The sequence below is a fragment of the Podarcis melisellensis genome, assembly GCF_964234715.1.
Source record: "Podarcis melisellensis genome assembly, chromosome: 4".
In the NCBI taxonomy this organism is placed as follows: Eukaryota; Metazoa; Chordata; class Lepidosauria; order Squamata; family Lacertidae; genus Podarcis; species Podarcis melisellensis.
The window spans coordinates 43,334,342-44,442,422 of NC_138531.1; the positions used below are offsets into that span (position 1 = coordinate 43,334,342).

A 1,108,081-nucleotide genomic window follows, 5' to 3' on the forward strand; every position below is an offset into this window, starting at 1 on the left:
TCCAATCTGAGGGTGTTGTTGTTTTTAACTCACACACTTTGTGTTCCAGTACCAATCTGCTATTGGAATCCGGTGGACTTAAAGTCCTAGCTGGAATAGTTAAAGGTTGGTTTCAAAATGACATTTTAAAATATATGTTGATGGCAAGGTAAAGGACTCCTGGACAGTTAAGTCCAGTGAAAGGAGACTATGGGGTTGTGGCGCTCATCTCGCTTTCAGGCTGAGGGAGCAGGCGTTTGTCCACATACAGCTTTCCAGGTCATGTGGCCAGCATGACCAAACCGCGTCTGACGCAACGGAACACCATGACAGAAACCAGAGCACACGGAAATGCTGTTTACCTTCCTGCCACAGCGGTACCTATTTATCTACTTGCACTGGCGTGCTTTTGAACTGTTAGGTTGTCAGGAGCTGGGACCGAACAATGGGAGCTCACTCCACCGCAAGGATTCAAACTGCCAACCTTCTGATCGGCAAGCCCAAGAGGCTCAGTGGTTTAGACCACAGCGCCACCCGCATCCCTATGTTATTGGTATCCCATTCCATAACCATAATCTAACACAATCTATTGCAGTACACTGGACCTCACAATGTTGACTTAAATCCCTCATTAAGCTACCAGGAAGCCCTGGAAAATAAAAATGAGGGGAATACTGAGCTCATAGCAGAAAACAAACCAAAACAGATTCCCCACCCCCTCACAGAAGCTAACTAAAATACTGGACTCGTATTAAACAACAGAAGGCGGTCCAATGTATCCATATATCCTAATGAGTGCATCCCCCCTCCCAAAGAACATTACAAGTAAGAAATCAGTATTGCTAATTTTCACTATGAGAATGTCAAATCCTGTGTCAAGGGTAAAGACAACTTGGAGCAAGATTAAGCCACTAGGGTAAAATTTACTCCTGAGGTCCAGTAGACACATGTAGTACTTTATAATGCTGTTGGTGGTGGTGCATATTTTATACAGAGAGACATGTACAGGGATATAACAGAAACAGAAGAGGTTTGCTCCAGAGCTCTTAAATGATCCATTTCCTTCATTTCTTTTTCTTTTCATTTGACAATCCCTTCCCTGAATGCAATTAAGCAAATGTGGAAATCGAAATACACCCTTCAGTTTGCATGATACAGGTGCACCTAAAGCTGCATTGTTTATCAATATCTGCTAGTTAGGCTAAAATTTACCCATGAAGAATAATAATTTGCTACAAATAGCCAACAGAAAACCAATAGATCACAACAAATTGATAGCTCAGAGGAATAAAATAACTAATAGGAACTGGGTGTGTGAAAAGTTCATCCTGTCTAGAAAATGTAGCCCATCAAAGTTATTTTGCTCAAAGTATAGAGAGCTCTGAAATTAGGGATAGCTGTATGTGATGACCCACATGATGCTCTTGTTCCCATTATTTTTAATGCCAACCTCCATTCTAAATGCCAACCTCCATTCTAATGCCTCCATTTTATGCCAACCTCCATTCTAAAAAGCAAGCAAAACTTTAAGATATGTGGATTGTTTGTCTGATGAAACAACAATAAAAGCTTGCCTCACCTCCCTTTTTATCCACTACTCAGTTAGGCTTGTGAACTACTTTGAACTGCTCTATAGTAATGCCAGAACACCTGGCCAGGCTACCTGACCCAGAAGTGTTTATTAATTCATCCTCCATTGGTGTGAAGATGTAGGAGTGGGCAAGTCAGTCAATTTTTGGTTTACCTCAGATTCTTATTTTTCAAGTTCTGTTTGCCACATTCTTGCAGTTTTGTTCTGCAATTTGTCAACATCTTAGCACACATTCCTCTTAATATACATATTTATGCATGAAATTCTGCTTCATATGCATTTTAAAATATTACTTTTCCTAATATGTGCATTTTCATGCACACTTTTCCTAGTATGCACACTTTTTTTATTACACATTCTTTGACTGGAGAAATGCATCACAAAATTTGGAAAGTGTGAATTTTGAAAGATAGCTATGTTTCAGTATGCATATTGCGTGAGTTTGCATTCAAATGTGGACCAAACTAAATTCTTCCCAATCCCTAATGGAAAGTGAGAAATAGGAACATAAGCTTCTTAATTTAACTTTTTACAAGCCCTACCTCTGAAAGATTGATTGATCCACCTCATTCAAGTTACCCTATTTTCTTAAATCCTGAAAGCTTAAAGTTTGCAATGAGGCAGGGCAGGGTTGTCACTTTCCATCATTCAGCTCCTTCTCGTTGTTTCCTCATGCCTGCAGGAGTCATGCTAGGGTGATAATGCAACATCTAAGATTATCTGAAAAGCTGGACTTTCCATTCTTTATAAATCTTGTATGGAGTGTTGGGCTGTGCAACAGATTAGGCCAAATCCCAAACAAAATTTATCTGAATCAGGGGAATCCAGAATTTGGGCAAGTCAGGTGGTGACAGCCCAGAGCAATCTAGGCCTGTCAGGGGCAAGGTATTGGGCAAGAAGTGGCAAGCAGTGCCAGCATGTTCCCCTAAAGGAAAACACTAAGGAAGAACACCCTAGCAGGATTGGATCCTGCTGGGTGCAGGGGTTGCTTTGCCACAGTGTTCCCCATAGGGCAGGCATGGCCGAACTTGCCCCCCCCCAGCTGTTTTGGGACTACAATTCCCACCATCCCTGACCACTGGTCCTGTTAGCTAGGGATGATGGGAGTTGTAGTCTCAAAACAGTTGGAGGGCCAAGTTTGGCCATGCCTGCCATAGGGAATGTACTTATGAAGCAGTAGGCAGCAGTATTTCCATCTAAGCCACACAAAGAAGAAAGACAACTCATCTAAATAATCTCTCTCTCTCTCTCTCTCTCTCTCTCTCTCTCTCTCTCTCTGTGTGTGTGTGTGTGTGATTTATACTGATGAGAGTCTCATTCAACAAGGCTATAATTCTTCCTAGTTAATTTGGCTTTACCAAAAGGGCTGCATAGAGTGTGGGTGGGGTGGGGGTAGTGTCATAGTCTCATTGCAGAGCTCATTGGAGTGGGAGTCCAGTCAGCCAGAAGAGTCTCTGAGGTGTACTTGCCTGGGTGCAGAGTCAGCAGCTGAAGTCAGGTCCAGTCCTAGGGTCAGGCAAACAGCAATCTGCGTCCTCAGACTGTCCAGCAAATCCAATGATAATGGGGTCCAGAAGAGCAGGAAGCACCAAGGTAGGGCCAGGAACCACAAATGTTGTTATCAGCATCTGACTTCTGCTGGAAGCTCTGCTTAAGAAGGCTGAAGCCAGCTGGTTCTCATCAGTGCCTTCTCCCTGTGTCCTTAAAGGCTGATTAGCTGCAGGTGGAGTCACTTTGCCTTCTCCCTCTTCATGCTGCTGTTCAGCAGACAAACCTAATTCCTGGCCCATGGCAGGTAGGAAGAATCCTTACCTACCCTCCTCTGGATCAAAGTATCAGGGTGCCCCAGCAAAGGGGTCCAGGGGGGCAGATTCTGTTTGTCTGCCTAGACAAGTGCTAACAAGCCATAATTGGACTTCCCAATTGGGCTCCTGGAGGGGTCACCCATATTAGATGTGCATTAAATGGAATTCCTTAACCCAGGACTGATCCTAGTGAAGTTATCAGCCAACAACCAGATTGGCTGATCCAGGATACACACACAGTGCCTAAGCCTAAGCCTAAGCCTTCTTGCCTCTGTAATCAATAAAGTGGTGGCCGTTTCCATCCCAAGAAAAATATCACATCAGTTATTGTTTCCTATGCCCCTACCCCAGTGACCTTAGGCCAGGCATGGCCAAACGTGGCCCTCCAGATGTTTTGGAACTACAATTCCCATCATCCCTGACTACTGGTTCTGTTAGCTAGGGATGATGGGAGTTGTACTCCCCAAACATCTGGAGGACCAAGTTTGGCCATGTCTGCCCTAGGCTTACTGTGGCTGTGACTCTACATAAATGCAACGGAGACATAAAAGTAGAAAACTCTGGCATTGATGTGTTGGAAATATCTGTGCAGAAATTTAATGTGGCACAGTAATCATAGATTATTTGCAGTTTGACTTGCTCAACCAGCATTTGTCATGAAAACAGTTACGTGATGGGAGTGGGCTGAATGATGGCATGATAAATAGAATCTGTAATTTTAGCCTGAGAAGCCAATGAGATTTAACAGTGTGATCCTCTGTGTCTAATCAGAAGTTGTTTTCAGTGGGAAATTGAGTTTAGTTCAACAGGTAAATGTAGGGTTGCCATATTTCAAACAGTGAAAATCCAGACAGAAAAGTTTTTTTGGGTTTTTTGGCCAAAGTTGTTGAACTTTTTTAAGTTTTACCCAAGGTTGTTGAGGTTCTTTTTTTTGGGGGGGGCAATATATAGACTACCATGCATCCACATTTTCCTGGATATTTGCCTGATTTGCACCCAGACACTGCTTCCAACTTTTGGCAACCCTGGGTAAATGTGTATGAAAGTTCAATGGAATTTACTATCGATTGCATCACAGATTTAGGATGCAATCCTAAACCCATTTATCTGAGAGAAAGTCCTTTTGAATTCAATAGGATTTGCATTATGTTGTTAGTCACTGATAAGCAGTTCAGAGCTGTTCTGAGCTTCAAACTGGCATAGGTTTGGGGGTTTGAACCCAGAATTTAAGATACGTTCATTCCTATGGTCCATTTAAGATCAGACTCCCAAGGTGAATGTATCTTTGAAGTTTCATGAAGCAGTGACTCAGCAGAATATCTCTCTAATCAGTTCCTACTTAAGAGGAATAGTTTCCACATCTATTCCTAACAAGTAGTTGAACTGTAAAGAGAATATGATGCACAGAAATGAGCCAGAAATAGCTTAATAAATTGTGACTCTACAGAAATTAAAAACAACCATTTTATTTTTTTTACAAACTACATAAAGGTAAGGTAGCATGGAATAGGTTGTGGCACATATAATAGAAAACCACAATTCCTATGTGGCCTTTTAAAAAAACAAAAAACACCCAGTGTGTTGGCAGTTATTGCTGCAGGAATAAATGCCTCTGCTGTGCTAACTCCTGAGCAGTTTCCCTGTGGTGTATGAAAATGGAAATGATGCAGTGCAGGTCTACGGGGAATGATTCAGCTCTGGATAAGATCTGCAGAATGTGTCATTTTATTCCTCATCTACACATCTGTTTTTTCCTCCTGGGTTAGAATTGTTGTACCCTGCCAGTGAAAAGGGAAGGGTACTCCTTAATCCTTAATCGGAGTATGATTTCCATTTCCCTAAATGATATATAGTTAAAGAGAGCATACAGGGATCAGTTAGCTACCCTCCAATAATCTGGATTTTAGCATATTGGCAATTTTGGGACACAAAACTGGTGGCATTGTATAAAATTCTATTAGCTGGCTACCCCCCTGCCCCTCTTTAAAGCAGAGAGAACTTTGCTATAACCATCTTGTTGAAAGACCCTTTTTGATAATATCAATGGCTGTAAACTTCGAAAATAAAATAAACAGGGATGAGGTCGAGACAGCCTTCAATTTTGCCTTCACATGTGTGCTCAAGTGTTCAGAAAGCCTTTTCACATTTTGAATTTACACCAGTTTTGAGTTTTATTTTAGTACCTTGCCAGACACTGACTACCAGTCCCACCCCCTCTTCAGCAAATAAACATTATCTTTATGAAGAAGGAAACCCTAATGGGCAGCAGTGGTTCACTAGACAGAGGAAAGGCCTGGCTAGCATGACCAATCTCAGCATGTTCATGAGCATGCTCTGGCAGCACAGAATTGTAGTTTTCTTCCTATCTGGATTCTGAGCATTAAAAGCTGCATGATTGCTAGCAGGAAGTAAGTACAATTTCCAGCGAATGAGAGGCTCTTTAAGGTCTCCTCATTTGTCTACTAAGCCCTCTCCACTGCTGTTTACCTGTAGTGTCTATTTCACGACAAAGAGGAGCTATTTGGAAGGGTGGGAGCTGTTTGGAAGGGTGGGAGGCAGCAGAAGAAATGGCAGAGAAAAAAACATTTTATTCTTAGATACAGATGCTCTGTGCTGTCACATGTAGTTGTGCTATTTAAAAGATTATGTTAACACGTAGCTCCATTCTGTACGTACTGCTTTCTAAAGCATAGTGAACCAAATCTCAGCAGACAACTCCACTCCTGACAAGCTGGCACTTTTCCCACGTTTATACATGCAGAACAAGTGTAAACGAGAGAGTGGGCTGTCATGCTTTAGACTAAAGGTGGGTGATACTCATCCACATATAATTTCACCTAAAGCAATACATTTGCACATGAATCTACTTCCCCTTGTCCTGTCTCTTCCAACAAAGGGATGGCCACTCAGAGGTCTTCTTTTATCAAGATATGAGTACCAGTACCTCACTTTTCACAAAAAGCACTGCATGTTCATTTTAACTTTTATAAGAGAACTATCCTCCCTCATAGATCACTGCCTTGTCATGGCAAAGGGGCTTGAATAACTCAGAGAAGCTATGAGCTATGTCATGCAGGGCCACCCAAGATGGACAGGTCATAGTGGAGAGTTTTGACTAAACGTGATCCACCTGGAGCAGGATCCGGCAAGCCACTCCAGTATCCCTGCCAAGAAAACTCCATGGACAAAGACAACAGGCATATAAAAATGATGACGCTGGAAGACGAGCCCCTCAGGTTGGAAGGCGTCCAACATGCTACTGAGGAAGAGCGGAGGACAAGTACAAGTAGATTCAGAGCTGATGAAGCGGCTGGGCCAAAGCCGAAAGGTTGCTCAGCTGCGGATATGCCTGGAAGTGAAAGGAAAGTCCAATGCTGTAAAGAAAAATATTGCATAGGAACCTGGAATGTAAGAACCATGAACCTTGGGTAGCTGGATGTGGTCAAAAATGAGATGGCAAGAATAAGTATTGACATCCTGGGCATCAGTGAACTAAAATGGACGGGAATAGGTGAATTCAGTTCGGCTGACCATCATATCTACTACTGTGGGCAAGAATGCCATAGAAGAAATGGAGTGGCCCTCATTGTCAACAAAAGAGTGGCAAGAGCTGTACTGGGATGCAATCTCAAAAATGATAGAATGATCTTGATACGAATCCAAGGCAGACCTTTTAACATCACAGTAATCCAAGTTTATGCACCAACTACCAGTGCTGAAGAAACTGAAATTGATCAATTCTATGAAGACTTACAACACTTTCTAGAAATGACACCAAAGAAGGATGTTCTTCTCATTATAGGGGATTGGAATGCTAAAGTAGGGAGTCAAGAGATAAAAGGAACAATTGGCAAGTTTGGCCTTGGAGTTCAAAACGAAGCAGGGCAAAGGCTAATAGAGTTCTGCCAAGAGAACAAGTATTGTTCCAAATTCTTCAGTCCTTCTCCCAATTAATATGATCCTGATAAGAAATTAGTTGGTGCGTGTGTTTGTGTAACACACACTACTACTTTGGGTGGTCTATTTAGAAACATTTGTATCACAACCAAGCAGCTATTTTTCTATTTTATTTTATCAACATATGTTGGCAGAAGCCAGAATACTCTATGTGAGGAAGTGGAGATTGCCTGTTGTACCATCTATTCGACAATGGGTTGACAAATCATAGGAGTTGACTCTGATGGTTAAGCTAGTGTGCTTTATTAGATCCAGGCAACAAAAATATGACAATTTTATGATGATGGATTACTTTTATTGAATATAGCAAAGTATACAGGTTATTCTCAAATGCAAGCTATGAGTTCACAATGTTTTGATAGAAATTATGTATAAAGCTGGGCTAATTGATATCACATTTATAACTAATAATAAGTTATCTTCTTGAGTAATGTTTGGATAGGATAGTCAGGGTAATTTGTATAGAACAGAAAGAACCCTGATTTTATTTGCTTTTTGTTGATTGCTTTGTTACATCAGATGTAAACTTTATTATGACAGATAAGTGGTAACACACACACATGCACACACACTTCATTTTATTTAGCTCATGTGTTTACTGCTTTACATTTTTCAAATATATGTTTATCTATATCAGCTTATAGCACATCTTACATTGTGAAATACAACATTCCAAAATATCAGAATAGAACATTCAAAATGAAAATCAAATACAAAAATGCAATAAAGTTCCCCATAGCAAAAATATTTCTCCTTCACTTTATAAAACAAGCAAAATATGTTGGGCTGCTGAAAAATGAAAGGGGAGGCAATGGTGTTTTATTGTATAGCAGGATACTACCAAGGTTGAAAATTTTCAGTGGATTCCCACCGTAAACGCTTGAGACTAGTATTTTGTTCTAACATTTCATTGCCCCTTATTTATTTGCCCACCCCCTTTTTTATGAATCATGGGGATAGGCTTGGATAAAATAACTATTAACTTACTGAGACAATTTCCTGGTACATGAACTTCTCTCTTCCCATTTGAAATAGGTCAGCAAAATAAACCTCTACTGGCAGCTGGCTACATGCACTCTCTCTTTTCAAATTGCTTTTTGTGACAACACAGGTAATTTGGAGAGCTGGGAGTTTTCCTCTAAGTCTATACATCTGATTGTGTCATAATTTCATTTCAATAACGTTGCTAAATGGGGGTTCCATTATACTGAAGCACACCGGCACTTACTTCCGAGTCAAATCCTTTGCTGCCTTACATTGGGACAAATCACTGGATGTTAAATGAACAGCACTTGCATTAAAAAGGAGCAGAATGCATTCCTATATCACCAACTCACAGATTAGGGATACAATAAACCTATGAAGAATTCTGCTTCCCAGCATCAATAAGAAAATTACAGTGTCTGAACTGCTCTAAAAAGAGATTCATTGCTCTTTGCAGAGCTGGAGCTGCAGTGCTTGTGTTTTCAAGCAATCTCTGCGAGGGGGAAGGAAAAGAAACCTTAATGTGACAAAATAAGTTTTCCTTCCCATAAAGCAAACTGCACCCCAAGGGGATTATATTAGTCATTTAATTACTCCAATGAGGAAATTATTTTATGATAATAGTCTCTGCCATTTTTTCCTTTGGAACTAAAAATAAAAATGTTGCTTACAACAGCTTCTGTTCTCCAAACCAATTGCCGGGATCAGAGTACTGTGGCTGGTGTGTTTGAAGTATCTTGAGAGGAATTTTTTTATTTCTCCCCACCCCACCCACCGCCGAAAGAATAGCAAGACTTGGACACTGAGGATTATTAATATCGGCCTCCTTAAGCATGGTGCACCATGAGACTCCCTAATTTTGGCTTAAAAGAAAACAGAGAGGATGGAACAGTAGATGGTGATGATGATTTTATTTCAATCCTGTCTCTCTTCCCAAATAAGCCCAGCATGGCAAACAGATCCACAACAAAAATTTTAAAAATTAAGCATTCTAAAAATGGTTGAAAACATTCTCCCAGCCAGTGATCTAAGAGCTGGCAAGAACAGTAAGTATCCTTCAGCTATCAAATGCCCGAGTAAACAGGAATGTTTTCAAATTCCACTGAAAATCAGTAATGATGGTAACGGGCACCTCTCTGTCTGTCTGTCTGTCTGATTTGGACATAGAAAAGGTGACTTCAGAAGATGTTCATTTTGTCAAGGAGCTATTTATGGAGAACTCAAAGGGCACTTTTGTCCATTTAGCAGAAACTTATTCAGTGGCTATGGAAAGGGATTGAATATGAATACATCAGGGAAAAACTTACAAATCTTAATTAGTGTGAATAACTCCAGTCATGAGAGAGGCAATTTGATTTACCAAGAAGAAGTAGGTATTAATAACCGAGGTTTACCCATACCAGGACCAAGTTTTGTGGCCATTTCAGACAAACACAGCTACACATTACAGTAATTATAAAAATCTCCAGACGATAAACTTCTCTGTAGCTCTGTATTGTTACTAGTGCAAATCCATCAGCAACAGTGTGATATTCACCCACAAGGCATATTTGTCAGTATTTGGCATTTTTGAGCAGCTGTTGGGACTCCAGCATTTTGGCAGGACTCATGCTGATGTCCTGAGGTAATCCTTTTTTCTTTTTTTGTTTGTAAAATATCCGGCTTGACATTGCAAGCAGCTGGGTCTAGTTGCCATTGAAATGTTCCACAGTGGCCCAGAGGGAGACCATTTAAGGGAATTGTGGGGACTTAAAATGGCAGCTAGACCTAAAAGTGTGGTGCTGCTTGGTACACTGCTATTGCTGTTCTGCTCCACTGCTTTGAGGTTACACAACCAGGGCAGGAAAGGAATGAACCCCACAGAAGGCACCTTCCACAAAGCCCTTGGTGGACCTACATTTGGGGGCCCCTGAAGCTGGAGCTGTTATAGAGGCCCCTTCTCAACCAGCAATGAGCTCAGGGTAACCACTGTTATCTTCTTCAATGGGTTTGTTCCACAACAGATCACCACACCTTTACAGCATTTGTGCTACTGACTCTCAAACTTTGGGACTGCTGAAATGTTGTTGTTGTTGATTAGCCGTGTCTGGCTCTTCATGACCCCATGGACCAGAGCATGGCAGGCATGCTGAAATATGTACAACAAATAATTAATCAATTATTATTTGAGTCATGTGGGTCTACTAAACCCAAAATTTCAAAGCAATGTGGACTAAAGTCACTTTTGGAGCCCCTTCAGGATTAGGGGATTGAAGTTTATGCTTTATTAATTTCATAATTGATTCGCCACTACTCAAGGCCCACTCAAACCTGGATCTCCGCCCATCCACCACCACTTAGCTCCAGAGTATAACAGCGTGTCAAGATGCAGACTCTTCTGTCATTGCTTTAAAAACAACAATGAAACAAAAGCAAATTGTCAATCTAAATGAATTGAAAGGACTATTTCCCCCCATTCACTAGGCATCTAAAAACAAAGACCAAGAAGAGCTGAAGTCGTGACAAAGATGCTACATTTCCTGAATACATACAGAATGTTTATCGTCATGTGAGAAGTGAAAGATTCTGAGAAAATGGGATTGGAATTTTGAAAGAAGGAATGTACAGTACAATAAAATAATAGGCAAAGTAGTATGAGCCAATCTGAAAAGCTCCTCTAGTGGATTATAATTTAGCCTTTTGGAGAGTTATATTTAATGCCAATCTTATGTCAAATGTTAGTTGCTGAATCCTGATTTCCCCTCCATCTAAGGTTCTGGCCAATTAGAAAAAGAGAGACGTTAACAAGTAGGGGAGTAAAGAATTCTTTTTTTTTTTTTTTTACTCTACACTGATCGGCATTTGCAAAAATTTCACATGTCAGATTGAAAAGCGACTTAGCTCCCTGGCTAGAAAAAGGGGAGGCCTTGATTCTCACTATACTATTGAACAAAATTCTGCCTGCATATCCTATTTATAAGAGCTAACGAGAGCACCTCCTCTTTGGAGCATGGAGTTGCATCTGCCATTCCTGAGTAGGGCTAACATTGTTGAGTCAGTCTCGTGACATACTGGTAGTGATATGTCATGTTTTTCCATGGCTGCTGCCAGCAGACTTTTTTTTTATTAATGCATAGCCTGAGATCTAAATTAAAATAATTAAATTAAACCAATGCATCCAAAATCAAGATGTAATGTCCCAGAATTAGTAGGTGCCAGTTTTAAACTGTCTCAGCCATATTATAAATTATACCATTCATTATTATAACTATGCCATTCATTATAATTACTTGACTCTAGTATAGGCATATAAAATAGCCTAGAACTCCACTTGTCAAGGCATAATTCTTTATCAATGGCCTCTGGCCTCTTAATAAACACACTTTATCTGACAACACTAAACATATTCTAAAGAAAAGGTTTTAGAAACTAGAAAATTTTTTTTGAAGTTGCCGTATTTGTCTGGCAGATAATTTGACAGCACTTATTATGGCCCTAATAAAAAGAGGAGGACAGGTTGATCATGAACCAAATTTCAGTCATATCACGGGAAGTTTCGTTAGGTTATTCATGTCTGAATAAGGTGAGCATAGGCTTTGTCTGTGTACCTTACTCCTGCTTCGTGATATCTCTTTGGCTTTGATACCATGGGGCATAGTATCAGCGTGGATTACGCTATAGGATGGGAATGGAGGGCACTATGTTACAGTGGTTCCATTCCTATCCGTTTGGTCAAGTTCAGAGACAGAGCATAAGGAGAATGTGTCTTGGCCTCTTGGCTGTGGGGTGCTGCGAGGTGCTGCAGGGCATTCTTTTATTCCCAATGCTATTTAATATCTACACAAAGCCATTGGAAGTAGTCTTTAGGAGATTTGGGGGAAAGTCTCAACAGGATACTGAAGACTCAGATCTACAGTGGTACCTCGGGTTAAGTACTTAATTTGTTCCGGAGGTCCGTTCTTAACCTGAAGCTGTTTTTAACCTAAAGCACCACTTTAGCTAATGGGGCCTCCTGCTGCTGCTGTGCCGCCGGAGCACGATCTCTGTTCTCATCCTGAAGCAAAGTTCTTAACCCAAGGTACTATTTCTGGGTTAGCAGAGTCTGTAACCTGAACAGGGACGCGGACTTATAAAAAATATTGGGGGGGCCCGGGAAAGCTCATGAATAATAAATAAGCTCATGAATATGCAAATAAAGTGGCGCCGCCTCCTCGTGAGCGAATAGGGGAGAGCGTGCTGCGCCTATTAATCAGCTCCAAAGGAAATTGGGTGGAGCTTTTGCTCGGGAGGGAGGGCAGGAGGCATGCAGCCCGCCCCTCCCTGTGCATTTTGGGCTGGGGGAGGGGCGGCGATGGCGCTCTGCTGGAGGGGCGCCGGAGATTATTGGGGGGGCGGAGCCCCCCCAAACGAATTTTTGAGGGGGCTCGGGCCCCCTCAAGCCCCATGGAGTCGGCGCCTATGAACCTGAAGCGTATGTAACCCGAGGTACCACTGTATTTCTATGTGGACCCTGGATACAGTGGTGGAATACAGTACAGTGGTACCTCTGGTTATGGATTTAATTCATTTTGGGGTGCTGTGCGAACCCCGAAAAATCCAGAGGTGCCTCTTCTGAGCATGGCATGATAGAGCGCTTCTGCGCATGCGCAAGTGGCAAAACCCGGAAGTATACACTTCTGGGTTTGCCGTGGCCATAACCCGAAGATTCCATAACCTGGAGGTTATGAAACACGAGGTACAACTGTAATGGAATGGATGAATTCTGGCAAAATGGAGACACTGTGGATAAGTGGCTCCCATGTCCAATAAATTGGCAAATTCCCTGCCCTGGATGGAGATACACCCTCTTGATCCTTCACATAAGTGGTCTGGGGATGCTTCTGGTTCCAGCTTTGTCATTGGAAGACCAGGTAGGCTAGTAACTAGCAGCGTCCTTTCCCAGCCTTGGTTGGTACAACAGCTGTGGCTGTTCCTGGGCTGGGGGAGCTTGAGCTCAGTCATCCAGGCACTGGTGACTTCAAAGTTGGTTTACTGCTGCTAGTGTTGAATGCTGCAGCAAAACTGCTGATAGCAGTGAGACCCTGCCGGCATATTGCACTTCTGCCTAGAGATCTGAAATGGCTGCCAATTTTGCTACCGGCCCATGTTCAAGGTGTTACTATTGATATAGAGAGCCCTTAGAAGGATGGGATCAGTTTACTTGAGGGAGGGGTTCCTTAAAGTTACCAATGCCAGGATATCTGTTTTATCAACAGCACTGCCTTGTCAATTGGCAAATTTGTAGCCATTTTGCTTTCATGTAATTAACTGTCTTTTTTAATTATTTTTTTGCAGCCCATTCCCCTCTTAACTTGCTATTCTCTATTCCATTATCCAGTCGTGCAAACTTGGGATGACACTTCATTGATTTGATTAAGCAGATTTTGGTCCATGAAAAGTTGCACCATAATAAGGTAAAACTTTTCAATCTGTACACATTTATGTGGAGGTAAGCCATCTTGCACTGTATATGCTGTAAATTTGTTAGTCTTAAAGTTGCCTCAAGACCTTTTGTTCTTTCTGCTGCAATGAGCACATGTACCCCAGTGGAAGTTGGTGAGTAGGTGGTTCTTTAAAACACCCTAGCAAAAGAAGATGAGAAACATCAGTACTGTGACATAGTGATCTAGCCAAATACAAATAAAATCCAAGGAAATAATACATATTTTACTCTGTTATGAAAATTATTAATTTGTCACTTTAAAAAGCCCCTATAAAGCAAATTAATCTGTGCTTGTTTACCTATTCCTCCAAACATGCAAGACAAACCGCAGACATAAAAAAGCTTCTTCTATTTTGCATATTCATAATATCTCTGATTTACTAAGAATGGCAGTACTGCTGCCTGAATTTTAATGTAGATCATGCAGCCAAGCTGAAGGGCAAACCTATACTAAAAATAAGCTATATTTTCCCACCAGACTTCATCACTTAGCTTAATTGTAAACTTTTCTGTCACAGACAAATAGATTTTATACTACTGCCTGTCCATTTGTTTCCTCTTTTGAAGACAACAACAACAACAACAACAATTTGATTACATATACCCTGCCCATCTGGCTGGGTTTCCCCAGCCACACTGGGCAGCTTATAGCACGTATAAAAAAATTGTAAAACATCAAACATTGAAAACTTCCCAATACAGGGCTGCCTTTAGATGTCTTCTAAAAGTCAGAGATAGTTGTTTGTTTCCTTGGTGGCCACTCCCAGTCACCAGTCTAGCTGCCACATTATAGATAAGTTGTAGTTTTTGAGTCACCTTCAAAGGTAGTTCCACATAGAGCACATTGCAGTAGTCCAATCGGGAGATAACTAGAGCATGCACCACTCTGACGAGACAGTCCGCAGGCAGGTAGGGTCTCAGCCTGCATACCAGATGGAGCTGGTAGACAGCTGTCCTGGACACAGAATTGACCTGCACCTTCATGGACAGCTGTGAGTCCAAAATGACTCCCAGGCTGTGCACCTGGTTCTTCAGGGGCACAGTTACCCCATTCAGGACCAGGGAGTCCTCCACACCAGCCTGTCCCCCCTCCCCAAACAGTACTTCTGTCTTGTCAGGATTCAACCTCAATCCGTTAACCACCATCCAACCGCCTCCAGACACTCACATACTACACTCACTGCCTTCACTAGTTCTTATTTAAAAGAGAAGTAAAGTTGGGTATCATACGCATACTAATGAATGCCCAGCCCAAACCCCGGGATGATCTCTCCCAGCGGCTTCATGTAGATGTTAAAAAGCATGGGGGAGAGGATGGAGCCCTGAGGCACCCCACAAGAGAGAGCAAGACTCATCCCCCAACACCACTTTCTGGACATGGCCCAGAAGGAAGGAGTGGAACCACTGTATAACAGCTCCTCTAGATGGTCCAAAAGGATGTAATACCTATGGTATCAAAGGTCATTGTGATACCTAGATTATTGTGTGTTTTTATATAAAAAAGTCTAATACACATCTCTCAATGGTAGATCTATTGCAGAGACTTATGTACAGTATATGAAGGTCAGCTTATTTTTATAATTAATGGTAAATGTGCTACCCACTTTCACTTGCTAACAGAGACCCTTAAAGCAGCTAATAAAATAGCACTGATACAATAATTTGTGTGGTCAGGCTAATCTTTATATAAATGTATGTTTATGTTGGGAAAGAACTGATGTTGGGAAAGATGGAGGGCACAAGGAGAAGGGGATGACAGAGGACGAGATGGTTAGATAGTGTTCTTGAAGCTACCAGCATGAGTTTGACCAAACTGAGGGAGGCAGTGGAAGACAGGAATGCCTGGCATGCTCTGGTCCATGGGGTCACGAAGAGTCGGACACGACTAAACGACTAAACAACAACAACATGTTTGTGTGTGTGTATTTGGTCTTGTTTTTCTCTATTTCAGACTAAAATTTCATGATGCAAAGTCAAACAAACAAGTAAATATAAACAACAACGAACAATAAAACTCAAACAACACTAAAGACAGACAGACAGAAAACTACTATATCAAATTACATACAGCAGTAAAAACGAAGATTTGCTGAAAATGAAAAATCTTGAAACGTCAGCAGAACCCAAGCAAAGAGAGACAGGATCTAACCATGGAGATGGGGAGGGGGACCTATTCTGGTGACGCTCCTGTGGACAAACTGCCAGAAATATGTTCTATACCTTGTTACTTCTGCCCCCACTTAGCCAGCCTAAGGCAGGGCACGTGAGCTTCCCACAGTTTATGGTCTACTTAAACAGGAATTGGGGACAACCAGTTCAGCTCTCTGTCTTTTGCTAGTCAAGCAATCAGCCCAATTTCCTCTCTTTATGTCTCATCAATGTAAACTCTGAAGCATAACTCAACTTGTTTAGACAGTGTGCAGTCTGTCCATGGGTGGTATAGGAATCTCATCAAGTCCAAATTCTGAATCAATCAGGTTTTATAAAGGGAAAATTGGAGAAAAGCAGTGAGTATGCATGATAAGTAAAGACAACAGCATCGTTATCTTCTTGAACAGTTCAGCTTAGTAAGCAGACTTACATAGAGAGCCACAGTCATTTTGGTGGTCTTGGAGCCCTTTAGATCAAGGGTGGTCAACTTGGTAATCTCCATATGTTGGACTGTGACTCCCATCATCCATGACCTGCCTGGGACTGATGGAAGTTGGAGCCCAGTAATACCTAGAGGGTACCACATTGGCTACTTCTGCCTTAGATGATCAGAAAGTGACAGAAGCATAGGAGACCATATTCCATATGGTTTAGATGGTGTTAAACAGTAAAGAAATGAGAGACTCGTGAGAATGAGGACTTCCTGGAGAGAGGTGGTGTGTGTGTGTGTGTGTGTGTGTGTGTGTGTGTGTGTGTGTAGGCAAGTGCATCTAAGGAAAGGAGCTATTAATGTTGGAATCACTCTGAGAATGTGAGATGTCAATATGGTTAATCATGTATACAAGCATGTAAATCTAAAAGAGGCTTGTTAATATATGCTCCGGAGGGTTTCATAACATACCTTCAAGTTATTCTGGGCAACATATATGGGATTCCTCCAATGACAAACCTTCTGGGCATATCACATTAACCTCTTTGTGCAGAGAGTTGCACAAACAAGCTGCTGCCACCTAGAAGGCCCTTCTGTGTTGAGTCCATGGGCACATCAGAAGGCAATGGCCACATTTATCAGCTGATCTTGAAGGAAACAGTCCTTCAAGTAGCTTGGCCCTAGGCTGCTCACGGCTTTAAAAGGTAATAAACACAATATTTGGGAACATAGGCTATTGTGGCCACATGGGTGAGACAAAAGCTTGGATCAACTCAGCCACATTTATTAATTTAACAACAACAGATCTGCAGTGTGAAACAATGGAGTGGAATACAAACTGCTCACAGCAAACTGTGGGTGAGCCGTCCCTGCTAATGGTAATGGCTAGCATTTCATCTGCATATGTTTCGCTGTTATGTTGATTGATGACTCATCCTTGGGAGTTTGGGTTTCTCTCAAAAGCAGTCAGTATATTAAGGATGCAACTTGCATATCTGAATCTCTCTGGGACCAAAGAGAGACTATACTATGTTAACAAGTAATAACAAAGACTGGGGCTGCATTGCTAGCTGTTTAAGAGCAATGTGTTGATTTGTATTTGCAATGTTTTGTAAGAAGTTTGAAGACAGTTTGCAGTAAAACATTGGAATTCTCTTCTTGGTGTGGAAAGCTTATTGATTCATACTCTGCACAAGGTATCAGGTATCAGGGAATTCCACTCACATAACTCTGACAGGCCATTCCTCTTCACCTCCTGCTGGGCCCCACAACTCTGAGTGGGTGTTAAGGTTGGTCTCTGAAGTCCCCTTTAGCATGACAGTGAGTCTCACAGCCCTGAAGGAGACTCTTCACCCTTAAAGATACCAAAAGGTACTCACCATATGTTTCCTACCAGATAATTTCCCACAACTACCTGCAAACATAGACAAACAACCTATTTAACAGCTGCTACTCACGAATCCCCGTAACGGGGTGAGCTCCCGTTGCTTGGTCCCTGCTCCTGCCAACCTAGCAGTTTGAAAGCACATCAAAGTGCAAGTAGATAAATAGGTACCGCTCCAGTGGGAAGGTAAATGGCATTTCCGTGCGCTGCTCTGGTTCGGCGGCTTAGTCATATTGGCCACATGACCTGGAAGCTGGACGCTGGCTCCCTCGGCCAATAAAGCGAGATGAGCGCCGCAACTCCAGAGTTGGTCACGACTGGACCTAATGGTCAGGGGTCCCTTTACCTTTACCCTTTTACTCACTAAGTATACCCACCATGAAATCAATATGCAGTAGGGGTGTTTGTATATGAACAGCCTGCAAGGCCAATCCTACTCAACATTCAATGGCGACCAGCCATGCCTGTACTGAATGAAGGATAGGAGTGTAGGTGCCAGAAAACGGAAATGGATGAAGGAGAGGAGAGGCATAAATAGCCCAGAGTGAGCCCTCTTATACCGACGTTGGTGCAGGCTGTTTGCCACCACAATCCCTTTGGGCAAGGTGGCAATAGGAAAGTTGTCCAAAATTGTTTTTGCCTTAGGTGTGATCTCAAGGTCAGAGTGATATTTGGGGATTTCTTTGCAAAGGCAAAGATAGGATACATCACAACCAAGAGAGAAGTGTGATAAATGTTGGCAAATACATAGAACAGCATGACAGAGCATTCTCTTTTCAAACCGAACAACAGCGTGACACGTTTCCGATTGGAAATCTCTTAGGTCTCCCAGACAGCACTATAGAAATTTCCCTGCATTTCCTGGCATTTCTCCTTGTCAGAATTATTTGCTGGACAAAGCATTCCCACCAGGCAGCTACTCCTTAAATCAATCACTTCTCTGCAATAGAAATAGCCTGCTCTTAATTCTCTTTAGCAAAAACATTCAGTTTAATCATAATATAAAGCAAACATATACTCAGAGGAATTTGTTACGAGGAAAGCACAATATACTTAACTGATAAATGTGAACCTTGAAAACATGCTTGCTTTCTTTGTGGTCAATTATAGACCACATAACCTTTTCTCTCTGTCTAAACACTCGTGAAAGCATCCTAACAGTATAGATAAAAATAAATTATTTTTTAAAATTCAAAACTATGGTATTTTAAATTTTGCAATGGGCACTTTTGGATTTTAATGTTTTTATTACTGTAAGTATATCTGGGTGCTATCCAATGTTAGATGCAGAGTAGAAACATGGAAATAACAGACTTAAGTAATGATTTATTAAGTATGACGGGAAGCCAGATCCTTCCTATATATCCTTGTTTAAAATGAAAACTGAATATGCTATCTTAAAACTGAATCATGACCACAAATCAAACCCATCAGCCTTGTTTAGTCCTTAACCAGATCTAAGCTGCATGTCCAGATTTGGATTTAAAGCTAAGCTATGCTTAACTAGGTTTTATAAGCCATCAGCAAACCTTGGTTAATTAGTGTGTTTTAACTTGAGATTATAAACCAGCTACAGTGGCAGTTTCAAGTGATCAACTTTAACTATGGTTTAGTGTTATACACTATCCAGAGCATCAGTTTAAATGCTAGTTTTCTATGTGAATCTAATAGCTAAACATAATCTAATTTCTAAGCATAAACATTCTAAATTATGATAAAGCCCTTTCCGAGCCTGCAGAGGAGAGGGTGTTGCGGGCAGGACCCTCCCACATTCACGGGGGCTTCCCTCGCCCCCGCGAGAACTGGGGAATCCCTGGGCGTGCCTGCAACCCCGCCTGCCAATCGGTGGGCGAGGGGAGGCGCGGCCTGGGCTACTTAAGGCCAGGCACGCCCAGGGACCGCCCTCTTTTCCCCTCACCCCAGCAGCTGACCTCACCCCTTCCCGGTCACCATGCCGGGTAGTCGATAGAAGCCAATGCCTAAGGCCAATACCTTCAATTCCGTAATCAATAAAGTTGTGGCCTTTCACGCCCATTAACCTTAAAACAATGTGTCTGTGCCTTCATTTCATCTGGGGGAGGAAACTTGCCACGCAACATCAAAAAAAAGCCTCCACATCTGTAGAAAAGTAAGTCCCATTGATTTCAGTGGAGCTTACTCACAGGAAAAATATTTATGGGATGGCAACCCATATTGACATTATTTAATGGGTTGTATTGCACTAAATTATACGCAGAACAGATCCACTGAAATCAATAGATTGAAGTTGGTCCATTGATTTCAAAGCTTTGAGTCTGACTTGTTTGGATACAAACCAAGATCTTTTAGCATGATTTTGATGGCAGAATATTATCTCGAAAGTCTGTTTTAACACTACCTGTAATGGTTGGTGATAGTTTCCTCCCCCCAAAGCCCTTATAAGGTTGTTTAGCTTTCTTTTTATTTTACTATGATTGTTCTATTTTATTCTTGTGGTGCCATTTGGAGTTTTTATACTGGATCTCTTTATACTATATGTTACATTTTACTTATAATTGTTGTATGTCCCATATGTAATGACTGAAAAATGCTGCCTCTACCACCACCGCTAATGATAACAATAATATTAGAGGGGTAAATAACCAATCTCTGCAGGAAGATGTATTTTTAATCAGATTGTTAACCTTTTTATGCTGAAAAAACGTTTCCTGGGAAGATGAAAATTTCACATTTGGGAGCTGATCAGCAAAAGGTTAATCACATTAATCTACAGTTTACTTTATTGAATTTGACAAGTCTTAAATGCTGTATCAGCAAGTATATGTGATTGACCACGGTGACTGGCAGGATATTCAACTTGGAGGTATTGCAGCAGAAAGGTCACTGCCCCTGGCAATTAGTTTTGCCTCTGAGTCACGAACTTTCCATTGTCTGTCCCCATACAGTTGGCCAAGATATTGTAGACTGGAAAGAAATCTGCTTCTACCTTTTCAAAGAATCAGAAATTTGAGGATTGTAGAGGGGATGGTTTTTCTTTTTGACTGCACGATAGAGAACATTCTCCCATCACTTCCACCAAAGCTAAATGCCAGTTTACAGGATTGTGTTTCTGCTGAGACCCACATCCCAGGACTTCTCCTCCTCCTCCTTCCCACCTCTGCTTGCAATGACCTATAATAAGGTTACCAGATGTCCCCGTTTCCCGGGGACAGTCCCTGGATCTACACATCAGTCCCCATACAAAATCCATTGAAGTTGAAAAGTGTCCCTGGATTCATTGAAAAAAATCTAGTAACCTTAACATATAACTATCACTGAAACTACCAAAAGTAATAGTAGCATAACTGCCATTTTGAATAACAGAACCTATCCCTCTACTGACCCACCTAGAATACATTAGATATCCTATCTGTTTGTATCTCTGGTCCCATTAAGACATAGAAAGGATAATAGCAGAATACAGATGGCACAAATCTTCCAGCTACTAAACTAGTCCACTCAAGGACAAAATAGATGAAAATTAAAAGGCTGTTGGCTACCAGGTTTAGTAAAGTAAGGAAGTAAGAAGTAAGGAAGAAGAAGAGTAAGGAAGAAGAAAAGGCAGAGGATGGAAGTGTGAAATATGAACATGAAATATCCCACACTGACATTTAATGAAGACAAGTGGTTATACATCATACAAGTGAAGTGAAACACAGGTCTGATAAAATAGCAAGATTCTAGACACAGCTTCATTGTCATGTTCTTCTAAATAAGTGTAGTGTTTTGGTTAGTTTCCCATAGTACTAAGGGGGGGAATCACCTACATATTTGGAAAAATAAGCACAAGCCAATAAAATAATGTATTAGATCAGCTTCTGCAATTAGTCAGCTATGCTTGTTAATTTATTGCTCCACATAGCTAGATACTGAGATGTTGCAAATCACATAGATTTTTTAAAAATAATATTTTCCTGTTAAACTGCAGTAGCTCAGTTCAGAGTGAGTAGCAAACAGACCTGGGAAAGTGATTATGAGCTAGTTTTCAATCAGCAGGTGAGAATAATAGTCTTAAGATGCAAGTTTCAATATTGACTTCACTGTTTCTCAGCTTCACAGACAGATTTTTCATGAAATGAAGTTGTGTGTTTTTCTTTTCATATGGAATACGAGACACACAGCTGTGGTTTTCACAGAGTAGACCTTCTATGGAGTAGACCTCCTATGGTGAATCAGGCTATGCTGAACCAAATGGTTCAATGCTCATGACTGAAACATTACCATGATTTCAAAAGTGGAATTGACGTCCGGGTGGATTGTTTGAAAGGCAGACACTTTCATGAGGCCAACTGAGACAATTGGCATATCACCCAGAATGCTTTGCTCTGAGGAAAGATCCCATTTCTAATTTCCTCTGAGTGAGGCAGAGAAGCAGAGGTGCTAACATAGCAGCAAATAATTTTATTTTTTTAAAAAAGTGTAAGACATTAATAACAGGCATCACTTGTCTCAGATGACACTATTTCTTACAACAGCCCTGCACGCATTGACTAATCTATGGCTTCCTAATGATAATTTCATAATTTTAAAAAAGGATGGTGATTAAAGAAAATATTCCTTGTGCTTGAATAAACAGAAACAGCCACTGAACCAAATTCTTTGGTTATTTCCTAATAGTAATAACACGCAACATCAGTATTTTAATAATATAGGATTGTCACAGAAATCTCTCTTTAAGATGGAGGACATTCACACTGCATTTTGTGGCACTGTCACCCTGAATAAAACTGAGATTTCTGAGGCGCATTGTAAAACAGATGTGGGGAACCTTTGTCCCTCCAGATGTTGTTGATCAGCTTCAGGCAGCATGGCCAATGCCTAGGGATTTGGGGAGTTGTAGTACAGCAAGGTCTGAAAAAACAAAAATTCTTCACACTTGCTCAAAAATGTACTGCGCTTTTGACAAATCTGCTTATGAATAAAACGTACACAAAAGGGCCTAATGTATTTTTATAACTGGGAGTTTTGGCAGATATAGGACATTCTTCCTCATGGCAAGGTTCTGATGACCAGTTAAATCTCTTTGAAAGCTATACATTCCTTGGTTTATTTTAACATTTTCTATCTGAGTTTGAATCAAATCTGAGAAAGATCATTGGCTAAAAGTAATTGGAGCCCAATCTTATACAGTGGGTTTTTTTTAAATTCAAAAGCAAGTATATACACAGGATTACCAAATTTAGCAGAATGAAAACAGAGCTGTGACTTTATTCCAGAAAAGTGTTTAGCTCACTATAACCCCTTTCTATCTGACATTAAGAAAGAAATTTCTTTTCTGGCTGAAACCCCAACATTTGAGTAGATTAAGCATCCTTAAATTGATAACATTGATTAATGAAGAAATGGACAGTGTGCAATAAGGTATACTGACTTCAGCAGAAAGTAAAATGCAGCCACTTTCTATTGAAATCAAGATGAAGGTTGAAGGCCTGGTCAACGAAACCTGAAGGACATCAAGATGGAAATCTGTAATGATAATGTAAGACCACAGGCTATAATTATATTAAAGAAAATTATTGCAAAGCAACCTTCCACTTACTGAGCTATTAGGGAGCTTGGATGTATCTGAATACCTCTTTGACATTGGTGATGATACTAGATAAACAAGACATAAGGTAGAATATGCACTTATAACAGCTGAAGTAAACAGATTCATAGCTCACTTTCCCACCACAGTTTCACAGAGTCTTATCATAGCTAGAAGATGCAGTGACAAGAGAAAAATGTTTTATATTCCCACAATTAAAATTAAACTATAATGCTCTTGGGAAACGGGTATACCACATACCAAGCTGTTGATGCCGAAATCGTTGAGGGAAAGTCCTTTTGGTGGTACCCCAACCAGTTTGTCATCCACTCTGCACTGAGATAGGAAAGGTAATGGGGCCAGTAAGGAAACAAAGGGTGTGAAATCTATTCCAGACAGCAGGTAGGTGGGGCCCCCTCCCTCAACTCACTGGTAGTTAGAAAGACAAAGGCCAGAGTTGGGAGTGGAGTTATGTGAGCTAGAAGCTAGAAGATTGAAGCAGCAGGCTGGGAAGCCAGAGAACAAAGTGATGCTTATTCAAGGCCGTGGCTATGGGAGAAGCAAGACTCTTTTGGGGTGTTAATGCTGTGAACCCATCCATCATAGACTCAGGCTGCATATATGTGTAAATTATCCATATATCAGAAAGACACCACAGTTTGCACTTTACTTCATTTCAAAAGGAAACACGAACCCTGGATAAGCACCTGGAACCCCTGGAAGGTTAAACCACTCAGAGTATGTGCAACAGTACTATAACCAAAGAGTCTCGTTTTGGTATTGTATTGCAGGTGGATTTTCTCTTTTCTTTGACTGAATTATATTTGAAACTTTCAGCCCAAACACTATCATTCTCTAACCTTCATTTTCTTGCTTACACTTCTTCTTTTTTCTTTTTTTTTAGAGCAGGTCATAAACAAGTTTCACTGAAATACACCTTTAAGCTGTTTAATTGCGATTTTGTATGGGTCATTGTGTTTCTAAATCAGCCATGAGTAGAGGTGGGTTAAAAAAAACCACCACTATTGAAAAGAATCTAGTTTTCTCCCCTAATTTAATCAGTGAAAGATCTCAACAGAGAAAGTGGAGGTGTATGTCTCTGAGGAGAAATGACAGACATAAAAATACTTTACTTGGCACAAACATCTCCTACAACTGAGAACACAAGGGACTTGACTTTTGGATCCATTCCCAGTTTATGAAGAAAGGTGACTCTCATTCTAACAGAAATAAGACCTTGAGGTAGACCGATCTAGAATTCAAACAGAACTCTGATGCAGAGTGTGTGTATAACTGTGTTCTTATACAAAAAAAACCCAAACAGTCCCTTGGTACTCTTTAACACATCAAACCTATCAGCAACAATAGATATATTTTAAAGTCTTTAGGTGGAATAAGTGAAGCTTACTCTTTAGAAATAATTGAGTGACAAATGCTTTCAGAATAGGGTTTACTTGTAACTTTGAATCTCCCTATCCACACCTCATTGAACTAAACCAATCTTCCTGTCACACAGAGCAATTCTAAGGTGGGGTTGATGGAAGATACTGTGGCAGACAACTTGAACTTGCTAAGTCCTGGCAGTAAACAATGTCCATGGTTAAAGGGTGTGGGGAGTAGATTTCCTATTTTTCACCTTTATTTTTAAGCATCCGTCCCACTGGAACTAATAAGTGGGGGAAATACAGTTGGTATCCCCACCCTCTTTACCTTTATGAAGGCATGTTGCAGTGATGAGGGGGAATTGGACATGGTATTTTCAAAGCCTACCCAACATCCTATGGCACACTCAGTCTCACCAAGACATGATGTCACCCAAGGCAAGGTGTGCCACTGCTGGTCTTTCTCTCTCCCCTCCCCCCCCTTCTTACTTTTCAGGTTCTGCCAGTGCTGATGCATTGACGGAATCCCACCTCCTCCTACATGCCTTGCACTGAGGAAGGAATGTGGATCCTTCCTAAGAGTGTTATAGTCTGGAAGAGGTGACCCAAAATAATGCCTACACCACCATTACTTTAAACTGTTCTAAAAAGAATACCCAGCTACCCTGGAAAAGTGGTGGCAACTTAGGCATTCTTCTGAGCCACTTGCCTCAGAATGCATCACTCTAGGTAAGGACCCTGTTCCCTTCCTCAGAGGGAGACAGAGGAGGGGGCAGAGGGGGAGATGTGCTGCCACAAAGTTAGTGGTTTCAAAACATTAAAAGAACAAGGGGGAAGAGCAGTGGCAGTGAGTAACGGAAGTGAGTGGGAGCCAGGGGCAATAATATTGCAACACCTCCCCCTGCTGCTCAAAGCAAATGTCTCGTTTGCCTAATGGGCGGGCCAGCACTGCAAGGTCTACCTTCAGCTGTACAGTGAAGGCAAAATAATTCCCCACTAATAATAAAGAAGATCCTCATTACTGGGCCTTCCTCTCCATCATGAACCTCCCTTTCTGCTGGCAGAGAAGAAAATCTAAATCATACAACAGTCCCTCAGCTGTAAATTACCAGTAAATGAGGATTGTTCCCATGGAACCAACTATGTAGGCAATGCAGATATGTTTAAAAAAGGTAAAGGTAAAGTACTTCTGGACGGTTAAGTTCAGTCAAAGGCGATTATGGGGTGCGGCGCCCATCTTGCTTCTGGCTGATAGAGCCGGTGTTTGTCCACAAACAGCTTTCCAGGTCATGTGGCCAGCACGACTAAGCTGCTTCTGGTACAATGGGACACCATGACGAGTGTCAGAGCGCACAGAAACACTGTTTACCTTCCCACCGCAGCGGTACCTATTTATCTACTGACACTGGTGAGCTTTCAAACTGCTAGGTTGGCAGAAGCCAAGACAGAGCAACAGGAGCTCACCCCATTCAGGGATTTGAGCTGCTGACCTTTCAATCAGCAAGCCCAAGAGGCTGAGTGGTTTAGACCACAGTGCCACCCACTCCTCCCTGCAGATGTGTATATACATCTGAAACATAAATCACCAGGCGTTGGTCAATTATGGACACATTAGCTGGTGTGGATGGGTTGTAGTATATTGGAGGCCCAATCTTTTTAATTTCCAATTTTTCTTCATAGGGGCGTCACTGCAATGCCTTGATCATTTTGGTTTCCCTTTTCTGAACTTTTTCCAGCTCTACAATCTCCTGTTTGAAGTGAGGGGACCAGACTGTGTACAAAACTGTGTACAGTTTTTCAAGTGTGGTCATGCCATAGTTTTGCCTAATGTCATTATGATATTGGCAGTTTTATTTTAAATTTGTTCCTAATGATCCCTAGCACTGAATTGGCTTTTTGAATTGGCTTTTTTTGTGCTGCCACACAATTGTAGCCGCTGATGCTTTTTTATTGCTAGCGTGGAGTGAAATGTTACGCTATTATTGTAATTTGTACTTTTACATTTTGAATTGCTTTATTTTTGAATGTTTATTTTATTTGTGAATCACTGTGGAGCTTTGCCTATATGAAGGCAGTTGCATAAATAGAAAGTGTAGATATACTGATGCTCATTGTCATTATTAAGACATGTATTTGATTTTGCAAAACTATTGCTCCTAGTTATATTACCCAACATCTTTCACATCCCGACCACTGTGGTAATACCGCCTGAGGTATAAAACAGAAAAAGGTGTGTGTAGTACACTAAACACCTGCTTTTAAAATTATCAGTGCAGATTAATATTGTGATTTCTGCTTCACACTCATTCTTTTTTGTTTGTTTGGTTCTAGTTACATATAGGCACAACTGGCTTTCAAATGGCTGAATCCAATTTTATAATGTATAAATATATTAGTCAAATTAAACTTTCTTTTGTTCAGTAATTTCTTAGAAATGTGCCCAGTTATTCACATGATATTTTGGAATGCTGGCAGTTAAAAGGGTGGCACCACTTAAAAAACAATATTCCATGAGTGATGCTTAATGAGGAATATCCCGTGTAGCTATGTCCATCCTGCTCTATTTCTTCCTCCTCTTCTCACTGTGTCGATCTGTCTTGGAAATAGGGATTTGAAGAAAAGAAAAAGAAGTAAAGAGCCACAGATTCTTTTTGTTTTGTTTTATCATCAGTTCCAAAGAGCAGGTATTTGGCAGGCACCCTGATTTTTGCATATCTGTTGATTTCCATGTTTTGTAATTTTTAAAACAACACAGTCCATTACTGTGTGGACTCCTCCAAAAGATTTTTGAGGTTGTACTTCTAACCCAAAAAAGTAAAATAAAAATGCAAGCACAACCTATTGAAGGGCTCATCATGTCGCATGATTGAGCTATATTCTGTTACATTTTGTTTTGAGTCCATTAGTGCAGTATGATATGACAGATATGGCAATAAATAACTCCATTTTAAGACAAATATGTTCCAGTGTTCCAAATTATCAGTGGCTAAGGATCAGGAAAAAACAGTTTGCATCATGTAGCTAGAAAAACCTGGCTTTGGCATTTTTTAACGTTGACTGCCAGCTGGATCCTGGATAGATATGAACAGTTGATTGGGTTCATGGGCTTCTTGGCTTATTCTGCTACTACCCACTCCTATGCAATACAATGACTAAACATTTGAATATTCATTCAGCGCCTTATTATGCAGCCTAGTTTTCATCTTAGGGAAGTTAACTTTTATCACTTACTTAAAGATATAGTACTGAGCTTATATCCACAAATAACTCCAAATGCTGTTTGTGTGTGTGTGTGTGTGTGTGTGTGTGTTTTATATTGTAAACAGTTCTGTGATCTTCAGACGAAGATTTTTGGCTCACACTCATTTATTAAATAGTAAATAATAAGAAATGTGGCTACGCAATACCTGCTGGAGTGCATGGTCTGGGCAATCAACCTTACTCTTGCTTTGCTTGGTTAGAGGTCTTTCGCAATGGCACTCTGTATGATGTGTTGGGAGAAGTCAACTAGGTGAGACAAACAGACAGCTCAGGTTAATAATAATCATTAACTATTGCTTCCTCTGGGGAACCAGTCAAGAGAACAGAAAGATATGGCAGGTGGGAAGGGCTTGGGATGAATGGCAGAGTGGCAGCGGCTCAAGGCAATGGGAATGGCTGGGTAGAACTCAGGCAAACTGGTCCTTGCCTTCCCCCCTTCCCCATGAGAGGTCACTCAGCCTAATAGTACAGCCACCAATCTCAGTCAAATTCTACACCAAGGATACAGAAACTTGCCTAATCTCAGCTTGTTCTATCAGTACATTTTCAAAATAATTGCACAGCATGCCTTTTAACTGCTGCCTTGTTAGAGCAGGGCCTGTTTCAAAGGACCATTTCATTCACTTCCATGAGTTAGTTATGCATTGTATGGATGAAAAAGTGTGCTCTTTTATGTAAGGGGCAGATTTAAGGCTAGATCTGAGAGGCATTTAGGCAAAAACTCAAGTTTGTGTGTGTGATTCTCTAACATAACCACACCTTTTGATTTGGAGAGTGGAGGGGAAATTTTTGGAAAATGTACTCATTATTTCCCAATATTCTGGCAAAAATCTGCTGGGAAAATGTCGCTGCATAACCATTCTGAATTGTGACATTGTTTAATTTTCTGCTAGGAAGATCAGGAAAAGACACTTCTGTTTGCTTCAGCAGTAATCACAGTATAAATGCACTGGGGAACTTGTCTGCAAGAGCTTTAAAAATATTTCAGACTCATCAGCAAACAAAAAAGGAAAGTAATAAGAATGCATCTCACTAGGTCAACACTCCTACAGTGAATAGCAGACAAACACCTAGGTTACCTTTTGCCCAGATGCCTCTCCAAAAGTAGTTCAAACAATAAAGCATTATAATATTGATTTAAATAAAAAGGGAATAATTCAACGTCAGACTCTTGCTCCACCAGTCCAAGCATTTCTGCTTCATTGGTCATAGGTTCCCAATGCAGGGTGACAATTTGAAATTGGTTTCATTCATACTGAAGACATTCTTAAACACAGTGTGCATACATTTGTCATTAGCAGTGGGGTTCAAAAAGCACATATGAATCCAATCTCCTTGATATTTACAAACTGTCAAACTACAATAGTTTAGAAGTACATAATGCATTTTTAAACCAGCTCCAAACTAAATAATGGTGTTGGGTCTACACTAGACTCTTCTCAATGATAATTTTAACTTGCTGCAGTTTTATTGCTGGTGCGGATTGAAATGTTTTTATTGTTGTGATTCGTATTTTTTATCTTTTGAATTCTTTATGATTTTAATTTGCAAACCATTTTGAAAGTATGTTTTGCATTGACAGGCAATAAAAATGTTTCGAGAGATAAGCACCATATTCATGTTCAACATATTTGTGAATTAATGTACTTCATTTTGCAGCTATTTATCCCAGCTATGTTGCATCATGAACTTTGGTGGCAGCAATTCTTTTATTGGGCTTTTATTGTCAATTCTTTTATTGGGCTTTTATTGACAGATGGGAAGGCATCAGAGAAGAAGAAGAGGAGTTTGGATTTGATATCCTGCTTTATCACTCTCTCTCTCTCTCTCTCTCTCTCTCTCTCTCTCTCTCTCTCTCTCTCTCTCTCTTTGTGTGTGTAAGTAGCACTGGTATTTAATTACCTGGTTTACTACACAAATCTTTTCCCAGCCTTTAATGTTCACTTGGCTATGTTACGAATTGACTTCTGCTTTCCCCAGAAGTTCTTCCCTGGCTTGGATCTTAAGTGAGATTCATGTGCATGAAGAATCAGAGTTCAGCAAACTTGTTTCAGTTCTTCGGTCATGTCTTCAATGAACATTCTGTCCACTCCATCTCTGTCCAATCTGTGCATTCTGCCCAGCTTCTGCTGTGCTGAAAATAAAAATAAAAATGGTGGCACTTAGCATGCCTCATTGTGCTAGGAAGAGAGCTGCTAGCAGCCAGTCATGAAAGGGTGGCTTCCATGTCTGCTGGAACTTTAATCTAATCAGACTACAATTGCCAGGGGCTAAAGTGATTATGCATATGGCACTACCAGCTTACATGTGCCACCATTACAAGCCAGGAGACAGCTCTCTGAGAGCAGAAAGCTTTCTTTGAATGATTGCTGAGAGTGCTCGTAAATACCAAGCTGATTCGGAAGCATGTCAAAGGGAGCTCATTCATCATTCAAACAAGGCAAACAATTGAGATCGAAATGGATTCCTGTGAAGGTACTATGCTGAAGGTACAGGGTAGAAAGGTCATGTTATCTGTAATGCCACTCAGGAATTTAATTGTGAGGTAGTGAGAAAGGCAGAAAGTAATCTCACAGTCCCAGTTTTCAAAAGGAAAGGAACATTCCAGACTGTGAAAATGACAGAGACACTGAGCTTGTAAACCAAGTTATGACGTTGAAAGAAACTCTCTCACAACAGTGACTCAGAGAGGAAATGGGATTTAGTCAGCTATTTGTTTTTGATCCAGAAAGAAATCAAACTGATGTCAATTTTTGTAAAGAGGAAATGTCATAAAATAGAAGGCTGCCATTGGTGTTATTTATTTATTTGAATTATTTATAACCTACTCTTCATTGTTCGCACACTCCCGGAGCTAGGAACAATACGGCAGTTCAATAAAGCAACATTTCATTTAAATACAACTTAATATAAAATCAAATATTTCAACAACAATACTACATCAGTCAAGCAAGAGGCACCACTTTAGCCAAATGCTTGGACCACATTTTTACCTGGCATTAAAACTCCATTCGTGTTGGTGCTGATCACACCTGAGAAGGTAGCAGGGGTGCCTATTTGAATAAAATATTGGAGGGGGCAGACAAGCCCCACCCCACATAATTGATTACAGGATGTGGTATGCACAGAGTAGTTGAATGGCAATTCCCACCATCTTTGGGGGTGGGGATGACCCCCTCTAATATTTTATTAGGGGCGGTGAAGGGACCTCAACCCCTAGAAGTTGGCTTCTATGGAAGGAAGGGCATTCTCTTATTGACCTTGACAAACCAGTTACTATGAAAGCAAGAAATATTTTTACAATGCTTTGGTTTCTTTCTTTTTTAAAAAATCCAGATTAAAACAGATGTTACTGAACTTTTAAGGGATATATAGAACCAGTTGATACAATTAGCTCAAGAAATGCCTGCACTTTCCAGCTAGGATAGGGATTTGAAGCTCTACTTTGAGACCGAGTCCCAATGTATACTTTGAAGGCACACGAGGCCATTGTCTGGCTGAAGCTAAGGAGGTCTGGGTCTGGTGAGTACCTGGATATAGACTGCATGATGGAAGAAATGTGGGATGTTAATGTAAGAAAATAATTTAATAAATAAACTCCTGCCCTTGTGTGAGACTAGTAGTGCTACTACCTGAGACAGAGCCTTTTTCAGTGATAGCACTGATATTGTGGAATATCCTCTCTGCGCATATATCCCCTCCACTTACTATTTTTAAATGTCATTTAAAAATATATAACAACAAGAAAGACATAGGAAGGCGCTATGGGTACTTATCTGTTTAGTATGTAATATGGCCACATGATCAGGCATAAATGAATGGTCAATGCTTGTCTTTTCTTTCTCCCTTAAAAAGACAAAGTAGAAATAAATGATATATGGAACACACCAAAAGGATAAATCTTTGTGCATGAAATTGGGAATATGAGAGAGAGAGAGAGAGGCTTAGAAATCAAGAATGACAGAGAAGAGTCTACTTGCAAAGCTGCTGCTGCGTGATCATTAATGTGCATTACATATAATGTCACTTCTGATTCTGTGAAAGGGTTTTTAACATGCTATGCTTGACAAAAACTCAAACTCTATCTTTGCCAAACTTCTGGCTAGATAAAGATTAAAGTAGTTTCCTACAAAAGACACCTTGAGACAAAGTATAGGGTATTTTACATATGTATTCCTTTAAATGCACACATTTAAAAATATTTCTCAAAGATGTATAGTTTTGAATGAAAATGTGAAAATGTAAAGAATGTTTTGTATTAACCCAAAGGTATGGATTGATGTCATGACTCAATCAAGCAGGACTCAGGATGCTGACGGAAAGAGGCAGTGCTAGTAATAGTGGCACTGGACTCCAGCCCTGATAGTGTGCCGTAACCTGGCAGTCAGACTCTCTTAGAACACAATACCTCTGACTCAGGATTTCCAGGAATAGCTGAACTCCACAGAGAACCAGAAGCTTCCCTGCCAGAAGCTCATGTTCCACAGTTTCTGCTCACCAAATGGGAGCAGATGGAAAAGTTATCTGTGTAAGGCAATCCACTTTTTTGTCTCTGTCTCTCCCACTTGTCAACTCAGGAAGTATCAGATGCAGTTTGTGCTGAACCTCCATTAGAACAACTGATCAAATCCCAGTGATCTGTCCAGGGTGCTGAAAACTCAGGTTCTGATAGTCTTGCTTAAGGGCTAGATCCCATACCTTTCTCTGCATTTGTACTCTGGAAGCTTTTTTGATTGTGGCAGTTTGTTCTCAGTCTGTTTAGTACCATCTTGAAGGGACGCAGGTGGCGCTGTGGCTTAAACCACAGAGCCTAGGGCTTGCCGATCAGAAGGTCGGCGTTCGAATCCCCGCGATGGGGTGGGCTCCCGTTGCTCGGTCCCTGCTCCTGCCAACCTAGCAGTTCGAAAGCACGTCAAAGTGCAAGTAGATAAATAGGTACTGCTCCGGCGGGAAGGTAAACGGCCTTTCTGTGCGCTGCTCTGGTTCGCCAGAAGTGGCTTAGTCTTGCTGGCCACATGACCTGGAAGCTGTACGCCGGCTCCCTCGGCCAGTAAAGCGAGATGAGCGCCACAACCCCAGAGTTGGCCACAACTGGACCTAACGGTCAGGGGTCCCTTTACCTTTACTGTACCATCTGCCTAACATGGCTTTTGCTTCTGCATGATACAATTTGAATTAGCGACAGATGATGCTAAGAACACATTAAATCCTGCTGGATCAAGCCAGTGGCCCATCTAGTTCAACATCCTAGACTCTCAGTGACCATCCTAATGTCTGTGGGAAAACTGGAAACAGGACCCAAGCACAAGAGCACTCTCCCCCTCCTGTGATTTCCAGCAACTGGTAGTCAGAAGCTTTATTGCCTCCAACTGTGGAGGTAGAACATAGCCTTAAACTCCATGAATTTCTCTAATCCTCTTTGAAAGCCATCCTAGTTGGTGAGCATCATTGCCTTCTTTGGGAGTGAGTTCCATGGTTTATGTACTGTGTGAAGAAGTACTTTTATTTTATCTGTCCCAAATCTTCCAATGTGAAGGCAGATGCAAAGAATTTATTCAGCTTCTCTGCAATCTCCTTATAGGCTAATCAACTGAATCAGGCCATCTCAAATATCTGATGCTCTAAGTCATTTAGAATAAGCTTATGTGAACACTCAGAAAAGGCCAGTGGTTTAGTGAAGGTGAGATTAGTCATAGCTACTTGCTGTGGCTAAAGTGATCAAATCCAGTAATATGATAAAAGTTTTTTTTTGGGGGGGGGTCTTTATAGTCTTTTTCCTATGTCATTCTCAAGAGGACAAAACTGGGCAAGCTTATATTTTTACATTGCACTGTGGCTGATGTGTACACTTAGGATGTGTATATTTAGTACCTAGTGTGTATGCCTGACACACAGAACAGACTCTATCAAAGATTCATCATCCTAATATCAACAGGACTTATATCAATTATGATTAAATTCCATTTCATGCCTTAGAATGGGAATTAGTTATAACCATAATGCTTCAGTCAGAACATAACCAGACATTGACAGGCTTCATTGATGTCTTCTCCACTACATACTGAAACAAATTTGTTCTATCAGCACTTCATGAACAAAATGCACAAAAGTCTGATTTGCATGAGCATTTTTCATCTTTACAAAAGTAAAAGTAAACATGTTTATGGACCTCCACATTAGGCATTTACACTGGGGGGGTGGTGGTGCAGCAATTAGTTCACCCTCATTCAAAGGCTATTGCCAGCTGGCTGGTCTAAACTGGGCTTATTTTTGCTGGGTTGTGCCCCAGCTTTCTGTAAATGTCACTATGTGCTGTGGATTTCTACCAATGTTGCTGTGATCTTGGAGTAAAATTGCAAAATTCTGCATATTTTTAAAATAAAATTCACACATTTGAAATTATGCTGAGGCTACAGTGCTATACGGAGTCATAGGCTGCAAATGACGTCTGTTTCTATTTTCCAAATATGATCTCCATTTCAAATGGAAGCTGACATATTGTTGAGAAATGGAAATTTACATAACAATTGCTTTTGGAAATTACTGGCACTGTTTTTAGGTTCAAGGATAGCTGAACAGACCAGCTTTTTTAGACTCAAGCTATTGTAAGAAAAATCTGAAGGGATTCAGTCCTTCTGTTTCCCCCTTAAATAAAAATCCATCTGGCTGTCTAATATTTTACTGCATCTTTCAGTACCCTGTCATTACCTTTTAAAATAAAATTTACATTCTGCCCAGCAAACTCTTAATTGCTGTCCTATCCCAAAAGCAGCTTTAAAGTGGAAGTTGGAAATCTGCAGGGAGAGTAAACAATAGCTACTTCATCATCATTATTCTATTTCTTCATCATTAATCTATTGAGAAGAATGTGACATGCTCTGAAGTGGGAAGTGGAAGCATCTGTGTAAAGAAAATAGAAGAGGGTGAAAATTCCATCATCTGCTTTTCATTTTTTAAATTGACTTCATTAGGCCCACCCACCTGTTTTTCTTAATACTTCCATTAACATATTCTATCTAGCCTGTCCAGTAGCGCCACACAACAATATGGTCTGGTTTTCATTGGAAGGAATATTTTAAATGTTCCTCTTCCTCACTTTCTTTCTAAAGGGAAGTGTCATCATTCTAATTCCAAATCCAGGTGGTCGTGTGCATGTTCTCACTTTTGTCATCTAATACAGTCATTCCCAAGTTGGTCAATTTGAATGCAAACCTGAAGGACCCCCAAATAAGGTAGGGGATTATGCAAGCTTGAAGGCCTTTCAAGATATGTAGGAGTACATTCCTATATGAATTAAAGGAAGAAGAAATTGGGTCTGGTTTTTAGCACCAAACCTGAGCTTTTTAGTACAATATAGCACAAGAGGAAAAAGATTTAAAGAGCATGGAAAAGAAAAATGTGTGTTTCTTTCCCTTATCCTCTGAAACTTCTACCTCCTTTAAGCGCCAGTAATATAATGGTCTTTTTTCAGGCTGGTAGAACCCTTAGCAGATGTACTGCTCTTTGAGGCTAGGGTATACCATAACATTTTATTACAGGCTCTCAACTGGTTTCTACTATTGTTGTGCTAAATGCGCCTATTGTCCTCCAAATGTGTGTGTGTGTGTGTGTGTGTGTGTGTGAGAGAGAGAGAGAGAGAGAGAGAGAGAGAGAGAGAGAGAGAATGTGTGTTTTATATTGAAAGTGGTTTTGACCCCGAAAAGGCCCTCTAACTACCATACGAAGAACATAAAAATATAAGGTGCTATTAAACATATTAGGTAACAAAGGTAACAAATGGGCAATATAACTTAACTAACATGTAAAGAATGCTTTTCACCATATATATAAAAATGTCAATAAGGAGCCAGACTGGCCTCCCAAGGAATTAATTCTTCAGTCTGGCACTACTGCTAAGGAGGCCCTGATTTACATTCCCATCACATACTCCAGGCATGTCCTACCGATAGATCACTGGATGTCTGTGGTAGATCACTGGCTCCCCTCAGAGAAGTTCAACAAATCTGGCTCCCCTAAAAAAAAAGCTCAACGTATTTGCCCTGCACCCCTAAAAAACGAGGCTTTCCTCATCCCTAAAAGAAGTTCAACAACTGATTTCTTCCCTCTAATAATTTTTTATTGTTAATATTTTGCTGAACCTGAGAATATTATAATAGAAAAACCTCACATTTTGGAAGTTCCAAACATGACCTAGTATTCACTATTACACAGCCATGTAAGATCCTGAAAAGTGGAGTGATCAGAATAGAAAACGTCAAAGTAACTTAATCATCACCTTTTGTTAGCCCTTGGCCTACATAAATACATAAATTCAGCCTTATTACTTTGCAGAATTCAAGAAAATGTATACAGTTAATATGTAGTGGTGTAAACAAGACCAAAAGCCACACCAACATACTCCATCCAATGTACTTGGATGACTTTTAAAGAGGCAAATTCATGGAGGAAATGGCCATCAAGAGCTTCTAGCCACAATGGCTATGCACAGCTGGTGGCAACAATGCTTCTGTATACCATTTGCTAGAAGTCACAATAGAGGAGAGTGTTCTTGTTCTTGAATCCTGCTTGCTGGTTCCGCACAGGCATCTGGTTAGCAACTGTGAGACTAGGATGATGGACTAGATGGGCCATTGGCCTGATCCAGTAGGATTCTTGTGTTCTTCAATACATTGTGATTGCATCCACAGATTCTCATTTGCACTCAAGTCACATTTCCCCATTCTGGCAGTGTTAAAGTGGCATTAAAGCAGGTGTTGTGTAATTAATTGTATGATCATAATTCTGGCTCTGAGCAATGTAGTGCAGTTACTGCAGTTTGAAAGCTATAACAACTTTTATGTCCTCTGTTGCAATAACAGGTTGAAGATGTTTATATACGGGGTACTGTGGCACTGGGGGAAAAGACCTAGTTGCAGCAGTCTGAAAATATGACTTCTTTTGCACTAAAGCATGGAAGTGTAACCCATAGAGGCTGGCAATTAAATTTTAGACATGTTCTTCCTGGTTCAACTGTACTGAATTCAAAATAGGATAAATTAGTGATAGTGGAGAAAGGAATAGCAAGTGCAAGGATACCCTCCTCCTTTCTAGTCCTTTGCAAATGGACTAGATCTTCAACCTGTTATTGCAACAGAGGACCTAAAAGTTGTTATAGCCTTCAAACTGCAGTAACTGCACTACATTGCTCAGAACCCTCCACCGGAGGTCACACTCTGTTTGGAAGAATCTTCCTTTAGTGGCAATCTTCCCATTTCCATTTTAGCTTCCTCCTTCCCTTTTCTTTCTAAGCATGATCACAGTCTTCAGTGTGATGGGGAGGTCTCTTTGTGGAACCTTTACTAGTAACTCCAGAACACCCTCTATGTAACCTAGATGAAGGGGACACAATGAGACCAAACTATGGAGTGTGTTTTAATGGACAAGGAAGAGGAAGAGGCAGCAATATTCAAAATGCCGACAGGCCCACAAGAGACTGCATCAGTAAACAAAGCAGAGGGTGTTGCCACAGGTTTGAGCTTGCCTTGAGGGCAGCAGATGACAATGGGCCAACAAAGCTTCCCTATAATAGCATGTAGAAAAGTTAGCAGATTGGTGTTGCTTTCTCAGTATATATGCAAGTTTTTGATTATGATGATGAAAATGATGACCAGTACTTTTTTCCTAGGAAAAAATAGGTTCTGGTAGTCAACATGAAGTTGTTACAGTAAGTGCCACACTTTTAACAAAAAGAGGTGCCGGTACTGTGTACCCTTGAGTACCCCCTAAAAAGAAAGCACTGACAACAACAACAACAACAACAACAACAACAACAGCCCTACTATAATTCTGTTTCATTGAGGGGTGGATGATTGAAACTTGCTCTGAAAAGTTTTTTGGCACAAATCAACAGATAAACATTGACCTGAGCAATTTGAGGTCTCTTGTCAAAATCCCCAGACCAAGAAAGAAAAATTGGGAAGCCAGTAAAAGGGTGAGACACAGGAAAGGCCAATTCCTAGAACCATGGGAATTCCAGAGATGGTTATGAAATTCTCCGTCACCAAATTTGTTTCCTGATTTTTAGGATAGTAGCTATAGTAGAACTCATAATGTTTGAATCTGGATTCTTCCAGAGTTGTATTTCTAGACTACCCCAGAATGACATGAAAATGTGTAGTTGAATAGAGCACTCCTTTTTCCCCCCCAAGAAGGGGAAAAAGAGGGTTTTGTTTTCTTCCCTTTTTCTTTTTGTGTGTGTGCATATTTGTCCATTTGCAAGCAATTTCTGTTTCCAGCAAAAGTTTGGTGTATAAGGAAAGCTGATTTCAGTTCTTTCCCCCCTCCTTGATTTCAGTTCTTAATGAAACCCAAGATTTCCTTAGTCGCTTCTGCAAACCTTTTATAGGACTAGATGGTCAATTGGCCTAATCCAGTAGTCTCTTATTATGTCCTTATGTTCACTTCAGTATCAGATCACACTTTAGCATACAATAAAGATGGAGGTTGAGAGCTTTTAAAATTAAAACATTGCTCCAAGTGCACATCAGAGCTTCTGGCCATGCAGCAAAACACTGGCATTTCTAGTCACTTAATTTGGTAAAGTGAGTTGCCCTTAAATGTACAAGCAACAAATGCCTACATTTTAAATGAAGTTTCTTTGAAGCTGTATTTCATCAGCCCTTATATTGAATTATCACATGCTTGTTGCATTTATTTGTAATGTGTATATTTTATTGAACAAATGACAATGAGTTCTATAGATGAACTACACATCACTTGGGGGAGGGGAACAGGAGTCTCCAGGAACTTGGTTGCTCCTGGAGATTTATTGGTTAAAAGGGAAGGGTACAGATATTTTATTTGATTCCATCTATGATTCACTTCCCAGAACATTTATAGAAAATGATTCACAAAAGGAATCAAATGAACACATCTTTACTCCCTTTCAAATGTCTATGAAACCTGTAGCTAATCTAGTAAAATGTGCAGGTACTTCCAAAAATACCCATTTTTTTAAAGAGTATGGTTGTTCTACACTAGACCCCATTAGTTCTGCTCATTGCTTTTCCATAATCAGCTGAAAATGAAATTAAAACCGAGGCTTCACAAAGCAAGCAATAAAAGGGTAAAACCTGCAAGAAGGAAGCTGTGAATTAAGCCAGGAATACTAATCTGTGGTCTCCCATCTCCTTTCAGTCCAAGCCAGTATGGCCAGTGGTCAGGGATGATGGAAGGCCAAGGTTATGCATCCCTGAATTAAATGTCCAGGAGCACTGAAAAGCCTCAATAATGCTTCCTCTGTGCACACTACACAGGATTTCACACATACCATGTTTTAAATTAGAGGGAGGTCTGGGGGGAAATTAGGGAAAAAACACAGAAAATATTGGGGTTCAATGGAATGTATCCAACATTTTCTGTCCACTTGTGCAAGAGTCCTTGTGCTAGCAGATGGCAGGTTGCACAAAATGGCAGGTTTTAGAAAATGGAAATTCAATGCAACAGCAGAAGCTTATTGCATAACAGCTTATTCTTGTTGTCTGCTGCACAAAAATATGTGATAAGGTAGCTGTGTCTTCCCTTATGCAACTAAGTTCTGCCAGCACAAGTATCCCATGAAATGTTTTTTAGATGCTTTAGATGGAACCCAATGATTTGTTAATGGCATTGGATTTTCCATGAAGCTTTTGGATTTAACTGTTAATGTGGATTTAACTGTTAAAGCTAAGAAGACATAGAACAGTTTTTTTGCCTATACAGCTAGAAAACCCGGGAGACCAGATATTCAGTACAACTTGAGAATTTCTATCCAACTTAAAGTGCAGGCAGGTTTACAACGTGCAGACATGAGGAAAGACATCGTGCCTACCAACCGAGGCAAAGCTAATGTCATAATACAAGTAAAAGGTTTCCCATCTCCTTTCAATGGCAGCCCTGGCTGTTTGTAGCCTGATTGGTGCATTCCACACTTGCTGTTAAGCATTGTGTGTGTGTGTGCGTGTGTGCGTGTGTGTAACTTACAGGCCCCAAGAACACCAAATAAAGCAGTCTTCCAAGACAGTCAGCAGTGGAAGGAGGCAGAAGAAATGCCCACGCTTGTAAGGCTATGGGATGCTTACCAATGATCAAATCTATTTACCTGTCCATACTAAATGCGAATAATAATAATGCATCTGAGCTGCATTCCTCCTTGGCTCCCCACAGCCCTTCCTCAGCCTCTGCTGAGTCTCTCCTGTCTGCTGGGAGTCAGTGGGAGGAGAAAATATCCCTGCCCCCCTTTCCAAAGTGACTGAAGTCTAACTTAAGGTTACCAGATGTCCCCGTTTCCTGGGGACAGTCCCCAGATTTACAAATCAGTCCCCTGACAAAATCCATCTATTTAGTAGGAAGTTGAAATGGGTCCATTGAGGCACTGGAAAACATTCTTACCCCACCCTTCAGGAGGAAGCCTCTTGAGACTTTTTCACAAAGGGAAGGGGTGGGGGAAATTTACCACTGCCCAAGAAATGGGAATGACATTATGTTCTCACATGTACATAATTCTACAACACACACACGTACACACAAATAGCCTGTTAAATTACAGTATTTTAGCCATTTCCCTTTTGTGAGGTATCTCCTCGTACACAGGTGTGTTTTTAAATGGGAGTGAAAGATCAAACAGGCGATGCCATTAACTATTATTTGTATGCTATTCCTTCACATTTGAATTTACCCGTACAAACTATTCCTGGGTTAAGACTGAAACGCTACAACATTAGTTTTGTAGCCTAGTCACATGGTCGCATTTACCACAGATAACTTCAACTATCACCTGTCAGCTGGATTGCTTAAATGTCTATGATCACATAATTATGATAAATTTGTCACACGTTAAATCAATGTGTGGTACGTTCAGCCTAGTTTAGTTAGTTACTTGGGATTTTTAGGATTCTTCATAGGTTTAAATATTTTATGAACTTTGCATTGTATTTTTATTGTATGCTCCTCTGAGTGATGGTTTGACAGAAAATGCAGATTGTAAATAAAATATTGTATTGAGAACAACTACCTTTCTCTTAAGAGGAATGTCCTCGCCCCCTGCTCTGACTTATAAAGTATGGAGAGTTGGAGTGGCTTCTTATTATCTTATTTTTCCTTAGCAAGTAGCCTCATAGATAGCTCCTGACTGCAAATGCACAAAGAGAGTGTGGAAGACTGCCATTAAAAACCTCTTTTTCAAAAAATAAAATAGGCAGAGGGAAACCCTGAAAATACAGCAAATATCCTTGGACACAATGGTGGGAGAAGATCATCATTCACATTTGCTAATGATATCCTGGGGTCCCCCCCCATCAGCTGCAAGTAATCTGTTAGATAGATCAAGTGCACACTTCCTCCTCGTATCTCCTCTTTTCGTATTTAAAGGCGTTTTCAATTATTTTTCCTTGTTCTGTAGAGTACTCAGAAGCATATCACTCTCATGGCATCTCCTCTTTCATATCCCCATACATGTTGCTTGCTGAGATTTGGCCTGCAGGGATTAACATCTGCACCTGGTGCCACGCAAAGATACCTGCAGAGGGTGTTTTGGTCTGTTATCGGGCCAGCAAATCTGTCATTTAATAACATGTTCAGTGGAAGGTCATTAAGAAGGCCAGTGAGCTCTGTTTGAACAGTATCTTTGGCTGTCTAAAACAGGAAAGTAGCAAGGCACTGCAGAAGCAGTTTTATTAAATGGCTCCTGAAAAAATGGACAAAGATATTTGCATGGTGAAACCAGCAAATGGTAGGTATTATTATTGACATTGCTAAGATATGAAGCTTGGGGTAGGTGGGTTTTGTATTTCATCTTGCTTGGCAAGTGAAGTGATAGTTGTTTTGTTCACCACCAATCTTCCTACATGTTCTAAACTGGGAAACTATTTGCACAACTGAATTTGCTGGGCAAGTGGATTCCCCTGTGAACAGAGGTTCAAAACCAGTAAGGCTATCTGTGTGCAAATCATCATTACTTGATAATTTCTCATTAAAAGCAGGGACAAATATTAGAATGTAACTTAACTGTAAGAGAGAAAGATCAGATACTTGCATATCTTTTTCTGTAGCCTGCTGATATCTTCAGCAAATGAAAAAAATATTGACCACTCTTCCACAATTTCAGCTGCCTGGCAGCTTCTATTTCTTGTGAAAATTGTCAAAATTCATTCACACATAGTTGTATGATTGCAGACCTTTTATAGAATATGTTGATGGGATAAATAAGTTATGAGAATTTAAACTTGTCACCTATTACTTTCATTGCCTTCTTTTGAACCTATTAATTCAAGGCATTTTACCCCTCTAATCCATTCTCAAACCCTGAGGAGCCACAATCAGGTTGTTAAATAATTCCACTTCTGCTCATTTCAGCTGCCCTTTTAATATATATAATGACTTAAGGTTATATTGAATGATAGTTGAAATGAGAGTCATCAGCAGAACTAGAATTCTGTGAGCAGGGATAAGGGGGGGCGGTTCTTCCATACTTCTCAAAAACAGTTCCTTCAGAAATTGTTTGTTGCTTCTATAAATGTGTTGGAGCTTCTCACATCTCAGACTGATGAACAGCACCAGTGGCTTCCAAGCAAATACAGTATCCCAAGTTGCCCATCAGGCAACCATAGTTTAGAGAGTCACCTTTCATCCCCCATCACCTTTCCTTAGCTCCATCTGCTTTCCTGCTCTATTTGAAAGGGAAAGCAAATACTGCAAGGAGATGATGTACCATTATTGTAATGACTCAATTATAATGTGCATTATTAGCCTAATGCTATTCCATCCTATTCCATAACATTTTGTTCACTTCTTAATTTGATTTACTCACTCAAATGAATATTAGCATGTTTCTCACCTTATATTGATTTTTGAATTTGTCTATACACAGTAGTGTTGAAATTATTATTTTAGTCCTGAAGTAATATGAACTAATTATGATTGCATCTAGTGTTTATTAGTTAATGTTATCAGCAGGTAATGTTTAGGAAAGGTTTTTCAAATGGAAATGTGTCACTATTTCTCTGCTTAATCTACTTGTTTCTCTACTGTCTGGTTACTGACAGGATCTCTGGTTAAAAATAAGAGAATATAATGATTTCAGGGGCCAAATATAATTTTCAAAGAAACAGGGATGATTGAGGAATTCAGACTTTGCATATTTGGGCATGAATTGTTCTGATCAGCAGCTTCTGCGTCCCAGACTAGTATGTGCAGATTGAAATGTAGCTGTCCATCAGATTTCACGTTTCTCCAGTTTATGCAGCTGCAGTTCTCTGCTCAAAAATATATCTTGAAGACATTTTTTAAAGATGTGTCAGAGACAATAAGTTAAAAATGTGTAATTATTTTTTAAAATGTGGTTAAATGTGAGCTTTTGTGCATTTCCCCTAAATGTGGAAGAGAGACTAGAGAGTGAATACATGCCAATATAAGGGTCAGGAGTCCAGGTTCCCAGCTTGATCATACAGTAAGTGTAGATAATTAAAAGGAGGATTTATTGCAAAAACAAACAGATAACTCCGGACGTCTCTAACAAAGCCTCCAGCATCATTACTCAAGATAACCCTTCTGAACTCTCCTTCCAGGATCTACAGAAGATATTGAATTTACGACTCTTACGTCTTTTGTTTTGTTTCCGGTCTAACAGCCCTCCCATTCACCGACTCTTCGGAGAGAGTGGATCAGCCCCATCCTCTCCCTGGTCTGAGAGGCTGCCTCTGAGACTGTTCGGGGCTTTTTGTGCTTCCCGTGAGCTTTGGCTGTGTTCTAGCCTGCTCTCAGCTACTGCCTTATCAGCTCGCCTGTCAAGGTCAGGAAGAGCCGGAGCCCACAGCTGCTGGCTCTCCCCTGCCTAACATCTAAGTCTCCCTGTTCCTGGCTGCTTTCTGCAGTTGGCTGTAAACATTCGCTTGGAACTGGCTCATTCCTGACAATTAGCAACAGATTTGTCCATCTCTGTCTAGAAACAGAGAAACATGCTTGTCTTTGTTAGGAAATGAAATTCCTTCTGATCTGTTGTCTAAGGTTATTAACAGAGAACAACTTAAGGTTTATGTACAGAGGTTGCAATTGGGTTGAACCACAGGTACTACAGGTTACATGGAAAGGAGAAGGATGTTAGGATAGTTCCGTTCCACCTTAAAAGGGTCAGGCATGATTGTTGTGTATCACATGCCTGTTTACTCCCAGCACTGTTTTCGCTGGGAACTTCCGTTTTGTATATAGCTTTTGTTCCGGCTGTTTTCCTGGACACGGAGGCAAGCAGTCATGTTTTTCCTTTGTTCTGAACTACTTTGAATAAAGCTGTAACTATGCTCTCCTGTCTGAATCTTTCATTGTGGAGACTCTGTTGAAAGGGTGTGCACGGGTCTTGGAATGTCTCTGAGGCTTGTGTCGCTAATTGACTGATGCTGTTCCACGGGAGACCAGTGATCGTCCGGAGACGACTGGGGCCTGCCTGATGCCTCCGTCTCCCTGGCAGTGTCCCAACAGTCTTCACTGCTTTATTTCTTCTGGAATTTCTTACTCAGTGTTCTTTTTCTAGTTTTCTAAAAGGGTATAGTTCTTATTCCTGTACTTTCAAAATATATTCTAATGTATTCAGCTTATTCTTCAAAAAGGTGATGATCACATGCCCTCCAATATTCAACAGCATTGAAAATACCATCGCTTGTATGGATAGCAGCAAAAATGAGCCCACCTCCTCACACACTTAACATGAAGGTTGTTTGTGAGCAGGATTTTCAGCAGTGCCACATAGGGAGGCAGCTTCCTTTTCTTCAGTTCTTTTAAAAAAGAAAAAGAAAACAGAACAACTCCCAAGTCTGTTCTTTCAATGTTTTGACAAATTGTGTGTGGCAAAAGGCTGAAGCACTGTCTTTTCAGTTATCACTTCCCTTGCCAAACCACTCCTGCCTTCTCTACAGCTTCAACCTTCTACTGTAGCTCTAGGAGAAGTGGTGTGAACTAGCAAATAAGAAGAGCACAAATGACCACTTCAGACTTTTAGGAGTAAAGTTCAGACAAGAGGGGGTGGAATACCATGTGCATTTGCAACAACACATTTTATGTGAATTTATTTGACTGCCTCAGTTGTCTCAGTTACAGCTATGGCATCAGCATAACATGGTGTTATAAATAAATAAATAAATAAATAAATAATACAGCATTGTTTGTGATGCTTTCATGTGCTTTGGCTGCTCCTGGCATGCATAGTTAAGGCTCGTTGTTGTTTTAATGGAAGCACAAAGTAAAAGGAAACATTGCTGCAAGAGCAGAGAGCAGAGATGGGCAGAAGCAAAAGAACTGATGTGGTTCTTGATGTATTCTAGACATTATCAACAAACAGTTCAGAATGAATGCATAGAGGGAGAAACGATACTCCACAGCATAAAGACGTTATATGAGGCCACAAGATAAGGCAGCATCAAATACTCATATCAGGATCGTGCCATTCAGAAGGTGGGCAGCAGGAGGCTGGGATATACTGGCAGATTTCTGGGTGATTTGTGGCAGATAGCAAGGGGCTTCTGAATCCCAAATTGTCAAAATGGTTTGCTCCCTTCTAAATTAGGGTGCTCAGATGGTGGTGGTTAGAAGTGTACTTTTGTATGACAAGATTGGTTGCTCAGTCCTGGTCCTAAGAACATATTACTGGGCTGTTCCCTATTTGTGCCCTTTCTGCCAAACCACTATTTTGCACCAGCTCCAGACTTCAGGGTGCTCCAAGAGAACAAACCAGATCCCATATGCCTGATGGCTACCCATCCCTGCTGTAATTTAGAGAGTGGTTCTACCTGCCCAGCATAGAATAATGAAAAACATGCTTTTCCTAGCTAAAATAGACAGTTGTTGCAGGGACTGTTAAACAAGGTACAAAACCTAATATTATTTTTACTACAGATTATCTACAATTTACATATAGAGCAATTGTATGATATACCATTCAAAAGAAGTGAGAGAGATGAAAACATTATAGAAGAGCTCAGAGGAACACCTGAGACCTTCCTAGCAAACTGAACACACATTTCTAAGAGTCAAAAAACAATAAATTTGTTTGAGTGAAACTTCTGTGTCTTTCATATTTTCCATGTTTTGGGGCATCTGAAAGCATCACAGAGCTGTGTGGACAGATGTTTCCTTAGCATGAAAGTACACTTCGGAAACAACATTCGGCTTTTGGAGAGCTATTAATGCACTTGCTTCTTCTGCTCTTGAAAGAGGTAGTGAAACTGCAGTTTCCTGGCAGGGAGTGCCATTGAGATCTACAGGCTTCACTCCCAAGGACTGAGATGCAAGGCTTCTTTGCATGGACTCAGTGTAAAAGAAGATGGCATCAGGTGATATGAAATCCACCAAATGGTCCTTCCTATTTGACTGCTGCCTCAATAAAGAGTTAGGCCAAGGAAACTAAAATAAAAATACCATACCTTTTCACTTTATGTTTGAACTTCTTTTCATCTCTTGTGGCTACTGCTAATATTGAAGTTTAGAGTCAATTCATTAAGTAAAAATTACTGGGAAGTCAAAGGGACTGAAAAATTTATTTAGGAAAAACAAATTACCGTATTATTCCATTTATAACCCCCCCTATTTTGGGGGACTCCAATTTCAGAATAAGGGGTAGATGGCCCAGAGCTGTTGAGCTTTTTTTGGGTAAAAGGTAAAGGTAAAGGTACCCCTGCCCGTACGGGCCAGTCGTGACCGACTCTAGGGTTGCGTGCTCATCTCGCTTAAGAGGCCGGGAGCCAGCGCTGTCCGGAGACACTTCCGGGTCACGTGGTCAGCGTGATGAAGCTGCTCTGGCGAGCCAGCACCAGGGGGGTGCAAAAAATCACTCACCCGACTGACAAACGCTGCCAATAGCACACAACACCGAAACCCCCAAGTGCCTGCCAGCTTGCAACCAGCAGCTGGCCATCACACACCCAATTGCCACAGCTGCAGCCAATCCATTGCAGCCCTTGCCGCAGCCAACAATCACCAACCCAATTGCCACAGCAGCAGCCAATCCAAAGCAGCCCTTGCCGCAGCCACGAATCACCAACCCAATTGCCTCAGCAGCAGCAGCCAATCCAAAGCAGCCCTTGCTGCAGCCAACAATCACCCAGCCAATCATCGCTGACAAGCTCCTGCTCGCGGGTGTAACCAGTTGCCCAGCCCCACTCTGCACTATCCATGTATAAGACGACCCCCGATTTTGGAGATTATTTTAGAGTAAAAATACACCATCTTATACATGGAAAAGTATGGTACATTGCACATGTGGGATTTGTTTGCATTCCTACCATTGCTTATAATCATATACTCTTGTTTATTTAGGCATTCGCATCCCACTAGTGAAGGCAAAGGACTCTAGAAAGTAGCTGACAATATAGCTATGATAGTATAAAAACAATTTTGAAACAATATTGTTTTAAAACTTAAAAAAACATCTATTTAAGGAAAAGCCAAGTCCCTGAGGCTCTCTTATGTTTCAGTGTCCAATATATGGAGAAATAGGTTAGGGTACGGAAGGTCCCAATTCAGAGCAAACATGTTGACTGGATCATTTCTGGGATTGCCTGATGAAGCTGGCCATGGGGTGGTTTGATAATGCCATAGCAGGAGATCAGTGGTATTAGTTGTGACTGGACCCAGGAATTAAGTTGTGAGACACAAGTGATGTGCTAGGCTAGGGCCACATTTTAATTTAACTATATCTGCAGGGTGGTAGGCGTATTGTGTCTGTTGAACTTATACCTATAATACTGCTAGCAAAATGTACAAGAAATCAGTCAGGGATAAATGGTAGTGATTCTGTGGGTCAAGCTGAGTTTGAATAGACCAGGCTTATTGTGGAGTCTATTGTGTTGGTTTTACTGGTTAAAATGCTAATACTTCTGTAACAATTTCTAAAACTCTTTTTACACTTGTGTTAAGGAACTGTAGCTGAAAAATAATAATCAATATACCAACATGCCACGCTAAATTTTAAATGGCAGGAAGGAACTGTATGCTGGTATACCTCCCCAAATTTCATCAACTCCTGCAATTTTCTGAGTTAATGGGCTTTCAAGTTCCCCTCGCCCCGGAAACAATTAACATGGAAATGTGTGCTGGATGTGTTCTAGATTCCACAAGATTTCCAGGAGTGGCTTTTATGTTGTATGAAAGATCACACAAAATGCAACCACGAGCAGGTAAGGAAATGGAATGAAGATTAAATTAAGTGCCATTTGAATGTAGCCCAAGGGTAATATTTGTCTGAAGGTCTCTGGCAAGCAGCTCTAGGAAAATAAACATTCATTTCTACCTGTGATGGTGGGTGGGCAGGTTCCCACATCTATCCACCTGTTATACCAACCTGTGTTGAAACCAGCAAATGTGCAGAATTGAACAGAAAATAATCCTGAGCAACTCCTAAACAAATGCTGAAATGGTATTTTAAAATGATATTTATGTACTTTCACTGATCCCAGGAGCTTGGCAGTGTAGGCAATGGAAGAGGATAAGCTGTTTTAGAAAATAAATGATAACACACTTGCCATTACATCTTACACTTCAATTAAATTCATGTAACCTTCTCCCACTGGATAAAAATTGTAGTTCAAAACTTCTGAGGGGCTTCAGGTTGGGGGAAGTCTGAGTTAAAGGTCCACAAGCATGCTGGGGTTTTAACACCGCACTTTTCAGAAGAAGGTGTTAATTCCATCACTGGCATCATTTGTCATTGTTATAAAACTGTTTTTACAAGAAGGACCCATTTTGAGCCATATGGTTTGAAGTGTTGTGGGATGTGAACTATCTAATTTCACCGTCATTCATTCACACTTGAAGCCTAGTATTCTGTTGTTGAACTGCAACATATTTTTAGAGAGACTCCCATAATGTTTTAACATTTCAAGCACTGGCATCACACCACTAAAATAAATTGCTTTGTTTTATATATAATTTCAGTGCCTTGGGCTTGGTGTGCCAGCACAAAAGTACTTGGGATGTGATGCTCCTATAGCTTTGGGACTGGGAAGTGTAACATCATGAATATGTTGCTATTTTGGAAAAGCGTAATTTATTTATCTCACCGCCTTCTCCCCATTTCAGCCAATAAAGACTTCCAAGGTACCTTACTAAGATCTATAAGACATTTCATACCCCCCAGGCTTACAATCCAAAATACATGACACAAAAGGAAAATGGTGGGGGAGAAGAAGGAAAAAGCAAACTCAGGCCATAGTAATTGGTTAAAAGCTCTGTGTAATGGCCAGGTGGAACAGAAAATCATTAAAGGAAAGGAAGAGCAAGTGCTGATCTCTCAGCTGAGTGACCCTTCTATGCTTTTTCTGCTGTACAGTGGTACCTCGGGTTACAGATGCTTCAGGTTACAGACTCTTCAGGTTACAGACTCTTCAGGTTACAGACTCCGCTAACCCAGAAATAGTACCTCAGGTTAAGAACTTTGCTTCAGGATAAGAAGAGAAATCATGCTCCGGTGGTGTGGTGGCAGCAGGAGGCCACATTAGCTAAAGTGGTACCTCAGGTTAAGAACAGTTTCAGGTTAAGAAGGGACCTCCGGAATGAATTAAGTTTGTAACCCGAGGTACCACTGTAGTTTAGGGTAAAGCGTGTTCTCCTTCAGGGAGAGCACGTGTTGCGGTGGGGTCTACTGAGCTACCCCTTTGTTGCTGGGTAAGTTCTCCAAGATGGCCAGGGGGCATTGATTGGATTGCCGAGTTGCTGGGGGAAAAGTTATGTTGCAATTTTGGTGGGAGGGGTAAAAGGTTTAAATACTCTGCACGCAGCCTTGTACTTTCTCTTTTGCTGTGTGCAACAGATCACCCGCCCACCCGCCCTAGAATAAGGGGTTGTAGCGTTGACCTTGCTATGCCTGTCATGGGGTCGTCTGCCTTTGAGCAGGGGCCTGGTAGGAATTTTTCCACCTGGCAAATTGGCTAGCTAGGTGGTTTTTGCCTACTGCGTAGCAAATCGTCACAACTTGTAAGGTTGTGGTTAGGCATTGGTTATAAATCTGGTGGAGGAGGGGTTAGGATAGGCTGGGCCTGCCCCTCCATGGAGGGGTTAGGATAGGCTGGGCCTGCCCCTCCATGGTTGCTGCGGAAAGGGAATTCCGTTAAAGGAATCCTGGGGCTTGCCATCTTTTCGTCCAATCCCTGGAATGGGACTAGGGCCAGCAAGCCTTCGGGGAGCATGCGGATGAGAATTGAGGGTCTGTGACTCAGCTCCATTTCTCCCCGACTTGCTTTCCCCCGCACTGTCTTTCGGTGGTGCCCGGAAGTCAGTTCTGTCCCCAGGCGGGGGGACAGATAGTCTTAACCAATGCCTAAACAACCACTCACAGTTTGTATTTTAATAAAGTTGTGGCCAAAATCATGCCAAAAATCTTAAACAAAAAAATACGTGTCCGTTGTGAGTTATTTTGGGGGGTGGATTGGGGACCTCGACACGCAATGGATGCTGCCAGGTGACAGTGGAAGGATGTGGAAAAGTAGTACAGGGTGTATCAACTACTAGAACTATGTTGAAGTTTAATTATGGATTTATAAATTTAATTGTGGTGGTTTCCATCCTCAGCAGAAATATATGAATTACTGTTTCGAATGATCTGCTTTTTTATTGTTTCAGTGATAACTGTTTCTATACTGATATCTGTGTTGAACAGTTTACAGTGGTACCTCAGGTTACAGAAGCTTCAGGTTACAGCCTCCGCTAACCCAGAAATAGTACCTTGGGTTAAGAACTTTGCTTCAGGATGAGAACAGGAATTGTGCTCCGGAGGCGCAGCAGCAGCAGGAGGCCCCATTAGCTAAAGTGGTACCTCAGGTTAAGAACAGTTTCAGGTTAAGAACGGACCTCCAGAACGAATTAAGTTCTTAACCCGAGGTACCACTGTATATCATCCTGAGCTCCTTTGGGTGGAAGGGTGATTCAAATGAATAGCCATATATATTCTAGGAAATGTTGTACTATCCATATAAATTGCTCTAAGGAACTCTCAATTTAAGAGTTTTGCAGACTGATTGGATGCAGCTTAGTTGTGAGTCAATTGAGCTTGATAGGACTTATTCCAAAGAGTTTTACACACGTCCCTACATTAGGCACTTTTTCTTTCGCTCTTATCTCTTAAGATAACCAGGGCACAGGCCAGTCCCTTTCATTCAATAAGCTTCATACTCAGCTGTTACATCACAGTCATTTCATAGAACCATTACAATGTACAGCAATACTGTAATGCCTTTTGAAGTTTCCAAGAATAAGCCTCACATCTTGCTTACCTGATGCCATTGCAGAAGTTGTTCAGAATTGCAACCTCGCTTACATATGCAGAGGAATGCCAAGGTGTTCCATTTACACAGACTAGGCTCTAGCTCATTGCTCTGGGTCACTGCCAGATCCCTGTGTGATCATACTAAATTCTGAATCCCAGACATCTCTATACACCCACAAGTATTGATTATGTGCTGCTTTCATATCAGGTCCTGTTAGTACTGCTATGGTATTTCTATTCCGCAGTCAGCTAGAAGCTGAATTGAAATGATGGTTCTGCAGGCAATTAATATATATCCAGCAATTCCTTTTCCCATGACCACAATCATAAGATGTTTATGCAGAAATCAGTCCTGTTCAGAAATTATCCTCTGAGATTTTAAGTATAAGCTCTTTCTGTGAAAACTCTGCCCCATTCACAGTGGCTGGGAAAGTAATTAGTTTTCAATCTAATATACCATAAAACTCAAACTAAACTAAAGTGAATAATAAAAAACAATATATCAAACAGAAAAAACTAAAGATAAAAAGGTAGGAAGATGCATTAATAATAATCCTCATATGATCCTCAAAACACAAAATTATAAATATACCTATGAAGTCCTCAAGCACCATTTTATCCTAATCTTCACACATACAGAGAGTTAAATCCTCTCACCTCCCACCTGGGAGAATGGCTCCCCCACTTTCTATTTCATGAGAGAATAGAACAATAGAATCATATAACTGTAGAGTTGGAAGGGACCCCAAGGGTCATCTAGTCCAACCATCTGTAATGCAGAAATCTCAACTAGATCTGGCATAAAAGATGGTCACCCAAACTCTGCCTAAAAAAACTCCAAGGAAGGAGAGTTCAGGTCAGGTCAGCCACATGGGTGCTACAACTCCTCTCTCTCTCTCTCTCTCTCTCTCTCTCTCTCTCTCTCTCTCTCTCACACACACACACACACACACACACACACAAACACACCCCTTCCCACTCCGTGTGTGTATCCGGTGCACCTTAGGAGTTTATCTAAGTGTGTGTGTTTGTCAATAATGAATTAACTATCAGCCAGTTGCCTTCCTTGGCTGGGTGGGCGCAGGCAAATGCTCTCAGCAAAATATCTCAGGCACAGATTTAGAAAAACAAGAACTGCAGCTGACAACCTTATCACACTCTGTGAATTTATGAAACTTGCTAGGACTCGCGATGCAAAATTATTTCTCATTTCATCTACCAAAGTGCCAAGCCAACACAGATGTTATGCTCAGGCGACTGAGCATGAATGTACTTTCCAAAGAAAAGCTCTAATGTTATTTTTGTCTTAGACGGTGGGAAAGAAACATCTGTCATATCAAATGTTTGTTTCAAAAATATAGGTTGTATTCATTAAGCAGTTGAGAACAGAATGCTGGACTCGATGGGCCTGTGGTCTGATCCAGCAAGGGCACTCTGAAGTTGTTGTGCCAATTTGAGATGCAAAACTGTTACTGGCTGAAGAAAGTACATTGAATATTAACTAAAATGTTAAAGAATACTCCTAGACACCCAGCTATTGTAGATGTAGTTTCTGCCTTATTACAAATCTTGGTGACCTTATTTAATGCTCTGTGATCCCTCTGCATTCCGCAGCACTATTCCACCACCATAGTCCACACAAATTATTCATGCTATTCATACAACAGCAACAGCTTCAGTAAAACAAAGGAACTAACCTACCAGTTGCTACTATTGCATGCCTCATCTTAACAGGCCTGTAACCGCATGATAAAATTTGATTGATTGATTTGATTGTATGCCTCATCTACTTCTCAATTCCATTTAAATTAGTTGCACAGGTGTCAAAGTTTGGGGAGAATGTTGTATTTGGAGCCAAGAGGAAAGTTGGTAGACTGGGCAAAGAAGGCCTTTGGTCACTGGAGAAGGACAGCTGAATAATAAAAGAAGCTTGCACTGGGAGGACAGCAAAGAGCTGTTTGGGCATGTGAGAGGCTTTGGCAGTGAAATGTGGAAAAGTGGGAAGTTGTCAGCTGGGTGAAAGGAATTTGGAAAGCAAGACATGGAAGGATGGTTAACTGGGTTTGTTGATGAGGTATATTTTTAGAAGCTAGGATTTGTTGTTGTGATGAAATGGTGTCTAATCAATTCCAAATATTGCGTGCAGCTTTTCATTTGTTGCAGTTTTAAATTAGTTCTGGTTAACAAGGACCAAATTTAAAATAAATTAAATACATTTCTTTAAAACAACAACACCCCAAGGGTGGACTTTAACCCTTGGCTGCACTATGATGAATTTTCTGACTGCACAAGCATTTCAGCTTGCCAGACAAAAGGCAAACCCTATCTTGCCCCCCACCCAAATTTTGGGAATTCTCCTGGGCTGTGTGTGGGAGGAGACCCTGTTCCAAAAGTAGGAGTCCCGGCACAGTGCCAGAGTGGTATAGTGGTTAAGAGCGGTAGTCTCGTAATCTGGGGAACCGGGTTCGCGTCTCCGCTCCTCCACGTGCAGCTGCTGGGTGACCTTGGGCCAGTCACACTTCTCTGACGTCTCTCAGCCCCACTCACCTCACAGAGTGTTTGTTGTGGGGGAGGAAGGGAAAGGAGAATGTTAGCCGCTTTGAGACTCCTGAAGGGGAGTGAAAGGCGGGATATCAAATCCAAACTCTTCTCTTCTTCTTCTCCCTAAGCGTCAGAAAATGTGCGTGCTTTTTTTTAATGTAGAAAATCTGAAAGTAAGTCAGTTTTATTATTTTGACTCAGAACATGTTGAAAAGCAAATCATCCAGTTTCATCAAGTATACTCTGACTGTGTATCCAAGGTGTCCCATCAGCATTTTATTCATGGTGGCAGAGTTTCTGACTTTCCAATAGCATAGTGGCTCTTCTGCTTTTAATCCTATATCTCATCAGGCAGCACCTTGAAAATAAATAAATATTTTCTGCTTGAAATATGAAAATCTTTATTTTATCTTCCTATAACTAGTTGTTGTTGTTGTTGTTCCAGTATAGTGGTACCTCGGTTTAAGAACAGCCCTGTTTACGAACGATTTGGTTTATGAACGCCACAAAACTGGAAGTAGTGTCCCGGTTTGCAAACTTTACCTCGGTCTAAGAACAGAACCCGAACGGTGGACGGGCACTGGTGGCAGGAGGCCTCATTAGGGAAAGAGCACCTCGGTTTAAGAATGGTTTCGGTTTAAGGACGGACTTCCGGAATGGATTAAGTTTGTAAACTGAGGTTACGCTGTAGTTTATTAATGCTTGGGCCATAGGTCATTCACATATAAGATAAATAAGCACAGTACAAAATCCAACAGTATAAAATACTGACTAATACAGTATCATGTCGCTGCCTAGAATCATGCAGTCTTAATCAGGTCTACTCAGAAGTCCTATTTAATTCAGTGAGGCTAACTTCCAAGTAAACTGGGCTAGTGTTGCTGCCCGAGTATGCTGAAGTTCCATACAGAATAATGGCTGATCTCCGCATACAGCTGACAATCATTTAAGCGTGGTTTGCACGAACACCTCCTAATAGCATGAAACCTTTCTTTGTGCCATGTTCAAACCATCTGCTGATAGGTTACAGGCCATATGTGCAAATGTTCTTGTTCATGAAACTGAATTTGACTTTGAGGAAAGCTCAGCATAATGGTGAGTTGCTCAAAATTGCTAAACACAAATAAGTGAAAGAAAATTGTATCCTTGTCAATTGCATACTTATCTTAAGATGTAATTAGCTTTAACTGCCACTTTCTATTTTGTGTATTATGCCCCTTCTAAAGCTGCTCTTATTCATCCAATGAAGCATAATTGTTTTTGTTTCTGAGAACTGTTTAATTTCTGCTTTATTTTAATTTTTTAGCTAAGCGGATATAGAGATTATAAGTACTGGAGGATATACAATTCCCAATTGGACAATGTAATTTATTTTTCCAAACTAAATCTCTAAGATGGTTCGACTTCCTAGCACTTTGTACTGTATTAATGGACTCCAACGTCCCATATTAGCAGTAGCCACGAGAGACAGAAATAAATTTACTGGCTAAGAAAGCCCTGTTAATAAGATTCAGTTATTTTAACATCACCTGCCAATAGACCCATGCATGATCCTCCACCCAAATGAGAATTGTCTACGGCAGGGTAACTCCCTTACCTGGGTTTATTTGTTTTGTTTTTGGTAACTAAGGAATTTATTTTCAATTAGAGTTGACAAAGGCATGACAATAATCAGATGTACAGGGAACTGATCCATAGTTTCTTATGCGTAAAAAAAGAGAGAGCTTCCAATAATCCTATTATAATGAGCCCAAAGACAACATGATCATGTTGTAGAGCAATGATATTCAAATATGTTAGGGGAGAGAGGTGATTTTAGAAATTTAATAGAAAAATAAATGGTCCCCTTCCATTTTCTGGGAAACTAAAGAGTAAGTCTATTAGTATGGAATTTTAAGATATGGAGGCATGCACATGTATGCATGTAAAAAATGACACATTGTAAGTGACATAAGGAGTTGCCTCATATCAAAATAGACTGTCAGTGGATCGCCAGGGTTTCACCTTCCCCACTCTGCCTGGAGATGCTAGGAATTGAACATGGCACCTTCTGCATGCAAAGCATACCTTCTATCACTGAGCCATGGCTGTATCTCTCTTCCAGCATCAATACTGGTGCTCCTGACAGCAGCAGAGGAAGCCACTCAAGTGCCTGGGGCGCAGCACCCAAGGGCAGGGCAAGCTGCCCATGGGGTGGGGCGGGGCGCACTGTGGGGCCTCCAGAGTCTGCCTGCCTCCTCCCACTCAGCCACCCTATAGCTGGGGGGGGGGAGGCAGCGGGAGGACCGTTTGGGTAGCATGGAGCCTGCGTGCCCAAGCCACCGCTTCTCTCCCAGGAGAGATGCATGGCTTGGGCGCGCTGCAGGCCCTGTAGTGAGTGCCGCCCAGCATTTTGTCAACCTCCCCCAGTAGTGACACCCAGGGCGAACCGCACACACCACACCCTCCTTTCTCTGCCCCTGACTCCTATACCTTGTGCATACCACACAACAGATTATATGCCTCATCTTTGCTCCCAACAAATATTTGGAATAGGGAACACTGAAGATGTTAACCATTCATTTGCAGACCATATCCTAAAGTGCAGTGCACTGCCCATTGCTCCACTGAAGTATTTCTGGATGGGCATTGTTGCAGTTTTTGTTTGAATGCAAAAGCACAAATAGTGATGTAAAGTAGTCTTTATATTTGACAAGTTACGTGATACTGAAGCTGCAGGCTTATGCATACTAACTTGGGGTAAGAACAAGGGGGGGGATTACTTCTGAGTAAATATGCATGAGCCTGTGCTGCCAAACTTCTAAAATACCTATACAGTGGTACCCCAGGTTACATACGCTTCAGGTTACAGACTCCGCTAACCCAGAAATAGTGCTTCAGGTGAAGAACTTTGCTTCAGGATGATAACAGAAATCAGGGTCCGGCAGCACGGCAGCAGCGGGAGGCCCCATTAGCTAAAGTGGTGCTTCACGTTAAGAACAGTTTCAGGTTAAGAACGGACCTCCGGAATGAATTAAGTACTTAACCTAAGGTACGACAGTATCTGTTGCGCTGCAATAGGGCAGGCAGAAAAAGGCTCCACTTCTGGTTCCTTTTAAGGAAGGGAAAATGGCTGTAATTACCCTTGGACATATAAACATTGATATGAGGAGGAAAGCATATCAGCATCGTCAAACAACACTAAGGTTCGTTGTTTAACATTATAGGATATTGCACACAAATACAAGTGTTTATGTGTTTACTTGCCCTAGTGTTTATACAAGTGTTTACTTGCCCTAGTGTGTCATTATGTAGTTGATTTTTCTTTAACAAATAGCCTGTGAGAGAGAGGGATTGAGCTGATCAGGGTTGTGACAATGGGGTGAGCAAGCCTCAACCCTTTGCTCCCACCATGGTCTCAAGCGGACCTTTCCCATTAATTGTGAATAGCAGGTAGAGGGAGCAAAGGGTTAAACCCTGCACCCCAGTTCCAAGGTCCCTTGCACCAGCCATTTTGTTAATGTAAAATCAGTGACAGACTAGTCCCTCCAGCCAGTAATTTATATACCACTTATTTACTGATGTTTAAAAATTACAGATAGCACACAGTGGATAAAATCAATTAAAATTAATCATAAAAACACAGCATTACTATGTAATAAACACAACAGCACCTCTGGGAAGCCATCAGCCAGAAATCTCCATTTGGCTTGTATTAAATTCTGGAATATCCAAGTCACACAAACTACCTTTATCTTCTTCAACCATTTCCTCCCCACTGTGGTCTCAGCTGGAACTCTTTCCGCACACCAGTTAAAGTTTGAGATAATTCCTGGTTTGTTTGTTTTTACGGGACCTTCCAAATACCTTACTGCATGATTGCAAAAAAAGATCAGCATTCTTACAGGGAAATTTCTATTTGACAGTGAAGATCTTTATCAGCGTGTTACCATGTACTGGCAAGTTTACAATGAAATCCGAGTCAGTGTCTTTCCCCAGAGCGCAGTGCTCAATGGAAATAGCTCTGTTTGAAGCAATGTTTAGAAACAGATGAAAATGAACCACAACATGATACATGCCACAAAATAGTTTTTGTTTTTATTTTGTTGTTTTTTTAAAAAAATGAGTTTCTTTTATTTGCTTTTCTTGATTTTCCTGCTGTGATTTTCTCTACAACTTGACAGTTCACCCTCTTTCTTAACAGTGCAAACTTATGTATGTCCTCTCAGAAGTAAATCTCACTGAATTCAATGGCACTTAGTCCAAAGTAGAGATGGGTAGATCTACAGTATTTATTTCCAATATATATCAGTTTTGAATATATACCATCACAGAGCTGGTTCAAGACTTTTTGCTGCCTGAGGCGAAGGACAATATGGCACCTTTCTCCAAGGCACATACAGAAGCTGGTTAGATTGGCAGTTGAATCTTACTCCAATGCTGGTGAAAGGAAAGTATCTTCCAGTGCACTTGAAGGCAGCCAGCTAGCATAGGGGATACAGGACAGGCCACGTGGCACTCACAGCTCTGTCTCCTCCCTGCCCCTCAGCACCTGCCACCTGAGGCAGCTGCCTCACTCTGCCTCACCATAGGGTCCTGTACCTTCATAAATTCACTCTATTTCTACATTTATTTGCACACATGAAAAAGTGTATTCAAATATGCATCCCAATTTGAATCTTGATTTTGTGTTGTATCGTATTTTACCACACACAATATATATTTTAAAAAGCATACATTTCTAAATATTTTTAATCCTTAAAATTCACATATTGATACATTTTAAAGAAGTTGAGAATTATGTTGCATAATTCAGAAAGGTGAGAAACCTGAAGGATAATTATGCTCCGTAGATTAGTCCCGAAGGTGTGAGTCGAGTCAGTTTACATGAGAATCCACAGCTTTCCTATTCTAAATTAAGTGTGTGAAATCTAAATTATTTCATCCAGGGAAGAAACTTTGATCTTGCAAACATTTTCAATATAAGTAATGACATCTGCCATGTCATTTTAAGCCACCATTTTGATCATTCTAACCATGCTAAACTATGTGGCATTTGGTGCTGAAAGAAATATTTGCACATGGTTGAAATTTAATCATTTTCCCCATAGTTATTCTTCACATTTTAAAATCAGGAATATCTAATCAAGATAATGAATGTCTACACAAAATTGTAGTGCAATACGTTTTTTGGGGGGTGGGGAGGAAATATCAAATGCCTTGGATTAGGTTGGCATTGTTTTAATTTTGGCATGCTTGAAATATCTTATTTCAATTTTCAATCCTGGTTGTTAGCCAAAATAGTGTTAGATAATAATAACTATGAATGTTATCAAACAAAAGCAATTAAATAATAAAAACATTACATATGAACTATCAAATAACTGCCTAATACTGTTGTCAAATAGTGCCAAATATAATATACCAGTAGCTTTCAATCTCTTTCCCGGGAATCTTTGGTTCATCAAGTGTTTCTCAACAAAATTAACAGCTGGAAGGCAACTTCCTCATCAAAACTCATCTTCTTAAAGTATAGCATCAATTTTTCAAAAAAAACAAACAAACTTTTTTGGGAGCACACCCCCCATTCACAAAAAAGTTGAAATGAAGCCCAACAGTGCATCAACTGAATATTGAGTCTAGAACTTACCTCAGCATCCCATGATTTGTTTAGGAATTTTTTTGACAGACCATGGCAGACATTAATGTGAAAAATCCCCAAATATGCATTCCCCTTTCCCCGTTGTTATATATATTAACATTTTTCAATTGTTTTTCAGACTACTTCCAATGATGAGCATTAAATAGTTGTTTAAAACTTACAACCCTGTCCTAATAATTCTCAGCTGTAAATTGGTTATACTGAAATATTTGCTTCTGTGCCAGCATATATAAGATGGAAATGTTAGTACCATTTAGGAGAGATGCTAATCCTCACCACAATCTCCCTTTACATAAGAGATGCCAAGGAGGAAGGGAAAGGATAAGATTTTGGCCCTAGTGATTCAATTCACCAGCCAACTCAACTTATGCCAAGTAGAGGCCTAAGTTACATCTACTCTTCAAATAAATAGTAAGATAGAAACCAGAAATGTTCTGCCTAGGGTGAACAGATGAAGTAGGCAATGGGAGCCATGAATCTCCTTTAATAGCTGTATACATAAGGAATTTCAGGAGGGTCAATTTTTGTTATATCCAAGGGCAGAAAGAATGAAAAATAAAGTCTCTGCCAAAACTGACGTAGACAAGCCTCTTCCTTTGCTTCTGCTACCCCCCTTTCTGAGTTCTGTTCTTTGCTTACAATTCATGACAAATCCTTGATTTAGCCCACAATCATTAGCTGTTGTTGCATCTACAGAAGGCGAGTGTGTGTGTGTGTGTGGTATCCCCACAAAGAGGCTAGCAGATGTTCTATTACTCTGAAATCACATAATTAATGCAGTTTTCCCCCTTTCTTAAAAATCATTTAATTAGGCACTGTTTTGGATTTGTGCAGTATATTAAATATTTTGTCACTCCACAAAAATTAATTCTTCATCAGAATGACTTATTAACTCATTTTCCCAACTACAAGCTGTTAAGAAATGTAAGCATTTAGAGGATAAAAGGAGAGATTAACTATTAATGTAATGTGCCTCCAACATTTGACACCCTACTTAGCATGACCATTATCTACCACAGCCTACACAATTTATTCCTCATGCTCCCACTGTATTGCTGGAACACCATATGGCCATGCTTGTTTTTCTTCAAATAATTTTCACATAAACAGCTGGTGAACTGTTTTCATTGTAACACAGCACATATTTTCTCAGACAGTTAGGAAGGATTGATGCAGCTCTGGATGCTGTCATGCGTCTCATATCAATATTGTAAGGAAATGCAAATATACAATTTCAGAGCTTCCAGATCATTTCTGCTTTGCCTTTTTTGCAAAAGAAAGAAAGCATCCTTCTAAACACTCTCTCTCTCTCTCTCTCTCTCTCTCTCTCTCTCTCTCTCTCTCTCTCTCCACTTTAAATGTGTACAGGTGAACCCTCCAACATGGCAGCCAATAGCCACAATGCTTGCTGAAGCAGCAGGTATTTTAGTTAGTTAGTTAGATTGATTATTTAATTTCTATACCACTTAATATATTAAAAATATCTCTAAGCAGTGTACAAAAAACTGAAGCAACAGCAGACAACTTAAACAGAATACTACAAAAATACAGTTACATATAAAAATATTACATCAATACAAAGTCACACACACACACACACACACACATATCAGTTTATTTACCTTCTAACACACTCTCCCTCTCATCCTCCAGGTTTTCACCCAGGGTCCAAACAAACTTTCAGCTCAACCACAACTAGATTTCCTGGAAACAGCAGACATCACCCTATTTTCTCACTCTAAACTTGCTTTTTATGGGCAGGCTCAAGTTAGATGGTACTTCCTCAGGCTGCCCACAGCTTTGTCGCATTCAGCTGCACTTTCCATACCTGGTTCCAGAGGCAGCAGGTGTGCTGAGTTTCCCAGGGAGTCCGGAGAATGGGGAAATGGCTGCTTCACTCACAGCTCTTTCTTCACCCCCTGTCCTCTCCTGCTCCTCTTCCTTCAGTAGAGTTTGAGATGACAGTATCCCATTCCTACAGTTATCTGTTAAAAGCAAAAAAAGTGGTTACATCATAGGATCCATGACACATTGATTAATTAAGGTCACATTTCTCCCAACTTTTCCATATTGGCAATCATCGTTTTTCCATGTTGCCATGTGTTCTTCAATGGGAAGTAGCTATGCCAACAGAAACTCTCCCAAGGACTATGAGGAATCTGTAAGAAAAACACTGGGCCTCATTGTTATTTTGTTAGTTTTCTTTATTATTAAAGTTTAGTTTACATTTATGTGAGCCACTTATTTTTCTCAAAGAAAAAGAGACTCTGCTGAGGAAAGGTGTGAAATGTCCTAAACTGTGTGAGTGATGGGATATTCCCAGTTTGCCAGGAAGATTGATTTTGTGAATCACCCCTCAGCTCCACAACAGAATCTACCAGATACCATAAGCCCATGAAGATGGGAACCACTGCTGTGGACAGGGTAAGCTCATTCCAAATATGGTGGCATTTGGATTGATTCAGAAAGAGCTTGAACAGGGATGAAATAAGTAGACTCCATTTCAAAGCCTCCTCCAGAAATTCAGCACCATTTATAAACTGGTTATGCTGTTACTAACTGCATAGTATCACTGATACTGGATTGCCTTGCAAAATAGCCACAAGCTGATTTCTTGGGTCTTTTCCACAAGATTGTTGGTCTTCCTCCTGGCTGGGTAGGAAAGACACATGTGATTGTCTCTACCCACTTGGTGGCCCGTTGTATCTAAGTGGTGCATATACTTTGTATTCAAAAGGTCCAAATTCCATTTCTGACATCTCTAAGTAGGGCTGGGAAACCTTTGGCAATGTCAGTTGGCATAGTCTGAGCCAGGTGGATCAATGGTCTGACTTGGGATAAGTTCCTACTATTCACACACACACCTAAGCCACATGGGAGAGCAACATGAAGAAATCCTAATATTCCTAATATTCACCAAATCACCTGTTAGGCCATCATTAATTCAGGTGGAACATAATCTCATGCTATTCAGCATACAGCTGGAATACCCAGTGAAGCTCTTTAGGCAGGCAATGGTGAAGAGGTGGAACAAAAACATGGTATTTTCTTTGAAGTTTATCAGCAGCTCCTACTGCTAAGTCACTTTTTAAACTGGCTTGTGACTTCAAAAGTGGGAGCTGCTGCAAAAAAATGGGGGCAAAATATGTAAACTCATATTTCAAGGTCCCCTTCTGATATTCAGCATCTTCACTAGTTATCAGCTTGCTATGGCATTACTAACTGGATCTTGCATTGTTCTGTTTGCATATGCAGTCCCCACCTCTGCTCCTGATTAGCTGCCTAAGAAAGGACTCAGAGTTGTATATATTGATGGATAAAATTTAGATGAAATAAAGATGGCATAGGATCAACATGGAAGTTTAGCAGCCACTATATTTGCAGAATGACAAATACCACATCTGGGGGCAGCTGCTATCTCCAGCTATTCTAATGGCTCTTTTGATGTTCTGTGCCCTTCAAGTGTTGCCATGTTGAAGAAAAATTTATATGACTGTATGGTGGATAAGAGCTTACTCAAATAAAAACATGAGGAAGAAATAAAAAGAACAGCTATGTGAATTATAGAACAGACGTGCTTACATAAGCCCTTCAGTTCTGAGCAGAGTGATAGGTACAGAAAGAATTATTTGTGAAAGTTTACTTTTGGTATTTTCCTCTTACTCACTGACACAAGACCATTCTTGGTTGCTGTTGTTTTAATGAAACTTAAATTAGCCGGCATGCATACTTATTCAGAAAATGGATTAATGTGTGTTGTGCCAAATATTTAGCATCTCAACAGCCTACCAGGGAGAGACTGACACAATAATTGTCAAAATAGTATCTTGCTCCCTTTTAATTTCAGAACCATGAAGGAAAATCTCTCTTTAAGTTGGGATCTTAAGCACACTTACCAGGAAGTCCCATTAATTACAGTATGACTCATGTAAATATATTTAATTAGGACCGGAAAGTCACTGAGAATGTTGAGTAACCACCTCTTAAGACAGGTTATTTTCATTTTAGCTCAGTACAATTACTGGAGATGGATCTTGGCAGAAGACCAGCAGATCTGGCCAACTATAAAAAGGTGGGACCCTTTTCCGCTTCATAGTATAACAAACCCAGATCATGGTGTGCCATGTAACTAGTATGCCAGAATTCCAGACAATCCAAACACCCAGAGCTAGTACCGAGTTGCAGTTTTACTTGCAGAAAATTGGTTCTTGAGCCCCCATTCTTACGCATAACAACTCAAATATATGTTCATTCCACAGTGTTAGAAATGAGAAGTCAATATGGTTTTAAGAAATAAAACCTTGTTCTATTACAGGGAAGCATGTATTTAAAAAGGGAGCACTTGAAACAACTAATCGGTGAATGCATATCATGGCATAAGATGACATTTCTTTCAAAAACAATTGTAAGCTTATGCATTTGTTATCTGCAAGGCTGGTGGTTCTTCTAAAGCAAAACAAAACAATCAAGAAACTCATATTAAAATGAGAAAAAGTAGTTATAGCATGTCTTTTCTAAAAGAACATCATATTCAATTATTTTGATTCATCTTTAAGCCTAATCAATACATTTGGGTTTTTTAAAAGTTAGATAGGCTAACAAAGTGTGCATTTCCTTCCTTTCAGTTTGTGTTTTGTTTTACTTTCAACATATGCCTTGTATGTGAAAGATACTCAAATCTCAACCAAAGTTGCTATAGGGGATTAAATTCGAGTGTTTTATTTGTCAGCACAAATCTGGGTTTTACGAACTGTTTTGAAAGCTAAATTTCAAAGGTGCATTACCCACTTTATAAATTCAATAGGCATTTCAATATAATAAACTAACAATCACGGTCAATACTTAGTTTCTCTTTGATACTGGCCTAACTCTGTGTCCCACAGCATTATTATATGCCTCATGGCACTAATTGTAACACACCACCCAATCTATTTTTTAAAAATCTTTTTTTTATTGAGTTTATTTATAACACATACACACACACTTGTCAAACTGAACATGGAAACAGAAATTCAGAATCAAAAGAGAAAGAAACAAGACATAAAACAAAAAGTACAAATAAAACATGATAACGTATAAAAACTTCTACAAAACAAATAGTCAATAATATATATTTATTTCAGTTCTTCTCTTCCAAATGACTTCCTTCATCCTCAACACGGTTCTTTTATTGTTTTTGGTAAACTGTCTCCTTTTTAATTATTCCCCCTTTTTCTTTCTGTTTTTAACTTACTGGTAAGTACCATAAATTATTTTGCAGAAGTTAATCGAAACAAGTCCAAGCATTAATTTGAGGGCACTGCTTTTTAAGATATTCTCGGTATTTTACCCATTCTTTTTGGATTTTTTGCTTGGTTTGACCCAGCACCACCCAATCTAAGTCATGTTAGTGTTGGTGAAAAAAAAGCTTTTCTCTTGTTGCCAATTGGATAAAACCAGTCCATCTCAATAGATGTGTGACCCACTGGCTGCTATCCAAATTGGGTGGCTACTGAAACAACTGGACAAAGAGGATCAGACGCAGGTGACATTGGCTTTTTAAGGCTCCTTTCTCTGCCCCTATTCAGCATTAGTAGATGTTGGGTCCAGATGCAAGCACATGTATATGTCCTGTCTCTGAGTGAGGCTAACTAGGACAGTGCTTCCTCACTTGAACCTGTCTTGGTCAGCAAGTCCAATCGAGATTCTTGGTTACGGTTCCTGTGGTTCTTGAACACCCGCCCCAAAGGCATGTGCCTTTGACTGCTCTGATCACCTAGATCCCAGGTAAAATGTATTTTATTTTCCCTCATCTTTCCATTTGCTGCTGCTTACTTTGGCTTGGTTTGTCTGCTGTTGATAGTCTTTCTATTTTGCTCTATGGTGTCTGAGGTTGCCTTAACATTTTTTGAAGGTAAGTACTTTTTAATGTAGGACACCTTGGACAAGTAATATGAAAGGCATGATCTAAATATGGTACATAAATAAATACAATGCATTGGGGGATGAAATTACATTTCTTCCATTATACTGTATTCTGTGTACCAAAACTTATTTGCCAGAAACATATAGTTTACAAATGAAAGAAGCCTCTTCAAGTTTCTAGCCTGAAATTGCCATAATAAATTTTGGAACCTAGGGTAACTCCACAGTCCCCTAGACTCCTTTACTACAGAAGCCAAAGTTCAAGAGATTGCATACTTGGGTCTTTATGAAAGACTATAGAATTTAGAAGGCAGTCAGTTTCTGCAGGTATCTTTCCAACACCGTTGTTTGAGAAAAGACATGCAAAAAAGTCCTACAGTTCTCCTGAAATAGATGCTTTCCTTTTATCTTTATTGTCCACGGTGTCTAATTTATGCCACATAAACCAAACTGAAATGTATGAGATTTAAGTGGGTGGCTGAGCACTGAGCTGACTGGTTTCAATAGGAAGCAAATTTTAGGTACACTGGTTTTCTTTAGATTGTTCCTGTTGCGGGTCTTTATTATTTAAAGGCTGTTTAGAAGAGGATTTTCCAGCCATTTTGTAATCCCAAAATATATTGAAGAAAACAATTATGGGAGTAAGCAATGAAAATATACTGCAAGATTGGGGAATCAACTTAAGGTTGAGTTAGGGTTGCCGTGTGTGGTTGGGGAAGATTGCTTCAAACTACACAATATGCAGAAGAGATGCCTGCAATATAAGATTACATGAAGTGACAGGAAAGAAACCAAAGATGGATTAGAAAATGTAGGTGGGAGGGATGCCCAAAAGGAGAGAGTAATTTGCTGTATATATGAGTCAGGCTGAAAAATGTCCACGAGCAGTTTATAAAGAGGGAGAGTTACTGCTTGATGGCATTTGAAACAATACTTCAGGAGCAAACCTATAAATGATTTTGCATTGTCTTTCTCTTGCTGAATGGGGAATGAAGTTTAGTGCCTATAATTACAGTGGGCGGTAAAGACTTAAACAATTCTTGTAATTATAATATGAAAAAGGGAGCATGCAGAAATGATCCATCTTTCCTTGTCCCTGGCAATATTCTCCAAGGATCCATTGACTAAGTTGCTTTCTAGCGTTGATTCATGTGATGCCATGTGCAGATTAGGCATTCTGGAGTTTACAGATAGGACTGACTTGAGCACAAAGCATGTGCAAAAAAGAGCACAATTTCAACTTTAAAAAGAAGAAGTTTACCATCTAGAATGTTAATGATACCATTTTTTAAATTTATGTATTCAGGGTGTAATTTATGTAGTGATGCATAGTTCATGAACACAGGCTGTCAGTCAATAAACACTTCACCTGTCACCCATTGTTTCTGGAACAATAAGCAAGTTGAATAATGGCGTTTATGTACACACAACCAACTTTAGTCATCCTACAAAGCAATCTGTGTTGCATATGAATGATCTATATGTCTGGTGATCATATCGATCCCTGACCCTATAGATCCATTTAAACCACAATGCCAAAAAAGGGTTATTTGTGACATTACAGATGAAACATGCAATGCTTAACTATCCAGTATATTAGAAATGGCCAACAGACATTTGATTTGGCTGCATTCCTTCAACAGTATGAAAACCACTACATAGTTAAAGGTATTTCCTGCTCTAGTCTCAAGAAAGGTCCCACTGCCTATTATTTCAGTGGGACCTCTCTCCTGTAGAGCGTTTTGCTACACTCTGGTAGTTACTACTAGTGCTTTTCTTTTTTTAAAAAAAAATGTTTAGGGCTACTCTCATTTTCCTACACATATTGAAATATTGCCCCCCAATGAGGCCAAACTTAGATTCACATAATATTTATGTTATGCGTACCCCAGAGAAAAAGCACTGCTTGCTACACATTATACCTCTTGCACAAATGCCCGCTGGAATCTCTCTCCATATGTTAATTGCTACATGCAGTAGTTACAACTTAGAGCAGTAGTGGTGAGTTCAGACCACACTGGCGTGCTGCATATGTTGGAGCCACCGTATAGAGGAGGGCTAGCCAAAATGCTACCATCCAGAAGTTTCAACTATGACTCCCATTAGCACCTGCTCACCTGTCCAATGGTTAGGAACAATGGGAGTTGTAGTCCAAAACATCTTGAGAGCACCACACTAAGGTGGACTGATGGGAGGATTTCAACTCTTCCTTCTCCTGAGCCAGCTGCCAGCTGCATGCTGTGACCATGCAGCAAGGTCCAAGGAAATTCCCCCTCCCCCTCACTGTGTGTTCCTTGGGTGAGGGGGGGGTTTCCTTGTATTTATTTACAAAGCCATGAACAACTTAGGTCCAGGGTACCTCAGGGATCACCTGAACCCTTCTATCCCAGCTTGATCACAGATATCAACTTCAGGAGTCTCTCTGGTCATTGCCAAGCTCATTTGACAACAATGAAAAAACGAACATTTGGTGCCATCAGCCCAATCCTGTGGAATATTCTGCCAATAGACATTCAGTGGGCGCCATCTGTGTCAATTTCTAAATGCCTGCTGAAAACTTTTCTATTCTATTCTTCTAGGCCTATGCAGGCAACTAAGTGTACCCCCCCCCACACACAATTGGTTACTGATCTTTATTCTTAAGTTTTTTTTGGTGGGGGAGGCTTTCATTGTATGATTTTTTATTGTATTGTTACTGTGGTAAACCACTGTAATATGTTATATATACATTCCAGCCAAAAATCCTGGAGACTTACTGATCGGACTGGATATAAGGAAGTTTCCTATGCTGGGAAAACCTGTCCCTTACTAGATCAGGGAGATTGTGTTGCCTTTGCAAACAATTTCACCAGCTGTTTACAAGAATATTGCTGGTTTTTATCTCTTTCCCTCTTTGAAACTTGCCCCTCTTCATTCTGCAGTAATAATTCCCTTTATACTTCCCAGTTGTGATATGGGACACTGGTTTGTAAAGAAGTGGATTTAAAAAGACAACCCCTCTCTCCCCTCTCCCACACAACTGAGATTGCCAAATGATCCTTTTTAGCCATTTACAAAAACAAAATCACCATTGCACAAGAAGTCAGCACTCTGGTGAATTTTAAATTGAAGTATTTGTTCCTCAGTAGAGCATTATGCCCTTAACTTGACAATTCAGCTGAGGAGGCCTCTTTGCAGTTCATCCATGTAATCACAGCATAGCAGGTGAGCATTAGCAGATCAAAGTTGAAATGCTCAGGAATGTACAAGCAATCTTTGGAGAAAAATAAGAAGGGAAATGCCTAGCTGAACACCAAATAAGTAATCTACTTTTTCACGATCCTGCTTGGTAAATAGAATAAACTTTAAATACCTAGTAATCTAATCTCTATTTGTGATGGTTTACCGTAATTTCAAGGTATGGAAATATAGGCAAATATAAATAGGCCAGTGTCAGAGCACATGTTTTGCCTGCAGAAAGCCACAAGATCAAACCCTAGAGTTTTCAGATAGGACTGGAAATTCTGCAGAACTGCTTCCAATCAGTATTGATAGTACTGAACCAAAGAGACCAATGATCTGACATGATAAAAGGGAACTTCCTGTGTGTACATAAGATGATCCACGCATAATATTCAGCATGTGATGGTAGATTTGCAGACATAAAACAAGAAGCAGCAGCAGCTGTCCCAATACAATGGAGATTGGTGTGTGTGTGTGTGTGTGTGTGTGTGTGTGTGTGTGTGTAAAGTTATGATGGAGAAATTATTACTTCCTAAGCATTCCAGGACAGGGACACGGGTCGCGCTGTAGTCTAAACCACTGAGCCTAGGGCTTGCCGATCGGAAAGTCAGTGGTTCGAATCCCCACAACGGGGTGAGCTCCCGTTGCTCAGTCCTAGCTCCTGCCAACTTAGTAGTTCAAAGCCCATCAAAGTGGAAGTAGATAAATAGGTACCGCTCCGGCAGGAAGGTAAACGGTGTTTCCGTGTGCTGCTCTGGTTTTGCCAGAAGCGGCTTAGTCATGCTGGCCACATGACCAGGAAAAACTGTCTGCGGACAAACGTCAGCTCCCTTGGCCTGTAAAGCGAGATGGGCGCCGCAACCCCAGAGTCGTTCACGACTGGACTTAACTGTCAGGGGTCCTTTACCTTTACCTTTTAAGCACTCCAGGACTCACATATAAATCAGGCCAGAAGGTGGGTGTGATTCTTTCTCTGTCTCTTTGTTGGGCTTCATTTTATTTTTAATCACCTCTCATTGGTTTCAATCAGATTTAACATATCTATGTAAGCTGCTAGGCTGGCATATTTTGTCTCCTTTGCTGGTGTTGGGAAAATGGCTCCAAAGGTCTCCGAAAACACAATCCTGTTCAGTTCCTACCACTGGCAGAGTGATAGCAGCAGAGTTTTCCTTCCCTGTGAAAGGACAACAAGGAATAGGCTGTGAAAGACTGGGAAAAATTATGGAAAGTTGATTCAAAACTTTGAAAGAGAATTATATGAAAATGATGTACCAATGGTATTTAACTCCTGTCAAACTGGCAAAAATGTATAGAACAAGTGCTAATAAGTGCTGGAAGTGTAAAGAGAAAGAAGGTACGTTTTGCGTGTCGAGGTCCCCTAGCCACCCCAAATAACACACACTTCACAAAGAAATTTTGTTTAAGGTTTTTGGCATAATTTTGGCCACAACTTTATTAAAATACAAAAAATGTGAGTGGTTGCTTAGACATTCATTGTGACTATATGACCCCGGTGGGGACACACTGACAATTCGCGTGCCCGTGAAAGTCAGAAAGGAGATTACATTTTGGGGATAGTGACGAAGCGGGGAACCTGCCCTCAGCCCTCCCCAAATGCACCCAGGGGCTCTTGCATGGCCCTAGCCCCTTGACAGGGTTTGGACAAAAACAATGGTGAGCCCCTGTATTCCTTTAACGGAATACCCTTGCAGCAGCAGCATTAGAGGGGTAGGCAAAGCCAATCCATGCCACTCGACCAAACAAACCAAAAACCAATGCCTAACCACAACCTTACAAGTTGTGATGATTTGCTACGCAGTAGGCAAAAACCAAATGGCACCAGCCAATCAGCCAAATGGACAAAATTCCTACCGGGCCCCTGCCCCAAGACTAGACGACCCCATGACAGGCATAACAAGGTCAACACGAACAGCCCTAAATATAGGGAGGGAGGGCAATCCGATGCATGCAGCGAAAAGAGGAAGCTCTACGCTGCGTGCAGGGAGTTTTAATCACAAAATGGCAACTATTAACTTCTCCCCAACAACAAGGGAAGCCCAAACACAACAGTGGCCAACAATTAATTAGCCCACCCCACAAGTATGGGATGTCTTGCCAGCCCCCACCGCAACACATGCTCTCCATGAAGGAGAACATGCTTTACCACATGTGGTGGAATTGTAAAGTAAGTAAATGTTATTGGGAAATGATATATAATGAAAGAAGAAGATGTTCAAAATAACATTTGTTAAAAGCCAGAAGCTGTTCTGTTGGGTATAATAGGGCAGGAACTACCAAAAGAGCAGAAGAAGTTTATGTATGCTACAATGGCAGCTCAGATTCTACTAGCCCAAAAATGGAAGGATGACAAAATACCAACGAAAGAAGAATGACAAGTCAAGCTTATGGAATATGCAGAAATGGTGAAACTGATGGAAAGAACCAGAGACAATGATATTAAAAAATTAAAATTAAAAAAGACTGGGAACCTTTTATGTTGTGTTTACAGAAATACAGTAAAGATATGAACTCACTAGCAGGGTTTGATTAAACACAAGTAAGAAAATAAGATCAAAGGTTAAGTAAGGACAACATGGAATGAAATTAACTGTAAGATGTAATCATGAAGGAAATTTTGGTATAAAACTGATAAGAAAATAAAAGTACTAAGGTATAAGATTATAAAAGTAATATATTAATTAAGGAGTAGTAGTAAATACTTAAAGAACCAGAAGGGGAAGGTGAGGGAAGTCACAGGAGGGGGGTGTCCTTTTTATTTTATATGACAAATGTTATATTGTGTTGTTTCATTGAATGTAAAACTGTAAAAATCCAATAAAATCTTTTAAAAACAAACAAAACAAAAACAAGTAATAGGCTGTATGTACATGCCTTTCAAGAGAATTCCATAGTATTGGAGCTGCTACAGCGAAGGTCTTGCTCCTAGTGCTATTCTAGCCTTTCCACAAGCTGGAATATGAAGCAGAGCCTTCCTCATAGAGGAGAGAATGTTGCTTGAGACAATCACATTCTAAGCTATTTAGAGAATTAAAGGCAAAAGCCAGTGATTTGAGTTGGATTCAGGCACAAACTGGCAGCCAGCAAAGATGATTCAAAACAAATGATACATGTGCATATCAGGTGAACGGTCAGATTCTGCACTACCTGAATAGTCTAGCCTGGAGGTCACCAATGCCTGACTTTATCATATTGTTTCTAGCTAGTAATGGACCCACAATCTTTCTGCCACAGCAGAAAACAAACCTTACTTAGCACTACAGGTTTGTGGAATAAGAGAGAGAAGATGTCAACATACAGTTCCTTCCAATCTTTTCTATGACAGCTAGGGGATAATCTATTGTAATGATGCTTCCAATTGCCTTTAGGATTGACAACTCATACTGTAGGTGTTTACTCTTGACCAGGTTTTGCAGTGTAATGTAATGGGCAGTTGCAGAAACTTGCATATCTTGGAAATAAGGTTAACGTCTTAAAGGAGATCAGTTTAAATGAAAGTGTGGCCAGGTCTGGCAACTTAATTGCAAAACTGTCCTTGACCAATAAATAAAAATTAACGCAAAAGATAGTTCCTTCTGAATACTGTAAAATGATATGTGGTTGGGGGGGGGCGGCAGATTTCCATCTTCAGAACAGCTCCAGTATGTTACATCAATAACAAACAGGGACTTAATGTCTTTCATGGCTGAAATCAATTCTTCTTGCTTCCACTGTAATCAGCCTATTGGAATTATAATTAAAGCAGCTCTACTAGTACTGCTGTAGTTAAGGCTCTGTCAGTGCTTCCATTATATGCACCTATTTCATGAGTTTACAGCTAAGCCATCAAAATTTACTTGAGCAAGAAACAGCTTGAACTTTTGTGGTGCATTTAAATGATTTTTAATTTTATGATACTATACAAAGCTTGGCACCTTGGAATCTGGCTATATTTTGAGCCAACTTGTTTGATATTAGTTTTTGTGTAATCATGCAATACTCAATGTCCAAATATGCAACTAAATTACAAAAAACAAAAAATGGGAGAGAAAGAAAGGAGGAGGCATTACTTGGTTGTAGAAATATAAATATACATGTTGATGTCGACATTTTGAGATATCAGAGTGGATCTGGAGAAAAACGGAAAATGGTCACTCCATAATTATAACACGAATGACAGTAATGCCCCAGAGCAGATTCATGTGAATTGTTGACCATCAGACAAAGGCGCAATAGCAATTCGGCAAGGATAGCTATGTTATCCTAGACTGGCTATAGTTGTTAAAACATATTCACATCATTGCAAATATAAATGAAAGGTGGGAAGCCAGGGTGGCGGGCTATCAGTCCTATACCCTATTATGTAGGATATAGGATTGCCTGTTAGTGGATTTCATTACTTTTAGGCTGAGTTATAAAAGCATGACCTAAAAAACCCAAGAATCAACTTTTCAAATCATTTTCCAGTAGCATCTACTGAAATTAATTGCTTTATTTCTTTTCAAAGCTTAGCTCTCCAAGTTTCCTCCATACTGTATGCTATCAACCAATCCTCTTCAGTAATATAGAAAGAGGGGACTTCCGGGTCGGCGCCATCGCCGAATGGCGGGCTCCCTCCGAGCTCCGGAGGGAGCCTGCTCGGCAGGGGCTGGGTCCTACCGCACCGGCGATGCGGGGACCCTCAAAAACCACGGCCAGAGTGAGGCCGTGGACATGGAGACTCGGCTGGCACCGTTAGCGCCCTCCCGGCTCGTGAAGGAGCCTTTTTAAAGGCTACGGATCGGGCGCCGGGGAGAAGCGTGGTGCTTTGAGTTCTCTGCTATCCCTGCCGAGCGAAGCCGCATGCCATCCGGCGGAGAGCGCTGACTTCTTCTATTGAAAATTCGGACCTAAAAGAAGAACCTGTGAGTAATTGGACTATGGATTAAAAAAGAGGGATAAATTTTTAAAATCTGGAGCGAACGGGGGAGGTGGAAAAAAGGAAGTCAGCCTACCCCTTAATTGTAGAAGAGCCAAAACAAAGGACTTAACGACTAAGATCGAGCGTATCTCTATCTTCATGAACTAGCAACTTCGCGAGGGAAAATTATAAGACTGTGCTGGAGGAGAAAAGTGGAATTTGTATTAAAAAAACAACCCCCCCCCCGGAATCCCTGGAGTGATCCGCGAAACTACCTGGGGAAGAGTATCGGGAGTTTTGACAGCTGTCAAAGGCTGTCAAAACGGAAGAATAAAGCAGGGACTTTGCTTTGAGGACTTTGCCGGTTACATTTGTTTTAAATTGTATACAAATTGTTTCAAATAAGGATTTACAAACTATTTGGACTAATGGATTCGATCTGGAAGGGAACATAGTTACTGCGATCCACCTAGAGGAGCTGAGCGACATTGCATGTGTTTTTCTCAGGAAACCTGAACAGTTGTAACTTTTAATCTCTTGGGAACTGCAGAAATGGAACATTGTTTTGTCTACAGAGGGCTACAAACTACAGGAAACAATGGATTCTTTAGTTGGAAAACGAAAGGGACATGACATAATGTTTTGCTTCTGAATAACAAGCCTCTGCAGAAAATAAGAAGGTCATGGAAAAAGAACATTTTTGCGGGAAAACAGGGAAACAGAAGGAGGAGAGAGAATGACAAGAATATGGAAACATCATGAACTGGACAGAATTGGGAACATTTGGGACATCCAGATTTGACAAGCTTATGGAAATTAAATGGGAGTTTTTTACTCCTGGATATAAAAATCTGGATAGAAAAAATGGGCCCCTTTTTGAGACAGACTCCTTCCAAGATTGGACATTTGTAATTAAATATGACTGGCAAACTACTAGAGGGACATGGATTAAGTGGGTAGGAACTTCAGGAAGACATTAGGATGAAGGGATAGAAGGAACACAACAGAGAAAGGGGGGAGGGAAATTTGGAATCCAAAGGTTGTAAAATTATTTTTTTATCTTTATATCTTTTTTTCTTTTTTTATAAAATTTTGAAAGGGGGAACTCGTGGAAGGGAAAAAATCGATCTTAGGGGATGGGAATTTGGAAAAATTGGGTTATTGATGTTAAGTGAGTCATGGGATAAAAACTTGTTGAATTTAATTGCTTATTCGGAAGATTTGGAACGCAATTGGGGGCGGGAAGGGGAAGTCCTGGCTTTGGTTTTGGAAGAAAGTGTATGAATTGGATCTAATTTGTTTTTAATTTGGAAAATCTTAATAAAAATTATATTAAAAAAAAAAAAAGTAATATAGAAAGAGGAGTCATATGTATGGAAATATCAGCAGGGAAAAGTTGGCTGAAGAGCTTATACATGTATGTACAGTGGTACTTTGGGTTACAGATGCTTCAGGTTACAGACGCTTCGGGTTACAGACTCCGCTAACCCAGAAATAGTACCTCAGGTTAAGAACTTTGCTTCAGGATGAGGAAAGAAATTGTGCGGTGGCGGCACAGCGGCAGCAGGAGGACCCATTAGCTAAAGTGGTACCTCAGGCCAAGAACAGTTTCAGGTTAAGATTGGACCTCCAGAACAAATTAAGTTCTTAACCCAAGGTACCACTGTACATATATCTCCCATTCTATAACAACAACAACAACAACAACAACAACAACAACAACAACAACAACAATTTATTATTTATACCCTGCCCATTCAAACAGCATGCAAATACAGAGACTTGCCTTTTCCTGAAATGTGTGAGGCGGAAGACATAAGTTCTCAGCCATAACCAGTAATGTCTATTGTTCCCTCTAATAAATGCAGTACAAAGAATGCATTTTCAGAAAGCACTAACAAATATTTATGAACTCCTATAAAATGCAGGAAAGTTGCATAAAATACCTCAATTTCCTTCTTACATTCCATAACTGTATTGTTATTAATGGCTTTTTAAAGGAAAAAAAGGAGAGTTCCTGCATTTGTTCTGAATACCAAATGTTTGGTATACTTGGTAAATTTGTCAGGTTTACAAATCAGGACACAACTCCAAGCATTTTGCACTTCGTATGTTCTTGTGCTTTATTATACTACACAATAAACTTACCTTCAGGATTGTCACTTTTTGCAGTATTTGATTCTAACTCTGTAGCAGCAAGTTTATGTTTGCAGTTTCTATAAACAACCTTTAACACATAAATGGTATTTCTTACCCCACAGGATCTTTTATGCTATTGATAAACTATATGCTGTGAGCATGGATTTTCTTAAAGCTACCAGGTAGCTTACTAAAATGGTTTCACCCAGTAGATATAGATCATTGTGTCTATAAAAACTTTGGGGTACAGTGATGAAACATAATTTGTTTTCTATGGGCAACCTTCAGATGTACACCAGTTCTCTTCTTATGGCACATAATTATATAGAATCATGAGTTGATCTCCTTAGAGCCAGTGGGTTGATGATCAGAAGACTAGACATTATTTTCATCTGTCCCCTCGCAAATCTACAACTGTGATAATCTACACTGAGAAAGATGTTAGTTCCATAGTCTAGCTATGAACTATGGAAAGAATTCTTATAATTTTATCCAAACAGAATGAAATGCCAAAGTAGTTATGCTGAATCCTTTGCCTGTAACAAGTAAAGAGATGTCAGCAAAATTTGTGGTTACCTGATTCAAAACACACAGTAGTGTAGCACGTACTGGTCTGACATATTAGAAACCAAAAGTCATTTCCTTCAGACACTCTTTTGCAATTCACAATTCTGCTTACTTTTACACACACAATCACTATCTAGGTGGGCCAGACTGGTTTGTAGCTATATGCACAAAATGTTAGTGCTTTATCTTAACAAAAGTTGAGTTAAATTTGTGAAACTGTATGTTGCACAAAGCCAGCTGCTTTTCTTTGTAGGTACAGAAGAGAATCTTTTTTTAAGCTAGCCTTTTTCTCTTTAAAACTTCCATTAAAGCTTTTGTTGAAGTCTGTAGCACTACGTGAGCTACAAAGCTAGTTGTTCTGTAATCACAGATGCAAGAGTCCTTTAATGTTAACTCTTAGATGGCACCTTTGCTGATTGCTGTAAATTATCTGACCAAGCAGCCTTTAGTCTGACAAGTATCTTCCCTACTTAGGTACATTCACCTAATTATTTCTTGCAAACGTCTTGTTTGCTTGCTGTTCCTCATCCAGACTTTTTCTGTATGTTTTTAGTTTTAGAAGGAAGGGGCTCAAATTCCTATGAACTTTTCATCCATGGTTCTAGTCAGAACTGCAGTTCCTAAGGGGCAATATAAGAAGCCAATTTTACACTACATGGAAGGTAAACGGCGTTTCCGTGCGCTGCTCTGGTTCACCAGCAGCGGCTAAGTCATGCTGGCCACATGACATGTACGCCGGCTCCCTCGGCCAGTAAAGCAAGATGAGCGCTGCAACCCCAGAGTCGGCCATGACTGGACCTAATGGTCAGGGGTCCCTTTACCTTTATTCTCAATTTAACATGATACCCCAGGGGTAGACCAACATAGTGTCCTCAAAATGTTGTGGACCACAACTCTCAACATCCCTAACTGTAGCACAGACTGGTTGGGGCTGATGTCAGTTGTAGCCCAAGAACATCTAGGGGGTACTATATTGTCTGTGATATGCCAATTTGCCTTAACTGTCAAATTGGGCATCAGCCACCCCCTCCAATAATTGTGTTTTTACAAAATTATGAGCGTTTTCCTTTCCCCACAATTCCCTCTTCCAATATGTAGTTGTCTTTCCCATCAGGCTTCCTATTTTTCTATATTCAGATAAATTCATATTTAATTACGTTTTCTTGCTAGCATTATGCATACAGATTACAAATACACAGACTATTGCCTCAGGGAGCTCAAATCAAGCCAAGACAGACAAACATCATTGTACATGTGTGGCACTGAGACACCACAAGAGAGTCATTTCATCATACAGTCTGGAAAGGAAACTGATGTTGAAGTACTCCATTGTGGCAAGTTCCATTGAAGTGAATGGGGCTCTGGCCAGAAATTCTGGGCTTAAAGCTGGATTTACAAACTTAATTTGATGGCATGTGCTCTTTAGGGAATAGGTGCAGATGCCGTAAAGGAGAAATTGATCAACAACTAAGATGGTGTGGAAGAGGCTACAAAAATTGCTTAGCATTTCATCCTAAATAGTGCAAGTGTTTGCATTTGAGAGATTAATGTGAAGACATTTTATGATCTTAAAATCTATTATGACTATAAGCCCACAGAATGAAATATGTTCTGTTCCTTGCCATTGATGGGGAAATGGATTAATGCCAGCTTCTGAAATAAACCAGTGAAAATGAATTCATGCCATATTAAATTACAGATGTGTTCACGGAGAACACCTCCTGCATTAAATGAATGCATGGGGGCAGTCATACTGTCATGCTGCAGAGCCTACACCCATTGCTGACAGACTACCAACCACATTCCCTGCCAGCCACCCATTTAGCTACAAGAAGCATACATGCAAAGATCTGTACATTGAGCGGGAATCCTGGACCAAGCAGGAGAACCCCTCCACACACATGGTAGAGTCCTAATTGTTTACTCTGGTACATATGTACAGTTCTCCATGTGCATTGGCATGGGCAATTAGTTATTTAGGTATGAGCATAGATCAGTACGCTGAAGTTGAGACTGGAGGAGTAGGGCTGGCAGATCTATTTGCACAGGTGTACAAACTGTGGTATGGTGGCCCTGTAGTCCAACTGCATCACAGAACTTGGAGAAGTACAGTGGTACCTCTACTTACGTTCACCTCTGGTTACATACTCTTCAGGATAACGTACGTGGCAAACCCAGAAGTATTTTCCCGGGTTTCGCCATGTGCACAAGCACTCTACCGCGCCACGCACATGCACAGAAGCAGTCCCTACAGTTGCAGAAACCTCGGGATCCGACCGGAGCTCTAGAGCAGATCCCGTCCACACTCGGAGGTACCACTGTACACAGCCTTTAGAGTGTTTAGAGAGTGCAAAAATAGTTAAAAGTACCAAGATGTTTCAGTATTTGCAGTAAAGCAGATAATTAGGCAATTGGAAGCGTTAAAAATGGACAAACTCATCAATTGTGAGAACAGGATTCTGGACTAGATGGGCAATTGGCCTCATCTAGCAGGTTATTCGTATGTAATCTCTTTGGTTTTGTGAAATTGTCAAAAGCTTAAATAGCAGGGCAACTTGGATTTCTGAAAACTTTGAAAGGTTCTCAACATACTTAATTCCCTTTAGGAACTATAGTGAATAACTTAATAGCTGTTCAGGGACCTGAACAGTCTATCTACTTGGAACACACCACATTTATCTTGTTTAATTGAATATTGACTCATTGAGGTCCTATTATAATTCATTACATCATGTGCCAGTCCAAAAGTCTTAACCATGCAGTCAGTCTACGTAATGAGAAGGTGCTACTAAAAGGTATTTATTGCATGCAGAACAGCTAATCTTTGAAATTAAATTTGATCAACTAAAAACAAAAAACACAGAAAAATATGTATATATATATATTTGTGTGTGTGTAATGCTTGTATACATCTATAGAAAAGAAAAAATCATACAAATATGTATATATGTTTGTACATATATAACAACTATATACATCTATACCAAAAAAAATTGTTAGACACCAGAAAGTTCTATAACTTGAAAACCGTATGAACACTATTAATCATAAGCAATTATCATCAATCCATTTGCACCAACTGACGTTGCTAATTGGGTCATTGGAGCAAAATATTATCTCCACCTAAAAAGGTAAAAGTAAAGGACCCCTGGAGGGTTAAAGTCCAGTCAAAGGTGACTATGGAGTGCAGTGCTCATCTTCCTTTCAGGCCGAGGGAGCCAGTGTTTGTCCACAGACAACTTTTCGGGTCATGCAGCTAGCATGACTAAACCGCTTCTGGCACAACGGGACACCGTGACAGAAGCCAGAGTGTATGGAAATGCTGTTTACCATCCCGCCACAGCGGTAACTATTTAACTACTCACACTGGCATGCTTTCAAACTGCTAGGCTGGCAGAACCTGGGACAAAACAATAGGAGCTCACCCCATCTTGCAGATTCAAACCACTGACCTTCTGATTGACAAGCCCAAGAGGCTCAGTGGTTTAGACCACAGCACTACCCACGCAACTTGGATCACCATTGATTCCATCACTGATTCTATTCCAGTTTCACTCCCTCTTCTATAATAGAAACAGTTAATAATTTTTTATTAGTTGGAGTGAAATGGGTTTATATAAGCTGTGGGATCTGTGTGATAGCCAACAACCATTAACAGGTAAAAAATTGGCAGTCAAACTGGACAATAGGTGTATGATCTGGCTTCAACTCCATCAAGTGGAACTTTTTAGAAATAGCTCACTGGGACCAAGCAACACATAATCTGACATCTTTTGACAGCCACCTCTACAAATACATTTTCAATAATGTGCAGAATACTTTCTGATTCTTGGACTTGGAGCAATGTGGACTAAAAAGCCACTTCAAACTGTATCTGATTGAGTTAGGGGGGAAACAAATAAAAAATGGTGCACAGGTGGTATTTGACACCCCCCCAATAATGTATTCAGATCATTGCTCAAGCATCTTCACTGTGCTGGAAGGGTTATGAATGTATTGGGACTATGTGCCATATATGGTGGATATGTACCACTGTTAATACATTTTGGACTGCAGTGTTACAGGAAACAAGCTTGATCACAAAACACTCTGTTCAATGTATGCCACAATTGGCTTTATTTTAAAAAAAATTAATGGTAGACAGAAGGACCTTCCACACGAAGAACTGATCACATTATCTGTGGTTGGTTGTGCTCATCTACCAGTTGCTCAGAATTGGATAATTTGCAGTTGTCGCTTGGAAACAAAGGTTTGGACTCTGGCTCTCATGGAAAAAACGACTAAACAGTTAAGAGCATTGAAGGAAAGGGGGTTGTCTTTATTGCATGGGGGAGTTGTGTTGTTATATTGGAAAAATATAAAAAAAACATTTTTTTAATGGATTGATTCTATTTCTGTCTGAAGCATGAGGCTAAATTTCAAGCATCAGCAAGAGATGAATAATGAACACAATCTCATTTATAGGAGCAGTTACATGACTTTTACAAGACCAACAAGACTCAGAGTGTAATAATATCTGCAGACATAATGTATTAGTGAACACAGTTTGAGATATCATCACAATTAAGTTGAAAATATGATATTCACTCAATGAATTCCAGGGAGAACTAATCAGAGTATATCACTGAGCATAGTTTAAGCTCAGTATGATTCACAGAAATAAAAACAAAACCTGGTCCCAAATTATAAGTAGTTTTGGACAACACTGTCCATCCAGGCTTTCTAAATCAGAAATTTAGTCTTATATCTGTTGAAACTGAAAGGTATTATTTTAAATATCTGTACTGGTATTTAAGATATGGAGTTATAGATCTATAGTTAAGTATTTAACCTATATTTGTTATTTCACAGCAGTAATACTGATACAGGGTTGCCATACGTCTGGAATTTCCTGGACATATCCGGAATGCGGCAGCTGGAAATTGGCAAAACGTCTGGGAAATTCCCATGTCAGCAGTGTCAACACATTTGTGTCTGGATTTTCACTTTTTGAAATATGGCAAACCTATACTAATATATAACATGTTTATGTTTACATCCTTTAACTGAATATATATTTAAAACAATTGAGTTCGGAAAAATAAAGTGATTTTTCCAGATCTAGTAGAAAGGAAACAGTCTATGGAGGATCAATGGTCCATTGCAAAGAAATGGTTACTTCTTCAGGAAAGCATAAGTCTCCATTGTGGACCTGATCCTACTATTCTAAAACTTCCTTATTCATCCCTTTTAAGCTCTTTAATTATTGGAAGGTGGGTGTTGAAAGAGGATATGCCTCACTACTTTTGAAAGAAGGATGGGGGGAAAGATAGGAAATAAGGCTCCCCCTTATTTTGCCCCCAAAGAATAGTCTATCGGCTGCCCCCTGATGCAGCAGTATCAATGTACCTAAAAGTTGGACCTTGACCAAATGCCCTGATTTGATTCCATGTGCATCTCAACTTTCTTTATGGCCTAAAATAAATGATTTATTTCTCTTCTTTAGAGTAAGTGAATGGTTTCTTGAGCAATAATAATGCCTCTTTTGTCCTAAAGGTGAGCAAAATGAGACCCAAGACCAACCATTACAAGGCCTTTCTTTTGTCAGTTATCTAAAATTATATTTCAGTATACCTTGAGCTGTCTAGCAGTGAAAAGTCTCCCAGCCAGAAAAAGTGTTCAAATCATTCTGTTGCAGTTCGGAAGAAAGGAAAAAGCCAAAATCTACAAAATGACAAAGTGCAACTGTTTCATATTGCAAAATGAAAAGAGAGGGCAGCTATTGAGTTTTTATTTTTCATAAATATAGCCTCCAAATAAAAGAAAACTGTCTATATCCATCAATGAAAGTGCTTTTAACATTTGCCCAATAAATAACCTTCATTGTAGGGATCACTGTTAAGGATTTCTGAGATCATTGCACTACTCCATAAATCCCCTAACTTGCTTAGCTGAGACAGTACATCAGAAATCAGTACAGGTGTATTATGTTTCTCTACTTACAATGATTTTTTTCCTCTTAGATTACATTTTTAGATTTTCTCAAGTCAGGATCAAAATAGTATGGCCAGAAAAAATAGTGCTTTCCTATGTAGTATATGTGAAAAAGAACATTTATCAAGCCTATAAACAGATGCGTAGATTCTTCTGAAGTCCTTGGGATCATTTCAGACCTTAATGCACCTGTTTATAGCTTGCTAAGATAGCAGTAAATTCAGAGTATTGTTAGAGCTTTATATAAATCATCTCAGTAAATAACACAATAATCCAGTAAAACCAAGGAAGGGTACAGACGAAACTACATTGAGAATTTAGAATTCAAATATTGCAACAATTGCAACAACATTGAATATTTTATTATGTGAACTGCTTTGAACCTATTGAAAAGCTGCATGTGTGTATTAGGTTTGGAGGTGCTTCAATAGTCAGCTTTCCCACTTGCTCAAGTGTATTATCCTATTTGTGAAACATTCCTCACAAATAGCTAATGATTTTCATCACCAAACATTATATTTCTAAAATTCCTTAAGCTGCTTTTTCAATTTCTGAACTAGCGCCATAGTCTATAAAGTTTAACTAATGAGTACTCAGTTTGCACTCATTTGTAAGCTGAACTAGGTCACTGCAAACACCAGCACCATAATTAATGTGAGCATCTTTCCACATAGTTTTGATGATTTTCCCCATTTGATCAGAAAATAAAAGAAGTTACTTGGTAAATGTCTGCTTAACTTTATGGACGCAGACAACTATTCTCCATTTGGCTATTAAAGTCTAGGTAGACAGCTAACTGACTAGCTGTGGTGAACATACATTGTCTCCAGGTGAATAGTTATGTTTTCAAAATCCTGGTTTATTTTTATTTGCTGCAAATGACTGGTATAGGTATGTACGGGAAGACAGGCCTATTGCAATCAGGTAAACACCAGCTATGAAATGTTTTTCTCATCATTAGAATCCACAAATATTTATCCTGGCTTTCCAAAACCTTCCTCCTTGCAAACTTACTTTGTTGTTGTTGTTTAGTCGTTTAGTCTTGTCAGACTCTTCGTGACCCCATGGACCAGAGCACGCCAGGCACTCCTGTCTTCCACTGCCTCCCGCAGTTTGGTCAAACTCATGTGCAAACTTACTTAGCAGGATGTTTTTACTGATGCCTGCAAGTTTTTCTTCTTGAGTTTTTATCATGTGAACTGCTCAGTTTTTCCTATGTAAATGAAAGTATAGAACCCCCCCCCCACTACATACATACATACATACATACATACAATTGTGTTCTATTGACTTCTTTGCATGGCTGGGCTATAGAGCATCCTGCATTTTAATTGGCTTCTATGTGCTTCATGCCTATATGAATCTCTCCAAAGAATGGGGTTAGGAAGGAATATTTTCCATTACATCAATGCTAAGAAAAAGTTTTGCCCCCTCTTTCTTTTATTCTGCTGGGATTAATAAGTAATGGGGGGAAATGTTTTAATGAATATTTAACTGCAAGAATAACATGAGAACTAATACTGATAGATGTCTCCAGATTGCTATGTGGATATAAATATGCGGATCTATATATATCATATGGATAAAAATATAAAAAGGGTAAGGCTTATAGTAATGTAAGTAATATAAATCTATAAAAAGGATAACTCTTGTAGTAAGCCTCAACACAAATCCCAACTAAAAAATCTCCAGTAAATCTAAAGAGGTCACTGGAGATCTTAATGAGCTGTAAATGAGCATCTCCTTTTCTCTAGACCAAACTGAATTGCACAGATTAATTCAGGTGGGACTTACCTTGTGCCTGCATATTTCATTACGTACAAAAGAATAGCTAAGAGAGCAAACCTACATTCCTGGTTACCCTAATTGACCTTTACATTAGTAGAAAGATGACAGGCTCAAACAATGCGCTGAATTACTAGAGCAGCAGCTGAGGTTCACCTGCTCGCTTCTGTGGTTGTCTGATTTGAGCAAGCTTTCAACTATCAACCTTTCCCTCTTAATGATAAATTAACAATCATTCAGACTGTTTTATATGCATTCGTGTGCTATAATCAAATCTAACACAATAATAGTGATGAACTTTGATTAGTTTATAAATTAGTTTCCCTCCTTAACCTCACATATTAGAATGGACTCCCTAAGAAACTAATTTTAATTCTTATAATAGTCATAATAGATGCTTCTTTTTTTCCTAAATAACCTACCATTCCTGGGTCTCTGTTGCATTATCTCTTTAGCTGTCCTGATACTGCAACACCATCTATTCTGATATTTGCAGGAAGTGTAATTAATATGTTTGTCCTCCATTTTCTTTATTGTTAAGAATGTTAAACTTGACGTTTCTAAACAAAGGTCTGTACAGTGACAGCCTGATGCACACCTCCCAATTACTTAAAGTATGCTGTATATCATTACGCTTTTCTCAGCCCATCAATCAATTCTATTCATTTCAACAGGCCTTATATTCTTTGAAATCGTAACCAACTGGGGGGACTACAAAGAAATATGGAAGAATCTGCTTTATTAAGAGTTTGATGCTGTCTGGGAGACATATCCTCTGCTTATTTTAAAAATAACAATGATCATGCATTTTAAATTATTTCCCACATTTTGAGCTCTTTTCATTCATATGTGTCTATTGCAGGCCAGATTGCTCAATGCTTGATTAGAAAGCAGCACAAAATCATATACAGCTCCCACTTAATTCAAATGAGTGCTTTTTGAAGATTCAAGGAGCAAGCCCTTTATGAGAGCACAACTCTCATCCAAATGGGGTCCAGTTCTCTCAGGAATATTCCAGGGTCCATGTTTTACCGTTCAGCTTTTTTCTTTTTTTAAATAGTATCTACCTCTATGTAAAGGTGAAAAAATATGCTCTTTTCTTTTTCCTTTTCCTTTTTTAAAGAACCAACTCCAATCATTAATGAGAAAAGAAATGGCATTCAAAATGTACGAAGAGTAGTGCAGGGTTTTGTCATGCATACCTTAGTTTTGAGGTACTTTCTTTCCTTCCACAAATCATCTCACCTGTGATCTACACTTTGCAGTACTCTTGGGCACCAGTATTTCAATTAAAAACAGGAGAAAATATCATGAGTTGACTTCTGCCTTGGGGCATTTTCAGATCCAAGAGCTCCAGGGACGATTGCAGAACATTAGATGAATATTTTCTGGAAACGAAACAAACAAACCCTTCACACTAGGCCACCTCAAAATAACAAGCTCCCACACCTATAGAACTTTTAAAGAAACATTGAAGTGCCCTGAGAATAAAACAGAAAACTGAAATCCTCTAGAGGAATCTGTCAATTTTAGTTTCTCTTAGTTAATCATTTTTCCATTCTTAAATTCAGAGCACATTTCCAAAGAAATCTGTGATTTTTAAATAAAAAACAACATCCTCATAATAATTCAACAGCAGTGTGAATTTCTCCCTTTTTGGAGTTTTGTAAGCCATTTCCCATAAGATAATGTATGCATTTTGCATTTTCAGTAATGTATGCATTTTGCTATGCATTTGTTGCTTGGAGAACTGCCTCACAAAATTCAGAGAAGTGTGAATTTTGAATGATAACTATTCAGTTAACACATTGGTTTAAGAATTGCATTTGGAAATTGTTCATTAAAATACAAAATAACAACAAGCAAATCTCTCTCCTATCCCAAAGGAAAGTAGCCTTTTAAGAAATTAATGAACAAATACTGCAATTTAGACATTTTGGACTACTAGTGCTTAGATTGACTTTTGATCGCCCGCCAACACTCACAATAAAATGTGTGGCTATGGGTTTTCTTGTCACAAATGTTTTTGGATTCCCCTTATCATGAACTATTGCCATCATTTTCAGATGCCTTCTATTTTTTGCCTTCATCTCCATCAATAAATAATATAAAAATCTGCAGTTGGACATGTGAGCATCCCCCCTGAAATTAGATAGGTATTAGTCAGAATTTCCATCACACCTTTGTAAAAATAAATTGAATTGAATTGAATTTTGTGAATTGAAATATCCAAGGAACTCAATGCTTGTACCAACAAACTCAGAGAAATGGGGCTTTACTGTTTTTAAAAAAATGATAATGTCACAGCATATTATTATGTAAATTGTTTATTTTATTATTATTCAATTAAAAGTGAAATAAATGCACTGAACAACTAAATCCATTGTAAAATGCCTGATGCAAAGATCCGTTTTTGTAATGGCCCTGTTACTGAATCTTCAAGGACAGTATTTTACTTTCCTCAGTTCTTTTCCTGATAATCCTAGTAACAGTAGCCAGTCACAATCATCTGGAAATACATTTTTTAAAAAGATTTTTAAAATCCCAGTCCCATAAGCACATAGCTACATATGTTTTTATTTGTTGTAACCTTGAGCAACAACAGCAACAACAGCTCACAAGCTTTTTGTTAACAGGAGCCTGAGAGGCCCAGTGAACAAAGATTTATTTGTTGGGATTTATTTATAACCAGCCTTTCACCAAACAGTCTCTGGGGTGGGAACATTAGAACTATTTATGAACAGTATCAATAAGGCTAAATCATCCACAGAATATGTATTGAAACAGATTAAAAAAGAAGAAGGTGACATTTCAGGACATCAAAAGGCCTAAGTGAAAAGATATTCATTCACCTCTTGGCAAAATGCCAACAGGGTTGCTGCATTATTCAGCTCAGAAGGAAGGCAATTCCACAGGCACAGGGCCATCACAGAAAAGACCCTCTCATAGATTCCCATCCCATGGACTTCACTCCATGGCAGGACCACATGCAGGTCTTGCTAACCTTAATCCATGGGCCCTAAATTATTCATGGTTTTATATGTTATCATAAGCTAAGCAGGCTAACCTATAGCTTTCCAGATGTTGTTAGATTCCAGCTCCTATCAGTTCCAGTTAGCATGGCCAATGGTTAGGGGTGTTGGGAGTTGAACAATCTGGAGGGCCACAGATTAGCCATCACTGGCAAGTTGACTTTCTCAGGGCAATATTCTAAATTAGTGGTTCCCAATTAGGGGTCCGGGGAACACACCCAGGGGATCTGCAGCCCCATCCCTTGCCTCCCCCCAACTATTTCTTTTGTAATTTTTGCATGGCGATATCACAAATTTTATGGTCTGTTTTAGTGCTGTGTGATTTTGCAATATATTTGACAAAATCTTTTTGGAAATCATATTGTGATAGAGATTTTGACCTGGCAATACGCAAGAATATAGCACTCCTCACGCAAGGGAAAGCAGGGCAGCCAATTTTAAGGCACCACAGGTATCGCACAATGATCTCAGCCGTTCATGCTGCTTATGTAAAAAATAGGGGATCCTCAGTGATTGCCGGTAGCTAATTGGGAACCACTCTTCTAAATTATCAAATCCACACTTATTTCTCAGGCACATAGGCTTTGTGAGGGGAATAAGGTGGTCTCTTACACATCACACAAAAAGAGGAAACATGGTACCAAAAAGGGGAATAAAGCAGGACATCAATTTGCATAAAATGTTCACATGTTAATTTATGTGTATAGATGCAAATTTTAAAATTAGCATAGTTTGAACAGAAATACATCTCACCATAGAGGGGTAGACTGTGACTAAATGACCTGTCAGACAATTCAGCCTGATGTCCAATGATGACAATGGGCATCTTCAAGACCTCTGATCTCCCTTCTTATGGTTCATTCTTTTTAAACCAGTTAAACTGCACACTGTCCTCTGTAAAGTAGGACATTTGGCAAGCCAAAAGAATGGTGGTGTTAATTACAGATATGATACATTGCATTTTTAATTTATTATTGAATGCCTACTTGTGTATTACTGAGCACAATGAGGTCAACGGAGGCCTCAGCTATTGGCAGCTTGTAGCTGATATGGGCTAACACAAGTCATTTTACCCCTTGTGAGCTTTTAAACCACCCAACACAGATGTCTTCCTTGGCAAATGAGCTTTTCTATTAGATCTTGTTTTTACACACACACACACACACACACACACAGGTTTTCCCACTAAAAAATAATAATGACTTGGTTGTGTAGCACATATGAGATGAAGCAGAACACACACATCATTATACAATAGGAATCTTATGTCATTTTCTGTTTATGATGAAACAGCGCAATTGAAACAAAATGTATTCTTTGCTTGTTCTGCAGCTCCTGTTTATTATTCCCCCAAAGTAACATCATAGCTGCTCTTTATTGCAGAACCTACTCACATGTAGACAATATCTCTATGGTGTTAGGACTTGGAAGGAAGGAACCTGTTTTCCTGGCTTCTCCAACACCATTCCTTCTCCAGGAATGCAATGGAATGGAAAAGAATGCCCGGACTAGCTGCTGTGTTGAGGTTTAAAGCACAGTTTATGCATGCCTCCAGGAACTGGAAGATGTATCTATGAACAAGAATGAGCCAAAAAGCTTCTTCCCAGAGGCTCTTGTATAGATGAGTGTTTTGCCACAGCAATGTGCAGCACATATTGTGTTCAAAAGACTATGTCAAAGATTCATTTTCCTTATCTTTAAAAGAAAAAGGTAATGTGCAGTAAATCTTTCCTAAATGATACCAGAAATCCTGAAAATATCCCTCACTACTCTGTATAAAAATAGAACAATCTCCTACAGCATATAAAAGGAAGCCAAGGAATCTAAAGTCAAGTAATGGAACCTTTGGGGTTTCATTCCGCTCTGTAAGTACAATTCTGTTTTAACAATGAGCGACCCTTTCTACTCAACAGGAGTAGAAAAACATGATTTGGCTGACTGTTTCTTTCTATAACTTTATCTGAAGCAGCCAATACTGACCACTATCAAAGTCAGGATACTGCGCTAGATGGATTAATGGCCTGACCAAATGTGACAGTTTGATCTATTCTTATAAAGCAGGAGGATTAGTATGTAATTCATGTGCAAAATAATTTGTCAGACTGTCATAGGGGGTTTACATTACCCCAAAGATGCACGTTGCATGAGTGACTGATATGAATTTTCTACTTACATATGAAGGTTAATGCTTAGGGCAGTCAGTATTTTCGGACACATACAAACACACAATTCCTTCCTGAAATATCAGGATATTGTGTCTTTCCATACTACAATGCACAGACTACCAGTGTCATTTTCCCCCCCAGTGTGGGAAGAAGCATAGGAAAAAAATGGTTTTGCATAGAAAACGTCCACCATGCATATTGAAGGAATAAATGTTAAGTACCAATAACATATGCAATCTGTCCATTCTTTAGAAAGTGATGTTTTATTAGAGTAAAAAATGAACTCTATAGTGTCTTTTCAGGATGCCTTCATTGTTTCCCATTTTATGTGTTGCATTCATATTTGCAAATCTGCTGTTGAATATTCAGGTTCTGACACAATCCTGTAATTTAATTTTCCACAGCAAATGTACCATTCTTTGAATGACATGAAGTTCCATTCAAGTATTTTGTTGTGAGACAAGGTCACTATGTATTTCACTTGATACATGTGGCTACATTTAGAAATTAGACAAAAACATGGTCTAGGGGAGAGTCTCAAGGGCCAGATAGAGAAGACTGGAAGACCCCATTCAGTCTTCAGTCCTGAGATTCCCATGCCAGTACCGGTGCCTTAAACTTAGCCTGTTAGCTAAGTGGTAGCCAATGCTGTTATTTCAGCACAGACGTAACATGGTCTGATATTTTGCCTGAGTGAGCAGTCAAGGTGCTGCATTGGGCAGTAGCTGCAGCTTCTGAGCCAACTTCAGGGGCAGCACTGTATGGAGTGCATTGCAGAACTTGGGAAACAACTATGTGTCCTCAGGAGGAGACTTACAAAATGGGGCACCATCGCAGAGAAGGCCCAGCACATATCCCCACACAATGAGCCACACCTGTTAGCAGCGCCCTGGAAAGGGCTACTGATCTCCAGGTTTGGCTCAGTAGATCTCAAGAGAGACACTTATTCAGGTATTTGGGTTCTAAGTTGTTTACGGTTTCATAAACTGAAGTTTACACCTTATATTGGGCCCAATAACAAACCAACAGTCAGCACAGACTCCACAGAACTAGTGCTATAACCCTCATTCTTGCAATATAGCCCAGAATGCTTACAGTTACATTCTGCACCAGTTGTAGCCCCAAATAGAACACATTTCAATCGTCTAAATAGAACTTTACCAGACATGAATTATCACTGTCAAGTTTTGTTTTTTTTAAAGGTAAAGGACCCCAGGAAGTCCAGTCAAAGGTAACTATGGGGTTGTGGCGCTCATCTTGCTTTCAGGCTGAGGGACCCTGTGTTTGTCCACAGACAGCTTTCCGGGTCATGTGGCCAGCATGATTAAACTGCTTCTGGCACAAAAGAACACTGTAATGAAAACCAGAGCGCACAGAAACACTGTTTACCTTTCCGCCGCAGTGGTACCTATCTCACACTGGCATGCTTTTGAACTGCTAGGTTGGCAGGAGCTGGGACAGATCAATGGGACCTCATCCCTTCATGGGGATTCGAACGCCAACCTTCTGATCAGCAAGCCCAAGAGGCTCAGTGGTTTAGACCACAGCGCCACCCACGTCGAGTATCACTGTTCAGAAAAGACTAACAGGTAAACCAGCTGGAACTGGGCATACACACTCCTAGTCACTGGAGCTACCAAGGCCCCTGGTAACAATGTTGGATCAAGGTGCCCTTCATCAAAAAATTACATACTTATGCACATCACCTCAATTTCTGAGAGGTGCAATATTCCAGTGATTTCAGGTACTTACCCAGGGTTTATGTTTCATTTAGAATGAGGCACAGTAGAGACTCTGGTGTCTTTATAATACATGGTTTATTTACACATATATACAACCTGAGCCTACGATGGAGGGGTTCCCAGCATTAGCACCCAAAAAGGCTCATGCTTCTCTCAAAGCCACAGTCTTGGAATGAAGCAGAAATCAGGAATGGCTCTCTCTGGCTACTGCTGTAGCTTTGCTTTTACTTTCTCACTCACATAACTCAACTCCCAACTCTGGACTTTGGCTACCAATGAGTTGAGGGAGGGGGCCACCCATCTGCCCTCTGGCACAGAACCACGTCCTTACCCAATGACCATATTAAGGGCATTACATCCTCAGGAAGCTAGTCTGGCTTTTCCAGGAATCTGAATCCTGGCTTAGAGTGAAACATTTTCTGGATCCAGGAGTTGGAAGGAAATTGTCATATAGCTTACCCACACACCCTTCAGGTAAATGCAGTTCCATCTAGAACAGTCTACCCAATTCCCATCCTGGGCATGAGAACCATCCACAAACAGTAGTTCTCTCTTAACAGAATGTAATTATTATGAGTTCTTACACTAAGAAAAAATCTGGTACATCACTGGACATTTAGTTTTTCCCACCCTTACCATGGGAAGAGAAAGCACTTCTATCCATAACAATCCTTCCCCATTCTTCTCAGCTGCTTCTTTTGAATTAGTACCATATTTACCATCTTTTCAAATGCGCTTCTCACATAAAAAGAGTCTCTTGCAATGTTGCGACTGAAGACTTTACCCATGAAGCAGATTCTGTCAGTTTCTCTCAGTTTCTTCCCACCCCCAAATCCTAATTTCTATCCTTCATATTTCCACAACGATGTGTGATTTTTTAAAAGGTACTCATGAAAATTCACCAGCAGTTTAGTTTAGTTTAAACTTCTACTAATATGCAAATCTTTGTATGCAGTTTTGCCTAATATATATATATATATATGGAAATAAATTTTCTCTAATGGTATACACATTATTGCCACTAATATTACCACAGTAAATGCATTTTTGCACATGTTACTTTGCTAGATAATAGCACTGAAAAATTCAGAGAAGCATAAATTTCCACGCATGGCTGTGTTTAACTTCAAGTACTTTGAAAAAGTGCAGGTTATGTTTTGAAGGGGAGATTTACATTTTATTTGAAATTGCCTTTATATAGAAAAGTGTTCTAATTGTTTTTATATGTGAAATTGTTTTTAATTGTTTTTATAGACGTATTTGTGCCATTATTTTTATTGCTGATGTATTTATTATGAAATTACTTTGATATATTTTATGGGAAAGAATTCATAAATGGGGAAAAATAAGCTACAGGGTATATAAAAAAATGTAAATGCACCTTTTGCAGACCAAGTATGCATTACACCAATTATTTTAAAGGTGGTATTATTTTGGGGAAACAAATGTAGCTACTACCAGTGCAGATCTATATAGAGGTGAATGTAGCTGGTACCTATATAGAATGAGCATATGTGAGAGAATTAATCCGTCCTATGTCCAAGTGTCCTCCTGATCCACATTGCTTTGGGGAAATTGTAAAGCCATCATCTAACTGCTTTACTGACCCTATTCAGTCAGACAAATTATGAGTCTCATGGTCAAACTGCCAGTTACGTTAATGGTAAGACTAGAAACCACATTAGGATTTTTAAACACTGTAATCCTAGGCACGAGAGAATTTTCATCAGGACTAGAAATCATTGTGGGATGGCGATATTTAAGCCTTTCATTTCCAGCTGTGCTCTCAGTAAAAAAAAAACACCCTACACAGCAAGGAGAGTAAGGGCAGAGGGGACATTTCACTGGCATCAATGAGAGGTTCCCCCCGCTCAACTAATGCTAATTGCCACATGGGGGAAATTTTAGAGATTGCAGCTGGAGAGGGAAAGTTTGAACATGCCCTCCCCATGTGCTGTTTTGCTGATCACAATTACCCTATTAGCATAATGTGTAGTTAGGCCCTCTGATGCCCTAAGGGTCAGAGTGTGAGAGCTTATGAAGAGGCTGTGCTAATTCCTCTATTCCATCGCTGCGTAATGTATTTAAGCTGGAGGTCTGCCAATGCCATAACCCAAATCTTTCCAGGATGTAAAATGCATCTCTCTCACATACACACCACCATACAGAGTAGAGCTTATTTAAAAAGGAATGTGGTCATTTTTTAAATGTAGATTTATGTAACATGTTAAGTGATCTGAGCATTAGAAGTGATATGCGCTATAGATGTAAATTCAAAATGTACAGAATAAAAGGTCAAATATGCATACACAGTGTTCTTTTCTCATGTCTGTTCAAGGTAGCACATAGCAGGTAGAATTAAAGACCCCTGGGATTGTTATCTCAGATGTAATACTGCAGTTTCAAATTATTAAATTAGAGTGACAAGCTAATAAAGTGCTGTTTTTAAAATATTTTACATTTGATAAGATTCTTCCTCAGTTCACTTGGGAAGAAGAATTTGATCAACTATATGCCTTGTACTATAATTTGTACACTTTTAGATATCATTTTAACTGGGAGTGAGAGTAATTAGAACTTATTTAGGAATTATACTTCAAGTGGGAGTTAGAATGAGTTTTAATTTAAAAGGAACTTTGCAAGATGAAACTGACCACCAAGTAAAGTGGTAATTTCCCACAGAGTCCATTTTATCATGTTTTCCTTTATCAGCCAAGCATCTCTGCTTCATTGTGCCTCCTTATAACAAACAGGTCAGGAAGGTGCCCTTATCTCAGACCTCCTGCTTGTCCCATCCCCTGTAAGCCATAGGATGTTGGAGAACCTGCCGCTGCCAGAAATGCAACCTTGCAAACATTTAGGCCTGAGCTTCCTTTTCTTTCTCCTTAGCTGTCCTCTCCCTGATGACCTGTTCACACTCCAGCACTGGCTGCAGCCTTTGCCAGATCATAGTCCCAGTCATAATCTTCAACTCAGTCCTATGCTTTATATGCACGTTAGCCATGCACATAAAAATAGGAGTGTATGGGATGTTAGGGGAGGGGTAATATCTCTGGTGGAGGACATGTTGTGCTACTTCTGAGGTCGTTTGTTTACCTTTGGTCCCCACCTTGCATCCAGTTCCCATCTGTGGCTCCTAGAAGCTATCAACATGCAACAGCGGCCACACTCCAGGAAACTGCTATGACTAGCCAACAAAAACAGGTAAGGTAGCCGGTGGGTCTCAAATCCTTGGTGAGTTAGGGACTTTCCCTGCATGTAAAGTTAGGCACCAGCAAATTGAGCGAACCAGACCAAGAGTGGGTCCAGTGATCAAGAAGGCAATTACTGAAAGTGCTGTGGAGGGGAAAATCCGTACTCACTGTCTTGCAGGCTTCAGAAGAAAAGGCTAAGGAGTCACAAATCTGAAGTGGAGTCCCTAAGACAGTTGGATGGCATCTTGTACGCCTCCGTCCAGCAACTCCTGCAGCCAAGATGGTGCCAAATTGATTGTTCTGCTTTCCTTTGGACCTTATCAGCGAGGCTGAGAGGGCGGTCTTGCCATCTGGGCAGCCCAGGACTGCCATACACACTGCCCAGGCCTGCACCCTGGAGAGGTCACTTTGGTGCTGCTAACACAGCAAAAGCAATGCTGGAGGCAGCATTTACAAGTTACCAGCCTCTTCAGCCATAGCAGGTGCTGTGATTCTCCAGCAGTTTGACTTCACCCAGAGGCACAGTCCATTGTCTGTCAAGATAGATGCCAACAACAACATAATAGCCATCTCTTGCAGCCTAGTGACTAGTACACTGAATATCTTTGGTTCAATATGATGACTATTGACAAAACAATGCTCTTCTACCTTTATCATCCATGTATAAAATGCCCATTGCATTTCACTACTCATCTGGATACTTCTGGATATCAGATTTTAGAGAAAAGGCAAGGTGAACGCAGGCCTAACCTTTTCCTTTTAATAAAGTACGCAGGGCATGCAATGTGTTATCTGGGCCAATATATTAGCCTTTATTCATTTTATGCCTCATTTTAATCAGAGCTTCCATCAAAAATGAATGGATGACTTGGGTGATCTCCTGTGCACCAAATACTATGGGATACACAAAAAGGCTCACACAATTTCACATTCATTATCCTGAATGACTGCATCTGTTCAAAAGAGACTTATGAAATGAATAGTGAGTTAATCACTGTGGTTATTTCACTTGCTAGCCAAACATTATAAGCCAATTCCACAGCTGGTATACATCAACATAGTTTTACTGAAATCAATAAAGCTGTTCTTTTCTACACCTGTGCAGGATCCGCTCTCATGCAGGGAAGTGCTTTCTCATTGTTAAATGTCTGAATAGTTAATGTTAATAAGAAGAGTCACAAACAGCTGTGGTAGGTAGTTCTGAAAATAGCTGTCAGATGATTAACAGGCCAACATAGCATAAAATGCTGGCACTGCTTTAATGGGGAAGTGCAGACAGAAATGTGACGATACAGAGCTATTCTCTGTGATTATACAGAGAAATCAATTATATGAGGTCAGAGCTAACTGCCTGTTAAACTGTCATGTGCCAGATACATTTGTCCAAATGTCACACTGTTTGTTCCTCCAACACCATCTGAATTTCCTACAAACTAGAAAGTTTTTCTTCCTTCACCTTTCATGACACACACATAAAACAAAAAAAGTCTTGCTTGCCACTAGAGGAGTTGAATTAGTTTGCAACTAAGAACTCAAGGAGTAAGGAATCTACAGCAACTGCAAAGAAGTCTCTTCAAGCCAGCCTCTTCTGGTAACTTCAGTATTTGTGGCAGATCACCATTAAAGCGGCAGGGTAGGGGACCGTGTCATGGACAAAAAAATAAAATGTTAGTTAGGTAGTTAGGTCTTGCCGGTTCAAGATACTTTCTTAGTATTATATCGTATAGGCTCCAGATTAATTTTTGTGCAATCTCCAAAACCAACTGTAGTAGAATAAAGCCATACCTCATGTTATGTTTGCTTTATGTTACATTTTTTCAGGTTGTGTCCTACAAACAGGATCCTAGTACAAGAGCACTCACCTCTCCTGCAATTTCGAACAACTGGCCTTAAGATGGCCTCCATCCACATCAAACACCATATGAAACCAACAACTGAGGTAATCTCTCATATATGATTTTTTAAAAAAACAACAACAGTTAACTGTTAGTTTCACTCCATTTGTTACAGTGAAGATAATATTCCATCAGGTGGATTTCTCTCAAATAAGGTACCAATGGATTTCCCCCCAAATCAAAAATAGGCTTTAAGGGAGGGTTTTTCCGCAGGGATGGGAAGACATGGATTTGTTAAACACCTGCTGCAATTCCCATAATTATCAACTCACTTGCTGATGATATCTGCTTTTTTAAAAAAAAAAACAAAAAACTGCACCATAACTGCAAAGAAACACAAACAAATTTTTGTTTGACCTTGAACTACCTCACAAATTTGAGTTTAATTAGACCTTCAGGTTTTCTGCAGCATTTCCTCAATTTTTTTAGATACACAAGTAGCTGAAAGAAGAAGCAAATAGTAAATTGTTAAATTGTTTGAAACCAGTGTTGTATTTTTCATTTGTTATATTGATGTTTCTATAGTTTTTCGAGTGAAGAGATAAACAAATTCATTCTGTTACCTGCAGGGTCATATCTACCATTTATTTTTGCCTGTGGGCTTCCAAAGTTTACCTAGAGAAATTGGTGATTATTTGGGCTTACTCAGCAAGATGACAGGGCTTTAAAATAATAATAAAGTGGTCTATGTTCATAATTAAATATTGGGGTTAGATTGTAATAGACAATATTTCAGTTATAAGCCTTCGGGAACCATCTGTTTTACTTTTAGTTTGTATACACTGTCTAATGATTTAGGTGCAAACAATCATCTACCCAGGCCATGCACTGTAAGAAATAACAAAAACATGGTTTTGCAATTTCATGGAAATTCATGCTTTGGAGTAGGCATATTATAACTGGGATAACTCAGTTGTCAGAGCCTGGGATTTTTAATCTTAGGTCATGAGTTTGAGCCTCACATGGGGGGGGGGGAGATTCCTGCATTCCAGGGGGTTGGACTAGATGACCCTCGTGGTCCCTTCCAACTCCACAGTTCTATGATTTTATGATTCGATATGCCACCTGACTCATTTCCTCATGCAGGGAAGTTTCACAGTTCATTATATTGGTCAGCTGACTGCAGTGATAGCTAGGCTTGCCATAAAGCAGAGGATAGTAGACACCTCAAGCAGTGGGCTGGAGCCCTGGAGCCGCATAAGCCAGCCTGCTGCTTACAGATGCAATGGAAGATGCTCAACAACTTTTGTGTCTGGATTTCCACTTTTTGAAATATGGCAGCCCTATCATAGTGCTTTACATGTATAGTGTGAATGTGGCCCTTATGAAGCTGTCAAGGTATCAGCAGTTGTCTTGCAAGGTTCTCCTGAACTCTGACTGCCTACAAATGCTTCACATTGCTGCTAATACAGGCTGACTCAGTTAAAATCACTGGGGAGGAACAAAATCTCTACAATATAGGCATGGTTATGTCTGACTCCCATCTCTTCCCACTGCTCACCCCTGCATTGATTTGTGACTTTTTCCTTTTTGTTCTTAAAACAATCATTACAAAAGACGCATTTATAAAACATATTTAAAGTACACACACACACACACATTTGTGTTTCCGCTCAAATACATAAGTATATCTTTTGCTATATTTAAACTGCAAAGAGCTTGCAACATTTGGAGAAGTGTGAGATCTGGTGGATAGCTAAATTCTAACTACACATTCATTTGAAAGATAAAAACCATGCCATTCTGAACAGGAATGAACAAAGAGTAAGGCTACAATCCTAACCTTTCCCCCAGTTGGGCTGTATGGAGTGGCAGGTTCACCAGGTCTGAAAGTGGTTAGGCAGGCTGATGGCTATGCCTGCCTCAACCTCGCACAGCAATCAGGCTTGATGCAATGAAACAAGCTCAAGATCTAACAGATCTTGGGGCAGTTCAGCCTTACCCCTTCCCTGATTCAGGAATTCCTTGTTTCCGGGCTTTCTGCAGTTGGTGGGCTTCCTGCCTGCTGACACAGTTGGTGAGGAGAGGGGAAAGGTTAATGATGATGGGAAACCAGCTTAGGCCAGGCAACTAAGCACAGGGACAACTGCAGTCATTCCAGCCCCACGCTCTGCCCAGCATAAGATGTGCTTTGCTCTTTAAATTGCTCAAGCAGACCTACCACAAAGGATCATCTTACAAAAACATCATTTGCTACCAGTTCTCCCCTATGCAACTTTACCTTCCGCGCTGGTCATCGGACTGAGACGGCTCTGGTTGCCCTAACAAATGATCTTCATAGACAGCTGGATCGAGGCGGGTCAAGGCTGCTGATTCTTCTAGATCTGTCAGCAGCTTTCGACATGGTCGATCATGACCTTCTGGACCACTGCCTTGCCAATGTGGGGATCCAGGGCACAGTCCTTCAATAGCTGCGCTCGTTTCTCTCTGGTCGGGGACAGAGGGCGGCGCTTGGGGGGGAATTGTCATCGCGCCGCTCCTTGGTGTGTGGAGTACCTCAGGGTGCGATACTCTCCCCGATGCTTTTCAACATCTTTATGCGCCCCCTCGCCCAGCTTGTCCAGAGTTTTGGGCTAGGCTGCCATCAGTATGCTGATGACACCCAACTCTATCTGTTGAAGGATGGCCATCCTGACTCGGCCCCAGACACACTGACCAGATGTTTGGAAGCTGTGGCTGGATGGTTATGTGGGAGCCGGTTGAAGCTAAATCCTTCGAAGACAGAGGTCCTGTGGCTGGGACGGGACGATATGGGATTGGGGGGGCAACTCCCATCTCTTGTGGGGGCGCAATTAGTGCCAGCACTGTCCGTTAAGAGTTTGGGTGTAATCTTCGACACCTCCCTTTCCATGGAGGCACAGATTGCAGCTATAACAAAGGCAGCATTTTTCCATCTCCGCCAAGTTAAGCAGTTGGCTCCTTACCTCTCTCGCCCTGACCTAGCTACTGTGATCCACGCGACAGTTACCTCCAGACTGGATTATTGTAACTCGCTCTACATGGGGCTGCCCTTGAGACTGACCCAGAAACTCCAGCAGGTGCAGAATGCTGCAGCGAGACTCCTTACAGGGTCCTCGCTGCGAGATCACATTCACTCGGTGCTATACCAGCTGCACTGGCTCCCGGTGGAGTACAGGATCAGGTTTAAGGTGTTGGTTTTAACCTTTAAAGCCCTATACAGCCTAGGACCCTCGTACATACGGGACCACCTCTCCTGGTATGTCCCACAGAGAAACTTACGGTCTTCAAATAAAAACATCTTGAAGGTCCCAGGCCACAGAGAGGTTAGGCTGGCGTCAACTAGAGCCAGGGCTTTTTCGGCTGTGGCTCCGATCTGGTGGAACACTCTGTCACAAGAGAATAGGGCCCTGCGGGACTTGACATCTTTCCTCAGGGCCTGCAAGACAGAGTTGTTCCACTAGGCCAGGGGTCTGCAACCCGCGGCTCCAGAGCCGCATGTGGCTCTTTTACACCTTTGCCGCGGCTCTGGGGCAGATACTAATGAGGGGAGGAGGCGCATTGTGCGCCCCGACACTCCCCACTGTGGCGGGCGCTGTACTGGCTGTGACGTCGCATGGGGCGGTACGTGCATTAGTCATGCACCGTCCCGACGTCGCCTTCCCGCCCGCTACATTGTAAGGGGCATGTATGCTGGTCACTGCATTGAAAGGGGGCATGTACGCTGGTCACTGTTTTGAAGAGGAGTGAAGAACACACACACACAAAAAGGTAACTTAACGATTATTTCTATGAGGAGAAGTAATTCTGAGGGGTCAAACAAAGAAATGATAAAAAAGTGACAAAAAAGTTATTTTTATAATGACGAGTTTTGCGGCTCCCAGTTGTTTTTTCTTCGGAAACGGGTGCAAGTGGCTCTTTTTGTCTTAAAGGTTGCAGACCCCTGCACTAGGCCTTTGGCCAGGGCACAGCCTGACTCCCTCCCTTGGGCAATCTTCGTGGAGCTCTGGCCCAATGGTTGCCATTGGTTTGATTTGAATTAATTTTATAATGAATGATTTTAGAGTGTTGTGTTCTGTTGTACTGTTGTACTGTTTTATTGTTGTTAGCCGCCCTGAACCTGGCTTCGGCTGGGGAGGGCGGGATATAAATAAATTTATTATTATTATTATTATTATTATTATTATTATTATTATTATTATTATTATTATTCCACAATTGGGAGGCAATTGTGGCTGGCACTAGAAAGCTATCATTTGACATCCTAGGATCTAGGAGGCTTGCAAGTGGGGGGAAAGTGTAAATAAATCAGATAATTTAAAAGTAGGTATAAACCAGTGATTTTCTCAATAATAATATTCATCTGTATCCAATGTTCTTTTCCTTTGTGATAGATTCACCATAAATTGAACAATGTACCTGTTCCTTTCTAACATTTCAAACACTTTGGGCCATAATTGTTATTCATCTAATATAATTTGTTGGGTGTCACATACCATCTAGTCATCATCAGTTTCTCTATCAGATTTTACATAAAGAGAGAAAATTATTAGCATGTTTCAAAATGTATTCCCAAGTGCCAAAAGTAATTACTTCTCCAATATCTTGTGCCCATTATATCATGTAGAATTTAACCTATTCAGAATCACATTCAACTGATGGAGTGACTCCCCTATGAGGAAAGGTTACAGCATTTGAGGCTTTTTAGCTTAGAAAAAAAAGTTGAGTGTGAAGACATAATAGAAATATATACATAGTCTGGAGGAAGTAGAAAAAGAAAGTTTTTCTCTTTTAAAAACCCTAGAAAATGGGGTCATCCAAAGAAGCTGAATGGTGAGAGATTCAGGACAGGCAAAAAGAATGACTATTAGCTAAAATATGGCATTCATGAAGACGAAGGCTATCGATGGCCATTAAGATTGATAGGGCAGAAGGTAGGGAGGAGGCCAACAGTAGGTGGTGCCAGAGCCCAAAGAGAGGCAGATCCAACTAATTCAGGATTTGCTTCCATTCTCCTCCTTCTATAGTAGAACACCGAAATAGAGGAAGAGCAGCAATCTGGCAGCCAGTGCCACCCCCTGGACTGGATGTAAGTAAGAAGGCAGGCAGCTGGCTAAGGGCAGGCTGCAGTTGGTGGGCCAATGCCCCATTCACCCTAACAGAGCAGCCTCCACTGCTCATTCCCCCTCTCTCTTTGGTCTCCATCAGCCCCATTCAACGGGGACCAAGGAGTCACCTTGGCCTACGCAGACTCTGAGGAAGGCCCACTCTGACTCCACCAGTACTGAGCAGCATTCAGCCAGTTGTTCCCTGTGGAGTTGACAGCCCATTTGTACCAATCATACTCTTGTACCCTAGTAAGCTTCATGACACTTTGTTTTTCCATTTCCCCTCCTACTGAAATAGGTGGCATGAGGGTGCAGGCCTGAAGCTACTGTAAGTGTGCTTCTCTCTGTCCTGCCCTTGTCCTGTGCACAACTCCACCCCTTGTTCACTAATTGTTGTCATAACTTCTGGTGGTGGTACTGCTGGCCTATTTTTTGTGGTGTTATTTTAGCCAGCATAAGCATAGCAGGGCTCCCACCAAATCCTATTGCCCCTCAGCTGTGGACCATTGGTACAGGATTTTATCCTAAATGTAGAGGATTTTGTTATTTGAATGTGACACTAAACAACTTGAATTCTAAATAAAAAATGAGCACAAGGCATATATAAAATCATATGTCTTTTTTTCCTCTAGCAAGCAATCCTCTTTTTGAATTTTTGCAAAAACGACTGCAGTTAAAATTGTTTAAGGCTGCAATCCTAACTCCACCACTGAAATCAATAGTCCTTCCTTCTAAACAGACATGGTTTGGATTGTGCTATAAGTTTCGGATAATTCAATTATGTATTTGCTGTAATTAATATATGGAGGAATTAAGTGGCCATTCTAACACTAAATTCATTGCACGTGAATTCAGGATGGTTGTTCAACAGTTTCATGTATTTAGCTTGTATGAATTTCAGCCAAAGCTTACAAGATTGAAAATTCTCCTGTGGGTTGAAATTGCTGTCATAAATGAGTACGGGGGTGGGGGTATTTACAGATATGCCCATTTAGCTGTGTATCAGGTAGTCTTTATCATCATGTGATTAATGGGACTTCAGCTGCTTTTACACACACACACACACACACACACACACACACATATATAAAAACTGTGGCTTTCACCATCCTTAGGAGCTATTCAGGTATCTTGTCTGTCACAGTATTCAGTTGAGAATATTCTCCAAAATAAAACACTTTCTTATTAATTCCAAACCCTTTCTAGTAGTTTCAGAAGATTTGTGTTTTTAGGTTAAACAAACCCTGAAGGCTTGGTAGTTGTTTGATGTAGTTTCCTTGTTTATAAGTTTAATTTTTTAATGTCACTTTAAATATAGTAGTGATTCACAGTGCAGGGACACAAAGATATCTAAGGTATTCTATAAGTACATGATTTACTGCTTGCAAGTCTAATAAACATCTCTACATGTCGGGGCTTAGGCAGGCCTTGAAAGAGAGCCAATAAATTTGAAGTCCCTTTGGCAGAGGAGAAAACAAAGTTCAACACAATTATGGTGATCTTAGACATTGATTCAAGGAGCAAGTCAGATCTCCCACATGGCTCTTATAGAGTCATTGGCCAGGTAACTAGCAAAGAAGATATTTGTCTGTGCATTATTATAAAGGCCATTCCTGTTGTTTAATTGGTCCCTTAGTACACTTGTTCTCACAGGACACTCTCAACGTGTTATCATAATTATCACTGAGCACTTAGGTCAGTGTTTCCCAAACTTGGGTCTCTAGCTGGGTTTTTTTTACTACAACTCCCATCATCCCCAGCTAGCAGTTTTAAAAGAACTAGAGGAGACCATGCGGTGGATAAGTGGCCAGTAAAGGAGAGCAAAATGAAAAACAGAACATCCCATCCATCCCCCTTAGATTCACTTTTATTGGAACCTCTGGGAGATATGGTCTCTAATCGTGCCACTTTTAGAGCAAGAAGGGGAGATTCAGCTCGGTTTTTAAGAGCTGAGCTGCCCAACTATGGCTGTCACTGAGTCAGAGGCTGGTATGCTTCTGAATACCAGTTGCTGGGAATCACAAATCAGGACAGTGGGCTGCAGAGCTCATGTCCCACTTGTGGGCTTCCTATAGGTATGGTTGACCATTATGAGAACAAGACGATGGGAGATGGGCCTTTGGCCTGAACCAGCTGTAGGGCTGCTCCTCTTATCAGCTGTTTGCAAATTAAGTCCTTTCAGGAAGCACCATCAGTTTCTGGACATGTGAATAAGCATTTCCACAACTGGGCAGGGGAAATTGCTCAGATCTTTTTCCTCTTGACATATGGTGCCTCTATTTATATAACCTTGCCATACACACACACCCCTAAGATGAGGCTATGACTTGATTTTTCAGAAATGGATTGCTAGTAAGAGCATTAGTTGTTAAGTGCAATTGGTCTATTTCCAAAGTAAACAGACAACAGTATTGATCAACTAATGTGTTTCTTTATAGAAGATTTCCTTCAACCGTCAAGAATAACCACACTGGAACAGATGCGATTTCTAGATTTATGGAGGCTTGTCAAAAAGTATTTCAAAGTGCAGTGAAATAGGGGAACACCAAAAAGCTGTTAAGAAGTGTTAAAAGTCTTCCTGTGGCACCACATGTACTGCACAGTTCACTATCAGAACTGTTTATCAAAACGTCATCAATCTGCTAGAAAATTAAGTAGGGGAAATAAAGTAATACTGTATACACATAGATTACTTCTGGTCATAAAAGGCATGACTTGGAAATGAACTACCAGGTGTATGCAGTGCGTCTGTTAAACCTAGTCTAACATCCACCTTCACAAAAGATAATTGAGGTAGACCAGGCATGTCCAAAGTCCGTTTCAGGGGCCTAATCCAGCCTGCCGGTCGATTTAATCTGCCCCCCATGGCAGTATATGTCCTGGGGTAAAATCCTTAAAAAAGCTAAACAATTTCAACCCCCCGCTCCCAAAAAAGCTCAAGAACTTTGGTCGGCCCTCACGCATGTTCACCTCATCAAATCTGAAAAAGGCACGCCTGAACTAGACGAACTCTTGTTGATGACAAATGCCTGCCAATGCATTATACAAGCCACCTCTTCTAGAGAGCTTAGGTGATATGTAGATTCTACAGCTAAACACAGAACTCTGATTCAGAATGTTATTGCGCCTCCAGTTCTTATTGGAGTGAGTTAGAATCTGATTGTGGTTGACAATTATACTCAGGAATATCCAAATGGAATCTTAGTTTAGCATAAAGTGATTCCTCCATTGCAGGTGGTTGGATTAGATGGTCCTTCCGGCTATACCATTCTATAACTATGATTTATATTTCTCTGAATATATAGCATCCACAGTGTGCTGTTCATTTCTTCACAAATAAACATGGTTTCAAAACAGCCCAATAGCTTCATATTTCTCCTCTATGGTTTTCATTCAATCACACACACACACACACTACTAAAAAAAAAGAACTGTGTTGTGTCAAAAAGTTCTCCATCTTTTCCAACCACTATGCATCAAATAATGAAAAAAAACTGGATTCAAAAATTATCAAAGGGGACAGAGAATGTTGGTGAAATCTTCATGCGTGAGTGCAGGGGTTATGTTTTGCTTACATTTCTTTTGATATGGCTGAGGCATGTTTGAGAGTGCCCTTTATTTAACTCAACAAATCGTCTCAGCAGTGGTCTGCATTCTGCAGCCTTCCTGGGTGCCTGCAGGTTAGTTAAAGCTCATGGGAAGACATTGTGAGGTAATTCCACCCATGAGGCTTTTTTCAGATCAGGAACCATAGGCAGCCAGAGGGACTGCAGAGTGGTGAACAAGCGTCAAATTGAAAGGGGGAAAACATGTCATTCTTGCCCACGTTGAAAACACAGAATAATCTCAAAACCCTACACCCACACAAAGATCTAAAAAAGAAAAAGATCTCAAATGCCCTGAGAATGAAGCAGAAAAATGGAAGCTTCTTTCACAGTGGAAGAAAATGTTCAAGAAAATAGGGGTCAGATTTTGGCACAGTAGTAGAGGAAAACTTATGGCTTTGAATCAGGCAACCTGATTCTTGGCTTATGAGAAACTGAATGTATTTCTTTTCAGGTACCAGGAAGCTGTAAACAAATAGAGGCTATTCTAGTTGTTCTCTGAAGTTAATTTTCTTTGCATTTTTCCCTGGTCTGTATCTGGTTGAATCTATTTGAGAAGGCTACCCCAGAGACGAAAGGAACAAACAAACATGATTTCTAAAAATACAACTTTCGAGCAGAGCACTGTGGTGACTATCTATCACCTGGATAACTAGAGAACAGACTTCCCTCTCCTCCCCTTATTCCTCCTCCCACTTCAGCATTGTGTGAGGTCAGAAGTTTTGCCAGGCCCCGGAGCATTTCTCATTTCAAAGAGCATCACATCTGTCTCAGTCAAGCTGGGTTTGTTCAGCTGCTTTTCATCCACATAATTATCTCATCCTGGTTTTGGGACATAAGAATAATCACAGTGCCTGCCTCTGTTTGGTGAGAACAAGATGTATAGCTGAGTATTGCCAAAGCACTGTTGTCACTGAACCAGATAGCATCTTCCTATTTCCATATCGTCTTATAGCATATGTAGAAGATGAGCCCAGGCTGTGATCATCTAGGGAAAGGAAGCAGATGTACCCTTGACTGAGAGAAATGAGATGAAGCAGTTTATTTTGACACTCCCCTGACTGTTGCAGGAATCACATGTGTAACAGCATCCCAATATGATCACAAAGCTTTTCTATTTGAAAGAAGCATTTTTGTTTCCAAGCAACAGTAGATATAGGTAGTTTGAATTCACCTTTGCCAGACCTTTACTGTGCTAATGTCTGGTAACTTTCCCATATGATTCCTGAACTCCAATTTATGATTTTTAGTAAATAATTAGTAGTACCACCCACATGTAAATTTGTAACATCACCACTACAAATTCTTACCTAATATGGTTTTATTTACATAATTCAATCTCATCCCATTTGTGGTTTCTGAAGTGTGAGGGGAAAATACATGTTTTCTTTCTCTGTCTTCCTTGTGTTTGATGGTGGATGGGATATTGATTTTGACTTATGACAGGAGAAAATACGCTGTCCCAACTACAAATCTCATTATCTCCAACCATTGTCTAGAGTAGCAGCGGTTCCTGGGGCTAGAGAAACAAATGTATGAAGGGCACCAGGTTTTAGTTAACTAAATATTTTAGTTACGTGTGCACTAAAAAGATGTTTTAAAAGTTTTTTAAAAAAATAAAAAATCAGCATAAGCAGTAGTTTGGGGATGGTTTATTATTGTTCTTAATGCAGCAGCCTCAGTTCATTTTTAGTTCAGATGTTGAAAGCAGTTCTAAAGGTCTTCAAATTTTATATTGTGGGCACCAAACTAGGGCAAGCAATCTTCATCTCACTCTCTTGCAATCTTCATCTCACGATATTAGTGAGAGAGTTAGACAGCTGAAAGTATGCATTGTTTTTTAATAATGAGGCAAAGATCAAGGAGACAAACTAGCCATTTTGGACAACATATCAACACCCCCCCCCCTACATTGTGTTTATTTAAGGCAGGCATGGCCAAACTTGGCCCTCCAGCTGTTTTGGGACTACAACTCCCATCATCCCTAGCTAACAAGACCAGTGGTCAGGAATGATGGGAATTGTAGTCCCAAAAAGAGCTGAAGAACCAAGTTTGGCCATGCCTGGTTTAAGCTGATGTTGTGAACACAAAAATGCTATATTACTACATCTCATGTGGGCTGTAGAAAGATTTTCCTCAAATGAGTTACTGTTACTTGCATTGTCAAAGTATTGATAATTCCGGTGTTCAACTGCATGAATTTAATAGCTCTGCAATTGTTTCTTTCCATGTTATAAGGTGCTTATCACAATCACCAATGCTAATTTAGACAAGTATAGAACTGCAAAGTAGTCATCCAATAATATATTAACACTTCTGTTGCATCTACGTGAATAGATGCAAATCATAAATGGCAGTAATCAGTTTTCTCTTTAATAGTACTTTAATATTGGCACTCTTAACAGGACACTGTCGTGGAGAACACTGCTATAAGGTTAATTATTTACAGCAGATAATAACTTCTTTGTATGTATAATTGCCTTGATGCTTTTAAAGTGGTCTTAAGCAGAGAAGCATGTTGAGCAAAAAAAGAGTACCGGGGGTGGGGGTGGGGGCGGGTAAAGGTTTGCTGCTTATTTTAAAATGAGAATTGGATAACTGGTTTGCATCCCAATAAGCAAATTAAGAGGCAGACACATAAGCTGGGGTTGAACTGGGTCACTTTTATATAAACCACATATTATAATCAGCAGAGGAATGACTATGGGCTGGGAGCTAACTTCACTGTATAACTATAGCCATAGGGCGTGCTGCCCTTGCTTAAAGAATTAGGGCATGGCTTCTTAGCCTGCCCTGATTCCCGGGCCACACCCGGAAGGTGAGTAGGGAGGCCACTGGAACCCCAGGTGGATGAGGAAGTTTGGCCTCAAAGGAGGCCCTTAACTCACTCTCTGAACTGCGGAGTCTCAGGGCTGACCCATCACTCAAAAGGTGCCTGAAAGGCATCACCAGACAAAACCAAACTATTTCGTTTCCCGCACCTAACTGCCAAAAGTGACCAAATCCAGAAGATTAACCTATTTAAACAACACAGCTATCCATCTAGCACTCTGCCCCGCTATTCAGTATGAAGTAGGCAAAAAACCAATCTGCAGATCCAAAATGGGGATTGGAAAAATTCCTACATGGCTCCCTAGTGGCGATGCCGAAGCACACTGGGAGACAGGGAGGGCAGGCGCTGCTGCAAACGGAGAGGCTGGGGAGAAGTCAGCTTGTCCCTTAAATGGGGATCAAGCCCTGCCCCACTCCTCAGACCACCTTAGGACTGCACCAATCAGTGTAAAGGATTTTCCCGCTCTGCCTCTCCTGCAAATGCACCCAGCCTTCTAGGCACCATCTAAGCCTTTTGGCTGAACGTTCTTAGGTTGCCTTCTCAACAACATGTTGCACACAAAAATCAAAGCCATTTAGGCTGCAATCCTCTATGCACCTGGGACTAAGTACGGTAATTTACCATATTGGTCTGAATATAAACTGCACTCCCCCCCCCCAAATTCCGACCGTGAAAAGTTAGTGCTGCTTAAATTCGCAACCTTACAAAAATTGGCTTTTGTGATATCATTGCTGAAACAGACACACAGTAGAACAGAACAAAGTTTTTTTTTGCCAATTTGTGAGCTTAAGACTGTTGTGCATTTAATTCTAATGTCATTCATTGCTTTCACTTGTGGGTCCTCTCTAGTACCCATATGATTTTCTCCTACATTTCCCATTTACGGGTGTGAATGCCTGCGGAATTTTAAGGGTGCAGCTTATATTTGGGCCAATACGGTAATTATTTACCTAACACATTTATAACCTGTTCAGAGGCATGAACTACACATTTCATTAGGGTGTGCGCCTATGGATTTAAAAATATAAATAAAGGAAGGAGGGAGAGTTGGGAGAAGGACAAGACAAAGAAAGACCACAACAAGAGAGGTCTAGAAGCCAAAAGAGGAGATTTTTCCTGCGGAGAAAAAGACCCAAGCCAAACTGACCAAAGAGGCAGGGCAGATATGGAGGGCTGAGGGCACAAAACAGATTTCCCACAGATCTCTCTCCACAAAAGGTAGTGAGCAAAGTTCACAGAGTCATGAAACAGAGGCAGAAGAAAAAGGCTGCAATGGATCTGCAGCTTCTGTCTGTATCTGTTCCTGGAAGTAACCTCCTCCCTTGTTATTTAGTTTTATTATTTATTGAATTTCTATACTGCCCTTCATCAGAAGATCACAGGGTGATTTAGAATATAAAACAAATACGTAAATATTTTCAATTGCAGAAATATGAAGAACACTTGGACATTGAGAATTTGTATTGAAGTGGTTAATTGAATTTTAAAATAGCCTCTTACCTTGCTTCAAGACCTTACTAATGCTGAAAACAGCTTTACCTCAGAAGGCTTCCAATTTAACTGCGTATCTATAAAAGTTTGCACAAATTCCTTTTGCCAAAACAATGTTAATATTTATGAGGATTTGTACTTCATACAGCGTTTTGTTTAGTTGTAAGCATGAAAACCAGAGGAAAAATAAAATAGGTGATATGCCAAGAATTATGTCCATTTAGTAATGTTACAGGCAAATAATACAGTGCTAGAGATAAATGTACACAGACCAAAATGGTCTAAACCACTGAGCCTCTTGCAGTGGCGGAGCTTCATGCTCTGGCACTGGGGGGCGGAGAGCATGTGGGGCGGGGCTGGCACGTGTCCTGGGGGCAGGGCACGCCACCTGCAGGGGCGTGACACCCAGCGCGGGTGGGGGGCAGCCGCGATGGCACCCTACTGGGATCGCACTGCTGGGGGTGGTGCGCTCCCCCTGCACACTTCTTCCCCTGTCAGTGGCCTCTTGGGCTTGCCAATCAGAAGGTCAGCGGTTTGAATCCCTGTGACAGGGTGAGCTCCCATTGCTCTGTCCCAGCTCCTGCCAACCTAGCAGTTCAAAGGCACACCATTGCAAGTAGATCATTGCAAGTAGATCCCACCACCGCTGTGGTAGGAAGGTAAATGGCATATCCGTGCACTCTGGTTTCCGTCAGTGTTGCATTGTGCCAAAAGCGGTTTAGTCATGCTGGCCACATGACCCAGAAAGCTGTCTGTGGACAAACACCGCTCCCTTGGCCTGAAAGTGAGATGAGCATCGCAACCCCAAGTCACCTTTGACTGGACTTAACCATCCAGATGTAGGTTGATATGAAGGAGCCCTAGTTCAATCTGGCTAAGGTGCAGATGCAATGAGCCTTGCTTGCTCTTGCACCTCAAGTGAAGAGCCATACTAAATATGTATGCTCTTAAATGGGAGGCACGAAGAATAGGAGAACAAAGGGAAGTAGGAAGTGAGATTAGCAAACTTCAAAGTATCAGTCTCAACACTGAAGGAAGATCAACACAGGTCAGTGCAAGAAGGACAGTTTAGGAAGTTTGGAGGTTTCTCTCTTTCTCTACCCCTTCTCATGCAGATACGTCAGCCCACAGTACAAACTGAATTACACCCTGACACTTCAGAGCCCATCTGTGTCTATTCAGAAAGGACGCAGGTGGCACTGTGGTCTAAACCACTGAGCCTCTTGGGCTTACCAATCAGAAGGTTGGCGATTCGAATCCACAGGGTGGGGTGAGCTGTCATTGCTCTGTCTCAGCTTCTGCCAACCTAGCAGTTTGAAAGAATTCCAGTACAGGTAGATTAATAGGTACCGCCGCGGTGGGAAGGTAAACAGCATTTCCGGGTGCTCTGGCTTCCATCATGGTGTTCCATTGCTCCAGTAGCAGTTTAGTTCTGCTGGCCACATGACCTGAAAAGCTGTCTGTGGTCAAATGGCAGCTCCCTCAACCTGAAGTGAGATGAGCGCCGCACCCCATAGTCACCTTTGGTTGGACTTAAGCTTCCAGGGGTCCTTTACCTTTTACCTTTCCTCAGAAGTAAATTATATTGAGTTGTGTGGGACATACTCCTAGATAATACCATATAGGGTTGCAATCTGAGCATGCTACTGTTTTCACACATACATAGAAATAACCCTCATGGGACACACAATGCAAATTAGTTCTGTGCTGTAAGAGTGGAACCAGGTAACTCTCACATCTGTATGTTTCCTCCCTTCTCTGACCTCAAAGTTTTGAAGTTTCTTCACACAAAGGTTTGCCTAATACTTTACCTTCTTAGTTTGTAAACATTAGTGAGTTAGAAAACTGCTTGTACAGAAATGTGTCCAGATTCATTGCAGAAACAGGACACACCCCAAAATCAAATATGTAAATAGTAGAATCCTTTCCCGAAGTGAAAAGGTTATAATGGTGTTTTCCATTTCATAGCTGCTTTGGTAGCTGCATGTTATACATTATCATACACACACACACATAAAGACAGACTAGGACTGTAACTCAAATAAGACATTATAATTGGTTAATCATATGAGTATTATTCAATTAGTCTGTTGAATTAAATTTGAATACATTTGCATATACAATTAGTCAATTCAGTTAAATTTTAATACATTTGCATAGGACAAGGAGGAAGTTTTTTTGTTTTTAGATCATACACAATGGAGAAGGCAGGAACCCACTGCCTTACCCTCCTTTCTTCCTGAGACCCATCCTTCAAGAAGCACCAGACAGGATCAATGGCTCTTTTAGCAGAGGCATCTATTCTGCATGGTACAGGGTGATGCTTTGCAAGTGGCTTCTCTACAAAGAAGCTGCTTGCAAAGGAGCACTGTGCTGGATTGGCACCTGCACGGAACAGCTGGGCAGGCACTGATCCTGTGTAGTCAGGGTTCTCATTTGCAATTGACTTCCCTGCAGAGAGGCTGATTTCAAAGGACCACCAAGCAAGATCAGCCCGCCCCCGCTCTCAGTCAGAGAGACACAATTTCTGCTGCACCATTTAGAGGAATATGAATCGGCAATTGATATTTATTGTGGACATGCATGCTTACCTATATTTATAATTTTATCTGGATACCAATGGTCTTCAGTTATACTGTCGGCATTCCAAGTAAGTTGAATTCCTCCGAGGTAATCTGAAATGGTATTCAGTGATGATGAAGTGGCATCTTTGCTATTAAAGGTTTAATGGCATTTACCTAGCAACCTCTTAGCAGCAGATATCTGTGATTATGTTCGCTGTATTCTAATTTATACAATTAAAGGAAAGCCATTTTCTCATTCCCACCTTTTTTCAGTTTCAGCACACGATTATGAAAAGAATGGCAACTGCGCAAATATTACAAATGAGCAGTGCATACAATTAACATATTAACATACAGGCAGCTGAAACAGCCCTGTACCAACTGCCAGAGACGTGAGCTGCTCGCTTGAGACAGAAACCTTTTGAATCTAATCATTTAGGGCCAAACTGAAGGCTTTATGAAGCATGCCTGTGTTGCTGCCCTGGATCCCTTTGTGAGGAAGGGTGGGATAGAAATTTAATAAATAAATGGTGAAATGCATGTAATATGGAATGCAGTGTATGCGATGTAAAAAGCAGCCCATATCAGGCTTCTCCCTAATGTCATTATGCTATGCATCCCCCCCAAGCCATCGTTTCCACACGATGGGCTGCTTTTGACAAAACATCCCTTGTTAGAGAAAGAGGGAAGTTGTGTTGTACACTATGGAGAGCTTAAGATGGGGCTGGTTCTGAAGGGCAGAAACCCCAAACCAAATAAATAAATTCACTGCCTTTTCAGAGGTATGTCTCTCTCTCCCCTCCCCACCCTTAATATTAGGGTCCCATCTGCACTGTTTTGGGTCCATATACATTCTTAGCCTCATTATAATGCATCAAGCGTCTGATGATTCAGTTATAACATTCTGAAATTTAAATCCTGGATGTCACTTGAAATCTGTTTCATAAAAACAAGTATTTCATTCCCAGTTCTTTCAAATTTTCCCACAGGTAAATGTGTCTCTGATAATTAATTATTTTTCCATGTGGTCTCATAGGCAAATCACTTCATTTCCCTTCAGCTGAAACACAAAATAAATTAAATGTAATGATTTTGTGCTTTGTGCTGCAGCATTGTAACTAAATAGAAAATGTTGTTATAAATTATTGGGGCAGAGGGGTAGAGGTTGTGCGTAAATCTATATTTTAGAGCATTAAAGGGGGAAATATGACTGTGCCCTCTTACCGAAATTGAGAATAAATATGCAGCAATGTTGCGTTCAGCATCTGTGTTTGCATTCTTTTGTATTAGCAAGCTAGAGACAGATGGCAATGGATTCATCTGTCAGTTCCTTGCTCCATTGAAGATTGCACCATATGTATTACTCAGGGTTTATTCTCCTTCCAGAGTTTTTTCTACCCTCAGAATATCATTCATTATATGCTGCTGTATTGCGCTGTAGTACTTTGTGTATCTAATATGCAAAGCTAGAACACACTGGAATAGATGTGGATCAAGTTAACCTATTATACTGCTCTACTGACAATGGTCATCCTGGTTTCTACAGAGTATCCAGAGACATGGCATCATGGTGTTTTAGTGCTCTGATGGTTCTAGGCCAGGCATAGGCAAACTCAGCCCTCCAGATGTTTTTGGACTACAACTCCCATCATCCCTGACCACTGGTCCTGTCAGCTAGGGATGATGGGAGTTGTAGTCCAAAACATCTGGCGGGCTGAGTTTGCCTATGCCTGTTATAGGCTCTTTTTAAGACATGTCTCTTTTTTGGCTATGTTATTGCTATAACTCTAGCCAGAAATGTTTGACAATTCAGTACAAGTAAAAAAGGTAAAGGTAAAGGACCCAGGGATGGTTAAGTCCAGTCAAAGGCAACTATGGAATTGGGGCGCTCATCTTGCTTTCAGACTGAGGGAGCTGGCCTTTGTCCACAGACAGCTTTCAGGGTTATGTGGCCAGCATGACTAAACTGCATCTAGCACAATGGAACACCATGACAGAAACCAGAGCACGCACAAACACTGTTTACCTTCCCGCTACAGCGGTACCTATTTATCTACTTGCACTGGCGTGCTTTCGCACTGCTAGGTTGGCAGGAGCTGGGATAGAGCAATGAGAGCTCACCATGTCACAGGGATTCAAACTGCTGACCTTCTGATCAGCAAGCCCAAGAGGCTCAGTGGCCACCACAGTGCCACCCACATCCCCTCAATACAACTGAGGGTTACGTTCTCTGTTTGCGAAGGAGCATGTCTGGTGACTGGATCCCTATGTCCTGTTAAATTAATTGAAAAATCCAGAAAACTAAGTACAAACACATTATCTGTACACTCTTGGGTTGATTGAATATAATTTTACAATATGAAATATATAAGAGTCCCTGCAAAGTAATTAAACTGTGATCACATTATTGGTTTTCTTTACTGAAGCAGTGGGGAATCTGTGACCAGTCAGAGATGCTGCTGGACACCATTTCCCATCAGCCCTGGCCAATATGAAAAATGGCCACGATGATGGGACTTGTAGTCCAGCATCTGGAGGGCAACATGTTCTCCTCTCCTGCAATATTCTTTAGTTGTTGTGGTTACTGATTTTTTAAAAGCTTAAACACACATAAACACACATACATACAACAGCAGTGTAGAATCTTATTACACTATTAAATATATTCAGTGCTATTTTTTGTTAGAAAAAGAGGTGCCTGAACTCACCATGAACACCTCCCTTGTTCTCTTATAATGACAATGTTGCCCACCTGTCACGGTCCGGTTCACAGGCGATTGAAGTCCCGGGAGGGGACGTCAGGACCAGGGGCAAGATGGCGGGGTGGGAGCAGGAACGGGGGTCCAGAAGCCAGGAGTCAAGGAGCCAGAGGTCCGAGGATCAAGAAGCAAGGAGTCAAGGAGCCAGAGGTCCGAGGATCAAGAAGCAAGGAGTCAAGAAGCCAGAGGTCCGAGGGTCAAGAAGCAAGGAGTCAAGAAGTCAAGGGTCCGAGGATTAAGAAGCAGGGAGTCAAAAAGCCAAGGATCAGGAAGCAAGAAGCCAAACACAGCAAGGCAGGGAACATGTTGCTGTGGCAAAGAGCCGAAGGGAAATGCTGACCATCCCTTCCCAGGTGCTGTGAGTTACCAATTGGCCTCACCTGTGAGGCTGCGCCTTGCCTCTTCAGAATAAACTTAAGAATGCCCCAGTCCTGCAAAGTCCAATTGGTCACAGGGCCTGGCTCCTGCACCCACACCTGACACCACCTGAGAGGTGCTCCAGTGAGTTCCAGCTGAAAAAAAGAGCCCTGAATATATTATACTTCGGGGGTCAGCAACCCTTTTCAGCCATGGGCTGTCCCTCAGACCACGAGGTGGACCAACTATATTATTTTGGGGGGGTGAACAAATTCCTATGCTCCACAAATAACCCAGAGATGCATTTTAAATAAAGACACACATTCTGCCTGTGTAAAAACACCAGGCAGGCCCAACAAATAACCCAGAGATGCATTTTAAATAAAAGGACACATTCCACTGGAAGGATTGAGAAGGTGATTGGGCCTCATCTGGCCCCCAGGCCTTAGGTTGCCTACCCCTGTTCTACTTTTTTGTTTACTGTTGTATTTTAATGTATTTGATGACAATTTGATTTTAAGTTGTTGTAAATCTCCCTCAATAGTGTATAAGTATATAATATGTAATGTTTCTTGCGAACTGGTTTTGCTTCATATAGCATGTAAAATTTAAGGAGCATTATAAAGCGGTACTTTTATGTAGAATGGCTTCTTTATCTGGCATGAATCTGATGTCCAAAATAAGTGTGTACACAGTATTTTTGGAGAGCACTGAATGTGAGAAAGAAAATGCCTTCTGGTATCTAAAAACTAACTTTCTGAGTAGGTTGTGTGGTGAAATGCCTTTGTTATAGCAAAAGGATTTAAAATGCCAGAAGAGCAGAACATTGGTTCATATGGACTTTTCTTCTTCCATATGAATTGCCAAAGTGGAAGCAAACCGTTGTAATTCTTTGCACAGCTCCCACACATACACCTACACAGATGATCACTTGACTTTCAAACTAACAATAGATGTGTTTGTAAAGCTATCACCATCTGCAGAATGAAACTGCATTTTTGATGCAGAAGCATTCTTTGGCAAGGAAGGAAGCATTGAAAAATAATAATTATCCTCCACCTGAAACAAAACCTCAGTAAGTGAAGAGTATGCCTTAATGGTGGTTGATTCTCCCTGGGGGCAAGAGCTGTACACCACTACTATGATGGTTGATGCTTACGTTGTCATAAAAGATTCATTCTAAAAAGATATTCTTATGGAAAAAGGTTTCAAAAGCAGGCTTTGAGGCACATTGTGAATCAAAGATATGAAAATATTACTTGAACAGATTAATTATATTGTCATGCCAGAGTGTTCTACAATTCATTTAATAACCAATTAATGGCTTCATAATCAATAAATTATAGAAATTAAATTAAGTGAAGATGTTTATCATTCACTGCTCTTCATGGGATCTGACAGCCTTCTGGGTGCTGATTCCACAACCTCCTGCCCTTCCATTTGTTTGTTGGACTTCTCAAAAGAATGCTAAATTTATCTATTGCATACGATAGACACTCTCCTTATGCAATGTGTTCAACAAATTGGCTACCAGAAATGTAATTGCTGGCATATGATGATTCTTGAAACAATCATATTTAGATGAAAGCATCTATTGGACAGTGGCCATAGAATCAAGATCATCAAGTGAAACCAATAAATGGTTGTATATCACCTAGAGAATGAGACTAATAATTAATAGATGCAAATGAAGAACAACAACAACATACTCTCATCCTACCCCACCCTCTTCCATGCAATACATGCATGCATACATACAACCACCATTTAACTTTAAATGGCTGTTTCAAAGGTGAGTCTTCCCTCATAGCTGTTCACATGCATTTGTAACCCATTCAGAATTCCTATTTTCAAACAGAGGTGATGTAAAAAATAAAGTAAATGACAACACAATCCTACTTGCATTTACTCCCAAGTAGGTAAAAGACCCCTGGACGGTTAAGTCCAGTCAAAGGCAACTATGGGGTTGCAGTGCTCATCTTGCTTTCAGACTGAGGGAGCCAGTTTGTCTACAGACAGCTTTCCGGGTTATGTGGCCAGCATGACTAAACCACTTCTGGTGCAATGGAACACTGTGACGGAAACCAGAGCAAACGGAAACGCCGTTTACCTTCTCACCACAGCGGTACCTATTTATCTACTTGCACTGGTGTGGTTTTGAACTGCTTGGTTGGCAGAAGCTGGGACAGAGCAACAGGAGCTCATCCCATCGTGCAGATTCCAACTGCTGTCCTTCTGATCGGCAAGCCCAAGAGGCTCAGTGGTTTAGACCACAGCGCCACCCATGTCCCAAGTAAGTTCTACGGGGTAATGGGGCTTCCTGTCACCTCTCCAGTTTCTCTTCCTTGGCTCCATCCACTAAATGCAGAGAGAGAGAGAAGGCAAAGTTGGTAGCTTATTCTATTACCACTGCTTGATCCTGTCAGGGGAGGCTGGCAGGCAGGCAGGTTGGCCAGTATCAGGTGATGCTCCTAGTGCCTCCAAAAGATGTAGGGATGGAGTTACAATGTGATATCCTGGCAGCCATCACCCCAAACAAGTTTATTGAATAGTGCCAACTGGCAGTAGCAGGGTGAGAAATGAGAACGGTGGTACTGATGCCACCAGCTTCTCCTCTTAGCTCTTGGCCTTTACTTACTTACTTACTAACTTACTTATTTAAATAGAGTCGCACTGGTATTAGTCATGGTGGGCCATCTCAAACTCTAACACTTGTCTGCCCATGCCATATGCTTGTTTTGGGCCTGAAAAGATGTATATTGATACCTGTGTCTGCATTTTATACCCATCTACTTCCTGTGAAACAGCTATTTTTTTGCTTAATAATGTAACAGATGCATATAATGATTTGAAATAGAATAAAAAATCTTATTACCAAGCTTCTTTGATTTGACATTTGGACAATCCTTTTGCATTTCATGTAAAAGTTTCTTGGGTGAAAATCAATGTTCATAAATAATATCTTAATAATGCCAGTAGACAGTATCCCTCTTGTGGTATATTAAAAATAAATTTGCTAAATTGCAAAATATGTCTCTGGTTCTCAACTAGCCAATTTAGTTTCCAATTATGTGTCCAAGCACCGACATCAAGGACAAATTTTCCAGAAGAGCAGGGACTTTTCATAACATTAAAACTATATTTCTCTCCCTCCCCTTGTATTGTTATCCATTAGATATAATCAGTGCAATTTAATAAAGATGATGCCAGTTTACTGAAAGCTCTGTGTTATTGAAGTAGTGAGCAGAAAGCAAATGCCTAAATCGAATGAGGAAATAAAAGAATTTATATTTTTGGCTCCCACCGTTTGCTCAAAAATGCTTAATAAAGAAGATGAAGCCATTATGTATATATTACAGAAGGAACGTTGTATCCCTTTTGTGGTAGTCTTTTATTCACCATCACCTTTCTATTAGGAAAGTTGTCCTTTTGGTAGCCAATTCACAATGATTTGAGAAAACCATCACCATCTATTCATTCCTTTCTGCCAGGCTCCAAAGCTACACAAATTACCTGTATAAGCTACCTGAAAGCCACCTATCATGGTTCCTGGAACACATTGTTGTGAATTCAATTGCTGAATCACCTGTACTTATCTTAGGGAAACTGTTGCCTTTAAACGCACAATGACTGCTGAGACCTATTAGGTACTTGAAATAGAATGTCACCTGTCTATCAATGCAAAATATGCTATCGAATACAACTGCCCTGGGTGTTGCATGAAATATGGGAGAACAATTACAGAATGCCCCATACTCATTTCACGAGGCCATTTTTTGACCATAAAACACAGAAGTATACAGCACAACCAAGAGTTTCTCTCCAGAAGATCCAAGCGGTTAGGCAAGGTAAGGCATTCCTGAAGGTAATCTAGTCCCCAAGTTGCCAATAGCATTATTTAATATTTCTCACAGTTTAACTCTGTTCTGTAAATCCCTCATCTATGTACACACAAACATATTCCTAGCCTAACCCCCTAGAAATCTAAGGTGGAAGTTCTATATACAAAAATAAATAAATGCTTATACTGCGTATAATCACAATATAGCTCATATATTAAAGCCTCAAATCAAATTCCACTGTTGAATTAACCTCAGATGCCAAAAACCAGTGTAAATAAAAATATACTGCAGTGATTTTGAAAGCCAAATTGACCTTTAAAATGAAACTGTTTCCAAATGTATTTTTAAACAAGGTCAAAAGCCAATTCCCAAAGGGTCTGTGTCCTCTTGATCCTTCTTCTTGCTGTTGCTGACAGTTCACCAGTTATCTTCAAGCACAGAGAGAGTTACCAGAGTTAGGATAAAGTGTTTCTGAGGATTGGGATAGGAGGGGAGGCAAGCAAAATGGCAGTAGTGGGTCAACCAGAAAAGAAGACCCAATGAGAATATCTTGCCCAAGGGCCCCTGAAACACTGCAAGGGCTGGGAAGAAAGAACTGTGAAAGCAATGAGCTTTTAGAAATTTTAGGCATTTGTATGGGAGGGTCATTTGAGAAGTAACAAAGTATAGGCTGGATACTTACCGACAGCATTTTTAAAGGTGTAGGGTGGGGATAAGGAATCTGTGGACCTTCAGATATTGTTGAACTCCCATCAGTCCCAAGCATGTATGACCCACAATTATGAATGATAGGCACCAAAGTCTAACACCATCTGGTGGGCCACAAGCTCCATCAGATACCGGACAGGGGTCCGGTATTGTACTTACTGATCTAGGATCCCTGCATTGTACTTACTGTAATCATGAAGTAGACGTTATAGTTGCAGCACTGTGTAACTCTCTTTAATAGCATCAGGTTCCTGCACTCTGCAAGAGGAATAGCTGGTTAAAATATCTAGGCTGCAGCTTCCGCCGTTTAAACCCAAATAAAAACCCCCTTCTGTGAACTCTGTGCAATAGGTTTTGCTTTATTATTAAAATATGTGATGAATCAACTAATAATAAAACGGCCTCATAGCTCTATTGCTGCAAAACAATTCATAAAATAGAATCCAGAGTCATTATTATACAGATGGGCTATGTGACATCATGCCAATGCAATTTAAAATTGCAATGAGCCATCCTGTTGGGTGCATGACAATCGCCTACAAGCATTAAAGTATGTATCAAAACATCCTCCTTCATTGCTACTACAGCATTCTCCAACTGCCCATATTTTGTTTTGTTTTTTTGGAGATTTTCTGTTTATTTATTTATATATTTATAGACTGCACTTTCATAGCCGAAGGCAACATACAAGATAAAAAACATAAAGCTACAATGAGATCAATAAACACTGATGGTGCGTATCTATTGGGGTGGTTTATAAAAAAAAAAACACTTTTTAAAAAAATTCCCACTCCAAAGATCTTACCTTACTACACTAGGGGTTATATAGCTATAGCTGAAATTTCATGCATATCAGTTAATATCTTGACCCTGCTCCACTGAATTGAAATTTCAGCCTTCACGACATAGGAAAACGGTCAAGTAAACAGCTATTTTTGTGGAGGAGGGACAGTCCCTTGCCTCTTTAACCTTCAGGATTCAACCTCCTTTTTAACCTGCACTTATGATATGGGACAAACTGAATGCCACCTGGGAAGGGGCTACATAAGTGGGTGCTATCACTGAGAATGCCCTGTCCCACATCACTACTCTGCTAACTGTCCCAGCAGATGTGACTGTGAGCAGGGCGTCATAATGCACAGGTCGAATGGTACTGGGGTAAGAACTCCTTTAAGTGCATGGGTCTCAAGTTGTTAAAACATGACATTGCATACTCCTGTACAAAAGTCAGGTCCCTACCATCTAAACAGGCAGTAACACAAACCAATGTACGGTATATACAAAGATGAATTGTGACATTTGCTGAAAAGAATTTGTGGTTAGCAATCATAGCTTGCAATGTCTGTTACCCCTCACCCAGAAAACCTATTGCAATTAGATTTATTTAGATAAGTGAAAGGATTTCACTTTCAGTGGCAAAAGATTAGAATCATGGGCAATCCTTTTTACAGCAGATTTGTCCTAAATGAAGGTGGCAGGGAGTCATATGTACTTGAGATCCCAAAATCAGTCTAGTGACAGCAAGCTATTTTAATAAAATCCATAAGGTGCTTCTAGGAAGATTTGTCTTCTCATAATACTTTTCTTTCTTTCAGTAAAACTCTCTCTCTTGTTGTACTTAGTGAAACATAGAGATTATGTAGCATGCCTCAAATGTCAAATGCCTGTCTATTGTCATTGTAAAGCACCTCTCTAATCACATAGATCAGATCTCTGACAGTTCTCTACCTCTAGTTCTCTGAGTGCCCTCTAGCTCCTCCTTTTAATGGCTGTGCTTCTCTAGCTAAGATTCACCTGCCATTTCAGATAGAAATAAACCCATTTTGTAAGGTCTTACAGCTTGGCTACTTGTAATCATATTGCTCTGAACCTTGATGTACTACATCCACTTAAAAAACTAAGATAATGTCTGGTATCTGTTAAGCTCTTTGGAGACGTGGAATTAGAAAACTGTAATAACAGTTTCCCAAGATTTAGCTGATTCTTTTCCAATAATGCTATAATTTTTAAAAGGAACTCGTTTTATAGCAACACTAAGCCCCATTTCTGTTTCTAAGAGTTGGGAAGAAGAAATATGCCAAGTTATTTATACATTCAAGTGAATAGGTCACAGTGTACCATCAGCATCGTTATAAAACCAACCTTTCTCATGCTGTGTTATGTGACTATGCATAGGAATTTACAGTGCTTCCTGCCTTAATTATAGAAATACCACAAATAGTCTGAACAACTGAAATGTGGTGCAGTAAATGATGTCTTTAATTAAGCAATATATGTACAGTAGTTAAGTTTCACCAGTATTGATTTTAGCTGCGGTGGCACTGTAAACATTTCCGTGTACTGGGGAGCTGCAGTCCTTGGTTGGGAGCTTTCCTTAAGCTCATATGAAAGCTGACTTTTAAATTAGGCATGTGCAAATAAGTAACTTAAATGAAATTGCAGAGGTGGGAGTCACTTGAAGACATTTCGCCATCTAAAACGGAGCCTGAATGCTTCCCTCTGCTCCACCACTTTGAGACAGTACAGTGGTACCTCGGGTTAAGAACTTAATTCGTTCTGGAGGTCCATTATTAACCTGAAACTGTTCTTAACCTGAGGTACCACTTTAGCTAATGGGGCCTCCCGCTGCTGTTCTCATCCTGAAGTAAAGTTCTTAAACCGAGGTACTATTTCTGGGTTAGCGGAATCTGTAACCTGAAGTGTCTGTAACCTGAAGCATCTGTAACCTGAGGTACCACTGTACTTTACAAAGTTCTGCTGCACCATTAAAAACCCCCACAATGTCTGCTTTCACCTATCCCTTCTGCATGGCAGAGCTGATTCAGAGTGGGAAACTGAGCCAGAACGTTGGCTCAAAACAGTAAAATACACCACCCTTCTCTTCTGTGCTTGTCTGGTTACGATGGCTTCCTGCTGGCCTCCTGCTACTTCCTTCCCACACTGGGTGGGGCAGATCGTCCCCCATCCACAAGCCACAGGTAGGGGAGCAATAATCTGTGCAATCATGGAACCTGATTTAAAATCTCATCCAGACTTTGGCAGATTTTATTATGACACAGAAGGAGACCTATTATAAATTGAGGTGGAATGTAAAACAGAAAGGGAGCAGCAGATCCAAGATCATTCTCCATGGAAATTGCTAGCAAAGTGCTTGCCCCTGCTAGACTTCTTGACTCAGGATCTCCCCAGGCTAGATTACCTTGTTTCACTGGATATTTTTCAAGAACCATGTCCATATTTACCTATTTGAATGTGTTTGCTTTGTTAGGGTCAGTTGCTGTTATCTTCTGCATGGGGATTTTATTTATGCTGCTTATTTACAAGCAAGTTCTTTGCAGGCATTGCATAAACACTTTGCAGTGCAAGCCTCTATGTATCTACACAGAAGCAAGCCCCAATGATACTTACTCCCCAGTAAAGCGTGTTCTCCTTCATGGAGAGCACGTGTTGCGGTGGGGGCCACCAGGACACTCCAAAGTTGGGGGCGGGCTAATTGTTCGTTGGCCACTGATGCGATTGGGGCTTCCCTTGTTATTGGGAAGAAATTAATGTTGCCATTTGTTGATTGGCAGCCAGAAATACTAAAACTCCTTGCACGAGGCTAGGGCTTCCTCTTTTCGACCGTGCATCGGATTGCCCGTCCCCCCCTCCCTAGAATTAGGGTTGTTCGCTTTGACCTTGCTATGCCTGTCATGGGGTCGTCTGCTCTTGGGGCAGGGGCCTTGTAGGAATTTTGTCCATCTGGCTGATTGGCTGGGGCCATTTGGTTTTTGCCTACTGCGTAGCAAATCGTCACAACTTGTAAGATTGCGGTTAGGCATTGGTTTATGGTTTGGTTGGTTGAGGGGAAGTGGTTGAGTGCCTGCCCTTGGTAAGTTGAGTGCCTGCCCCTCTAATGCTGCTGCTGCAAGGGATTCCGTTAAAGGAATTGGGGGCTAACTATTGCTTGTCCACTCTGTCAAGGGGGCTTGGGCCATAGCAATGAGCTCCTGGTTGCATTTGGGGTGAGGGCAGGTTCCCTGCTCCGCGTAACCCCCAAGTGTATTCCCCTATTCTGATTTTCACATTGTGCAGAATGTCAGTCTGTCCCCCATGGTGGGGGCAGATAGTCGCAACCAATGCCTAAGCAACCACTCACAAATTTGTATTTCAATAAAGTTGTGGCCAAAATTTTGCCAAAAACCTTAAACAAAAAATTCTGTGCGATGTGTGAGTTATTGGGGTGGCCCTGGGGACCTCGACACGCAACTGACTACAGTCTTGCAGTCTATCATTTAGCATAAACTTGTACCCCAAGGGATTGACTTCAGACAACTCTTCACCTATTTTCTTCAGCAGTGTTGCTTTAGGTACTTCAAATGTGCCCTGTTCCTGTGCCAGGATATATAAATATATTCCTAGTGGCACAGTTTAATTTGACTTTTCCATTTGTCATATTATTCTTGTACAGTTTCAGTTAGAATTGGAATTGCCTTGAGGAATGTTCAGGTCCTTAAAGCCCTGTCTCCACCCCCCCACCCCAAAAAAGTATGGATTCATATAATAAAGGACATGTTGTTCACCAATAAAAAAATGCATTATATGTGTTTTGTGCTCTCATTGTTCAATTTTGAAACATTCTGGTCTCTTTTTATATGCCTATTTCTGTTATATGTCTCCTCTGCACCTTACAAGTGCATTACATAGTTTAGCTATTCTGTGAGCAAGTGAGCTACTCTCATTTACATGTTAATTAAGTTCTTTAAAAATGGAAGCTGTCCGTTTTGCATATGAATGTGCTAATGAACCATCTATCCTGGAAGGTGTAGTATGTTCCTTACTAACAATAGGAACAGCATGGCACAACAATTGAAATACAGGCCAAAATTGTTTTCAGCTGTCCAGAAAACCCTCACAGAAAGAATCTATAAGCCATCAGCCAGAAAATGCGCATTAATTAAAATGTTCATTACAACAAAAGCAAAGCAAAGTCTTAATGCAAACATAATGTCAAGAATTCAGAAAATTGGAATTTCTGTTTTCTTTTTAATGAGTGAATAAATTGAGAATCCATCAGTGCCTGTGCTCCCCTTTAGGTATGACTTTTAATTAATAATGTTAGATTGCATGCCTGCTTTGGGTTTAAGGTATGTGTCCCAAAAGCTCCTGTTCTGCTTACAAGCTTGTATCCCAGTAAGTAATATACAGAGTAGGTACACAGACTCATGCAGGTCTATGGTGTTGCCCAACTGACTAACGGCTGATTAGCCCAACTGACTAATTGGGGAGGTGCTATGTTCAGTGATTCCTCCTTGTTGTTGTTTTTTAGTCGTGTCCGACTCTTCGTGACCCCATGGACCAGAGCAGGCCAGGCACTCCTGTCTCCCACTACCTCCTGCAGCTTGGTCAAACTCATGCTGGTAGCTTCGAGAACACTGTCCAACCATCTCATCCTCTGTCGTCCCCTTCTCCTTGTGCCCTCCATCTTTCCCAACATCAGGGTCTTTTCCAGGGAGTCTTCTCTTCTCATGAGGTGGCCAAAGTATTGGAGCCTCAGCTCCACGATCTGTCCTTCCAGTGAGCACTCAGGGCTGATTTCCTTAAGAATGGAGAGGTTTGATCTTCTTGCAGTCCATGAGACTCTCAAGAGTCTTCTCCAGCACCATAACTCCTTGTACTTGTCCCCTAAGTCTGCTCTGGAGGATTTTGAGGTATTTCTGAGAATTGTTTAACTCCCTAAGTCACCATTCCATTGAGCATAACCCATTGCACATAACCCATTGATTCCAAGGGGTCTACTCAGAGCATGACTTAGTTGAAATGAATTCAGACCCAGATTCAACTAACTTGGCAAGCCAGCAGAAGCCAGTGCAAGGGTTCCTGTTAGCATGAAAATGGGGATTTCCCCACCCTCCTCTTCCCATAGCTCTCCCAAATCCACTCTGGAGAGTCAGGAGAAGTCCCAGAATATGGAGGAAAGGGGGGCGGGTGGGTATTTCATCTGGCAAACTCAGAAGAGCACAAGGTTTAATTCTTCCTATGCAGTTCATTTAAGGTTGACAATTCCAGCTTGTATCATTTCTTCAAAAAATAAATAAAAAAAGTTTTTATTTGCACTGCTACTTTACAAAAAGTTGGAAAAGAAGTATTACACTGGAGCTTCCATTACAGATGCCATACAGCCACACACACCTACAGAATTACTGCTTGCATCTAACATTTGCAGGGCTGTCTCTCACCACCTGGTTCAAAGGCTACCCTTCTTCCTATCTGTTGAGGGCATGGTCATTGTTGTTATGTCTGTTGCTTCAAGGTAAGACAGGTAGATAAATAAAGAAAGAAATGGCATCACGAAAAGGTCTTACCTGATAGTTCACGTTGGATATTTTAGACATGCACTGAACAACCAAGAGGAAAATATTTGCAAATGTAGTCATCACATCCACTTTTAGGTTGCCATAATGCATGTCGCTAACAAATTCCCACAACAGTTCTGAGATAAAGACAGTGCAATCAGTTCAATCAATACTGGTTGGGTACCAGGCATGATGGCCAGATGCATTATTTATAAGCATTCGAATCTCATCATCTTGGTGCTCCTGGGTTGTGTGTGTAGTCACCTTGACATTACTGCCTAAAAAGAGGTTATGACAAAAGAACAAGTTGGCATCAGTTGTGCCATTCAGTCAGATAACCTGTGTATTAGATGTGGTGAGTGGAATGCCAAGATAAATCTCAATAGAATTTGCTTTGTGGGGGGATTTTGACTTTAGCCCATCTGCTTCAGAATGTATGCTAGTGAGGAAATGTTATTAGATAATCCGAGAGAAGTTGCCTTGTATGTGGTGTTCTCTTGTTTTGATGAAGTGGCAGATTGCTTCTAGAGAAACAGGGAAAGCTTTTGAATAGTAATGGCTTCAATCATGGAAAACTGATAGTGAGGACATTTGGCAAATCTCAAGAATACAAACAAAGCAGTCTTTAAGGAGAAGCAATAAAGAGACATTCTGTTTCGATTAAATGGAAATGATGGATGTCAGTACAGTCTTGGGTTTTATCCATTTACGTGCTTAAGTTCAGTGTACTGAAGTTCAGTAAAGGTAAAGGTTTATTTTAGAAGTCGAGAGTAGTTCTGTGACAAACATTTCTTCCACTTCTTTTACCATTCTTGATCAATTAATGGAAAACATGGCATTCAAAATTATCAAAGGGATGAGAAAATTGAATTGACATTCTCATGATTTTTCTTTTTCAATAATTGGGAGGTTTTTTTTATCTCACTATGCATATTTCTGGTGGTCTATAGCTTCCATTTTTGCAACATATTATACATGGGGCTGCTTCTGTAGATGCCTAGGAAACTGCAGCTGGTGCAGATGTCACCGGTGAAATCCCGGAGAGTTCACCACTTTCTGGGTGAGACAATCATTTGAGAGAGAATTCTGCATTTTCTTCTCTCTTTTTCTCCCTGTTTTTGTTTTTATTTAGATTAGTTTCCTTTATCTTATTGTGTTATGAAAAAGCTTTAATAGTGTGTTGATCGAGGGAAAGAATAGGCCCTCTCTGTTCTGCCTTGGTCAGACCACACTTAGAGTACTGTGTTCAGTTCTGGGCATCACAATTTAAGAAGGATATTGACAAGCTGAAATGTGTTCGGAGGAGGGTAACCAAAATGATAAACAGTCTGGAAACCAAGCTTTATAAGGAGCAGTTGAGGGAATTTGGTATGTTTAGCCTGGTAAAGAGGAGACTAAGATGATAGTCGTCTTCAAATATCTAAGGGAAGATGGAGCAAGCTTGTTTTCTTCTGCTCTGGAGGCTAGGCCCTGAACCAATGGCTTCAAGTTACATGAAAGGAGATTCTGAAGACCTGTCTGAAAGCAAGAGCTGTTTGACAGTGGAACAGACTCCCATGAGAGGTGGTGGTCTCTCATTCCTTCTGTGGAGGTTTTAAGCAAAGGCTGAATGGTCATCTGTAATGTATGATTCTTGCATTGCAGGGGTAGAATCCCTTCCTACTCAACAGTTCTCTGATTCCTGGGTTCTGGCACTTCCTGAACCCCATTGTGCCTTTGCCTAGGCTTTCCTGTCAATGCAAGAAACTAGGAAGGCTGTCTGCTGTGCTCATGACAGTTCCCCTCCCCAAGTGAAGTCTTTTTGCTTTGAAAAAATCACTCTGGACACACACACACACACACACACATCAGTGAACCAGTTTCCTTTGCTTCAATTAAATATGTACTGATCCAACTTCTCCCATGGGGCTTTTTTTGCTCAGAAAGTGTGGGCAGCCAGGGAGGCTGCAAAGCATTGGGAAGAAGAAACATACAAATTATTTCAGCCTTCTAGCAACAATAAGGTAAGCTCAGTTTCAAGACCACTGAAATTCTAAAAGAAGAAGAAGTAGAAGTAAAGTTTCCTGCAAAGGTGGCAGAAAAACTAATGCCTTTTAACAGCAAAGGAAACTTTCGAGACATTTGAGGACAGGTTTCAACTTGAGAGACCTTTCAGCTGATGTGCCTGAATTCCATATTCAGAACCAAGAGTTCTGGACATGGAAGAAACAGCACTCAAGCCAATATTATGGTGACAGGGGCATTTAACTGAATACTTTGGAATATTCACCTACATTTTATGGTCATACTTCTTACTTCTTGTATAACCCTGGGAGGATTAGGACTGAGTACCCAGGGATACTTGCCTATATCGTATAGCCACATATCTTACTTTCTGTGGAACTCTTGAAATTTGTAGTGTACTTCTCTTTAAACAGAATCACACCCCACACCCTCCAGCAACATATGAAGTCACCTCTGCAACCAAGAGCTGCTCATGCAAAAGTTTTTTTTGATTTGTAAGAAGTACCCGCAACCTTGCTGGTAGCTCCACATGCTACTGAAGGAGTTTGCACAAGGTAGCCAGATGTATGAATGTAAACCTCTTCTTGATGTATTTCCCTTCTCTCCTTTTCTTATGGGGCAGGTGGATGGATAAATAAAGGAGCGATCACATGCTGACTTCTTTTGAGTAGCATGAGGAATAAATAGTAGGCTAACTACATTGCTTCCATGCCCCAAACCTACCATTTCATCTGATTAATGTGAGCATTTGTTGCATATGTATTAATTCCTTTCAGAATTTCAGGTGGGTTGATAATGCAGACTAATTAAAGGATAACACAAGAGAGCTGATTGAAAGATGTCTCTTCTTCTTTTTGTTCTAAATGATATTCCATTTAAGAGGCAGTGCTGCTGAGCAGTTTTCTAAAGAAGATCATTTTCTTAAAGCATTGTCTTCTCTGATATGAGGGTGTGGGAAGCGACCTTTTCTCTCTCTAGAAAGCATTTAAATGCTTATTTAATGCAGCAACATACCCCAAATCTACTGAAAAACAGTTTACAGTGCATTTTTCCAAATTACACCTTCTCTTTGTTTTTTGGGTAGATGTGGAGGAGTATACATTTTAAATGCATTTCAACTGTTTCTCATCAGGATTTCTCCCCCTCTTCCTTTATTTGCTTCTCTTTGATTTCCTCTTCCTATCTTTTGACTGCTCATGTGTTCAGCAGAAGAATGGGGAATAGCTGAGACTTTGCAAAATCACCATATGAGCATATATGATTAATGGCCAATCCAAAGACTGCCAAGCTAGAAAGCATTTGTGTAACCCATTGCAACAGAACTTTGCAAGCCATGAGGTTGATGTTCATATGTGTGCACTTGCACTGTACTCTTTATTACTTATTACATTTCATATCGCACTCCTAAGCATGTTCATTCAGAAGTTCAATGGGAGTGATTGCCTCCTGAATTGGTTTAGGGCAGTGACAGCCAAAGTTGGCCCTCCAGCTGTTTTGGGACTACAAGTCCCATCATCCCTGACCACTGGTCCTGTTAGCTAGGGATGATGGGAGTTGTAGTCCAAAAACAGCTGGAGGGCCGAGTTTGGCCATCACTGGTTTAGGGTTTTAGCCACAGGATTCAGTCTGTTTAGGATGCAATGCACAATGTGCTCCTATCCTATTGCCTATCTCCATTGCCCTTGGTCACTCTCTCTGCTGCCCTTGATACCCTGCAGTACAATATCTAAGGATGAAATATTCAGATTATTTGGGTTAAAGGATTGTCATAGCAGTCAATAAGCATATGCCCAGGGAAACTGCATTGGTTGTCTTGTGTGTTGTTGTTGTTTTTAATTTGCCTCAGATTTGTGATCCTCATACTGCTTTGCTCATATGAAATCTTAAAAACCCATCCAAATAACTTTTTCCTCCCTCATAGAATTCTGGGCCCTGTAGTTTGCCCTTCACAGAGTTAAAATTCCCAGCAACCCCCCGCAAATTATAGTGCCCAGAATTCTTTGAGGAAATAACTACTTGGACCTGGTCTGTTATTATCTGAATTTGCTAGTTAGAATGGGAGCTGTTGTTTTTCACATTTAGCTTCTCGGTGAATGGGAGAATCTCATTTCTGAAAATGTAACTGAGATTCAAAGAGGATATATTTCTTGCCAGAGAGTAAGTCCCATTGGATGAAATTCAACTTACTAATGAGTAGGCTTGCAGAGGGTAGCACCTTGAGAAACTGGCTTGGATATTTTCCCCAATGTGTCTCCAAATTACCCACGCTGATGCATTTCCACTTGCTGTCTTGCTTGTATTTTTCTTCTTCTTCTTTTTTGGCAAAGGATACTTTCAAACATTTCAGCATATCAGTGACAATTATCTCCGGAAGAGGACATGTGATTTATATTCGGGGGGTGGATATTTGACCCATCACTGTCAATTACTTTGTGCCGGCTGCATCTACCACGTTCTCATAAGACTCCAGAAGTCTCGTTGTGGAAATGTGTATGACTGGCAGCTAGTACATAGGAATGTGGGAAGTTACCTCACATCAATCAGGGCAGACTATTTTTCTTCCTTGCTGAGCAGCAGAGTCTGCTGCAGTGAGCTTTCTTGTCAACTGCTATCTGATCTTTTTAACTGCAGACACCACAACTGAACTTGCTACTTTCTACATGCAAAGTGTGTGTATCCTGTCACTGGACTATGATGCCTTGCAAAGCTTGATTTAGTAAACCCCCCCCCTTTTCTCTTTGATGTCTGTCGTGGGTGAGATTTGCTTTTTCCAAGACCAGTCCTGGATTTAGAATCCCATCATAATGATGGCCAGTGCTGGATTTACATATAAGCTAAACAAACTGTAGCTTAGGGCCCCACTCTCTTGCCCCCCCAAATAATTAAAGGGGGAAACTGCACGTACATTTCCAAAATATACGATAAAAAACAAATAAACGATAAAAAACAAATAAAATAAAACCTATATACAGATACAGCAATAGTGTTTTGTGTTGTGTAGGCTCCTATGATGTAAGTAATGCCCCCCAATCATTTTACGTTAGAGCTTAATAATTATTTCACAGTTAATATACTTCTTCTTAATTGTATTTTACTATTAATATACTTCTTAATTGTATTTCAGTTCAACAATCATATTCAACACAAAAAACAGCAACAATTTGTTGTTGACAAAGGACAGCTGGATATATAAAGGGCCCCATTACCTTCAGTAGCTTAGGGCCTCATCAAACCTAAATCCGGCCTTTCTGTGACCCCTAGTGTATTCCTGGCCACCTCTTCACCTTTCACTTATCTAACCTGTCCTGGCTGCCTCAAAAAGTGACTGGCAGCATAGTGCAAGATTTGTAGAACTGAGAGACAGAACATTTCCAGTCTGGAAAGGCTGAGATCAGATATATTGTTGGGATGTGTGGGAAGGTGAGTTGACAAGGGGAAATTCATGTATGTGAATGTACAGCGTGGAGATCCATACATTATTTCTAGTATAGGAATCAGTATCTACTTTCTAATGCCTAAATCACAAGGCAACACCCGACTAATTTTGCATCAGTGGCTGGAAACCTGTGGCTCTCCAGATGTTGGGGTATAAATCCCTTCATCCCTGACCATTGGGCATGTTGGCTGGGATTCATGGAAGTTAGAATCCAAGGGCCACAGGTTTTTCCACCACTGATGCACATGCACAACGTAACTGGAAGACATAATTATCCACAGCACCTTACCCATTACCACTGTCTGCATTTTACTTTCTTGGGCTCCATGATCACTGCAGATGGTGACAGCAGTCACAAAATTAAAAGACACCTGCTTTTTTGGAGAAAAGCAATGACAAACCTAGACAGCATCTTAAAAAGCAGAGACATCACCTTGCCAAAAAACATCCGTATAGTTAAAGCTATGGTTTTCCCAGTAGTGATGTATGGAAGTGAGAGCTAGACCATGAAGAAGGCTGATCGCTGAAGAATTGATGCTTTTGGATTATGGTGCTGAAGAAGACTCTTGAGAGTCCCATGGACTGCAAGAAGATCAAACCTATCAATTCTTAAGGAAAACAGTCCTGAGTGCTCACTGGAAGGACAGATCCTGAAGCTCAGGCTCCAATACTTTGGCCATCTCATGAGAAGAAAAGACTCCCTGGAAAAGACCCTTATGTTGGGAAAGATTGAGGGCACAAGGAGAAAGAGACGACAGAGGACGAGATGGTTGGACAGTGTTCTCAAAGCTATGAACATGAGTTTGACCAAACTGCGGGAGGCAGTGGAAGACAGGAGTGCCTGGTGTGCTCTGGTCCATGGGGTCACGAAGAGTTGGACATGACTAAAGACTAAACAACAACAACATTTCCACTATGGCTTTCAGTTTTCCAGAGGCTTTGTGAATTGGTGGATATTTGGTTCCTCTGAGAAAAGTTTTGAGTAATTAGTTTATATCTAGATAGCTCAGTAGGTAGGGCATGAGACTAGAGCATGAGACTCTTGATCTCAGGGTTGTGGGTTTGAGCTCCACGTTGGGCAAAAGATTCCTGCATTGCAGGGGTTGGTCTAGATGACCCTTGTGGTCCCTTCCAACTCTACAAGTCTATGAGTCTATTAATTGCCTTTGAAACTGAAGGAGTAACACAACACAACAATCTCCGTGATAACCATTGAATCTGTCATCTCTCCTTCTCCTGGGATGTGCATCAGTCAAATACCAAGGCAAATAGGGGATATTTGGGTTAACAAGTAAGATAAATCTATTCACAAGTCCTCCTGATAAACTTAATGCTCCCACTATTATGAATATTTTCTGTTTCATTTTGTTTAACAGCAAGAAAGAGAAGTAGGTAAAAAACATTCATAATACTAAAAAAAACACCAGCAAACAACAGATGTTTAAACAAAATCCAGAGTGCCTTTCTATCTTCTGCTAATTTGTAACATTTCAAGTACTCTTTTTCTCTCAAATACATAAGAAAATAAAAGAAGGCTATCTTAATGTAAGAAAAATGGGGCAGGGAAACTTCCATATCCTCCTATGAACTGGAAATACAAGAAAATTCCAGGAATCTGCAATTTTATGCACACTTGTCTGGGGATAAGGTTCATTGAACTCAATGGGACTTACTTATGAGTAATGTATCATTAATAACTGGCTTGACTTAAATATCCTGTCCAATATTACTCAATAGACTTTGTCCACATGAGCAGAGCCGTATATATTTTACACCTAAAATGTTAATTTTTTATCTTAAACCACACAAGGATGTTCTTTCAGACACTGTAATTAGAAAACTAAAATGGTCTCAGATGCAAAGGAAAGGTCAGTGGAAAACAATACTGCAGCTGTTTTCAAGAATTGAGGTTTGTCACATTGACTGTATGGGAAAAAATGGTGTTGGTGTTTTCCTTTTAAAGCAAAATGCCAGGTTTTGACTATTTAAGGTTGCAAAAACTATGTGAGAGTAAACCCTATTAATCTCAAAGGGGCTTGCTTCTGATGAGATGTGGAAAGGATTGTACTGTTAGTCAGCTAAAGGAAGAAGTGGTGCAATGGAACTCGGTGACCCACAAGACAGATGGCAGCCACAAAGGAAATTATTACCATATACTGAAGCCTCGTCTGGATAGTACAAATTGATCAAATATACGCTGCAAAAGCACTCTCAGGGACAGCAATGCTACAGGCGAAATGGCATAACTCAAAGAAATCTGCTTTCCAACAGATGACATTATTAGCAAAAAATGGGAGAGGTCCCTATCAGGATAATTCATCTGAAAGTAGCCCTGATGTTGAAATGAATAGATCAAATCTCAATTGTTGTAAAAGCCCTTTTGAAAAGCTTTATAGACTGCCTCAGAGTAACAAATTATCTTGGCAATCTGTAGAAACACACCCTTTCCAATCAGAGTTATGCATGAGGTAGACCTGTGGAGCAAGAGCCTCCGTTCTTAGTACTTGGAATCAAATTGTCAAGTCAATTAACCTGAATTTGGAAAGATTATTTCCTTAAAAGGATTGGAGGGGGGCGTTACTGATAAAACTTAATTAACTTGTGTGAACTAATTTGGCTCTGACTTGACTGACATTTCTTTGCCCTTGGTGTGCAGATACTTTTAAGGTTATAAACTCTCAGTTTGTATCATTCAGGTACTCAGATTCATTTCATATTAACAGTGGCATATCTGGAGGGCTGGGGAGACAAGCAGAGCTATGAACTATGCATTGAACAAATACACAAAAACTTTGTCTTAATTCTTCTTTGCATTCTGCCAATAAAGAAGAACTCTTTGTCCTCATTTATTGTATATGTACAAAAATATTGTAAACAAGTAGAAACATTGGCAGGCTTTGCCTAAACACTTGCAAGTAGTTAAAATATGATAAAGTTTATGGAAGGAAATTTGAACTGAAACAATAAAAACTGATAGTATGTAATTAGGATAAAATAATAAGGATAAGAAAAAAGAGGTTCAAGTATAATTATGCAGAAAATATATATATTTAATGAACCAGGAAAGGAAATTGAGGGAAGTCAGGAGGTTAAAGAGAACCTCCGAAAAGATGTTTTTATTTTTTTATTTCAGTTCTTATACTTCATGTTGGATATTATGTATTTCTCATTCTTCTTTTTTGATGGAAAATAATTGTTGAAGTTGAAATTGTAAAACCAATAAAATTTAATTACAAAAGAACTCTTTGTCTTACTCCAAATGAGAGTGAACAGTTTGACATTCATCAATATGGAACCCATGTTCTTCTGATGAAAGAGGTGGGCTGTGAGTAGCAAAATTGTAAACACTTGGGAACATTTTAGTCTTTAGGTAATTCATATTCTATTTTGTAAGCATGCAAGTACTATTAGTTCCAGAACCTCCATCATAGCTGACCATATTATGCATACATTATTGGTCCATCGCTATATCAGGGGTCAGCAAACTTTTTCAGCAGGGGGCCGGTCCACTGTCCCTCAGACCTTGTGGCGGGCCGGACTATTTTTTTTGGGGGGGGGGAATTAATGAATTCCTATGGCCGACAAATAACCCAGAGATGCATTTTAAATAACACATTCTACTCATGTAAAAACACGCTGATTCCTGGACCGTCTGCGGGCTGGATTTAGAAGGCGATTGGGCCGGATCTGGGCCCCGGGCCTTAGTTTGCCTACCCATGGTCTATATGCATCTCCTTATCTATAATTTTTATTTAAACCACAGCATCTGTCACAAAATAAACAAGTAAAGTGAATATAGGAAGATTAAGTCTGAAACGTTCTGTAAGCAAGGCAGTAAGCATTTTCGCTCACCCACCAAGTCTTTGCTACAACCTGCCTTATGCCTGTGCCCAAATAGCTATGTCAGCCGAACTGTTTCCTGTACCTTCCTTATTCTGATTGGACATCTTTGTGACTACATCAAATAGATGCCTCTCCAACTTTGTACCTACATTGTTTCCCTTCCACCTGCCAAAGTTCTAAATGATATGGGAAACTTACATAGATAGACAAGACTCAGATTCCAAAGTTATCCTTTGGCGTGTGAGGTTCTGGGAGGATCCATATGACATTGGCTAAATGCATGGTTCCGTAACCTCTTTGTGTGAATAGTGCATGGAAGGGCTTGTGCCAGGCCATATCAAGGCACCTAGAGGACAGTTGACCACCACACACATTGGTACTCTGAGGAGAACTCTATGAATCCTACAAGAAATCTGAGCTGAAGAGCATCATATATAATTAAAGCAACAAAAAGCAACAAGAATAACAACAGAAAACATTTCTTCTAACGCAGTCAGAACAAAACAATTAGCAGCTAAATTAAAAGCATGTTAAAAGAGAAAAAGCATAAGTTTTATTTAAAAGCATAGTAAAGCAGCAAAGGCCCTATTGGCTGTTTTCAGTTGTTAGCCATATTGGGTATCTTGAGATATAAAGACAGGTAACAAATGTCTGAAAATAAATACAAATAAAATTGGGAATGTCCAGTCAAAAAAGATAGCCCCAAAATAAACCCACACAGTCAGCATAATCTGTAATCTTCTGCAACCTTCTTTAACTGGAAATTTGAAAGGGCCTGCTTTTTTGGAGCAAACAAGAAATATGAAATACACACACACACACACACACACACACACACATGTCGGTTTTCTTTTGATTGACAAGTGAGACAGATTCTTGTCAAATTGAAATATGTCTGCTTCTCCAGATGGATGTGGGGAAAAGAAAGAAGGAAGAAGGGGGAGTGGAAGAAGGCGTTCCAAGGACAAATGTAGGAAGCAATGTGGGAAGCTGCTTTTATTTTTATCCAGCACACAAAAGTACATAAATGTGCAGTGAGCCGGGGGGAGATTAAATTATGTTCAGAAATGTATGAATCTGGAGGGTCACACCAAAGGGTCTCTCCTCCCCCCATATATTTAGCTGCCTTTCTGAACACATACATTCATCATGAGTTGCCAGACATCACAACTAAATTTATATATGGTTATGTTGGCTGATGGGTGACATCTTTTGGATAGGAAAAGGCTTTTACAGAGTATGCTAATTAGCTATAGGAGGTTGTCTTTCCATCAGCAATACAATTTGTATGCTAAGGCAAACAGGCATGTTGAACTTCAGGTAGTTGGTGAAGGCTTTAATTCAGCATGCATTTTAAGTAAGCTTTACTGATTTTATAGTTAATTTTAACTGATTTTATCTTCTGTATCTCTTTTGCAACCTCATTGTACAACACTAAGCGGTATAGAAAGGGTTGATATGAACAAAATGAACAATAATGAAATAATATTTAAGGTAGAAATGCTTTAGATACTGTATACCACCATTCAGATGGAAATTCTGTAAAAGAAACCACGAAGAGTTTGGTTTTTGTTATTGCTTTATTATATTGGAAAGCAAATGTTCTTGGAATATGAGGCAATTTGGTTACATGTCCTATGAGCAAAGGCCCTTAGACGCTCTTGTTACAGGCAGTGAAACAAAGCATGTCGGAGTCAGAACGAATATAGAATTATAATATTTACAGCTGGAGTCAATTGGTTCATTGTTTTATATGAAGAAAGAATGGAATTGATGAAGAGAAAAATATCCCCATAGTTGACAAAATTGCTCGTGAGATAGATTATTTTAACAATTCTTCTGAGCGCAATGGTGCTATAGAGCATTAAACATTTTTAAAGTGTTTCAAGGTCCAGTGTGGTATAAAATATTCAACATCCTTCCAATTCGCCAAAAATATTCCACTAAAATTAGAGTTCTATATATCTCTAAAATAATTGGCAAGATCAGCTTTTTAGTGGAAAGCAAAAGGGCTAGGAGATTTAATAATGCCATCATTGATCTTTGCATATGTGAGTAATCCTCCTTGGAAATGAGGCTGTTAATGCAGAAATGAGTTCCTTTTCCTGGGTATATGTAGATTAATGACAAAATGCTTTCTCACAAAGAATTTCCTGTAACACAGAAACTAATCCATTTAATATAAAAGGATTAATAATAAGTTGAGAACTGGTTCGAGATTAATTTGGCTACATTTGACTGTTAAGTAATCACCAACCTGCCAATGATGCTTTTATTTTTTTCTGTACAGTATGTGTAGGTACAAAGTTATCTTTTTGTCACTGTGTCAAAACTGCTTGCATGGGAATTTTTAATTGTGTAGTGTAGTCATTTCTATCATTATTTACTCCCTCTTTAAGTTATTTTGACGGTAATTATTTTTACTTATTTCATGGTTGCGTGACCATTTTGGGTCTTATTTTATATCCTACTCTGCTGTCTAATTGAACTTCTAATGTATTTTAATAAACAATAAATGACTGCTAAGATTATGAGAGTTCTCCCGCTACTAAGCATTTTTGTCAGGTGATCTATATTGCCTTACATGTTTTTTTAGATGCAATCTAGAACTATTTTTTTAACATCAGTTTTTATGTTACCAGGGAGGAAAAAAACAAAAAATAACCCTTTGTCCTAACAAAACTATTTCCATGTAGGTCAGGGATGGGAAACCTGAAGTTCTCCAGATGTTTTAGGATCCAAGTCCCAACAGTACCAGGCAGTATGGCCAATAGTCAGGTATGGTGGGAGTTGTCGTTCAGCAGCATCTGGAGGACCTAAATATTTCCACCTCTTATGCAGGTGGACTCCACAGTGTTGCAGCGGCACACAGGGTTGTTTCCACCTTTGTTAAGCTGCCCTTTAGTGTATTAGTGGGTCCTGTGGCAGGCTTGGCAGGCACCAGTGCCAATGAAGGACAGCAACAGTTCTTCAGTGGCTGGGCCTAGGAGTCGCTGTTTTAATTCCTCAAAATGTCCCTATAGTATTATTCCAGGGTATTCTGGGACATTAAAATAGTAGCACTCAGACCCCTTATGTGTCCCGGAGTGAGGATACATTGGATGCATTTTGATGAATTAACATGGCATGTTTCCTGCTTGGCAGGGGGTTGGACTCGATGGCCCTTGTGGTCTCTTCCAACTCTATGATTCTATGATGTTCCAGACTCAGAGCCTGATCACAGGACAACATTGTTTAAATGGTGGTGGCTCAGAGGTGGGCCCTGTGAGGAGCTCATCCTACACTCGAGTAGGACCCTGGCAGAGACACATGCCCGATTGGCATGTTCTCTCCCTCCTGGTCGATTATTCGGAAGCTTTAAAAGCTTTATTCAGTCCGAACATCACAGCAACCAGTGCCAACAGACATTGGCACACTTAGGGATCCGCAGAGTCTTTGCAGTTTGTGTAACAGACCTCAGCAACTCAGCATTTTAGCTAATCTACTTTATTTACATATAAACACGCATGGAGCACTGCAACATGGCTCCCTCTCTTTCTAGCATCAGACAGCAAAGAGAGAAAAGACAAAGGACAATAGTTCCATTTCATGGAACACAGTAACACAAACATCCTGTCTCCGTCACTCCGTCAAAACATACAAAAATCCCATGACTGCAATCATGGAGCAGGAATTCTAACAGGCCCTGCCAGGACTGCATGGTTCAGGTAGATGTCTAAAATTGTCAAATATTGATGCTAGGTCTGCTGGCTAGCAGCTCTACCAGGTCTTTATCCCCTGACTTTATTCCTAACTTCTGCCACACCGCCCTGGTTGCCTTCCTCTACTTACTAGGCATTGGTTACCTCTTCCCTTCCTTTCCCCAACCCCACTGAAAGAAAGAAAGAAAGAAAGAAAGAAAGAAAGAAAGAAAGAAAGAAAGAAGAAAGCCCCATTTGTTTCTTCCTCTTCCTTCCTGGTTACCAGATAGAAAGGGAATAAAGTCAACCCATGTGAGCGCAGAGGCACTCCTGGAAATGAATATGTGTGTGCAACTGTCCAGAGTTTCACACAGCAACGTACACACTCTGTTAAAAAAAGACTTAAAAAGGGAAAATAGACAAAATGAAATGCTATTCCCATACTATTATCATTTAGGGGCCTCCTGGGGTGTGGGGTTTCAGGCCTGGGCCCCAGAGCCCAACCCTAGTGGCACCACTGCCGCTGGCACTTGTGGGAAAAATATCATTTGGGCCAGGACAATTACATTGTTCTACTGTGTGACTGTAGACATCCAATGCAAATGTTGAATGAGAAATGTCAGATTCAAAATTGGATTGTGAAAGGTTTACGTTAGAGCTTTGTATATAAAAGCTTTAAATGGCCTTAAGGAGGAAAGATGGCTTAAAAATAAACTATTCCACAAAAAAAGTTGTTGACATCTCTCATGAGTTTTGATCTTGGTAAGCTTCAAATATGAAATTTCATGAGCCATCAGTTATCAAAATGGAATTGTCATTGCATGTCATCTGTCAGAATACCAACAGATCCTAGAAATGCCATCATATAATCAGTGAAAATTCAGTGATTGTGTGTGCACCCAGTGGATATTCAGACGGAAAATACCTCAAATCAAAATTTGGAGATGACTTTTAGAGAACCTGAGGGAAATGGGTTTGAGGGGAACTGCCCATCCCACATGGGAAAATTAGTTTCAGCTCCTGCTGAGTTGAAATGAACGCACTTCTCATGGTATTGATCCAGAGATGTCCTTCTGTTCACCATTAACCTTCAAGTGCTTTCAAAATCATGACCACTAAGTCCTCCCCATGCTGTTCTGGAAGGACCTCTCATTTTTAAGCACAGAGAAGTTTACAGGTAAGAGAGAAAATGTGCAAAAATAAATAAATTCCTCCCCTTCTTGTGAGGCCCTTTCCATGAGCCAAACACTACTTATGTGATCTCTGGATCCAACCCACTGATCGTGCTTAAATTCAAAACCTCAAAGCTGAGCATTGCTTTGTTTATCCATTGAAGTGAATGTGGAGTCCTCTGTGTACCAGCAGATCAAAGTATATGCAAGAGGCAATTTCCCCCTAGCATCAAGCTGATCTTTCTGTAGATATTATTTAATTTTATTATTCTGGTGGCATTAGGCAATCTGAGATGATATATGCATCTCACCACTGCATTCTGAAGGACTGCTTTGTTAGTTTCTTTGTTCAATTTTTATGGAGGCCGTAGATTAGTTCCTGCTGAAGTAAAATATGAAATATGAAAAGAAGCATGAGAAGCATTTCTAAACATTACAAATTTGATGAAATTATATACATGATTGATTCTTCCACCAAGGTCTTTGTGGCATTTGTTCTAATATTTCCTCAAAAACATTTAATTGCAGTCTTTTATGTATTTGTGTGCGTGTAAAAATAATAGGATGTGTTGCTGCCAACATTTCCTTTCTGAAGCTCACCTCTAAACTATATACCTGCTTTGCTTTCCAATTTGGTAAGTGGTCTGTTTTGTAAATGAAAGATTCACAGTTTATGACGTATTTTCATTCTGCAGTGTAAATATCTAAGTGGGAAATGTTCTTTTTTAAAAAAACAAAAACAAAAACCCCTAAATTAATAATCTGCCTTTATCATGGAAATAGGTAGCTTAATAGAAGCAGATACTCAATAGAAAATACAATTTCTGTGCTTGAGTTCTATAAGTAAACCTGTCTCTCTATTTTTAAAGGAAGACCAAAACAAGACCAAGGGAGACTGACAAAATAAAGTGTCTTACCATAGAGATGGAAACCAAATAGTCTCTCTCATAGTATCAAATGACCTGCGACATCTGTCTAACAAACATCATGGGCTGTGAAGTCCAGAGCTAAAGCAGGAAGAGGAATCACCTGAAATTGGGCGCTGGATTCTTCTGCCAGCCAAGCACAAGATTTCTCCGCCAAATATTTAGTTTTTCTTCTTTTGCTATTGTTTCCCAGAAAGAGGGAAGAGATGATTTATGAAAGCCACGAACAAAGTTTGAAGATGTATTACAAGAAGCAAAAATCCAAATGAGAAAAGACCAAATAGCGATATAGCCTGGGGTTGCTTAGTAGAACTGAGCTGAATTTGATCTTTAATATTCCGAAATAGTTGTGAAGCAGAAGCAAAGGTGAGATAAACTAAGCCCCACTGGATAATAAAGTAGTTTAGGAGATAGAAGAGTTAGGAAACATTAAGGTTATAATCATAAATAATGAAGGAGATTAAGGAAAAATATAATTATAGCATATGATTCCCCTACAGAGTGTACTGGATCAGAAAAGAGTCCGCATATTGCATTCAAATGCAACAGGTTCGAAAGTACACAACGTGATAACATGAATGGAGGTTTAGGAAGGCATGATGCCCTGGAGAGACACATTATTTCAGACTGGAGGCCTTTCCCCAGTCTCAGATGCTTAAATTAATTGAATTATGCCAGATTAAATGATTTAATGGGCTATACTGCAGTGGTAGAGAACCTTCTTTGCATGCAGAAGGTATCGTGTTCTATCCCTGATATCAGCAGCTATTGCTGGCAAAGATTCCTGTCTGAAACCCTGTAGAGTTACTGCTAGTTAGCATAGACAATGCTTACCTTGATGGACCCAAACATCTGACTCCATATACGGCACTTTTCTGTGGGCCTTTATCTTGTCAAAGGATGGATGCATGAACTAATTATCAAAGAAGTGGTTCAGGTAATGTTTAAGAACCAGATATGAGTTGGAAACACTGGCGGAGGAATGGGAGTGTGGAGAGGGCGGACCACCCCCGGCACCACTATTCCGGTAGGGTGCCATCGAGGCGGCCCCCCTGGACACGCACTGCACACACCCCCACGCGTCGGGTGTCATGTCCCCATAGGCGGCGTGTTACGCCCCCTGAACGCACGTCATGCCTCCACAGGCAATGTGTCACACCCCCAGGATGCACGCCACGCCCCGAGGCACCAGTCACACCCCTGCCTGCTCTCCGCCCCTAGTAGCGGAGCATGCAGCTTCGCCACAGGTTAGAAATATACAGTTATGTATTCATTGGAGCCAGTAGCAGTTGGCAATGATCCTGACACCCTGGCCACAACATGCTGAGTTCCCTGCTGCCTCATCCCTTCCCTTTTCCCTCTCAGTAGCTGGCAGAAAAATGCAGTGTTGGGAAACCAGGAGAGTAACACAGGCTCACCTCTGTTGCCCCATCAGTCACCACTGACTGGTCCTGCTTTGAAGAATATTTTTCCATCCCTGCTACAGTGTGGTAGGACGTGTGGATCCAGAATTGGTCTCCACAGTCACTTACGGACTCATGGTTAAAACCGTGTTTATGGAAGACAATCTTACTCAGCTATGAGTGATCACCAACGAAGAACAAGAAGACAGTGGTAATAATACTGCTCTTGTTAGGATATTTGTTAACCAATGTCATTAATAAGCCATAAGCAAATAATCTATCGGTATCACAAATCATCATGATCACAAAAGTATACAAATATCCTTTGACTAACAAAGACAGGATTTAAAATGCAGTCCAATGCATGTTTACATGGAAATAAATGCCTGAATTCAATGGACTTTGCTCTCCATTAAATGTGTTTCAGGCTACAGCCTTACAGTTAAAAAAAACAACACCCAGCCACAAAATGTCAGCATGATCAATGATAACTAATTTGTATGAAGTCAGATAATTATATCTAGTTACCTTGGGCAATCAAAATTTCCTTTAATAGTTGTGTTGGAACCTGTTTATAAGCAATTAGAACTCAATTTGCCTGAAAACATCTTAGATTAAAAGAAGCAGGATTTTAAAATTACATAAAAATTATATTAAAATTAGAAATGAGGTTGTCTAAGAGGCAGAAGGAAACAAGCACTTCCAGATTTTCAGGACACGATTAACCCAATTGCTTGATCACCAGTTGGCTTTGAATCACTGAGAAATCTATAGTGAACTGATAAATAGCAATGGCCTAATCATATCAGGATCAATTTATTTTCAAATTGATATTGTTGAAAATTACTGCATGTGTAAAATCAGATATAAGAATACATCAAGGACCTGATCCTTCCCTAGGTCTATGGACCTTGATAATTTAAAGAGGGGTTTCACAGGTGAAGGAATACCTGCAGTGAGCACAGCTGCCTCTACTACAGAGCTTCCATAACTTGGCCTAATAATAATAATAATAATAATAATAATAATAATAATAATAATAATAATTTTATTATTTATACCCCGCCCATCTGGCTAGGTTTCCCCAGTCACTCTGGGCGGCTCCCAACAAAACACTAAAAACAGAATAAAACTTTAAACATTAAAAACCTCCCTAAACAGGGCTGCCTTCAGATGTCTTCTAAAAGTTAGGTAGTTGTTTATTTCCTTGACATCTGACAGGAGGGCATTCCACAGGGAAGGGGAAGTGGGAAGTGGGGAGGGGCAATACCCCTAAACATTTTGTGAATCTAAATTTGACCTCATTGAGGGGCAGTATTTCAATATGAGTAGGGAAATGAGAGTATCCCAAACATTTTTTTTGTCTTAGAAAAAAGCACTACATGAACCCCTAGGTGTGTAATGGGAGGAACCGGGAGAAAGTCAGACTTAAATGAAACCCCATTTGGGTACAGTGCTGGATCTACACTCAAAGCCGGATTAAAGCAAGGGCAAACTGAGTGGCACCCTAAGTTCCATTGCCTATGGGGGAGGGGGGCTAGCGTTCTAGCGCCCCCCCAATCTTCTATATTAATAACCCCTAATGTTTTATGGGCAATTTGTATGGAAATAATATATATGAGAGAGGTACTATAGGTAAGAATCCTGCCAAATTAGTTGAACAGAACCAGAGCTTTTAGTTTAGTTACCTTTAAGATTGATTTTGGTTTGTAGGGGACTAAAAATGATTTCCTTCTGTCCCTGTGGTTTTGTGGGCGGTTATTTTATTATGAAAATGTCACACACTGTGGATGTGCCCCAAGGAAAGCAACCTGCATAATTTCAGAAAGTCAGGTATGGAGGCTAGAGAGTTATGATAAATGGGGCAAAAAAAAAAAAAAAGCTTCAGGCTTGTATACTGCTCAATTGGCACCAAAAGTCACAGAAACTAAATTCTACTCAGAGTAGACTCTAAAATTAATGGGCCTAACTTAGTCATGCCCATTAATTTCACTGGGTCTACTATGAGCATGACTAATGTAGAATACAACCCGATGTCCTAGCTGATTTGACAGGAGTGGATGTGTGGAAAAATGGCACAGAAGCACAAGGACTTGAATGCCCAGCATTTTCCAAGCAAGCCCTGCTAGCAGAACTAGCAATGAGTACAGAAGAGGCAATAACAGGGTGATAGCATTACTTCAACATCCCTTTCCCAAAGCACTGCGATTGAAACTCCTGGTAAAATAACTTCTTCTTATTAAAAGTTACACCTGCCTGTCACAAAATATCTTTCCCTGCCTCTCCTCGCCACCCTGGCATTTTCCTTATATGGCAAGCTTGTGGATAAATGTTTCCATTTTTGCAGACTCACTATCTGCAGAATTAATTTTTTTTAAAAAAAGCATGCAAATCACGAAAGAGCCCCAAACCACTTCAGAGGTCCTCATTCAGTGTGTTTGTTTTGTTTTGGGGAAATTTAGAATCTACCCAAAGTAGCCCAACTTCAGTTCCTCATTTGGAATTTATCTGAATCTTTTGTTGTTTAGTCGTTTAGTTATGTCTGACTCTTCATGACCCCATGGACCAGAGCATGGTAGGCTATTCCACTGCCTCCCGGAGTTTTTGTCAAACTCATGTTGGTAGCTTCAAGAACACTGCCCAACCATCTCGTCCTCTGTCGTCCCCTTCTCCTTTTGCCCTTAATCTTTCCCAACATCAGGGTATTTTCCAGGGAGTCTTCTCTTCTCATGAGGTGGCCAAAGTATTGGAGTCTCAGCTTCAGGAGCTGTCCTTCCAGTGAGCACTCAGGGCTGATTTCCTTAAGAATGGATAGGTTTGAGTTTCCTCCATTTCAATTGATTCAAAAGCATCAATTCTGCGGCGATCAGCCTTCTTTATGGTCCAGCTCTTACTTGCATCCATCACTACTGGGAAAACCATAGCTTTAACTACACGGACCTTTGTCGGCAAGGTGATGTCTCTGCTTTTTAAGATGCTGTCTAGGTTTGTCATTGCTTTTCTCCCAAGAAGCAGGCGTCTTTTAATTTCGTGACTGCTGTCACCATCTGTAGTGATCATGGAGCCCAAGAAAGTGAAATCTCTCACTGCCTCCATTTCTTACCCTTCTATTTGCCAGAAGGCGATGGGACCAGTGGCTGAATCTTTTACATACCCCAAATTGAACTTGTATGAGCTGCTGTGTATGCTGATGTATATCTTTGGGCACATGACAAATGACGAGGTTCCTGCATTGCAGAGGGTTGGACTAGATGAGCTTCAGGATGCTTTCCAACTCTAAAATTCAGTGTCATAAAACTCCTTATCTTAACTTTCTTATTTCTGATATTTCTTATTAAAAACCTGTATGGGTTGTTAGCTGTAAACTAGGCTTATGGGTGTTGATATTAAATCTGACAGCTGATACTTGAAGCCTCAGGTAGTATGTTAACTGCTCTGTTCCACTGTGTGCTTTGAGTATTTCCCTTAGTATTTCAGTACTACAGGTGAGGAGTGATTAAAAACAATCAAAATTTGATAGTTTTTAAAAATCCCACTGGGCACTTGAAAAAATAATAATGGTGGTATTGTCTGAGAGATGCTGGATGCCTTGTGGGTTGTGTGAAGGGATACTGTAGAATGATGGATGTACATAAATTCCTTGCCTGCTTCAGTGATGGTAGAGCCTGATGCTGTACTAGCAGCATAACATAATCTGGACTTGAGCACTTCCGTGGCCAATAATGTTCAAGAAAATGATGGAAAGCAATTCATGGCTCAGTGAATGCTCAGACTAAGGCCTACAGCTTTTTCCTGCAATCCAATACCCATTTTCCTATGAACGGTCCCCATATAATTCAATGGAACTCTCTTCTGCATTGACACTTATAGATTCACACCATAAGTAATATTATTTTGAGCTGATTTTTTTTAAAAAAGCCTAGTTAACCAATATTTTATCCTATGAAAATTATTGAATAAAGTCACCTGCAGTTTTTAATTGTTGTATACTATCCAAGTTATGCAAGTTATACAAGTTTTTGAAATAAATAAAATATGGATGATCATGTGCTTAATGATGATGTACTATATGATGAGTAAAATATGAAAGAAAATATACCTTATGTCCAATTGTACAGATGTCTATGATCAAATAATTTCTGATAGTTTTGATGAAAGCTAAAATGTGTATTTGCAAATAGACATTTTAAAAATAATAACTTTTTTAGACAGCATAATTTGAAATCCAGATGCATTAAACTTGTTGGATTCTAATGATAATTTTGATTTTGGCAAGCTTCAAATATGAAATATAAAATGCCATATGCTGTCAATTGTCAAATTACCATTGTATGCTGTCTTCCAACTGCTTTCAGATACTAGTACCTTTATAAGTTTTCAAAATGTGATAAGATAAAACACTATGTAATGCCAAGTCTCAAATAAATTGTATTATTATTGCATGCCAACAATCAGATATAGTATGCCAGGGGCTTTCAGCCTATATTCTCAGGATCCCTGGGTTTTTCAGAAGCTCACCAGGGGACTCTTAATGAGAATAACAGCTGAAATATAGCTTAGTTCCCATTACTGATTTACCTCTACAATGCACAACTGAAAAACATGGGGTGTTTTCCAGGTCATAGTCTCAGTGCATAATGAGAAACACTGAATACATAGCCTACCCAACCCAGTTGTTAGTGAGTAATGTCTCCATTTGAACATGGACATGATTTCTGACTTTGGATTCTATTCCTTGCTCATCTGTTTTCCATTTCTTTTATTGTGCTTCATTAATTGCCATTCAGCAAGACAACATTGCCCAGGCAGTTCTGTGGCTCCACAAGACTGAGATAATTGTGACAGGGCATTGGTGGTTAGTGAAATCAGGCCACATCTTTATCGACTACAGCAGGTAATTCCACTCAGCCCATGCTGATGGAATGCCATTTCACTGGAGTCCGGAAGTGCCCCAAACCCACTATATGGCAGTCATCTAGCACTGAATTCTGGTGTGGTGCAAGTCAGACGTCCAGGGTCTCACTGGGAAACTGAGGTGAAAGATTCCGGCCAGGCAGAGGCCCTAACCTGAGCCTGGAGATTGCCTCAGACAATCTGCCCCTCAGGCCCTTTACGGGGCCTCCTTCTGCTATGCCATTTCTGCCTACAATTCTCTCAACTTCTAACAAATCCAAGCCTTATTTCACTGAGGGGGGAAACCCAATCGATGTCCAATTGAGGTTGGCAGGAAAGTATTGCTTTCTGACCTGACAACCAGTGGTCTAAGCTCAGTACCAAGGGGAGGTAGGTGGGAAGTGTGCAGGACAAATGCCCCCAAACCTTTGGCCTCTGTCCCTTCTCCCACACTTGAGTTCCCATTTATCCTGTTTAAAACCAGGAAACCTCCAATATGCACAGGAGACACAAAGCATATGCAAATCGCACAGTGCTGCTATCCTCACAGCCAGTGCCAGGAGACGTGGCAAGCTCTTTCTCCAGTCACTGACTTGTGTTTTCTTTCCGCTGCTTTGAAGGCAATTTGTATTTTGCTTTTCTTATCTTCATTGGATTATAACCCTATTTGGCCAAGGCCTGTTTTCTCATTTATTATAAGGCCATTCACAAATTGTACCTATGGTTGTTATGTTATGATACGGCAAACACTCCTTGAGAGAACATTCAAAGAATCTTTGACATCAGGAAGGCACCAACACTATCTGTAAAACAGAATTTTAAGGGGATTTATTGAGAGTACATTTACTTCATCCCTACTTTGGACAATGGCTTCTTTTTGCTCAAATGTTATTGATAACTTATTGGCTGTGAATGCAAACAAACCAGCTCCTCGCATTCCCTCTGTGCACAGCTTGGTATCAGCATATGAAAGGAGCTTTTCCATCACAGCCATGTTTGTTGTTTCCTTTCTGCACCTAAAAGATAACATTTCATATTAAGAACTCCAGGCTTTGATTGCTAGATATGAACAGGGAGCTCTGGGAAGGAAGGGACAGATTTTTCTGAATGAGTCATGTTAATTAATGAGATGGTGATGGTTCTATAAACAAGAAGGAGGGAAAGTGATTACTAATGCACAATGTAGTATACGGCAAGGGATCACGACTAGTATCATACACAAGATACAAAAGGTTAAACAGGATGAACTGAAACAAAATGCTGGACTGCATCTTAATTTAGAATAAAATATGTCAGATGCATTGTTTCATCAAAAATTGTTATGCTTGAATAAATGACTATGAAATACCGGATGCAAACAGTATTTATCAATGATATAATTGCCACAATGTGATTCATACAATAGTATCTGACTTTCAGTAACATCCAGCCAAAAATCTGCGTCATCACTAAAGTGTGAATTTCAGAGTATTGCTCCACAAATGAAGCAACAATATTTGTACCCCATAACAATGCTGAAATTATGACAAAAAGAATATTGATAATCAATATCTAAGCAAAATTTCCACAGTCCTCGATATGCTAGTCTTAAATAATGGCCTGGATGAGGGTAAATAAACTGAAGCTAAATCCTGACAGAATGGAGGCACTGTGGGGTTGTCCCTGTATTTGAGATTTTGTCTTTTTGCCACTTCTGAGGGAGAAGGTGTGCAGCTACATAGTCCAGCCTTGAACCAATAACTTCCCCCCAATTTCAGTTGAATTCTCAGCTGTGGCCTTTTCTGAATAGGGAAACTGAGCCACAGAAGTCCAAGTTCTGGCAATTTCCAGACTGGAATAATGTTATTCCTTATTCATGGGGCTGCCCCCAAAGTTGGTTCAGGAAACATGCTGGTGAAGCAGCTGAAAAAGACTTGAACTTTCTGCCTATGGGTGGTGAGGTTTTGATCCTGCTCTCTGCAGGGATCTGTTTCACGAGTGTGTTCACCACAGGGAATGCTCTGCCAAGCAGCATCCAGTGATGTCACCTGGTTGGCAGGTGGTTTTAGGGAATGGCCGGATGCAGTGCTGAGGCCCGAAAACCTGGCTTCTCCCCAAGGCTTAATGGCTTCAGACTGTCAATGCTTAAAAGGCTCCCTTGACACAAAAAGAGATGTATTGGCAGTGAAAAAGAGTCAAGACCATTTGATACTCAACACAATAATTGTCAGGGTTGGGATCACCAATTCAAGCGAAGAGGTGTGAAAATGATTGTTCCTGATCTTCAACTTGGAAAATGGAATACCCATACTGGAGCTGATAGTTGTGTTAAACAAAGTTCCTGCTGGTTATAGTTTTATTCTGGAGTCTGGGGGCAAATACATTTCAGATAATGGAATGATTGCTTGTGCTTAATTGAGATGCAGGTAACTTGTAACTTACATATTTCACTTCAGCTTTAAACACTTGGACAAACAAACAAACAAACAAGGAGCAACTGTCCAGGGGGAAAAAGGCTTTGACAATCCCACCCACCACTGAACCCAACGTGTCTTGACTATACACAATTTTAGTTTTATGCACTATCCCCAGTGTAAGTCGAAAATTGCCTCTATAAGAAATTAATTATATTGCTATGTGTCTTAGTTTAATTCATTATTCTTCAAATAACACCAGAAAACAATGTTTAGAGTGGTCTCTCTCACATGCAGCATACCTGGTTGATTATGTCTTAAAAGAGGGTATTTCTCTGAGCGTGGCATGGAAAGGAAAGAGATAAACATGTGTATGTCTATATGAATCATAAACATTTTGTGAAATGCCAAGAAAGGTATATTTGTAAGAACTCTGACATATTTATGTAGTCCTTTACTTGGTTAAGAAGGGATTACAGAACAGAGAGAGATGGAGAAAACACATCCTTTTATAGATAAGCACTGTGTGCATATGCTGTAATCTAGTTTCATGGTGTTTGTCACTTATTTTACCCATTACTAAAAAAATATATTTAAGCTCACTTTTAGACACACTTGGTCATGTTAATATAATATCAAAGTATGCAGCAACTTATAAAACACATCTGACAATTGCTTTTAATCACAACCCTTTGGAACATATGAAGATGTTCATTTTTCAAACAAAAGTGACAAAATGGAATTCAAGATTGTTGATTGTTCAGACACAGAAACACATTGCAGACAAAGACAAAAGAGGTTTTGGACAGTCATATTTGTAACACTGATACATATTCTTTGTTACAGCTGTCTAGTTTGTTTCAAAGAGGCAGAATGTATCGGTTCCTTATTATAAGAGTAGAATATGTATTGTGCTTTAACATGTCTCATAAAACATACTGAATGAAATAGTCTTGCTTTAGATATATAATGTAAAAAAATGATAGTGTACAGCAGGGATGGGCATCAGAGGCAATTATGGGGCCACATTCCAGTGGTGGGAGACCAGAGGATAACTAGAGCTATGGAAGTGGCACAACTTTGTGCAGGAGGCAATATCAAGCCATAAAAAGTCAGAAATTTACACAAACACACATTTCTATCCTTCGGACAAGAAAGAGGCATAATCAGAATTTAAGGCAACAGTACTCAAGGAAGGTGCAGAGCAGGGAGGGTGCAGCAATGGCTTTGAAAGATTCCTGAGGGCCACACAGAGAGGGCTCCACTCAGCTGCTGGGCACACTATAAATAGAGACAACCTATGAGAAAGTCTCCTCAGCTGACTTGCCCATGAGTGACTCCACCCTGGCCCAAGGCGCAGAATCAGTCAGCTTGCAGATCAGATCCTTTCAATGCCTGTTCAACTTCCAGGCATCCCTGGAAGTCCAGTTGAGGCATCCCTGTCTGCTGTACACCACCCTTGCAGGTCAGCACTCAGTAGTCTAAAGCCTCCATCCCAGGGCCTGAGGAACATCCCTTCATCTGTCTTCTTAACATGAGTAGCAATGAGAGGTAGGCTGGCTATCACCCTTTCACCTGCAATATACCTCAAGGTAGCCCATGTTACTATCTTTTGTGCCCACATCAGCTGCCAGGTGTGATCAAGAAAAGCTGCTGAACAATAAAGAGTAGGTTAAGAAAAGGCAGCTCTTCTTGCCATTTGTGGAATCTCCCCCAAACAAAGAGCACACACAGCTCCCAAGCAAGTTACTGGTGAAACCCATAATATGGGCACACTGCTCCTGAAAAGTCTGGATTTGGGGGTGGTGTCACCTTAAATAAGCACGCTCTGTCCCTCCCCCTTTGTAGACACATGCTGGATATTCATGACTTGGGGATGATCTTGCCTTCATTCCACAGTAGGGCAGGGAAGGACAAAATGTGCTCCTTCCTCATCAATGAGTAAGGGGCATTCTTTCTCAAGGTAGCTCCCATCTTGTGCTCAAAGGACTTTTGCAAAAAAAATTGCAGATAAAGTCACTCAGATTCTGGAAGAGGTAGACTCCACAGTGGGAGCAGGGCTGGGGCAGGAGAGTGCTAAAGTCCTGTGTAGTCAAGTTGCATGGTATCAATTTCAATCTGCTACCTCCGAGGATGTGGACAGGCTGCTTGGACAAGTGAAACCAACCACCTGTCTCCTTGATCCTTGCCCATCCTGGCTTATAAAAGCTAGCTGGGAAGGGCTGGGCGAGGGGCTTCATGGGGTGGTGAATGCTTCTCTCTGTGAGGGAGCCTTCCCAGACCCGCTGAAAGAGGCGGTTATTAAACCGCTTCTTAAAAAAACATCTTTAGATGCTGTCAATATGGCCAACTATCTCCCAGTCTCAAATCTTCCATTCTTGGGCAAGGTGATTGGGCAAGTAGTTGCTGAACAACTCCAGGCAGGCCTGGAAGAAGCGGACTATTTGGATCCCTTCCGGTCGGGATTCAGGCCTCATCATGGGACTGAAACTGCCTTGGTCGCACTGGTCGATGATCTCCGGCGATGATCTCCTCACAAAGGTGAGAGCTGTTTTCTAGTTCTGCTGGATCCTTCTGGATCCTTCTGGACTGTCTAGAGGGGCTAGGAGCTGGGGGCACTGTCATACAGTGGTTCCACTCCTTCCTACTAGGCCGTGTTCAGAAAGTGTGTGTGGGGGTGGCTCTTCATGTTCACTTGTGGGGTGCCTCAGGGTTCCGTCTTCTCCCCCATGCTTTTCAACATCTACATGCAGCTGTTGGGAGAGATCATCAGGGGGTTTGGGCTGAGTATTCATCAGTATGCGGATGATACCCAGCTCTACCTCTCTTTCAAATCAGAACCAGTGAAGGTGGTGAAGGTCCTGTGTGTCTGGAGACGGTTGGAGGATGGATGGCAGCTAACAGATTGAGGCTGTATCCTGACAAGACAGAAGTACTGTTTCTGGGAGACAGGGGGTGGGCAAGTGTGGAGGACTCCCTGGTCCTGAATGGGGTAACTGTGCCCCTGAATGACCAGGTGCACAGCCTAGGAGTTATTTTGGACTCACAGCTGTCCATGGAGGCGCAGGTCAATTCTGTGTTCAGGGCAGCTGTTTACCAGCTCCAGCTGGTACACAAGCTGAGACCCTATCTGCCCACAGACTATCTTGTCAGAGTGGTGCATCTCTCGCTTGGACTACTGCAATGTGCTCTATGTGGGGCTACCTTTGAAGGTGACCCGGAAACTACAACTAATCCAGAATGTGGCAGTTAGACTGGTGACTGGGAGTAGCCGCCGAGACCACATAACACCGGTCTTGAAAGACTTACATTGGCTCCCAGTATGTTTCCGAGCACAATTCAAAATGCTGGTGATGACCTTTAAAGCCCTAAATGGCCTCGGTCCAGAATACCTGAAGGAGCATCTCCACCCCCATCATTCTGCCCAGACACTGAGGTTAAAGGTTAAAGGGAACCAGGCAGAGGGCCTTCTCAGTAGTGGCACCCACCCTGTGGAACGCCCTCCCACCAGATGTTAAAGAGAAAAACAGCCACCAAACTTTTAGAAGACATCTGAAGGCAGCCCTGTTTAGTGAAGCTTTTAATGTTTAACAGACTACTGTATTTTAATATTTTGTTGGAAGCCACCCAGAGTGGCTGGGGAAATCCAGCCAGATAGGCGGGATATAAATAATAAATTATTATTATTATTATTATTATTATTATTATTATTATTATTATTATTTATTTTTTCAAAACTTAGATTGGGTGAGAATTGTGATCCTATCAAGCCAGACCTTCAAAATCATGTTTTTAAATGTTATGTAATTGTTTCCTTTTTCCAATTTTTAAAATTATTATTTTAACAAATAGAAGATATAAAACATAAAGAAGAAAACGCCCTACAGGGATTGTTTCCAAAGACATTCCTCCTTAGCTTTCACCTGCTGCTGCCCCCCCCCTTCTCAGGGCTCCTCCACCCACTACAGGTTTCAAAAGAACAGATGAACCCGTATAGGAAAGTGGATGTGCAATGTGTGAAGTACTGTGCAAGTGTGATTCATTCAATCACACTTACACAGTCCAGTCAACAGTTGTACGCAGTGATTCAGCTGCCATCATTCTTGTTACAGTGGTAATTGGTCTCCATAAGGAAAGGGAGCCAGGCTAATCAAAGTGTGCCCTGGAACTTTGCAGATTTGCTTTGTTTTCTTGTTCTTCCTCTTCCATTCTCCCTTTTGTATCCTGTCCTTTCAGATCAGCTACTGAGTCAGGGACTTGCCTATTTTATTCTTTGTAAAGCATTAGTACAATTTCCAGCCCTTAATAAATACTAACAATAACTTCCACATGAAGGTTATCTCCATGAAGGAAAATTGTAATGTATGGCAGAGCTTTTATTTCTTATTTTCTTCTCAGATCTTGTCCCTATTTCCCCCTGCTTTTATGTCTGTCAGCCTTATGCCTTTATTTTCCTTTTATTGGTTGGAACTGTCTGTAAGCCGCTCTTGAATACTGTAACACACACACACATACAAAATTTTCTCGCATTCTAGCTCTCTCTCAAAAAACAAAACAAACAAACAAAAAACAACAGCTACAAAACACCTTGTCTCATATTTCACTGCACAATTCCAGAAATCTAAAACGTCACTTATTTATAAGATGCTAGTACTCGAGTATTGATTGCTTATCCAAAGACAATGTAACCATATTTTCAATATGTTTGAAGTTTTATGCTGTTTTTGGTGTTCTGTTGGAAGCCGCCCAGAGTGGCTGGGGAAATCCAGCCAGATGGGCTGGGTACAAATAATAAAATTTGTTGTTGTTGTTAACACACTGTACAGCATATTTGCCTTCCACTGAATGCATATTTAAGGTGCATTTTCACTCACATTTCTTTTCCAATAAGCATTCTCCAAATCCCAGATTTACCATTCCAAGGCAGGCACCTCAGTGCCCTGCTCATCTTGTGTTTGTTTTGCATATTGTGCCTCCAGTCCAGTCAGCAGGCTATATGCTCTCCTTACCTTTCCTTGGCTGCCCTTGTGCCCTGCCTGGCGCCATGGAGAGACAGGCACCGCTTGCATCTTTTGCTTTTCACCACTGGTGATATTTTGATAAAGGCTACTGTATGATATACAGCTCAGCAGTGGCTTTGATGATATGCTACCCCTCTCCTCTCCTCTTTGCCACTGCTGCTTTTATTGGTGAAGTTCACTTTCTCTCCCACTGAGTGCCTTTTTTGGTTTTAGGCTATCAGAAGGTTCTCTGCCACTGACTATCCTTCCCCTTCTTTTCCCTTCTGCTCATTATTAATGTGAAGGATGCCCTCGGAGCAATTAAGACCTTAGATGCTTGACCTTTAGTCCTGCAGTCCTCCCAGCTACTTGTAGCTGTGTTTGACTGCAGGAGAACCTTTGGTTCTTCACACATGCAGCAAATTAGGATCACTCCACCTGCCCCACCTGTTTTAAAATTCAGCTGTCTATAAAAGTGAAGTACCGAAGGAAAGATTCTTTTTTCATTAAGATAAAGCTAATAACAAAGAAGATGCACCTTTCTTCCACTCCAGTCCTTTATCAGGCACCTCACAGCTGACTGTAAGGCATGGTGGGGAGGCTTCCCAGCCAAAGTAATGCGCATGGCAGATAGTTAAGCATCCACTTCTGCAGCTCTGGATACCTGTGCACACCAGTCTAATGGCTAGGCAGCTATTCCCAGGTCCACGCTCTATAGAGCAGTTGCAGCAACAGGGAACAACTCCCTCTCCACCAGCTTATCCACCTTTCCCCAACAGGCTGCATGCCCATAGCCAGAGACTGCACCTGTGTGGAATTTCTTTTTTGCTTATCCTGGCCCTGGGAGACAGTGGCGCAGGAGAGGGTGGGGAAGCACCTGGCCCTTCAGTTGCCTGAATTGCCTCTTCCTCCTCGTCTTCTGATCCCTCCTCTGCTCCACCCTCCAGCTCTGGATCTCTCCCTGATTCTTGCCTCCTGGCTTGTACATGTATCCACAAACCCTTGCCCCCCTCTCCCAAGTCAGACTCCAGCCCCCTGCCCCACTCCCCAGGTGCACGCTCTTTAGTGTCCTGCCATTCCCTGACACATGCAGGGTAAAGTAGGCCCAGGCAGGCCACTGTCCCACTGTGACCACAAACTACCACTCCCCAAGATTTCTAGGTAAGCAGCCATTGCAGATGGTCATTCGGCCCAGAAACCCTTCCTGGTATAATCATGAGAACACAGATAGTCAAATGATTGTACCAGGAAGAGCCCTGCACCACTGCAAGCAAATGTGGAGATTCCCCCCTTTTTTTCCTTTTCTTTTCTTCATTGTTAAAAGATGGGCCAGACCCCCTGTCCACCTCATTAACATGATAAGGGAAATGCCCTACTCCCACCCCCATCCTGTGATTATTATTTATTCACACAATTATCTTGTTCCCTGTGAAAGAGGCAGACATACCTCTTTTGCAAGAAGCACATATTTTAATGGTGAGGGGATAGAGGAGGACTGGGATTGGCACAACACTGGTTTACTTATTGGACAATATTTACCCTGTACTTTTCTGCTAACAAATCATAGCACAGGGCCACAGTTTTTTCATGGTGCCATGCGTGTGCACGTACATATTCATAATACATGTGTAAGTAAGATGAATGAAGTAAAGAAACTGAAAGCTGGCAGTGCATGCAAAATTCCATGCTGGTGGTGGTGAAGGAGACGCTTGACCAATATGTGATTCCTAATACTGTATATCAGTTCCACTTTAAAAACAAGGCAAGGTCATTTTTAAAAATCTGATGATACATTCAGATAAGGACAACTTGGAAATATTCCCTACCTAATTGGAAATCTGTCCAGTGTATGTTTAACTCTTCAGTATTGTAGGAATCTACTCACAGGGCAGCCTGATTAATTCAAGTTGCAATACTATGCACACAAGTTGCAATACACTGGATTTGCCATGCTGACTTAGCCTGATGGGAGTTGTAGTTCAAAGCACCTAGAGGCACCAAGTTGGGAAAGGCTTAGTTAGCCTATTGTATTTCACAGGATTATTGTGAAGGTAAAATATGCTAACTATAATGTGGTGGGAAGAGGATATAAAGATGAGAAATCAATAAAGGTGTGTTCTGGAATTCTGCTTTCTATCTGAATACCAAGAATACTTAAAAAAATGTTTTTGTAAAGCAACCTCCTGCAATTTGTAGTCAATAGAGATTACAGCAGTCGCAGTTCAATCAATAGCATGTTATTTTGTCTTTCCAGATGTTATCCCAATTTAAAATGCTGTGCCTGTACTTTAAAAATATATTTCTGACAATATGAAATAATATGCCTTTGTCAAATAAAACTCTACAGGCTTTTTGAACTTTTCATTTTTGCCTAATATTGATTGCACTGTATAATGATGCCACAAGATAACTAAGGAGTCCCTGTGCCAACATGAGAATCTAAACACGGCCATGGAATGTGAAACTAGCATCATTCATTCCAATTTGACCACAATACATATTTGGTAGCTATGTTGGTAGCTTGGAAACATTCCTGCACCTGAGATTGTGTTGTGTGTAATAAGTGTTCACATACCATGAAGAAGCCTTTGCGCAGATTATTCTGTGAAAATAAACTGCAGCATTTCCAGTGCTCCCAACTCCAGCACCAGGCTGGAGAGGGCTGAAACCACCATCTTTTATTATGTATAGAAGAATCTGTGCAAAATAAAGGAGACTGCTTCAGCCCCACCCCCCTTGGGTGCTGAGGTGTCTTAAAATGCTGCATTTTGCTCCGAAAGAGCTGTGCTGCTGCTTAGTGCTATGGATGGAAATAAAATATTCCTCTGCCCTGCTCTCTAGAGAGGATGTCTAGGGAGCTGGCAGAGTGCTTTAGTTCCCAGACAGATGTGGAGGCTGGTGGGCCACTTTGTGTGGCTCAACAGGACAGATTCTGCTGTTCAGTGACTCAACTGTGCCTAGGGGCTAGCTTCCCCCTTCCCCCAAAGATGCCTCTCAAACTGCACTAGGCACTATCCCAGCTGTTGTTGAAAAATATCTGGTCACTGAAGTATGGATGGGGCCACTTAATACAGTGGTACCTCAGGTTATATACGCTTCAGGTTACATACGCTTCAGACTCTGCTAACCCAGAAATAGTGCTTCAGGTTAAGAACTTTGCTTCAGGATGAGAACAGAAATCGTGCTCCGGCGGCGCAGCAGCAGCAGAAGGCCCCATTAGCTAAAGTGGTGCTTCAGGTTAAGAACAGTTTCAGGTTAAGAACGGACCTCCGGAACAAATTAAGTACTTAACCTGAAGCACCACTGTAATAGGATCCCTATGCTTAAAACATCTCACTTTTCTTCTCCACTTTTGCTCATTCTCAGTATCCCAGAATTGGCTGGGAAAGTCTCCAAAGAGACCTTCAAGTCAACATCATCATCATCATCATCATCAACAACAACAACAATTCTTCCATGTAGAACAACTTTGAGGAATGTGGTTTATAATAGCTCAGGAGTAAATAATAAATTAAACAATCCCACCCCACATACCATACCTGCTAAAAATAAGCTGAATTTAGTTTTTTTTGTGGTTTTGGAAACTGGAGATCAGTTATGGTTTTCCTGCTGCAATTTTTCCGTTGGAAACCGCAAGAGGGGAGAATGTTATTGTGCTCAGCTCCTGCTTATGGGCTTTACCAGAGGCATCTGGTTGGCCACTGTGAGAGCAGAATGCTGGTCTAGACTGACCTTTTGCCTGATGCAGTAGGCTCTTCTCATAGTCCTAACATGTCACTTGATGCAAGGAGACAGCATGTCTGCATTGCATCAGAACAACAGAGAGAAGCAGGAGAAGCACCAGAGAACTTGCAAATGTCTGAGAAATTGTGTCTTTTATATAGCTCTCCCCGCCAAGTCTATTATGAAATATTGTTGAGATATTCTGTAGCACATTTCTTGGATTTTTCAGAGGTTATAAAGAGACGCAGAGCTAATTACCCTACTGTAATATAAAATCTATCACCTCTGTCACATATAAGAATCTAGCACCTGCCACCCTGCCTTCCTTGCTTCCTTTGAACGAGATAGACAAAGAATAAAGTGGCAAATAGCTTAAGCAATAGCTGCACCTCCAAGAGGTTATTGTAAAGCTCAAAAAAGGTCAGAAAGCAAGTACCAAAATGATCAAAGATTGGAGCCATTCCCCAATGAGAAAAGGTTGCAACATTTGTGGCTTTTATTTTACAAAAAAAAAGACAAATACAGTGGTACCTCGGGTTAAGAACTTAATTCGTTCTGGAGGTCTGTTCTTAACTTGAAACTGTTCTTAACCTGAGGTACCACTTTAGCTAATGGGGCCTCCTGCTGTTGCTGCGCCGCCGAAGCACGGTTTCTGTTCTCATCCTGAATCAAAGTTCTTAACCTGAAGCACTATTTCTGGGTTAGCAGAGGCTGTAACCTGAAGCGTATGTAACCCGAGGTACCACTGTAAATGGGGAACATGATAAGGTGTAATAGATCATGCATGGTTTAAATACATGGATGGGGATAAGTTTTCCTCTCATAAGACAACCCGACAGCTTCTATGAAGCTGAATGTTGGAAGATTCAGGCAAAAACAAGTACTTCTCCACACATCTTATTACAACAATGGGATTTGCTTCCACAAGATTAAGTAATTGCCACCAATTTGGGATTGCTTCAGAGAGGATTAGACAAATTCATGGAGGATAGGACTATCAATGGCTACTAGCCAGGATGGCTGTGTTTTACCTCCATGGCTGGGAGCAGTTTCCTGGAATCATAAATGGGAACAGAATGCTGGACTAGATGGGCCTTTAGTGAGATCCAACAGGACTTATGAAGTATGGTGTGTATTATAATAGTCAAACCTAAAACAAGCCTAAAGTTTTTTGCCGGTCTAATGTGCAAATATGAATGGAGTTGAGAAGTCTAGGTTCAGCCTTAGCTCGGTGGTGGCAGCAACTGCCTAATGGCTGGTGGCAGCTGCCTAGGCTACACTTATATATGGGAAAAGTGTACTATCATATGTTGGCAAGTGCAAGTTCAAGGGGAACAAAGCTATAGCAAGTTGGGGGGGGGATCTTTTAATGATTCTTTTCCAACAGCATGAGACTAGAGGGGATAGGGACATGAGAAGTTACCTGTCTCACCCACACAAAGCTGTGAAGACTGGAGGACAGCAATACTTCTCATTACAGCAGTGTGAAGAGCCATGGTGTCAGAGGAAGTTTAGCCACAGGCCTCAAGATAGAGATACTTGCCTATAAAAGTTGAGGAAGAGAGGGCTGTTGGCCACTGTGAGAACAGGATGCTAGACTAGATGAACAACTAGCCAGATCCAACAGGGGTTTTCATCTGTTGCTAAGGAAAAGTCTTCTAACATAGGTTGATAGGACACCTTTAATGGATGAAGAGTATTTATTAGGTTGATACATCAACCTGTCGTCAATCCTTTTGTAAACTTCATAAATATATGAATCTGATCTCTTTATTTCAGGGGTGTGGGTGCAATGACTGATGATGACTAGGCAAGCTATTATCTTTCAGGCTTGGTGTTCTCTCTGCATGACTATGGCAATAATTATGCCAGCCTATGTGACAGGGTTCTTGCAACAATTACGGAGATAATATATGCGAAAGAGGAAAGCAACAAGCAACCATAGTTTTGTTTTCATTTTCCCAAAGTGAAAATTGCATGTTTGCAGAAGTGGTTAAGTGCCCTGAATATTGACTCGGGGCTTCTGTATGTTGTAGATCCATGAAAAGGGGACGGGGAAATGGTGAATCCTTGGTCAAGACATTTCATAGTTAATGCTGTTGTATGAATGGTGAAGCTTACACTGTTAGCTAGCTTCTTTAAGAAATCATTTACAATGCATGATAACAAGCTGGTCTGCAACTTAAATGGAAGAAGATGATGAGAAATGGCCCTGCATCTGTACAAGTCAATAAAAAAAGTTATTAAGCAGAAGGTGCATACATGACCCTCTGTAAACAAAATGTTTTTTTAAAAATAATAATAATAACACAAGGCTATTCACTACTATCTCCAATTGAATGAATAGACAATTAAGACCAGAGTCTTTGTGTTCCAGCTGGAAGCCAGTTCTGTCTTTATACCACTAAATAGGAAACAATATGTAATAGTGTGAAATGAAACAAATTTGGAAAATATATAATGAAAAACTGCATATCTGCCTTTTGCAGATTAGAGATACCAAAGTATATTGGCCATGAAAAATATGACACTGTTTGCTAACTTTATTCTAATAGACAAACTCAACATTCATGTGTTAGTTCCAGAAATGCCCTTATGCAAACCTACTTCTTGGCCATCCCATTTGTGAACATGATAAAATTATACAGTTGAAAGAGAATACATGAGATCCATCCATTATTGGTGATACCTAGGTGGTCACACAGTACAATACAATTCCAACAACATCAACAATAAACACTGAAATACAATAACATGCCCAGGTTTAGTATTGACAACACAAAAATGCCTGGATGAATGGGTGAGTCTTTAGCAATTGCGAAAAGCACACCAAAGTCAGTGCTTGCCTTATTTCAGAAGTGCCATATAGAAGAAGTTGTTGTCCATGTTGAACCTCTGGCAAGGACTTTTAAATTCCATTGCTTAAAATGGGTGAGTTTGGTATAAACAAATAAATATATTTTATTAGTATCCTTGCACTGAAGCGGGGTGTATGGGGTTTTGGGAGGGGTAGTACCTCTGGTGGGGGACACGTCATGCTCCTTTTGTGGCAGTTTTTTCGCCTTTGGTCCCTACCCTGCACTCAGCTCTCACCTGTAGCTCCCGGAAGCTGTCGTCATGTGACAGCAGCCACACCCCAGGAATGGCTTCAACTGACTGGCTAAAACAGGTGAGGTTAGCAAATGTGTCTCAAACCCTTTGTGAGTTAGGGACATCCGAAGGACAACAACTCTACTGTAGTGAATGGTATTTTAAAAGGTTAACTTTGATTTGATCATGCTATAATAGACCCTTGTTGAGTACACTTAAGTGTTCATTCTTTATGTAAAAGAATGGTCACTCACTGCTTCCATGGGGGGCAACAGTTGTGGCCCCTCATGCTCTTCCTTTATCCCCAACAGTCAGAGCACACATTTGTACCATCACACCTCGCATAGTATTAGGCCAGGGAGGGGAGGCACTGCGACGGGGGCTGCAAGCTCTTTACTGTATTTTCTTTCCTGCAATTCCTTGGTTCCTGCATGTTCTGCTATATTTCAACCATTTCTCTGTAGGCTGTTTTTACTTCTCTTGTTAACATGTTTTTCTTCTTTCAATATTGACACTTCAAAAAAAATATTTGATGTTACTACTGTATCTTTCAGTGTACTATTATTTACCCGCTGCACGTCAAAGTCAATTTCTTCCTTGATCACAGCTTTACTTCCCATCAATATTATTTTATTACAAACTACAATTTCATTATGTTTCCCCATGGTTTCTGCATCTTTCTCTTTAGAACATACAACCGTACCCATTTCCTTTCCTTTTATTTTGCGATATTTCTGCCTTTGCTTGTATCGAACCCCTTTTCTTTGTTTAGTCCCATTCACTTGATAGGTGTTCTTTTTTTAAAAAAAAAGTAAATAAATAGAACTACTCCCTACATTAAACACATCTATTGGGCAATTTTCATGCCTACATCAGATTTCATTTCCTCTTCTTAATTTGTGATCCCAGAAAAGCGTAGGGAAATTCCCTCTCCATTCCACACACACACCCCGCCCCATGTGGTGGGCTATGGGGGAATAGGAGAAGTTCAGTTGAACCAGTGGATGTTTGCTGCATGAGAACAGCAGCATTGGGGCCAGTGTGGTGTAGCAGTTAGAGCTCTAGTCCCTCTCGGCCATGAAATTCACTAGGTGACCTTGGGCTGGTCACAGTCTCTCAACCTCACCTCCTTCAAAGAGTTGTAGAGCATTTAAAATGGGGAGGAGGAGAACCATGTACAGCACTTTGAGTTCCTCAGAGGAAAAATGAGATTAAAATGTTAACAAATAAATAAATGCACATTCCTATGAATCCTGGCCTATTCTTCGCAGCTATTGAATTTGAGTAAAGTTGGGTCCTCCCCCTCAAAAAGACAACAGCCAAATGAAAGTGAATTATTTCCAAGGGCTGAAAATCTATTCATTCTGCCCAGTCAGAGCTGGAAGCCACAACTTTAGCTGGATCCTCCTCAGCCACTATAGAATATAGGAATTCTCTATAATGCCCCTGGCTACTCACTATCACATTTTGGAATAGTTTGGAAATCCTTCACCCCTATCTCCCTGCCATCTATGTGATAGACGCATATGATATGGTTATGAGATTTTCTTCAATGAATCTGGGGACACTTTTTTTTTTTTAAGCTGATTAGCAACGGGGAGTCAGTAGTGGGGATGGTGACGCAAAAGACCCTAGGCCTGAGCACACATGCATATTGTATAAAGGTGCTAAGCCCTTTTTCCGCACCCTGTGAAACGTAAATGTGCAGAGTTTTTTAAAAAACTGGGCAACGGCCCCCCACCCGCAACTCCAGAGCCTCCCCTTATCAGTCAAAACAAAGGGGGAAGGGGGAAGGAGATCTGTACCACCGGACGTCCCCGGTTCCGCTTTGGCAGTGGTGGCGGCAGCGGCAGTCAGCAGCCCCGAGCCTGCCTGGTAGCGCAGTTGGCTCTGGCTGGCTTCAGGAGCTGCTCGCTGCTGTGGCGCCCGCCATTTTTCCTCACTTGAAGTCCCCATATGATGTGTTGCGCAGAAGACATACCATATGGGGACTTCCCTCGAGGAAAAATGTCGGCCAGAGCTAACTGCACTACCAGGCTGGCTCCGGGCTGCTGAGGCTGCCGCTGCCACGTTTCCCAGGGACAGATTTGCAAATCTGGGGGCATTCCGGGGATGGAATTTGTCCAGGGACAGATTTGCTAATCCAGGGACTGTTCCCGGGAACCAGGGACATCTGGTAACCCTAGCATATGAGAGATGGGAAAGAGTTTTCAGCCCAAGGGCCATATTCTCTTCTGGACAATCTTCTGGATTGCCAGTGGAGGACAGGCCCAGAGGCCAAACAGGCAGAGCGGCAAATACAGTAGACTGATTTCTACACACTCACCCATGTGTCTCCATCTTCCATCCAGGCAAGAAAGAAGTGTATCAGAGTTCAAGGGCAACCAGAGTTCAGGCAAAAACACTCAAGAGGGTGCAATGCAGAGCTGGTGAGGGGTGCAGCACAGGAAGTTGTATGGTCAGGGTAGAATCTTAAGGGACTTAGAGGGTCATATTTGCACCCCAGACTTGAGGAATCCTCACCCCTGCTCTCTATAGTGAAATGCACACCTATTAAAGGAGGGCATTTTGCTGTTGCATTCTTGCCAGGCTACAAGCAAGACGGGCTTCCATTTCTTCTTAAAAGTGTTCATGATGGAGAAGCATTTATTTTGTTTACAGTGAATTACACTGAATGAACTGATTTGACCCTTCATCCTTTGCAGGTTTGTATGTGACCCCTGTTGCAATGCTTTCCTTTTTTCCTTTGATTCTATTATCACTGCAGTTTTTAAAAAATGGGGCTGCTATTGAAAAGAATAAGCAAGTAGTTTCTCCGCACATATGTAGCCCTATGCACATCCACAAATATATACTTATATCCATTAGATATATTTATTGACTTGCATTTTGCACTCAAAAGTATTCTATAGCTCCGTTTTTAAGTCCACAAAGGCATGCAGATAGATGTGGGAAATCATACCCACCAATGATTTTCATGAAGAGGCTATTCTAAGAAGTACATGATGACTTCATGAACATTCTTATGGATTCAAATCCCACCCCCACCCCCAGTCATTTTCCTTTTCTTAAGAAGAAAGTGATAAGCATCAGAACACTATCCTTAGCTAATGTCTCTCTTCACACTGATTTTAGGTTCATTTTCTTTGCAGCATTACCAGGATGTGACTCTATGAAATCATTTCAATTTCATAATGGGAGATACGTTCTGAATTGTTTGAAAAGCTGACAACTTGCCATCTCCCTTTCATGTGCATTTGGTCCAGGCAACCACATTGCTATGGGCCAAAACGATGTGGGAGTCTGGAAACAATAACAAGCTTGTCACATTTTGTAAAAGTGAGCCTGGAACACACCCCCGGTTATACATCTGCCTATCTCTCTCACCGATACACTAAAGGATTCAACTGCCTACATATTTTCATCAAGAGAGAATTGACTGATCTCCATTGTTCCGTTTTGCCTTCTCTCGGAAACATCTGTGGGTGATTTCTTCAAAAATCTCTCTACTGTTTGGGAAAGAGCTACAATACCTTTGTGGCACATAAGCACAGCTGTATACTTTGTGTGCTGCTGCAGATACATTTGCCAAGCATGCCACATGACAGCTGCCTCATGCTAAGGGCTAATTCTTTCAGTGTTCACTTAACTTCTGGCACCACTGATGTTCCTCAGACTATTAGGGAAGCAGCACTCTAGCAGGAAAAAGACTGCTTTAAACCTCAAACTCTGGTCCACTAGAAATCAATAGGGTCTGTTTCTGGCATGTGGAATTCATTTAAGTCCACGTGCCAGAAAAGAGGAGCACAATTCTGTTTTGTTTTTTAAAAGCAAAATACCTTGATTTTAGGGCTTGATTTTAGTCTTCTTTTTACATACCTTGTCTTCTATGGGGGTGAAAAATAACAAAATTGGAGACACTTGTCTGCATCCAGTGAACCCTTACAGCAGGAATTGGGGAAAAACATCAGGTGTTGTAGGAATCCAACTATCATCAATCCCAGCTAAGCTGGATGGTGAGAGTTATAGTCCTAACTAGAGGGCTATAGATTTCCCATCCTTGCCTGATAGGTATAGATGTTCTAGTGCACAGCTTTGTTAGGGGCAGCTCTCTAGAAACAAGCTACGTGCTTTGTTAATGGGAGCATTAATACCTAGTTATCAAAGTTATTTGCATCTACATTGCAGCACATATGCAGCTGATACATTTTTAGAAGTGAAGACTACAGCAGCATTCTGTATTCTGGAACATTGTTCAATCTTGTTTGTAGTAAATTTTGTTTTCACATTCAACAGCACGTTTATTGATGAGCAAGAGATCACAATGCTCCCTAGAGATTGCATTCATATGGTGTCACAAGTAAGATGTCATGTGACTGCAATAATATCCTTCCATTTAAAATAAAACAACATATTAAAGATTCTGTCTCTGGAGTTTATACCACTGATGTGATAAATAAGATAATTTTTCCATTTTTAAAACCCCCTAACTGCAATATATATGACATGATTTATTCACCGTAGCTTTCAGAGTTCTGATTTATATACGGTAACTTTCAGATTCAGGTACATTGCCCTGATTTATATATGCTGCATAGAAAAGTTCTTATTAATGAACCTAACATTTTTAAAGTTCAGATTTAGTGTGTTAGTTTATAAATCTTTGTTAAACTTCCAATTTAGTTTTCTGATTAATGTATCCAGGTTTCATGCTATTTATGAATCATAATATTAAGTATCTGATTTAATAAAACTGTTACTGTAAGAAGCATTAGCACAATAAAATATTCAATACCTAAGAGACTGACATAACACTGATCAATGATTTTTACATACCTAATGGACACTTTAAGCTGGATTCCTAAATTGGCATCTATAGGTGAAGCTATATCTCATATACATATAATAAGCTAAAAATAGGCTGTCAAGTGAGAGCCACCATGATGTCATGGAATGTTCAGCCCCATTTAACTGCTGAAGTGAAAGCTGTCAATAAACAGTGCAAACTATCAATTTGCTCAAGTCCATAGACAAGCAGGGAAAATGGAGATGTGCTGTTGTCGGATGGTCCAGAGCAGGGGTCAGCAACCTTTTTCAGCCATGGGCCGGTCCACTGCCCCTCAGACCATGTGGTGGGCCAGACTATTATTTTGGGGGGGTGGGATGAATGAATTCCTATGCCCCACAAATAACCCAGAGATGCATTTTAAATAAAGCACACATTCTACTCATGTCAAAACACCAGGCAGGCCCCACAAATAACCCAGAGATGCATTTTAAATAAAAGGACACATTCTACTCATGTAAAAACATGCTGATTTCTGGACCATCTGTGGGCCAGATTGAGAAGGCGATTGGGCCACATCCGACCCACGGGCCTTAGGTTGCCTACCCCTGGCCCAGAGATAGGGGAGTGGTGTGGCAGATTGTGATGTTAAGAAGATTTGTTTCAAAGACAGTCCAGAGAGGCAAACTGGCAAAGGAAAGCTGCATGAAGCAGCATCAAAGATGTAAAGGAAGGGTGGGAGGGAAGCGAAGGGTTTAAGGAAAAGAGAAGCAGAAAAAGAGACCTGATGAAAGGAAAGACAAACAAGAAAGAAAGACAAGAGAAAGCCATACACTGTAACTGTGTGCTAATGCCAGAAGTAGGTGAGGATGCTTCAGGCAACACAACAGTTCGACCTGGTGTAAAGGGACAAGGAGGTGAACAGAGCAAGGTGAGACTTATGAAAGGTTCATTTCAGAGGTAACAGCCCTTTAACTTTGGAACAAGCAGTAGGACCCATGCTTGGAAAGCAGTCAAAAACAAGAATAATTAGAGAACCCCTTTTGGATTTTTTGTGTAAAAAGGAAAATGAATTACGTAATTTCTTTGGGTCAGAAGAAATGGAAAATATTGCTTAACAGAAAGTAGATAAGTTAGGAAACCCCAAAACAGATTTTTGGGGAAAGTCCTGTTGTGCAAGCAGAGGTCCTTGTGCTGACAGCATAGCTACTTAGCATTACATTGGATACAAGTATGAACTGCACATCAGTCGATAGTGGGAATACAGGCAACATGATCACACACACTGCATCTTGGGCCTCTTTTCCAACATGGCATCCACTTGCTCCACCCTAGGCTGCAATATAGGCTTCAGTTAGTCGCTTTAGGGAATTTTTTGCTTCTCCATAAAAAATTGACCTGATGGACAGGGTTTGGTTTTGGGTTTGTTTGTGTTTTGCCTACTCTGCCCTGTATGCTTTGGAGGATGTTCATAGAATCATAGAATTGTAGTTACAGATAGGTAGCCGTGTTGCTCTGCCATAGTCAAAACAATTCCTTCCAGTAGCACCTTAAAGACCAACTAAGTCAGTTCTTGGTATGAGCTTTCGTGTGCATGCACACTTCTTCAGATACACTGGAATTACACTTCTTCAGATACACTAGAATTGTAGAGTTGCTAAGGGCCATGAGGGTCTTCCAGTCTGCAGTGCAGGAATCTTTTGCCCAATGTAGGACTGGAACCCACAACCTTGGGATTTAGAGTCTCACGTTCTACCAACTGAGCTATCAAAAAGACTGGAGTTAGGAAATGGGTATGGTCTAAAAGGTTAATCTGGTCACATTGGCATGTAGGTGCTGGGATGGAATGAAGGTGAGATGATTAAGTGAGAATGCACAAGCACCTTTCAGGGTGATGGGAATTTTGAGAGGCCAGCTCTTCCAGACTGTGTGACACGTGGACTGAATACAAAGAGCATATTGGAGGCAGCTTAGTCTCACCCATTAAAAATTGTGTGGGAAAGTCTCCTTATACACTTAAGGGTGCATCTCAGGTAGAGTGCATGATGACAGGTCTCCTATCCTGGACAAGGTGGTTGGCCAAGGCAGTTATCATTTAGATATGCCCCACACTAGTATTGCCCTCTGCTGAGATCAGTAATAATAGAGTCCTTGTTCAATTCCTGTTTCTGTGTCTCACCTCCTTGGGCTCATGTGCACTATACATTTTATGCCTTCCCCTTACAGTAGCAGAGTTCCCAGAGTTTTTAAGCAATCAATTCCACATCCTAGGGAACTCTGGGGATTGTAGCTCTGCGAAGAGAATAGGGGTCTCCCAACCACTCTCACCACCTTTACAAACTGCAGTGTCCAGGATTCTTTGAGGGGAGCCATTTAAAAAGGTTTTAAAATGGTATGATGCTGCTTTAAATGTATAGTGCAGATGGGGCCTTTATTACAGTGGTGCCTCGCAAGACGAAATTAATTCGTTCCGCAAGTCTCTTCGTCTTGCGAGTTTTTCGTCTTGCGATGCACGGTTTTCCATAGGAATGCATTGAAAATCAATTAATGCGTTCCTATGGAAACCGCCTTCCCCCGACCTCTTCTGGCGGGCGGCATTTTAAAATCGCCCGGGACAGCGGAGTCCTCCGCTGTCCGGGGCAATTTAAAAGCCCCTGGGAAGGCAGGCAGGGGGGACAAAGACTTTTGCCCCCCCCCGCCTGCCTTCAGAAAAGGTCCAGGACAGGCGCGGACCTCTCCGCAAGCAGCGGGAGCGCTCCTTGCGGAGAGTTGCAAGCGCGTCCAGGCTTTCCCGCCCCGCCGCCGGGCTTCGGGACATCATTCCGATGCCGGGCGGCGGGGGGAGGCTTTCTCGCCCCGCCGCCCGGCATCGGGACGATGCCCCGAAGCCGGGCGGCGGGGGGAGGCGTTCCTGCCCCGCCGCCCGGCATCGGGACATGGTTCCGATGCCGGGCGGCGGGGGGAGGCTTTCTCACCCCGTCGCCCGGCATCGGGACGATGCCCCGAAGCCGGGCGGCGGGGGGAGGCGTTCCTGCCCGGCCGCCCGGCATCGGGACGATGCCCCGAAGCCGGGCGGCGGGGGGAGGCGTTCCTGCCCCGCCGCCCGGCGTCGGGACGATGCCCCGATGCCGGGCGGCGGGGGGAGGCTTCAAAAGCCGTCCGGGGGCTTTTAAATCGCCCCGGACAGTCCCGGGGCGATTTAAAAGCCCCCGGTTAGGCAGGCAGGGGGGGCAAAGACTTTTGCCCCCCGCCCGCCTTGGGAAGAGGTCCAGGACCTCTTCCCAAGGCGGGCGGGGGGGCAAAAGTCTTTGCCCCCCCTGCCTGCCTTCAAAAGCCGTCCGGGATAGCGGGAAGCGCTTCCCTGCTATCCCGGACCGCTTTTAAAATGCTGGCGGTGGGGAGCAAAGCCTTTCGCCCCCGCCGGCCTTCCTGGACCTCTTCTGAAGTCCGGAGGGGGGAAAAAGGCTTTGCTCCCCACCGCCAGCATTTAAAAAAAGGTCCCCGAGATTTCTCTATGGGCTTTCGTCTTGCGATGCAAGCCCATAGGGAAAATCGTCTAGCGAAGCGTCGCAAAACCCGAAAAACCCTTTCGTCTTGCGGGTTTTTCGTCTTGCGAGGCATTCGTCTTGCGGGGCACCACTGTACTGACTTTACCTGCAAATCTAATCAGCATGTGGAAATATGAATTGATAAGAATTGGTAAGTTGCTTTTAATATTGTGTTTTAATGTGTTGACCCAACTCTGGAACTTTGGGTGAGTAATAAATAAAAAGTATAATAAAGTATAAAGTATATAAAAAGTATAAAAAGTAATAAAAAGTATAATGACTAAAACATAACTGGTACATTCCTAGCCACACAGTTTAGGGAAAAAATGCACTAAATACATAACTGTGAGGAGACAACTAGCAATACTGTTAAGTTACAAGGCACCAGAAACTTGTGGCTGGTCCTTTTCCTTCATCTCTCCCGCCTATCTTGGTCATCATAAATACAGCAGGCAATGAAATAGCCACCACAGCAGAGGTGAGCCCAATTGCTTTGACAATGGTTGTGCATTACTTTTCTTACTTGGAAGGATTTCTGTTGGCCTCAATGATATCATCATTCGGCCATATCAGAAATGTGGCACCGTAGCGTAATCATGTTCACTGCATCTACCCTGAGATCATGGAGTGAAAAGGTTTTGCAAAGTCAGCAGAAAGTGGCGCTGAAGAAACAGTGGATCATGGAAACAATGGCCGAAACAAAGGGCATAAAAAACCACAAGAAAGTGAATGAAAGATGGTTTCCTTATTTTTATTTTTTTTTAAAGGGATGGGTTATTTATTTGGTAGCTTTTAATATCAGAAAAATAAAACTCAATTCTCCTTACAGCAGATATGGAATATCAATGCTGTGTACACCACATTTTAAATGAGAAGTTAGAGGATTATCTCTCTCTCCTCTTTCCCCCCTGAAATGATAGCAGTTTGCTTTGAATATTAAATTTCAGAAAAGCGTGGAGGCAACATAAGGAAGGAGGAGGAGGGAAAACACTGAAGGATTATTCTGTATAGTGCTACGGAAAGAAAAGCAGAGAACCTGCAACAAGTCATCTGAATGGCATAAATTATACACAGGCTTACATTTATATATTGTTGGAAAGGTTTTCCTATACTGTATTAAAATATGTAGCTTTTATACACAGTTTAGTGCATTCCACACTGAACTCTGAATTCTATATAATTAATGAAACACCAAACCCACTGTCATGTGCTGTATGATAATAGTGCTTAACCCAGTAACTTGGCTAACAGTAGTACACAACACATGTTTTAAACAGTCTTTTCAGGATTTGTCAGAGAAGATTCCAAGGCCAATAATTTGCCTGTCATCTAAAGCTTTAATTAATGTAAGAAAAAAGCAACAAACATATATGGTTGAAACCTTTACTTTGTAACCAGGCACTGCTAAGTGCCACCTACTAATATGAGTAGTGACTCAAGTGTAAAGTGTGACCTTTCCACAATGCTCATACTCTAAGTTCTACAGTTCAACACAGATGGGGGAATATTCAATGCCTCAAAGACTTAACAACTCATTTGCCTCTGCTGAGTAGCGACTAAAAAAAATTTCTCTTCAGGTCGTATAAATCTTCCGCCTTTTACTGCTGAGTAGCAACTAAGGCAGAAGAACTGAACATATTGCACTTTTTAAACTTAAAAAGTTAATTGAAATCTGAAGCCCAAATTCCACAGCCTGTGTAAGCACCCACCACCGAATGTATATACGATGTAAATATATTTGTTTATCTCATTTCAATTAGTCCAATATTTAATTTTCAACAATGGGGCATGATTGCACTGCACCCCAACTAAATTCCATGGATAGATGCAATCTACATAAGTTCAGTGGGAGTTTTAAAATTGACTTCAAACGTGTAGGTAGGTAGGTAGGTAGATATGAGAGATGCATGCCTAACCTTTTCCAATTTCCTTTAGCCAATTCTTCAAAATGTATTTGAAAATTAATTTAAGGTAGCATTTTTTCCTTTCTTTTTAATAAAAAAGAAAGTAGTGGTAAGATAACCAACACAGCCAAATAGTATTTTGCCATTCCTCACTTTGCTCTAAACTAAGATCATTGCCATTCATTCCCATGCTCACTTACCTGCAGTGGGACACATTTCCAAGTAAACATGGTTAGGATCAAGTTTTGTTAAACTCAAGCTGCATCTGTGCTACCTTTTCAGCAGACTAGGGCTGCTTCCAATGTGCTCTGCAGTGGATTCATTAATCCACAAGTAGGCTTTGCATTATGCCATGCACCCACCCAGCATCTGTCAGCAATTCCGGAATGGCTTTTTGAGGTCAGCATGGTGTCAGCACAATTAGGAACTATATCAGCACAACACTGTTATGCTCCTCATTGTTACAATTTAAATCAGAACACTTTGGTTGCTTCCCCCCCCCCCCCGCTTGTGTTGGAGCAAGAGTGAGCGGCAGGCCCGGTGGCAACATAGCATAGCTTATATTTATGACACTCATGTCATTATTTAAATCTAAGTCCCCCTCCTCTACATTAAAAAAGAAGCACACACTTGCAGAAGACGTGTATTATTAACAGCATATTTATGAACACTGAACACAATAACAACTGTGCTTTGTAATGCAAATTGGTTCCTCTAGCCCTTTAGAAGGCTCACTGGATAATCGGAATGCTTCCTCCATAGAAGCAATTTTATGATGATGTTTGGTAAACACACAAACGCATCAAGCCCGAGAGAACAAAGCAGTACAATGTTGCTCGGTAATTAGAGATGAACTGGAATATGGTGTCATCTAAATCTGCATATATTTCGATAGTGTTGATTCATCATTTGGACGTCAGACCAATGTTGTCAACTATGGACAGCTGAGATCTCATACAGTTGTACAGGACAAAACTCTCAGAAGTTGAAAATGTTTGGTTCAATCCTAGGAAATTTTTTAAGAAGCACCCAGATAGGCCAGCACTCATTATTGGTCCCTGTCAGTCAGCTATACTGTTATGGCTCAGTCCTAGATAACAGAGAGAAATACATGTATATGCATCAATGAAGTGTTTGCCTCAAAGTTCCCACTTTCCTCAAGCCTGCTTGAGGATCAATTGAAAGAATAATCAGAAGGCTGTCTTGAGAGAGGGATGGCAGCAGGGGGAATTATTTTTGATTCAGTCCTCAAGGCCAGTTTCTTCGACTTCTCAAAGAAGACGCTTGAGAATCTTCTTTTGTGTGCAGAGGAATGAGGAAGTGTGACCACAGTTCTTGAATTAAACCAAAATAATATTAAAGGATCTGCAAGGAATAGCAGCTTGAACTTAATTATATATTTTACCCAACTCCTTTTGCATCTATTGATTGATCAGGGTTATATATTGCATAGATTTTGTTTTAAACATTGGTTTTAAACATTTCCTTACTATGTACCCTAAACCCCAACACAGGCATTGTACTCAGCTAATTAAAAAAGGTTTTCACCTTGCAGATTTACTATTCTGGGGCAATGTAGTGTTGCAGGGCTAAATAAAGGTCAGCCTGAGCCATCTCTGCTTAGCTCAAAGTTTCTACAAAAGCTTAAAAGAACCTGTTTCTGTGACAAACACGTACACACAATTTTTACAGTCTTTGCTTGATGCAGAAGTCATGCACTTCATGAATCTAGTAAACTACCATTTACTGAGCAAAGTAAATAAGAGAAAATCAGCAAAATGAATCATATCAGAAATTCAGTACAGAAAAATTGTTTCTGTATATTGCATTTGCAAAAGCGTCAATCATATGATATCTTATTCACTGCTAGAACAAAGCATAAATCAACACTTGTAAGATTGCATTGAGATACACAACTGGATATTGGTATGTGTTAATACAACTAAACAAGAAACTAGATTTAATATTATATTATCTTACAAACTTATATCATACAATCACTTCCAATAATTAAACATCCATGGCGAGTTTAATAACATTTATTCTCGGGTGTAAGAATCTCTAGTTGAACTGAATTATACAGTGTTTGAAAAATGCATTTACATTTAATGTGTGGCATAGCACTGCCTGGTTTTTCCTAATCAGATCTGTAATTTATTCTAGAGTTTACACCATACAGATTGCTAGGCACTGTAAATACATTCATCACCATTAATTTTGATAGAGCTTTACTGACATCAGCAGAGTACTTTGGACCTCTGCTTGGAAATCTCTTATAAAACACAAGCCAGAGAAAAACAGGACCAGTTCACCAATCATATATAGCACAAATTCAAGATGAGTTGCAACTGCCAAATTCCTCAGTGCAACTGTTTATCCATGCAAGTGTGTGGAGAAATATGCTGTACAAATGCTGGTATAGGAAGCTGACAATGGAAGTCTTCTCCCCACCCAAGGGTACTTACATTTTGTCACATAGCCATATATCTGCACACTTCAATATAGTTTTATAATTTTATTTTCCATAAAAATTCCATACATTGATTTTATAGGTTTCTTGACCTGTATAATACCTGCCTAGCAGGGTGTGTAATGAACACACTGAAGCAGGAGCTTAGCTTAGGTCAGCCACCTACCTACCCCACATTATACCCTTCAGATATTTTCGACTACAACTCCCATCAGCCTCAGTCAACATGGCCCTGCTTTTGCAAGTTGATGGGACTTGTTTTTGTTTTTGTTGTTTAGTCATCTAGTCGTGTCTGAGTCTTCATGTCCCCATGGACCAGGGCACGCCAGGCACTCCTGTCTTCCACTGCCTCCCGCAGTTTGGTCAAACTCATGTTGGTAGCTTCGAGAACAACCATCTTGTGCTCTGTCGTCCCCTTCTCCTTGTGCCCTCCATCTTTCCCAACATCAGGGTCTTTTCCAGGGAGTCTTCTCTTCTCATGAGGTGGCCAAAGTATTGGAGCCTCATCTTTAGGATCTGTCCTTTCAGTGAGCACTCAGGGCTGATTTCCTTCAGAATGGATCGGTTTTATCTTCTTGCGGTCCATGAAACTCTCAAGAGTCTCCTCCAGCACCATAATTCAAAAGCACCAATTCTTCGGCGATCAGCCTTCTTTATGGTCCAGCTCTCACATCCATACATCACTACTGGGAAAAACACAACCTGGAACACTTGGAACCATCAGGCTGAAGAAGACTGGCTTAGGTTATACTACTTATGTGTTTCATTAAAAAAGACTTTGTAAGGCATTTTAATTAAAATTCAGGATGCTGCAGTACTTTGCATCAAGTTGAGGAAGCATTAAAATGCTTTCCTTTATTTGTTGCCCTCAAAATAACTCCACATGCTGAGGGAGGTAACATCTCTGAATCCTTCCTCAACCAAGCTTGACTCTACAGTCACTTGGGCACCTGGCCAGAATGTCGTTTGACAGAATCCCCATGGCCATCCTTTATGGGGAGTTAAAAGCAGGTCACTGCTCAAGGGGAAGGCAGTTCAAGTGTTATAAGAACAACTTGGAATCAAACTTAAAAGCTTGCAGTTTAGATATTGCAACCTGAGCTGTCAGACGAAAACTTTATGGTACAAAATATGCTATTTTCCCAGAACAAAGTTTGAGGCAAAGCTCATCAAAATGCCTAATGAAAGCAATCAGAAGTAAAATTAAGGACTGTTGGCATCTGGCTTCAGATTCTTCTCTGTTTGTAGCAAACATGTTTGTTTCTTATTAGCTAAACAGCAGAACTAAAATCATAGAACTTCACATCACAGTACATACCCATGATATGCACATTGCATGCCCAGGCAGAGACCCCCGACCCCAAGCAACACCCGGGTGGAATAATGACTCGTGACAACATGTTATGGGATTAAAATTGGCCACAACTTTATTAAACTTTCAGATGCAGGAAGACCTTGGCTTAGGCATTGGGCGTTTTTCCCTCCCAGTTCCCGGCCAGGGATCTGGGGCACATCGGGGTTAATCAATCTGTCTGGGGATTGGGCTGGCTCTGGAAGACATATGTTTAAGCAGAGAGCCCCCCCCCCATTTCACCGCAACACAGGGGAGTGCACTGGCAACCTTTCAGCATATTGCCAGTGACTCCCCTCAAGACAACCCCTTTAACGGGGAACCCTGGGATCGCCGCAGTGGTGGGGGTGTGTGTGTGTGTCACCACTTAAACCCCCCCAGCATTTAGTGAAGATTGACTAAAGGATTCCACCCAAGGCCTAAAACTGCCAAAGTTGTGACATTTTGCTACGGGGAAGGCAAAACCTGCCAAGAAAATTCCTTCCCGGTCCTTTAACAGCAACCATCACAATGATATATCGTTTTTGAGATTTTGAGCAATATTACCTACATTTGAGTTTAAGGAATTGAGGAGGAAATTCACAGTGAGAGGGGCTGACCTATGCAACAGAGAAATTATGTTGCTACTAGAATATTAAAATATTACTATTTTTTATTGTATTGCAGGTATTCAGAACAGCTAACTATGACAAAACCCATACTGTTTCTAGTGCAGCAACAAAGTTCTTAGCCTCCAAGTTGCAAATCTGAGAGATTTGTGGTTGCATATCTTTTTCAATTTGCATATTGAATATCTTTATCAGAGCCCCCCTAAGCATGCTTTAGTTTCCTTTCCATTCATTTTTTAAAAAATAAATCAGTTTTCACTGGTTGATTCCCCCCCCCCCATTTCCCCATCTCACAGAGCTCTGTTTTTTCCACTTTCAACATAACCTTTACACCTCACTTAGTTAATTAAGCTGTTTTCCAAGCAATCTAGCAACCCACCCTTGCAAATTAATATCAATGCCCAATATATTTACAGCCAGCTGCACAGTGGAAGTTGTTTTATCATGGGTGACATTTTTTTCCTCATGAATGTGGATTTAATGCATTTTTATTCCATGGTGGTGGTCAGCATTAGGTGTGTCCAGGCCATTTCTCACATTTTGAAGACGAACAAGATGATTTAATAGCTGTTGCCAGCTGTTCCTTTTCCCCTTGAATTATGTACCATGCAGTGTACAGCGAGCTGACAGAAGCCTTTACTGAAGAGAAAATGATTGCATCAAGAAAATACTTCAGAGAAGGGCAAATTGTCCCTCTAGAAGAACTGAGAAAACCAATACAAATGAAGAGTGCCGTGTTGGTTTCATACTTCAGGGTGAACTGAGAAAAAATCATCTAGAGCTTGCCTTTCATAGATTGTTTCTTCCATCTATGGAATGATTTTGATCCAGACAACAGTTCCTACTGGAGAAATGAGAAGTGACTCAATTGTTGCTCTTCCTTAAGCATTCTAGAAGGTGGCACCTGTCTGGAACAGTGGGGAGGTGGTCCTAGGGGCTGCAGAGGGAGGGAGAATTGGAAAATATCACTCCAACTACCACCACCACTAGTGGGAGTGCCCCCTGAATGGAACTTAGAGGATGCTCCTGTTGGTGGGAGCAAAGTCTGGATCCAACCCAATATATTCTGCATATGAAACAGTAGTTATTCCTCAATGGAAATAAGCTCATATAAACATTAACAAACATTAACTACTTAAACACAGTGTTGAAGAGGGCTTCTTCTTTCCTAGCCCTCTTAAAAATGGGTACAGGAGCAGTTCTTGAGCTTGAAATGTATAATAGTACACACCTATGTATAATACACACCCTGTTTATGATAGTCTTCAATGACTTGTTGCTTTGAATTACACTAAAAATAGGTGTGGGATCTCAGCCTGGGTTTCCCTGCAGAATACATAATGCTGTCCTAATGTGCACAAGGTACTGTAAAAGTTTTAGGTGAGGGATAATCTTCCCTATTTCAGAACTTCCTGAACTCACCTTGGTGTACAGGCAACTCCAACTTATGTGGAAATTACATTCCGAGGCACCACAAATTTACGTAATATTTTTTTTTTACATTTGAAACACAATTTGCAAAGCATGTAAACACTATATAAACCTCTGGAAACCCTTGGAAAAAAATCCTTTAAAAAACCAGAAGCACTTACCAGACACCAAACTCTGCTAAACTCCACCACTATCACACCCTCCAAACCTTCTTCTTCAAGCTCCAATTGTCCGCAGGCCTCAGTGATCTGTGCAAGGGCTTCTGGGCTACACTTGCAAATGGTTGTGGGATTGCTAGGTGCTGTTTTCATGTCTTTTGCCCTTTTTGTGCTCTTTTGGGCCATTTTTTACCCTTTTAAAAGTCACTTGCGGGCTCGGCACAATGCACATGTCTGTGGTAACATGTCAGTTGGTTGTTGTCAGAATAGAGCTGCATAGAGCTTTTTACACTTAAACCAGCACCTTTAACTTAACCCAGTAGCTACTTGGTTATATTTTGCATTTTCTCCCTTCCTTTGAAAACAGGATTGGGATTGACACAAACTGTAGAATTGCCTTGGAATGTTTGAATCAAACTTCATCTGATATTTCAGTGTTCAATCTAGTTACCACATGGCAAAGAAACTGAGAAACAAACACAGCAAACGGTCAAGCTAAATCAATGGCTTCACTTCTCTGAGACAATAATGCCAACCCTTCATCTGACAACAGTTAATACTTATTTAAAACTTCTGTGAAGGGGTGTGGGTGGGAGTATTTATTTCTTCAGGCGTGGGGTTCTCAATTGAGAATATTTCTTTTTCAAAAAAGAAAACTTGTTTTGCAAAAAGTTTGAACTGTATCTTAAGCAAAACATTTTTGAAAAAGCAAAAGTTATAGGGTGGGTGAAGATATTGTCTTTCCCATTGGAGGAGGAGTGGGGGTTTTGGGGGTGGGGCTTCTTTTTAAGAGAGAAGATATAAATTCTTTGTTGAAAACCTAGACTTACAAGCACCACACAGAAATACAGTTCTGAGGCTCTCTTGAGTGTTCAGGTCTCCTATGTGATTAGAATTGCATGAGGGAGTTCAAGGGCATGCTGTCTTCTTCACAGGATCCCTTTCCCCAGTTCCACTGCCCTCCATGTAGTTGAGGGTGAATAGGTGTAGTGGGAAACATGTTCTCATGGATGCTTCCCACTGCCTATAGTTGTCCTCCAACAAATAGAAGGCAATGGGGCCAACAAAGAAGATACAACAGAGGGGAAGAGCTAGCTAGCATGTCCCATCTCTTATATTCATTGTATGAGAAGAAGGATGCCTTAATAAGGCTCTGAAGAATCTCTAAACAGTAACAAATGGTGCACTACTATACTTGCCTAATTGGAAGTTGGTCCTGTTGAGTTCCATGGGGTTTGGTAATAAACCTCTAGCTTTGACTACATTGTCTATGATGGGTTACTTGGGATTGGCTTCATACCACTCTGCAGTGTTGCCTTACTCCAAATGACAACTTAATGTCCACAAAAAGTTTATGCTGTGATAAATCTGCTAGTCCTTAAAGCGCTACAAGACTTTTTGCTCTAAAAGACCCGCTACTGTAATTCTATTATCCTGGTGTCTCTCTTGGTATATTTCCTCTTCAGCAGTTACGTGCAAATGCAGCAAGTTTGGGTTTCAGTCTTGAAATTTAAGTGTTACAATTGAAATAGCAAAAGTACAACGAGAAGACTTAAAATAAGATCAGAGGCCTCCTAGTTCGGGACACAGCAAAATATTTATTCAAAAAGCCTGCCTTATCAGAGGAGAGATCACCCAGGTTCTGGACCAAGGGAAGTGACAAATATTTAAAATCATCAATTTTGATAAAATATGGCAGGGCATAATTTGAAAGGCAAGATTGGGAGTGATGTGAAATATTAGAAAAGTGATAAATGACTCACCTAAGGCAGAAATTGGCCAAAATAAGGTGGAAAATAACATGCTAGAATAGCAGGGAAAGATAGCATACAGATAGAGATAAGGAACCTAGAGTATGATGATCTTAATTATCAACTGGATAGCCACTGCAGTCATTATAGCAAATAATGTTTGAATTATGGTATATCTTTTTGATTTGGTCTGTGGAGCGATCAATATGCAGATAACAACGTGCTCACATTTGATCCCAAGGAGTGTGGATATCCTAGATGGCTGTTAGCTGTGAAGGACTGAATGGGAGAGAACAAGTTGAAGCTTAATCTAGAGTGGATGGAAGCACTGTTGATAGGTGGGCAATCTGTATATTGGATTGGGTGTCCGGCCTATCTTGGATGAGACAGTAGTTCTCATAAACCTTCAAGTTTGTAAATTAGGAGTGCTCCTTGACCTGATACTATTCTTAGATGCAAAGGTAGCACCAGTAGCATGAGGTGACTTTTTCAGCTTTGGCTGATATACTTTCCTAACAAAAATCTTGTCACAGTCATTGGTGCGTAATGGCTACCAGATTAGTGTAATGTGCTCTACACAGAAAAGCATTCAAAAGCTGAATTGCTAGGAAAACAGATTAACAACAACAACAAAAAAACATTCCTACCAGGCCTGGGTATTGAGAACATATTTCATCAATTCTATTTGATTTACATTGGTTATCAGCTTGTTTCTGGGTTCAGTTAAAGCTGTTGGTTTTAACCTTTAAACTCCTAAATAACCTGGGACGTGGGGCACCTTCTTCCTTATATTCTTTTCTGCATGCTTTGTTCAACACCTGAGGTCTTGTGAAAGTGGTCTCTTAGCTCACTTCCTCAATAAGCAGGGTCAGGGCACTCAAAATAATTGCCAGAAGCCCTTTGAAATTCAAAGCACACTGTGTGTGTGTGTGTGTGTGTGAGAGAGAGAGAGAGAGAGAGAGAGAGAGAGAGCGCATGTGATAATAATCTTGATTACTTGGCATATTTAGAAGGTAAAATCAAATGCAAAGAAAACAAGAAAAACATATTGCAGACATCATGCTGCAAAAATATGTGAAGAAATCAGCATGTACTAATATAAATGTTATGAAATAAAACATTTTTAAAAAGAATTTTCTGACATTTTTTTGAGATTTTTCTTTGAAGTTGCTCCTGCCTTGTTGGACCATTTCAGTCCCCCCCTAGAGAATATCCAGCAGCCTTTCTAATTTATGTTATTCCTGGTTCCATTATCCATGAATTTAGGAGCAACTTTCAATGCAACTTTAGTACTGTTTAATGTTATTTGAATATCATTTTTTAAAGTAATGATCTTGACCCTTATTCTTTCCAATGCTGTGCTCTTAATGTTTTGTTTCCTTTATGCTTGAATATGAACTAAATAACAAGAGGGTTTCATTCCATGTCAAGGAAACCAAAATTTCTCAGAAGAGAGTTTTCTGGGGAAAGCTGCTGGCGAAGTTCATCTCATTCATCCACAACTGGAAAAATGCCTCCTCACCACCAACAAGAACATGGATACAGTAATTTGGGGAGGCCATTTTTATCAGTCCTGAAACACAGGCAGGATCCATTTGTAAATTTCCTTTCCTAACTAACGTTCTTAACCTACCACATTCTACCATCAAACTAGTACCAGTGGCAGGAAATCCAACATATTTCTCCAGTTACTGCCTGCTTGATGAGGATTAATGAAATACACGCATGTCTGCTTATCAAGCATGAAACGTTGATCAGGACAGTTCAGATGCAAAGATAGAGGCAAGCATTTCTTGTTGCAAACATTAAAATTGTGAAGAGAAGACCAATCTAATTTGTTGAGAAATATTCTTGCATCCCAGTTTATTCACCTGAGTAAGATGGAAGGGGGAGGGATGAATCAGACCGAACCTGTTTGCAATGTAATTCATGGAATTATACTGATTGCAGTGTACTTTGTAATCGTTGCACTTTTCAACCTGTAATTGTTTATTCAATTTAGACACATATTTCTATATGCAGTTGGGAATATGCATCCACAGTTGTGATGAGTCATGCAGGATGAATATTTAGCTAACATCAGTATAAGCTGCAATGTCTTGGATGTTGCTAATCATGATTGAAGAGAATGTCTTCAGCAACAACCCAGAGAAGAAGGGAAGGAATCTTAAATTGCTATGGATTCATCAGACCACTTTTCACAGAACACTACAAAACAAACTGTGGCTGATACTAACACTCCAGGACCCACACCATGCTAGAAGGTCAATGAATACACAGGGACTTCTAATTTTTCACATGAAACTCACTGCCTTATATTTTGCTCCAGAGTGAATATTTTTCAGTCCAGTTCAGTATTATTCCAGTGATCTGGAGCTGTCCAAGGTCTCATGAGATACTTTTTAATGACCACACTACAGAGCAACCATTTTCTTTATAACCTGTGTCTACAAAAGTTCCCATGTTCAATCTGGGGTATCTCCATTATTATAAGGCATGTGCTCTCCCACTGAACCACAGGGTTGAGTACATCTAAGGCATTCCTTTTGACAACGGAGGGAAATTCAGCTGTACTTTGGGATGCAACATGAAGTCAAATGCTTCTTTGCACAACCTAAGGTGGTTCTCTGAATCATGGCCTAGATCTTTGACTAGCATGTAGGGTTTGCCAAACATCCATTCTGACTATCCCAGCAGACTTCAGGACAACTATCTAGCTGTCAGGTGAAGGAGAAACCAAACAGCGTCAGGTTCTTTCTTCATTCAATATATATTTTGCATGAAGGTATTGTGCATACAGCCACCTTAGCCTGCCCAGATCTTGTGAGCTGCAGTGACAAGGAGTCTTGATGGTTAGTTCAGCTACTTGCTTGCTCTTTTGCTGTGATTTCATAGCTACTAGAAGAGATTAAGTGGCGTGGAGGAAGGCATGCAAAACAACATGGCAAATGTGGGACACACTTGATAGTGGTGACACTAAATTCAGAAGCATTAACAGCAGGGTTGGCTGACAGTAACCTCAGACACTTGACAGCCAGGCAAGTGATGGCCAGCCAGCCAATCCTTGGAGCTTTCTCTCTCTCTTTCAGCTAGGTTCCAATAATGTTTAGTCTTTTTGTTGGTATTGACTGCTTTAAGACAGTGGTGGCTAACTTGGGGAGGTGTGACCACTACTTTGACCCAGTCAAACATCCAAGAACCACTTTGGGCATGGCCCAAGTTTAAAATTGCTCTAGATGGCTACACAGTGAGACTCTCATGAGTCAGGCTGCTCTGGAAAGTTGCTCCAATATAGGAATATGGTGGGAATGAGTATAGATGTCAACTGGATAAGTTCACTGGCATTTTTTCCTTTCCCAGGACCAAATCCTGAAGGCTAAAAGGGTCTCTGGTGCCAGCTAAGAGGCCCATAGTCAGGAAGGAGGCATTACCACTAAGAGGGTAGCCTGGTGAGAAGAGTTGTATTACCTCCTAGAGTGGGTGTGATCAGAGAGCGCTTGTGACAGAGGTAAATGTTTTTCAGCTCAGGGAGCTTAGGAGCCAGGGAAATTTTTTGAGTGCTGGAGAAATGTTTACTGGAAAGAGAAACATACTTCTGATCTGGCCACTTCACAACAGTAATGTCAGCTCAAAACCCACAGAAATTATAAAATGCCCTGAGAATGAGGAAAGGAAGTTGGAATCTCTTCTGCAGGGGTTGACAGCTTGAGAAACTGGAGGACAGATTTCAGTACAGCACTGATATATTCAAGTGGAATAAACAAATATTATGTGAAAACCATCATTTAACCTATCAGGCAAATGCCTGGTGCTGTGTTCTCTGAAACTTTAACATAAATGCATAAAGGGAATGTTTAAATTGCAATAATGAAATATATGAGAAAACCATACAGCAAACTAAATGTTCAACCAGTAAATTGATAATTTAATACATCATACAATACCAATTACCTGGTAAATAGATGTGAAGTGAAGTAATGTTCAGCATTTTGCAAAGCAAATAAGACAAAAGAAGGAGAGACAGATGGACTGACAGACAGACAGAGGCTTGTCCTAGACTTTGTTCTGGAGAAAATTTGGCCACTATTTCTTTAACTATAATCTTTATAGTAACTTCTCTTCTTCTTCTTTTTCCTGCTTGTGATTTTCAAGTTATTTAGCCAGAGCACATCATGTCTTAGCCATTATGATCCATAGCTCACTCGAAATTGTTGGGAACATTCCCATTGATTTAAAAATGGATTTGGATGAAGCCATAAAATAAAAGTTTATAGATCTGTGGTGTTTCCTCAAGAGGGATCTCCATTCACGCTACCAGTTGATTTCCAGTGAACAATATCAGTTATCCTTCCATTTTGATTGCTAATTGATTGCATTGTTGACCCATTACCAATGAGCCCTCAACAACACTCTGGAAAGCTCACACAAGAGGTCTAGTACTTGGATTGATAAACAGACATAAAGTTTTGGGAGGTTGTAAATAAAATAAAATGGTTTGTTTTCTTGGTTCACATAACTGAAGAATTCAGACACTTCAAAAGAATCCTCAGCATTCAGCTAAATATTTCACAATTTAAGTATCTCCTCTCACAGTCTAAAAGATGCCCCATTCTATCATCTTGATTCATTGCTTCCATCTTGTCTGCCTACCCTTTTGTCTTCCTGGAAACCCCACTTTTAGGGACCACCCTGACTTTTGTTTTACCAAGACTTAGACTTCTGAGCTCTTTGATCATCTTTGTTTGGAAGAGCTCCTGCTGGCCCTCATATTCCTATGACTTCCTGCTCAGCCAAGCCATCCCCTGCCTTTCAAACTTTTGCACATTTTTGAAGAGCGCCTCCCACCCAATCTAATCCTAGGCGCCCTGGTTTAGGTACTTACTACCTGCATCCTTGCAACAAATGGCCTTGCCAAATCATGAAATGCCATTCAATTAGAGGCATGGGGAAAATTATGGAAGGAAGACCTAAAATTTACAGCTTGCTGTTCGCTAAAAGAAAATTATATGAAAATTATGTATAGGTGGTATTTAACACCAGTGAAGTTGGCAAAAATGTACAGAACCACTTCCAAGTTTTGCTGGAAATATAAGGGGGGAAAGGGCACATTCTACCAGATGTGGTGGATGTGCTAGGAAGTTAAAGCATTCTGGGAAATGATATATAATGAGTTGAAAAAGATGTTTAAAATAACATTTGTTTAAAAAAAAACAGAGGCTTTTTTGTTAGGCATTTTAGGTACAGAAATTCTGAGGTAGCAGAAAAGACTTTTCACGTATGTGACAACAGCTGCGAGAGTATTACTGGCCCAGAAATGGAAGGAAGATAAGGTTCCAACAGGAGATGAGTGGCAGATGAAAATGATGGACTATGCCGAAATGGCAATGTTAACCGGAAGACTCAGAAACCAAGAGGAGAAGTTTAAGAAAGAATAGAATAAATTTATAATGTATTTAAAAGAGCATTGCAAACAATTAAAAACTTTGGCAGGATTGGATTAATACTTCTAATATAAAATAGCACAAAGGAAAAGATGACAACATTAACAATAATTTAGATAAAATTGGTTAAGCTGTATAGAAAAAGGGAGTGTAATGGAAACCAGAGAGGGGTGGTGGGAAGTCAAAGGATTCAGAGAATCCTATATGTAAAGCTGAATGATGTGATTTGATGGGAATTTTACTTGTAAAACTTAATAAAAAAATTTTTTAAAACCAAAAACAATTCATGAAATGCCAGATCACTTTGAATTTACAGTACCCTCATGCTAAGGATCCCTGCTCCCATCCCTCTGATGTGTTTCAGGCAGATCATAAAAGAAGGCTAAGTATAACATTGCAATCTCTCCCCCCCCCCCATTCCTCTGGTTTCTTCTCTCATGCACTTTTCCCGTTTCTTCTACCACTTTCCTATTTAACAGAAGTTTTATCAGGGTTTTATCAGGATCAATTCCTCTCTTTACACCATGCTCATGCCTTTTAATCCTAATAATATCCAAAGTCAACATGCAATTATATTTTGAAGGGCTCTGCAAACTTCACCTGCAGATTACATGCTACCTCGACATTATTTGGATTTGCTAATTTTGAAGAAGACAGCTGTCTTCTTCATCACAAGAGCTTTTGGGTCACATTGCATGAACTGCAATGCTATTAGTTGAGGTCCCTAAACAATTAATGTATGTATTTTAATCAGCAACTTTGCTAACCCTAATGAGCATAAGACATATTGTGTAACATAAAGTCTACTGTTCCTTACTGAGTCTCAGAATAAGCAATTTGTTATAGACACATCTGCAAGGGTCAGAGACATCAACAGTCAACAAACAACCTTCTTTGTGTGCCTCCACCATGAGAGGTCTGGAGGGTGGCCACATGAGAATGGGTCTTTTCTGCAGTGGCTGCCCATGTTCTCTTTTTTGCTCTTCAAAATATGGCAACCCTAGCATCATTTTGAAAAGTAATCAAGAAATATTTTGCAGACATAAAAGTCTTGAAACTATTTTCAATCTTTGAATGTGCTTTCAATGCCTGGTCTCATTCTTTGAACCAGAAGTAAGAAAAGCCCTCTTAACACAATCCAAAGTTATCAAAAAAAATAAGGGCCTGTGTGGAAGTCCATGGCCTTCCCTCCAAAATGTGCAGGAAACCATTACAGGAGGAAGCTCTGTGGAGGCTTCCTCCTTCACATAGTTTGCTTTCAATGCCTTGAGAGCAATGGAGTTAGCACTAGAGGGCTAAAGTTCTAACCAACTGCAGGCTTTGCTACTGAGTATGTGACATGAGCCACATCCTTCTGGGACAACCAATGGGTTGAGAATGATTTCAGTAAAACAAGAAGACACAGATTATGATTATTATTGCAGCCCCTTCCAGCGTGGTGTAGTGGTTAAGAGTGGTGGACTCGTAATCTGGTGAACCAGGTTCACTTCCCTGTTCCTCCACATGCAGCTGCTGGGTGAACTTGGGGTAGTTACACTTCTCCAAAGTCTCTTGTCCTCACTCACCTCACAGAGTGTTTGTTGTGGGGGAGGAAGGGAAAGGAGATTGTTAGCCGCTTTGAGACTCCTCAAGGGAAGTGAAAGGTGCGATTTCAAATCCAAACTCCTCCTCTTCTTCCTCCTTCTCCTCCTCTTTTCAATGTTCCTCATCATTTGGCACAGCTCATGTTAAGTGCATGGCACTTTACATGCACAACACTTTGTTTTAGTGATACAAGTAAGGACAGCCTCTTGTTTTAGGCATGAAGTGTGTAAAATGATGCATTGAAGAGGCAGCAAATTTGGAGAGCTGCTGGTTATTCAAATGCTCATTCCTGTGACGAATGACACTTTCAAAATGGTTTTGAATTTGACACATTTGCGTAGGTATATTAACACTGTCTTGTATGCATCACAAACCTCCATCAAGAGCTTTTTGGAGTCCATAGGTCTTGAGTGCAGCTATGTCTATGCAGTTATTGCACCACACATACAATGCTACTACCCCCTCCCCACCCACTGCCTTTCTCCCAGAAAAGCAATATAGTTCATATTGCTTGTGGATAGGTAAGCAAGCAGTTGTACACAGTTGTGTGGGGTTGGGGCAGGAAAGGTGTGTAGATGGCCTTGGTATAAGAAAACCACCACTCCACCAATAATTATAAATAATTTTTGCTTCCTTAAACCCTTTTCAAAAAATTTTATAGAAACAATTCCCACAAAATAGAGGATTTCAACCTCTGACACATTAAGGGTGGCAAGCTAATTATAACAATATCAAGGTTTTCATGTATCACAGGTGTTCCAAAGCAGTGAAATGCCTACTTTGCTAAAATAAGCAGAAAGGTCATGTTATGTATAAAAGGTTTCCCAAGACATTTGTGCATGATTATTATTATTATGAAGCGACAAGTTAATGAGGATCTTCTATTAAGATAGATAGATGGGTAGATGAGAATAAAGCAAAAGAAACCAAAGAAATCCAGTTCCCGGAACAGAAGAAAACGTTAATCACATTCAAAGACTCAGAAGCATCACTCAGTCTAAGGACAACTATAAGTGTGTTTCCATGTAATGATAGAGCAGGGTCCAGAGTTTGGGGTGGGGGGTTGGAATCCAGTTTGGAAGCCCAGGTTTTTCCAAATTCAGTCGTAACTTGCCATGAGATTCATGCTCATTTCTTCCCCGCTTCCCAAGTAAACTTTCCTTTTGGAATGCAGAGGAGGTACTGATGACAGACCCTATAAATTCTTGCCTTACTTTAGATTTGCAGCTATGACTCAGATAAAAAGCTGAGCACACGAGGCTGGTGGGACAGAAAAGAAAATGAAACAGGAAAAAAAGTGAGGGAAGTCGACTCACTTTCCCACACCCTGCCTTCCTCTGCCCCTGCAAATATTCTCTAATCCAGTTTTTCATTTCTCTTCTGCTCTAGTGTGTTGTGTGTTTTTTATATTTTAAATCAATATATTTGAGATGACTGTTGGTTGCAAGTATTTCACTAACCAAATCTTTCTTCACACACATTCATCATGCTGTCTACACCACTGTACATGCCATTTGTGGTGCTGAATTCTTCAATTTGAGATATATATATATATATAAAATGAAGTATGCTAACAATGTGTCAATCAGAGAAAGAGTTTCAGTATAGAAATTATGTTCTTCCTTAGCTTACGTGTTAATAATATAAATCGGATCCTCCTAATTGAGGGTCCGCATTGCGCGCGGGCCGAAGGGCCCTCCCCACTATCCTGGGGTGAATGGGAGGTTGAGCCTGGCCCACAAGGTGGCCCCAAAATCACACCATGGCCCATTGGCCAATCAGAGATCGGTGGTGTGATCGTGGGGGCATATAAAAGGCGGTGATGCGTTTCTGGGGATTCACCTGGCGAACCGCCAGGTGACGCCGAACCAATACCACTCACGTTGCTGTAATTAATAAAGTTGTGGCCTAAATTTTTGCCCCTTAACCTAAAATTCTGTGTCCGTGTATATTTATTTATTCTTGGGGATGCGCCGGGGTCTTGATGCGCAAATATCAAGAACATAACAGAAAGTTATGTTCAAGTTGTTTTTATTTTTCTAGCAGCCTATTTTTGGGATTATCTTGTTGTACGAGCTTGTGTTTTACACGTTTACCCATGTGAGAGTAGTGCCATCACATAACCGTGAGAGAGATTGTTTCAATTCTGTTAAAACAGCTCCTTGAGTTCAGGAACCCATGGTTACAATATCTTAGGAAGTGTACAAGTGCATAAGTGAACAGACAAATTATATAGTAGAGAGAAGAAAATTTTAAGTCTTGTACTCTGGGGTAAGGAAGAGCAGGTAACAAATGTTTTAATTAAATAAAAAATGAAATAAAGCTTACTTTTCCCCACCAATGTGCCTCTTTTGATGTCATAATTGGACCTCACTTTCACATCCATAACTTTCCATCTTGTTCACAGATCTGAATTTGCCATCACATGTAGTTTGAGCCTGAAAGGGGGAAAATAAATCCAAGACTTTGTGAAGCCCAGTATCAATGGCTTTGAGATCTTAAAGGCAGATTTTAAATGTTCGGTCTGGAGGTTTTGTTTGCTTGCTTTTACTGAGTTGGCTCTGCACTGGTTAATGAGCTCAGACCTCTCAGTCCTGGACAACTACCATCCCAGCTGTAGGTGAATCATTAATCTTGGGAATTAAGTATAAATGGTCTGGGAAGTATATATCTCCCTAAGTATAGGCTAGAGAAAAAGCTGCTGATTGGAGTCAGCTGGAGCTGGAGGGTAGGCAACTGACGTAAGTTAGCGCAAAAGAATGCATAGGCTCATTTGAACAGAGTGCTTGTTCTGTTACGAAACCAACAAATTTCAACTGCTGGTGACATACATATTATCATATTAAAAGCAATATCTTCTTTAAAGCCACAAGGAAGTAATAACTAGCCTATTTTGTGTGGCTGATCTTCTGGGATGCAATGTGAGAGCAGATATGTAAATTATTATTATTATTATTATTATTATTATTATTATTATTATTATTATTATTTATACACCACCCAACAGAATATCAAATAAGGACAGAAGAGAACTCATGCTGCAGAAGAGTGTGCCATGTGCTCTGGTATGAGACCTTCAGGTATAGGGGGGTATATAAATTCAATTAATAATAATAATAATAATAATAATAATAATAATAATAATAATAATGGAAGTGGTGCTAGCATGATCACACTGTTGCACAGAATGTAAGTTTTGCATTGTAGAGCATTCAAAGACACTCAAGGCTGGTCACATTTCTTCTGTCACAAAGAAGAGGAAAAGGAAGCCTGTGCATGAACATCTAAAATTTTCACAAGGCACAAGCAGAAGCCGTGCTGAAAGATGTGGTAGAAAAGGTACAAGAGGGCAGAGCCCTGATGAAGAACAGGGTTATTCAAAATTCTGCCAAAACTTAGGAGAAAGAGAGCTACGTTGCCCATGGCCAAACCACACATTGTGTCTCATTCTGTGTTTCTTTTCTCCACCTTGTGTGGGGTCATGACACCCAATCCATGTTAGCAGTGACTTCCCAGCCCAGGGTTGACCCCACTAGGTTCCTATCACACAGCAGGATGGCCCAGTGCCTTAGCCAAACCTACTCTTACTTGTAATCAATAAAGGTTGTGGCCTAATTCAACCCAATACCAGTCTCCTGTGTTCATTCTCTTAGTCTTCCCTGCACTGGCCACAGACAACATGTGCCTGTGGCAGAAGTCCAAAACAGCAGGAAACTACTCACCTATGTCCCACAGCATATGAGTGCTGACATCAGAAAAGCAGCCTCCTAATCTATAAGATGTTGGAGGATTCCATATGATCTGTGTTGGCCGCAACACATTCAAATGATGCCCGAAGCTCTACTATGGTTGTAATTATTTACATTGTCCAGAGTTTATTGCCTGTGCCTGATATCCCCAAGATCTACCCTTCCTTCCCAGAACCTTCTTTCTACTCATTCTCAATAACTTATGTCTTCTTAGCTGGCTACATTCTCACTGCCAAACAGTATTTTCCTGCTCATACATATGCATGTTCAGCAGCTAGTAGCCATCAGTTATGTTTTTTAAAATAAAACCCATCAATACTAGCTTAAACAAGCACACAAACCTGTAGCCACCAGTCATCAAAATCCATTTCGCATCTTCTAGGCATGAGTGTAAACTTAAGAATGGTTTTATATTTTAAAAAGAGACTAGAGGAAAGATAATCTCCCCACCAGGTGGCCTGAATATTACGAATTACTGGGGAATGGTTTCTGCCCAAGCAACTTTAAGTCCACACCTTAATCTCCCACATCTCCAAGAATCTAGGCTTTGCTAAAAATTCAGAACTCAGGCCAACATTTACCCAGCAAACCTAGGTATCTGATATATTGAACATATATTGACTGGGGAAACTGATTTCCTAATGGCCACTAGCATCATCTAGTTTTATGTTGACTAGGAATCCCTCTTGTACCACGTCTGGTCTTGTTCAATATTGTCTGCACTTACTGGTGAGAGATCTACCTGGAAATGCTAGGGACTCAGCCTAGGACCTATGTTCAAAGCAGACACGCTACCACTGAGCTATAGCCCTTCCCTGCCATTTTGTCATTACTCTCTATTTCTTCTAATGTTTGGTGGTACAGAAATATTTGGAAATAAAGAAATAGTGCAAATGAGATTGGTACCCTTTCAATGGTGTCTTCCAGAAGAAATCTGCTAAAGAACAAGGTAATTATACCTAACTTTAAGATGCTGAACTCTTGGCATTGGACAAATACCCCTGCTGCTTCCAATCATTTGAATAAATTAATTGAAAATTATGCCCTCTAAATGCTTTATGTTATAAATCATTTTTTGTTGTTTAGGTTTCTCACCTTCAAATGACTTTCTTTCCTTTTTTTTAGTATTCAGTATGTATCCCTATATTAAGATGAGTTTCAAGCTGTTCCAGCTTGTAAAGCATTAATTTTTATGTGAAGTATTTAGAAGATCTTACAGAAGGAAGGGTAAAACCTACTGCATAATAAACTGCACTGACATAGATCTGCTCAAACTGTTGTCATTTGCAATTATCTCATATGGGACTGATTCCTTTCTTTAAATGTTTACTTTTTACCATGCATGTTAATGACTCAGTAAATGCCATCTTCTTTCAAGTGTCCCTGATTATTAAGGACATCCCTCTTTGATCATGAATTTCAAAGCAGTTCAGAGTTAACATTCTGTTACCTAACTTCTGTTCACTGAAGCAACTATAGGATCCAAATATTGGATACCAAGTCGATATTAAAGCACCTACTTGACTCATCTACGCTGAAACTTCTGGTAATGTTTTTTTTCCCTTTGAACCAGCAGGCCACAAACAGCTTTCAACAAAATCCTTTCAGCTTCAAAAACAGCTTGCCATGTGGCATAGGAAACTGCTATTTGAGAAAGTCCAAAAGCACCTTCAGCACATGCAATTCTTGACATGGTTGTTTGGATCCTGGCCTATAGCACTAGGCACACCATCTGTTGCCATGGGATTACTTGGAGAGAGAAAAGTGTCAAGTCTGCATGTGTGAACCAGTCCTTAGAATACCATATGGACCAGTAGCATTATTATGAGTCACAAACTGTCTTTGCTGAATGGAGGTTTCATTCCTCTGCCCTCTTTGCCTTGAGCACACAAACAGTTGGTTTTCCATTTGTGGTGTTTAAGTGTCCCTGAGACGCGTAGTAGAGCTATCTCTGGCTGCTGGCTTACCTATCAGGGCATATTATGCTCCTGTTTGTTGGTGGGAGAGGGATTACTGTGTGATTTAAGCATCATAACATGATTATCCTAGAAAGTTATGTCAGTTCTTATTTAAACATTACAGAAGCCGTTATATTATTTCCTTTTATATAGGGCTAAAAAAAGTCCCTAGAGAATGCAACAAAGGCTATGCACCTTGGTTGAGGAAACCTTTTAAGCCTTTGGAGGACCACATCTTTCCATGGACAACCAAGGGCAACATAGCAATGGTGGGTGTGGCAAAGGTGAGTGTGGCATTGAGGGAAGCGGCAGGCACTATTGCAGTCCAAGGGCACATTCCAAATGGGGGAAATTACTTGAGGGAGGTGCAGTGGAGAGTGTGACCTGGAGCACAACCTGGTCAGAGTCACAAGGGCCAGATAGAGAGGGATGGAGGCCAATATTTGGCCCCCAGGCCTGAGGTTTTTCCACCTGAGCTGATACACACAAAGTCACAGATAGCAGTACACTGGGTTTCAAGTCTTCTGTTAGCCCAAATCCATGGGCCCTATACCTCAAACCCGGATGCATCTAAACAGCCCTATTATGGTAAAATTAAGGTAGCCAAGGTTGCATCTTCCAGGTGCTATTGGACTACAACTCTGTTGTTGGACTGCCAACTCTCATCAACCGCAGCCAGCATGGCTAATTGTCAGGGATGATGGGATTTATAGTCCAACATGGTAGTCTGGAGACTACCATATTGGCTACTTCTACTAATAGGAACTTCTAAACATTTGGTGGAACACAGATGAGGGACCTGTGGCCTTCCTGGTGTTGCTGGACTCAAGTTCATAGCAATGGTTAGGAATGATGGGAGTTGCAGTCCAGCAGCATCTGAAAGGCTGCAAGTTTCCCACTTCTCTTAAGTTACTTCCTAAATTCACAGAAGGTGGCAGACACCAGGCTACATTAAAGATTAAATATGTCAGAGCCAGCAGTGGTTTATCATCTTCCTATTAGAGTGAACAACTAGCAAGACTATGTTTCCTAACATAAGTATTTGATATGCAACAGAATTACAGCACAGCTGGCGCTGCCCTTAGAACACACATAAGTTATGTTTTGCATCTCCCTTTTAGGTGCAGACAAACACACGTTTGAAAAGTCTATTCATACTCTTGAAGTAAGATTTGAGGGAAAAGCAGACATTCCTTGAGTGGTAGACAAAATAATAAATAATAGAGACCAAATAGCAGCCACTCTGTGAATGATTGGGAGCAGGATCCAACCATACTAAAAATTCTGGACTTTGGGATAATAAGTGTGTCTGAAGTTGCCCTTGATACATTGATTTCGTGTGGAGAGGTATGAATAAAATCTCCATATCTCTCTCTCTCTCTCTCTCTCGTGTGTGTACATTAAATCCAGATTGGTGCATCAATGTAACTAAGCTGTATCAACTAAATTAATTTTAACAAATTAAAACACCAATTCAATGAGTAAGTATATTGGAATGAATTCATTAACTTAAAGAACAATCCTTTGTAAGTATACTCAGAATTAAGTTACGTAAAACTTGTGTGCATCATTTATTAATTAATTCATTTATTCATTAGCTGTATTAGTCACTTGTTACCAAATTAAATTTTCTGTCTCTGCAGCAGGGATGACCAATCTGTTGTTGTTGTTGTTGCTGCTGCTGCTGCTGCTTCTGGCTACATTTCCTTTGGAAAAATTTATTGGGGGCACATACTGGTGGCTAGTGCAGTCAGTGTCAAAAGTGACAGGGCTACTCCTTTTCTTTGTCTTTCTGCCATCCCAGTTTCCTGTCCTTGCCACCAACATGAAATTAAGCCAAGGGTCATATGTGTAAGGCAACTTGCTTGCAGGATGGGGATATAATAAGGTTAAACAGTGGCGTGATATGAAAAAATGGCAACCCTATTGCTATATTCCTTTCACCGGGCAGAACATCTCTGCTATGACACAGGAGATATGAGCATCACAAGCAATATAAAAACAATATAAAGCATCAGGAGTGCTTTACATGAACAGGTCCCAAGCATGGTAAATTTAATTAGCAGAGGTGTTAATTACCTCAAGTGTTAAGAGACTTGAAGGAGTTGGAGAAAATGAGTGAGCAGAAATTTGTCAGGCTAACAGGGAAAGGTATGACACCTTTAACAGCAGAAAGCCAAGGTTGAATATTCCTCACAATGGGGGAAAGCTGTGATACAAAGTTTTATTTGTATTGGTCAGAGGAAGTGCATAAAGTTTACCTTACATACTTCATATTATCTCAGAAAAACATTTTGAGAGAAAGCAAAAGAGCTTTATAGTATGAGTGCTGGGACTTGAAAAGATATATCTTGATCTTTAGATCCCAGCCTATCTGCTATGGTAATGATGTTCAGCAACAGCCAACCCACCCATACAAGCACTAGCTATGTACAGCAAGTTTCACTGATTTGACTTAAAGGTCATTTAATGTAACAGACACCTTCACAACCTCATTTAATTTATGGAACACATAGTTTTCTTGGAAAACTTGACATACACTCATGGTTGGAGTTAAAAGTGTTTATTTTGTGCTGGCTGCGGCTGCATTCACACAACACTGCATTCCATTGCCCTAACGTTTCCTTACCAGATAATTTTCTTGTTTTATTTGATCTTTCACACAATATAAAACCAATTCTGGTAATCCAGCAGAAAGTAGTGGAAGTTTAGCATTCATTTTTGGGTTAATTGCTTCCAGAAAAAAAATCCATTAGCAACCCTGTTAACCTTGAAAGTCGCAGGACAAAATGTGGGGTGGTTTCCCTACACACAGTTATGTCCCAACATTTCCATGGGAGAGCAGAAGTGCACATGTGGCCACATGTCTGATAGTGTCTGCTGTTGCACCATGCCCACTGGCGTGAATGAAATTTAGCATGACATGGCAGTATATCGTTTGAAAACCACAGTTCCATAACGCAACAGGTAATACAGTGGTACCTTGGTTCTTGAAAGGCTTGGCTCCCAAACAGCTTGGCTCCCAAATGCTGCAAACCCAGAAGTAAGTGTTCCAGTTTGTGAATGTTTTTCAGAAGCTGAATGTCCGCCTCAGCTTCCGCTTGAGTGCAGGAAGCTCCTGCAGCCAATCAGAAGCCGCTCCTTGGTTTTGGGAGTCGAACGAGGTACCACTGTACCATGTAAAACGAACACTAGAAACTAGGACAGAAGAACTGGTATTATTATGCAGTAATCTCCATGTCAGAATGTGCTTTGTGTTAAAAGCTGGTTGCTGATGCTTAAGAGAGACAGCCTGGCTTTCTTTGTTTGGAATTCTACACAGAATTTGAGCTACTTTGTAATTTTTGTGTTCATATGTGTCATTATTGAGGAAAAGCCATGACTCCATAATACAGCACATGTTTTTGCATGCAAAAGGTACGAGGTCAGACTGAGATAGATCTTTGGCTGAAACCCTGGACAGTCATTGCCAGTCAGACAAGACTGAGTTACACGATGGATCCATGGCCTGGCTCAGCATAAAACAGATTCCATGTATTATTATTTCTCAATCTGTGCTTCTGTAAATGCACCGCTATTGAAGAAAGACCGTGACTCAGCGATCGAGCATCTGCTCTGCATACAAAAGGTCCCAGGTTCAGTCGCTGGCATCTCCAGCAAGGTTTGGAAGAGATTGCTGTCGGAAACCATGGAGAGCCACTGGCAATCAGTGTAAACAATTCTGAGCCAGATGGATTGATGGTGTGACTCAATACAAGGCTGCTTCCTGTGTTTCTATGTATTATTCCTTGTCTATATCTGTTTCTGTAAATAGGTTTTACCAAACATGCCTCCCAAAAAGAATCACCAAAAATATTCTATGTCTTCTAAAGGAGATCTAAGCTTTTCCATCCACAAGAAAGCCACATGCATCCTCTTGAAATGAACAGGACCTTCAAATCATGCTCAGACACGTTGCATCTTTTGAATCACATCTCTCTCCCTCAAGTTTCTCGTTCCTTTCTGCTTATATCATTCACCCCTTTGCCTGGTACGCACGGTAACATTTAACAGCACTGGCAGCGCAGCGTCTCTGTTCCAGGCTTGCTGTAACAGTGCTCCACTCTTGTCCACTATTATTCCTGTTGCTCTCATCAGCTCTGTAATGTTTGAGGCCTGAAATCCTTCGTCCTCCAGGCAATTGCTTGAAAGAGCACCTTCTTGCCGCACACATTCAAACTCAAAAGATCACTGAAACTGGTTATGACTCTTGACTGGACTGATAATGCTGGGAATTAATCTACTGCCTTTCAAGGGCACTAGGCCCAATGTGCTAACTTTGACTGAGGTAATCTTCTCTGATTTCTGTTGGTTCATTTGAGATTCTCAGCAGAGTGAAGCAGCAGACAGTAAAACCTCCTTTCAGCAGCTTTTTATTTTGGGAGATGCATTAACTCTTAAGAGTGAACTTGGCAACTGCATCTAATGTAAAATGATTAAATTTAACTATTATACAGAGAGCTGCTGATGTCTTTGAAGCTTTTGAGTTCATTTTGGATCAGGGATGATTCCAAGCATGAAAAGCAGAGACAGAGTAGTCTGGAAAGAGGAAAAGGAGACCCATTAAGCCTGTGTTTCTAGCACAGGCAGAGTGCTGCTGAAGAATGGGTGGAGGTCAATGGTAGGAGGAAAGCCCACATGCCCAAACTTATTTAAGAAACAGATGATAGATAATATCACTGACTTCCAACTCAGGCTGTAATCCTTACCATGTCTACTCTGCCATAAATTGCACTGAATTCAGTGTGTCTTATCCCAGGTAAGTGGGATTAGGATTGGAGCCTGAGTCAATTATTATTATTATTAATGAGTGCTTGGTTAGAATGAGGCTCAACTGAGCAAACAAGACAGCCAATTAGGGCACATAGTTATTGATAGTTGGCATCTGTCTGTCTCATATGAATTCTTTGTTTAATTATATCTTAATTCTCAAATTTATTTTCTTAGAGAGGGAGGTTTTAGAACTCACAGGATCCTATTTTAAAGATCTAACACAATATATTTCCATGCTTCACTTTGCTGCACATTTTGTGATTTTAAATCTCTGCTGGCGTTCTCTCACCAAAAAGTACTTGTCCCAAACCTGGATCTTGGCATCCAGGAAATTCTTCTTTTATACCTATTTCCCCCCTGCCACCAACAGAGGGGAGGTCGGACTGGGGCCAGCACACCAGCAGGACACCAGAATGACTCTGCCAGAAATATATTTAAGACTTATTGGTGTTCGATATGGTATAATTGATGGTTTATGTGCTATACAACCTGCACGTTTCCTATCTTGAGACTGCAGAGTGAAGGCGAGAGGGCTACAAATGTGTATAAATAAAGAAATGAATAAAGAATTAGACAGGATTTTAACATTTAAAGTGTATGGACACAGATCATCACATGTTCCAGTATGGTAAAAAGACTGAGGGTCAGTGAAGTGAGTGACAGTTCTCCTTTCTCTTTGTCACTTAATGACACTATAACTCTTTGGCCCTTCCTCAAGCTGCCAAAGAATCCTAATTTGTTTAATGACTTTCTGTTACATTACGGAGGTACATCTAAATAAGAGAAGGGTGTTCAATAGGAGCCACCAAAGCAATACAGAATATCATTAGCCCTTTTGTCTATGACCTTCGGAGTATGTTTTCAAAGTACTTGAAGTAGGCCTTCTTTGTGAATTCCATATATTCTGCCATGGGCCAGTAATCAGCTTTGCCTGTTGAACAGCAGCTTGAAGGGGGAGAAGGCGAAGTGACTCCACCCACAGCTGATCTGCCTTCAAGGACACAGAGGAGAAGGCACTGTTGAGAACCAGCTGGGTTCAGCCTACTTAAGCAGAGCTTCCAGCAGCAGTCAGGTGCTAGAAACAACACTTGTGGTTCCTGGTCCTACCTTGCTGCTTCTGGCTCATCTTGAATCTTACTCATCAGATTCCCTGATCCCTGGACCATCTGACCAGGTGGACTGCTGTTTGTCCGACTCTAGGACTGGACCTGACTTTGGACACTGACTCTGCCTCCAGGCAAATCCACCTCAGAGACTTCTGATTGGCTGGTCTCCCACTCCACTGAGCTCTGCACATTGTGGCTCAGCAATGATATATTCAGCATACAATCAGTTGCCTATTTGTTATTCACATACAGCTATATTCTTGGGAGGGAGTGATATATTCAGTCAGAAAGCCAGCAATGAAGAACATTAAAAACATGTTTCTCTGTATGGAAAAAGAGTGCATTGTGAATTTTTAAAATAAGTTTAAATAGCTCTTGGATTTACATGTCCCTCACTAAATTTTGCAACATTTGTTGTTTGGCAGCTGTTATGACTCCAGAGTCCAGCAGTGACCAGGATACTGATTCACTGACTATAGCATTACCAGCTAAGGAGCCAGACCAGGTTAATGTTTTTGAGCCTGATGCTAGTGATTGGGGGATTGTTAATCTGAGGCTTACTAGACTTGCATACTAGGCAGTTATGGATACGTTTAATTTACACGGTAGAGAAGCCATGATCTATTAAGCACTATGTCATGTCTGTGTTATTTCTGTGCAAGGACACAGAGGACACAGCAACTATAAGCAGCATCTATGGGAAATTATGCTCTTGCATCTCCCACATCAATCATTTTGTGATCTATTTTATATGAATGTTCCTGTGGTATATGTATGTATGTGTTTATGCATGTGTCTGTGTGTGAATGACTTTGGATGGACCGATTCTTTTAACAAATCAGCTACGGAGGGGAATAAGGCAGTCACGCCATTCACCCACAGTATTTTCCAGTTCTGAAGCAAGAAATTTTCCCTGCCCTTTCTTTTAAACAACCAATAACTGGATGATAAAATATTTGTTACCCAGACATCTCACATTGGACTCTGAGGGCTCATCCATATTTCCAGTTTTCCTGTGCTTTCTTAGCATGAGTCTGAACAGTTTTGCCTTTGACCCACTGCTTTCCCCAGGAAAACCTACTCTTTAGTGCTAAATTGGAACAAGTGGCAATCTGCAGAAAACCCGACTGCTGTTTGTTCCAATTCAGCACTAAACCTCAGGTTTTCCCAGGGGGAAGCAGCAGGGCAAAAGGAGGTATGGATGAGCCCTGAATTCATTAGCCCCCAGACAGAGGATATCAGGTTTTCTATAAATGGCCATATGGAGGTATGTGAATTTTGTTTGGTTTTCAGGAGCACTACTGGTAAGAATAAGGGTGTTTCACATGATAGAAAAGAGTAGCACATACTTCCAAGTTTCCTGCTCCTAGCAGATGGACTCATAGATCTAACTCCCCACTGACAAAGATATGTGCAAATACCAAATCTGGGGACTCTCTTAGCATGCTAAGTCCAAACTAACTGATTGGATCTAACCTAAAAAGCAACATCTGCAGCCCCAAATCAAATCAGTGGCAACTCTAGCGATTTTACAAATTTCCCTTGAAGAATGTTGCAGTCTTCCATTAATTCCTTTATCTTCTCTCAGAATTCCTACTGAGTCATTGCCTAGTACATGGCTCCAGATTTGCCTCCAGATTTCATATTAAGTGATTTTTCCCTTTCTCCTTTGGAATCTTTGACTGTATGTGTATGTATCTAGTAGTGTTACTATTCTGTTTATAGTTTTTTAGGTTGATTGCTTTTAAATTTTTGATGTATGGTTACTTAAGTGTCTTCTGTAATGCAATGGAAAGGCAAGATTGAATTTTTACTACTATTAATACTAATACTAATACTAATAATGATGTTGTATTAAAAATCAATAAGCAGACAGCAAACCATAACAGGACATGGGATCTGAAAATGTGATTGTTTTTCAAGGGGCTGTTTTCATTTTCTCTTTAATTCAGACCCAATGAATCATGCAAATAAACACATCTCTGCATTTTCTTCTTTATTGTACATTGTTATGGTAGATAAAAGCACTTGAGATGCTTTCATGATTTACTTTAAGTCTACACTTTATACTGCAGCTTTGTACTAATAGTAGTTAAGAAACACTAATTAAGAAAATAGATCAGAAAGGGCAAGCCTTCATTAGCTTTTTGTTGTGAACAATTTCCTTTACCATGGATGCTACTGAAGACATTCAACTCTGTGTCTATGGGGATACAAAGAGTTTTCTAACATATACGCCACAATAATATTTGGCATGTGAATAGACAGTCAGAGAGCTAAGCTGTTTGTTAAGTGAATAAAACTCAGATAAAATACTTCATTTCTTTAGGGTTTTTCCTCCTGGGAAATTAAAATGACAAAAAGACACAAGGCAGATGGTCATTTGATATCTTGCCTCATCACCAGCTGAACTGCTTATTCCTTCTATATATAATGCATATATGAAAAGCACTTTAGGTGATCTATGTTGCTTTTTGAATCCTCAAGCTTTATTTATTTGTACATTCAAAGTGGCTAACAATAATTTCTCTCAAGATTTCTCACAAATACCAAATCTTCCTCTGTGGAATAATTCATTCCAGTTCATGGAAACAAAGCTGAATACCTAGTCATTTAGAGACTATAGGAATTGCGGTTCATCTGTCCTTTGGAAGTCATCTGCTACAGAGAGTAGGTAGGGGTTGTGAATACGCTGACATCTCAAGGACCACACAATGCTCAATGTATAATGATCAGACCCATTTACAGAAGTCAAGCTGATACATTTTGGAGGCATGGTTTGGGAGGCCTTGTAATTTATACCTCCATTCCCCACAAAATTGATTCCGCCTGATCCAGCTGTTTATTCATCATTAGTAATAGAAGCTGTGCGCAACCAGTGAGAAGCACCAACACAGCAAGCCAAAGGATGTCCCATTTAATCCAAGTTTATTTGAAGCAATGTACATCTGTTTCAAAATCAGTAGAAAATGCAGCCGCTATTCTGTGGAAATCCACAGTAGATAGATGTCTTATGGATTTTTGTATGGGGAATTCATCAAACCTCTGTGATGTACTTCTGTGGAATATGCTTTGAACATGCAGAAAAGAAACCTACTGCAATCATCACTAATGGAACCCTCACGTATGCTTGAAATATTATAGGAATTGTGTTCCCACCTGCCTTTACAGAGCCTACTGGGTCCTGTAACCCACCCACCCACTTCCCAAGAGTATCATTGTATAGACGTAACTGGCAGCTAGTAATATGAACAAATGTATAGTTGGTGAGCTATCTGTATTCAGATTTCATGTGCCTTAAAAAGCACATTAAGCCAAAGTAGTCAAAGATATCTTGGGATCTTACTAAACAGAAGCTGAGAAATGGAAGTCTGTTGCTGAATTTAAGCAAGTGGATGACTTTCCAGAGGAAAGAGGAAAGCTCCTGCTGGCTCAGCTGAAAGAACTGGAGAGGAAGATTGTTAAGCATCAGAAGGAGCCCGGCACAATTTTTTATGATGAGATTGTCTCTCTCAGTGCTTTAATCAGTGAGGTAGAAGAAAAGCACTTTCTGCAGGTCTGAGGAGCCATTTCAGCCACCTGAGGAGATGCCACTCACAATGGGAAACAGAATAGGTGAATTATTTTAGAAGGGGTTTTTGTTTGCTTGCTTTTGGGGTTTTTTGGGGTTTTTTGGTTAAACATTAGGAAAAATTTCCTGACAATGGAGCTGTCTGCCAAAGAAGATATCAGTCTCTCCCTTTGTTAGAGATTTATAAGCCAAGGCTAGAATTGATGGTTACTTATCAGGGAAAATGTAGTCATAGATTTCCTGAACCAACAGAAGGCTGACTGAGCTTTGAGGTCCCTTCCAACACTGTGATTGCTGGATTCAATGGTTATCAGCAGCTCTCTGAGATTTCAGACAGCCATTTTCCCCACACTATCTAGAAATACCATTCTGGATATAAAGCTTATGTTCCGTTACTAACCTACAGCCCATCCTGCCACTGAATTCCTGACAAGGAAATCATCTACATGCCTCTTCACTGGAATCAGTAGAGACATGCTGCTAGTGAATTGGGTTATAGTGCTGGCCAAAAGAATACTGAAATCCAGGTGGTGGTGGTTGTCATTTCAGTTGGGTTAGTTGTTATGATAACAGGGACGACAAAAACATTTCAGCCTGAGGCTGCCTTCCTTCTGGACAACCTTCCTGGAGTCTCATTCCAGTGACTGACTGTGGCAGAAGCAAAAGTGGACAGAACAACAAATATAAAATAGGAGGCTAGTTTCTACACACACACACACCTACCTCTCTATGCAAGAAGCCCCATCACAGTTCAGGAACATATTCCAGCTAGGCAAAAACACTCAAGGAGGGTGCAAAGCAGGGCTGGTAAAGAAAGTGGCTAGGGAGACAGTGTGATGTGGGCAGAGATGGAGACTTGGAGAACTATATTTCAGCCCCAGACCTTGTTTAACAATTTAACCATAGACTGTAGAATCTTCAATTCTGCCATTTATTGTGCAGATGCCTTTATAAGCAGTATTTAATCAATGGCTCCAATGCTTCTTTAAAAGGAGTATAAACTATCACTGAAAGGGAGTACCATACTGTTTCTTTCTTTGCCTTTGAAATTATTTTATTTTATTTATTTATTTTGCTGCTTATTAATTTTAGATTTCTAGAGGTGCCCTGGGTGAGGACTTCTTGTAAAATTCAGCTTTGACTTGGAAGCATGCAAAGTCGTACACTCAAAACACATCAATGGGATTTTTTAGTGTATATTTATATATATATATATATATATATATATATATATATATATATATATATATATAATGAAGCTGTTAACATGTAGGATACATAAGGAAATTTGATTTCCTTCTATAAATTCACTTTAGGTTAAAAAAAAACCTTATGGTATCCCATCATGTTTTATACCATATAATAACTATTTTATTTGCAACATATGGCACACGATAATGAGCATTTTCCCCCCAACAGGAATTACTGCCTCCACTAGTTCAACTATAGGCCCAGATTCCACAGGAACTGATCATTTTATGGTGCCATCCTAGATGCTCAACATGTGCTCGGGGATTTCCCCACACAGAAGCTGTTTCAGAACTGGTGCCATCAGATCTGGCCTTACTAAAAAGGCTGAGCCACTCTGATTCCCTCAGCACATTCAGATACGATCTGAAATGCCAATTACATATTTAAATAGAGACATTCATTCACCTAAACCAATTAAGAGGAAACAAGGTTGCTACTCACTACATCATCTTGTCGCTAGATAGCATAAAAAGTGAGTAGAAAAGCAGCACAATGATTAAGTAAAGACAGAACCTAAAAACAAACAAAAACAGGTATAAGGGATTTCATGGCATGGACACTTGCATCCAAAACAGCATTTGCAAAACAGTAACCAGACAGCCTTCAGATTCATCATGTAAAAGTGGTCTGGGGAAGGAAGAGTTGGCCTAAGATATGGAAACCCTATGTACAAATACTTCCATATGCATAAACCCATTGGGTGAGCCTTAGGCCCCCCCATCTCCCTAGTGTTTCCTCTGCAAATGGAAATGAAAAAAAATACCTATCTGAAATATCCCTAATAGAAAACACAATAAAAATCTATAGAAAATATTGATATCTATGCTAAAAATAATGATAAAATCATTTATTTGTGCAATGATCTAGAATAAGTAAAGTAAGTTTTTGATCTCCTATTTCCCCTACTAATATTTTGCTATAGGTGTGCTGTAGGATATTTCTTACCCTTATTTATCGTCCTTGATTAATTATTGGAAACCTTATCTAAGGGCAAAACCTTCTAGAAATCAGTATATATAGACTAGGATGGGGAATAAGATCCAGAAAGCAGGCTGGATTCTGGCAACCTTCAACCTTCCATGGACCACTTTAGTAGGTAGGCAGGATTGCCTGCCTGTCACCTGTCAGTCACCTGATATCATCACAACAATAGGTAGCTGAATGTCAATGGAAAACAAAGAGAAAGGTGCTTGCAATTCTTTCCTATCTTTCCCCAATTTTCAAGCTGGATTGTGAAGGAAAAATGTTCTATTTCAGGAGTGGCTTGAATCTGGGCCATGCCTGCAAAGGAAGCTTTACCAATGGGCAGGCATTCAGCACAGAATATAAACTGAGCACCACTTGCAACAGGTATTAGCTCTATTCAGGAGCTCCCATCTGCAAACTCCTGAGTGGAACCCTGAAACCCAATGCTTGTTGGACAGTCAGGAGCACACTCTTATGCTCCCAGTTGTTCCTTTGCAGCCATGGCTTAACCTGCCCCACACGGTAATGTCAGTTGTGTCACCAGGGTGAAGCAGGTGCCATGGATTGCCCAAGCTAGCCTTACTGTCCAAATTTGGGCTCCTAGTGGACCTAACCTGACCTCTGGCTTGGAATTTTCCATACCTGATATCAATGTTTACCTGGATATCTGATTTGCAATAAATCAACCTTAACATGATTCTTTAGGAAGAATCAAAAGTCTGCTTTTCTATTTAAAAAGAGAGGGGGGATGATTTAAAAATAATTTTCAAAATCGTTGTTCGACACTGCATTACTCCTAGCGTACATATGAGTCGGGATTAGGTGGTAAAAGTTGCATGGGACATGAGTGGCACAATTCTTCTTCAAAATAGTTTCTGTTTTTCCATTCCCAGTGATGCTGGGGAACACAGTGGAATACTGGGAGCTGCAGAAAAATAGGAAATCTCTTTATTTGTCACCTCACACTTTTAGAGCACAGCCAACTTGAAAATTACAGATCCTGAAAAGTTCAGTCTTATATATTGTTCCCCAGATGTCCATCCTTGCAGTTCAATGCCACCTTCCATTATGGTGAGAAACTAATTCAGAGTGAAGAGTGCCACCTACTGATCCAATGGCAGATCAATATTTGAGGTTGTCACATTTCGCCTGAAGTCTTCCTTCTTCCCACAGGTCCAAGACTTAAGAAGGATTCTAAGATGGTTGGGTGATCTCACAGTTACTTATATTTACAGTTTACCATGTGCAAAATGCCTGCATTTGAAAAGCAAAATGAAGACTTGAGACCAGCTTCCAATTTAGACTTTTAACTACAAACAAGCTTGAAAGTGGCTCTGGCTGCCTTTGAAGGGCTGCAGCAGCCAGACATGTATCAAGGGGGAAATGGCAATTCGAAAAGAACCTTGTTTGCTTTACTAAATTTATGGACAGCAAGAGAGGGATAGTCAAAGAACTAACTGAAGTAGGGGTGGGAGTTGCAAAGAATTCATTTTAAAGAGTGAGTTGAAAAAGCACATTGGAAAATAAAAGGAACAGGTGCTTTATTTCCCCACTATCACAGCACTGGGAATTTCCCGCAAGAGAAGAAAGATTATTTAATGGATATCTGCTTTGCTTAAAATATGAGCTCAGAGAATTTATTTTAACAGTGGTTCCATGCTTAGAGATATGCTAGTCTGTATCTGATTCAAATGATCTTGAGTGTCTTAATACTGCTTCGGGTGTTTGAAAGTAAATTTGATTTTTATCTTCCTCACTGACCAAAGAATCTTCTTATTCAGCCTGTAAAACACAGCACTTCCATAGCCAAATCATTAAGGAATCTTCAAGTCTAATCCTGGCACTAGAGTGTTTCCTGTGTCAGAGCCAAATGAAGATCTGCAGGGCAAATAGATTTTGTTGGCCTAGTCCAATTATTTTGATGGAAAATAACCTCTCGGAGGAAATCACCCTGCTCTTTGTTCCTCTCTAAAGCGTAGTGACGGTATCTCCTACTCAAGGTGGTCAAATAATAAGTTTCCTTTTGGGTTTTTTTTTTATGAAGTTCATTATCTCATCTGGATTTGACTAATTTATACAATCAGTGATACATCAACATATCTAAATGAAATGCTGAACATGTCTGCCTACTCTTAGCAACAGCAGATTTAAGAGAAGGGGGAAAGACCCATGTAAAAAGCACAGTAAATACAGTGACAAAAACTACCTTCGTCACCAGAAATAAGTGCCATCAGAAAACGCCACACACAAAATATGCTTAAGCTAACAAACATATAATAGGGAATAAGTCACACATTTAATTAACTATACCTAATGAAGAAGGTGAAATAGATTCTGCTTATAATTTGTTGTTGTGAATGGACTGTTTTGATTTCCTAGGTGATACATTTTTGACCAGACTTCTTGCTGAAAAAGTTGGTTCTGCTAAAGCCTTTCTGGTAGGTTTCAGGTTGGGGACATGTAAAAGCTAATGCTGTCCTAACAGTACTAAGTGCTTTTGAAAAGTTGTTTTGTGATAGCTCCATTAGACACAGCTATTCCCCAAACTGTCTATCTGCCCACTGGCATTTTCCAAGTTTCAAGGACAGCAGAACTTACCCAGTTCAGAAGCCTGATATAGTGAACAAACTCAGCATCACCAGTTTGGCTCTGTGTGACATACACAAGAAACCTAAAAGTGAAAAAGCAAGGTGGGCCACCTGCTGATATTTTTTTTGCTGAAAATTAATCAGCCTTCCTTTTGATCTATTAATTACTTAAGTAGATTTACATATTACCAAAATCTCAATATTGTTGTGTGTATGCCTGATGATTGTCCTCCAAAGGAACTACTCTATTCCGAACTTAAAAATGGAAAGCGTAATGCTGGTGGTCAACAAAAGAGGTTTAAAGACTGTCTCAAGGCAAATCTAAAAAAAATGTAGTATAAACACTGACAACTGGGAAACACTGGCCTGTGAGCGCTCCAGTTTGAGAACAGCCTTTACCAAAGGTGTCATGGGCTTTGAAGACACTCGAACTCAGGATGCAAGGGAGAAACGTGCTAGGAGGAAGGCATGCTTGGCAAATCCACACCGTGATCAATTCCCGCCCGGAAACCAATGTCCCCACTATGGAAGGACGTGTGGATCCAGAATTGGCCTCCACAGTCACTTACGGACTCATTGCTAAAACCGTGTTTATGGAAGACAATCTTATGTGGCTACAAGTGATTGCCAAAGAAGAAGATGGCTGACAGTTTGAAGAAAGGGTGAGGAGCTATGGACAAACCTGCCAGTCAATCCTATAACTAAAGGTTATCTATAGCATTTCTTTTTTAATTATAGTAGTATACTATAGTCTTTAATAATAACTTCAATTATCGTATCATATCATATTGTATCATATCATATCGTATCATATCTTAAAGGCTGTTTAAAGATTTCTCCTGAGTCATTTCCTAAATCACAATCAGTCCCAAGCAGCTAGGTGGGGGGTTTTGATCAGGAAAACATTCGTCTTCCCCAGTTGTATGATACTCTACCTATGACTGCATAGGAGCTTACTTTAAAATAAACACATAAAATCAGTTTATCAGCCATTGATTTCCAGTATAAACTGATTAAAGTTCCAGTCCAAAAATAGATGGTGTGGCAGCAGGGCTTGCACAAGATACTTTTGTGCTTCAGGCAAACCCCTAAATGCCCCCCCCCCACTGTCAGGGAAAAAGAAGTGAGTGAAGATCTACATCAGGAACAAGGGGCGCGGATGGAGATTGGCATTGAGATCTACTGCCTCTGTGGATCCTGCAGCCTGAAATGGTTACGTCACCTTGCTTGATAGCCCTGTGTGGCAGTTTCTGATGTTGTGGAGTTCCCTTCTGGTGGAAATATGTCTGCCCACCATGCTATTATCTATCAAACAACAACTTAAAAGAGACTTGATTGTTCAAAGCTTTTGGTAGATTGCTAGAGTGAAGTTCAAAACTCCAAGCACCACTCTCTCCTGTAATGTATTTAAGGATGGGGATAACTTTGGTTCAGTTTACAGTTTCATGGGAAGCCACCTATTCTTACTTCCCAAAACTATACATGAAACTAAAAGCAGAAACCTTTGGAGTTCATGCTTTTCCAAATCCTGTGATGCAGTTCTTCAACCAAATGATGTGCTCAGAAATGTCCATAGTAGCAGAAAGTGTGCATAAAAATGCATATAGCCGTTGAAATAACACAGAGAAACTGCATTATATGGTAGGAAATGGCTTGCAAAAATGTCTGTATTAGGTAGAATTGCACACAAGCATGAATATATGAGGGATGCGGGTGGCAAAGTTGGTTAAAGCCTCAGTGCCTAGGACTTGCCGATCATCAGGTCGGCGGTTCGAATCCCCGCGGCGGGATGCGCTCCCATTGCTCGGTCCCAGCGCCTGCCAACCTAGCAGTTCGAAAGCACCCCCGGGTGCAAGTAGATAAATAGGGGCCGCTTACTAGCGGGAAGGTAAACGGCGTTTCCGTGTGCTGCGCTGGCTTGCCAGATGCAGCTTGTCACGCTGGCCACGTGACCCGGAAGTGTCTGCGGACAGCGCTGGCTCCCGGCCTATAGAGTGAGATGGGCGCACAACCCTAGAGTCTGGCAAGACTGGCCCGTACGGGCAGGGGTACCTTTACCTTTACCTTATGAATATATTAAGAGGAATGAACACCTAACATGCTGATGATTTCCAGTGACAACTTCAAAAAAGTAGAAATAAATAAAATGAATTAGATAAACTAATGTGGAAAAGTTGATTAGAAAAAATGAAAAACTTGGAGAAACTGAAAGGAACAAATATATCCATCACTATTTATATTTCATTGTTAATATTGGTCCTAAATGTTTTCTGCTGGCTTTATTTTGACAGTTATTGCTAGCCACCCCAGGCTCCTACAAGAAGGGAAGGTTACATGAATAACAACTCATAGTAATAGTAACAAGATAATAACCTTTCCTATGGCAGAATGAATCCAAAATGGGTAGAACAAGGTCACACAGCAGGCTTGGCGCTTCAAATTCTTTCAGCTTAATGCTGTATTTATTCAGAAGACTACAATGGATTTGATTACCATCAATCATATTTATCTGTCTGCAGCTCACATGCTCCACATCCCTATGCTAGGGATCTAGAGAGAAATTTTAATTAACAAGAGTTGTTAATCATATGCACAAAACTTCATTTGCAAACTGTCCCTGAATGGGTGGCCTCTATAATTCAATAAATTTAAATAGGCCTAACAGTAGCAGGGTGTCTGCATTCTGGTTGTCTGCAGTACAGTAGGCAGGCTGCGGAATCTGGTATTTAGAATATCATTTGAGGAGGACACACTTTTTGAAAAGATCATTTTCTGATTATCTCATTACACTTGACAAAAGCCCAAGTCCACAGCAGTTCTTTAACCAGGACTACTGAGGTTCATAGTCAGACACTCCCCCCTCAAAAAAAGAAAATGATATTTGTTCTCACACACTCCTCCTTGGCAGGCATGGGAAAGAGAGACTTCCCATTTCCAACTTGTTCAATACATCTAATAAGGATTGTTGGATGTGCTGCCCCAAGATCACCCAGCAAGCTCTAAAAGAAGTTTTGAATAAAGATTAGGAAGTGTCTACCAGCATGCCTGGAACACTTGTTGTCCTTACCAGCTTACCAGACAATTGACAGCAGCAGCAATATATTTTCATTTTGAGTTTCTTTCTTTGTTTCTTTCTCTCTCTATATATAAACTGTTGACAGTGGGCTACTTCTGGAGTGTAGGTCCTACAGAATTAATGAGCATGTCTGGTATGAGAAGAAAAGTGCCATGGGAACTGCTGTTGTGACATCATTTGGGGGCCCTCCAGGAGCTATAGGCCCTTGGGCCTGTGAGTGACAGTCCATCCCTACAAAACCTGGGCTAGAGAAATTGCACTCAACCCTGAGTTTGGAAGAAGGCAGGGCAAAACTCGATGCAACAACTCATATTGATCCAGAGCAGAATTCCAACATATAGTTAGCAGAGTAAAAAACTTAAACACGTTGCAGGATTCCCCCAAAATAGACCAGAGGCAATTAATATTTCATCCAGCAGAGCTGAAGGCAAATAAGCATAATGGTCACAAATCCAATACATTCAGGATTGGCACTGTCCATAAGAAATCCAGTTGCAGCAGACTTAACTTAAACTTAAAATAACTTATAATGAGTCTAAACCTTAACACTAAGCATACTATGTACAGAACACCACACCAGAAGGAAGAGAGGTAGAAAGAGAAAGTGAAACCATGGCTCCTTCTGGCCTTACTTTTATGGTCAGCATGACCTTGACAGAAAAAGATAATAGAACCAGTTTAAGCCAAACATCATGACTGCTTGCTTCTTTCACACAGAGAAGCTTCCAGAACCCTCTTGAATTAATTAGAATAGAAAATATATCTATACATCAGATCAATACTTTCTGTACGAAGAAATGCAAACGAATACCTTCAAGGCATCTATTGCCCCTGAGCTGCACCATCCCAAACAAGCAGAGCCTTCTTCTGAAGGAGGGTGGTCAGAGGTTCTGTCACCTGAGCAAAGTGTGGGATGAACAAACAATAGTTTGCAAAGCCCAGGAGGTGCTGCACCTCCTTGGTGTTACAAGGAGGCTGCCAGGATAAAATAGCCTCTACCTTGCTAGGGTCCATGGCAATGTCATCGGCTGAGATGCGATGGTATAGGAAGTCAATGCTAGACTTGTGAAACTCACACTTTGAGAGTTTGGTGAACAGACAATGCTGTCATAACCTCTGCAGCCCGGTGCATACATGCTGCTCGTGGTCAGTGGCCGAGGAGGAGTAGATCAGGATGTTGGCAAGGTAAACAATGACAAAGCAGTTGAGGAGGTCACGGAACACATCATTCATGAAATGCTGGAAGACAGTGGGCACATTGGTCAAGCCAAAGGGCATTATGATGTACTCACAGTGCCCGTATTGTGTCTGAAACACTGTCTTCCATTCATCACCCTCACGAATGAACACCAGGTTAAAGGCCTCCGCAAGTCTTGGCAATGAGGGGTAGCGGGTACCGATTCCAGATGTTGACCTGGTTTAACCACTGGTAATCATTGCAAAGCTACAGCTTTTCTGACTTCTTTTTCACAAATAGTACAGGGGTAGTGGCTGGTGAGGAAGAGGGTCATATAAAACCCCTCTGCAGGTTCTTGGTGATGAACTCACGTAACATGGTCAATTCAGTTTCCGAATTTGAGTCCCGGAATTTGAGTCCTGGGAAACAGGTCAATAGGACAGTCATATGATGAGGTGGCAAGAGGTCTGCTTCTGTTTCACTGAACACATCAGCAAACTTGGCAGGCAGGTTGGCAAGTCAGTCCGTTCTCCGTTCCTGCTGCCAGGACTGCTGGTGCCAGACAGACATGGCCCATGCAGTCCAGGGCACTGAAGCTGATTGTGCTCTGGGATCAACTGCTGTGAGGATCAGGGGCCTCCAACCAGTCCAGGCCCAACACAATGGGGACATGGGGTGTAGAAGCCAAATAGAACTCTGCCTCTTCAATACGTCCCCACCTGCAACTACAGCTTGTCCATAGCCCAAGTCACTGGTCCTGAGGCCAAAAGCCTGTCATCAGTGGTTTCCACCACAAGAGGTGGTTGGATGGGATGTCTGGGGATTCCCTGCCATGTCCATGAAGTTGGCTGTAGCCCCTGAAGCTATCATGGCCCAAATCTGCAAGGCTAGTCTCCCTGGAAGTGTCAGGGTGACAGACACCACCAGTCGCTTAGAGGGTGTGGGGCAAGGCATCTTGGCACTAGCAGTACATGCCAGACCCTGGCTTAGTAGCCCATCTAAACCAGGGGTTCCATTTCCTGGCTGGGGAGCGGACCCCCTCTTTGACATGCATGTGGCTGCCACAAGTCCCCAGCCTCCACAGCAGAGACACAGTCCCTCTCTACATTTCCGTTCCTTCTCAGCTGCTGTCAAATAAGGGTGGATTCCCTTTGGCTCCTCCTCAGATTGGGACATGGAACCCCATGGAGAAGGTGCCACCAGACAAGTCCTGCCCTGGGCTTTGCATTGTTGTAGGTATCCCTCAATTCTGAAGCGCAGGTGAATCAGGCTTTAAAGGTCCGCTGGGCACTCTGTGTGGGCCAGTTCATCTAGAATTGGGTCTGAAAGCCCTTCTTGAAGCTGGTTTACTAAGTCCTGTGCCAGCAGCTGAAATTCACTAGCATATTTCCCCATCGACCGATTTCTCTGTTTCATCTCCCGGATCAGTCTCTAAGCGGCCTGGGTCCAGGTCCATGTACATGGCCTGGAACTGTTGGCTAAAGGTGTCAAAATCAGCCAGCAGGGGGCTCTGTTGTTGCAGCAAGGGCGTTGAGTTCTCAAAATTGTAAGGACAGCGTCTTGCAAGATCAATCAATCATCCCATGAAATGCATCTTAAACATTTTTATGCACCATCCTTGAATATATTTCTCAACCTGGAGCGGGAAGTAAAATCCATCTGCAGTACTTAAGGCCATGACCTTGGACTTTCTGTTCCTCATCAAGGTGAGATTCCCATTGTCTTCAAAAAAAAGTCTCGCCTTTGTGAAAGGAGGAGGATCAGATGCTGTGTGGGGTTTTTAAAGCTATTCATCTTGAAGACTCACTTCTTTTTATAAGTATCTGACTTATCAGTTCTAATTTCTAATGTTGTGTTTGGCCTGGAACACTTTCTTTCATTCCTGCTAAATCTGAAAGGTTTCTTACCTCGAGGCACTTCAGAGGTGAGTCTGCACTTTAAAACTTCATGAAGCTGAGGTCAAACAAAAGTCAGTGCAACTGCTTTTCAGAGGTCCCTTTGTCACTGTTTATTTGCCCTCCTTTTATTTGACACAAAACAGAAGATGTGTTAAGGAACCTGCAATGTGACCCTATACATTTCTGCTCAAAAATAAGTCCCATTAACGAGGCTTAGGGTCAGTTAAGTATGTATAAGATTGCAGCCCTAAATACATTCCTGAAATAAACTTTCTCACACTGAAGAAAACCAGTTCATTGCTTCCGACCTGATGAACATTGAATGATTCATACCATAAGTGCACAGGAACTGTTCATATAGCCCAGCATGCCATCTCCAGCTAGGTACCTCTGGAAGCTCACTATCAGGGCATGAAGTTCATCAGATACTTAGAAGTATGCTGTCTCTGAACATGGGAATCTAATTTAATTTCCGTGACTAATCAGCCTTGAGAGATCTATCCCCTGTGAGTTGTGTGATCCTTTATTTTTAAAATCCATCAAAATGTGGTCATGAAAGTTTATCATAGGGTGCGTAGAGAACTGTGCACTTGGCACTTTCCACAGTGTCAAAGAGATTCAAGGACAGCACTTCAGCTACCTCTGGAAGGATATAGAATCACAGAATTGTAGAGTTGGAAGGGATCCTGAGGATCATCTAGTCCTATCCCCTGCAATGCAGGAATTTGCAGCTGTCCCACATGGGGATCAAACCTGCAACCTTGGCATTATTAGCACCATGCTCTAACCAACTGAGCTATCCAGTAGCCTTTTCTGTAATACTAGATGTATCTGCAAATATATAAATAGAGCAGGAAGGGGAAATCCTGCCCATCTAGATGTTACTGGAGTACAACTATCATCACCCCTAAGCATGGGCTGTGCTGAATACATTTGATGAAGTCCAGTAGAGAGTCAGAGTTTACTCACCCTTGAATCAGAGCATTGGTTGATATGAACACAGCTTAATAATAATAATAATAATAATAATAATAATAATAATAATAATAATAATTTATTATTTATACCCCACCCATAAGGCTGGGTTTCCCCAGCTACTCTGGGTGACTATTAGCATTCCTATATACCAGGGGTCAGTAACCTTTTTCACCTGTGGGTCGATCCACTCTCCCTCAGACCTTGTGGGGGACCGGACTATATTTTGAGGGGGGAAATGAACAAATTCCTATGCCCCAAAAATAACTCAGAGATGCATTTTAAATAAAAGGACACATTCTACTCATGTAAAAACACGCTGATTCCAGGACATCCACGGGCCAGATTGAGAAGGCGATTGGGCTGCATCCGGCCCCCAGGCCTTAGGTTGCCTACCCCTGCTATAAACTGCAAATCTAGTGCTCCTCATCAGATCCTCAGAGGGGCACTATAACATCTCAAGATGCCTTCCAGATTTCAGCTAGCTCTCTGCCAATCCCTCTATCTCTCAGTACTGCAGTTCTTTCTCACTGACCCAAAACTTGTTAATGTTATAATTTTCTCTCATACTCACAGACCTTCATCAGCTCCTCCTCTCAGTTAGTGGGGGTCAAAGAATGCATGTCACGTTCCCCAAACTGCTGGTGCCCTTTCTCCCCATTTGGAACATTCCAGAGAAATCACCAACTGTTTTATGCCCCTATTAATATTGTATTCTTTTGCCCAATCATATGTTAATATTATATTCCTTTGCCTGACAAAGGATATGACCAGGCATGCAGTCGTGACAGTATAACAATATTTAATTTAGTCTGCTTATTTTTGCTTATTACCACTCCATTTCACTGGAGACGCCGTTTACCTTCCCACCGGAGCGGTACCTATGTATCTACTTGCCCTTTGACATGCTTTCGAACTGCTAGGTTGGCAGGAGCAGGGACTGAGCAACGGGAGCTCACCCCGTTGCGGGGATTTGAACCACTGACCTTCTGATTGGCAAGTCCTAGGCTCTGTGGTTTAACCCACAGCGCCACCCACGTTCCTCCTTTAAATGGTTTGCAATTTGCATTGGCATGACCAATGGTGGCAGGAACCTTAAATTTGTAGTAATGATATTTAGGTTAAAGACACCTGCTTTAATTGTTTTAGGCTGTCTGTATCATCTATCTATCATCTATCTATCTATCTATCTATCTATCATCTATCTATCATCTATCATCTATCTATCTATCATCTATCTATCAACTATACAGGATGAAAAATAAAATATGAAAGGCTTTCTATAATAATGAATATAAATTATCTTGCACTTTTCACAAACAGCCCTACATTGAAGTTCTTGTTTTACAAGATGCAAGTTTATTTTAAAATATTCAATTAATTGATAAATAGATTAAAATACAGATGATAAATCAGCTCCTATATATATATATATATATATATATATATATATATATATATATCCATTCTTAAGTAACTTTGGTGCATTTCTAATAGGTCTTAATATGCATGTGCTATAATATCAGAGGTTCTGATTCAAGCTCCATGTGCCCAAGTGTAGTATATAAAATGGCATGGAGACCTGATATTCAGGCAGTTTCCTTTAATTCAACTGGACAGGGCAAAGCATTTGGTATACTTGAAATAGATTCCTGTTAGAATCCATAAGATGTGGCCTTCCTGACTGTTTGCTCAGTGTTCATTCTCTATTTTAGAGTTCTGTGATAACCATAATTTGTTCTTCCGTTAGTTTTTGTTTTTAACTGGCAGACAGCTTAGTAGGGAAAAGAGGCAAGGTTGGTCTTAGAAATATGGAGCTGGTCATGTTAAGTCTATTCCCATCACAAATGCCTTAAGATCACCTTGAACCAAGTGCCTTATTTCCACTGCATTATAAGGATTGATTGATTTGATTATAAGGATTATAAGGATGTTATAAGGATTATAAGGATGTTTCTGCACATCCAGTGGTCCAGGTAATGTCACTAGAGTAAGAGGCCTTTACTTTGGTAGCAGATGGATGACATCCCTTGGGTTTTATATACAATCTATTCATTGGTGGAGGAAGGAGGTGCAATGGGTGTGGTCCGCCCCGGGTGTCAGCCCTGAGGGGGGTGACATTGCTGTGCCTCCCCCCTGGGCCACTTGCGCTCCCCGCAGGTGGCACCCCCAGGACACTCACTGCTCACTTCAGGCGGCACCCCCTCCCTGGGACGCTTGCTGTGGGCGGCACCTGTTGGGAAACTGTGTACATGCAGCTACTCACACAGAGTCAGTTAAGGTTTGGCAGTCAGCCAGAAGGCAATCTGAAGGAGTAAGTCTGCCTGGTGATAACAGAGACATGGGGGCCGCTCCCTGATTGGTCAAGCTCTCTCAAGGGAGTGATAATTAATGGCCTTCTAACTGGAATTTGTTAGTTCAGAGTTCAGTGTTCAGTAGTTCTGTGTCAGTGTAGGAGTTGTGAGTCGTGTCAGAGAGAGCTAGCAAAAGATCCGTGTTCTGTTCCTGTAAATAGTCCACTGTATATAATAAACACCTAACTACAAGTTTTTGGTTCCTGCTTCGTCTATCCTGTCTGCAGCCAGGTTGCTAATTGCTTCCATGGATTCTGCGTATACTCTGCTAGGTCTGGCTAAGGTCCTGCGACTAGTCAGAAAGTTGTGAAACACCAATAGGTTTTACCAATAGCACGCCCTGGGATGCTTGCCGTGGACAGCTAGCCCCGCCCCTGAGTGCACAGTATGTGCGCCACTCCAAGTGTCAGTGCAGCTACCTCTGCCTCTGAATCTATTCACTCCTTGAACCCAGTCACCATTAGCTAAAAACTTGTTACTTCAAAGTATGCAATATGGTGAGGCTAGGGTTCACAACAGCATGGAAGAAAACTTGAAAAAAAATCCAAACCAAAGTAGAACTCTTCAAAAACAGTCATCACTCCCCATGCCCCCTTTTTGGACTTTATTATGCTTTATGGTCACGACAATGTGACTCCAACTAGGCTGGAATCAGGGAACCTGAGGCCCTCAGGAGATGTTCAAGGCTGATGTGGGTTGTAATCCAACATTGGCCATTCTGATTGACACTGATCAAAGTTGGAGTTTGGGAGGGGGAGAGGGGAGGTTGTTAGTTTACCCATCCCTGAACTAGGCCTTGAAGTTATTTAATATTTGATTTTTTGTTGATGAAATGTATGCACTGCCCCCATCACAGAGTAAGTGTGGGTGAAAAATAGCATGCAGATGCCTGCAAATCTTATGTCCCTGTGAAGAGAAAATAGTAGTAGAATCAGGGAGCAGCTGCTTAGCCTTTCTCTCAGGCCTGGATCTGTCAGTAGCGCCATGCTGTCAATGCTGATCATGAGTCCCATTTGTCCAGTGTTGTGTTGTAAAAGAAGAACAAGTGTGTCTCAACAGGGCAGATTTTACCCACTGAAAATGAGAGGGAGGGAGGGGGAGAAAGAGAGAGAGATCTTTCATCTTGTCTGTGCCTCTTCATCAAAATTCTGATCACATTACCTTCATTTCAGACTCTCCCATTCTTCTCTGCTTTTATTATCCCTTTTCCCTTCCTCCCCTTGTCCCGATTCATCTATCTCTACCGCTCTCAAAACAAAACCTTCTCCTTTGCATTGCCAACCAGCTCTCTTCGTTCAAGAAGCGCTTGTGCTTTCACAGTTGTCTCCCCTCCCCCCGCCCTTGCTGGAAGAAAGAAATCTGACATTTGGGGGAAAACAACATTTTAGGATCAAGTAAGGCAAAAGCTCTACACTCCAAATTGGAGCTACTTTTCTTCCAGGTCTGTAGACCAAAGTTACAGGAGTGTTCTGTCAGCTCTCCAGAGCCGCTGACCTTCATTCTTCATTGTTTGAAGCTTGTTCTCTCTGTGTGGTGTGTGGATTATGTTTGCTGCTACTGGATATGCTAAAACGGCAGTGTTTCTTCATAGAGACATTTCTTCTAAGAGAATAATTAACGTGAAGCATACAAGGTGGGGGGCAGGAAATGTATTTGGGATAATTTGAATTTCTACATGAAACTGACAAAAGTTTGTTTCAAAATGTTTATAGATTCCTGACAGGGAATGGCTGGAATCCTTATTAAGCTGCATGAGGCCTCATAATTGGTTTATTCTGTTAAACTGTATGTTGCTCAAAAGCTATGTGGCTGTAGGACAATACCCTCCCACTAAGTCTCTCATGTTTCTTTAAAGGCCTGGGGAAACATTCAGAACCCCACACAACAGTACTTAAGAACTGTTTTTGTGCAAACCCTATTGATGTCTATGTCGGACCAGTTCTTTTGTTCCACAGGCATCTGGGCACATTTCATCGTAAATGAGGGAATAATCGGTCTACCTGGTACTGCCACAGAATGTTTAATGTGCCCAGTTCACTTGGCAGTTGTGTTAGAGGTGGTTTAAATATCATGGCAGGTAGGTGTGGGGTGGAAGAAGCATACACCCATGGGAGAAATGTACATCTGCTTGCAGTTGGAAGTTAAGAGCTGATTCCTACAAGTATGTTTAATGTTTTAACTGCAACTGTTGTGTGCAACAAATTCCACAGAAAGATGCCGCTTTTCGCAAAAGCACTATGCTACCCACATTAAGTTGTACAAGATAGGCACTGCTTTTGAAGTAAATGGATAGGCTCCTTTTAGAACAATGGTGGGGAATATGTGGCCCAATTTCATGCAGCCCCCTCAGATACTATGGATCACCCCTCTTCTTATTCTGTGGGGGGGGGGGGCAATCCTACAAACTCTGCCCAATTTTGTCTCTTGCCCCACCCACTTTTGCCTATGATGCCATCCACCACCAACTGACTGATATGACCCCCCCCCAAGAAAAGCCAGCTTCTCTCATTTAGAAGCTGTTACTACAGGAAGGCATAGCTGGAGAGATTGAAAGTGTCGGCTTTGTCCCAGTCCTTCCTTCATTTTGCACCAGTATCAGATTCACCCCTGACTGGGCAGCTCCTGTTAAGTGGAAGGGGAAAGGTGCTCACTGAGTTTCTCATTCCTTCCATTATATCTTTAGTGGCAGAATATTATTTCATATTATGAGTACGGCCTACAGAGACTCTCCTCTTCAGAGTTTCTGGAAACTCTGTATTGGCAGGGACACAGTGCAGACATGATGGGTCAGTAATCAGTGGTGGAGCTTCCTGTTCCAGCACCGGGGGGCTGAGAGCAGATGGGGTGGGGCTGTCACGTGTTCTGGGGGCATGGTGCGCCACCCACAGGGGTGTGGTGTGTGAGGGCATGGCGCACTGCCTACAGGGCGTGGCGCCCAGCGCAGGTGGGGAAACAGCCCCCCCACTCCTCTTCCTCCGCCAGTTTCAGTAATAAATCTCCACATGATTAACCTTGTTTAAGCTGGACATTTCAATAGGGCTTAAACCTGCTCTGCAACAGAATAACCAAGTGCCCTGAAATCTTGGGAGCAAGGTAGACAGGGTTACTCTTGTGTCAGAAATTTATGTGGTCATATTGGGAGCCAAATGCTTAGAACAGGGGCTACTGCAGAAGAAAGCAAGGATATAAAGCCTTAAACGGCTCAGGACCGCAATACCTCAAGGATTGCCTCTTTCCATATGAACCTACACGGATCCTGAGATCATCTTCAAGGCCCTCCTTCGTGTGCCTCCTCCTTGAGAGCTCCAGAGGGTGGCAATGCAAGAACAGACCTTCTCTGCAGTGGCTCCCTGTCTATGGAATGCTCTCCCCAGGGAAGTTCATGTGGCGCCTTCATTATACACCTTTAGGCACCAGGCAAAAACATTCCTTTTCAACCAGGCCTTTGGTTGATCTTATTGACATCCAACACCCTTTAAGAATGTGGCTTTTGGGAGGGCGGTATTGCTTTTGGTTTGATTTTATATTATATGTTGTGGTCTTGTTGTGAACTGCCCTGAGACCTCTGGGTATAGGGTGGTGTATAAGTTGAATAAATAATAAATAAATAATAATAATAATAATAATAATATGTACATATGTTTCTTCACACAACAGTCAAAGAGCCCACATGAAACCCCCTGTCCTTTAACTTGTCTCTAGGGATGAAATTGTTGAGGTACTGGTTGATTATGTTTATCAGGACTCTGCCATTTCTACTTGGCTGCTGAAAAAAGCAGTGAGACTATGGTCGTGTCCACACTGTACATTTAAAATGCTTTCATACCACTTGAACAACCATGACTTTTGTTGTATTTACTCTTTTTCATGATATTGTTAGTTGTCATCTGCCCTGAAGATCCCATTTCAGGATAAATTGTGTGGGATAGAAATCCTTTTGTAAATAAACAAACTTTCATTAATAACAATTTTATTTTTTCATATATACATTTATTTCCATCAGAAAATTTTATTCATGCCATTATTCACACTCCATTGAATTCCCCTGGTTATCCATTTTAGGAGAGATTTGGTGGTAATTTATAGCATGACATGTGCATGTTTGCTCAAAATGATTGCTAGACATTATTCCCAAGTAAGAATGTATAGTACTGTGACCTCAAGCACACACCTCCCCCACAAAAATTAGGTCAAATGATTAGTTTATTAAAAGCACAGCAAATATACAAATTCAATTGTCTTTCCTTTATGTGCTGGCACTCAGACAAAATCTAGAAATGTAGAGCAAAGGCAAAGTGAAGAATCAAGACATGCTTGTTGAAAAGACAATGTGGGCTTGTTATAACACTCAACTGGGCAACTTGAGTTCAAACTGTGAAAACTCATGTAGAATTAGTCTTTAATTGCTGATATTGACCAAAGGGGAATTATTCTTACTAGCTTACCATTATGTTCTTGATGTAATCAAGCATCCAAATAGATTCTGAAATGGGAATCGAAAACTAAAGTAAAACGAGTCTGACAGATACCAAATGAAGGAAATTAGGATTCACTGGGTGAAATAGTTTGGGGGTTACTGCTTTAAAATGTCAGCAAGCATCTTCTATTAAAAGAATCTGCTTTGAAGCTAATGCGTCTGTGGGCAGAAGTCTAACTTGTGAGGGAGAAGTGGAGTTTCCCACTCAGGTTCTTAACATTTTCCACACCTCACACATAAACTTCTGGATATAAATGATTTTCACCAGGCCAGACTTCAAGGCCAGAAGACCAGCTATGGGCAAGGGAATGGTAGCGAACTGCATTTGAAAAGAGATTTGGTGGATATAAATTCTGTCCTCTAGTCCTTTTGAAACAAACATCATTTCTGCTCTACCTCTGTTAAACTGCAGAGCTCCAGTAAGAACATAACCTCCTTGCCCACCCTCATCTGTACCAGCTCCTTCCAAAACCATTTGACTCGAGTGAGGGGCAGAGTATGAGGCTGCAATCCTATGGATTTGGATTTGATATCCCGCTTTATCACTACCCGAAGGAGTCTCAAAGCAGCTAACATTCTCCTTTCCCTTCCTCCCCCACAACAAACACTCTGTGAGGTGAGTGGGGCTGAGAGACTTCAAAGAAGTGTGACTGGCCCAAGGTCACCCAGCAGCTGCATGTGGAGGAGCGGGGAATCAACCCGGTTCACCAGATTATGCGTCTATCTATGCTCCCTTACAGGGGAGCAAGTCCCATTGGATTGAGTGGAAATTTTATTTTGATTAGATATGTATAGGATTGCACTTTGTGAGGAAAAAAGCAGGACTCAGTAAGAACAGGAGGTGGAAAAGGCACTCTTACAATGCTAAACTATTTTTTTGCTTATTTATTTATTTAATGGCTAGCCCACAATATACTTTAAGATCAGGAACAGGAAAAAGGTGCCTCTTGTATCTCTTAAATATTTCTTGTTCACTCTCAACAGAAAATGAAGTGGATGAACTAGAGAGGGCCTTCTCAGTAGTGGTGCCTGCCCTGTGGAATGCCTTCCTATCAAAGACATAAACAATTATATAACCTTTGATTTTTTTAAATATATTTTTGTGTGTGTGTGTTTCATGATGGGCGCAAAGCCGAATAAACATTTTGACTATAACCTTCAGTAGACATCTGGAGGCAGCTCTCTATCTTGAAGTTTTTAATGTCTGATGTATCATGTATTTTTTTGTACTTGTTGGAAGCTGCCCACAGTGGCTGGGGCAACCTAGTCAGATGGGCAGGGTACAAGTAATAAATTGTCGTTGTTGCTTCACAACTACCCATGTAGGTGTTAGAGTCTACCATATCTTTTCTTCATTGAGGGGGACCTAAACTCTGCCTCCTGGCTCTTAGCTTGGTAGTTTTTATACTAAACTGTTCTGGTTATACAAACACTCATAATTTCTTTTAGCCTGGCACTCCAAAGCGGCACGGCCACTTTGGAGTGAGATTTTTTACCAGGGTTTGAAATTAAGTGTTTCAAATTGCTTTCCTAGTAGCGGTTCTGCTGGACCACATCCAAAACCTATCTGTAGTGTTGACCTGTAGATTAAAATGCTGGGTGACAATGTAATAGTCAAAGGTTCCTTCCATTGTGTTGATCTACTTGTTCTGCAGTAGTCGCAGGATAAGATTTTGTTCCTGATGTTATTTCCAGCACCAGGACTCCATATTGTCATTTGGCTCTCTTATGGCATTGGGTTGCATTTCCTGTGCTGCTTCCACAAAGGAGCCCAAGAGGCAAGGCAGTACAGCTGCCTCAGCACCAAGGACAGCTCTGGAACTGAAATGGAGCCTTTTGACCCTCTGCCTCCAGTTCACATCCTATACTTTTGCTTTCTTTGGGGAACCTGCTAAAGGGCAAATCCTCTAACTTGGAGATGGGCCATTTTGCACTCCCGTAGAAGAAGAAGAAGAAGAAGAAGAAGAAGAAGAAGAAGAAGAAGAAGAAGAAGAAGAAGAGTTTGGATTTGATATCCCGCTTTATCACTACCCGAAGGCGTCTCAAAGCGGCTAACATTCTCCTTTCCCTTCCTCCCCCACAACAAACACTCTGTGAGGTGAGTGGGGCTGAGAGACTTCAAAGAAGTGTGACTAGCCCAAGGTCACCCAGCAGCTGCATGTGGAGGAGCGGAGACGCGAACCCGGTTCACCAGATTACGAGTCTACCGCTCTTAACTACTACACCACGCTGGCTCCCGTAGACTCCCATATCACCTTTTGCTTGTGTTTTAGATAGCCTTGCTGATTCAGATAATTATTATTTAATTAGGGTTTCTCAACAATGCATCAACATGTTAGATTTGCAATGCTAGCTTGCATTTAATAATGTTTCTAACCCTGCTTATCTCTTCTTCTGCAATGCTTAATTAAGTGCTACTAAGTGAAAGAAATATATTTGCTCAACTTATGTGCTTAAGACCCGTCTTTAAGTCCTAAATTTCCTGTGTGCTGATATGGAGGGAGACTAATGCCCCCTTAGCATGGCAGCTGTTGCAGAGGGAACTGAGGTGAAAAGCCTAACTGAGACTCAGTGTTTGCTACATAGAAATCAGGCTTAGATCTCCCCTATGAACAAAACAAATTTGTCACACCTCCATGAATTTGTCTAATCATCTTTTAAAGGCAACCACGTTGGTGGCTATCCCTGCCTCTTGTGGGAGCAAATGCCATAGTTTCGTCATGCAGTGTGTTTTTTTGTTTCTGTGCTGAATCTTCCAACACAGCACTTCATTAGGTGGCCTTGAGTTCTAGTATTATGAAAGACAGAGGAAAACATATTGCTTTGCATTTTCTCTATGCCATTTACAGTTTTATGCTCCTTTATCATGCCTTTTCTCTAAACTAAAAAGCCTCAAATGTTGACATCCAAGATCCAACATATTACAAAATGGGGAATCCAGGGAATCCAGTAGAGTGCGTTCATCATGTATCACTTAAATTTCTTTTTTATTATACGATCATTATCATTTTTGGTTGTTTTTTAATGTAGATTTATGAAAAACAAGTTCTTACTAAATTGTCTACTGCCAAATGCATTTTTTATTCCAAATTATTTGATTTTGATTTTTTTTACCAGAGCAACACTGACAATGCTGGACTCTGTAGTTCAATTGGGATTTCCCTTTAGTCATTTGTGTGCTTTCAAAGGAATAGCATTTTTTCTTTCTTTCCTGGGAAAACCCTGGTGTGTGTGGGGGGGGGAGTTGGTCAGTTTCTAGGATGTAGGGAGTTTATGGGAAGGAGTGGGTTTTTGACATATAATATTATGTAAAGAAAATGTCCTTACTTTAGGATAAAATGGAGAAAGGGAAAGAATACTGGAGGACATTTTGCATTTGTTTTTCTGTAAATACCTAATATCCTTTCTAATATGTTAACAACAACAAATACTTGATGGGACACTGATCTTTGTACAGCATTTTTCTACTTCTTCTGGAAAAGGAGGGTGACACAGACACACATTTCATCAACATTTTATTCTATTTTGCCAGAATATAATCAGAGCACAACCCAAAGCATAACAGAATGGTGGAACGATAACTAAGTGGATCTGGGGGGATCCCACTCATCCTTAATTGAAAGCCCAATCAAAAAAGATAGAACAGTCTTGAACAGAAGGCCTAAGATCAAGCGTTTTGTTGCCATATAACTTACACACACATCAAAGAAAATGACATTACATTACATATTATTTTAGTATCAAACACAGCAACGTTTTTAAAGGGGACAGAATAAAACTGATTCTGTCAAAGCTTCAGAGCAATGAATCTTCAAAGGGGGCAGAAATATAGGAAAGGGGGCTGAAATGTAGAACCATAATTTTGGGGTGATTTGATTGACATTCATCAGCTGCAGTACGGAATAGATGGTAAAGGTAAAGGGACCCCTGCCCATTAGGTCCAGTCACAGACGACTCTGGGGTTGCGGCACTCATCTCGCTTTATTGGCTGAATGAGCTGGCATACAGCTTCTGGGTCATGTGGCCAGCATGACTAAGCCGCTTCTGGAGAACCAGAGCAGCGCACAGAAACGCCATTTACCTTCCCGCCGGAGCGGTACCTATTTATCTACTTGCACTTTGACGTGCTTTCAAACTGCTAGGTTGGCAGGAGCTGGGACCGAGCAACGGGAGCTCACCCTGTCGTGGGGATTCAAACCGCCAACCTTCTGATCGACAAGCCCTAGGCTTTGTGGTTTAACCCACAACGCCACCCGCATCCTGAAATAGATGGTAGTAAAAGGATATTTTGCTGCCTGAAGCACCTCCCCCTTCTCTCCTGCCCCCTAAGTCAAAGTGCATAGTATTTAAGTTTTGAGTTATTCCATCTGTGGTGGCCAATTGGATGGATAGATAGATAGAACTGTTATACATGCATTTTGGTCCCATACAGTGGTGGAGTCTGTTAGAATGAAATGGACACTGTCCCACCATGCTCAGTTTGCCCTCAGCCAGCCCCCAAATGCCTGCCCTTCTCATTTACAACCAATCCAGGGAAAGGCACTGCCTGCCAGCTTACCCCTTGTCAGCACCAATGTTGTCTTTGTGAAACTCATCATAGAAAAGGATGGGAGCAAGACTAGAAATAGTTGGCCCCACATGTTATTGGTTGTGGCTCCACCTACTGTTGGCCTCCCTGCCCAACCACTCCCATAGTTGCTTAAATGAAAATTCCTCTCAGATGCTGTAGTAGATGGGGAACCAAGTTTATTAGAAAGTTAAGCATGATAATTAATAATTATGGGATAATAGTCATCATTATTCTTCCTCAGAGTAGACCCATTAGAGCCAGTTAACTGAAGCCCATTGATTTCATGGTTTCACCATGGTTCTAATTCTATAACTAATATCCAGGAAGAAGGTGGTTCTGTTACAGATACTGGCAATTCTTTTATCTCCTACTCTGTTCTCTTACATTTCTATTTGGGGCTTCCAGTTATGAAGGGCTCCACAAAGAACAGCGCTGGCTGCTCTTTGAAATAAGTGGAGCTGCTCTTTGAAATAAGTGAAGCAATATTATTTATTGCAGTTATGTCCCACTTTTTCTTCAAGCAGCTTTAAGATGGCATAAGTGGGTTCTCCTCCTCCTCCATTGGTTGATGTTAATCCCCCACAACAACCCTTTGAAGTAGTTACAGGCCCAAGGTTGCCATTGAGCTTAATGGTTGGCTAGGGATTTGAACCCTGGTCTGACATTCTAACCACTATGCCACAGTACACACAAATATCTAAAGGAAGGGGCCATAAGATCATAATGTTCAGAGTCTAAAAGTTCCCAACTATAGCTCTGCTTCTTTGTGCAAAGCATATATGCTATGTCACTAAGTTACAGCCTGTCAATAAAATTTTGCTCTGCCCTGGGAGCTCATAGTGTAGTAGCAGTACTGCAATCTGTGTATCCTCATTGGTCTGTTGCGTATTTACACACTCGCATAAGGCAGGGCTGGTACATCAAATGCTGCATGCCAGCTGAACAGTCAATTGGTAGAGCTTTTCTTACCATTGCAATAATGAGAAAAGCTTGCCTTAATGCAGCTGCTACATACCGTGTCATGGCAGCCATTTAACAGGTGCTTTCTCCATTGGAGCCTCCATATATCAAGAAGAGCTTCACCTGTTGAATTTCTGCCTGTTAGATACAGGAGCCCTGCTACCAAAATGGAGGCAAGCCTAGTCCTTTTACAGAATATTACCAATGTAGTGTAATATGAATCACCTAGGCATTCTTATAGCTTGAGCCTATGTTTACTCAGAAGTCCCATTGATTTTTATGATCCCTCCCACCCCCAGGCTTGCAAGAGTTCGCCTTCCGGCTTCCCTCTCTTTCCCCACCTCCCACACACATTTACTCATGTAGAAGGCCTCACTGCCTTCTCTATCTATATCTAGATTTAGGGGGGTGAGGAATAAAGGAGGCGGATGAAAAAAACTAAGTGTAAAATTTCGCAGAGCAGTTGTTTGATGCTCCAGACATCTGCAACTGAACCTTTCTGTTTTTGGTGAAGTAATTAAAATTCCTAATTAGATACACCTTGCAGCTCCTGTTAGTCTTAATTGGCAACAATGCAGCAAGATTCTTCTTACCTATTTTCAGAATTTTTAAAGGGGTGGTAGAGAGAAAGAGAGTTTATAAAAAGAGTTTTTTTAAAAAAAAATACATTAAAAAACCCCACAACCAGCACTGTTCCCACACAGTTTGGAGAGTTTGTACAAAGAAGATCCCATGGCAACAGCAAGGCCCACAGTTTGCTTTATAGACACACACACACAAATCCAACCAAGAATAGATAATGCATCATCGCTTTTAAAACAACCCTTCACTTGGGAAATTTCATGGAGGGAGGGAGAGAAGAGAATACAACCACCGATCAGTGTAGGACTTGGTATACAAGCTTTTTGGCTTAGCTTGTGCTGGATCTCCAGCCTCCCAAGCCCCATGGAAAAGTGGGCAGAGGAGCTGTGGGTGATAATGTGTGTCCTTGGCACCGGTAGTAGGCAGAAATGACTTCTTTCTCTCCTGTCCCTCACCCGCCCGCCGCCTGCCCCCCCCCTCAAATCAGTCTCCTCTCTAATGCTTTGCAGAGAGGCAGTTGACTGTGGATTGGCTAGTACTAAAGTATCCATTGGGTGGCAGTAACAGTACCTTCTTTATGACTTGCAGCAAAGCAGAGAATGCATTCAATCAAATGAGCCGATCTTGTAGAAACACTGGAATCGTTTATGCATTGCAGTTTCTCTCTCTCTTTCTCTCTTTCTCTCTCTCTCGCTCACACACACACACACACACGCTCCCTCTCTGCCTTCGTCCCTCCCTCCCTCCCTTTCTCTTCCTTAGGATATTTGGGCTGGATTGCCTTTAATTCATCACGACCTGCTCCTTGGGGTTGGTGCACTTGTCATTTGCACAGAAGATTAGCATCATTCAGGGCAAACCGACAACTGTGGGATTTCCCTCCCCCCACCCTCTCCCTCCTTTCCTTCCAATATATTTTTTAAGGGGGGAAAAATCCCCTCTGTGCCGATTTGAGAGTTTTAGGACCCAGGAGACTTCCTCTCCAACAGCAGGAGCCGTGTGTGCTTTCCACATAGCAGTACAGTACCAGGAAAACCCCGTCGGATCGGTGATTGTAGGATACTTGTGAAATCTCCCTCGGATTCCTGCTTCCCGGGGACTGCATGGTGGCGTTGGGATTTCTCCAGGTGCATCGAGGGGCTTTGAGAAGGCTCCATGCTCACAAGCCAGGACTCCTTAGCTTGTCCACGAGCTCGCGGACTTCTGGGGTTATCCATCTCTCCCTCTGGCTTTCCCCCCTTCTGAGCCAGCTCCTTCTCCTTCTCCCTCTCGCTCTTCTTCCCGTCTTCTAATTCTAATTTCTGCTTCCCACCTGGATTGTACCATCCGCGCGAGCAACCTGGCCACTTTGAGAACTCGCAGGAGGCGAATCTGGCCACGGATCTTGAGCTCTATACGGAATTATCTGCTTGGATGGTGAACTTGGCACTCGTGAATGGGCATCTTCTCCCTCCTCTTAATTGCTAGCAGCGAAAAGGGAAAAGAACCCGGAGGAGTTTTGGGTTTTTCTGGGGTTTTTTTCCTGTTGTTGTTGTTGTTTTTTAAATCGTGGATTCCTTGACTACGCATTGTGATGACCAGCAATTACCTTACTGACTGATACAAGGAGACGACTATTTTGCAAGACTGTGGTGGGTAAGCTCATTTTTCTTCCTCTTCGTATATATGCATAGAAAGCTATATAAAAATAAAAGCCCCTCGGAGGCGTTGCTAAACTTGGTAGCTTGCAACTGAAAAGACTACTTTTCCCGATTGCTGCATTACACTGATGAGGGGGGTGGGGGGATTTTTATATATATCTATAGGGGGAGGGGGGAAAGATCTCGTCGTTATTGGCAGTTCAGAGGAACAACTGCAGTAGGTATTTCTGAGAGTGCATTTTGCGATAAATCAAAGCCCGAGCAAGGTCTCTCTCTCTCCCCCCCCCCCAACCATGCCTCCTTGATGTGGGAGATCGGCCTGAATGCAATCTGAGCAAACAGGCTTCCTCCTTGCTCCCACTCCATCACCACCCCGGTTTCTCCCTTTTCTGGCTCAAAGGGATCTACAGCAGTCACAGGAGCCCCCGGTGATGGAACCTATTTAACATGAAATGGGCTCCCATCTCTCGGTTCAAAGATGAGGCCATTTATTTATTTATATATTTCCCCCCAACTCTGTGCACCATTCGCTTGGAGCTGCAACGGAGACAGAGAGCCTTCATTTATTTTATATTTTTATTATTTTGGTTCAAGTTGCTGAACTTTAAAGCGCCAATCTGGATTTATTTTGGCACGGTGAGGCTTTAGTTCTGGAGGGTTCATGTGTTTGCTCGTGGATATGGCATCGGGGGCGTCGGGAGCTAACCTGAAGGGTAGCAGGAGCTAACCAGGATGCTCAAATTGTTTCAGGTTGTCCTCGGTGGCTTTTGTCTCTCCCCCCCCCCACCTGCTTTTGGGAGAGGCGTTTTCCTTTTTCGCCCGGTAACTTGATGTCTTCTTGACACCTTAAGACCCAGCCACGTGCAAAGGCGCTGGCGATCTGGGAAAGGAGAGATCGGATCTTGCCACAGCCTTACCTGCAGCTGGCTGGGGGCAAGATGGGCACAGGGCACTTAACTGTGGAGTGGAGATGAAATAAACTGGAATTCCCTCCACACCGAGCGATGCCCACTGTTAAACCTTTCTCTGCAAAATGCATTTGGATCAGGGGGAGGGGGGAGTGACTGTGGGAATCAATAGTGATGACGTGGTACAATGCAATGCACTGCAATGCTAAAGTTCTATAGTGTGTGCTGGAATATAGACTCCCATGTGCAGCTGATGGTGGTTCATGCATTATGGATGGGAGGGGAGGTTGCAGCTGGATATGGAGGAAGATAGATGTAGCTGTGCATAATCGATGATTATGTAACTTGATTGCATCTAATAACATAATCATACAGTGTATCAATCACTTGAGTTAACTTTGGATGGCTACCGTCGACGGAATGGAGAAAGAGAGTCATTTTTTGCTATTGTGGAAAAGCTGAGATCCACCCCCCCTCCAGTCTTCCTCAGCACAGTTCTCTCCGGGACAGTAGCATCAGAGAATCACCGTGATTAACTCAGCCACACCTGTTCCGAGGGACGCATTATTTTTATTTATTTTTTAAAATCCCTTCACTGTTGCAGAAGTTCTCCTTGAAAAGGTTAAAGAGGAATGAGTTGTAAATTAAATGGGGGTGGGGAGTTGAATGGAAGGGCAGCCACACCCAGGTGAAAGCTCCTTTAGAGAATGGGAACACAGCAACAGAAGCTTCTCTTTCGATTTCCAAAACGTGTCTAATGTTAGACTCCCTCTGATTGTTGAAGGTGTTAGGTCATCACTTGTCTTGGTGGCAGGAAATGTGCCATGAAGCTTTAGCTGGTTATTAACTTTGAAAACTGTAAGCAGCAGCTTGGCGAATTAAGGGAAGGTATCTGCTGGTCCAGTATCCTCCTAGCCTGCCTTTTTCAGTTTCAAAATAGAACCAAGAGTTCTGCCTCGGCATGACTGACAGCTGTCACCTTTGAAAGGCAGGATGGTGGCGAGGTAATTGTGAGCACAGAGAAGTGTGATTACATAAAACGCAAGGCAAGATCAAAGGTGGATGATTCCATGTGTTTAAATGAGGGCAGCATGGCATTGTTCTGATATATCCTTTACAAAAGGGACTACCTTTCAATGAGGAAAAGTTACCAGCACAACTACTACTGTCATCCAAATAGAACTGACGTTGGCCAAATAGAATTTGTCCCCAGAAGAGAACCATGGAAAGCACACACAGAACTGTATAGAACCTTCTTCCTCCATTTAGGAATCTGTGAAACAAATTATCTAACCAAGACATAAGCCATGTTCTTGCACCATGTAGGTTCAATGTGTCAAAAAAAGTGGGGGGAACAGTGTAGAATAGATAGGTTAGAGAGAAGTGAGAAAATGGGATCTGCAGTGTTTGAGATGCATCAACCACCTCTTCTTAGTCAAGCAGAAGGCATAACCAGTTCTCAAGAACTTTGCAAAAGGTACACACAGCTTATTAACAGATTAACAGACCTTGGTCTTCCAGCAACCCACTTTACACATCTCTATTTTAAACTGGTTCATCATTTTGTGTCTTCTCTCTCGAGGGGGGGGGGCAGTGAGAGGCAGACACTAATAGATTGCACTAATGCAGGGTAGGGCTTGGCATTCATGGAATATATTAAGTGATTGGAAAATACAGATAGGAAATTAACTCCTGTTTCCATCCTTCAGGGGTCAGAATAGCACTATGGCAACTCCCTTGCATTAGGATCTCTCTTGTAATTTTCAGAAATGTTCCTAACGCTGGAAATTCTCTCTGACACATCTCTCTTTCCCCCTTCCAATTCACTGTGTACACTCTCATTCTTTAATTACTTATAGGGTTTCCTGTGCTGCTTACATCAGAGCAACAATTCTCTAGAGGACCTGTAACAAACCAAGTATTTTGTGAGAGCGATTATTCAAGGAAGCAGTATTGGAGGGTGTGAGACAAGGAAGGCTTTATAATTATGAATATATTCATAAATCATAAGAATATTTGCAAGGATATTAACTCATTGATTTCCATTGGCCTATTAACTCATTGATTTCCATAATTTAGGTGCACCAGCTGTGCACTGAATTGTACTGACATTCAATTTGACCCTTGCTTTCATGATCTTTAATGTATATTTTGCATAATGTACAATGTTGTACAAACGGCTGGTGTAAGATGTGTATAGGATATTCTTCTGATATGCAGGAAACTGCTTCTCAACTTTACAAAAAGAAATATTATTTAACCTTGCCTTCCCAGGATACAATTCAAGGGCTGGTAAAGTCAATACTAATTTTGTCATCAATGTCAGCCTGAAAAAGAATTAGGCCTTCAGGTTTCTGCAGTGATAGATAGAAACTCTGATTCTAAAAACAAGGGCATAAAGAAAATTGCAGTGACTCCTTTTTGATAAGAAAGATTAAGAGTTTGTTTCCCTGTTGTTTAGCAGACTTGATCTATGGGTGATAGTAAATCACAGCCAATTGATTTGAATAAAATTCCTCAGGCAAATTTCTGATTAAACTTGCATGGAATAATCTGTTGGTAGATACTGGGGTAATGTGCATCTTGAGTATAACGTGAAATTACTTAACTCTGTGTTCTGCTGTTGAAATAAAACATAGCTAATTACCAAAGTACTTTTCTGTATTTTGATCTGCTTTGTTTGCAGTAAAGTGTATTCATCTATTTTTATATTTTATAACCGATATAATTTTTAGTGCTTGGCCAACCTCCCATTTCTACAGACTGGACTCCTCTCTTTTATAATTTATGGCAATTGAAACATCCAAGTCCTGATTAATATGATTAAAAAGTAGCAACTTATCAAGTGTTGCTTAAGTTATAAAATGTAATTATAGCAGCAGCACCATTTGCACAGCTCTAGATAAGATTGTGTCAGCATTTTCATTTGTAAGCCTCTATCTTGTGACCATTCATCATGCATAGGGGATATGGAATGAAACATTTACACTGAAGACCCTGAAACAAAAAATGCAGTTTGTTGGGTTAGTTATATTTGTATGGGTATACTCTCTCTCTCTCTCTCTGTATGTCTTTCAGTGGGAGTCTGAAGCAAGGGAGAGAGGAGGAGGAAGGAGGAGGCACTCTAATTCACCAATTCAATTATGTGTGCATTTGACTTCTGCAGTGTAAATAAATATAGATTAGAGAGAGGCCACAGGAGGTATGAAGTTATAATGAATGCTTTTATTGATTTGATATGCTTTTTATAAACAGTGTTTAGGGAAAAGATGAATATTGCTTCCACATATGACATTTCAGTCGTAGCAGCTAATAAATGAATAGTCTTTGTGCCTGGACAGTCAAGGAATGCAACTTTTTCTCTTCCATGAAAGATATCTACTCATACTGTTGCATACAGTTTTAGACACTGGATGCTTTTGTTCTGCTTCATTGTCCTATTGCCAGTTGACTACAATGCAACTACAAAACAAGGCTGGTCAGTGTTGTGGCACATGCTGCCATTTGTAGCACGTGCATATTGTTGCATGAACTGAACACACGCACTATTAGCCTATGATCTACAGCTGGTGGGAAAGGTCTAGTACCCCACCCATAACAGTTTTACTACCCAGTTGACTAGGCAGGGGTGATCTGCAGATGCCTTCTGTTGTGTTTACTGACTATCTGCTTCCACTGAAATAAAAGGGAGTGATCCAAAAGGCATATGTATTCCTTAGACCGTTTCGTGTACTCAGACATTCCTCAATGGGAAGCTAGCAATACTGTGACTGTCGTATTGTGAAAAACATTGTTTCCATTGAGTTATATATGTGTGTGCGCACGCACACACGCATTTGTACAGTCCATACATGTGCCAGCTGTTTGAATAGTTAAGACTTAAAATATCCCCTACTATTCGTTCAATTAAATGGTAGCTTCACAGTTCTTAGTGTGGCACAACTGTGTTAAATTGGAAGCATGGCAAAACCTGCAAAAAAAAAAAAGGCTTTCCTTTTATTCATTCATTTTGAACTATTATAGTATTGTATAGGCCAAACATACTTGCAAAGCTTCTGTGCTTTGGGGAGCAACGATAGTTGAGTGAAATACCACATACAAAATATCCAGGGTTCAAACCCTGGTACAGCTAGTTTAACAAACAAAGAAAGATCAAAGTGTTGGTGTTGACCTTTAAAGCCCTAAACAGCCTTGGTCCAGTATATCTGAAGGAGCGTCTCCACCCCCATCATTTTGCCCAAACACTGAAGTCCAGCGCCGAGGGCCTTCTGGTGGTTCCCTCATTGCGAGAAGCAAAGCTACAGGGAACCAGGCAGAGGGCCTTCTTGGTAGTGGCGCCTGCCCTGTGGAACGCCCTCCCATCAGATGTCAAAGCGATAAACAACTACCTGACATTCAGAAGACATCTTAAGGCAGCCCTGTTCAGGGAAGTTTTTAATGTGTGACATTTTAGTTTATTTTTGTCTCTGTGGAAGCCGCCCAGAGTGGCTGGGGAAACCCAGCTAGATGGGTGGGGTACAAATAATAAATTATCATCATCATCATCATCATCATCATCATCATCATCAAGAACCAGTTTCTGTGGAAGATCTTTGCTTAAGACCAGAAGACTTGCTGCTTACTTAGTACAGTCTCCTATGGTCTGACCTGGTATGGCTCAGCTTCCTTTGTTACCTGCCGAAGTCTCTATAATGGTTGAGGCAGGCAGGTTGAGACAGTGCAACTGCCCAATCTCTGAGGGACAGGTATGGACTGAAATATTTGCTCAAGGTTACTATAAGGACATACCGTACCCTCAGTGAGTGCTAGGAAACAACCATCTCTCATGACAACTTGGATCACAATCTCTCACGAGGACACAACTTGTTTTCCATGTTTTTATGGCTTCTTAAAAAATAGAAAATGGTCCTTACTTTGGATAGCTGACACCTCCTATCATTTGAACCAATAAGTACTTGGTCTATTAAAATCTAATGTGTGTAGCTCAGTCTAATTTGCTATGGGGAAATATGTAATTAGAAATTTCAAAGTTTTCAGCCTACAGACTACAGAAACTTCTAGGAATGACTCATCCACTCTGGTAATGTATTGAGATGGATTGTAATAGGTCCCTAAGATAAAAGCTCTTTCCAAAGAAGATGTGGGGGAGGGAATCAGTAACAAACTAACCAACCTTTTTTTTCTAGATAGAAAAATAGTAATAAATGAGTCAGTAAATGGGAGTATTGCAAAAGTTAACACACAAGAGAACAGGGGTTGTAGATGAGCCTTAAAAATATAGATGATGACACTGCAATACATTTGTATAAATCAAGGCCCAAAACAGTTACTTGTGGTAATGTTAGTCTGCATGGGGAAAAAACAAAACTATTCAATGACATTTGGGTTATTGAGAGTGCAATTCTAACTCTGCCCCATGCAATGCTGATGGCTATAAAGATTAACATGGTGTACACTGGTTCTCCACCATGGTAGGGGAACCCTGGTGGTGGCAGGCTGTGCAGTAGCTGAGGCCCCAGATGTCCCCAGGAATGTGGAAAGCTACCACTGGCCATTCTTCTGCTTGTGGTAGAAAGCAGAAACAGGGCATTTCTGGGGTGGGACACTGCATCCCAAACCCTGCAGATCATTAAGGGGTCCAATCTTACTTCCAGTCAGCTACATCAGCCTGCAGCTGGCATTGTGAAAATGAAGAAAGAACCAGCTCACATCTTCAAGTCTGATTGTCACAAGTCAGCAAGACTAGATTCCCCACTTAGCTGTTCCATGACCCCATTTAGGATTACACTGTGAGTTGTTTGGACACTTTCTGTTTGTACTTCCTAGTTTTTAATATGCCTTCCTATTACTTTCATTTTCTACTCTCATTACTAAGTTGGGGAAAAGCCTGGTTTATTCATGTACATTTTCCTTCCATCTGGTTTATTCATGTACATTTTCCTTCTGTCTTCTTTTTCCCAGAGACCCAGTTCAGTTCCTTTATATATTCTTTATATTGTAAAAATTACTATGTGGAATTTCAAGTAAATTGCTATTTTCATTGCTCTTCTTTGAACCTTACTCAGTCTGTAGAGCCAAAAGTGTGAATGCAGAAGACTAGATAATGCCAGTACTGTTTTACTGTTATAAAGTCCAGTACTCTTTTGCATTTCTTGGCAGAGAATCATCTGCGAGTTAAACTGAAAATGGCTTATTTTACACACACACTGTAGCATTGCATTGTAGTTCACAGTTGGAGTAGTAGTGGGGTAGGAGAGCTGTAAATAATGCCAATATAGTTCACATCTGGAAACCAATGTGACACTTGAGTGTCAGATAGCCCATGGGTGAACATTACTTTTGGTAAAGGAGCCACCATCACTTTTTAGACTCATCTACCTTGGACGTGGGTGGCGCTGTGGGTTAAACCACAGAGCCTAGGACTTGCCGATCAGAAGGTTGGCGGTTCAAATCCCCACAACGGGGTGCACACCTGTTGCTCGATCCCTGCTCCTGCCCACCTAGCTTCTGGTTCGCCAGAAGCAGCTTAGTCATGCTGGCCACATGACCCGGAAGCTGTATGCCGGCTCCCTCGGCCAATAAAGCGAGATGAACACCGCAACCCCAGGGTAGGTCACACTGTAAAATAGGTTTCCATTTTTCTGTCTCTTTTGGGAAGCACTTTAAAGTTTTGGTGGGTGTGGGGTTGAGTTTAAGCTATCATTGCAAGGTGGCTGTGGATGGCATGGGCATTTTTTTCCTTTCTATTAAACATGACTCTCTCACTTTGCAGCCTCCCCAGCTGCCTGTGCTTCAGAATCTGAAAAAGCCACATATGATAGGTTACATCCCCTGAGTTGTAAATGAAGGTTGGATACTGGGCAACGAGGATTAGTGAGGTTGCTGGTTTGTTTTTAAGGAAAGTCCTTTTGTTTACTGAAACAAAACCAAACCAAAATGAGCTTTGTACTGATTTCTTTAAAAGTATAAGTCATCAAGTGTTTGCTTGTTTGTTTTAAGGGCAGCTGTTAGGTATACTGTAGGTAGCCTTCCCATGGTTATAGGAAAATCCAGCTGAGGACATTATAGGGATTTCAGGAAAGATGGGCATAATGGAAAGCTGCAGAAGGCAGACCACTGATTTGTAGAATGAGAGGACAATTGCAAACTAAAAGTAGCAGTACAACGGAAACCATGAGAATCTCACTGAAATCTTCTCTCCCCATTGATAGTTTTTGAATGCATGTTCTTTTTTCATAAATTGATGGGGGACAGTTCAGTAGAGTTATAGAGTTGGAAGGGACCACAAAGGTCATCTAGTCCAACTATCTGAAATGCAGGAATGATTCACACAACATGGGGCTCAAACCCACAACCCTGAGATTAAGAGTCTCATGCTCTACCGACTGAGCTAGGTGAAATTTTGGGCACAACATTATTATTCTTTTCTTCTTTCTTATCTTGTATAACCTGAATGTCCTGGTTCTTACATAATTTTAAATTGCAGCAGGAACTTTGAATGTTACTACGTTGTATGGAATATGCAACACTACCCAGCTTGATGTCTTCTGCAAATTTGATCAATTTACTATCCACAGCTTTAATTGTTGACTATGCAAGTCTGTAAGAAAAACCTAGTTACTATTTCTTATTTCTATGTGTGACAGCGCTAGCTGTGTGATTCTGAATAGTTATTAACTGTGCAGTTTTGCAGTGGATTTCAGTGGCACATATTCCTTTTCTTAAATTCAAAAGCATTTGCTTGAATTTTTGAAGACAGTAAAAGCTTTCCATGCATATATTTCAAATGAGTTAGGATAGGGCTTGGCAACAACAGGCTATTGGCCACATATCTATGCCAGCAATGTTTCCCCTGCTTTTTTCAGTTTCTTAACCATTCTTCTTTGGATAATTGATGGTCCAGAGTAAGTAAAGAGAGTTATCAGCTAATGATGCTATTTTGGAAAAGGTCAAAAATAAGATGAGCTTCAAAAATATCAGCTTGAAAATATGACATATATAGTTGTAATGTGCAAACAAGTCTAAAGATTATATTATTTATGCTTTTGTGTTTTTAGTTAGTTTGTGAAAGCTGCTTTATTGTCTATGAGCCTAGAAGCTCATTGGCATCACCCAGTGATATGGCAAACTCTGTTGGGGCATGTGCAGAGTGCCCATCCTAAGACCAGTGGAGTGTGCAAAAAGATCAGTGAAACACCAAACAGTTCTAGGAAAAGTCAGTTGCTTTTGTTGTTGTTGTTTAGTCAGTTAGTTGTGTCCGACTCTTTGTGACCCCATGGACCAGAGCACGCCAGGCACTCCTGTCTTCCACTGCCTCCCAGAGTTTTGTCAAATTCATGTTGGTCGCTTCGAGAACACTGTCCAACCATCTTGTCCTCTGTCGTCCTTTTCTCCTTGTGCCCTCAATCTTACCCAACATCAGGGTCTTTTCCAGGGAGTCTTCTCTTCTCATGAGGTAGCCAAAGTATTTGAGCCTCAGCCTCAGAATCTGTCCTTCCAGTGAGCGCTCAGGGTTGATTTCCTTCAGAATGGATAGGTTTGATCTTTTTGCAGTACATGGGACTCTCAAGAGTTGCTTTACTGACAGTATAATTCAGTTTCAGTTACATAAAGTTGTAGATACAGTCTCCTTACAGCACACAGACTATGCTCTGGCCAAGGGCAGGGGCCTGGGTACTGGCAACCCATGCTATGCCACTGCCTGCCACTACTGTGTTGATCATGTTTTTGCTAATGAAGAGTTAACTCCAACTCGCATGGCATGATGTACAGCTGGCTGGCTCCTGACAGGAGGGTACATAAGCCCAGGGCGGACATGGTCCCACTGTTGCTTCAGCTGCTTCGCCAGGCATGAACCTGGTAAAGTTAATGCCAGCTACATAGGTGCCAGAAGTGGGTGGGTAGTGCACCTTTAGAGCTACTTTAAGTGCATGCTTTTGTCAATAATGAATTAACTACCAGCTGTTTCTCCTTCTTGGTGGGTGTGCACAGGACAACAGGTGTGTACATTGCCACCTTCCAGAAGGAAAAAAAATGAAAAATAGCCAAATGAGGGCTGAGCATGCTCAGTGGGCATGGAATGCTGACTGCTGGGTGGAGGAAAGGAATATTGAAGGGAGAAGCTATGTGTCTAAAAAGGTATGATGCTCAAAAGTTGTGGTGGAATGTGTGCATTTCTTTATCTGTTAATATTCATCATACAACTCTACCTTTGAGGAAAGGAGACAGAGAGCATTGTATACTGTATCAGTCGGATTCCCACAGCAGGTGGTAGGTGAGGTATTGCTGGCACCAGAGGTGAAATTGTAGCTTTAGGCTTCCATTTTAATTGTAATCAAAGTTTATTTAACAAGGTTTGCACTGGGCTTTGTAATTTCCTTTCATATTAATGTTGCTTAGGTTTTTAATATGATAATATCTGATTAGAAAGGAACACATCATCTTGTATGAATTTTTTTAAGCCAAACCTTTAAGAATGCTGTTGAGGCTTGAATAGTCTTCAGGTATTTGTCCTCATACAGTCTTATAACACAGAGAGAAAGGAATGGGGACGGGAACCCACAAAGTAGACCCTACCTGGCAGTGTCCCTGCGGGCTCCAGTTCAGGAAGGGACTGAAGTGGTGTTCTTGGCATGTTCAGCTGAATGAACTTAAATTTCCATACCCTCCAACATTTGTCCAATGAAAATAGGGACTTCCTATTCCACACCCTCCAACACTTTTCCAATGACAATAGGAGCATTCTGGGATCAAATTGGAAACCAGTTGCAGAGTTCTAAGCACACAAAATTGTGTGTCTTCTACCTTCTTCAGATTTGCTTCTACCTTCTTCAAATTGTCATGCTAATTTCACAAAGGTTTAAAAAGCATCCAGTATGCCCAGGAATGTTATGGTCAGGGTTTGTGTGCACCCTCTGTGCCCTCTTCCCAGTTTTATCACTCTCATGTTATGTCCAATACCTGAGCATGGTTAAGAGCAGGAAGCATAACAGAAATGCAAAGAATGGATTCTTGATAGTTGTGATGTGAGACATGAATGCAAAATTGTCTACTTTTGCGGAACGCCAAATGATGCCTGTCAAACAATATTCATAATACCAAAGGGAGGTCTGGCAATTATTTTCGGGGTGTGGTGTGCCAAGCAAAATCATGGGAAAATGTTGTTCATGACTTCCAGTTGTGCAACATATTGTTACAATAGTTCTTGGCATTTTTAAACTTAATGTTAATTAAGTCAAAATGAGGTCATATATGCTAGTGAAACATGCAAACACCCTGCTCCTAGACTCTCATTTTCATCTTTCACATGCTTCACAAACCAGCACAGTTAAGCATGTTTAAGCAACATTGATTTCAGTGGGACTTAACGGCAATGAATTATGACCGTAATGTCTTTTTCCAATACAGTATAATGGTCTCATATACATTCAAGTATCCTACGGACTTGATCATTTCCTTTCTTTTACTTAAGGATAATGACCTCAAGGTCAGGTAAAATGTCTATAGGGAATGAAATGTCAGCTCAGCAGTTTCTGTATCTTCCTTTTTTTCTTTTTCTTCCAGTCCATTCATTCTTGTTCATAGGGAATACCCTGTGTGGCTAATGTAAATAGCCGAAAGGCACTGTTGATAGAAGATGGTGTACATGACACTGGGGGATATACACGAGCACTTTGATTGTACTTAGCATTCAGTCTAAACTCTATGGCACACTAATCTTGTTATAGTTAAGACGAGCAATGTGCATTTGGCAGGATAAAATAAGTTGCTTGAATATGCATGGTAGCATATTGAATTACATGTTGAATTGATTTTAAAAAAATGTTGCTTCAACAAAACACATAGGCTGGTAGTTAATGTACCAACATAGTGTTATAAGCCAAGACCTTCCCTCCTGTGTTACTGAATCTGCCTGGGCCTTCTTCAGGCCTTAATGTAGAGGGAGGCATTGGGTACAAGTGCATTAGCACAACCCTGTGTTGCCATTTCTATTGCCTTCCAGCCAGGGCCAGATTTAGGTTTGATGAGGCCCTAAGCAACTGAAGGTAATGGGGCCCTTTATATGTCCAGCTGTCCTTTGTCAACAACAAATTGTTGCTAGTTTTTTGTGTTGAATATATGTTATATGGTAATTTATGGACCTAATAGTAGGTATCTAAAGCCATTTGCACGTAACAAAATATGTATTTTATCAAAGTAATTGTTGAACTGAAATACAATTAAGAGGAAGTATATTAATAGTGAAATACAAATAAGAATAAGTATATGGGGGGGGCAAGAGAGTGGGGCCCTAAGCTATAGCTTATACATGAATCCAGCACTGCTTCCAACGCATAGAAGGTGACAGTTTTTACTGGGGGATCCTTCTATATCTGTGGGAGCTCTCCATGCTTTTGAGAATCCTTGGGATGGAGCAGAATTTCGACAGTAGAGTTACTGACTATAAAGAGCACTTGTATTGAAGTAAGCCACAAGGCAGGCTAGTTTGTTCCCCTTTACTCCCAGAGACTATCTGTAGTGTTGCACAAGTCTCATTTCTGTTCTGTTTCTACATCCTTAACTACTTGTAATTATCATTCCCATCCCAACTTTAGGGTCACAGACTCTGTGGTGATGTTCATGTTTTTCCTTCTTTAACAAGGCTCTGCATGTCTGATAAGAGATCTATCAAATTGGAAGAGATCAAAAAGCCATCCCTTCCCCCCTCTCACTCCCCAAGCCAAATGGAAAATGCTTCCCTTATGCAATCCCAAACCCAATGTGCGGTAGCAGGCTGTGATATTGTTCTATAGTGCTTTCTTTTCTCAGATAAGAAAGTTCCTATTTTCATATACTTAGGTATATGAATGCTAAATGCTTAGGTATACTTAGGTATATGAATGCTAAATGCACCACAATATATGAGTTAAACTGAGGCTTCGGTCACATTTGTCTTGACCTTTACAATACTGACATACATAGCTAGGATTATAAACACACTACTGCGGTAACCACATTCATTCAGCAACAACCTCCTCAGGCTGCTGGTCTTGTATTTCACATATGGAAACTGTTTGATATCTTTCACGCACACTCAACGCCTCCAAAGAAAAAAAAATAGTAATGCTGACAATTTCTCTTGAGGGTTTCTGCCAGACTGACTGCCACATAGTTGGGCTAATTTCAGAAGACTGCTTCAGTGCAAGGGCAGTCAAAAAGCTTTGTGACAATGCCAGAAGCAGTCCTTTCTGTTGGACAGAAATGCAGAAGTCTGATAAATTCAGACACTGCATCCATGTCAGTGTATGTGTGCAAATGCGCACCCATGGATAGACGTATCCCTGGAAGATAAGTCAAAGCAGCTAGCAGGCTTGGAGGGGCTCATTTACCAGAGATTTTGTGAAATTCTAAAAAAAAAAAAAAAAAAAAAAAAAAGCTCTGCAGCTGCCTGTAGTACTGGACCCTTGCTCCAGATTTATTAACCATATTGGAAGGGAAATGGTATCAGCTGACCCAATGCTAACCAATTTTCATCTAAAACTTCCTGATAAAGTTCTTAGCTCCAGCAGGGATGAGTTTAGTGACTGAGCCATAGTGAATTTTGTTCATTTTGCCTACCAAGCAGAGGCACAGAGTCCTCAGTGCTGTTTCTGGTGAGATGTTACTACATTAGGTTTAATGAATAAAGATCACAGATATATCTGATTGAATTAATGCACCAAATATCATTGACAGCAAATGGGGAAAGACAGTGGCACAGAAATGGCATAGTGCAATAGGAAGGTTTTTGATTCTCATGCCTAGCGGTATTTACTGGTTTTTATTTAATTTATTTGCATATTGTCCTTCATGAACAATATTCTAGAGTAATTTACAATACAATTTAATAAATAAAAGCATTAAATTTAATTTTTAGGAAGGCTTGCAAAATGTAAGACTGCCCCTGTTCTCCCGTTTCAGCCTGTAATGGGAGCATTTTGCAAAAGCACTCTTTGAAGCATCTTGCCCCCTCTTTTTAAATGAAGGGAGTTGGATCCTTCAAATAACACTTCTGAGAAGTGATTTAATTCCTGCTCATCATCAGTGATGCTAGCTGATGGGCAAGTGGGTGTGGTTTAGGGAAAATGGCTTCCTGGTGTATAGGGTGAAAAACCCAATATTTTGCCCATTTTCATAAAAGACGAATTACTCACTTCCCTCAACATCACCATAAATAGCATCAAGAGTTAATTGTATCTGACAGTTTTAAAATTCAGGTTTGTAAAGGACTTTTTAAAAACTTGGGTATTTTCATAAAAAAAGAACCATCCTTGCAACCCACTATAATTTTCTCTTCTTAGTTATCATTTTGCACAAAACACAGACACAAAAATCTGATCTCAACTGGATCTGCAAATGTTAAAGCAACCAACAATCTCACTTCAGGTGGTGCTGAGACTTAACAGCAACTCTGACCAAGCGACCTTTAGAGGACACAGTTTCTCTTTTCTTGGAAAGATCTTTGCAGAATGTTTTGCTGAGGGATGCCCTCAGCCCAGTTGAGGGCACAGTGCTTCTAGCCTCCTTTAAAGGAAGCAATAAAGTCCTCAGATTTGATGACGGGCTTCAGTGCTGACTACCTACATTAGAGGCTTGCCCTGTGAGAAACCTGTGGAGTATGTTTACCAACACTCTTGCATGATGCTTCCTGCCATATGAGAACATAATAATTGACAAACAATTAGTGCCATTCAAAGGAAGTTGTTCAATGAGGCAGGATGCCATTCAAGCCAGCTAAATATGGCATAAAATTCTGGCTGTGATGTGATTCCAAAGTACCATTTATTTATGGTGCAGAAACGTTGTATGGGAAGCATGAAAGGAGCAAGGCCACAGGGGTTGAGAAACTAAAAACACATTTACAAGGTTCTGGACAGAATATAATGACTGATAATTTATTCACCATTGTGGCACTTGGCAGTGTAATGTTGTTTTTTAAAAAGTTTGGTTCCGGTTGGAACATTTAAATAACAAACAAAGCAGGAAACCTGCCCCCTCCAGTTCCTTGTCCACAAATGTCGAAGTGTCAACAGTATTTCTGATTTTCAAGCAGATTTGACAGTTGTAAGTTATGTTTCACAGAAAGGAAGAAAAGTCATTCTCCATTTTTCCATGGATAATGAGCCAACAATGTCTGACCTTAATTCCAAACCAGAAATAATCTTTAACATAATAAAAGTTAAGGTGGCATGGACAGACCCAGTCAGTGTAGACAGTACAAAGCAAGATGGATCAATGGTCTGACTCAGTATGAAGCAATTTCCTATGTTCCTGTAATGTCTTAGGTGCAACCATATTGCTTTCCTGGAAAAGGCCTCAGTAATGGCATTTTTTTATTTTACTTGTACATGATGTTGTGCATGGGGAATTCTAAAGGATATTTTATCTGTATAACTTTGTTTGGGGTACATTTGATACTGGATTGGCATAGTCATTTTAATTGATTTCTAATTCTGTTTTTTTTTTTCTGTAACGAAGGCTCCCAAAGGTCAGTAAGAAATGAGATGGTCTCTGCTCTCAACCTTACACTCTAAAAGCCAAGACACAAAAGGATAAGGGGACAGGGCGGGAAGAAGCAGGGGGTGCCTATATAATTTAGGGGTTCCAGGAAATCCATTGTCAGTCTAGGAGCTCTGAAATGATGCATGCCCGTAAAACATTGACCAGGTGATAACCTAGCACTTTGAGATCTCAGTGGCCTTTAAACTACAGGCAGATGCAAATACACAAAGCATCACGGTATTAGAAGTGAAAAGTACTCAGTGGCTCATTCAACATTGCTGCTCCTTGTTTTGAGTTCAATGCCTGTCTATGTTTATTGTTACACCAGAGAAACAGCAAAACAACCATTAGTTAATATGAAATACCCTGGCATCTAGTGATGAAGTAAGTTGTTCAAACAAAATGGGGTACATTTATTCAATGGCCCATAAAAATGTAAATAGTTTTAAACTCTTTAAAGCCAAACCTATAGCAGTTAATACAGATGTAAACCTCACTTGGTCCAGTGGGATCTCCTCCCAAATAAATTTGTATAGGATTACAGCCTCAGTGAGTTTTATACTTAAGGCTGCAACCATACCTTATTAAAATAGGGAAATGTTAAAGCTGTTTTGAATGGTAACCCTTGACAAATTTCCTCTGAAGCAATGTTAAAGTGCAATGTGAGATCTCCTGTTTTGCTCAAAAGGGATTTTTAATTGAAAACATTTCCATACTTCTCTCCCCCAAAACTGCAATTTCTAGAGTACTCTCTGAACTATTATAAAATGGCCCAAGTCTTAACCAAAAGAGCAAGAAGTGATGCAGGAAAGTGGTTTATTTTTTGAGAAATAAAGTTTATTTATTCATTGTTGGAATAGTAAACTTTATGATGCAGTTCAACCCCATATTATTCTGGGAACAATTTGGATGACAGATAAGATATAGTGCCCAAATAGTTTGACTTACATTAATTTAATTTAATAGCTTACCATTTAATAGCTTACCAATGCTATTAAATCTAGTTAGTATTTTGCTTGATGCCATTTTTAAAATTGTTATGGTTTAAGATGTACTATGGAGTGTTTAATGTAGAAAACACAACATTTTGTATGTGTGGGAAATGACTAGGCTCCTAAAAACATATTATACCCACCACTCCCACAAAGTCATTCCATTATACAGTAGACATTTTAAGGTTTTGTTTTGCAGCATTTGTATTATTATTATTATTTATTATTTGTTAAATTTATATACCGCCCTATACCTGCAGGTCTCACAGGATAAAATCGGAACATAAAACCACAAAGAACATAATCAAAATAAAAACAAGAACAATCCAATAGCCCCCCAAACACATTTTAAAAGGGCATAGGAGGTAGGTTGAAAAAAGTTAAAACACTAAAAAGCAATTTTAAAAATATTTTTTAAAAGCAATTTAACAGAAGAAGCCGTACTCTTTGCTGGGCAGCAGCAGCAGCCCTTATCAGCCTGTCAGGCCTCACTCTGGACCAGCTCGAGAGAGGCAGAAGCAGGCCCTCAGCCTCTCCGCAGGGTGGTAAGCTTTTAGAATATCTATGTGACTAGATATTTGGACTTTAGAAGAGTCCCACTGGATCATCTAGTCCAGCATCGTGTCCTCACAGTAGCCAGCAATAGCACTCTCCCCACCAGCAAATGGTATTCAGAAGGCAACTGCCTCTGACACTGGAGGCAGAACAATAGCCATCAAGGGAGAGTAGCCAGAAGGTCAAACATGTTTAACTTCTGTTTATGTGATAGATTTCAAATTACTCCTGGTGACTGAAAAAGCTGAAGTCATTTGTTAGATATAGATGTTATATTTATCCTCAAACAAGGCATGCTGAGTCCCACCCAACACTGGAGGGAGGGGGACTGCCGTGCAGGTGTGATGAGGCTGCAAGGCCCACCAAGACCTGCTGCCATTGTGGCGAGGCCCGACAAGGCCCAGTGAGGCATGGTGAAGCTCGCAACTGCCACAGGTGCCTCCCAATGCTGCAGCAAGGCCCAGCAACACCCCCTGCCACAGTAGGGAGGTCCAGTGTGGTCCACCACTGTTGCAGGGAGGCTTGGAGAGGCCAGCCCCTCAAGAATGAGGCGCTCAGCCCTGCCCCAACTTACTTGGGAGGGGGCTGAGGTGTCCTCAGCTCCGTGAGTTGGTGCCTATGTTTCAAACTGCAACATTATAATTTTGCAGGGCCATCCTGTGAGCCAGGGTAGAAGTCCTCTACCCCAGGGGCTCGATGTGAATCTGCAGGCCTCTTCCTCAGACATATCACTGGCCTTGTTCCACATTCTGTTGCTTGGCTGGAATGTGTCTTTGAACTGTGATGATGCCTCTTGGTTGCTTGGATGGAGAGAGATTTATTTGGGTGCGTATGCAGACTTGCATAGCTGGAATGTAGCCCATGGTACAAAGGCAAGAGTCATGCCCTTTGCGCCACACATTTTGCCTTTGGCTGCACCAACCACTGGCATGTAACTTCTCACAGGTTACCCACAAGAGGCTGCAGTCCTTGAGCTGAAAAAGGATCCCTACTGTTGCTATTAATTCTAACACAAACAATTTGGGTTGTGAGTTAACTAAACTGTGGGGGGGGGACCCAACAAAAGTAGAGATCCCATCCATCCACAGCACTGGTGCAGAACTACTAGCTATTAAACACTGACACACTTGCATTATTTCTTGCCTTTGTGTGGCACAGCATGAGACTTATTAGGCTCATGGCAGAATTGCATGACCTCTTTCCGCATAGTGGCTATTTTTAGTAGCATCTCTAATTGTGTGGGAGGCTGTTCATTTGTAGCTTCCTGACATATGTGCATGAATCTTTGCTACACTCCCACAACTGCTAGGAAATGGAGTGAAGAGAGTAACATTTGCAGCTACAAATGGTACAGTTGTATCTCTACAGAGATAATTACAAAGAAGTTCAGAAGTTGTTACCATTGGATAAGCGGTTCTACCCTAGGAGTTACAGTGGTACCTCGGGTTAAGTACTTAATTCGTTCCGGAGGTTCATTCTTAACCTGAAACTGTTCTTAACCTGAAGCACCACTTTAGCTAATGGGGCCTCTTGCTGCCGCCGTGCCATCAGAGCCCGATTTCTGTTCTCATCCTGAAGCAAAGTTCTTAACCTGAAACACTATTTCTGGGTTAGCGGAGTCTGTAACCTGAAGCGTATGTAACCTGAAGCGTATGTAACCCGAGGTACCACTGTATTAATGTAATACTCTCCTCCCTGACCCACGATTAGCAATGAACAAGTTGTAGACCAAATTATCTGGAGGGCATCTTATTGGAACATCGTAGTCTAATCTGACTATGGCAATGCTGACTATGCTTTTCATAGTCCTAGATTTGTTTCATAGATCCGTATTTCTATTTCAAGTGTAGATCTGTAGTTTCTTTCAAGACTTATGGTGAAATGTTAAACATGTCTACTCACCCGTAAGTCTTGCTCAGTTCAATGGGGCTTACTCCTAGGAAGTTCATATAGTGTTGTACCAACAGAAGTTTTTTAGTGTCAGAACAAGGGAGTTGGATAGAGCCAGTGCTTTTTTTCAGTATGTAGTACTGGCACATCCTTTTTGTTGTTGTTAAAAAGTGTGGCACTTACTGTAACAACTTTATGGGGAGTACTAGCACCTGTTTTTCTAGGGGGCGGGGAGCATTGGACAGAGCTGTGCAGTTTCCCACCACCACCTTTTGCTATGTTTAGGGCCAAGGTAGCCAACTTGTTGCCATCCAGTGGGTTGTCTACTACAACTCCCATCAGCTGGAGCAGAACCTGAAAGCGGAGATAGACTGGGCCCAGCCTTCGGCTCAGATCAAAAAAATTGGCAGCAGGGTGAAAAAGAAGTCACATTTAAAAACTATGAAAGATGTTATTGCCTGGGGGGTGTGCTACCTGCTGTATTGAGCAAATAAGCCCCTTCCCAGGGAGAGAATGTCATCTGGCACAAGGCTGGTACTCAGCAGCTCTTTCTGATATTTTGAGTTATTGTGATTTTACTGAATTGCAATAATTGCTTTGATGAAATTATTGTTGTTATTTGCTTTAGTGTGTTAGATATTATGGTTGTTTACATTGGTCCCCCATTCTAATGCTATTGTGAGCCAGTTTGAGCTCAACATTTGTTGTCGGAAAAGTGGAATACAAATATCAAATCAAAGCAACTTTTGATCATTGGACATGCTGGCTGGGGCTGATGGGAGTTGTAGTTTGACAGCAGCTGGAGGGCATCAAGTTGGCTAAGATATCACATTAGCTACTGTGTGTTATAAATGCACCCTTATGCCTGGGCTAGCCAGTTCAAAAAAACTATTAGAATAATACTGAGATTATTATTTTTTTAAGTACTGTAACAGTTTAAGAAATGGGTTGTTGGGGTTGTCATCCAGTAGTGCTATCATATTGTTTAGATACCAAGTACTCAGTGTTTAAGCCACTATGAGCATAAATCTTGTATGCTCTGGAAAGGAACTTCCCGAAAGGGAGGAGGGATGGGGAGGACAGAAGCTCCCTCGCCTCTGTCCACCCGTAGTGTATTGTTGGTATTTTATAAGCTGGAAACAACAAATTCTACAATAAACAGGAGACAGGGCCATGACTCAGTGTGAGAGCATCTGCTTTGCCTACACTTAGCTCCCTGATGGCATTTTCAGGTAGGGCTAGGAAAGACTTGTTGTCTGACACCCTGACAATTCACAACCAGTCATAGATAATACTGAGGTAGATCGACCGCTGGCTTGAGTCAGCATAAGGCAGCTTACTGTGTAATTGCCTCTGGAAACTAAGAGAAAGCCAGTGCATCATTTGCTAAATATGTTCTTATCTGAAAGTGCCGGTGAGGAGGTAAATTTTGCGCTTGCACAATCCTCTGGCTCTTTGAGAGTATTCCCACAAAGAGTACACAGCATTAGCTGAATCATTGAGTTGGTGGTTTAAGATTGTAAGTCATTTAAAACTAAATACAGATCCTTCCGAAGTGTGTGATTTGATCTTCCTGCTCCTGTGGCAATATCCAAACTCTTAGCCAGCCATCTCATTGTTCATACATTTGGCTGTTGTGTTATCTCCTATTGTTTCATATTGACTGCTATATTGTATTGCTTTTTACTGTTCTTATTGTATACCACTCTGACCTCCTTGGGAAAGAACAGCAGGATATAAATAATTTCAAGTAAATAAGGGGTGAGAAAGTGAGGACTGACCTCCAGTCTTGTGAGGTTTCAACAAGATTGGAACTTAGCTGTCATAACACTAATGGTACACATGTTAATTCAGAACCACATTTAATTCAGCGGGGCTTACTCCCAGCTAAGTGGGTACAAAACTGAAATTAGATTTGTCTGACAATGACTTGTTTTGGAAAAAAGCCATGCTGGGTCTTAGTAAACACAGCGTCCTTTTCTGAGTGTTCACAGACCAACTGTTTATCTGTTGTGGGACCTTTTCTGGTATCAACATCAAGCTTACTGGTCAATAGTTACCAGGGTATTCTCTCCCCCCCCCTGCCTTTTGAAGATGAGGACAACATTTGCTCACCTCCAGTCTGCAGGGACCTCACCTGTTCTCCAAGAATTCTCAAAGATTATAGACAGAAGCTCTGAGATGACATCTGGAAGCTATTTAGTAGCCTTGAGTGCAGCACACCAGGCCCTGGAGATTTAATTTAAAGTAGCTATATGTTGCCTTATCACCTCCTTTCCTATCTTGGGCTGTAACTCTCTTCTTGCATCATTTATTCATTATAAACCAGTTTGGGCACTGTTTTCCTTTTAGAAATGCAGGCGTTGAACACTTCTGCCTTTTCTCTATCACCCAATGGTATTCCTCTGTCTTCGTGTGGAGTCGGAGCCTTCCATAACCCCCAGTGGCTTACAATGTATGACTAATGTTGGATATCAACCTACTTCCAAAGAAGTGGAATGATTTGGTTAGTAAGGCAGTGAGAGCTTTTCCAAAGTGTTCTGTCAGCTGGGGAGAGGGGATGGAAAATGACACTTAAAGTGCTAAAACAACTGTGAAGGATTAAGTTATCCCATTGGTTGTTTATTAAATTATGTCTACTGTGTAGAACTAGCAAGCTGTGGTATTAAACTTCCTAGTTTCTGTGTAATTTTTTTTGCAAGCCATTGGGAAAACACAATGAAATTTCCAACTCTCTCAATGCTAATTTGGAAACATGAGAAGGATTTCAGTCTAAGTCTTGAGACTTTTGCACAAGCACTTGCAAGTAAAGATGGATGGATCAGCATTTTTCAGTTCCATGTCAGTTTCAGATGTATTAAATCTTGATGTCTTCTGTCCCATTTGCTTCAGACTTTAAAACATACACATAAAGATTGTATGCATTTTTGCATGCACTTTCACCTAAGAAACAAGTTCTGTACCTAAAATATGCATTTATTCATGATTTCAATGCATTACCTCCCTCCAGACACACATTGCTCTATACATTTCCCCATAAAATGCACTTTTTTGTATTGTGGCTGCATCATGTTGAACCAAATGTGCATTGCAACATTTGGGGAAAGTGCACAATCCACTTGACAACTATCATGTGATCTGCATTTAACATTGGAAACTGCAAATTAGGCGAATGCCTTAAAAATGCCATTGGCTAGGTTCTGTTGTGCAATAATGCAGCACAAGGGATTCTCCATTGTGACACCTCCATTGTGGAAATCCTTTCCTTCGGAGATATGCTTGTCTAACTTGGTGTTAAACATTTAGCAGTCAGCTGTTTTGTTATAACATCACCCTGAGCTCCTTTGGGAAGAAAGGCAATATATAAATATGATAAATATATAAATCTGCTTGAAGTATTTCCCATATCATGGATAACCAAGCAGTAGCATTAGAAGCATGCTAAATGCATTAGTAAAATGATCAGTGAAGAGTACGTAAATCATATTTTGGGTATGTGGTGGAATTCTAAATGTGCAAGACATTATTGTGGAAGATGCCAAGCATTATCTAAGCAAAATATTTTTTTGAATGTAATTTTTGGTATATGTTACTAACAACTGTTTGTGATATTACTTGGGAAATGTGTACAACCTTATAAAATTTAGAAATATATAAAAATATATATAAAAAATTTTCCAGTAGCACCTTAGAGACCAACTAAGTTTGTTGTTCTTATGAGAGCCAGCATAGTGTAGTGGTTAAGAGTGGTGGACTCGTAATCTGGTGAACCGGGTTCGCTTCCCTGCTCCTCCACATGCAGCTGCTGGGTGACCTTGGGCTAGTCACACTTCTTTGAAGTCTCTCAGCCTCACTCACCTCACAGAGTGTTTGTGGTTGGGGGGAGGAAGGGAAAGGAGATTGTTACCCGCTTTGAGACTCCTTAAGGGGAGTGAAAGGCGGGATATCAAGTCCATACTACTACTACTACTACTACTACTACTACTACTACTACTCTTCTTCTTCTTCTTCTTCTTCTTCTTCTTCTTCTTCTTCTTCTTCTTCTTCTTCATGCACACTTCTTCAGATATGAAAGCTCATACCTGGAACAAACTTAGTTGGTCTCTAAGGTGCTACTGGACTTTTTTTATTTTATATATATATATTTCTACTGTGTCAGACCAATACGGCTACCTACCTGAATCTTATAAAATTTGTTATACTCTCAATAATATATTAAGATGATTAATGGTCAACCTTTTGTATATCCCTTGTAGAAAAATGTGTGAAGGGATTCTACAGGAAAAATAGCAGTGCGCGTCTTATACTATTAACTAAGCAACTCCCACCCCCAAGTGACTCATGACATAGCATGCACCATTAATCCATAAAAACAGGATTTTGAAAATAATGATTTCCCCATCTAGTTCTTGTTTTTCTGACACTGCTTCAGAATAACCCATTGTTTGTTCAGTCTTGCATTATTTAGCAAAATCCTCAGATATTGAACAGCTGTTTTCTGACCTGCAACATTAGAATAACAGCAGCACAAAGACTACAGATTTTGGCAGCTTTAGACTATGTACAGCTGAACTATGATGTTTGCAATTAATTATGTAGGTAGGAAAATTGCATCTGCTTGTTTTCATTTCCCATTATCTCTCCACTAGTGCAACTTAGTATAATCTATAAATGCTTCAAGAAAGGTGGGAAAGGTGGCAAATAACTAAAAAAATAAGGTTTTCTATATAAAAAGAAAGAAAATGTTGACACTGCTTATCCTGCAGGATAGTATAAGCAAAGTCAAATGAACAAAGTCAACTTCATCTTTTATATAAATATAAGCAACAGGGGATATTATTAAGCGGTAATTCCATTAATGCAGGATTTCCCTCCTCTGTATCTAATTAAAGAAACTTGAATTACATTGTATTTAATGGGATGTAAATATGCAAAACTGGGCAGTAGTTTAGGTGGTGGTGGCCAATTGGAGGTACCTATGAAGCACCTTTATCTGTTCCATGGCAGCCCTACAGAGGTATGGTAAAAAGATTTGCCCACAAAGTGCTCAGATGGGAGAAATGAGCTCATATTGTAAATAATACTTTGTTATATACATTTTTTATTATATACTGTTCATGGAATATTAGAGAAACTTCATCACTGCCCATTTTTCTCTCCAAAGGGTTTACAATCTAACTATTGTTTGGATAGGGGAATTAAGGCAGATAAATAAGAAATAGCAAATTCTTTTAACTAACTCTAGGTTGTGCACAATGGTTCTTTTCCTCCATTTTCTTATCTCTGTGACTACCCTATGCCAAAATACAGCTCTTACAGCAAAAGCTGTCTTACATCTCCCTTCCTCCCACCCACAAACAAACAACTAAGAGGAAATAAAGTAACTATTATTAATAACAACAACAACCAGTCTCTGAATTTTCTACCATGCATTTTGAAATATGTGGTCTTGATATAGCCAGAGTCCAGAGAAGGTAGCAAGCATGGTGCCAGCTTGTCTTACTGGTACCATGCTCACAGAGCACTTGGTTCTAACAGCCTCTGTAAGTGGAGGAGGGCCCATGCCCCAGCTGATAAAATAGCAGCAGCTGAAGATGGCAATGATGACAGGGCATTTCAGCCACCCCTTCTGCTGCTAGCTCAGTTGGTTCTTTGATTAATAGACATTTCACACTGTAGTCTGTATTTGCAACAAGACTAGTGTGTGGAACAATATGGCCTAGCTGTTGCTGGGTCAGGAACCTAAAAGGACACAACACAAAAGGAAAATGGATTGGGAGGGAGAATAAAATAAGCAAACCCATGAAAAATACAGTATCTTAGATACAAGTTCTTTTAATGACCAGCTAGGATGGGAAATGAACCGGAGGGGAAGCACCCAAAGTTGCTATACCAGTGGAGTAAGCCTTATTCCCTTCTCTTCCCTTTTCTGCTGCAGCCTGATGTAATAATGGCTACTCCCAGGTGACAAGATCCAAAACATGCATGTTAACAGACCAGGAATGGGCTGATCTTCTGGTGTTGCTCCAAATTTTGTCAAAACAAAAGGGAATGAAATTCCCTTGCATCTTTTGCATTGCCGTGGTGGTGTGACTTTCAAGGGCAGGGTACAAACCTCATTCTCACATACATACCTAGCTCCCTTATGCTGAAAGCAACCCCACTGAAATCACCTAATGCTTTCATAACATATCATCAATTCTAGGTGATCCAGAAAAACACTTCTACAAGGAAAGGTTACAGCATTTGGGGCTTTTAGTTTAGAGAAAAGGCAAGCAATGAGTATATAAAATTATGCATGGCATGGAGAAAGTGGATAGAGAAAAGTTGTTTTTTTTTTATCCCTCTCTCATAGCATTAGAACTTGTAGAGATCCACTGAAGCTGAATGTTGGAAGATTTGGGACAGACAAATGAATGCAGTGCATAGTTAAACTATGGAATTAGCTCTCACAAGAGGCAGCGATGGCCACCTGATTGGCTTTAAACGAGGGTTAGACAAATGCATGGAGGATAATAATAATAATAATTTTTATTTATACCCCGCCTTCCCCAGCCAACGCCTGGCTCAGGGTGGCTAACAAGCAATAATAAAAACAAGTTGAATGAATACAACTTAAAAACAATATTAAAATACAACATTAAAATATTGAAACATTAAAATATTAAAATGCAGCCTCATCACAGGAGCATAGAGGAAAAAGGAAAAAGAAAGAGGGGGAGGGAATCAAATTGGCTCCAAGCCAAAGGCCAGGCAGAACAACTCTGTCTTACAGGCCCTGCGGAAAGAAATCAGATCCTGCAGGGCCCTGGTCTCATGAGGCACAGTGTTCCACCAGGCTGGAGCCAGAGTTGAAAAGGCCCTGGCTCTGGTTGAGGCTAATCTAACTTCCTTAGGGCCCGAGACCACTAGGGTGTTGCTACTTATGGAAGGCTGTCAGTGGCTACTAACCATGATGGCTGGGCTCCACAACTGGAGGCTTTATGACTCTGAATACCAGCTGCTGGAAACAGCAGAAGGGGAGAGTGCTCTTTCAGTCGGGTCCTGCTTGTTGGCATCCCATGGGCAGCTGGTTGACCACTTTGAAAACAGGGTGCTGAACTAGATGGGCTGTTTTTATGTTCTTAAGAGACATTCTGGGGAAAATAGCAACCCTTCCCATTTCTTTTGAAACAGCAATATCAGCAGTGATATCTACCGCTTGGTGATGGATAATGTCCATTATCATCCCCTAAAAGTGTGTGCAATTTTCCACTGCCTCTAAAAAAGAATCTTATTATGTGCTGTGCTGTTATATATTCATTCTTCCATAGTTTCAACTGCTTTGGAGGCCTCCTGCCAGGCAGAAAGACAGATATAAATATTTTAAATAACTAAAATGAGTCAGAAAGTAAGTGGCATATTTGCCTGTGCAGATTCCAGTCATATGAACTGTACATTTATATGTTGGACAGAGAGTTCAAAATGTTTAGAATAAGCCATTGAAATCAGTGAGATTTGGTTAGACATTACTAATTTAAGTTCAATTTATTTTGATGGGTTTGCTTTAAGCTTAACTAAATCTGGATCTAACTCTGTAAAAACAAATACTTATATATGCACACACCAAAATTATTATCTTTTAAGGTTTGGAATATGGGCTATAATAAATCCCCTTCTTTCCTATCCACATGCAAGATTGCAAATTACAGCATAATGAAAAATATTTCTTATCATGGTAATTTATAAATAGCTGCAACCAATTGGATTTCATATTCAGTTTGACCTTTAATATGCAGTCCTGTTGCTCATAGCAGGGTTATTTCCAGGTCATCTCTAATACTAAAGGGAAGTGGTGGAGAGAGAATTTTGGAGCATGGCAACTTGAAGAGATTTCACCAGCTGCAGTGTCAAAACAAGGCTTACTTTATTATTGCCTTAATAAAGGCTATTGAGTCCTGAGGACATAGTATTTGCCTGGAGCCTCAGACTGTGTGCATGGAACATCCGATTTCCTCTTTGAAAGATCTGTTTGGCTACACTTGCCAAATCACTGGCCCATTTTTCTTGTTTCTTGTTTTTGTTGCCGGGACTTTCTGATCATTGCATATTCAACAAAATTGCTAATTCCCTTAAGTAACAGAAAACAGCACCAGGACACTACAAGAGTCTATAAGGGACCAAAAAGGCATCTTTCTGTACCACTGGAATAATGGTCATAGGAGCTCTTTACCGTTATAAAATTGTATTCTGGTCTTTCTCAACTCAGAAGTAGCCTTTCCCTGAAAATATTTTCGCAGATGGACAGACTCCTATAGACTTTTTGCTGCTGCTGCTGCTGCTTCTTCTTCTTCTTCTTCTTCTTCTTCTTCTTCTTCTTCTTCTTCTTCTTCTTCTTCTTCTTCTTCTTCTTCTTCTCTCTCTCTCTCTCTCTCTCTCTCTCTCTCTTTCAATTTATGTTGTCCTTCTTAAATGTATTTTACAATCCATCATATGTGTGAACATAGCTGCTACTTTCCTGGCAGGTGAAGTAGCTGCTGACCAGAGTCCAAAGGTTTTGATCTAAGACAGCCAGAAAGGCTTGGATTTGTTCTCATTTTTATCACTGATTTCATAGTGTTCTGCAGCTTATGCTGGCAGTCTAATCTATTCTGTTTTAGCTTTATCTCTCCTTGAAAGCCAGGAGGCCAAGACCATACCTTTGTCGGAAAATAGGCATGTGAGTAACTTGAAGCCTATAAGCATGTAAATACATGTGTCTTCAGGTGTCAAAAGAATATATAAAAGTCAGCTTTAAAAATGCAATCCTTACCAATCAGCATCTGGAAAGTTTCAAATGTAATAGAGGTAGGCTATGGATTAAAATTCAGAGACAGGCTAATAGCAAATCTTGAAGTATTAACCCTGGGCGAAACTATTAAATTACCCTGGAATTATAACAAATGTGTGTTTGTTAATTCACTGTAATGCCTGTGTGTGTTATAATTTCAGTCTTATTGTCTGCTTTATCTCTCAGCAGTAACATGATTATCGGAAAATTAAAAATTGTATTTGAAAAGTTGCAAGGACTGCTGCTTTGCAGCAAAGAAATATTAACTGGCAAAAGACCAAAAGCTGGTCCGTCAAGCACATGTCTTTGCAGTAAAACAGATGCTTGTAGCCATTCTTAAGATAGATTTCCTTGCATTTATCAAGGTCTTAAGGATGCATGCATAAATAATGTAATACCAGAATTAGTCTGCATTGTGTCAGCGAAGAAAAGTGAATAATCTCTTTTTCCCTAGACCTGGTTGAAGTATGTGCATTTCAACCTGAACTAGTGAATAGGCCAGCTTGTTTGCTGTTTTCCAGCAGTAGGCATATTTGCTTGTTGCTTTGGAAGATTTCCTGATTCATAATTTATACTGTTTTTTAAAAAATGGTAATGGAGAACATAAAATTGTCCAGATCTACAATACTCACCTGATAAGAAAAGCAACTTACTTAATTAGCTGTTGCCTTTTCATTTAGATCCATCTGCTGTTGTTGGATATTTGTGCTAGAACAGAAAATGTCTCTTGGCAGAAATGTTGCAATGCATATTATCTCAGAAGTTTTGCTCTTCTTTTGCGTAGGTAATAGACAATGAAATTTATTGCCCTTGAAAATCTGTTGGCGGATTAGTGGTAGCTTACATTGTGCAGCACTATGGCAGTCTATTTTAAACTTTTGTTTCCAGCATGGAAGGTGATAAGTTTGACTTTCTAGACTTCTAGATATTGATTTTTTTCTCCATGCTTTAAAACTGAATGAGGTATCTGTGATGAAAAGGGACATTATAAAAAAGAAGCAGCAGCTAATTTTAGAGCTTGAGAATGAACTGAGGTGGAAGAGAGATCAATTCAGAATGCAAGTTCTCGCTCAAGATAGATCACAAGGGAAATTTCAACCCGAGAGAACCGACAAAAGCTCACCTATTTTGAGGTCACTATGAAAGTTCACAATTAAGGGATAGATTTGTAACAATAAAGTCACGTTGTTGTTGTTTCAAACATTTCTTGACCAGAAAAGCTTGTACCTGACCTGAGTTGTTGCTTGAATAAGTATGACTCTGTTGGGACTGTTGCCAAATGACAAAGAGTAAGATGGATTTCCAGATAGAGAGAACAATGTTTAGCTAATGCATGAGCACTCTGGACATGATTCAGCAATGCAGAAAGCACAACTCTCCCATTGTCTGCAATGACAGGGCAAGTACCTTATTTGATGCTGAAGCTGGGTATTCTATAAAGATAGTGTCATATACAAACAGGGTCTAAACCAGGGGTAGTCAACCTTCTTATACCTACCACCCACTAATGCATCTTTCTTGATGGTAAGATTTCCTTACCGCCCCCCAGTGCTCGATGGAAGGAGGATTCAGCTTGTGCCATAGAACCCCCTACCGCCCAGCTAGAATCCTGAAACGCCCACTAGTGAGCAGTAGGGACCAGGTTGACAACCCCTGATCTAAACACAAGTCCTTGTATACATTAAGGGAAATTTTAAAAAAAATCTTTCCAGTAGCACCTTAAAGACCAACTAAGTTAGTTCTTGGTATGAGCTTTCGTGTGCATGCACACGAAAGCTCATACCAAGAACTAACTTAGTTGGTCTTTAAGGTGCTACTGGAAAGAATTTTTTTTTGTTTTGACTATGGCAGACCAACATGGCTACCTATCTGTAACTGGTATTAAGGGAAATGTAAGTCAAGTGGTTAATGTGTATAACAACCAACCACAGTGCACATTCACTAAGTCTCCATGAAGAAGGATTATGACTTTGGGGGATATTTCTTGGCTGAATTTTGTCCATTTTCTTGCCAAGGTGGGAAATCCCCAAGAGGCATCTGGGCATATACATATCTCAACTGCATTTTGTACATGCTCCAGGTCATATGTACATTCTGAGGTCAGTATGTGTAGATTCCAATAAAGATGCCTTTTTCTGTTTGTTGTTCAGAAGTCTCCAGTCTGGACCCCCTGGGCTACTTCTGGTCTGCTGCCTAATCTTACATGGCTCACAGCATATCCTCCCACCAGTCAGCCAAGCAGGGGGAAGAAGGAGGAGCTCCAGATAAAGATGAACTTTTCACTGCAATCTAGGTTCCTTTTCACCCTTTTCATATGTTCCCCAGTCAACTGATCTGCGCAAGAGAGATTTCAGGGAGTTTTATTCCCTCCCATTAGTACAATCCCGATTGATATTAAGTCATTATACACACATTTCCCAAGTCCTCTTGAAGGTTATGTATATTGACCAGGAAATGTGCAGAGTTTCCTCTTCAAGGCCTGGTGAATGTGCACAATGGCCAGTGTTATGCACATTAACCATTCAACCCCCCTTAATATATACGTTCAGTGGATTCAGTCACTTTTAACTGTACTTGGTGAAAAAAATCCACTGCTCTTTCACCACATAGAACCCAGGCAGACAACAGCCTTGGTGGTGTGCTGGTATATCCTTTCAAATAATGAATGTAATATGTATTTGTGTGAAGGGCAAAATAAAATTTTAAAAAGTCTACGCACAGCTGGTGAGATGAAATAGTTGAAGGGGTGGCATATTTATAGACTGGGAATAGATGTGTGCAGAATTGCAAAGAAATACATAAGAACAAAAGGTTTTCTTCATGCCACAGTGGTTCTGTAAATGTTTTTTATATCCTTTCACCATTAGGCAATAAGGTAGAAATGATATCTTTCTGTATACACAAAGGACACCTTCAGTGGCTAAGACTGACAGAGAAGAAGAGTGAACTGGCAAGAGATCCCTTTTGAAGAGTAATTGCTATGAATTGTACATTCTGGTCCACTTTTAAGGGCCATTGAAGTCATAGAGCATCCTTCAATTGACCTCAGTAGACATAGGATCAATTGCTGTATGTTCCAGCTTCACTTCTCCTTTAGAAATAAGTTTAAATCTAGAACTGATATCCTGTGTTAGGACATAACTACCTTCTGTCCTCTGTCTTGTGTGACCTCTGGCCAGTCTTGTGCTCAGGCTGGAGGTGATCCAAGGAGCAGATACTGCCCCTACTGCTGTTGTTGTTGCTTTGGAAATGTTCAGGCAAAAAGAAGAAGTGGTGCTCTGTGGCCTGGCAGGGCACTGGCCAGACAGGTACTGATGATAGGATCTAGGCACTGTGGTAGTGCTGTGCTGAAATTTGTTCCCTAATTTCTTGAAGGTTGTCCTTTATTGAAAAAGAGGCTTCCATGTTTCTTCGTCTTCAGTGGATGTCAGATTGAGCTTAATTTATTGTTGCAAATTGTCTAAGGGTGTTGTCTGTGATTCTCCCCCCCCCCTTTATATTGAACAGCCTCTCCAGCTGCTTGCCGCTACTGATCTGTGGGGGGAAATGCAATAATTTACCTCATGTCATGACACCTTCCCTGAGCTTTAATTGAGGCATGGGAAGCCAGCTAGTCAGCACTTCATATTTTGTTTAAAGGAAGGCTTACCTCTTACCATTTTACACTTTTTGCCTTTTAGAAACACATCTTTAAAAGTAAAAAAAGAAAACACTTCACTTTAAAAATAAAAAAACCACAAATAAAAATCAAACAAACCATGAAGAGCTGTGAAGTACATGTTAAGCAACCTCTTTTCCTTCCCGTGTTCATAGCGCAGCCCAGCTCAAGATGACAATTTTTCAGAAATTGTGGTCAGCCAGGAAGACTGCAGACCACTGGAGAAATGATTTGAAGTATGAAAGGGAAGGTCCTCATGTATACCCTTTGGCACCTTATAAGCAGGGCCAGCACACACACACACACACCATAATTTTTCAAATGCAATTTCTTATCTAAGACTGATTGAAGAATGCTTGAAAAGTGCAGGAGACGTTTTCAGCACAACCATAGATTCAGGAGGTGTGCCATCGTGTGGGTTGGGGGCGGATAGGCAGAAGAGGTTCCAGGCCAGTCTGTGGCTACTCATTGTACAGTGTGATGGAGATGTGTAGTACTGGGGATGCCACAGTTTTTGAGGTGTAACTTGATGCCAAATCTCAGGGCACATGCAGGCATTCTGCTGCCCTTCCCATTTCTGCTTACCACTGGCCACTGTAAGAATAGGCTGGGTCATTGGTCTGATCCAGCAGGCTCATTTTATGTTCCCAATTTGCCACCTGAGATAATAAGTCTTCATAGTAGTGAGTAGATTGTGATTTATTATTTTTGCCCCATATTTGTTTAATTCTGTGTCTTCTCAGGGCTTTGTATAATCCTTAAAAAGACATATCTGGTGATAATGGCAATTTCCATTCATCTAGTTTGTGCTAAAATGATCTTGTCACAGAAATTCAAACACTGATATTATCTAAGTATGGTGGTCTCTGTGGCTTATCCTGACCAGTTATTTCATTCTTGTCACAATGAGCCATAAGAACAGACATTTAAGAAACAAATTGTGTGTTTACAGGCTGTAACAGTAACAGCACTCGCCTATGGAATAATTTATTCGACAACCAAAAGACGTGCAAGGAACTGGTACTGAATTTTCATACAACAGTTTTTTGCCTACAGCACAGGTTTACAATTGTTATCAATAGGGATTTACAGCTGAACTGCTGAAAGGGTCAAGGGAGCTATGTTATAGCTCATGAATTATAGCAGTGTGAGGTGTACTGCTATAGTGATGAATCATGATACTCTATTGGCTTCATCTTTATTATTATTCTGCTTAGTGAAGTATTTCCTTTCCAGGAATAAAGGAGAAATCCTGGCTCTGTTCAGGTCATTAAAGTTTCTGCTCTATTTTCTTAGCTATCTGCACATTCTTAGCTATCATATACAGTGGTACCTTGGGTTAAGAACTTAATTCGTTCCGGAGGTCCATTCTTAACCTGAAACTGTTCTTAACCTGAGGTACCACTTTAGCTAATGGGGCCTCCTGCTGTTGCTGTGCCGCCACCAAGCAATTTCTGTTCTCATCCTGAGTTAAAGTTCTTAACCCGAGGTACTACTTCCGGGTTAGCAGAGTCTGTAACCCAAAGGTGTTTGTAACCCGAGGTACCACTGTAATTTCTTATTAAAATATTTGCTGATTTTTGCATTGTCTATGGATGCTTTGTGGGCAAATATTTTACATATTTTTACATCATTTTCTAAAAGGTTTTTTCCTCTAAGACAGGACACATTATTGGGACAAAAAATGTAGGGGCTAGAAGTCATCAACTCTTTGGAGAAGCAGCATGTTCCATAGAGAAGGGTTCTTCCAGTACATGATCTATATTAATAATAATAAGTTAAATTTATTGATGACTTACTTTGGTAAAAAAGTAACTCACAATATCTTCTACCAGCTATTTATCTACTGTGGATTCACCTTTCCTTATCTGTATAGCACCACATATGAAAATTGAGGTAAGATTTGGCATTTCAGTGCACTTAAGAGACATAAAGCTACCTATCGTGTTTGGGAGAGGCAACTCTACTAGGAAAGCTGGCAGCTGAAATTTCCAGGGCATGTTTTAATTACTGCCCGACTTGGCCCATTCTCTTCTCTTATGTGATAGCCTCACCTCATTTGATTTAGTGTGATTTCCTCAGAGATAAACAAGATTTCAAAGGCATTGAATGAAAATGCAATTTTCATCTAGCTGCCGGGAACAAAAGCCCCACACCCCATGCAGTGTTTACCTTCCTTGTTTCCACACCACAGATTTAGTGGAAGTGCTTTTTTTCTTCTCAATCAAATTTTGCCCACTTTATTTTTTACATTTGGAAAGCTTGGGCTGGTTGAGACAGAACAAAAAACAGTTTTCACCCATGATTCCCTGGTGTCCTCAAAATCACTGTTTGAAGAGGCCTGCTTAGCTTCAGCTGTGATTTACTGTGATTAGTGTCCAGCATTTAGACAGTAAATACTTAAGCTGAAAGCACAGTCTACACTTTACATTCCAGGCTATAAAATAACTTCTCAGGGAAATGGTGATCAATTTTGCAAGGCACTCAAGCATCATGGGCTGGGGAATTTTCTATTTTGAATCTGGACCAGGCGATTACAAACTTCAGCAACATCATTTCTTTCAATCACATCTGCTGTTGTAAATGCAGTAGCGAATCCAGTGGACTGTTTTAGGCCTGCCAAGAGCTAAGGCATATCCAGTAGATGTTTTGTAGTTTCATAGTTGACAACCCTCCCACTCCCCCAGTTGTTTGACAGAATGCTTTTGAAATTGCTGTTAATCACCTTCAGAAATAGCTTTCCATGGATAATGGGTGATTTGCTCATACAAACAACCAAGTCTAAAATCTCTAGCCATCTAGTCCTTTGAATATAGACTATTTGGTTGGATCGATTGCAGAGGTGACTCTGATTTAGCAAAGGCTGCTCATGGAAGAAGAGGGAGCCACCCATGCCCACCTCCTATACAGCCCTGCAGGGGTTCCCCAACCCTCCAATACATCTTTTTGAGTAAGCATAGGCAGTTGTGTGGTTAAGGAGGAACTGTGAAACATCATATCCCTCCACCAATCGGACCATCTGAGAAGCAAAAATCTGATCATGGGAATTCTCTTTCCAATCCACTGTGTTTTATTTGGATGCTATTTGGTTTTCAAGGGTGAAATAATTGTTCTATTGTGCACACTGTATTCACAGAAATACCATGCAAATCTTGCATGCACATCTCTTCTCTGCTCTATTCATGCTAATTTGTTTAGAACGGAGAAGTAAATGGATCTTGACTCTAATAATAACAAATACAGGAACTGACAGCTGACAAGATTGCAACCAAAATGGGGAGCTGAGAACAAGTGAACCACAACCCCACAAGAAAAGGACTAAGCACTGAGTGCCTGTTGTGAAGAAAACCATAAAAATGGGTGTGTATGGAAAGGAAATGACTGTCCTGGAGGAAGGGATCTCGGGCTGGCTGGCTGGCTGGCTAGCTGAAATCCTAAACAGTAGCATTCTGCTCTATGTTAATATTAGCCCAAATTTAACGAAGTAGGTGTGCTAGCAGGAGCCAGTGTGGGGGTTCCTTCTAGCACAATGGGACTTCCCCCACTCTCTGTGCCCCTGAATGTCCCTCATGCCCCCAAATCTGCTCTGGGCAGTCTGGAGAATCCCCAGAGCACTTTGGAAGGGGACGAGATCATTCCATTGAGCAAGCTAAAGTTATTGGAAATACATTATGTTGAATTCCATTTGGAGAATCCCCAGAGCACTGTGGAAGGGGACGAGATCATTCCATTGAGCAAGCTAAAGTTATTGGAAATACAGTATGTTGAATTCCATTTTGTTGTAGGTTCCACTTGTATCTATCAATTAAAAAATGTCAATATCCAATGAAATGTCATTCAGCTGTATCCCTTATCGCACTAATGGAAAAAAGTAAAATCTGTAGAGAAATTTATGTTCAAGCAAAATAACAACCAATGTGTTCCTGTGCCTTAAAACTCACCAGCAGTTGGGATTCAAGTGTTGTTGTTTTTAAGACAATTGAGTAAACGGACATTCATGAAAGGCATGGCTGGTAAAACAGTATTATGAACATCCTTGGATGAAAAGTGGTTTTGCTCATAATGCATCAAGATTTGTAGTCTTTGGTTAAATTTTTTGATACCTGCTATTTGGATCTCTATTGTCATTCAGCATAAGTGGGATCACTCTCTTTGGCTTTGCTGTAATGAGTAACAACTTGAGAACTCTGGTGAAACAGAAAAGGTGAAAATAGCTATGATTATTGGATATTGACAGTAGAGTATCATCACTCCTAGGACATTAATTTAGCAGCAAGCATGTTCTTGGCACCGTGCAGTAACAATCCATGCCCAGATTACTTATAATGTGATATATCATTCTGGTTTGTGATTTTGACAGGTTGAGTTGGTAACATACAAACCAACTTTTATCAAATCATTTATGCACACTACAATTCATAGAAGTGTTTCTTGTAGACAAATAATCTATCTCCTCTAAAAAATAGTATTGCCACTGATTTTGCATGTAGAAGTATGACAGAGAACAAACTGATGACATGTTTTAAAATTTAAGTCAATACAGCACTCAGTAGGAGATTTTATTTTCACTTGTCAGCGGGTCAGTCTCCCAAACAAATTAGTAGCTCCCCCTATCCCTATTTATTTATTCAATTTATAAGCAACCCTATAACAATAGTCCGCATACAAAGTAAAATAGTGATTTTTTAAATAAAAAAAATCACAACTACATAGCATACAGAGCAAGAAAACATAACCATAAAATCAAGACAAACACTTTAAATCCCTATGTTAGTCATTTGTGGCACATCAGCAGCCTTAATTAAGTTTAATTAAGCCTTTCTGCTCATTCATTTGGTGATGATTCTTACTGCAGGTGACCAGGCAAATAGCTATTTGCAAGCTACAATAGGAGTTTTATAGGCTTTTATGCTATCTTCCCAGAAGTGGATACCAATTTCACTATAATTTGGAAAATAAATGCTCTTACAGTTTCAAACTACTTCTTGATAAAAGGCCTCAATAAAAGTAGTTAATTTTAATTTTATTTTATTACAAACTATAGGGAAAGGATATGAAAAAAATTAAATACAAAAATTTAAAGACACTGCATCACTGAAAATCTCAGTCAACTTTAATAACAATTCACTTGCCTATAACATAGCCAATATTTGTTCTTTGACATTATTATTGAATGAAAGTGGTCCAGGAATCATAGAGAAAAGGGGGCTTAAAAAAAAAGATAAATCACTTGATATTTGTATGTGTGCTCAATTTACAGGATATACTCTCAATTCTTGAGAAACAAGCAATGAATGATAATAATGATTTAAACTCAGCATATAGACACAAAAGCATGAACAACACACACTATGCCACAAGAGAGAATACACTGAATCCTTAGAAGACCATGGAACTCTGAATTATATGAGTAAATACCATCTAGTTTAGTTGTCTGCAATATTGGGGTTTCAAAAGCCCATAGGAAATATACCTGTCTGTATGGAGGCCATCCTGTTCTGACACCATTGTCAAGATATTTCACAGCTTAATCAAGGCGCATCAGTTCATTAACTATAGTGCTTGATGCTATTCCTGCTTGCCCTCTGAACCAAGAACGTCTCTAAAAATCATGTGTTGCATGAAGCATGACTTCAATAATAAAGGTTCAGCAGAGACATATGGTGTCAGTGTGCAATAAATGTGTTTCCTGTGGATTTTTGAAACTAGAAATATCATAGAGAATTGGACTAGATGGGAGTAGAAATAGATCCATCTGCTTTGGGCTGGATCAGACCTGAAAAAGAGGTCTGCAGGGCACCCCAAAGGCAGATCATTTTGTAATATCCATTAATCCAAATGATAGGGATATCTTTAAACCTATCTTGGTAGAAAGATTGCTGGATCAGACAAGAAAATTATTCTAATATAAAGTTGATATTATATTAGGCCTCCTGTAGTCAAAGAGAAATGTCTCATACACAAAAAGCTTTCATAGAAATTAAGTGTAAGAAATTACCTACATTGTGCAAAGCTGCCTGAATTCAATAATTAAGGTTCAGCAGAATAGATAATGTATTATTTTAAACAGAGTCTTATATAACACTCTTGTAGGGCTCTGAGCTCTGATTTACCACAGTGTTTGCCACCCTAGACCAAGGAATAGGAAGGAGAGCTCCGGAGACTGGGTTGTACTTAAGGTGCACAGTTAATACACCTACTGTTGAAGCCAGTTTTTTAAGTACTTCAAAATACATAAAACAAGAATGTCTTTATTAAAACACTCCAATTTAGTTTTTCCTTTAAAAATGCCTACCAAATAGTAGAATGCAATGGGCAGCACTGTCAGCTTTAAAGGCATAGAAGAATGCTTTGATTCAAATTGTGTTTGGTTCTCCCTGTCAGGATCTAAGGGGGCTTTCGCCAGTGTATCAGTTGAACATGGCATATACTTTGCTTCAGGGTCTTCCATTGTTTGTCTTATGAATCCACACTGAAATCAATCAAATGTTAATTAAGTTCTTTTTACCTTCCATCCAAGTTCCTACAGGTGTTTTCACTTGGAGAAGAAATCTCCATTGCATGAATTTGCACCAGGAAAAATTTGGGAGAGGGCTGTTTCTTCTACCTTTCTTTTTAATCACCAGCATTTTGACATATAAGATTGTCTTTTCAAAGACACCGTTCTGTTCTTGCCTTCCTCTTTATGATCTGAACTTCCTTTAAAAGGCAGATTTTGTGTCTGGCTGCTAGATGTCCCTTTCAAAGTTTAACAACAAGGATATTATTTTCGTTTTTATTTGGCATCATTTATATGCTCTACGAAGATACCTGTGGGTGATGCAGTTTCTGTGGTTTTTCACATTTCCATGAGAATTAGATTTTCTGAAATACAATATCTACAGAGCCTTAAGTGACCAAGGGAGGAAAAAAGAGAGCCTTTTATAAAATATCTGGACAAATGTATATTGAGCTAAATTAAGGCTCTGTGAAACCACGGGGAGCTGCAGGCTGCTGCACCTGCAGAATCCAGGAAGTAGAGAGAAGCATTATGCCTGGAAAGAATATAATCATGCCTCCAGGGTTGCTGGAGGAGCCAGCCACTGAGCGGTAGCTATTGCATGCTTCCCAGCGTAACCCTGTCAGCCTCTAGCCTGTCCTTAACACACCTCAATGTCTCTATTGAGAATGATGAGCACTGGAAGACCTTCCTATGCCAATTACCTAGGCTGCTCAATTTCTTGCTAGCAGCTATGTTTTGACTGTGACTACTGCCAGAGGGAGAAGGGCCTCATTATTCCCTCTCCCCATTCTCCCACTGTAGGGTTAGCCTAACAGAATTAGCCTATTAAAATGCATTCATGGTCTGTAAAGGTTTGTCCAAAACTATTCCATGCATTTATTTTCAGTCTTATCTTCTCAGACATTGGAGTCAGCATTATTTTTGCATTTAGCTCCCTCATATCCTGCCGAGCCAACACAATGAAATGAGTGTGAACCAGCTTCTTGTGCATAATGAACATTAAGGTTACTGTGTTTCAAGTGAAAGATTTAATTTCTACTCCCAACTTTTAATTTGCAGGGTGCTTTTACCATCCTCATTGGTTTGCCGACACTACAGCCCTGTAAGATGTAGGTTATTATTCTAATCATACATATAGGGAAATGATGGTGGGAGGTAATGATTTGCCCAAGGCCATACCATGATAACCAATTCTTACTCTCTGCCTACTGGATCGTTTTTGCTCTCATCTTATTTCTTTATACAGTGTGATCCATTGGATCTGGAATAGCTGTAATAAGAGCAAAATCAATAGTGGTGACCAGGATCCATGGAGCTGCTCTGAAGTTCCCTTTTCAGATTGTTCAGTTCTAATGAAACTAAATAGCAGATGGGATTGGTTTAGAAATGGGAGTAACTATTGGTTTTCACTCTGCTAAATGCTGGTGGAGGTAGAAATTATTTTGTCTTAAAAAGAGCAAAGGAAGAGTCCTGCTGAATTGGAATAAAAACCCACCTAGTCCACAATTCTGTCCTCACGATGGCCAACCAGATGCCATGGGGAAGCCTACAAGCTTCCCATATACAACACTCTCTGCACTTGTGATTCCTACCAATTGGCACTCATACGTGCTTGACACTGGAGGTGGTATATCATAGCAAATAGGCATTGATAGCCTGAAATGCTCTGCCATTGTGGAATAGGATGGTTCAAATCCAACCTAGGGTAGGGGGTGATTATGAAATGTCTATCTCCACTTCAATGACTTTTGGTCATTGAGCCAAAATCAGTTGCAACTATCTGAGACACTGAGAAAACAAATATTTGCCATGTCAGATCAGAATACTTCTTTTCTTCATAGAAATCAGTAGGTCCTGTCTGAGAAAGCTTTGTTTCTGGCTTGGATTACAGTGGATCCAGAACTACAGTCCATTCTTTTAATGGCTGCGGTAACATTGCATGTGTGATTTTCACGATTTTAGCCAGAGAATAGAATATGTAACATGGAAACAGGGAACTTTCATCAGAACCATGGCTACAAGCAACTGTGTTCAATTTATCCTGGCCCTTCCTGTTTCACCATCCTATTTAGAGTCGTGAAATTATGAGGCATTTTAGCTTGATGAGAAATCCAATAATATTTTGGGGGAGAGGCAGTCCTTTTTTCCCTAAAAAAATGTTTAGGGGTACTTTCATTTTCCTATTCATATTGAAATACTGCCCCTCAATGAGGCCAAACTTAGATTCACAAAATGTTTAGGGGTATGTGTACCCCTGCGTCCCCCCAGAAGTAAGCACTGAAGAGAGGGATAGATGCAGAAGGCAATGGGAGTAGTACTATACACCACTACCAGTGCCTTTTTGGGAAACTGTGGATGGCAAGCAGCTCTTGCACTCCCTCTCAGGGAGGAAATAAGCAGCATGGTTTCCAACCCACCTACATGCCCCCTCATTATTCGCAAATTCCATCTCCTGAAAGCTTTCTCCCAATTTTGGTGGCCAAGACTGAAATCAAACTGGGTTTGAACTAGGCCCTAGTTCAATTGTAGATATCATTTCAGGTGTAGTAGCATGTTGATGAAATTGTTGAGGAATCACTGTGCCAATGAGGAAAGAGCAGAGGGAAAGTTGGGAAAGAAAAACCTCAGTGCCGAAGCCAAGAATACAATCCAGAACTGGGAGGGAGTTTCAGGAAAGGGAAGGAGCTAACATCACTTAGGTTGAGAAGAAACTAAAAGAGAGATTATAAGAAGACAATGCAAGTTTGTATAAAGGAGCTAGCCTCAAGTCAGTGCTGAAAATGGGAATGGCAACAGTGTTAGGAGTACAGTGGTACCTTGGGTTAAGTACTTAATTCATTCTGGAGGTTCGTTCTTAACCTGAAACTGTGCTTAACCTGAAGCACCACTTTAGCTAATGGGGCCTCCCGCTGCTGCTGCGCCGCCGGAGCACGATTTCTGTTCTTATCCTGAAGCAAAGTTCTTAACCTGAAGCACTATTTCTGGGTTAGAGGAGTCTGTAACCTGAAGCGTATGTAACCTGAAGTGTATGTAACCCGAGGTACCACTGTACAGCCTCCCTGATCAAGCCCAGGCAAAATGCCTGGCTCCTGACATAGATCCCTGGCTTGACCAGTAAATCCTATACACTCCCTCCTAAGGTAGATTCCACCTCTGAAAAAGTTAGATGCTATCATTTATTCATAGTGGGTTTCTTTTTTTAAGAAGAAAAAAAATAGGACAAGCAAGACATTTTGAATTTCTGTCCTAAATTGGACAACCCCCTTTCCTTCTTGCTATGCAAGAACATAGTTTTGCCAGCTCATGAGACATTCTACAGGAGCATTCAGGGACTGAGATGGCAGAAGGTATTTGGTTTGGCCTATAGCACCATTAATGGATTGCTCCTAATTTCCATCTGTTTATTTCAGAAGGTAATTCACACAGGGAATGCCTGCCTTACTTTGTGTAAGGGCTGGATGTTTGAAGCAGAATTTATTAAGTGGAATGTATGACTTCAGTAAGAAATGCTGAATGCATTGCTCAGTTTGTCTTTGAAGAATATAGTTTGTCTGGAGTAATACGCAGTATCCTTAATTGTACACCATTGTCAAATCAATGCAAGCCCTAATATTTACATGGTACTCACCAATTTTGTTAAATGGCTGTAATTTTAGTCATATGGAAGGGTGCCTTAAATGGTTGTGAGAGTTTTATAAGCTGCCTGCTCAAACTGGCTAACAATTCAGTGGTGCTATCTTTCTTTATTGCAGACCTTATTTGAAATGTATGCATCCTAGTATCATTCAGTGTTCCCTTTGCATATCTTTTTATGTGATGATGTTGAGGAATGTAAAATGGGAACACTTTGTGTTCCCATAAAATGAGCAGATAAAATTAAACACTGAAAATGAGATGTCCCAAGATAAGTTACTAAGATATCTGTAAAAGATAATGGCTACAAAGCATATTCGTTTCGTTAAGCTCATGCTAACAATGGAAGAAAGCACAGTCATAAGGGCTGCCTCCAATGCATATTTTCCATTCCATTCCTTAAATGCTTGTAGATAGATTGCTAGAAGATGGTTGAAGAAGCTCATCACTGAGTCATATGAGATCCAATTTTCACACTATGATTTGTAAAAGAAATGGGAGGTACTCCCCCCCCCCCGAATAATTTTTCATGTTCCCCATTTCACAAGCAGTGTGAGATTCAGACTAGCTTTACCATGATTTACATTAGGAGGAGAGAATACTATTTATTTACAAATGTACCGGTTGAGCAGGTACCATGGGGATGTGTAAATAAGTTTATTGCTTTGCAGTACTAGTCTAATTCCTAAATCTTTAAACCAGTTCCCCAACCAAATGCAGAAAGACTTCATTGCAGCTTTCCTTGAGCACCTGTGGCTTGGGTAGCCCAGTTTTAGCCCACTTACTAAGGCAGGTTTTGAATTACATGTACTAGGTGGCTAGACACCATTTTAAAACCTTGTTTACTCAGGTCCTTGCTGGTTGAAGGATACTGTGATTTGGCAATTGTGAAACTAGTAGCTGTGAGAATCTTATGGTTTGCATTTCAATTATTATTCTATTTTTTATTTTTTAAAAAATCTGTATTTTTATTGTTTTGTTATATGCTGAGGACTATGCTGTCAGGGGCTGATGGGAGTTAAGAGTCCAACAACATCTGGAGGACCATAAGACACCCCCCATCCCTGTTTAAATGCACGCATTGGAGGCAGGGCATGTAATTCGACCCACTGAGCACTTTGCATGTTATATGGAGGCAGTCCACAAACCTTGCCTTGCTCTTTTACATCAGTGTGTTCTGGATATTGTATTAGTACATCAGTTTGCGTGTCTGTGACATCAGTCTGCATATTACATTTTGCTAAGTCAGCAAATGTAAATGTGATCCCAACATTTGGAAAGCATCTACAAAGAATAATGTGTGAATTGGCTCTTGGAAGTTTGAGGAATCATGGGTTTTAATCTTTTGCATATTATAAAGCTGCCACTTCTCGACTGCATCTCCTCATTTCCCCCTTTATCAGCAGTAGCATTTGAAGTGCTCTGGAGACCTGGTATTTCATTAAAATAAGTGCTTAGTATGGGAAAGTCAACTGTAGTGCTGCAGTAGCATTACACACCATAATTTTAAACCAGTGTGACAGGCAAGATACGCTTGGACAAATATTGAGGATCATGTATAAGTTAGGGAAAGAAATAATAATTCTGAACATGCAAGCAAAAATGAAAAATGTAACGTATCTGTTTAAGAGTTACTTCATAGCTACTACTTAAAGCACATAAGAGCAAAATATCCATACAATTCTAACACAAAACATTATTATAATCAGATAGCGAGAAAAACTTTAATCACTGAGCAAAATACGCTAAAAGTGCTTACACATCAAACTGCCAATTTTTCAGAGGTATGTGATAAAGGGCTGCCATATGACCTCTTTTTCCAGAACGTGTCTTCTTTTTCATGTGTATGTAAAATGAGAGTCGCCATAGCAATCCATAGTTAAAAGAAGAAGTCGGCAAATGTGTCCTCTTTTTTGCTCTTCAAAATATGGCAACCCTAAATAGCAGCCTCTTCGGATTCTAACTCTAAATTGTTTGAAAAGATGCATGTTGAATAGTGTATATGACCTGGAAGCTCTGTGTGTCCTTCATGTTTCACCCCTGCTTTAAAAATCAAGTTATTGAAGTCCAATAGCCAAAGCATTTTTACAGCATTCGACATGTTTTCCTACAATGAAAGAAATGGAGAAACACGTGAAATACAAATACCAAGTTGTATTTACCCTGACTAACCGAAGCACAACTGACATTATATTGCCTACAAAAATCTACATATGCATCTCTTCCCCTCACCCCTCAATCGAATCAAACTTCTGTAGAGGAAATATCTTCCCAGTAAAAGCATAATGAGTTAGAACTTTTTAAGATGCTCCCTCAGGCTTTGAAAGAATGTGCAACGGGTTTTGATGAGACATTTTCAATCTCAGACACTTTAAAATGCACTAACTCTGATAGCATTTTATGCAGCCAAACCCAACCTAACAATTTTCAGGGATTTTTCTTTTACTTGATCTCATCAAAATTCTCTTTCTAGCCTTAAAGGCAAGAAGGGGTTTTTAAAAATAAGTCTCACACATTCAAAATATAAACCATAAATGTGATGCTATTGTAAACTATCGAAACCATCAGAGAATGTCCTGCTCAAGAGCTCCATGTATGTGTTGTCGGTAGTGCACACACTCCTGCAAAAGAGAGCCACTTATTTTGCCTCATTCTCAGAATATTTTAGAATTTCAGTGGCTATGGGCATTTGAGCTTATTTATTGTTGGGAGGTAGCTGAGGGTGGTGTTAATGTTTTTCCTTCCAGTAAATCAGGTGCGGAGAACTTTTGGCATTTGAGATGTTCCTGAACTACAACTCTCATTCTGTTTTCAATATCACTGTGTGATTAGAAATTCATGCTGTTTTTATTTATGCAGAAGCATTTTATAGCTTGTGACCACCCAAGGCAGTTTTGATGTAGTCAGCAAAATGGGTTTACTTCAAGTATCCATTCATTCTAAGTAATTGTTCTACATTCTACGTCCATCTTGGTAATAGGTGTTCTGTAAAGAATTGCAGAGGAAGTCTGTATCTGAGATACAAATAAAGATTGAGTAGGTGACAGTTCTTAAAGCTTTCATTAAAGAGTTGTTGTAAACCACAATCTATCAAACTCAGCCCTTGTCTAAAATATGAAAAGTGTAATACAGGGGGTGGGTGGTGTTATATCTCTTATCCCAGTTTAAAATATTTGGATATTAATATTGGAGAGTATTCTGTCATAGGGTTGTCACAAGTCTCTCAGCTCCTGCTTTCCCAGCCTGCAACATGAGGTAATTACATCAGGGTTATACTATAGGGTAGGGACACGGGTGGTGCTGTGGGTTAAACCACAGAGCCTAGAACTTGCCAATCAGAAGGTCAGCAGTTCGAATCCCCGCGACAGGGTGAGCTCCAATTGCTTGGTCCCTGCTCCTGCCAACCTAGCAGTTCGAAAGCATGTCAAAGTGCAAGTAGATAAATAGGTACTGCTCCGGCGAGAACGTAAACGGTGTTTCCGTGCGCTACTCTGGTTCGCCAGAAGTGGCTTAGTCATGCTGGCCACATGACCCGGAAGCTGTACGCTGGCTCCCTCGACCAATAAAGCGAGATGAGCGCTGCAACCCCAGAGTCGGCCACGACTGGACCTAATGGTCAGGGGTTCCTTTACCTTTATACTATAGGGTAGTTACAAATAGGGATAAAAAATCTCAACATCTCTAGTACCTGAACAAAGGGGGTGGGGGTTGTGTGTGCTTTTTGCTGGGTGGAAGGAGAAAGAAGAGCTGGGGGCAGTGGGGGCACTTTAAGGGTGCCAGCAGAATTGAAAGCAAAAACTGCATCCACTTCTCTTTCATCATCAGCCTTCAAGCCCCAGCATTATAAGAATGTGCTTTAGCCTCACCCTTTCTCTATCCTCAGGATGGAACATTTTGTTTATTTCTTTGTATTGCAGAATGCTTTTACTGGCATTAGGAAAATTAAACATGTTCTAAATCATTTCTCCCCCCACTTTTATATGCCCGAGTTTGAAAAACATGAATTTCTTCTGGCTTTGCTTCTATTATTTTATGGGGAAGAGGGGACATTTTGCTACCCAATTAGTGTAATTGGGGAAAGGTGGTGGAAGGTGAGAGAGGAATGACTGGTAGCCCAGAGACATTTGGATTATTCTACCGGCTGGTGTGGACTGGTGTGGACGACAAGTAGTAATTAAAAGCCATGAGGGTGAATGTGAGAAGCTGATGCCCCCAGATAAATCTGATATTTTTGACCCATTTTCAATGCAAGGCCCCCATCTGGAAGAACACAAACAGTGTTGCAAGTGCCCAGTTCCTTTTAAACTCATGTTAAATGCATACATGGGAATGTGGTTAGTGAGCACAAAATACGAGGGGCTGGGTGTTAAATGTATCCACATTTCCTGTTACCACTCTAATAGGAGAAAGTTGTGTCATTTTATTTATTATTTATTTTCAGTATTTAAAAGCTTCCTTTCAGGGTTGCCTGCTCACTATATTCCTCAACATGTTGAAAGCCATCTATAACTTAAAAATATATATATAGTAAAAATACAGCAGAAGCCGGCATTGAAATAGCAATTCTCTCATTGGTCTAGGATGCATGGATCAGGTAAGCTGCACTGAGATTTACAAAAGGGGGGAGGGGGGAATCTCTCAAGCAAATACCTACTCTGGCTCTTTAATTGAAGCACCAGTTTTTGAGGAAAGCATCATGTATACTTCTGTATGCACAGTCCACTTCAGTGGGCAACTTATTTCTTTTCCACTTAGCGATCACTTGGAATGCCATTGATTTAGAAGCATTGGTGACAACAAAACTACAAAGCATATGAAGAGAAGTCTTAGGGGAAGCAAGCGATTGATGGCAATAGTAAACGTGTAGAGATTGGGCTGCATCTAAAAACCTTCCTAAAGCAGGTTCAGATAAGACAGACTGAAGACTATGTGCACAGTACTATTACAATTTCAACATTCAATTATCCGGTTGATCATTGTCATTATTTATGAAGTTGCCATGGTTACAGAGAAAAGCACAAAAGCATGATCTCCACTGGTTGTAAACCAACGAGATGTTATATTTTGGGAAGGGGTATAAAACACAACTAATATCATAATGTCCAAAGAATATATGTTGGGAATGTGACTTTTTGATTTGGGCATTTACAGATTATACTCCAGTGAGACTATAACAGCAGGTAGAAAGTTTACATCTGTGTATATACAACTGCACTTAAGTTCATGTAACCTTACCAAATAAAGTGGTCCCTGCATAAACTAAACTATATACTATACTGAATAACAGATTTGTGTTTCCTGAAATGAGTAAACATTTCATCACATTATAAACACTGTCCTTTTTTAAAACTATGATGTTCAGCTTCTCATTAACAAATGTCATACTTTAAGATTCAGGTAGGTAGCTGTGTTGGTCTGATGCAGTCGGAAAAAAATTAAAAAATTATCCAGTAGCACCTTAAAGACCAACTAAGTTTGTTCTGGGTATAAGCTTACGTGTGCATGGTATCTGAAGAAGTGTGCATGCAAACAAAAGCTTATACCGGGAACAATCTTAGTTGGTTTCTAAAGTGCTATTGGACAATTTTTTATTTTATTTTTTATTTTGCCATAGTTTAAAACAGGAATGGGGAACTTCTTGTCTGTGGGCCAATTTTGGCCTGCCAGAGAGTTGGATTTGACCCACAAGGCCATATCCACTTGGCACTTGCGCAATTGGGCTTTTCCTCCTCTCCTTCCTCCATGTATCCCTTGTGCTCCTGAAATTGTCTTGAGGAGAGTTGAGAGAACCCCAAAACAGCCCATGAGGGAGTAGAGGGAGGATTGTTCCATCTGGCAAGCTACAATACAGATGGAACGCTCAAAAGAGCACAAATTTGAATTACACCCAGTATGTTTTGAATACTGTGTGGATTTCAGGAGAAGAAGTTTTCATTGGTTGTAAGTCACATTGGGTTGCCTCGGGTAAAGATAAAGTGACTAGCAAAATCAATAATGATGATGATTTCTAATACCATGAATGATAGGCGTATTTTTAAATAACATGTCTGGGTCTGGCCTGGCAATTTGCTCATCAGTTAGAATGAAGGCACATAGGTAATACTGGTTGAAAATACACCTCACATCTGGACTGTGGGAATGAAAATGGCTGAACAAGCACTTTTCATTCCTAAAATTAAAATCATCTGCATATACATCAAACAGCAAACTATTACAATTCTAGTGCACTTCCAGGCTGATCAATCAAGTTAACTGTGGAGCTCTGTGCATTTGTTTCTTTTGGAGGCCTCATTGCCTCTTTCAGTCAAGAGCTTATTTAAAGCAACTTCTAAATGCTCCCCAAGCTTCTTTCTAACCTAACATTTGCTCTAACATACAGCATGCAATCAATAAATTTGTGTTTGGGTAGCACTGATATTTCTGCTTTGAAACAATTACAAGCTTGTCTGTCAATGTGTTTAAGATGGTGTGTTAATTATGGACATTGATAGAGTTAGAGACTGGAACACAATGTCCTTCTGTTGCCACCAGAGCACCCCAATGAGAAAATTCTAATATATTTGCTGTTGTCAATTAATGGATAAATACATTGCAACAAAAGAAACTAGTGAATGCAGGCTACTTCAGTGTAGCTTGTGCCCTAAAGAACAGCCAAATAATTGCAGTATAAAAGCACAGAGATCATGTACAGCAATTAGACTGAATGAAAATAAACTGTTCTGAAATGCAAAACATATAATCAAAGTGGAAGACAGCATGGAAAACTGAAAGCAAATAAGTTTAATATGAGACATCCATTATGTTAGGGGGAGGGAGGGTAATAGTTCATGTAGTCATAAAGTTAGCCTGCTGGTATTTCCATCTTCTCACGAGGCACTCTACTGGGGGGGGGGGGATATCGGAAACTCAAAAGTTGGCTGATACCAGGTTATTAATTATGTAGATGGGAGCAATACAGGATAGTAGAGCAATATTCTTTTTCATCCTTAACAGCCAAAGTTTGGGACCCAAATTTTCTGTATAAACTGGGCTCTAAATTTTGAAGAAGAAGAAGAAGAGTTTGGATTTAATATCCCGCCTTTCACTCCCTTTAAGGAGTCTCAAAGCGGCTAACATTCTCCTTTCCCTTCCTCCCCCACAACAAACACTCTGTGAGGTGAGTGGGGCTGAGAGACTTCAGAGAAGTGTGACTGGCCCAAGGTCACCCAGCAGCTGCATGTGGAGGAGCGGAGAAGTGAACCCGGTTCACCAGATTACAAGGCCACCGCTCTTAACCACTACACCACACTGGCTCTCTTGTGAAGTTGCACAACCCTAAATTTTGTTGGGTTTCTATGTTCAGATAATCTCATTGCTGAGTAGTTGTTATAAGCAGAGTTTAAGCATACATTTGATTCAACTGAAGGTGTGCCAGGCATCCTGTTGTGATGTCTGCAATGTTCTGTGTGCATTCACAGACTCTAGGAAACTTGTAGACTAAACCACCTTTCCAAAATTGAGGAAAATGAAGGCCTTGTTGCTGCATATTTTGTGTATGGGGGGGAGATGTGCTCAGTTGGAAAAAGTAGGTTGCCAGATTTACTTATTTATTTATTTGCTCATTAGTTTGTCCTGATCTTAGTCAACATTTTGCAAATGGTAAACTGGGGCAGCACGGCAGGGGGAGCACAATTCTGGTACTTTTTTCACATCAGGAACAATGGGATCATATTATAGAGTCGTGCTTGCCAGTGGACTAAGCTTGGGAGGCTGGAGGACAAGTCTTCACTTCCACATTTGCTTCATGGCTGATCAGTGATACAAACCAGAGTCTAACATAGTGACCACTACACTATCCTTTGCCAGCTCACTATTCAGCGACAGCTAATACAAATGATATTATAGTATATACTGCTGCTGTTTGGGATATATAATAGATTAACACAGCTTTTTTGGTCTCATCTTGCCTACAGACATTCTTGGGGGAATGGGGTACGACTATAGAGACCATCAAGTTGAGCGCCTGTGTCTCAGAATTTACTTCTGCAGTACTGTTCATTTGCCAGCCACAGAGAAATGCATCATGCAAACTTCAGTCTTCTAGTCTAGACAAATATCAATTATGAAAGGTCATTTATGGAGCTCAGCAAAAATGCCATAGTGTATGTGATCAATGTCTCCCTTTGTGCACTTATAAACTAGATAAAATGTACCTTGACTGATATTGTAAATGTGTGTTTTCAGACAGTTTGAGAAACATTCTGTTGTTCTTCTCACAGAAGCATAACATTGGATTGCCTGATTAGTTACAATTTGTTAAAAAATGTTTGTGTGTAGCACTTGAGAAGTGTTAAACAATTTTATCAGTGACATGACTGAATAGTTGAAATCACAATACAAAGACTGTTGGTTGGTTGGTTGGATGGATAGATAACTGGTTAATAATTTAGGATAACTGATTTGATGCGACCGTGCCCATTTGCCTTCTACTGTGTGGGAACAGAAGTCAAAATCTGTGTTCCAAAATGTGGATAACACTGCAACAGATGGTTGTTGTGAAGGCATACAAAATGAATGTTATGTGCACTTTGCACATAAAAGTAATGTGTACACAATAAATGACAGCAATATCTGCTTATGATGCTGCTATCAGTTCCCTGAAGGGCCTTTGTGACATCTTGTTTTGTGATCATATTCCAGTGCTTTGTGTGCCTCATTGTAATACGAGCGAGTTTTGTGGGTTTGATTAATAAAGGCTCGAGACATTATTATTTTTAAGAGAATGGATACAAATATCATATTGTTTATCAAAGTCTCCCTGCAAACACTAGAACTTATGTGTGGAATATACGTCAGGGTTTGGTTTTTCTGTTCTTTTGTTTTCCCCCCTTACTTTAACTATTTCTATAAATCTAAAGGTCCTTCCATGAATATCCTCTGAAAAGTAGTATGAGAATGTCATAAATATCGAATGTAACCAGCTAGGTCTAGTGATTTTATTGTGCTAGTTAAAAGACAATTTAAAGGACTATTGGTGGACAAGCTAGGGTCTCTGTGAACCAGAAAAGATATTTTCCGTGTGTAGAATGTTAGAGCTAACGTTGCCATGTGCAAAGATTGTCATTGTGTAACAAGCCATTTTAAGTAGGGCTTGTCCCATCCATCCATCCAGCTGGTTCTTCCATCTGGACATATTGCAAGCAAATAAATTTAACTGACATTCTGTTTCAATGTACTCTGTGAGCTAGAGTTTGGGTGCCAAAGATATGTTGTAAGTAGGTAGGTACAGTAGGTAGGTAGATGATAGATGATAGATAGATAGATAGATAGATAGATAGATAGATAGATAGATAGATAGATGATAGATAGATAGATAGATGATAGATAGATAGATAGATAGATAGATAGATAGATAGATAGATAGATAGATAGATATGGATAGATGATAGATGTTTTGAGTATTGCTCAGGTCAGTAAATTCCCATGAAAAAATGACAGACAAGCTCTCTTTTTTGTTAATTTATCCACCATGCTTGATCCTCTCAGCACCAAACCCCTCACAAACTTCCAAGAATCCCCATTGTTTTCAATAACATCATTGAAAAAATGCTACTGTACCTTGTAAAGAAGGGGTTAGCAACCCTTTTCAGCAAGGGGATGGTCCACTGTCCCTCAGACCTTGTGGGGGACTGCCCTATATTTTGAAGGGGAAAAAATGAATGAATTCCTATACCCCACAAAAAACTCAGCGATCCATTTTAAATAAAACCACACGTTCTACTCCTGTAAAAACACACTGATTCCCAGACCAGGCCAGATTTAGAAGGTGATTGGGCCACATCCGGCCCACAGGCCTTAGTTTGCCTACCCATGTTTTAAAGGGTACAGTGTTGGGAATTGCTCTTGAGAGTCAACTACAGCCTTTTAATGAGTTTTTGCAAGAAAAGGATGGGCGTTCTTAACACCAAACCAGTCTCCCTGCTGTATTTGTGAGAACAAAAGGTAATGAATGATGCAGTTATAGAGCAATGAAAGCACACAAGTGGGGGTGTCCGCATTGTATATCGTGTGGTAGTATAGTTAGAAAGAAGACTGTTTCATACAGTGACTGTCAGAAGTTGCTTTGTGGTTCTTTTGCTATATAGCCAGTGGCGTAGCGTGGGGGGTGCAGGGGGGGCCGGCTGCACCGGGCGCAACATCTGGGGGTTAGGGTTAGGGGACGCAAATCCACGGGTTAGGGGGTGCAAATTACTTGCCTTGCCCCGGGTGCTGACAACCCACGCTACGCCACTGTATATAGCAGAAAGTATTGCTCTCAAAACCTCCCACACCATGCATATGGGATAAGAGATCCAACTAATCATTTCCAGTATAGGTTGAATATTCAGATATGCAAATGTAGCATTGGTGGTTTAAAAAAAACACCATGCATTTTTAAAAGTCCTTGCTTTTAAAAATTGCTCAAAAAAATGCTTCATGCCAAAATAGTCATTCTTAATCCAGGGTATGAGAAAATCCTACCCAAAGAACGCGGGGGGGGGGGAGGGTTTGACTGTCATCTTATTACTGATATTTTCATCAATAATTGCTTCAGTTTTGTTTATGAAAGGCTAAAAAATATTTCAGAAAGACAAGGAAAGGTTGAAGTCAAACCAATGCTAACAGGAATTCTGGGCCACGCCACCCGACTGACTTTAAAAGATGACACAGATTTGCATAAAATTCGGATTTGCTTTGTGTCGTATGCAAATTTGTGTCCTCTTTTTATAGGTGCAGTAGAGTATAAATATGTGGATAAATATGTAATATGTAATAAAATGTGAGAGACAGGGTGTGAAAAGTGGAGCTTCCCTGGTATTTTCATGCTAGAAAAAGCTTAACCTGTTGAATTTCTGCCTGTCACACCTGTTAAAAACAGAAGAACCCTGCCCCTGCATGCTAACCCTAAACTAAAGCCTAGGCTGCAATCCTATACCCACTTACCTGGGAGAAAGCCCCATTGAACAGAAAAAGACTTGCTTCTTAATTGGTATGCATAACATGGTACTGTAGGGTCACTTCCACATGATACATTTAAAGCATATGGCTTGGCCCAGAGAATGCTGGGAACTGTAGGGCATCCCTCAAAAAGCTATGATTCCCAGCACCTTTAAACTACAGTTCCCATGATTTTTGTAATTGGTCACCATGCATTTTAAATGTGATTTGCATGTACTTCAGCTCCTGTATAGCAGGAGACATGCCTAAGCCTCTTTGCAAAGTTTTTACATTTTCTGTTTGCCATAGATCAATGTTAAACAAACCCTCCCACACCTATTGTGTAGTAGTATTCACATAAAATAACTTCTGCAAAGTACTTGATCATAGATGAACCCATCATGAGAAAGATGCATTCTAGTTGCTGGGGGCGGGGCGGGGGGGGGGGAGAGAAAGACAAACTATGGAAATTCCAAGAACTAGAAAATGAAACAGAAGCAGGAAAAGAGCACTAAAACAGAGAGGAAAACCACCGGTCTTTAAGATCCCAGGGATTCATAAAGCCTGGCTTCCAAACAGTTAATTTGTCAATCATTCATTGACTAAAAGTCCTGAGAGGTGGGCAGGGTAGGCTAAAGTAAAGGTAAAGGGACCCCTAACCATTAGGTCCAGTCGTGACCGACTCTGGGGTTACGGCGCTCATCTCACTTTATTGGCCGAGGGAGCCGGCATACAGCTTCTGGGTCATGTGGCCAGCATGACTAAGCTGTTTCTGGTGAACCAGAGCAGCACACAGAAATGCCGTTTACCTTCCCACCGGAGCAGTACCTATTTATCTACTTGCACTTTGACGCGCTTTTGAACTGCTAGGTTGGCAGGAACAGGGACCGAGCAATGGGAGCTGACCCCGTCACGGGGATTCGAACCGCCAACTTTCTGATCGGCAAACCCTAGGCTCAGTGGTTTAGACCATTGACTAAAACTCCTGAAAGGTGGGCAGGGTAGGCTAATCTCATATAAATCACTTAGAAGATACCTGCATGTTTAGCTTCAGAATGTTCCTTCTAGAAGGGCTATAAACATTCTTTTAAAAATGAAAGCTCAAAGTCCCAGGCCTCTGATGGCTGTGAGCCCAGTACATCACTGCACCCTGCACTGGCCACTTGGCGGTACTGAGTCAAACCAGGTAAGCAGAGCATTATAATGAACAAGAGTTTCAAATCAAGGTTTATCCCGTTGATAAAGTACTAAATCACTTGCTTCAGTGTTCAGAAAGTTGGGTGACAAGTGACAGCTGCTAAAAACTGAAATCTATGACTCAAAGAGAATATGAAGAAATAATTATGATAATAGTGCTTGCAGGAAAAAAAACAGGTGATCAGGAATGTGTCTTATGACTGACAAAGACAGATGGGATATTATTTAGAATTCTAAAGTTAATCTAAGGAAAAGAAATTTGTGCTACTAGAATAGTTACAGGGATTTGACAGGGTGACTTTAGGTCAGGCTTCCTCATCCTCGGCCCTCCAGATGTTTTTGGCCTACAACTCCCATTATTCCTAGCTAGCAGGACCAGTGGTCAGGGATGATGGGAACTGTAGTCTCAAAACATCTGGAGGGCCGAGGTTGAGGAAGCCTGCTTTAGGTTAATGTCAGGTCAAGGGCAGAAAATAAGAAGCAAATAAAAGATGCTAGGATATAATGAAAGTGAATCATTAGAAACTTCTCTCTCTCTCTCTCTCTCTCTCTCTCTCTCTCTCTCTCTCTCTCTCTCTTTCACACACACACACACACACACACACACATTTCTAGAGGAATCTGCTGATAGATTTCAAGGCAAAGTATTACAAGGAGATTCAAAGCAAGTTTTCATCTAGAAGGGCAACACTGTACTTGCATTCTCTAAGAACTTGAATTGAGGCATGTCGTCTCTGATACTGGAATACACATCCTGACTACTAGCCATTGGTAGCAATAGGCTCCACATCCCTTTTAAATCCCCTATTACATTTTGCAGTAATCGTGTTGGAAAGTCCTTGGTCCAGAACCATCCTCCCTGAATTGTGGTTCCCTTGAGCAGTGGTGGAGCTTCAAGCTCTGGCGGTGGGGGGAGCAGGCGTAGGTGTGGCTGGCATGCATCCCAGGAGCGTAGTGCATGTGCTGGGGGCATGACACTCTGCCCACAGGAGCGTGGTGCATCATCCACAGGGGTGTGGTGTGCATCCTGGGGGTGTGGCACCCAGTGTGGGGGGGGAGAGCTGTGATGGCACCCCACGGGGATCGTGCCACCGGGGGCGGTGTGCTCCCCCCGCACCCTTGTTCCTCCGCCAGTGCCCCTGAAAATGTGCAAATGAGAGCTCCCCCTCCATAGACCCTGGGACAACCCCAGAACAACACATAGGGGAGTAGAATCATTCCTGTTGACAAGCTGATATGCTTGTGTAGGTGGAATATTTCTAATAGTGTGACATTGAATTTCACCCTAAGTATCTATGTCCCAAAAAGCACTTCGCCATCTAGGGAGAACTATAATAGTGTTTAAGTGAGTGGGGTTTTTTATGCGAATGTCTTCATAGCAGAATGACACAGAAACAAAATCCTAAGAAGCATAAGTAGTTGCTAAATATAAATCAGTAGAAGAATTCATGGCACTGTAAAGAGGATATGAACCAATATATGGAATACCTGGCTGCTCTAGTTAAATCATTATGAAACAGCATTAGTGCTGTCATGGAAGCAAGCACAATATTCGTATTCTAAGAATTTTTGTTATTCAGGGCAGGAAGATCAGCTGTAACTTCTGTAACAAGAAAATGCATAACAGATACATATAACTAGGGTTGCACAAAGGATATTAGTTTATTTTTATCAAGTTTTGGACCTTTTTTCTTGGGCACTTGACTTTTAGTATTCCATATATCTTTTCTTTTAGGAAGAAAAAAAGTAACTGCCCATGCATATACTGAGAATGCCCAGATGCTCCTTTGCTTTCAATGAAAAGGATATCTGAATGCACATTCCATAATTATTCAAATATCCCTCAATTAATTTTCTCAAGAAGCTTCCGGAACTCTTGCATTTCTCAGAATTATTCCAGGTTGCAATCTGGGAGGGATCAACATAAAAGCAATGGAGGAATCGTCCTCAAGAGCCTACAATAAATGTGCTGTCAATGAGCAGTAATGTTTCACAGTTTTGGAGCATAGGCAAAATCCAAAAAAATACAATACTAGATTTTGAGCTATATGTTATACCTTGAAAATATTGTTTGCCCCATTGCATTTGTCAGCCAACATTTTATCATTCACGATAAGAATTTGGAAGGATCAGGAGCCAGGCTGAATCACTTTAAGGACCAGGTTTGCTTAAATCACTCCTGATTTAGCACTGTCAAATTTATAAATGTCTGTCTTAATTTTTTAAAAAAAAGTTTGCAAGGAAATCTGAACATGCATTGCAGCTGGAACAGCTCAACCAATTAGCAAGCCATTCCATTTAGGCAACATATTAACAGGTTCATTATTTTTTCCTCTCAAAAAGGCTGTGACTATTAGTCTCTTAATTACTTCATTTTCACTTTCTCTGTGTTAACAGGAACACTTTAACACAACAACTGCAAAAATGATTAACGAACCTGAGAATTAAACTGCATAATGGTTAAAAATACTAATGTATAAGATCATGAAAAAAAAACTCTGCTCTCCCTCTCCCCACATATTCCAACAAGTATTACACTTTCCTGGGAAACATTTTCTAGTATATTAAGTACCTGATCATTTGTGAATTAATTATGAATTAACTTAGCCTCCTTCACCATTTTTTTGGTTGAACAAAGTAGATGTGCAGTTCTAAACTGCAGAAATCCATTTGAAAAAGAATTCCAGGAGATTAGTCTGGCACACATGCTTTGCTCATTGGCTAGGTCATATATGGCTGCAGCAAGACTTTCGTGGTGCACAGTCCTTTGGTGCTTTGTGGACCGTGTTAGGAATGCTTAATCTTTGTAAATATCTGTACAAAATCTCCCAACTCATACCACTTGAATGAATGTGTGGATCAGAACTTAGTTATTTTAATGCTGTTCTCCAGGAGTGTGGCATGCGGAATGGGGAGGGGGCTGTAGCCCCTGGTACACAATTTTGAGGGAGCGGTAACCAGGTGCCCCCCTGCAGGGATACCTGTCCCACCCTGCCTGCCACTTGGCTCTTGTGGGCTGGGCTGGTGCAGCAGGTTCAGTTCACCCTACATGCTCTGCCTGGTGCACACCCCAGCCGCCGGCAAGCACCACAATGCCGCTGCTATTCTCCAAATGTTGTGATGCAGTTCTTGGTAGGTTAAACGTAGGTCAAATCTAATAACGCTTCCATAAACTCCTCCTTTGGCCCTCTAAATGACATGAACAGAGGACCCTAGGCTCTCTCACTTTAGCCCAGTAGCCTAGTGATGAATGAAGTTCTGTTCCAGGTGCCCAGAAGCCTATAAAGGTCAGGTTAAGAGAAATACTGGCCTGGGCATACCAGGACCACTAGCTGAAGTTGACAGAAGGCACTCTGTGCTACCGAGGCCAGCTGGGCTTCAAGCGGTAACAAAGGAACCAGGAGCAACCCCAAGCTATGTATCTGCTCCTTTTGAGGTACTATAATCCCCTCAAGAACAGTCAGTCTCCCATCAACCCATCCTAACAGTGAAAGCAAGTTCAAAAGTTGGAACAAATGTTATTATTTTGTTTTGTTTTAACTGACTGCAATTCCAAATCCTTTAAACTTTATTAACAAATTCAGTTATTTGAGTACAACTGGTGTGTTTTGAGCCAAAGGAATTCTGAATAACATGCTGTATCACACCCTACAGTTTCGGGCCTCTTAAGCAAGCTGCAGTGTAGTCCTACTTCTGAATTTAGATGATACTGGCAGCTAACAATCATATAATTCCAATAGCCCTTTAAAAAATAAAATCCTTTCAAAAATAAAACTTATAGTAGGGTAGCATATTTAGCCATTTCTTCCATTTTTGAACCACGACTATATAATATGCCTTGGGGAATCTATAGAAATGCAGACATCTATTGTGTGGACATGTACAAGTCTCCAAATAGATGTCTAACAGATCACTCACTAATGTGTTATAATCATCTGGAGTCTTTCAATTAGTGTAACACATTCCCTCTATAAATCAGTTGGGGAATCTTACAGTGAGCTTGCTTTCCAGTTTCATTTCCCAAACTCACAAATTAAGTAATACAGCTGGGCAGATGTTTCAAAAGCTTTTAAATGTGTACTGTGGAGGGTAGAAAAAAGTGGATGGGATGGAAGGGGGGAGAGATTTATCATCGTCATCATCATCATCATCATCATTTATTAAATTTCTATATTGCCCTTCATCCATAGGTCTCAGGGCAGTTCACAAGATAAAAATACAAGATAAAAAACACAAAATGTAAAAAAAGGAATTCGCGGGTGGGGAATTTAAAACAAAAACAAACGAAGTGTGTGTGCACAGCTATCTTCATGCATGCCCTACCCTAATCAAAGTAATAGAATCAACAAATTAGATGTTAGGACAGGCACCAAAGGGAATGTCTGTTGGCATGGATGGGAAAGACCAAAGTTGCTCCTCATATACAAATTCAAATATGTATCGTTGTGGAGTACACTCGTCTCATTTGAATGGTGGAGGGTAGATTGCCAGCAAAATAATGCTCAGATGTGGACAACCCTGCAATTTCTCACTGGATTTATTTCCATATACTGAACCAGTCTCTTGAAGCCGTTAATCTTAAAGCTTTATCTTTTCACAGTTTTAAAGTAAAGTTTTGATTAAAATCAGGATAGCCAACTACTAGGAAACTTTTTTGGTGTCATTTTATGGTGTTCACACTATGTCCTTCCCACATCTCAAAGCTGGAAAAGGTTTTGCTCATCTAGCAGTGATCTACAAACATCAAGCTGAAGATCTGTCATCTTCACATGACTCTTTCCTATGGGTATCTGTGTGATGTTTCTGTTCCAATACTTCAAACGAGTGAAGTGGACATGCACAGGTGCTTCAGACTATGCTAGTCTGGGTTGTTCTCACATATCTAATGGAAACCTGGCACAGCTGGTTTTCCATAATGAGCATAACTGTGTCTACAATGTGAATTACAAGCAATATCCAAAAGTGTAAAGTCCCATCCTCTTGGTTGTGCAAAGAAATAGTGTGAGACAAAAAGCGGAAGGAGAGGAAATACGTTATTTGCTCCTAGGCCTGCTTTGATCCTGTCAAGCCTCATCTGGTTTTAGCAGCTGTGCAACAGGCAACAGTTCAATGAAACTTTATCAAACCATGCTCATGCTGGGCAAAACTTTTCTTGTGGAATTTTGATACATCATGCAGCTTATAAAGACTAGAGGTGGCAGTTCTGTCTTCCCCGCCTGCCAATGTCATACAACGCTCAGCAACCACAAGCAACACGTGGCTAATAATGTGCCAACAAAGTATTTACACACAATTCATAAACAGAAAATATGTAAGAGTCACAAATAATAGGAGTTCAAAGAAATGTTCCATGAACATATATAGAAGGCATAGTCAGTCAGTATCAAAGACCACTGAGATGGAGGCAAAATGCCTTTGAACATTCAAAATGTGGTGATAGGTGCTCCGAACATAGAACAGTTTTTCCGGATAACAAACTGTTTCAATAATGAATCTTCATCAGCAAATAAATTGTCCCTAGGGGTACATCAAGTAGCAATGGATCAGCAATCACTTGATAGTGTAGTTATTGAAACAGTTCGTTATCTTGTTGAAAGGCATTTTGCCTCCATCTCAGTAGTCTTTGATATTGACTGACTACGCCTTCTATTTTTGTCCATGGAACATTTATTTGACACCTATTATTTGTGACTCTTGCATATTTTCTGTTTATGAATTGTGTGCAAATACTTTGTTAGCACATTATTACCTTCGTGCTGCTTGTGGTTGTTCAGAGTTTTCTGCTTTGCAACATGGGATTTCCTTTGTTGTATAATGCCATACAACAGTCTTTCCTAGCCTGCTGCCCTCCACGTCTTTGGACTACAATTCTCATCATTCGTGACCATTGGCCAAGCTGGTTGGGGCTGATGAGAGTTGGGATCCAATAACAGCTCGAGGACACTAGGTTGGGGAAGGCTAGTATGCATATTTATTCTTAATCGATTTCAAGGTTTGAATCAAAATGTAACTTAAGATCATGCCCTGACCATTTTCAGTTATCTCATTTCTTGGTTCACAACATTTTTTGAGAGATTCCTGTCTGCAAGCAATATTTTCAAGCATGTCTTCCTGGAATAGTTATTATGCCGCATTGTAGCGCTGCTTGAATAAATTGAATATATGCCCTTACTACCTACTGGTTGGGAATGGCGAAATTGTGTAGAGCTGTTGATTTGTGCTGCATACCTGGGGATAAAAGGGGAACTTGTGACTGTTGGCAAAGCACTTGACAAGATAAATCAAAGAGTATGACTGAATTAGTTACCGTTTGCCGTGACCTTGGATGCTTGTATATATATTCGAGAAACCAGCAAGTAGGAATCTCTGCTTGAGCTACTGAAGAATATGGCTGAATTTCCACTTTTGTATAGTTGGTTTCATGTTGGAAATAGGTTGCACAAATATATGGAGTAAAAAGATTCTAGAAATGGCTTGCATCAGTTTATTCCTATAAAATAAAATACATTGAAATAAGAGTTATTCAGACTGAAGATCTTGACTATCTGTTTTGTTGATGGACTGTAGCAGCCTTACTTGTTCATAAACCCTCCATATAGAGGTATAGTTTTTTAGTGATTGACACTTAACTTCTTTTTTCTGTCACGTTACACCTCAGAGTCTCTTTCTGGTCAATGGAGAATATATACATTTGTCATATGTCTCTCAATGTGATGCACTGTTGAGATCAGAAGATGACCATATTTGTAAAAAGTGGAAAATAATCATTTACGGTAATCCAGGGGATCTATGGGCAATATGGATCTAGTTGGCATGCAGATACCTTTGCAGTTGCTCCCCACCCCCTGATCAGAAGCATAAAAATTCACATCAAAATTTGCTTTAGGAGAAATTCAGGGTCAGCTCTATAAAACAGGGCTATCAGTCTCTGAAAGCCATTTATCATTACATTTGGCACCTATCATTTTTCTATAAACTTTGGAGATTACTCCAGCACCGAGTTCCTCTTTCAGCTTAAATTGCAAAGAATTTAGATAGGTAGCATATAATTACCCAATTATAATTAATTGGTTGGATTGCTAAAATTAATCGCTGCTATTATTGCAAAAAAGAAAAAGAACCATGAAATAATAGATGGTGGTGGCAGGTACTATGGGTCTTTTAAGTTCTGTATGCCAATTGCAAGATTTTCCCTGGGCTACTTTGGAAATAGAGATATATAGAAGTTTATAAAATAGTCCAAGAAATATATATATATATAATAAACTCTCAGGTTCTAGTCACCTAGAGAAAAATAGGTTTCTAGCACATGAGCATTGCCATTTTTTGTATGTTAAAGAGTGTGTGTGTGTGTTTGATGGTATTTTTTGCTCTGAGAAACCAGACACACTTATGAAGCACCAGCACTGAAAAGGTCATTGCTTTGACCTGCACCTGTTTCACCCACTTCCTTGTCACGCAGCAGTAAATTAATCAATGCAGAGTCTTCTTCATAAACAGAATAAAACTTTTACTTGAGAAAATAAAGTTGTTCATAAACAGCATAGTTAAAGAGCATACGCAGAGTGCTCATAGCAGCTATCTGACTCTTCACAGAGGCACAGTCTTAGTTAGTGATTAACTAGAGTCCTGGAGCCCCTCTGTCTGCAACAAGAATAAATTCACATAGGCATACACTAACTGAAACACACAGGCACTGACAAGACACTGACTGAGGCCCATAGAGAGGCTGGCTGCTCTTATAGGGGAGAATGAGTCATGAGTCACAGTGACTTTGCAGTTTGCTGTTCACAGTTACAGCCAGCCGACTTGAATGATTGCATAGGCCTTGTAGGCCTTTGCCTTCCTTCTTCTGCTCTGCTTCTGCTCTCAAGAAACTTTGTCTCATGACACTCTTGTGGTAGGCAGTTGCGGAGCTTCATGCTCCAGCATCAGGGGCAGAGAGCAGATAGGGGCGGGGCTGGCGGGCATCCTGGACATGGGGCATGCCACCTGTGGGGGCGCGGTGCCCAGCGCAGGCAGGGGGGCAGCCGCGATGGCATCCTGGGGATCGCGCTGCCGGGGGCGGTGCGCTCCCCCCCCCACTCCATGGAGGCGCAGGTCAATTCTGTATCCAGGGCAGCTGTCTACCAACTCCACCTGGTATGCAGGCTGAGACCCTACCTGCCCGCGGACTGTCTCGCCAAAGTGGTGCATGCTCTAGTTATCTCCCACTTGGACTACTGCAATGCGCTCTACGTGGGGCTACCTTTGAAGGTGACTTGGAAACTACAACTAATCCAGAATGCAGCAGCTAGACTGGTGACTGGGGGCGGCCGCCGAGACCACATAACACCGGTCTTGAAAGACCTACATTGACTCCCAGAACGTTTCCGAGCACAATTCTAAGTGTTGGTGTTGACCTTTAAAGCCCTAAACAACCTAGGTCCAGTATACCTGAAGGAGCGTCTCCACCCCCATCGTTCTGCCCGGACGCTGAGGTCCAGCGCCAAGGGCCTTCTGGCGGTTCCCTCATTGCGAGAAGCAAAGCTACAGGGAACCAGGCAGAGGGCCTTCTCGGTAGTGGCGCCCGCCCTGTGGAACGCCCTCCCATCAGATGTCAAAGTGATAAATAACTACCTGACATTCAGAAGACATCTTAAGGCAGCCCTGTTCAGGGAAGTTTTTAATCTGTGAAATTTTTGTGTATTTTTGGTTTCTATGGAAGCCGCCCAGAGTGGCTGGGGAAACCCAGCCAGATGGGCGGGGTACAAATAAATTATTATTATTATTATTATTATTATTATTATTATTATTATTATTATTACTACTATTATTATTAACCTGAAACTGTTCTTAACCTGAGGTACCACTTTAGCTAATGGGGCCTGCTGCGCCGGAGCACAATTTCTGTTCTCATCCTGAAGCAAAGTTCTCAACCCGAGATAATATTTCTGGGTTAGCGGAGTCTGTAACCTGAACCGTCTGTAACCTGAGGTACCACTGTATACTGTCACCTGATGCATGTATCTCTGACAATTTTGTTGAAGTGTCACTCCAGAATTTGAGAGGCACAAAGCCTCTCCTCACATTACTCAAGTGTAGAGAGCAAGCATGATGAAAGGGGGCTCAGAGATGTCTCCAGATTTTCCCTGCTCCTCCTGACCTCCCAGTTCCTGTCACCGTGCTGTGGATAATATCAGCAGCAGGGAACCTTCTGTATGTGTAGAAGTTTACATTGCAATTTAGAACTCTGGGCCACTAGAGTTTTAAAATGTGGAGTGGGTCTCCATGCTTAAAGATAGTACCTACTGCCAATATCACCCTCAACTCATTGATGTGAATGGTGGAGGCAGGAGCATCAGCATGATTTAGGAATGAGGCTTCAAGCCCCTTTCAACTTATTTGCCCTGTACATAGGAGAAACACATGAATTGGGACTGTTTTCATATAAGGAAGTCACCTGTAAAACTAGAGCTGCAGTGTTATGCATACTTTCCTGGGAGTGAACCCTATTAGACTGTGACTTACTTCTGGGTATAAGATTGCATTGTAAATGTGTAATTGGATTAGTATATCAAAAATGTTAAATGATATACAGCAGGGCACACACCCCTCATTGTCCAGACTGTCTTGTATGTCTCCAGTTTACTGTATTTGTTACATGTAACTTCTAATGTTCTGCTGACTGTCATAAGCAAGAGTTGGAGAATGGTTACACATGTTTCCTGCCAAGCCTCTAGAGGGCTTGTGTGTGTGTGTGGTGGGTGAGGGAGAGAGAAATAAGCAGAAAATGCAGACAAACAAACAATATATGTATAATAAATTGACAGGTACCTCAGAACTGTGTTCAGAATCCATAAGATAAAACTGTCACTTAGCGCTATTGAAATAAAATGTTTCATCTTGCACCTGATTTTCAGCACATTTGTTTCCAGTGTCCTAAGCATTTTTACTCCTGCACTGTGACCTAAGCAAATATAGCCACTTTAATTTCAAGGGGATTCCAAAGGTGTGAGCTTGCTACTTTAATTAAGGACACAGGACAGGGGTTTTTGTTTTTGTTTGTTTCATTTTCAGTATCTTGAGTGGTCAATCCCAGTTAAGGTGAATAGCAAACATTGAACAATGGCCTGTTCATCTTCATATTTGCCTATCACACCCTCATGGACGTTAGGGCCTGTACACACACTGTTTATACCTGCTTCTCTCTGGACAGGAAATGCAGTAGAATCATGCAGTTTCTGAATCTGTGAAATAAATTCAGATGTTGGTATGTAACAAATAGAACTGGTCTGGAAACTGGCATATGCATTTGCACATATTTATGCTTACACGAGTAATATCAAAGTCTTATAACTGGTCTACATTAAAGCATAACTTGTAGTTTTAATGAGACACTACTGTGTTAAAACGTTTTCCTCATATAAAGATTGCATATAAATGTAAAACCACTGTTCAAACTATTTATGAAAGCGTTCACCCTTCCATTTTAATGGGAGTTTCTAAGAGACAGTGAAACTATTTTAATACTTTCAGATTTATGGGACTTTATCCAATTGCATTATTGGAAGGAAACTCACTGTCTGTACTTTGTACTATGAAAATTCACTTTAGAAGTTTCAGCTTTGTGAATATATTAGCCAACAAATTTAAGCATATGACAAAGAGAGTCCATTTGAAATTGGTAAATTATTTGTAAAGGATTGTCAGCTAACGATACTTTGGGGTTTTGTTTTCATTTTTTTATACTGCATTTACTTTTTGTGTTATGGTTTGGAACTTCTCTGTTAACTTCTGTTTACAGTTTCTGTTCTCATGAAAGAGCTGGCTAATTAACTGAAATTATACCATTTCTTGCTGGTGTGAGAAGAAAGAAGCGAGAAAATCTGAGCATCGTTACCAGTAGTCCTGACAATGCCTGTCTTTGTTGAGGATGGAATTGATGTCATGTTTGGCAGCCAACCAAGATTGTACTGCAAGTAACACAACGATATTTTGGACATGCTTTGCAGGAATTTCCTTTCCAAAATCTTTCTGCAAAGCTTCAGAGTCAGGACCATTTTTCCTCTCTTCACAAAGAATTAATATCAAGACACGGCTTGTGCTTTTCACTTTTTAAGCAAAGATAATGGAATAATCACTAAAAGTCACCAAGAAGAACTCAAGGCAAACCCACCTAGCTTTGATAAATGTATTGGCTTAAATCAACTGCAGTCCTCTTGTCTAACATCTAACCTTAAGTAACATAAGTCACACACGGTATTTTTGTAACAAAACATGAGCTGGGGGCTAGCAGGAATTGGTGTACAATCAATATGCATATGCTTGCACGGCCACTAATGTAGCAAACAAATCAACAACTTGGGCAATTCTACCCAGCTGTATTCTGAGATGTCTGAGTTGATTCTATGGCTGTCACCAAGAGTGCCAATTTGGGCCCATGACCATGGGTACCATGCAGTGTGCATGACACTGAAACTTGTGGGTGCCCAGCCCCTTCATGTGGAATTCTGTGGGTGCTCGGGCACCCAGGGCCACAGGGAGTTGGCACTTATGGCTGTAACAACTCTTTACTAAGGACCTGACTTCAGCTTTGTAATATGCTTGTCTCTACAAGAATCAACTCCTTGACTTTAGTAACAAATAAGTATTTGTGTCATATTCAACTATCCTACACTAGCATTTTCAGCCCCCATGTGGACTGTCACTCCAATTTAAATATGGACAACCAGCTTCTATTGATCACTGCAGATTCACCAAGCTCTTGTTTTATTCCCACTTGTACCATTGTCCTTATTTTTTTCAAAATCTTCTACTGTCACCACACAGTTATATTATGCTCTTTAAAGAAAACTTTAATCAATAGTCCAGTAGCTGTGGTACTTTAGACATGGTGTAAAACCAGCCAGGCACACTTTATAAATAAAGAAAATAACATTAAAAAACTTCCCTGTACAGGGCTGCCTTCAGATGTCTTCTAAATGTTGTATAGTTACTTATCTCTTTGACATCTGATGGGAGAGCATTCCACAGGGTGGGCACCACCACTGAGAAGGCCCTCTGCCTGATTCCCTGAAACACTTCTCACAGTGAGGGAACTGCCAGAAGAGCCATGGAGCTAGATCTTAGTGTCTGAGCTAAATGACGGGGAGGATGGTCCTTCAGGTATACTGGGCTGAGGCTATTTAGGACTTCAAATGCTAGCACCAACACTTTGAATTGTGCTTGGAAATGTACTAGTAGCCAATGTAGGTCTTTCAGAACTGGTGTTATATGTTCCCGGCAGCTGCTCCCAATCACCAGTTTAGCTGCCACCACCGTGAACACAGAATTAACCTGCACGTCCATGACTTCTGGTCCTGCACACCTGGTCCTTCAGGGGCACCGTTGCTTCATTCAGGACCAGAGGGTCCCCCACACCTGCCCGCCCCCTATCCCCCAGAAACAGTACTTCTGTCTTGTAGGGATTCAGCCTCAGTCCTCAAAGGTAAATACTTAAATTGGTTACTGTTTCTTTAAATGGCAGTTGTGCGTAATACAGAAGCATATACAGGACTGACTTGTAAAAGCATAGCTCCTAACCCTTTATAGGTTAGTTACTCTTGTTCTTCTGCCTCAGCTAGTCAATCTCACCACTACCAGGTATTTCTGCTGGTTTGCTATGCACCAGGCTTGCAGGCAGTTCTCTTCTCTCTGGCCAGCTCCAGAAGCTGCTTGCTGAACTTCCCCACACTGCTCACTGCACTTTAATAGCCTTTTCGCCAGTCTTCGCCTTTAGGTGCAGTATTCATGGAGTTCATGCTAGTAGGAAAGACCAGATTTCATCATGTGTAGACAAAGTCTAGCTCTACTGAAGTTGATGAAGCAGTGCCACTTTCCCTCAAGTTTCCAAACTTTTGATTAAGCTACTATTTATTGCCTTTAGCTAGATATGTTGCATTCCAACTACCTGACAGCAGTCACTCTTTTTATTTTTATTATTATGTTTAAAAATTTAACAGGGTGATTGTCAAAGTAGGATGTGGTATTTTTGGTCTGCCAATGTGGCATTTTGCTTGTTTTTCATTTGAAAGGCCTACCTCAGCTGTGTGATCATTGTCATCTTTGACTTGTGTTACCCAGGAAACAAGGGAACCTTTTTTATATTGCTGTGGTTCATTTTTTTCTCATTCCCTATTTATTCATTCTTTGCTAGCCTGTTTTGTTTAAGGGTGTATGCTGTAGTGTTTTGTTCTGTTAAATCACCACCAGTAAGCTTTCATTCTCTCTTTCATAAATGCTTCACATTACAGTGCTTTAACATATGGTGATTGTGACTCAGGGTTTATATTTACTTCGGTAAAACAGGGCTCTAGCTAATGTATGTGCCATAATCATTCTGTAAAAAACAACAACCCTGTGCTTTAAGTACTGTAAAAATTCACATGCATGCTAAGTGCATGAGAACTGACATCTCCAAAGGAACAAAAATTGCAGTTTTGTAATTTATATTAAAATGACTAATGTTTTGGAGCTGTGGTTCTGAAATAATGCTGTGCCAAATTTTTGCAATTTTTGCTTTTTTATTGCTAAATAGCTGTTTCAGGGAGTGAAAGTGAGGTCCCCCCCCCATGGGGAGCTTACCTTTAATCAATCAATTTCCATCTACTACTGCCTTCTCTTTTTTTAAATGATTGTGTGCTCTACCATCCTAGCACTTCTTTGATGTCATTTTTCACCATAGGATTGCGGGAATCACATCCTGAATATGTTTACTTCACAGTACATAGGAACATAAATCATTGCCTTACACAGTCATACTACTGGTCCCTCTAGCTCACTATTCACCAGTAGAGGCTCTGCAGTCCCAGCCATACTTGAAAATGCTTGTCTTTACTTGAGATAGTTTTGTATGCTAAGCATCTGCTGTACCATTGAGCAAAGGGGAAACCACACCAACGATCAGGTTTGCCCACAGGACAACATCATCAAGGCCAATCAGAGTCTTCGTATTTGCCTTGGTCTGAATGAGAGAAAGTATGATGCTATTGTTCAGAAAGCCAGACTGATGTTCTCTGTCTTACAACACAGCACTAGTGATTTCATTGTCTGCAAGTGCTCTGTTCATCAGCCAGTTTCAGTCTGCCAGCAGAAACTTGAACCTCGGGTCTTAGCCAAGATCAAGAGAAGGAAACAAAAAAGCAGTTTCATGAAAGAAAGTCATTTTTCTCCCTCCAAGGTAGAGCGGCCTTTATTGGGTGTCAATTGCATAAAATAATGAGATGAAATAACCAATTGCATAAAATTAAGAAAATCCAGGTCAAGGTAACAGAGGAAAACTGTTACCAGAAAATTCTAGAAACTTCTTGTTTACAACTCATCCCCCAAAAGGTAGAGAGTTGATAAACCCTTTCTACTAAATATGATTGTTTAAATTGGTTAGTTTTTCTGTACCCTGTTTCAGTAAATCCAGCTTTATAGTGTAAAGCTGCATAACTGTGCTTTTATGCTTTAATTACTGCTCCAAAAAAGCAAGCTGCATGGCTGGGATTCTGCTTGGCATGTAATGTGAGACTAGTTACAGAATATGGATGGTTTTGCATACAAATGTGTATGTCGGTACAATACACTAATTGTTTCCAGGAGGAAATATATTTGGATGTACATCTGAATGTATACCCACATGGTAGATATACAAATACATGCAACAGGATCTGAGTGAGGAGGTGGAAACATGGTTGCCATAGCAACCAGGATGCTCATTTCTTCCACCTGGCGCCCATCCTCTTGTGAAGAGTTCCATGCTCTTTCAAAAATAAATGCAACCTAGCATTGAAAAGTGAGAGGACACATCTATTTAGATCTGTGATGAGTGTTCATGAAAATTATGCCACTGTTTCAGTTCAGAACAATTTAAAACTTGGTTCTACCATTAACCATGTGGTTCGTAAGAGACATGTTTCCAGGAACTTGCTTTCTTCGTTGAAAATATATCATAAATCACAACAATTTATGAAATAGTGAATTGTTTGTGCTTATTCAGGGACCCTGTTTTAAGGGGTGTCAATTCCTTCGCCTCTTGTTTTCTGGGGACTGAAAGTGCCAGTGTGGTGTAGTGGTTAAGAGTGGCGGACTTGTAATCTGGTGAACCGGGTTCACTTCCCCACTCTTCCACATACACCTACTGGGTGACCTTGGGCTAGTCACACTTCTCTGAAGTCTCTCATCCTCACTCACCTCACAGAGTGTTTGTTGTGGGGGAGGAAGGGAAAGGCGATCGTTAGCAGCTTTGAGACTCCTTAAGGGGAGTGAAAGGCAGGATATCAAGTCCACCCCCTCCTCCTCCTCCTCCTCCTCCTCCTCCTCCTCCTTCTTCTTCTTCTTCTTCTTCTTCTTCTTCTTCTTCTTCTTCTTCTTCCTCTTTCTCTTCTTCTGCCTCAGATGTGAGTCAGCTAAATAGGAAATCCTTGGCCACCCCTAAGGCATTTTCTTGAAAAATACTGCAGTCTCCCTCTAAGATCACACAGGAAACAACCTCAGACAGATATGGTGTCAGGCAGTAGGGGTGGGCTTCAACTCAACAGTATCCCTAATCAAGATAGAATCAAAGAGCTGGAAGGTCCACAAGGGTCATCTAGTTCAGCCCCCTGCAATTCAGGAAACTTTTGCCCAACGTGTGACTCAAACCCACAACCGTGAGAGAGTAAGCATCTCATGCTCTACTGACTCAACTATTCAGGCATTCATGACCGTATGCTAGAAGGCCCTATGCAAGCCCTCAAATCAAGCTCCTAAATGGAGGTTTCCTGGTGAAAGAGTCCTATGGACTATGACAGCCCTTCCCTTATTAATAACAGCACCACCAGACTATCAAGCATGATGGATTAATCTCCAGTGATACGCCTGAGGGGAGGGATATTATAGCAGTTAACAGACGGCAAGCATTTGGAAACCCCTCTCTGACCCACCCCTCCAGCCACACCTACTTCCCCCCACCAACCACCAGACTGGCTGATATCTGTAGATGATCCTCACAATGTCACCCTGCTAAACACATCTTTCAAGAACTCCCACCCTGCCAGGCACTCACTGAAACCAGAGCTGGTATATTATGGAAAACTTTCCACTGACATTACTGGCAAGAGAGATCCCCTGCTATGTGTGTGGATTACCGCCACTTGTCGACTCACAGTTGTCATTGTGTCTGACACTGTGCCACTGCTTGCTGATAGAAGATTCATTCTACGTTTCTCTGGTTCCATAACCAAGAAATCTTACTCCACTTTCCTCAGACCAGCGTTACATATGTGTGTGTGTGTGTACCAATAGTTCAGACATCTAAGCCTCTTTTTGGAACAAAAGGGAATGAGCACAACAAGGTTGCTTTAGAAGCTGTATTGTTTGAAATGAGCACCCATTGTTGGTGCTGCCATGGAAATTATAATTTGAAAGCTCAAATTTTCCCCAGAGTATTGTATGTTGTTATAAGCCTGTGCAAGCCTGAACATTCTGAATGTCCATGGATTTCCCCCCCCTATTCAGACCACTCTCCCTTGTTCAGCCTATTAGATTGGATTTCTCAATTCCCATATCCCACTGCTAGAGCCTTCACAACAGAGAAGCCTGTATACATAAGCTGATGAATCTTTGCTTTTGCTTATCCTTTCTTTTATGTGAAAAGAAAAAAAAAATTTTTTTTCAAACACCATCAAACAACTCTGCATCCTTGCCAAACACATGTCAGAGGTTGGCAGTCGAGTGGTTCCATAATAATATAAAGCATTCAACAAAGTGCAAAAGAGGGGAGGGAGGGACCCAAGCTATCTGTATGTTAAAAAACAAAGGAATGGCTTTTAAGGGCTTTTAAAGGGGCAAATCTAAATGTTTGGACTGCTTTGGAAGAACATAAGAAACTTCCAGGCTAGAGAATTCGCCAGTCTAGCTTGGTATCGTCTACCTAACTGACAGTAGCTTTCCAGGATCTAAGGCAATATCCTTAGGATCTTTCCTATCACCACCTAGCTGATCCTTTTCAACTCAAAATGCTAGGGATTAAAATTGGGGCTTCTGAATAGGAAACACACGCACTGCCTCTGAGTTACAATTTGCTCCTGTTCTATAGTCTTCATCCAGATCGCCTCCAAAATTGCTAAGGAGAAGACTTATGGGCATAATTTGTACTCTTACCCCCCCTTCTTAACTAATATCATTTTAGGAATAGAGAGGATTTTTATCTTGACCCATGGCTGCTTCTTACAAAGAAAAAATATATGAGGCGCTCAAGGCAGAGAGTACATAATGATTAAAAACTACTATCCTTTCCATCCCTATAACTCTGGGATTCCTTGAAAGCTTATCAAGGATCTTCACTGAGGAGATACATCTACCGTATATTCCTGAAAGACATCTTACTTTCTTCCTGGACACAGACACAATTGAATATGACTTGGCTTGAATGGATAGTATAGGAAAGATTGGCATGCTATTTTTTGCAGAATAGAAAGAATACTACTTCACGTAGAATAGTTAGTGGTACAGCATATTCAATTCAGTACTGTTGCTCAATTAGTTCTTGTAGTTCACATGTTCTCTTAACCTGAACATATTTATCATGACTCACTGCAGTTAAAGATGCCTCCCCTCACACCTGGAATTTTAAAGGGTGGAATGCGTTGTATTTTACTACTAATAGTATGATTATTGAAAAATGCCATTAATTTTAAAGATGCACATATAATGGTGAAGTTGTAACTGTGGTGAATATGTTCTACCTAAGAGTGAGCTTGGGTGCCCAGATGCCTCTTACTTTGCAGGTGTAACAGGGCCACCTAAAAATAAGATCCAGAGAATTGCGTACATACACAAAAGTATATGTAGGCTTCCTTGTTTTTGTAATCCTCTAGAACTCCCAAATAGACTGACAATGAAATTCCCAAAAGTACAGAATGTTGAGATGTCAGCTAGAAAAAGCGAAAATTGGAGGTGAGGAGATAATTGAGGGAATGCGTGTGCACAAACCCCGTATAGCAGAGGTGGTAAACCTGAACCTCAGGATTCTCCCCTGGAACTGCTGTTTCTTCAGGCCACACCACTTCTCCATAGGCCATAGCCATTAATAGGCCTGCTCCATGCCCTCCTCGAGTCATTTGCCTGACTACATTATATGCTTGAACATGGTTGCCTTAATAGCAAGAAGTATGTGTGAAAAATTGTGATTTTGGCATGGTTTGAACATAGCCTACTGTAAGGGATGTACGAACATATGTACCTCAGTCTATTCTGATATTGATTGGCACTTCCAACTGGTATTTTCTATGCCACTTCTTGTTGTTTAGTTGTTTAGTCATGTCCGACTCTTCGTGACCCCATGGACCAGAGCACGCCAGGCACTTCCGTCTTCCACTGCCTCCCGCAGTTTGGTCAAACTCATGTTGGTAGCTTCGAGAACACTGTCCAGCCATCTCTTCCTCTGTCGTCCCTTTTTGTGCCCTCAATCTTTCCCAACATCACAGTTAGTTTATTTTGCAGAAGTCAATGTTCTGTTTTGTCAGTTGCTGATGAAGAAATGTACATATTATTAACCTCCCCATAGCACACAATAGACATGCATACATCAGCCATCAACAGATATTTACAAATCAGTTAACTTCCTTGCATGTTCCGTTTCAGAGTTAATGACTTTCCACAGGTGTTGCCCTGTTAGTCTTCTGAAGCAAAAACAACAAAGAATGTTGTGACACCTTAAAGACAAAGTTAATGAAGTAGCTAATGACCCATCACAAAGCTATCTAAACCCACAATCTCTCCACCCACCCAACTGTCCAAGCAAGAGGCATTATGACAGTGCAATGACACATTTGTGCCAAGCCAAAGCAGATGAGGATGTGCAGCAGGTCCAGAGAGGGGTGTGGCCTGATGAAGGGCATGGCCTAGGGTAAGTCGCTATAACTAGAGGTTCTGCCCATCAGCTGGAAATTCTTCACCTCTGGTTTATTTTATAGTGGTATTTAAAACATCTGAGTAGGCAGCATTGCTTTATACATGACATAAGGCTTTTGTTATGATCAACATAAGTGTGAGTACTCTCTTTCCCCCTCATTTTAATTCTGTGAACATAGATATGCTTAGAAAGAGTACCTGCTTATGCACCGAGACATGATTGAAGATGCAAGGAACAGGAAAGTAAATAGACATATTAAAAGAATCAACAAATCCAATGAGTTCACACAGTGTTTCATTAAAACACATCTGAGGTAACAAGAAAATTAACCTAGCAATTAAGTTCCTCCTGTGTTCATAATCATAACATCAAGTCAAAATTTCTTTCATACTCCTTGATTAAAGTAACATTCCATTTTTCATCCTTATTTAACTAATTTTGAAAAACAAGGAGTCACTAAACCCTTTAAGAAACCTCTGATACCTTTTCCTTTAAACCTTCATTTAAGATATGATTATGCCTTAGTGTTCATAATATTATCTGTTTGAAAGTATAGTAATAGAAGGTAAGGAAGAGGAGATGATAAGTTTTTACAGGCATGGATTTGTTGGGCAAAGAGGATCCAAAGGAATTTATATTCTGAGCCACCTTTGTTTGAGGACGACCCCCTCAGTACTTCAGTACTCCTGGACTAGAAAGCCCCTGCACAAATCTGTAGACATTCCTTCAGTCAGATGTTTTTGGTCGTGAATCAACAGTTTGCCATCACTCTTAGTGTTCTGTGAAATGATCTTGTGCAGGGATATTTTTTAATGAAAGGGGGCACTTTGGTGTAGAGTGAAATCTTTCCCCAAACTTCCCCTTTTCCATATCATTTGAATGTCTATCCATGATTGCTAGTTTCCCAAAACTCTCCTTTAGTTCAGTTGAGGAGTCCCTAGATGAGGCAGCATGCTGTTTGCTCTGCTTTGGTGGCTTGCTTAAGGGAGACAAAATTTATGTTGCCTGACTTGGAACCCCCATTTGAGCATGGCACTTGATAGCCACCTCTAGGGCCATTGAAAGCCTCTGTAGGGTGTGTCTGGCTGGAGTTGACTGGTTGTTTGATGGTCTTTTCCTGAGGCTGGAGTGGTGTGTCCTCTGGATGCCTTCTTTCCAGGCAGTGCTGGCTGCATCATGACTTTGCCTTGCTGCCGACAGGAGCTCTGAGTCTTTCTATTGGTGTTGAGAGGAGAAAGGAGGTGAGATGGCATGAGCACCCTTGTTCGCTTTTTTTTTTTTTAGCAGAAACTCTTGAATTTCCTAATTGGAACTTACCAATGTAAATTGTAAGCAGAGTGCTCAGCTTATAGGATCCTACTCCTTGCTGACCTCCCTTTTCAGAAGCTGATCATATTTATAGCTATATAAGTAGTAGTAAAAGGGACACGGGTGGCGCTGTGGTCTAAACCACTGAGCCTTGGGCTTGCCAATCAAAAGGTCGGCAGTTCGAATCCCCGCGACGGGGTGAGCTCCTGTTGCTCAGGCCTGCTCCTGCCAATCTAGCAGTTTGAAAGCATGTCAAAAAGTGCAAATAGATTAATAGGTACCGCTCCAGCGGGAAGGTAAATGGCATTTCCGTGTGCTGCTCTGGTTTCGCCAAAAGTGGCTTAGTCATGCTGGCCACATGACCCAGAAAAACTATCTGTGGACAAACGCCTGCTCTCTCGGCCTGTAAAGCAATATGAGTGACACAACCCCAGAGTCATTTGCGACTGAACTGTCAGGGGTCCCTTTACCTTTAAGTAGTAGTAAAGAGCCAATGTGTTGTACCAGCAACACTGGTGCCAACTGTGAAGGAAGGCACACAAAGTTAGGCCTTGCTGCAGTTTCCTGAGGCAGTCAAGCCTCACTGCCTTCAGCCAGGCCACCAATGGGTTGTTAGGCCAGGTATAATGTACGCATTGCACAGAGTGTTGCTGGTGCACGGCTTCACCCATCCTACTGTTGGGTAAGTGGGGCGATTCCTGGTCAGCACCACTCAAACTGGAGTGAATGAGTGCCCTCTGGAGCTGCTTTCTGCTCTGTATAAAGAGTGACCAGCTGCTAATATCCCTTCACCATGCCGCTTCCCCCTCAGTACTTTCAGCCCTTGTATTCTTTCAACTTTTTTGCTGCTCTTCCCACATCCTACTTGCCATTCAGGTGGCCAGGCGGTCAGCTCCTCACTCCCCAATTCTTCTTCCGTTGGTTGTTTTGCCTCACTCTGTCGTATCTTCAACTTATTCCTCAAGCTTGCCAATGCTACCTCTCTGAGATCTCCTGAGGGTTGTGCTGCTTGCAAGCTCTGGGAGTCCATATGTGCTTCCAGAGTAGACCTGGAAGGTGAAGTCTTTAAGCAGGTACACTCTGGAGCCCAGTACATCCAGTGACTAGTTCTGAGGCTATCATGGGATTTCCCAGAACCTCTACTCTCCGCCCCCCACAATATAGAGTGCTGGAAACACCGGTTGCTCCTCTTCTTGCCACCACATTGGGTTGCAAAGGCCAATCCTGGTGAATCAGGGAATGGGGAATATCACACTGGATGTAAGATATGTTAGCTTTCAATGTAGCTTGAAAAAAAGATTGAAAAACAATTGTGTAATTGATGTATTTTTTATAACAACTTTCAAAGTTGATATCATAATTTTTGAATAGCAAATCATTTCTTCCCGGTAGCAAAGTCACCTTACTCTTGATATTCATGAAAGTTATCCATGTCGATTGATGGAATTTGTATTGACTGTGCATCATTACTTCAGATAATGCTACCTGGTTCATTGTCAAGTGTCACTAAGATAGTGGGGGAGAAGGAGAAGGGGGGAAAGGAGAAGGACTGGAAGAGGAAGCAGATAGATTTGGACAAATGCTATGACCCTTTTCCTCTTGATTCTAAAATACCTCAGAACAGTTGTTAGGCAGTATTGCTCTATTCCCATCACCCATATGTGCTGATTATTTTAAGAAGACATTGCTCTCTGTGATCTGTCATCTGGAGAAGTATAAAATGTCAGCCAGACAAGCACAGAAGAATTAGTATATGATCTGATGGGGATCAAAGACAGTAATATAATTCAAAATGCTATTCCTTACTAAATCCATCCGATTAGCGTTCATGAATTTTAGGAATACCTAGCTTTGTAAAAAGAAAGAAATCAATACTAATACTCATTGCATCATGCTAGTACATTTTCTTTATGCAAAGCACTTTAATTATCTTCCCATTTATTGCTTTAGCAATCTGTGAGATAAAGCAATTCTTGAAGGTTTGGCGACAGAATCTGAAACTGGATCTCAGTAGAGTTTGGTGACACTGATCCTGAGCTTTTGAAAGAAAATAACAATTTGGTATACCAGAGTAACACTTCCAGCTCTTGAACCACTAAATGTGTGGTGTCAATGGTGCATACACCCTGGAATGCCCATATTAAAGTTCAGTTTTACCCATCAATTGGTCAGAGGATTAAGGGCTTCTGAGATGTATGTGCATCTATATTGAAAGGTTTGCAACTAATAATAATTTATTTGTTGTACCTTGCCAATTTGACTGGGTTGCCCCAGTCGTTCTGGGCAGCTTCTAACATGGAAGCTTGCCTCTCCAGGTCAGGTTATTGGGCTTTTCTTTTCTTTTCTTTTCTTTTCTTGTCTCGTTGTTGCTTTGCTTTGCTTTGGGTTTTTTGGCTTCCACCATCAAAATAAGTGGAATCTTAGGGGGCAAAAAGTTTTCCTTGGGTAGCTGCATCAGGTCCCGAACAGGGGATAAGCCACTAATTTCAATGCAGTGCAATTACGACACTGTAGATTCTGTCCATCATTGGAATATGTCGAATCAAAGGCAGCTTCATCTGGATATAGAATTGTAGAAACCGCGGAACAGCAAGTTCCTTTTCACAAAGTCCTGCTTGCTAAGGATTATTCTTCACAGTGTATTCTCCAGTGCTTTGTCTACTTTAGTAATACAAGCCTACTTTGTTTTTACATGTCAGGAGAAGATGTAAGCAGAGTGTAAATGTTTAATGAATTTTCTCTGTAAAGTTCAGGTGCTAAGCAAATATTTTTTGGCGGGGAAAACACAGCAGAACAAGTCAAGAGGAAGATTAAAAGGAATAAATAATGCTGCAAAAAAAAAAATGAAGGTGTTGGATAGAAAACTAGATCTAGTGGTCTGAGGACAGATTTTATAAAATTTCTTACCACTTTCACTTTGGCCATGATTTTTTGTTCTTTAGATTGTATCATTTCCATAAAGTAACCCATAAGAAACCCTAATGGAAGTGAGATGGATATGACGAGGATGGGGGTTAATATATCTACAGGAATATATATACAGGAAGGGGTCATGGGGTGTACTCCTCCTTCAGGCAACTCCTGAAGCCAAGCTAGCACCAAATGTATTGCTCTGCTTTCCTTTGGACCATATTAAAATGAGTACTGATTATGCAGACTAGCACCTCTAAGTGGAGACATGTGATCTAGTTGGTATAATGGCTAAGTGGCTGAAGTGCTTAAATTTCTGTTTCAGCCATGGACTTTCTGGGATACCATAAGTAAGCCACAATCTTTGAAGCTCAGCTGCACCCCCCCCCACACACACTGTGGCAATAGTAATCTGCTTTACAAGGTTGATGTAACACAGGGATTGGGGGTGCTGTGCTACACCCATGAACCCTGATACTTGGCCATGCTAGGAGCTGGAGTTCAGTAACATCTGAATGTCCAAAGGTTCCCCATCCCTGATGTAAGAATTTCTGTTGCAGAGCAGAGAGAAACACACTGAACGTTGTAATGATGTATGAACACTAAGTCTCATCATTTACATAATCATGGCAGCTTTTCTTTCTTTTCTTTTTTACCACAAATGGATGATCAGCAGTGACCCCTGTAACTATGTCGTGGAGCTGATGGTTCTGAATGTTTTGGGTCATGAGGCAATTAGATGGTGAATGCTTGTTATATTAACCAGCACTCAGTTGTGAAACGTGGAATGGACTGTGTTTGATGAACAAGCTCCTTTCCCATCTTTTTCCACTGCCTTTTGCATGTTATGTTTCTGAAACCACAGAAAGAAGTTTAATTACATTGGTTTAAGTGATGCTTTGTAGTTACTGATGACAATTCTGGTTACTATTAGCCAAAGTTCATTATGTGATTATATACAGTCAAAGAATCATAGTCACAAATTTGTCTGACTTGAAGTGTTATGTATATTTTCCATAATTTCTGGGATGATTACTATAGCAGTGGTAGAATGGTCCTAAGGTATTCATATGTGACAAGTCTGTAAATGTGTAACAAGTACCTGTGAACTCATGTTGTTTAAGTTTCATCATCATAATTAAAAGACTAATATTTCACAGGAAGTAGTATCATTTAAAATCTTCAGTTTTCATTTAGAGAGACATATGCCTCTGCCAGTTACTTCCCTGGCTGCGGCATTATGAAATTGTTAAATGTACTTCCAGGTAAATGTGGACATTTTTAGTCTCTTATGACCTCAAGAATTTGATTTCAGTATGGGTTGCTCTTGTGACCTTGATCAACCCTTTCCTGCAGATTGCTGCACAATAATTTTCAGCTTATCCTAGGAGGTCTTTCATTGACTTTTGGTAGACTTGATTGTAATCAATGTGCTGTTTACGTTTTGGTTGTATTGGGGGGGGGGACATGATTTACAGCAAAGCTGAAAATGGTCTGCCTTGCATTTATTAAAGATTGTATTGAATGTGATGTGATTACTTTTCTAACTCAAATGATAAAGGTGCTCCTGGGGTATAATAGTCTGAAGTGGGCAGAGGGAGAGGACTTGTCCCTGGCTTCCTAAGTCAGTTCCTGATTGTAATGATGAATTCCTGACTTAACACTTTCAGACAGTGGTAGCAGTGAACTGCCTGGCCCCCAACCTCGGTAGCCTCTATAATATACATTTTAGGCCAGAAACAAGTGTAATCAGTTGTGAGTGCTCAAAAATACTACCTTTAAGACTGATTACAAACTGAAGTCTGAAAAATAAACATCTCATTTGAATTGTCCAACACTAGCTCTTTCAATAGATTCATAGATAAAATCAGACATTTCTATATCAAATGTTGTATTTGCTAAGAACAACTTGCCTTGGGCTCAAAAACCTTTGCAGTGCAATTTCATAGAGTAGCAAGGGCCTTCCCTTGTGTTTGCATTTTTTTGCCTCCAAAAGTAGTAGATTGTTAACAAAATAGCAATGCATAATTGTATTACATATGTGGTGATTGAATTTCAGTTTACCAACTGATGTATAAAAGAGAAACAAAATCTTCAGTAGTAATTGTTTATGCATTTAATATATATGGCACCTGAGGGTTACTTGTATCTATGCATTACTTGACTCATTGTATCTGCACTCACTAACAGGTCTGCTTAAGGATTCTCTTATTACAGTTAATATAGTTTCTCTGAAAATGCTTACAAAATATGCACATTACACATAAAATAAACTTACAAAGCAAGTGAAAAGGGGAGCCCTGCAGCTCCTTAACTCAATTCCATTGTGTTTAATGATTGCAGCTATTAAGGCAAGGCAAAGTAGAGAGTATAAGATTGCCCAGAGACTAGTAGATCATGTTCTTCATGCGGCAGTGGGCAAAAGCATCCTGCATTAAGTCTGCTGAGAAGTATATTTTTGAAATTATCTACCTTTGGGGACATACAGCTCCTGTCGCCGCCCCCTTCTAAATCTAAAATGTGCATTGAGGTCTATTCATGTTACTTATTCTAGAATTCTGCAGGACGTTGTTTGTAGCGGAACCAAACAGTAATTATATGTAAATGATTCATAAAGGTTAAGCCAAAGAGGCTTGGATCTTATGATCTGATAGTCTTAAAGCGTCACAAGATTCTTTGGTGTGTTTTTTTATATAATATAATTTGGAATTAACCTGTTTAATTAGAAGACAACTGAGAGATCACACCCAAGCTGCCTGGTATCTTATGGAGCTGGGGAGGGGCTAGTGAGATTCTAGAAGAAAAATGCCAGTGTGGACCTTTTCGGCGGACTTTTGTGTGGACTCTGCCCAGAAATAATGCAAGATGGTCTTAGTCCCCTCTCCATGCAAAACTAGGACAGTCCAGACTTTAATGCGTCCACACATCCCTAGTTTTAGGTGTGGCTTCTGAACAGGAGTCTCCCCTTGGTTTAATGACTTACTTTATTTATATATTGTTTGTTTGTTTGTTTGTTTGTTATTTATTAAGTTTATAGCCTACCCTTCCACCAAAAGGAGTCAAGGCTAAATTTGGGGTTGTATTCTTAGTATTCATTATGGTGTGAATTTTCAGTGCAAAGACTTGAATATTGTTCCATTGAGCTCACAACTGCCTATTAGATAGACAGTTAGAGAAATAGTGACTTATTCAAAGCTAGCTAATGAATGTCCAACATTTTTTTTTTTTACATTGTCAAACATGATGCTTTGTCCATTGCATCATTGCAGCTGTGCAATTTGCCTGACTCATCAAACAGACCATGACTCATCATTAGGCATGCATTGTGATTTTGTCAGGTTCTCAACAGCCCCCATCCTGGTCTTGGAGCTCCAAATAAGAAGTAGGAACAGGAGGGTTAGCAAATCTCTTAGTGTGATGCTTGGTGAGTTGAAGCTGTGCAGGCCTGGTAAACAGTGGTATCTCGGGTTACAGACGATTCAGGTTACACACTCCACTAACCCAGAAATAGTACCTCGGGTTAAGAACTTTGCTTCAGGATGAGAACAGAAATCGGGTGGCGGCGGTGCAGCGGCAGCAGGAGGCCCCATTAGCTAAAGTGGTACCTCAGGTTAAGAACAATTTCAGGTTAAGAATGGACCTCCAGAACAAATTAAGTTCTTAACCTGAGGCACCACTGTACAACAATACCAAGCAAAAATGGATGCCTAACTAGTTAGTATACTGTAGAACTTATATGTGAAATTAACATGTGTTTCTAGATTCCCCATTCAAGTAGATAAACATATCTGCCAAAGCTTCATATATAGTTTCTGTGCACATAAAAATTATCTCGGTTATAACGTTTTTATAGAAAGAGAAAGTGACTTGAAGTTGATAGCAACTTCCCTGAGTTCTGCTTGATTCTTTGGTGTAATTCTTTGAAATGATAAAGAATTAGAGAAATAATAAATGCCCAAAAGCAAAATTATGGAATTTGAGACATTACTTGACCTGCATCAAATGTTTGTGTCTGGTTTTTTCCCTCATCTGTCAATGCAAAAATCAGATGCCATTTAAGTGAAGGGTTATATTTTGAGGCAGGGGGAATCTTCTACTATAAGTTGAAGAGGTTGAAGCTTAAAGACATGAAATAAATATGTAATAAATAGGGGAGAAACCCCCACCTTCAAAACACTATTCCACAGCACCAAAAAGTGACCTCTCAGCACTTAGCAATATTGATTTTCAAAATCACATCTAATTTTCCAGCCATTTCTCTACACAATTTCAGTGAACTTCACAGGATGATTATTAGGCATTGTAAATCACCGATGCTTGAAACATTTACAAATTAATTAAAATGATGGCAATCCGTGTAGAAATTGTTCTGCTCTGAATTATTACACAGAAGCTCCTATGTGTAAATGGTATGGTTGATTTGCCCTTCTACCAACCAATTCTTTGGGGGGTCTATAGATGCTTAGCTAGTGCTCTTGTATGATGTCTTTCTGAAAATGAATTCTGCAATCAATATCTCCCACAGACTGTTAGTCTTCTAAAACATAGGTAGCCAACAAAGGGTTCCCCAGATGTTGTTGAACTACAACTCTATAGTACATTTCTACAACATTTCTTTGGCACATTTTAGAGGCCCCAAAGCAGTTTAAGTCATTAAATATATTAGTACGGTAAAAAAACAGGAGCACTTCAAAATGCCAAAATAAGAAACAGATAGAAAACATTAAAAGTAAGGCAAATTAGAAAGATCTTGACTGCACACCTGAAAAACATAAAAGGGGCTAGGTTATTCTCTCTTTAGAGATGTGGTCATAACCAAGATGCTGCCACCAAAAAGCCCTATCTTGAGAAGATCAATAAATGCTGAAAGTGTGCTGTTAAGAATATTGTGTAAAATTCATTTTTAATTATTATTATTTTCTGTATTTCTTATTGAGTTAAGTGGCATGGTAGGTTATGAAAAGCTAGAAGCTTTATACTGTGATTTGCAGTATTCTGTTTGAGGTGTTTTATTAAAGCACACTTTGTTGTTAATTTAGCACTAATTAGAGGTGGGCATTTCTTTATAAATTACTCTTGAAGCATTGGACTCTTTTTCCTTAGCATCAGCCATAAACTATGATGATCTACATTAGGCCTTCTTCAGTTTCCTCAGTTTCCTCACTGCCAAGTTTGCAAAGGACTTGCTGAATAAGAGCGAAAGTGTTTAGGATCAAAGCACTAAGGAAAGGGAAAAGATGGATGAAATGCATTAACACAGCGATAAGTGTCAAGTCCACTGAGAGCATTACAGTTTTCACTAAGATCCAGCATAAACTGTCACCACTGAAACATAAATTAACCAGGGCATGTCTAAATTACTTCACCATGACAGAGAACGGCAGAGTGGTTTGGTTTGAAGAGCACATTGACACTAATTAGTTTAGCTGTTGTGAACGACAGCTGACTAAGACTAATGACAGTATATTTTTCTCAGTCATTCCCATGACACTCTGTTTAAAAAAAAAGCATTAAAAACTGATCCATTGAAAAATGGCGGGATTTGTGAGGAGAAGACCTGGCAAATCTAGACTAACAATTCAGAAATCACCAGCATCAGTAATTTTGTATTATGAAATATTTTTTTCTAACAATGTATAGAATTTAATCAAATATTTAGCATACTTAACAGTGAGAAAAACTACATGCCCAGCTAAATGAATTATAACATTACTCATATAGAAAATCACTTGAAGAACTTTTCTCGTGAAAGTACTCTGTCAAATATCCCCTCATATATTTCTGAAGTGGGCCTGAAACCCAGCAAATATTAAAAAGTATTTGCTTGGTCAGCACTGGTTATGACTATTTTCCCTTTGGAAGTCAATGGAAGCCTTCATTATACACTTTTAGGTGCCGGGCGAAAAAGCTCCTCTTCAACCAGGCCTTTGGCTCATTAATATCCTATATCCTTTTAAATGTGTTTGTGGGAGGGGATGGGGTTATTGGTCTGTGTGTGTGAGGGGATGTTCTTCTTTTAATATGCATTTTGTGTTTTTATCTTGTATTTTTATGTCGTGAACCACCCTGAGATCTATAGATGAATGGCGGTATACAAATTTAATAAATAATACTAATAATAAAGTACTTAAGGGGATTTAAGAGCCCTGCTGGAACAGACCAAAGGCCTATCTAGTCCAGCTTTGCTCTCACAGTGGCCAGCCAGATGCCAGCAGCACATGAAAATAATAGCACTCTCTTGTTTCTGATCCCGAGCAACTGTTATTCAGAGGCATCGTTCCTCCAGTTCTTGAGGTAATACAGTCATCTTCAGTAGTAGTCATTGATAGCCTTTGTTGTTGTTTAGTCATTTAGTCTTGTCCGACTCTTTGTGACCCCATGGACCAGAGCACGCCAGGCACTCCTGTCTTCCACTGCCTCCCGCAGTTTGGTCAAACTCATATTGGTAGCTATGAGAACACTGTCCAACCATCTCGTCCTCTGTCGTCCCCTTCTCCTTGTGCCCTCTTTCCCAGCATCAGGGTCTTTTCCAGGGAGTCTTCTCTTCTCATGAGGTGGCCAAAGTATTGGAGCCTCAGCTTCAGGATCTGTCCTTCCAGTGAGCACTCAGGACTGGTTTCCTTCCATTAATTTATTTAATTCCTTTTAAATGTTATCCATGTTGGTAGCGATCACTATATCTTGTGGCGGCAAATTCCATATTTTACCTATGCACTATTTGAAGACATGGTTCCTTTTGTCTGTCCTGAATCTCTTCAACATCCAGCTTAATTGGATGACTCCTGATTTTATTGTTATTAGAGAGGAAGAAAAAATCTGTCTAACCACTGTCGCTAAACCATGAAATACTTTTATGCATGTCTGTCATGTCACCCCTTTCTCTGCACCCCCGCCTTCTCCAGCCGAAACTTAAAAGCCTCAAATGTTATAACCCTTGATCATTCATGCACCATTTCCAGCTCTACAATATCACTTTTGAGGTGTGAGGAGCAGAGCTGTACATGGCATTCCAATCTGGGGAATGTTAAGAGAATTCTGATTTCACTTCACTTTCATGGCAACTCTGGATATGAACCACTGTATCTCAGGTTCACTTGTTTTCCATGTCATAGGGCAGATAATTGCGCATCAAGACCCCGGTGCACCCCTAAGGATAAATAAATCCACATAGACACAGAATTTTTAGTTTAAGGTTAATGGACAAACATTTAGGCCACAACTTTATTGATTACAGCAATGTGAGTGGTATTGGCTTAGGCATTGGCAGTAACTATATCTGACTCCTGCCCGCCTTGCAGGAAGTCTGGAAGGGTAAATACCAAACGAGGGAGCTCCGTCCATGGCAACCAACTGAAGCTCACCCCGGGGTTCCTGCTGGGTCCTAGCCCCTCAAGCGGACTTTGGAAAAGATCCAGACTCGCAGATTCATTTACTGGAATACCCTTGTACCGGGAAGGGCAGATGATGGCCACACTTCCCCTCCCCCACATCACAATAATCACCAAACCTTACAAAAGTTGTGATGATTGCTAAGAGGTAGGCAAAAACCAAATGGCCTGTGCCAATTTGCCGAATGGAAAAAAAATACTCCCCAGCCCCTGTTCCAAAACAGGCAACAAACCAAAGTCCAGAGCAAGGCCAAAGCAGACACCTAAAATACAGAGCAGGTGGGTGGGTGTTTGGCGCTGCGAAGCCAGGTGAATTCCCAGAAACGCATCGCCTCCTTTTATATGCCCCCACAATCACACCACCGATCTCTGATTGGCCAATAGGCCATGGTGTGATCATGGGACCATCACATGGACCGGGCTCAATCTCCCACCCTCTGAAGGATAGTGGGGGGGGAGCCTTGGGCCCGCGCACAACATGGACCCTCAATTAGGAGGATCCGATTTGCTAGCAGAATAGTCTAGGTTTCATATAGCACTGTTAAATCCAGCATTCAACATTTTCCAGCAACTAAGTGTTTATCAAAGAGCAGAGTAAGCAGTGGTGATCTAAACTTGCCGTGTGCACAACATTTCACTGTTTTAATGCAGAAGTGAAATTGACATAATTGTCTAGTATATTGAATGTAAAACTGAGAAAAGAAGTGCTGAGGAAGCACCATAATCTTCTGACTCAATGGGCTGTCTGAAATTGTATGATGATGAGCTATTTGAAATTATAAAAATGCTGAACGTTTTCTTTCAATGCAGCAGTTTAGAATGGAAGGTGACACCCCGCTGTAGACAAATCATTTGTTCCACATAATAGAAACAGGTCTTGCTGTCACATATGTGTGTGGCAAGGAGAACATGCAATACCTCAACTGGAGCACAGTTAAATACATACTGAACTGTTCTCATTTTGCAGTTGTGAAGATGTAATTTGAAACAACTAATTCACACTGAAGGTTTTTACCACTTTTGCCATTTTATTGTGAGTCCCAAAATCTCTCCTTCTACTCTACATATGCAAGATGAGCCTTGCTTTGGTACTGGCCTGTGCTAAGCCAATAATCATATGCACTTACTCAGAAGCAAGACCCATTTTATTCTATTTGACTGACCTTTGAATAAAAAGGCATGGAATACATGAAGTCAACAACACTTAGAAGGTCATGGGTTCCCCAACCTTGCTTTAAATCATGAGTGGGTAACCTTTGGTCCCCCAATTCATCTCAATAGACCTCCTAATTTGGCCAGGAATTCTAACTTGTCCAGATCATGCCCATCTGTCACTCACCTGGTCTCATGTGATAAGAGTAAGAGAGATAAAATCTGGAATCTTAAAGTGCAGTGCTGGTTACTTCACAGTGTGTGTGGCTTGTGCATGACACTGTTTAAATTTTGCACCAAATGTGGGTGAGGTCCAGTGTCTGCTGAAAGCAAATTGGCTAGCAGTTGCACACATCACCGAATACAAGTTGGCAAAGGAACAATTGATGTTTAATCTTTGTTGCTTTTACTATCTTCAGATAGAAAAGCATGGTAAAAATGTTTACAAATAAAAGTAAATGAATTAATTATTGTGATATTATCAATGGACATTTATAGATGTGTAATTTTAAAACTAGTGGTAGTTTAAAGGAAATTTCTTGTAGTTTGCTTATTCTTATTGGATGTTTTTATTTTGCTATAGTTTTTTCATAGATAGATAGATAGTTCATTACAGGCTACATTTAAGATCTGAGATTCTGATGTATTCTTTGGGGAAGCATCTGATAAAATCAACAAACTAAAAACAAAAACCTCATAAAATTTGAAAAAGAGAGAGATAAAATGAACCAAATTTTAAAAACAAGGTTACTAATAGATTTTCATTTCTTTATAGGCTGCTTGGGGAAGAACATTTTTAGCAGGCATCAAAAGCTGTACAAAAAAGGTGCTTGCCTGATGTCAATAGACACGAAGATTTGCATCTGGGTCCTTAGGATTTAAAAATATGGAAATTGAAATTTTCAAGCAGACAGATTTAATGCAGATCAAACTTACTGGAAAAGGCATTTTTGCTATCTTTTCCACAGATGGTAGTCTTCTATGGGACTACCAAAGAGCTGTCATATCCAAACTGTCTCTTGCCGACACAGCACTGTCACTTTTCAGACTACTGAATGTACTGGCCCTTTTATGATTGCATTATGCTGTAGTAAATTCACCAAAGCAAATTCGAGTATGAAATCCGCAAGCTATCAGCAGTCAGAAAAAATATATATACTGTATATAGCTGCCATTAGCCCATGCTTCCCAAGGGCAGAAAATTGAACTTTCAGGATTTTCCTCATCTCTGCTTCTCTAAACCATGTTGCATTATAATAAAGTCCAATGGAATTTGTACTCTGTTATTGTAGTCTGTGTCTCCTTTGTAACCTTAATTCAATATGTAAACATAAACTCAATTCATACAAATATTTGATTGCCCAAATGAAATAAGTTGCTAGTTGCTTTGTTTGTATGTCTGTCTGTTTATTGTGTGTTTAGAATTTAATGATTTCTATATAGGAACTTTAATAATAATAATAATAATAATAATAATAATAATAATAATAATACAGTGGTACCTTGGTTTACAAACTTAATCTGTTCCAGATGTCCATTTTTAAACCAAAATTGTTCTTAAACCAAGGCGCGCTTTCCCTAATGAGGCCTACCACTGCTGGTGTCCTTTCAACATTTAGGTTCCATTCTTAGACTGAGGTAAAGTTCTCAAACCGGGACACTATTTCCAGTTTTGTGGAGTTTGTAAACCAAATAGTTCTTAAACCGCGGTACCACTGTAATAATAATAATAATAAATTTTATATACTACCCTTCATCTGAAGATCACAGGGCAGTTTACAGTATAAAGTTGTTGGATGTCCAACTCCCATCAGCCCCAGCCAGAATGGCCAGTGGCCTAGAATAATGGGAGTTGTAGTCCAGAAACAGAAAGTAGCCTGAAGCTCATCTGCTATGAAATGATTTGACATAATTTGGGTTTAGTCTTAGGTTTACAAATGGCCAGAAGTCTCTAAGTAATCTATATTGTGTGTTTGTAATGCTCTCAAACAAGGGCATTTGTGGCATATCTGTTTCCATGGTTTCTGGCTCCTATTGGCTATACCAATTGGGGACTGTGTGAGACTGGAAAGCTCAGTGGGAAGAGCTCCCAGGAGCAAATAAAGTTAAAGCAAAACCCATTTATCCCTTCTGTGCAGCTTTTAAGAATACAGAGGTTCTCTCAGGGCCCAGCTCTAGAAATCTCAAGGAGCCAGAGAGTTGGGGTCAAACTGAATTCCATAAATGAAGCTATGTAATCAACCATGGCAGAAGACGAATGGAGAGGGAAGGCAAAAGTAGACTGGATTGTTCTATTCGGGCCCTTCAACACTGCAAGATGAATTAAAATGGAAGCCATTGGGCAGATAGCCAAGAGACAGCAAAATTAGAGAACTGGATCTGCTTCACTGCCTATAAAAGTAACCTGACATACTGAAATTGATTACTTGAGATGCTTTTTTCCCCTCTACCATTTCCATATTGCTTTGTATTCAGGTACTGTGAATCAAATTCACAGCACAGCCTCAACATTCCCCATTTCGTCTCCTCCCTTAGCCCAGGAGGAATCCTGCTGTAGGTGTGCGTTAGGGATCCTGCCAAGGAATTATATAGAGACTTGTTATGTAAGCCAGTTACTAATACATGTGTGGATGCTCAATTCAGCCACCCAGGTTTAATAGAAAAGCATATGTCAGGAAATGCTTCATTTTCTCTTGAAAATTTCAGATTGCTGAGCAGGGCCAATAAAAAAAAAGTGGCTCGCGGGAATGAAAGACAAACCAATATCTTAAGTGAAAAGGGTGAGTGCAAGAGATAAAGAACAGAAAAGAAGAGGGGCATTGGTGATGAGGATTTAAGAACAGGGTGGAGAAGGGGATGCAAAGGGGAAGCTGTTTAAAGCATGCACAGGGGAAAAAAACCCATGTGAGGGGAAGTGTGTGTATGCTGGTGTCAGGAAAGTGTGTGATGAAACAGGAATGCTGACCCTGAAGGGCGGTTGCCTGAGAGTACACCCAGCTAAAGGAGATGAGATAGGAGAAGGACACTGTACTCTTGAACTGCTGGGACATAAGGAAACACGGTGTAGTGCTACCTCAGAGTTGAAAAAAGTGAGTGACTGAGGGAGGAGAGCAATATAAAAGCCCAAGATGCAGTGTTGGTGGTTAGGAAGCAGAGAGACAAAGACAAGACAGAACCCCCATCCAAAAGGTTCCTGCACCTTTAAGAGTTTTATGAAAGAGCCTTGCCTCCCTGGCCTGACAGCCCTATGACGGGAAAATCTACACATGGTTGAATTTTATATTCTCTTCAGTAACTAGAGGTGCAGAGGCTCTTGACCTAGAAAGCCTAAGAGAACAGGGAGAATGATTTTTTTACAAGCTGAGACATGGGAATAGCAGAAATTAGTGATGCTTCTCTCATGGAAACATGCAGAAAGAAAATGGGCCCCAGTCGTGGAACTGGCTTCATTTCTTTCCCACAGGCCACTGTGAGAGCAGTATTATTCCCCCCTCAGGAAAGACCATACTAAGCCTCAGCGCTGACTTTCAGAACTAAGTATGAACTGCAGTTTGGTTGCTGTGTTACTATGTTTCAGTCTAAGTTCAGTCTGACTAAATTTCAAAAGGATTTAAAAAAATATATATTTCTAAACTAGAATGATGTGACTTAGTTCCCATGTCCATCAAAATTGACTAACCCATTGGTTTCCAAGCCTCTTCCACCCTCCACCACAGACTACAGTGGTACCTCAGGTTACATACGCTTCAGGTTACATACGCTTCAGGTTACAGACTCCGCTAACCCAGAAATATTACCTCAGGTTAAGAACCTTGCTTCAGGATGAGAACAGAAATCGTGCTCTGGCGGCACGGCAGCAGCGGGAGGCCCCATTAGCTAAAGTGGTGTTTCAGGTTAAGAACAGTTTCAGGTTAAGAACAGACCTCCAGAACGAATTAAGTACTTAACCTGAGGTACCACCGTATTTAAAAATTGCTGCGAGCCATGGCAGACCACTTAATGAATTACCTGCCTGTTGTAAAAATTGCAATTCTATATACCGGTAATTCAAACTGTAATAAAATAAAATGAATATATATATATATATATATATATATATATATATATATATATGCAGGTTTTGGTGTCCTCGGGTGTCTTCCCGTGTAATATATATATATAATGCAATGGATGTGCCATCTCCCGTCTTCAACCACAAATCCACAGACACACCATACACCAACAGAATGAAGCTTGGAGACCACTGGGGGTCCACTGCATGTCAGAATTAAGTTATTGCATTAGACGGTTTATCATTAGCTTCAGTGTGCCTTACATTTTCCTTTTCAAAGGAACTGTCCTCTTGAAAGGTATCCAACATGAGGCAGAAGTCTGGTCTGGCTGTTCATTACCTTGTGTGTAAACAGTCACAAGATAGTAGGGCAGGGGTACACAGTCAAGCCCTCCTCCCTTTGGTATGTCATCCTTATCTTTTGTAGAGTTTGAGGGTGAAGGTTTGAAGTAGGAGTCTCCTCTGCTCCTGCTTCCCATCTCACCCTATTATGATCTGTAAAGTGCTCATGATATTGTACTACTTTTTCATATTCAAAGTGTTCACAGGGTGGCCACGTGTACCACTTTACACTTCCATTTGAAGGAATCCTCCTTTTGAAGGGTATACCTTCCGAGTTCCCCAGAAAAAAGAAACATCTTGTTTTTTCTACAAGATCTTGACAGCCATTTTGGGTGCCCCGCTCTCAAATGCTCTCACCCCCCCCAAAAAAAAACATGCATTTGGGGGGCAAGAGCCAGGCATGGGTCATGTGATTCATCTGGAAGCACATCCCAGAATATGTGTGCCCTGGTTTTGCACTGGGAAAAGTTGGAAGGTATAAAAGGGCTGTTTCTGTCCAAGTTTAAAGACAAAGAAGGGAAAGCAGAGGCCTTGAAAATGCCTGCCAGCTGTTCCTGGACTAGGAGACACAGAACACCTATTCACAGTCTCCCTTACTATGTAAATGTATGAATTTATATTTAAAGAATAGAAATCAGCTCTAAATTTGCATCTATGTATAAACATCAACACTTGCAGAGTTTATACAAATTGGTGCCCTCCTCCTAGTTTCGTGAAGTTCTTTTTTTCTTCTCACATGCGTAAGTGGCCCTCATAAATGTTAGTGGCTACAGAGATGATGAATAGGAATTTTATCTGCCAAAGGCCTTTCTTGTGTGCTCTTTGTTGCCTTTTCTGACCCCAGGCTTTGTCTTCAGTTTTTATTATGGCAAGGCTTTATAGTTTCATATTTCCTTTTTCAATAGGAGATGTTCTCTTCAGCAGGCCGACTGTAATGAGCATGCTTGGCTCTGTTTTGCAATCACACTATATCCGTTGATCTTAAAGTGCTATGTAAAAGTCACTCATTCTTTTGGACGGTATTTGTTAGGCTCATGCTGAGCAAGGAGCTGACTCTCTCTAGTATCATGAAGACTGAAGATATCAGCATCAGGATTTCCTGCAGCATCACTTAGTGCACTGACTGAAAAATGGAATTTTGGTTACAGAAGCGTACAATTCAGGCCTGCAGTATCACACAGCAATATAGTGTGACATAGCTTAAGTTGCATCTGTTCTGCTTCACCTCTGCATAAGTAGCTTTTATTTATACTCTTAAAATTGTATACAAATTCTGAATAATAATAATAATAATAATAATAATAATAATAATAATAATATATTATTTATACTCTGCCCATCTTTCTGGGCTTCCCCAGCCACTCAGGGCAGCTTCCAACAAAATATTAAAATACAGCAATGCATCAAACATTAAAAGCTTCCCTAAACAGGGCTGCCTTCAGAAGTCTTCTAAAAGTCTGGTAATTGTTGTTCTCTTTGACATCTGGTGGGAGGGCGTTCCACAGGGCAGGTGCCACTACTGAGAAGGTCCTCTGCCTGGTTCCCTGTAATACCAATGTCTGGGGCTGAGTATTGACATGGAACAGATTTTTTTCTTTCTTTAATCACCTTTCATTTCCCCCCTAGCATCTAGGTCTGTAACACTGACATTTTTGGTTTAGAAGGGGGAAGTAGAATTTTATTACCCCAAGGATTCTGTTTCCTTTTGCCCCCTACAGGGGGGGTCTAGTGGGATTGCCTCTAATCTTGTATCAATCAATCAATCAATCAATCAATCAATCAAATAAATACCTTTATTGGCATCACAGTATAAAACACTTCAAGTAACTGGAATAATTAAAAAGAGAAGGGTGAAGCTATCAGGGTTATAAGGTCACACTATGGTCATGTGCATTTGGATATTCTGCTATGCCCTGTCTATTTCCTGAAATAATAGTTCATTGAGAACCCTTCCGGGTAAAATTGCGGCTAAAAAGGAAGCTACTAAAGCTGTAATACCTTTCTCCCGATCTGCCAGGAGAAACCTTATTTGGCTTCTTCTCGGAATTGTGGGCCGGATGTCCAACACTTTGCTCAGCATCAGTTGGCGAGGTCTGCTGTGTAAAGGACAATCTAAGAGAATGTCGTCCATTGAATCAGGTGCTTCTTGATGGCAGGCACCCTAAAGGGCTTGAAATGGAAAGTGTGAGCATCTTCCTTGGGTCACTGAGAAGGGGGAAGCATTTAGTCTTGCAATCATAAAGACTCTTTGATGGGAAGGGAGGAGTAGATCTTTTAGATATTTGGCACAGGTTCCGTAGGATGTTGTGATACCTAACAAGATCTCGGAGTATGAGGTAACAAGCGCTGTCTTTCGTGGTCATAGAGCCGCTGCTTGATTAATTGGAATGTGTTACTTTTACACACTTCGAGGTTCTCGAGGGCAATGCCCAAACTACTAATCTTGTAGACATGAAAGATATAAGTATTATGTTTCTAAACTGGTAGAAAAAGTGACTGTCAAGCCACATTTTCCAGCTTTCTCATCTTCTTTAAGGTTATAATAATGCTTTTTGGAAGTTTGATGTTCTTAGTTCTTAAAAAAATAAAATAAATGAAAGCTGCATTAGAAAAACTGACAGTTCTCCCCCGTCCCTCTGTTTGTTATCTTTTTCTTTCAAAATAGGCATAATAGTGTATGTGGACTTTTCATCTTTCTCTGTAGCATGACTCTCCAATTCTTTCTCACTGTGTTTGTTACACTTCAATCTGAATAATGTAAGATTTGTTGCATGAATTCATTTAAAGCCCTATGCAGGTGTAGAAACTGGCATCATGCCCACTGGCCCATACCCCACTTCTAAGTGTTCAAGGTATCGCTTGTACAGGGACCTATACAATTTCTGATTGCAAGTAGGGAGCCTATAGACATAGGCTTGGGACCTTGAATACCTAGTTATCAAGTGAAGCCCACAGGTGTGATCCCACTCCCCCTTATTTGTTTGCAGGTGTTAATTTCTGCAGTTCATGAATGCTCCATACGCTGTCTAAGTATGTTCCAGTCTCAGTGCAAGAGAGCAGCCTTGGCTTCAGGAGGGCAATATTAGCCTTCAGGCTCTCAATAGCTCTATAATTCTAATAGCTAATTGCATAGGAGCACATTTTTCTTCCAATATAGGAAACTATCTAAAAAATAAACCAATATTTTGCCTCTAGGAGGCTACAGATGGATGATGTATTGAAAGCTTAAGGAGTCAGATTTGCAGACTGATTTTGGAATAGAGTTTAATTTCCACATTGCAGAAGATTGCTCAATAAAATATTCATGCTAAGTATAAAGTTGTAAGCCGTAATCCAGCACAGAGCTAAAGGCACTAAAGCCCATTGATTTCAATGTGCTAAAGCACATGTGACTGTATATTGAAATGTGACTGCAATTTTTCTTCCTTTTAACAAGAGCAGTTATCACTGAAATGGGAATTTTGTATTTCCAATTTCTGCATAATAATAAATTTCATTCTGATTTCTGGAACTTTCCTTAATAGTAGGTAGAAAATTACTGCATGAGATGAACTGATAGTCTATTGAAGTCTCCTTTGTTTAATGTCAAAAATTATATTTCAGCGAAAGCCAAGCAAACATAACAAAATGTATCTTTTCCTTCTGCTTCAGGGAACAGCCTTGGAGAGCTGGAAGATGAAAGCTCCTATTCCTCACTTAATTCTCTTGTATGCTACTCTTGTTCAGAGTTTGAAGGTTGTGACCAAAAGGGGCTCAGGTAAGAAGACATTCTATTTTCCATTACTTAGGGCAATGCATTTGTAAAGACATTTGTAAAGTGCTGTTTGGATTTGGAAATGTATGAATTGGTCATATAATGTTCTGTGCCATATATAGGCCATATGACAGCATCTAGAAACATATGCTATATCTATACACAGACTATATCGAGCTATGTAGTTTATATAGGCACTTGCAACCATCCTTCCCCTTTCTATGGTTATGTATAGCTTCTACATTAATGTTTTTGACTCAGTTTCTAAAACAACTTCATAGTTAGCACTCTGCTACTTTGGCAAATTAAAGAAATTGATTTGGAGTTGGGATTGGTCTGAAAGGAATAGGTTTGTGGTCAATCAGTGCTGCACTGAATTGTTGCATTTGAACTATTTCAAGGTGGCTTCTAGGTGTCAGAAAGCCCTTAAAAATTGTATCCAGTCTTTCATGTTGGTTTTTCCATCTTCCTCTTTTTCCAGGCTTGATCTGAAGTTGCTTTGGTGCCATTTTTAGGGCTGCATCTTAAGTTCATTATACCAACTGTGCTACCACCCTCCTTCCAGCATCATCCATTGAGCTAAATCCACCACTCATTTCTGAACATCAGGCACAAGTGTCTGAATAGCAGAGCCCTTACACATAAGCAGCTGCTCATGTGCAGAGGGATCCTCTTCAGGCATTCATGCTGAAAAGATGGAAGATGTGAAGGAGCAGGCTTAGTGCCACTGATGTCCTTCATATTTATAACAGATGAAGGGGAGCTACTTGTAAATGTGATTTCTTGGTGTCAGATTCGACTACCTGAAGACATTGCTGAAGGCATAGCCTTTAAATGGTTTGTAGTCAAAAGGGTTTGTTACTGAGGTCATTCCCTCTGTTGCTGTACTGCAGTAGAAGTTCCATGGCTACCAGCATTGCTTAGCAGGACTTTCATTCCTATCTGGTGCTGATTGTGTGTTGTTGTACATGGCTAGTTATGGCGCAAAAGCTAGTTTCTATGCATTTCTGTTTTACCTAGTAAGCTACACACAACTACATGCTCAGAAGCATTAGAAAAGTTATGTTGGCCATGGGAATGCCTTGCCCTTCTCTGTACACCCATCCTTTATTAATGTGTTTGCTACTTTCCCAAAGGGTTGTGGAACAAAATGATCTCAAGAGGAGAGTTCTTTTCACAGGTAAAAGGGATTCCTACAAAGTTGTTGCCATTTATAATCAATCTGCTGTCTGTTAAAAAAAACAAAAACAAACCTGAAGTTAGAATGCTTAAAAGGATATTATGTGGTTATCTCTATGTGGTCAATTCAATATGATAGACTATATTTTTGGATCTGTGTGCTTGAATCTTCCTTGAGCTCCCCTAGGACAGCTTTGTGGTCCATTGGACACTAAGTATTGATCATTTTATTTAAGGATACCATATATGTGACAACAATTTTTTTTGTAAGCTATATTGAATGTTGTGTCTTAACCACATCCTTTTAATGATGGCTTGGCATGAATTCAAACTTATTTCTGAAGGTATAACAGTTTTCAGCATTGTCTTTGATTGAACTTACAGGTGTAGAACTTTATACAATAAAAGGATATATTTTCCTTGTTTCATATGAGAAAAAGTTTATGGTGTTGAATGCCATTTCATACCATGCCTCAGTATCTTTGAAACACTGGAGTGCATCTAATAAAAATCTCCAGAAGCTATGCCCCTGAATCAAATCAAATAAACTTTGGATAAAATAGTGTATCTTTTAAACAAAGATCTCTCTAAACAGCTGGTTAAGATGGTGGTACTGGTTTGCTACAAACATGACTGATATTTTAATTCAGTTATTCACATTCTCCATGGTTTCTTAATTTTTTTATTTGCTTTTTGCTACCCAATTTATGGGTGATGGTTCAACAGACCTGCCTTGTCAGGCACACCCCTGTTTCTCCCAGTAGTTCACCAGTGTTGATGCTCAGTTCTTTGCCTAAACAACAGTCCATCTGCATCTGCAATTAAATGCCTGCCTTATGCCTCCCAGACTACGTTCCCAACCTGTCTGGAAAGATGATTATTACTATGTTATAAATTATATTTTATCTGCATTAATGAGTGTGATTTTGAAACTCACTTCCCACAAACTCTTGAAGAGGAAAAGAAGTTATAACAAACCATTTCTTATATACATGTTAATTGCTATAATCCTTAGAATTCTGCTTTTATTTTGTTAATAAAATACCGGTTTGATATTAAAATAGTTTCCAACTTGTTCCTGAAATCTGTATCTGTGGTGAACTCATAAGACAAAACAAAAGTTGTTTACTCAGTTCTTGATTCCTGTACCTAGTGATTAATGCTGATTTCTTCAGAAGATCAGACAACAAGTTGTGAAAAATGTAGGGCGATGAGATGTTTCGATGTGTGTTTTTCACCTCTTTAATAAAAAGTGATGGTCTTTTAAGCAATTCAAAGAACACACTTTGTTTATGCAAAGACACAAGCTTTGTTTTTTTGCTTCTCTGTTGGCATAAGGAACTCTTTCTAAAAACAAAATACCATAAACAAAGAGATAGACAAATTTCTGTACGCAGCTTGATGGCATTTTTACAAAACAGATTATTGAGCCTGCTTTCTCCCCTATTCTGTGAAATCGTTAAGCAAAATAGATAAGGGTATGTGTGCAACATATACATGGCTTCATCGTAACTTCTTCTTTTTTAAAATATATTTTTAACATTTTACATAGTTCAGTCAAAAACCCAGTAATAGATTTGAGGCTTTTAAAAATTAAAATTGAATATGTTTCCTGAGAAAACAAGTTGGATTCCCTTTGAGGTGCACACACAACTCCTGCTCTCAAGGCTACCCCATTCATTTTAATGGAAACAACTATTCAACACACTGAAAGAAATACTGTGCCTTTGAGCTTTTACCTCCTTTCAGATAAGTATTGCAGCCTCCATGTTCTGCTGTTATGTATGTGTCTCAGACACTCCAAGTTTAATAAAATCCACCAGATTAAGGTAACAAAGGTCGTGTAACTTTTCATATTGGGTTCTTCCCCATTGCTTAATTGAAGAAACAGCTTAAAATAGAAAGCCCAGTTGTGACTTTGTTCATGAGAAATTCAACATTCTCTTTCAAAGGCAAAGTTTTACAGCTGTGCTGAGTAAATTTGTCTTTATGAAGAATGGTTCTTAGCACTGAAATTGAAAGCATGAAACTTGTGTTGGGAGTATCTATTTCATTTTTTTTAAGGCAAACCTTTAAAGTCATATGAAGATGTATCTTTTGAAAAATATTTCTTGATACCAGAATTGAGCAGATTTCCTCACCCCCAGGACATTTCAGTTCTTTCTCAGAAGTTTTTCCCCCCCCCAAAAAAAACTGCAAAAGAAGGATCCAATGTAATAGTAACATCATGAATATCTTCAAGGAAGAGCTCTAACCTCAGCACAGAAACTTCTGCATGGTTATTTTAATTGCTAAAGTTTGTGAGGACTCTGTTCTAATCCACAGCCTTCTGAGTCAATGCATATCAAAGTTATAGGTTGGGAAGAAACACTGTTTGGGATTGAACTCCCTATATTACAGTATTCTGGAAAGAAACAACCTGTATTTGCATCTCTTACATCAGTGATGGCCAAACTTGGCCCTCCAGCTGTTTTGGGACTACAACTCCCATCATCCCTAGCTAACAGGACCAGTAATCAGGGATGATTGGAATTGTAGTCCCGAAACAGCTGGAGGGCCAAGTTTGGCCATCACTGTCTTACATACAAACCCTGTGCATATTTACTCAGAATCATGCCCAGTAGAACTTACTCTTAAGCATAAACAGTGGGATTCTTTACATGTCTATTGAAATGTAAAACCTCTGATACTAAGTGCAGCATGCTGCCTACTAAGTGTGTATAGGATTGTAAACATCACCTTCTGTTAGGTATGAAGCAGTGTCTGCTAAACCCCCGCCTAAAAGTACTTTTTCAAAATAAAATGTAACTTCCTCCTGTTATCTATATAACACAGGTGCATCCCAAACTACTCAAAATGTTTCACATTTTTTGAAAGAAACAGCACTGGTCAGCAAAAAGATATTAGCACTGGGGAGTCTTGAAGCACAGGGAGCCATCATTCCAGAGGACAGATATTTCAGGTTGAAGATGCTTAGAGACAGGTAGTCAGGTAAAGACTGAATCCTTTTAAGCAAGCATTCTTTGAGGACCTCAATGAATAGGAATATCAAGATAGATTGGTGCTCCTGGAATTTTCCATGTCTGTGATCTGCATCTCCTACATTTTTCTTTCGTTCTCAGTTCTTCTGCCTTTACTATTTGTGGGATTGATTGAATACTTTTTGGAGTTTCATTTCAGGTTGTGGTTGATTGGCTGCTTATAGGACTTGGAAGCTTTCTTATCATTGGGCAGCAATGAATTGTGGTTCATGAAACATTGTTGAGGGCATTAGTACATTGCCTTCCTTATCTGTGGTTATGCTTGTATTAGGATATAGGGCTAGAAATTCATAATAAAGCAAAAACAAAAAAACTCTAGTTGAACCAGTACATTTGTAGTCACCATTAGTGGTGCTTGTTTTTGTTTGTTTGTTGCTTCCAGGTTGGTCACTGGAGACAATGTAGGAGTATAAGCTTCTAGGTCAGAGCCAAGTATTTTCTTGACCAACACTCTACTCAAGCCCATTGTCTCCTGTTCTTTGGTTTCCAGCCGATGTTGTCAATGGGTCTGCTTTGAGCATCATGCTGTTCAATGCCTGTAGAACCAGATGTGTAATGGTCCTTGTAGATCAAGGATGATGTACCTGTGACCCTCAAGAGATTGTTGGAGTCCAAGTCCCATAATCACTGATCACTGGACGTGCTTGCTGGGGCTGATGGCAGTTGGCAGTACAACAACATCTGGTCGATACTGAGGCTGTGGGTGATCGTTCCTGAAGCTGTACCTGAAATATACCTCAGAACAGATACTAAAGCTTGGATTCTTTTGTGCAGTACTCATAAAGTACTTCTCTTGTTCTCAAAGCAAGGAATGAATGCTAGATTTCTAGTATCCATTATAGGTCTAGTCAATCCAGACATTTCACATTAGCCACTAAGTACTGAGACTGATATTGCACACTCCTCTTCTCTCTGTGAAGAAGCTCTGAAGCCCATTCTTGTGGGCATGGTTCCGGGTCCCAAATTCTGTCCATGAGTTCCCAGTTCAAGGCCTGGTGTCATGTCCATTGTTAGTGACCTTTTTGTGCTTTGCACCACTGTTATTAGGCACATATTGCTAAATTGCTCTCTCTGAGGGGACTGAAAGGAAAGGACCAATTGAGTATTTTTGTGGAACATCACATTGACACATGATTGGCTCTGACTGTGATTTGCCAGGCACGCTAGCTGTCCAAGAAATTTGTTGGGCAGGTAGAGTTAGGAGATATATAGTGCAATGTACTGCTTCAGTGCAGCATGGTTATTTTTTGTGCTCCCCATCACTCCTTCCCTCAGACATGACCTGGTGGGCTTTAGCTAGTTTCTGCTCTTTTCTTTTCTTTTCTTTTCTAGAAGAAAAGATAGGATAGAAATGTGTTGTTGTTTTTCCCCTGTCAGTCACAATGGAGGATATGATTATTTTCTAATTTGTGAATAGATGATATTGCATAGCTGTCTTCAGAGGTCATGCCTAATTCTGAATTTTATCTGCACATTATTTTTTTAGCTTTGACAAGGCATCCTAGTGATATTATAGTGATAGCATATTTGATAGTTTCCTTAATATACAGTGTATGTGACACAAAAAGTGTGAAATGAATTCATTTAAATGTGTTTCCCAGTGTGACATATGTAAATGTTTTGTTTTGTGTTTTGTACATTTTGGGTGATGCTGGAACTCCATATCAGATACATATTGTGATATGCCAAATATATATATACCAAATTTCCTAAATAACAACATAAAAAGACAGCATACTGATGTGTGTTCCTGTTTTGAAGCTGAAAAAGGTCTTTCGAGTTCAAAGTATGTACCCTGCCCCACAGACAACTTTGCCAGTTTGTTGGGTGGTTTTTAAAGAGAGCTTGGAAGTGAAAGAACCCATTTCTAAAACAGAAAAGAAACCTGTGGTGGTTCCATTAGCAACTAGCTATGCCTCTTATTTATGTTTAGCCAACTTTATTGAAGTGTGTTCTAAATAGCTTGGCTCCCATGGTTTCTCTGAAGGTATCTTATTGTGCAACTCAAATTAAAGTCTAAGCCAAAATAAAAACAAATGTGCTTCTTGGTAGGCACATGTTTTACATCCCTGGTAATTTGCAAGAATTTTGTTTAACTCCAGCATGGTTGCTATAATTTCCTCTGCATACATTCCAGAAAGAAGTGATGTTTATTAAATTTTATTATATTCCTCCTCCTGATTGAGCCACTAGGCACCTATTAAAGAGAATTGAGATTTGTTGCTAATGGAGAGTTGAAATACTAATCAAATGGGAAGTAGACCAGAAAAGGAAGATTCAAATGGTTTCTATCAATTCTTTGTATAAGGAATGCCTAATAAAATAATTGAGCACTGCAATGCCATCTGGTGGCTTTGCAAAGATATTAAATAAACAAAACTAAAAACAAGGGATGTCATACAGATGAGGAAATAAAACAATGTGGGGGAATTAATAAAACAAATCTTAGATATGGTTTAAGCTGATATTCATTCCTCAGAAGCTCTTTTAAGACGCAACTGGAGCTCCATGCTTTCAAATGAATTTAAAGTATACACTCTGCTTGTCTTGTGAATAATTCTTAGTCTTCTGTGTTTCTCAACACTTAATTGGCAATGGTGTTATGGACAGTCTGCTATGGACAATTCATAAATTGGCACTAGCCTAGTAGTCTTAACTCTAGCTAAATAAGGACTGCTTTACACTCCTCCCTCCTCCCATTGTATCTGATGACAATTTCTATATAGGAAACTGCACAGTCATTTGAATATATACTGTGTTTGAGGGCTGTCTAGTCCAGTCTAGTTTAAAGATAAGTAACCATAAAATTGGAGACCAGGAGCCTTGAAAATCCCCACCAAGTGTTAGCAGACCTAGTTTTAGCAGATTGGGCAGGGATACAGGTCACATGGCTTCTTCCTAGCTATGATGAAATGTATTTCTATTTAAATTATAGTAATCATTCCCAAATGTGTATTCCACATGGACATTTTATGCACATTGGTGCTCTTTTTGGTGACACAATTCCTTATTTTTGATAATGCATACCTGACTACTCTATGTGAGTTGCAAGTAGGAAGCAGAAACTTTGGGAAAGTTTTTCTTATTGCTATGCTATCACAGAGCATTGCTCCTCATGTCTACTGTTTTGTTAAACTCAAGGCAAATGTTTCCATAGCAATTGGGAACCACACTTGCACTGGTTCTTTGCATAATGGGTTTTCCTTCTCTCAAGCTTTGGAATATAACTATTTTATTTTATTTTATTTTATTTATTCAAGCTGCTACTTATTGGTGTGCTTCTTTCTTTTCTGTGTGGTGGAAGGATGATGTTGTCAAAGGTGTTCATATCATATTGCCAACATTTATCAAATGGGCAAGGAAAGACAAATTTGAATAAAACTCTCTGGGTTCTAGCCAACTAAGGCATATTCAGAAGAGGCCCACTGAAATTAGTAGACGAGTAAGCACATGGACACCAATCAGAAGGTCGGCGGTTCAAATCCCCACGACGGAGTGAGCTCCCATTTTTCGGTCCAAGCTCCTGCCAACCTAGCAGTTTGAAAGCACGTCAAAGTGCAAGTAGATAAATAGATACCGCTCTGGTGGGAAGGTAAACGGCGTCTCCGTGAGCTGCTCTGGTTTGCCAGAAGCAGCTTAGTCATGCTGGCCGCATGACCCAGAAACTGTACGCCGGCTCCCTTAGCCAATAAAGCGAGATTAGCGTGCAACCCCAGTCGTCCGTGACTGGACCTAACAGTCAGGGGTACCTTTACCTTTACTTTTAATCTGATTTAGGCAGATACAATCCCATTTTCACATGGTTTACTGCTATAAGGCTGTTTTGTCAACAAAAACAAAATATCCTGCCTGTTATATCCTTTCCTATTTCTTTTTCTGCCATGCTAATTCATGTAATATACTGTACCTTTCTTTAACTATTTTTGTAGCATTGTTGCTTCTCCCACATCCTTACCTTCTTTAGCCTTAGCTCTACTCTCATTTCCCTAACTTTATGCTGAACTTGTTTTCTTTTAAAAAAATAACCAGTTCCTCTTGTTCATTCTTCTTCACTATGTCCTCCACTGCCTTCTTTTAGGCAATTCATAGATAATAGTTCCATGACAGGTAACTGGAGACAAAGAGGCATATGAATTAAGAAGGGCACATCTACATACACACAGAGTCACTGTTTCAAGTGATTCCATTTTCTCACAGTCCAAGAGTAGTATGATCTGTATCTTACTGTCCTGGTTTCATATATACTTTGATAAGTTTTGCCAACAAGAAAAGAAGCAAACTGAAAGCAGCAGATATACCTCTGCCACGTAGAGTTTTCTGCCATGATTGCAACTTTTAAAAATCTTTCCCAGATTAAATATGAAACACTTGAGGGCTCTCCCGCTCTCAAATATAATGGAGGAAAAACAGCAGCATTGTGTTCACAAAGCCATGTAAGAAGCAGCTTAGCATATAAGGAAAAGGTCATGCTTTAAATTGCAATACTGGAATTGCTGACACTTCTGCTTAGGGTTCTTTTTGCTGCTATCGCCTTTATGTAAAATGCACATCTTCTGTAGTTGTTTTGCAAAAGTATTTTTATCTCCTTGTTGAAAAGCCCACTTTTACCTATAGCTACTAAGACAATTATTGGAAGAATGTGATAGTGTCTCAAGAATATTTTTTAAGACAAATGTCAGACCCTCTGGTCAGTTCTATAGTTTTTAATACAATGATATGAATGTTTGGTGTTTTTCTAGAGCTTCCAGGTATAGTGTTGTAGCAGACAACCGTCACAGCATTCACACAACTGGATTAGTCTAAATCAGTGGTTCTCAAACTTTTTTCTCTGGGCCACACTTTCATAATAAAAATTTGCTTGCGCCACATGACTTTTTTATTGATAAGAAATACAGTGGAAAACAAAAATAAACAACTCTAGCACTGCTTGATTCATAACACAGAATACAACTACTGTATAATATGATCATGCGGCATCCAGAAAGTATAAAACAATACAGCTACATCAGAATATGAATCACCTCCAAAATATCCATAGTCTGCAAATTAAAAATACTATACTATACTATACTATACTATACTATACTATACTATACTATACTATACTATACTATACTGTCATACCTCGGGTTACAGACGCTTCAGGTTGCACGTTTTCGGGTTACGGATGCGCCGAAACCTGGAAGTACCAGAACGGGTTACTTCTGGGTTTCAGCGCTCACGCTAAATCGCACTTTGCGCATGCATAGAAGCGCCAAATCACAACCCACGTGTGTGCAGACGTGTTGCTGCAGGTTGTGGACGCTGCGGGTTGCAAATGTGCCTCCCACACGGCTCACGTTCACAGACCAAGCATCCACTGTACTGTACTTTACTATACTGAAATGTTTACATGTTTCTTTGATTGTCCTTGAATCTTCCTACCTTGCCATGCGCTCCTGCCACACCAGTGTGGTACATCACACCCTTTGAGAACCACTGGTCTGAGCTAAGTGAAGATGGTCCTTTCCAGAAAGATATCACTAGCAGTAAGATGAAGGGTAATTCTCCATAATTTTTGACAAGGGAAGGGAAAACGGATTCTGATAAATATTCATATGTGAAGATGCTCAGTAGTTCTAGACATTGCTCATTCACTTCAAAAAGCAACATACTGTCTAGTGACATAGATTCAGCACATAAACAAGCTTGTGAATCTATACCAGATCTTTTAGATGACAACTCCCATCAGCCCAGCCAACATAGCCAGCATGGCCAGTGGTCAGCAATGGTTGCAGTTGTAGTCTAGCAACAACTAGCAGACATCAAGTTGGGGAGGGTTGATCCAGACTTTCCCCAATTGTATTGGCATCACAGGGATTGCACCAAGAATTACCTCACCAAAGACTCCTCAGGAAGAAGAGAGGTCCTCTTGTAGATTTGGAATTGGTTAAGTAGCAGGTAGTAGAGAGTAAGAATAAATGGACAGTTCCGTGATAGGTTGGAACTGAAATTAGTGCTATTTTTTTCTAGAAAAAGAGGTTCCGGAACTTACTATGAACATGTCCCTTGTTCTCTTAGAATGGCAATGGCACCCACCTGAGAGGTGCCAGAACTGACTTCTGGCAAGTTCCAGCAGAAAAATAACCCCAAATAAAACTGCTAATATCATAATGCCACTATACAAATCTATGGTGCATCTGCATTTGGAATCCTGCGTACTGCTGTGGTCGTCTTGCCTCTAAAGGGCTTGAACAGGTTCAGATAAGCTTGAACAAGTTCAGAAAAGGGCAACCAAAATGATCATGGAAATGGAGCAACTCTTCTATGAGGAAAAGTTGGAGCACTTGGGACTTGGTGGTTTTGAAAAAAGGCAAGTGATCATATGACAGAACTGTGCAAAATTATGCATGACATGGAGTAGCTGGAAAAAAATTTTTTTCTCCCTTTCCCATAACACTAGAACTTTGAAGAATCAGGATAGATCAAATAAAGCATTTCTTCACACAGCTCATACCGTAGTTATACTATGCAACTCATTTCCACAGGAAGCAGTGATGGCCACTCACTTGGGTGGCTTTAAAATACGATTAAGCAAATTCATAGAGGATAAAGCTATGGCTATTAGCCATGGCGCCTATGATTTTCAGCCTGGTTGGAGACAGTTTGTTTCTGAATACCAGTTGCTGAAAATTATAGGAAGGGAGAATATTCTTGTGCTTGCAGTTTTCCCATAGGTATCTGTTTGGCCACTGTGAGAACTAGATGCTGGACTAGATGGGCCACTGGCATGATCCATCAGGACTGATCTTATGTTCAAAGTTGATTTTACTGTATGCAGACCCCTTGGACCGGGCAACACAAATTCTCAAAAAAAATACAGACATACACAGGTCATAGAATGCATTGTAGACTGGGGAGGGCAGTTGTAGCCCCCAATGAGGGAAGCCATGGGTTTAGTATAGTAGAAAATAAATGAATTGTTAATGTATTGGCTCAAAGGAATGAGATACCCAGAAAACCCCAATTTCTTTATGGCCGGTTGAAATTTTAGATAGGAGATGTGATCTTCCTTAATATCTTATTCATCTTAATTAAGATTAGCTACTTCTGTTATGCAGCTTCCCTCAGATACAAGGACAGCTAGGGTTGTTTGTCTGTTCATTATGATTTAGAGTGTGATGTAATCTGCATATTGATTGCATTGTAACCTTGTAGACTGCAGTTTGTCCCATCTCAATCTCTCCTAGCAGACTTTCACAAGCAATGAATCACTGAGATGAGATAACAGTTTTAGTACTAATCCACAGGTGAGAATCCTTATATGAAGAAATATTTCTGAAAATTCCATAGTAATAAATGAATCAGCTTTATTGTTACTTTTCTATCTAATTATAGTTCAATCTAATAACCTTCATAGCATAAAATAATTACTGTGAGGGAAGAGTCACAAAATCACATTTGCTTTTGCTATTATTCCACAAAGCCTGGGACACAGTTTTACTTGAAGTCAGAACATGTGCTAAATCATTCAGAAAAGCACCATAAAAAGCAATTGTTCAGTCTGTGAAGAAGTGGAAAGAATTGTGGGAAGTGACACAGAACTGCTATGTGGTTTTAAAATCCTTGGTAAAGATTTAAATGGAATGTATTAAATGGCTTATAACGAAGATAGCCAAATTTTCAATCAAAATTGGGTTGGATATGTATTGTTAATCTGAACAATCCTGTATGATTGGCATCTTGTTACTTTAGATTGTGCATAGAATATTATTGCATCTATTGTCTTGGAGACACAGCATCTTACCAAAGTTGACTTATCAAAGTTGACTTTATCAAAGTTGTTGACATTGGTACTTGTGCTGTCAGTGACAATTCATTGCCTGTAATACAGTTCAACTTATCCTTTTTGAAATGATGTCCATCATATTCAGTTTTATATTTTGTATTTAGATGCTATAGGGTGAAAAGTAAAGTTGTTGTGTGTGTATACCAAAGAAAGTCAGAGTCGTCAGTCTTGTGGTGCGGTAATCTGAGCTGATAGATAAGATAGGACTTATTTCTGAGAAGACGTGGTTAGGGTTGTGCCATCAATGTCTTTGATCTTTGCACTGCTCTGTAATGCAACACCAGTTTATACAAAATGTTATTTTTGGTACAATAAGATGTGGTAAAAGTCATAACAAAACCCACTACTCTCATTTTCCAGAATTTCAGTACTGTAATAGGAATGATTCTGCTTCTCTTATTGTCCTATGCAACTGAAGTTTTGTGAGAGTGTTGGTTTCATATTACAAATGCCAACCCATCTTATGGAACTGTGCATAGGTTTCCTCAGTTTACTGTGCTTAGGCCGCATTACTTATCTGGAAGAGGACTGTGTCCACAATTAAGAAATGCTAGGGGAGAAAGACAAGCGGCAATTATTTCCATCCAAAGTGATAGAGAAGTCTGTCTTGTTTCACCTCTCCCTCTGCTGCAGCAAGATAAAATTACTAATAATAGATGACAGTTGTGGGATAAGAGAATCCAAATGGCACTTGTGCCCTGTCGATCTTATGGAGTGGGATATACTATCTCACCTCTTCTTTCTCTCTTTCTGTGCTGCGTTTCCCCCTCCATTTCCACTTCAGTGAAAAGGTACAGAGAGATGCAAAGCTATAAACTTCCACCATCAGCCACTTGAACTCATCTCCATCTTTTTCAACAGTGCATATTCATGTAATTGAAATCTGTTTTCCGTTACCATTCTGTTAGATATTTTAAGCAGAAATTGGTTGTGTTAAATGTCTATTTTTGCAAAGTTTTCTGTTCTGTGGTTTCAAACACCAGTGGAAATATCCTGATATCCTTGCTTTTTAGTAATTACTGGAATAAGTTAGAATAACTTCCAGAATGTAGATTGGAATGCATATCTTTAAAGCAGTTCTTCATAGCTACACCATTTCACATTACAAAATGATTCCTAACTAGCACAAGAATTTCTGTATCCAGCCACTGGTTTTTTCCTCCCTCCTACTCCTCCTGCCTACTACTACTACTACTACTACTACTACTACTACTAATATTATTCATAATAATAGCCTTTAAGGGTGTATATCCTGGACAGCGGTAGCAAAGAGGCTTCCCTGCTCTGGTGGCACACAACTTCAGTGGTGTTTTACAGCGGGCGACATTCAGAGAACAGTTCTGCAATCTGCTTTCTGAAGCACCTACCACCCTCTTATAAAAGGGGGTGCAGATGGGGCAAGCTGTGATGGAAGGAGAGGGTTGTGAGGGGCAGGAATGGGGTGAGGGGATAGGCAAATGGATGGCTGAGGTATAAATGTAGGGGAGTTTAGTCAAGTGTAAAAGGAGGAGGGATTGGTCAGGTTTGGAGGAAGGGGGCTGGCAAGGTAGTTAGCAGGTAGGCAGTGTTGGTGAATTGGAAGTGGTGAGTGGAATATGTTAGAAGATGCATATCAAATATGTATTTTATGGATGACTACACTCAAAAGTCTGTGCTTAATTTTTTTTAAGTGTGTACAAAATGTGTACAAGAATGCAAACTTTTGGTGGTCTTTCAATATAAGAAAGAACAGATTGATGATTTAGTGTCATCAAGACTGAAATAGGATGGAATTAGCTTCTCAGCCCATCCCTATACATTATATTTGTGAACAGGAACCCTCACGTGTGCGCTCTGTGTGTGTGTGTGTGTGTGTGTGTGTGTGTTAATCAGGTAGCAGTTTAGTGATGGGGAGTTTGGATGCAAATCACAGCTCTGCAAGGCAGGGTGGTATACCCTTTCCCCAATATCCTTTTCTTATGTGGCAAAAACGGAGGCAAACCCTGTTTTAATTCTGCTAAGCATCTGGTGATTGTGAATGCATGTGTATTTTATTTGATTTCTAATTTGACCTGTCAGTTGTTATGTTGTTTTCTTTATTCTTTCTCAAATTAGTTTAAATTTTGTATTTATATTTATGCTGTAATACACTTTCAAAAATCTAAAAGGGCTGAAATGCAGCATATAATTACCGTTAGCAGGATTAAGACATCCAAAGCACATAGCACCTTTCAGGATGATGTGGACGAGTTACTGTTCCAGTAAATCTGGTAAACGAACAAATAAAAAAAAAATATTTTTTCTTCTGGTTTTTTTTAAGTGTATTTATTTTTGTAAGTGGCCTATACCTCTGTGAATATAGAACAGATTTGTAAAAACACCTTTACATGATGTTCATTTTTGTCCATGGCTAATTAAAATTTACAACGTAACAGGTAGGAACACAACACTTAAGGCATAAGAATGCTCTGAGCGTTTTATCATTTAATTTGTTTTCCTTCATGTTTTTATTTTGTTGGTACATTCATGGAAGTCTGAAGAGACTATTTTCATGGAACTTTGTTTTCAAGAAAAAATAGAGGCTCTTGATATAGGATTTCAGCATTTAACTCACATCCATTATGCAGAAGCTGTTTCTTAGTTTTTGCAAGTTTCTACTAGGCAAAGTAATACCTATATTTGATATTTAGCAGAATTGGTGCTATTCTACTAGAGAAAAAGAGCTCTATTCTGCCTTCCTTTAAGGCTGTCCTTACAGATCAGGAATGTTGTAATAAATAACTATTTAAATGAGTGCATTTTCTTTGCCCTTCCTCCTACACATATGAAGGGGAATGCGGTAGAAAACAAGAATGTGTAGACGATAAAATGGTAATAATTAGTTTCTAAATTTTATTTATATTATAAGCTCATATTTATTCCATAGAAGAATAGAAAATAGTGGTGTCTATTAATCCAGGAACTTTGGGTAGGACAAAATAATGTCATCCATATTGTTTGGAATCATAGGAGCCAACTCCTAGGGGTCGAACTCTTTTGGTCCCCCCCAGGCCCTCCCAAAGTTGATGGGCATTGCCATTCATATGGTGTGTGTGTGTGTGTGTGAGAGAGAGAGAGACAGACAGACAGACAGACATCTTGTGATCGATTATGAGGAGCAGAGTTTATGTGCCCCCCCCCATTATTTTATTCAAGTTGGCATGCCTGATCAGAATCATGTACATTGTTAAAAATGCATCAATATTTTGTGTGTGTGAATTCTGAGTGAATGTCTCATAGAAATTAGGTGAGTAAATAATTGCCAGTAGACAAGACATCGGGTATTTGTTGAAGGCACTTCAAAGTTCCCAAAATTTGTAAGTAAATAGGAAAACTGATTAGCGAGTGACAGGCATATAGTCAGGGGCAATCCATTAACCATTGTGTAGTTAAACATTCAAAAAGCATTTGATACAGTTTCCACCCAAGACTCCTGAGTAAATTTAGCAGTTAAGGGGAAGTAAACAGGTCGTCTTGTGGATCAGTAACTGGTAAAGAAAGAGAAAAAAGCAGATAGTGAGAATAAATGGGCAGTTGTCACAATGGTGGAATACAAAAAGTAGAGTTTCCCAAGGAAATGTCTATTAATAGGGCATTAGGCCTGGGGAAGCTATGCCTCCCATTCTTATGGGGCTTTTAGGACCAGATGTTTCAGATGTCACTTGGAGGAGAGTGGTAGAACACACCACTTACCCTGAACATTGGTAAAAGAATGCAGGCAGTTTTTGCCAACACTGAGTATAACATTGTTACATGCCTGTGCATATGTATGTTCTTATACGCATCTGAATTGCTGATACTTTGAGCCTATTAATATATGACCTGGTCAGATAGATTATGTTTAATACACATTTAAATCACTCTGTAAGACATTTATGGTGGTTTATATACCTGATTATAAAGAGACTGCTGTTTGCTGTGGAAATGTTTATGATATATAACTGCTTTTTGACATTTGTTGTATGTGTCTGTGGTTGTTTCTGATTTGGTAGCAACCATGTAATCAATATACTTCCCTGACCATCTCACTGGTATGGGCTAGTGGTATTAAATTGTATCTGCTGTAGGCAATTCTGTTTAATTTGGGAAGCAGGAGTCACTTAATCTCCATAACTGTAAACACTATATAGCAAGAACCCTATACTGCTGTGTGACTAGCATTAATCTTAAGAGATCCCATTAGCCGGAGCAAGTATAAATGCTGGCACCATCCAAAAGAAGCAGAGAGTTCCTTACATAATTTAAAAGGAACTGGTGATAACATGTTCATGCAGTACTGCTCAAAGTCCTGTGTGTGTCAATTTTTTATTTGTTTCTAAATGTTGCAGCTGCTGAACCTGCTATCATTTCATTAGGGCCTCATCTTCTTCACACTTTCCCCCTTTCCCCCCACTGTCTTCTGATATTATAGATGGATCTATGAAGTTGTTGGGGTTTTTTCCCCTGCTACATAAATACACATTTCAGCCCCTGGCTAAAACAGGGAACACCACTGTTTTAAAGGGGAAATGATATCCAGTTCTGTCCTGCAGAGCCTCAAACACAACCAATAACAACTTCCTTCTATCACATTTACATAATAGCTAAGCACATTTGGAACAAGAAAACAAATATTTTAGAGTACTTTAAAGGATTGAGTTCTGCCTATAAACAATGAACAAACCTTATAACTTCTGCTTCATATTGTTGTTGTTATTGTTGTTAATGATAATAATAACAATAATCTTGCTTAAGATATGCACTCAGTTAAGTCTATATCCTACTGTCTAGATAAAGTGAGTATACTTCCTTGTACTTGACTTTTATTTCAGTTCTGAGTGTGCCTGAATACAGAACTAATACTGCCAAATTATAAGCACTGTACGTTCTATGTAAGTAACTGAGAACAGCTCATACATGTTTCGATAATATGCTAAATGGTATGATCAGATAGTAATGGCTTTCAGAACCAGATCCTAAGAGTTGGAGTCTTCCCATTGATTAGAAAAGTCTTTAGTTTTATCAGATTCATCTTCAGTGTTGTAAAAAGAAGGGAGTTGTATCCAATGTTAGACTAACTAAGGTCTATCAATTTCAATGTGTCCACTTCAGTAGAACTTATTTGAATATAACCTAAAAGTTCCCTGGCGATAGTCCTTCAATGGAATTCTCAAAAAAAGTGTTCTCTCCTTGAACAGTTTTAAGGCACGTAAGTTTCCAGTTTGTGTTAATTTGTTTTCACTGTAATTTTAATTCTTTGTAAATGCAAATATATCAAAACAACATAATTTCAAAGAGTAGCATCAATGCAGCCAACAGAAATGCATGTAAAACTATATTTAAATAATCTTCATGCTGATAACACCTCACCCCAAACTCCTAGATGATCTCCAGGTCATATATTTTTCTGTTGCTAATAAAAAGAACATGATAGCCCTATTTTCTTTTTCAATTTGATTTATTACACAATGGAATTACCATTGGGAAAATACTTGCCAGTTTACTAATCCATCTACATATTTGCTGCCAAAGGTGCAATATACCAGGGCATGTTCACTAAACATTATGCTTCTATTCATTTGCATTTAGAAGAATTACACTACTGGATTGTGCTTTTAACATGGTTTGAAAATAATAATTGCATCTCAACTTGTTTTTGCTACTCTTTTACATATCTCTTTTCATTGATTATGTGATAACTTTGTCATATTCATTACCCTTTACCTTTTCACACATGCAGTGCTGATTTTTGTAAACCCTTTTTTTCAAAAAAGAACAGTTCAAAACATATGGATGAAAAGCAAACCAGCTGGTGAATAGAAATTTTAGACTGTACGGCAAGTTTGCTTCAACATTTTGCTTTAGGAGAAACTTAGCAACCCTGTCAATGAACAATCCTTTTCATTTTAATAAAATCCATGTTTCCACAGAACAAACCAAAGAAACAACTTCGGCTTTCAATAGGGCAATGGAGAGAATTGCTTTTTCCTTAGTGTGTGGTGATTGCTAACTCAGTATAATAGCACTCAAGATGTTCCCCACTCTGTTCAGTAATATAATACCACACAGTCTGCCCTAAAGCATTATTAATTTGGCTGCTCAATCTGTGTCAGAATCTACATCCTTCACTCTCTGTCAAATACCCAGCAGTATTTAATAGTATTTTATATTCGTGCACAATGGTAGGCTTCCAATATTCAGCATGTAAACCCAAATTGGTGTGTATTCTACACTACATATTTAGCATCTGATTGTTTTATTATATATCCAGTATCTGATTCTATAATAAATTGTCATGGAAACCACTGGATAACAAAACTCAGAAATTTTATCCTTATCACACCAATTAAAAGGAAACATAGTCTACGTGAATCTGGGATCTGAGCACCTTATGGATGGGATGACACATTCTTAGTAATTATTTGTGACAATAGTCAGTGGTACAGACTCACCACACCTTCCTGTCTCCCCACGCCGCCACCCATGACAGTCGTTTTGTATTGTTCTATGAGTACCAGCACAATTCCCATCATCCCTGACCACTGGTCCTGCTAGCTAGGAGTGATGGGAGCTGTAGTCCTAAAACAGCTGGAGATACGGGTTTGTGAAACCCTGATGTGGATCTTTCATTTTTTCAGTTACCCCTTCTTCTCTGGGGGTGGAAAGCCATCATTTTGTGGTTCACCTCAGAAGCCAAAATGTCTAAGGCCAGCCCTGACTCTAGGGATCTTGTTTTTACTTGAAATTTGGCAAAGTGTGTATATCTTGTAATATCATTAACTTAACACTCATAAAGGGAGACAGAGGGGCATATGGATATGCCAAACAATTGGTATCTGGAGATTGGACTTGTTCAGGATCAAGAAGGGAATATGTTTAGGGCAAGGTGGGGAGCACGACATATGTGAGCACTCTTACTTGATTTCTTTTATATATTCATTTTCATTTTAGTTATCCATTACTACTGCATATTCCCCCCTATTACTCCATTTCCCCCCTATACTGCGGAATTTACTCTAACACTCTTCCTTACTTGATTTCTTGATTATTTGTAAATGAAATGGCAGAAGTCATAAGAGCAGCATTTGTTATGTTTGCAGTCCTACTCAAATTCCTTACCCCACCCTGCCCCTTATCCTTCCAGAGGATGGTGGAGCAGTGTGGCATGGATCACCTGACCTCTCAGTGGCTGAATTTCTGCTGCTTTTTAGGAGAGGGGGAGAGAAAGGGTAAAGTCAGTGTGGCAGAAACACGTCTGCAGAAGCACTAGATGGTTTGATATAAGGATTTGTATATCACACATCAATTATATCCCAGGTGGTTTGAGAAAGAATAGAATGTGAAAGCAGCAGCTGTGAAGTCCTCATATGTCCTAGGAATCACTTTTTTGAATTGATAGAGCAGTCAGGCCAGAGCACAGTTGATGCAGCATAACATTGAATCCCAGGAAAGCTCACACTGTCAAATTCTAATTTTTGTGACTTCAAAGGCATTTATTTAATGCTGCTCCTGAAATAGGTGACAAGAATCATCCTATCAAGTGAGTGATCCCTTCCAAATTAGAAACACTCATATTTCACTATATTCTGTATTCCGTGTTCATTTATGCTGTTCAAACCCTAGGGTTTGACATTTCAACAGAGTTCATTTCATCTCTCTTTTTGAAGGTCTACTTTTAAGACAAGTGTTATGAGAATTGTGGCTCTTTGCTTATGCCTAACTGTGAAAACAGGCATTGAAAGACAACAGTTTTATCTGAATGCATGTTTGATTATATGAAAGTAGCTATGAATTTTATAACACGGTGTGATTTGTACAAAACTAAGATGTTGAAAATGAACCAGATGCTGACCCTTTCCTTTTTATCGGACTCTTCCTTTTTCAATATACTTTTATCCCATCCTTGCATGCTGTGATTTTCCACTAACCTATGATACATCTTTCTCCGAGGTTCTCAGGCAGCCAGCGTTCACAGTGAGAGTTCTCACTGTTGTTAGCTTCTCTGTAATCCACAGGGTACATGACATGCTGTGTTTCTAAAAGCAGAAGGTAGCCTTCACTTTGAAGGAAGTCAAGTAAGGTGTAGTTATGATCACTGTTTCCTTTCATTGGTTTCTATAATTGGTCTGGCTAGGTCTACAGCTATGCATTTGTTTTAATCTGAATGATTTAATATATTGTGCAGTGCAACATCACTTAAAGGTAATTTAAGTTATTCCTCCTTTAACAATGGTAATCATTATAGTATGATTCTTATAGTACCGGTAATTGAAGAAAATAGTAATGCACATATTCGTTCATTTAAGGGACACATTAACATAATCAAAATATAATCAAAATAATTTCATATTAATCTATGAGAAAAGCATCTGTTAGAATTGTGAAGTAGTCTCCATGCAATCAAAAAAGATTTATTACTATTTCTGCCTGCAACTGGAAAACCAGGCAAATGAAAGCATAGGCCACACACAGCGACAGCTGGGTGCAAACTAGCCACAATGTTATTGATAAATCTTATGCTATATATTTGGTAGAACGCAGTCATTATACTGCTCTAGCACCCCAATTGCTGACAAATCAGCTGTCCTGCTAACTGTACAGGGGGAAATTATCCCTATATGTCATTTAAAACCATCAACCTGGCTTGAAATAGCTCCATCAAATAAATTCTATGTAGGGCTGCCCTTGGACCTATCCTAGGGTTGCCATATTTCAAGAAGTAAAACTCCGGACAAAAAAAATTGGGCTTTTGGGGGGAAATTGTCCAGAAAAAGTTGGGGTTTTTTTGGGGGGGGATTAGGAAAATCTGGACGTATGGCAACAGAATGCTGTAGGGCAAAAGACTGGCAGCATATTACAGTCAGTTAACAGTCATTTTGGTTTATTGTATTTAGCAAGTGGCAATTACACACACACACACACACACACACACACACACACAAATAACAGGAATACTGCCGCTTGACCCCATATATCACTGAGATCTACTGGAGAAGGACTTTTAAGTCACTGTCCATGGTGCCTCAACTGGAAGTCAAGCATTTAGTGTTGCCAGTCTCATGTTGTGGAACGCTTTTCCAGCAGAGATTTATGGCTATCCAATGAACCTGAATATTGAAAGATTTAGGACAGGTAAAAGAAAATACTTCTTCATGCATAGTCTAACTATGGAACTCACTACCACAGAAGGCAGTGATGACCCTCAACTTGAAAGGGGATCTTTAAAAAGATTATACCGCTTCATTGAGTAGAGGGCTATCAGAGCCTAATAGCCATGACTGCTATGTTCTACCTGCAGAGTTGGAGGCAGCAACGTTTTCAAATACCAGTTGCTAGAAAACACAGGAGGGGATAGTGCTCTTGTGCTCATGGTTCTGTTTGCTGGTTTCCCACTGGCAACTGTTTGGCCACAGTGAGAACAAGATGTTGGGTTAAATAGGTAATTGTTCTGATCCAACAGGCTCTTCTTATGTTCTTATTCAGCAGCCATCCTCACTTCCAGGTGTTTCTTGAATATTTTTTTATGGTAACAGGCTTTTGCAGTTGTTTAAAGTTTCTTGATGATTGTTCTCAGTGGCATTCTAAGTTTTACTCACAGTAAACCTGATGAAATTAATGGACCTAAGTCATGTTCAATAATTTCAGTGGGTCTACTCCGAGTAAAACCTAGTTGAATACCACCCTCTGTACTGCTTTTAATCATTTTTTTAATGATTTTATATTGCTCTGCAGCTCCGTGGTATTTTGTGGATGTATATAATATCAGTATATAATAAACTTTGTATGTTCATTTATTTGTTTGTCTTAGAAATCGCCACATTTCTCATTTTCTCCATTGTTTCACTTTTTGTATGCAGCTTTTCTTCTGTGACTTTGCTCAAATTAAGAGGGAAATGGATTCATATATTTTCTATTCTGCTACTCTTTTCTACTCTGCTACAGTTGTTTGAAGATGTAGCAGTTTCAGGGATGTTACAGATCCTCTCTTGAAATAGACTTCAGTGACTTTATCTGTGTCTTGCTCTGTCCTCAAACCTTTTCTAAACAGAGAGGCATTGAAGTGAAAACTGTAAACTCCAAATGGATTAACCTAAAACTGGCAAGATAACTGGCAGTTCATTTAGATTTTCATTACTACTGGAGAATCTCCATGTGCCATTTGGATATATTCTTTTTTGCATCTAGCTTTCCAAATCACACCAGATTATGAACCAATTCTTCACATGTTCAACTTTGGCACCAGACCATGTTCATTGGTTTGGTGCCATCATCAGGGTATCTTAGAAAAATATATAATCTGTTGCCAATAGGAATTTTCAATGCAAATGCACCATGTTATTTCTTTCATTTCTATAACAATAGCCATGGGATTAATACTGTCCATTTCCCACTAACCTACTTTGTCCCATTCTGTTTTTAAATTATTCTGCTTAGTTGGTAAAAAGGAGTATGTTGATTATTGCTCATGCAGCCCAAGTGAAATGACTTCCTATTTTCCTCAGCTTAGGCTGTTAATTATATTTGCCATTTGTTATTTATATTGCCTTCTTGGAAAGCTTGTGGAGATCATTTATCTCTTTCACAATATTATCCTTTCACATACTGCAAACACTGAGCTTTTTCCTCTTGCCTTTCAGAGAAAGACTTGAATCAACAATTGCATTGGACTGCTTTCCCCCTTGTTTATGCATTAATAGTGTTGTTGTCCTCTTCCTACTTCAAGCAGAGATTAATATCTGAGAAGAACTGGTATCTTTTTGGTTACCAAACCAGTTGTGGGGAGTGGAGTTGCCTTGTGAGCTCTCCTAAAAGCCTGCAAACATCCCTTCCCACAAATCACTATGATTAGAGTGTCCTGGGAAAATAATTCACTGCAATTAAAACCTGGACCTGTCCACCCGGACCTCTCCCATCTCTCCCTTTCTCTCTCCCAACGAGTTCAGCATATTGCCATAGTCAGCTTAGCTACTGTTTTTAAAAATGGAGTGGTAATTTTTCATTGTTTGTGGGCACCAGTATCCTCTGAGTGACTTTGGACTGATTTAAAACAAGATGCCTTCTCTATGACATAATCCAACTCTGGCAGGTGAATTCACCTCACCTGAATTACCCTTGTTTTCCTCATACTTCTGGCTGCACAGAGCTGGTGTGCACCTTTGTTACATACCTATTTACTATCATTACTCACCTTTTTACTAGCCTTACTCAAGGCTATCCATATGCTGCAGTTAACGGAATATAAACATTAGTAATGCAACAAAATTTTAGAGGGAGAGGGCTTGAAAAACAAACCTTTCATTCAGAAAAAGGAGGAAACCCAGACCATTCAAAATTTGGACCTACTGTAAACGAGGTTAATCTACAACCCCTGATGTTACTAGCCATCATCTCCAAGAACAGTAACCATCAGCAGGTAGGACACAACCTGGGCCTACCTGGCTCTGCTTTGGCCTTGAAATAATGGTACTCAGCACGGGAGGATCACTGGAATATTTGCAAACCATGATTTCTTGAAAAATTCACCTTTGGTTCTTTGATATTTGGCAGAAATGCTTACAAAGCCCAGATGATTTTTTTTTTCAGTAGGCAAGAGGGATTGGCTTTTCTAGTAGTGGGCAGTATGTGTGGGCAGTAGTACACACTTGAACTCTGGTCAGTTGTATGGCTGCTACGTGCCGAGAGATGGAGGAAGACACAAGTTTGGCACAGTGCATATTCACTGGCAAGAACCTCAGAATGGCCCTGCCAGTGTGCTTGCACCACACCAGCCCCATTGCCAACTTACGCCACCCCAGGCAAAATTCTGGTAAGCAGCAGTGATATGACCATAAAGAGATGAGGTGAGCACCACTGCTTTGTACATTACTAATCGGCAAAAAAATGTATTGGGTGCAGAATTCAGCAGTCTGAAAAACTGAAGTATTTGCTTTAAAGCAAACTTCTGGTGCTAAATATTGTGAATATAATCTTGAAAGGTATGTAAGCATTGCCTGGTGAAGCATCAGAAGTGATGTGGTGGGGTGGGCTGAACATATTTTGAATAGACAGGTCATAGTATGGACACTGAGTGACCTTCATGTGCCATTGCCCCAGCTTGTGACAAGTAAAAGCAGGATTTATCATACAAATAACTGCTACATTCACATACTGTCCACTGATTGCAGGATTTTGCTTTTCTTGCTATGTTATGCATTTTTAATCTATTTATTTTTTGTTTATCATATATGAAAAGCCCTGGCTGAGCATTAACAGATTAATCAGGGGGGACGTTGTTGTTTGAAAAAGCTTGATCTAATGCTAGTATCCTAGTTAAGAGTTGTGTATTGATTAATTTCTCATTTATTTATTTTTTGTATCAATGTATTTCTGCATAGAACTTACACTGACACATCCCCATCTTCTGCCAAAAACTTTTATTGTTAAATCAATTATAACTAGTGATCAGCTTGTCAGCTTTTTAAACCGAGCTCTTTAGAACAATCAATCAATTTCCTGAGAAATAGAATTTAATCACTGAAAACATAAATGCTTCTTTAGCTAAACGTATGATTACTGCTAAGTCTAATTTAATTGTTTCTTTAAGGAAACAGGAGTGGTGCTTCTAGTTCTGAACAGGCTCTTTGTACTTGCTATTTAAGATAGGTATAAAGTTATCCATTGGGCCCATTCCATCCCTGATTCTGCTTTCTCATAATACTAAAATACTAATAATATTAAGGTTGCTTCCTTACAATATATACAATATATATTCCACATTATTAGCCTTTTTCTTGGCCTCTCACCTTGGATTTCCATAGATAGGACTTATATGCAAAAGTGTGTAGATACCATGACTTGATTTTTCAACATAAAAACATTGTCCTAAAATAGAGCTAACTACAGCCTAGTTACAAATGCCCTGCCTGAAGGGAAGGAGGACAGGAAAAGGGAGTAGCAGGCCTTGACTCAGTCCTTACCTTTTTCGGACCAAGAACCCACTTTTATCCCAAACATGTATTTGGGAAACAATTTCTTAATCTTTTACTGTATATTTTCATGGTGGTAGTGCTTCTTTTGCAACCAACCTTGAATCAGGCCGTGACCCTCTACTGGTTCTTCACTCACCAGTTGAAGACCAGTGGCTTAGAGTAAGCTGTGCAAGTATTGTAAGTGGTGGTAATAGCAATGGAGCTCAAAAGAACTTTGTGCACCACAATACTATGTACCCAATTGGTTTTTAGATAGATGTCAATGATGTGAAGAACAAATAAAATCCATTTAGAGCACGGCAGCACATTCTATACAGATCAAATTGTTAATACTAGCCAATCAGAGAAGATTAAATGAACACTTCTATAGTTCCTTCACGAGGATCTTCCCCCAAAAATGCCAGGGATGTTTTCCAAATCGGAGAACAATTTTCTTAAAAGAAGTTCCTGCTCCCTTTCAGCTCTGCCTATAAATAAAATATTAAAGCCATTATAATGGCTTTCAACTCTAATCCTTATCAGTTGAATTATGTCTGTAGAAAAATTAGCAAAGTGTCCACCTAATGAAGAATATGACAAATTCTGTACAATTAAAAATAAATTCTACATACACCCAAGCATGCACTCTGACATACTGCCATGTAGCCGTAGATTTGCAAGGAAACATGTTTGAGCACCAATTATGAAACACTGCTATGGTTGAGCTTGCTGCCAAATATATTTATTTATTTTTAATTTGCCAGTTTAATTCCGCTATATGGTATTTAAGGTGAAGGTAAATGTTTCTTTGCTGTTATATTTTCATACTGTAACAGCACACATAAACCCCTTTCATTTGGGGATCTGTGAAAAGTGCCAATAGCCTCTTCAGCACATGTGGGTTCTATTTTAATGATGACAACAGGGAGCTTAGACCAGCCCCTTTCTGAGTTAAATGAATGTGGGGTTGCATCGCTGTGCACATTGCTTTCCACACACTTGCATGTGAGAAAGGGTCCAGGATGAATACCAGTATCCACACATTTGATTCCCATTAGAAGGGGTTTACATGCCTATTGATGCACATGCATGAAGCTTGTCCACACAAGAGCGGACCTGATTGGCTTGAACAGGGCTCTTCTGATGTGTGCCGAATGTGTAGTCAGCTGAGATAGGCTGACATCAATTGCAGGGCCACCAGACACAAACTATTATCTGTCACTTTATGAGCTGTGTTCTTCTGAACATCCCAAAACTGACCCCAGAATCCAGTCTGACAGAAGTGGCAATTTTGCCAAGTACAGTTTGACATGCAGAAATGAGAACAAAAGCCAAAAACCTACACCACTGAAATCCCCTCTTCTAAAGTGGGAAGGACTGTTGGCTCAAGGAAAACTCCAAAGTCTGCATGCAAAAATTCCAAATTCAGTCAGGCATTGTCAGGTATGGCTGGAATGAATCTTTTCTGAAATGAGGACATTATGTTGCCTGCCAGTCATTACAGATAAGTACTTTGGCTTGACCCGGCATAAGGCAATTTCCCAAGTATCTAAACAACCATTAAAGATCCCAGAGCCCTGAATTTATCTTATGTATTACATTTCTTACCTCTTTCTGATGATCTTGTTGTTGCTCAGCACTGGAATTCTTGATGGTTTTAGAGCAGAGTTTCTGGGTGAAGGGTTTACTCTGAGGCTTACTCTCTGGGCCCTGGATCACCCTTGGATAGGGGTCACCCTTGAGGCTAAACTGCTTCATCAGCAGAAGCGATAAAAGCCTTAGGCAGGGAAGTGCAGCAGCACAAGCCTTCCTACTCACTTTCATGGGAATGGGAGGCAGGCTGGAAAGTCATGTCTCCAGTTCCTGTAGGCAGAGGTTTTAGTCTCCTTAGAAACTGCATTGGTTCAGGTTTGCTCCCACACCAATGGTGCTTTCCCTCCACAGGGGTTTTACTCTTAAATAACATGACCTTAATTCAATCCAGCCTCTCTGTCCATCTCTTTATCTGGCCATCAGATCACAAAACGTCCCGGGGCCCTAAGATCCCCATATACGTTACATTTTCTACTTCCTTGCTTCAGTCTTGTTCCTCAACCCTGGAATTCTTTTAGAACAGAGTAAAAATTTGTGTACATAATTAAAGCATACATTTGGATACAGGGATGCTGAAATTATCCATAATTTCCTGGTTCCAAAGTGAAAATTGCATATTCATAGCTGGAAATACATAAGTGTCCTGAACAGGCAGCAGGTTTATGAGTATTATTATTGGATATCCACACACACACACACACACACACACACAGAGAGAGAGAGAGAGAGAGAGAGAGAGAGAGAGCCACCTTAATTGTACAAGCTCTTGCATATGTCATTCACAAAAAATATTCAGATCTGTGTTTATTTATACTGCCATCTTTCATTCTGAATAGTGAATAAGATGTACAATTAAGCCAACTGCACATACCCATGGTGGATCACAATGATTCAGATCTATACTGTTTGTGCTTTTGAAATGGGAGCATGATGTGTGGTTGCCATATACGTATTTAATGTATAGCAGTAAGTGTCTTTTATTTCCCATGTGCAAGAAGGCAAAAAACAACTCATCCATAATAGTAATCATCTCTTGCATGTAACACCCCTGATCCAGACACAAAAAGCAAAACTTTCCATCCATTTCAGTGCCAAGGAAGACTCCTCATCTGACCCAGCACTTGAGTGGATGACAGTCCTGTCACACCTTTACTGTTTGTGATTCTCTACTCCATGCATGCCATAGCTGATAATTAGAGCTTAATGTGTGTATTTATAATAGTCCTCTAAAAACATTGCACAACATATGTTACAAAACCGTGTTCATTCAAAAGATTAATTAGCTTCATACAGTTCTGAAGCTGAACTAGAACTGACTATTTGAGGAGATGGTAACATGCTTAACTGAAAATAGCTTGCATCAGAATCACAAGTGCCAGGATGACAACAGTGGGGCTGTATGTACATATGTTTCAGAGAGATTTCCCTTCCACAAGGCATTTAGCTGTCTTGCAACTATTAATCAACTCAGGTCCTAAAGCATCTGCTTTCAGATTAATTAGAGAGAATCCAGGAAATAATTCAACTAAATGTAACTCTTGTGTAAGTGTGTTGAAGGCAATTAAGAGTAAGTATAGTCATTACTGAGAATGCCAGGAAGTGTGCCAAAGGGCTGGAAAGTTATAAAACTCTCTGCTGATTCTCTAGTTAGAACAATATATCCATAATTGTGATCAGGAACATGCAGAGTTCAAATTCTCAAAACATGGCACAAACGAGGATTTAGAATGAAGAGAAGAATGGGAAAATAGGAACTGTCTCCTCTTTGAAGGATCTTTTTATCCTGTGGTTACTGTTGACTAAGGTTACCAGATTTTTTCCAATGAATCTGGGGTCACTTTTCAACTTCAGTAGGAATGAATGGATTTTGTCAGGGAAGTGATTTGTACATCCGAGGACTGTCCCCGGGAAATGGGGACGCCTGGTAATCTTACTGTTGACAGCTCTCCAGCTCTCCAGCTAAGGGGTATTCTTTGCCTATATTAGTATCCTATCCATTTTGAGGCATTGGTGGTAAGTATGGAAGGGAAGTGCTTCTTACCAAGCCACTAGAGAGCCTAGTTGAGACACGTTGCTAAAGCTCACAATACCAGTCTAGAGCACTGGTCTGAATAGGGAAGCTCTTCAAATCCTTAAATGAAAAGTCTTGCTTGTTCTTTTTCTTTTCAATAGTGAAACCTATTAAAGCTCCTTGCAAAAACTTATTGAAAAGATGACACAGGAAGAGTATCAGCCTGTATTATATTTCAGTACACTAAGACATTTGGCAAGGAGGAAAGAGTCCAAACTGCATTTTTTTTAACTCCCCACCACCACCAACTAATAACCTGCGATTATCTTGGACTTGCTACACAGAAGTTATTCTGACTGCCCCCCCCCCCCGCCCCGTGTCCTTACACACATTTTAAGAACACAAGAACAGGGAAGAAACAGAAATTTTGTTTGTTAGTTTGTTTCATTAAAATAGTTTTAAACTACAGTAAGATATAGCAAGATGATACACAACGTACTTAATAAAATCAGGAAATGGATCCATAAAACAAAACTTAAAACATCAATATAATATGAATACAGTCATACCTCGGGTTAAAGTCGCTTCAGGTTGAGCGTTTTCAGGTTGCGTTCCGCGGCGACACGGAAGTAACAGAACGGGTTACTTCCGGGTTTCACCACTCGCGCATGTGCAGACACTCAAAATGACATCACGCGCATGCACAGAAGCGGCGAGTCGTGACCCGCGCACACGCATACACGCAGACGCGGGTTGCGTTCTGCTCAGGATGCGAACAGGACTCTGGAACGGATCCTGTTTGCATCCAGAGATACCACTGTATATATATCTATTGGTTGGTGAACAAAAGAAATGCATATTGTGAAGGCTTGTCTAAACAAGACAGTTTTCAGAGGACATCTAAAAGAAGACGGGGATGGTTTCTGCTGAACCTCTACAGGTAGGGAGTTCCACAGGGCAGATCCTGCCACAGCAATAGCTTGGTCCTAGTGAAGGCCAACTGAACCTCAGGGGCATGAGGTACCACTAGAAGTGCCCCATTATAGGTCATCCATCAAGGCAGCCAAGGCTGATTTGGTCCCAAACTGAGGCCTGATCCCAATAATCAGTCTCTCTCAGGAATGTCTACTGTTGTTTTGCGATGACCCTCTTGATCATCTTCCTCAGAAAATATTTGTGACCAGGTGATAGTTGTTACATTCCACTGGGTCCAGGGCTGGCCTTTTCAATAGTGTCTACACTATCATCTCATTTAAGGCAGTAGGTACCACTCTCACAAAAGGAAATATTCACTCCCTGGACCCACCTCGATTCTCCCTGGATTGATTTCACCAGCCACGATGGGCAGGAATCAAGAGGGAGTGTAGTTAGATGTACCCCTGCAAATTACCTTAGTTCTTATCCTTACTGAGGTCTAGATATCACTGAGGAACTAAAATTGTCTGGCCTATATCATTTCAAGCAACAGGAGAAAGGCCACATACAAAACTACATGTCAAGGAGCACATGAGAAGTATCCTTATACTCAATAAAAATTTATATATATATAAAAAAAGAAGTATCCTTATGGTTCACCAAAGACCTATGTATTCCAGAATCATCTAGATGCCTCTGGGAAACTCGCAAGCTGAACATAAGAACAACACTTTCCCACCTACTCCCGCACTTTGTACATATAGCAAGCATGACTTGTAGATACTGATAGACTTAACCTGCTTGGGTTTGATGACTTCTAGCCTGGCACTCCCTCAGACTTGATGATTTCCTGTAGCTCTTTACAGGTGTTCAGACTCTCCATTGCATGTTCAGTGAATATGGGAAGGGGGAGCATTGCATCAGCACACCATTGGGATTGGTAGGGTGGAAGGCAGAGAAGCCAACAAAAAGTGGAGCCAGAGTCAGTGACAGGCAGAGCCAACTAATTCTGTCCCCATTCTTCTCCCTGCTGAATTTTAAAAGATCAACACCAAGTCTAATGGGGAGGAAGCTGACAGGAAATGCCACACCTGAACTGAATGTAAGAAGGAAGGCAGGTGAGGTTCTCTGATGGCAACTCTGATGGTTGGTGGACTAGTATTGAGCCTCTACATCAAATTCCCTGCTGTTTTAGGGTTTCCAATTTCAAATCATTTCTGAACACCATTCAAAGGCATCCCTATATGGGATGGATTTTTAAAATATTACTATGCCGTGTATGATAATGGTTGGAGCTGCCTTTTCCAGGAAGAAACTCCTGGAAACAGACAGGCTTAATTAAACAAACTTAAGTGGCCATATATGTCACCCATACACACAAATCAACGCATGATTTGGCAGTGGCCAAGTGAGAAACTGTCCTCAGTTGCTCCAAAACCGTTGTGTCCTACCACCTTCTTGACATGAGAAGCACAGATGTAGATGAGACCTCAGAGCATCAACAAGTGACAAATGGTCCTTTGTGCAGTCTGCTTAGAACCATTACATTGGCATGATATTTTTTGTGTGGGCGTAATCTCTGTACTCAGCTGAATGACAATAGGGAAGTTTTAACAACTAAGGCGAAGAACTGCATTGCTTAAAATATCTGAGCGTACCACTGTACTAAAGTAATCCCTTAAGATGTAATCACTTTTTTTAAAAAAAGCGTTTTCTCCAGTCTGGTCCCATTTTATTAAACTTGAAACATTGTCGTCAGATTTTTTCAAAGCATGTATGTAGTTTAAAATTCTTTCTTTGCTTTATTTATATTATGTTCAGCAGGGGAAGTTCACACTTTATTTCTTAATCAAGTGTTTCTAATTCTTCCATAATAATGATGGAATTCATTTAAATATATTAAAATCTGCAATAGATTTCAGTAGTACTTAAGAACTGACTTTCATCTTTGACATAAATCTATCTGATTTTCTGGATCTTATTAGGCACCTCATGATCATATGAGAGCCCCTTATTTAAAAGTCAATCCCACATGGGTAGGCCTACATCTGAATCACACAGCTATGGGGATGGTGCTTGCAGCACAGATTTTCAATGGAGCTGGCACCCAGGCATTCAGATTTATATAATGTGTTGGTAAAACAAGCAGAATAGTGGAACAGGCATGATCTCACGATACGTATATTAATTCTGTGGTGATACTTGTTGCATATTCAGTTGGATGGCCTTCTGTCTTGGATACTTTAGACAAGATTCCTGCATTGCAGGGGGTTGGTCTGGATTTCCCTTGGGATTGATTCCAATTCTATGATTCAGCCCTTGACATCTTGAGACCTGCATAACAATATTTTATCTTTGAGCCTAATCTGGACTAACTGCTTGAGGTTTTCACCTTCTTCATATGCAAAACACCACTAACAACTGAATCATATTTATGTGTGGAATGACTATACATTAATTGGTGCAATTATTCAAGTAACTTATCAACCACAGAGCCTAGGACTTGCCGATCAGAAGGTCAGTGGTTCAAATCCCCGTGACGGGGTGAGCTCCCATTGCTCGGTCCCTGCTCCTGCCAACCTAGCAATTCGAAAGCATGTCAAAGTGCAAGTAGATAAATAGGTACTGCTCCGGCGGGAAGGTAAACGGCGTTTCTGTGCGCTGCTGTGGTTCGCCAGGAGTGGCTTAGTCATGCTGGCCACATGAACTGGAAGCTGTACACCGGCTCCCTCGGCCAGTAAAGCGAGATGAGTGTCGCAACCCCAGAGTCAGTCACGACTGGACCTAATGGTCAGGGGTCCCTTTACCTTTACCTTTACATGATTAATCACTGGGAATGGCAACAATTTGGGACACCTCAATGCCCTCTTTTTTGCAGCCTCATGTTACCAAATCCTTATCAGGGCTCTAGTTTAGCATAAAGTAGTTTTTTATACCTTTCATGGATGTGCTTTATGCATGGAGAGATATAAGCATATTCACAGTTGCTACATTTTTAAAAACATCTGTTTGTAGGCATACTCAGAAAAATTGAAAAGAGCAAGTATAAGAAAAGGCCTGCTGGATCAGGCTAATGATTCATCTAGTCCAGAATCCGGTTTTCCACAGTGGTCAACCGGAATCTTTAACATGTTTATCTGGAAGTCAAATGATACAAAATGGGGAAAGTAAGTCCAATAACTCACCTTTGGGGTTGTGTGCAGTGGGATTTATCCTAGGTAAGTGTGCATTTATAGCTTCCTTTTTTTACCTTAAATCTGGCTAGTGCACCACTTAGCATTGCAGCTGTTGAAAAAGTCTGTTGTGAAAGAAATGAACAGACTAATTTAAAATGAAGAAGGCTGAAGGTCATTTCATAAACAGAAAACTCAAAGTGGAAAGTGGCTGTCCTTTATATATGAATATATTTCTGAAGTGAAATGCATACTAGGATGCTAAAGGAGCACTTCATAAATGGTACATTCACATCAAGCACTTATCTAGGGGAAAATGCTATTATTAAAAGGAATATTGATGAGCTAGATAAAACTTTGAGTGCATATGCAAACAAATGTGATTTTCTCTCCCTTTTATTTTTGATCACACATTATATTAATACAGTTTATATGAGATGCTGGTATATTTTAAATCTCTTGCCTTGACAGATCCCCTCCCACGATCACATTTTAATTTATTTTCTCCTTGTGTGATAAGTCATATACTGCATATGGGATACCAGAAAATTACAAGAGGTATATAGAGGAGGAACATATTCTAAATATGATGGAATGGTGCAGTTGCAGTTTTAGTCATTGTGTCTATCTGAATATCTTTAATGCCTTAAGCTTCTGAGCAGATGCACTATAAATCTTTTTCAAAATGTCTTTCCTGATATCTATTGTATCAGTCAGCTGAGTTATTTAATATTCTACTAGTCTACACAGCAGACACATTTACAATTATTGTATTCGCCCTAGAGCATTTTATGAAGTTGGAGATCATGAAAGATTATATAACTACTTTATTATACTGTAGGACTTAAAAACTAAGTATATTTTACCTTTAAAGCAAATACATACCACTTGTCGGGATGCTGTCAAATTGCTTTGTTTCAAACGATGTCTGTGTAACAGAGAACATTGCTTCCTGTAGTCTGGGAGGGAAAATGGCCCTCCAGCTGTTTTGGGACTACAACTCCCATCACCCCTAGCTAACAGGACCAGTGGTCAGGGATGATGGGAATTGTAGTCCCAAAACAGTGGGAGGGTCAAGTTTGGTCACCACTGGGCTAGGCCATTGGCAAAGTGACAGCTTGCCATTTTGACTCCTGTGTACACATGAGATACTGTGGAAGCCTCCTCTTGATAGCTTCCATCTACAGTATTTGCTTGCCATTTCTTTGCCTTGTCATAATTCCATTGTGTGCTTCTGCAAGGGATCTGTTACTTGTACTGGCTTATGGTCTCTTTAAGAAACTTTAAATTTTGAAGTAAAATTCAGCTTCACCTGTTTTTAATAACATGCTACAATGATGAAATCATTGTGACTTTTGTTCTATGATTGTTTCAGAGTTATTGCTGTGAATGCATATGCAACTAAGGATTCAAACTTCTATATGCATATTTATATGGATGTGCTAAATTTCATTGTCAACCAATGGCTTGCTAGCTGAGTTTCTCATGGGAAGAAACTGATGGCTTTGCACAGGTGCCTACTTCATACTCACATCTGTGGAGCAACATGCAGTTTCCATCATGGGGAAATGGGCCCTTACATCTGGCAGACAGTAGGGATTGTTGGAACAATAACATCCCCAGAGTGTAGATCCCCAGAGCAGGAATTCCATATTTACGCAAATATAATGTGCCGTTGAATCTAATGCACACCTTGAAACAAAAAAAAGTATTTCCTATGTCAGCGGTGTTTTTCAAGCTTGCAATCGAATCTTATGCACCATCAAATCTAATGCACGCTCTAATTTCGTGACATAATTTGACCAAAAAAGTTGTGCGTTGCATTCAAGTAAATATGGTAGCATCTCGACAAGGAAGCATTAATTCACCAAATTCAGAATAAAATACATAGTGAGTAAGTAGGCTTCAAAATCAGGTAGATAAATATACCTAAATTATAGCCCAATCTGGTTAATTTCTATCATAAAAAATGTATTTGGTACCTTTCATATATCTACAAGAAATACAGTAGGAAAATAGTGATATTTTATTCCATGTATATTTCAAATAAAAGATGAAATTTTATGAATTTCAAATACATACATTTTCAATACTCTGTTAGTAATGTAACACCAGACTGAATATGCATGTGATATATTCAGCCCCTTGGCACCTTTAATGTTGACTATATTTTATTTTAGTATATGAATTCTTCCATAAATGTGCTGACTAAAATAATTTTAAAATGAATGAAGTGCAAAGATCAAGTAAATTATCTTTGCTGCACATAGTGATAAGCTGCATTGGCAATGTAAACCAAATTGATTAATGCAAAATATAGATTTCTGTGGCCTTGAAATATCTCTGATTCAGGAATGCTTCTAAGAGTTTTTCCATACAGATTTACAGCCTATGATTTGCCCACCAGAGTTGATTCATCTTTTATTATGCTTGCAAACCAGAAGAAGAATTTTAAAGAGTCAGCTATCTTAAAGTTACCCCTTTTTTGGTATCACCATCTTACTACTCATTTATTCATTGTTAGCTTGTTTTAAATGAGAACTATATGAATCAGACTTGTCCCCATGTAATGACTGCCCAAACACTCTGCCATGATGTCCTGACATTACACAGTACAATTTATTATGGATAATATTTCATTGCCAGCACCACACCATGTAACCATATTTCCCAGCTCATAGCTGAATAGGGCAGTTACTTGTGCATTGCCAAAAATGGAAATTCAAAACCCCAAAAGAGGACAAAATAAGACATCAATTTGCATAAAATGTGTATATGCTAATTTGTAGGTGTAAGAGCAATTTAGGAAAAAAATCATATATTTTAAATTGGAATACATTGCATCTCACCATAATGAGGAAGAATAAATAATTGAACACTATTCCAGTTCAGTCCACTGTGCAGGAACTTAGTGTTGATAGGCAAATTCAAGACACTTGACCTACCATAGGGTTCTTTATCTTTAAATTCCTTGTGGACTATTCCTTCAAATAGAGGACTGCCCTATAACTGGAACAGTGTGATATTTAAAGTGTGTTCTAGGTAACCCCAACATTCCTAGGAAGCTTTACAGCATTATCAAGGTCAGTACTGATGGACATATTTTGCTAGAAAGTAGGGCTGGGATCTAACTAAACAAGATGCTAACTGTATTGCCAATCACTTGTTTTTTGTTACTGTGTAATATTAAGCATGGAGGTGATCTTTATAAGAACCACAGTGTGTGGAAGGGTGAAAGCTTTGAATTAATTAATATATCAATTAAGGCTAGAGTATACTGCTAAGTTGCTTATAAATACTTCAAAATCAAGGTGTACAATCCAACTTAAATGTAAATATCCATAGTTAAAATACACAATAAAACAGTGTCATTAAAACGATGTAAGTCAAAAGACCAAAACAATGCCTGTATAAAGAGGTTGTGTTTATACCTATATATAAGTTGACAGAATACCAAAACAGATGGGCTGTCTTATATTTCAACAGGGAGAGCTTTCCATGACACTGGCACACCAGTGAAACAGTCTGCCTCCATTACCAAAAGCCCATAATCATCAGGCCATAGCATGATTTATTAGTTTCCATTTCTTTATCTCTATACCCTCCACAGGCAGTGGAGGGGAAGTCAATCTTTCAAGTAACCTGCTCCAGAGTTGTTTAGGGCTTTGTATGTAACAAGACCTTCAAGCAGACTAGGTAGCTAATAGGTAGACTGTGCCAATTCCTTGACACCGGTGTGATAAGTGCTTGGTAAAGGCCACTACTCCTCACATGGGATGTGGCATTCTATACCAGCTACAGCTTCTGTACCAGCCATAAGGGAAGCCCCAAATAGAGCTCAATAGAGTGGTCTAAATGTCAACTTACCAGTGCACAAGTCATAGGGCCCAAGCTCAGGAATGCACCAGCTGAAGCTGATGGTAGGTGGTCTTGTCCATGAAGCTCACTGACTCTGGGCCTCCAAGGAAAAATATAGTTATAAAAGCACCTCTACACTGTGTACCTGTTTGGGGAGTACAACTCCATATGTGTAGAACAGGCAAACCCCCCAATTTCCCAGACCTGAAGCCACTCATCTAAAGTGAATATCATAGCATTATTCAGTGTATTGGTCTTCATCCAGCCCACCACTGTGTACATATCTGCCCTTCCCTCCCTAGCCAGGATCTCCATTACAATTCTAAACACACACACACACACACTGCAGTTAGCAATAAGAGCACAGCTTTCATCACTGTGATTTAGCTTCATTCTTTTGCCACTAAGAATTGGGAAAGGTGCCTCTTTGTGGCCCAACTCATTTTTGTGTATTTTTAGCTATATTTCTATTTCCACATTAGTAACACAAATTCAACGTTAAAATTTTACATTTGCTGGGGATCTCCCAAAATACATATACCGTATTTTTCGCTCTATAGGACGCACTTTTCCCCCTCCAAAAATTGGGGGAAATGTGTGTGCGTCCTATGGAGCGAATGCAGGCTCCTTGGCTTCAGCGATAGCAACGCTAAGCCTCCGAAGCGCAGAGGGAGCACTCCCTCTGTGCTCCAAAGGCTTTGCATTGCTTTCGCTGAAGCCTGGAGAGCGAGAGGCGTCAGTGCGCACCGACCCCTCTCACTTTCCAGGCTTCAGGGATAGCCGCGTGCAGCCCCTCCGGCAGGGAGAAGCTGCACGGGGCTATGGCCTCTTTAGCAATGTGCAGCTTCTCCCAGGAGGGAGGGGTTGCGTAAGGCTAAAGAGGAAGCCAAAACAGCCAGCGGGATCCATCCCGCTGGCTGCCTTGGCTTGTGCCATAGCCACGTGCAACCCCTCCGGCAAGGAGAGGTTGCGCGCATCCTGAACGCTGCTCTTTGGGGCTGGGGGAAAAAATAACATTACTTTTCTTGATTCCCCCCCCCCCTAAAAACTGGGTGCGCCCTATGGAGCGAAAAATATGGTATATTTACATGTATACTATTATATGTCAATTTACAGACTGAATTGGGCATTTTGATATTGGTTAAGCCAGTGTTTCCCAACCGGTGTTCCGCGGCACACTAGTGTGCCGCGAGATGTTGCCTGGTGTGCCGCGAGATGTTGCCTGGAGGGAGGCGGGCGAGGGCGTTTGCTTCCCGGAGGACGGAGCGAGGGCGCTCCCTGCTGGGCCGGGGCTCGCTCTCCCCAGAGGGTAAATCTGGATCAAATGGGGCAAGGGGCGGGCAGAATTCTGGGGGCCACTGATGCCCTACAGACCCCCCCCAAGTCCTCCGGGGCGCGCGCTCTGCTGGGCTCTTTTCGGTCGTCGTGCTTGTGGGAAGCCGCCCCTTCCCTGGGCGACGCGCCGCCTCGCGACTCCGGAGTCAGTCCCGCGGGCTCTTGGAGGGACTCGCGAGCGACGGCGCGACGGCTCCGGGGCGCGCTCAGCCGGGCCGCCGCGCGCCCCCGCGCAGCCCCTGCTGCAGCTGCCCGGCGTGGAGCGCGACGCGGAGCCGGCCGGGCTTGGAGGCGCCCAGGTAGGGCCGAGCCGGGCGGGGGCGGGGAGGTCTCGGTCTGCTGCGGGCGCAGGAGGGCGAGCGGGAGAGGGGGAGCCGTCGGGTCTCCTGGAAGGAAGCGAGGCGGCGGCTGAGGGGGATGCAGCCCCGTCCCCAGCAACAGGCGCTCCTCGAAGTGAGGCCACAAGTCGGGGCTCGGACAGGGCCTGGAAGCAGCGGCTCCGGCTCTTGGGAGCAGAGAAGGGGACTTCGAAAGCGGCCTGGAGGAGAAAAGCCCCGATGCAGCGAGAGCGGGGAGCGTGCTGCCTTGTCCAGGCCTCCTCGCTTTGTGCCGTCCGCTGCCGGGAGCAGGACACGGGGGCTCCTCGTTCGCATGCTTTCCCGGGTGATCGGTGAGGGTTAGGGTTAGGGTTAGGGTCCCTCAGTCCCTCGCTTTGCTGCCTCCTCCCCCCCCCAAAGCTTGGAGGTTCCCCGGCAAGGGGGAGGGGAAAAAATTGAAAGTTACACTTTCATGCGTCCCTCCCGGCGTGACGCTGCGCGCTGACATCACGGGGCTGTAATGATGGTGTGCCTCGATATTTTTTTCATCAAACAAGTGTGCCTTTGCCCAAAAAAGGTTGGGAAACACTGGGTTAAGCTGCAGAAAACTGGTTCACAACATTCAAAAAAAGTGCAAAATATGGTGGGTTGTTATGGTCCAATCCATATTAGTTCTGAGAGTTGTGGGTCAGGTAGTTTCATACAGGGATTCACGCAGATCAAATTAAATCAGGCATTCCTAATTTCCACAGTGCAAAACTGAGACCTGAAAGCATAAGTATGGTGTCACCACTGCTAAAAAGACACTAGCATACACATTTACTGAGATATTGGTAGAAAACCTTTCCTATATTTTGATTCAAGCTGACAGTTTAAATCTATTAGAACTGTCAGAGGAAGGTACCAAGGGATCCTTCTAGCAACACTATGTCCTAGAATAGTTCTCCCTAAGCCATCATCCCTCCTACAAACGCCTTTAAGTTCCTGTGTAGGTGTCTCTTCTCTCTCTCCCCACCCCACTTTTGACTTCTTTTAAAGCTGGCAACCAGATATATTGTAACTCAATAAGGGTGCTGTTGTTGTTGTTGTTTCCAAAGTAAGCATTGCTTATAGGATGCTAGTGCTGGTAAAAAAAATTAAAAATAAATAAATTCAGGTGTTAGATTTTCCTTGTTAGGTATAGAAAAGGCCGTACATAATCTGAAGCTTGCATCTTTGGTTGTTGGGATGCATGGTTCCTTGCAGATGTTATTTTTGTTTCTCTCTTTTTTTCTTGAGGAAGAATATGATTTTTTTAAAAATAATAATAATAAAATATTCAAGTAACTCAGCCTGAAGAAACAGCCATAACACTTCAGTGTCAGCAACAAAAAATGTAGCTGGAATGTTGGTTTAACTAGAGGTGGCTTCACTGTGTTCTTGATTCCTTCTGTTATCTTCTGCTATGACTGCCTTGGGGTGTTAAAAATATCCAAAGCCATCTTCACAAGTGTGAGAGGGTAGAGAGATTATAGATTCCAGTTTGTACAGAAACTGTGATGACATTATTGAGTTCACAGCTTGACTCAAGGCCCTAAATGCAGCATGAAGGAGACTTGCTTAAAATCAGAATCTTAGTGAACATGCCCTTCAAAGTCACCTTTCTCTTGTAGGCCACATAAGACGATTGAAAGGTTTGGTTGTGTGAATAAAATGGAATCACTAAAGTATATTTTATCTAGATTCTATCCTTGATCATCTTGTACAAAATACTCCCCCCCCCCAAGAAAAAATCAGACCACAGCATAAAGCAGGTATGTGGTTGGGAGGAAGTTAATAACGTAGTTATTTAGACTGCTTCCAAGATATAAATGAACTGGTAACCAGCTAAGGCTGTGGCAAGAATCAATCTAGAATAAGTCGGTAAACTGAACAGAAGAAAACAACCACCTTCCTCACCCATTCACCCCATTCAAGAAGCAGAAATCCTGGTTTGCCCACCCTCATTTTTTGGCTTTGTTTTATTTTGCAAGTGCTAGACAGGGGAAGCTGAAATCTAGAATGTATGACACTGGACTTTATGTACCTGGTCTCCCCACTCAGAAGTTAGCTTCTTTGGAAGCTTCAGTCATTGGATTGGGGGCTCCGGCACCAGCACAGGTGAAAGAAAGGATAACATGAGGTGATAAGAGTCCTGCTGGTTGGTCAGCTAGCTTGGTCCTCTATTTAGAGCCTAGGTAAAGGTAAAGGTACCCCTGACTGGTAGGTCCAGTTGTGGACAATTCTGGGGTTGCACGCTCATCTAGCTCTGAAGGCCAAGGGAGCCGGCGTTTGTCCACAGACAGCTTCCGGGTCATTTGGTCAGCATGACTAAGCCACTTCTGGCAAACCAGAGCAACAGATGGAAACACCATTTACCTTCCCGCTGGAGCGGTACCTATATAACTACTTGCACTTTGACATGCTTTCGAACTGCTAGGTGGGCAGGAGCTGGGACCGAACCACAGGAGCTCACCCCATCACGGGGATTCAAACCGCCAACCTTCTGATCAGCAAGCCCTAGGCTCTGTGGTTTAGACCACAGCGCCACCCGCGTCCCGGTACATTTAGCACCTAGGACTCCTCTATTTAGAGTCTCCCTCATCGGTATGCCCACACTGCCCTTGCATGAGAACATATACCGTCTAGTTACATTACTTATGCATACAGTTTGTAAGCTGGTAGATGACTGTACCACACTTATTGACCAGCTCCTAACAGACAGGGGACCAGGGGGTGGTTGCTTGGCTCCACTCTCTCTGTCTCTGTGTGCATTGAGTTCTCTGCAATAAATTCACTTACTCTTTTGGTCAGCTTTTGAAGACTAGTCAGCTTCAATGCTATCCATCTTTCAATGGGCACATGTTTTCTAGATGTTTAATTCCATTATATAAACTCACGTTTTACCTGCTTGGTATCTCAGCATGTCCACACATGGAACATTCACTTTACTAACAGGGGTAGAATGGTATGAAGAACCTTGCAGGGAGGTTTTCTAAACACTCAAGAATTCCAGTTCTCAAGAGGAAAAAGCCCTTACAATGGCAGAGAGGTTCTTGAGAATATGATAGGAAAGTTTTCTGAATCACCAGACATAGGAAAACAAAGGAAGGCAAGTAATTATTACACTTTTCAACTTTACTGATTTGTAAGAACATGTTTTGGAGACTAGCTGTATTTATCTGTATGTTTGTCTATCTATCATCTATCTATCTATCATTTATCTATCTATCTATCTATCATCTATCTATCTATCTATCTCTATCATCATCATCATCATCTTTTTATTTATTTATTTATTTTAGCACAAGTTCAAAATATTGCAGAGTATGTACAACATGGTCATCAACACTTTATCTTATGTCCCACTTGTGAAAATAGCTTGTAGATTATAGTACAGTAATGCCAGAAGTACTTAAGGTGGAGGGACGGATCTTTAAAAAGTTAATACTTCTTAATTAACATCAGTGGAAGCATCAGATTTCAACATGAACTTCTCTGCAAAATATTCCACAACATTGTCATACTATTTAATACAATTTAACAAAATGTCATACAATGTAACAAAACACTAGATTTCTGTAGTGAAATTGCTGATATAACATTCTCTATTTCCTGCTCTGGGAACTTCCATTCCCATATATGTGAGTTCAAGGAGTTGGGAACCATAGCATAATTAGAGCATTCAAACCTTTGTTGCCCCTTCCAGCCATTTTGTGACAACCCCTGTAGTTCTGTAGTTGGAAATAGAGGAGGGTGAAAGGGTCTGATGACTATTCTGCATGCTGTCTTCTTCCATATAGGTCATGGCATGCTGTGATGTGGGACCTTTGCTAAAAGTAAATTATCTAAATTAGTGACTAGTTGACTCTGAGGAAAATTAGAGAAATCCAAGCAGAATGTAAGTTTTTTTTACTTCTGGCTATTTCTAAATTATCTTATTGCCATAAAGCATGCTGTGTTTTTAATAATGTTATAATTTCATATTAGAAAACTCAGATTAAGTTTTTTAAAAATAAATAAATAAATGTTTTATTTAGCTTTGATACTAAAAATGTCAAAATAAATAAAAAATAAACTGGCAAAATAATTTGATGAGGCGACACAACCACACTGGCTTGACTCTGTACAATTAAGTTTACAAATTAGCGGCTTGTAAACTTTTTATATGTGTCTGACATTGAATATAGCCAGTGACATCTATTTAACACTTAATGTAGAAATGAACATTAAACTTCAACTTTTCCTTTGGATAGTAGCTGAAAATATTATAAGAAACCCTAATAATATTCTTATGGACAGACTAATTGGTACATCTTTGGATGTTGCCATTCTGAGATAGAAAGGAAGCATGAGTCACTTGGGGAAATGAAGTGAAGGAGGAGACATGTGTTTAATGTCATACTTTGCAGAATTACCTGCTTATACCACACACGTTGGACCAATCTTGGTAAGGTTGGTTGCACTTAAGTCCCATTGAAAGCAATGAGCAATAAGCAATCAGTTTCTGCTAATTTTAAGCCTCATTAATTTCAATGGGATTTAAGCATGACTAATTTTCCCTGGATCAAGTCCCATATCTTCCCACCTGAATGGTAAATCCTTAATTTCTCCCTCATCCTCGTTTTGTATCTGTTGCAATTTATACGGCTGATTCAAAACACTGCCCTTGTTTTGGGGCTATATAAGTATATTTTATCCATGTTTTGGGGATATCATTGAAAATGGAAGAGCAAAATGACTGCTTCCCCTTGCTGCCAACACAATCTGGTGATATTCTCTCTCTTTGAACGCCGCAAAGCCCTAGCAGAAATGAATTAAATGTTTTTCATGCTCCACCCAACTGATTTCACTCCAAACTAGTTGTTGATAGTTCAACATAGCATTTGACTGTAAATACATTGAGCCCTTCTGAGTTCTGCTGACCACTATGAACTAAGCTAGCACTTTATAGCTGTTAAATACCAATTACAACAAAATCAAAGGCATGTTTTACTGGGGATGTTTTGAAAAGTGTTTGAAAGGTGGCAGTGAGATCAGGTTCCTAGAAACTACATCCATCAATAGATGCAAGGCAAAATGCAGGCCTCTTTTCTCTCCTCTATTGCACTGAACCTCCTTTAGTCCAAAATACAGATATCATGATGGCAGTCAAAGTTATTGAAAAATCATGCACTTCTCAGGGATACAGCCGGAGTAAATAAATGATCAACTAATATCCACAGAAAATGTAATTCCAGGTTGAGGTTTCTGAGCAGTTAAGAAATTAAAGATGACTTCTACGACAATGGAAATCAATGCAACACTCATGCATGCTACATAAATTTATACTCTTGCTTGTAGAACAGGGAGGGTGTTGCATTTTAAACTCTTCCTGCATTTAAAGCACAGCTTGTAATGCAACATGCAAACACTATGCACCCCTGGGCATGGGGCATGCATCATCCCTGCCCCCGCCTGCTCTCTGCCCCCCAGTGCTGGAGCAAGAAGCTCTGTCACTGAGACTATGCACACCCATTTATGTACATACGGCTCTACGAACTGTGGCTATTGGGAGGAAGTCATATGACAATTTTATCACACTGAATTAAATTTTCACAGTCATTTCTGATGTAGAGAGGGATCAGACCCCAGTAGCAGTGACTGGCTTTGGCCTTTCAAATTTCTGTGCAAGGCCAAACTTGGTCTCCACCCCCAGCCTCACCTTCCATTCTAATTCATTGTTGTAGGGGGCCCTGTGGTGACTCTTGGCACCCAATGTGGGCACACTGGTTGTGCTACCCAAAATCTGCCTCTGCTAGTTGTGGGGCACTCCAGGGTTTAATGGGGATTATTATTTAAGAATTTATTATGTGAAAAACCTCTGCCTAAGATCCTGGTGACCCACAATCACTCAGAATAGACAACACAAAATTAAAGAAAAACACTGTCCTTTTATAATGCAGCTCCCTATGTCCCTAGAAGTCAAAACTGAAAGGAGTGGATCGGGTGCTTGGGCCAATTAAAACACAAGTCACTATGAAGTCTCTACTGAAAAATTATTTCAAGCCTGTAGAAACTTCAAGATTACCTTTTGGGAATTTTTTGAAAGACATTAGGCAAAATGACTGGCTAAGGAAATAAGAAGCAGCAGGTGGCAGAAATGACATTGGCAGAGGCAAAGAAAAAGGCAGCACAGTATCTATAGAACAATGTGTCTGTTTCAGTTCTGTTACTGTTTTCTTCCAATCAGAAATTTAGTTCTCCACGTTTCTGCAGCAGTTAAAGCTGGTTAGCATTCAAGTCTGAAATTTTCTTAATAAATTCATTTTTGTATGCTGTTTTGACAAATGTACATTTTTTTTGGCAAATTATTTTCTCTGATATAATGCATTTTGTATGTTGTCTTTAAAAGTAAATATATTAATGAAAACATTTCCTCCTAATAAAAATATTTTTGTAAACGTTGCTTGGAGAACTGCACCACAAAATTCAAAGAAGCATGGATTTTGAAGGATAGCTGTGTTTTCATAGAATCACAGAATTGCAGAGTTTGAAGGGATGACAAGAGTCACCTAGTCCACCCCCCTGCAGTGCAAGAATCTTGTGCCCAACATGGGGCTCAACCCCATGGCCCTAAGGTTAAGAGTCTAATGCTTTACCAACTGAGTTTTGTTTCTTGTGTTGTTTTGGAGAGTGTGAATTAAATAGTTTCACTTTTTAATGAGAACTAGATTGAATTCCTTCCCCAGAGGGAGCAGGGATAATAATTCCTTTTCCCCTCCCCTTTAATATGTCGTTCTCTCATGCACACAGAAACTGATACAGATGAGAGATCCCTCCACATTCCTGGTATTATTCTGCTTCTCTCCTTTCACGGCAAGGAGTGGTAGCCAAGAATGGGGCATTGATTAGTCATGAATTTAATATGCTTCCATTTAATATGCATAGTACATGTGTCAGAGCTGGAGATCAGCTGAGAGTTCTCTGCTCCCTGTACCATCAGGGCTGGACTGTAGGGAAGGAATTCAGGTGCAGTCTCTCTAACTAGTCCAAGGGAGACCTGTTTGCCTTGATGGAGAGGACAGCAAGCCAGCACTGGGCAAAGCACATGTGGGCCTTTGATTTAGGGATTGTTGGATCAACTGCAGAGCTCTTCCTCTCTTAACAACCCCCTACGTTTCCTTTCATTATCAGTGGCGTAGCGTGGGTTGTCAGCACCCGGGGCAAGGCAAGTAATTTGCGCCCCCTAACCCTAACCCCCAGATGTTGCACCCGGTGCGGCCGGCCCCCCTGCACCCCCCATGCTACGCCATTGTTCATTATTGACTGTCTCTATATATGCCGAGTTAAACCTAGGAGGTATGTATTAGACACAGATATACAAAAGGAGCAGTTATGCAAATGAAGGGAATGCGTACTGAAGAGATAAATACAGATGATTGTCAGAGAAGCTGAAGGAAGTCCAAAAAGAGATAATTTGTTAAAATTTGGATAAAAATGTACAATTGTATTGGAAAATCAATAAAAAATTATTTTTTAAAAAAAGGAGCAGTTGTGCACAAAATGCTATTCTATGAAGGTTTCTAAAATAAAAATCCTTAGGAACACTGAGTTACAAGAAACAACAGAAGCATTTTTGTCATTCCAGCATCCTTAAAGACAATGCATCTGTTAACTTTCATTTGGCAATTTATTCCATCTCCCAGCACCATACCTTCAGGCATTATGCAGCAGAGCCCTCTGCCTGCCTTAAATCTATAAGTCTCCTACGTGTTTTCACCAACAGTTTGGAGGCAGTCATGCTTCTGTCTGAGGTATTACACTGGATTGGCACCCCTCCCCCCGGCAACATATCTCTAACTGCATAGACAAAAGAGGTAAAATCTTGGGCCATGATGAAAAGCATGGCAGCCTGCTGCTATGATGATTGAATTGAGTACTGTTCTGGCAGCTGAGCAATCCAACAGTGGTCATTATAACTTTAATATAGAGAATTGCTGCCTTGGTCCCAGACAATGAGATGGAATATCCCTAAGGAAGTCCATTTTATTAGGCTCCTCCTGTTGTTGAAATTGTGCAGCATTTTTAGTTTGGACTCAACTCTTTGTCAAACATAAAAGCTCTATAATGCAATTTTTGAGAATACAGTGCTTTCATTTGGTCTAATAGTTTAGTTATCCATTGTATTCTGATGTGGCACACTGCCACATGGAGTTCTGAAGGCATTAATGTCCTAAACAGCATTTAAGAATGAGCACAGGGAGTGTTGTTCTTTCCTTTAAAGGTTACTTTTTTATTCTTGTGTGAATTTTGAGATGATTTTAGGCATTTACAGCTGCACAACACATTGGAATTTCTGCTTCTGAATACGAATTGAATATGATCATGCTCTGCTATGAACATGATCACAGATAAGGATAATTAACAGAGGTCCTCTTGTATGTCCCAAACTTGCATTTGGCAGCTGCACCCAAATTCTGGAATTCCCAGCCTTGCACCCTCCTTGATGGTTCTTCCTGTTTCTCTTTCCTGAAGCTTACATCCCTTTCTCTGTTTGACACTCCAGAGCATGGATAGGCAACCTAAGGCCCAGATGCTGGATCCGGCCCAATCGCCTTCTAAATCTGCCCCGCGGACAGTCCAGGAATCAGCGTGTTTTTACATGAGTAGAATGTGTTATTTTATTTAAAATGCATCTCTGGGTTATTTGTGGGGGCTGTCTGGTGTTTTTTACATGAGTGGAAAGTGTCCTTTTATTTAAAATGCACCTCTGGGTTATTTGTGGGGCATAGGAATTCGTTCATCGCCCCCAATATAGTCTGGCCCCCCACAAGGTCTGAGCAACAGTGGACCAGCCGCCTGCTGAAAAAGTTTGCTTACCCCTGCTCCAGAGGGTTGTCTGAAGGGTTAGTTGTGAACGAGGAAACTGAATTAATTTCTTTGGATAATGTTTATAGATGCTGTTCTTAGTTGTTTTGTTCCCCAACGGTGTTTTGCTCTTTGTCAAATAATTTTCTTGTATGTTTTAACAAATTTGAACTTTTAGGAAAACCAGGATTTCCATTTCTCTTACCCAGATAATAGTTTTTGTTCCATGAATACTGCGTCATTGTTCGGCTACTATTGTTCTTTTATGGGGATGGGATGCTACCTTAAAGTAGTTTGGTTTTCTAAAAGAAATTGTATGCCCCCACAAACTTCTTATGGCACTTCTTCCATGTCCTCCATCATTCAGCAACGTCATACATTCAAAGCACTATTGTACCATTGTTAATAGTCATGGAGAATCCTGGGATCAAAACTGTAGTTTGTTAAGGGTGCTTGACCTATGAGGTCAGCACCCTTAACAAACCACAATTCCCAGGATTATTGCGGGGAAGAAATTAGTATTACAGTGGGATAAGAATCCTTTTAGGAACGTGGGTGGCACTGTGGGTTAAACCAGTGTTTCCCAACCTTTTTTGGGCAAAGGCACACTTGTTTCATGAAAAAAATCTCGAGGCACACCACCATTAGAAAATGTTTAAAAAATTAACTCTGTGCCTATATTGACTATATATAAAGTAACTCTCTTTAATAGGAATCAAATAAACACAAAGAAAGTATTTTATAATTACTTTATTATGAAATAGTAAGTAAACAGCACAGCTCGCACAAATGTACACGGAACACCCTTTTCGAATTAAAACACACAGTCTCACGAGAGCAAGGAGCAGCGATTTTATATTTTACGAAAAGAAGTCGCTAGTCCTCATGGTGACAGGGTGGAAAATATTTAAAAGCAGAACCACCTTGAGGAAGGTGGAGCCATATCACATCCCGGCAGGAGGCCTAAATTGGTGGAACACTCAGGCCCCGCCTATTCTAAGAGGACTATTAATTTGGAGAGCTGCTATCTTCCAAACTGTGAGACGACGAGGCAAAAGGGGAGCCCTGAATGGAACTTTGCGTTTTTGTCTCAACGCCGGTCTCGCGCTGCCGCTTCCCACGCTCTCAAGGACCTGGGAGGAGGAAGGCGTGAAGGGAATCCCGAAGGCGCGAAAACCTCGCGCATGCGCAGGCCTTCCGCCTGCGACAGCCCAGTAGGCCGGCCGAAGCGAGCGGCGATGGGATGTGGGAGGGAGCTCGCTTGCCGCCCCGCGTGTGCTCGCCGCCGCCGCCCTGCCTCTCGCCGCCCGACTCGCCCGCCTCTCGCCGCCCGCCTCGCCCGCCTCCCTCCCACGGCACACCAGGCAACGTCTCGCGGCACACTAGTGTGCCACGGAACACTGGTTGGGAAACACTGGGTTAAACCACAGAGCCTAGGACTTGCCGATCAGAAGGTCGGCAGTTCGAATCCCCGCGACGGGGTGAGCTCCTGTTGCTCGGTCCCTGCTCCTGCCAACCTAGCAATTTGAAAGCATGTCAAACTGCAAGTAGATAAATAGGTACCCCTCCGGCGGGAAGGTAAACGGCATTTCCGTGTGCTGCTCTGGTTTGCCAGAAGCCACATGACCCGAAAGCTGTACGCCAGCTCCCTCAGCCAATAAAGCAAGATGAGTTCCACAACCCCAGAGTCAGCCACAACTGGACCTAATGGTCAGGGGTCCCTTTACCTTTTTAAGAATCCTTTAAATGTATGGTGTGGAAGGGACTTTCATTCTTTTATGTGCATATTCTGTTGTTTTGTAAATTAATAGATATGACGCATACATGGAAGCATACATGGAAGCAGCAAAGCAGTTGTATATTGAATTATTGTGGTGGGTTTTACAATTAAACAAAGCAAGACTGAAAAATGTTGAACAGATTTTAAACTTTTGTTTTTACCTCAAGGCTGGGACATTTGAAGAAACAATGACTAATAGAAGAGGGACTGTATAAATAACTTCTGCCTTTTTCTTTACTTTAGTTTTATGCCATGCTCCATTCCATTCCACTGACTCATGTGGTAAAAGCAGATTCTTTTGTGCAGGCTTGTGTGAGGAGTGATCTGTAGCGTGCAGGGGTGGTATTAACAGGCAGACAGAATCATATGCCATCTAGTTCTGTTATAATAAGAATGCAAAGTCTGAGTACAGTCCAAGTACTAAGTAACATATATTTTAAAAATTAATAGGATCTACATTTCTGAGGGAGAGATACTAAAGTTCAAAAACTTCCATTGGGGTAGCTGTGTTAGTTGGCTTAAACAAAAGTATTACTGGAATAATAAGTTGGAAGTGGCAGAGGAATATAAAAAGGGCAAAGCTTAAGCAGGGAATATGAGAGAACTATGCTCTATCAGGCATGAAAGCACAACAAAATTGATTTCTAAAATGTGTTTAAAACGAATTTAGAACAAGCATCCTTTTCAAAATACAAAATTATAAACAAAGTTTAAAAAGGGAGCAAAGATCATGTTTAAAATTACTTAACGTGCTCAGTAAAAATTGTAAAACACATTTGTACAAATGGAAGACTTCTCAGTGTATTGTCAATAGGATTGTGACAGGATTTGTGACAAACTCTTACCTTTGTCTCTGATTTTGATGTTAAGGCATGCAAAAATTTTAAAATACTTAACAAATATGATAAATAAAGTAGTAGCAGTATGTACTAGCATAGTAGTATAGCACAGCAGCAAAAACAAAGCACTTTTATCAAGCCCTCTCTAAAACCAGCTATCCAGACCAGTAGAATATTCTACTCACACACACATTTTTATATATCATGCTTTGCTATCTAATCTATATTCTTTATGTTTATGTAATAATTGTTTTGGCTTTTGCATCATCTGCTTTCTTTTGCATGACCCCCTAAAACATAGGTAGCTTCTCACATTTTGACAAGCTTGCAGCACAGTTGTTTCCTGCCCTCTTATGCTGGCCCAGACTATCCTCCAGCTCCTGTTTTTCTTTACTTTATGGATATGGTGGTTTTTAGTCTCCTTTTTTTGCTCTGCTCTGCTCTGCACCCTTAGCTTATTATCAGTAATCAGCTTCTGGAGCTAACATGCTGTGCCTTTGCCTTGGTTGGTATAGCCACACCAATGAAGTTTTTGATAGCTGAGAGACTACAATAGGTTTCTCCTAGAGAGTGAAGCATTTATTGGGGCTCTGTCACTCAGTAGTTGCATCCTTGAGCCCACTTATGTCCTCAACCCTTCACACCTTTTTACCACAAAAGCAGACTCAAGTAATATATCTCAACAGAAATCTTCCTCCTGTCTACAGCCGTCAGATCCTGGCATGCCTTTTATCGCCGAAGTGCAGTTATATTCACAACTGGCCCAGTGCTAAAATAACACTATTACTAGTTTTAGCCAACTGAACAATCCTCAAACCTCATTAGTATGTAAAAGCACCGGAGAGCAGAGGTGGATTTAAAAACAATTAAAAAGATGACACAGGGAGACTGGGGAGAGAAGTTAATCTCTTAATTGTGCTTCCTCTGGGCACCCCCTGCAGACTCACCATGCCTTCCGGGGGCACTGCAGTCACTAGAATTTGAATTATATTGTCAGTGAGACAGGAGAACCACTCAGTAGCCGTACAAGCAGCATGGAAGAAAAGGAGTATCAGCTTTAGATAACAGATAAAAACAAAATCCCAATAGTTTTGCCTGCTAAAATATCAGATAAGATCATCCACAGTGAGAGTTTTTAGTCACACTGAGAGTTAGGAGACCCATTTATCTTTGTGCAGCACATGCTATTCTGTACTGTTAGGCAAATGACATTTTCTGTATTCAAAAATACTTCAGACAATATCATTTGTTAGATTGGAGACAGTAATAGTTTTCTACTCTCTTTTTTTCCTACTCTAGCCTTACGGCTTCTTAAAAGGAATAATTTTTATTATCCAGTGAAATGGTGTTCATACTAATTCTGATCTGTGTATCATTTCATTCTGTGGTAAGGGTTTTCAAAATTAATTGACTAAAACATGAAACCTCAGCCTCCCCAGACACTATTGGAGTACAACACCCATCACCCCTGACTATTGTCCATGCTGACTAGGGCTGATTGGAGTATTGAGCCATAGGTTCCACACATCATTCACCATAGCTCAAAACATGCTTTTCACTGGAGACTAGGTTGACCAGTGAATTAGTTTGTATGGGAACCAAGGAAGGTAGCGAACAAGCTTCTCATGCCAAGTATCCTAGGTGAAAGGTAAAAGACCCCTGGATTTTTAAGACCAGTCAAATTTGACCATGGTGTGGCACTCATCTCTGCTTTCAGGCCAAGGGAACTAGCATTTGTCTGCAGACATCTTTTCTGGGTCATGTGGCCAGCATGATTAAACCGCTTCTAGTGCAACGAGAAATGATGGCAGAAGCCAGAGTGCATGGAAACACCGTTCACCTTCCCACCACAGTGGTACCTATTTATCTACTCACGCTGGTGTACTGCTAGATTGGCAGGAGCAGGGACAAAGCAACAGGAACTCACCCCATCACACTGATTCAAACTGCTGACCTGTTGATCAGCAAGCCCAAGGGACTTGGTGGTTTAGACTACAGCACCACCTACATTCCCAAGTGGCCTAGCAGTAACTCTGCTTACCATTTCCTCCCTTTTGCGGTGTGTGAAATGGCTGAGCCAGTGAAAGTGTCCACCAGTGAACAGAAGGAGGGACCTTCTTCTTGGTTATTCATACATGCTACCAATATCTAGCTGTTTCCTACTGGAGAAACACATGCTTTGTGCATGTGACAAACACATGCTTTGCATGCAGAGCATGCCGTGTTTGCCTATTGAATCCCTGGCATCTCCAGTTGTTTTATTTACTCATTTCATTCTATGTAAAATATTTCTAATCCACTTTTCACTGCTAGACAATAAAGCCTAATGACAATAGACTCTTAAGAACATAAGAAGAGCCCTGCTGGAACAGGCCATGTGCCCACCTAGTCCATGATTCTGTTCTTAGAGTGCCCAACCAGATGCCTTTGGAAATCCTGTCAGGAGCCAACAATTCACCCCAATGCCTGAACTAATGGATAGGCATTTAGCTGGTGCCAAAAACTCATCATAATTGGTGCCAAGCTTATTTGGGAAGGGGTAGAATTCCACAGGTGGAGCACTAGTACCAAGGATGCCCTGCCATACATCACCACATATTGAATTTCAAGTTAAAGAATTCCAGCTTGATGGAATGGAAACACTCCTATGAGTGAGAAAGACAAGACGGAAGTGAAACAAAGGGGCACACATGGAGGAATAATCAACTTCCTCTTACCTCCATCTGTCTCCTTTCCCTTCTTACCTTGGCAGGATGATTGTGCACTTGGTTTCTATAACCCTTCAGTTTGTCCCATTTGGCTGTCACCGTCCAAAGCTAAAATTAAGTGTAAACTGTAAAAGTCTTAGAGGCAGCATTTCTATTTTCATCTGGGCCTCTGGACCAGTTTATATATGATGCAGGGAAGGAAGCAATAGTGACTCATGCTTTTTCGCTCCCTCCTGCAAATTGCAGGTCTCATTTCATATATTAGAGCATGCATGAAAAGAGAAACCTCAATCCTTCTGTTCTTTCTTCCCCTTCCATTGACCTATTTGTAAGTAACATATTAAGATTGCAATTCTAAACTCACTTTCCTGGGAGTAAGCCCCATTGAATTGAGTTGAACAGAGATGGTCAGGAATGCAACATCTAGCCTGTCATGACTACAGAAATTCATGAGAAATGTTTCCTGAGACCACAAAATGCTAATATTTAGGATTGAGCATCCATAAAAATTATCTAAAGCAAATTGTAATCTAAAGCAGTTTTGCGGAGTGCGATCTTGCACAGCGCCCCAAATGGCCGCCAGGATCTCGCATGATCTCTCTCTCCCCCCCCCCCCGAATTGTTGGTGGGTATGAAATTTGAATAGACATTTGCAGTACTTCTGTCACTGCTAAATATATTTGGCCATCTCAGTGTCGCCAAAATCTTGATGATATTCAACAACATTAAACAAATCCAAGGAGACACAAAGGGGTAGGAGCAAGGATGTATTTCAGTTTCTATCATTCCCAATTCTTCATTTCATTATACTGTAATGGTGCTTGTAAATTATTCATTCTAATCATGTGTTATCATTTTCCTGGCTGCATCAGAGATTAACACATCATCCAGTCAGAGTTGATTTGCTTATGCTGTTGATTATTCATGGGTTACTCAAATGAACTGAAGGCATCATTATTGATTATTTATTTATTTATTTTCGGCAGAAGCTTTCAGACTCAAACAATGCATTTCTGATTGAGAGTGAGGCTTCTGTCATCTGTAATGAAATGTTTGAGTCTGCGGCTATTCAAGAGTGAAAAATGTGACATAGCATCTTAATTTGTGTGCCCCTATTGTAAAAAGAGAACAATAATAGGGAATATAATCCTAAAACCAAGAAAAAGCAATTGCTCCAAGTGACCTTTACACTCAGTACTTACGAATATAAATGACCATGAATATTTTCCCTAATTTTTATTTTTACATTAATCAATTTTCACTTTTGGCTCTGTTGACCTAGTCTTAGGCATTGAGGTAAAGTTAATTAATAGTAAAGCTGGACCTATTTTAGGAGGGGACATCACCCATTTTATGAAACTGAGAAGTGTGAATTGAGTAATTTTTTGGTCTTTCTTCTGTAGATATAAATTTGGCAGCAGCCAATAGATCTATCATTACAAAAGACTCTAAAATTTCTATTTCCATGTTTCATCAAACACTCAATAATACAAGAGAGCTTTAATCAATACATAATGAAATACATACTGCACCATTACTAGCTCAGATTTTGCATCATTTCCCCCTAAACAGCAGGTTAGAATTGTCCATGGCAATATTGCTCTGATTTTGTTTAACTAAAAATAGTCCAGCATAGTTACATTTCCCCTTTAAAATGTAGACATTTGTATGTTTTGGTTTTCAATATAAATTGTATGCAAAGCAGAAGCAGCTGCATCAAGGCACTACTAATGTTGATCAATTTTATTACAACTGATGTAGATGTATATGACATTTACTGTTCTAATAGCCTATGGCTTCACATGGTATATGTTAAAATATGTGATGCAGCAATTTTATATTAGAATTTAATTGTTTTACTGATTTGCCTGCAGCAACTTTAAAAGAGGTTTGCACTTGCATCAGAGTTATTACAATTCGCTAATATTCTTCTCTCTGTGAGATGCATCTATATGCAAATGAGCATTCCACTTAAGCATATTCACAGTCTATAAAAATGCAGCCATCATCTTGGAATAAAAAGGGAACTGTAATATAACTTGACATTCTGTTTGTTTTCCTATTTCTATATATATATAGAGAGAGAGAGAGAGAGAATGCATTTATCTTTCTGTTAAGATATACTTTTTCACTTAATAACCCCAAATCTTAAGACTTGTTCTATAAATAAGTTGACAATTTTTGGGATCCATGGCATAAAACATAGAGAATGGTACCTTTTCAAGCCATTGCTGGTGTTTACCTGTTGTGGTTGATGATATGTCTTCTGCCTAAGTTTTTAGAAGACATTAGTTGGGGTTGGTTCCTCAATACACCTTCTTTGGTATCTCTTCCCTCTCCCTTCCCATTGAGTGTACTACCATTTTGCTACCAAAGGTAAAAATCTATTATCATAGAAAGACATTTCAGGAGACAGCACAAACCCTACACTGCTGTTGTCTAGCCATCATTTTAACTGCTTCAGTCTGCTTTGTGTGGGAAATATTCACAAGCAGAAATGTAAGTCATGCCCTTTCCTTGAAGCAGGAGAAGGGGCCTATGGAAATGAGCTCATGTCACAGTCTGCTTTTAACTTCATTTTTGTGGTCTTTTTCATGGTGCACCATGAATGGTAACCATAGATGCCTTTACATCACTGGAAGCCAATACAATGGCATTATTTTCATTTAAACAGCCTATAAATAATCACTTTAACAACATGTAGACAGGTAATTCGGCTGGATCAAGCAAGTCATTCTTTTGGACATAAGCACAACACGTCAAATATATATAGAACTCTGAGAACAGCAGGATATGTACCCCAAGGCGTGCTTGCTGTGTCTCAAATTGAGAGAAAATAGGAAAAGATTAGTTCTTTATATGTTCTTAACAAAATGTCTTTTCTGTGGCAAAATGCAATGCAATTTTAATAAGAAAATTAATATGATCAGAATATATCTGCTGTAGTTCATTTCAAACAATACTTCAAGTGTAATATAGAGAACTGCCTTGCGTTTATAAAAAAAGTCATGTAAACTCTGAAAAAGAGAAGTATGGAGAATGTATAAATAGCTCAGCATTGAAGGCTCCTCTCCTTTAACTTTATACTGAAAAACTAGGTCAAATCATTGTTTTTCAGTGAAAGTAGGCAGATGCAGTAGGCTTACAGAGCGTGGAATCTTCCCATAGCCATAAATTTATTATTGCTCAATACTGTGCATAATTCAAATTCATCTGTCCTTTATATCTCAGTGGTATAGGCATTTTGATTAGATAATGGAAGCTCTAATCACAAGCAATTTTTAAAGGTGTGTGGGCAATACTAAGTACAAAACTATAATATTTCTCAGGAAGAGGAGCAAAGTAATGCCATGGAAGTTAATCTTCAGTCTTTGGGAACATCAAAGCTATAGATCCTCGGAAGTTATTCAGGTAAGAGATTTAGAAATATGTCAATTATTGCTAATTTGAATGTCTTATGGTCATGTTGCTTAAGCTGTAGTTGACATTTCAGTAACTCATACCATTAGGAATTAAACATTGGAGCTTTTTCAGCTAAGCCATGGCATTGCTGGGCATTATGTGTGAACCTGAGCTCATAGGGTTTGTTTTTTGTTTTTATTTTTTAACCAAATAAACCATGACCTGTAACCAAGATTTGGTCTTGGTTTACTGTATGTGGTCTGGTAGGGTGAGATAGACCACAAGTCCAAGTTCACACATAATGCTAAACCAAACCATGCTTCAGCTTTATGTAGAGCGGCAGCAACAGGAGGAGAGGAGAAGTGAATTTCACTCTGTACCTGCACACGTACCAAGATTTTGCTCAGTGTGCCGTGCTTGCTTGTCCATGCAAAGTGTGACGTTGAGGAAGGACTGCATGGTGTCCCAGTGTCCTCAGATATCCAGCATGCAAAGAGCAGCTGGGGAAGTGCTTCATGCTTGTATGCCCCTAGCTCTTATCATCACAGAACACACACTGCCTAATTCATTCAGTCCTTCCTCTGGCCCACTACTGAGATGTCTAAACTCATAAATTCTCAGAAAACCTTCCTGACCCACTTCTTTTTCTTATGCTGAGGGAGAACTGGCCAGTTAACCCCTAGCAAGGTTAAATTATCCACAGGCCAATATCTCCCATTTACCCTCTTTCAGGGGCTCCTTGTTCCTCTAATGCCCTCTTGTCTCTTTCCCTTCCCCTGAGATATTTATCAGTCTCAGTCTTTGCTCTGCCTTCTTCTCATGTAGCCTGATCTCACTACCCTCAGTCAGACTTTCAATTCTACCTCCTTCCAGCTAGCTTTCCTTCCCTTACTTTCAAAGTCACAGCTATCTTCACTCTCAGCTCCCTATCTGCCTCTTTCTCAGTGTGTAACAGGACCAACATTTTCTTCTTCTGCAGTCCTTTTTTCTGCTCTTGATTCAGGAATTTCTCTGGCATTGCTGTTTCCTGCCTCCTCCCACCTTGTGCTGTGCCTTGCTCCTAGCCACGTCCAAACGCTGCTACTGTTGTTTCATCTCCCACTCCTCACACTGAGTCATAGTTTAGCTTAGCATTATGTGAAATCAGGCCACTGATGTGGAAATATCTGCACTCATTGCTTGCTTACATATGAGCAGGACCAGGAGAGTGATTTTCATTTTGTGTATGTGGACACGTGCTACTAATTCATGCTTGGCCATGGTTTAGCTTAGCATTACATGCAAACTAGAGCAGTGTAATATGATTCCATCTGGCTGAATTAGTCAGTGTTCCACTATATATAAAACAAATTCATGCAAGTCAAGCTTTTATTTTGTGACACTGAATTGTTTATTTTTCTTCCATGATAACGGTGAACAAAGTATGGTTTATTTTTCTAGTTCCATGGCTACATTTATGTTTCAGTTCACTTTATTTTTAGGACTTGAGGACAAAAGTGCTAATTATGTTTCAGTTCATTTCACCATTATTTGATTGAAATAGCGCAATTGAAAGTTTCCTGGACTACAGTGGCAGAAGCTAATTACTTTGAAAGCCAGATATCTTTTTTTTCTGGGGGAAATGACACAAGCAATGTGTTCTAAATTGTTTTTGCAGATGAATCAGAAGCTAAGATTGTAGTATGTATATAGTAACTGACATTGTGGTTACCACAGTGGGTGGCAATTTCTACCCTTGGAATAGTTTTCCCCACTGTAGGTTATTTTAAAATCAGAGTTGTTGTTGTTGTTTAGTCATTTAGTCGTGTCCGACTCTTCGTGACCCCATGGACCAGAGCATGCCAGGCACTCCTGTCTTCCACTGCCTCCCGCAGTTTGGTCAAACTCATGCTGGTAGCTTTGAGAATTCTGTCCAACCATCTCGTCCCCTTCTCTTTGTGCCCTCCATTATTCCCAACATCAGGGTCTTTTCCAGGGAGTCTTCTCTTCTCATGAGGTGGCCAAAATACTGGACCCTCAGCTTCACTATCTGTCCTTCCAATGAGCACTCAGGGCTGATTTCCTTAAGAATGGATAGGTTTGATCTTCTTGCAGTCCATGGGATTGATCAGATAGATTCATCAGCTCTGAATCTACTTGTACTTGTCCTCTGCTCTTCCTCAATAGCATGTTGGACGCCTTCCGACCTGAGGGGCTCATCTTTCAGTGTCATAACTTTTCTATGCCTGTTGTCTTTGTCCATGGAGTTTTCTTGGCAGGGATACTGGAGCGGCTTGCTGGTTCCTGCTCTAGCTGGATCACGTTTGGTCAAAACTCTTCACTATGACCTGTCCATCCTGGGTGGCCCTGCACGCCATAGCTCATAGCTTCTCTGAGTTATTCAAGCCCCTTCGCCACGGCAAGGCAGTGATCCATGAAGGGGGTACAGAGTAAAAGGTAAAGGTAAAGGTACCCCTGCCCGTACGGGCCAGTCTTGACAGACTCTGGGGTTGTGCGCCCATCTCACTTAAGAGGCCAGGGGCCAGCGCTGTCCGGAGACACTTCCGGGTCACGTGGCCAGCGTGACATCGCTGCTCTGGCGAGCCAGAGCCGCACACGGAAATGCCGTTTACTTTCCCGCTGGTAAGCGGTCCCTATTTATCTACTTGCACCCGGAGGTGCTTTCGAACTGCTAGGTTGGCAGGCGCTGGGACCAAGCAGCGGGAGCGCACCCCGCCGCAGGGATTCGAACCACCGACCTTTCGATCGGCAAGTCCTAGGCGCTGAGGCTTTAACCCACAGCGCCACCTGCGTCCCAAGTTTCCAAAAAAGCTTTTAAAAATGCAAGTCAGTATCTAAAATCTACTTAAGTCAGCCTAGATTTCTTCAAACTTTTATGGGGTTGGATCTAGACATGTCTATCAGCCTGGTTTTATGGGATCCTCACTTTCCTCTGCCATCCTGCGCCACAGTTGACCCCATTCAGCATTGCCTCAAGATACATTTAATACTAAAAGGCTGCCAATGGAAGCCAGTCCCCTTTGACATGCTTAGCTCTAAATCTAACACATGGTATTTAGATAATTTTAGAGTTGTGGTCATTAATCCATTTTTTCCAGAAAGCTCTATTTATTTCAATGGCACTTCTCAAGATTGAGCAATTTGAATAGTTGTTTCCTGCTAAACTAAAAAACCACAATATTTTACAGCATGTCAGTGCAACAACCATCCAAAGCATTTCAGATACTCATGAAGCCTGCATTCTGAAACACACCTAATAGGAAGTATGTTTAATTGAACATAGTGTTACTGTTTAGACTGGTGAAAACAACAGACAGGGTACTTTGGATGTGATTCTGCTTCAGATGATCATATCTCAGGTTCATAAACCAATATAGTAACAAGACTTTTTTGTCTACATGTAGCAACTGTATTCACACAACAGGAAATGAAACCAGGAATACTACAATTAGACATAGTTTCATTCAAGCCAGGACACTATGTTTACTAGATACAGAAAATGACATGCGTTTTCATATACGTCCAGGTCTAGAGAAATCTTGTTTAGGAGGGGCTTCACTCTCAACTTTTTCAGCCCATCTGGCACCACCTTGACACAAGGAGGCATTCTTGGATCTCTCTTGTCAATCTCTTCCAATCAGCCATGATGAGCAATGAGTGAGGCTACATGTGCTCAGAGAGACTGATTCAAGTGTCTCATTCACTTTCTTGGGTCATCAGAACTGAAAAATCTGCAATATCTGACTAAGCAGGTGCTCTGGATGCCTCCCCTGGAACTGCATCAGTTTTCAAGTTGTTTAATATCTTCAAATATTTCAAAGCCTTGTTTCAAACAGACTGTAAACCATGCTTAATTAGAGGTTTGCTGGTTTGCTCAAACTGTGATTGAATGAGTGAAGATGCTGGATGTATGGGCAAAAGCTTTGTTCATTTCTCAGCCTGCTAAGTCTGAATACAGTGGACGCTCAGGTTGTGAACGTGATCCGTGCGGGAAGCACGTTTGCAAACTGCAGTGTTTGCAAACCGCAGTGCCGTGTCTGCGCACGCATGGGTTGTGATTTGGTGCTTCTGCACATGCGCAAATTGCGATTTAGCGCTTCTGCGCGTGCACAAGCAATGAAACCCGGAAGTAACCCGTTCCGGTACTTCTGGGTTTGGTGCGGTGCGCAACCCGAAATCGCGCAACCCGAAGCGTCTGTAACCCGAGGTATAACTGTATCTGCTTTGTCTCTACCATGTCCTTACCTGAGATTTCATGATACACTCCCACTAGTCTCTCTCTGTGTTTCTTTCAACACAGTGAGACAGCAAAGGTTTTATCCATTTTCTTTCAACATTGTGAAATAATTAGTTGCCATTTCTGGGGCTTGGAGCTTGAAGGGAATGTAGGTATGCAGAAGTGATATAAATCACTTCTCTGATGAAAAGCTAATCATATTAATAAGCAAAGTCATAAAAATCTGGACATGTTCCTATATCAGCTAAAACATATTATGACCATTCTACATTAATAAATTCCTTGAAGATATCCACTAACTCTCTCCTCATCTTTCAGAAATGTGGATTTTAAAAACCACATTTGTTTCGGCAATGCTATTCATTTTTCCTCTCAGTTCTTCTTGATACTTTATTCTTTCTTCCTGTTTTCTTACAGTGAACATTTTGAAAGTTATTGTGTTATGAATTTGCAGTGTGGGGGTGGGGAATCACCCCAAATAATCTCTAGAGTCAGTGAAGGGTTAGACTTTCAGCAAACTCATAAATTCATTAATTTAGCAAGGGCTGGAAATAATACCATCTAGCTTCCTCATGATAGTGGTAAGCCACTGGCAGAACATGAGACTCTCTGACCAGTAGCTTTTGGGGTAGGATTACCATTGATGTGATGTAAGCAAGTGGAAAAAAATGTCTTTTGCAATGGGCTTGAGAAACAGAGGTTGGTAGGGCGTCTCAGTTGGGGGAGAACACGGAGACTGGAAGCGGAAGGGGAGGAGCTGTTTTCTGCGAACTCTGCTGGGAAGGAAAGGGAGGAAGTGGGAAGACTCCATGCGGGGACTTAAGGGCTGCAGCACAACGTATTACAGAGAGACACAGGCACTTAGGATGGCTCTGTGCTGCTGGGAAGGACAAGCCTCTCTTCAGTTGTAAATGCTGAGAACTCTCCATAAATACTCAGGTGTAAATATGTGTGAATAAACCATATTTCATAAAAATACTAGTGTTAAGTTGTGGGTGAACATATCGGACGACACAGCGATTCTTCAAACAGCTCTTGTTTATTCACAGGCCAGAACTGAACTGAACTGAAGGGTTCAGCCAGCCTGCTTATATAGAGCTCCACTACAACACAACTGTAACACTTTCTGTAACTATCCAATCATTGAACGTCACTTTCAATCCCTTATTTGCATATGTGGACCTGAGTGAAAAGTATCTACAGTATCCCCCTGCTGGCCCAGGGTGAGAACTTCAGTACATAACAACTAGTCTCTGACATGCCTTATTCCAAAGGAACACATACCCTGGTTAAGTGCCAAGACGCCTGGAATCTTGCATTGCTCGGTAGAGAATGGGGTGATGTGTAACAATACTTTCCCACTTGTGTCTTAGATCAATTTCTGTACGTCATTCCTTTGCTTTCTTTTTATGTTTCAATCCTTTTATTATAGGTTTTCCCATATATTTGATATTATACTGCAATGGGTCCAGTAGGATATGTTCAACAAAAAAAAGATCTGTGCGCACAACTGATGCTGAAAACCAGATATCCCAAAAATGAAATACTGAATCCTATTGTAGCATGTGATATACGACTGAACAGAGTGTTCGGGTTAAAGAACAGAGTGTTTGGGTTATTTATCAAAAATAAGTCCATTCATGATTTGTACATTATTTTACATCATTTAAAAAATGTGTATGCTATTTTCTAAAACAAAGAGGGAGGGTTGTATTAAAATTAAAACAAATTTAAAACAAATTTACAGAAAGTACATAAAAAAACAAAATGGAGCATGGAGCAGCAAAAGATGCTCCCATATGATCAGTACAGAGGACTCTGCTAAGAGTGACACATCCACACATGGTTCAACCTGTGAATACCTGAAACAGTCTTCTCTGTCCCTGTAGCACAGTCACATATGCATCATTCAGTAGTTCCTATCATTCTCCAACCTATAAGGAATTTGAGGGACTCTATACTTCTCCTTTATATAAGATTTGCTATTCTCTTAGGTTGCTGCCAGCTAATAATTGATATCCAGTAAAGTGTGCAAAGCTAAAGTAATTTCATTTTTGAGAGGGAATAAACTTGTGTTACCATTCATAGCTGCACTGTTCATTCTGCATTGCTAACATCAGCCTTTCCATAAATGCTAGAGATATATGAGGAACTTCAATGCTGACAGCAGTACTTAAGAAGCATGCTTGGTGAAATAATTTTGCAGAAGGAGCATCATAATAATTTTGTTCCCTTTGATTAAAATGCCATTTTATTTCAGATAGCTTAGGGCAATTAAGACGTCTGCTTGTATATTTTTGGAACCACAATTAACTTTCCATATCCATGATAACACTCCCCATCTCTCGTCTCTTCATTGCAATAATAGTTTAAATTTACAATGAGAATCAAAATTGTAATGCATCAGTGCATCTCTCTATTTATTTTTCACATACATTTAGAAAATATAATAAGCCAACAACTTGAAAATAAGGTTTATAAGACTTTCATAACAAGGGATCTAATTTCACACAATACTTTGTGTTTTCTATTTTCTTAATCACTAGGCTTAATGTAGACAGTATATTGACTTGAGACAGGGGATTCTTTTATTTAGAGTTTATTCTTTGCTGGACATGTAATACCTGTAGCTGACCTATGTAAAGCAGATATACCTCTTCTACATGGTGGCCATTATTTCCCTTCCCTACTCTGAGGTCTTCTCCTCTTCCTCCAGGAATTTCCAGAACAGTGTCCTGTAAATTACATGGGGATTCTGTTTTTGAAGATGTTTGACTCCTCCCTTGCTGTGTTAGAAAATGAGCTTTTGCCTCACACACAGTGTAGCTTGACTTCATCCCTCTCTTCTTTTGAAACATGATAAGAGGTAATACACATCAGTTCAAATAGGGCTTCAAGCAAGTCCATATGAAAGTACTTTTAATTTGCCCTGGTTTACCCTGGTATTATGGACAATATTGCTGTTATCATGTTCAATAGCAAAATGAACAAAATTATTAGGTAGTTACACAGGTTGAATATGAATACGGAACATTTAGAAGCCAATGGGCCTTTACATGGAGTCAGTCATTGTTCAGTGTGAAGAAAGGTGGCAAAATTGGGCTTTAATGAGAATGGTTGTAACTGTATAAACTAAATTAAAGCACATTGAAAATTGCATATATTAAAAAATGAGCTCTGCCCTACATAGTGTAATGGAAAATGCATCATTTAACTCTAATTTTCTTATCCTTTTTTCCCTTGGAATTGTTTCTTGAACTTTGTTCATTTTTCAGAAGATAATGCTCTAAATCAGTGTAATTGCTTGAGCAATGCTTCTTGATTGAGAGAGTACTTACTTTGGAAATAGTTTTATAAAGCATGCCCTAGATAATGAAATTATAGAAATTTATAAATCCAGAAAATACTAATAATAGTAGTCCAACAAATTAGAATAGTGAGATATTTTTCAGTGAAATGTTCTCAAGTTCTTAAGTAGCTGACACATCCATTTCTTCTTAAAGATGAAAAGTGAATATGATTTCATAGGGATAAAAATCACTCAATTTGGAAACCATGGTTACACAGCTCTCAGTAAGTTATCACTGTAATACATCTAAACTATAGTTTGTTAGATGGTGTGTTGATAGTTTATTTAATACACATTTAATGGGAATGTAGGAGTTCTGGAAGAACATAGTTGTTGATAGTGCCAGGAATTTCTCCACCTTAGAGATCTTAGGTAACTCCTAAGCTTGGGTGAGAAAACCTCAGCCTGTGGGCCTGATCTTCCCCAGGTAACAATTATTCTGGCCTCCCAAAACCCCATTAATTTTGATGCTAACATAAGTAGACGTAGTGCTAGGCTGGGCAGAGCCTTAAATCTATCCATCCAGCCCATGACAGTGCCTAGAATGGAGATTAAAATTGCTCCCCTACCCATTAGATGATCAGTAAGTTGAAGGGGGAAAATCTGAACCTCCAGCACTTTCTAGACTGGACAGAGACGTTCAAACCTCTCCATTCAGCCCAGTCCCATGTCTACTTTGTTTTGTTTTGTTTTATTAGTTGTTTCCTTGCTAGTACCAACACAAAAATGGCCCCTAACTGCAGTTAGTTTTTCAGTGTGCAGCCTTTTGCTCCTTCATCTTCACTCTGCACTCTATATAAAATTCAGAAATTAAAAATGGATCAATTGAGAATTCTTAATGGTTTGGTTCCACTTCTGAAATATATGGAACTTCAATTATCATAGGGGAATTTCAGAAACCTTCGTTGTCTGTTTGGCTCATTCTGGTATGGCTTTTGAAGTAAGACTTGAGCAATTTTCCCCTTGATGATACTTTCTGTGCAAAAGATTCCAAGTTGATATCCAGATGGGGAAAGACTCCTCCATGAAACCCTTGAGAGCTGGTGATAATTCAGAAAGTTAAAAATGCCAAACCATGTAGACCCAACAGGCTTTTTCAGTATAAAGCAGCTTTTTTGTCCCCCACTGCTCCAAAAGTCATTTGCATAGCTTAGCTTACTTAAACACGATCTTATGCAGGAATTCAAGAAGAACTGTGACACTGTCTGTATTAGATGATAGTACCAGTGCATGGGGTGAATTGTCCTTTTATCCCTAGCTCAGAGTTTATTCTTAGTCTTGTGGGTTGCTGCTCCACCATTAGTCTTCAGTGATACATAGCTTGTGAATGAACAATAGCTCAAAAAGGTTAAAGTTGCCATGTTCTAATCAAGAATTATTTTAGAGTCCATTTTGTTGCTAAATGCAGCCCAGTAAAAGAATAAGAACAGTTAAGAACTGCAGAATGGAAAAAAATCGGAGTATTAGGATCAAAGTATATGAACTATTTAAAAAAAAAAGAACTGCTGAATGATTCAGGAACACAGAGATTTTATGAGTTATTGTTTATAGTTTAAGTTCAAGATGTTCCATTGTCAGAAAAACTTAGTAAATTGGTACTGGGAATTTCTGAGTAAATCATTTTGATAGAATTGTACAGATACAGCAAAGCCTACCTAAATAAGTGATGACTAAAAGGATGAATGTGTAAATCATACACATAAATCCTTCTACATTCCATTTTTATAGATCCTGTGTGCAGACTAACTCTATATATCAGAATTATCTTGCAACTGCCAAAAAGAAAAAAGAAAAGAAAAGAGAATTTGGCTTGCATGGAAGGCAATCTATTAGTTTATGGGCCCAAAATAAGCAAAACTACTTTACACAATTGTTTCAGTGTTTTTGGCATTCTTCACAAATGATTTACATTTTGATGATGTCACAAAGTCCAAGTCAACTGTAAACAAATGTCGGTATTAAGTTGTTTGAGAAACAGCATTTTTGTGAATTCTGTTAGGAACAGACTTGATCCACATCTCCCAGATTAATGGGTTGAATGGAATGGAACTACTCATTGGATTTTCCATGATCTTCTAATGCTGAGGCACAGTTCCTGGCTAAACAAAACTAAAACATACCAAATACCTTTTAAAATGTATGCTTTGAGAGAAGCGACATTTAGAAATGTGTAATTTAAGAGAAAGTATATTTAGCATTGCATGATTTGTAAACTGCTTTGAGGGTTCTCCCCCCCCCCCCACAATCAAGTGTATATAAATTTTATAAATTAAAATAAATATTTTGAGAGAAAAGTCATTTAAAAATCAATATTTAAATTCTAAATGGAAATTTTCAATGCATTTTTAAAAGTACATTAATGTGGAAATGGGATAGAACAGACTTATGGGTGAATACATGTTCTGGTCTGTAACTCAAGCAATTTGTCCCTGCCTAGCTAACATGGGAATTGGGTTTGTTCACTTCCTCTCCTTTAACAACTTGATCTAGTCACACCCCATTGCAGTTTGTAGATACAGAGAGCTGTGACCTGCCTAGACGGATGTAGTTTAGTTAAACAGCAGAGCCACTGTATTCTGTTAAAATGAAAATGTTGCAGCTTGGCTAGAACCTCTTCTTTTACCAACTCAAAATAATGAAGGTTATTTCCTTGGGGCCCTTATGCGCAGAAAGGTAATTTATAAATACTATAAATAAATAAATGAATAATATTATGTGAGCTGAAAATGCATATATATAATAAATCTGGTATCCCTTTTTTTAAAAAGCTGAATTATTCTCTATTGGAGATATGGGAATGTTTTATATGATCAGTGGCCTCAAACAAAATCACCTTTAGTACCTAAGTTATAGCTCCATGTATAGTTTCTGGTACATGCAATCATAATTTAACTGAAACAGCATACCCAGAGTAACTGAAGCCTAAACCTAATCTGCAAGCCATTTGGCTAATGGGCAAAACTGCATCCTGTAAAGTTAAATTTCTTTTTGGCTTTTCCAGAAAGGAGAAAGGAGAAGGCATGGCTGACCTGATTATACTCAGTAAATTTAAACATTTGAAGAGATATGTGGAAATAAGTGAAGATTATAGATGTGGCATCTAAGCAATCATGCAAGCATGTTCTACGAGTCCTGGGTTAAACAGGATAGCGTGTTCTCACTAAAGGAGAGCACATGTTGCGGATGGGGCCAGGCAAAGCACCTCGTAGTTGCCAGGCAGGATAGATTGAAGGGGCCTGGCTTGGATTGGTGGTTGGTGTTGCTGAGGTAAATTTGATGTTGCCAATTTGGGGGTGGGAACAGAGGTTATTTAAACAAGGTTCACAGCAAGCTGCTTTCTCTTTCGCTGTGGGCACCGGATCACCCGCCTGCCCTCCCTTTTGGGCTTGTGCTTTGACCTTGCTATGCCTGTCATGGGGCCGTCTGCGTTGGTGCGGGGGCCTGGTAGGAATTTTTCCATTTGGCTGATTAGTGTGTGCCATTTGGTTTTTGCCTATTTTGTAATTTCTACCCCCATCACCTGGGCAAGTTAACTGCTGCCCTCTGTGTGATGCAGCAAGGTTTCCTAATATCCTCACTCCCCGCTGTGTGGACCTTCGGTGTAAGAGCCCAACAGGCACACCGTGGCCCTCTTGGCCAACGTTCACCCCGATGTGTCTACCAGGTCAAAGGGAATCCTCTAGCACCTGCAGGCCATGCCTGACAACAGTGACTAAGGGATGCCCACAACCCAACACTGCCTCAGGTAAGAGTTCCATTATTTGTGGTTCGAGGACCCGACCCCCGCAAAGTAAAATGAAGACACAGGGACACGTGATATAAGGTTAATGGGCTAGAAAAGGCCACAACTTTATTGATTACAGCAATGAAAAGGTATTGGCTTAGGCATTGGATCGCGAAACAAGTGGGTTTATTCACCAGGGGTTCATCACCAGTTGATGCTAATCCAACTATAGGCTCACCCCTGATGTCACCGAGGGTCGTGCCATGGCCTCCCACCAAGCAGGCTTCGGACGGAATACACGACCGCCAGATTCCATTAACGGAATACCCCTAGAAATTGAAGGCATAGGCGATGGCCACACCTAGCACTTCAACACACCACAACACATTATTCCAATGCCTAACCTACCCACCAATACCACCAAAAAGTTGTGACGATTGCTACGAGGTAGGCGAAAAAACCAAAAAGCCTAATGCCAAATGGAAAAACTCCTACCAGGCCCCCCGGGCAACCGGGGCGACCAACCTAAGGTCCATAGCAAGGCCAATGACCTAAGCCCTAACTCAAAGGGAGTGGAGGGTGGGTGACTCGCCCAGGACGACAAAGAGAAATGAGGCCGGGGGGGAGGCTGGCACTGCAGCATAAAGGCTGCTGGACACGCCCCCCCATGGCACCTGGTTGGATGGCCAGCGGGGGGGGGCGTGAGTGCCAGCCAGGTGAGCTGGAGGCAGGGGGCAACGCCCCCTGCTAGGAGCGGTGCTCGGGCTCCCGTCCACAACCACTCCCCTCTCTTTCAGGGAGGAGAGTCTTTGTGAAATCTCCTGACCTTCCCAGACCACATGTTGCAGGAGGCAATCAACTTCTGCTTGTTTGACAGGTAACCCTTAACAACTGCTACCAGGCAGAACTGAGGGTAGGGACAACTGGCCAATTCAACAGCGGCCCCCAAACCCTTTTAGTCATTATTAGACTGTTGTATACATATCCGCACCTCCCACGGGGTGATCATAACGTCTCTATATAGCACCACTCTGGCAGAGACACATACTGTCTGGACACCATTAATTAAAGATAATTTAGAATCTGACATACTGCTGAATATGTGAAACAACGTAGCAAAGGTTTATAGATGCTATTCAAATATCACTATTTAGAAAGCAAAGCATTTCACAGACTACTTCTCATAAAACATTTCATGAAATAGATCCCTCCATCTGTCAGTGAGGCTACTATTACCCAGCATATCCATGTCTCAGTCAATATAGTTTGTAAATGCATATAACTTTACCAGAAAATCTGTAGTTCCCACATGGATATTGCCAGTTGTGTGCTGTTGTCATGTTGCGTCCCCAATACACCTCAAAGGAAAACACAATTGTCAGGGTTTCTGGGAGAGAGGAGGAGATGACAGAGGAGACGGAGAGCGAGTGGGAGGAGGGGCAGAAGGATGAGGAAGAAGATGACGGAATTCTGAGGGAATCCACGAGTCTGAGCAGCGAGTCAGAGGATTCTCAAAAGGGGGTTACCTTAATCAAGCAAAGGGGAGGAGAAGGGAGAAGCGGAGAGGAGCCCAGTGGAAGACAGAGGAAGCAAGAGACGTCTCAGCCGGAACGGAGTAAAGGGGGTGGAGTCGTCAGCCTCTCGGAGGGAGCAGGATTAGGAGAGAACAGAGAGAGGGGGTTGGAGCAGGGTGTTCAGCCGGAAAGGGTGGAGAGCAGAACAGGGGGTGGTGTAGCGGTCGAAAGAAAGGTCAGCAGCAACGTACGCGCGCCAAATTCAAACGTAGAGGCGCGCGGAAGTGGAGAGAGCTCAGGGGAGGAGCCCGGCCCTAAAGCCAGAAAGAGGGGGGAAGAGGCGGCAGAGGATTCAGCCTCAGGCGAGTCACGGAGAGAGGGAACCCAGGGGGGCAGGAAGACCCTGCGGAAAAGAAAGGAGAGGAAGAGGTGGTCTAGAGCCAGGCTATTAAGTTGGTGCGGAAGAGGGGAGGAGTCAGAGGGGACTTCAGCGGTCTAACGTGGCAGACGTACGGCCACAATGCTGAACTGTATGAGAAGCAGAAATCTTCAATAAACTTTTCCTGTAAATAAGCTGCAACGGAGTGAGGTCTCTTGTGAGCTGGGACCCGTCCTGGGTGGCCGTGACAGTAAGTCCCCTCTCTCAAAGCAAAAATTTTTTTTTGCGAAGCTCACGAACGGGAGCAGCCATGAGCGCTGAGGAGCAGCTGGTTGCATTGCAGAATCAGGTTACCGCTCTCACATCGGCAGTCATTGCTTCGCAGAAGAAGAATGACGACTTGGAGAAGACGTGCCAGGATTTGCAGGCAAGGTGGGAGCGCGCGGACAAGGCGGGGGCCCCAGGATCCAGAGCGGAGGGCATTGCGCTTGGACGGAGGGGGGGTGCCCTAGTTCCGCATTTTAATGGCAACTTGCAAGACTATCCCAATTTCAGAGCGGACGTTGTATATGCACTGCACTTACTCCGTCACGATTTTAAAGATGAGGAGGAGAGAGTGGGGTTCATTGTTTCGCACCTGCATGGGGAGGCCAGGGCTTGGCTACGCAATTTGTGGCGCGAAGATGGACCGGCCCGTCGCGATTCAACTGCGTTCATCAAAGCGATGGATTCTTGTTTTCAATCCTCTGTGGATGTGGACATTGCGCGCCGTCAAATGCACGGGCTGAGGCAGGGGAAAGCGACTGTGCGCCAATACCACTCTAAATTTTTTGCGTTGCTCACCGCCTTAGATTGGCCAAAGGACAGTAAACCGGTCAGAGATCTTTTTTGGGAGGGATTGAGCCCCCCCATCAAGGATGAGATCGCTAGGGGGGACAGACCCCAGACCCTAGAAGACGTGGTGCACCGGGCTTTAGCTATTGGAATTCGACATGAGGGGCGTCCGTGGCACGAGGAGGACGGGCCCCAAGCGCGTGCGCAAGCAAGGACTCTCCCTTTTGTGCACAGGGACTTCAGCCGTGCGCACCCCTCGCCAATGGGGAAGGACAGCGAGGAGCCAATGGAGATTGGTGGTGCTAGGGCTCAGAAGCCATCCCAGAGCCCTGTCCCTGGTGCAGCCAAAGCGAAGCCTCCTAGAGGAACCAGGAAGTGTTACATCTGTGACAGTGCGCACCATATGGCGAAAGAGTGCCCCCAGAGGCTCCAGAAGCACACTGCAGCGCTGGCAACTGTAACAGCAGAGGTGCAACCAGGGGAGCAGCTTCAGGGAAACGACAGTGCCTGGCTGGAAGCAGAGCTACTGGGGCTCAGCCAGGCGGATCTGTAGACAAGCCCCCAGCATCACTGCAGAGCGTGGACCCTTTGCCTCCCAAACCGGCAGTTCTGCTCACAGCAACACTCCAGTTGCCTGATGGGAGACTCCTCGAGGTTCCAATAACGATCGATTCGGGAAGCAACGCCGACTTCATGGGACTGCAGTTCGTTAAGCAGCACAACATGGCGCTCCTGCCTGCAACGACGCCTCTGAACGTGGTCACGGTGGACGGCAGGAGGTTGCTGGGGGGGCAAGTGGTGCAGCAAACCCCTCCCATGATGATGCAGATTGGCAACCATCGAGAGCTTATTAGTTTCAATGTCACCCACTTATCGGACACACCCATCGTGTTAGGCATGAGTTGGCTGGAGAGGCACAGTCCCGCGGTTGCGTGGTACCAGAGGCAGATCAACTTTTGTTCCTCGTATTGTGCTCAGCATTGCTTTCAGACCGATCAGGGAGGAGAAGCTGAGCAGCCGTTGCATCTGGGTATGGTGCAAACAGTGCCTCACAAGTACCAGGAATTCTTGGAGGTTTTCTGTGAGAAGGAAGCTGACAAGTTGCCGCCTCATAGACCTTACGACTGCGCGATTGATTTAGTGCCAGGGGCGCAACTGCCTGCTGCCAAGCTGTACTCCATGTCGGAGGACGAAATGCAAGAGCTTCGGGAGTTCATAGACCATAACCTCAAGCGGGGTTTCATCCAGGAATCTAAAGCAGCGGGAGGCAGCCCTGTTTTCTTTGTGAAGAAGAAAGACACGCCCCAAAAAAGGCTTATAGTGGATTACAGGTTCATCAACAGCTTGACTAAGCCCAAAGCTTTCCCCATGCCCAAGATTGACGACCTTTTAGCGACCGTCAGGAGGGGCAAGATTTTCACCAAGCTGGACCTACGTGGAGCTTACAATCTCATCCGCATCCGGAAAGGAGATGAGTGGAAGACCGCCATGTTCACCCCTCTGGGCACATACGAATACAGAGTCATGCCTTTCGGCCTCCAAAATGGCAGCCACGTTTTTCAAGCATTTATGCACCACGTGCTAGCAGGTCTCCTCTACAAAAAGTGTGTCTGCTTTCTCGACGATATCCTGATTTTCTCGGAATCGCCGGAGGATCACGATAAGGACGTGAGGGAGGTCCTGCAGAGGCTGAAGGAACACAGGCTGTACGCCAAGTTGGAAAAATGCCATTTGATGTCAGAGAGGTTGATTTCCTTGGCTACAAGTTGTCCGACGAGGGACTGGCCATGGACAGGGCTAAGGTTCAAGCGCTGTTGGACTGGAAAAGCCCTCGAAATCGAAAAGAGGTCCAGAGGTTCATCGGCTTTGCCAATTTTTACCGCAAGTTTATTAAAGGTTTTGCAAACGCGACGGCGGCGATCACTGACACCCTCAGTTCCAAGAAGAAGAAGTTCGTCTGGACCGAACAAGCGGAGCGGTCCTTCCGGACGCTTAAGGGTCTTTTCGCCTCCGAAGAGCAGCTGCTCCACGTGAATCCCGGCAGACCCATGCGGGTAGAGACCGATGCGTCAGATAGAGCGGTTGGGGCCGTTCTTTTGCAAGAGGATTCACAAGGCAACTGGCGACCGGGTGCGTTCTACTCCCGGAAGCTCAGCAAGACGGAGCGCAATTATACCATATGGGACAGGGAGTTGTTGGCCATTCATGCAGCTTTCAAAGCGTGGCGACACTTCTTAATAGGAGCCAAGCACACGGTGCAGGTCCGCACGGATCACAAGAACTTAGAGTATTGGCGGACGGCTAAGTTGCAGACCCAGCGACACATGCGCTGGGCGGAGTTCTTTGCGGACTTCGACTTCAAAATAGAATACATCCCAGGAGACTTCAATGTTATTGCAGACGCGCTGTCCCGAAAGCCGCAATACTTGGAGGAAGCAGCTCCAATCGCAGCAAAGCACATTTTCGCACCGCAGGCGTGGACGTGCGCTACCATCGCAGTCGACCTGGACGCGGTGCGACGCGCGTTGCAAAGGGATCAGTTTGCACAGTCTAAGATGGAGGAGCTACGCGGAGGGTCGCGACGCAACGATGAGTTTCAATTGCATGATGGACTTTTGACTCGTAAGGGTGCCCTTTACGTGCCCACCGACGATCTTCGAGCCAAGGTTCTGCAACAGTTGCATGACGCCCCTAGTGCAGGCCATTTCGGCAAAGAGAAGACGATGGAGTTGGTGGCTAGAGACTTTTGGTGGCCCCAGATGAGAGGAGAGGTGGCGGACTACGTCGCCAGGTGTGATATCTGCCAGAGGTCCAAACCAGTGCACCAGAAGCAGGCGGGATTGCTAGAACCGCTGGAGACACCGCAGCAACCGTGGGAGAGGGTAGCGTTGGACTTTGTTACAGACCTGCCCAGCTCCAGAGGTAAGACGGCGGTGTTAGTGGTGGTGGACTTGTTCACCAAGATGGCGCACTTCATCCCTTGTGCCAAGGTGGCGACGGCAGAACAGACCGCAAAGCTCTTCATCGATCACGTCTTCAGAGTGCATGGACTTCCGCAGTCCGTCTTGTCCGACAGGGGGCGCCAGTTTGTTTCCACTTTCTGGCGAAAGCTTCTGGGCATCTTGCACGTCAAAATCAACCTGACATCGGCGAGGCATCCACAAACCAACGGTCAAGCGGAGAGGGTCAACGCGATCATGCAGCAGTACCTGCGGTGCTACGCCAACCAGCGACCTGCGGCGTGGGTGGACTATCTACCGATGGCTGAATTCGCCTACAACAACACGAAACACGCATCCACCGGGGTGACGCCTTTCTTCGCGAACAATGGCCGTCATCCCAGAACCTTCCCGAGATTTGCGGCACCAGGAGGGGGGGGGCCTCAAGATGCCGACCAGTTTGCAGCGGAGTTGCAAGAGGTGCACGAGGAGCTGCGGAGACATTTGGAGCTGGCAAAACAGGCGTATAAGGTGCAGGCCGATAAGCACAGGAGGGCGGGAGAGGACATCCAGGTTGGGGACTGGGTGTGGTTAGCAGCCCACGCGATGCCGGCCAGGTCATTGGCCAAGAAGAAGTTAGGACACAGGCAGCTAGGGCCATATCAAGTTGAGGCTAAGATCAATCCGGTGGCTTTTCGTCTAGCCCTTCCGGAAGGTTCCAGGGTGCACCCGGTCTTTCATAGGTCGGTGCTCACTCCCTACAAAACCCCACACAGGTTTCAAGAGTCAGGAGCACCCCCAGAGCCACGTAGGAGGGCGCCTGAGAGGGGGGAATCGCCAAGACCAGAACCTCTTAACGAGGTCACAGAGATACTGGACTCGAGATGGGGGGAGGAGGGAGTTGAATATTTTCTCGCCAGGGAGGGCACACCAGCCGCTGCTAATAGTTGGGTGCCAGGCTACGAGTTAGACGAACCCCTTTTGAAAGAAGAGTTCCATGCACTTTTCCCACATAGACCCATGCCAGCTGAGTACTTTGATGACTGGCTTTTCACACCCACATTGTCAGATAGCACGTTCAGGGGTTTCTCTTCCCCCGAGGAAAGAACACCAGAATCAAGCCCGCCCAGGGGATCGTGCTCGGGGGTGGACACGGAAACCCCTTATTGGTGGGAGGAGCAGCCAGAGGAGGAATGGCGTAAGAGGTGGCTGATAGGTCCTTGGCGGGCAGCACCGGAGGAAGTAGCGATGGAAGCAGAGACTGAGAAGCATTTGGGGGAAGAACCCGACTTCGAATACACATACACAGAACTGCCAGCAGAGAACATTGACGTAGACGACCTGTATCCTGAGCCTACCCCCGAAGAGCCGCAGTTTCCACAACCGGTCCCCGGCGAGCGGGAGGGGGGAAGGGGGGGCTTCGAGGGGGGGATGGATGTCAGGGTTTCTGGGAGAGAGGAGGAGATGACAGAGGAGACGGAGAGCGAGTGGGAGGAGGGGCAGAAGGATGAGGAAGAAGATGACGGAATTCTGAGGGAATCCACGAGTCTGAGCAGCGAGTCAGAGGATTCTCAAAAGGGGGTTACCTTAATCAAGCAAAGGGGAGGAGAAGGGAGAAGCGGAGAGGAGCCCAGTGGAAGACAGAGGAAGCAAGAGACGTCTCAGCCGGAACGGAGTAAAGGGGGTGGAGTCGTCAGCCTCTCGGAGGGAGCAGGATTAGGAGAGAACAGAGAGAGGGGGTTGGAGCAGGGTGTTCAGCCGGAAAGGGTGGAGAGCAGAACAGGGGGTGGTGTAGCGGTCGAAAGAAAGGTCAGCAGCAACGTACGCGCGCCAAGTTCAAACGTAGAGGCGCGCGGAAGTGGAGAGAGCTCAGGGGAGGAGCCCGGCCCTAAAGCCAGAAAGAGGGGGGAAGAGGCGGCAGAGGATTCAGCCTCAGGCGAGTCACGGAGAGAGGGAACCCAGGGGGGCAGGAAGACCCTGCGGAAAAGAAAGGAGAGGAAGAGGTGGTCTAGAGCCAGGCTATTAAGTTGGTGCGGAAGAGGGGAGGAGTCAGAGGGGACTTCAGCGGTCTAACGTGGCAGACGTACGGCCACAATGCTGAACTGTATGAGAAGCAGAAATCTTCAATAAACTTTTCCTGTAAATAAGCTGCAACGGAGTGAGGTCTCTTGTGAGCTGGGACCCGTCCTGGGTGGCCGTGACAACAATTGATACTTAATTTTTGTTTAATTTTTTTGGCATAATTTTGGCCACAACTTTATTCAAATACAGCAATGTGAGTGGTTGCTTAGGCATTGGTAGCACTAACTGCCCCCACATGGGGACAGCTCTGACATTCGCACCCCCTGTGAAGTCAGGAAGGGTAAGTCACCTGGGGAGAGAGATGGCACTGGGAACCATGCCTCACCTCTCCCCAGCATGCTCCCAGGGGCTTGTGTGGCCCTAGCCCCTTGCCAGGGGGTTTCGGACAAAAGCATGGGGGAGCCCCTGGGTTCCTTTAACAGCAAAACCCTTCAGCAGCAGCATTTTGGAGGGGCAGGCACAGCCGAATCCATACCCCTCCACCAGCAGCAGCATTTTGGGGGGCAGGCACAGCCAAATCCATACCCCCCAGCAACCAATTCCAGACCAATGCCTAACCGCAAACCTTACAAGTTGTGACGATTTGCTACGCGGTAGGCAAAAACCAAGTGGCACACAGTAATCAGCCAAATGGCAAAATTCCTACCGGGCCCCTGCCCCAAAGCAGACAACCCCATGGCAGGCAATAGCAAGGTCAAGCAAACAGCCTAACATTAGGGAAGGGAGGGCGGGTGATCTGAAGCACGCAGCAAAAGAGGACGTCCGTTGCTGCGTGCCTTGTATTTAACAAATAGGGCTGTCAATCACTAAATGGCAACATGTAATTTTCCCCAGTAACAGCCCGCCCCTGCTTATGAGTTGGCCAAACCATCTGCCCAGAAACAGCAAGGTGTCTTGGAATCCCCAACCGCAACACGTGCTCTCCGTGATGGAGAACACGCCTTTCCATATATCAGCTTAATCAGTAGTGGCCAGTGGGGCAATGCAGGTGGAAAACAGTTGCTCTGCTAGGTTCCCAACACAGCCGGTGGCTGCTGCTTACAGGAAGGGGAGGGCACAGGAAGCTTGGTGCTGTGTGGCACATGGCAGTGGACCCAATCCACTGCTACTTCTGTGAGGTGCTACACAGTGTCAAGCTCCCTGTGCTTCACACACACACTATCCCTATTGGTAAACTCTAGCAACTTGCTATGCCGGGAAGCTGGGAGAACAATGATGTCCCACACATGCCACCTCGGCAGCCGCTACTGAGCTTAATGATCTGGGCTTTAATAAGTGAATTTTTAAACTTCTATGTCAGCAGTCATGCTACTGATTTGGTGTCATCTAATGTCATCTCAATGTTTTTAAACAATCAAATAGTATTGTGGCACCTTAAAGACTAACACGTTTCTTACGGCAAAAGCTTTCATGGGCTCAAGCCCACTCTGTCAGATGAGTGGAATGAAATCTTAGTTGGCATAAGGAGAAATTTGTTGAAAGATAATGAGATGCAAATTTTAAAGTCTGTGATAATTAGAGCTTAAGCATATGCTAATTAAGCACACCTTTAACCTTTTAAAACAGTAGCAGATTGATGGCAATTGCTGATATATTACCACCTGTAATGGGGGAAAGAACCATTTATAGGAAACAGTCATAGATAGCACAGATATTTAGAGACTGGTAAACTAATTAACACATATAGTGTGATAAACAAATCCATTCTCTTGATTTAACCCACATGTGATGACATTGAATTTATTTTAGAATTCTAATTCAGCTGTTTCACTTGATATTGTTCCTTTGAAGTTCCAGAATGATGACTTTAAAGTTACAGATAGGTAGCCGTGTTGGTCTGCCATAGTCAAAACAAAATAAAAAAAATCCTTCCAGTAGCACCTTAAAGACCAACTAAGTTAGTTCTTGGTAAGTAGCTGTTCTACTACAAAGGAATTTCAGAAATAGACTGGAAAGAGAAGCTGCTGAATTGCAACTTATTACCAAACCTAAAACCATGGAGAGACCTGGTCTGAACAAAGACATTGGATTCTTATCTCATTATACATGACAAAGCTATTTTTCACCTTCTCACCCCTTGCTTTTTCCTGTAAGACCTATTGCAGTCGTTAAGAGTCATCAACAGGCTCATCACAGCTATCTGCCAATCACCCATTCCCACCACCCTTCTGAGTAATACCCCTCCCCACCTTCTCACTATATAGAAGGGTCTGGTGACTTCTGTTTCAGTGTATCTGAAGAAGTGTGCATGCACACGAAAGCTCATACCAAGAACTAACTTAGTTGGTCTTTAAGGTGCTACTGGAAGAATTTTTTTATTTTGTTTTGACTTTAAAGTTAGTTACAGAATATACTGGGAGGTTGAAATGTGGTGCCACTGGTTTATGGATAATGACATTTCTGGTGTCAGGTTTGTATCCATTTGTTCGTTTGCATAAAGACTGATTTAGATACCTTTCTGTCTTACGTAGAATGAAAAGGCTTATTGCTGGTACATGATCACATAATGGCCATTCACCAAGTCTCCAGGGGTGGGCGATGTTTGCGTTCTGGCACACAGCCCCGCCATCCTCCCAAAGCCATGTTGCTCCAATGGCCATTGCTCAGCCCCTAGGGTTGCTGTGGAGGCCTCTGGGTTCCTGCCAAATCCCCATTTTTGAATCAGCCAATCTATAGCGGGCTGAGGAGCAGACTGTGCAGTTGCAGGCTTCACTCTGGCCCAGTTTCCTGTTTTTTTAAAAGAAAACAACACCAAAAAACCCAGTGTTTTAGCTTCCCTGCACCAATGAAGAAGAAAGGACAGTTTTTATTCTTCTTCTGATAAACTGTGAACACACAGTTGTAGTCAGGAAATCTAAGAGACATATATGTGAGGAATAGTGGGGGTGAGGAAACTCAGTAGAATCCAATGATATATCATTGTATGAGGAGTTTGTTTTAATCTAATTAGTGGGCATTCAACCGTGATTACTAAACAATAATTAATTACACACTTGAGACCTGCTGTAGGAAAAAAGTGATGAATCTAGATTTTAAGTGCTGTATAATTAAAGTTCACATATTCCTTAGGATTGTTTAAAGGTAAATACTTAGTAATGTGAGACATGTACTAAATCTGATATTATAGTTCATAATATGCTGACATCTTATTCATTATGGATTGTTAAACAAGCTGTTAACTGGAAAAAAAATCTTTTAAATCCTCCTCTGTGAATTTAAATTGCTTACTGATTTTATTACTAGAATTAGTAGACTTTTTATTGACAGAGTGATGAATTTCCATGAGGATTTTTTTTTCTAAATGTACAAACTGATGTGGAAATGTGGAGAAGTAAACTAAAGTAAAGTTGGAGAGATGAGAAACCAAGAAAAACTGAAAGTGACAGATGTGCCCAGCACTACTCTCTACAGAATATTTTTGAGAGTGTGTGTGCATAGGGACTAATGATAGAGCAGAGGAAAGTGAAGCCCTACTGTTTGAGCATAACTCCGCTCATGTAATGTTGGATTTCACCATACAGTTGAAATGCATAAACAGTAGAGGAATCATTTTGTTGGAACAAATGCATTTATACGTGCAACGATCTTGATGCATATGACTCAGTATCCTCTTGACAGCAGCAACCTTATGTGTGAATGACTGATGCAGGAATCCTATGTGCAGAAAATATTTCTAAAAGTATTCTCATTTTCTTGCACAAATGAAATTTGTATAAGGTTTCATTTGTATAAAATTTCATTCATCTGTGGTGTACAATCAGTTCTTCAAACCTCTGTTTGCCAGAGACCTGTATATGCACATGAGGTGAGGCATGTTTTTACTCCATTTTTAACCACCAAGCTTGGAATTAAGACATGCTGGGATATACTTTTAACTATAAATGTGATTAAGTTTGCACTGTTAAACATGTAAGAGAATTAATATGCTGCGAATCACTGTAGGAAAGGGATAGGAGACCTAAAACCTTCTGGATATTTTAGAGCCCAAAGCCTATGAGCCAGAGCCAACATAGCCTGATGATCATAGATGTATTTCAGCAACATCTAGAGAGCCAAAGGTACCCTTAGCCCTTCTTTAAAATAATAAATAGGTAAGAAAATAAATAAATAAATTTCCCTCCACTTAATAGAGCAACTAAAATAATACATAGCAATATATTTAGGGATGGGCATTTTGCAAGTTATTCATCTTTATTACATTTTTACTATACCAGTTTTTGTCTTCAGATGGACTATTTTGTTAATATTTCATGCTTACCAAAAAAGAAAAAGTGTAATAGTGTTGCTATATGTCTTTTCTTGTTTGTATTTACTAGTCTATGGAGATGAGTAAAGGCCGTACATTATAACCATATCCATTTATTACCAGTGTAATTCACTTTATGTGTCTCCAGTGATCTCTCAGTAAGGAAATGTATGTGTTCAGTAAATGCTTCACAGAGATAAACATGTCAACATTATCATTTTGTAGGATTATTTTTCAAAATAAATATTACATAATCCATATGATAATTTTTTTTTTAGAAAAGCTAATATGGTTCTGATTTATTCCCTTGCTAGGCAGTTTTAATGTGCTAGGTAATAATCTGTTGTACTCTGCTGTTGTACTCCTGTCATTCAGTGGGGAAAGTATGTCATTAACTCAACATTTCTTGTGATTATTTAAATTGTTTACATTACCATAATTGAAGCTATAGTGCTCTTCATCCCTGTGCTAAAATTAAGTAGAATGGAGTGATCACCTTTTAAATAACACAAAATTAACTGCCATTAATGAGAGCTAAATTACGATGTTTCACATTAGATAGAATTAGTTAGCTAATGATCTATAAATTTATATCAAACGCAACTTAACTATATTACTTGCATAATAAAAAATCTAATCCGAAAGTCTAAAAACTCATTAAGATGTCACTTTGTAAGCTGTATTTCATTGTCCATTATAACAGTAATTGATAGTAAAACAAAAGGTATAAAGAACATACTCTCTAGCAGAAAGCCCACTTTACTGTTCTTTGTACTAGCCCAAGCCATCTTGACCTGGTGAATGTGCTAAAAAGTCCAAAAGAGAGTTCTCCCCAGTAACCTTAATTCAGTATGTGGCCAATTAGGTAATGGGTAACTTTTGGCTCAGAGTAGACCCATTGAAATTAATGGATCTATGTTAGTCATATCCATTAATTTCAGTGGATTCACTCTGTGTAAATGGTAGCTGAATATAATCCAATGTTGGGTTCTTTTGGTATCTATTCAGGCATTTTGGGTAACGCCAGGATAAAGCTTTGTTACAATAGCTACAACTCAAATCATACACATAAAAGCATCAAATATGAATGTGACAAATACACTTTAAAACACATGTATCATATAGATACACTCAGCAAAAATCCAGAATTGGCTATGACGATTGGTTGGTTGGTTGGTTGGTTGGTTGGTTGGTTGTATACTTGGGGATCACCCGCAGATTTGTAGTTCTTGTTAAGGTTATAATGTTATATAACAAAAAGATGTAACCAAAATACAGCAATAGGAACACACACACACACCCATATAATTAAAACAGAAATATATGGATGGTGATTCATGGAAGAGAGGGCTATCAAAGATTACTAGCCATGATGACTTTGGTCTGCTGCACAGCTGGAGGCAGTAATGCTTCTGAACACCAGTTGCTGGAAGCCACAGAAAGGGGCATTTATTTTGCACAAATCCTGTTCATGGGTTTCCTACAGCATCTGGTTGACCACTGTGAGAACAAGATGCTGGACTAGGTGGGCCATGGGCCTGTTCCAGCAAACTTTCCTTGCATTCTTAATCTAAGTACCAGCAAATTGTTTGCTATGATTTCTTTTTGTGTGTGAATAAATGTGTTGCCAGCTACATAATGTAATACAAATCCATGTGTAAACAATGGCCAAAAACAATTGCTTTGCATCTTTCTTTGATGACATACTGTGCAGTTTTTCTCACAGCCATCCCTGATACCTATTATAGAATTTATGTATTTGCCGGGCATAAAACTTGCTATGGTTAGTAGGTTTTCAAATCCTTAAAAATGACTTTCTGATGAACTTAGAAACTTGTGTGGGTTTCAAATGACAGTGAGTTCATTTTTTGTGTGTCATATGCATGGCAGCTGGATTGAACGCAATAATGAAATTGCTTTAGTGAATTCCCCAAAGGGAAAACCTCACTTGCTTTAATTGTGCCAGAGAGCAAAATGTGTTATATTAAGATGAAAATTACGCAGTGATTGCAAAACAATAAAGCTTCAGTTAAACAATGAGGAGCTGAAATTTATTCTGAGTTACTATGCTGTCATGTTTAGAAATAACTATGCTGTAGCATAAGCAGAACCGTTTTTGTGTGTGTTTTTAAAGGACTCTATGGGAAAGTATTTAACTCTTGAGTTTATACATTGGCCCAGTTCAGACATAAGGGTAAACCATAGTTTTCTCCTATGCACACTAACTTACACAAACCTCTGAAGCATGTGCACTCCCTCCAGAGGAGAAGATTGGAACTATCTATCTCCAGTTTGAAGCAAACCAGTTTGCTGTGATGCCCAAATTGTGTGTGTTCTTTATGTCTCACTTGCAACCTCCCCTGCAAACCGACATTTTTCCTTTGCCAAGAAAATCCAAATTGCCTGCATATGGACTTCAAAGGGGCTCACTGGAATCACCTATCAATTGTTCAGTAGTTATAGTGGGCCCCTTTAAAGGTGTGCTCTCCATGTCAATCAGGTGAAATTGTCCCACCTATTGAAGCTGGTATGTTTGGGTGGAGGAGGTAACGTCTGACCTGCTAGCCACTAGTTCCCCACTCCTGGTTTAAGGTTTCGGAACAAACCAAATCTGAAGCCATAGTGTGATATCACTTGACCATGGCTGAAACAAGCAGTTCTTTGAGTTCAAATATCATAGGAAGCTGTTACTAGTTTAAAGCTAGAAATTGGCATTTCTGATTTCCAAATCTGGCATGCAACAGAAGAAGAGAAGGGAGTGAAAGTCTGCAAGCCTGAGGCTTTCTGTGGCTCAGTCACATGGCAAGAAATCATGGTTTCACATTAATTTAAATGTAGTTTGTCACCGACTGCACACTGAGCAGGAAAAGATGATTAATTCCTCCAGGAAGACCAATATAATACATGTGCTTTTCATGTGCACATTTCTACAATATATGTGCAAGTAGATGTGGGGTTTAAGATGGGAAAGACAAGCCACTCTGATTCTAACACTACCAATCCAAATGTTAATTAAAAGTTTTTCCAGATTCAACTCGTTATGTACTATAGCAGGTATTAAATAGCATTTAAAGTTAGTGTGGCACTACTGAATGTTGGAAAAGAATTTTTCCTAAAGGATTAGAAGTAGAGTTTTAAATTTAGATGTGCAGTTCCCAGAAACAGTGCTCCCCCCAACAATAGGATGCAAATCATTCCTTTGATTCTGACGATGTGTTTCTCCATTAAAGTGAAGAAAAAGATAAATATCTTCACCAAATGCAAAGAAAATTACATTCAGATAAACACCTCTTATTAAACCCTTTTCTTCAGGAAAAAAAATGAAAGCAGTAAGAACATTCATTTTATGTGGCTCTCAAGGAACAGTTTTCATAAAAGTAAAATGAGAAACAGTAAATTATGGGGAAGTCTAGCAATAAGAACAAAGAAAGCATATATTTAGCAAAGGGAAAAACAATGAAGAGTAGGATTTTGTCCTTTAATCTCAAAGCTCATTTAACTGGATTTGCTATTCTCTCTTAAAATGTAAGAATGAAAGGACTTCACAGCAAAGGAAAACAAAACTTCAAGAAGATCCTTAGTACAAATTTATTAATAATTTTTACAAGGTGGCCTTGATTGTGAAATGCTTTCTATCTCATTAAAGGCATATATCTCCCTGTAGTTGAATTCTCAAACACTGGTGTTTTAGTGTTCTTACCAGTGACCTAAAGTGTAATACAATGGTTCTCTGAGAGCAAAGGCCACCCACTAGGGATACCTGCCATGTATCAGCCTCACTGGGTGTCTTGACCCATGTCTCCAACTCCACATCATAGAAGAGACCATAGACACAGAGGATGTTTTTGACTGGGAAGCATATTTGCCCTCAGAACAAGCCTTCAGCATCCATGCCTTATTGGATGTTCCAGCACTGGAGGAGGCTGTGATGCCTTTCCAACCTGAAGAGATTGTATAATAGAATCTTCCCAGTGCTAGTGAAGTCAATGGTGGAATCTACACACATATTTTAAAAGTCCTGAAAACACTTTTTTTAAAAGCGTTTCAGAAATTACATTGAATTTTCCTTAAGGCTCACCACCACCATCTAGTGTCACATTGTATATTGCACTTAAAACACACTTAAAATGTTTTATTTGCAGTTGTATAGCTGAGTCTGATGACTCCTAAAACAGGATGTGCCCCTTTAAGAGTAGAGGCTCTATACATCAGGGTTCTTGATTGATTTGATTGATTATATTTCTATGCCACTTTTCATTCGAATGAATCCCCAGGTGGCTTACAAACAATAAATAGCAATAAAATGATAAAACATAACAGAGCATCATAAATATAGAATAAATCATATAAAATAATTAACAAATTATCAGTGAAACAATTGCAATCTATAAAACACTTTTAACAAAGCAGCAATTTAAAAATAAGCTAAACATCCAAATTAAAGCAAAGGTCATTTTACATGACTTATATAGGCTTGGAGCTATCTGCTCAGAAGAAGTTGCAGCCCTGTTTAAATCTCTGTATGGCCTGACTTTTCAGCATAGGCTGTATCCAGACCTTTTCCAGGGTGCTACCTGCCTTTTCAACCTAACTTTGTTTACAGGATCCTGAAATGGAAACAGCAGAATGTGATATGGGGGTCTCTAGAATCTGTGCCTAACACACCTATTTGGGCTTGAATCTTGTCCCGTAGCTGGGACCACTTGTCTGAGACAGAACACAGAGCCCAGCATAATGATAGAAATTCTGTTATTGTTTGAAGCAGATTTTTCCTATAGATGTGGTTTATGTTTAACATACGGTGTTATGCCCCTGTTTGGAGACCAAAGACTGATTGGGTGGGTGAAAATGTATACAGTGGATATCTAGAGACACTACTGAATATTTTAGCTGAGAAAAATAAATAAGTTCTTGATAGTGAACATTAAAATGAAATACCCTTGCCATCTTTGAGAAGAAGAAATAATAAGGTATTTAAATAAAAGCATTTTTTAAAAAAATAAACTGCTGGGTTGAAGATGCTCCCTGTCCTGTTGGTAATGAGAATATTATTTCTAGCTCTAGCAGCCAATACCTGCTGGTAAACACCCTTTCTTTGAACTTGAGATGGAAAGTACACAGGTGGTATTATTATGCTAGGTAATGTCTGCTTTCATGTATATTTTGCAAAATGGTTTTTTTTAAAAAAAAATCTGCTTAGGCATTTTTCATTATCATATTTAATTAAGGAACTGCAACTTCTCCCACAGACAATTACAAACAGATATTTCATGACTAAAAGCAATGACAACACAGAGCAACTGGAGATATGGCAGATTTAACTTGTCGCTACACACCACCCCAATCTCTAAGTAGGCACTTACTCAGGGTTTGGTTTCTTTGGAGTGAAGGACTGTGGTGTCTTTATGATATATAGTTTATTTGTAGATGCAACCTGATCCTAAGATGGAGGGACTCATATCATTAACACACCAGTACTTCTTGCTTCACCAACAGTGGCAGTCTTGACATCAAGCAGAAATCATGCATGGGCCTATCTAACAGTTTCTGCCTGCAACCTGCTTCCATCTTGCACACCACTCTGATTCAGCAATAAACCATCTTGCACACCAGTCCTGGCTAACTTTCAATCTAACTACCAGCCCAGTGAGGGTGTAAAGGCCACCCATTTGCCCTCTGGCACAGAGTAAGTTATTTTGTTATACAGTGGTGCCTCAGGTTAAGAACTTAATTCGTTCCGGAGGTCCGTTCTTAACCTGAAACTGTTCTTAACCTGAGGTACCACTTTAGCTAATGGGACCTTCCGCTGCCGTCGCACTGCGGCGGTGCGATTTCTGTTCTCATCCTGAAGCAAAGTTCTTAACCCGAGGTACTATTTCTGGGTTAGTGGAGTCTGTAACATGAAGTGTCTGTAACCTGAAGCATCTGTAACCCAAAGTACCACTGTACTAATGACGGTACTTAGGTGTCAGTTATGGCCATTATCTTGCAATTGCTCAGTTAGCAACAGAATCTTCCATCAGCTTTAAACCCTTACTGAGCCCAGGACTCCAAGAATTAGAAGGGCTCAGAACAAAATGCAGACTGACCCCCAAACTCACAACAATATACAGTGGTACCTCGGGTTACATACACTTCAGGTTACAGACTCCGCTAACCCAGAAATAGTACCTTGGGTTAAGAACTTTGCTTCAGGATGAAAACAGAAATCATGCTCCGGCGGTGCAGTGGCAGCGGGAGACCCCATTAGCTAAAGTGGTGCTTCAGGTTAAGAACGGACGAATTAAGTTCTTAACCCGAGGTACCACTGTAGTCTATAATTTGGACACATCAATTGAACTGTCACAAATCTATAGTGTCCGATTTTTAGTCATCCCTTCTCTGGTGGGGAGTGTGACAGCATTTTGTTTGTTTCAGGTACCAAAATGTCTTGGCCTAGTCCTGGCCTCAGGTGTGTCAACCTTTTCAGCTGACCTTGGACATGTAAATGTAGTTTGATCACATTAGGGCAGACATAAGCAAACTTGGCCCTTCAGATATTTTGAGACTACAATTCCCATCATACCTGACCACTGGTCCTGATGATGGAAGTTGTAGTCCCAAAACATCTGGTGGGCCGAGTTTGCCTATGCCTGCATTAGGGGCTCATCCACACTTCCCATGAGTTCTAGACATGGGTTCAAGAGGATTTTCTTGCCACTTTCCCTGATAAAAACCACTGTTTATTGCTGAATCAGAAAATGTCAGTTGGGTTTTCTGTGGACTGATGTTTATTACGGTTCAGCAGTAAACAGTGGGTTTTCCTGAGGAAAGCAGCAGGACAAAATAAAAACTTCTCAGACCCACAAGTGGAAGTGTGGATGAGCCCTAGGACTAGGAGCAGATCCTCTGCTCAGATCTATGCATGCACAGATTAGTCAGGAGACAAATAGCCCATGATTCTTGCTCTCTGCTGCTGTGTCTGAGTGGCTAGTTAACCGCAACATGGTTCAAAGACTATGAGTTTTCTGTCTTGACTCTGACACCCCTTAGAACATGAAAGGTGAGTTGGTGGGCATTCCTCTTTCCCCCTGTTCATGAGGTTGTTCTGGACATCCTCTAGCCCTTCAGTAACCTGCCTCAAAAATCTGAGCCAAGCAGTATTGTGGCAATACTGAAGGGTAAAGAGGAAGTGAGATTAAATCTATATGCCCATTTCATCAACATCTGCCCTCTTGCTGGTTACTCTGAAGGCTCCAGTTTCAGTATCATCTCTGCACCTCTAACACCCACCTTCCCCCTTCTCTGCTCACTTCACTTAGAATAGACTCACTCTTTTATTTACCTCATTGGCTACTGGATTTAGTTACACATGATGCAGAGTTGTATGCATTTTCCTGAGGTGGTGGTTTGCTGCTACTTTTGTTGATTCGTACAAACAAATAAAATATTGGAAGAGAAATTACCTGTAACTCTGTATCATGTGCTACTTCTGCTTCATTAAATGATGTCTCTTGATTCCAGTTACAACATGTGATTTGTCTGTATGTTGATGAGCTGTGCTAGCTGCTGCTTCTGTACCAAACTGATAGGGGGGAGAGAGGGATAGATGAATTACATTTATAAGCAGATCTTAGAATCTATGTTCTGATTTCTTTTCTTTTATACATACAACATGGAAATGTATTGACTAAGATATTTCAGCTTAGCATTATAAACTATTTATGTAAATATTTATGCACATGGTGACCTTTTCCTTCTTTTGTCCCTAATGCCCAACTGTGATTTAAGCCCTTCAGTGATAGTATCAGTCTTTAATTATGTATAGTGATGACAATGGGGTGCTGCCTCTCTGTTGGTGGCATATGAATTTTAGAAAGAGGATCAACTTATTCTTCCCCTAAACTTAATAGCTATCTTGTTTTATGCCACTTTATCTTCAACAAGAGGTCCTACTCATCTCCATTCTATCTGCCCTTGAGGTTGTGTGATTTGACTTTATTGCTTCAACAAATGTCCTATCATTTCCCTTGTTGCATTAGTAGACTTTTGCTTAGACTCTTCAGTCGTGAAGATAACACACAAGAGTTAATAATCTGCCATGGAATAAGATGGTCTTTTTAGACTTCTTATTGTTACCTTGTGTTTGGATAATAAAATTCCCACCACTAGTGGGGGAAACATTTGTTGCAGTTCCCACCCCTACTCAAGTTGGTCTCTTCTAGAGGGAGGGATGACCTTGTTCATGAGGGAGTAGGGACCAATGAGGAACAGCTCTCCATCCTTCTCTCCCTCCTGTTGCATCACAGCATTGGAGAGTGAAATTTGCACTGTCTGTGCTGCAGTGACCCACTTTGCAAACTTCTCAACGTGCAGCAGGTTGATTGACAGGAAGCGGATGGAATCCTTTCATGTGGCAGCAGAGATTGAAAGCCATACTACAGAGATCCATGATTGTTGGCCTGATATTCAGCCAGCTTCCAAGACACGGTGGGCAGATTGAGAGACAGCCATTTGAGCTCTTTGGAGTGGGGGCACCTTGGAACAGCAACTCCGAGGCCCATGATCCCACCAGAGTGTTGGTGGTGGTGGCAAATACAATTGTGGTTTGCATTCCCTGCCTTCAGTGGGAGATGGGATTGGGGGTTATTGGGGAAGGCCATTCCAAAGGGGCCATCAAAGGCATGGCTTTTCTGGCATCATGATCTTTGCCTATTAAGAACCATGGGCTTAAACTCATAGCTAGTAGACTTTTAATCTTACCCAACTCTTAGGCCTTGTTCTCTTTTATCTGCCTATTTAGATCCCATGGTTTAAACACTTTGGACACCTGAGGCGTAATATGCTACCAGTGCTACTCTCCCCAGGTCTAGACCCATGCCCCAGTAGGGTAAGAGGAACATGCAGTCCGAGGCAGCTTGCTTCAGGTCACTTCACTGGTGTGCCAGACATGCTAGGGCATGAAGCTAACTTAGAACTGCAGGGCAGACCACATGGTGCACCTTTCTAGCCTCTTTCCACTTCTCAGAATTTGCCACCCAAGGCAGCTGCCTCAGTCTGCTTCATAGTAGGGCTGGCCCTGAGTAGGCAGTTTCCAGACCTGATCCTTGGCTCACAAGGCCCATTTCAGGGGATGAAGGCTTCATTGTCCAACCTACCTGATCAAAAGGGCTTGGACCAGGTGCAAGCTTGCTTGGGTTAGATAGTTCCATCCCAAGTATCTCTGGAGGACCTCTGGTGGACTTACTGCTTGGCTAGGTAAACCCCAACCCTTTAAAAATTTTGTACTAGGAGTAGAGCTTTTCACAATTTCTACTGCAGCATCAACCCCTCTACTCCCCCTCCCCCTGGCTTGCCTGGGGGATGGGTCTATAGGAATAGAATCAGGAATCATCCTTTCTTTGGGCAGCGGCAATACTGCTACCTGTAATTTATTGCTTTCTCTGTTGCCTGGGCAGCCTCTCTGGTGGTTTTTGAGTATTGCTCTGACTTTGGTGTTGATTTCTTTTTTAGGTTTTGTCCTACCTTCCTGTTTTCATTGTGACTCTGAGATAGGTCGTAAGAAGGCACCACACAAATGTGGGGTGAAGTTTATGTGCCAAAACAGCTAAGCAGGAAATAATAGATCATCTAATAAGGGAGAGGACATGGTCCAGGCATTAGCTGCCCAGGTTGAGGCTTTGGAACAGGAGTAAGTCATGCATGCTAATATCACCCCTGCATTGAGATATACAGTACTATATTGAAACCATAACTACACCATTCTGCAGGTCAGTGCTTTTTTTCTGGGGGGATGCAGGGGTACACATACCCCTAAACCAGGCATGGCCAAACTTGGCCTCCAGCTGTTTGGGAACTACAATTTCCATCATCCCTGACCTCTGGTTCTGTTAGCTAGGCATGATGAGTTGTAGTCCCAAAACAGCTGGAGGGCCAAGTTTGGCCATGCCTGCCCTAAACAATTTGTGAATCTAAGTTTGGCCTCAATGAGGGGCAGAATTTCAAAATGAGTAGGAAAATGAGAGTACCCCTAAACATTTTTTAAGGAAAAAAAAGCACTGCTGCATGTTAACAGTGCAATGCACACTGCATATGTATTGGGTGCATATTGGGATTAACAGTTTTCTGGTAAAAGGAACTCTTAACCTGAAATGTCAATGGATGTTAGGTTGTGGATATCACCAAATTGTCACAATTCAGAATTTTTAAGTCTCATTAATTTCAGCAGAAGAGATTTCAGCATGTTTTAAACTAAATGGGATTTAACAGTGGTTACGTTAGCAGGATCGTATCACATGGATATATTTAAATATATTGTTTGTGTTCTTCTCTTTTGCATATTGTGGTACTTCTGTTCCCTTTTAATAGAAAGTAACAGTGCATTGTTAAGCAGTAGCAGGGTTTTGCCACATTGTTATCATGTCATAACTTTCTGAATGAAATGCTCTAGTAGTTGCTGGTAAACCATTTTCCTGCTGTCAGTTTTTTTTCTTTTTTCTTTTAAGAAAGAAAGAAATTCCAAGTAAAGGGATTTTAAGGATTTGTTCGTGAATGTCTTCCTAAGACTTTGGCCTACGTTTTTTGCCTTTTTAGCTCTGCTAATAATAGCTGGAGAGGAACTTGGATCAGCCCACTTGATGAAGAAGCTTGTTTAAAACCACATTCTCCAATTATTCAGGCTTTTGATCTTGTATGAGATAGAGTGAATATAATGGATTTTGAAAAGCTCTTTTGAGCACTACAACATTTTGGGAGGAGATCCTAAACCTTAAATAAGCCTAAGTATGGAATATTAAGTTCTTACTGAGCCTTCTTCACAAAACTGATTCACAAACCGGACTCCATAGGCAGCTGCTTTCCCTCCCCCTCCCCTCCATTATCAATATGCTTTTACTGAAGGTGGAAAAGGTGGGTACTGCATTTCACTCTTACCACATTTTGACCACTCAGATTCTGTACATTCCCTCATACTTCCTGTAAATATTATAAATGTGGCACTTGGTCAAGATAATACTAATTCATCCCTTGTGAAAAGGTGACATATTAATTAAAGTCTACTCTAAGTATTGTTCTCACCAGCCAAACTGTATTCTAATCAGAAATGAAGTCTAGTTGGTTATTTGGGATCCCTACCACTGCTTGAAATCCAATCTGTTTGGGTATTTTGAGTCTTTTGGGTACTGTCCTAGCTGCACAGTTCATCTTGCTGTTAATCCACTAGCTGTTTCAGGTTCCTTGGCAGCTAGACGGGCAGGAAGCATCACTGTATGTCTGTCTGTCTTTCACTCACCTTTCATCTTTTCTTCCAATCTTGACAGCTTACCTTTAGAGTTTGAGACACTTCTCCTTTTGGTGTACCTTCAGTGGGAAGGCAGCACTAGTCATGCTAAACTGGGCCTGTCATTCCTCAATAGTTTACCATGCACAGAGTTTATACCTGGCCAGCTTCTGGTTTCTAAGATGGCAAAGCAAAAAACCCCACTATTTTCTAATAGCCAGCTAAGGAGGAGGACATACCTAGGGCCCATGTGATCAGGTCTGGAACTAAAAATCTATATAATAATGGACACCTGGCCAGACGGCATCCAGCTACCCTCCAGTGCCATCATGGCAGGCTCTTTCACTCACTCTTTCACTCACTACTCTTCCCCCTTGCTACTTAAAATAACACATGTTCATGTATCTCTCAAGTATGTATTTTTAGTAGTGTTTTTACATAACTTTCCTGTGACAAGTATTCTAAAGGCAGCTTAAAATCAAAACTTGAATTATAAAAAGGCAATCATAACCATAACACAAAAACATGACAGTAGCAATATAAGACATCTCAGTCCATGGGAACATGGGAGGTGTAGTTCCCCACTGCTATATTTTCAGTTCCTGTAATCACCGTGGCTTTTCATTTTTACACTGTTTGCCGGTAGAGAGGGAAGGAGGGTAGAAGAACTTCCTTTCAGTCTTCTTGCATGCTTCTTCTGCTACTGATCCTGCTACCTTTGCCGTTTGTAACATAGGGAAAGGGGAATATGATTCTAGAGGTAACTGGTTGATTGGGAGGGGTTTGTGGGACTTCAGGGTTGGTAAAGATGAGTAAGTATTTCCCCAAGTCCTATGACACCATTCAAGTTCTTTCATTTTATATTTTTGGGTTAATGATTTGAGTTAAAATACCAGGTGAGGTCATATCTATCTGTTTCATTCACTTGTTCTGAATATTGTTTTTTTATAAGTCCCTTGTGTGTGTTTCGGGATGCAGGTGGCTTTGTGGGTTAAACCACTGAGCCTCTTGGTGATCAGAAAGTCAGCAGTTTGAATCTGCACGACAGCGTGAGCTCCTGTTGCTCGGTCCCAGCTCCTGCCAACCTAGCAGTTCAAAAGCATGTCAAAGTGCGAGTAGATAAATAGGTACCATTCTGGCAGGAAGGTGAACGGCATTTCCGTGTGCTGCTCTGGCTTTTCCAGAAGCAGCTTAGTCATGCTGGCCACATGACCTGGAAACACTGTCTGCAGAAGCGGACAAACGCCAGCTCCATCAGCCTGTAAAGCGAGATGAGCGCCACAACCCCAGAATTGTTCACAGCTGGACTTAATTGTCAGGGGTCCCTTTACCTTTACCTTTTTGTGTGTGTTTTAGAATTTGAGCTATTCACAAACAGGCTTGCTGGGCAATAGAGGTAGCACCATTGATGAGGCAGATGTTGAAGATTTGTTTGACTGATGAGTTAATATTTTTGATTTCCCTCTATGAAATTAGGTTCTGACTTGTTTTTAGAAGTCAAATACCAAGTGAATAATATACTGTAAGGTAACCAACAGTCCCTCAGTGGTCATGGTAGGTGTTCGGTTCCTTTTTAAAAAGCTATTAAAAAGGAATTAACATGAGTCTTCTCAAGGGGGTGATATGCATTAAACTGATGCAAGCCTTCCTGAAGAGATTGTTATGTGCTGATTGTTTAGCCTGAAATGAGTTACCATTCAGTGTTATTAACTTTGCAGTGCAGTGCATCTAGATCTTTCTATACACAAAACATGAAGATCATGAGAAAAGTATGCAGTTATACAGTTGTAAATATGTATTGGGCCCACACTGAGTTAGCAATGAATACCAAAGCAAATTAAGTATTTACTCAAACAGTTTTCTTGCTAGCATTGAGGCATGAGTCTTTTGTACAAACAGTGTGGTTTTAGATGTTCAGGAACAAAAGAAAATGATATATATTTACTTGGTAATGTAATTATATGATGGTGGTTTCTAAACTTGCATAAAATGTATGTTGTCTTAGTTATTAAATAGGTGATGTACTCCCCCTTTTTTTAGAGGAAGCCAACTGTTCTAAAAAGTTTCCTTGAACTTGATCAACGCATTTGAGCAATCTGCAGTGGTTTGGCAGACCTTCAAAAGAACTATAATGCAGCACAACAATAAGGGTGATAAAGGACACAATGCTCCCATTACTCAGGAATCAAGAAGAAAGTTATTTCTTGAGGCAGTTCACCTAGTTCAGGTTTCCTCTCAGACCTACCACTCACCTAGCAGACCTCCCTGTGGTGAGAAGGTGCCCAAGCAGTTTTCAAAGAAATGCGGAAAGAAGCCCTTCGATACTCAAAAGTGTCAAGAAAACAACGACTTGTGCCCTGCCTTTTTGTATTTGGGCTTTTTCTGCAGCTTCTTTTGATCCTCCTTTGTCTACTGTTCAATAGGTAAGCAGTAAGCATGCCCAAGTAATTAGAAAGCCTAGTTTGTTTTTTGTGGGACTGCACAGGACATGGAGGGGGGCAATTAAAAAGCAAACAATTCTGCTTTCCCTCCAGGAAAACTAATGCAAGATTTTGCTTTGTGGACTAGTATAGAACAACCCACTCCTTTTTTCCTGCTTGTCTCTGTATCTTGGAAGAGTGTCACCCATCAAATTGTTGTCCTTGATGAAAAATATCCACAATATAACATATTTCAAATTCTAAAGAAGGATTTGTTCTTGTCATCTAAAAAACTGACACTGTAATGGAACAGAAAGGGAAGGGAAATCTCCACTCCAGTGCTGCATTGTGCATGGTATTCTCATTAGGAATTCTCATTAGCTTTGTACTGCAATATGTAGCACTTGTCTCCTGGTATTCTGTTTGCTTTCTTAGCAAACTCTATAGTGACAATCAATCTAACCTAAAGATTTTTCCTCTTTGAAATTGAAGCTGTTGGAACCGCCATGCCATTCCTTATATTAGAAGACAGAGTAATTTGACAAACACAGCAACAGCTCTTTACATTACCAAACTTCAGCAAACAAACACATTTTTCAAAAGAGACAAAAAGAGGATGGAATAACAATAACAAAAATGAAAGAAAACAAAACTGGTATGTTGTCACTTACAATCAATACTACTGGGCAGATCATATGTAATAAGCATTTTAAAAATTATTTTCTTTAAAATTCTGTGGAACCAATGGAGTGGTTGCGCCATTTTCAATCTTTGTTCTATGACCAGGAAGCCCAACATTACAAACTATGCATTCAATTGGAGGACCTACCTCATTGGCCACCAGTAACTGCAAAGGAAGTTGAGAATTTAATCGCACAATTAAAGAACAACAAGGCCCCAGGGAATGATTACATCCCTGCCGAACTTCTGAAGTCCAACATTGGCTGGTGGGCCCCCCTGCTGGCGTCTTTATTTTCTTGGATCGACTCAACGGGTTTACTCCCAGATGGTTGGACTGAGGCAATAATTATCCCAATCTATAAAAAAGGACCCATGACAGACCCGGCGAGTTATAGACCAATCAGCCTTCTGCCTATACCCAGCAAACTATATGCCAAACATCTTTATATCAAGCTAACTAGCTGGCTGGAAACTGAAGCTATTCTAGCGGAAGAGCAAGCGGGTTTCAGGCAAGGCAGATCCACCATAGACCATTGCTTCACCCTAGCCTATTTAATTGACAAATATGCCAAAAAATCCCGTGGGGTGTTATATGCAGCCTTTATCGATCTAAAGGCTGCTTTCGATTCAATTCCACGTGTAAGACTCTGGGATAAATTGAGCACATCAAGTATAGACAAAAGACTATTATTTCTGATCAGCTGTTTATATAAAGACACGGTGCTGCATGTAAGAACTTCGTTAAATGGCCATCTTATAGGACCAGTTCCTGTCAGTAAGGGGGTCAAGCAAGGTTGCATCCTGGCCCCAGTTCTATTCAACATCTACATCAATGATATGGTTAACTGCTTGTCATCTCCGGACTTCCACGCCCCCAAACTGGCTGACAAATCAATATCAGTGCTTTTGTATGCTGATGATGCGATACCCCTATCTCGAACAAGAATAGGCTTAAATAGGCTCATAGGTGAATTTTCAGCATACTGTAGGAGAGAGCAACTTGCAATAAACTATCAGAAAACCAAAATTATGGTTTTTGCAAGGAAACACAGACAGTACAGCTGGAGGATGGATAACCAGACAATTGAACAGGTTAAAGCCTTCAAATATCTGGGTATCGTTTTCCAGTCGACCAGGTCCTGGGATGTCCATCAAAAATGTGCCAAAGAAAAAGCAGCTCAAAGTATCAAGATGCTGTCCCGCTTCTTTTACACGAAGGGGGGCAGATACATCCCAGCAGCCCTTGAAGTTTTTCAAGCAAAACCTCTGGCGCAGTTACTGTACGGGGCACAAATCTGGACGGGGAACCACTGCTCCAGTCTTGAAACTGTTCAGTCTAAATTTCTAAGGCAGATATTCGGCGTCCCCTCCTGTGTTCCAAACGCAGCATTACGACTCGAGGCCTGCCTTCCATCTGTGGAAACTCGGACCTGGCAGAGAACATTCAACTATTGGCTTCGTCTTAATCTGAATCCACCTGGTCTACTGCCTCTAGTAATGCAAGACCCTCACAAAAGCAAGTGGTTCAAAACTGTGCATCAAAAACTCCTTACATGCGGTCTGCATTCACAGTCCCTACTATCAATGGGCCTCATTAAAGCAAAGAGTCTAATAGGCCAGCGCCTGAAAGACATTGAACGACAAAACAACCTGACTATCTTAAAGAAACTGTGCCCATGGTATACCTACTTTCCCCCTTCTCATTTTGACTCTCCAGCTTCATATCTGTTTAAACTAACCATCCCAAAATACAGACGTGCCTTTACATTGGCTAGATGGGATGTTCTTCCCTCTGCTGTACTCGAAGGTCGTTACCAAAAGACTCCATTTGAAAAACGACTTTGCCCATGTGGAGATGGTAACACGGAAACAGTGTCCCACGTCCTTCTATCTTGCCCCCTTTACAAAGACCTAAGGAATGAGATTATTACTCCACTCATTCTCTCCAACCCCGGCCGTTCACCAGACATTACACTGTATTTTCTATTATCTGATACGGATAGTCAGATAACAGAGAAGGTCGCGAGGTACATCGAGAGAGCTGCGAAATTGAGGGCCACCATCTGAGTGACAGACTTGTTCATCTGACGGACCTCCTTTTGCTTGTTCTTTTCTTCCTTTTATCCCTATTTTCACTTTTAACTCTTGTATAGCTGTGGCCTGTTGGCTTTGCTAATAAAGTTTTGATTTGATTTGATTTGTGTTCAGATGCAGACACATTTGTAAAATGTATATTGTTAAGTCATCTCCTCTGGGCTACTTCCATCTATCAGAGTTGGGTTTTTTTGCTCAAGCCTACCCCAAAACCCTGCAACCAATTCCGGAAATTCAAGGTCTGAGTATTAATATTTGCAAATGGGTTCAGGCATTTCTGCTGCAGCTCAAATTAAGACATGCCTTCAGTAAGTGATCCTTCACAACTTAAGCAGGGGCTGAGCATTGGGTATAGTTAAGTAATGCCCAATATTAAATTGTTTAGGAGAGCAGAAAAAAATAGGCAAGACACAAGTGTGGGGCAAACTAGGGAAACTTTATAAACTAAGTTTAAATATCTAAGAACAATACAGTCGTACCTTGGATCCCGAATGCCCTGGAACTCGGACATTTTAGCTCCCGAGTTTTTCGAACGTTCTTTTGGAACCCGAACATCCAACAGGGCTTCCGCGGCTTCTGATTGATTGCAGGAGCTTCCTGCAGCCAATCAGAAGCTGTGATTTGGTTTTTGAATGTTTTGGAAGCCAAAGAGACTTCCGGAACAGATTCCGTTCGACTTCCAAGGTACAACTGTACAACCCAGTAACTTAAAAATTTCCAGCCACTAGACTCTGAAGTGACACAGATTAACCTGCCCACTGGTCACTTGAAAAGTTCCTCACGGTACTCACCAATTTTCTGTCCCCAATTCAACCTGTCAACCTAATTACACCACTAACTATCATAACTATCATACAGTATGGAATATGCAAAAACAAAAAACAAAACCCTACCCCAGCAACAAATCAAACACTGTTGGAGCAAAAAATATTAATTCATAGGCCCCAAATATTGTGATCAGCTAATCTCGTATTGTAAGCAGGGTGGTCAAGTTGGTTGCCTCAAAGACTTCAGAGGAAGTAGGGGGAGAGGGTGCATTATCCCTTTTATCTTCCACCTTCCTCCTCCTCCCCACTGCTGACAAATGACAGAAATCCACCATGGGACATGGCTCCTTGCCTCACTTCTGCTGCCTTTGTAAATTTACTCCTGCCCAGACTCCTTCTGCAGCCAGGGTGTGATATTATATTCTTTCTTGTGACCTGATCCTGTTTCATTACCAGACAAGTAGTGTAAAGTGATCTGAAGTGAAGAGACTCATATTCAGCAAGATTGCCAACATCCTTTTTGCTGGAAAAGATGTTGGACTAGTTATGTTTGGATCTCACTCCACTCTTAAAAGCATTTGGAGTAATTCCTGAATGAAGTTGTACACAAAGGGCTATGCATGCTTGATCAATGCATGCTTGATCAGACATCACAGTTTTTCAGCACCCACACAGGCAACCAAGCCTTGGCAAGATACCAGCCTCACAAATTCCTTATAATGTGCCCGGTGTTATATGCACCTACCACTAGAGCTGCTGAGATTAGTCAAAACATCCACACCAGCTCCTAACTGTAGTAATATGTGCTCATGCCAAGGCACTTTGTGTTTGCAACTTCCACCTTGGAACCAACCAACTAGAGGTTACTGAAAATTTTGAAGATAGGAGTCAAAACATGGGAAGCTGACCAAATGCAACTTCTCCCCTTTTTAGATTGCTATTTTGGATGCTCAATTGGTTTATGAATTACTGCAGCTGACACTTACATTGGTTGAATGAAGGGGGGGCATTCTCATAACAGGTGCCTCAGTTGTGAAATTCCTTCTTAAATATGACTAGTGCTGTTTCTGGAGCCAGATGCAGGCTTTATTATTCATGGAAGCTTTTGTACAAGTTTATTATTGGTTAAGGGTCCTGGCTTATAAAACTGGAAGGAAGAAGAATTGTGCGCTTTCTTTCACTTGCTAAAGCCAAAATGCCCTATACAAGTTGATATAGTTACTTGAATGGCCCTTAGCGTTATCAATCTGCATAGTAAATGATACATTTAATTCTTCAACTTGTAATATTAAATTGTAATAGCAAAAATTGAATTGGACACATCATACACTTATAGAATCTAATACATTTTTACCAGGAAGTTTACAAAGACACTACAGATTGTGCCTATGAAAATACACAAAAATTCTTGAGACTTCAGCTGTACAGACAAATGTGCAATTAATTTTTCAAATAGAATAAAATCAACCTGGGTTCTGCTAAAGCACAATAGTAACAAGACCTGTGGATAAGAATAAATTCTGGATTCATTTTTAATAGGCCTTTATCCAAAGTCCATTGAAATCCATGTGGAGTTTCCATTGATGGATTTCAATAGACTTTTTATCTTGCCTTTAGATGTTGCTTATATTCAGCAATGCAGGTTGTCTTCATTCAGTGTCATATTGATCCAAGTGTATGCTGCATTAACATTGGAGTCAGCTTATCAAAATAAATGTCACTCCGCGAATGTACATAAGCAATTTAAAAATCAATTGTACAAGCTTCTCAAGTGAGACTTATTTGCTATGTGAAAATGTAGGGCCTCCCTCACTGTAGCTTGAAGTGTGCAAATATGTATTGTTGCTTAACCTGTTAAAGTATGAGAGCTGAGTACTTGGAATTCACAAACATGGAACATGGCTACAGTGGCTCCCAATTCACTTCTAGACAAGACTGAAAATGTGTTTAACCTCTAAGGACATGTGCAGCTTGAAACCTGTGTGCCTTAAGGACAGCCTTCTCTATCCAGAACTGACTTGGATATTATTATTTCCTTGGTTTGGTAGCTCCACTTCTGATCTCCCTTCCTTCAGAGGATAAGTGTTTGGTACCCTGGGAAACTAGGATTTTGTTGTGAGATGTTTCATATGTTGCTGTATTGTTTGGGCTATTCTGACAGCCCTTGAGATGAAGAATGGAGTGCAAATGTTCTAAATAAATAAATATGACAGCCGCAAGAATAAACACAGCAGGCATAAACTAATATAATCATTTCTTATGTTTAGAAAAGTACTGTTTAAGTCATTTGGAAGCTTGGTCTTCTAGTAATGTTAATCCAAATCCTAATATAAGTTGATATCATGCTTAACCAAAGACAGGACTTCAGAATATATTCTTCTGCTTTGAAAGGGTATGTGTTGAAGGTCCCAGAACATGGTCTGAGGGCACTTGTATTAGCCACCTTATTGAAAGTAAGCAGGTCTACCTGGGTCTGATTAGATATATTAAATAAATAAAATAAGGATTCCCTGTCTGCAACCACCCTACACATCTGTATATCTGTTAATGTACGAAAGCAATACAAGCACAATGTTGGAATTGGGCCTCAAGTTTGGCAACACCTAATCTTAGGAACCCTTTCCTGTTGCCTAAAAGGCAGGAGCTATTGTAGGGTTGCCATATTTTGAAGAGCAAAAAATATAACATCCATTCAAAGCAAATAAATGCAATTTGTCCCAAATTTTAACTCTGGAAAGGAGGCCCTGCCCTGGAAAAAGAGGACACATGGCAACCCTAAATTTTGCTATTGCATTATTGGCAACTGTTGAAGATTTTTCTCTTTCAACAACCCTTCCAAGTGATGCTGTTTATCCCAGTTGGTTATATTGGATTTGGAATAGTTTATATTGTTAGGATTCTTGCTCCATGCTTGCAGTCATGGGATTGTTTTCTATCACATGATGGTGTATGTTTTCATTCCACATTGTGGGAAATGACAGAGACAGGATGTTTAGTATTACTGTGTTCTGTTGCGTGTGACTATTGTCCTTTGTTCTTTCTCTTTGCTGCCTGATGAGAAAGAGGAAGGAGCTGAGGCAGGATTCTCTGAGTGTACTATATGTAAATAAAGTACTTTAGCCAAAATGCTGTGCTACTGAGTTTGTTATGCAAACAGCCAACACTCTGCTGTTCCTAAGCGCTGACGCCTCTTGGTATCAGTCGCTGTGATGTTCGGGCTGGTGAAAGCTTTTGAAGCTCCGGAACGATCGACCAAGAGGGAGAGAACATGCCAGTCGGGCAATTGCTTTAGCTTTTTCCATACATGTAATATCTTTAAAGGGACGCGGGTGGCGCTGTGGGTAAAAGCCTCAGCGCCTAGGGCTTGCCGATCGAAAGGTCGGCGGTTCGAATCCCCGCGGCGGGGTGCGCTCCCGTTGCTCGGTCCCAGCGCCTGCCAACCTAGCAGTTCGAAAGCACCCCCGGGTGCAAGTAGATAAATAGGGACCGCTTACTAGCGGGAAGGTAAACGGCATTTCCGTGTGCAGCTCTGGCTCGCCAGAGCAGCGATGTCACGCTGGCCACGTGACCCGGAAGTGTCTCCGGACAACGCTGGCCCCTGGCCTCTTAAGTGAGATGGGCGCACAACCCCAGAGTCTGTCAAGACTGGCCCGTACGGGCAGGGGTACCTTTACCTTTAATATCTTTAAATTGTGTTTATATATCCAGTTGTTGTACATGTGTGTTTATGGCATTTTGAAATCACTTTGAGATTTTTCCTAAGAAGCATTTCATAAATGAAATAAATAAATAGGCAGGTAAAACACTGAGTAAAATGTAGAAATGGATTAAATGTGATCCACTTCTACATTTCAAAGTGATCCCCCACATGCACGAGAGAGAGAGAGAGAGAGAGAGAGAGAGAGAGAGAGAGAGAGAGAAAGAGAGAGAGAGAGAGAGATTTTGTTTTGTTCAGGTTGTTTGGTATTCTGATCTTTCCCTATTTTAATTACTGTCTTTATAGTTTGTAAGCTGTGCAGTTGTAAAATGCCCAGATTTATTGCAACAAGAGAAATATTTATCTGAACAGGTGCATTACTATTACTGTAAAGAATGGTCCTATTTTACTTTATCTGCAACGAAGGGGGAAGGTTAATGGCTATGATGTATCTTTTATGTTGCTGTGAAACATGGAGTGTTCTGCACTGTTAAGATTTACTATGGGAGAAGCAAAACATATGTTATTCCAGGCATTTCTTTAACAATGGACTTTAAGTTTAAGGAGGAACTTCAGTTTACTAGCTATATGCTATATTAGTAAGGTGCACAGAAATCTATCCTTCCTTTAGCATGCTCATTATTTTTATATTTATTATTTATTAAATTTCTTTACCACCCTTTTCTGAGGATCACAGGGCAGTTTACAATTTAAATACACAATAATACGTAACAAAACAACAACAAAAACCCATAGTTTAAAAGGCCATAGATTGTTTAATTAGTCAAAGGCCTGGGAGAGGAGAAATGTTTTTGTGAAGGCGCCAGGCGAACCTCCCTGATGAGAGCATTTCACAAACAGGGAGCCACTGCAGAAAAGGCCCATTCTTGTGTTCCTACCCTCTGGACCTCTCGTGGAGGAGGCACATGAAGAAAAGCATCAGATGATGATTGCAGGGTCTGGGTAGCTTCATATGGAGAGAGGCAGTCCTTGAGGTATTGCAATCCTGAGCTGTTTAAGGTTTTATAAGTCAAAACCAGCACTTTGAACTGGGCCCAGAAACTAACTGTCAGCCGGAGCAGTATCAGTGAAATATGCTCAAACTGTCTTGCTCCAGTGAGCAAATTGGCTGCTGAATTCTGCAGCAGCTGAAGCTTCTGCATCATCTTCAGAGGCAGTCCTACATATATCGCATTGCAGTAGTCTAACCTAGAGGTTACCAGACCACAGACAACAGAGACTGAGATATCCCCATCTAGACAGGGGTGCAGCTGGGTCATTAGCTGATGGAAGGCACTCTGCACCACTGAGGCCACTTCAGCCTCAAGCGATAGCAAAGGTTGCAGAAGGACCCCAAGCTACATACCTGCTCCTTCAGAGGGAGTATAACTCCATCAATAGCAAATCATAAAGAAACAGTTGCTATGTCAGTGGTGAAATGTAGTCTTTTTTTTATCTTATTCTAGTCTTGTGGGATAAGATGTGCAAGTATCTTTTAGGAAGGACAATTTCTTACATCACTTCTTTTTCATAGTTGTTGTCTCCATGTGGTTGTACGACCTCTAGGATATGTAGCTGTGGGGGAGAGGATTACTTGTCTGAAAGAACATCAAACTCACATCTAAAGTTTTTCTCCTTTGCTAGACATGTTAGTTGTTTTCTGTGCGCTGCCTTGACATGTGTAGGGAGATATAGATGTACGTGGTGCTTTCAAACAGGTTCTTTCATGTGCATTCTAGAAATGGTACATAAAGTCTTATGTATAATGTACTATGAATCCGCTTTAATCCTTGAATTGGCTCTTAAAGCTGCTACCATGCAGTTAAGTTACTTGGTCCAGCATCATGTTTCCCACAAATATTGAAAAAGTTTTATCATTTTAGATTAATGTCATCTAATTCCTATTGAATTACCATTTTTATTATACTGGGAACTTTATAGAAGAAGCTCATATAGGCCATATACTTAATAGCTAGGAAGGTATTTAAACACCCCTCCAGTGAATTCTAAGCAGAGCTCTCCAAAAGGAAGGGGGGTCACTATTGTCCTCCTTTTTCCTTTTTAAGATCTGTAGCCTTGCAAGCTAAGGGAAAGTTTAATTAAAATCAATAGAAAAATCTCTGAGAAAACAAATTAAGGACTATAAAAGGCTGCTCTTTTTGTGAGGTAATAACAAAGCTCCTTATTTTGATTTTGCTCTCAGGTTAACACCAAGCAACACAAACACAAATCTGTGTCCCCCTACTATAAAAAGAAATACTGGCAGCATTTTGGTTGCTTTGACTTTTCTAAAGCTGATGATAAATGGAGCTAAGCAGTGTGAGATTTTGAAAGTGCATCTAACTAAGGAAGCCTTGTTCACCAGAATGTGAATTTTTTTGGGGGAAATAGCTAACAACTAGGAGTGAGGAAGAACTACAAGACATCCAATGTTCATTCTAATGCCCTTTGTCCAAAATCTGTATTATGTTCACAAGCAATACTACATCCCAAAAAATGGCTTTTTAATGGCTACTACTTGTTAAATTCAGATTTCTTAGCAAATTCGTGCAATGAAACCACCACAGAAAAATTACCATGTTGGCACCACGCTTTATATCACCTTTCTCTAAAGTTCATAGCACTAGGGTCACATCTAGGGCTGCCATATGTCCAGATTTTCCTAGACATTACTGGGATTTCAAGGGTGAATTGATGTCTGGGGGGATTTCCAAAAGGCGGTGCTTTGTCCTGGATCTTTAGCAAGTTAATCAAAAAATTGCATTTTCTTGGCATTTTCCTTAAAAATGCTCATAAAAAACAACTTTCAGAGTGTCCTGGTTTTTACTTTTTGAAATATGGCAACCAGACAATTTTCTTTTCAGTTATATAATTGTATCAAACTATATATGGATAAATTTAATTGTGATAATATTCCTCTATTTAAATCCTCTTGCTAGGGCTGTGCAAATGTTTTTATCATCCTCTATCAATTTCATGAGAAAAGAAACTGCATTTGGAAATGATCAAAGGAGAGCTAAAATGTTGCTGAAATTCGTTTGGGTGGGATGCAGGTTTTTTGTTGTACTTACCTTAATTTTTCGGTACTAAGGCATGCATTGCTAATATGTTCTGTTGTTCTGTAATGTGCCCTGGCTCAAATGAAACAATCAGTTTTCCTCTATTGGCTGGAATAACTTGTTATTCTAATTTAGAGGGGGAAAGTGTTTTGGAGAATGAATAGTTAAGTAAATTTTCTGGAAGAAGAAAACTGCATACAACTAGTAGCAAGTTTTCTTCACATTTAAAAAGTTTTTGTATGTTTAACTTTTTGGCAATGGATTTGGAGGTGTAAACAATACATGAATTCAAAAACTTATCATCATTTTATTTGTATGCTTCCTTTCCACAGTCAAAACAATGCTAAGGGCGACTTACAATATGAAAATATTTACATAGTTACAAACATAGCAAAGTAGTCATAAAAATAAATAAAACACATCGAAAACGACATAACAAAACCGAACAATTTCCACATAAAAATAAAGATACAAAGATTAATATCAATAACAGCAAAGACTCCCAACAAAACTTTCCCCAAAGTACCCCCATCCTTGCTGGGCAGCAGCAGTTCTCATGAAGCCTGTCAGGCCCTACCCTTGGCCAGGTTGAGAGAGGCTCCCAGCAGGTCAGACTTATCTTGTGTGGTATGGCTTCCTTTCAGAATAAGTGGTATAGAATAAAACTTGCCTAAAAATCATACTATTTCTATGTTGATAGATGTGGAGATTATGATGGTAGCGATGATTTAGAATAGAGGAGACCATAGCACTCCACGCAGGCGTAATGGAACATTTTCCTAAAGAAGTACAAGTCCTATTGCAATGAAAGCAGCAAGGTCAAAATCTGCAGCTTCATCAGGTCCAAATGTTACCAGTGACCACTGGGTAAAATGGAACCCTATCCATTCAGATAGCATAGGTGTCATGGGGTTGAGCAGAAATTCCCCAGAAGCCATCTTTTGGACTGTGACCCAATTCTCAATTCAGGCACATGGGAGTATATCATGGTGAATGGTGCTGAAAGACAATTATATACCGTATTTTTCGCCCTATAAGACGCACTTTCCCCCCTCCAAAAATGAAGGGGAAATGTGTGTGCGTCCTATGGGGCAAATGCAGGCTTCAGGAAGCTATCCGCAAGCCGTGGGAGAGCTGCGCGACTTCGCGCAGCTCTCCCACGGCTTGTGGAGAGCTGCCTGCACCCCGAAGCCTGGGGATGCGCTGAGCTCAGCGCCCCCAGGCTTCGGGCTTTGCGCAGCTCTCTGCAAGCCATGGGAGGGCTGCGCAAAGTCGTGCAGCTCTCCCATGGCTTGTGGAGAGCTGCCCGTTCTGGGGGCTGGGGGAAAAAAATTTTTCCCCTTTATTTCCCCCCCCCAAAAAAATAGGTGCACCCTATGGGCCGGTGCGCCCTATGGGCCGAAAAATACGGTATATATATATATATATATATATATATATATATATATATATATGAATGAGAAAAAACAGATTGCCACCTCCAATCCACACTAGTCTATCTCCAAGTCCATGCCATTTATGAGACTAAGGCAGGGGTAGGCAACCTAAGGCCCAGGGGCTGGATGCGGCCTAATCACCTTCTCAATCCAGCCCACAGACTGTCCAGGAATCAGCGTGTTTTGTACATCGGTAGAATGTGTCCTTTTATTTAAAATGCATCTGGGTTATTTGTGGGGCTTGCCTGGTGTTTTTACATGAGTAGAATGTGTGCTTTTATTTAAAATGCATCTCTGGGTTATTTGTGGGGCATAGGAATTCGTTCATTTTTATTTTTATTTTTTAAAAGTCCAGCCTACCACATGGTCTGAGGGACGGTGGACCGGCCCGTGGCTGAAAAAGGTTGCTGACACCTGGACTAAGGCATGGTTTCCACAGAGTTAAGCAGAAGTCCCTCACCACCACCACCTAGAATTGGCATACCATACCTACTGTAACATGGTGCATGTGAAGAGAAGAAAACACAACCAGCTATATGAAACAGGGCACACACTGAAATGTATTGTCCATCACTGGTTTGGAAGAGAACAATAACACAGCTAATAATATTTCTTTAAAAAAAAGAAAGAAATGGGGACAAATAGTTGGTCACAGTAGAAATGGTGGTTGAAATGGATAATCATCATTATTTTTATATTACAGCCAAAGGGTAGAAGCCTAACATTTCAATTATTACTAAGAATGAAAAGTGTAGGGGATAAAATCCTATGAATTTAAACAAAACTAATAATGCTATACTTTCAGGATGGGATGTCTGTAATGCAAGCGCGTGCCCCCCCCCCCAAAAGAAACAGATTTGGAGATAGAGCTTATCACTGAATGGGGCAAAAACCTATCAAGTTTACACAAAAGAAAAGAAACTTTATCTTCAAATAGATATTCATTCACCCTTCGAAAGTACAGCCAAGATTATTCGATGGCTACTGTTACCTCTGAGAGAATTTCTTTCGTGTTTAGAAAGCCACAGCACTCATTTTAGTATTTCATTGTTGGGAAAAGAAATAAAAGCTGCTTTCTTATAAGGGAAAAAAATAACTTCAAATACAAATGTATTATTTTTACCTTTCGAAGTCTGCCAGATAATAGGAAAGAATATAATGGCTAGTTCTTCTTTTTAATAAAGAATCACATAGCTTTTTTTTTTAAGCCATTCCATCTTTTAATGTTTGATTAAATATGAACAGAAATAGTGCTCATGGTAATATTTATAGCATAGACAATTTGAATATATAATGGACACATTTCATCCAACCCTTCTAGACACACTGAAGTGTTTGTGTGTCCCCTGCTGTACTGGACTTCTCTCATCTCCCACCCTCATTTCCAATAGCTTCCCCAATCACTGCATTGCAAATTCACATGGCCTTGACACTGAAAAGAAGCTTTAATTGTTATTGTAGAAAGAAGAAGAAATAACAGTGGCACTGGTAAAGCACAGCAAATTTATTGGGTTAATGATGTTGATGAGCTGATACACCTTGCACAGTTTCCCAAGTGTAATACAACATGGGTTGGAACAGATTTAATTTCTGAAGGTTTTCTGTAAACAGGGCTCTGTATTCAGTTCATTGATGTTTTGAGTTCAGGATCCCTCTCCTTTGTCCCACTTCTACAACTTTGTGTTGAAATAATGGCCTGGTTTGGATGTAATTCTAAAGTATGGTTCAGCATTAAATGATAACCAGGTTTATGCATTTCTTCCCCCTTTTTCTTGGGTATGGCCATAAATAAAAAATCAGAAGCTTTTGTTTTCATAGAATCATAGAACTGTAGAGTTGGAAGGGACACTGAGGATCATTTAGTCCAACCCACTGCAATGCAGGAATATGCAGCTGGTCCATACAGGGATCGAACCTGCAACCTTGGTGTTATCAGCACCATGGTCTAACCAACTGAGCTATCCATCAGTTAATCATAGGTTAGAGTTGCACCTGAGCACTAAACTGTGATAAATCTTAACTAATATTTATTGGACCATAAACCATGGATTTTGTTAGCTTGTTCAATAAATGATAGTTAATCCTAACCACAATTTACCTGGTTTCAACCGTAACACTAATCCGCATTTAGTTCAAAATGCAAGCAAAAGCTGCTGATCTCATCCTTGTTGTCTTACTAGAGGAGGAGAATAAAGCGGGGGAAGCCCATTTGGGTAGCACTAAACTACATAATGCTAAACCATGGACTGAACTCGGATGATATCTTGGTTTTGTAATTTTGGCCTGTTTATGATATCTAGGATACAACAAGGCATCTTAAACTAACACTTCCCCCCCCCCCAGCATGAGTTTTCATAAGAATAAACATTATACAGTGGTACCTTGGGCTAAGTACTTAATTCGTTCCGGAGGTCCGTTCTTAACCTGAAAACCACTTTAGCTTATGGGGCCTCCTGCCGCCGCCGCACCGCCGGAGCACAATTTCTGTTCTCATCCTGAAGCAAAGTTCTTAACCCGAGGTACTATTTCTGGGTTAGCGGAGTATGTAACCTGAAGCGTATGTAACCCGAGGTACCACTGTAATGTGGTATAATCTGAAAGATTTGCAGGGTATATCATGTCTTGCTTTGATCCAGCATAGTAGTCCATGGGGTAAGGCAGGTTGGTTGTTTCAGCATCAAGAAGAGGTCCTAGTGAGCACCTTGCTCTGAGGACTTTTGAGCCTCATGTTCTAGCCCAGGCATAGGCAAACTTGGCCCTCCAGATGTTTGGGGACTACAACTCCCATCACCCCTAGCTAACAGGACCAGTGATCAGGGATGATGGGAATTGTAGTCCCAAAACATCTGGAGGGCCGAGTTTGTCTATGCCTGTTCTAGCCTATTTCTATGCTTTGTCCCCTTTTGGAGAACTAGAAGGCCTTTAGAAGGGCACTTCTTTGCTGCACAGCCTCTCACTTGCTGTGTTCCCTGTGCTGTTTGACTGCTAAGGCAGTCTGGGAGGTACTTGGTTCCTTGGGCCCAGGGAATGGAAGTAATAAAAGTCCTGGATCTGGTTCTGCAGGTCTTTGGGCTTGGGAGCTGGTTTATCAGGCTCCTGTCTGCCAGCTGTATCTTCAGTGGCCCACTGATCACCAATGTAAGTCTCAGACTTAAGAGCTCAGTCAAGCTCATTAGCTTGCAAATTGGTGCCTTGGTCAATGGTGGACTCTGGGGTCCTGACATAATATAGCTGACAGCATAACTGATCGATATATGTGACTTATAAACCATGTTATTACTCTGGAATACAGCATAACCTAATTATTGGAGCAATAAATATTGGGAGTCTGAATTAGGTTTATTTTTAATAAATAACAACCAATGTAAAGTGTTTAATTAGCCTCATGAATTTATCAAGGTAATTTCATAAATGTTATAGCAACAATTCTATGAAAAGTAACTTTCACAGTCAGAGAAAACGGCTTATGTAAGCTTTTTAAAAGCATGTCTTATGCTAGGAAAGAATTGACAGCACTGTCTGACTCCTTAATCATTTTGTCAACATACATTACGACCCTGCCAATATTAAGAGGTAAACATTATCTCAAAGTTGTGACTGATCAAAGAAGGGTGCATTCAAGTACCTTGTGCTTAATTGAAATGATATTTCCTTCCTTCCTTTATTTTTTTATGGTTGTTTGTGAAATGTGCAATTATAATAACATAATGGTCCCAAGAATGAAATATGTTCCAAGGGGGGCTTTGTGTTCTTTCCCTTTTGTCAGCCAATGCAGAATTTGCTGAGAAGTAGGTGCAGCATTCACAGCATAGTTATGCTGAGCCAGCACAGATTAGACTAAATGAGAACACAAGAGCTATAAATTTAACAAAGTGTTCATTTTCTAAAGTGACTGCTTTATGCAGCTGCAAATAGAAGGAAACAGCATCTAACTCCCCACCCCCCAACCTACACAAATAAAAACTTTAGTGGTGAAAGGCTTCATTTAGTGCCTTTGAGCTCTTAGTCTAATAGGAGCTCTTAGCCCAAATACATTATGCAAAAATGGGTAGAGGTTTATTTAGGAATATAGCACTTTAAGTACAAATATCTGTTAATTTTTTAAAGACCCAAATTTGAAAGTGGTTTTATTGCCCTATTATGCATTTCTACACTAATGATTTAAGGGTGCTCAAAATAACACTAAATTTTAGTACAGCAGGAGATTTTGTTTGTTTTAACACTTTAATTGTGTCCACAAGTTGTTTCCAGGTCATGCAATTTATACTGAATTTGGAGCAAAAAGATTCTAAAAAACATCTTTATTTCTCCTTCCCTAGTATATCTGTGTACCATAATAACCATGCATTGCTATGAACCATGAATGCATAGAGGATAATTTGCACAACACTGCTTTTTAGCTTTTGTATTTTAACTTCACTTTTTAAAAAATTAAGAAATTTTACTAGTTTCTTCTACATGATATAGAGAACACATGGCTTCTAACAGCTCATCCACATTTCTTCCTTTTTCCTGTCTTAGTAACATCTAGTAAATATCAATGAGTAATGCAATGTCATCACATCGAGAGTTTCTCCACTCCACTTCTGTAGCAACATGCAGTTTTTCCATAACTGGGGATATTTTATTTTCTTGCTAATTGCGTGTCGAGGACCTCAAGCCACCCCCCCCCCCAATAACTCACAACGCACACTTAATTTTTGTTTAAGGTTTTTGGCATAATTTTGGCCACAACTTTATTTACATACAAAACCGTGAGTGGTTGTTTAGGCATTGGTTAAGACTATCTGTCCCCCCGCCTGGGGACAGAACTGACTTCCGGGCACCACCGAAAGACACTGTGGGGGAAAGCAAGTCGGGGAGAAATGGAGCTGAGTCACAGACCCTCAATTCTCATCCGCATGCTCCCCGAAGGCTTGCCGGCCCTAGTCCCATTCCAGGGATTGGACGAAAAGATGGCAAGCCCCAGGATTCCTTTAACGGAATTCCCTTTCCGCAGCAACCATGGAGGAGCAGGCCCAGCCTATCCTAACCCCTCCTCCACCAATTTATAACCAATGCCTAACCGCAACCTTACAAGTTGTGACGATTTGCTACGCAGTAGGCAAAAACCAAATGGCCCAGCCAATCAGCCAGATGGACAAAATTCCTACCAGGCCCCTGCCCCAATGGCAGACGACCCCATGACAGGCATAGCAAGGTCAATGCAACAACCCCTTACTCAAGGACGGGTGGGCGGGTGATCCGTTGCACGCAGCAAAGAGAAAGCTCCAGGCTGCGTGCAGAGTATTTAAACATTTTACCTCTCCCACCAAAATTGCAACATAACTTTTACCCCAGCAACCCAGTGAACCAATCACTGCCCCAGGCCATCTTTAGAGACCCTGCCTGGTAACAGACGGGTGGCTCAGCAGACCCCGCCACAACACGTGCTCTCCATGAAGGAGAACACGATTTGTGCTGTTTTAAATGTGTATTTTTTTAATGTGTATTTTTTTTTAATGTTAAGATATTTTTTTGTTAACTTTGCTGTGTTAAAAGTGCATTCTGTACTTGATCACCTTAGTAATGTTTTATTTGTAAATCTTTAAGATAATATTTAGTTTCCTGTTAATTACGTTGCTTTGAATGTATATTTGGCTTTCTTCTGTAACGTTTGACTCTGGGTTGTTTCGTCTGACGTTTTAATGTAGGTTGTAAACCACTTTGAGATTTTTATTTTAAAAATACAAAGTGGTATGGAAATGAAATGAATAATAATCATAATAATAATGTATTTGTGAAGCAGACTTGTGAAGGCAGTAAGTTGGCAGGCCTCCAGCATCACAGGTGCTTTCTGTGTAGATCTTAATTCATACTCAACTTTCTTCAAATGAGTTAATTCCTATATATGTGCTTTGCATGAATAAATCTATCACTGATTCTTGGTGGTGTTAGGCACTGGCTGGGGTCCTGGTATTTATTTGTTTATTTAACTAATGTATTATTTATATTCTACTTTTCTATTATAACAATAACAAAAGCAACATAAAGTAAATTTAACCTAGTAAAATAGAACAATAAAACAACATTTCTAATAAAATAAACAAGTAAGACATCAAAAAGCAGAAGTTCTCAAATTTCAGGAAAAACGTCAAAACATCATGTCATTAATTAAAAGCTAGCTGTAATATTGTGAACCATGGTATTTTCCTGGAGCAGTTCTAAAGGGGGTTGGAAGCTGGAAGCACTCTACTGCTTCTTTTCCTACCAGCAGGGTCATTTCCAGAGAGTATTAGGAGCAGAGGTGGCAACAATATTTTCTGTGCCCAGGTGGTACAGTGGTACCTCTGGTTGCAAGCGTGGATCTGTTTTGGAGCCCCGTTCACAACCTGAGAGGAATGAAACCCGCGTCTGTGTGTCTGCACACACGTGGATTGCGATTCGCCGCTTCTGCACATGCGTGTGTCGCCATTTTGTGCATCTGCGCATGCAGTGAAACCCAGAAGTAACCCTTTCCAGTACTTCCGGGTTTCCGTGGGACACAACCTGAAAAGACGTAACCTGAACCGAACGTAACAAGAGATATGACTGTATATGGATTAGACCCTCAGCTGCACATACAAAAGAAGGCAAATTAGCATAAATATTCCCATCTTTTAGCCCCATTGTGTTTTCCCTTTATTATTTCCCATCCCTTCTCCTGTTTCAGTATTGATTTGTGCTCATTTCCCCCATTAATGCATTTAATAGCTTCTATTCCATTCTCCCCTATTCCTCATTAATTTCCACATCATTCCACTGGAAATTATTATTTTTAAGCCACTTGCTTTCTTCCTATACTGTATATTATTCAGGAACCCCTCACTTCTCTTATCTAGATCATGTGATCAGAGACCAAATACACAAAAACATTTTAGGAGCTTGGTTAAGATGGTCAAAGTTTAAGGTGATTCAAGCAGAAAACACTCATGAATTTATTATGAAAATGAACAATCAGTAATCAAGTTCTAGGGCCACGAAAGAAGTATAAAGCTACTCAAAATATTTCAAGATTGCAGGCTAGTCACAAAGATGATGTAAGTGTTGACCAGTTAATTAATTTAAATTCATTGAAAGGCCATAATCAAAAGGAAGACTTTACGTAAATGCCATGACAGTATTTAGCAGCAGTGGTAACAGAATATCTCAGTAAGTAAATTCTTACATTACACAGAACTGTGACATGATACAGCCAGCTGTCATACATATGCAAATTGCACAGTTATAGCCAATCCCTTTGAAACAGCTGAATCATTGACATGTTTATTATTGTGGGAGGAATTCAACACTTTACTAAAACAAGCATTCCATCAGTACAAGCATTTCTGCTTGCCTAGCAGAAAGACATCTCCTCTCCTTCTCCTGTACAGTGTTCTGGGGGTCCTTCTGACCCTCCGGAGCTGACTTGGAGGGCACAGGAGGTGTGCAGGGAGAGGAGAAGGGGGGGTGCTGTTGCCCTAGCAGGAGTTATTGTGCTGGCTTCCACTAGTAGAACAAAGTGGAATCCAGTCCACTGTTTCCGGGGGGGGGGGGGGGGGAGGGGATGAGTTACATTGGTAGTTGGTGTTACTGCCAGAACACTATAGTTCTCTGTACAAATATGTCCCTGGAGACAGTTGGTACACCATTTTTAATCCAGTCATATGCAAATAGATTGTCAAACTACAAAGATTCAGGAAGCTTTTGCACAGATTCTGAAACTTTAGTTGGGCCATTTCGTATTTCAAGGATGCGCATCTTTCTGCTTCTCTGCATACATTTTCATGATGGAAGCAAGAAAAACAGCTTAGGACAATTTACGAGGAATATATTCACCAGAGAAAGAGATTGGTTTAGGAGTTATGATGCTACCTCGGTAGGAAATCCATGGAAATCCTAATGAAAGTATGTATCCAGAAGTAGATTGCCAATAGCCACGGTTGGCCCTGTCATGAGGCAGAGTGAGGCAGCTGGCTCGGGCGGTAGGTGCTGAGGGACAGGGAAAGGACAGAGCTATGAGTGCTGTGTGGTCGGCCCTGTACCTCCGATGCCAGTTGACTGCTTTCAAGTGCAGTGGATGATGCTTACCTTTCATTAGTATTGCAGTAAGATACAACTGCAAATCCAATTGGCTTCTGTGTGTGCCTTGGGGGGGGGGGGAGGGCGTCATTTGGTCCTTCCTCTCAGGCAGCAAAATGTATTGAGCTGGCCCTGCCAATGGCATTGATATACCTTGCTAGTATGGCAGCAATCAGTTGAGCTTCTTCAGTGGTAGTTAAAGTAAAAACCTGGAAAAAGCAGAGAAAAGAAGCTGTGGTGCATTTGAGAGGGATGCCAGAGGGTTTTGTTTTTTTTAAGTATTCTTCACTTTTACACATGTGTAAATTCAGGCCCTAAGCACACACAGAGTAATTGCTAAAAGGGGAAGGAAGGAAAGAACTGAAAAGCAATAGTTTGTTAGTCTTTTCAAGTCAACAGCTCCGCCCTCAACCTCAATTTCTTACCTTTTTATGGTAGATATTTATCTGAATATGGATGAAGTTAAAATCTGTTGGATAGTGCTAAGAAACTGAGCTGGGCAGACAACATAGTAATCTTTTTAATATTTCATTGTCACCAAGTAGTTAAAGAGGTGGGGTACTAGCCTTATTGGAATACTATGTGGTTCTATACACCTAGGGGTGGGAATTGACTCTAGTGGTAGGCAAAATTCACAAAGCATAATATGAACAGTAAGAAATTATAACTGAGATTTGGTAATAAGAAACACTGTGAAAGGCCCTGAAATGACAAAAAGACTTTAAACACTGTAAGGAATTAGACAGGAAGCTTCTGGGTTGAGTCAAGACAAGGAGTGATCAGAGTAGCACAGGTAAGGAAGGCAGCTTCCGATACAGCTCATTAAATAGGCAGGGATCAAGGGATATAGTAATCCATGGAAATGCTAATAGACCTATTTTTGCAGACAGGAATAGAGAGGAAAGAACACCTTTGAAAAGGGATGGAGAGGAGAAAGTGACAGGGTTTTCGTGAGAACATAGATAAGTTTAAAATAATCCTATAGTTAGAATTTTGAGGGCCTGTGGGACACTATACAGATGTCATTTGAAAAAAGAAAAATGGAATAAATATTCTAAATTTAGGCTGCATCCATCTTGCTAAAGGGTATGACACAATGGCCTGAGGGCATATAGCAGGTTGTTGCTGGGTGAAGCAGATATTTTCAGGTCAGTTGTAACTGGCTGTGAACTGCGTCAGGCCTGCCATTCTCTAATTAGGTTATTTGGCACACAGAGTAAATTGCATATTATTGGCTGTGGCTAGGGATAAACATTGAGGTCACCAACCTTTCTGAGTTCACAGGCAAATCTGGAGATGTGAAAAACCCTTTTGGCCACCACAACAAAATGGCTGCCATTGGGGCTTGGAGTACAAGGCACAGTTTGGGGTCGAGGCCTTGAACACAAAACCACACCTTTGAGTTTATAGTTTTCTCTTGCAAACTAAATACCACTTCAAAAAAGGCAAAACCTTCCAAACAATCTGAATATAAAACATCACTAGAATCTTAAGTCTCAGAACACAAAACCACACATTTTAATACTGAGTTAAAATGAAGCTTTTTAATGCCTCCAGGGCCATATCATCCTCCTTATGCTCATCCTTTCCTCGAAGAGTGGAAGGCCTTAGAAGGAGAAGCCTCTGGCTTCAACCTTAGTCCCTTTCCCCTTGGATCAGACCTCCAAGGTTCATTGCCTATCTTGTCAGACTGCTGTGTGGATGTTGTCCCTAACATGGAGGGGGTTGGTTCCTCGGGGTGCAGGTTCCAAGAGTACATAATCTGAAGTTGGTGCATCAGGATCCCTCGTGCAGACCCAGTTATGACCCAGCACCCCTGCCTCTGGTCCAATGGATCAAAGTGGCATTTATCTGAGTTGGAGCTCTACTGGGGGTGAGGAGCCTTGCATTTTCAGTTACAGTGGTACCTCGGGTTAAGTACTTAATTCATTCCGGAGGTCCGTTCTTAACCTGAAACTGTTCTTAACCTGAAGCACCACTTTAGCTAATGGGGCCTCCTGCTGCCGCCGCACCGCCAGAGCCCGATTTCTGTTCTTATCCTGAAGCATTATTTCTGGGTTAGTGGAGTCTGTAACCTGAAGCGTATGTAACCTGAAGCGTATGTAACCCAAGGTACCACAGGATAACATTTTAAAGTTAGAATTATGCGTTTTATTGCATGTTTAGCTTTCACACAACTGCCAGTGTCACTAATTAATGCAATTGATAGGTTTTGAGATAAGCCCCAGTATGACTTGCACCTGAGGCAAAAATTAATGTTAATTATCCTTGTAGCACTAGAGTAAAGATCACACACTGTCAAGAACTGTTCAAAAGGGGAAATCTTGTTAGCTGGGGAAAAAAAAATCTGAGCTCTGCTGATTTAGAAGGGGTGGGGATATCCACCAAATTATGCATCCTGCTTCCCACAGTAGATAACCAAATGATTCCAAGAAGACCAGGAAGGGTTTTAAACACAATTGGCCTTCCCACTATTGTCTCATTTCTCCCCAGGTACATTTCTTAGTTGTAGTTGTTGGAAGAAACACCAAATTTAAGAGAGTAGAATGCCATCTAAGATTACATTATGTTGAGCAGCCAGGGGAAGAATGTGGAGGGAGGGGAAAAAGAAAATGAAATAGTCTGAACCTGTTCAGTGAACCTAACTCATTTCAGTATGTCTTGAACATATGCAGGAAAGCTTCTGATACATAACATGGCAACTACCAGACTGCATTTCAAAAATTTAATAAAATATCAGTTAACTGTTTTGAGCACCTTCAGGAGCTACACAGAGATGGAATCACACAGCCATTTACTGTGTGGTAGCTGCTTAAAACAGCATGGGTGGTGCAATTGTGTAGCGTGAATGTTAGCAGGCTTAAAATGCCAAAGAGTAAAAACACATTACACGCTACAGAAACAGCAAATTTGAAAACAGGAAATTTAAAAACAATAGATTTAAAAGCAATATGTTTAATGTTATTTTAGCAGGAACAGGATGGAGTATTTGCGTGTGGAGACCCCCAAACCCCCTCCAAAATATATCATACAGGTCACAGAACATTTGTTTAAGATTTTTGGTATTAATTTGGCCACAACTTTATTGATTGCAGCATGTGAGTGGTTGCTTAGTCATTGGTTTGGACTACCTGAACCTTCACCGGCAGGGACAGGACTGACAACTGGAACCTCCAGAGGTCAGTAAGGGAAAACATACTGGGGGACCACAGAGGCGGATTTCTGCCTCTTAGTTCACCCCAGATGCTCCCAGGAACTCTGGCATGGCCCTACCCCTGAGAGGGGATTGGACAGAGCAAATTGAGCCCCTGGATTCCAATAGAACAAGAATTCTGGCTTAGATCACTTTGTGAATCTGAGTAACAGATCTGTGGAGATATACTGTATCATAGCAAGTGATAATTTATTGAGTGTTTAGTATAGCATCAACATTTTACTTTGCATGAAAACAATACTGGCACTCTACATTGAAAATAATTGCTACTACTTCTCTGGGAACCAGGTGGATAAATAAGCTTATTGATGTCTAAGAAATATATTAATAAGCAGGTGCTTCTATCAGCTAGAAGCATTAAATCTCACTCTGTTAGATTTAGATCTACAGCTTGGGTAAATGAGAAATAAATCTTCCATACAGTTGTACTGGGCATCTGCTTTAGTCATCAGTTTACCAAGTCACCAGACAACATTAGTCATGTGTGTCAGCATCTTTAGAGGTTGTCTGAAATAGTCAATTTATAGAAATCTTTTCTTAGACCTATTCAAAGGATTAGCTTGCATGCAACTATTAGAAGTGGTGATGGCAGGTTATTATGTGGGCACCAAATTCAATTTCATTGCTAGGTTGTGTATTTCAGTCCACTTCTTATGTGCCTTGACCATCCCCAAAGTGAAGCATATGGGTGCTTTAAGAATGAATCTGACATTGGAATATGCTTTATTATAGACACATTCCTGCCAAATTTCAACTGTTTTCAGTCAGAGATAATTCATAGATTTCAATAAGAAACAATTATGTTCTTAACTTTCTCAGTGAAATCAGTGGGACTTAAAACTACTCAAATTTGGTTGGATTTTACTGACTTGAATCTATAGTAGATATTGCTTGAGGTACTGCATATTCAAAATTACCCTTAACTAATTATGATACATTATTAAATGGAGTAGAAGTAGTTTACTTTTTAATGTACAGTAGATAAACTTGAGATGAATATTTCAGTGAGGACTTCTAAATAAAAGTGTGGTCATCTGTAGATTATCTTATTTATTGCCACAACAACACTACAGGACAAATCTTCAAGTTTAGGTTTTACCTTTTAAAAATATTAACTTAGTATATATTTGAATTTTGATTATTAATATCTTCAGCATGATTCCTGAACACCAAATTCATTATTTTCCCAGTCTTTTGAAATCAGAAAGATTTTTTTTTAAAGGCTTTTTGCAGGATGTGGACTTTGTGATGAAATATGGGCATCTAGCTGGGAGCTTGAAGAGAGAGTGTGCAGTGTGGATGCTGGTAAGGCCACGCAGCCTAGTGGTCCAAAAGCCACTTTTAGAAAATGAGATATACCTCTTTTAGATAAGCCACAAACAACAAGGGTGCCTACTAATGGATTTTGTTTTTTGGGGGGGTGGGGAAAACAACAGGACTGCAGATACCAAGGCTACGCTTTGCAAAGTGGGTAATAGTCATTTGGTGTGCGCTTTGTGTGCCAGGTTGGTCAGAAAAGCAGTTGAGGTTTTCATTATTGCAGAATGTTTCTCTGTGTGAAGATGCAGCAGATTGGCTTAGCACATTCAGGAGTCCCTTTAACTTCAGGCATGTAGGAGTTAAACTGGGGGATAGGGGCAGGGGCATGCACACAACTGCTTCCCAAACATCCCCAGGTACACCAGTCGCTCTTTAGGTTTTTTTAGTCACACAAATGTCTGAAAGGGTTCTTAAACTGTTCACATGAGTGGGAACCTTTGACTTATTGGGGTTTCAGTTGAACACACTACAAAAACAGCAACAACAAGAACTTCAGACCTTTATGTCAACTGCACAAAGATCTAAAAAGCAGCCATCTTGTCTTGGAATGTTTGGGCCAACATTCCCATGTTGGGTTCTACGTTTAGACAAATGCTTGAACACTGCTGTACCACAGATGGCACTCAGATGTTGGGGCTCTTTCCACTTAATTTCAATGGAAGCTGGTCCTGACAGCCTGCCCCTGCTGGAAGCAGACAAAATGGAGGTATGAAGACAAAACTGAAGTGGCCTGGCATCACTTCAGTTATCCCCACAAATCTAATTTGTATCAGTGAGGGCCTTCTGCCAGAGTGCATTAAACTCATCCAGCTCCTGGATCATTGTATAGAAATCACTACCACTTTCAAGATCCTATCTCCTCCTGAACACAAATGAAGAACTCCTGCCTACTGTGACTTACTCTGAAAATAAGATTCCCATTTTTCCCTTACACTTTTAATACTTACATAAATCTGTGATCAAGCCATACAGTATGAGGTCAGTGTGTGTTGGAATTAAGCTTACCTTACAAAAATAAGAGTCACATTCACTGTGCCTCTGGGTCAACCCACCACTGGCCCATGGTAGGTTGCCTATGAGAGAGTACAACCCTACGTGTGTGTGTGTGTGTGTGTGTGTGTGTGTGTTTTCCAGCTTTGATACATATCATTAGGTGAAGGGGACAGAAGAACATGATTAGTAGCAATAGCTTTGTCAGAACACTAATTTGTAGTTATATTCAGTGTGCCACGGTGGTGCTTGCCTGTAATCCAGCCACTCTTGGAGGATGAAGCTGGCAGATTGCTTGAACTCAGAAGTTTGGGGCTGCTGTGGGCTATGCTGATTGGGTGTCTGCACTAAGTTCAGCATCACATACATCACATATATATGCCAGCTACTCTAGACCTGAGTGGTATAACTTGTGACCTACCAAGTTGAATGCAAATCATAAAACACATTTACCAGTCCATTGTGACACAACTTGAGTCACTCAGGAGACCTGGATCTTCAGAAGCAGGTGAGCTCTGGCCCATAACCATATATATTTCCTAAGTTATGTTCATCTTGTTGGACCACAAATTACGTAGGTCTGCTTAAAATTTTATTATTGGGACCTATAGCAATGTATTTACTTTGCATAATGCATTAATGTGGTGTGTTTTTATTGAAAAGGAGATCACTAACGGTTTTCTAATTAGCATTATGAATTCGTATTTATATGCTTGTTACATTTTACAGCTCACTTCATTTGCATGAAGTAATGAATATCATTAAAATATTTTTGAGATAGAATTACACTGCACTTCAAGTACAAGAGAGCAGGAATGTGAAGAAAGATAACAGAACACTTAGTGAATTTAAAGGCATATTGTGTTGCAGTGACTAGTTTTTTGTTTGTTTTTTATTATCAGTCTTCAATATATTTTCTCAATTAAGCTGAAAAATTGCACACACTCCTTAATGTTAAATTTTATATGGCGAGTTGAAGGATGTCAGTCATCATTCTACCAGGCACATACTATTCAGTACAAATGTCTGTACAATTTTTTCTTTATATTGTAATTTATTTAAATATTTCTAGGCCACACTTTGAATGACAAGAGACCAAGGGATACCCACTGGATAGTTACACAGGAAATTTTGTTCAGTTGGAAGCTGCAAGTGTGTCCTCAATTTACCCCAGTAACTAAGCACCATAGGTTTATACAATTATCCAAGGACATGCTTTCTTTCCTCTGTATTTTTAGGATTAATACATTCTGGATTTTTTTGCATGAGGAGGAGGAGATCTGTCCATATACATAAGGAAATTTGGTGGGAAGGTACCAGAGAGATTCATTGTCTCAGCTTTCAGGTGTACAGTCATACCTCGGGTTGAATGACCTTCGGGTTGAGCGCGTTCAAGTTGCGCTCCGCAGCAACCTGGAAATAATGGAGCGCATTACTTCTGGGTTTTGCCACTCGTGCATGAGCAGACGCTCAAAATGACATCACACACATGCGCAGAAGTGGCAAAACACAACACGCGCAGACGTGCCATCACAGCTTACGTTGCGTTCAGGATGCAAACGGGGCTCTGGAACGGATCCCGTTCACATCCCGAGGTACCACTGTACTTTATATGCACTGCATATACCAGGCAGAGGACCTTCTCAGTAGTGGTGCCCGCCCTGTGGAATGCCCGCCCATCAAATGTCAAGGAAATAAAAAACTATTTGACTTTTAGAAGACATGTGAAGACAGCCCTTTTTAGGGAAGTTTTTAATGTTTGATGTTTTATCATGTTTTTAGAAAACTGTTGGGAGTTGCCCTGAGTGCCTATAATAATAATAATAATAACAATAGCAACAACAACAACAACAACAATTTATTATTTGTACCCTGCCCATCTGGCTGGGTTTCCCCAGCCACTCTGGGCGGCTTCCACAGAAACCAAAAATACACTAAAATATCACACATTTAAAACTTCCCTGAACAGGACTGCCTTAAGATGTCTTCTGAATGTCAGGTAGTTGTTTATCGCTTTGACATCTGATGGGAGGGTGCCACTACCGAGAAGGCCCTCTGCCTGGTTCCCTGTAGCTTTGCTTCTCACAATGAGGGAACTGCTAGAAGGCCCTTGGCACTGGACCTCAGCGTCCGGGCAGAACGATGGGGGTGGAGACGCTCCTTCAGGTATACTGGACCAAGGCCGTTTAGGGCTTTAAAGGTCAACACCAGCACTTTGAATTGTGCTCGGAAACATACTGGGAGCCAATGTTGCTCTTTCAAGACCAGTATTATGTGGTCTCGGCGGCCGCCCCCAGTCACCAGTCTAGCTGCAGCATTCTGGATTAGTTGTAGTTTCTGGGTCACCTTCAAAGGTAGCCCCACGTAGCGCATTGCAGTAGTCCAAGCGGGAGATAACTAGAGCATGCACCACTCTGGCAAGACAGTCCGCAGGCAGGTAGGGTCTCAGCCTGTGTACCAGGTGGAATTGGTAGACAGCAGCCCTGGATACAGAATTGACCTGTGCCTCCATGGACAGCTGTGAGTCCAAAATGACTCCCAGGCTGCGCACCTGGTCCTTCAGGGGCACAGTTACCCCATTCAGGGCCAGGTAGTCCTCCACACCAGCCCGCCCCCTGTCCCCCAGTACTTCTGTCTTGTCAGGATTCAACCTCAATCCATTAGCCACCATCCATCCTCCAACCGCCTCCACACACTCACACAGGACCTTCACTGTCTTCACTGGTTCTGATTTGAAAGAGAGGTAGAGCTGGGTATCATAAGCATATTGATGGACACCCAGTTCAAACCCCCTGATGATCTCTCCCAGTGGCTTCATATAGATGTTAAAAAGCATGGGGGAGAGGACAGAACCCTGAGGTACCCCACAAGTGAGGGCCCAGGGGTCTGAACACTCATCCCCCACCAGCACTTTCTGAACACGGCCCAGGATGAAGGAGCGAAACCACTGTATAACAGTGCCCCCAGCTCCCAGCCCCTCTAGATGGTCCAGAAGGATGTTATGGTCAATTGCATCAAAGGCTGCTGAGAGATCCAGCAGAACTAGGAAACAACTCTCACCTTTGTCCCTAGCTCGCCGGAGATCATCAACCAGCGCGACCAAGGCAGTTTCAGTCCCATGTTGAGGCCTGAATCCTGATTGGAAGGGATCCAAATGGTCCGCATCCTCCAGGCGTGCCTGGAGTTGTTCAGCAACCACTCGCTCAATCACCTTGCCCAAGAATGGAAGATTTGAGACTGGGCGATAGTTGGCCATACTGGCTGGGTCTAAAGACGTTTTTTTAAGAAGCGGTTTAGTGACCGCCTCTTTCAGCGGATCTGGGAATGTTCCCTCACAGAGGGAAGCATTCACCACCCCACAGAGCCCATCGCCCACCTCTTCCCGGCTTGCTTTTATTAGCCAGGATGGGCAAGGATCAAGGAGGCAGGTGGCTAGGACAATCCAGTCAGATGGGTGGCAGACAAATAATTAACATTTTATTATGATGATGTTTACAAACTTAAACATCACCTACACATTTCTAAATGTAGCAAGCACTAGTATAAGAAAGGTATACAGATTTTTAAAAATAATAGTATATAGAGTTAGTGTGGTTTAGTGGTTAAGGTGTTGAACTATGACCTGGGAGAACAGGGTTCAAATACTCACTCAGCCATGAAGCTCACTGGGTAAACTTGGTCCACTCACCATCTCTTGGCGTAACCTACCTTGATGGGTTTTTATGAGGGTAATATGGAGAAGGGGAACAATGAATGTCACTTTGACCTCCTTCAAGGAAAGATGGGATATAAAAGCAAAAATAAATATTGTCTCAAAATACCAGCATCTAATTTATCTTGGCTGAATTTGTCAATTTTAGTTCTCTCGGTTTTTCATTTTTCTAGTCTTAAATTCAGTTCTCCACATTCTACATGAGTCTATAATATAATATTTCTCCTAATATAGACATGCTTGCATCCAATTTGCATATTGCTTCAGAAAGTGCAAATTAGGTAGATGCCCCTTTTGATTCAAACTGATTTGAATTTCTCCCCTATCTTTTCATAAGCAGCCACAAGTTACAATTTTCATCATGGGAATGTCTTTTTCGTGAGCAAACATATTAATATGAGGAGTGGGCGTGAGGCTCCTTATTAAGGAGCGAAGGCAAAATCTCCTTCTTTGACCTCCCTCTTATGAACCATGGAAGCAAGGCTGGTCCAGCATACACAAAATAAGGAGTAATACTCCAAAGCTTTGATTCTATCTCAAAGTAGAAAAGAGCCGTTATTTTGTGTTACTGTAGGCCCTAGCATTGCCCTTGCCTGCAAAACCACCAGGTGCATTGGTGTTTGCCACCAATCTCCATTTTGATCTTCCCTTTCTGCAGGTGTGTTGACGTTAGGCCAAGGCTAGTTCAAGATGCACCTGATCTTTCAGCAAAAGCAAATTTAGCAGGAGAGCTGAATTTGCCTGGGATTCAGATTGCATCATACCTGAAAGTAATTTTTGTGAACTCTTCTTCAAGGCAAGTACCAAATATAAACATTCTTTTTATTGGGAAACTATAAAATCTTGACTGAAGAGCAGGTGAACAGCTGGATCCATGTTAAGTTTTGCTTAACGATTATGTACCAGCTCTGCCAACAGGACATTCTTGGTATAATCGCCGAGCCAATGGCCACTTTACCATTGCACTTTCTATGTTTAAATATTTAGTGTTGGAGGAAAATGATTCATAGCAAACATAACTCAGAAGACTATTAACATTTATCCTTGAGGTATTGCAGGTGTTGCAGGCTGTCCCATTTATTTGAGCATTTTGTATTTATCTCCGGAGTGTCTTCATTCAAAAGGGATTTCTGCTGAATTGGTGCATCATATCCAGCATCAATCACTTTGATTAGGGTCTCACTCGACAAACCCAGGCGCTTTTCTTCCGTGGCAGCTCCATATGTTTAGTACAGCTGTTCCCATTTTTAGATGGAAAGTGATTGCAGTCTGCTCATAGTTTGTGTCCCTGTCAGAATCCAGCAGATTAGTCCTTTATGCTTAGATTTGCCTAGGAAGCGAATGGCCTGAAATACTGCTTCATTCTAGCTGTAAAGTAGCCTACAGGAAGTGGTGTCTCTGTAACTTTTGATAGCTAAGAGATTAGGAAGCAAACATTATCACTGCAAAAGAAAAAGGGGGAAAGCAGGGGTTGAAGACTGTAGGGTCTGCAAGAGAGTTGATATAAAAGATTACTTCAGGAAAATGTCAGTATCCCAAACACAAAATGAAAAGTTTATCAATTGGTCACTTTTTTTGCTAATGGCAGCCAAGTTGAAGTGAACATATAGGTTGCATATACATATCTCTATGCTAAGTATGTTATATATATAGCTTTCTGATAAATATATATAGCTTTCTGATAAATCATGTCCTCCAAAAAAGAGGGCATGTGTTGCGGTGAGACCTGGAGACTGACCTCCTGGTTGTGGGTGGGTATATAGGATAGCCACAATACCCAGTTGGTAGGTCCCTCGTTGCTGGGTTTAATCTGGCCGATGGGGTGCAGTCTAAACAGATCAAGGGACTATATAAACCTAATCACATGTCCCAGAGCTTCCTTTTTTGGCTCGTGCATCGGAACACCTGCCCGCCTCTCCCTAATTTTGGGGCATTTTGCGAATGACCTTGCTATGCCGTCGTGTGTCACCTGTCGTTGGGACAGGGGCACGGCAGGAATTTTCCCTACTTGGCTGTAGCCATTTGGGTTTCACCTGCTGCGCAGCAATTCATCACAACGTGTAAGGTTGCAGATAGGCACTGGTTCATGTGATGGGGTGGGAGAATAGTCTTGCCATCCCTATGTGAAAGGTATTCTGTTAAAAGGAATCCAGGGACTCAGCTTGGTTTGCTCAACCCTCAAGAGGGTACCTGAGTCCAGGGGAGCATCTGGGGAGTGAACCACTCACTTTTCTGTAATCAATAAAGTTGTGGCCTAAATTCTGCCCAAAACCAAAACTAAAATTTGAGTCAAATGTGTCTTTATTTAGGGGGGGGGGTCTCTGGGTCTGAACACGCAAATATTGGCATTGCACATATTTAATAGTATTCAAAACGATGTACGGTAAAAATTTAGGTTTTTGTAGAGAATTCTCCAGCATTAGCTATATTAATACCGAATAATTTTTGTTTAAATGACATTTTTGGTTTAGTGTTTGAGTTCACATAACTTTATTATATTGAACATTAATTTTTAATCTTTTTCAGTCATAAAGACTATTTCTTTTATAACTGAAAGTCACAGGAATTTACTATTTTTAGAGGAATCTGACTAGCTGGTACTGGAGACTGAACGCTGAACTGGGTGGACTTTGGCAACATACTTTTTATATTCTTCTTATGCATATTTTGTAAACCGCTTTGAATGTGTGGGGTATTATTTATTTATTTATTTATTTATTTATTTATTTATAGTATCAAGCAGCCTATATAAAATCAGAAAGGTTACTGACTGAAAGGAGACCTAAGAAAGTATATACAAATATTATATATGTGTGTGTGCGCGCGCACCGTGCTGGTTTGACAGAAATACTTTCTTCGCTTTCCTTTCTGTCAGTAATCTTTCTGATTTTTCCTGCTTCACTAGACTATTGGACCAGAGCATAATAAAACACCCTAATGGAAAACCTGTGCTTAAATTAAAGCAAACTGTAAATAGATTTACAGAGCAATTCTATGCATGTTTACTCAGAAATAATAAATGCAAGTTACTCCCAAAGTCATAGGATTGCTACCAAAATCAGTATATGCACCAGAATTTTCATACAAGTCAAAATTGCAAGCTACCTGCCCTGCACTAGTATATATCCATCTCATCACCATATTTTAAGATAGAATATGTGTTTATTTATCCAGGGAGACTGGTATCTGGACAGGTATGTCACAGTATAGTAAGGCTAAAAGTAAATCAAGCAGCTCAGAACAAAAAGTGAAGAAGAATAGTGAATACTGATGGGATATGATATCGTCCTCAAGCTCCAAATGGCTTGAATTTTAGGCAGAGCCTTTTCCATTCACTACAGCTTAGCCATCTGTTGGACATAATGTGAAGAGCTAATATAATTTTCGGATCCCAGAGGAAGATAAACGCTTGGAGAAATGTTTATCTATAGGCCTGTTCAGTGTTCCAGTGCCAGCATCCAAATTCCACTGTAGCTGAAATGCGCTTCATGATGTAACTGGAACCCAAGTGCCACCAGAAGATCACATTTCAAGGTTCAACATATGCATATGAACTTCAGTTGCTAACTCAATATTACATTATTGCAGAGCCAATCATTTGCCCAAAATATTGAAAGCAAATAAATAAATATGGAAGCAAATAAACTAGCATGTTTGTGATGGCCTATGTGTAGGTTGTCATTCTTTTTTATATTTAGGTACATTTGTATTGCTCTGTTTCACTGTAATTTTAATTTATACATATTGTTCTGCCCGTTACTTTGAAGCAACAGCAGTATGAAATCATGAATATAGGATTAGATGGATATGCTCCTTATAGAGTCAAGTGAAATTTCCCTGTTGCAATGCTCGGCTGGGATGAGAAGTTTAAACCACATCACATTGTAGCACTCACAATGTGAGTGTGTATGCAGCCTTCATGGTCACTGCATGTGTGCACTGTTTGTATGGTATGTATGAGTGCATGTGTATGTGCACACAGGAAAGAGCCAGTGGTGCAGCCATGACAACTTTGACGATGTCGACTTTTAATTTGGCCATACGCTCCACAAAAGTGGCTATCAGAGGATTGACCAACACGTAGGGTTCCCATTTGTCCTCTTTTCCATGGGTATGTAAAATGAGAGTTGTCACAGCAATCCATAGTTAAAAAGTAGAAGCTAGCATAGGTGTCCTCTTTTTCGTTCTTCAAGCTATGGCAACCCTCAGGCAGAAAAGGGTTGGCTAGCCCTCACCTAATAAATTGATTTCTTAGCATATCTACAACCAGAACCATAAACTTACAGGCATTGTTCTCTGGATACATTTTGCTGTCTGAAACGGAACCCAAAAGACAAACCTCTCCCCCCTCCAATTCTGCCAGTCAATGCATTTTAAAAGTCTTGCTGCACCAATTTCTGCCTTCATCTGTATCCTTTTATTGTGCTGCCTGACGTAGATTGTTTTACCCAGCTGCGTGGCAGAACTAGCCTGAAGTTTAGGCTCAATATTCAGACTACTAAAGTGACTTTCTGAGTTCAAATACACCAGTGCTGCCTGTTATAATGCTGTAATGAATCTTATTTCAAGGGACAAAAAAATATGATTGATCTTGAATATAAAAATCAATTCTTTAGGTTGTAGAGTACCTTGCAAAAAGACAGGAAATATAGTTAATGGGAAAAATTGCCCTATGCTAAGAGGGCAGGCAGTAGCGAAATTGTATTTGCGGGGGAATGGTCGATCTATATGAATGAAAAGGCCAGAAAGTTTTGACAATGATGAAATTGCAGCTTCCTTAATCCCCACCACCACCATGTACCTTGCCTTAATGATTGCATTTTAATTTGTTTCAGGGTTTCCCCCCATTACTATTATGGGGTTTGATATTTCATTAGAGCTTTTTATTTAAGCTTGACATGTAAAAGCTTACAGAGAACAACAATGTCTGATAAAATATTCAGAAAACATTAATAGTTCCCATAAGTAGCAAGTTTTCCCTGTTTCCCGGAATCTGGTTGATGCATCACATTTCATTGGTATAGTGAACTGCACTGAAAGGGAGTGTGTCCATGCCCACTGCACCTCTATTGGCTGTGTATTCAATGAGTCACCAGCACAGTGACCCTGGGCATACATGAGCTTGCAAAGGTTTTCCTGGGCACATACAGCTATGACCCTCCCTGCCAAAAACACCTCCCACTGCACTGCAATTAAGCTTCAAATATAAACCTTCTACAAGTTATAATAAAAAGGCTTCTTTTACCCTCCCCTGCCCAGCTATGAACCACCTGTCCTTGATAGTAACCCTGTGCTAAAGTTAGGCTTGAAAGAAGCCAAGAAAAGACATGTTTTACTCTCAAATCTAATTGAGGGGGGGCATTGTTGGGGTTTTTTGTTGTTGTTCTTATTTTTATCCTGCATTTTGTTCTACTATATTGTATTTTTATGTTGCAAACAGCATTATACAAATGTAAAAAATAAATGAATATATAAAAATAAATAAATTGCGGGAGGCTGAACCTCCTGGAAATAGACAGTAGGGAGGTTAGGAGTGCCTCCCCAGCTCATGCTCCAAGAAGAGAACCCAGCTTTAAGTGGAAAGGAAAGGAAAGGAAAGGAAAGGAAAGGAAAAACACTTTTTTCAAGCCTAATTACTACCAGGAGAAGAGTGGTTGTGGGGCATGTGACCGTGCCCACAATAGTTTCTCTAATATCTTCTCATCCGTACTACAGTGGTACCTTGAGTTACAGACACTTCAGGTTACAGACGCTTCAGGTTACAGACTCCGCTAACCCAGAAATATTACCTTGGGTTAAGAACTTTGCTTCAGGATGAGAACAGAAATTGTGTGCCGGCTGCGCGGTGGCAGCAGGAGGCCCCATTAGCTAAAGTGATATCTCAGATTAAGAACAGTTTCAGGTTAAGAATGGACCTCCAGAACGAATTAAGTTATTAACCTGAGGTACCACTGTATACTATAGATGGATCAGTGTGGCTCCCCGCCCCCCCCCCCCAAGCAATTGTAGTAGCATCCTAAATAGAGATGTGACTTTCCCTTAACGCATCCTTATCTTCAAGGTAAATCCCCATTCCAGTTTTCTTTAGCTATTGTAGAACTAGCTTGCATCTGTGCTGTCAAGTACTTAGCATACTGAAATGTCAGTGTCGCTGGTCTATCCAACTATATGCAATATCAGTCTTTCTTGTATAGCAAGAAATTGCCTTAATGCATATTACTTTGGGGGCCTACGTTATTTCTGTGACTGTAAGTTTAAACTGTTTTTATTATTTTTATTTTATGTTGTAACTTGCCTTGGGACCTTAAGATTAAGGGTGGGTAGTGAATAATAATAAAATACATCAAGCTGATGCATTCCATACTGTTTCCTTCCATAATTCATGGACCCATTGAATGGTCTGGGTTTACAGGGGTTTACTATCATATTCTGTGGTCAGAATTATGTTTGTCTCCCCTAACATTCTTTTTCACTGCCACCTTAGTATCCTGAAGTGCAAACACATTGCTCATTATACTGAAATCCTCCTCTCCCTTTCTGTTCCTTGCGTTGTTTGCTTAATATAACTTTTCTGGCTACCAGCTGTCTCACATATATATTTTGTGCAGCAACTGATGTGCTTTCAATGTAGTCATTCTTTGTAACAGCCGTATTAAACATGCTACTGATTTGTCAAACAATATTTTATTACAATTAGCCACAGTGAATAAACATTTTAAAGGAGTTCATTTAATCTGAGCTCCTAAGATTGCATTTATTTGATACATTCTTAGTGTGGTTAATTCGGGAGGGGGGACACAAAACAAAATAAGGTAAATTCGTTGACCCAGATTTTGCAGCAAATTGTTAACAAATATTGATTTTGTAAAAAATAAATAATGCTCATTAATTGCCTGTGTTCTAGGATATGTCTAGCTGTCTTGCTCAGAGCAGGTTTTCTTGAATTTCTCTTGTGACACTGTCCATCAATTTTAAACAATAGTAACAAGAAATTCACTGATATTGGTGGTATTGATAGTGGATAATACCAATGCTGATGGTTTTTTTCTGAAAAGCAATGGTGTGGGAAAGCATTCCTTTTAAAAACATTAACAGACAACTGCTGTTTTTATAACTGCCAGACTTCTAAATATTTATTAAATATGGTAGGAACTTATTTTCTTATTATTATTGTTTTTTAGATCTCTGGAAATATTTTTAGATCATTGGCCCTAAAAATTTTCCCTCATCTATGACAATTATTAATGTCATTGCTGCAAATTAGAGATAGCAAAGAGTAGTGATAACTTTGTTTGTGTGAATGCTGTTTTTAGCTACAATATATCTTGATTCCAGTTTCTGTAGAAATATGCAAATCCTGAAGTTTATTTCCTTGGAGCTATACTTTGTAGCTTGTGTGTGGTTCATTGCATGTGCTGGGGGAGGGGAAATTGTTTGTGTGTGTGCATTTTTAATCTAGCATTTTCAGTATGAGAACATTGCCTGTGGCCTTGTATGTGTTGTCATGCTTCTCAGCCCTTCAGAATCTAAACAGACAGTGACCCAAAAAATGAGGGCAAATCTAACAGCTCTGAAACACTTGGCCAACAGGTGGTACTTTGCAAAATTAATTAGTGAAAGCATGACAGCTTTAACGTAATGGACCAAAACTGAGCAATCCACCCTTTGTTTTCTGTTGAGGAAGGAAAAGATCAAACTCTATGCAGGTATATAAAGCAGTTAACTCAAATCAGACATTGGAATCACACAGTCATTATACATGTTGCAAATATCTGCCCAATACAGTGGAGTGTGGAACTATATTCAGCTGCTTTTTTAAGGCTTATGAATGCTAACTTGACAGTTTTGTGCAGAGATACTACTACACAAAGGGACGCGGGTAGTAATGTGGGTTAAACCACAGAGCCTAGGCCTTGCCAAGCAGAAGGTAGGTGGTTTGAATCCCCGCAACCGGGTGAGCTCCCGTTTTTCGGTTCCTGGTCCTGCCAACCTAGCAGTTCAAAAGCACGTCAAAGTGCAAGTAGATAAATAGGTACCACTCTGGCAGGAAGGTAAATGGAGTTTCTGTGTGCTGCTCCACATGCTGGCCACATGACCTGGAAGCTGTCTGCAGACAAATGCCGGCTCCCTCAGCCTATAGAGCGAGATGAGCGCGCAACCCCAGAGTCGGTCACGACTGGACCTAATGGTCAGGGGTCCCTTTACCTTTACCTTACTACTACACAACAAAGTATGTCTCTCAGATTATTTTCGAGAAAATAGTCAAAACTGTTGGGAGAAATTTATTGCTGCTTAAATCATAGTTGTGCTGTTAATGTTTACGTCTATTTTATGCTGCCTCCAACCCTGTGGTCATGAACTAATGAAAGGCAGGATATAAATGGGAAAAAATAAAGACATTTAATTGTTGAAGGTAAAGCAGTAGTAACATGCCCCTTTAATGCTACTTTGTCCTCACAATTTAATGCTACTTTGGTCTCACAGTTCTCAAAACAGCTGTGTTCTTATTTGATTTAAATCTAGGCAGATTTAGGCAAGCGGCCACTTAAAGCAGTGCTCTCCAGAAGGACAGCATCCTCATGCGGCAAACTATGATTCCCTTCCTTTCCAATCCCAGCAGTCTGCCAGGGTGCAGTGATGTTGCTATAAAGGCCAATACCCAGCTTGCTACTCCCCAGTGGTCCAGCAGCAACCAGCACAAATGCTGGGGCTGTTGAGATAGTGCTGGTTCAGCCTCTCAGAATTAGATTCTGACAAAAGCCACTTATCTCTAGTATGTTGCACATTGTACACATTCAACATGTTCTTCTAGTGCAGTGTTGCAAATTCCTTAGTGGATCTGTAGAGGATGAGGATGGAAATTGTCTGGTCTGATGATAATAGAACAGCAGTAAAGGATCCTTATGAATGAAACTTTTTCAACACAGCAAAGAGGCACTGGTTCCCTCCGTCTTCTAAAACTCTCCATCTTACTGAATTTACTGAATAACTGTTCAGGACAACATATAGGCAGTGAGAAGTACTTAAATGCAACAGTGCTGTGTGTTAACCATGAAAAGATTTGTGACCAAAGCTAACCTACAAAGAGTTATCAGGAATGTACAGCATTTCTTTCATTAGTGCATCAGGCAGAGATCGGTTTCCTAGCAATGGAACTACTGTGCTGTGACACATCCATGCCTTTATGGAAAAGGATTAGTTTTTAAGCCTGTTGAGAGACAGAGACTTCTAACAACATTCATGTGCAGTTGTTTTGCAAATGATAAGTTTAGTGCCAATATACCCTTTCCCGGTATCAATATAACTGGAGAGTTTGCTCTAATTACATCTAAAAGTTTAGAGAGTGGATCATCTTGAGATTGTTTTCATTCTGTTAAAAGCTACCACTGCAAAATGTGAAAACATTCCTTTTCATTTATTTCACCAAATGTTGTAAGGTGCTATATTGATTTGTATGAGGTGAAATGCTAACAAATGACCTGCCACCACTGTTCTGTTTGGAATGATCAAAACTGTCTTCAGGTGTTTTCCTGGAACAAAGCTGCTCTCAGGAATGCATGGAGTTAACTTCACTCCTTGGGTGATGTGCGTGCCTGCAATGCTCCCAAGTTAACATGTGATTGACTGAGTCTAAAAGGGGTTGCATTCATCACACAAGGTATTTCTAACATGGAGTGGAAACCCCACTAATCAGAGTTCCCATCCTCATGTTGAAACCCTTTGAAATATTAACCATCCCCCTTTACACTCAGTCAAATATGCATCAGTTCAGAAGTGTTGCTGGTGCACATGACATCCAGATGTGGCCTCAAATGTTCCCACAGGTACCTTAACACGTTCTGATAGGACTAAAGCAAATATTCTGTACAAGCCTGTCATGTATTTAAAAAGTAAATTGTTTCTCTCCATTCTTACATTGTTAATCCACATTTGCAGCTGGCACATTGTGGGTTACTATTCTGACTGTAGTTTGACACTGAGACAACTTTAAGGGTTAGAATTGCAGCAGATGGTAACCCTTAGTTTTATTTGAATTTCTCCCTTTCCTCCACCCTGTTGACTCCTCTTTAAAGCCACTGATTTTGGTGGTGCAGCACCATCAAAGTTCCAGCTGTCTGTCTTGCTCAGCTCAGAGCATGTGTGCTCTTCTGAATTCAGGCTAACTCCTAAATTAAACTTAAAGACAACATCCTTAATCTCTAGGCATTAAGATGAGGGCCATCCATACTGGACCTAATGACACCTGCAGAAGCTTTCTGCAAAACTTCCAAAGCAGTATATATGGTGTCCACCTTCCACAATGAGAATCATTTTTATTCCCATTTTACAGATGGGTGTCAGACACTGAAACAAAATTATTGCCTTAAGACCAAATTAGGAACAACAGTACAATGAGTCTAATCGGAGGTCAAATTTATTTTTCTTTCGATTTTTTCTTCTCTTTTTTGTTTCTTTTCATTTTCTTTTCTTTCTCCCCTCCCCTCTTTCTCTTTTCCTTTTTTGTCTTTTTTGTGGTGTAAAGCAGATATGGATAAAGTACTATGGAATGCTGATTTAGTTGTTGCAATGTTTTGTAATGTTATGTATTGCTAAGGATAGTTGATTGTAGTGAATGGTTGTGTTAGTTTTGATTGTTATTGTTATTGTTGATTGCTAATAAAAAAATAAAAAGGAAAGGAAAAAAAGACCAAATTAAGGAGGTTTCTAGGCAAATAGGTCATTGTGTGGGAAAGCAGTTCATGGGCTACACCACTGTACGCAAGGGCTACATGTATATCAGGAATATTTATATTTGTTATGTGCAGGAACGTTATATTTCCCATATAATAGATCATCATAGCTTCCCTTCACCCTAAGGTCCCAGGGCAGGCTACAGCATTAAAATACAATCCTAAAAACTGTATAAAACAACTTACAAATACTCTAATCTTTGAGAATTCTTGGAAAACAGGTTGAGGTCCCTGTGCATTGTAGGCAGGTAAATGTCCCATCTTCAAAGAGGGGAAATAAAGAAATTCCAGGAAACTTCCAACCGGTCATCAGTACAAGAGAAGGTCCTAGTATAGCAGGCATAGGCAAACTCGGGCCTCCAGATGTTTTGGAACTACAACTCCCATCATCCCTGACCACTGGTCCTCTTAGCTATGGATGATGGGAGTTGTAGTCCCAAAACGTCTGGAGGGCCAAGTTTGCCTATGCCTGTAGTATAGATAAAAAGTTGGTTTGTGAGACCTAGAAAACGATACAGTCATACCTCAGGTTACAGACGCTTCGGGTTGCACGTTTTCAGGTTGCGCACCACACCAGAACAGGTTACTTCCAGGTTTCAGCTCTTGCGCATGCGCAGAAGCACTGAATCGCAACCTGCGCGTACGCAGACGCGGCACTGTGGGTTGTGAATGCTGCGGGTTGCAAACGTGCCTCCCGCACAGATCATGTTCGCAACCTGAGTTTCCACTGTACTGTGATTACTAAGACCCATAATAGGTTTCTCAAAAACAAGTCATGCCAGCTGAATCTCACTTTTTTATAGAGTTACAAGCTTGGTGGATCAGGGGGTTGTTGTAGACATAGTGTACATTGATTCCAGTAAGGCTCTTGATAAAGTCCCCCATGCTGTTATTGCAGACAAGCTGATAAAATGTGGGTTAGATGACATTTCTTTTAGGTGGATTCGTGGTTGGTTGGTTGGTTGGTTGGTTGGTTGACTAACTGAAGCCAAAGAGTGCTCACTAATGGTTCCTTGCCTTCCTGAAAAAAAGTGACAAGTGGGGTGCTGCAGGGTTCTGTCCTGGACCTGTTGCTGTTCAACATCTTTATGACGTTTGGATGAAGGAATTGAGGGTGTGCTCATTCAACTTGCAGGTAACACTAAGCTGAGAGATGTAGCTAATCCAGCAAAAGACAGAATCAGAATTCAAAAGGAGCTTAACAGATTGGAGAATTGGGTCCAAACTAACAAAATGAATTTCAGTAGGGGCAAATGCATGGTTCTGCACTCAAGTTGCAAGAAAGGAAATTCTGACTAAACATCAGAAAGAACTTTCTGACAGTAAGAGCTGTTTGACAGGGGAACAGGCTCCCTCAGAAAGTGGTGGAGGTTTTTAAGGAAACGTTAGATGGCCATCTATAATTTTATTTGATATTTCTGCATTGCATGGGACTCATGTGTCAAAAGCCAAGCTAAAGAGTAATGACAATACTCAGGTAGATTTCTGGGTAGGATTTAAAAACAACAAAATACTTTAAATAACTATTAAATTAGGAGGCACATTTTCCTATATGTCTTTACTGATTCCCTCAACAACCAAAAATGAACATATAGAGAGGTACAATTTTTAAACTAAAATCATTGCCTACCCTCCTTTGCAAAATCTCTTTAAAGAAGGCAACTTCAGAAATGCAAATAACAGCTTTAAAAACCCTGTGATAATGTGAGAGGTCTTGTAGTCAGAAGTGTGAAAACTAGAAAAGGTTAGAGTTTTAATTACTGAGCTTTTCATTGCCTATAAATAAATGGTGTAAAAGTGGCATTATTAACTGTTATCATTTTGCTAATCTGTCTGTGACCAATTCTCCACTCAGTTGTAAGACACTGCTCCCCTATTGATCTCAATCATACTGCTTAATTTACATGCCTCTTGGGACCATGATGAAAAAGTCAATTGGGAAAAGAGAAGAATTTAAGACTAATGGAAGCAGACATTCAAAAGGTACATTTTTGTATGCTAAAAGCAGCAATGAAGACCAATTTACACTGGTCACACATGGACCTATTGGGAAATCCATCTCCCCTGCCCCCCCCATCCAAACACACTAGAAAGAGTGCTAAATAGTTACATAAGCATCATTTCTAGACACATCAGTCCAGCTGCAGTTATAACCATACAGCAGGAGCTGTCCTTTCCAACCAAGTGGTTTATTTTATTTCATTTTTAGCATTTTATTTCATTCTGCCCCAGCCACTCTGGGTGACTTCCAAAATAATAAAAGCACAGCAAACATCAAACTTCCCAATACAGGGCTGCCTTCAGATGTCTTTGGAGAGTTGTGTAGTTGTTTATCTGTTAGACTTATGATGGAAGGGTTTTCCACAGGGCAGGTGCCACTACTGAGAAGATCCTGAAACTTCACTTCTCACAGTGAGGGAACCACCAGAATGTCCTTGGAACTGGCCCTCAGTGTCTGGACTAAACAATGTGGGTGCAGGTCCTCCTTCAGGTATACAGGGCTGAGCGCGTTTACAGCTTTAAAGGTCAGCATCAACAGTTTGAATTGTGCTCAGAATCATAATGTGAACCGAAGTACAGTGGTACCTTGGGTTACAGATGCTTCAGGTTACAGACACTTCAGGTTACAGACTCCACTAACCCAGAAATAGTACCTCGGGTTAAGAACTTTGCTTCAGGACGAGAACAGAAATCGTGTGGCGGTGGCACAACGGCAGCGGGAGGCCCCATTAGCTAAAGTGGTACCTCAGGTTAAGAACAGTTTCAGGTCAAGAATGGACCTCCAGAACAAATTAAGTTCTTAACCCGAGGTACCATTGTAGATCCTTTAGGACTGGTGTTATATGGTCCCGGCAGCCACTCCCAGATACTAGTCTAAGCAGTCACATTTTGGATCAGTTGTCTGATAAGCAATAATAATGGCATGGTTTTCCTGGTGCTTGAATTCATTGCACCACAGCTGCAATCTCTGTAGCAGCGGAGACACAGAGTAATCTTAGTCCAATAATATGGATTATGTTGTTGTTTGGTTCATAAGTGAAAGTGCCAGATGGATTTTCCTCTCCTTGGCTGATCCTTTCCCGTGATGTATATATAACTTTCCAGTTTTTTTGCCATCTTTCTACCACATTGATGGAACACATGCTTTAGATGCAGAAGATCCCAGGTTCAATCCCTGGTAAAAGGTAAAGGGACCCCTGCCCATTAGGTCCAGTCATGACCGACTCTGGGGTTGTGGTGCTCATCTCGCTTTACTGGCCGAGGGAGCCGGCATACAGCTTCCAGGTCATGTGGCCAGCATGACTAAGCCACTTCTGGCAAACCAGAACAGCACATGGAAATGCTGTTTACCTTCCCGCCGGAACGGTACCTATTTATCTACTTGCACTTGACGTACTTTTGAACTGCTAGGTTGGCAGGAGCTCAATCCCTGGTATCTCCTATTAAAAGAATGGGGTATCAGGTGACAAGAAAAGCCCTCTGCCTGAGACTCTGTAGTCACCAGTCAGAGTAGAAAATACTGGGCTAGATGGACAGTCTAATCTAAGGCAGTTTCCTATGTTCCTATTATCCCCGCTATACAGTAATGCAGCTTCCTATATCATTCCCATTATTCTGGTATCTACAAAATGTATAGTCAGTACATCAAAGATTCTTAAACTATGTTCTAGTGAACTATATTAAGTCTTGGATAAAAAGTGATGTGGACTGTCATCCAAGAACAAACACAAAGTTACCCCTTTTCTACTTCTTTTGGACCAATTTCTAAACCAGTAGACTAATGACCAGGATCCATTTTCCATCTATACCATCCCTGAGCTATAAGTAGAATAGGCCATACAGAGCCAACTTTTAATGGCTTATAAGAAGAAAAACTTGCTAGATGAAGAGCTGCTTTCCGACAAGTTGCCTGTCAAATCCATTTCTAATGCTATATATATATTTAAAAACTTCAGTACTATTCAAACCAGGAGAACTAGTTAACCTCTGCTACATTATCTCTCAAATTCATTTATGCATTTAAATGGCACCATTTTTATATTTTAATGCTCAATTTCTTATCATTTATGCAATTTTTGAGATGGTTTAAAATCTTGTTAATTGAAATAATGTTGAAATCATGTTAGGGGTATTCTTATCCTTGTTTTGGTGACCTTCATGATTTGTTCCCTATGCTGTTTTTGTGTGAGAGCACAAGACACACAAAAAATGCTAGTAAGAAAATTCATGAGAACTGAAGGCTTTTATGTGCACGGATTCCTTCTCTGCTCACAATAAGTAAATATAATTTATCTAGTTAGATCACTTTTAGTGTGCAGGTTAGAAATGGCCACAATGTTACTGATTTCAGATGTAGGTAGACTTTGGTTCAGGCATTGAGTGTATATTCATTCTAGCCTCCTTCTGGAGGGCTGAAATTTCGATAGGATCGTGCCAAGGTTTATGGTCTCCCCAGACTGCTGCTGAAAACTCTAATGGCCATCTACCCTGTGCTTGGTTTCTGGACAGAGACTTCCACCTAGACCCCTCTAATGGGGTACCCTGAGTATGTATTTGATTCCACCCAATGCCCTACCTGCTGAAAGTTGCAACATTTTACTATAGGGAAGGCAAAACCTCCAAACAGGCCCAATCTGTTTGCAGGCAAATTCCTTCCCAGCTCTGAATATGGCAACATTGGTAACCATAGCAAGGTCAGGTAGTACAGGGAGGCAAACATTGTTAAAACAAGCAACCTAAAATGAAATTATGGTTAAACAAGACATGATTAAACAAGCGAGCTAGAATGCAAAATAAGGTTAAACAAGACACATTACAGTAGCATGACACAAGGGGAGGGAGGGTTTGTTCTTCTGCTGACTGCACTGAAGGTGTCAGGCACAATAGGCTTTTAAGTATCCACTTCCTGGTCTACCAGTGAGGGTCTGCCTTTTCAGATGCCCAGGATTGGGCAGTTTGAAATAGAGGATTTAGCAGACAATCCCAGACATGCCTGCAAAACCTGGCTGCTGGGAATGGTGGTCAGTTTGCAAGGAGCTGCAACCATTGCCCACCTGAAATAGGGTAAGTGGCCATTGTAATGCAGCACTGATCATAATACATGGGATACTGTGAAGGAACTTTGCTTGTTTGAATGGGGTGGAATAACCTCTTTCTGTTTATCAAGGGGAAAGCTACACATCCAAACAGTTATTTGTATACTGTTACGTGTCTGATTTACGAGTGAAGGGGAAGAAATGGTTACTGTGTGGGTTATTTCTATTACCCAAACAGAATGCCCAAGTGGTCTGTCTGAGTGGTTAGCACAGTTAGTTTGCTTACCAATAACATCAGTTCTCCAAGGTTCATTTTTAGTTTATAGGATTGTTAAGGGATCCATTAACATGCAACATTTATAGGTATTTTCAGTGATGAAATTGCCAGTAGAATTTAGTGCATACCTGGGGAATGTCCTACAGCAATTTGATGATCTTTGGTGGTAAATAGTAATATTTATTAAAACCAGTATGATCTTGGTCACAATTCTCTTCCCAGTCTATTTCTTTTTGTCTTGTTTCTGTCATGACATAATGCAGAAGTCCAATAAATTTCTTTCAGCAGATGCTCCTAGTGATACATAAAACACTTATTTTTAAAAATCTGGAATTTTGCTACCTGTTTTTGATGTAGATGTCTAAACAGATTTTCCTTTCCAGTTTGATTAAGATCAAAAGTATGGAACCATTTATTTTCAAAACAATGACAATTCTTTCCTTTGTTTGCAGCAGCTTTATTAGTTTGGGCACATGTCACTGAATAATTTAATGAAAGTTTATACTTAATTAACAAGAAGTTCAACATTCTAAGTGAGGGAGAGAAAGGGCACACCGCAAAAGTCCAAAGCAATAATTAAACATGACTATAACTAAAGATTATATTATACAGTTGTTGTTGGCATTATACCGTAAATACCATGTGCTGTTGAAACTGCAGCAGCAATGCTGAGCTCCAGCGGCCACAAGGGCACAAAAGGCCAGTCTACCATCATTAATTTCAAAGTATTGCTCTTCTCTTGTCAGCAAACTGATCAGCAGAGACTTGTACTCTGGCAGAAAAGGCTTCAGAAAGGAGTTAGGCTTTGTCTCCTCACTCAGCTCTAATAATGATACACTTGTGAAAAGTTAGGAACAAAATTGTTGTAATACATTTCAATATGTCATGGATTCCACTCATAAGAAGGCATGCAGATCCGGCTGGAATTCTTAAAGTTTTATCTGCAAAACTTGCTTGCTTTTCCTGTTGCTTTCTTGTAGATTATTCGTTGCACTGGATAATACATGCAGTTATACAATTTGGTGCAGTTTTCTTCCACTTTGTTGTTGTGAGATCATAAGAGAAACAGTTTTGTTAGATCAGACCTGCCCAGAATCCTGTTCCCACTTTGGAAACCCTCATACTGAGTTTGAAATCAGAACAGTTTGGACCTTTCATGCTAAAGTTTGGGTGAAGTGTCAAAATAATGTTTCAGACTGCCATCTTGATTCAAAAATGGCAGCCATCCCAGTATTGATTAAAACTGCTACGCTCCCTTTGGGAACCTCATGCTGACTTCAAAGTCTACATAATTTGGCTTGGCCTTTCACACAAAAAATAAGATAAAGTCACATCATACCAAAATCACATTTTGGACTTCCTTCTCTATTCAAAATGGCAGCTGATTGCCCATCATTGACTAATACCACTGCCTCTCTTGGAAATCTTGGAAATCCTCATGCCAAGGATGACAGTATCTCAGGAGGCAGCCCAACCTATTGAGAAGAGACAAAGCATTTTAAAAATATATAGTAGATACAGAAAGACAACTGATTTCTTTTTCTGTATGTTTCCTCCTTTTTTCCTGTTGTAATAATTGGATTTGCAATGGTACTGTACATGATGTGAGCTTCTCGTCTGGCTTCCAAAATAAGTATGCTATTGTGCAAGTAAGTTAAGCATTTGCCTACCTATTTTATGGAAATATTGGTCTTCATCACAGACTTCCCCACAGTTCCAGTCATTTTCTGAACTATTCAGTTATCGTCCCCGCCCTGTGGAATGCCCAGCAGATGTCAAACAGATAAACAGCTATGTGACTTTTAAAAAGACATCTGAAGGCAGCCCAGTTTAGGGAAGTTTTTAGTGTGTGATGCCTTATTGTGCTTTTACTGTTTTTTGTTGGGAGCCACTCAGAGTCGCTGGGGCAACCCAGACATATGGGCATCATCATCATCATCATTTGCACAGTCATAGAATTTTTTTTAATTTATTTCAGTTTACTGTGTAATCTTTTTGTATTTTACCTTATAGCACACTGCTTTAGTATCTTTTAGTTGTGAAGTGGTTTATAAATCTGCAAACAAATAAACAGGAAACTAGAGATTATTATTTTAGTATATTATCTTGGTAAAATATTGCTCTTGTCCATTAATGCCAAAAACATTACTGAAAGAAGTAGTTTTTGTGTACAGCAAGATTAATATTAAAATTCAAATCCCTTAGTTTTATAAAGAAATAAACTGGACTTTTGTTGTTAGCATAGTGCACATACACAAAGAAAAATCCAGTTGTATATCATAGTATTTAATTTTAAAGAAACTATGAAGATGTTTTGAAGAGTCATATAGAACAGACTGCTGTGTTTTTCTTCATTCATTACAAGAGAACTGAAGACTATGAGAAATCCACAGTTCCATTCACTATAATTTCTTTGTGGGAGGATAATGAATCTTGATTTATGATCCACTAGTGAAGCACTTATTGATAGGGGCTGCTTATTAGCAAGAGATACTGGAAAAGGATACTGGAAAAAGAATAGTTTGGGAATTGACACAATTAACTATAACAGCTCCTTGGAGCTATTGTGGTGTGTGTCAGTCTATAATTAGAGGATTTAAAAAATACATTATTCATTCCAGTCTCTAATGATTGTGTCATGAGCCAGGGCCCTGCAAAAGTGCTCTTAAATTGTAAAAGTGTTTCCTTCTGACAAAATATATGAACAGAATATTATTAGTACATAGTTTAAGCCTATCTTTTCTCTGGTTTCAGTAATCCTATGGGTATTGAGATAAAAATACATTGTAATGGGCATATTTATTATTATTTATTACATTTCTATACATGGATCACAGGGAGGTTTACAATATAAAAATGCACTACATAGTAACAAATGAAAACAATACCCCCCTGCAGATGGTCTAATTAGCCAAAGGCCTGGGATAAGAGGAATGTTTTTGTTTGGTACCTAAAGATAGGTGCCAGGTGAGCTGGGCCTAAGACCAACTCTGTCCTGCTGCTCACCCACCCTGTAAACAGACCTGATCAGCCTCCTCATCCACTATCAGATCATAGATGAGAGACAGTCTTACTCAGAGCTGACTTGGTATTCAGCAGCAGCAGCTGTAGGCCCAAAAGCTGGACAACCACAGATCACCAGGTTGGATGAAGTGTTGGCATATGTTACAGTCGCTAACTGCCTGTGCTGTGTGTACCTTACTCGGCCTGCCCCACTAGGGTGCATCATTAACAACAACAACACAATTTATTATTTGTACCCCACCTGGCTGGGTTTCTCACTCTGGGTGGCTCCCAACAGAATATCAAAAACATGATAAAACATCAAACATTAAAAACTTCCCAAAAGGGGTGCAACTGCAATAGACGAAAACAGCTTAAAATTTCATTTCAACTCGCTGCTATCAGGCCCTACCAATAAACCTTTTCCACACCTCACGGTCAGCCCTATTAGTATAAATAATAATAATAATAATAATAATAATAATAATAATAATAATAATAATAATAATATTTGTACCCTGCCCATCTGGCTGGGTTTCCCCAGCCACTCTGGGCGGCTTCCACAGATACCAAAAATACACTAAAATATCACACATTAAAAACTTCCCTGAACAGGGCTGCCTTAAGATGTCTTCTGAATGTCAGGTAGTTATTTATCGCTTTGACATCTGATGGGAGGGCGTTCCACAGGGCGGGTGCCACTACCTAGAAGGCCCTCTCCCTGGTTCCCTGTAGCTTTGCTTCTCGCAATGAGGGAACCACCAGAAGGCCCTCGGCGCTGGACCTCAGCGTTCAGGCAGAACGATGGGGGTGGAGACGCTCCTTCAGGTATACTGGGCCGAGGCCGTTTAGGGCTTTAAAGGTCAACACCAGCACTTTGAATTGTGCTCAGAAACGTACTGGGAGCCAATGAACCTAAAAGTTGTGTTTTGCTCATTTTGCATGTTGTAAACTGTAGCACGTGTGCAAACATGATTTCCTCTGTCCCAAGTCTGCTGCGTGGACTGTCAGAAATCAAGGCAGTTGCTTGTTAGTGATGCAAGCACATCCTCACATAAGATGCTCTTAATATTTACTAGTGAAGGTTTCAGGAACTATTGTACCTGTCTTTAGAATCATTTGTATGCAAACTATTTGTTCAAGGACAAGTATAGTAAGATGATCAACCTGAAATAGTCATTGATCTTAGTGTTATGACATTCTACTAAGTCCTTCCTTTTGCCATAGCACTAGTCACATTAGTCTGCTGCACCAACAAAAACATCATGAAGAGGACTGCGGACACCTTAAGAGAAATGTTTTAGGACTCTGTGGTTCGAGTCCTTACAAGAATCATGCATAGAAGTATGAGAGCAGAAGTGCTCAGGGAATATTCAGGATAAATGATGTCTTATAATAGTCATTTTTCACCAGACATTTTAGTTGGGGTGTTTGTAAAATTGACTCTTTTCCCATCTGCTGCATGTTTTTGAGGGATAAGATATGCACCACTCAGTCCCTAATGCACTTGAGTGAAGTCTTCAGCTATTAAAAGCACTCAGATTCTGGGCTTCACTGACAATTCATTGTGGTTCATTTAAAATAAATGTCATGATTCCTGTGATGACATTTTGATACAAATGCCTTGGCTAGTCCTGCGTAAGTTAGAAAAATCCACATATTTCATGAGAAAGTATCCATGATAAAATGTTGCAGCTTTGGAGGGGCTTTCTACTTTGTCTGGGCCGGCTGGGTTGTAAATTATTTTTGTTCTTTCTATGCTCTTTCCTGATTTTCTAGAAGGGATCAAATGTGATTTCCTCCTTTCTTGATCAGATTGTTCCTCCAATTTTATAGGGCCAGGTCTTCAGTCTCCATTTGTAGCATTTGAATGTCTGCCTGGTTGTTTAGGGCTGAGGGGTTTTTTCCCCTTCATTGCTTTTATTAGTCAAATCTGCAATTCGCTCAGATAGAATCTCTAACTTCTGTTCAAAAGGGTCCAAGGCTGCTGCCCAATCACAAACTAGAGCTTTCCTTATCTTGTTACTTAGCCGTTTGATTATCTGTCTTCCTCCATTTCAATAACATTTTGGCATCTTTTTCTGCTCTTGTTGGCCATTTCTTAATCCCTTGGCCATTTCTTAATCTGAGGCCTTCTCTGAGTCCTAAACGAAGGCTCCATCAATTTCTTCTTGAATATATCAAATTTGGCTAGCTTGTTTTTTGAACCCTGATATCCATGCCAGAGCACAGCTAGAGCTTTAAAACCTTACGTGCTTAGAGTCTACTATGTATCAAAGTAATCTTGTGGCGATTAGAGACACTGAACTACACTGTCACTTAGCTCCTCGGCTACCCGCACACCCCTGCAATCCGAATGTTGTCAGCAGGTAGATAGCCATCAATGGAGGAAAAAAAGGAAAGCATAATGAGGAGGAATATATACAAACGTTGTTATGCATACTTAGGATTTGTTTCATCTAGGTAGGCTACTGGGGATAAGCCAATGGAAGAGAGCTTTAGAGAAAGATTTGAAAGAAAAGAGGGGTTTCACTACATAAACATGAATTCATAAAGATGAAGAAGATTGATCAGAATGCAAAATCCATGTCAGTTTTGTTTTCTAATGTGACATTTTTCACGTCCATTTTTTTTTTACATTCATCCATCCATAGAATAAATACATTATGATATAAATGATTATAAATAAAAGGTTGTATTCACCCATTCTCAGAGGGGAGAAAGGACAGTATTCATTGCATTAAGAAGTGTGAATACAAAATGACAAGAATACAAAATGACAAATGGAAGGATTTTTTTTTTTTTTGACTATGGCAGACCAACACGGCTACCTATCTGTAACTACAAAATGACAGATGACTTTGGTTGGAAATGGCCGTATTTTACTTTGCATAGGAGCCAACTCCTAGGGGCTGAGGTCTCTTTAGCCTTCTCAATAAAATATTTGAGGGAGCTGCCCCCCAAGTTGATGGGCACTGCCATTCAAATGGTGTGTGCGCACTGCGTCTTATGATCTGTTATGTGGGGCAGGGCTGACCTAGGCCTCCACAATATTTTGTTCAAGTTGGCACTCCTGTTTGCATGGTATATATACAGTTTTCTGTATGAGCAAAAGAACAAACCATCTTTTATTATGTATGTAGCATTATTTCATTGTAATGTGTGAAGTGTCCTGGCAACAAGTCTGACAGAGGATCCATACCAAGGACTTAAGTATTCCATAATTACAGCTAAATCTCTCAATCTAGAGAGATAACTATTACTTTTTATTAATGATCATTTCAGACAGTAATTGTATGTGTGTGTGTGTGCGTGCGTGCGTGGGTAACATGCATTGCAGTTGTCATGTTAGGAATAACTGAGATTTATTTATTTTTTAAGCCAAGCAAAGACAGAGAAACCACAATCCTCACTTATTATACAAACATTTGGCAGTTCCTGATGTCTTTAGCGAGACTGACAGACATGACAATATGCAGCAAAGCAGCAACTTGGCAAGCCACCAAAGGGAATCTTGTTCAAAGGAATAGAAGCATCACAAAGATAATCCCTGATTTAGGTTTTGACAGGTTGGCATCTCAGCATTCTCCACTGTAGGAGCTTTTATTTGCTGACTTCAGCATAGGAGCAGTGGAAATTGGGGCATGACTACATATTGCAACAGTGTCATTTTCAGGCTCTAAGAACAATAACTCTAAGTATGATTTCTGTCTCTCCCTCTCATTCTCATTCTTTCTTTCCTAAATCTTGATGCCACAAAAGGCAACATAATATAGAAGATGATACATCTTGCATGATCAGGTTGGCATTGTAGCATTTAATAAACGGAGGTTGGGGGAATTATTTTGTGCAACTGAAGCACAGGGAGGAAGACATCTAGGATTACTTGGCTTGTTCCAGTCTCTCCTTTTAAGAGGTCAGGCCGTTGCTTATTACCTTTATTTTACCTGAAATTTTGGAGGGTTTTTTTCCTCCTCCATATACATATATGTAAAGGGAAACCAGTGACCTTCCAAATATTGCTGGAGTATAACTCCCAACATCTCTGACAGCTGGCCAAACTAACTAGCTGATGGAGATTGCAGTCCAACAATATATGGAGGACTACGGGTTCCCTATCTCTAATGTATAGTCAGCTATAAAAAAAAAACCCAACAATGATATATTTATTAAATATATTAAATTAATTGATGCATTTGACACAAATGTTTCCTCTTCCTCCCCCCTGCAAGTTCCTATAACATGCATTATGTACAATAGCCATGTATTAAGGTCCTTCAGTTACTTGATAATCTGCTTTTTTTGCAACACATCTGGATCAGTTTTGAGGCCCTTGGCAGGCATTATTTAATGTATTGTTTGCTGAATAGGGTCCAAAACATGTATTTTCAGACCAGTGTTACTACAATATAGACTTACAAATACAGTTATGTGTTGATATTTGTAACAGAAGATCACTGATCTTCAAGTGTATTGTAAAATCAATCACCTTCGTAATCCAGGGATAGGTCTCTAGTTAGGATTATGTATTCTATATATTAAAGGTTCCTGAATTACATTTGGATCTAAATTAGGGTTATAAATCTTTGGTTTCCCTCAAGTCATTTTCCATAAGTGCATAGTTAAAGTGATTATCTCTTATTTATTGCATTTTGGAGCATCTTTGAATAAGTAAGCATTCCAGCTGTTTAAAAAATGTGCCATCACCTGCAGTTTTCTCCTTGTTAGCCCTAAACCATTTGCCTCTTTGCACAGATCCCTGCAGCTAACATTATTAACAATAAAAAGTTTAGCAAGTATTGAGGCTTGAAAGGCTGTGTTATAACATGGCAGGCTAGCAATTTCTTTCAAACAGATAGCAAATACAAATGTATTTACCACAGCCCTCATTCAGAATTGTAGGTTTAACTTTAAAGGCAACCATTGTAATCTAAATGTTGATGTCATGTCGGGAGAGAGGAATTGGAGAAGAGGTGTTTAATCTTCTCCTGAATGATGCATTTATCAGTGGCTTTTCTGAGGCAGTTCAAACTGGTAGCAGCAGCTATTTTTGTGTGGTATAAATATTAAGCACCAGAAATTCTTGTTTTACACTGTGCTATGATAGCGACAGTAAGGAGATTTCAAACCTTCAAGGCTCAAGTTGACATTTCATCTGTACAGTTATTTTATATACAAGCTTTTCTTCCTTTCCCCTCTTGCTGTGATGTTGCCTTGTGATGATGAGATCTATGTCTTGTTTCACTGAAAGTCCCAGAGGAACAGCAGTAAAATAAATCCTATATGGTGATACTTCAACAAAAACAATCAATATGCAATGTGCATTATGGTGAAACTGCACAAAGCTACACTGAATGCTTACAGATGTGGGTAATTTGAAGACATTTTGCATAGAAGGAACTACCTAACTGGAATTGTACATCCCTTAGTGTAATAAGGGAATTATGGGAATCCCCATTCTTCAACATTGCCCTCCAGGGCTTTATTATTATTATTATTATTATTATTATTATTATTATTATTATTATTATTATATAAATATTTTGTCCCATTTATTCCTCTGTGTAGCTCTCAATCTATTGTAAATCATTGTGGCTAAGGTTTTATTTTAAAGAATCAAACAATTGAAAGGGAAATAAGACTGCATAGGAGCAGCAATATAACAGCTTCCTCTAGTATTTGCCTTTCTAAAATTAGGCAGTGAATGATTCAGGCATGGTTCCTTATGCTGCGTTATAGATATAGCTAGGTTGCATGGCATGTTGTGCCAAACATTGGCTTAGCAAGGGTGTGTGAACATGGGGGCTTCTGGAGAGGAGCTCACAGATACTTTGCTCCTTCCTGGTCCTTTTGCTTTCCCACTGCACAGTTCATGGGGAAACAAGGTGAGAGTCTAATCAGAGTCTCCGTTCAAACAACATGCTAAGCAAGCCTCAGCTCAGTGTGGCAGTGAAAAGGACTGGGGAAGAGCAAAGCAGCTCATGAGCTCCTCTCTGGGACCCCATGTTCATACACTCAAGGTTTGGCTTAGCTTGTTGTACAAACCAGGCCAGAGTCTGTTGAGCATTTCTTACTAGTGTTTCATACTAGTGTTTCCCTCAAATGAGTTCATAGTATGTGGTATCCAAGTGAAAGAGGCAGCCATCAAGACTCAGGTGAGCACTGACATCACTAACATTAAATTCACCACTGACTTCACCTCCTTTCACCCCCACCAAAGCATTAAATGTCACCCATAACTTTGCATCATGCAAAGAAAGTGGCCAAAATGAGAGAGGCATTTCAGGTAAGCTGTAATTCAAACATTATAGGTGTCAAAGCCTACTCACAGTGCTTTAGTGACTCAGTATCACAGAAAAAAACACATGTGTGAAACAGATGCCTCATGAAAAGAAGGCTGCTATCATCATTGTCATCTTACAAAGCACACAGAATTCATTTCAAATTAAAATGCAGTGGTAAGATTACCATATTAAGGATTCTATTTACCACTGCAAAAATAAACTGACCCTAAATTATGGTTAGTAAATGCATTAATTTATCCTGATAATAAATTGTTTGTATGTGGTAACACTGCTCATCTGTCATAATGGCCAGCCATGAATATCCAAACTGTTCTGAGTGTAGATGGAATTTTCTTTTAAAAAAATAAAATATTGTACTTATCTGCCTGGATTCTTTCAATTCCCAACACTTCTTGTTGTCGATGTGAAACAAGCAGGTCGCTCTTTTTTTACCAATTCTACCAAAAATACAAATAATTTTTTCTTAGTATGGACATTATTATTCATATTATTATAGTATGCTCATATTATGTCCATATACACTTTGGGTTTCCTGAAGTAACCAGAATATAAACAGAAATACAACAATGCATGTAACTGTAACAAAATACTTATATGTTAATACTTTATGCAGAAATATAGTACCACATGGAGTTTGGATTCCTCCATACATTTTACACTTTGCATATTTTGTGGTTATGAGTTTGCATATAATTAGTCAGGCTTCTTTTCTTGATGATTATGCATGAGCTGCTCAGACATAAGTCAGCGCTTAAGGCAAGAAATGGTCTGATGCAGGCAAAACTCTTATCAAGTTGAACTGCCAAATTCCATATACAAATCCATTTTTAAAAGATTCTTCCTCTGTCCCTAGTTTAGAGGCATTGTGTCTCTGATTACTAGTTGCTGGGACTCACCAGTGGGAAGAGTGCTGTTGCATTTATATCCTGCTTTCGCAGGCATCTGCTTGGTCACCAGACGTGCCAGCTTGGCCCTGCAGTCATGGGTGTCATGCAGTTTGCTTGGCCCTGGCACCAAAACTTGGGCGTGCCCAGTCCCTCTATGGGGAATTTTGTGGGTTCTAGGGCACCACGGGCCCCAGGGAGCTTGCACCTGTGCTAGTCACTGTGAAAGCAGGCTATGCCTTTGGCCTGATTCAGCAGAGCTCTTCTTATAGTCAGGACCTTCACATGAGGCAGATTCCCTTGTCATCTGCTGCCAGTATGGAAGCTTTTTACCCAGTGTACTAGATGTTATGAATGAGTTGAGGAATATTCCCACAATAGCAGATTGCTACTGGGCTATGTGTGAGAAGGCAAAATAATGAGAATAAGGGTTTGCTTGGTAGTCGCTATGTGCATGACTCTTTTCTATGGAAATGCATCAAACTCCCAACTGAGCATTTAGAGGAAACACTGTAAGATTGCCTTGGTTAGTTTAACATTTAGCAGCTGAGATAAAGCTAGTGATATTTAATTTGATATAGCTTTCGTATGCCTTTGGGATTTTATTGTTTCTTTTATAACGTTAGTTCTGAAAGTTGTCCTAAGCATGCATGGGCATGTTGCACCAAATAACGTTGCACTTATTTGTTTGTTTTTGCCCAGTGTCATTTTATTATAACTGCAGTTATTTCAAAAGCAGTTACGTTGGAGCCACATTTTTAGCAGAAGGGCCTTGTGTCCTAGAATGGAGTGGGGGCAGGGGAGGACCACCATTAGATGAAATCATCATTATCTAAAAGGCTGGCTCTTTATCATTTACCTCTAAGCCCAGGTTGTATAAAAGAAGCAGGTACAAAATAATAGTAAAATCATTCCAAGATTGGTTCTCAGCAAGTGTCTGACCTGTGATCAATAACTAACTGGAAAAAGGTTTCAGGAAAATAGTGTTTAAATTTAAAAGAAAAGAAAAGAATGATAGCTGTAATCCGCAGACTGCTTTGTGACAGGAGTTGCAATGGTTGCTGGTTTCTGTGACAATTTGCCCTTGTATCGTATGCCTTTGGGATTTCTGCAGGCCACTGCATGATTAGCCAGTGCCCTTACCTTGTTGGAAGGGCAATTGACTTTCTTCATAGGAGCAATGGGGAGGAATTGCTTGTTCTGGCTCCAAATTGGCTTTGGACATTGTTTTGTTTTGGATTTTTAATTTGCATGCATTTAATTCCCTTGCAAAGGTTCTTCTCAAGCCGTTTATCCCTAATATTAACCATACCAGTCTGTTCCTGATAAGGAACTATAACACTGTAAATGTGTCATGAAATCCCCATGACCACTGATTGAATATCTTTTGTGTGAATAGCACCCAATGCCAGGATGTGGTGTGCATCTTTTGCATGTTGAGACCCAGAGACCTCCCCCCTAAATAAACACACAATTGACTCAAACTTTGGTTTTGGTTATTGGCATAATTTAGGCCACAACTTTATTGATCACAGAAAAGTGAGTGGTTGCATAGGCTCTGGTTCGACTAGCTCCCTCCACCCTTGCAGGCAGTGCTGACCAGGGCAGGAGCATAGGTCAGCCAAGGGTGAACACCTGGGAAGGTGAAAAGCCCAGGAGCAGACTATGTTCACTCCCCAGGTGTTCCCCTGGACTCAGGCATGGGCACAACCCCCTCTTGGGGGTTGACCAAACCAAGCTGAGTCCCTGGATTCCTTTAACGGAATACCCTTCACACAGGGATGGTGAGACCATTCTCCCTATCACATGAACTAGTGCCTATCTGCAACCTTACAATTTGTGACAAATTGCTACACGGCAAGCAAAACCCAAATGGCAACATCCAATCAGTCAAGTGGGGAAAATTCCTGCCGTGCCCCTGTCCCGACGACATACGACACACAACGGCATATCAAGGTCAGTCGCAAAATGCCCTAAAAGTAGGGAGAGGTGGGCGGGTGTTCTGATGCACAAGCCGAAAGAGGAAGCTCTGGGTCATGTGCATAGGTATATAGGTATATTTATATATATTATATAGGTATATTTATATAGGTATCGGTCCGTTTAGACTGCACCCCATTGGCCAAATTAAACCCAGCAACAAAGGATCTACCAATTGGGTGTTGTGGCTGTCCAATATCCCCACCCACAACCAGGAGTTCAGTCTCCAAGTCTCACCGCAACACGAGCCCTCTTTTAGGGAGGACACAATTTAATACCCTTCCCATTTCTTTGAAGAAAGCTGGTGTGTTAAAGTTATGTATGGCAGGGCCAGTATTTAATGGGCAGAACACATCCTCATTTGATCATTAGAATCTCCAACAACACTAAAAATGTAGTATTCTATTATTAAATAACTCAGAAAAATATTAAAATATACCCCTTTCAGGTGTTCCAATCTAAAGATGCACAGAAGCTAACTGCATATTAGAAAACAAACAAAACATTTGAAAGAAAACAAATCCAAGGGTAAAGAGCACCATCTATTGGACTGTAAAGAATGGCACCAAAAGTAGCCAATCATAGCCAAAGCTGAACATCTGGAAAATGGAAAGATGAGCAAATTGGAAAGGGAAGGGAATATAAAGCATGGTTTGATATAAAATGTTAATTGTATACTATCAGGTTATGTTTCTGACACATATTCATGCTGGAAATACAAATGTTGTCACTTACATAATCTATTAGAAAGAATTCCAGACCCATGCATCCAAAAATACAAAGTAAAAGTTATTTTCTAACAGTGCAATTCTGTGCATATGTACTTGGCAGTAAATCCTATTGAGTTTAATTGGACTTATTCCCTGGTAAGTGTTTAGGAGTGCAGCCCATGTCATTGGTTGTCAATCAAACAATTGGAAAATGAAAATGAAAGAAAACAAGTTTCTTTTAGATTATGTTATTCACCCTTAGAGGTTTAGGGTGGTGGAATGCTTGGTTTTATATCAACGATTATAGCAGACTTAAACTGTATGACTTTATTCAGGCATATGGATATGGCCTACTACCCATTCTGATGAATTAAAGGTAAAGGTACCCCTGCCCGTACGGGCCAGTCTTGACAGACTCTGGGGTTGTGCGCCCATCTCACTTAAGAGGCCAGGGGCCAGCGCTGTCCGGAGACACTTCCGGGTCACATGGCCAGTGTGACATCGCTGCTCTGGCGAGCCAGAGCTGCACACGGAAACGCCGTTTACCTTCCCGCTAGTAAGTGGTCCCTATTTATCTACTTGCACCCGGGGGTGCTTTCGAAATGCTAGGTTGGCAGGCGCTGGGACCGAGCAGCGGGAGCGCACCCCGCCGCAGGGATTCGAACCGCCGACCTTTCGATCGGCAAGTCCTAGGCGCTGAGGCTTTAACCCACAGCGCCACTGGCCAGCTAAAAGCTAGAATAAATGTTGGAGAGGGGCTCCACTTATGAAATGGAAATCATGCCTCCAGAAAATTCCCCAATACGGCAGTGAAAGGCTCTGCTGCAGTAGGTGTACTGTCGGTGTATGTTTAAAGTGGGCTGAGAGTGGGATCGGTGAGCCTTGGATCCACATCCACAGATCCTCTGACATCCACAGATCAGACCCAGCCCTGGAACTGATAAAGTCAAACTTTCTCTCATTGCAGGGAAAAGGAGAGGGGAAAATAATAAAGAGCCACCCCCAATATCCTGCCCTCAGTGCATTGAGCCATCAAAGCCCTGGGTGTGGTACAGCATTTTTTCTTTCTGTACTGTTATTTCACACAAGCAACGTTACTGCAGGATAAAGAAGGAACTTGGTAAACTACCCCAATAAAATTATTTGAGTCTCCATTCAGTGGCAGAGGAATTGTTTTCTTACAGGGAGATTTGTTTCTTACTAAAATAATTCCAACATCATAGAATTATAGAGTTGGAAAGGGTCCAGAGGGTCATCCAGTCCTACCCCTGCAATGCAGAAATCCCAACTAAAGCATCCATGAGAGATGACCATCCAAACCTTGCTTTAAAAATTCCAAGGGAGGAAAGTCCACCATCTCTCATGGGGTCTGTTCCACTCTTGAACAGCTCTTACTGTCAAAAAGTTTTTCCTGATGTTTAGTCAGAAACTCCTTTCTTATAACTTGAAGCCATTGGTTCAGGCCCTAGTCTCTGGAGCAGGAGAAAACAAGCTTGCTCCATCCTTCATGTGACAGCCCTTTAGATATTTAAAGACGGCTATCATGCCTCCTCTCACCTTCCTCTTATCCAAGTTAATCAAACCCAATTCCTTTAACAATTCCTCATAAGGCTTGGTTTCCAGACCCTTTATCATCTTGGTCACCCTCTTCTGCACACATTTCAGCTTGTCAATATCATTGTGGTGCCCAGAACAGGACACAGTACAATAGGTGTTGCCTGACCAAGGCATAACAACGTGGTATGAGACACTAAACTTCTGTTGATGCAGCCTAGAATAGCATTAGCCTTTTTTTGCTACTGCATCACACTGTTGACTCCTGTTAAGCTTGTGGTCTACTAGGACCCTTAGATCCTTTTCACGTGTACTACTGGCAAGCCAAGTGTCCCCATCTTATATTTGTGCAGCTCATGCTTCCTGCCTAAGTGGAGAACCTTACATTTTTCACAATTGAAATCCATTTTGTCTGTTTTGGCCCAGTTCTCCAATCTGTTAAGGTAATCTTGAATCCTGATTCTGTCTTCAGTGGCATTGGCTACCCCTCCAGATGGTGTCATCTGCAAACTGGAATACCATACCTTCAATACTTCCATCCAAGTCATTTATAAATATGTTGAGGAGAGAGCCATGCAGCATCCCACTTGTCACTTTTTTACAGGATGATGAGGAACCATTAGTGAGCACTCTTTGGGTTCAGTCAGTCAACCAGCTACTAATCCACATTTTACCAGCTTCTCTGCAAGAATACCATGGGCGACTTTGTCAAAAGACTTACTGAAATCAATGTCCACAACATTCCCCTGATCCACTAAGCTTGTAATTCAAGAAAGAAAGAAAGAAAGAAAGAAAGAAAGAAAGAAAGAAAGAAAGAAAGAAAGAAAGAAAGAGGGAGGAGATTCATCTGGCATGATTTGTTTTTGAGAAATTCATTAAGGGTCTTGGTAATCACAGCATCCTTTTCTAAGTGCTCACAGAGGTAGTTACCTGGGGGTCTTCTTTTTATTATTTTTAACCTCACTTTTTCATAAAATCATAGACTTGTGGAGTTGGAAGGAACCCAAGGGTCATCTAGTCCAACACCCTGTGATACAGGAATCCTGCCCACAGCTGTCCCTGGGTGGGCTTGAACCACCAACCTTCTGGTTAACACCCATTGTGCCACTGGGACATTTATGTTTACCTAAGTTAATCAAATATTTTCATTTTAAGTCTTGACTTTTGAGCAATGTAGTTATTTTTTCTGCTATGTTTAGTTATTTTTACTGCATCGATTTTGTTTTCAATAGAATAGTTCTTACATTACTTTTAGCTAAATTAGGAGGTAGTTTAGTTTATATCATTGGCAAGAAAATCTTGCCCAAAAATGTATCAACACTGAATGCTTATTTTATTCAGGTGTATGACATTATTCATAATCAGGGCACTTGAGGCATGTTTAGTCCCATTATTACTAATTTGCAGTGCTTGATGCGTGTGCTACTGCCAGTGATCAAATCTATTTAAAAGAAAACAACTGTATGGAAAAGGTTGGTAATAATTTGGCTTTAGCAGCTGTTACATATTTTGTTAATTTAGATTTTTGTGTTGTAGTTTGTATTTTATTCTTAAGGTTGAACAGAAATGCACATATGTCTTCTTAGTTCATCCTTTTGTGACCCTAGAGAAATATTCAAAGTACTGTAAGATTAATTGATTTATCCATGAGACACCCCGCAAGCTAAATTACAACACAATTGCAATTATGTTGCAATCATCCAGTCTCAATTCTGTTTTGGTGATCATCTGCTAAACCTGCCCTACTTTTTACATTTGGATACTACTTCAATATTATTATATTGAAATATAATAATAGCACTCCCCAGGGAGTGGGCTATCAGCCAACCCCAATAAATTGGCCCTGTCAGGGGCGAAGTAGCAGCTCTTCAACTTTATGGACTGCTAGGGCAAAATGGGGATAGAACACTCACACTCTGGCTTCAATCTGCACTTCACAGCTACTGGGAACATCATAGAACTTACCTACCCTCTTCTTGAACTTACCTAAAAAACAAGAAAAAACAAAAATTGAGTCAAGAAGTTGTAAGAACTTAGTAAAATCTGACACTGCAAGTTCACTTTATTTTAGATAGCTTATAAGTTTGCATGGCACTTTGTAAGTAGTTGTCTTATTATCACGAATCTGATAAATGGTGAAAAATTGTTTTTGAACAAGAATATTAATTGTGTGAATAATTGTCGCCTATGTGCTATATGACTTAGATTGAGCATGCTTCTCTTAACCTTGGTTGTTCTTTATTCATTTTCTAAAAGTTACATGCCTTGCAGTATCTGTTCTACAGATTTTCCTCTGTAAAGTGAAGCTCATTACATTTCTACTGATGTTCTGTCAGCAGGTGGTCTGTGTCGATTATTTTTTGCTTCCGTGTAATGGCTGCTGTTACATATTCAGTTGACTTCTGTTATTGAACCATTTTACCTCTGGTATTCTTTTGTGCATACTAGCAAAAATCAACTCTACCTAGCCTGGCCTTTCTAAATCCCCATCTTGCAGTTTTTCCACATGATCACAATATGACACAGATTTTCAGACAAATGTAACCATTAATTTAATGTGGTACCCAATGCAGTGCTAAGTTACCATCACTTAGCTGTACACTTGGTACATTGGTGAAATGTTTTGCACCAGCAGAATGCACAGGCAGGTTGCTTGTAACTTTGTTGCACAATAGATTGTGAAATCTCTCGCACAAAAAGTTTCCATTAGCACAACTTGTGTTGGATTTGCCTCTTGTAGTACATTAAGACCCCTTGATACAGCCTATTGGAATTAAGAGTTGATTTTTTGTTATTTACACTTTAAGAAGTGTCACACTGATTGAACTTGTTTTCTTTGTGTGTAATGTGGCTTCAATAGGTTTTAAACTCTCTTTTTTTAAGTCCAACTTGCTTTGGATCCCTAAAGGTCATCTGATTCTTTATGTTCCACACTGATCACTGAGATCCTGTGATGGGTACTTCTGGTCGTTTCCCATGCTCCCATGGTCAGCCTTCACTAGGAACCAAGCCTTTAATTTTGCAGCTCCTGTCCTGTGGAACACTCTATTGGCAGAGCAGAGGTGAAGAAGATTTTCTGCTCCTGTCAGTCCACCTGTTAGTCACATGTCATTATAATGTGACACGATTTGCAGGCTGGTATTCCAGCCACTTGGTTTTGTTAAATTTTTATTTAAAATTATTATTAGCCCATCTGTGCAAATAGGGTAATTTCATGTTACTGGAAATGAAAAATTCAGATGTGGATGTATGGATGTTGTGGAACACCAAATGTAGGGAAAACCTTGATTGTGAAATATACATTCAGTTTTTATTTGATCAAAACCTTTGTTAATGTCAGAAAAAGTGTCAAAGCAGGCCAGGCACAGTCATAGTCCCTGAACAGGATAAGTGTCCTCAGGTGTATCTAACATAAGTCTTGATGCATATGTAATTCTGGGGTTAATTACTGCTGGTCTGGTCTGGTTAACAATTTGTGGAAACCTAGACTTTCAAGCACTGTCAGTCTTGCATGTTTCACAAAAGATAAAATCTATTGGAATGAAGGCATTGATTTTTAACTAAACCAGTGTTTTATGTTGTGCTTTCGGGACTAGCCATATTAATCTTGCATTAAATACTTTTACAATATAACACTGTGAAATGGAAGTGGATATAAAAGAATTCAAAATGAAAATGCCCAAAGCCCCTTTTAAGCTCTCGCCCTAGAGTCATGGTCTTACTTTCAAAAGACATTGATACACTGTAGCATGAATAACATCAAAATAATGACAGGCACTCTTGAACTATTCAGTGTCATGGCTATGACAAATGTGAAAACAAGGAAATACCTTAAGAATATTCCAGTGAATGTTTTCTACTTCTAGATGAACTAGTAAAATTAATCAATCACAATCCATTTTGCAGCCATTTATATAAATATATTTCAGAGTGTGACTGCAAGGCAGTCTTGTTGCAGCAAACTGAGAGATCCTTGTCAGGAGCATTGTATTCTTCTTACATTCTGAAAGATATGTATAGGTTAAGATTTGTGAAGACTTCAGCTAATCACAAACTAAGACTTTGGACATCTATATTAAGAAAAGCTATTATCAGCACTTTTTTTCTTAAAAAATGTTTAGGAGTACTCTCATTTTGACCCAAGAAAATCACAATTTTATAGTTCAAATCGGGGGAAATAAATACAGTAAATGGACAAAAGTTCAAAGATTCACAAAATGTTTAGGGGTATGCATACCCCTGCGTCCCCCCAGAAAAAAGCACTGGCTGTTATTATTTAGTACTCAAGGTGCAGAAATTCAGGAATCATGTGCTTAATTGCCTACCCGTCCTGGTTTCTGTAAGAGACCTGCCACTCAGCAGAAGATGTGGAAAGCAAGTCTCTTAGAATCAAATAATTTCAGAGTTGGACAAGTCATCTAGTCCAACTGACCAAACAATCTCCCAGCTATCAGAACACTCTCCCAGAAATTACTCCTTTTATTTTTGTTCCCAAAGTGCTGTCTCCACCCCACTCTGGCTAGCCGTCTTGGTAGCCAATCAGAGAGATGTTCCAGCAATGTGGCGGAATTCTGCGGCACTACATCACTAAACTGTGGTCTAGCTCAGCTGTCTGTCTCACCTACAAAACCCCTTCCATTCAAAAATGCAGCACTTTCTAAGCAAATCCAACTGTTTCTGATCATTTTCACTTGCATTCATCAGTCTGCCCCTTTTCCACATTAATTTGCATTTTAAAAGCAAAAAATTGAGCACTGAAATTTGTATTTAAACATTTCTCCTGAAAATATGCATTTGAAAAAAATATATACTTTGATGTGAACAGTGTTGGAATATTCAGAAACTGCAAATGTCAGTTGACAAATGAAATTGAAGTCTGCACACTAGACCATGTGGGGCAAATTTCCAATTCCTTGAGCATTCCTGGCACTTTTCTCCCAGGTGTGTTGATGCAGGTTATTGGCATGGTGCTGGAAGAAAGCTTTGGAAGGCTGGATTGTGCACAGGTATTGTGTTGTTTTGCGTGACCTAAATAAACAGGAAATGCCATAGAAAAGAATGTGGTAGTACTGAGGTACGATTTCCCGATCAATTTTCATATTAGCTTCCTGAATTTGAGTTTTGCTTGCATTTATGAGCTGATTCATTAGAACTGTGTCCTATCTCATTTATCTGTTTTCTCTGCCTTGTTCCATCCAAGGCAAATGTAATGTTGAAGGGGAATATTAATGTGTTTGCATAAGCTTGTCCTGCTTACAAAGAATGCCTGTTAGCATGTTCTTTACACTCATTCTACTGGGACATACAGGAGTAAAGAACAGAATGAATTTTCCTATAGATCAGCAGCAGTTAAACATAGGCTATCAACTGCTGTGGTTTATGTGGCCAGGTGAATTTGGAAGCTAGATAAGCAATTTTTTCTTTGAGGTTATTAAATAAATTATTCATGAAGATCTATTTCATGAGATGCGCAAGCAAATAGTCTGTTCTTCTATTCAGTGTAGAAGTGAAAGGTACTGCAGAGTAAAAGGAACACTAGAACTCAGGATAGAAGTGCTAAAGGTAAAAGGGACCTCTGACCATTAGGTCCAGTCGTGACCGACTCTGGGGCTGCGGTGCTTATCTCGCTTTATTGGCCGAGGCAGCCAGCGTACAGCTTCTGGGTCATGTGGCCAGCATGACTAAGCTGCTTCTGGCGAACCAGAGCAGCGCACGGAAATGCCGTTTACCTTCCCGCCGGAGCAGTTCCTATTTATCTACTTGCACTTTGACGTGCTTTTGAACTGCTAGGTTGGCAGGAGCAGGGACCAAGCAACGGGAGCTCACCCCGTCGCAGGGATTTGCACCGCCGACCTTCTGATCAGCAAGTCCTAGGCTCTGTGGTTTAACCCACAGCGCCACCCATGTCCCTTAGGACAGAAGTGCTAGCAACCAGCAAAACTAAAGCAAGAATTTCCATGCTGAAAGAAAGGAAAAGGAAAGCTATATGTTTTTCCAATGAAGTGAATTGAGTGAAAATTTGATGCAGTTGGTGCAGATATAAGGCTTCCCTATAATTGGGGGCATAGCTGTAAAGTGAAGGTACAAGTGTGCTTCCTATGTCCTACTTATGTCCTCTTTTAGTCATTCTGTAAGCAATGATCTTTTCAAAATATGTAAGTTACTCCTCCAGCATCTGTCATAGAAGGGTTTTTCGGACTCCTAGAGACCTTCAGCTGGATGATCTTCTGTATATAATTGTCCCTTAATTATTTTCTAAATGCTTTAAGTATTTTTTTTAATAAAGAGAAAAAACAATAATAATAATCTAATGAAGAGAGAAGGTCTCTGGTACAGAAATCAGGCACATTTTGCTGGTGATGACTAACAATCCTGATCTATGATGTGTAATTCTGTTGGCCTGTAAGTCTATATCCAACATTGTGCTGAGGTCTGTTAAACATTGATAATATGTTATTTCTGTGGTAGGCCCTCTGAGACCATTGTGCCTAAATGCCATAAAGACCTGGATTAGGTTTATGCATTGTCAGGATACATCTTAATATTGTCATTATATTTTGTAAAGGTACTGGGCCAGCTTTGGAGGGTGGGTATTAGCATCAGTATGATTGTAATGCTTAGCTTGCTGGAATCTCAATTCTTAACATGCAGTTTAAATAGCAGTATTACACTTTTTCTTTTGACCTTTCAAGCGGATTTGCAAGCATCAGAAACTGCAACAGTGCTGAAGCTCCCTGTGATATTCTTATGTTTACCTTCCTATGAAAGACCAAATCTTTATTTAGCACAGGAGTAACTTACACTTCATCTGAAATACGAATGAGCTTTATTCTGTATTAGATTCTCCATGAATTTGCAGTATTGCAGCAACACTCATCTAAACTAAGTCAAGGCATGAGCATATCTTTACCCTGGGAAAACTATCCTCAAGCCATACTTAAAATATAGATTAGTCCTGTTTTACCACTTCCACATCCACAGATTACCTTCCTTCTTAACTTCGACCGTGGGCATGAAAACGGCAATAAATGATTGCCTTATACATTAGTTTCAAGGCAATTTACAAATGTACCTTAAAAACATTGAAATGTAGTTTTTGAGACAGTACCAAAACCAACAACTATTAAATGTAGATTTTAAAACAATACAAAATGAATCCCTAAGCCAGAACCTTTTCATCCAGCTGGAAAAACTTGAAACAAAAATGAATTGGGACCCTATCACATCTTGACAAGGATGGTATTCCACAGAATAGGAGCACCCAAATGCTACTGATATTTTTGGAATTTGCAGGAGACATTCTGTCACAGACCACAGTGATCTATTGGGTATATAAGGGCTAAGACCATCTCTGATCTGTCTAGATCCTAATATACATTAGTACCAAAAACCTTGAACTTGGTTAGTAGCAGATTGGCAGCCAGCACAACTCTTGCAAGCATTGTGTTATATGCTGGCAGTAATTTGCCCCCAGAAGCAGCCTAGTCACTATGTGTTGCACTAGGAATAGCTTCCAGAGCAACCTCAGCAGTAACTCCACATAGACCGCATTGCAGTAATCAAGCCTTGAGATTACTGATGCATGGGGAACTATAGTAAAGCTTTGCCAATCCAGGTTTAGTCATGCTGGCCACATGACCCAAAAAGCTGTCTGTGGACCAACACTGGCTCCCTCAGCCTGAAGCGAGATGAACTCCACACCCCATAGTTACCTTTGACTGGACTTAACTGTCCAGGGGTCATTTACCTTTACCTTTGCCTTATTATGAGAACAAGCATTATCTAAGGTGATCTAGTGCTAAGCTATTTGGGGTTTTACTAGTACTTTGAATTGAGTCAGGAAGCCAAAAGGGGAAAAGCCGAAAGCTCTGACACAGAATCAGCATTATATTCTTTGAGCTGCAAGCACCAGACAAAACATGGCTACAGTATTTTGGACCCCATGAAGCTTTAAGACTCTCTTCAAAGGTATCATCTTTTACCTGAGATCCCTATTCCAGAGATACAACAATTTGAAACTGTCTATGTGCAAGACATGTTCTACCTGAATTGTATTAGCAGCTGTTAGGACATTGTTTGCTTTGCACAGCAGGATGTATATTGCTCCCATAAATTATTGAAGAGTATGATCATTAGCAAATTAATGAAGTAATTGGCATTTAAATTTTTATGCAGATAACACTAATATAAATTGGTAAGACCTGGGAAATTTTTGTTCATGTACATTTGATTAGTAATATATTAGTGTGTCTTGATATCCAAATGGGAAACTAAATATAATAAGTCCATCTTCAAATAATTATAGACAATCAGAAATTGCCAAGATCAATAAAACACATAATGGAAAACAGCATATTTTATGTTATATCTCATATTACAAAGGCTAATTTCCTAACCTTTCAAGACTTTTGACCAATTGCAACACATTTTGTCATGGGTCTAAAAATCTACAGATGTAGACTGAGTGCCGGTAAGTCTAGAATGCTTCTCTTGAAGTTTGCCATCCTGTTTTATTTAAACTGGGGTATCATCCCCATGAGGAAACCTTCCCCACATCCCTTCTTTTCCATCCCACTGTGATCCCTGCCACAGGCAAATTCGTCTTAATTTCTATTATCTAATATCAACAAGCTTTAAATTGATTAGTCATATGTCAACATGTTTTGGGAAGTCCTAGATTTGCAATCAATCTTGATAATCTTCTTACTTTTTCCAAGCAAGTATGAAATGGCCACCACACAAAAATGTTCCTGAGGAGAAAATAATGATCTTGAATCTCTATATTACATTTCTCAGACTTGTATTCTACCTTCAGCCAAAAATGGTTTCAGCACACTCTTAAATTTGGATTTTGCATTGCGAGCGCAGAGCACTGGTGGGTACTGAGGGAGGGGCTTGACAATGTATATTCAGTAAGAAAGACATGATATCAGCTTGGGATTGAGGTGGCCACAACATGAATGATTAGAACCCTAGAAAGATTAGAATCAGAAAGAACCCTACCCTTCTACACCTTTATCTGGATACCATGAGCTTTATTCCACTTTTGGGAGTGGGACACTCACCCCTAGCTTTAGACTAAAGGTCCAACCCAATGCCTTTTTCTGCCAAAAGTTGTGACAATTGCTATGAGGAAGGAAAACCTCAGACCAGCCCAATATATCTGCACGCAAATTCCATCTGGGCCCCAAATACGGCAACTGAATAGTTCCATAGCAAGGTCATGTATGTGCACTGCCCGCTTATCACTGTGCAGAGGCACAATATACAGGGTGGGTGGGTAGCATGGCCAATTCTGACTGTGCTGCCAGGTGCCAATGCAGCTGGCTTTTATGACCACAAGCAGACCTCACCGGAGATTGGTTCAGGCAGGTCTGCGAGAAGGGCATCACCCACTCCTCTGGGTCTCTGATTGGCCCATTTAAATGTAAAATTATTCAGTGAGCAAGCCCCCACAGTTGGCCAAGGCTAATCCTGACATCAGTCAACTGTGCAGGCTAACTGCCTCTCCCCCTCAGCTCCTCACTGGGCCTCAGCAGCCGCCACAATGGGAATTATGGTAAGTGGTTTTTGTCATTCTGTGTATACAAAAATAATTTTTATTACTTATGCAGCTATAGCAGCATTCAGCAAGTCCAGATATATTTCTACAAGCTATTACACATCACTCAATCCAAATATTTCACTCATTCTTCCTATAGATTCATAGACAAATTGTCTACTTAAGAACCTTTATTTTTATTTGCTTGTTTTGTCACTCTACAACTTTGTGATCAGAACAAACATGTAGCTGTTCATTCCTTTGAACAACATCTATCAGCCTCCAGAGGCTTTTCCCTTTCTTGTTAGAACTACTAAATGGGCCAGGCTCTTGAAGCAAACAATAGGAAAACAATTCAGTTTATCAGCTGGTAGCATTGTAAAACATACAGCCAAATACACTGGATGCAGTGAGATAAACTCATTCCTCTTCTTACCACTTGGTATTGTCTATTTGTACTCGTTTTGTCTGACTGGCTATTCTCTCCTATGTATAGTCCCAGGAGTATGCCTTAAATGTATTAGTTGCCATACTTCGCTGTCACGGCAGGTGTCTCCCACCACTCTTCTGCATCAAGCCAGCCCATGACATTTGCTTAAAGGAAACTTTTGAATCAAATTTTGAAATTTCTGTTTGAAGTTTTGATAGATATTTAAGCTAAACCAAAATTTTGAAGTGAATGTTGGGATTCTTGCTTGGGGAAAGCATCTGAGAGAAAGAAAACCTTCATAACATCAGAGTCCAAGGTCATCCAATGAAGCTGAGGATTTAGGACAGACAGAAGTCCGTCCTCACACAGTACATACTGTAACTATGAATTGGCTACCATAAGATGTCGTGTGTAATCTAGTGAGAAGCTTGTTCTGGGAGAACTTCATAAGTATCCCCAACAATAAATTAATATATTCTGTTTAAACTAGCTATTTTTGGGATACTTATTCACAGTGAACATTAGTTTTCCTGCGCTGTGTCAGTCATAGCCATCATGACCTGGTATCCATGGCTTTCATGTTGCCACTCCTATGGCAAGTTATAATAGAAGTTCCAACTGGTAAAATGTTGATAAGAACAAGGGTTTATTGTGTTACATTCTCATGGAGGAATGAGAAATGCAAATCATAGTTCCAACTGATTATATTTAGAGCCTGCTAACATGCATTCACTTGATTAGAGTCACAACAGCATGTGTCCAATAGGGACTTCATATGCATTTCTTGCTGCTTATACAGATAAGCAAACTCTAACATATTTATTTTAGGAAATCATGCCAAGGTTACCTCCAGACTGTCACTATCTTGTGAGAGGGATTCAGTCACATACTGTAAATTTAGATCTACACAGCTAAAGCACATTAAAGTGCTCTGACTCTGGTAAATCCAATTTATTTATTTTTAAAAAAGGTTGATTTCATGCACCAGGCCAGTGATAGTGAAATGCACTAAAAAGTGTGCATTTTGACTGATGGATGGAAAGGCATATAACTTTCCTGCAAACAAATCAGGATGAATGCTTAATAAATAGGGGAAATGTACAAGCTTTGTGCAAGGGAATCAGGATGATTGCTCAGTAAACATTTTGTCTGGAGGTCCAAGTGTCATATTTTACTATGCCTGAGGTGAAACTTCCCAGATAATAAACTTTTGAATTCAGGGATGGGGGGGATGAGGAATATGCAACTAGGGAAGGGAAATGGCATAGGAATGGCAGCAAAAACAACTGAGGTTCAGATAGCTAGGCAGAAAAAAAGTGCCCCATCCATGTCATAACCTAGTGGTGAACACCTTGAGCTTTTTATGGTATTTTCACTGTTTTTTATAAATCCTCACACCCCCCCCCCCGGTAAATGGACCTGCAATATTCAGGGTTTTGACAAGCCATACATTTTATACATATACCCCATTTGGGCATTCAGTCCATGTGATGGCTAGTAGGGAATTGGTGCAGCTACTGGCCATGCCCCCACAACTGCATCAGGACCATCCCTCCCCCTAGCCCAGCCCATGCATTGGAGAAACACTTGTAGATGGAAGCCTGCTTTCTGCATAGCTTCCCCTGTGAGATGGAAACTTCACTGCACAGGATTCTACCCCCTCACTCCAAAAAAATAGGCACATAACATTTAGCAAGCCATTTAAAATCCTGGCAGCAGTTGTTTCTCCATAACCATGAATGTATCTTACTGAGCCACACTGCATAAATTTAGTGAGATTTTCCTACATGCTTGTGTTCTGTGTTCTCTTAAAAAATGCCTGTGTTTGGATGACTCTTTGATTGCCCAAAGCAGCTTTGTCCACAGTGATTGTTTTCTGTATCTCAAGATGACATTTGTTTGGGCAATCTCTCTTCCTAAATAAATATATTTGTTGACATTTTTAAGTGGCTTACAGGAAACTAGGGGGCTGGATTGGGGGATTTTTTGGGAAAAAAAATCTTCCTCAACTGTTTGGCTAAATCATGTGGCATAGCTTTATTGAAGCCACGGACCAGGATATAGAGGCATCATACAAGACATGGGCTAAACTAGGCTACAACTTTATTTAACTTAATAAAGAGATCTGCTGCAAAACTAGATGTGTGTGAATCATTTGAGGTAGAATAAGCCTTGCTACAAACTCTTTATCTATGAATTGTAGGTATGGCTTTGCTTCCACCTAGCCAGGCACTTCTTGGTAGAGGGAGGTCCTTATTATTCAGTATCCCACCCAAAACTTTGATTATTTGTTCTGTATTATATTGAAATGGGATATTGTTGGTATTTCAGCACCCACAGTTCTTTAGAGGGAGTCTAGGGTATCCCCCTTCACCATAATGACATCTCAAAGTGTGTCCACATAAGACTGACTAATCTAATTTGCTGCACTGCCACACAGTTCTGTCCCAAGTCCTTGATCAGGCTGACATGTTAAACTCATGGTTGGCTTGTGAGCTTTTCATAAGTGTTCCCATAAACATCCCATAAGCCACTGTGAGAACAGGATACTAGACTAGATGGGCATTTGATCTGATCCAACTCTTATATTCTTCTTGTTCTCACATACATTTTGCAAAAATCAAAACAAAAACAAATGGTACCCTGGCTGTGCATATTTGATCATCGCATTTTCCAACTTCCTGTAACTAAACATTCAACCAGGGACAGAGAACACTATAGCTCTAATTTATCAGGAACCTAAGGCACAGTCTGAGAGGGACTTGCAATCTTTAAGCAGGATCTTATAACTATGGCTACCATAGTCACAGAAGTCACATTTCTTCTCCAACCTGAGTTGTAAGGGTGTCAGAGGACATTGCTAGCAGTATGCTCACATCATTGTGAAATGCTACAACATTAGTATTTTTACATGCATGCAAATGTAGATTCAGCAAGGGCACAGTGAGCTCTGAATTGCCATTGACAAAATGCACTTGGAGATTCAACCCAAGTCCGTATAGACTAGATACATAAACATCCTTTATCTTTATCTGCTTTTAATGTGACATTGGTCACAAGTGACAAAAGAATCAAACTGATAAATTTGTATATGCTTCTCTATCATTGGTTCTTGGATGTTTGCAATAAGAAGTGGTGACACTCGCCCTGTAAGTGCTAGAAAGCCATTTTGCTTGTGAGTGGAGTCACTGAATGCCAGTAAATAATCACAGAGGGATGCTATTAAGTTGTCATGTTTATGCTGTGACACTGCAGCTTCATAACTCATTGTCATCCCACATTGATGCTGTGTGGCCTGTCTACAAGCATTGAAACATTGTGTCACGAGTGGCAGAACTCTGCAGTTATTCTGTGGCACACTCTGACTTGATTCAAGGCAAAGTACTTTTTTCTTACACTTTTCTAAGCTGCTGAATGGGAGGAGGAGAGAGAAAGGTTGTATCTCATCTGTCTTTGTCTCTCTCCTCCTCCCTGGACACTTCCCGTCTGTCTGGAGGGCTAGGAAGCGGTTTAGAAGAAAGAGCTTCAACAAAGCAAGGCAACCATAGGTGTCAATCTGTTCATATACTTTAAGATCAGCATACAGTAGCATAGCATCCTTAGTATCACATAATCTTTAGAGGGGGTTCAGAAGTCTGGGTAAAGATCAAGGACTTTTGTGTTTAGAATTGTGTTTGTTTCATGGAAAACAGCTTTAAACAGCTGTCAGAGAAATTCAGAGAAATAAAAACTGGCTTGAAATCCAATGGCACTTGGGAATTCATGAAAGTAGGCTTGGCCAACCCATGTGTCTGTTATATGTTACCATTTATACATGTTAAACAGTAAGAAGAGATGTTGTGATTAGTAAGTCTGTCTTAGTCATTAAACTCATTATACTTAAAAGTATTATAAGGGCTGGCCTCTATAATACTGTTCACTGATCTATCTGGACTCCAGCTCTTGCTAGGGCAGGGCGTGTGGGGAGTTTTTCGGTGAGACAGGCTCTGGAATGGTGTTCAGACTGAGTTGGTACTTCTCTGTAATTGACCCTGAGTGTTGCTCACTCCATCATCATCTCAGTCCATGGCAATCTGTCTTCTCCCCATGTGTATAGGTAGCTCACTTATATATACCAAGCACATACTTTGAAAAGAAAAAAAAGCATTATTGTTATTTTTTCCATGCAAGCAAGAGTGTACTATTTTTAAAATGTCAAGCCTCTTTATGCTAAGTGCCTTCATCAGGTTTTCTTTTGAAAATTGCCTTGTATTGTTGTTGTTGTTGTTTTACACACATGAACCCCAGGAAATATATTTGCTATGCCTATAAATTAAAATTATTTTGATATGCTTCTATAATTCAAATAATAAACAGCAAGTCCCATTTCCTCACGCCTTGCAGTTCCCAAATAAATAGAGCAACTTGTGAGGTAGGTGAAGTGAGGGAAGCAGAGATGGAAAGTGGAGAGAGAAATAAAAAGAAGATGAACATGTGTCAATTGTTATTATTTTACAAAATATTTTGATATTTGTTTTCGTGTTTAAATAACTGCTCAGTTTGTTTTCTTTTGGTTTAAAGCTTCCAGATAACCTCAGGTAACATGGCACAGGTTAAATGATTGATTTTTTTATTGGGATGGCTGAACAGCTTTGAGATAAATGCTCTTTGCAGGTCACCTTGTTCTGTCTCCAAACTAACAAAAAGGATCAGGAAGCACACCCCTGCATAAAGAATCTGTAACCTTTATTGATAAATGAATATCATCAAAAAGCCTGTTCATTCCCTTGTAGTTGTGTACAACATGACAGTGTAGGAATAATTTGCAAGTGTTTCACTTTGTTCCTTAACCAAGCAAAAATTGTGAGCAAACTATAATGTGTAGTTAGTTCAATTGTGGATTCCCCCCCCCACACACACACACACTGAATCAGCTAAATAAATAAATAACCAGAGCATTTGTTTGGAAACTCATTACTATGATATTTACTCTAATGCTTGCTACTTGGTTCTCAGCACAATGGGAACAGAGAGAAAGCAATGGTGACTACAGTATGTCAGGACTGTGATGCTCTCAATAGAATTATTAGAGATAATGGCATATGTGACCCACTCAGTTTACATAGTTGCAGGATGTAGGCGTTGCACAGCAGCATCCAGGCAGAAAGCAAGGGAGTGATGGTGATATCTCTGTTACCATAGCAACAGAATTTTTGTTGCTGTCCCCCTTGTGCTTGATGGACCATGCACCTATATGGATCGCCTCTAATAATGGAAATACAAGATTCTATTGTGCCAGTAACCCAAAATCTACCTTGGCAATATTTAGAGAATGTATTGTTTGATCAGTTCCTGATAGCATGCCTCCCACTTCCACCTCCTCAGTACTTGCACACTGTAGCCTGTCCTGTGCATCACAAGCTGAATTATATTTCCAGTTGTTACCTCATTTGAGTCTTGGTTCCACTGTCCTATCGTCCATTGTATTTCAAGCAGCACATGCTGTAGATTATTCCCTCCCAGGTAACTAGGGATATAAAAGTAGGCAAGGAAATACTGCTCTAGTAATAATTCACAGCTTTATAGCACATGCCTGTACCCACTAAGAAAACTTGATTTAGTGTGCTCTGTTTATTCCTCAGGAATAGATTATAAGTTTTTTTCTGCCAAGGTTAGGATGATATCACCAGGTTGACCAGAGATATGAAGAAATTCCATTGACAAGAAAAATGGTTGTACTTTGCCTACCAGAGAAAATGTTTTGACTGATGCTTCACTCTCAGCAATATTTGCCATAGTTTATTCTTCTGTTTCATATAGAAATTATTCAGTCTTGTTCATACAATAAATCATAAGGTAAGTTATTGTTTTAGAATTTTGTGGTAATCAACTATTGACACATTCAAAAATCAATCTTAGAATACACGTACAATTGTTGATCTCTACAAGTGTCTCTTAATTAGACATAGAAATAGAATGTTCAGGATACATTACAGACAATGACATAAGATATGCCAAGTGGTTTGTTTTTGTTTGTTTGTTTGTTTGTTTGTTTTAAATGAAATAACATGTCCTTTGATCCCCTGCCCTCAATGAAGTTGGCTTGGATAAACTAATATTTCAAGAATTGCAGTTGCATTTCATACACACCCACCCACACCAAACTTTATTGTACTCTGGTGACAGATGGAATTATATATCAGTTGAAAAATGAAAAGAGAGTTCAGTTTTCAGAGGCAAGGAAGCCTTGCTAGTAGCAAAAGATAAGGGAAATGAGGCCAAAAGGAAAGAGAACAGCCACAGGATATGCAGAGCTGCCCAATGATAGAGGTGATACAATGCATCTGGATGAATCATTGATCACACAAGACAAGGAATGGAATTAGGATGGAGTGACTGAGGTGTTTTTGTTTTTGTTTTAGAATGTCAGCAGGTCTTTTTAAAGCAGTCAGTATATGGCTTGATTTAGCAAAACCGAAGAACTAGAATGGCTTCTAAGCAACAGATTGGATTATTGTATTTATATATATTATTGTATTTCTTTTTTGAGGTAGACATTTCTGAACTGGTTTAAAGCCCAATGGATACGTTACCCAATCATCATAGTTGCCACTTCACTGTGGTGTATAAACACAAGGACCTGCCTGGTTCCCTGTAACTTCATTACTCTCATTGATGGAATTGCCAGAAGGCCCTCAGAACTGGACCTTAGTGTCCTATTGCCATGGCATGTAATCTTACTAGTACCATGTTAGAGAAGCCTCTTTGGCACTCTCTTAGTGGATGGTGACAAGTTATGTTAAACCACCAGCTCCAATGGGTATTGAGTAAACCCTGGAATGGTTTATGCCAGCAGGGGTTTCCTAGGTTGCACCTCACTCCTCTTTAATGTGATAAAGAACAATAGCAGATTGTTAAGTTTTTTTAAAAAAAGTTTTCTTAATTTTCTGTGAAGCTGCTGAACTGTGGCAACATATAAGGCAGTGTGATGAATGTCATATAATGAGCCCTTCTCAAAAACTAACAAGTATGTAATGAAAAAAAAAAGTTTTAACACAGTGTTCTGACTCCTAACACTTAAGATAGCCTCAGCAATGTTATGATTCATTTGTATTTCACCCCTTTTCTGTAAAGCTCAGAGAATAATATGAGCCTTGCCTTGGACCAGTGAGATAAGCCTGATTTCAGCCAAAGAAGACTCTCCTACAACTATCAATGCTACATGGCTGGGTGGGAATTTGGACCTAGTCCTCACCTGATTAGACAAATCCTGGCATTTTGTCTATGCTTGAAACAATTCCTTTTACTGCTGCCTTATTTAGTATCAGCATTTCAGTACTCTGAAGAAAGCTGCAATGCATTGGTTGCAGGCAGCCAGAAAGGTGCATCTTTGACAGTTGATATTTAGCCTTTACTGCTGTACAGAGCCCAGACATCCAGAATGAACACACAAGTAGGGCATGGTCTCAAGACCCACCTCCTAAGTCCCTATCTCCACAGGAATCCTTCACATGATGATAAAGGAAAGTCTGAAGTCATTCAAAAGTACTATGTCTTCATAGAAAAATACTTCACCAGTATTATATACCTGCTAGTACATTTCAAAATAAGTGATGAAGAGAGAAAATTAACAAAAATATGGACGTGCAAAACCTCCTTGTAATTTTTGCAAGTGTCTCCATCTTACCCAGGAAAGACATCGCATGTTCAAGGAATTCATCTGCAAAAGCAGATAAGTAATTTTCAGAAGGCTACGATTTTCCACACAGTTTGGAACCCAGCACTGAGGACGTATTTTCCCTCATTTAATATGTCTGTAGTGACTCATGAGTGGCACCTTCTCCCATGAATTAAAACTGTATTGCAGGAAGCAATCTTATGAATGAAGATGATTCAAGCAAGTACACAGAATCAGATTGAGTCATATGTACTGGGACTTATCTGCATCCCACAGAAAGAGCAAATCACTAGAAACTGTCAGCTTCTGAAAGCTTCCAAAAGCTGCAATTGCACCCCAAAATAAAGCATTTTACTGAACTATCAGTTTTATCTGTTTTACAAATCACATTTGTATGCATCCAGGTTTCAACACAGGAAACATGATAAACCCAGTGTAGTATCATTCACTGGATTCCTTGCAATACTTGTTCATCATTGGGTTTCTTCATTTCAGAGAACTCCAAAGTTGCTGCTATAAAACTCTTAATGACTGAGGATATCTATGCTGGGTCATGAAGGCTCCTTGTGTTTATTGCTCCCAGGCTGTGTCAGACAAACCAAATTTTATTAAGCTGGGTCCTTCACCTGTGCTCTTGGAAATATTAAGAGTTTATACTTCTCACAAACAAAAATGATCTTAAATATAATACGCTTCACTCTTATATGGCTTCTTTTAGAGTTTGAAGGAGACATACAGGATGTGAACTTTTAAAGTAAAGTTTAGTTAGTCCTTTTATAGCAAATTTCACCTATATATAGCAGCTTTCTTTATTCTGGAAGAGGACAATATTTTTCAGTGTTCAGAAATGTGTGGGAGCATTCAGATTTCAATGATAAATGGGACAACATGATTGGGAAAGAAATGTCATCACCTTATAACTTCCTTTTGTTATATATCGACACATTATACTTTCTTTCACTTTCCCCTGTTTGCTCCATGATGTCAAAAAGAGGATGTTCTCTTATCTGTCTCATTAATCATCTTTGACATTGTTAAAGGCTTTATCCGTGGCAATCTTTCTTTAGTGTTCTATAGTTGCCTCTAGCTCACTTTGGGAAAGGGACGCAGTGTGGTTGAACTGAACACTGTGATCTAAAGATACAGGTTGGTTAAGGCTGAACTCCTTTTGATTCTTCAGTGTACTTTATGTGCAAACCGCCCCCTCCCCTTATATTGTACCTTGCCAATCTGCTCTGTTCAAGCATGACAAGTTTACAACTAAACAACCTTCAGTGTGATAGACAGAAAAGGCCTTCACCTTGCAGTGACATAGGAATGACTGATGTTATGATCACCACCACCACTCTGTCATCAGTTTAATTGCACTCTTCAGAGTGATTGTGCTAGAGTTGGACTTGATGATTTAAAGGTTAACTATTCATGGTTTCAGCTTAACCTTGTTGCAATCCTTCTGAGATAAGTCTGATGTTTGGGCCCTTTTCATGTGTTACTCTCGAGTGGAGTATAACCATGTTGACAGCAAAGTGGGACTGTGGTATTAGCACTGCAGCCAACAACACCACTTCTTCCTGCAACAGCCATGTGTTGCATGCAAATGTCTGCAAAGAAAATGCAACGCTCAAGCACCTGCTTGCACATAGAGGATTGGTGTCATGTGGAGCCCTTGCACATGAGAAAATGCTCGTGCATTGGAATTTCTCTGCAGACAACTGTGTGCCAGACACAGCTTTGTTGCAGAAACGACTCATGCTCTTGGGGACAGGGCTAAATGTGAAGCTCTGATCTGCTGTCAACACAGATATGCCTTACATGTGAATAACACATGACTACAGGTCTTGCAGTTCAGTAATTAGAGTCAGGAATAAAGACCAGAATCCAGCGAACTATTTATACATGTTCAATAATGCTTTAGACTAACCTTTATATCTGGTATTTTTATGTTGTGAACTGCTCTGAGATCTACAGATGAAGGGCAGTATACAAATCTAATAAACAAATAAACTAAACCTAATACCCTAGCCTGGCCCAATGCCCAAAATATTTGGAGGGTATCAAGTTAAGGGAGGCTGGTTTAGGCTTAAGTTTATTGAATGGTAGTTACCGTAACTTACACACTGAATACCAAAAGGCTATTGAAACTGAAATCACTTGAGTTTTTTTGCCTAGCGAAAGGTATCTCTTCAAATCCCAGATTTTATGGGGGGCGGGGCAGGCGGGGAGTTGCTTAGACAGGGTTTTAACAGTCATATTTGTATTTTTTAAATCACTGTAATCTCCCCTGATGACTCATAGTAAAAGAAAGAAACAACAACATGGTATCTGAAGAAGTGAGCATGCACACGAAAGCTTATACCCAGAACAAATTTAGTTGGTCTCTAACGTGCTTCTGGACATTTTTTTAAAAATTTATTTTGACTGTGTCAGACCAACATGGTTACCTACCTGAATTTAACAACATAGCTTGCAGTTTCAGCACAGGTCAGGGAGTTTCCCCACACTTGGCCAGGAATAGACAGCAGTAGTAATTCACTTCTTCCAAGGCATAGACTAACCACAGTTCTATAAAGTAAACTTCTGGGACTTTGTTGCTGCTGTTGTTTAGTCGTTTAGTCGTGTCCGACTCTTCATGACCCCATGGACCAGAACACGCCAGGCACTCCTGTCTTCCACTGCCTCCCGCAGTTTGGTCAGACTCATGTTTGTAGTTTCGAAGACATTATCCAACCATCTCGTCCTCTGTCGTCCCCTTCTCCTTGTGCCCTCCATCTTTCCCAACATCAGGGTCTTTTCCAGGGAGTCTTCTCTTCTCATGAGGTGGCCAAAGTATTGGAGCCTCAGCTTCAGGATCTGTCCTTCCAGTGAGCACTCACGGCTGATTTCCTTAAGAATGGATAGGTTTGATCTTCTTGCAGTCCATGGGACTCTCAAGAGTCTCCTCCAGCACCATAATTCAAAAGCATCAATTCTTCGGCGATCAGCCTTCTTTATGGTCCAGCTCTCACTTCCATACATCACTACTGGGAAAACCATAGCTTTTACTATACGGACATTTCTGGGACTTGCTGCAGGGGAAAGGAGAGGCAGTGGTAGAAGTGCCATTGAGCTTTTTTTTGTGAGGTCACTTGGAATGCTGCCAAAGGCTTGAGCTTTTGCAAATGTTTGGTTGGAACACTTGCAAAGACTTGTCTTACCGTTTGACGGGCAGCAGGGTGCTTGTACATATGACGCAGGACTTGGCTGGTTGTTCCAAGAGATTCTATTATTTTATCCATCTTGTAATTTGATATATTAGTTGTATTAATGGACCATTATAGCGGGTTAAAAATCCCTCCCACGAATCTGGTTGACAGTGTACAATTTGCATATTATGAAATAACTTACTTGTTATTTAAAAATAGGACAAATCTTTTCATATTTGAAAACACTTACTGGCCATAATTCAGCACAGAGCTAAGCGCACTTAGGCCTGTGGAAACAAATGGCTAGAAACATGCTTTACTCTGTGTTGGGTTGGAACCATTAAATCTAGGTGTAGACAAATTACCTCACCATAGCAAGATTAGGTTGCTTGATGATCTGTTGTAAATTGCAAAAAGATGATAATGAAACATGTACATTTTAGGAGATTGTTATTATTTTAATACTAGAGTGTTTTAGGACTAATAAAAGAGAAATAATTTATATTGCAATCAGCTTTATATACACAGTTACATTTTATAAGCTCAGGAGTGCATTTGTGGACTTGGAGTTGTAGCCAAAACATATCAACAGCAGATCTAAAGATGTTAATATTTAAGGAAATACCTTTAAATCCTGCATCACAGTACCTTATTTGACAGTTTTGATAATGGCATTGGCTTCTCATCAATCCTTTTCTTAGGTTCAGCTTTCCTAGAAAGCAATTGTGCTTCCATAAAACACATGTTTGACATAGGGATGAAAAGGCAAGGTGCTTTAAAATTGCAGAGAACATAGGGGAAATTTTATTTTTAATAGTGCACTCCATTGTTTCCTTTATTTTCTCAAACCATGCACATGAAATATTTGGATAACACAAAATTATAAAACTTAGTTATAAAAGATGAACATAGGACAAAACACAACTTATCAGATATTGCTATATACTTTTGAATGTGTACCTTTTAAGCCAACACTAGTCATACACTAGGCATGCTGTATATTGAAACATGAAAAACCTGTGTGGTTTTAGGAAAATAAGATTTTTTTTCTTTCTAGAATCAACCCACTGACTTTATTTTTATTGAATGCAAGGTTGAAGGTTACAGGACAGGAATCCCACAAACCATCCTGAAATGCCCAAGTCAAAGAATGCTAAGTAAATCATTCCACAATAAAGTAAGCCATAACCTTAAAAAATGTAAAGAGACAAATCCAGTTTTAAACAAATGGCTCAATTTTTCTTGTCGGATTGCCATAGTGACAGAGCATTTCACAGAACCTTTATGGTTCCACACGTCTACAACATTACAATGCAGACTTACAATAAAATACTGTATGAGAGATTTCCCAGTGAACCTGGCAGCACAAACCTCCAATACAAAACCATATTGTACTGGAATATTTCTAAGATAGCACACAACAGGCAGGACAGGAGAAGAAGGCAAGACATAAAACCTGAACTAAGTACTAAGGATATGGTACAGCGCCAGCTAATGGTTGGTGATGTTGCATATATATTCATTACAATATATCTGTTACACAACATAGTCTGTTTTTTAAAAAATTCAGCAGTTCTTCAACAGCATTGGCAATATAAGGGAAAAAAGAAACACTGCTTCTCATAAAATTTCATCTAATTATGGGGCCTATCAAAAAGTCATTAAAGTGCTACAAGGAGAGGCAATGTAAATAGAAGATACTTCAGCCCAGAGGCATTACAGCAGGAATCCTCATGGAAATGAATTATTAAATAAGAGAAACATCTGAATACTGATATGGCATCTAGAATCCATCTCTCACTACAGTTTTACATAAGGCATTGAACAGCAGATACATTCTTCATAAGTCAGCAACTACATCAGTCTCCTAACTAACCCTCCCCAACCGTTGTATGTGGTTGCTGAACCAAGGACACAGATTTTAGAGCTACACATCACTTCAGAAATATGCAGACAGTTCAAGAAGTGATGACCCCCAGCATATTAAACCATGAACATTTTGATCTTTGGCTCCTTAAATAATGCCACTTTTGTTCAGTACATTTGGGCATAAATAGTACACTTTGACATCAGGGTACAAAGTCCAGATTTTGAGGGGGGAAAGAGACTCTTTTACATGTGAACTGTCAGATGAAGTGCAGAGCGCAAGAGAAGGTCAGAGTGTACATTGAAAAACAATGAAAGCACTGATAAAAAATTCATTAGCCCAAAATAAATTTCTGGATTAAAAATATTAACAAAATGTTTATCGCAACTAAACATATTGTGGTCACGATGGCATTCAATACTTCAGGCCTCTATGGCACTGATTTGCTACATGCAAAATTAATCCAACTACTATATGATCTTACAGTGGCATAGTACAACCTCTGTCTGCCTTCCCTTGCATTCATCTCTGCTCCAAGAAGTGACTAATGTACAAATTATTGAAGAAAAGCGGCCAACTCAGGTCAAAGAATTTGAGACGTACGCATTGAGAAGTATACATTGCCTAGACAGTTTGGTTCTGATTGAAAGGGCATAGCTAAAATTGTACACTTGGCAACATTCAGTGAGTCTTGGAAATGGAGCTCATATATTTGTGCAAAATGCTGAATCTTTGTAACATCAAATAGCATCATTTATATGTAGCACCTTGAATACTGGTGAAGTGTGAGAGCCCAAGATTAAAGTCTTACCACAATTTACTAGGGAGTAAGTCCCTTTTAATTTAGTGGACTTCTAAATAAAAATGTTGCATGCCTTTAGTACAAAATAACTTCTCAAATGTGCTTACATTCTAGAAGAACCCAGAGTAGTACTTTTAAGCATACTATTGTAAATATATGCTATACCAACTTTGTATTTTTAAAAAGACCTATCTATGAGTCAGTGTTCTGAATCCATTTTGCAAACTCTTTAAAATGTACAGATGATTTTGAGTCTTTTATGTGCTCTTTAATGATTAAATGAGATATTATATCTCTCTTGGGGTAAGTATATCTCTCTGCTGTAATAGGTGCTGTCTTATAAAGTACATTTTGTGTAATCTCACCATTTGCAATTTGGAATATATTGTTATCATTCAAACTTGCATATTTGAAAAGTGAACATGATTGCACTCATTTTCCTTACTTGCAGGTGCTAGTTGTCTAAATCAGTAAAATTAGCTTTCCCTGCAGTTAAATGTGACTACAAAAAATGCTATTTGTCTCCAACCTGGTATCTCATCCTGTTTTGGACCCTGTCTGGATCCATTTGAATAAAGAGCTAAAGAATTCTATATAGAAATGTTGATCCTCTTTGAGAAACAGTTTGAAACTATATTAAAAGGAACAAATTTTAATGGATCCCCACACTCTTCATACCTTATTACTTTCTCTTTCTTCTTTGGGGGGTGGAATTCTTAAAAGTCGGAGGGGAGATCCTATGTGGTAATTCTTGGATATACTGTAGTTAATAGAGATTTTTGACAATTGAACCACTGGGGGTAGAATCTTATCATGTGCTGTTTTCTCTTTATACCAACATAAACCAAGTGTAACCACAATTTTTGTTAATGGATATTGTCAAAGTGATGCAGTATAGATCAACATCCGGAGGTGTTCTAGTTCCCAATAATAAGCACATCAATTTTAGTTATTTGAGGAACACACAAGACTGAAAGCCAAGGACAATGTTAAATTTTTCACTTTCAGTAGGCCCATGTGGACCAATCTGAAGGTCAGCAGTATTGTTCCTTGGCAGCTGTACAACCTAATGAACTGATTCAAGCCTGTGATAAAAACGGGGCCTGTTTTGACAAATAGCTGTTGGATCACATAATACAATTTTGGAAGTCCTCTTATTTTCCCTTCACCAGAGGTGCAAACACTTTCTGCAGCTGTAATTTTTATGTGAGCAGATTGGTGTAATTGATAAGCAGAGTGGTTCTGGGCAGTGATTCAAAATGAGTTTGATGAAAGGCCAGGAGCCTTTCCATTTCAGGTTTCTGAGGATGACTCGGCATTTTGTTCTTAGGGGTTGGCTTTAATGATCTTGATAGTTACTGACATGTTAGTCTTCTCAGCATCCTTTCTTCTTTTTATAATTAAATTGAAAGCTGGCACACACACAAAACTAATGCTCTGTCAGGTGCCATAGATTTGCCTTGCCTAGAATAGGAAGACTTCACAGTCAGGCATTATTCTGCTTCAATTGATCCTAAGAGAGATGAGAGTGGCAGATTCTGACCAGCAGATCCAGTTATTCATTCACTGGAAAACAGTCTTTCTTCATGAATGATGGTTTTGCTTTATCTGAGCAATAATGTATTTAAATGCATTTGTTTTTAATCATATCATGGATCCAAGTCTTTCTTTTCAGTTCAGAGGGGGATATATTGAGATATTAACAATGCATCCTTGGCCTATATGCCAAAACTCCCTTTCCTTTTCTTCTTTTGTAGATGTTGACAGGCCTAATTTATTCTTAATGTTTCCAGGTGTCTTTTTCTTTTGAATTCATGGGGCTGTGTAAATGTATATCCTGTCTAGTATATAAAGAAAGGTGCATTCACTTTTGACATACACTTGTGGGAAACCAGTTCTTTCCCTCCTCTAAACTCTCTCTCTCCCCACTCCTCTTTTGTCTTTAGTCATTTGCTGTAGCTGTTGAATGCTGAATATTTACAGATGGGAGAATGTAACAACGAGCAGACAATAGGCCTTTTCAGGCAATCAGTATGAGTATGTGATGTAGCTCATGTGTGTAAGTGAGGAAGTCCCATTCTTAGATGCCAACATACAGCATTAGCCACACTCTCAAGCAAAGTACAATAGGCATCAGTATGAAGTCCTATAGGCATATGGATGGATGCACATTTGTCTCCCTCCATGAGGACCCTGACCAGACAGGGTTAGTTCACATTCCCATGGAGGAGGATATACACCTATTCATCTATATGTACACAGGCCTTCAGATCCCAGTGTAAAATTTAAATTAAATTACTACATCTTGCCTTCAAATGTTTTGAATCAATGCTGGTTTGGAGCAACATGTTTCTCAGTCAAACTAGCAGATGGCAGTTACTACCACTTCTCCCCATTCTATTCTTTTTTTCAGAATTACTCAGGAATCCTCTGGAGAGAAGTACTTGTCAGTGTCTTTCTTAGAGGGAAAGATTCTATAGGTTATTGGGAACCCTAGGAACCTGTGGTGAACCATGAGAGGGAGCTACCCTGGTTAAAGCCAGGAACCTATCACTATTTTGTCACTGGATTAACAAGCAAGCAAGCAAACAAACAAAACCTAGCAAGACTAGCTGTGAATCCCTACACTCTAGTGATACAGTACTGCTAAACCAAATGTCCCAATCCAAAGGGTTAATCATGCCCCTTTTATGTTAAGACAAATAACTATAGTGTTTCAACTCTCTATTTTCTTTTTCTGTTTCTAATTTTTTATCTAATCTAATCTTTCAAATTTTCGTAATCTCACTGAAAAACTGCTGTGCATGTAATATTTTCTTCTTGGTTCTTTCTCTTTTTGCATTGTGAAGTTGAATCTCTAAGGTTCCTGTTCATTTCCTGTCCCATTAGGCAAACTCTCTGTCTCTAATCTCTCCCCTCTATATCTACAATAGTAACTAAGCATATGGTCCAGGAAGAGTGTGGGTGAGTTAGCCTGTGTAATATCCTATTAATATATTTTTTTATTCTGTATGCTTCTGTAACTGCATGCTACTTATAAATCATTTATAGTGGTATGTTCTTGACTTTAAAGCATTATTCTTTCACATATGAAAAAAAATGTTGTATTCCTAGTGTGACTCTTGCTAGTTCTCTGGAAAAAGCACGCTCATATTGGTTCTTTATTGGTTAGTGTTAAATCCCACAAAAAAGCAAGGTATTGATATTCAGTACAATCCTGCCTGAAATGTACAATTGTCTTTAGCAGAAATCCCAAGAACAGCTAATTCCCCAAATCAGAGCTACTGTGCTCTTCCCTGCTGCCCTCACTCTCTTGTTAACTCTGTTCAGTAACACCTAAATAGGGCTACTGTTGTGCTCTCATCTGGGAAGAAACAAGCAAGTTAGAAACAATTAATGCAAAAAATTCAAATGCAGACATGGGTAGTCTTAGTTTCTTCTCTCATTGAAACCACACTGTGGTTTTTATTATCAACCATTGTGCGTCATGTTTTGCTCCTTAGATTTAAGTAATAAAAGCACACAGAAATCTGTCATGGCAAGCAAATAATTGTTTTTGTTTTCCAAGAGTTGACTTGGTCTAGGCTATATTTCAACAAGCAGCGTCGCTGCAGGTCTTGTGCTGAGAATTGGCTGTGGCATATTTAAAAAGAGGCTATTCCCTGCTCTGGAGTTTGTTTTTTTCTTCTTGTTTTTGCAACCATTCTAAATCTCATTTTGGCTTACATTAAACAAGCACTTATAAAATAGGACAAAAGCAGAACAGTGTCTCTTTCTTAGAATTTACAAAATAACCACATCATGTGTACCAAGAATTCAGGCACTCAAGGAACCTATCTCAAATCTTTTGTATTTATGTTTTCTTAAAACAACAGCAGTCACCGCTACCTTTTTAGTTTGAGAAATTTAATCATTTCCATAAAAAGGAAATTCTTTGAAGAAATGTGTGGTTTTTCTAAACCACTTAGGCACCATTTATTTCCATTTATTTGAGAAAGAAAACTCAAATTGAGAGCAAACATGACAAAAACACACACACTAAGTATGAGTTATGCAAATAGCACAATAGTTTCTTGTTTGGAGAGCACAGTCAGAAGTACAGTAATAACTTGGGTTACAGACGCTTCAGGTTGTGCATTTTCGGGTTGCGCACCGCGCTGAACCCGGAAGTACCGGAACGGGTTACTTTCGGCTTTCGGTGCTCGCGCATGCACAGAAGCACCGAATTGCAACCCGCATGTGTGCAGACATGGCACTGTGGGTTGCGAATGTGCCACCCGCATGGGTCATGTTCGCAACCCGAGCATCCACTGTACATTTGTGAAATAACTTTCCCTGCTCCATATATGCTCTTAAAATAAAACATAAATGTTTCTGCAGGAGCCTTTCCCAACCTCATGCTTTCCAAATGCATCAGAGTAAAATACCCATCAACCCTATCCAGCATGGTGCCCATTCTTGAAACCCTGCTCCTAATATATGTGTACAGTGGTACCTCGCAAGACGAAATTAATTTGTTCCGCGAGTCTTTTCGTCTTGCGAGTCTTTTCGTCTTGCGAAGCACGGTCAAGTCGCAACTGCACCTCTTCAAGCAGTTTTCAGAAAAAGGAAACAAACTCGCAAGACGTTTTCGTCTTGCGAAGCAAGCCCATAGGGAAATTCGTCTTGCGAAGCATCTCAAAAAACGAAAAACTCTTTCGTCTTGCGAGTTTTTCGTCTTCCGAAGCATTCGCCTTGCGAGGTACCACTGTATTTGCCTAAGAAAGGCTCTTGCAACACCAGTCCTTCCCACTGAGCACACCTGCTCTATTGCCTTTAGTTTGATGCAATTTTCCCTTTCTGCCTGCTCCTTATGGCAGAATTTGTAGAAATTTGACTGTGATCTTGTCTATTACTGTATTTTAATGTAAACTCATTCCCGGGTCAATTGTCAAAGTTTCAGCTCAGTCTGTCTCCCAGAAACATTTCAAGGATGCTTTTCTACCCAACCAAATCCTCCAAAGTTGGCCACACTCCTGTTTAATTGAAAATTGCATTTATTTCTGGGCCAGCTTAGCCAGACTGACAACAATGAGCCTGGGACCTCAGAGGATACTGTTTTCCTGAGTGTCTGATTAAATTCCCTCAATTACCTATTGTTCCTGAGGATCTTACTCTCAACACAGAAAATAGGTTTACCTGTATACCAAAATACATACATTAAGAAAGTGTGGTAATGCCCCTACCGAGGTTCAGGAGGAGGGGGGGTTGCGGGCTCTCGACCCCGCCCACTCCTCCCGCGGGGCTGGCGTCAGCCTCGCGGGAGATTCAGGGATTCCCTCAATTTGCATCCCCGCATCGCCAGCCAATCGGCTGGTGGCAGGGGGCGGGCCTACCTGAGGCCACTTAAGGTCGGGGCAGCCCTGGGCTCGCCCCTTTCTTCCTTCGCAGCGGACGCGTTCTCCCACCCACCCACCCTTTAGGTTTGCCATCGACTTGCTATGGGCTTCGGCTGGTCGCCGCAAGGGGCCTGGTAGGAGTTTTTCCATTTGGCTAATTGGCTGGTTTTGGAGCCACTTGGTTTTTTCGCCTACCTCGTAGCAAATCGTCACAACTTCTTCGGTTTTGGCGGTAGGCATTGGCCGGGGTATTGTCATGCAAATGAGAGTCGGGGGGGAGGAACGCCATCACCTCCCCCAGTGCTTGAAGGGTAGTTCGTTAAAGGACTCCGAGGGGCGACGCCTCGTCCGAAACCTACGGAGGCTAGGGCCTAAAGCGCGCCCCCGAGTGGTAACCCCTCGGGGAGCGCCTAGGTATATGCATCTCGGGTTAGCTCCCCCTGTTGGTGTTTAACCCTTCCCGGTTAGACCGGATAGTCGGTTAGGGGCCAATGCCTAAAGCCAATACGTCTCTTACCTGTAATCAATAAAGTTGTGGCCATTTTCGCCCATTAACCATAATACTTGTGTCCGGTGTCTTTATTCACTCATTCCACCTGTGGGGGGGGGGGGGAGGGAATAGCCACGCAACAAGTTTCATGTCTTACTCCTCATCATTCTCCCTCCTCATTTCTTCCTTTGGACTGTACAGTCCAGTTAAAATTCGAGAGGAAGTAAAACTGTTGAAAATGAAGTGAAGAAAAAAAACCTGTCAATTAGGGCCAGAAGGGTAATGAAGAACTACAATTATATTTGTCTGCTAGCCAGAGTCATTCCATTTCAAGAGGCATTCAATGCCCTAAATAAACTTTATTTTTCACCTTTGTAATTAAAAAGGATTAAATTCATTAAAAGCAGTAAAGCTGATGGACAATATGCTTGCCAAATGAGGGAGAGAACTGTTTAAATTTCACATACTGCTTTATATAAGAATTGCATGTGTTTATCAAATTACCTAGCAGGCAAAGATGAAAGTAAGAAAACTTTCATCAAAAGGAAAGGCTAAATAGTCAGACATCACAATCGTCAGCACATCAAATGGAAAATAACTTCCACAGAATCCTACAATACTTTCATAGATTGTTTTGAGATTTATTGTATTTCATTTTATATATTAATTTATTACTTTTTAAATTGCATTGTATTGGCTTGGCTATAAAAGTGGAATAAAAACAATGAGTTTCATCCAATTAAATTCTACCCTATGTTAGTAATGTTCATTAATTTTGTTTCTCTATGCTGAGTGTGACTAATATTGCTACAACCAATAATTAGTAAGACTGAACATCAAAATATATTCTCTCCCCCCCAAAAAAAACCCCAACATATAAATACCCTAATATAACTGGGGCATCTTCTTAGCCAACATACAATTAGTTAGCATAGAAACACAGTAGGCATAGGTTCTGCTCAGTGCCAGATTTGTGTATAGGCTAAGTAGGCTAAAGCCTAGGGCCTCTAAATCTAGGGGGCCTCGCCAGCCCACCCACTCCCCAGCGGGCAGTCTCCCATCTCCTAAAATTGCAAACCCAAGTCTTCATGCGAGGGCAGGGCAACTCGGGCCTCTAAATCTAGGGGGCCTCACCAGCCTGCCCACTCCCCAGCACCGCAGTCTCCCCTCTCACAAAATTGTAAACCCACGACTTCATACAAGGGCAGGGCAACTCAGGCCCAGCAACTATGAGACTCACGGGCCCAATTTGAAGTAGTGGGTGCAACTTGAAAAAAAAATATATATATATATAGTAGAGATATAGAGATATAAATAAAATCCATCTCGATTGCCCCGGTGCAGAGGCCCCCTTAGGAGCGGCACGTGGGGCCCAATTGCATTAAGGTCAGCCCTGATGAGACTGTGCAGGGGTTGGACTGACAAGCCCTGTACCTTCTAGGTCCCTGGTGTTACTATTCAGAGTACAGACTCAAGGACGTGTTATGGAAATAAAGGGGAGGCACTTATTGGAAATCAGTTTTGTCACTCCCCCCCCAAACCCCGAAGCAATGAGCCCAGCCACTTTTTATTCACAGCCACATAAGCACTACACTACAGCATGGCCATAAATCTGTACATTCAACCGCTGAAATATACACCCAATATGTAGCAATGCAGATTTATGTTACTGCTTTATGAATGAACATTGTGTTTTATGAATGGACTCTGTATTTTGTGAATTACCTAAGAGCCACCAATAGGGAGCTCTAGAATCTGACAGAAAGTTTTGAGAATTTTAATTCTAGATTAAGATTGATTACTTAATTGAGAAGGGGATTGTAACAAAAACACTGGGGTCTAATTTGAATAGTAGAGTGCCTGGTATCTGGTGGGCAATCTCATCCTTTATTTCCACACTGTGGCTGCAGACCAAATCACTTGTCAGGAGAGTTATAAGATCCAGGTGAAGGTCAGATGCCTTGTCAATCCCAGCAGGTATATAAGAAGCCTTCGCCCTGGCCAGGCCTAGAAATACTTGGAATATTGCTTGGAATATTGCCACTATGAAGGTTTAGATCTAGCTGTCATCTAGCTGTGGTGGAGCTGGAACCAGTGGTTGACAGGGCCAAAATCAGCAGTGCTTGGGACTGGAGCCAAAAGTGGCCAGAACCACACCTGTCTTTCAGCCACCCCCAGCCTTTTCCCCCTCCTCTCACTGCCACCCCTTTTCTCTCACACACTTTCTTTCTCTTTCCAGCAACTTTCAAGGAGGACAGAGGTCTGGACTGCTCTCTTACAGATGGCTTGTCCCATTTCTTCCTGCTGCTACATCCATTTCAGCATATGCTCTTGCTTTTTCTCCATCCTCTCCCCCACCTGCATGAAATTAGGCTAAAGGCTGCATCGCTGTTTAAAATGGCTAACTTTCATTCTAAGAGTTTAATGGATTAGGCTGAAGTTTGACTTTAAGTTTCTTCATGTGTCTTGTCTGTTTTCTTAAGTTTTCTATCTAAAAAAACCCAAATCGACTCTGAGTAAACTTGATGTGTCTGCATTCATATTACAATCTACAAGAGAGTATGGAACAGTCTTATCCTACAATTTGTACTCTACATGAACCAATCTATATACACTACATATATAAGCAGAATCACTTCATATTTTTGTTTCTATTAAACCTGCCCTTTATTATTGATATTCTGAAATCTCAGAAGCCTTTTTTAAAATGATGGTCCGTACATTTCCACTAATACATACTTTAAAGTGATGAATCAATTGGATTCTGTAAAAGAAGGCTGCCTTGCAAGAAAAAAGGAGTTTTTATGTAACTTGGTGCTTGATTACTACCTGAACAGTAAGAGGCTACAAACCTGCTTCCTATATGAATGGAAACAGCTCCTCATAAGGCCCCCCTGTGACTTTTTCACCCATAGTTACTGCTTCTGCATTCCATATGCAGCTGCCATCTTGGAGTGATTTTCTTAGGGACCCTATTGAGGAGGGTATGAATGTTGCAGAATTCCATCAGAAATGGGAACAGAAGCAGTAATTGCTGCAATTCAGGAATGGAAATCACACAAACATATATGAACTGTATTTTAGACCACAAATGCTACCTAAATAATTATTTTCTACTTTGTTTTGGACATTTCCATTTCCCTGAAAGAAATTGAAATTAATTTGGTAATTAATTATGTTAGTTTTGGCCATAGTGGATAGTGACTTAAGTAACTTAGGTTTTAGCAGAAGCTGAATGATAGTGGAATGGAAGCAATGCTTATTGTGGCGAACAAAGGACAGGACAGAAACCAATGCCGCCTAGTGTGGGGAGAATGTTAAATACTCTCTCTTCCTCACTTCACTCCCAATCCTGATTAACTTCTTGTGGCAGTCTGGGATGGGGGCAGATATGGAAATGAGAGAGAGAGTCTTTTTTGGAAAAGAAAGATGTAAATTAATAGTGCTGATTCTCAGAATGTAGACTGGGTGGCCGAAGACCACATCCAGGTGTTTGTAGCACTCTAGGTGTACTCCATCATGGAGCTTAGGAATACTGCTCAATATGTTGCCAAAGTAGAAGGACATCCCTTTGAAACACATTTTCGTGACAGGCATTCTTGGTTTTTACAAAGCTCTAAGATGTCTTAAGTAATCATTATGTTAAGGGAAGCTCTGGAGTTATATTGATCACTTGAACTAATTCTTCTCAGCTTGGATGCAAAATGCCTGGATTGGATTTATACTGCAAATGCAGGTTCTATTAGTCACAGTTAAGCTTGTGAGTTCTGCTAAGTGTCCAAGGGGGTTTTTAAAGTTTACATAGTAGCTAAGAAAACTGAATGATTGATGATAAGTTGAGAGGGATAAAGCATTTGACTCAGGTGACTTTGGAAATGCCGTGTTTAAATCGAGGTCACAGATTGAGGTAAAGGTATGAATTATGGAAAACTGCCAAAATCAATCTTGCAGGTTTGTCTAAACGGAAAAGACAGGGCTTCATGAAATACCTCAAATGTATTTTCATACGGTTAAGGTTTTTATCAGATATTTATGCTCGTTTGTACATTTGTATCCCATCTTTCTAAAAAATCAAACACATCCTAGATCACAAAAAGTATTTATAGTAATTCTAACAATAAGATGAAATAAACAGCAAGTAAAACATGTTCCATTCCAGCAAGTAAACAGCAAGTAAAACATGTTCCAAACATGTTGTAAGTAAGTAAGTAAGTAAGTAAGTAAGTAAGTAAGTAAGTAAGTAAATAAATAAATAAATAAATAGTGCTGGGTCAATCTTTTCTGACATTCAGTTGTCATTCTGAAACTTGGCATTTCTCAATGGTATGAAAACGTTCCCAAAATAACTCTATCTTCTTTTCTTTTTTCTTGCTTTCTGCATCTGTTCACAACTGCTGTTCTAGTAGTTCAGAACTGTGTTTGAAGTATGATCAGATACAGAAATCTTGGAATATTGTGTACAGTTCTCGTTGCTGCATCACAAAAATGACAGACCTGTAAAAGTTGCAGAAAAGAACAGCCTATATTATCAGAGGCAGAGAGCAACTGCCCTATAAGGAAAGGCTATATTTAGAAAACTTCTTCATGCACTACAAAACAACTTGATGAAAGAGTAGGAAACTGTTTACAAGGGGCAGATTTTTGGGGCAATTGGGAAATCCTTATTTTTAAAATTGCAGAATTGAGATAAGTAAGCACAACTAATACATGCTTTCAATTCATATTTTAATCGAAATGCTGAATTTATTGCGTGGACAGGCGGAGTCCCCAGATCCTGCGCGGTCCCCCCGTCATGTGGAATAACGACTCAAGACAACATGCTATGGGATTAAATTGGCCACAACTTTATTAAATTTCAAATGTGGGTAGACCTTGGCTCAGGCATTGGGCGTTCTCCCTCCCCAGTCCCCAGCCGGGGACCTAGGGAGCATCAGGGTTATCCAGTGTGTGGGGGGGGGGGGATGGGCCGGCTCTGGAGAACATATGTTCAAGCAGAGATAGCCGCCCCCGTAACGCCGCCGCCGCAGGGGAGAGCAATGACGACCTTCCGGCGTACGGTCAAAGCCTCCCTTCACTAACCCCTTTAACGGGGAACCCTGGTATCACCGCCGCAAAGAGGAAGATGGACAAAAGGATTCCGCCCAAGGCCTGATACTGCCAAAGTTGTGACGTTTTGCTACGGGAAAGGCGAAACCTGCCAATGCAGGGAAATTCCTTTCCGGCCCTTTAACAGCGACCTTAACGTAGCAGCGCCCGCATACCTGTGAAGAAAATTAACTTGCAAAACATGTGAGGAAAATTAACCTGCAACATAAGACACTGTCTGAGGGTGGGTAGGGTGGGAGAAGCTCTGGAGCCAAGTGAAAATTCCCAGGTAAGATCCTCCCTCCTTTGTGTGGGCAGGTAATCCCTCCCCTACCTGGCCTGGTCTCCTTGGCAACTCTTTCCCCCAGGTGGGATTGGACAACTGACTGAGGTAGGCGGAGACCTCCAGGTATCCCACCTGAGGGAAGGCATAGCCTAGCCTATGCTGTTGGAGCCGCTCCAGGTCTAGGGGCTGCACGCGTCCACGCAAAGGGCGCCCCCGTTTTAAGCGGGGAGCGGTCATTATAAACAACTTCTTCAACAATTGATTTTGTCCTACTAGATAAGTTTTAAAGAATGTGCTGAACACGTTATAACTTTTCAACTTATGATGTATTCTTTTAGCTTCTGAAATCTCTTGAAATTTGGAATTATATCGTTTATATTTGTTTGTGACTTAAGTTGCATAGTGGTTTTTCTCTTTTTATACTTTGAAATTAGTTTATACAGGTGACATTCTGATCTGGCTTATGGTTTCTGCTTGGGCAGAAAGTTTTATAGGAAGAGAGTAGGAATACAGAGCAACTTGTGCTCTGGGTAGAGATCTGTATCTGGCAATGTCATATTATTAAATATCCTTTTGTGTAAAGATTTAATAAAACATAAAGGGAAACTTTATTTCTTATGGAAGACTATGCATACTTTATGAGAAATGATGTCTGTGTATATTATGAAGGAATTCAATTGTGTTGTGATCTCATTAGAAGCTTTTAAAGAGACGGAAGTTGATTTTGAAAATGCTGCTTTTTATGGTTTGGCCTTATGCAACATATGTGTTCATTATATATTCAGACACAAATGTATGTTAAATGTTGAAGATATTCTGTGGTCATTAAGTCTTATAATGAGTAATGTATATGCAAATTACATGCAATTGCCAAGATTGCACTTTTAATTCTCATCCTTTATCAGTAAGATTTATTGTCAGTTCAATTTGCATTAAAGTATTTTAATCTGCTGACTTTGACTGTAGTTAGATTCTATTATAGATTATGCTTCCATGATGTTTTAGTAGTAAGCATGGTAATTTAGATTCCCTCTACCATAAAGAGTTGGGAACAATTATTCTTATAAGACCATGATGTATATACGGCAAGCCAAATATCATTTCAGTGAACATTAATAATAATAACAATAATCTGAGGACATTCTGGGAGCCTGTGACTTAAAAGCATTTGGTCACATAAAATTAATACATTATTTCTACAAGAATCCATCCGCTCTCCTAGAGCATATTTTATGAAATGGAGGAACAGGAAGTTTTAGTGGTTCACATTTCCTGGTTCCCATCAATAGTTGAGATAAATGTCCAGGACCTGGCCCAAAAATGTGATTTATATTAGTTTAATTGTCTCACTTGTATATCTACCCTTGATCTATTGTTGTGAACAGTTAACATAAGAAGAGGTGACTCACTGAGTTATAGTAGTTCAGATTTTATGAATGGTGAAGTGACATCTGATGTTGAAAATGTTTCTTCAAGGAACTGATCTGTCATCTTCTGTCAATCATTACATTACTTGCATGAGTTGGCCATTTGTATGAACAGTTTGTATCCAAGAGGGAGAGTTCAGCAGAAGTGTGGAACACTTCTGTTAACCTCCAAGAAAAAAACCCCACTGTGGATATTCATATATGTTCCTCCAAAGAGAAACTTGCAGTAACGTTTACCTTGGCTTTTCCCGCTAGCCTATTTGGCAAGTGGAAGATCAATGTTTAATTTACCTTCATAATATATATAGGAAATAAATCCTAAATTTATAATCAGAATATTTATGCTGCTTTTGTAAACCTTTTGCTTCATAGGGTTAGACAACAGGAACTTGTGGAAATCAGGATACTAGTCTTCGAGGAACTATCAGTTAGGGATGGTTCTGCAAGTACTACAGCAATAAAGCCTTACAGCATTATCCTATGTATCTGAAAGTGCCATTGAGCTTAATGAGACTTGCCTCCCTTTAAGTATGCACAGGATTGGCAGTCTTAGGAAATTAACACAACTTTGTCTTAGTAGTTTTCAAAATTGCCTTTTTAAGGCTGTTTAGGATAGAAACTATCTTGCCATCTTCGAAAAGGTATACCATGGGACAACTTATGTTCAGAAGTGAATAAAATTGATTAAATGTTGTTGAACAATATGCACTGTTGGATTTTTATTCTGTATTCGTTTGCATGATATAGCAAAACTGTTTTATGAGATCTGTTATGAGTCACTAGATAATTTCTAAAAGTGAACACATTTGCCTGTGTTATGGTTAATTCACAGGCTTCATTTTCATGGTTTGGAGCATTGGTAATGAATGAACCCTCTCTCCTCCTTCCTCCCCTTTCTCTGACCTCCTTATACCCGTTACGAATTACTTCCATAGTTTGTCATTGAATACATTTGGTAATCCTATATAGGTGTAATAAGCCAAGATAAGAATGAGGCTTTTGCCTACCTACACATCCTCTTCTGTTCTCATTTTGTGGTATCCCTGAGTGAAATGTGAAAGCCTTCAATTAACCATAAATTCCAGCTTTGTCTGCAATTTATTGTGAAACTATGACTACCTGCTTTAGAAAAAGAAAGGATCTTAAACAATGGTTCACATGGATTTAAGGATCCTCATTTGTTGTGAAACTGGTAACCATTGTTTCCTGGTTCAAATTAACATTCAAACAAGCTGCTGTGTCCAAACTATAATCTGATAAAACTCACAAACCAGAGTGAAGCCTTTGCCATGCCAGCAAATCTCAAAAGCATAGTACAGGTATGGACGCTAGTGGCAATTTTATAAATAGACATTGTTTGTATAATGCCCTGTACATTGCCGATCAGAAGGTCGGCGGTTCGAATCCCCGCGATAGAGTGAACTCCCATTGTTTGATCCTAGCTCCTGCCAACCTAGCAGTTCGAAAGCATGTCAGAGTGCAAGTAGATAAATAGGTACCACTCCGGCAGGAAGGTAAACAGTGTTTCCATGTGCTGCTCTGGTTCACATGCTGGCCACATGACTGTACACCAGCTCCCTCAGCCAATAAAGCGAGATGAGTGCCGCAACCCCAGAGTCGGCCACGACTGGACTTAATGGTCAGGGGTCCCTTTACCTTTAAATACTGTAACTTCTATTTTCTTGAGCTGAAAAAGAGCCTTCACATGCCACCATGCTGTGAAATGTATTTTGTTGTTCAGATACTGAGGTTGCATAAATGTGGCTCTATTCATAATTATCCATTAACAATGTTGTCAAAATGGGTTTTGTTGTTGATCTGATAATGGCCTAATACTTCAAGGATATCTCTTGAGCTGCTTGTTTTCCTGGAGATGACTGCAAGTTTCTCTGCTGCTTGGAAACTTCAAGGTCTATAAGACGTGAGCTAAGCAATGCACAAGCAAAGACATCACTAATGCTTGTAGCTATCTTCATTATCAAGTCCTCAGGGCCCTGTGCTCTAGGGGACTATGGAACAGGAATGCACTGTTCTTTCTGAGAACATTGTCCTGGTACAAATGCTTCTGTGTTTCTATATAGAATTGTTTCTATTCCCGCTTTTTAAATCTAGACCATGGGTAGGCAAACTAAGGCCAGGAGGCCAGATCTGACCCAATCGCCTTCTTAAATCCGGCCAACAGTCCAGGAATCAGCATGTTTTTACATAAGTAGAATGTGTCCTTTTATTTAAAATGTATCTCTGGGTTCTTTGCGGGGCTTTCCTGGTGCTTTTACATGAGTAGACTGTGTCATTTTGACTGCATAATCACCAGTATTCATAAATGAATACGTATTGGAATTAGAGGATATTGAAGACTTTAAAAAACCACAAAAAACCACAGTACTTTTCCATCTATAAGGCGCCCCCATGTATAAGAACCCATTTTTGGAGACTCAATTTTAGGAAAATGAGGGGAGATGGCCCAAAGTTGTTGAGCCTCTCCCCCCAAGCAGCTGCGGGCACGAAACACTCCCTAGATCATTTCCCACATGCAGCAGCATCGCGGGAATTTGCTCTCCCTCCAGCCATCCGGATGGTGGGAACGCAACCTCCCCCGATGCAGCCGTGCGCGGGAAACTGTTATGTACTGAAGTTCTCACCCTGGGCCAGCAGGGGGATACTGTAGATAGTTATGCAAATGAAGGATCAAAAGTGACATTCAGTGATTGGATAGTTTGTATGCAAATGAAGGATAGAAAGTGACGTTCAGTGATTGGATAGTTTGTATGCAAATGAAGGATAGAAAGTGACGTTCAGTGATTGGATAGTTTTAGAAAGTTGTTACAGTAACAAGGTACTGGAGCTCTATATAAGCAGGCTGACTGAGCCCTTCAGCTTAGTTCAATTCTGGCCTCAGAATAAAGAATAGCTGTTTGAAGAATCGCTGTGTCGTCTGATATGTTCGCCCACAACTCAACAGAAACGACCCCGGGAGCGCGCAGCTCCTGTCAACAAGCTGGCTGGCGGCACACAACTTCTCCCCCCCCCCACGCAGCTGCGGGCAGGAAACACCCCCCAGATCACTCGTTGCAGCATCGGAGGAAGCCAATGAGTGGCGCTTCCCCCCCCCCCGGTCACTATCCGTGTATTGGACGGCCCCAGTTTTTTTACATGATTTTTGAGTCAAAAAACCTCGTCCAATCACGTAAAAATATGGTAATTCTGTAATCCAGGTTTCAGGGAAACAACATAAAAAGACAAACACCTATAGCTTGGACTGAACAGACCACATATCTATATAGGCTAATAATCAGTTTGTTATATGTGGTGACAACCCCATTTATTGACATGACCAGGCTAGATATGCTGACATGGATAGCCAGCTAGCCCTTAGCAAAATTCAGCTCATAGAAAACTGTACCCAAATAGTGCCCATTCCCTTACAGTGATTTTTAATTTATTTAATTTTAATTTATTAAGAATAAACAGTTTATTAATCTGACAATTATAAATACCTGTTTATGTTAGGGAGATAAAATGAGAAAAACATTTTGTGTGTGCATAAGTATCTACTATGACAACTTGTGGAAAAAATATAATTTTAGGAATAATAGATTCATTTAGTTAAAATGTTGCTTTTGAAATATAATTTTAAAGCATCATGTTTCAAAGAATGACTTTTTGAAATGTTTTGTTTCATGGCATGAATTGAGTCTGAAAACACACAACACAAATTTATTTCTCTTTCCGCAGAGAGAGATCAAGATCCAAAACATTGTATGGGAAACTCTCCTGGAGATCATAGAACTGAACTGTTTTACATAAAGATGAATAGAGCTAAATGTGTTTTAGCTTCATAAGTATTAGCACTTAGGAAATAAGTTCAGCCTTAGTAGGAATGATGCCAGACTGCCATGTCTCACTATCAATCGAAATTAGGCAAAAAAAGAATAACTAGGAACTGGGCTTTTAGTGTTGGTGCTCCAATCCTCTGGAATATGTTACCAACTGAAATTAGACAAATGCCTAGTGTCTTAATATTTAGGCAGTTGTTAAATATGTTTTTGTTTATTGAGGCTTTTCTTGAAGTGTCATTTTATAGAGTATTAATTGCACAGTTGTAAAAATGCTTTAGGTAAAGGTAAAGGGACCCCTGACCGTTAAGTCCAGTCATGGATGACTCTGGGGTTGCGGCACTCATCTCGCTTTTATTGACCAAGGGAGCCTGCGGTTTTCTGTAGACAGCTTCTGGGTCATGTGGCCAGCATGATGAAGCCACTTCTGGCGAACCAGAGCAGTGCACATAAACGCCGTTTACCTTCCCGCTGGAGTGGTACCTATTTATCTACTTGCACTTGATGTGCGTTCAAAATGCTAGGTGGGCAGGAGCTGGGACCGAACAACAGGAGCTCACCCCGTTGCAGAGATTCAAACTGCCGACCTTCCGATTGGCAAGTCCTAGGCCCTGTGGTTTAGACCACAGTGCCACCTGCATCCCCCAAAAATGCTGTCTTTAAATTCCTTTCATTTGATCCAAAAAGGGTCAAGTGCATGAGGGCATTAATATGGCAGCTAGACCCAACTACTTAGCACTGGTCAGAGCCATCATTCTCAGAATGGAGAATCTGGCAGGTGTCAGCACTGGCATGTCTGGGGAGCCTGGAACTGATCAAGGATACCATACGCGGATGCTGGTCCTGGGAGAGTCAGTGAGCAAGAAAATAAAGTTTATAAAGCAACTCCCCAAAACTGCTGTGAGAAGTAATCTAATTCATGTCCCTGTATGTATAGGAGAACCAAAAGAGCAGCAAATAAATCTGGCTATCACAAAAAAAGTATTTCTTTGGAACACTAGTCAAGAGTAGAGACAACTTATGGAACAAAATGTATTGTCATAAAAATAAGGAGGAAGGGTCTATAAAGCTACCAACTTTAATGTAACAGCAGCACATTTATATCTTTAAATAAAACAAAGTTGAAAGTTATTTTAAAGTTTTCAGGATGACTGTTTTCAAATTTAATTTTCACTTACTTTTTTATTTATGGCACCTTCATTGAACTAGGTGAAATGCACTGTCAGGAAGATTAGTTTTATTTGGCATCAGTAGATATTTCAAGATGAATATGAATGATCAAGAGGCTGAATAAAATGTCAATCCCACACTCCCTTGATTTTCCCTGCTTCAGTATTCTTTTTATGGCCACAGCCTACTTTTTCCTCCACACACTTACAGTATAAAAGTCTCCTTCTAGCCTTTGATTCACAAATCAAAATGGGCATTATTTGCAGTACTACAAATGTGAGGTTGCAATTTTTGTTGCTACAACACACGTTGTGTGTAAACATTGGTATCTAGCTTCCCCTGTATTTATGTTCCTGGAATCAGCAAATTCCAAACATGTGCATGTGGATAACTAAATATAGAATTAGTTTATGTTTAATTACACCCCCCCAAAAAAAAATATGTAGAGAAAATGGCATAAGTGGCAAGGCTCACTGTTGTGTAATGTGATACAATACAAATAATACAATTAGGATTTTTATCTTGTATATACCTCAAGACAGGCTTAGAAAATAATAATTTCAGGCCCCAAATCATTTACAAATATTCATGGGCTGGATAGGGATCTTGAATTCATTTCTTCTCATCCAGAATATAAATCAAGGCATCCTGCCTGCATGAAACATTAGCAGGTTAGAATTTCCAGTCTCAAAATATTTGTACAGCTGTATAATACTCTGAGCAAGCTACTGCATATTTCATCTACAATTAAACCAAGATCTGACATTTAGAATATTCGTGTTTCCTCAGTGAATTCCCAGATCCCTCTGCGTTAGACACCAGGCATCTATAGTTGCTAATAAGATGCGTATTTTGCCCCTTGTGGATGAAAGATCCTTGGGATTTTTTTGAACGCGCAGGGTGGGGGGGGGGGGAGGTGGTTTGCAAGAATCCTAGTAGTATTGCTTTAAGAGCAACATGTCTCTTATTGACAGAGTATTCTATTGCTGGTCCTGATTTCTGGAAGGAGATGTGTTACAAAGTGGAACCTCAGAAGGCAAATATGAATATTCATATTCTCACTGAATACATTTACATTTATACATATAGCATAACATCGATTGATTCAGAGAGAGAGTGTGTTTGTGTGTAAATGATGCTCTAATTTCTATAGTGTTTAAGGGAGTTCTCATGTTTTGCTGTGCCAAAAGTGGTCTGCCTGACATTCAGTGTTCCCAGTTTAATTCTATGCACTTTGGAAGCAGGAGTTTAAATAAGCTATCTCACACATAGTAGCTCTACAGTGATTTATTGTTTGTCCCTTGTGACTGACTTCTTACATGCCCTCTGTGCCCTTAAATATTTGGCAAGCAGCGTACATGACCTAAATGTTTCACACTAGGGCCTGATGTGAATGGGGAGCCCTCTAATAATTGCATCCCCCCAATGCAACATATCTCCTCAAGTTCTTCCAGTATTGTTCTGTAGTGCTTCACGTCAGGGAATTCAATTAACAAGGACAATGTGATGCTGCAGTGTGTGTGTGTTTCATCTTGCTAAATGGAAGCTGTATAGCAGTCAAAAAAAGGCTTTTTTTAAAAAAAAAGAAAAAGGTTAAATTGGGAAGGAATAAAATTTAAAAGTAGAATCACCTGTCAACGTGTCACTTTAACCTTGAAGAAAAAAGTCTGTCAACAGTTACTTTATTTGACAGTGTCTATTTTAAACTTTTGTTCCACATTGCAAAGAAGTTTAAAATGAATTACATTGAACCTGGCTTATGTGAATTCTTGTCACCACGTTTGCTTGTCTGAGACATTGTGATAATTGCCTAAAAAGGGGAACTGAGGGAAGCTGCAGCCTTGAACCAACCAACCAAACAAAAACACTCTTTCTCCCAATACATCACCACGTGATTTTATTGCCTAAAGTTAGAGAAGTTTCATATATTAAAAATATAATAAGTAGAACATGCATAGCTTATGCCCCCCACACCATTACACCAAGGTGGCAACATGTCTGTTTTTCGTTTTTCTTTCTTGACTGTGACAGACTGTATGTATATGTAGTAGAGAGCTGTAATTGGCCTGGTTCCCACCTGTATGCAGAGATGGGGGAAGAGGAATACATATAGCCACCTTACAGTGTACAGTGCCAGGTATGTCTGGTGCACTACTGTCTAGGTATTGTTATTATTTTTAAATATTTCTACCCAACACTTCATTGTTACTGATCCTAATAAAATATAGCATAGCAATACAAGAAAACCGTTAAAATTCATATTAAAAATCAGAGGACACTGCAAAAACTCCATAGGCTGATATCACATAAGTACATAGGAAAAGGTTTTAAATTTGTGCTAAAAGCAGAGTTGACACCAACCATATCTCCAAAGGGAGGTTGTTGCACAACCAGGGTACCATGACCCCAAAGATCCCACCCTGTGTTAATGCACAAACGTTTCTGGAATCCCTTGAAACGGAATTAAAATAACTTCTTCTAAAGGGTACTTGAAATTTCAGAGCTCTCCATAACCAATCAATAAGTGTTACAGTGCTTTGAATAGATTAGGAATGTAGGAGATTTGAACATTTATTATTTAAGGAAGCCCTGCAGCAGTGTGTAGAGGGTGGAGGCACTCCCATGTCAGTGGCAATAGATGGTTTTGATGTGAAAGTTTCAGGTTAATTTTGTCATAGCTTGTTAAATGAGCAGAACTACTAAATGGATCAGAATAGTGTTCTTTGGTAGCATTAAGACTCAAACGTGAAGACAGTTGAATTGCATGGAAAGCAAAATTCACACTAATTTTGGTTTCATTTGTCACCAACTGTCATGCAAATTCAATGCATAGTGTACAGTGGACATGTCTTGGGAGATCATGTGCACTGGACATAATTACATTATGCTTCACCCTGTGAGAGTTTGCTGTGTTTCTGGACATAGAGTAGACATAAGCAAGAATTCATTTGCTTGTTCATGTGTGCTGTTTCTTCATACTTTGATTTTCCTCCTTCTGGTTCTTTATGTTCTCAGATGACCCTCACTGAAATATACATGTTGTAATATTCTTGCAGTACCACATACCTGGGCAATGTGAGGCATGTCATTGTCAGATAGTTTGCTATCTCTAGTGCTTTAGTGGGTGGAGACAAAGCTCCACCACTCCATCACTGTTTTTCTGTAAAAATCTAGAGCATATCAACAGAAAAGATCCTGCATTAGACATCTACATTTAAATGTAAGCAAACGGCTTACTGGCTATGAGAAATGAGGTGCTGGAGGTGAGCTGAGGCAAAGTAGAATAAATGATAAAGCCACTGACTTGCATGTTCCTATTTATTTAAAAACTAACCTTTAAAAGTAAATAATAGTTTATGACTAGGCTACATGCCAAATACTTCCCCGTCAAAGGGCTTTGCAAGTACTATATTATTCTTACATAGGGAGAAAAATGATCAAAGAAACTGGTGAGCCCATTACAGGGTGCACACAAAATTTATTACAACATTAGGCTTTATCCTTGGGTTGCAAGAAATAGAGGAAATGCAGGGAATTGCATTCTATCAGGCTATTGCAACTCAGCTATTTACTGAGGTGTGTTGGTGAAAAACCTTACTGCCTTCATGATTTAGGATTTCCCTAGAAATGCAGTGAACACGAAAGGAGTTTCAGCCATCAGTGAAGTGGGTATTTTAGGCTAGTATATTTTGCACCACCCTGAGATCATAGTAATACGGACAAGGCAAAAATGAGATTTTGTAATGGAAGGGTCATGAGCAGTGCAGCCTTCAGATACCTGAATGTAGCTCATATGTTATGCACAGAAGAACAAGAAAGGCCCCAAACAGAAGTCTGCATGGGCATTTGGCAGATCGGCAACTTGGAGATAAATCTCATGGATCTGAATTGCACGTTGCACACATACAAATATCAATAGTTCCTGTCCCTAGACCAGGAATGTGAAATCTGAGGACCTCCAGATATTGCTAAACTACAATTCCCACTATCCTGTGGCAAACAGCTGAAGGGCACCTGTAATATTGCTATGAGTTTGAGAGTGCCAGACACCCCTAATCCCAGGATCCAGCAGGTGTCAAAATCTAATCACAGCTAATTAAGCCAGTTTCTTGTTTTGAGGTGATAATGGGCCGTAAGAGAACAAAGGATCAAGTAGACTTGGTGTGAGATGGCTAATGGGTGGAGCTCCCTCTCAACAGATAAAGTAGGAGTTTAGAGTAGAGAGGTTAGTGATGTGGCGGAGAAGCAAACAGCAAGCTGGAAAGCCAGAGAGGCAGAGCAATGGTTGATTTCTGTGGGAATCTAAGGCTGCAGCTATGGGAGAAACAAGATGCTCTTGAGATGTTAATGTCGTGAACCCTTCCATTGTAGGCTCAGGTTGTATATATCTGCATACAAACCACATATCCTAAAGACACTACAATATCCACTGTGCCTCATTTCCAAAAGGAAACACAAAACCCTGGGTAACCACCTGGAACCTGGAATCTCTCACTGCTCAGAGATTGGGGTGGTGTGCATCAGTACAAAAGGTTACAGTGCATAGATCGTTGTCCCTCTAAAAAAAGTAATGTTATGAACTTGGTAATGCTGATGTAATTAAAGCAAGTGCATTTAATGGATGGTGATTCCTAGCCTCTTTTCACCTCTCACTCAGATTGGCACACAGCGATTTAATCAGATTTCTCCTTACAACTCCAAAATTAGTGGTAGTGTGATTGAATGAAGGTCACTGAGATAGAACCATAACACAGTATGTAGTGGTTGTTTTGACTTTCTTGTATTTCAATATGACCAGCTCTGCTTGCTCCCTCCCTCGCTCCCCTTTGCAACAAATCAGCTGGAGGAAAGTAATTTTCAACTTCAATAAAAATAAAAATAAAAAAGCTTAATATGGTAAATTTAAGGTCATAATTTGAATGTTATTTTCATAATTTTAATATTATATTGTTTAGCATTCAGATGCATGCTTAGCAGCAGTAATGTTATTTTTTTAAAGCAATAATAGCTGTCCTGTATCGTATAGTTTTTCTCCTGCACTGATAAATAATCTGTTAGTTAATAGTGATAGAGAGAGGAATAGGGAATTACAAATACGGTTGTTTAGTGTTCCAGTGATTCATGTCCCAGGATACACCTTGCTATACATTGTAACTTGCATTGATATGGAGCAGGTTTGAGAGACCTTTATGCATTATTTAAATAGGAGTTTTCTGTAGGAAATGTAACCAAAGTCAATACATTCAAGAGCAACAAAGATCCATTCACAGTCAAGAAATATCTAGGGTAGTCACTTACCCGATATCTTTTCCCAGTGGCCCAATTAACATCATAGTATGGCACTAGGCTTTCCTTTCCCCATGAAAACAGACACTGATATATTCTGAAATATGCAGTGACCTTGTTTATATCAAGATCTCCAAAACAAGATAATAATTCTCTGTCATCCAGTCACCATTAATGGTTCAAATAGAAAGCCATCACTGAGCAAACATGACAAAAAAGTAACCCATTTGGATATGCACACTATAAAAATATAACTCAGTGCATTTTTATGTTGAACAACCTGTGTGTATCCAGTGCTCACATTTACAGAGCAGGCCACAGCATGTCTCTGTATGGGGAAAATTTCCGTTTTCTGGATCTTAGGCAAGTCAATTGAAAAATTGTGGTTTGGCTCAACAACTAAAAAAAACTCAACATTTTTGAGTAAAAAGCATGGCAACCCTAAGTGTGTCAATATAAGATCCATTAGCTCTGCATGCATTTATTTCCAGAAATCAAGAACTCCTGTCACAAGAAATTAGTTGTTTTGTTATTTGCAGATCATGACCTATATGTGCAATGGGGGTGGGGAAACACAGAACTGAATAGACCATATTATCTTCAGCTAAGTGAGGAGTTAGCTTTCCACTGGTACAACCTTTTGCTGCTATCTGTGCAGACTCATACATGGTCAGATTATCTTGGGAGAATGTTTTTGCAGGAAGAAATCATTGGTGGGAAGTAAAATGAGGAACAAACAAGAGAAATGAGACCTGGAGCTGAGGAAGGCAGTCCAGGCAGGGTTTGGAAATAATGGCCCTGCTTCTTCACAAATGTTCAGGACTGTTATTTATTTATTCAACAAATATATATCCATGCTGTCTTTTAATTTCATAAGGCATCTTCCATTTATATATGACGACAATAGGATGATGATTATGGTGATGTGATCTGGTATAATGTGATCACCAGTCATCACAAAATACTTGAGGAACAAAAAATGCAATGGGAAATCATAATACAATGGTAAAATAGTAATACGGTAGCATAACTTTAAAGTAGCTGTAAAGCAATAGATATCACTATTTATAACACCGGTCATTGGCTCCCAGTATGTTTCCGAGCACAATTCAAAGTGTTGGTGCTGACCTTTAAAGCCCTAAACGGCCTCGGTCCAGTATACCTGAAGGAGCGTCTCCACCCCCATCATTCTGCCCGGATGCTGAGGTCCAGCGCCGAGGGCCTTCTGGCGGTTCCCTCATTGCGAGAAGCAAAGCTACAGGGAACCAGGCAGAGGGCCTTCTCGGTAGTGGCGCCCACCCTGTGGAACGCCCTTCCAGCAGATGTCAAAGCAATAAACAACTACCTGACATTCAGAAGACATCTTAAGGCAGCCCTGTTCAGGGAAGTTTTTAACGTGTGATTTTACTGTATTTTTGGTTTTTATGGAAGCCGCCCAGAGTGGCTGGGGAGGCCCAGCCAGATGGGCGGGGTATAAATAATAAATTATTATTATTATTATTATTATTATTATTATTATTATTATTATTATTATTAAAAGTAGCGGTGAATACATCAGTCTTGACCTGAAATTATATATTATAGTCTCTAAAGTCTCTATACACTCACTGCATTTCCAGTGCTAGGTTTTAAATCTAAGTTCACATGATGCTATCTAAAATGCCTATGTATCCTGTGCTTTATTATAAAATACTGCTGTTTGTTGAGTTGCCCTCCAAATAGCTGCACACCAGTTGAGTCCTTTAGCCATTCCTAATTTGTTTGGGAATTCACTGCACTATGAGATGGTAATGTGAACACACTCGGAGTCAAAATGAAGTTCAAACTATAGTCAGGCCTAAGTCTCATTGGTTGAGAGAGAGAGAGAGAGAGAGAGAGAGAGAGAGAGAGAGAATAAATGCACATGGGCAGATGTATGTGCATACTTCTGCTAGAAAAGAATCAGTTGGGAGACGTTAATAGGTGGAAAGAAATAATTTCATCTGCTTCAGTGACTTAATTTATGTTGATTGAAAAGAAAAACAACAGCTCACCTTTTAATGTATCAGTGACCTCCTAAAATGGGCAAATATAATGTTTTCTAAAATTATTAGGCAACAGAGCAACATAGTGATTGATGGATATATCTATATGTCTATATCAATATACATACCTATGTATGTATTGCAGTGAAACCTTCTGAATGACCTATTAATAATTGCAATGTATAAATTCAAATAACACAAAGCTTTGACATGAATAATGATTTGCTTTTAAGAGATTCCCCTAAATATTCTGTTTAGTGATGTTGAATAATTTAATACTAGTAAGGTAGTGGTTTTTGCAGATAAATCAAAGGAAAGAAGCAGGTTTGACAGCTTGTCTGAGGACATTATGAAAATTGAGCTAATCATTTCTGGGTAGAATGTGGGCTTGAACACATATAAAAGCTTGTGTAACTGCATTGTTAATTAACTTGTTTCTCATTTGAAAACATTGCAAATATTTCCACTTTTAAATTTTAATACCCTTTTGAATAAAAGTGTAATGGATTCTCAGCCCTGTCTCAAGGCTTTTAAACTGAAAGATTACATTAAGATACAAACACAAAGCCGATTTCTCTGTGTATCAAGATATCTAGTTTCAGAAAAAGAAATGATGCTCAAGAACAATTAAACTACGGTAGTGGTATTTTTTAAAAAATGCTGTAAATGTATATAGTCTCATAAAGATTATCAGTGTTGTCCTCTGCCCAGAGAGTCTGGACAATGTGCTTGCTCTTAAAAGCAATCAAATGTGTTGTTTTAGAATGAGTTTTAGTTGCCTGAAGTTGACACTGAATCTATCATGTTATATTTTGGTGCCTTTTGCCATTAACATTCTATACTTAAAACATTTTAAAGCTATATGCAAATAAACATACTTGAAAGTCCCTATGAAATTTCACTTGTCATCTATGCTGCACCATAATTCTGATCTAAATTTATTGGAAGGTATTAAAGCTCATCAATGGCATGCAAAAAGGTCTAGATTCAGTCCCTGGAATCTCCATTTAAGGCGATCCTTCAAGTAAACTGGTTCAAAGCTTTTAAGAGCTTTGAATACTACAAGTAAAACATTGAACTTGGCCCAATAACATTAGCAGTCAGTGCATACAGTAACTCTGAGCGGCATTATAATATGTTGGAAGTCCTCAGTCCTGTCAGCAATCATGTTGTAGCACCATGTACTAACTATAGTGTCTAGACTAAGAGCAAGGGAAAGCCCACAAAGAGGACATTGTAGTAATCCAGTTCTGAATTCAGTCAGTACAACAAATCCTCATATATTCATTATATATTTGTTTTCCCACCAAACATTGTGCCCAGGATCATTTTGGTTACCTTGATCCAAATATTTATCAATGCAACAGTGTCAACAAAGCACAAAACATGAGTGCTACAAGGACCATAAAAATCTAACTACATTTGGGAGGAGCTAGGGTTATGGTGACAGACCTTGTACCCAAAAATAATTTAAATGTATACACAGAGCTTATGTACACAGAGCTATTTAGGGCTCTGTCAAGTCCACTCAGTTCGGAACCTTGAAAAAAAGCAGGTTTCATGTTTGTATGGTGTGGTCTCAGACACAGCCTTATAGAATCCAGGCCACTGAATGAAGACATTCATTTCGCATGGTGACAGGGCTTTCTTCCCAATCCCCACAGCACTCTTCACTGAACATCTGAAAGATTCTGTTGAAATGATGTGATGTCAAAGCAAACAACTAGCCTCTCAGCACATGAGTCGCTGAGGAAACTCAACCAGATGGGCAGGGTATAAATAAATTATTATTATTATTATTATTATTATTATTATTATTATTATTATTATTATGCAAAAATGCCTAAAATAAGTAATTTTGCTAGCCGGGTGTTTTGATAAAATGTTGAAAATTGATATTCCAAGTCTCTACTTTCTATTTCATAATTGGCCAATTAACAGGCCTTCTTGCCCTGCATTCTCTTCTCTTTTGGTGTGTCAAGTGTAAGCATTCCTCAAGGGGCCAGATTTGATGCCTACAAGAGATTATTTGATCCTTATGACAGAGTATAAATGGTTTCTGCTATCATGCTTATTATTTTTTTCTCTTTTATTGTCATATTTTGTACTTTTATCTGTTCTACTTTATTAGCTGCTTTGAAGGTCCTATGAGGAGAGAGGCAACAAAAACTAAAATACTAATGTGTGTGTGTGTGTCCCACCAGTTTATTGTAAATTCTTTATGCATGGTGAAAACACCTGCTATGAACACAAACTATGAAATAGTAACAGCTAACATTTCCATTATGTCCCTGTAGCAAAACAAAATAGATTTTATAGGGTCAAATAATTTTCAAAATATATGGTAACCTTACAGGTATTTTACTTTTTCTGTGGAAAGGTTCAAAAGCACTGATGAACTTTTTCTTACTTTCTATTTTAATTTTAATTCACACATCTCACCCATTGCCTTGCCATTATTATACTCCAGGATACGTAGAGAAGGCATTACTACCTAGCAGCATAATAATGTATTACTTTATCTCATTTTTATCTCATTACTGCTGACAGCTCTACATATTATTTTATTTTTACCCTTTTCTCTTCCTTACAGCAAAACACCAGTTATGGTGCAATTTTCTAATTATTAAGAATTTTATGAAGCTTTTTCACCTTCAGTTAAGATTAAACCATTTATTTCCTCACGACAATTATAAGGTGCAGCAGACAAGGCAAGGGATAAAAGGAGCAATGTATAAAAAGTGAAAGGAGGATTGTAATTTGCTCTTGGCTCTTACTTTTACACAGCATGGAATGAAAACTTATGGAAAAGTTAGCATAAATATGTAAAAGAAACTGTAGCCAATCCTCTGAGTCTGAAATTTTTGTCTTCGGGCCGTTAATCAAATGTTGAAAAGTCAGGTTGCAGAGTTTAAATTGTTATAATTAAATTATCACTTAACTTTGGGCTGCAGTGTAACTAGTATGCTGATAAAATGCCTTCCTTTTACATCTTCTGATCAAAGCAGTACCATATGTTACCAAGAAGGAGGGATAGGGCATTGGGAAATGAGCTGAATTGGCTCTGCCACTGTGCCTCCACTGCACCAACCCACCACTGCCACTGCCACCACCTCACCTCTTGCCCTCTTGGCACTGTAACGCCAGGGAAGCCCCATCCTGCCCTTGTACCACTCCTGGGTTGCAGGGATGTTGCTGAAACCCTTAACCAAATGCCAGGAGGCCATCCTGGGGAGAGCAAATAAACCAAGGTTAAAGCAGAGTGAGATGGAAGTGCTGTGAGCGGGGAGATCCTTGGCTCTCTTTGTTTTGCTCAGCAGCAGCAAAGTAGACTGTGTTATGGTGTCCTCAAACCATGTAGTATAATCAAGGCATTTTGTCAACATAACAGAATAGATGAATGTGTTAAAAATACTATTGCTGTTGTCTTTCAATAACACCTCAATGTTTCAGTGGCTGTATGTGTCAGCACTGATGGTTTGGCAGCTGCTCGGCAGTTTAATTATCACTTATATGCCTAATCTTTTATAACAGATAATATTACGACTGCATTTGCTGACTTTAAAATACCGTTTAAAACAAAGCATATGTCAAAAAGAGACTCACCTACTCTTGTGTTTGGTCTGTTGGCTCTGACACTGAAAGAACTTCTCTGCAGCATACATTGCCTTCATTTAATACAAAACACAGATCCCATGTTTGTGATAGGAATGCAGAAAGGGGTGCAATTTATGTGGGAGTTAAATAAGAAAACACACAGAGGGAATGGCACAATACTACTTTTCTGGACAGAAAATGTATTTGATATGCCATATGTTTGCATGCTAGAATTTGAAATGTCCATATTTTGTTTGAACAAGCATGATAAATATGTAGACTCAAGTCAAGTGCTCCTATCTGGAGCACAATGATCAAGCCACTTATTTGTAAGGTAAATAGAGTTGCACTTGTAGCGCAGAAAAGGAATGGATTGGAAGAGCAAGAATCACACTAAGAGAGAAAAAGGGTTACAAATGGTCACAGCCATAATTGTTACAGCTTATACAGTTTGCTGTGGCACAGGGCAAAGCAGGAACCAATTTAGGGGAGTGTGACCAATTTGTAAGCATTGCGTGCGCCACAACAATGACTTAGAATGGAAGTTGAGAGGCGTGCATATTGAATTTTGGCATTGCACAGCGCGCTGCTACAATTTGAAAGGCCAGATTCTACCACTGAGAAAGATCTAGGCATCTGAAAACCCTACTACTGATGGGTGAAACCACCTGGTTCATATGGTGGCTCATGTTAGTAGGAGGAAAGTAAGTTCAGAAGCGCTATGGTGAGAGCAAAGCTGGATTTAGGGCAGTGTGGGCAGTTCCCCTGCACAGGGTGCTGAGCCAAGGGGCGCCAAATAATCATCATCATACATACATTTATATTTATACGGGTAACTACTGGGAAGAATAAGAATAATTAGGGTGGGGTCCCAAATTGTATGACTGTTCACTACATACAGTACCTAAAAGCAACTAATTCTGTACAGTAAAAGGTAGACAGGCACAAACCTTCTCAGTTAGCTAGGTCATAGGCTAAAAAAAAAAAGAAATCATCAAAACAATACAGTTTTATGAAATTATTCTGTTCCCCATCAGTTATGCATCTGTGGATATATGCCATGTGTACTTGACTGTCAACAATTCTAAATGATTATGTGTAGCATAATTCATGGGTAACTGTTAGTTTACTGAGAATCCAGATGTTTTCCCTCAAGGAAGGTGAAGTATATATGCACATGAATGTCAGCCTAGATGACCTATATATGATGTCAAGCTTTAATAGGAAACATGTAACTTTTAAAATGTTCTGCTATGTGGAGCTAGGCCAAAATTTCTTAGAAATAATTTTCTGATACATCTTCTGAGGGTTTTTCTTCTTTTTTTTTTACTCACCTCAAACTGTCAGTATAATTTTACAGTTCTCCTCTCAATTTCCATATCCATAAACAAAGTAGAGAATTTTGTGTGTATCCCTTCCTCTCTGCTCCTTCTCCAAAAACTCAAATTTGTAGTCTGCTCACTCTATCCCAACTACTTCAACTTTCTATTTCCTAGGAATCTGTTGTCACATTCTGGTTTTCTAATCTCTATCCAGAATTTAGATTATAAAATTCTCAGAAGAGGGACCTGTTTTCTCCTTGTTACTCTGTATAACACTTATTTAATAATGGTGGTGGTAGTGATAATTCAGCATCAGAAAATAAACAGTCACGGGTGGCGTGGTGGTGGTGGTGGTGTGTGTGTGTGTGTGTGTGTGTGTGTGTGTGAGAGAGAGAGAGAGAGAGAGAGAGAGAGAGAGAGAGAGAGAGAGAGATTATAAACATAAGGAGCTGAAAGCTTTGAAATGTGGCTAGAGAATTAAAATTCTGAACAGCTGCTTTATTCAACCATATTTGTGTCATATGAGAAGTACCACTGGCAAATGTTTGAACAAGCAGATTTTTCATATCCACGGTGTTGGAGGAATAACATTTGTTCATATAAATATCCCTAATCATGTTTAAACACAGGTACTTTTGCCTGATTTGAAAGTACCATTTTGTGATGCTGCTAATATAGTAATTGAATTTGAAATGTATTGCTTATCCAGAGTATTACTTAAACTACCAGAAGATACCATATGTTTTCACTAATCAAAGGGAACTGAACATGCCTAACAATATAGCTAGAACATGTTTGCATTAACTGGAGAGATTAATGAAATCCATCCACTTTCAAATGATTCTCAAACAGCAAAAGAGCTAAGCCAACAATCATTCTAAGTTCATCACGAAGTATTCATCCACTTATAATATTTGGTTCAAACTGATTGAGTACATAATCTACTGTTCTGAGTACTAGGAGATCTGTTTACAACATGTTCTGCAAATGCATCAATCCTGTTTCCCACTGCAAAAAGGAGGAGGTTGTGTTTTCCTGGTTCCCGCCCCCACAAGGTTAATGGACTACAAGCATTGCACAGGCATCATCTTGTTAGAATAACACAAACTACTACAAAATGAACCTGTGGTATTTTAAAAATAATTATGGTAGTTATGCCTTGTAAGCATTCAGAGATGCTACAGTTTTGCATATAAACCCAAAATATTCATTTTCCAATAGTGTTTCCAATAGTGTTCCAAAACAGTGTTGTAAGTGCATAGAACGGTGCCCAGGCTTCAAAGCTAGAGGCAAATTATAAATGCAATAAATAAAAATAAAATTATTATTTAGAAATCAGTTCACTTTGAATACACAATGTAGAACAATACTTGCTCTCCCATATTTGTTTGAGTTACATAAAACCTAAGTCTTATCTTGAATGTACCCTAAAATGCTCTAGAAGAATTTCCTCACTTACTGGATTAATATATAGAATGTTTATGGATTATATGATAGCCTTGTTCAAATATATAAAAGGATGTCACATAGAGGAGGGAGAAAGGTTGTTTTCTGCTGCTCCAGAGAAGCGGACATGGAGCAATGGATCCAAACTACAAGAAAGAAGATTCCACCTAAACATTAGGAAGAACTTCCTGACAGTAAGAGCTGTTCGACAGTGGAATTTGCTGCCAAGGAGTGTGGTGCAGTCTTCTTCTTTGGAGGTCTTTAAGCAGAGGCTTGACAACCATATGTCAGGAGTGCTCTGATGGTGTTTCCTGCTTGGCAGGGAGTTGGACTCGATGGCCCTTGTGGTCTCTTCCAACTCTATGATTCTATGATTCTATGAGTCAGTCTTTATTAGTATGAATAACTGAAACATAATTTTAGAATATGCTTTAGTGATTGGTTTTCATAAACTCTGACTCTTGTATGTGTCTCCCTCTTCACCTGATTGAGTGGGAGAGACTGTGTTTCTACTAGGGTTTCTGAGCTGGAGTGCTGGATGTTAGAGACGGGCAATGTTACCTCACCAGGCTGTTACTGGGACAATGGACTCCTCTTGCAAGTGCTCTAGGATTAGTATGGACCTCTGGGGCTGGCCTTATGAGTAATTCCTTCTCTCACTTTCAGTCACACTCTAGGGTAATGATAGTCTTTAACTCTTAGCCTGACTACCTTGCAGGGTTGTTGTGAGGTGGTCATGTATGCTGTAGTTAGTGGACAAATATTGGAACCGAAATGCAGTGAAAATAAATATTGATCATATTTAGAGACGGTAACTATTTATGCACAGAAGAAAATAACCTGGTAATTGTTTAGTGTGTCCTTAATTAACCACAATAAAGGCAAATGCTGATAAACACAATTCAGAAAAGAAATCTGAAGAGCCTCTAGCAATCCTATGGTCCCTTCGGCATTTTTCTTGCATACTATGGCAAATTGGCATATGATAGGTAAGCTAAATAATTCACATGCATAAAGGTTATCTTGTCTGAATTGTAGCTGTGCACGTTTCCCTGCTGTTTAGAGTTTGTGGGTCATCTGGATTGAAGAAGAATAAAAATCTGTGAGACTGATGAAGGGGGGCAAGTGTCATAAAGGTGTCAAACATAAATGCATTTTCTCTGTAGAAGGCAATAAATATTTTACAAAAAATAACATGGGAAATTCAGTTGTGCTCTGAAAAGTTATTGTGTTAAATTGGGAAAACAGATTCAATCAACGAAGTGTGAAATAGAAGGATTTTAATCCTGTTTGAAGTGCAAATCTCAATGCGACCCTAGCTATAGAGTTTCCAACTAAGTCTCTGTAATATAAAATGTCATGTCATCCAGGAAACAGATAATCATGTGAAACGCTGCAAAAAAGAATTATTAAGCCTCCAATGAATATTGAACCTTAAATTCTCACATTCACAAAAAAGAAAAACCCATATTTTAGTTCCTACATGGTCACTAATGAACCTAACTCTGTAAAACCAAAAATAGAAAAGTTCTTGGAGGGGGTGACTGTGAGGATCATGTGATTAAACTAATGGGCCTCATCCAATTTATGTTGTCTATTATATGCGTGAAAAATATACTATACGCCATACAGTGAAGTTTAATCCCATCAGAGTTTTACTGCAGTGTAGCGCATAGGATTTTCTTCTTCTTACTTTCTACCTGTACCTGATGTGCTTTGCAAGTAAATCAGTTGCTTACTTCTCTGTTCCTTGTGAAGTATGAACATAGACATATAAGCATGACAACATTAAAAATTGTGTATACATTTTTTTTATTTGTATATAGCAGCTTCTGGGCAGTCTAGATTAGCATCTATCTTCAACTCTGTTTCTTCTGCCTATGTTTGATTCTCCTCTGATATTGCAATGTCTCTCTTGCTTGGAAAGAAGCCACTCCTGCCTGCTGCCATTCTCACTCCACTTTGCGTCCTCCTCTGTTTCCTTTCTTAGCCTTTCATGGTACCAGGAAAAGGGAAATAAACCCTTATGGTTGCCAAGCAACTGGAAGATGATTCAACATTCATCTTAGCATTTATATAGCACTACTCCTGCGTGCTCTAAATATTTCACATACTTTATCCAATTATTCATTGGATAACTCTGAAGAACACATTATTATCTCTGTGTTACATAGGGGTAGCAACAAGGCGGGTAAGACTGAGAGTGGCAATTTGAATCGGCTCCGTAAATTAATTCCCAACCACACCAAGTTCATCATCCTAGCAGTGACTGATGATTGCATCTTGAATGGTCTGACCTGCTTGTCATAGATGCAAGTTGGAATTCCTGCAGCAGAAGCATAGAGAGTTCTCTGCTCAGAGGTATAAGGCATAAAGCTCTGTAGCCGGTCAGCATCACCGGCTGGGCCTAAAGTCAGGATGCACAAGGCTTCCTTGTAATGCCCAAGGAGAAAGATAGCTTTGGGATTTAGTTCTCACCTTTTAAATACTGAAACCTACTTTTCATTTTTCATGTTTTATTCATGCTAATTTGTGTGTTTCAGGTTCAATTTTGAGTATCTTCCTTCTCCCACCTGTTTTTTTTAAAAAACTGTTTTTATTGACCCCCATGGAAGCAGAGTAGCAAAGCACATATTGATGATCATTTTCCCCCCCAGAATATCTTGATGTGGAATTGTTCTAAGGCAGTTTCATTTGTTTTGGGCAGAGGTACATCTGAAGGGGACCCATTTAGTTAGATTCTCCAATCATCTTTAAATGAATTAATGCACCTCTGGAGCTTATGTTTATTATCATAATGTAAAACTAAATATTTAATCATCGTTATTAGCATTCTATCTCTGAGCAACCAACTGGGAGAGGGATGGACAAAGAAAGGGAAGAGCAGTGTTCCTGCACTGTTACAGTATTTTCAACCACAGCAAATCATTCATTCATTCATTCACTCATTCATTATTAAATTACTATTCCATTCTTCCTCCCAGATTGCTGTTGTTTGCTGTTATACTTTTGTACCTCCTCTCAAACAGTGTTCTTTAGATGGTTCACAACATACAAAAGACAAAAAAACATGATGCAGAATCGCCTTGTATAATTAGGTTTATTTATTTTAATATATAACAAAATAAATCTACATGTTATTTTTTAGCCACTCCTTTTTTCTTGTTCTCAAGACATTTCTTAATAATGTGTCTGAGAAATATAATCAGAAATAAGTATACAAATATGTTGCTAGGTGTTGAGATTCCTGGGATGCATGGTAGAAATAGTTTTCCGCAAGTCTGTAGCAGATCTTTGTTTCCATGTAGCTTCCTTCCATGCTAAAAGATTATGAATCTTGAGGTGGCAAAAACTTGCCAATGGTAAATTGTTACCCTGTAAAAAGTGCATAGAAAAACCATAGCACCTATGTTGCCAGGATATAAGAACAGTGGGGTTAAGAGAGGCTAAGAGAATGTATTAGAAATCTCAGCCCCAAAGGAAATTCTAAATAATCTCAGATCAAAAACTGTTTCAGTCCTGTGGCTTGACATTAAAATATATACTGCACTTTCTTTACCTCAGTGCCTTTGAGGCACTGTAAAGATTGTAAAGGTGCACAGAGATCAAGCAGAGTGAAGCATCAGTCTGTAATGTTTCCTCTCACAGGGACACCCAGGTTATAAGGTTGTTCCACCACAGTTTTAACTTCATTGACATACTGTATAAAATGACTGTACCTCAGACAACCATCATCGCTTTATTTTATTTTTTTACAAAACCCCTAATATAGTGTTAGATTTATTAGTATCCAGCTTCTGTCTACAGTGGATGCTCGGGTTGTGAACGTGATCCATGTGGGATGCACATTCGCAACCCACAGCGGCACGTCTGCGCACACGTGGGTTGCACTTCTGCGCATGCGCGAAGTATGATTTAGTGCTTCTGCGCATGTGTGACCGCCGAAACCCAGAAGTAACCCATTCCGGTACTTCTGGATTTCGGCGCATCCACAACCTGAAAAAATGCAATCTGAAGCGTCTGTAAGCCGAGGTATGACTGTATCTGATTTTGATGGGAAGAAGGAAGTGTGTCTGCCAGTGCTTTGGCAACACTGATAACATAGAAAGAGCCCTGCTGGATGACACAAAAAATCTATCTAACTCAACCTCCTGTTTCCCAACCAGATGCTACAAGCAGGACATGAGCACAACAGTATTCATTTGCTTACATTCCTAAGCAACTGGTATTGAGAGGCCTGCTACCTCTGATTCTGGATACAGGGTAGTATTCAACTAAGATTTACTCTGAGCAGACCCATTTAAATTAATGGACCTAATTTAGTTATGCTCATTAATTCTATTCTTAGTAGAAGTTAGATGAATATCACCTGCTGTATATAATCATCCTTATTAGTACCCAGTGAGAGCCTTATCGTCCAGAAAGTTAGGATTTTTTTACTACCTTGAACCACATTTTCCATTTCCCCCCCATTTAAACAGTTTGGAGATGTTTTTGGAGCTCCTCAGTACCCTTTTAGTTTTTAAGTGTTTAATTGGTACCACCAGAAAACTTCGTCACCTCACCAGTGGCGTAGCGTGAGTTGTCAGCACCCGGGGCAAGGCAAGTAATTTGCGCCCCCTAACCCGTGGATTTGCGCCCCCTAACCCATGGATTTGCGCCCCCTAACCCTAATCCCCAGATGTTGCGCCCGGTGCGGCCAGCCCCCCTGCACCCCCCACGCTACGCCACTGCACCTCACTATTCACCCTCAACTCCAGATCATTTATGTACAAGTTAAAAGCAACTGGTTGCGATACAGATCTGAAAGTCGCCATCTTTAACATCCTTCAGTTTATTATTGGTCTCTATTAAACTATTAGTTATTGATATATTAGTCCCCATCCTTTTATTCCATGACTGCTAAATTTGCTCAGAGCCTTTGGTGAAGAAAGCAGTCAAAAGCTATTGGAGAGTATGGAGTGTCTATTGCCAGATGAGCAATAAGTATACATGAGAAAAGAGAACAGAAATTTGAGTTCAGTGATAGCCCCTTTTAATGGAACATCCATCAGATGTGTTCCTCCTGTTATCCTGTCTTTAATTTGGAAATAACACATGTGGAATATTCTCAGGCCATTCTCACTACTGCATCCCCAATACCCCCATGCACTCTGATTCTACCTGCTCTACTCCAACCTTCCCTTGTTGAATGGGACGTTCTACAGGCCGTTTGAAGGTCAGGTGAACATGATGAGAAGCCTTCTATTCAACATGGGGAGGTGGAAGAGGAAGGGCAGGTATGCAAGACCTACATCCTCTACTTGTGTTGTGATTGTGAATCCTATAAGTACTAACACACACGTTTAAATGGCTTTCCATTCACTTGGTGTTCATGCACTGGCAAGCCTTAGCCAATTTTGTATGTGAAATAAGACATCTCAAAGGTGCATTAAGAAAACATAGTGCTGGATTATCCATCTCTGTAGAATTCACAGAATCAAGGAACTGTACTGTTGGAAGGGATCCCAAGGGTCATCTAGTCCAACCCCCCTGCAGAGCAAGAATCACAGCTAAAGACAGGTCATTCTGGATGGGGAAAAGACAGGCACACTTCTGCCAGTGTATATGGGACACACTAATGTGCTGCATAATAAATTTTAGGAATTGCTGCCTGAATGAAAGCTGTCACATATTCAACTTGATTTTAGCTACTATGTACAGTAGATTTAACTATAAATCTAATAAGAATGTCATTGTCATGGGCTGGTTAGGTGCAGATTAATAGTGAGAGGAACCAGAGTTGATCGTTCGATGTGTTGCAGCAAACAAACTGAAGGGGAAGGTCAGAATAGGGAAAGGAGGGGAGCTTCTGGTATGATGGCCATTGATGATGCAGCTGACATTCACTTCCTCGTCAAGTCTAAAGAGCCAATGTGTAGTAGCTGTCCAGGCAGAGATGTGGTACAGCCCTGAAGGACTGTGTTCAAAAATTTGGTTATGGATTTTTAATAGAATAGAAATTGTATTTATATGCCATGTTGAAGCAGCCAACACTTGTACTGCAATATGCAGATAGGATTGGTAGGTCACAGTTGTGATGAAATCTGAGAGATTCCCAGATTTAGAGCATTTAGATAGAAGCAGGAAAAGACAATATATCATTTCCTAGATGAGTATGAACCAACATTTATTCCTTTAGCTATATCAATGTCAGTAGGATAGTGGGTTTGTACGAAGAAGAAAATTATTACACCTGAAGAGAGGAGGTGAGGGAGAGGAATGTGGAGACAGTAACATTTGACACATTCTGTGAATGTGTCATAAAAAGCACCTTTTTGTGTATGTTTGATTTTTATGGCATGTATAAGGGTTGTTTAAGGGGTTAGTTTTTCCATCTCTTATACTACCAGTTTGTTTTCTTTCAGGGGTGGGGGAGACAGAGAGAGTGAATCAATTACCTGGAATTGCCAGCTATCAAATAAACCAGGTCTGGGAATTTTATAGGAGCCAAGGGAGTTTTGCATCTAATTTCTATAAATCTTGATGAGATTTGAGTACTGAACTCCATTAACCTCTTTTGAAAATCCAAGTCTGGTTTTCACATGCTCGGCTATAGCCAAAGTATATTTTTTTTCTGTGCCTTAAAGTGTGTTTTGATTGAAACAGCCAATCTTATAATGTGTTTCCAGTAAAGATACAGCATTTACCATTAGCTTTGCCTATTGAGGTTACTTTACCAATTCACTGTATTTACCCCCATGGCATACAGCTTCCGAGTCAACTATGCAAAATTACCTATAAGCACAAAACTGTTTCATGAGGATACATAGTGCAATGTGAATTGAAAGGGAAGGGAAGAAGCTGCACATATATTTTGAACCATGAGATCTGCAGACAGCTTATTCTGAAACTACATTTCACACCAAAGTCTATTGGAACCATCCCAGAGACTCTTGATTAAGCTGAAGTATATGGATTTCTCTGATTTATTCCATCAAGTTTTGCAGAGGAAATGTTGAGCATTTCGGAGTCCTCACTTGTGGGGAATCCTAGGCATGTAGATACAACTGCTTACCACGCAGTCTCTCCCTAGCTGATTCATCCCTTCCCCTCCTTGCTGCTCATATAACAGCTCTGTGTGCTACTTAGCTGTTCCCAGTGCCAATAGGGAAAGCCACACTGAAGTCTCAATAAGCCAGGATGGGGAGCCTAAAGCACTCTATCCCCCCGCACACACTAAGATGGGGAGTGTATGAATGGTGACTTTGAGGAGAAGATGACATGAGCGTGGAGTCCAGCAGCAACCAAGGCACCAAGTTGGAATCTAGTGGACAGGTTATACTAGACCCAAATCTAGTAGGCTGCAGCACACTGAACCAGATGCCATGACACAAGGGGCCATAGAATTGGAACCAGGACCTCATAGGCACCTTCTCCTGTGCTTGGATAATTGTGCTTCCCACACTACCTTGCCAGTCCAATGCAGAATTGCCTTTCTTCTGGCCGCAGGATTGGCCATTTAGAGATTTTAGTTCTTCAAAAGGGAGCAGAGCCTAGCAGAGGCAGACTGGAGATGGCGGCTCAAAAAATCTCAGTTAATGCCCAACTCTTTCTGGGAAAAGTTACTCTCTAGGAGCTCTCCGTGGTGCTGTGGGTTCCTCCCCAGAGTGCTCCAATACCAAGACCAGCCCAAGATATTTTGCTACCTGATGCAAACTAGAAAATTGTGTCCCCCTGTTGTTTGTTAAGGGTGTTAGGTGAGAACATGGATAGGGAATATCGGGCTCAGGAATCAAATACAGCCCTCCAGGGCTCCTTCTTGGGGCTTAAAGCACCCCCTCTCCTATCCTGATTTGCACCCTCCTTGAGTGTTTTTGACTGTTTGAAACATGTCTTTGGAATGAGAGAAGGTTCTGCGGTGGTGGGAGGGTGCTCATCTCACCATCACCCCTTCCTTGCCTCCCCCAAAGCCTCCTCTTTTCATTCTGCAGCCCTCCCACACCTTTGCACCATGGCTTACTAGCTGGAGATTGAAGCTGCTCTCTTGCAAAGCTTGAAGCTTGCCCACCAGGAGACAGCTGCGCACACAGTACTACAACCACTAGATCTTTTTAATATGTACTACTGGCAAGTAAGGTGTCCATCGCCTTATACTTATGAAGCAGGTTTTTCTTGCCAAAGTGTAGCCCAGTTATCCAATCTGTTAAGGTCATATTGAATCCCAATTCTGTCTTCTGCAGCATTAGGTACCCCTTCCAGCTTGGTGTTAGCTGCAAATGACGTAAACTAGCTTAGTTTTAGTGGAATGATCACTAGCTAGCCAATTGAATTAAAACCAAACACTGCATTCTGGACTAGGGACAGGAACAAAATTCAATTTGCACTTCTTTGAATTTTGTTATGCAAAATTTGAGCTCAAAAATACTTTTAATATAAGGGAGAGTACAGTGGTACCTTGGGTTAAGAACTTAATTCGCTCTGGAGGTCCGTTCTTAACCTGAAACTGTTCTTAACCTGAAGCACCACTTCAGCTAATGGGGCCTCCTGCTGCCACTGCACCGCCGTCACGTGATTTCTGTTCTCATCCTGAAGCAAAGTTCTTAACCCGAGGTACTATTTCTGGGTTAGCGGAGTCTGTAACCTGAAGCTTCTGTAACCTGAAGCACCTGTAACCCAAGGTACCACTGTACACCTAAAATGTATACGTCAGAAAATATAGCATACAAAAATGCATTAAATTAGAGATGATTGCAAAAATGTTTATATTTGGCAATATTGCATGCAAAATTTATCATTTTAGGACAAATTTATAATTTTCGTAAGGCCCTTTTAATTTAAAAACAGAATAAAACCACTGATGTGGAATGAATTTAAGACTGGAAAAATGAGAAATTGAGAGATGCCAGAATTGACAGGTTCATCCATTCATAATGCAGCATCTCCACATATTATCTCCCTTGCCCCTCCCAAAATTTCTCTGCACATCTGAAACAAATTCACAAATATTATTTACCTCATTTGCTACAAATCATTGTGCTAAACTTATAAAAAGAAACAATTTGTAAAATATACAAAGATGCTTCTGAACATACTAGTTTTGTTGATAGCTGGCCATGGTACAGTAGGAGTGCTAGCTGGCAATTATGATAGGAATGAAGGATTAAAAAAATCTTTATCTTAAATGCCTTCGTGTTTTATGTTATTTGTAAATACAGGCATGTAAAAATTCTCATATCTTCTATGGTTTTTATTACAGTCCTTTTTACATGTTGTTTGTACAGTTTCCCTTTCTGGACTTTTGGTTTGTTTTAGTTCTCTACTTAAATTGGTAAGATATAACAGGAATTTAGATTTCTTGAGCTGTATTGGAAACTCTGGGACTTGTATTACCTCACAGAACGTAGAAATTGAATTGAAGCTCTGTTATTAAACCAGGTTGTAGCAACAGGCCCAGGAGTTAGTGGCTCAATTTTCTACTTCTCTGAATCAAATTTTACCTTGAATCAGTGTGTGCAATTTTGAGGATGGCGGAGAGGGCCCCCTCAGAATGGTTAAATATTTGGTTCACTGGGTCTGATCAGCAGGTATAGCCTGCAGGGAGCTTGTTTATCCAGCAGAACGATCTCATTATGAGGACAGTGATATACTGTGGTTTACTTCATCCGCAAAAGCTATTCAAGGAAACAACTGGGTAAATGATATTCATCTTATTCCCTACATTGTGCTATTATCAGGTGCAATAACTGTTTGCAGCTTAAAACAGAGATTAGGTACTTCAGCCACTTCATTGAAAGGATCTCTGAAGTTTCTTTTTGTGTGAATAATTCGAGTGTTTCCTCAATTATAAAAGTAAGAAGGAAGTATGATTGGTAGTAGGAAGGTGTGGTAATGGAAATTTAGACAGAGGGAAGTTTGAGCCTAGTGAATCTATCAGTTCATCATCACTGCAACAATTTATTCCACAGATGGGACTGAAGGAGGGGAAATGGTCAGATAAAAAGAAGCTGATAAGTGTAGTGAACAATATAGTTCTTTTTTACAATTTCTAGCCACCTGACTTGCAAGTTTACTGCTCATGTGTATTATTTGCTTTTTCATCTAAGTCATTAATGAAGATTTCAAACTTGACCAGACATAGCAACCACTACAGCAAAATATAAATAGATCCTGTTTTTAGTTTTTTGCTAATCCATTCATTATTATCCTTTGAATGTTTATTCCCCCAGCCACTGCTGCATCTGCATTTATCTGGAATGGGCTTTTAGAAAACTTTTTCTCAAGTATAGTGCATATGCATGGCTACATGTAACTCATATTAATAATACATTTTAGCCACCCATTTCTATATACAGTTCTCGTGGTTAAATATGGTGCTTATAGTCTTCATAGGTACCACAGTGACCTTGATTATAATAGGTTTGGCAGGCAATTACAGATTTTTTTCATTCATTCAGTTCTGGGTGGGTAATAAGTTAAAACATAAATATGGTGAATTTACATAAATGAATGTGGTAATGAGTAGCAAAATGCTGAAATAACCACCACTACTGGTAGCACCTGTCACTGATCACTAGCCTAAATTTTAAAAATAAAAATAAGAAAGCTCTTTTGCAAAATGTGTGTACTTTGGTGTATGTCTAGGGGATGACAGAAAAGGACTAGAAAGACTGGATACAGGAACATGAGCAGTTGGCTGATAATCCATATTGCAGGCAAGCAATGAAGACCTGATAAAACATTACACTTGAATAGTGATTATCGTTTGGAACCAAGCTTTAGCTGTTGAAAAGGTTTCATTTCAACCCTGATACAGTGCTTCAGAAAACAGAGCAGTTTGGTTTAGATTAATCTAGAAGCTTCAATCTGGCTCAGGTTCAAATCCAAATCATTATTCAGTATAGTGGTACCTCTAGTGAAGTACTTAATTCGTTCTGGAGGTCCGTTCTTAACCTGAAACTGTTCTTAACCTGAAGCACCACTTTAGCTAATGGGGCCTCCCGCAGCCGCCATGCCGCTGGAGCACAATTTCTGCTCTTATCCTGAAGCAAAGTTCTTAACCTGAAGCACTAATTCTGGGTTAGCAGAGTCTGTAACCTGAAGCGTATGTAACCTGAGGTACCACTGTATATCCTAAACTTTGTGCCTTTCCTTTTGCTATTATTGGGGACATTTAAGCACAGCTATAACTCCCCACCCCCTTTTGACATAATTGGATAGATTTACAAGCACAGTAGTCCTCCAAGAGCGGTTAAGGTCAGCCAATTTTCACATGAAGAGTCTGGGATTTGTGTGCTCCTCACCTTTCAAGTTTTTATTTTATTTTATTTTTAAAAGCAGAAGTGGGTGAAATTTGCAAGGTTGGCAGCTCCTTTTAAGGGGATAAATCCTGCAAAATTTTAGATAAATAACAACAGGGTTTTTCCTGTGGTGACAAAAATGATTTGACAAGAGTGGATGTCTAGGCATATGACACAGAAGTAGAAAGACTTGAATGTTCAGCATTTTTTTCAGCAAGTACCACTTGCAGAATTTACTAGCACCAAAAGCAAGAACAAGGTGATATATTACTGCAAAATCCCTCCCCCAAAAGCATTGTGATCGTATTAAAAATTAGGCAAAAGAGTTATCCCTTTGCCTTCTCTCCATCCTAGAGTATATATCTTATACTGAAAGCTTGGAGGCCATCTATCTTTCTTTCTTTCTTTCTTTCTTTCTTTCTTTCTTTCTTTCTTTCTTTCTTTCTTTCTGCAGACATACTGTACTGTTATTGCTTTTTAATGTCAGAATCTATGGATTGCCCCAAATTAGTTAGGTGTCCCCTGATTTGGTTTTTAGTTCTTTGGAAGGATCTCACTTTAGGTCAGAAGTCCCAAAGTCAGAATCTGCCCAAATCTGATGCACACCCCTATTGAGAATACTGCAGGATCTCCCAGAGATAAGCAGAGAGAATGGGATTTCAATTAAAAACACAGGAGAACAGATATTACTGGCTGTTGCTTTTTCACCTTATTTTTGTGCAGGAATAACTTTCCCTGCTCTCTGCTTGCAACTCCAGATGAAAATTACATTGCCCAGGCAAGCGCATTATGTGACCCATGAGAGCAGCAAAATAACCAGACTGTACAATGGTGGTGGGATAAAATCAGGCCAATTCTTTATTGACAGCAGCAGGCAGGGCAAGCAAGTTCTCACTGGGTGACCCGGGTGCAGATTCTAGCCAGGCAGATACCCCAACCTAAGTTTGGGAGTGCTGTGGTCAATCCTCCCCTCAGACCCCTTATGGGGGCCTCCTATACTATGTTGATCCTGCCCAATGCCATTTCCGCCCTCAAGAAACAACTTCTTTGCCTAACAAAGGAAGGTCATAATTTCATTGATGGAAAGGCAAAATACCCTCAACCAAGTGCCAATCAGGTTGGGGAAAAAAACCATTTCTGGTCCTGTTAACCAGCAACCCAAAATTGTTCAGTGAAGGCTCCAACCTGAGGATGAACGGGAAGCTGTTCCAGGGAAAACTGTCTCATATAGGCTTTTCCCTCCTCTTTGCAAGGACTCATGGGACAACTTTTTCCCCACGAGCCCATTGCACGGACAAGATACTGGGCAAAACCACCAGGGAAAGGCATCCCACACTTTGGGGGCACGGAATGAGGCCTCTAAGGAGAAACTTAAATATAGACAAATAATGAAATGATAAAAAAAAATGTTCAGCAAAATCTCTATCCTGTGTTTTTCCCCTTCAATCTTATCTTCTTGGCAGAGATTCAGAATTTAGAACAGGTAAAGGTTAGCTACATATGTCTACTACATTTGGTGTATGTAATGTATTGCCAGGTTCATAGTGGTAGAAAAAGACAGTGGTGCCTCTTGATCAGACAAGGTCTCAGGACTGACCTGGAATTATCAAGGACTGGCAGGATCCAATCATGGTTTGAAAATGTGGGGTAGCTGGGAAGCCTTCTTAGCGATTACATTTCTCTAGAAGCCGCACCTCTATCCCTCACTAGCTCAGCAGGAATGAGTTTCGGTTTGTGTGCCTAAGATTATGGATTCAGTGTTTAACACTAAGTGTAAGGTACTTTTGATGAGACTTTTGCTATTTCTCCAAACTTGGATTCCTGATACAGTATTGCTATTGTGATGATAATATTCTCTGTATTTTAGCTTTTGATATTCTGAATTTGTTGCAGTTGCAACAAGCCAACCATCATAAGATTTAAAAATATTTCGCATTTCCCAGGACTCATTTGAATACTCCTTTATAGTATGTATTTTTTGAAATTTAAAAGCATGGTGAACTCATCGAACAGATTGAAAGCAAAGTGGTTTCCAACATAATAAATATGCAGATGTGGATTTTAAGTGGCACAAATAAATGGATAATCATAGAGTGTTACAGCATGATATATTATCAGCTGAGCTAACTGAAGTCTAACAGTTCTGCATAACCAAACTTCTGTTAACCATGAATGAAAACGGATAATGGATAATAAATTCTTCCATATTTCTGAACTATGTAATCGAGGACTTAGAGACTACCTGTATAACTAGGGGACAGACAATGTTCATGCTCCTTGTGCTTATGACACAAAATGTTTTCCTCCCATGTCTATGTATAATTTATGCAAGTGTTTCATCCAAAACACTTGTATGTAGCTACAAAGTGGGATAGGGAATGGGGTGCAAAATTGAGTTAATCACGAACTGTTATATGTGTTTTGAACCCGTCATCATATACACTTCATGAACAAAAGGCACATATAGATAGCTCTTTATGTATACAAGCTTCACTTTCCTAAGAACAGAGCTATCACAGCTGTTGTAGCCATCTAATGACCACTGTTCCGAAAACAAGCGTAGCCTCATGGGCCAATTTTTAGAGGTTGGCAGGGTCACCCACCTGTCAGCCACATGACACCATTATAATACTGCATGATTGACAGGTGGGCAGCCCCACTGACTTCTCCAAATCCCTTGTGAAGGGGCTTCCATGCGCTGGACAGCCAGCTGGCAGTCACACCCTTGGGGACCTGCAACAGCTTCTAAGCCTTCTTGCTATTAATATAGCCCCTGTACTCCCATGTCAGCCTCCAGAGCCTCAAATAGGAGTGGGGAAACTGTCTTATAATAAAAGAGCCTCAAATAGGAGTGGGGAAGCTGTCTTATAAAAAAAAGTGTTATTTGCAGGCCCACACCCTCTGCTATTTAACATTGCTGATTAGTTGGTCTTCTTTTTAGAAGTCCATGCAGATCAGCTAAGGAGGAAATTATTACCCTCTCTCCAGTCATCAAATGGTCAAATGTTGGCTTCCACTCACTTCAGGACTGTATCTATTTTTTCCTCTTCTTTGCCACTACCAAAATCAGAAGGATCTCGCAGGGGGCTTGTGGGGGATGCGGAAGAGATCAGGCCTCCAAATTTAGAGTTAGGCTTGCCCCAAGCTTTCAAGGAGAGAAACTCAGAATTGCATATTCAGCTCTGGCTGGCTGTAAGCAAGACGGGATTCTAGAATATTGTCCTCCCCTTTCATATCATTATAAATAAGTAGATTAAATGGAAAGTGGTGCTCCTCAGAGTAAATAACCTGTTCTATCTCACAGGATCAGATTAGATTAGATAGTTTTAGCAGTTATAATCACACACACACATAACCACTTGGATGATTTTGTTTAACTCCTAGTAATTTTAAATACAGAAAAGTCAGATATTTCCAGTAAATTTGCTGTAGAATACCCAGTCATAATGACCTGAATAATTTATCTTGACATTTTGTTCTGCTGTGCAATTAGGCTTAACATTAATACCTCGCCTCCCCCTAACTTAGGATCTAACCTAAACTTTCCAGTTTGCAGCCATTAACTTGCCACATTTTTTAAAAGATGGGATAATTCCCTTCTTTCATTTCTGTTATTAACTTGAAGATATTTGATTAATGCTGTTCAGTGATTATGACACCCTCTGGGCTAGATGGACTCTGTTGCACATATTTCAATCAAATATTTTGTGATAATTCAGCCTAAGGATATAGTGAAGAGAAAGGATAATTTCTTACTTATCACTTAAATTATCCAGTTGGTTGATGAGATTTGCTGATTGTCCCACACTGTGGAAAATATGGCACCAATAGGGAAAGCAATTTTTGTGGTCAGTCTTGGCTGCATATTCAGTGAAACCAATCTAAAGTATTTTGCTTTGAATCAGTAACTCTGGCATGACAACTTCAAAGAAGTACAATTACAAATTAAGTAGGAACTGTGCTATATATTCAGCAGTATACCACATAATTGTCTTTTCTTCTTCTTTTCTCTTTTAGCGGATGGATGTACTGACTGGTCAGTGGATTACAAGAAGTATCAAGTCTTAGTGGGAGAACCTGTTCGTATAAAGTGTGCATTGTTTTATGGATATATAAGAGCAAATTACACCCTAGCACAAAGTGCTGGACTCAGTTTAATGTGGTACAAAAGCTCTGGACCTGGAGATTTTGAGGAACCTATAGCTTTTGATGGAACTAGAATGAGCAAAGAGGAAGATGCCATTTGGTTTCGTCCAACAGTGCCCCAAGACAGTGGGCTTTATGCATGTGTCATAAGGTATGTGGTTTACATTTTTCAACAAGTCGCAAAGGAAAGCTATATAAACATTTCTTTGTCTTTACAGCACCTGATGAATCTTATATTATCATTGAACCATGATCTTTACCTCTTCAGTATATTTACATTCATTTGCTTTATAATAGAAAATAATTTTATTAATATATGTAGACCTTGGATGAGTTTGCTTCAAATATACCATCTTTGACATGTCATCATTTGGGACAGACATAAAAGTCGTATCTATGACTTTGCTGTTCCCTGAGAAAGAAAATATTGCTTATTGGAAGTGTTAAGATTAGCTAGGGATGGAAGAGAAATTCAATTCAGTATGAGTTCCAAGCCAAATCTATCAAATTCACACTTTCTGAAACTATATGCAAACATAAACACACCTATCCATATTTTGCAATGCATTTCTGCAACCATATATTAGGTGAAAGCTGTGCATAATAATTAAGATATTAATGAAAATAACATACAAAAATGCACTACATTGGATAATTTTCAAAAATGTGTGCATTAGTCAAAACTGCATATACCAATGTGTTTATTAGGGAGGGAAATCACACTAAAATGCTGGTGGAATTTTTATAAAGCAAATTGCTATAAAATGTGAAAAACTGAATGGAGAATTAGAAAAATGAAAGACCGAGGGAACTGAAATTGACAGATCCTTGCATTCCCTAAGACAAGGAAATCCAGTCTGTCCTCCTCCCCCGGATTTTTGTTGTTGTTTGAAATCTGCAGAGTTTTCTACATGATGGAAATATGAATTACTAGAATATATATAGAAATGATTGCTGAAGGAAGAGCTGGTTGAACAAAAACACTTTCTTTAACTTGCACCTTTTTATAGCCATCTTTCAGTTGCATTCTGCAATGGGACTGAGATTATCTCAGCGCCTTCTTAAATGATGCATACATGGACACAAGCAGCTCCCATACAGCGCATCACTTCTCACAGTTCTTGCTTTTGAAATGCATATTCTGCTTTTCCACTTCTTTCTGCATCGCTAAAGTGATTCATACTGAGATATATTTTCCTGCCCATGGAGAAAACAGAAACCATCTGGGCTCCAACTCAGATTTTGAAAATTACCAGAGAATATAGAATTAAATTTAGAGATAGGTTAAATGATGCACATAAAAAATGCAGGAAAAGCCTTGAAGAGAAAATGCACAGTTTATTGCTAAATGGGTTGTAACATTTTGCTTATTGCCCTTTGCAGAAAGACTGTAAAAGCTCTGATAGCTCTTCATTGACACATATCTGTAGATATGACTCAGTTACCTGCATACTGCAAGATCCATAATAAATTACACTCCTGAAAATGTGACTGGGAAGAAAGCACACCTGTTATAAAGATTGTCTGACTTCATAACCAGGAGTGAGAAAACCCAGAAGTGGACCGTGTAGTCTTTGTCATCTCTAGTCCTTGATACTTCTTATTGAAATGATTGCAATAGCTTCCTATTTTCTGCAGATTTCCATCTAGTCTCACCTCATTATGCACTCCATCCTCAACAATACGTATTTTTCCTTATTATTATTATATCCACTTTCAGAAAGGAAGTACAACACATGAAGAGGCTGTAAAGGTCAATAATTGCTTAGACTCAAGGAAATGTTCTTAATGGTGTCCTACAGTAAAAGAACCATATTTACAGCAAATTTATACAGTTTATCTGTCAATTCACAATTTGTTCCCTCTGCTGAAAGTGCTGACAATTTTGACCATTTATTTAAACAATCTATAGTCATTATAGATAAATGCTGAGCTTTTTATTTCCCCATTGTGAACCATAAAAAGCATCATGCTTCTTCACCTGGTTGTGAACTGCCATGTTATTGATTGTTGGATTTCAAAACATAATTAAGAATATTAGCATGATATGGGACCTATATTTATTAGTAATAGAGATGAATATACTGACCTGTGGGCTTCTCGAAAAGCTTAAGCCGTCTGTATTTTCTAAGAGTCTTGACTCTTTAAGTGTTAGCAAATGGTTATTGCCTAAGCTATTGTGGATTGCAATTTATCAAAAGCATTAAAGTGTTGTCCTAAGTTACAGGTATACATCATGGTTGTGGGGGGATTGTAAGGAGTGATGTCAGAGGAAATAAAATGCAGGAAAAAATGCAGGACACTGATAATTTCAAAATTTTCCATGATAATCCATAAAACAGTTGTTGATAACAAATGCATCCTCGCATAGATAAGGCAACATCACATAGATTGATAAATGATAGATAGATGATAGATAGATGATAGATAGATATAGATGATAGATGATAGATGATAGATAGATAGATAGATAGATAGATAGATAGATAGATAGATAGATAGATATAGATCATAGATCTATAGATATAGATATAGATCATCTATGATAGATAGATGATAGATAGATACTCTGTTTTGGCTCTTCCCTATGTCTGTATCTCTGCTGTGTGGCCTGCTGTTGCTGGTGAGTAGCTGTTTTAGTTAGGAGAGAAACTGTCTATAAGCAAGTGCTGGCCTACCACCCAAGGCCCATGGAAAGTGTCTTAGTCCAGTATTGGTTATAGAATTGATGATACATTTGAGCGGTTTCAGCTGAGAACTATAAATGACATGTTCTATCATTCTTCTAGGGTTGTTCTAGTAGATTATTCCTGAGTACAGTCAGGATTTGTTTGTTTGTAATTGTTTTTCCACTCCCACTTCATTGGGTGAATACTGTAGTTTGAAGAATGCCTGTTTGGAATTCTTAAGTTGTGAATAGATCCATGGTATCAATGGATTTTGTGGTGTCTTCTGGCTGGAAGCTCGAAACATTTATGGATGTGTACAGTCCAGAAGCAGTTGGTGGGGCGCTGCTGCTTACTTGATCTCTCGTCATCACTCTGGCGTACTGGGAGGGGCGAGTCAGCAACATGATTGGCACAGTGTGAACACACTGGCACAGCCAATTCAGTGCTGCTGATCATATGTTTGCACTGCGCCCACCTCAATGCCCATCATTCTCCTGGTTTCCCATATAAGATGATGCTTATATGTCCAACACAGGATGAGATAACACAGTAGAATTTAGGTCCCATTTATTTTCTCCTACCTTTTCAGCCATCCTTGTTTACCTGGTATGCTGCATACTTGTGGAATCATTTGGCTCTTGTTGAGGGAAACAAATGAAAGGACCAGAGTCAAAACAGGCAGGGAAAGATTTGGCTTATGAACCTGCCACTTAAGTGAGAAATGTAAAGATACAGGATCAATCTCCAAGTTGTAACCTGGCAATCTGTGTCAAAATGCCTTCAGATAAAGCTGTATTTGTGGTAGCATTAACCCCCATTCTCTCATATGAGTGGAGGAGATATGAATGCCATTCCAGGTGTGTAATAAAAAGACAGAATTCTAATAAAAGAAAACAATATTGGTACAATCCCAAGCTTCTTTGTTGTAAATGCTGTAAAAAGCATTCTACCGGACAACAGATCTGGGATTTACCATGGGGAATGAATACTAACAATCGGCAGCCAGGAAACAGCATTACCACAGCTGTAACTTTTTCTTATAACCCTAAGAGCATTGACATTGAGGAGATTGCTAGGGGTTCACATTAAATATAAAGCCCATTTACTTTTATGAGCCTTTTCACTGTGTGGGATAAACTGGTTTTCATTTACAGAAATTTGTCTGCATCACTAGATTGGTCACTGAAAAAATTGAAGGAGACCATTACTGAATGTAAAGACTTGCATTAGACACACTGATGCATTTAACTATTGTTTGACTAAGGTATTGTATAATGAATGTATTTTTATAGGAATTCTGCTTAGGCAACTTTTATGTTTTTAGAGTGGCTCTACCATGGTATTAGGTTTCAAATTCAAACTTTTTCCTGTTCAGTCTCGATTTAATGACTCATCAGTCTTCAGATTCTAAGGGAGAATATAGTTTACTGTAGCCAGCTACAACTCCCCATAAAATGATTATACTTAATGGATACTCATGGTTGATGTAGGGCTTCTTTCAATGTATAGGAGCATATAGGAGTTTTATTATAACATGTGTTATAAAAATCATCCAGTTTATATTCAAGCTTGCAGTTTTTTAATATGTAACCATGGGACCTAAGCTAATTACAACAGCATTCTATGCCAAGCAGGTAGGACAACCACTTTGCTGACAATCATTTGGAGCACTCATACCCGGCTAAAAAAACAGGTATTTTGGATTACATCAATATAGGGATGTAAAAAATGCCTTTGGGTAATGGGTATGGCCAAATCTTCTTTATTTTTATGCTGATTCATAACCTCTCTAAATCATATATTGTAGCCTTAGTTGTTGATACAGATGCATCCGTTTGTCTTCCTCCTGTACCTAAATGATTTTCTGGGTCAGTATGTAATATTCTTGGTCACACAACAGTGAGCTAGTTCAAAGGTAACATAAGAGAACATAAAATGAGCCTGGCTGGGACAGACCAAAAGCCCATCAAGTCTAGCATCCTTCTTTCACAGTGACTAATCAGTGGTTTACAGGAAGTCCACAAACAGAACATAAGTGCAGTAGCACTCTGTCACTCATATTCTCCAGCAACTGAGGCATATCCACTCTGATACCAGGTGGTAGTACATATCATGAGTAGAAGCCATTAATACCCTTAGCTGTCCTGAATTTTTCCAATTCCTTCTTAAAGCCAAGTTGGTGGCCATTGCTGCATCTTGTGGGAGTGATTTGCTGTGTGAAGAAGTGCATCCTTTTGGTCTGTCCTAAATTTCCCAACATTTAGCTTCTTTTTTCAAAACTAAAAAGCTAGTAGTAAGAGCTGTTCAGCAGTGGAGCAGACTCCCTCACCTCAGAGGGTGGTGGACTTTTCTTTCCTTGGTGCTTTTTAAGCAGAGGTTGGATGTCCATCTGTCATGGATGCTTTAGTTGAGATTCCTGCAGGTGGTTGGAAGAGATGACCGTTCCAATTGTACGATTCTGTGATGCTATGAGTCAGACATCACAGAAATGTGTTATTGAGTTACTTACTTGTCTGAACTTAATAACTACTAAAACGTAATGTTCAACAGTTCTTCCTTCAGATGTCTCATTAAAATTTATTGTGAATCATTCTTCCCACTTTGAAAATGAGTGTGAAGTTCAAACCGGAAATGTAAAAGTTGTCCAAAACTTAATATCAGTTTTTGTTCTTATGTCTCATGCTCCAGTGACATATTATATGGCATTGTGCTTTATATCTTCCCTGTCATTTTTTAGAATTGTGTAGTGTTTAAACTTAGGTCTAAATATATAACATACAATGGTGTCAGTAATATGCTGACTAATGTTCATTCTACTACCTCAGATATCAAGGAGATGATACAATGCAGAGGTCAGTTCTAGGTAGCTTTTTAAGGGGTGGGAGGAGACCAAAGTGAAGACATTGCTCTGAGGGGGTCTTGGACCCTGATGTGATGGGCTGCAACTGCTGCCACCCCTGACTGGGTAACCGACCATTGTTGCACATCTTTCAGGTCCTCTTTAAAATGGATTCAGCTTTTGATCTGAAACTGAAACTTGAATATGCGTATCAGATTTCATTTTGATATTTCAGTGGTCAGTGGAGCTATCACACTTTAGCAAGATAAAATAACAAATCTACAAGCAAACAAAATGCCATATTTTTGTTAACCCATAGGTCTTACATTATTCTGCCAAATATACAACAGACATTAAGCTTCTAAGAAAGCATATTCAAGGCAACTTTAGAGATGCAGCCTAATGAACTGTGACTATTATAATCAACACTTTCTTGCTTAGATTCAAAATTAGGCCTTCTATTCTGCATCTCAAAAATGTTCAACTTCAGATTTTGTATGCTGTTTTAAAATCTAACTATAAACAGGGTGGCAGAGATATGATGGAAGTCATATGTTTCACAGCCAATTTTTATCAAACTCATAGGACTTGGATATATTTGAGTCTGTATCCCCCGCCCCCCTTATGCTTAACCAAGCATGAATGTGAAATTTTAAAGGATCACTTAACTGAATGCATGCTCCTGGGCAAGAATGCCTCTGGAGTAGAGAAGAACTTTAAAGGGTGAAGAAGACTGTAGCTGTCTAGTTAAACAACACTTGTTTTATGAACATCCTTGTCTCATCGAATATTGCTTTACAGTTGTGCTATTTCTGCAGAGGAATTTGTAAGTCGGGGTCTTAAGGCAAGCCACTGCCTTCATTTTCATTTATATCAAAATGGTATCAACAAGGTAAGTCCCAAATGAGCAGAAAAGCACTGTTGTCATGAGAAACTGGCAGGAACAGCAAGATGACTGGTAGCAAGGAGTGGGAAGGTGGGTCATGCGTAGAAAGGTTTAAAATGAGTGATGGGTTATGTGACTGGCTTTCGCCAGTGTTTCTGAGCTTTGGTGTTTTTTCCCCTTAGAATTATTTAAAAATGCAGGGTCTTTCTGGGGGTTTTTCTTGAGAAAGCTTTAAAAAACCCAAGGAAACTAGCAATAGCCCTCCCACCCTGTACCTGAATTTATCCTTGTGAAGAGGTGGGGTAGTGACAGGAAGAGCTGCCTGCCTTGTAGGCATCATCTTTAAGGTCTCAGTGTTCATTCCTAATTGCTTGACATGAGCATGTGTCTCTGTGTGTATCCTTCCTCCCAAAGGAGTAAACATGAAGCAAACATCAATGTGTTAAAACAATAGAATAACAACAAAAATAAAACATGTTTTCATCATTTAAAAACTATATAAAATCATCCAAAATATTTAAAACATCTAAAAGTATTTTAAAGCGATCACATATCCTCACAGTTATTAATTTCAAGGTTGCAATGGCTGGTGTCTGTCGGCCATCAAAGGCCTGGATAAACAGGAACGTTTTGAACTTTCTCCTGGTGGTATTGAGTATTGAGGACAACAGGCACACCTCACCAGGGAAGGTGTTTCACAGAGGGAGAACCACCACCAAGAGGTTGGTGTAGTTTCTTATGCCTCTTCGCTCAATTAATGTATTTGAACTACTCTGCCTATACACAGAGATCTTCCTGACCATGTCCAGAAGTTTCCTTTCCTTAAAGTGAACATGGGTTGTAGTTGTGAGTCGAGGCCCCGCTCCCCGCTTTGTGATGAAATAAGACACATGGACACAAGTAATTTAGGTTAATGGGCTAAAAAAAGGCCACAACTTTATTGGTTACAGAATGTGAGTGGTATTGGCTTGGGCATTGGATCCGAACAGTCTATACTTGATTCCTTCCTACTCTGCAGGGAGTTACACAAGGGTTAACAACCTATAGGGGGAGCTTGTTGATGCAAATCAACTGGAAGCTTTCCTCTAGAGTCACCGGAGGGTTGTGCCATTGCCCTAGCCACCACCTGGGCATCGGACAGATTCCTTTAACAGAATACCCTTCAAGGGGAGGGGTAGGTGATGGCCACAACCTACCCTCCAACACACAACGATGTTTTCACGCCACCAAAGTCCCTGCAGAAAGGAAGCTGCAGCAGCCGCAGAAAGAAAGCCCTTTGAAACCCTCCAAACATCAGCTGTTTGAAGAGTGGGGAGGCTGCGCACGGTGAGAGCAGACAGGCTCAGGTGTTTGCCAGTTGGCACCCACAGGATAATAATAATAATAATAATAATAATAATAATAATAATAATAAAAGGTAAAGGTACCCCTGCCCGACTGGGCCAGTCGTGACTGACTCTAGGGTTGCGCGCTCATCTCACTTAAGAAGCTGGGAGCCAGCGCTGTCCAAAGACACTTCCGGGTCACGTGGCCAGCGTGACGAAGCTGCATCTGGCGAGCCAGCACCAGCGCTGCACACGGAAACGCCGTTTACCTTCCCACTAGAAAGCGGTCCCTATTTATCTACTTGCACTTAGGGGTGCTTTCGAACTGCTAGGTGGGCAGGAGCTGGGACCGAACGACGGGAGCTCACCCCGCCGCGGGGATTCGAACCACCGACCTTACGATCAGCAAGTCCTAGGCACTGAGGTTTTACCCACAGCGCCACCCGTGAATAATAATAATAATAATAATAATAATAATAATAATAATAATATTTATACCCTGCCCATCTGGCTGGGTTCACCCCAGCCACTCTGGGTGGCTTCCAACAAAACACTAAAATACAATAACCTATTAAACATTAAAAGCTTCCATAAACAGGGCTGCCTAAACAGGATGGAGCAGGAAGGAAGGTTCCAAGGGTGCTGAAAGAAAAGCTCTGAACCAAGAAGCGCCTCGTGCACAGGAGATCTGAGCGAGTTCTGTGCATGCAGGAAACAAACAGACTGAGCCACAGTCCCACACTCATTTAAAAGTGGCAAACCACGCATGCCCCCAGACAGCCGTATTGGCTGGCTGTGGGCATGACGCAGGTCAGGGACTCTTTGTGACGCAGTGGGCCATCCATGCCCACTGTGAAGCACGGGAAGCAAGACCTGCTCACAACCCCTCCCCTTGGGGAAGAGGAGAGGCTTTCCAATGCTGTCTAACTGAGGCAGAGTGAAAACTACAAGCCCCATGTAGGCCAGCTGGAAACAATCTTTCTGACCACCCATGTCTTATGGATAAGCCCTCCAAGATACCTCTTTTCTCTGGACTATCCTCCCCACCCTGCCCTGCCCTGCCCCGCTGCCCGTCACCCCCCACCTCACAAGAGGAAGTCTGCTTGGTAATGATGTAAAATGGCAGGCTGGGAACACTGACCACCTTACTGGACTTTACTGGACTTGGATGAGTCAACTTGGATATAGCATTGGTTCCTAGATCATTCGGATATAGGGAGGAAATCAGTGTCACACAGTGTTGATAATTCCATCATGGCAAGCATTTCAGTTTGACAGACTGATCAGTGACCCTCTTCTTCCCCAGCACACTGTTCTGGGAGTTGTTCCAAGCCCCCAGAGCCCATTTGGGGGGCTTGGGGAACAGGATGAGGAGTGGGTGAAAGCTGATTTGCACAAGCGGACATCTTTGTGTAGGCTTCTGCTGTTGGGACTTATTAGTTGAATCCTACCCATTATCCTCTTTTATGATGTTTGGCCCCCCCCACCTTTCCCCATAAAATATGTTGTTGTGAGTCTATACATACTAACATGGGGGGCAGGCACCCTTTTTCTTGAGGGGAAATCATCATGTGAACCTGGACTATGCCCCTCAGATAGTATGTTTGGTTTCCTTCATGTCACACTACATTATACAGTGTTTTGCAGCTGCTCCTCCATCACTCAATATGTATTTATGAATTGGTGTAGAAAAATAGCTTCACTAAAAGAAAACATAGCATTATAAGCTAGGGAATTCCTGTGATCAGAACACAAACATCTTTGCATGCGTCAAGAAGACTAATACCCATTTAGATATCAAACTCTTGGTGGCAATTTGTTTTAAGCAAAAATACAAGAGTGTGAAGTGACTGTGACCATTAACTGAAGATGTCTCCGCATTTTCTTAATTTCTAAACCCCCTTGCTGTCTGACTACATTTTTAATACCTCTGCATTTAGAAAAGTGAGATTAACACCTTTGTTGTTGAAAGAAGAGAAAAGTAAAATAATCCTACAATTTAGAAGTACAAAAGGTTATTGTAGCTTCTACTTTGCTAATTGCAGGAATTGATTCTAAGTGAGTCATATGAAACTATTTTAAATAGGCAATTAGCAGCTTCCTTTTAAAACTACCCATCTGTTCCAAGAGGTAGAAAAAAAAGTAAGAAAAAAACACGGTATCTTAAAACAGCATTACTTATTGCCATTGCAGAAACTGCTGTGATTTTAGAAACTTTTGTTTTTAAATAACATGTACTTTTTTTGTTCAAAAGAAAAGTTGCCTCCTCAGGCCTGGGTGAACACATGTCTTCAAGTGGCAACATAGGTGAAACAGTGAGAGAGCCACTTCTTCCATACTTCAGCCATACTTCTGAGGGGAATTTCACAAACAGGGGACCATCACAGAGAAGGCCTTATCTCTTATAGCCAGTGCTGGCTTCACCCAGAGGCAAGAAGGGCTTCCCCTGAAGATTTTAATATCTGGGTCAGCTGGACTGCTTTAGTCAATAAAGTTTTTCGATAATAAGAATGTTAGCACCTACCTTATGGAATGCTCCCCTACCTATTGAGATCAGGCAGTCACCAACCATGGGCAGTGTAGGTAACCTGTTGAAGGTACACCTGTTTACCACTCCCTCCCTATACACCTGCCTACCTTCGGGCTTCCATCTCACTCCTCCACTGGTCCAGCAGGTCTCAAATGTCTACCATCATATCTAGTTTGCATTGTCACCCCTCATGAGCCAAGCAAACTGCAGCATGATGGCAGCATTTCCTGTTTATTATTTGTGTGACAAGGTCCCCAAGCCACCCCCTAAATAAATCACAATTCATGCAGAATTTTTGTTTAAGGTTTTTGGCATAATTTTGGCCACAACTTCATTAAAATACATAAATGTGAGTGGTTGCTTAGGCATTGGTTCCGACTAACTGTCCCCGTCCAGGGACAGAACTGACTTCCGGATTCCAGCGAAAGCCAGTAAGGGAAAACAATATTGGGGAGAAAATGGAGCTGAGCCCCAGGCCCTCACCTCTCCCCGCATGCTCCCAGGGCTTGTGCGGCCCAAGCCCCAGACCAGGGATTCGGACAAAAGCATGGCAAGCCCCTGGATTCCTTTAATGGAATTCCCTTGCAGCAGCAGCATTGGAGGGGCAGGCACTGCCAACTACATCCCCTCCACCAACCAACAATTAACCAATGCCTAACCGCAACCTTACAAGTTGTGACGATTTGCTACGCAGTAGGCAAAAACCAAATGGCACCAGCCAATCTGCCAATGGACAAAATTCCTACCAGGCCCCTGCCCCAAAAGCAGATGACCCCATGACAGGCCTAGCAATGTCAAACGCAACAGCCCTAAATTAGGGAGGGTGGACGGGCGATTGGATGCACACAGCAAAAGAGACTGAAAAAAGCTGTGTGCTAAGAATATATAACCTTTGGGCCAACCCTCTAAATGGTAACATCAAAATCTCCCCCAGCAACCCAAATTGGCACAATCACAGTCATGGCCATCCAAATGGCCCCGCCCAGTAACCAAGAGGGGGTGTGCTGTTAGACCCCGCAACACGTGCTCTACATGAAGGAGAACATGCTGTATAAGACTTTAATGTGGACATGGAACAGAGTGGACTCAAGAATGAACACAGGTGAAAGGGATGCAGACCAGAAATACTTGTTCATGTCTAGCGCGAAATTTTTAAATGTTTCAAGCTGAATTCAACTAATGAATCCTCATAGCGGAAGCCAGCACAAGATATTTTGCTAGAACAATAGATCTTTTCACCCCCTCTGCTCCCCCTGTGTGCCTCCCAGTTGGCTCTGGGTATCAGGGGAAATCCCAGAACAAGGCACAGGGGAAGAAGAGGGGTGATCACTCCATCTGGCAAGCTACAATGCTTGAACTGATGTAATGATCTCCTTACTGCTACACTGAATTCCTAACATATTTTTAAAACTTTTTATAGATTTTTATTGGAATACTTTATTGTTGTGCTTTATTTTTCTGAATACCAGGTAGAGAATTTATTTTATGATGCATCTTATGAATAAGATAAATAAATCCCTCATATTTACTAATATCTATTTTCTTCCACCATGCACTGACAGCTTCTCTAAAACTTCCCTGGAAAGAAAAAAGCTTGTAATACACCACTTTTTATTCTGATTGTTTCAACTGACCTTTAATTTTTTAAAAAAAAAACATTTTAGAAGCTATTTGCCCTCATCCTCCACTTTTTAGGTTATGGTAGTTATGATGTCATAAGGAAGCTCTTTTGAAGGATCTCTTAAAATATGTACATTTTAGGGCAGGCTTCCTCAAACTCAGCCCTCCAGATGTTTTGAGTCTACAATTCCCATCATCCCTGACCACTGGTCCTGCTAGCTAGGGATCATGGGAGTTGTAGGCCAAAAACATCTGGAGGGCCGAGTTTGAGGAAGCCTCTTTTAGGGGAAAGACAGCTTATCCAGGAGTCTACAAATATCAATATGGCTTCCTAGCCCAAGCCTCTGTTGGTCCTCACAACCAGCTCCCCACCCTCTTGCTACATTTAGAGAACTTCATAAAAGGGCTCTGGGTTTTTTCTAGATTGTGATGTAGTATAGTGCAGTGTTTCCCAACCTTGGGACTCCAGCTGTTTTTGAACTACAATTCCCATCATCCCTGACCACTGGTCTTGCTTGCTAGGGATGATGGGAGTTGTAGGCCAAAAAACATCTGGAGGCCCAAGGTTGGGAAACACTGGTATAGTGGAAACACAAGTAAAAGCTGGAGCTTCTGCTGCTGCTGTTTTAACCTGCCCCAAACTATTATGGAAGTAACAAGACTCTGCCTCTTTCCCAAACCCTCTAGCAAGCACACAGAGCTTCAGAAAGAGGGGAGTTTTGGCTAGAATATGTTAAGAACGGTGGGAGAAATGCCTGCTGTTTCGTTTGTTCTTCAAACAAATCTCTCTTGGCGGATCAGGGGGGACTCACCTTCTTTCCAAGCCCTCTAGATGCAGTCACCAAAAAATATTTTCTGACTTGTGTGAAGCTTTGGAGAAGGACAGAAACAGCAAGAGAAATGGTTCTTTTTCTGTACCAAAGCTTGCTGCAAGATGCTTCTCCTTCCAGCTGTCCATGTTTCAAGGGGGGAACACAGCATATATTTTTTTCTGATCTGAAGGAAGCTTTGAAGAAGATAGGAAAAAGGAGCTTTTGTGCTCCAAAGCCCTCTATAGGTAAGGAAAAGATGTTGCCTAGAGGGTTGGCTAGAGAGGCGGGTTCATTTCTCGCTCTGGAAGCTTTGGAGAAGGCAAGAAACAGCTGGAGTTTCTCCCACTCTTTCTGTCCCTTCTCCAAAGGTTCATGCAAATGAGAGAGCAGAAGCAGCAGGAGCCTGCTGTTTCTTTTCTAGGTGCTGCACAAGCGGCAGCCTCTCATATGCTCCCTTGAGTCCTTCCCACCAGGGACAAGGGACAAGTGTCTCTGGTAAGCACATGGGTGGAACTATTAATGCCTCAGTTTATGGTTACACAAATGCACACACAAACAAACACCAAACACAGCTACTTGCACATGTTTGGGAATGTAGAGACAGGGCTTGGTCCTCAGGAAAAAGTCCTCTAAGGCAAATGAGGAAAGTGAAACCAGGCTTAAATGAGTTGAAATAAATTACATGCAGATAATATAATCATCTGAGATTCAGCAAGTTTTTCTCTCAATAACTCTCCTTTTCATTCCCCAGCGATGCATGCAACAATGGGCTTAGATTTTCATAAGCTCTTAGAAATCATTAACTAAACATCATGAAGAATGTTAAAACCAGTTATCAATTGAATTTATCATTTTATAATACATAATTTTATTTCATTATGTGCACTAGTTCATACAAACTCCAATCTACCCATAACACGTTTTAGGATTAGCGTTTTGAAGCTAAATTTCTTATCAAAGAAAGCAGCAAATGAGATTTGTCTGTCTGTTGATCTGACTTTGGAAGGTATATTATTTTGTCATTTCATCTGCAGACAATGGTCTCAGTACAGAGTCATACGCCTATTGAAGTGGAACTTAACTTTGTTCTAACATTGTCAAATCACTAAACTACATTTTATGTATTGGGATCAATGTTTACTGGTACGTTTGATGTTTCCAGTTGACTCAACTCATAAATTTAGAATATTATTGAGGAAACAGGTTCAGTCTTAATCATATTATTTCATGGCATCCTGGTTTATTTCTACCAATGTATTAAAGGCTTTGAAAAACTAAAATGTTTTCCCGCTGCATGCTAAATAGGAAATATTGTGTCTGACCCAAATAAAAGTTAAAATGTCTATAAAATTCCCATGACAACAGTGACAAATATTTTTGAATTAAAGCCCTGCTAGGTTCACTTGGAATCGGGACTTCAGTGTTCATTGTGAGTCACATAAATATAAACCATGATTCAATAATATGGGTATTTGTAAATTTTGAACAAAGATTCAAGGTAAGGGATTCAAGCTGTGAATTTCTTCTCTATGTATTTGAATATTCAGTTTTGGCAGAGACCAGAATTCCAGAAAGTAAAAGAGGGTTTCCCAGGTACAGTCCAATTGTATGCCATCATCAATGGCCTATGCATCAAGTGCATATCAGAAAGGGACTCTATGTCTTAGACCCTTAGATCTATGTATTGTGCAGAGCTCAGAATTTTTACCAGCAAGAAAATCTATGTCTTATAAATGGCTAAAGCCATTTTGTGTAAGTCTTTCTCCGAACATGACGAAACATGGGTGAGGTTGCACTGCTATGCCTACCACGTAATGGTGGCAGCAAACAAAGCTTACTTGTTTGCCAACATTGTGTCCTCAAGCAGCTTCTGGCAGAATTTTCCTGAGTGGTAAATGGGCTTTTGTCATCTGGCCAAGAAAGCACTGCTCTCTCTCACTTGGAAGCCTGCTGGAACAACTTGCAATGCAGTTTAGGACGAAATCATGCAGATTCATACAGAGTTGGATGCCACAGTTAGAATAAGTGTGATGGAGTTGTCTAGAGCACTGGTTTCTCTATCTAGATCAATTTTGATGATTGCTACCTGAGGAAGTTGACAAGCTTTTTAAGGAAGTGTGGCTGACCACCTGGCTCCTTGGCGCTTGCCCAAATTGACTTCTTAGAGCTAACCATGGTGTGTGTTTGTGTGACAAAGTGGGTCCAGGGAACGATTAATGCTTCACTAGACGAGGGGAAAGTACCATCTGCCTTAGAGGAGGTGGTGCTGCTGCTGTGTGTGTGACCCTGCTATAGGGGCCTCTCTGCACCCAGATATGTTAAACAACTATTGTCCAATGTCAAATTTCCCCTTATTGAGAAAGGTGCTTGAGAAAGTGGTGGCAGTTCAGTTTTAGGTATACTTGGAGAAAACTGATTACTTGAATCCATTCCAGTCTGGCTTTAGGCCTGGTCATGGAACTGAAACTGCCTAGGTCACCCTGACCAAGATAGGGAGATAGTGGGTGTGTGACCCTGCTCATTCACATTGTTTTCTTGGTGGTTTTTGATACTGTTGTCCACAGGGACCTTCTGCAGCATCTCAGATAAGTGTGAATGGTTCGCACTGTACTTCAGTGGTTCTGCTCCTACCTTCAGGGCAGCTTCCAGAAGCTAGTTACAGGAGGCTACTCTTTGGAGCCATGGGAGTTGTCCTTTGGTGACCTGCAAGGTTCCACCTCCACCCCAAATGCTATATAACGTCTATATGAAACCACTGGAAGCTGTCATTAGGAGATTTGAAATGAGGTATCACCAATATGTCGATGACACTTAGCTGTTTCTTTGTTCCATTTGGGTCAATAACTTGAAGCTGATTCATGAAACAGCGGAGGTGTTATATGTCCCATAGCTTAGGGGTGCTTCTCACAACCTTGTCACTGGAGGCTTAGGTGGCCTTGGTGACTAGATATGTTTCCCCCCCAGCTCCAGCTGGTTTCCTAGTTGTATCCCCTTTTGTACAGAGATGACATGGCCACAGAACTCTGTGCTCTGATAACTTCCAGATTGTATTATCATGGGCTGCTCTTAAAAATTACTTGAAAACTTCATCTGGTCCAAAATTCAGTGAACAGATTACTGGCTGGGCTTCAGAACTCATATAACTCTTCTTTTAAAACAGCTGTACTAGTGGCCACTTCATTTCTAGGCCCAATTTAAAGTGCTCATGCTAGTGTTTAAAGCTCAAAACAATTCAGGCCCCAACTGTCTGAAAGTCTGCTTCCTCCCCTAAAGACCCCCACTTGGGTGGACTGGGAGAGATGCCCTCTTGGTAGGTCTGCCAACGTCAGAAACTTGGAGTGGTGTTGGCCTGAGAGAGGACATTCTCTGTGACTGTGGAATTCTGAGCCCACAGAGGTGTATCTGGTATCTTCACTATACAGCTTTTGCCAAGTACTGAAGATATACTTCTTTGCCCTGGCCTTTGAGACCTGAGATGTGTATTTTAAGGACCCATCCTATTTTGTGATTGGCAGTTGTTTTTAATTGTTTTTAATATTGTATTTGAAATAGTTGTAATCCTTCCAGTGAAGGGTGTGTAATAAGATACAGCAGCAGCAGCAACAACAGCAATGCCAGGTGGCACCAACCCATTGAATGGGTTTGACTTATTCAATAGATAAGCTAGAAATGAGATGTAAAAGATGATGAGGAAGATGGGAATGTTCTGAAAAGATTGATATTGGAGTACAGGTGGCTTTGCATAAACGGAGAAGATGATTTTAACAGCAGTTATCTTTGTAACATGAAGCAGGAGAGTAAGAGAAAGATCCCTGATGTGACGGTATTGAAATAACCTCTTGGCAATTCACCGAAAATGTGAAAATGATAATAATTTGGAGCTGCTCGAGCAATCAATAGTACCTATCAGAGAACAGGAGTCAACTTTCAAAGATTAGAATGCGACAATACGTGTGCATACACACACACACACACACACACACACACCCCTGTACAGTAGTTTCTTGTCTTGTTCATTACTGCAATAGATGTTTTAATGGTGGTACATGATGATTTGCATCATATTTTCAACTAATATTAACCAAGTGCTACATCTATAATAAAACTAGGCATTAGATAATTGAATTAAAGCCTTAAAACCTACTAGAAGGGGGAATCCTTCATGTTTGTTTGTTTATTGTATTTATATTCCACTTTCCCCTCCACGGAACTCAAGGTGGTGTACAAAGTTCTCCCCTTCCTTTCTGTGAGGTAGGTTAGGCTGAGAGGCAGTGACTGGCCCAAGATCACCCAGCGGGGTTTATGGCCAAGTGGGGATTTTAATCCTGGTCTCCCAAGTCCTAGTACTTACCTTTTCTGTGTGCTATATTAATGCCGTTTCACTTTTTAATGTGGTTCTATGTATTATTCTTTTTAATTGAATCATGAAATCGTTGTGGTTTTATGCTTGGCTAATTTTTGACTTGCCATGCCAAAAACTATTATTGCTGATTTGTGTATTATTATCACTTGGTTTCATACGTTGCTTGATACTTGATCGTTTTTAACTGTCTTGAGTTCTTTTTTCTTTCTTTTTTAATGGAATCTAAGATTTTAGCAGAGCACTCCTCTGATGCAACAGAGTGGAGGGATGACACCAGATGTCAAAAACAAAGGCACCTGCTTTATCCTGTTGCTGATGATAGGAGACTTTTTGTAATCAGACCACGTCACCTTATGAATTTCATTTCCCAGCAGTACAGATCCCTCATTGTGTCATTTATTCCAAGGTCTTTGACCTTGTTTTCCCTCCTTTTAACAGCTTTTGCCCCTGGCTTTTGGAGTCCAGGGACTGAGAACTATGGCATTAACGTTTCTCCTTTGCTCCTGGATTAGTAGCATTAGAAATGAATGCTTAATATTTAATACTAGCATTTTGTAATATAGAGAGCTAGTTAATCCTACCCTTTTTGAAGACTCCTCTGTGACTTGAGGTGATTGAATGACCACACAAGAAGCTTTTGAGCTTTCTGAATTGTTCCCTCTTTCACTCTGCCAGGCCACCATGTGGGAGCGAGTAGACTCTACAGCCTTAGGCAGGAACAAGCTGCTGCAAAACACTAGAATATTTTTGAAGATTTGCTTTTCATTTCTGAGGAAATGTATTTGCCACTGACATTCCATTTGCTAGTTAAATATTTTTTAAAAAGAAACAAACAGAAGGATCCCTTATCATTTACAAACAATATATCAGCAGTGACCTACCTGGCCTGAAAACACTTTGCCGCCTTTGGATGGCTGCATCCCATAGTATAATAGTGTGCCCTATAATTCCTTCCAAGATCACACTATATCTAATTTGTATGGTGGCTGCACATCACTGGTGATTGTTTCCTAGCATTCACTGCGGCATAAACTACAGCTAATAGCACAAGCCTATGTATGTCAACTCATAAGCTGCAATCCTGTCCCTGCTTTCTGGAACTAAGCAACTTTGAGTTCATTGGAGCTTACTCCCATGTAAGTGAGTATAGGATTGCACTTTTAAAAAGTAAAATTAAAAAGAGATACAAGCACACGTCTTTCAAATCACAAGTTCTCTCTCTCACACACAAACCTGCTTCTGTTCTGGCTCACTTGGCTGCCATGTCTGGAAACTAACTCAGGTGTGCTAACTTCACCTGTGCTAGCTAGCCACTTCTGGACCCTCCAACTGATAGCCCTGGAATCTGGCCACTAACAGGCCTAACTAACCTGTGACATGAACATGATATTTTGGTCTCTTGAAGATGTTTCTTGGCTTCTGAAAAAAGGAGATATTTCTGTGTGCCAACTATTTTCTGTTTCCAGTCAGGTTTATGCAGTCAATTATGAAGATCTCATAAATTTCATAATGAGCAAATAAAAGTCTTGTGCCTTGTATGCAATTTCTAGACCCAAGCCAATCCGAAATTGTTCTGCCATAACAAAAAACAAGGATCCAGCCCCAAATTCAAAATTACCATATCCATGGTAATTACAAATACCATGTCCTCCTCAAGTTGATATATTAGGGGGGTTTGTCAGTGTTAGGAAATCTCCTGCATTTAGATTTCTGTGGTTTCTTTTAAATTATATCAAGTGCCTTTTTCTGCCACACTCAATTTTTCCTTATGCCATAAATTATGTAGAGTTTTTTAGCGACTTGCAAAGGTACAGAAAACTTTAGACCACTTTAGTATTTACTGGCTCATCTAGTGGTTAAAATATTGTAGAAGTATGCCATTCTTAGCTTAAAATTAACTTTTGACTCTAGAATTCATGACTGTTTCGGGAGTTAAAGGTGGTGGTGGAGTTTTTTATCTGTGTGCGGCATCCAAATGCATTTGTTTGGGTGACCTGTAGTAAATATCCTTTGGAGGATATTTTATTTAATTTGTAATTATTTAATTTGTAATTTGGAAGAGACATCTCAAATCAAATAATTTTAAACTATGATTTCCCCATCAACAATAAAACAGTTTGAAACACCTAAAAGGAAGGAAGAAACATATTCTGCCTGTAACTTTGAAACTCTTGCAGTTCAGGCATTTTTCATCTGATTTCTCTTATGTTGGACTGGCTTCCATTTCTCACCCATGATTGTGATAGAACTGCCTCTACTTTAAGGAGTAGATATTTCATGACCTTAACAAAGAAATCAACATGCCTATGAGTGGCTCCCTAATAAAGGGGCAGAAGGATCTGCATTCTTGGTAAGCTCATTTACCAAGCACAATGCATTCTAATAAAGGCAAATGTGAGATCATGCATCTAAAAACAAAGATTAATTACCAGATAGGAGGCTTTATCTATCCTGGAAAGCCATTACTCTAAAAGGGATTCATAAGTCATGGGAGATAACCGATTAAACATGACCTTCCTGTACATTGTTATAGCTATGGCTGAAGTAATCTCTACATGTAAGATAGAAACATAATATAGAAATAGGGTAGCATTCCCTTTAATATGGCAATAGCAAACAGAATAGCCTCTCGGGTTTTTTTTTAAGTAGGTAAGTATTTTAAAATTGTGCTATAAAACAGTGTCTATAGCACAATTTTATAACACAACCTTCTGAAAAGGTTTAGAGAAAGTGTTTACAGAAATAGCTTGAGGTCTGAAAAAAAAGTTTATATGTATATTCTAAGCAGTGTATTTAAGCTTACTAAGAGATACCTAAAGTTTGGGGTTTTTTTAAAAAAGAAGTTATGACCAATTTCTATTTTTAAAAAAAAATACCAAAAGGAAGTGGTTTCCAGACAGCTGATTATTGTACAACATCACCAAGAGGCAGTGAATTAAAAAATAGAAGTGTAAACAAAGTCAGTCTACACATGGAGGGTGGGATTTTGAAACATAAATGTAACATTGGATCAACTTCCTATTTATATGTTTATTTTCTAAATTAGCTTCAGAACATAAAAGAACAAAGCACATCTAAAAATAAAGAAAAATGAGTAGTCTTGAAATGTCTTAAAACTTAGTACATAGGGTGATCGAGTGAAATTGATTCCCAGGAGATTCAATACTAATACTAAAGATATATAAATCAAACACTGTAGCCATCTGACTATAGTGACAACTCCAACCAAATAATTCAGGAAAATGTCTTTACCATTTGATGGCAGTGCCATGGATTGCTAATGCACATGACTAACATACCAAATCATGTGGGGAAAGCCTTCCTACTAGATAGGTCTTCTACCATTTAGCACACATTAGATTCTGTGGCAGGGGGAAAAAATTACACCACATTTTCACCAATAAACGAAGCAAATCCATGGTTTGAAGACCTTATTAGTTTGTAAGTTCGGTGCTTATATTAGACCAGTGTCATAGATGTCTAGTGGATTTTTTATAAAGTTAATTGTTCTATTTGCTAGTAAAATACATATAAGCAAAAGCAGAACGTTGTTTGGATGACACAACCATGGACGAGATGCTCAGGGCCTCCTCCTATAGCTATGCTGACCTTGGCAGCAAGCCCCCTTAAACAGACCAATTAGGGGCCTCAGAGGGGGCAGAGTTGCAGCGCCTGGGGTCCCCCCCCCCCCTTTGGATTTTGTCATGGAATTCACCCACCCAACCTACTTGCCTACTTACCTCTGTAATCAATAAAAAGGTGTGGCCTATTTCAACCCAATACCAATGCCACCTGCGCATGCCATGTGTATTGTATTTGGGAATCTGTTCCAGCTAGAATAAAGATTTGTATAAGTTTGTGAAGATGCTCCGTAAGTTTCCTTTGAAGTCTGTTCCATTGGGGCAGGCAGGAAATTACACAGTTGACCTTGGCTTGCAGAAGATAAACTTAAAATTAAGCTCTCAGACAGTTTTACAGATCGCGATTGAAAAATGAACAGTATGTGATATCTCAGATATGCTGGACACAGGATCTTGAAGGCTTTGTATGTCATAATCAGCTTTCAACCTAAAATAATAGGTATTTATATTAGGGTGTGGGATTGTTGGTTGTTGTATTTTTTTAATGAGGTTCCAGTGCTCATATCTTGATAAAAGTGTTCTGGGTGCCAGCACAAAATAGCTGACATGGGCAGCAAAAAAAGAGGTACCAGTACTCCATATACTGGTGTTTATCAAAACACATTTTAAAAAAAAACAACACCTGTAGGTATTTAAATGTGATGCAGGAATCTCCCCACTTACATGAGGGGAAATAATTAAATAAATTTATTTAAACTACAGAAAATGGGGGGGGGGGACAGCCTAAAATGAGTGGGAAAATACCTAGCAATCCCAGGGGCCTTTGAGGCCCTCAGAGAGCTGGAGTTTGAGAAAGCAGGTATGGAGGGAGCAATTGTGGTAGAATTATTTGGATTTTTGGAAGAGTTTGGCTTTTTAGATGGTGTTCCTCACAGTACACAATTCCATGTATATGCGCAGTACCCAGGAAGATAACCCCCAAGTAAGTGGGGAGACACCTGTAATAACTAATAGGTAGCCAGTTAAGGTGATAGGATAGTGGCAAAATAGTAGTCTTGTCTATCGCACTGTACTAGAAAGCAGCAAGTATATGCTGTACTGCATAACATTTTTGAATTGTCATCAAGGTTCGCCCCAGAAGGGGCATATTTCTGAAGGTGTAATGGTGTTATCAGTTTAAGTGTGACAGAATGATTTTCAGCCTTTTCACCAGATGTTGAGAAAACGTGATCATGGTAGTGTTATAGGATTCATTATTATGGCAAATTTTACATCATCATACAATTATATATTATATGATGATGTTTGTAAATAGTTTGAGATGGTTTTGTGTTTTTAATATTGTAAGGAAACCACTTTGGGGAATAACTAAATGGCTGATAAATCTGTTAAATAAATAAACCATCAAGGTTTGGATTTAGCTTTTCCTCATGGCCGCAAACCCGTATGACAAAGAGGCACGGAACTCCAGTGATTATGGGAATGACCGCTCCCCGCTTAAAATGGGGGACCCCCTTTGCGTGGACGCGCGCAGCCCCTAGATCTGAAGCGGCTCCATCAGCATAGGCTTGGCTTTGCCTTCCCTCAGGTGGGACACCTGGAGGTCTCCTCCTACCTCAGTCAGTTGTCCAATCCCACCTGGGATTGTCTTATTTTGCAGGTTAACTTTTCTTCACAGGTTTTGCAGGTTAACTTTTCTTCACAGGTATGCGGGCGCTGCTACGTTAAGGTCGCTGTTAAAGGGCCGGAAAGGAATTTCCCTGCATTGGCAGGTTTCGCCTTTCCCGTAGCAAAATGTCACAACTTTGGCAGTATCAGGCCTTGGGTGGAATCCTTTAATCCATCTTCCTCTTTGCGGCGGTGATACCAGGGTTCCCCGTTAAAGGGGTTTCTGAAGGGAGGCTTTGACCATACGCCGAAAGGTCGTCATTGCTCTCCCCTGCGGCGGCGGCGTAACGGGGGTGGCTATCTCTGCTTGAACATATGTTCTCCAGAGCCGGCCCATCCCCCCCACACACGTAACCCTGATGCTCCCTAGGTCCCCAGCTGGGGACTGGGGAGGGAGAACGCCCAATGCCTGAGCCAAGGTCTTCCCACATTTGAAATTTAATAAAGTTGTGGCCAATTTAATCCCATAGCACGTTGTCTTGAGTCGTTATTCCACATGATGGGGGGGACCGCTCGGGATCTGGGGACGCAATTCCTATTCTCCATTGGACAAACTACTATAATTTTAAATTGACGAAGTGTGTAATGTGCCTTAATAATTTCATTTGCAAGTATTCTAATTCTGTCTTTATACCAATTGGTCTGTTTCAGTTACTGGTGACAATGTTACTCTGTAGAGGTTTTCCTTGAATCTTATTCTAATGGGGTGATTTCAGTCTCTTGACTGCAACTCAGCTGGGTAAACAGAAGTATTCATTGAAAACCAACTATTGCATCAGAACTGAACTATCCTAAATTACTTTGTTAGCTGCATTGCCTTTGGCTCTCCTAGGACAAGAATTTTAATTGTTTTGCTGTCATAATCTTGCATGGAAACAATTTTATTAAATGCTTAAAGTATAACGATGTCTCCACAGATTTCACTGAAATTGCCTACCACAGATAATGAGGATACTTAGGGCAGCCCCATAAGTAATTACTACACATCCTTGCTACATTTGTTTACAGCTTTGTCAGTTCAGTTTGGTGTTCAAATTGTACACTTGGAAAAAAATGTATTGTGTATATTTTGGCACCAGTTTTGACCCGAATCCCAATACTGTTCAGAAGAAGAGGCTATGAGCCAAAGAAGTTGTATGCAAATGTAAAAGAGAACCATACAGGCAGCTAGTGTCTTCACTATTTTTTCAAATCGACAAACCAAAGAAACAACTGACTTTTCAGTTTTAAGAGACTTGTTCCCTTTGTTGTGTGTAGTTGTAACTGGGATCAGGTCTCCTTCCCATTTTGTCTCCTGATATGCACAGTATCTGATTTAAAAAACTGTGTGGTCTGTGCATATAAAGCCTGAAGGACATGCCTGCAATTGATTTATTCCAGAGCTGTGAGTCTTTATGCATGTACTTGAATGTACTTCTGCATGTGCTGGTATGTACTACATGTACTTCATGGTGTATCATACTCAGAAATCACCAGGAGACTGGAGCAGTACCATGAAGTCATCCCCCTGACAATGCCAGAAAGAAGACAGTAAGGTTGGGACTGCATGGGCACACTGGCAGAGCTGACAATAGAAAAAACTTAGTGTTTTGAAACTGTACGTATTCATAAGAATGCAATTGCAAGTGATCTTGCTAGCATTGTGTCAGCATGGTCCTCTGGCTGCTTAACGTTAAGGGCAGTGTCACTTGCATGAGATATCAAAGTTTTTCTAACACTTGACATCTCGGATTACATAGATGGCACTACAATCTCCAATTTCCAACGTAAGTATTGAGAAGTTATGTTTTCTTGGGATTGTGTTTAAATCCTCCGGAAAAAGCCATAATTTTGACACTACTAAACTTCTCCTGGCTTTGCCCATTACTTACTTTTTCTGGATCAGTTGCTAAATGTTGACAAGGCACACGTGCAATTTGCATCCTCCTTGAGTGTCCTTGATCTATGTCAGTGTACTTTCTGGCTCAAGAATGTTATTGACATTGATTGAACTTGCCCTGTGTTGAACTGTTCGTTGCATGGATCAAAGGTCACGTGAGCCTTATCCATAACTTACATTGTTCACATTATATAATGTACAAAATATGTTATGCACTTCCCAAATATATGGTTAATAAAAACGTTAAGGCATTTCCAGCACTACTTCTTTTACCAATTTAAGCTGAAGTCCATGAATGCCCTCTTGTATTTTGCAAATATTGTGAGCAGCAGTGGCTCTGACTTTTAAAATATATAAAGTCTTAGAGTTGTATCCAGTGATGTCACTCAGCTAGTACTAAGGCTTCCATCAGTAGAACAAGGAAGGAAGCATTTGTGATTCCTCCCTAAGTCTCACCTAAAGTTTTCCAGAGGAACGAAAAGGCCCCCAAAGCAGATTGGGGCAGCTGCAAAGGAAAATGGGAACTGATGAAAACAATACAATATAAATTCAATAAAAGAGGTGAGTCGCACAAAACAAAATACTTTCACGCCACATTTTTACACTAGACTAGAGAGCAGGTGACTATAGCTTACCCTTATGCCCATTACTTAGTAACACCCCTCCGGAGCATTCCAATTCACTGAAGCTGTCGTCTCCACATGCTCAGCCTGAAATGTACACACCTCAGCTTAACTAGAGCTTCCATGTTCAAATTGGATGGAGGTTGGTTTGAGGGGAAACTATATTAAACTCGTGTATTTCTCAAGAAGCTACAGGACTCCTATGGATTGAGAATAATGTTATCTGTACTTTGTTTCAACCACCAGCAGTTTCTGGTGGAACTATGGTGAGGGTCATTACATGTTATTATAACTTAAATAATGAATTGGTTTTTTTAATAAAAAAAACACAGTGTTAAATATATTGGATTATTAATTTATTGGGTTTAGTGGCTTTCTGTCCTGCATCTAGGGCTATGTAAATTAAAGCACACACCCTTATCAAAGAAAGCTGGAAACTGTAGATTGTTAAGGGTGCTGGGAATTATAGCTCTGTGAGATGTAAATTACAGTTCCCAGGATTCTTACAGTGGTGATTTACATGTATGCAGACAAAGTCTTGTGGAACAGACCTTAAGAGTGAAGCAAAAGTGATTAAGGTACTCAGAAGACATAGCAAGTATGTCGCAAAACTGAAATCCATGTTCATCTTAATATAAATCACATTTCAGGGAAGACCAACAGACCTGTAATGTCAAAGACACTTGAAATAATTTTTATATATGCTCCAAAGTTTTCCATAAAACACTACCTCATGGTACTAAACTATGAGTCAAATGCTTAAACTGGATTGCTTTCAACAACACTAATGTCTCACAACAAATGAAACTGATCTGTAGAAAACGTAACTTGAAAAAAAGAGACAATGCACGTATTTTAGCAAACTAAGAAATCTTTAATAAAAATATATTTTAAAAACAACAACAGCAACAACACATGCTTGTAAAGCCATAATTTACCATCAAGGTGCCACGAGCACATATGTTCTCCATACTTAGTTATGGGTGTCATTGTGGACTTATTCTGTAGATGGTGGTGCCTGTGCAGTTCTTGGAATCAGGGCCATAGTGTTTACTTTTCAATATTTCATGTGCTATACGTTAAGTACTTTCAGGACTCAGGTCCACAGGAAGTTCTCAATCAGGATGTCAGGCTCTGTAGTGACACGGAGCCTCTGTGTCACCACGGAGCTTTTGCTCAAAGAAAGAAACAGCAAGATTAGGTCAGAACTTCAAGAGCATCTTGAACATGTTATGTGACAGGGTCTGACTCTTAGAAAAACTTTCAGTCAAGCCCGCTGTTTCTGCCGCAGCTTGCTGCCAGAAAAGTGCATAGCTCCTTGGACTTTGCCCCCAATGGAGTCTTAGGAACTGGTTATCTTGAGTGAAAAACAATTTTATTTTATTATTTGTTTCACCTTTTATATGCTTTCCAACTCCTAAGAACACAGTAGTTGCTGCACTGAGCTAGATAAGGGGGAAATAGTATATAGAGAAGAAAAGGGAGTGGAAAAGGAAGTTCACACTGCTTACGGTTTCCAAAAATGTTGAAACAGAACATGAAAACCTTGTCAAGTATTAAATAGTGAACATAGAATTTTACTTAGAAGGGTGCTCTTATTTTGTTTAAAGTGCTTCACGCTGCTAAACATTTTCCAGTTACTACTTTGCACACAGTGTATACTGTGTAGCATTTGTATAAATTTTACACTGTAGCCCTAGCTACTCCTTTGCTCATATTGGTTTTAATGGACCATAGGTCACTTTCAGAATGATTGTAAGTCTTCATGAACTTTTAAACATAACAAAATTAAGTATTTTGGTATATGCTACATAAACCACAGTGGTACTATGTACCATTTAAATGTGGTCTTGTTATAAAAATGTACACTTTGTTCTCAGAGACATTATGGTGCAATATATCATAGTAGTGTCTTTCATTTAATGATTTAGCTTGCATAGTAGTTATTTCTAAGCCCATCCATTCCATTTGAATCTACTCCAGTGTTGTTATAGCCACAATGCAAAATAAAGTTAGGCATTCTTCAAGTCATTGAAATAAGTGGGATTGTTGTTGTTGTTGTTTAGTCGTTTAGTCGTGTCTGACTCTTCGTGACCCCATGGACCAGAGCACGCCAGGCACTTCTGTTTTCCACTGCCTCCCGCAGTTTGGTCAAACTCATGCTGGTAGCTTCAAGAACACTATCCAACCATCTCGTTCTCTGTTGTCCCCTTCTCCTTGTGCCCTCCATCTTTCCCAACATCAGGGTCTTTTCCAGGGAGTCTTCTCTTCTCATGAGGTGGCCAAAGTATTGGAGCCTCAGCTTCACGATCTGTCCTTCCAGTGAGCACTCAAGGCTGATTTCCTTAAGAATGGATAGGTTTGATCTTCTTGCAGTCCATGGGACTCTCAAGAGTCTCCTCCAGCACCATAGTTCAAAAGCATCATTTCTCCGGCGATCAGCCTTCTTTATGGTCTAGCTTTCACTTCCATACATCATTACTGGAAAAACCATAGCTTTTACTATACGGACCTTTGTTGGCAAGGTGATGCCTCTACTTTTTAACATGCTGAACAAAGACAACAGGCATATAAAAGTGGGATTAAGTACATCTAACTCTGTGATGAATTATTATCCATATCTTTGGAAAACATATAACAACTTTCTTATTTTGTTCTAGATTATTAAGACAGTATGGACAAATTGCTTTTTATTCGAGATTTCTTTTCAGTTTTCTTCCTGATAACATAGCATACTTTTTAATTGTGCCACTAAATCTACCACTCTTTTATAAGTGCTGGTATCATGTCTTGATAATTACAATATTCTGAAGTACAGTTTACTGTGGAATGCTCTGGGGAGGCTCGCCTTACACCACCTTTATCTGTTTAGGCACCAAACAAAAACTTTCATTTTTACCTGGGCCTTTGGCCCACAGTTTGAAGAGCTTCTATTACTTACAGCCTGTCTTATTGGGACAGGTTCTGTAAGTCTTGTTCCTTTTTGTGTTTTTATTGGTTCGGTTTGTTGCAGTTGGTTTTAATATTTATTATATTTGTTGCAAGTTGCTTTGGGATGATGATGGTGATGATGATGGTGATGATGATGATGATGGTGATGATGATAGAAATTCTATGGAAACTTGGGAGATCTTCACAAGCGATCTGTGGCTACTTTTTGAAAGTCAGAAGCTCCACTGGGAATTCACAAGTCCATAAAGCTGTTTGCGTGCCTGAGGAATTTTCCAACTGCATAGACAAAGTCACCTCTCACATGAAGCAAGAATAAAAATAACCACAATCACTGTATTTAACATAATCTTGTCTGAATATTTGAAAATAATATATGGAAGGTTATTTTCTCCCTCTAACATTGGACAATCATTTGAAGCAGTCATTCAGAATTCAGTGTTCACTCTTCTCCTATTAAACCAGTTATGCCTTTCAAATGTTATTGCTTCTTCAGCACTTGTGATGGAATTATAATGGATAATCATTCCATGCACATTTAGCATGCAAACACATGCATATATTCAATGTGTATGCGCTGATGTTGCATAAAATTTATTCACAGTGTAACAGAAGTATATAGATCATTTAACAAATATATCACTTTAATGCAGTTTTATACAAGTCACTGTTATAAAATTGAGGATGATATTTGCATTTTTGTTTAATTGCTGTGGAGTGAACATAAAAAGATAAGGGAGCCAAGAGAGCTTATTAAAACTGGAATGAGGGCAAGTGATAAAAGGAATGATATTGTATTCAGATACAACCGAAGGTCTGTCATCCTTTCCACCAAAACTCCTTATTTCACAGTTACATAATTGTTGTAGAAGTGTTTGCTAGACTGTTTGTTGGCATATAGTATCCCTTGATAGTTTTCATATTGTTGCATGAAACAAAGACTAAAGATGCTTTATAATATATTTACATTTGGTCTGGGGTTTTTTATGCTTTTAGTGCTTTTGTTTCTCCATATTTGTTTCACACAATTTTATTCTGACTCCAGTACTATAATTCATATATTTATTTCCTCTGTTGTTACCGTTCTCCATCCTTCAGGGTGAGGCTGGTTTGGGATCTACTGTAAATAACTAAATCTCTTTTAAATGTTTAAATCTTGTCAAGCACTCTAGATGCTAACCATAGCGACAACAAGATATTTCCAGTATATGTCCTACTCTGATCTGCCAAAAGTGTTTTGTGATCAGAATAGGTAAAGAAGAGGCAAGATACAAATGTGTGGGGCTACATTTTAATCAGTATGGATATCATCAGAAGGTTAATACTATGCAGGAGCAGCTTAACTCCAAAGAACTTGCTCAGAACAAGTGCCTGACCTAATAATAACTTCTTACCCGAACCCTACCCTTAAGGTTAGTTGGGGCATTTCTGACCCACTTCCCAGCCTAGGGGCACGCAATTCCTATTGGATGAGACAGGGCAACCCCAAAGACTTTCTGCTGTTGCAAGTCACAAATCCCAGAGGGACTGGCCTCAAAATGTGCCCCCAAATATCTCCACCAAAGATGCCTGAGGCTGCTCACCATCTGATCATCCCACTCTTCCAATCTTACACACCTACCTGCCCAAATGTCACCAGATTACCCATTTAACCACACCTACTATCTATGTCCTCACCCACAACAGCATGCAACACAGAATGGGGGGGGGGGAGCTTGTTCGCAGGAGTCAATTAGCAGATAATATTCCTACTCAGCCCTGTACTGATTAACACCAAGACCTAGGATGGACTGCAGCCTAAGATGGGCTCAGTGGGTGTTAGAAAGCAAAAGTGGGTGGAGGGCACAGGTTTAAATAGCCCCTGCTAGCCCCACCCCATGATGTCCCTAGATGCAGGCACAAAACACAATGATTACACTGTCTCCATTACATCCCAATCACAAATATACTCCATGCTGGCAGCTTTGCAGAATGGTTTCAACATGGCATATCAAACAGGCCTACTGTCTGTTCACAATTTTACACCAACAGAAGGCTTGCTGCACACAAGGAACATGCATGTTGGAGCAGCATCTATACCTTGGTGCAGATATCTGCACGGGGTAATATCTGTACTAGGTTTAATACTATCCAGATTTCTGCAGCAACACGTGGATTTCCAGGAGTCGGGTCAGTGTCATTGCTCTGTGCCAACTCCTGGTGGTAGCAGGTGGTGCTGTGGTCTAAATCACTGAGCCCCTTTGACTTGCCCATCAAAAGGTTTGGCAGTTTGAATCCGCATGATGGTGTGAGCTCCCGTTGCTCTCTCCCAGCTCCTGCCAACCTAGCAGTTAAAAGCATGCCAGTGTCAGTAGATAAATAGGTACCGCGACGGCAGGAAGGTAAATGGCATTTCCATGTGCTCTGGCACTTGTCACAGTGTCCTGTTGCACCAGAAGCGGTTTAGTGATGCTGGCCACATGACCTGGTAAGCTGTCTGCGGACAAACACCAGCTCCCTCAGCCTGAAGCAAGGTAAAACCCACTTCAAGTTTGACTGGATTTAACTGTCCAGGGGTCCTTTACCTTTACCCTTTTTTTACCATGCATGACACCAGGGAGCAGGGTCAACAGTAGAGTCCCAGTGCCCCTTTCCCCATTCATTAGTGGGCTTAAGGCCTCAGCTAGAGAGAGCCAGGGTGGGAGTGTCTACACTAGTCATGGTAAGAGGTAGAGTAGGGTCATTAGATGTTTTAAAATTGAGTCTCATACCCAAACACCTGGAAGCAGTCTGGAACATGGTGATGATTTGCGTACTACTATTCTGTTTTACTGTTGGTATTATTCTCCTTCTTTTAAATTAGGTTAGCTTATTTGTAATGTTTTATTCAGTGTTGCTGTTGGCTTCTATTAGAAAAAGGATATGTGCTTATGCCAAAGAATGCAAAAGTAGATGATGTTTCTTCAGTTAAAATTAATGGAAGCTACTGCTGGTGGGGGAATACTCTGTATAGATTCCCATGCTGGCAATCATTTGGTGGATTGGGAGGAAGTACCATAATGGCATATTTCCTGCCTGCCTCCTAGGAAGATGAACACTCAGGAAAAGGAAATACTTTCAAGGTTAGAATCTTTGATATATAATTCAAGTTCTCTGGTAAGGTGCTCATATATACACAATGTATACATAATATACCATTGTATGCTTGCTTCAGATATCGCTAGCAAGGAGCAATTTCAGACAACGAGAAGTAACAAAAGTGTTTGCTTCTCCAGATATTTGTGCAATTGCAACCACAGAAAAATATGAAATATCATGCTGCTTCTACTTTTTCAACTGTCCCACTCCTTGCAGGAAATATTATTAATTTATTACAAACAAGAGCTCTTTGATTTTGAAATTGTTTTCTTTAAATATAGATAGGCCAGTGTATCTCTGTGGTTGATTCCTGTCATGCTGAATCATCATCAAGATAATATGATTCTTCCCTCAAGATATGTCCCTACAGATATGTCTGTATGAAATGATTCAAGTAGATTTTTGTTTTTGTTTTTTAAATAGCTCACAATATATATGGAAATCTTTCTGACCTCTGTTCCTTGCTCCTAAAGCTATCAATAATGAACTAGTTAAATACGCATATGATTATAGAATGCAGGACATTTTAAATAAGACATTTATTTAAAATAGAGGCATGTTATGTATTCAATTACATACTGTGGGGTGTACCCAGTTAATGTATCCTGGAATGTTAGGGAACCCACAGAGCAGATTAGTCCCATTAAGAAGGCATAAGTCCTTGGGTTAAAGGGACAGCTTAGTTGGATAAAACCCACTAGTTTTATTCAAGCTTATTTGAAAGACAATATGGAATGGTGTTTGGCTGTTGCACAATATCTGGAAGATACAAAACATACATGGGATATACCTGTAAACTCACCTGGCTCATGTGCATCCATGTTAGAAGTTGGTGATGTGTGGAATCTAATTGTGTGGTAGAGCCATGGGTAAAAACATGACATGTTGCAACATTTTCCTTTCCTCGTGGCTGGATTCTGCAGATTACTTGCACTCCGTGGTGCTTCCTATGGTGAGTGATGTGATTAGAATAACTGTGAAAAGTACTACTTCATTATCTGAGTATCCCACACCTATAATAATGAAGTGAACGGAACTCCATCCAGTCTCAAAGGAGCATTCATTAGCATGTGTTAATAACCATCACAGTACAAACATTGCAGATTTATTTACTTCTGTATTAAAAAATAGTAGCTCTGTATGCTGCAATCTTGCCATTGCAAGTTCTCTTGACTTCTGTGGGACTCGTGCACATGCAAATATCGGACGTATTATAGTAAAATTATATTGTTTTGATTCAGGAGTGAAAAAGGGAACTGTGCTTCTATCCTTTTAAAGAAGTGTTGCTGCCTTTCATTGCCCAGAAATTAGGCAATGTATGGAGAACTTAAGGCAACAAAATGGTTATGTAGCTTAGTCACAAAATATTCTGTTGCTGTATGCACAAGAAATAAAAATAGTTTTGAGGCAAAAGCCACATTTGTTGCAGGTATTTGAGGTTTACTGAGTATGTGGTGGTGGTTGTCTGATGTTGAATCATTTCCAAAGACTGTTCTCCTTTTCATGAATCAGTATGAGAGTGTTTTAAAACAACCTCCACAGAACACCCTTGTATAGAGAGAAAAGCTATTGCAGTGAATCAGAACTTCTTTTTTTACCACATTCTGAGGAGCATATGTGTTTATTTAATATCTCTACTGGCACAAGCCCTTTTCAGACAATCAGTGTACACCATATGGTAAGTGAACGTTCATGGAGCAGGAGGAGAAGAAACATGGCAGCAGACACCACACCTGACTTATACGGTGAGGAAAAACCTTCCACACAGGTCTTAGCTGCACAATCATGTGGGAAGCTTCCATTCTGAAGGATTCCTGAACACATGGTTACATATGTTTACACATATAGGGTCTGTTATATAAACTCTGCTGAATGTTTATACTGTACTATTTGACCACCTTGTTCTATCAATGCAAGGATTTATTTTTATGCTACAGAATTTCCCTTCTCTCCTATCCCCTTGCACATCCTGTATCCTTTCTAGATATGCTCTGGAGGGGAAGCCTCCAGAACAGATTGACAGGACATGCAGTGTGGAAGGGGGAGGTTTCTGTTCCACAAGCAGAAATCCTTGCCCTGTTGGAATTAGTTTGTTAGGTACTACCTCTAATCTTTATTACCTTAAAAGTGCCCTTGAGAAAAGTATAAAAGCAAAGAATTTCAGATTGTTATTAAAATGCAGTGCGTGTTTTCTTTCACTGCCCTCCATGCTGAAATCTTAACAAATTCGCTTACAAAACAAGAACTGAACACTGTGGAACTGTGTGTCATTTGCAATGTGTTTTCTTTTCACTCCTCCAGCAGAGAAAGGGGACCTTGGTGCAAATGAGAACTGGGTCCTGAAAGATAATAAACGCATCTGCTCCAAGGCAAAATAAGTTGCTGTTTGTTATGAGAGTTGAATGCTGTATGCTAGCTGAATGTTGACTTAGTCACAAGTACATTAGGGCTGCTTCTTTACAGAAGGTGCTAATTTGTCCAGGCAGGTGCATATGTGGCCTGTGAGTGCGGTGGAAACAACTCAAACTGGACACCAGTGTTGGGTTAAATCAGGCCACAGCTTTATTTACTTAAGAGCACGAAAGCAAGGTTGGCAAGGCAGTAGGGCAAGGATCAATTCCTGTCCCACTCATCTGCATGTTCACAACATAAAATCTACTTGCATAATTAATCTTTCTTTCACATAGATAGTAATATGCTTCCAATATCTGGGTTATCTGATTTTATCTTCATAATAGTCTTGTGCAATTAAGTAAAGCTGAATGATGAAGTCATCTACTGAGTTTCATAGGAAAGCAGGGATTTGAACTCATTTCTTGCCTAGTCTAGTCATATGATTTATTCACAATGCCACAATTATTCAAGTGGTTATTTGACAGAGATTGCCAATGCACTTGTTTGTGGGTGTAATAAATTTTAAATTCAAAGTGCTAAAGTAATTAATTTTATCACAACAAAAGCCTCTGATGCAATGTGCATGTAATAATAATAATAATTTTTAAAAACACATCTACAATGGGTTGAATAGTTAGTGAATCTCATGGGTCAGATTCCCTTTAGCTGTAAGTGGGTGCCACCATCAGAAATGTGCTTAATGTGAAAATTCTTTGATTAATACCATATTATGTGCAGTAAAAACCAGCTGTGGGCATTTTATTTGAGGCTTTTTTGTATGTTTGCTTTTGCTCAGATGTTAGTACAATTCCCCAAAGCTACTTGCCACTAAAACATTTTTAATGGCAATCTGCTTTTGGGAATAGTATGTGGAACTTGCATATGTACAGGGTATACACTTGCCTCCGCACGACTCTCATCCCCAAACCCATTTAGATGAATGTACATCTAATCCAGTGACACCCTGGTAGCTGTACTCACATTTTCCACAAAGTTAAGGGTCTCCCTATACACATCAATATAGGAGACAGCTTGAAGGGTGCATCTGAATGTGTACACAGAGCTTTCCACCTCACTAAAATGAATAGATCTAGGTGCACTCCAGAGCTGCCACACAGCACCTATATCAAAGGTTAGAGAAATTCCATGTTCTTCATCGGGAGTGGAATATTTGCTTCAGAATTTCAGCAATAAACTTTACCTTCTATTTTAATGTTCAGTGAGGATATTATAGAACTCCACTTAATTTTATTCATCTGAGCCATCTTCTTCACTCCTTCTTCACACAGCATGTTGTCATAAATTGCCCTAGCACTTCTTTTATTGAGAAGTTTGAATTGGATTAAGCTGTGGAAGCATGCCAGTGTAATATTGATTTTCATACCTTCAAAATAATGTGTTTGACTCTGACTTTTAATGAGAGATAAAATGAGCCAGAGTTGTGTAATGCTGAAGCAAAATCTCTTTACTGGCTTCTTCACTAGGGGAGTTGGCAAGCCCATAACCAAGTATTTATGATGAGGGGGATCAGAAGCTGCATGGGAGGAAGGGCTATTGTAAATAAATGTGAGGTAACAAAATTTTATATGTGACTAAAATATATAGTTACTCGACTTATCTGATTCAAACTTAATTAGATTTTATGTACCAGGAACATGAGTGCTAATCTAGTCCTTTAATTGAATATTGCCTGATTCCATTCAAAATAGTGAAATTCTGTAGCACTACCCAACTAAGCAAATTTTGCTCTCCAAGCACAAACTACAATCTCATTGGTGGTAGTAATCATGTCCCACTATGTAGTAAAGGTAAATGACCCCTGGGTGCTTAAGTCCAGTTAAAGGTGACTATGGGGTGCAGTGCTCATCTTCGTTCAGGCTGAGAGAGCCAACATTTGTCCACAGACAGCTTTCTGGGTAGGTAAGTGAGAAGCCTGTAAATAGTGCCAGTTGTTTTGCCATTTGCTATAACTATAATAATATGAGTCCATTAAACTTGTACATTCTTCGCTTAAGTGATGTTGGAGAACATAATAAGCCCTCTTAAAATGAGCAAGTGTTGAGGGCCATCTGCCCAAAAGACAGATGTACTGGCCAGTGTTGCCACTTTGTCTGCTCTGGCCCTTCATGGCTACTTTCACACAGAGGCTTCCTTAAAGCATGTGCTCAATATAATACCTTTATTTAAAGGGCAGGTATAAGGAACAGACGTCAGGTACCAGATCCTCACTTCAACCACCAACTGTAATGTTGATTTGATCCTCTTGCCCTTTTTCCTGATGTAGACCTTCATTCACCGCCTTGTTCTCAATGTAGGTCTTTATTACCCACCCACCCCCAAACCCTTGTTCCTGATTTTCACTTACTTTCTTCCATATTGGGGAGGATACCATTCTGTCATTCACCTCAGGTGCCAAAATATCATAACCTGAGATATTATTCCCATGGGAAACTACTGTCACTCTTCTTCTTCTTTGACGATCACTCCTAGCCGAGTAAGATTGTCTTCCATAAATACGGTTTTAACAATGAGTCTGTAGATGACTGTGGAGGCCAATTCTGGATCCACATGTCCTTCCACAGTGGAGACATTGGTTTCCGGGCGGGAGTTGATCATGGTGTGGATTTGCCAAGCGTGCCTTCCTCTTAGGACGTTTCTCCCTTGTGTCCAGAGTTTGAGTGTGTTCATAGCCCATGACATCTTTGGTAAAGGCTGTTCTCCAACTGGAGCACTTGCAGGCCAGTGTTTCCCAGAAACTACACTACATAAATGACACAGGTGACACTGCATATTTTAAAGAGCAACAAGAGCCTGCTCCAGTTACTTCACGGGAGGAAGACTTAATTATATCTGACCGAATTGCTTTGAAAGCTGGGCTCCTGACTCTGGAGGGTAAGGAGAAACAATTATGAGATAACTGATTCAGGGCAGCACCCTCTTGTGGCTTTCTCCTCCAAAACCCTTATGGGGCAATGGGATGGAATCTTGATTGCCCATGTACCCTTGTTGTCATTGTGAACCTGGGGAAGGCAACCCTGTATGATTTTCCTTCTTTCCCTCTCCTTTGATATGTGATATGTGTTCATTTTTTTAAAGGATCTTTTTTCCACCCTCAAATGTATCAATAAGCCAAAAGATCAATAGTCTTATAAATCAATTAATGGGCATAACTTGGCAACCAGCAAATTGTACAGCAAGGGACATTTAAACATGACGTCGTCTCCAGATGATGCTGAAAAGCCGCAGCAATTCAGGATCATAAAGTGGCCTTGTTTTATTGGAATGGGATATGCTTTTACTGCTTCTGAGAATTGAAGTATGCAATAAACTAGATCACCACTTCCTGGTGTGATTAATTTGGCTAAGCTAATTAAAACAAATACATTGTGGTACTTTTATGCGCTGTTGTGAGTATGGTGTTAATAGAAGGCTATTTCATTGTGCTGGGCAGCCTACTTCTTTGAAAGTTGATTTACCTTTACAGGAAGGAAGCCACATAAATCCCTTGTATGATACTGTTAAATTTAATTTGTACCATAGTATAAGCCAAAGAGCTTATTTATACAATAGTTAGCCTGGGTTAGCAACTATTTTACCTACAGTAACCCTTGATTGGGACGCGGGTGGCACTGTGGGTAAAACCTCAGCGCCTAGGACTTGCCGATCGCATGGTCGGCGGTTCGAATCCCCGCAGCAGGGTGAGCTCCCGTCGTTCGGTCCCAGCTCCTGCCCACCTAGCAGTTCGAAAGCACCCTCAAGTGCAAGTAGATAAATAGGTACCGCTTTATAGCGGGAAGGTAAATGGTGTTTCCGTGTGCTGCTCTGGTGCCGGTTCGCTGGAGCAGCTTCGTCACGCTGGCCACGTGACCCGGAAGTGTCTGCGGACAGCGCTGGCTCCCGGCCTCTAGAGTGAGATGAGCGCACAACCCTAGAGTCTGTCAAGACTGGCCCGTACGGGCAGGGGTACCTTTACCTTTACCTTAACCCTTGATTTATTTACATGAAATAAATCAGAAAGGGAGTAAAAACTGGAAGACAGAGTGTAGTAAGGTGTAGTAAGGAGCAGCTATCTTTCTTTTTAGCCCCGAAATAAGTGATCAGATTATTAACAGACTTTATTGCTGTACAGTGGCATAGCGTGGGGGTGCAGGGGGGGCGGCCGCACCAGGCACAACATCTGGGGGTTAGGGTTAGGGGGCGCAAATCCACGGGTTACAGGGTGCAAATTACTTGCCTTGCCCCGGGTGCTGACAACCCACGCTACGCCACTGTTGCTGTATCCAGTTAGTCCTCGGTGTGAGCTGATTTTTCCACAACCAGACAACAAGCATGGGGCATGACTATAATCCCCCAGAATTCTTTGATCATGTAGATAATGACTGCTTCAGAATCATAAGGTCTGAATTTATTCCATCATGTGATGGATTATTTTAAAAATTATCTCTTGTTCATAAACAACTGGCTTCTGGAAGCAGAACTGCTCTGTTTTTAGTCCATTGTTTTAAGAACTTGAGGTTCACACTTGCTCTCAACTCTTCTATTTAATCAGGCCTGTTTGAATATTAATGAGCACCATCCCTCATTAAGCGTGTAATTGTGCTATGAAAACATTTTGATTTAGGAGGGTGACATTTTATGATTAATTTTATGCATAATGATTTTTAGGACTTAGGGGCCGTGCTGTTTAATGTTCCGAAATTCATTAATTTATTTTTATTTATTAGATTTATATACCACCCTTTGCCATAAGATCATAGGGCAGTTCACAAAATAAAATACAGGATAAAAACAAGTAATTTTTTTTAAAAAAAACAGTAAAACAATAGCCTTCCCTTATTACATTTATATCCTGCTCTTCATCCCAAAGGAACCCAAAATTGCTTCTACTGATGAAACCCTTCTCTCCCACCTTTATCATTAAACCAGACTTGGGCAGGTCAGTCCTTCAAACAGAGAACTGTCTGCCCTACTGTAAAGTAAGACTCGTGGCCACCCTGCTTGTAACTTGCTATTCTAATAGGCAGTGCTGGACTTATATATAGGCTAAGTAGGCTGAAGCCTAGGGCCTCTAAATCTAGGGGGCCTCATCAGCCCGCCCGCTCCCCAGCAGGCAACCTCACCTCTCCCAAAATTGCAAACCCAAGATTTCATGCAAGGGCGGGGCAACTCAGGCCTCTAAATTTAGATGGCCTCGCCAGCCTGCCCACTCCCCAGTGCTGCAGTCTCCACTCTCCCAAAATTGCAAACCCAAGACTTCATGCAAGGGCAGCCCAGCAACTATGAGACTCAGGGCTAGCCAGTGGGGGGCAGTGGGGGCACAACTTGATTTTGTTTGTTTGTTTTGTAGAGCCCCAGTTCACAGCCAAAGTCTGCAAAATGTTAGAGATATAAATAAAATCCATCTAGATTGCCCTGGAGCGGAGGCCCCCTTAGGAGCGGCACGTGGGGCCCAATTTGGCCCAATTGTGCCAATTGCCTTAAGGTCAGCCCTGATGAGACTGTGTAGGGGTTGGACTGACAAGCCCTGCACCTTCTAGGTCCCTGGTGTCACTATTCAGAGTACAGACTCAAGGACTTGTTATGGAAATAAAGGGCAGGGGCACGGCACTTATTGGAAATCTGTTTTGTCACCTCCTCCCCCCCCAAACCCTGTGACAATGAGCCCAGCCACTTTTTATTCACAGCCACAAAAGCACTACACTACAGCATGGCCATAAATCTGTACATACAACCGCTGAAATATTTACCCAATATGTAGCAATGGAGATTTATGTTACTGCTTTATGAATGAACACTGTGTTTTATGAATGGACTCTGTATTTTGTGAATTGCCTAAGAGCCACCAATAGGGAGCTCTAGAATCTGATAGCTAACCAATCAGGTACTACCAAACAGCGAAACCTATTGCTGAAAGCAGGTAACCAGCAGGAAACGCTTCTGCTCAGCCTTTGCATTGTTGACTGAACACCCCCTGCTGTGCAGATAATGGAGAAAGCTCATAAATTGTATCCCTTCTGGCATCCTGGCCAACTCTATTACATTTTGTAAACCCTGGTGCACCAGAAGCCCAGAATATCAGCAAATAAAATCGGCTCATATGTCAGCGACTGATAAGACTTGTCAACCAGTTCTTCCAAAGTCTTCCTAAATTATAAAGCTCCAAAATACAGGCCAAAATAGAACAGGTCTGGGAAGAGCGAGGCATACAATAGACACCACCAGTGAAAAGGCCCTGCTCTGTGTAGCTTCTGCCCTGTCATTTGATAGGATGTCCATTTGCCCTCCTTCTTGACATGGAATGCTCTCTATTGGAGTCTATGGGTCCTGCACAAAGACCATAAGAAGGAAGAGCAGGGACCTTGAAGTTCCCAACAGCTGTTAATCAAGCAAGCAAGCAAGCACACAGGTCACCTTTGTCACAGTCAGGATGCCTATGTCCTGGCCAGGCCTGCGCCCAATCTTGTTTTTGTACAATCTTGTTTGTTCTCAGTAACCAAAATCATATTATCCACATATACAAGCAGAAAACTTGTTTTCTTTAATTTGGAATGAATTGTACAAAACAAAGTGGCACTAATAAAGAAAAGCTCCAGGGTGGCAACAGAAAGCAAACTATAAATGCTTTTTCAGTTCATCAAAACTATCCAGCAATATCAAGTTATACAGTAGGAAAACTGGAGCTATTAACAGTAATCCTTCTAGCTGGTTAATTGGTTCGGCAACTTCCATGCACATGACATGTGATGCTAATTATTTCCCCAAAGAGTTAAATGATAACAAATCAGAAGCAGCTACAGTTGCAAATGGCAACACAATATCTGTGAAAGGAAGAGGAGCAGGTTTGCTCAAGTGTGTTGCAGGTAGAAATACTGTTTGTAATGAAGTGAGAGCAGTAGTTTACTTGCTCAAATTAACATATAATAAAGTTTTGAGAATTTAAATTCTAGATTAAAATTGGTTACTTCATTGAGAAGGGGATTCTAACAAAAACACTGGGGCCTAATTTGAATAGTAGAGTGCCTGGTATCTGGTGGGCAATCTCATCCTTTATTTCCACCAAATCACCTATCAGGTGAGGGTCTTGTCAATCCCAGCAGGTATATAAGAGGATGACCGCCTTCGCCCTGGCCAGGCCTTAGCCACAACTTCATTTGCCTAAACAATTATACTTATTCCACAAAAGGTTTACAAAGTTCAGTTATTGCAAAAGTTTTTCAGTGTTAATTACAACCCTTCCATTTTCCGCACATACATGCCAAAATATGATCAAATTTACCTATTTAGCCACACCATTCATCTCCATTGTTACCCTCCAAAGCATGCATTACAGAGCAGCCAAAAAACCTGGTCCACAAAAATTAGTTCGTGAATAAGTCAATGATTCCTACAGCAATGACTGAGACCAAGACTTGGGCTTCAACTAGTATATAAATTTAGCCAATCATCATCATCATCATCTGAGGAAAACCAAAACTGTCAGATTTTCCATCCCTAACTACAGCCTATGGTAGACCAGGTGGCTGCCAGAACACAAGCAGAGGAAGAAGGGAGGAAAACCTGCCAGCTCATGCCCCTATGCTGACAGTAGTGTACAGACACATGCCACACACACCACACCTGGACTTCTGTGCCCCACCAGTTGCTCCCAGCCAGCAGCTACAGTATGTGCCAGCCGTCCGAGAGGTTTGTTGCCTGCACTCCTGTTCTCCCTATGCATATAAACAGTGAGAGAAGCAAGGAGGTAGAGCAATAAATTCCAATCCTCTGCCCCCCAAAACCCCACTTTAATAGCAGTAGTATTTCTGCATTAAATTTAACTTTTCAATCAAGAGTCTTTTCACATCATTTTTCATCCTCTAAGTAATGGAATACTTTGGAACATTGCCTACTATTATAGATAGCATTTTGAGACACTTGTCTTTATTACCCATCCGTATCCTTAATGAACTAAAGTTCATCCAGATTAATTGTTCTCTCTTCAATTTATAAACATGGGAAGCTAATAGGCTGGTTGATCCTCTGCTACATTAGTAATGGTAAAATATTGAAAAGGGCACTGACTGTGAGGTTTGTACCAATTTTATGATACACAATGAAAACCCCACAGGGAAATTCCATTTGGATTTAACCACTTGAATCAGAGCCTCCAATTAACACGAAGAAAATTGCTCATAATGATCCATAATTTATTAGACACTACATGTTGTAACCACGTTGTTGACAAAACTGAAGAAAATAGAAGAATCCATGTATCTTTTATTCTTCACTCCAGAAATCATTCATTGCATTTGGCATCATGTGGACATTATAAATCCTGATGGGGTTAGATTGGTGCCAAATCAATATGCTTGGTCCAGAGATACCACTGCACAAGTGGAAGGAACTTGCTTTCATATTAGAGTTTGTAGCCTACCTACAATTGCCAGCACCTCCCATCCCCAATAGTTGTCCTAGAACACTGGGGACTCCCTACACCTGCTTGAGGGGGGCATTAATGTTGTGTGGTGGATATTTTGATCCAGGCCTATATATCTGGAAAGTGAAGCTTTCTGTCTCTTCTGTACATCGTGTAATCCATCAAGGAGCACATGTGTGAGCTTCTCCCAAACTTACAGTACATGTTTGGAACTACACTCTGTACTTTCTATTCAATAGTATTTTGCCTGTATTATCCTTGCTGCTGCATGAAACAATGCATGGTTGAGACCTTGAATCAGTAAGTAAAGCATTTTAAGCTTATTTAACACTTTGTGATCTGCTCATTGCAACCTATATTCCTCACACTTTACTGCACTGCTTATTTTTGTGAGTTTAATACTCTGCTACTGGGGCTCTTTGTGTGCAAGCACTGTGATCTGAAGCCAGGGAGCCAGCTGTTTCTTTTTGTTATTCACCCACACACGTGGGTCTAGAGGGATTCATATATCAAAGTTCCTTATGTTAAAAAGTAGATGTTTTCAGGGAGGTGGAATAATATTTAGTAAATATTTATGTCTGCCTGATAATTCACATATACAGCCAAATGCCATGCACTCTATGGATATATTCATTGGTTTCACCTTTGTGCTGTTATATAGAAATACCGGTAATAGCTTTAAATCTTGGTCATCTGAAAATGAAACTAAGGCTAGAGCTTTGAAATAAAGAAACATGCCAGCATGTATGCATAAAGCTCCAATCAAGTGTCGTCTCTACATGTATACATTAGTTACATGCTTCAGGCGTGTTCATACATAAGCTGAACCTGTAGATGGGGGGGGGTGACTTCCCTTTGCAGTGGTGTTCCTATACCATCTGCCTCACAACTTCTTTTGTATTTTCTTTCAGTACATAGGGGACTGTCTATGGATTGTTTATGGTTATGATTGGGGAAGCTTGGTTTTAACATGCTTATTTTACTGTGAACATAGGAGCAACAGACTGCATCTGGTGCTACCCAGGACTTGTCTCCAGCCCATGAGGCAGTCATCATTCAATAAAACAGGGCTGTATGTGCTGAGGAGCAAAGAATATATACATTTATCAGAAGTGGGGTACCATTTATTGTACTTTTGTCAGTTATGGTATATGATGAAGTAGCATTAGATATCATTTTAGCAATTGAATAAAATTAAGCATTAAATGCTTTTGCTAGCATAAGTTACATTATATGATAAAAGTGTGTTTGTTGCTGCTGATTTAGTTGTTGAAAATAGCATTTATCTCTCCCACCCTCCCCAAGTTATGCCTAAAAGGTAAAGGGACCCCTGACCGTTAAGTCCAGTCACGGACGACTCTGGGGTTGCGGCACTCGTCTCGCTTTACTGGCCAAGGTAACAGGTGTACAGCTTCCGGGTCATGTGGCGAACCAGAGCAGCACACAGAAACACCATTTACCTTCCCACCGGAGCTGTACCTATTTATCTACTTGCACTTTGACCTGCTTTCAAACTGCTACCTTGGCAGGGGCAGGGACCGAGCAACAGGATCTCACCCCGTCGCAGGGATTCGAACTGCCAACCTTCCAATCGGCAATCCCAAGAGGCTCAGTGGTTTAGACCACAGCGCCCTCAAGTTATGCCTACTGAAGTGAAATTGCCTCAGGTAGTCTCTGTCGTTGTGTGATGGCTCATGCTCCACTTTAGAATGTGGCTTCAGCATTGATTTCCTTTTAATATGAAGAAGTACTAATTGCTTATGCCAGAAAGACTGCTATGAAACTGTTACCAAAATATGGAGAAATGACATTGTCCAGAAAATGCCATAGCCTGTCCCTTAATTCTACACAGTAGTTTCAAAATGCTGAAAACTAAAATATGTACCTCAGCATCTGTTTCAGATGTATTAAGAACTTTGTGACCTGAATAATATTTCCTAGATTTGGCTTTGTAGTTTGCTTAATTAGGGCTGCCATACGTCTGGACTTTTCCAGACGTTTCCTGGATTTCAAAGGCAGAATTGACATCTGGGGGTGTCCTGGTTTTTACTTTTTCAAATATGGCAACCTAGCTTAATATATTAGCATGTGAAGCATGTACAATAGCATTTTAAGACATTTGAGCATAGATAATTCTCTTCGGCAGAATTCTTTTGTGTACTTTTCTTCCGTTATTTGCAAAACTAAAAACGGGGGGAAAGAATGCAGTTTCCTTCTCATTTATATGAAAACTGAATGTTAAATGTTTCATATTGGATTTAAAGTTATGTTTTTAAAATACATCATGGCAATAAATAAATAAAATACTGGGCTCCGTGAATCACTCATACAATGTTGTTTATTATGCATTTGCATCATAAGAAAGAGAAGATGGAAGAGAGAAATAATGCAAAAGATTCATTTGCACAAAAATGACATGTTAAACATTTCAAATGAACTAGTCTTAGAAACTGAATATAGCGAGTTTACTGATAATTCATATTTCTGGATGATAAATCCATCTACCTCACTACTTGTCTACTATGACAGGGTGCTGCTCTTCAAGGTCACGGTGAGACATCCTTCCTGGTTTCTGTTCAGAGATTCTTATAACTGAATATGATGGGGATAAATCCAGAGCTCTGATCAATGCAAGGCTCTGCCACTGTGTTACATCCCTCCCCAAACCTTTGCTTCAGTAGCACATAATGAACTTAACAACTGATGGCTCCAAACAAAATGGATTGTACATTACAGAGACATGAATGTTCCTTCATATTCCCTGCTGTTAAATCACTTCTCACCAGACATAATAATAGAGTGTCTCTGACTAAGTAACAGGACAACTGACAGCCATGCATCTGGGATTAGGTAGCTAAACTTTCAGGAGGAGGGAGATGGGCTCTAGGCAAGTGTTGTCTACAACAGCTCTTTGGTCCATCATGTATTCATAGAGATCAGATGCACATATTTTAGTAGGAATTCCAGAGAGCATCTCCAGCTGGCAAACAAGGCATTTGTGAAGGTTCATAGAGGAAGAAGGGCCTGGAAACACGCCTGCATTTGTTGTATTGCCTGTCCTTGCTTGCCCTCAAGGAAAAGGTGGAGGGACACTACATACCCAGTATGTTTACCAGTATGCTACTGCTTTCATTTTCAAGTTAGATATTTGCCATTTATGTAAATGAAGTTCTGTGGCTTTCTCTGCTTCCTTCATATTTACCATTTGAAAAATGAAGAAACTATAGAACAGTAATGTGTTTTCTGTAGAAGTCTTAGGGCCACTTAGACACATGGTATCTGCAAGGGCAAGCAATGAAAAATAGTTTATATGTATTCACTGTCAGATACACATGTATCGGATTAGAGGTCAAAAGGCATTTAAAGTTAGAAAGCCTACAGTGCAAGTAGATAAATAGGTATCACTCCGGCGGGAAGGTAAACGGTGTTTCCGTGCGCTGCTCTGGTTCGCCAGAAGTGGCTCAGTCATTCTGGCCACATGTCCCGGGAAAACTGTCTGTGGGCAAACGTCAGCTCCCTCAGCCAGTAAAGCAAGATGAGCACCGCAACCCCAGAGTCGTCCGCAACTGGACTTAACGGTCAGGGGTCCCTTTACCTTTACCTTTAGGGGAAATAGTCTTTGTCTATGCTAGTACACTTTGAAGAGGGTGACCAACCTTAACATGCTGTGATGTCACCCACAGAGAAAACCAAAATACTTTCCAAAATATTTTTCCCCTTTTTGGCTTCAGCACCATAGGAATGAGAGAAGTGCAACATAAAGTCCCCTAGCTTCGCAGTACATTTGCCACGAACACGTGGCAATGAAAAGCTTGTGAGAGAGTGCTTAATCATAATAGTTGAACAGGATTTTGATTTTGTAACGCAAGGATACAGAGCCTAAGGCTGCAATCCTATGCACCTTTACTTAGGAGTAAGCCCTGTTGAACTCTTGATTTTATTCAAAGTAAATGTGCATAGAATTATGCTGTAAGGTAAACAAGCTTCTAGTTCTTTTTATTTAAAAGCAATTGCAAGTAATTGATATTCTAAGAACTGAAAGGTTCGAGACCTGTTTTAATTAAATACTATAGAAATATATATTTTATTCACTTGAAAAACTTTTTTCTGATCTGATGAATAGCTGGGTTAACAATCTAGCTCATGGTGCGATGGTTGAGGTTCCTGTCTGGATCCGAAATGACTTGCTGTAAACTGATTTGTACAGCCCTGGGAGCTGCTATAATAGTGTTTGCCAGCAGGGCAGTTATCAGTTTTGCTGGTTAATGCGTCTTAACACTGCCACTGTCTTTGAAGGAATATTTTTTTCCCCTGTAGGAAATACAGAAATAAAAGAATTTGAAGAAGGAATATCTGTAGCGTATAATAAGGAATTAAAAATATTCTTTACATTCTTTATATTCTTAGTGACTAAATAAAAATTGCAAGCAAATTAATGCGAGTTTTAATATACCATTTTCATTATTGTACATAAGATTCTTGCAACTTTTTTAAAAGCACATTATTACAATGTTTGGTGCTTTTTTGTTTTATTATTCACAAGACCATTATTTTTATTTGCTGTATTGCAGAAACTCTACTTACTGTATGAAAGTATCCATTTCGCTGACAGTGGGTGAAAATGACACTGGCCTCTGCTACAATTCAAAGATGAAATACTTTGAAAAAGCTGAACTTAGCAAAAGCAAGGAAATCTCATGCCCTGACATACAGGATTTCTTAATACCATATAGAGAGCCTGAAATCCTGTGGTATAAGGTAAGAAATATGAAAAGCTTTGGCTGCTTCCAACAAAATATTAAATGTTCTGATGCATTTCCAGTAATCTGAAGAATTTACTTGAACAGTAAATACAGCTTGGTGTGATTTAGAAAACTAATAAGGACACAGAGAAAGAGAGCGGCTGCAGAATACTTGCTGGGAAAGTAAAATGCCCATTTCTGTATTCAGCAATGACTGAATTTGAAATTCTCTCTCATATTTCTGTTCTGGTTGTTTTATTTGCCTCTCCACATACATCCTTGAGGCTATATATGCATATATCAATATGTAAAGTAGTAATAAATATAGCTAGCTCTCTAGTTCTGAAATGTGAGATTTTTAAATCTAGCTCATTGTGTAAAGGTGTGTTTTATCCAACAAACATCAGACATAGCTAAGCTGCCATTGCAGAATTATCTAAGGATAGTGGGCTCAAAAAAGAAGACCTGATCTGGGCTTGGTTGGCCTCAACATATACAGTAGCCTAGATAGGCATAGTGAATATTGTACTCCAGTAGTTCACATGTATGCAACCCAACCCCAGGCATTTGGGTCAGGGTTAGATTCAAAATGGGTTCACTTTTTGCCCAGTTTATGCCAACCCTCCTGTCACTCTGTTTTGTAGGCTTACACACTCTTAGTTATGTCATTCTTTGCATCTGCTTACCCTTACCCATTTAAGAAGTGGTAGGAGGGACAGCATGAGCACTGCTGTAAAAATGTGTGGCAGCATTAGAGCTTAGTTTTCCTTGCTTCCCAGTGCCTTAAACCCGAGTCCTATGCTGAACATGGTAAATAAATATGGTACATCATGCTAGTGTTGGCAGTCCTGGGTCAACTGCAGAATATGTAAGCAGAGTCCACAACCTCCTGAGGGAGAATGTTCCACCGTCGAACAGCTTTTACCATCAGAACATTATTCCTGATGTTTAGTTGGAAACTCCTTCCCTGTAGAGAGTGAAGAGTGAACTCCTTCACTCTTTAAAGAGTGAAGTTTATTTAATATTCATGTATAAGAGTTCCAAAACAAATGCTGGTCCTTACTTCAGTGTGAATAGTTGTGTAATTTCATAAATGGAATTACATTAGTGACACCTTATATTTGGCTTTTCCTGATATAATTAAGGCATTAATCATTCTACTTATGAATGACAATTAGGTGAAGATAATTAGGCTGGCAGGCACTTGTAACAGGGCCATCTTGGCAGTGGTCCTGCAATAATGGAATTCATTTCCTTTTATGGTCAGGCATGCCCCTTCCTTATAGCATTTAAGTGGGCCTTGAAGACCTACCTTTTCACTAAGGCCTCTGATGTGTAATATAAGCTGGATCATAAACTGTGGATGCTGTGCCAACATCTCCTGAATTTGCATTTCTCGTGTTTGATTGTATATTTTGTGCTGGCTTCTAGGCTAGCGTATTATTAGTGAATACGTTGAATGGTTTTATATTACATTTGGCTTATATTACATTTTACATATATTGCATGCTCAAAAAGTGGATTATAAATCCTTTAAACAAATAAATGAGCGAATTTTTAAAGTAGAGACTATTCCACAGATTTTTCTGCTCTTCCCCAACATTAGCTATATTTTCCCTTTGTTGCTTTTAATAATTGTGTACTTAACAGCTGCCTATCTAGCAGTAACTCATTAGGTGAAGCCTTCCCTGGAATAGAGAAGCAGTCATGAGAAAATCTTTACCATTTGTATTTCTGCATGTCACACAGCCCAGGAGCCCTGTTGGAAAAAAAGATGTCAATGCTAACTGCTGTCTGCTTGACTGTAAAGCATATTCCTTTCGCTCTTATTACAGAAGTCCCAACTGTAATGTTAATGTACAAGGAACTTTCTAACCTTTTCAGGGATGTAAAATCTCTGACTGGTATCCAAACTGTTGTCATGGTGATGAGTTCTTTGAGCTTTTTCTATCTAATGGAAAATAAGTTAGCATTATGGTGGCTCAGCATGTTTGAAAAATCATAAAGTACCTCAAGATGTTTCCTAAGGCACTTTCAGATATTACATAATCAGCCCAAATTAGCAGCACTTCACCAAAGAGAAAGCTGATATAAGCCTGATATAAGTTCTGTGTTGCTTAAAAAAACACTTTTGTTAAAACAAGTGACCCATAGATTGTAAAATCCCTGGATGAATGAATGAATGGGTGGGTGGGTGGATTATTGTATAATCCATGGTTATCAGATTACTTGGTCCTGCATCAAATCAGCATGATATTGATCTAAAACTAGTCTTCTCCCATTAATATAATCCAAAGGAGGCTACATGATACCTTTGTGGATAATACAGATTGACACAAAAAAGTTCTGCCCACATTTTAAAGCAAGCTGATTTACTTCATCTGTCCCAGATTTATGTCAGGCAGATTACGTACTTTTCTGAATTCTTTAACACAGTTTCACAAAATAGATACAAGTTTATGGGGAAAACGAATACTGTACAAATGTGAATTTTAGGGGGAAATGGATTAGAACACAATAAAAAATTTTACACAATAAATATTTTGGAGAAATAGCAGCTGCTGGGGCAGCACAGTATAGGGCAGCATTGTTTGCCTGGGTTCCCAATGTGAAGGTTTAGTTCATGGGGTGTAATTTATTGTTGTTTGACTATCATGGTCATATCAACCACAACAGTACAATGTTAAAGAACAACATCAAGCAAAATATATCTTTATGTTAAAATATGCCCAAAATAATAGTATACAGAAGTTTTAAAATGTTAAAATACTGTACAAAAGGCTAAAGGAACTAATACATTTTAAAAAATCAAATTAAATCCTTGCAGTTCACCATATTAACCTCAATTAAATTTCTCTTCAGCTTTTTGGCTACTTCAAATCTCACAACTCTGTCACAAATTTGTCATTATTAGATAGCAAACGTGTGATTTTTGCTTAATTATCACCATCGGGTATCTTACTTGACAAATAAAGAATAAATGTCACCCTCAGTTCAGAATACAAAGAGAAGTATAATAAATAATTAAGAAGATCTCCCACTGCTTGAGCACCTCATACCCATGTGGAAGTTGCTGGGAGGGAGAGGCAGTGAGGAGACTGGAGCACTGCAGGTGCAACAGCAGGAATGTTGGATTGCTCTGAGTTCCTCTTCTCCCTCTTGGTTACCAGCACCGACGGCCATTTTGGGAAGCCAGGTAACATCACTCCACCCTATTACACTTCACCGGCTGCTACTGTTTTGGGCATTCAACTTAAGTCCAACTTTTTCATGTTTTTTTAAAAAAATCACAAAAACTGAAATGGAAAGGACTGTCCATCTACAGAGGCGAAGCCTTGCTCCTTAACAGTCCACATTGCAATTTTCTCCAGTACCTTTGACCCATTAGCCATCTCAGCTTGGCTATTGGGCAAATACAAAGCATGAACAAAAAGCCCCTCTTGGCCAAATTAGGTGCATAGTTTTATGCAAAAAAAATGAAATAAAGCACTTTCAAAAGCTCTGAATGTAATCCAAAATAGTTTCTAGTTTACAGAACTAATGAACTTTTTTTAGTTTTGCACCACCTTTTTAAAAGCTTGCTAGTTTGGAAATGAATCAGTCTTTCAGATTTAAGTACAAGGACTGTAGTCACTGAGGCACTGTAATTATCTTTGCACAGGAATGCCAAGTCACAACCTGGAGGCCAAGTATTGTATTCAAGAAGGACGTTCTTGTTATCCAGGAGGTCAGAGAAGATGACATTGGAAATTACACGTGCGAATTAAAATATGGAATGTTTTTTGTCAGAAGAACTACAGAATTAACAGTTACAGGTAATCAGAGATTCTCAGTACACATTTTTGACAATGAGGAAAGGCCTTATTTTGGATCTCTTGTTAGTTTTCCATTTTTGCTGATATGGTTGCTTTTTCCAGTTGTTAGGTTTCTTAGTGTGGTTTTGCAGCATTCTAAAAGTCTGAAATGGACTTGAATCTGTTTACAAGAGTTGCAGGTTGATCACTCACTTTAAGGTGAGGTAAAGGGAGTTCTAGAAGGTCTTTGTGAGTTTGTGCCCTGAAATTAATGCCGTTGAGGTATGAAAGCTGTTGTAGAAATATAATCGGAAACATTGCAGAATGGAGAAGCGTATCTCTGGTGACTAAAAACAATATTCTAAGTAAAGGTATTAACCAACGTATGCATAATCACAAACATAACAACTCACATTCAGGAATATAGTTGGGGTGGAAGAAATAATTCAGGTGCATTTTATACTGGCCATATTTCTATTAAGTATGAGTATTCAAATGTTGGTGTTGCATACAGCTTGATGGAATAATTTTCTGTATATTAAATACTTGATTTCTTGGATTTCCTTCAAGAAAACCCATTGTGGGACTATGGAGGAGGACTTTAAAACTTTCTGTTATGAAGATCTGCTGTTTGTTCTAACATACGTATATCATAGGAGTATTTTCATCTTAAAAAATGTTCTAATACTATTTAAACCTTTCCTTCTTCAGCTCTCTCTTTGAAGATAATAGTCAATTCAAATAGTAATTACAATCTTATTTCTATAATTATTTTATTATTTGAGAAGATTGTTGTTTATTAATTTTGGTACTGAGCAATTAACAAAATAAGGAGCTTATGGCAGGAAATGGCGAAGTACTGCAAGTTTGCTATCTGACAAAGACTGGAACAATGGAGACACAAAAGGAGGGAGTAGGCAAGTAAAATAAAATAAATATGCATAAACTCCTTTCTCTGAACCTTTCTCTTCTCTGTTATTTTGGATTGTTCTGCGCAAAATGAGAGGAAGGGCTGTGGCAAATTGTTTTGGCACTGCTTCAAACCCTGTGCTGACTATGCTGCTGCAGTTTCACCAATTTTACTTTTCCTTCGGTGTCCTAAATCTTGTTTGCTCAGGTGTTTGTACAACAGTAACATCCAATGAGATAAACTACTGATATAGCGGTGAAGTGATCTGTGTGTTGTTGTTGTTTTTTTAAAAAAATGTGGAAAATGAGTTCTCCCAATATATTCAATCTTTCTTTCTTTTTAAAGGAATTAATAGTTGTGATTTATTCCTGGTCGAGATGTATGTGAAAACTTTATTGTGATGTTATATCGTATCAAATTTATGATTATGTTTAAATCATTTATGTAACTTAAGAAATATAGATCCATGCCGGTTTTTTATCATCACAACTTAAGCCTGGGGAGAATGTGTTTTATCGAGGGCATGCATGAGTTGGAATTTGATTCTCTGCTTATTCAGTCTATTTGGCCCAGTTCTGTTGTTATTCACTCCTGTCTTGAATAGCCGAGCAGCCGCACTCATGACCCTGGGCGTGTCTGGTATGGCATATGTGTGCATGGCATGGTTGTCTGAAGCAAAGGAGCCTTTGCACATATATAGGAAGCTGTATACAGGAAGTCTTCGTGCATGCAACGAGATGTGCAAAGGCCCCCTTGCTACAGACACCTGTGGTGTATGGGCAGACGTTGAAGGAGAAGCATACAACCTTAGGGTCTTGGTCCTTGCTCCTGTGCTGTTCAACATGGAGATGAAGAACACCCAGTGATGGTGGTTTTTGTTGTTCTGAATCCCAGATTGTATGCATTGAACTATATCTTCAAGTAGATATTCATTATATACCGTATTTTTCCCTGTATAAGACTAGGCTTTTTTCCTAAAAAATAATGTCAAAAATTAGGGGGCGTTTTATACACTGGGCCATCTCCCCCATTTTCTTAAATCTGGGTCCCCCAAAATAGGGGGCATCTCATACATGGGGGCGTCTTATAGACGTAAAAATACGGTATGTTGATTTGGGTGGTAGATACAAGTATGATCACTCCTCCCTCCCAAAATACAAATGCACACATTTTCAGAAAGATCAAAGAACTGGTCATTTAACCTTGGGTCTTTTAGACATAGTCACAACGCCTTTGCAAGCAGTCACCTGCAACATCAGAGTACAGGTATATCTGACTCCTTTGAACTCTTTATTGCCGAGTCTGGAAGAGAAACATTCATTGGCCTCTATCAATTTGTGCTGGTTAGCATTTGTGAATACTGAAATGCTACTTGTTCAACAAGCTACTTCACTTTGGTACTTAAGCCTACTACTGTTGTTGGATTTCTAAATGTATGTACAATTTAGGTACCCTTTAGATGTTCTCCAGCTGCATGGATTCTATATATTCACAAACAGCTCCTGCAGGGACTAATTACATAGTTCTTTTCTCATAGAATTGGAAGTGCCGATTCCATGAGAAAAACTGATGGAATGGGACCTTGCCTGTGTGCCTGAGTTATTTAAACATTCTTGCAGTCCTTTCCCAAGCAGCTGGGAGAAGATATAAAAGTCGCTTTAAATAAACTTTAAACATTTGTTTTTCTATTAACATTTTTTAAACAATTTCAATTATTTATTTTTAATTTCACCCTTTATCCAAGGAATTCTGGGTGGCATACATGAGTGATCTCCCACCCATCTTATCCTTGTGAGGTTTGCTAGACTACCAGATAGTGACTATCTCAAGGTCACCCCTTCAGGTTCTCGCCAAGTAGAAATATGAACCACTGATTCTCTAACCGTTGTAACAGCCTCAACCTGCAACAATAACCTCTACAGCAATCGGAATTCTTCATATTTAGAGCTGGCATGCTTCTGAATGTCAGAAGCTGTGGGAAATGGTTTCCACATTCCATTCTTCTGAGGTTTCTAGAGGAGGATTACTGTCAGAAAATAGGCTACTTGGCTGGAAGGATCTGGTGCGTGATTCAGCATGGCCATCTTATATTTCTATGAAGGAGTGCAACAATAAATCAAGTGCACATCTGGTAGTCTTTAGGAGAGAAATGTTTCATATAATTACAGGGCATGCAGCCTGAGTAAAACGATCAAGGAAGTCCTAGTTGTATTAAATTCATTTTCATGCATCTCTATGACAGCCAGATTAAAAGGAGAAGAAGGGATTGCTATAAATGTCCTTTTATATTAATGGGTCAGCAATGATCCTTCAGCATTTACATTTATTTTCAATTTATCTAGCTGAAATGTTGAATTTTGTGCACCTTCACTTTCTTCTAAGACACCTTTAGATAGAATGGTTTTGACATAATGTTCTTAGGTATATAGCTAAATTCAGTATTATGTATGGAACACTAACATATCTTTGCTGAAGGGAAATTATACCCCCTCCCCCTGATGATAATACGTTGCTACTTGTCTGCAGCAATATACTATCAAGGCATCTTTAATGTAAATATATTGAAAGCGTAATAAAATTCAGATTGCCTTGAAATCTTCTTGGCTGATAATAAATTACACTATTAGGGCAGAGGAATATTGCTTTCTCACTAAAGAAACAGTAGTCATAACTGTAAATGGGAAAGATAAAGTGTGATGACTTGTAACAATATGACTCCAGCTAGATACAGTTGTATTTAACTTGTAAGAGCTTTAAAAGATCACTTTCCATTTATTACATATTATGTTGCCTAAATGTGCTGCATTAAATGTCACAGAAGTTTACACACTTTTGTAAAGGAAACAGAAAAGCTGTAGATCAAGAATTAAATTTCCCCTTTTTCTATGGCAGGAGCATTTTCTGAACTGCTATTAAATGATGTGACTTAATTGAGAGATATTTCAGTGGCCATTATAATTAAAGGTTGTTGGCAGCTAATAAATGTTAGCATGTTAAGCATCACAAGTACTGCAGAACTACACAGAGGCTATTAAACACAACATTCACCCACAGTTTCAAAGTCTGACAGATAAACGACAAGATGAATCAGAGTTGTGTGTTTGTGACTGACCTGAAATTTGTTGCCTGGAATGCATGCAGTAGCCTCAGTCACCTTGTAGTGTTAAGGTAAGTACAGCCCTGCAGCCATCAAAATTCTAAAACACCAAGAGAATCACCAGAGCACTGCCATTTAAATTTGCCATTTGAAATGCAAATATTTTCAATCCCAGTCTAGTTTAAATCTGTCCAGTTTTGGTCATGGCTTTACCCTACACTTTGCTTCATAATCAGAGTGGTGACAGTGAGAGTGAGATCAATGCCTCTTTGGAGCTTGTTATAGAACTCTATACTCTTCTACCAAAGTCTAGCTTCTAAATGGGTATACAGGAAACCTCGTATAACATTCATATCTGTATCTTTTACCTTAAAATAAGAAATCAAAACTTACTTTTTTGTCCCTTGCACCTTTCATAATCTAGCCATTTAGCATTGCCCTTTATATTCTTCTTCCTAGCCTTTAAATCTTCCTATTTGTGTCTAGATTCCTGGATTAGCAAGATGGGGAACAGCTAAATTTTCCCCTTCCACCCCCATGAGCGGCGGCAGCACAGTGAATGTTTCCAAAGCTTCCTTTTGATCAAGACATTCTGTGCTCTAGATATTCCATTGGGCTTTTAATAGTTACAAAAAGAGATTTGTACCATCTTTATCTGCCTGGGACCTGGGAAACATGGTGCAATAGAAGTGGTAATAAAAGTCTCCCTGACAATGTATCAAACAAATATGTGATATGATAGGCAAAACAGAAAAGTCCAGTAATAGAATCATAGAATTGTAGAGTTGGAAGGAGACCCACGGAACATCTAGTCCAACCCCCTGCCACGCAGGAATCTCAGTTAAAGCATACAGCCAGCCATCCTCTAAATTGATTTTCTGCTAAATAAACTCTATCTTTCATAATGTGAGTGTCTTATTCACCCCTAGTAGTATCGACAGTATGAAGTCAATATAAGCTAATAATTTTAATAAGTACATTCAAGCTGCTAACATACTTTCAACACATATAGATGTCCTTCCCCTTTGATTAACCAAGGAAACTGATTGTGCAAATTTTGCACATTATCCTTTATATTAACAATGTTTGTATTGATAAAAAGTGATCTTGATAGAACTGTGTGCACAATTAAATGGATTCCTTTTGTTCAGTGCTTTACTAATAGCATATGTGTGCATTGACAAAATGCTACCCAAAGACCAGTCTGGTGTTATGGAATACAAAGTTGCCATTTTGGGTAGTGTTTAACCAATCTGCCTATCAGTAAATGACGAACAAAACTAATTTTAGTTACAGATAGGTAGCCGTGTTGGTCTGCCATAGTCAAAACAAAAAAAATTCCTTCCAGTAGCACCTTAAAGTGTATCTGAAGAAGTGTGCATGCACACGAAAGCTCATACCAAGAACTGACTTAGTTGGTCTTTAAGGTGCTACTGGAAGGAATTTTTTTTTGTTAAAACTAATTTTAATGCAGTTATGTTTATGATTACATCAAGATTGCACCTTCCATACTCCAGGTGTTTTGTCAGTACTTTATCAATGTGCACATAAGTCTCTGGGAGAGGGGAGAAAGCTGCAGAACTCTGTGCAGAATTAATTTTACTAATTCTCCTGCTTTAATTGCCATTCAGGAAGAATGGAATGCAGCACAGAGTGACCAAGAGGATCAGAAAAGGAATGGATAAGGAGAAATCTTTTTATCATGATTCATTGTTTCAGAGAAGAGACCAGATCTATATGGGCTTGAAATGGGTGTAAGATATCATTGTAGTTGGAAGAAGTGTCTATTTTGGATATCATGGAAGCATTACATGTAATTTTGTTTGTTTGTTTCCAGTGCATAACTCAAAGCTGAGGCAAGCTGTGTATGTACAGTCTGAATCTACAAAATTGTGAAGGTGGGTGGGTGAATGGAGGAATTCTAATTAATCGGTTCCAGTTCTCAAACAAGAGCAGGTGCTTCAGAACTCCAAACGGCAGGAAGAAATTTGGATGAGGATATTTTAGAAGCATCCTATGTAGAAAGAAAAATATATCTTGTGCTAATAATCCTCTGGTTGAATAAGATTCCACAAAAATTAAATAAATTCAGTCTTAAGGTACCCACGATGCTTATTAACTAACCTTCATAAATGCAGTTAAGTGACATTTGATGTTAATGTTTCCTATTATAGTGGCAGAATTAGGAGATTTAATTTTTATATTACGTTCCCCTAGAGTATGGTAAACTCAACAGCAATGTCCTTACAGTATCATTTATTATTTACCCTCCTTTCCCTTGAAACTTCGGATAATTGGTGTACACAGAGTACAGAATACTCCTAAGGGAGTAATATGAGATGGTGTTCTAATAAACAAGGTATCTGGGATGCTCATACCCAAAGCTGATATTTTACTTGTAAGCATGGTTGCTCAGTTCATACTTCTTCTTTCCTATCTTGCAAATGTCAATAAATATGCAAATATAGGGATTACACAAACACTTGTAAAATTTAGGAGATAAAATTATCCAATGTGAAAACATGATTAAATGAATTACTTAGGTTTTTAATGACACTTTGTCACAACACACACACACACACACACACAGAGACACAATATGCTTAACGCAAAAAAACGTAGTAAGACGATAATAGTGGTTTCTCTGAACTGATGAATATTAATACAATGATTTTGAAAAAGAAGAAGAAAGTTATAATGCAAAGTTAGAGTAACAAACCATCACTGAAGACATGGAGCTTTTACACTAGATTATAACCAGAATATCTCTGTGTTAAGTAATCATGTGTGAGGGAGAGCTTTAAGGATGAACGTGTTAGATCCACTTCCAATCCTCATTGTTGTTCTTGTTACTCTACACAAACTAGACGATGACCATCTGAAGTAGGTAATAGATGACTGCACATATTTTAGAAACTTCATTTTCTTAAAGTGCTGAAGGCTTCCCATTTCAGAAGATTGTATTCCAACTCATTAAATGTGATCAGAACAGTGATGGAGGGAAACTATTATGCTCATCCTTCTGCCCCTATACCACAACACACAAATTTACTTAACCCAGAACCAAGAACATCTGAAGAGGATTTATTTATACGTTCCTCTTTTTAATAAATATTGGAGTTAATTGTGAATAAAGTAGTATTTTATTAAGTTAGTCTGAATGCTAAAATTGACCTGTGAAATCAATTGGCACAAAACATGATGATAGTCGTAAGATATTTTTTAAAAAAATATTGTGAAAGTTCTGTCTGCTGACATTGGCTTCGGCTCTCTGAAAGCTGAGAAAGATTATGAGATTCTCTCTCTCTCTCTCTCTCTCTCTCTCTCTGTGTGTGTGTGTGTGTGTGTGTGTGTGTGTGGTTCCTGCTTTCTCTCTCTCTCGTGTTATGCTTGTGAACTTATCTTGACTGACCTTAGGGATACTTGAGGAATTTCATCTTTGTGAATTCCACCATAAACTTATCCACAGGTCCCAGACTAACATGCACAAGAGCACTTCGTTATCCACTTGCTTTTGCACTGCCTGAATATGCCACCATATTTCTCAGCTTTTTAAAAAGTGCCAAAATACAATATAACATACATTTTAAAGAAAAATACACTGAGAAATTCTTAGTTTGAAAGAAAATGCATTTAAATCTAGTTATTTAAATATGTATTTATATGCAATTTTAAATTTTATTTATATGCCGTTTTTATTTTATTTTGATAGATTAATGCAGAAACAGGGTGGAACGCCTGGTCTGTAGATAGAACATAGTGTAAACTTCACTGCCTTTTGCTCTGATATGGCTTGGTAGTTTTTATTTTCTGAAACAGTAGAATACTGTAAACTTTTAAATTATAGCTACAGTGCTAATAAAGGAGGAATATAAAGCATATCCTGTACATTCCTTCATTTAGTAGCATTTAAAATCATAATAAACAAAAATCATTGATTTACTCTCAGCAAACTTTATGTATTTAATCCCCTTTCTTTAATTCGAATTCCCCAAAACATTGGGAAATTTCCCCCACAGGCTTTCTTATTAAAGAGAGAAGATATCTAAAATGTATTATAATATTTAAAATAATATCTTTTATGTGTTTCTCCCAGTATTCACTTTTACTTCTCCTGGGTATAGGATAGCAAAACAATATCACATATTAGTTTGCTCTTCTGTTGGGAGGTTGATAATACATGGTAATTGTTTGAATACAGAGAAGAGATTGGAACCAGCAGTGACATTTTTCATTCCTTTTGTATAGTTTTTCTCTATTTGGTGCATTTAATTCATATGAAGAACTGGATTAATTTTAAAATGAGAGATATGAATTCATGAAAATAAGACTGAGGACTGATAGAAATCGATGGATTTCCTTCATATTCTGCCTTTTTTATATGAGTGAAAATGGAAATCTGAAATATAAAAATGTCTATCAATTATTATTTTTTGTCAGCACCTTCCTCCCTTCTTCCTTCCCTGATACTGCTCACTGCTTACCCCCTTTAAGCATGGAATTTCTAAATTGGTTCTGGAGGAAAATGAATACAAAAAAGCACACAAAAAACCTGTTTTAAGACACGGAAACAGTGATATTTTTTTCTTTTTAAACTAAGCTCCTGCATAGCAATACAAAGATTGTAGTGCAAGTTTTGCAATGTTTTGCATTTACAGTTATCAGGCTTTTGACTATATCAGTCAACCAGTAAATGTAATTCAATGCTATGCTGCCAATAGAACATTCAGCTTGGACCAGGAAGCCTGGCTGTGCACAGAACACAGTCCTGCAGAGACTGTACACTACAAGGCCTCCCACTGTACACGGGTCATATTGAGCGTTTTCAAGTACATAATATTCATATACGTATCTTTATGTCACAACACCAGTACAGAAGTTAAGGTCTTGTGTTTGAAATTTCACCTCAGTCAGGCAGTTTGTTGAAGACATATGTGACAAAATTCCAAAATAATAAACAAATAATAATTTGTAGCCCAACACTGGTACTGCAAAAGCCCTACACAGTACACGCTGAATTTGGTTAAAATCTTCCAGCTCATGCTTCAGTTATCATGACTGCATTACACATGCATATACAGGAAACAACAATTGGACTTCTGCAAAGCGCTCTATGTGGGGCTACCTTTGAAGGTGACTCGGAAACTGCAATTAATCCAGAATGCAGCAGCTAGACTGGTGACTGGGAGTGGCCACCGAGACCATATAACACCGGTCCTGAAAGATCTTCATTGGCTCCCAGTACGTTTCTGAGTACAATTCAAAGTGTTGGTTCTTACCTTTAAGGCCCTAAGCGGCCTCGGTCCTGTATACTTGAAGGAGCCCCCACCATCCACCCCCATCATCCACTGATGATCCAGTGGTCCAGTGTCGAGGGCCTTCTGGCAGATCCCTTGCTGCGAGAAGCCAAGTTACAGGGAACCAGGCAGAGGGCCTTCTCGGTAGTGGCGCCTGCCCTGCGGAATGCCCTCCCAGCAGATGTCCAGGCAATAAACAACTATTTTACTTTTAAAAGATAACTCAAGGCGGCCCTGTTTAGGGAAGTTTAAAATGTCTGACGCTGTATTGTTTTTAATATTCGGTTGGAAGCCACCCAGAGTGGCTGGGGAAACCCAGCCAGATGGGCAGGGTATAAATAAATGATGGTGGTGGTGGTGATGATGATTAATTGTATGTACATTCAGTATGTGTGTGACTGTGCACATGCAGATTGCCACAACCCAGATGTGGCCAGAATTAGGGGTGAGATGGGGTGGGCTTCCGTGTGCTCCACTGACGCACACAGAGATCAGGAATGTAACCCCTATGCAAAATGGTAATTACGTATACACTATATAAGGGATTTCTCTAAAATGAAATAAAAGATAGAAATACCAAACCTATTTATCCTCTCTGGCATAATCTGCTATTCAAGAAGAAACAAATAATTTACATTTAAGATTTCATATGCATAGAATTATACAGGGTGAGTCCTTTAAAGAGGCCCCGTGGATACAGAGTACACATGTTCCACAGGGCCTCTTTTAAAAGACTCACCCTGTACAACACCCTTTACAGAATTCTCATATGCTCAAGCTCTCAGAATTGTTACAGATTTGTGACATGTGAAGATGGCCTGAAATACTAAGGATGATGGCAGTAATTGGTGACAGCCATGGCAGTGTAGCATAAAGGTTTGTTTTCATGGATCTTTGTTTTCTTTTTACATATATTTATGGATTATTCAGTGGAGACAGAAAAATAACATGTTTGTTGAATTCTAAACATCCTGTATATGCTTTTAGCTCAGACACGAGATATTATACAGCTACTAGAGGATCATAATAATACCTTGGCCTTGCTAACATGAGCAGAAAAAATGAAATTGTTCATTCTGTGTAAACAAGAGGGAAAGAAAGATTATTGTTTGCTTTAATGTGCTTGCTAAATTGGATTTTTCTTAAAAAAAAAAAACCAACCCAAAAGCAGTGTAAATTAAGGCTGGGCCACCCCCACTCCCACAATTACACCCCTCCCCCCAATTATATGCTACTTGCTTGGGGAGGGGGTAGAAACTATCTGAAATTATGAAAGGAGTCACTGCTTACTTTATTGAGTCTCACTGAGAAGTATAGCTGATGGGCATATGTAAAGAGAGCCTTATGCCACTTGCTAAATTCTATTTATAGAAATAAGAATCTACATTCCAAAAATTATATTAAACTGGATGTTAAATGACTAATGACCACCAGGGACATTTCATGGGGGGAAAGATGGCTGCCCGCATATGCAGACTGTAGGAATAGACTCACTGATCTACTTGTGTGTGAGGCACAAGTACAAGATTATGTTTGTTTTGTCCATCTCTAACAACAACTATGCATGAAAATGGATAACAGCCAAATATGTTCTTGTAGTGAAGCAAAATAGGGACACAGGTGGTGCCTAGGACCTGCCAATCGCATGGTCGGCAGTTCGAATCCCCGCGGCGGGGTGCGCTCCCATCGTTCGGTCCCAGCGCCTGCCAACCCAGCAGTTCGAAAGCACCACCGGGTGCAAGTAGATAAATAGGGACCGCTTACCAGCGGCAAGGTAAACGGTGTTCCGTGTGCTGCGCTGGCTCGCCAGATGCAGCTTGTCACGCTGGCCAACTATGGGGAGCAGTAATAGGTGGATAATTATGGGAATTTTTCATTATTATACAATTACAATGCAATGTGTACAGGATTATACATACTTCTCATAAATGGTATTTGCTCAAATCTCCATTTTGTTTTTAACCTTTAGTTTCATAGATTGTTGTACATCCTGCAGGCTAGCCAGCTCTGAAACAGAATCAGAGAAAACTCTTTGATTAATAGGAAAAATAGCTTTTCAACATTAGGTCATCAGTTCAAAACTGATCCTGGTTGATAGTGACCAAATGATACTAATCTCAAATGGCAGTTTGCTCTTTAAAAATCCACTTTGATGCTCTTTTCTAATTCCAGGATGACAAATGTACAGACTGTTAAAAAGAGAGAGAGAGAGAAAGAGCACTGTTACAGTTAGCACTAACTGGTGACCTGGATGGTAATCTCCATAGAGAAAATGAATTTGGAATAGGTAACAGAAGGCAAGCTACCAGTTTGGCGCTTACAAATGATCCTTGAAGTACATCGGTAGAAATATCCAAGGAACTTTGCTTTATTGCTATCTGTACACTATATATAAATAAATCTATCACTTCTTTATAAAAAATATACTGAATACAGTCGTACCTTGGAAGTTGAATGGAATCCGTTCTGGAAGTCCATTTGACTTCCAAAATGTTCAGAAACCAAAGCGTGGCTTCTGATTGGCTGCAGGAAGCTCCTAGAGCCAATCGGAAGCCAAATAAGTCCCGTTGGACATTTGGCTTCCAAAAGAACGTTCGAAAACCTGAACACTCACTTCTGGGTTTTGATCATTCGGGAGCCGATTTGTTCAGGAGCCAAGGCATTTAAGATCCAAGGTATGACTGTACTGTTCTTTGTGAAAAGTTGTCTTACTTCACACCTGTTGATGAGTGGAAGGATGGAGGAGTCAGGTGGGGAAATGATGCTTGTTAAGCGGTGGCCCTGTTAAGTCACTGACATACAAATGATGAAGGCAACAACATTTATGTTAGTTCCAAGAGTTGTACCTTGAACCACTTTACTGAGATGATAGAAAGATTCATACAATTGTATTCCATTGTGCAAGATTGCATATTCTTTCTTGTATGTATTTAAACATCCAGCGGATGGCCTGATGAGGATGCTTATGATGCTTGATGATCAGACACTAATTTTCTTATACATAGGTGTGAAAAAGTAAGTAATTTCTGCATAGTTGGGGAAAGCAGTTAAATATGTTTTTGGAGTAGCAAGTGATTGTGTCTTCTTTACTATTTCCTTTGAATTTAAATAATACTGTACTAAGCTGAAAAAATTGAGATGTGCTGTAACAATAACTTAGCCAGTTCTTAAGGTGCAGCTCTATAACAGTTGTTATTATTAGTTTAAATCAACAATCCTATGAAGTACCCTTGATAGGTTGTGTCTGCCAACTCTTGAGCTTAATTTACTTCAATAAAGACTCCGCATCTTGCTTAAACTGAAAGCCAGATATTATCAGGCTTGTTGCCTGACATAAACTATGCTCCTTGCTGTGGAGGCTCTATCAATATGATTAAGGACTTCTTTATGTAACTCATTTTGGACATGTTTTCAAATTGAGCTGCTGTAAAAAATGTCAATCCTCTTTGAATCTAAATGTTGCATCCTTCTTACCTTCATTAGAAACCAGCTCTTTCAGACTAAGATATGTATTTAAAAACAAATGAATTTTTAAAAGATATTCCCAAAATGAAAGAAGCAAGAAGCCTTTAAATCAGTTAAATCATACATGAGAGAAGGCAATTCACCATCTGCTTCAGAACCTCCAAGGAAGGAGGTCCACCACCTCTCGTGGGAGTCTGTTCCACTGTCACACAGCTGCTACGGCCACAAAGTTCTTCCTGTTGTTAGTCGGAATTTCATCTTTCCATTCTCTTTCTGGGTCAGTGGAAGTGTAAAGCAAATAACCATGATTGATCTGCATTTGCTGTTAACCAAGGGTTGAACCTGGTTTTCAAACCCTAGTTTCTAATTGGATGTAAGCCTTAGCCATGGTTAAGGCAATGATGGCAATTCTTGCTGTGGAGAGGGAACACATTCTCACATGCCATTCCAAATCCTTAATGGGAACCAACAGGCTCTCAGTTTCTGCTTGAGGTGCAACAGAGGAATCCTTAGGGTTAGTAACCTAAAGACTAGTTAGTAACCTAAGGGTTAATTCTGTTGACAGTCAGCCAATGCAGACAGCGGCGGAGCTAGCCGCTCCAACACCCAGGGTGGTGCACATGCTGTGCACCTGGGAGCAGGAGCAATTGTACCCATGATCATACCAGGGGCGCAATCTGGCTCGTCCGCGATCATGCCAGGGTGCCATCCGGCGTGGTGACGATTGTGCCTGGGGGGATTTTGTCACTCCCCCTCAGGGATGACACCCGGGGCAGATCTCCCCCGCTGCCCCCCTTTCCTACACCCCTGAATGCAGAGGATGGGGGTGGGAGAGGTATTGACTGCCAACCAGTCAGAAGGGCATTATCTTTCCTGAGATAACTCAAGTTCTGATTAGCTGTGCAGTTTTGAGGGAGTTTTCCTCTGAAGGTTTAGTTGTTGAATATCCCTGCTATGAGCAAAGCATGATCTAACTAAAAGACAGAACCCCTCTGGTTTATTTATTCTTAAATATTATCATTTTGTTTTTCCTCTGAAATCGGACTTGCATTACAGTGGTACCTTGGGTTACATATGCTTCAGGTTACATATGCTTCAGGTTACAGACTCCGCTAACCCAGAAGTAGTGCTTCAAGTTAAGAACTTTCCTTCATCATAAGAACAGAAATCGTGCTCCAGCGGCGCGGCAGCAGCAGGAGGCCCCATTAGCTAAAGTGGTGCTTCAGGTTAAGAACAGTTTTAGGTTAAGAACGGACCTCCGGAATGAATTAAGTACTTAACCCGAGGTACCACTGTATTCAGATGGCTCTGCTAACAATTTCTGCACTTGCTCTTGGTAACAGAAATGCTGCTGCATCCTCTCCGTATTGAGTTCCAATTCACATGCATGCACCCAGCAGCATGTCGAATAGTGTATATTAATACTGGAACTATGGAGGTAGGCCATTTATGTGAGTCTTTCTTACCCAATTAGTTCTGCCTACATTATTGAAAAATTCATATTAATCAGCATTTAAATGAATTGGCATGTTAAAACAAATTATGTTTGAGGCAACTTTACCCTCCCTCTGCATGGCATCAGAAAATGATTTGGTCAATGAATATGTCTAAATCTTTCCAAAATGAATTATGTGTATAAATATTGATTTGATGGTGGAGATATATGTGCAAGATATTAAGGCTTTTTTAAATTATACAGCGCTGTTCATAACAATCAAACAAAGCTTGACACTGAAGAACTACTTTCTAAGTAGGCTGCTATGCCAGGCTTTCCCATGAGTAATTGGCACCAATTTTAATTTAAATTGTGTGTGGGTATGCGGGTGGGTGGGTGCACGCACACACACATACTTATGTTTTAGTGAAGGATACATGCAAAATATCATATTTAATTACTCTGGTCAGCAATTTTAGAATGACAGAAATGTATTACCACTATCGAGTGGGAAATTGCTTTGCAGCACAATCCTATGCTTGTCTACTCATAATTCCCACTGAGTTCAACGGTACTTACTCTCAAGCAAGAAAGAATATGTACTAGATTGCAGACTTAGTTGACTATGATTCTTATTATTGATCATCCTTTTACCTTCAGTGTAGGCATATTTAAAATTAAGACACAATGATCAATTGTTAAAATAATATATAAAGAACATTGGAGTAATCTGTAAAAAGTTAAAACTGATTTTGAGATATCAAAAAGTAGTGCAATGATCACATAACCAGCACAGACTGATGCGGTCCCAAGAACAGCTGTAGCTCAGTGCTTTTGTTTCACATGGCAGGCCTCAGGTTCAGTCCCCGGCATCTCCAGGTAGGGCAAGGAATATCCCCTGCCTAGAAACCTGGCGATTCACTACTAGTCAGTGTTGACAGTACTAAGCTAGTTGTACCAATAGCCTGATTCATTATATGGCAGCTTCCTATGCCTCTATATTCCACAGACTGGCTGAGTTTAGGATCTCCTGAGACTGATTTTGTCTGAAATGCTAAAGCAGCAAATATGATAACAGCACAGTTGGATGGTAGGCGGGTGGCTGTATCTGTTCCTGAATTTTCAGGAGAGAAGGAGGGTTTCTACCCACCATCCTGGCCATGTTGTTGCCTTCTGTTTCAGCAATATTGCTAATGTTTGTTTTATCACAATCTTTGTGCTCCTTTTTAAAGCACGTAGCTGAAAAGGATTGGTGTGTGGTACAGTTCATGTTGTCTCCCCACCCGCGTCAGCCAAACAACGTACAATATGTTAGACTGGACAACTCTCTTTGGCATGATCGATATTAAATGATTCTACACTTTGTTGTGCTGTTAAGAACAATATAAAGATAGAAGCCACATAGAAAATGACTGAAGGCGTGTGCATGAGAAACAGAATTCAAAAAAGATCCTGCGACACAAGAAAGAACAAACGGTTGACATTTGGGAAAAGTCCCTAAATATGGAGTTTGCCTAGATCAGACTGAACTAACTTGATTTTTGAAAGAACTTTGAGTTCACAGTCTGCGGTTATTTTTATTACTAGTCAGGAAAAGGTTTATAATTTCATTTTTCACTTTTTTCACTAGACTTCACATTGCATGAGAGTGGTTCAAATTCAGTTAAAACCTGACCATATATGTACATATTGTTGCATGCCACCCCAATCTCTGAGCGGTGCAACATACCAGGGGCTCCAGGTTGCTTACCCAGAGTTAATAAGGCATAGTGGAGACTGAAGTGTCTATGACATAAGGTTTATTTACACATATATACAACCTCAGCATACAATGGAGGGGTTCACAACCTTAACATCCCCAAAGGACCTTGCTTCTTCCATAGCCACAGCCTTGCCTTCAAATAGAAATCAAAACATTGCACTTACTGTCTCTCCAGCTTACTACTCTTGTTTGTAGCTCACATCATTGAAAACTCTCTGCCCTCACCTCTGGTATTGTTCTTCTATCTAACCACAACTTGCCATTTCACCACCCAGTTGCCATCTCACACAGACCCCTTTCTTACCCCCCCAATGGCCCATCACCCAGGCAATCACCTCATCAAGAAGCCAGCCTAACTTATATTTCAACACCTGCTGGATCCAGGGGTTGGAAGGGTCTCAACATACAGCCTATTTTCCCCATATCATATCTACCTACTTTCCTACCTATCTTCCTTCTTATTTTAAAATGAGAGTATTTCTCCACACTCCAAAATCTGTAATGCTAAAAAAAAAAAACAAATTTCCCAGTCATTAAAGTTGTGCTTGTCATATGAATGATGTTAAATTTGCAGGACTTAACACATGTATAAATGGTTCTTCTAGGTTTTCTAATAAACACTGATGTCATTTAAGTTCATTTGCTTATTGGTACACAGATCCCAACCTCCAATAAGGGTCGTGACAACAACACAGGGCTTTGTGTAAATCACTCAGAGCCTAACTTGCAGTATTCATTATGAACAACACTGCAAGGTTGTCATAATTCACTCTCCCCACTGCAACCCCTTACAACTTGCAATATGAGAACATTGAACTGCATTTGCTTTGAAATTTGCCTTAGCAGGGCATTTTTAAAAAAAGAAAAGTCTCATGCTAAATCAGAACTGAGTTAGTAAGTTCAGAAACTCTTTACTGTTATGCTTTTGCACTTGTTTTTTTTAATAAAAAAGGCTAGTGTCTGAAAATCAGAGATAATTCAATTTATTGTTTATCAAGCGTGCTGAGCATGGTTAGGAGACCCCTATTTCCCCTGCCAGAGCTTTAAATGTATGGTGTGAATGTGCTCATAGTCACCATTTTAGCAATAGTAGCAGTTTAACTACCAGCAGAACCCACATGCAACTCTTTGGTTCCCCGCTTCCTTCATACGGTTAACTATTTTCATACCAGATATTGTTCACATCATAATATTCTCACATTTACCTCATAAAAATTCAAATGTTGCATACCTGGAAAAAATATTTGCTTGTTATCACATGCTTTAGATTAGGCTGCACCTAAGAGGCAGCTTACCATCCTGCTAGAGCAATGATTTATTGTTTAGCTTGAAGTGCAGGACACAAAAACAGTGAAGAGTTTTTTATTCATATGTTGGCACTGTAATAATTCCCCATGCTGCCAGTTGGACAAGCAGGAATGAGCATAGGGCTTGGCACAATCTTCCTGTAGCTTGCGAGTTTCGGGCACACTGTGTCAGTGTGCCTGATGCTCAATAAATAATCTGTCAGGAAATATCTGCTAGAAGTCTTAGCAAATACCCATTGTGACAAATATCACCATATTATTATTTTTTTACTGTTTCTAGATTGGCATAGTTCTGTTGACATGGGTAGGTGTATATAAATGCCATTGGTGACATTGTCAACAGTGTGTGTGTGTGTGTTTTAAGGTCTAGGAAATGGATTTCATGTTTGTGCTTCGTGTCCACTTTTCTACTTGTCAGCCTCAAGTGATTTCTTGTGGGATTCCTAAACCTCAAGAGATCTCCTGTAGGGTTTCTTCCCCCCACCCTTTTCATTTTACCTGTTGAAACAACTGTTCCACACGATGAATTTGAAATCTTTTTGTGGCCTAGCCTATCTGTCTGCTCTTATCACAGACCTCGATGAAAATAGCCAAAGCAGAAGGAAGAACAAATGCACACACTGATCCTGTTCTGCACCACTGCATCTTTTGTTTCCATGTGTGCAGGACAGGCTGACATGATTTACTGAAAAAGAGCACCAGATGTTTTCTCCAAAGTATTCTTTGTCTCAGCCTATCAAGCCTTTCACTTTTTCACATTACCCACAAACTAAGCCGCAGATGGTAATTATTTGCACACAAATAAAGTACACAAAGTACACAGCTATTGGTGTTACGGCAAAGTTCTTGCTGGACATGAAGGAAAGCTGCTCCAACAGAGTGGCAGTGCCTGTGAAGAGCAAAACACCCCCCCAGCTCCCACCCCCTCCACACCAAAAGCAGGATGATGCTTGTACACACGCCGCACAACTGAAAATATTTAGGATCCATTCTGTATTGTTCACAAAAGTCAGTTTTTTCGTGGTATAAGAAAATGCAGGGTTTTAAGTGCATTATTCTGGAATATTAGCTGAATGATGCTGATGTCATGTGGCAACATGCCCCCCCTGCAAAACATAAAACTATTCCACTATAAAGGATAAGTATGTAAAGGTCATGGGAGAGGTTGCACTTTCTCTAAAGCATAGGTATGCAACTTGGGAGATCTCCTGTATTCAATGCTTATGGGTGCCTAGGTGGCAGCAGTTGCTAGGAGTGCTTATCCGCTCCAATTTATAAAATAGCTTTTCTTAGAGAAGCCCGAATCAGTATAAATTATCTATGCAAGACTGGACTACTGCAGTTCTATCTACACGATTTTATAAACTTCCATTGGTCTAAAATGCAGCAGTCAGACTTTATCTGGGACCAAATCATCAGAGCATATAATTCCAAACCTGTTTCATCTGCACTGTATATTTTAACAGCCAGAATGCAGCCAGCTGCATGCCCTGAAAGTTGCTGGTAGGGAGCAAATATAAACTCAACTGTATAAAGAATGCCTACAGGTTCCCTAGTGGCTTTCAAGGCAAACAAATGAGTGTTCAGCCATACCATGCACATGTGTGGGTGTGTGGGTGAGAGAAAGGGAGGGAGGAAAGGAGGAAGATATGAATAGACTTTAAGTAGATATGAAATATAAGTCAAATTTTATGTGTTTTACTTGCATTGAAAGGTATCATAAGGATACTGAATGTTTAATGATGCATCTTTTACATAATTTATTGTGCTGTAGATTCAACTAAAATTGAAGATTGACAGCTATTTCAGAACAGTATTCTAATGGAAATTCCAATTTTGAACCTAATTCACCTTTTAACTAAATTCAGCAGCAAATAAACCTTAAAACCAGACCTATGATCAACCCGGTAATGGGCTACTCTGAATATGTCCATGGAGACTACAGTGCAATTGTGAAATCCATGAATCAGCTCCAGATTTAAATTATATCAGACACTCATGGCTAAAAGAGGTGCTTTGCCCTGTTACTAAGTTAAGGAAGTTTAAAGTACAAAATGAAATGCATGCAGTCTCCCCAGAACATTTCTGCTCCGAAATTTATCAACCGAGAAGATCCAAGCTACTTCATTTATTTTCTGCTGAGTTACAGACAAACCCATTTCAACCAAAACCATCAACCATCTATGGTATCAGAAGGTGAATAAATGCCCTTTAACTGCTGTATATAAAAGAATACGATTTATGCCATATAAATATGTAAGAATCCTAAGAAAATGTGTAAGCCTGTAAGTGACCGTAAAAATATTTTTATTCTCTTGAATGGGTTTTTTGTTACTGAGAGAATTAATAACTTGTAAAGGGGGAGCTTTCTTTAAAAATCTGCCCTTGTTTATAACAGAAATGGCAGTAAAAACTCCTTGAAGGCTAATACTTTTTATTGTAACAAAAACCCACTTCATCGTAGATATTTTGTAGATATAACCTTTCACTATATATATCTCTCTATCTGTCTATATGCCAAAGAGAGTTGGGGCAAGAACACAGTTCTGCTTCACACAGCTCATTATAGGGAAAGCGTCTAAGGATGAGCCATCATTTTGGATAGTGCCTGGCATGTTCTTGTGGAAGGACACAATCATATTGTGAAGCTTAGGTGGACATCCTATCTTGTTGAATAGTGTGAAGAGTAATTTTCAGCTGATAAGGTCTTTGTCAGGTTTATGAAGGAGATGTACAAGGGGTGCCTCTGCTCTGGGCTGATAGTGTGATCATCTGTAAAAAAAAGTGTGCGAACAAAAGATGGCAGTTCTGGGATTTTGAACCAAAATGTGCAATTCGACCTATTCACAATAACAGTTTCCATGTTGTCTCTTTCATTACATAGGCCTGGGAGAAGAAACAATTGCAAGTGGTTAACACTCTTCATCTCTCTACGTATTTTGTAGTTGTAGTATATGAAATGTGGCTACCTGATCTCTGGAGCTCATAATGGTAAAATCTGTGACGCCACCTAGACCATTATAAGTTACAGAAGAGATGGAGAAAGAAGACCAAGTCACTCCAATTCTTTCCTTCATTTAAGTCCAGTCAAATTTGACTATAGTGCTACCTCTGGTTATGAACTTAATTTGTTCCGGAGGTCCGTTCTTAACCTGAAACTGTTCTTTTTTTTTTTTTTTTTAAATAATTTTTATTAAGATTTTCCAAATTAAAACAAATAACATCCAATTCATAAACTTTTTTCCAATATCCAGGACTTCCCCTCCCCACCCCCTCTTGTGTTCCAAATCTTCCAAAAAGACAATAAAATTCAACAAATTCTTATTCCCAAAATACACTCATCCTCATTAACTTAATTTATCCAAATTTCCATCCCCTAAGGTCGATCTATTCCCTTCCACGAGTTCCCCCCTTTCAAATATAATACTAATAATAATAAAATAAAAACAAATAATAGTTTTACAACCTTTGGATTCCAAATTTCCCTCCCCTCGTTCCCTGTTGCATTCCTCCTATCCCTCCACTTCTAACCTCTTCCTGAAGATCCCACATTTCAATAAATCCACATCCCTCTGGTCCTTTACCGGCCTTTTTAAATTGCACGTGTCCAATCATAAAAGGGGTCTATCAATAAAAAGGGGGCCCATTTCTTCTATCCAGATTTTTATAACCAGGAGTAAAAACCCCAAATTTATATCCATAAGCTTGTCAAATCTGGATATCCCAAATGTTCCCACCCCAATTCTGTCCTATTCTTATTATTTCCTTGTTCTTGCCAGTCCAATCTTAAAAGGAGTCTGTCAAAAAAGGGGCCCATTTCCTCTATCCAGACTTTTATAACCAGGAGTAATAACTCCAAATTTATATCCCTAAGCTTGTCAAATCTGGATATCCCAAATGTTCCCACCCCAGTTCTGTCCCATTCTTGTTGTTTCCTTGTTCTTGTCAGTCCAGTCTTAGGAGGAGTCTATCAAAAAGGGGCCCATTTCTTCTATCCAGATTTTTATAACCAGGAGTAAAAACTCCAAATTTATAACCATAAGCTTGTCAAATCTGGATATCCCAAATGTTCCCACCCCAACTCTGTCCCATTCTTGTTGCTTCCTTGTTCTTGTCAATCATTCTCTTCCTTTTTACTTCCCTGTTCCCTCACAGAAATGTTCTTTTTCCAAAAGCTTCTAGTGTCTCTACAGAGGCTTGTTGTTCAAAAGCAGAACATTGCGTCATGTTCCTTTCAGTTTTGAACAGATAGATCCATTGTTCCCGGTAGGGTGAAACCCTCTGTAGACAAAATAATGCTCCATTTCTGCAGTTTCCCAGGAGATTAAGAGTTCCCTTCAACTGTTCATGTTTCCCGTCGAAAACACATGCAATATCCCTCAGCTCCTCTAGATGGATTACAGTAACAATGTTCCCTTCCGGATCACGTCCACCAGTCCAAGTAACTTGTAAATCCTTATTTGAAACAATTTATCTTCAATTTATAGCAAATGTAGCCGGCAAAGTCCTCATAACAAAGTCTCAGTTTTATTATTCCGTTTTGACAGCTCTTGACAGCTGTCAAAACCTCCGTTTCTCTTCTCCAGGCACTTTCACGGATCGCTCCAGGGGTTCGGGGGGGGGTTGCTTTTTGATACAAATTCCACTTTTCTCCTCCAGCTCAATCTTATAATTTTCCCTCGCGAAGTTGTTAGTTCAGCAAGATAAGGTTCCACTCGATCTTAGTTATCCAGTCCTTTGTTTTGACTCTTCTACAATTTAGGGGGGGGCTGACTTCCTTTTTTCCACCTCCCCCGTTCGCTCCCAATTTTTTAAAAAATTTAGCTCTCTTTTTAGTCCATATTCCAATTACTCACGGGTTCTTCTTTTAGGTCCAAATTTTCAATAGAAGAAGTCAGCGCTCTCCGCCGGATGGCTCGCGGCTGCGCTCGGCAGGGATAGCAGAGGACTCAAAGCACCACGCTCCTCCCCGGCACCCGATCCACAGCCTTTAAAAAGGCTCTTCACGAGTCGGGAGGGCGCTAACGGTGCCAGCCGAGTCTCCATGTCCACGGCCTCTGTGGCCGTGGTTTTTACGGGTCCCCGCATCGCCGGTGCGGTAGGACCCAGCCCCTGCCGAGCAGGCTCCCTCCGGAGCTCGGAGGGAGCCCGCCATTCGGCGATGGCGCCGACCCGGAAGTCCCTTAACCTGAAACTGTTCTTAACCTGAGGTACCACTTTAGCTAATGGGGCCTCCTGCCGCCGCCACGCTACCGGCACACGATTTCTGTTCTCATCCTGAGGTAAAGTTCTTAACCCAACGTACTACTTCCAGGTTAGCCCAAAGTGTTTGTAACCCAAGGTACCACTGTATAGGGTGGGCACTCCTCTCCGCTTTCAGGCTGAGGGAGCCAGTGTTTGTCTACAGACAGCTTTCCGGGTCATGTGGCCAGCATGACTAAACTGCTTCTGGCACAACGGAACACCGTGACAGAAGCCAGAGCACATGGAAACACTGTTCGCCTTCCCACCGCAGTGGCACCTATTTACTTGTGCTGGTATGCTTTTGAACTGCTAGGTTGGCAGCAGCTGGGACAGAGCAACTGGAGCTCCCCCCATAGCGTGGATTCAAACTGCTGACCTTACGAGTGGTTTAGACCACAGCGCTACCTGCATCCCTTTTCCTTCTAAGTCCCATATAGTCTGGCTCTGAAAGTCATATTCAGGTAGAAGAATCCCTATATAAGAAGGAGAAGTGCCATCATTAAGAATGCTAAGGACATTGTTTCTCCTTAATGGGCTGAGTGCATTGTGGTCCCTCACGCCATCCCTTGCCTCAGAAGAACTGCTTTGAGGGCCCCTCAGGGCTATATAGTGGGGCACAATATAAGCTTTCTAACTAAACAAACAACTCAGCCAAGCCCAAATAAAAAGATAGTGCCTTGTTATTATGTCACAATTCTATTCTTGACAAAACATAAAACTGAGTCCCTTGCCAGTGATTGTAGCAGGTACAATGAAAGCAGATTGTTAAGTAGACCATCAGACAATGCGCTCTGTTCCTGATCTACCAGCATTAGTCTGAATGTCAGGAGAGAGCCAGGGAATGGAGGTAGGCTCTCTTTAGACTTATGCGAATAGGTTGGGGTGGAGCCTGGTGCTGTGATGCAGCTCCTTATTAATGGTAATCACTTTGAACATATGCAATAGGTTATTGTTTAAAAGGGCCCAAGTAATTCCTTTTCCCCTGGAGTTTGGCTACTTCAATGCAGATGTGAGCTATAGCATAAATGTGTAGATTTTCTGTCACTGCCTTTTAACTGAAAGAAACAAAACTTTTTAATGTCTATAAATAAAGTTTACACAATCAATATATTTCTTATATTCCTTTAGCAAGTGTCATTTATAAGAAAAATATCCAGTAAATTATTGGAATAGTTTAATAATTTTTTTTAAAAAAAGCCTGAAGCAGATTTTTACATCAACCAGCCTAAAAAGAAGATTATTAGATTTCAAGAGAGAAGCTGAAGTGTGTTGTGTGCTATTCATGTCAATGGAAAGATAAATACTAGAGCTTAACTTCAAATGTGATAAAAATTGATAGACTGCTTTAGAATATGATCCTCCACCAAAATATTATGTCTACTGTGTCATTGTTGTTGTAAGTTTGACTGGAGGGAGCGCATCATGCTTAGCAGTGAAGTTCTGGCAGGTTGCAGTTTCAGCCCAGGCGAAGAGCTGAATGTCTTATGTTGGTGTTAGGTGGCCAGACACAAGGAAGTGCCATGGAATGTATGTTGCATGATGTAAATAGATCCCTTGGCATTGTGTACCAGTCCCAGAGCAAATAAAAAAGAAGTAAATCACAAGTATATGGTGCTGTACTAGGACCATCTTCAGATGCCTTCCACATGAGAGGTCCCCAGGGTGGCAACATGGGAATGGGCTCTTGCCAAGTAGGCTCGCCCAGTGCCTTCATTACATATGTTTAGACGCCAGGTGAAAATGTTTCTATTCAACCTGGAATTTGAATGATTAACATGTTTGTGGAAGAGGAGTTATTTGTTTGTTTTGTTTCTGTTTTATCATGCATTTTGTGTTTTCATTTTATATTTTAATGTTGTGAAACACCCTGCGATCTTCAGATGAAGAGCAGTACACAAATGTAACAAAAAATAAATATATTTCTGAATCATGGTGCTGCAAAACAGCAGTGAAGCTAGGGTTGCCATTCATCCGGAATTTCCTGGACGCATCTGGAATACTGCAGTTGGAAGCAGTGTCTGGGCAGAAATTGTGAAAATGGCAACCCATGTCAGTAGGTGGAGAGCCACTGTGGTGTAGTGGTTAAGAGCGGTAGTCTCGTAATCTGGAGAACCGGGTTCGCGTCTCCGCTCCTCCACATGCAGCTGCTGGGTGACCTTGGGCCAGTCACACTTCTTTGAAGTCTCTCAGCCCCACTCTTACTTACTTATTTATCAAACCTTTATTAGGCATTATGCGAATAAAACCATAGAAGAGAAAATAGCATATAAAGGCCTTGAAATATATGTAAAAGGGCAGCAGTTGGCTACATACATATATATATATATATACATATAGAATCAATGGTTTTCTTTGTTAACCTGCTCCTTGGAGGACTGCTACCAAAAACTCGGCTACCCCCGCCGTTACCCTTTGGTCAACGTCGGATAGGTAGAGTCCCACACATTCACCTTGCTGGGGTTCCAGACCACCCAAGAGAGGGGACAGCATGCGTTGACGGAGCGTACTGTACAATGGGCAATGAAAGAGAATATGCTCTACAGTGTCCGGGACATTCATAGAACATCTGCAGAATCTCTTGTTTCTAGGAATGTTTTGATATCTTCCCCTGACAAATGCTGAGGGGAAAACGTTCAAACGGGCCAGCATAAAAGCCCTACGTTGGGCTGGGATTATTAATTTAGTGACGTAATTGGCTCTGCTATCTAAGATATTTAAATCATAGAATATGGGGGAGCAAATTTTGTTTACAGCTGCCATAATATTTTGTCTCTCGACATCCTTTAGTCTAGTTAGGATATTATGGAAAATGTATTGCTCATTAGAATTGTACAGGGGCTCCAGCTCGATGCCTAAAGATTCAATCTTTTTTTCGAGGTGCTGATACCATCTTGATTTATAGGAGTCATTGAGCAAATCAGCGAGCAGACTTGATGGAGGGCAGCGAAAATGGCAGCGTAACCAGTACTTTATTGAGGTGGACCATGCCCAATATTCCATTGTGTGTATGCCTATTTCCGCACACATTGTTTCATATTTGATCATAGCTGGGAGTCCAAGAATACGTCTCAGAAAGCTGGAGTGGATCTTTTTTAGATCACTGTTATATGCTTGGACCCATAGCGGGATTCCATAGAGTATCTGGGATTGCACTTTTGTTTGAAATATCTGATTGGCCGCAGGAATAAATTGATTGCCTTTCTGATAATAAAAACGGGCAACTGCTGATGAAGTGCACTTTGCCTGTTTTATGGCATTTGTGCGGTGGGTTGCCCACCCTAAATTGCTCTGGAATAAAATTCCCAGATACCTATAGATTTTCACTTGTTGGATTTCTTGCCCTCTTATTTTCCATTTCTCTAATTTCCAACCATTCGAGAAGACCAAAATTTTTGTCTTCTCATAATTTATAGAGAGTTTGTTGCATTCGCAGTAAAGGATCAGTGAAGATATAAGACGTTTCAGACCCAATCTCGTTAATGATAGTAGGACAGCATCGTCTGCGTATAATAAGAGAGGAACTGGTTTCTGATTAAGTTTAGGGGCATGTGATTCTATTTTTTGAAGGTAATCTGGCAAGTCTGATAAAAATAAATTAAATAGGAAGGGGGCAAGAATACACCCTTGTTTTACCCCTTTCGAGTTAGGGATGTCTGATGAAAGGTGACCTTTGGTGTTAAGTTTGACTTGACAGGTATTAGAAGAGTGCAGATTTTGCATTAGAATCAATAAGCGCTGATCAATTTTTAATTCTGCGAGTTTCCTCCACAACTTTGGGCGGTCAATTGAGTCAAATGCACCACGAAAATCTACAAAAGCAGCATATATCTTAGATTGCCTTTGGGATCTGTATTTTTCAACCAAATGCATAAGTATAAGACAGTGGTCTAGTGTAGAGCAACCTTTGGAGAAACCTATTTGTTCTTTCCCTGGTAAATTTAGATTTTTCATCCAGGTAAGGAGTTTAGATAAGAGGTGCTTGGCGTAGATTTTCCCTATCACTGATAATAGGCTTATCGGTCTATAATTCCTTGGTTCTTTTGGGTCGCCATTTTTAAAGATTGGAATAATTATTGATCTTAACCATATCTCAGGTATGATCCCATATTTATCTATGAGAGTAAACAGTTGAGCTAAGGGTTCTGCCCACCAATCTATATAGGTCTTAAATAATTCTATTGGTAGACCGTCTGGCCCAGGAGATTTCCCCGATTTGAAATTTTTAACTATCTCTCTGATTTCCTCTTCCTTTACCCTTGGCCACTCCTGGAGTTTATTAATTTTATTTTTAGTGGTTTCATTTCCTTTAGGTTCACTGTGTAGATTGTTAAATACAGATGTAAAATATTGGGACCATTTGGATTCTGCAATTGGTGGTAGAGTTAGTTGATTTTCGGCTTTCAATCCTCCGTACACTAAGTTCCAGAACGCTTTGTTGTTTTTACTCTGAATTGAGTCGAATAATTGTAGCCATTTTTGGGTTGCGTATTTCTGTTTCTTTTCGGCCAGAATGTAATGATATTTTCTTTTTTCATCAAGATAAGAGGCCAGCCCCACTCACCTCACAGAGTGTTTGTTGTGGGGGAGGAAGGGAAAGGAGAATGTTAGCCGCTTTGAAACTCCTTAAAGGGAGTGAAAGGCGGGATATCAAATCCAAACTACTACTACTACTACTACTACTACTACTACTACTACTACTATTCTTCTTCTTCTTCTTCTTCTTCTAGTGTCACTTTTGGCAATTTTTCTTTTAAAAAGCTCAAAAATTTCTTCTTTTTGCAAATTTGTCAGAAAAGCTCTACAGCTTTTCACTGTTTGAAATATGGCAACCCTAAGTGAAGCTGCTTGAAGTGCTGGAGTGTTTGTCCAAAACACAACTGTGCTCACTGGAACCCTTAAAGGAGTAGTTTCCCTATGAGACTGTATAATCATCAGTGCATGCAAATAGAAAACGTCTGTCTTAAGAGTCTTCAACAAGGATACATATAACTTTTGACTGTGAACTTATGTGTTTGCTATCTCATGGAGTATTAATGCTGAACGCTAACAAGGTAATGACATAGACTTATGACATATATTCAGCCCGGTGTGCTCTTAAATTTTACTCATGTATTCATGGAAAATTGGAAGTTGGAAGGGACCACAAGGGAACCCTTGTGCAACCCCTGCAATGCAGGAATCTTTTGTCCAATGTGGGGCTTGAATCCACAACTCTGATATTAAGAGTCACATGCTAAGATGAATGTTACACCCTCAGTTTAATTTGGAGGCTAAATCCATTCTTCTTCTTTCAATTTGTTTCTCTTCTCCCTGAAAAGGCTCTGAGTACACACCTTCTCATGCCAAGCGTGGAGAATGTTCATTGCTGCTGAAATGTAGTTGATACAGTTTTAAAACTCCCCACTCTGCAGTTTAGGATCTGTTTATGAATTAGTGTATGAAGATATGAGTAATTGTTTTAATGAAAATTTCACCTCTGCACCACTTTTCTGAGAGTTCATTGTGAATGTAATTAGGTCTGCCATAGTCATCTCCCTGTGAGCCTGTAGATAAGGCATAAAAATATTTCTTTCACTATAATCCTTCTGCTTAAAGATGATAGGGAAAGCACAAATGAATTTAATACCACTAATGTTCTCTGTGAACTGGAACCATTTATATCAAAAAGTATCATATGTCTGTCTTAGTCAAATGTTGATGCTTTTTCACAATGCATGAACATGTATTTTAAAAGACAAATACCTAATAGAATTCCCTAGAGTAAAGATGTCTGTTCTTCATTCTTCATCCTTCATCCATGAACTTTATTGATCGGTTTCTTTGACCATGTGCTGGTCCTGTGGGTTACCCAAAAGGTGAGGTCCAAGTCCAGTCTGTGGTCAAAGGTGCAACGTGGATGCAGTCTGTAGTAACTGAAGCTGGGTGCAGGGCAGGGAGTCAGGTGAAGTCAGGAACAGGCATGGAAGCAGGGAGCCAGGATGGGCCAGGAGCTCTGGCAGAAAAGCAGGACAGGGTTCAGGCAGGAACTAGCAACTGGCCAGCTTTTATCTGCCCCAAGACATAGGGTGGCCCCAATCCTCTGGAGACTCACCTCTCCTGGCCTGGAGGTGAGCACTCCTCCTGCGGGAACTTAGTTCCCTCCGCCTCGCTGCCCTGACCCTCTGTAGCTCAGGAGAGGCTGGAGGGTTACCGGACCCAGAGGCAACCTCAGCTTCCTCTGACGGGGTTGAGAGTGGAGCACCTGCAGGCAATGGGTCCTCCATCACCTCAGGAGCCAGAGCAGACTCAGATGATGCCTGCACCTGAGGATCCAGCACAGGTGAGGACCCTTCAGGCTCATGCCCCAGCCCCAGCTCAGCTGGTTCTGGAGGTGGGGTATCCTGTGCAGGCTGGGATCCCTCAGGTTCAGCATCTGAGTCCAAATCCCAGGCCATCACAGACCACCTGTTCAAATTGATAGGGGGTTGCATGTTGCATGTTATTTCATTCCGTGCCCCATATTCTCAAACCTAGAACCCTTTAGCCTGATGTGCATGTTTCAGAAACCCAGCTGCAATCTCACTTGCAGAATGTTGCAGCACAATCTCTCACATATCCCTGTCAACATATTATACCCCTGCTCAGAGATCTGCAGTAGTTTGCCAAGCCAAATATAAAGCACATAACAGCTTGGGACCAGTTTACCTTACCCCTTTCTGCCCTTTTGCAATCTGTACCACATAATGTTCATTCTGGACTTGCAAGGATTTGACCCTTCCCTGTGGCAGCATCTATCCACTGGAACTCCCTGCCTATTGATTTAGGAAGCTCTCTTCGCTGTATTGTTTTTGGCACTTGCTAAAAACCCTTTTTGTTTAGGAAATCCTACCGAGACATGTACCTTTGATGTGCACTTTAATATGTAATTTTATTTTATAATGCCTGTTTGGCATTTTTAATGTATATTTTGTGTAAACCACTTAAAAGCTTTGATGCTTAAGTGGTATATAAAAAAGCGGGGGGGGAGTCATCCAGTTTGTGGGGAGTATCCCAACAGCTGTTTGGATGTGCATGGTTTTGCCCCCAGTGGGAGGGACCAGCTTGTGTGGCAAGGTCCCGATCCCCCCCGATCCCCCCCCCCGGTTGAATAAAGACACTTGACAACAATATTTTAGGTTAATGGGCTAAAAAAGGTCACAACATTATCGGTTACAGATTGTGAGCGGTATTTGGCTTAGGCATAGGACCTAACCAAATATATCTGACTCCTGCCCGTCTGCAGGGAGTCCGGGAAGGGTTAACCACCAGTAGGGGGAGTCCTGCTGATGCACAGCTGTTTGGATGTGCATGGATGGGAGGGACCAGCTTACCACTATATCCCAATAATGTTTAAAAAGGCAATTTGGGCATGTGGGTGTTACAGCCCCAACATAAAGGTACACAAAAGAGTGTGTAATCAGATTTTAATTGTTTCCCACAGGTCTGTCCCCTTCCTAATACACAAAACAGAAATTCCCTTGCCTGATAATTGCAACTGGCTTTGCCAGTCATACACCACTGAAAACTGCATCTTGCACCAAAGTCCAAAAACAAAGAGATGTTCGTAAGGTTGCAACTGGGATCTATAAGGAATCCTCTTCTTGACATCCTAGTTGCTCTGCTGACATCCTAGCTACTGAGCAAATAGTTTTTTGTTTGAACTCCTTTACAAAAGGATTGGTTGTGTAAATGATGAATGGGTCATGTTCTGTTCTCCACATTAAGATGAATGCCATAGTTTAAAGGTGACATCTTTAAAAATCTCTTAAAGAATATTGTGGACTATACAGTCACAGTTCATTCATTTGGAACAGATTTCAAAAGTCAGGAAGATTGAGCTACCTAATATTTTCTTCCAATATTCAACCTTCCTTCATTTCCCAAAATCCCTTTCTAGCACAAATTAAAATGTTCTATTATTTCTTAATCTGTCCTAGTATATATGAATTAGCATGTTAGTTTTAATACAATATTTGTTATTAATAATTCAACAAATACTGCAAAATAAAATAAATTAACTGTTGTAGAAGAAACAGCAACATTTGCTCGCCTTCTGTGATATTTTTAATGCTTATTTTTAGCCACACACCATGTTGGAGATGTTTATGGACAGACATAAAAGAAAAGCAGTACAGGAACAGGAGAGAATTTGCTTGTTTAAGGGAGGAATAAGCAATGGTTATTGACTTAGAATGGAACTCAGTCTTGCTAAGACCAGAAAGCAGTGTGAGCAGTCAGGCTGGAATTATTATCCAAATAGTAATGGCATTTCTCTTTTCAATAAAAAACATGATTTCCCTTTTGTCAGTTTGGCTTCCTCCAGCTTTGAGAACAGGTAGAAAGCAAAACCACATTCCCTTTTAGCTAACAATAATGCATCCTGTTATCTGTTTTCTGCTTTTTCCTTACATTTTCCCTGGTAGGTGTTAGCACTGTAATATGCTTTCTAGAATGCATTCATAAACACGAGTGATTGTATTCTATTCCTCCTTTCTAGTAAAAATTCAGGGGTGCTAAAGTGGATTTTGTACTAAAAATGACGATTCAGTGTTTCTTTTATTATAGGCAAACAACATTGACAAAGTATAGTGATGGAAATAGCTAAACAGCAGAATATCTTAGCCTTAAAACACTTTCACACCTGCGGTCCAGGTTACTGGGTGGAAGCTTGCTGTAGCTGATGCTGCATAATTTGGGATAGGCATTCAGAAAGAACTCCAGCTTATATGTTACATACAGTAGATTCCGGCATATAAGACGACTTTTTAACCCCGGAAAAGAGGTTAAAAAGTCGGGGGTCGTCTTATACGCCGGGTATGGCTGCATTGGGTGGCAGGCTCTGCTCCACGCTGGGAGGAAGCCAACCAGTGAAGCCGGCTTAGCATCGCTGGGCAGCTTTGCCAGGCAGCTCCTCCTGGCGCGGAGCCTGCCGCCCACTGCCGCTGCCCAGCGAAGCTGCCAAAGCATATAAGACGAGCCCTCAAATTGGCAGCTGCCAATTTGGGGGGTCATCTTATACGCCCAGTCGCCTAATATGCCAGAATCTACGGTACATTTGATGGGTGTAGTTAACTCATATCTATTCCTTATCTCAAAGCAAAGTTTAGAAACATATATATGCAAAATCTGGATCTAGTAGTTCATTAATAATCAAAATAGGACAAATATTGTATCTGTGGGTGTTATTCCAGATTCTGTCTGAACAGTATTATATAGTGGATGAGATTGCATGTATGTCCTTTGGATTCTCATTTTTGTTAAGAGTCAGCTGCAATATTTTGCCATTCTCTTTGAACCTTATAATAATTTAATAATAATAATTTATTATTTATACCCCAGCCACTCTAGGCAGCTCCCAACAGAATATTAAAAACACGATAAAACATGAAACATTAAAAAACTTCCCTAAACAGGGCTGCCTTCAGATGTCTTCTAAACGTCAGATAGTTGTTTATTTCCTTGATATATGATGGGAGGGTGTTCCACAGTGTGGGTGCCACTACCAAGAAGGCCCTCTACCTGGTTCTCTGCAACCTCACAGTGAGGGAACCGCCAGAAGGCCCTCGGCGCTGGACCTCAGTGTCCGGGCTGAATGATGGGGTGGAGACACTCCTTCAAGTATACAGAGCCGAGGCCATTTAGGACTTTAAAGGTCAGCACCAACAAATCTGAAGACAGACAACACCGTGTGCTTAATATACTATACAGTGGTACCTCAGTTTATGAACTTAATCCATTCCAGAAGTCCGTTCTTAAACCAAAACCGTTCTTAAACCGAGGCACACTTTCCCTAATGAGGCCTCCTGCCGCTGGTGCCCTCCCACCATTTGGATCCCATTCTTAGACTGAGGTAAAGTTTGCAAACCGAGATACACTCCACTTTTGCAGAGTTTGTAAACTGAATAGTTCGTAAACAGGGCTGTTCTTAAACTGAGGTGCCACTGTATACCAAATATTCTGTATTCTAAACTCAGAAATTGGGCTGGGGATGCTGGGCAATGGAGAATTGCTATTCACTTGGTTCTATTTTGCAATTAAGACTCACATGCTTGCTCACTCACTTGCTTGTGGGCTTATCAGGTGGTGGTTGTAGTGGTAGCAGAGCTGTGATGGAACAGGAGCAGAACAGCAATTCTGGTCCATTATAACTGGGTAAGGAAGACTGATGGCTGTCCCACTCTTCCCTCCCACTTGGCCATGGGTTTACCACTGAACTGGAAGCCCCACAGGCACTCAGCTCTCAGTCCACTACAGTGCTGCTACTGTGGGGTAAGTTCAGAAAAGGGAGGTTGGTAACTGCAGGTATACCACTCAGTTGGTAATGCATGAGACTCTTAATCTCAGGCCCATGGGTTTGAGCCCCAAGTCATAAGTTAGCAGTAGGTTTTCAGCAGGGGAAGTCACACCAACTGAGCTTTCCCTTTAAAAACCAACATTGATTGACAAACACTGTTGTGATGACTGTGAACAAAACTCAGTTGCAGTTAATAAATAATGCTTTCATACCAGGAATTCATAAGGCCTATGTCAGCATTATGGATATAATGCAAAACACACTTGATATGCCAAGCAATAAAAATGCAATGTCAATTATAATATATACCTTTGATCTTACAATATACAAGCTGTGGGATCAAGTCATCTTTCAAAGTCACTTAATAGTTCACTATTTTTCCTTAGCTCTCTTTCATCAGAAAAAATCGGATGAGCTGTTGGAAGCTTCTCAATCAGTTGAGAAAGTGTTACTGCCCCCCCCCTTCTGCAGAGGTTGGTGTGAGTAGCAGGGCAGCAAATGCTCTGTTAAGACATTATGTTCCCTAGCTGGTGTTTGACTGTGCATGTATGCTGTGTTTCTGAACTGACAGTACCCAAGCCCTAAAGCCTCGAAAAGACTGCAGCAATAAGAGAAATATTTATTTATTCTTCCATGAAGAGCAGGATTTTCTTGAATAAACTTTCAGCAATGGGTGCGCCGGAAATGGCAGTGGGTTAGGATCAGAGGTATTTCATGCACTGTCTTTCCCAGCTGTCTTTTCCCTACTAGGTAACCCTTCTCAGCTGGCTAAATACCCCCCTCCCCTGCAATTCCCATTTAGGAACAAGCTTAATAGCAGCATGGGGAGAGGTAATATTCATCAGAATCACTTGAGGGTTAGGGAAGGTTTCAACCTTCCTCTCCCTGCAGTTCCCATTGGCCTGCTCTGCTGACTGGGGAACAGCTGAGAGTAGTGGACACACAAAACCTAATAAGTGACCTATTTTAAACCTGCGGTGTTCAGAGAAAAATACAAGAGCAGTCAGATGCCTAAAAGGAACACCTGTCAACTTCATTGCCCTCTCAGACCAAAAGTGCTTTCCACTTGCGAAGGCTGGGCATCCAGAGCGCCTGGCTCTGCTCAATGCAGTTTAAGCAACCTCACTTGGCAACCAGAACATACATCTGCTGATCAGATGGGTTGCTACTTTACTGCATAAACAAAAATGTAGGTGCCACATCACCTGTGCCAAGGAACTTAACATCTGAAAGCCTGACAGTGGGCAGAGAATGAAAGATAACAAGGGATTGATATAAATGAATGCATTTGTATTACGGTGGACTTCTGGGGATTTAAGGTCTCAAAGATTCTAATGAGAATGATTTCTAGATGTTCATAAGCACTTCTGTTCAAATCAATAGGATTTAGCATGCTTAACTTTGCTTAATTGTGTTCATTGCAATTAAATATTGCATTTGCAAATAATTTTTAGCATCATATTTTTTCTCCACATTTGGAGAGCCTACTTATCCATATGCTTCTTCAGAACTACAGCTAGCATACAGCTGTCATTTTTGCAGCTGCTAATTATAAATATTTTAGAGAAACTTGGTATTCAAACAGCTTTTTATACTATGTTTTACCAGTTTGAATAAGGTTTATTATTCCCTACATAAAATGATTAATGCATACTGTAATTCCTTTTTTTCCTTTAACAAAAGCTAGATATTTCTGGAGGTTTAACTACATAGATAAATATTGGTATATTAACTGTTGGAATTAATCACAAAGTACTAGAATAGTCCCATTCAATAGACTGCTGATTTATTTTAGTAACATACCTCTGTAACTCCTTCCTGTTAATTGTTTTGTTTTCTGATTTAAGACTAGATGCTGTGGTCTAAGGGGTTCTTTCCACCCTCTACTCAGGTTTGCTGACTCTGACTTGTATATGCATCTTGTGCTGAGAGAGAAAGCACAGGGATTCTATTGGAGTGCTGCCTATCTCATTGCCCAACAGTCTGTGTACCTGAGATGACAGGAGTGGTTTGATGGTGGAATTAGAGGCCTTCAGATTTCTTGTTCTGGAACGTCATGTTTTGGTTGTTACATTGGCAAGCATTGCTGTTTCTCAAGTGATACTTACTTACCCATGCCTGTGTATGAGTTCCCAGTTGCCTTGTTTGATAGTCCTGTAGAAGCCCAGGTTGACCTCTGGAATGATGGTTCCTGTTTATCTAAATATTTATTCATAGGATACGTTATCCCCACTTCATCTTAAGGTTCCAGGGTGAGTTCCTATAGATCTTCAGCTGCTGCTAAAACAATGGAGTAATATTCAACATAGTGGCAAATGTTCCCCCCCTGTGCACTGTCTACATTAGCTCTATGGGGATTCCCCAAATCTCTGAAGCAGGTCTGGGGGTGGTTTAAGGCATGTGCAGGGGAAGGATAGGGGGGAAATCTCATTGCATAAGCAGACGTCATTCCACTTGTGCAATTATTTAGTTGAATACCACCATGGCGCAAAACTTCCACCCCACAGAGTTATGTAGTTCCCACAGGAGTCCTAATTTGGCATGCAGGGCTGTTGCCTCACCAAAACCACTTGTTGTGGTTAAAGGTACAGTGGCAAAGGAGCAATTGGGAGCTTAAAGTATACTCTCAATTGTTCATTGGCAAGTGGGGCTTGCTGACAGGACCAACAGCTGATTGGTGCTGACACCAAGCTACTTCAAAGTAGCCTGTTTGCTGGCATGGCTTGGTTTCAAACTGGACCTGGAAACAGACATTTCCCCCCATTTACAGGCAGCTTTGCCACTCTGCAGAGGAAATATGTCCATTGATAGGTGTGGGTTGAAGCAAAATCACACCTGTTCTCAGTGCCAGTCAGCTGATTGATGCTGACAACAACCTCTTTTGAAGTTGTAACGTGATGTAATAATGATGCCAGGTGATTGACAGGTGGTTGGGTGACCAGACACGTGCGATTTGATATCAATATGCAGATGACACCTCTGCTTACCATTAGATCCTAGTAAGACTGCCGCCCAGTTTCTGAGGGCTTTGAAGTGCAGGATGAAGACAAACAAATAGGAGGGAAATACTGTAGGCTGATTTTATGGCTAATTGCTCATTTTATTTACATGTTATTATATGGCATGGTATGGTATTTTATAACAATTCAAGGTGACTATCTATAAAAGCAATGCTCATGTTCTCCCTACAATGAAGCCCTTTTCAATTATGTTCAATCCCATGTGTGTTGACTTAGAAGCAAGCCCCACAGCTTCCCAGTGGAGCTTACTCTATAGCAAGCATGTTTAGGATTGCAGCCCTAAGCAAGTGCATAATTCCACAATTACAATAAAAGGGATTTTAAAATGCTTGGTATTAGCTGGATTATCTCATGAAACAAGTAAAAAAAATACAAAATAAATGATGAATAGAGAATAAATTAATAGTTCTTGGTTTTATTTCTACGTTACTTTGCTTTAGGTGTGATATATGCTATTTCTTGTGCTATATTTTCTTGACTATTTTTCTGCTGTAAAATCCATTCTGCCTGTCGTATCATTAACAATTCCATTGCTTATCTTAAAACAAGTGAAAATGGAAATTGATTGCTGGTGATAATTGCATTGCACCAGCAACATCCAGCTTGAATGTTAGTCCTGGTGGTTTACATTAATGGGCCTTGTACATTGGATGGGCTAATATTTAGTTCATTGAACCCTGTTATGGGAATTAATGTTATCTCAGATGAAGAAGCTAGCAATGTTCTACAGCGGTGTTTGCAAAGAATTTTCTTCTTTACAGGAGTAAAATACACAGAAGCCAGTGTCTTATTAGTATCCTTTAAATTACTGCAAAGTACTTAGTACCTGAAAACTAAATAAGTTAGTTCGTAAGAAATGCAGATTCTCTTCGGGTCAGTTAATTGGATGTCCTACCTAGCCAATGCCCTCCACTGTCATGGGTAAATAATTGTACATTTCATAGGCAAGAAAAACATATGGCATTTAATTGTTCATTTATTGATAAGATCTTTGATCTAAATGGTAATAAAACTGAGCATTAATGGCATGTACTTTCAGATAAATGCTCTTGTAACATTCTATTGTCCCCTGTTTGTATAGTTTAATGCAGAGAAGGGCAGCCGCCTGACTCTCAAGTGCTGTATTCCCTCTGGGGTAATTTCTTGGGAACATGCTGGTGGTATGTGGAGTAAGACCCAAAAGTAGATGGGACCATCTCTCTCTCTCTCTCTCTCTCTCTCTCTCTCTCTCTCTCCTCCCCCCTCCTTCCTTCCTTCCTTCCTTCCTTCCTTCCTTCCTTCCTTCCTTCCTTCCTTCCTTCTACCCCCACCTTGCAGTTCATCTTCCTCCCCAGTCCAGCTGCACGGGGATGAGGGTCAGTCACTCTTGCCAGATGCCTAAACTGATAGCTTGCAGAGAAATTAGTCTGAGGAAAATGCAGCTTGAAATAGAAAGATGTGTGATTTATCTTTGGAAAAAAGCAACTCATTGATGTCCATCTCCTGAATGGATGTAGAGCAGCTCCTGGAAGTGAGCTTCTGTTTGATACCTACTAGAACTTTCATTTCTGTTTGGAAATGAATTCTGCAGTTGATGCATTCAAAACGTATTTGAACACTTTCATATGGTGGAATTAACCAAGACTTTAGTCCCATGTGCAGTTACATGCATTTTAATTTAGTTCACTCTCTGCTCTTTTTTTATGACCTAACTCCCAACACTGAATTCTAGATTGACAATCAATGAATGCTGCTCTAACATATGTATTTACTTCTGTTTTTGTATTGCAGTAAACCCTTTTTACTGCCATTTGTAAAATGGGCGGGGTATAAATAAATTATTATTATTATTATTATTAGGCAGTGCAACTCCTCCTTGGTGAAAGAAAGATACAGGGAATGCAACAAATAACCCATGCATATGTCAAATGGACAATGTCTGTAGGCTGCTACATGCAGGACCGCAGTTTGGAAGCTTTCAATGGCTGTAAGCTGAAGTGGAGTCTATTTTACTTTAAAGTAAATACCCACTGACTAAATATATTGTGAGGTCTGTATCTAGGCTTCAGCTCTTTGAGGAATGGATAAAAGCTGTAGTCATTCTTGGACAGACTCTTCCCTATGTATTCTTGAAGATGATAATAATAAAAAGCAGCCATATACTAATTCCTGTATGTGGTAGAAATCTTTAATGAAATGCACTTATTAATATCTTCATAATATTTTTGCTCATTAATATATCTCGAAGGCCTCTGCTAGAATTAATCAAAGTTGGATTAACAGATTTACTTTTCTCCAGTGCATTATTCCATATCCATTTCCATACATGGATGAAATCTAGATTGGTTTGTATGGTCTGTTTTTTTCTTTGACTTTGACCTTGCCATTTGACTTCTCCATTGAATTGTAATTCATTCATGATGGTGATTACAATACTGAAAATCTCAGTGCATTTTCATGTGAATGTGATGCGCTAATATGAGAAGTGTGAATCTTGAGCACTTTGCCTTCAAATTGAGATTTAGGTGATTCCCCCTACATTGAGAAAACATGAATCTCTTTACAAAGCCAGTGTGTGTGTGTGTGTGTGTGTGAGAGAGAGAGAGAGAGAGAGAGAGAGAGAGAGAGATCTGTAAGTTAATGCTAAGCACGTATACAAGAATTGTGATTTGCCAATACTTGTACTAACACATGCATTAACTTTCCAAACTTGTCTCAACTTGACTGTATTTTTAAACATATTAGGAGCCATTTTCAAATAAGTTGTCTTATCTCAGTTTCACCTGAAAAGCCTCAAATCCATCTGCTCCTAATTCAAATCATTTCAGCTTTCCCATGTGTGGATACTACAAGAATCTGAAATAAAACTAAACATTACATGTTAATGTGGGCAATAAAATGCCCAGTTGGCCATTTTTTTGCTGGAAAGATGGGGAAATTGGAGGGATAAACTGGTGGCCATTAAGTAAAGCTTAATCTTCTAAGTTTGGCAAACTAATGCATAACATTGTTGCCTTACAATTAATCAAAAAGGCTTCGTTTGTTTAAATGCATCCTTCAAAGCCAAATTTCCAAAACAAAAATTATCTAGACAGTCTGGCAGATGGTGCTGGGGAGGAGTCAGTAATTGTGGTGCACGTTGGTGCCAAAGACATGCAGAAATGTAATTGTGAAGTCCTGGAAGTGACATTTTCTGTCCCCTGAGGTAGCGATGACCACCAAGTTGGATGACTTTAAAGGGAAACTAGACAAATTTATGGAAGGTAAGGCTGTCAGTGTGGTGTAGTGGTTAAGAGTGGTGGACTCGTAATCTGGGGAACCGGGTTCGCTTCCCTGCTCCTCCACATGCAGCTGCTGGGTGACCTTGGGCTAGTCACACTTCTCTGAAGTCTCTCAGCCCCACTCACCTCACAGAATGTTTCTTGTGGGGGAGGAAGGGAAAGGAGAATGTTAGCCGCTTTGAGACTACTTAGGGTAGTGATAAAGCAGGATATCAAATCCAAACTCCTCCTCCTCCTCCTCTTCTTCTTCTTCTTCTTCTTCTTCTTCTTCTTCTTCTTCCTGCCACAATGGCTATGTCCTGTTTCCACTGTTGAAGGCAGCATGCCTCTGAGTGCCACTTTCTGGGAACTGCAAGTGGAGAGAAAGCTGAAGCATTCAGCTTCTGCTTGGGCTTCCTACAGGCACCTGGTTCACAAAGTATTGGATTAGATGGGCCTTTGGCCTGATTCAGCAAGGTTCTTCTTAAGTTCTTATATTCTTAAGAATCCAGAGTTCAATTGACATTATGATGGAGCCTGAATTAATTTCCAGAACCTCAGCCTCCAGAGCTACTGGTTCAACAGATCTGGTCAGCTCATCCACATCAAAGTAAGAGTTCAGGTTTCTTTGGGTTCTGATGCCCTGGGGGAGGTACCAACCCGTCCCACCCCAAACTTTCCCCCTTTCAGTCTGTTTTCAGTCAGTGTTTGCTGAGGATTTCAGTGTTAGCTGCCCCAGCTCAGCTTGCCTTTCTGCAGTAAAGTTTACTTAACCCTACTTAATACGATGTAGGCAAAGCTAGTATTTGTGGTGCCTCAGTAACATTGTGCCACTGTTTTCCCCTGTGAGAATAATTGTGGGTATCCCTTCACACATTCTCCTATCCACTCTCATCCTAAATAAATGTCACAAGAAGGAAAGGTTTATACATTTCCTGCAGTACAGTGAAGGAGTACAAATGTCAGATGCGATTTTTTGGACAGATTGCAGACACTCCATATTTCAGTGTCTCAGATAACAGCAGTTTGAGGCCTTGGCGGGGGGGGGGGAGAGAAAGATGACAACAGATACAGAGCTTCAATGTTTCAAGAAGCTTGGCCAGCTTATTGTTATCCTTGTGTCAGTAAATATATTTTATAAGTGGTCTATTCTGTTTTACTCACCTTCTTAAAAGAAAAGAGCTCCTGTGTTGGCAGACCAGCTGCCATTTTGTACACTCCTCAATGCCCTGAACATAATTCCAAGGCAGTAGGCAGTAGAAATGGGTGCTGTTACACAAACAAAAATACCATTGTTGCTCAGAAAAATGGTTGGTGAAATGGCCCCATTGGTACTAGGGTGCAGGTTGTAAAACACAGCTGCATCCCCGCCCCTTGAAATATTTCTTATGGAAATAGTTCTGTGGATAGATATGATTGTGAATGGGGGGAAACTCTATGACACACAATTCCCTCTCTTTTTGTGTTTGTCTTGGACACTGTTGAGGGTGAAACTGGCTTAACAGGTCTCAGGCTCACCTTCCTGTTAACTCAGTTTCACCGTCAACAATGTGAGGATGTCTGGAAGGGCCCTAACACATAAAAGTGTATAAAATTAAAGCAGTGTTAACAATACATGTTATTGCACCAATATGTAACAGCCATTTTAATTCTATATATCTCTTATATTCTAGTACAGTATTGTAATGGTGAACTTTAATAAGCCAATGGCAAATGTGTTTTTTTTAAAAAAACTATTCAATTTTCCTTGGAGCAGAACCTGATATTTTGTAAAAGTCAGTCTTGCTGAAAAACTAGGGTGTATAGTATTGGATTGTATAGATATATATTGGGAAGACTGTTTTTACATATGTCAACAAATTCACAGTATAATGAAAAGGCAATTGAACATTATTCAACATTCCAATACAAATTACAAATACAAATAATTACAAATACTGGATTTAAAGCTGTGCAAGGTTGACATAAATATTTTAAAATTTATACCCAGTGAGTAAAGTTCAACAATGATTTGCTGAAGGGGGGCTAAAGTTGTAGAATCAGTATCATTAAAACCATGCCATCATCTATCAGAAATAATAATAAAATCATTCTTGCCACTTGGCAAGAGGAATGAATGGGATGCCCAGTTCCCTTTCATCGTAAGAGACTTTGTCAGTCTTACTTCATTGGCCAATATTGCCCATAGCTGTAAAAAGTGACTTTAAAAATGAAAGCAATAGTCACCTTTCTTGGAGTGGCGAAGAATTTAAAATTCAAAGAAGGGAAAATATACAAAATTAAATACCAAAAACCAATGCCGCTGTGCATGGAACACTTTTCCAAGTTAACATCTGTTGTATCATAGGAAATCCAGTTAATTATTAAGCCAATGTCACAATGAGGATTTGGTTTCCAGTGCCACATGCTTTGGATTAAAAAAAAATCTGAATTTCCTTCTAACCTTAGGGGGTAGGATCATTCAAAGATAGTCAGAGACCACATTCTGTGTCAGTTGAGTGAAGGAAATGTGTAACCTTGATTTTTTTTCTTGTTTAAATTCTGACTGACAACTGAAGTCTCTGGTTTTTGCTGGCTTCCAAAAATTCACTTCTATTTCATGAACTTTTTAAGTCTGTCTAGTAGCAGGATGGCTTATGAGTGTTGGCATTTCTTGACATAGCACCTCAGACAAAGGGAAGTACTACTTTTCTAGCTGTTGATTGAAAGTCTGAATGGTTCTAGAATAATAAGACTTCCTGGGTTTGTTGCAGGGAGGAATATAGTAGCAATATTCCTTTGCCATTAGGCTTATTTTTTACAAAAACAAAAAACAAAATGTTATATCTCTTGATTGTAATGAAACAACAAAGCAGTTTACAAAAAGAATAAAACAATGAAATTATCAGTAACCCCCCAACAGGGTTAAAACAGACAAAAATAATTAAAATAAACAATAAATTGTAAAACAGATTAAAATGCATGTCAACATTCAAAAAGTCTGGATTAGTGTTGGCATATATGGTGTAAGGTGATCTCATTAAGTAAACTGCTCCCAAACCAGCTAGGGAACCCCCAAAGGAACCCCCCAGGTGAAGAAAGCTCAGAGCCAGGGGGTTGGTAGTGGGATGATGATGTGTTGTCGTAGGGAGAAGAGGGAGCAGATTGGGAGGAGGAAGTGTTGGAAGCTAAGAGGCAACAGGGTTTAGTGATTGGGAAGAGTCTGACACAGAGAGCAGTCCAGGCTCAGAGGAAGAAGAGGAGGCTGCAGAGGAGGGGAGGCAAAGAGGCAGCAATGAGGCTGGCCGCTGAAGAATCAAGGGAGTCTCCCTCTCCTGCTGCAACCAGCTCCCTTACCCCCATGTCTCCTAGAACATGCAGAGAAATGGAGAAGGAAAAGCAGCAAGATACAAGGCAACAGAGCCTTAGGAATTGGGGGGGGAGGAGCCTTAGAGAGTGGTGAGAAGGTAGGGACCTTCAGTCATTGTAACTGCTTCACTGGGGCAAGACTGGGATGAGTTGCCGTGATCACTAGGCCTGTGTGGTTTTAGTTTCTTTGAATAAAGAGTTAACTTCACTGACATCATTGAGGATAATATAGTGCCCCATGGTGTAACCACCAGGGCCCTGAAAGGCACTCTCTCTCTCACCATTCCTCATAAAAGCTAAAGGGACCCCTGACCATTAGGTCCAGTTGTGACCGACTCTGGGGTTGCGGCGCTCATCTCGCTTTATTGACTGAGGGAGCCAGCATACAGCTTCCAGGTCATGTGGCCAGCATGACTAAGCCGCTTCTGGCGAACCAGAGCAGCGCACGGAAACACTGTTTACCTTCCTGTAGGAGCAGTACCTATTTATCTACTTGAACTTTGACGTGCTTTTGAACTGCTAGGTTGGCAGGAGCAGGGACCGAGCAGTGGGAGCTCACCCCGCCGTGGGGATTCAAATCGTCGACCTTCTGATCGGCAAGTCCTAGGCTCCGTGGTTTAACCGACAGCGCCACCCGTGACCCACCATTCCTCATACATGCCTGCTAAAAGGCAGAACTTTTAGTTCAGAAGATGTAATACTCAAGCAGATCACAGTTCCAACACCTTTAATTTTAAAAAAGGTGTGGACAGAGTGCTGATCTCTCTCATTGATCACAATATTTATGATGTGTCATGTGTGGCTAAATTAGCAAAGGCCTTATAGGTCAGAAAAAATTGAGTGGGCTTTCAGTTCTGAATTTCAAGTAATTCCTCAGAAGTTGAATCCAATGGTTAGAATATGCATGCTCTTCTATTGGGAAACTCAGTTAATCAATCCACAGCAGGCCTACTCACTATGGCTAAGAATAGTTCCTTTTAATCTGGTACTGTGTTCCTGTGCATCAATTATATAAAAAAGGCATTTTTGAAATTCAACAGTTTTCGTTACTTCATCAAGGAAAACATCAAAAATAGGTCAAATCGCTTTATGAATATAATATAATATAATACAGAACTTCTTGCATTTATGAATTGACACCCCCCCCCCGATTGTGTGTTAATCTGCCAGAAAAATGCCGTACTCAAAGCAAATCTACTGTTCTAACAATATTAACTCTTCGTCACAGGGATAACTGTTGTCCTTTCAGAGCTCTATACACCCATGGAGCATTGTAAAAACAAGCAAGTGTTATATGTTAATCTTTATTGGCCTGTGAATTTAATCATGCATAACCACGAGGAGTTGTTTTTTTAATTAAATAGCTCCCATCCATTACTTATTATTTTCTCAAAGGAACAGCAGTAAAGAGGTCAAAGTGTGCTATATTGTCTTGCTGTTCATTTAAATTAGTACAGCGGTACCTTGGTTTAAGAACAGCTTAGTTTATGAACAACTTGGATTAAGAACACTGCAAACCCGGAAGTAGGTGTTTTGGTTTGTGAACTTTGCCTTGGAAGCAGAAGATATTCCACTTCCTGTTGAGTGTGTTCCATTTGTAAATTGAGTCCCCTGCTGCTATGGGAAAGTACACCTTAGTTTAAGAACGCTTTGGTTTAACAACGGACTTCTGGAACGGATTAAGTTCGTAAACCAAGGTACCACTGTACATTCACTGACCTTAGCTGGACTTGTGTTAAATGTGCACAGTTCTGCATGTTTAAGAAGATGAAGTATGACCTGGGTGCAGTGGCGGAGCTATCTGCTCCGGCACCGGAAGCGGCGAAGATCTAGGGGCGTGGCTGGCGCACACCCCAGGGGGTGTGGCATGCATCCTGGGGGGCGTGGCACGCATTGGGGGTGCGGCAAACGACGAGCATCCTGGGGGCAGGGGTGGCTGCGATGTCACCCCCGCCCCCGGGATGGCACCCAGGGCGAGCCACCCCACACCTACTCCCACCTTTGTCCACCAGTGCCTGGGTGACAAAAATGGAGACTTGTGACAGCATGCTGCACTTATGAGTAGTCTCAACATGCCTTAGCTGAAGCGAGGCCCAAATGGAGTTGCTACAAATGAGAATCTGAATAGAATTCCATTTGGTAAACATGAGCACAAACGGATTTTATGAGTTAAGAAGCAGACATAAACTAACACCAGGACAATCTTGCACTACCCTGGACTCATAGTACACATGTTTCCTCGTACCTTTAGAGGCAAGTAGGGCAAAGCATGTTAGTTTCATTGATGTGAAAACCATCAGCATTATGGTAGGCACTTTGTAGGACTTGAGACATGTATAGCTTTTTTCTGTTCTTAATACCCATTTGTCCAAAGACTGAAATAATTCCCAATAGTGATAGAAGCATATTTAGAAACACTCAGGCAATTATAAGCTCTTACAGTGCGTGTAATATTACTTATATTTCATATTTTAAAAACTAATTTGTGATTTGAAATGTGCATATAGTACTTTTGATCACTGCAGATAATTTAAATTATGGGGATGCTATTATAAATTGTTGCCATCTTACTACAAAGTTGGCTAAAAGTTTCATGGAAGACTTGGGATGTGAGTGTTTCTGTTTCATTTTTGTAATAGATCTTTGGGGATTAAAAATAAAAATAAAAACCCCTTAGAGAGAGCTGGTTTTCCTTTCCAGTGTTTAGCAGCAGTGTGCACTGGGAAAGAAGTGCTGTATTCTGAATATGCCTTTATAGCCACAGTAATATATCTATATAAATGCTGCTTTGAGGACTCCTGAAGGATGGTCTTACAGTTTGATTACTTTAAGCCATTAAAGAGAAGCAGCTGTAGTGCTGAATAGCAATGTGCTAATGAAGCTTTCAAAGTGGTGATCAAAAGTAGATTCTGCTGTTTAAATTGTATCCTTCTCTGAAGATAACTAACTGTGCTGGTTCAGCAAAATGTGCATATTAAAGCAGATGAATTACACGTTCCAGTGGACTCTTTAGAACCTTTTCAAAACATTACGCTAGCTAATCTCCATCACATATGGCTTGTCAATGATGAAATGTCAGTAAGTAATTAAACTGTATTTTTGGCCCAGATTTATGTAGGTTGGTTAGGATCTGCATGACAGAGATACTGTCTGCTGAGGTGCAGGAAACTTCATATGTACATATGCACCTCAAAGCACACAGATAATGGAAGGTGGTGGACTTGCTAGACTGATTAGCAAGAGTTTAACTAGGATATTTTATTTAGAACCTAGAATATTGGCATGTAGATAAAAGCAGTTATCCAACATCTCATGGCAGTTGTCTGAGAGGCAAGAAACTGGCTAGACAAAATGTTGCTATTTTTGATCTTAGCATTTCTGTGAAGTTTATTCCATTTTATTCTGAAAACCACACAATTATTGTTAACCAAATATTAAAAAGCAAATCACACTATTTGCAGACTTGTAAGCAAAATTTGGTAGTTGGCCTCTGAAAATATGGTTCCTATGCATGAAAAAAATTGGAGGGATTATAAAAACAAGGGACATCCTTTTTAAGTCTGCAAGCTAATTCTTGCAAATTCCAAAAAGTACAGCTTACAGCTACTTTAGTGGTGCCAATCAGAAGTGTATTCATCAGGATCCTGACTCATTCAGTATTTCCTAGCAATATACTACTAACTGACTGACAAATATTGTGCTGTTAGCGATATACCAGGAGCCAAAAAAGTATTGCTTGGCCTTTGAAAACACAGATCAGAACAAGCAGAGAACAAACAAAATGTTGCAGGTTGGATTAACTAAAGCAGGGATGGCTAAAGCCCAATCTGAGCATCTGATCCAGTCCCCCAAGCAATTTTGTTCTATCCCACCCCTAACCCAACCAGTGACATAAAAAGAAAACAGACACAGCTGTGGATGGATGAAGCCCAGTGCCCTGATGGAGATGCAGATCGCTCCCTTCCCAGTTGCACATTCATCATTTGGGGAGGACAGAGGAGCGAATAACTCCCTCTTCTCAGCTGACCTGCATGGATCAACTGGGGAATAGGGTCTGGGACTTTTGGCCACACACATGCAGCCCCTGGAGATTGGCCAAGGGAGACTGTGACCCTTGGGACCCAAAGTTATCCTTGATTTAAAGAATTTAGTGACCAACTCCTCACTTGCTTGCCTACCAGCCACTATCACTCTGTTTGACTCCCTCTTTCTCACTTCCTGCTGTGCCCCTTGTTTTACATGGCTCTTCTTTTTCTGTTATTCCTGCCACTCCCACCTCCTTGCTTCTGCCTATGCCTTCTCCGCTATTTCTCTTTCACCTCTTACCATTCCTCATCTTTCGTTCTGAGCCCTAGTACTCTCTTTCCCCATTCTTCCATATGCCCCTATACACAGTCAGGGGCCTTTGGAAAGTCAGTTGTGTGAGTCCTGGTCCAAATAGATTGCTACAGAGAACGGGGGAAGCTTGCATGCATCACAGGAACATGCAATTGTGTTCTAAGCCTTATGTGGGAATTCCACCCCACCCACCCCTCTTGGGTTTTCTGAATCTCTGCTTACTTGGGGAGTCATCCAAGTATGTTAATTCTCAGCAAATCCCTTTTGGGCTTCTGTCCTGTTGAGCAGTGTTACTGAGTTCAGTATTAGAGGGAGTGAGCAGAACCTGTATTGGAATTATCACTGTGAATATTCAACAAGAAAAGCTGGGCAAGAGATGAGGAACTAGGTATCAAGTAGTTTATCTAGCTTCTGAGGGAAAAAACCACCAGAGTGCAGAATTGGGTAGAGCAAGGTGGGGCACAGATTGAAGCCCTAGATCAGTGTTTCCCAACCTTTTTTGGGCAAAGGCACACTTGTTTGATGAAAAAAATCTTGAGGCACACCACCATTACAGCCCCGTGACGTCAGCGCGCAGCGTCACGCCGGGAGGGACGCACGAAAGTGTAACTTTCAATTTTTTTTCCCTCCCCCTTGCCGGGGAACCTCCAAGCTTTGGGGGTGGGGGGGGGAGGAGGCAGCAAAGCGAGGGACTGAGGGACTCCTCCAACGACAAGGGTTGGGGAAGAAGAGAAAGGGCTATTCCGCTCCAGTCACGGGAGGGGAATATGTACTGGCCCAACTGGTGTGCGGGCTTCGGAAAGCGGGGTGCGGGAAGGAAGCCTAGGCTCGGGGTCCACCGACCTCGGCGGAGAAAGGCAACAACCGGAGCCGATTACGAGCCGGCGCGCGCGTGCAGTGGCTGGCCTCAAGCTCGGGAAGCTGCGCACGGCGATGTTGACGCGGGGCACGCGAGAGCTTGGGGGTGGGGCGGGAGAGAGAGAGAAAGAGTTGGCAGCACCAGGCGCTGTTACTTATTGCGCTGCGGACGCTGCCAGCAACTGCGGTGGTTGTGCGGCGGCCGCCGCCGCAGAACGTCCTCGTCAGTCAGCTGAGCTGCCTGGCGGCGTAGGGAGCCGAGGGGCGGGGCTTCCTTTCTGAAGGAGCTGAGGGTGGGGGTCCTCCGGCGCCTTCGGTGAAACGGCGCCGGCCCAGAGCGCTTCTAGGTCTAGGAGGCTGCCTTTGTGCGCGACGTAAAGCCCTCTTTTCCTCCCTCCAGCCCCGTGTCACATGTGGAAAAGGGGGCTGGATCCAGTGACGCAAATCGGAAAACTCTTAGGGAAGCCAGAGCAGGAAAGTGAGTGGGAGGCGGCGTCGCCGCTTTAACCCACATTTCCTTTTTGAAAGAGAAACCAGTGTTTCCCAACCTTTTTGGGACTCGCTCGCGGCACACCAGGCAACATCTCGCGGCACACTAGTGTGCCGCGGAACACCGGTTGGGAAACACTGCCCTAGATGACCGTAAGGGGTTGACCCAAGACACAGAGTATCCTGTCTTTCCCACCAATATAGGCTTCTCTGCAGCTAGTACTATTCCTCTTCTTCTTTTCTAATGGATAAAGTAGAGCTGCACACACCATGTTTTGGAGAGCACTCATTATTGTTTATACAACCAATAAAGCTTTTCTTCGTGTCAATTCCTGTTTCTTTCAACTCCCAGCACTTGACATCTTTGTGACCAGAAAAATATAAGCATCTTTGGCTCCCCTTAAGGGATTCATCTCATTGCAGAAAGCAATGCTTCTCCAAGAACACATAGCAGGTAAAATGCCTTGCTCACCCAAATCTCTGAAGATACAAGGTTTTTCCTTCATCCTTTGAGCAAACCTCTGTCCTCCCTATGCTTTCCTTAATGAGATTGCTTTTTGAAATGATGTGTGTGTCTTGCTGCTCGGATTTAACAGGGATTTCTTCTAAGAACCTTCATATAGGTTATGTTCTATAGAGTTCTACTCCTGAGATTGCTGAAGGTCAAATTGTATTTTTTATTATTTTTTGTAATCTTAGTGCTCCGCTCTTTGAAGGTACAGTATTTTGACTTTTCTAAATGCTTAACAGAACAGTAATAGGAATTGTTATTATAGGGGGGAAATACAGCTCCTTGTAATTGCCTTGCAGCGGTTAGAAGAAATCATAGAAACGAGGACAGTGGAAGGAGATGTGCATTACGTTCCTACTACATTTCTCATGTCATATATCTCTTTAATCAACTTAGTTCCAATTCACTGCAATCCTGATGATTAAAAGCCTTGTTGTACAGCAATAATCTTCTTCCCTGAGTTGGTATTGTTTTACCCACAAACAATAACACTGTGAAGCCAAGGCAAACTGAGATCAGGGTAGAATGCTAAACTAAGATAAAGCCTCGAACCCATATGCTACGGTTTTAATTTTGCCTCATTATTTCTCTGCTCTTTGTACCCTGGCGGAGTAGAAAGTCTTTTCTATCAGTCAGTGCAGCTATTTCGCCAATTTCCCTTACAGTATGAACCTCCCTCAACTGTAGCTGTTGCAGCACAAGCTTCTGTTTGTGCAACAACACCATCTTATGGAAGCTGTATAGCAATTCTCCACCTCCCATTCAAATCCCCTCTGCTTCTCCTTTCATTACCCATGTTTATGCTGGAGCTAGGTGTATGGGACTACTTCCATGTAGCTGAAGGGCAGTCCTTCTCCATCTGGAATGCAAGGGGGATACCTTTTGTGCTGTAGAAAACAAGTATTGTCCTAGCAGGCCAACTACTCCTCAAACCACTATACACCACTATACACCATATTCTCAAACCACTATACACTATACACTACTTCTCAAACCACTGCTGTAGTAGCAGCACATTTTAAGGCTGGACACATGCACAAATGTTTATGTATATCTCTCTGTGTCATAATAGTAAACACATTTAACAGTAAGTGGTCTAAACCACTGAGCCTCTTGGGCTTGCCGATTAGAAGGTTTGCGGTTCGAATCCCCGCAATGGGGTGAGCTCCTGTTGCTCGGTCCCAGCTCCTGCCAACCTAGCAGTTCAAAAGCACGCCAAAAAGTGCAAGTAGATAAATAGGTATCTCTGGCGGGAAGGTAAACGGTGTTTCCGTGCTCTGCTCTGGTTTTGGTGTTCCGTTGCGCCAGAAGCGGCTTAGTCATGCTAGGCACATGACCTGGAAAAACTGTCTGCGGATGAATGCCAGCTCCCTCGGCCTGTAAAGTGAGATGAGCACCCCAACCCCAGAGTCTTCTGCAACTGGACTTAACTGTCAGGGGTCCTTTACCTTTTTTTAGAGTACAATGACTAATTATTCCATCAGGATAACTGCAAATGGTGTGCTAAATTCAACTATTCAGGGTGCCTTTCTAAGATTTTGTAGTGCCACCTTCAAGAATACAAATCCCTCTAGAATGATGCTTTGCCTGCTAGCAGTCTGACCACAGCCACCATGCTGTTTACATAGAATGAAATTTCCGTGAATTGCACTTACTTACTTATTCCCTAATTAGTGGGCTTTGATTTATAACGAATCACCATGATAATACCGCCTGTCATAGAATGGAAAACCAGCTTTGTTTTACGTAACTTGAGTTTGATTTCCACTCTTTGGCTGTCTCTGTGCAAGGAATTGCCAGCACCGTACAGCCTAATATAAAATCTGAAACTTGCAAAGCTAAAGAACTATATCCATGAAAGCTATTTTCGATGGGAATGAAATGAAAGCTCTCAAGAATTCACAGGTGGAAAAGGAAGGAATCTCCACCCAACCTGAAATGGTACTTTGGGGAGGCAGGCTTCTTAAAAATGTTCAAGGAATTACTATTTTTGCAGCAGCAATCCTTTTTTTCTGGGGTATTCATTCTCAGTCCTGGAATATGTGGGCTGTTTCCCCTCTCCTCCATTTTGCAAAATTGTTTGCTTCTTGCAAAAGCAAGCTATTGTTTTTCTTTTGTTTTCACATGGGCAGTGGCTCCTTTTTCACGCCCTCCCTCATGAATCGGTTAGAGAAGGGGAACTGCTGAAAAATCTGAAAACAAAAGCATGAGTATGGGATCTTCTTACCGCTGAGTAAGCACCACCCACATGCACACATTTGCAAATATAGCTAGAGGGGTTGCAGGTCAAAAGATACGACTCAGTTTAGAAATAAAGCATACTCCAAGACCTGTCCCTTCTTTTAAATCATGTTGTCTTTGCAGTTGTAATTGCAATGTAAATCAACAGTGCACTTGTGCAACTAAAATTAAAAGAAAAGTGCCAAAAGCATGTCTGTATTAGGAACTTCTGTCTAAGCCCTGGTGAGTTCCAGCCAATCATACTGACGCGTAGGCAACAAACAACGGGCCGTTTAATCACATAGATAAAGAGGGATATTTAAAGGAACCTTGGGGAAAGAATATAATATGTAGTTTCAAAGTGTAATAATTCATATCTTTAACTAGGCTTCTGTGGCTGCCAATTTAGCAGTAGACTCACACAGGTTTGGCAGTATATTGGACCTTTCTGTTGTAGGGATTTCCTAATATAGTTTATCTAACAATCCCAGAAGTACCTTTGTGTTCAATGTGCTAATAGTGATCATTCATTCCAGCTCTTGGAGTCTTCTGCTGCTTCAACAGCCCTCACAATAATTGCTTCCAGCCTGCAGCAACTTCTATATCTCTGTCTGCTTTTCTGCCCACTGCCACCAGCTACACTTTCCTGAGAAGATCAGCTATTTTTCTAGGCCACAGTCAAGATGCAGTGTGTCAAGATAGCCTCTACACTCAGCAGACCTCTGCCATATGACTACTTGAGGGAATGTACGCTTTCTTCACTGCCAGTACCACTCTGTGGTAGGCATGGCGGTGCAGCCTCACTCATGTTTGGTGAGGCTGGACTGAGTTTTACACCACCTGAACTCTAGCTACTGCCCCTCCTGCTTTATCACATGATGATCATTGGAATACCAAAGTGACGTAAATGCTCCACTGCAATGGCAAGTGCACTCACTCAGGAGCAATCACTCCACAGTGAGACAAGGATCTCAACAGGAGCACCAGCCATGTCAACCAGAAAATCCCCCAAAGCATTCAGGAATCCATCCAATTCCATTAGTCTCCAAGGGCAGACCAGCTCAGTGAGCCTTGCAGAGTGGAGTAGCTACATTCAGCCCAAACTTCACCAGGCCTTCCTTGTGAAATTTGTAGTGGAGGAATGCAAAGATGCATTGGAGGATAGAGAACCAGGGCTGCCAGCAGAGGTTAGAACAGAAGGGGAGCTACCATGGCCTAGGTAGGGAGCCACTAGTGCAGCCAGCACTGAGAGCAATGCCACCTTTTATTGGCTTTGCACACCTGTTGTACATGACGAGGAAGGCTTGTGCCTCTTTTGTTGTCCCCTTTTAGCCAACACCGTGGGATAAGGGGGATCATGCAGTTGTGATGGTCTTTTTAACTCCAGGTGAACCCAAACTGCTGCTCTGAGTTTACGCTAGCAGTGCTGCTAAGCAATAGCCTTCCAATTACCAGTAGTTAATGGTGCCAAAGCAGCACAGCACCATCATCCTATTTCACATCCAGCCACTGCTGTTGCCAAAAGAAGGTGGCACTACAAATGCAGCAGTAACAGCAGCTCTGAGATACTTTACTGGGTCAGAGAGCGTAGCAACTGCCGCCCAGGGCACAAAGCTCTCTGACCCAGCAAAGCATCCAAGAGTCAGAGTATGTTTTCTCTCTTGGTTTCTAGGTTTCAAGAGTCCCAGTGACATTTTAGGGCTGTGAAATGAAAGGCTGTTCACTGCAGCAATCACAATACATGATTGTTTTGCTGGGACCTGGGCACACAGATGCGAGTGCAGACTTCTCAGGTAGGGGTGCACAGGGGCAGTTGAGTCCACAAGCTTTTCTTTACCTCTCTGCATCACTCCAGCCTCTGTACAGCATTGTGAAGCTGGAGTACTCCACATGTGCAGGTGGTGCTGTGGTCTAAACCACTGAGCCTCCTGGGCTTGCCAATCAGAAGGTTGGTGGTTTGAATCCATGTGATGGGATGAGCTCCCACTGCTCTGTCCCAGCTCCTGCCAACCTAGCAATTCAAAAACATACCAGTGTGAATAGATATATAGGTACCACTGCAGTGGGAAGGTACATGGCATTTCCGTGCACTCTGGTTTCTGTTACAATGTTCTGTTGCACCAGAAGCAGTTTAGTCATGCTGGTCACATGACCCAGAAAGCTGTCTGTGGACAAACGCCACTCCCTCGGCCTGAAAGTGAGATGAGCACTGCAACCCCATAGTCGCCTTTGACTGGACTTAAATGTGCAGGGGTCATTTACCTTTTACCTTACTTTTTTTACTCCACATGCAACACACAGAAGGGGAATAGTGGCTAAACAGTAAATCATTCCTCAATCATGCCTCACTTACTAAATGTGTTTTAAAGCAACCCCATCATTCCGGTATAGCTCTGGAATGCTTATGAAAATACTAGCAATTTATCCAAATTATTGGTTTCCTCAAATGCTAAAAGGAAGAGATGGGCTTCACAAATTTTTGACTGCCTGTAGCAAAATATCCAATTTATTAGGGCATTCACAATCTAACAAAGTTTTTGAGTTTCGTATAACTTCATCTCAGGTTAGATGTTGAACAAAAAAATGGAGGAGGGGAGAGAAGAAAGGGGAATGTTTCTGGTGAAAGCACAGGCATGGTGAAAAGAGCTTCCACCAAGATCCATTGTGTCAGGTTTATAATGTTGGACTAAAGTTACATTCCATGCCCTTTTATCAGCAGTAATTTTCTTTCTGCTTCTCTCCCACATTTTAAAAATTCAATATCCAAGCTGAGGAAGAGTTTTAAGAAATTAAAATCTCTCTCCCTTTCAGTTGATCCTACTAAATTGGATGTATTGCAGCTCTGTGTGCATTTTTTGTCAAGTGAATGGGCATGTCTGCATGCACTGGACTCTCCCTGAATGCTTCAAACAATCATATTTACCTTCCATGGTGTAGGAACTACATCAATGCAGACTTAACTCTAATGAAGTGTAGACAGGATTTCAGTCTGAATTCCTCAAGCAATCATGTTCAAGGGCATTCCAAGACATTTTGCTGCCTGAGGTGAAGGACAAAATTGTGTCTGCCTGGCCACATTCCGTGTAGAAAAGCAAACCAGACTGGTTGTTAAATCTTACTTGGACATGACAAGCAGTGCATCCTCCTGAGGGCAGCAGGCTAGCTTAGGGAGAGCAGGGTAGGCAATGCTGTGCACTCAGCTGTTTCCGCTGTCCCCCCTTGCTGCCTGAAGCAGCTGTCTGAGTCTGCCTAATGGTAGGACCAGTGCTCAACATGGTTAGGAACACTAAAGGTTTGTGAGCCTCATACTATACACTACTGATTCCAAATATCTTATGCTGCAGTTTAATACAAAATATGAAGCCAATATTGCCTGAATTCATGTATAGAAGAGGTAGAAGTCTGCAGAGACTAATGACTAAAAATAAAAATTCTATTTCCATTACAACCCTGCCTTTCCCCCTATTTTTGCATTTTGTGCCATAATAGAGACATCAGATTATTATATATTAGGCTTCAGGGCAGCACCTTTTCAAAAAAACTCTATATTTAAATAAAGCATTTTAATTGCACTCTGTGGGCTTTTACGCATAATATAACAAGGAAAGAAGGGAGGTGGTAAAATAAATATAACATTGCTATTGGTCTAAGAAATAGCTTAGCATTAAAACAGGAATTCACCTAATCATGTATCCTTCATATACAATACAGCCATGTGACATGGGTATATTCACAATTCACCTAATTTTTCTCCTCCCTCCACTTTTGAGAAGGAAGGACATTGGAAGTCAGGTTTATCATTTATATGTGCAGCTGCACCATACATCATGTCAAATTTGTCATGTGCGCTCTGAAGCACATCTAAGAAGTACCCAGATCCACCAGTGTGTGAACTAACCAAATAATGTCTTCCAACTTATTTCATAAAAACTGTGAGACATAGGAATGAAGCAGTGCTCTAAACGGACAGGAGGAGACTCTGAAAAAATCCAGTTGATTCTATGTGCATCATTTCCTTCAGGTTCAAGTGAGGTCCTACCCAACTCATAGAAGAGAATATGGGCAGCACCTTCATGCAAAAAGCTCTTGTGCACAAACAGAAGCACCCAGCAAAGAATGTGAATGATAGTGGTTGGAGATTGAAGTAGTAAAGTTATTAAGTTGGGAGGCTTTGTTGTTGTTTTTCACTGCACCCTTCTGCCCTGAAATCAGAAAACTAAAATAGCAGGAAAAAAGCTAGGCTAGAACCAAACGGAATCACCTGCTATTTTTCCAGTGGCAGGGAGGTTTTGCTTGGGACAAGTTTTTTCTTTTCTTTTAATGTTATCTCCCAGGTGGGTAGTAATTTGATTCTGCTGCATAGATATGGCCTAGGATTGTCAATTGTAATTTAAATTTCTGAGGTCAGTGGGGGATACAAATGAAACTGAATTGTAGAATGTCTTATGGAAAGACACCCCAGACAATGTGTTCATTGTGATGTGAAAAGACCATCTTCCCCCCCATTATAGTTCCTTCTTAAATTTATGTTGTTTTTATTAAGATCAAAAATATTATTAATATGTAGATATGACTACTGGAAATTGTGAGAATTATGTTTTATATGTTCTGAATACATAATTGGCTCACTGCAGCTCCTGAAGCGTTTTCTCTTTTTTAAAGTCATTTCAGAGTTTTTATCTCTATTAATTCACTTCATAGAAGAAAACAGCTTTTGGATGAATAGTGTGTGAGCGTCTTGGAAGATATCTTGGAAGGAGTCTGAGTTGGTAAATGCAGAGGGCTAAGTTGTTTATCAAAGGGTTGCTGTATTCAAAATCCCTATGTGGAAGTAGAAGTATTCCATTCTTTTATCATGGATAGGTTAACAAAAGAAAGAGAATGAATTGTTCTCTTTTTGTTCAGAACTTATGGCTTCTAATAAGTTTGTCTTACTAGATCAATTGAATATGGTGGTTTGCACTTTTAAACTTCCTATGTGCAATCAAATTATCATGCTTTCTGAACAATAAATATAAATTAAGATATGTATGTATGTTAAACTTGGCTGAGCTGCTTAGAAAGAGATGGCTGTGTAAAGTATTATATTCCATTGTATTTATTTTTCTCTCTCTCTTGTTATAACTGGTTGGGCCTTTTCAAAGCCTCTGCTTTACATTTCCACATTTTCAAAGCATTTTTTCCCCCCAAGCTGTTACGAATAAAATAAAAATCATAACCCATGGTAGTGTGGGAATCAAGCATTTGAAATGGTGTTTGCACTCAGGGCTACAGAAACATGTCTGAATTATCCCTTTTCCGGTTAAAAGAAGAAGAAAAGAAAAAGAACAGTACTTTAGAAGCGAAAGTGTTTTACAGCTTTACCCTATTAGTGTTTTCTGAGATACAAGTGCCATTGTAGTCAAAGGGAAGTTTGTGCACGGGGCTGTAATCTTATTGCGCCATCTTATAAGTGTGCAATCAAAAGTTATTCCCTTGGGGCTTACTTCCAAGAAGGTGCATATATGAAAGATCACAGCCTTAGGCCAGTTATGTACATACAAAGGATGGTAACCAGACCCAGACAGTTTATAAGAAGAAGCCATTAGCAAGTAATCTATGAAAGGGAAGCATTTCAGAATATATGTTATTATCACCTTACCCGGATACAAATATCATACCCAATCACACATTTCATTGGCAAAGAAAAAGGTGTGGTTCAAAGACTGAACCATGGAAGATGCTTCCAAAATATCCAGTCATATATTACTCCCATGTGTAAACTAGAATCAATGGATGGTGTGATTCTTGCACTTGTACCATAGCAAGGAGCAGTATTCACCCATATTGGGGCTGGGGCAGGCAAAAACCAGGACGTGCTTAGTGATATGAACCAAACTGGACCCAATGCCCTTAAGTGACATCAGTGGGTTTGGCCTGGAATCCAGCAGATCCCACAATGGCTCAGACCCTCCCTGCCCCCAAACATCTTGTTTCAGGATTTTGCATGAGCTACCGCCAGAGGATAGGCTGTCCAAAAGCAGAGAGCAGCAGAGCTGTTCTGGACTGGGCAGAGGGAGACCTCCACCCAAACCCCTCAGTGTGATGGGTCAGGGGTTTTGATGGTGCCCTTCGGCACTAAACTAGATTGTAGATGCTTCTGGCACTACAACAGCTATAATATATTTCAGGCTGCATGTGCCCTAAGAAACTTGGTTTTATATTTTACTGTCCCTCTGTTGCCACTTCCCCCAACCATTTCAGATCACCTGCACAAACACTTTGCTATTCATACCTTGATAACATATTCATATCAAAATAGCTATTATTTTCCCCAAGCATTTGGCCCACAGGGCTGAGTGAATGTGGCTGTCCAAACCTGCTATTTGGGGAGCAAAAATTAAGAGGGGCAATTTATCAATATTTGGGTGTGTGTGGAATTTTCTGGCTGGGTTGGAAGAGAATACTCTCTTCCAGTAAATGTTGGGCCACACAATATTTAACTAATCCCTATTTTTAGTTAATACTGGTGGCTAAGAGAGGAGAGCGACAAGCAGAAACAGATGAGCTCATTGATTCCTTCAACAGTATTAGAATACTATCAAAAATATCACAGATGCACCCAAAATTCATGGATTTGGGAGGCCATTTCACCACAGGATAGAACTTCTACTGTCCAGTTCAGGAGGATCTTGAAAAACAAGGATAGAAAATTACCGTGTTTTTTTTGCTCTATAAGACTCACTTTTTCCCTCCTAAAAAGTAAGGGGAAATGTGTGTGCATCTTATGGAGCGGATGCAGGCTGCACAGCTATCCCAGAAGCCAGAACAGGAAGAGGGATCCCTGCTTTTGCTGTGCAGCAATCCCTCTTGATGTTCTGGCTTCTGAGATTCAGAATTTTTTTTTTCTTGTTTTCCTCCTCCAAAAACTAGGTGTGTCTTGTGGTCTGGTGCGTCTTATAGAGCGAAAAATACGGTATTTTCTGAGGAAATTTTGGTTCTGCCCTGTAGCTGTTTAATTTGCACTGGATTTAACATTAAGACACCTGCCCTATCATTTTGTTCCGATTCCTCTTTCCTTTTCATATTCTCACCTCACCTTCTCTTTACAATAGTTCCATACACTCACTGCTCAGGCATAAAGTAATGAGCAGATCTGACCTTGTAGCACAGGAAAGGTGAACAGTTTTCACTGTAGCTAGCTTCTGGGGTGGGGAGAGAGGGAGGGAAAGAATGTAAAGAACAGCACTTTACTTGGGGGGGGGGTAAATTTGCCTTTGAAACTTTCCTCTTAGTTTCCAGCAGCCTTTCCCTTTTATTTAGATGCTTATCTTTTCCCATTTTTTGCTTTAGCGCATGTGTCTTCTGGATGCTTGAATTGTATTTTGACATTTGAGTTTTAAAAGAGATTTTCCGTCAACTATTTCATTTAAAATGTGTTGTCAGAACATACTTTGTTACTAAAAATTTCAACTGACACATGATCAATAAAGTCAGAGAAGTACAAACTAATCACACTGCGGTGGGTATGTAAGATCTCTCTCTCTCTCTTAATGATCAATAGCAAACACAGAGTGCAAAGACTTAAGGCTGTGCTTTGTGCTACATTTCACTCACTGAGGCCTATGAATAAAAGGGTATATGAATGGTTTCTTGATTCATTTGAGAGAAGGGAGGAGAAACAGAAATGCCTATATGGCCTCTGCAAAACTGATACAAAAGCATAGTTTAAACAGACTGAATATTCAGCTGGTTTAACATCTTTGTACTTCCTTTAATCTTCTGTCAGTCCTGCTGTGCTGTCTTCAATCTCAGTGTTGTGTTCCAAGAGTAAGCAGCATACATGGAATATTCAGCATCAAGCAGCCCTGTTGTCTTTAGTTTAATGCTACATAAGGGATTCAGGTTGTTATACAAATCTGTCTAACAGCAGGAGCAAACAGCGGCTGGGGGGGCGGTCAGGAACAAAACTCTGGTTCAAGGTCTGTACTAGGTGTGGGGAACCTCTGCACCTCCAGATGTTGCTGGACTATAGTTCTGATGTAACAGAAAACTTCATTTTTACATGGTGGGCATTTGCTGTCTGATGTAAAATTGTGCCTTTGTAAGATACTGTGCAGAGAGAATACAAGTTTTAATTTACTTACTTGCAGTATCGCACAAATGAAGTGCTGTGTAAAAGCTGAAATGATTTAGGTCCAGCATGAAGAGAATGCCTCCACCTCCATGTCACACATTTGTGCTGAACAGCAAGAGATGTGTGCCTTTGGCATCCATGGTTAGACCACTTGGCAACTAAAATGCTTTCAATGACCATGTTTTATAAGGAGCTGTTTGGAAATGCAAGTGGTCTTGAGGAAAGAAACACACTATTTCCTCCACCCTTCCCTCATTTTATTTTATGTTACACTGCCTCAATAGAAGATAATCACTTCTGCCCAATAACATTAACCTAATATATGTCTCCTTGTGTCTTATTCATCAACGAGGGGGTGGTTTCGGGGTCTCAACACGCAATTCTAATTTTGAACCTGCTTGCTTGATAAACGTTACCGTTGTTACCATAGATATGTATGGCCACTGGACTAACTTCTCAGCAAGATCCATCAAATCTACATGCTTGAAGGTATTACGGATTTGCACTGAGGACATAGCAATGTCACTATATTGTAGAACAATTTAATGGTTGTTATTTACTCTACCAGAGGGATGTATAATTAGCACAAGATAAATTAGACAGAAACTTGAAAATTGCAGCTGATGTCAATATATGAGATTTATGCCTTAGAAAGGCATTCTTCATACACATAAAAAGAAAATCCTTTGGTGACATTTCTGTTCCCTTGAATAATCTGGGAAGAGGGGTGACATTTGAACTATTTCATTGTTAGTATCTTTTTCTTACATCCTAATATTGTCTTATGCCAAGAAGCTTTCAGATAATTCAATTTTATGAGGGGTAACACTATTCACTGTAGGGAAAAATCAACAGTAGAAGATAGTAAAATGGGGAAAGCCTCAAATTTAACATAGAATCTTATAGTCCATGCATGCATGGTTGCTGCTATGGCAGGATTAATGCTGGTGTAAAATATTTGCAACCCTCTGCTCAGCTAGTTGCAGAATGAATAGCACAACATTGTCCCAGGGGCAGCAGCACCAAGAGATATTTCCACATCATCTGTGTCACAACACTGTGCATTGCAAATACCCCCAACTTATGTGTGCATGGAAGGCTCCAATCAATACATGACAATAGGTGAATGATTCTATAACATCACCAAACCTAATACACATGTGCAGAGCAACAAGGTTTTTTTTCATCACTGCATGGTATCTGTTACATTACTATCTGTTACATACTTTGCAAAGGATCAAAAACCATAGCAGGCCAAAGATAGAAACATCACAGGAGCACAGAAGTAAAATTCCATTTGGTCACAGCTAACTTGCTTGTGGACAGTGGAGTGGAGAACATCTTTCCTACTGGGTATGTTGAATGGCATCCTGCTTACCTGTGGACAGACAAGAAAAACATCAGGATGAAAGTGAATAATGGGTGCTGGACCTGCAACAAATAAGTCTAATAGGGACGGATTCTGGACTTTGGGATGAATAAATGTGTTATATTACCTAGGTGCTTTTGCATACTACAAGACTCACGGTAACTTCTGAAATCAGGGAACTACAGTAACTGGTATCTATATTTGGGGGTTTACCTGTTAAGAAAGAAAACGTAGTAATTGACACAATGCTCACACAATTCTTTGTAGGGAGTTGCAATGGAATTCTGTCTGCACTTTCTGTTTTACTGAATGATTGATGCTATGGCTAATTCTTGCGAGGAAAAATGAGTCATGATTTTTTTGATAAGCACTAGTAGTGTGAAGGAATAGGACTATGATGTCCTTGATTACTTATATGAACCTTGATTTATGGATTGTTGTGAATTATATGAGAATGCATATCTTTCCTTTCTGTTGCACCTCGTTCTTGTTTGTTTGTTTAGGGGCATAAAAGTAGTATTATTTTAATTTATTACTTGTGCTTCACCCTAAGGTCCCAGGGTGGGTGGGTTACAACAATTAAAAATGCAGTTAATTAAAAACGGAGACAGAGTTTTCCAAACTTTTCATGTTGATGACACTCTTTTTTTGGACATGCATCATTTCGCAGCACAGTAATTCAGTTTTACTAGCAAACTGGAGGTTAAAGTAACCTATTTTCAGTCCCAGGAGGAACACAAGGAACATCTGTGTGACACACCTCGACACTGCAGCAGACACACTAATGTGCCATGTCACACCGATTGGAAAGCTCTGAGCTAAAGGTTCCCCATGCATATTAGAGAATGCAGATGAAAGGCACCTTGCACAACACAGACAAGCCAGGAGCTCAACTGAGCCAAGGGTTAAGAGAAGAGATATCAAACAACAATAGCTCCTTCCTCTTGGGTTCACTTCTTATGGGCAGTAGAATGCCTGCCTCCTTCTCAGATGCACATAGAATCTAGACCTTTTCTGGTCAGGACTAGTGGAAGGCTCAATTGATGGAACAGATAGACTAAACGATTGCACCCTTGAACAAGGGGTCTCTGCTGGGTGCCTTAGTGTCACCTTAATGTCAGATTTTCTTCATCAACACATTAGCAATTTTATTCTGCTGAGTAGTTTATGCTCAGAGCCCCCCGTTCCCATCCCCTTCTACTAGCTGTTTCTCCCTTATAGTATTTTCAAGAAAGCCAGGATACATAGATGCAATCCACTCCCTGCAGTATCCTTCAAGAGTAAGGTCATGTAGCAAAGTCATACTCTACAGTAAATTCCGCATAATTCCTCATAAGCCCGAATCATTCTGAGCAATGTTCAGCAACATGTCTTGTGTCTACGATGGTATTTAAGTCTCATGCAGCATCTTAAGCCACCTTTAGCCTACGGGTGGCGCTGTGGGTTAAACCACAGAGCCTAGGACTTGCTGATCAGAAGGTCGGCAGTTCGAATCCTTGCGACGGGGTGAGCTCCTGTTGCTCGGTCCCTTCTCCTGCCAACCTAGCAGTTCGAAAGCACGTCAAAGTGCAAGTAGATAAATAGGTACCGCTCTGGTGGGAAGGTAAACGGCATTTCCGTGCGCTGCTCTGGTTCACCAGCAGTGGCTTGGTCATGCTGGCACATGACCTGGAAGCTGTACACCGGCTCCCTCGGCCAATAAAGCGAGATAAGCGCCGCAACCCCAGAGTCGGCCATGACTGGACCTAATGGTCAGGGGTCCCTTTACCTTTACCTTAATGTCTTATTTCACATTCTCTTTTCTGGGTTGTGTTCTTCAGGCACTCTCATCATGCTCATGTCTATGGTCATGTCATCAGCAAATGTATTTTTCTCATTCTGCCATCTACTTCAGCAGGTGTCCGTCCCAATTTAAGACCTGACTTGCTGACAAAGACTTTTTGCCAAGCTTTGCACACAGCTAACTTTCAGGCAGTGCTGCCTTACAGTCAGACCCTTCTGTGGAAACTTAGGCCTTTCCATAGCTGGCAAGTCTAGCACTGATCCTATCACACCCATAAACTTACCACAAGCATGGGATTGCTGTGTAAGCTACTGCGCTTGGGGTACATCTTCTCTATGAGCAACGTTATCCTTCCAGGATTCTGAACCTTTACCATTCATTTTCATGAATGGAAATGGAAAATAACAAAGGAACTACAGTTGCTTCACTGCCATCAAGATTTCTGTGCTGCATTATTTTTGTTGCAGAAGGTTAGGTATTCCATAGGCAAAAATAATGTCCTGTTTTATAATTTACTTAAGTTTGGTTAAGGGCCTGCATCTTTGAGCTTTCCTCTTGTGATCACTGTCTCCGACAAAAGGCACACATATGTTGCACTCATTGCAGAGAAGCAATTGTATTTGCATACCTCTTCAGCCTTACATCCCTCTAGAGAAGACAGGCTGAGAAATGTATTGTACTGAAGAACATGCATAATTGTGGTGATTTCTGCAGTTGCCTACAAAGGGGAAAAATTAGCCTCCAGGGTATATTTTAATTCAATGGCTTTAGTCAGAACAACAAAACATATGGCTAAAATGGGAAGAAAGAATTAATATCTGTAGCATATGCTTGCTGTAGACTAGAGCTGGAACCAATTATCTAAGATAACTTCTCCTAATTCAACTTGGTTAGAGGGTGTGTTTTTTTGGTGTGGGGGGGAGCAGAGACTTCTTTTTACATAAATCAGATCCAAATATTATTGGATTGTGAAGGTAGGTGGAGGGAGGGAGGGTGTAGAACTCCAGTTTCAAGTGATTTTTTTTAAAGAATGAGCACTCACACTTTACACTGTGGGTGCACTTTGCGGAATCACGTGTGATGCATCGGACCCCAGGGAACGTACCAGTTTGTATGGGCTGGCCTGCGTCTTAGTGTTATTCTTTGGAGGCTCATGCCTAGCCTCAGTAGCCAAGTTACACTGCTGGGAGGTGGGGCCAGCCCCATTTAGAAATAGGGGGTGGAGCCGACAATAGCCAGGCAGTCAGCTCAGGAGCAGTCAGCTCAGGTTAAGCTTTTTCTTCCTGTTTAGCGGGTCTTTGACTGGTTGCTGTTGAAGAGCCGGGAATAAATTTCCCTGCATTAGCAGGTTTTGTCTTCCCTGTAGCAATTCATCACAGCTTTGGTGGTTTAAGGCCTTGGGCAGAATCCTGTAGTCTTTTCTTTCCTAAAATGGGGGGGGGGTGAAGTGGTAACTCACCCCAACCCCTGTGGCAGGGATTCCAGGATCCCCTCTTAAAGGGGTTGTAATATGGGTGTCACTGAACATACACTGAAAGGTCGTCAGTGAACTACCCTGCATGCGGGGATATGGGATGGGCTGCCTGCATACACATACGTCTTGCAGAGAACCCCTATATCCCATTTACCCTGAGGTGCCCCAGTTCCCCTGGCTGGGGGGACTGGGATGGCTATACGCCCAATGCTTAAGCCAAGGTATTCTACATTTGAAAGTTTAATAAAGTTGTGGCCAAATTTTAATCCATAACACGTGGTCATGTGTCATTATTACTTACTGGTGGTCCCTGGGGGGCTGGGATGGTCGCTGTCTGGTCATGCAAACGAAATTATTTTATTTAGAACAACATATATGATAAAGAAAAGAATAATAAGATAAAATTGCACATATACGATAGATACGCCCATGCACAATCCCCATGAAAAACAACTTGTACCAATCAGATCTAAACCTTTTATCTTAGCCTTCTATCCACTAGCAATTTTCTGATTCTGCTTATTAATGTCTTTAATCACTTTAATCACAAACACACCAAAAGCAGAGAGGAAAAAATAATTTATAATAAGATTAAGGCTTGTTTACAAACTTCAGCATAGGGGAATGAGAGGATCTAGATTCCTAATATCTTGAAAACAGATCCTACTCTTTGATATATGAATAAAGTGCACATAAATTATCCATACCCAAATAAAACATAGCTATAATTCTATGCATCATCACAACAAAACCAAACTTTATGGTACTGTTCTCCTATAAAAGTTTTCTTGCCTTGCACTATTCATTTAGTTATTAACATTTTAGTTGCTGAAAGCATATTAATACACAGCTTACCTCTTTTTTCATGCAACCCCCAAACATCATTCAGTAGATGTTTAGGTGTCAAAACATTTGTTCAACAGTCAACAAAAAGCACTGAATCTTTTTACACTAGCATCAAACATATATGATCCCTGCTTCCTTTGATTTGCTTTTATACCTCCAGCACTTGATAGCAACATTTACCTTTATTTTTACATACGTAAATTCCATTGATACTGTGTAACAGTTTAAATGAAATTGGTGATCATCTGCTTATTTAAATGACGCTGTTCTTGAGCATCTACTCCTCATTTTAACATATTTTCCCCTATACTAATCCAAATTTATTAGAATTACAGTTTTGGAAGGCCATTGGTTTTCTGACCCTTATACAGCAAAGGGCTTGTCCACATTTGAGCATCAGAAATGAAGAGAAATACTTTGTGAGCTGGATTTCATGCACAGGAGCATAGAGACTATACTAAAAATGTTCAGTATTGATTGTACCAAGCACCTTCAGGGCGCAATCAAGCCAAAGTTTAGCATGTTTTAAGTCTTACTGATTTTAATGCGAAAGTTAAACACGTGCTTAAATTTCCAATATTGTGATTGTGTGCCTTAAAAGTGTTTGCTTTTGACTAGATCATGTCTTTAATGTTTAATGTTTATTTAAAGGCAGCAGACAATCTTGCCCTCTCATACTGTGGTTTTTCATTTAGATAAACTGTTGTGTGTAATTGCTTCAAATCACTGCCCTCATGGATAGAAGCGAAAACAAATGCGGTGTGAATACTTGATTTTTCAGCCACATTTTTTGGCAGAAAGAGTTGTGCTAGGGAGTAAAATATTGTTTGTTTAAATGCACAAATCACACTTCTTTGTTCATAAATTGTTTTAGATACAGCTTTTCAATTGATTCGGATTGTTGTTGCTTAAAAAAATATTGCTCTTTTTAATTCCTTTGTTTTGAATGAGAACATCTAAGTAATAGACTTCAGATTAGAAGAAACAATGTCCCGACAACCGGTCTGGGTGGCATGCCTATCTATGGCATGGGCGTAGGAAAACACACAAAGAATTCGGTAATCACATCTTTAAGGGCCCACTGATTGAGGTATGGGAGAGGTATAGAGACATACTAGAGCCCAAAACACCGCACTGGCTGTCGCCACTAGAAGTTATGAGTGTCAAAAAGACAAACATGAGGGCTAACTGGGCTACCTACGAACAACTATTAATGAAAGAAGAAGGAAAGTGGAAAATGAAGCCGTATGAGCAGGTTAAAGAACAAGTTTACGATTGGTTGCACTACCTTCAGATAAATGACATGTTTAGGAAAGACATTAAAGAAAAAGGATATATTGATAAAGCCTCTAGATTTCAGACTGAGATACTCAATAATAACTATAAAACCCTATCTAAAACATACAGTATGTTACTAGATTGGAATTTAATAGATGAAGAAGTTAAGCCGGCAATGACACACTGGGCTAGAGACCTTGGCCATAACATATATTTTGAAGAATGGGAAAAGCTTTGGAAACAACATATTAAGTTTACGGCTTGCGTGATATTGAAGGAGAACCTAATGAAAATGTTTTACCGCTGGTATCTGACTCCTGTAAAATTAGCTAAAATGTATGGATCCTGCAATAAGTGCTGGAAGTGTAAGAAATGGGAGGGGTCTTTCTACCACATGTGGTGGGAATGCCAAAAGGTCAAAGGGTTTTGGGAGAGTGTTTATAACGAAATGAAAAAAATTTTAAGATACACCTTTGTCAAAAAACCCGAGGCTTTCTTGCTGGGTCTGCTACGAAGGGAGATAAAAAGGAAAGATCACAAGCTGTTCCAGTACGCAACAACGGCGGCAAGAGTCTTACTAGCCCAAAGCTGGAAATCAGAGGGTCTGCCAACGATTGAGGAATGGAGAGCAAAATTGCTAGAGTATGTGGAGATGGACAAAATGACAGGGAAAATCAGATACTCAAAAGATCAGAGGTTTATCAAGGACTGGGAAAGCTTTACGAATTACCTGGAAAACCTAAGTGAGGGACAAATAACATTGGTGGGTTTCAAAGGAGTTCTGTAACGAGTAAAGGGTACTGTCTAAAGAGAAATGGAAGAATCAGATCGATCAATGACATTACAAACTAACAAATGCGAAACTCTACAAAAAATATTAGTACGGATGATTTGTGGAAAGGTTGAAGGAAGCCACATTTAAAATCTGTGAAAATGAGAATTTAATTTTGTGTTTTATGTTCTTGTATCTTTTACTATGAAAACTAATAAAAAGCATGTGGAAAAAAAAAGAAGAAACAATGTCAACTTAGTTTAATAGATTTGGAAAGAATTTGCCTTTAAAATTAGGTTACTTCTAACTGCCTCCAGCTTAGCTGATACAGGAATCTCTTCATGGACAAACAGCATGACTTTATTTTGCCTTTGCATATATGTGTAGTTACCGGTAAATATTCCCATAATCTATGAGCATTCCATGGGTGGCCTCATTCACATAAAATGGATAAACCATTGTCTGAAACAAATTATGGATCATCATGAACATGCAGTGTGTAAATGCATACTGCTCTAATAGCACCTCCCCAGCTCTTCCCATTGCCCAGCCAGGAGGAAACAAGTCCCAGTGATATGTGCTAAGCCTTAGCGCTATGTGTGAACCAGCAATTGTAGTTTGTTTCTCCCGAACAAACCATGAGAAATAAGCAAAGATCAAGGCAACTCCTTGTTTACTGCAAGCCATATAGCTTGTTCTTGACTATGAGTGTGACGATAACTTGTGGACCAGGTCAATGTTATTAATGTCAGTGGCATTAATACAAAGTAAATAGTTTTAAAATAGTTGTGTTTCACTGTTTTTGCTGATAATTTTATTGTATTATTCTTTTTGCAAATCATTCTGAGGCAATCAAGCAGTGTATAAATTTTGTGGAATAATATAAATGACTTTCATATCTTAGTGAGGTGTTCATCCCTCGCATAACAGATATGTGCAACATGTCTTCTCATATTTTGATTCAAAAAACACAAATGTTTAGGTGTACTATCAAGTATCTACAACTGATCAAAAATAATTTGCATTAATACCTTTCTCAGAAGCACATAGTCTTCTGAGTGGTCCATAAATCAGGTAAGCTAAAAACACTTTTAATTAAGTTGAATAAATTTCATCCAAACCTATGATCACACAATGGATCAAGTGCAATCATACCGGAGCACTACATGTTAATGATGTAATGCCACTGTCTTAACATATGATATATTGTGGGATGTGCACGTTATCATTATTCATGATAATATCACTTTCTCTTGCTGACATTATAAGGTTTAACAGAGACAACTTTGCTTTGAAAAATTAGTTGACTATGGTGGTGATAAATATACTAAGAAAATTGAACGTAATTTTTATTCAAGTGTGCCACTGGTCTTATTCTTTATGACCACATATGGAGCACCCATAATTTCTTGTTACAGTTTTTCAAAGATTCTTTGCCTTTCTCTGTTGCTTCTTTGTATATATGGCAGTGACTGTGGTGTATGAATTAGATATTATGTACATGAGGAGGATACAGGCAGCTGGGTGTAGATGTGCTTTGCATTTTTGTGTTTTTATGTTGTAAACCACTCTATGATCTTTGGGTGTTGTATAGAAATTTAATAAATAGCCATAATAACAGTTCATAATGAACACATGAAATTCTATATCCTCACTTGACTTATCAAGTGTGCACCATGTATAAACCACCAGAGATGAAAGAAAAGTTTCCATTTTTGTTTCTTCTGCAGCCACCACTCTCCGTTAAGTTTGAATTTCATTTAGATTCCTTATATTGTTTCACCTTCTTTAGCTGGTTTTTAGAATACATTCGTGAGGTCTTTTATTTCCATGTTTTACACTTCAATTAATCTTGAGAGGCATGTCTGAGCATGTTGACTTCAATATGCCTGTACTGTAGTGAGTTGGAAGCTGATATAAATAGGGAAGTGTTGAATTGGGAAATTCGGAACCCAATGGATTTTTCAAAGCAGTTTAATGAGTTCACACCAGTGATATTAATACAAGATGCTATCCTGATGTTTGATAGCTTCTCCCCACTCAGAATCACAAGCATTCTATATTTTCGTAGACAAACCCATGCTCCATATTGTGCATCAGTCTTCAAAATACAAGAGACTTCCAGCATCCTTTCTAGTGACTTGGATTTATTATAATTCTCTTTCTTCTAAAAGTTGAATACTAGACTGGCAGGACCTGCCACTAGTGTCACACCTGTAAACATGTGGAAATACCATGGTTTTGTTCTTTTTTTGCAGGCAAAAGCACAGATACAAGCAGCACTCTAGAGAATGACAGCCATGTCTGCCTGTTAGTAAAGTTGTCTTGAAAGGGGGCGGGAGATGAAAGCTGTGCAGCTGGGAAACAAAACCAAGTTTCCCTGAGTTGCAGAAGATGGTGGCTGCTCTGGACTCACCTGCCACCTGAGAGATTATCCCTGAAGAAATGTGGTCCTTAAAACAGCAAAATGCTACCCAACCTTTGTTCTATAGAAATATTTCAAGACCTAGTGTATAGTAAGAGTTGCCACCAAAACATTTCTAAAGGTAATTTGAGAGTGGGTCTTTCTGTCGGTGAAATGTTGTACTGAATGATTGTGACAGAAGCCCAAACAGTAGCAATAGCAAAACAACTTGGGGAATGTGGAAGAAGGTTTATCCTCAGGTCCATACTGAATCTTAATCTAAAGCAGAATTCATAGTGAATTTGGGCAATTCTCATCAAGCCAACCATCTGATTATTTCAGAGAGAAGTCAAAAGAGTTTAAACAATGCAAGAAATGTATCTCAAATGGTTTTGCACATTACTTTAAACAGCCTTTCTTCCTCTTATGCATGTGTTGCCAGACATATCATTCCCAAAGTGACCAGACATTATCCTGGACAATACAATCATTACTTGCACATCCCTTTTAAGCGCTTCTACATAATGTGCAGAGCTGCTGCGTTTTGCAGGCAGGAGGTATCAAATTACATTTGCTGCCTTCTGTAATCTTCGGGCCCTACAATGGAGAAATAAAAAAGTGAGAAAGTGAAGAAATAAGCAGTATTAAGAGGGTGGGGATTTATACATAAATTAGTGTTTAGGTTCTGAAGACCAAAAGAGGATACAGAAAGATACAAATTTAAAGACAAGGCTCCACGTTGGGAAGGGGCAGACAGAATTGTAGAGAGGATAAAATAATGTAGCTGAGCTCAAAGTGGAGAGAACTGGGGTTAGAGGTTTAGTAGAGAAGATATGAGATGCGGGATCTGGAGGAAAATAAGGCTAATAATTTGTGAGCCTGATGTGGCAGCAATAAGGCGGTGGTATGAATTTTTCTGTTTGGATATTCTAGCTGTACAAAATATATACAGTGGTACCTCTGGTTATGTACTTAATTCATTCCAGAGATCCATTCTTAACATGAAACTGTTCTTAATCTGAAGCACCACTTTAGCTAATGGGACCTCCTGCTGCCGCCGTACCGCCGGAGCACGATTTCTGTTCTGATCCTGAAGCAAAGTTCTTAACCCGAGGCACTATTTCTGGGTTAGTGGAGTCTGTAACCTGAAGCGTATGTAACCCGAGGTACCACTGTAGTTCAATAAATCACAGCTCAATGTGGGCATGGATGGAGCCAGTATTACCATTAGGCACACCAAGGCAATTGCCTCAAGTGGTGGGATCCTCCTGGGATTCAGAGATGGCAGATCTTGCCACTGTGCCTTTCTGCCACCGAGTCCACTCCCTGCCACGGCCCCTGGAAGAGCGAGCAGGAGCTCCGGCAAGCTCTTGCTGCTCGTCCTCACTTTGGGGGTGGGGGTGGGAGGCAGCTACACCAGCAATGGAGTTCCATGGGCATGTCCCATCCCCCTGCCATGAGAGGAGCAGGCAGCAGCAGCAGTGGGACCCTGACTTCAGCAGGGGCATGGAAGGTGGCAACTTCATGTGTCACTTCAGGTGGCCTAATGGGATGTGCCGCCCCTGCAGATAGATAAAATATTATATTGCTAACGACCCATACTCATAAAAGTTCATCCATTGCTTTATTCACCTAAATGATTGCTGAGGAATGAAAAACAATCCAGACCCTGAATCGTATTGTTGTTGTTTAGTCGTTTAGTCGTGTCCGACTCTTCGTGACCCCATGGACCAGAGCACACCAGGCACTTCTGTTTCCACTGCCTCCCTCAGTTTGGTCAGACTCATGTTTGTGGCTTCGAGAACATTGTTCAACCATCTCGTCCTCTGTCGTCCCCTTCTCCTTGTGCCCTCCATCTTTCCCAACATCAGGGTCTTTTCCAGGGAGTCTTCTCTTCTCATGAGGTGGCCAAAGTATTGGAGCCTCAACTTCACGATCTGTGCTTCCAGTGACCACTCAGGGCTGATTTCCTTAAGAATGGATGCGTTTGATCTTCTTGCAGTCCATGGGACTCTCAAGAGTCTCCTCCAGCACCATAATTCAAAAGCATCAATTCTTCGGCGATCAGCCTTCTTTATGGTCCAGCTCTCACTTCCATACATCACTACAGGGAAAACCATGGCTTTAACTATACGGACATTTGTTGGCAAGGTGATGTCTCTGCTTTTTAAGATGCTGTATAGCTTTGCCATCGCCTTTCTCCCAATGAGCAGGCGTCTTTTAATTTCGTGACTGCTGTCACCATTTGCAGTGATCATGGAGCCCAAGAAAGTAAAATCTCTCACTGCCTCCATTTCTTCCCCTTCTATTTGCCAGGAAGTGATGGGCCCAGTGGCCATGATCTTCGTTTTTTTGATGTTGAGCTTCAGACCATATTTTGCACTCTCCTGTTTCACCCTCATTAAAAGGTTTTTTAATTCCTCTTCACTTTCTGCCATCAAGGTTGTGTCATCTGCATATCTGAGGTTGTTGATATTTCTTCCGGAGATCTTAATTCCGGCTTGGGATTCATCCAGCCCAGCCTTTCACATGATGAATTCTGCATATAAGTTAAATAAGCAGGGAGACAATATACCGCCTTGCCATACTCCTTTCCCAATTTTGAACCAATCAGTTGTTCCATATCCAGTTCTAACTGTAGGTTTTTGTCCCACATAGAGATTTCTCAGGAGACAGATGAGGTGATCAGGCACTCCCATTTCTTTAAGAACTTGCCATAGTTTGCTGTGGTCGACACAGTCAAAGGCTTTTGCATAGTCAATGAAGCAGAAGTAGATGTCTTTCTGGAACTCTCTAGCTTTCTCCATAATCCAGCGCATGTTTGCAATTTGTTCCCTGGTTCCTCTGCCCCTTCGAAATCCAGCTTGCACTTCTGGGAGTTCTCGGTCCACATACTGCTTAAGCCTGCCTTGTAGAATTTTAAGCATAACTTTGCTAGCGTGTGAAATGAGTGCAATTGTGCGGTAGTTAGAGCATTCTTTGACACTGCCCTTCTTGGAGATTGGGGTGTAGACTGATCTTCTCCAATCCTCTGGCCACTGCTGAGTTTTCCAAATTTGCTGGCATATTGAGTGTAGCACCTTAACAGCATCATCTTTTAATATTTTAAATAGTTCAGCTGGAATATCATCACTTCCACTGGCCTTGTTATTAGCAGTGCTTTCTAAGGCCCATTTGACTTCACTCTCCAGGTTGTCTGGCTCAAGGTCAGCAACCACACTACCTGGGGTGTTCGAGACATCCATTTCTTTCTGGTATAGTTCCTCTGTGTATTCTTGCCACCTCTTCTTGATGTCTTCTGCTTCTGTTAGGTCCTTTCCACTTTTGTCCTTTATTATGGAAATCTTTGTACGAAATGTTCCTTTCATATCTCCAATTTTCTTGAACAGATCTCTGTTTTTCCCCATTCTATTGTTTTCCTCTATTTATTTGCATTGCTCGTTTAAGAAGGCCTTCTTGTCTCTCCTTGCTATTTTTTGGAAATCTGCATTCAATTTCCTGTATCTTTCACTATCTCCCTTGCATTTTGCTTGCCTTCTCTCCCCCGCTATTTGTAAGGCCTTGTTGGACAGCCACTTTGCTTTCTTGCATTTCCTTTTCGTTGGGATGGTTTTAGTTGCTGCCTCCTGTATAATGTTACAAGCCTCCATCCATAGTTCTTCAGGCACTCTGTCCACCAAATCTAAATCCTTAAACCTGTTCCTCACTTGCACTGTGTACTCATAAGGGATTTGACTTAGATTGTATCTTACCGGCCCAGTGGTTTTTCCTACTTTCTTCAGTTTAAGCTTGAATTTTACTATAAGAAGCTGATGATCTGACCCACAGTCAGCTCCAGGTCTTGTTTTTGCTGACTGTATAGAGCTTCTCCATCTTTGGCTGCAGATAATATAATCAATCTGATTTCGATGCTGCCCATCTGGTGATGTCCATGTGTAGAGTCGTCTCTTGTGTTGTTGGAAAAGAGTGTGATGACCAGCTTGTTCTCTTGGCAGAACTCTATTAGCCTTTGCCCTGCTTCATTTTGAACTCCAAGGGCAAACTTGCCAGTTGTTCCTTTTATCTCTTGACTCCCTACTGTAGCATTCCAATCTCCTATAATGAGAAGAACATCCTTCTTTGGTGTCATTTCTATAAGGTGTTGTAAGTCTTCATAGAATTGGTCAATTTCAGTTTCTTCAGCACCAGTGGTTGGTTCATAAACTTGGATTACTGTGATGTTAAAAGGTCTGCCTTGGATTCGTATCGAGATCATTCTATCATTTTTGAGATTGCATCCCAGTACAGCTTTTGCCACTCTTTTGTTAACTATGAGGGCCACTCCATTTCTTTTACGGGATTCTTGCCCACAGTAGTAGATATGATGGTCATCCGAACTGAATTTGCCCATTCCCATCCATTTTAGTTCACTGATGACCAGGATGTCAATATTTATTCTTGCCATCTCATTTTTGACCACATCCAACTTACCCAGGTTCATGGTTCTTACATTCCAGGTTCCTATGCAATATTTTTCTTTACAGCATTGGACTTTCCTTTCGCTTCCAGGCATATCCGCAACTGAGCGTCCTTTCGGCTTTGTCCCACCCGCTTCATCAGCTCTGAATCTATTTGTACTTGTCCTCCGCTCTTCCTCAGTAGCACGTTGGACGCCTTCCGACCTGAGGGGCTCATCTTCCAGCGTCATAACTTTCATATGCCTGTTGTCTTTGTCCATGGAGTTTTCTTGGCAGGGATACTGGAGTGGCTTGCCGGATCCTGCTCCAGGTGGATCGCGTTTGGTCAAAACTCTCCACTATGACCTGTCCATCTTGGGTGGCCCTGCACGGCATAGCTCATAGCTTCTCTGAGTTATTCAAGCCCCTTCGCCATGGCAAGGCAGTGATCCATGAAGGGGCCTGAATCATATTATTGCACTGCAATCCTATGCAGGCATACCTGTGAGTAAGCACTATTGCACACAGTGGGGCTTATATATGAGAAAAGATTTGTAGGATTCTTGTTCTCAGTTAGTGTAAATGGATATCGGTCTTTTGAAACAAGCATTAGTTTCAAATGACTGTATTTTATTTAGAGCCTACTGACCCAGAGTTAAAAGTTACAGAATGCAGAATACGTAAGTTTGTTAAAAGCGCCAATTCCTAAGGTGCAGTTTATATATATATTGAAGTGTGAGATCTCAGAAGCAGTCTTATTTTACATCCCAGGGCAATCATTGTGTCTGTTAGCAGATTTATTCATACATGCCTCAAGGAAATAGTCTACTTGATTACTATGAGGAACTCTGAAAGTGCCACTGCAATCATAGGTTTTCATTTGCTTTGTCATGGGAGAGGGGAGAGGAGGTTGTTTAAATATAATATATGCTGCCGTTAAAAGGTGAGGGTGTTTCTTTCTGTGGAAAATCTGAACCTTCACATGTTTACTTTTTCACCTCAGCTTATTCTATGTGGCTCAGGAGATAGAATCAAGTAGTTTCTTTCAAAATAATTATTTTATTTATAATAATAAAAAAATGGGTTGTTTTTTTTAAGTCAGAGTACTGAAACCAACCTGACCATTTGTTTAAACTACCATATTATATATGATATTAGTTTTAATTTAATATGGAGGTTTTTGGAAAGCTAAACTGAGCAGTTGCCACCTGGCAGTTGGGTAACATATGGAAAGTTCATCTGCAGTGACATGTAAACCTTGATAGGAATGAAACAAGCAGGTCCCTGGAGACTGGTTCTGTAGTAAGCTTCTGCTATACTATGTGCCTTTGTTGAGTTATTATGCGATCAGTGCACTAGGAAACATAAAACAGAACTTCCCCTCATTTCTGTTATGTTAACAAAATGGCTCTTAATTACAGGGCAGAATCAAAATTACACAGATACACAAGCATCGTTGACATGAAATGCTGCCTGCCATGGCTTCGGTGTGCAATGATGGAGTTGTTGGCTGCCACTATAGCAACAGTCCTAGACAGGCTCATTCATTTTTGTTGTTGGCATGGATACAAGCACAGTGGAAAGGAGGTGGGGGATCAATGAAGAACTTCAAGCTACAAGGGAGCAAGAAGAATGCATAAAGTGATTATCTGTGATTGGAGGCGAAAATAATATGCAGAGTCATGACAAAACCCCAGTGGAAAACAAGGTTAAAAGATTCAGAGGCTGAAATAGGAAGAACGGGATATCTTGTGACCTGTATATAAATGCTCTGATTTTTCAGGGCAGTTTAGGGAATTTTTCATTCTATAATTCACCATTCTATTTGTGATTATGGCTGGCTACTTTTGACAGCTTTCTCCAAAGGGAAGCCATTCTTACTTTGGATTCAAGTGCCCTGTTGATCTGTTATGCTGCTTGTGACCCAGCGTTGATGTCGTATTTACCCCATGACACATTTCACTTGCTTCTATAAGCGACAGGCAGCTATTTGCTAAAGCTCCACTTGTACAAAGTATTATGCCATTATTAGCAGGCTCAAAGCTGACTAACACAGAGACTGGTTCTAATCCCAGACTGATTTAGTCTGTGGGCAAAATGAGGAGGGTTTTGAAATATGGGTTTAAAAATAAAATAAGAATCATGTACTCCAAGGACCATCCTTGTTTCTTCTTTTGAATTCACATTCTCACTGAACCACACAAACAAACAGAGAATCTGTATTTAGAGTGACTAGGATGAGAGGACTAGGGGAAAGCAGAAGTAGCATACAAGGCTCTTAGTTTTCTCAGGTTCTAAAGCATTAGTCCTAATTTACTGTAGAGTGTATGTAATTGGAGATGGGAGATGAAGGTTGTGCAAGGCAAGTCAGGCTGACTGAACAATATAGTGTGTGATGGAACCCTAGGGGTTTCCTATCAAGCTCTTCTTCCCCAGAATGCCCACTTTGGGTACCATAGGCTGCATTGAAGTTGCTATGATGCATTTACCCATCTGTGGTAAATGATCAAAGTCAATCAATGTTCATTTTTTTGGTCGTGTTTAAACTTGTTTGTTCCCAGAATATATGGATGAAAAGACTTCAGTAATGTGCTGTATTTGCCAAGTGTAAAGAAGGAATTGAAGAATAAATATTGTGATAGTACTATTTATAGAAATCTGATAGGAAGCCTATCGTTGTGGGTTGCTCTGATAAGGCAATGCCTGACCAGAATCTTGAAGTTGACAAAGGAGTATTAACAGCCCTGGATATTCAGGTGATGTGCCTCCATGGAAGCTTATAGTTGGATTATTGCGTCTCGGTACAGGACTTCTTTGGGATGTTCTGAACAGGAAAAGATTATCACAGAGGTGGCTAGGGAACATGCTTCCCATCACTCAAGCTAAGTGTAGTATAATCCTGGTCTTCATGTGTCTGAAAAGGGGGCAAACTGCACTTTTTGACTTAGATGCAGAGACCTGAGTCTTTTGGCTCCACAATCTGAGAGAAAGAATCTTACTGGCTGCAGGCAGTACCACTGTGTGTGCTGTTCTATCAAAGAAAAGGCTTGTATCTAAGGCAGCACCACACCTACATGGCCCTGGTGTGAAAATCCCCAATCTGATGGGTAAGGTGCATGTTGTGAACAACCTTAAAAGGTGTGCATATAAACCTGCTGCCATTTCGAAGCATTTCATGGTGGATCTACATGTGATGGCCATGACATTTGAAGTATCCCTTTGCTGTAGCTGCCTTCACTGTGGTTTTTGTTATTTTGCTGTTGGCTCCACTGTCCCTCTTGCCTCACAAATTCTGATTAATTTTTGCACACCTGCTACCATAGTGACACATCTTGCCTGCTAGTCTGTCACTGGTGATGGCTCCCTGCCTTTGCCAGCTAATTGCTTATAAAATGGCATGATGGGAGCATCTCGGCTAAATGAGCAAGATGTATCTTATTTAATAATAGCTTGACTGATAGAATTGTCTCACATCAACAATGAAACTATTCTTGCAGGTTTTTAAATAGCAAAGGCCGTAAGGTTGTTTTCAAAGCACTGAAGTATCAAAAGGGTCTAACAACAAGATTGCATGACTTTTAGGAAATGTGGGGAGGGGAATCAATATTGTAACTGGAGACTGAAGTAAAATCTCTTCATTTTCCAGATCAGCAGTTTCAAGAACTTAAACCCAGACTTTGCCCACATTCTTATCTTTGAAACATGATTTTCAACTTCCACACAACAATATTCAATTGTATTTGGTGTATACACCAAATATTATTAGGTAATATTAGCACCGTAATTATTAACTCTTCAAGTTAACATGGAAAGTTAGCTTCAGTTGCGTAGACTCCATGTTTCTATTCCAGTGAACAGGCAAATCTGGGACCCTGGTCCAGCATTTTGCCACCCATCTCCAAAGAACTGGTGAAGCTGTAAGTAGAAAAAGGATAGGATACCATACAGTATCAACATTGCCTAAATAACGCTGCTGTTATGGGGATCTTTCTTAAGGGCTGTAATTCCCCAGTATTTTGTAGCTTGTGTGAAAACTGCGATCCTGTAACACAACATGTTAAACCAAACCAAAATGGTTGTTGATAATTGAATCAAGTAAAAATAAAATGCAGCTGCAGAACAGCTGTCTCCCCTATAGCAAAGCTATTCTTCACAGGAGCACTAGAAGGGGATAGCACAGAGCTGTGCTAATAATAAAATTTCTGTATTCCTACCCCCATAATCACACACACACTCCAATTAACTGGAAAGGCATTTGTGCCATTATCTTAATTTTGTATTGGAAGCTTGACATGTTGTTATGTTTCTGCCCGAGTTATAAGTCATTTTGGGGTTTGGCCTTGAACTCATGAGAAATATTTTCAAATAATTATTCAGAACAAACTGAACACTTACAGATTTGGAACATACATTCTATGTTTCATAAAACTAACATGTTTTATTGTGTCATCTTCTGTTTTGAAATTGTCATAACTGTAAAAAAGGGAGGTTTGTTACAGATGTATTATAGAAATGCACTGTTTGTCTTTAATAAGTACACTGCAAAGAATACATGCAAGCAGTTCAACATTATAAAAGGACACATATTAAGTGTGGTTGTAGGACTCCAGGTTCTGAGAATTCCAAGAAAGATGTCGATTCCCTACAGTGCTTCTTTTGGTTGGACATTCATCTGTGTCATCATTCTCTTCCAAAAATCATAAAAGTCTTTTCAGGTCAATTTCTCTCTTGGGACAGTCTTTTCCTTCTATTCTTTTCATTTATATTACCTATCATTGTCTCAAATTACTCAGAAATAAGATATATATATTTAATAACTCTTAATCCCATGCACGAGATGATATATATTTAATAACTCTTAATCCCATGGACGAGATGGTTGGACGGTGTTCTCGAAGCTACAAACATGAGTCTGACCAAACTGCGGGAGGCAGTGGAAGACAGGAGTGCCTGGCGTGTTCTGGTCCATGGGGTCACGAAGAGTCGGATACGACTAAACGACTAAACAACAACAAAATCCCATGCACAGAACATAAATTAGGAACACAGTTGCCTTGCTGGTTCTGGCCAAAAATTCATATAGCAAAGGGATATTGCTAGGACTGGCATTTCTGGGCTCAGCAATATGAGTTTCAGAAAATTATAACATGCACTTTAAATATGAGACATTGTATTACAACCTGTAAACTCTTATCTGGCTCACATTTTAATTTATCTGGATAAAAATAACCCTCCTGCTCCCCTCATATCCAGTTACAAGGCCGGTGAAGTGGCGGCAGCAACAGCAAGCCATGGCTCACAAACAGAAGTAAGGGAGGTCAGAGGTTCCCTTTCTCCTCTCCTCTCTAGTATCTGTTTCAACAGGGGTAGTTGGCATGGTGTCTTCAAGGTGTTGTTGACACTTACACCCATCAGTCTTAGCCAGCATGTTCTATGCTGAAGGATGATGGGATTTGTAGTCTAACAACATCTGGAGGACACCACCACATTGGCTCAGTGCTGGGGACTAATCATGTGACACTGCTCTTTGGGAAACCATAGTTTTCAGGGACTACTTATGGCCTCTCATATTGCACACCGAGCACCAGAAAAGGGAAGAGTCCTTCCCCTCTCCTATTTGTCCTAGCCTACTGCGATTCCAGCATGGAAACACGCAGCTTGTTCAGGACCATGCATGCTTCAAACCTTGCTTGCTTGCTTTTCTTTATTTCTTTGTTTGATATCCTTACCTTTACAAAGAGAGTGAGATAAAATATAACACATCAGTAAAACAATCACATTAAAAACAATTTGATTTCAGTTTTCTAACATGGGGTGGCGGAGGTGTTGCTGGAATTTAGTGCATGCTTAATTTGAGAGCTGTGCCTCGTAATGCCTTTCTGGAACTTTTCTCATCCTTAAATGTTTTGCTTTACTACATTTGGAGGTGGTGAAGAGAAGGAATGAATCCTAGTGGCCAAAGGAGAAAGTCCTTACTATGCAGTGGGCTGGAGCGGGAGGCCTGGAACTTAAATACAAACACAGTGATTCAACCTTATAAGACTTCAAAGGGAGATTCACTTGATCTGTGACTTATCTTACAAAGGAAGAAACTGAGATGGAATGATATATTCTTCTCATGATGTCACTGATATGCATTCGAGGTGACTCACATTGTATTGTTAGGTGGGTGGGGTTACATCATGTAATGTCAGGATACCTTTGATTGCTTGATGGAAAGAAAGATACAAAAGTAGACATTGCAATAGCGAATATATGGTTGCTTGGATACTTTTTGTTGTATGCTTAATTGGTTTCTGTTAAGAATAACCGCTTGTGTTTCTTTAAAAAATCAAAATAAGTTTAAATTAACTAAAATATGTACCAACAGAAAAGCAGCAAAAGGAAGACAAACATAAATTTCTTAAAAGCCATTGAAAATGAAAATAAAAAACTTACCAATTTAAGGTAAAATGCATACCAGTTCAACAGAACACCCTTCCTCAATCTGGTGCCTTCCAGATGTTTAGAATTACAGTGGTACCTCGGGTTAAGTACTTAATTCATTCCGGAGGTCCGTTCTTAACCTGAAACTGTTCTTAACCTGAAGCACCACTTTAGCTAATGGGGCCTCCTGCTGCTGCTGCGCCACCGGAGCACGATTTTTGTTCTCATCCTGAAGCAAAGTTCTTAACCCGAGGTACTATTTCTGGGTTAGCAGAGTGTGTAACCTGAAGCGTATGTAACCTGAAGCGTATGTAACCCGAGGTACCACTGTACAACTGCCATCAACCCTTGTAAGAAGGATTGGTGATGAGGGATTATGGGGGTTTTGTTGAACATTATTTGAAGGGCACCATATTGGGGAAGACTGCAATAGATATGGCCTCAATTTGCACAAGTTCATTTCACAAATAGAAATCAGAATCTTTGATGCAACTGGAAAGTTTCCTTGAAAGAAGGCCTTTCCTAAGGCATTCTAGGGATAGGCTATGGGTAGCCAAAATAGTGCCCTATAGATGGTGTGGAACTTAGCCAACATGGAAAGGAGTCAGGAAGTATATAAGTCATAGTCCAACAACATCTGGAAGATAAGGCATGGGTTACCCATAAACTCACCAATTAAAAGTTCTAAAAGTAATAAGAAGCTTTCTAATTTCAGCCTCAATACTAACAAATAACCAGTACAATTTTATTTAATTCAGGCCCATTTTTAATGTATTGCAACAATGCAATTTCATGGTCACTGGGATGTGGATCATCATCACTGCACCCTTATAATCAAAGAGGGTTTGCATCCAGTCTGATACAGCTAATAAAATAATACTCATAAGCACCACTGCCAATTGAAAAATAGGCTGAGTAATGTCAGTTTCAGTTTCTCTCATTTTCTCATGTTTATGTTCAGATCTCCATGATTTTGCATCACTTTGCAATTTATTTATTGTTACAAGTCACATTATTGACCAGGATTGCCCCTTTTCCCTAATTTTTGTACGCATGTTTCCCTAATGTATACAACTTTTCAAAGCAAATTTCCCTAGTATCCTGTGTTTCTATATGCTATTTTCATCAATGTATTTGTATGGACACTTTCTCAAAATCATAAGAACTGCTTAGCATCATCACTTCTGTCTAATCTGGATTCAAAATCAGTTTGATTGAAATTGAACATACACAATTCTCTCTCTCTCTCACTCTCTCTCACACACACACAAACACATATCACTGTTGCAAATAGATCCAAATAACAAATGTTTTCAGTGGCTAAAAATAATGCATTGTTGTGTTGGTATTAGCAGAGTAAGACATATTTTCTTGCAACAAAGAATAGTTTGCAGAATGAAGACGAGAGACTTGCGTACTTGCAAATGACCATTTGATTAAGGCTTGTCACTGCTAAAGTGTTGTCAGAAGGACTCATGAAAATGTCTACATGGATACTGAATTCTCCAAGCCCCAGTAATATGTCTCAAAGCTTTATTTTATACATTGTTTGTTGTTGTTGTTTAGTCGTTTAGTCGTGTCCGACTCTTCGTGACCCCATGGACCAGAGAACGCCAGGCACCTCTGTCCTCTACTGCCTCCCGCAGTTTGGTCAAACTCATGCTGGTAGCCTCGAAAACACTATCCAACCATCTCGTTCTCTGTCGCCCCCTTCTCCTTGTGCCCTCCATCTTTCCCAACATCAGGGTCTTCTCCAGGGAGTCTTCTCTTCTCATGAGGTGGCCAAAGTACTGGAGCCTCAGCTTCACAATCTGTCCTTCCAGTGAGCACTCAGGGTTGATTTCCTTCAGTATGGAGAGGTTTGATCTTCTTGCAGTCCATGGGACTCTCAAGAGTCTCCTCCAGCACCATAATTCAAAAGCATCAATTCTTCGGCGATCAGCCTTCTTTATGGTCCAGCTCTCACTTCCATACATCACTACTGGGAAAACCATAGCTTTAACTATACGAACCTTTGTTGGCAAGGTGATGTCTCTACTTCTCAAGATGCTGTCTAGGCCTGTCAATGCCCTTCTCCCAAGAAGCAGGCGTCTTTTAATTTCGTGGCTGCTGCCACCATCTGCAGTGATCATTGAGCCCAAGAAAGTAAAATCTCTCACTACCTCCATTTCTTCCCCTTCTATTTGCCAGGAGGTGATGGGACCAGTGGCCATGATCTTCGTTTTTTTGATGTTGAGCTTCAGACCATATTTTGCGCTCTCCTCTTTCACCCTCATTAAAAGGTTCTTCAATTCCTCCTCACTTTCTGCCATCAAGGTTGTGTCATCTGCATATCTGAGGTTGTTGATATTTCTTCCGGCAATCTTAATTCCGGCTAGGGATTCATCCAGCCCAGCCTTTCGCATGATGAATTCTGCATATAAGTTAAATAAGCAGGGAGACAAAATACAGCCTTGTCGTACTCCTTTCCCAATTTTGAACCAATCAGTTGTTCCATATCCAGTTCTAACTGTAGCTTCTTGTCCCACATAGAGATTTCTCAGGAGACAGATGAGGTGATCTGGCACTCCCATTTCTTTAAGAACTTGCCATAGTTTGCCGTGGTCGACACAGTCAAAGGCTTTTGCATAGTCAATGAAGCAGAAGTAGATGTCTTTCTGGAACTCTCTAGCTTTCTCCATAATCCAGCGCATGTTTGCAATTTGGTCTCTGGTTCCTCTGCCTCTTCTAAATCCAGCTTGCACTTCTGGGAGTTCTCGGTCCACATACTGCTTGAGCCTTCCTTGTAGAATTTTAAGCATAACCTTGCCAGCGTGTGAAATGAGTGCAATTGTGCGGTAGTTGGAGCATTCTTTGGCACTGCCCTTCTTTGGGATTGGGATGTAGACTGATCTTCTCCAATCTTCTGGCCACTGCTGAGTTTTCCAAACTTGCTGGCATATTGAGTGTAGCACCTTAACAGCATCATCTTTTAAAATTTTAAATAGTTCAGCTGGAATACCGTCACTTCCACTGGCCTTGTTATTTGCAGTGCTTTCTAAGGCCCATTTGACTTCACTCTCCAGGATGTCTGGCTCAAGGTCAGCAACCACACTACCTGGGGTATACGGGACATCCATTTCTTTCTGGTATAATTCCTCTGTGTATTCTTGCCACCTCTTCTTGATGTCTTCTGCTTCTGTTAGGTCCTTTCCACTTTTGTCCTTTATTATGGAAATCTTTGTACGAAATGTTCCTTTCATATCTCCAATTTTCTTGAACAGATCTCTGGTTCTTCCCATTCTATTGCTTTCCTCTATTTATTTGCATTGCTCGTTTAAGAAGGTCTTCTTGTCTCTCCTTGCTATTCTTTGGAAATCTGCATTCAATTTCCTGTATCTTTCACCATCTCCCTCGCATTTTGCTTGCCTTCTCTCCCCCGCTATTTGTAAGGCCTCATTGGACAGCCACTTTGCTTTCTTGCATTTCCTTTTCATTGGGATGGTTTTCGTTGCTGCCTCCTGTATAATGTTACGAGCCTCCATCCATAGTTCTTCAGGCACTCTGTCCACCAAATCTAAATCCTTAAACCTGTTCCTCACTTCCACTGTGTATTCATAAGGGATTTGACTTAGATTGTATCTTACCGGCCCAGTGGTTTTTCCTACTTTCTTCAGTTTAAGCTTGAATTTTGCTATAAGAAGCTGATGATCTGAGCCACAGTCAGCTCCAGGTCTTGTTTTTGCTGACTGTATAGAGCTTCTCCATCTTTGGCTGCAGAGAATATAATCAATCTGATTTCGATGCTGCCCATCTGGTGATGTCCATGTGTAGAGTCGTCTCTTGTGTTGTTGGAAAAGCGTGTTTGTGATGACCAGCTTGTTCTCTTGACAGAACTCTATTAGCCTTTGCCCTGCTTCGTTTTGATCTCCAAGGCCAAACTTGCCAGTTGTTCCTTTTATCTCTTGACTCCCTACTTTAGCATTCCAATCCCCTATGATGAGAAGAACATCCTTCTTTGGTGTCACTTCTATAAGGTGTTGTAAGTCTTCATAGAATTGGTCGATTTCAGTTTCTTCAGCACCAGTAGTTGGTGCATAAACTTGGATTACTGTGATGTTAAAAGGTCTGCCTTGGATTCGTATCGAGATCATTCTATCATTTTTGAGATTGCATCCCAGTACAGCCTTCGCCACTCTTTTGTTGACTATGAGGGCCACTCCATTTCTTTTACGGGTTTCTTGCCCACAGTAGTAGATATGATGGTCATCCGAACTGAATTCACCCATTCCCGTCCATTTTAGTTCACTGATGCCCAGGATGTCAATATTTATTCTTGCCATCTCATTTTTGACCACCTCCAACTTACCCAGGTTCATGGTTCTTACATTCCAGGTTCCTATGCAATATTTTTCTTTACAGCATTGGACTTTCCTTTCGCTTCCAGGCATATCCGCAACTGAGCGTCCTTTCGGCTTTGGCCCAGCCGCTTCATCAGCTCTGGATCTACTTGTACTTGCCCTCCGCTCTTCCCCAGTAGCATGTTGGACGCCTTCCGACCTGAGGGGCTCATCTTCCAGCGTCATAACTTTTATATGCCTGTTGTCTTTGTCCATGGAGTTTTCTTGGCAGGGATACTGGAGTGGCTTGCCGGTTCCTCCTCCAGGTGGATCACGTTTGGTCAAAACTCTCCACTATGACCTGTTCATCTTGGGTGCCCTGCTCGGCATAGTTCATAGCTTCTCTGAGTTCTTCAAGCCCCTTCGCCACGGCAAGGCAGTGATCCATGAAGGGGTTATACATAGTTATCGTCAATCTAAGTTCATTAAAGAAAAACTGTATTGATGATCTTGGCTTTGACTCTTGGACAACCTATTCCCTGCTTTGCAGGCCTTTTCCGCCTGCAAAAGCTGGAGCTGCTGAACAGACTCTTCAGCTGGGGGATTCAGGAGGAATGTTGTTGCTTTATTGTATATTTATTTTAGATCTTCTTGTGATTTATCTGGAAATTTTTCAGTTTGGTTGTTATTTTTTAATGTTTTATTTATTATGACTATTTTTGTTATGCTGTAAGCCACCTTGAGCATGGTTTGTACTGTGGAAAGGCGACATACAAAATTACGTATGTATGTAGATTTTTGCACAGAAATATAATTGAGAAATTGTGACATTGCCCCTTCCCATATTTGATACTGGGGGAGCGAGGAACCCACTTAGAAGTATTCTGTATCTGTCTTAAGATTCAAGGCAAATCATATTGAAGTTGTTCTGCAAATGAGGAATATGATTAAAACACAAACTGGTGTTTCTGTAAGCAACTGGAACTACAAATGGTAATTGGTTGTTGTGGGAGGTTTGCAGCCCAAAGAATCTACTACCAGAAAGAAAAACAATGAGCTAAATTGGCATATTTCGCATTGCAGACTTGATTTTTGGCATCAGCTTGCTCACAAAAAAGACACATCAAATAGGCCTTGTTTGAAAGATGCTCTCTAAGCAACCAATGAGTAATCATAAACATTTAGACAAATGTAATCCAATTGTTGCCAGCACACAACCACGGAGTAAGAATAATACGTGGCAGTTGTGATGCTATTTCTCATCAAATAATGCTTAGAGACGCGGGTGGCGCTGTGGGTTAAACCACAGAGCCTAGGACTTGCTGATCGAAAGGTCGGCGGTTCGAATCCCCACGACGGGGTGAGCTCCCATTGCTCGGTCCCAGCTCCTGCCCACAAAGCAGTTCGAAAGCACCTCAAAGTGCAAGTAGATAAATAGGGACCGCTCTCCAGCGGGAAGGTAACGGCGTTTCCGTGTGCTGCGCTGGTGCTGGCTCGCCAGCTGCGGCTTAGTCATGCTGGCCACGTGACCCGGAAGCTGTCTTCGGACGAGCGCCGGCTCCCGGCCTCTTGAGCGAGATGAGCGTGCAACCCCAGAGTTGGTCATGACTGGACCTGTTTGGTCAGGGGTACCTTTTAATGCTTATCACATGGCTGAAGTAATATGCATATCATATCAATAAAATATAATAAGACTGGTGTTGTGGGCTTGAACTACAGCTTGCAAAGGATGGTGGGCACACATGTCTTTGTGCTGGGTTGGAACTCTTTCAAGATATACTACAAAGTGGTTGGTAGCAAGCGATATCATTTTCAGACATTATGAAGACGAGAACATGTTGGAGGTACAGGACTGTTTCTGTGGGCTATACTCTCAGCTCCTCCTGTGAGTTCTGGAGCTTGTATGTATGTTTTGTTTACCATACATGCAAGTCTTGTTATGGTCAACAGCTGAATACTAATAAAAGGGATTAAGAATAAAATTAAAGTGAAACAGAAATCTCACTAAACTTCCTGTTTGCGGAAAATTCAGTTTTCAGAAAATTCTGTGTTTGATATATTTAAACGCAGATTGATAGTCAACAAACAAATTAGAAATAGTGTCTGTGCAAGTCTGAGACTGTGCAATGTGAACAGCCAATGCTCTCTCCTATTTGACCAATCTGAATCAACACAGGACATACATGCTAGTGAGACTGAATGTGCTACCTTCAACAATGCTACAGGGGAGATACCAGAAAATACCACTCACTGCGAGACTATGCCCCTGTGTACAGAGACATAGATAATCAGTCATGCATGTTCTTCAGCACAACCCCTTACATCAGGCAATTTGATCTAAGTTCATTAATCAGTTGGTGGTTAGTAAGGAGTGGCATTCAGATAAATGTACTTACCTTAGGTTTACTCAGGATGCGGCTAAGATGGAGATAGCAGCCAGGTTTCTGCAACACGAAATGAGACTTCGCGAATATTATACAACATTAACTTAAGTGTTAGATGCAGATTTTGCTGAGTGATTTTATTATACTGCTCTTTATTGGAATCTTGTACAGTGGTACCTCGGGTTACATACGCTTCAGGTTACATACGCTTCAGATTACAGACTCCGCTAACCCAGAAATAGTACCTCGGGTTAAGAACTTTGCTTCAGGATGAGAACAGAAATCGTGCTCCGGCGGTGCGTCATCAGCGGGAGGCCCCATTAGCTAAAGTGGTGCTTCAGGTTAAGAACAGTTTCAGGTTAAGAACAGACCTCCGGAACAAATTAAGTACATAGCCAGCGGTACCACTGTATATATGCCAATAAGGGTTTGAGAATCAAATTAGTTGAGGATCCAATAATCTATGTCCCATCCTAGAAGCAGAGTAGGGCCTCTGATTTAATAAGGTCCATGAATTACCCACCATTGCGGTAGCATGATCAGAACTGTCAACTGTGGTCAAGTACCTAGGAGCTGACTATTACAATCTCATTCTTTGTGCCACATACAGCATTCCTGTCTTAATATAACAGATAAAATAACACACACAAATGGCAAAAGTGGCATATGTAGACATTTTCTTGCATTCTGGTTTGGGGGGGGAATACACGTTACTATTATTATCACTTCTGTCAAGTATTGAAGCTGTGCTCTTTTCAAACTACAAAAAAAAGCTTCTTACAAGTAGGAAGGCTGGATATTAACTTGTTTGCATACATATTTAAGGAGACCCAGTGCCACCCCACCCTCCACTTTCTAGTAAGGCTGGTATTCAGTAGTTCAAGTTGTTTTTGAGTATGTAGTTAAAGCCAGACTCTTGTTAAAATACTTTATAAGTTCTTAACTTACTTCATTGCTTCTAAACAAATCAGTTTTTAGAACCTCATTGTTTAGGTTATAATATATTGCTACATTACTCAACACAATTCATCAGCCGAGTGCAACCATCTTCTCAGGAGGTAAAATCAACCCACTGGAACATAACAACTTTTCCTTAATAATTGCTTAAGTCCCAAAGAGCCAGGTTAATTACTGCCTGATTCTCTTGAACAGTTCTGTTTAAGAAACTGCGAACATGCTTTAATTCTCTCTTTTTCTCGGGAAAAGATGTTAAATGGCTAAGGTGTATGAGCTGTATCATACAGACAGACGTAGACGCCATCCTCTTTGTTTATCACCAGACTATGGTCCTCTTCAGATTTTCCCAGCACTATGCCTCCCCAACCCTGGAAGATCTTATCTTAATTGGAATTGATTAACCTACAAGCGAAAAGTAAGGAATGCTCTCCTGTAAATGTAATGTTTGCCAACTAGGCTGGCTAAAGCACATATTTTATAACAATGCCTTCAAAACTGCTTGCTTTACCTGCAAATATATTCCACAGAAAAGCTGAGGTTTACTTCTAAATAATCTATTTTGGCCTATGATGTTTCTTGGCATTTTGGAATATTTTATCTTTATTGTGAGTTTTTTAGACATTTGATGGACATGCCAATATGAATGCAATAACTTTAGTTACCATGGAAACAAATACCCACTGACTGTTATATAATATGTTAGTATTATACCTGAAGAGACAGATCTTCTAGGGGGAAATGTGATAAAGATTTTGAGCTCATATTTCAACTGAGTGCTTTATTTTGTAAAACGGGCTGGCTTCAACATAGTATTCTGATAATTTATTGCCTGTCACAAAGACCATATAGGGTTCCTGACATTTAATTATGCTGCAAAATAAATGTGATCTGTACATAGTCTGTTAAAGAAAATCTGAATCCAATCAAGCAAATTGTATTTAAAATAAGTGCTGTTGTATTCCTTTCCAACCTGTTGATGAATGAATGGCAGTATAATGCTCCCCTGCTTTCTGATGAGGGCATAATGATCTGAAGTATGTCTCATCTAGTTAAAACTACTCAGCTCATCTGCTTAACCTTTTAAAAGCTTAATATACTGTGACTGGTGATAAGAAATCAATCTTCTAACCCAAGACACGATCTGACAGTATAAAACATTCAACAAGATGCCTTAGGCCTCTTTATTCAGATGGCTCTTCAGGCAACATTCCACCAAGGTATGAATACATTTTCAGATGAATTTATATATTCAAAGGTGTACAATGCCTTCCCCTTTGCACATACATAGGAATACATTAGTGACACTCATGCTTGGTTAACATGCAAGCTTGAAATTCACATGAAAAATTGAAAGGAAGTTCGTATTCTACTAATTGCAAAACAGCCAGCAACAAAAGTCAGCATATTCTGCTCCAAGTAGCAAATCCAACTGCTCTAAGTTTGTTTCTAGTTTACCTGCATATACAACAGAGGAAATATTTTCAGTGCAAATACTTTCAGTTCCAAATATCAACGCTACAGATTTTATTGCAAAAAGTTACCAGCTGTCCTTGGTAAGCAAATATGTGCTGCATTTTACATTAATGAACAGGGATCCACAAAAATTGTAACTGAGGTCTCTTTATGTATGTGTACACACATACATGCACATACCAGAGAATAGCTCAGAAAAGAAGTTAACCATGTTTCTGTGCGTGGTCGATGAAGTATATTAATTTAAGGGATATCTCTCCTGGCACAGAAAGCATTGCTTTCAGTTTCAGGCCATATCAAGACGAATCTATGCTAACTAAAATAATTATCTGTATAAGCATTGCCCTGCATTGTAGCGCTGTTAGAATTCTGTGCTGTCTTTTGTCAGTACCAAATGCTTTTTGACAACTTCAGCTTGCTGGCAGTCAATGGAAAACTGACTAATAATGTTACATCTGGTGCAGCTGAAATGTGTTACAGTGAAAACTGGAGAACTAGTTTCTGGCAATGAGTCTTGGCTTCCCGAGCCAGGTCATTAGAAGTCAGTGGGTAGATGGAGAAGGAAGGACAACAGTATTTGATTGATTTAACTTGAGCTTTATTGAAATATATTTCCTAAGCCTTTCATCTGGTGGGAAGATTCCAGGGTTGTAGTCTACAGCAAATTTGTCTTGGTTAATAAAGAAGCTGAAGGAAAGAGTAAAAGAATATATACAATATACTCTCATACATGCACCATTACCCACATTCTTTTTGTTGTTAAGCCTTATATTCAAGCACTAAAGCAAAGAACAGTTCTTACGTATGAATTCTGTGGCCATAGATCCATAGCTATAGACAATAAGAAAATCATACACTGAATCATAGATACACTAGCAGAAGGGAGTGGGCAGAAGGTGACTACTACTGCCTCCTTTTCCCCTGACAGACTTCAAAAAAAGCTTTGAGGGCTGTGGACTCTGCTGAGTATGGCAGGCTGTGGCAAGACCACAGAAAGGAAAGGCATGATTGCAAAAAATGGAATGGAAGCACTTTCCATGAGTGGGAGCTCCATCGACAGAAGGTGCCTCCATTCAACATAGAGTGATATTCCTTTACACATGTTATGAATATACAGTTAGGGTTGCCATATTTCAAAAAGTGAAATTCCTGACTGGCTAAATTGAGCTTTTTTTAGGAAACCACCCAAATTGTTGAGCTTTTTTGGGCCATACATCCAGGTTTTCCCTGACATTTTGATGATTCAGCAAAATTCCCCAAAGTTTCTGGGGAAGGGCTTCACAGTTATATAGCACTGCTTCCATAGGAGCTGGATTATTTACCAATAAGCTACTGAGCCAGGTTCAAAGTATTGCTTTTAACCGATAAAGCCTTGAACAACCTGAGAGCAGGATACTTGCAGGAGTGCCTGTCTCCCAACGTCCCTGTCGAAATATTGCCTCTTAACTGTGCTGAAAATCTCAGCTAGCGGCAACCAGGAGGAGGGCTTTCAGACCCTCCAAGTGTCCCTATTTTCCAGGGACATCACTGATTTAGAGAAACCATCCCGGTTTCTGATTTGATGCTGGAATGTCCCACTTTTCTTTAGGATGTCCCTATTTTCATTGGAGAAATGTTGAGGGATATGGAGTTATCCAACCCTCGAGCCATCTGAAGGCAATCCTGTATATGGAAGGTTTTTTTAATGTTTAATGTTTTATAATGTTTTTATATATGTTAGAAGTTGCCCAGCGTGGTGGGGCAACCCAATTAGATGTGTGGGGTATAAATAGTAAAATTATCATTGTGGAATGGAACATCCCTATTTTCATTGGAGAAATGTTGTAGGGTATGGGTTTTCTCTTTATCAGTCCTCTTCCTATGGCTTCACCTCCACTTGAAGTTCCACTGCTTGTTAAAAATATCTGGGTGCATTCAATTGGTTTAAGATCAGGAATAAATTAATGGTATCCTTTGAATTACTGAATAATTTTTAAAAAAAACATTACTCTGGTTTATTATTTTATCTTTTACTCTGTCTTGAGATGGCTTATAATAGGTAGGATATAAACACTTTTATGCAATAAATAATTGACATATGTTCCTATGTAAGGCATATTTAAATATTCTGCAATTAGAAAAATAGCCATGGGAACAATGTTAATGATATGCATGTGTAATACTATGCTTATATCTTAAACCTTTGTTTTTAGTTTATTATTACTGTTACATAAAATTTACATAGTGTAACAAAAATGCCCAAAGGAAAAGGTATCATAACAATATACTTAGATTGAAAATGGTTGTTAAAATAACCATTTTCATTTATCTTAGTGGAGCCTCCTGAAAAGTACAAAGAAAACCGGGAAGCACATGGGATTTATCCATCTGTTTTAAGCTTGGCTCTTAAGTTATACTGTTAAATCATGGTTGTTAAAAACTGTGCCTTAATTGTTTGAACTTGTACAGTGACAAGAGTATTACAGGGAAAAGCAAGGCATCAGATTGTGACCTTTAACTAAACAAGCATTTCTTGTAATTGTAATTGCCTTGGGCTAGTGGATTCTACTATTACATTCATTTCCACAATAATTGTACACCTCCTTGAAAGGACATGTCATGCATCATGGGTATCCACTTTAAATAGATCAGTATGATTATAGCTAATTAAATCACATGGAAAAGTGCATTCAAATAATGTTAGGCATTTAAATACAAGCCACAAAACCCATGAAATGTATAGTTGTAGTCTATTTAGATAGCCATAAGTTCTCAATATAGCTCTAATTTAAACTTTTTGCAAATTGTATACCTAAATTCTAATTTTTTTACCTAATTACTCTTTGCGAAACAAAACAAAGCACACAAATCATTCACATGTCCTCAGAGCACATCTATATATGGTATCATGTACACACGCTATGGAGTATATTATGTTCCCCAGGAGTGCATTTGTGTGGAAGTGTGTTCATAAGTTCATATTGCAATGTAAGACATACATTTACATTCATGGTCATGAAGAGATTGAAGTAGACGGTTGTATCCTGCTAAATCACTGCACATGTGCAGTGACTCGGCGAGTGCAGCAGAACTTTCCCTTTTCTCCTTCCATTGAACCGACCCCAAATCTGGTCTGGGGGTTCCCTCAACCTTTTGGAGCAAATTTGATGGCAGTGTGGGGTACACATAGGCAGAGGAGATAAAGGGAAGTTTAGCTGAATTCATGGAAGTCATTCTGCTCACATAATGACTTAGCTGGATTCAACCCAGTGTTTTTAAAACTCCACTCAGCACATCTTAAAGGACTATAACTCTGCAGCCAAATAATTGATTCATTAATTCAAGCCTATATGTGAAATTTACGAATCAGGTCATAGTTACAGTACTAGAAACCAAAACTGGTGGAAGTTCAATATAAAGGAGTAGTCTCTAGACCTAGCCCAGGCATCTCCAAACTCGGCCCTTCAGCTGTTTTGGGACTACAATTCCCATCATCCCTGACCACTGGTCCTGTTAGCTAGGGATGATGGGAGTTGTAGTCCCCAAATAGCTGGATGGCTAAAGCAGGGGGTGCCTGCTTTAGCCCATCCTTCTCCAGCCAAGTTCCCTCCAGATGTTTTGGGCACCCAGTTGGGGAAGACTGTTTTAACCACTCTCTTGAACCTCCCTAGCCCTCTTGTCTTACTCCCCTAATCTTCATAGCATACAACACTTCTAACTCCCTAAGGATTGTGATGTTTCTTCACAGTATCCCCGATCTCATTAGCCCCTAATAATTCCCTGTCTTCTGAGCCCCTTTTCTGAACTGACCTACCTTCCTTTCAGGCTCAAATTTTGTAGTCTTTCCTCATTTATATGGTCTGTGTTCAACCTTCTTGCCTCCAAACCCCATTTTCACTAGATTTTGTACTTGCTGAGACCTTTTCTGAGTCCTTAGCCTGCCCCAGTACTGCATATTAAGCCTAATCACACTGACAAACTTCCTTCCCTCATAGAAGATGAACTACAAACTGTTTAATTCCCTGAGGAACTGAACATTCTGTGCCAGCCACCACCAGAGACTTTTTCCGACTTATACACAGTACTGTACTAATAACAAATTTTACCAATGTTATTACTTAGCTTTATCATTTGGTTGTATTTATCTCCTTAACATACAAGGTTGCAGCATAATTCTTTGCAGACCTAGGCTTATTAATGTTGGTGGACTTAGGCATTGCTAACATTGCATAGGACTGTTAAATTATTTTATAGCCTCATGAATACAGAACTCTTATTCTTATACCATATTTTATAGGTCATATTTTAGGTATCTGCACACATTAAGATTAACACTTGTAGGGAGAAGAACAGGCTCGAGTCCTGCCTCTCTTTGTTTGCAAATAGACTTTTGCAACATTTGGACTTTCTTATCTTGGTTCCCAAGATATGAAATAGCCTGAAAGCAACTGCTTTGCTCCTCTCTGCAAGAGCAAACAAACATACAAACAAGCCAGGAAGTCTTTAGTTAACTATAGTTCCCCATTATGTCTGAACCAGAAAACTATGGTTTAATGGCTTCTGAACAACACAGGGATATGAAGCTACGACAAAGAAGTAGTGGAATGATTGTGTGTGGGTACAAAAAGCTCATTCATATCTTATCTTACTAAGCCAATATATGAGGTCCAAACTAGGTGCCTATGTGATCAGGAATCCTGACAAAGGTAATGTCCCTGACTTGATATACAGAACCTTCATTCTTGTAGTTTATATGTACATACTTTTCAAAAGTTATTCTGAATGTCTACTTGTATAGAAGTCATGGAGTGTGGAGATAGGCAGAGAAGTATTGGGTTTAGTTTTCGTTTAATACAAAGTTTGGAATACCCAGAGAGAATGAGAAGACCATAAATGTTGCAATGGGTGTTCTTCTCATCTTTTTTCCATCTAGCACAAATCTTCTTTCCACCCTTATTTTTCTCAAGTTTTTTTATCTGTATTTTTTTTCACCATTTTCATGAGAGTGAAAGATTTTTGAAAACTGATGTTCATACATATGTTTGTCAGTTCGGAAAAACAAAAATATATACATCTAAAAAATATACAGTTTTTCAATTTTTATGACTGATTCTCTACTGTCTATTATTCAGAGTGTTCTGTACTTTTTAATATTAAAAAACCATCATCTTCAAACTAGAAAAATGTAACTTTATAAAAATAACTCCAAAACTGATCACAAATGTGCCAATAAATCTTGCATACATACATACATACATTTTAAAATGCTCACATTTTTCCATGATAGCCTGCAGTTGATCTCAATTTAATGTTAGGGTTCTCAAGCTAATTCAAATTATTAAAATGGTTGTTATGGAGATAAGTATATTCTGAAAGATGGATCTTGCACACATTAGCCAGATTTAAAATACGTTATCCTGTCAACTGAGTATCCTTCTAGGTATAGTTCTGCAGACATTGGTTTTTGACCAGCTGTTTTAAAAGTGCTGAGAACCTATCATTAAAATGCAAGCTTCCACAGTTTGGTGTTTTCCATGCTAACACATTGCCATTACTGGAAAAAAAACCTTTAAAAAACTCTACAACTTTAATAATTGCTATGATGTGGGTTTTAACCAGCCAAAGGAGACACGTGGTGCTCCAGATATTGTTGGATGTTAACTCCCATCATCCCTGACAATTCAAGGAGCAAATCAAATATGAATCATGACTATATGATAATTATTTTTGCTTCCTGAAACATACACACTGTGTTTTAAGAAATACAGATGTTACTAAGATAGTAACTTGCAGGCATAGTTCACATTTGACATGCCACTCATGTATCTACCCCCAACTACAACAAGTCTTTTAAACTTTATGGGTTTGGGGGTGTGAGAGTTTGTGGGTGCCTGGATTTAGTAAGTACGAGAGTTTATTGAACGTTTGGAGTATTTTCTTCTACTTCTGGATTGTTTATTTATTTCCCCCCTCGTTACCCATTTTCATATTGTCTCTCAATCTGAGTTTTAGCTGTATTGATTATACAGTGTTTAGAGTTTTTCAGGTTCTTAATACAATAAAGCAGCTGTTGATAACGCACTTTTATCTTGATCCATACAGATATGACCTCAATTTCAATTCATCTGTATCTTATAGCCAACTGTATACCTCCTGCTATATCTTTGAATTTCAGACTTGATAAATAGTAAAATATAGTAAGACATTGTCAGAAGTCTACAGGGCCATATAATTAAGTTTCACAAGTTAAAACCTGGATGTTTTGTTTCGTTAAGTAAACATATATGTATTTAACAAAATTCTTAAATAATTAGTGCATCCTGCTACTGTACTTCAATTCCTTTTCTAATTCATTGACCTTAAAAATTTTGTCCATTCACAATTTTTAATTACATATTTATTAATTTTGCTACAAGACTCCAGAGTGTGAACTGAACAATTATACTGCCTTCTAACACAATTGTTGTTGTTGTTGTTGTTGTTTTGTTTCTTGGATGCTATCATAAATGAACCACATCCTTTTCAAAGTTAGCAACAGAAGAGTCTGGATAGTTAAATGGCACCATGTTGAAGAATATATATAGAAATACTCATGGACTGCTGGCTCCCACATGAATTTAATAAATTCCCTATGTATTGCTACCATAAATATCAAAAGGAATGATGATGGGGAAAAGTTCAAATATGCTATTAGCATTTGAAACATGCACCTTATCCAATGAATTTGGATAATAAGTCAGTGAAAACAAGTTATTGAAATGTTCTTTCTTCTTCTACTTTTCCAAAGTAAACTAAAACATGGCTTTTATTTGCTTCTCAGACATATGAGGCCTTTGAAAATAGTGCTATTATTAGCATCCGGAATATTCTCTAACTTGATTTTCTGAAGTGCTCTTTTCTTCTCCTCCCTTTATTTTGTTTGCTTCCTACTACTGCTTCCACTACTGGAAGTATGTCAGACAATGGCTGGTCTGCTCAGTTATTATTTAAAGTTACTTTAATGTACTATGCTGTATTAAGCTTCCTTGCTGTGCTAGATGAGGCGCTATTGTTTGTTACGCTGCAGATTATTCTGTGTCACTTGACAGTAATTCAGCACACTTATATTAGCATTAGGTTTCTAAGTAAAACACACAGAAATGTGCTGGAAGCATGGCTGAATTAATGCTCATGTGGTCTGTCCTTCTGTGTAGGTCAAAGCAGAGGTGAAGGAAGGCGGGAGATGCATACAGGTGTAGTTCCTACTGTGGTGGTGGCCCAAAGGGCCACAATAAATATGATAATGTGAACCCCTGTAAATCCTTGAGTGTGCTTCTAATAGAGAAGTTATGGTAACCTGTTGCTTTATGAAACTGATGATTTTTGCAAGTTGCCACCCCCACCCCCACCCCCGTTGGGGCAGAAGTACAGCTAATATGTGAATCACAAAGATACAGCTCATATGCTAGAACATAAGTTGATGCATGGTTCAAATGGCTACGTGTAACACAGGTTCCCAACATGCACACTAACACAATGTAACAGAAATTAGTATTTTAACAGAAAGTGCTGGGAATCAGAGCTGAATCAGCAGAAATTACTAATGCTTATTGCACACGTGTATTAAACATGAAATGAGGTAGTGATGTACATGATTGGTGAAAATTGAAATCCTTTGTTTGAAATGTTATAAATACCACTGCCCAGACCCTTGGGCAGGGTTGCAGTTTTGTGAAACAATTCGACTGTAACCTATTGCCCAGCTATAAACAACACTGGACTCCTAACTCCTCGTCTCTGAGATTTATTGCCGTAAACTCAGAAGATAAGCCTTTTTTTGGCTCACAACACTACCTCCTCTCCAATGGCAACACAATACATCATCATCAATTTATTATTTATACCCCGCCCATCTGGCTGGGTTTCCTTTAATATTTCCTCTACCTTTTGCTGTTCAAATCATTGCTGCTAGGTATCCTTCCATTCCCCATAGATTTGTGTCCCCTTCAACCATGTCTCTTCTAACAGAAAAATCAGTAAAATGAAGAAAGGATTTCTTTTCCCATCTTTCTAAAATACTCAGGGACTCTACAACTGCCTGTAAGTTCATTGTGGTGAATCCCTATGAAATGCCTTTTTCGGTGACACCTCCCTGCATTTTATATCCTACTAGTTTATTTCTCTGTTAGGCATTATTCTGTCTCTTGTTTTGTTTTACTTCTTATTTCTATTGCTTTATACCAGGCTTCCTCAAACTCAGCCCTCCAGATGTTTTGAGACTCAATTCCCATCATCCCTGACCACTGGTCCTGCTAGCTAGGGATCATGGGAGTTGTAGGGCAACAACATCCAAGCAAATATGTTTGATTCATAGCACTATATGATTCCTTGTGAGACAAGTACAAGAAATCCATTATCTAGTCCAGGTGAACATAGCAGCAAAAAAATGAAAACTATAAGTGGATAGTATTACAGAAGAAATATCAACAACCTCAGATATGCAGATGACACAACCTTGATGGCAGAAAGTGAGGAGGAATTAAAGAACCTTTTAATGAGGGTGAAAGAGGAGAGCGCAAAATATGGTCTGAAGCTCAACATCAAAAAAACGAAGATCATGGCCACTGGGCCCATCAACTCCTGGCAAATAGAAGGGGATGAAATGGAGGCAGTAAGAGATTTTACTTTCTTGGGCTCCATGATCACTTCAGATGGTGACAGCAGTCACAAAATTAAAAGACGCCTGCTCATTGGGAGAAAGGTGATGGCAAACCTATACAGCATCTTAAAAAGCAGAGACATCACCTTGCCAACAAAGGTCAGTGTAGTTAAAGCCATGGTTTTCCCAGCAGTGATGTATGGAAGTGAGAGCTGGACCATAAAGAAGGCTGATTGCCGAAGAATTGATGCTTTTGAATTATGGTCTGGAGGAGACTCTTGAGAGTCCCATGGACTGCGAGAAGATCACACGTATCCATTCTAAGGAAATCAGCCCTGAGTGCTCACTGGAAGCACAGATCGTGAAGCTGAGGCTCCAATACTTTGGCCACCTCATGAGAAGAGAAGACTCCCTGGAAAAGACCCTGATGTTGGGAAAGGTTTAGGGCACAAGAAGAAGGGGACGACAGAGGACGAGATGGTTGGACTGTATTCTCGAAGCTACAAACATGAGTCTGACCAAACTGCAGGAGGCACGACTAAATGACTAAACAACAACAACAGAATATGTGTTAGCCAATTCTCCAGGCTGGAATATTATGTTTTGTTGAGATCCAAACTGATCCACCATTTCCACACACCCCACTCCATCTCATTCCCTAATATGCCTTGAGGCAAAGTGCCTACTTTTACTTCCCAATTCACAAAACTCAAGGAAGCAGGAGGGTCTTAATCTCAGCTGCATACATTTGCCCATTTGCAATCCACACATTCCTCAGTTATTTTACTGCCTTCCAGTTTGATCCCTGGACTGGCAAGCTTTAACAAGTTAACCTCATAATCACCAAATAAGCCACATCCATGCAGTATTTTATTACTGTATTTTAAGAGCCTGATTTCCTTCACGTGGACAGTTCATAGGAAAGGGAGCAAAGGAGGTGGGCTTCCTGGCAGATCTCCTGCAGTGTTGTTATGTATTGTTTTTAGGTGCTGTTTCTTTTTACAGAATGCGTCTTTGGAAAGATGATACACAATGATTTTGTATAATTCCTGTGGGCCTTTGGGAGGGAGCCAGTGTCCATCAGAAATGCCACTGTGAAACTGGCAGTAGCAATGAAAAGAGTAAGCCAGCAGAAATGCTTAGATGTTGCACTCACCCCTAAAAGAAAACTCCACCCCTAAAATTCAAACACAAAATTGTCCCTTAATTTAGTACTAGTCTACCCAAGTTGCTTTTGTCATATTGGGAGGAGGGAGCTCAAACCCACTGAGCTCTATTATTCCCGGAAAATACATTTCTAGCAAAACGTTAGATAAAATTGAGATTTATTTTAATTCAGGCAATTGAATAAAAAAGGGTCTCAAGTGCCAAGATCTTTTAGACAGATACCCAGAAGAAGAAATCTTCTACCTGCACATGCCCACATATTCAGAATATTTATTTATATTCTCCTACAAAAAGGGTTTTCAGACTTAATGGTTCTGAAAGCTGCCTTCTGACTCACAGTTTACTGTTTCTATCAATGCTGGTCCTAGAAGCTACCAAACAAATATCTCCAGGGAACAGCTTTTATAGCAGCCATGATATGACAGGTTTCTGTGATAACAGAACCTTTCAAATTCTCACAGCAACAAGGTGATTTCAGTAGTTATGCAGCAGCAAGTGTAGAGCATCTATTTCTTCAAGGCTAAAGCCTTTTTAAAGCATTAACAATAATATTGTTTTATTAGACAAATCTAACCCTATACTATACTGGTAAAATTGTAGACCATATCTTTTTTTATTACAGACATGACTCACGCTAATAGCAAACTCAGACAATGAGTGCCAGTGACCACACCATACAGTGGTACCTCAGGTTACATACGCTTCAGGTTACATACGCTTCAGGTTACAGACTCCGCTAACCCAGAAATAGTGCTTCAGGTTAAGAACTTTGCTTCAGGATGAGAACAGAAATTGTGTGGCGGCGGCACGGCAGCAGCAGGAGGCCCCATTAGCTAAAGTGGTGCTTCAGGTTAAGAACAGTTTCAGGTTAAGTACGGACCTCCAGAACGAATTAAGTACTTAACCCGAGGTATCACTGTACTTTTAAAGCACATTTAAAGTACATGATTCTCCCCCTCCAATATTCCTGGGAACTGTAGTTTGTCAAGAATCGGTGCTCTGTGAGAGGAAGACTACAGTTTCTGGGAGACTTTGGGGGAAGCTGTGTGCTTTCAGTGTGTTCTAAATAAAGGGTGTGGATAGTCTTCAAATGGAACCACTGAGGAACAAGCAGCACGCTTTGCAGAAGCTCTTGGTTTAAAACAATTTTAAACAATTTTAAACAAAAAATGTAAGGGTGCAATTTTAAAAATCCAGCCCAGTGTGAACTAAGCACAGCAAGTGGCTTTTCAGTGTTGAGTGTCTGTTGAGCCGGGTGGGGAGGAAAAGGAGGGATTGAGACCACAGCTGGAATATTGACTGTTTAGAAGCTGGAATGCTCTTCCTAGAAAGTCCCACTTGTAATAAAAGACAATGCAATCAGTACTTGAATGTGGCTATTTCAGCCTTTATTACGTTCATGTCCCACATTGCCAGCTTGCAAATTTCACACACGCCAACTGATAAAGGGATTTAAAAAAAAACCCAAAAAACATTCCATTGAAAATAAGGGCAACCTGTGGGTCTTGAGTAAAATGGCTGGCAGTTACTGACTGAGAGCACTTTAGACACTGCTCAGAATCAGGCCCCAAAGCTAAAAAAAGACTTGAACCTCCCTGTTGCCTTTTATCCTATGGGCCACAATATATAGTTGCTGATTTGTATTTGTACTATATTTGTAACCAAGCATGAACTACCTTGGCGTTACATAACACTGCCAATATCTTCCATTAAATAGCTAAACAGATCCAATATAATAAACACTTTGGTCGTTCACAATTCACAGGGGTTCCGCTTAAAAATACATAGTGTTCATAGTTTGCAAAATATAGGTGCTTCACAATTACAGATTCATCCTAGGATATCGGAACAGTAGCTGTCAGGCTGAATATATTCTTACATTCCTGCAACCTCCACAACTTATCTAAATAATACAATTGCAATTATTACTCATCTTTTTAAACTAAGACTGCTAGCATGCTATGACTGACCATGCCTACATTTGACACAGGTGGGAAATTAGACATTTGGATTCAACTTGTAGTAGCAATGGAGAAGAGAATTTAGTAATAACCACTTTATCGAGAATTCCCCAAGATATGCAAATGTCTGGCTGCCAGAATGGTTGGTTTTCTATTAGAAGTTTGGATGAATATCCCAATTAATCGAGATCTCTGAACATTTTCAGGCTTATCAACAGGATTGTCAAAGTTTCCAAGTAATTAACTTCATTACACCCACATACAGAAGAGTTCATTTAGGGACAAAACACACACTATAAGCAAGTCCTTGATAACAGCACTGGCAGTCGGAAAAAAAGAATGGGTAAAATGAGACATAATTTAAAGAAATCTAAATCAGTTCAATTGTATCTGTTTAATTTGGTTTTCTTTTTAAGGGTCTTTGTTCCTTAAGTTCCTTAAGAAAATATTTTTTCTCAAGACATTTAGAGCTCCCATTGTGTGTATAACACATGCTGGAATTTTATGAATAATCATTGTGGTCTTTGGCAAAACTGATTTGCTGTATTTTTTTAAAATAACTTCAAGCAGTTTCATGGAAAAGCCAGCACAATCTCCCAGAACTATGACTGGTCATGTTTAGCAGATGCATGTTTATATTTATGGTATTAGATAGTGCACTTGAGAAATAACGCCATGAATGTGAATATTTGGAACTGTCTTAAAATAATATTTTTTTATGTTATATATATATATATATATATATATATATATATATATATATATATATATAATCACTCGACTTTAGTAAAGTATATAAGCAGTTTATCAACATTCTCAATGGCAACACTTATTAATAAAGACCTGTAAACAACATACATTGCAATTATATACAGTTTTATAGCAAAAATGTGAACATTATATAAACTTTCAAACATCCACCATTACATAATTTATCGGTCCAATAATTAGAGCTGTTGTCCTTGTATAAGCATGATAATAATAGTTATCCAATATGAAATCCAGCACAACAGTTGTGTCAGTAGAAGCTTGTTGTGCAACAGGAGATATTGAGGCTAAAGAAGACTGTTGTGCAACCAGCTATGAGAACCATACTAACTTTCTGTGTCTTGTCTTGCACAGGCCATTCTGCTAGTGCACCTATTACACTGCTATGACACTTCAACTTAGCACTGTGTTGAATTCTTTCCTCCGTATATTAAGTGGTATATAAATATTATTAAAAAGGTAAAGGGACCCCTAACTATTAGGTCTAGTCGTGACCGACTCTGGGGTTGCGGTGGTCATCTCGTTTTATTAGCCGAGGGAGCAGATGTACAGCTTCCGGGTCATGTGGCCAGCATGACTAAGCCGCTTCTGGTGAACCAGAACAGCACACAGAAACGCCGTTTACCTTTCAGCTGAAGCGGTACCTGTTTATCTACTTGCACTTTGACATGCTTTCGAACTGCTAGGTTGGCAGGAGCAGGGACCGAGCAACGAGAGCTCACCCCGTCGTGGGGATTCGAACCGCCGACCTTCTGATTGGCAAGTCCTAGGCTCTGTGGTTTAACCCACAGAGCCACCCACGTCCCTATAAATACTACTGAGCAACAAATAATAAACCAAAGACAAAGGAAATCATTTCACAGTTTTATGTAAGAATTATAAGTCAAACTAAAAATAAAATACATGGGATGAACAATACCCCAAAACCACACCATCTAGAAGAGAGAGGTTGCACTTCTAATTACCCGTTGCTGAAAACCACAGGAGAGGACAATGTTCTTTTGCTTGAATCTCATTTGCTGATCTCCCACAGGCAACTGTTTGGCCACTGTGAGAACAGTGTGCCGGACTAAGTGGGCCATTGGCCTGATCCAGGTGGCTCTTCTTATCAAAGATTGCAAATGCTCAAGAAATCTTTTGGGAAATCCTTAAGGGGGAAACATGCCCATCCAAAAGCAGCCCCATAAGAACTCGGTGGCATGTGCTGTAGTTGGGTGTGGGAATGATAGGTTGGAGGGCAGTGAATTGTAGTAGTTGGAACACGGTGACACAGGCACATAGATATAAAGAATAGAAAAGTATAAAAAATACCTTCGCATAGTCTGGGGGGGCCACAGTCATAACACAGAAAACTGCCCACAGAGAAATGGAGAAATCAAAGTTTTTCATTGTAGTTGGAATTGGCACCAGTTTAGCCATGCCCCAAAACACACACACCTTTCAGAAAAGCTCCCAAAACATGCAAATAAGCAACATGCATCTTCAATAGACACTGAATGCAAACTGACTTGCTGAGGAAGGAAAATCGGGTTGGAAAGAAAAGGAAATGGAGTAGCTGGAACTATTAACTGAAGTGTTCCTCCCTCCAACATTTTGTGGCACTTATAACCTAATCTGTTATTCTTCCTTCAATAATGAGGAATTAATCTTATCTGCATTTCCATTATATTTCATTCTACCTTTCCTGTATTCACCTACCACTATCTTACTGGTGTACTATTTTTGAAATTGTTTTAAAATATATGAGATAATAGGTACGGTACTTATCCACAGCAGTACTGTTAACCTGAATTTTTTTTAAACACACACCACACATTTTAGTTCTATAAATATATTTTTCTTTGAACAGTACCTTCCCCTCCTTCAGCATCACTTCAGATTTTATCTCCCCCCCTCTTTTAAAAAAAGATGTTCCAATAGGTCCTGCCCCGCCCCACCCCCGCCATTGCCTTTGGAACGAAATTGATTCACCCAACACTCTGGGTGATCCAGTGTAGTTAATTTCATTACTTTGCTGATTTATATGGGACCAGGGGAAGCTGCTGCAAATAGGAATTAGAAAAACAGAGTGCAGGATTTGCAGTTGCAGCAAGGCTCCTCTCCTCATTCATACAATTATCAAGATATTGATGCTGGACTAGGACTAAGCCTGCAGTTATGCTAAAGGATATATTGCTCCTGTTTTTCTAAATAAATAATTTCTGTGCACACAACCCAATTTTTACTTGTAATGGGCCCCTTAGCTCAATTTAAAATCAGCTCATAATTTAGCAACATTATTAGTGGATGCTCTCACTGGATGAGAGCCAGTGTGGTGTAGTGGTTAAGAGCGGTGGACTTGTAATCTGGTGAACTGGGTTCGATTCCCCGCTCCTCCACATGCAGCTGCTGGGTGACCTTGGGCCAGTCACACTTCTCTGAAGTCTCTCAGCCCCACTCACCTCACAGAGTGTTTGTTGTGGGGGAGGAAGGGAAAGGAGAATGTTAGCCGCTTTGAGACTCCTTAGGGTAGTGATAAAGCGGGATATCAAATCCAAACTCTTCTTCTCTTCTTCTCTCTATTTTCAAAGAGTTACGGTATCTCCTAGTTACTTTGTTGGCGCAATGCTTTTGCTTTAATTGTTGTTGTTGTTAAACAGCACCATAATTTTTCAGTAATTTTTAACTGCCCCTCAGTAATTGCATCTTTTTTGTGTGTGCAAGTCCTGGCCATTAATCGCTGTGGGAAATTTTTAATTAAATGATTCTGTTAAGTCATCAGGGAACTGTAGAACACCTGTTACTTCAGGTCACAACTATGGAGAGCTCCTGAATGTAGGGACTCAAAATTCTGTGAATGTATGAAAATAAGAAGAATACTACTGGATCAGGCCAATGGTCCATCTAGTCTACAATTCTGTTTCCACAGTGGCCAACCAGTTGCCTATGCAAAAACACTCTTGCCACGTGTGGTCCCCAACAAAACGTGTCTGAACACCCTCAAAGCAGCTCAGCAGCCTGAATATATTAGGGTCCTGGAGGGATTTTTCTTGTTTCCTTTCCAATATGACACAATTTGGAACAATTGTCAGGGGATTTTGGGTGAAGTGCCATCAGTATGCTGATGACACCCAGGTCTATCACTCTTTCCCATCAGAATCAGATGGACCAGATGGGGACTAAGAATCTCAAGATGAATCCCAGCAAGTAGAAGGTACTATGGATCAGCAGTATGGGAATTGGGTGATCAGCCTCTTCTGGATGGGATTACACTTCCCTTGCCTTGAGGGACAGGTGTGTAGTATGACAGTACTCCTGAATTTTACTTTGTCACTGGATGCTTGTGGACACAGTGGCACAGAGTACCTATTGCCACCTATGGCTAGTTCACCAACTACAGCCATTCCTGGATAGAGGTAGCTTGACCACAGCTATTCATGCCCAACCAAGCAACTACCGGTAATTAATGTACTCTACATGGGGTTGCCCTTTAACACAGCTTAGAGATTGCATCTAGTACATAATGCATCTATGCTACCTGGCACCAACTCTTGAGAGATCTTCACTGACCCCCCATTCAATACTACACCTAAGGGTTCTGGTATTGACAGGTAAAGGTAAAGGTACCCCTGCCCGTACGGGCCAGTCATGTCCGACTCTAGGGTTGTGCGCCCATCTCACTTAAGAGGCCGGGGGCCGGCGCTGTCCGGAGACACTTCTGGTTCATGTGGCCAGCGTGACGAAGCTGCTCTGGCGAGGCAGCACCAGCGCAGCACACGGAAACACCGTTTACCTTCCTGCTATAAAGCGGTACCTATTTATCTACTTGCACTTAGGGGTGCTTTCAAACTGCCAGGTGGGCAGGAGCTGGGACCGAAAGATGGAAGCTCACCCTGCTGCGGGGATTCGAACTGCCAACCATGCAATCGGCAAGTCCTAGGCACTGAGGTTTTACCCACAGCGCCACCCGCGTCCCTGGTATTGACTTACACAGCACTAAATAGTTTGGAACTCTGTTTTCTGAATGAGTACCTCTCCCTGTACTGGTTTGCCTTTGAGTTAAGATCTGCTGGGGAGACATTTTTGGCCATACTATTACCTAGTGAGTTCTGTATGATCAGAACTTGGAACAGGGCCTTCTTGGTGGTACCACCCTGATTTTGGAACCATCTTCTGCCAAATATTATGCAGCCAATGAGGTTTTGAAACTTTTTTTTTGCTAGGCCTTCTTAAGTTCAGATTTAGGTAGTTATTGTGGCAGATGGAAGAAGGTTGGGTTGCTTTGCATTTGATTCTGACGTATCTGGATGTGTTGGATTGATTTTATAGAAAACTTTGTTGCAATATAAATCCCACAAAAGAATAATTTAAAAGGACAGTTTCACCTGTGCCCTGATCCAGGCTTTCTAGCTACAGTCCTATGGATCAGACTGTCCAGAACCTGGATGAAAGCAAGCTATTTTGAAACACAGTTGAAAACTCACAGGTACAAGCATGTGCAGAGTCGTGTTTTGCATTCAAAGTTTAGGAAGAACTTCTTGGGGAAATGAGTGGCACAGCTTCATAATACATAATAATGTTGATGCATTACAAGCAAATGTGCATTTTAAACCAGGTAATGCCGTACTTTTTCATCTATAAGATGCCCCCATGTATAAGACGCCCCTATTTTGGGGGGCCTATAATTTAAGACGCAGGTGGCGCTGTGGGTTAAAGCCTCAGTGCCTAGGACTTGCCGATCGAAAGGTCGGCGGTTCGAATCCCTGCGGTGGGGTGCGCTCCCGCTGCTCTGTCCCAGCGCCTGCCAACCTAGCAGTTCGAAAGCACCTCCGGGTGCAAGTAGACAAATAGGGACCGCTTACCAGCGGGAAGGTAAACGGCGTTTCCGTGTGCGGCTCTGGCTCGCCACAGCAGCGATGTCACGCTGGCCACGTGACCCGGAAGTGTCTCTGGACAGCGCTGGCCCCTGGCCTCTTAAGTGAGATGGGCGCACAACCCCAGAGTCTGTCAAGACTGGCCCGTACGGGCAGGGGTACCTTTACCTTTACCTTTACCTATAATTTAAGAAAATGGGGGGATTGCCTACAGTTCCTGAGCTTTTGGGGGGACTGCTTGGGGAAAGATTGCACAGAATTGTTGGGCTTTTGTGGGGGATTGCCCAAGGCTCTTGAGCTTTTGGAGGGTGCAGAAAATCACTAACCCTAAAGACAAGAGCTCAGCATCACTTGTGTCGCAGAAGCCGACAAGCACCTGCACATTGGCAAACACAAGCCAGAAACCAAACATCCAGTTGCCGCAGCGGCAGCCAATCCAAGGAAGCCCTTGATGCAGCAACCAATCTCCTGCCCAATTAATGCAGGAGCAGCCAATCCAAGGCAGCCTTTGATGCAGCAACCAATCACCTGCCCAATTAATGCAGGAGCAGCCAATCCAAGGCAGCCTTTGATGCTGCAGCCTTTGCGGCTGCAACCAATCACCCGGTCCCCCAATGTACTGCCCGTGTATTAGACGAGCCCCGTTTTTAAACACTATTTTGGACTAAAAAAACCCTCGTCTAATACATGGAAAAAGTATGGTAATTACAAACTCTTGGAACATAACTAATAGGTAAAGGTAAAGGACACAGAAAGCTTTCTGGGTCATGTGACTAAACCGCTTTTGGTGCAACGGAACACCGTGACGGAAACCACAGCACACAGAAACTAGGTTTACCTTGCCACCACAGTGGTACCTATTTGTCTACTTGCACTGGTGTGCTTTCGAATTGCTAGGTTGGCAGGAGCTACGACAGAGCAATGGGAGCTCACCACATTGTGGGGATTCAAACCGCCAACCTTCTGATTGGCAAGCCCATGAGACTCAGTGGTTTAGACCACAGCCCTAGCTGCATCCCCAACATCACTAATGTAGGAGTTTGTTTGGTCTGCTTTTCATAGCAGACTGATCCAATCTGACTCTTCCAAACTTGCTTGTGTGGCAGCACACAATTGCCGGTTTTATTTCCCTGTTAAATTTTGTGAAATAGTTTTGGTGTGCGAAACATGCACACACATAAATGGTTGTAAGCATACATCTAAGTACAAGAATGGCTTTCAGGAGAGTGAATAGTATCAACTTTGATTGAGCAAAAGGATAACTGGAAAGATGTGGTGCAAATCAGCTTTGATAATGGGATTATTCAAGACTCTGCAGTTAATGTGCTATAGTCGTGGGGATTTGTGGAAAGAATTCAAAGAAAGTTGGCTGTCTCTTAAAAAAAACCCAGATCTCGGGGTATGAGTGTATCTGACTGCTTCCAGTTGTCATGCGATGTTTACAAAATGTTTTTGGACATGGGGAAACCAGGTTCAAATCCCTGCAGAGCCAAAAAGCTCATATCGCTGCCCTTAGGCAAGTCACAGTCTCTCAGCATAGTCACTTACTTCTCAAGCTTATTGTGAGGATAAACAAGATATGAATGCTAAAGCAATTCCAAAGCAATTTGTACACTGAAAAATGTCATTGAAATGATAAATAGTGGTAATATATTATGCAGCAGAGTTGCAGTGATAGAACTTTTGCTGTTGGGGGAGCATTTAAGTGGAGAGTTTTGGAGAAGAAGCTTAGTTTACAGGTTTTGATAGATTAATTAGATTAAGATACATTTCACTGTATGATAATGGTAAGCAGCACCAAAATTACCAAGAATAGTAATTTCTGAAGAAGTGTGCATACACACGAAAGCTCATACCAATAACAAAGTTAGTTGGTCTCTAAGGTGCTACTGGAAGGAATTTTGTTTAGTAATTTCTGATCACTGATATGTGTTCAGCAGTAGCACATAGAGAGTTCTAGCCTTCTATACATTTAGTATTCAAGTATTTACCTTTCACAAACTCCAAAGCACCACTGACACTCAAGGTGCCATAATACGGCAGTGTGGTATAGCTGTTAGAGTGTTGGACTAGGATCTGGAATATCAGAGTTTGAATCCCCTCAAGCCATGAAGCTCATTGCGTGACCTTGGATTAGTCACTGCCTCTTAGCGTAGCCTACCTCACAGGATTGTTGTGAGGGTAAAATGAGGAGTGAGAGAACTATGTAATACTATATTGAGCTTCTTAGAGAAAATGTGAGGTATCAGTGTCATTAATGCATATTATAGATGCTGCTATATTCCTTAAAATACTACTTTTAGAATGAAATCAGAAAGGTATTATCAGGAATGCCATTGTACACACTGGCAAAGCTCTCAAGGGTAATAGTGTGGGTAAACCCTTGAATTCTCACTTACTGAGAGGGGGCACTGTGCTGTGGCAAGTGATAATATTTCACCTCTTTTCTCACACAAATGATTGCATTCTTGTGGGCCTGGCTGTTTGGTCATCCTATACCCTCAGACCTGTCCAGCTCATGGAGGACGAGCTGTTTTGGGGGCCCCAATATCTTTTGCATAGTTCATGGTCACAGACCCCCATCCCATTCCACGGTGCTAACACAATCACAGTCCTATCATGCATGGTGATTTCAGAGAATATTCTATATGGAATTAAATACCCGTATAAATACACACAAACCCTTCTGCCCATTCTGAATGTGACATTACAGTCTGTCCTATGCATGTTTACTTATTCCCACTGTGAGCAATAGTGTACTCCAAATTCAATGTGTGTGTGACATCAGTTGTTCAGCATAATCCTAATCATGTGCACTCAGAAATAGCTCTGAATCCTATACATGTTTACTTCAATCCTGCTTTGTTCAAAGGGGTTTACTTGTAGGAAAGTGTGGAGCGCTAGAAGAAAGCTGTCAAGGCTTGAAAAACTGTGCTGTTGTTTTTAGAATGCAGAAACAAAAACTTCATTTAATATACTATGTTTTGTTTGGGGGGTTTTTTTACTAGCGTATTAGTGTCTTTTTCACTAAACCATTTTGTCTACTGTGAAATTTTGGTTTGGTTTCTTTCACAGCAAAAAAAAAAATCAATTTCATTGTGTAGGGCTTGACCTTCTGTGAATTCCTTTTATCATATAAATCTTGTTTTCTTCAGAACCACAAGGTCCTTTCGGTGCAACTGGGAATAAATTGGTGATTGTGTAACCACCAGTTCCTGTAGCATTTTTGTAGAGCAAGTGCTTACGATTTCTAATCTCAGTCTGTTGCCAAGTAACTGCAGAAAGAGATGCACGCACACTGAAAATAGTATAAGAGCACTCTCCATATTGATTTGATTTCTATAGTAGGTAGTTTTTAAAAGGAGCCCAACTATATTGCTATATGCCACATTCCCCACTCTTTGGAGAATTACCATTTTGTAGTAACAGTTCTTTTAAAAAAACACCACACAGACACTATAACAGATGTTTCTTCCCACTGCCCTGTAACAATAGAGAACTGCCGAGAGACCCAAAAAGCAAGTATTCCTGAGGGGCTGAGACTTCAAAAAGTGTTTAGATAAGGATTATGCAGGGTTAAAGCCATCTTTGACTGGATGACTGCCTTGATAAGCCATGTGTATATACTTTTGTGTGTATAGCATAGCATATAAGGAAGGAGAACCTTATGATAAATTGTGGGGGCATGTGATGCTATTTATCATTTACCTTTGCCTGCCTCATCTGCACTTGAGAAGCCGATCTGTTTCTCCTGGGATTTATGCTAACCTTCCAGGACTGAGCACATAAAAACAGCTGCCTTGTTTTTGCTTGGTTGCTTAAAGCAAAACAAAAACAAATTTAAAAAACACCCCAAAAGCCAAAAATGTGAATTTTCCCCTCATTGTCTATTCTATAAGAGGAAAGCTTCAACAGTCAGGTGTTGTTTTCCCCCTGCCCACCACCCTAGCTATGCTAATGATTCTATATTACAAAGCTTCATAACTCCTCAGTTGGTTTGCAGAGTTATGTGTCATAAATGGATTTAAAGTCATTGACAGTTAAATAAGTATATGTGAGGGCTTTGATCTTTGCAAATTGGTACATCAAATGCCCTGATCCTCATCTCTTGAACAAGTGTGTGGATCAGAACTAGTTTTCAACAGATTTCATACTCTTTTAAACGTTGGAGGATGAGGCTATCAGTGGACTCTAAGCATGAGGTCTGTGTTCTTCGTCCCCAGTTGGAGTCAGTGTGCCTCTGAAAACCATTTGTGGGTAGTCACAAGTGGTAAGAGTGCTGTCACAATCAGGCACCTCTTGTTGGCTCCCATATCATGGACTGGCTGGATGCAGAAGTGTGGTTGAGACACCAGCTGAAGAAGCCAGGGAATTGGTGGTGGGATGACATTGAGTGGTCATAGAGAAAAGAGGGGGCAGACTAGGAGGAAGAAGTGTCAGAAGCTCAAAAGGCAACAGAGTTTAGTGAGCAGTAAGAAGCTGGGGCAGAAAACAGTCCTGATTCATAGGTAGCAGCTACTGTATTAATTTCCATAACCTTCACTCACTGTCAAAGCTCTTGGTCCCCTCAGATTCAGCCAGCATAGCTAATGGATGGTGATGATGGGAGTTGTAGTGCAAAAGCTGTGAAGGCCACCAGGAAGGGAGATTTGCTTCACGAGATAAGCAGTAGAGCACCTGAAGGATGGGGTGAGCATTGTGAAAACCTTTACTCCTCCAGTGCCTCTTGTATCAGGAACCCAAAATTATTTGAGGCAGCAGCAGTAGCACTGGTACATAAACCTTACTCGGTGAGAGACTAAATTCTGGCTGCACCAGCATGCATTTCAGGGCAAGCTCATCTCCCAGGCTTTCATAAGCAGCAGTAGTTGGAACTGGGATGTCTGAAAACTTTAGGGGAGGTAAATTTGTATGTACATACAATCCTTCCTGGTAATATATTGTATTTAAAATAAATTGTTAAGTTGCCTAAAACTTCATTTATAAGGTCGGGTATAAATAGGCAAATCAATTAGTAGTGGTGATAAATAAATGAATATGGATCAACACTTATAAAAGGCTGGAATATTTTTACTTACTTATATTCTTCAGCCTTCTGCTTTTGATATGAACAGAACAACATCTGTTTACAGATTCATCAGAATGATGATAGCATCTTGAGACAATTTGATTGTGAAAGATGGGGCAGAAATGATAAAAAATACTAGATGGAAGTTGGGAAATTATGTGTGAAGTCAGGGAAGGATCATAGGCTGCTTATCTGCTTCCACGTGTTCATTGGACATAAACTTGTTTGAACAGGGATATTTAAGGACCTTACAGAAACAAACAAACAAACAAACACACACCTTAGTTGTGATAATGGTACGTATGTATAAAAATACGTAGTTAGGCACTTGTGGGTTCCACACAGTCCTATAACCTTCCTTTAAGTGGGCTGTCAGAATTACACAGCACAAGAGAAGTGTCCATTTGTTTCCCTCTGCGCACGAGTCATGCTTTAGTGAAGCAATTTGACATGCAGCTCTGCTACTTCCATTTAATCCTGTTGTTCCTACTCGGTGATAGAAAACAAGATACACAATAAATCCAGAGAAAACAGAAATAGCCCAGTGTTTCACTCCCAAACATTTCACGGATAAGAAGTTACAACAGGAAGATAAGCAAAAAGGCAACTCAAAGCTCCAGCTAAGAATGGGGTGTGTGGAAAGGCCTTTGCTTTCAGCAATGATTGATGTGAGCATTTTGTGACCACTTTAGACTTTTCTTTTTTACATCAAATTCAAGGCAGTGGAGAGGTAAAATCTTAGCACACATTTCCAATAGAGAAACAAAGCCTGGTATAGCCTCCTTGCAACAGGTATGGCAGCAAAGAACTACATTACTTGCAAAAGAGTGACTGGGTAGCTTTATGAAGAACATCGTCGCACAGTTGAGTATCTCCTTTGGACCTAGCAATGTGGATTTCCATAGTGTTTTATTAATGTGGGGGTGGGGTGGGATACAAATGAACTGAAGGAATTGAAAGCTGAAACAAACTGCATGGCCAACAATTCTGGAATTTAAAATTAAGATTTTTATTTATTCTTTTTCCAAACAATGTTTCATACAATCACTGTATAAGGGGGGGGGGACAACTAAGGAAAAGGCAGAACAGAGAGCAAGAGAAGGAGATGAGGGGGGTGAGTCCTCAATAGAATTAAGTCCTGTTAGCACACTAGTTCTATTCTAACCAGTCCAAGAACATACTGAGTTACATGGTATGGTTTCACAAATATGTTTAGAAATTCCAGCGAAAGCAAAGATCAGGAGAAGTAGAATTCGGGAGGGGATAAGTGAAGGAACATAAGAGGGTCGTTTCTCGTATCTCTGGCTTTTAAATATTTCTGATATTCTAGTAGACATGGGCATCACCTCCTGTTAACAAGGCAGTGAAACGTCTATACACTGAAAAGGATATGGTCCTCTCACCCTTTTTGTCAATTTATGACATTGATAACTTGCACAGACATCTGTGGTCAGCTGGCTCTACCAGGGAACCTATCAAACTCCAGGTCTTGACAGTCCACATAAGACTTCATTTGGCTCTAGCTTTCTGCAGAGGCAACATCTTTATCTGCCTCTTAGGAGGAAAACAGGTCAGACTGCAGGCTGCCCTTTGAACTGTCCAAGGTCCTGTTCTTTTCTGCTCTGTGCTTTGATGTGCATTCACCTGTTCCATTAATGTCTCAATGTCCCACAGATCAGGAGCAGACAGAATGCCCGTGTAGGGATTTAAGGTGCAATACTACTTGATCAAAGCAAGGAAGGGATGGAATACATGTAAGCAGACCAAGATGGCACCACAGAAGACCAGAGAGAAAAGGACTGCAGTGGTCTAGGGGAGAGGTTGCCAGTGTATGGGCCGAAATTTTTGCTCAGCAGACAGATTCTCCTTTACTCTCAGAATTCTTTAAGCTGCATGGTAATCTGCCTACAGGATGAGTTGGAATTGCACCTATTCATCCTGCCTTTGGCTTCGTTGCCTGTCTGATTCACATCCCATGAGCATGTGGAGCTACAGGAAGGGCAAGCATTTAAATCAGCCTAAGCCACCCAACCTCATTTGCCCAGGATTACAATTCCACCTTTGAAAAGTAACTTTTCTGTGTTGCAAACTACTAAATACAAGCAAGTTTGTGGAGACTTCACTTCCTGCTCTCAAGAAAAAAAGAGGGGGAAAGGGAATGCTGAGCAGATATAATTTACAGAAAGTTACCAGCTTAATGATGTAACTGAGTGTCAGTTAGAGCTAGTTCAGTATAATAGTATCTGCTCTATTATATTTAAGAGAATTGGAAGGACTTAGAAAACAATTAGGTAGTGCAACATTAGCAGTATTACAGTTGGAACGACCATTTTAAGAATGAAGAAAGGGCTTGAATAGACAGATATTCAACTGGCATTGTCACGACAAGCAGTACATTGCATTAAATCATGCAACTGAATCATGTCATTCCCTTTTTTCATTTTAGTAGATTTACATCACAACCCTTTTCAGGGTGTTGCACTACTTTATTTGTAACAGTTTTAAGCATTTTAAGAAATCAGAAGACCTTTTGAATCTTAGGAAAGACTTGCAATACCTTATATTTTGCTGTACAGTTCAAAAGTTTCATATTTTATTTCAGAGAAGTGGGTTGCATGTTGAAGACAGGGGTTAAATTATAAGTCAGCTAGAGCCTAACTGGAGACCCTTATGACAGCCACTTAGTTGACAACATTCTCTTCTGAAAAATGGGATAATACAATGCCCTGCCTTATAAATCATTGTAGTAATGTACAGTCACCAAAGTGAGAATGGATATAATTCAGATCAGAAGCCTATATAGATGCACTGTGCAAAATCCATAATAAAGTGTTAATCTTGAACTGCAAGATTTGAAGCTAATATATTTCTCCCCATCAGTCTTTGTTGTTTTTGCTGGGTAGTGTTTTTTGTGTGTTGTTTTTTAAGACAGCATATCCATCTGCGAGGGCACCATTTTGGTTATTGTAGATTTTTAGAGCATTTATCTTTTCCCTGGCCGAGCACTGGGAATTGCTGTGAATGTTCAAGAAGACTAATATAGAAAAGAAGCAATATGTGCAGCCTCCCTTAGTTACTAGACTAGCTCAAATGTCATGTCAGCTTCAATTAGAGATGAGCAGATAATGAGGAATCTCAACATCTGTTTGCACATGTGTTCTCCACCCCAAATACTCCCAACCTGTCCCTGGTCATTAGGGGCCACATTATTTAAAACTTTGTGAACAGTCATTTGGAAACAGTTTTGCCTACACAGTTCCTACATTTTGTTATGCATTTCTGTCACCAGTTTTACTGCCAAATACATTTGCATAACAATAGGACCCTTGTTTCTTATTGGTTCATCTGTTTCCATGGTGGATTCACTACACGAGCTCTTCAGTTTTTAGCATCCCAGTACCTATTGTCTAAATGAGATAAAGAGAATGTTATGACTATATGGGTTAGAAATCTAGCATTTATTCAAATTCTCACTGTAACAAAAAAGAAAATGATTATCTGATATCTGAACAAGCTGGTAGTAGATGGGAACTTTGTAATAGATTATTTGTTAAAGGTATTTTTGTGGCAGGTGTAAGACACCTGCTACAATCCTAAACCCACTAACCTGGGAGTAAGTCCTGTTTAATTCAACAGGACTTATGAGTAGACACGGTTAGGATTGTGTTGTTAGCCATTCTTAGTCTGTAGGACATAGGTGGTAAATCACCTTGAAGGGAGTTGGTCTGTTTCAGAAATGCTTTGTTTAGCAATTGACTCCCCACTGTTCACTATTCTTATTCAAATGCATGCTCTGGAACTGCTGTTGATTTTTTTTAGGGGTGCTAAACTGAAAGAAGAGCAAATTGCATTGTGCTCTACTTTACAGTGCTCTCTTGACACATTAATTATGCACATGATTGCTACTGTTAAGAGTTATGTGCTTTCAACTGTGCACGACTCCCTCTATTCAAATGAATTCATTTATTTTAAATGAATATGTATATACTGTATATATAGGTGATATTTCTGTCACAGCAAGCATTTAGGCTTGCCAGACAGAGCAATCCCCCACTCCACTGCACACTGTTATAGAGTTCACCTGAGCCCCCATATCCAACTTTGGGAGGGTACATGGAGGGAGAGGGGAGAAGCCCACTTGCACAAGGGGTTTTCCTGACAGGACTTCTTACATTAATAGTACCCATAATTTATACAAATCCTACAGCAAGCCAGAAGGCAAGTATTCTGCTGTATATATGCTAGAACTCAGTAAGATCTTGAGCGTCAAGGTCTGGGACCATAGAAACAGAACCTCAAGCAACTACTTCATAGCCTGGTTTCCCTTACAATGACAGGGCTGCTGTAAGCCAGGCTGATGCTACAGATATGTTGTACCTCACACACCAAAAGAGTATTGTGAGGCTAACATCCCTAATCCCTGTGCAGTTTAAAAAGTCTATTATTTTTCACACAGAAAGCTGCCACCTGAGGTCCAAGGCCTCAGGTAAGTAATGTATCAGTTTGTTAAATAAATGGAATTTGTTGTTCCCTATCCTACATGTCCTTTGTACTAGGATTATTCCAGCAGTTGCTTTACCTTTGACAGAAGGTCTGCTTTGAAGCAACTTAAGAGATTTAGAACAGTGGCTGTAGAAATGCTATCTGATAAGGAATAATTGAGCTGAGCTTGACAAAAAAAAGGCAAATCTACATTTAAATGGCATAGTGGACATTCTCTGAAAGATGTCTCTGTGTTGATAACTTAGAGTCTTTAAATAGAAGATATGACAAACTACTGATAAGGTAGCAGTCAAATTAGTGTGTGTGTGTGTGTGTTTAAGAAAAAGAATCATATCTAGGTGATTTAATATTTTCTCCAATCAACCAACCCTTCCAAACAAATAACGTAGTTGGAAATAGTGAAGGAGAAGGAAATGAGGAAATGTGTACATGGAAGGATACATGTCTTTGTAAGTAAGACAAACCCCTTTCTATGAGTTTTTTTTATATGTATAGGGTCCTCACATGACTACAGGGGAGCATCTGAATTTACCACTGTGTACAATTACACTGGATGGGATTGTTAATGGATAAGGGCTTCTGCATGCAGAGAAAAAGGACAAGAACAGGTTAAATTAGGTATGCTGGTTAATTGGGTGTGTTTATCCTGCACCTGTGACTAGTTAATCATGTGAGAGTGAGTCAGCAAGCCTGTGAGAGTGATTCTTGTGTTTGAAGCAAGTTTGTTCTTGGTGCCTGCCCTTGGCCAGAGCCTAGTCTGTGTTGGAACACTGCAAGGAGGCTGTATGCTGATGGAAAGACTGTATGCTGTATATTACCACTGTGTGTAACCTGTAAGTTATGGAACTGCATTATACTGTCAGTAAAGGGACTGAGTCTAACTAGAACTGTCTGGTGTTTTTCTGTTCCATTGGCACACTCCGTTGGTGTGTTGAATGGGCACTCTGCACATGCCCCAACAGGGATATGCAGCCACTTCCTGCGCTCTTTCTGAAAGCATTTTTACGCAGCACAGTGGAGGTGCTTTGCTCTCAAGCTGCTTCAAGCTGCTTCAAGCAGCTTTTAGAGGATTTTTAAGAAATGGGAAGCAGCCCTGGGTGCACCTCAAAAGTAGAATGATTGATCCAGTGTTTGGAAAGGACTAAACCATAGATCTATGTTCTGTTTCAACTGCTGGTTCGGCTGAATAAAAAAAACTTCATGCCAAATTATGGAGTAGACTAAAATCCTCAACCATCCTTGCTTTTAATTTTAAGTGGGTGCTTTGTGAAAAGTAGTCGGAGCAAAGGTAATTAAAGCAAGGCATGTCTATTTCAAATTAAAGACAGCCCATTATCTAGCGCTATTAAATGATTAAATGATTTCTCATATGTATTGTTACACATAGATAAAATAAAACATTTTTGCATATCTGTAGACACTCGTCTACTGTCCTCTGAATTCTACTGTCCTTCATTCTATTTTGTCCATTCCAGCTACCCACGGGTGGCAGCCATCTCTCAACAGGACCATCACCAATTAAGCCCCTGGCAACAAAACCGTATCATGATATAGCATCCTTTATTTATAGGCAACCACTGCTGAAAGTGACGACAATGCTTTTGTGTGTGTCTTAAGGGGGAAGGAGAGAAACATAAGGCAGCTCCTTGGAATGGAGACACATCCCTACCACACATTATAACAGGCTTCCTTAAACTCGGCCCTCCAGATGTTTAGAGACTACAATTCCCACCATCCCTGACCACTGGTCCTGCTAGCTAGGGATCAGGGGGTTGTAGGCCAAAAACACCTGGAAGGCCAAATTTGAGGAAGCCTGCATTATAAGAATTTGCCACCATTGCTAAAGATTGCAGCAATCTTTAGGAGCCACTCTTCCCACCAACAAAAACCTGGGACGGGGGAACCCTCTGGCTGAATACTTTGGCCTAATACTACTCTGTACTGCAACATTTTATGGCAGGTCCCACTTTATTATTGCATTCACAGTGAAGATTCATGTAGTTTATCCCTGATAAATGTCAGTTTGCATAGAAGGTGTGACTTTCAGAAAGACTTAAGCTTCAGCAGCTCCCAACTTAGAAATTAAGTGCTGGAAAAAGATAAGGAAATGATGAGTCTTTCATGCTTGGATTTCTTTTAGAGCTTCTCTGCAATGTCTGGCGCAGCAGAGGCAGTTTTAGGGTGGTGCAACCACAGCAGTGGCACTGGGAGCCATGCTGAAGGGGACGCCACAACAATGCTGCAAAATGGAGCGTGAGAGGCAGGGGGTGCCAAATTTAAGTGTCACACAGGGCACCATGGGAATTTGAGGACCCAAAGTCCACTACTGGGCCCATCTACATTCTGGTCTAGGCTCTTCAGGGAGGAAGGGTGGGGTATAAATTCAATACATTTATATGGGTAACTGTAAAGCTATCGTTAAAAAATATGTTTTTAGAGAAGCTGCTCATCTCACATTGAAGGGTAGTTTATCTTCCTTTGTAAATAAATAAAAAATATAATCAGAGGTAACTTTAAAGTGCCCCCATTTGTGTCAAATTGCCTTGTACACAGATATTTTGGTTTTGAGTATTAAATTAATTGAACAAGGAGGTAAAAAAAGGTTGTAGAATGACACATTTCTGCAAAAAACATTGTATACATTTCTTTCTCAAGCTACTGCGGCTCTTCCTCACTCCTTTTTATTATTCATCTTAATCTATTTGAAATGCTTTTACTAAAATCACTCATTTTTCCCTTTCTCACAAATACATACCCCCATACTTTAATTCCATATAGTAATTTCTTTCCACCTTCTATATCAATTCTGAGTCTTCACCACAATTTTCTTCCTTCTTAATTCCACTCTGTATAAATCCATTTGCTTTTGTCCCGACCTGCTTTCTGTTTTCCCCCCCCCCCCTGGCTTTTTCTGTCATTCCTTCTCTGCATGTAAGATTCATAGTGTATGAAACACTGCAAAACCCTACCAAACTTGTTTGTTCAAAGTGGGACAATAACGGTGTAAGTGCACAAGACATGCGCCAATGAAAATGTTAAAATCAAAGCAATTGTTAATACTGTTTCAGAAAACATGGGGGGGGGGAGCTAGGGGACTCCTGTTCTGTTTATTTAAAGTATACCCTGATTTCACGTGTCAAAATATTCTTATTCAGGAATATTCAGAATGACCATGCTTCTTTTTTTCTCCCTGCAGCACCACTAACAGAAAAACCACCAAAGCTTTTATATCCTTCAGAGAGTAAACTGACAATTCAGGAGACACAGCTGGGTAAGTTGCATTCAGGAAGTGCTGATGTCTGCTGTGTCTTAATGTTTGATGAAGGCATTAACAATTAAAATCAAAACTAGAGATGACATTGCACTGTGCTTTTGCGCAGATATGTTTGAGGTTAGGTTATAATAATGACACATTTGCATTGATTCTATTGTATTTAATATTATAACTGATCATTGTTAAAAAGGAAGGTGTCATTTTCTTTCCATAGTTTGCAGTTATTCTGTTTACAAGTAATAGTTAAGGGAAGTTAACTAAAAGTGGAGGAGAAGTCAAATTGAACAGCTCAATTGATGTTTTGGGGCTATAACTGCCAATGGTCAGTGTTGATAAGATTTATAGTCCGAAATATTTGGGAAGGCTGTGAGTATTGCAAGTACAGAAGCCAATTTTCCTGATGATTCTGAGTGCTACATGGTTTGTTGACTTTGAACCAAATGTACTGAATTTTTGTTTTACCCATACGTGGATTTTTAAGCTATATTAAGTCATACTTTCATATCTCCAAAAGAGCATTTACTTTGTTCATTTTGTCAGATTGTCAGATTATAACTGAATTTCAATGGTTTATAATTCACTGTGAAATTCCCTGCGTTATGTTTGTGACTCTTTGGTAACTACAGAATAGAGTGTTGTCACCACTGCTATCTAATTTTTAATGCTATCTTCCACTGCCATGGCAGGTCTAGTCTATGTTAGTGGCATTTAATGAATGTGGTTTTTTGGGTCTTTGTCATATGTTCACTTGGAAACTACAGGTCTTAAGACTAATTCTCAACTTTTTTTCATAGTAAAGGCCTTACATGGTGGACTTTAGCGCCATTTTAAAGCATCTATTTTTACATATAGAGCCATTTGTGAAAGCACCCTCTGCTTAAAAACCTGAAAAGTTAACTTCCTCAGAAAAAACACTACCCTTATGATATTACCATCTCAATATTGCCAGAACAGGGCTTCAATATACATTAGATTGTTTGAAGAAAATAATATTTGTTGGTAGTCAGTTGCACTTTCTATAATATTATGTCTTTTTAAAAGAACAAGCAATGATTTATTCTAGCCTTGTATGTGATCATATCAATGGAATTTATGCGTCTGCCTGACTTTGCAGAGTACAAGTTTGGCTTCTAAATATTACCATTGATGTTTTGTTGTATTACTATGATGACTCTTGTGTTTAACTGCATACCATCTGTCTTACTTAATTATGATCAAGGAATGTGAAATATTAGACATCTTCTTAGGCATCTTTGAAGTATTACTAGATTGGCAAATTATAATTAAGCTGGTACTAATTTCTGACTCCAAACAGTTAATTGGCATACTGCAAGTTCCTGTTTGGCTTCTGAGTTCTGCAGTTCTTGGTGTGTTAAAGATAAATTATTACGGTCATATTCTCATATGTGTGGACAGCGCCGGAAGTTCTGAACCTGACCTGAGAAGCAGTATTCTATTTAAAATGGGAATGCACATTTTTATAAACTTACCACAGAACATAAGAAAGCATTGGGTTTGCAATGGCTAGTCCTATGAGAGGTAGAAATATGTCTAACCTTTTGATCAGAAAGCATTTGTTGAAGTAGTAGCTCACTGTGGGTCTGATCAAATGCATACTGCAAATATTAAAATTTCAGATAAAAGGAAAATTCTGGAAATTCTGTTTCCAATGAAGCACATACGTCATGTAGAAAGGCAACATGGTAAATAATACATTAATTAAGGCCAGATTGAAAATAAATCTCTCAAAATGTGTAAACAGAATGTATAAACCATATGTACTAACTCTCTTGAACAGGTTTCAATCAAGTTCTGACAGGAAAGCTAATGGAGGTCAAGAATAAGATAATATAAGCTCTTCTCCGCTTTTACTAAGTGGTTCATTTGAATTAATCAATATCTGTGTTTAAATAATGCATTTAGGATTTGAGTTGCAGAGGGGCTTTTAATAATACACATGGTTATTTTCTACTCAAGAGGATCAACCTCTCAATATTTGGTTTGTTTGTTTTTACTGCTACAAGGAATAGGTGAATGCTTAAGACACCAAGCTGTCTGTGAAAACATATGAGAAAATTGTAAGAGAAAATTGTGGAGTGGGGTTTCATAGAAATCTGTCTTGTATTTTCTTCAACCGCTTCCCTCACTGAGGCAGAATTATAAAGCAGTTAGTTGTGGCAGGCCAAACAAAACTCCCCAATGGCCATGCAGTTTATAGAAACAACAAAATAAGTTTCCCCTGGCAGGAGTTTTGCTCCACTTCACTAGACAAGACAGCACAAAGATGTCATCATCTTTTAGGAAATAGTCTCAGTTTTGCTTCCAAAGGAGGTGCCTAAAAACCCTTTCTGAAACCAAAGAAGACAGAGAAAATTAGATTCACTTTCCCACAAATTTTAACAGACAACCTAAAGCACAGCCTGCATTCTTTCACATCTCAGCCTAAATGAAAAAAGAGTTGGAGTTGTGCTCTTTGTCACTTTTCTTTTCTTTTTTAGCTGCTTAGAACCTCCTGCTTAAAGCTGGAGCATAGGTAACAATATTTTCAAAACATCCCACTAGTCCAAGGAATGTGTTAGATAAAGGCTGGAAAACCTGTGGACCCTCCAGATTTTGCTGGACTAAACAAAAGCAAGGATTTTTAACAATCTTCATGGTGGAAACGCAACATCTAATTATTTGGGGCATGGGCATTCAGTGGGGTTTACCATCAGTACACAAGGTACCTGTGGGTTTGTGATTTTCCCCTTTCTCTTAAATGAAAACATCTGCTTTAATCAACAAAGCTGCAATGAGCTGAGTTCTGCTCCATACACGATGGTACAACAGGGATGACACTACATCATGAAACATCAGTAAACTTATCTTTAGATAAAAGGGGAGGGGGACTTGAAACCCTCTACTGCCTCGTTCAGTAATAGAAAGGTCCCCAAGGTATTCCAACTACAATGGCAGCAACCTTCATCAATCTACCAGGATGCCATTCTGGTAAGCCTAGTGAAATAGCTGAAAGGTAGCTCAGCTGCACCAGAGTGTAGACAAAGGGAGAGTTAAACAGAGAAGAGTCGCCAAACTAAGCAGGTAGACACTGCCAGGATGAGGAGGAGCAAAGGAACCTGACTGAGAGAAGAGGTGACCAATAGGAAAAAGCCCAGCACAGAACCAATGCGTGGTTCCTTCTTTACAGAAGGAATTCGAACAAGGAGGAAGTTGGTGGACACCTGCAGAGTGTTAGTTTCTGTGATCGCTGTGCAGCTGCGTGGAGTCACGAAACTCTGTTTACATTCCAGAGACCTTCAAGTCTCACGGGAAAGGGAGACGGGATGTGACGTTAGTGGTTTCCTGTTTCCTTTGTTCCTTTGTTCAGTTGCTCTCTGCTTTCATAGAGAGAGGATGTCTTTTCTGTTCTGCGTAGTTTAGAAATAAAACTCTTTACAATGTAGCCAAACCTCTTGTCTCTTCCCTGTGCTGGGAACCCTGCTGGATAGAATATGCTTGAGGCCTCATCAATCGTCGGAAGCGATTTCATAGGCTCAGCTCGGATGAAGATGAGGCCTTATCGGCTTGGCTGAGCGGAGTTCCGACACAGAGCACCTGGGCTACTGGGAAGGAGGCATCCACTATAATTTCTTACAGTGGGAGAAGGAGCAGGAGGATTTATTGGCAGACTTAATACCATAGTCTCAGCTCAGCTATAGGTGCATATGTTTAGGAAGTCCTTTGGGCAGAATCTTTCTTTACCCAAGCTATGCCCATTCAAAGCACACATTCCACCACCACCCCTCAAAGAATTCTGGGCAATGTAGTTCACAGCCACACTTAACAAACTACGGTGCTCAGAATTCTTTGGAGGGGAAAATGTGTGCTTTGAATGTGGTTTTAAAGCATTATGTATTTGCAGTCCCAGTATCAGTGATGTGAATCATACTCACTTCAAAGTAAGAACCGCAACTTAACATTACTATGAGTCAGAACTCTGAATTTATTTTTAACTATAGAAATGGTTTAACTCAGCAATCTTTCTACAGATAATTAAGGTTCTACAAATAATTACAATTCATTATAAATCTATTGCTTACATTTATAAGTTCATATGGCATCTCAGCTTTTTGTATGAGCTTAAAATCATGTTAATAAGTTTGTTCCTTCAACAAATTATCATTACTTCATTAATTGGAAATTTACAGTTGATTAGTAAATTAGCAACTGAAACCTTTGAGGAAGATTAATAAATTCTAAGAAGATAAATAGAAAGAAATACTCTTAACAATGTAGGGACATTCAGTTCACCAAGTTGGACTCAATAAACCTTTTTTTTCTATTTTTGATATTTGCAGTACAATTTTAACATAGAAGCGCCATGAAAATGGGTCGTTTTAAAAGCAATTGCCATTTCACTTTTAGCAGAGGCGCTGAAGGGTAGATTGTAAATAAAAGCAGACTCAGCACTAAACACACTACTTTAAATTAGATACAAATCTTTCATTCTCGAGTGGTGTGAAGGAAAACGAGTCTTAGAAAAAAGGATGGATTCTCTCTGTTCAGTAACTGCTGTGTTTGAAATCTATGCTGACCTTGATTCAGTCACCTATGGGAAGTCTCTCAGTCCCAGTTTACTTGGACAGCAGATTGAAAGGGTACCATCTAACCTTGAGATTTCAGGATCATAGAATCACAGAGTCGAAAAATTGTAGAGTTGGAAGGGACCCCAGGGGTCATCTAGCCCAACCCCTGCAATGCAGCAGTCTCAGCTAGATCATACATGGCAGATGGTCATCCAACCTCTGCTTAAAAACCTCCAAGGAAGGAGAGTCCAACACCTCTTTTGGAAGTCTGTTCCATTGTTGAACAGCTCTTACTGACAAAAACGTATTCCTGATGCTTATGTTCCTGTATTCAGTTTTGATCTAACTTTATGTAATAATAAAAAAAAATACTTTCAAATCAGGATTTCTTTCTTTCTTTCTTTCTTTCTTTCTTTCTTTCTTTCTTTCTTTCTTTCTTTCTGATTTTGCTAGCCTGGTCAGTTTACAACCCTTCATTTCCTTTCTTTACTTTTCAACTGAAACACTGCTTTGCCTGTAATAAACTCTTGCCAAGTGCACCAGTGTCTGCATTCTACCAAATGCATCCATTTTTGCAGGAAGTTTTCTCTTCGCACATAGCCACAAATATCTGCTTTCCCCAAGTCCAAATGTAGCTAGAGATGAAATATTTGTCAAACATTGATTAAAGTGCATCGTATAAATCACAGCTTCCTAGGAGAGCACTGATTTCCTTATGCAAGAAGCTCATGATTTATGGTTTGTATCCTTTAATATTGGGAAATAATGTTAGTAGCTGGCCCTTGTCATGAATATAAATCACAGGCCTAGTTCACATGGTCAGCTTTGTCTCCTAGTGATGTCCTCTGAGTGTCCCCGGGAACACGTTGCACTGAGAATGTATCATCTGAATCAAGATCTGTTGGGATGCAGCAGCTGCCCTTTCTGCTGTTATTGCAGTTACAAAAGCTGTGGCTGCAACTACAAAGTGGCCGATTAATATAATGAAATGTATTCCAGAGTCACATGGCAAGTATTTTGAACTAGCTTGTGTTCCTTTGGGGTGCTGCATAGCAGCTAGTTGTTCTGAATCCCTTAAGTTTTCATGAAGTTATCCCTGATTGGAAGTTCTGATAAAATTACAGAACAAGTGGAATAACTAAATCTGATCACTTCATGATCAGGAGACTTCCTACACAGTGTCAGCAGTTCCTCTGGCACAATGTTGGTCATATGACCTACAAAGGGAGCTGATTAAGTTTTATTGTATTGATATTGGTCCCTTTGGTACCTTTTTTAAATAAGAAAATCTTGGCAATGAAATCTTTAGCTCTAATTAAGTATGAGAAACAACGACCCTTCTAAAGCTGTAACACTTAGAATGATATTTGCACTTGTAAAATGTTTGAAATTTTGTCTGCAAAGCACTTCTCATTAAGTGTATGAAGATCTTTGTCAGAGGTCTTAGAGAAGCCGGAGCCATCCAGCGTTTTTCTTTCCTTATTGTTACTATTTTTTTAAAGTGTTAATTGGCCTGTCTAAGGCGCAAAAAAAAGTTGACTCTGGAGTATTATCTCTCCAATGAAAGATTTGCTGCTGTTGTATGAAACTGTGATTCAGATATATTCCGCTCTGTCTAGTCCTGTAACAATCCAGCAGTCACAACAAGAAATAAAAGCTATGCATGCCCCTTAGGAATCAACTAAACTGACCATTATGGAATGGAGGTAGTGGGCTAAAGGAAGGGGAAATTGTTTGGGATGACTGCTGACAAATGCATGTTCACACAAATGTGTGAAAGTCATGAGATATAATAAGATTTACAAACTCCTGTTAGCTGTTGTCTATCTTGGACAGCTATTAGCAGGAATTCTAGTGAGACGTGACCCTTGGTGAAACTATGATGCAATTAGTAGTATTTGATCATTAGTTGAGTGAATTTCTTTGCCAAGAAACAGCTCTGTTCATCCTCAATTAATTACAAAGACGTAACCTCAAAAACAAAACTTGGCAGCCATAAGGAAATCCCCATATCTAGTGAATTATAGGGTAGCTCTGGTAAGGAAACCATTAACACAATAAATGTAACCACAATGTGCTTTGCATATTGTAGTGCCTCTTGCCTTGCCCATTCTTAATAGAAAACTATTCTCCTCCTTAAAAAAAAAAATCATTATATACAGCTCTTGAGTGGTAAATCAGTGTGTTGAAAGTCAACACTTTCTCAGTAAATTTGGCTTTGTGGCTTTGGCTATGTTCTGTAAGCCAAATAGTAAAATAGTCCATGGCATAATACCATCTGGTTAGGCAACAGTGAAATACCATAATACTATCCTCGACTCTGCTGGCAATTAGGAATCACTTGGGAGTTTTTAGTGGACATTTGCCTCACAATTTTACAGCTGCATTCAGGTTAGAAATTGCACAAGAATGATAATAAAACAGTAGGTATCATATATGCTGAATACAGTGTGTAAAGCAACCCCTGCCACCCCCTCCAGATGTTTTGAACTACAACCCATCATTCCCAGGCAGCTAAAGTATCTCAGTAAGACACACCTACACTCAATATTTTGCAGTGGCTATCCATCAGAAATATGGACTATTGATCTGACACTGTATAAAACAGAGCCTTGTACATATGGACATTTTCCTAAGTTACTGAAAGTGCTCTGCGTCACCTAACTAGAAATTCTGGCAGCTTTCAGAATTCAGAGATCTCAGTAGCTAACAGCACAAAAATATATACTTCTACGCAGAAGTAATCCTCATTGAGTTCAATGAGACTCAGTCCCAGGAAAGTAGGTAAAGGATTGCACTTTAAAACTATTTTATTGCTTGTTTTTTTGATATTACTAGTACCAAGGACTTTCTGCCAAGTTTCTAATAATTCTGTTGTTTGGCGCGTGTTTAGAATTAAACAATTGCACTATGTGCATTCTATTGAGGAACATCACATATCAGTTTTTGAAAAAAATATAAAGACAATCTTGTTTTATTAATGTTATTCTAAAGAAGAGTGTTAATGGATTCTTGTGCAGCAAAGCTAATCTAAGTGAATTAGTAAATATAAACTCAAGTCCTAACTCCAGAGAAAAGCAATAGCCAACAGCTGTTTTGTATTTTTATAGGAGGGCTTTCATTTGACCTTATTCCAGTTTTGGCATTTCTATATTCTTTCATCTTAACTATCCATTGTCAGATTTAAGCATGTTACTGTCATGTAAGATTTGTTAGTATGGCATCTCAAGACTAAAGCATACTATAAAGCATGATGAATATTTTCTTCATGTAACTCAGCAATATCTACGGCAAAATTGTCATTTTTACTAAGTCCTGATGTATGGCAGTGATCATAAAAAAATTATGGTAGCCTTCCAGATAGATTCATATAAATTAGTAGCCAACTGCTCACACCTATTGTTAGCAAGGGGAAAAACAAAGCCTTTCCTACCTGACTACCCAAGGTGGGTAGATTTTTACTTGCCACAGGTAGTCAGACTAGTGTCTGTTTAAATGTCTGTCCACCAGACGTCTATGCTTCCCAGCTTTCAAGTTATATTGGATTTCCCACACACAGAGAGAGTATACAGCCAGGGGCTTCAAGTGGTACAGAGTAAAACCAGTGAGTTTATTCAGAAGATTTGCATTGATGTTTTAAGCCATTTCTTCCTATATACTGTTATGAGTTTGTGAGGAGCCAGCTACCGCTCAATTCCTGTGTCTAATAAAAGTTAGAATTAATCAATGCTTGGAGAGTTAAACTGAAAATTGGTTTAAATAGTCTGACTCAGCTTTCCGCTACCTGGGAGAAGAACCATCAAAGGGAACAAAGCTAATAATGGCAGGGGTGGACTAGATGACACTTGGGGTCCCTCTACAATTCTGAGATTGTATGATTCTGTACATGGATCAGATCAAGTGTCCTTCTAGTCTAGCATTCCACTTCCAAATGAAGCGGCTTCCATGAAACCCACAAGCATGATAGGCATCTCCTCCAGGATATTGTATGTGCTTTAGAAGTTTTATATAATTCAAAAATCAGGCAACAAATACCCTAAATAAACAAGAAAACCTTTACTTATGGGCTTTTAAAATGGATAAGTAATAGCACTTAGCTTCCCTCTCAGGTCATACTGTTGTGTTACCTTATCAGTGCACACTGTCATTTTGGTAATTTTCTCAATTCACAATAAAAAAACAAATCTTTTGCAGACTTGCACCAGTTCATAGCAAATGTAATAACCCCAATTCAAATCAACTTCATTTTCAGTCACTGACCTAAGGCTATTATAACTATGGGTGCAGATGTGTATCTGACCAAAGAGACTTCTTGAGCTCCCACTCTAGGATTTTGACTAAAGTAAAGCCTGAGCTAAATTTAGCGGTTCATGCTCAAGTAAAAACATCCAAGGGAAGTCGAGGAATTTTCACTGAGATGAAATAAATTTCTCAGGGGGCTTTTATACATCCCTTGCTGCTCTACATTACAATAACTAAGCTTTACTCGCCCTGACTTTCTGTGTGGACATGTTAGCTTCCCAATAAAGTATAACTGCAATTGACTCAATGTTGGTTAAGACTTTGTATTATGAAGAGCAATACTTTTAAATTAACTTTGGGTGCAAGATAATTTTCTCATCTGATATTTGGTTTCCTGACTACCTAAAGCAATACTGTTAAATCGCAAAGTGAAATCTTCATGCTAATCCTCACTGCTCCATAGCTTTATGAGCATAAAACCCTGACATTCTCAGGTGCTCTTTTTATTATGAATAGGTTGATTGAGCAGAGCAGACTGTTGAGGAAACTGTTAGTGTGATATAAGGCTTTTGGTCACTGGTGTGCTTTCAGGCTAGACTGGAAATGGTCAGTCGTGTTTGGGTTCAATCCCCACATTGGGCAAAAGATTTCTGTATTGCAGGGGGTTGGAATCCTCATGATTCCTTCCGTGATTCTGTGATCCAGTGTTTCACATGTATGTTAGCTGTGTAAGTGTGAGAAAGAGCAATTCTCCTAGAAGATTGTAAATTAGAGATTCCAGACTTTCACTACATGGAGAAGAATAGCTTTGGGGAAAAGAAAAAGAAAACATCAAGATTAGTTTCCCATCTTTGAATAATATTGTAAACTCACAGTCAGAGACATAGAATTTCTTGTATAGAATTTAAAACCTTACCATATCTTCGAGGATAGTTTTGAATTATTGATGATAAAATGCTTCCCACACTTTCTAGCACATCAGCAGTATGCAGACCAACTGGGCTCTTACATATTTTAATTACTAGAGAAGTGCGCAGAAAGTCATTGTATAAAGGCACTATTTCAAAGGGTTTTGTAGTCAGTGTGGTTGTTACATGTCTCTGTCAAGGTTGTAGTGACATGAAAGCTAAATATTTAACTATCCACTTCTTTTCCATTAATCACTGTGTTGCCAAGAAAAGGGTCATACAGAGATAAATGACTTAACATCAGAATGTGGGGTGCAGATACACAATGGACAAAATCAGCTATTTCAGGGCAGCATGGACATGGCAGAATGTCCTCAATGGCATCTAGGAAAAAGGGTTCAATAAAAATATTCATAGCAACTACTCTAGTCCGCAAATGCCTATGCCATAATAAATTTGATGGCCTTTAAGGTGCTACAAATTGCTTTGCTGTTTCAAAATATTGCCCCATACAGCTATTTCGGTATGTTATATAGAGAATTATCATTATCATTTTGTGCTGTAATTTGTTCAGCTTCACAATCTATAGCCTGGGATTGTGCATGAAATGGAACAGGCATGTTAAAGGCCAAATGCCTATACTGTAGTGGAAAGTTTTTGCCTGGCACTATCAACCATACCATCCCCGCTTTTAATGTATCTATGTAGGGGGTTGCTTTGTTTGTTTGTTAAGCTGTTTTGGGTTGTATGTGGAAGATAAAGCAACTAATATCAGCAGCAACAGCAACAGCAACAACAACAACAACAGGAGTTTGGAGTCAAGACCTAGATAATTTATAATTTTGCATAGGAACAAACAAAACCAATACCTACACCCAGTTTAAAAGACTATTACAGTGGTACCTCTGGTTATATACTTAATTCATTCCGGAGGTCCATTCTTAACCTGAAACTGTTTTTAACCTGAGGTACCACTTTAGCTAATGGGACCTCCTGCTGCTGCCGTGCCGCCGCCATGCAATTTCTGTTCTCATCCTGAAGCAAAGTTCTTAACCCGAGGTACTATTTCTGGGTTAGGGGAGTCTGTAACCTGAAACATGTACAGTACAGTATGTACAGTAACTTGAAGTGTATGTAACCCGAGGTACCACTGTACTTGTTTAACTAGCCAAAGCCCTGAGATAAGAGGAATGTTTTTGCCTGGCGATTCTTCCTGAGAAGAGCATTCCACAGATGGGGAGAAGGCCTGTTTTCATGTTGCCACCCTCTAGACCTCTCGTGGAGGCGACTCTTGAAAATGGGCCTCAGATTTTGATCACAGACCAATTAATATGGAAGAGGTGGTCCTTGAGGTACTGTGGTCCTGAGCTGTTTAAGGTCAAAACCAGCACTTTGAATTGCACCCAAATACTAATTGGCAGCCTGTGAAGTTGGGCCAGGATCGGTGAGCCCTGTGAGCAACTTGGCTGCTGAATTCTGCACCAGCTGAAGTTTCTGAACTGTCTTCAGAGTCATCCCCACATATGATGCATTGCAGTAATCTAAGGTGTTACTTTTGTGCTACTTTGTCAAATGTTTCTCTGTTTACCATGGCAATTCTTTGGGAGGTGTTGGAAAACAGGACCCATCTGTATACACTAATTAAATTCTAGTGGGAGAGGCTAAAGTCTTTTTTTTTTTTAAGGTCATGAAATTAAAACAGAGAGTGAAGTGAAGCAGTTTTACATTACCTAAAAATCTCTAAACACAGTGAACCACCCAGTCACTCAAGAATGCAACACAGCTCCCTTTAATCTTGTATACTAATAAATAATGTTAGAAGTGGTGTATAAATAAACCATTAACCTTAATTTCAGTGACGTTTCCAGAGGAAGGAAGGTAATTAGTTTGTCAGGATAAAGGAAGAAAGGCTGTGTGTCAAAGCTGAGGGAGGTAGAGGTAAGAACCAAAACTTGTATTATAGTGATCATTGGCTGCTTATAATTACTGCTGCCTTTGGCCCCATAGCTTATCATGTCGTCCTATTCACATGCATAGATTACAAACCTCTTAACAGAGGGGAAAAAATAAGTGCAGAAGCTAGGGCATAGCAGAGGCCAGTCTTCTTTTCTAGCTGTGCATCTAACTCCCTTCTGCAATGCCCCAGTTGCAGCTCTTCAAATTGCTCAAGTGACGCCTTACAATTCACAACCAAACAGGCTAAGTCCCAGGGAGCTGGCTGAATATATTGCTTTTGATTAGCACTGCAGAATCATGCCTTTTTAGCTCAAGAAAGTTCCTGTAAGGTGTCTCTCCTGGGAAACTCCTTTTAGAAATCTCTGCATTTTTCGCAGCTAGAGGGGGGAAATCCAAGGCTTCTTTGTTCGCCGTTCATCGTCAGCCATGATTTCTAGTCGAATGCAAGGGAGAGAATAAGTGACATAGTAATTTTTTATCATAGTTTCTGTCAAAGGAAGTTTTTAAAGGTGAAAGCTTAAAAGTAAAATCATCCTTTAATTTATATGTTGGGAACTTGTAATATTTTATTAAAACAGTATTTTAGGGTAGCAAATAACAACAGTTAACACCAAAGTTCGTAATTGCCTGGTTAAGAGTATGAATAGGTGAAGTTTGCAATGCTTCACTGTATTATACGTATATCTTGATTTGCCCCAAAGTCTTTCTCTTTCAAGCTAGCTAGGCTGCTTTATTGTTTCATGCACAGAAGTTATTTAATGTGGATCCCTTACCTTCAATGAAATTCTTTTTTATTGCTCTGAAGTAAGTGACTGCATCACCCAACCAATCAGTCTTCTCTGTGTTGAATTTATTCTACTTGAGCAGTCCTCCTAATTGTTATTATATTGATATATTTAATTTGGGCCATTAACTTGAATATTTAGGGGGGCAATTTTGTGTGGTTGTGGTACCCCTCATCCAGATCTGCAAACCTCTGTTGGTCCTCAGTTGGTTTATTTTGGTAAAGGGGGATCAGTTTTCTCTCCAGACAAATCTCAGTCATGGCTGCGGCTGGGTAGTTTAAATCCCAGGTAAGCAATACGATAAGGTGCATATGTGGGACAACATCTGCATGCATGGAGAGGCACTACAAGCCAGGGCTAAATTCATGGAAAACGAATAATTCCACCCCCACCAGATGCTCACTGAAAGAGTTCATAAAAACCAAGCCAATTTCAAATACAGCCAGTGCAAGTTCTCCTGTCTCAGCAAATAGTAGCTTTCTCTGTGTGTGGATGAAGGTATATTAAGTTTTCATGTTTTCATACAAATGAGGCAGTGCGAAAATGCTCCAGCCTCCAGCTGCAACTCCATAGCAAACCACCAGTATTGTATACGATACTTCTATTTATGTAGTTGTTAGCTCCTAAGCCTGTTTTTTAGTGCTACTCTAAAGCGGACAAACACCGGCTCCCTCAGCCTGAAGCGACATAAGGACCGCCCTCCCAATAGTCAAATTTCACTGGATTTAACCATCCAGGGGTCCTTTTTGCCTTATCCAATTTGTACGTGGCTCCACTACATGTAAATATGAATGTACCGACAGCTCATTGTTTTTATATTTCTGCATTATTCCCCTTGTTACATTATTATTATAATATATTTATTTATACCCCACCATTTCTCTCGGTGGGACTCAGCAGAGATCTATGTTGAACAACATCCTATGAAATAATAATAAAATAACATTATATAATCATATACCTTACAAACCTAACAAACAAGACAGCACATAAGGAGAGGAGGGTATATTCCCAAGCCTGTAAAAAATCGCCCCCACATCGCTCCATGTCTTTTGGGAAGAGTGGGTTGCACCTTGCTTCCCTGTGCACTGTGGTCCCGAGTCAGATCATTGCAGGGCCATACGTGGTATCAACGTAAAGCAAAACCAAATAAATAAATGCTTTTTACAGACTAAAACAGAAGTTCCACACTGGTTTGTCCATTTATTCAGTTACCTAGGACTTACTAGGAACTTGTCAATATCTGTTAGTGTTTGAATATTTTTATCTGTTGCCATTAACATCTGTTAAATGTTCATTTGTTTAGATAATAAAAAAGCTAGCCATTATCGCATTATGGCAAGATGACAGATTTCCTAGTGGATAGAAGACATTTTAAATGCCATTTTAGTAGAAATAAACAATATCAGTACAACTATAAATCAAAGCAAACTCAATGTAGCTGTATACGGCATTCCTCAATTATGTAATGTTATTGTCCTGAAGCATCTTCATTTTTCTAGGTCCTTCTGCTGTGCTCAGTACATGAAAATAAATGAAAAATTAATTTAGAATCCATGAGGCTGAATGCAATATTAATGAGCCTCTCCTTGTTATGAAAAAGAAAACTGGATTGGAAATCTTGATCACCAATCGGTTTCTTCTTTGCAAAGAGTTCTGGTGAAGCTGAATACACTCATGTAAAACTAGGTTAGCTCACTGTATTAATAAAGTTACACAACGCTAAGTGCTTGATGCTGAAGCCATGAGCATTCAAATTCAGTACCACAGAAACCCACTGAGTACTTTCGTGCACAGATCTGCACAGATTTGCTGTACATCTCACCTGTCCTGGCAAGACAGCAACGTGGACATGGTGAATAAGCCAAGGAAAAATGTAGATTGGCACTGTGCAGCCTGATTCTACGTGGAGCAGCAGTAGCAGTGATTTGCAACAACAGCACCTTCCATGATCAGCACCTTCCTGCTTAGGGCCCAACTGCCTCATTGCATTGCATTGTAAGTTGTTGCAAATTCTGTACAGTGGAACCTCGTGTTACGGACGGGATCCGTTCCTGAAGCCTGTCCGTAATACAGAACTGACCCAAGCTGAAGCGCTGCGTCTGTGCACATGCACAGCATGATTTAGCGCTTCTGCGCATGCGCGAGCAGCAAAACCCGGAAGTAACCCATTCCGGTACTTACGGGTTGCCATGGGACGCAACATGAAAACACGTAACCTGAAGTGGACGCAACATGAGGTATGACTGCATCCTATGCCCTTTCCCCCTTTTCCATAAGTAGTTCAAAGAACTCCATTTGCAATTCTAGGGTGTGTGTTTTTGCATAGTTAGTTCCCATTAACACTTCATATAAAAGGATAGCAATCCGTTGAAAGAAAGAAAGAAAGAAAGAAAGAAAGAAAGAAAGAAAGAAAGAAAGAAAGAAAGAAAGAAAGAAAGAAAGAAAGAAAGAAAGAAAGAAAGACACTCCTTACAATTCCAGAAGTACCTGCATCAGTTTACAGGAAACACATAATACATAATTTCATCTTTCAATCCTGGTTGTGCTTTAAGCCCCAAAACCCATCCCGAATAGAAATAAAGACACTGTGGAGACAGAATTTACTGTATTTTTTGCTCTATAATACTCACTTTTTCCCTCCTAAAAAGTAAAGGGAAATGTGTGTGCATCTTATGGAGTGAATGCAGGCTGCGTAGCTATCCCAGAAGCCAGAACAGCAAGAGGGATTGCTGCTTTCACTGTGCAGCGATCCCCCATGCTGTTCAGGCTTCTGAGATTCAGAATATTTTTTTTCTTGTTTTCCTCCTCCAAAAACTAGGTGCGTCTTGTGGTCTGGTGCGTCTTATAGAGCGAAAAATACGGTAGTTTAAATGTTACTGGGCAATTTTTGGCCACAACTTTGTTAAAAAACACAAATATGACTGGTATTGGCTTAGGCATTGCAGGAAGCCTGGAAGGGTAAAGAACCAGCAGGGGGAGCTCCATCAGTGTATATTGACTGGTGCTCACCCCTTGGGTTCCCGGGGGTCCTGGCATTGCCCTAGCCCCACTCCAGGCTTAGGACAAGATCCAGACCCCCAGTTTCCTTTAACGTAATACCCTATTCATTGGAGGGGCAGGTGATGGCCGCACCTCCCCTCCCCACATTCCCCTAAACCAATGCCAAACCGCCAAACCTTACAACATTGTGACGATTGTTAATAGGTACGTAAAAACCAAGTGGCCACAGCCAATCTGCCACATTGGAAAAAATTCCTACCTGGCCCCTGTTCCAAAACAGGCGACCAACCAAAGTCCAAAGCAAGGCCAAACACAACCTAATTAAAGGGTGGATGGGCGGGTGTTCAGCAGCGCGAAGCAAAAGGAGGTCCCTACATCGTGCTGCCAAATAGATACTCCCAACACCCAACATTGCCACGCTGCTGATTGGCTAAAGGCCATTGGCATAACTGTGGCATCACCAGCTTGGAACAGGGCAAGCCCCGCCCACAAGCCGGTTAGGGAAGAGTTTCAGGGCCGAGCACAACATGCACCCTCTGTTAGGAGGATCCAACATTGCAAGGGTTGGAGGCTTTTGTTTTTGTTTTTCCATTCATGTCTATAAAATTTCTAGTACAGTTCTAGGTGAGAGACAAACAATAACACTCCCCAAAAAATATGAACACAGGGATTCATTTGAGATATTTTTATACAGAGCCTAGCATTCTGTAATTAGAATTTTAAAAAACAACAGCTTAAGCAAATTCTATACAAGCAGGTAAATGTTGCTGAACATTTACCATATTTTTCGCCCTATAGGATGCACTTTTTCCCCTCCAAAAATGAAGGGGAAATGTGTGTGCGTCCTATGGGGCGAATGCAGGCTTTTGCTGAAGCCTGGAGAGCGAGAGGCGTCGGTGCGAACCGACCCCTCTCGCTCTCCACGCTTCAGGAAGCTGTCCGCAAGCCTTGCGCGCCGGCGGGAGGTCCCACTGGGCGCTCGAGGCTTGGGGCGGCAGCCAGCAGCCCAAAGCACGGGGTGGGCTGCAGAGCACCCCCTGTGCTTCGGACTGCTGTCCACAAGACTTGCGTGCCCAGCAGGAGGTCCCACCGGGTGCACAAGGCTTGAGGCCGCAGCCTGTTCTGTGGGCTAGGGTCGGGGGAAGCTCGGGCTTCCCACGCCCCAGCCCCGCGGCTGGGGGGGTGGGAAATATTTTTTTTTATTCATTTCCCCCCCAAAAAACGAGGTGCGTCCTATGGGCCAGTGCGCCTTATAGGGCGAAAAATATGGTATGTTGTACAGTGGTACCTCGGGTTACATATGCTTCAGATTACAGACTCTGCTAACCCAGAAATAGTACCTCGGGTTAAGAACTTTGCTTCAGGATGAGAACAGAAATTGCGTGGCGGCGGTGCAGCAGCAGCGGGAGGCCCCATTAGCTAAAGTGGTGCTTCAGGTTAAGAACAGTTTCAAGTTAAGAACAGACCTGCAGAATGAATTAAGTACGTAACCAGAGGTACCACTGTATTTGAGGCACTAGTATCTCTAGAAGCAAAAAAGCACACATTTTGGTAATAACTCTTTGAAGAACAGTAGTACTAAATACACATTCCAGTTACGTCTCAACTTCCTTCCAACATGGGATTTGAGTAGGCATACATACAGTAGGGCTCTCAGAATGTCTTCTAAGATTGGGCAGGAGGATGAGCTTTAACACTAAGACTTAATAAAGCAACCTGGCGTCAGTGGGTAAAAGCAGTAATGCATCTCCTTATACTTTAAAACCAAAACCACATACTTTATATATATTTTATCAGAGTAGTTTGAAGGCCTTCTCTACCCTCAGGTTTAGGAAATCCTCCCATATCTTGTCTCATTCCCGTAAAGTGATCATCCACATAGATTATTCCACACGCCCTACAAGACTAGCTTCTTACCGCCTCACCAACGTGGGGATCCAGGGCACAACCCTTCAATGGCTGTGCTCATTTCTCTATGGTCAAGGATAGAGGGTAGCGCTTGTGGGGGGGGGGGGACTGTCGTCGTGCTACTCCTTGGTGTGTGGAGTGCCGAAGGGTGCGATAATCTCCCCAATGCTTTTCAACATCTTTATGTGCCCCCTTGCCCAGCTTGTCCAGAGTTTTGGTTTGGGTTGCCATCAGTATGCTGATGACACCCAACTCTATCTGTTGATGGGAAGCCAACTCCCATCTCTTGCGGGGGCGCAATGAGTGCCAGCCCATCTGTTAAGAGTTTGGGTATAATCTTTGACATCTCCCATTCTATGGAGGTGCAGGTTGCAACTATAACAAAGGCGGCATTTTCCTCTCCGCCAAGCTAAGCAGTTGGCTCCTTACCTCTCTTGCCCTGACCTAGCCACTGTGATCCACATACGGTCACCTCCAGGCTTGATTATTGCAACTAACTCTACGTGGGGCTGCCCTTGGACTGACCCTGAAATTCCAGTGGGTGCAGAATGCCGCGGCAACATTCCTTACAGAGTCCTCGGCATGGGATCACATTCACCCGGTGCTACACCAGCTGCACTGGCTCCCGGTGGAGTACTGGATCAGGTTTAAGGTGCTGGTTTTAACCTTTAAATCTCTATATGGCCTAGGACCCTCATACCAATAGGACCGCCTCTCCTGGTATGTCCCACGGAGGACCTTACGGTCTTCAAATAAAAACATCTTGAAGATCCCAGGACACAGGGAGGTTAGGCTGGCCTCAACCAGAGCCAGAGCTTTTTCAGCTGTGGCCCCGATCTGCTGAAACGCTCTGTCACAAGAGACTTGGGCCCTGCAGGACTTGACATCTTTCTGCAGGGCCTGCAAGACGGAGCTGTTCTGCCAGGCCTTTGACCAAGGCACAGTTTGACCCCCTCTCTCCTCCTGTAATCCTCATAGAACTCTAACCCAATGGTTGCCATTAATTTGATTCTGAATTGATTTTAGAATGTATTTTAATTAATTGACTGTGTGATTTTATGTACTGTGCTATTTTTACCTGTTGTTAGCTGCTCTGAGCCTGGCTTTGGCCAGAGAGGGCGGAATACAAATAAATAAATAAAAATTATTATTATTACAATGGCATAAACTTTCATGGACTATGACTGTCTTTAAGGTAAGTCCACACATCACATGAAAGTTCTCACCTTTCACCCATTCCAAAGACTAACCCAGTCTTTAAGGGGACGGGGGCTTTTCAGCCCTCTTTCCAAAAGTTACGAGAAGGTCTGGACCAATACTCTGTGGCACAGTACTACTGTTAGCATAATAATTATATGATCAGCATTTTTCTTCAGGGTCAACACTGACAACAAAAGTTGTATCTCTTGGCCAAGGAGCTTTTAGAGAGCGACTATTTTATACATATGCATTGCCATATGATTCTTTGTGCTGGCAAATGGATGTTAGTTCAAAAGTCATGCCTCTTTAGAAACATGTTTTATTGGTAAAATATAACTGATTAAACATTTTGGTGGGCTAATTAACTCAGGGTTATATTTATGTGCTAATGTGATTGCTTCCTTTATAATTTTGCATGTAAACCTGTACCCAGTTGACTCCTAAGCGCAGTGTTCATGTTATCTAGCCTGCCATTTCGCCTCTTTATAGCAGTATCTCTGGTCATAACAGAAAAGGCATTGCAGGAAGCTCTGCAGATCTTGACTGACTGCATTTGAGGAAAAACACTTCAGTCAGTCAAGTTTACCTTTTGTAAGTACAATTCACTAGGCTTGACCTGTTTCACACATACAACCCTCTCTAGCTGTTTCTGTGCTTTTCCATGATTTGGACCTACATGCAGCACAGTTGTTGTTCCAGTAGACTTGTCAAAGAATGGCAATAGTTCACACCAAATTGTAACACAGTGGACCCTCTAGTTACATACCGCTCTGGATGCATACCTTTCGGGTTACAAACACAGCAAACCCGCCTACGGACTTTTTGGTTGTGGACGGATCTCTGGAATGAATTTAATTCATATCTGGAGGGTCCACTGTCCACCTTTCTTGCAAGGTCGAGAAAAGTATAACTCTGGAAACTGAATAACACATGATTCACTGATTTGGAATGATCACTCCCAATGTGGTGTAAATGAATTGGCAGTTTAGCACATAATGGACCTGATCATCTTTCAGGAAAGTTTCCATGTTGACAAATTGTTCAGATTTTTCAAATTGGGGGTGTGGGGGGGGGACATGTAAAGTTTGTTCATCATTCTGTGTGCTGGCTAAGACAGAGGCTGAATGAGAACAATCCACTCATCCTTCGAATTCTGAAAACTGAGGAGCATTGCTGGAGCTTTGAATAAAAATATTGTATAATCATTGAGAGAGGATCCTATCTGTGTAATATGCAGCCTTAGAGAATTTTTCAGCACCATGTACTACTTTACTGTATTTTGTCATAATATGTTAAAACACAGCTAGTTGCTAACTGTTATGGACCACACTTGCATTTTCACAACTGGAAAATATTTCAGCGCATGCATTAAGTTGAAATGAATCTTCCAAATTGGTTCAGACAATTAGCTGGAATGAAGGACCAACAGCCTATAACTAAGCCATAGTAGTTATAGTATCAGGTTTCTGGCTCAGCAAATAATGAATTCTGACTACAATATAAAGGCCGAAACCAGATGTTTCAATGAAAGAAGCTGGATCCCTGCAGTTTTTAACTGTGTAGTATGCAAACCATTCTATGTAAGCATAACGCTTCTCTTTTGTATCATGATACCAAACTGGAAAAGCTCCCACTTACTTTTATAGGCTTTGGATAAAGCAATTAGAAGTTGTGTCTTATGGAACCAGAATCATACCCATAATTAAATATTGTTTACCTGATGATTGCATGAGCAACAAATTACCTTTTTGTTTTTATTTATTTATTTATTTTGAGATTGTGGTTTAATGCCAGTGATCAAACAATTTTCCTTGCAGAGAGAGAAAATAATCTCAAAGTTGCCTTGATAAATTAAACTTCAGGAAATGAATAACCTTTGTAGCTGTAGCTCATTTATCTCTGTTTCACTTGTGCTTTAGTATGCATGTTCTGCCTTCTGAGTCAAGAGAGCTAGTTATTATAGCAAAAAGCAGCTATACAAATCTGCCATGTCCCTATTTTCTTTTAAGGAATAGTTTTAATGAATGAATAATAAAAGCTTTCTGAACTTCACATTCACTAAGATTTTTCCTCTTGATGCCAAGTCATATGACTTTTTATCCTTTTTTCCCACATGGTCCGTCCTCTAATTAAAAGATAGCCATTGAAGCTTTTCATCTTAGGCTGGTTGGTTCCATTATTAAGTGTACTCTATGTACACATAACAGTCTTTCTTTCTTTCTTTCTTTCTTTCTTTCTTTCTTTCTTTCTTTCTTTCTTTCTTTCTTTCTTTCTTTTATTGCCATTTATATATTTAAAAAAAATCCAACACTATCTTAAGAGTACTGAAGTTGTAAATCTGTGGCAGGCATGACCCTTGTAGGATTTCTCCTGTATTTTCTACAGTATTTCCAATCAGAGTGTTTATGCTACAGTTCAGTGCTGTGATCATGTCAGAGGTTTTGATTATTTTGTGACAAGCTTCAGTGGTGAAAGAAGAATTATTTGAAAGACAGCTTCTTTTTGTGCATCTAGTAGTCATGACTCATTATAAAGTCACGTGGTGTGTGGTGAATGAAAACAGAAAAGAAAGGGGTGAAAGTATTTGCTTGTCTAGACTCCAGTTCAGATACCATGTCAAATCATAAATGCAAACAAGCTTCATGTCCTCTCATGATAGAACCATAGTGAATGCTTTTTTAAGTCTAGTATCAAATTTGAGATAATTGATAAACTCTAGTCTCCTTTAGACCTTCAAAAAGAATGTGTGAGGGGAGGACAATAGAGAGGAACGTGCCCTGGGCACTCTCCCTGCACTCCAACCTTCTTGTATTGAGTGGATGAGGAACTGGAAATTTTGTCAGCCTTAAGCTTGTTTTACAATTTGTTTAATAAAAATACAATTCTTGGGCTATGTTTGTGACATAAGCTGGTGATATCCAGCGTTAGAAATACTCTGAGTAAACCCTTTGAAATCTGGGTATTAGTCAGATAGTGTCTTTGTTATCTGAAAATAAGCAATTGTTTTTAATCTTTCTCTAAAACAGTAAAAACCTGCAAATATATAAGAAATTTGTACAATCCTTAATCAATCACTATGCTTTTTGGGGGTGTAGCATAATAAACGCTATTTAGAAGCCAACTAAATAAGAAATTAAAAAATTATTTCAATTTGTAATTATTGACATTCACACCAAGACTTCATATGCAGCAAGAATATTGATCACATGGAGTTCTGCTCATTTGCTGGAGTTGGTCTCCTTGGTTTTCAACATACCGGTATTTTAAGAAGTGAAATATATTGTTGGCTGTCAGCCTTGCTTCCCCGTGTCTAGAGGTTGAAATGAACGCTTCATTCATTGCCACCTTGAAAGAGGGCTAATTAGGTAATTGTCTCTAATAAAACGATGCCTTTGTTGAGAACAATCTTGAATCTGAAGTGCACAAGTTTCATCCTCGTTGATTAGAAAGGTGTGCCAAAATCTTGTGGCTTTTCAGCTGCTGATATTGTTATGCTGATTTACAAAAATGTGTATTTTTCCCCCTGACATCTATGATGCTGTTTTTTTATATCATACATTCTGAAATGCTCCCGTGAGGTATGTTGGGAATCTTAATACGTGCAGCTTCACATACAAGAGTCAATTAGGTTTGGCCGGCAGCCAAAGCAATGTGAAGGAGTGTAATCTGCCTGGTGATACAGAGGCATGGAGACATCTCCATGGTTGGTCAAGCTCTCTCACGGGAATAATGATTTATGGCCTACTAACTGGAATGTGTTAGTTCAGGGTTCAGTGAGTATAGGAGTTGGAGGTTGAGAGTTGTGAGTCGTGTAAGAGAGAGCTAGTCAAAGATCTGTGTTTTGTTCTGTTCCTGTAAATAGTCCACTGTATATAATAAACACCTTTAACTACAAGTTCCTGGTTCCTGCTTCGCCCATCCTGTCTGCAACCAGTTGCCAATCGCTTTCGTGAACTCTGCATATACCGGTATTATGCTAGGTCTGGCTAAGGTCCTGCAACTAGTTCATATTCTTACTTTACTAGATTTCATTTTGTGATTTAAAAAAATGTGTATATTGCTAGGCTGACTTCAGGTGTTTTGTCATATTGTTATTGTCTTACTGATAATAAATGCAAATACTTCTACTCTGAAGTTGGCCTACTGCTGATTCATTGACTGAAACATATGTCTCATTCTATCTCCTCCATTCCTTTCTTCACCATCTATAGTCCATTCCCCACCAATGTCCCCCACACCTGTTCCTCTTTACTTTCTTTTTAGGGCACATTCTTCACTTAAAGAACACAGTTTGTTCCTGATACCACTTGGTTCCAGGCATCAGATGCACCCCAAATACTGATCTTGTCTTGTCCTGGATTTTGTCTTTGCCTTTCATCCTTCGAACACACTTCTCAGCTACTGATGATCACACAGACCATCCCTATGTACTGTCCACATGCTATACCAGCTTGATGGGATGTCAAGAAATTTCAAATGCTTCAAACAAAAAATCAATAATCTCCTCTAAAATTCCACTAATTCCCAGTGAAAATCCAGACCTGCTGATGCACAGCTGGCCTGTTAAACATGCTTAGCCTACTGCTCAGAACTGATTTCCACAGTAATCAAATAACAAAATAATCAATGTACTCTAACTTCATATGCACTTCAGGGTTGTTGTTTTTTGCCATGTGAGTCATTAGCAGAACCTCTCTGTGCATATTCTGCTTTGATCATCCTCAGTGGGCAACTCATAGCATGATTGCCCACTCTCCAAGAGGAATTATTAGGCTAAGAGCCTGCATTTTTGCTACCCTTACTGTATAACCTGAAATAAACAGCTAACCTTCTTCTAGGTAATATAAACAGGCTGCGAAAGTGTTAAATTTTGTACATGATTCCTACATATAATGCAGACATTTTTGCTATAAATATATTATTCGTTAATACTCATAATTTCATGCATCACTTTGTATTATCAGGCAGTGGTAACATTAAATGCCACAGGAAATTAGCTTTCTTGCTGTCTTCCAAGATCATTACACTTATTGAGAATATGCGAGAGGCATTCAGGTGTGCCTCCTCACTGTACATGGCCCACATAAGCAGAGCCTTTCTACTGGCCTAGACAGAGTCCTCCCTAGTTCAGCATCCTGATCTTTATAAAGAGATTTATAAAGATTGTGTCATTCCTAGCTCTTTTAGAAAAAAACACGAATATACACAGAACATTTAATATGTACTTGGAAAACGCTAAATTGTGAACATATGTCTTTTCATCCCAGTGTTTCACAGCGGCCCTCACATTAAGGATGTAGACTGAGTAATGGTTGCTGCCAGTTCAATGGCAAACAAATTTGCAATCATGTTGTTGCAAAATGTCTGCTGAGCAAGATTCCAAGGGGTTTCAGGTGCTCACCCAGGATCTGTGCTCCTTTGAGAATCAAGACAATGGTGGAGGCTGTCACAGCTTTAAGAAATGTGATTTATTCACATATTTACACCAGCATGGTCACCTCAAGAGGGACTTGTTCCTTACAGGAGTACAGCATTGGAGTCCAAGGCATCTTTCCCAGCTTCCCTTTAGCCAGCCTGTCTTTTCTGTTCTCCCTTCTTGTTCCCATCTAAAAACACTTTTTTTCTTCACCACAACACACATCACCTTGGCAACCTGTCTGCCCAGGCCCAAGGATTTCTCTTAGATGGGCCATCAACACATTAAGTCGTGTTAATAGCTTGGCTCTGCAGCTGGCATTTCTCCCTTCATAACAAAATCAAATAATCAAAATCCTATTAATTTATAACATGTGAAGCTCCTTAAAAGAGAGTATGCTATTTGGAAACTATGTGGAATAAAGAAGATGAAAAGGAAAGGCAAAACTGGAGCCTTGTAAAAGGGTTTTAATCCATGCCCTTAGGTTCTGCATTAAGGCTTCTTCTGGGCATCTGGTTGGGACTGTGAGAATATACTTGTCTCCTTTACAAATACCAGCATCTGAAGTGTTGTTACTTGTGTAACCCTTAAAGAAGTCCCAGAAACAGCTCTCTTGTATATGTGGGCAGAAGAAATAGTACCAATATGGAATTCTGATTGGTTCAAAGTCTGTACTTGATTTGTTAGGCAATTAGCCTGTAATATTAGACCAAGTCAGTTGCTAACTGATTGATTTGATCCAGAAATCCAAGTCACAAAATCAACGAGCTTTATTAAAAACCATACTAATGAACTGTAGCAATTGATTTGCAAATCAATACCTCATCCTATCAATTGCTTCAGTGTTTTTTGCATTCTTGCTCTATTTTACATTTCTGTTCTTTGAGCCACTGCTATGGTTCACATTTTCTTTTTTTAGTTGTATTCATTCATGTTGTTCCCATATACTGCAAAAGGAATTCCCAAGGTACTTCTTTAGATCATGCTATTTACATTTATAAATTCATATACTGTGTTTGTCACCGGCTTCAATAGGGTCGAATTCCTGGGATTAGCTTTCCTGATCCTATCTGTTCTAATTCTCAGCTTCACCCATTGCTTTTTAAACAGTTGACTGATGAGATGCTTTAGAACAACTCCTGGGAAATCAAGACATCAGGGGACCAAGCTCCCTCTGGGGCAAGGTTATTAACTTAGGCCAGTGTTTTTCCACCTGCAATGTGGGATCAACTTTTCCACCTGCAATGTGGGATCAACTTTTCTCCCTTTTCTAGGCCAAACTAGGTACCTCCTTTGAAAATATCCCCCAGTGTTTCCTTCCCAGGGCAAATAGCAGCATGAGGTATGCTTTTCATTGAAACTATGGCAGGGAAGGGGTTAAACATTCACACAAACACAAGTTATGATCATAGATATGTTAAATATAACAGTGCATTTGATTTCATGTCATTCCATCCTCCTTTCTCCTTCTCACTATCAGTGTTGATGTAGTATAAGGAGCAGGGGCTTAGGTGAGGGCATTCCCTATTTCCCTAAATAAAAATCAAGGCACTGCCAATGATCTCACTAGGGGTGTGTTCCAATTGGAGCAAGGCCATAATATCTTAGGAGACTTGAGTAAATAAACTAAAAGCAAATTAATTAATTTCTTACAATATTGAGATGTGGGGATTATTGTGTTAGTTTTCCTGCTTATAATGCTAGTCTTTATGTCCAAGTCTATTAATATTCCTTTTACACTGCATTTCCTGTTGCTGTATGGAACTGTGACTTTTTTATTGATATACTGCCATGTTGGGCTAAAATTCATCCATACAAGTGGGCATGGTGTGACACAACATCAGACATCACAGGACATGTTTTGGATCAGGCACAGTCAAGCCATGGGCGTTGCAGCCAAGGCATGCTAAAGTTGCAGTAACCAAAGCACAACCAACTGTTACAGTGGTACCACGGGTTACGAACCTAATTCATTCCGGAGGTCTGTTCTTAACCTGAAACCGTTCTTAACCTGAGGTACCACTTCAGCTAATGGGGCCTCCTGTTGTTGCTCCTGCCGCTGCACCGCCAGCGCACAATTTCTGTTCTTATCCTGGGGCAAAGTTCTTAACCCGAGGTACTACTTCCGGGTTAGCGGAGTTTGTAACCCGAGGTGTTTGTAACCCAAGGTTCCACTGTATTTAAACAGGCCACAACTTTATGAATTACAGATGTTTAGCATGTTTTGGGGTAGGCATTGGGTGTGTATCTTAAGCCCTGCTTTTGGATTTCCCAGGGGCATCTATTTATTGTACTGTGGGAAACAGAAGGCTGGACCAGATGGACCATTAGTCCAATCCAGTAGAGCTCTTTTTATTATCATTTGCCAACAGGTGTAATAGAAGAGTAATCAATAAACCTGCCTTTCAAGATTTAAATCACATATCTTTACCATCTTTCCACAATATACCTTATATCAGCTGGAAATGGTACACAGGACCTTCACTTGGTTGTCTGAAATGAAACTTGGCAGTAGTGAAATTAAATATGAACTGGAACTAAATAAAACATTGAAGATGCACATTCTGAAACTGGGGATCAATAGGAACCCTCTTCAGAAGTTGTATATTTGCATGCATAATTTAACCCTGTCAAACTTGGTGCATGTTAATACTAGTAACTGAAGACTTCTGTGCATCTTCATAAATTCCTTTGCCATTCCCCCTAATATATAGTGCCAATACGATCATCATAGCCAATGAATCCAGTTAGAAGACTTGTTTGTTTTGTCAGCTAATTACCGTGCTGCTTTGGCAGAATTCCAGCATACTAATTATTAGCGATGAGTGTATCAGTTAGTCGTTGTGGGATCTGTTAAAACCATCAAAATATTCATTCCCTTACAGGTTTTTTAAGTGCAGTGTAATGCATAAAGAAGGGAAGTAAAATGAAGATTCTGCTTATTCTGCTTAATAGGCTTATGGGTGACTTGCATCCTGGGCACTTGATGCAGGATGTTTTAGTTGTTTAGAGTAAACAAAACACCTAAATAGGTTTAATGGAATTAAAAGTGTGGTGTGTAATAAATTGAAAAGCTAGGACCACGTCTCATGCTACAGACAATGGGGAGGGGATGGCTTCTAAAAGCCTCTCCTCCCCCTTCCTCATCTGAAATGCCATGCAAATGAGTCCTTGGAATCTTCGCAGGGAGCCTGATGAGCTGCCATACCTAGTGTGTTGATCTTCTCTTAACAGAAATAATTATCTATCCTCTGACTCAAGTCATCTCTTGTTAACCAAGCTGTCATGTCTTCTGCATGTTTGACCAGAGGGGATAGATGAGTTATTGTCTTTGTTCGTAAGGTAGCTTTCTTCTAAAAAAATAAACTTAACTAGAACCACCATTGATAATCTACACAAAAACAGATTTAGTGGAAGAAAATATGTGAGCTATCATGTTTAATGAAAAAGATGACTGTTGGAATGATCCCATCAGATTCTCTCAGAACATTTTCTTTTTAGTTCTCCACCATTAATGCTGATAGAATCAATGTTATTCTCCGGAACTAGAAGAAAACATCCTAGAAACATTTCTAGCTGGATCTTAAGCATTTTTGGTCCATCTGTACATGTGGAAGTTTTCATCTTCAGCTATACATTGTGTGTGTGTGTGTGTGTGTGTGTGTAGAAGGGGAGCCATGGTTTTCTAGCACTTTTCCAAGCATTACAACCCAGTTCTAGACTCATATAGTGCAATTGCTTTTAATGAAACTTTTTCTTCCAAAATAAAAAGTCTCCCAGCCCAATTCTATGCATACAACTTTTTCCATTGGGACTTATTTTTATGTAAGTATGGACAGGACTGCTGCCTGTTTGAATTTATGTTCCAGTTCAGTAAAAGTGTTACCGGTGAATTCATTACACAATTCCTGCTTGCTTTTCTATTTTGTCTAACTTTATCAAGGGAAACATGAGCAGTATTCAGAATTCCTGTAGTAACAACAACAACAGATTGGTTTGTATTTTTGCTGCAGGAAGTAGCTATCCAAGAGGTATGCCCCAGAATCCTTCATAATATTTTAAGGAATTTAGGGGTGCATGTCTCAGATTGTGCACTGTATCATTGGGTCAGTAAAAATACTTCCGCTTCAAAAATAATAAAAAGAATAATATTTAGCTATGAGTTTTATCACAAATACATATTGTATGCATTTCTGAATACATTATATCCTAAAAGGTGCATTTTTAATTCATTTTCTTCAGCCAAGAACTATATTACAAAATTCAATTAAATACAAAACCTAGTAGATAGTTATGCTCCTTTTATTAGGCCAGAAGGTATGAATTTAGGCTGTCTGCTGAAAAATGCAGATCACACAAAATTTTCCTAACCACAAGGAGCCAACTGAAAAGGGTTGAGTACATAGGGCACCCCTACAAAAACTTGCTGATGCTGCAGCATACTCTACAAAATACTTTTGTTGTTCTTGTTCTAAATGTTGGTTTTTCTTCTAACATTATCTTAAAAATGAATTGGTGACCTTTGTTGGTGTATGGTATCTCAAGGCTAGGGATATATCTTCCAGTGACTAAGCATGATAGCCACATAATCCTTCTCTGCTAGAACATCACCTCTGAATGGATACAAAGGCACAATGAGTTTGGCAGCCATCGCTTCATTATTCTCTATAATATTAGCTATGTCTAATCTGTCAATAGTGTGCATTAGGTATCAAAATCCAAAGCAAAGGGCTGCCTTGGGAAAAAAATTATGACCTTCAGAAGAATTTTCTAAAAATAGTGTTGGACATTTTCCATGTTGTAAATCACATGGTAGCACAAGGCTGTTATATATCTGAATATGAGTTTTCACTTATCATTATGTCAGTTTTTTTGCTGGCTGGCATGTGGTGGCTACTGAAGTACTTCTGTAGGGGCATTTTTGAATACTGATACTCCATTTATGCTGCAAAGTTATTTTCCTGTGTACATGTTTGATTCCCATTTGCTCTATTATTATTATTATTATAATAGATAGACAGTGGTGTTGAACTGAAGAGCCTCCTAATGCAGTCATTGTTTTGCCTGCTTCTACAACATTCTCAAATTAATGAAAACTCTTAAGGGGGATAAAGCAGCCAGATTCTCTTTATTAAATTACTGAATGTTCTGCTTCAGTTTTGTCTAAAGGCACAGAACGAGCTTTCTCTCTAAACATATTTTATTGCAATTAATGACTCCAGGCACAATCAGATTGCAAATTATATGATTATTACCTAATAATTCCACAGAGTAGAACGTGAGGTTTTTAACCAATGATAAGCAAATACATATTTTCCACTGAATATTCAACTGTTGTGTCTCTTTCAAATGTGCAATTTGGTTTTAATTACATGCCATGAATAAAGTGATGGATTTCCTAAAATCTAAGCAGATGTGGCAAGCAGGCAGGTGAGAGGTTTCCATCTCAGGCTGTCTAAGAATGCTTTTGACATCTGCATCTTTGGGGCATGCTGTTGTAAGAAAGCATAGCAGCAAATACGAGCTCCTTCTCCTTCTTACCCTCCCACTCCCATCAGTCAACATCTGCTTCACTTCAACACACCTGCATAACCAAATTACTGAGGGCAAATCAATCTAAGCCTTTTTCCAGACAGCTTGACTGACTGATATAGTTGTGTACAGCTGTGCCACAATGTACATAGCAGGAGAAGTAAATGAAAAAAATGCTGTTGTCATACACCTTGAAAAAAAATATATTGCTGCTAATTTAGTACGAAAGGTCACCTACTACAGGGCTGCTTTGCGCTAAATTTCATAACAAGATTCCCTGAATGAACGGTATCATAAAGTGAATAGAATCTCTTGTACCTAACATGAGCAACAGAGAGCTAGGAAATAAGATTTGAATGCTGTCATAACATACAAGCATAACATACATGATACTGCACCTTTAATAGCTCTTTAGGGACTCATAATGACAAACCCTTTGTGAAACTGGGTTCCTACTTCGAAACAAGTTAATGTGGATTTTTGTAGCAAACTGAAGAATAAACATGAAAAGTGCGAAAAGTTGCACAAAAGGAATTTATTGACTTAGTTTATCAGTAATGATGACTCCTATTTTTGCTGCTATTTAAATGCTTCTCATATGTGGAAGTTAGGTTTACAGCCAGTTCTAGATGGGCTGCACCGGCAGTTTGGAGTTGCATGGCAAGGCCCTGAACCCTCCCCTTTGTTGGAAGAATGACACTTGACACCAGTATTTTAGGTCAATGGGCTAAAAAAGGCCACAACTTTATTGGTTACAGAATGTGAGTGGTATTGGCTTAGGCACTGGAACCGAACCAACTATATCTGACTCCTCCTCGCCTGCAGGAAGTTTCAGAACGGTTAACCACCAGTAGGGGGAGCCCTGTTGATGCACATCAACTAGGAACTCCCCCAAGGTCACCGATAGAGGCCGTTCCATGGCCCTAGCCCCCGCCTGGGCTTCAGATGGGGACATGCCCCCCCCCAGATTCCTTTAACGGAATACCCTTGAAATAGGAGAGGTATGTGATGGCCACTATCTCTCCTTACCTTTAACCGAATACTCCAATGCCTAACCGCCAAACCTTACAAAGTTGTGATGATTTGCTACAAGGTAGGCAAAAAACCAAATGGCTGATGCCAATTTGCCAAGTGGAAAAAATTCCTACCAGGCCCCTTCAACAGGCAACCAACCGAGGCCCATAGCAAGGTCAAAGGATTAAGAGCTTAATGGGAGAGAGGGAGGGAGAGAGAACTGCGGGAGCAGGAACCAGAAAATGGGGCAACTTCCCGCCCGTGGGCTGCTTAAATAGAGCACGCCACACCCCCTGGCTGGCCAGATTGGTTGGCCTAGGGCGTGGTGCAGAGGGGACTCTGTATGACTGGGGGCTAGCTGCACCCCCACGCATGGAGCGGGCTCGTATCCAGCCTGCAACTCCATTTCCCCGGGAAAGAGAAATGGCTTACTCATAGATCCATCAGTGTCACTGGGAGGCCAGGTGACCTCATTGATGTGAAGGGCCTTTTACCAAGGAAGGGCTTTGACTGGTTCACCAGCTGTGACTGTTCCTGGAAATGGATAGTCTTTTCACAGTACAGTCATACCTCATGTTACGTTTGCTTCATGATACGTTTTTTTCAGGTTGCGACCCAGAAGTACCGGAAAGGGTTACTTCCGGGTTTCGCCACTTGCGCATGCACAGAAGCGCTAAATCTCGCTATATTTGAATGAATATTTGAATGAAAAGGCTTGATCTGGGTACCAATAAGCATCATTGAGTATACTGACTAGATTTAAATATATTTATCTATATTTCTTGCATTTATGTCCCAACATTCTCCATGATGTAACCCTCAGTAGCATACATGAACCCATGAACAGACCCAGACTTGTGTAGTAGCCTCATATGCCCTCACGTGATACTCTGACTCTGAGTTTTCTCTGATAGTTTGCTACCATTTCCTTTCTCATTAGTGTGGAATATGAATCCATAGACAAGTGAATGTTGGGTTTTGATTGTGGAAGAAGGAAAATGCTAGAGATAAACTTTGGGATGTTGAAATTATTTCACAATGAGAAAGATATGCATGTATGTAAAAATAAATAATAATAATAATAATAATAATAATAATAATAATAATAATAATAATAATAGTTAATAATAATAATAATAAACCTTTCTCCCTCAGACCCTCTGTGGCAAGTAGAGTTGCCCACCTGTCCCTTTAAAACATACAAAACATGTCTGTATGCTGAAGGCTAATGTGATTAATTGGCATTTGGTGGTAAATAGAGGGAAGAAGAGTAAGATAAGGGTGGATTTCTTTATTAATAAAAAATTTAATATATTCTAATGCTTAGCATGTTTATAGTGCTTTAGAGCATTGCAATGTTTCACATACTTTGTAGCAGATATGCTATTATGAATATATTTCAGGGTGATGCTGATACAGAGGTCTTTGATGAAGGCCATAGAGAGATCATGTTTCATGTGCAACGTCATATGAGAACCTCCTGGAACATAGTGTCTTACACTTTGCTTTAGGTCAGTTTCCTACATGGAACATTTATATATATATGAAGTTAGGGGATGTACTGAGAAAGCAAGAGAGAGAGAAAGACTTTGGGATTTGTCAGGATTTATCCCTCCCCTACAAGATTTAGGTGTGGAGTGTGTGTCAATATTAATATTAATGTTACATGGTTCACTGAAGAACTTCCACATCACAAGAGAACATGAGTGTGAATCTAGTCAAAGGTGTGGTCTTCCTTTAATTTATGCCTTACATGTGTCTGATACTGTTTCAATGCAGAATAAAGCATGGTTTGACACAGAAAAATAGAATGCAACATTGGCCATTGGCAGCACTCTTGAAAACCAAGGAGATGGAATTATATTAGCAGTTGCTTGCATCTGTTTGCAGGACGGATCTCCTGGCTCAGCTAACTGCTGAGAGTGGTTCCTTCAAGGCAATTATATATTAGCCTGGCAGAGCTTGGCTTAGCATGCCATCCAAATCTGGGCTCAGCATTTGATTAGGCAGCCAGATCTGGGGCAAACCCTGAGCAATAGCCATAGAACACACCTTGATTCTAGCTCATAGTCTGCAAACAGCTAAACCACAAGTCGGGATTTGGAAGACACGCTAAAACAAACCATAGCTTAGCCCAAGCCGCACAACAGCAGACCGACCAGTGAGGAGAAAAGCAGCTGCAATCTCTTCTCCCAGAGCCTGCACATTCACATATTCATGCTAAGGCACTGACAAAGCTGACACTTAAGGCACTCCTTGCAAATGTGCTGCTCAGGCTTTCCCTTTCAGCTGTACCGTGGTTCACAGCCCAGGCAGCTTCGTGAATTGGCAGCTGGATCTGCCTGTCATTAAAGTACCTACACTGGATGGCATTTTAAATTGGCTAGCAGTATGGATCAATACATCAATCTGCAGCCTATTTAAGTCTATAATTGTATCCTTACTTTTCTTTCCCGCATTTGCTTTTTGGGAGTTTCTTTAACACGTGGCATTTGGTATGTACCATCATGGTACATTTACTTAGGGGAAAACTCCCATGTCTAAAGCTATCCAACTGTTTTTAGTTAACCATACAACTGTCATTAATCTAGTGAGCACAGCTGAATAATAAGTACTATTTTTCCTACAGGAGAATCCAAAGCATGTTGATAAAGAACTCTCACTGAGTTTGGATGTGTTGAAGTTTCTAGGCCTAGTTTTGAAATACTGTACCCTAAAGCAGTATGTGCACATGAGGGTGTTTGCATCCTTGAGGTCCACCTCACTGTTGCTTAAATTTCTATCCTACTCTTCTTTCTAAAAGAATACAGGGCAGCAAACTGCAGTCTTCAGCATCAGGTCAAACCTTTGAGGTACTTTGAGAACAACTCAAAACTCTTGAAGCTCTTAATAAAACAGAAATGCTGCTTCAATTAGAAAATGGAAGTGCGAGACTTAAAACAGGTACCCATCCTATATATGTTCAAAGAAGAAGAAGAGCAACAATAAGCATTTTGTGGCAGAAATATACTGTTCCTGGCAACCTTGAAATTATTCAGCTCCAAGGTGATCTGGTTGTTTTAAAATCTTTTTCAAGGATTAAAAAAAATGAACTATTTTAGTGTTCTCTTAACAGTACCCTGCTCAAATTTTTAGTGAAATGCTTCTCCCTATCGAAACATGACTTGTAATGATACCATTGAGTGATTTAAGACTCTTGACTTAATTATCATACGCCTGCTCCCTTCCCCTTTAGTTTGTAATGTGTGTTACTATGCTTGCTTTGGAATGAAGTAATTCAAGCCTGCTGTGTTTGGTGACCCCATTCTGCTGAGTGGGCATCCTGGACTTCTGCCCAGAGGTCCTGCCTCGATAGCACCACTGCACTGTTGTTTAGTCGTTTAGTCGTGTCCAACTCTTCATGACCCCATAGACCAGAGCATGCCAGACACTCCTGTGTCACTGCCTCCCGCAGTTTGGTAAAACTCATGCTGGTAGCTTCGAGAACACTGTCCAACCAGGGTCTTTTTCAGGGTGTCTTTTCTTCTCATGAGGTGGCCAAAGTATTGGAGCCTAAGCTTCAAAAAGCATGCTACTGTGGCAGGAAGGTGTGTGGAAAGTTAATGAGAAGAGAGGTAAACCGGTGAACACTCTTAGGCAACTCTTAAGGTGATAAGTCTCTCCAGAGGCTAGCTTCTCTGGGTTGTGGGGCCTTTAGCTTAGATATGAAATTCTCTTGAAGTTAGCCTGTCTCACCTGCCTAGAATTGTGAGATTCAGACAGAGAGGGGATGGGGCAGGAACCCAGCTCACGAGAAAGCAAGGCCCATGCAATGTCTTGTCATGCCCCTTGCCATGGACAGGGTGGGCTGACTCAATGCAGGTAAACTATGTTTACCTTCTCACACTGTTCATTCCCCCTTTGTTAATAAAGATGGCCCTAGCACAACCCACGTATTGTGTCTCTTTCATTATTTCCGTATCCCCTCACAACACATAACTGCTTCTTGTAGTGAACCCTCAACTTTCCCACAGGTAGTTACGATGTATAAATGATTTCTGGAGCAAGCAGATATTCTCCTTTATAGGAGGAGATTGGATACTGTAGTTCACAGTAAGTTATTTTATGCAGATTTTTTTTATAATTGCTTTTCATTTACCCCTTGTTGTTTTTTTATGAATATCATTTTCACACCCCTTCCTTCTTCTCGGTTTGGTGTTTCTCTTAAAGGAAGTAAACATTGCTCACTTAGATGCATAAAGGCTGACTGTAGGAGCCTTTGATATTTTAGATTCAAATTATAGCGAGGCATTACTTAAATGAAGTAATAATTGCGGGCCTTGACCATTTTGACACTGCATGCCTGCTGGGAGCGGAGTCCAATCTGCTACTAAATAGCTGGGTGCCATCTCACTTGCTGACATTTGTACTGCACATGCATTGCTCTTAGGAGGACCTATTTCTTCTGCTTGAATGATGAAGTGTATAGCTAATACTAAATGCCAGAATATTTTGTTCTGCAAGAGGGAGAAAAACATAGAACCCTAGGAGGTACCGTTAATTACACAAAAACCAAATTAACTGGCCATCCATGCCCTACATTTTCTGTAGATCTGAATTAGTTATTTTTCACTGATCAAAATAATTACAGCGCAGTTTTGCATATATTTAAATTCAAGTCCTTTGCTGTCTCACTTTAAAAGAGAAAGCGAGAGAGAACCCAAGATCCCATGATATTTTGAATGCTAATCCTCTTCTTTAAAGTAAATGAAACAGTCTTTTTACTGTCAGTTGCAGTCCTTTTAGGACAAATAAGCTAGGTACTTTGTGGAGGAAAAAGTAATCAAAATGCCTGCATGATGAAATGTGTTTCTTTGAAAGATTTAGTCTAGGATCCTGGGTGCAGAAACTCTTCTGAGACAAAATGGGCAAAGCGTTTCTTTTTAACTGAAGCATATCTGGCCTTGGAGTGCTGCTTGCATCCTGATTATGATCAGAAGGGGTATTTGACTGCATCAAGTCCAGATTGAAAATTTATTAAGTGAACTAGCAGGCCTTCTACTCAAAGAACGGCAAAGGATTCAATAGACCTGCAACCATTCAAGGAAGTCAAACTAACAACTTTAAGTGTCTTGGTCTAGCTCCATGGACTGTACCTGGGCAATGTGATATATAGTAAGTGAGGTACGATGAGTATTACAGTTGAAGCATAAAGTGCTGCACGAGGTACTTGCACAGTTCTACTGGTGCAGAGACAATGGCACATATACCCCTGTACTCCAGTACAGGAAGGCTGTTTAATAGTCCTTGATCTTGTTAGCTGGCCAGTAATAAGGTGATTCTTCAGGTGCATTAGCACAAACTGTAATATAATGATTACAGTGAATAAGGCTGGTGCATTGGTTGGGTTGCCAGTCAGATATGTATTGAATCCACTAAGCCAGTTCCAATTCAGGTTCAGCTGTGATTGAGTTCAGCACAATTGAATCAGCTGATTCAGCTGTAGTTCATGAGAAGAAAATTAAATATTCACAAGCCCTTACCTCTTTTGCATACTTATATTCCATCTTTCTTCCAAGATAGAATTCAACATTAACATTACATGCATTGTGCCCTGTGGGCTTCACGTACATCCAGGCCAATTAGACTAGCTTTTATTAAGCCATGATGGGCAAGGGTCAAGAGGTAAATATGTATCTGGGCTTTGCTGCCCCAGATTATAGATGGGTGTGATGGAAAACTCATCTAGATCAGAGTTTTGTGGTGCAGTGCAATCCCTCCAAAGTGGTGCAGCTTACAGAGTCCTGGGCGGAAGCTTTTCTCTGATTAGCTGTGGGTACAGCTTGCTGGGGGGGGGGCGTTGAAGACACAGGACTTTGGGAGGGCAAAAGAAAGGTAGCTGGGAATTGGGATTCTTGGGGTTCAGCTACATAAGCATATAGCTCCTGAACTGTGTGTGTAAGATCCATTCTGAGAAAAATATCTGTAGCCAGGGAAGGACGTCTCTGAGCTTAGTTTGGAAGACTAGTGTCTTTTTAGGAGTATACAGATGAAAAAAAAACTTGGAAGCTGAATTGGGGACATGAGCAGTAGAGTTGTTAGGGAACACTCTATGTAGGTATAGAGATATTCTAGAGAAAGAATGCCAAATCAGTTGGAGGGGTGTGATGATCCCCTGGGTCTGTTGTACTGCTAGAGGAGCCTCAGGGGTGTGATTTATAGAATGTTGGGAAACTGACAGAAAGTACCACCATGGTTTGGAACCGAAGTATTAAGACCTAAGCTGTAACACCTATACAATTAAGTTTAAGGAACTGAAATAACTGAAAAGAAGCTCCCCTAAGTTTCCAAGTGCCAGAGTTCTCTTCATTTAAAAAGCAAAAATAGTCAGCAGTTAAGAGGGGACATGCCTCAGTGGGTGACTGAACGCTTCTCCATCCAAAAATACTCTCAACATATAGAAAACTAGATTGCTGACAAAAGAGCTGTAGGACATGAGCTTGGCATATGCAGAAAGATTACATCTGAAACAGTCCATTTTAGACCTAAGTTTGCCATCTCAGTGAGAATTAGTTGTACACTAGGGAGACGGAGGGGGTGTACACTACAGACCCTCCAAGTTCCCCTATTATCCAGGGTCATCCCTGATTTAGAGAAGCTGTCCCAGTTTCTGATTTGATCCTGGAATGTCCCACTTTGCCTTTCTATTTTCATTGAAGAAGTGTTGGTGGGTATGGTAGGATGTCCCCATTTCATTGAAGAAATGTTGGAGGGTATGGAATTATCTGACCCCCGAGCTGCCTGGAGGCAATCCTGTATAGGGAAGTTTTTTTAATGCTGAATGTTTTTATATATGTTGGAAACTGCCCAAAGTGACTAGGGCAACCCAGTAAGATGTGTGGGGTATAAATAGTAAAAATATCATTATGCAAAGGGACGTCCCTATTTTCATCGGAGAAATGTTGGAGGGTATGGCACTGTAGTACCCTGACATTTATGCATTCTGCAATTTCCTCTTCTAAACTGTACTTGGACTACTTGAAGGGTCTGGAACTGTTGCTTTAATGTTACAATGAAAGTGTAAGAATATTTTCAGTTTGAACTTGGTGTGTATGCAGGAGCGGAGAGCGTAATAAAGATTTGATCCAAATTTGTTTGAGGTTCTGGTTTAGTTTTACTTTGACTGAGTCACAGAGAAAACATGAGGGTACACTTGCCTGGAACAAACACCATACATTTATTTGTTGCCCAAATACCTATGTAGCATTTTGAGACAAGACTTAGCATCTAGAAGATGAACAATGGCTCTCAGTTTTTTTGATGGGCCTCTTTAGACATTCCTCACCAGGGCTGTTTAATTGGGATCAGGTAATTACTCAAAAGGCTGTCCTCAGTGTGGAACTGTCACTGGCTGGCTGTACTCTGTACCTTCTTATCCTAGCATACTTTGTCAGGAAATTGTCACAGGAAACCGCATCCTTTTTTCTTTCTCTTTTTTTGAGGGGGAGGGGGAGGGAGAGATCTCTGTGCTGTTACTTTCAGTCTTAAAGTCCAATTCCCAAAATAATGAGGAGTGTTTGTTGTTGCGAGTAGCCTTTATTCCCTTGCTCTGCCTATATCGGGCTGTCATAGATCTATAACAACTAAAAGAAAATAGCATCCACTGACTCTTAATAGGCTTTGTGTACTGATCTTCTAGGGCTCTGTAACCATCTCATTGTACTGCAGAATCACAAGTGTATTTTTGCATGATAAGTGAATAAGAAAGTGTATGAATACTACTTCTAAGAACTACATTGCATTTGTCTGTAACATGGAATCTAGACCTGCAGTTTGGACTTGTTTCTGTTCCATTTGAGGCATAGCTTGATATCGAACAGTATCCTGTAGCTGCAAAAACAATTGCATAAATTACTGCTAAGGAGTATGTCTGTGCCAGAAAGAGCGGTAGAGAAGTGAATGCCGATGAGAAAATTACTAGCATCCTTTATAGTTTAAGATTCCTTGGCTTTTAGTGTTTAGAAGTCAAATGAAAAGCTGCCTTGGATCAGAATGATTATCTATGTGTTTTTGTGCTAAGGAGCAGGAAGTAATTTGTAAGTCCTAATGTGCAAGGGTCATTCTTAATTAGTTTATCCATTGTTTAATTATTTTCCAATATGGGAAACACAGTTGTGCGAACCCTAGTTCTGTTATCTTTCTGTACTACTATCCTTCAAATTTGCCTAGAAAATTATGAGCTTCAAATCTTGCGACTCCAGCCATCCACAACAAATATAATATTGAACTCTGATAAGGGTCTGAGCCTCTCCAGCTTGGAGTTGGATAAGGGACAAAGAGTGTTCCTGCAGTCGTGCGTGCTTGGGAGTAGTGCCACCAAAGTGGGGGAATATAGCATGTACACATGTACCAGGCCCAGAGCCAGTAAGGAGACTGTACTTTTACTTTTAATTTTTCAAAAAAGAATGGTAATTCAGTTTGACTCCAAATTGCAAAGCAAAACATGCAGGAACTCTTTAACCTTCTAGCCTTATATTACAAAGCTGCATCATCAAATGAAGCAAAATTTAATGCCTATAATACTAGCACTAAGTCCCCTTTGCAGTCATTTTAAACTTCTTTCTATATATCTCAGCCTAACCTACCTCAGAGCCAGGTAAAGAAGGTTAGGCTGAAAGTTGATGACTGGCCCAAGGCAAGAAGTGAGCAAAAACAACGACAAGTTAAGTGAGTTTAAAATGTGAAGCCACACTTGTTCAGAACATTCAGCGAACACAGGTTTAGGCTTAATGACCTATTATTGGCTTGACTGTGCAGTTGTACTCAGAATTACTTTTTCCCAGTGCTTTTTTTCTGGGGGGACGCAGGGGTACGCATACCCCTAAACATTTTGTGTATCTAAGTTTGGTGTCATTGAGGGGCAGTGTTTCAATATGAGTAGGAAAATGAGGGTACCCCTAAACATTTTTTTTTAGAAAAAAGCACTGCTTTTTCCTGTAGGCATTCTATGGCTTTATTGTGTCCCCACCAATAAATCCTAATATACAGAATTCCATATATCATTAATTGCAGTATAGTAGGGTAATCTCACAATATTTCCTGTACATACCAAAAGTTTAGAATAAGGCGTATCAACAGCTGTGCAAATACTAGATGCTGAAAATATGACAAATTAGTGCATGCATTGTTCCTGACTATAACCTTAGTTGCAGATAATTTTAGCTGGAATGGAGTTCTTGTGTGCTATGTATTCTTTTGGTGGCAGTAACTGATTTTTCCTTACTCCGTACCCTTCCTTTTTATTCAAAAATACCAATAGAGCAGGATTTGCTCTATTGATATGTATATTAAAAAAGATGTAGCTCTATCAGAATGAGAGGGTAAACTGTGGCCATAACACGTTTTGCACCTGTGTCTACAGCTGAAGAGCTGTTGAAAAATGCTGTTCAGGAGACAGGGGTGGCAAAAAAAACCCCACCCTAATGTCATGGTGTAGACTCTGGTAAAACTCATATAATGTTTAACCTGGCTGGCTTGCTGAAATCCTACTAAGGATAATGGCTCTTAAAATAAATACTAAAGGCAGAGCATTTGAAGTTTCCTGTTCAGCAGGAAGGATCCTATTACTACTAATCCTCAGGTACTTTGAATTTCTTATTCAGTGACTGCTTCACATTCCTGCCTCTTTCAAGTTCTCAGCTCTGGTGCCAACACTTGAAGAACTAAAAAATTTTATTATTACCTAGGACTGCGTGAATCAGAGCCCCCTTCATCAGATGCATGGAGTGTTGGATCTTCATTTGTCAGGTGTTTGCTTGTATACAGATATTGTTAGACTGCAGCCCCGGTCAGCTCTAACCACCACCAGTGTCAAGGGTTACAGAATACAGTGGTACCTCGGGTTACATACACTTCAGGTTACATACGCTTCAGGTTACAGATTCCGCTAACCCAGAAATATTACCTCGGGTTAAGAACTTTGCTTCAGGATGAGAACAGAAATCGTGCTCCAGCGGTGCGGCGGCAGCAAGAGGACCCATTAGCTAAAGTGGTGCTTCAGGTTAAGAACAGTTTCATGTTAGGAACAGACCTCTGGAACGAATTAAGTACTTAACCGGAGGTACCACTGTACTGTATATCATTCAAGAACATCTGAAGGATCACAGGTTGCCGACCCCTGGTGCAAAGGGGGGAAATGTAAAGGTTGGAGTGAAATGACAATGGAATGTAAAAGTACAGTCAATCAGAGGTCAAAATACATGCAAAATGACCTTCAAAGTAACAGTAATTGGTAATAACAGATTCCTTTTAGTGTTGCTGAGTAAATTATGGTATCCTGTCCCGCTATAGATAAAAGGTAAAGGGACCCCTGACCATTAGGTCCAGTCGTGGCCGACTCTGGGGTTGCAGCGCTCATCTCACTATAGGTGTTAATTTACTCAGCACTAGGTTACTGGCAGTGACCCTCTGCATTAGGAAGCCAGGCAAGCTTATGCTGTCCCACCCTGCTCCATTCTACTGTCTGCTGCTATCCCAGAGTATATATGAGAGTTTCCCCTGTGGACAGACTCACAGGAAAAGTTGGCATTGTTTTATCAAAGTTAAGTCCAACAAGTTCAAGCAGAGAGCAGGCAATAACAGGAATTTTGACCATACCAAGGGGACCCTGCTGGCAACAGAAGACAGCTACAGAAGATGTTGCCTCTGCAGGGAGCTAGAGCCAACTGAAGCTTATGCAGAGTGACAAGATCCTGGATTGTGGCAGGATTTGCATGCCTGAAGGAACTGGCTGGCTAATTGAAGAGCACTCACCTTATTTTATAGCTGATGATTTTGGCAAGGTTGGGGAGGCAAAGGTACTGCAGGTGACTCATCCTTTGATTCAGAGGAGGGTGACCAAACTGTGTCTTCCAGCTGAGAGGACCCCAAATCAGATATGACAGCTTTCACTGCAACGATGCAACCTCAATTTCTTCCTCATCAGAGTCCTCAATTGAGAACTACAAGGTCTCCAAGTCATGGGTCATGGCAGAAGGCAGAATTGGCATCTAGGTTTGCTGCAGGATCTTGTTCCTGTGCTTGTTATGTGGCATGTTATTGCCTACTGATAGCCCTTTAGGCTAGCAGGTCAGCTTTAACCACCTAACACCTGTGAGAGGGGAATATCATTGTCCAGGATGGGCTGCAGATCACAAGCATCTGATGATACTTCAGGGTGGTTTTAGCTGGGAGCTGTAGTATGACAACTGGTGTGCTATCATCTTGTTCTCTAGAACTGTGTTGTTGTTGTTGTTGTTGTTGTCGTCACCTATAGTAAAGGTAAAGGGACCCCTGACCATTAGGTCCAGTCGTGGCCGACTCTGGGGTTGCGGCGCTCATCTCTCTTTATTGGCCGAGGGAGCCGGCATACAGCTTCCAGGCCATGTGGCCAGCATGACTAAGCCGCTTCTGGCAAACCAGAGCAGTGCACCGGAGTGATACCTATTTTATCTAATTGCACTTTGACGTGCTTTCGAACTGCTAGGTTGGCAGGAGCAGGGACCGAGCAACGGGAGCTCACCCCATTGCGGGGATTTGAACCGCCGACCTTCTGATCGGCAAGTCCTAGGCTCTGTGGTTTAACCTACAGCGCTACCCGCGTCCTGTTGCCACCTATAGCTATCTGCTAAAAACCACTCCAGCTCAAGCTGCAAGGATCATTTCTTGGGCCCGGTACAACCTTGTAACACAATGGCCAAATCCATGCCAAAATGAAACAGGAGGAGGCAATTTTGCTTCGTTTTTCACAGGACAAAATCTAGGGTGGTAAAACTCATATTGGACAATAAAGCTCCTCCAAACAGACTCTGTTTTTTTAAAAAAATACAAAAAGCTCCTGTCATCAAATCACATCACTCCCAGGGAATTTTGGAAGGAAAAAAGTGGTTGGTGGCTGCTGAGAGAAGCTCCAGCCATGATTGGCAACCACTGCCCCACACACAAAAATTGCCCTCAACCCACATTTATCAAGGCCTCATCTGCCCATAAATTTGAGCCAAGCATTACCTTTATAAATGTCGACCGTGCTTTTCTTCTAAGAAACTCAAGGCAGAATTCAGTGCTCTTTCCCATCTACATTATGTCCTTACAGCAACCTAGTGGTATAGGTTGGAGTATATTCTAACTGTTAGGGTGAGAGATACTGACTTGTCCAAGGCAATCCAGTAAGCTTCACTTTTTCAGTGTGGATTTGAACTTGGATCTTTCCAGGTTCAAATCCCACCACAATACCACACTGGCTACATGGGAGTAAGTGTTTGAACTTAACCTAGGATGAAGCACAAATGCATTTTCTAGTATTCTGGCCTTCATTCTGCATAATTTCTAAAACCACAATATTCTGCTGTGGCCTGCTAGTTGCTAACATTGTTTTTGATGGTACTTTTAAATTTGCAGCTTCCAAGTAAGGAAATAAAACAAGTGTGTGAAATGATGCTTTTGTTCCTTAGCTTCAAAGCAGCTTTCCTTTTATGCAGGTATAACGCATTCCTCAATTGTTTTAAGGTGTAGTGTTAATAGCAGTAATTACACGATCCTTTATCAACATTTTTAAAATTGTCACGCACCGTTATTTACATGTGAATACAGAAACAGCACTTTACTAGCTGCCAGGCAGCTGGGACGATGCCACTCGCATAATTTATAAGATAACTAATTAAAATGAATGAGCTTGTGATAATGTCCTCAGCACTATTTGTGGATGAAGGTTATTAAAATATTCAATGCAGCAACAATAAACTCCTTGTGCAAAGTATTAATAACTGTGCATATTTAATAAGGTATTAATCTGCTCTCTGCCAAAGTTGAAGTAGTTTTAAAAACTGCTTAATATCAGCACAATACCTGGCTCCTTTGTATCACATGTTATAAAACATTAAAAAAGATACCCATGACATTTTATGAACACCTTGGGCTCTTGGTTATGGAAATTGAGTTAGCACTTGCCAGATCTCGATTTCTTCCCCACATGCTGATTTAGTCCCACGGAACCAAAGAGGCTTATCCTGTTTTATTATGGACAATTATTGAAAAAGTGGTGGCTTGGTTTATTCCCTGTGTTTTTCGTTTTGCAGTTAATGTTAAGCTGTAATGCTGTGCTCTGTCACCAAATGTTGTTATAGTACTATTCTTTCTTTATATATTAAAGGAAACATCCCTACAGCAGCACCTGGTGTCAGAAGAAAACATTACAACGCCAATAGCAAAAGCAGAAGAGCAAAAATGCCTGTTCACAACTTTAGTCAATTACAAAAAGATGATTGCACACTTGGCTGTGTGAGATCTTTTATTTAATCTCTCTCTTGTTCATGCTTAGCACCAATAGGCATTTTGCTTTGTAACCTACTAAGTATGTTCTTCTAGTAGTGCAGTCCTATGCACTCTCCCATCACATCAAAATAGATTGGTATGCCGATTTCTGTGCCCCACAGTACCCAAGGAAACGTCTCAGGTAGAGGCTGGTGGTTCAGATGAATCATTCAGGATAAATTCAGAACCATAACTCACTTTACCTTTACTTGTATTTACATTATGGAGCTGTGTTCAGCTTATTCTATGCTAGAAATAAGCAACTGCCAGGCAGGGGGTGAGGACTCAATTCAGGCCCTGTTCGTATTGTGCACCTCAGCCACTTTCTATCATACAAGAACACGGGGGGGGGGGGGAGAGAGAAAGGGCTCTTTAACCCTGTCAGCATAATCATGGGCTTTGGTAAAGCCTCCCTGATTATGCACCTCACTCCTGTGCACAAGTCAAGGCACTAACAACTGGAGTGAGCAGCTAAGGAGCAGGAGGGACAACTGTGACCGACCTCCTTTTCCTATTCAGGTACAGAGAAAGCATTTAAGAAGCCTTCCTCCCCCATTTCATAGTATAGGTTAGATATGTACAGAGTAATAAAGTTCTGCAGCCTAGGCTGTTCCACATTCAGGATGATGAGAGACTAAAGATTCCTTTGCCTATCTGTCAACTAAAGTAAGAGTGAGTCAGTGGGCAAGCTGTTAGCCCTTCCAACTCTTTCTTAATCCAAAATTGGCCTCTGTTAAAAATTAGTTGCCCACTAGGGTTCTATGCATAATGTTAAATCCATATTCATGCTTTTGTACTGGTATCTCTTGTTGCCTTGGTTACTAGATGGTAACAAGGAAGTTATTAATTTCGGCTGCACAGCTCAGACGACCTTGTAGCTGTCATCATTTACCATGTGTTCCAACATTATTTTTAAATGCCTTTTTCGCGAAGAGCTGTGGGTTATTTTGGGTAAGCTACTATAATGATTTCTGTCAGTGTGGTATATGAATCACCACAGAAAATGCATCGCCCTCCTTTGTCACAGTCAATGAAGGGGGCAGAAAGTTCAGAGTGGCTGACAGAAGTCACCACCACTACCAGGCCTAGAAGGTTACATTTTAATAAATGCCTCTTGTTTCAAATCCTCTAAATATACGCTGCTGCTCTGTGATCATTTTTGGTAGTACAAAGCACCAAACTAATTAGCAACATCACAGATGCAAATGATGCCGTTCGTTTTAAAGAACTTTGCATAATGCCCCTATGATTAGTAAGGCAATTATAATATCAGTTGCATGTCATTATTAATCATTTTAATAACTTCTGTATACTAAATTTAGCGCATTTTAAAGTCCTAAATCAAAATATTCTTTTCCATTATAGCCATCAAGCCCTGCAGTCCCCCTTCTCTTTTTCTGTCTTACGTTTCTTCACTTTTATTAGTCTTCCCCCCCCCCCCACTCAGTTGAATAGTTTCAGCCATATCATTGTTTTAAAATGTAGGCTATTTATGAATAGCACTTGGTAGCTGAGCAATTACTTATGCATTGTGCATTTTTTAAAGAATATGCCCCTCTTCATGATTTATTAATTGTGATGTGAGGATTGTTTGAGTCATGAATTCCCCGAGTGCATTTTAAATAGGGAAGGAAGGTACGAAGATTAAAGCAGGGGGGGGGGAGAGAGAGGAAACAGCTCCAGCTTCTCTTCCCCTCTACCCTCCCATATACACAATACATTCAATCCCAAGTAGTATAAATGGTTCAAAAACCATTGTTTAGCACACCAGAAAGCAATTGGGGCCCAAGATTTCTGAGGGGAAATGCACCTCACTGCTGTGTCTGCAGGGCTACATAAAGAAAGACAAAATGTATTTTCCCAGAGAGCGTTGAGGAAAGGCATCCAGGGAGACGTACTAGCAACAGGCTTTTCAGCAAACTGTGTGTGCAGTCTCTTCTGTGCTCTGCATATTAATAAGCTTAACTTACTGATTTTCTTTTGACACTTCAGAAATGTAAAATAAATGCCATCTTTCAGGAGACAGAGGCACCAAGGCATTCATCCTTTGCTTTCGACTTGTATCCTTCATCTGCATAGCCAAGGCATGGACCCTATTCAGATGGGGGGAAGGCAATAATCTTCCGTCTGAAGAGACACTGTAGAAACAAGGGACGGAGTCTTTTGTAGGTTGCTTCAGCGGTCCTGTCAAGCATTAGCTTAGTCTGCAAACCAATGAAATTTTTAGTATTTGGTTTTAAGTAATTTAATCTTATTTAAGTTAATGGAGCTGTATATCTGGTTGAGAAGCCTTTTGTAGTGATCTGGGTCCCTATTACTTCCGGATTTCATCATTGCCTCAGAGCTTTGCTTTTGTTCCACATCTACCTTCATCTTGAGTGTTGCAAATGTTACAAGGAAGTCAGACATTTCCTTTAAAATATCATCTGTTGGCAATTGAGATAGCACTTGCAGGAGCTGAGCTGTGAAGTCAAACTATGGCCAATCTCCAGTACAAAATGCAGAGCATGAGTTCATCCCCAGCTAAGGAGTAAATGCACCATAACAGCAACCACAAAAATTGCACATCAGCATTTTTAAACAGGCTAGAAACAAATACTTCCATTTGTTGTTTAAGCCTTAAAAATGCAAAATAGTGATTTGATTTGATTTGATCTCAATGGACCACTAGCACCCAATTCATTACCAGACTCAGGGTGCTTTCAGGCAGATGCTTACTGTGGGATCGGGGCTGTATTTTATTCTGCAGCGTGCACACCATCAGCATCATCCAAACATCAGCATCAAATATGGCCCTTTTCCTACCTTTAATCAGGATTAACCCATTGCCAGTGGCCTGCATATGCTGCAACACTCTGCTGATAAAAATTGGGACACGGGCCTCATGCCTCCTTCCCAAAGCCGAGGAAGCTTCTGATCGGCTTAGGAAAGGAGGCATCGGTCCTCTGACAGGATCCTGCCACACTCCTGCCTCCTTCCCAAAGCCACATAAGTGCTTGCCAGCTTTGGAAAGGAGGCAGGAGGGCTCTGGGATAGTGTCAGAGCCTCATGTTTCCTTCCCGAAGGCCGGGAAGTGCTTCTTAACAATGCCACTGCCGCTGCAGGAGCTGCTTCCATTGCTCCCATCTGCAGGTGGCACAAAATCGGGGCACCCTTCACCTTCAAAGAAAGTGTGGCTGTCCTGCTTAAATTTGGGCACTTGGAAGCTATGGACCTGTCTGCAGTATCTAAATGACCCATTTGCAGTTTTAAGCTACCATCTGGAAGCACTTTCAGTTTAAAGTACTGGTGATAAACTTTGAAGCCCTATCTAGCATTGGGACACAAGTATTTTTGGGTTCTTCTCCCATAGCAGTCCTATCCCTAGTAGGTAGTCCTCTGGAGCTTTTTGCTTCACCTTCTGTGGTGGGTGGTGACTGGGGAGACAGCCATTTTGGTTGAGAGTATCCTATGCCCTACCCAGGGAAAAAAGCCTTGCTCCTCACTGTGTGAGGAGGAGACATTTTATATTTACGTGGGCATTTCAATCTTCTAAGAAATTAGGGATCATTGTTTTGTCTTTTCTGTGCTCTTTTGATTTTTTATTGCTGGGTTTGCTGCTGTTGCATTGTAGTGTTGTTGTTTTCTAATTAGATTGTATCATGTTGTACTTTTAGTCTCCTTGTGAGCTGTCCTGGGAAGACTCTCATACTGAATGTGCAGGATATAAATTTAGCAAATACAAAAGGCACATTAGAAAATAGCCGCTCTGGTTATGACAGGAGGCAAACTCCAGTGGCTAAAACAAACAAAACCATTCAGGATCCATCTAACTGGTTTTTTCATAGAAGAAAAATGCTTTATTTGTCAATATTTTAACATGTGTTTGACAGAAGACAACATTTATATTCTCCTTGAAGAATCAGTCAGTTTCTGATTATTGTGGTTTTATGTTGCTACTACGGTATTTGAGTTGAATAGGATTCAATGGGGGTGAACAGCATAGAACACTGTCTATTTTTTCCAAGCATTTACAGTTGAAAGTGGATTCTAATCAAGTCACACGGAAGCAAGGGGGGGAAACGAGGACAAAATGAGTCTTTGAAATGATGGTATTGATTTTCTATTTATATTTAGCTGTGATAAAAATTTTGCATCTTGAAGCCTTAAAAGGTAAAGGTAAAGGTACCCCTGCCCATACGGGCCAGTCTTGACAGACTCTGGGGTTGTGCGCCCATCTCACTTAAGAGGCCAGGGGCCAGCGCTGTCCGGAGACACTTCCGGGTCACATGGCCAGTGTGACATCGCTGCTCTGGCGAGCCAGAGCTGCACACGGAAACGCCGTTTACCTTCCCGCTGGTAAGCGGTCCCTATTTATCTACTTGCACCCGGAGGTGCTTTCGAACTGCTAGGTTGGCAGGCGCTGGGTGTATATAAAACATTGGCCATAATCATCTCTTGATGCCATATTGTCAAGGATGCCACAGCATCCATTTCATCTTTATTTGCAATGCAGCACACATGATCAGGAGAAACGGCATCTGGTTTTTCTTGGCAGGACTGGGAAGATTTAAAAATGATGCTCACCTTTCGGTGGGGGCAGTGTTTGTGGCCCAGTTCAGCTCACCACCAGGCTGGGAAGGCCTTTCGCGGCCTGTGTGATTGACGCAGGATGTTACTTCCTCTTCCCCTGGCCAAGGGGGTTGCTGGGGCCTGCCCTGGAGCCAGCCAATTCTCAATTATTTAGGGCTAGGTCGTAATTTTCCCTCCAGTCAATTTGGGGCTGTCTGGGGTATTTGCCTACCTCATAGCAATAGTTACAACCTGTGGGCAGATAAGGCATTGGGTTGGATCCTTAGTCAAGGCAGAGCAGGGGGTTGGGAGCCCCACACACGTCTCAAAGGAAGTGGGGTACCCTGTTAAAGGAGTCCAGGGTAAGGTGCTGCTGTCCAGCTGCCCAAACCAGGGCAAATAGCCCATAGCACATCCTTCGATGGCAAGCCTCTGGGGGATGCTTCTATGTGTTTCATGGAAAGATCCTTAATCCAGGGTCGACCCTGACAATTTATCAACCAGCAGTAAGGCCAGATGATTCAGGATACACACCCAATACCTACACCAAAACCTACTGACATCTGTAATCAATAAAGTTGTGGTCTGTTTAATCCCAAGACGTGCGCCTTGTGTTTGCGGTATCTCTGCCTGGCCCCACTGCATTTCTGGTTTATAAGCGGAAAAGATTTATACAGTCTGAAGGAAAACCAGGGTTTGTACACCTCCCAGGAGTATACAAGAAAACACACTACGATTTTATTAAATTTCTTACACCTGAAGATAAAAAGTTGGCATTCTCTCTCTTATTCCTCTCCTCCGTGCTGTATCCATATCCTTCAGTATAACAGGAATGTGTGTGCAGTCATACTGATAAAACTTGTAAAATATAGTGTTTAATGGTAAATGTTTTCAGATATTTTAGATGCTTTTAATGGTTTTTATTTTAGTTTTGTTGTTTTATCATTTCAGTACCTACCACCCCAAGCTCCTTTGGGAAGAAGGTAGGGTACAAATAATAATAGAACTGGGGAAATTTTTTCACTTAATACTCTCCAGAGGAGGATTGAAATTCAACAGTTCAGGAGAAGCTCAGAAAAGAAAAATTCTCCAAAAAGGAAAAAGGGTGGGGGGGGATCCTTTTCTGAGAAATTTCAGCTCAGTCCTGTGATGATTCTATTTTAAACTAAGGCCAGCCAGATGGGTCTGAAACCTCACAAGCCTGTGTGACTATTTGATAGCCAATTTCTATGGTGTTTCCCCAGATCTGGTAATGAAAGGCACATTTGCAACTTAAAGATTGTAATTTTTTACTCAGCTTTTTAATCCACTCAATGTTTCTTGGTATGTCCTGAGCAATGTATTTGGAATTCATATGTAAATAACAGATACAGCATTTTCCCCAACTCACATTGCTTCAATGTGGGGTACTACTGGTGTCAACATGATTGTATGGGTGGGTGAAAGCACCCTAATTCCCAGTTCTCTCTCTAATAGCAATGTTTTCTCCGCCTTTTAGTGCAGTCAGACTGAATGGTCTATTAGATGCTACTCTGTAGTAATAGAGGATTAATCTGTAATACCTTAAAGCCCAAAGGCAATTTTTCACGGATCATAAACTTTCACTTTCCTACTACTAATGCTCATGGTGTGTCTTGCTTGGTCCCGCTGGCTAATTCCATATAAGCAAGTGGACCTTCTAGCCTCCAAACTAAAAATAAAAGCACTTGGCCTCCCTCATTCTTCAGTGCAGCTGAGTATGGCTTCAGCCACACATGCATATTTTATTTGCGTCTTACATTCCAATATAGGTTTTCCCATTGTCCCTTTACTCCCTTAATATTCATTTGCTTTTTTTATTAGAATTTGTACTATGCCATTTGAGAGGGCTTTCTGTCAAACTCGAGTGGCAGAAGTGTGTAGAAAACTACTCATGCTGCAAATTTCAATCATGTATCATACCTCATTCCCAGAACACATTTACAGTGAAAGAAAATGGAGGCTTTATAAGCTTACATATTTTATTCTGTTTCTGTATGCTTTCCCAAAAGATGATAATTCAAAGAGATCTTGCCACCTGTGTAACCCCTTTCCTAAGTTGTTCCACAAATCACTGGGGTGATAACATTTGATATGGAATAATGCCATTTTTAAGTGACCTTACTGTTTTTGGTGTGCATGGGTGAAAGCAGAAAATCCTGGTTTTCGTGCATATCCAGGTTTTTTAATTGAAAGAATGTGATACATAATCATAATTGAATATTTCTGATATATTTATGGAGAAAAAAGGTGGATCAGGCCATGTCTTCCTCTATAGTGTCATGTGAGTACTGTATGCTTATGAGCTTTCATTGAGTCGTTCCTGGGCCTGAGAAGAGAGACTTAAGTTTCAAGTCAAATATAAAACAAAGATGCTTCCTTAGCTTGTTTGTAAAACATAACCTAGACCAGGCTTCCTCAACCTTGACCCTCCAGATGTTTTTGGCCTACAACTCCCATGATCCCTAGCTAGCAGGACCAGTGGTCTGGGATGATGGGAATTGTAGTCTCAAAACATCTGGAGGGCCGAGGTTGAGGAAGCCTGACCTCTAATGATGCAAAGCTTCGCCCATCTTATAAAGGAATAAAATGAGATTGAAAAGCAACAACTTCTGTATAGAGCCTGGCTTACCTTTGACAGAACTGGAGAAAAGCTTTTAGGAGTTCTGAGGCTGGGAGGGTTTATCCACTGTCAGACATTGCTCAATAAAGAAAGTAATTCCTGGCTTAATTTGTCTCCCTCTTTCTCATACTCTGGGACTACCAGGTCTGCAATTAAAAGGTCACCGTCATGGATCACTCTTGAGCAACATTTTTTAAATGGATTCCCACCCTCCCCCAGAATACGTCATGATTCTCTTCTGTTATTTTTGTTACTTCTCTAAAGTTGTTTGACTTTTTCTTTCTTCTTGTTAAAGATTAACCTGTTCCAGATCTAAGAAATAATTCTTAATGATCAGAATCGATCTAGCTCTATGTGGGCCATGCCACATATCTGTAACAAGTCAGACTTGTTAATCAGGTATTATTTGTTGTTGTCATCTTTATTTCATTTATATACTGTCCTCCTTCTTGATGTAGCCAGGCTGATGAACAATATACCATATTGGCCTGAATATAAGCCTCACTTTTTTTTCCAAATTCCGACCGTGAAAAGTTAAAGTACGGCTTAAATTCACGACCTTACAAAAAATAGGATTTTATGATATCACTGCTGAAACAGACATATGGTAAATTGGAACAGGTATGAGTGCCTGCGGAATTTTAGGGGAGCGGCTTATATTGGGTGTGGATTATATTTGGGCCAATACGGTAATAACAGGACAGCAATATGTTCAGTTGAAAACAATACTACTAAAATAGTAGCAGTATATAGCAGCATTAATAATAACACAGTTAAGACCCAGAGCAAAAATCAAGACCCAAAAGTGCAAGAAAACTTGACATCCGAAATTTAACAGTATGGGAGGCAGTTGCAATTCCCAAGGAATGAGTTCCATAGATGTGGTGCAGCTACTGAGAAGTCTCAGTAGTTATTACTTTGTAGGTATTTTTTTAAGCACTTAAATTTATAAGGGCACAATCTCCTGGCTTATAGTATAATGTTACTCTGTCAAAATCAATACAATAACTTCCATTAACTTTCACAATCTTTTAGATTTTGGACTTAGTGATTCCCTTTATTCCAATCTGTCTGAAATTTTACCTCTTTTGCTCATACCGCCTCTTGTCTGTGTCAGGATCAGAGTCAATGTAACAGAAATAAAATAAAATAAAATGCTATTTTAAAATGTTCACCCTTCACATTCAAGTCATTATTCCTTTCCAGATTGCTCTTTTGTGCAAACAAACAAAAAAGCAAGAAATATTACAGATTATCCTTTTCAGACTGCAGTAAAATATTACTTGAAAAAATTGAAGCATAAAGGATGGCAGCCATCTGTTGTTTAAACTGCTGAACTGTATTTAATTGTAATGACTTTTTGAATAATTGTGCCTTTGAAAACAATCAAATGTCTCATTTGTCAATAGAAATTGCTTCATTTTTTGTGAGAAATGAATAAAATGCTTTTGTTGCGCTAGCATTACTCACCTTATATATATAGGTAAAGTACTTTCAGGTCACACCTAACTTCTTCAGATTCAGTATCTGGAGTAGAGAATAAAAGTATATAGGTACTGTTATGCTAGCTGTATCGATACTTCCTTGATAGTCGTTACATATCTTTCCTGATGAAATGGCATACTGGCTGTCAGGCTGTGATTCGTTTTGGTCTAAACACAAGCCAAGTGAGGAGTACCCTTATGGCTGAAGTATTGATCAGCAAATTGATACCTACACCAATGAGTTATCCAGTGGTTCATGCTATTTCCAAAACACTGCTGCTGAAACTCCTATTGCCTTAAAGGTAAACAGAACATGTGGACCAATAGCTGTTTGCAACGCCATGCCTTCATAGTTCCTTACACCAACTAGGTTGTGATGATCAGTGGCCATAGCTCTGGAAGTATCCAAATGAGCCTTGTTGTTGTTTAGTCGTTTAGTCGTGTCCGACTCTTCATGACCCCATGGACCAGAGCATGCCAGGCACTCCTGTCTTCCACTGCCTCCCACAGTTTGGTCAAACCCATGTTCATAGCTTCGAGCACACTATCCAACCATCTCGTCCTCTGCCGTCCCCTTCTCCTTGTGCTTGGGATCTTTCCCAACATCAGGGTCTTTTCCAGGGAGTCTTCTCTTCTCATGAGGTAGCCAAAGTATTGGAGCCTCAGCTTCACGATCTGCCCTTCCAGTGAGCACTCAGGGCTGATTTCCTTAAGAATGGATAGGTTTGATCTTCTTGCAGTCCATGGGACTCTCAAGAGTCTTCTCCAGCACCATAATTCAAATAAGCCTTGGTTTTATTTAAAAAAGGGGATGGGGTAAGCCATCTGATTCCCCATATGCAATGAGCAGGTTCTATTCATACTGTGTTCCCACTGAAAAGTGCTCCTTCTCTCAACCCTGAAGCTGGTTGGAATTTTGTCTGTTGGAAATCTAATGAGCTGGAGGCAATTGATGGGTTAAGTTGATAAGTTTTCAAGTTACCCAAAGGTGCTTCATTCATGCTGTCAAGTTACACAGCACTCTTCATCACAGTCGAAGTCTGAGGTGTAGAAAGGAACTTGTAGCTGTTGTGCCAACTATATAAATCCAAACATGGCTTTGTTGTTGTAATCACCCAGAAGCCTCTGGTATTGCAAGTAGTTGGCGAGTGAGGGGGGTTGATTACTTTGCAATGAGCAGCAAAGTAAAGCGTGTAAATATAGGCTGTTAGACCTTTAAAATATGCCCTGCTGAGTTCTTTCCAAAGTTTCCCTTTTCCCCAAGCATAGAAAAAGATCACACATTTGATAAGTTAAAGAGGGCTTGCTTACAAACTCTCCAAAGGTCAGATCCATGTGCTTTTCCATACAACGTCCAGAAAATGTTGCACAGGCAGTAAAACTTAGCTTAGTTACGGTGGTGCAAGTTCCTAAATTATTGATATAGGAATACAAGAAAGGCATGTAAGAGCTCAGACCTCCTCACAAGCTGAGCTCCTCAGATAGACTCAGAGGAAGAAAGGTTTGATTATCTAATCCCTCCCAAGGTGAGCTACACCTGGCAGGGCAGTTTACTTTATGGTCTTAACCCCTTCATGCATTAATTAGACTTGAGCATGTTGGTTATATGAGGTTGGCCCTCCCACAGGTACAATGCGGAAGGTGGGGGGGCAACTTGAAAATGGTATTTCACTGTAAGGCTGACTGAAAGAAGTGAGTGGAGTAAATTGGAGGTAGACAAAAGTATGTGATGAATAGATTTAATATAGTAGCTTGTGGGGGAGTTGGTGACTCTTCCCTTAAACATCTATTACATTCTGCTCAGCTTTTTGAGTGCCCTGCTGCACATTGCAAAATGCAAAAAAATAAATTAACATAACAAACCTTTTAGATAATTGTACTTGCCAAGCTTCTGTGTGTAGGCAAAGATTGCTCGTTAATGAAGATTCTCAAAAGATAATTAGATCATATCTTTCTAAATTGTACCATTGGTGGTAATCATCTTTTACTTTCAAAATTGTTCCCAAGTATGCAGATGTTTCCTTTGTGTATTAATCTACCAGTTTTGCTTTTGCCTTTTATATTGTTAGAGGAACTGGATATATCAACCTGCTATGTAAATACAGATTCACTTGAGTATCCAATAATAATAGAAGCTAAAATACAAAAGGAAAAGTATTACCCTATTGATGATCATCTCATCTGCTTCCAACAACTGAACAACCTCTAGATATAACCACCATTAAAATACAATGGAAGACCTACTTATACAGGCAGAGGCAAACTCAGCCCTCCAGATGTTTTGGGACTACAACTCCCATCGTCCCTGACCACTGGTCCTGTTAGCTAGGGATCAACAGCATTCTTCAACCTTAGTCCCCAGGTTTTGCTAGTCTACAACACCCAGCATCCCTGGCTCAGAGTTTAGTGTGGTTGTAGTCCAATACATGGGTACCCAAGACTGAAGAACACTGCATTAGGATATATTGCATTTAATAATACTTAGTTACAGCACACTCCTATGCACGTATACTCAGAAATGAGTCCCAATGAGTTCAGTGTGGTTTACTCACAGATAACTATGTATAGTAGAGGTGGGAAACCTCTGTCTTTCCAGATGTTATTGGATTACAACTTCCATCAGCCCAGTCAGCACTGCCAATGGCCAGGGATGATGGGAGTTATAGTTCAACATATGGAAGTTCACAGGTTCCCTATTCCTGGTGTATAGATTTGCAGCCTTAGGTAATTTCCATTTTGGCTAGACTTTGCTTATTATACTAGGGAATAGCCATTTTTTCATGGTCGTATTTCAGTCTTGGTAGGCTTTGCTTATAATGTACCGTTATAGCAAACAGAATTTGTCAAAATATGTATCAGCAAATGATTACTGAAAAACGAAGCTTCACAATATTGCAGTGTGATGGGCCATACCAACAAAGCTGGAAATGTAAGTTTTGTTTAGGGAAATGACTAGGACCAATGTAAGGCTGGAAGGTCACATCTCCTGCCAAGTTTTAATCCTTTCTCTTATTTGATATTTCACAGCACTGTTCAACTATTTCAGAGATTTTCTCTGCAGGCATGAGAACAAGAAACCTGCTGTTATAATGACAATTGAGTTGAGACGCCAAATTCTGCATGACAGATAATGGCCGGTACAGTTTTAAACATGGGAAGCCAAAGGAACGAGCCTTGAATTTATATGCTCCTCCCACACAGTGACCAGAACTTCTGCTGTGAACCTTGTACTGCGTACCAGAACTGATTTCATGCCTACAGAAATCTGCTCTGTCCACCCTTCTTCTCAAGGTGCATCATATAAGCAGAGCCTTCTCATGTGTGGCATATGCAAGCTCTGGTTCACATTTTAGATTCTATAAATGAATAGGGGAGGATACGTCCAGTGTTTGCTTCTTCATTCCCTTACTCATACAAGGGATATTCTGGGGCCTTATGATGCTACGCCATTATTTTATTACATTTCTCTCCTACCCCTCCTCCCAAAGAAGTCCAGGGCATCAAACAAACAAAAATCAATAAAATAATGCAATTTAAAATAGAATCAAACACATGTAAAACTCCCCCCCCCCAAAATAAAAACCCCTAAAACTTTTAAAAACACATTAGTAATATGTTGCTATGCTTTGTATGCAGAAGGTCCCTGGTTCAATCCTTGGCATCTCTGTTTAGGGCTGAGGAAGACCCTTGGCTGAAATCCTGGAGGGGCACTGCCAGTCAGTGTAGGTAATACTGAGCTAAATGGACTTTTGGTCTGACTTGGTAGGAGATAGCCCCCACCCAGGGTGGCTGGAGAAACTCAGCCACATGGGCAAGGTATAAATAATTTCATCATCATCATCATCATCATCATCATCATCATCATAATATATAAATTCCTTCCCTTTGTTCCACTGTGAGAACCTTCTTACCCAGAAAGTTTCTTATGTTCTTATTAAGGCAATAAACTTCAGATAGTTGTTAAACACAAAAACATTATTTGGATGAAAATCCAACAAAATGAAGTCAAATTTGAAAGAATGTATTTTTTTAATTAGCCATAGGAACAATGAAAATAACAGCTCCATAATCATACACAGCTGGGATACATGTGTGAGTCCATTTTGTTTCCATAGTAACTCTATAAGTAGTTAATTATGGCAGTTTCATAATATGTTATTTCCTTTCAGGTCTAACAGCAGATGCTGATAGTTTTTGCTGTGAACATGTTAAATAATCTGTGGTATATGTGTGCAATTAAAACAATTAGGAGAATATTTAATGTCAATCATGCACAAATATTTATATAAATGTACATTTATACACAATCATACCTTCACGTATTTAGAAGTATGTGTCTGTAGACCCACAAATTTATTTTAATTTCATGTTAACCATGTCCTATACTAGTCTATACGAGTGCATACCGCTAAAATAGTATGTTCTGTAGAATATAATGATAGTAATATTTAACATTAAACATTAGCATTATGACCACTATTATGCTGAACTGAGGAAAAGCATACCTGTGCTACAATTACCAATCTTCACATCTGTAGCAGTATCTTAGAAGAGAGAACGGGGGTGCCATTTCCGATTTCAGTACTGGAAGAAGATGGATGGGGGGGGTTTTTGGGGGGGGAGATGGGAGATTCTCAGTGAGGTTTAAAAGCTTATTCTTACATGTGTTGAAGATGAGCAGACTCCATAGGCAAGAGCAGCAGATCCACTGTGCATCTGATGCCCTCTACCAGTGGCCAGGGAAGGAAATGAAGAGGTGGTTTTTCACACATTTCTTGCCCTTCAGCCTCCAGGATGGCACAGCTGAGGTGTTTGAGAAGTAAGCCCCTCGGGTGATCACATGAATCCAACGTCTTTGGTGTTCCACTACCACCTCAAAATGCACTGTTTGTGGGCTTTCTACTCACTACTGCTATACCTAGTTGCTTTAAAAAAATCATAAGCTGGGTTTCGCACAAAAACCCAAGTCACTGTTAGCAAGTATGAAACTCTTTCCATTGACCATCTGCTCTGCATCAGCATGGCATGAATTTGAAAAAGAACAAAAATTATTTGCACTGTGCCAAGAATGCAAGACTAGAATGAGAGGGCAGCCTCTCACTTTGCACCCGTTTCTGCTTGGCACCAATTTCATGGAAGCAGGTAGGACCCCACTTACAACTTCTGAGTGTGCAAAGCCCAGCATGATAGGAGAGCCTTGCCCTTCTTTCCCAGAGTCTTCTGTTAATGCCCCAGCATTTTGGAAAGGGCCAGGGATCTGTCTCTGCACCAGGGGCGCCGACTTATAAAAAATATTGGGGGGGGGCCATACCGGGGTCCTGCCCCGGGAAGTTTTCTAAATTTTAGATGAAAATTAGTGAGTTTTAAAGTTTTTTAAAAGTATTTTAGAGTCATATGATCAACATTAGAACCCCGAAAACTCGACTCTCTATAACTCCACACTCCGGGAAAAGAAAGAAAACATAAACACGCACGGTATTTTCGTAAAAAGCTAATTTAATTTACAGTAACAATTATGCTTATAGACTATTACAGAGCAGTGAATTTATAGCTCTGAAAAGACTGAAATGATATTTAAATAAATCCTAAACTATCATTAAAAGAATAAAACATAAAATATTGCTGTCGCACAGTAGTAGCGCTTTGATTAATAAGTGAAATAGCTAATTTAAGCTTACTTTGAATAAGGCTGAGGGTTCATTAAATAAAAATAATATCTCAAAGTTAATGCTTTAATACAGTTAATAAAGTTAATACAGTATGCCTAATACTGTATGTAAATACTGTAATACTGTATGTAAATAACGGGCTTTAATTGGGTCTTACACCCTAAAAATATTTAAGTATTTGAAAATAACTAATACAGTACTATAGTAATATAGAAATACAGTACTAAACTAGTACTAATATTTTGAAACTGAAAATTTAACATTCTGTATGTATTTAATTCTCTATTTTATAAAGATTTTTAATATCTGACAGTGAGTTTGGAGTAGCCTAATGCAAAAATCCTGAGGATCCATGTGGATCCATGCTTTGTAACCACGTTTTTGCACCACTGTGACCCTAGGCAACAGTGGGTGCGTGATTTTTTTGGTGCAAGATGTAGCCATGGACATGCTATGTGATCTGATGGTGAATTTGGGGTGACCCAATGCAAAAATCCTGAGGATCCATGTGGATCCGTGCTTTGTAACCACGTTTTTGCACCATTGTGGCCCCAGGCCACAGTGGGTGCGTGATTTTTTTGGTGCAGGCTGTAGCCATGGACATGCTATGTTATCTGATGGTGAATTTGGGGTGACCCAATGCAAAAATCCTGAGGATCCATGTGGATCCGTGCTTTGTAACCACGTTTTTGCATCATTGTGGCCCTAGGCCACAGTGGGTGCGTGATTTTTTTGGTGCAGGCTGTAGCCATGGACATGGTATGTTATCTGATGGTGAATTTGGGGTGACCCACTGCAAAGATCCTGTGGATCCATGCTTTGTAACCATGTTTTTGCACCATTGCAGCCCCAGGCAACAGTGGGTGCGTGTTTTTTTTGGTACAGACTGTAGCCATGGACATGTAATGTGATCTGATGGTGAATTTGGGGTGACCCAATGCAAAAATCCTGAGGATCCATGTGGATCCGTGCTTTGTCACCACGTTTTAAATGGGGAGGGAAGGAAAAACACAGAAGGGACAAGAAGCACAAGAGGGGTGTGCGGAGAAGCAGCTGGCTAAGAATGCAGGGGAGGAGTTTAACGGGGTGGGGGGGAGGAAAGGAAGGCAAAAGTCCCCCCCAGCCAGCCCCCTCTCTCTCTCTCCCACCTGCATGTTTGAGGTGGTGGTGGGCTGGAGCCTGCACGCAGTGTGACTAGGAAAGAATTAGGAGTCGATGCTTTCCTTAACCCTCTGCTTGCCAGGAGGGCAGGGGATTCCCTGCTCTTTGTTGAGTTTGAGCAAACGCAGCAAGAGAAGCGGGTGGGCAGTAAGACCCTGAGGCAGAATGCTTCTGCCTTCCCTCGCCCGCCCGACCAACCGCCCGATCTTATTTTTCCCTGATTTTTGCCGCTGCGCTCCGGCTCCAGGGACCACACATTCGCTCAATAATTTTCTTAAATTATTGGGGGGGCGGAGCCCCCCCAAACGAATTTTTGAGGGGGCTCGGGCCCCCTCAGGCCCCATGGAGTCGGCGCCTATGCTCTGCACAGATGTGCAGAGGTCTCAGAGTGGGGTGGTTTGAGGGGGGGGCAACCAAAAATAATGGCCAGCTGTGAAAGCTGACCAAAATGTGTAGAAAATAAAACCTGGTCGTATTCTCTCATGTGTGTGTGTGTGTGTGTGTGTAGCATGGCCTTGTCCTCCATGAATTTGCTCATCTCTCCTTTAAAGTCATGCAGTTTTGTGGTCTCCTATGGGAGTGAGTTCTATAGTTTAACTATGCATTCCATGCAGAAGTACTTTATCTGTCCTGAAACTTCCAACATTGGATGTCTGTGTCATATACAGTGCACATAAGCTTCCCTCAAAAAATAGAAGTCCCAGGGGGGGTCTCAAAACAGCATTTTTCTGACCATCTACTATGAGGCTGCATGATTTGCTGGCTCTCATAGAGCAGCTCCTATTACTATCAAGTAGTCATGGGGCTTCCAGCTGTGGATTACTTCTGAAACTATTTCAAAGAGAGAGTTCTGCCCTCCCAAGAGAAAGAAGAAAGATGTGGGTAGTTATTTCTGAGAACAACTGAGTGGCCTATTTACTGACCTGATTCAGCATCCAGAGGAGCTGTGGGAACTTCAACAGAGACGTCAAATAAAGGCTGCCAGTTTTTATTTAACCCACTAACTACCCCAGGCTGTTCGTCTGCATGGGCATCAGTGATGCAGCAAAAGACAGCATTAAAAGGCTTAAAGATTATGAATCTCCGCGAAGCATAACAGCTTCCAAATGGTATTCTCCATAATCCTATCATTAGAATGGAGAGACTTAAACTATGTTAGGGAAACATGCAGATACCCAATGAAAAACTTCCAGCTCACAATGTGGGGCCAGATGGAAATGGCCTGTAAATGGGCTCTTGTGCTTTTTTCAAGATGGCAGCACAGCAGCAGCAGTTTTTCATAAAACTTTTCTATTTGTTTTGCCGCCTCTTTAGCAGTGGCTGTCAGCATCGCCCTTGAGCCAGTGTACCAACTGGACTCATGCACTACAGCCCCGACTGGGCCAGGCGAGCTGGGTAGCACTGCCAGAGTCCTCCTTTCCCACAGGAACTGGTCACAGTGCTGTGGACTCACAGCTTGGAGCTGAGAGCACCGGATTCACTGTCTCAATAATGCAGTCGTTGCGCAGCAGCGTTTTGCAGAGTATAAACCACTCGGAGAGCAGCTCTGTAAAGTATCTTCTTTTATTCTATAACTACAGCTATAATACAAACTATATACAGAGCTAAATATTCTGAGCATACATCAATGCTACTCTGAGTGCCTGCAGCTGCTCTTAGCAGCAATCTTATCTCTAAATACTATCTCTTGCACTCACTCTCCGACACACTGACTCTCTCTCTCACACACAGAGACTCACTCACTTGACTAATTAAGTAGAGAGCAGTACATTGCTCCTCCTCTCTGTAGAGTCAGCAGAGACCTCAGGAGATGATCAGGAGATTCTTGGGTATGGGAGGGGTGAAATCTCCTCAGTGGCGTCATTCCTCCTGGCAGTGAATAGTAATTGAAATAAAGGTAAACAGGAAGAGTGAGGAACAAGGCAGAAGAAGATAAAAGGGAAACAGGGCTCGGTCATTCATACCATTCTGGAGCAGGACTTTCAATTTGTCTTTTGTTTGTAGTTCCCTGGAAGATAATAACAGTTTTATGAATATAGTAACTGCAAGACTGAAACTGCCTCAGTAGATACAAAACACAAGCTTGTCATAAAAGGGAATTGCCTTGTTTAAGCCAGATTGGTTATTTCTAATATGTATAAGGGCCAATTTTTATTTGAGCAGTTAGTGGCCTCTGTTTAGCCCTTGCTAATATAATGGTCAAGAAGAGGCGTCTCCCCCCCCCCCCGCCAAACTCCCCTCCCCATAGAATTGTAAGTTGGATTTGTTTTCAGTTTCTCCCAGAAGGGCATGCAAATAAGAGAATTTTAGTGTTATTCATATTGCCTAAGGCTGTTCACAGTGCCTCCATCAATTAAATGACTGGGAGATTGGAAGAGCAGAATGCTTGGTTGCTAGTTCCAGGATATGAAATCTGCCCTTCTCTACAGCCAAATGCATTTTGGAAAGTGATGTTTTGGCTCTTTTACCACTTCACCAAAAAGCTGGCAGTGCAGAGTCATTTTGGCAGAAATAATTAGTTAAAATGGTAAATTTACTACAACAAAGCATTCACTTGTCAATAGTCACTCATCCCAATATTGCAGATTCTAGGGGCTTCCAATGGTCCAAATCTTAGTTAAGATAAGCCTTATATTTATATAGTTAGGAATCCATGTGAGAAATGTTTACTTTTACCTAGTCAGTCAAAAGATCATTGACTGTAGTTATGTTCAATGGGATGTGCGTTCAAATATTCATCCTCATCAAGATTCTGCCCCAACTAGTCAAAAAATGTGCAGTTGGATATGGAAAGAAAATAATGCTGTAATATACTTGTAAGTGTAGTTTGGCTGATGACAAAACATTCTTACCTGTGAAGGGAAGTCTTCTATGCACAAACATTGGAATTCCCTATTGAATTCACAGCTGTGAATTCACCAGTTCTTGCCAGTGGAGAAAAGTTGCCCCACTCACTCAACCACACCTGGCAGGGCTTTTTCTTGCTGGGAAGAAGTGTTTTGGGCTTCTCGTGCCCTGCTGAATGCTGGGCAGTAGGGACACAGTAGAGAAACAGGGTCCCCCTCAGCTCATCTTGTCATGATGAGTGGCAATGAGAACCTCACCCATGTATAATGGCAGTGTAGGGTTTGAGCTGGGGTGGTATGGCCCAATCAGGGAAACCAAGCATTTACTAATTTGTGTTAGTCCTCACTCTGGGGTGAGGGGGGAAATTTCTGTTCATGGCTGAGATAAAAGGAAGCCTTTGCATGCATAGGCGTCTAGACTGTACCCAATGAATGCAATTTGCTGCTGCTGCTACACAATCTTGCACTGCTTTTGGATTTAAAAAAAAAAAAATCCTTCCAGTAGCACCTTAAAGACCAACTAAGTTAGTTCTTGGTATGAGCTTTCGTGTGCATGCACACTTCCAACACGGCTACCTATCTGTAACTGCTTTTGGATTGTTTTTGGTGCTTCCTGATTCTTTCTTCAAATCAAACCCCACCATTCAGGAGCCAGTAAAAATGCATTATGTAATAAAACCTCTAAATGTGCTCTTCACCGGTTGGCTTATACTATTTAATTTGTCCTCAGATGAAAGTTAGGCGGAGGCACTCCCTTCAAATAATTGCAACAAATAAATGAACTATAATGCATTGGTGATTAAAACAATAGTTACCCAAATGTTAAAATTCCATTCAAAAAAGAAAATTGCATTATAATTTAGAGGGTAGTTTTCTAACATTTATGGGACAATTTCCAGAAGCAATAGTTATCTTTAATGTTAGAAAAGGCCATATGGACTGAAATTGCACATGTGCATTCTAAAAAGATTCTCTTGTACGAATTTTATTAACTTGTCTGCATATATTTTTTAAATCTACATTATACCTTTACTAAATCTAAGGCACAGAGTCTTACAAATAGCACATAAATAATGTTAATAAGAAGGAATAAAAATGAAATGTTGGTTTGTTTTTAATTAAAATCATGGTGTTGTTTCTACTTGCTTTCTTTTTTCCTGTGAAATGCCTAAGTGTTTGAAAAGTGTAATTGTGCTTAGCCATAATAGGGTGTGCGGCTTGAGAATGCCACCCACTCTTAGTGATTATTTTGCAGCTATTTGCAAAAGTGTGAAATTGCTCACAAGCATGTAGATGATGGTGGAATACAGATTGCATTTCCATTACCAAAAGCAACCAGCGCACCCTTCATTCCTATCCATTGCATGTAGTTGAATATTTACATTTTTATATTTTATTTTACAGATTTAAATATATCCCACACTCCAAAAAAACAAGTATTTTCAGAGCAGTATGTGGATGTGGCTAGCAAGTCAACGTAACTGCCATAAAAATAATGGAGTATTGATAGAAAGATGATATCCTGATACACACCCTGATGTAGATGTCGTCTTGTCACATTTACACACACTGAATGCTTGTCCCCCAACCATCATTTGCTCTGACTAGTTTTATATAACTGTGTGACACTAGAAATTGAGAATACTGAATTAATCTGCGGCTTTTTGGTTTTTAAAAAAATAGGCAAATAAGGGGGACATGGCAGAGGTGTATAAAATTATGCATGATGTGAATAAAGTTGAGTTCCCTCCATCCTGTTCTGTCATATCATAATACTATAACTCAGGGTCTCCCACTGAAGCTGAATGTTGAAAGAAGAACAGTCATACCTCGGGTTGAAGTAGCTTCAGGTTGAGCGTTTTTGGGTTGTGCTCCGTGGCGACCTGGAAGTAAAGGAATGCGTTACTTCCGGGTTTCGCCGCTCGCACATGCGCAGATACTCAAAATGACGTCACACACATGCGCAGAAGCAGCGAATCGCGACGCGAAGACATGGGTTGTGTTCGCTTCAGGATGCGAACAGGGCTCCGAAACGTATCCCCGTTTGCATCCAGAGGTACCACTGTATTGCTTTGCACAATTAAAAGGTCATCATCAGTGGCTACTAGCCACAATGGCTTTATTACCTTCAATATCAGAGGCTGATGAGTAACAGAAGTGGGAAGAGAGCTATTATACTCATGTCCTAATTGCCTGCTCCTCATCCGCAGATGGCTGGCTACTGTGAGAGCAGAATGCTGGGCTGAAATCTAGCAGTGAAGATGCCAGTTCCAGAACACAGTGCAGTGGTGAGGCAGCAGCAGAATGCAGAGGCCAAAGCTGTGGCTATAAAAAGGTTGGGTGGGTGGGTGTGAATAGGTGGAAGGCAGGTTTTGTTAGCAGACTTACTTTCCCTGAAATGACAACTTTTACACATGTATATACACGCACATATAAATATTACGTGTGTTCTGGTCAGCAGCTAATCCTTTTCATAGCATACTTATAGATGCTGCAGACTATTGTAGCAAAATGAGCATTAATTAAGATCTACATTATGTTACAATCTTTGATGGGAGGGATTTTATTCAACAGACATTATCTCCTGGGGCTTCCTGGTAAGTTTGCTGCATCATCCTTTTACGTCTAAATTGTGACCTCAGCTGATATTACTACCACTGCTTTCTCGTCAGCATCCTGAATATCATATGTGTGCTATTGTCAGACACCAGCATGTAGCCTATGTCTTACTTCCTGCTTTTTTGCATTGTGCTGCTGGCAACATTTATATTCACTTTCATCTTCAAAGTGTTGCAGCGTTTTGTTTGTTGTAATTCAGATTCCACTGTGGGCGATGGAGCCTTGAAAAATGATCCCTGGCAACAAAACAAAAAGAAACGGATTAGAATTGTAAAAGGATATATTTGAGAATGATGTTGGAAAAAGGACGACTGTTCTACTTCATAATATTCCACATTAAACTGGGATTGAAATGATTAAAGATAGACAGTGCCTTTTTTGCAGCTTACAGGCCTTTCTCATTATCTTTGTTTTTTAAGTCTGATAGTGGGGTTTCCAACAGAGAGAAGCAGTTGAGAAAAACATTTTGCTACAGTTAGTTAATTCTTCCCTACATGTGCTATACTCAATGTATCAATTTTAAAAGCAAATGAGGCATCTCTCTCTTCTTGCATTCCCAGCAAACACTAGCTGTGCCAATTTTAGATTATGCTCTTCTCTGTGGGAATATGATTTTCTAATCTTGATTATATATTAAAATTAAAAGAATAAAAAGTTGGAAAATAGGCCAATATTGGGAAGTAAACAGGCTTGAGAGCCAGATTTTTCTGTTACCACTTCAGGATAAAACAGCAAATACAAATGTGTGGTGCCAGCATTTATTCTCTATCTCTTTTGTTTTTCTTTTAATGAAGTAGCTAATGACCAAAAACTTGTGGTGTTTACAAAATGGTCCTGGAAGTGACTTAAGTGAAGGCACATTCAAGTAATCAATTGCTGGGAAGCTTGCTATCACTTGGAGTCAGCACATGGCAAATTGCCGTTCCTATAGCTAATGTGGTCTCCAAATGTTATTAGGTCCCAATGTGTACAGCTGAGATTTAGCACAGCCTTTCAAGTAAAAACACAACTGTGCCCGCTATGAAGTCATCTCCATAATCACAGCATAAATATTGACACATGGAATGTGTTCTTTCCCATCCTACCCACAGCGTGCATCAAAAAATGGTACATCATGAAAGGTGCATTTTGTGGTTCCCTTTTCTGTATTACAAAATGAGTTGAGATCAGCTTGATGCTTAAAATCAGCAGATTAGTATAGTTTCGGAGCTATATGTGATGAGCTCTCTACAATTTCACATTAGGCTAAAAACACAGTTATTTGTTCGGTGCAAGAAATGGAACACACGAGAATATCCTGAAGACAAGCTGCTGCTACATGCTACTTACAACTAGAGTAGTTCTGACATTTGTTCTATAATAAATATAGTAAAATGCATAGGCTTAATATGGAACTTGTCTTTTGGTTTATTCCTTTAGTTAAATAATGAGTGCTTAATAATGAATTGTTTACCCAATAGCCAGTACTTGAACATAAAATCCATGCTAATGCCATCTTATTCCAATTACAATGGGAAAGAAAGTAAATAATATACCTTCTTTTGCCTCTGTTTATTTACAGAAATGACTGTTTATGAGATGCAAAATGCAATGTCTTACTTTTGATTTCACAATTAACAACAATGAACAAAACACAGTGGCAGGTGATTTTGACTTGTATAGCAGGAATACCTGTATTTAGCATTGGTATCATTGCCTTACATATCTACATATCTGTCACTCAGGCTGGTGAGGAAGCCTGCTCCAGAGGCTGTTTATGGGTCAGGTAATGTTACCTGACCCCATTTGGCCTAACAGCACAAGAATATTTTCTAAAGCTGGGAGGTAGTGAGCAGTTTAAGCACCTGCCTAACACTCCTCAGATTGCTATTTCTGAACTTGCTTTGTAGTCAGATCTTGCCACATTACTGTTTCAGATGCTACTCTTACATAGTCCTACATTCAGCATGAGTTTAATGCATACTTCTTCAGCATTTTCCAAACAGGCTTACAAAAAGCCACATTGCGTGTCGAGACCCCGAGACCACCCCCTCGTTGATGAATAAGACACAAGGACACGGATATTAGGTTATTGTTATTGGGCAAATTTAGGCCACAACTTTATTCATTACAGAATGTGAGCAGTATTGGCTTAAGCATTAGAATTGATCTGACTGTATCTGACTCCTGCCCGTCACGCAGGAAGTCCAGAAAGGATCAAGCACCTGTAGGAGGAGCCCCATTGATGCAAACCAACTCGAGCTCTCCCACTGGGTTCCCGACGGGGTCATGGCATGGCCCTAGCCCTGCCCTGGGCTTCAGACAAGATCCACACACACACCCCTGGATTCCTTTAACGGAATGCCCTTAAGCTTAGAGGGGCAGGTGATGGCCACACCTCCCCTCCACTATCATAAGATCAACCAATGCCTAACCACCAAACTTTACAAAGTTGTGGCGATTGCTACGAGGTAGGTGAAAACCAAATGGCCCATGCCAATTTGCCAAGTGGAAAAATTCCTACCAGGCCCCTCAACGCGACCAACCGAGGTCCATAGCAAGGCCAATGTCGAAACCTAAAAAATAGGGAGGGAGATCGAGGAAGCGAGCCAAGCGGAAGCTCTATGGCTCGTGCCTCAGTTTAAATGGGGCCCAGCCACACACACACCCCAGCCAGCGGATTGGCTGGCTGGCAAATGACACGGCCAGGAACCTCCGGAAGGGAGTGGGTGGCCACGTGGCCCACCGCAACTTCTCCCCCTGGCAAGTGGAGTGGATTTAGCAGTCAAAAAAGGCTTCAGCAAATAAAACAATATCTCTAAGTACCAGAATCCCTGTTATGCCTCCAAAATTTACACAACTATAATGGACATGAAGATCTAGCATCGAGGCATACGTAGCACGTAGTAATTATATATACTTCACTGGCCTGGAAATAATGAAAAACAAAGTAAATCATGATCACTTTCACAATGTGTTTTCTGCTCTATAAATCATTTAATTACAGGCGTACCCCCACTTCCGTGGGGATTCCATTCTGGGTCACTGCACCCGTCAGCGGGATGTGTGCAAGTCCATTCCAACTTCTTCCACCCCCACTGTACCCCCTTTTGGCACGTGGTTGTGCGCAATGCAAATGTGTGCAAGTGGGGATTTGCCTGCATTTCAGTTTGGTTCAAAATTTCACACATGAGCCCTACTATACAAGCAAGATCCTTTTGATGAATCGAAGTGTGGACTCTGCCCAGAACCAGTGTCGTTGCTCTGAGGCCTTGAGATTTTCTTTTCTCTTTTGGAATACTAGATTTGAGGAGATAAGCTTAAAATACATAACTTTGGGGGTCACATAGCTTCATATTTAGTTTGGTGTAATAGTAAACTGGGGGCTGATGAGTTGCTTACGGCACCATCTGCACTTTCTATATAAATATCAATCTACACATCTTCAAACAAGGGCAGGAAATGGAAGGCAAATTAAAGTTCACAAGTAGCACATGAATCCTTTACTAATTCTATGGGAGAAAATGCAAACAAACACACCAGTGAGTTCAGAGCATAGAAAGTATAATTTCCCAAGGGTTCTTAGGCTAAATGTATATGTTATTAATCTTGCGTTTTGAGGGGGAAATATCCAAATATAACTTAGAAATTAGAATTATTTGAGATGCAAATCATTTGAGTTACAAGACTTATTTCAGTTGTCAAGGATTGATGTGACTTCGTTCTTTAACTGTCTTCACTTCACTTTAATTCCACAAGACTCCCTGCCACAGCAGTTTGGCAAATCCTTTTTGCTGTTGATTTTCCAACTGAATCTACTTTGGAAGCTAGATTCGGTTGATGTACCTGCTGCTAATAGGAATAATAATAAAATATAATAATAATGAAGGGAATTTGTTGCAAGATTCTAGTTGATTCTTCAGCATAGTATAATTTGTTCCAGAACTAATATTCCTTCTTGCATTTCCCCCTCCTGTTGATCTATATGCTGCTTATTATTGTCTCTCTGGGGCTAAAGAAGAAATCTGAGTGGCAAGATGACAGAAGCTAAGACTTATTTTTCTCTTGTTCAGTACAAAACTCAGGACTAAGATCTCAATCTTCTCCTACCTGTTGTCTTCCCTCAAAACCTGCTTTCCGTCAAATATGATCAAAAAGTGAAGTTCTCTTCCTTTCGGTAGATTACTTGAAATTCTTGTCAAGTAAACCCTATAGGAGCCTAGGTAATGGAGTGTAGTTCAACACAAGACAGAAATGGAAAGAAAGAGATAGCTTTGTTTTATATGAAGATAGTAATGAAGATAGCTTTGTTTTATAATTATTCCAGAAAGTTATAGGAATACTAGTGTGACTTCCTCCCAAGAGTTAGTAAGTAGTAGAGCTCAAACACCTGCAAGTGACTTCTGATTTTATGTTGCTCAATACAGATGCATCCATGTTTTGACATAAGAAGTCAGTTCAGTTTTTCAGAAATGCTGAACATAGATTCTTTTGATTTTCAGACAATTGTAAGGCATTCAGATTCTGTCGAGGGGAAAGGCTGAACTTTCTGAGGTAGTGTTGAAGTTTTCTTATCCAGATTTGGTTGTTCAGCAGTTTTGATATGTTTTATAATGGAAAGTGAAATGTGGCATCAGTCAACACAGGCTTGTGGTCTCGTTATTACTTTAACCAAGTGCACTTCTGTGTAAGCTTGGAGCATTTGCCAACTATTTTATCAAAAACTGTAGTGAGTATGAGGTGTGAGAGGTTTCGGTACGACAAATTAGGTATGTTATTTCAGCACCCGTCAGCCTCCCAGTTTGTAGAATAAGTAAAATAAGAATTAAAAAGAGTAAGTTGCTATATATGTTACCCTGCCATTAAAAAATGTGCATGTAACCTAAATTGAATCGATAGTGAGAACTGCAGGACTGTCATTTCCTATAACAAGAAAATTTTAAAAAACCTGAATTATCGGAAGATGTCTAGAAATGTTCTGAGAAAGACTGAAGAATCAATGGCCAAGTAAGAGAGATTTCTTTGCAGATTTAATTTTAATCTACTTTCTCTTCTTTGTTAGTCTCTAAGATGGGGTAGGTAGGTATAGAATGAGGGACATTCATTTATTAATGGGATAGTTTTAACGACTATGTTTTGGAGCTGCACTAAAGAAACTTTTTGGTGCCAAGTTTATATTAAAAATGGGACGCAGGTGGCGCTGTGGGTTAAAGCCTCAGCGCCTAGGACTTGCCGATCGAAAGGTCGGCGGTTCGAATCCCTGCGGCGGGGTGCGCTCCCGCTGCTCGGTCCCAGCGCCTGCTAACCTAGCAGTTCGAAAGCACCTCCGGGTGCAAGTAGATAAATAGGGACCGCTTACCAGCGGGAAGGTAAACAGCGTTTCCGTGTGCAGCTCTGGCTCACCAGAGCAGCGATGTCACGCTGGCCACGTGACCCGGAAGTGTCTCCGGACAGCGCTGGCCCCTGGCCTCTTAAGTGAGATGGGCGCACAACCCCAGAGTCTGGCAAGACTGGCCCGTACGGGCAGGGGTACCTTTACCTTTACCTTTACCTTATATTAAAAACTTGAAGTGAAACAAAACTTATTTTGGTATCTAGAACGCCACATGGTAGCAAGGTCAGGCTTAAACTACACGTGACACCGAGTTGTGATGTTCTTTCCCCTGACATTATGTTGTTGTAAAGAAAAGCCCAGCAGTCTTCAAGGCTGAGATCAAGAGTGCAAAGAGCAGCAAGGGGAAGGGGCTTTTCTGCCAGCTTTCTGTTCAAAATCCCTGCACACTACTTTTCCACAAGTGGTTAAAAATGATTCCTGGACAATTCTGAGCAGACCAATATTTCCTACTTTTATTCTCAAATCTGGTTCAACATTAAGCAGATTTTTTAATGTTTGTTCACAAAGATATTTGGAGCAAAAGGGAACTAGATGTTCCAAAGCTTTTTCACCTAACTTATAATCAGTAAAAACCTTCACTCAGAATTGATCCAGTCTACATTAGGGCAGGGCAATACCAGGTTTTCAACATTGTGATTTATCACCAGCCGAACATAATGGTTTGGCCATAAATCACAATGCTGAAACAAGCTGCATTGGCCCCAGCCAGCAGGGAGGTGGGGTCTCCTTTAAACTTCTCCCTTTAGGGGTGCACAAAGGGAAGGGATCCCTTACGTTTTAAAAAAATGACGAGCATGTGAACCCATTCCATGGAGCAAGCTTTCCTCCCCTCTCTTTCTCCCCCCAACCCCACCCCCCTCTAATACCAAGAGCCCTAAGAAACTGTGTCAGAGGTTCTTGCTCAATCCCAGTTGCCATCTAGCAACTCTTTCACAAGTTTTTCCCAGCAGAGGCTGGATGATCCATGGAAGGCTTTCACTGTGCACTTAAACTTGTCCATAGGTCCCCCAGCAGGGGATGGTGCCTCGGACCCCCTGGGCACATTCTGCAGACCCTCAGGGGTCCCCAGACCCCTAGTTGGGAATCACTCTTCTAAGGAAAGAAACTTAATGCTGTCTGGAGGATGAATTTTTAAAATCTAATAGTATCAGTTTACATTTTTAATTTATGAGACTAGGAAACTAAGGAAACAGAAATAACTAACTTTCTAAACCAAGTAACATATTTCATTGATTGTTAATAGCATTATTTCTGTGGTTTTGTTTATTACCCTTATTGAAGCAGGAAGTCCTTTATTCCCCTTGCTTCTTATGTGCCTGTAAAATCCTCTGTCACGGGAAAGTAAGCCACAGTAAGCAGTGATTTTGCCCACTTCAGGGTGCTTAGGGTCAGCTCAGAATTGTCCACAGGTTGCCCCGGTGTTGCAGATATCCGCAGCTGTATCAAAAGCTCATCAAAATATCGGAAACACTATATTACAGAAGCACAAAGAACTAAGATGTTCATGCCACCAAACAGAATAGAATTGCTGTAGACAAAATAACAAGAGGTGTAGGCAGGTACGCCATATGTCAGATGAAGAAAATCAATACATAAGAAACAGAGTAAAAGGTCACTAAATAGTGGCACTTTCAGTATGATTTTGAACTCTTAAATAGAAATGCTATGAAAAAGAATAGGTTTCATAAGAATTCAAATCACCAGATCAATCAGTATATCCTATGATGCAACTGAAAAACAAACTGGGGGGGGGGGACCTGTCTGCGTTTTCATTCACTGTATAGAGATGGAAAGGCAAAAATTATTTGTATTTTATAAACAATAAAAATAAAACCTACCCCAACCCGTTTTTGAAATTTATCAGAAAACTAAAACCACTGGCTCTGATCAGGCTTTCCTAATGTACCTATGGAGCTCCATGCAAGCAGGGAATCAAATTTTCTTCTGTGTCCAGTTTGTGTGCCAATGAATGTACTGTACTTGATTGCAGTGAAGGCTAAAATGTACAAGAAAACCCAGTGGTTAAACTGCTATAGTTCATTGCTAATACTTTATAATAATAATAATATCTTTATTGTCATTGCCCCCTCTCGGGGACAACGAAATTACTTGGCTGCTCCATCCACCCAGGTAGGGCACTCTCCTTACATATTTTTCTAATTGAGTGCATCCATCGGTACATATTCTAGCTACACCTTCATTACTGTCAGCCTCTAAAAGCTAGAGAGACTATCAGCTGCAGCTGGGGCCCTTCTCTACTCATGCTGGCCCCCTATGTGTTTTAGAACCCTGATTTCACCAAGTTCTAAATCAGGGGTAGGCAAACTACGGCCCAGGGGCCAGATCCAGCCCAGTCACCTTCTCAATCCGGCCTGTGGACGGTCCGGGAATCAGTGTGTTTTTACATGAGTAGAATGTGTGCTTTTATTTAAAATGTATCTCTGGGTTATTTGTGGGGCATAGGAATTCGTTCATTCCCCCCCCCAAAAAAAATAGTCCGGCCCACCACATGTTCTGAGGGACGGTGGACTGGCTCACGGCTGAAAAAGGTTGCTGACCTCTGCAGGCCGCCCACACAAATAGAGCTTCAGAACCCATAGAGGCCAATGGGGATGGAGACAAGGGCAGAGCTAGCATGCACATCCCGGCTCTTCCTCATTGCATGAGGGATTTAGAATGCCTGAACTAGACAGGACAGGACTAATATGCCGGCACATGACAGTCACCAATTGCCTGCTCTGTGTGCTCCTTTCACAGCCTGCCCCATCTCCCACACCATACCTCCCCCTACTCTGTAGCACTATGATTGGGCCCCCACATGCTCTCCCAGCTCCTATCTTCCCAGACACATCTCACCTCCCACAATAAAAACCAACAACACCAAAAACAAGCAGCACACAAATTAAAAAGAGTTAAAGCAGCTAAAGCAATTGTTTTGCCCATGCTTCTTTAAAGGTAATCAAAACATACATCTATTATAATGCAAACTGTCTGCTTCTTCAAAACATGTGGAATAAAATAAAAGCTATGGTGCTCTGGCCCATTGCCTTAGACTGTGATTCTAATCACACTAACTTACTTACTCACTTACCTCCATATTTACTTATTTAATCACACTATTTTCATGTGGACACACATATACTATCTATCTATCTATCCATCCATCCATCCATCCATCCAGTCAAAATAAATCCATAGAGCCAGCAGTGCATCTATGAGAGTTTACTTCACAATATAAACTGCTTTTATCAGATTTTATCATGGCATCAGTTATACTCTCTCCTAATTAAATGCAGAAAGCTGCTCTCTAACAAAGATACACCAAACTGTAAAAAAAGCACAAATTTCTTTGCTGACAAAGAATGCCAAATATTGCACATAAAAGAAAGCTTGTCTCCTCACTGATGAAATGAGTTCTATAATTCACCCTTAGACTGCACTAATTGTCTCTTACAGAGCAAACTAACATGACAAGAAGAGAAAGTATTCTTTTTAATAAGGTTATTTACTTCTTAATTAAAAAAACAAAATAATTAAGAATAGATTTAACTTTCTCTGGCATTGCTTGTTCAATGAAATTTCAGCAACCCCCTAGACTGCCATTATTCTTGCACTGTATACGCCTCCCCCCCCCCATTATTTAACCTGAAATTTGGCACTCATACCTGATTATTTTAAGTTACAAGATGTGTACGTCATTGCACACATATGCACACATCTAACCCAGTACCAATTTGATATTCAGAAGGACAATGCGTTTGTGTTTAAGCAGGCATTTGAGTGACAGCATCACCTTACATCAGAAAATAAAATGAATCTCTATATAAGCAGCAGCAGAGTCCTCTTTGGCTAGAGCCTGTGCTTCTGGGCACAGTGACACAACAAGGGCAGAGGTGAAACCTCATTGGCTCAGTACCAAACTAGACATTACAAGTGGGCATGGAGAAAAGCCTATTTGCACTCCTAGCTGATATAGGTATAAGACAAAAAGGCAGTTGGGTTGGGCCATCACTCTTTCCCAGCTCTGAAGGAAGGAATATATATAGTGATTCCTTTCCTATTGTCAGCTCTTATGTCCTATGCCCCAAAGTGTCACAAGAATATGTTAAAAGAGTGCAAATCAATGTCAATACCCATTCAAATGTATCTTTTCAAGACATGCCACAGTGGTGTGGTAGTTGCTTGAGGTGTAACCTTTCAGGGAGTAATCCATATGGGCAAGCTATTCATATGAAGTAATGATTTTCATCCTGCCACCATAAATTGCCAAAATGTGGCTGTCCACACAAGTGGCTGGGTCTCCAAACCTGAAAAACCTGAGCTCTGGATTTGCAAATAATAAGGCTTTCTTTCAATATCATATTTTCTGGATGTACGGAGTCATACTTTCCAGGTTGGTGCAGTTATAGACATGCAGACCCTCGTCTTAGTTTTAAATTTGTATTTGGTTAAAGGGAGAAACAGATGGTATGGATATAAAAGGGAATTCCCTGAATGCCAGGTTTGGGGCAAGTACTCTTTGGTGAGAAAACCCTAACAGAGATTTAAAATCACAAAACATGCTGCAAAGTAAAGCCTGGAAATATAGTCCATTAGACCTTTAAAATATCCTTTCTAAGTTGCTTCCAAAGTTCTCCACTTTCCTTAGCAGAGAAAGAGACTATACGTTTGGTAAGTTAAAAATAGTTTACTTACAAACTTGTCAAAGGTCATATTCATGTGCTTTTCCATACAGCAGCAAGAAAAGGCAGGCAGTATAACTTAGGTTCCAAAATGGTAAGAGTTTCTGAATTATTTGTACAGAAACACAAAGATGGCTTGCTTAAACCACACAGTCTAAGCCTGGAGCATCCGGCTTAGAACTCCTTGCTGGTAGGGTTCACATGGTGGAAGAGCGAGAAGAAAAAGTTTGGGAGGCCTTCTCCCAAGGTGAGGGTGACATAGCTAAGCCTGGCAAGACAGTTTATGATCTTTATCCATTATTTAGAGTTGAGCATGCTGGTTATAGGAGGCTGATTTATCCCATACTTTGTTCCTTTTCCACACATAAGGGATTATCCATAGCTTACCTCATACACTGAATGCTGTCTCCATGTGTGTAAAATTGTGCGGGAACCAATTTTCAGACTGGCAAAAAGAGAAAGAATACAGCAACTCTTTGTAAGTTCACTGTGTTTCAAGGACTGCGTAGAAGAACAAAGGTCACTCTAGGTTATTGAACTGAATTTTAGAAGGCTTTTAAAGATATGCTGTACAAATACTATCCCCGAGGATGAGATCTGTTTTCATGAAGTGGGCATAAAATCCTTGACATTTAGAAATGACAGTATGTCAGTATGAGGTTGCTCAGACTAAATCCTGCTAAGAATTATCAGCTTTTTAAAATGTTACAAAGCACTGATATTCAGTTTGGAATGAGTTTTAACCATTAAGTATTGATATATAAAGGTAAACCACCTCAATCCCTATCACATCTTTAGCCTCAACCCAAATGCTTCTAATATGCATCAATGGTTCTTATATTTAAAAAAGGCATTCATAAAGCCTTCTTAACAAATATTTGAAACTTTATCTTGAAATGGCCATGCTGGTGTTAAAAAAAAATACTAATTAGTTGAGAGTGCTGGGAAAGCATTATCTGCTAGTTTATATTGCCGGCCCTGCATTTCTATCACATAGGAAGCCTGCAGTATAGTTTGAATGCTGATCTTCTCAGACTTCCTGGAAAATGAGATGTGTATCCCATGAGCCTAACTAACATTTAAATATTTATCTATTCTGGTCCAAGAGCACAATTTGTGGCAACTGGGGGAGGGGCAGGGAGGAGATGCATGCAACACCAGGATAGGTACACGCATGGTGGCATGTAGCATGTCAGTAGCATGTCCACAAGGATTATAAATCTCTGGGCTATTTGGAGGTTTGTGTGTGTGTGTTTTTGTGTTGTTGTTGTCGTCTTCTTCTTCTTCTTTTCAACTGCCCAGCCCACTCCTAGGTTCCAGTGCAAGATTTCCAGTTGCTTCAAGGCTTAATAGGAAATTTTTGCCTGGTCACACGTTGGCCCAGTTGGCCAGTTTTTCCAGCTACTCTGTACTGAAGGCTTGCGGAGGAGGGATGTGGGACCTTTGTGAAATGTTTTTGAGGGTAGCCTACCACATCTGCTCAGAGTTGTGGGGCTCTGGGAGGGGGTGGGAACACAAAGGCATCCCTACACAATGAAAGATGGCGTCCAGCTTTGGGACTATGTTTTGCCATGCCACTTGGCATGGACAGGGTTGGGCTCACCCAAAGTAGAGGTCTAAGGTTAGCTTCCCACCCTTCTCGTTTCTCTTGCAGATGTTACTGATATAATGTGGCCCCAGTTGAAGCCAATTTATATGACTCATCTTGTTATTCATAGATCTGGTAGCAATTAATGTGTCTGGGTGGGATTGATGGTGGAATAGCAACCATGTTCAAACCAATTTACAGCAAAAGCCAACATTGTAACTCTGGGGATCAGCTGGGGTAATGCCTTAGATGTTTCTGTGACGGGGGGGAGGGATCTGATTTCAAATCTGCTTCCCCAACAGCAGAGACAGAAGACCAGTGTCAGAGAAGGATATCTGATCTATTTCATGGCCCTAGGACACCCTGGCTGAGGTATAGAATTTTGTAGGATTGTGCACAATATACACATATACAAATATGCCCTAATGCTTTTATTTAGCTAGACATAGCACTCTTCACATCTTCTGAATTTCAGTGTCTATCTAAGAGCATTAAAATTGCTGTTGCCTCTGAGACAACAGCAAGAGTGTTCGGCCCCTATCCTGACTCTAACCAATGCATGCACTTCCGGTGTTAGCATCTGTATTAGATTTGAAGTCCAACTTCAACTGCAAAATCATCAAATAGCATTTATTTTTCCTGTATCTAGTCAACTAGACCAGTGGCGTAGCGTGGGGGTGCAGGGGGGGTCGGCCGCACCGGGCGCAACATCTGGGGGGGCGCTCGCACTCGCAGCTCTCTGCCCCTACTAAAATCCACGGGTTAGGGGGCGCAAATTACTTGCCTTGCCCTGGGTGCTGACAACCCACACTACGCCACTGAACTAGACTCCATAGTTGACCTATGCTGGACAAAGTGTTTGGTTTAGAAATAATACTGAGGTAGTTTGGGGAGGCAGGAGAAAATGAACTGTGATTTCAGCTGTGTGGTATCACAATAATACATGGTTTAAAAAACAGCAATTTTGCAGCTTTATATTTAGCAATCATTGATATTAGACTTAGTACATGATAACAGAATGTCATGTCTCATATGATCATTTTCAAATTTGAAGGTACTGGGGAATAGGCAAATAGCAAAAAGTAAACCATGAAAACCTCCCATCACTGGAACTAAATGTGATGCTACTTTTAAAGGCTGTATTCTAGGGAGTAGCTAATGCAGTAATGAGATTGGAAAGACACTAACCCACAGCTTTTTACATCATGCTATTTTCAGCACCAGACAAGACTCTCCTCTGTTCCCAAGCATTTGATTGTTAAATTTCTATTCTGTTCCTGGGTGGTTTTTGCTGGCTTTTGTTCTAATGGTAATTGTACGTATGTGTTTGAGAATGAGAATATGATTGTTTCTTTTTTTTTTAACCGCATGCAACTTTAATATTTTGCTTCTTTGCATTGTTGTAAATTGTGTTATAAGGTGATGAAATATTAACAATATATCACATATTGTCTTAAGAGATTATCGTACTGTCACTGTTAAGGCCACATGGAGACCAACAGAACTGGAGATGCAGGAGCAGATGGGCAAAAAAAATATTTTGAGTTGGATCTGTACTAAGTTATTTACATTTCTTTCTCATTGAAATCAGTTGGAGTTAAGTCATTTATGATAAAACATTGCCCGCTGATTTCAGTGAGACCAAGATGTGACTAATTTAATCTTAGGCTGCATGTATACCGTACATTGAAAACACATTATATCCCCCAAAAGTATCCTGGAAAACATGATTTGTTAAGGGCGCTGAAAATTGTGTTTCTGTGAGGGATAGACTTCAGTTCCCTAGGTTCTTGGGGGGAAGTCATGCATGTTAAATGTGATTTAGATGTATGGTGTGCATGCAGTCTTAGATTCAACTCTTTTCAGATTATCCTGCTGAAGGCAGAGGCAGAAGATGCCATCTCACTGGTTATCATTATCACTGCCCTTGATAAGAGCATCTCCTAGGGTTCCATGTATAGTGGACAAGCACTTTAGTATATACTAGATCTTTCAGAAAACCACGATTCTGGATAGGGAGATGTTATGGTGGGAACTGCCAGGGAAGGGGATGTTGAGACTGGACAGCTTTTAGCTGGGGACAGGACATTGGGATGAGATTGAAGCAAATTTAGGACAAAGAAGAACAGTATATATGGTAGCCTGTATGGTGGCATAAACAGAGAGCATGTGAAGCATTGAATAATAGCAGGCTGAGTCATCAGGAAATAGACCTGTCTTAAGACTTCTATTTCAGTTTGAAAAAGAACTCTGAAAAGTAATAATGATTAGTAATCTGTGCAGCTTTTACCTATGCAAATGTTTTAGCTTGAATTAGTTACTGCCAGTTGCTATTTGTATCTTTACTTTACAAAAGCAAAAACAGAGAGCCACAGAGCTGTAGGGTTGGAGGAGACCCCAAGAGTCCTTTGGCCCAACCCGTGCAATGCAGGAATGTAACATGTATATTAATTAATATCCTTGGTAGCTTTGGGTATAGACTACTACTTGTAATTTTAAAATATGCATTAAAATGCAGCACAAACAGGTAATAATCCTTCAGATGTCCTAATTTATTATTTCTGTTATGATCATCTCATTGACTTTAGCACTGAAATATATGGCTGACCATAAATCAGCCTCAAACTTTTTTGTCTCCATACTCTGACTTTGGCCAAATTTCAGAGCTGAAAAAATAATAGTCCTTGACACAGCCATCTTCAAACTTCTGTTCTCTACTTTATAATCATCTCATGATGATAAATAGTTACTTTTCAAGATTGATTTATTTCACATTCACTCTAGAATTGAACTTTCACAGTCATGTGCCTTCTTGTTGAATAATAGAGCAAGAAGTGAGAGCATCCCTAATGTTTTATTGGATATAACTTTTCCCAAGTCATTTTATGTTATCTTTCAAATAAAAAAATGTTTATTATATATATATATATGAAGAAACCCTTCACTGATTGTTAAGGGCATTAAAAAAAAATTGGAACTACTCGGTCTTATGTGGAGTATGACAAGGTTACATTCCAATGTTTGACATGTTCATTATTAAAATTTTGTCATTCCCTTCCCTTCTCTGAACCCAGTGAGATGAATTCATTAGAGATGGGTAAATAAAAAAGTGATTTTCTCTCTAAATTAATATAATGACACACTTTCGTGATGAATTTTCTAAATCGTTTCCAGGTTATACTTTCCTCTCCATGGGTTCAATTATCTTTGTCATAAAAAAGAGCTTTTTCATAGACAACCTTTACCCATTTTTCAAAGCCTAATTTAACTATAAAGCTGTTAATATCACATTTTAAAGGAGATGATGGATTGCCTTTTAACCTATTTGAAATTTTTCAGATTAGATACTATAATATTCATAGATATAACCTTACCAATTATGAGAAGGAAAAACTGAAAACACAAATATGGCTTTAACCTTGAAAGCTGACAAGAGTTTGGATGAGACAGAAACTGTCATTTTATGAGTTTCCTTTTTTCCAGTGTTCAGGAAAAACCATGTGGTTTGTATCTGACACTGTCCATCCACTCGCACAAGGGTCCTTGTTCTAGCAGAAGTTTATTTCCCAGTGTTGTATAACAGAAGAATCCAACTCAACAGGTCTGCTGGTGAAGCCATTCAAAAGAATTTGCACTAGTGGAAATGTTGCAAAACAAACTTTTTTGCCTATATTTTATGAGTTGTACAGACATATACAAGTTGTCCACTCCACAACCTCTAGCACCAAAGGATACATTTGCACAAGGCAATGCTCCAGTACAGAGGTGGTAAACCTCAGGCCCAGGGGAAAATGTGGCCCTCAGGAACCCTCTATCTGACCCCTCAGGAGCCTCCTCAGGACACCACTGATCCTGGACGAGGGGTAGCAGACATGGTGTCTCCAAAAATACATCAAATAACAAACCTGTCATTATAAAAATAATGCTTTCAAGCATGAGGACTAGAAAACTGACACAGTTCAGAGTCTGGCAAGATTCCACAAACCGCATATCACCAACCTATGAATTACACTAGCTCTTCACTTCTGTTAAAATGTTACATAGCCAGATACAAAGGTTTTATTTTCCAGTATATTCAGTTTTTTCTCAGTCATGTTTGTGATTCAGACTTAGTGATTGCAGGTTTGCTGTGTCTCAGTAGTTTAGCATTTGGAAAGTGAGGAAATGTGTTAGAGAAAATTATACAAGCTCGGCAGAGTGACATCATTCAGCAGATTTCACTATAATTGCACTTTTGACCAACAAAAGTCACCAAAACCAATTGTCTCTATTTCAAGTGTTGTCACCTCAGACAGAGACTGTATCGGGGGATAAACATACAGCAGCATTTCCTAGCAGAATGATTTAACATACCAGTCAATAATATATGGCAGTGATAGCCAGACACAAAATATCTGTAGAGAAAATAGGCTATTTGTTAATATTTGTAGCTCTGCTTAGCTCTACTGAAGTCATTCTGACTCTACCCCACAGCCATTCCTTTGTCTTATTTGACTGTTCTCAACCTAAAGATATGCTGCTGGCCTGGCAGACCCTGTAATCTGTTATCTTCTCTTTGTTCAAGATTCAACAGTCAACATTTTCATTTATTTAGCTAGCCCGCTAGCTATGTACCTAGCAGTTTACTAAGTGCCACCCATGTACAAGTCACATTACAAAGAAATAGAGAACAGGTCCCCCACCCAAGGGACTTAGACTGCAAAAATAGACACGGGAAAGAATAAGGGAATGGGTAGGGGAATGGAGTAACCAGGAAACAAATATGTAAGTAGGTTTGCTATATGTTGTACTAAGGCTTATTGAGAGTAAGGCACTGGAATTAGCGGGTTATTCCAATGGCTTTATTGGAAAGATGGGTTTAGAGGAGGGATTTCAAGGCATGTTGGTAGTCATGTGGAAGCATTCTGAGTATCATTTCTAGGCATAGGGTATCAGCAAGGGAGGAAGGGTAGCTCCTTTTGAAAGATCAAAAGACCCAAACATGGGCTGGATCTAGACACATCAAAAAAAGTGATTCAGTTAAATGCATTGTCAACTTCATACAGAGAAATCCCAGTGGCAAAAGACAGGCCTCCATAGCATTATCTGGTGCCACAGTGTTATAATGCACATAAAGTGCTTTATCTTTACGAATGTAGCTGAGTCCATGGTAGAACGTGGAAAGGGTGGATGAGAGAAGGTCACAGGTAGGGCAAAGGGGGAACTTGCAAGAACAAACCTTGGCTACACTTCATGGTTAATGTAGAGAAAGCATAAGCACATATCCTGTTTCGGATGACACACTAAGTCAAACCTTGGCTTAACTCTGTGTGGCACAGCAGTAAAAAGGACCCGGAAGGAGCAAAGTGATTGTGAGCTCCTCTCTGGGAGCTCACACATTTGCGCAGTCTTGCAAAGGCTTACTTTACTTACTTTAATATGCACACTCCACTTTTCCAACAATAACGTTGAGCTCAAAGCGGCTCACAGTAATAACAATAGCATTTAAACTGCCATGTGAACCAGGTCAGTTCAACAATCAGTTCCACTCTCTTGGTCAGTAAATAAGGGCTTTTTGAAGTGCTAGTAATTTTCTCAGATAAGCCGCAACTCTCGTCCTGGCTTCCTTATTCGACCTTTATTAATCACTCCGTAGTGGGCAGCGTGGTGGCGCGGCAGTGCTCACCTCACATCCTGACACTGTAGCTTACTGGGAAGGAAAGAGAGAAAGAAAGGTGGCATTGTGGGGAGGTCAGTGTGGTATGAAAGCACTGCAGGAACACTGTAGCAACCTTTCCAGTGCCCCGCCCCTTCCTTCTGAATAAGCAGCAGCAATTCAGCTGTTGGGAGCTTTGGTGAGCATCACTGCACTACCATGCCACTCATTACTGTGGTTATTAAGTTGAATAATGACATATCAGTGTATAAAAGGAGTTGTGATTTCTCTGTTGCTTTTGCTAAACAGCTGGGGTTGGAAAGGTGTGAAACATGTGATAGGAAGGAAGCAAAGAAAGGGGGAAAAGGAAAGGAAAGAAAATCACCACCTCATACATGCACCAAGAGGAGTTGATTTGATGTCAGAAAATGCAGCTGTTTAAAGCAAAAAAAATTATGAGGTAATATACATCATTAGATATATTTATCAATTTCTCCCAGCTCTAGATTTTATCATAAAACCATTTACCCACAAATAGTCCAGGTCTGTAGATGATAGGGCTAGTATTTCAAGTAAAGAGCATAGGGTTTATGCATACCATTCTTAGGCCATATGTAATAGACTGCACGTAAGAACCATAGATCACCATAAGGTGACCAAGTTCCATTTTTTGTCCCAAGGACAGGATAGGATCCTCATCACATAAGACCTCCACAGATTTACTCTCATGATCCAGTAGTTTTGCTACTGTTCTCCAGAAGGTGTGCTTGAGATGCTTGTTTTTCTTTGTAGTGCTTCTCTGGGCTTTTGTTGCTATAATTCATTTGGCCTCACCACCTGTCACTTTTCTCTCCTCTAATCTGTCTAAAATGTCACTGCTAGAGTTCTGCTCCTTTCTCTCTGCTACCATCATGTCACTATCCTTTGGAATCCCTTTACTGACAACCTGTCTTATTCATATCATTTTAAAGCTGTTTACTTCAGACCACAGAGATAAATAATATTGCACCATATATAGCTCTTCTCCTTTCTTTCTGTGATTTCTTTAGTTCATCCTATCCTCATTTCTCTTTGCTTTCACTTCCACTCTTTGCTTTTGCACACGTTTATCGTTGCCTTAATAGTTTTTCATTTGTCCACTTCATCCATGCATTTCCCAAGTTCATCCTGTTTTATCTTTTAGAAATCTCATAAGGGTGGTCCACCTTTTCCTTAAATGCTTATCGAAAGGGAATGAAGTGACATCTAAGTCTGCAGAACGGACAAAAATATTGAGAGATCTCATTAGAAGGACCTGATCGCCACAAGAAGCTTCAGATCCTTAAGTCACTGAAATTCCACAGAGAGTTAATTAATATAGTTCTATTATATAAGTGCAAATATATGACTTGCATGACAGTTAGTGCAGATGTATAAATTACATGACCAAAGCCCAGGAAAGAATCCTGTGATACTCCACTTGTCACTTTTTCCCAGGATGACAAGGGACCATTAGTGAGCACTCTTTAGGTTCAGTCAGTCAACCAGCTACAAATCCACCTAATAGTTACCTCACCTAGCCCACATTTCAACAACTTCTTCGCAAGAATATCATGGGGGACTTTGTCAAAAGCCTTACTGAACTCATGATACATTTGTTGCTGTTCGCATCCGTCTGTCTCGAGAGACAACAGAGCCGTCTGTCTGTCTCGAGAGTATTCAGAGCCGGCCTGGCCCTGAGGCAGGATGAGGCTGCTGCAACCCACAGGCAATGGCACCCCCATTCCACTGCCCAGTTTTCCCACTGCTCTCTCCAGCCTCTAGGGGCAGAGAGGGACAGGTGGCAAAGTTCTGTAGAACACCTCCCCTCCTGCCGAGACAGCGAAAGGGGAGAGATTCTGCCACCCAGCTTTGCTGCTGTGTGGGAGTGAGAAGATCCAGAAAAGATCATGAAAGTAGCAGGTGTTTCACCTCAAGTGCCAAAACACATTGGCTGTATTGCCTTTTTGCACCAGCATTTTTAAATGTTTATGCAAGCCTACCCAGGCATTTTTTGAACAGGCAATTTTGCCACTTGGTTGAGACCTCTTTGCTCATTGACCTTCTCATGCGCCTCTGGACCTTTGCAAGTACCTGAAATTGCAATCTGCTAGTGTTGGCTGGTAGGTAGAAACTTGGGTCCTGTTCTCCTACTTTGTGTTGATCATCAGATTTAGGCCTCAAGCAACCACTCTACCTATCTGAACACAGATAAAAAATATTACCACTTTCATCATATAATTAAAAAGTACTTTGCCTTTTTCTTGTCTGTCAGTATGCTACGGAACCCTTGTTAGGGAAGGAATAAGCAGCAAACAATGTTGATGGTAATAGCTCAAGATAGGTTGTCTGCATTTCAGTTCATGTTCACGTGAACTGGCTTATGCTAAGCAATCACCTGTTATTTGCATTAAACAGTTATTTCCTCATGCTTGCTCAAGTACTGCAAAACACTGTCTAACATCACCACAGATGGAGATTGGACAGGCATATTTTTAAAAGAAAAGAAATACGCAACACTTTTCCCAAGTAAAACATTTCTTTCTATCAATCTTAAAATATTTATATATCACTAAATCATAAAAAATATATTAAAGTGATTTATAACATACAAAAGATAAAAACCATACAATAAAAGTGTAAAAAAGTTTAAAACAATTTTTACAAAAAACATTGTGGAAGGATAAACTCTTAAGTTCTTGCACAGGCTTAGAGGAATAAGGAAGTTTTCAGCATTTAAAAGTTGGCACAGAAGGTGCCCACTGAATCTTTATTGGCAGAGTGTTCAATGAAACTGGGCCAAAGACGTGAAAGGCTCGGTTTTGGGGGTTTTTGTCGTCAAATGATCCTCACCAACTCGGGGAACATCCATTTCTCTTTTCATATTTGAATCTAATAACAACTTCCTGTTCTTTTATAACTACTAACACAAACTTTAAAATAGGTTTTATGGTACAGAGAAAGAGCCAGACGTCTAAGGGTCGGGTCTTCAACTAGAGACCAAACACTAAATTGCTGTGGTCATTAATAGAAGCCCCTGACACATTGTACCACATAACACAACACTGACATATTTCATTTGTTTGACAATCTGAAATTGACTATTCAGTCTTAGAAATGCCCATTAAAGCTGTAACACTAATCCAAAATCTTTATGGTTCTCCAGTTCTGAGACTGTGGAAAACATACATGAAAGACTCAAACCTGCTGCTCACCAAAGGCTTGTGGCTACTCTTAATTCATTCCATAATCATTATATATTCATTTAATCGGGAAAGTGATAGTAAGCCATTGTTAACATTGTGAAATGTAGTAGATACAACTGCATATTATATCATAAGAAGAGACAATTATAGAAAGAGTAGAAGATGAAGTACCTGCTCACAAAGCTGCAATTTTAACTGGTAATTAAACTCAAGTGTTTCATTTTCCCAGTCAGCTCATCAGTGACACTAGAAAATAAATGATCTGAAAGTGAAATCCTTGAGGGAAAACAATAGTAATTAATTACATTTCTCAAGGGAGAAAGTGCTCCTAAATCTTGTTTCTGGGCAACCTCTTGAGCAACAAACATTGTAGTGTACAGATGTGGGTGGACGGAAGTAGAGAGAAAAGCTGTGGGGGGAAAGATAATTTAATCCGCATATTCATGAATCCTTCAGCATAGTTTAGGCTTTAAATCTGCCACAGTTTCTTGTTTTGTAACAAGCTGCAAATTCAATATATAGATTACTTGATACAAAATACCTCCAAAAATAATTTAACATGACTGGCGGCTCTCATAAAGACAGGGAGATCATGGTCCATTGAGATTTGTGGTAGTGTTTTCTTAATACTCATGTTGAGGTTAATTTAGAGGTTAATAAATGAGAAAAGGCCTGAAGAAATAATGGGGCACCACTACAATGCATGATTCGTCCCCAGAGAACATTCAATTATTCTTTTCCCAGAATAGTTTTAAATTAGCTTAGTGATAGGATTTCCTCTAGTGTTTTATTACAATGAATAGATCACAATTTTATTTTATTTTTTCTATAGGCTCCATATCAATTTTCTTCTTTGTTACATCATCCAATTAGTTCTGTTGCAATTTTCTTAATTAAAAAAAAACTGGCTTAGAACTGGTGCTTTTAGGCTGATTTTGTGGTCTATGAGAATGAATAAATGAAAGAAAATATAATAATGGTGGTGATGAAATGAGTGTGAAAGATTATGTTTGCCCAAACTGAAGGCGATGGAGTAAGAGTGGATAGCCCAGGCTTCTTGTGTCACCATTTCTGTCACCATGCAAAGTCAACCTCTACATTGGTGCTACATAGCAAAATTCATTCCTAAGTCAGTTACCTGCTTAGTAAGTTGCTGTTATGGTACATTTCACTCTTGGCATCAGTATTGGTCAATAATGGCTTAAGACACAGGTTAGATGTACAAAGGTACTGCTTTTGAAGCCATGAGAAATGGAAACTGGTCCATGTGGCAAGACGTTCGTCACATATAGCCACTCTTAATGTGGATCTCTTTATGCCACTGTGGTTTGTGATGGAATGGTAAAAACCATATGAAGTGAGCTATATGTGAATAGATTCCCTGTGGGCTCTGTGTGTACTTGCAGCCCCTACTAAAGAAACCCCCAGATGGGAGACACTCTGCAGGGGTAACTCTGCAGGGGTATAAGGGGGGCATTGGTCAATCACAGTCCTGCTTACAATATGTTGTGAGAAGCGTTGTGAATATTGCTGTGATCAGGGCAATATGCTTGGTAATATGCTGCCCTGTGTGAGGCCATTTGATGCCTTCCCCCCAGCCCTCATGACTCAAGCTTAAGCCAGAGGCAAGGCTCTGGCAGACTGGTGTTTCAGAGCACTGAAAGATTGGTGTTTGCTAATACAAGTCTTTTCTCATATGGCCTACACACCTCGATTCTCATACCAAGGTTATCTGGCCAAGTGCTGCCTCTCATTGGACATTGCTGAAGACTGGTCTATTGTCTACTGTCTTCATTTAATCTATAACTAGTCTGCTCCCTCTTTAAAAAAAACACAACTAAAAAGATGTTATTTCAGTTAATGATGCATTGGAAAAACACCCATGTCCTACAATCTGTTACCAACCGTTCAAGATGGGGCCTCACTGGCATCTGAAATGTCCTCTGTGTTGTGCCCTAGTGTTCATGCACAGACATTTATTAATGATGTGCACCTTAGAGAAAATGCACCCACCTCTTCACTCTTCTGAAGCATTTAACATTAAGAGAGCTTGGGAAGAGAGTTGAGCCCTAAAGGCAAATCTAGAAACTGACACTAATAAATTTCACCCCAAGGCAAAAGAAGGGACAACCAGGGACATACTCTAGTTAACTGGGACAGTTGAAGTAAGGTAGCTGGGTCTATGCTATATTTCACATACCTGGTATTTGTTCTGGGGACGTACAAATGCAGCAGCAGTGCTACAGTGGTCACCTGCTGGTCAAATGCAGAATAACAACAACAACAACAACAATTTATTATTTGTACCCCAACCTTCCTGCTGGGTTTCCCCAGCCACTCTGGGCGGCTTCCACAAAGTTCAGAAATACACTAAGATGTCACACATTAAAAACTTCCCTGAACAGGGCTGCCATCAGATGTCTTCTGAATGTCAGGTAGTTGTTTATCTCTTTGACATCTGATGGGAGGACATTCCACAGGATGGGCGCCACTACCAAGAAGGCCCTCTGCCTGGTTCCCTGTAGCTTCACTTCTTGCAGCTCGTGACATTTTCCATCATGTACAGTTAAAACTTTGTGAAATCAGACTGCCAGAGAATTGCTTTGCTTCTCATCTTCCATCACAGATTCATTTGTAGCAGCAGGCAAAGAGTTCTGGGGTGTTTTTTCCCAACACAGAATAAAATGAAAGATAAAAAGTAACATGACAGGCAACTATCTCAGATTTTTAAGTTTTGATTGTCATTCATATGTAAGAAGGTAATAATTGCATAGCAATCAGACTATTTTAAGTGTTCCTACCCTTTGTTCTGATGTCACAAAAGGTATAATACACGTTTTAAGTAACAATGATGAACTGTGACTTTTTAGAAGCTTTTGTTATTTTTCATGGAACTGACGGTTTTCAAATTATCTTATTTATCAAAGGAAGCTAGGTCTGTAAAATTTTCAATGACAAAAGTATCATTTAATACATTTGAAAGCTTCACTTTTTATTGTTTCAAGCAAGAAGTGGATTATGATGCAAATCCTTCTTTCTCTCTGTGTGTGGGATAACTTGGATAGTACAATGAACCACATGGGGGTCTTAATCAGGATTGTGAACAGGTTTTGCACCCAGTATCACACAATGCTTTATCTTTCTGCTGAAGAATGAATTTCAGCTATTCACTTATACTAACTTGTAATTGGACTCATAAGATTCAAATATCAAATACTGGGCAAGCGAAATGTTGCTAATAATTTCTGTGGAGGTTTGTAACAAAAGAGACAAAAAATGTATTCTGCATAATAATTTTTAAGAAGATGCACAGCCTACCTAATGCACTTAATTTATGTTTTGCCTTTATAGTTCTTTCCACCCTGAAGTTTTCCACTGACATACTGGATAAATTGCAGAAAACCTGGTGCCCTTTAGATGTTGCTGAACTATAACTTCCATGGTCCCTGAACAATGGCTCTTACGGCTGGTGTGATGGGAACTTAGTGCCACCAGTTTGGGGAAGTTAAAATTGATAGTTCTTGTGCCTTGACTAGCATCAGCAAAGCAAAGTTGTCTTGGTCCTTTTCCATCTTCCTTTGAAGGGAAATGATGCAACAGCAGGAAACTGCCTATGTGGCAATGCCACAACTAACCATTCAACCCAGGGTTTATTTTTTAGGCAGAATAAGCCTTACAGTGATGCCTACTGAAAACATTATTAGCATAGAAGATCCTGGACTGAATAGGCTCATTTCACTAATGGGTTTCATGCTTCTGTGACGGCATGCAGTACAACAAAACATGTGGAGATAAAATTTCATCTCTCAGCTCCAATCCCTTGTAAATGGTCATAGTTTCCATGGTATTCATTTTCAACTTAAACTTGAACTAATTCCTCTTGGGTAATTCACTATACATGCAGAGTCTTGCTGTCTCAAATAATGCTTGCTGATCTTGGTTGCTGAGATGTTCAGCTTTAGCTTGTCCCCGTCCCCTATAAAAAGCCTTCTACTGTATTTAGATATACTGAAGATAGAAAAAGTATCTCATTGCCACCAAGGAAGGGTCTTGCATACAGAAGGTTCCAAGTTCAATCCCCAGCATCTCAGTACAGGACTGGGAGATACGCCTGCCTGAAACTTGCCTGGGAGAGAATCACTGCCAGTTAGTATAGACAATTCTAAGCAAGATGAACCAATGGTCTGGTTCGGTTTAAGGCAGCTCGCATGTTCCTGTTCCCATTGCCTGGCATCCTGTGCAGTGTTCCACTCCCATGAAGTTCTTGTATTACAGTCTCTCTTTCTACTGTATAAGCAGGCAAACACTCTGACCTACATAGAGGTTTGATTCAGATTGAAAACAAAGAATGGATTGCAGTGTGCAGCTTTGTGAATATTTGTAACAAAAGGATTTCCAGCCCACTGGCCAAGCCTATTTGTTTGTTTGTTTCATCAATTCATATCCCAGCTTTCAATGTAAAAATATTCCAAGGACAGCTTATAGAATTAATCTTAACAAAACAGAAATAATACAGCAACAAGATGAAACTTCAGCAATTAAATACAGTAGTGTTTTACCACAAGTAAAAACTCTGGAAAAATGGGAAAGCCTATATCTGGGGCTGAACAAGTTGTTGGGACATGATGCTATATGCCCAAGAAAAATATAGTAGGACCCGCAAATTTTGCTGAAGCCCATACTGATGCTCCAAATAGTGTTAGAGCATATTCTGGAACCGATGGCATAAGAAATGTGGCTTGGGGTCCACACTCTTTTGCTTCTGCTGCTAGAGAGCTGGAGTTGTTCTTTCCCTTCAGTGGAGGCTGCTGGCCTTCAAACATGGCAGAATATATACACTGTATCTTTTGTGTTAAAAAGTCTCACTCAATTAAATAAGGTATGACTGGGAAGATAAGAGCAATACGTGATGGAAGGATTTGAAATCTTATCCTTGCAGATGTTCTATATGGATGTGCAAATGCAGATAAATTCTACTCAATTTACAAGGGTGTCATCACTGAATATTTTGAGATGGTTGTAGAACTTTGCTCAGGACCTTGTGTAGCTCTAGAGATTAGGCAAATGGATCCTGAAAAAATATTCAGATACTTTGTGGGCCTTCTGATCCTAAAATAGTTCATTTTCTGCATCCTAGCACATTCTGTGCTACCATAAGAACAAGATCCAAAATGCTGTTCACTGTACAGATCTGCCAGAGGTTTGTCTTTTGGAGGGATGCAGGAAATGGCCTTCTTAGTTACTAGTCCCAGTCTTTGGAATTTCCTTCCTAGAGAAGCTAGATTCGCTTCCTCATTGTTGTCCCTCAGCAGGCAGGTGAAGACTTTCGTGTTCCAACAGGGCTTTGGGAACTGACTGCTGTTAACGAAAGGGCTGCTGCTGCTGCACTGTTTTTATTTTATTCTTTGGTTTTAATATATTTTTAAAATATGTATATACAGTGGTACCTCAGGTTACAAACGCTTCAGGTTACAGACTCCACTAACCCAGAAATAATACCTCAGGTTAAGAACTTGGCTTCAGGATGAGAACAGAAATCGTGCTCCGGCGGCACAGCAACAGCGGGAGGCCCCATTGGCTAAAGTGGTGCTTCAGGTTAAGAACAGTTTCACGTTAAGACCAAACCTCCAGAACGAATTAAGTACTTAACCCGAGGTACCACTGTACTGTTGTTAGCCGCTCTGAGCCTGGCTTCGGCTGGAGAGGGTGGGATATAAGTAAAATGTGATGATGATGATGATGATGATGATGATAAAAGACTAAGCAAGAGTAAAATGTCATTCAAGAACTCTGTTTTGTCTTTGCAGTTGAACCTTCCAGAGCCATTTTCCAGAGCTCTGTTAATTGCTTTTTAGAGTCCATAAGTCCCTGTGATGATAATAGCTGGTTTCCCACTGGAGAATTGTTTGGCATAAATTAATGTACAACAGTTGCCAGCATTTCCCTGTACTTGCACCATCGCCACCCCATCCGACCCCTGGATTTAATATTGTTTTTCAAAATCCATAATTCCCTGTGAAAATACCTGGCTTCCCTTTGGAGAACTGTTGTACATAAATTATTGTACAAAAGTTGCCAGCATTTCCTGGTATTTGCGCACACACACACACACACACACACACACACACAATTTAATGTGAAAAATTGAAATGGAATAGAATATTAAATGCAGATGAGCCAGTGGCATGTGAAATAAAGTGTTCTGTTTTATAACCAATGGCTAAAATGTTACTAAGCAGTCTTCAGAGCAAAAATAAAAGAAGAAGGAAATATTTCGCAGTAAGCTTTTCCTGAAACATTTGCTTAATGCAAAATTCTGTCATTTCAGATCTAACAATATATTTCCTGCCAATGTAACATCACTTAATTTGTCACATACTACAGGGTGGGTTTTTTAAATCAACAAATCTTCGTGCTTTTTAGTTTGAAACCGTAATTATTCTTGCAGCAATGTGTGAGAGAGGTTTCTATTTTGTTTCATGCTGTGGCATGATTTTTAAACTAGGGGGTTTCCCCCCGTACTACTCACAACCTTCATTTATCCTGTTTTGTAGGCTATAATGCCTCTTTTGTAGTTGCTCACCTTGAAACCTATTCATGCATCATAGGTTTCTAAAACAAGTTTTTTATCAGAACATGAGGCTGACAATCAAAGCTACTTCGGAGTTGTCTCACCACCAGATTCATTCGGACCAAGGGAAATGGTCTCAATATTACTTGAACAAAAATAAATTGGTGCACTCCTAACATGGGAAATAGCAAATTTGTACAATACTTTGTTATTAAAATAGATAGTGACTAAAGATCTAAGCATGCAAGAACCAATACGTAAAGCAATGTTTCAGCCTGATAATACACACTGGCTTCATCTGTAGTGGTAAAGGCATATCTTGTATTTGTGAATTTTTTGTTAATGTCCCCTTTCCTATTTGTCTTTACTACTTAAATCTGACTAGCACACATCTGTGCCCAATTTTATAGCTCTAGTACAGGCATCCCGAAACTCGACCCTCCAGATGTATTGGCATCCCGAAACTCAGCCCTCCAGATGTTTTGGGACTATAGCTCCCATCATCCCTGACCACTGGTCCTGTTAACTAGGGATGATGGGGGTTGTCGTCCAAAAACAGCTAGAGGGCCAAGTCTGGGAATGCCTGCTCTAGTCGGTCATTCATATGGACATGTTAGGAGCCTGATTGCTCCATCATCATCATCATCATCATCATCATAAATAAATAATAATAAATTTATTTATATTCTGCCCTCCCTAGCCGAAGCTGCGCTCAGAGCGGCTAACAACAGTAAAATAATACAACATTCTAAAATCATTTCATTATAAAAGCAGTTCAAATCAAAGGCCTGGTGGAACAGCTCTGTCTTGCAGGCCCTGCAGAAAGATGTCAAGTCCCGCAGGGCCCTAGGCCGTATAGGGCTTTAAAGGTTAAAACCAGCACCTTAAACCTGATCCTGCACTCCACCAGGAGCCAGTGCAGCTGGTATAGCACCGAGTGAATGTGATCTCACAGTGAGGACCCTGTAAGGAGTCTTGCTGCAGCATTCTGCACCCGCTGGAGTTTCTGGGTCAGTCTCAAGGGCAGCCCCACATAGAGCGAGTTACAATAATCCAGTCTGGAGGTGACCGTTGCGTGGATCACAGTGGCTAGGTCAGGGCGAGAGAGGTAAGAGTTCAGCTGTTCTGCTTTCAAAGATTGGAGTAATCATTATGGCACCCATGTGCTCAGTCCTCTCTTCTGAAGGGCTAACAGAGGAAAGCCCTCTTCTGGCGTCTTCTGTTTGAGGGATGTCCAGTCTACATCTGATTGAAACATAAGGAACCATAACAATAAAGGGTAGGAGTCTTGATGAGCAGACTGAGAAGGCACACAAGCCATCCTGTGTCTTCCCCAATATGGTGAGATGTATTTATATTTAAACAGAATTAAAATATAGTATCTAAACTTGCATCCAGACATGTAAGATACCAAATGCAAATCTTATGCAAATTGCTGTCCTGTTTCGTACTGTTTTTGGTATGCAAATTCACTTTATTGGCAATGCATAACTGGCCACTCTAGCTTGGGAACATTTATGTCTATTTTGGTATGACGCATAACAGACTGTAGCTGGGCTAAGAACACAACATAACCAGGTTGTGCCCTTTCACAAGTACAGGCAGCTTAGCACGGGATCCTCTTGGCTGTTGTATATAGCATAATGTCATAGATGGAACAGGAAGAACTGCTATGGTTGCATGAAATAAGGGCATGAGAACAGGGGACAAATATAGCTACATATTAAATTATGCTGAGCTTTGTTCGTTTGCTGTTTACTTATTAACAAATACAAGACATTGTAAAAACCACCACCGCTACCACAGCACCATAGCCTTTTGTTTCCGTACCCTCAACAGACATCCTATTTGTGTTGGGAATCTTCTGCTCTGACCTGCATCCTCCCTCCACCCCTACCAACAGTCAGACCAATGTAAGTTGTGATTTGAGGACCCGATCCCCGCTTGGGGAATAAAGACACGTGGACACAGTATATAAGGTTAATGGGCAAGGAAAAGGCCACAACTTTATTGATTACAGCATGTGAGAAGGTATTGGCTTAGGCATTGGGCCACGGAACATTACACTCCACCCACTCGGAGAGGGTTGAGTCTGAGGAAGGGTTAACCACCAGTAGGGGGAGCCTGTTGATGCTAATACAACTATAGGCTCTCTCCTGATGTCACTGGGGGTCATGCCATGGCCCCCCGCCACACGGGCATCGGACAGGATCCACGACCGCCGGATTCCTTTAGCAGAATACCCAAAATTGAAGGGGTAGGCGATGGCCACACCTTGCCCCCCAAAACACCAACAACACATTCCAATACCTAACCACCACCCGAGCCCAAAAGGCTCGCCACCAATACCCTCACAGCTGCAACCAATCCCTAAGACTATTGGATATGTTAGCCAGCCATATGTCATTTCCCCGATCTGAAAGATGAACACCGTCATCCCGGAATAGGGTCTGGTCGCCAATCCAAAATGTGTGTGCAATGGTGGGAATGGCTGGCGCGGCCGCATTTGAGCAGCAGGCCACACCCCCGCCGAGCTTCCCTATTGGGTGCCCAACCAGGAAGGGGCGTGGTGCACCAGCCATGGAGTTGAAGCAGGGGGCGGAACACCGCCTGCATGACGCAGGAATCGTCTCCCGCTCACAACCCCTCCCCTCCGGGAGGAGGAGAGGCTTTACCACCACAAGAGTGAAAGTGTAATGTAGAATGGATCTGTTATCTGGAAGCCCATGAGACAACTGATAGGGCATTTATCTGCACAGCTCCTTACATAACCTGTTCATGGGATCTAGCTAGTGAGTAAATAAATACACAAGAAATTGGATGTTCCTCCCTTAAGATGTATTGTTTACATGGATGCAACAGAAGTCTCACATAATCATTCAATCTTGCCTGTGTAACAAAATTATACAGAACCCTATATAGTACAGTGGTACCTCTGGTTGCGAACGCTTCTGATTGCGCAAGCTCCAGGTTACAAGCTCCGCTAACCCGGAAGTAGCTGCTCCTGGTTGTGAACTTTGCCCCAGGATACAAGCGGAAATTGCACAACTCTGCCATTAGCGAAAGCACGCCTCAGGATAAGAACAGTTTCCGGTTACGAACGGACCTCCAGAACGGATTCAGTTCATAACCAGAGGTACCACTGTAATGCTAATAAACCATATAGAGTTGTGGTATATGTAAGCTAATGAAATAAAAGCTAATTATTTTAATTATAGTTATTCTTTCCCCAAATAGAATTCAAGGCAGACAGTTCTGTTATTTTTGGTCCTTATGCATTTTATGTGGGAAAATAAGAAGCTGTTCTGTTCCAAGTCGAACCAATGGTGTGGAATGCCAAAGGCATTTGGGTAAAGAGTCTTAATCTGTAGGCTGGTCTAAATAGGAAGGTCTTAGCCTGCTGGCCTAACCCTAAAACCTAATCTCTTTAGGGTAGAAATTCCACAATATGGCAGTAGTCCCAAAAGGGCTCTCTTGTTACGACCAGCTGTGCCCAATGTTAGAAACAGATATGAAAGCTAGGAGCTAAATGGCATCTTAAGCCTAGATTATGGGTGCAACCATGGAATGTTTAGGCACTTTTTAATAACAAGAATTCAAAGCTGAAAATGAATGAACTAAATTAAATCTTCATTTTTCACATGGTCTAGTCCTTCCCCTGCCTACCCCCTAATATTCTTAAGAGGGTCTCTTCTCCAGCCTTCAGAGAGTAGCTGGAAGTGGAGAGGCAGAAAAAGGCCCTTCCTTCCACTCTGCAGTTTTAATCTGAAATCTTAGGTGCAGTACTGCGCCCAGAGCTCATAAACTGCTCACACTAATGAAATTCCCTGTTGCAAAATGCGCCTGGAACAACGGGAGTTTCGAACACTGGCTGTGCCTCTCATGTTAATGGGACCGAGAGAAGGTGCTCAACTAAGGATATTAGCACCCAGGCATGTTCATAAAGATTTATTCACATGCTGAAATCCTGAGCAGCAGAAAGATTTGGAAACAAATAAACCAATTGATTCACAGCTCTCTCTTTTTTGTCTCATTAATTAAGGCAAAATAATCATTGAATAAATGGGTTTGTGTACACACCGTAGCTGTTGATATCTGCATTGCCATTCTGTCACAGAAAAATCTGTACATAAATGAAATCCCACTTTGTGTTTTTTTAAACAACGTTTGAAACACAAGAGAAAATAAAGTAACACTAATCAAAAGCTCAAGAATGGGCGAGATGAATACAGCGACAGAATGAATACACCCTGTGAAAATATACTGATGACTAGATATAGTTGAACCTGGCAGGGATCTCAAGCGCTTTCTGTATATCACTTACTAAGTAGTAATGAAATGCTAGGAAGCAGCAGAGATGGTAGCAGCTTCTTAAACTGTCCTGGTCATGTAAGCATACAAAAGAGCGTGGAAACCTTTAGTAAATGTAGAATTCTTCTCAAATATGCTTGCATATATAAAGAGGCATGTATTTGCTAACCTAAGAGTTTAAAAGCCGATAGAGCAATGGATTGTAAATAATAATAATAATAATAATAATCCAGAATTTGTATATCAAACTTCCTGCAGCTTGATCATTAAGGATGTATCCTTTCCCCCAGTTTACTGTAAAACAAAATCGTGAAACCTATTGTGCATATGGGAGGGGAAGTGTTGTGTTATTCAGTGAATGAATAAAGTGTTCAGTCCTGCACTATCTGAAAATGTGCCAGTTCCTTGGTGTATGAAATGGAAAGCTACAGTAGGTTATAAAAATGTGATGGATGATTTAGGTGGCTGTATTCAGCTGTAAGCAATAAATGCTGAGCTCGGCAAAAACGACTAAAGGCAAAACGCAAGTGATTTACTAGCAATTTAAAGCACATGAGATTTGTAATGCATGAGACCCTCAGGCCCATCACTTCTCTTCAGTAATGGGAAACAATATTTTGGTGAAAAATAGCACATTTATTTTCAGCTTTGTGCTGTAAACTATAACAGCACCCTAGGTTGAGGGCTTTCCCCTCTTGAAGAAGGAGCTTTTATGCAACTTATTCAAATATCCAATCCATTTTAGTTTAAACACTTTCCAGTTTATCTCTGATGCTTTTTTAGATGTTACTGCAGTAGCACTGTGAGTGCCAGTAACTTAGGAAAGATCCACATGATCAGGCCCGCCCATCTAGTTGTGGGCTTTTAAATGTTACAGCAGAGCCATGGGATAAATTTACAGTGAAGTGGTTCTCATGGGGCTCTGTTAATGTGTGAAGGGCACTTCTGTCAACACAGGATGATTTATGCAAGCTAACTACCTCAGTTATGTTTTGACAGGGCTTGTCCTTTTTTCTCCACTAACTCAGCACAGTATTTAACACCCACAATATTAGTATCTGATTGAATCTTGCATGAGAATATTTTATTAATATTTTATAAACACAGATGGTCAAAAATTCATTGCCATCACGGGGGGGGGGGAGGAAATGGTTAAGAAAAGAAATGTACTTAGTGTTTTATTTTTATCACAAGAGGCTATAAAAGATGCAGCTTACCCGAGGGTGCATATTGATAGAAAGGGTTTGATCAGTTTGTAAAAAGGACAGCTGTATTTATAGCACTTATGAATGTGTGTTGTATTAGTGTTGTTGTAAGATTTCCTCCTTTTGATTCTACTTTTTTATATAAAAAGTATTTTATATAAATAAGAATATAAGTAAGAATTAGGACAACATTATGATTTGTTCAGTTGCTATGTTCACCTAAATGTCTCACTTTTAAGTTTCTTGAATCTCTTTAGAGAGTTGTCCTACTTTGAAATGTAATTATTTGGTGTTCTATTATATGTACTTGTAAGGATTTATACTTTGTATGGTAAAAAAAGTGTTTATTTTTAACAAGTGATAATAACCAGAGGTGTAACAGAAGCTAGAGTGGGTTTATAGATCTAGAAATTTGGAAAGAATTTGTTTATTTGTGAGTTTTCAAAACTGGAAGTTAGCAAGGAACAGTCATATAGATCCATGAATCCACCTCATGGGTCTCCTCACACTTTATGAATTTTTTCCTTAGAAAACATTTCCCAAGTAGATGGAAACTAGCAACCTTTATGTATCTCACATTTATACACATAGATTATTTCGTTTTGTGTATATGAGATGTCACACACTGAGAACCCATAGTCTATTGCAGTCTCCACAGACATCTGCGCAGTGAAGCAGGTACATAGACATGTACAATATATGATCATCTAAACATGGGTTCCATTCTTCTTAAAATGCACAATCTATGGTTGTGATCTGTATGATTCTTTTCTAAATTATGACCATGAAAGTACAAGTATCTTTATTCAATGTTGTTCCATTTACTAATTTATCACTGTCTACATCCATGAAGAAAGAATGAAAATATCAGTTTCTTCCCATAATAGTAAGTCTTCTTATCCAGAGGCAGCTCAGGTTTTTCTGGAATTGAAGGTAGTGCAGTAAGAGATAATGACTACCTATAACTGACTGCACTGCAGTTAAACAGTTCAGATTCTTGGGCACTTTAAAACTACCCTTAACATTTCACTCCATGGACTGCTCTGCAGTTCTTAAATTTCTTCCTTATACCTATTCCTCAGTTTCTTGGGCATCAGCTCATGATTTAAGGAGTGATTTAGACTGCATCTCTTCTCTGCTTAATAGAAAAGATTCTTGCACAATGGCAGCTGAAATCATTCTATATGAAATAATAATACCATTGACAAAATACAACAAACAGATAAACAGAACATCCATCTCCAAGTGGAAATAAAACTCTAGCTGCAGACATCAAAGAAACCATTTTGTCCATGAGGTTGTTTTTTCATGTTTTAGGTGGGAAAATTTTAATGTGATAGCTTTTCTTTCAATACTGAGATTGTAAAACAGGCAGAGTTCTCCAGCTTTCTTTCTTTATCATGCCAGATATCTCCAGGAAAGGTTCTAGATGGAAATCAGAGGTTGTAAATTAACTCAGCAACACTACAAAAAAGGGCAGGATGTTAAAGTTAAGTTGGGCGTTTTTCCTTCCCTTTCCTTGGGCTGAACCACTGGAAATGCAAGATTTTCTTGCTTTGTCAATATTAATATTAATATTGCATGTGAGATTCAGCCTACTGTTTGCTTGTGTGTAAGGCATAAGAACATAAGATCGGGCCAGTGGCTCCCCCCCCCCCCCCCGTTCTCACAATGGCCAGCTAGATGTCTATACAGAGTTGCCTGGCTGGGCTAACATTCCAGCTGTTAGGTGCAACAGCTCCTACCAGGCTCTAATAGGAATAGTTCTCACTCATCCCTACTCTTGTCATCAGAAGTCATCCATGATACAGACACAGCTGGCCACATCAACACTCAGAATATACCTACATTAAATATTATTGAAGGAAGTGCAAGATAACAACTATTAGCACTTGGGAAAGGGAGGGAAAGGAATGCATGAGCATTGGAAGTGCTAGTAGGCAGGAATATCAGATTTTGCCAATGGCAATATTATGCCCTTTTACTATCAGAAAAGTCACATTTATCTGTATCACATTTATCTGCATTTCTAGTAACACAAGGCAGAGTTGCTTTAGCAAATCCCGTGTAACAAGTGAGCAACTGTTCTACATTTTAAGCATTACAGATAAATGCAGGGCTGCCTTAAGCATAAGCAGAGCCGGGGTGCAAAGATCCGCGTGGGACACATACACCCCCAGGTTGCCCTGTCCCAGATTCACAGGAGGGCGGGGCTGGCCGGCCGCCTCAGCATTTTGCTGGCTCAGTCGCCTCCGAACTCGCGGCACAGAGCCACCCGCAGCAGAACAGCCCACTGCAGCACTCCAACCAACGGGCGGGCTCTACCCCGGACGCAACTCTCGGGTCCCGGACTTTCGGCCTGGCACCCCTGAGAGCCCAGTGCCCCATATCCTTGGCGCCTATGGTCAAGACAGCCCTGGATAAAGGCTTTGATCCTAAGTTGCTCCCAGTGGAAGAGAGGGCGACATTCTTTTGCTGATTACCAATGTTTCCCTAGTCCTCAAAAAAATCTACTGTAGGGGTTGAGGATTCCTTTGAGACAATGGTGATGTTGGGTCTGGGGTCTGCCAAAACCACCTACCTCCTTCCACTGTGGGAGCTTCCGCTGGATTAAATCCCTCCTACAAGGAGCCTTCTATATGGAGAAGGCCAATTTAGGATTGAAGCCTATTATCTGGAAAATGCCTAAGCCAGTAGTTTTGAAACTCTATCTGGCATTTGTAAGCTTATTAAGGATTCCTTGATGAAACAATCACTAAGGACTGACACGTTTCCCTGAAAAAGCAAATTGACCACTATCCACCTTAAAGTCCTGGGACAGCCTTGAGTGTATCTAATTTCAATTCATGTGGGAGCAGTGACAAAGCCTAAAAGAATTAGCAAGCATCTCCTAAAATGCTCTTGAGAATCCTTTGCATCACAGACAGGTCCCTTGACAGATGAATCAATTTGGAAAGAGTTCCCTGAAGTTGGGGGATTTTTAAAGCCATTGCCTTAACATAACAATTGTTGCAAGCTTTTCTTTTTTCATTGCTGTGGTATTTTCAGGAATAATCACCCCATTGTGGCTGTATGAAGGATCTAAAATACAGCAGCACGGATATTACAACATATAAAATATTGCAACAAGGCTGTGTCAGGAATAGCGGTTTGTCTTTTCAGCTGTGGCTTTTCTCTTTAAATACAGAGTTGGAGATATAATGCTTGCTCGTTTGTAGTTTAGAAACATGCTTCCTGCTGTCTTGCATAGAAGTCCTGGTGAGCCATCTTGGGACTGGACAGCATTCTCTGTGTGTTGAAAGTTCACTTTGAGTCTGTGAGTTAGTCATACTGAGCATATTGGGGGGAAATGGCAAGAACACTCCATCTACAGAAAGTCAAGTTAACTCAGCAATTCAATCCACATCCTCTGCAATTGTACAAGAATTGCTTAGCCTAGTATGAGTGACCCTAGGAAGCGTGTGATCCCTATTACAAACAAGAAGGAAAAGTTGGATTGACCTCTTCTATTTCATCAAAGCAACAAGAACTAGAATGGCTCAGGTACAATGGAAGTCTCTATTATGAGTTTTGTACAGAACTCAACACCTTCAGGAAGTTCTGGAGTAATCAGTAGCAGCTGTAGTGGTGGGAGTGACAGTAACAATATTTAAAGTTACCTCTGTTAACCTCTGAAAGGTTCTCATGGTGTTGTTGTTATTTTTTTGTATTTAATATTTTATATGTTGTATACCACAAAAGGATAAAACAGGAAAATGGAAAGGTAAAGAAAAAACAGCAAACACATTAACAGAATCCAAAACAGAATTAATGTAACATCAGATTTCGCATTCAGCAGGGATTCAGACAAGGCAACAGAAGCAGCGAGCAAAACTGTAAGTGGAAGTTACAGGTTGCAATACAATATTAAAACCAATGTTAAATTAGAAGGCAATTGCATAGAATTGACAACCAGAATAGGGTGGGTTCTATAATTATACATATCTCAAGTGTCAAAGTCCTTAGTGAATAGGTGTGTTTTTTGTTTCATGTGTAACAAAAGCATAACACTTAAGTTTTATGAGAGCAGTTTGGGTGTAGTGTAGTGTAGAAGCAATGGAAGGTGGGGTGGCTCCCTCTACCTCCCCACCCCCACTACTTTTCCTAAGTAATCCATATACATATTTTGAGATAAAAACACACCTGAAACTCTAGAGAAAAGAAAGGTATTTGGATAAAAACTGGATTGGAGGAGCAGTGGGCTAGTGAGGTTAAGGTCAACATTTCTCCTTCATGTGTTCCTCCATGCATTCTCAAAAGCTGTTTTTCCCTAGGAAGAACATGTAGTTGTAGGTAACATGTAATTAGGCCTTTACAGAGAATATTAAATTGTTCTCTATCTCTAGCTTTGGAGATACCAGTAAAAATGGAGTAATATACTACCAAGATACCTGAGGAATAACTTCTTGCAATGAGAGACTGTAGAATGTGCTACAATATTAAGTTTATTAAATGTTCTGGATACATCATTAACATTAATAATTATAACTCTGGATAAATAGCAATCCCTCTGAAAGTCAAATTACACACTAAGTGAGAATATAATTGCCTTTAGACATTAAAATTCTCAATATGCATTGAACATTTCCCTGCAGCTGACATAACGAGGGGGGGGAATCTACTCCTACTATGCCTTTGCATAATATTTTTCTAACACACAATTATATTCCTGCTATTACTCTCCCTACTTAGGATACAAATCTTAAAATATTCTCAATTAATCTTATGATGATATTTCTTAGACATCCTTGACACTGTTCACCAATGTCTTCTCTCTATTTTATATATCTGGTCAAAGAGGGACTTGCAAATTTTTACATTCTTTTGTGCAAAAGGTCAACTGCATAATTATAAGAGCTGCCAAATTAGATTATTTACCTTATCAGTATAAGACTCAGTAGTCTCTTTACATAACTTTTTATCTATTTATTTGAAAGCTTTATATCCCTTTGTCCTCTATGGACCTCTTTTCTACTCAGCAAGACACAGCATGCTCTTTCTGTCCATGATCCTTAAACCAAACTAATACATAGGCACTGAGTTGTTTTGTTTCCTTCCCATTGTGCAAGGAGAAAGAGAATAATTTTCTAGTATGTTTTAAAGTTCCTTCCATGAACCCTTTACTACTGGTTGCCTGGCCTTACTGAGGAATTTCCCCTTGCAGGTGGTTATATGGAAGCAACTGTAGCACTACAGTGCACAGTGTTGTTGCTCCATGGTGCAGTCTGACAAGAGCCATCTCTTTTCTCTTCAGAAAAAAGAAAACCAGCTTCTAGCTACCTATGTTAAATAGATAGCAACACAGATTTACAATAGCATTGCCTTGTTCTCAAGAACAGCAAAGATGAAGCAATTTCCATTAATTGAGAGGAATGAAGAGCTCAGAAAGTGCTGATTAGCTTCAATGTAAAAGGAGCTGGTGGGAGATGTAGTCCAACAGAGGAAACCAGTTGAGGAAAGCTGGTTTATAGTAACAAAAAAACAACAACGTTACCCCCAACATCAGACAAGGATGTTCTCCTTTCTTCTAGAGTAGCCACTGGTTGCTTGATAACATTCATACTTCTTATAGCCATTTGCAAGAGATCATCTGTTGAGATGGCTGGAAAGTGTGGCTCTTACTAGTTAACCAAAACCGTTATGGGTTTTTGTTCTATTTCTATATATAAGTAGGACCTGATGCTTTGGAGGAGGCTTGTACAAGGTCAAAATGTTAGGCAGAATGACAAATACCTCCATTACAACAATTTTTCATGTCTTCCAGTACATTAAAAAAACCCCAAAAACCTGCAGCTGCATATCACTTCCCTCCCGAGATGCTATGGTTATTTTGGTCTCCTGTTGAGTACGAGTTCATATGTCTTCCTCCTACACCATGTAAGTCCATATATCTTCCTACTACACATCCGTCAATATTCATATCACATACTGTTGCTCACTCACTTCAGTCGGTTAGGTCTCTGTGAGCATAATCCTTTCTTGATTTAGCTAACTTGAAGCAAATTGTGTGTCATATCTGACAACAGCTTTTCCCAGATCATCAAAGTATTTCAGCACCAAAAGCCCGATTTATTTCAGTGGGACCTGAAATAGAAGAAATGTGCTTTGAGGGCAAAATTCCCCTCCTCCCACTCTCTCCCCCACCAGGGTCTATTAATAAACCCTGAGAGTTATTCCACGGTTAACCTTTTGCCATGGTGAAAATTGGCCAATTTATTCTTATTCTTGGTTTCCTGACCCTGTAGCCAGTTTTTGCTAACATAAGAAATGTTTCGCCACTAAAAGCATACAAATTATTTGTAATCACTTCTTGTGATCAACTGTACGACAAACTCTCTGAATGCCTACATAATTGACACCAACTAATAATCCTTTATATTTGGTGCTTTACTGCAAAATTCAAGCATTTCATTGGTCTAAATACCCCATTTCCCCCATAGAGAGTTGAAATTGCTTGGCTCTTTTCATATGCGATGACAAAAATCTCATCTGCATTCTCTGCTGTTATTTCTTCCTCATGTCAGCAAGCTACATCTTCATCTATTATATAGATTTTTTATTTCTCAAGATCCTTGATTATGTATGAAATGCCGTGTCAACCTTTTTCTCTTGCCTTTTTTTGACACTTCTTTTCAAATATAAGCTACAGTCTGAATCTGAGATATATAACATGTGTTGACTATATTAAACATCATTCATCCCATTTAAAGGATGTTAAATTTCTTTTGATAGATTGGGGGGGGGGGGGTTCCCAAGTAAAAACAGTTCCCGAAGGTCAACGGTTTAACCCTTCTTCAGTAAATCACTTTGGTTCCAGGCAAGTTTAACATACATTGGATCTAGAAAACTATACCACATTCCAAATTCTCATGCCATTTAGAACTATAGGCAGGGTTAATAATAACAACTATACTGCAGGTTAAAATAATAACTCTACCTGTTGGAATAATAGATAAAGATGTCCAGCCAGCTGTAATGCACATTAAATGAGGACAGGAAAACTGTATTAATAACTCTGGAGAAGTTGTAAATGGCTAGTTTAGGTTATAGCTCATGCTGTGATATTTTGAGGCAACTGGAAATCCGAGGAGTCAATTTAAGCATTCTTCAATAAAGTATATATCTGTGTATGGGATAGGATTATTGCCATATATAGTTGCCTGCCCTTCCACTTTCATTACTGTGGTGAAAATTGATACATATATATATTCCTAGTTACCTATTCATTTTCCACCTAACCAGTATTTCAGCTCTAAAGTATATACACAGTATTAATTAACTCTTGTGATGGACTTTAAAGAAAAATAATTAAAACTGTAAATATTTTACACCAACTAGTACTCCATTTTCAAAAGAAAGAATTCAGTTCATTTTATTTTGTGGAAATAGAAGGACACGGGAGTAAGGTTTTGCTGATCTCCAGTGTTGTCCCAATGACAGAAGTTTATTTGACCTAGTGCAGAACAGCACGGAAGGAATGAGATTTTTGCATATTCAACCTTCAACCTTCCCTGAATCCCCCAGTATTCCCCTAAACAGCCCCCAGAGGGTTGGGGGACCCTTCAGAACATTGTAGGAAGTTGTCAGGAGCTGCAGGGGGGGAGGCAAATCAGCTGAAATAGCTTACCTTCCTATTCTACTGATGGGTCCATCTACTGGATCAAAGTTCACATCAGACCTTGTGAGCAGAGAAGGACCTTTCACTATCAGGCCAGTATAGCAATGGAATAGGGTGGTTATGGAATCTGTGCCCTCAGAAGACTAAAAGCTAAGGGTGGCAGCATCCCATGATATGTTCATAGCCTATTTCATAACTGAGTGATGCTATGAAACCATATTATGCTATGATAATATGAAACTCATATTTGAAACCGCATGATGGGTTCATATAATGAAGTAGTGATTTTCATATTATCATTTTATGGCACATAAGTTCCCCTCTTCATAGAAGAGTATTTCTTCCATTGTGAAGTACTCCAATCCTGATTGCTGACACTTGATGGAAACTTCAGACTCCTACATGATCATCGTGATGGTTATGTGGAAAATCATGGTTGCATAAATCCAGTCTTCATGTGATATAAGAAGAAATGTTTATAAAGCATAGCATAGGCTATGCTTTGCAGGTAGCATTAAAAGGCAGCTTTGGAAATGTCTCCTGGCTCTCATTTGATGCTATCATTCTGAGGAGGAAGGGCCTGCTAAAATGTCTAGAAGCTAATTTCTTTTTTCTGTGCTGTAAGAGAATAGCTCTCTTAATGCAACAATAAGGAACCAATTCTTATCTGCCAAGCATTGGAGAGCACGAACTTGACTTCTTTGACACATTCTCTTCGGTAATATATATGTACAAATTGGGTTGGGGTTTAACCACAGGAGTTTATGCTCTCTGATAGCCTCTGTGTGAATTGATGTGTCGAGCTGCTTCTTACAAAAACTTGGCATCCTTGTTTAATTTGGCTGTGTCCAAGTAAATCGGCAGTTGATTCTTCCCCCAGAGAGGGAATTACTTTGGGGCTCAAAATGTGTTATTTTCAACCTTTAGAATCCAAGATAAACTTTGAATTTGTCTTTGTCTTTGGACATGTACTTAGGTGCATCACAATGTGAATCTGTGCAAGTGTTGCAGTACTACAGTACCTGTAGTGAAGTTCTATTGTGATTTAGCATGCACCAGAGATGTGAAAGTAGATAAGTTTTCAAGGCTGAGAAAGGTGAGGGATTGAGGATTACAGAAGAGCTCTCAGAGTGTTCAGAGTTGAGTGGTTTATTTATTTATTTGATTTTCAGCTTTTGCTTTTTTAAAAAAAAAGTGAAACCAATTATTATTGCAACCAAGAGGGGAAATCATTATGTAAACATAGATGCTATTAATTTGATGTATTATAAAACTGACATTAGTCTTCTTCAGGGTACGAGTGCACAAGTTTTAGCTCTTATTCTCATTGCCCTTCAGGAGTTGGAGGGGGACTGTCCGAAGCCAGGTGATAGCTGATGTCAGTCATATTCATAATTGGTCCACTGAAATCAGTGGGTGTATTTTGAGAATGTTTGAGTTGGATATCACCCATAGAAGGGTCCCACAAATGTTAGAACCCTGTAAAATCAGAGGACAACAGGGAAGAGCGTGTTTGACTCTATGGCTTCGGACCACCTTTATGTTTCCACTTAACTCTGAATTTGAACATCTGAAGAGGGCTTTTGTAGTAATTACTGGTATGCTCGAGATCTGTTTCAGCAGAGCAGTTCTTTAGCACAGCACAGTGATTGTTCCTGAGATGTTCCCATTCCATGCTCTTTAAAATTTTAGCCTGTCTCTTAGTGACGATGGGTCATCACCTGAGAATTTTGTACTAAAATAGGTTCCTGACGTATGATTGCTACAACTTTAAAACATGCCTGTTCACCCAGGTTTCTGCTAGGGACTGATCTGAAGTGTGAATTGCAAACTGGTTTTTGTGAATCTGCTGTTTTACCACATTGTTGTTGTATTTTTTATTTTATTGTTTTTATATTTAAGTCTGTGTTCTGTAACCTCCCCTGGTTTATGAAAAGTGATGCTGGACAGAATATAGATTCAAGTTATAAATAAAATTAATCGTCACCCCTGGGTTGGATGATGAAAACATGCTCCTCACCTTGCCTGTGAATTAATGCTCTAGCTGTGGCTTTGTTGCTAGAAACACTGAGTGGGTGGTCAAGACCAAAAGATTACCAGGGTGGGTGGAACTGGATCAGTAATAAGAGGGGCATGGATGTCTGAAGTACATGGGCAGGCTTAGAAAGCTCTTCTGTAGAGACAAAAAAAGAAGGTTATGCTAGGCAAGAGGAAGAGGAGATGAGGCAGCCAATTATCCACCATTTCACAGAGATCTCCCTTGCTATTGAATCAATTCATAGCTGCTGTTAGAGAAGCAAGAAAGAAGACAAATGGTGATATAGGGAAAACACTTGCACAGATGCTGTGTATAACTCCTGGAGACAAAGGACTGAAGATAAATACTCTGTTCTTACAGTGCCTGTCACATACAGTTTCAGTCTTCAGGCTGCAATCCTGTGCACACTTACCTGAGAGGAAATATCATTGCACAAGTCTGACTGATTTTTAATTAGGCTATAAATTTAGTTTGAAAACTGATTGACAGAACTGTAGCAACCAAAGATCCCTGATACTGAATGGTGGAATCCAGCAACAGGGAACTGGCAGGGAGTCAATCCAGAAGTACTGCAGCTAATGTTTTGTGTGGAGAAGGCGAAACCTGAGTCTGTCTTTGTATGTACAGCTAAAGACATGGCAATATGGACTGGTGATAGATGACAAAGAGGCCTAGGGTGTGGGGAAAGAATAAAGGGTGGGGGGGATCCAATCTGAATAAACCCCACCCATCCCTATTGGTACCAATATAGTTGCACCAAAAGGCTGGGTGTGGTCCAGATTTCAGCTGGTGAGAGAACAGATGAACTTCCACTCCTTATGCAATGTATTCGCCATGTAAATAACTAAAGAAAAAAACTAAAGAAAAATTAAAAATGTAGCTGGACATTGTGGGTATAGCTTAACGTTGAGATAGTGGTTTTTAAACATGTCATACTTTATATTATAAAGAAGACTGAAGCTAAAAATGAATGCTTGTGAGGTTCATAAAAATCATATGAACCAGGGATCAGCTGACATTAGTGGGAACACAGAGCTGTCATTGCAACTTAAAATGAACTGTTGGAGGGCAATTTTCAGAGGGGCAGCCAGTGTTAAACTGCTGCAGCAAAAACAACAGGGAGCCTTGTAGCACCTTAAAGACTAAGAAATGTAGTATAGCGTAAACATTTGTGGCCCAGACTCCACAAAAGCTTATGTCATAATAAATTTGTCGTTCTAAGGTGCCACAAGGCTCTTGATTTATTTTCTTGGGTGACAAGATTTGTACATGAGAATCAAGTTGATGAAACTTTGACATTCAGAAGCTAATTTTTAAAGGCGAGTTCCTAGCATAGAACTACACACATTTGCCTCTTCAAGTATGGTACCTGTGTCTCTTAAGATGGATTTAGATACAGAGGGGTGAGTCTAAAGCATCCATTAGTTCAGTGGAAGGAGATTTTGTTGGAGGAAGTCTCTGACTGGAGAAAAGGAACCTTTGGATCCACCTCAGATTATGTTAAATTTATCTATGGGGTAAGGTGTGTGTGTGTGTGTGTGTGTGTGTGTGTGTGAGAGAGAGAGAGAGAGAGAGAGAGAGAGAGAGAGAGAGAGAGGAATGAATGAATGAATGAATGAGAGATTTCATTCAGGGTTGTGTGTTTTATCTGATAAGTAGGGCACTGAGCGCAAAACTCTTTATCTAGGTCACTGTCAGGGATCATTTAGGAAACTAGTATCAGTATTTTAATGGTCCATTGATTGCTTTGACTAATTTTGCACTTTCATGCATGCAGAGATTGGCACAACAAGCTGCATGCCAGGATAAGAATAGTAGGTTAATGCAAGCTCTCATTAACCGACATGAAACAATCACAGTGAGAAATGGAATATTTCTGATTAGCACAGTGTCAAGTAAATCTGGCTTTCCGTTTTGGGAACCAAAGAAGAATCGCTACTTAAGAAGACAGTATTTTTCAGTATTTATCTCACAATGGCTTTTGACACACTTATTTTTACTGGGAGGAAAAGTGCAGTAACTTCAGTGTCTGGGTGGAAGCTGTTAGTAAATGTTGACATTTTAATGATATCCACTGAATAGGATGTGGAATGTGTGCCTACCGTGAATAAATTTGCTTGTTGTCTGAGGCAACCATCAGGAAAAGAAGAAAGGTTGTAGGATTTTTGGCAGGTTCCTTGCAGTATTTAAAATAAAATTACTTAGTTTGTGCAGCAGAGTATTCAAATTTATGTGACCATGGTCTATATTTCATCTTTAACCCCCTGCTTCATCCCTTCATTTCTCCAATCCATAGTTTTTTCAGAAGAAGGAGATCTGGAAACAGAATTGTGCTGTCAGAATGAGCATAATAGTGTGATGCTGAATTCCTTCCATAGTGAACATACGTGGAGAGCCATAATTCTGGCCATATAATATCTATACTGGCTTCCAGTTTCTTTCTGTTTTCCATCCAGGGAGCTGGTTCTAACCTTTAATACCCTAATGGTTGAGGACCAGTGTACTTGGAGGACTGTCTTCTCCTCTAGAGACCTGCCCAAGGATTAAGAGGCCCTTCTATGGGTGCCCCCACCAGGGGAAATCAGGCTGGTGGTCAATGCAGAGCAGGCCTTTTCAGTGGTGGTATCCCATTTGTGAAATGCTCTTCTGCAGCAAGGAAGACACACACCTCAGAAGGCAAATTAATTTTGTTTACCTAGATTTTCAATGCTTCTTACTTTTACAACCTTATCTTTTTGCTGCTATCTTCACTTTTAAATGTTAATAATATTCTTTCAACTTTCTTTTGCTTCAGCTTTTAATATTTTTTTTAAAAGTATCTGAATTATTTTTCTGCATTTTGCTATTTTTAATTATTTTGCACATCACTCTTGAATATTTTAATTGTATATAAAATATAAAATTGTATGTAAAGTTACATAAAGTATGTTTTGTATGCTAATAGCACAAAGCAGGGGTATGTGTTAGCACACCTCTCCCTTTTTTTAGTGTCATCTTCTCTGCTGAACTGGCAGATGTTGTTAAGGATGACTAATGAATGTGTCTAGATTCATTTTTGCTCGGATGATGGTAATTTTAACCTCTACTGGTTCAAACCTTTGCTTTATATAAAGCCAGAAGAAATACTCTGAGCAGATTATCCACAACCTCCTCTTTCCTGGTACCTGTTTTATGATTTATCATTTGGCTGAAGTTGCAGGGGAGTTTTGGCCAGATAGAAGGAGCTATAGCTTATGGGTGTAAAATACTAGCCATTCATAAAAGCAAATTAAAAATTGGGAGTTATCTAAGTAGAATTTTGAAATAGTCTTCACAGAAAAATGATTTTATTATTTATGATTATTTATTTCAAGACTGTGTCACAAAAACTCCTTCCCCCTCATTTGATATTTTGGTGCCAAGCGGCATACTACGGTTGAGTCAACATATAATGCAGATGTGTATTCAAAACATTCTTCAGGTAGGGAAGTATAGTCCATAATAAGTATGTTAGTCTTCAAGGAGCCACAATAGTGCTTCTTACAGTGGTACCTCGGGTTACAGACGCTTCAGGTTACAGACTCCGCTAACCCAGAAATAGTATATCGCGTTAAGAACTTTGCTTCAGGATAAGAACATAAATCATGTGGTGGCGGTGCAGCAGCAGCGAGAGACCCCATTAGCTAAAGTGGTACCTCAGGTTAAGAACAGTTTCAGGTTAAGAACGGACCTCCAGAACGAATTAAGTTCTTAACCCAAGGTACCACTGTTTTATTTGGCAGAGAATCAGTGGGTAGGTTTTGTTTTATGCTTGGTGTTAGATACCTGGAGTCAAGAAGGAATTTTCATGAATCATATTGACCAATTATCCCGGAAGATAGATGCTTTCTCCTCAAGAATGTAAGTTCAGCTGTACTACTGGAACTGTCAATTCCGCAATCACCTCAGGACCAAAGAAGATGTGACTCTAAATGAGTTGTGCACAACTAAGTTCTTTTTAGAGTAGACCAGTTGAAATTAACTAACCTAGGTTAGCCAAGTTCATTTATTTTAATGGGTCTACTCAGAGCCACACCAGCCATGAAGCAGGTGAGGTCACTGCTTCAGGTAGCAGAAGCCTCCCAGGTAGGACACCTGTGGCTGCCCCACTTGCCCCGCTGCCATTGGCACTAATTTTGGGAAAGAGCATACCTGAAATCTTGCAAAATATTGTGGAGCACACAATATCTCGAGCGTTTTGGGATGAGATCTCACCCCAAATTGGAATGACCTTTCCCAAGATCGGTAACAATGTTGTTGCCACTTCTCCCCTTGCAGCAGAGCAGGCAGGAGCTGGTAAGTAGTGGCAGCAGCAGTAGTAGCAGCAGGGCAAAGCAGTACGCCCCATTTTTCCTCAAACAGCGAAATGGGACACACTGTCTCTACTTTGAGTAGAAATAATACTGGATATAACCCATTGCATCTTTGAATCCCATGCTTGGGATTCCTTGTGCTTTCTCGGTGGAGTTCTTCATTAAAAACCTATTCAGCATGATACAAAGCTATAATACAGGCATAGGCAAATTCGGTCCTCCAGATGTTTTGAGACTACAATTCCCATCATCCCTGACCACTAGTCCTGCTAGCTAGGGATGATGGGAGTTGTAATGCCAAAATATCTGGGGGGCCAAGTTTGCCTATGCCTGCTATTATATGATGCGAACAGGAACTCCAGGGGCAAACAAGAGCCTTGGAGAAAGCCAATCTACAGTGGAAAAACAGCACAAAGCAAAAGCGTAAACTCCTTTCTGCCATGCTGCTGCCCAATCCTTGCTGCCTTTCCCCTCCTTGTGTTGGTCCTGGCAGTGACACATGGCACTGACAAGATGGGAGAGCAATGCAGCTGCCTATGATAATCGCAAGAAATAAACAATAACATTAAAAACCACGGTGACCAACAATACAATTACAACACAGCAAAAACAAAATTACCAGATCAAACAAATCACTCAAGAGTAGAATAAGATACTGTAGCACAGAATAAAACAAATAATACGAAACAACTAAGAGAAATGTATCACAGAGCTAAACTAATAAAAAATACTAAATCACAGCATGATAAAAATGTAAAAAGGCCTGCAAAAATTAAAAAAAAATGCTGAAAATACATTAAAGTAGGCACCAGGCAGGGACTCTATAGTTGAGAGACCACTGCTGAAAAGGCCCTGTATTTTGTAGCCACCCACCATTTGACAGTAGCCTGTGGAGAAGTTTCTCAGCTGATGAAATCTCAGCATCAGTACTTCTGTCTTGCCTTAGCTTATTGCCCACAATCCAGTCTTTTATCACAGCGAGGCACTGATTTAGCACTTCTATGCCTCATTTGGATTCAGTAAGTGTTGCCCCCGTACTGCTGACACTGCACTCCAAATCCCCAGATCGGATCATACAAACCACTGAGTTGTATGGGGATAAGATAGAACCCTGTGAAACCCCAAAGCATTTGGATATGTGCCCTCTGGTCAGGGGCAGTCTGTGCATTAGGCAAAATCTAGCCATTTGCTTCTGGCAGAGAATCCATCCCCTGTCCTCTCCCTCCCCACTTCCACCAGTGAGCTGCTGCCAGCCCCACCAAGGCTTCTCCCACTCTGCCCCATTGCCCTCACCGCTGCCACCGCGCCCTCACTGCTGCATTGTGGCAGCAGCACGGGCACAGCCAAAAGCGAAGGTACCGTTGCAGCGAAGGGGCTGGCAGCAGTGTAGGGACAGGGAGTGGGGTGAGGACTCAGATCTGTGGGAGTTGTCATCATGGGGGCAGGGTGATTTGGAGATTAAATGTCTTGGGCCAGCTCTGCCTCTGGTAAAAATAAGACCAGAGCACAATCTTGTGCTTCTGTGGTTATGTTATGCCCTTCCAAGGGGGAGCCACCTGGTCCCATCTCTAGCCGCTTTTCAACAGACAGTAGGAACCCAGTTTATGTCTGTGGGCTCTGGACACTATTTGTTGATTTTAACAACAGTGTTGTTATATTTTTGAAGTGGATTTTGTTTTTCTAGCTTAAGGTTTCCCACACTTGAGTCTCCTGTTGCTTTTGGACTACAGCTCCCATCATTCTTAGCTAGCAGGACCAGTGGTTAGAGATGGTGGGAATTATAGTCCAAAAACAGCTGGAGACCCAAATTTGGGAAACCCTGCCCTAGCTGTTTGAAAGTGTTGAGTAATTATTATTTTTTTGTCTATGTGTTTACCACTAGCAGATTTGGTTATTTTCTTTTAAATATAAAAGTGGTACATAAGGATTTTAGGGAGAATAAATACATCAATAACTACATAAAATGTGTGGTCTCAAAGTAATGAAGTAATTGGGCAGTTTTTGTAGTATGTTCATGTCTCTGGTAGTACAGAGGAAATGGTATGGCCCCACATATCCACAGAAAGTAACATCTGCCCCCACAAATTCCATGTTACCAGGCAAACACCAGGCTCCCAACCCCTTGTTTTCCTCACAACAGTAATGGTGGAGGACAGCAGCATTCACAGGAGAGAAGTGATGAATGAGATGGAGGGCTTATCTCGTCTCCCACACGATTTCTTCCCTAAGCTCTCCCTCCTCCTTCACAGAAGATGGTGGGGGAAAGTTAAGTGTTCCCCACATTATCTGACAAGGACATGTTTAGGAGACACACACCTTTGCTTGTACATGCACAAGGACAGGTAACACTGCCCCTTGCTTAGCTCCTGACACCTTAAGCAGTCCTGCAGCAGTTATTTTGGCAGACTGATAATTTAAAAGATAATTCTCTTCCTTTTACACTTCATTTCTTTCTTCTCATACTGAAGAAAAAGAATGTGAGCAAAGGTGTGGGAGGGAAATGTTTTATTCCTGTCAGACTTGGCAGAATCTCTTTATACAATCTAGTATTGCCATTGGATATGAGTTTGCCTTCATACCTGTGCATTGCGATACATTGATTAGCATTACCAAATGATTTTTCTTTTAGATTTTCTGTGCTTTTTTCTGTATTCCAAGTTTATACATATTATTAGACCTGGGTAAAACTACCCAGGATTCCAAATCATGAAAAGTTTCTTTGAGGGTTTATTTAAACTGCCTAGCTATTCTGCTAATTACTGCTGCTTCCAAAAGAAATAGACATCCTTCAGTGACGAGCCTTCACAAATAAGAGGCGAACATGGATGTCATTGCAAGATATTCTAACATGTATGACTAATGCTGCAAATGAAATATAAGCTGTCCATACAATATGACATTTTACTCAAGCACAAAACATTCTCTGTTTGCTAATTACAACTAGCAGGTTATTCGAATGCTGGTGTTTTTAATTAAGAGCTTATATACCAGACAATCTCTATGGATTAAAAATAAATGTTTTGGTCATTGGAAAGATAGGCACTGTCCTCTAGTGGAGAAAAGGTGCCACAACAGCAACCTGGAAATGCCCAGCATTTTACTAATTAGAGAAATACAGCAGTGAGACCAAATGTTGTCATTGCTGATGCTATTGGCTGTCTTCAAGCAAACACCCTCTGATGCTCTAAGGTCCTCCTCACATTCTGTTCGCTTTGAAACCAGGCTACATAACAAGAAAAACTCCCATTTTAAATCACAGAGAAGCTTTTTGATTAAAGCCTCTGCCTGAATCCAATTAGCTGGAACAGAAAGTGCATCTTTATCACTGGAGTCTGCATAATCATGTTGTCTAGATTAGCCTGATTTTCCCCCAGTTTAAATAAATAAACTTGAGCAAAGAAAGAGTATGTTTATCTTTGAAATGTGTTTGTTGGTACTGCTAGTTTGTTCAGGTAAAGTGTGATTATACAGGTAAAGTGTGATTATACTTTACAACATAAGGAAACCGGTTTTAATTATCCATCACTTACCCACTTACATCTTCAATATTTTATATTGGCTTCAGCACCGCATGGTCATTTATATATTGCTGAACTTGTTTTAAGATGTTGTTGGGGCATGAATTAGGAAGCACCCACTTATGGGCTAATGGAGAAAGTTGAGATTTCAGACCATGATGCAGCAAATTACAGGGTAGGAGGGAAGAGGCAGAAAATATATCTTTGTTGCAACTGTAAAGTCTTTACAAGGCTGTAAACGTTGAGGTGCAATGATATTGCAGCTGCAAGAAGTGAAAGATGAGGTTGTTCACGGGAGTCATAATGTGCATAGTCATTGTCCAAATTGCATCATTTTTAGACCAGATGTTCAAAGTTTAGCTCAAAAATGCTTTTGCAAAAGCAATAATTGCTTAAGGCTCTCTATGAATTATCTGCCATTTAAAAATCTGAAGGTACCTCAAAGATTGGCTAAAGCATGAAGAAGTGAATCTTAGATTTGTGAATCTTAGATTTGAAGTTTATCTCCAGACCATTGGTCTTCAAATGGATGGGTGTGGACCCACAGCTGGATCGTGGGTCATAACAGCAGCACTACCACCATGCAAATATATGATTAAAAGGGGGGGGTTCCAAAATGCATTTTTGCATTAAATGTGGTGGGTCTTGGTTCTGAAGAATACTGATTCCATTCCCACCCACACTCCACAATATAGCTGATCCTTGATGGTTGCTTCCTATAATCCAGGGTAGATGAGCCCAGGGCAGAGAGCTAGAAACACAAGTGTGAAACAATGCCTGAGGCTGCATTTTTGTATGGAATGCACACTTAACTGGCAGTAAACTCAATCTGCACTTACTAATACACACATATGGGGAAATAATATGATGAAAGATTGGCACACATTACATCCCGATTTTTTTTTTATTAGAAACCCTCTGATGTCTGCAGTGTTTTTGTATCTCATCAACAAGTGGCATGATGTACGTGTATATGTGAATTCCAGTGAAAGCGACAGATTCACTTTTGGGAGTACATATAGCCTTGTTAAATAAGAAACTGCTCTTCCCAAAGCAAGAACCAACACCCCTTATTCTTTGTGCTATTAGCTCAAAGTAACAAACAAGGACATCAGTAACAGCAGTAGTAGCTAGTCACAAAGATCCTGCCTGCATGACCCACCACTGACCTTCTCGATAGTTTATTGTCAAGCTCAGCCAGCCTGGAAAGTATAGATTATACAGCAGCCGCAGCCTCGGTATTAATTTATAGTGGAACACCTGGCATATTAATGGCCCTTGCTCAGCAGTAATCTGTACAATATTGCTGGGAGATGGTGCTTCTTTCCTAATTTATTTCCCAGGCGTAAATATTTCATATTTAACAGAAACTTCGAATTCCACGTTTAAAAATACACTTAAATATTTCATCCAGGAGGGGAAATCCCCATTAATTTAATGAGAAGAGAGTTCTTTTTCTGAGGTTTGTCTTTTTGACATTACCTCCCTCCCCCTTCCTTGTTGATTCAGGAGATCCTTTTAAAAGATCACCATGCACACATTAATATGCACCTGTAAATGGTTGACGGAACCCTCTGAGTATGAAGTTCATCTCAGCAGGTTGCTTCATTCTGGTTGGAAAAGCTCAGCAGGCTTTCATGGTTCAGTACTCCCATGAGCACGAGGTTGGTGATTAAGGGATAACTTGGCCTGCAGTCCAGCCAGCTCAGTCTGTACACTGATTAGATATCAACAGGTGAGCAATGCTGGGTGGAAAGAACTCAAATGAAAAGTTGTGAGGCTGGTGGCATGGGACAACAGAAGGAGGCCTTCTTCCTTCCTTTTGAGGGATACTCGATTCTAAGGTGAACTCCATCCGCTAAAAGTAACGCTCATGGTCATTGCAGCCATTGGACAGCAGCAAGTCAAGATTTGACATCAACTGATGATCCTGTAACAAATGCACATTTATGATGCATGTCTATCCCATTCATCACGTTCACACTATATTTTTAGATGTTCACCTAAAATATCTAAAGTGAAGAAGTAATTGTAATATACTGTAACAGCTAATGATGGGTGAGTGTTTTGCAGAGTGGAAATGGCTTCTTTTCCCAAAAGATGTCAGTCAGCATTCAGGGCAACCTATTTAACAAGTTTTTCAGCATTCCATACCCCAGCACGTTATCGTTTTAGGTAGTCATGGTTATGCTGGTCTGAATTTTATGTGTGTGTGTAAAGGTAAAGGTAAAGGTACCCCTGCCCGTACGGGCCAGTCTTGACAGACTCTGGGGTTGTGCGCCCATCTCACTTAAGAGGCCAGGGGCCAGCGCTGTCCAGAGACACTTCCGGGTCACATGGCCAGTGTGACATCGCTGCTCTGGCGAGCCAGAGCCGCACACGGAAACGCCGTTTACCTTCCCGCTGGTAAGCGGTCCCTATTTATCTACTTGCACCCGGAGGTGCTTTCGAACTGCTAGGTTGGCAGGCGCTGGGACCGAGCAGCGGGAGCGCACCCCGCAGCAGGGATTCAAACCGCCGACCTTTCGATCAGCAAGTCCTAGGCGCTGAGGCTTTAACCCACAGCGCCGCCTGTGTCCCTATGTGTGTGTGTACTTTGTATCATTTAGTTTACCTTTGGGACATTTTAGATCTAGCGCTTTTCTGATACCAGTAATCTTTTTCTGTTGTATATTGTGATGGTGCTGAAATTTAACACTTATGGATTTAGAAATACAAGTCCTTGGGAGCTCATAGTGCTTGCCTAAAACAGTATTATCGCTTCAGTGTTGCAGAATGAGAAATGGAAAATAAGGTCTAAGTGACTGCCTGTAATACTTTGACGATGGGGTGCAACAACATTTTGAGCACCAAGGGCCACATTCCCCCAGAGAACTGGCGCATAGCTGTCAACTTTTTTTAGGGGAAATTCCCTTATTCTGAATAGGATTCCTCACAAGAAAAGGGAAAAGTTCACAGCTATGCACTGGTGGAGGAAAAGGAGTGCGGGGAGAGCGCACCGCCCCCAGCAGTGCAATCCCAGTGGGATGCCATCGTGGCTGCTCCCCCAGCCGCGCTGGGCGCCATGCCCCCACAGGTGACATGCTATGCCCCCAGGATGCATGCCAGCCCCGCCACCGCCTGCTCTCCACCTCCGGTGCTGGAGCATGAAGCTCCGCCGCTGCCCAAGAGGAAAGTGTTTTGGGGCCACATAACTGAAGCCAACCAAAGAGCATGTGCACTTCAAAAACCATAATGACACTTTATGTATCATGCTTTGTGGTTGGATTGTATGATACTAACAAGTGTTGGTTGCACAGAGGTATGGGGGAACAGAAAGAGGTAGGCTGAGGGCCACATTAATTCAGCCTGCAGGATTCTTATCTGTAGTATGATAAATCACTTTCTAGAGGAAAACATTAATTGTATGATCCTTGGGTTCTGTGTATTGTAGAGGCATAGTGTATGAATTCTGCGGCTATCTCATATTTGGAAAATCAATGCTTTGAAAGAAGACCATATACTTAATCTGTCTGTGGATAGCTGTCTGTGGATAATCTTGAACTAAGGACTTGAACTAAGAATAGAGGACTAAGATTAGCCTCTATTCTTTTGCAACTAGTAGATCTATATTCTGCACTAGATAATGTGTCTGTCAATAGTTTGACAATATTTGAGTAAAAATTGCTTCTCAAAAGTTACGAATGCTAAGGTCAGCTTTCAAGCTATGCTCTTTCAGGTTTGTATGGGGAAACATTACTTAGCCGCTGATAATAAAATAAATCATTTTCGCCAGTTTTGGAATAACATGCTTTCTTTATTAATTCTTTTCAACAGGCCATTCTGCTAATCTAACCTGCCGAGCGTTCTTTGGATACAGTGGAGAAGTCAGCCCTTTAATGTACTGGATGAAAGGCGAAAAGTTTATTGAAGATTTGGATGAAAGTCGGGTTTGGGAAAGTGATATTAGGTAAAGTGAGGAAATTGTATATATTTTGTCAGACTAATCTGCAATTCTTTAGTGAATTAAGTGCTAGGTGAAGGATGCTATAGACATTTATTTTTAATATGCACTAAAGCATCGCAGGCCTGCTTTTCCACATGGTGCACTCTGGGACTGGCATAAAAGATGTGTTCTTTTACATGTACACAGTTATCTCTGAAAGCTCAAGTTCAACAATTTTCTTTTAAATGAAAAAATGCAGATTTTGAGGCTGTACAAAAGTATCTAGAAGAAGCTTCTATTATCTCCAGTTAGGCTAAATAATAATATGTTAAGGTCTACCATATTTCAACACAAGCATAAAAAGCTCAGCTCTCATATAGAATATTACATGAACAGCTGACATGTTGCATTTCTTATCTAAAGCTTTCCCAAATATGTACACCTACATACTCTGAGGCCTTTAAAAAAAAAATATCCGAGTGGTGGATTTTCACTGGTTTCTGGGTTTGGTGATTTTGAGTATGTTCAGAAGGACCCTGAACTGTTTGTATTCTTTTTCTTTGTTGAGCAGGGAGTATGAAATGTTTTATTTGCTTTATTGCTTAAAATGGTAAAGGAAAACAAGGGATGGCAGGTTATCTTTACATATTTTTTAAACCCAAAGTGCTTACATTCATCCTCTGTAGATATAGCTGAATTTATTTGCAATGAAAGAGGGGGCACATTTGTGGTTGTATGTGTGGCGTGAGGGCAATGGAGAAACATCTAAAAATAAAATTTCTTTTAACATAGCAGTACCTTAGTTAACTAAGATGGGAAGCAAAAGAGAGTAAGTGCCACTGAATTCAATAGGACTTATTTCCATAGAGACATGTGCAGGATTGCAGTTCTGGTGTCAGATCAATCAGATAATCCTTTTTTCCAACACCTGCTTTATATACCATAATTTCAAGAAAGCTTTCTAATATATGATTTAAAGCGCATGTAAACCTTTTACGAATAATTTGTGCACAACCCCTTGATATCTTATCAGGGTATGCTTAAAGATGTCAAATTAATTGCAGCTCTTATTAGTATCTGCAGAACCAAATGTCCTCATTAACAGCGAAGAAGAAAAAGGCATTATATAATTTAATTAAGATTGCATCAAACCATAACCAAATTTGAAACCAGGCTGCTTTCATTTCTGAGAAACATCACATCAGGATCATCTTTCAATGCAATGTAGTGTAAACAACATTATATATGAAGGGAAAAACCAAACTGATTTTTCTTTCACAGAGTTCTTAAGGAACATCTCGGGGAACAGGAAGTTTCCATCTCATTAATTCTTGACTCAGTGGAAGAAGGAGACCTCGGAAATTACTCATGTTATGTTGAAAATGGATATGGCCGCAGACTTGCTACCGTTATTCTACTTAAAAGGGGTGAATATTTTATTTTTTTATTCAAAAACAACAGAGATGGTTTACACTGTAAGAAGTTGATGTTTTGTACAGCTATCTCCCAATTTTTATTCCTTGGCTCCTTAGTCCTCTGTACACTGAGGGAGGGAAATGTTAATCATTTCCCCCCTTCAGTTGGAAAAGGACATTTTAAAGAAAGAAAAAGAAAGCCATCATTAAAAATGGCTATCTGTCGAAGGAATGCAGTTAAATACACTTTTTAATAATGTTTATATAGAAAACACTTTTAACAACCGGTGAGTATGGGAACTAATAAAAATTTACTAGAACTAGCCTGGCAGGAAGCTATTGACACTAGAAGTTTAATCATTTTCTGTAAGAAATAAGTCTAAATAATTCAAAAAGGAATAGGTTTGAAATATATCATGGGGAATAAACAAACAAAAGTTGGGAAACTTGCTCCTGATGAATTCCAACTCACAGAGGGTTTTCTGTTTGTTTGGTGGTCGTCTTAAATGCTGTATTTAAAACTTGCTGCATTTATGGGGGGCAGGATTAAGGCTCTTCCATTCATGACCTACTAAAATTGGGGTACGGGGTCTGGGCACTCACATAGGACAATCTCCATCTAACCCCACAACTTTTGGAGCAGCAGTTGTTGGGCCTATGACCACATTAAAAAACAACAGAGTGGGCCATTAATTTAATGCAGTCGTGCTTCTACCCAGATACGTTTACCAGTCTGTACCAGCTAATTGTTGGAAGCATCTATGTGGAATGAGCTTTCTGTGTCCTTTTGGTCATTGTTCATTGTCCAATGGCGGTGGAGTTCATAGAACTCCCCTTCTCATCCACCATTCAGAAATGTTAGTCTTTTAGCATGGCATGCATTTCTGCAAAATTTCTGTCCTAGGGCACCAAGAGTCCACAGAGCCAATTTCACCCAGTCAGGCACACTTTTCCAGCATTCACAATGTAGCCAATGAAAGCATGAATATAGGCCATTTGCTGGAGGTTTCTGTGGCCACATGTCACTCTAAGGTCAGAAATTAAAACAACTAACCTGGCCCTATATTTAATATTTGCATGATGCTGTTCTAAAAACAAGCTTGTGTTATTCACAACAATAACAGCTACTTCATATTGCAGCCAAAATAATAAAATACAATAGGTGTGTCAAATTCATAAAGAAGATATCACAAAAATTCAATATTACTTGACAGCATTTCAATTATTTATTATTTATTAAATTTGTGTACTGCCCTATACCCATTGATCTTGGGGCTGTTCACAACAATGACATTGTAATAGCAACAATGGCTACCTAGCAAAGTACTGTATCAGTTAAGATTACTATTGTGCATGGTCTTTGAGGACATGATTTATCAGTAGTGCTGAGAAATTTTGCAAATAACAGAAAGTTAGAAATAGGAGAAGGGGTTTGGCAAGGAGAAATAGCAGAGGATTTGAATTGTTTGAGAAGTTACTTGATTGCATCTGTAAGATTTGAAACGTACCTGATGCATGCATTCAACATACTTTGCATTTTGACAACTTTTTCAATAAAATGAGAAATTAGCCGTGACAGATAAAACCAAAATCAAGCAGTGTCTCAGAGTTCCTAGCTGGAAAAACTCTGCATAGTTAGCAGGCTCTTCTTTTTCACCATGGCAACCTTTTAAGTAAGATTTCCTTAGACCTACATCTTGCCTATTAAAAAAAATGTATTGCAAATTAATGTGGGGGTTATCTGGTTCTGCAGCAGGCCAAATAAGTTACAGTTCTCATTTTACCAATTTAGTAATTGTTCTTATTTGTTGACATTACAACATTGTAAAGGTATATCTCATATGGACAATTCTATTCATTTAATATTCAGGAAAGGAATAGTGAAAGAGTGCAGTATTTCCATTTTAGCAATAGGACTTCCCGTTCTCTCCCCCCTTGCCCAGCACGGCCTATGCATTCCCTAAATCTGCTCCAGAGGGTCAGGGCAACCCCTAGAACAGATTGGGGGAGTGCAGGAGACGAGAAAAGAAGGGTGTTTCATTGCACAAGCAGAAATCCTTGTGTGATGGAACTTTCATGTGACGCTATTTGGATGCAACCCAGCGCCTCCATTTCTAATTCATGTATGTTTGCCATTTTAAATTTCTAGCCGAGCTTTCAGCCAAAATCATGCCATTAAGCTAACTCACAAATATGATAACAAAACATTAATATAATATGCAAACATTTTTTAAAGCAACAGTTTTAATCATAACATGCAGTGAAGATATAAAATGGTGAAGGCTTAAAATCACAAAATGTTGAACGATCAAAAGCCCTATGAAAGAAAAAGAGTTTTTTAATCAGCTTTTTGCATGCTAAAGGTGCCTTAGCTGGACAAAACTCCTAGGGGATAGATTTCGAAGTAGAAAAAGGCCTGAAAAAGGCCTGCTTCTGCTGCCCATCATTTTGACCTCTGATAGCAGCAAGATCCACAACAAAGCCATCTTCACAGCATGAATGAATGGTTTATGCATAGCACAACTTGTGGCTCTCTGCCAGTGTTCAAAAATGGGACGTAGCAGATGGAGGTGATACAACAACTCAGAATGGAAAACATCTACTCAGAAGCTGGAACTTCTTTGAGATCAGGGAGTATTGTCTGAGAGTTGCTGGCCACAACCTGTTCTTGATGTACGTATATTTTTAGTTGCCTCACAGACAACTGAACATAAGCCTTCCAAAACAGGGGAGTCAGCACAGTAGATTTAAAAGCCACACTACGACAGAAGTTGTATCTACGGAAGGGATTTTCCTCAGAGTGGCTAAGGTGTGGCTGTGAATGTGCTTTATCAGGCAAGTGATTCCAACAGGAAGCCATAGATGCCTCCTCTTCCCCCACCATTGCTCCAAAAGCCAGTGGGGGAAGAGCAGTGGGCGTGTGCACTGGCTGGAAAGTTTACCGACCCCTGGGCTAGACACCCAAGCAAGTGAAATAGCTAATCCCTACTACCGGTATTTATTACAAGGACATAGGCATACTGCTTTATCTTCTATGTATTTCTCTCTCTCTTTTCAACTGTCTAAGCAAGTGGACATCTTACAGCAATTAATCCTGTATAGTAGACATACACTGAATGAAGAACTGATTTCCTTATGTTTGTCCTGAACCGAGTGCCAGCCAGGTTCACTGGAGAGCTTTGCTCCCTTTTCCCAACCAAGTCCACCCAACTTCTCATCCAGCTAGCTGCACACAGGCCAATAAGCACAGCCCCCTTCTTTCTTTCACCTGCTTCCTATTTTTAAACCAGCTGCTGATCCATAATAAGGCCACCTGTTGTATACAACAATTTCTAGGTTCACTTAGAAGCCTTTTTAAAAGGCCTTTGGGAGCACTTTGTGAAAATCCAAATTGCCATTATCCATCAGACTATCTGTGTGTAAATATTTGTTGACACTTGCAAAGAAATCTAAAAGGTTAGCAAGGTAAGATGTTCATTTGAAGAAGTCACAATAATCCTACAAACACACTTGTTTTATGTGCCTATCAATTCTAGGGGGTTTTTCAGTCTCTTTCCTAGTGTTAAGGGTTGTTGAGTTAAAGCAGTGTTGCACATACCAAAGGCTGCAAATGTTTTGTGAAATGATTGGACAGGGGAAATGTTGATTCCATTCACTAATTTCATTGTTGTGAACAATTCTTTGCCGTTACAACCTGCACAAATTGTACTGGAGCATTGCACATGCTCATCAAACTCCAGCAGGTGCTGAAACTAATAACAAGCTCTCTATAAATGTATATATGGAGGGGATTGTGCTGTCCTGCAGCTTTATACTTTCATGAGATTTAAATGCAAGCCGGTAGGAAGGCTCATAGTGTTTAAATATAAAAGCTCTTAATAATGCAATCTAACATAATAATAAATGGAGAAGGGACATACTCATTCAGTGGCACACTGCTGAAATATGAGGCTTTCACTCATCATGGAGCCAACCTCCTGCAGTCTTATTTAATTACACTGCAACATTATTACAAAGTAGCCTCTAATTGTCTAATTATGTCTTCCATTTTTAAAAAAACTTGGGTTTTTTATGCATATAAAACTTCCAAGCTGACAAAGATGTAGGGGGCCTTTCACAAAGTTGTTTAGTATCTTATTTTGTTGTTTTGTACAGGGTTTATCTCATGGCTGTTTGTTGCTACTCATTAATGCCTTCCTCGACTTGGACTACTCACCCTTAACGTTTTGCATGCCCTGTGCCTCTCCTTTCAATATATGGTGTTAAACACTTCATGGCAATTCCCAACCTTTGGCTTCCTTTTTCAACTGAAACTAGCAGTGTGGTGCATGCACAAAATTCAAATGTTCTCCCTCAGTTCATGTTCTTAACCTGCTTTTCCCATCCAGATCCTTGATAAAAGCTTCTTCTAACACTATCCCAATATTTTACCATGATTATGATGCCAGCTGAACAAATATGCTGCTGCTTTCTGTTTCTTTGTAGCAAATGACAGTTTCTTTGCATCCATCGTCTCCTTCCACCATTTTGTTCTTCCCATCATCAAAGTTGCTCAACAACAGGACCACATTTTTTTATAATAAGGTTTCAGTTTTTAAGTATAGGTCTAGTCAAAACAAGTTATATGCTCCCAGGGCTCTTTCTAGACACCTGGAAGGGCAGCCACTAACTGCCCTTATTTCTGGAGTAATTATGCTTATCTATCTATCTAGGCATACTTATCTATTTATATAGATATAATTTGAGAAAAACACCACAGTCATCTGTTAAATAGTATACTTATTGGCAATGGAATAAGTCACATTATACTGAGTGGACCTTCTGAATTTATGTCCATAGGATCCAGCAGTAGGCTCCCATGTATCTTCTACTTTTCATAGTACACTGGTTCATTTTTATATAAAATGCTCTTATAAGAACATCTTAGCTAATCCATTAAGCAACCCTCTTGTGACACTAATGACGCTGTAATATTTTGCCCAGGGCTATCCAGTATCTGAAAGCTGTTTCTTTGTCTAAACCTCTATATTTTTTTTAAAAAACCTGTCGCTTTGGTAAAAATCCAGATATGAGGTTGAAGACCAATAGCAAATATGTAAAGGATGTTCTAAAGCTCACTCTGCCATTTGTAAAACTAGACTTAGTGTCAATTAGTCTTAATGGTCCCGTATGTCCAAACTTTAATGGATCACCAGAAATTTTGTCCCTGTGGATCTGTTTCAGTTTATTATTTTTTGCGTGAAATTTCTGGATAAATGTTCCTCCACTCCTCCTCAGCTTTGGTCCCAACAGTGATTCAGATACAGATGAAGATTCTTACTCCAGAATCTATCAAAACCTCTTAGAGGTTTTGTAATCAAACAGACTATACATTTTGTTAAATAAAATAAAATGGCTTATTCTTATCTTCAAGCTAAAAGCTAAGCTTAGTAAATATGACAAAGTTATTAAGTGATGCTATATTCAGTTTGTGTCATATAAAAGATCTTTCTTTCTTTCTTTTTCTTTCTTTGCTGCTTTTGCTTGCAAAAGATAACTTGGTTTCTCCTCTGCCAACCACTCAGCTGGCATATGTGTGTGTGTGTGTGTGTGTGTGTGTGTGTGTAAGAGAGAGAGAGAGACAGACAGATGTGGCTTAGCACCCTGTTCAGGTGTGCAAGAGAACTCTCTTGAAGGAACTCTCTGGTGCATTCAGAGCAAGCAGGATTTCTTTCCCTTCACATCAGCCAAGCAGCAAATCCTGCTAAGCAATGGGCACTTGCTTTCTTCCTTCTTTTTGCCTCTTCCTTGCACTTTCTGAATCCTTCCTCTGTTGCCATTTGCTTATCTCACTTTATTTCACAATTCTTTTTATCACAAACTGCTTCCCTGTTGCCTTTTCTTCTCTGCTGACACCTTCCACCTTCTCACACATTTCAAGTTCTTTTTTCCTCACACCCTTTCCTACTTTCTTTTACCTGCTATTATTGCCTTCCCTATAGACATTCACAGCCATTCCATCACACGTAACTGATCTGATCAGAAACAGCTAAAATTCCTTGTCTTCCCTCCTTCACGCACTAAAATCTACTTCTGCAAGGAGCAGGGAAATGGAAGCAGGGACACTTGAGGCATTAGGAACTAACATTTCAGCATTCTGGGATATTTCTATTCCTGAAGAAGTCTAGAAAACCATAGAAATAGTCTTCAAAGTGACTAGAATGCTCCTGCTCTATTTAGAACTCCGTCAAGAGAGGTGTAGCTACTGTATAGGATCTGGGACATGTAAGAAATATGTACCTTATTGGGAAGAGACTTATACCTTTCACCTGTCACATTATTGCAGCCCTTCCGGTAATTGTTAGAATGGATTTTTCATCAGAATAACACATTCTAGTTCAGGCACCATGTGCAGTGCCCCTTTGGCCTAGGCAACTTTAGCAAGTGTCCAGCATGGCAGTGACAGCTTTGTAGCAATCCACCTGAAGGTCCTGACACATTGGTTGAAAACTTGTGAACTATAAAGATCAGGGATAGATGGCTTAATCTTCTGTATTGTTTTCCTAAGTTAGCACTTGTAGGAATTTGCTTCACTCATTCACTCCATTCCTAAGAAAGTGTTCTTAAATCTGTTGTTGCACGACAGCACAAACTTATACAAGTCTACTCAAAAGTAAGAACCACTGTGTTCAAAAGGGTTTACGCCCAAGTCACTTGTGTATAGGATTGTGCTGTAACTTGCTTTCAAGAGTATAAAAGGGTACACCAATATCTCAAGAAGGAAATTTGTCCTTACCATGGTAAAAAAAGAATGATCACTCATTTACTGTGTGATTAGACAGTAGTAATAGTAATAATTTCTTTAAATGTTAATCACAGTAGACTTTCCTAGGCTTGTTAAACTCCTGTTTTATTTTTCAGCTTAAATTACTAGGCTGTAATACTTCCTTAGATTCCAGATAAGGTATTTCCCCCATATTTTTTTTAAGGAAATGGTTAAGGGCAATAACAACTGTCGGGACCATGAAGATAGCCTTGCTCATACTTACTAAGCCTTGGTTCATACATGAAGCCCAGGCAATACTGAAGTATCATGGTGGATGACATGTGCGTGTGTATTCCTGTCTCCATTTTGAGATAATTTGAGTGTGAACTGAATGCTGTATTTGAACATCCAAACACAGAGAAAAGTGATTCATGTGACATCCCACTTCTTTGAGGGAAGGGGGGAAATCACATGAAACTACTAAATCTATGAACCAAGGCTGTGGGTAGGATTCAACTAATGATTTCCTTCAGTGGAAGCCCTACACAGGGACTTCCCTTTGCGCAATGATGCCCTCCCTCTTCCATGCACAAACACTGCACCACCCAAAACTGGCTTGTGGGGTCAGGACAGCCCACAGTGGGGAATTACTCTGTCATGCCAAAATGTTTGACCTGATAGAATGATCACCTTAGCTTGATGTTCAATTCCTCCCTATGTCTTTTCAGTTTATACTTCAGACCAATAACTGGGGGGTTCGTATTATTCAGCATTCTTGTTTTATGAGGACAGTAATTTTTACCTACAAAAAATACTGTGGTCTTGATACCCTGTTCAGATGTTTGAATTCATATGGTGATGATGGACCTTCCTTCTTCAGATCTTCTCTGTGAACATGTGAGTGGTGGTTGGCAAGCTTGCTGGGGATAAGGCTAGCAGGTGCCAGCCCTGTGAACTTGCAATTCAACCAGTGGGTAGGCCTTAATGCTTTTGCTGCTGATAAAATCACTGGCAAAACTATAACCAGAATGAAAATACCAGACTGTTTTGCAAGTGCAGAGCTACAGCCAGCTTAAACTGCTGATCTCATGAGCTTCTTCAGTCATTAGGAATCAATTATGCCTTACACTTCACAAAGTGATTGTGAGGAATAGGACTTGAGTGGACAAAAAGCAGCAACTGTTTTATAGTAGCAGCTGTTTTATAGCAGCAACTGCAGATCTAAGAAATTCCAGATCTTTTCACTATAATAGAGCACAATTCTGCAAAATGGCTGATTTTTCTAAAGGTGGTACAAACACATGATGTGGTGGTAACGTACTTTATGTGTCAACATCTATTAATTGTTCCCAATGTTATGAGCAATTAGAATATCGTAATAGAAACAATAGTCTACTGCCTTAAAACTTCAGACTACAAAGCTTTATTTATTTCACAAAATTTATATACTACTTGATTGTAGAAAACGACCCCAAAGTGGTTTTTACATGATACCATGTGTTGTATTTTTAGAAAAACAAATTCCTTTTTGCAAATTATTCGTAGGCAATGTTGGTTAAGAAAGATAATTCTACTCCATTTTCCAGATGAGAATTGAGAGAAAACACATTCATAGAATCATAGAATTGTAGAGTTGGAAGGGACCCCAAGTGTCGTCTAGTCCAACCCCCTGCAGCAATAATAATAATAACAACAACAACAATTTATTTATAACCCACCCATCTGTCTGGGTTTCCCCAGCCACTCTGGGCGGCTTCCAACAAAATATTAAAATACAATAGTGTGTCAAACATTAAAAGCCTCCCTAAACAGGGCTGCCTTCAGATGTCTTCTAAAAGTCTGGTAGTTGTTGTTCTCTTTGACATCTGGTGGGAGGGCGTTCCACAGGGTGGGTGCCACTACCGAGAAGGCCCTCTGCCTGGTTCCCTGTAACTTGACTTCTCGCAGTGAGAGAACCGCCAGAAAGCCCTCGGTGCTGGATCTCAGTGTCCGGGCTGAACAATGGGGGTGGAGACACTCCTTCAGGTATACTGGACTGAGGCCGTTTAGGGCTTTAAAGGTCAGCACTAACACTTTGAACTGTGCCTGAAAAAGTACTGGGAGCCTGCAATGCAGGAATCCCAACTAAAGCATCCATAACAGACGGCCATTGCTCTGCTTCAAAACCTCCATGGAAGGAGAGTCCACCACCATCCGAGAGAATCCATTCCACCACCAAACAGCTCCTACTTAGAAAATTCTTCCTGCTGTTTAGTCAGAATCTCCTTTCTTGTGATTTGAAGCTTGGTTGGTGACTGGTGTTTTCAGCAGACCATTTTGAGGTTGCGATTTGAGACTGTCCCTACAGCAGCTCATCAGGACAGCCAACCACCATTCAGCACTGCAGCTCCTGATAAAGTGAGGCAATCATGGAGAGGCTGCAGTGCAATATAAAGTAGTGCTTGGCTGAAGGCCCTCATGCTTTATAATACTGTTATTTTCTTGAGATCAACTCCCATGCTTGTTCTTCTCACCATCACTGTGTTCAAAATACTCATGACTAGAACTGAGATGAGTTTCTAGATTGCTAGAACTGGGTTTCCACTGTCATGTCAAAATTTGCATCTTTAATGAAGGAAGGCAAAGGTTGAGCAAACTGCATGAAAATTTTAAAAATGTGTTTCTCTGTTTTTAATCCAATCACTATTTAGATAGAGCTATGCAAATGGTCCCAATGGCTGCAGGGAACTGTAGTTTAGGGACCAGGGTAACTCTGTAAAATAGATACAACTTTAAGTGGTGTGTGTGAGGGAAGAGATAATTACATACTTGGGAACTTTAGTCATATTTTTGCAGTCTAGTGTTTAATACAAAAGCATCTCTGCATGTGATAAGTAGGGGATATAAAGACTCTCAAAAACTCAATCAGTAGTGGGTGGAAGCTTCTGAGAGCACTCTTCCATTTGTTTACTTCTCTGTGCAAGTGCAGTTAATGATAAGTAAATTACCTCTGTGACACTACTGAGAAGTTTATCAAAAATTAAAACCAGGTGCAGATCAAAGATATCCCAGAAGTACATCTGATAATTACGGTAGGATTAGTGTAAAATGAATGCATTTATTACCCATGATATCATTCAATATGTCTAGAGAATAGCGGTACTTTATTTTAATTAGCTGTTTCTTTCACTGGGTTCTGTGGTCAAACTATCTTGATAAGAAAACAAGTGTAGCAATTGGTCAGAAAGCTTGTAGCAAATCTTGTTTCAAATTGAAGCAATTTATTTCTTTAAAAAATCTACAACTGAAAAGCAATCAATGGACTTTTCCATTAGAGTAGATCCAGGCTTGTGCTACCGCAAGACTATTGTTAATTGCCTGTAACTAATGATTGCTTTGCCCTCAAATGTAACTCTTCAGCACTCATTCATTTGTTGTGTTTAACAGAATGCCATTTCCCCAAGGAAATGCCTGGTAATTTTCCTCTGCAGTTTTCAGAGCTCTCTCAGTCCTTAAACAGGGCAAGGCCTGTAATTTAATGTCATAACACAAAGTCTAAACAGATATGAAATGGTGTGAACTTCTTGTTTCTTTCTTCCCTCCTTCCCCTTGTAGTGGGAAATTATTATTAAAAAAAAAAAATCTATCACTTCCAGGACTTTCAAATATTACTTTATATTACTTGCAGCTGCTGCAGCCCTGTAACAAAACAGTCATACCTTAGATCCTGAATGCCCTAGAACTCGGATGTTTTGTCTCCTGAACGCCGCAATCCCAGAAGTGATTTACGAACGTTCTTTTGGAACCCAAATGTCCAACGGGGCTTCCATGGCTTCCGATTGGCTGCAGGAGCTTCCTGTAGCCAATCAGAAGCCGTGGTTTGGTTTTTGAACATTTTGGAAGTCGAACGGACTTCCAGAACGGCTTCTGTTTGACGTCCAAGGTACGACTGTAATGCAAAATGTAGCAGTCCTGTAACAACAAGGCAAAATGTAGCATAAGGCAAGAGTTCATTGACAATACTGGATATGTCAAGCTACGCTGGCTTACATTTTGTAAAGTCATGTGACCACAGCCTTCCAACTGTACTGATTTAATCAGGTAAATTCCAAATATTTTTGGGTGGTGAGAGTCATGGGACTGTTTTGGATTGGATACATGTACCAACTAGTGGATTTTGTGTTGGACACATGCCATGCTAGAAGTAATGTAGGAGCATGGGATGTTACATTGCTTCTGGAATGAAAAGCATTTGGTGCAATTAGTAAGGTCAATAGAGAATACTCTCAGTTTCTCCAGATTGATTCTGGCTTAGCAAGCAATGTGTGAGAAGTGGAGGGATTGAGTACAATCTAGAGTAAAATTAAGCAAACTTACATCCTGTTGATTTCAGTGGGACCTAAGTGTACTTTCATCAGAACTGAAGCAAATATATGATAGGTTTTTTTTATAGTTTTAACTGTTAAAAGTGCATGAAAGTGTTCTTCAAATGAGGCATCCTATGGTCCCTAATGAGATGCCTTTAGTAGCATAAGCATTCAGTAACATACACAATAATTCTTTTTTTTAAAAAACTTCATGATTTTTTTCTGTTTGATCTTGTAATAATTGTAATCTAGTTTCTCTATACTAGTATTTTTCCCTTGTCTTAATGCATCATCATTACAGCAGGCATATAAATGGTGTATTTTGCACCTAGCAACCTGGCACATTAAATCCCCATCTTCTGGTTACCACTGAACAGCTGCATCACATGTGGCAGAAAAAGATAAACAGCAATGTAGTAAGCCAGTGCTGTACAATTTCCATTTCCATTTATTTTCTAAGCCATTTTATTACTATTCTAATGAAACTGTTGTGGGTTTATTTATTTGAGGAAAACAAACATCTTTTCCCTATAGATAAGAAATATTCCAAATATGTGGAACCAACACTCCTGATCTTAAAACTGTAGAATATAAAGGAGGTTACATTACCATTCTTAAGAGAACGGTGTGTTAAATAAATCCTTTTTTTAAAAAAGCAAAAAAGCAAAAATAATATTTAATTACATTTTATTGTCTTCTAGAGAACACTGAGGCTTTTATAGCAGTTGCATGCATCTCAGTAATAAAAGCATAAACATACCTAGGCAGTGGAAAGAACTATTACTGCTTATGTTTTCCCCCCTCTAGCTTTTGTATTTCTATAATTGAAATATATGATATTGAATTGTTATAGCAGCAAATACCAAACAAAAACCACGACAATATAGCACACATGACAATGGGATAAAATTCCCTGTCAAAAATTTCCAAGGGGCAGTTGTGTCAGTTGGTTCTATCACAAACAAGGAGTCTTGTGACACCTTAAAGAGTACCACATTTATAATATAATACGTTTTCATGAACTAGTGTACTCTTGATGATCCAGGCTCTTGAGTTTTGTTTTAAACCTAACTGATAAATAGTGAATAGTCATCATGCCATCACTAAGTATAATAGTAGGTACACATACCCTCTGATAATGGAACTCAGGCTCACTTCACTTATTCATGGTCACGCCAATAAACTTCCAGGTCAGGCCCTAGATATGTATAACAGAATGTTGCAGCCCAACATATTGTGGGCAAGTACTTAGCTTCACAGTTGCCTTCCTCATAGAGTTGTTGTGATGATGAAATATGGAGCATACCATGCAGGGCACCTTAAGCTCCTTGAGGGAGAGGCAGGATGTAGATAAATATAACAGTTGTTGTTTTTTGCAAAAATCACTAATCTGTAGTGCATGCACAACAAAGTCCTTTAATTCTGCATTCTCTTTTCCCTTTTCATCTGTCAAACAGTATTTTAAAGCTTTTTTTTATGTTGAGCCACAGCCATTTTTCTAGGCTGAATGATAGAAATATTACAAGCAATAATGTATTTCCATTTTTTATTTTTTAGAATGACAGACTATTCGTCATCTCTAATTTCAATACAGCTTGTGAAACAATACAACAGCAATGCTTCTCTTCATTTTACCACCCCTCATTTCCTGTCTTAACAGCAGCAGGAATAATAGTATGGTCACTCGTATGCAACTGCTTGGTAATTGTGAGGGCAATGGGCAATGATGACTTTAACACTTGCAGTTATTATCTGATAAGTGATATTACCAAGGAGATTACTGTTGACAGACAGTATGATTACATTTGTCTTGAGTTGTGTGGATATTTTTTTTCATCCTTGAAAACTAACCTACATGACAGTGATCTCAATCCATCATGCAATCTCCAGTGGTACAACATAACACAAGAAAGTGGTCACGTTCCAGTGCTGAATGTCAGAAATGACAAATTGGGGTGATTTGCAACATCTAAGAGAGAGAGAGAAAAGGCAAACCTGTTTATGGAGAGTTGAGAAGGGAAGATGAATTGCATATCAACAGGGAATGGTGTCAGAGATATTAAAACACAACCGATCCATGAGACACTGGAAGACATGAAATAATTTGTCTTCACATATTTAAATTTTGAAAAAAGGTATATATTTAGCTTCATCCTACATGACTGACAAAAAACTCATTGAACAATGCAACCGCATATGTAAACAGTTGTGCATATCACACGACTGTTGTGTACAACAAAAAGATAACCATGGTTGTTGCTTCCTGTAAAAAATGGTGTTATACCTGTGACAAACTAGTAAAACACATGCTCTTTCTACAGACAGAATATCTAAATATCATGTATTTTTGAACTGTTGACAGCATTTTCTGCCCCCACAACATGATAATAAATGGCTGCTTTTAGTTCAGAATGTGGTGGTTATTAAGTTTTATAATTCTTTGCAGAGCTGATGTATACAGTTGAGCTTGCTGGCGGGCTTGGTGCTATTCTGCTGCTACTTGTTTGTTTAGTGACTATCTACAAGTGCTACAAGATTGAGATTATGCTATTCTACAGGAATCATTTTGGTGCTGAAGAACTAGATGGAGGTAAGCAAGCAAGCCTCTCCATATACCCTTTTTTATATATATAAAAAATCCATGGAATTTTAAATTGAAACAAAGTTAAAATAAAGGCAACAAAAAGGAAGAACGCAGTCAAAGCACAAGATCACCAAAGAACAGCGAAAAGAAGACTCGCTGATTCCAATCCTTCGTATATAATAGGTAAGCCTATAAAACAGCTAGAGTAAAACATGCTAAAGAGAACAACTGAGGGAATCAGGATGTGTAAATGATATTGGGCCTCTCCAAACTGATGTTTTATTGCAGGTGTATTCTGCAACATATTATTGGCACACTAACAGTGCATTGGTGGTGCATTTATTATTAGTTGTTCTGTAATGTTTCCCCAGTGCTACTACCACCTTGTTGCTGTCCAGAATAGCTATGATGCAACAAAGGTGGGAAAAGAAGAAATCCCCCAGAAAATTTGCAGTTACAGAATTTCAGCAGAAAATTACAGGATATGCACTGACTAGAAATGAAGCAGTAAGATGATTCCAAAACTTTTGCAGGAGCAAGTAGTCTTGAAAGCAGGATCACGTATGACCACCTTGATAGAATCATGAACACAATTAATCAGGAATGCTCAATAAAAAGGATATCTAGAGGGGGCCATAGTCAGAAGAAAATATGCCTATGAATATGTAATTCAGCACTGTTGTTTGACCAGGAATATTTCTATATATGTCCTCTTGTTCAGTGGGGCTTACATTCAACTATGAATGTTTCAAATTACAATATAAGTGCTATATTAAAATACAGGGGGTGGGGGGAGTTACTAAAATGTTACTATTCTACAACAATACCATTGCAAATCAGGTCAAGAAATTTAAGAAACACTTTAAACCACACATGTGTACTTCTGTCAGTGTCTCATAGGAGTGTGTCCTAAACAGATCCGTCTAAATCTAGATCAGTTTAATTCTACTTTCTGGGGATGACATTGTAACAGATCTTTATTTATTTTCAGTGACCTAGAGAAGTCATTTTTTCAACACTTCCTGGTTAACAGAATCTAAAATTTGTAGTATCCAGAGGGCTTGATACAAGCACCTGGTGGTAAAACATTAGTTAGGAAATAGTGTAAATGTATTTTCTGCAACTGGTGTTTGCAGAAGAAATTTCTCATTGTGCGTTCAAAGTACATACGCTCTGACCAGTCCATTCTTTCAACATTATTAAGTACATAGTAATGATTTATTCAACAAGAGATAAAACACATGTAAATGGACAAAACATTGTACAATTATTCACTAGCCAGTAAGAATAAACAGTTCCCCCACCTTATAAACATTTGTGTATTGTTCCCCATAAGATGCTAAAATTTAGCAACGGCATGTGAAGAAACGGGAGCACTCCCAGTAATTCTGCATGCATGGGGATAGGATGGGAGAAGGAGGATGCAAGGGTTAAGGGAGCTGCAGGTTGGCAGTATTGCTGCCCCACTGGTGCATGTAAACCTATGGGACACTATTGGTACCAGACCAGAGCTTTCCCAACCTTGCCACTGCATTGCCCTTACCACTGCTTCTGCAATGCTGCTCATGGACCACTACTGTAATGATATTAGCTGCGCTATACTCAAGGTTAATCATATAAATATACTCTGCAGATATGCAATTTCCCATTTTCCTGAAATACCCCACAAATATGTGGTATATTTCAAAACTGTAGTATTTCAGCTTATTAGAGATATACATCATAAGCTATAAATATGTGAAATAAAAATGGCAATTGTTAATATCTTTATTTGGATCCAAAGTGAAAACTACTACAACTGCTACTAATTATTGTCGTTGTTGTTGTTTGGTTTTGTTATTTGACATTGGCTTAAATATGATTGAATTTCTTTTAGCACAGAATTCAATTTAGCAGTGATTATTCCTGACAAACTGACAGTTATGATTAACCTTAGGTACTTAATAAAAATTAATATTCACCTGGAACAGTCAACCTTGTAGTACAGGTTCATTCTCCTTATGGTTGTTAGGCTTGATTACTGGCTTGTTCCAATTTATTAAGACTCTTGATAGAGGTGAACATTCATTTATTAGATCTAACAGTTTAGAAATTGAGGGAAATGGATTAGGGGGGGGGAATCAATAAAGTACAAACAGCATCTAATCACACTTTATATCTCTTTGCTATAATTTTCACTCCAGTAATGTCTAAATTATACTGGTTTTGAAGATACTAGCACTAGCAAAAATACACAATATGTCAGGCATTTGCTAAATTGAAGATATATGTAAGTTCTTCTATTCATGATTAACCCTGAACATGGGGGCTTAGTTGAATCTTAATCAAGTATGCAGAAAAAATGTTAATGTTGTAACAATTCTGTCAAACAAATTGTGGGTGGAAACGCTCCTTTCATTTAAAGAACACTTTGAGCTCCTAGGAGAGCTCCAACTGGCAGTGAAGGGGATAAGGAATTATGCCTATTTCTTCCTTAATTCCAGAACCACTATACATCACTCAAATTTTACCACCCAATGCCTGCCTCTTTCCTGTCTGACGCTCCAACCCTGAATCACTCTGACAAAGGCGGATTTAGGGCAGCGTGACTACTTCCTCTGTACCAGGCACAGGCAAACTCAGCCCTCCAGATGTTTTGAGACTACAGTTCCCATCTTCCCTGACCTCTGGTCCTGTGAGCTAGGGATGACGGGAGTTGTAGTCCCAAAACATCTGGAGGGCCAAGTTTGCCTATGCCTGCTTTGTACAGAGTGCTCCTTCCCAAAGCCTAGTAAATACTTGCTTCACGAAAGAGGTGTGAGGGCTCTGGCAAGGTCCTAGAGACCTCACACAACCTCCCCAAAACCTAGTTAGCACTTTCCCAGGTTTGGGAAGGAGACAGAAGACACTCTAAGACACTGGCAGAGCCCTCAGCCCCATTTCCTCACTTACCAGACTTTGGGAAGGCGGCATGACTGCTGGGTGGGGTGGGGGGAGCAAATTTTGGCCTCACACAGGGTGCTGTATTACTAAGGTCTGCCCCGGAGTCTGAGCCGTCAAACCTGACCTGTAACAATCCATGGCTGCTGTAGCTGACTTGTCCAATGCCCATATCTCTCTGAATATGCCCAATCTGCTTTGGGACAAAATCCTACAACCAAGATTAAGATTAAATTTGGTTGGCCCCCATCGCAGTCCTCAGGCAATGGTTCAGTCTCTCCACAGCTTCCATGAGATATGATGGTGAGAAGAAAAAGAGTTAGGTATCATCCACATATTAGTGGCACAACTTCAGATCTTTATATAGTCTTTGCTGGCGGTTTTGTGTAGATATTAAAACAATATTGTGTCCGTTTCTTCCTGGATCGAATAAGTTTTAGAGATTAGCTTCATACATTGTTAGACATAAAAAATATTTATATTGTAACATGGGAAATAAAAATTCTTGTATACCATTCTATCAGAAACCATCTAGTCCTGGGGCTTTTGCTATTAGCATTGAATGAATGACACAAAAGATGTCATGATAATGATATGATAATCACACGATCTGATACTCATTTGCAACTGGTATGTTAATATCCTGAAAGAGCTCTTGAGGGTTATTATGATTAGATCTAACAAGGAAACTGCATGAGGGAGCAGGGGCAGGCTGCTTTAAATACCCAAAGAGTGGACCCAAGTGAAGCCTACTGGCCTCAGTTGGTCCCACCTCCCAGGAAGAGGCTGACCCCGAGCCTGCTTGCAATAGGCCAATTCACCAGGCAGGCCTAGACACCAACCTCCTGGACAGCTCAGAGGACCAACTGGATCCCCCATTGCCAGAAGACTCCTGCTGGCCAGGAGCCCTGCAGGCCCACGACGACACCTCGACAAGTGGCTAAGCGGAATTGTCTTCCTTACATAGTTCTTCATGGAACTTCTTTGGGCAATGGTTCCTGTTAACTAGACTGTTTCTTGTATTGCTTCTGTAAAGCTTCTGTTTCTGTATTGCTTTTAATAGAATGCCAGTAGCTCAATAGCCTTCTCTTCAGACACCTAACAGAACTGTGCAGTTTAAGAACTCTAGCAAACAAATTTACAGCCATTGGGATCTGTGTCGTTTAGGGTGATAGCCAACTGTGGTGTCCTATTTGTGCAGCAGGCATCTCCATACACAAATAGGACATGCTTCCTTCCCCTCTACAGCTCCCCCACACCCCAAAATCTGCTTCAGAGGGTTGGAGTAGATGGACACAGCAGGGAGAGGAAAGGATGAGGAATTCCTCTCTGAAGGTAGTCCTGTTCAGGGAAGCTTTTAATGTCTGACATTTTATTATTATTTTATATTTTGCTGGAAGCAGCTCAGAGTATAAACAATTATTATTATTATTATTATTAATCCATTATATCTGCTATCGTGACATTGGATCTCACTCTTCGTTTTGAGACCACATGATATCAGTATTAAATGAAGCATTTCTGTCATGAAAAGGTTCTAATACAAAACTATAACATCACCAATAATTAAAGAAGAAGAATCTATTGACGTCTGTGGAAAAAAAATCCATGTTTGGAATAGTAACATTAGCTATAGATAAGATTCTCTGGTCTATCCATAAAATCACTGCAATACAGCTTTTCCCTGCGTCAGCTGTTTTCAACACTTCAAAATGAATTTCATATGGACCAAAGTGCTACTCTTCTTGCTCAAGATGAAAACTCATTAGCAAATGCTCTGCCAGCTGCATCTATAACTATCACTATTACATATATAGGTTTCTTTTCTGCTGCTTTTATTATTTGAAATGCATTTAAAAATTGGATTTGCTCATTAACACTTTAATTTTTCATGTTAAACCTAATAGGGGAGGGCTAAAAAAAATCACATAATCAACAAAAATGTATTATGCCACCAAAATTATTGCACTCTTTATTTATTTTGTTGATATAAGTTACCGAGTTCATTTAATATATGCATTTCATCCTTCTGTGCCGTTGCTGCAACGTCTCTGTTTTGTAGGTTTTTCAGGAATAGAAAAACCTCAGCTTCTGACTTATTCCTAATGCCTGCCTTTTATGACTTACACACACCCAACAAAGAAGCTGAAAACTAACATTTCGTCAGAAGTCTTATTAAAGCACAGTATTGCCTATTCAGCTTTTCCTTTTAAGCTATGTTTATTTCCCATTAGACGATTTATTATTTTACAACTCCTTTGTTGTGCATAAAGAGATAAGTTTGTAAACATGGAATTTTCACCTCATTTATTTTGATTTCTTAAACATCACAAACGACTTGATTCTGTATTTCCATTAACTGACTGTCCTGAAACTTTACCAGAGTGCCCCACAGTTACCCTCTGTAGTTAATCTTATGAGAATTATCAACACAGATTATTACTCCACCAAGTAAAAAAGCAACACGTTCAACTTTCTTGAACTTGAATAATCATAACATATGTTGATTTTTTTGGTAAGCCTCATAGGTGCATATTGTTTCACGCTGGATGTGCCAAGTCAGATTGTTAGGTCATCTATCCCTGTATACCCTTTGTTGAGCGGCAGCAAGTCTCTAAGATCTATAGCAGGCATAGGCAAACTTGGCAATCCAGATGTTTTGGGACTACAGCTCCCATCATCCCTGACCGTTGGTCCTGTTAGCTAGGGATCATGGGAGTTGCAGTCCCAAAACATCTGGAGGGCCGAGTATGCCTATGCCTGATCTATAGCTTATGTCCTTTCCCGCCCTGCTATCTGGAATGCTTTGACTGAAGGTTCTTGGACTGAACCTAGGACCTTCTGCCTAGTCTTTCCTTGTCTTAGATTTAAATAATAGTTCCATGTTCATCTATACAAACTCCTCAGTCTATGACACTGTGCTAGATTTTTGCCCATCTGGGCTTCTTAGAGGAAGGTGCAGTGTTTAAATCTAATAAATAAATAAATAAGCAGGATTTTCTTTTAATGGGATAGTTTGTAATAGATTATCTGTGCAGATATAGAAAGGCAGAAAATAAACAATTTTGCCATTGTTTATTCCCTATGCCTTAGAAAGATTCTGTAGATAAATTTTGACTTGGACATATAAATATCAGAACAGAAGATGCATTTAATACCTCATTATTTAAATGGTTGCAGAACACTAAAGCTTACAGAAGTGTTTAACTTTTTCCTAACCAGTTGACTTATTCTTTCTTAATTTATACTTTATTAAAAATTTCAACGCATAACAGAGGGGAAAAAAGTTTGTCTCTCAAACTCAGGCTGACTTCTAAGAATTTGTGGCAATGCATAGAGAGATTTTTGTTCTAAGTGTTGAAGAGTGTAATTTGTTTTTCATATAAGCTGATCAACTAATAAGTATTTCTGAAGTTTTTAGAGTAAAACTAAGCAAACGTCTATCATTAATAATAGATCATTCAGTTTGGGTCCAACTAATTAAACAGCATTGCATTTGGTGTCTATATCAATTTCAGAGCTGAGCTGACAACTGAAAGTCAGCAAAAGAATGAACGATATAGGTCTTTTGTTATTGTACTTGAAAATGATGGTGTGCTGGGCTTCTTGTGCTTAATTTGTTGCTTATTTTATGTCACCCTGTTATATTGCAGGGTCTAATGTAACATCAAACTATTTGTATAATTCATTTTTAATAAGTGTGTATTAAAAACATCACAGAAATGCTGGAATTTAATAATTTATGTGATTGAGACTTCTAAACATTAAGGCATAATGAATTCATAAGAAGACAGCAAGCGATAAAGTCTGCTCTGTTCCCTAGTGCACTTAATATATGTTTCTGCCACTCCCACATGGCAGCCAATGGAAATCTTCAATTAAAAGTACATTTAGCCTGCAATCTTATACACACTTATTGGGGAATAAGATATAGTGAGGTTAATTACTTCTGAGTAAACATGCATAGATTGTGCTGTTAGAATTGTACTGAGAAGCCTTAGTAGGCAACTAACAGTGCAATTGAATGCATGTCCACTAAAAAGTAAGCCAGGAAGACTTGACGGGATCTCTTCCCAGTTAAGAGTGTATTAAGCTCCTGGAAGTCCTGGAATCTTGCGCCACTTGGAGATTGGGATGGGACACTACAATACTGACAGCATTTGGAATAAATGCCTATTAAAGCAAGACAGAGATTTCAGAAATAAGTTTCTTGCCTTTAATCTCCTTGCCAGTTCAGGAGGCTTGGTAAATGTTTTCAGCATTCCAGCTTCTATGTGCTCAATAGCAGGTGCTGTTTTTCTTCCTACGCGTAGAAGGGGAGAGGGTAGTTTGTTTATCACTAAAGCATGTTACTCTGACAAAAAGCAAATCTTTCAAATGGCATAATCTATACTTAGAGCCAAAGTGCAAGCAACAAATCAATCACATCTTCATTTGCAAGATACATTGATAGAAGATTTTAGCTGTGCTTCTTTACATGCTTTTGAAAATTAATTGAAGTTCTATTCAAAGAGGAGGCATAAGCTGACAATGTATCTAAGACTTTGCTAGAGCTTAACTCTCTGTCTGTTTGATCTTTAGCCTGCAAAAAGTCAGAAATCAGCCATGTGCTCTCATCAAAAAACCTAGAGTCAGAGTAAGGCAAAGCATTCCACTACATTTTAAAAAAATATATGCTTGGCCTACGAGAAGTCCAGGTTGGAAATATATTTATGGAGTTGCTCATTGTACAGCAGAGCACATTATGAACTTGGATTGAGTCCACATTTCAGTAAGTAATCTAAAATTCCAGAAACAGACATAGGTCAATAAGTGCAAAACTTTCTCGTGGCTCTACTGCTTTTTGGTACTATTGAAAATTATCCAAAAGACAATTCCTTTTATTTGTCATCCATTGTGATTTGGATTCAGCTATCATTAGCAGGATGTAGGTGCAACCATAGTATCTGATTCAGGTTGGTGGTTCACCTATTGTAAAATTGACAAATGACTAGGTAAGCCTTGACAATATCGATAGCAACACTTGCCTTTCTCTCTCACTTTTTTTGTTACTCATTTTTTAAATTAATTTATTATTATTATTAATTGACATCCATACACAATCTTAGGTACATGTACAGCCTTAAATAATTATACCATTAAATTTTGATTTAAACTTGCATTTGTACATGCTCTTTTCTTATAATTTCTAACTAAACAAAAATAAACCAAAATAAAAATCAGATAAACTAAATTATATGAAAACAGACTTCCCATCATTTCCCAACGTAAGTTACATTTACAACATTGAATGTACTTATACTTCTTACCTTACTCTTACTATAGTTTCTAGTACTTTCTTATAACATATCGTACCGTTTTGCCTTGCTGAGTAGTATTTAATTTACATAAGGGTCATTCAAACGCTGCCATAGATGTTATGTCGTTGTTATATTTTTGTAGGTATTTCTTAAACATATCCACTTGCCTTTCTCTGTGAATTGTTCATTGCACTGGAGCTAATGTGTATATTCCATCTTCTTATAGCAGTGAAATAACAATCAGTAGATATTTGCTAGATTAAGTGCTAGATAACAAGAGCTTTAGTGGCAATTCTAAATGAGTGTCACAGTTTGATAATCCTCAAGCCTGATCAGTATCTATGATAGTGACTGCAGAATTCAACTCATGAATCAGTTTTCCTTGTGCTCAGCTTCACCTACATTCTCACTTTCAGTAACCTGTATATGAAATAGATGGTTCCAGAATAATGGAACATTTATGTAGCCACTTAATTCACCCATGTTCCCTAGTAGCATGGAATTGCATCACAGAGAAGCAGATTTCAATATGTAAGTGAAGATGGCCCATGTCAACTCAGTGCACCATTGCTCAAATTAAACTTGCATTAATGACCACATATTTTCATTGAAATATATCTTTCTTCCTTATCCCATCTAAAGAAAACTAGATAATATCATTCACTAGTAAAAAAAATTCCTACTGTTGTAACATAAAATTATTACGTACGAAACAGTCTCTGTATCTTCTGACTTTCTTTTCAGGAGCCCATCAGTGAGTGTGTTTTCATGGTATCAGAATTCTCCCTATCTTGAGGAACTAGTTGATAGCAGACATATTTCAGGAAGAGAAAGAGAGGAGGAGGGGACAGTAATAGGGGGCTTTCCATCCGTTTCAATAGGAACATTTTTATTTCTATTACCTTTTGCAGCCAGAATATTATCCAGATAGCAGCTCCTGATTGAGCACAGGTTTGTGATTAGGGCCTTGCCATGTTCTCAGCTGTACTCAAAGTTCTTGCCAGTGTTGAATGGGCAGTTGAGCTCTCTTACCAATATCTGTAATTAAACAGGGAGGGAAACTATTAATGGCTACTTCCACTACAGAAGACAGTATGCCTCTGAATCCGAGTCGCAAAGCGACTACTGTGGTTTGCTACTGTGAGGACAGAATGGTTGACTTGATGGGCCCCTGGCCTGATCTAGCAGGATTCTTATCTTCTTAGAACTAAACACATGATGGGTAACTGATTATAACTCCTAGCTTCCTACCTTAGTCTCATGTATCCTGCCCACCCTGCCCTCGACACTCAAATATTTGCAATGGGGACATCTACATGTGGGATTTTTAATTGTTTGGGAACTTATGCAAGTGCATCCCAAATGAGTGTTTCCCCTTTGCAGCTTTCTGCAGTTAAGATGTGAATATTGTGGGGGCAGGGAAGGGCAGCAAGACATGTAATGTCAGAGACAGGAGACCTTTTCGCTTTACTCCACATACAGAGATCATATCTGCAGAGGGTCTGTGCTTTGTCTTGCATATAGCCAGACATCAGCACTGCCTTATAAGTTGGCATACTGTTGTTTTACAGCTGTGTCTGAAAGGTAAAAAGGAGTAAAGTGGAAAAAAATGTTAGCAAATAGCTGAATTCAGCATTGAATCACTAGCATTACGTATGGTACAGAGTAGGATATTCAATCAGACCATTTTACAAGCAATTGATATTCTCTATAGCCTGTGCATAATGCTGTCTAGAGAGTTAGATGGATGTTAACATTTCATTACTCCTGCCATTGATTTCTCCCTACTTTCTTCACAACAAACATCAAAATGTGACCTCTTATTCCACTGAATTAGTTCCAGAGCACTTGGCATTATTGACCCCTTAATGAAAATTAATGGTGGCTTCTTTCATTCAATCTTATAAGTAAGCAAACAGAATGCATATATTGAAAAGAGTACATTTATTTCCCATTGGAAAAGAAATAATATTATATTCAAAACAAAAGCTCACCTTAATGCAATGAACTGGGTTCATTGAAACAGAAATAAAAAGGATGGCTTTCATTGCAGTCTCCATTATCTTTTTACATATACATACTTGCATCCACCAGATTTGTTTTCAAATGAATGTTAAAAGTGGGGTGGGGAGGGCTGATCTGTTACTTCTCAAACAAATTCTTCTCACTCACATTATTTGCAAAACTTTGCATTTATAATTTCAGTTTTTCCAACAATCCCAATTCTGAATGTTTTATTATATTTCTTAAAATGGGCAAGTTGAGCCATAGAATTTCAGTTAAATTTATTAGCAAAGGGATGATCTAGTCTCCTTCCCCTTCCCCTATTCGCTGTATTACTTGAGTTCCCTGCCACCATCCCTATTCCCATTGACAGTAGTGCCACACGCAGGTATTTGTTCTTGTGGGAGAAAGGCATACACCTATGCTGCATGCAAGAGAGATGTCAAATCAGGGCCATGCTGGCTAAAAAGAGCTCCTTCTGAAAGCAAATTTCGAAACTTTATATTTGAATCCTGAAATCCTAATGAAGATACTAATTTTGAATCCGACAATGATTTGAACAGTAGAGCATATAATACTGAAACAATTTTTTTCCAAAATGGGTTCTCGAAATCCAGAAATCTGCCTCTTTTTTCTGCTTATTGCATGCTAGTGAACAAATCAATACTGTACGTGATTACTTTTGAACTTTCACTATATGCACATCCGTCCTCCTAAGTTTTCAGTAACTGAAAACATGAACCGTGATCCAGTGATGGGCCTGTACTTTTTGTCACACAACTGTGTACACACCATACGTGTTAGGAATATTGAAAGCACATGACTTCCTCCAAAGGAACTCACAGATACAATTCCCAGCACCCTTAACAGACTACAGCTCCAGAAGCCATGTGATTTAAACCTATAGTGTGTAAACAAGCCAAAATTGGTAACAGGGCAGAAGATTTCAGATCAGACTATGTCTCTTGGTAAAAGGGGAAATATCAAGTCTGTCTTCTATCTTTCTTCTGTCCCTATTCCCCTTCCCTTTAAAACTGCAGATAACAAAGATTATGATGCATACCTGTCATACACCAAAGTGGATCCTGACCAGTGGAATCAGGAAACAGGAGAAGAAGAAAGATTTGCTCTTGAGATCCTACCAGATATGCTTGAAAAGCATTATGGGTACAAACTGTTCATTCCTGATAGAGATTTGATTCCAACTGGAAGTAAGTTTCAATTCTGTGTGTGCATGCATACATGTTTGTTTGTATACCAGTACCTTTACATATGTGTGTGTGTGTTTATTTTTTAAGATATATATATAATGCAGTATTGTTTCAATGCTGTCTCATAAAAAACTGTAGTAAAGTCTAGCAGTAATACTACCAGTTGCAAATATTAGATTCAATGTATTCTCTTTAGCTAAAACAAAGAAGAAAATGAATGTCCATTACACGCAAACCCAATATCTGTGATCCAGGAACTTGATATGTAAAATGTATCCAAAAATTGAGGATACAAAATAAAATTATTCAAAGTTACAACATATTGTGAAAAATATCACTTAACAATAAGACCAGGATGAAAGTTGTCTGTAAACTGTTCAGAAGTGCCCTGAAAATGCCTCTCAGGTCACCTTTTTGCAATGCGCCTGTTTCACAGTGCTTCTCCTCCTTGTAGCTGTGATCTTCACCATTATCACCACCACCTCAAAGTCCCCCAAAACGAGGGCTGGAAATATCTTCCTCACCCTGGCTTCAGATGATATAGTATTATTCCTAATAAAATCAAGAGTAAGAACAACATTCCTGTTCTGACTCTAAGAGACTTCTTGTCAAACAAAATGGTGCCTATGAGCCACCAGAACATCGCTAGTAATTTCTGGTGGATTTTTACCCTTTACCCTAAATACCACTGAAATGCTTTCAACTTTGCCTTCTGCAAATGGGACAATGGAGCGGGTTCAACTCAACCAAAAATTGTAGAACATCTGGCACTCAGTCCAAACCTGCCATGAATGCAGTGCCATGAACAGAGGAATCCCCATGGTGTATAACAGCACCCAGTTGTATACACACACACACACACACAAATATAGCAGGCTAACATGACACTTGCCTCATTAGTCCATTATTGAAAATAGGAAGGGCTTTTTTCTTGTTGACCTTTTTTTAGGGCGGATCACCCACCGTCGCCAGGGAGTACCGGCTGAAGAAAACCCTGGGAATAGGGAATTTATGCATGCCTCTGATATCTTTGTCTAATTCATCTCCTGATTCAAATAAGGTGAATTACAATCCTTGGAAGAGTAATAAGGTGTACATACTCCTTCCATTGTACCTTAACTACTTGACACAGTTCCTGCATGGAGAGAAAGAGTGGGGCAAAGGAAGGCTTCATTATGCCCTGCCTGTACAAGAATAACCTCTGAATTAATATGCAGACAGCACATAACTTTGTGGAATTCCTAAATGACACAATATTATGTCTCTAAATAATGGAACATTGAATTGTTTTGAACTGTGAAAAAGTAGGTTCAGGAAATTTAAGAACTCAGCTTTTACAACAACAGCTACTGCAGAAATGTTCTATTTGTCAGTGTTTGTAAAAAGCAAAAAAAAAAGAAGGAAAGGGTTCTGACCTCCCTTTGTCTCTTCAGCCTGGTCCTTGGACTCTTGTCTGCATAAAAGAGTCCACGAGAATATCCTTGCAGAGTTTTATTCTTAAAAGTCTTTGTGCAAAACACGACTGAATAACACACCAGCACCAACCAACCAACCCAAACACCAGCCTCAGCACAAACTAACATTTCTCACTTTATATATACAACCTGCTGCAGGTCGCTGAGTCATGCTGACCCGGCTTTATTCGCATTAAACAGCGGCCATTTTAGCCGTGACACTATTGGGTTGAATTTTTGAATCAGCCTTAAACATAGTTTATGTGGGAAAACAGGAATTTTGTCTTACTGTGAATTTCTATTTGCAGATTAGGCTGGAGGACATTCCTCTGATAGGGATGGCACCTCCCACTGGATGTGACAGGCAGGTCTCCTGCCTCCTCTTTAGGGGCAGGAGTCATCCCACTCACCAGATCAACTGAGAGAGAGCAAAGATGACCCCTCATCCTATGATAGTCACTGATGCCCACAAGAGACCTGAAACAAAACCTTCAACAGGCATACTGACCATCCTCAGACAGGATAACACATTGAAGTAACAAGTTCCTGGTCCCAAGGAAAGAGGGTAATAGAAAGCTCTAATATATCTGGGTGAGCACAGATGCCCTAAGCCTACTACACCCACCAAACAGTGCAGAAGAAGGAGAGGTGCGCAGAATACCCTCCATCCTAATAGGAAGATTCCAATTCATGGCATTTCAAGTTAGCATGTTTTGGCAGATCAGGATGGAGAACATTTCTTGGAAAGGGATATAGTAGAGCAATAAACATACTCAGGGAAGGCTTCCCCTGCACCACTGTAACACATCACCACTTTCTGCAGGGCCTTCCTATCAAATGCCACATCAGCAGAACAGAACACATCTACCTTTGAGTGTCTAGTGAAGGTGTGGGAAGCCCATATGGCCACCTTAAAAATGTCAACCATTGGAAAACCACAATGACATGCAGCAGAATGGGTGCATAGGCTTCACAATCAGCCACGAGATCTGGGTAACCACTGCTATCTTCTTCAAGGGGGTTGTTCCACGACGGATCATCACAAATGTGAAGAGGAAGGGGGACGGAAAACAATGAATGATGAAGAAGAAAACTATTGCCTCACAGCAGGAATCAAAAGGAGAACAGGGAGCAGAGGAAACACACTCAGCCAACACAAATAGAGGCAAAGGGTTTAGAAAAAGTTGGAAAATGCACACTAAATAGTCAGAAGACTTTATACAGACCACCTCCTGTACATCCTACAGATAGGGTTAGTCTGGTGTGTGGGATGGCTCCTACTGAGGCCCGTGCAGAGAAGGGGACAGCCAGGTAATTGCCCAGGGCTTTGGAATGCTAAGCTAGCTGGGGGGCCCTGCCAGGGACTGGCTGCTTTTTTATTTGAGTTCATAACTTTATTCTAACAAGGCTCCTGTCCCAGCCCTCAGACAAGCTCTGCATGGGCCTGGGCATGCTCCTACCTCTGAAGAGGAAGCAGAAAATTTGGTTGGACCTTGCCTGTCACATCTAGTGAGAGGTGTCAACCCTATCCATGTCCTCCATGCTGATTTGGCAGATTACCACCCCTTGTCTCCCACCATCCAATGCTCTGTTGGATTGCTACCAAAAATCCATGAGCTCTATTCCTTCTCCAGGGAACAGGAAAGGAGCCACATTATTAAACATAATGGAATACACTGTTACCTTGCAGAAAGCCTCCATTGTGGAGGATGGGGCCAAGTCTTTGTCTTTCTCGTTTATAAGAACTATCCAAACTTGGATGACCCAGTTACAGACCAGATTTTATCCTTTTCAGCCTTACTAGAAACAAGATATCTGCACAAAATTGTTATTAGAACTTCTTCCCTTTTTAAAGAAAGGAGTCTGGTTCCAAGTGAAACAAATGAAAGCTATGTTAGTATTTGAGTTGAATGCGCAGAAGAAAATGAACTGAATAAAGAAACCCAGTTTGAGGAGCACACTTTACCCTGGACACAATTACACTGAGACTCTAGGTTTAGGAAAGTAAGAAAGCTAGCATTTATTATTGGAAATGCATTTTTGAAAGGAAATATTCTAATTCTTTTTTCCCCCTGTAAGTTTTATTAAAGGTAATAATAATAATAATTTTTATTTATACCCCGCCCTCCCCAGCCAAGGCCGGGCTCAGAGCGGCTTACAAGCAATAATAAAAACAAGTTGAATGATTACAACTTAAAAACAAAATTAAAATACATTAAAATATTGAAACATTAAAATATTAAAATATAGCCTCATCTCAGGAGGAGAAGTAAGGAAAAAAGAAAGAGAGGGAGGGAATCAAATTGGCTCCAAGCCAAAGGCCAGGCGGAACAACTCTGTCCTACAGGCTCTGCGGAAAGAAATCAGATCCTGCAGGGCCCCGGTCTCATGAGGCAGAGCGTTCTACCAGCCCGGAGCCAGAGTTGAAAAGGCCCTGGCTCTGGTTGAAGCCAATCTAACTTCCTTAGGCCCGGGACCACTAGGGTGTTGCTATTTATGGACCTCCGTGGAGCATACCGGGAGAGGCGGTCCTGTAGGTACGAGGGTCCTAGGCCGTGAAGGGCTTTAAAGGTCAAAAGCAGCACCTTAAATCTGACCTTGTACTCTACCGGGAGCCAGTGCAGTTTGAAAAGAACTGGGTGAATATGCTCCCATGGCAGAGACCCCATGAGGAGCCTCGCTGCAGCATTCTGCACCCTCTGGAGTTTCTGGGTCAGCTTCAAGGGCAGCCCCGCATAGAGCGAATTACAGTAGTCAAGCCTGGAGATGATCGTCGCATGGATCACTGTGGCCAGGTCAGGGCGGGAAAGGTAAGGGACCAACTGCTTGATGTGGCGAAGGTGGAAAAATGTCGCCTTGGCTGTTGCTGTAACTTGCGCCTCCATGGAAAGGGAGGCGTCAAAGATTACACCCAAACTCTTAACGGAAGGCAATGGCACTAATTGGGCCCCCGCAAGAGAAGGGAGTTGGTCCCTCATCCCCATGCCTATTAAAGGAATAATAATAATAATAATAATAATAATAATAATAATAATAATAATAATAATAGTTTCATCTAGCTAAGGTGGAGATGCACTGAGCCATGCTTGCATTTGCATCTCAACTGAAGGAAGCGCCCTGTATGTCTGCTCTTATGAGGGAGGCAAAGAGAAAAGGAAGGTGAGTAGGAGGTGTGGTCAGCAACCCTAATATCATCAGTCTAACATTTAAGGAAGATCAACAGCTCAACACTAGAAGAACACTCTAGGAAGTATGAAGGTTCCTCTCTCTTTCCACCCTTTCTCATGCTGATACATCAGCCTACTGTACAAGCCAAGTTGCACTCTGCAACAGGGGTATTCCTTTCTTCGTTCCTAGAATGAAGAATGGGAACTTACTTGAGAGGAATTCTTATTTACCACACATGACTGACCAAATGGTTATTTGTAAATCTGCACTGAATGTTTGCATGATGCATAAATAAAAAGGACTTTGTTTTTAAGCAATTTGAAGCTCTGGTATAATTTTTGCCTGACCTTGAGCCTCTCTTGCTTTACAGCATACATAGAAGACGTGGCAAGATGTGTAGACCAAAGCAAGCGACTGATCATTGTCATGACTCCAAACTACGTGGTAAGAAGAGGCTGGAGTATCTTTGAACTGGAAACAAGGCTTCGGAACATGCTAGTTACGGGAGAAATTAAAGTGATACTGATTGAGTGCAGTGAACTTCGGGGAATCATGAACTACCAGGAGGTTGAGGCCCTGAAACATACCATCAAACTCCTAACTGTTATTAAATGGCACGGACCAAAATGCAACAAGTTGAATTCCAAATTCTGGAAACGTTTACAGTACGAAATGCCTTTTAAGAGGATAGAACCCATCACACACGAGCAGGTTTTAGATGTCAGTGAGCAGGGCCCCTTTGGGGAACTGCAGACGGTCTCAGCAATTTCCATGGCTGCTGCTACCTCCACGGCTCTTGCCACGGCCCATCCTGATCTGCGCTCCACCTTTCATAACACGTATCATTCCCAGATGCGCCAGAAACACTATTATCGAAGCTATGAATACGACGTACCTCCTACTGGCACCCTGCCTCTTACCTCAATAGGTAACCAGCATACCTACTGCAACATCCCTATGACACTTATTAATGGGCAGAGGCCACAGACAAAAACTAACAGGGAGCAGAATCCCGACGAGGCTCACACAAACAGTGCGATACTGCCACTCCTGCCACGGGAAACCAGTATATCAAGTGTCATTTGGTGACATACATGCAAGGGGGAACTCGCCCCCCTTGTGTAGAAGCTAAGTCTGCAGTCTGGTGCCTGGAACTACATCCTCGACTGCTGCTGTTAAACATGCATTACAATCTATGAAATATGAGGAAAAACAGGGTCTTGTACATATGTTTTTTGCAAATTTCTTTGTAGCATCAGTCTTCCTGTTTTACCCATGTCTCCTGCCATTCACATTTTGACTTTGTTTTATATGTCATTGGGATTTGTATATTTGCATTTTTTTAAAAAAGAGAAAAAATGAAGAGACTGCTGTATAGATAGGAAAACCTTTTTGCTTCATTAGTATAGTTTGAGTGTTATTTTTTAAAACATTTATTGGGAATGCTTGGACAAAGTTATGTTGAATCCAGAAGCACTATCCATTTGTTGGCCCGCCTAGCCTGATTCCCAGCGGCCATGCTTGCAGCAATTCACCAGTGTGCGTGTGTGTGTGCGCGTGTGTGTGTGGGGAGGGGAACATTTGTTCTTAGGAGGACCCCACTAACGACTCATAGCCCTATCTTCATTCATTATCCCACTGCTACACTTTACCCCCTTACCCTTGCCTTTTTTACAGCACCACACAGAGTGAAATTACAGGTGGTCTAAATGTCTTAACATTTCACATAGTTAATAGTTGTGGAACAAAACAAAATAAAAATACACAACCCAGTCTGTATCACTTGGTTCACAATAACCACTATGGAGTATGTAGAAAGAAAAATAGGGTGTTATGCTTTATTTTATGAGTTGGTTGTATTCCTTTTATATAAAGATAATAACATGCCGACTCTAATTCATTCAGTTCCTGAGAAAGTGTTGGATGTGTTTGTGACTCCCTCCCCCACTCCGTTTTTGGTTGGGACCAGTGGATCTCTTTCTTGCTTTAAATTCTTCAAATGAGATTATTTACATTCATCAGGCAAGTATGGCAATAGGCACTGAAGTGCACTAAACCCCACAGAGATTTACGGTGATGGCTTCCAAACCAAAGGAAAGCAGAAGGACAATATCTAATATGGTTTGTCACATTGTATTACGAAAAAGTTGTCTTTTAAGAAGTATGAGAAAATTCTTTTGCAGCCGATTTGGAGTCCCCGTGTATATTAAAGTTTGGTCATTGCCTTTTCTTTTTGCTGATACATCCAGAATTTAGAATTCTTTATTATTCATTCTTATCTTTTTTTAAAAGAAGAAGAAGAAGCTTGTAGTAATAATTTAGAAGGTTTTTTTTTAATTCCAAGGTTGTTTAAAGAAGATCTCAGGAGGTTGCAAAAGTAAATACCAACAAACATCAATATTTTATAAGAGAGTAATATTTAAATCAGACCCAGAAATGTTGGAAACAATTAATGTTATTGAATAAAATAAACTAGTTTTATTTTAAATGTATGATTTCATCTTTAAAAAGTTAAAGAAGGATCATGGAACGTGGCTCTGGGAAACATTCTCTGCATAAACCTCAGGACTGATTTTTTTGCCCACACAGAATTCAAGGAGAGTTTGTCATAGACATTAAGGGAGCCAATTAACTCCTCATTCACTGAATGTTAACACAGTCAGCATTAATCTCCATATTTACACATACTGATGCAATAGTCACATTTCACATAAGAACCATGAGAGGGAGGAACAGTAGGATTGCTTTTCATATGGCACTAGCCTTTTGGGAGCACACTTCTAATGCTGATTAACTTACACCAGAACAGAATGTGACCTTTTTGTTTGTCTTGCACTGAAAATGCAACAATTTAACTGCTGGAAATGACTATTTGAAACTATTGAATTCACCGCAGATGGAGGGAGTTTCCTAAAGAGCTGACCAGTAACGGCTGCTATAATAGATACTGTGTGTTTTGTTTGACTGCCAAGTTATAGTTTGGTTTGGATAAGATGCAATGTGGTGAAACAATCTGTAACCTGCATTCTAGAGGTGCCTGTGGGCTTCAACCTGTACACTGGAAATATCCGGTCTCATGTTGTAACTGGAAAGGAAACATCTGCAAGTCATATTCAAGAGCCTTTAGGATGTATACAGACATTTATTTGCCTAACAATATTCATTTCTGTGACAGTTAACTCAGGTCCTTTTCTAATAATGTTATTTTGTTAGTATGTGCTCCCCACCACCACCAAAATAAAAGCCTGGGCATGTGCCAAATAAATCACATCAAGCAAATAAAGCTGCCAGGACCAACAAAGCAGCTTTGCACATTTTGTTCTTTGAAAATGTAAGATGGCTATTATAGACACCTGCCAAGTACTGATGGAATTTAATGGCCTTTAATGAGATTCCAAATCTCAGACCTTTCCCCCTCCACTCTCCAAATTCCCAACAAAAGGTAAATCAGTGGAATGGCCTTTTCTTTTATATTTTTGAAGCTTAGATCTGAGTTGTGAAGTAACTGTAAAGCATTGCAGTATGACTACAGCTATGCTGCAGGTGTTAGCAGGTTTGGTTTCTCTTTTTTTAAGGTTTTTTTGTTTTTGTTTAAGTCTCACCAGGAATACTTTTCTTCTTCTATTTTTAATGTAGATTTAAGCACTTTGAATAGCATGATTCAGGGATTAATGGGTACTATTTGATATTCACACTACTTAAAGAAAAGATTTTCTTATAATGCTTTGTCATATTATTAAATAAAATCAAACAAATGAGAAAAGGAAGAGTATGTGAGATAAAGGCTCCAAATGGCTGGAGACCGCCATATTTGGCTTTAGAAACATTCCGCCCAAGTATTCCTCTTCTACAAACAGCTGTGCGAGAAACAGTAAAGGAACTGTCATATGTTCACGTACTCAATGTTTGACTAAAATTCTGTTAGAACACAAAATAAAAAGAAAAAAAAGTATTTGCCCTAGTTCCTGGGCTCTATCCTTTGTTTTTTACTGGGGAAGGAGGAGGTGGGAGAGAAGCATTCTGTGAAAGTTTGCATGCAAAGCCATGTTAAAAGCTTATCCATAAAAGCACAGCACTTTGTTTGGAAAAAAGTTCACAACAGAATGCAGAGCTAAGTGTGCTTACTTCTGTATCCACAAATCTGTTTTGGATTGTGATCAAATTCAACAGCACAATCACTGGGCAAAGGTTACATCTTTGGCTCAAAATCCATAGCTAATATGGGGTCATATGGATTATGTCAGTAATTGTGTGTTAAACCTCCTTAGTCCCTGACCATCCTTAACGTGGAGCTACTATTCTCTGAAACAAGTGGCCATTCACCATCTGCTTTGATTTTTCTCATCCTAAAGGGTCCAAGGTAAGTAGTAGGTATACTGCTAAATGGTCTTTTCATACCACCATTTTAAGGAAAATGTCACCATAAGGAGATGATTATGGAAGCACTTACACACAATGTGTTGGATCTACAGTGACTTCCATAAATAAAATATAGCCCTTCCATTCATGGAAGCCATTAACATCTTGAGGAGGCTCTGCAGAAGAGTAAAGCTTTTTTTTAAAAAAAAAATTCTTCTCCCATCCTCCCATACCCTGCAGTACTTTTCATGTCACTCTAGGTCCCACAATCCCTCAAAACAGATAAGGGACACAGGGCACTGCAAGGGGAGGGAAGAGCTAGTTAAGATTGCCTCCTCTCAGCTTCCTCCAGCAAGAGGAGAATTCTGCTGAGTGTGAACCTGAATCCAATGTCCGGAAAAGTAAGGAGATCACTAAATTCATGGAAATTCTTCCACCTTAGTTATGTGAATAACCATTGTACCACTAATGCTGAAGACCCACAGAATTCTAACAGTACTTTTGCAGATGTATACATCTATTCTTGGTATCCAGCTGACAGAACCAAGCAGAGATCACAGGATACTAGATAGATAACTGGACCATATACACTCTTATTCCTGTTACAATCTCTTCTTCTTTCTTTAATATTATGCATTAAATTCAATCATGTTTAGACCTAAGATATACAGTGGTACTCAGTTTAAGAACAGTCCAGTTTAAGAACAATTTGGTTTACAAACTCCACAAAACCAGAAAGTGCCTTGGTTTTAGAACTTTACCTTGGTCTAAGAACGGAATCCGAAGGGTGGAATGAGGCAGGAGGCCTCATTAGGGAAAGTGCACCTCAGTCTAAGAACAGTTTTGGTTTAAGAACGGACTTCCAGAACAGATTAAGTTCGTAAACCTAGGTACCACTGTATTGGCAGAATGGACCTGACAAAGTCTTCATTTCCCTTCTTTCTTTCTTTTATTTTAAGAGAAGCTGTATCCAGGTTTTAAAAGCATGATTGAAAATATGTGATGATATAGGCATTTTGGAATGGAAGAAGCATCTGACTTCTAGAAATATATAGCTAAGTTAAGCCACGGACTTCTACTGGAATGGAAGAGCACATCAACTTGGTATGAGATGTGGCCTACAAGTGTACCAGCAGTGTTTGTAAATATTACTCTGCATTTTAGCAGAGCTGCCTCTTTGTATACTTGCTGCTGCTGACCAGAGACGCTGTGGGATGAACCACATTTGTTGATTCCGTCAGTCACCATGAAATACAACCCTTTCCAGTACATCATTTAGAGCAACTGCTTCAACTCTCATCCAAATCTCACTTACTGCTTACACATTTCTACTCACTTTGGAACTCTTAGAGCAGGAATTAAATGAACATAGACAGTTTTGCAACACACAGTCTCTGCCTTCATAACACATTTCAATATCTTTAGCAGTTTGCTTGTAAAAAGCACTTGTTTCGAAGGAGAGCAAAGGAAAATACCCATCACATATCATTTTGGTAGCATGAAGGGATTTATCTGTCAAATATTAGAATGTTGTTATTCTTTTGAAGTTCTGAGCCAGGCTATAGCCACTGTAGATATTTTAGCTGCTTCACCATTCTCTCCCATCTTGCTATTCCAGAAACTCTGGAGAGAAAGACCAATATAAATCATTTGGTCCACTGTGGTTTTTTGTCATGCATTGTTTTAATATGATCCTTAAATTGGTCTCCCTCACAGTTTATATGGGGGGATAAAGCAAGAGATGGCAGCTGCCCATAGCATTCAGGTTGACAAAATGTACCTTGGAAAAACCATAAAGGTAAGGTCATGCTAATGGGCAAGAATCACTAAAAATAACCTTTGTTGTTAATCAGCTGCAACTGTGTAAACAGTTATCATGAAGTAAGTCAAAATCAAATCTTCATTATGGCCACAGGCCAGCATAAGGTAAAAGCACCGATATACAAAAGTAGAGCATGTTAAATAGGCGATAGGGCAACTATAGAAGGGGTACGCAAATACTCATTCTCTCAATTACAATAAACCAGGATGAGATTGAAACATATAAGGCACATAAATCAAGCACAATATAAAATGTTTAGATTTAAACCTTCAGTTTTAGACCTGTTGTCATAAAGTAAGATTTGTGTTTTAACAACAGTAATGAACTTTAAACAATTCATATACCACAACTACCGCAGGTTTTAAACCCATAAGAAACAAATGACAAAATGACATTTCACCCTGACTGTTGGCCATGCTGCCTGGAGCTCCCACGATAGTGGGAGTCTAAATAGGAGGGTCATTGGTTAACCACAGCTGCTCTAAAATTTGGGTAGCTTTGGAAACTTAAAAAAGAATAAACGATACTTTTCCCATTCAAAGATTTATTAGTTTCTAAAAGGCACTGCACCAATCCACAGAACTGAGAGAGAAGCGGAAGAATTGGTACACACCACTGTCACCTCATTCTCACAGTATGGATTAAACTGGAAACTAAAGTGTGAAGGAGGAAAAAAGTCTCAGCTAATTCCCAACCACTCTTCCAAATTGTCAACTAATTTTGTGAGAGACTTGTGAAGAAAATATCCACTTATGTATGGGGGTTTTTTGGGAGGGGGGCATCAAGCTGCACCTGAACACCTCCTTTACCCTGTCCTGGTTCATAGCTAACTGCCGATGGGCACCGTCACTGGTTTTACTTTAAATAAACAAACAAAGACCCACTCTGCTACTGAAGGAGTAACAAAGCAGCACACCTATCTTTCCTTCCACTAGAAATCTGTTCCTCGGTGGCAAAATGACACTATTTGGTGCTGTCTGCCAGGAAGAAGGTATTCCAGAGCATCTGTCACTACATTGCTCCTTCCCGGACATCCCCAAGATGAGGAACTAGGCCTTGGAGCAATGGCAAGGGAGAGGCAAAAGTTGTGGACATTTGCAGTCAAGTAAAGAAGGCTTTTGCTTGCTTTGGATCTGCTTGTGAGCAATAGAACAAAATATACTTTTTTCAAGACTTGTAACGTTCAGCTACTGAACATTAGTGAAGTACAGGACAGTCTGCAACAGGCATCCCCAACCTTCAGCCCTCCAGATGTTTTGGACTACAGTTCCCATCATCCCTGACCACTGGTCCTGTTAGCTAGGGATCATGGGAGTTGTAGGCCAAAACAACTGGAGGGCCACAGGTTAGGGATGCCTAGTCTACAATCTGCATTGAGGCCACATTTCTCCTGTAGAAATCTAGCATATGGTGCAAGCCTCTACAAAGGTCCCTCAACCCTTGTGCCCCAATATTTTTTTCTGGCACTACCATGACATCTTAGGCTAGAATCACTTTGTGTGCAAAAATCCTTATAGCCACTGTTTCTCCACAAAGCAGTCTCAACAGGGCATGATATGCAGTGTAGAAGCAAAAGGCAGGGAAGGAATGCTTCCCTCTGCAATCATCTTGCTTCCTACTCCAACTCTTGCTTCCAACTCCTGGCTCCCACCCTGGGATTCCAGCACAAAGCAACAAGTGACCACATATGTTGTTTATGTGCAACCTCACCTGGAAGCTACCCCACCTTTCTCCCATTTCCTTATGTTTGTAAAATGCATAGTGCTTATGAGTGACATGCAGAATGTGAGATGGTTCTTTGAAAACTTTCCTGATTCATAGATAGGCCTGAAAGAAACCTACTATTAGTATAATAATATTAATTTAATATATTTTTCAAAGTATTTTATTTTCTAGGAGCAGTTTAACCCCATCATACCTTAAGATGTAATACTTTGTTCATGTTCTCTATGTTAACGACACTTGAAGTTAAGAAGATAGGTTAATAAAATTGACTGGAAGTTTACAAAATCATCAGCTTCCATTTTTAAGCTTCGTGCTTGTGTGTATGTTAATCTGTTTGCAATTATTCTATGTATAAATATGAAAACAAGCATAGGTGTGGCCCTCCAACTGTTGCTCTGCTGCGCCTCCGATCTTCCCTGATCATTAGCCATGCTGGCTGGGCCTTTTGAGAGTTAGAGTACATCAGCCTGAAGAAAGACCCAGATTCCCCACCCCTGGGCTATGGAATAAATAGTAAGAGGGGTTCAGCCTGAAATATTCCCAGTGATTCGCCCTCAAAAAGAGTAGGATGATGCTAAAAAGATAGTGTTTCTCCCTGGAGGTAATAATTAATATACCCTACCACAAGCATAATCTGCGTGAGCAAGATCATGCGGTGTACTTTCTCATCCACACTTTAAATAAAATAGCTCACGATTCTGAAGTTATCGTGGTAGCCGTTTCAGATGATTTGGCTTCTAATCAAAGGGATGTTTATTTTCTCAGCAGTCATGTATGCTGTTTTTGGAGGGGATGCCTTTCATTGTTTGACAGGTAAATTGCAGGGGGATATTTTAGGGACACCCTTCATAACAAGCTTAACAGGTGACCAGCAATGCACTTACAAGGCAGGTGGAGTGTTTGCCAGAGCTTTTGTTCTCTGGTGAACAGTTTGCAGTAGCTGTAATTATGCACTTAGGGACACTTAGAAAGACAATTAAAACAATTAGCATTATACATGTAACTTAAGCATTACATTAGAATGCTTCACATTTATCTTCCTAACACCTAGAAAACATCGAATGGGAACAATTATACACATACTACAAAGTTATGGACATACTACAAAACAATTATTCACACAGCACCAAAGCAGGATAATCACACAGGTCTCTACTTTAAAGCAACAATCCCACTAAAGTCGAGTTAGCTCAGTTCAATTCTACCTCTATGGTCATTCCCAGATGACCTGTTTAATTAGCATTCAACCTGAATTGTTTGCAGAGACATCAGCTATTTAATGATTATTCAGCTAGAGCTGTTTGTGGGGAGATCAGATTACCATGGGTCAAGCCACACTTTCCAATCTATTTTCCTGTCATTTTCCTTATTGCAAAAAGCCCACTCTTTTGGAGAAGTGGGTTTGCTTCTCACCGGGGTTCAGGTCAGATTTAATTACACAGATGGGATATGACCAAATCCCACCCCAAAATAGTGACAGCCTGGAAATGCCCTCAGTGGAATGCAGAACTTTGACAGACTTCTGCCATAGAAACACTGAGGTGTAAACAGAAGGTGCTTATAGTCATAGCAATAAAGTTACCCGCTTTCCACAAAGAGATCTATAATAGAGTTTCATTCTCAAAAACCTGAACAATCCTATATCCAAAGAATATTTGTGTGTGTTTTTTCAACTTCACGTAAATGCTGTCCAGTCTCTTGAGATTCAGCAGCAGAAACATGCAAAGAGCACTGTGCATGTTTACACTTAATTCTGTAAAAACTAGTATCTTTTTGTTTGGCACCTGTGATCATGATGGAGTCATGGAGTCACATGACTTGCTGAAACAATTACAACAGGCTTAATTTTTTGCATTTCTATCAACTTTTATTCCTAAGAATGCTGCAATTGCTAGCAACATTTTAAAAAACCTTAATTTTTCCACAGCCAGGAAGGGAAAATGGTTGAGGAAACATACACCGTAAAAGTAGGTAAAATATAGGGTTTCTTTCCATAAAATAAATAAAAGGTGAGTGCATAATTTCAGAGCAGATAAACAAGGTGTATGTGCAGTTTTCTTTTTGATGTTACTCTTTTACTGGCAAAAATGCAAAGTTATAATGACACATTAAGCTTTCTCCTCTTGCAAACTGAGACAAAAATAAAACAGTGCAAGTAAACTGTGTGTGAAAACTTTTTTTAAAAAGCCAAATGACTGCCAGTATTAATTTTACAGAGTTGTTTTGAAAGCTGTTTGAATTGGCTACATTAGTGGCAGATTGTTCGCCAGCTCAACCCTATGATCCTATAGATCTCAGTGGCAACAAGATAAATTCAAAACCTGAGCCCAGTAAGTGTAACAGAACAGATGTTCAGCCTTGCTTGCCAGGAACATACAAATCTACCTTTGGTATAATATGTGGCCAGCTCAGTTTTGCATGAAAGGTCCAGACCATTTCACAGAGAAAAGCCACTCAAACAAACAAACAATCTTCTCTTCCTAGCTTATTACATGCATTAGGCTGACCATGTATCTCATTTTATAGAGGACAGATCTCTGTTTGCAGGACTGTCCGTCTGCTTCAAAGGTAAGAAACTAGAAGAAGAGAAAGCAGAGGGTGTGAAATTGCCTATCAAGAATTAGCATCTGGACAGCAGATGGAGCAGGCACACAGGTGACCTGCTCACAGTCTTCCCCACCTTGGTGAGATGTACTGTGTTTCTGTGTAAATCATAGTGATCAGTTCTAAATGCACAATGATACATATATACGAGCATATGCAAATTTTATGCAAAACTGTATCCCTCCTCACTCATATCCCATTGGATGATGCATTTCCTTCTTTTTGGCGATGTATAAGTGGCCTAATATGCGTGGAGTTGTGGGGGTTTTTAAAAAAAAAGTGGGGAGAGAAATAATTTAAAATGTAACAAACCCCCATCCATTTCCAAGCACATATACATGCACACACAGAGTCTGGTGCCATCCAGAATGGAATATTCCTAATTGCCTGTGCCAAATGGCAAGGAACCTGCTAGTCATTCCCACATCACTAGGTTACTATCAGAGGGAAAGAGAATAACCAGGACTCAGCTAGATTGGTAAAGAAAAAACATTGTATATGTGATATAACATTGTGCCACCAGATGGCGCTATGGAGCCCTGTTTTTCTCTACCTGTTTTCCCTGTTTAAATATACAACACGTTTAACTGAAACACTTCTTTGCTGTGTCTAGATCCAGCCCTATTCACCTCGTTGGTTAGGTAGGTATCATATAAATATTGAGTCCTGGTGCAGGGTGGCCACTGGGATTGCCGCTCTATGTTTGTTTGTAATGTCTAAGTAATCCATCTGAAATTTAACTAGCACTATTTCACTAGCTCAAGACTAAAGATTCGTTATTATCATTGTAGACTATGCTGTGTCTTGGGTTAACAGCACACATTCTCATAAATCTTTTATTGGATTGAGCCATAAACATAATTAATACTTTTTTTAAAAGGTTTCCTCAATAGTATAGGCTACCAAACAGCCCACTGCTATAGCATCATGACAATAAACAAAAAATTACATGGTGTATGTGTCATAATTATTCTACTGAGAGAATTTCAAGTGCTTATAACTGCAATAATATACCCTCTAACCTGGGAATATGCCTAATTTAGTCCAATGGGACATCCTTCTGAGTAGAAGTATAACCTGGCCTTATAACCAGTGAATTTACAAGACCATTTGTGCACGTTAAATTTCTTTAAAAGAATATTGCCATTTATGTGAACATTGATAAAATCCAAAACAAACAAACAAACCATATGCTGTACTCTGTTGCTTCATTACTTTCAGACTCTAGTGGAATGTCCACTATACTCAGTGAACACTGATTAAAAAGTGTTAATGAATAGTCAAGATGATATATATCAATTTGGCCCCTACATAGTATTGTGTGTCTGAAAATACACAAAACTTAAGAAACATCAAGAGATATCAAGGGAAAACTACCGGTAAGTTACTCCTTCCCAAAAAAGAGCACCAGAAGCTGTAAAAAAGAATGTCAAGTATGAGCTCCTCGTCCCTATTTCACTTAAAACAACCATCTCACATAATTCAAAAGTAATTTTCCACTCATATTTGTAGAGAGATGCCCATCAGCTTCAGGAAGCCTGGAACAAATTTTGACATATCTCTGACTGAATACAGGTTTCCTCCCTGAAAAACAATGACCTCAGTTTTCCCCCAAATAAATAAGTTTATAAACTAGCAATAAAGTTGCAGCAATTGATTTAAGACAAATAAACCAGAAGGGATTTTGCAAGATTAAACGAGACAGATTACAGATGAATTTTTTAAACAAAAAACTAGAGAAAGAAAGAGGCTGACCAAAAAGGAAAAAGTGTGTGTGTGAGGGGGGAGAAGAGCATTTAAAAATTTAATGAACCTCCCACTGATTTTGCTAGAACCAGATTGATACTGTAGGATTGCAGCACTGGAAGAATACCTAAAATGAACTGCTAAGCTATTGTGCTGATAAATACCAAAATAAGAAGGGCACTCATGGCTGCAGTATGCTTGATCTAAGCTTATACAAGGTGTTATTTATCCAGGGTGTGCAATAACATTCAGCTCAGAACCAATATTCAGAAAACTGCCCAGTTTGGCTTGGAACTCTTTGGAGGGTGCTGCCTTAATCTCAGTTCCAGATCAGAACTTTGCTTCAGGAAACCTGAAGTGTCATGTTTCCCTATTCACTATTATTGAGAAATTTAAAAACAGCTAAACTCCTTATGGTGCTGGAGGAGACTTTTGAGAGTCCCATGGATTGCAAGAAGATCAAACCTATCCATTCTGAAGGAAATCAGCCCTGAGTGCTCACTGGAAGGACAGATCCTGAAGCTGAGGCTCCAGTACTTTGGCCACCTCATGAGAAGAGAAGACTCCCTGGAAAAGACCCTGATGTTGAGAAAGATTGAGGGCACAAGGAGAAGGGGACGACAGAAGACGAGATGGTTGGACAGTGTTCTCGAAGCTACCAGCATGAGTTTGACCAAACTGCGGGAGGCAGTGGAAGACAGGAATGCCTGGCATGCTCTGGTCCATGGGGTCACGAAGAGTCGGACATGACTAAACGATTAAACAATAACAAACTCATTTTGACAGGAATGGACTGAATGGAATTTTCAGGCATAGTAGCCCCTCCACAGTGGATCAAGTCTGCATAATTTCAGACAAATGGGCACATGGGGGCATCTTTAATGTGTACCTGATTGCATGTGCAATTGCATGTGAACATGTCTGGTGATGTGTACGGTATAAGCGCTGAATCATTCCCTCTAATCCCCAACTAGGGATAAAATTTGCTAAAAAACACACACCTAAATTTGCATGAATTTCTTTCTACTGCCCATCTCACTTCTTGGTGTCAACAAAAGCAGGTAATTTTTTCCTGGTTCCACTAGAAATACTGGTTCTCGCACTATTATACATATTGCTGATAGAAAATGTCTTTTCAACTAATCAATGAGCTAATTAAATACTGAATCTATAGAAAATCAATAGGTAAAAATGGATCAGAAAGTAGATGATGGAAAAACTATGTTTTTTTAAAAAAAAAGCAAAACTAGCCAAGATAATACAAACATACTAAAGAGATCTGAGCCAATGGGAGCACATGCAAATGTATTATTTTTTAAAAGTATAATTATACATTTACTCAGAAACTATAATAACTCCGCAGGAACTGTTTTGGTCACTGTGGTAAATAATTGGCATTTCTTTTAACTAAATACATATTTATATACCATACTAGATGGGGTTTCAAGGACCTAGAATGGGTTCCCTTGGCTTTAAATATGCTGCAGTGTGGCTGATCTATTCTCCTGGCAAATACAGTGTTTTATCATTTTAATTAAAATTGGAAGAATTTGCAACTATTTAAAAACAAGTTCAAGTAATATTCAATTAGTTAGATTAGTTGAATACTGTGAGTTAAAATAATTATTTTCCTAGTGAAAATGCAAAATACAGTAATAGCAACAATGAAAAATGGGGGGGGGGGACCTTAGCCCCCAAGTCTAATTGTTCCATTGACACTCCATTCCCTTCATAGCAGTAACTCACAAGGGTGGGGGAACCCACTTACTTTTCCCCCATCCATGTGAGGGCTTTCCCTACCTCTACTTTCTTCTTGGTCCTTGCCATCATCTATCATCTCCTAACATTCTCAAGTCCTTTGCTTACTGTTTGCGCTGTGCTTCTTTATTATTCAATCAATTTCCCTGAATCTCATTTGGACTCATAGATTACCCAGCTTCACAGGCCATGCCTTCCATCAAATATTCCAATAGTGTCTTACCAGATCACACTGATCTAGTTGGTGTTGCAATTGTGTTCCATGTGAGAATGCAATGGTTTGGCAACACTTGAGTCCTTGGTAAAAATTCAGGGAACAAATTAGATCAATTCTGGAGAAACTGGCTAATACAGAAGCAGCCCGTGTATGTATGAGATCAGAGCAGTCAATATTTTGCTCTGATTTATCTACCCCCACTCCCATTTGCTTTCCCTGTGATATTTAAAACTTCATCAGTGGTATAATTCAATGCAGAGCTACACAAAAGCCTGTCCAAATTTTACAACATCTGCGTTGTTATTCTTTTTATTATTAAATAATTGTTTACTATTGCTAAGTTTATTCATCACTTTTTACAAGAGTCTCGAAGTTTGCAAAGGGTTGATTTAAAATACAACAATGGCATAAAAACTAATAGAATAGAACATGCCTAATACCTGAAATCCACTAACTACATAAATAAAAAATATGCATAAGGTGTACGTGACCAAAGGTTATTTTGCTACCAACTACCAGTTATGTATAAGGAAGTCCAGATGCCCCATTCTTTAAGGCATATATCTGAGAACAGCAAATCATTGGACTATAATTCCAGTGGGATCTATTAAATTCAGTCCAGCTCTTCCAGAATTAGCGATTTCCACAATTTGGAACAATTACATTAACATTAAAGGGAGCTAATGTTCCTTTCCCTTTTCTTCTTAAGAAAATAAAGTAGAATGAAAAGGAATAAATATATAAAAGATGAGTAAGGTGCCAAGCAGTATTTTAGATTTTTCTGTCTTCTGTCAGATTAAGAGAAGCATTAAAACAAGATTATTTTTTCTGAAAGCAACTGAGTAAAATAAGGCAGCTCCTTATTTAGCATGCTTGTGTTTAGATATGTTGGGGTCTGTGTGAGTTGAATGAAGAATATACATAAAATCTAGCCATTCTGCACAATCATCTTTCAACATGTGCAAGGAATTGTATTTATACTGCCTATGAAGAATGAACACAGGAGCTGCTTCATATACCATGCAATTCTGACCCAGTAAATTCTGACCATCAGCAGCTGTCCAGAGTCTTAGGCAGAGGCCCTTCCTATCACCTGCTGCCTGATTCATTTAACTGAAGATGCCAGAGATTGAACCCAAACTCTACTGTATGTGCTCTACCGCTGTTGATGCTTGGAATAGACCAGGCCCAGGTGTGGGCGGACAAGGATATGTACACAGATAGGCTGAAGGTTCAGCAGATGAGGCACAAAGGGCTGGGGTGATAGACAGGTTCCCAGATAAACTGAAGATCAGACACCAGATTAAAGGCGAGTACAGAGCCAGCACCAGGTGGAACATCAAATTACAAAGCAGCAATAGAGAGTTGACTGCAGAAACAGATGCAAGGTCAAAGGCAGACAAGTGAGCAGAGGTCATGATCTAAAGCAGGGGTAGGCAACTAAGGCCAGTGGGCCGGGTACGGCCCAATCGCCTTCTCAATTCTGCCTGCAGACGGTCAGGGAATCAGCGTGTTTTTTACATGAGTAGCATGTGTCCTTTTATTTAAAATGCATCTCTGGGTTATTTATGGGGCATAGGAATTCGTTCATTATTACTTTTTAAATATAGTCCAGCCCACCACATGGTCTGAGGGACGGTGGACCATCCCACAGCTGGAAAAGGTTGCTGACCCCTGATCTAAGGTAGAAGGCAGGAAAAGGTGCAGAGCAGACAGAGTCTTCATGCTCAAGACAAGCTATCTGGTCAGATGCATTAGCTTGGCTGAAGGGTTTTTAAACATAGCTGTCAACTTTCAGATTTGAAAATAAGGGATCAGCAGCCTCACGTGTCCCGGTGACAGTCTACGGGGTAGCTAACAATCCAGGATAGCGGCGGGAAGCAGTGGGAAACGGCACTGGAATAAGGGAATTTCCCGCAAAAAAAGGGAAGGTTGACAGCTATGTTTTTAAAGGACGTTGTGTGCTACAGTTAAGTTGGTGACTCAGTGAAACTATCCTAGCTGAATCTCTTTAGGCTAGAACTATAGTCTAAAGGGTGCCGGGTCTGCCTGATTTCCTGGGAGCCCTGAGTGCTGGTGGGGATGGCATCCTCTTGCATGAGCCAATTTGGAGTGCTGAAATGGTGGGAAAGTCCTTTCCCCTTGCCACTTCTCCATTCCTAAGTGCCTTCTCCCTAAGCAGCTTTACAAGCACACAGAAGCCTATCAGCAACAGTTACACTCTCTTGTTTGTGTGGAAAAACTGTCTGCGGACAAACACCAGCTCCCTCAGCCTGTAAAGCGAGATGAGCACCACAACCCAAGAGTCGTTTGTGACAGGACTTAACTGTCAGGGGTCCTTTACATTTTTAACAAGTATTTTGGCACTTACTCTCTGGAGCTGTTTTTTTCTGCATGTGCATATGTGTTTGATATAAATCTTGTCTAAGATGCTTGAAGGAGAAAGACTCATTAAAGCTCATCATTAAATAGACATTAAAATCAAATAAATAAGCATTAAATAGCCATTTTTATTTTTGTTTAGGACTAATACATTTCTAAAATTCCCCACCCTACATCCTTAGGACAGAATGACTCTAAATCTATGCAAGAAAGAAAACAAATGCTTTTTTTCATAACTACTACCAGTGTAATTGAAAAGCCCCATTTCTGTAGAAAAGCTCAGCATGAATCTTTGGAGGACTGGGACCATAACACTATGCAAATGCGTGAAGTCTTTGTGCACACCCCCTCCAGATGTACAAGGCCTACCTACATTTCTTCATGCATTTAAAAAATGAACAGCAAGTTTCAATGCTTTTGTTGTTGTTGTTTAGTCATTTAGTGGTGTCCAACTCTTCGTGACCCCATGGACCAGAGCATGCCAGGCATTCCTGTCTTCCACTGCCTCCCGCAGTTTGGTCAAACTCATGCTGGTAGCTTCAAGAACACTGTCCAACCATCTCGTCCTCTGTCGTCCCCTTCTCCTTGTGTCCTCCATCTTTCCCAACATCAGGGTCTTTTCCAGGGAGTCTTTTCTTCTCATGAGGTGGCCAAAGTATTGGAGCCTCAGCTTCAGGATCTGTCCTTCCAGTGCGCACTCAGAGCTGATTTCCTTCAGAATGGATGTTTGATCTTCTTGCAGTCCATGGGACTCTCAAAAGTCTCCTCTAGCACCATAATTCAAAAGCATGAATTCTTCGGTGATCAGCCTTCTTTATGGTCCAGCTCTCACTTCCATACATCACGACTGGGAAACCATAGCTTTAACTATATGGACCTTTGTTGGCAAGGTGATGTCTCTGCTTTTTAAGATGCTGTCTAGATTTGTCATTGCTTTTCTCCCAAGAAGCAGGTGTCTTAATTTCATGACTGCTGTCACCATCTGCATTGATCATGGAGCCCAAGAAAGTAAAATCTCTCACTGCCTCAATTTCTTCCCCTTCTATTTGCCAGGAGGTGATGGGCCCAGTGGCCATGATCTTCTGTTTTTTTATGTTGAGCTTCAGACCATATTTTGCGCTCTCCTCTTTCACCCTCATTAAAAGGTTCTTTAATTCCTCCTCACTTTCTGCAATCATCTGCATATCTGAGGTTGTTAATATTTCTTCCGGCAATCTTAATTCCGGCTTGGGTTTTATCCAGCCCAGCCTTTCACATGATGAATTCTGCATATAAGTTAAATAAGCAGGGAGACAATATACAACCTTGTTGTACTCCTTTCCCAATTTTGAACCAATCAGTTCTTCAATATCCAGTTCTAACTGTTTCAGTGCTACTGACAGGTATTTAAACAAATTAACATCCAGACTGTCAAGCGTTGTTTCTCACCCTGCACCTCCTTCATCTGACATCGTGGCAACTCAGTGGGGTAGTCTTGGGTAGCTGCCACATTTCAATAACTACCTTATTATATTCCAAATCAATTGTATTAATGCCATATATGGTGCCATCAATGTGCATGGTGGTCTCAAGAGTAAAAAGAGGACAGGTCTACACATGGCAAACAAACACATGAAAGGGAGGAAACAGAGGTAGGGGGGAAACATTTGATAACATGTGATTTCCACCTTTACATGTGTTTAGGTAGTCTACACAGGCAATAGTTTGAACATAACAGGAAAAGAGTCTGAAAAATGGCTGCTTAGGTACAGCCTTGAGGAGGAAATATTATACAAAGATTATATTATGTGTTGAGTTTTCCAAGGTCGAGTGCATGTTACTGGCTTAATTATACACTCTGTAAATTATATTTATAGAGGAAAAACACCGACAATTTTAATTACAGTGGTTCTTACCATGTCCATCAAATGCTAAACACACCTGTGGTGCCATAGAAATCATAATAAAAAGTTCTAGTTATTTTTACAGCACAATCCTAAGCACCTCTACTCAGAAGACTCACTGAGTTCAATGGGATTTACTTCCAAGTAACTGTATAAAGTTTTGCAGGAGTAAAATGGTAAAGGAAAAGGACTCCTGGACGGTTAAGTCCAGTCAAAGGCAACTAGGGGGTATGGCGCTCATCTCACTTTCAGGATGAGGGAGCTGGTGTTTGTCCACAGACAGCTTTCCCGGCCATGTGGCCAGCAATGACTGTGACGAGTGCCACAGAGCACAGAAACACAGCTACCTTCTTACCATAGCAGTACCTATTTTTCTACTTGCACTGGTATGCTTTCGAACTGCTAGGCTGGCAGAAGCTGGGACAGAGAAACGGGAACTTACTTGGTTGTGCAGATTCAAATTGTCAACCTTCTGATCTGCAAGTCCAAGAGGCTCAGTGGTTTAGACCACAGCGCCACCTGCATCCCTATTGCAGGAGTAAACATTATAATGACTCTGAATTCTAAATACTTCCAGTATGTATGACCAACCCCACTAAAATTATTTACTACTGGGTTGCTTTTGTTCATTTTATGATTATTTTGATTTTTAGGTCATCTGTATGAATTCAGACTAGACAAAGAAATAGGATGAGTTTCTGTCCTGAAGACTCTCCGTGAGATTTTTAAAAAATGCTCAATACTGCTGTGATGAACTATAAGCATGTCCTGTAAAATTTTGCTGTTCTGGGCTGTAAACACTTCATAACTCCTACACAGATCATAGGGATTCAGATGACTCATTACTGACCTATTTAATTGGTGATAATGTCATGCCATGAGATATTTTCTTTTATGTGACCTACAAAAATGAAAAGGTCACCTTGTGGTGAGTCACCATATGAGGAAAGTTTCAAACAACTAGGTATATTCAAAAAGCAGGAACCAGTCCCATGTTATGGGCATGTTAGCTTAATAAATCTTGTTAAGTTATTCAATAAAGTTGAGAAAGAAGATCCAAATGACACAAAAAATTTCTACTAGTATGGTTGGCATATTTTTTCCCGTAGTGAAAATTGGCCATACCTAATCTACCCACATTTTTTAAATAACAGAGGTTCATTTTTCCAGTTATACACAATCACAATCACAATCAAGCGATAGCGTAAAAGCTCTGTTTAAGAACCATATGGTGCATAGCTATCCACTACATTAAGCAGACATAGGAGAATATCGGTTGACAGAGGGACATGCTGTAAGTAATTTCTTTCCTGAATAACTGTTTCCAAAATAGAGTACCCCAATACTTGTAATAAAATCTTATTTTTCCCAAGCATTTCTAACACCTATCAAATGTATGCTTGTTTATACACTGAGCAAAAGTGCTGCAAAAGTTTCCTATAGCAACTCTCAAGCTATTAAAGTGAGGGTTTTTTTGTTGGGGGCAGGGAATCAATGGAATAAATAGATACTGCCAACCAGCTTTCCAAGCTTTATGGCACAGTAATTGATCTGTTTGAAATATAAAGGAATATGACAGGTTGCATGCACCAGAGATAAGGTTTGCAGGACACAGGACTTGGAAGCTCTAAGGTACTGGCTCTCCCTCTTGCTGCAACCTTACACAGAACTGAACACTGGGGCTCATTAGTGGGTCTGAAACCATGTGAGAGCTTGCGGCACAGAATCCTTGGCCCGGACACCTAGTGCTGGCATGAACACACACATGCCCGCAACATCACTCTGTTACACTTGAGCACTGGATGGGTAAACTACTAACCCTCTCCCAGTCGTCTAGTGTTCTGTGTCAAACTGACTTGCTCCCATTTCTTTTCCTCTCCACTTTTTAGCATAGTGTTCATGTTCACTCTCACTCTCACTTTCTTTCTCTTCCAATAATTTATTCTCCACTTTAGGGTTGTGAATGCAGTAGGGTATAAGGTGAGAGTCACTAGTGGATTTATGCTTTATGTACTGTGCTGCATTGTTTAGTGTGCAATTGAATCTCCTTTCCACCCCAGTTTAATAAATCTGGTGCTTCTACATTTGAGTTCTTGGTGTAGTTGTGAATTGCTGGATCCTGAAATCCCAGACACATGCCGAAGGTAGTCTGGATTGGGCCACATAAAGATTCCTTTCCTTTTGCAAGCATGTTTAAGGGTCACGTGTGAAGTGTGAAGTACGGATACATGCAAGTCCCCAGAGATATGTGTAACAAACCACGTAGGTTAGAAGTGATTCTTAATTCTCTGTTAATTCAACAGTGTGGGAGAATTTCTTCAAAATATCATATAAACAGTATTGCACATCTAGAATGTATTCAGCCACACCAAAACGATGTTAAAGAAGTCAGAGAGAGCATGCATGTTTGGTGACAGTATGTAAAGATAGGTTAATACTGGGGAGATGTGAGTCTATACATGAAAAAATATATAACATTTTATATTGTTCCTTTAATTTCATTGCTTTGACTTTTGAAATACAGTGTTAAACCTGAACACTGAGAAGTGGTGTGTAATCTATTGACTGCTGCAAAGATGACAACAGTGGGGAAAATGGAATATTACTCAAACTGTGAAAGAACAGAGAAGGCGGGCTTGGCAAATGATATTGATTGCAAAGCAGTTCATTTTAAATGGCTGTAGGAAAGTAAATCTTGTACAATCATTTCTTGATTGGAAATATGGCAACTTTTTATTACATTTTGGAATAGGATTAAACCATAGCAAATGTTAGGCAGGCAATGCTGCTGGTGATACAGAGTGGTTTTAAAAAGATATTATATGCTTTATTTTTTACTGTGAAAATTGCTTTAACATCTCCCCAAATGTGTTCAAAAGCACATTCCAGTCAGCAAAAGCAGGCAAGGAGGGCACATAGCAGGGCTAGTGGGAGGCGTGACCTGCAAGGGGGGCCACAGCTTGGGGAGGGTCCCAAGGGCTGGATGGAGAAGCCTGCAAAGCCACATTCATCTCCTGGCCCTAAGGTTCCCTCTGCCTGCTCTATTTCTAAATCAGTTTCATCCTGGAAGCAAAATGCCATTCTGGCACACTAAAGATTTTTTCAAGCCTAGAGGCAGGAAAACATCAATATTCAGAAGAAATGCAGAGCAAGTCCTAAAGTTAATCAGCTTTTTAAAGTGTTTGCTTAATTTGGGACCTCACTTAAAGGGTTTATGCACTTGCTCCATAGACTGTGTCTTTCCACATGTCGAAGCATGCAGCCATTGTGGAGGATGATTGAATGTGCAAACAATAGGAGCCCGTAATGGGAATAAAACCTTTTGCATTCAATAAGACCACATAGCTTGAATACAAATAGGGTTGCTAATTGTTTCTTCATTTAGAAGGGTGCAAGAGGCTAATTTCTAGAAAATGGCGGCCTAACATAACATCTTCAGTAGGACACAGGGCTTTCCTTGGAGATATGCTATCAATCAAAACAACGTCTAGGGTGGATCAGTAACTCATTGGACAAAAAGCTTCCATGTCCAACCTTGAAAACAGTCAACCACAGCATTATGTTAGTTTAAAGCCTTCTCTATTCTCTCTATGTTTTTTAAAAAAAGAAAATAAAATATGTACTGAATTGCTTTTTAAGATATCATTTCATCCATTTTTCCATACCAGTGAAGGCTTCTTTGCCTGCAGTTAAACAGGATTTCACCTTAAAGAACTAAACCTAGTTATGGGGTTCATTAGCAAAGTATTTGATTCTTCATTTTACACAAGTCAATAATTCTTCAGATTAGTCACTAACATCTAGTACAATACTATGAATTAAAAATGCATCCTGTGAAGCCACTATTAATTAAAAGAAGTATTTAAATGCAAAACTATAGATATTGCTAGTGAGCCTGAAAGGTGAAGGCAATTTTAAAAATCTTTATAAAAGTTCAGATTTAATTATTTATTGTAGATGCCATCTTGATTAAAAAAATGTAATGATATGATTTGTACTAAGTTCCTTGCTGCTCACTCCTGCAGTTTTCATGCTGTGAAAATGCTTTCTATTTCATTTCTTTATATGTCTCTTGGTGACAAAATGATAGCATGCTTGTCATCAATCATTTCTAGGGCATCCAAGAAGTCATAAAAAAGCTTGAAGTCTTCTTTGGCATCCAACTGCTATGCAGTATTTGGAATTGAATAGTATTGCAGTCAAAAATATGGTTCTGCAAAGTGACAGATTTTGGTCTACATGTTTTAGTCTGTTTCTGAGGTATCTGTTTCTTAGATTTTGGTCAGCATTTTAAAAAAAGAAATACTGTATAAGCAATGCCAAGCTTGGCCTGGTGTCAGGCGTGCAAAATAAGCTATGTCCTGTCTGCTGTTTATGTTATCAGCCATAATTAGGATTCAGCAATAAAGTCAAACAGACACATTGCTTCTTTCAGGACTAGTTTTGCGGCTTATTGTTCACTGTTTATTTAGTGCATTAAGGACTACTTGGAATAGATATACAAGAGATGAAGGCAATATTCATATACATTTAACATTCAAATAAAAAAACAAATGTATATATTTTGGTATTTTATAAAATATGTTGTAGTTTTAGATTTTCTAAGAAAAATAATCCTAATAATGTAATTTTAAAAATTGTTTCTATTTTAGTTCTCCAGTATCATTTGTACAATGATACAATGTGTCATTTGGTGACCTTCATGTGCCTCAGGGCTTCAGAACTGGAATATATTTATAATATCACAATACCAGTTTATTAAAACTTACTACAATTAAAACTTAACACAATACATTTCTTGTTGTGCTTTGTTACATGGGACAAATGGCTCCAGGTTGCAATGTTCTGCTTTAACCTCATAGTCAATAAGTTCAATAGGAACTGTCTGGACATCTGAATACACACAAGCAAGTGTGCAATCAATATAAATATGCATACATCAATTAAGCAATTATGCCTGCTAAGCGTATGGACAGGGTTTAATAATATATACAGCAGGCAGCCAATGCGTTGCCCTTCAGATGCTGTTGGATTCCAGCTCCCATCAGCCCAAGTTGGCATGGTCATTAGTTAGGAATAGGGATGGAAGGATCTATCTATTTCAGTTCTCTCAACTTCTCTCATACAGTGGTGCCTCGCAAGACGAAATTAATTCGTTCCGCAAGTTTTTTCGTCTTGCGAGTTTTTCGTCTTGCGAAGCACGGTTTCCCATAGGAATGCATTAAAAATCAATTAATGCGTTCCTATGGAGACCGCTTGCCAGGCTGGCGGTGCGGAGAAGGGCTTTTCTCCCCACCGCAAGCCTTCAGCACAGGTCCGAGAACAGAGGGGAAGGCGCGCAGCGCTTCTCCTCTGTTCCCGGGACTTGCGGTGGGAGGAGGGTTTTTCCTCCCCACCGCCAACATTCAGAACAGCATTCTGAATGTTGGCGGTGGGGAGGAAAGCCCTCCTCCCACCGCAAGCCTTCAGGACAGGTCCGGGAACAGAGGGGAAGGCGCGCAGCGCTTCTCCTCTGTTCCCGGGACTTGCGGTGGGAGGAGGGTTTTTCCTCCCCACTGCCAACATTCAGAACAGCATTCTGAATGTTGGCGGTGGGGAGGAAAGCCCTCCTCCCACCGCAAGCCTTCAGGACAGGTCCGGGAACAGAGGGGAAGGCGCGCAGCGCTTCTCCTCTGTTCCCGGGACTTGCGGTGGGAGGAGGGTTTTTCCTCCCCACCGCCAACATTCAGAACAGCATTCTGAATGTTGGCGGTAGGGAGGAAAGCCCTCCTCCCACCGCAAGCCTTCGGAGGAGGCTGGCGATGGGGCGGAGAGCTCTCCGCCCCATCGCCAGGCTTCGGAGGAGGTCCGAGGACAGTGGGGAAGACGCGCTGCACTTCCCCGCTGTCCCTGGAGATTTCCCTATGGGCTTTCGTCTTGCGAAGGAAGCCCATAAGGAAATTCGTTTTGCGAAGCGCCTCCAAAACGGAAAACCCTTTCGTCTAGCGGGTTTTTCGTCTTGCGAGGCGTTCGTCTTGCGGGGCACCACTGTATATATATATATATATATATATATATATATATATATATATATAGGTTTTGGTGTCCTCGGGTGTCTTCCCGTGTAAAAGTTGGGGTGTCTAGGCGACGTTTCGACGAGGTCTCACTCGTCATCTTCAGGCTGGTGCTTTCGGCTTCTTGTTACTGGAACAGAGCAGGATCTCAGTGTTTGAGTTCCTATAAATACTGTTGAGGGGGTGTGGTGTATAGCCTCCAATGTTCTGGGCAGAGAGGAAGTTCCCAGGCTAGTGTGCCTTTTCTTCTTTTGTTCCTTAATTACTTGAGGGATATCCTGAGTGATTTCTTGAGTGATATCCTGAGTACCACTTAGGTGGGTCATTAGGTGTGGATTAGTTGCTAAAGTCTTTGTGTCTTGACCTCTTGAACTTTGTGAAGAGTTTTTCTGAGAAGATGGCTGTACTGCACTTAGTTGTGCTCTGGCTTGGCTTCGTGTATAGGGGCGAGCTGTGGTTTTGTGGCTTGTGTCAGCCAGATCTGTGTAGGGATTGCAGGGGGGTGCAGCATCCGGAGGTGCCTCCATGGTTTGGCTACTGGATGGTGTCTGTAATTTATCTGTGGAGAGGGTCTGGGTTTGGGTCTGGTGTGGTTGATTGGTGATGGCGTTCTGTGTGCCTCTGGATCTGGTGTCAGTTTTTGTGGGGAGGGCTAATTTCCAGATGTCTGGCAAGCGGGATGTGTCGTCACGCTTGTTCATGTTGTGAGGGTGTTTCTCTATCTCGATGGCTTCCATGATTATTCTCTTGTGGTGATGTTCCATGTTAAAGAGCAATTTGGAATCTGCAAAATTAATTTCGTGTCCTGTTTCTTTCATGTGTTGGAAAAGAGAGGAAGTTTTTTCTTCTTTTTTGACGGCATTCTTGTGTTCTGCGATACGTGCATTTATTCGTCTGTTTGTTTGTCCAATGTACGTGGCTGGGCAGACTTTGCAGGGTATTTCATAGACCCCTTGGTTTTCCAACTGGATTTTATCCTTGGGGTTTCTGAGGATATTGGCTATTTTTTTGGTTGGTGCAAAAGGCTGTTTTGATATTGTGTTTATGGAGGATTTTGCTAATTTTATCTGTAGTGCCCTTGATATAAGGAAGGAGGGCCATGCCATTGTTTTCTTCTGTGTCTTGGTTTTTGGGGGGTGTTTCTTTTTGGATTAGCTTCGTAACCCTGTTTTGCTGGTATCCATTGGCAATTAACACATTTGAGAGATTCTGTAACTCAGTTGTCAAGTGGTCTTTGTCAGCCAGGCGTTTGGTTCTGGAGATGAGAGTCTTGGCTACGGAGTTTATTTGTGCAGGGTGGTGGTGTGATTGTGCATGTAAGTAGCGGTTGGTGTGTGTGTTTTTTCCGGTAGATAGTGTGTCCTAGGGAGCCATCCGGTTTTTTGTAGATTAGGACGTCAAGGAAGGGAAGTTGGTTGTTGGCTTCTATTTCCATAGTGAATTGTATTTTGGGGTGTAGGCTGTTGAGATGTGTGAGGAAGCTATCCAGTTTTTCCTTCCCGTGTGGCCAAATTACAAAGGTGTCGTCAACATATCTGAGCCAAAGTTTGGGTTTGTGTTCTGACTTGTCTAAAGCATTGGTTTCAAAGTGTTCCATGTACAGGTTTGCGATGACCGGTGAGAGGGGTGATCCCATAGGTGCTCCTTCTATCTGTTTGTATCTTTGTCCATTGTGGATGAAGTACGTGTTGGTTAGGCAGTGGTTGGTCAGGTCCAAGATGTATTCGGGGGGATTGTATTTGTTTTGAATGGCTGTCAAGGCTTCATTAATGGGCACTTGTGTGAAGAGAGATACAACATCGAAGCTCACAAGTAGGTCATTAGGATGTAGGTTTTGCTTCTTTATTGTTTCTATGAACTGGAAGGAGTTTGGAACGTGTGAAGAGATGGATTCTGCATAGGGCTGAAGTTGCTTGGCGAGAAATTTAGCGAGATTTTGTAGAGGTGAGCCTATGGAGCTGACTATTGGTCTGAGTGGTGTTCCTTCTTTGTGTATCTTGGGGAGGCCGTAGAGTTTGGGGCATCTGGATGATTTTTCTCTGGGGATGATTCTTAGCTGGATTTCTTCACTGATAGGAGAGGCTTTTATTTTGGATTTGGTGGTTTTTTCCAGATAGGTGGTGGGATCTGTTTTTATAGGTTGGTAGGTAGGATCTTGGAGTAGATTTGATAGTTTTGCTTGGTAGTCCGATGTGTTCATCACAACAGTGGCATTACCTTTGTCTGCTGGGAGGATGATTATGTTGTTGTCTTTCCTCAGGTTGGTGAGTGCTTTCTGTTCTTCTTTGTGTAAATTGCTTCTGGGTGGTTTGCTGGAGCAGAGGATGTTGGTGACTTCAAGTCTGATTTTATTGGCTTCATCTGGGTTGATTTTGGTTAGGCTAGCTTCGACTCCGCATATGATGTTTTCCGTGGGGATGCGTCTCGGGGCGACTGCAAAGTTGAAACCTTTGGAGAGTACTTTGGTTTCAGTTGTGGTGAGGATCCTGTCTGATATGTTATGTACTGTTTGTTTCATGGGTTGTTGTGGAGGGTGGCTGGGCTTCTGGCGTTTCTCTAGTTTGTGGAGTTTGTTGGTGTGTGTGTCTGTCTTATGTGAGGTCTCCATTTCAGCTCTCCAGACGGCTAGTTGTTTGCATTTGTCCCAGAGTGCAGGGTGGATTTTGTTACAGAGTTTGAGGTGAAGAGTGAGCAGATCTTTGTTGGTTTGGTTTAGTAGGTATCTTTTCTTGTGTAGTTCGTTTCTGATTAGGGATAGTTCAGCTCGCCCCTATACACGAAGCCAAGCCAGAGCACAACTAAGTGCAGTACAGCCATCTTCTCAGAAAAACTCTTCACAAAGTTCAAGAGGTCAAGACACAAAGACTTTAGCAACTAATCCACACCTAATGACCCACCTAAGTGGTACTCAGGATATCACTCAAGAAATCACTCAGGATATCCCTCAAGTAATTAAGGAACAAAAGAAGAAAAGGCACACTAGCCTGGGAACTTCCTCTCTGCCCAGAACATTGGAGGCTATACACCACACCCCCTCAACAGTATTTATAGGAACTCAAACACTGAGATCCTGCTCTGTTCCAGTAACAAGAAGCCGAAAGCACCAGCCTGAAGATGACGAGTGAGACCTCGTCGAAACGTCGCCTAGACACCCCAACTTTTACACGGGAAGACACCCGAGGACACCAAAACCTGCATTCCTGTACCCGTGAAAATCTACGAAAGCATATATATATATATATATATATATATATATATATATATATATATATATATATATATATTGAAGTGTGAGGGGAAATTACAAAGGTTTGCATCAAATACTGTTTTTATGAAAGATAAAAAACCTATTCCAAATAAAAACACAAATCAAAAGGAAGGAAAGTAAAGAAGAAAGAGAAAAAAGAGAAAAGGGAAGAAAGAACAAAAAATAAAAATGTGTGGGGAGAGAGAACTTCTTATTCTTCATCTGTCAGCTATACAGTATATAGAAAATTGTTCAAAACATCAGCACCAAGATAACACCTAACAACTCCATGTTCTATAAACCTGTACAGTGGTGCCCCGCAAGACGAATGCCTCGCAAGACGAAAAACCCGCAAGACGAATGGGTTTTTCGGGTTTTGCGACGCTTCGCTAGACGATTTTCCCTATGGGCTTGCATCGCAAGACGAAAGCCCATAGGGAAATCTCGGGGACCTTTTTTTAAATGCTGGCGGTGGGGAGCAAAGCCTTTTTCCCCCCTCCGGACTTCAGAAGAGGTCCAGGAAGGCCGGCGGGGGCGAAAGGCTTTGCTCCCCACCGCCAGCATTTTAAAAGCGGTCCGGGATAGCAGGGAAGCGCTTCCCGCTATCCCGGACGGCTTTTGAAGGCGGGCGGGGGGCAAAAGTCTTTGCCCCCCCTGCCTGCCTAACCGGGGGCTTTTAAATCGCCCCGGGACTGTCCAGGGCGATTTAAAAGCCCCCGGACGGCTTTTGAAGCCTCCCCCCGCCGCCCGGCATCGGGGCATCGTCCCGATGCCGGGCGGCGGGGCAGGAACGCCTCCCCCCGCCGCCCGGCTTCGGGGCATCGTCCCGATGCCGGGCGGCGGGGCGAGAAAGCCTCCCCCCGCCGCCCGGCATCGGAACCATGTCCCGATGCCGGGCGGCGGGGCGGGAAAGCCTCCCCCCGCCGCCTGGCATCGGAACCATGTCCCAAAGCCGGGCGGCGGGGCGGGAAAGCCTCCCCCCGCCGCCCGGCTTCGGGGCATCGTCCCGATGCCGGGCGGCGGGGCGAGAAAGCCTCCCCCCGCCGCCTGGCATCGGAACCATGTCCCAAAGCCGGGCGGCGGGGCAGGAAAGCCTCCCCCCGCCGCCCGGCTTCGGGGCATCGTCCCGATGCCGGGCGGTGGGGCGAGAAAGCCTCCCCCCGCCGCCTGGCATCGGAAACATGTCCCGAAGCCGGGCGGCGGGGCGGGAAAGCCTCCCCCCGTCGCCCGGTATCGGAACGATGTCCCGAAGCCCGGCGGCGGGGCGGGAAAGCCTGGGCGCGCTTGCAACTCTCCGCAAGGAGCGCTCCCGCTGCTTGCGGAGAGGTCCGCGCCTGTCCTGGACCTTTTCTGAAGGCAGGCGGGGGGGCAAAAGTCTTTGTCCCCCCTGCCTGCCTTCCCAGGGGCTTTTAAATCGCCCCGGACAGCGGAGAAGTCCTCCGCTGTCCCGGGCGATTTTAAAATGCCGCCCGCCAGAAGAGGTCGGGGGAAGGCGGTTTCCATAGGAACGCATTAATTGATTTTCAATGCATTCCTATGGAAAACCGTGCATCGCAAGACGAAAAACTCGCAAGACGAAGAGACTTGCGGAACGAATTAATTTCGTCTTGCGAGGCACCACTGTACTTTCTTAAATCCTCACACCCAGGTATCATAAGTTAATTTTATTTTTCATGCAAAAAATCCATAAGGATTTTTCTAATTTCTAATTTCTAATTGAATATTCATTATTCCCAAGAGGAAAAGTTCTGGCTTCAATTGAATGTTAAACCTTAAAATCTTATGAGAGCCAGTGTGGTGTAGTGGTTAAGAGCGGTAGTCTCGTAATCTGGGGAACCGGGTTCGCGTCTCCGCTCCTCCACATGCAGCTGCTGGGTGACCTTGGGCCAGTCACACTTCTTTGAAGTCTCTCAGCCCCACTCACCTCACAGTGTGTTTGTTGTGAGGGAGGAAGGGAAAGGAGAATGTTAGCCGCTTTGAGACTCCTTAAAGGGAGTGAAAGGCGGGATATCAAATCCAAACCCTCCTCCTCCTCCTTCTTCTTCTTCTTCTTCTTCTTCTTCTTCTTCTGTGTATGTATGTATTTGTATCCAATATTTTTTAGCTAGTTTTCTCTGTCTCTCCAATCCTTTATTCAGTTTTCCACATTTCTGAAGCAATGTGTGGATTAAAAAAAAAAATCCTGTGCATTTTAGTGTGAATTTCTCCTCATAAACACATTTGTGCATGCCACTATGACTAATGTGCACTTTTTGGGAGACAAAATCTTGTAATACGCATTTTTGTATGTTATGTTCACGAATACATTCATTCTTATGCAGACTTCCCCTAAATAAGCATTTTTGTAAAGATAGGTTGGTTAGAAAAATGCCTTGCAAAATTCAGGTAAGTTTAAATTTCAAAAGATGGCTGCATTTAAGTTCTAATATTGTTTTGGGAAGTGCAAATGTTATATATCTGGTTTTCAGTGTGAATTTTTTTCCTACCCATTCCTACTCAGGAATGATGAAAATTGTATTTCAACAACATCTGGCAGGCTTCATGCTGGTTATCCCTGGTGTGCACAATGGGTGAGGAAACGCTAGGCTATTTTCAAGTAAAGGAATCTCTGTACCCTGAATCCTAGTAACAATATTTCTAATGAAAGACCTTTTTTACATTGTCTTCTGACTTCAGTACAACTTATCACATCACTTGTTCTGCTTGAAATGTCCTTTAAGCAGTGTAGGATGGACAATCAGTCCCTACATATACTGTTATTAAAAAAAACTTGGTATGGCAGTAATCCAACACAGAATTAAGCTTAGTTCTGTATCACAGATTGTGGCTTCTGTGTTGGCGCCTCACTTTGAGAAAGAAAGATCTTTAAACAGGTAATTGTTTGGCTTTCCTTTTTTTTTTTTACAGCTGCCAAATCATAAAAACCACACAGTGATAAATTTGTCCCTCAGTCTACATGGAGACCTTGGAAGTAATATTCATCCTGTCCTTATTAACATTTCTCTGTACATCCCAGTTTTCACTACTTCCATCCTTTTCTCTTAGCAAATCAGACATGAAACTATGAAATAGACATGACAATAGTCTTGACAACTGAATCACTGGCAAATATCAACATCAATCATCGTCTGTCTATTCTAACATGATTGCACTGAACTAAAAAACATGTATACTCATGAAATTAGAGTGATTGGGCATTGTTCTGGGATGCACAGAACTGGTACTTATTAAAAGATTGAGGTTGTAGTTGATAGCCGCATAATATTATTTCCCCTGAAAATATAGTAGATTGCATAGATTATATTGCTGCTGAAGGCAGTAGGCATTAACCACTTCTATAAACTGCATTTCCCAAATTAGGTTCATTTGGCTTGTGGAAATCATTTGCTTTTGGAAAAAAAATAATTGCATATCATAGAGCAGGGAGAACTGGCATTGCAAATTCTAAGAGTGCCACATGTGAATGTGTTGTGATTGTGTCAATCACAGCAAATGGGGGGAAACTGCTATAGAATATTTTATTCTTTTAACCTTTTCATACTCCACCCCATATACAACAGACTTTTACAGTGAATGAAACAACACATGGATGAGAAATACCTACGACATATATTGCAATACAACATAGATAAGCAGGCACTCATTAGCTCACGGCTATTACTCTGTTTTCCAACTGAAGAATTCATTTTACTGGTTTACAGTATGTGCTGTAAAATAATATGTTTGGTATTTTATTCCCCTAGTGACCCATTTTTTGGTCAGTAATGTCATGTTTTATTATTTATGTGTGTACAATTTTGTAACAAGAAAATAAAATCAAAAATTAAAAAAGGAAATGCTTGAAAGGAAATGGTACAAGGCCTCAATGTGCAACCTGATTCCTCTTGAACGAAGCATACACAGAAGCAGCCTTCAGAAACATGGGAAAGTGTACCTTCACAGCATCTGTTTACCATTCTTTAATCATAGTCTATACAAAACCATGATTAAAATTTGCTAAAGAGTATAGTAATTTGCAGTAAGTGAATATTAGTATGTGCTTTTAGTCAATTACATACTCTTCTTAGTTGGTTGATTTATGATGTATATAAAGCATTAATTTAACTGTGGGTTTGATTTCTGTAAAAAGTAACCTAGAGGCAGAATTTAAAACTTTCAGTGGTACCTAGGGTTACAGACGCTTCAGGTTACAGACTCTGTTATCCGAGAAATAGTACCTCGGATTAAGAACTTTGCTTCAGGATGAGAAAAGAAACCGTGCTCCGGTGGCGCGACAGCAGCAGGAGGCCCTATCAGCTAAAGTGGTACCTCAGATTAAGAACAGTTTCAGGTTAAGAACAGACCTCTAGAACAAATCAAGTTCTTAACCCGAGGTACCACTGTATCGCCAAGAGTCATCTTGGGCTACAGAACACTGCTCTGCAAGGAAACATTTGCAAGCTACATTTATCAAATTTTGGTATTTTCTGCTTTGTACTGGAGGAGGGATATAATTTTCTGCTTTTGTCTGCTCGGTACAAATGTGATTTTTCATGCAAAAAGTTTAACAAATGTTTCTCGGAAATTGTAACACCACTGAAATTTACAAATTAGTAACTTATAAAATTGTGTGGTATTTCACAACAGTAGCTGGTGCCCTTTAGGATAGGCAAAGTGGAAGGCAAGTCAGAAACAATGGGAAGGCCTAGCCAGAAACAAAGACAGGTGAAGCCAACTAATTCTGGCTCTCTCTCCATCCTCCTCCTTGCTGAGTACTACAAGAGCAGCATTCAGACTAAAGAAGAGAAAGCTAGCAGGCAGTGCCACCGTCTGGACCAGATGCAACTATGAAGGCAAGCAGGTGAGGGCTGGCTGAAGTTGGGGCAATGCTCCATTCGCCCTGATCAGCCTCCACTAGAATATAAAATCCTATAAAAATTACAAGTGCTCTACACAGCTCTGTAACTATGGGATGCTGTCAATAATGTAACAGAACCTAAAAACAATTTATTCATTTGTATAACCAAAATGATTGTGTGTTTTCAGCATCAAGAGATGAAGAGCATTGTTATGTTTTGTCAAGGTTAAGGTTCAAAGCATTCCAAAATGTCTGTGCAAGCCTGTTTGCATGTGTTTCTATCACCTACAAGTGTTTTACAATTGAAATGAAATAGCAGCATGCCTTTCTACTCTACCTGCAAAGATCAAGACAGTGCAAATATTTCAGATAAATATGATTTCTTGGAAAGCCATGAGGTCCCAAGGGACAGGCAGAGAGGTCCAGGAGGCTGCACTGGGCCCCCATGCCTGAGGGTCCCCATCTCTGCTCTGACATGGCTTCCCAAAACAACACATACTGTGGAAACTTCACACTGGACTTCAAGCATCTGGCATTGTGTGCATCCCCATTCTTCCTCCAGACCCTGAGTCCTTGGTTTCCAAGTGAGATGCAAAAGCTGCTCTCATCAGAAAAGAGATTTGGGGAGCCATGTCATCAGCTGGTGTTGGTCCACTGTGCTTCATTAAGTCCAGGGTCAACGCAGCCGTCTACCAGGAGATTTTGGAGCACTTCATGCTTCCTTCCGCAGACGAGCTTTATGGGGATGCTGACTTCATTTTCCAGCAGGACTTTGGCACCTGCCCACACTGCGAAAAGTACCAAAACCTGGTTCAATGCCCATGGGATTACTGTGCTTGATTGGCCAGCAAACTCACCTGACCTAAACCCCATAGAGAATCTATGGGGCATTGCCAAGAGAAAGATGAGAGACATGAGACCGAGCAATGCAGAAGAGCTGAAGGCTGCTATTGAAGCCTCCTGGTCTTCCATAACACCTCAGCAGTGCTACAAGCTGATAGTATCCATGCCACACCACATTGAGGCAGTAACTGATGCAAAAGGGGCCCAAACCAAGTACTGAGTACATATACATGCTTCTACTTCTCAGAGGTCCAATATTGCTCTATTTGCAGTCCTTGTTTTGCTGATTTCATTTAATATTCTAATTTTCTGAGATTGTTAATTTGGAGTTTTCATTATCTGTACGCCATGACCATCACAATTATAACAAATAAAGGCTTGACATATCTCACTTTGCATGTCATGAGTCTATCTCATATATTAGTTTCATCTTTTAAGTTGAATTACTGAAATAAATGAACTTTTCCAAGAAACTAATTTTCCTAGTTTCACCTGTAAGGTAATTGGTTTTTAAATTGTTTTTATTTAGTTTCAAACTATAAAGATACAAACATAAAGTAACTCTCTGGTTACCCCTACACCATACAAGGTAAGATATGGCAAGTATCTCTTATTTCAAGTGTAAAAAAGGTAAAACCAAAGAATATATAAAACTAAACATATGAAAATAGAAGTTGGCTTTACAGTGGCTATTATATTGATGTCATCACAACTACAGTGCTAATTCACTTAAGTATTTCCTGTTAATAATTAACAACATAAGATTGCAATGTCTTGTGAGTGCTGCAGTTTTTAATGTAAAAGGTTCACTTTAATCTCTCTGTTTTTAAATGAACCCATTCATCATTATATCAGAAGCTTAACTGTGCAGTAGCAAAATGTAACAGGATTCCTACAGCATGGAAGAAGAAATCCTGGCAGGTATGTAGCTTCTCACCCCTGCTTCACAAACTCTATCTGCCAAAATTAACTCTTTTTCAGAACTATTATAGGAACGAGAGTCCTACCTGTTAGTGCACCATTACATTCTGCAAAAAATAATAATAATGCAGCTTTAGGTTGCAATCCTAAATGTTTTACTTGGAATTCAATTCCATGTAAAGTCAGACTTTCTAAACACAAATCTCATGCTGTTAGGAATGTGATGAAAATTTGTCTGATTACACATGACTAACAGCTCTATTTATTTGTCTCTTCATTTATATTGTTTGCTAACACCTTCCCTAAATAGTACTGACAAAATGACACTCAGAAACCAATAAGGGGAATACAATAAAAACCCCAAACCATGTTGTGCTTTGCAGGGATAACTACATCATAGCTTCTCACCTAATCACTATCAAGAAGGGAGGGATAGTGAAATTTGGATGAAAAGAGTGAATGAAGTTCTGACTTTCTATCGCATCCCTACTACTGTGAATCACCCATCTTTTACTTCACCTCTGGTCATAACTAAACAAGGCATTTATATGAAACAAGTTCTGCAAGTTTATTTTTGTCCCAATATTGGTCTAGAGATAAAGATATGCCTTTTCAAAAATAGATGACAATGTGCAACAAATTGTGTGAAAATGTAAATGAGGTTATACATGCAAAGAAAGGTATATTAAAATGCTTATCTCATCGGAACAATACAGATAAACTGCATCCTTGACCTGAAGCAGATTTCGATCTGCAAATGATTGCACATCTCATTCACACCAGTGGCTCCCAATCCAGCAAGTGATCTGTACAGTGGTGCCTCGCAAGACGAAATTAATCCGTTCTGTGAGGCTCTTCGTATAGCGGTTTTTTCGTCTTGCGAAGCAAGCCCATTGACAGCTTAGCGGATTAGCGCTACAGCTGTCAAGCGGCTTCCAGCGATCAGCTGTTAAGCGGCTTATCAGCGGAACAGCTGATAAGCGGCTTAGCGGCTTAAGAAAAGGGCGAAAAAAGCGAAAAAAAACCGCGGGGGGATGCAAGATTTTTTTCGTCTTGCGAAGCAACCCCATAGGGGAATTCGTTTTACGAAGCGCCTCCAAAACGGAAAACCCTTTCGTCTAGCGGGTTTTTCGTCTTGCGAGGCGTTCGTCTTGCGGGGCACCACTGTATGCATAAATCTGCATCTGTGCATCACCCATTTCCATAGCTGAACTGACTGTTATTCTAAATTTTACATGCCTCTTGACTAAATTATATTCAGCACAAACTCATTTATTTTAATGGTCTGGGGAGCATCAGAAGTCCTCATAAAAGGAGGCGAACCCACAGGGAATATTAATTAGGAGATAAATGCCACATACATGACTTCGGTATTCCACATTAATTAAGATGGAATAACTCTTGTTGCATAATGTACTCAAGTTGTTTCAAGTTATGAACATCTATGGTGGGGTGGCTGCTCACACATAGTACATTTCTGCAGTAGCTCGGAAAAATGTGGGAAAGTCTAACAGTCCATTTTTACTCAGCTTTGTAGCAAGACATTGCCGCTTCAAGCTGAGTGCAGTTAGAAGATTTACCTTGTCAGAGTGCCTACCCCTGTTTCGCTATCTGATGATGATAGAAACAGAGATGTGTGGTGAGAAAGAACATGGGGAAAAGGAACAAGAAAGGGGGTGGGTGGGTGAAAAGGGGGAGGCATGAGAAGAAAAGAGAGTCACTAGAAGCCTATGTAGATGCTTTGGGGAGATTTGGAAAGAGAAGGGACTAGAAGCGAATGTGGGGGGAGGGGCAGTGGCGATGGGATTAGAAGTGTGCATAATTAGGTAATTATGACAAACAACTTGTCTGCAGGATTCCAGCAAAAGTTTATCTGATGATCTTGAAGGAAATAGGAGCTCACTGACTAAAATGTAGGTCACATTTTGAAAGTTATAGTAGATACAGTATTTCTGTAGAGATACTGCAGTCAGCCCCTAACATTCCCCCTCTCTTAACACTGTTCAGAAATATGTATGTAATATTTTTTTTAAAGAGCAAAATTGTACATTTGTTCCTAAATTGACCTGACAATGTCTCTTTAACTAGACCAGCTGTAAAATTGCAAAATGTTTGATTTTAGTTGAATAGATGTTTAACTATGTAAAATAATGGTTCATTAAAGAAAAGCCTTCCAGGAGACAAGCTGTCTGGAGCATAATGGTTCAGATTAGCTTTTCAAAGGAATGCAGAATAGATCAGTGTAAACTTTGATCTTGTTTTGTATACCAAAATGGGGACACTGTTAAAGGATGATGATTCTGGAGCAAGGAAAATGATTCATGTCAAATCATTTCCTGGGTTAAGGTACCCTGTTAAAACTACAAATATAATCACCTGGGAAATGCAGCATGAAATCCTGCCACACACCTGTGTCCTTTATTGAGCTTCAACCCCACAAAAAGTGGGAAGATTAAGGGCCATATCAAATCAACACAACAACTGTACATTCAACAGCAACCTGCAGTCAGTCATGAGAGTGCCTGTGTAGTACATTTGCAACATTTGCTTGTTGCAACGTTTTCTGGTTGTATTCGTATTTCATTTCATTTTTATCATATTGCTATTGCTTTTTTCCCCTCAAAACAAGACATCATAACAACATAGCAAACAAATGCAGATGAACAGAAATTACCTGAGGGTAGCAAAATCTTTTTTCCTTCTTCCTGACCAGTATGAAACTGTATTACATGGCCTCAGTTTCTGAAAGTGATACACCATAGCAATACATGTGTCTCATGAGGTGATCAATGATTTCTGTGTCTATTCACATACCTGCAAACGGCCAAAGGACAGTGAGACAGAAGAATCTGATGTGATGCGGGATCCTCCAGATGTTTTGAACTACTACACTGGACTACTACATCCAGTGTGTCCACTGGCCGTGTGGCTGGGGCTGATGGTGGCTGTGGTGCAAAACATCTGGAAGCTACCAGATATGGGAAGACTGCTCTACACTCGCTGGCACAGACTTTAGGGTTTGTTGGACATGGGATTTCCCCAGTCTTAGCAGACTGATCTTAGAATTATTTGCGGCTTGGGCAGGCCGGGTCTTCCTGTTATATACCCGCTGGGATTGACAAAGGCATATGACTCTCACCTGAATCTCATTTAACTCTTGGGGGGGGGGAGAATTAGCTTCAGACGTCATGTGCATGGAAGTTGCCAAATCAATTAACCAACTAGGGTTACTGTTAATAGCACTGGTTTTCCTGTAACTTGATATTGCTGGATAGTTCTGATGAACTTTGTAACCACGTTTTTGCGCCATTGTGGCCCCACGAAACAGTGGATGTGGGGGGGGTTGTGCAGGCTGTAGCCATGGACATGCTATGTGATCTGATGGAGAATATGGGGTGGCCCAATGCAAAAATCCTAAGGCTCCATATGCTTTTAGCTCCCTCCTCCCAGGAAGCCTCCTTTATCTCTAGAGTCCCTTATCTCCCCTCCCGATTGCTTGCTGATCAGCTGATCAGCGGCTTTGTTTCAACACCCACTTCCCTCTTTCTTAAAAAAAAAAAGCATAATGTGCTTTTTGCCCCTGGGCAATTCAGCTCCAGGGACCACACATTCGCTCCATAAGATGCACAGACATTTACCCTTACTTCTTAGGAGGAAAAAAGTGTGTCTTATGGAGCGAAAAATACGGTAGATTTCTTGCCTAAGCAACAAAGTCTAATAATGAAACAGTAGTCAAGTCTAGAGTTAACATTTGCCCTGCATTTTAAGTCTACAATGATGATCTACTGAATTAGAAGGCAACAAAAAATGACGAAGGAAAACTTATACCAACTGACTTTTTCTCAAAGACACACAGAGGAGCTGAATGAATTGAGGAAGCAGAAGCCTCTTTTCTAAACTTGGTGCAGCCACTGATTTTCAGAGGTGACTTTTGCAACTTTCTGGCAACTTAAAGTAAGTGGCTTAATGTGATCCAAAAGTTCATTAAAGCTTAAATCTACAATGTTTGCAGTGGCATTTTAGCATTATAACATGTGAAATAACCAGAAAGAATTGAATGTCTCTGGGCATGTGGAGATTACTGTCTCGACCTTGGCCATGTGAACTGATCAGATTCAGAAAGAACATCTGCTGAAATTTATCAGGAGAGGCTGCAGGTTCTCCAGGCCTGCATTCATTTTTTGAACACAGGTGAACTTCCCTAAGAACAAGGATGGGACAAGGAAGAAGGGCCCGTTTTCAAGCCAGTTTTCGTTTTAGGCACTTCACCTGACTTATCTTATATAGTTTATTTTTATTCTGTTTTGTTTATTTGTTCCAGTCCTTGGCCCTAAAAGTAACACAGGGAAAAAAGGAACAGCAACCCATCTCTTAGGAGAAAATGAACAGAACAATCTGCCTCTGCTCTGTGATCGCACAGTCAAGTGCCTTTTGTACAGACAGGACACAGTTACATAATGTACATAATTAACTATGCAAATACAATTTTTACACTTCCATGGCCACTGCCCCCCCCCCAGTGTCAAGAGCATTCATTTTGTTTGGTGACCCTGATCCTGCTGCCAGTATTTCTGGAGGCGTTCAGGGAAAGGATAGCGAAATGGAGGACGTTTATGCTCTACTGCTTGGCAATGCTGAATAAAATTCTTTGGGAGAAACAAAAGACACTTCACTCTTTTGTATAGTTGCAGCATAATCCACCAGCCAACACAGCCACAGTTTCAGTATCTGGCATGGTGGGACAAAACTTGGAGCCAGTGGGCTCCATACTAAGGAGTCATGCAGTTGTGCTGAACTTGCCACTGTGAAGAGAAGGCCAGAGGAAGCTTCAGCCACCATTTCCCCCAGAATGACTCTCAGCTACAGTGAAGATGGCAGCAGTTCATCTAGTGCTTCTTCTCACCACCGCTCTGCCGACCCAGCAAAAATGATTTTACAAGAAAAGAAAAAGAGCTGCTGTTTGCCACCCCCTGGTAAGCGTAATAGAGGGGGCACCAAAGCAGCAATGTGGGTAAGGAGTTGGAAGACACCTTAATAAAGGTAAAAAGATAAATGACGGTTGAGTCCATTCAAAGGCGACTATAGGGTTGCGGCACTCATCTTGCTTTCAGGCCAAAGGAGCCGGCGTTTGCCCACAGACAACTTTCTGGGTCATGTGGCCAGCATGACTAAACAGCTTCTGATGCAATGGAACACCATGACAGAAACCAGAGCACACAGAAACACCGTTTACCTTCCCGCCACAGTGGTACCTATTTATATACTTGCACTGGCAAGTTTTCCAACTGCTAGGATGGCAGGAGCTGGAACAGAGTAAAGAGAGCTCAACCCGTCACATTGATTCGAACCACCGACCTTCTGATCGGCAAGCCCAAGAGGCTCAGTGGTTTAGACCACAGCGCCACCCGTGTCCCTTCAAGGCACCTAACCCAGGCTTCATCAAACTGATGCTAACTATATCTATCACTGGCAAACCACTAGAGTTTTTGAATATCTTTGGAAACATTAATGAAATGCCAGCCTATAATGGAACCAATGAAGTCTTCCAGACTGTCACTGTTCAGCAGGTAAGATTCAATCACATACCAGCACATTTCAGTTTCGAGAAGTTCAAGTGGTTTCAATGTTCCTGCACAACAAACCCACTTCCCCCCAAAAGTTGAACTTTTTGCAGTAAGAAAGTTAAAGCACGCTAGAAAAGGTGTGATAAAATTTGCCTGACTGAACATCATGTAACCTTCCTGAAAAACAAGTGTAGGGAACTTTTGGCCCTCCAGACACTGCTCAACTACAACTCCCATCATTCCAGGTCGTTGCCCATTTTCCTAAGGCTGACAGGAGGTGTAGTTCAGCAACACCTTGAAAGCCAAAGGTTCCCCACAAATCAAAATGAACACTCAAAAAACAGTTCATATTGTATGCAAACAAATTAGGATGGATACGCAATAAAGAGGTGGCCTGGAAGTGACTTAGATGTACAGCACCCGGGGCAAAGGCCTTCCCCCTCCAGTTTTGCTATCCCATCTTTGGAGACAGAGAGCCTCGTCTGGCACAGAGACTTCTGATGTTTTGTTTTGAACATTTATTTGCTCAGGCCTTTAACTCTAGCTGAGTTGCTGTTATAGAAAGTTCTATTGCTGCTGTTTTACTATGTTTTTATTGTGTAAAAATGTTGTTTTCTGTTTTGCTTTTAGACTATGTTTCAAACCTCAGTCTATTACATACCATCCTGAGAGTTCTTTGAAATGCAGAGCAGAATTATTTAAATAAAATAAAACAGTGCCTGGAATAGCATCAGGAACAGAGCACTGGCTGTGGAAACAGTGCCTGAAATATCAGGATCAGAGGAAGAATGGAGTCCAAGGTGGCAAGCAGGAGAAAGAGGGCAGGATTTTACATATTTGTTGGCAATCTGTTTGCTCTGTTTCATACAGAACAAAATTCAATCCATCCATAATGAAAGGCTTCAATATGCTGGGGATTGTGCTTTCTTCTCAGCCTTTTCCACAAGATGCTTATTTTCTTTCTAAGCCCATGCTCTTCAGCACACAGGGCAGATTTGTTATGCCACCTTTATAAAATGATTTCACTTTATGTGCTCAGTATGAATTAGGAGACCTGCTGCTCCATTTTTATCTTGACCAGGGACCATCATTTCAAACTCAGAGGCTTTTTGTTTTTTTAAATTATGGTCAATTGTGGCCTTTTGCATCCACTGTAATTTGATTTCTTTCTCAAGACCATTTTCAGACTTTCATCACATCTGATGTCCAGTAATGGTGGCTTTTCCACACTGCAGCAGAATAATTGGGCAGGCCTGAATAGGAATAAATTACCTGCTGGCAGCTTCTGTATTTGTGTTCAGCATTATATGGTAAACACATTTGGGCTGTTTGCTTTCTTCTGTGAATCCAAAAACCCTAGCATCCTGGTCCAGCTAGGGACCCTATCTGCAGAGGAGCAGGTTTCTATTCTTATAAGGCAAATTTCAGGTGTATGAGCTGCACATTGCCCAACCTGATTCACCACACAGGGATGTAATCATGTTGCCTCAGTTAGTACCATGAGCTATTGGGGGGGGGGCAGCAGGACATTCCCTCTTTTCCTGCCAAATACCTAATCACTGCTATTTCTCTCTTACTGGATCTATGAGCAGGTAGCACCAGACTCAGAGCTGCATTTAGGATTTATTTTTAAATACTGCCTTTTATTTATTTATTCTGATAGATGCAATCTCAACATTTAAATAATGTCTTAAACTATTAATATTGTTGGAGTAACCAAGAATTGCATAACTGTAGACTGTAACCCAAATTTAAATAATTTTTGGAGCATTTCTAGTTTTTCGTGGTGGGGAAGGGGAGCATACTGACTTCTGCTAGTCACCTGTTTTCAAAGAAAAGAAACACTATGGTAGTCCTTAACAGCCATTCCTGGCACCCATCAAATGCATATATTTTAACAAACTATTACTGCTTATCACCTAGGAAATGACTGCACTGATATCTTGTGTTCCCAGAATATGAAGGTGTGCAGTCTGGATTTTTCTAGTTTTTAGCAATGCCAAACATTAAAGCTTATAGAATCGCCCAATTTCACTATATATGAGATAGTGAAAGATACAGGAAATTGAATGCAGATTTCCAAAAAATAGCAAGGAGAGACAAGAGGGCTTTCTTAAATGAGCAATGCAAATAAATAGAGGAAAACAATAGAATGGGAAAAACCAGAGACCTGTTCAAGAAAATTGGAGATATGAAAGGAACATTTCATACAAAGATTACCATAATAAAGGACAAAAGTGGTAAGAGCCTAACAGAAGCAGAAGACATCAAGAAGAGGTGGCAAGAATACACAGAGGAATTATACCAGAAAGATATGGATGTCTCATTCACCCCAGGCAGTGTGGTTGCTGACCTTGAGCCAGACATCCTGGAGAGTGAAGTCAAATGGGCCTTAGAAAGCACTGCTAATAACAAGGCCAGTGGAAGTGATGATATTCCAGCTGAACTTTTAAAAATTATAAAAGATGATGCTGTTAATGTGCTACACTCAATATGCCAGCAAGTTTGGAAAACTCAGCAGTGACCAGAGGATTGGAGAAGATCAGTCTATATCCCAATCCCAAAGAAGGGCAGTGCCAAAGAATGCTCCAACTACCAGACAATTGTACTCATTTCACACACTAGCAAGGTTATGCTTAAAATTCTACAAGGCAGGCTTAAGCAGTATGTGGACCGAGAACTCCCAGAAGTGCAAGCTGGATTTCGAAGGGGCAGAGGAACCAGAGACCAAAGTGCAAACATGCGCTGGATTATGGAGAAAACTAGAGAAAACTGCTTCATTGACTATGCAAAAGCCTTTGACTGTGTCGACCACAGCAAACTATGGCAAGTTCTTAAAGAAATGGGAGTGCCTGATCACCTCATCTGTCTCCTGAGAAATCTCTATGTGGGACAAGAAGCTACAGTTAGAACTGGATATGGAACAACTGATTGGTTCAAAATTGGGAAAGGACTACAACAAGGCTGTATATTGTCTCCCAATTTATTTAACTTATATGCAGAATTCATCATGCGAAAGGCGGGGCTGGATGAATCCCAAACCGGAATTAAGATTGCTGGAAGAAATCTTAATTTCAACTACCTCAGATATGCAGATGACACAACCTTGATGGCAGAAAGTGAGGAGGAATTAAAGAACCTTTTAATGAGGGTGAAAGAGGAGAGCGCAAAATATCGTCTGAAGCTCAACATAATAAAAAAACTAAGAACATGGCCACTGATCCCATCACCTCCTGGCAAATAGAAGGGGAAGAAATGGAGGCAGTGAGAGATTTTACTTTCTTGTGCTCCATGGTGACTGCAGATGGCAACAGCAATCACAAAATTAAAAGACACCTGCTTCTTGGGAGAAAAGCAATGACAAACCTAGACAGCATCTTAAAAAGCAGAGACATCACCTTGCTGACAAAGGTCCATATAGTTAAAGCTATGGTTTTCCCAGTAGTAATGTATAGAAGTGAGGGCTGGACCATAAAGAAGGCTGATCCCCGAAGAATTGATGCTTTTGAATTAAGGTGATGAAGGAGACTCTTGAGAGTCTCATGGACTGCAAGAAAATCAACCCTATTCATTCTTAAGGAAATCAGCCCTGAGTGCTCACTGGAAGGACAGATCCTGAAGCTGAGGCTCCAATACTTTGGCCACTTCATGAGAAGAGAAGACTCCCTGGAAAAGACACTGATGTTGGGAAAGATGGAGGGCACAAGGAGAAGGGGACGACAGAGGATGAGGTGGTTGGACACTGTTCTCGAAGCTACGAACATGAGTTTGACCAAGCTGCAGGAGGCAGTGGAAGACAGGAGTGCCTGGCGTGCTCTGGTCCATGGGATCACGAAGAGTTGGACATGACTAAATGACTAAACAACAACAACATAGCAAAGATCTGTGTCCTCATTCACCGCCCCTCCCCCCATATGTATTATAGCTGATAATAATACTGATCTACCTTACAGCCACATGATCTTAATTACAGTCACATGTGAATAACTGATTGTGTGGCACATGGTGCCAGCAACGTTCAACAAACCAGTTCAACATCCTTTTTTGGGTGCTTAGCAATGTGAAGTATTACTACGTCATGTGAAGAGTAGCTGGATAAAATTAGCTTGTCATACAAAGCTTCCTGCATGCAGTCTCTGTTTATGCACTAATAGCACCACACCGTCTTTGTAAGTTATATAGAAACCTAGGCCATGTAATAATAATTCAGTTGTCTCCAACACATCCCAAATAAAGTCTATATTAAACCTTTAGGCCTTAACCTTCTCATCTGCACCAGCACTGAAGTGCTGTCTTTCATTCATATAATATGAAGAACAGGGAGCTAGTATTTTCAATTTAATTTTATAAGCCCCACAGTTGCCAGTAATGCTTGCCTGCTCAATATACACTGACTAGATGGTGATCTGTGAAGCTTATTCCAAACCACATGCTGACTCGAGTAGAACCATTACTCAAACCGAGTCAGAGGTTAGATGAACAAATGGAATTGGCAAGCAGTGACACACAAAAGATAAACTCATTGCTTTTCCTAAAGAAGCTGAAAGCACATCATTTGCGTGATTGGTGGTGGCAGACCCTTATTTTTCAAATTCCACTGACTCTGCCGATAGAGCTCTATTATATAAGGGGAACTTTTACTTCACAACCATCAAAAGCAGTGAGTAATTAGAATAATTTCCCGCCTTTCCTCCACTCAACTGGTTAAAGCTTACATAGTAGATATAATAAGGACAATTACAAGGCAGTGCTTCAGCCTTGAAAGTTCGGCCTATATAACAAAGTTGTAGGAATGACACTTGATAGTGTTATTTGTGAAAAGAAGACAAGCCCCGGTTGGAAATGGAATTGGGATAATGAGTATCTCTGATCCTAGTTCATGATCTCATTTACAGTTACGCTAACTTTGTTCTGGTACTGATTTCAGGGGAACTACACTTTGGCTGAAGCATTGGGCTAGAAATTACGTTTTTCACCTTCATACCCCGGACACAGAGATACCTGTGGTATTTTGATTTTTAAAAGTATCTGAAACACTCAACAAAATAAATGAAGAATGCCCTAGTGCACGTGTCACAGTAAACCTCGGTTATCTTGCCCTCTTTCCTTCTGCTCACTAGCATTTGGAAGAAACAAACCATGATCTCTGGCTTATAGTTACATTTGAACTAGGAATTATGGTTTGTTTTGCTATTTAAAAATGATTGGTAAGCCAAGAACAAACAGCTTGGGGCAAAACAAACCACAATTCCTGATTTTGATGTAACACTAAGCCAGAGATCATGGCTGGTTTCTCTCCACTAGCAGGAAGCAGCAAAGCAAGCAAATTCAGCATGTTTACAATGAATCATTAATTACGGTTTATCATGACATGCAAACTGGGTCAAAACAGGCAAGTATTGGGTGAAAAGTACTGTTCTAGACTGAAAATTCATGCAGTAAATGATATATGAATATTCATTGCTTTAAAGAAGAAAATAAACACGAATAAAAGTAAACTGATTTGAACATGATGAGCTTTGGAAACATTTGCATACAGATGAGAATATTTCTGCCAATTCATTTTTCCTTCATAATTGTGTAGATTTGAATGTCACCTGCTTATTCAATCCTCAGCTAAAACAGCAGCTCACAAGCACAAAGATAGGCAAATTCAGGGCCTCATAACAGAATGTCTCAAACAGCTACAGAGAACAGAAAAAATACTATAGTTTAATATATAGTTATAGTTAAATATAGTTAAATAAAAATGTAGCCAGCACTGCTGATTTGTTTTCTTACTGCACTGTACTTTCAAACTTAGATTGAATATATTCACAAACTTTTTCTATATTTTTGGTTTATCCACTTTCCAACTAATTTGCCAAAGAAAGCACAAAGAACATTACTGGAAGCAAATAAGCCTTGTTTTATTGCCTGTTTGGGGTTTTTTTAAGGCAAGTCTTTAAAAACCCCAGCACTCTTTAAGCAAATTACCAAAATATTTATACTACCCCCAAGCAAGCTACAATATACATTCAGCAATACGACTCAGTTAAAGCTTATTTTAAACTATACATCTATGTTCATCTTTGTGTAAGCCTTCATTTTATTGGTCACCATTGGCAACACCATGTTCTTTTCTCCATATGTTCAGAAATGTCAGCGTTCATTATGAATCTTATCCGAACAGTGAAAACTCTGTTTGCTGCACATTGGAAAATCCTGCAGAATAATAATTCGCAGGCAAAAGGAGATTGTCATGCAAATGCAGGCACATGTTAGATTAGTACTTCCACATATTGGTAGTTTCTATTCACAGGTAGGATTATGGGGCAAGGGGCAATATCTCCTACAATTACTTTCCTCCACCAGTATAGAATTTTGATAAAAACATATGCATGAGAGGGAACTTGCAACCCCAGAAATTATGTGTTTTCATCCGCACTCTGGTCCTCCGTATTTATTTTTCATAGCTAGCTACCAGTTGGAGGGCAACTGAAATTAATAGCTGACCACATGTAAAAGGCCTTGTGAGCTCTTAGAAGGAATAGTTTGGGATGAAAAAGCAGATAGACTCCCTTGAGCACTTGCTTCAGACATTAGAAGCATAATTATACAAAACATTTTACTCTTGCTGTGAATCAGAGAAACTAACAGCCTTAGAGAATTACTGTGAATTAAGAGAAACTAACAGTTCATGGGGAAAAATGCATGTGTTAATCAAGAGAATGCATAAACTTAAAAGAAATTATTGTAAGTTGATTTGAATAGCCATGGCAAAGAAGTAACTAAAAAATAAATTAAATAAATATTATGAAGGGTAAAACAAGATTTGGGTTCTCTGGAAACAATGGAAGGTTGCCCTACTCAGCCTTGCTTTTTAACAACTGGAGTTCAGTTTTTATGGAGAGGCTGTGGGGAAAGAAGAAAACAAAGCTTAGAGGTGTTTTAGTTTGGTTTGGATTTTCTCGTGTTGCTTAATCTCTATTTTGAGAATGTTAGGTTTTGGTTTTAAATATGTTGTAACCTCGCATGAGCAAGCAAGATCAGATGGGATAACAATGGGACAAAACAACAACTACACCACTGTCACTGAGTGGCCATCAGAAATATTGTGGACATAACTGCACCAAGGCACAGACTATCTATGTATCTGGTTACCTTCTCGTGTATCTATATTATTTAAATGCATCCTTGTACCCTTGTTTCTGCTTCCAAAACCACTGAGTGCATTGATGATTGAGCATAGTGCTGTGGGCTTTCACACACACCCTACGCACCCCCTTTGTTCCAGCATACCTGAACAACGTAAGGTGGCACATTGGAAAAAACCACAGAAGCAACATATCTAGCAGGTCATTTCTATGACAGTTGAGTGAAATTAAATTCTTAGCTTGATCATGTATACAAGCCAAAGGCACTTCCAGGACCTAGAATCCTTACTTTTCTCCCCACATCTGTTGCAAGAGCAGCAGATCACCGCACAGCAGATGGCTGCTGAAGCCAGTATGAAATTAGTGCCGTTTATCTTGAAATGACAGGAAGGCATTACTGCAAAGTAGAACACCTACTTTGACACATTTACACTATATTTTCTTGATCCCTTTAACTGCTGGTGTTATGCATGATATATTCTGCATTATGCAAAACTATGGGTCTGCCAGTGAAATTCACTTCTCAGGTGGATCAGAGAGTTGTAGCTGTGATAAGCTCTGGAATAAGAAAGTGAAACTTAGGGCTCTCACCCTAATAAAGGAATCTTAGACAATTAATTATCTGAATTATCTGCATACATTTGCACATGAATCAAACAATAGTTTCTAAGGGGCGTGGGAAATAAACCACAATCTCTGCATCGTTGAATGAGAGAAACTACCACAACACTGGCAGTCATACTATGGCTCCAGGCCTAAGAACCCAAAAAAGTCATTTCATGATCTATCACTTTTGAACAGGAGCCCATAAAGCTGCAGTGAGGATCTAAATACTGGCACCACTGCCTGGGTGCAATCAAACTGATTCCTTTCCATCCAACCTGCTTCTCCCCCCAAGTCTGATGCCTCTTGCTTTTCTAGATGGGAAACTAGCATACTGTACAAAGGTAAAAAGTTACATTTACATTACTCACTTTTGTCTCTGGCCTTACCCACCACTGCTATGTGGCCCTTCAGAAAGGAATCTGCCTTCAGGCTAAAAAAGGTTCCCCACCCTTGTTCTAAGCAAACAATAAAAGTGATTACATTTTTATACAGTGGCACCTCGGGTTAAGTACTTAATTCATTCCAGAGGTCCGCTCTTAACCTGAAACTGTTCTTAAGCTGAAGCACCACTTTAGCTAATGGGGCCTCCCACTGCTGCCGCTGCACCACCGGAGCCCGATTTCTGTTCTTATCCTGAAGCAAAGTTCTTAACCTGAAGCACTATTTCTGGGTTATCGGAGTGTGTAACCTGAAGTGTATGTAACCTGAAGCGTATGTAACCCAAGGTACCACTGTATGTCCAAATGTCATTGCTATTCATCAAAATTCCCTCATAATGGGCAAACGACTTAGCAAACTTTGAGAGATGAACTTTGTTATGTCCAGTCTGGCCTTCAGACATTTTTTTAATAAGGCAGCAAAAGGCAGGGAGTAGTAATTTTTTAGTTATGAGATATTTTTCCCCTCTCTCCAGTCCTGTTCAGGATGGATTGTGTCTGTCTGAATTTCTGCTCTACTTAAAAATCTTCCTCCTCAATCCTTATAACATCTTCTGGCATTCCTTTAGATTGCATTTTGTAGTCTGCATTACTCCTGCATATTTCATTTGCCATATGCTTTCCTAATGCCACAACTTAGACTGTGCGTAGATTTCTGCCTTTGTAACCTATGTGAACATCAGTGTATTTAATAGTTTGAGTGATTTTTGTACTCTTTCTGACCTGTGTCAATTCTTTCTCAGACTTATATCTGAATAAGGATGCACTAGAATTTTCTTAGCTGTTAACTTATTGCTAACACTCCCTGTAAGTATTATGTTTTCTATTATGAATCAAATCTTTCTCTCCCACCCCCACCTCAACCCTCATTCATTTTCAGAAGCTATGCTATAGCATCTTTTCTGGTACGGTTCCAAAACACTTGCCTGAGCTCTAAATTGCCATATGTGCTATTTTTATCAATACTTCTCATATGACATCTTATGCCTCCCTAAAAGAAGTACAGTTTGGCGGCGGGGAGTGCAATGGGATGCTTCAGTCCCAGCTCACATATTTTCATTTTCCTATTTGCAATTGGCTAATGTACTATGCTATAAATTTGCAAAGGGATGCAATTTCTTCTGCGTGAGCTAAGTACATTTTGAAGTTTCTCCACTTAGATATTTTCCTCCTCTGTTTCAATTTGTGCACAACAAGCAACTCTAACAATGCTATGTCTGCATATTTAATAAGGGTTGGTGAAAGCAAGAGAAGGGAAGGCAACCAAAAAAAGCAGGTCGTCTATGCTAGAGACTCACATCTAGCTCCTCTGAAGCTCAGAAGATTGTTTTAAATTGGAGCTCTGCATCACAGACATCCATTCTCCAGGCCAGATGCCGGGCTGTTTTGGGCAACTATAGTAGCCATAATGGTATTCAAGTATTGAGGACACAAGAAATCTTCAAGTTGCATTCATTTCCTCCCTAGTAGGAACAAAAATGCAGCATTTGTTCACACGTAACGCTAAACAAAAACTCTTGGCTTAATAAAGTAGTAATAGCATCTGACAGATAACGTTAAGGTGGCAATCCTGTGCACACTTAAGATTATTTCCTACTGAAGTCAATGGGACTCACTTCTGAATAGACATATATAGGTTTACACAGCTTAAAGGTAAAGGTAAAGGACCCCTGACAGTTAAGTCCAGTCATGAACGACTCTGGGGTTGAGGCGCTCATCTCGCTTTACTGGCCGAGGGAGCCGACATTTGTCTGCAGAGTTTTTCCGGGTCATGTGGCCAGCATGACAAAGCCACTTCTGGCGAAATCAGAGCAGCACATGGAAATGCCGTTTACCTTCCCTCCAGAGCAGTACCTATTTATCCACTTGCACTTTGACATGCTTTCGAACTGCTAGGTTGGGATACAATTAAATTAATTAAAATGTTTTCACAGGAATACTTACACTTACACTTTTTCCCTATAGCTATGTGATTTTTTGGGTAGATATATATTTTTAGATTTATTAACTAAAACCCAAACTTCTCAAGCTGTTAGCAAAGGTATTTCTTAGGTTTTCAGTAATGCTTGAAGATGGACACCTGCACTGAAACCCTTCTGCAGTCATGCACTTTACTGATTTTTCCATGCTTCCAGCATTTTTCATTTGTGGCTGCTGTTTGCATTGATTCCTACCCGTGGTATAAATGGTTTCATTCCCTTACATTCTTCTGGGTTCCTGAGATACAGCAATAAGAGATACAACAGTGGTATAGATCTGTTAATGTTGGGTCCCTGCTGTATGTAATATCGCCTCCACACACTCCTAGAAGAAGGAGCTTGCTTTGTCCAACACCTGTTATAACAGTTCAGTTGGGAGGAGTGAGGTACCTGTTATATAGTTTCATTTTTATGATTCTGAAACGAAAAGAAGTGCATTCAGAATAGAAAGATGGAATAAACACTTTACTATTACGAAGATTGGTTTCCTGGGTGACTTTAATCATATTCTATTGCATATAGAGTGTTAAGAAAAATGCAGAAAAGACTGAGTCTTTTGCTGAAAATGGAAGGATTAGGGGTTTTTTTGCTTTTAAGGAACAGCAATTTAGCAGACAAAAACTGGGGGATCCTTCAAATGCAGTGGTTAAGAACTAGCAATGAAAATGATAACAGTACATTGCACAGTTATTTTCCCTCTATAACCTCCCTTGAACATTTTCTCATATTGCAAGATCTGGTTATGAGACAAATTTATCTCTGGTGGAATCTCAGACAATTCCCCAGAATAACTTCGGTACAAACTCAAGGCAGTGTGTGTATTACAAGCATGAGGCTTGTAATCAGAAAAATTGCAGTGTTGCATTTACTGTTGCTTGTGAATGAGTGGACAGACTCCTCTATTTATATCAAGCACGAACATACCTATTGAACCAACTGTTCAGTTATCTGTCCTGGCCCACAACTTCCTAGTCCCTTCTCCTACTCTTCCATTCCTGTGTGTGAACATCATTCCCTTAAAAAAATATAGTATACATACTTTCTAGATCAGGGATGGAAAACAAGTGCCCACACCCTCAAATGTTGTTGGGCTACAGTCCCATCATCCCTTCCAACTATAGTACTTGGCTATATGGCTGAGATAACGGGTTCTGTAGAGCAGATATTAAAATCCTCATGTATTTATGGGGGTAGCCATCTTTATTTATGGACAATTCGCCAGGAAGGGATTGCACATTATGATGAACAATCACTTCCTGGTACATTTTAAAAGATAATTTACTCATGCAGCCTCATGCAGCATCTACAAAGCTGCTTCAAGCAGCTTCAGAATATTTATAGAAGCGGGGGAAAGCTGCCCTTGGACAGCAACGTAAGTTAGGGTTTGTTTGTTTGTTTTGGTTCTTCTCAGACTTTACAGATATGCAGACCATTCACATATCTATGTTTCGGTCCATGCATGGGGGCAGGAGGCATGTCTGCTCCAAAAAGCAGAGGCTACATCCTAATGGAGGGACGTAGGGTGAAATTTGCATTGGGAAGGATCAACATAATGAAAGGTTGGGAACACAAGGGGCATGAGATTGGCCACAGCATCCCCCAAGCTTGGGTTGGTCTCTGCCTGGCCAGATACCTCACCCCGGTGGCCCAGTGAGACATTGCCAGCATGGTTTGCACCATGGCAGGGTTCAACCTGGCCAACTCCCATGGAACAGGCTTGGTGCGGTCCAACCTCAGCAGATCCCATTCCACCAACAGAGGGTGAGTAGAATGAAATGGATCTGGTCCTACTGCCATGCCAACCCTTATCCTGCCTACCACAGTCAATAAAGATTTGGCCTGATTTCATCCCATCACCTAGTGTCCTATCTGATCATTTGCTACTCTTCTGGGACACAATTGGGCATGACTAGATATTATCAAACTACACAGAGATCAAAGATGAATTGTAACTTGATTTTTGATAGAAGAAATCACATGAATGATGGAATAATGCTTGAATATGCTTGAATATGCTTGAATATGCAATTGCGGCAGTAGATATTAGTGTTGTGCTGAAAATTCATCCGGCATTTTTCTTCTACCACTCTCAATCGGTTTATGAGAAAAATAAGTTGCATTTAAGTGAAGTCCTCATGAATGGGCTACATGTTTTTGATGCACTTAACCGTACTTTTGAGGTGGCTGAGTGGGGTATACAAATGCCCTCCTTTTATTCTACAAATCATCACACCAGCAGTCTGCAATCTTCTTGGGTACCTGCACATCAATGAAAGCCCAGAAGCAGATACCACAAGAGCCACTTACTTTGTTCCAAGCAGTCGGGGGCTGCACAGTGCTGGATAAATGTTTACTGGAGACAAAAATACATGCACTGCCCTTTGTTGCCTTTCAATGATAACTTAATTCTAAAGAAACAAATATCAGGGAGTATAAACCAGAGTTTAACTGCAAATTAGGGATAGCAGTGCTGTGAGCAAACCAGGGATGCATTTCCACAGGCAAAAAGCAGTTAACTACATTGACTACATCACTTTTTATTGTACTGCTGCACTTAACTCCCATCAATTGATCATAGTTATAACTGCTGGTATACAGGTTTCTCTCATCAGTGATGCAGAAGAGTCAAGGTCAGTCATGCTTTCCCCGCTCATTATAAAACCACAAGTACAAAGTCATGATTTCAGCTTGTCAAGTAGGCACTGTGATTTTGCTCACAATATTGCACTAGTGCAGCAATCCCTTCAATGCTGCCATGCCACAAACTGCAGTCTTTACAAGTAAAACTGTTGGAGAGTTACAGTGCCTGCTGTAGTTGTAGAGACCAAGATGGGAGAGACATGTTTTGTTGCAGCTGTGGCAGTGAAGGCATCCAGTTTGGCTGCTACAGATGCACCATGGTGTTTCTTTTTCTACACTCCTCCTAGCGGTCATTCCTCCTCTAGTTACTGCTTTGGATACACAACCTGACAGACTGTCTCCAGATGCTGCCATTGTCTAAAGGGACTCCCACACAGCAATGTCAATGTTGCCAGCCAGCCTTCATGTCATGTTTGCAGACATCTTTGTAACACAGAGTTGGTCTGTCAACAGGCCTGGTGGCTGAAGCCGGCTCCCCATAGAGCATGTCCTTGGGAATCCTAGACTTCCATTCTAAGGACACAGCCAAGCCAGCATAGACATCTCTGAGACAGGAGTGCAAACATGCTGGGAATGTGGGCTTGGGAAAACACGTCTTTCTTTGAGACACTGACCTGTCATGCAGTGCCCAAAATCTTCCTGACACAACGCATGTGGGAGATGTTGAGGCATCGCTCCTGTTGGGTGTACGTTGCCACATATCCCTACCATAAAGCAGTGTGCTCAACATGCAAGCCTGGCAGACCTTCATCTTTGTATTGGTCATTAGCACCACATTATCCCATACCCTTTTAGAGAGGTCAGTTACTGCTGTAGCTGCATTGCCAATACACTTGTCCAGCTCAGCATCAATGGAGAGATTGCTAGTTATGGTGGAGCCCAGGTAGAAAAGATATAAAGACAGGTATATATACAAAAAAGAGAAAGATAATACTTCTCGCCCTGTAACAAATTACCACTCTAGAATAAACTATAAAGCTGTTAAAAATACAATGAACCAGAAGCACATCTCGTCCACTAGCTAAGTTTTTGGATACCTGGCTTGTATTCTCAGGGCTGCCAGAGCTGATTTTGCTACTTGGATGAATACATCTTTGTCTGAAATAAATGTACATATCTAGTCTAGGATGAGTCAGTTTTAAAAAGACCTGAGGATACAAGTACTGTAAAAGGTTTGTGCCCATGGTACTCATATTAGGGGCAACTTAACAGGTAATGGGAGACATCTCCAATCTCACCAGACACACAAATACAGAGAGTCTTTAATGAGTTGGAATGTTATTAAACCTCTTATCCAAGAAAGCAGAGGGCATACACTGGAGACGTAAGCCTATAAATGATATTCTAAATGGAGCAGCAGTAAGGATTATTAAATAATTTTCTAAGCCAAGTGTCGCTTTGTATAATGGGTACCAATAAGAATAAGATGTGCAACTGAATACAAATCCCATCACTTAGAATAGAGGTGAATTCTTTCTTTAAGCCCCTGCTTAATTCTAGTGAAGAAAAAGTAGGTACAGCCTCCATACTAATCCCATAAACATATACAGTGGTTCTAACAATATTTACCCAAGATGGATGGGATAAAATTTCCAGCTGTTCTTTAAGCTTTTTTTCTTTGGTATAGGCAAGTACAACATGAGCACAAATTCATGATGAGATTAGTCCAATTTTTGCCTGTAAAGGAGACACGCATGTACCTTAAGGAACAGTTAACAGAGAGCTTGTAAGAGAATTTTGTACTACAAAACATACGGTACATTGGTGGGGGCGTACCATTCATCAGTTGAAGAACAACCTTCTTTAAGAACAAAACAAAACCCTCAACTGCAGAGCTGGTGGACAGGTGAAGTGGGTGAAGAGCAGGAAATTAAATACCTGGGTAACCCCAGAGCAGTCTTATAGGCCAGAGATGGGGAATCATTCGCATTTGGAAGTACACCCCACTCTGTCCATCCATCAGGGGGCCACTTGTCAGTGGTGAGTAGGGTGAGGTAAAACTGGTCAGAGCAATAATGTTAATTTTAGCTTTGTGCAGTCACTGGGTTTCTCCACACTAAGACATTTCTCTCTATCCTCCATCCAAACAATTACGTACTAGAGTTCAAAATCATATTAGAGCCAGACAAAAATGCTCAAGGACAATGCAAAGCAAAACTGGTGATGGGTGTGTTTCAGGAGGGTGTGTGTTCTGGAGAGAGTCCTGTGAACCAAGCAGAGTGGCCTGGAAGGCTGCAGTTGGCCTCCAGGCCAGAGGTTGCTTATAAGCATTTCAAATGCACAGATACATTATTGAAATACCAGATCTACCAATGTATTACGTGGTTGCAGCTGTAGCACAGTACTGCTTGTTCCAGTTCTCTCATACACGATTCTGCTTGAATTACATCACTACCAGCATTCTCTCAGCCACATATGTTTAACACAGTTTCCTTTTTATGATACACTTGATATGTAAGGTATTAGGCTGGCAGGAGGTAATAATCTGGTTGTGAACCACAAGGGTTAAATTAACCTCCCTAGCCTAGTTTCTCCCACTACAATGTGTTCTCCTTCAAGCAGAGTTCAGCTACAGTGTGGAGTGGTTTTGAAAGCAGCCCTTAGATGAGGCATCGGCTAGCTGAATGGAAGAAAGGGCAATGTTTCTTGCTGCTATTTCTAAACCATCTTTGTACACAGAGATTCCAGGGGAAAGCATTGCTGTACTTAGGAAGTGGATGAACAAAACTTGCAGTAAACAAGCAAAACCATGGCTTCTATATCCAGGATACAGAGAAGGAAACACAAGGAAATGCCTCACTTGCAATGCAACACAACCTAAAATGGTAAGTTTCACATACATCCTGTGGCTGATGGAGGGAGAAGACAGACAGCTCTTAACTAAGTGTATATTTGAAGTAACTCTGTGGAAGATCAGCATCAGCCCATGTCAAATTGGCAAGTTAGGAAAAATGTTACTTGAGTGTCCATAAAGCATGATATATACACTTAAATGCTTACATAACAGCTTTAGTGTGTGCCCTAGCTAAACTCATAGCCACACATGTTTCCACCTACTACTTTCAGAACATTAGATTCCCTATTTGCTACACCTTCTCCTTTACAGGGACACGGGTGGTGCTGTGGGTTAAACCACAGAGCCTAGGATTGCCGATCAGAAGGTCGACGGTTCGAATCCCCACGACGGGGTGAGCTCCCGTTGCTCGGTCCCTGCTCCTGCCAACCTAGCAGTTTGAAAGCACGTCAAAGTGCAAGTAGATAAATAGGTACCACTCCGGCGGGAAGGTAAACAGTGTTTCCGTGCACTGCTCTGGTTCACCAGAAGCGGCTTAGTCATGCTGGCCACATGACCCAGAAGCTGTACGCCAGCTCCCTCGTCCAATAAAGCGAGATGAGCGCCGCAACCTCAGAGTGGGCCACGACTGGACCTAATGGTCAGGGGTCCCTTTACCTTTACCTTCTCCTTTACATTTTTGTAATGTACAGATCATGTATACCTACCCTATATATGTACAGCATGTTCACACATAGGCTCCGTTCAGAAGAGCCAAAAACATACGGAGTATGGGAAAGTAAGTGAAACCCTGTTTTTTCCTCCAGGTGGTTCATTATCCACAAATTACATGTTATCTGCTTAGAGCTGTAATGATAGGTTACTAAATATATACTCTTTAAAGACAAGAGATCATGGCATAGTACTCAGTTTTTGAGCCTCCTGTGGCAACTGACACATCATCTAAGCACTTCATGATATTTTTGTCCAATTGATGTCAGAAAAAAATAAATACAGTTGCTAATGACAACAACTTACATACAGAATATTATCTGTGAAGAATATAAAGGCGGTATCAGATTGTACTGCTTGGTGTCCTAAGAAAATGGTAAAATGTTGCCTCTATTAACAGATTAGCTTTGTACATCCAGAACTGAAGTAGCACACCAGGGCTCATATCACAGGAGGATCATAGAACTGCTCTGTCTAGGATAGCAATTCTTATATAATAGAAACTAATGTACTAGCAGGACACAATAATATTGTGGTGGGTTCAGGCTACTGCTTGAGGAGTAATGAGAGGAATTTTTAAAAAGAAAGGTACGGAGGAGGGGAAGAATGGCTTTTTTTGGCCAACGTATGACACTGTTGGAGTTCGAATGAAGACAATGCTCCATCCATTAGCCATATTCACATGTAATAAGCCTTATCTTGATTTACTGCAAATGAGCAGTGTGCTTCCTGCTGCATCCAAAACAGGCTCGGTGGTTTGTTTCACCATAAAAAGCCAAGACAGCTAGTCTACTGTAAGTCATAGTTTCTTGTTAGCTAGCTGGTCGTAACTTATTAGGGAGCAACAATTCCTGGTTTGGCCATAAGAGAAGCCAAGACATGCTGGCTTGTTATCATGCTCACACCAGGGGAGAAGCAAACCAGCAGCAGACAACAAGTATCAGCATGCTGTCCATTCACAGTGATCCACAATAAAGCTAGAAAAACCGGGTTATTGTTATGTGAATGCAGGCACCATTTCATATAAGATTTTATATCTTTATCCTTTCTACACCACTCTTCATCAGAGCTTCCAATATAGTTAAGAGAACAAGATAAATAAAAACTCAAAATGTTAAAAGAGAAAATACATTACGAATGTGGAGGAAATTACGCTTTTGTCTGGTACTAAAAGGATAACTATGTTTGTGTCTCTGTGGAAGGAATTCTACAAATGAGACATACACCATTACTGAGAAGGTTCTCAGTTTCCTAATCATTGATCTGGAGCCATGTCACTGCTGCAGTTTGTAATACATATGAGAGTTTTGAAGGCTTATGCAGTTATTCACTTCCAAGTATGCACTAGGCTAGGGGAAACAGTCTGATGGTGCTTCCTAAACCACTTTCACAGGCTGGGATAGGTCTGTAATCATAGTGTACATGTAGAGGTCTCTTGACACTAAAACGAATGCCTTTGCTCACACAAAAGTTCTATATGTGGATCCACATTTTACAGTAGGCTGTTTATGTTGGAAGAATCACCAATTGTCACTTTACTGTTTTATGCTGCTAGTTTCCACTGTTACACTTCCATTTCTTGCATTCTTCATCTACCTGTCACAAGTAGTTTTATACCTGCATATATCGGCATTCCATTTTTCTTCTTGTTGAATGATGCTCCTCGCTTCTTAATAAAATTGTGCAATTCTCTACATAATCATGCCACCTTCTCTCTTTAGAGTCCCTTGCTCAGAGGTATGCATACCATCTGTGCCTCTTCTACAGTGTTCTTAAATGGCCCCCAGGCCGAGTCTGTGCTTTTAAAGTTTTATTACTTTGCCCCTCAGCCTCATGTTAACCACTTCCCTTATTGTTTCTAAATATGCTCTTTTAAAATTGTTACTCCTTTTGCACATGAGAGAACTGGTCTCCCATAGGATGCCCAATTATCAAAGGTAATTGTGCAGCATTGGCGGTTAACTAATGGAGATGCCATAATGAAAAGGCTGAAGAAATTTTAGTATAGAAAAAGGGTGGGGGGGGAGAGGAAAATCAAAATTAAGGCTGGAAGTCAGAATAAGGTTTTGCATGCAAGTAAGAATACAAGTAGGGCATTTATTTTTTTCTTAATCATTAAGTTGGAAATGACAGAATAGACTGGTTAGGAGAACAAGCAGTTTTCCAGGTCTTCCAGAAAATTATACACGACTAGCTGCAAAGCAAATACAAACCTGCAATAGTGAGTTCATATTTCAGTAATAAGAGGGGATATGAATACAACTTGCTTCCCAGTTTGCAAAAATGGCCTCTCACATGCTGTTAGGCTACAACCAGTGGTTACTGCTGCCTGCTGGACCTGTGATCTTGCTAGGTGGTCACAGGAGGTGTGGCCAATGAGGTCATGGGGCATGGCCAAGTGTTTTTCTCCCATTCTTGTCCCCTGCAGACAGTAAATTACAGTGGTGCCTCGCAAGACGAAATTAATTCGTTCCGCAAGTTTTTTCGTCTTGCGAGTTTTTCATCTTGCGAAACACAGTTTCCCATAGGAATGCATTGAAAATCAATCAATGCGTTCCTATGGAAACCGCCTTCAAACCAGGTCCGGGGACAGTGTGTCCCCCGACCTCTTCTGAAGGCTGGGGGGGGGCAAGGGCTTTACTTCCCACCCCCAGCATTTTAAAAAACCCTGGGACAGCAGAGGACGGCTTTTGAAGGCAGGTGGGGGGGAGCAAAGACTTTGTCCCCCCGCCGGCCTTCAGAAGAGGTCCTGGACCTCTTCTGAAGGCTGGCGGGGCGCAAAAGTCTTTGCTCCCCCCCGCCTGCCTTCCCGGGGGCTTTAAAATCGCCCCGGGACAGCGGAGTCCTCCGCTGTCCCGGGGCGATTTTAAAATGCTGGCGGGCGGCAGCGAAGGCTTCGCTGCCGCCCGCCAGCATTTTAAAAAACCCCGGGACAGCGGAGGCTGTCCGGGGCAATCTTAAAATGCTGGCGGGCGGCAGCGAAGGGTTCGCTGCCGCCCGCCAGCATTTTAAAATCGCCCCGGGCGGGGGGGGCAAGGGGGGCAAAAGTCTTTGCTCCCCCCCCCGCCTGCCTTCAAAAGCCGTCCGGGCGCTGCGTTTCTCTGCTCTCCCGGGAAGGCAGGCAGGGGGGAGCAAAGACTTTTGCCCCCCGCCGGCCTTCAGAAGAGGTCCAGGACCTCTTCTGAAGGCGGGCGGGGGGGGCAAAAGTCTTTGCTCCCCCCCGCCTGCCTTCAAAAGCCATCCGGGATAGCGGGAAGCGCTTCCCTGCTATCCCGGACTGCTTTTAAAATGCTGGCGGTGGGGAGCAAAGCCTTTCGCCCCCACCGGCCTTCCTGGACCTCTTCTGAAGGCCGGAGGGGGGGAAAAGGCTTTGCTCCCCACCGCCAGCATTTAAAAGAGGTCCCCGGAGATTTCCCTATGGGCTTTCTTCTTGCGAAGCAAGCCCATAGGGAAATTCTTTTTGCGAAGCGCCTCCAAAACGGAAAACCCTTTCGTCTAGCGGGTTTTTCGTCTTGCGAGGCGTTCGTCTTGCGGGGCACCACTGTATCTGTGTTTTTAGGAATACTTAGCACCAAACTGAAAAGTGCCTTACTTTCGGTTCAGAAGGGGTCCTTGCTATCACAGTTGATTGTGTGCTGGGAGAAACATTGTGTTTCTTCACCCATTCTGATTCTTTCCCTATCTTCCGCTTTCATAACTGTGGACACCAATGTTTTATTAAAACTCAGAACCTAAGTATCCTACATTGGTTTAAAATTGGTCCATGCAGTCTAACTTAAAATGAAGGATGTACGGGACAGGAAAGTGCAGCTTTGAGATTTTGGTGAAAGCTTTTCTAAAAAAAATTGCTTGACATTTCATTTGGTAGGTCTGGTTGACCAAATGAACCAGCGCCCGCTGACTACAACTCCCATCACTTGTGACTAAAGGCTATATTGGCTAGGGCTGATGGAAGTAAAGAGTCCAACAACATCTGCAGGGCCACAAATCCCTCCTTACTTCAAAAGCCATTAAAACATTCCACCCAATCAGCATTAACTCACAATTAAGACAACACTGGCAGAGGAAATGTGTATCAGCCCAGGAACCAACAGTGTCAACATATGATGAGGAACAGTAAATGGGATGAGTTTTATGTGGCACCACTGCCACACACCGGTAAATAATAATGGGAGGGAAAATGTGGAGAAGAACATTAGTTGCTGCATGTCTGCTCAGTGGTGTGCAAAGTTTCTTGGCTGTATGGCTGAGATAACAGGTTCTGTAGGACAGCTCTTAAAACCTAGGAAAACTATGAGAGAAATGCCTATGCATGAATTGTGACTGCTTTGTCAAGCAGCAGAAAATGTGTACTTTCATCATTATGTAACGTTACTCCTATCTGTGCAATAAAAATTGATCTCATTTCCCTCTAACTTTCACTCACACATTTTTATTAACATAACTGCCTTTAATTCCTTAGGAACTGCTGTTGAGAGAGAGAAAGACTGAAGGGAATGCACAAAAGGAACACCATTATAGTGAGGCAAAAAATTCTCAGAGAAATTGCATCAGCGCACATACTTAACATGCTTTCTTAAAGCTTACCACACCATGCAAAAAGTCATCATCTATAAAGACATTCGGGATTATAGATGGCTGTGTAGCCCCACCCACTCTACCCAGCCAGATTGGCTGGAATTCAAATAAGCCAGGGGTCAGCAATTTTTTTTAGCCGTGGGCTGGTCCACTGTCCCTCAGACCTTGTGGCAGGCCGGAGAAACGGCACTGGGGGCGGGGAGCTGGAAGAAGAGGCGAGGGGTGCAAGTAGTTCTCCTCCCCACCCCCCAGCCCCAGCCGCTGTGCTTCCCTTCCCAGGGGCTGCCGCCGCCGCTGCCACTGCTGCCACTGCTGCCACTGCTGCCACTTCTCATGGGTAGGAGGAGCGAGCTTGTCCACTCCACTCTCTGGCCTATGGGAGCACCAGGGCTGTAGCGGCGGAGGGAAGATGAGTGGCGCAAAAGGGCTGTCTCTGGAGAGGGGCTGCTTAAAATGGCACTCAGCCAGCTCAGCTCAGCCCCCTTCCTCCTCTAGGCAGGGCAGAGATAATACAGGGGGAGGAGGGGAGGAGGAATAGGCGCGGTGTGTGTGAGGGAGGGGGGAATGGAATGGCACAGGGGGGAATGGCGCGGCCCAAATGAACAGAATCCTCAAACCGATCCACGGACAGTCCATGGGCCAGATCCTGAAGGCAATTGGGCCTGATCCGTCCCACAGACTTTAGTTTGCCAACTCCTGAAATAAGCATATGGCGGGAAAGCCTGCCAATCCCAAGTGGCCGACCTGGGGATTTCCTGGCAGCTGACTGACTGGCCCCAGCACTGCTCCCTGGAGATAGCAGCCCACCACAATGGACCGCAGTGGCTGCCCCCTCCCCATGACCTGTCAAGCAGCCATTCTTGTTGTCCTGCTGTTAATCTCCATACAACAAGAATATAATTTAAATGTACATGAAGGATTTTGTCAAAACTGATAGGGACAATAACTTCAGACCGAAAAATGAAATATCACTGGACATGCTCACGTCATATGCTTCAGCAAGGCATGTCCAATATCCACCTGAGTTAGATATTGCCTTCCTAGAAAGTTTTTGTGGATTCCAGACTAGGTAGCTTTAAGGTAAGTAAAGTTCCTTATGAACTGAAGCAAGGGGTGGCAATTCTAGTTAATTAAGCAAAGCCATATTGTGGCACAACTGAAGCCCCCCACCACCCAAAAAGCAATAAATATTGACTTAAGAGTTCTGTCTTCTAATATTAAGGGGAGAGGGAATTGCTCAGTTCGGAGGGGGTGGGGAGGAGCACACTGCCCATGATCAGATGTGCTCCTCTGTAGTGAGCCTATTTGCAGTTCAATCTAATACATGGTATCTAATACATGGTATTGGTGCGTTTTCTGCAGATTGATATTTGTTCTGATTCAACAGTAAAATGCAAGTTTTCTCAAGGAAAATGGCAAAGGCATAAAGGGGTCGTATATATATGACCTGCGACGTGAAATCATAGGACAAACAGGGCCTGTTTACACTTCCAAGTTTCTGGGTCCCAGTACTAGATATTGAAACTTAAGTCCAGGGCATGAGCCCTTCTAATTATTGTAGCTGAAAAACAGATCTGCCACCAGCTGGAGGGCATTATCTTCCTGTTCCCCTGAGCAACAGTTGGTGGGGGGCCCTTGCATGAAATGGCAGTTCTATGTTCCAACACATCTCTGCAAAAGTGGTAGAGAAGTATCGAGAAAAGAGGTTTGGAGGTTTTTCTTTAGTACAAATATACCATTGCAAATGCATTAACGTCTCACCGTGCAGGTTCCAGGGCTTTCCCTTGCTTCTGGGACTGAGCCTTGGCTCAGATTAAACCCTAGCAACCACAAGCACTGCAGCTGCCTAAATCCAAGTTAAATCCTAAAAGCATTTCAGCAGCTTGCATGTGGTCATTCTTTGTATGCCATGGAAGTCTACTGATGTTAGAATTGGATGAATTTAAGTAATACACTAGCCCTGTTTAATAAGCAGAAAGAATGAAAATCTTGAGGCGCTTCATTGTTTTGTAGTTTATGAGGAGGGAATACATTGCAACAGGAAATACTAGCTTATTTGGAACACTCAAACCTTTTGAGATAATTTTATTCATGCAGCTTATCTCCTGTTCTCATTTTTTCCCCTCCCACCCCCTCTTCAGAGCAGCTGTTGTCAGGGGTTTGCAACCACAACACCACACTTACATAGCATATGAATGCATGAATTTGTAGAAAGGGTATTGTTTAGAAATGGCTAGTAATACAAGTACTTTCACATGTAAAGCTTAAATTGACTTTTCTTTAAATCAGCCTGTAAGGCTTTCCTTTGCATCAGCTTCTAATGTGAACATAAAATCTCCACTGGCAGGAATTATCTGTAGTCATTGCTAACTGACAAATATTTTTATAACATAATGCTTCCTAATGATCAGTTGCTATTTCTGAATGGTCCAGGCTCTTTTTGCTGGTGCTGTGAGGATGTAACTACTGATTAGGAAAGAAGCAGTTTCAATTTGTAGTGTAATCAGCACAGGATATACTGGTGTGATTTAGAAGTGTCCCATTTGCTCAGCTCCCAAACCCATTTGCCCATCATCCTGGAAAAATCCAGTACAGTGGTACCTCTGGTTGCGAACAAGATCCATTCCAGAGCCCCATTTGCAACATGAGCAGAACGCAACCCACGTCTGCGCGTGGCGTCATTTTGAGCGTCTGCACATGCGCAAGCGGTGAAAATCCGGAAGTACCGTAACTCTTTCTTGTAGTTCCGGGTCGCCGCGGCGTGCAACCTGAAAAGACGTAACCTGAACCGAACGTAACAAGAGGTATGACTGTATCTCCATCGCACATGTGAAGTTGGGGGAGGGGGCTGCAATGTTTATCCACATTAAACCTTACTTGCCATTTTGCATTCACTCCAGATGGAAGCAAATGTTGTAAATGGCTCATTCATATATCACAAACTTGACGCTAGCAATATTTAAAACAAATATTCAAGCCATCTTATTTTTGTGGCTGTTTATAGAAACATAACAAATACAAAAGAACTCTGGATTGCTTTAAGGAAAATAATGCTAGGGCTAGTCATATGGCTGCCTATCTGCTCCTTCATGACCAGGTATACACTTGTAATCAAATGTATTACCAAAAACACCATCACTTTACATTGATCTCACATCCACAAGGAAACAAAACCCTGTAATATTGCCTCTGAACTTATCAAGAAAGTGCAAAGTACATAATAGCTCTTTCACTGAACACTATTCTGCAGATATTCAGGTGAAAGCCTCACTGAGTTTGATGTACCTTATTCCCAACTAAGTGGATACAGGAATGCAGACTCAGTTTCACATTCTATCTCAAATGAACATTTAGATGCAGAAGATGAATAGCATGAGAGAGGCCCAAATAGGTTTAATATTACATATGAAAATAACCTTAAAAAAGAGAGAAGAATAAGAATTGGTAAATACCAGTCAAAGACCACACCTTCAACCACCTGGCACAAAAGAAGCATTTTCTTAATTAAATTGCAAAAGCTTAAAAAAAACCAACCCCACAAAGCAAACATCTCACTCTCTGGGCAACAGCAAAAGGCTGTTGAATAAATTCATTATCTTTTTTTAATTGGACCACTTATTTGTACAGACTACCCTGAGGCATTATAATTCAGAAAATAAATAAATGTTCAATTTTAAAAAATAATAATGAATTTAATAAGTTCTTGACTATAATTTTAAGCAGCTCACTCCAAGTTGAGGGGCATGGTGCCTGAGACTCTGGTTGCATTTACCCACCTCACTCTTCTTCCATGTGGGAATATAAACTCTTATCTTAAAAACATTAATGATCTATGAAGTTCTTGTTCCGGAGTCAGGCACAGGCTACAATCCAAAATTGATGGATCTATGTTTGTGTACTTGACGGCTTGCACTTCAATTTGTACAGCAACAGCTTCCAGAACTGCACAACAGGAGTTTGGCTTTGCAACCAGAGAAAAAAGTGCCAACTATATGCACAGTTTCATTGCTTACGAATACCCCATTTCTTTGGAATAGCAGGAGAGGGGAGCCTAATATTGTGGCCTAGGGACATCATGGGGAGAAAAACACACATAAAGCCATGTTAACAGCTACTTTGAGCAGTTTTTCTTGCTTATGACTTATTCCTGTGGTAACACTTCCTTGCAAGTACTCCCATTTTCGATAGTGCAAAAAAATATAGCCTGGGAGAAAGAGTTTTTAGACTCTTTCAACTGAACAGATAGAACATGCACATCAGGTGTAAGAGTCCCACCCTTCAATCATCCCTTTACAAACACACTATCCATCTATTCGAGGGGAAAAGTTTTGCATTTTTATTCATTATTTGCACTATATTCTTGAGAATCACCTGAAACTGGTCCATATTCAACAACAACAACAATTTATACCCCGACCATCTGGCTGGGTTACACAATCAATGAAGCATTTACTCCAGAAAAATCAACTTCTTTTTTCACTCATTGTTTAAATGACATCCACATTCGTTTTACATGCCATCATTCATACCCTACCCATCTCCCCTAAGGCTACCGAATAAGCTGCTAGTAGAAGCCATCAGGATTTCCCTATTCATTTTCAGAGCCTCAGGCTGGGCAAGAACAAATAATTTATAATAATGGGAAAATCCTGGTGACTCCTGCTGAAAATCCTGGTGACAGTCATGTGCGGAGATTTTGCCTAGCAGCTATTCAGAGAAGCTGAGGGCAGAAGGTAGTGGACAGGCAGCCCTAGGCAAGGTGGAACAGGAGAGATGCAGAAAAAGCAGCCAGCATAGAAGGCAACTATGAGAAGAGGAAGCTCACACTAGCCAAAGGCAAAAGCAGTTCCATGGCTGGTGAGAAGAAGCACTAAGTGCTGAGAGGTCTCTACTCCCCAGCCACCTTTCTTGGTCTGGAAGTTAGTGTAGAAGAGTGAGTGAGTGAGTGAGTGAGTGAGTGAGTGAGTGAGTGTACAGTGCTTTTTCTGGGTACCAAAGGGTATGTAGTACCAGCACCTTTTAAAAAGAATGTTAAAAGTGTGGCACTTACTGTAACAACTTCATGGTGAATACTGGCAACATCTTTTCTTAAAAAAAACCGCACTGAATATATCTCAGAAGGTTCCCTCCAGCCCACTGCTTTTCAAAAGGAGGCCTTTCTGCTCCCTGCAGCATGAAGAAGCATTGCTGATTTCAACGGGCAAAATAGTGCTCTATTTGGCGTCAGGTGGAATCATCACTTTAATCATGTTTCCAGCTGATAGTGGAACATGAGCGTCTCAGCAGCATTAAAAGACCATAGTATGAAAGGAGCCTTTGTTTTGCAAAACAGGAGCAAGTTAGTCTGCCAACATTTCTCTGCAGTTCCCTTTCCAATTATTATTATTATTTATTCCTGGGAAAGATGAAACTTATGCTTATGGGATAACTCAAGTTCTGAATTTTAAATGCTTTAGCATAAAACATAATAGTTTTGGAAAACGAATTCGTATTACAGGAGTCTCGCCTCCCTTGTAGAATTGCATACACTGCATTTGAATTTGAAATGGAAATCTTTGTATTCAGGCGGTGGGCACATTTTTCCTACACTCACAAAAATACCTTATTATTAATTTTATTTATTTTGCTATTATTTTAGATGCCGTATTCATGGCTGTATAAGAGCTGGTTCTTCAGTAACACAATTGCCTGAGGTTAACATACTTATCATTGAATAAGTCCCCAGATTCCACACAGAAATCGTTAAAAGTAATGTTTATCTAAAATGGTTTGGTTGCCATGAAAATAAATGTGCATCAAAGGAAACATTATGACTTAATTATAGGGAGCTAGTAAGAAAAAGGACATTGGCAAATGCTATTCTTTTGTATCTTCTAGTCATAACTGTCACAACAAAAAGAAAAAGAAAGCTAGTAAGAGAACAGAAATCTGAACTTCTGAGTGAAAATGAAAACATTTGTTGCAATGTGTGTGTACTGCTATAATTTCTGTGAACCAATGGGAATTTTTGGCCTTTTCTAAATGTAATTAAACACACAATTCTCACAATTGTTCTCATAATTCTTTGAAGGACAACCAATTTGGTGTAGTAGACAAAGCATTGGATTTAGACCTTCAAAATATGGGATTGGATCCCCATTTGACTTTGAGCCATTCAACCTCTTTTACCCTAACCTACCTCATAGGTTTGTTGTGAGGACAAATGAATTAACTTGCATAAGTGAAACCTTCATAGAATGGTAGGACACAATCATGTTAAATAATAAAATAACTTATGGAAACCTACTCCAACTTTAAGTCATCCTGCATCTATGTAAAAATCCCTGTGTGGCTAAAGTCCACATGTAGTGCTGTCATTATCACAATTGATATGATTATAGAATAGCATAGGTTAAAATTCACCATCTGGCACAGGCTCAACTTGCCATCTGAATAGACCCTGAGAAAACAATGGTTACTTGTGGTTATTTTGTTTCCTGGCCCAATTAAGAGACTCATCCAAGTGTCTGTAAAAGAGTTTGTGCCTGTCCCCACTTCCCTGGGAAGGAAATGAGCCTGTATCTCACCTGGTACTTTTGAGAACCACTGCTGTAATTTCTACACAGTGAAAGAATCAGTTGCTTAACTAGAACATCAGGTCTAGGTTGCTTTCAGTGGCCATAATTTTTTTTTCTATTATGAAAAGCCCACATTCCTAACCCTATGTAGACCAAACTACTAACTGTGCTGCCCAGATTGAAAACTGCTTTGCTGGCCACCAAGGGCAGATATTGCTTGATTTTGCATTTCGTTGAGCATTTAAAACTGCTAATGTCTTAACCCTACACTTAACGTTTGCTTCTTTGCCATTAAATCCATATTAATAGTCACTGACCAAAATAGCTCCCTTAATTCTAGTCAGTGTGAAAATGACTGCCAATGAAGAAAAGATGTCATTCAATGACCTTATGGCATCCTTTTCTCACTGGCAGGCATCTTGGAGACTATTACAGAAATCTCAGCAAAATTAAGAGTAGCTTAATAGGTTGTGTGCAGAGAGCATGGAATCTGTTGTTCAGCTGTCTAATATTGCCTAATAAAATTCAGAGCAGAGTTGCCAGGTTAAAGCTTAATGCCTTCATCATTTGTTTATCTGAAAATGGAGGGGGGTGAAAAGAGAGGTGAACCAAAAATACTACACTCATGTCACTCAAAGGAACAGTTTCTGACAGGGCAAAATTAAATTTCTGGACAGCAAGGACCACAATATGACTTCCTGTGTGAGTTCAGCCTTGCCTAAGGTATGCCATGAGCAAACACATTGATACCAAAGAGCTATGCAACGGCCATGGAGACATAAGGAATAGATTGTCCAGCTGTACCAGAACATCAGAAATGAGCTGGTGACTGCAAAGTTTCAGGTATGACAGCACTTATGTCATGCTTCCTCACAACTTACCATTAGGCAAAGCTTTAAGGCAGATCTAACATTGTTGGCCTGAGATACTTCACATGTGTAGTATGCATGCAGCCCTTTATGCCTTGCTGTGGTGTTGTCCTTGTCAGGGCTGAGCCATAAGCAGCTGTCCAAGATAAGATGTGGAATCAGGAAGTCAATGAGCAAATCGGGTCAGAACCAAGGACAAGGGAAGACCCAACATCAATGAGCAGTTCAGAATTATTGCAAGAATAGGTATGTATCCCATAACAGCAGAACAAATCTGTAACTGGGAGAAGATCTACAGAAAAACACATAAGACAACCCCACCTATGGTGATCTGCACTGGTGAACATAGAAGACATGGGCAAGCTCCACACATTAATCTAGTGAGAAGTTGGTTGTATATATATCCACTCCCTTGGCACTTAGGCAAGGTTTTTAACTCATATGGGAAACCCTAGTATAGTCCTTTCTGTCCAGGAAGGTCCTCGAAAGACCATCTTAGCTGGGTGGGCTAATTCAGAGCCTGAGGGTACTTAACTACTCCAGACTGCAGCTGCTTCAATCCACCGTTCTGTGGCTCACCACATCATGCAGAGATCCAAACCTTTAGAAGTCTACACATGGGACACATTCTAGTCTATCGAGCTGGAGAGGAGACAGGAATGTAGCATGGGAGAGATAGGTAAAAGCACAATCTTTCTTAATGCTATAGCCAGGCCTTCAGAACATCCTTCTTCCATCCAGATACATCACAAAATGTTATTGACTGTGCCACTAGTAGCACACACACCACAGGCAAGCTGCCCGTGATCCAACTGAGCCTTCTACATTAATAGCTGTGGTTGCTTTAATGAATACTCAGATCATCATAAGAACAACACAATTAAGAAAAGTATTTTGAGGGCAAAGCTTATTTATGAAAACAGCCTTAAATTGAAGTACTGCTGTTTAAGGCTGCAATCCTACCTCCACCTACCTAGGAGTAGGCCCCACTGAATTCAATACAACTTACATCTCAGTAGGTATTGTTTGTAGCCTGAGAAGGTTGTGAATCAAAGAGTAGTTATGGTAACTGGGAGACTAATCATCACAAAATAGCAGTTACAAATTTTTAGGTCATTTTCTCCCCTTTTCTCCTGTTTGATTAAGAGTTGTACACTTCTGAGTGTTCAGAATGTAGAAAAGGAAATTGATAAGTTTGTTTAAGCAAAGGGAGGAATTTAAAATGATAAAAGGCTTAGTGGCTATGACCTGGGAAGTAAAATTAAAGAACTGCATATGTGCAGGTTAGAGAACAGATCACAAAGAGTAGATAGGAGGACCACATTTAAGTACCAGGGTAATCATGTAAAAGATCAGGAGGAATTATTAAAGGTGGGCCAAGATGATATAATATGAGTAACAGCTTGGAACTTGAGGAAATTAAAAGGTTCATCTGATGCTTAACCCATTTTTAATATGCAAGACTAATTAGATGTTGTTAGAAGAAAGGTTATGAAGGCAATATCAGTGGTAAAGCAGACATGTGTATCTAAAACTAAGCAAATCACCTGCCAGATAAGCTACCTGCATTGACTTTGGAGCACAAGCAGAACTGGGGCCATTTTATCAGTTACTCAGAAGATTCTAAGTAATCTTAGTGATTCTATGATTCCATACTTGAGATCTTAAAGCATGACACTGGGCAACATTTTTTTACTTTTTGAATGTTGTCTAGATTTCTACAACTGATTTAGGGTATTTTTGCACTGCTGAATCAGGAAATGGCATCCGTTTCTCTCCATCAGGTCAGGTTTTTGTGCTGTGTTGATTTGAAAAAAATCAGATCTTGTGACAAAATTGATTACATTTTTGTGGCATTATCAGCTGATTTTTGACAGCACATATCATCCTAAATATGTTTTTAAGAGAAGAAAATGTTTTTCCAACAACATATATTGATTACCTGATAGAAACATTGATTACTTCATACTGAATGGTGGGCATTGATAAAGGTAAGTACATGTAAATTGCATGTTGCTTCACCATTTTTCAAACTTCAGGGCTTGAACTTCCGTTTCTTGGAACTCCTGGAATGCTCAGCGGCAGGGAGGTCTCTCTTCGGAGTCCAACAGTAGTCAGCCATCATGACTGCGTCCCAGCGACCCTGATACCTGGTCTCCATCTCTTTCATGTCCTGATGGAATCTCTCCCCCTGCTCGTCACTCATTGAACCCAGGTTCTCAGGAAACCGGTCCATATGTGAAAATAGCTAGTGCATCTTGACACTCATGTTGCAGCCCAGGTTTCTGAAAGCAGTCAGCATGTTGTTGCCAAGTTCTGCGTAGTTTCTGGCCTTATTGTTGCCAAGAAAGTTCTTCACTACCAGAACAAATGCTTTCCATGCTTCCAGTTCCACTTCGTTCATTGAGTTTCCGAACTCTGGATCTCTGATGAGCTGACGGATCTGAGGACTGTCAAAGATGCCAGCTTTCAACTTCTCCATGGTCAATCCTGGGAAAGCCTGGCACAAGTGAGTGAAGCAGTCACCATCCTTGTCCAGAGCCTTGGTGAAACTGCTTGATTAAGCCAAGCTTGATGTGCAGTGGTGGGAAGAGTATTCTGTCTCTGTCCACCAGAGGGTCGTTGATAATGTTCCTTTCTCTGCAAGGCACCAATTCCTCCCGCACAGGCCAGTCCTTCTTCGTGTAATGCTGAGCACGGTCCCTACTATCCCACATGCACAGAAAACATGGGTACTTGGTGAAGACAGACTGTTGTCCCAACAAAAAGTTCCCCATCTTCAGGTCAACACAAATAAACCACTTATGCTGATCATAACCAAATTTCTCCAGCACATACTTCACCGCTTCATAGTTCTCCTTCAGTGTAGTCGAGTGAGCCAGGGGTATAGAGGCAAACTGGTTGCCGCTGTGTAGCAGAACACATTCCAGTGATCGCTTGCTGCTGTCAATGAATAGTCTCCAATCTTTGGGTTCGTACTGTGGCACTCCAAGCTTGAGCAGAAGCTGCGCAATATCTGCACAGTACACCAAGTCCTTCTCTTCCGAGAAAAAACGGAGGTACTCTTGATGCCTGTTGCGGAAGAAGCTGGTGCGAGCACTGTCAGAGAGGAGGTTTTTTTCCTTCAATCTGGATGCCAACAGTTTGGCAGAGTCCTTTGACAAGCTGAGGTTGCGAACTAGATCATTCAACTCCTTTGGGGAAAATGGATGTGGAGCATCATCTTCAAGAACCACTTCTTTGTCTTCATATCCTTCAACAACTGATCCCTTTTCAACATAATCACCCAGAGCTATCAGACCTGAATACTTCTTGTCATTAAAATAATCATTTCCAATCAAAACAATTATTCGACATGGCATTTTACCCCACCAACTTCTAAAATGCTCCACACAAGCGTACATGTGAACAAAAACGTAAAAAAAGACATGTGACCATAGCTCAAAAACTTGACCTGATTGAGCAAAACCAATGTGATTTTTGGATTCAGCACATCAGATTCGTCCTAAATCAACTGAAAAAACGCAGACAACAAATTTGTTGTTGACCAGTGTGATCTATTCCATGTTGTAATTCATCATCCAAGGCCCTGCTTCAAATCCATGCTATCTCAGTCCACACTCAACTTAGTCCATGAATCTTAGACTAGGACTTGGAACATCAAATCACTACTTGGCCATGAAGCTCACTTCAGCCAGTCACCATCTCTGCCTAACCTACCTCACAGGATTGTTGTGAGGATAAAATGGGGAGAGGAAGAAGCACATATGCCTCCCTGAGCTCCTTGGAGGAAACGTGGGATATTAATGTAAAAACAAATACATAAAAACAAGCAAACAACAACTGAAACATTCTGTCCCTGTCTAACTAGTCAACTGGCCCTGTCAAAACTAGAATACAATATTGATTTTTGAAAATATTCGAATCGAAGAAGTTGATGCCTGCATTATACTGTAAATATTTCAGTAATACCTAGAAAAATATTGCACACTGTAGATATTTCAGGTGAAGCAAGTTTGTACATCACTGATGAGTCCACATCAGTTTAAATGCCACGCCCCCAGCATAACCTGAGCTCTAGTACCTTTAGCTAAATACCACAGAAATCAATATGTCACTGCCAGCAGGAGAAAAGATAGGAAAGCTATTCAGAGAAGAGCAAATTCTCAAGGGTCAAGTTAGCATTTCCAGACTGTGTGTGAAGGCAGGTAATAAGTCACGTCTTTCTACGTTAAGCACTTTGATTTTAATTGTTCTGTGATCATTTTCAAATGCCCCACCCCTCAAACTGAAATGCCAGCCACCAATATTAATCTGAATTAATGCGACTCAGGTAATTTAAAATAAAAATAAAAATTGTGTTGTTTAATTTATAGACTTGCGGAAGTAGTTAAGGAATTTAACAGCAGCGTGCATTTTGTTGATGTGCAATCCTCCTACTCAACATTTATATTTGTGTGTCCCTTGGAAAGGCGTGGGAGAGAGTTGTGGTATTTTGCTTCATGCTAACGGTCCCTGTTTACTGAACTGTAATTATAGTTTGCTGTCATCTTTCGAGTCTGCTGACCTTGACATTATTTGCTTGCCTAGTACAAGGAAGGTTAAACAAATCTGAAAAATCAAACAGGTAAACGTCTCAGGGGCAGTGGATTCTCATACAGAAACAATACCTATTAAACACTTTATTGCCGCATTTCCAAAGGTGAGCTTGCAGTAGAGACAGGCAAATATACAGGTAAGTCACCCGATAATTCATTGACAAACAGTGAGGCGGTTCACACATAATGCTAAACCAAACCATGGCTTAACATCAACAAGCAAGCTACTGAAGAGCAGATTGCAGCTGCTTTTATCCTTCCTGATCATTTTGCTGCTGCTCTGTGTCAAGCTACACCGTGGTTTGGCTTACAGTGTCATTTGAACTCAGGCTCATTGGTTCAACTCTCTCCAGACAAACAACGATCTGCAACCAATATCGGCCCTATGGTTAACAGCTCATAGTTTCTCTGAGGCAGCTGAACCGTGAGCCTGGGTTTGGACATAACAGGGCTGTTTGCCATTTACAACCATCCCCCAAAGGTTCTTGTTTACTCAACACATTTTAGACAATCAATCAGGGTTTTCTCTACTGTTATATTAGCTTTTGGTGGCACAGTTATCACTCTCTATGGTTACCATGTGCAGAAGTTCAGACCTTCGGTCATCTAGGAGAAAATACACATCCTCCTAACATCAGCAAGTACAACCTTCAGGCCTAGAAATCCATTGAATTTGTGTTAAGTCTTTCTCCAGATACTGAAGGACGTTGTGACCAGAATAGAGGGACAGTCATGGGAACATGAATAATTATGTTAATTATAGATCCCCTTATCTCAAGCAGATGCCAAGCACTGAGACAGCAAAGGTCACTTGGGCCAATGCAGGCTGTTGTCAGCTAGGTGGTTTCTGTCACTTACTAATACATCATGCTGCATATATTTGAGAGACACAGCCTGTTTCAGCAAACGAGAGAGAAAGGAAGCTACTTTATGAACAGGAATAAATCTACAGATGACAAAACTGCTGCACTGTATCATTTAGCAGGTAGAGAGTGTTGAGGTATTTTGAACTTGGATATTAAACAATGCATCATCCAGAAAGAGGATTAATTTTATTTTACTTGTTTCCCTCTTTGTCAGGTGAATCTCTGAAGCTGGCTCACTGCAGGGGAACACGTACAATAGAAGGAGGCAGTAGAAAGCACTGCCCAATATATACAGGACAGCTCAGGATATTATCAATTTTACAAACTTCAAAAATCAAGTTTGACCCAGGTAGCTTTCAGCAAAGGGACTGAAAAAAGTCCTATGGTTTAATCTTTCTAAAATAAAGATTAAACCAGATGAATAAATAAATAGTGTTTTTCTTCTTATGGAAGAATGAAACAATAAGGTCAGGAAAAAGGGGGCATTCTTTTATTGTGCTATAGGTAGCCAAATAAAAATCATGATGAGCTCCTGTCGTGGCACTTCATCATAAATCCCCTTCAAGCTGAGGAGGTAGTAAGTAATAAATGGTGCACATACTTTAAGCAGGAAGCATTTAAGTAAAGGAACAGTAACTATTAAAGCTCAAACAGCATTTTGCATGATTGCTCTGTACAAGGTGGCATTATGATTGCATTTTACTGCGAAGGAAAACACAATATCGTTATTAAATATGCCTTTTGCTTCTCAAAATACATTTCCACACAACTCCAGACATGGCACCTATACTAAAAAAACACACAAAACAAACCAACAGTTTTGCCTTTAAAAATATAATGTGACAAGTAGTTCTTATTGTTTCCCCTAGTTCTCTGGAAAGCAATACCAGATGGAGCTCAGATATAGTTAATTACTTTTTCTTTGCTTTTACGTGTTACATCAGTGTTTCCAGTAAAGTTTGTTTTATTATCTCATTTTATAATGTATATAAAACAGAGAGAACAGTTATGACAACAGACAAGAAAATAAAAGCTGAAAAGCAAAACTATAAAATAGGCACGTAGAATGAGTAGTTGCACATGAGTTAAAATAACAAAGTCCAAGTAAAGGCTATCAACTTTATCAGGCTATCAACTATAGTTCATGTTAAATATACCATGAATTATCAAAGGTTCATTATCAATTCCCTGTCCCTAACTTTACATGGTTAAAAATCCAATTTGATCAGCTGTTCTACTCAATAACATTTTTATCTGGTTGTTCCAACATATTTGTGCTTATTTTTTTAAAAGGAGAAGCAGCAGCAGCTATAGATCTGGGAGCAACATACACCTTTACATTTGGCTTTTAAAGAAGCTGCCAAGTATAAGATGGTGTGCCCCTGGGTAAATGCTATTTAAAGGCTACAGAGTTTGCTGCAGACGAAGCTGTCAGTATTAAAAAGAACAGTGCTCATCTCATCTCCCCAAGCACTAGCTGTGTACAGAGCTACTGAAGGGTTAAGAAAACATTTGGGCAGTGAAATCAAAAGGCGTGAGAAAGGGAAAGTGGTGATAGAGAAATAAACAGATGAGACATTTCATTGCAGTTACCTCACAGTATTCTTTTTTAAAAGCAACACTTTACTCTTCCTGTGCTGTATTACACAGGATTCCCCATCTGATTTATTGCATTTGTATTTTCATTTCAGAAAATTACTCTTGGGAAATCTTATGCATAGTCAATATTATGCAAGTTCCTTTTCTCCTGCCATTTCGGTTTGTTCTGGAGGAAGTCAGCAGAGGCCACTCTTTCTTTAGAAATAGCCTTTTATTCTTTGATGTGAGTGTATTAAGAAAACATCCCAAGAGGTTACTTTGGTGTTTCTAACATTGCAGTTTGACTTCACCCCCAGAGGTGCACTCCATTGTCTCTCAAGACAGACAGAGGCCGGCAACGACTTTGGATTGAAAAAGAGGGTGCCAAGAAAGATGGGGGACCAAGAAATGTTCAAAACTAAACCATGTGGTGGAAACCATGCAAGATACTTTTGAGCACAAAAGACATGGGACTAAATTTAAGAGTTACAACAAAACACCTTAGTGGTTCTGTTTTTACAGTTTGTTTTGCAGAGTTTTGTCCTGGGTGGATTTTGAAATATTTTGGGCTCATTCACACATAATGTTAAGCCAAACCACAGCTAAGCATGAATGAGCGAGAGTGCTGGTGCGCAGTGAAAAAACTGTGGCTGCTTTACTCCCCCACCTGCCCCCACCCTCAGATGCCCCCACACTACTGGAAATAGCCCCATGCTTTGAATGCATTGTGTCTGAATTCTGGTTCATGGTTTGTTTCTCCCAGATATCAGAAGTCATTTTGGGGGGAAAAGAATACTGTATATTCTAAGACCTCATATGGTTCATAAACAGGATTCTCATTTATTTTCCCCAAACCCCCGCCCCTTTCAGAAGGAAAAGAAGTGGACCCTACATGACTGCACCACAAAATCCTTGCCACTGAACAAAGAAGCACGCAGGGCTTCTGCACCTTTGATAGCTGTACAGAAGAAGCAGTTTTGACAAGCATAGCTTGTCTTAAAGGGAAAAGTTGTGCCTCCCAGCATTTCTGTCTTCTGCATAATAGCAAGGTGTAGGAGCACTGTTTCACTTTCCTACTGGCCCCCTTAGAAGTATACCATCACAACAGCATGACTAATGCAATACACATAGCTGTTAAAATCAACACTAGATCTAGGTACTTGTTGTAGTAGTTATTATTATTAAGATTTATTTCTTTCCCTTTTCCCTCCTTCATATCGAAGGCACTCTCTACTTTCCAGTTGTCATTCAGGATGCACAAAGTAAATATATCCCAAGGGAAATAGTAATAATAATAATAATTTTAGCAAAACAACATGCAGATGTCATGTTTGGGTTTAAAGAAAGAGTACAGTTAGTGAACAGTGCCATCTGCAGGCCACTTCTCTGAATCAATAAGTATCAGGCAAAAAAACTCCACAATTTTCTATGTGCCACTGTCTTATGTACCACCTTAGCCATTCTTCCTCAAAAGGAACTGCCAATTTGACCTCTCCTCCCCTCTCAGTGACAATGTAGATAATGCCTTTGATGGGCAGAACAGGCTCTTTCCCACTTTTAGTCATCTTGCATGTGCCCTTTGTATTACCTAAAATGTAATTGTACCGTTCTCCAAGATGAATTTCTTGCTCAGTTCAAAGAACAGATATTATTTCATTTCTAGATGGATTATGTAAAATGGGTGGGGGGTGCATATACAGGTGAGAGACTAAAGTAAAACCTGAAGAACTGAAAACATGGTTGAATATTCTACCAGTGAGTAATGGGCATCCTAGACTACTTCAGAGTTGAACTACTGAGCACTATTTCCCCACCTCATGATGTCTGGCAACCACAATATGGAAGCAAACGACTTGGAACATGGTTTTTGTTTTTGTTTCAATAAGCCCCACAAAGTAGCCATCTTCATACTTCCTGAAATCCATGTGCAATAAATGCACAGAAATGGGAAATGGAAATGGGGTCAATGATCCTACTCCAGGCCCCCACACGTTTTTAATCACTCTCCCCTCTCCACACACAGAACCTATACGCATACAAAACTGCCCTTCTGCACACAAATTGAAAATAAATAATAATAAATGATCTAAATGCAATGTGCAAGTACAGAGCAAAACGAAAGTTGAAAGACAACAAATAAATGCAGTTGGGGGGGTCTTCTTACCAGGCTAGACGATTCACAGTTGACTCCCTTGTCTCTGTCCCAGCGAAGGCTGATAGAAGCAAAGGGGAAATGCTGCAGAGGATCAGGTGTTTAGCTTCCGGTGCTGGTCTTACTGGGCTCCAAGCAGCCACAACAGCCTGGGTTAAATATATGTGGGAGGAAAAATATGAATCCCTGTAGCCTTGGTGCCTAGATTAGAAACACAGGGCTAAACTCAACTCTCCAGCTGGAGAGAGCCCCCAGTAGTAGACTTTAAACTCACAAAGTCAAGCAGCACAGTGAAGCATTAGGAATGTAGGCTGTTAAACCTTTTGCATGGTTCACTAACCATCAACTGTAAACAAGGCTTGTTCTTGGTTTACAACTCGTAATTTGTCTGGGGAAACTAAGCCACAAGTGCAGGTTGAGCCATGGCTTCGCTCAGCAAAGCGACCAGCGAGAAACAAATCAGCCACAATCCCCTCCCCAGAAGCCTGCATTATCATCAGAGGCGCCAACTTGCGAGAGGAGTTTGGGATGGAGCCGATCATGATATAATGCGCATGTCGGGAGGAGCCGGGGCAGAGTCAAATGCAGCAACAGGTGGTTTCAATGCGGCTGTTGCCACCACTGACCGGGCCCTTGGCCTCCTCCACTTCCTGATTATTTCAGACATTAGGGAGCCCCAGCCCTCTCCCCTCCCAAAATATTGGGTGAGCAAAAGGGCTCAGCCCCTAGGAGTTGGCAGCCAATTCTCACTAAGCTGCTGTCAGGTGACACAAGGAGCCAACAGTGTTTATTCTGGCACAATAACGTTTTGCTTAGCTCTGCAGCTTAAACAACTTGTTTCCCTGCCCAGTGTTTGCTGCCCTCCCCTAAATAAAGTAAGAGCAAATCATTAAAAATACTTAACTAACTGAGGTTCTGCCCCACCAACCCCCCGCCAACATGAAGCCGGGCTACGCCCATGGGTGTTTGGACCCATACCAGATATTTTAACTGCTTTTATTTTAATGAAACTGTTTGGCTGATGTGTTAATTGTTTTGTATTGTTGTATCATTTCATGTTGCTAGGTGCCCTGTGATCTCTTCTGGGAAGAAAGGAGGAATAAAACAATAAATAAATATTGCTGGGTTGCAACATTGTTGTCTGAATCACCCTAGAGACCAGCAAATTAGGAAATATTAAAGAAACATACAACATCATATGTAGGGGGGTCCATTAGTTACTATTTTTAATCCCAATATGTTTACCAACAGTACTTTTCAAGGGTGTGTTTTTTTGCAGATAATATACATTCTGTTCACATAGTGTGTATTCATCCATAGTGCTGATGAATTATTCTCAGACACATGAGAGCAATTTAAAGCACAACCTTGGTATATATGATGGTTGTAATCCTCTGCATTTCACTTCTGATTGAAATTTACCCTTTTCTCTTTCTAGTGTCAATTGTAGCTTAATTAAATTATAACAGATTAAAAAACCTAGTGATTTTAAATAGGAGTCAAGAAACATATCGCATCTAACCTTAAATATAACTTTTTTGTATTCATTTCCAAAAGAAAACAAAAACAAACATATTAGGTCATGGCAGATGAAGTGAAATGTTACTTGAGGGCAAGTTTCCAGCATGGTTAATGCTGGCCATAATAGTAGTAGAAGTCCCTTTTCAACTGTGCTCCAGCATCGCTGGCTGAAGGCAATTTCCTTCCTCCTACAGTTACAAAAATGAACTTGTGCAAATGCTGGGAACATGAAAGAGAAAAGGGATGTTATAAAGAGTCAAGAATGGACACAGCAGAGATAGAGGTAGAAAATAACCCTGGGATAAGAATAAGATAGTAGAAGCATAAGGAATCCCTATTTCTGTCTGGGAATATGAGGCAATCCAAGGATGGCATGGGAAACACACGAGTCCAAAGAAACTAGATGTGGCACAACATGAATAATAAGTGAACGACTGGGTGAAATACGTTGCTATTGTTTAGTCGTTTCTGACTCTTCGTGACCCCATGGACCAGAGCACACCAGGCACTTCTGTCTTCCACTGCCTCCCGCAGTTTGGTCAGACTCATGTTTGTAGCTTCGAGAACACTGTCCAACCATCTCGTCCTCTGTCGTCCCCTTCTCCTTGTGCCCTCCATCTTTCCCAACATCAGGGTCTTTTCCAGGGAGTCTGCTCTTCTCATGAGGTGGCCAAAGTATTGGAGACTCAGCTTCAGGATCTGTCTTTCCAGTGAGAACTCAGTGCTGATTTCCTTAAGAATGGATAGGTTTGATCTTCTTGCAGTCCATGGGACTCTCAAGAGTCTCCTCCAGCACCACAGTTCAAAAGCATCAATACAAGCCCCCCAAAAATAGAAACTGTGGAAATGACTCATTTGGCCAGCGATATAGGATTTAAATAGCTGGAGTGATATTAGGCAGATGAAGTAGGAAGATGGATGAAACAGTACTCCTCACAGTGGAGTAAAGAGAAAGCAGTAACACATTTTCATGGATGACATGACCCACTAAAAAGACATAAGAACGTAAGAAGAACCCTGCTAGTTCTGACCAAGGCCTCTCTGGCCCACCAATCTGTTCTCACAATGGTCAACTGGATTACAGGAAATCCACAAGCAGGACATGAGCACAATAGTACACTAAGGCTGTGCAATAAATCGCCATATTGATGAATACCGGTATTGAAATAACATCGTGATCGACAAGGCAATATACCAGTGAACCAAAGGTGAAGACTTCGGGAGTAGCTCAGCTGAACAATACTTTGCAGATACTTTTTACTGTGTTGAAAGGTATTTGCTATTCCAAAACCTTCCAACATTCAGCTTATTTTGATGACCCTAAGTTCTAGTATGGTGAGACAATTCTTTATCCCTATTCATTTTCAACACACCATGCATTATTTTATATCTCTCTCATGACACTGCCCTCCTGTTTTTTTATAAACTAAGAAAACTGAAAACATTGTAGCTTTCTACATAGGGGAGTTGCTCTGGCCCCTTGATCATTTTGGCTGTGCTTTTTCTGTACCTTTTTTCAGCTCTACAATATCCTTTTTCAGGTGCAGCAAGCAGAACTGTACATAGTATTCCAAATGTGGACACACCATAAATTTGTATAAAGGCATTAGAATATTGGCTTTTTTTTAATGATTCCCAACATGTACAGCTTCCACACACTGGGGTCAACATTTTGTTCAAGCTATCCACTGTGGCCCAAAATTTTCTTTCCTTGTCAGTAACCTCCAGTTCCAGTTACTGGTGTTCAGAGGCATGCCACCTCTGATACATAGTCAGCATGGCTAATAACCATTGATAGCCTTATCCTCCATAAATTTGTTTAAATCCCTTTTAAAGCCATACAAATTGATGGACATTACCATATCTTGTTGTGTAACAGTATGCTGTGTGACTATTTCCTTTTGTCTGTCCTGACTCTTCCAACATTCAGCTTTATTGGGTGACACGCGGAGTAATACTTCTGGAGCTTCTACCACCCTGAACAATTTGATGTCATCAGCAAATTTGGCCACTTCACTGTTCACCCCTAACTATAGATAATTTTTTAATTAGTTAAAAGGCACAGATCCTAATACAGACCCTACTTCTTAGAACACTGTGAGAATTGCCTATTTGTTCCTACTGTCTGCTGCCAGCATGTTAACCAAGTGAGAGCTGGACCATAAAGAAGGCTGATCACCGAAGAATTGATACTTTTGAATTATGGTGCTGGAGGAGACTCTTGAGAGTCTCATGGACTGCTAGAAGAGCAAATCTATCCATTCTTAAGGAAATCAGCCCTGAGTGCTCACTGGAAGGACAGATCGTGAAGCTGAGGCTCCAATACTTTGGCCACCTCATGAGAAGAGAAGACTCCCTGGAAAAGGCCCTGATGTTGGGAAAGATGGAGGGCACAAGGAGAAGGGGACAACAGAGGACGAGATGGTTGGACAGTGTTCTCGAAGCTACCAGCATGAGTTTGACCAAACTGCGGGAGGCAGCTGAAAGACAGGAGTGCCTGGCGTGCTCTGGTCCATGGGGTCACAAAGAGTCGGACACGACTAAACAACTAAACAACAACAACATGAAGACCTGTCCTCTTATCCCATGACTGCTACATTTACTCAGTAGCCTTCAGTGAGGAACTTCTATCAAAAACTATTTGAAAGCCCAGTACATAATGTGTCCTGGATCACCTCAAACCATACTCTCAAAGAACTCTGAAAGGTTAGACAGGATTTACCTTTGCAGAAGCGTGTTGCAAACCCCAAATAGTTGGAGCCGCCCATAGGGAACTGTATCTGTAAACCACAAAGGCTTTTATTTACAAAGCCTTTTATTGTACTCTTGAGTTTCACAAAAGCAAAAGCAAAAGAAGCGAATAAAGTAAGTATTGTTCCTATTAAGATGGGAGAATTTGAGAATCTACTATTTCCTTGTCAATGTGCCCTCCAGTTGGACTTCCTAGCATGCCAAAGACTCAATGGCTAAAGAATCAAACCGCTGCCCTGTCTGCTTAATTGTCCAGCTTTAGCCAGGCAAGAATCTTTATGTAGCTGGTTTTTCACAATGCAAACTGCCCAGCTAATTCAGCAGAAGGCTACCAAGCAACAGCGGGGGCTTCACTGAATAGCACAGTAAGAAACCCATTGAAAGTGCCCTTTGCTATTGACTACATATGCCCTTTCCTGTAGGTGGCTCCAAAGTAGTAGCTTTAGGAGCATATTGAAGAGGCGGTGAGTCTCAAGATAGCACTAAGGGACACTTTGGTAAGAGCCCTTCATTAATGAGTTCACGTGGAGCAGATGCCGTTTACAAAGTCTCGACTAAAATGAAGGCCTTGAACTGCCTGAGGCACTTTCTCTGAAGAGTCAGTGCAGGGAGGATGATCGCTTCAGAGTGTTACTAGTTCTCAAACACTGAGAAATAAGCATAGATCTATCACTTAGTGGGGAATATGCTATAAAAGCATGAATGGGGAAAGGGGGATGTGTTGCATCTTTCTCATAAGTGAAAGGCTTGAACCACAATTAGAAGACAAAGATTTAAAGAGACCCAAAGGAAATTCATCCCCTTCATACCGACAGCGGATCACATTGAATATTGCTGGTGTTAACACAACCCAAAAACACCCTGGGCTGTTCTTTCAAAACCTCTAGGATTAACCACTGTTGGGGGTTCTAATTGGACCACTGTCTCTACCATGAGCTTAAAACACATTCAAAGTACTGTTTTACCTTCAAAGAATGGTTTGTTAATGGTTGTGGGGAATTGTAGTTCTGTTAAGGGAACACCACAGAACCCAGAATTCTCTGTGGGAAAGATTGTGCTTCCAATGTACTTTGAAAGGTATAGTGGGTAAAGGTAAAGGTACCCCTGCCCGTACGGGCCAGTCATGTCCGACTAGGGTTGCGTGCTCATCTCGCTTAAGAGGCCAGGAGCCAGCGCCGTCCGAAGACACTTCCAGGTCACGTGGCCAGCGTGACGAAGCTGCAGCTGGCGAGCCAGCACCGCACACGGAAACACCGTTACCTTCCCGCTAGAAATCGGTACCTATTTATCTACTTGCACTTAGGGGTGCTTTCGAACTGCTAAGTGGGCAGGAGCTGGGACCGAACGACGGGAGCTCACCTCGCCGCGGGGATTCGAACCGCTGACCTTACAATCAGCAAGTCCTAGGCACTGAGGTTTTACCCACAGCGCCACCATAATTCTCAAGCCTGTAGTTACATCAGTGATTTGGGGTGAGATTCTGCTGGATTTCTTATCATGCTGGATAAAGGAAACTAGCAGATGAATGACAAGATGTGAAAATGGGAGGTTCTGTATGGTGGTAATTCACCATGTAGAGTAGTTCCAGTGTGAATGAATTTAAAGCAGTAATTCACCACATGTTAGCTTTGTCATATGACTCAGACATAAGTCCTGCAACCTGCAGAGGTATCTTAGCAATGACCAGAGGAAGGGCCTCTTCAGTAGTGGTGTCCTTCCCAAGAAACCACCACTCCTCTAAATTGAGGCAAGCACATAAAGTAACGTAATTTCAGCACTTGCTGAGAAACACTTTTATTCTTGGAGGCCTTTGCTAGCCATTAATACTAGTTAAATTCTACTAGTTACCTGCCAATGACAAGGTAGATGCTATTTTATTCTGAATTTTATTGCATTTTTAGTTTAATTTTGACGTATGAAGGAGGTATATAAATATTGCACTATATAAAATAAATATAGCAGTTCGTATGATTAGCATGAAAATAATTTTTCTAAGGAACTGTTACAAGCACACCAATCTATTTAATCTAATCTGTTTAGATTTCTATAGAACAAAAAATGTTCTCATTGGTCTTGTGGTAGAGCAAGAGGAATATATTCATATTTTCCTCCTCAATTGTCCAGCTAGAATCCTGGCCTTCAAAATATTACAAGTATTTCTTACATGTCATTTTTAAAAATAATGTAATTTTTTTTAATCCCTCTTCCCTTAAACCTCAGGTGAAAGTGCTTAATAATTGTAAATCTCGTATGGAAGAGAAACACTGTGTATTCAAGTGAGGCTTTGATGAGGTGTTAATGAAATACCACACCAAGAAACAAAATAAAAAGTTAAGCTCCCTTGCGTCTGATTCTGCTCCTAGAGCAGGTGCCACATTCTTACTGGTTTGATACTCGACATCAAAGTGCCATTGAGACTCCCTCCAGAGGGTAATGCTTCTGCTTGAGCCGATATGCTTAATAAGGCGTAACTAATTTCTTTCATGCCTTTTGATAACAGCAAACATGTATTCTCCAATTAAATATGCTTAGCATATTATAGAAGCTTGCATTGCAATCTGAGTGCTGTGCACCTCCATTTGAGTACCCCACCCCCACTGTAATGGAGCCCCATGTTTTGCCCCCATGGTGGCAGCATCAAGATGGGAAGCTGGTGGAGTTGCCAGCTGCTACTGTACCTTAGACTCAGCCAGGTGCTTTACTAGTTCTTGGGAAAGAGATTGATGAGAAAACACTTGACATCTGCATCTGGGCTGGAAAACCAAGTCCCAGGCATGCTGTGTGAAACATGACTTACCTCTCAGCTGAATAGTAGGAAGAAAGAACGTATGTAGCCAGCTCTGCAGCAACTGCAATGGCCGCCTATTAGGCAATTCTAGTTTGTGAGCCTTACCTTTACATCTCTAGCAGCACTTTAGGAACTATCTTTGCACTACAGGACCAGCCCCAGACATGGTGACTGAGGTGAAGGACAAGATGGCAGCCCCTCCCAATTTCACTGCTAGAAGCCAGTTGGAATGCTAATTTTATCTTCCTAAAACACTGGTGATGAAATAGCTTCCTCCATCACACCTGAAACAGCAGACCAGATTAGCAGCCCAGGAGAAACCACTCAGCAACAGCAGGGAATAGCTGAGAGGCTCAGGATGAACACCTAAGGCTACTGCTGCTTCTGAGAATCTGATGCCTAAGCTGGTTGCTTCAGCATTCTGGCCCTGCTGCCTTGGATTCCTCTCCCACCATGCCAGCCCAGAACGGGGTGGTTCAGACCACACCTGGAATACTGTGTCCAGTTCTGGGTGCCACAATTTAAGAAGGATATGGACAAGCTGGTTTGGATGTGTGCAGAGGAGGACAACCCAGATGATCAAGGGTCTAGAAGCCAAGCCTTATGAGGAATGGTTGAGGGAGCTGAGTACATCTAGCCTGGGAAAGAGACGACAGATTAGATGGTTGGAACGTGTCCTCAAAGCTACTAACATGAGTTTAACCAAACGCCAGGAGGCAGTGGAAGACAGAAGTGCCTGGCATGCTCTGGTCCATGGGGTCACGAAGAGTCGGACACGACTAAACGACTAAACAACAACAATCATATCATAAGGGCTGTCACATGGACAAGCTTGTTTTCTCCTGCCCTGGAGGGTAGGACTTGAACCAATGGCTTCAAGTTACAAGAAAGGAAATTCCAACTAAACAGGGAGCAGACACCCTCGGGAGATTATGGACTCTCCTTCATTGGGGGGCTTTTAAGCAGAGGTTGGATGGCCATCTGTCATGGATGCTTTGGTTGAGATTCCTGCATTGCAGGGTTGCTTCCAACTCTACAGCTCTATGGTTCTATGAGTTGTCAGTAGGCAAATGACTGCAATTTTATCTCTTTTCTCCCTCTCCATTGCAAATATGCTTGAAATAAAAGCTTGAGCTCTTTGTGAAGGAAAAGGTCTGGAATAATTATAGTATTTAACTTCAGATATAAAGTGTCTACTTTGAGAATGCAGCAAACAAAAGAGATTAGCTGTACTCATTCAGGATTCTTCTCTGAATGCTAATTTCCACTTGAACTGATGCTATAAAGGTGCTGGACTGTTTTTTTAAAAAAACAAATAATAAGAATTAACTTGAAAAGCCTCATTCATATCAACTTTTTGTATTAAAAGAAAATATATCAAGAAGGAATGCCTAAGGATTATCAATCAGACAATCTTGTAAGTGACTGATAAAACAGATCTGTCATTAAGATAAAGCAATTAGAGAATTAACTACCCATCATATCACTTCACCTTTCTGTCTGACAGTTCAGGAATCATTGCATCTTATTTTTTTACTTGTTTTTTGTAGTTTTTCCTGATGAAGAGCATTGTCTCAATGCATTGGGATTTCAATGCTTTGTGAATAAATGATCAATTAGATATGCCCATAACTAGATTCCCCCCCCCCCGTCTACTGTTTAGTGTTTTCAGATAGCAGTTTTTAAACCTTTATAATCTACCAAATATAAGTAAAGGAAAGTCATGGGGTTCACCTAGCTGAACTAGAGCAAGTTAAAGTTTTCCTAATAGTGAACACTTGCAGAGAATCTAGCAATTAGAAGGCAAATATATATATATATCTTCAGAGCTATGCTCTATACATATCCCAGATGTTTCAGATAAGACTAAATAATAGTTTGATTCTAAAGTTGTTTTCTTATAATTTTTCTGTGTTTAAATCAACTAAAATACTTTGTCTCAGAACAGCCCAACATAGTGTGCCAAACAGCGCAGTTGGTAGAGCATGGGACTCTTAATCTCAGGATCATGGGTTTGAGCAAAACGTTCCTGCATTGCAAGGGGTTGGACTAAATGACCCTCATGGTCCCTTCCAACTCCAACTTCTACGAAACTATGAATACAAATATTACACCATGATAATGAAACTCAGTGCCAGGCACTCCATGATATTCTATAAGTGGAAGGAAATGTGATCGGGATCTACCAGTAGCTCTCTGAGTAATTTGCAGTAGATTTGGCAGCCCCATGCAATTTGCAATGCACACATACACACAGTTCTCACTTTCTCAATTGTAATTAAAGGATTGCCACAGAAGCTTCTACAATTATGCATATAGTTTCAGACACTGCTTTTTTTCTAAAAAAAAAAATGTTTAGGGGTACTCTCGTTTTCCTACTCATATTGAAATACTACCCCTCCTCAATGAGGCAGAACTTAGATTCACAAAATGTTTAGGTGTATTTGTACCCCTGCGTCCCCCAGAAGAAAGCACTGATTCCAGGGTAATCTATGCCTGTAAATATCAAGGACTGGGGAACCATAGTGGGAATGAGCGTAGCCAGGATTTTTTTTGGGGGGAGAACCTATGTGATTGGTCAGTTAGTTATTTCTATTGGTTTACTTGATCTGGGGGGCAATTGCCCCCACCCACCCTTGGCTACGCCCATGGAAACACATCCTGCTACAGGGCTTCCCATAGGCTTTTGGTTGGCTCTTATGGGAAACAAAATGCTGGACTAGTGCTGGGCCTTTGGTCTGACCCAGTGGGCCTCTTCTTCCCTTGTGTTAAAATTATTTTTTGAGCAAGCTAAGGTTTTAACTTGGGTGGGTGCTCTTTTATCTGGAGGGTGGGGTTGTTTTAAATTGTTGTAAAATATCATATACTCATCAGGATTTTTGGATTTGTGGGCTGGAGTATTGTTTAGGGGCTTTCATTGAGGAACATATGGTTTATTAGTGTGTATACACATAAGCATTGTTAATTGTTTTGTTTATTTTTATTATGTATTTTGTGCTTCGTATATTGCAACATTTGTGTTGTGAACCACCCTGAGACCTTACAGGTGTGGGTGGTAGACAAATTGAATACATAATAAAAAATAAAATAATAATCTTACATTTTCACTTGATGGTACAAGTAGATTATACACTCCCCTCAGCTGCAAAAAGCTCTTAGTACAGTAAACTCAGCTGCAATATGCCCCCTATTCAATTATAGTTAAAAGTGAATACAGTACTCACAATCCCAGCTCCCCCAGAGACGTCTGTACCAAAAATGCAGAACAGGGAGGCAAAAACAAACAAGTTGTTCAGGCTTTGCCAAGGACTTTTCCCATAACCGAACCTGCTCCGCTCCGCTTAGCACAACCTCCGAGGGTGAATCAACGTGTGGAACTAAAGGGAGAGAGTCGAGAAATCAGACGGGAGGAGGAAGTGCGTGACACACAAACAGGAAAGACACAGAAGGGCAAGAGAAAACTTGTTTATCTGGCAGAAATAAAAGATTTTGCTGACTCTGGACACTTCAGTAATAGCAACCTGTTTTTGAAAGGAATACCAGCAATGAAAAAAGGGGTGGGCTTCTTGCTACTGAGTGCTGAACTTGTTTGTAGCAGCCTGCTTGTAGGAGTTGCTTACACATCTTGTGATTCTCTCCAAGTAACTCATTGTGGAAATATAACAACATGAAGGGCTATTAGCGTCTGAACTACACAACACAGCCACAATTAAGTGTTTGACTGTTGCAGCCTGCTGCAATTTCTGTTCGCCCATTATTCCCCCATCCCAGAACCTAGGGACTAGTTTCACCCTCACCAAGCTACAGTTCCCAACAAACTACAGTTGTTCCCATGATTCTTTGAGAAAAGTCATATGCTTTAACAGTTATTTGGGTGTTCTATATATGTGTGTGTGTGTGTATGTGCTACATGTGACACTTTTCTAGACATTACTGAAGCACACAAAGGGACATGTTGAGTTAGTGGCAGCTGTGGGTCCCCTTTAACACCTAGTTAGGCCAGCAGTTTGAAGAAATACCTGTGGAGCTCTTTGCAGTCTGCTTAGGATTTATTTGCTGTACTGCAGGAATTACAGTTTTTTCTTCTAAATAAATCTTTTCTTTTTATTTGTCCCTTGGTTTTTGAAAAGCATTTGTGATCCAGAAGCCTGAAGTCCACTTGACACACATTGCAGAAGAGGATTGAATGTTGTGTCAGAAAACAGCATGAATTAAATAGGAGGTGCATTCATACATCTTTTTTTTCTGTTTAAATTCCCTAGGAACGCATACTTATTGGAGAAAGCACACAATACAGTAAAATGCTGTAGACACGAGCAACAATGCAAAGGAAGATCAGTTGCTAATACGTACTAGTGAATAGATGTACTAGTTGCTCATAAATACTTTCCATATCACTGTTGTTTGATTACACAAACAAAATTCTACCTTGCCCTAATCATCATGCCTCCTATTTAGTAAAGTGTACTGGGCACCAGAATGGAAGAAGGAACCAGAATGGGATGGGGCAGCAGAAAGAAAGAACCCTGCAGTATGCTGGAGAATCATTATTATTATTATTAACTATATTTGTGAGTGCAGATGTTGCTTGTCACTGTCAACACTGCATTGCTTTTGTCAGGAGCTGCTGGGGTCTGTGGACAGCTGTCCCATGTGATAAACTACTAAGTTCTGTGACCTGGCGAAGGACAGATAATAAATAATAATAGCAACAGCAACAACTTCAGGTGGGAGCTTCTCAAGTCCTCGACTGACCCTGTCCACACCAGTTGGCTACTGGTTCCTCCTAGACTGGAAGTAGTACAAGAGGATTGCAGTTAATCCTTCCTTGAGCAACAAAGTTGTCCTCTGATGTGTTTCTTGGTTGCTTTTCAGGCCTAACTTCTGGCTTGCTCCTGCTTCCTGGTTTGTCCTTTGGTTCTTAGTTCCTCTTCATTCCTGACTACTGGCTTGTCCCAGGACTCCCCTTTCCCATCTCATCTCAAACCTGCTACCCATCACTCAGCTCTGACAGCTGCTACCAAAGTGCTTAGGTTCAGGGGCCCCTCTGTGTTCTTATTTCTTATTTAAATAATAAAGACACAGTATTGTAAGGTAGCGGGTGGGGGGGTGTTTATGAACTCCATTCAGCTTTATGGTGCTTTTGTCTCAGACACACAAACAACAGCCAAATTATGTGTGTACCAGGATGTGCCTCTACATATACTTTGTGGCATGAAGATTTATTCTCCAGGAGTTTGGCAGAACTCAAAATCTCACTTGGATGAATTAATGTTAAAAAACCATGTAAGAAAGAGTTTGTTTACCTTGCTGTTTATTTTTAAGATTTGTCATGTTATGTAAGGACAGTACCTGGTAGCTATTCTCAAAACTAATCCATTTTATATTTTACTTCCATATGAATTTTTATAATAGGGTAATGTGTAATCTACAGTGTGATTTTTCTGCAGCAAATATATTTCTCCAATTATCACCTAATGCTTTGGGTGGCATGTTAAATGTAAGCATTTTTCACATGAGGTTTCTTGAAAAATGTTAAAACATTAACTGCAATACCAAGAAAATCCACTAGATGAAGTACTCCCATCCTCAGATGCACAGAATAATTGGTGCAGTTGTATTCATGTTTTAGTTACTATGTGGAGCTTCTTAGTTATATAGCTATTGTAAAATCACAGCAACGCCTTGGGAATCATATTTGAAACTACATTCTTCTGCATTTAAGATATGTTAACCAATCTACATCTCATAGGTTTAACAGAAATCTGAAAGCCAATGAAAAAGCTTCCTGAACATATAAGCTACTTTGTTTATTTATTTTTAAGCAGATGGCAAGACACAAAAAGCCTTTTCTATAAAAATTACTCCCCTTTTTAACTATCTCCTTTTAACTTTTAACTTTTAACTAGATCCTAAGAGTATGAAGACACAGTACCACAGTGGCCAAAGTATCGCCTCATGCCATCATCCAGTACCACCCTGGTAGACCCCGCCCCCTACTTACCAGATGTTGTGCAGAGGCTGGCAGCAATGGCAGGGATGGGTGGGGGTGCTGAAAGCAACATAGCACTAGCCACTCTGTATCTCAGTGTTGTGAAAAAAAGTTCCAAGTGGGGCAATTACTGCCACTGCCATCATAAGAGCGCTGCTGGATCAGGTCAAATGCTGGGCCGCATTCTGTTCTCACAGGCTGCTAGCATGTGAAACCCAGAGGGTTGGCCCAAGGGTTAGCCATCTCTCATGTATAGGACCTTTCCCACATTATTTGGTGGGAAATTAGAGGCCATAGCTTTCAGAATTTGAGTTCATGAGTCAGAAGGCAGTGTGGGAGACAGAAACTAGAAAGAATTGAAAAGGAGCCAGAATGAATCAGAAGGAAGCAGGGTTTACTTATCAGATATCCCAGGCATTTCTGTTTTGACATTTCAGAACTGATGCAAATTTGTCCTTGGGCTGGGTTATTTTTCCAAATCTATCTATGTCATCCTTTGACACAATTAGTTTTATGGGATGCTTTATATGTAGTTTGGAATTATACATGAAGGCTGCAATCTTAAACATACTTACCTAGAAATAAATTCCATTGAATTCAGTGGACTTGCTTCTGAGTATACATGCCTAGCACTGGGTTACACTGGTAGTATTTCTGGGTGAGTTAGCTGTTTGTACAATCTGGCATTTTTAATAACACATCATTTGAGGAAGTTCCCTGGACTTTCTCTAATTATTATTTACAAGTAGCATCTGGTCTGATTGTCATGTTTTAAAAAATCAACTGGAGTTTATTTGAAACTGCTAGCAATTTATGAAAGTGCTTACCTAGTGCATGTCACAGAATGAAGTCTGTCGGTGTGTGGTATATTGGTCTAAGTTATGTCCACTTGGCTTTTATGGGCAGAAGCAGGATCAGTCTGAGGGATGTAGGGATGGCATGGTGGTCTACCAGGATTCTATTGCCCTAACCAGTCCATTCACCTTGTGCCATGTTGTGAGTGTGGTTTTCTGAAATTACAGTAGGTGTTTAGAACAGGATAGGGATTCTGTTAGCATAGCATCTGTCCCATTTTTCATGTCTCCATGCATGAGGTAGCTTAGTGGTTTGGGGAGGGGGGTGTTGGAGTTCACCCAAGCTAGTTGTCACATTATTTTCATAAGTAACAGCCTAACTACATGTGATGCTAAATGCATAGTTGGCAATCACATCGGTGGTTTTTGCTTATTTAATGAAGATGGAGCCAATTTTCATAAGGCTCCCAGCGTGCAGGGAAAGGAGTTACAGTGGTACCTCGGGTTAAGTACTTAATTCGTTCTGGAGGTCCGTTCTTAACCTGAAACTGTTCTTAACCTGAAGCACCATTTTAGCTAATGGGGCCTCCTGCTGCCGGAGCACGATTTCTGTTCTCATCCTGAAGCAAAGTTCTTAACCTGAGGTAATATTTCTGGGTTAGCGGAGTCTGTAACCTGAAGCGTATGTAATCTGAAGCGTATGCAACCCGAGGTACCACTGTACTGTATATCCCTTCCAAGCCAAACAAATTAAATAAGTTAATGGGTGCTTTCCCCTCACCCACAACCCATAGCTAATTGCAGCATGGGTCAGGGGACTTTTCATGAGGACTGCAACAAGGGAGGGAAGTGTTACTATTTTAAAAGACAAACTATGTGCTGTATTGCATTAATCTTGCTTTAGTAAGAATTAGATTTTAAAGTGAACTTTTGTTACAAGCTGCATGGATTTCTACTATTTGTTAGATTTGAGCGTATAGTGTATTTTATATTTAATAATGGTATTACTGTAGTGCATTGTATCTTTTATACCAGAGCTTCATGAGACAATGGACTCAGCCCAGAGATAATTGAATTCATCTAGGGCCAAGATGAAAAGAACCACATGACGAGTGCCCTGTATCCATGGCAAGTTTGGGCTTGAGTTTCTTTAACAGCAGCCTATGCGCGTGCACCCCAACTGCAATACCGTTTGTGATACATGGGCTCTGCCATTCAAAGGGAAAAAGGTAATATCCAAGCCCTTGAGCATACCTGTTTGGATTGCAGCCAACCGTACAGTGGCATCTGCACTGCAAGATGTTTATAGCACTAATGAGAAAAGTGTATATTGAATATCATGTCAATTTGCAGGGACCATATGCTGCATGTATGGTTCATAGCCCAGCAACCATGAACACAACTCTGTTTGCTAGAGGCATAGAGCACTACCCTACTGTGTGCAGATTCCAGTTTCACAGAGTAGCCGACAGTACAAACCCATATATGTCTATTCCAGAGTAAGCTCAATCTATTTCAGACTTCCATATAAGTGTGTATAGGGTCCCAATCTGTGTGTAAGTCAGCTTATACTCATTAGTTTCTGTTATAGGACAGAGGTGAATGTGTCTCCCTATGTCCCCCTTTGTAACCCATCAATGCCAGGGTTATAATTCCTATTTATTGTATTATAAAATGTTGCATGCCACTTTCTTGCTGGAATGGTAAATTATAAGAGCAAGTTATCAACATATGCATATTAATTACAGTGTTCTATGTGCTAGCTGGTAGGAACTTTGTCCAGGTTTCAGGATGTCTAATTAACAGCAACATAATATGGGGCAGATGGGTCTTATCAACCTGGGAAAGTAGCCCATCTGCCTTGAGAGATGTCTTTGGGAAAAGAAAAGGCTAAAGGAGTAAACCCTACACAAATCCAGAGTTAGACCCTAACCCTAAATTTAATAAGAAAACATATGTTCATTACAGGGACATTTACCTAACCTTTGTGCATTTGTATGCAATTAAAAAAACATTCATCAATGCCTGTCAAACTTGTGAGATATTTATCAGTCTTCCTCGTGCTCAATCACCCCGATCTCAAGCTGTCAGCAAACATTTTATTTCCCTGGTTGCATGTTACACACCCATGGCTGATGGAGAGCATTTGGTTTCAGGAGTCACATATTCTGCAGGTCTGTAGTACATATTCTAGTAGTTTTCTATTATTATCACACCTACACAAATGTATCTAGTTACAAAATTTAGTCATTTTGCATTCTCTTTCTTCCTTTCTGTTCCAAACAGAAACTTTAGTCCTTTTCTAAAACTACTCAGTAGATTTGGCTGCAGCACAGAACAGCAATATGCAGCATGTATCTATGTGGTGTTAACAATATTGAAAATGACACTTGTCCATTAATGTAAGGTTTTAAATTTAATGTTGTGAATTTTCTTCACCCTGAGTGAAGAAGATGCACAACTTCTCAGCTCTCTCACTGTCCCATTATTTACAACAATAAATCATGTGACATAACTACAGCAGTATTTTTAATGCATCATTTGTTCCCTATCCATTAATTACTGCATCTAGCTTATAGTGACTTTACTGTGGTGTATTTATAGGAAGTACAAATGTAGTTTGGAAACCTGGCAAAAGGTTCACCAGTCACCGGTATATGATCAAGTTTTGTGTTGGAAGGCGACTGCACCATGTAAACTGACATAGAATTAAGGAAATTTGTTTGCAAACAGAAACAGCATGTGATGTTTTTAAGACAAAATAAGAGAAGTGCATAAATATTCTAATCCTTGCAACAATGATTCAACTTTTAGATTAACGCCACTGATTTCAAGGATGCTTTTGTCCACAAGTTTATGATAAATGACTCAGCCTATGTAGACAACATGCAAGAAAAAAATAAATTGTTTGCATTAATTTACAATTCTTACAACTTTGTTACAATTTACTGTGTTTACAGGATAGAGTTGGTTCCAGCTTGAAACATACATGGTATTGAATCTCTTGCAGCCAACACTTACATATCAGGTTTTTTTTCCAGTCTACATAAATGCAAACAGTATGTCTTTAAAATAACTTGTGTAGTGAAAACAATCTTCTTCACCCATTGACCTGATCCAAACACTGCTCTTGGGAGTCCAACTTCTCCTGATATAATAAAGTCTATCCAAAGTCCCTTAAGTAAAAAAATTATGGAATAACTTGTCAGGATACATATGAAAAGATAGAACATTACACCATATTTGGTCTTGCATGCGTTCCAAGAATATAGGATCATAACAATGAATGACATAACGGAAAAGAGAGACTTCCTATTTTGAACACAATACACAGATTTGTCCAAGTTTCAGTTAAAGATATACCAAAGAATATTCACTCTGCTTTGGAAACTAAACTGAAATCCTATGCACACTTACCTGGGAATAAGTTCCACTGACTATATAGTGGGACTTAGTTCAAGTAAACATGTATAGTTGCACTTTGTGACTTAAATCCTATGCACACTTGCCCAAAGTAGGCTCCACTGAACACAATGGGGCTTACTTAGAAGTAACATGCATTGGATTACACAGTTCTTTCTTTTTTTAAGGGCTGAAATATGTTGCTGGAACTTTTCAAGGTATGAGTATTTAATAAAAGCTAAGAGCACTCAAATAATATTTTATTACTGAATACAAAAATACTATCTATGTAAAAACAATAAGTTAGTTTATTTTACAATACTTTACACTACTCTGTTGTGAGACATTTCATATTGGATTGCTCTATTATGTAGTTATAATTCACACATGGCTTCATAATTTTGCACAAAGCATCTCCAACAGCATGTCATCCATATTCACTGCTCCAATGATAGGCCTAAAGAAAAGTTCGGAAATAACATTAGCATTAATAGATCTAAGCATAGACAGAGCCGCATTCAGTTTGGCAAATCTAGTCTGGTCCCCTCTGTGAATCATTCTGACATGTTCATTTAGGGCTTGCTGTGCTTCTTGCTGCAGTCCCTGGATGTACGGTACACACTGCAGCCCAGGCAGATCTAGAAGGGTAAAAAGAAAACACATGAACATTAAGTCCTCTCTTCATAATACCTTTTTATCTGCAATATACACAATTGGAAGTGACTTACTCCATTGTGCAAAATGGCTGGAAAGTAATCAGAATTAACGGAGAACAAAAAAGTACTTCACTGAACTTTTAGTAGCAAGGCAAGTCTGATAGTCATCATACCACTATAAGAATATAAACACAATACATGAAGCATGTGTTTTGAAGTGTGCAACTCTATTTCTTTTTACAAAATGGAATTTTTCATGCTCATTTCAGGGAACAGAGGACACGCCCACCCATTACTAAGAACAAATGACACTTTCTACAAAATTTATTAACTTCTCTAACAAATATGTCTAAACCTATCAGTTATAAAACTCACCAATCTGCTTTTAGAAATAAAAATGTTCACAAATTGACAAAGATAGCATGGTAGGGAGAGAGCAAGAGAGAAAAGAAGGCTTGCCCACAACCTGTTGACAGCCAGTATCATTCATATTAAAATGTGCATTGCAGACAGCCATACTTCCAAGGTTCTACAATGCAAATAAAAAAGCTCTGAATGTAATGTAAATATTTTCTAATGTCTTAAGGCAGCATCTCTGGTTCTGACTTCTTAAACAATTTTTAAAATGTGCTTAATTCATCTGACCCTTTTATAATTACCAATAATTTCCTTTATTTCTCCTTTCTTCTACACTGCTATTTATTTAGTATAAATTATTACATGTTAATTATTAGTATCCACTAGATGTGTTAGTTTAATGGTCAAAGTAGCAATTTCCCCTGAAAATAACTTTTTAGAACGTTTCAAAATGGGGTACAATTCAGTACAATCATTCAGTCCCTAAGTGAATCTATATATTTAATACACAATAAAACACCATCTACCCTTAAACAACAAAGTACTTGATCAAAGCACAGGGAGTTTCTAGAGCACAAGAAAAACTTTGCTCACAAGGGTCTTTCAGAATCCTTGTTTTATAAGAAATTCTGAAGGAGAGAGATGACAAAATGAAGATATTCTTAGCTTTGCAGCCAATGATTAAACAGGTTTATGGGGGGAGCTCCATGTACAGTCTGTTTTTCTGAACATAAAACTGGATGCTGTTCTGCCAGGCTAAGCAACAGGAAACTAAAAGAGCACATGGAAACTGTTTTTATTCTCTCTCCCCCAAAAGCCGAGCCTACTAGTATGCTTTACTGCACTTTTGTTACTCACCGAGGATATTACATAGCCCATATTTTAGGGGAGGGGAAATTTCCCTGAGCAGAACAGGTAGAGAGAGTTCTGACGCTTTCCCCTTTCTTGTCAAGTCTGCCTGTCGCTAGCGCAATGAAAACCCTTGAAGACCACGGTTCCCAACGCGGAGCAGGGGGGCAATTTGATTTTTAAGGGAGCCAATTCAAGAACAAGTTATTAAGAGTTAATGGCCTTTTAGTCTTCCTCCACTTGAATTGGAGTTCTTTTTGAATAGTAAGAATTATATGTCCCGGGGGGGGGGATGCTTAGGTGAAGTATGGCCAAAAAAAATGTTGGGGACCACTGCTCTAAGACTTTCCAGAGTCTCAGCAAAACAAAACTTGAGTTGCCATCACACTAATTCACCTTCTGAGGTTATGTTCAAGCAAGGCATTTACTTTCTTAGCTTTAGAAGTAAAGGCTCAAGAAGGCAGGACCAACTACCACGACACCTATTCCCCCCCCCCCCAAAAAAAAACACCCCAGGCTTTTTAAACAGAGCTTCTGTGCTATTCGTAGCTACTTGGCAGCAGGAGGAAACCAGCTGAAGAAATCCAACAGGTAGTGCCTGTGCTAAGATGGTAGTGCGGATGGTGGGAACAGAAGCTAGCCGTGACCCATGTCTCGCCCCCAACTCCCCGCGCTTCTTTCCCGCCAAATTCCCCGCGCTTACCCGGATTGAAGAGCACCGTCCCCTTGAGGTAGGCGTACTCCTTGGTGGTAATGTCCAGGCTCCAGCACTTGCCCAGGAAGCTTTGGATGGCTTCGATCTCCTCTGCCGACGGGAGCTTCGGGCTGTTGCTGTTGCTGTTGTTGCTGCTGCTGCTACTGCTGCTGCCACAGGTCGTCGCCGCCGCCGCCGCCGCCAGCTTCTCCTGGGTCTTGTACAGCAGCAGGAAATGGTGCTGCGGCTGCCTCCGTTGCCGGTGCTGGAGCTGCTGCTGCTGCTGCTGCCTCTGCTCTTCGGCCCGCTTCTCGGTCAAGATCCTTTGCAGCATGCTGGGCTCGGTGGTCTCCACCGTCTCGAAGTGCACGCGGTCCTGGGCCAGCCCCAGCACCAGCAGCGGAGCCCAGGAGCTGCGCACCAGCACCAGCTGCTCGTCCAGGGGCAGCTCCTGGAAGCTGGGCACGTTCTTGACGAAGCGCAGCGTCTTCACCAGCACCGCCGAAGCCGCCTTGCACGCCACCTGCGGGCTCTGCAGAGCCACGCGCTTCTGCAAGCCGCACGAGCAGCCGGGACACGCCGCGTGCCCGCCCGGACTAAGCGGTGGAGGAGGCGGCGGCAGCGGCGGCGGTGGTGGAGGAGGAGGCGGCTGCTCGCTTCCCGCCTGCCGCCGCTGCTGCTGCTGCTGCCGCTGCTCCTCGCTTTTCAGGATATTGTAGAGGATGCTGCTCTGCCGCCGGCTGCCCGTGCAGCAGCGGCATCTTTCCACGCACGCCATGGCTCCAAAGGTAGGCGGCTGGAAAAAGAGGGCTGGAAAGAGCGGGAAAAGCTCGCCGCTTCCGCCCCTCAGCCGAGCGGAGTGCTCGCCCTCGGCTCGGCCCTTAACTTTATAGCGCGCGGGCAGCTAGAGTTCAACGGCGCAGACGCTCCTGAGTCGCTGAGGGAGGGAAGAGGCGAGGGCGAGGGTTGGGTGGGAGCGGAGCCAAGTCCCGGCGCCAACTCCACCTTCTCCCGCTCTCCTCCTCCCGGCTACACAGCGGAAGCGCGAGGCTCTCGCCTTTGTGCTCCGTTCGTCAATGTGGCCCCGCCGTCTCCTGAGGCGCAATATTTACGGGCGGCATTGCGTTGCCTTGCTTTCGTTTCCTTCCTCCTCTTTCTTCAGACTCGGCTTCAAGGGCAGGGCAAAAGTAATGCCCATATTTATATATTGCCATGCCTTCGCCACCCCATTCCCTCTTTCGATGGAGGGCTCGGGGAAAGCGAGGAGGTTCTTTGCAAACAGCCAAATAATTGCAGAGCAAAGTTCAAGGAGTTAAATTGCCTGCGAGTAGAGTCTCTGCAATGACCTAATAAAGCGCCCTGGGTTTTATGGAGACTCATCAAAGGAATATTTCCTTCTAAGAAATCCAGGTGTTAGAGAACATTCTCTAAAACTATTTTTTTAAGCTTAATTTCAAACCACTTTTGCTTCCACGTTATTGTTGGTGATTAAAAAGCAGGCACACGCTAGTAATTTGGTTTTCTTTCTTACTATATATTTTGTAAGTTCCTTGCTGGATACATGAATAACGTATACTGCAGTGCAAGCAAATATATATTATAATATTAAGGAAAAGAATGTGCCTGTAGCGCTGCCTTTTTCTTAATCACAAGATTACAAATCTGCAGGGTTATTAGCTCTGTGTTATTAGTTATCTATGTTATTAGCTATGAATTGGCATTGCTGGTATTTTTATTTTATGCTACCTATTCTAACTTTAAAATCCATAATAAGTTTAATTTTAAAGGTGGTGCTAGAGGTCATTCCTGGATATGTGTATCTAAAACAGCAGTGCATTCCACAAACCAGCTAAGCCACAAAGTATTTACACCAAAGCCAGTTCTTCATCAAAAACAGGAACAATGTGTCTGAAATTCCTGAGGCCTCTTCCTGTCCAACACCACCAAGATATACTTATAGATGCAGCCCTCCCCCCAAAAACCATACACACACACCTACATACCAAATCCAGCTCAGAATCCTGCAGAGCAGAAGTCTTGGCAACTCTAGATCATTACAGTTATAACATCTCTCTCCACAGGCATCTATTACTTCACTTTCTTTTCTCATCTTTTATCTTTTTCTTGATTACTCTTCTCTATGCCTCCTCATCTTTGAAGTTCTTTTTATACTTTCTCTTAATTAAATTAATTGTAAATCAGGTAATAACAAATGAATGTAAAATACAAAAAGGAACTAGGCAAGGGTGCCCGCTATCACCGTTATTTATCCTGGTTCTGGAAGTACTTGCAAGAAATATAAGAGCAAATAAAGAGATTAAAGGGATAAAAACTGGAAAAAATGAATTTAAGTTGAAAGCCTTAGCTGATGATCTAGTAATTACCATAGAAGATCCAAAAAACTCTCTCCCTAGAGTAATAGAGAAAATCCAAGAACTTGGGGAAATGGCAGGATTCAAATTAAATAGAAATAAAACCAAGTTATTAGTTAAAAATTTAAAAGAAGAAGAGAAAAATGATTTGGTGCAAAGTATTGAGATAGAAATCCATAAAAAGTAAAATATTTAGGGATATGGTTAACAGCAAGAAATATAAATGTGTATAAAGACAGTTATGAAAAAGTATGGTCCGAGATAAAAAGGAATTTAGAAATATGGAGTAGAATGAACTTTTCCCTACTAGGAAGAATTGCAGCAATAAAAATGAATGTGTTGCCGAAAATGCTTTTTCTTTTCCAACAGTCCCAGTAATGGTTAAGGATGATTGCCTCAAAAGATGGCAAAAGGATATTTACAAGTTTGTCTGGGGGGCAAAAGGCCAAGGATTAAACATAATATACTTACAGATACAAAAGAAAGAGGAGGCTTTGCCCTCCCAGATCTCAAATTGTATTATGAGGCTGCATGTTTGGTCTGGATTAGGGACTGGATAAAACTGGAAAAGGAAGAAGCATTAGATTTGGAATGTCATGATAACAAATATGGATGGCATGCATACTTATGGTATGGGAAAGGGAAAGTACATAAAGGATTTTACAATCATATAATCAGGAGATCATGCGGGAGAGGTATAAAGATTTAATAGAACAAAAAGCACCTTGGTGGTTATCACCAATTGAAGCTTCGTTACTCAAACCACTTGGTAAAAAGGGGAAGTGGCCTACATATAGAGATTTACTGAGAGATCAAGAAGGAAAATGGAAATTAAAAGATTATGAGGAAATCAAAGACCATTTTCAGAGTTGGCTGCATTACAGGCAATTATATGAGATGTACAAGGAAGATAACAAAAAGGGGTTTAGCTATACAATCTCTAGATTTCAAAAGGAGGTTATAGAAGAAGTGAAGCTGCTGAAGAAAGCATATGGTATTCTGCTAGAATGGGAAACAAAAGACGAGGAGGTCAAATCAGTTATGATCAAATGGGCACAAGATATAGGACATAATATACAATTTGAGGATTGGGAAAAGCTGTGGAAGGTAGATTTGAAATTTACAGACTATTCTCTTTTGAATGAAAACTAAATGAAAAGGATGTATAGATGGTATATCACACCAGTAAAAATGGCAAAAATGTACAAAACTGGTTCAAGTAAATGTTAGAAATGTAAAGAAAAAGAAGGTACTTTGTATCATGTGGTGGAAATGTAGAGAGGTTAAAAAAATTGGGGAGATGATATCTAATGAATTGAAAAAAATGTTTAAAATGACATTTGTAAAAAAACAGAAGCATTTTTGTTAGGGATGTTAGGACAAGACCTGCCAAGAAAAATAAAGAGCTTATTTATGTATGCTACAACAGCGTCTTGTTAGCACAAGGATGGAAGAACGAGGAAATCCCAATGAAAGAACAATGGCAAGAAAAACTGATGAGCTATGTGGAGTTGGCAAAGTTAACATATACAGTGGTGCCTCGCAAGACGAAAAACGTGCAAGACGAAAGAATTTTCCGTTTTTTGAGTCGTTCCGCAAGACGAATTTGCTTCGCAAGACGAAACGTCTTGCGAGTTCTTGCAAGTTTGTTTCCTTTTTCTTAAAGCCACTAAGCCGTTAATAGCCGCTAAGCCGTTAATAGCCGTGCTTCGCAAGACGAAAAAACCGCAAGACGAAGAGACTCGCGGAACGGATTAATTTCATCTTGCGAGGCACCACTGTAAACTATGTGAGAAGGACAACAGTGACTTCAAGGAAAAATGGGAACTTTTTACAAACTATCTAAAGAGACAACAAAAGGATTTGGACTCCTTGGCAGGTTTTGAATAAACATCCACAAATTTATTAGTAGAATATATGATAGATAAGGTAATGATATGTACAATTTTACAACATGCAGAGAATAACATGTATAAACAAATCAGAGAGGAGAGCTGAGGGAAGTCTTTGGACGGTGGGAGAGGGAGGGGGGAAAGGGGGAAATGTAATTGGTTATATTGATTTATAATTTGATTTGTTAAACTTGTTCAATAAAATATATATATATATTTAAAAAGTATTTTATGCACTACCATTACCACTTTTTGCTCTCCATGAAACTATGGTTGCAATTCCAAGCATACTTACTTGGGAGCAAGTCAGAATTCAAATAAGCTCCTGAGTGAACCGGGGGCAGACCAAGCAGTAAAACTTTCAACATGACAATTAAGCCACAAGACTTCCCTGTAAACCTTGTTAAGGCTAAGCTATGAAAGCATGTGTAGGAAAATGAGTGTACATCATATGTACTTAGAACAGAAAAAGCTCATAGTTGAAGTCCATAAGGGGAGGACTTTGATCATGCCTCTGTTGCTGTGCATATCATCATCATCATCATTAATAAATAACAATAATATTGGAGAGGATAGGACTAAAGAACTCTTTGGCTGTGGCTAATTCTCGAGGGAGTAAGCGGTTTGAGGCCCTGTAGCTCACCCTGTCAGCTCCCTTAGCTCCCTGTTAAATACAGTTGTACCTCAGGTTACAAACACTTCGGGTTACAGACTCCGCTAACCTGGAAGTCGTATCTCGGGTTAAGAACTTTGTCCCAGGATTAGAACACAAATTACACGGTGGCAGCGCGTAACCCGAGGTACCACTGTAATTAGTAAAGGTAAAGGTACCCCTGCCCGTACGGGCCAGTCGTGTCCGACTCTAGGGTTGTGCGCTCATCTCACTTAAGAAGCTGGGAGCCAGCGCTGTCCAAAGACACTTCCGGGTCACGTGGCCAGCGTGAGGAAGCTGCAGCTTGCGAGCCAGCATCAGCGCAGCACATGGAAACGCCGTTTACCTTCCCACTATAAAGCGGTTCCTATTTATCTACTTGCACTTAGGGGTGCTTTCGAACTGCTAGGTGGGCAGGAGCTGGGACCGAAAGACGGGAGCTCACCCTGCCGCGGGGATTTGAACCGCCGACCATACGATCGGCAAGTCCTAGGCACTGAGGTTTTACCCACAGCGCCACCCGCGTCCCATTACCACTGTAATTAGTTACTGACCAAATACAGAAGACAGTAACAAGGACAAGAGATACAGAGATGCAAGCAATACTGCACTCAACTCACAAAGTAGTCCAACAAGTATTATTGGTGTACATCAGCCTTTGCCAACCTAGTGCTCTCCAGATGTTTTGGACTACAATTTCCATCAGACCTAGCCAGCAGACATCTACAGGGTGCCAGGTTAGTAAAGGTGGTTGTACTTTGTGCTTTTGTTATATGCACAGATACCTAGATGTCTGAAAGCTAGACCTAAGTTTATGGTAAAAAAATAAGCCTAACAATTCTTAGTGCAGAACAAAAGTTAGGAACTGCAGGCCCAGAAGACAAATATAGTCCAGGCCTTTCTAACCAGACCATACACCTCACCTGCCTTCTTCTACATCCTTCTCAAGTGCTTATGCCAGACTGGCATCTACCCTTGAACTATGATACTCTCTATCTACTTCCTTGCCTGGATAGAGGAGTGTGTGTATAGAACATTACTACATTAAAGGTAAAGGGACCCCTGACCATTAGGTCCAGTCGTGGCCGACTGGGGTTGCGGTGCTCATCTCGCTTTGTTGGCCGAGGAACCGGCATACAGCTTCCAGGTCGTGTGGCCAGCATGACTAAGCCACTTCTGGCGAACCAGAGCAGCGCATGGAAATGCCGTTTACCTTCCCACTGGAGCGCTACCTATTTATCTACTTGCACTTTGACATGCTTTCGAACTGCTAAGTGGGCAGGAGCAGGGACCGAGCAACGGGAGCTCACCCCGTTGCGGGGATTTGAACAGCCGACCTTCTGATTGGCAAGTCCTAGGCTCTGTGGTTTAACTCACAGTGCCAACAACATCCCCTATTATTACATTAGGTGTATTAATTTCAGTGGGTCTCTTCTGAGTAAATTTTAGTTGAATACCATCCTAAGAGTTACATCTGTTGCTCTTCACATTTTTGCCACTGGGCCTGCCTTTTGTTCTGGCTCTAGTGGCATGTGGACTCTGGAAGCTTACTCACAAGTTGAAAAATGTCCCAGCTCCCTGGCTCCCCTCGGAGCCAGCATACACTCTGGTGGGTAGGCTGGATCCGTTTGTGCCGGGACAGGCAGCAATGCATCCTTGGCAAAAAGACCTGGGTCAGTCCTTCCAAGTCCCCTTCTTACTGTAGTGCAGCTGGCCCCACTGATTCACTGCCTACCTCTTTGGCTACCATGGAAATCTCACTGTCCAAAGCCTGGATAGGCACTGTGTCAAAAAGTTTTCCCTCTCCTGTGATGTCTGACAATGATAGACACACACACACACCCTCAACTTGCTACTTAGGCTTCATTGGACCCATGATAATAAAAATGTCCTTTACCCTGGTGCAGGATAAAAGGAGCCATGGCACATTTCCAGCAGAATTTGCTCAGAGGCAGAAGGGTAGTGTCAAGTAAAAAGACGGGCAAAGAACATAAACAGAATAATAAGGTGTATAATAATTTAGTATCTATACATGTATATGCACAAGCTTTTGCCTATTTCATTTACTGGTATATCCTGCCTTTCTTGAGAGGGAACTCAAGGCAGAACTTACAGTTTGTTCCACAATCTCCCATACTCGGCTTAACTTCACCAGTATTGTAATGTGCAGCTTAGATTCCCAGCACCAAGCTGTGCAACCTTCTCTGGCAGCTCTTGATAGAATTGAATACTTGAACTGAAACATTTATAGATGAAGATGCAAGTGTGTCTCATTTCCTTAACAAATATGCCTGAAATAAATGTTGTTCCTTTTTTATTTGAGTTTTTGCTTCTTTATACTCTACAGGAGTCTTTTTTAGACTAAACATGGAAAAAGTTACTACGGACTCTCAATTTCCTTTTATAAATTGCATGCAATATATTTCATTTATAGTCATCAATTGTGTGCTCATAATTCAGCCCCAAATGGGAGTTTCTATAATAAACTGTTTTGTTGGCTTATTCAGTAAACTGGTAGAGGCAAGTTCCAATTTTATGAGATTTATTACCTGTGTTGCTGGATGACCTTAGCATCTTGTTCTCTTTCTCCTGGTGATGAGAATTAAGAGTTATTACCGAGTGCAATGGAGACTTCTGATGCTGTTCCAGCTTTAAATGGTTTAACTCAGGGAACTAGGAGGCTTTAACACTGTCTGTTATGAGGAGAGAAAGTCATTTCTTTGATTTAAATAGGCAATTGAGAAAGGTTAACTCAACATTTTTTTAGAATATAATAAATATCTTCCCTTGTTTCATTATTATTACTTTTAACTGAGGGCTGGTTTCTGTATTAACAACTGTGCAGTAAATCCACACCGTATGGGTGCTTCACAATGTATGCAATAATCTGTTTCCCTCTCATTTTCACATGGCCCCCATTGTGCACATTTAACCTTTCCATTGTAGTTGAGGTGATGTTTTGTATAGATAAAATAGGAATACTCAACTGCTGTGAACACATCAGAAGCATAGGCACATTCAAAGCAACATTAAAATCAGTGTGGATGTTCTCTTGACATCTCAGAGTACAATTATATATATGCCTGAAATAAGTTCAGCAACACATTAATATAAGAAATGAAAATATGAAGTACATGCAGATATTTATAAAATGCAACCAAAGTGTGTGCCTAAAGTAAGCAAACTTTACATCCTTAAATTGTTACTTAAGGATAGTTTACCAAATCACTTTACATTTGTTTTTCCTGTGCAATTCCCTGTGACAAGGAAAATTAGTACCTGAAACTTCAACAAAAGTGATAAGCAGCTTGTACAGAACTGGACTTTCCCGTTGCTGTTAATTTATTCAGTCATAGGTGTCCTGGTGTTTACTTCATTCAGTGGCTCTTTGGGCCTAGGAGACCTGGGTTAACATGTTTATTTCTGTCTTTGTAAGGATGTGTGGAAAATGTGTTCATGTTCCAGAGGTTCAAAGACCAGTGTGGGTCAATATGAGCAAGCCAGGGCTGAACTGATATTACCCTTGCTGGTACCATTCCCGGGAAAATCAGAGGCTCACTATGTAAGGTTCCTATTGGAAGACTGGACAAACGCTAGAACATTAGCAGTGGCAAAGTTTTTATCAGTGGTTGCAAGAACCAATGATCCCTATCTTTTGAACAAAATGCTTGTTTAACCTGGCGGTAGGCTGTATGAATTGTGTATTGCTTTGTAACAATTTGATTGGTCTCTGGACCGTAATAAAGATTGATTGATTGAAAATATTTTTTTTATTTATACCCAGCCCCTCTGACTGGGTTTCCTCAGCCACTCTGGGCAACTGCCAACACATATAAAAACATAATAAAACATTAAACACCAACAACAAAAAATCCCTTCTTCTGAAGGCTGTATAGTTATCATTTATCTCTTTGGCTCCGGGGTCACATAACTCTAAACCCTCCAACATTTTTCTGATGAAAATAGGGACACCCTTCCACACCTTCCAACATTTCTCTGATGAAAATAAGAACATCCTAAGGAAAATTGTGACATCCTGCGATCAAATCAGAAACCAGGACAGTTTCTGTAAATGTGGAACTATCCCTGGAAAAGATAGTTGGAGGGTCTGTGATGTGGAGTGGGGTTGAGAGCACAGCTTGCTCCAGCAAAGGAGCAGTCAGGATCTGGGTAAGATTTAGGAAAAACAGCTTGACAGCCCAAACAGCTTCACCCGCTTGCATGCCAAGTTTGGTGTGTGGACCAGAGGTTTCCCACACTGGTAGACCATGATCCCACCTCTGCTGTGTAAGAGTCTATATTGACTCCATCTCAACCCACCAGGATATGCCCTGATTCTTCATAATAAAAACAAATTAAAATGACATTCAAATACACTATCAAGCCTGGTTTTCTGTGGCTCCTCTCCTGGCACTCGTACTAAAAATATTTTCTAGTATTTTTCTGAAAAGAACATGGGTTCATCATAGAAGTATGCAGAGTGCTGGAATGCAATTCCAAGATGTTAATGCCCATAGAAGTGCACGTTTTTGTGCTAGTTCTATGTTATTCCTGAAAGTTTATTCATAATTACATTCTTCATGAAATGATGTGCTCCTACATTCTGCAGAAAGTCACTGTTACACTTTCTAGATGCTCATAAGATTGCCAAACTGCTGGTATTTTACTAGTCCAGTCACAACTGACCAGTCAATGAATCAGTATTGTAGGCTAAAATCCTAGCAGCCAGCGTGGTGTAGTGGTTAACAACAGTAGTCTCGTAATCTGGGGAACCGGGTTCACGTCTCCGTTCCTCCACATGCAGCTGCTGGGTGACCTTGGGCCAGTCACACTTCTTTGAAGTCTCTCAGCCCCACTCACCTCACAGAGTGTTTGTTGTGGGGGAGGAAGGGAAAGGAGAATGTTAGTCGCTTTGAGACTCCTTAAAGGGAGTGAAAGGCGGGATATCAAATCCAAACTCTTCTTCTTCTAGTAAAATGTGGATTTTACCAAACTGCAATGAGGACCTGCCACATTCTGCCAACCATCACCCATATGCCAGCAGTTGGTTTAGTCCTGAGTCACTTTGATTCACCAGATTCTACTCTGGCTGTGTTCCTTAGCATTAGCATTTTTGAAAATATGCAGCTGGCAACACTACTTCTGAATGTAAATTACTCTGAGGGTGTTGGCTTTCAGACTTCACAAGAATGCAAAGGAGGGGAGCATAATGCCTGAGCAAGCCTAGAGTAGGATCTTATGCTTGGCTTTAGACAGTTACAGTGCAGATTATATAGGCCTCCACAGAAGTAAGCCAGTCTAGTGTATATTGGATTGCAGTTTTAGAGTCATACTATACAAGATCTTCAGTGTGTCCTGTAAAGAAACATTTTCATTGCAACGACTGATGAATAAATTAACAGATAAAGATCTACAGGGCTGGCCCACCCATGAGGCAAAGTGAGGCGACCACCTCGGGTGGCAGGATCCACAGGGGCAGCAGATCTAGATGCAGATCTTTATTACTTCCCCCTTGTTCCTGATGCAGATCTTCACTTACCCCTTCTTTCCTGGCAGGGAGGGGATGCCATTTTATGGTTCATCTCAGGTGCCAAAACCTATTAGGCTTGCCCTGCTGATCTGCATCTTTTGGCACTATTATCTAAGGACCATGATAAATGTTAACTAACTATACTGTGTTCGTCTTAATCTCTTATCTCTAAATGTGGTATTGTTTTGTTCTTTAAATGAAAAGTTGATTTAACATAATGGAATCACATAACCTCCTTCTAATTTCTCACTTGTTTTAATTGTATTCTTTTCACCTTGGGTACTTAGCAGTATCGATTTTTAGTTTGGAATAAATATGTTACTTCATCCGGTAGATTTTATTCCTTTTCCAAAAAGCAAATGCTTTACTTTTGACTTACAAATCTTAAATTGTATCACATTCCATAATTTAGTTGAACACATCCCAAACATCTACCTTAATACCAAGTATAATGCCTTTCTCAAAAAGCATCGGTTAAACAAATGGAAGTAAGATGGCTAAGAAGACAGCGAGTGTCCATTGTGATGTTATATTTCAGCATCACCATTGAAGCAAAGGGTGTTTTAGCTGATGACAACAGGGAAATCTGAATATTATCCTAACCTCCAGTTCTTTGTGTAACTTCAGGAAATTGAGTGAATGATTTAAAGCTACTAGGTAACTATGGAGTAAGCATGTAGGAAGGAATTATTATCTACATTCTCATTATATTGAATAAACTAAATAAGAAATAGCAATTATGGAAGGGCTTTTAACTTATTAATTTTACTCTATATATTTAGGAGGCAATCTGATGCTTAATGGGAAGGGCTGTAGCGGAGAGACCATAGGGTACTGTTGTTGTTGTTGTTTAGTCGTTTAGTCGTGTCCAGCTCTTCGTGACCCCTTGGACCAGAGCACGCCCAGGCACTCCTGTCTTCCACTGCCTCCGGCAGTTTGGTCACACTCATGCTGGTAGCTTTGAGAACACTATCCAACCATTTTGTCCTCTGTCGTCCCCTTCTCCTTGTGCCCTCCATATTTCCCAGCATCAGGGTCTTTAGGCCTCCCTTTCTTTGAATAGGGACTGAGAGGGAGGTCACCAGAAGCAATCTCAGTATGATGGTGGAAAGGTATCTTGCCATTGCTGTTTTCTAGTATTGCTCCACTGCAGTGAGACCAGAAATGGACTTCGTAACAGAGACCATTGATTCTTAAGTTCCTAAGCATCCTGGCTAACCTTATCTGCTCCCCAACTAGGTAGGTGTCCACCAAGTGAAAGCCAAGCCTAGTCAACTCCCCACCTCAAAATAGTTTTGCTTTATCTTTCCAGTTAAGACAAAGCAAACATGATTTAGTAGAGAACATTTTTTCCCACTAAATGTTACACAAACTACGTTCCCTAAATTTTAAGGCAATAACATTCTACACAACATTATAAAATTTGGTTCAGACACTGCTAATCTATGCATCAGTTGTGGAAACACACAGAGCCTACTTTTTCTTATTGTGGTATTAGTGGGCTACAGGTCAGGGCTATTACCAATAGAAAGAAGGACCAGAGGGAGTTAGCTGCTCCCCTGGCAATTATCCCACCTCCTTAGGAAGATATCACATCATGAGAACTCTTGTTCCATTTTATTCCCATGAACCATTATTCTTTGAAGATGTTTGTTCCTGAACTTGGCTTTTGGATTTCAAGCACGTTGCATGCCATTTCAGCATATTCATCAGTCTGCAGCATTCTTGATATAAGCAAATCTTTCTTTTGTCCTTCACCTCATAGGAAGAAATTCTGTCATCACTCAAATGCAACTGACCAACAATCTAGCAACTTTCTTAAACAGCCCCTGCTTCCATTAAATGGTGAGAAAGTACTAAAGTGGTCAGTGACAGCAGTTTTATAATAAACAGAAGGGCAGTACATTTTGACATGTAACAGCTGACTAGTGTCTCAGTACTATCTGCTATCTTCACTATGCACAGCACAATTTATTAGGGATTTCCTTTTCCTTCTCCCAAGAGAACCTTCATTAAAATCACCAAGGCCATTTACAAAGTCTACAGTAGATTAGACATTCTTATCTAATTTAGGTTAAAAATACTTCAGATTTCTTGCCTTTGCTTATAAAACATGCTTTTGTAGTCTCAAGAAACTAGCAAAGGTAAATTTCAACATAGGGAAGTTCAAATACTAAACTGGATCAAACATGGCCAGGTTGTTCCATGGTGATAAAGTAGTGCTCAGATGTCTATTTTTTGGCATTTGAGGGAACCCAACTTTTCATGTATTTTAGTAGAACAAAAGGTTTGACCTGTCTTTTGTCTGCTTAGAATTGTATAAAACTCTATTAAGAGAAAGAGAGAGATTATTGGTTTTTCCTTAAATGTTTTGTCATTGCCAAGTGTAAATGGTTATTTCCCATAACATTCAAAGCCTTGCTATATGCTGTTCAAAGCCACCCGCAGAACTGAAATCATAATTCCAGGAAATATTTTACTGTGGAAATTTAGGCTGCAATTCTATATACATCTGAGAGGAAGTCCAGTTGAACTGAATGAGGTTTAATTCTGAGTAAATAGATACAGAATTGCACTGTTAATTTACACTAGATATACTGTAACTTATGTCATTGGTTCTTCCATACTAGTTTTAATATATTTAAAAACAGATAATATTTAAAAACATGTCCTTGCTTTTTTATTTGATTTGAACCAACAATGAATGAGCAACTGTGGTTCTCAAACTTTTTTCTTTGATCCACACTTTCTGAATAAAAATTGGCTTATGCCACACCAATTTTTTATTGATAAGAAATACACTGGAAAACAAAAAGAAACAACTCCTAGCAGTGCTTGATTTGTAACATAGAACACAGCATTTTGAAAAGATATCTACCCATACTTTGCAAATATATTTATTTTTTGATACTATACTATAATATACTGGGCTGGAAAGGCAGAGAGCCAGGCCTGATTTCTACTGGAATCCAAGGCTGTGTCTACGGGAGAAGCAGGACCTTCTTGGGGTGTTAATGCTGTGAACCTCTCCATCATATGCTCAGGTTGTATATATGTGTAAATAAACCGTGTATCATAAAGACACCACAGTGTCTGCTGTGCGTGATTTAACAAGAAACACAAACCCTGGAAGAGCCTGGAATTCCTGGAATCTCACACCACTCAGAGTGACAGTGCTTTCTAGGTAAAAAAAATGAGGTGCCAGTTCTCCTGTGTGCCAGCATAAAGTGCCGTGTGTGCCAGCATAAAATGGCTGCCGTGGGCAGCAAAAACAAGCAGTGCCAGTACTCTATACCAGTGAGTAGTGTCTCACAAAAGAGCCCTAACCGTGTATAGATAATAATACACAGAATACTGATCAGGAGCTGAGGCTAGCAGATTGGAACTCATCACTGAACCAAGGACACAGAAGATTACAGCTGAGACACATAGCTCAGACACATTTGCTCTTTAATGTTACACCAGCATCATGAAAGGTTGAACTTCCATTTGTGTGTGTATTTTTTTGAGAGAGTTCTTTTAAAAAAAAAAATCAAATTTATATATGATTACATAAGAACATGCTTAAGCTGCCCAAGTTATTGCACTACCTGTAGTTTTAGAAAATAATAGCTGCTTCTTTAACCTTTATGTGCAGCAGGAGCATCCAAACAATGATCACTCATGGAAGAATCAGCTCTGCAATAATAGGAATGTAATGTAGCAAATAAACTCTTATTACACCTAGGTCACTGTTTAGTTTTATGTCCACACACACTTAGTGGGCCGTGCATAATGTCATTTATTTCTGTTCTAATTAGTTTGTGTTGCTCCTTGCTGAGGCTTGTAAACTTCTGCATCACTGCTCCAATTGTTGCTTTAATAAGGATCCGTAAGGGAGCTTTTTAATCTCTCCTTTCCCAAGAGTTCACCCTCTCATGCCAGCTTTTATAATTGTCCTTGGACAATAAAGTATTTATGCTGAGAGGCACACATGTGAGCTATCGGGGCAGGAAAGGTGAATTGAGGTGCATTTATAGCTCTAAATTATGAGAACAAGATACTGTTTCAGCACATTAACCAACAATTTATCTGGAGTATAGTTTTTAATACATAACTGGCACAGAGATATTAAAGAAGCAAAAAGCATAAAAATGTATTTCTAAGAATGGATACATTCTCACATCAATTTAGCAATCCAGTGCAGCCATGAGGCTCCAAAGCACACCCTAATAATTTCTACCCCACATCTCTCAGGCTTCACTTGAATTGAGCAGGAAGATTAAAGTGCAGAAAGGGTCCCAGAAGTAGTTCAGAGAAGGGCAGTCCTGTGGGGTTCTCTCAACAGGACTGATATTTGTGTGTGTGATTGATAGCAGAGGATGTTATCCAACGATATCTGCCTGCTTGCACATAGGAAATCTGCCTACATTACAGAACTTACAGTTTCTCTGCTCTGCTGTCTAGCCCCCATGCAGCCCCCAAATCTGTTCCAGGTGGTCCCCCAAACCCCCAGAGCAAATTTTGAAGGGCACTTGAAAGGTTGCGAGGGGAAAGAGAGCAAGAAGTGCCATATCCTAAGTGGACACCCACTTTTACTACATTGGATCTCATTTAGAATAGGTAAGAAATTAGTAACCACATAATGTTACAGTGAATTCTCTTGGGGCAGTCTTTCTTTTTATTAGACATGGAAAACTAGTGTTCCCAGAACTATACTTGGCAGACTGAAAGAACTAATTACTTTGGTACTCTTTATCTGGTTAAAAAAGTAAATAATAAAGCAGCCTCTGCTTAAAATCTTCAGGAGACAAACAAGAAAACTATACTGTTGTCGAACGTATGAGGCGATGCTATGATTCAATTCCACTCTGAAGAACTGATGACCAAGATGCTGGCAGCAGCCAGAATATCCAAAGCACAACAATGGACAACATTTTAAAAATCTTACAGCTGCCTCTGTGGAATAAAAAACATGTGGATGTTAGTAATTGCTGAACTTACCCCCCCCCCCCCCGCAAACCTTGTATATTCAGAGGAAAGGAAACCCTGGAACATTTTTTGCAACATGGTGGGACTTTATATCTCACATCTTGTAAACACACAAATATGATTCCCTGACAGCATTGCAAAAGGAGATTTGGATATTATAATATAGAAACTAATGTAAGATTATTTGTAATTTTATGTGCACATCATCTCTTGCAGCTTGTTCTGGATCCATAGGTGATGTTTGTTTAGTTCAGAAACCTGTGAGAAAATGTTAAATGTTAAGAAAGTGTTAAAACTGAATACATTTAAAAAGCAAAAAACAAAACCCTACTGTGTTGTCCCCAGCACCTGCTTGCTTTACTGAAATATTTAGGTAATCAAAGATTACCTTTCCTAGTGAATTAAAAATGATTTGTTCTGCTGTTATACGAGGAAAAATTCTTGACATTGACCTATTTTGTTCTTGAATTATTTTAAAAAGACCATTGTGCTGAATTTGGTGTCCTTGTTTAGAAGGTGAAGAATAATGCTAGGTTTTAAAATGACTCAAACATTCTGCTTGTTTAACTCCATGAAGGCCAATTTGTATCACAATGCCTTTACTTCAAAGCTGTTGTAAAACTGTTTTTGTGGTTTCTGTGACACTTCATACATACATGTTCATTACCTACAAAACCAAGCAATGATGTCTTTGTGTGCTTGATCAAGCCAACCACAAGGAAGGACGATAGTTCAGATCAAGTAGCATGTGATGAGAAAGACCTCTTTCTGAGACCTTGAAGAGCCTCTACCAATCTGAATATACTTCACTGAGATAGATAATTCTGCAAGTTTTCTATTTTGACTTACACCCCTTTGGACATCAGTCCACAAAAACTGAGTCATACCCATTCAGCTGCAAGCCATCAAGTACCTATATGATATTCAAGTACTGTACATGCATGTGGAAATAAGGCCTATGAGAGCTTTAGATTTTGTCTCGCTGATAGCCTATTGTCTTCTGGAGCTGCACTTTACTAATGCTGTCTATTATTGTTACAATAATGTCTGTTATTGTTACCGTGCTGATAATTGCTGTGCCGAAATCTGCCCTCTAGGTTCTTGAACCTGTATTCCTCTTTTAGACAAGATTCCATTTTACTGCTCCTTCTCAGGGCACTTGAGAATTACTTCAGAATTTCAATTTGTGTGTGGCTTTGAGCTGATTGAGATGACAAGTAGAATAAAAGAAAGGATCCTTGCAAACACTCCTCAGGTGCCTTGGAAATAAGGTATGCACATCAAAAAAAACCTGCACAGCACCCATCACAATTTATTCTAAATTTTACCTCTCACCTTTGAGCCATTATGAATACAATTTCTTTTTTTCATTAATTAATAGTCAGAAGTTGAAAAAATGCAGAATTTTTTTTTGGCACAGCACCACTTGTTTTTATTTGGCATGGCTGGCTGGGTGGGTAGAAGCCTGCCTGGCTTGAGAGTCACAGCCACCCATGGCGGGGACGGTGGTGGTTGTGGTGGCTCCTCCTTCCTTCTTCTCTTTCTGCTACTGCTGCTTTTATTCTACAAGCCAGTTGGCCTGGCTCCCTCCTTCGGACCCAGCACAAGACTGTTCTCTCTTTCCCCCACCCCACCCTGCCTTTTCTGATTCCTAGGAGTAGTAGCACAATAAGCAGAGGAGGATGAGACGTCAGTCTCAGCTGGCAGTTCTCTCTTCCTCCCACTTCTTCCAACATGAAGTCATTTCTGGTTAGCGTACTTCAACAAAGATAAGAATTTGGGACTCTGCATGAGAAAGCAAGAAGTTATCATGGCTTAAGGGTTTTCATGACGGTGCTGGCATTTTCGGAGGAGTTGGAGACTGCATACACCAAGTAAACATTGGTACATGACTTTAAGTCTTCGGTAGTTTTAAAAAGATTGGTTTTGATTAGTTTAATGCATTACAGACAAACTTCAATTATCCTAATGTAATGGGAATGCAGGCGAAATGAGAATTTAGATTATTGAGGAAGTTTAAAATCCTTGATATATTTGAAGAGGGACATGACCTCATTTGGGACAAATGCAATTTTAGGTAATTGGGTTTTAACAGTATGTCTATAAAGACACAGATCACTCTTCTTATGGGAAAACTCAGGATCATACTGTGCTCATTGGGGCTTTCTAACATCTAATGTCTATATTGCTACTACACAATAGGTAACAAAACCAACAAAAACATCTGCTGAAAGATGGGCTGCCTCCTCTTTTTTCAGTTCCAGCTGGTTATTACAAGAATCCCATAAACAAGGAACAGTGCCATTTCTGTTCAAACCTATGTCTTACTGAATTCAGTGAGGCTTACTCTCAGGTAAGTAGGGCTAGAACAGCAGCCATTCCAGCCCTGTCATCCTTCCCAATCCTTTTTCCTTTTTTGTTGTGTCTTTTAGATTGTAAACCTGAGGACAGGGACTGTGTTATCACTGACATTTATTAGCTGCTATGGAAGCATTTCTTTGAGGGAAGAGTAGAATAAAAACAGTTTAAATTATTAAATAAATGTTTGAGACCTTTATTTTCTTCAGTGCTTTGTAGGGATTGTTAGTCTGCTCTTCCTCCTCATTAAAATGGATTTTCTCTCTGTGTTGTTGTTGTTGTTGTTGTTGTTGTTTTGTATGGGTGCTTCTGCTGCTCAAGAAGAGCAGAAAGTGAAGGTTTGAGGTTTCTAATGGCACACTTGCTAATGGTACATCTGTACACATGTAGATGAATAAACCCAGGGGTTTCAAGTGTGTGTTTGTGCGTGCGCACACATATATACATGTATACAAGTGAATGGGAAGTACCCAACTATACTGTTTTCAAAAACTTCAGATAAATTCCCTGTTCTGTCCCAACAGCCATTTTGTCCTCTGTATTCTAATTCTTGAACACGTCCACATTTATGCTAGGCATCCTCAAAGGTGTTTAAACTTGAGATACATTTTCTACACAGCCGGATTATAACCTTCACAGAAACAAGGAAATGGTTGGTGCCTATATCATTTCAAGGTCTGTGCCCTTGTTTATTTAGTGTTGTAATAGTTCATGCTGCTGATATGCCTTGAGGCCAGACTGGTTTTGTTAACAGGATTATGCTCTAGCAATTGATTTTCTTTCAATGAGTAAATAATGAACTAATTTTAGCTTGTCTGCTTCCTAATCAAAAATAGCTGTTTTATTCTGCCACACAGTGAACTGCATATTCTTATCGTTCAATGAGTTGCACATAAACTATTAGATAAAATACCTCTGCCAGCAGAAATTTCCTTCAAGAGTCACCTGTCCCCCATTCTGTTACTCACATATATAATGTCAATAAACCCTCTAGGGTGTATTTTTGATGAAGGTCATACAAAGCTGATGCTTCCAGTCTGATAGTAAATTAGTATGGCTGTAACATCAGGTGGTGTCTGCTGTTGGTGACCTTAAATTCAGTATTTCTTTTTTTATTTCCCATGTGTAGAAGGAAATGACAAAAAATCTTTTCTTTTTTTAAAGCAAACTATCTGGCAGCAACAGTGTAATATTTTCTTTGAACATGTATAATATAACTGTTTTCCTAGCATGCTAAGAACAAAACTTTGATGACAACATATCATAAATTAGCTTGAGATAGATTCATTTATTCTAGTTATTTATTACATTTTATATACCCTTCCTCCACAAAGCTTAGGTAGCCGTACACGTTTCTTCTTTTTATCCTCAAAACAAATCTGTCAATATCATAGGTTAGGCTGAGAGAGAGGGCGGCTTAAGTCAACAAATAAGCTTTGTGATTGTGTAGGGATTTGAACCCTATTCCTATCCGACACCCTTGGCCTGATGGGAGCTATAGTCCAAAGCATCTGGAAAACACCAGGTTGAGGAGTGCTGGTTTAATCACTACACATCTACATAAGTGTTACATGGATTCACTATCTTTTTCTAGTGTATCATACTTGAAAGGCTTATCTATTGAGTCAGGGTGCGTGCCATAGTTTATTTATCCAAATTACTATAAGGACCCAGGTGAGAGAAAGGGTTAAACTTGTTTTACCAGTGAAGATGTAGAGAAAAGTAAGCACTCCTTTAGCTTACTTGGTTTCATATAGCAAGTTGGTTAAGGATACTGTGATTCATACACTCGGTAGCTCAGTTCTTCAAGTACAGCATTCAACACTATTGGAAAATGATGAGTGCGTGTAACAGCTGCACTAGCAGCATAGTCGTGGTTTAAACAGCAGAGTTGAAATCCTCATTCAGCCTTTTCAGAAGCCTATTGAAAGAGAAACACTGCAGTTCTGTTTGAACATCATGCTAATCCGTGGTTTCACAAGACATGCACAGTAGAAAGCAGCTATGATTCCTGGGGTGGACAACACAAGCCAACTTTAAGGGAAACTGAAAATAAAAGCTGTTGAAGTGCTCAAAGAGGTGCATTAAATGAGGAGTGGGGGAGAGGAAGTATACAAGATTGAGGCTGGGATTCACATAACATACCCTGTTTGCGGAAGCACTGCACTAGGGCTTTTGCTTTTGCAGTGGTGTTTTCTCCCCTCCCTCCTCTGCCCCCCTAAATTGGCTCAGAAGGTTGGGAGAACCCCCAGAACACCATGCAGGGGGACGGAACGGGAGACCATTTGATCTGGCAAGCTGGCAAGTTTGTAATGTTGCAACGTCGAATTCCACCCTGAGACCCATGGCTTATCGTGACATGCAAAAATGGTGAATAACATCTCTTCAAGGACCTAAAGACTAAAGGCCAAACTAGGTGGGGCATTGATTGCATGAATGCATTTTAACACATGTTGACAGGAATGCTATGAACATGCTGTTTTAAAAAACCAAAAAGCTACAGAGCGGCCCAAGTAGCAGTAGGACTGTAGGAGATGGGAAAGGGAGAATTTCATCCTTTTGCCTCCTCTGTGGCTCTAATGAAAATCACTTCGCTGAAGCATCAACTGGGGGATTCCTTCCTGCTATGAATAGTGGCTTCAGAGGACAGCTTTTGCCATCACCTCAGCAGAAGCAGGGAGAATGAGAGTCTCGCATCCCCTGCGGTTCCACTGTTGCTTTAGCACACCTGCAGCTCTTTACATTGAAAATAAATAAATAAATGTGCAACGAGGATCACATCTAATTTGACCCAAAGAGTGCAAGTGAACAAAGCAGATCAAAAGAGGAGTTGCAATAGTATTCTGCACCACAGGCAGAGCCTGTCTTCCTTCAACCACACCTCTGAAACGAGTTAAGCAGCAGTTCTCTTCTCTGGCTTGCCAGCTCATCTGCCTTTACATTTTTTAAGCATTGTTTTTAGAGTTAAGCAATCAAAAATACTTTGGTCCATTTTATTTTTTTAAAAGTTATTTTTTAAAAAAGTTATTAAAACTGTTCAATGCAGGAAAGAGGACTGTGTGATCAAACTGGCAGTTGCTGCATCAGTGCTGCATGCAAGCAGTTTTTCTAATAAATCTGTAGAACCAGTTTCCCTTGTGATCACCACTGGAGAGGATTTGCTCCTTCTGACATGAATGCTCCCAAAGCACAGCATTTTTATATTGCAGCCCTACTTACTAGGAAATAAGCCCCATTAAGCTGGTGGCGCTGTGGTCTAAACTCCTGAGCGTAGGACTTGCCAATCAGAAGGTCAGCGGTTCGAATCCCCGCGACGGGGTGAGCTCCCGTTGCTCGGTCCCTGCTCCTGCCAACCTAGCAGTTCAAAAGCGCGTCAAAATGCAAGTAGATAAATAGGTACCGCTCTGGCGGGAAGGTAAACAGCATTTCTGTGCACTGCTCTGCTTCGCCAGAAGCAGCTTAGTCATGCTGGCCACATGACCCAGAAGCTGTACAGCGGCTCCCTTGGCCAGTAAAGTAAAATGAGCAACCCCAGAGTCGTTCATGACTGGACTTAACTGTCAGGTGTCCTTTACCTTTAAGCCCAGTGTAAAAGTGCATAGGATCAGATTAAAAGTACATAGGATCAACCTGCACTGGAGCAGTACATCCCCCATAATTACATAATTTGAGAGATCAAAGTGGATCTATTGTGAGGGGAGGGAGACTCTAAGAATCCTGCAGCATCTTATTTTCATTACAACCAGTGTTTTTCTTGTGGAAAAAAGGTGCCAGTACTCACCATGAAGTTGTTACAATAAGTGTCATACTTTTAACCAGTGCTTTTCTTCTAGAAAAAAAGATGTCGGTACTGTATACCCTTGAGTATCCCCAGAAAAAAAGCCCTGATTACAACAAGCTGCACAACAATTGTTTCAATTAATTTCTTCCCTTGATTTCAACACAAATTATACATGGCTCGTTTTCCCTGACTGAAGCTTTGCCACAGTTCTTAATTAATTGCAGTGCCCTGCTTATCATTGCGGTGGGATTAAGGAAAAGATAAAAATGAGATTTTTGTGTTTACTAATCAGATTGCGAAGGAAAATGAATGCAAAGCACTTATTGCTTCCTATAGTTTCCTTTCTGGCTAGGAGGGAAAACTGAGCATATATGTTTACACCATTGGTTTTGGGTTTTCTCTGACTTCTATGTGATGTTGACTTGGGAAATGAAAGTATCTTTTCTAATTTTATCAGAGGGTTCAGAGTCATCCAGTCTGTGTGGCTGAATCTGTAGTCTCTCAACTACTCCTACACCCCTGCATAGTAGTGTGTTTTTTTAAAGGAATACTAATTAAAAAGCTTACCACAATTTTCTTATCTCTTCTTGCCTTGGTTTGTATTTTTCTGTCATAGCATAAACCTATTTAAACTGTTAAGCACCTCCAGGCACCAACTGATCTTGCACAAAAATCCAGAATTTGTTAGAGTAAATAATCATTCTGCCATCCATGCACATGATGACCTTACCCTACATAAGAAGATCCTGCTGGATCAGGCCAGTAGCCCATCTACTCCAGTATCCTATTCTCATAGCGGCCAACCAGATGCCTGTGGGAAACCTGCTAGCAATTCTCCTGTTTTGAAAGAAGACATTCAGATATTCCATTACTCACCTGAGCTATATTATTTTTATCCACAATACAATCAAGAAAATGTTGTGATCCTCAGAAATGTGCAGTAACTTTGCTATTCATTTGTCTTAGGCAGTCAGTTGTTTGTATGATAAAAGTTCCCCAATCTTTTATTTTGATACTGGAAGTACCACTGTGGAAAATGTGGAAAATGGTCAGAGAATGTGGCTCTCATTATGTAGTCTAATGTTCTCATTTCATATATTTTAATTTCTCTAACAGAGAAATAATAGTGCATCCAGAATCATCAGACTGTAGGAAACTGTGCTATTTAATTCAGCGGCTGAAATTCTGCAAAATTCTGTCCTCAGAAATGATATTCCCACAAACTACAGTTGTACCTTGGGTTACAAACACTTTGGGTTATAGACTCCGCTAACCCGGAAGTAGTACCTCAGGTTAAGAATTTTACCTCAGGATGAAGTGGCATGAGGGGGGCCCCATTAGCTACCTCAGGTTAAGAATGGTTTCAGGTTAAGAACAGACCTCCGTAACAAATTAAGTTTGTAGCCCGAGGTACCACTGTATTGTGTTTTATAAGATTATTCATTTAATTGTTTGCATATTTATGTATCTCTTGCAACTTTAATGAGAACAAGGTGAATTAAAGTAATCATGTTTCCCCCCAGCAAGCATGGCCAATGATCAGGAATGGTAACAGTTGCAGCCCAAAAGGTCTGGAGGTGAGCACCAGGTTGGAGAAGACTTCTTCAATTCTCCAACAAGGCAGGTGGAGAATAGGAGAGGTGGTTAGAGCGTGGTGCTGATAATGCCAAGGCTGTGGGTTTGATCCCTGTATGGGCCAACTGCATATTCATGTATTGCAGGCATCCTATGGGTCCCTTCCAACTCTCTGTTGTTCTATGACAGGAAGCAAACGCACAAAAGGCACAAGGTTCACCAACCCTTGTTAGGAGCTCTCCTTGGTGCTGCAGCAACCAACCCTGAGGGAAACACGCCAAAAACAGGAAGTATCCAATGATGTGAACAACAACAAAAAGAAGTGTATTCCAAAGTTGCTAGAAAGGATTGATTATTATTATTAAATCTGCCCAAACTATTTTGGCGCAAGTGCTTATTTGTCAAGAGCTTAGTTGTTTCTTTCCAAACCGCTAAAAACATTCCATTTCAAAGACCTTGTAGGAACTTTTTCTTTGCAGCAACCAACCTGCCTTTCCCCCCTTGCCATATGGGCTGTTCCACAAAAAGACCAGAACATTATAAATATGAGGAAGGTAGCTGCTGGATTTCCAGCAAGTCTAAATTAGAGAGTCTTGAACACCTAATCTGTGGCTTTAGGAATATATAAAAGTTCCCGCCCTCCCACATGCAGAATGTTATTGTTAATGCCATGACAACATCTCCCATAGCAGCGGCTCTCAGACCTTTTGGGGTTGGTGGAGACATTTTAATTTGTGGGCACCAAATGGCTGCCAAGGGGGCATAAAGGTAAAGGTAAAGGGACCCCTGACCATTAGGTCCAGTCGTGGCCGACTCTGGGGTTGTGGCGCTCATCTCGCTTTATTGGCCGAGGGAGCCGGCGTACAGCTTCCGGGTCATGTGGCCAGCATGAGTAAGCCGCTTCTGGCGAACCAGAGCAGCACACGGAAACGCCGTTTACCTTCCTGCCACAGCGGTACCTATTTATCTACTTGCACTTTGACATGCTTTCGAACTGCTAGGTTGGCAGGAGCAGGGACCAAGCAACCGGAGCTTACCCCGTCGCGGGGATTCAAACCGCGACCTTCTGGTCAGCAAGTCCTAGGCTCTGTGGTTTAACCCACAGCGCCACCCGCGTCCCTCCAAGGTGGCATGGCTAGTCGTAAAGGACAAGTATTATGCCCAAGAAACTGAGTGCAAGGCACAGCTGGGGTGTGAACCCAACAGTGCAAAACCATCATTTTCCCCCAACAGAATACTGAGAAAGCAAGCCAGTTAATTCCAATGAATCACATCTAAATTAACTCCCTCATCTTTATTTCAAGATGATTCCCTTAACAACGTCCCTGCCCCCACCCCTCTCTTTCACACACACCTCATGTAGCACCACCTCTTCTCCTCCCCCGTCACCTCAACCTCTTTTATTTCAGTCCTCATGGCACTTTTAAATTTTTTTTGCTTTTGCTTTTCCTGCCCCAGTTCTGCCCTCTGGCCATGGCCCCATCTATCCCTCTCTAAGGCACCATCCACCTCATTTCCTGTCCTCCCTGCATGACTCTGGCTCTCCTATTTTGTGTCCTCTTTCCACCTGCTCTCAAGCAAGTTAACAGCAAGTGGCCAGAAGAACAGCACAGAGAGGGTTTGTGTTGGTTTTTAAAAATATACCATCTGAGGCAGGGGGATAGCTTAGTAGCCACTATGGCAGGTGTCTTTGGTGATGATTTGACACCTAGGCACCACATTGCAGATCCCAGCCTTAAGGCAACGCATGGCCAGAGCCTTGTACTGCACAAATAATGGTAACAGCCTAGGATATTCACTGAGATGATGCGTCTTCATGACAGCTAATTGTTGGATTCCCCCCCCCCCCCATACATGACCACACTGGAATGAAGTGAATTGTAAGAACTGAACAGAGAATTTTGTAGGGTGTCCACAGTTAAGGATGATGCAGACTAAGTCCCTACGTGTGCATCTGTGGGAAGGAACCAAAGGAACAGACACACAATCCTTCTGAGTGTGTGTCTTTAAAAAGAAACAAAGGGGGACAGACTGCAATTAGGAGTTTTTTGAGTAGGACCAAAAAAAAGTCTTCTAGGAGAGCTGACTACTTTGGTGATCTGACATGGGATTGTGTCTTTGTGTGTTTAAGGTTCATTTCTACGTATGTTCAACCTATATATTTGTAAATAAATATTTCAAAATGCCATTAGTCACTAGTGATATCCTCCCAACCTGGGTAAGCATTTTGTCCCTGGAACATTTCACTGCTGGGAGGGAGCACAGCAATGCAGAAAGAGACTGACGCTGCTCTCAAGCATCTTATCTTAAACATTTATTTACTGACGCTGACACTGTGTCTTATACAATAACGTTGGGAGTAAATTTCAAATGTATGCTCGGTGTTGAAAATCAAGATGGGAAACAGCTGAAGTTCACTACTTCTGTCTACTTTTCTACAATAGCAATGTTGCAATGCATTCAGAGCACATTTGTTATGAAAATTACTTTCCCCTAAACCAACAATAACATGGATTATTAATACACCCAGAGCTCTGACCTTTATATTCATAAAATAATCATCAAGCAACTAAACCCCTAGCATTGTTTGGCTTCAGTCCAGAAAAACAGCTCCTTCACTTAATACACTTCTAATTGCTTCTGCAGCCTAATCAACTCTGATAGTCACAACAATTAATCTGACTATGTCTCTTCAAGCAAATCTCCTGTCATTGTTTAAATGTACAAATTTTATTATTTGGGGGCAACCTTTCTGTTGTTGAAGAAGTAGACAGGAAAAAGGTTCAAAAAGGTGCCAACTGACTATGGACCTAATATATAGAATGGCTTATCCTTTTAAATAAATGTTAATGAAGCCCGAATTACATTACTTCTGTAGTGTGGTAATATAGTGTTGAGACTATCCTTGTCCAGGCTGGCCACGTAATTAAGCATCTGATTCATTGTGCCCAACTATCTAGTGAGGCAATGAGGTGAGTATCTTTTAAACTTCTGTCATAGCATGCAGATCACTGAGCTGAACAGGAAACAAAGCAATTAAGTAAGCTGGTTTAGTTTCACCATGTAATCAGTTTCGGGGAGGCTCAGCATATCCTTCCTACATGAAACAGCAGCAGTCGGTGTGACTGCCAATATTTGTTCTCCTTCCACATGCTAACATCTGCCAATATTTTGCTGTTGGTTTTTTTTTTTTAAGTGCTTTTGTATAAATACATTCTTTTAAAAAAATTACCCCTAACTTGTGAAACATCTTGCAGGATGAAGAATTCTGGGTAACTTAAAAGCTTGCCACATGTGTGTGTGTGTGTGTGTGTGTGTGTGTGTATCACATTTCTATCCTGCCCTTCCTCCCATTGCAGCGGAAAACACGGAAGTGCTAAAACAATACAATTAAGTATAAAATAAGAACATATTTAAACCATTTCAATGTTGCTGTTGCTACCAAGGAAAAAAGGGCAGCCACGTTCCTGCATGCTCATAAATTTGTACTAGATGTCAAGGTGCATGGCTGGGCCAACCTGCAGACACAAATGTGTGCAGCACATCCAGATTCACATCATTCTGTGCCATCATCCAATGCTGAATTGACTGATCACCCAGTGCTTTATTATTAATTTTAGCACTTGTACCCTGCCTTTCTATAACAAAATCAGGGCAGGTATTCAGATGAAAGTTCACATTCTTACTCCTCTTTGGATACAGGCTGATTATTGCATGTAGCTTCTCCATCTGTGTTGGCAATTGTGAAATAAAGATGTGTGTTGACATTTACTATATGTACCTGGAATGGACAGGTACATCTACGTAAGTTTAACATACAATCCTGAACTTTATAAACATCGAAAGGCTGCCAGGTCTCTCCCACCTCTGATATAAGAAACAGAATACAATGGATCAGGGAACCAATTCAGGTAGTCCAACCCTGGGGTCTAATGGGACCTGTTAATGCCATATCATGGGTTGGTATATATGTACATTATATATGCATATAGGGTGTTATATATTAAATATAATATATAATAATATATTAATGAAGTCTCATTGTATGTGTCAGTGATACCAACATACTCCATAAGTGTGTTGCTTGGCTTTTCGATTCATGAAGGCAAATGTGTTATATAGACTTGTTTAATTCAGTGGCTAATTTTAGCCGGCTGATTCTAATCAAATATATTTTTCTCTTTAGACTGCATAATACGAATTCATTCATGAGATCTCAGCTTGATGGAAGGACAATGTGCAGTATACAGTGCAAGGATGACAGGCCCTTCAATCTTCTCTGTCACATTCCTTGTAAATAATCTGGTCAAGGCTGTACCCTATGTCTTATCTATAATATGATAAAAATGTGAACTGTGTTCAGCTGCATTTCAACTACACAATGCACTTGCTTAGCCAGCCATAGGTTCTCCCAAAGGTGAAAACTATAACACTTTCCCTACATTTGTAACTATTATGCATTCCTTTGATCTTAGGCTCCTTTTATCATAAACATAAATTGTTGTTTCTCATGTTAAGATGTTGACTGTATTCATATTATACCAAAGTTCTACTATTATATATAAAACACTTGCTTTTTAATGGAAGGTTGTGTGGTGACATTTGGCGAATGCAAATAAGCTGGCCTTGATTTTGTCCCTGACCTCCTTGACACTGTGACTTAACAAGTAATATGGAGTGAGGGGGAGATGGGCAAAGTGAACAATGGGAAGAGTAAATCGTTGAACTAAATGCAATGATAAGGAGTTAAATTGGTCCTGTGTGTTGTACAGTGGACTTGGACATGAATGTCCTGGGTTCAAATTTGAATTGCAGGGCCTGGATGCCACAGTTTCTATAAGCAGCGTTGTTGTTGTTTTTTGGGGGGGGGACACACGCATACCCCTAAACATTTTGTGAATCTCAGTTTGGCCTCATTAAGAGGCAGTATTTCAATATGAGTAGGAAAATGAGAGTACCTGCAAACATTTTTTAAGAAAAAAGCACTGTCTATAAGTAACTTTTTACTGGATTGGAGCAAATGCTGAGAACTGTGTGTGTTGCTTCTGCACAATAACACAAGTGTGTCTCTATGTCTTCTTGCAGGCTATATTCTAGTGAAACGCTGTATGCATGCAAAAAGAAAATGCAGGCAAAAATTGGAAGGGTTCCTTAACTTTTTTCCTAGAGCCAGTTGCACCACTGATGTGCACCACATAAGGAAAGGAAGGACCACAAGTAAGTGATACAGGTGTGTTTTGTGTACCAAAGGTGTACCAAATACTGTACCTCTTGTTAAAAGAATGAGGTAGCAGATTCTTTGAAATACATTTGCCTGATTTCCCTCCTCTGCCCTCAACTGTAACCAGCCCAAGTAGACAGTACTGTGCTAGATAGTATGGCCTGGCATAAGGCAGTTTTCTCTGCCTTCAGAAGTGGATGCCTTTGAAATGGAACCATTGAAGAAACACGCATTGACTGACTGAATTGCAGCCTATGATGGGAAGACCAGGAGATGCTTGCAGTTTCCTAGCAGCCACACACACAATTTCCTCCCTGTTTTCCTTCCTTTACCTTCCAGTGTAAGACACTGAAATAGCCAGCTAGAAAGTAAAATTCAGCAAAGGCCACAGTTTCCTGGGAAGTTACCTGAAGTTTCGAGGAAAACTCTAAATAAGCAGTCAGCTTGTGGCCTGTAAACTGTTGCCTACTCATATTGTAGTTCATAGGGGGCAATATTTCTATAGTTATATATTTCCTGTCCTTTGTTTTAAGAAGGCCTTCTGGACCTGAATGTGTCAATCTTGTACTGGAGACAGATTAAGCGTCCTTTTTCCTTTCCCTTTTTTCTTCTCCTTTTTGAAAGATAAGAAAGAGCACAAGCTTTGAACTGCAGAGCAATGCTGGAAAGATATTAAGTTGGTATCACATGGGAAAACAAGATGAACAAAGAAATATGGGTAAAACCAAGGTGAAGGGCATCCTCAAGATGATATAAAAGCTACAATTACAATAGATTGCCTATAAGGCTCGAAGGTAGAGATAGAAGATGAACTGTACTTAGAACAAAATTAACGCCAATTGCTGGCGGAGCAAGGGCATAAGCAACAATGATGAAGCAGTTGTGTCAGAAGGACTCAAGGGAGTGCGAAGGAGGCAAGCAACCACTTTGCAACCTCCTTTGTATGTTATATGTTCCAGAAGTGGGGTGATGAAATGAATGGGAGATCTTGACAATTGTTTAATAACGTCTTGCACCCTAAAGCTGGTGGTAGTATTTTGGGAGCTACAGAGGGAATTCTCACTCCACACACACACACACGTGATTCCTACCATGCCGTGTGTGATATCATGGTGAACTACGAATACAGCTTTTTTGTTGTTGCTCTGTCTCAAGAGACAATGGGGTGCACCTCGGGGGGAGAAGTCAACCCACTCGAGAATCATTGTGCCTCTTATGGTTGTAGAGACTAGTAACTCATAACTGCTGCTTCCTGCATTGTTTTTGCTGCATTAAGTGACCTCTCCAGGGCACAAGCCTCGGCAGTGTGCATGGAGGTCCTGGGCTGCCCAGATGACAATACACACCCTCCCAGCCCTGCCAATGTGGTCCAAAGGAAAGGAATACATTTGGCACCACCTTAGCTGTGGGAATGAGACCTACAAGACACCATCCAACTGCCTTAGGGACTCCACTCCAGATTTGTGTAGAGTGTGTTCCTTAGCCTTTAATTCTCCTGAAGATGTCCCACTAGGCAGCAGCTAACAAATACAGCTGATTATACAATAAAACGGATAAAAACAAAATACAGCAATTAAAACCAGATTAATATCAAACCAGAACATACAGCAGCAACTGGTCAAAGCATATCAGCCACCCAACAAAACTCCGGGTAAAAACAATGCCACGTGGTGTACCTCTCAGGCTGGCAGAGGGAACTTCTGCCCTGTAGACCTTAGAGAATGGCCTGCCAGGCTGCTTTGGGCAAATCACAGCCACCTTTTCCTGCAGAGCAATCAAAAGAATACATCAAATTCAAAAGGCGTTAGTATTTTGGTGCAAATGAAGAACCAGGAATGCATTTACATTGCACTCTGGCTTATTCCTTCAAATCAAAGAATTCCTTTGATACAAAGGATCTCCCTTTGCAGGCACAGCTTGAGCCGCACCTGAAAAGGAACAATGTTCCAGTGCATCAACAGTTTAAATTCCCCATTGAGATCTCTGTAATGCAACCAATCCCTGCCCAGAGTGGGGGTTGCTGCTTTCGGCAGAAGTCTTCCTTTGCAGCCCAGGTGGAGTTCAATCTGGGCTACAAAGGAGGAAAGGAAATATTTGGGAGTGCGCTTAGAATGCACTCCCATTTCCCCCCTCTGAATTTGTGTCAACTGACCATAATGTCAAAATGTCCAAAGCGGATCGGGAGGCGCTCCAAAACTGGTCTGACGGAAGGGAATTCCATAGCTGAGATGCCACCCTATTGCAAATCACTGCACAATGAGTCAAAGCTAGCAGTGTCTCCCCTGAGGTAAACTGGAAGGTGCCGCCTTGCGCAATTCCTGCCGCCACCACCCCACCTTGCCATCCCCACTGAAACTTTGTTTACTAGGGTCGTAAGGCTGTGGCAAGATTGTGCAGGGCCTCTGGAGGCTGTCAGGTGGTTTTGAAGGGATCTTGTGAGATCTTACTGGAATCCAGAATCCACTGCAACCTCTTCTCCACTCTTTTCTGGTGGCACAGATGGGGGATGCGAGACTGTGGAGGTGCCCCTTGGATTCAGCTATCAAGAACTGCACTTTGTGCAAGTACACTGGGTATATACTACCAGCAGCATGATCCAAAACATGTAACAAAAACCCAGTTGCAGCTTGCCCTAGGAAAAAGCAAGTCCAGGAGGAAGATTTGGAGCAGAGAAGAGGCAGTGAATGAGGAGGGATGCTTAACCTTTTCATGCTTCTCTGTTACAAATAACCCTCCCCATCAGCCATGCTTCACAATATTTTTCCAAACATGTGAGAAGCAGTCTTGCTTGGAGGGAGGGGCAATTTTGAATGTAGAAGCAGTCAGCTAAGAAAAGGTTAAGCATTTCTGATTCCACCCACCCACTTCTCCACTGTAGTTTCCACCTTTGGTTTCTCCTAGAAATAATCTCAATTTGACTTTTGTTACATCCTGTTGTGTGGAGTGTATAGCTGAGTCTTTATTTGGAGCAGTGTGATAGAATCATAGAAATTCAGAATTGTAGAATTGGAATGGACTCCAAGGGTCATCTAGTCCAACCCCCTGCAATGCAGAAATCTCAAGTAAAGCATTCAGGGCCGATGGCCATCCAACTTCTGCTTAAAAACCTCCAAGGAAAAGAGTCCACCACCTTCTAGGAAAGTCTGTTCCACTGTTGAACAGCTCTTACTGTCAGAAAGTTCTACTTGATGTTTAGTCAGAATCTCATTTCTTTTAACTTGAATCCATTAGTACATGCCCTACTCTCTGGAGCAGGAGAAAACAAGCTTGCTTCATATTTCATGTGACAGCTTTTTAGATATCTGAAGATGGCTATCATATCTCCTCTCAGTCTCCTCTTTCCCAGGCTAAACATACCCAATTTCCTCAACTATTCCTCATAAGACTTGGCTTCCAGACCCTTGATAATCTTGACCAGCCTCCTCTGCACCCATTCTAGTTTATCAATATCCTTCTTAAATTGTGGTGCCAAAAACTGGACACAGTATTCCAGATGTGGTTGAACCAAAATAAAACAAAGCAGTATTATTACTTCCCTTGACCTGAGCATGGATAGTTGGAGTGTGTGTGTGCAAACATCTTTCCTTCAGATTGTGTCACCAGTGTGAGGAATCCAGTATTGGCAGTGAAAAGGTCCCAGCTAGCACTTCATTGCTTTATAACTGCAATGACTAGGAAAGCTGGTATCTAAATGATTGCAAGGAGGACTAATTTCTATTCTGTCATATTGCCCCTTGCTTGTGGAGCTTTCGCCATTGGAAAGTGCATTTAATTTTTCAGTTGAAATTGAACTCAACTCCGTCAATTAATCCAATTTCATTTCCTGTACCTTATCCATCAGCATTGATAGAATCATGACAGAATCTTCGCATATTACTTTGATTTGCTGTTTTTATTTTATTTTTTTAATTCAAAATTAAAACAAAACATATTATCCAGAAACATATCATCTTTATTTTTCCCCCATTTTTCCTCCCTAAAGTCACAGTTATCCTTGTCCCGTAGCTTATATGTCAGTTTTGCCAGTTCTGCATAGTCCATCAATTTTTCTTGCCATGATTCTTTAGTTAGGGTTTCTTCAGTCTTCCATTCTTGTGCTATTAGAACTCTCGCGACAGTTGTCGGATACATGAAGATGTTTTTCAGCTTTTTTGGCAGATCTTTCCCTACAATCCCTAACAAAAATGCTTCAGGTTTTTAAACAAATGTTAAATGAAATATTTTCAATTCGTTGTATATCATTTCCCAATTTTTTAAAATTACATTACAATCCCACCACATATGGTAAAATGTCCCTTCCTTTCCCTTACACTTCCAACATATATTTGAACTAGTTTTATAAATTTTCCCTAACTGCACTGGTGTTGTGTACCATCTGTACATCATCTTCATGTAATTCTCCTTCAATAGGGAACAATCTGTAAATTTTAAATCAGTTTTCCATAATGTTTCCCATTCTTCCATCATAATATTGTGACCTGCATCTTGTGCCTATTTAATCATAACTGATTTTACCTCTTCATCTTTCGTCTCCCATTCTAATAGTATGCTGTATGCGGCCTTCAGTAATTTCACAATATGCTGTTTTTAAAGGGAAAGCGAGAGGAGAGAGATAAAATGGTTACAACCTTTGTGTCTAGGCTCTTCTCTGTGGCCTGAGAACCCTGCTCCACCCTCAACAGTGTGAGACCAATTGACCTGCTATAGGTTCAAGAGATGAGTGGATACCCTAACAATGTGTGCTTGGTGCTTGGCTTAATATAAGTCAACATCTCTCCTTCACCTAACAATCAGTACCATTGGAGCTGATAGCATTCATGATCCATTTGATGAATGCAGTGAACATTTAGCCTTCTGCCATGCTCAAACATTTCTGACAGGGTATAAGTAGCATTTTTAGAAACATAAAGGCCTCTAGAAAATTCTTCAGAACTCTACTCTAGTATTCTGTAGGAGAGTTAAAACTCTTGAAGAATCTGCAGATAATTCCTTGTGGTATGTAAGACTTATTATACTGCTTTTCAATTGTGACAAACAATAGCAGCTTAGCTTTTACAATTCCCACTTTGCAGAATTTATCCTTCTTTGTTAAATCTGTTTTCACCCAAAGTGTGGCAATTCAGAATGATCACAACAATACTTGGCCACATTACCTAACTCTTCAGATATGTTTAGTCTTTATAATTTATAATTCAGCATTTCAAGGCCAGGTCAATTTTCTTCCTGCTCAAAAATTCTGAGACTGATTCATGTACAGTCCTTGTTTAATCCAAGGCTGCATGTATACTTACTTCTCTTGAACTCAATGGGACATAATTTCTGATTATATCTGTACAGTGGTACCTCTGGTTACGAACGCTTCAGGTTACGAACTCCGCTAACCCAGAAGTAGTTGCTCCTGGTTGCGAACTTTGCCCCAGGATGCAAACAGAAATCACACACCGGAGGCCCCATTAGCGAAAGCGCGCCTCAGGATAAGAACAGTTTCAGTTTAAGATCGGACCTCTGGAACAAATTAAGTTCGTAACCAGAGGTACCACTGTATTGGATTACACTGTTAGTTTCTGAGGAAAAAAATATTTTGTGTATTTAACTAGTGGTAAGTAACAAACATGAAAACGAAGTAGATTTAAGGTAAATATACGAAAAACCAATATATTTCTAAGAGATTACCTGTTTACTACAAGCACTGAAAGCTTATGAGGTATCTGGGAAAATATTTGAATTTATTAATCACCAGCATAAATTGTTTAGAAGCTACTGTACTTTCAGAGTTTTAAGTGCCAGATATCAGAGTTTATTAAATATTTCTAATTTCTAGGCACTCAAGTTTCTAGGGGGCAGACAAGAAGGTATTTGAATTGCTAGTCTCACAAAAAATACTACAAATAAAGGGGTTTTGCAATGTGTCACAAAGATGTTTCTGTTCAGTGATGGCTGGTATACCCTTCATCCATCTCTTTTCCACCCATCACTACTGCTCTCTATTCCTCTCTGGAAGAGTTCCTTATAAATAAATAGAAATAAAAGTATAAATTAACATTTTCTATGTTTTAAAAAATAATAGTCCATCATTCCACCCTTCCCTCAGGTTCCCATTTCTCAATCAATTGCCTATTCTGTACCTTTCTTAAGTGTCTATGGGCTTCCTAGTGGTCTTGCTCCCTATTATAGCTTCCTTGTCCACAGGCTTCCCCATAAACACCCTCCTTCATCTATGACATGTGTAGAGTTTAAGTACCAGTCAAATGGATAAGTTTTCCCTCCCTCATAGATATTGGACTGCAAACATTCTGACAACATGGTCCTAAACAACTGAAACGTTTATGAACATTCCATGTCATCACACAAGCTCAGCCAATCAACATAAGAGATTTTAGTGCAAGAAATGCAATGCAATACAGAGTATTCTTTAGTGAATCCATATGGGGGGGAGCAGAGCAAAACACCCAGATTATTTGTAAAGCTTGTAGTCAGGGGTTCAAGTCTCAAATGAATAGTAGGGTCTGATATATGAGTGAAGCATTTTTAAACAATGTGGTGAATGTAAACCACCCATTTGATATAAAGCTTATTCAATCAGTCTGATAAAGTGCCTCTTGTGCCAACCTTCGGGAGCAGATCTGGAGATGGCATGGGGAAGGAGAGGGGATTTCTATTGCACTTGTGGGAATCGTTGTGTTGGCTTCCGCTAGCATAACTGTTTGGTTGAGTACAGTCCTCTGCCTTACTAAAACCATGGTATGTTCTTACGTCTGAACCAGCAGGGTGATTCCCTCAAAATGAAGACTGCAAACCAGGAATCAAACCGTTTTTCAGTCCTGGTTTGGAGGGACTGCTTAAACCACAGTTTGGACGTACCTGTACACTATGGTTTGATGAAGATAGAAAGTAATGAGAGGAGCAGCGCCTTTGAAAAGGGGTAGGATTAAAATCTGAAATTTAACCAAATCTAGATCAGACCTTTAGCCAGGAGAACAACATGGATATACAATGAGATAATTTAATTTAACCTCATTTAATACCAACTCTTCTTCTATGATTAATCACGTGAACACTCTTTTTTGTCATTGCTAATGAACATTCTGAACATACTGAGCAGTGAGAAGAATGTGCTGATGGGAAAAGAAATTCAGTTAGCTCATTATTCAGCATTATTGGTGCAGTCCCTTAGACACTCTGCTCTTAAAGGAGCCATATGGTGTTATTATTCAAAACCACTTTTAAAGATGGGCTGGTGGGAAGTTTGTTGATAAAATTATAAGTAATGAAGTAGCCCCAAGGAGGAATGTCAGAGAGAAGAGGTGATCTTGATTCGAAGGCCTACCTTCCTAATTGTTATTATGCTTACAAGGACATTCTGTAAAAAGAAAAATGAGTGCCTCACACAACACCTGCTGTAAAAAGGTACTAGAATGCTGGAGCCAGCTTAAATCATTCTTTTGCCTGAAACAAACTGCCAAACAAGCCTTAGGCCATTTAATTTCCAAATACCAATAATTAAAATGAGTCACATCATCAGAGTTTGGCAGGGCTGCAGCCTTCTTTTCCCCTTTTCATTTCCACATAAATTTCAGTGAAGGTCAGGGTTTGGAGGGACAGAGCAGAACCTGCCTCCTTTGTGCTCAGGGGAGGCTAAAATATGACTTGTTCACAGTGTCCCTCATAGTTCAGGACTTAATGGCCCTTGACGGGGATAACCTAGAAGTTAATTTCACTCTATGTCCCAAAAGCAGTCATTGTCATTGCAATTTGTGTAGACTGAAGGGTACTTTTCCCTCTCATGATCAGGAGTGGCCAATAAGTGATATCTATGAACTATGGAATAATTGCTTATTGATTGTGTCTTTTTGTTAAAGTAGTAAGGTAACAAAAAGCCCTCTCCCTCCTGCCATCTCACTATTCACCTTTACACTGATTTTCAGTTGCATTTTATATCTATTTAAATACCATTCTCTGCTACATGATGCATAGCCCCAGAGGGAACAATTTTGTCACTAACTGCATTGGTGTCACCTCAGTGTAAGTGGTCCCTTAAACACTGGCTTCATCTGGGGGGGGGGGCTAGACACAGTTATTCACCCACTGATGTACATATTCATATATACCGATGCAAATTTCCAAATGCATTTGTGGGCAATGGAGTGTGCCTCCAGGGGTGAAGTCAAACCACTGTGTTAGCAGCACTGAAGTGACCTTCCTGAGATGCAAGCCTTGCAGTATATATGGAGGTTCTGGGCTGCCCATATTATAAGACCCATCCCTCTTGGCCTTGCCAATGTGTTTCCAAAGGAAAGCAGAGCAATACATTTGACACAAGCTTGGCTGCAGGAGTTGCTGGAAGGCGTACAAGACCATCTTAGGGACTCCACCCTATATTTGTGTAGGGTTTACTCCTTAGACTTTTCTCCCCCTGAAGATATCCCGCATGGCAGCAGACGCATAAGATACTAGTCTATAATTTTATTTTTCATTTCATTTTGATTAACTGTTAGAAAAATGATACCTAGCATTATGGTAAATGCCAGTTTATTTTCATATTAAGAGTGGTGTTTACGCTGCACCAACTGTTTCTCCCAGAAGTAGCTGATTCGGGCTCCATCTTTGTTTTTGTTGCTGGGAAATGAATGTCACATTAAAGAGATACTCAATTCCCCAATAACATTCCTTAGAAGCTATGGGCAGAATTTGTGTAAGGGACGTTATTCCCAGCAAGTTTCCACAGGAAATAGCAGGTGAATTCTTGCTTCAATAAGTAAGGTGAGTGGGCACTTCTCTGCTATGGATCAGAAAGAGTCTACCTACCCCCACACCCCAGGAATTGTATTGCTAGACTTGGCAGGCTGGGGCATCTATTCCTTAGTAGTATTTCATGTAAACATTCATAATACTATCCTAGAATGTTTTACAATTCAAATTAAAGCAAAATTCAGTAAGACAAATGCAAATACAAAAGGCACTAAAATGCTTTAAATCAGTATGTTAAAATACACAGCAAATCTGCCCTTCTTTAAATTATGAAGGGGGAAAAGCAGTTAAAGTCTGGGAGAATAGAAAGATTTTCAACTGACACCAAACGGACAATGGAGTAGGTACCAGGCAGGCATAATTCTTTGGAGAGGACATTCCATAACTGAGCTGCCATAGCTGATCACCATTGGTCACCACTCGACTTATTTCTGATGACACAGATACCCAGTGAAGAACTTTTATAGGAGGATTAGAATATTCAAGGAGGAGAAGGCTTTCAATGGCTACTAGCCACAATGGCTGTGTTCTCTCTCAATTGTTGGACGCAGTATGCCTCTGCAGATTAATTGCTTGGAAAATCACATATCCTGCTTGTGGGCATCTCACAGGCATCTGGTTGGTCATTGTGAGATGATGGACTAGATGGGTGCTGGCCAGATCCAGCAGGGCTCTTTTTATTTTCTTATGATGTGGGTGTAGACATTTCTCAAGGTAAGGCAAGGCATTTGTTAAAATATAGTAAGGGCTCCTTCCTACAGTTGTTCAGTTTGTGGTTGACACTTTTTGATTCAGCTCATGCCAGTTCCCTACTTGCGGTGAATGTGTGGTCATGACAGAAACAACCAACACGGCTGGAAAACGGGTAGCTTTTTCTCATCATGGGCACATTAGTCAACTGTGATCATGAAGAGCCGAAAAACAGATAGTCTGTTGTGAATCTACCATTTGTGCAAATGGACTCTGAGGTCTAAATCTGACATTTTTGTTTCCATTCACATTACAGAACCTACATTAGACATGATATGCAGAATCTTAAGTGATGGGTGATGGATCCTGTTGGAACCAAAGGGAATCTTTATGTAGAAGTAATGATTGATCTAATAAAAAATAAACATAAAATTTAAAAAGGGATGAAAAAATATTTCAAATGCTATCCAAGCAATTATTTCCTTTTGTACAGGGACAAGTTTTTGATTGGTAGGACAATGACAGTGAGATAATAGGCAGCCTCTCAACCTTGAAAGGTATTTGAATACTTCGATACATGTTACCCTAGTAACTAATAGAAACTGGCCTTGTGTGTACTAGTGAGATGCTGAAAACAGTTTAGGTTCTCCAAGTGATAGTCAGCTGTTGCTATCCTTGGTTATGTTTAAAATATGCTGTTGTTATGTGGAACATTTTGAGGCATTGGCATATCAGCTTGAATAACCAACATCTCATATACATATAGCATTGTGATGATGCCTTGTTGGGGTGTCAAAGAAGAACATAGAAAGCTAGTTTATAACAAGTTTGTCAATTATAATCATTATCACCACCACCATCATCATCAATTTATTATTTCCCCTTCACTCTAAGATCCCAGGGAGGGTAGCAACAGTAAAGCACAAGTATTGTCTACAGTGGTGGTCAGTGTGTTGCCCTCCAGACATTGTTGGACCACAACTCCCACCATCCTAAGACAATATGGTAAAAGGTCAGGGTTCAGTGATGGGGGTTATATTCCACCAGCATCTGGAAGGCACCAAGTTGGCTGCTTCTGGTCTACACTGATTGGCAAGAGCTCTCCATTAGGTGCCCTGGGAGTGGCAGGCAGGCTGGATGGCTTTTCTTCCAGTGCTTGTAGCAGAAGTTTAGTTGACCTAGCGTCTGAAGTTTCATCCAGGCTGAGGTTTGCTCGCACACCAATAGGCTTCCGCCTCTACAGGGGTTTAATGAGTTTAATCTTAAATAAATGTCATGGACTGGCTGGACACAGAGCAATGGTGGGAAGCTCCAGCTGGGAAACCCCCAAGCGAAGAAGGCTCAGTGCTCAGTGATTGGTGATAGGATGACGATGAGTGGTTAGAGGGAGAAGATTGGAAGAAGGAGGTATTGGAAACTGAAGGGGAGAGGGAGCAGGGGGAGTGTGCTGGTCCCATGCATTACCCGAGAAGCGAGGTCCAAATCCAGTCCGTGGTCAAAGGTGCAATGTGGAGGCAGTCCGTAGTAGCTGAAGCTGGGTGTAGGGCAGGGAGTCAGGTGAAGTCAGGAACAGGCATGCAAGCCGGGAGCCAGGACGGGTCAGGAGCTCTGGCAGAAAAGCAGAACAGGGTTCAGGCAGGAACTAGCAACCAACAATGTTGCTCCCACAACTTGGGACTGGGGCTGGCTGGCTTTTATCTCCCCTGAGGCATAGGGCGGCCCCAATCCTCTGGAGACTTGCCTCTCCTGGCCTGGAGGCGAGCACTCCTCCTGCGGGAACTTAGTTCCCTCCGCCTCTCTGCCCTGAGCCTCTGTAGCTCAGGAGAGGCTGGAGCGTTACCAGACCCAGAGGTAACCTCAGCTTCCTCTGACGGGGCTGAGAGTGGAACACCTGTAGGCAATGGGTTCTCCATCACCTCAGGAGCAGGAGCAGGAGCAGATTCAGCTGGTGCCTGCACCTGAGGATCCAGCACAGGTGAGGACCCTTCAGGCTCATGCCCCAGCCCCGGCTCAGCTGGTTCTGGAGGCGGGGAATCCTGTGCAGGCTGGGATCCCTCAGGTTCAGCATCTGAGTCCGAATCCGAATCCCAGGCCATCACAGGGAATCTGCAGCAGAGAGAAGTCCAGAATCAGAATTGGAAGCAGGACAGGGGGAGGTCAAGAAGCAGACATGAGTCAGACTGATGAAGAAGCCAGGGGGTCTCCCCCTCTGCTGTGACAAGCTCCCCTCCCCCTCATCTCCCAGGACCTGAAGAGGTATGAAGAGGGTGAAGCAGAGACAGATATATTGGTGTAGTCTCAGATTGCTTGGGAAGGAGCCTGGGGAGGAGGAGATTTAGGAAACTTTGGGAAGACAGGGACCTGCAACCTCCACAACTTCCTCATAGGGGTAAGACCTACCAATAAGAGTTGCTGTGCTCGTTAGGCCTGATGCTCCTGAGCTGACCATGTTTCTTCTAATAAAGCATTAATGCCACGTACTCCATGTGATTTATTCCTGACACCTGCTCCTGACAGTGAAATGGTTCTAGTTCAACCCAGTCCTGGTGTCTGTCTTTGTGCTGGTCCAGGGGGGAGGTTACTGTGGGGCGAGGTCCAGGACCTGAGTTGAGGGTCAGCAGACAGTCCTCCACAGGCGAAGCGGGGTCCACAGCGAGAAGCCGGGCAAGGACAGGAACTCTGGGGGAACAGGACTGGATGCTGGCCAAAACAGCTCTTCGACGACGTTGCTCCCGCAACCTGGGACCGGGCTGACTGGCGTTATCTTCTCTGAGGCCAGGGGCGGTCCCGGCCCCCAGGAGACCGTCTCTCCTGGCCTTAAGGTGAGCACTCCTCCTGGGAGAAACCAGTTCCCTTCGCCTCTCTGCCCTGAGCCTCTGCAGTTCAGGAGAGGCTGGGGAGTTACTGGACCCAGGGGGAGACTTACCTGTAGGCACTGAGTCCTCAACCACCTCCGGAGCCAGAGTGGATTCACCTGGTGCCTGCTCCTGAGGATCCGGCAGAGGTGTAGGCGCTTCAGAATCAAGGCCCTGCCCCAGCTCAGCCGGCCCTGGGGGCGGGGACTCCTGTGCAGGCTGGAATTCCTCTGGTTCAGCATCTGAATCGGATTCCCAGGCCATCACAGTCTTGTTATTTGGCCATCCCATCAGAAGTTCTCCCCATAGGAATGAAGAGGAACATTGTTAAAGTGAATCAAGAGATCTGCAAAACCATAGCTTTGTGTTATACAATTTTTTTTTCTGTGATAGCTGTGGAGCTAACAGGACCATACTAATTAAGTGACCTGCGCATTTCCCATAATCCAGGAATATAATACAGTGACACTGAAATTAAGAGGAAGATTTGCTTTTGATTTTAATAGATGTGGATTGCATCCAATGTTATCAGCACATTCTAATGCACATCTACACAGAGGTAAGCTCCATTGAGTTAAATATGACTTAGTCGCGTGTAAGTGGCTACTGGATTGTTGTCTGAGAAACCCATCCAAATAACAAAAGTTATAAAATAATGAAAGCTGGAGCCAAGGCTACGTGAGCTCTCACACTATCAAGGACAAGAGAACTCTTGATGAAAATGCAAAGTAACAAATTTAGACTACAAAAAAGATAATACTTGTGACAAATGCTTTAGAAATATTTCTAAATGTTAGGACAAAAGTCAATGAGATGGCAGAACCGTGTGGAGGCATCTGCAGCAAGCCTCCTACCTACCCCCCACCCCAGCTGTATCTTTCCCCTCTTTTTTAGGCTGTATCTTAACAAAGCAGTACAAAGTGAGTAGTGCTGGGGCCAAAATGTTTCAGCCATTGGAGCATTCCACAGACCAGATAATACCATGGAGAAGATGTAGCTCCAAGCCCTTACAGCTCTGATATTTATTAAGGATGGAACATGGCATACCACCTCTCCCAGCAGTCTGAAAGAGTGGGGAAGGGCATAAGGTAGGAGGGGTTCCTAAAGTTTTAAAGCTTCCAGACCATCGAAGAACTTTAAGATGATTAGCAATTCAGTGGGAGGGAATGCACTGCACATGATTTAATCCTGAAATCCTATGCTTATGCATATGCATATACATCTGCATAACTTGATGTGTCCAGGGCAGCTGTTTATCAGCTCCATCTGGTACGCAGGCTGAGACCCTACCTGCCTGCAGACTATCTCACCAGAGTGGTGCATGTTCCCACTTAGACTACTGCAATGCGCTCTATGTGGGGCTACCTTTGAAGGTGACCCGGAAACTACAACTAATCCATAATGCGGCAGCTAGACTGGTGACTGGGAGCGGCCGCAGAGACCATATAACACCGGTCTTGAAAGAACTACACTGGCTCCCAGTACGTTTCCAAGCACAATTCAAAGTGTTGGTGTTGACCTTTAAAGCCCTAAACGGCCCCGGTCCAGTATAACTAAAGGAGTGTCTCCACCTCCATCGTTCTGCCCGGACACTGAGGTCCAGCACCAAGGGCCTTCTGGCAGTTCCCTCGCATCAAGAAGCCAAGTTATAGGGAACCAAGCAGAGGGCCTTCTCGGTAGTGGCACCCTCCCTGTGGAATGCCCTCCCACCAGATGTCAAAGAGAAAAATAACTACCAAACTTTTAGAAGACATCTGAAGGCAGCCCTGTTTAGCCAGATGGGTGGGGTATAAATAAATAAATTATTATTATTATTATTATTATTATTGATGATTTATTATGTATTACACTTTTATACCCCACTTCATCGGAAGATCACAGGGTGGTTCACAACAGAAAAATACAAAATGATAACACAAAATATATAAGCAAACCAAATAATCCCCCCCAATACACTTTTTTAATGACATAGCGTGTTAATCAGTCAAAAGCCTGGTTAAAGAGAAACATATTTGACAGGTGCCTAAAGATATTTAATGAAGGTGCCAGGTGAGCCTCCCTGGGGAGAGCATTCCATAAATGAGGAGCCACCACAGAAAAGGCCTGTACTTGTGTTGCTACCCTCTAGACTTCTCATGAAGGAGGCACACGAAGGAGGGCCTCAGACAGTGGTTGCAAGGTTCAGGTTAACATACGGTTACCAGATTTTTTTCAATGACTCCGGGAACACTTTTCAGCTGCAATTGATTTTGCATGGGGACTGATTTGTAAATCCGGGGACTGTCCCCAGGAAACGGGGACGTCTGGTAACCTTAGGTTAAAATAAATCTATAGATGTAGAATAAGCATGTGGTATGATTTTTATTATTATTATTTAATTTGGGGGGATCGCAAACTGCCTACATTAGGGATGTGTTTAATGTGATGGAAAAGCTCACAAATAATGATGTGCAGTGGTTGATTGCAGATGGCTGTTGGATAAATGCAGGTTATCCCTTGTTGTTACAGTCCTTGAATGATGAACACGGATGTGTAAATTCTCCATCAAGTGGTATTCACCTTTGAATGAAGAGATTTAAAATTACTTCAAGCTGCAAAAGTTGCTTTGAATTTCCAGGCCTCTTCAGTCTCTCTAACTTCTCCTTTGTTGCTGAATATGTAAGCAAGCTAGGTTGAATGAACTGTGTCACACATTCGAAAATATAGAGAAATTGCTACATGATTCTGATTGCCCTCTGCAACCCGCAATTTATATTTACTCTAGACTTGGAATTGTCTTGTTTCGGGCTTTAAGTCTGACCTTACTCACCTAGATACAATGGAAAACAGCCCCATTAGTTTTGCACGTTGCCAAATATGTCAAGGCCGTGTTTAATCAATTGAAAACACTAACAGCCTCAGAACTAAGTCTTCTTTCAAGAAAGATTACATCCAGGGTGTTGTTATTTATTTGATTACTTCTACATTTCAGATTTCAGCTCTGTATAATGTCTCTTTCTTTATCATTTTTCTATGAGACTCCAACCTCTGCTTTGAGAAAGACTTGGCTCATTTTCATTTAATACATATGATTCTTTCACCCTAAAGCACTGCTGCCTAACATATTCCATCTTAATGCAGATGGTTTCCCCTTGCCCCCCATCCAATTATACCTCATTTACCCTAAGGTGTTTCAGAAAATCTTGTTTGTATGCATATTATGGTTTTTGTGATATTTTTAAGGGTGGAAATGTATACAAATGTAAAGCCTTAGATTTATTTCAAAATTGTCTCAAATGTTATTTGAAACGATGTTTCCTCCATATTTGACCTCACACCATAATGAAATGCTAAACAGAATAGCAATAAACAAAGAAATTAACCCAGCTGTTTGTGAAATTCCCTAGAAATTATTTTCTTGGTTCATGTTTAATTTATTCTCCTCTCATATATTAATATTTCTGTGGTTAATTGTGATTAATTAGAATAGAAGTGCACAATATGAATTGGATTGGATTAGCCACGCCACAGCCTTTCAATTTTTGCTTACATTTGCTAGACGGAAGGTGCACTCCAGTGACAGAGCACTGAACAAACTCCAGTGCCTCACTGAGCACAAAAGTGGCTAACTTACAGCTTCCAGATATTGTGGTCCCAGTCACAGTGCCTTCCCAACCCCCTTGGCCTGATACTATAGTGAGGTGAGAGAGTACGAAGGCAGACAATGATGTGGATTAAAAATGGCCAGAACTTTATTGGAGCCCTCCGGGGGGACCACTGATTTGAGCTGCCATTGGTGGGAAGACTGCCCCAGGATCCCGCGGGTCTAGGGGAATTCCTTTCCAACGGCTGGCAAGCATGTGTGGGCAGGCCATCAGGAACAGAGGCAGAAAGTTAAGGGCCACAACCATTGTTGTTGTTTAGTCGTTTAGTTGTGTCCGACTTCGATGGACCAGAGCACGCCAGGCACTCCTGTCTTCCACTGCCTCCCACAGTTTGGTTAGACTAGTGTTTGTAGCTTCGAGAACACTGTCCAACCATCTCGTCCTCTGTCGTCCCCTTCTCCTTGTGCCCTCCAGCTTTCCCAACATCAGGGTCTTTTCCAGGGAGTCTTCTCTTCTCATGAGGTAGCCAAAGTATTGGAGCCTCAGCTTCAGGATCTGTCCTTCCAGTGAGCACTCAAGGCTGATTTCCTTAAGAATGGATAGGTTTGATCTACACTAATGTATATATGACATATGTATGACAAGAACGCAAGAGTTTCTCTGTACATAATGTTGCAAATATCCTAAAAGTATTGTTGTCAAGTTCACTTCTGATTTGCAGCTAATGATATCTTTAACACTTTGTGGATTTTCTTCCCAGTAATCCGCAATTAAACAACAATCCCATCATACATCAGTAAATGTGTTCTTAGCTTTCTTATATCTCCAGCCAAATCCAACATTTTAAAAACCATTTCAGTTAATTTAACTGTAGTATAGTTCGATCTATATATTACTTTGTGATTCTATTAGGAATACAATACTGTTACAAAGGTGGATCAATATAAATTACTGTTATTTTCTTGTTTATGCTTTCTTTTTGGGGTGGATGGTTTTATAATTATTTTATAGTACTTACTGTCAAGTAAGCTATCTGTAAACAAAAGAAAGAGAGGGGAAATGGTGAAATTCAGGTGCTGATGATGATCAAGCTTTTAATTTTGAACATTTTGAGATTTTGGCAGTGTCTATCTGTTGCTGACATGTATTTAGAAACATTAGAAATTTGTTTTCAAAATGTGGGGCACAGTCTTAATTACCAATAGAGGATTAGGCAAAACAGAAAATACATTTCATTATTATCTAACTGTACACTTAGCCTCCCACCTGCCTTTACTTGCTTGCATTTTAATCAGCGTGAACAAGAGATAGAAACATATACTGTCTATCACAAAGAAAAGAACACACGTCTGTGGGACCATAACAGTGCGGCATGACCCACAGCATGTTATCTCTGAAAAATGCATCTCCCTCATGTAGTGACATCATAGGCGTTTTCAACACCTTTCAGAATGTACACAGATCCACTGGCCTTTGACTTAGTGTGCTTCAACGAAGAAGATTTCAGAAAACAGAAAAATAAAATATATTTAAAAGGCAAGTCTATATCTTCCTCACTCCCAGGCTTCCTTTTGTTTGGTTCAAAAACTCAATTCAGAACATCCATCAGACTTGTTAACTTGTTGCAGAACAGACCTTCTGATTACACACGAAAGTACTTGTTGAAGTGCCTCAGGTTCATTTTGTACAGATAAAGAAATTGTTAAGCTTTGACATCACACCCTATTTTTCAAAGAAGCGGGGGTGGTGGGTGGGCCAGTGTCATACAAAAAGGAAAATGCTGTACAGCTGCAGGAAACCCCCTTAAATGGCAAAAAAGGGGGAGGAAATGAAATGTACTTCCAAGTTTCGGGGATGAATAAACATTAAAGATGTAAAGTCAGTGTCAGGGAGAGAGTATGTTTTCCATTACAGAAGTGCAGGCAGGAGGAGGAGGTGCCTATTGCTTGAAATCCTTCCTCTTTTGACATGGCTTATTTCTGGTCTTGACTAGAAGCAAAGCAATGGGGAACAACAGCTTGCAAAGGGAAAGCAGGAAGCAGAGGAAGAATCAAGCAGTAGCTGCACTGTCTGACCATCACGTCTCTATTGGCAATCCATCAGCCTCCCGTTCTGTCACTTTACATCAGTTCTAATAGCCAGGTTACCTTTAGCTCAGCCATTCACTTAAGGATTTTCTTCTTCCCAAAAATTAAGGAACAGAACATGTGCCTGAAGCTTGTCCAATAGAGGCCAGGGCAACCAGAGCCAAATTAAGGCTTAGACCAAGGTTCATGAGCTCATTTGTAGGGATGTGGGACTGAAGTTCAGCTGCAAAGTACTCCTCTGTTCACTAGACAAATTTAGAGGGACTGGCATTTATACAAAGTATAGCAAATCCAAGTTCTCCAAACTGTATTCTGTGCCTGACGGCTTTGAGGCCTAGGGTCAGCATGCACCCTACTCTACTTAGAGCAGTTCTAATTTTAGAAGACTGTCAGTGGATAATTCAACTGTTTGAAGTTGCCCTCCATTTAAAGGATTAGCCAATCCAAATCTAGTTTAAAGATGAACCATAAGAAGAGAGAGCAGGGACTTTGAGGTTGTCCATCAACAGTTAGCATCTGGTCAACAGACTGAGCAAATATACAGGTTACCCGGTCACAGTCTTCCTACTGTGGTGAGATGCCTTGCATTTTTGTTTACATTATAGTATTTCCCTCAAAATTTGCCTCTAGACATATCTATTATAATATGTAAACCACTTTTTGGGTGGTGAATTTCCTCTTTTGGTTGATGTGTACGTGGCCATCCTATTGGGGTCTCAGCATGCACCAACTAATTGCCAGGGGCAGTGCTGTAGAAAGTACAGAATAGGGTGCTTAATGCAGAACAGAACTACCACAGAACTAGAGAAAATCACAGATAGGAATGCTATGACAGTGGCGTAGCATGGAGGGGCCACAGGGGTAGTTGCCCAGGACAAAAAATTATTATTTTTAAAAAACTTTGATCAAATGCAAGCTGCAACTACCCAGAAAATTGGAGGGAGCCGCGACAGACCCTGATTCAAAACTTGGCCACACAGGAAAGCCGGTTCTGACCATGCAGTGTCAAGGGAAAGTGCTGAAGGAAAGGTAAAGTTTACCACCATCCTGCCTTCCTTCCCTTCCCTTCCCTCAACTTCTACCTGTTGCGCCACTGTTCAAATAAAGCCCCATGCCCAGCCATGGTCTCTCCTGCAAGCGAGAGGAGGACCAATGGGCTGCCTAAGCTGTTTAGGTTGTCCCGAAGGAGCTCACAGAGTAACAGTGTGGGCGCCAAGACCTTTTGCAAGGTTCCTATCCCTCACCTTGTAGTCGAGAGGTAGCAGCTCTGAGGTGCCCTTTGCTTCTCAGCCTTTGCCTGCTCCCCACCACCCTCCTCCTATGCCTGCTGTACCTGGGGTTCTGAGGTTCATTGACACTGCCAAGCCTGCCAAGGAGCAGAAGCTGCTGCTCTGCCAGGAGCTCACAAGAAGTCAAATCAGGCAACCAGCAGGTGGCAGGTAACCTACATGAGGAGCAGCCACAGAGTCCTCCTGTTGTCTCCAGGGGGCAGCCCTGCATGATGCTCGCGAGAAGGTTAGGGGGTGTGATACTTGTCTTGCCTCAGGTGCTAGCAACCCATGATATGCCACTGTCCTAAGAGAGGAAAAAGAGAGTAATGGCTGGATTTCTCGCATGAATTCTTTCTCCTACCTGAACAAGTACATTTGTATTTTTATTTTTTTTTATAAATATTTATTAAGGTTTTTTAATAAGAAAATACAATAATAATGAACATTATTGCTTTGTTTTAACAAAGTTTCATAATATTCTTGAACTTCCTCCCGCCTCCCGCTCCCATTTGCATCTTTAATAATTTTTGTCAAGCAAATTATCATCTTATTTCCAAATCTATGACCACATGCTTAAATATCAATTCTTAATCTATTTTAATGATGGCCAATTATTTATAACCAAGCATCCTTCTTAACATTCCACTAAATCACAATATTTCTGCAGGTAAGTCTTGAATTTCTTCCAATCTTCTTCAATCCTTTCTTCTCCCAGGTCTCGGATTCTGCCAGTCATCTCCGCCAGTTGCATATAGTCCATCAGTTGCATCTGCCATTCTTCCAGTGTGGGTAGATCTTGAGTTTTCCAGTTCTTAGCAAGTAGTATCCTTGCTGCTGTTGTTGCATACATGAAAAATGTTCTATCTTTCTTTAACACCTTCTGGTCTACAATGCCCAGAAGAAAGGCCTCTGGTTTCTTGGTAAAGGTATACTTAAACACCTTTTTCAACTCGTTATATATCATTTCCCAGAAGGCCTTCACTTTAGGGCAAGTCCACCAGAGGTGAAAGAATGTTCCTTCATTTTCTTTACATTTCCAACATTTGTTATCAGACGAATGGTATATTTTGGCAAGTTTAACTGGGGTCATGTACCATCTGTATATCATTTTCATTACATTTTCTTTCAAAGCATTACATGCAGTGAAATTCAACCCAGTGGTCCACAACCTTTCCCAGTCCTCAAACATAATGTTATGCCCAATGTCCTGTGCCCATTTTATCATAGCCGACTTAACCATTTCGTCTTGCGTATTCCATTTCAGCAGCAAATTATACATTCTTGAAAGTACCTTAGTCTTAGGTTCTAACAGCTCTGTCTCCAACTTCGATTTCTCCACCTGGAATCCTAGCTTTTTATCACTTTTAAAAATTTCCTTAATCTGAGCGTAATGTAACCAGTCTCGCACTTTATCCTTCATTTTCTCCATACTCTGCAATTTCCAGTTGTCCCCATCTTTTTCTAACAATTCCCAATATTTCGGCCAGTAGGCTTCCATATTGGGTCTTTTCCAAGCCTTAGCTTCCAAGGGTGAAAGCCACCTCGGAGTTTTATTTTCTAATAAGTCTTTGTATTTTGTCCAGACATTAAACACTGCTTTTCTGACAATATGGTTCTTAAAGGCCTTGTTTATCTTAACTTTGTCATACCACAAATATGCGTGCCACCCAAAAGCATTGTTAAAACCTTCCAAATCTAGCACGTCAGTGTCTTCAAGAAGTAGCCAATCTTTCAGCCAGCAGAAAGCTGCGGCTTCATAATACAGTGGTGCCCCGCTAGACGAATGCCTCGCAAGACGAAAAACCCGCAAGACGAAAGGGTTTTTCGGTTTTTGCGACGCTTCGCTAGACGATTTTCCCTATGGGCTTGCATCGCAAGACGAAAGCCCATAGGGAAATCTCGGGGACCTTTTTTTAAATGCTGGCGGTGGGGAGCAAAGCCTTTTCCCCCCCTCCGGACTTCAGAAGAGGTCCAGGAAGGCCGGCGGGGGCGAAAGGCTTTGCTCCCCACCGCCAGCATTTTAAAAGCGTCCGGGATAGCAGGGAAGCGCTTCCCGCTATCCCGGACGGCTTTTGAAGGCAGGCAGGGGGGGCAAAGACTTTTGCCCCCCCTGCCTGCCTAACCGGGGGCTTTTAAATCGCCCCGGGACTGTCCGGGGCGATTTAAAAGTCCCCGGACGGCTTTTGAAGCCTCCCCCCGCCGCCCGGCTTCGGGGCATCGTCCCAATGCCGGGCGGTGGGGCAGGAAAGCCTCCCCCAGCCGCCCGGCATCGGAACGATGTCCCGAAGCCGGGCGGCCGGGCGGGAAAGCCTCCCCCCCCCCGCCCGGCTTCGGGGCATCATCCCGATGCCGGGCGGTGGGGCAGGAACGCCTCCCCCAGCCGCCCGGCTTCGGGGCATCGTCCCGATGCCGGGCGGTGGGGCAGGAACGCCTCCCCCAGCCGCCCGGCTTCGGGGCATCGTCCCGATGCCGGGCGGTGGGGCAGGAAAGCCTCCCCCAGCCGCCCGGCTTCGGGGCATCATCCCGATGCCGGGCGGTGGGGCAGGAACGCCTCCCCCAGCCGCCCGGCTTCGGGGCATCGTCCCGATGCCGGGCGGTGGGGCAGGAACGCCTCCCCCAGCCGCCCGGCATCGGAACGATGTCCCGAAGCCGGGCGGCCGGGCGGGAAAGCCTTTGTCCCCCCTGCCTGCCTTCCCAGGGGCTTTTAAATCGCCCCGGACAGCGGAGAAGTCCTCCGCTGTCCCGGGCGATTTTAAAATGCCGCCCGCCAGAAGAGGTCGGGGGAAGGCTTTTTCCATAGGAACGCATTAATTGATTTTCAATGCATTCCTATGGAAAACCGTGCATCGCAAGACGAAAAACTCGCAAGACGAAGAGACTTGCGGAACGAATTAATTTCGTCTTGCGAGGCACCACTGTACAGCCTTAAGTCTGGCAGGGCAAAGCCCCCTCTTTCCTTTGCGTCTGTTAGTATCTTAAACTTAATTCGGGGCTTTTTGCCCTGCCAGACAAATTTAGAGATATCTCTCTGCCACCTCCGAAAGCACTCCGTTTTGTCCACAATTTGCAATGTTTGAAACAAAAACAACATCTTTGGCAACACATTCATCTTAATGGCAGCAATTCGGCCTAACAAAGAAAGTTTCAATTTTGCCCAACTTTCCAAGTCTCTCTTGATTTCAGACCAGCATTTTTCATAATTATCCTTAAATAGACTCAGATTCTTAGCTGTTATATTAACCCCTAGGTACTTTACCTTTTTCACCAGCGATAATTCTGTTTCTCTCTGAAACCGTTCTGACTCTGCATCTGTCATATTTTTCCCTAACACCTTCGTTTTTTGTTTATTTAGCTTAAATCCTGCGACCTGTCCAAAATCATGTATCAGTTGTAAAACTCTTTTCGTACTAGATTCTGGCTCCTGCAAAGTACATTTGTATTTTTAAAACAATTTGATTTAATTTCAAGCAGCAGGTGATCCAAAGGGAATTAAATGTGGTTTTTAAATATTTAAATCTGGAAACAAACATTCAAAGCAACTGTGTGTCCTTGATCAACAGACTTCTAGTACTCATGGTCTGAACAAAATCAAGTTGATGAAAATATTTCATATCTTACACAAAAAAACAGTAAATGAGAATATTACACTACAAACACCTTTATGCAGCATTGGCATACACATACACTTCAAATAAACAACTCAACAATTTAATAATCTCTGAGGCTGTGAATTTGTCTCCTAGAATGTTTAAAAGTGTACTTGATATGCTTATAGGAGATGATATACATAATTTCAATAATGTAGTGATACTGAAGAGTTCAAATTGGAAAGTAATTCACTCCTGCAAGCTCTCACTCTACAATAAACTACTAATAAGTCAAGCACAAAGGAATTTGTAATTCAAATTAAAAGCTTGCTACAAATAAAAGACACAAATTGTTGCTGCAGAAACCTGAAGGTTAATGGTTTAAACTGTGACATGCCAGCAAGATTTGCCAAATGTGATCTATGAGCAATATATCTCAAATAAATTATGAAAGCATGCCACCTTATTACTGGAGAGAAGGTGCTTGCCTGTTTGTCATTGCTGAAACATAAGGGCCTTTAACATCAGGCTAGAGAAGACTTCTACTGTATCTGCTGGGCCTTACATATTCATAGAGCACAGGTCTATCAACAGCTATTAGCTATGAAAGTTAAAGGAAGTACAGTATGTCGTTGAATAACATTCGCATTGGGGGCAGACACTGATGAAGGGCCATTGCCACAATGTGAATGGAAGTGTCTGCATTGATTGGAAGAAGTACATACAACTATTTCTAAATCGCTTTCTTTCCAGCTCAGGTTACAAGAGTTGTATGGGAAGAAGGCCCAAAAGAAGATGAATTACGGGTAGGAACACTTATATTATCTGAAGGGTTTGGGTGAGCAAAGTTCACCTTCTAGGTGGCAAATATGAATTTTCAGCCCTTTGGGACTTTTCCTACAGCTAAGAAGTGTGACCAAGAGTGTGACCAAGAGTGTGGGAGCCAGTGTGGTGTAGTGGTTAAGAGCGGTAGTCTCCTAATCTGGGGAACCGGGTTCGCGGCTCCACTCCTCCACATGCAGCTGCTGGGTGACCTTGGGCCAGTCACACTTCTGTGAAGTCTCTCAGCCCCACTCACCTCACAGAGTGTTTGTTGTGGGGGAGGAAGGGAAAGGAGAATGTTAGCCGCTTTGAGACTCCTGAAGGGGAGTGAAAGGCGGGATATCAAATCCAAACTCTTCTTCTTCTTCTTCTGGACTTGATGCAGTCTTCCCTTCCCCATTCTTGCATTTCCAACTAAGAATGTTGTGTAGAGTTCCCTTTGTCTCTACTGTGACACCAATGGTCAGTTTGCATGGCCAGCTTAGTATATTGTTATCTAGGCAACCCATGATAGTGCTCCAAGAATCAGCCTGAAATGACAAAGTTGGTTTTCAAGTGTTCTTACCAATCCCTGAGGCAAGTTGTATACCTAAGCCTGCTGGATCTCTTCTTTTTACCATCTCTTACCCATGTCGAAGAATTGATGCTTTTGAATTATGGTGCTGGAGGAGACTCTTGAGAGTCCCATGGACTGCAAGAAGATCAAACCTCTCCATTCTGAAGGAAATCAGCCCTGAGTGCTCACTGGAAGGACAGATCCTGAAGCTGAGGCTCCAAGACTTTGGCCACCTCATGAGAAGAGAAGACTCCCTGGAAAAGACCCTGATGTTGGGAAAGATGGAGGGCACAAGGAGAAGGGGACGACAGAGGATGAAATGGTTGGATAGTGTTCTCGAAGCTACCAACATGAGTTTGACCAAACTGCAGGAGGCAGTGGAAGACAGGAGTGCCTGGCGTGCTCTGGTCCATGGGGTCACGAAGAGTCGGACACGACTAAACGACTAAACAACAACAAACCCATGCAACTCAGCTTTATATAGCCAGTCCTCTTAGATCAAGATGCAGATCAACATAATTCACATTCATAAAAACAGATAATGTGGCTTTAAATCAAATCAGGGGCTGAGCAGAATTGATGTGATTATTTCCCTAGTTTATTTCCATTAATGGTTTAGTGTGGCCTCCACATTAGCAAACCATTGAACCAAATCTAATGTTTTACTCATCCTCCTTTTTCCATAGTTAGTATTGTCTTACATGTTTTAATAAACAATCAGTTCAATGCCACAGATAGCAATACAGGTAGTTATAACTTGTGTCATATTCTTTTCTTCAAATAATAATGTTCAATTTGCCATTAGATGTACTGAAGTCCATGTTTCCAGTCAACCCAGAATCTTATGTGAAAGCAACAATATTGGTTATGCTAGAAATATTCTATCTTTAAAGAATATGAAGGTCACACTTAGTTTTCTACCAGATACTGAACTGACGGTGACCCAAAAAACCGTAACTGAGTGCTTCAAAGACTACAAAGCTTTTATACAGGAGGGAAATTGAGAGGAGAAAGCCAATAAGTCAAGGTGCTGTTTTTTAAACAAAAATGAAAACAGAAGAAGGGCGGAAAACAGGGCAAAAAGAAGTGAAACTGTTCTAAAAGCTGAAAGGAAATATAGTTGATTTATGCATTCTTCTAACCTTCATTTGTCTTTGACATTCTAAACACTATGGATTTATGTGAAACGCATTTATCTGAGTCTGTTTTATACCTTGAATTCCTCCTTTTCATTCAAAGAATAGCTTCAAGAGGTAATATTGTGTGCTAGAACATGTCTAAATGACTTGTGCCCCCCCCAATATATATATTTTGGACTCCAGCCAACAGAGCAAATGGTCAAGGATTATGAAAGTTGAGGTCCAACAATATCTGATTTTGCCATCGAAGGTTGCCTCCACCCTCCTTGCAGTGGCTTTATACCTTTTACATGGAAGACAGAAATAGAACAGGTAAAGCTTTTCCTGACACGGAGATCCAGTGATATACGAAAGCTCAGTAGATGAACATTCCTATCAAATTGAGAACCCAGGTATATGCAGTCTAAATAAATGAAATTGCAGTCTTGCCATCAAAGATGATATTTCAGGCTGTTGTAGCTGAAATCATGGAGAAAACATATTTGTAGAGCTGTATGTGAGCCATTTGGTGTAAGGAGTAGCATTAGACCGACTGCTAAGATGGGTCGGCCATGAAGTTCTTTGATTGGGCTTGAATAGCTAGCTCCCTGCACCCCCTTTGCCTATCTACCTCACAAGGTTGTTGGTGAGATAAAATGTTATTGTGCCACAGGAGGACTGCAGCAAATTGGACTCTAGCACAATCATCACATACAGTCTCCAAAAGTTGCCCTGGCTGCTGTATGAAATCCTTACACTGGCTGATGCTTTTTTCCCTTGGTTGTGTCTTTCCCCTTCCTGTTTAGCAGTACTGTCCTTAGATAGGGAGGAGGCTGCCTAAGCCATGGAAATAAGAATAATAATTAAAACAGGAGTGCATTTTTTACTTGGAAGGTCGCTTGATCTGTCCTTTGTGCTCTTTGCCTCACAGTCTCCAGTTTATTCCTTTTCTTTGTTTATGTAAATTCCTGGTATGTTTATTTCTCCCATACACTAGCCCTAGCTTTAGAATTGTCTTTGTGGAGAGCCACAAACAAACAGAGACTCGTTTTCCGAGTGCAGAAGTTTCAGAAAGTTCATTCTGATAAGCTTCCAGACTTCAAGCTTGTACAAACTGAGCAGAACCTCTCAGTTCAAAAGGGTTTATCCATGGGTGCCACTGTCTGTCCCTTGAACTGACTGTTGGTGTTCTTTCGTTGTTCTGCTCACAGACAAGTTTTACAATTATATTCCACACGTAATTGCTCCTGAGTAATCCCATAAGCTTATATATATATATATATATATATATATATATATATATATATGCTTTCGTAGATTTTCACGGGTACAGGAATGCAGGTTTTGGTGTCCTCGGGTGTCTTCCCGTGTAAAAGTTGGGGTGTCTAGGCGACGTTTCGACGAGGTCTCACTCGTCATCTTCAGGCTGGTGCTTTCGGCTTCTTGTTACTGGAACAGAGCAGGATCTCAGTGTTTGAGTTCCTATAAATACTGTTGAGGGGGTGTGGTGTATAGCCTCCAATGTTCTGGGCAGAGAGGAAGTTCCCAGGCTAGTGTGCCTTTTCTTCTTTTGTTCCTTAATTACTTGAGGGATATCTTGAGTGATTTCTTGAGTGATATCCTGAGTACCACTTAGGTGGGTCATTAGGTGTGGATTAGTTGCTAAAGTCTTTGTGTCTTGACCTCTTGAACTTTGTGAAGAGTTTTTCTGAGAAGATGGCTGTACTGCACTTAGTTGTGCTCTGGCTTGGCTTCGTGTATAGGGGCGAGCTGTGGTTTTGTGGCCTGTGTCAGCCAGATCTGTGTAGGGATTGCAGGGGGGTGCAGCATCCGGAGGTGCCACCATGGTTTGGCTACTGGATGGTGTCTGTAATTTACCAACACCCCAACTTTTACACGGGAAGACACCCGAGGACACCAAAACCTGCATTCCTGTACCCGTGAAAATCTACGAAAGCAAATATCTCACCTCTACGGGGAGGAAACCTTCCAGCTGACAAGAACCTACGAGAAACTAGAAGTCCGAAGAGCCACCATCTTATGTGATCTCTTGTTCCTACGCAACTGCCGAGACAACAACTTAATTCCCACATGCTTCCAACTTAAATTCCATTCTAAAACCCCAGCTACCGAAAGGATCCTGAAACGAACTGAACTATCCCTAATCAGAAACGAACTACACAAGAAAAGATACCTACTAAACCAAACCAACAAAGATCTGCTCACTCTTCACCTCAAACTCTGTAACAAAATCCACCCTGCACTCTGGGACAAATGCAAACAACTAGCCGTCTGGAGAGCTGAAACGGAGACCTCACATAAGACAGACACACACACCAACAAACTCCACAAACTAGAGAAACGCCAGAAGCCCAGCCACCCTCCACAACAACCCATGAAACAAACAGTACATAACATATCAGACAGGATCCTCACCACAACTGAAACCAAAGTACTCTCCAAAGGTTTCAACTTTGCAGTCGCCCCGAGACGCATCCCCACGGAAAACATCATATGCGGAGTCGAAGCTAGCCTAACCAAAATCAACCCAGATGAAGCCAATAAAATCAGACTTGAAGTCACCAACATCCTCTGCTCCAGCAAACCACCCAGAAGCAATTTACACAAAGAAGAACAGAAAGCACTCACCAACCTGAGGAAAGACAACAACATAATCATTCTCCCAGCAGACAAAGGTAATGCCACTGTGGTGATGAACACATCGGACTACCAAGCAAAACTATCAAATCTACTCCAAGATCCTACCTACCAACCTATAAAAACAGATCCCACCACCTATCTGGAAAAAACCACCAAATCCAAAATAAAAGCCTCTCCTATCAGTGAAGAAATCCAGCTAAGAATCATCCCCAGAGAAAAATCATCCAGATGCCCCAAACTCTACGGCCTCCCCAAGATACACAAAGAAGGAACACCACTCAGACCAATAGTCAGCTCCATAGGCTCACCTCTACAAAATCTCGCTAAATTTCTCGCCAAGCAACTTCAGCCCTATGCAGAATCCATCTCTTCACACGTTCCAAACTCCTTCCAGTTCATAGAAACAATAAAGAAGCAAAACCTACATCCTAATGACCTACTTGTGAGCTTCGATGTTGTATCTCTCTTCACACAAGTGCCCATTAATGAAGCCTTGACAGCCATTCAAAACAAATACAATCCCCCCGAATACATCTTGGACCTGACCAACCACTGCCTAACCAACACGTACTTCATCCACAATGGACAAAGATACAAACAGATAGAAGGAGCACCTATGGGATCACCCCTCTCACCGGTCATCGCAAACCTGTACATGGAACACTTTGAAACCAATGCTTTAGACAAGTCAGAACACAAACCCAAACTTTGGCTCAGATATGTTGACGACACCTTTGTAATTTGGCCACACGGGAAGGAAAAACTGGATAGCTTCCTCACACATCTCAACAGCCTACACCCCAAAATACAATTCACTATGGAAATAGAAGCCAACAACCAACTTCCCTTCCTTGACGTCCTAATCTACAAAAAACCTGATGGCTCCCTAGGACACACTATCTACCGGAAAAAAACACACACCAACCGCTACTTACATGCACAATCACACCACCACCCTGCACAAATAAACTCCGTAGCCAAGACTCTCATCTCCAGAACCAAACGCCTGGCTGACAAAGACCACTTGACAACTGAGTTACAGAATCTCTCAAATGTGTTAATTGCCAATGGATACCAGCAAAACAGGGTTACGAAGCTAATCCAAAAAGAAACACCCCCCAAAAACCAAGACACAGAAGAAAACAATGGCATGGCCCTCCTTCCTTATATCAAGGGCACTACAGATAAAATTAGCAAAATCCTCCATAAACACAATATCAAAACAGCCTTTTGCACCAACCAAAAAATAGCCAATATCCTCAGAAACCCCAAGGATAAAATCCAGTTGGAAAACCAAGGGGTCTATGAAATACCCTGCAAAGTCTGCCCAGCCACGTACATTGGACAAACAAACAGACGAATAAATGCACGTATCGCAGAACACAAGAATGCCGTCAAAAAAGAAGAAAAAACTTCCTCTCTTTTCCAACACATGAAAGAAACAGGACACGAAATTAATTTTGCAGATTCCAAATTGCTCTTTAACATGGAACATCACCACAAGAGAATAATCATGGAAGCCATCGAGATAGAGAAACACCCTCACAACATGAACAAGCGTGACGACACATCCCGCTTGCCAGACATCTGGAAATTAGCCCTCCCCACAAAAACTGACACCAGATCCAGAGGCACACAGAACGCCATCACCAATCAACCACACCAGACCCAAACCCAGACCCTCTCCACAGATAAATTACAGACACCATCCAGTAGCCAAACCATGGTGGCACCTCCGGATGCTGCACCCCCCTGCAATCCCTACACAGATCTGGCTGACACAGGCCACAAAACCACAGCTCGCCCCTATACACGAAGCCAAGCCAGAGCACAACTAAGTGCAGTACAGCCATCTTCTCAGAAAAACTCTTCACAAAGTTCAAGAGGTCAAGACACAAAGACTTTAGCAACTAATCCACACCTAATGACCCACCTAAGTGGTACTCAGGATATCACTCAAGAAATCACTCAAGATATCCCTCAAGTAATTAAGGAACAAAAGAAGAAAAGGCACACTAGCCTGGGAACTTCCTCTCTGCCCAGAACATTGGAGGCTATACACCACACCCCCTCAACAGTATTTATAGGAACTCAAACACTGAGATCCTGCTCTGTTCCAGTAACAAGAAGCCGAAAGCACCAGCCTGAAGATGACGAGTGAGACCTCGTCGAAACGTCGCCTAGACACCCCAACTTTTACACGGGAAGACACCCGAGGACACCAAAACCTGCATTCCTGTACCCGTGAAAATCTACGAAAGCAAATATATATATATATATATATAATCAGCTCAACAGTCTTTCTTTTGTGCTGTGTTTCTAGGCACATGTATGCGCTTTAAAACTGTGTCCAAATGTGCTGTTTTCTGTCCCGGCGCCTTCCCCGCAAAAAGCCAAGTTGCCGTTTGTTCCAATTCAGCTCAGACATGGAGCTTTAAAGCACAGACCTAGAAAGCGTGGGGCAAAAGGTGTGTGTATAAACCCAGTGTGAATGTATTTTAGTCTGAATTCAAGATACAGTTATGCACAAATATAAATCATGTGGCTGCATCCCTTTCCTCTTTACCTTCTTGACCTGACACTTTGTCTTTCATTCCTTTCATTGCCTTCCTCTTAGATTCCTTCTGAAGAGCCTTAAACTCCTATGCTCTGATTCAATGTTTGTCACCCACCAAGAGCCTGTGTTTCAAGGCACTGATTAATATTGACCACAGGTAATGTTTGCAGCCACACCATCACCACCGTGGAGGCCTTGACAGTTTCATGACTCTCATTTCCCCCTCCCCCCTTCCCCATCATTCTCTCTTCCTTCCCTTTTACTCCTTTCTGTTCTGCTCCCTGAGCAAAACATTGATTTGGCAAGTCAAAACAAGACAATAGGCATATAAGTCTGATAACCTTGCTGGCCCTGTAAGATCAGAGATTCTAAGAAGCAGAAGAGTTTAGTGAGGGGGAATAAAAGAGTTACAATATTTGTCAATGGACTTTCAGCTTTGTTCTTTGAAACAGGTTAATTTCTTGGGCTTTTTAGTTAAGCCTAAAGCCAGACTCAAGGACCTTTAAGCAAAACAATGTGCACAAGGTCAGTAACATAAGCCAATTTCTTTTTACAATGATAACAAGCAGGTATGTGCACTCCTTTAGTGGACACCATTTCAGATGACGTGAGGTACTTTTCCAGAATTAGTTTGAAAATGATCCAGGTGGAAAGTTAGCTGCTTATGTTTAAATAGCAGCTTTGTTAGAAGCCCTGATCAAAAGGCCAAGGCAGGAGGAGAACAAACACCCCACACACCTCTTGGTGATTTCTGTTGCTATAGATGACAAATGGTTGTAGCAAAATCTTTTACAGGGACATCTGACATAACTTTCTAGGATAGTGGAAGTTTGTGTCACAGCCGATACCAACCAAAACAGTTAGCTTAATGATGTTTGATCTGGGGAATTGGATGGAAATCATGATTAAAGATCAATTTACCAAGCATATAGAAAAATAGGCCTTGCTGAAGCAGAACCTGTATGATTTCTAGAAAGCCAAGTCCTGTCTCACTAACCTTTGTTTTAAAAAAAAATTAGAGAGAACAGAAAGCGTGTTCTCCTTCATGGAGAGCACGTGTTGCGGTGGGGGCCACCAGGACACTCCAAAGTTGGGGGCGGGCTAACTGATCGTTGGCCACTGATGCGATTGGGGCTTCCCTTGTTGTTGGGAAGAAATTAATGTTGCCATTTATTGATTGACAGCCAGAAATGCTTAAACTCCTTGCACGAGGCTAGGGCTTCCTCTTTTCACCCGTGCAGCGGATTGCCCGTCCCTCCCTCCCTAGAATAGGGTTGTTCGCTTTGACCTTGCTATGCCTGTCATGGGGTCGTCTGCTTTGGAGCGGAGGCCTGGTAGGAATTTTGTCCATCTGGCTGATTGGCTGGGGCCATTTGGTTTTTGCCTACAGCGTAGCAAATCGTCACAACTTGTAAGGCTGCGGTTAGGCATTGGTTTATGGTTTGGTTGGTTGAGGGGCATGGATTGGCTGTGCCTGCCCCTCTAATGCTGCTGCTGCAAGGGATTCCGTTAAAGGAATTGGGGGCTAACTATTGCTTGTCCACTCTGTCAAGGGGGCTCGGGCCATAGCAATGAGCTCCTGGTTGCATTTTGGGTGAGGGCAGGTTCCCTGCTCCGCGTAACCCCCAAGTGTATTCCCCTATTCTGACTTTCGCATCGTGCGGAATGTCAGTCTGTCCCCCATGGTGGGGGCAGATAGTCGCAACCAATGCCTAAGCAACCACTCACAAATTTGTATTTTAATAAAGTTGTGGCCAAAATTATGCCAAAAACCTTAAACAAAAATTCTGTGTTGTCACGGCCACCCAGGACGGGTCCCAGCTCACAAGAGACCTCACTCCGTTGCAGTTTATTTACAGGAAAAGTTTATTGAAGATTTCTGCTTCTCGTACAGTTCAGCATCGTGGCCGTACGTCTGTCACGTTAGACCGCTGAAGTCCCCTCTGACTCCTCCCCTCTTCCACACCAACTTAATAGCCTGGCTCTAGACCACCTCTTCCTCTCCTTTCTTTTCCGCAGGGTCTTCCTGCCCCCCTGGGTTCCCTCTCTCCGTGACTCGCCTGAGGCTGAATCCTCTGCCGCCTCTTCCCCCCTCCTTCTGGCTTTAGGGCCGGGCTCCTCCCCTGAGCTCTCTCCACTTCCGCGCGCCTCTACGTTTGAACTTGGCGCGCGTACGTTGCTGCTGACCTTTCTTTCGACCGCTACACCACCCCTTGTTCTGCTCTCCACCCTTTCCGGCTGAACACCTTGCTCCAACCCCCTTTCTCTGTTCTCTCCTAATCCTGCTCCCTCCGAGAGGCTGACGACTCCACCCCCTTTACTCCGTTCCGGCTGAGACGCCTCTTGCTGCGTCTGTCTTCCACTGGGCTCCTCTCCGCTTCTCCCTTCTCCTCCCTTTTGCTTGATTAAGGTAACCCCCTTTTGAGAATCCTCTGACTCGCTGCTCAGACTCGTGGATTCCCTCAGAATTCCGTCATCTTCTTCCTCATCCTTCTGCCCCTCCTCCCACTCGCTCTCCGTCTCCTCTGTCATCTCCTCCTCTCTCCCAGAAACCCTGACATCCATCCCCCCCTCGAAGCCCCCCCTTCCCCCCTCCCGCTCGCCGGGTGCAGGTTGAGGAAAACGTGGTTCTTCCGGGGTCGGTTCAGGATACAAGTTGTCCACTTCAACGTTCTCCTCTGTCATCTCCGTATATGTGTGTTCGAACTCGGGTTCCCCACCCACAGACCTCACAGTCTCTTCCTCCATCACTGCTTCTCCTGGCGCTGCCTGCCAAGGACCTACCATCCATCTCTGACTCCATGCCTCCCTTGGCTGATCCACCCACCAACAAGGGCCTGTCTCCTCCCCCCCCAGTCTCGGATCCCTGGTCGGGCTTGTTTCGGGCGTATGGCCCTCGGGTGAGGAGAAACCCTCGAACGTGCTGTCTGACAAAGTGGGCGTGAAAAGCCAATCATCAAAATACTCCTCGGGCATGGGCTTGTGCGGAAAAAGTGCATGGAACTCCTCCTTCAACAGGGGTTCGTCCAACGCGTAACCCGGCACCCAGCTATTGGCAGAGGCCGGAGTGCCTTCCCTGGCTAGAAAATATTCAACTCCCTCCTCCCCCCATCTCGAGTCCAGTATCTCTGTGACCTCGTTAAGAGGTTCTGGTCTTGGCGATTCCCCCCCCTCAGGCGCCCTCCTACGTGGCTCTGGGAGTGCTCCTGACTCTTGAAACCTGTGTGGGGTTTTGTAGGGAGTGAGCACCGACCTATGAAAGACCGGGTGCACCCTGGAACCCTCCGGAAGGGCTAGACGAAAAGCCACCGGATTGATCTTAGCCTCAACTTGATATGGCCCTAGCTGCCTGTGTCCTAACTTCTTCTTGGCCAATGACCTGGCCGGCATCGCGTGGGCTGCTAACCACACCCAGTCCCCAATCTGGATGTCCTCTCCCGCCCTCCTGTGCTTATCGGCCTGCACCTTATACGCCTGTTTTGCCAGCTCCAAATGTCTCCGCAACTCCTCGTGCACCTCTTGCAACTCCGCTGCAAACTGGTCGGCATCTTGAGGCCCCCCCCCTCCTGGTGCCGCAAATCTCGGGAAGGTTCTGGGATGACGGCCATTGTTCGCGAAGAAAGGCGTCACCCCGGTGGATGCGTGTTTCGTGTTGTTGTAGGCGAATTCAGCCATCGGCAGATAGTCCACCCACGCCGCAGGTCGCTGGTTGGCGTAGCACCGCAGGTACTGCTGCATGATCGCGTTGACCCTCTCCGCTTGACCGTTGGTTTGTGGATGTCTCGCCGATGTCAGGTTGATTTTGACGTGCAAGATGCCCAGAAGCTTTCGCCAGAAAGTGGAAACAAACTGGCGCCCCCTGTCGGACAAGACGGACTGCGGAAGTCCATGCACTCTGAAGACGTGATCGATGAAGAGCTTTGCGGTCTGTTCTGCCGTCGCCACCTTGGCACAAGGGATGAAATGCGCCATCTTGGTGAACAAGTCCACCACCACTAACACCGCCGTCTTACCTCTGGAGCTGGGCAGGTCCGTAACAAAGTCCAACGCTACCCTCTCCCACGGTTGCTGCGGTGTCTCCAGCGGTTCTAGCAATCCCGCCTGCTTCTGGTGCACTGGTTTGGACCTCTGGCAGATATCACACCTGGCGACGTAGTCCGCCACCTCTCCTCTCATCTGGGGCCACCAAAAGTCTCTAGCCACCAACTCCATCGTCTTCTCTTTGCCGAAATGGCCTGCACTAGGGGCGTCATGCAATTGTTGCAGAACCTTGGCTCGAAGATCGTCGGTGGGCACGTAAAGGGCACCCTTACGAGTCAAAAGTCCATCTTGCAATTGGAACTCATCGTTGTCTCGCGACCCTCCGCGTAGCTCCTCCATCTTGGACTGTGCAAACCGATCCCTTTGCAACGCGCGTCGCACCGCGTCCAGGTCGACTGCGATGGTAGCGCACGTCCACGCCTGCGGTGCGAAAATGTGCTTTGCTGCGATTGGAGCTGCTTCCTCCAAGTATTGCGGCTTTCGGGACAGCGCGTCTGCAATAACATTGGAGTCTCCTGGGATGTATTCTATTTTGAAGTCGAAATCCGCAAAGAACTCCGCCCAGCGCATGTGTCGCTGGGTCTGTAACTTAGCCGTCCGCCAATACTCTAAGTTCTTGTGATCCGTGCGGACTTGCACCGTGTGCTTGGCTCCTATTAAGAAGTGTCGCCACGCTTTGAAAGCTGCATGAATGGCCAACAACTCCCTGTCCCATATGGTATAATTGCGCTCCGTCTTGCTGAGCTTCCGGGAGTAGAACGCACCCGGTCTCCAGTTGCCTTGTGAATCCTCTTGCAAAAGAACGGCCCCAACCGCTCTGTCTGACGCATCGGTCTCTACCCGCATGGGTCTGCCGGGATTCACGTGGAGCAGCTGCTCTTCGGAGGCGAAAAGACCTTTAAGCGTCCGGAAGGACCGCTCCGCTTGTTCGGTCCAGACGAACTTCTTCTTCTTGGAACTGAGGGTGTCAGTGATAGCCGCCGTCGCGTTCGCAAAACCTTTAATAAACTTGCGGTAAAAATTGGCAAAGCCGATGAACCTCTGGACCTCTTTCCGATTTCGAGGGCTTTTCCAGTCCAACAGCGCTTGAACCTTAGCCCTGTCCATGGCCAGTCCCTCGTCGGACAACTTGTAGCCAAGGAAATCAACCTCTCTGACATCAAACTGGCATTTTTCCAACTTGGCGTACAGCCTGTGGTCCTTCAGCCTCTGCAGGACCTCCCTCACGTCCTTATCGTGATCCTCCGGCGATTCCGAGAAAATCAGGATATCGTCGAGAAAGCAGACACACTTCTTGTAGAGGAGACCTGCTAGCACGTGGTGCATAAATGCTTGAAAAACGTGGCTGCCATTTTGGAGACCGAAAGGCATGACTCTGTATTCGTATGTGCCCAGAGGGGTGAACATGGCGGTCTTCCACTCATCTCCTTTCCGGATGCGGATGAGATTGTAAGCTCCACGTAGGTCCAGCTTGGTGAAAATCTTGCCCCTCCTGACGGTCGCTAAAAGGTCGTCAATCTTGGGCATGGGGAAAGCTTTGGGCTTAGTCAAGCTGTTTATGAACCTGTAATCCACTATAAGCCTTTTTTGGGGCGTGTTTTTCTTCTTCACAAAGAACACAGGGCTGCCACCCGCTGCTTTAGATTCCTGGATGAAACCTCGCTTGAGGTTATGGTCTATGAACTCCCGAAGCTCTTGCATCTCGTCTTCCGACATGGAGTACAGCTTGGCAGCAGGCAGTTGCGCCCCTGGCACTAAATCAATCGCGCAGTCGTAAGGTCTGTGAGGCGGCAACTTGTCAGCTTCCTTCTCACAGAAAACCTCCAAGAAGTCCTGGTACTTGTGAGGCACTGTTTGCACCATACCCAGATGCAACTGCTGCTCGGCTTCTCCTCCCTGATCGGTCTGAAAGCAATGCTGAGCACAATACGATGAACAAAAGGTGATCTGCCGCTGGTACCACGCAACCGCGGGACTGTGCCTCTCCAGCCAACTCATGCCTAACACGATGGGTGTGTCCGATAAGTGGGTGACATTGAAACTAATAAGTTCTCGATGGTTGCCAATCTGCATCATCATGGGAGGGGTTTGCTGCACCACTTGCCCCCCCAGCAACTTCCTGCCGTCTACCGTGACCACGTTTAGAGGCGTCGTTGCAGGCAGGAGCGCCATGTTGTGCTGCTTAACGAACTGCAGTCCCACGAAGTCGGCGTTGCTTCCCGAATCGATCGTTATTGGAACCTCGAGGAGTCTCCCATCAGGCAACTGGAGTGTTGCTGTGAGCAGAACTGCCGGTCTGGGAGGCTTGCGCACGCGCTTGGGGCCCGTCCTCCTCGTGCCACGGACGTCCCTCATGTCGAATTCCAATAGCTAAAGCCCGTTGCACCACGTCTTCTAGGGTCTGGGGTCTGTCCCCCCTAGCGATCTCATCCTTGATGGGGGGGCTCAATCCCTCCCAAAAAAGATCTCTGACCGGCTTACTGTCCTTTGGCCAATCTAAGGCGGTGAGCAATGCAAAAAATTTAGAGTGGTATTGGCGCACAGTCGCTTTCCCCTGCCTCAGCCCGTGCATTTGACGGCGCGCAATGTCCACATCCACAGAGGAATGAAAACAAGAATCCATCGCTTTGATGAACGCAGTTGAATTGCGACGGGCCGGTCCATCTTCGCGCCACAGATTGCGTAGCCAAGCCCTGGCCTCCCCATGCAGGTGCGAAACAATGAACCCCACTTTCTCCTCCTCATCTTTAAAATCGTGACGGAGTAAATGCAGTGCATATACGACGTCCGCTCTGAAATTGGGATAGTCTTGCAAGTTGCCATTAAAATGCGGAACCAGGGCACCCCCCCTCCGTCCAAGCGCAATGCCCTCCGCTCTGGAACCTGGGGCCCCCGCCCTGTCCGCGTGTTCCCACCTTGCCTGCAAATCCTGGCACGTCTTCTCCAAGTCGTCATTCTTCTTCTGCGAAGCAATGACTGCCGATGTGAGAGCGGTAACCTGATCCCGCAGTGCAACCAGCTGCTCCTCAGCGCTCATGGCTGCTCCCGTTCGTGAGCTTCGCAAAAAAAATTTTTTGCTTTCAGAGAGGGGACTTACTGTCACGGCCACCCAGGACGGGTCCCAGCTCACAAGAGACCTCACTCCGTTGCAGTTTATTTACAGGAAAAGTTTATTGAAGATTTCTGCTTCTCGTACAGTTCAGCATCGTGGCCGTACGTCTGTCACGTTAGACCGCTGAAGTCCCCTCTGACTCCTCCCCTCTTCCACACCAACTTAATAGCCTGGCTCTAGACCACCTCTTCCTCTCCTTTCTTTTCCGCAGGGTCTTCCTGCCCCCCTGGGTTCCCTCTCTCCGTGACTCGCCTGAGGCTGAATCCTCTGCCGCCTCTTCCCCCCTCCTTCTGGCTTTAGGGCCGGGCTCCTCCCCTGAGCTCTCTCCACTTCCGCGCGCCTCTACGTTTGAACTTGGCGCGCGTACGTTGCTGCTGACCTTTCTTTCGACCGCTACACCACCCCTTGTTCTGCTCTCCACCCTTTCCGGCTGAACACCTTGCTCCAACCCCCTTTCTCTGTTCTCTCCTAATCCTGCTCCCTCCGAGAGGCTGACGACTCCACCCCCTTTACTCCGTTCCGGCTGAGACGCCTCTTGCTGCGTCTGTCTTCCACTGGGCTCCTCTCCGCTTCTCCCTTCTCCTCCCTTTTGCTTGATTAAGGTAACCCCCTTTTGAGAATCCTCTGACTCGCTGCTCAGACTCGTGGATTCCCTCAGAATTCCGTCATCTTCTTCCTCATCCTTCTGCCCCTCCTCCCACTCGCTCTCCGTCTCCTCTGTCATCTCCTCCTCTCTCCCAGAAACCCTGACATGTGTGATGTGTGAGTTATTGGGGTGGACCTGGGGACCTCGACACGCAAATACAGATGAAGGTGATCCAGTTGGCACTGTGCATTTATACTTTCAAAAAAGCATTCAATAAAGCCCCTCACCCAAGACTCCTGAATAAGCTTAGCAGTCATGGGATAAGAGGATAGCCCTCTCACAAATCAGTAATTCAAGGATTGGGATTCAGTGCTTTATTATTCCGTTCTCTATTATTCTGTTCTCTATTATTCCGTTCCTGGGCAAGGTGATCCAGCTGCAGATATGCCAGTAGTAAGCAGTTTATCTAGACCCATTTCAGTTTGGCTTCGAGCCCAGTTTTAGTGCCAAACAGCTCTTTTATCGCCCTGACTGGTTACCTTTATGGGGAGTGATACAGGGCAGTGTGACCCCATAGGCTGAGGCTGAATCCTGATAAGATTGAGGTGTTGTGGCTGGGCAGTTTCCATATTCAGGAATTAGTTGGCAACCTCCTTTTGAAAGGGGGTGCACTCCCTCTGAAGGAACAGACTCATAGTCTGGGAGTATTTCTGAACTGAACAAGTATGTCCAATCTGGTCCTTTGTGACATAAATGAACTACATAATCTTAAGGGTTCTTTATTTGTCAGAAATGACCATCTGAAATGACCCAATGGGGAACCTGAAAACACACTTTAGCACAGGCGTCAGCAAACTTTTCAGCAGGGGGCCAGTCCACTGTCCCTCAGACCTTGTGGGGGGCTGGACTATATTTTTTTTGGGGGGGGGGTGAACGAATTCCTATGCCCCACAAATCACCCAGAGATGTGTTTTAAATAAAAGGACACATTCTACTCATGTAAAAACACGCTGATTCCCGGACCGTCCGCGGGCCAGATTGAGAAGGCGATTGGGCTACATCCTACCCATGCCTACCCATGCTTTAGCACATCTGGAGTTAGAACACGAGATTATATATAGCTCTTGAATCAAGTGTGGAATCCATTCATTTAATGTTAACTCCCAATGTATTCACATGTTTACTGTTTGGTAGAGCTTTAAATGTTTTGGTAGCATGAGCTATGGAGTTGCTGCAGGGCTATTAAACACAGCATGAGGTGTTGTGAATTGTTTGCAGTTCTTGTCTTAAAAGTAGTAATTTTGATATTATTCCATGTTCATAGAGTAATTCCCTTAATAATTTCCATCCTAGGATGTATTCACACTGAGAGCATTTTTAAAAAAAGTTTGTGGCTTCTTTGGTTACCTGAAACAAAGAATGTTTTAATAGGGTATATGTGTACTGTTTTTTTGAGGGGGGAAGGGAGTAGAATACAACAGCCTGCATTTTCTTGTGTTTCAGCGTAAGGAATAGTTAAGAACTTTATTTTTTTAAAAATCCCAGAGAGTGCCCTTTCAATCTTTCAGGACTAGATCTTATTATTTGGGGCATGTGCAGGTTTGTAGCCAGATATTTAAGGTGGCACACCAGGGAGGTACAATACAGCACAAACCCATACACAGAGCTTGATACGTTTAAAATAATTTAATAAAATGTTAATAAAAAATGATTACAATAACATTGAAAATAAATGTTTGTAAATCATTCCAGTGCTTTTGTATTCACTGACCAGAAAACTGAGAGCTGAGAATATACCATAGTGAGCTATTTGGTAGAATACTGCAGGCATACTTTTTCTTATGTTTTTGTGAGTGAAAGTGCTAAAAGCATGCCTTATTTTATGAACGATGAAAATTCAATGAAGGTTCTTCAAACGTTCACAGAAGGAACCTGGCCTGCCTCCTGTAGCTATGTCCTAGGTATATTAGGAATTAACATTTTAAAAGTTGATTTTACATTTCCTTGTTTATTTTCCAACATTACCCCACCTTTCCATAAAAGTATCCACGCTTGCAGACAGCTGGCAGAAGTTTAACATGGTAGATCAAACATTATTGGATTAAACTGAACTGAATTAGCTAAAAATTTAGTCAGTACATAAACATGATCAGTCAAAAACTGGTTTGAAAAGGCAGCATCAAAAATGCCTATTGAAAATGCTCATTTCAGCAACCGCAATAGCCTTTCTACCACGGGCAGCTTAAGAAATGCCTTTTCCTATATCCCTATCATGGCTATTTCAAACCTCAATCTTCAGGCAAGTGGTCATTTCCTGAAAATATAACTCACCCCTTCATCACTCACTAATAGCTTCTAAATGAACAGCTTGAGACCAGTTTCCTTCCTTCATATATGCCCACTAAATTTCTTCAGCCTGCAATACTGGCACTGTTACAGGCACCACATGAAGCATTTTTCAGCACTCGTAAGAAATGCATCTTTTGGTACGGCAACACCTACACTTTGGGACTCCCTGCCTATTGAAATTAGGGAGGCACCTTTGCTGTATTGTTTTTGGTGCCTGCTTAAAACATTTTTGTTTAGGGAAGCCTATCAGGTCATGTAGAATGTTACATGCGTTTTATCTCTTCTTATCTATTGTTGATTTTAATCTTCTTCTGAATGTTTTTGAATTGATAAATGTGGTTTATCAATAATAGTAATGTTTTCATTACTATTACAGACACCATCCAGTAGCCAAACCATGGTGGCACCTCCGGATGCTGCACCCCCCTGCAATCCCTACACAGATCTGGCTGACACAGGTCACAAAACCACAGCTCGCCCCTATACACGAAGCCAAGCCAGAGCACAACTAAGTGCAGTACAGCCATCTTCTCAGAAAAACTCTTCACAAAGTTCAAGAGGTCAAGACACAAAGACTTTAGCAACTAATCCACACCTAATGACCCACCTAAGGGGTACTCAGGATATCACTCAAGAAATCACTCAAGATATCCCTCAAGTAATTAAGGAACAAAAGAAGAAAAGGCACACTAGCCTGGGAACTTCCTCTCTGCCCAGAACATTGGAAGCTATACACCACACCCCCTCAACAGTATTTATAGGAACTCAAACACTGAGATCCTGCTCTGTTCCAGTAACAAGAAGCCGAAAGCACCAGCCTGAAGATGACGAGTGAGACCTCGTCGAAACGTCGCCTAGACACCCCAACTTTTACACGGGAAGACACCCGAGGACACCAAAACCTGCATTCCTGTACCCGTGAAAATCTACGAAAGCATATATATATATATATACACACACACCCACACACACACACCCACACACCCACACACACACACCACTTGCAGGTTTTCTTACAATCAAGTGGAACATGAATTTTGTTAAACAAATAAGTGTCTTCCCACCAAGCATAAATTCCAATATGCCATGGTTTGGGGGTTCATGGTGCCCCTCTAAATCTGGTGTGGTGTGCTATGCAATTAGATACCTAACTTTGGATTACAGAGATATTTGAAAGTATTGAACATTTCTTACTTGAACGAGTGTCCATGGGCTATACAATTTCATGTCAATTTGTATGTATAACCTTGTTCTTTTTTGCTACACATTGTTTTGCATTAATAGCTTTGCTTTGAAACTCTGTGGAAATACTCTTCTCTGTTAAATTGCCTAGGTTTCAAAAGTAATTTCCACAGGATCCTTCTTTCCTATTTCGAATAACCCACTTTCTAGCTAGAGAAGAGTGAATGTTCTTTAAAATTGCTCGTTAATAATTATACATTTTTCAATACAAGCAAGTCCTTTTTGATGTGAGAGAGTTCCTTGCTCAAGGTGAAGCCTTGAGTAAAATGTGATCTGCTCTTTGTTTAATGGGCTAAATTAGTTAATTAACATCTTAATGAATGTCAGATGAAACAACAATTTTATTTTTAGCCTTGAGCCCAGAGTTGCTCCAGTATGTCAGTTACAATGTCATACTGGCTGTGTGTGAATCTACATCACTCCTTGGGATAGAAAAGAAAAATGCTACTAATTTCTGAAGTGAAGTGTAATGACAAATGCCTTCCTTGCTGCCTAGTTTTGATAGAGGGACAGGTTATGGTTGTGCATGATGCCTAGTAATTGTGCAATATTTACATACCTGAGGACTGACTGGCAAGTAGCTAATGTAATGTCCATTTTTAAAAGGGGATCCTGGAAATTACAGACCAGTTAGTTTAATGTCCAACATTAAATTGTTCAGGGTTGTTAAAGTAAAATGAGATTACAAAGAGCGCCAAAAGGACTTCTTCACACTGAGTGAATGGGCAATAAAATGGCAAATGCAATTCAATGCAAACAAGTGAAATGTGATGCATGTTGAAGCAAAAAATAATCATTTCACGTACACGCTTGTAGGGTCTGAACTGAAGGTGACAGGCCAGGAGTGAGACCTTGGGATCATAATAGATAGCTCCATGCTAGAGATCATTAGGAAATGAATTGAAAATAAAACTGCCAGTATCATAATGCCATTATACAAATCTACGGTGCAACCATATTTGGAATACTGCGCACAGTTCTGGTTTCCTCACCTCAAAAAGAATGTTTTAGAGTTGGAAAAGGTTCAAGAAAGGGCCACATAATGATAAAGAGGATGGAGCAACTCCCTTATGAAGTATTGGTTGCAGGGCTGTCATAAGCATATGCGACGCCAGGGTGCAAAGATACGCCTGCCCCCCCCCCCCGGTTGCCCAGTTCCAGGCATGCAGGAGGGCGGAGCCAGCCAGCTGCCTCAGTGTCTCGCTTGCTCGGTCGCCCCCAAACTCATGGCGCAGACTGACGGAAGGCCTCTTCCCCAGACTCAACTCTCGGGCCCCGGACACTTGGCCTGGCGCGCCTTAGAACCCAGCACCCAGGTGCCCCGCACCCTTAGCGCATATGGGTAAGACGGCCCTGATTGGTTGCATTGTTTTGAAACTTTGGGGTTTTGGGTTTTGGTTTTTTTGGGTTTTGCATGTTTTCCCAATCACTATTTCCTCAATTGTTTTCAAAAATGATTGTGCGTGCTACATTAGCTTTAAATGTGATGAGGTGTGCAGCAGTTGCTTGGAAGTGAAACGATCGTGTCTGCCAAAATGTCATTTGGTGACTCAAACCCATATTTAGATTGGGGATCCTGCTCATCATGCAGACAGGCCCTTCATGCGTACAGCCGAACTCACAGCTGCTTCATTCGCAAGTTCTAATAAATGTGGGTGGGAAGCACCTGCCACCACAATGTGGTTCCACCTACAGACATTCATAGAAGCCCCTGATAACATTAGAAAAAGACTACATCTGAAAGATGCCACAGCACAAAGCTGCAATTATGTCTCTTCAAAAAAATATATATAATAGAATTGAGGCGAGTGCTTTGCTTAAAGCTGTTGTTTCCCATTCTCTACACTGAACACAGTGAAACTTCCTTCCAAGTAAACATGAATAGGATTACACGGTTGACTTTCTGTTTGTTGCAATTTCTTTATTTCTTTATTTCTTTATTTTAAACAGCCTTTTTGCAGGCATTCACAACACTCTAAAAGGCATTTGGTAGTGCTTTTTTTTTTTTAAAGGAATAGAATGGAACAGAATGATATGCAATAATCAATTTAAAAAGTGTCCATTTCACTGCCCAGTGCCTGGTTGGCCAGGGCTGCTGCTCCGTTGTAGAGCATCTGCTTTTCATCCACAATGTCCCAGGTTCAATCCCTGGTTTCTCAAAGTAGGGCTTCTGCCTGAAACCCTGGAGAGCTGCTGCCAGTCAGTTCAGACAATACTGAGCGAGATTCATCTGACTTGGTATAAGGCAGCTTCCTGTGTTCCTAATTCATCTTACAGTGAAATTCTAGTGATATCGTTGGTAAAATCAACTCACAAACAACAGGTGACGGCATGTTAATTCATTTTTCTTTCAGTTTTCATTCCAAATAAGATCAAACTCCCCCATGATATTCTTGTGGAGAAGCCGATAAAATGTGGGCTAGGTGAGGTAACGGTTAGGTGGATTTGTAGCTGGTTCACTGACCAAACCCAGAGAGGACTCATCAATGGTTCCTCATCATCCTGGAGAAAGGTGACAAGTGGGGTGCCACAAGGTTCTGTCCTGGGCCCATTGTTGTTCAATGTCTTTATAAAAGACTTGGACAAAGAAATTGAGGGGGTGCTCATCAAATTTTTCAGAAGACACCAAAATGGAAGGGGTAGCTAATGCTGCAGAAGACAGAATCTGGATTCAATGTGACCTTAACAAATCATAAAAATAGGTCCAAACTAACAAAAAGAATTCCAATAGGGGGCAGACGTATGGTTCTACCCTTAGGCAGGAAGAACCAGCTGCACAAATGTAAGATAGGGGACACATAGCTTGCCCGCAGTACATGTGAAAAGGAACTAGGAGTCTTAGTAGACCATAACCTGGCAGTGGTAAGTCCACTGAATTCAGTGGAGCTTACTTCTGAGTAGACTTTCATAGGATTGAACTGTTAGTATACAATATACTAAGCCAATATTCGAAGCGAGATCAACTTAATCCAATCTTATCCATACAACAAGTGGCAAATATCATTGCCCTTTCTTACTATAAATGCTTGTCCCAATCTGTTGAAAGGGCCTGTCCATAGAGATTGATTTCTGCACGTAGATCATCTCAATGGATTACTGGGGGTATAAAAATCCTCTGTAATCAGGACCTCAAGGCTTGCATGTGGTGCTCTTGCTTTGTACCTGCATAACTGATCTAGCACTCTCAGATTCAACAGTGTCCATTATTGGAGGAGGAGTCCAATTCCCCCTTCTCTGGCACTCAACCACAATGGATGTACTGACCATGTTTTCGGCATGGGAGGGCAGCTCCACAAGTTCATTATTTGCATGGAATAAGCTACAAACTGAAAATTAGGGCATCAAGATCAATGTTTGTGAAAAAATTGTATAGCAAACTAGTTTGCAGTAGAAAGCTAGTCCTACTCTTAAGCAGAGGGTAATGGTCACCTAAGACAGCAGATTTGGGGCTCCAATAAAGAGAAACAATTATTGTGATCAAATATTGTCATTTTTTGATATTTTACCACTGACAGAGAGTATCATGGGAGTTTTCTCCCTCAGGCAACAAAATGTCTTGGCCCATCTTTGAACAACAACTTTCCTTGCTTGGAAAAAAAGAGAGAAAACCCCATAACGTTTTACCTTAACATTTTACTGAAGAAGATTATCTGTTGTCTCCCTGAGTTTTGTGTGTTAAACAATCAGAAGAGACGGAGTGCAATTCTGAAGGTTAAGCATGACTAAGGTGCATTATGAGTCACAAGGTTGAAGGAAGAGAGAACAATGCAGTCATTTGAAAAGGCACTGCCTGGAGTGAGTGGATATTGTATAAATATAGAATAAACTGATTGCTACTCTAATTGAGAGCTTAGATGCAATTGTCTGCTTTTACTTCATAGCGGGCACTCAGCAAAAGCCACCCATTGCTCTAGGTTTGCCAGTGTCCTGCAGCTAATCGACTGACCTTGTTGCAATATCTTGTACCCTCAGCTGCTTGTGGATGCTAAATAAATTATAAAACCCCTTTGACAACAGTAAGCACAACATGAATCCATAACCAGTTTTCATCACTGCAGCTACAGGTGGCTTAGGGTGTGCAGTTACCATGCCAAATGAGTGGACCAACTGTGCTACCATTTTACCCCCACAAAATTTTATTAAAACTTTGTCATAATGCAATAAAATAAAAGAAACTAATCCAAACAAAAGGAAAAGGAGAATGCAGAGTCCTCTCTCAAATGGTAACTTAATCCTTGTCTCATACAGAGATGGACCCTCCCAGATCTCACCTGGGAGCTTTGCTTTCTTTTCCCAGTCTCTCAATATCTTCCCTTCACTGTCTCTCACTCAGGGTCCTTCATCAACCATCCATCACTTTCATGTTAAGATAATCCTTGAACCCCAATAACAGCCCAGAGCCAAGGACACAACAGAAAACGAAAGAAAGGGGAATGTGAAGAAATAATATAAAAAGAATGAAACAATAGAAGGGGAAAAGAAAAAGAAGAGAGAAAAGGACTTCAGATTTTCTGTCAGCTACATAAAAGAAATTATTCAAAGTATTCACTCCAAGATGACATACAGCTGTTCCATTTTCTGTTGAAATTCTGTTTAATGCAGGTTTTTAAAATATTCTTATACCATCAGCATTGTCCAGCTAATTGTCTGCTAGGCCCAGGAGTTTGAAAGATTAAAGTGGATGAAAGGGTTCCATCGCCTTAGTGCAGGTGTAGAGAATCTTTTAGCCTGGTAGGCCAAATCCTTATCTGTCCCCACTCTCACAGGCCAGTTTTGACAGGTGGATGGGACACTCCACCTGTCAATCACCTGAAATCATTATGACAGTTGATTGGCAGGTGGGTTATCCTGCCCACCTGTCAAAGTCCCTTGCACAGTTGTTCGTAAGGGTCTGTCAGCCAGCTGGTTGTCAGGTCCTTGGGAACTGCAGCGTTAGGAGCTTGACAAGCCCTGTGTCAGTGCTTCCCGATGCAGGGCTGAAAAGCTGCTTTCTGCAAGGTTCAACTGCATAATCAAGGTCCCCACTGGGAATTCAGTCATGCAGTTGATCCAGCAAACTTGAAGTCACTGCCCATCAGCTGGTGGGTGGCGTCTTCCACCCTGCTTTCTGCAGAGATCCATGTCATGATCATGATCCTCAAGATCCAACCTCATCTCTACTTGCCACACACCTGACATCACATACAGTGACAGGCATGGGGCACATGGTTAGGGTATGGGGGAACAACCCCACAGGCCAAATTGGGACCTGCGCTGGGCCCATTTGGCCCATGTGCTGGAGGTGCCTCACTCCTGCCCTAGTTCAACAAGTCCACCTTAAACAAAACTAGGTTTTTTGAGGTTGGCCAGTGAAGGGGAAATGCAAAAGAAATGAATGAACTGGGATGAACTGATGGCTAATGGAAAGACATCATCAAATGCAGTGCTAAGTAACTGTCCTGTCGGTACAAGGATATATTGCAGCAGGACATCCTCCACACCCTCTCCTAAATTTATTCTGGAGGCTCCCCTAACCCTCTGGAGCAGTTTTGAGGTGAGCTTGTGTGCGTGGGTAAGAGGAAAGCAGGGGAAATCGCATTGCACATGTAAATCCTAGTGCTGGTGGATCCGGTATTTGGCAGTGGATTGAAGCTCCTGTAAGCAAATGGAAGGATGAATGTGGAACAAATGCTCATTGTTGTATAACGTCCACCCAAACAAATCACAATAAAGACCAGATGTAATCTCACCACCACATAGGCTTTGTGCAAGTAATTCAGGATGGCTGCCGAATAAGGGGAGAGACTCCGTCAGGCATCTGCCTTGCCTCACCCTCTGGCCCTAGAAGTCCTTATAAGGGAGCTGTTCCTGGAGGAAGAACTGTGAGGGGAGAGACTCCGTCAGGCAAGGCCTCCCTTCCACCTGCCTTGCCCCACCCTCTAGTCTCTGCTTCTCAATTTGTATTGTATTATTTTATGTACTGTGGCTTGCCGTTGTTTTATTGATTATAGTTTAGAAATTATTTATTGTAACTGTTGGGTGGATTTCTGTTTAACTTTTATATGTTATTATTATTATTTAATACTATTCTAATGGTTGTTGAATGTTACTTTTTTGATGTAGGTTGCCTCTTTTAAAGATATGTTTTATTATCACATTTTTGTATTGCATTAGATTGTTATAAGATGTACATTTTTTATTTCTTCAGCTTGTAAACCGCCTTGAGTATCGTAAGATAGAAAGATGGTATACAAATTAAAAATGATGACGATGATGATAAACAGGTTGCCTGGAGGAGCCCTGGGAGTCTGCCTTGGTGTGCACATGGGAACTGATCGTGGGAGCAGTAAACAATCGCTTGTTCAAATTTCACATGGCATTGTTGGGGTTTTAAAAAGTATGGGTTCTTTCCATTAAGCAGCTTCTGTTTGAAACGGGAACATCTTGTTTTCCTCCCATATGAAAGGTATAGAACAATGCTTCTACAGTTACTTCCTTTGCAAACTATAATTGGAGCATTGAAATTGGCATTGTACAGCAAAGGTCAGCCTGTACCTCAGGAATCTAAAGACTGGTAAAAAAAGAGGGGGGGCATTGAAAAAGAGCGAGAGAAATAAAGTGTGTGTGTGTGTGTGTTTCTGTTGTGCTGCATCTGGTTTCTGTCACAATGAATCTTGTTCATCTTGGTTTCAAGGTTTCCATTCTGTGTGCTTTTAAACCAAGGTCAAGCAGTAGGCAGCACAGAGACCTTGAAGGTGTCATTGACAAGGAATATATAAGCTTTATAGCTACAGCACTAATTATTTAACATTTATAGAAAGGATATAGGGGAGCCCAGAGATACTTTTTCCTCCTATACCTGAAACCTCCGAGCACAAGCATTTAAACAGACCAATGGCATGAGTACCTGTATATGTGCAAGAGTACATACGGAAGTACATGTTTCTCTGCTTCTGAATACATGTGCATCTGAGATACAGCAGCTGTGTATAGAATAAAATATATGGAAGATGTGTGAATGCTTAACCCACTCCCACATCCACCTCAAATAATTTTTTGCTATTTCCTGGTCAAAAACAAACAAAACAAAACAGAATGATTTATGTCAGTGTGGTGTAGAGAGCCAGTGTGGTGTAGTGGTTAAGAGCGGTGGACTCGTAATCTGGGGAACCAGGTTCGCGTCTCCGCTCCTCCACATGCAGCTGCTGGGTGACCTTGGGCTAGTCACACTTCTCTGAAGTCTCTCAGCCCTACTCACCTCACAGAGTGTTTGTTGTGGGGGAGGAAGGGAAAGGAGAATGTTAGCCGCTTTGAGACTCCTTCGGGTAGTGATAAAGCGGGATATCAAATCCAAACTCTATGTTTTGTAAGACTCAAAATATGTCTTCAAAAATGGCATTGTTCCAAACTGTCTGAAAGTTTAGCATGGTGTACCTCAAACACACGGCCGCGGGTGGCGCTGTGGGTAAAAGCCTCAGCGCCGGACGCGGGTGGCGCTGTGGGTAAAAGCCTCAGCGCCTAGGATTTGCCGATCGAAAGGTCGGTGGTTCGAATCCCCGCGGCGGGGTGCGCTCCCGTTGCTCGGTCCCAGCGCCTGCCAACCTAGCAGTTCGAAAGCACCCCCGGGTGCAAGTAGATAAATAGGGACCGCTTACTAGCGGGAAGGTAAACGGCGTTTCCGTGTGCAGCTCTGGCTCGCCAGAGCAGCGATGTCACGCTGGCCACGTGACCCGGAAGTGTCTCCGGACAGCGCTGGCCCCTGGCCTCTTGAGTGAGATGGGCGCACAACCCCAGAGTCTGTCAAGACTGGCCCGTACGGGCAGGGGTACCTTTACCTTTACTTTACCTCAAACCCACAATGGGATCCCCAAGCCATTGCCAATTTGTTTTCTGAAGTCAGATGGTTTGGACCAATCAACAACTTAGACCATTCAAGAAACAGCAATATGTTAAAATGCATACTAGTTCAGTTTTTTTGGGGGGGGGGTTAGTGTCTATACACCTATTCATAGCAGAGGAATCTGTAGGCTTCTGTCACCATAATAATCTTTTACCAACAGAGCTAGGAACATACATTGACTTTTCCCCCACAGCAGTTTGAGGCTAGTTAAAGGAAAATTCCTTCCACACTCATCTGTCCAATGAAATACCTCCATATATGGTCAACCAAGACTTGCTCATCCGAGACCTGCTCTCTTCTAAAAGGCTGTAATGCAAATAGCAAAATCCCATGCACTCATTTTCCCTTTAAAAAACAACAACCACACAAATCAGTGTGAAGCAAATCAGGTAATGAGCTCCTCAAAATAATGTTTTTCAGAGAGTAGGTGGTGAGCTCGCTTCCTTGACTGAATCTAATTGTTAGCTGGCACACCTATCTATACTGTCTTGTTCAGTGAACAAAGATAAATATTTGTTTCCCAGCATCTTCACAACATTTCTGTTGAATTCTGCTGCTTTGGCTAGGGCTTATTTTAAGCACTGGAAGCTGCCTTACATCATTGCAGACTGTTTAAATGGCAGCAGCTTTGCAGCGTCTAAGGCAAAGGTTTTTCACATTACCTGCTACCTGATCCTTTGGGCCGGCAGTACTAGGGGTTGAAACTGCAAACAAAGCATTACAGGGTTATGGCCAGTCCTGGATTTATGTATAGGCTATGTTGGCTGACGCCTAGGGCCTCTTAATCTAAGGGGGCCTCACCAGCCTGCCCACTCCCCAGCACTGCAGTCTCCCCTCTCACAAAATTGTAAATCCAAGACTTCATGCAACGGCAGGGCAACTCAGGCCCAGCAACTATTAGACTCAGGGCTAGTCAGTGGGGCCCAATTGGAAGCAATGGGGCCCAACTTGATTTTTTTTTCTTGTAGGGCCCCAGTTCACAGCCAAAGTCTACAAAATCTTATAGATATACCGGTAAATAAAATCCATCTAGATTGCCCTGGTGCAGGGGCCCCCTTAGGAGCAGCCCACGGGGCCAAATTTGGCCCAATTGCTCCAGTTGCCTTAAGGTCAGCCCTGACGAGACTGTGCAGGATTAGGACTGACAAGCCCTGCACCTTCTAGGTCCCTGGTGTCACCATTCAGAGTACAAACTCAAGGACTTGTTATGGAAATAAAGGAGGGGCACTTATTGGAAATCAGTTTTGTCACCTCTTCCCCCACAAACCCTGAGACAATTAGCTCAGCCACCTTTTATTCACAGTCTACACTATACTACAGCATGGCCATAAACATGTATGTTCAACTGCTGAAATATACACTCAATATGAGATTTATGCCACTGTGTTTTATGAATGGGCTCTGTATTTTGTGAATTACAGTGGTACCTCAGGTTAAGTACTTAATTCGTTCCAGAGGTCCGTACTTAACCTGAAACTGTTCTTAACCTGAAGCAACCACTTTAGCTAATGGGGCCTCCTGCTGCTGCTGCCGCGCTGCCGGAGCCCGATTTCTGTTCTCATCCTGAAGCAAAGTTCTTAACCTGAAGCACTATTTCTGGGTTAGCGGAGTCTGTAACCTGAAGCGTATGTAACCTGAGGTACCACTGTACCTAAGAACCACCAATAGGGAGCTCTAGAATCTGACAGCTAACCAATCGGGTACTACCAAACAGTGACCCCTATTACTGAAAACAGGTAACCAGCAGGAAGTGCTTCAGCTCAGCCTTTGCACTGTTAAACAACACCTGCTGTGCAGATGATGGAGAAAGCTTGTAAATTGTATCCCTTCTGGCATCTTGGCCAACTCTATTAAGCACAGAATAGCAGCAAATAAAATGGGCACCACCAGTGCAAAGGCCCTACTCCGTGTAACTCCTGCCCTGTCATTTGATAAGAGTGCCCACTGGCCCTTCTTCTTGACATGGGATGCTCTCTATTAGAGTCTCTATTAACAGTAATCCTTCTAGTTGATTAATTGGTTCAGCTACAGAAGAGCTATGAGATTAAGGTGAGGGTCAGATGCCTTGTCAATTCCAGCACGTATATAAGAGGACAACATAGCCTGCCCAGGCCTCTGGCCTGCCCGCCTGCCCTTCTCCTAAAGAGGAGAAGCCTAGCATGAAAGATCTGAAAGGGCCACAAAGGGTAAACCACCCAAAAGGTATGCTGAGGTCTTTGCTAAAACAGTCATAGCAGATACATCTGTTTTTAGTAACTCAGAGAAGGTTTGGGAACCTTCAAGCTTCCAAGAGGTCCAAAGTTTAACCTCAGAGGATGCTGAGCCATGGTTAGATGCCATGAAGGCTAAACTTGATTCCTTACAGAGGAACAAGACATGGGAATTAGTTCCAGGCCTGCCCAGGCCACAAACGGTTTACAAATTTCAGTTATTGCAAAAGTTTTTCAGTGTTAATTTTATGCATTTTTAAAAATCACCATGGTATTTAACAATAATATCTTATGTCCTTTAGAGGAGAAATTGTGAATTGTAGAGTTTTAAAAACCTGCCATCATCCTTATCTTCACTCAATTTTGTTTATAACCCTCTTCCATTTTCTTCTAGTTGTGCAGGGAGGGATGGGGGGGGGCCTCACAAGTGGAGTAGCCTATGGCCTTTCTTCATCTAAATCCGGCCCTGGCTATGGCTCCCCAGATGTTGTAGAGCAGACTGCCCCTGGCTACTGCTTTCCCGGCATAGGCACTGCACCTGACTTACAGCACTGTAGAAAGAGGATCAAGTGCCCCTGTGTGCTACATCAGGGTAGCCAATGTGGGACCCCACAGATGTTGCTGGACTCTCAAGTCCCATCAGCCTCAGACAGCATAGCCAGTGGTAAGGGATAATGGAAGTACAGCTATATCTGGAGGGCTACAGATTCCCCAGTCATGCCATAAAGCAGGCACGTCCAACAGGTAGATTGCGATCTACTGGTAGATCACTGGACGTCTGTGGTAGATCACTAGTAGAACATTGGCTCCCCCCAAAGAAGCTCAACAACTTTGGCTCACCTAAAAAAAAGCTGCATTGACCTGAACCCCCCAAAAGGGGGTAGATCACTGCCAGTTTTTAACTCTGTGTGTAGATCGCAGTCTCTTGGGAGCTGGCCACCCCTGCTTTCTATTTCATTTGCTATTACATGATAGGATAAATACCCATTCCCACAGTCAGCTATTATGCTGACCTGGGATGTAAAGGTATTTAAAAAGCAACACTTTTAGATAGGAGGAATTGTTCATATCACTTTATTGTGGACTCTGCAATGCTCATGTCTGCAAGTGCTCACATGACATCATCTTCATTCCACCAGGGAATGTAAAGGGACCCCTGACCATTAGGTCCAGTTGTGACCGACTCTGGGGTTGCGGTGCTCATCTCACTTTATTGGCCAAGGGAGCTGGTGTACAGCTTCCGGGTCATGTGGCCAGCATGACTAAGCCGCTTCTGGCGAACCAGAGCAGCGCACGGAAACGCCGTTTACCTTCCCGCAGGACCGGTACCTATTTATCTACTTGCACTTTGACGTGCTTTCAAACTGCTAGGTTGGCAGGAGCAGGGCCGAGCAATGGGAGCTCACCCCATTGCGGGGATTCGAACCACTGACTTTCAGATCGGCAAGTCCTAGGCTCTATGGTTTAACCCACAGCGCCACCCGTGTCCCCATTCCACCAGTACCACACATTTAATCCAGATTTAGTGTTTCCATGCATGTTTCTTGGTAACTGTGCTTTCAGATTAAATGGAAAATAATGTAAGACAGCATTTTGATTAGGACCACATTGTGTGTGCTGCACAACGCTTGCATCTATGAGCAGCACTAAATAATCATAATCATAATCATATCTGTTCTATAGAAGTGCTAGTGTTGTCATAGCTGCATGCATGATAGGGTGTGAAACAGTAAGAAAAGCCTGTGTCATTTTTAATTGATTTTTTTTTAAAAAAATGTAAAACACTTCTATACGGCTCTTCATTAAAAATTACATGGTGCTTCTCTAGCAAACAAATATATATGCTATAAAATTAGCTGGATCGGACCATTGTTTTGTTTCCTTCTTGCTATGGTATCTAGTAGCTCTCCCATAATCTTAAAGATGCTTTTACTGTCTTGGAATGTACTAAGTAACAGTTTTCTCATGTTCTGTGTAGTCAGATGAATGTGAGGTCAATGTGCCCTTTTGACAAAATAGTAATGCACTTGAAAACAACTGTTTTTACTTGATTTTTTCCAGGAATGTGTGGTGTTGTTTTTTTAAGGAATGTATATTTTCCCTCTTCTGCCTGTCCTAATGTGGAAATGCTTTCTTTGGAGTATTTCCTTAAAATGCTTTTTCTGTCTTCTGTGTGGCAACACAAATACATTCCTTACTTTGTTCGTTTCAATATTATTCCATGGTAGTGAGGATTCAAGGTTTTTCCATTGAATGAGTGAATGAGAGAAAAGCATTTCTATTTCTTGTAAAGAGTGTTCCTACTGTTATGGCCTCTTAGGGATCTGAGAGATATTTGATTCAATTCGCATTTTAAAGCTGAATTTATCTGATTTGGATTTTTCCAAAACAATATGAGAATAGAAACATATCCATCCTTTGAAAGTCACATATCTGCAAATCTTGCAATGCAGTTCTCCAGCCAAATAATACGTACAAAAATGCATTTACTAAGATAAAGTGTGCATAAAAATACACATAATTATGAATTATATTATTGGGGAATATACCAGATTGCATACCAAAATGTGCACATTAGAAGAATTCTGCACTAAAATTCTGATAAATTTTCACAAAGTCTTTTTTTAAATAATAATAAAAGCAAAAATGATATGGAAATTTGGAGAACTAAACTGAATATAGGGAAAATGAGAGTATCTGAAATTGGCACATTTGCCCATTCCTATGACCTACCCTTTATTCCCTTTCCAGGGTGTTACACACCCTATTCACCCAAAGACACTTTTCAGTATCTTCTACCTCCTTTATAATTATTCTCCCTCTCCTATTCCTCTTTGGCTAGATCTGCACTACCCAAACACCCCTGGGTCAAGTTTTCTCTCATCTTCTCTGCAGAATGTATACCAAAGTTGACTCTGTGACATCACACCATCATGTTAACTCCCTCCTCGTATAAAAGGCAATCAGCTCCAAAGGGTGAGAGAAGTAAAATTCATTACTTGATCAAGTCTTATATGTTATGGGGGAGAGAGGGTAAGGTCTGCACATAGATACCATTTCCAGTGGAAATCCTGATGCAGACCTGAAATTTCTCCAGGCACTGCACATACTTTTTCATCCTCCATGTAGGGAGGTGGTTGAGCTACTGGGTGCCAAGGGAGTGAAAGGTGTGCTAAAGGAGGATTAGGAGATTGCCGAAAAACCAACTTGTGTTTGTTTTAATAGATGATGTAGGACAGGTACAAGTTATGAATCATAGAACTGTGGAGTTGGAAGGGACCCCTGAGGGGCATCTAGTTCAACCCCCTACAACACAGGAATCTCTGCTAAAACATCCATGACAGATGGCCATCCAACCTCTGCTTTAAAAACCTATGGAAGTTCTAGACCTTAGAAACAAATTGAGACGAGACAAATCACTGAGTCTGATTCATCTGAGGTTTCTTAAATGTAAAATTGCTGATCGTCTAACAGAAATATGTAATACAGGTATGTCCCTAAGTTTGGCATCTACACCAGAGGGCTCAATATAGTGGACAATAGTGGACAATATAACACCAATCTTTAAAAAGGGATGAGGGAGAATTCAGGCATTTACAGTTGGCTTAACAATTGTTCCAGGTAAACTGAAGGAAAGCACTTTTAAAGATAAAACAGGACAGGTCTTGCAGACAAATAATCACCATAGCTTTTGTAAAGGCAAGTCTTGGCTCAATAACCAATTGGAGTCTAAAAAAGAGGAAGCAGAAAGTAGGAATAAATGGGCAGTTCTTTCAGTGAAAGAATGTAAACATTGGGGTCTGCCCCTGAATGGGATGCCTACATGTTTGCTACTGTGGCCATGTGGTTAGGAAACTGTGCTTTCTGGTGTCTGCAGTGTGGGTTTGAGCTCTCAGAACTGCTCTCTTTTGCCCCAGTGCATGCATGCAAAAGCTGATGGGGGCATATGGCTCTTTGTGATGGGTGTTCTGACTCCCACACCATACTCTAAGGTAAAGGTAAAGGTACCCCTGCCCGTACGGGCCAGTCTTGCCAGACTCTGGGGTTGTGCGCCCATCTCACTCAAGAGGCCAGGGGCCAGCGCTGTCCGAAGACACTTCCGGGTCACGTGGCCAGTGTGACATCGCTGCTCTGGCGAGCCAGAGCTGCACACGGAAACGCCGTTTACCTTCCCGCTAGAAAGCGGTCCCTATTTATCTACTTGCACCCGAGGGTGCTTTCGAACTGCTAGGTTGGCAGGCGCTGGGACCGAGCAACGGGAGCACCCCGCCACGGGGATTCGAACCGCCGACCTTTCGATCGGCAAGCCCTAGGTGCTGAGGCTTTTACCCACAGCGCCACCCGCGTCCCAACACCATACTCTACCACTTAGCAAAACGGAAGGGTCTTGAAACCTTGTTCCAGAAGAGCTCTGCAGGCCCTCTCCCCAGGGAGCTGTGTTTAATAATAATAATAATAATAATAATAATAATAATAATAATAATAATTTATTACTTATGCCCCGCCCATCTGGCTGGGTTTCCCCAGCCACTCTGGGAGGCTTCCAACAGGAGATTAAAAGTACATGAAAACATCAGTCATTAAAAAAAACTTCCCTAGACAGGGTTCCCTTCAGATGTCTTCTAAACATCAGATAGTTGTTTTTCCCTTTTGACATCTGATGGGAGGGCGTTCCACAGGGCAGGGGCCACTACCGAGAAGTACCTCTGCCTGGTTCCTGTAACCTCACTTCTCGCAGGGAGAGAACCGCCAGAAGGCCCTTGGTGCTGGACCTCAGTGTCCAGGCCAAACGTTTGGGGTAGAGACGCTTCTTCAGGTATACTGGACCGAGGCCGTTTAGGGCTTTAAAGGTCAACACCAACACTTTGAATTGTGCTCGGAAACATACTGGGAGCCAATGTAGGTCTTTCAAGACCAGTGTTATGTGGTATCGGCAGATGCTCCCAATCACTAGTCTAGCTGCTGCATTCTGGATTAACTGTAGTTTCCGGGTCACCTTCAAAGGTAGCCCTACATAGAGTGCGTTGCAGTAGTCCAAGGGGGAGATAATTAGAGCATGCACTACTCTGGCGAGACAGTCCGCGGGCAGGTAGGGTCTTAGCCTGCGTACCAGGTGGAGCTGGTAGACAGCTGCCCTGGACACAGAATTAACCTGCACCTCCATGGACAGCTGTGAGTCCAGAATGACTCCCAGGCTGCAGACCTGCACATTCAGGGATACAGTTGCCCCATTCAGGACCAGGGAGTCCCCCACACCCATCTGCCCCCTGGCCCCCAAAAACTGTACTTCTGTCTTGTCAGGATTCAACCTCAATCTGTTAGCCACCATCCATCCTCCAGCCGCCTCCAGACACTCACATGGACCTTCATCAACTTCACTGGTTCTGATTTGAAAGAGAGGTAGAGCTGAGTATCATCTGCATACTGATGAACACCCAGCCCAAACCCCCTGATGATCTCTCCCAGCGGCTTCATATAGATGTTAAAAAGCATGGGGAGAGAACGGAACCCTGAGGCACCCCACAAGTGAGGGCCCAGGGGTCTGAACACTCATCCCCCACCTCCACTTTCTGGACATGGCCCAGGAGAAATGAGTGGAACTACTGCATAACAGCTCCCAGCCCCTCTAGATGGTCCAGAAGGATGTTATGGTTGATGGTGACAAAGGCCGCTGAGAGATCCAGCAGAACTAGGAAAAAGTTTTCACCTTTGTCCCTAGCCCGCCAGAAATCATCGACCAGCGCAACCAAGGCAGTTTCAGTCCCATTATGAGGCCTGAATCCCGACTAGAAGGGATCCAAATGGTCTGCATCCTCCAGGTGTGCTTGGAATTCTTCATCAACCACTTGCTCAATCACCTTGCCCAAGAATGGAAGTGCTGTGCTATTTGTTGTCTTCAACCTTACCCTTTGTGTGCCGTGCTCATAAACAGTGCTTGTGAGGAGCACAAGTGGATCAGGTGCCCTGCCATCAGGGGTGCCTGGAAACTGGAAGTCAAAAGATAATTGCTGGCTGCATCGCTGCCACTGATGGAGTGGGTGTTCTCTGCTGTTGCCTTCTATCTTGTGTAAGTGTTAATGTGTTGGAGCCTGTCTCCATCATTGCAAGCTCATTATCTACCTCCACGTGTGGGCATCTTACAGACACCACTGCCAGGACTGTCCCTCATTTGTGGGCTGTTGCAATGCTTCCTGGGATGCTGTGGGCATGCCTATCATTTAGAGCCCATTTTTGTATTTACAGCTTAAGTGTTTTCCTCTCCCCTCCCAAGCTGAACATGCATAAATACAGGAGCCAGTCAATTTACCTCTGATCCCAGAGTAATGTGCATATAGAAGTGCTCTGTTCATCTGTGCTCCCTAAAGTCTTCAGCTGTATAGGGCTCCTTCTTGCTTACTTGGCTTATTTCACAATATTACAGCTTTTTACTTTGCAATTTTTTGTTGGTTTTTTTAAGAATCCAGAACTTTTTCTCTACCACGACCACATCATCATTTCTTGGCAGTGAAATGTGTCCACTTGGCTCTCTGTAGATGCAAATATATATTGTCAAAAAGTGCTTCCCTTATTATTGTTCCATAGATTAATGTGTCTCTGGGACACTGGCATGTGAATTATTGCATACATTACCCCAAAATAGAAGCAAAACTGCTCTTAAAATGTCCTTTATGGAGTTTAATGCAAACAATGAAAATAAATAACTTCTGCTCTTTGCCAAAATCTCATTGTTCTAGACTTTTTAAAAGCACAAATCCTCATTAATGAAGCACTTAACATTACACTCCTGACAGTAGGGCAGAAAAACAATTCCTCACTTATCCAAAGGATAAGAAGAAACATGGCAGTGAATTCTGGAGGAAAGAGATTTATTCTCTTTTAAGATGACTTTATGCATTTGATTGTTTTCCAACAAATGAATAGGGAATTATGTCAGGGTGTGGGAAAGTTGGGGAAGAATTTTGTAAGGAAAGTGAGTTTTGGTAGAAATAAAGCAATGGATACATTTGCATTGTATATATTAAATAAACACAGTAAAGAAACAGATCTTTAATGTGAGATCACAGTTTGGTTGAAGAATCATAATCAGAGAGCAGATACATGATCAGTCTGCTTTTTTTTTTTACAGGAATTATATTAATTCCAAAAGATCTTTACCTGAATTTTGGATGATACTGATTTTAGGTAATACTGATTACTATTTTTGTTCATCACTTGTTAAGTTGAGCCATCAGACCCAACTCCAGGTGTTTGTATTAGTGTACAAGGCCTTAAATGACTTGGGATCCAAGTACCTCAAAGAGTGTCTTCACTAGTATCAACCATCTCAGGCCCTATGTTCAGCAGACAAAGCATGCTGGTGTTTCCACCATTGGCTCTGCCCAATTTGCATTGATCCATGACAGGACTTTTTGGAGGTGGTTCCCCATTTGTGGAATGCCTTCTTTGATGAAGTGCATCATTAATAACTTTCAGGAGGAATTTCTGTTTACGTGTGCATTTCATTGCTGAAAGATACTGTTGCTGGCAACCTTGAGGTCATTGGCTGTGTAAGGATGTGATTGTTTTACATGTTTTTAGATTTTTAAAAAGTTAAATGTTTGAAATATGTTCTTATTTTATTTGCATTTGCATTGTTTGGCACCCTGGTCTCCTTTAGGAACAACAATGGGATATAATTTTTAAAACAAAACAAAACTATACACTGAGAAATGAGAGGGAAACCATGCAAAGCAAAACCAAGTCCCTTCAAGAATGTTGTTTGTTTGTTTGTTTAAATTTGTATGCCACTTTCTCCTTAAATATACTCAAAGTAGTTTATAACAGAGCAACAAAAATGCAAATCAATACATCATTACAATAATTGATTAATAGATTGTCCCAAAATGTTTTGAAATCATTTAGTATTTGATCAAATACTAAATCATTTCAAAACATATTGCAACAATCCAACAGATAACCCAATTTGATTATAGGAACATTATAGCAGACATCATATTTAAAGTTAGAACAGCCTGTGTTCCTTTCCTAATTCCCAGGAAGGGGGATCAATAGCATCTCAGGAAGGGGAATCAATAGCATCTCCAGTTGCTTATTTTTTCTGCCATCCAATGATCTGGTCAATGGCTACAAAGCCAGTGAGATAACTGAGAAGCATAGAACATAGAAAGCTTCCTTCTAGCAGATTATTTGCCCATCCGGCCCAGTATTGCCTATTCTGTTTAGGAATGCAGGAGTCACCATTCATACATTGGGTGAAAGGATGTCACATTGTACAGAAGTCATTGTATCTAGTCACATTTCTTGTCATCTTTGATTCATGAGCTATTTTTTTCTAATATGGCCACATTCAATGCGCAGTTTTTGAAAAATGCTTATTGTACGTTTATTTCAGCGTCCAGGCAAACATTCATTGGATGCAACAATTAGTTTGGGGAGCCCATGTGGTGCAGTGGTTAGAGTGTCAGGCAAAGACCTGGGAGGCCGAGGTTCAAATCCCCACTCAGTTAGGAAGCTTACTGGTGGACCTTGGCCGAGTCACTGCCTCTCAGCCTAACCTATTTCACAGGGTTGTTCACTGGGGATTAAATGAGGAGGGGTGAGAACCCTTGGGCTCCTTTGAGAAAAAAGTGGGATATAAATGCAATACATAAGAGTTCAGTGGAGTTTATTCTCTAGTAGTAAGCACACATAAGACTGCTGTAGCTGCTATGCTACAACACGCCAGCCTGCTGATTAACAGGGAGAGCATTAGTCTATTCACCCGTATACAAATGGTGATAGCAAGGCATAAATAAATGGTAGCAGGGAGGGACATGACCCAGTGATCCCAAAGCCCACTGGAATTTTCCCACTGATTTCACAAGGGTGTTGGAAGGCTCCAGATAGGCGAGTGAGGGAGTATCATCTACATCATATGTCAGAAATAGACTGGCTGTTCAGTATCAGCAGAAAAAAAGGAATGTTCAGTCAAGGCTGCTCCCTTCCTTAATGGGAAATGAGTTTTGCCAAGCTCTGGAAAGGGAGTACCGTACTCATCTGGAATGGCACTAATCAGTATTTGTCAGCTTAGGACTAAAGAATGTGGGGAGAGGAAAGAAAGGGTTCAGCAGAAACTAAAGCTGATCACTTCAGCACTTTGTGTTTCCTGTGGGCGAATGTGTCTTTTTGGGGACTTCTGTGTGGGAAATGGAGTATGATTCAAAATGTATGCGACAACAGAATAATAGCATGGCTACTTTAAAAAGGGTGGGGGAGAATACCCCCTTAAAAATTAATATGAAAACTCAGCTCCCAGAGTGAGATTTCCTTGAGAGAATGTGTCAAGATAAAATGCTCCCAGGAAAAATGAGTATTACAAATAAAACGGGTGAAAAGTGTTATTTTCACAGAAAGAATATGATTCTGCTGTTTGCAAAGAGAGAGAGAGAGAGAAAGCAAGGTTCTGAAATACATCTTACCAGGGGAGCCATTTATACTCTTCTCTCAATGGATCTCAAACTGTGTTCTGGAGAGTTCTGGACGCTTCTTTGAAGCTTACCAGGGTTTCTTCAATGCAAAGAAAAAGAATGGTAGTTAAACTTCTCTGAAGGTCAACCTGACCTACCCTGTGTCAGAATGCGCTGTATTGCCTGTTCTGACCCTCACGCTAATTTGTTTCAGAACTGGATTCTGGAATATGCTACAACATTCTCAAACTCTGTGGCAGATATAATCATGGGCTTCTCAGCAGTCTAGCTGATAAGAGAAACATTCCCTTTAGGAGATGTTTGAAAACCACTGTCTTTAAGTAAGCAAATATTAAAATGTCAGGAATAGATTAGGAAAGATTTATAGGTGCTGGCCTGCCACAAATACTTGGATCTTGACTAGCCCTTGGTGAACAGAAGGCTCCTTCTGTTTGTGGAGAGAACTAAGGTCCAGCAGGGTCTCCAGCTGAACCATGAAAGTGGGGTAATATTTTTCACCAATATGTGCTGCCAATATGTGTCATTAGCTAGATTTTTTTTGAGAAACAGGGGTGATGCAAGGGGAAGGAGAAACTAACAAATAAGCTTAGTTATTATCTAACCCGAATACTGTACACTGGTACAGCTAGTTTTATTTGGAAGTTCTCCATAGTACTAAGGATCTATTGATACTGTGAAAAAGTCACTATTGGGCTTCTGTCTATAATTTTCATCACGTCCAAAATAAAAGAAGGATGAGACATTTTGTTCTGTTTTCATTTTTAGGTAAACTAGAGGTAATAATAGAGGCAGATTTAAAAAGTCATGCATTGTTACTTTTCTGCAGAGCCTTCAGTTTCAGACCCTGTCATTCATTACTTCCTAACCCACCATTTATGACTAGGGAAATAAACAAAGGTCTTGATCTCTAATCTATGATGTGTGATGGAGGACAAGGCAGCGTGCTTGCCACAGGGCACTGAGAAGGCTGGACACATTTTTTAAAAAATGATGGCAAAGTAAGTATTTTATTAGAGGGATTTCAGAGTTGGAAAGAAATAGGGACAACTCTGAGTATCAGCTATTGTAAGGTGGGGGTGGGGTGGAGAGAAATAAAATCCTGGCTTTCATATGAAGGCTTGTAAAATATCATTGTGATGGGGACCAGAGTCTCTGCCACTTCACATCCCATCCACAATACCCCAAGGCCAAAGAGAACTCGTTTACAAACCTGTCATGGAGGAAGATCCATAAATGGCTATGACACACATCAGGAGGAGAATCTAGAAGTAAGCAAAAGTAGGAACTTTACAAACTCCCTTGAGAAGTTCACCACAAAACATAGGAACAGAAATAGTATGTGTAAAAAAATGAATTTGGTATATAAAGCTATTCATACCTAACATTTTCACTTAAGCCTAGATCCAGACTTAGTTGAACATAGGCCCTAATGAAATAAATTGGACAAGGTCCTAAGCTGATTACAACTCATTACTCATTAGTTTAGTTAAAACTGTAATTTTTCCCTTGTTCAAAAATCACAATGTGACACCTAGGTTTCATTTTTTATGACTCAAAGTAGAACATATAATGAAGTTATTCTGAAGTATAACAGCAACAGTCCAAACTTTATTACAGAAAAATAGGCCCAGCGACTTTTGTGCTGACTGTCTGCTGAGTATTCTAAATTTATTTATTTTTTTAAAAATGAAATGCCTTTTTATGTTAGGGCAGAATTGGGTGATGTTTGCAGGTAAGTTCATGTCCCTTTTGAGAGCATGAATCCCGCTGCATTTCAGAAGAATAGCTGCAGTGGTTTTCCTGCAAGGATAGCAATTACAGTTTTGAGGGGATTAAAAATAAACACCTAATAATCTCCCCTAACATTTTGTGAAGAGTTGGTCTGAAAACTGCAGACATGAAGTTGCTGCCCCCGGGTAAGAAACCTGCCAAACGGTCTGAGAGGGACTTCTGTGCATGTACACTTGGGCTGTTCCATGTGAGCATAAAATGATCAAATTTCCTAGTCACATGGAAGTGCATACAAACAGGCAGTTGTGTGTATATGGAAACTTATTTCAGCTCTTCTGATGAATATGCAGAAAGGAGGGGTACAGCCAACAGATGTATCTTAGAGGCTTGCCCTCAAACCGAATTTCAGAGCTAACGGTGACTTTAATTAGCTAAAGGTGGGCAAGGGTTTCTGTTTTAGTTGTTAAAACCTTTGAGGCAGTTTAACAACTCAGATGATGGGCAACTGAGATGATGGGCAAAGTTTAATAGACCCTGGAGAACAACCAGAAGATAGATAATGGGTAGCTCAATGAAGTGGCTACTGCCATGATGAGTTGTGAGAGAGAGACCAAAGAGAGAGACACCAAGTCAGGGTTACAATATAGGTATAGAGAGTGGAGGATGAAGGAAAGGGAGAGACAAGGGTAACGGGATAAAAGTAAGGACAAATCCTTGCTTCTCATTAATGCAACACTGACAGGATGTTAGCATTTTTAAAAATATACTTTCCACCTGGATTCCAAGAATAGCAGGTCCTTGACCTTGATCTTTGATGGCTTGTCTATGGTCTAGACTCTAGACACACAAGGTTATTACTAAATAAGGCAATTATCTGTCATACACACTCATTCATGTGCATGTGTGTGAATGCACACATACACATACTCAGTGTAGTAAAAACAATGCTGTCTGTGAATCCATTATCTGCTCTCGATAATGCATGGGAAGTCTCCACAGCTTGCTAAACCTCACTCACTGTCTTCAAATGAGTTAACACAATTTTGGAACTGGAAAGCAGTAGGCTTTTAAATGAACTAAAAAGAACTCATTAACAGAGAGATAGTTGGAGAAATCATTAGCAAAGGTGATAGTGACCTTCAGTATCTTTACGTGGAAGCTTTTGCAGAGTTCAAAAGGAGATTACATTACCTTCAAGTCTCAAAGGCATGAGTCATGCATTGCCTGCCTGCCAGTAGTAGATTTTAACAAGTGCAACCAAAAACATTGGTCTTGTGAACACTGATTTGCAATTAAATATTACACTAGTGGTTTAAAGCTAAGGAAAACAGATGATTCTGTAGGGGTACAACCATTTAAAAAGCACAGATGGGTGAGAAACACATTGCTCACTTACAACTAGACCAGAAAATGTGAAAGTTAGATCTAATTCACATAGGTTCCACACAGTAGAATTGGAAGGGAGAGAATGAGGAGAGGGCAATACTGACTGTTGATTAGAGAGCATGTTACTGAGTACCAGGATCAATTTTTATCTGAAAGTAATGTTTAACACCACCACCACCACCAAACAATGGAATTTTTTTGGTTTGGTATTAAATGTTGCCATATAAGGCCCACACAGAGAATGAGAAGTGAGGTCAGGTGAAGATAAATGAATACACCGTTCTTTTAGCTCAATTGTGATTGTCTGCAGGCACTAGGAAGATGCAGAATTAATTCTGAACTAATATAAAAGCAGGATACCATTGCAGTACCAATTTGCTAATTGTAAAATGTTTTGTGCCAAAGATTTCTTTCTTCCTACACTCTGTCATCATCACAGAGGTCTGCTAAGAATGCTTTCTGGTCCAACTGTGTGAACAAAGTCCATAGTGAAAGGCAGCTCCTCCTCCAACTCCTTCTGGCACTGCCACCTGCAGGAGGCTGCTGTAACCCTCCTTCCCCTCTGTGGCAGGAGGAGGAGGGGCCAGCCACTGAGGCTGCGCCACACGCCGCTCAGCTCCGTGCTTCGCCTCCACACTTTTTGGACGTCCCCACCCATGCCCACCCATGCCCATATATTCAGGGGGCCCAAAAGGGCTTGGCCTCCAGGAGCTGGCGCCCCTTGTGAAGGGGGATTCATGGAAGCATTCTCATCAGCTCAGTACAGTAGCTATGTGATTTCTGTTCCTGCAGATCCATTTTGCAGGTGAGGAGGAGTTTATTTAGAACTGTTATTTAGAACTTTGTTTTATTTCTTCCTTTAGGATAAACATCAAAACAGCAAAAATAATATTTCTGCAGTCAGTAATCGTATATTCAGTCGCTGCACTATTAAAACATATTTAATTAAACTGAAGATTCCACATTCCACTAGCACAACACACTAGCCATTGGCCAGCAGCTACCTTGATTCCAAGGCAGCAGATAAAGGGAGGCAGGAAGGAGGCTGAGAAAGAGAGAGTGATGCTGCGCTCAGGTTCTGCTTGTGGGCTTCCTATGGGCATCTGTTTGGCCACTGTGAGAACAGAGTGCTGGGATGAATGGGCCTCATTCAGCAGGCTGGTACAGAGTAATAAGTTGCTCAGACGACTGAAGGGTCTCCTCAGGTCACCTAATGCCTCCTACACCGAAAGCTGCAATGGGGCGGGGGGGTCTGCTATTGTTTCACTGCCCCAAGTGTCTTGGATTCCCTGCCCCAAGTGTCCCTTGGACTCCCTGGCAGTGAGCAGTCCCCAGGCTTGTCTTAAGCTGCACGCCTGCCTCTCCAGGATCCACCTCTCTCTTTCATCTTCGTTCTGTGGGTGCTTTCTCCACTCTCTCACCTGTGGCTTTCTCTTTGGACCATTTGGGCATTACTTCCGGGCTATGTGGCCATCCCCAGCTGGCTGCAGCTGTTACTCTAGATCAGGGGTCAGCAAACCTTTTCAGCAGGGGGCCAGTCCACTTGTGGGGGGCCGGACTATATTTGGCGGGGGTGTGTGAACAAATTCCTATGCCCCACAAATAACCCAGAGATGCATTTTAAATAAAAGGACACATTCCACTCATGTAAAAACAAGCTGATTCCCAGACCATCTGCAGGCCAGATGTAGAAGGTGATTGGGCCAGATCCGGCCCCCAGGCCTTAGTTTGCCTACCTATGCTCTAGTTGGCTGTCTGGTCAACTGGGGAGTACACAGTACCTATCATAATTGTAGATCACACATGACAGATGTCCATCCAACCTCTGCTTAAAAACCTCCAAGGAAGGAGAGTCTTGTGCATAACACCACCAGTGAATTCCAGTACAGTGGTACCTCTGGTTAAGTACTTAATTTGTTCCAGAGGTCTGTTCTTAACCTGAAACTGAACTTAACCTGAAGCACCACTTTAGCTAATGGGGCCTCCTGCTGCTGCCGCACTGCCGGAGCCCGATTTCTGTTCTCATCCTGAAGCAAAGTTCTTAAGCCGAGGTAATATTTCTGGGTTAGCGGAGTCTGTAACCTGAAGCATATGTAACCTGAAGCGTATGTAACCCGAGGTACCACTGTATTTGCAGCCAGTCCAACCCAGTCCCTACCACAACCCGGAGTGAGGAGAGTTCCAGTACCTTGCTACACCAAAAAAGCTATTAGGTAGGGAAAGAAGTGGCTGGGGACAGCATTATGAAACCTCCTAGGGAATAAAAGGAGTCAAGTAAGAGAGGGTGATCTGGTGGATCAAAGGCATCAGAGAGGTCAAGGAGGATGAGGATGAGCTGAGAATTTTCAGCTTAACAGTTGAAGACAAACAGTGCTTTTGGCAGAGGCATATTGGGTTAAGTGCTGAGGGCAAAAGCCAACTTAGAGAGGGTCAAGACTGGAGTTAATGGATGGAAAGTTGAGGCAGCTGCAAGAAGCAGAACACAAGAAGTTCAGGGACAAAGGATAGAAAGGAAACGTTTGGTTCAGGGTTTGGCTTTTGAGAATAAGGGACACGGAAGCCTATTTGTGGGAAAGGAAGCAGGCATGTAGTGGGAGTCTGATTACACGGCAGAACACAAAGATAATAGTGGTACTCATGGCAAGAAGATTTGGGAGGGAATTGCATCATGGTAGAAGGGATAAATATCATAAATATCATATAGCAGATTATTCTGGCTGTTTAGCCATAATAATAAACATACATTCATATAAACAGATCCATTTTGTATCATCAGCTGAAGATGAAAGAAAAATGGTGGAGAAAATGAAGAAAAATAAACAAAAGTAAAAGTATGCCAATATGATGTTTGTTTCAGCCCAGTTCTTTTCACCTAGGTGTGAATACTGATATAGGGTTGCCATTACTGGGATTTCAATTGATGTGGAGGGGGGAGGGAATTTTTGCAAAGTGGCTGTTTATCCTGGATTTTCAGCAGCATAACCAAAAAACCATGGGGACTTTTTGTGTCATCCTCGCCCAAAAAAAGCTCAACAACTTGGGTTATTTCCCCCAAATAGCTCAACAATCTTGGGAATTTTCTTAGAAATGTCAACAATTTGTTTGTGTTTGGATTTTCACTTCTTGAAATATGGCAACACTATACTGATGCTCAAAGTCATGAGGAAATGTGTGAAAGCTCCCTTAAAATAAACAAAACCTGTCTAAATTGCAGAAGGCTTCTGAGATAGACAGTGTATGTGGCCTGAGCAGCTTAGGTTTTACTGTTAGAAGTGCATTATATGCCTTAAGATCATTCTCTCTCGACTGCTCCCCACTTATATCCTAGGTACACCCTAGAAATGCCTAACTGAGAAAATACATAACCTGAAAAAGTTGCTATTCATCATTCTCTGTGTTAGTCCAGAGAGATACTCCTTGTGTGGAATACAATTGGAGACAAGATATGTGGAGGCATTTGGTCCTTGTATGATTGTGGAAGAGATGGGGTAGGGAAGGCGGTATTTGTCCAGAAGAAGCCTAATTTTCATTTGGCTTTCAAAAACTGTCAAAATTGTACGTGCATTTTTCTTTCTCCTGTCCTTTTCTCTTTTTTTCATCCATATCATTTTCTGTTCAAAGCACTCTGAAGGTGCCTACTAGCATCTACTGTTCATGCCTCTTGAAGTGCTTCTTCCTTTTCTGTTTGAGTACTCTGGGAAGATGCAGAATTTGATTTTGTGTATGGTTATATTGTTGTTTTTCCTGGGATTTTCATTTTTTTAATCTGTATAATTTTCTGTTCAAAGCACTCTAAATGAGAGTTTACTCCACACTCATTCAGAGAAAGTTCCCAGCTTTGTTGGTTTGAGCACGCCAGAAAGATGTGGGAAATGTATCATTTTCCAATGCAAAACAGCCTACCCTGCCACTCACTCCTGATGTGAAGCACCTAGTTACTTGTTAGAAGTTGTTTTGAGGTGTTGGCCACTTCTGTGCCAAGAATACAAATGAGAACTATGTGACCATGGTGCTTTCTCACTCAGTCTCAATTATTCATTTTGTGTGTGTGTGTGTGTGTGTGACTGTGTTGGTACACCACCTCAGTCATGGCTCAGCAAAATCTTGGAAGTCCCCTTTGTAGATGAAGTGAGATAGAAATGGCCCAAGGGGAATTTCCTTAAGAGATAGTCCACTAATATTTTGCACATTGTTTAAATAATTATTTTATTTTATTCTACTTCTATCTTGCATTTCAATCTGTACTAGACCCCAAAATGTATTCCAGAATAAAATACAAACAAAAATCAATTAAAAACACTAAAACGTTAAGAAAACCCAACTGTCAAAGTTGGCCCACTGGGACGGGTGAGATAAAGATTAGGCCACAAGACCAACAAGGCTCCCCACACTTGTTTTAAAGTATTATTTTATTGAATGTGCTTTGGTGTTGTAAATCACCTTAAGATTTGTTTATTTGTTATAGAAAGCAGAAACATATTAATCAATCTGAAATAACACAGTTGGCAGTGTATAATACAGAATAATGTAGTGAATGAAATACAGATTTTAAGAAACAGAGTTTCAAATATTTCTCTTAAGAACTAATGGTACAAAGAATTTTGTTACTTAGAATTTCCTCATTATTCTAAAGTATATTCCTTGCAAGTTCTGCTTTCAACAAGAATGAACTGTCACACAGGATATGTGTGTGTGTGTTTGTACTTTGTATACACCCACCCACACAATATTGTGCAAAAGTCTACTTGGGCTGAAGTGACTCATGCACATCTTTAGAGAACCAGTATCAGATGTACTCAAAAGTAGCTGTGACCCTGACCAAGGCAAAAGTTAAGTTGGTCTTTACCAGGCCCCCACTTGTAACTTATTAAACAAACAACTGCCTCTGAAGGAAGCCGATATCAAACGTACGGCACAGAAAAGTTTGCTCCGTTTTTATAAAGCCTGTCAGAGGAGTATGGATGTCACCTTCTTTTCAGAAACAGAATAAGCTTGCTCTTTTTCCAGTTATTTCACATTTTCTCTTCAAGATAGTTAATTACGTTGCCTCCCATTACTTCGAAGCACATATATTAACAGTGTCAATATGTCAATTGCACTCATCCTTTCAGAAGAATTTCATTTTAGAAGCAATACAAATAAAAAGATGAGTTAGATTGATGTATGGGGAAGCCCTTTGACTTTTTTCCCTTGAGAAAACCGTGTAAAACAATTGTTCCCATCCTTGTATTCTGCGTAGACTTACCCTATAGGCTAGCTTCCATAGGATATCAAAATGTTAACTAATATAGTAGCTACAAATAGTAAAGCCAGTGTGATGCCCTGACAAAGTTATTGGGTCTGAGTGTGGGATGGCCAGCTTCAAATCCCCACCATCATTCTCTGTCTATCCCATAATGCCCAGTTTCCCACATGCAGCTATGAAGTGTGCAGGATGATGGTGTAGAATGTCACTACAGTGTGTTGGTTAATCATTAGTGGAACTGCACAGGAGTTGCCTACGGCCGTTCTGTTTTGGGGGAGAAAAGCTCTAAATGTCCATACATTGCTTACTGGACAGACTGCCCATTAAGGCTTCCATGACAATGGCCTTGCCAAGTCAATGAAGTTGCTGTGTGCCTAAAATACCACTCTGGGCTTCTGAAAGCATATATCATTTAAATGAACCTGTTTGGTTGATAAAATATTAATATATTTTTTGCAGAAGTGAGAAGTGGTAAATACTAGGGCTGTGCCCCAGATCTGGACAAGTCCCAAGTCAAATTGGGCATATTGAAAAGTATTGAGGTTTCGGACATGTTAGTCACAGATACACACACATTGCTTAAAGGCTGGGTTGAATGACCAAGAGCCCGTGCTTTATTTCAGCCAGAACTCACTAGAACTCAATTCCAGCACATCTCAGGTGGGCACTATTGGCATTCTAAGAGAACAAGGTAGGCATTCATGGTGAGTTCCAGCATCTTTTTTTCCTAGAAAAAATAGCACTGCCAAGAGCTATCTGTGGCTGTCAGGGAAGAGGCAACAGGGAGGAAAGAGAAACATCAGGTAGGAAAACACCTGACCACCAGCTGTGTCTTCCCATAAGGAAAGAGCTGCCTGACTCTCATTCCTACCTGAGGCCCATGCCTGAAGCATCAGCATGCAGGATTGATGGCTCACTCAGCGGAGTCATTGATCCTGTGTGGTACACACTTGACCTGCCCCTGCTCTTGGTGGGGAGTGAAACCAAAGAGATGTAACATCTCCCCACACACACATGCCTACCACCTGTACGGTTAATTAGGGTTCCTAAAAAAAAAAAAACCCCACAGCCTATTAAACTGTTGTCCCACCCCCAACAAATTTGGAGTGGGTGGTACCCGGGTTGGCCCAGAGTGGGTCAACCTAATAAGGAAGGGTTTTCAATGCCACAGGGCAGAGAGGTAAATGACACCTGCTGCTCATCCTGGACCATTTACCTCTACTGTAATTTCTTTAACAAAAAAAAAAGATGGTTGGGCTTGCTTAGTCAGTATTTGTAACATTTCCCCCAAAAATATTGTGTGTGAAGAATTATTTAGTGGCTCAGGCCCCATGGAACTATCTTGTTTCTGCTGCTTACTCTCTGCCCTTTATGAGGAATTTGTCTTTCACATAATGTCAAACAAGAATACTATATTTCTCTGACAAATGTGGTACAGTATTGAGGTGATAATGGACATCAAGTCACACTATCCTCCATCTCTCATGAACACCGCCCATTACTACAATGTTTCAGCACTGCAGAAGTTTTGATGTAATTTATCTGCCCAACACTCTTCCCGGCTTCACACCATCCTTCACCACTAAAAGCCACTGTTATGGCTAGAGGGCTAAGTAATAGCTTTTCAAGGACAAACATGGTATTTAAAGACTTCGGATAACAGAGAAGTTTTTATTTGCCCTTTTGAAAATCTGCCACAATGAAAACTGCTTTGCTCAACGTAACTCCTGGGGTGATCCTTAGGAAGCAGCCACCTCAGTACACAGCACGCTGGAATGCCTTAATGGTGGAAGGACACTGCATGCTTCCAATCAGTGTGTGGCTTCCTTGTGGTTCTTCTTCAAAACTCTCTTGAACAGAGGAGCAATATGGATGTGGATGTATGCCTGCATCTCTGTCTTCAAAAGCACTTTCTTCCTCTTCAAAGGTGGTTGCTATAGCTGTGTGCTGCAGCAACTCCGCATAGCAACTGTCAGTTATTTGTAGTGATATCATGGGTTTCTTTAAATAGGAGACCAGTGCATGCACACTTAGTCTTTCTGACCCTGTACCCCATAACTTGTTCTAATTCCAGGCTTGATTAATATTTTTTCCTTCCTTCATTTCTCCTGTCGTCCCACCCCCCCCCAAGGGTATGAAGATTCATTTTCACATGTTAAAAACAGTTCCGTCATTTATAGTAGAACCTGTTCAGATTGGTTACCTGAGATTGGTTTTTATTTTTGGCTTATGCCTCCCTGGGTCTCTGAGGTTGGTTATGAATGATGTTCTTTGTTTGTATCTCTGAATACTTGTTGGAGGGATTCAAAACAGACCTTTAGGCAGCCTATTTCCAAAGCGTCCAGGTGATTAAGTCAGGGCTTAAAACCAACATTGATTATGATTCAACCCCAGAATTCTGAGAGATAAAAATGAGAACATGAGAGCAACCTGTGGTCCAGGATCTGGATATGGTCACCAACCTCATTTTATGCAGATGCCTCAGGCAATATTTATGGAAAGCCTGGTTTAAATGGAATAAATAAACAAACAAACATCTCCTGAAGTTACCCTGTCCTCCCATCCTCTCAGAGTTATTTCCTTCCTGATCATTTCCTCCTTATTTTTTCCTAGGGGATAAAATAATCTAAAATCTCTTAGAGATGCACACACAGAAAAAAACAGTATTTATGAGGAGATCCAAGTCCCTATACACCTGGTCCTATTTACCCAGGACATTTTCTACCTGCCTGAGATGAAGGATAAGATGGTAACGCCCCCACACCCCATATCACATACAAAGATTTATCAGGCGGGCAACTGAATCTTTCTTTGCCACTTCCTCCACTGCACCTGAGCACAACAGGCTACTTTAAAAGGCACAAAGCAGACATGTGACACACAGCTCTGCCTATTCCCTACTTCTCAGCATTTGCCGTCTGAGGTGACTGCCTCACTCTGCCTCTTGGTAGGGCCAGCCCTGTAAATATAATAAAACTATTTATTTGAAGAAAATTCCAGTTCACCAATGGCCCCAGCACATAGGTTTACTTTTTCAGCAGCAGACTGAACATGTAAGTGGCACATGCTCTCACAGGTCTTTACATTCATCACACCCTAATTACAGTTAAGAGAGCACAGCAGCTCAAACTTACCCCACACCATAGAAAACAATCATTTGTGGCTGTTTGTGGACAAGAACTCAGTGACATTGAACTAAACAGGAATGGCATCCAACTAGTAGATGTTTATGTCATGCAAAGCCTTCGCATGGTGGTTCATTTTGTCTTGTCCTTAACTCTGATTAATAAAAAGTGCACCATCCATTCTTTGCAATATCTCTATTTCGGTAATGCCAAGGTGAACAACATGGGAACTTCAAGGTCACAGCACTGTCACATTTGAAAGTACACCATAATAACAACATAATGTCATTCATGATGTTGGATAAAGGACAAGACATCCATTGTCTTCTGAAAGAGAAGAAGCCAATAAATATGGTGCCCACAAATGACATTTTTTTCTGAAAAGAGAGGGATTTCTTCATGCTATATTTAATCCAGGAAGAAAGAGCGAAAGGGATGGAAATGTGAGAGAACCAAATGTCTTAGGTATGATTGTACTGTATGCCTTCACACAAAGAGAGATCAAAATAGACAGCTTGTCGGTCTCCTCTGGCTTATTATGAATATCACAAAGACATCCTTTTGATTTGGTCCTTGACAGTTTTGCCATCATCTCCATTTCTATTGCAACTAAACCTATATAATCCATATACATATGCTCTGAAGAAAGCTATTAAAAATACCAGAAAAGGTAATGATTGTAAAATGGCCTGCAGCGTGATGCTATATTGGTAGAAGAGTGACATCTCGTGGTGAACAGAAGAAAATAAAACAATGAGGTTTGTTTTAAAAGCAAGCATAAACTATTTTATTTCACTGTTGCTGAAACCGTAGCCCTTTCTGCTACAGATAATATTCATCAGTCTTCCCAGTACCTGACAATAGAACCTTGGTCTGCAATCCTTTACACATCTGCTCAGGATTAAGTCCAATTGAACCTCTGAGCAGTCATACATAGGACTGCGCTGTCAATTTATTTATTTCATTTTTATCCAATCTCTTCCTTCGAAGACCACAGGGCAGCATGTGTGGTTCTTCCTCGCCCTGTTTTTATCCTCCCAACAGCCCTGTAAGGTTAAGGTAGTTGAGGGCAATTGACCGATATGACATTCTCCTTGCTTCATCTTGCGGCCTGCCCTAGACCAAGGGATATAGAAGGTAGAATTAGACTATTGGTAGATCTCTGGGTGATTGACAGTAGATGAACTAGGATTACTGATTTCCAGTTTTTCAAACAACAAAATGACTCCCTTGCCAAAAAAATTACACTGCTGAAGTGAAAACACAAGTTAATCTGGAGTATAGAATCATAGAATCATAGAGTTGGAAGAGACCACAAGGGCCATCGAGTCCAACCCCCTGCCAAGCAGGAAACACCATCAGAGCACTCCTGACATATGGTTGTCAAGCCTCTGCTTAAAGACCTCCAAAGAAGGAGACTCCACCACACTCCTTGGCAGCAAATTCCACTGTCGAACAGCTCTTACTGTCAGGAAGTTCTTCCTAATGTTTAGGTGGAATCTTCTTTCTTGTAGTTTGGATCCATTGCTCTGTGTCCGCTTCTCTGGAGCAGCAGAAAACAACCTTTCTCCCTCCTCTATGTGACATCCTTTTATATATTTGAACATGGCTATCATATCACCCCTTAACCTCCTCTTCTCCAGGCTAAACATGCCCAGCTCCCTTAGCCGTTCCTCATAAGGCATCGTTTCCAGGCCTTTGACCATTTTGGTTGCCCTCCTCTGGACACGTTCCAGTTTGGAGTAGATTTTTTTATGTGGGAAGGCTGTGGGTACCATTCTATTCTGTCACTCAAAACATAATCCTTGCCTCAAGGTCCTTTAATTCTGTATTTTGCACTCAGTGGAGTTGGCAGTTTTTAGGTTCCTGATAAAAAACAACAACCCTGAATGTTTCAAAATTGACCAGCAAAATAAATGCATTACATACCTGTGTCAGATTTATGTGGTGTACAAGCACTATATTGTTCTTCCTTTGGTCAGTACTATGGAAGACATGTGTCTCATGTCAATTTCCAGTTATGAAACAGCCAGTTGGTCATAGCAGCTATGTACATCCACAACCAATGCCCTGGGGGTAGCCAATGGGATGCCCTCGTGGTGGTGCTGGACTACATTTCCCATCAGCTCCAACCAGCATGATCAACTGTCAGGGATGATGAGAACTGTAGTCCAATAATGTATGGAAGGCACCATGAGAGCCATCTAGTCCAACCCGCTGCAATACAAGAATTTATTGTTTCTTTATTTATTTGTTTTGAGGGAAAACAGAGTAAATAATGTTCTCATATAATTGATAACTATTCGTGCATTCCTCCATGTCACAATACTGACATGAAAGCAGGACAAATTGGGAAGCAAAATCCACAGTAATATATGGAATGCAAACCCTAGGCAGAAAAGTGACATCAAAAAAGAAGAGGAGGAAGGTGGTATATATGGCCCTTGGCTCATCAGTCATGGGAAAGTTTCAACACTTGACATCCATTTTGCATCAAGAAGCAATTTATTCTAACCTGATGGCAAAAGATAGGCAAAACCTATATGTTTTACATTGGCATGCTGAAAATTACAAAATAAATCTTAAATAGTCTTCACCTGAAACATTAGACAACAAACAAGTCAAATATACTGGCTGGGGCATATGACTAATAGCACACTTACATAAAATGTGATGCTAGGAAAATTGCTTTTCTTGTTGGAAAGAAAGCCATACAAACCAATTATTGCAAAATCTAATGATGCATAAATTGGTTGCTGCAAGCAGCACACATCAAGAAATTCATGAAGCTTGCTTAACAGCCACCAGGATATGGAGAGTGTGTGCATCAAATTTAGGCACAGGAAATTACACCTTTTCACCTGCTGAGTGACTCATACAAAACCCCCAGATAGCAAAACCCATTCACAAGAGCAATGTATACCAGGGGTCAGCAAACTTTTTCAGCAGGGGGCCAGTCCATTGTCCCTCAGACCTTGTGGGGAGCGGACTATTTTTTTTAAAAAAAAAACCACAAATTCCTATGCCCCACAAATAACCCAGAGATGCATATTAAATAAAAGCACACATTCTACTCATGTAAAAACACACTGATTCCTGGACCACCCATGGACCAGATTTAGAAGGCGACTGGGCTAGATCCAGCCCCCGGCCTTAGTTTGCCTACCCATGATGTATATTGTGTGTATAGATCTGACCATAGTTTATGACTGCACATAGGTACATGGCAGGACTGTACTGCAGAGCATGCTGAATGCTGAAAAGAATGAACATGTCTTCAGGGCTCTGGGATAGTATTCTCATACAGACTGTATGGATGAGAGTATGAATGAAATTGCTAAAGGCTTCAGAGCACAGCAGCAAGAACTTGGTAGAACATGTCCTCATAGGTTTTCCCCGTTCCATTTTTTTTCACTTCTCATTATTTCACCTCCTTTCCTCTCTTTTCTTCCTCATTCCAACACAAAAGCTGGGGATGAAGTCTTTCCCCCAACCCAGTCTTGTGATCTTCATCTTAATCTCCAGAGCATGTTCAGGTTGCTTCAGGTTGATGGGGGCGGGCTGCACCACACCATGTGATCATTTATGCAGAACAGGGCTTTCCTGCCCCCCCCCCAATGTTTTATTCAATTTGACACCTCTGCCTTGGTATGGGTCTAGCATTTTCTCATCTCTCAGTCAACTCTTGCTTTAAGTGTTGGCTGAGCAAGTCCAGTAGAGTATTAGGCCCCTGGTGTAAAGAGGGTAACTTCCCCAGAGGAATCTGAATCAGGGAGTGCTGTCTCTGGGATTCCCAGTTGCAGAGCTCTGAGACAGCACTGAGATCTGGGTCTGGGTGTGTTGTTGTCTTCCTGATTCAGCTGGTTCAATCAGTAAAGCACAATATGATCTCTGAAATAAACAGACTTTTATGGCAATGAGATGAAACATACACCTGAATGATGTCCTGTTTAAATTTCTCTTGAATGTCTGAGTTGTTGTATTCAGGTGTATATCAGATTAACAAAAATGTAAAGTACTCCTAAATTAGGGCATTTTTGTGTGTTGGTGTCATTTAAATTTCCCACTCCCCCTTCCCCACCCTGGAAGCTCTAAACATTTCACACATCACTTTGGCTGTGTGTCTATACAGGAAGCCTTCCAAATCCATCAGCCTTGTAAAGAAAAAATCCCTTTGAGAAGTAATGGTGGGTTTTAAATGCATTTTAGCATATGAAATATATGAACAGCATGTCAGACTCCCTTTGCTCATACTTTACAATTGATTTGCTACAGCTGCTGCCAGAAGTGGAGTCCTAAGGAAGAAAAGGATGAGTTCTTTCATCTCAATAGGCTATCTTGTACTAATATTTGAACTAGAATATTTCAGCCATTATGGCTCAGATGTCCTCGGAGAAAGAAAGATATGTGAGAGCGGAAGTCCGGATCTCTGGTAAAGCACTCCAGCTGACACTACACTTTAGGCAGCCAACAGTTGCCTCTCCTGACTAACGTAGCCCCTAATTTCTCATTTCCTTTCAAGCCATCCAAAGCAGGATGGAAGGAAACAAAATTATTATTTGAAATATTTATTCTCTTTCCTTACCATTTATCTATCCAGTCATTCCTATTTAGCTCCTCCCACCAACATCTGAAGAACTGTGGCCATATTTTCCCTTGTACTTCCAAGATAATGAAATATTTGATAGTCCAGCCCTTTACAGTGATTTTGGCTCTACTCCATCTACAAAAGAAGAAGCAAGGGCGGGTAGAGTAGGAAGAATGTTCAAGAAGTTGGGTGTACGGAAAAGGGAAATGGGCTATTTAATGGGAATTTACAAAATCATTTCAAAACTCCCAAAATCCCTTTTCACCTCAGTCCATACTGCTCTTTTACTGAATACCGGCAGTACTTGAGTTGAAATTAGGGAAATGAGGTATACTATGAAAGATCTCAATTATCCAAGAGCTGTATGGTGAAGAAAAAGTGGTACCGCCCACTCACAAAAGAAAGGTGTCAGCTGACTCAGTCAAATTCAAAGGTTTGTGGAAGTACAAAAATTCTCCAGACAAAAATATTGAGGAGAACACACACACCCCAAAAGGAGCCCAGTCATGGCTGAGCTTGAGCAGTGGGCATGAAATGCTGATTGACCATTGGGGAAAAATGAAACTGAGTAGATGGAGGAACACAATGGAGTGTGCAGAATGCTGAAGAGTAGCTCTCCACATACTGCAACATTTTGCTGTGTTTTCCACATGTGATTAATATACTGTACAAAACGACATACTGGAAATGAGCTTAGACGGTTCTGTCTGTCACCCTACTGCTCGTGCATTTACACAGCAGTGGAAGTGCAGCATTTTATCATGCCAGCCCTGAAGAACTTTTGAGGCCCAAATCTTCTTCTCCTTGGCACAGCAGCAGCTGCAGCATGGCTGCTCACATTCTGTTTGCCAGTAACATTTGATGCAATCTGGTCACGGGATGAGAGGGCAGCAAAGCGATCACTTACCACACTAGCACCACAAGGCACCCATGCGACACTTGCGTGATAAGGAACCACAAAGTATCAGCCTCTGCATGTGAATCTTGTCCTTCCAATGTGTCTGGCAAGGGAGCAGAAACAGTCACGTCACACAGTACAGTGTCTGCCTGTGAGGTAGGACACAAAACAGTGAACAGCTAAGCAGCAACCAAGATGAAGGACAGGCTCATATCCTTATGGGCAGGTATGTGCCTGCACAGTATGTTCTGAACTGTGTCCTTGGCTGTTTCTAATAGCAACTAAGAAGGTCAGACTCCGCTCCCTCTTGGTTGCTACTCAGAGACAGGGGCCACTTACTGCATTTTCTCTCCTCCCACAATAACACCCACTTTTTTGAATGAATGTGAATGGGGAGAGATGGAGAGAGAGAAGTACAGTGAGGCATCCACCAACAATTGGGGAAAATGCAGTTTTAGGCAGGGCTGTCTTACCCATGGGCGCTAGGGGTGCAGGGCACCCAGGCACCCAGCTTTCAGGGGCACCAGGCCAAGAGTCCAGGGCCCGAGAATTGAGTCCAGGGAAGAGCCCGTCTGTCGGTTGGAGTGCTGCGGCGGGCTCTTCTGCTGCAGGCGGCTCTGCGCCATGAGTTCAGGGGTGACTGAGTCAGCAAGACGCTGAGGCAACCAGCCAGCTCTACCTTCCTGTGTGCTTGGGACTGAAGAATCCGGGGGGTGCGCTGGGTGGATCTTTGCACCCCAGCACCGCGTATGCTTAAGACAGCCCTCGTTTTAGGAAAGCAAGATTATGCACTCATACACGCACCCTTCTCCAAAAGGAATTGAAAAGATTGGTAGAGTTCTACAAAGTTATATTAGTCCACAGATTATGCCAATAAAGTCTGAATGAATGAATGAATAATAGTCCATAACTTCAGTACAGTGATATGACTTTCAGGTTTCTTCCAGGCAAGGAGATTCATACTGTAAATGAGTCATTCAGATCTCACAAACAGGTCATTGCCAACAGGGGTTTGTTTGGTTTTTTTAAACTTGCAAGGTTTTCTCCCGAAAGGGTAAATCTGAATTAAAAAGTAAGTGCTGTGGGGGAGGGGGAATACAGGCTGGCTTTGGGATCATCATGTGGACCCTCCCATATATAAAACTCTGCCTGCATGAGGAGCAAGAATCCTACAATAGACACGCATCTCGGTAGCACCTTCAGATTCAGCTCTTACTCCAACAGCTTGAATTAGCTCAGTGTTTAAAATCCCATTTTATTTTATTTTTAGCTTTCTTGTCTGTGTGTGCATGATGAGCATACTGTGGCATCAAGAAAGTCAAATGATTTGACAAAAAATAATCACTTTCCTTCTGTGATCGTTCAGTTTGGAATCTCACATGAGACTGAAATTTCAGTACTTTTCCATTCACTAGAATATTCATTGATCTGCTCATGCAACCAGCACGAATTTTATCTAACTCCTGAGACAGAGGAAACAATAGCTAAGGAAATGATTAACATCTAAAACAGCTGTTTTGTTTCTGTTAAACGTTCCAGTAGTTTCTGCCAAAATGAAAGTTTCATTCAGCGTGGTTTAATCTGAGAAGGTTCCCAGAGTGGTTTAATCTGCCTTCCCAGGGAACTCTGAGCTGTAATTACAGACCCTCCAAGTGTCCCTATTTTCCAGCAACAGTCCCAGATTTACAGAAGCCATCCCAGTTTCTAATTTGATCCCAGAATGTCCTGTTTTCCCTAAGGACGTCCCTATTTTCACTGGAGAAATGTTGCAAGGGTATAGAGTTCTCCTACCCCCAAGCCATCTGAAGACAGCCCTGTATAGGGAAGTTTGTTTAATGTTTAATGTTTTATATATGTTGGAAGCTACCCAACTGGAGCAACTCTGACTGCATAGTGTAAATAGTAAAATTATTATTATGGAATAGGATGTCCCTATTTTTAAAGGAGAGAAATGGGCATGTAATTCTGGATCTGTAAAGAGAATAGGGGTCCTCTAACAACTCTCAGCACCCTTAGCAAACTTCAGTTCCCATGATCCTTTGGTGGAAGCCTTGACTATTTAAATGACATAATATTGCTTTAAATGAAAGGAAGTTCTGTAAAAAGACCTGTCCTTCTCCAGAAATGTACATTGTAAGCCATGCCTACTGGGGCTGTTGGGAGGTGGAGTGAAACAACATCTCGAGGACCTAAAATTCCACAGAGCCACAGCTCTCTGTAAATGCAGTCAAGTTGCTCTAACAGAAATACTCACTAGCTTGTCAGAAGCCTCTTCTATCTTTCTTTCTTTCTTCAAGTCTGTGGGCAGTGAGACAGAATAATCAAAGTAGCTGCACCTGTGCCTCGTTCCAGGTGCAACTGTCATTAGTAAATAGGTCCTAACAGTGACACTTAGAGAAATTTCAGTTTGAGTGAGAATCGTTTCTGTGCTAAAGCTCTACTTCCCTATCAGTCAAAATTATCACTTCCATTTCTGGTCACTTGAGGAAGTGCCTCCTCATCATTTATGACAAAATACACAGGTGGCTGCTGGCACGTACCAAACCCACAGACTGGACCTTGTTGGTATTCCCCTCATCACTCCACATTTTATTTTAGAAGAAAATAGGCACTAACCAATTATACTGCTGAACAGAAAATAATTTGAATAGGTTAGAATTTCCCTTTTTAAAAGTATCATTTATCCACCCTCAGAGTAAACAACAGGTTATTTATTTACCACAGGAATTCTATTAGCCCAGGATTGTTCCTGTTCTTATGCTAAATTACTCTTTAAAAGTGACACTTTTTCGCTCTCACTGGCTATCCTATCCATAGAAGCAAACAAGCTAGGAATAATTATCTCCTAAGTACCTTTTAGGGTATTTGCAGAGCCAGAGAATAGAGATGCGAGTACATGAATGTAATGTTACAACCAGATATAACATGCAGAGTAAAGCGCTACTTAACATGAGCAAGGGATGTGCTGGGATAACAGAACTGGGATCTATATGAATGAGAGATTTATTTTTAGGCTGAAATACTATGTACACTAAGGGCACTATCAAAATCTCCTCTTTCCCTTGTCAGCAGGGTTTTACAGAGCAGCAGGACCAGGGCTGTATCTGTAGCCCCACTGCACACAGCGGTCAGGGTGAAACAAGAGCGGGGGGGGGAGGGGGTATCAGATCTGGAGAAAGAATTCAGCCCAGATTGGGCCCAATGCTGTTGCACAATGGCAGGGAAACCAGTCTAGGACCCAATGGATCCTGGGGGCAACTCATCCTCTCCCCACCTTGCATTGCCCAGTTTTGGGACTTTTCACTGGCTACCATGGATGCTGATCTCATCAGTGAGCTCCCCACATTCAGCAGCCAGCAGAAGCCTTGTATAGCTGGCAAAGCTGGAGAAATGGATGCCTCCACTCAATGCAAAAAAAACCGACCTGGTTTGGATTGTTCTGTCCCTTGCAAATCACCACTGAATTCAGTGGGACTTAGCATGCATAGAACTGCAAATGTGTGTTTCTTAACAGGCTCAGATTAAACATCTGGCACCTGGGAGAAGCTGCTTTGGCTCCTGCACCCAGGAAGGACCCATCAGTGCTGATGCCTGCCCTGGGTCAGACCCCCTCAACAGGATATGGGCATGCCATTTTAAATTTTCCATTATGTTCCAGGGCACCTGACATAGCACTGTTCTATTGTGGAAGATTTTAAATAGGAACAGGTAGCTGCCACTACAGCCAGGTAAGTCCTTGGCCAGGTAGGTCCACTGGTGTAGGAAAGAGCACTTAGGACACTTTACTGAGGGTGTCTTCAATCTTGGAGCCAACTCTGTTTTTTAAAACCCGAAATTGGCAGGACTGCTTTGCAGTAGTCCCTGATCTTAAAGACAGCTAGAAGGCAAGGATCAGAGGTTATCTGAATACATTGAAATGGAACAAAGATCAATGACTTTTCTTGTATGCAGTTGATCTTTATGATTTGAATGCAGCCACATGGTCAATGAAAACCCCCCACAGCTCATGCCAATTGAAATGTAAATGGAACAGAAGCTAAAACTGTCTTATCTTCTAACAATTTCTGTTAGTCTTTAAACACTTGTGGGTTCCTTTACATGTATCAGTGGTGTAATGACTCTTGTAATGTATTTAATAGAGGCTGTCATCAAATTCATTGCCTGTTAGACAAACACTTGAGACAAGGGATTAAAGCATTAGGAAATAATTTGGCCCTGCCTTAAAAATAATGTACTGAAAAAGAGAGGCATGCAAAATATTCATGGTTTCAACTTGTTTTCATGAATATGATTACATCACTTCACATTTTTATCTCACCATGTTTTCTAGAATATATATTGATTATAAAAGATTCAGTAACACTTCATAAGTAATCTGTGTGTCCTGGGTTCCATCTGGAATTTCCTTGAATTAAGACCACTGAACATCTGTAATGTAGAAATATTTTTTCCCCTGGTAGCTGTGTTCACTTCAGAATAGGGGCCATATAGCATTATTTGCTATTTCAAAAGTGTGTGCATGAAGCTATTTCTATGAGCTACACACCACCTGCTCTTCACATACCTAAGCCAAGAATGTAGATACTTGGGAAACTGAAGTGTTTGACAAGTTTCAATTTCTGTGAGATGAAACCACACTTAACTTCCCAGATTCCTGCGCGCAGAATTCTTTTTTTTTAAGCTTTAAAGTATACCACACCCAACAACAAGCTCTGAAGTACACCACTTACAAATATTTGAAATACGACTCCCCACATATAAAAAACACTAAGGGTGCAAATTTTTGCTACATATTTGTGCAACTAATTTTTACCCAGAGTAGACCCATAGAAATAAAAGAACATGACTAACTTAGGATCATTGATTTCAGTGGGTCTACTCTTAGAAAATAGTTGCCTACAACCCAGAGTAACACATGGTGATTGCTACGGGGAACAGGTGTTACCTGCCAGTGTTTTCCACAGCAAATGTACAAAATAGTGAAGTAATTACGGTAATGCATGTACACTCACCTTTAAACATTTGTGTGTCCACATCTGTAAATCCTGGTTCTCATCTTGGTACCCAAATGGAGAGGGGAAAGTTCCACTGTGCAAGTGTAAATCCTTGCATAAATGGGAAAAGAGCATTGCCACCTATTGTTTGGTCTTACAGAAGAGCAGTATCCGATAAAGGAACCATGACATGAGCTGCTTCATTTGCTTTAATCCACCTTCACAAAGGTGCACACACAGATCAACTTTCTTCGCTTAAATGGGGACTATCCTTGCATATGAGAGATCTATGCAAACATCATTCATCTGCATTGCTTCCAAAGGGTGTGCATATCTATGGAGGGGAACAACTGCACAGTTGCTTTCAGCAGCAAAGAGTTTTCTCTTCCCACTCCCATTGACAGATAAGGAAACAACAGCTGCAAAACAGGCACGTGCAGAAAGTCCACAAAAAGTGGAGCGAATGGGTATATTAGAGCTTCTCTACCCACAGGAATTTGCCAGCTCAGTCTAAGTAACAAGTTAAAAAGAAAATGTTCTATTACCCAGTAAATATGAATTTTAAGATATATATCATGGGGGATAACTCAGTCCTTCCCCTATACAAGGCAATGAAGCTCTTCACACATTTGTATACTTCTAGTGCAGCTTTGCAAAGAGAGTGAAATAAGGTAATTTTGAAGTTGTGAAAGTGAAACAGAGAGCAAGCTGTGATCTTTGTAACCCTGACTAGTTACTGCTGCAAATGGCTTATAAAGCAGAGGTGCTGGGTTTCCCCCAGCTTTGAAGTGCTGTCTTTGGAATTCACATTCTGTTACATTTCAGTTATTTGTTCAGTTCAATGAAAACAACAAAAACTGGTTAAGGACAAAATTAATTGCCACCAAATATGTTCATATGCTTAGGAGGCAATCCTAACCCTGGCTCCTGCTGCTCCATGGTGCTGAATGGCTACAATGGCATCCTCAGCCCTGCCACAAATGGGGCAGAAACTGTGGGGTGTGCAGGTGTTCATTTTTACGTTATAAATGCAAAGCACAAAATTGAGGATACAATGCCAAGTTAGTGTATACATACATATGACAGTTCTATTTGCCAGACCTTCAGAATAGAGCCTCGGCTCCCTTTCTGAATTATGGCTGGATCCATAGCAACCCTTTAGAAAGAATCTGCAATTGTGCATTAGATCTGTGAGAGTAGGAATAAGTGTGGGTTGAGTGTTATGGCACAGACGTCTAACTGTAGAGAAGAAAAAGTAAATTACAGGAAATTGAAAGTATCACTGCAAAATTGGGTGGGTGGGGAGGTCTGCTTTTAACATACTTGGCCATAGTATCATTTCCTTGTCGTATGGTTTTCCATTGTTGCAGGGCTGCCCAACAACCGTCTGAACTCACTGAAAAAAATATTGAGACGAAACATCTTTATTTTTATTGGTCATAACTAACTGATCTTCACCGCAATCACATTTTCATTCCATTCACTGGACCACTAGTGATAAGAATTTATTTGTTGATGACATAATAAAAAATGAAAACTAATCAAGTTTCTCTTTTTGTTCAAGTGGCAAAGACCTATGACAATTGATACCCTGTGCAATGCAAAGTTTCAAGTCAAGTCAAACCAGTTACCACCAATCCTCATCATCAGATATGACACAATGAGGTGGGGAGAGCTTATGGTCTAAAATGGAAGAGAAAAGGCAGTAGAGGTAGGGAGGCAAGGGGACAATATGTGGTCATTTCAATTAGACATATGTTGGCTTTAGTTGCGGTAAGGAAGAGTGGCTAAGGAACACGAGGGACCAGAAATTCCACAGGGAAACAGGGGGAGAGAATACAAGTAATAGGAATGTAAACAAGAGTGGGCAAGGGAATGCCATCATTTTTGGAAAAGCTATCTCTGGCAGAATCAGGAGTTCAAGCAATCAGGGTCCACAGATGCTCTATAGGACCCTCTGGCGATTTATGGAGTTCCCAAAGTGTGATGGGAGAAGCAAGGACAGAGTAGGCACTGGGATAAAGGTGTCATGCAGTCCTATACCACCTGGGCAGACACACAGTCATCTACACAATGGTTTATTTATTTATTTATTTGTTGGTTGGTTTATTAAATTTGTTAGTCATTTTATATTGCCCAAGGCAAACCAAAGTGACTTAAAGCAACCCAAGCAGACAGAAAAAAACACCACATAGATACATTAAAACCAAGAAGGGGGTAGAAATGCACTTGGAGGCTCAAGGTATTGGGAAGGGAGGAAAATAATTACACACTGAAAGGGATATTTAGAATTAGTACTGTGCTGAATTCCCATGAGGTTTAATTTTTAATTGCAAAATCTTCCAATGGGGAAACAACTCTCTTCTTCATGCCTGTTTGAAGCCACCATTCCTCCAACTTGCTGCTGCTTGGTGAAGGGAGGTAGACACAAAATGGTCCCCATTGCCAAGGCAACAGGGCCAATGTTCCTTCTCATTAGGATACAAAACAGTGCAATGCAATGGGACAACAACCACATTTGGGTTAATAAAATGTGGAAGTAGGATTATTGGAAGGAAGCATGAAGCATTTACATTTGAAAAAAGGCATCTAAGTTCTGTATGGTTTACAAACCAAGCCTTCTTTCAGGAGTTCACCTATATAATAGTATTTGGTGCTCTGACCATATCCCAGGGACTTCACCTTACTGAAACGAAACTGACTTTCAACAAAGGTGACTCAGAAATGTCTAGGGGCAGGCTTTATTTATTTAGTCACAGTGCTAAACTGGGAAATGTGAAGACTAGGAGTGCTCATTTCAGTGGAGATTTTCCCACTGGCTAGTCGCAAGAGGCAGTTAATGACCATATCCTTGGCTTGGGTGGTCTTCATGTTCCTTTCTTGTGATAGCTTCATGCTGATTTGATCTACATTGGTCATTATGAATTCTGATGCCAAGATCTGAGTAGGGGATGCACTGCTACCCATGCCATCCATGATATACTGCTTGTACAGCTCCACCACCTTCTCCTCCAAGTAGTTATTCAGTAGTGAATTTGAGAGGGGTTGCTGGTGTTGCATGATGCTGGCCACTCTCCAGCATGAAGAATACCTATTGGTTGGCTTGCGAGGGACCTCAGCAGGTGGCATTGATATGGATTCCATTGGTGGTGGGATCTCTGATGACTCCAGGAATGGACCTATCCCACTGTCATAGGTAAAATCTGTTTTAACTGAACTCATAGGCAGTACCTGGTCACCAGCAATATGCAGGTCATTGTAATTCTTGCAAATGCTTTTACAAGAAGGTGGAACTAGGTAAGTGTCTCTGTTGATAGCAGGTCCTGTACAGATTTCCACAGCTGGAGATATTTGCCTTTCCAATACTGGATTTGGAGTCTGTGTATCCATCTGCCTTCTACTGTTTCTGTTTTCATTGGAACAAACAGAGAAGATGAACTTGCCAACAGACTTACATCTCCAAAAGAGATTTCTGTCCTGTGTTTCCTCTGTTGATTCATAGGTGATGCCATTCAAAGACCTCATCTCATGTACTGTCTCTTCTCCTTGGTTGCAAGCGAGCTTGTAATTCATAAGATCATGATAAGGAATTATACAGAGGTACCCTTCTGACAACATCCTCTAGAAGTGGAAAAGAGAAAAAGCTAGCATGAAGCACAATGTGGCAGGTAAGGGAATGGTATAACAGGAGCAAACAGCAAGTGACATAAGTGTGTAAAGTACAACTGGAACCATTACCAGCTACTAGGGAGATAAGAAACATCAACCAGATTGGGATAAATTCTAGGTCATTAAATGCACGCTAATTCCAGAGTGGGGTGGGGTTTGTGAAGCTTTGCCTGCATTCACACTGCAGCTGATTCTGATTTCCTGACATTTCCTTGTTATTTTGCACATTACATTTGAGCTTTCACAATATGTAAAAGCCACTTTTTGAAAACTAATGGAATGTAATGGAGCACAAGTTTAGTGCTCATTTGATTCGGGGGGGGGGAGCATTTGCAGCCCCCTTAAAAAGGAAAATCATGGAAGTTTAGCATGGCAAAGCATGTGCTCTATCACTGAACTACAGCCCTTGCCCTGAAAGGTTCTATGGATCTAGAAAAAAGGAAAGTAGAAAAAGCCAAGGAAAGTAATGTTGGAGGCGAGTAGGCTGCATATCATCCGAGATGACCTAACCACATACTTTCGCATTCTAATCACAGCTTATGTTAATATAGAAATGGCAAGAAACAAGAAGTGCCTCAAAGTTTAACATCAGAGAATACATAATGGATTGTTTGTTCTCTTTCATCCTACAAATGTTTACAGGGCTTAGGAAACAGTTGAACATTATGCTTCAAGTATAAGCATAGCTGTCAACTTACAGATTTGAAAATAAGGGACCAGCAGCCTTGAAAATAAGGGACCAGCAGCCAAAATAAGGGACCTGCAGCCTCACCTGTTCCACGCACTCCAGTCTTCCTGTCCTCCTGCAGTCTGGTCAAACTCGAAGCTGGTAGCTTCGAGAACACTGTCCAATCAACTTTGTAACCAGAGGTTCAACTTAAAATGGCCTGGCTTTGCACTGCAAAGTTTGCAGCAGCACGTGCAACAAAATGGCATCCAGCATTCAAAAACCCCCTCAGCTTGCATTAACTAGCCACACACAAGGCATGCAAGCTCCACCCCCCAGTGGGTGAGCAACACAGCCAAGCAACACAGTTGGAGCCTCCTTCCTCCTTCCTCCCTGGCCAGCAGGGAGGGAGGGAGAGGAGCTGCTTCCTTTGAAATTTAAGGGACATCCTTTAAGGGACATTTAAGGGACATCCATCAATAAGGGACAGCAGCGGGACATGGCGCTGGAATAAGGGACTGTCCCTTCAAATAAGGGACACTTGACAGCTATGAGTATAAGATGGAAGGCTGTTAGTTAAGAGAGAAAATGGCAGTGGTTTCAGGGAAACAGAACAGAGGTTATTTATTCTATTTAAGAAAGGCACAGAACCAAACAGCAATGGGGTTTTTTTGGTGGCGGAGGCAAGGTGGAGGACAATTACAAAATGTTCCTGGCAACTTTCCGAATAACAGCAGAGAAGTTCTGCTCTTTTTATTTTGGGGTTTCAGGTTCTTAAACTATTTCTTTATAACATCCCCCCTTTTTTTACAGTTAGAGGGATGTTGCCCAGCTATTCACACCCATTGCCTACAGCTACTCTTCCTAGAGATAATGGATCTCTGCATAGGAAGAGTGCACAGAGGAGAGGACATTCAAAAACATTGTCTGCATAGCTTGTGTGGAGCTGACTAGAAATGCAATAGTATTGTCCACCTACTATTACTCTGCTTTTAGGCACAACAGGAAAATATTGGAGAGCATAAATCTTGGTGCATGTCTTACTGCACAGAGTTAGTCAACAATTGCTGTGTATGTGACCTATTACATCTATGTGAAATTAAGGGTGGATTTGGTCAATTACGGTATCTATGAAGGCAGCATATTATAGTTCCTTGATCGTTCCTTCTCTTAGTATATGGTTTAAGTTCAATTTCAGTTATATTTTTGACACTTACAAAAGTATCTGTCATTTTTATAAATGCATGCTACAAAATTAAATGCACTCAACAATAACAAATTACCCCCTCCCCGTTCAATTAGGACAAGACGGCTTCAACCATGAAGCGCTTTGCTCCATAACCAACCAAGTGTATGCGGTGGGTACAAGATGACATTGTTTTCATTTGAGGAGGTTATAAATGGATGCCATACTTCAGTAAAATAATCAGCATTCTGAGAACCATTGAAAGCCATTGGGTAAGTTTCACTCAATAAGATAAGACACATTTAATTTCCACCCAAGTTCTTCAGTTAAATTGGTTTCATTTGCAGTTTAGACTGTAGGTCTAAATCCTTACAATTCAAGATTGCACCTCATTGAAATGATACAGGCAGCATCATAAAGTGTGTGCATCGGAGACACACAGCAGATAACCCAATGCACACACAAGAAAAAATAATCTGTATATGGTATAGTCTAGTTCTCACTTACCTTGAAGAACTAAGCCGCTCCTTAAGGCAAGGACTGTGCAGTGGCTTGCAATGTTGTGCAGAAATGTTGCACAGGCATTTGGTTGCCTTAAAAGCTTCTTATGTAACACTTCTTTTCCGTTACTGTAGCTCATGGGTAAAGAGTTTCATTTACAGCCTTGTAGGTGCCAAGTGGTTTCCACACACACCGCCCCCCAGGTCTCAAGTCACAATAGGTTCTTAAACGGAAGTCTCTGTGCAGGGCATAGGAGGAGCTTTATAAATAACCTTCTGCTGTCAAACAACTTTTAATTCTTTCTTCCTCTTTTTGTTCCCACACAAAGCCTTTTTGTGAAACTGTCTGTTGTTAAAATAGTTTGTTGCTGCCTAATCTGTGTTCACCTATCAGCCAATATTTCCAGACTCCTGTCACTGAAACTAGAAACATTTTTATTTACAGGCTGTTCATCATAAAGTAAAGCCTGTTGGGTAGCATTGCATGCAGACATAAAGAAATGTTTTAATATATAATTTATATTTGTTTCATAAAATGCATGCACCACTTGAGTATATATTTAAGAACCCTCAAAGTGTTTTACACACACACACACACACACACACACACACACTAAAATTATCAATAAGAACCATAATTTCAGACTTTTGAAATAGCAAACAGAAATCTGAGCTATGATCAGGAGAAACTGAAATTTCCTCCTTTGTTTTTAGACTTGTGGTAGAATGCTTAATAAGCCATCATTTCCCATATTTGTCTGATGATCATTTTTACGTACAACTGCTGTCTTTTATCTGTAAGTAGGAACTTTGCTTGTCTTGGGGAAAGACCATCACTCAGTGGTGAAGCACATGCAAAAGGTACTGGGTTCAACCCCCTCTATCTCCAGGTTAGGGCTGGGAAAGACTCTGTCTGAGATCCTGGAGAGGCACAGCCAGTCAGTGTAGACAATACACAGCTGGATAGGCCATTGGTCTTATTTGGTATAAAATGGCTTCCTATCTTTTTCTCGGACACGTGTCTGAGATTTTTACTGTGCAGTCTGCCACTGAAGGCTTTAATCTGATGGTGGTTTGAGTGAGGACTCCTTGCAACACAATGTGAATTCAATATGAGCTGTTCTAATTATTCTGTATCTAACTTTTACTCAGATTCTTTGGGGAAATGAAGTGTGCATGTGTGCGTTTTCTTATTCTGCCTATTGGTGATGGGGGAGACAGTTCTAGGGGAGGGGGCAAGAAGCAGCATGACACTCTAGAATTGCAAAGTTGGCTCACAGGCCCTCAAAGGTTGGCAAACCCCAATTTCTAAATGGGCTTAAGAAAGAGGGTTACATTCCCTCCTAAGATTTGAAAATGCAAAGTGCATTTCCTCCAGGATATCCTCTAAGCATAATGATGCACAGACCAGTGCCTTCAGAGTTAGTTTAAAAATGGCATACAGTTAGTGATTGAATAAGATTTAAAACAGTGTAGAAGCAACCTTGGTCTAGCCTCTAAACTACAGCAATGTGATCTGATCTTCTATAACATTGTGGTTGGTATGTTTGGAGCTATGTTGTTTTGTATAAGAATACTCTTTTTTAAAAAGAACATTGGTCTACTCTGATACCTGACAACATCAGCTATGTTGTAAGAAGTAAGCAGCTGGAGCCCCCTAGTGATGGATAAAATGTGTGGAACTACTCTTTAAGTGCAGCTGTGTTCTGCTTAGTTTTGCTAGCATCCATTCCCTGCCCCTTCTTGCCCGACACAATCCTGGAAAATAAATGCATATCAGCTTTAAAAGAATAGTGCAGTGGGTCTTTTACATAATATATGGGAGTTGGCTTAATGTAGCAACAGCAAATGTGGTAAAGCAGATAAATAATTAAAACAAGACATTAATAACAGTGCTTTCCACTGCAGATTACCGTACATTTGCATAGGAGTCTTAATATGGATTTATATGATTTAAAGTTGCTTGTCCCTTAGCATTTAAGCAACACGTTTCTTTTCATCTTCTAAACAAACTTTTAACATTTGACCCACTTCTGAACAGCCTAAAACAGACACACACCAGCAAGCAGCCCTTGGCATAGGGCCAGCTCCAGGACTGAGAGATTGGGGGACCTCAGGAAAGTATTCCCTGGAAAGTCCCCTGTGTGAGTGATCTCCATCAGCAGGATCAGACTACAACATTTCACTACTTGAGGTGCAACAGGAAATAGCTTCTCCAGCAACAGTAGTCATGGCAAGGCAAGTTATTTAGACATCTGTGGTTGAAAATACCACAAGGGCCTCTTCTACCCACCACCCACCACCCGGCATACATGGCAATGGTAATAAGCTAAATTGCCAACAGTTTCATGGCACCCCAGTCAGTTGCTCCTCACCTTATACCCTCCAATGTTTATCTGATGGAAATAGGGACACCCTATTCAATAGCGACAACATTTAGACCCCGTCCATCTGACTGGCTTGCCCTAGCTATTCTGGGTGGTTTCCAATGTATATAAAAACACAGTAAAACTTTAAAACATTTAAAAACTTCTCTATACAGGGCTACCTTTAGATGTCTTCTTAAAATTGTATAGTTACTTATCTCCTTGGCTCAGGGGTCACATAGCTTCATTTCTCCAATGAAAATTGGGACATCCTAAGGGAAAGCGAGACATTCTGGGATCACATTGGAAACTGGGATGGCTTCTGTAAATCTGGGACTGTCTCTGGAAAACAGGGACACTTGGAGGGTCTGTCATCTTGGAGTCCAAAATGTCTTGGTCTGGCCCTGAAGCAATTAGAATTGAACTAACAGAAACCACAAGTAGGAAGGTCACATTTCTGCCAGATCTATCCATGGACACTTTCACCTCACTGACCAAAGGTGAATGTGACTCTTTCACAACTATCCATGAACTTTCCAGCTACTAGCAATGGAAATAGACCATCCCACAAACAGGTGGAATAAACACACCCCATATTCTAGATTCTTTCTGTAATGTATTCATACATTGCTGGCTGATTTTTTTTATACTAGCTGATTCATGTTTACGTAATGTGAAGAGAGGCTTCCTCACCTTGTGCAGAACTGCATTTCATTAAACCTTAGATAGAAGATTAATGTGCAACAATGGAAGCAATTTTGTAACTCTAAAGCATTACTCCTCCTGCACCTGAGTATAATATGCTACTTTAGCTGATTGCTGCAGCGACTGCCTTAGGCTGCAATCGTGTATGTATTTACCTAGACCACCGAGTAATCCATTGAAAGGTGGAGCTTAAATCTTCCTTTCTTTTTCAAAGCCCCTCTGAAGTCAATACGATTCAAGTTTGTATAGACATGTACAGGATTAAACCGCTAGTCATCAAATTTATTGCCACCAAAGTAATTCATCATCAAATACAGTGTGTGAAAACTAAATTGCAGCGGTTAAACTGCTAATTCAGGAATCTTGTTCAACCAGTCTAAAATGTGAAGAGGTCCGACAAACTGAATGTAGAGAAAGTGTCACTTGAATTAATATAGAAAAGGGAATTTTAGGACAAGTGTTTTACTTCTTGCCCATGATCAGAGCAGCCTAATATTTTAGAAGAGTCAAGAGATTTGTGTATGGGAACAGGGGGAGTGGCATTGGCAAGGGAGGAGGGCAATTCTCTCAAGTCCCATCTGGTGAGGATTCCAGTTGCCAGCAAGTCAGCTGTCTGGCAAAAGAACAATGTGACAGGGGAAGCCCTGGCTACCTGTCCTGGGCATTATCTAATCTACTCCTTAATTTGGCCTTTGGGGGAGCAGGGACAGGTGCTCTGCAAGTCAGTCAGAACCTCTGCACACAATTAGGTGGAAGGTGAAGGAGTCGGTTCCTTTGCTCGAGGGTGGAAGAACAACATGTGAAAGCTTGCCTTTGTCGATACTGTAATAAACTTTATTGAAGCTTGTTTGTGAGCCATCTTGTAGTGTGTGAACCACACAGAAAACTCTTTGCTGAAACTCAGTATATAAATATTTTGAAGAAAGAAAGAATAAACATTTTAACGCTATTACTGGAGTTTGGGTGGCCATGGATGCTTTAGTTGAGATTCCTGCTTTGCTTGGTAGAATTTGTTTGAGTACAGCCAAATACAGGCACAGGCTATCCTCTTGCTGTTTCTTGCATTTCAAGATATAATTCCAGGCAACATTTTTTTAAAAGGTGCAGGAAGAGGGAATCTCTGGTCCTCCAGTTGTTGTTGAGCTCCAACTCCCACCAGTCCCTGCCAGCATGGCGATGCTAAGGAATGATAAGGGTTGCAGGGTCCAGCAATGTATGGCCACAACTTCCCTCTACACCCTTAAAAAATCAGGTTCAAACAGCCTGGTGAAAGTGCGTATAGATGGGCTTGCTGCACTGATGTTCTGAACTGCATTCATTGACTTATTACAACATGATTTTGATTTATATCTTGCATTTTTTCTGTTGCAATTTTAATAGCATTCAAAAGCAATTCAACAATTCCAGTCAATCTTCCCAGTACTATCCTCATAACTCCACACCCTCTTGCCCACCCTACCCCAAAAGACAGAATTTATTTTCAAAATGGCATTTCTGTTCCATCCATCCCTTCACATGGGTATTCTACACAATTCTTTTCAAAATGTAACTAATTTGTTATAAAGCATGTATATGCAGTAATTTTAGTGTTGTCCTCAGCATGCAAAGAAAGAGAATGGAAGTAGTAAAAGTGTGGGTGCATGGGTGCTAAGTTATAAGTGAGCAGAACATATAAGACAAAATAACATTATTGCCATTTTCAGGGCATGCAAGTTAAGACATGGGCCTTAACATAATGCTTATTGCAGCAGAAGTGAATTAGTAAGAACTCTTTTTAAAATGACATTTTCAAATTGTAGAATTTTTACAACAGGCATGGGAATGGAGTTGAATTCCAGAAATTCTGTATCAATAAAATGGAGAAATTGTGCTTAATAATAACATAAAAATGAGAATGGAACTCCAGCTGCCATCCACTTTATATGCAAATGCTGGTTTATGATACAGAAAAAGGCTTCTAGTAATTAGCATTCTGGAATATAGTTGGTTAGTGAGGAGGTTAGATTTAAAAAATATCTCTAAAAGAATAGGTCTTAAGATCAAGAATTCATATTTATGAGCTGCTATTTGGGGAACTTCTGGCTAGGGGGTTACTTGTTTGAAATGTCCAATATGGAGCACTCAACCAAGTTTTCCCTCTTGTAATACACAATAATTTCATTCATATCCATAACTGACTCACTATGATTGTCCAGTGCAAGGTTGACTGGATAAGAGGATTGGATTTCATCCCTTTCCACAAACCTCTGCACTACAAACAAGAAATCTTGTTTGGTTCTCTAAGCAGAGCTAATGAATGTTGTTGTTTTACCTGCTCTTCATCCTAAGGTCTCTGGAGAGGTTACCACACTAAAACAGAATATTAAAAACTGTTTAAAACAACTTACTATCACAAAAAGAAGGTGGGTCCTAAAAATATACACCTCAGGGATCAAAAGCCAGGGTAAAGAGGTACATGTTTAGTATTCACCAGAAGCTAAACAATGAAGGTGCCAGCTGCACATCAGTGGGGAGGGAGTTCCACAACTTAGGGGCCACCACAGAGAATGCCTTCTCCCATGCTGTGACCTCCTGAGTCCATAGAGGAACTACTTAAGGGGCATGCTCTGCCAATCTCAGCACCAGAGGGGGGGCTGTAGGGAAGGAGGCCACCCGAGCCCAGTGAGAGTGCTGAAGCCAGGAGCACCCCCACTGTGAACCTGCTCCTTACAGGGGAGTGCAGCTTCCATCCAGGGCAAGCCAGTTCCCCACTTCCTGGACATGAGAACCATTTTTCTTAGTGGGGTATCTTAGTCACAGCTAAAAGCAGTAAAAGGCTATGTAATTTCACCCAACAAAAGGACAAGAAAGATTTACAAAGAAACATCATCTTGGTTATGAACCAAAGTATTTTGAAAATATGTCTCTATCAGCATTCCATAATGTAAAGACTTCTCATATATCACAGCACATTTACTAATGAGGTTTCTGCATATACTCCCCCAAAGACACATTTTAGTTATAACAACTATGCAGTTTCCCCCAATAATTATTTCATACTGCCACATTTTATGTGGTTGACAATGAGTTGAAATATGCAAGGATGTGATTGACTAAAAATGGGATCTTTTTGCTGACGATCTGTAGCTGCTGTCAAGCTCTTATCTTTAGTTAAGACAAATGTGAGCATAACTGAACAGACCTTAGGTGGCTTCCTGTATGAACAATTCCATTAAATCTTGGGAATTGTACTGTACTGCCTGTATTCATCACAAGTATAACAAATTGCACACATGCAAGAGCACATGAGCCCTGGATAACGTTGTATTGGGCTCAGACACATTTGAGTTTGTGAAAGATCCACAGCACTAATGAAAGAGAGAAGAAAACTTAGTGCAACTGTTCCAGGTATTGGTGAATTCTCCCTCACCTCAATGCACTGTGCCCATACCCAATACTGTACTGGAGGTTCAATGTCAAAATCAAATGTTAATTAACTGACTTCTAGTTTGTAGGTTGGTTTATAAAAAGTATTGTTATCTTGCCATTCCATTGCAAATTGTACAAGGTGTCTTTACAGTCTAATAAATGTATTACAACAGCAACAGAATATAAAATAATCAACAATAAGAGAGAGGCAGCAATAAAACACTTTTGATTGTTTATTATTTTATTTATTATTACAATGTATTGTACACACTTTACCCTAATGTCCTATTTAACATATTAGAGATTAAAATTAACAAGTGGGCAGGCCAAATGCCTGGTCGAAAAGTATTTTAATAGAAAGTGCTTTCCCTTTTATTGCTCTGCAAGTCTTTGTACATAATAGTAGTAGCTTCAAACGAACAGTGTTCTACTGCAGAATAAGAATATACAGTATATAAATATTTCTGAGGAGAAATTAAATATTCTATTTGGTTTGATTGTTTATGTAGGTACATAGTTTTGTTGTGTTCATTTCTAATCATCTGCAGCAGCGGCAGGGCCACCCCCCTCAGGAAGCGATGTGGCCACACTGAAGGCCCAACAGTGACATTATTCGGAATGGACCTCTTGATGATATCTGCAGGTGGCTCTCTCCTATGGAGTGATCAGTTAGGCATATAAGGAATGAGATGATCTTTTAGGTATCTCAACCTGTATAGGGCTTTGTATGCCTGTCTCAGCACCTTGAATATAGCCTGGAACTTTAATTAGCAGCCAGTGTAATTCTTTCTGGTATACTTAATTTATAAATGAGAGAGGCTGCAACTTAACTTTGGATGGAAGTCTTTCCATGAGCTTTTTACACAGAAGTAATGGTTATGTAAAGAATGGTTTATGCTTCTCACTGGAGGGGACTGTGATACCAGGGGCATTGTTATGGATGGTTCAGGGAGCCCAAGCCCTGGATCTTTCATGCTGAGTCCAGGATCTCATGACTTTTGTCCTCCCATTATTACTTTTTTATTTTGCTCACAGGACAGATGATAAAACTGCAAAGCAAAATGCTGATGAGACCCAAACCACCTGCATCTTAATTTCCCCAGATATATCTGTACATATAAACCAGCATAATGCAAATATGTGTAACAGGCCTACATCCTCAACACCCAGCATTAGCCCTGCATAACATTTTTTACATGTTCTTTATTAGTTTATTAGTTGCTTCTTTATTAGTTTATTAGTTCAAGCCCAAGTATAGGGAAAGGAGAGGGTTAAAGCTCCACTTTTCCAGAAATCATCTGTATCCAGGACATTCCATTTCTATATGTGTTGAGATTCCTCTTCAGGATTACGGGGAAGAGTTCCCTGAAGATAGAAAACTAAGATAAAAGATAAGTCTTTTCTTACAGTGACTACCTTTTTTCTTTCTAAAGTCCAAGTGCAAAGCCCTGGGCTCCTTTGGGAGGAAGGGGGAAAATAAATTTAATTAATAAATAAACTATAAAAAAATACAATAAATTCCTTTGCTAGTGTTGCCATTTTTTAAATTAAAAAATCATAAAAGGTGCAGAGATGTGAACACACTGCTGGAAGAAGAAGAAGAAGAAGAAGAAGAAGAAGAAGAAGAAGAAGAAGGGGAGGAAGAAGCAGCAGCTTAAATTCTAAGTCATATATTTCCTGTTTTGGAAGGAAAACAAAATAAATTGACATCAGAAAACCATGCAGTATCCTAACACTAGCAACGTGTTGCCCAGTCTAACTACCAGAAATTCTTCTTTGCTGCAGTCCAAAATATTAATAGGTAGAAGAAACCTGTTCAGCCATGAACACTATTTGTTTAAACATCTCAGCTTTTGATTGCACTTCTGTGTTCCTTGAAAACGAACAAAAAGGCCTATTGTCTGTGTTCATTAACCCACACAGCTGACCTCATCACAACCCTTTTTTAAACAAAGCAACAGAGTAGAAAGCCACACCTTTTATTTCTATAGATAGCTTTGTTTTCAATATTAATTCCAACCAAAATTAACTCTAGTTAATCTCTTCTTTGCAATGTGGAGTCTCATTAACACAGTGTCTTAAATGTTTTGACTGCTTTGCTGTACTTATGCAAAATAACCTCAAGAAAAACTTTCAGGCTATTAAGAATGTGTCATTGACACTCTTTTTCTTAGCACTAAAAGTAATCTGTAAACTGCAGTGACTTGCTACGGGGACGTTTATTCTCTCTGGAATGGTGCAACAGAACTAATTTCTTAACTACCCTACCAGACTGCTTTTAGTGCAATCCATGTTCCGGGTTATGATCAGAAAGCACATGATGCAACCAACTTGATTACCCAACTAGACCACATGCATACCACCTTGGGTTCCATGATTGAAGAAAGGCTGAATATAAATTATAGCAAGTAAATCCAGAAATAAATCCAGAAGCAAGCCCACTGAGTTCAGTGGTGTCTTCTCTGGGGCTGGGAGCAAGCCCCACAGAATGTGCCAGTGGTTGCTTCTAAGTTGCTGGGGGGTCCATGATATATATGTGATATGATTAGGAAGCCTGGGTGCTCGACTTCAGAAATGAGCTGTGGTGTGTGTGGCTGAGGACAGGATCTTCTCTGTGACTGCCCCGTGCTGTAAGTAGCACCCCTCAGAAATAGCACTTAGCACCATTTCCTCTTTTAGGCAGCAAGTTTAAAAAAAACATTTATCTTCTCCTAATGTGTCTTGCTGCTGCTTTTCACTTCGTAAGAAAGAAATAGCTTTATCCCGCAAGGCCAAAGGCATGACATACCACCCCCTGCCACAATATACAGTGGTGCCCCGCAAGACGAATGCCTCGCAAGACGAAAAACCCGCAAGACGAAAGGGTTTTTCGGTTTTTGCGACGCTTCGCTAGACGATTTTCCCTATGGGCTTGCATCGCAAGACGAAAGCCCATAGGGAAATCTCGGGGACCTTTTTTTAAATGCTGGCGGTGGGGAGCAAAGCCTTTTTCCCCCCTCCGGACTTCAGAAGAGGTCCAGGAAGGCCGGCGGGGGCGAAAGGCTTTGCTCCCCACCGCCAGCATTTTAAAAGCGGTCCGGGATAGCAGGGAAGCGCTTCCCGCTATCCCGGACGGCTTTTGAAGGCAGGCAGGGGGGGCAAAGACTTTTGCCCCCCGCCCGCCTTGGGAAGAGGTCCTGGACCTCTTCCCAAGGCGGGCGGGGGGCAAAAGTCTTTGCCCCCCCTGCCTGCCTAACTGGGGGCTTTTAAATCGCCCCGGGACTGTCCGGGGCGATTTAAAAGCACCCGGACGGCTTTTGAAGCCTCCCCCCGCCGCCCGGCATCGGGGCAGGAACGCCTCCCCCCGCCGCCCAGCTTCGGGGCATCGTCCCGATGCCGGGCGGCGGGGCGAGAAAGCCTCCCCCCGAAGCCCGGCGGCGGGGCGGGAAAGCCTCCCGAAGCCGGGCGGCGGGGCGGGAAAGCCTCCCCCCGCCGCCCGGCATCGGAACGATGTAACGAAGCCGCGCGGCGGGGCGGGAAAGCCTCCCCCCGCCGCCCGGCATCGGAACGATGTCCCGAAGCCCGGCGGCGGGGCGGGAAAGCCTCCCCCCGCCGCCCGGCTTCGGAACGATGTCCCGAAGCCAGGCGGCGGGGCCGCGAAGCCTGGGCGCGCTGGCAACTCTCCGCAAGGAGCGCTCCCGCTGGTTGCGAAGAGGTCCGCGAAGCCTGTCCTGGACCTCTTCTGAAGGCAGGCGGGGGCAAAAGTCTTTGTCCCCCCTGCCTGCCTTCCCAGGGGCTTTTAAATCGCCCCGGACAGCGGAGAAGTCCTCCGCTGTCCCGGGCGATTTTAAAATGCCGCCCGCCAGAAGAGGTCGGGGGAAGGCGGTTTCCATAGGAACGCATTAATTGATTTTCAATGCATTCCTATGGAAAACCGTGCATCGCAAGACGAAAAACTCGCAAGACGAAGAGACTTGCGGAACGAATTAATTTCGTCCTGCGAGGCACCACTGTAGCTGGTTTTGCCCCCCGCCCAGCTAACAGGGTGAGGATGACTCCCCAGCAATTACAGTGCAGCCAGGGCCGGATTTAGGTTTGAAGCTACTGAAGGTAAAGGGACCCTTTATATGTCCAGCTGTCCTTTGTCAACAACAAATTGTCGCTGTTTCTTGCGTTGAATATATGCTATACGGCGATTTATGGACCCAATAGGTATCTAAAGCCATTTGCATATAACAAATGTTGCTGTAATTTTTATTTTATTTGTTTTTTATCTTATATTTTGGAAATGTACATCCAGTGGTTGTTTTCCTTTAAAAAAAATTGGGGCCCTAAGCTATAGCTTCTTTAGCTTATACGTAAATCCGGCACTGAACCCTAAGTGTGCCTGCCTTGAAATGAAGTGCCAGGTCGATGGTGCCTACTTCCCAGGCCTGTTCGTGCGAGAGATTGCGCAGGTGCGCACTGACTCAGCGCACTTCTGAGGCAACCTTGCGCGCAGGTGACTGGGGGGGGGGAATTCCTCTTTCCCGGACGGGACTCCGGTTCCGTCAGCCACCTTGCACTTCAGAGGCAGGCGACAAGCGGGGAGGAGAGCGCCGGAAGCAGGCAGCTCACGGCGTTCTACGCGCTTGCGCAAGGCAAGAGGCTCTTGCACCACCGACGCCGTCACAATCCACCGCCGCTTCTGCCCGGGGAGGGAGCGGCGGCGACGGCGGCCGCAACAGCAAGCAGCAGGCAGCGAGCCAGTGCAGCCCAAGGCCGAAGAGCCTCCAGTTCACGTCAGAGGCCCGGTGCACGTGACCGGCTAGCTCAGCGGCCCCCATTCCCGATGCATTGAGCCGCTTCCTGTGGGGAGGGGGGGGGAATAAGCCCGCCCTGCCCTCCTCCTCCTCCCGGCTCGCTGATTGGCGGCTGAGCGGCAGCGCGTCGGGCCAGCGCCCCCTTCCCCGCCTCCAGCCTCTGATCCGGGAAGCCACGCGCCGCTCTCAAGAGCGGAGGGCGCCGGCTCGGGAGTGTCAGTCTTCTGTCACTCTCGCTCCCGCCCGCCCTCGCCGTGGCGGGTGACAGGGTCGCCTAGGAGACGGGCCGGGGTCGCGCGCGCGGACGGAGCCTGCCCATGGCAGAGGCCCGGGGTGGGGCGATGGGCCCGCTGGTTGGGGCCATCGATCAAGGGACCAGCTCCACGCGCTTCCTGGTAAGCGCAAGCCGGCGAGCGGCCGCCTCCGGGGACGGAGGGGGATGATGGAGTGACAGGAGGAGGAGGAGGAGGCGGCAGCGTGGTTGCCCTTGGTGGGAGCGTGGAGGACGGAGGCTGCTGAGAGGGGCTGGGCAGGTGCCAAGCGAGGTCTCCCCTTGCCCAGGCTCGCGGAGGGAGAATACGGGGAAATGCCCTTGGCCAGCTAAAAGCGTCTTAAAAGAGGATGCCCCTCACACTGGGGAAGCTACAGGGTCAGAGGGTTGCGTTTCGAGACCGGTACGAGCCCCAGGGCTTAAAAAGCAAACAAACCCATTATTTTGTTACTAATGAAACACATCTAAGAACAAATGATCGATGCCTCTTCTACCTCTCTGTCTTTACATATAGGGCTGCTGATGTTGGCTTTGGTTTTTGTTTGTATGTGTGTGCAGGGGTAACTGGAAAAGGGGATATTGGCTTCTCCTGGAATAGAGAGCAGTGTGACATAGAGCCCTTTTCTCACTTTATCCCCTTAGCCTTTTTCCTTGACATGCTGGGCACTATGAGAGACAGGGAGTTTCCATTCAGTCCTCTGATCTAGGGTGTGATGGATGGAAGCAGGCGTGAGAGCTTTCTTTTACGCTGCTGGCGTTTCTGATCCTACAAGCCACAGTGCATCATCCATTTGCTGTCTACGCTAGATCACCTGTAGTGTGTAAACTCATAGGTTGGTGGATGGAAAAGTTTATATAGGGAAGAAAAAAGATGAGTAGAATCTGGTAACAACTTCTAACATTGTTATTCCCGTTTCTTGCATTATTAGTGTTGTACTAAAAAGTTTAGCTTGGATTCTGGGCAATTCCAATGTGAATGAAGCCTCGGAAAACAGGTGCCACTGCTTCATCCAGAGATCAATATGCACTACAGGTAGTTGCATTTGTCAGAACTATGGTACCCTACCGTGAACCTCAGAGCTGAGGACAGTGAAATAAAAAATGACTGGCAGGCAAGAAATGTCATCTTATACTTCACTCATGCACAGTGTGTTTCCTGCTTAAACCAGTTTTGCAACTGTAGTGCTGTGCAAACTTGGGAATGTCCCTCTGAATTTGGAAACACAAGCAATTCTAAATATTGTTTTATATATAAGGTAAAATCTTGTTTGTGTTTTTCATGCAGACTGTACTTGTATAGTTCAGGTAATTTTGTATAATAAGGTTTTCACCAGATTTAAGGGTTAAATCATTGTTTTTAGTAGAAATAATAATAATAATAATAATCTTGGTCTGAATGTCCTCTCTTGTTCTTTAAGCATTCTCTTCACCCAACTTTTCCAACTTTTTTCTTTTCTTTCTTTGTTTTTTTAAACTGGGCAAACATTCATAGAGGATCTGGCTAAAGTCCAGGAATCTGTTTTAACAAATATTATGAAAACAAACAAGGTTAAAATAGATTTCAGGCATAGTTGAAGTCAAGAGTTTATTGCTGAAGTGGAGTCACATCATAGATAAGGGGAATGTGTATCATACCATTAAAACAATTGCAGTGCATAAATGTACCAAAAAAAAAGTACAGTACTAATTCTGCACCAGAGTTTTAAATTGCTTTGGTAGGATTTTCATGCATTCTGCTTACAGTTTGGCATGAAGTACAAGAATGCATTTGTCATTGTTTTATGTTCTTTTGAACATCATTTTGCTTGCCTGTATCAGAGTAACAGGCTGCCAGATTTGGTACTAACTTTGTGTGCATATACAGCACATTTTAAGAGTCCATTCTGGGACACCACTGAACCTGCAAATTTCTATGAATTGCATATAAAATTCCATGAATGTGTTTCCATAGACACTATGAAAGCATATGCTGTATTCTGAGGGGTAAATGCAACCCTGCAATATCATATCAGGATTATACCAAGTATGTGCTTGTCCTGAAACATCAAGCCAGCCGTGGGTTTGATACTTGTTTTATGTTTTGTTTGTTTATTAATAAATTTACAACCTGCCTTTCAGGATTTAGTGCCCTTCTAGGGCAGTGTATAGAAAACGACAAAACACGATAGACAAAATCAGCACCATCAAATTAAAATCCATATTATACCCCATTTACAGTGAGCAGTGATACTTCATCAGAACACAGCTATTAATAGAACACAGACTGAAATTAAATGGCTTTAAGAATTCTGTTGAAAATAAACTATGATAGGGCCACAGTTACTTCCACGAGTGCAGAAAGAAAAGTGCTTGGTACCCAAGCTGACATCTCTTATTGATGGACCAGAGAGCAGTACCTCAGAAGCTGATCTTAAAGCTTGAGCAAGCTCATACAGCTGCAGGTGATCCTCCAGATATCTTAGTCCCAACCCATTTTGGGTTTTAAGGCCAAAATCAGTAGTTTAAATTGGGCTCAGAAGGAGATAGGCAGCTGAATGTTTGTCGCCTTCTTGGCCATTAGACCCACTATTGGTCTTGTCTGCGCAATCTGCCAAAGTTTATATTTGCATGCAGGAAAAGTCCCTAACTCATCAATGGTTTGAGACCCATTGCCTACCTTCACCTGGTTTAGCTGGCAAGTCGAAGTCATGCCCAGGGTGTGACTGCTGTCACATGCTGACAGTTTCTAGCAGCTACAGGTGAGAGCTGAGTGCAGGATGGGGATGGAAGGTAGACAAACTACCCCAGAAGGAGCATGGCTTAATCTAGCTATCCTCTTTCTGAACAAAATAAAGTATAGAAAAAATGTTTTTAAACTTCATCCAATGGTTTTATATTGGAATTGCGTCTTTATGTTTTTTATGTATACAACTCCTGTGTATATATTGTTATAAAACATCTTCCTGAAAAAGAAGTAATGGTCTTGGTACAGTAGCAGGTGCAGCACACGCTTCTCTTATATGAAAGAGTTAATAGTCTAGAATGAGAGTAAAGTAAGTTCAGTGAACCCCAAGGCAATGATTAACAACTGTTTGAGTACTTTGGAAGCATCTCCCTCTTAGAAGCATTCCTAAACTTGCCTCTGTTGATCCTCACCTTTGAACTACATAGTTACATTAACTGAAAAGCAAATCAAAATTTAGAATAAAAGATTTGGTAGAGAATATTTAAATGAAACAGAAAATCTTTCACAAATAGTTCATACACAAACAGTCCATACATCCAGACTTCTTTGAGACTATTTGCTAGATGACACAAAAGTAGAGGATGTTTCTTTTAATGGGCCAACAGGAGTTGAATTTCAAGAAGAACTCCTTTAGTCTTTTGATAGCAGGAGCTGCCTGAGGCCGTCCTGTGCTATTCTCTGTATTTCAGAAGGAAGCATTATTGAGGTCAGTCCACTGAGTAGAAAAGGTGGCTAACCTGTGACTCTTCAGATGTTCTTGCTCCAGCCAATGGCCATGGATGGTTGGGGCTGGAATTCAGCAACACATAGAGGACTATAGATTAGCCACCATTGCTGTATAGCAGAAGTTTTCAACCTTTTTGAGTCCACGGCTCCCTTAACCAACAACATTCTTTCTGTGGTACCCCTGTGGGGTTCAGGAGCCCAGTTATGTCACCCCTTTTTCACCCTCCCTTGTGGAGGCCTCGTCTCCTCTCCCCTCTCCTTAGGAGTCCTCCAGGCAGCAGCTGCTACCATCTCTGGTCTCTGAGCTGCCCCCCAAAAGAGAGGTGCCTCACAGAGGCAGCATTCACCTGCAGAGATTATAGCCAGGGTTGCTGCAATAAACAGCTGTGCAAGGCTTTGGAAGGCAGGTGCAAGGCTTTGGAGGGCATCAGAGGAAGGAGGGAAGGAAGAGTGACAGTGTTGTCCGCGGCACCCCTGACCATCATTCAAGGCACACCAGAGTGCCATAGCACACTGGTTGAAAACCACTGGTGTATAGAATTGCAGCCCTAGCTGCCCTAGCCCTGCAGTGATTCAGAGTTCACTAAAGATAATGGCCTGTTTTAAATGATCCACTTCCAGCACCATTCTTATTAAACTATTCAGAAGCTATATGTGTTTCACAAGCCATAGTATCCTGATTTGATATGAAACAACCATACCAGCAATGGTTTACTAATTTCATTTATGAAAGAAGGACTGGTTTTGATCAGATGAATTAAGCATAGCTTCTAGCTGCAAATGTTTCCGATTGTGTTCTTTTTCCTTTAGGTGTCTCACCCTCCTCAATAAAGTTTGGAGGATTTTAAGTAGCTGCAGGAGTACAGTGGTACTTCTGGTTACAAACACCTCGGGTTACAAACACTTTGGGTTACAGACGCCGCTAACCCGGAAATAGTACCTCGGGATAAGAACTTTGCCCCAGGATGAGAACAGAAATCATGCGGCGGCAGCAGCAGCAGCGGGAGGCCCCATTAGCTAAAGTGGTACTTCAGGTTAAGAACGGACCTCTGGAATGAATTAATTTCATAACAAGAGGTACCACTGTATGTTTATCACAGAGAGCATTAGAAGTATTGGCAAACAATATTCCATGCTGTACTGTTTTCATCAGCATTTAAATTTTGTCATACTGCTTGTAAATATGTGGGGGAAACACAGTGTAATTTTCACTTGAAATTACTCAGTAGTTTCTGAGACAAGAAACATTTCAACATGTTTGTCTAGACAAACATTTTAAGTGGCAGCATTACATTTCTACTGTACCTCTACTCTTACTGTAATGGCCAGTGATTTTTATATAGCTGTCATCGCCTTTCTCTTATTATTTGTAATCAAATTATGATTACCATTTAATTTGTATTGAAAAAATTCTTATACCTGTAGTTAGATATCAAAGAGATGTATGCGCTCACAGATGTATGTGTATGTCCTAGATACCTCTGTCAGATTTGGATTTTTATTGTGATTGATGTTACTCTTAATCAACTTCTTTACTCAGCTATCTGGGGTGGTATCTGGAGTGAGTTGAAAAGGATTAAGCACTTTTGCCCTCTTACCGTAAAGCAAGTAAAGTTAGCCTGAATGTTTAGGGCTACAGTAAACTGGGTTTCAGTTAACAATTCAGCAAAAGTTGCTGTTGGAGGCAGAGATCTCAAAGAGAGGTTTTTTTCAAGATAAGATTAACATCACAGATGTTAGACGGTAGACTCGTAATCTGGTGAACCGGGTTCGCATCTCCGCTCCTTCACATGCAGCTGCTGGGTGACCTTGGGCCAGTCACACTTCTCTGAAGTCTCTCAGCCTCACTCACCTCACAGAGTGTTGTGGGGAAGGAAAGGAAAGGAGAATGTTAGCCGCTTTGAGACTCCTTAGGGTAGCGATAACGCGGGATATCAAATCCAAACTCCTCCTCTTCTTACGTAAAAGCAGAAGATAAGGAACATAATTGGCATGAACATGCAACCTTCTTGATGTTTTGAAGTGATTTGATGTCTTTTGGATTTTCATAACATGTTAGAAACTGCATAGAAAGCATAATTATTTGGACACCTGAGTGAGTTTGTGATTTATATAGGTTAGTAGTTTATTTAGATGAATAAATATGTACTTTGGGAAAGAATAATCAATTATGTCTAACCGTTGATTTCAACATTTTTATCTTCAATGTCACTTAACAGTAGAAATATAGAAATTATTTGGACTGATCTCTAAAATCTTAAAACAAATGGAGATTATTATATTGTGATATAGTTCAGCACCACTATAGTAAATAGATAATTAGATTATATTCCTGTATATGTAGCTTAGTGTTTGTTTTTTTAAAAGCAATTTGACTCTTCACCCTGCTTTTTAATGGTGACTCAGACTTTTAGGGCGGTTTCCTTAATCTACCTATCTTTTTGTCAGTAATCCTTTCAAAGGGAGGCTCCAGAAACTGCTGCTCCCTTTGTCTCCATGGATGATTAACCTTTCCTATCATTGCAAAATTGAGCCATATGGTTGCAAAAGCCATAATATAACTCATGGTCCAGAAGTCTCTGCTTCCAACTTATTTTTTTTATTAAAAAAAACCTTCAGGTTCCTGTAACATGTGGTTTAGTGGCCTCTTCTAGAGTTAAGCAAGTATTTCTTGCATCATTTTGCTCTTTGACAATTTTCTGTTATGTATAATATAGTCTTTGTTAAGGGAGTTAACTTCTGAATGCTACTGTCATCCCTGAAACATGTTTCCAAGTAACTGTTCGAGAGGCGGGTGCCAAGCTTCTTTGTCTGCCTCTCCCTCTAATTATGTTTTTACAAACTGGTTTGGTGTTTTTTTATGCATTACAGGTCTTTAATGCAAAAACAGCTGAGCTGTTGAGTTACCACCAAGTAGAAATCCAACAGAAATTCCCCAAAGAAGGGTAGAGTATTTTTTTTTCTTTGCATACTTGACCGCTTGTCATTCAGGCTGCAATCCTAACCATATCTACTTGGAAGTAAGTGCTATTGAATTCAGTAAAGCTTTCTCCCAGGTAATTAGGGTTAAGACTGCAGCCATAGTACGATATTGTTAGACTTTAAACTCTCCATGAGCAGAAAGTCACTTCCACTCTTCACTTTGCTTTGCCCCTGTGAATTTATGCCCATTGTTCTCTGTGACTGCAGCCATCCACTCCATGCCTTTCAGAAGTACGCTGGAGACCACAGGGGGCTGCAGTGAGGAGTAGGAGATGGGAAAGACCTGTTTCTTGGGTGGTGTTTCATTCACATGTCTATGGATCCAAGCCTACACATTCCTACTTAAGCCAGTGAAATGGTTTGTAGGCATATGAGGCAAAGTTTGGAAGACAGACGTCATTGCAATAATGTAATATACTTTTCGGTTTTTCTTTGTTACTGTATTTGTTTTTAATCAATAGTTAGCCTCAGTAGTGGGTGTTGGGCTGGGGTTGTGTTGCTGTAGAAGAGAATGGGGTAGGTGGCACTGGTGCATTTGTGCCACACCAACCACTCTACTATCTCACTCCCCCCTCCCAACACCTCCCAGTAAGTAGTAGCACCATAAACAACCAGAGATCAGGTGAACAGAAGTGGCACTGGGTGTTTGTTAGCTTTGCACAACATTTTTTTAAGTTGGAAAAGTAGCAGCCGATCTCGCTTGCCTTTGACGTAAGGGCTCTTCAGCTCTCTCTTCTTTTCTGCTTCTTAACAATTTTATGGTAAGAGGAATTACAGTAATGTTAAAAATCCACTAGATTCTGCTTCGTGACAAACTGGTTGATACTAAATGAAAATGATGTTAGTAAATTGTCATTCATTTCTACAAATTGTCATTGGTAGCAGAGTTTCCCAAACTTGGGTCTCCAGCTGTTTTTGACTACAGTTCCCACCATCTCTGACCACAGGTCCTGCTGGTTAGAGATGATGGGAGTTGTAATCCAACAACAGCTGGAGACTCGTTTGGAAAACCCCGTGTTGGAGGAAACAGATGAGATTTCATGATATTTGTGTACATAATGCCAGATGCAAAATACAGACTTCTGATACTAACCTTGGTTTTCTCTATGCTTCTCTTCTCTATGCTTCTCTTATCTGTTCAAGGTGGGTAGAACAAGATCCAAAGGAAATACTACAATCTGTCTATGAATGTGTTGAAAAAACATGTGAGAAACTGAAACAACTGAATGTGGACATTGCCAGTATAAAAGGTATCACCCACATTTTCATAAAAATAATCATTTTTTGAAGCAGTGGTCAGAAAGGGCACATGTCTGAACTTTTATTTAAGAATAAAACTGATATGTTAAACTATTAAAGCCAATGCAAGATGTTTCTGGAGTGTAGTTTATTGGTGTGTTGTTATTTTGTCAGAGTTTCCTTTCATAAGATAGGATAAGCTGGAAATGAGGCAATAAATAGGTTGCGGTTCGTGCAATGCTGTTCTGGAAACCCAAGGGAAGTGTGTGGTCTCTTGCATAGGGATTTCAGCCATCCCTTCCAAAAAGCAGCCTGCCTTCTTTATTTCTCCCCCACCCCAGATTAAGGGATTGCCCAGTGTAGCATTTTATTTGGTACAAAGGGCTGCTGCTGAAAGCAAGTTCTGGTAAATTATCTTGCCCCTCTGCCAAATGTGTGAACAGGAACACTTTGTGAATACATAGGTTTTTCTGGATCCTAACAGTACAGTATCTTTATTCTGTGAGTAAATTGTATTAAGGGGGGTGGAATTAACAGGGAAAGCGTTTATACAATAGAAATTATGGAAAGTATTGAAATATTTCTAAAGGATGAAGTATGCCATGTCAAATCCATCAAATGTTAAAATTACGTTCTGTTTTTAAGCTGTTGGGGTCTGCAATCAGAGAGAGACAACTGTGGTTTGGGACAAACGAACTGGAGAGCCTCTCTATAATGCTCTAGGTAAGTATTTTTTTTAATAGGGATGCAGTTTTCCACTTGACTATGTGCTAATCATTTTATTTATTTATAATGGAGTATAGTGAACTTCCTGAAGCTAATTTATCTTGGAATCCAAGCCTATGAGTGAGATGTATCCAACACGGCGCAAGCAGTAATCTACTTGCACAAGAGGACTTCCCCCTTCCTCTTCTCTCTCTGTACACCTGTAAAATTTGCTCCAGAGGGTTCCCCAAACCTCTGTAGCAGGTTTTTAGAGTCCACATTGAGGCTTCAGGGGAGAGGTTGGAGGTTCTGTTGTGCAACTGGAAGTCTGTTGTTCCAGCAGAACAGCAGCACTGAACACAACCCTATGTCTTTTTCATCTCAGTACAGTGGTGCCCCGCAAGACGAATGCCTCGCAAGACGAAAAACCCGCAAGACAAAAGGGTTTTTCGGTTTTTGCGACGCTTCGCTAGACGATTTTCCCTATGGGCTTGCATCGCAAGACGAAAGCCCATAGGGAAATGTCGGGGACCTCTTTTAAATGCTGGCGGGGGGGAGCAAAGCCTTTTTCCCCCCTCCGGACTTCAGAAGAGGTCCAGGAAGGCCAGCGGGGGCGAAAGGCTTTGCTCCCCACCGCCAGCATTTTAAAAGCGGTCCGGGATAGCAGGGAAGCGCTTCCCGCTATCCCGGACGGCTTTTGAAGGCAGGCGGGGGGGAGCAAAGACTTTTGCCCCCCGCCAGCCTTCAGAAGAGGTCCAGGACCTCTTCTGAAGGCTGGCGGGGGGCAAAAGTCTTTGCTCCCCCCTGCCTGCCTTCCCGGGAGAGCGGAAAAGGCAGCGCTGCCTTCCCGCTCTCCCGGAAAGGCAGGCAGGGGGGACAAAGACTTTTGTCCCCCGCCTGCCTTCGGAAGAGGTCCAGGACCTCTTCTGAAGGCGGGCAGGCGGCAAAAGTCTTTGCTCCCCCCCCCCCGCCTTCCCGGGGGCTTTTAAATCGCCCCGGGACAGCGGAGAATTCCTCCGCTGTCCCGGGGTTTTTAAAATGCTGGCGGGCGGCAGCGAAGGTTTCGCTGCCGCCCGCCAGCATTTTAAAAGCCCCCGGGACAGCGGAGACTTTTCCGCTGTCCCGGGGCGATCTTAAAATGCTGCCAGCCCGCCAGCATTTTAAGACCGTCCCGGGACAGCAGAAAAGTCTCCGCTGTCCCGGGGGCTTTTAAAATGCTGGGGGACGGCAGCGAAGCCTTCGCTGCTGCCCGCCAGCATTTTAAGATCGCCCCGGGATAGCGGAAAAGTCTCCGCTGTCCCGGGAAGGCAGGCGGGGGGGGGGGGAGCAAAGACTTTCGCCCCCCGCCAGCCTTCAGAAGAGGTCGGGGGACAGACTGTCCCCGGACCTGGTCTGAAGGCGGTTTCCATAGGAACGCATTAATTGATTTTTAATGCATTCCTATGGGAAACCGTGCTTCGCAAGACGAAAAACTCGCAAGACGAAAAGACTTGCGGAACGAATTAATTTCGTCTTGCGAGGCACCACTGTATATATATAGAGAGAGGGGGAGGGCATCAGCTTTGGGTCTGAATTGTGTTGTTGTTGTTGTTTAGTCATTTAGTCGTGTCCGACTCTTTGTGACCCCGTGGACCAGAGCACGCCAGGCACTCCTGTCTTCCACTGCCTCCCACAGTTTGGTCAAACTCATGCTGGTAGCTTCGAGAACACTATCCAGCCATCTTGTCCTCTGTCGTCCCCTTCTCCTTGTGCCCTCCATCTTTCCCAACATCAGGGTCTTTTCCAGGGAGTCTGAATGGCATTAGCCTTTTGTTAACTGTTATTCATTCATCTGATTGATCTAAATATTTCTAACAAATAGCCTGTTAAATTGTATTTGGTTCTTGTAGAATGTTGTGTCATTGTGGTCCATATCACATGCTTTTAGTTGTATTAGCTCTATAATAAGAGGGAAACACATTTTAAATATCTTACTCGATTTAAGATGATGCCAGCTTGTTAATAGTCACTTCACAGTACCGTGTTGCCTGCAACAAGCAAGAATTATCCCCAGGAAGGGATACTTTTATTATTTATTGTTCAAGTGGTCTGTGTGTGCCAGAACATTGAACACTTAATATGTGAGGACTTTTGCTCACATATTTGCAAGCCTGGGTTAATTCTAATTATATTATAATTGCACTTTCATGAATCCTTTCATGAAAGGCAGATTTTTAAAAACCTTAAAAGCTATGACAAGGGGGTCAAAACTCTGTTTATGTAGCAGTACTTACTCATCCACACTACTTGATGAAAGGGAGAGGATAACACAGTCCGTAATGAAGCAACCCCCCCCCCCAAAAAAAAATTTAAAAACATATTTCTGCTTTCATGGGAGAAATGCCAGAACACACAAGCTCTGCTCGGTGTGTAGAAGTTATTTGGAGAATAACTTCTCTGTGGTGGAAGCCTGAATTACTGAAATTTTCAGTAGCATAACCCTAATCAATCACTTACGTTTGTCTTTGTGTTATAGTGTGGCTTGACCTAAGAACCCAGTCTACCGTTGAGCGGCTGCTTAAAAAAATTCCAGGGCACAATAAATCCTTTTTTAAGGTAAAATCTCTTGTTTTTTTAACAATATGGGGAAGTGAGGTGTTGATGTGAGATTTTAACACATTGTACTTGCTATGTAGTGAATACAGTTTAGGTTATTGTAGCACAGGAATAACCTAACTACTGTTGTCAATGCTCTGGTTACCACTTGGTTAGATTACTGCAATGCATTATCTGGCTCTGAAGATGGTTCAGAAACTTCAGCAGGTACAGAATTCAGCAGCAGGGTTGCTCACCTGGCCAAGATGGTTTGAGCATATTACACCAATCCTGGCCTAACTGTAGTGGCTGCCAATTAGTTTCTGGGCCCCATTCAAATTGCTGGTTTTGACCTACAAAGCCTTAAACAACTCAGGACCACAATACGTCAAGGACTGTCTCTCTCCATATGAACCTACTCCAATCCTGCAATCATCATCTGAGGCCCTTCTTCATATGCCTCCTGCGATGGGTCCAGAAGGTGGTAACACAAGAATGGGCCTTTTCTGCAGTGGCTCCCTGTTTGTGGAATGCTCTTCCCAAGGAGGTTCGGCTGACACCTTCATTACACACCTTTAGTTGCCAGATGAAAACACTCCTCTTCAACCAGGCATTTGACTGATTAACATCCTATACTCTTTTAAATGTGTTTGTGCAAGGCAGGTTTATTGGCTTGCACATAGTGCGGGGGGGGGGGGAGTGTCTTGTTTTTTATGTTGTGAACTGCCCTGAGATCTACAGATGAAGGGCAGTATACAAATGTAATACAGTAAATACGAGTAAGAATAACTTTCCTTGAGAATACTAAGAAAGGAGAGCAGAAAGCATGTTTTTAAAAGTTGAAGGAAGTATATGTGTTATCACTTGTAAGAAGGGTTAAATTATTCCTCCTATGTGTGAAGATAGGAACAAGTAGGATAGCAAGCATTCCTTATTTACTAAGAATATGAAACTACCTAACCCAAATTTTCATAGAAATAGAGATGCAAGAGGCTATTTAACGACTTCACTGTCAATTCATCTATTCTAAGCTACACAGAAATTGCCCCTCAGTGTTAGCATATTTCCTAGACATTGCCAAAATAAAATTATTTAGGAACATATGAGTAAAACAGCCTCTTAACCTATTTGCTTTGAAAACTTCCACTGTATAATGCAGGAGTTCTTTCTTTCTGATTGCCTCCACCATTATTTGCTTTCCAAACACAGACAGATAACCTGTATAAAACATGACCTTTAGAATATGTTCCTGTCTGTTTTGCTACGTGGCAAGTCTTCAAACTACCTGTTCACTTGATCTTTGGTACACGTAGGGTTTACAATACTAGAGAGTGACTGATGCTAATGACCCTTTTATTGTGCTTCTGCTGCAGATGAACCTTTTTGTCATTTTTACTGCTGGTGTTTCTCCTTTATGTTCTGAAAATCTTTCATTTTTTGCAGAATAAGACAGGCCTCCCACTTAGCACGTATTTTAGTGCTGTGAAACTTTGCTGGCTTTTGGACAATGTGAAGGAGGTCAGGCAAGCAGTTCAGGAGAGGCGAGCTCTGTTTGGTACCATTGACACATGGCTAATATGGGTATGTCTCAATAGGCTATATAGCAATCAACTTCTTTTGCTTTATACTTTCTCAATTTTAATCAAAGAACATTCAACGTTTTCTAAACAGGAAATCAGTTTTCACTGTCACCTCATCAGAATCATACATGTGCCTATACATTCTGCCTCCAACATTATTTGCAGCAGAATGTAATACACCTGAATAAAATGGGCATACATCAGTTATGGTCAACAGGTTTTAAGTACTCACCTTCCCCTCGCTTGTCTCATGAAGTATCATGGCGCTAATGTTTTATTTTGTGAACTGCCCTGAGATCTTTTGGTGAAGGGCAGTATATAAATTGAATAAAAATAAATAGTGTGTGTCAGATATGAATAATCCAAGGGATCATGGCTGCTACCCCTCCATGCATTCAGTGAATACAGTGGGATTGTGCATGCCTAGCCACACACACCTAGCAGATGCATGTCTGACGTAAGGATGAAAGGATACTAAAGTATTTAGGCTCCTGCGCTTAAAAGGGAACTTTGGCCAATTAGGCTTCTTGATCATATGAATCATACTCTTTCACATTAATGCTGAATTTGTAGCATGCCAGGGAATGAGGAATGGACAGTGGGTGCGATCCTGCTTCTCTCTCATGCATTCATTGAACACATGGATAGTGAGCATGTGCATAAACCTCTAAGATCTTGCATAAGAGTAAAATTCCAGTACATGTCCTAGAAACAGGAGTATTCATTAAGATAACTGTTCCTATTAAAGCCAAATACTGGGGTCCTCAAACGATAATGACATCTTCAGAAACAGCCTTGGTGCCCACCAGTACTCCCTGCCACTCCCTATTTTATTTTAGTTTAATGAGGTTTTTTGGGGGGAGGGTAAGCATCACCAGTTTTTGTACTATAGTGATTATAACTGTTTCTTATATTTCTGAATATTTCCTGTGAGCAGGAAAAGATTGGGGATCCTTGACCAAGTTCTTTAAATATAGTAAGAGTGAACAGTGATCTACCAGATTTCCAACTTCCATTTCTACGGAAGCAGTTTTACTGATCTGTCTTTGCTTTTTTTTTTTAATTTAAGAGTTTGACAGGTGGAAAAAATGGAGGTGTTCATTGCACTGATGTAACCAATGCCAGTAGAACAATGCTGTTCAACATTCATTCGTTAGAATGGGATACTGAACTCTGCAAGTAAGTACCTTGTCTGTCCATCTTCTTCAGTGCCTAGATTTGCTTTGACCATCTTCAAAAAGCCATACTGATGTACAGGTTTCTAAGCAGGTTTACTTGGAAATAAATTCTATTAGCTGAGTGGCACTCGGTCCTAATAGTTGTTTTTCCAGGGTCAAATGCGAAAAACTTCTAAATGGTCTGTGTTCTGAAACTAAAGAACAAGTTGTTGCTTAATAGCAATGAGTTTATCTGATTCCGACTTTGTAATAGGGATCCACGTGCAGCTGTATGTGTTTGAAAGATTAGTACAGAATAGATTTTGCAGCCATTATTGCTTATGGTAAAGGTTCAAATCCAGCTTGTCAAATGGTGGGTGGTCACAAGATACATCACAATTCTGTGCAGAAATCATTCTATAGCTGTAAAATATTGGGCATGAAATCTTGTCTGAATTAACCATTAGACTCTAAACTGGTAGGCCTCAAAATGTTATTGGATTACATCTACCATCATCCCTGGCCATTGACCATACTGGTTGGGGCTGGTGGAAGTTGGAGTCCAACAACATTTTCAGGGCCACAGGTTCCTCTCCACTGAGTAAAATTGATGTTCACTTCTTCCTCAAATTATACAAAACTCACTTTTAAAAATTCATTTCTCACTGTGTTTAACACACTTTAATCAAATTTAATTTTAGAGAGTGGAATTTCAATTGGTTAGGTACAACGAAACATGCATTCATGGATTTTCTGTGATAACCTGATGGGAGCAGTTCATTCCATAACTGAGAGAACACTTGGATTTAATTGTGAAATATTTGGTGGCATTTTCTACACCACAGCTAGCAAATAATTCTGTTTTAACCTTTGAGAAGTGAAAGTAGTATTGTCGTTTATTAGTAGGATACATAAGATTGTCACTGCTGGCTGCTTGTAAACTCTTCTTGAGGCACCTGTAGCGATGGGGAAGCCGATCATTTGCACACATAAGCTCAGGTCAAATCAAGCTCCAAAATAAGTAAAAAAAGAGAGTTATGCATGAAATATTTACATCTACACATCATGAGGGCTTGCAAACCTTTGCAACAATTTTTTAAACAAATGATAACTTTATTAGCTAAGGAGAAACTCAAGTGGGACCTCCGTTGGCCACACAGGTTTAGTGTGGGAACAGTGGCAAACCAGATTCCAGTTTTAACCAATCAGAAGAAGCATTTAAGTGGGCATTTCTTGTTTTGAGGCAAACATTATGGGCCCCATATATTCTCCATCCACCCCCAGTTCAACTTTTTAATTAACAACCATAAATAATTTTGTATTAACTTTTGGAAAATGTTGGGTTTCCTCCTCAGATTTTTTGGAATTCCTATGGAAATACTTCCCAAAGTGCGGAGTTCCTCAGAGATCTATGGATTGATGGTATATATACAACTTTCCCTTAAATTCTTTTAGTTAACAACATATGCATGAATTGTGCCTGCTTAATCTTGATCGAATAAGCTGGATAACTCAGTTCTGTGAAAAAGTTATTTTTGTAAAATAGGAGAAGGAATAGATTTTAAATTGGACTGTTAACTATCCTTCTTGAGAAAAGTTATATTTAGGAGATATAAGTTACTGTACAATTTTGTTTATGTCTCCCAATATTTTATATCTTATGAAATTATTGTTTTTTACGGAAAACTACATATGGAATTTTTGAACTGGCATAGAAATATGTATCGGTGCTCTTCCTTAACTAAGGCTGCAATCCTAACCTATGTTAACTAGAAATAAGCCCCACTAAATTCAGTAGGAGTTACTTCTGAGAAGACATGGTTAGGGCTGGGCTGTAAGTTGGGGCAGAGTCCTGCAGAATTTGTGCACGTGGGCGGCTATAAACGAGGTGTGTGTCAGGTTTCTGAGGGCTGAGTGTACATTTAAAACAGCTGAAGGACAGCAGGTTGTAGAAGGCTATTATAGACACTTCCACTAGGATCTAAGGTCAACTTCTCTAATGTTACAGTTGCACCGAAGGAGTTGATATTCTACAAACTTAAATGTTAGTGTAGAAAGCTTGCTGTCTGAAATATCTTTACTATGTTCCTAGTTAGTGACTCATTGTGAGCATTGGAAGAGTCTTGAACCCTTTCCCTGCAAAGACACACCCCTTCTCACCCTAGGAAGCCACTGGCAATCAGTGCACAGGCTGAACCCCTGCTATGTATGCTGATGTTGGGCCTTGCAGAGTTTGGGGTGGAGACTGATGGGGGCTGAAGCACCATACATGTCTGGGCAGTGGGAAATAGCTCAGTAGTGATTCAGCATGTCTGGTTCACTATAAAACACTCTGGATATGTTTTCCATCTGAAGATCAGCTACCGTAATGTTGGTTTGAAAGTTCTGTACAATTATGAACTGGAAATGGTCTAAACTTTATTAAAGAAGTGATTGTTAAAATGGGTATAAAATGACAATACACAATATTCTCTATTCCCAGACTTGGCTTGTAGAACAGTTTGGCAGGAGCCCTCTTTTTAAACAAGTACTGCAGCTCAATTGAGTCACTATCTAGAAGAAACTTTGACCCTCGTTCCCAGATTAGATAAAATCTTATCAGCGAATACTATATGATAATATGCAATTATCCAATTTAAATTAGTTTATGAATGCTCTTCACAAGAAAAGTATTCCAGCTTTCAATAGTGTGGCCCAAATCTCCTTTTGTGACCTCTGCAGCTAAAAAAAAAAAAGAAAGGGAAAAAAGCCATTTGCTTTAGACTCCAGTTTCTGAACTACCTTTAAATGGAAAGTGTTTGTGAAAGCAATAGAAATACTCACAAAAATTACTTGATACAGCTGATCTGTTGCTTAAAATGAAACAAATTGTAATTTCATTTCCCTCAAGTAATGGCCTCTCTGCTCTGTATGAGAAAGAGTGTTATTGGTGAATAGAGTACTCGTATCGGTAGTGGCCTTTTAAAATTAATTTAAAGCATTTGGATTGTTTACAATAATAAAAAAATAGAGCTATAACATTAGTGTCTTGAATACAACAGAAGCCATTGTGAATTCCTGTATTTCATTGTGGGATGTTTAGGGGAAGGTTGCAGACTTTTAAAAACAAAGTGCTTGGCAAATAGACTACAACTGAACTGAAAGTGTTTCTGTACAAAAATACTTTAACCCAAATTAGGGTGGTTAAACTTTCAATATTATGAATCTTGTACCTTTTTAATAATTGAAGAAGAGAAGAAATGGTTGCCAGTACAGCTTATCACAAGAACAGTAAAAGCTGCCTGTTCCCTTCACTTACTTGTCAACTATAAACAATGCAGGATCTCAAATTTTGAAAGGTTTGGCCTCTGATATTACTGTTAAGTAAGTAACTAGGGCTATATACTTTGAGTCATTTGAGAATAGAAGAGTGAAGTCCATTACTTTGAGTTCTAAAACTTTTGAATGTTTGCTTCAAAGTGTATAGGTCTGATACTCATTTTACCCCAAACAGCAATTTATAGGAGGAGAATTGACTACTAGACTACCAAGCTTTGAAACTGTGAACTTGTTTGTCTCTCTTCCCCTCCTCCCTTCCCACTACTTTTCTCGCTGACTATAGAAAATCTCCCTTACCTTGGTGAGTAGGATTTTGTTAGGATGTCCCCTACTCACATCTCCATCCATTCTGCTTAGATGCAGTGCATTTCTTTAGGGAGAATCCTGTAGCTTTTTGAAAGGGATTGTTTCAGGTGGCATCCTCAAATCAGACCAACTGAATCTGAAGCTTTTATTAGTGGTTCTGTTGAGGTGTTTACACTCCCCATCTGCTTAAAAAAGTTAAAATGGGAAACTACTATTTCTCACTCCCAACTTTCCTTGTGAAAGATTGTATGAATTGAGGGCAAAAACACTGAAGAGGAGGAATACTAGTTTATGGCATATATCTCATCTCACCTTCAAAATGCTATTTAATAAGGTATCCCCAAATGGAAATGCACTGACTGTACTCTCTGCATGGCTTCACTGAAGTGCTACTGCTCAGTGTACGTACACACACACACACACACACAATGCACCCTGCAAAAAAAAAAGAGCTGGTTTTGATGTGGGTGGCTTGGTGGGTACTAGGTGTTGGCATGCCTGGCTGTTTGCAAGCACACAAACATGTATTTTTTCTTTCCTTTTCAAGAAAACATCACAAACTGTTCGATGGTATCTTACAAAATGATCTCCTGTGTGTTCTTCCGCTAATACTCTGCCACAGTCACACCTGTATGTTAAGCACTGACCTCCCATTTTGAAGCATGTTGTTTACCATCTTATTGTAGCCCCACATGTTATCAAAAATCAAGTCGTACTCTGTGCTGTGCTTTAATATGTGTATAAATGGTAGAGCAAACATTAGGTGTAGAAAAGAGACTGCCACACTTGCGTTCCTTGACTGAGCAGAAAATGGAGGGCTGGGCAAGGATGTGGGAATGAAGAACAGGCCTCCCATGTACCTTGCAGTCCTGATAAATTGGTTGTTATTGTACACTGTTTCAGGGCGGCCCATCCCATTTTGCCACCTGAGGAGAAAAGAGGAGCTGCCTCTCCTCACTTCTCTGGTGGCAGGCCCCAGTGCCACCATAGGTGCCTCCCATCCCACCCCCATCGCCAGAGAAGTGAGGAGAGGCAGTAGCGAGAGCTCACTGGAACCGTCGCCACCGCTTCTCCTCACTTCTTTGGCAGTGGCGGCAGTGGGTGGAGTAAGTAGTAGGCAGGCACTAAAGTGGGATTTGCCA

The 1,108,081-nt window shown here is 40.8% G+C and overlaps 4 protein-coding genes and 1 long non-coding RNA gene across 10 annotated transcripts in view; 2 read left to right on the forward strand and 3 right to left on the reverse strand.

The window, feature by feature from the left end:
* Positions 1 to 226,690: 226,690 nt before the first annotated feature.
* On the forward strand, positions 226,691 to 865,309 carry IL1RAPL1 (interleukin 1 receptor accessory protein like 1). Of its 5 annotated transcripts, XM_081908986.1 has the most exons (12): positions 300,243 to 300,267; positions 315,738 to 315,811; positions 321,076 to 321,181; positions 543,601 to 543,880; positions 589,972 to 590,158; positions 593,804 to 593,957; positions 712,959 to 713,033; positions 831,813 to 831,945; positions 833,203 to 833,348; positions 846,874 to 847,017; positions 858,275 to 858,445; positions 863,438 to 865,309. In XM_081908986.1, exons 3-12 carry the CDS (start codon positions 321,100 to 321,102, stop codon positions 864,154 to 864,156), a joined length of 2,091 nt encoding a protein of 696 aa, XP_081765112.1. In that variant the 5' UTR covers positions 300,243 to 300,267; positions 315,738 to 315,811; positions 321,076 to 321,099; the 3' UTR covers positions 864,157 to 865,309. The 5 variants fall into 5 exon arrangements, with proteins under 5 accessions (XP_081765113.1, XP_081765109.1, XP_081765111.1 ...); XM_081908983.1 differs by lacking the exons at positions 300,243 to 300,267; positions 315,738 to 315,811 and adding an exon at positions 226,694 to 227,747; XM_081908985.1 differs by lacking the exons at positions 300,243 to 300,267; positions 315,738 to 315,811 and adding an exon at positions 226,694 to 227,743.
* On the reverse strand, positions 845,098 to 951,077 carry LOC309368708. Of its 2 annotated transcripts, XR_014167877.1 has the most exons (6): positions 950,814 to 951,077; positions 944,773 to 944,830; positions 940,542 to 940,678; positions 856,133 to 856,268; positions 854,104 to 854,233; positions 845,098 to 846,396 (listed from the first exon to the last, which is right to left on the reverse strand). It is a non-coding gene; the product is annotated as an uncharacterized lncRNA (long non-coding RNA). The 2 variants fall into 2 exon arrangements; XR_014167878.1 differs by lacking the exon at positions 944,773 to 944,830 and having other exon boundaries at positions 950,814 to 951,059.
* A 6,135-nt stretch (positions 951,078 to 957,212) lies between these two features.
* On the reverse strand, positions 957,213 to 961,826 carry NR0B1 (nuclear receptor subfamily 0 group B member 1). The gene is made up of 2 exons (XM_081908841.1): positions 960,343 to 961,826; positions 957,213 to 958,415 (listed from the first exon to the last, which is right to left on the reverse strand). The coding sequence occupies exons 1-2, from the start codon at positions 961,109 to 961,111 to the stop codon at positions 958,171 to 958,173; spliced, it is 1,014 nt and encodes a 337-aa protein (XP_081764967.1). The 5' UTR covers positions 961,112 to 961,826; the 3' UTR covers positions 957,213 to 958,170.
* A 112,975-nt stretch (positions 961,827 to 1,074,801) lies between these two features.
* TASL (TLR adaptor interacting with endolysosomal SLC15A4) lies at positions 1,074,802 to 1,075,770 on the reverse strand. The gene has a single exon (XM_081907950.1). The coding sequence runs from the start codon at positions 1,075,690 to 1,075,692 to the stop codon at positions 1,074,820 to 1,074,822; it is 873 nt and encodes a 290-aa protein (XP_081764076.1). The 5' UTR covers positions 1,075,693 to 1,075,770; the 3' UTR covers positions 1,074,802 to 1,074,819.
* Positions 1,075,771 to 1,089,251: 13,481 nt separating this feature from the next.
* Positions 1,089,252 to 1,108,081, forward strand: part of GK (glycerol kinase) — a 32,661-nt gene continuing 13,831 nt past the window's right edge. The window contains exons 1-9 of the mRNA XM_081909075.1: positions 1,089,252 to 1,089,751; positions 1,095,950 to 1,096,023; positions 1,097,204 to 1,097,310; positions 1,097,945 to 1,098,022; positions 1,100,520 to 1,100,599; positions 1,102,022 to 1,102,159; positions 1,103,228 to 1,103,337; positions 1,104,671 to 1,104,737; positions 1,106,809 to 1,106,907. Coding sequence (XP_081765201.1) covers positions 1,089,674 to 1,089,751; positions 1,095,950 to 1,096,023; positions 1,097,204 to 1,097,310; positions 1,097,945 to 1,098,022; positions 1,100,520 to 1,100,599; positions 1,102,022 to 1,102,159; positions 1,103,228 to 1,103,337; positions 1,104,671 to 1,104,737; positions 1,106,809 to 1,106,907 — 831 coding nt within the window. The 5' untranslated portion in view covers positions 1,089,252 to 1,089,673. The remainder of the gene's footprint in view (positions 1,089,752 to 1,095,949; positions 1,096,024 to 1,097,203; positions 1,097,311 to 1,097,944; positions 1,098,023 to 1,100,519; positions 1,100,600 to 1,102,021; positions 1,102,160 to 1,103,227; positions 1,103,338 to 1,104,670; positions 1,104,738 to 1,106,808; positions 1,106,908 to 1,108,081) is intronic.

What these genes read in the sequence shown, in the direction of transcription:
- TASL (XM_081907950.1), bottom strand. Translation starts at nt 1,075,692, where the DNA reads ATGTTGTCAGAAGGGTACCTCTGTATAATTCCTTATCATGATCTTATG.
- NR0B1 (XM_081908841.1), bottom strand. Translation starts at nt 961,111, where the DNA reads ATGGCGTGCGTGGAAAGATGCCGCTGCTGCACGGGCAGCCGGCGGCAG. An exon ending in GACGGTGCTCTTCAATCCGG is followed by an intron (nt 958,416 to 960,342) that starts GTAAGCGCGGGG and finishes TTACCCTTCTAG; the next exon opens with ATCTGCCTGGGCTGCAGTGT.
- IL1RAPL1 (XM_081908983.1), top strand. Translation starts at nt 321,100, where the DNA reads ATGAAAGCTCCTATTCCTCACTTAATTCTCTTGTATGCTACTCTTGTT. An exon ending in GTTTGGGAAAGTGATATTAG is followed by an intron (nt 831,946 to 833,202) that starts GTAAAGTGAGGA and finishes TTTCTTTCACAG; the next exon opens with AGTTCTTAAGGAACATCTCG. An exon ending in TGCTGAAGAACTAGATGGAG is followed by an intron (nt 847,018 to 858,274) that starts GTAAGCAAGCAA and finishes TTAAAACTGCAG; the next exon opens with ATAACAAAGATTATGATGCA.